This window comes from Cyrtonyx montezumae, unplaced genomic scaffold (assembly GCF_038088225.1).
Source record: "Cyrtonyx montezumae isolate F1298 unplaced genomic scaffold, pur_monq_1.0 scaffold_3, whole genome shotgun sequence".
Lineage (NCBI taxonomy): Eukaryota > Metazoa > Chordata > Aves > Galliformes > Odontophoridae > Cyrtonyx > Cyrtonyx montezumae.
Genome location: NW_027072034.1, coordinates 70303228 through 71456660, shown reverse-complemented (window position 1 = coordinate 71456660; position 1153433 = coordinate 70303228). Strand labels below are relative to the sequence as shown.

Below are 1153433 nucleotides of genomic sequence, written 5' to 3'. Positions count from 1 at the left end.
CCTATGAACCTATGCTGTGTGGGAGCATTAGTGTGTGGGAATCTCAGGCCTCCAGCTGGCTCAGTAGATCACTCTATTTAGAAAACCTTCTCTACCAAACTTGGTGTAATAAAATTCTGACTCTTAGTTCTACCAGAGAGGAAAACAAAACAAGATAGAAATTCATGTAAGTTGCTAATGTTAATTTAGTTTTCCCATAGAACAAGTGACTAACTGTTCTTAATTCTACTCTTGTAGAATTAGACAATTTTCAGTGTTGTGTTACATAGAGCTTAATGTTCAAAAGTAAAAGAAAACCATTGCATTTCAGAAATCAGTATTTCTAGTAAACATTTCAGGAAATATGAAATGAAAATTCAAGTAAAAGTAATTTGCATTACCTGCAACTTACATACCCAGCAAAATGTATATTAAGTGGCTAATAAATGCAAAGGATTCTGGTAATTTAAGGCATTGTGCTAATCCTTCGTGAAGGACTATATAAAATGAGTATCTTCTTAATTTTCAAACCTTTGATTTAGCTAAGTATGAACCATGAAAGCAGGGCAGGAAGCAGTAACATTGGATGACCTTGCTAATCCAGTAAACAGACTGGCTGTGAGATTGTCCCTGTCTGATGATGATGTTATTTACAGTGACATCCAGAGAGACTAAAACTGTGATTTGCTCTTTTTTTTTTTTACTGAGTGTTTTACAAACCTATAATCTAGTTATGTAGTTAAGGAAAATGCTAGAACACAAAAGTGCAGTATGTTCAGTTTGCCACCTCTCTAAAACTGCTATCTAAGTAGAACAGATTTAGAAGACTTCAGCCAACTTCAATTACTCATTTCCATTTCCAAATTGCATTTAGTTTAATTTTTTCTCACCAGTGAAATAACCTGATTATTCTAAGGACAAAATTATCATTTTAGCAGTTCAATGGGAATCTAGGTGATATCCCAATTTGGCCTTTGTCATGACACCTGACATTTACATGGTGAAATATCTGTGCACAAATTAATGTTATGATCTCTTGCTTCATACTTTAATAAGCTTGCACGTTAAGTTTCTGCCAAGCTTCACTACAACTACTGAGTTGGTAGGTGTCCTCATGAATACAGAAAGATTTGAGATAATAGTGTTGATGCTACTTGGCCTATTCATCTATTTGCAACTCTTCTGGAAGGATTTAAATATAACAGTTTCTGGCAGTCTTTGCTGACTATTTTTGGTGTATCCCAAAAGGCTGTGACTAATAGCTGTTTGCCTTAAGTGCTCCAACCTCATTAAAAATGTCTTGAGGGCTAGAAAGGTGGAGGTGGGATTTCTTGCTGTTGATGATGGGGGGTGAGGGAAGCATGTGGTGATTTCAAGGGAGATAACAGGACAGCTTCAGTGCAAGTTTTAAAGCACAAGCAATTAAAAGAAGCTAAAGGGAAAAATTCTGTTTTGACATGCTTCCAGCCTGAATATTTGTTACTAACGTGTTACACAATGAATAGAAGACATCCTCAGCTTGTATTGATAAAAAAGGGCTTGTTGGAAATAGGAAAACAGCAATGAGTTTTATTTCTGGAAGGTAAAATAGTGTAGATGTCTGTTTTAAAAAGAATACCAAACAGAAAGAACAAAAATCTGGACAAAAGACAAACTCTTCTGCCAAAATGCCTGACTGTTAACAGTACAGTTAGCATCAGATACTGACCAGTGCAATTTGTTCACTACATTTGCTGGTGTTTGAATTCCAGATTTTGATAAGTTATGATGGTTCTTTTTTTTTGATCAGTGTTATCTATCCCATTTGAATGGGAAGCAGAAGATTTACAGAGTGCATTTTCAAAGGACAAGGTACATAATTTTTTGGATTTGAAAAGGACTTGGTTATATCTTGATTGAAGGAATCAAAACTTATGAGGGCTATTTTTTCCTACTGTACATCACTGAGATAAGATTATGATAATGCAAGAGAAAAAGTAGACTTTGACAAAGCATGCAGTCATCTCATTGTACTCAGTGGTGCAGAACAAATTTAAATGTGGGTAGTTTTTTTTTTTTTTTTTTTTGCTTACTTGATTGTTTGTTGTTTGCTTGGTTGTTTTCTTACAGAAACACTTATATACCTTATTTTGCTGGCAGCAGGATGTTGTTGTAAGCTAGGGTGCATCACCAGTATACTTGAACTTTATGCTACAAGATATAAAAAATACTTTTCTCAGAAAGTGATTCAACCTTTCTAGATGGATGCACAGTTTTTCAGCATTTACAACAGTGCTTATGCCTGGAATTAGATTCATTGTCTCAGTGCAGGACACCAAGTCGAATAACTAGAATCATAGAATCATAGGGGTTGGAAGGGACCTCAAGAGATCATCGAGTCCAACCCCCCTGCCAAAGCAGATTCCCTACACCAGATAATAACTAGAGCAATAAGAACTAGAGACTTGAATGTACTATGACATTATCATATGCTAAAATTGTCTAGGGTAAAAAAAAAAAAAAAGTTTTGACAAAGAAGTCTCTTAAAAATCTGAGTAACAATGTGGAAGGAAAAATGCTCCAAATTCAAAGGTGTCTTCACCACAATTCAGAATCGTAGGAACAAGAGCATAACAATTCCTATTTATTCTCCTGAAACATTCAGCAGTGTGAAAATGGCTTTAGCAGAGAACTAAAGGAAAAGCCACTCCTTTGAACTACAACCACCACTCATGATACCATGACAACAATGGTATAGTTAACTGTGCTCTCTTCCGAAAAGTTACTTTTAAATTGCTGGAGAACCATCTAAATGGCCTTCAGAGGTCCCTTCAAACCCTATGGGTTCTATGATCTAGGCTGCCAGAGTCACCAGCCTAATGGGAAATCTGGAGTAACCTTCTATTTCCCTGTGAAATGGAGAAAGAGTAGGAAGAACAGAGAGCCAAAGTCTCTGGGGTGTGAGAGGGGGTTTATTAATCTGTAGGGCAGAATCATTCCACCTTTTGGGAGTGAGAAATCAGTGCGAGTAATCTGCTCACAAAGAGAGCTGTATTCCTCCTTTAGCAGGAGGAAAAGCTGTATTTTTATAATCTGTAGTTCTAAAACTCCCAATGGAGAGGCTCGTTGTTCATTGTTTTTCTTTTTTTTTTTTTTTAAACTTCTTTAGTTATATACCACACAGAAGATTACAGATGGAGACCTGTTGCTGGCAGAAGAAGTTGTTCATTATTTCAGTTGCTGGCATTAAATAGAGATTAATTCTGAAGCTGTATAGTTTATTTTTTATTTTTTAAGGAAATAGATAAGTTATTTTGAAGGCTTATTTTCTGACATCAACTGTTCCAAACTTCTCTGCAGGATTATTTCTGCTTACAGAGGATCCCTGCTAGGACATGAGCTGCATAAAGAAAGGCAACTGACACTATATTAACAAATGGCAGTTCAGTATACCCTGATGCTCGGAAGGCTGCAAGTATGCTGGATGCCACAGTTTTTTGATATACCCATTTTTAACAAAATAAAGAAAATAAAGGAAAAATATATATATTTCATAAAGAATTTTGAAAAATAGATAAATGTAGCAAATATTAGGGGCCCTTAAAGAAAAAGCAGATTTTTTTTACCTAACATTTTCTATGCATTTCCCCCCAAATATATATATATATGTTTGTGTGTGTAAAACAAACAAAAAAAAACCAACAACAAAAAAACAAAGACATCCAACCCATATACGTTTATACATATAAATGTTCAAATTTCATTCTCTTGAGAGAAAATCACTGCAGTATTGAAATTGAATATTCAGGAAAATTAATCTGCATAATAGTGAAGGGAGTTTAAAGCTTTGCTTTATTTCTCCATCACTGCCCATGTCCTAAGGTACAGGAAAAAGCATTAATCTGTAGAAAATAGAAAACATAGACTTTTTAGACCTGTAGACTTGTAGGAAGGGAAATTTGCCAAATTGAATTTCATAATACAGCTCCTTTCAAAGGAGCTTAAGAACAAGTGAAGTGCCAGAAATGTGTTTTCATGGAAATATGGAACAAAGAAATCAAGGTAAATAATACTGAAGGTTACGAGCACATCTGTAAAGGGAGAAAGAAATCATTATGTGGTAAGCGAAAATCTTACTGGAGAGACAAAATAATATGGTTGTTTGTTTGTTTTTGTATAGGAATATGCAAAATATAGAAATATAGCAGAGTCTCATTAAGTAGTGCTGATCCTCTGAGCGTAATGTGATTGACAATTCAGAGATGTTCTGCTGTGTCAGAATGTCAGCTGCATCAGCATGTTGCCATTGAGGAAGGGTATTGACAGAGTACAATTGAAAAACCAACATAAAACCGACAACAAACATTTCTGTTGACTTCCAGTGGTGTGATACTGTAGCAGCTTTGGAGCATGATATCAGGTGTGGGTGGCATTCATCTTTTTCACATGCTGCTGTCGTTCTGTGCAGAGGTTGAAATAGGGAAAATAGTAGCTGAGACTGTAAGAGAATGAAGAGGCACTTTGATGTCCTTCTCTTCTAATAGGAATCTAGCTGCTGGTCTTAAAGATTCCTCTTCATATAGACTGGGTGAGTTTGGAACTTGAAGATAAGGCTTATGCTACTCCATGTAAACTCTTCTCTAGTGTTTACAGTAGTTTTTGAAACCACTGTTTCAATCTTGCTGATGTTTTTGAATATATGCCTCAAATATATGAGGCATGCAAATGAGTTCTATAGCTTCAGGATATAATTCACCCTCTGTTTTCACTATTCTTTCTCCCTTCTGCTACTTTGTAAGTAACGGTAAAAAAAAAAAATAAAAATAAATCCTTCTAACACTTACAGTCTCCTTATCTTTTTCTGGAACAGATTTCAGTTTCCAGAGTGTAAAGAACAGATGCCACTGTTGACTTGTGGTTTGAGTTCTTTTTGGAGAGAGAAGGAGGAGTGGTACTCTGGCATTTTCCTAAAACACTTTCTGAGTTCATTCTATAAAGAACTTTTTCCTACTCCTTGTAGGATTCAGTACCACTGTATGTGCAATACATGAGTTTTCGGTATCTTTCCCATGTGTTTACCATATGTTGTTCATCTATTAACAGTAATTCAACAGTGACAGGAATGACCCAGGTAAGGCAACTGTCCTACTAAAAATCCATGAATAAATTGAATTGTTTGTTTGTTCGTAAAAATAATTTTTGTCAAGTTGCTTTGAAATAACTCTTTGTCTAAAGATCTTTAGGCTCATCAAATACAAATGTAATGGAAGGACTGACACAAGGCAAAAATTACTCTCACAGTGTACAAGTAAAATTCTAAAAAAGCATTTCCATAGTCATCAACTCATGTGACCTTCCGCAACATGCCTAATGAATAAAGATGGCTCTTAGAAACCTCAGAGGAGTAGATAGTAAATTCTCTACTTTATTTTCTTCAGTATAATCCTTCACATGTTCTAGAAGGATCTCTAAGTGCCTGTGGGATGGACTGAAATCTTGTTTTACTGTTCTGGTTCTGTACTGGGATTGGCACTGAGGCTGCCAGCACTAATTGTGATGGGTTTTTGTTTGTGATCTGGATACCAGCCCACTAGGAAATGAATTGGAACAACTCAGTCTTTTAGGGATTAAGCTGAGGGAGAAAAACAATCTGTCAGTTTCAATCAATGCTCAATTCACTTTTTTTTTTTTGTCCCTGTTACCTTGAACAAGAATTAATTTTCTGAAGTCCAGATTCTGAATTCATTGAGAATAACATCTGTGGATGTGAATGGGAAGAAAGACTGTATTTCTGAGTATCACCAGCAGAGAAATGTGACTGCATCAATGCAAGGTAACACAAAATAATTTAAAGGGCTGCTTCCAGAAGGTTTTCCTGCAGAGAAAACCATTTGCCAGAGATTTGACAGACCTGAAGTCCATGGGCCTAAAGGGTATCATTTAAGGACAATCCTGTCTTATTCTTGATGGCTTTTTCTTTCACTTCCTTCCCTCTTTCCCTCCCTTCCCTTATTTTCTTTCTTCTTTTTTTAAACCAATAGGCTAGCTTATCTTTTGGAAGACATCTGTTTTTGCAGGTTATCCACAGTGTTTGCATTTAACTAAGCAAATGTTAGATGAAAGTTTGAATACTTCATTGTCTTTATTTGTCCCTGTTTTGCTTTTTTGTTGCTGTTGCTCTCCTTTGCTTCTCAGTGTGAAAATGTTGTTTGGAAAGATTATTACTTTAGCAGTCATTTTGCAGGTCATCTTCTGGTATTTTATGAGCCGTCAGCATACCATGAACTATAAGCTGAAAAATAATGTAATGCACTGGGCTGGAGCTCTCTGCTTGTTTCACCAAGCAGAGCAGTGGGATGAAACTTTTGGCTTGATGTCCATAACTGAAGAGGAACAGAGGGAGAGATTTAGCTGACCTTATCCGTTAATGTTCCATGAGTCCTAATTTTGTGATAGCAGTTAATGACCATTTTATTCCCTGCACAAGCTGAGGTGTCTGGTGTATATGCTGAAGTGTCTATTGGAAGGTACATGCATTGTTCCATGCAACATTATGGTCTTAGGAAACCTTGGATCCAAAAGTAATGAGCACTGTTTTATAATGATGTTATCATTTCACATATCTGGCTGTTTTGTTTTTTTTGCAGTGGTGTGTTTATGTTTTTTCTTCCTTCTCATTTCCCAACCACATAAATGAAGCAAAGCTTTACATTTTTCCTGTGGTATGTTTTTGTTTGTTTGTTTTCACCTCTATTCACAAAACAAGGTCAACCTATGAGGTCAACCTCAATGAGACAATTCAGTTGTTAGTAACTGCCTACTGCTTAGTGTTGGTTATTTTTTTTCTTATTGTTGTTTGCTTGTTTGTTTTTCTTTTCAGAGCCACTTCTGTTTACGGTGTCTTTTTGGAAGGGTAATGTTTCATGTTTCTTCTAAAAATTCCCTCTACTTGCATTTTTTTTTTGCCGCTCTAGTAAACATTACCAAGTTTACTTTATTATCTCCCTAGTAGTGAAGAGAGAAACAAACTTTGTGCATAAAAGGTTTATCTCAAAAAACAAATTATTGTAATTAAGAAATTCATGTTAGAAAAGAGTAGTCCAGCTCTAGCAGCCAATAAGTACTGAAACATCTGTGAAGTATTACCTCAGAGCAGTGCTGTTTGCTATGGCTTGTTATTAGTATCACAGATGAGATGAAAAGCTTGCTGATAAATCTAGATTTTAATTGACACTAGCATTATTTATAAAGGTAAAAAATTTCCTGCCTGGAAAAATCTGCAAATATGATGGACAAGGAAGAAAGTATTAATTTTGATAAAGTATGGACAATTAAAGGACTACCTGCAGGTTAGATGAGAAGCTGAAAGCTGAATTGCAATTTGACAGGCTAAGCTAGTTTGAACAGTTTCAGGTGCATTCGCACCCACTGTTCTGGAATAAATTACATGAAAATGATTTCAGAAGTAAGGAATGTGGGGTTACATAGCTAGTTTTCCCCAAGAAATTAGATTTTTGCTGTCCTCTTGTACTAGTAAATTTTGAGCTTGCTGGACATTTTCAGTCTAGTTTCACTGAAGACTGTCAGTCTTCAGCAAAAAAAAACCAACACAGAATGCAATAAATTTTATGAAAACAAATCATTTGGTTGAGTAAAATGAAGCTGCAAAATGAGCTCATCTGGGAATTGAGAGAGAAAAAAATAAATACTACTTTTGTGGGAAAATATCACACATGAAAATAATCTTCAGGAAACCAGACTTCATTTATCTTACATGTGCAATTACTTCATTTTTTAATCATTATTATTTTTATTTTTAATGGAAATACTGTAGTTTGGTGCTGCTTTAGCTGAATTCATTTTATTTATTCATGTTTGAAATTTTTCAAGGGTGCATCACTTGGTAAATGAGAGGGGAAAATCATGTCAACCACAAGATAAGCCCCATGTACACCTTTGCATTTACTCTGGGAGATTGATATTGTTGGGGCTACTGCAGTGGAGCAGCCCTTTCCCAAGGACACCCAGGAAGGGAGAGGAAGAGAATGTAGAGGAGAAAGTTTTTGCCCAGCTGCATGATTAGGAGACAGTTTAGCTTGCTGCTGTACCATTCAGGTGTCTCATTCTAAAATACATCTACAATAATACATTTTCTAAATACAAAGATTCAGCATGTTTTTGTTCTGGAAAAGGACTTCTGAGTGGTCTTTACAGCTTGGCTTACATTAGTATTTCTAACATTGTATTTTTAAGAAGGGACAAATTAGAGATTTCAGAGAACTTAGAACTATATTTTTAGGCTGTCCAGTGACAGAAAGAGCCAACTACTATAGGTTTCATGGCTCAATGCCAACGCATTAAAATAGCTTTGTGGTTCAGCATGAATGATTAGACTTCATCACTTAATATGAAACGTCCTTTTTTCTGGCAGTGTATTTCTAACAAAAAACAGTAGAGGTTTAGATTTCTGGCTCCAGCCATTATCATAAGAATCAAGCAGTAAAATCTCTGCTCTCTGCTTTGAAACTATTCCTTGCGTATTATACTTTATCAGTGTCAGATCAGTGCTCAAACATTTAGCCATCTTTATCCACTTCTCCACTTCAGACAGTCAAACAAAGAAGACACATCAAGAGTTGGAAAGCATCTGTTAACAGTACAGAGATTTCCATTTATTTATAAAGTCCTTCTTCATTTATTACCCTAAAAGTCATGATTGTCTAAAATGGTTCTTTTTCCACATGAAAGATAACAGAACATTTGCAATTTAACCCGGCAAACACCTGTGTATGTTGTGGGAGCAGTTGCAAGGTCTGTGTGATCGTAGGGTGGATCAGAACTGGTGGGAGAGAGTCACAAAGGAAATTATTGGATTCATTTTCCTCTCAAATCAGTACATGCTAATCTTTGTTCCTTTTCAATGCAGCAGATTTACCGAGGCAGGCAAATGGAATTGTGCAGAATTTAGCCTGGTAGCAGAATCACAAAAAGTACCCAGTAGTCTTGGACGTTAGTACTGAGCCTTACACTAAGACATTAATGCAGAATGAATTTAGGGATGTGGCCTTGCAACTGCTAAAGTTTTAGTTGAATGGGCACACTCTCATTCCCTCTTGTTGACTCCTCGGTGGGGAAGGCTTTCTCTTTTCTTGCTCAGTTTGGATGCATGTTTAGTAGTACAGTGACCTTTTCTGGCCGTAGCTCACCTTTATTCTGCTCTTAAAAATCACTTTCTGCTATGGTTATGCAGAAAAATTAGCCCTGGACAGTGGTTGTTCACGTTCATAATGGCTGTCCTTCCCATTTTAGAAAGGGAAGAATTGTACACCATGCAAAACAGCACCATCTCTTTGCTTTTGACTCTAATATGACACATTTGAAATGACTCACAGACACTTCTAGTGCTTGGATAATTATAATATGTTTGATTCTACTCACAAATAGAGCATTCATGGTGGTAGCACATGAAATGGTAGAAACCTGGTGAGAAGCCAGAATCACTTCTAACAACAAGCATTTGGAAATTCTCATTCTTTATGGATAAAAATCTTGCAAGAGTTCTCTAAAGAGGAAACTAAAAATGTATAACTAGCAGAAGTATCTTCTACTGTCCTCTCTTGCTAACTTTCTAGGCAAAAAAATGTGAAAGGTATTACCATTTAAATGTTTCTGTTCACCAAGTGACCCAAAAATTGAACCCAGGGGTAGCAGAAATTTGGAGTAGTTGGCTGTGCTGTGAGGGGACTCGGTACAGTATCTGGAAGGAAGGCAAAAGGCACCCAGGCAAATTGCTCTCACAATCTCTACCTTGAAGTAACAATGTTAGCAGAAAGGACAAGCTTCTCAGTAAAAACTGTGGATGACTCTGTTTGTTTAAGAGCTGGAATTGACTTGAATTAAGTGTTTGTAGACCGTTTAGCTTATCTTAAAACACTGTTGTTAGTCACTGCTGTGATTAAAATAAATACTGTACCCAAAACTCAGTGGACAACGAGTTGTAATTGAGGTACACTTAATTAAGATAGATTAAGCTCTTCCCACAAGTTTATCGGTTTATGCTCAATGAGGTGGAACTGAATGCAATTAGCTAAATATCATCAATAAAATTACTTTTCTTCTCAGTTAGGAATATATTCTATTGAGAGCAATAATGACTTAGCTCTTCAAGAAACCATATGAATGTAGCTTTGAGGCTACTAATGATGCTTAAGACGTTAGAGGATTGGACTCCTTCTGTTCAGAAGATCCTCAAAGGTTTAGAGATTAGCCCATGAGAAAAATCTATTTTCCTAACTGTTCTTTCATTGCTTTTACCATGGATATGTACATGAGATGCTTTGATCAAAGGATTAAATTAAACACTTAGAGGTTAATTCTATCATCTTTACTGAAGTAGTCAACTTGATTTATTGCTTTTGGCTTATGCAGATAACAATTCTCTCTGGAGCTAACTTACTGTCTCAACAGGTGGTCACATAATTAAACTGGATTCTTTATTGCAATTAGGCACTCCACATAAAGCATTAAGTTTCTCTTGTTTGCCAGGAATCATTCATATTTTAAACCCATGTATGAGATCAGTAAATGTATCGGTGGGAGTGAAATGGCTTAGGAATGGTGAAGTTTAATTCTCTGGGGAGTATGTCCTTTGCGCATGGGCATTACAGATTCTCACACCAAAGTCTTAATGTCATTTCCCAACACTCTGTCCTCCTCCTTTTGCTGAGGCGGTGTTTCTATTGTACAGGCAAAATCTGTTTGCAGTGCATTTCCACTGCATTGTTACACTGTCAGAAGTGAAAGTGATGTATAGCTATTAAAGCTTGCAGTAACTGTGAAGGGGAAAACAATGTAGTACCTACTGTGTTATGGACTGTGTGAGTGTGCATGGGTATGTTCTTAGTGCAATGTGTCAGGTTACATGGATGAGCTCTCAAGTCAAACCAAGTTGCATGGGGAAAGAAGAAGAATAGTCTCCATCCACAAGAGGTGCGTCTCACTGGATAATTGAAATTATGGAAAACAGTCCTGGGCCACCTTAGGTATGTTGTAACTTGCAATTTATCAACAGCACACTGATATACTTTGAATAGCTTCCTGAGATGCTGTGTTTATGTGCCCTAAAAGTAGCTGTTGGTACATGCTGCTTCTTTTTTTTTCTTTTTTTTTTCCTGGCAAAAATACGCGTAGTGTTTTAATACTGCCGTGTCTAGAGAAGTGCAGTGAAGCTGATGAAGGGTCCGAAGGAAAGTCCTATGGGGAGTGGCTGAGGGAGCTGGGATTGATTGATCTGGAGAAGAGGAGGCTCAGAAGAGACCTTATCTCTCTCTCCATCTGCCTGAAAGGAGGATGTGGTGAGGTGGGGGTTGGCCTCTTCTCTCAGGGAACAGTTCTAGGATGAGAGATAACAGCCCTAAGCTATGCCAGGGAAGGATTGGGTTGGATAGTAGAAAAAATTTATTCTCTGAAGGGGTGATGAGGCACTGTAACAGTGGGGAGGGAAGGGATGGAGTCCCTGATCCTGGAGGATTTTCAAGAACTGTGTGGGTGTGGGACTGAGGAATGTGATTCAGTGGGCATGGTGGGGATGGGTTGACAGACTGAGTGATCTTGGTGGTCATCTCTACTTAATGTTTCTATGATAAGCCTCCCTTTCCAATACTGTACCTCTTAAAATCTTAGCTGAAGATAGATTTTTTGTTTGTTTTTCTTGAGAGATGGGGAAATATTTTAAAGGCATGTGCGTGGGTTGCTTCTGAACTGATGGTGATGGTGCAGAGCAGTTAATGTCTCTGAAGATCTGCAGAGGGAGAGAGATATCTCTGAGCAAAATGTATAGAAGCTTTTTATATCTGACCTGCTTGTCCTGGATCTGCTTTATGTCCAGTGAAGAGAAGCACTTTGTGGTGCCACTCATCTCATCTTTAAAATAAATAAATAAATCTGTCTAAACTGGCAATTTTAGACAGGAAAGTGATAACTTTATTCTGATAATTAGGCCCTCTAGTCTTCATTTCTCAGTTGATTATAAAGAAGGTCTAAGGTGACAAGCTCAGCTGTTGACATCTTGACTGTAAATTTCTAAAGTTAAGTGAAACCAATCTACACTTTCAGCCTTTGAAATAAATGGAAGATGAGTCCCCTCTCATCCACAGACATAATTTTGTTGCTGTTTTTGACTCTTTGGACATTAACAACTAGACTCCTTTGTCTTCTTCCTTCCACTCTGAAGTGTGCACTCAAGATTAGAATTAATAGATTTAGAATGGATTAAAAACCAAGCAAGTTCTGATAGATGTCAGCCTTTCCACTGACTTCTCAGGGCACTGAACCTTTCCCATAGTATGTTAAATTTTTTGTATTTATATAGGAGGCTGTGTTTGTTTTTGTTGTTGTTTGTTTTGTTTTGAATGAATGATCTTATGCCCTGGAAACATGGAATGAGAAGGATTTGAGGGTGATGTTTTTGCCATTGTGGTTAGTAGGTGTTAGTGTAATCCTTATCTATCCTGGTGGCTGAGGATCAGGGAGCAGCAAGTGGTTCTGGATGCAGACAAGGCAATGCGTGCTGCTGAAATTCAGCTTCATATCTAACTTTTGAGACTCTGAGACTTGAATGAACCTGCCACGTTCCTGTGGCTTGACAGGTCTCTAGTGGTCTGAGATCATGCTGCACCTTTTACCTTGCTGAGCTCTGTGCTCAGCTGCCTTTATTTTCTAGTAAATCCTCAAAAAATACACATCATTGAGAGGGAACTTCAGATGTGCAAACGGATGTGCATGCACGTGAATGTATAAGATTTTTTTTTTTCACTGAGAAGTAAGGGTAGTTGTTATTGCACTCTTTTTACTCGAGGAGGAAAAACAGCAAAAAATGCAAAAGTGCAGTAAATATAATCACAAGAGTGATGCAATGGCACAGCACTGCGCCTGCTTTTTAAACGTGACCCTGTGGTGTGTGTCCCTGGAGCGTTCTGCTGGCAGGCTGTTTGGGGTTGCCACCTGCTGGTAAAAGCACTGCATGGCTTGTTTCTCCTTCTAGAAGGAGACAGAAACACAGAAATGCGATGTATTTTCTTTTCTGATCTTACTATTTCATTTTCCTTGGATTTTTTTCTAAGTATGGCTATATTAATTGTGATTTTCAAATAAAATATTGCTGCTTTTTACTGGATTTTATGGATCATGTAAATCTCCAAATATTCCAAGCGTTACTCTTAAGTTATTACATGAATTGCCACTGCCAGTTCCCACTTACTACAGGTTTTTTTAGGAACTATAACAAAGAAGACCCAATTTTTGCATTCCCATTAAAAGCAAGAAGTTTCTGATTCCTGCAATGGCTCATCTTGAAATTCATTTCAAAAGCTAATAGGACAAAAAAACATTTTTTGTGCACAGAGCTGAATCCACCATGCAAAGACAGAATATCCTGTGCAACCTTTGTTTCGTCCGAGGAATATGCTACTCTTTTTAACTTATCTACTGGGTGGCAACCCTGCCCATGACAGGAGGATTGGAACTAGGTGAGTTTTGAGGTCCCCTTCAACCTAAGCCCCTTTGATTCTTTTCTTTTTCCATAAACCCCTCTCTGAAGCTTGATGGAGATGACATTAGGAGGTCAAAGCTGTGGGTTTCACCCTGGTTTCACCCAAATGTGACTGCTGACCAGCTGATGTTGTTTTTTTCCCAAGCTCAAACTTAAGAATTCTTGTGCTGTGCAAGCTGTCATACTGTTAGCAGTGCAGCAGTAGGAATCTTTTCCCAGAAGGTTATGAGTGCACCATGGGAGGTGCTGCTCATGCACTGTCCATCTGCTGCCAGACACCACCAACCCGCCAGTGGGTACAGGTTAGCTTTGGAGCCCAGCTGACCCAGGCAGGGGGCAGACATGGTGGTGGAACTTGGTGTCCCCTCACTAGACTTACTAGAGAGGGGGCCTTCAGGGATTGTGTTGGTTTTTATGTGATTACTCATAAGTCGTAGCTTAGCTTTAACAGCCTTTTTCAGGAACTAATCATAGAATCATAGGGGTTGGAAGGGACCTCTAGAGATCATCGAGTCCAACCCCCTGCCAAAGCAGGTTCCCTACACCAGGTCGCACAGGTAGGCGTCCAGGTGGGTCTTGAATATCTCCAGAGAAGGAGGTTCCACAACCCCCTGTGCAGCCTCTGTCTTCCTCATAACATACTTTCATGAAGTGCAATAATTATCAGCTATCTCCTGACAATTAATAATTTAAAACCCCACGCAATGTATGACGTTTGCTGCTTTAGCAGAGATTTGATGGTATGGTAAGTGAGAACTGCGTACTGTGGAGGTTTGCGACCTCCAGTGGCAACCACAGGAACGGGAGCATTGCTCACACCACTCACGGCAGGACCTGCAGGATGGGCTGGGAGGGGACTTGCCGTTGAGGGGTGGTTTTATTGAAGGTCATGAGGTCTGTGCTCCATGGTCCTGCTCTGTACTGTTCCATATACCTCTAACAGGGACAAAGTAAAATTCAGCTGGAGCTGTATGCGCTTAAGGGGACATTTCTATAAGAGGACCCACAGGACATGGGAAATGGTTTAGTCATGGGAATAGTAGATCAGGTTGATGGTTTAACTTTATGATCTGGAAGTCCTTTCCAAACTAGATGGAATCCTGTTCTATGGTTCTCCTCATGGATGAGAGGGTTAGCACAGGAATCCCACTGCTCTACTTTCGGGATATCCTTCCAGTTTGTGGAAGGGCTGTTTTCTGCCTCTCTCCCCACATCCTTTGTGGAGGTATGTGGGGATTGGAGGCAGGCAAGTCTCTCCTTGGTCTTAAGCAGTATTTCTTTCAAAGCATTAAAAATAAGTATAATAATAGTAATAGTAACGATAATAATATTTTTTCCTGAATAAAAACAAATAAAAAATACTGCTTGAGTTTCATCCAGAGCTGCTGTTGTTAAGGCTACCCAGCCTTTTGTGTGGCTGGGTACGGCTCTTGAAGTTATTTATAGCTGTCAGGCTCTGACCATTCAGGATGAGATTTCTCATGCTTAGTAGGAATCTCAGATGAATTATTCTGGAGAGTTTTGCCTCTTTCCCTCCCCCCCCCCCCCCCCCTTTTTTTTTTTTTCTTTTGAGAGAGAGAAGAGCAAAGGAATACAGTTTATTCATGTTTCAAACAAAAAAAAAAAATCCTTTTCTTGTATTGCTTCTATTTAGTTCCTATACTTAAAATTCAGAATTAGGATTTTCTTCTGACAAAGAAAGATGCATTAACATCCTTTTGAAAATATGCTTGTATTTGATGAGCAAAGCAGCCTTGAAAATGGCAATTTGCTGCAGAACAGCAAAAAATTTTCTGGAGGTTAAAAGGATGCACTAATAAATATTTGTGAATCTTCCCTCTTGAGGAGAGAGGAGCAGTGATGATGAGGCAAAAGTTTGGGGATAGATATGAGGACAAATTGGTGAGCACAGGAAAAAAAAAGGGTCAAACATAGAAAGAATTGTCAGGACTGAAGATTGTACATGTCTATGCCAATAAAGCCTTATTCAGGCTACGTGTATTTTGAAAATGTTCCTTTGAAATCTTCCTTAATTTTGAGATATCTGCCTTTTTGGGTGTTCGACTTTGCAGATAGAAGGTGTACTTAAGCTGAAATAGACAGTCACTTTGATTTGCTTGTAATAGGGATGTCTGTAGTAGAATTATAGAATGATTCAGGATGGAAAGATCCTTAAGATCAACCATTCTAACTACCATCCCCACCATGCCCACTAACCACCTCCCTCAATGCCACATCCACACAGTTCTTGAACTTCTCCAGGGATGGTGACTCCAACATTTCCCTGGGCAGATTGTCCCAGTGGCTGACCCCTCTTTCCAAGAAGGATTTTTTTCTCATATCCAACCTGAACCCCTCTCCTCCATGGCATAACTTAAAGCGATTGATAACAGAAGGTAATGGAATAATTTGTCAGAACAGGTTTCTGTTGTTTGCCCTGCTTTTCCTCTCAGGAGGAATTACTCTCCTCAAAACTTCAATATGAACAACAGGAACAAGATTAGCACTCTTTCTATAAAAGCAGGTAAGCGTGCATGAGGAATGTCATGCAGGAGGGGGCATGTTGCCAGCAGAGCTGTAGACGAACCCAGATGCATTGTGCTGTAGTAGCACCCAACACATGGCTGGTGCTGTGACAGGAACCATAGTCCCCTTGTACTTCTCAGTACTTGGCAAGTAAGAAGTGTGTGCAGCTACAAAATGCTTCAGGTCTGACTTAGGGCATTCAGCATCTTAGTTGATCTAAGAGGAGGGGAGTTGAAAGGAAGGGATAAAGATGACCTTGTAGCTGGCCACAGGAGAATGCTATGTGCTCACACCTGTATTTTAAGAGACTGTGAGAAGGCAAATCTCTCTCTCCTTCACTGTATGATGATGAAGTACCTTTAAAAGCAGTTTAAATAGCTACCACTGAAAACCTAAAGATTATACCTTAGTGTCCTCCTAAGAAATGCAGCTCAATAGTGAAATATAGTCATCCTCAAGCTTTGGTCCCAGGTCGCTAAGCTCTGGACAAAAAACAGCCCACTTTTAAAGGCAATGAATGAGACTGTTCAGAGAGGTAAAGCTCCCAGCAGTCCACTCATGGCTCAAGGGTTGCCCTTGTAGCTCATTAAATCTATTAGCAACTCCTCGGTTTTCAAATTAATTGATCCACTGGATACGTGCACTGCATGTGCTCCCATCTAGATTGGTAGGAGTAAACTCATGTGTGTTTTTTATCTTTCTTAAATGACAATTCATTTGAATTTAAAATCAAAGTTTTCACTCCGGGATCAGAAATAGAAACAGGAGATCAAAGTTGTTTGAGATGGTAAAGCCCACTCTGTAAAGTGGGGCTGCAAGAGAGCAGCAGTGGCATGGTTTATTCTTGCTCACTGCTAATGTGACCTAATGCTCGTTCCTACTGTCAGCAGTGAGGCCCAAATTGAGAAATGCCACTGGATAAGCAGGACAGCCTGAGCTCCACTAACAGGCCTCTTTGCTTGTGCCCAAAGTTTGAAACCCTACTTTCTAAGAAGTCCATAGACCTCTATGAGAGAGGAGCATTCACAGCATTATGTGTTATGTTGGGAAAGAAAAGGTGTGAGACTCTGTTAAAGCAAGAAGTCAGGAGTTCCAGTGATCTAAGTTACCATTTCTGACTGCCAGTTTTTTGTAAATCCTTATCTAAATTCTGTCGAGAAGCTCCCAACAACTCAGGGCTGCCATTCCTCCAAGGGCGGAGACAGTAGATGCTGGCGGGGTTAAAGGAACTTATTACTAATGCCTGAAATATAAAATCAAAATGAGATCAGCCTGCAGTGAAATGTTGTGTTGTCTGATCAGGTTTAAGCACAGCAAATTTGCTAATTGGTTTGTCCTGTTTTTCTAAAATGAAGATGATGATGTTGCAAAGATAATACCTAAAATCTCAGTGGCTCCATAGAACACAAACAAAAAAAGCAAACAAAATGAAGCCTAAATAGAAGAGAACATTGAATTTTCTATGAATAGGTTAATTTATACACAGCTTTAGTTTGGCTATGGATATAAAATGCCTCCTGAAACAAAGAAACCTTGCTTTTGAGTTTTGGTGTGCCAAAAACTCAAGCCAATGCTATGAAAAGAGTGCAATGTAGAGATCAGTGTGTACATGCACGTGTACCTGAGAGCACAACTTCTCATTACTGGATTCCTTGTAAAATCCAATTCATTTTTATGCTATTTTTTCTTGGAAAAAAAATCAGTGTGTTGTAAAATTTGAGACATACTGAATGATGCCAGCTACCTCACTGTATGGAAGACAGATCTCAAGCCAGTTTTATTGCTCCTTTATAATCCAATTAGTAAGAAAAAATTGAGGCAATCTTTTATTTTTTATTTTTTTAATGTTTAATTTTACTTCATTTATCCCTGATTAACAAGTGTTTTTGTAGGTATTGGGTGTGAAGGTTTATCTTTTGCACGTGGCTACCTATCCATAGCCTCTATAGAGGTGGCCTCTTACTGTAGTATCTGAGCATCTTCCATTATTTTATTGACTGCTTTGAATAACTGGTGGTGTATGTGGCTATTTTATCCAGAAATATAATCTTGCAACAATTTAAGGTATGCAGTGTTTCTGAGGTGTTAGAAGGGAATCAAAATACATGTGCAATTTACGTTAGAAAACTGAAAGTGGGAGGATGCTAAGTAAATACAGCAAGATCTGTGATTCAGTCAGTAAGGAAATTTTGTATGCTGCACAAATAGCCATTGAATTTCATTCAAAGATTGCACTTGGAGACCAAACCAAACCTTACTTTTCTCTTTTAAATATATTGGTAGATATTGTTTTTAAACTATTCAATAGCTTTCATTGTCAGAGAACACAGAAATAATAATTGAAATCCATATTAACTCACAAATTCTTACATCACTTTATATTTTCCAAATTTCAGGTAAGAGAATGTTGCTGTAGACTTATATAGGCAATATTAATAAAAACAGAGAAATTTTTGATAACAGTCACAGTATTTTGCAAAAAACCATCTAGGCTCTGTAGTACATTTTTCTCTCAGTAGGAATCCAGACTGGCAGCTGAGGAAGGTGGAACTAACTGATATGTCTGAACCAGATCATTGTCCAGCTTTCACACCTTTCACTTTCTTCTAATTGATCCAAGGGGGACTGTTCCTTCCATGTTTAAGTACATGTTCCAGCATTAACTTTCCCTTAGTGACCCATCTGTGAAGTTTGAGGATATGTGAAGTTTGAAACAGACCATAGAAACTCTAAAATCCTACCTACAACTTGCTAAAGTGTGGTGACTCTTCAAAATTGAAGATTTTAATATTTTTTTCTCTAAAAGCAGAAGCTAATGACATTATTTCAAATTGCATCCAAGAAATCCTAATTCTCAAAGAGGCTGTGTGGATATTGAGGAGCACTTTATTTCGGTGGGTAATATAAACTTATAGTCAGCTCTTTTTATCGAAAGCAAAGCTGAGAAGCATGTGTATGTATCTGTATATAATCAAACATAACTGTAAAACTTTTCTATTTTTACCTCAGGATTTTCCGTGCTTACTTAAAGATTCCTGATCATGGAAAAATTCTTGTCTTGTGGAAGTTCCCTTCTGAAAATTCATAGGAGAAAGAAATCAGGTCCACTCTCAGTGCCAAGAATGTCACCATAGTTATTATGAGGTCAGTAGTCTTACTTTTTAACATATGGTTTAATGTAATAACACAGCTAATTGTATCGAGCTGTTTATATTTTTTGAATTCAAACAAACAGTAAAATGATGTCTTGCCTACTTCTAACTTATACAACAAAAAGCTTTCTATCAGCATATGTCTCCTTTCTATTATCTTTCACTACAATTGCTTCTTTAGAAGCAAACATCACCTGATGTTATACCATGCTGTTTTATATTATTTTTAACCATTGAGCAAACAGTGAAAATTGAATAAGCAGTCATTACCTAAGGATGATTATTTAAAGCTAAGCCATTAATAAAATCCTTGGACAGGTGGAGGCAGTTAGTAATATCAATTAGTTCTCTCTTGAGATATGAAGTATTCATTTTATAAATTTATTTATTCTCTATATAAAGTTTATTGCCTCTTGAAAAATGGCTTGGTATTGGGAATGCATCTTGCTATTCATTTAGAAGAACGTTCCGTCAATGACATGGACGTACTTTCAACAGTTTGGGGAAAAAAGAACAAGTGGTCATGTTTTGCAAACATGAAGATGAGTCTGAGTGTTGGATTAAGAAAAAGATTAAGAGATGGCTTTGTGGAGATCTTCTGCTCAGGTATTGTGCTTACTGTGCGGAGATGATAGGTTATCACAGGCATTAATAGCAACGTACGTTTTTTCTGTAATGCCATATTTCTTAGTTAGCTTTCTTTGTTAAAGCTTTTTTTGTGAACATACAGGTAATTTGTCTCCAGCTACTATAAAACAGTTGCCAAGAGTGATAGAATTTCTATCTGACAGTCTCTATTAAAGCTGTATAGCAGAACAAGTACCAGGAGCTGTGACTCGTGAGGATGGGGATGCTAAAGAATTAGATCTGTTTTTTTTCCTATGCTTTTGGAAAGTTGTCTTGTGTTCAGTGCTCTGAGAAAGAGATGAGCAGTCTGCTAATGCCAGCTAGCTGCCTGTGTGTGCTCTGGCAGGAGTAGCTGGGTAAATCACCATCTTTTCTAAGCAACACCAGCTAGGCTGGAAATTGAAAACTGGTATTTACTCAGATGTAATGAAGCCTCTCTCCTGTGAGGAAGGTAGCTATTCAGCTGGACTGAGACAACTCGAAGGAAAGATCTGGAATAAATAAACTTACTGTTAGTAAAACCAACAATAAATAGAAGTTTTGTTACTATATTCTGCTTATGGTAAGCAAAAAAATACCGGGGGTCACAATTATTATTGTTTTGTGATGGGAGATATGCAGGGTTTTTGTTATGTTATTATTTTCTCTGAGGATGTACTAATACACTGCCTGTAATAACTTCCACTTAAATATAAGGAGGTACCTAATTTTTGAGAAACTGTGCTAAAATTGGCTGTCTTTTATACACGTAAACTCCTTATTTTATATGCTATACATTTCTGTTTAGCTTGTAGCTTTAAACATTACTAGAAAAGAAAATGATGGCGTCCTCTAATGAAAGTGATTTTGCACTGTGAGATTGAACAAGGTGGAGGGAGCTTAGAAAAACAAAATGTTACCAATTCCAAGCTGGTGGAGATGCACAGTCTGAAAAGAGAAGGAATTGACAAAGAAAAGTTAAAAAAAAAAAAAAAAACTGAAAAGGAAAGATTTCTTCAGACATTTGCGTAACCAAAAAGTGTTGGAAAGATGAATTCAAACAGATTGCATTTTGCAGGGTAGCATACTTCACGTAGGTGCATGGCCTGTGGTGTTGCTTGTGATATATAATGTATTATGTTTTGAAAATGTCAACAAAAATTGCATTTTCCATTTTTGTTCATTTAATTGTTCGACTGTGGATGTGATTATAATTATGAGTAGGGATGCAGCACGATCCTTAGTGTAGTACTCAAGACCAAATTAGACTAAGAGATGCTGTTTTCATACCTTCTTTCTGTGGTTGCTTCAGTTTTCCTTTTGAAAGTTTCCTTATCATAGAATCATCTATATCTCAGGCAGGTGCTCGTGTTTGAATTACTGCAAGTCCTTAAGTTGTTTTGTACTCCAACCTGTGGATGTCTCCTGACTTACAGTATCTTTAAGAAGAATGTCCTAATGGAGACTTCCTTAAAAGTCCAGCTCCTGCAACCACTGTGTATTACCAAGATACCAGCCCAGAACTTAGGTAGTGTCCTCTGAATTTGGAGGCTGGACAAGCATGATCCTTTGCCTGTGATTTCACCCTAGAAAATGTAAATGGAATTTTTGAATACTTACATTGACTCAGTGAACATTTTCAGCCTTTCTCCCATAGCATGGAACTACATTTAAAAGCTGTATACTTTTATGAGTGAAGCACAGACCAAAATGTAAGGTGGCAGATCTGGCTGCTCTCCCAATTGATTTTACTTAACACTTCAGCTTTCTCACCTATAAATTGCAAGCAACACCTCTGGGGACAATAGATAATATGATAGTCCTTAGATAAGAGGAGATACTGAAGGGTGAGGTGGTTCTATACCATGATAGTTATTTGTTTACTGTGAAGGCAGACTTTTCAGGTTTATCACTGTTTGGTAATGATTAATCAAGTTGTATGGATTATTTTTTATTGGGAGCTATGTATGTATTTTCTAGAAGAATAATAAATTTTAAATGTTATTTGAGATTTCAGAATTAAAACTGTCTCATATTTCAAAGAATTTTAAATGACCTTCAGACAGAGCCAGTCAGTGGTTTGAATATACTAATGAAATCACTTTGCTTGCAGGATGTTTTGTTTGGTAATGAAACTCAAAACTACTGACCATGTTGAGCTGATGATGTTTGTCTATCTAATGCACTAATATTCATCAATGCAATGTGTGCAGGCAAAGTTCAGATATGAATATAGATGACTAGGATTTTCTGGGAGTACATATAATAATCTCTTTCAGGTATTGATTTTTTTTAACCACAAGATGACCTTTATTTTAAACTGATATTGGAAGAAAGCAGCATTATTTTATCACTTGGCTCTGTGATTGCAGAGATAACTGAGTTCTCATCACTAGTTATTTTAGCAAATTAGAAATTCCAATTTAGTGCAGACCTTTGTAGCTGAACTTGCACTGATAGTGTTTCCTGGAGTATTTTGAGAGTGTTTACTTCTTAATGCGGCGCTCAAGTGAGGATATAAAAATCTGACCCTAATATTCTCATGTATTTCAGAGTCTAGTTTTGCTTTTTTTACTTACTTGTATCTGTCATCTTAATGAGACAACGTAGGTATCTGTCATTTTGATTAGGCTGAACTTAGTTGAACATATGTAATTTTTCAGGAGGAAACATGACTATTGTAGTTATCTTAGTACAAAATAATATATGTGTGTGAACTGTGAGCTTAAATATTGGGATTGTTTTAAAAATTATAAGGCCTTGGAAGATTCAAATTAAGTTAAAAAAATCCACAAATTTCACCTTTACTTCAATTTTATGTCTTTATTGTTGTCCTTTTAAATAACACTGGAATCCTATCAAACCTATTCAAATTATCACAAATTTGGATGAATCCTGAAAGAATGTTTTGTGTTACAGTTTGTATAGAAAGCTTTCCTCTTACACATTATTCAATATAAATATATTATTCCCTACACTGCAGATAAAAAAAGAAAAATCTATAAATGTATTTTCTAATGTAACTCCCAGAAGTGTTATAAAAAAATACAATCTGAAATACTTATGAAAGAATGTTGCAGATGCCCAGGGCAATATATGAGGTCTTTGATATAATTGTTTCTGAAACTCTTGGTGTCTCTTCTATAATGCTGAAATTTTCCACATAAACACATCGATTTCATTATGTGTAAAAACTGAAATAAAGGAGTTTGTTATTTTATTATTTAAAAATACTTAATTTTTTAATTAAAGATTAATAAATCTTTATAAAACTTTTGCAATTGAACTTGCTATCATTCTGGTTTTAGTTTTGAAATGACTTTATATGTGAAAAGTGTTCATCAGTTTGTTACTCAGCCATCCAAATGTAATTGGACATAAATTATAGGGAACAAAATGAGGAAGGACTGAGGAGTAAGAGCAGGCAGCACAGGATGGATGAGGGAAGTGGATGAGCACATCAGAGGGTGATTGTTATGTTGGAGGGAAAAAAAGAAAAAATTGAGACTCCTCATTATTCCATACATTTCCCGTTACTTTAAATTTATACTTGTGCCTGGTGTCCAACAGCACTGAACAACAGTCAGAGATACTGATTACACTATCAGAATGTAATTTGAGTTGTTATCTATTACAATCCTTTCACACTAGAGACATGGGCATAGGAGGCACACTATATATATATATATATAGTTTAGAGATCAGTGAGGTGAAAGATTAGTTTGAGAAAATTATTATTAATAATATTTATTATTATTATTTATAAGACTAGTTACTGAAATAAGCTATCTTCTGTGATTTGTGCACTTTGGATAGGGGAAATCTTTGTACTGCCAAGTAGACTGCAGCTTTTCTAATGCAGCCTGTCATCTTAAGGAGTACATGGATTAATTTATAGTGTAACTGCAGAGATTAGATGACGTTGTCTTGAGACATATAATATTTGATGAGTTGTAATACTACATCAGTAGATATTTACATGGTAGTTATGGGGTACATTATGGTTTCAAAGCACTTTCTGGAGAGAGTTTAACTAATTCGGGTATCTGGGCTAGCAGCTTTATTCTGGCCAGATTTCTGTTAGTTCTGACTCATTTACATTACGTATTTTGCTCACATGTGCTTCAGCTAGCCCTTTTATACTTAGTTGCTTTGTTGCTTCTAGAGAGAATAAAGGGACAGGTCTGTAACTTTTCAAACCTAGACCTGACAATTCTACTCATTTTGTTATTTGTGTTTGGTGTTATTTTTTTTTGTGTGTGTGTGTGTTTTAATTTGTTTGTTTTGTTGGTTGGGTTTTTTAACTTTTTGATTTTTAAACTTTTTGATTAACTGTGTATTTAGGGAGAAAATATTCTGTAAGTGATATATAAACTGAGAAGCAAGGAATGTATAAACATTTCATTTGTTCTAAAGCAAGTTCGCACCATTTTGGGATATACGAAGGGACACTGAAGAACAAATGATTAGAATTCATTTCCATGCTGTATGCCTTTTAAATGTTAGGGTTTTCCAATTATCTCGTGTTACTATCCAGCAGGCACAGATTTACGTATCTACTCTATTCAATGCACGTGTGTATTCACAAAAGCTTTTGTGATAACAACGTTTAGTATTTATTTGGATACACATAAAAATTACGTCTTTATGTATAATACATACATAAAATACTTTTAAATCTTAAAAATACTCTCATACTTCATGTATCTTATTTTAAAAGGGTACAATGATACATAATATAAAAATCAGCACTGTGAAAGGACTAATGATCTGGATATTATAGTAAAGGCCTGGTTAACATGGTAAAAGCATTCTGGTATTACAGGTGCCCTTTCCAAAACTATGTAAGAAAAATTGAAAAAAGTCAGTTGGAGAGGAATGAGTGCTCTCTTGGAAGTTTAGTTGTTAGAAATAACATTGCATGGATTATCGATTCATAACCTCAGGTATATTAAATTATTTTTCTGTGAGGAAACGACTCAATTTTTTGAAATGAAAAACTACTTGGAAAGAGACTTCTGCTACTGAAAAGAATGTTGGATGTAGTTCTGAATTAATTGAAAATGAGTCAACTATTATATATTTGAAATTTAATCTTGTCCTTTAACAAATGTAAGATTTTTACTAGTGATAGTATGTTAATTATTAAAGAGTTAACTACGTCTTCTTTTGAATGTACTTGACTAAACTGATGGCTGGTCCACTCATTGTGTCCAGTCCTGGCTGAAGCCTGACCCCACACTGCCTTCTCTAGAATTACACTGCGAGGGACATGGGCCAGCAATCCAATCTAGTACTTGATTTAGAAGCTGGCAACCCTGTCTGTGGCAGGGAGGTTGGAACCTGATGATGCTTAAGATCCCTTCCAACCCAATCCATTCTATGATACATTGCCATGCAGCTTTGGGATCTCTCTCAGCAGCAACTTGTGTGCAATATATGTAATATTTTAGACTGACTGGGAGCGTAGAGCATACCAGTGGAACTTGTTTATCTGTGTTGTTTACATTTGCATGTCTTATCTCCCCATCTAAATGGTTAAGATGCTCCCTACCAGCATTCAGTTGTTCTTTGAGAGCCGTGGGAACACTGCTGCTCCCTGTAGTTAACAGATCATGCCTGTGCTGCATGTTTAGAGACTCTTTTCTGTTAGGATGATCAGATGTAAGGACAGGTGGTTTGGAGAAACAAATAATCTTACTTTCTTTTTGCTCTTTAGAAAGTCATCTCACTTGCTTTAAGTCTGGCTTTAAGGCTATTGTTTGCTGTAATGCAATTACACTTGTTTTTTACTCAAACCCCAGTGAGACAGAATTTGGCAGCAAGATGTAATAAGCCTTCTATGTATCTTTAAAAGTGAATTGCTTTGTGCTAATCCCTGGGAAAGTGTCTTCTATGAAAAATTTTAATCTTTCTTCCCCATCATTTGTGGTTGAAACCATCCATGGAGTATGTACTGACATTTGACATTTTACAAGGGACGAAAGATCTTTTTTTTTTCCTACGAGCAGGGTTTGTACTTAGAGATGTCTTTCTTATTTACTGTGTGGGAAGTAAACCTTAATTATTGTAATTTCAGCAATATATCTTTTCTGGATAGTAAAATTCCTGGGAAGAACAGTGTAAGCATGTAGAGCTGTAGAGCAGTTGTAAAACACTGAAAGTACAAAAATCTTTCAAAAATGTTACAGTATATATGACTATATCACTGAAGTTTGTTCGTATCCAGGCCACAGAATCACAGAATTGTAGGGGTTTGAACGAATCTCTAGAGATCATTGTATCCAACCCCCCTGCCAAAGCAGCTCCCTAGCCCAGGTTGCACAGGTAGGCGTCCAGGTGGGTCTTGAACGTCTCCAGAGAAGGAGACTCCACCACCTCTCTGTGCAGCTGTGCCACTGCTCCGTCACTGCACTGTGAAAAAGTTCCCACGCACATTTGTGCAGAACTTCCTGTGCTTCAGTTTGTGGCCAGTTCTCCTCGTCCTATTGCCATACACTGCTCAGAAGTGTTCAGCCTCATCCCTTTGCCTTCCGCTCCTTAGGTATTTATAAACATGGATCAGATCCCCTCTGAGTCTTCTTTTCTCGTGGCTGAACAGACCCAGGTCTCTCAGCCTTTCCTCATAAGAGAGGTGTTCCACGCCCTTTATCATCTTTGTGGCTCTCTGCTGGACTCTTCCCAGCAGATCCCTGTCTTTTTTATATTAAGGTGACCAGGACACAGTACTCCAGATGAGACCTGACCAGGGCAGAGTAAAGGGGGAGGATCACCTCCCTCAACCTGCTGGCCACACTCTTTTTAATGTATCCCAGGAAATAATTCTGTATCAAATGCTTACTGTCCAAGATTTGCTGAAATCTATCATAGCCTCACCTTTCTGGTGATGCTCAGTACTTCTATTTCCCACTGAAAGCGCCTACTGTTGGGATTGCTCACTGCAAGCAGAAAGCCCAGAGGTCAAGTATGGTATTAAGTGGACATAGGGAAAGGAGAGAATCTGCCTATGCTGTCTCAGTATGGATCTTTCAGAGACTATGTGCGCATGGAATAGCCTCCACTATGTTGTTCTGATGCCACCTTGCTCAGGCAGAGCTTGGATGCAGAACAGTTACACCGGGTTTCTTAGCTTAGCATGACTGCTGAGCAATGCAGAGTGCCAGGAGTAAATGACATAAGAAAATACCCCAGGCAAGGGAAGGATACAACTGAAAGCTCCAGAAGAGTTGGAATTCTTTGAAAATCCAAAACACAACTGGAGAACTTTCAATCCATTGTTTTACCATATATATGCAATAAATTGTTGCTGGCAAAATAGTAATGAGTATTCTCCTTTAAATTTCTTATAATTTTATCCAACTCATTGGAAACTAACCATGACATTATGGAATTTAAAGCCAGTAAGTTACATACTCTGCATAAAAATGAAACGTGACAGCAATTTTTGCATACAATTAAATTGTGCAAAGTCATGCAAGGTGACAAAGATGAAAATTCTTATGGTACCAAAACAGAAAGAGTAAAATTGATCTCCCATGAGATGTGCATTAAAAGCAGAAGAGAAGGTTACTTCTTAAAGAATCAGAGTTCCTCAGGGATTTATTTTTGTTACGTGTACATGTATGCTTCTCCTGAGTGTCAATGTACATATGGGTGATTATTTGAAAGGATCATGTTTCAGCCTCAGAAGTATTGTAGAGATTATGTTTGTAGAGATTTCCAGCTCTACAACTTCTTAGTTTAAACAAGCCTTATATCTGCAGCTTTTCTCTAGTATAGAATTCCTAACAAGCTCCTGAAGACAGATAAAGCTGGCAGGCTGTTCAGTTAGATACTGCATCCCATAGAAACATCAGACGTTAGTATTTTCTTCTTGAAGATGTTTGTATTTATGAATGTTCTACGGGTGACTAAAGAGAAGATTCCAGCATGTGTGTATTATTTAGTAAAAAGTCATAGAGACCCAAGAAAAGGAAAGAATAATTGATGCTACTGAGCCCCACACTGTGTCTGGTTTCCTTTGCAACAATGCAGTGCTTGGCAAAGGTGAGGAGGAAACTCCTTGCTGTTAATCAGCATGTGATTGTCTCTGGGACACAGGGATGTTGTGTTCCTGTGGAGCAAAATGGCTGGGCTTTTCCCTGCTTTCTGATAGCCAGTCCTGAGAAGCTACAGAAGAAAAGCTACCTCTGAGCTGAGAAAAACGTGTGAAAGGACTTTTCTGCTGTGAAAACAAATAACATAATTATGTCTAAACAAAAACTTAAAAGGGTTCTGAAAGCTCTCTTCAGTATTTTGAGAACTAATCAGAGCAGATACAGGTGAAAAAGAGTCAGTCTTCTGGAACCAAGTGAAAACTAGAGATCATTTAAATAAATGAAGGTGATTTCTGTATTATCTCATAATAGACAATGTAAAAGATGCTTGTAATTAAAATCTTTATTTTCCCTAGTGCTCCTTACAGAAATTGTAGCCACTTGAAAGACCAGTTTCAACTGCAGATTCAGAAAAAGGCAGACGAGCTTTACCGGGATATGTACCAACGTCTTATCACAGTCCAGTTGGAGAATGAGGTCTGTGTCTTAGGGCAGAACCCTACCTTGATGTTTCTACAATACTCATAAATCTAACAAAGGGTGGGGAAAAGAAAATCTCCTTTGGTTGGTGGTTGCAGGTCTAAAACTACTGCCAGAAATCTTCAGCTGAATAATTATATGATTTTTAAGACCTTGAAGACAACTCAAAGATGAAGGCCTCTCTAGGTGATAACGACTTCCAGGTATATTATTTGGTCTATTTCAGTGTGTCCAATGAAGCTTTTCTTATTCATTAGGCGCTTCCTCACCAGAAAGGACACATTCATTCAGTTTCCGTAATCTTGCTGAGTGCTGAGATTCAGATTCTGGTTCAGATATATGAAGATAATAGTAATTCATACAGTTCTGTCTTTCATCTTGAGATCTGTCTGAAGAATTCAGTTTGGAGAGCAGACAGGTGTGATATAATGCAGTGAAATGGGGGTATTTCTGCTGTAAGATTGTAGATAAGTTGTCACATCCTGATGATTTCTGAAAAGAAAAGAAAGTTCTTTGGGAAGTCTTTTCAGTCCTATGAGATTAAGGTTGAAAAACAAACAAACTGAAAACCATGACCCTGTGTCTTTCGTTTGTATTCTAGCCTGGATGAGCTTTGATCTTCCCTGAGGCAGAGGGGAGAAACTGCTCTTTGTTGAGTCTTGGGACTTCCTCAGCCCCAAACTCTTCTTTCTTTTTGCCATAGGAGAGGAGCCCTGTATCATCCCTCTTGCTTATTATTACCATGTTCTTCTGGCCAGAATTGAGTGTCATAGAATTACAGAGTGTTTTTGTTGTTTTTTGTTTTGTTTTGGTTTGGTTTTTTGGTTGGAAGAGGCCTTAAAGACTGTCTTTTTCCAAACTCCCTGACATGAGCAGGAATGCTTCCACTGGACCAGGTTACTCAAAGCATGACCAGTTTGGCCTTGGACTCTTCCAGTGATGACGTCATTGGACAAAACCCTGGTAAACTTTCCTGAAATGTCAGCATAGTAGTCAGGAGGCCCTTCTCAGATCCATGTGGCCCCATGACCTCCTTACACTATCAGAAGAGTATCTATTACTGTATATCTGGGTAGGAGATGTGCTAGGAAGAGCAAATATTGGCAAAACACATCTGCTGTCAGAGAGAATTTAAAGCTGACCATGAAATTACAGAGTCATTTTGGGATAAGAGAGTCTGAAATCCAATGAAGCAGCTGAGCATGGCTAACATGTTAGTGCTTCACCACAAAGGGATTATTCTTGGCAGAACAGAAATAGTAACAGACTTCACAGTTACAACCGCAGAGGATTGTAGCAAAGCTTTAAGACAGGTGCTACTTCTGTTGGAAGTGACTTCCATTGCTCTGATGAATGTGAAATTTGTCAAATATGTAGCCTAGCTATTTGGGAATCTCAAAAATGCCACCAAATAACTAAAAAAAAAAAAATTATGACTAAAGGAACACTCTCAATGAAGAAATAAAAATAAATAAAAAAAGGAAGTTGTTGGATGTAGTGAGAAGTAGGCAATGTGACACAAACACATCATAAAAATCCAAGTAATTTCACACTATGAAACACAACACTGTAGTGAAATGGCAAATTTATTTGAGAAGGTGTTTGGGATGGTGTCACAAAACTACTGTACTCTAATAAAAATTTCAGTTTCTTGTGATTGCTAGTTGCATGTACTTTCTCTTTCCAAGTTTCCGTGGGTTGATACCCTTCATGAACTTACTGACATCTCTTCTAACAAACTCTGTGTGTCTCTAAAGAACAAAGACTAAGTATGTCTCCTGATCTCACGAAGAAATGGAAATCTGTCAGTGAGATCCATCTTTCACCTGGGGACAGCCCACAGCTTCTCTGTGAGTTTCCAGTATAAATTTTACAGTTCCTAGGCTTTCTGTTATGTATAGCACTTCAGCTAAGTGTAGCAAGATCTACTATTGGAGATAAGAAATTACTTATGTCATAAGAGGGATATACTATTTCAGAACTATTTGCAAGGTGTTAAAAACAATGTCAGCACTATTGACTTTGCCTTAGTTTCCTTCTGTGCGATGTCCTGATCTGAAAATTAAATGGGTAGCAAATACATGATCAGCTGAATGAAATGCTAGACTTTAAGGCTAAATTATAATTCATTAGTCAGTGTGCTTGTCCATCCACAGACTTGAATATACACAGGACCAAGTCCAAACTATCACAAATGGCATTTCATTAGTTGACATTATATTCCACCATGTCGTAATTGATACTTCAAAATTTTGTAAATTTTGACATGTAGAAGTGCATATATGGATAGTAGTTATGAACTTATATATATGTGATTTGCTATACACTGTATTTCTGGGATATCTCAACCCTCATAGACACTGCCTTTCCAAAAACACATTTAAATGTTATATCAAGAATTCTACAGGAAAATAAAATAATAAAAAAATGGCCTGATATAATATGTGATCTCTTTTATGCAACGTGTATAAATTCTATTCCACCAGAATCCTAGTTCAGGTATTTGAACCAGTTTGAAGTACCAGAAAAGGCTTAAAATATTGCTGTCTTTATGTTCTGACCCAACCATCTTTGGTTACAAAAAAAAAAAAAAAAAAAAAAAAGCAGCAAGAAAATAATTCAAATCATTGCATTTTACCTCCTAAAAAGTAAAATAAATTAAATGGACAATCCACTTCATTTTTTAGCCTGTCATACACATAAAATATATGCCTGTGATGTACTGAAGTGATTTTTCGTCATTTGCAGGTTAATATGAATGCTCTTTACTGTTCTGAAGTCATTCCAATCTCATGACAGCAAATCACTGGAACAGTGAATTATTTTAAAAAAATATTCTGCTTTTATTCAATATCTAGTGCAATAAAGACCAGAGCACTCTGGATGAGACTGTAGATGCCGCGGTAATATCAATTAAGAATAGGAGCTGTGAATGAATTTCATGTATTACAGTGGGCTTTTTCAAGAGTTTATGTTAGAAAAACATGTAGCAGTTCTTGTTTAAGTAACTCCATCTGTTCAGCAACTTCCTCTTGGATATCATTACCCCATATTACGTATCTCTTATTTATGCTTGTATGACAGGACAAGCGATCACTGTGTTACTGTTGTGAATTAAGTTAACTTGGAGTATTTTGCTATAAATTCTTGACTTCCTCAGACTCTGGATTGAGCTCTCAGCCAGGTTGTCTTCCACACAATTGTATGGATGAGATTCTGGGGGCAGGTGTTAACTGTGGAAACCTACTTAGTATTAAACGTACCTGTCTCATGGCTGCGACTTCGGAGACAACGCTTTTATATATATTTTTTTCTGGTCATTGTTCTTCACAAAAGACCTAATTGAAAATATCTGTTAAATCGTGTCTCTGGTTTCCCTCTTCTTCTCCCCCCGCTAATTGGACCTGTATTGTGTTTGTGTGGGAAGGAAGGAGGCTCTGTAGCAAGACAGCAATATTGCTGGGAAAAGAACATTAAAATGGATAAAGGGATTTTCCAGTGGTATAAATACCTGCACACGACCTCCCTGTTCTCTGGAGTCCTTCTGTATATGTATATACAAGTGTGAAGACTGGAATAGAGTTGAAGCTGCTGTTAATCACCCAGGACCTGTTCTGTTAGCAAACGGGGGAAGGTGGCTCTCTGCCTTTCACCTGTTTGAGGGCATGACTTGCCAAGCGTTTGCTTCATCCGACAATTTTGTACCCTTGAATTCTGACTCTTCTCCCTCCCTGCCTCTGATAATGCATCACAGCGCAGCAGAGTGCCTGCCCGTTTCTAACCATGCGACCAATGTTGTCTCCACAGGTACTTTTTAAAAATAATATTGCTCTCTGTAACTCATTTGTAGTGAATATGTAGCTGAACTGTGTGCCTCAAGCTTTACAATATTTAAAGTGTTTGATATCAGTGTTATGTGAGTCTGAGACTACTTTAAAGTAGAAGCATTTTCACAAAGCTGTGTTGTGAGTAAATCAGGAACACTAAATGTTTGCATTTCAGGAAATTTTAACTTTCTCCCAGTTTATTAAAACATTAGGCTAAGGTAAGCTATCACTACAATAGCTTAGAACAGGTTTAAATGCTGACTTTTTTTGTGCCTACGTAGTCTTCAATGGTGTCAGGTAAATAAATTTAAAGTTTTTTTCCTAAATAACCACAAATTTTGATAATATAAATGACTTTAGATAGGAAATCAATTTGAAACAGGTGTAATATTACTTGTGGGAGCTTTTAAGAAGCTGGGAAAAAAAAATTACCTCCTGAATAATAATAACATCTAATGTTCAAAATTGGTGACAGGAATCTTGTCTACATTTTGGAAATGTGTATAATCTAAATAATTACATTTAAACAATAAACTGTCAGGAATAGAGAGTTTTCTCGCAGCCTCAGATCTTCAGAAGTGATATGCTGCAATACGGAAGTTACTGAAAACTTTCAGGAAGATAAATAGCTTTGGTTTGTTTGAATCTGCATAAAGGTAAGAACTTGAAGCTCCAGCAAGAAGCTATCTTTTTGCTGAAATCCATTGGGAATAAAGTGTTTTAATAATATGAAAAAGCATGTTACTAATGAAAACTGAGCATCAGTAATACATAACGCACTCTCATATGCCATGCAGGAAGCTCTAAATATCCTAACACAGTTGTTGGATAGCAGTGGAAGTACAGGATAGCAGAATGTAAATTTTGTTTGAAGCCACATTTATTTATCTGTATCATAGCTTTTCTTTATCTAGGTTGTTTGTTTATCCATCTGGTTCTGATCTATAAAGACACATATGGTGACAGGCAGTGTAACAAAAAGCATTCACAGGTGCATCTTAGGTTTTCCGTATTTTGTAGTTAGATCTCAACAACCACTGTAATCAGTGGAATTTTCTTCACAGCATCACATCTAGCAGGTGACCGTCAAAGAACAGACATGACAGAAGGTGCTGTTTACAATGAGTAAGCCTTCAGAATTTCATATGTAGGTCCAGAAATTGCAATAAATAATGCCATTTTGGTGAAAGCAGATAAGGAAAAGTTGTACAAAACAGTAGAATTCAGAAGAATTTTTAATAACGATGTATCATACATGCAGAAATTCATTAAACAGCATGCAAAAATCCTGTATTATTAGATACTGTATTATTAAATAGAAATATGTATGCTTCTCTTCAAGTAGTATACTGTATCATATGGCTAATATTCTGCAGTACCATATACAGTTCAGTGGACATTATTTAATTCAAATAACATCTTTCTCCCTGCATAATGTTAAATCTCTATTAGTAAGTTGAAAATGGCAATTTTTAAGCATAAAAATTCTATTATGAATTATGAAATAATAATAGGAAAAAAACACCTACTAGTAAGCACCTATATATTATTTCAAATATTCAGAAAATTTGCATTGCTCTTCTTGCACTGATATTATTAATTTAACCTCTCTTTTGGGTGCACTTACAGTTGTACAGGTATGAATGATTCAGTAGAGTTTGTATCCGTAAATGTGTAATTGGCATTTTACTGTTATGGTCACTCTTCTAAAAAAACAGATACTAATCCCTAATTAATCATATTGTTCTGAAGAACTGGAATGTGTGCTCTAAAGTTCAGCCTTTTGTGTTCACAAATATGCATTGACAATTACTCTTTACAGTAGTTGTTAGAGGACAGTGTACATATTTCTGCTGCCTACTCACGCATGAAAAACAATCATGTGTTTTGCATTGAATAAAAAATTGTCTGATTCTTCAGAGGTTAACTGGAGGTTACTGAGCATAGACCTGAAATACCTATCTCTTCATCTGATTGAGCTATATACTGTTGAGTTTTGCTTCTCAGAAACTGCCAGATGGTTATGGCCTAGAGTTAATGTTTGCAGGAGAACTATATACAAGGATACTGTCTACCTCTGAACTGAAAGGATGTATCTTGAATCCTCATGCGTTTTCTTACCAGTCCCGTCTGTTTTGTCTTTGATCCAAACTCCTAAATGTTCCTATCTCCATTTTGCCATGATGACTTCTGGAAATGTGTCAGCAGGACTTCATTATTCTGTGCCGTCCTGTCACTATGGAAATCAACCCTCTACCTATGGGGTGATGGCAGGTAAGAGACAGCCTCAACAGACTGAGTTATTAGCATAATGAGGTTAGCTTTTCTTTAGAGGAATAAGTTCAAAACAGCTGCTTAAAGGCAGGTATGGACCTAAAGCACTGAAAGGGAGGTTTGCAAATTACGGTTCTATGTCCTAAACCTTAAACCTCTGTATTTCTTAGCACATTACTGTGTCTCACTTCTCTCTCTTAAGGCTGGGATAGTGCTGCTCTTTTCGCTTACCTGTGATGACTTTTGAGGGATTAGGTCTGTCTTATCTGATACACTGGGGTATTAGCAATATCCAGGATCCTGGATCCCACTGTTTCTTTTGTCTCCAAATACCAAGATCAAGTGGGAAAAGGCCATGCAATGAGTCTACACAATGTTTACTGAAGCTACTTTCAGCTGCCACATTTCTGTTTTAAGGATGTCAAGGCAAATATACTTAGTGTGTGTAGAATCACAGAATTGCAGTATAAGTAGTACCGGTGAGCGTTAACCTTGAATTTAATTACAACAAGATTTAGGACTGAGATTAGAAATTAAAGAGCTACGATCAAAAATTATTTTCCTATTTTCATACTTTTTACCAGTTTGAAGACATTGGGATAGCCTTTAGGGCCAGAAAGAAATGCATTCAGTAAATTTATAATTTTCTGCTATATTCCATAAGGCAGCATAAATAGCTTTCATATAGACTATTATGTTAAAGGAATGCTAGCATCCTACTCATACCCTAGGCTAAGTTACTCTGTGCAAGTTTAAGTAGCCTTCAATGAGACAGTCCCATGAGCCAGATTAACACTCAACCCAGAGGATAAATGCTACTCAAAGATAATCCAGTTCAAACTCCATGTTTGACTTCACTTAAGACTGATGAAAATAATACAGTAAGTCAGCATGGATGAATATATCTGCCTAGGAACTTCTTAAGAGACAGGGAATAGTGCAAATATTCAAAAGTTGTCATCTCATGGATACATTCACTTCTGTTGCAAATGTTCCTGGCTTTGTTCAGGTCCCCAGCTGAAATCTGTAGATATTAAACAATAGATACTAAAAATAGGTATTGCTCAGAAATTTTTTTTGTTTTGTTCCAAAATAAGTGCATCTTAATCTCTCTCCTTTCTTTCCTTTAATTTCCTTCTTTTTCCCTAGGCATCAAGCCTGCAACTCCAGAGATGCTATCAGCGAGTCTCTCCCAGAGTCGCATCTTACAGACATGCAACATGCCACATCCCAATGTAGTAAATGGTGTCAGCACACTGCAAAGCAAGTCTTTCTCTTTTTCTTGTCTTCTTCCTTATTCCTTGGGAAAATCTTTTCTGTGGTTTCCCTGTGTGGAATGTATAATACATTCCAAGGGGGTAGAACCTCTAGCACTACTGACAGCAAACAGAGTAAAGAAAACAAGTAAAGGAGAAATGTGGAGGGGTTGCTAATGAAGCTCAGAGTTCTGCTGCAAATATTTGTGTCATTTAGAAAACAGAGGTTTCCTAAGGACTTAGAAATTATCATTCACTTCAGATAACACACAGGAGGGATCATACTTCTATTTTTTTCCAAATATGTCTTCGCTCCTTCAAGTTGGAAACTCTTCCTACATAGGTGAAATACTTAGCAAAAAAAGAGCTTTCATTCCTGCTGAATCTCCCTGTTAACTCTGATAAATGTGAAGAAAAAGTAACATAAGGTAGCTTTATTCTTAAGCAATTTCTTTTTAAGCTAGAATGGTCATAGTTTTTCTCTGGGTTTTCCTCAAACAAATCTTTTATTAAACCTTACCCAAGACAAAAGAACTGCTCTGAAAGTACTGTCTCCTATTTTATTATGTTGACCCATAGCATCAGAGGCAGATGTTGATGGTAGGGCAGTAGAGGCTGAACATTCCCACCAAGTGACAGATGACAAGCAGAGGGAAGTCTGACAAAATGATGTCTGACATGGAAGTGCATATGAAGCAAAGGTGTGACACCAAATTTTTCCATGAGATAAAAATGGCACACACTGACATTCATCAACACTTACTGCACAATTAGGGAGACCAATCAGTAGATGTGGGCACAGTGAGGCAGTGGGTGGTGCATTTCAGCACTAGTGACAGCAGCATGAAAGACAAACCTTGTTCTGGATGGCTGTGCACAGCTATCACACCACAAAATGAAGAGAGTCTTGGTCAGTTCATCTTCATGAATTGGCAGATTATGACCAGGGAGCTGAATATCAGCTTCAGTGCATTGGCAATTATGGTGCCAATGTTGGAATAGTGCAAAATTTGCAACAGGTGAGTCCCATGAATGTTCACACAGAAACAGAAGGAACATTGCATGCAAGTTTGTCAGGACCTATTGAACCAAGCCTGGGCTGAAAGTGATAGTTTCCAGGATGGCATCGTTGACTGTTTGCCATCTAATTTGACTATGACACAATTTGCCCATGCAATAGAATGGCTGTAGGATGAGAAAGTAGATCTTGTTCTGCTTTTTTATATAGGGACAAGAGAAAGGCTGGGTCTTCCTGGAGATCCTTACCCTCTCTCTTGAGCAGCCTTTCGCATGTGTAACAAAAAAATATTACAATAATACAAATACTGAGAGATTACAAAGGCACCTTTTTAGTAGTGTAGCAGAATAACTATATTTAGTTTTCTTTTGGGTTTTGCTCAGGTAGCCTGACCCCTTGCCTTTATAAGTTCCCTGAGCATGCCCTGAGTGCCAGCTCCTGTGCCCTGGGCCACAGCTTCACACCCATGCACCAGACCCTCCTCAGCGATGATCCCACAGCTGCAGACTTCAAGCAGGAATTCCGGAGGAAAAGCAAGTCTGTGGAAGAGCCTGTAGACATGGATTCCCCTGAAATCAGGGAACTGGAGAAATTTGCTAACGAATTCAAACTGCGGAGAATTAAGCTGGGTAAGTGTTTTTAGCCAGCCAACAAAAGGCTGAAAATTTCCAAGGAGATCCCTTTTCCTTTTATTTCTAAATATCAAATGGTCCACTCCATGTACTTGTCTCACTGTAACTTTAATTCCTCATAGTATGGCTAAACTTTCTCCATTCCCAGAAAACTTGTGAAGAGTTAATAAATGTCAGTTTTTTGCATTAGTGTGCCAAAGTTTACTTTAAATATTCCTCTTTTATGAATTATTTGTCTTGCTCACAAGAGCAAACAAACATTATTCTTGTTCATTAAGTTTAAGTCATTCCATCCAGTTGTAGGTATGCTATTCTGAATAGCTCCAGATTCTCTGCATCTGAGAGCAGCCCATGTGCTAACCTTTTGTACCCATTCCTTCCCCCATGAAGTGCTCCATTGCACAAGATGGTGCAATGTCACTTCAGTATGCAAGATGGATGACATCCATGGCAAATATTTCACACCAGCAGGGCACTTTTCTTCCTGTTTTATTTTCTGGTGCCACAGCGTATGTACAGCAGCAATAGATTTCTTTGCTGCTGTCTGATTACTAAAGGGTGATGTGAGATAAACTGCATCAGTGGGTCTCTGGTGAGCTGAATATTGGGTACTCTGAGCAAAGTGCTGCAATTTTGACATTATTGCTTATTGCTTATAAAGTTATATTGTATCATTACAATTTTAGAGCATCCTACAAAAACTGAAGTCGCCTTTATAAATGTAAAAAAAGTTTACACTTTTTTTACAGATATCTATGCATTATCTCAACCACAAGAAATCTCTTGTGTTCTACTTTGCAGTATAAAAATAAGGGCTAAAGCAGAAATTTATGTTTTAAAATAAAATTTGTATCCTAGGTAGTTTTATTGTATGTCAACTATTTAATGTCAAACACAGCACAGGAAAGATTATCTGGGCTCCACAGTATTAATCACTGTAATTATTATTGCATCTTGATGTAGTAATTTGTAAGGGAGCAAAACATGCTCTGATGTAAACAAATGGCTCAGAGGTGGTGAGGCTGAGCTTAATGCGTCAGTGGGAAAAATGTAATTTGCAGAGGAAAACTGATCCGAGGTTGAACTTTATGAGAGAAGACAGAGTTAATATGGGCTGTGGATCTGGGACTGAGAGACACGGTGCAGTCAAGAGGGAAGCAAAAAGTAGCCTTGTGAGACATTTGGCATCTAAAGGGACTGTGTGTGTCCTGGCTCAGATGTAGGCAGGCAGGAAGACAAGACAGATTGATCAGTTCACTGAATGGGGTCCTCAGTGCCAATGAATAAAGCTAGAAGAAGAGCTATTATGAGCTCTTCTGTTCAGCCATCCGAACAGATAACAGGAGACCAGCAGTGCTGACAAGGGGTAGCTTAATGCTGCTGCGTCACCTACAGAAATTTATGGGATATGGATATTTCTCAGTTCCCTAATCACAGAGATGAAAAACTTACGAAATCAGTAGAGGGTTGGACACAGCCTAAAGTGAGCTGAAAGTCAGCCCAGGGCCTCTACAAAATGATCATAGAATCATGAAGATTGGAAAGACCATTAAGATCACTCATACCAAGCACCAATCCATCCCCACCATGTCCTCTATGCCCCTCAGTACCACATCTACAGGGTTCTTGAACACCTCCAGGGATGGTGAGTTCACCACCTCCATGGGCAGCTAGCACCTGATAGCTCTATCTGAGAATTAGCTTCCCCTAGTATCTAATCTGAACCTTCCCTGGTGCAACTTCAAACTGTTACCTCTTGTCCTATTGCTAGCTATGTGGAAGAAGATGCTAACTACCACCTCACCACCACCTCCTTTCAGGCATCTGTGGAGAGCAATAAAGTCTCCCCTGAGCTTCCTCTTCTCCAGATTGAACAATCCCAGCTCCCTCAGCTGCTCCCTATGAGACTTGTCCTCCAGAACCTTCGCCAGATTTGTTGCCCTTCTGTGGACACACTCCAGGGCCTCAAAGACTTGTAGTGAAGGCTCAAAACTGAACACAATACTTGGGGTGTGGCCTCACCAGTGCTGAGTGCATGCACCACAGGAACACCAGGTTCCCAAGAGGCCACAGACAAGGGCTCAGTGGCTCAAGAGCAGTCACCCTCTCTAGGAAGCTCCAGAGTGACTTTCTTCTCTTAATTTTGACAGGTTATACACAGACCAACGTTGGTGAAGCACTGGCTGCTGTGCATGGCTCCGAATTCAGTCAAACTACCATTTGCCGCTTTGAGAACTTGCAGCTGAGCTTTAAGAACGCATGCAAACTGAAATCAATACTGTCCAAGTGGCTGGAGGAAGCAGAACAAGTGGGAGGTAGAGTTAAAATCCTTTAAAGTATTGACTGCAAGTAAACTACAATCCTATAAATACTTTGGAGGACTAATACGTGCCTTCCATGAACAGAGTTTTGCTTTACTAGCTTAAAATATTAAGATGTGCTGATTATATGTGTTAATTTTTGGTGCCTTTTTTGCATGAGCAAGAAATATTTGGAGGAACAAACTGTATGGCATGGAGACTACAGAAAAGCAGAAACACATTTCCTTCAGTCTCCTTGCAGTGAACTATTTCCATTCCTGTAGGCATAGTCATTACCACCACTTTAGGATCTGCAGGACAGCTCATGCAGCACTGAGCTGGGATTCTTCACTAGCAGATGACTTCCTGCAAGTGCCTAATGTTTAAGGTGTGGCCATGGGATACAGAATTCATATTCAGCTGAGGCAGTGCTCTTTAAAGCCCTAAAGAAGAGCATGGCATAGAGATTTATTTTTTATGTGATCTTTTTGCTGCTAGAGGACTCCCTGCCTTTTGCCCAGTTAATTTCCACATGTAGAGAGATTCCTGAGGTTACCTGGGCTAAACTGACTGAGAACAGGTTGGCTGATATAAAGGAAACGGGTCGTTTTGAGGGACAGCCCTTTCAGCAGAATGAATTGAGATGAGGGGAAGTGGAATGCCTGGAGGGGACAGTGAAAGCCAGGGCTGCTGCTGTGCAACGCTCACCTAGAGCAGGAAGAAAGAGATTTAATACCTCTTTTTGGATTTGCCTTTATATTCAGCAGTAGGAAACATGGTTAAGCAGCTGCTTCTGCCATCCAGTTCAGTTTCCTTTGTACCAAATGAAACCAGAAACTCTCCTAATGTGGTCAGCCCACTGTAAGGATTACCTGTAAGCAGTTTGCAGTGTGTAGCAGCTGCTGACTTTGTTAGCACTGGTGCGGGCATGAACAGTAAGGCAGTGTCCTCTGGAAAGCAAGGGTGACTTGACAACAGAAAGCAGAGTGAGTGAATGAATGGGATGGAAGCCAGAGCCATATTTCTGAAGAAAGAGTGTGAGATAGCTAAGGGGTGTGGAAACTGATCTAGACTGCATCTAGCTGATGACGAGGAGGAAAGTATGTAAAATGAGTGGAGTGACACATGGCTGTCCAGATACACGGGCAGAGAAGCAGAGCAAGTGCTATTGCAACTTTATCACTGGCATGCTGGCTTTGCTTATAACATTTACAGTTGGAGTTAAAACGACCAAACCTCTTAATGAAAAAAGTGTAGCTCTGTGGGGCACTCTCCTTGTTCAGCAGTAGTATCTGTTTTGCTTTCTTTTGGTCTTCAAACAAAGGTAACCGTTTTTTCCACGGAGTGCTGCACTCAGTTTCCATCCCCTCTGGAAGTTAATTGCTCTTTTGTTTGTTTTGTTTTTAATGCAGCTTTATACAATGAAAAAGTTGGAGTGAATGAGCGGAAGAGGAAACGCAGAACCACCATAAGGTTATACATATTTATGGAGCTACATGTTAGAAATGCCTTCAGCTAAGAAGTTTCATTCTGGGGGGTTGAAATCAAAGTGTTCTGTTTGTGAATAGTTAATGAAGGATAAACTGTTTTGAAACATTCTAGTGAAAAATAACAGCACACCTCCCTCCCTATGAAACCCCAGTGGGCTCCAAGCACATTGTATTTCCCAATTAGAGACTTTTCAGAATATAACAATGTATTTCCATGTGAAAAAAACATCTATTCTAATTCTGACCCAATTTTAAAATGTTGATATAGTAAATAAGTGCAGAGCATCACTGTTTCTTTGTTTTGTTTTGTTTTGTTTTTAAATTATTATTTATGGGAAGTTCTACATTATATCAAATGAAATCAAATTATTTTGCCAGGAAATTGATATCTGGGACATCTGAGGGCATATTTTACAGGTAATAGTGGATCACCATCTCTGTTCTCTGTCACTGGATTCCTTGGAGTTCCCAAGGAAGCATTTTCTTGAGCTGTATTACAAAAAAAAAAATAAATAAAAAATAGAGTTGTTAGGGAACTTCCTTCTCCCATTATTTTTTATCTCAGGTAGCCAACACCTACCATCTGTCTAGCCTCAAAACCATACAGAAATCAAGCAGATGGGTAGTTCGTCATAGAAAAACAATTACCAAATAGGCAAAACCAAAAACATGATGCAAGGAATGGTGAGGTGTACCCTTTTCAATACCCTAGACACTTGTAATTGTTGGTGAAGAAGAATTCACCAAGTGGGGCCTCCAAAGTAGCTGTGTTTTTTTTTTCACAGAAGGAGAATATGGCCACTTTAGGGCATGAACTTGATGCTGTCAGGCCCTACCTCTCACAGAAAAGTTCCTGTTCTTTGATCAGAAATCACGTCCTGTGTGCAATGTCATCCTCCAGAGATGTAGATTGCTCTATGGCCCCACAATCTGAGCCCCACAATGACAGCTCACACTTTCTCCTCTCACAGTCAACTTGAGATTTGCCTTTTTCAATTATATTGCCTTTGATATAAGGAATAAATTGAAGATACAAATTCTTTATGTCTTTTAAAGTAAATATTCCTCTTAAGAGGTTGCTTCTCAGCTAGGATTGAGCAGGGGATGTGAAATGCTTCATTGCTCATTTGCTAATCACAGCACCTCACAAAGGACAAAGCTTTACTGATGGAAGGCCAGATTTTCCTCAGCTTCTCTTCAAGTGAGAAAGGATGTGCCAGGCCCTTGCCCACTATGGCCTACCTGTGATTTTAGACCAACTCTGTTCAGGTGTTTCCCAAGATCTAGAGAAACCTCATGAAGACTGCTTCACTAATGTTATAGGTTTTGCTGTTCTTACTTTTTTAACAACTGCTGAGGAAATAATGCTTACTATTATTTCTGCTTTTATATCTACCCTCATTGCACTGAGGCTATTAAATATGGTGGGCTGACAAAGGCACAAATCGCTGAGGGGAAGCTTGGGACTCTATAAAATATTTTTAAACATACCAGAAGTTTACTGTTTATTTTTAAGGCAAGTAGGACCTCAGTTTGAAAACCTGAAGGGCCTGATAATTTGAAGTTGTGAAAGCTATTTAATTTTCCATTTTTATTAGGAAGCCTAAAAATCTTTTAGTCAAAAAAGTAATCATAGAATCGCAGAATGGTTTGAATTGGAAGGCACCCTTAGAGGGCATCCAGTCCATCTCCCCTGCAGTGAACAGGGACATCTACAGCTCCATCAGGTGCTCAGAGCCCCGTCCAGCCTGATCTTGGGTGTCTCCAGGGATGGGGCATCCACCATCTCCAGGGGCAATCTGTTTCAGTGCCTCATGACCTTTATTGTAAAAAACTTTTTCCTGATGTCCAGTCTAAATCTCCCTTCTTTTAATTTGAAACCATTTCCCCTTGTCCTATCACAACAGATGCCGCTAAAGAGTCTGTTCCCTTCTTTCTTACAGCCCTGCTTTAGACAATGAAAGGCTGCTACCAGGTCTCCCCAGGGTCTTCTCAGTGCTGAACAGCCCCAGCTCTCTCAGTAACGTATCTATACATATCTGTGCGTGTGTAGAACTATTAATTAGGTGGTTTTGGTAATGTTGCTAAACATTGCAAAATACACACATAAATGAAAGACCACCAACATACTACAGTCGAAATAACGGCAGCTCCAGCAGGTATTTCGTATATTTGCATGCGATCTCCAGAATAATGCATACAGTGCCCTCTTGTGTCCGAAGAATTAGCAGCTGCTGCTTAAGCCGGCTTTGGCTGCGTCCTGTTGCGCCTATGTAAAAGTGTTTACAGATACTTTCATTTCTGAGAACACTTTAGCAAAAACAGGAAGCAAATTCTATCTGACGCTGTGCAAAGATAATAGCCTTGGCTTACCTTTCTTTTTTTTCTTTTGGTACCACTCGACTTCAGTCATTGCTGACTGCGAAGAACAGGTTGTGACAGGTCTTAGGCTTTTAGAAAACATGATAACCGCTAGAACACTGCTGTTGTCATCTCTCATTTCCAGAAGTACTACAATGAAAAAGCCTGAATGTGTCAGGAAAGTTTCTAAAAGTGAATTTCTGTCTCTTTATCCAGCATTGCTGCCAAAGAAGCCCTGGAGAGGCACTTTGGAGAACAAAGCAAGCCTTCTTCTCAGGAAATCATGAGGATGGCTGAGGGGCTTAATCTCGAGAAAGAAGTCGTGAGAGTTTGGTTTTGCAACAGAAGACAAAGGGAAAAAAGAGTGAAGACAAGCCTGCATCAGAATGCCTTTAGCTCTATTATCAAGGAGCACCACGAGTGCCGGTAAAGCTTTCTCACGCATAGCCGCGCATTTCTTTTTTGCTTTTTGTAGATATTTTATGTACTTCATTGAGTATTTTGTTTGTTTGTTTGTTTGTTTTTAATGAAGAAAGATTGGTAAATCACTTGATTCCCTTAGAAGCTAGCCAGCTTCAGAAGCAATTTGGTGTGGAAGGCCTGATTTCAACGTAAAATGTTGAGGGAAAAAAATGCCATTGCATGTATTTAATGTGTTAAAGGCCTAACTGCAAGGAATCTCCTAGGCATTACTCAACCAGAAATACTTTACAAATAGTACAAGTAGTTGCTGTTTCCCTGAGCTGTGCCTTCACTGATTCCACGGTGTAGTGAATGATTAACAGAGAACCCCTGAGTAGGTACCTTAAGCACGAGGAAACAAATCCTTTGTGTTACTCATGAAGAAAGGTTACAAAGCTTGGTGTCAGCAGCTGTAGTTCATGAAAGATTTTTGCCTCTGCCTGTCTATGCACATGCCATACCCTCAGCCCACTAGCTATCTGACTGATCTAACCTTTGTCAGATGGTGAGCTGTTAGGTGCATTGCATGGCCCTGCCCCCAGTGTTGAACACTGAGTTCACTACACTGAACATCAAAAAGAAGTTAGAACTTTCAGGAAGAGGAGAACATGAAGAAGTGATCTTAAGTTCGCTGTGTTGGTGTTGCTGAGTATCTGTTTATGGACAAAGATGGGATCCTGGGGCACTGTCGTTGGATGTGAGTGATGAAGGCAGTAGAGGAGAGTGAGATGAGGACTGAAAAGTCCTTCCAAAATCTGGCTGAAATTCAGGCACAAGCTCATAACAGCTGCACACTGTTGACTGAACTACGTCAGGTAACTTTCTTGTGTCTTTTCAAGGTAAAGAAATGAAAGATGTGCCACGGCTGCTGTCTTTATTTACGGTAGGATAAACTTACCAGTACTGAGGTGTCATCATGGCTGCTCTGTTCCAGTGTACCACAGCCTGAAACAGATGCCAAGTTGAAGTGACATTTTTGAATGCTAGTTTATCAAAGTTATTATTTCATGGTAATTCATTGCTTGCCTTAAGGTCTGATTTGGATAGGTTTCGCTATCGCCTTGAGTTGAGTGCTTGATGGGATAAAGTAGATCAGCTAGTTATTACTTCAGGCTTTCTCTGTGTTGTATTTTTTATGATTAAATCCTTTTGTGGACATACTTACATGAGAGAGTGTATTAAGTGAAAAAACAAGGTGGCTTTTTTGCTTTGAAATACATAGCCAGACAAAGCATTTATTGAATTGTACGTTCCCACTCTGTTACACTTCAACAATTGAAAATAACCCCTTGTCATCCTGTAGTCTGGAGAGACAATCAGGCAAAAAGAACAATAAAAGCTATAAAAAACCCGAACCCCTGCAATAGTAAGCTAACAAAAACCCACAGCAGTGCCAGCGCTCTACCTATCAGAAAGCCAGATACCAAGAAACTAAATTAAGGACTTTAGTACTCACCAGGGACAGATTATCGAGCCACCTCATCAACCCTGCTTGTTGTTATTAAATAGCCCATTACCATATATGTATTTTACACTTTTCCCAGGACTGAAATTAAGTGAGTACATGCAAGCAGTAATGGCCTGATAAATTTTATTTTTCCATTAAACGGACCTGATGATTTAGAAAATGTCTAAATAATAGGCCCACGGAAAGCAAAGAGGTTTACTGTTCAAGATCACTTTAGGATCAGCATGTACAAATCGTGTTTTCACACTCGTGCATGTTAAATTGTCTCTGACACCTATTACAGCGACCATAAGCTTATTCAACTATGGAAGCGTGGCCTCTGGATTAAGAAAATGTATTTTTATAGATTAATTGCATTGCTACAACCCCTTAATTTAGAAGCAGCCTCTAATCCTAGTCATTCAAATGGGAGAAATGATGCTATGTACCCTCTCCAGATAGTTCTCTACACTCATAGCTCACCCACAGCAGCTCAGACCACGCCTCTGCCTTTATCAGTTGTGCATGCATTGACGGGTCAGGAGCTTTCCAACAGGATAAAAGATAAACACATTTGAGAAGATTGGCACTCAGTGGCATTCATTTGTGTTCTTTCAATGTTATGTAGTCTAGTGCTATGTATGTATGTTGAAACTACTGACAGAGGTGAATTTTATTTATATTGTAAGTTATTTTATAGATTATAAAAGGCTTCCTAATGATGCTGTAAGCCTCTGTGTTCTCCTCCTCCCCAAATAAAGTCATCTTACACATTTGTTTTTCCACATAATTGTTTGTAGTTCTCTTTTGGTAGTACTTAACTTTTTTAGCAGTGTACTGTGCAGATTTGTTTGCTCGCTTTGGCATACTGTAAGTTAATTTGAGAGAAAATCATGAAATTGTGATTTCTTGTCTTCCACAAAGTCTCACAAGTGCAGGCTAATTGCAGAAGCATAGCAAAATAAAATGAAAGTTGACACATAATGCCATTTTGTTGCAGAAGAATGACAAAAAAAACTAAGTGGAGGATGCAGTCACCACCAAAACACATCTAGCTGTCACCATGGAAATACTAACAACTTAGAGCAGGATTGTTATTTTTTTTTTTTTTTTTAGAAATCAATTTGATGTGCTGCAGCTGCAGCTTTTAGGCTTGGAGAAAGTGGTACTTCAGTGCTTTCTCCAGGAACAACTTATTTATTCACTGGCTAATAGCCATCAATCACAGTTGTTTGAGGGAAAAGGCCCTAGATAAGGCACCTGAGGTTTTAGTCTTATATACCTGCAAGTAAGTTTAGGTCGCTGGTTAACAAATACAGCTATTTTTCTTTGAGGTTCTTTTTTCTTGTTTTTACTTTCCAGATGGTAACTTTAGGTAGCTTGTTAGAAGTAGGACAGAGAACAAAACAAGACCTTATGCTAGTGCCTGACTCTGTGGTTCATCTGTCTCCTGAGTGATGTTTACTCTTATCACCCTCATCTGAAGGAGTCAGTGGACCTAGAAAAGGATCCAATACTGACAAAGCTGATGGTCAAAGGTAAGTGAAACAATTAAGTAAGCTAGACTTTTATCTCCCTTTGAGATGTAAAGTGTATTGGTTGTTATAGTGATCTGCTGAATTACAAGCTGTACAGAAAAGATGGAGACACGTTGTTCACCACCCTGCTCAGTGGAAGAATTAAGTCAACATGTAAAGCTAGAAAACACTAAGAAAAAAGTAGTGGTTCTCAATGTGGTGGGGACTAGATTGTGGAACTTCTCTACTAGAAATTGTGAGTACCAACAACTTACGTATGCGGCCAAGACTGCAGAAGAGAATGCCACTTAAACTGTCATATATGGTAAAATGATGTATGCTCTGGAAATAACCTAACTTAAAATCTAAATATAAATCTAAATATCTCTTTCAGCCTTTATCATATTTTCTGTGTTTATCTTGCTCTTGTGTTTTCTTGGCACTGCTTACAGGCATCAGTGCAGTGGGATTCTGTATGAGATGGACCTTGGTTTGCCTCAGTGTTGCTGTTTTTAGGTGCATTGAGTAATTGTGTTGTCCCTTCTGGACAGAGGGCTTCTAGTTGTTGTTAAGGCGTCAGCAAGGATAAAGGAGCTTGAGGACTGAGTTGATTTCTTTGTTGTTTTAGTCTACTAAAAATGATATTAAAAAAATTTGTTTTAGGAGGGAAATGTAATTTGGTTATAGAGCGTTAGAAAATATGTAACTAACTATAGTTGAAATAAATATAACCAAGCCTGCAAACTTATAATGCTTTACTACTGAAAGATTTTTATATAGATTAGGGCTGCTGACCTTTAGATAACTGTCTCCAGAAACACTGGGTAGATTTTGACAGTGCCTTCAGATAAGCAGTCTTACTGATACCAAATAGTAACGCCTTCATCACTGTACTTCACAGACCCTTCAGACAGAGGAAAAAGCTCATCCTAGAATTATGCTCAGTATTAACTGAAAGGATCAAGTATGTGCTTCGCCTAGAAAGGACACAAGTCTTGGTGTTCAACCAAAATACAATCAGTAACACTTTGCACTTTGCATTACAGTTTCTCTTTCAATGCCTAAGTGCAGGTACTTCTTTTCAGGAGGAAGGAAATGCAAACTCAGTCAAAATCTATGCTTAGTGTTGAGTTGAAGGCCCACAGATAACTTCAGTAAATGCTCAAAGAATATTACACATCTTTATAGCTCGAGTCAATGGCAAACTTAAGAATGGCATCTATTTGAAAAAATGCTGCAGTGTAATTCGGCTAGCAGGTTTGTCAAAGATAAGGTCTTACCTGTTGTCTTTGTGACTTTAAACTTGGATTAAAAGGCAGGAAAAGGAGAAATACTAAGTAAGAGAGCACAGTATTGTGTCAATGGTTTTGCTTTTGTAGCTGTAGAGCCCAAAGAGCTCACTGAACTTCCCAAAACCAAAAGTAGGAATGGTATCAGAAATCTTACAGAAGCTGAAAAGCCAGTGGCAAGACAATGGATCTAACAATGCCAAGAAAGCCCACCAAGAGAAGGATGTTTAGGACTAACTTCTAGAGGACAGAACCACTGTGGAATAAAAAAACCTTTTATTAGATTTTTACAAAATAACTTTTTTTTTTAAAGTCACTTCATATCAGAGAGTTATGCAATATATAAACTTAAGTGTTCATGTCCACTGCCTCACAGATTAATAGCACGTCCCTTACTTTCTCCAGCTGGTATCAACATCCATGTCAAAAAAACACATGATAATTCACCTATGCTTTTTTTCTCAGCTGACTTGAGCCCTGAAGCAGACTGTGTGACAGAAGTAGATTCACAGAAGTTAGTCTCCACCTGTGCTCTCCCTAGCAGCAAAGTGTTTCTAAGAAACTGGCACTGCAAAGTTATTCTGTTTCCATCTTAAGAGGCATTTTACTTTCTTCTTTGTAACAGCTGTGCTCATGTTGTTTCTGTTCCCTGAACAGCCCCACTGTATCTGCACCATCAGGCAAACAATCTACAGCAGAGTAAGCGTAAAGTTCCTCGGCCCTATCTGGGAAGTCGTAACTGGGAACTGCATTCTCAGACTTAGTCATCTGCTAAAAACGTCGACAGTTTTTATTTCATTAGTCAAATGTATTCCACCTAAAGCTGGAATCATGCTGATGCAGCTAAGAGACCATAGGAAAGAAAAGAAAAAACCTTCATGGAAACAGAATGCTTTTATTATAGTGTTTTGACAAGTAATTATCATGTATCATCCAAAATTGCTCTCAAAACTAAGATTTAGATTTAGTTTAGCAGTGTGCTCAATTGCATCTTAGTAAACTCAAGTATGCATGGTTATCTCCCATTAAGAAATACGGTAAAATATATACAAATGTTTCAGGCAATGTCCTTTTTGCACATGCACAAGTAGCATCTCTGTGCAAGCGCGTTTCTAAACGTCACTGAGTGCCATCAGAGCACAGTTGCCATAGTGTTTTGAGGGAACTACCTTTCTTACAGTTTATTCTCCTCCCAAAGACTCATTCTGAAAAAAAATAAATCACAAGAGTACTAGATTTATATACATAAAGGCACAGGAATACTGTTGGGTTACAGTACAATTGAGTTCAATCAGTGCCTTTCATGCAATGAACTTTACTAACACCTAAATCCCTTTCCAGTAGAATCAACTGTGCAATGACTGTATCCTTCATCAGCTATTTAGTCAACTCAAAGTTACTGCAGAAACTTGGAAGAAATGCATAAACTGCTTTTTCTTTCTGCCTAAATTTGCTGCACTTTCAAGGCTGTTTCTCATCAAAACAAAATAATTTTGGCTAAGAGTAAAGGTGAAGTTTCGTCTCTGCCAAAATGACAGACTAATAATTCTTCTATAGCAATAGATTTATAAAAAGGACAGATATTATACAGGTGCTATCCTAGGAGATAACACTGCCAGCCACAGAACTGCCAGTTCCAATGTCAGAAAAGGAACAGAGAAGAAGACTTTGAATTTGACAGAGAATGGATTCAGATTGTGTATCAATTTATCATTAGAGCTACAGCCCTATTCAGTGCACTGCTCAACACGATGCCATGCAATGGACACAACAAGTGTACTTCTCCCTATCAATCGATTCAAAGCGGTCTCTTCTCCTTCCACAGCATCAGCTTGAAGATGTTGTTTCTGCAGCTTCAGAGTTTTCCTAGGCATCAGTTGCATTGAAAAAGTATTTGCACTTTTTACATTTGTCTGCAGCTGAATAATTAGAAGGCAGACTATCACCATCAAGCTAATCAACTCCCAAAGCTTTGAGCTGCCGTTCAATCTCTTCATCTGATATAGTAGCAGCTTTTGATGTTGATGCAGATGGTAAACCTCTGGCAGCAGATGGAGCTTTGGCCATCTAGAAAGAGACAGAAATTTTCTTTAGTCAAATGAATACATTTTATGAGAACTTGATTACTAGAGCAGGACTTTTAAAATTAAAGATGTGAGGAAAAACTGCTTGAGGGAGGGGAATGAACAGAAGAGAAGAAATATGTGAACTAATTCAAAACGTCCATACCTTTCCAGAGATTTCAATTCCTATCTCATCAAGCACTTGGTTAACAATATCCTGGCTTTCTTCCTCTTCATCAGAAGCATCAAAAATATCATCTAAAGTATCATTAACTTCGAAGAAGGAAAAAAAACACATTACATTACGCAAAGAGACTACAAAAATAATCTAGTGCCATTTTTCTCCCCTCCCAGAATACAAATGAATAAGATACCAGGAAAGAGAAACAGTGTATCAGAGAGGTTTTCTTCTTTCTTGTAAAGCCTGCAAATACAACTGGAGGCACGACACAATGCAGCTTTTGTAAAAATGTTTGGTTTAAATAAAATAGCTCAGTTGCTCTATTTCCACTCCGTTAGGTTTTAACATCTTTTTCTTTTTTTTACTTCTTCAAAAGCACCATATGCAGTTCCCTAAAAATCCCTTTCCCCTTCCAAAGAAGTTGCAGAACTGTTACCTAATTTCTGAATTGCAACAGTACAGTTCTGGGCAAGCGAGGTGTTGGTATCCTGCTCAACAATATTGTTTTGAGTTCATGCTACAGTACTCAGGCCAACAGGGTGACAAGGATTAGAATGGGAAGGGAGATGTGTGTGCTAGCAACACTGGGAAGTTCTGTAGTCTAGTTGGTAATGGATAGAAACAATCAAAAACAAGAACCCTCCAAAAAGGAATTGTGGCTTAAAATCAACCAGGAGATAAATATATCCCATATTGGTATGTACATAAAGCTGAGATGATTCATAATTTCTCAAATTCCAATTGTTAACAGTCCAAAACACAAACCACATACAGAATGATCAGTTATGGAGAAATCAGTTTTTCCATGACCTCCTGTTAGTTATGCCAACAAAGCTTTGAAGTGGTCTGAAACCCTTTCCCCTTCCAGGGTATTCTTTCTAGAAGTATGATGAGTGCTTTGTATGAAGAGAGGTACGAACAGACTTATGTATCTAGTGCTACTGAAAAGCCTTAGGCAGCCTCTCTGCTCAGACATCCATCATTTTGTTTTCTCTTCACCTGCTATCAATCTCTTTGGAGAAATAAAACTTCAAACATATGTATTCCTATACTAATTTTAACCCTTCAAGGGAACTATAGCTATTCCCCCTGAAATGCAGAACTTACTCATTTCTTCAGTCATTTCCATCTTCATATTTTCCTTCTGGAAATTCTGCATAGTTTGTAGTGTCTTTTGTGGATCCATTTTCTTATTAACTGCTTGCATTGTCTAATAATATGGGGGAAAAAGGTCACCATTATCATACAGTGAATAAAGGCCAATATACACGTTAAAAAGGAATAAAACTTCTCTAGTAAAACAAAACAAACCACTTAGTCAAAATTTCACACTTCTTGGTCTTTTTACGTGCCAGGAGAACTGCAGATACACAGATCAATAGTGCAGTCTGCATCTAGTAAAAAATACTGCTACCTCTTAGCCTAACATGTAAGCTTTTAAAAGCATATGTCTTTCTTGCACCACACCTCTTCTGCTGACGCTACACTTGGAATAATCTACTTGATCTGAATGAAAAGAAGTGGAAAATATTTCCTTACTTGCAGGCTGTATGTTTTACAGGTAAATGGCTGTAAGTTTTTTATTTGGTTAAAGAACATTTATTTCAACCACCACTAGAGGACAGACACTAAATTGTGATCATTTCCTTATGATATAATTTCATGGAAAAACGATTTTTATCTGAAAAGCACATACGTAAGTGTTCAGGAAGTACACACTAGCTCACAGTGAACTCTTGTATTGAGTACAAATTGACTGTTTTACTAAAAGTACTCAGCTAACTTTGTTTATAAGAAGCATGCTTCTACATCTCTCGTGGGATGTCTAAACCTAAATACAGACATGAGCAATATAAATGAAAGAGCATCTCCAAGAATTAACAGTTGGCTTGATGGCATCCCTTTAATTAGTCAGTACATCCATCACTAACTTCACAGAAGCACTTCTGCCTTCACTTCTGATTTTGCTTGAAGTGATTACAGAATGTCTTGAGCTGGAAGGGATCCATAAAGATCATTAAGTCCAACCTCTGGCTCCACACAGGACCCCTCATAAATCAGCCCATATGACTGACAGTGTTGTCCAGATGCTTCTTAAACTCTGGCAAGCTAGGTGCTGTGACCACTACCTTAGGATGCCTGTTCCAGTGCCTGACCACCATCTCAATAACAACAAAATAGCATGCTTCAAACACCACCTTTATGTCAAAGGTTCTGTTCCTATTCCTATTACTTTAATTGAAAAATTTGTTCTGGACTTGTAGTGTGTTAGTTCTTTGGAATTCTTGCTTTCTGCACTAAGCTGAACCACAGGTTTAACTGGTGCATAACTGGATTTATCTCAGATTGTGATACAAGTATTAATCTGCTATTACATGTGCAACTTCTGTTTCCTGTACCTCAAGCTGAACAAGCTGCCTGCCAAAACTGTGTTCCTTATTTATCAGTTCAAGGAAATGGGAAAAAGTTTGTAATTAAGATAACTGAGATTTTTCAGAGTCTTTTATGACCTAAGATTTGTGAGAAAACTTAATGCAATACTGGTTCCTTAGAGCATGGAGAGTGAGAATGACAGGGAATCTCAGATTAAATTTCCTTAGAAATGTATCACCTCAAGTAATAACCTACCTCACACAAGCTATAAAGCTACTGTGACACACTGTCTTGATTTCCAGATGAAATATCCCCCACTTTTTCCTCACTAAAAAGTGCTTGTGACATTACATACAAGCAAGAAACCGTAATGGCATGGTTGCCTGTTGTTTTTTCATTGTTGGTAGTGGCTTATTTTCATCTACTGGAAGAGCTATTCCACTGGTCTTAAAGCTGAATTTTATCATGCAAACATTTGACAGATGTCTAGACCAAGAAGATACTCCTAGTTGGGCTTTAACTGGCAGGACTAATTGGACAAAAAAATCATAATACAAATCAACTTATTTCCCTACTGTATCCTCGGCACTGTTTATTGTAGTAAGCAATACACTTGATTCCTTTAATTACTGTATGAAAATAACACCACGTTTACATTAAAATGCAGTATATGCCTGTAGCACCTTACTTTTGCTGTAGTTGACATAGCTCCAGCCATCTTCATCTGGGAGTTCATGACCTTCGTTTGAGTTGACATAGAAGTGACTTTAGAGCTAACAGCGTACGTTCGATTTTTCTGTTTCCGCAGTTGTACAAGCTGTTTTGCTAGCACCTTGCAGGCTTCCTTATTACCTGTCTTAGCCATTTTCTTTATCTCCAATTCCTATTAAAAAAAATCATTCAAATAACATCATAAAGTCCCAACTTCAGGAATTTTACCAGTGTCAACTATTCTTATTGTTGTTTTTTTTTTCCCCAGGATATTTTAAGTTATACCAACAGTTAACTGATTTTACACTGAGGTTATTCAAGGTTGTCTTGCAGATAAAATACAAAGCTCTCCTGCTTTGTATATAAAATCCAAACTGAATTTTGTAGTATGTTAGCACAAGTCCCCAAAAGGCTTCACTTCTACACTTGCATAATGTCACAATAACTTCTCTGTGAACATTCAACTCTATATCTGCATATGGAGTAACACTTTTTATTTTTTTGAAGTGAAGAAATAATTATGGCCAGCCAATTAACAAGTGCCATGACTCTAATCATTTTTAATATTGTTTCTAACTCAAAATACAGGTCAGCAAGTAAGGAACTTAAGATGTCCAGTATTAGAGGCCAGAAGAAGGTGCAAAGAAGTTATCTTCCAAAGTAGTTCACAGATAGCAGGCCCACAATTTCATTTTTTTTTATACCTCAAATATTGCAAATGATTGAAGAGATTTGTTTAGACTGATTTCTTTAATAGCAAATAGTTGCAAATAAAAGTTCTCTCACTGAGACTACTAAATAGCATTTCTAACTTGATCTTTTAAAGATAAACAAAAATCAACCACTGCTGTATCACTACAAATAATTCAGATGTAAAAACAAATTATATATATATGTATATAATTTTATTCTTAACTAAGCAGAATTTGGATAGCAAGCTGCCATACAATATTGGCTATTTTCAGTGGTTTAGGGCTATCTTATCCAACTCAGTTCAATTAACATAGACATAATGGATTCCTGAACTGAAATAGAACTGTATGCATAGCATCAAGTATTCAGAGCAGTATCTCATAATAAAGGAGAAATATTCTTTCAGTGGAAACAATGTAATAAAATGTTCTGAGGTTGACTGACAAATCCTTGGTCCTTTCTCAATGGATCTAACTCTTATTAAGCAGTGTTTGATCTCCATTAATTGTCTCAACTGAACAGTGCATTTTAACTTTTTTTGCAGACTTAATTCACTTTTTTTTTCCCCCTCAGATATCCAAAAATTTCTGATGGAATTTAATGTCACAAATAATCATGAAAGTTAAGGTGTTTCCAGAGTCAGAATATTTCCTACTGAAAAAAAAGCCTTATCTATGAGTAAGCTATTACAACCTACCTGTTGTAAAGCTTCAAGAAACAATCTGTGACCTAATTTTAGCTCTCATGACCTGCTGCCATGAAACACCCTCTTGGTAGCTACTGAAATAGTGACTGGATTTACATAGCTTTTCCCACAGTTGGAGCATGTCTTCATGCATCAAACTACACCATCTGTCACGTCCATTTATCCAATTATGCTGTCACACAGCTGCTGCTTCCATTCATTGAATACTTGATGGCTCCCATACATGAAGTTTTAGAGAAATTTTCATTTAGGCAAATATTTTTATTACCATTAGCTATTTTCATGAAATTTCTAGCTGAATGAAAAGAATAATGCTACAGGGGTATTCATAACATCTACAGATTTTTCCCACAGGAAAGTCATAAAAAAATGTCAGCACAAACATCTTTTAGTCCTTCCATTGCTAGGCCACTGATTTCAAAACCTAGAAGAAAAAAAATTATGTTCTAAAGGACCAAGAATGCTAAGAATGGAGGGAAAAATGTGAATGTAGTAATTAAATCCAAATATATTGTTTCTTTCTTTACATACATTAAAGTCTGAGCATCAAAATCATTTCTAAATAGTGAATTGTTTTCCAACCAAATTTTAGTAATTGAAAGGTCAAAATGGAAAGCCAATTTTTTTTCAGTGTTCAACTGTTCATCAAGTACTACCTTTAGCACTTTGCAAGTTGCTACATTAGGCAGCTGTTTGTTTTGAAGATGAAATTCTCTGCTCTACTTACCAGCTGTTTTTCCTGTTTTTCAAGTGCTGCTCTATCTCTGGTTATAGTCCTCTGCGTACCTCTTAACTCTCGGTTTTGCTCCTTTATTATATCTGGAAAGAAAATATTTTCAGCTAAGAAAACTTTTCAGTAGAATACAAACATCTTGTCTGCCAAGCACTCTGCAGACAGTGAGCTATCAGAACAACTGTTGGCATCCCAAACACGTGAAATACAGGCAAAATACCACTTTATGTACACAGCATGACTATACTTCAGTAGTATAGGCCATGTCACTTGGCATAACCTTTGCACCACAGCAAGATCCTTAACCACCCAGTATGGATTAGGTACAGCACTTTTTTGTAAGTTTCAGTGGTAACTCAGGATTAACATGTTTACTATGAGTTCAGACTGTCAGCATGTCTGACCTAACTGCAACAGGGAGGGCAACTGAAGAACCTAATACGGAAGGTACCAGAGAAGCTAGGGGGTCCTCAGGTCCATGAAAGCAGTGCAGGTGCTTCTAGATGCAAGTCTGGGATCCTGCTTTTTCATGTGTTCCTATTCTGGTTTAACAGAGATGATTACTTTTCTCTATAAATATATAGCATCTCTACAATGGAACTTCAAGTCAGACCAAGAAGCAAGAATTCCCACACTTTTTCAGTTAGCAGGTGTCAAAGAGTATTTCAGTACAAAAGTGGGGGACTTCATAGCATAAAGTTTTCTGACAACTGATGTCGTAAGCAGATGCTTGAACACTCTCACTTGAAATGTAACATTCTCCACAGATGTTCTGCCCATTTTGTTTACTTATAGGTAATAGCCACTTACTAAAAACAAGATTTTCTTACAACATGGGCATCAGTCATGCCAGTTGTAATTAACTTTTGTTAGACTTTAAAGCAGGTGCACAGGTATGATTCACATGGGCGAAGGTAAGAGGCCTGCATCTGACTCAGCATCCTCTCACCTTTATAAAGGAAACAAACCAGTGCTTTTACAAAGAGATTCATCTACTCCTAATACATATATCTACTATTACATAAACTTTGCAAGGAAGTTTGACAGGAGCATGCTGTCACGTAAATTTTGTGCCTAAGCTGCAGAAGGAATGCCACAACGGGGTTCTGCTATCATACTTATATATATACAAAATGTTTAGACATGGGAAAAATCAGTAAAAGTGAATAGTTACAAGCAGAAATAAACGTATAAAGGATCAATTGCTGATACACAGCCACTTTTAATTTCTTTTTAAGGCTTACATCAGTTTTTCTAGAAACAAAGAAGCATTCAGATTCTGTTTTCTCACATTAAGAAATATCCACGACTGAAATAACTTCAGCCTTGATAGGCTCTAATTAAAAACAGAGAGAAATCTTCAGCAACTTGTACATGCACATTACCCACTCCCACCAAATGTGTTTGACCATATAAACATATATTGCAAACAAACTCTGTGAAAAGAGACTTCCTTTTACAGTGCTACCACTACTCCCAGAACTATCATATAGATCACCTTCAGGAAACTGAGTTTTTAGTGGACATCAGTAAAGAACTGAAGGATGATAGTGTTATGTTCTCTACGTTCCACACATGAGCAAGGCAGCAGTGAGTACTGTGAATACAATGCTACAGGCAAGTAATTTTGAAGGCAAGCAATGTATGCTACCTGGACAGCTGCATGCAAGAAAATGAAAGAAAAGGTTTAATAGCTACATACAAGACTATCTTCTCTAACTAAAGTAACTTAAATTCCTTTGAAACATAGAATTTGAGAGGTAGGAACTTCAGGACAATGAGAAATAACATCATCACAAGACAACACAGGCTAACACAACACTTGTTTTCTTCCTCTCTCTGATCTCACAGCATAGCTTAAACTAAAGACAGCAACACACTAAAAACAGTGGTTGCCTGCAACTTGAAGCCCTTCCATTTGTTTTTGCAAATGAGGGACAAGAGGAGAACTTGTAACAACAGAGTGAGGAGCGAGTTCCCAGCTTTGTTCCTTTTGCTGATGGCCTTGCTAGGAGGCACCTGCCCTCGCAAATCTCGGTGGGTAAGGAAGGCACACCTCTGTTCCTGCAAACCGGCTGGACCAGAGATGCCTGGCAGGGCCTGACCTGGTGCTGTCATGGGAGTGTAGCGTCATCTCCTCCTTCCTCCCCACAGCTTGTGCACCAGAAATGGGAAGGAACAAGCGGCAGATACGTATTCTTCCTGGGTGAAGTACAATTGGCTGGCACACTGCGTCACTTTTGGCACGCAGCTTTCAAAAGGAGACCCGCATGATCCGACAAGGAACATCACGGAACCGTAGGGGTTGAAGAGGGACCTGTGGGGATGGCCAAGTCCAGCTCCTCGCTAATGCATCCGCCAGGCCACGAAGACAGCCTGGGGGGATCACGCTGGGCAACACCTTCTGCGAGGGCTGACAGCTGCGCACCAGACTTCCTCGTGAGCTAAGCACACGGCACACGGAGCTCAGCGACCGCAGCTCGGGAGCACGGCGACGCTCAGCCGCCTGTCACCACGGCCAGCCCTCCGTTCATTCCGGCTGCACCCACAACTCCCCCACAGCTCGTTTTGTTCGCTCGCTGACAACGAAGGGCGCTTGTTCTCTTTACCCTGGCACCCGCAGTAGGGGATCTCCCACCCGGGTTCCGCTCCGTGAGTCCCCCCGACTTCCCGGGACGCCGGGCCCAGGCCGCCCCGCGGACACCGCCGCCGCCACCACCGCCCTCCCCCGGGAGCCGTCGGCCGCGCTCACCGTCCACAGTCTTCTTCTTAAAAAGCGAAGCCATTCTGGCAGCCGCTCCCGAGCCCGTCGAAGTGTCCTAAAGCCTCAGAGGGCTCCTTCCTCCTCCTCGGGTGACCAGGAAGCGGCCGGGCCGCGCACAGCGCCCGGCTCCTCCTCCCCAAGGCAAGGGGCGGGCCGGGGCACTTCTCCGCCTCCCTCCCCTGCTGATGCTGGGGTGCGCAGCAGCTCGGGGCGGCCGCTGCCCAATGCAGCCCGAGCGCTCGGTGCTCCCCGCTGCCCCTTCGTAGCTCCGTGGGGCACGAGAAAGAAGAGTTATAAAAAGTAATAATGCTTCTGGTTTCCAGCGTTTAATTACAGTGCTCGGTTTTTAATAAGGTAGTCACAGCGTGGCTGTTGTTAACCGATGTCTCCACCGACTGATGAAAAAAAAATAGTTGAAGAACATACATTAATACATACTGGCTTTATGTCTCACTTTTTTAAAAATTATTATTATTTTTTAATGTATTCTGTAACGAAAAGCAAGCAACTGCAGTGTAGACATCTATTTTGACATCAACGCAGACTGCCTTCCCAAGTTGTCTTTGTGTTGACGGTGGCTGCTTCCCCGATCAGACTTGCTTTTATAACCTCACGCAGAAAAGCTGTCTGGCTTTAAAAATGCACAGATGAAGGGGAGGAGAGAGCTTGTGATGGAGATTCAGTTCCCCACTTTTCTGAGAGAAAGGATGAGCAGTTTAACTGTACGCTGTTCTGCAAATGAGCCAGTTAGCTGTGAGACCAGAAAACCTTTTTTTCCACAGTATTTCTTCTTGAATGTTTGTTGTTGTTGTTGTTGTTGTTGTTTGTGACGAGAGAAACAAAGATCATAGAATCATATAATGTCCCAAGCTGGAAGGGATCCACAGAGATCAGAGTCTAACTTCCAGCACTGCCCGTGCCCACCCCAAATCCAAACCCTATGTCTGAGAGCAGTGTCCAAGCGCTCCCTGAACTCCAGTACTGAGGCCGTGCCCTCTGCCCTGGCAGCCTGCTCCGTGCCCACCGCCCTGTGGTGCAGCACTGTCCCTCACCCCCAGCCGCCCCTCCCCTGACACAGCTCCATGCCGTTCCCTCGGGCCCTGTCGCTGTCACACAGAGCAGAGCTCAGCGCTGCCCCTCCGCTCCCTGGGAGAGCTGCAGCCGCCATCAGGCCTCCCCTCAGCTCTGCTCTGCGCTGAGCCAACCAGGAGACCTCAGCTGCTCATACACCCTGCTCTCCAGACCCTGCCCCATGTGCTTGCTTTTGCTGAACTCCATGTGGGTAGCGACTGCCCAGCCCTCTGAATTGTCACCATCTTTCTGCAAGGCCTTTCTGCTCTTGAAGGAATGAAAGTAGTAAAAATCATAACTCCATGTGTGTATGCATATGTAAGCTACTCTGCCACCCATTTAAATATGTAATCATATTTTTAATTTAAACCATGTGACTACGTTCAGTTTACTTAGAGCTGACTGTGTTTAGGTGCTCAGACAAAATGACTGATTTGGAGATACCCTTGCAAGTCATCCCTTTTTTACAATTTTGATATAAAGGCTGATCCAGAAAAATACTTCTCTGACACACCTGGAAGGGAAAAAAAAAAGGTGACTATGAGTCTTGAGGCGACTCTCAAGGTTATGCTTCAAACTTCTGAAGCTTTCTGACTGTATCAGTTGGTCTAATGAAAATTGTTAGACCTCCTTATCTGCATTTCTAGTGTGAGGGAAATTTACAAGTGAACTTTGGCTGACAAGCTGAGGCAGGCTGTCTTGAGATGTTTTGTGAATAATGACCCAAATTCAGCACTCTTTTTGATCTATTCTGGGCCTGTCTAGTTCCTCATCTGCAGATACAAAAAAAAAAAAAAAAAATTAAATGAGGCCATGTGTAGTAAAGAATGAAGTGAGTAAGCTGAAAATTAGAGGAGCCTGACAGATAAGCGATCAAAGAACTGTATGTATGTATTGTTATATAAAATGCTTAAAGCATAAAATAAGGTTGTAAAAAGAAGTGTCTTTGGGGCCTCAATAGCCGAGTATGTGCCAAGTCCCACAGAGACTTGCACGCGCTTTATCATGGAGAAGCTCCAATGAAAACAGGCACATCAGCTACACATCTAAAAGTCTGTGAGATCATGCTGTAAAGGCTAATGCACCTCTTGCCTTGAAATACAAAAGTAGTTTGAGTTGGGAAAAGGACTAAAAGCAAAGGTCAGGAAGAGAACTTCAGAACCTGTAGAAATTTAAGCTGCACCTCAACCAAGCATTTGAACTTTTTATCCTGAGCATAAATCTACTATGGCGTAGGCTGAAAGTTATGATTGCATTCTGACTCTTTTGAAACCAGTCTGTGTGTGCCATGTTATCTCTAATTTCACTCATTAGTAACACATGGAAAACAGCATCCTCTCCAGAGCAGGGAGAACAGGCTGTGAGTTGCTAGGAAGAAGGTGATCTGGGAAGATGCAAGAGAAGATGAGAGGCCATCGTATAAGGTGTGCATGGAACAAAAAGCCTGCGTGGGATTTTGGGGAAAAGAATTAAAAAGGCAGCAACAGTAGGAGAAAATAAAAGAAGGACCTAGAGAAGAGAATGAAGAGGATTGTGAGGAGTAGTGGAAATGGTACAGCTATGCGATGTTCTCTCTGGTATTATTGCTCTGAAATTATTTCCCTCTGCTTTGTTCAAATTTAAGAAACTTTTATGTATGTAAGGATAAGAAAAGAAGTTTTATGCAGTGCATCTTACTCCCATTTTACAGGTCATGCAGCTTTTCAGTAATTTTTCTGAGAAACTCACAAGAACTGAAAAATGCCTCATCCACTGGATGAGAGGAGGCGTTGCATCTAGCAAATATATAAGGTATGAAACTTTTAGAAACACTGAAACTAAGTTTAAAGATATTTTTGTAACAAGGATTATTTATTAGCCTACAAATCAAATTACTTCTGGATTTTGTTAAGGTAAAAATTTTAAAATAAGCCAGGCTGTGATGAGAATGAAGTCAGTGAGCTACAAGATTACTCAGTGGATTATCTATTTAAAATTGTTTATATTTTCAAACATTTTCACTTCACCTCCCAGAAAGATATTTTTCAAAAGTTATAGAATATTCCAACAAAGTCAGTCCAAATATGACCCAAATGTCTTGTTTCCCATCTTTTTGCAATATAAGTTGAGTTGGGCATGCATGTGAAACAGCGTGTTGTTAGTCTCACAAGTAACTTAGTTGGTTCTTGTTTTGTATGTCTAAAATAGATCTCTTTCCGAAGAACTGCTACTCATCTGTGCCTTACAAGATGCGCAGGATAGAGGAGATATGCACTTTTAGGTATGGTACTGTGTTTTGATTTATTTTGTTCTTGTGAAGGCTGTGTCACCTGTGGAGCCTGAATTTGTCAGTTTATATGAGAGGTTCTGTGATGTCAATATTTTGTCTAGTAGTTCACTAGATTTGCTTAACAGACTTCTGGGAAAATTAGAAAAGTGAGAAATCATAGTATGAGATGTTACTGTAGAGGTTGAAGCCTTTTTTTGGTCAGCTGGAACTCTGAGCATTTAAAGGATGTTGTCTTCACCTTAACTTTTTACTCCTGGATATATTTGCAAATTATTTATGGGGGGAGGGGGGGGCTAGGGAGAGAACAAGGAGGTGCGAAAATGACTTCTTAACATAGGAACCAGGCAAGCAAGTGTTGTGTTGTATGGGAACATGGTGTATCAAAGTATATAGAGGTATTTGTGCATGCAAGACTATACCTTAATTTTATTGAATTTCAGCATCATCTTAATACAGTGTAAGCACTTTGTACTATTTAGCATGTGCATAACATTCAGTACTTTTTAAAGCCCATTAAATGTTTAGCCCCTCCTTAGAGAAATCTGGTTTTAATTATTACCTTGATTAGCAATAATAAGATACTTCTGAGTTGTTGAGTGCATCCTTTTTAACCTTCACACTTGATAGCAATGTTCTTCCTTGGTGAAAAGAAACTGCGTTATAAAATGGTGACACTACTTTGTGCAAGCAGATTTAGTTTTGCTTCAATAATCAAGTACAGTAGGACATCCTTTTTCTTTAGGGTATTCTTGAAATGATGGGTTATACTTTTAAAAACATTTACTTGCAAATACTATATCTTTAAATGACTTTGCCCAAGGAGAAGTGGAAACCCAAGCTACCAACAAAATAGGTAAATACTGTTAGTATTTTATCATAAGCTTCAAAAAGTCCTCAAGGCATCAAGTTTAGGGAGGTGGGGGTAGAAAGTGCGAGATTACAGAGAGGATATTTATTATTGCAAAGTGTGAAGTCAACAGGGACTGCTAAGTGTTCTTACAGTCAGAATAGCCTATCTCATGTTAATTCTAGCCTGAAGCTCCATGGCTCTTTATATATGGAGATAATGGGGCTGGAGGGAGGGGGGGTAAAACTGTGTTTTTAGTTTAGCAGCAGATTCCTCCCAACCATGGAAAATGAAAGCAAACTAGAAGTGATTTGGGCTTTGAAGGAATTCCCAGGAATAATATACAAGACTTATTACCCTGGGTAGTTAGAGGGTCCCGTAAGTTTATGACTGAGTGTAGTCATTTTGATTGAATATTGCCTCAGTAACTTGTTTCCAAATAATCTGCCTTTAACACAGATATGTTGATCCTAATCAAAACCCTTTTTGGAGGAGCTCTTCTTATTTGTAGGTGCATCTTAGATAAAATTTAGTGTATGTCATTCAGGAAAGAGTGCTGCATTTCAATGGAGTTGTTATATTTCAATTAGCTGTAACCAACCATACATAAAGATTTAATACATCAAGGCTTATTTAATTAGACTCAGATATTAGGATGTTTATTCATCTGTTTGAGTACATAATGTTTAGAACACCACAACTAGTTCTAAAATCATGTATTACAAACCTAGGAAATTCAGTGTGAGGTTATTGGTGTTCATTATTTGCATTATTTACATTATTATCTAGGAACAGAACTTCTTTGGCTTAGGAATGAAACAGAAACACACACTATCTTTACAATAAGAAATAATGCATGAATATCAGCAGGGTAACTTGTGTGAGGAAACCAGAAGCGTCAAATACTGCCTGTGCTTAGATGTTTAGGCAGGAATCATAAGAAGGTATTTGAAAGACTTTTTAGCAGCGTGTTTAACCAAAAGGGATAGGTAGCTGAGAAATGACAAATGATGCTTGTCAGAAACAAATTAAAGAACTGGCTGTAAAAAGCTAGCATTCATGAGAACTAAAAGAAGGAGTCAGTGAGGGCTGTGTATGAGGTGGCATGGACACTGGCATAGGCCAGTGAAGGCCCTGAATAGACACACCATTTGTGGTGAATAAACAAAGGAACTGTTTTAAAGGAGGTAGTGAGGACTGTGGTGTAAACCAAAGCAGTGAACTGAGAATACTGTCTCCTGCAAAGCATTTAAAAGGAGCCAGGTTAGGTTCATCAGAGACATGAAGATGTTGCACTCACCTGTCATCATAATAGTGAGTATCTGGACTAAAGCTTCAGGTTTGTGGCTAGATAGGGAAGGTTGGCTTAGCAAGGCTGTTCTGGAGGAGTGAACGGTGAGATCTATATGTAGCTGAAACTGAGAATCTGGAGATGATGCTCAGCTGACAACCCTGAACAAGGGAGGTGAAGGTGGAAGTGGCCATACTGATAGGAGAGGAGAAGGTTGGAAACACTGATGTTTCATTGAAAATAAAGAAGTATGAAGTAGAGAAACAGATGCGTAAGTTACCAAGTGTGATAGCAGAGGTTTTATACGTAGGCCTTAAGGAGATGAAAGGGTGCATCCTTAATAGGTGCCGTTCAATTAATTTAACATTTTTATAATTATTTTTTGAAAAGTAGATAAAGCAGAAATACTTTAATATTACTTTTATTCTAAGTTTATGACATTTCTCATGCCTGAAGGCAGTAATTCTTTTTACTTCTGATGATTCTGCTGTACTATAAAATATTTATTCTTCTATCTTTTGATAGCTATGAGAAGAAGCAAATATGCTTGGCAGAGTTATGTTTGTTTTCATATAGATGAAAGAATGCCAAGTAATATTTTAGATACATTAGTGTTTCTTTTAAGTATGTAAGAAATGCTGGAAATATCAAATAAAGGATTTCTCATCCTTGTCTTTTTGTTAATGATTTATATTTTCACTGGGGTTCTGAATGGTTGTTACTTACTCCGTCCTTTGAGAATAGCTATAGCTACCTAATGATCCAATCCAACAAAAAATATGTTCAGGTCCTGTATCACAAAAGCCTATATAAAACTCAAATTCACAAGAATCTACTCCCAAAATGTATACTACGAGAGAGCCAGATATATTTTCTATTGCATTGGACCCTGAAGTGTTATAAAAAATGGCATATTAGTGGGTTTTTTTTCATGTCTTTATGACCAGCAAGACGGCTTTAAGCAGTTTATTGCAGGCTCTGTTTATGCCTTGCAAGAGTGCTGCCTAGTGGGCCCATGTGCGTGCTTTGTTTTCAGCATCAACTCTGGAAGCGATTTTGAATCTCATTTCATTTTATTTGAATCTATGTTCTCTTTGTTGTCAGTCTGTGAATCAGTATTGGAAAAAAATAAATCTAGACTGATGTGGGTTTTTTTTCACTATTTAAAAAGATATAGGGTTTTCTTTGGATTATTTTAAGCATGATGTAAAAATACGGTTAAACAACTTATTTCTTAACCTTTTAATGCTGTTAGGGTAAAATGTGCCATTCCTAGGGAAGGGAGGAAGAAAACTCAGCCTCATGCAAATGAAGATTTGGTTCTGCAAAGCCAGGAAAGGCATTTGGCCATATTAACTTCAGTGAGAATTTACATGAATAATCCCTTTATATGTTAACTGAGGTGTTTGATTGATAAATGAGGTGAACATGCAAGTGTCTCAGTGTGGGAGACTCAGCTGTTATGAACAGGACCAGTGTAGGTTGAGTGGCCTGTCCTTTCTTTTTCTGCCTGTACAACTTCAAGACTCTTGAGCTGAGCCTTTCGATCTAGTTAGAGGACTTGTCTGGCTTAACTTTTATATTGTATGTGAAAAAATGTGGTGTTCTTAACTTTTATCAATTTGGAGGAAGGGACTAGCTTGCCAACTGTTAGCTTGTAAAACACCATCACTAGGTTTACTCCTTGATTCTGATGTGGCTATGTTGGCCAAAAACCTTTGTGTAATGATTCATGTATGATTTTACTTTTTTTTTTTCTGTAACAGTTTCTGATTGTAACTGTTCCTAGGAATTACTGAGGCTTGGTTTTTGGGAATGGTCCTTGAACAACCGGGTGTTTTGTGTGCTGCTGGCAGAATTCTGAAACTGTTTTGTTCAAAGGTCTGCTAACTACATTGTTTAATGAGAGATCTTTTGTTATTAACTGCTGATCAGAGCTACTGAAATCTGATGTTACCCAAATCCACCATTGTGTAATTTTGCTTTCACTGCAATATCAATTGCAGCTGCTTCGTGTATTCATTATTGTTGCAATTCATGTTCGAGGACTGTTTTAATAAGGGAAATAAAAAGAAAAGTTTATCATGTGCTTTCCTGTTTTACAGAAATAGATGATACAAATATACCAATTTTGCCTTACTTATAAATAGCTTCTGGAAATAGTGTCCTGCGAGGGAATAGGACTGATTGACTCATTCATTGTGAATAATTTATCCTGAGAAATTTGCATTTTTATACATGTATTATCCATGGGTAAACGAATTTACATTTATCTATTTGCTATTCATAATCTTTCATTTAATAGTTTATGAATTGCTGTCCACATTTTTTGTGAAGTGCTCAGTTTGGTGTTTTGTTACATGTGACATGTGGTGATCATCAAAGTAATCTTGATAGCTTCTAGGTCCTCAGTGGAAGACTGATGCTTTGAAATAGAGGTCGTTTATTGCTGTCTGTGATTCTTTCTGGCCACGTGAGAATATGGTTCCCTCTCCGTATAGAGAGCTGACATACTAGCATGTGTTAGGAGATGAACATAGTCAAACAGGGGCAGCTGTTCAGACTTACAGTGACTGTGAGTTCACTTCAGTATTTGCAAGTCCAGTGTAAAGCGGCTTTCTTGTCAGCATGCACTTTTCTTTTGTAAGAAGTCTGTGTAGTGTGGGATCAGTATAGGACTAGGAAATGCGATGCCCAGAGCTTCCAAGCATGAAGCAGTGCATGTAGAGATGTTGGAGATCCACTGCAAAGTAGTGCAGATGAAAGAAAGAGTGTGTGTACCTTACCATGGTGTTCCACCCATCAAGATACATATATATTAGGCTTGTAGTTCAGGAGTTTTGTGGATATTTTTGATATCTATTCTGAATTATTTTTGTGTGTGCATTTTTATGTCTGTATGTCCATTGTGTATATATACATATCATATATATACACCTCATCCATTTCTGCTGTGTGCACAAATGGCTTTGCTCAGATCTGTTTCCTTTCTTATCTGCAAATAGGAACAAGAAACACTTCCCATTTTCTTTTCAGGAATTTTTTTTTTTAATCCAGGATTTTGGAGGTGCCATGAGCATGCTGACAATGTGCATGGGAAACCCAATATTTCTGGATTTCCTGAGTCCATTAATGATTGTCAGGAGGAATTAATAACATAATCACACAAGCAGATATACAAAATGTCTGAATGTTAGTTTTATGCATGGTTACAATTGATGTCAAAACCATAGGATGTTGTATAATCAAATAATTTATTAGGCACAGCTGGTTAACTGCTTACAGCAAAACAACCTGTAGCTTAATTGCTCCTTCTGAATTGTTAGTCTTATGTATGTTGTTCCGGCCCCAGTGCCCAAAGTAGAAAACTCTGCCTTGGGCTTCCCGAGGGTTGTGCAAGAAACAGTGGATCATAACTCATCCATGTCAAATTAATGTTGCTGTCATGGGACACCAATGACACAATGAAGGGAGAATAAGGGCATTAAGGAGAGTTAGTCCTTTGGTAGGGCTTCCCATCTGATTCTATTGAAATGTTAAATGGAATCTTTTCTTTTTCTCTTTTTTCCTCCTAAGGAATCATGGGAATATCTTAAAGCAATTTCCTTGAGGAAGAAATATGAATGTTGTTGCTTGTAAATATTAATAAGTTGTTTCTATTAAATGTAAGTTATGTTAGGTTTTTAGGAACACAATAAGAACAGTTGTCGTGTGCTGCCAATGCTAAAATGTCCTTCTCTGAGGTATTTTTTTTCAAGTTAAGCTGTTTTACTCTGTGAAATATGGAGTTAAATGTCCTGCTCCACCCTAAAATGGTAATTCAGTATTTTGATTTTGTTTTCAGGATGCCCTCTTCCATAGCCAGGTAGTGAATATGTTGATTCTCAATTGTTTGTTTGTGTGGAGGTCAATTTGAACAAAACCAGAAAGGTTCTGTGGGTTGTTGATTGCAAACGAGAGAGACTGATAAATACTTCTTCACTTAAGCACTGCAGCCTTATACCCAGTGTGTTGAATTTTCAAAATCTTATTTTTAGGAGAATAAACCTGTTGGAGTATGTGATGGTCCATCATATGAGACTTGTCTGTGTTCAAGTTGTTCATTTATCAACACAGCTGTTCAGTCCTATGAAGGAATGGCAGATAGTTATTTCTGTTTTGAATGGAAATCAGATGTTGTTTTTTTTTTTTTTTGCATTTTAAAAGATTTTAGCAGTTAACTGTAGCTATCACTGTTAAATGCATCAGATTTTGTTAATAGTACTTGTGCAAGATGCTGTTGAAAATGTATTCATATGCCCTCATATTTTGTCTCCTTGTTTAGAACCAACAATTTCTTTGGGTGTAAATAAATACAAGAGGTTAGAAATAAAGCTTAATAAAATGGAGTTACTGACTTGAGTTAGTGTATCAGTTAAAAACACAATATTTTTCATGACTGTTTGGCTTTTTTCTTATTCACTGCTCAATCCAGTGAGTCCATTGATGATTCAGTGGAATTGTGAGGTCTTAATCCTTTACAAAGAAAGAAACACACAAAGTGGAATAGCAATATCTTCTACTACTCAACATTGCAATTGGAAATGATCAGGTCTCCCCTGTTTTGGTATATTTTGTATTGCCTATTCTTCCTTGCCTGTCTTTTGAGGGCATTTTAGTACAGGAACTTATACCCTCCGTGAATCTTTTAGCACACTGTTCCATGTTCCTTAGCTAGCATGCATTGTGGCAGGGGACCCAGTTTCATTTTTGAATCAGGAATCACCATCTGCTTTTCTCCATAAATCTAGAGGCGAGAAGCTGTGAACTCTACTGTATCTCAGCACTTGTGCCAGCAAAACTAGAATTCCATTTCATGCTGATTGCTTTGTAAGAGATGTTTGCCTTGGTTGAGTTTAGCTGTATTCCTGAACGTTTGCTGGATTCCTAGTATTAATGTGTGCATTTGAGTAGAAGAAAGAATGATATGGAACTTGAGTTTTTCATTTGTATTTTTGACCATTTTGTTTAAATTTTGTTTTTTCTTTAATTTTTGGACCTTCTTTTTTCTTTTGAAGCCTTATGTTTCATATGTATTTGTATAAGGTCTAAATTAAATTTTAATAAAATGTAACCCTTTAGGGTTCCCTGGAGTCTTCTGGGATTGTTTGTATCTGATGCTTTCCCTCAGTTCTTGAAATTTATAGATAGGTTTTTATCTTCAATTGGATGTGATCCTCGTTCAAAAATATAAGATGCGATCTCTGGATTATAACCAGATTTAGATTTTTTTTCCTACTTTCATTATATGACTTTTTTTTTCACTTACAGTGATACTGCAGAAGATTTTGCTTTTCTCTGAAGAGATGCAATCAGTTACTAATTGCCACAGATCCTTGGTCAACTTTCTCAGGCGTTAGGTTTTTCTTCTACCATTCCTTATTGAAATGCATTGTGATTTATTTTCTCTTTATTATTTTTATTATTATCTTAAAGGATTTGATGTTCTTGAAGGATTTTTTTATATTTCTCCAATGATGTCACTTGTAATTATTTTGTGTTATTTCCTTGTCTTTGTTTTTACTTTCTTTACTTGTGTGTACTTATTACTCTGACTAGATTTACTTCTCTTGAAGAAAAAAAAAAGGGAAAAGTCAACACAAAAGAAACCCAAACAATTAATGGTTAGAGCATTTCTTGCTACGTGGAAGAAAACTGATATCTATTAGTGCCGATTCTTATTACAAATAGCTTAGAATGCTGAAATCTTCTCAACTTGAAGTTGCTCTTCTGTGTCATATCAGTTTGTCTTTCACAAAATAGTTTGTTCATGCTTTCAGGTGTTTTGCTTTTTTTGACTTAACATAAATGAATAATAACTCTGCAAATAATCATAAGCTTTGAAAAGCCTTTATTCATAGGAGAGGTGCTCCAGCCCTTTAATTGCCTTCATGGCCATATCTGGACCTCCTCCAATAACTCCAGATTCTTCTTGTGCTGTCTCACAAGGGCAGACCAGAGGGGAACAATTTCTTCTCCTTGCTGACCACTCTTCTTTTGGTGCAGCCCAGGGTACAGTTGGCCTTCCAGGCTGTAAGCACATGTTGTTAGCTCATGTCCAACTTTTCGTTTACCAGGACCTCCAATTTCTTCTCAGCAGGTTTGTTTTCATGGAGTTCTTCTAGTCTATACATCTATCTGAGATTGCCTCACCTGAAGTACAATACTTTGTGCCTTAGCTTTTTGTCTCATTTCCTGTTCTCTGCTGTGAATGTTTTGCACAGGCATTGGGGCTTAAATCTTGAAGTATTTTTGAAAAGATGTGTTACATGAGCAGGTGATACTCTGAAATCTTTCAGGCCTCTGAAGTGTGTATGGGAACTGCTGAATCACGGCCTGAACCACTGATTGGTCACCTGAGGTGAGCACCGAGTCAGCCATGGGGCCACAGGTGAAGGTGATATACCTGTGTGAGTGGAAGGGGTGGAGCCTGGCTGCACCTCTCCCAAACCCCATTTAAGGGCTGACCACCACCAGGGAAGGATCTCTTCTTGGAGATCCCTCCCACGTGGAGTCCCCTGTGAGCCTTGTCATCCTGAAGGTGAGCCATCTTCTCTTTTGTATTATCCGTATACTGTTTATATAGAACAACTTAAAATATACCATCACCTATACTATTTCTTTGCGGAGTACCATCCTTGGGAGTTATTTACCCCACAAGTGTCAGATATGAATATTTAGGATCTGAATGTCAATTGACATATGTTCTTGCAAGATGGTCCTTCTTCACTGGAAATCTTCACTACATACATCAACCTGCTATATGTTGGGGAGGAGGGACAAGGCAGAAAAATACTGTGGTCAGTCCTGAACAACAGTCTCTGTGTAGTGACACTATAAAGCTAGATTACAGAAAAGACTATAAAGTAAATGAGCTGAAGGGAGCAGTCTGCTGCTTCTAGGGAGGTGGGGCTACATGATTTTTTTGCTCTCTGCTATGAATGAGTATAGAAACAGTGCCATATATTCAGCGCACTAACATTTGCATTACAATTGCCTGTACTGGGTTTAGGAAACAGCTAACAGATTGTCATTGCCCGGAGCACTGGCATTACAATGCTTGCTCCAATACAACTTGGCCATTAAACTTTCTTAACCCTTGTGCTACCTTAACTCAGCTTGAAATTTACTGGTCTAGAGGTATCTGTTTAAATACCTATGGTCAGCTGGACAAAAGAGTTAGCTATTTTAATAACTACTGACTGAGATATTGTACATGTCAGATATGGATTTTCTAAAGTGTTAAAGTAATGGACAATGAACAGTTTACCCACCAGAGCATTGCTGAAATTAAGCCCTTGACTCAGGGGGAAAATGAAGGATTATGCAACAATTAGGTTTTTTTTTTTTGTATCCTCTACAATCTTAAATCTGTGGGCAACAGAATTGACACCCTTTAGCCATTTATGCAATTGTTATAATGTCATTAAATTCAGTGGTTGTAGTTTAGATCAGTGGAACACAGAAGTCTTGTAGTCTGGTTGCTTTGCAAATCTTCTATGAATAAGTAGATCTAGAAAGTGGTGAGGGCTTGTCCTGTGAACAACTTATTAAAAAAATAAAAATAAAAGTTATTCATCGTCTCAGGAAACATAGCAGATGAATGCCGAAATGTTCCTTCTCCTTATCAAGACAAAAATGTCCAAAACCATGAAGTTTTAAGCATATAGATATAAACATTTCCAGTTTAAGAATTAGTGAATCCCCTTCTCTCTGTTATTTGAGGGAAAGGTGTTGATCTTAATTAAAGCCTGCAAAAGTATTTAAACTTGTTTGCTTAAAAATAGCTCTACAGGGTCTAGTAGTGAAACAAGGAAACAACTGGCATTAATACATTCATGTTCAGATTCAATTCTACTGTTTTTTTGCCTTTTAGCAAGGTTGTTTCACATCTACCTGTCAGGAAAACTGCCTGAGCACTCTGGTCTTTGCTGGGACAACATGTAAGCGTTTTAAGTTTTAACAAAACTTAAAAGAAATTATAATCTTGCCTCACACTTCTCTCTTAATCATGTTATCAAGTAGAAATGTCCTTGTTAACTGAATGTATATTCTTCTGTTTCCAAGGTTTTGCAGGAGATAGAAGACTGTTTCTTTCAAACTTGGTTCTGTTTAAAAACTACTGTCACCATTTCTTTGGCTTAAAGTTATCGTAGGATGGTTTTATTGGTGGCTGCAGCTCAAGGACATGTAAAATGTTTACTACTCTTCAACTTCCCAGTTACTTGTCTTTTGTCAAGAATGATGTAAAAACATCTTTAAACTTCAATAACTTTGAATAACTTTCTCATTAGCATAAAATATATTATTAATGTTGGCATCTTTTATATAAGAGCTGGCAATGTGTATGCTTTCTTAAACTACCATGTGAAAAAAAAGTATATCACTTAGCATTTAATAAGCAACGACAATATGTACCTGGAAGCAGAGATGTTTTAAATAAATAATAAGCTAGTAGTGTCAAGAAAGTATTATCATTATATGAAGGATCTGTATGGCCTTGTTGAATCAGAACTTCAGAAATTATACAAAATAAAACAATTTTCATACATCTATATGAAACTGAAATTACAATTTTTGCTAAAAATGAAGGCAGAATGTCTATGACTAGGTGAAAATTTCAAATTAATGTTTTTTTTAATTATTTATTACTATTATTATTATTCAAATAGCTCAGGCTGGGTGGTTCTTCCAGGCCACTTCCAATCTAGGCTATTCTGTGATTCTGTAAAACATAATCACCTTGATGAAACTTGAAGTATAAAATCATGTATTGATATTCTAAGTGATTTCTTCATTGGCATAAAAATGTTTCCTATGATAGGCTGATTCCTGGTGTAAAGGAGTATCATTCAGTTCTTGGAGAACATAGTATTTTCTGTGGATTGCTTTTTGGCTCTTGGTGTTACAAACTACCACTACTAACTCATTTATGACTTGCAGTTTACATCTTCCATAAATATTCTGTATAAATCACAGAATTTTTAAAAACGTGCACGTGTTTTGAAACTGTTAAGAAGGATAAAATGATTTTAAAAAAACAAACAACAACATTTAGAGATTGTAAAGCTGTATTCCAAAGTTTGTGCAAATGTCATCAGAAATAAGAATTCGTGATTGTGGAATGCTTGATGTATTTTTATTTTATGATATGGGAGAGAAAATAGCTGTTTATGCAATCATCTTTTCTGCAATCATTGTTTTAGGTTGATTAAATAGTTTTGTCTGAATTTTGAGAACAGTTTTTGGCTGAAAGAAAACAGCAGACTTGTTATTACCAAAATTTTAAAGAGACATAATATTTTATTAGCAGTTTTGGCAGCTGCACATGCATACACTAGCACAATCTATGGCATTTGCTACAGTAAAATCTAATTATAATTTAGATTATTGGCACTGGAATGGAGGAAGGACGATCACATCCTATGGGACTCTCTCATTTTTTTATTTTATTTTTTTATTTCCCTCTTATACATGTGCATTGGTTCCCTCATAGCCAAGTATCTCCTTCCTATGCTCAAAATATGTTAGAATCTGTTGTTGTACTGCGTGCCACTGTCAGAAAGCAAACTCATAGCCTGATATTTGCTATAGTTTTGCATGCTCTTTGTTATCTTCTCTGTCCAGATGTTTTCAGCTACCAAGAGTGCTGTTTTGGTATGGAGTTTTACTCAGTGCCGTTATAAAGAAGATGTAGATGAATAAACTGGGTTTTACATGAGTTTATTTAATAACAAGTCAAAATAGTTAGCCACCCACTTTTATGATTTTACTTTGGGTGATGGTAGCAAATCTCGTTTTATATTTTATTTTTTATTTTTGTTACATGAGGAATGACTGTTCAGCACTACTGATTGTTTTAGTCAGACGTGTGTTTTGTTTTTTTTTCTTGATGTGTACCAAAGGCATGAGACAGGATTACAGAAGCTGAATAAAGAATCCAGTGAGTCGTGGCTTGTATTTATTGGTGAATGTGGCTTGGGTTAGCTGTCAGCAGGGCTTGGAGAAAGCTGCCTATTACGTTAGGACTGTACCACTTACCTAGTGAGCTGTTTGCTCTCCCGAAAAGAAAGTTGTTTCAATCAGGAATCTGTACTGCTGTATTGTGGGATCCAACTCCTCCTGTTGGAACTAATTTTCCTTTGTGTGTGTGTATGTTTGTTTGTTTGTTTTCCTATAGTACTTGCGGTGGAGAGAATACCTGTAATGGTGGAATGGTGATATGTTCTTTGTGATACTTGTTCCTCCTCTTTGGTTCTCAACAAGGGGAGAGACTAATCCAAATGTGTCGGTGAATTCCAAGTATTACAAATAAATCAAGGGGGGAAAAAACATCCATAAGAGATTACCAAAAACATTTGAGCAATTAGGTGCATAAGAGAAGAAGTCTGTAAACTTTCAGGTTTCATAGCCAGCACAACATGCTGCAATAAGATCTGTAACATCATTTGAACCCAGTATCTCAGATTTCAGTAAATGCAGAGGTGTGGAAGAAATAGCATGTTTCTATAGTTGGCAGCAAAGTTTTTTCAGTCTCTACTACTTTGTTTAAACTTCTTCAGCTCCCATGTCTCAAGTGGTTACAACCTGCTAGAACAGCATCTGAACTTGTTCCCCTTTGCCCTCCTCAAGACCTAACTTTCTTCAAGATGTAGCCTCACTTTGACTTTGTGAGTGTTGGAAACCTGAATCCCAAAGAGTTGAAGATTTCACATTGTAGATCTGAGATAAAACTTGTAGAGAAAAAAGTAATAGAGGCATCTTTTATTACTGATTTTTTTCTTAATGCTATGCTAGTCTCTACCTCAGAAAGATTTTCACCCTATTAAATACTTAAAATGCTTTCATTCAGAGGGATTTTGTGTTTAATGTATAGTATTTTCTTGTGTAACAGAACTGTTCATTCTGTAATGATTAACTGATACAGTAGAATAATTGAAAGAAGGCATGGGATATTAATGAAATTATGGTGTAATCTGAAATTCATTTCCAATTAAACTTCTTATCAGATACAGTGAAGCTCTCTCTTTCTGTCCCTCAGGAGCATTTTTATCACTCTGTAAGTGCAAGGGCTGCTCTGAAAGTAGCACCTCTGATTTTACTATGTCAGCTCGTGACATCAGAGGTAGGTGTTGGTGCTATGGCAAAAGAGGTTGAACCTTCCCACCAGTATTCCAACATATGTTGTTGCTATGTAGGAGACAGCAGCAGTGGAGCAATCTGACAAAACTGTGTCTGATGTGGAAAGTGCATATGAAGTAAAGGTGTGTCACTGAATTCTTCCATGTGAAAAAAATGGCACCCATTGAACATTCATCAGTGCTTGCTGAACATCTATGGAGGCCAAACAGTGAATGTAAACACAGTGTTTAAGCAGTGATGGCAGCAGTAGTGGGTCACCTTCCCTAGTGCAGATTTTGATGAGCATGGCATGGAGGTTCTTGCTCATGGCTGGTGAGTGTGTGTAGCTAGTTGTGGTAACTGCTGAAAGGTACTGTTTCATAGCTGAGAAGATCTACCAAATAGTAACATTTTGTTCTTTGTATCTATTGTCATTTCCATGGAAATAAGAGACATCACTTTCAGAGATTTTTACATCTGTTGAAGTGGTTGGCAGTATTTTCAATACATTTTCCAATTATATTTGCAAACACTTCAGAAAATCCTATTTCCTGAAACTTTTTTTCTTCCCCTAGTTCTGCCATTCATCATGTAATTTAAATAAAACAGATATTTAGCTACAGAACATATTTTTACTGTGTCAAATGTTGAAAGCTGTGTCCTTTTTGAGAGTGAATGGGATTCAGTGAAACTTTGTGAATAAAAGTACTGTCATCTACATCCTCAGATCTGACCAAAAGCAATTACAGGGTATAATGTGTTGCCATACTCTGGGCTGTTTGAAATTAATACTTTGTCACAATACAGTACACTAAAAATTTTATGCAAGATCTCCTATATATGGAGTATGTGAACTTGAGTTATGATAGTATTTTAAATTCTCTATTCAAAATATTTGCAATGAAGAGAAACATTTACAGTGTTTTTTCTCTGTTCCTGCAAGGAATTCATTATAAATGGACAAGTCTGCTAATACTAACTGAAATGTTACTGTTCTTGAAATCTGAAGACATGGAGTCAGGATTCTTGGGCACTGAGGAGTTTAGGAATAAATCTACTTTTTGTGTGTGTGTGTGTGTGTGTATATGAAATTCGTAATCTGCTAATGTCTGGTTCATTCCCCTCCTGCCACATCTTCCTTAGTTGGTGGCTTAGCTGCAAAATAATAATAATAATAGCAATAATAAAAGCAGTGAATGGAAAGAGAGAGCACATCTATATTTGTAAATGTATTTCAAAATTGATGTCCTTGACGTTAAGTATTTAAAAGACTCTCATTCTGTCTTCATATCATGCTGTTTCCCAGCATCCTGTGTAAGCTTATTACTGCTCCTACTTGCTTCAAGCATATTCATTAGCTACTGATCTTTAATTCCCGTGTGAGGATTCATAGAGAAAACAAGTTTAATTTCTATTCTCTCTTGTGTCCTTTCCTTACTTCTATCCCCTCATATTTACGAATGGCATAGTGATGTCTACTACTTAACCTGCTTCTGATACAGAGTCTTGCCTTTAGGAAAAAAAAAAAGTTGTTTGGTGAAATTATTCTTTCTTCTGAGACTTTGGCAGCTCTTGTGGAAGATTGACAGTCTGGGATACCTTGTATAGTGCCTTCTTTATGTCCTTCTTTGGCATGAAGCTGTTGTCCTTGGTAATATGTTCAGTCATGGGGAACCATGCAATCCTCAGAATGCAAGGAAAATGGTGGCAAAGATATAGAAGCACAGTCAAGGCCAGCTCCTGTGAACTGGCAGCATTGCTGGAATGGAACATCATCAATGTAAGATCTCTCTTCCTGTATTTGAAAGACTGGTCCTATGCTCTATTGTGAGCCACCCCTGCCAGTGGTTTCTTGCTACACTAGTTAGTGATGGGCAAGTGCATTTTGCAGAAGTTCTGATCAAAGGCTCTGAAGTTATCCACAAGTTCTCTTGTGTTTAGATAGCATGAGGGAATAGTTGAAATGATTTTCCTGATCTTTATTCCCATGGAATTCATGGAGTTGTGTAGGACAATTTTAGAATGTCCACTATTCTGTTTGATGGCTAGCCCAGGGTGACAATGATGAGGTAAGTATGGCTACCATACGAGATTATCCAACAGCTAAGGCAAGGTCATGGATATCTTGGGAAGATCTAAAATCTCTTAAAGCTGTGCTTTAGTCTTTGGACTGAAGACAGTCTCCTGCACCTTCTTTCCAAGTAGGGGCAGGGTCACTTGCACCATTTGGGCACTTGGATATTCGTCAGAGGTATTGCATACCTGCTGGCCTACTGGATTAATGGGTCTATGTATAGTGATTTATCCCCTTCTGACCATTAAAACTGGCTTTCTTTTATGTCATTTTGAATTGCAATTGGCTTGTAGTTGCCTGACTATTAGACAAACGTGCTTAATGACATGACTGTATGAATTACTGGATATAACTGTTCCAGTGACAGTGTGGTCCACAATTAAGACCACTACTGAGATAATCAGTGTATACCTTGATGATCTTACAGTGAGTGTGGTAGATATTCATATCACAAGCCTCCAGTGAGTAACATCCATTTAAATTGACCAACAGATGGCACCATCAGTCTCCTTTTCTCCTGTGGCTTTGCAACAAATCTTAAGCGACTGCTGTTTGAATCTCTCTTATACTATAATCAGTAATCTATTCCTAATTAATATTTCATTTAAAATCCTAATGTCTTGTAATAACACTTAAAATCTGTGCATGCATACATGTGCAGTGGAACAAATTATCTAGATACATATTCATAAATTTAACCTATAATGGTCCTTCCAGTATATTAAATTGCTCATTTTGAGGGGTTTACAACTATAGTCTGGATTTGAATAATTTAAGTAGAAAATGCATTAAATGTAATCCTCCTAGTAAAAGCAAACAGTAGCTGAGAGTGAAGAGCAGTTTGAAAATTGATAGAACAAGCTAAACTGCATTTAAGAAAATACTGCACTAAAGTCTGTGAACTCTACCTTTCTCTTTTCTCAGACTTAAATTAAGATTCAATAATATTCTGTAACATTAAGATGCCTTTTCAGGATCCACAGAAAACACCATCAACTGGGACGGATAGTGTTCCATAGTATCTCTTATCTGAACTGTTGGTGAGATTTTTGGAATAAGACATTTGTGAGAAAGTTTCAGGGATAACTCTTTCCTGTGAAGATAAAGTCATAGGAAAAGAGAGTGCAGTATAGAGTTTAATGAAATTGTTGAATGGTTTTGAAGTGATAAATCTAGTGCAGTATAGACATCTATGATTAGCTACCATGGAAGAGAGAGAGAGCTGAGGCTACACTGTCTGCTTCCACCCTTGCAATCAATAAAAAGGTGTTTCATGCAGCATGCGTAACTTCTACTACTATTAAAGGAAATTTTGTGGCATAAGTAATTTAAAAACTACTAATAGGGGTCCAGTGTTCTTTGAACTTTCAACAGGTGCTGCTGAGACGAGTTAGGTTCCATCATACCCCTGAACATCCCACTTAATATGATCCCCCTTAAGCCTTCTCCAGGTTAAATTGTTCCAGCAGTCTCAATCTCTCCTCATAGGAGAAATGCTTCACTCTCCTCATTATCTTTCTGGCCCTTTGCTGGACTTTCTCTGGTATGTCCCTATCTTGTCCCAGGGAGCACAGATGTAGTCTCCCTAGAACTAAGTGGTAGCATCACCTCCCTGAGTTCACAGGTAGCACACCACTTGTAGTCCTAGCTGCAGGGTATACCTCTTTAGCAAGATATAAAAGTTGCTTTTAACGTTTTAGAGGGTTTTTTGTTGTTTATTTTATTTTGGCCGTAAAGTTGTTAGCTGCTTGTAATATATAGCCTACTGTATACTACTACCCTGCCATTCTCTAGTATTGGCAGAAAAACGTTTGAGCCCAAATACTTTGGACATCCCCAGGCCAACTTCTCCACATCCTTGGATGGTCAGAATTATCTTGTGCAAATCATATCTAAAAGGCTAATACTCTGAATCACTTGCTTTTACCCACTGAGTGTTTTTGCACAAGTGTGTGTGTGACTAAAGAAAAAGTTGGTTCCAAATGTTACTAAGTTTTATTTTTCAGTAAGAGAATAGTGCTGTTATTCCAATTTCCTTGTGGTGACTGAAAACAAATATATGCTTACCCAGCACAGCACCAAGATAAGCTCTTCTATGAGGGTGGAAGAAGGCAGAGACACAGCTTAGTAGAGTCATCTTCCCTTATACTTGAGGCTTTTACTTTTCCCCAGAGGTATTTTTATCACCACAGGTATTTCAATTATGTTTTAATTAAACTGTGTGATTATAGAGAGTCACAGAGAACATCTATCTGCATAATTAGAATGATAGTATAAGAGATAATTATGAAATATAAAGGTAGCTAAAAAATTAACTGCAGTGCAGTTAAATCCTGCACAGCAGCTCTACTTTATTTCCCTCTCTTGACTTTGTGCCTAAGTCACTAACTTGTAGTGTGTGCACGCTATGTAACTTTAAACTGAATTAGGGAAGTGTATAATGTGGAAACTTAGTAAAATGGAAAAGGAGAGAAAAAATAATCAACACTCTATACAGAGCCTCTCCTGTATCGTAATACGCTGTGTTCCACGACAGACGGAGGTCCTTTTTCAGCAGATGTTAAATAAGTGTATGTCCCACAATAAATTACATTTAGATATCCCCAAGGCCCATGTTCACACACTATTTAAGCACATGTTCAAAATAATTTCGATTTCATGAAGTACTTAGGCTCTATTTAGATAGTGTTATGTACAAGAAAAGATTGCTAAATCAAAATGCATTAATAAATACCTATTATATTGAGCTAGGATTTGTAACCTTTAGTGCTTTGCTTAGGTAGGCCTTAATTTATAGGTATAGATTTTTTGCCTTTTTGATTGGCTTTAAACTACTGGAAGTCAATAGTAATGTGAGCAAATTATTCTTTGTTTTAGATCTAATTTCAAAGGAACAATGGAAATCAATGGACTTCTTCCATAACGTTTTGAGTGAGTAGGATCAGGCTTTTGCATTCTTAAGATGCTTTGCAGAAAGCTTTACATTTCACTCAGTGCATGTATTTATTTCACAGTCCTTGAGAACAGATCTGAAGAGTCCAAAGTGAAGGAATGAGTATGAACACAAATTTTTATGCAGAATTTTAAAATCCATCACCTCTTACTCGTTGTCTATGGAATAAAACCCTAAGTGTTAAAGTGAAAAATTCATAAAAGAAAGTGACATTTCTGTAATCTAAAAAAACCCCAAAACCAACAACCCTATGTAGCTCCCAATTTAGTTTACAGGTTTTTTAGGTATCCATGTTTTTTCACACCATAGTTGTTCCTTTCAACCTGACTTTCTGAAAAGAGAAGTATCCAATGTATCTCTTATGCATTTTGTTATTCAAGGAAAGATTGGGAGAAAAAGATGCAGCTACCCTTTTTTATCCAAATTTAAAGGAGTAGTTCTTTGTTAACTTGGTCTGTAGCCTTCAGAAGGCAGCAGTAGCTTTCTGTTTAGCTTTGCTAGGCTTTGCAAGAGGTTTGTGTTCTGTTGATTTATGGTGAGCAGGGGTAATTCAATAAGATACAAAGTACTGTGTCTTAATTTGTGTGTTGGAACCTCACTGTAAATTTATTGTCCAAGATGTTTCCCTTTCATAATTAAATTGCAATAGCTAGTTTTATTGCCATTCCCAGGGATAAATCTTTGATGTGGGAGCTTTCATGCACTATATCTCTAGTGCTCACCTTTTTATTACAGGTAAGGGATTATTATTATTTTTTTTTCCAGCATCCTGGGGGTCTTGTCAGAGACTTTACTTCTGTAGGTCTGAGTATTTTAATTTATTTGCTGACTGGAGAAACCTTGTATTAATGAGCTTTTTACGTATTGCCCATACTGATGTTCTCCTTAGTGTACATGCAGGCACACTTCAATTTCCTATGGAATTTTTTAACCTCATTGGTTTATATTCTTTAGGATATCTATCATGTCCTCAGGCAGCATGCATAACTTCTACTACTATTAAAGAAATTTGTGTGACATAAGTAATAAAAACAGAATTTCAGGAAAGCAAACCATCAAGCTCGTATTCAGAGCAATAAAACCAAGAAAACCCTTGTGGAGTTGTTGTTGATTCCATTTGAGGTTTTCCTGGAAGACAGACAATAAATTCATAATTGCTATTTGGTACAGGGCTTTTCTAGATAAGAGTTTGAATGACTGAAACACTTCTGGAAATGCAACTGATGCACTTTTCTGTCAAATAAAATGAAGTTCCAGGCATGAGGGCTAGAATACAAAACTAAACTGATTCACAAGAATAATAAACAGTGGAAAATACAATTTTACACTACTTAACATTTAACACTTGTGTTGTAATGTCATAAACGTTAGCCAGTATTGTATTCAGTGGAGATTAAGCTGCCCTGCTTCCCCAGCAGGATGGATAAATGTAATGGTTGTATGTGTTTCTTAAGCACAGCTGTCCTGAGCTCTCTTGGTAAATGGCATGCTCATTGTAGACTGCTTCTCTTGTTTTGGGAGCTTTTGGGCTTTTACTGGTATGTGTTAATTTGAGAGCCAGACTCAACTGTTTAAATTGTAGCTTTTTGATACTTACATGCTATTCATTTTATCTCTACTTATAAAAATTCTGTGAGATGTGTTAGGAGTGGGTGAACATGGAATGCACTCATCTTTATGATTTTTATAGGAAAGAAAAAAGATAATTCGATCTGACTTCATCTCCTTCCCTTTAGGTTATGTATGCCAAGGTCAGGGTGAAATCTGGGTTGCACTTTGAATCCTTCAGCTCTCTGCACTGAGCTGTGCTAATGCTTAAGTGTTTTTGTCTAGGCATTGTTTGGTTTAAATTTCTGAAGTTGGAGATACTCCCTCTGGTGGCTTATTTGTCATGTAACATGTTTTATATTTAAAAAGCTGACCTCTGTAGTGGATAAAACGCTGGCAAGCACAAAGCATTGGCAGAAATGTTGTTGGAAATATAACAACATTTTTCAATTTACATTCAGTAAGGAGTGATTAGTGTGTACTAATAGGACTGTTATGTCCAGAATGCCCAAACTTTATTACAATCTTGCATGCACGTATCAAAGATGACCTTTAACTCCTGAAAAACTAATTCAGCTCTCTCTTGACAGACGTTGCTAACATTGCAAAAGTTTAGGAAAGCCGTAAGACTTGCTAAATTCGAAGACTATCTTCCCCAGCCTAGCTGCTTTGTAGTAATGTAAATTTAATGGTCACTTAACAAGTTCTGCTTTCTTTTTGCTATGTTGAGAAGGAAAATTACAGCAGATTGAACAACTTTTTAATTAGAGCATTATTTATTATCCCATTTTGTGTTGGGGATTGTTTTATTAAACTATACAAATAATTTAACAAATGCACCTAGATATCAGCAGTAAGTACTCTGAATGTTATCTCTGGACTAGAATGCTTTGGAGCTTGGAGTACCTTTTTATTTTTTATTTATTTTTTGTTTGTTTCTCTAGGTGGCTTCTTAAAACAGTGACTGGGCACTTAGCAATTTACAGGGCAACTTTTAAAATGACAATAGCGTTTTCCTTTCCCTACTCCAAACACTTGGATTCAAGGTACATACAACATTTCTTTATGTGGTGTAACTTAAAAGCGTGACAGCTTATATAAATCATTTAATATCAAGAATATTTTCAAGGATGTTTGAGTTACTTTGAAAGAAGCCTTAACTTTGTATGCAAGTTCAAGTGTTTCTGAACCAGTTTCAACAATCAGTTTTGTCTAATAAGTGATATAACCACAGTATATTAATGTTGTCCAGCTTTAGGCACAGCTTTTGGAATTGGTTTGTTATGCCACATGTGACTTGATTGCCATGCTGTTAAAACTTTGATAGTGTTACTTTTTGCTCAGTCTTTCATTATGGTATCATTTACAAAACTGAGGACTGAAAAATAAATAAATCAACTGTATGAATATTCTTTTCAGTTCTGACGAAAGTTTGCATAAGTTTTGTAATTTGAGTGTTTTCAGAAAAGGCCTAACTACTGGAATCAATAATGAGAACATGGGATTTCGTAAGAGTGAAATACCATAAGAAGGTCTGTGTCCTGCCTCTGCCGAGAAATTCTTTAAAATATTGAGCTGATTGCAAGTTGTTGATACAAAAGTGAAAATGCAAAGCTAAATAATCACAGATTTCGTGATGCTGAAGCTTGTTGCAAGAGTTTTGGAAGCCAGGCAGCTGATTTTCCTTGAATTTCAGAATACTGAGATCTGGAACACTGAAAAAACATCTGTTGGAAATAAAAATGTGTTACAATTATACCGAGCAAGAAAAGAGCTGATCCAAGTTCAGAAACTCTTGTCGACCAAAGAATTCATTTCTTTCCTGTTTTTCATCCCTTTCCATGTCTTTGCTTTCAGTTTTAATATGTTTTTTTTCCTTTATCTGTCACGCAATTGATAGTATTCCAGATTTGGGTTTCTCATGTGCTCAGTACTGCAGACTACAGCCATATACACGCTCAGTGTGCAGCCACTAGGTTCCTACCATTGGCCAAATAGGGATAGCAAGGAAGTGGTAGTAGGTTGTGGGGGAGTGGCAGGGAAGAGAACATAGTTTGAGGTTATGTAGTTCATTAGCAGACTACTGTTAGATTGAGCCATAATTCTTTAGATTCCTGCCTCTTTGGTTCTGATTTACTCACAGATTAAGTTGTTTTTTCAAACCTTTAAGCCCCGGAGTAGGAGTGCAGACTACAAGAAAAATGAGGAAGCATCTATGAGCCCAGGCTTCCCCCTTGCGGACTATCACAAATAGATTCATTGTTATTATTCTTTTTTCCATTATCTTCACGTACCCTCATGGGACAAGCTCACGGAGTCTTCTGTAACAAAAGAATAAATCATTCTGAACTGGTGGCCTGTGGTGTTTCAGGAAGGACAGACAAGAAGGATGAGGAAGGGGGAACTAAAAAGAAACTTAGGCTTCTACCATGTCTGAAGTTTCCTTTAACCTTACCACGGGGAGAATAGGAAGAAAGACATTTCCCTTTCACTCAATATTTAGACAAGGGTGTAAAAGCAGTCTAATTTAATTATACATGTCAGCACATTTATTTGAAGTAGCACTTGGTTGTTTAAGCTTTTAGCTCACTTTTTTTTTTTTTTTTTTGGAAGACACACAAAAAACTCCTGGAAACAGAGCAGTATGGGTAGTCTCCCAAGTTTTAGAGATGCTTGAGATTTTATTATTTATTTTGCCATCAAACAATCATAGGGTAGCAGAAGCGTAACCTTACGAGATCTCTTTTGCTGGTTTAAAAAGAAAAACAAAACAAACAATTTAAATTCTATTGTCTTGTAAAGGATTTTGGATTTGCAGCCTGTGTAGGAATGAATGTGTACCTGCAGAGCGAGTATTTCTGTGAAGAGACTCTAAATAAATGTGTAACAAAGCAATTATTTATTTCTATTCTTTATGTTTAGGCACCTAGTATCCATTTCAGAGCATTACTAGATGTTTACAAGGAAAAAACAAGTTCAAATTAACCAACTTCAAGAAATCCAAGTCAAATAGAAAATACTTCTCCTGGGGAAGGTTGTATTTTTTACCTTTTTTTTTTTTTTAATAATTTATATTTCTTAAATTTGAGGGTGTAGGAGGAGGCTGTTGTTTGGTTTATTTAAAACCTAACAAAAATAATTGAAACATTAGCATTCACGAAAGACACTATTAAAAGAATCCTGATGGGCCATTGATACCTGTGTCCTTCTGAATTTGATATATTTGTATTTACCCCAGGAAATTTGCATTTTCCTGATGGTCTCCAAGGAAATATTCATCAACTTTGCATGAAATACTTTTGTGTTTTTTAACTATCCCTGGTGCTGAGAGTAGCTGCCTTTGCGTCTTCTGCAAAGATCAAGACTCCTTTTGAGTTGTTGTAGTAGAAATAGTTTGATACATCAGATTAGAAAGGAGATGTCAATTCTGTACTTACTATCAGCAATGATTATAAAAATACTCATTTATCTATTTCATTAAAGATAAAACCGTATCCTTTGTGGAATGGACAAGTGCATACACAGTTCCTCCTATCTTCCTTAATCTGTGTCAGAGTCACCTGTACTCTCTTCTTCACACAGTTCTTAGGGCTGTTGAGAACTTTCCTAGGGAACTGGTTGTACTCGTGGATATTTGTGCATAGCTTTTAAAACTGTGGCTATACACTGTTCTTCAAGCATTAATATCTGCTGTTTGTTAAATATTGACCAAGTCTGAAAACGTTTTTTGTTGCACAGCTAAGTGTTGTATGTGTCTGATAAGCAAAGCAATTGAGATAAAGTTTACATTTGAGACAAATGAGAAAAGAGAATTTCAAAAATTCTTTCCTACTGCTGTGGATGAATAACACATGTTCAGTGTTTTCTGAGATGCAAACCTAAGAAATATAAGAAATGTAGAAATATAAGAAATCCTTGCATGATGAAATCAGATGTGCTTTGATTCAATGAATAAGTGCAATATATAGCAGAAGTGAAAACCTGATTGCAGAGAGAACATAACCTGACTACAGAGATAACATAGAAATCGTACAATGACTTGAGTTGGAAGGATGCTCAGGGATCACCAGTTTTCAACCTCAACAGGCAGAGTTGCCAGCTGCTAGGTCAAGTACTAGATTGGATTGCCCAGAGCCCCCCATACAACCTGTCCTTAAACACCTCCAGGGATGGGACATTTAGCAGCCTCTCTGGACAACCTGTTCCAGCACCTCTCCACTCTCTCAGTCCCCTGACATCTAATCTAAATCTCCCCTTTTGTGAAAACATTCCCCCTTGTTCTGTCATTATCTTCCTATGTAAGAAGTTAATTTCCTTCATGTTTATAAACTCCCTTTAAATACTGGAAGATCACATTGAAATCTCCCTGCAGCCTTCTCTTTTTCAGGCTGAACAAGCTCAATTCCTTCAGCCTATCTTCATAGGAGAGGAGCTCCAGCCCTTTGATCATCTCTGTGGCCCTCCTGTACCCTCTACAAAAGCTCCACATCTTTCCTACTTTGGGGAAGGAGGAGATATAATGTCTGTGTAAGACCTGAACATTTAATAACAATCGTGTGCTGCATTAAGTAATTTGAGACTTCTCTTTCATGCCTAATGTTTGAAAAGAACAGACTGAGTTTGGGTCCTTGTAAAACAAGGACTTGTACATGTGATGTTGAAGTGCCTTCTTTGGTAATTTAGATATGTGCTTATGTACTTCACTGAATTTGGATTTTGGTTTGTGCAGGTTCACAAGTGATTTTTGTCTCTAATAAGCTCAATTTAGTCACTCAGACTGAAGCCTGAAAGAAAGTGACTGTGGCAAATGTCTCAATTATAAATAATCATTCTTAATATTTATGAATATATGCATAACCCATGCTTCTACTTTTTCTAAGACTCACCCATTGCTATTAAAAGAGGCATTTCTAGGGAACTGTTGGTTGGAGTAGTTCTTATTTGACTTTGGCCAACATTGTTGTCTGAAATGACAAACAATGCTCAGGTTCTGTGCTGGGATCATTTGCCTTTCCAAGCTGCCCTTAGCTCTCTTAGCAAGGCTAGAAAACAAAGACTGTTTTTATCATGAATTTCTCTGTAGCAAGGGAGGGTGTTTGCAGTTCAGGAAGGATACCTTTAAGTGTGGAAGAAATGGGCCTAGAGGTGTTGGTCCATGCTCAGGTGAACTTGAGTCATCAAGTGGCCAAGAAGGCCAATGGCATCCTGGCTTTTATCAGAAATAATGTTGACAACAGAAGCAGGGAAGTGATCCTTCCCATGTACTCAGCTCTCATGAGAACACACCTCAAGTGCTGTGTTTGGTTTTGGGCCCCTCGCTGCTGGAAAAGCATCGTGACTCAGGAGTGCATCCAGAGAAGGACAATGGAGCTAGTGAAGGGTCTGGAGCACAAGTATAATGAGGAGCAACTGAAGGAACTGGGATTATTTAGCTGGGAGGCTTAGGAGAGACCTTATAGCTCTCAAAACCTATCTGAAAGGAGGTTGTGGTGAGGTGGAGGTCAGCCTCTTCTGTGTAACTGGTGACTGTGCTAGAGGGAATGGCCTCAGGTTGTGACAGGGGAGATTCAGGTTGGATATTAAGAAAAATTTCTTCTCCAAAAGTGTAGTCAGATTCTGGAACAGGCTGCCCAAAGATGTGGTTGAGTCACCATGCCTGGAAATGTTCAAGCAATGTTTAGATGTTGTGCTAAGGGGCCTGGTTTAGTAGGGAAATAGTAGGTAGATGGTTGGACTAGATGATTTTGGAGCTCTTTTCTAATCTTGGTGATTCTATGATGCCTGTAGGATTTGCCACCTCTGAATGACAAGTTGGTATTATTACTGTCCACTGAAAACTGTGAAATATGAACTCAATCAAATAAAATGGAAGCAGATATGGCAGTGAAGGTAATTGTGTTACTCCCTGTATTTCAGTATTTTTTATTCAGAGACTGCTTTGAAGACCTATTTCTCCCTCTAAGCTGTTCATTGAAAAGTAACATTAGAAATAGCTTTTAAAAATATTTCTGGAAAGCAAAATTACTTTGCTTACATTACCTTATTTCATGTTTAGTATTCATGTACTTTTTTCTAGTACTAGAGGGAGAGAAACGGAGCTACTGTAGGGTCCATCAAAGGACTGCAGAGATTATAAAGGGACAGGATCACCTGTTCCTTGAGCACAGACTGTGAGAACAGAGGATGTTCAGCATGGAGGAGGTTCAGCTTCTCACTGAAGTATATAAATACCTGAAAGGGGTGTCCAAGGACAGATCTAGACTCTTTTCAGTGGTATCCAATGCTAGCACAAGAAGCAATGAGCACAACTTGAAGCATAGGAGATTCCGTCTGTACTAAGAACCACTTTATTGTTTTGGAGGCAGAATACTGGTACAGACTGACAGGAGAGTTTATGGAATCTCCTCCTTGGAGCTCTTCAAAAACTGCCCAGACAGGGTGCTGGACACCTGCCCTGGATGAGAGGTTGGACCAGATGGCATGTAGAAGTCTCTTCCAACCCCATCCAGTCTGTGATACTTTTTCCATACTTGTGTTTTTGTTTTCTTTTCGTTCTGAATTAAAGGCTAATCCTGCAAAAACTTTTAATCCTCTTTGAGGCCTCTCCTGAACATATCGTTGAAGATGCTAATTAGCTAGGTAATAACAGGTTTGGCAGCAGATCTCTTAAGCTTTGTCATCTAGATCTACGCATTTGATCGGAAAAATAATAGTACAACTATGGAGTCTAAAATGGCCCTCAAAATTATTGGTAAGTAAGGCACAGCTGTGCTTGTAATGACTTTCGGCTGTAAAACTGTATATCAGAAAGAATGCTGAAATGTTTCAAAGAACAAAAAATATCGTCAACTCAAAGATCATTACACTAGAAATTAGAAGTCCATGGTGCAATGTGTTATTTGGGGAAGAGGAAATAAACTCAGGCTGTGAAATATTCTAATTTGTGGAGTCCTATTTTATTGTAATTTAGGATGAGAGTAATAAATTGGAAAATAATATTCCATGATGCTAGTAAGATACAAGAATAAATGTATCACTTTTACTTCTATAACTTTTCCTCATTTTATTTTCATATAATCCTTTTTGATTGTTAGTGTTGATCATCCCCTAGCTTAGAGTTGATAAAACAATAGATAACTATTTTCATGGGAGCTATTACTTTTTTTTTTTGTATCAGAGACCCCTCTAGAGAATTCCATTTTTATTTATTTGTTTATTTATTCGTAAGTGGTTGTTATAATGCAGGATTCTTGGAGGGGAGGGAGAAAAGAGATAGTGGAGAGGTGAGGTTGACAAGTGGCTTAAACATTATTCATTTAGTACATCTATGAAATACTTCCCTGTTTACAAGTTCTAGAAACAATAGAAGGAACTATGGGTATTTGCAAAGAATGTTAGAATCCTGGCTTCAGTTTTTGGTTGAGAGTTCATTTCCCTGTCACGCTTATTCACCCCTTTTCCCGAATGTCATGTTAACTGAGGGGACGTGAACTCACCAATAAATTTGCTACATCTATTGGGAAAGATAAGCAGTTTGTAAGTGCTCCAACTGAAAAGGAATAAAGAATTCACTTTCTGGAAATGTCTTTATGCTTACATTTGTGTTATTTTGATGTTAGATAGAAAGGAATACAGGCAGTCAAAATCATCCCTCATCTAAAGTACACGAGGATTCCCAGTTCACATTTCATTGGTTTGGGATACTGGCAAATTGTTTATGTGCAAATTCATAATATTATTTTGTTGGGTTTTTTTTTTACGTATGTAACTTCCAAACTGTAACTCTATATGGTATTTCATTGCCTTATGCTTTATGTCCTCTTGGGAGTAGTGTGTTACCTCACGTTCCTTTAAGTATTTTGTATATATCCTGTTTGTCTAGAGATTGTTAAGAGGAAAATAAGTGAAAGTGATAAAGGGAGATAAAAATTCAGATGAAGTGTGTTTATGAGTTGGAAAGCAGGGCAGAGGTGAGCTTAGCATTTTGAGCATCTTTCATGTACGAATAAATTTGATGCATCAGGACTGGAATAAGTTTATTTGAACAAACTGCCTCTGCAAGGAATCCAGTGTATATTAGGTAAACATCTCTTCAAAGAAACTATGTGAAAAATAGGATAATTCTCTCTGTTCTTAGTATCTCCAATCCACTAGTATCATTTATAAGTCCAGTGTAATGATTATTTTGCTGTCTCATCACTGCTTCCAGTTTCTAGACATAGTTCTTAGCATGATGATAGCTGTCTCGGACTATTCAAGTATTGCACATAATAAAAACAATTGACTGTACTAACAGTTACCCTGTCTGGGATGAATGGACAGAATGCTGATAGCTATCTATTCTTGCTAAATTAATAAGTGGAAAGAAATATACTCAAAATACATTTGTTTGTTTTTTTTCATTTTGCCCTCTGCTGCTGCCAAAAGGTGTACATTGTCAAGCTGTCAACTATATGAGTGCAATTTGGCCATTTTTGCTTCTCAGAATACAGTTGAACAGGTTCCACACAACCAAACATCCCTGCCTTCTACAGTTCAGCTTGACTCAAAGATGAGAGAAAGACCACCATTTTCTCAAGTGGCATCAGGCACCCGTACCTTTGTCCTAGTCATCTTCTTGTCAAAAACAAACAACCCCTTTGCACACCAATTCAAGTTAAGTCTACATAGCTATCACCTATTGCTTTGCAGGTATAATTGAATGTAGGATGGAGTAGAGCATTTTCCAACATCTTTGACCAGGTTGCAACTGTAAAGGGAAAAATAAAAAGTGGATGTCCTCTTGTGAGGGTTTTCTACTTGTATGGAGTTTTCTACTTGTGATCTGAACCCTGTTTGGTAACCAGTTGGCCTCTCCAATGTCAGTAAGATTATTTTAAGCCATCCAAAATGATGCCAATTTCATTTAGTTGCCTACGCTTTGCCATGGTTACGTGGAGTAACTTGATGACACATGGTTGACATTTATTGCATTTGTTTGTTCAGGCTCTAGGAGTCCAATCAGTGATACATATCCTAGAGAAGAGGCTTGAACTGACATCCTTCTAGCCCCCAGATTGTTAATTTTAACAATATGAGTAAACTAGACAAAATTTCCACGTTGAGTATGTTTGGGGCATGACAGAGAGGGGATGGTGCAGAGGGGGTATGCAAAAACAGCTGATGGGGGTTGTTTCATTGCTGTGGTAACCAGACTACACTGGAGAGAAGGGAGCAGACCTGGTAAGCCAGGGAGGGAGCATGAAATGAGTGCATCACTGTGTAGCTGTATTTATTTTTAGAATTGATTGTTGCATTGAAATGTCACCAATACAGACTCTAAATTGGAGAGGTCTGAGAACACCCCTGGTTTAAAGCGTGCAGCTTCAATCAAGGACAAAGTTTGAAGCTAAGGAGCTATGACAAAACTGTTTAGTCTTAGTTGGCATATCTTTAACTGTTACGCCCATTGCTTTGCTTCAAGAAGAAATACATAGATTGAAGTGTGAAGTAAATTAAAACAGGAGATATGGTACGTATATCCTACCCTTTTTGATAACTTTGCAAGGAATTATATGTAGAGTCCCATAATTAAAAGGCCTCATGTATGGTCACATACAGGAAAAATTATTTATTAGGAAAATTCTGTAAATTTACGTTTCACTGTATTATGAAGGTTTTTCTTAATTATAGCTTGTTATGGTGAGTAGCTGGTACCATATACAGCCTGTTGCTTATATCCAGCACTAACTCTTTCTTTCTGTAAAGCTTCTTTTTTCTTCTACTCCAGTTCTGTAACACCGTGAAACATTTTGTATAAGGATATATATCTCATGCATATGCCTTTTATAATACAGTCAACCACCTTGCTATAAACAGACCTTAATGATTAAATACTTTTCAGTTAGTATAGCTGCTTTTATTCATGGTTCTGCTTAGCTAGCAATTATTTGAAATACAAGGAAAATACATTTTTATTTACTAATTACTTTGTATTCCATTGCTTTGGTTTTGAAAAATAAATCCATCAATTACACTATGAGAAAAACTGTTTAGAAGTTGAATTTGTTTTTTTAAAAAGTTGGGAGAATGTTGGCCCACCTTCTCACACGACTTCTGAAAACAATGAGGTTTCTGTTACCAACTAGCTATTTGACAGCCACTTCGTAGAAGAAAAAGCAGGAAAGTCCTCTGCTACTTTGCACCTGGTTGCACTCAATGTTAAACAGAATGTAATCCACCAGATGATTAACGACTGACAGACTTTGACAATAATAAACTTCAGTGAAGTTTTCTCCTTTAGCTCAGCAGAAAAGATAGCCTATTTTTCTTTTTTTTTTTTTTTTTAAGTGTCACCACTTCCATTTACAAATGTAATTATAAATATCATTTGGTAGACTGAAATAATATGAAAAATATTTATCATGGTTTTTACTGCCTTGGCTTTTTAAAGGAATCCATCTTCACCAGGATAGCTGTGTGATTGAGTGTCAGATAGTTTATTGGTTTCAGTGGTTTTTGTTTGTTAGTTTGTTTCAAAAAGTTGAACTCACATATCAAATTAGAAAAGATGAAGGAAAATGTATGCTGTTGTTATTACAGCTGCTTAAACATCGTCAGAATTTGTAATCTGCTAATGAGATGCTGAACAATAAGAACAGAGAGGAATACTGCTAGAACAGGTCAAATAAGCATAAGAAGTTTTGTAGTGTGAAAAATAATCTTAATTTATAAGCAGAGCAAAACAGTAAAATTATTTAAAATGCAAGACTGAAGAATATCCATTAAATTATTTTAAAAATAATTTATATTATTGAAGATATGTATGTATGCACATATATGTTTAGCCAAAATAGAAAAATATGCAGTTATATAAAGTAGTGTGTGAATGTTGGAAGAAATAGAAAATGTATTATTTAGCTGAATATGGAATAATAGACTCCACATACATTAGTTGACATTACCCCATCAAGTTTAATACTGTGGCTTGTTCCACTCTCTTGACACTGTTGTTCTCAGTAAGCAAATCATGCTTTTTAAAATTTCAGCTATGTTACCTGTTTTATTGCACATTTATTCACACTATCATCTAAATAATCTTAAAATCCAGTCATTTTGGTTTAAAATTGCTGATAGAGGAAAACATTTTACTTCTGAAGAGCCAGTTATCTAATTAGAACATTGTTTTCATCACGAACGCCCATTTCATTTATATGTTTCCATGAAAAATGCGATCTTTTGTTGTCTAAGGATTGTTCTGCTCCTGTTGCTTGTTTCTTATATGCAGACATAATTCATTGTTTCTAGTGACCAGATTGTCTTTAGAGACATCTGGTAATGTTGCAAACAGTGAATACTGATGAATAAGAAGTAAGAAAGCTTTTTAGCAACACACAACCTGAATAAAATCTTAAGTGCTGTTAACTAATAAGACTACTGACTTGAGCAAGACTTCTGTTTTTCCACTACTTGATGAATTATCTGCCCATGTTCTCATGAAAATGTTTGCGATATCAATCAAGAGAGGTGAAGACTGTAAATACTAAATGCTGAAATTTCAAGCCTGACATACAGCATTCCTTTGGCTTTTGTAGTTAAATTTCTACATTTAATAAAAGTATAATGAGCCTTCACTGAGAACAAAATCTGTATTGCATGAATTAACAGTAGTTATATCAGGGATTTAGGAGGTCTTGATCTAAATAGGGGTGCTGCTCAGCTCCATAGATGTGACCACATTTGAGGGGAAAGTGCATTTTTCAATAGTGCTAGTAAGGCTGGAAGGGAAAATTAAAGGATCCCTTACTTCATTCATCAATAAGCAATATTTTCTACGTAGCTTGTTTATGCTTTATCTTCTGTTTATGACTTTGATTTAACATGGCAATCTTGTAGACCTGAACTTTCCTCCCCAAACTGAAAAACAAAAAAAAAAACAAAGCAGCAAAAGATATTGCCCTCCAGATCTTTCTTTTGAATGTGTTCCTTCTCAGGGAATAGAGTAATTATGTGGCTATCATTTTCCTGTACGAAATATTAGGTAGTAGTAGGCAATGTTAAGCATCTGATTTTCCCAGCTCATTTCTAATTCCATGGTGCAGAGCTTGTCCCTGTTTTCCAAGTTGTGCTAGCACATCTGTTCATGGGTCAATCTTATTAATGAGCTCAGGGGACTATTTACCTTAAATAACTGGAAAAATTATGATCTGAGATCATCACTTCATGAAATACTATCAGTGCCACAGACTGAACAGAGTTTGGCAGGTATGGGAATCTCTATAATCAAAATAGTTCTACAAGGACCCTTCAGGTGAGTCCAACCACCTCATTCCTTTTATTCTTGGTCAACTTCTAATTCATTCACATTAGCCACTACATAGCTGATAGTGCTGGGAAGCCTGTATGCTAATAACCTTACTTTAAAAATAGATGTATCAGAGCCACAGGGGTATTTCTGTTATGTTTTTAGATTATTCATAGAAATTATGAGGTTATCGACTGTGAATGTGAAATTTTCAGGCATATGCTTGGATATCATCTTCCTAAGCTATGCAATTATTCAGATTGTCATCTCAGTCTTCCAGCAACTGGCAACTTCTGTTTCTAAGTAAAACGTCATCAAGGTATTAGAAAGCCTTTGGCAATAGAATATAATTAAAGCACCTCAAGCAGTGAAACCCATTAATATAATAGGGGTTAAGTTCAAGAGAAATAGTTAAAGCATGTCTACATAACACAGACAACAGTATAGAGCCCTTAGTGATTAAATCACCCTGCTGAGAAGCTGAAGCCTGTGTTGTAATTGAGACAAAACAATGCCTGAGTTCCTATGTTTAAAGCTAATTTGGAGATCTCTACACTACACTTCAGTGGCTATATGTAGCAGTGGTCCTTCTTTCATGAGGGTAATTCATATCAGGGCAGGAATACTGCAGATATTTATTTCACCACATTCAAATGCAAGTACATTAGATTCAGTTCCTTGTTCTACAGCTAACCCCTCTGGTGCTTTGGCTGAGTCCTTTCAGCACATCTGTGTGGACACATTCAGCTTGAGTATTTGGATATAAGCCACCTCTGATCAGGAAGTCAATGTATTTGTGGTTATCATGAGCCCAAATCTGCACTAGTATGTTCTGCAGGACTAAATAAAACAAGGAAACTTTCTCCCAGCTCGTAATTAATTGTATCCTTTGAGATCAAGAATTTTCTGTCAACATCTTGAGTTATGGAAGCAAATTGTGGTCTTCTCTTTAGCATCTATACATTGCTTTTACTAGCTATCCTATGGAGGTGATGAAGTTTTCATCTTTCAGCGTGAAAAGGATGAAATACACTGCACTGTAGAGAAAGAACTTTACCTTTAGATGCTTTACTAAAAGCAATTGTCATGGATGACTTTTGAAAACAATAGTTATGTGTTCAAAATGTTATCCAGATACTTAAAACTCGAATACAAAAATTATGCGCTGGAAACTTTAGCTTCAGTGTTACTGAAGATCTAATTTCTAACATTACAGAGGAAACATCTGCATTTCCTAATTACAGAAGCTTTATTAAACATGAGCTTCAAATTATGACTTTTTCTGCCCATGTGAACACAGTGTACACAACTGAAATATGTTTCTATGTGCTTTGATGATGTATATGGGACCCAATCTTCTTCCTCTGTGCAGATGAAGGTAAAGTTTCTTTACTCTTAGTCCTTGGACTTTGGAATTTGCCTACCTGTGATGATTTCTGGAATCCTCTGTTTGGAAAGAGAGTGATCTAGTTCTTGTAAACTAATTTCAGCATTCTCATTTAGAGATGGAAATCATTCTCAGTCAGTACTGGCAAGGCCTGACCTCAAAAGGGTCACCAGTTTTCCTCTCTTTCTATAGCATAACTGAATTACTGAATTACTCATCTCAATTAATGTAATGTGACCTAAGAAAATAGTGGGCCCAGTCTTTCAAAATCATCGTGACTAATGTGACTGCTTTCCATGAGAGCAACATCTCTTTCCATCACTGCAATTATGGAAGAGTCATCAGTGGTGCAACCTAAGTGTAACTTTTACAGTTTTATATGGGCAAATTAGAGTTGTATATCCCTGTTCAATGAAATCATATCTTGTAACTTAGCATTGTTCTTTTTCTTTTTTCTATCTTTGTGAGGTCTTTGTTGTTGTTTTCCCATAAGGCCTACCTGTTGTGGAAAACTGATTTATCAGTGAAAATGGACAATCTGGCAATAATTGCTTTACCTGTAAAGTTTCACTGTATTAGAATTAGATTAAAAAAAAAAGTTGCTCTTTTTTTTCTAATATATAGCATATTATGAATCAGTGTACCAAGTAGTTTAATAAAATCTACATATAACATATGCTATACTTCCATTTCATAAATTGTTTTTATGATTAGATCAACTACCTGGTCTGTCTCTGGCATGATTTATTAGCTGGTTAATATTCAGAAGTATAGTTTCCTGTAAGTGCTTACAGACCTTCTTATTAGTACTCAGACAACTATCACAATTGATATTACCTAGCAGATGACACTTGACAAAATCATCTATCCCCCTGTAATGCAGCCTGGCATCCTGCAGGCCTCTACCCTCTCACAGAGCTCTGAGAGCTTCTTTCCATCATGACTCCTGTTGCCCCGACTGAGTGCTCATATCACCACTCATATAGCAAGTTGCTTTTTAGCGGTCACTGAACCTGTTTTGGCTCTCTTAAATTTCTCAAGCAACTTCTACCCATCCGTTTTTGTTTAAGTGAAATAGAGGCTTTTTATTTGTGAAGCATAAAGGCAGACTCAATGAAGAAGCAGTGTAACAAATAAGTGCTTGAATTACTATGGCAAACAATTACTTAAATGGCTGAAAACTGACTTTATGAGCTGTATGAGATGTGTGAAATGGGATCTGTAGCTTCAGTGAATAACATTTGTCTTTGCTCAGAGGGTCTCACTCTTTCTCCAAAAATAAATTCAGCAGAGAAAATTCAGGGTTCCAGCACATTTCTAAGAAACCTTTGTAAATTATATTCTCTCATCTTCTTTATCTTCCCTGTTTCTACTTCACATAGCCCTTTTCTTGCATGTTTCCCTTTGATAACTGGACGCCAGATGATCTGCAGTGATAGAATTCCTCATTTACCAATCAGCAGGGAAGGAGTAAGGGGGAGGAAAAGAATCTAGCTAGGTCATTTCTATAAATTGTAAATTCATTAGTAAACATATTGTCTTTGAACTGACTGAATTCTGTCACTTTGGTTGGAACTTGATTAACCTATACAAATGGCAACTATGTTATTATGATATTTCTTGGATTTGTTAAAACAAATAGGAAACTGTTAGATATAGTTTGAAGTGCATCATCTTAATTTTTTATTCATGGAATTTCACTTTGGTAACAAGACTGTTGCTCAGCAAGTATAGCAGAAGATAGACAGAATATGAATGCTATGTCGTTACATCCAGAGGCTTGAAACGTGGCTTCAGGATCTTGTTTCTTTTTGAGTTTTGTAATCTGAATGAAATAAAAGTGGAAAATGTGAGGTGTCTTGTCAGTGAAGCACTGCAGAGTTGCCTTCAGAGCACCTTGGTCCATATGTCTAGAAGCACAATTGTTGTCAGCAAATGGAGTAGCTTTTAGAGCATTCCTACAAAACTTTGTGGTGCTGTTCTCTAGGGCTAGAGCAAATCAGCAGGAAAAAACTATGTTTTAATGGAAATCTCCTGTGTGTGGAACCTATAGAGAGAGTAATTGTGAATTACAGCTAGCTGCTTGGATGGTAACTGGAAATGTGCTGCTGGCCAAACAGCAAATGTGTGGAAGGACAGCATTAGACTTTTATTAGGACTTGGGAGCATTAGACACATGAGTGCACACAGGACACATGCTGCAGGAGGGCTCAGGCTGGGGGAATGTTAGGTGAAGTAGACCCTTCCCAGCTGCTTTTCTTGTGCTTATCACATAAGCAGGGAGCAAGCTGGCACCAGAGCTGCTATGCATATGACAGAGATCATTGGTTCTGTCATAAGCCAGACATATTCCACAGATTTATGGAAATATTACACAAACTGAGTATATCCATAGTAAAATAAGATTTGCTAGGTCTTCATGGTAGACCTGGACATATTTCAGAAATGAAGCCACTGAAGTCCCTAAGTGGCCCTGTGTTTGCAAAAGCTAGACCATAGAGGGCTGTATGGGAGAGGCATTGGTTACTTCATACTTCCTCCCATATTAAAAGGCACCTCTGTGGTGTTCCAAAAGGACAGATGAATTCTTGTGGGTAGGAAAACTCAGCTGAAAAATAACTAAGGGAAATATAGTTGGATTTCCCAAAATCAAAAATAAAAGCAGTCTTATTTATTAAAGATAGTCTGAATCCATCTCTTGTTTCTGCTACAGGTAAAGCAAAGCTACGTTTGGATGGATATTCTGTTGTCTGACTGCAGTGTCCTAGTTTGGAGAATTTCCTTCTTCTGAAGGAATATTTTCCTATGATTATGTTTTCTTTGGTTAGGTTATCAGTATCTGTATCAAAATATAGCTGTACAATGTAAGTCAAGCAAGATACAGACTCTTGCATTCCCTTCCTCAAAAATAAGCAACTCATGTCACTGTCATCGAGTTACTTAGTCACACACACTCCAGCAAGGCAAGATTCCTGAGTTAATCTTCAATCTTCTATCGTTGTTCTGGTTGACTTGCTCAGAAGTTTCTTCAGATTTCTTGTTTTCTGTAAAACTGAGAGTGATAACATGATAGACTTTGATTTTGAGGATTTAAATGCCATTTCTTCCCCCAAATCCTTCGATATTTTCTGTGTTTTCATGAAATATATGTATTAGCTAACTTTTTTATAAGCATAACAAGCTGACTGGTTATTTTCCTGCCAGTTTTAGTCACATAATTGACTTTTAACATGACTTACTCCTCTTTCAAATGATCTCCTATAATGTGCCACTTTGCCTGAATTCCTTTTCTGAAATTGCCATTAGTGCTTAGGTAATAAAAGCCCAACAACCTGTACATACTTCACATCACTGAAGAATCTAGCTGTCAGGGTGGCTTTTTCTTAGTAATCTTTATATAGATAAAGAAGCAACATCTTAAAGGCTTTTATCAATGGTTAGCTTATTGTAGAACATACTTTTTATACAGGGGACATAATTTTTATACAGGGAAATGTGCTGTATACCTTTTTGGAATGGTCTTATGGTTTCATAACATCCCATCAACATGTAGGTGCTGCAGTAAGAAACACCTGATTCTGACTTTGCTCTGACTTTGTACTGACAAAATGCTATTGTTTCACACGGATGAAAGAGGAATCAGACAAAAGTTCAGCAGAGTCACATGGGTGAGCTGGATAGCTAAGCAGAGCCTTTTGAACCTTGATGGAAACTGTAGACATCCTTAAATCCGTACATAAGCTCGATACTTTCCAGGGCTTGTTTTTAAATGATTTGCAGGTTTGTTGGTTCTAAGTCCCAAGTCTTCTGTCTGACAGTTTCATTTGGCTCTGTATGTGTTTCTCCAAATGTCCTCTTTCCCAGCACCAGAGAAGTAATGAGTAGAGCAGTGCCAAACATCACTCACAGTGGGACTCCCTTACTTTCACAATGTTACTACTGCTTATGTAGCTTTCCCCAAATTGGCTTTAAACTAGCTGCTTGGGTCCTTTCTAAGAAAATAGCTGCAACTGAATGGAATATAGTACGGTTTCCAGAGAGACTTGGTAAATATCCAGCCCATTAATCTGTGCTGAAATTCATGCTTCTGTACCTACACGACTGTCAGCACCTGACCTACTTAAATTAAAGTCAGTTTGAGTAGAGTTACTCTGAAAGCAATAAAATATTTTTGTTCAGGGAAGAGAAACTCTCAGGTCCAGGGTCTATATCATTGCCATGCAAAGCACAGTTATCCACATCCTCTTACATTTCTGCATAATTAGTTGCATATTTTCCTGTTTCACCACTAGCTTAAGTCTTAGTTAATGAGATGATTATATGTTGGCGAACATTCATGTTTTTGTTGTTGTTGTTTTTTGTTTTTAGAAATATAAAAGCTTTCCTTCACAATAAAAAAAAGCATACTTGTTATTGTGCAAAGACTAGTTAAGAATAATGTCATCAACTTTTACATACTATTCCTTCACTATTTGCATTATGTTATAGGGGTACCCACTTTATTTTGTGATGTCTTACACCCAGCGAAAAATTACAATATACAAAACGTTCTAAGAAGAGCATGTGAACCTGTCCACTTTGTGCTCTACATTCCCTTCCTACTGCCCTAGATTCAGAATTTTTGGATTAAAGATACTTGTGAGTACCTTCCTATCTGTTCCTCTTTGTAACCATTTACAGGCCTGTAGTTCATGTAGGTATGAAACAAGTGTTTGAACCTACCCATTCTGTCTGCCTCCACAATCACCTTGATGAATCAGATCTGAATACCATTGTTAGGCAAGATAAACAAGCTTTTTGGGGGCTTTGTTGAAAGGCTATATTTATCATAAATATAATCTTTCGATACATAGATGTTTTATTACAGCAGGTAGCTGCACAAACTATGTAATAAGCAAAGCAAAGTGATACTGTGTTCTGTGTTGTAGTACACAGAAACACAAGGAAGACAGTGGTAAGTCACATCAAAGGTACAGCCAGTCTTGGGTTTCACTCAGTCCCTGCTGTCCTATGGTGGAAAGAGGGAACACCTATAATAACACTTTCCTGGCACTTTTATCAAACTTACAGTGATTTCCAGCTCAAAGGCATTCTAATTCAGAATTAGTGTCCTTGAGTTTCACAGTGGCATTCTGCATTTTTCTTTCATGAAATTATCCAGTCATTTTCTGAATCTCTGCAGTCTGGGTAAACACAACAGTGTGTTGTGGCAGTGTATTCCCTCCACAGGACTTCTCAAGCCTTGTTATTGGCACTGAGTTGTCAGCTTCTTGTGGGGTGAGGAGCAGATGTATTGATGAACCCATGATTATTTTGTACAGTAAATTTATTGAAAAGACTGTGTTTACAAGCATTGAACTGAAAGAATTATTTGTTTTGGATTATTTATATGGGTTTTCTAGTTATGCTATTGACAAGGCATATATGGTATGACTTCTGACTATCATCAGAACAGAGCATAAACAGTATAAAGCATCATGGATGTCTTCAACCACACATACAAATTATAGCCATCATACAGCTACAGGCCTGCGTAGCTTTATCTTCACATACATGTGAAATCACAAATCTTTTTTATATGCACAGTAGCTGTTTTGGATGGATCCAAAAGTAGAATAGCAGATTAAGCTTCTCAGTCTTGGTTCCTTCAGATGCTTGATAATATGCTGCATTTTAAACACGGGTTCCTTCCCACTGTGGTCGATGGAAGTACTTATCTGAGAAAGACAGGCTTGAACCTGGAGCCCCATGCTGAACTGGCTCCTGTCGACAAAGCTAGGATGCTGGAGTAGTGTGGGGAAGGTTTGTAAACAGCTGAAGTGGAGCCTTCTGGGTTTAATATGTTCCATAACCAGTACAAAAAGGGCAGCGACTAAAAACCACAGTTACACAACAGCTCCTTCAGAAAAGCAGCTTTAAGTTTTCAGTGGGCTTTATAATAAAGAGCACACAACAAAGGACTGAAATGTTCACCCACAGATAGTGAAGTGCTGGCTCTGCTAGCAGCACTTCCCCATCAGCAGCTCTCAGCTCATCCTTTCATGGGTGGAGAGATGGGTCTAATATTCTTCTTTATCTCTAATGCATGTTTTTACATTACTCTTATGTTGTTTTACGTGGGCTGTGTATTAGCAGACTTAATGCAGCAATCTGTAGACCTGCATCAATTTAGTGCTCCTCCCGTGCCCCCCCCCCCCCTTTTTTTTTTTTAATTCTATATTGAGTGCAAAGTTTGAAGCTTTTTTTTCATCTGGGCTGAGGTTGGGGGCATTAAGAGAAAGGAAAAGTTCTTTCAAAACTAACAGAATTTTAGTATTTTCAGTTCATACCTCTAGCTTCACATTGCAAGTACTCAATTGCATCTGATATGTTTCAGTTATTTACCATGGAATGTAATAGGCTGCAACCTGAATGCAACTATTTCTCTCCTCCTCTGAAAGGTGTCAAGCCTGTGATATCAAATATCAGTCCTGTTTAAAAAAATCTCTCTCCAGGTAACCTGTTTTTAATTTTCTAACTTTTCTAAAATTTTCCAGTGAAGCTCTGCACATTTCTTTCTTTTAGAGGATCATCTGATCAATATTCCTCCACATGGCATTTACATTTATCAGCATATTCTTCTTTTCTACCACATCATGGAGCCTTAACAGTGCTGGTACTTGTTACAGTCTTGCAATGATTTAATTTAAAACCTCCCATCTTATCAAATGGGAGAAGGCTATTTCCATAGCTGTACGGTAATGTAAATGTTTATGTGTAAGTTTATTTTGTACAACAAGCACTTTGGTTTGGTTAAGTCATTAACATGGATTCACATATTCTTTGCTAACAGTTCAGTTAATTAGCTTTCCTTTAATACAGCTTTTTCATACAAGAAAAACAGGCTGAAGCTCTGCTGTCCTTTCAAATCCAAGCTGACATCTCCTCCGACTACACAATACTGGTACTTCTTAGAAGTGCAATGCTTCTGGTTCTATATGCTGCAGGACAAAGATTTCCACCTGTTTTTATTGAAAGCTCCACTGCATCATAAATTCTCTCATTATCACACCTAAGACCCTTCAACTTTTATGCTTTCTATCTCCTTAGATCACCTTCTAACTGCCTGGAAGGTTTTGGAACTGTCAGGATTTAGCTGAGCACTGTCTGACCAGTTTGCTTTGTACTCTCATTGGCTTTTCTCTCCCATCTTGGACTCTTTCATTCGTTTATCACCAGCTCACAGATCTGTTCCTTTTTGTGCTAATGAGTTTACCCCCTGTGTTTTCATGTGACTATGGTGAAAAGCCAGTCAGGATATCCCTTGTCTCACCTCTGCCTCATTAAAATAAGTATTAATCCTAACCTCTAGAAAACCTATCCATCATGTAAAATTTCTGCTAAGAACTGTCTGTAATTGCTAACTGGTCTCTGTTGAAACATAATAAGAGGATTTTATCATTGTATTACAATTGTGATGTCTGCATGGTCCTATTCATTTAGTTAAATCTGCTGGTCATCTGGGAATGATGCAGAGTTGGGAACCAAAAATTGCAAAGAACAATGCACTTCCATATGCTTATTGCTTTAGCATAATTACATGCTTAGAACAAAATCAACATTTTTAGCAAGCATGGATGGAAACATATTGATCAGTATTTTTCACGCCTAAAATTTGAACCTAACCAATCCTGGCTACCATTAGGCAAAACGAAAGCTCTATGTATTTTCAACAAACTTTTAAATATTCCATTATCTCTAGTTCCTATTTCAAACTGGAACTACTGTGTCATAGGTAGTGACTTAGAATTTCATCATAATGAGATCAAATCTTTTTCTGTATGGAGATTTTTTCAGTGTCCTTGATTCCAGAGTGTAAAGCATATATATTTTTTAACATCTGGATGTAGCTCAGCTGCTGCTTTAACCAGGTGGCCAGGACTGTCTGAGAAGACAGAGACTGTTGACAGCAGCTGATGCTAGTGAAAGTTTTAAAGGGCTGAGAAACATGATGAGATGCCCCTTCTGCTCTCTCTCACCTTATGCATTTTTCCTCAGACTGTTTTAGTGGGGGAAAAGCTGTAGTATTGGAAAGAATAGAGTAACTCATCACATTTTTCCAACAGCATCTGTTGGCGAGGTCAAAGGGGTCCCTACCTGGAAACAAACTATTCTAGCTGAACTGTTAGAATTTCTTTGCTAGAGTGGAGATGCTTGTGAGCTCTCATTCGTTTTCACTTTTGGACAGTGAGTGCCTTTTCACAGCAGCGCAATGCGAATATTCCTGCCTATTTTGAGGGCAGCAGCCTCATACGAAGCACATTGCATTCCATCTCCCTTTTAAGTGAGAGAACCCTGCACGAAGGAAGATAAAGTGAGTTGTGGTGTTGTTTTTTTTTTCTTGTTGTTGTTTTTTTTTTAATAACTTTCTTCTGACTAATGATATATCATGATTTTTCTGTCATAATTTTTCTTTTATGGAGAGAGCAACTTAACACAACCACAGGAATGACTGTGTTGTCATAAGGAACACCTAGAGCTTGGACTGAAGGGGATTTTGAAAATGTTGAGTCTTCTCTGAGCTCCTGAAGACAGAAAGGGCTTACCTGAAGGTTATAAAAATGGCAGTCCAGTCTAAGGTATTATAGAAATATGATACATGTGCCCATCCACGAGTGACAAGATTGTTGTCAGCCTTACCCGAACATACTTTTGGCAGCTTAAATGATCTGGTAGGGTAGCAGCATGATCTACTCTCTGAAAATTTACACTAGGTGAAGGTGCTGTGAGAGAAATAAGGAAAGGAAAGGAAGGAAAAAAACCCAGAGGTTTTTCAACTTCTGATGAACTCCATGTTGTTGCAATGATGCTGTTGGTGATGGTCAGTGTAACTAATACAAAAGGTGGCTTGAGTAGGTGAACACAAGCTGTCATTAATGCCTTTCTGTTGCAGTTGTGTATCTTCATTGTGGTGGCCAGTGTGTTTTCTTCCAATTTTTTTTTTTCAAATGTGGGAACCTCATAGGATGTCACATATATGAGCATTAATTATTCCTCCATCATGTGGTTTATTCAGTGCTCTTTGAATTCAAAATATAGTCTCCTCTTTTACTCCAAATAGAAAACTTGTCTTTTGTGAACTTTATTTTCTTCAACAGGTTCAACTTTCATCTAAATTGTGAGAAATTCATGAAAATAGAGTGGAATAGTTCAGTTGGAGGGGACCTTCAAAGATGATCTAGTATAACTGCCTAACCTTTTCAGGGCTAACCAAAAGTTACTTGAGAATGTTACTTGAGAACATTGTCCAAACACCACTTAAACATTGACAGGCAAGGGAGATCTACTGTCTCACTAGGAATTCCGTTCTCGAATTTGACTACTCTTGCAGCAAATGTTTCCTTATGATGAGACTTAAACTAAACCTCTCCTGTACAGGCCTTGAGAATAGCGGACAGGTCTACCCGTCTCCAGTGCGACAATCATTCCAATGCAGGTGAGAGATGAGCCCGCTGCCGAAGGGTTCTTCGCTGTCTATGGTTAGGTCAAGGTAAATCTTGGCTGCCTAAGAGAGCCTTGAGGCTGCTTGGTGCCACGGCTCTTCCACCCGTTCGTAGGCGCTGACTTTGCGGTACGTCAGGGGTGCATCATTGAATTGCCCTATCTATGAGCGATGTAGTTTCCTGCTGGCTGGCTCTTTGGAATTTCCTCTGTCCCCACTCCTTTTTGTAGGAATGGCTTTGGTGCTTACAATGCTACCTGCAAGCTCCCACAAACACAATGTAATAATTTTTGCTTTTCGCCTTTTCATGCTCCTAAAATTATCATCTTCCTGCACTCCTGATCTTCTTAGCATGTAGATTTTCTTCCATAATTCTTGTGAAATAAAAATAAAAACAAGGCAAAAGATCTGTCAGAATTAATGTAGTACATAACTCTAGAGGCATCGCTATCTGGCAGTACAAATCTTAATGAAATCATCATTCAAAAGAAACACCGCTTCAAGTTGCAGAAAGACTATGAAGATGAAAGATTAATGTGCTTAAACAAAAAGTAGGTAAATAGACAGAAGGCATGATTGAATAAAATTCAGCTTATGTGGGTAGTTTGCATTTCATTTTCTGCTTATAAATCCACGTTATAGGTACCTAGCAGAGACTTAGTGTTTTCCCCTGGTTTTCCATCCGTAAGTCATCACTATGGTTTTCTCTGCTGTGTCCCTGATTGATACTGTATCACTGACTATCCTGTGGTAAATACTCTCCAGCAATTTGGCATGTCTATATTACTCAGTTTTAATTAGATAAGTCATATTCTTCAGCACCTGCTCTAACCCTCCACTGGCTTTTTTTAAATAATTGATACTAAAAACTGATTTAAGCTCAGTAAGGTAATAAGGATATTAAAAAAAGAAAATCTTCCTGAAATGTAGAATAAAATTTACTCACAATGTTGATACTTTAAGGAACTGTTTTATGATCACATTTGATGAGTTTTATCAGCAAGTTAAACCTATTTCACTTGAAGTGGCTTTGTCTACCAACATTCAAGGAGCTGAAGTCTCATTCTTGTGTGTCCCCTTCTGCAACTTAGACTGTCCTATCAAGACTGAAATCAGGCAGTTTTCAGATGTCTCTCATAGTTGTTCAGAGATGGATGCTTAACTTGCTTCCTTTCCAGCAATACTTGTAGTTTCTGTGCTCCCAGAAAAATGTAGATTTGACTAAGACTTCTGGTGGGGTGCCTGAAAAGTTCATGTCCATTATTCCACAGTTCTGCTGAACTCTACAGGCTAGGGTCACTATTTTAACTTCTTCTTCAAAGATGAACGACTGCGTCTCACTATCCATGGGAAGGCATTACTCAGCAAGACCCCATACTACAGTCAGGAATGATATTTTTATTTCCCCAGAGGAACAGTGGTCATATTATGTAGTTAATACACTCCAGGTTTTGATTTTTCCATTTGAGAAACAAAGTTATTCATGGCTAGCCTGAGTTATGAAAGATTTGCTTTGAAGAACAATGCAAAACTGCTGATGCAATTAAAATGAAAACATTATTCAGAAGTAAAGCTGTAGGAAGAACAAGGATGTATAAAAGCAATTGGATTGGGAATCATTGCCCTTCATCTACTTTAGATCCATTTTTATTAAAATTTTTCATTCAGGAGGTTAATTCATTTTTAATGTATATTTATTTTTCAGAAGCTTATTGGTTTGATTAGATATTTGTGTAGAGGTAGACTAGAAATGCACTGTATCTACGTCTCCTCTGCAGGCTGCACAGACAGCTTTGTATCTGAGCTTCTTTCACTTACTTTTCTGGAAAGCTGTGCTAAATACAGGTTGGTACAGTAATAAATTGTTCCATGCTCCTTAAGATAAAGAAGTTTGCTTATGCAGATCTGTGCCATGTGTCCTTTGCCTTTTCCTCTAGGATCTTTCCTCTTCCCATATGCTCTGATGGCTTGCTCTGCTGTGCAGTTTATTTCCTTCTCTTGTCCCTCAAAACTAGCAGGTCTTGCCATGGGCCTTGCTTTCCTTTGGCTGACTGGCCGAGCCAGAGACAGAAATACCTGCATGCTGACTAGCACAAAGCTGCCTTGCTCAACACAGTGTCTTCAACTAGTTAGTGCTCTGCAGTGTTACTTGTCTGGGCATTCTCTTAACCTATAGAAAGCAATAGCTCATGTGTCAGCCAGATCTTTGATTGACAAGACCTCCTGTAACTAAACTGGGGACTGAAATGTAATCTTTGAAGTGGAAGTACGAATTACAGAAGAATATGACACACTGTGTTATCTCATAACCTGAATTAACCTTATCTCTTATCCCGGTTACTGTACTAGTTCCTGTTCCAAAACAATTCCTTCAGTTCAGTATGTATGAGGGTTTCCTGAAGAAATTCTCTAATGACACTTGTTCTGTTTTTGAAGTCTGGAGGTATTCAAATGGAGAAAAAGTGAAAATGATTTTGCATATTGTTTAAAAGGGGAATATATCTAAATCCTTAGTTTAAATATATATATATGTATGTATAGTTTCAAGCATAGCCATGTAACACCGAAGTGCTTGCATGTATAATGCCAACTATCAGCCTAAAGCAGTAAGAAGCAGAAATTTGTTCCAATTTTGCCAACACTTGTTACTCTCATGAGAGCCACACAGTATTTGCGATTTTACATAACTATTTTTTGAGTCATGTATTTCTATTTCTTACACTTCTTACCTCTCATTTAAAATGCAAAACAAACTTTGTCTCGTTGTTATTGAGAAAACAAAATACCTAGAAAGATGTTCTCCGAATGAACCATGCTGAAAAACCAAAAAACTTGAAATCCTGAAATCTAATAATACAGATGTACTCATTCTTAGTACTAAATCTTTTTTAAGTCAATTTTGAGTTATGATTTTAGGGGAACACTTACTTGTGATTTTTGATTAAAAGAGATAAACATATAGCTCCTTGTCAGGTTATTGAAAGGGAGAGAATAACCATCTGTTCCTACCTTGTGGGCAACCTTCAAGAAGCAGTTGAAGTCAATGCTTTTAATTCCTAAGAAAATGGCAAATATAGGAGTGGATGAATCACATAACTGGTGTAAATGGCTATATTCAGCTATTACTGCTGAGGTGCCTGCTATCAAATAGAAAAGAGAACAGCCTATGTGATGGTTAGGTAAATGTATTGATCAGGAAGTAAAATCTTGTCTGAAAAAGATAAGTTCTGACATGACAGCTACTTATTTTGCAACCCCTCTGGAACGCATTCGTGAAACACTGGAATGAGGCCGTTCCCCTCCCATACTCAGCACCAGCTTCCAGCTAATTGTGTCCTCGCCGCTTTGCCCGTAGCTAAACCTCTCAACTTTTTGAAACAGAGGTCCATCTAGTGGATACAACTCGATGTTACAGCAGCAAAATCCCCAGCCGTTTATAAAGGTATGCTAACACCGTATATATATATATGTGTGTATTTAAAAAATATAAGCTTATTTGCAAATTATTCAAGCCTGATAGAGAGATTCTCTGTTGGGACGATTTCCTAAAGAAGTTTATTGTTCTTTATAAGGCTGTGTTCTTGCTTTTGTTTCAGATTCATACCTACATCCTGCTGATTCTGGTGGCACTTCAAAATCTGGACTCAGTTTGGTTGGCTTCCAGCAAATAAATTCCCACCCTCACCCCTTCCCACTGGAGAAGTGGAAATTTTGGAGAAGAATGATTGATTATTGCCTGAAAGATCTGAACTGTGTAAATGAATTAAAGATGCAGATCTGCAATCTCTTTTCATTTCCTTCAGCAGACATTAAGAGGGAAGATTCCTGGGAGACTTGAATGAATCTTCTTGCTTTCATGCTCTAGCTGTTGCTGCCTAGGAGATGTACAACTGGTATATCTAATAGGCAGAGAGTACCTGAATTGTGTCTAAAAATAGGAACTCTGTGAAATACAAAGGGAGAAACTTGAATTAGCATGATTAACAAACAGATTTTCATATCAATTTTTCTTAAGAAGAAGAGTTAAGAATATCCCAAGTCCCTTGTCATCTTGACTACAGTAAATCATGGAAGTAATTGGGGACCACAGAACAGGAAACATATCACAGAACCCTTTTCAAATATATTACATGATTTTGAGATTGTTTTATCAAAAATATTCAAAGTTAAAGCTTTTACAGCATCAAATCAAGATGTTTTCCTGCTAGAAGTGGGTATGCTACTGCATTTCACATCTTCTGCTCACACCAGCAAGGAGGGGTAGCACTGCTGCAGCCTGCACGCTGTAGTCACCTACTCTCCCTGAAGCTTCTCTTCACTCTTACTGGCTGAGTGAATGAGTAACTGATGGATCTGTGTCTCTGGATCACAGCCAGCACCCTGATCACCCTCGTAACTCATCTTGTCTGTTTCAGTCATTTAACAGAAAGGCCGTAACCACAGTGTGACTGGAATGTGGCTGCAGGTCTTGCTTTGATTGTCTCTGAGCATGGAATGTCCTGCTGTGCATGCTCTTTTTCTCCTTTATGTACCAGTATCAGGCTAATTAATTACACAGTAGGCTGTGATGCCCCTGGTGCTTCACATAATGAGTAGGGCAGCTTTCCTCTAACCAGTAACATCTTTAAAAAAATTATATTTCATGTTTGAAAAGATACTTTCTTTTGGTAACTTTTGTATGCTTGTTTTGGCAGAGAAGTGCCATTGAAATAGATAAGCTAGAGGAAGAATCTTCAGGCTTACCAACTCAGCAATTCTGTTTGAAAAATACATTCTGAACGAGCTTTAGTTCTAACTGCCTTTTAAGGCCTCATTGGACAAAGATAGTCAATGAAACTCTACTTGAGCTGTCATTTGGGAAACTCAAAAGCATAATGAATAGTGAGATGAATGGTAAGAGACATGCTGGTATGTGTTGGTGCAGTGACTTAAGCTTCTGATTTGACTGATTTAGACTCAAAATTTACTGTGTGCCATTATCTTTTGTTTTGTTTTGCTTTGCTTTGTTTTGAGAGTGAAAGCCATGGATGAATATAACTTTTGAACATGGAGGACATTAATTTTTGCTATTTATACTAATATTCATATTACATCAATTCTATGTATTGCATATAAAATACAATGAAAACCTTCCAGCTGTGTACAATAATATTTACCTTCTCTTCAGAGAGGTGCAGGCAAGAAGGGAAGGAGTTGTGTTGGTTATTAAAACTGCTATGTATGTCACTGTGTGTGTTGCAGAGAATGTAATTCCTTACACTTGACAGAAAAAGCACTGAAATCTGAAAGGCCTTTGGGGAAGGCAGTCCCATTTTTATCTGCTGAAAGTTCTGTCTTCTGCAGAGACATGTGGCACCTTCTCTGGGAGCTCTACCTTCACTCTGGAGAGGCAAAAGTGTCATGCCAAGCAAGCTTTGTTTCCAGTTCATTTTCAGTATGGAGCATTAAGCAATCTTCCCGATGTCAGGGAGTGGTCTCCAGGCACTGATCATGACAGCAAGAGAAAAATAAAACAAAACTACTTCTGGCCCTTATGACCTATTTTGTTATTGTTTTGCTACATAGATGATATTCAGAACAATGAAAATCTACCAAGGTTGAACATTCTGAGGAAAGTGCAACTATCTTTATAAATATTGCAATATGCCTATAGGACAGTATTTTTATTACACAGCATAAATTCTAAAAGTAATAAAATCTCCCAGGCGTGCAATGTCCCGTGAAGTATCATAAGACCAATAGAAAACTTAACACATCCATTTTATCTTTACCATTTTCTTTGTTATGCCTGTACGTTACAGAATGCCACAACATATATAAGAGATTTGGCGGTTTTACATCTGTCCATACTGAGGTACAATGCAGGGAATCAAGAGTGGAGCAGCTGCCTGATTTCTAGACCATACAGCTCTTATAGGCTCTTATATAAACCTTTTTTTCTTCTGACTTCGTAATTACCAGCTCAAGAGTCATTGTTCCACTAGTGCACTACCTGAATTCACAGCAAACTAATAAAATATAGCAATAAAGCTTATTAGATATTGTATGTGGAACATAGTTCGGTCCCAAACACTCTCCTGAAAGAACCTCATTCCTCTCAAGCAAGTATCAATGCAAGTAAGGTTGTCTGCAGCAAAACAAAACAACTAACTTCTTCAAGATGGTGGTATGTAAGTGACACAGCACAAATGCCATTCTTTGTGAAATCAAGATTTTTCATACAAAGTGCTTATAGATCTGCCATTGGGATGTGTGAGTAGAGTGGAGAATATGATTCTGTGCTCATTTCTGCCTTTCCCATCCTTTTTCCTAGCAGGACTCCAAATGGGGCAAGACCTCCAAAGGTGGTCACAACCAGGTGGAGGACCAACTTTTTACATGGTCTAACAGTGATAGAGCAAGGCTTTAAATTAAAAGAGGGGAGATTTAGGTCAGATGTTAGGAGGAAATTTTTCACTCAGAAACTGTGGGTGCCCCATGTCTGGAGGTGCTCAAGGCCAGCCAGATTGGATGGGCCCTGGGCAGCCTGAGTTGGTGGGGGGCAGGCCTGCATATGGCAGGGGGTTGGGGCTGGGTGGTTTTTAAGGTCCCTTCCAATCCAAAATCATTCTAAGATCCAGTGAAGACTGGTGGCTGCACCTTACCTTCAGACACTGCAGCTGATGAGCTGGCAGCATAGCTTATTCTCAGTCCAGCTCATTTAAAGGATTCATTTTCATGTCTTGGCCTAAGGAGAAGATACTTTCATTCCTTGTTATGGATGGAGTAACCAGATCATTTGTCCATTGTAATTTGTAGCTCCTAGTGCTTGCAAGAGCATCAGGACTGTCTCTTAGCTTTACTGCTTCTCTTTGTGCAACTGCCATTTGACAGGCCTGCTTGTTTTGCTGTATTATAATTGGTGATTAATAATTTATAATTAGGCTGATATATAACCCATTCCAGAGGTACAGGTAGGATGCTCCTGTCCACCAGATGAACATTCCTTGTGGCTGACACTCCTCAGAGCAGCAAGCTGCTAAAGCTCCCACCTCCTGACTAGACTGAGCTGCCTTTACCCTGTCAGGAGTGAAGTGTTCCTTGGCATTTGTGGAGCCCAGTGCTAGGTACCTGGAGAACTTTAAAACTGAAATAGGTACTATGTAGGTTTAAGAGCCTTCAGAGTTGGGTAGCAGCTGAGGAGAGGTTTTTAATATCACCATTTATAATTGCAGCTAAATTCTGCCTAGTTGCCTGCTTATGTGCCTGAATACCATTTTGGGATCCAGCCCTAAGGATTTTTTTTAACCTTCTTATGCATTAAATAATAAAAAGTAGGCAATTAAGAAGTCTTAGTTAACTGCATTAGCCTCTTGAAAAGAGCTACAAATCAGCCTCATTTCCTCCCCCTGAGAATCGTTAGATCATTTGTTACAAGGGCAAAGGGAGGCTCAGCAGCAAGCCGTCAGCCTATTTCATTGTAGCAGTGTGCAGGGCTGTTATGTGGAGCGCTCTTGTTCGCTTGTTTACAAACCATATGCACTAGTTTGAGCATCCCGGTTGGATGTTTAGTTTGAAAAGTGATATGTCAGTGGCTGTTTAATTAGGGCTCCACAGCCCACCTTTCTAAGCTGCTGCTGCTTATTAAAGTGTTCCCTGATTGGGAATATGCAGATGCTGTTGGCAGAAGAAGTAGTTGCCTTTAGCCCAAGTGAAAGAGCTTTGCCACCTCTAACTTGGAGTTATGTCAGCAGACTCAGACCCTGGAGGCTCGAGGTAAGGATGGAAGAGACAAACGGCCTTCTATTCTCCTCCCAGGGAAGGTGCTGTCAGTGGGGCTGTTGCTGTGCTCTGTGACTAGGAATGGAAGTGTTACACTGTCACTGCCCAAGTGCTCTTCTCAAGGTGCTTCCTGAGGTTTCTCTGAAAGATTTGCAAGAACAGGTGGGTGACCTCTTCGATGCTTCTCTGTTTGAGCAAGGATGTGTGGTCATGTAGCAACCAGAATGGGTGGAGACCAGCACCTCTTTGGAAAAGCTGTATAGAATTATCCACATCCAGTGCGCCTCACTCTCCAGTGGCTCAGCCTTCTCTCATTTGGAAGGCAATTAGTATTTCTTCACAAAATTAAAGACCTCAAGTATGCATTTATTCAAAGAGATGCTCCAGTATGCAGTACTGAAACAGTAAAATCATAGAATGGCCTGGGTTGAAAAGGACCTCAAAGATCATCTAGTTTCAGCTCCCCTCACCATGGGCAAGGTCGCCAACCACTAAACCAGGCTGACCAGAGCCACATGCAGCCTTGCCTTGAATGGCTCCAGGGATGGGGCATCCACAACCTCTCTGGATAACCTGTTCCAGTGCGTCACCACCCTCTGAGTGAAATACTTCTGAAATGAAATGTAGTGTGCTATTCAAGTGTCCTTGTTTAACATTAGATTTGCTAACTGTTTCCTTCCTCTCTATTGCTGCAAGCGTTAGGGAGGAGGAAAAAACATTCTCAGCACACTGATAGTTCTCATGGGAACTGTGGTACTGATAGACTGCAAGAATTAAGTTGTTCATTCATACTGAAGTATAGCAGCCATGCCTGTATTCTTAGCTCATGCAGTTTTTCTGCCTGTAATATACCTTGCGAAGGTGACAGTTCTTTCTTTGAAATAAGAACAGTGCTTTCTTCATAATTCATCTGACATTTTCAGAAAAGCTAATGCTAATTGAACAAGACAGAGTCAACATGACAGTACTTTCTATCTTCTTGAAAACACTGAAATACATTGTGTTCCCCTGTGTGTAATTCTAGCGCCGAACTAGAATTCAGCATTTTTATCAAGGATCTAGATGCGGAGGTTGAACACATCTTTAGCAAGTTCACTGATAACTCTAAACTGAGAGGTGCTGTTAAATCTCTGGAGGCCCTGCAGGGACCTCTAGATGTATATAGACAGATAACAAAGGAAAACACTGGTGCTGCACCTGGGATGGAGTAACACTGGACTTAGGCACAGACTGGAAGATGACTGGCTGGTTGGCAGCTCAGAGGAAAAGGACCTGGGGGTGTTGGTGACAGCAGTCTCAATGGAAGCCATCAGTGTGCCCAGGTACCCAAGAGGGTAAACAGAATTTTGAGGTGTATTAAACATAGCATAACCAGCTGGTCAGAAGTGGTGATTCTCCAGCTATATTTGACACTGATGCAGTCTCACCTGTAGTATTATGTTCAGTTCTGGATGCCACATTATAAAAATGACATTAGGGTACCTGAAAGTGCCCAGAGGAGGCACCAAAACTGGTAACAGGGCTGGAAGGCATGTCCTGAGGGGAGAGGCTGAGAACACCTGGGCTGTCCCACATGGAGAAGTCCAAAAGGTGACCTCTCTGCTCCCTGAAGCTCTCTGAGGAAAGAAAGAAAAGGGAAGTGCTGGGCTCTGCTCCTGGACAGCAGGGTGGAGATGGTACAGAGCTGCCAAGGGAGGGTCGGACTGGGTGTGAGGAAAGGTTTCATTATCTTGAGGGTGATCAAACCCTGGAACAGGCTTCTAAGCAAGGTAGTCAATGCCTTGTGCCAGTCAGTGCTCAAGAGGCACCTAGACAATGGCATTGTTAATGTGCTTTAATTTTTGATAGCCAGAAAAAGAGTAGGACAGTTAGACACACTGATCTTTGAAAGTCATTCCAACTGAACAATTCTATTGTCACATGTGGTACATACTTCTAAGAGAGAAGCACAGAATTTCTTCTAGATGGTAGAGATAGTATGTGTTCAGATACTGCAGGGATAGGATGGGTTATACGATTTAAGCTGCAGTTCTCTTATTCCTGATTTTGGAATTATCCCTATTTTGTAGCTTGCCTTAGCTTGGGACCAAGTGGAAGCCATTCTGCTCTATTTTTAGCTCATCTTCTAGCCCTACATGAAGTGAAGAATCGTCACTGAGAGCAATATACTTCCTTAGGTGGCTTTCTCCAAGAAGTTTCATGGTAATAGCTTTGTTTGCATTAAGACCTCCTTTTTCATTTGGACAGTCATATCCTCTAGGATAGAGATGCCTATGAAAGGGAACAGTCATGCAATGAGTATGGTTCCCTATAGGACACCAAACAAGAGGCATCCGTGTCTGGATGGCGAAACTTCTGGCCATGATCATGAGCTGATTTAAGCTCACAGTCTCTGTATCTCCAACTGTGAAAGAAATAATGAAGATAGATAGCTTACATAGCCATGTAGAAATTAAAGAATTAATATGTTGTGCAGTAAAATGTTTAAAAATATATTTATACAAAAGCAGTAAGATTTGCTTACTTGCTTTCCTACTCATAAAGACTACCCAGTTTTGTGAGGGAAAAATGATGCTATAGACAACTCAGAACAGCTGCTTAAGTGTTAATAATATCTGCATTTTATTCACTGAGAAACTAGTAATAGTCTAGAAGTGTTTTTTAGCCGTTCCCTTCACCATGCACACACATTCTTTTGATGAGTTAAGAAAAACTAATGAAAAGCCTAGGATAATGAGAGCACAAGAGCAATATGAAAAGAAACTGGAAAATGCTGATAGTTTTTGATTATTATGGTAATCTGGCATAGAAGCAAATTACTTTAGTACTCTAATACAGACTTTTGGCAAAAGTAAATACCAAAGCGAAGTAAGAAACCCAAGCAACTGCTAAATTGTTATAGGTGTTTAAGAAATTGCACAGTGGCAAAACTACTTTCCACTTATTAGTGTTGGGAAGTGGTGCTTGATATTAAAAACACTGCAGCATCTCTTGTTGTAAATACTTTCTGTCCTTTAAGCTAAAGAATGGATTTGCATTTCCCTCTTTCTGCAAACAGAAGTATTCATCAAGTGTTCCTGTAGTCACTAATCACATCCAATAAATCATAAGGGCTGCTTCATGCTGAACTGTTGTAGAGACCACTTGTATTGAGCAGAAGAAAAGGAGGAAGAAGTAAAATGCATTGCAATGTAAAATGCTCAACTAGATGCAGTACTACAATTACTCAGTTTCATAAGAAGTTAACTAAAGCAGACTACCTGGGGAAATGGATCTACAACATTTGGTGACAAAACCGTACAGTAGTGATAGCGGCCTGAAGGTGAGACAGGTATGTAAAATCATTCTTATTCTCCTGCAGATTGTGATAGGGGGAAAGGTGGAGAAAAGTGGTAGTAGGGATGGCTGTAGAAAATCCAAGCATTGGTTGGAGGTGAGAAAGTCAGATTTTAAGATTATTTTATTCATACCAATAATTAATCCTAGATAAAACCAATCATTATTTTACTGTGTTAGTCCCAGCTTGAGCCAGCATTCCTGTCCTATTAACCTGATATGCACACTCATTTGTGTTGAGGGGAGGCAAAAGCGAGTGAGGAAGACTAATCTTCTGATAGTAATTATGGCTAAAGTGTCATCTAGAGCGTTGGACCTACCTTTGAGCTTGTTGGACTGGATCAAAACCTTTGAAGTTAGCTGATAACAACATGCTCTGCTGTGAATTCACTTGGCTGGTCCAGATTTGATTCTAAATGTGCCGCTGAGATAATGGTTCGCTGTGGGCTTCCTGCCAAGCTAGGCATTGCCAGCTTGCCCCCAGCTGTGTAAAACTGACAAGCACTCTGTATAGTGCTCACCAGAAAATGTTTTTATCCACACTATTCAGCAGTTACAGGTGTCTCAATGACCGAAGGACCATTGTGTGCTGTATGTAGTTGCACTGAAGACAACAGGATACATCTCAGAGCCAAGAGTCGATGTTCATGAATGGGTCACCTGTCTCCAGCACACAGAACAATAAAAGAATATTCCTCCAGGCTTTGTAGACATTAGGAACCAGTGGGCTTCACCCAAAGTTGCTCCCTATCCATCACTCCTGACACAGCCCCAGAGTTGGGCCAGGGGAGTAGAAAGAGGGTCTGTGCCCCTTCTATGGTCAGGTGGTCCCAAAACAGCCTTCAGGCTGGGAGCAGCACAGAGCTGCCCTGAGCTGGACCAACTGCTGCTTCTGCAGTAGATACAAGGAGAACCCCAATGTGCTCTACAAGAATGTTGGAAGAGAAAGACTTCATCTGACATCAGAAAGTTTCTCTCTCCTTCTCCTTTACAGCTCCCCAGCTGCTTTTCACTTCCCTTGTAGATGCAACAGGGCCCCAAAACTCGATTGCTGAGATGGAAACATGTTTAATAATGCATTATGAAAAAGACATGGTAAAAGAATTCCAATATAGATAGAGGATTTTAGTGCCAGATTGTGCCCTGGGATTCCATTAAAAACGTTCGTGTTTCAAGGAAGAATTTGTGCTTTTGACACAATTCCCTCTTTTTCTTTGTGGACCAAACATTTTCTGTGGTAACAGAAAATTTTATAACAAGAGTAAATATAATGCATTCAGGCATTAAAATGAATAACAGTCCTTGATCTGTTTGCTGAAGATTACAGGCATGAGATGTGAAAGCTGTTAGTGGCTTAAAGAAAGATAGACATTTGGTGTAATTGGCACTGCAGCTTTCTTTTTATTACAGAATAATGAAGGAGATGACTGGAGAGGTGTCCAGATTGTCACATAGCACAGAAATGTTGCTGTACATCTGATGATCATATCTTTGACTAGCTGCTTGCTGCATTTCACTGCTCTTTGAATCAAACAATGCGAAATCTCAGGGCAGCATGCTTGCCACACACGAGCTGCTGCCTCCATTCCAGAGGGGTCAAAACCTTGGTGGTGAGTGTGTAATTGCTATATTTATAAAGGAAACATTAAGCCCATTTCCTGTACTCACAAGGTGCTTTATGAATGAAAATGGCATTGAATGAATGGAACATTTCTTTTTTTTCTTTTTTTTTTCCCCCAAATGCTCAGCCCTTCAATTTCCTTATTGTTTCCAATTGGGGAAATATAAGTATGTATAGGGAGAAACTTTGTCCAGGAAGAAGGAAATAATTCACTTCCTTCTCCTCCCTCTCTCCAAATGTGTAGGACAATCTCAGCATGTTTCCACTCAGTTTGTTTCAGAAATAGAATGGATAGCCTGCCTACCCTGAAATTATGGTTCCTCCCTGAGGTGTAGGGAGAGCCTGAGATCAGCCTGGTGGTTGTGGAGCTCTCTAGTGTCTCCTACACTTCTGGGACTCACACCTCCAGCTGGAGGTGAGGTCACGGTGGTGATAGCACTGCAGCTTTACAGGGATGTGCCTAGGAGCCCTCGAGTCCTTAGGTCAAAGTAAACTCCCCAGCATGCAGATGAGTGTGAAACCTTCAGAAATCTGTGCGGCAAGCTCTACCAGAAACCTAGTTTGCTTTAGAGGATGTTTGTAAATGTTGAGTTTTCTCCACAAAAATTATGTTTTATCAGAATCTATATTATTATTATTATTATTAGTCATCATACCAGAGAATTCCCTGCTTCTTGCAAGGGAACATATTTTTCACCCTTTCCATTCCTTTACATATAAGGCATGGATAACACCCGGTGTTTATTTCCTGGGAATTCAGTGCGTATCTTCAGATTTGGTCTCTTCTTTTAGGAAAATGTAACGCTCTGCATTTTTGGCTCTCAAGCAGACCACAATAGCAAAGCCAAGGGGCTCTGCTCATAGCTGCTAGCCACAGCTAGCTGGGTGTGGTTCGCAATGGTTTAGATACTTATAGGATGCCAGCAGAGGGTGAAGTGAGGCAGGGGAGAAATGAAGAAGATGTGTTTGTTTGCTTTAATCTCTGCACAACTGCTAAATGTACAGAGTTCTCTCCTTAGGGAAATATTTGGAAGTGACAGTGTCGTGACGAGAAGGCAGAGGAGGAACCTTGTTTTTTGTTGCTGTTGTTCAGAAGGTTTGAAATGCTTGCAACCGTTCTCCAGCATTAGCTTGAGCCTCCGTGCAAGCTTCTTGATGTGTGGATGCAGTGAGCTCCTACAGGTGAAATTCAACTTGAAACAGCCAAACGCATGGGTTCTCAACACACCTGTGTAGGGGATCACCATATCCCAGAACAGTTCTTCTCTGCCAGAAACAGAATGTAGCAGGCAAACTGAGTTTCCTCAGTGCTGTCACCCATAGATCTGATGCACCAAGCCTTGCCTGGCTGCGGTGCTCATCTGATTTTCCAACAGGACTTTCTGATTTTTGTTTTCTAGGATTGCCCTTAGCACTGCTGAAGTTCATCTAGTAACACAGCCTGATGGGTTTAAGCAACTCGAATACACAGCAAAGATGAATACACTCACCTGATTGGCTTGTATTTCAACGGATGTTCCCTATTAATGAGACACTGAAGCAAGAACCAGAAATGTTGCTCTGCTGTGAGTATCTCATAGCAGCCATAACCTGGTCTGTTCCCTCCTCTCCCTTTGTCAGTGTGATGCATCTGCACCAGCATGCAGTGCTTTCCACTCCCAGGTAGTGGAAGGGGACACCAGTAAATTACAGTTTCTTTTTAGAAAGCCTCCAAATCTTACCAGGTCTGACATGGCGACATTTCATCCAAGCTGCTTTATTATAACTTTATTTTACTATTACTCCGTCCCTCATTAAATGTTATGGTTTGCTGCAGTTCTTGGGTCTGTAGTGCCTAAAGTTAACACTGAAATAGTATAGAGGTAGAAAGCAGAGACCCTCTTTATTCCATTATTTTATTTATTTATTTATTTAATGCTCTTAGTCCTTGTGAAATCTCCAAATTCGGAACTGCCCATGCCTCTAAAAGAGACACTGTATACTCCGGGGCACTGTTACACTGCTAAAAATGGAAACTTGATGCTGCTGCTTGAGGGGTGGAAGGGAAACTGCTGAGAGAGGTGGTGGCTTTACCCTGACTGCCTCATGATGCTGAGTGCTGGGAGCAGAACGTTGTATAAGAATCTCTGAAAATGCAGCCACTTACCACTCTTCTATGTAAATTCCAGATTACAGGCCAGATTCATTGTTGACATAAGCAGATGCAAATCTAATGAAGTCACCACAGTTACTTCTACTTGTGCCAGAGGTGAATTTGTCCCTATTTTTGGAACACGCTAGTTTTGTGCTACGGCACTGACGCTGTGTCGTGTCAAAATAATTTTTAGTGTGGTGTGGTGCCGCTGGCTGGCACAGTACATCGTGTCAAACATCTGCTGAGTAGTGGTCTTACACTGCCTTCTGATGGGAAGTGTCCTGCTGCCATGCCTGCCATGCCATGCCTGAAGGCATCCACTAGGAACTGCTAATTGAATGAGGAATGTGCACCGATTGAATACCTGAGCATTTCAGCATCCTATGGGAAACAATGCTGGCCATGTCAACCCATCGATGAGCCTCTTGTAATCTTTTCAGGTGCTTGGGGTGTCAAGTGATGTCCAGTGCACTCCCACCCCAACACGTGATATTGGCATAGTAAATGGAATGTAATTCTCTGTTTTGGCCTAGTTCTGATTTAAGTGGGTTTCTCCATAAAAGATCCATTGGTGTAAGAAGAGCTTTCTTCTGCTTACTGTTTTACAGGCTTTTGTTGGTTCTGTACTAACTGCAGGGGTCAGGGAGCCAGAGCTGGTGCCGGAGACCCAGGGCTGGTCTCCTCTCTCTGTTGATCAATGACAGAACCCAAGGGAATGGCATGGAGCTGTGTCAGGGGAGAGGCAGCTGGAGGTGAGGGACAGGGTCTGCACCACAGGGTGGTGGGTATGGAGCAGGCTGCCCAGGGCAGAGGGCATGGCCCAAGGTGCCAGAGTTCAGAACGTATAAGGACAACAATCTCAGTTATATGGTCTAGTTTTTTGGTGGCCCCATGTGGAGACCAGAGTTGGACTCAGTAATCCTGTGGATCTCTTCCAGTTCAGGATATTCAGTGATTCCATGATTCTACATGGCACTGAGGGTCCACAGCTTTCAGTGCTGCCAACCTCACTGTTTTGGCTGTAGGAACTGAGGTAAAGTGATTTTAGTGAGTCATACGGCCCAGGCTGACCTGGGGTGGATAGCAGTTGGCACTGGGATTTCCTCAAATAAACCATTCAGAAGACCACATATGCGGCATAGCAAAGTGTGTGCTGTTTGCATGTCAGCAGTGTATTGGAACTTCTGACTATCTGCATAGGTGAACAAAGGGATTCTGTTAATTTAGGCAAATACATAAAATGCAACAGCCACCAGAGGCACATCACAAAGCTCAATAAAAGGAGCACGCACCTAGCGTAAGACCTGTATACCCCAAACGTTAAAATAAATAAAAATAGGAAGATTTCAATGTGCCTGCAGGAAATTAGCTCTCTTTTCAAAAATATTGCATCTAAGTGCTTTAAAGAAATGCTTTCTATAAACAGGGAATCCTACCGGGGTCAGACAGAGCTATTTTAACCTCGTGCATTCATCTCACTGTTCTGGCAGAGGAGGAGCGTGTCTGTTTGCGTGCATGTATCTACAGAGAGTATACATTTAGAATTTTTGGTGGAAGGCTTGAGATTTTGGACACTATTAAATTAAGATAAATTTCAAAGCAATTAATTATTGTAATTAATGGAAAAGAAATTTGAAATAATTCATTTTAAAGGGAAGAAAACAAGAGCAAACAAGTTCAGTCGTGCCCAGACTTATAACCTGGGGTATAACACTACCAGCGCAGACACTGACTCATTTCCATGTGAGGAATGGGATCGAAAGCCTTCAGCAGCAGCACTGCAGTGGAGCAGCTCACCAGCAAAAATGCACATGCAGAGGTAGGCCATGGTTTGGTTCTATTGACTCTGGTCCTATTCTAATTCTGGATTTCTGTGTGGATTTCAAGTCGAGCAGTGCAGTTAATTGGTTAAAATATGAAACCATAGAATCGTTTGAGTCGGAAGGGATCGTTAAAGGTCATACAGTGCAACTCTCCTGCAGTGAACAGGGAGCACGTACATAAAATAAAACCGAAGAACCTGGTGGACCAAAGGTGGGAAGAGACTATTCGGTGAGCTGACAACGCATCCCATTTGCCAGCTTCGATGGGACAGGTGCCTTTCTCCTTCCTCCTGGTAACTCCCGGCTGCCCCCGCACTCGAAGGGAAAGTTAGCATTCATACGCGAGATACCAACGGCGACGTAGCTGTTAGCCAGTTACCCGCGCACACGTGCCAACCACCACCGCTCGGCTGCGGGACACCCGCAGGTGCCTCCGGCCGCGCTGTGCTACCGCGGGGCGGGAAGGGGGGGCTGGGGGCGCGGCCTCCTCCCCCCCCGCCCCCGTGGCCGCTCCGCCGCCACCTCCGCCGGACGCCCCGCGCCGCCGCCGCCGCCGCGCTATAAGTGCGGGCGCGGGGAGCTGCGGCCGCCGAAGATGCGCTGGCAGTCGGCGCTGCGCGGGGCCCCGCCGCGGCCGCCCCGCGCGGAGGAGGAGGAAGAGGAGGAGGAGGGGGAAGAAGGCGGTGGCGGCGCGGGGCGACCGCGGCCGCGGCCATGAGCTGCTCGGACGTGGCCATGCAGCAGCCCGGCCCGGCGGCGTGCGGGGCGCCCCGCTACGTGGGCTCGCCCGCGGGGGGCTGCCCGCAGGTGAGGCGCGGGGATGCGGCGGGGCGGGCGATGGGGGTGTCGCGGCGGCCCCCCCTTGGAGGGCTGCACGGCGCATCGCTGCCTGCCCGGGGCGGAGACCTCCGCCCGATGCGCCGTGCAGCCCCCGACGCGCTTTGGAGATGCGGGGAGCTGGTGAGGGTGCCCCGGAGCAGCGGAGCCCGGTAAGACTTCGAAAGAAATCTGAAAGCCGTTCCCAGTCGTAGATCTGGGGCGCGGGGCTGGCTTGCTCGGCGAGGGGAGAAAGTTGCTTCTCGCCTCCATCCCCGCTGTGCGCTCCGCAGCCGCGCACTGAGCCGAGCGCGCGGCCGCCGCGGGGATTGGGACCGCCCGGCTCTCCTGCGGGATCGCTGCGGCGGGTTCCAGCTGAATTTGGTGATCGGATGTATTTGGAAGGGAAAAAAAAATACAGAGAAAAAAAAAAAAGCGAATCAGGAAATTCTTATCAGGCTGACAGCATTTTTAGACTATGCAGTGCGTGGGTGAAGTGGGACTAATATTGACTTGGCCCTAATGTAGTCATCTGAGAATACATTTTTTGGTTGTTGCTGCATTCCATAAGGTTTTATCATTATTATCCATGAAGATTGTTTTCTCCGTACATGGGAAGTGACCCCTAATATCGACTTGCCTGGGAGACACAAATATGGGCTAAACCATTAAAATTCCAATTGCTTGTTATTGTTTCTTCTTTATCGTTGGGAGGAAGAGTTTTTGCAGAACGGCACTGAAGCAGACTTTGCCAGGTTGCTCACGTTATTCTCTGTAAACACGGGCTCTGGAAAACTTAAGAGTTTAGTCTGTTGCAGCATGCCTGCGTTATTGTTTCTTCTCTAATCTAGGTCACGGCTTGCAGAACCCCCACCTTGTTCAGTGGTTTTTAGCTGTGAACTCTGAGTATCCGGAGCTCCCGTTAGGAGCATGTTTGGCTTGGAGGGAGAATAAATAACCTCAAATGATTAGACTCCTTGACTAAGACACCCAGAAGTAGAAAAGTGTGATAGGAACTTAGGGCCCAGGTGGACTTGCTGGCACTTTGCAGGCGCTGGGCTGTGTTTTTCTTCCAGCTTTTGCAGCGCCTCGTACATGGAAATCTCTCGAGCACCCATTAGCGGCTGTGTCTCCCTCCCGTGTGGCTGCTCTTTATTTTTAAATGGAATCAAGAAGTTTCTCCATCAGCTGTTAAGCAGCACCACATCTGAAACGTCCCAGAGACACCCTAACGAAAGCCAAAGTTTCTTGAAATTTCATTTTAAATAAACGGAGTTCCTGTGGCTTGTGCTATTTATGAAATGCAGAGGTAGATATACAAAGCTAGAAACACAGCGTCGTTGAGCCAGTGCAGCTTACGAGCCGCAGCCAGTGCAGTATATCCCGTTTCCACCAAAAAGCGTTCTAGAGCTCGCTGTCCCACACGTTATTGGCAGTTTGTTTTAGTTAATCCTGCTTGTGCCAATTTCCCTGGAACATTTGGAGCTGGAGGGTCTTCACAAACCTGTCAAGTGTTAGGCTGGAAAACCAAGATGCTTTTGCTGAACTGGGCACTGTGTCTGCTGCCTCCAGCAGCCGAGGGCTGTAGAGCGAGCGGTTCATGGGTTTGCCCTTAATCCAGTGCTTTTTAAAAACTAAAAAGTAGCAAAGGCAGGATGGACTCCCTATCTCTCTGTAGTCTTGGTGGAATGATTGCTTGGGTAATGCATGACATTCTGCGAGTCTCTATTTCTTCCAAATCGTCCTGTCAAGAACATTTAATCAAGTGGTAAAGAGCCTAAGAAAGAGGGAGGAAGAGTCTGTTGCCAGGTTTTTGTTTCTCCTTCCACATGTGTTCAACATGTAAGACACTCCTGCACTCTTCGTAGGGATGATGACCATTTTAAAGAATGTTCTCCTTTGCTGGAGTCAAAACTGTGGTTTAAAAATAGCAATGAGGGAAGATATATGAGGGGGGCATCTTTAAAAATAAAGCCCTGCACTGGAGCTGATGAAGTGGAGCTCACCCTTAAAATATCCAAGGACTCCATTGAGGCATTTTCCAGTGTTCTCATACTACTCTGTTGTCTTTCCGTAGACAATGAAGGATTTTGTCTCTCTTGGCTCTCCTGTTAATTTCAGTGAGTTGGAGGTGTGTTGCTCTAACTAAAGCTTGTGCATCTTTGCAGGTCCTTGTAATATGTATTTTGCAAACACAAGGGGTGATGCCTTCTTTCTGTATCACTTCTGTATCTCTTGAAGATGAAAACAAGCTCCTCAGCAGTGGAACGGACATTGCAGATGGAAAGACTTGAACTCTGGGCACAGCACCTCTCTGGAGGTCACTTCCTTCTCTTTCTGTAGGTTGCACACTGCACACGTGGGTACAGAGAAATGTCTCTGGCAAGCGGCTGACACTGTGTCACTGCTCTGTGCTGAGCGGGGCTTGAACTGTCACCTCCTCTTCGTATATAGCAGGTCTTGGGTTGCTCTAAATGATAGACCTACATGGGCCCAGATTCTGTTTTACTTTGTTTTTCACTTTAGAGGATGCTCCATCGTACCTGCTTAAAAGATCTATGCAGATCTGATTTTGGCTCGCAGTTTATGGAACCTCCACTTTAACTATTTTGCAGCTGAGAAAGGATGTGCTAGCATCTTAATTTAGAGACTTTTTCTTAGAAAGTGCTCAGTGGACTAAAGCCTGAATCCCTATTGAATGTTAATGGAAGTGGAGGCTTAGCACCTTAAATCTTTGAGACTGCTGATGGTGAGGGTGTTTGCAGGAGAGAAATGAGAGGAGTATGTATATAGGTACTTACATGGTACCACAAGGAACTAATGAAAATGGGCAGTGGCCCTATTCCTACAGATAAAATGGGTTTTTTATGTTCTCTTGCCAAAATACAGAGTGTATGTGTGATGGTGTTACAATAAGAACATGTTGTTGTGCATGGTACGGAGCCATGCTTGCCAGAGTGTAAAGCTCTTTGGTATGGTGAAACTAAACCCCTCTCACGGTTCTGAAACCGCATTAGTAAGCTTTGGATTTCTTATATCTTGGGAGAGGAATGGGTGTAACAGAGCTGCTTGTTCGAAGATACTGGAAACACCTAATTAGCAAAGAATCCCGATTTATTCTTGGCACACAAGGACAGCTTGATGTACCTTGTCATCTAGGGACAGCGAGCTGCAGAGCTCAGGCTAAGGTAGGATTCACCCTGGCTCTCTCACGGTTGAGCTTAAGGCCTTTTAAATGGGAAGTTACAGTAAATGGTAGTTTTGGAACATCTCCATGGTATGTAGATGTGGAGAGCTAAGCCAAACAGCATCCTTGCTACATCAGTCTTGCATAAAGAGCTGTGATATGCTCAAGTCAGACTTTCTTCTGGCAGTGTTGTAGACAGACTTTTTCCAGATAAGGGCTTGTCTCCGTTAGCAAATTAGGTCACTAACTCAATTCTTCCTTCCAGACGAACAGCGCTGCAGACAAGGACAAGTCATGCTCAGCATTGTGTCAGCTGGCTGAAGCTAAACCCTTGTTCGTACAATGTAAATTAGTTTTCCGGAAAAGTTCTTTGCAACACGTGTTTGCAGCTTTGAGGATGGACTCACAACACTGTTGCAGGGTGTGCGTGGTAGTCCACAGCATCTGATGTGTCAGATAGCAGGGCAGAGGGCAGCTTTGTGTTTTGTTTTTGTAGCTCAGCTTCTTCCTCAAGGCTTGTTCTGAAGTCTGATGGGTGCCCTGCTACTGACTTCAGTACAGAGTGATGGTTTTCAAAGGCTGCTTTCAGAATTCAGTGTGTAAAGCCAGGATTAAGTCCTCTGGGAGGGGTAGGAGGAGGTGGTTGTTTTTTCAGGGAAGAAGTTTGTTGTAACTGTTTGACTTGCTTTACTGGTTGTTCTGCTCTGGACCAAACTCCATTGGGTCTTCCTATATCTACATTCAAATAAAATGCTAGGGTTTAATGGTGCAGCTCTGTTCAGAGGTACCCCAAAAGATGTGTAAATTCAGGCTTCTTCCACCACTTCCCCCCCATCAGCTGAACACCACAGGGTCTTCGGGCTCTGCTGCTGCAAATCCCATTTCTCGCCCGGAAGAAAGAGTGTGGCTTTGCTATCCGCTTGATTGTTTGTGAGGGCAGAAGTTAGCATTTCCTATTTTCAAGGCATGCATCAAATGCTGCTTTCAGGCTCAGCATTCCACTCCATGATTACATGAAATTGTCTTCTTGAATACTTTCTGTGTTATCAAAAAGAGCCTGCTTGGCAGGCAGCACCACAAATGGAGGACTGTCCGTGATTTGCCTAGGGTTTGTTACTGAAATTCCTTCTCGGAAGCTCATGTCGAATGACAGCCTTTTTCTCAGGATAGGGTCATATAGTATTTCCTCAGTGTAGTGGTTCTTTATTTTTGGTTCCTGTTCTTTCTCTCATAATGGAAAATCTGTAACAGGTGGCCACAGGCACACCAGACTTTCATGCTTGGGAGCATAAAGGACCATATGCTGCACGATGGCATGTATGGAGATAATAAGTTGTAGGAACAGGCAACCAGCTTATATGTAATATAAGAGCCAGGCTGAATTTTTGATTCAAACTCAACTCAACTAAAACTTTTTCCAGTCTCATCTGTGCTTGGTAGCTTTTAGGGTGCTGCCTACTGGCTGCTTTCAGCTGGAAGTGAATTTTTTTTTTTTCCATAAAAAGGAATGTTCTGACATTCTTAGCAGACACCCCAGCTGAGATCTGGGACCCTTGAAGTCAATTGGACTTTTGCCATTGGCTTTCATGTGGCCGGGGCTTCACTGCGTGAGAGCAGTTTCCCCTGGTTCTGAGTAGGGTATGTCAGAAAATAAGGGGAATCAACAGGACAGAGATTTTGTGGGAGATTTTGATCCACATGCTTTCTTGGTGTAAAAGACCCGAGCAGTCCATTTTTCTGCTAATGGCTGCATGATGATTATCTGGCATAAACCTTCTCTTGTTTAATATTCCCATATTGCTGATTAGCTTTGGACCTTTAGCTTCCTTTGGTTAGACCACTTACAGTAAGAGCTGGAATTCTCTTTGGAATAAGTCTGTTTGTGAATATACAAAACATGAAAAATAATATTAGTTTAAGCTGAATGCAGCCCACGCTGCACGGTATTATTTACCCGAAGATCTGACCATTCATCCCTCAGCCACAAACTCGTGTCTATTGTTGAATGTGGTACCAGATGCTACAGACACTGTATTTCCCATTTCTCTGCCTATTTTCCAGAATACTAAGTTGACATTACATTCTGTTTTCTGTGTCTTAGCCAAGTTGAGATTTTCTGTTTGTTTTGTTTTTCAGAGGCTGCTTAATGTCAGTCTCCAGCCTTTAACTAGGGAGGAGGTATAATTTATGAATATATGTAAGTATTACAGATAGGAACATAGGCAAAGTTTGATCAGCATACACACTTTACAAAGACCTTAAAAGAAATAAAAGGGAAACGGGGCTAGCCTGGGTTAGTTATCAGAAACCTAACCTGTGGTGTTGGGTGGTTTTTTTTCTTCTTTGGTTTTATTTTTCCTTTTCTCATCAGAATGGGACAAATTCATTTAGTCGATGGCCTCCCTTTCCGCTCACACAAATGAAGCTGGAAATGCAAAAAAAAATGTGGTCAGAGAAAGTGACACAGTTTACATATACATAGAGATATTATAAGGGAGTTAGGAAGAGAAAAAAACTTCTATTAAAGGACGTATTCAGTGTAAAGGGTGTGTATATTCATTGCATACAAGGCAAACCTACTTTATCTCTCAGTAGCTTCTTATTTAAAAGGTCCTGTAATTACATGCAAAAAAAAGAAAAAGAATAAGGCTGATAATTTTTACCTGAAATAGAAATTCAGTAGATATGTATCTGATCACAGGGTTGATTCAGTCTTGAATCACTTCTTTTAATTAGGAGTTCTCATTCCTTGCATAAAGCTCTCCACAAAACATAACTTTTCAAGGTAAATGTCTTTAGTCTGTACACAATCCCTTGTACTTGTCCATCAGTACTACTCTTTTTTTTTACATTAAAAAAACCCCAGACTCAGTGTTTTCAAAAACAGCAAGTACTTGGAATGTCTTGTAATGACTACCCATGGACTGGAGGGGAGGGAAGAGAGTTGAAATGGAAAATGAATTAGATTCTTAGGCTGTAGAAGGGGGAACATTCCTGCACAGAGAAGCGGCTCTGGAGATAAGTTTTAATTTCCTGAGCTCCAGTCTCTATATGGGAACATTGAAAGACTTCCTTCCTGATAACCAAGTCAAGCCAGGGGCTATATTAAACGATGTGTTTCTGTATATAATTGTGCGCTTGTGTATGCATTTGTATACTTGCAGTATAGATATAAATAGCGTACCTATAATGATAGAAAGCAACTTTTAAAGTGTGTTGCATGTATTTGGAGTCTAGAAAATATACTGTATCTGAGATGTTGTAATATATCAGTATCTATTTAGATATCTTTAAAGAATCCCTTCCATCCTTTGTCTCTGTTTAAAATAAATAGTTAAAAATTGAAATTAAAAGATCCCTTCCCAACCACTTGCCTTGAATTTTTTTTAAGGGGATCTGGGTTGTGGTGAACCTTTAAACATTTTCAAGTCTCTGAGATGGATGCATGCTTCTACTGTATATGTGATACTGTGATAACTGTTTCTGTCTTGTTGAAATCTCATTCTTCGGTGATTACTTAGGCAAAACTGTGAAACTCACTGTGAGTGGTATCAGAGCAATACAGGAGCAAATGTCAGATATTTTTTTAGTTGGTTAAAAGAGGCACAAAGCACTTACTAAGAAAAATACAGGTGACTTCAAATTCTACATTTAAAAGAGCGAGTCTGATAGCTTCAGTCTATCTTTCATTTTAGCAATTAGTTTCTAGTAAAACGTGCTTATTTTGTTCTATGAAAAAATAGAATTGCCATTTATTTGTTTTGTTTGTTTTTTAACATTTGTCATAAAGCTGTACATCCTTATCTAAGCAGAGCCACAGTGCTACTTATTTGTGAAGCAGTGAATTATTTGAATTTCAGGCCCTTTTCCTAGGTTTCCCAAAAGTTTGCTTATACCCCTCAGCGCAGTTTGTACAACAGCATTAGAATTGAAGTTATTAGTGTATTATTGTTGTATGTGTTCCAGTGCATTTACCACAATGTCAGATTCATCGCTTAACTGCTGCGAGCCTGTAGTAATGTAGGGTTTAGTTCCACTTGCAAGTAGATCTTCCTTACAATTAATTTGTTTTAATAACCACTTGGTTATTAAGCCACTAATAAGGATTATCTCCTGAATTTCTATTTTGTGTTACAAAGGGATAATTTTTATCAGCGTATATGATTTTAGAAAGCACTGAATGTATGTACGTCAATAGTATACAAGATGGGAGAACGAATTATTTCTAGATCTGACAAATGTATTTGTTGTACAACTGGAATGGTATAGACTGTGTAGTTGTTTAACTTTCTCTATAGAACAACCCTGGAAAAAGAGAAAAAAGCAGTAAAGTTAAAGGGATTCTGATGGTGCTAAACTGTTGCCAAGCAAACCATAAAAGATAAGTCAAGCTGTACGCCTATAGAAAAGTGATGAAATACTTCTGCATATGTGCTGTAGTTGTTTTTGGGTTCCTGAAGCTGCTCATGTGTAAAGTCAGCTGTGGAAATGGCTAGCTGGCTAAAAGCTATGATTCCTGCAGCCCAACTGTTGTGGGGAGCTTTTTTTCTGTGAAAACAGTTGTAAAGTGGAACATCTGAAAAATATGTTCCATGCAAAATGGATCTTCGCTCACATTTATTTTGACATTTAGGTTTTATTTGAGAGAAAGAGAGAGGATTCTGAAATAGCTGTTCACAGATGGCTTGTGCTAGCTTTATTTTTTTTAAACGCTTCTCCATGTTTTTAGTTTGGAGGGATTTTTTTTTGCATGTGTTTGCAGACTTGTCAATCCCCCTCTTCCTCCAGATCATATGTTTAAATTTTTTATTGCTTGAATTTTTCTCCTTTTCTCCAGAAACTTGTGCTAAAACAAACAAACAAACAAACAAAAAAGCCACCAACCAAAAATTCTCACCACCTGAAGAGGTACTTTCTCATGGTAAAAACCAACCAGCCAAAAAACCCACACACTTTCCTGGCCTTAACAATTTATGTATATTGTGGACTTTCGAAATGGAGAGGAAGACTTTCAGTGGATTGTGAAGTTCTCCCACTGTTCCTGTCCTCTCACCCAGGAGAGTGTAGCTGACAAAGCTGGGCGGGCGTACAGGTAGAAGGGTGAAATACAGAGGTTATATACATGGCCATCGTTCTGCAGGGCTGGACACAACCTCTGCAGCCCTTCCTGATGAGAATATCCTTTCCAGGTGGGAGTCAGCAGTGAATTGTTAGAGTCTGCCTGTTTTCTTTTGAAGGTATTGGGTGAAAGCCATTGCTGTTAAATTGCTTGTGGCTGTGAAACGTGTCTGAAGAGCAGGTCCATCTGTGTGTGAGGAATTAAGATTCTAAGTAAGTGCCGTCGGTAATCTCTTCTTTGTAAAATGTCGGTGCAAAATATCCCTGTAGCCCAAGTGCAATGAACTGAAATGAATATTCAATGCATTCTGTTATTTTTCTTTAAGTAAACCAGATGTTGAACTTACACTGAGTGCCCTTAGTGATACATATCTTGTTTGTTTTGTTTTTAATCCCAGAAGAAATTAGCTGCATACAACAAGATGCAGGAGTCTCTGGAAGTGACCCTTCCCAGCAAACAAGAAGAGGATGAGAAGGATCAGCCTGCCGAGATGGAGTACCTGAATTCTCGCTGTGTCCTTTTCACCTACTTCCAGGGAGACATTGGTTCAGTAGTGGATGAACACTTCTCAAGAGCCTTGAGCCAAGCCAGTAGCTTCAACCCAGAAACTGCCCTTACCAAGAGCAAAGCAGGGCTAAGTCCTTTGTGGAGAGGTAAGAGGATCAGGATCTTGGGCTATGTCATGGTAATGGATATTACATTGCAGCTGAAATTTTGCATGTTGAAAATTCCCTCAAAAAAGAAAGAAATCAGGAGCTGCTTGCATTTGAGTGATCTGGTGCATTAACGGGAGAAAGAGGCTCCAAAGGCAAGTAAGAAGCAGGAGTCTATCACTCTTCCCATGGCTCTGCCAAGGCAGATGTGGCTTCACAAATGTCTGCTGAAAGATTTGAGGCTTATTTTTAAGCTGTAGGTGTGAAACTTTGCCTGCAAGCCAAGCAGTTTGGGATTCTGGCCCTGGAAGTGAGGAGACCCATGCAGCCTACTTGGGTGACTTTGCCATGTGATTAAGATTCATATGTGGATGCTGTCTGTGTAGGTAGGAGCTGGCATGTGCTGGAAAAGGTTTGGTTGAAACTTTGGCCTATGTGGCTGTAGGCTGCACCCAGCAGAGCTCTTATGAGAGATATGGGCTTTGCTACTGACCTGCAGATGTACTCAGCTTCCTAGAAAGAAGTAGAAACGTGGTCAAGGTTGTGAGGCATTTGAACAGCACTGTAATGTTCATGCTTCATAATGAATATAAAAATTACATATACTATATATATAGTAAAATACTGAACATGTATTGCCAGATGAGTTAGGCAATTCTTAGAGATAAGATTTTTAAGTTGGTGGCTGGGGAAAGTTAGCCAGTAACATGCTACTTCCATTGTGTTAAATGAGATAGTCTGTGCAGTTTTTTCAATACACAACTGCATGAATTCTGATCTCTTTACGTGGACTGGCAAAAGGACTGTGAGAATAGTGAGTAATGGCCTTGCATCCAGCTGAGAGAGAGAGATTCCAGGACAATCCTTGTAGGAGTGGCGGTGTTCATAATCAGTGATGCTGAGGTGAGAGTACTTTAATGAAAGTCACAGATAATAAAGAGAGGATTTTTGGAAACCACTATGAAGAGAAAATAGCACAGAAGGACTTGCTTTCCAGAAGGATAATGACAAATCCAAGGAAGTTTAAGAAAAGGTCAGCACAAGTGGCTAGGGAGCTAGAGGAATTTATGCCTTTAGACAAGACCATTAATGTTAATGGGAAATTTTCCGTTGACTTGACTGAGAATCAAATTGAATCTGTGCTTACTAAAAAGGAGACTGGAACATTTGTAAATGACCCTGACATACTGTAAGTGTTTTAGAGATGGGATCAAGGCAGTAGCTAGAGATCCATGCCTACAGCAGACCCTCTTCACTGGACGTTGAGACATATATCAGGGGGGGTTGTGTTCTTCAGTTTGGCCTCAGCCATAGTCTGCTGTTTGGCTCTGACCTTCCCAGTCATATACCACTCCACAGAATGCTCTGCAGGGGTCAGAATGACCTGGCACAACAGTTCTTCACACATGCTGACTCCTTAGCTAAGGTGCCCCATACCATTGGATCATCAGGTCTGCATGTCTGGAAAGTGTTCCAAGAATAAAGCAAGAAAATAAGGCCTCTGCCATCGTTGCACCTCCTGAAGAAATGTGAAAATACCCAAGGAGCTTGCTGGATAGGGCTGCTTGCTTCTACATTGAAGATTCTAGGGAAGATCACCATGTTTGTTTCTCATAAGAAGAGATTTGGCAAGAGCTTTATTGGACTCAAATGAGTTTCTGAAACATGACTGCTTGAAAAAGCAGAGAAAGAATGATGCTAATGCCTTAATCTTTTTGTTCATACACCATTGCTGAATGTGTTCAGTTACAGCAAATACATATGAATTTGCATTCCGTTAACTGAATAAGTTAAAATATCATTAGATTGAAGATCTTTTATGAATAAACTTCAAGGAAAGTCAGACTTTTTGTCAATTAATAATAAGCCATCAGTAATAAATAATATATTGGCAATATATTGGCAAAATAATATATTGGCAAATTCAAAGAACAATTTAAAAACTATTACAAAGATTTTGCATTCATGGTAGCTGTTTCAGAAAGTACAGATTTAACTGGAAAGTGTGTGGGAATTGGCTGTCTATTCAGCTCAGTGTAATATCATTTCTTTACCTAAAAGTGTTTTCTGCTTTTTTTTTTTTTCATCTAAGTTGTGGCTATTTTAGTGTCCTGATGGATATGCAAATTATAATTTCATCATAATGATATTACTGTGTTTTAGGGAGGAATTTTGCTTGTATGTAGAAAACAGAATGTTGTACCTTGTATATTGAAAATAATGATCAGATTAAGCTAAAATTATCTTCAAGACTGACTTCTTATAAACTATAGATTCCTACAACTGACTCAGGTAACACAGATGCTAAATACCTGATATGCCTGAGACCTTTTTCAGATGCTACACTTAATGTTACTTTTATAGCATTTTTATCAGTGTGTTTTTTCCTAACTGAAGGGGAATTATTTCTTCTCTGGTGGGTTGTTTCCACGCTTACCTTAATGGAAGAGAAATGTTGTGCTTCAGAAAATTCCATACATTGTCTTCTTTACAGTATGTGGGCATTGGCATGTTTTCCTTGTGTGTTGGCCAACCACCATTAACATTTGCGTTAGTCACCACTTTGTGGTATCTGAGGTCTTGCCATCTCCCTGCCTCCCTGCACTTTAGAGTAGGAAATAGTGGTAACCGAGTATCTTTCTTGGCACACAATTTTAGTTATATACCTCTTCCTTCCCTCCCCAAAGCCTCTGGAAACTACACAGTTCATTTTTTTTTTCTTAAGGTCAGGGCTGAAAACGCTGCTTCTCCATTGCCATGTCTCATAGAGGCCAAGTATCTAAGATGACAATATCTGTAAATATAATTGTCTGAGCTCACTACTTTAAATGAAGAACAACCTTCAAGCACAGTGGAAATGTATGGTAGCTGTGGGTTGTGGTTCAACGTGGATGTGGTTCTTATATTAATATCTTAAATATTGTGTGCTGATGATAATGCACACAATATTTAGTGGCATCCACTGTGAGCACTCAGGCTGAATGAAGTTTTCTTGCAAATTCATGTAACATGAATGGGCATTTTACCCCCAGTGTTATGAGTTCGCCTTGATGAAAGAGGTTGCCCTCTGCAGTTATGCTCGCTGGTGTCCCAATGGTATGTGAATGATGACAGTTTCTGACCGTGGTAATGGCTTTGTAAAATGAACGTGGGTTTGACAAATTGAGATGATCAAATGTGTTTTCTGTGGCCTAGATGTGTTGCATGATTGGTGAAGTCAAGCTGATAAGCAATGTGGGATGAATTCATATTGGCAAATCCAGTGGTTTTAAGCGTTCTCTCCTAATATTAAAATTATCCTGCAGATAGTTTGTGGTTTTCTGCCCTTTTTGAAGTGGGGTGGCTTGGATTTAGGGCTTTTCCATTCCAATAACGGCCAAATAGTTTTCAGAAACTCTCCGTGACAATGATTAATTTTCCAGAATACTGACGATACTTTATCAAGCTCTGTTACGCAATGAGGAAAATAGCAGACTGGGTATGAAGAAGCTTGGTTTTTCTTCTTTTTCTTTTTCTTTTTTTTCTTTTTTTTTTCTTTTTCACGGCCCTACTGCCAACATTAAGCGCTGTGCATTCTGTATCTCAGCCTAATCCCTTGTAACAAGGAACAGTTTACAAACGATGAACAATACCAGTTTCAGAGGGGTGCTGAAGCTTCTGTTATATTCTTGAAGCTCTATCCAGTCTTCTAGTATGAATCATAATAGGAATATAATGCTAAAAAAAAGAAGCAAGCTTTTGAAGAAAGCTGTATTGCAGTTTGCTAGATAGGCTTGCAGCCTCTGAAATGGTTTGGCACAAAGATAAATTCTTTACAGTTTCCCATACTGCATTGGTGAAGGTATTTCCAATACCAGAAGTTAATCAGGCTCAATAAACTGTCTAAATCATAGCCAACTGATGTATGGGAAAAAAAAATGTTATTTTAAAAGATTTTAAAATAGATACATAAGCGTTTCAGTGATGCAGTCAGAAAACATTTTTACAGTTTTTGTTTCCAAAATATTTTATGTAAGCAAAGTTTAGAGGCAGGAGTGTTTGAAGAATCTGTTCATTCTCAATGATGTCTTCACCCAAATCTCATTCCAGTTGCTTGTTAAACAAAGCGAAACAAAAATTCTTTTAGAAAAAATTCTATAAACATTTTTGTAAATGGTATATGAGTGACAGAGAACTCCTCACCTTGTCAAATATTAAACTTCCCCAGCTTTATTTCTTCATACACTATTTTTATGACTTTGTTCTTTCATCAGAGGTGAAGTCCTGTATTTTTATGTTTCCATCTTTGACCAAACAAAACAAAACAAAACCCAAAACCCAAAAAACCCAAGCTATTTGAGCTGTGACATACTGCATGAAGCAGTACTTTCAAACATGAGTTGGCAAGAGCAGTGTGAGAGTGGAGATGCCAATACTTTCCTACACATCAAAAACACTAACCGCTCCTTCAAGAGAGGAATTTTTAGAATGTGATTTCATAATGTAGAGTTATTGGAATCCATTTAAATGCAAGTTGAGCCCTAGCTGTAAGAAGCAGCAAGTCTTTTATTTCTGACAAAGACTTCTTTCAGCTACATAGGTGATTTTGTTTGCCTGATCCTATTGGATACAGGCAACGTGGCGCATTCTGTAAGAGAGTAACATGAGGTGCAGTCAACAGATTACTGCCCCATTGAAGCATGCCACGAATTTGAAGAGAACCGGTATTCTCCTGATAGCCAAATATCTCACTCTGCAGTATGGACTTGTTCTCTGTCTTCAGAAGCATTTAGAATTACAGCAGCTGCCTTTCTAAACGATATGTTCTGGTCTGGTCAGGAGTTAGAATCTTCTCATGATTCCTATGTCAAGAACCTGAGAGAACTGTGGTCCTTCAGCCTGGAGAAGTCTCCTCAAGGATGTGTTGTGTAAATACATGGTGTGAGGAAATGATGAGGGAGTCAAGCTTTCCTCAGCAGTTTTTGTTGACAGGACAAAATGCAGTAGGTCACGAATTAGAAAAAAGGAAATTCCATCTGAACACAGGAAAACTCTTTGTTTGTTTGTTTGTTTTGTTGTGAGGGTGATTGGTCACTGGATGATGCTGCCCAGAGAAGGTGTGGAGTTTGGTTCTTGGCCAAAATCTGATGGAATGTCATCCTTGCCAATCTGCACCGGGTAGCCCTGCTTAAACACGATTAGACTGGATGATCTTAAGAGGTTCTCTCCAACCTCAGACATCCTGTGATTCTATAATTACTGAGGAAGCGTGGATTTGGCATTGTAAATTTGAGAGTAGAAAATTTTTGAGGAGTTTTTGTCATAAATTGTTTTTTCAGCTTTTTCAGCTTTCATTTCTCTCCTCTCTTCCAGAAAATTCAACAATATCAAGCCAAAGGAGCAGTTTCCCAACTTCATTTTGGACCGGCTCTTATCAGCCTCCCCCACCACCCTGCTTAAGTGGAGTACACCCTGATTTCCCCATTACTGCACCAGGCACCTTCCCAACACCAGATCCCAGCAGCTGGCCAGGACACAGCCTTCATCAGACTCCCCCACCTCCTCCCCCTGCTGCAACTGAATCCTGGCATTATCCTTTAGCATCTCAGGTGAGCCCTTCATATGCACACATGCATGACGTGTACATGCATCGCCATCACCCTCATCCACACATGCACCATCACCATCCCAGCTCGCACCGCGACCCCCGCTATGGGTCTCTGCTGATGCCTTCAGTACGTGCAGCCAGGATTCCTGCTCCCCAGTGTGACGTGACTAAGACAGATCCTGCTGCCGTCACCAGCGCTACCTCAGCATGGGCTGGAGCCTTTCATGGAACGGTGGACATTGTGCCAAGTTTTGGGTTTGATGCAGGTAAGATTGTTCAGTTGTGTCTGTGGCTTGTTTTAGAAGGAAGAATTTGAAAAAAGCAGTGGAGTCCGTCCAGCTGAAGTAGGGTTTTTTCTCAGAGCATTCTACAAATATGTTTCCAGATGAGAATCCTTCATGAAATTGCTGACAGGGCAGACAAGCTGTGAAACATGCAGCTCTCACTGCCTTTTGCTAAAAGTTCTTTGTCACTCTTAGTCCCACTCAAGCCAAATGAGTTGTAGCATGGTACACTTTTTTGTTACTTATCTGGTTTAAATCTTGTGGGAAATGGTTAATTACACTTCCAAGTGGAAGCTTCCAGCCTGTTCAGCTAGTTAGTATGTCTGTTCACCAAAATATAGCTCCAAAGAGGACTGAACTAATAACTTCTCAGTACACAAGGATTGCATCTTACTGATCTAAATTGTAACAGACCAGCATTTCCTTCCTGTGTGTATCCTGGTGTCACACGGAGAGGAGATGCTAGTTAAGCTGTGCTCACCATCAAACTAAACTTCATTCTGCATGCTCTAGGGAGAGGTCTCCAAATTAGATTTATTCTACCCCATCCATGGGACAACCGCCATAAACTACATCTGCTGCTCCACAGGCAAGTTTTGACTTTAAGTCACTCACCTCAGCAGTATGGGAACCCTTACTGTTCATAATCACTTGGTATCAGGCGATGGGTGACTCATTTCCAGCATTTCCTTCCATGCTCATGTATACTGTCGTGGCTTCCTTTTTCTGACCAGTAGAAATGCTTGCAGATTACAACTTAAACACCTTTTATTATTTTATTAAGGAAATGCTGGGTTTACATATCTCTTTTCTTTTTCTTAAGGTATCTGTTTTTGTCTTCTTGAGGCTGTCTTTTTGATAGCTCTAGCTGACCAGTTCAGTGTATGAGAAGAGCTTCCTTGCTTTGCTTAGTGTGTAGGAGGTAAAAAAATTGGTGATGGGGAAAAAAAGTGCTGTTTCTTAAATATGAAAAAATAGGATCCATGCTCCAATTATTGCTAAGTGAACCTAATAAAAATCCAAGGATAGTAACCTCTTCTAAATACCATACCACTTGCTCCTTCAAGAGTTTAAAAAAAGAGCAATAGGATTCTTAATACTAGACAATTTTTGATTTATTGATAAAATTTCCAGCTATGCAGATAATACAAGAGGTATTGTGCTTTATGTTTATAGGTATGAGATGATAATCTGACAAGATGGTGATAGTAAGTTCTGTCATTCTGACGAATTCCATTATGGAAGTTGTTTTTTTTTCTGAAGCAAAAGCAAAAGCAAATTGCTGTTGCCACTGAGAGAGGGGACCGTCCTTGTGGACTGAGAGTGAGCCCCAGTAGTTCAGCTCCAGAACTCTGGAAGTTGACTTACCTTTTGGAGGATGGAGCAGGGGTTGTGTCGAGGACTGTTAGTCAGGAAGAACTGCTTCCTGAATCTTGCCTAGGCTGTGAGTTAATCAGGTGATATTTCCTGAAGAGTGCAGTACCACAAAATGGACTGTAGGTCCTAGCACTGCCTTACAGGCTAATATAGCCTTTGCCTGGTGCTGCATGCTCCTTGTGAAAATCCCTGTGGAAGGGTACAGCTGCATGCTAATTTCCTCAGGACCCTGTATTGGCACTTTTTACAAGTATCTTGCATATCTTATAGTTGTGTATTCAGAGTGGGAGCAGTGGAGAAGGCATGGACAGTCAGTTTCTGGCCCATGCTTATTGTGTAAGTCCATGAGTTCCTGTGGGAGAAATAAAAGAGGAAAAATGATGTGTGAGTGCTTTGTAGAAACAGAGGATCCCAGCAGAGATCTTTTTCTTGTTCCCCTTCCTCTCCAAGGTAGGGTTTTTAATGCATAAGTCTCCACACCACACACAATTTCATTACTCATATCTCTGCTGAGATCTGGCAATCTCAGCAGAGAGACTGAAAACTGGAGGGTCTGGAAGAACATACCTTCTTCTTAGAAAGTTTCCCTTAAGTAAGGTTATAGTGGCAGGAAAACTTCGGTTCTGGAAGTCTTTGCCCACAGCAACCTGGAGAATAAAAGACGACAGCCCCTGGAACTGTCTGTGTGTTGGATTCCATAAGCTTGTGGTGATTTATATGATGAAAAAAAAACCCTCACATGAAAAAAAGCTAATACATATAGAGGGTGCTTTTCTTGGCCCTTCGGATATAGGCATGAAAAAGATTTTTTTTCTTGCCCTCTTGTAGTGTGTCACATTTTTTTATGTTACTGTCACATGGGATTATAGAAACATTTACAAAACTCTTCATGCTGAATTAAATGGAGTGATATCTTTGGGATCATAGCAGGTTGGCTGTAATCTTACACTCATCCAACTACACTGTTGCATCTTTGCCATGCAAAGGCAAATATACCATCTCCAGAATGGATGATGCTGAATCCCTGCAGAGGTTAAGAGGGGGTTCCCCTTGCATGCTAGGTGTCATTTGGGAATTTGTTTCAGAACAGAATGTATGGGGTTTTAACATCTCACTGTTTGCAGAGCTAATAAAGTACTGACCTGTCATGCACATCTGTTTGAACTTACATGGTCCTGTTTTAGAGCGATGAGTTGGGATTTAAGTACCTGATTTCCATTAAAGTGGAAAATCCTCATGTTGTATGTTGCAAATTAACCCTTTTAGGAGCTTCTGTGTTGGCAGAAGTGGGATTAAAGAAAGCACTAGCAACCTGTTGTGCTTGTGGCTGCTGGTATATGATGCCCTTCCAAAGCTGAAGTGTCCAACATATGGACTGGTTCCGTATCATGCACTGAGCACAACCTGTTCATAGATTAAGCCTTAGTTCTCTGTCTTCCCAATGCCAAGCAAAGCAAGGTCAGCCTCTAGTGTACTGGCAGCAGCTCATGGCACACATCGATAGGGCATTACTGCAAAATCTTTGTGTTCATATTAAGGGTGCACCAGCTGAGTTGGGTGTATAAAACCAGGGAGAACGTCTGGCATGCCCCTACAGCCTTGTGTGCTCCCTCAGGAGCAGAGCAGCAGGCACAGGCACACTTCAGATGTCAGTCAGATCCAGCTGTGCTGCCCTGCGGGGAAGAGAGTAGAATACCCTGCTCTTTGTGGAGCCTGCTAGAAGGAAATTTTGCCCTGCTGTTGGGTAGATGTGCTGGAGAAGGCTTTCTGTAACTTCAGCACACTCAAAGCAGAGCAAGATTTTGGCCTATCTGAGAGCTGCAATTCTATTTTTGAAAAGAGTTGCACATCTATCCCTAAATATAGGTGAAGTGATTGGTATCCTCTAGTCCTGGCTAACCATGCAAAGTCCGCTCTAGGAATGCCCTTCAGTGTGTCACTGCAGAACTCAGAATTGGAGCGATCGGCCTGCTGCCTTCTGCAGAGTTGTCTCTGCTCATACGCACTCTGAGTTTGTCACCATTCATCAGGTTTGTTTAGATGCTCCCACACAGCCTGCATTCTGTGTGTGTGGCAGGCAGTTAGTTGCAGCATTGGGCTCTCAGAGGTGGGATGTTCTACTGGTGTGGAAATACTGGCTCATACAGCACAAGCAAAGATGTCTTTAAGAAGAAAACATTCGTTCTAGCAGGAGGCTGCAAGCTAAAGCTCTTGGGTAGCTAGTAGGGCTGCACTTGAGTGACATATTAGAGGTGCAGTTAGTCTTGCCATAAAGAAGATGGGAATATAATGAGGAAAAGGCATGGAAAGTGTTCCATATTCAGTTCTGTATCTAAGGCAACTTCAATTTTTGGATTGTTTTCTGTGGCTGTTTGAACTTAATAGCTATACCTTAAACCTCTCAGTTGCAGTTGTTTCTGTTTGTTGCAAAGATATTTAACTAGAAAGGTGCCTGGTCAGCTGGTATCCCCCTTCTTCTGGTCATTACCATCAGGTAGATATCCTCTTTAACAGATATGTATGTAATTTGTTTGTGTTTTTATAACTGATATGAACCATATAATCTGTCTCTTCTCCTCAGCTTCCTCTGTCTTTGGGGCCTTTGTTAGGCTGGTGAACCTAAATGACTTCCTTGTACTCCAAAAAGTTTCTGCTGTGTCCCTCTTTTTATTTTTATTTTAATTTTAATTTTATTTTTATTTTTATTTTTACTCTTTTTCCTTGCTTTAAAGAAGAGAAAGTAAATAGAAGGGAAAAAATATAATAAAATTGTCATCACTAACTTTGAGAGAGTTTTGAAGGAGACTAACAGCAGCTTATTATGTCTCTGTCTGTAAATGATACTGCCAGAAAAACTCCTAACTCATAAGCAAAAAGGAATAATCTCCATTGAGTAAAGTCTCTGAATGTGGCTTGCCTTAGTGGAGGGATGTCTCTGTTTTTTCAGTCCAAAGAAATAGGTGCAAGTGCATGTTAAATGGAGCAGAAAGCCACAGTGTGTTTGGCTGTGTGATCAGATATGGAAATGGGTGATCTGTGCTCAGCTCATCTTCAGTTCTCACGAGTCACCAAACAGGCAGCTTCAGTGGCTGCTACATCACTGAAGTCTGAGAGAGTTGCACCTATTTAAATTGGTGGTAGATTTGGCCTTACATTCATAGCACATCAGGTAATTTGTACGTTGGTCTTGGCATAGGAGAACAGTATGTGGCATGACACAGAACAGAGCAACGCCGCTTATACAGTAGTACTGGGAGGTGCACCTTTGTGTCATGAAATTTAATTTGCTTGGCACAAAACATCAAGGGGCAGGTTTTAAATCAGTGAGGTGTAAGTGTGTTACTACCTCTTAAAACAAGCGCCTGCACCTCTTCTTTTCACTTTTCCTGTAAATGAGCAAAACCATATCTTCTTTGGGAAGTTTTATCCCCACCTCCTCCTCTATGGTCTGGATTTTAGGTATCCGCCCTGTTGGGTGTAAATCTAGCAAAGATTGAATCCCTCTGGAGTAGAGGAATCCCAGATTATAACACAGGTTCCAAGTCTGTAATGCTAAAGCCACAGCATAGCACCACATTTATTAGATAGTCCTCACTTTTTATAAAGGAAAATGTTAGAAGGACTCATAACAAATGCAAGCTGAAAGTCATTAATTTTTCCCATGTGGAAGCACTAGCCATTCCTGGCTAAAAATCTGACACTCTGTAGGTGAAATTATTTGGTTTTTTTTTTTGTTTTTTTTTTTTTTTGTTGTTTTTTTTTACTTGCTGCATGAACGTTTTCCCTTCCTCCTCCATAAGGTGAAATGCCATAGAAACGGTGAGATCCTTAAGTGTTACACATCTTTCTGAAAAGAGATGGGGTCAGTGGCTGGCCCCTATCAGGAAAAATGATGATGTTCCATAGCGGATGATCTGCGCAGACTTTGTGGGGGGGTTTTATCACACGCCGCTCCTCTCTGAATGAGGCCAAAACAAGAAAGCACACATGATTTTATCAGCATTCCTGAACTGCTCAAGCCAGTCTAATACTGAAGTGGGGTTTAAGCTTATCCCACATAAATGATAGAATTGGAAGCAATAGCAGTGTTACTAACAAATCCACTAGGATGGTAAGTTACATTTGGTTTGGTTTGTTTTTTTATAAATCAGAAACTGTTTAGCCTTAGTTTGCACGCTTGGGGAAGTGAAGGGAGCGGGAGGAAGATGTATCAGATTTTAAACGTTACTTTTCTTTTCTGAAATTCAGGTCTACAGCATCAGGACAAGAGCAAGGATACTTCTTGGTTCTGAAGTTCAAATCTAACTCAAGACCAGCTAGATCTGGAGTCAGCACAGCTTGGTGGGTGACATAACCATCGCTGACTCCTTCTGCATGGGGCAAAGGACACACATGAAGATGAAGAGCCAAGCATTCTCGTTTTGCTATTGAGCCTTTTATTTGCAAGGCCACTTATGGGTCCCACAGTGTTGGAAAACGAACAGCAGAAAAACAAACTTGCTTTTCTTTCTTTCCTCATCTGAGCCTGCTGCAGCTGGGCAACCTAACTCCTTTCTGCTCCTTTAACAGTGTTTTGTTTTGTTCAGCTTGATATTTTTATGGACAGTCTCAATTGTCAGGAAAAAGACTCCCCTGACTGCAGTGCGCCTCCTTTCAGGAATACGTTATTTTGTAGCTCTTTGTGCATCTATTTTTGTAGAAATACAGAAAGTTTGGTTAAGGATTGATGGGCTATTTTAGGATGGCATATTTTTTTAAAAAAAATTGTAAAAATTGTTAAGTTCTGTTTAAAGAACTTGCTCTCAGAGAAGCACTGGCAAAAATGTATAAAATGCTATTTTTAGATGTCTGTGATGTGTTTGTGCATTTTGTTTTCGTTTTGTTTTGTTACCTCAAATGTCTATCTTTCCCTCCTTTTTAAAGAGGTAAACCTTTCTTGTTTCCACATTGCTAGATCTTGATGTTTTTGTCCTTTTGTTCTGGCTTAAGCAAGTATAATTCGCACCTAAAGTTTCAGCCAAATATTTTTCTTGCTGGCGTTAGATTCTAGTAAGGGTGTTTCTGTTCTTGTTTCTAAAGATGGCTTTGTGATGTGCTGTCAGAAACTTGCAAACGCCTTTAGCATGGATCAAAGCCTGGGGTTACAGAAACTGCATTTCCAACCCATCCAGTCTTTCAAAATGGACCAAATACTTTCATGGATTTAAATCAGACCTGAGTGTGGACCTCATCTGTGATCCATGGAAGCCGATGAATGCAGTCACCTATGAGTTACGCTTCAGGCTCTCATATTAATCGTAATTACCAGCATTTTCTTATTTTAACTCACGAGACAAGACTTTCAGCTAAGCTATTTCAGCAGTTTTAACTTGTAACATGAATGTTTAGGAAAGAAATGTCACTTTCATAAAAATGCATGACTTGCAGAAACAAAATGTTTTCAACTGGCCTGATCTGTCTGCTGAGCACCCCCTGGGAAATGCTGAAACTTTCAGCTGCCGTTGACTTCAAAATCTGGTTGCCTAACCTAAGGTTTGCTGGGGGCATAATGTAAACCCAGCTACTGCTCTTGAATTTTCTAAGAAGTTGCACATGCTCAGCACGCACAAAAGCTGGGCTTTGTTGCTGTCAGGGTAAGAATCTGAAATGCGAAGTGACACTGCCATGTCTAGACACAGCACACTTGCAAGGTGTATGAGGAGCCCCATTTCTGGCCTGGGCCTTGGATCTGACTTGACTTGCTTACTAATGACTTTAGTTGAAGCCAAGAACAGGATCCAGTCCTGAATAAGGGCTGCAAAATTGCCCTCAACATCCCCATTCCTGTGATGGTGCTGTCCAGCCTGAGTGAATCCAGTCAGTGACAGTATGTGCTTAGCTGGGACCGAGTGCAGGATCAGGGTTGCCAAATCCTGGCTATTGCTTGGAAATGTTGCCTTTCTGCTCTGTATACCTTCAGTGAATGAATACACTTGGGATCCCTCTGCAGCATTTCCCATGGCTCTCAGAACCTATTATATTTCTGTTACCGTTGTTTTCAGGCATTTCTGTCAAAAAGACAAACCACCTACATGGAAACTAAGACCTAAGCATAAGACTGATATAAGAAACAGTACGATTTTAAGGCAGCGAGTATTGTGAATGTAGGTTTGTCAGGTGGACACCACATGGATGTGTGTGTGTGAAAGGGGAGGGGGAGTGTTGGGATGTGCCTGCCAGTCTGAAATTCAGGCCTTCCTCCCTTGTACTGCTTTTTCTCTCCAAGCTTTTGAACTTGATCCTATGAGGTGTTGAGTTCTCCCTTGACATAAGAGAGGGCTTGACATTCTGGTATTGTGGGCAGTAGGATTATATCACAATTTGATAAAATCTTTAAGTGTGTACCTTCTGATGTGAGGTTTCAGACAGTCTTAAAGTGCTGAATTGACTACTCTTGTATGTTATTTAAAAATAATAGGGTTGTAGTTTCTATGTTGAGATGCTGAATTAAATGCTATTCCCCTCCTTTCCCACCTCTTATCTTTATAGTCTGTCAGTATTTCTTCCTTTTGTGAGTTTCACTCTCATGAGAGTTCTGTATATTATTGCTCTTCTGGTAGAGCTAGTTCCTCAGTTTGTCAATGAATTGGTAACAGATTGAGAAAACTGCATAGAAAGGAAGATATCAAAATCCTCCATGAGTTGTTTATTTATCAGGATAGCATCGTTCAGGAAATATGAGTTCCTGAAGTAAATTAAAAATTAGGAATTCTTGCAGCATTAGAGATATTGGGGGAAAAAATCCAAGCAGTTTCTTTTATTTCCCCCAGTCTCGGTAAAGCTGGAAGGTGAAGAGGCAACATTTCAAAAGGAAAACAATGAGGATAGTTGTTATTTAGCTCTTTGAACATCAGAGTTGGAGAGTTTAGGGCAGAAGAGAGCAAAGCAGTATTTCTTTTTGTGATGCAATATGTTTGCCTTCCTGAAACAGTTTACTTAATGAAGAGCAGTCACTACATTGCCTTCCTCTTTGCAAGTTCAAATGATGAAGGATCTCCTCCTGTTCCCTGTAGCTGTCAAAGCGAACTGGGACAGGAACAATCAGTCCTGGAGTCTGCACTGGAATTTCTTTCTTGAATGTTTTACTGAGTCAATGGGTAGGGTGCGTGGATATGTGGTGAATCTGTTGCCTCTTTCCTCAGGGACTACTGTTATGTACTCATTTTCCCCAGCTGAACTTGTGAGCATTCTTACAGAAATTGTGTTTCTCTGCAGGCTGTAGGAGATACATGCCAATAAAAAACCTGCTGTCGTCTGTAGCTCTTCACACGCCAGTAGATCAGCTTTGGAAGATAAATAAATTCAGTTATTTTTCCTCAGTAACTGTCCCCTGTACTAACAAGTGAGCGGAAAGTAAGAACCTGAGTACGTAGCAGTAGCCCTACTTCTATTATTTGATTTGAAGGGTGGGAAATAAAAAGGAAATTCTTCTCTGCAATAAGTTTTTAAGTTAAACTGAGTAGATTTGCTTCTCTCTGACACATGCGCCTATACACGCACAGAAACGTGCTTATGAGAAGCAGATGCTATGCTAATACTGCTCTTGAAAGAGGAGGGGGGTGCTTGCTTGCGATGTTGCCCTAACAGCACATTGATGACAGTGAGAGAGAAAAGGGAATACTAAGGCTGCTCCGCGCATAGGATAAGGGCCCTTAAAATCAGGTCACAGGCAAGGTATGTGTCTCAATGTGTTACTAAAGGAATTTCATTCTTTTTGTATGTGGTGAATTCTAATGCTGTCCCAAAAAGTGGATTATTCATTATCTGAGGACTTATAAAAACATGATGTACTCGGTCACTATTTTGGGGAGAATATAGGGAAACTACAGTTTTATTTCAAGAAAGCCTAAACATTAAAATCTTTAAGGTTATCCAGGAATTTATTTTGTTCCAAGTAATGATGAGAAATCTGTTCTCAGTTTTTGTGTCTTGTTTGCTTGAAGGAAGGGGATGTTCAACCTGACCACCAGATTTTGGAAAGCAGATACCCATTTTGTTGCAGCTGGGGTATTTCCATCCTAACAAGATGATGGAATACCACCCAGCAGATTTTATTTCTGGAGAGCTGAATAAGCTATGCTTGATGACTGTAAAATGCACTTTGTTATAATTCTTCTCCTCACAAGACATACAGATTCGCTCATCAGCTTTTCTCATTCCTCATAGTGTGAAGCGTTCAGTGAATGTCAAGATTCTCTTAATATTCTGTTTCTCCTGCCTTGAAATATGCTTTTGAGGATTAATTTCTCATCACAGCTTTCAGAGAGACAAGTTGCACACCGCTTGAGAGCAGAGGTTGTATGAGGGAGAGGAGTGTTACGTTTTCCCCACAGTGCTTGTGTCACTTAACTTGGCATGCACCCACCCTTTCTGTTTCCAGCCTATCATGTATGTCTTGCTTTTCTTCTCCCACATTTCTTTATGTATATGTATATGCTTATATACATATATATATATATATATATATATACACACATGCACACACGTAGTTATAACTAGTTCCCCCTTCCCTCCATTCCACCCTCATGCTTCAAATGCACATTCTGTTTGGAAATAAAGTGAATGACATTACTAAATCTCATCTGACTGAAAAAATAATAAAAAATAAAAAATTAGGCATTTTATTGCATTCGCCATAACCTCAGGAGTGAATGGAAATTTTCCATACTTTAAAAGAAAAATTTTAAAAGGAAAAAAAAAAAAAAAGAGGAAAGAGAGAGAAGGTAACTCCTTCCCCCAAAACCCAACCTTTCAAAAATCCTGATTTTTGAAATGTATGTGTAGTGATGACCATGGAGTCAGCAGAGTTACACATAGAGGCACAATATGTTGCCTTTCAGTAGACAAATTTATCTTGTTGAGTACAATTATTTTAATTAAGTTCAGGTAAAATATTTTTTTCCATGTCAATGGACCAGCAACTTATGTTTCTTTCAAGCAGTTTAGAATTACATATATATATTTTTTAAATTTGCCTTCCTGGCTTTAGTATGTCTGCCTTTGAGTTTTTAAAAGGGTATTGAATGATAAATATTGTTTGTGTGTGGATTTTTTAAAAAGTTGATGCATGTTGTTTGGAAATTAAATCTCATGTAAAGCAGGATGATATTTAAAAATAAATAACTGCTTTTACATATGAGCCCTATGGGCACCATCTGACAGCTATGATGCAGGAAAAGGTCCCTTTAAAGACTAAAGGACTCTTACCTGAGCAAGGTCGGGAGAGGTCTTGCAAAGGTTGAGCTGGCAGTGCTGTGAGCAGAACTAATCTTCTCCAGCATTGTATGTAGATGTTTGGGCAGATGCTGCACAATACATGAAAATTAGACTGTACTTGCCAGTTTACACTTGTAGCCTCTTAAGGGGCGAACTAACTGCCAAAGGGAATTAAAGATATCTCTGGAAACCTTTGTTTTAGCAGCCATTGGTCAGCACAGTGCCTGTAATCCTCTGGCTGTTCTTTTTCTGTGGTCTCCATACACCATGGTGGGACCTGTGACAGCTTACCTGGAGTTCCCTGTGAACTACAACATGTTTTTAGCTCCCAATAAACTTGGTTCAGGGGTGAAGGTGATTAAAACATCAAAGTTCTTATGCACGAACACAAAGGTGCAAGCCTTCAAGATGGATCAGCTGTGCATTATTGACAGTGGTGTTTTGGATGCAGGAGCTCTACTCCTCCTTTCTCTCCTCACAGTCTGTTGAAGTCTTTGATGGCATAAAATTCATTGGGACCAGCTGTGAATGCCTGAACTGCAGTCCAGTGTTTGCTGGAACAGAGAGGAGGCCCAGGGTCTGGTCCAGCATTGGTGGACACGAATTGGAATCCACATAGATTCCATATCCCAAGCTTGGGCTCAGGTAATTGGTACCTATATACAACCAATGTTCATAGTAGTTGAGGTTTACAGTAATCTAGTAAAGTATCTGCAGAACTATGCTGCACTTTCCCTGCTAGCTGTTTGTAGTTATCATTTAAAACCATCAGTCAAGTCAGGGTCCCTCTCCTTCTCCACTTGATTCCCAGTCTTGCTTCCCTCAAAACTCCATTGAACATTTTGTCCTTCTCATCAAAACTGGTGGGAGACTTTGTAAAAAGAAAAAAGTGTCACTGTTTTAATTACTGAATAAATAATTTAATGTGAAGTTTATTGTTATATTTTTAATGTAGTGTTTTCAGTTTGGTTTGTATTTCTCAACAATTAGCTAATGCTTTCTTTTTATTCTTACGCAACTGAAGAACTCATAAATCTCTTTGTAAATTACAGCATCCTGAGTTTCTATTTTTTTCCATGAGATTAATTTCTACAGCCAAGAGTTTGTCTCCTGTTGAAAACATTGTAAAACAAGTGTTCTAAACTGATTCTCCTGAAATTGGACAGAGACAAAGGCGAGCATCTAAGGGATTTCAAAAAGGGCTCTTGCATGAAGGTGCTAGCTTTCTCATTTAGATAGGGTCATTTGCTTTTGCTGAAATGCCTTTTTTTTTTTTTCTTTTTAAATTGCCCTAGAATGAGAGGCTTTTTTAAAAGCAGACCTCGTAAGATGGTATACCTGGTAGACCTGATGCTTCTCAATGTAAGAGCTTTTTCATTTTATAATTTTGTTGCAGTTCTGATGCTCATCAAGTAGAAGTTTTCCACAAATGTTTTTTTTTAACACAAATCGCTTTTTTAAATGCCAAAGTTCAGTAATTCCTATTAAGGAAGTAACTATGCCCTTGCTAACATTATTTTACAGCTGTTTAATTAAGTGATGTCTGCATGTCTATGTTCCGGATTGAGGGCTGAAGGTTTGGTGTTTTGGTCACAGATATATCATTTACTGTTCCAGCAGTAGGGGAGGGGAAACCTCCAAACTTTGGCTGAGCACAGAGCTTTTGAAAAATTGCCACTTGCACGCGATCAGCAGGGAGCTGTTAAGAGTTTAGTTGCAAAATTCTGTTAAGATCCTGACCATATGGGCTATACTGTATCTGAGCACCAGTAGATGAGCAGGAATTTCCCCATGTGTCTTGTTCCAGGACTTATTTCTAGGGCTGGACAGTAAGCAGAGTGATTTGCGAGTAGAGTGCTTTGCCTCTGTTCAGAATCACCCTTTTCTTTCTTGGGCCAAGAGTAAGAGATGTAGAGAGCTGCCAGCCAGAAATGTAAGGAGAAAAAGACCAGGGAGGGGGGAGTTTGCATTGAAACCATCCTGTAGGAGAGAGTGGGGTTGGGCGCTACCAGTTACCAGCCTGCATGGACTATGGAGGTGAGGATGAGTTAAGGACCACTGCAAAAAAGTGTGGCTGGGGTCCGGCTGCCAGGGCTAGCATCAGCTGTCCACAGCAATCCCCAGCACAGTGGGACCAGTTGTCCTGGCAGGACCTCAGGCTCTGAGGGGTTATGCTGCCTGTGTGACGTGGGAGGCCGGGTGGGGACCAAGACATCTGGTGAGAATTCCTTATAGCTGAGCTGTGCAATGGGCTGGGATGCCAATTAATTTAGCTGATTTCTTTTTTGGGGTTGTTGGGAAAAAGAGGGGGGCTGGATCCTGCAGCCTTCCAGTAACCACTTTTGCTTTCTTACAGGATGAGTGAGAAATGATATTTTGAAACAAAACAAACAGCACAATCACCACCAGGAACTACACCAGTGTCTTTGCCTTGACAATCACTGTACATCTGCAGTGGTTTATCACTGAGAGCAAATGAGTGGGTAATAAAGTTTTGATGTTGGCTGTTGCGTGCACAGAGGTATTGCAGGCTTTAAAAATGATTTGTTATGTGAATCCCCATAGTAGCACCACAGTTCAAAGAGACGTGGTTTGTTTTTCATGCCCATTTAGTTATGAATAACACCAGCTCTAATTTCCTCCTCCCACCAGCAAGCAGAGAGTCCTACATTGGAAGCCAAATATAGCAACAAAGATTTCTATATCTGGCCAAAACCAAAAAATCTGTTCCCTTTTAAGAATAGCACTCTATTCTTTACTGATGGAAATAGATAAAGAGAAAACTCAACTTTCAGGAACTTTCTCAGTGGGAAACTCCCTAGTCTCTTTCGAATGTCCTTTTTAAGAGTAAAAACTTATTTTTCAACAGCTATGTAGAATTCAACGGGGAAGACTTCTGTAGAGGTCCATCAGTAAAGCAGTTTTGGATAGGCAGTCTGGATAAATATTCCTTTCTGGCTGGTATGTTTTTTCAACCATGTTTTGTCTGTCTTCTTAGAAATAAATGCCAAATGGAAACTCCACAAGCTGTACAACTACTCCTGCTTTTTCTTCACTCTTTTCTATCTAGTTTGCTTTTGTGGAGAAGTTAATTCCTTCTCTCTGACAGATGGATTCCTGCTCCACATAATAAGTAAGGTGATGTGCATCAGTAGTATCCCCCTTGCGCCCCTTTTCTTCTTGGCTTTCTCATCAAGGGAGTATGTGGGAACCAGCCTTGTGCTCTTTCCCGTGGCTTTTTTCCATTTTCAGGTTGTATAGTGCCTATAGTGGGGTGGTTGGGGAAGATGGTCTGCTCCATTCCCTTTCTGTCTGGATGAGCTGGAAGAGAAAGGAGGTATTACAGACTAAAACCAGAAATGTCCAAGTCCATATGCTTCCTCTGGTGATTAGTTGATCTTCCCCAATTTGATCTTGACAATAAGCATGGAATGGATGTCACTCTACCTTTTTTAAGCTGGAATTTGTCTTTAGAAGGCTACCCACCCTTTCTGAGCTTGAGCAGGTTTTTTTTTTTTTTTTTTTTTACTTTTCTGCACCATCTGAGGAAGGATATTCATCCCTTCCTTTGAAGGATTTATTTCCATTCCAACCTACCACCACCTCCCACCTGCAGGCAACTGGCATAAGAAAAAATTCCCATTCTCTAGTCTACCAGCTGTCCTTGCTTTAGAAACATTGCCTCATTCATCTTCAAACTAGTCTTTCTTGTGGAGTGAACACTTTAGGAGCATAGTTAGGTCTTCCTTCTTTGGAAGTATGGGATTTGCTGTTGTTGACTTCAGTAGAAGCAGGCTTTTACTCCTGATGCATCTTAAAATCATGCAATGAATATATTTTCATTGGATCTGTTCTGCCAGTCTTGTTACTGATGGAATTTTGGATAAACGTAGGGATGTTTGGAAATATTTGGTGTATGTAAATATGTAAAATATGCAAAACAAAGCTAACAGCTGTGGGGTGTATTCATTGCTCACGTGAGGAGGCTTTGTGTAATGTTTTTTCCATCATCCCCTCTTTATTTAAGCATCTGCATCTGTTCCAAGATAATCACTTCTCTGTGATTCCCACTGGGCAAGGAGGGAGGAGGCTGGCTGTGTCTATGCAATACCATAAAGGCTGCCTGAACTTCTGCAAGAACCTTGTACTTCATTGTGAAGACTTTTTTCCACAAAGTGCAGGAGCATATTTCCTGAAGGCAGCACACAGCAGTCACTGCAATAGAGGTGGGACACACTACGGGCCCGAATGAGCTTCCCTGCTCATGAGTGGTAATGCAAAGCACAACACAGACCACAGGACATTTGCAGCCTTCCTTGAGTACTTCGTAATGAGCCTGACAAAAGCATTAGTCACCACTGTATGAGTTTTCATTTCCTGAATTGAATCTGTTGCTTAGGAAAGGGTGACAGTTCTGCAGCCTCAAGTTCTTTATTTAACCAGAGGGAGCTGAGGTCAAGGTATATATGAGATTCTGCTGAAGGCTTCAAGAGCACGGCAGTAGGAAGAGTCACCCAGAGCAAGCTTGGTCCATAGCACTAGTAGACTCTTCACATTTACTTATTTTTATTATACACTATGTTTATTTTTCAGACATCCTTTCAGAGAGGGTAATTCATCCTCTATGCACCGCGAGGATCTGCTTTGTTTCTGAATGCACTGGTTCCACAGGATGCTGTGTGTGTGTGACTTAGCCACCTATTGTTTCTAATGATTTTTTTTCCATCCTCATCCTTGCTCTAGTTTTCCATTTCCATTTCTTCAAGAGCAGGCTTTCAAACTCCTGGCTGCCTGGTGTTGGGGGTATCTGGGCTCTGTATCACACAATTAGTATCTGAGTGCACAGGGTGATTAACCTGTCTGTAAGCTTGAGCTCATGGATTTTGGAGGGTGCAGAACAAATACAAGCTCCATTTGTTTGCTTGGTGGTCTCAATCAGAGCAAATGAAAGTGCTTGGCATGAACAGCAGCCCTTGAGTGATGGGCAATGTGGAAATGGAGCATCATTCAGCAGGACTACAGGAGACATCCTGGCTCCCTCAGAAATAAGCTGCATTTACTCTAGCAAAGGAAACAGTGTAGTACATTCTCCAGAGATTTATTACTTTTCATCCTCCTTGCTCTCAGTTAACCTACTTATCCCAAATACATGATCTATGAGAACCTAAGCATGGTTCTGCTTGCTTCAGGCCTTTTTGCCTTGCTGACAATGACATTTTTGTATGGATAGGCTTGAAGAGATTTTCTTACTGCCAGAACTCTGTCACACCAGGTGCGGCATTCCTCTTCAAACTTCTACATAATGTACAGGCTTTCCAAAGTCTCAGTCATCCTATAAGGGTTTTAAGGGCATTTTATTTCCTAGGAAAAAATGTAGTGATAAATCTAATAATCTGCTTACTTGGAATGGAAGAAACCTTTTTACATATTGTTTTAAGCATTTTGGAAATATATTTTATATTATTATATAGGATTTATTGTGTGGCTGGCACCTCCTTGGACTCCCCAGAACAAATGATCCTTCCACAATCAGTTATCTACATTGTATGGGGACTGCTAAGTCACAGCCTGAACCACTGTTTGAGCACCTGAAGGAAAGAACTGGTCAGCCTTGGGAGCACAGGTGAAGGCAGTTCACCTGCACAACTGGAAGGAGTGGAGCCAGGCTCAACCCTTCTTAGACCTCATTTAAGGGCTGACTGTCACTTGAGGAAGGTGCTCTTGTTAGCAATTCCTCCTTTTAGAGCTCTTTTCCTGTGGGATTAGATTTCCTGAAGTGAGTATGCATTCTTTTTTCTTCCTTTTGTCTCCTTGTTTGTACTGGTCCCTTTGCCTTTACATGCATACATATAAATCAATCTACTTATGAGATTATAGAAGCACAGAATGATTTGGTGGCTTATCTTGTGCTTTAAAGATCATCAAGTTCTGATCCCCTTCTGTGAATAGGGTGTTACCCACCAGTTCAGGCTGCTCATGGTGCCATTTGACCTGGCCTTAAGCCCCTCTAGGGATGGGGTATCTATAGCTTCTCTGGGCAGAAAGATTAGAAACCTCCTCTCAACTTAACTTTTGTTCTAATACAAAACAAACAAACCACCACCATTCTTGTTTCTTCAGCTCTTGTCTCACATGACATCTCCTGGAGATTCAACTGCCCATTTTCCCTTTCAGTAAGTAGAAACTGTTGTCAGCCTGGATGACACAGAAAAGTCTTTGAGGTAACTGTTAAAGCCCATTACTTAGAGTATTTTGTGACTTGTAAGTTGTGTGGCTATGTTTTTTTCTTGGTTTGTGATGGAGAAGATATTGCTTTTTCTTTAAAATTGAAAGCAAAATGGCAAGAACAACTGAGAGCTGAAACAGATCTTGAACTTCTTGTGTTCTCACTGCTGCAATGCCTATTGTCTTAAAAGGATGGCATCTCATTCCTCGCTCCAAATATGATAAGTGGGAAGTAGCTTCTTTCAGTTGCTTTGTGTTCATGATATTCTGCAGTATGTGCAGTAGTCATCAAATCTGAACGACAGTTGCTGAAACCATTTGACTGTATGTTTAGCTGCAATAGCTGCTGTTCTTCATGAGCAAGCTCATCGTTCAAAGTGTGCGCTTACAAAGCAGTGTTTGCAATGTGATGGTTTGGAAATAAACAGGAAATTATGTTGATCTTATTATTTCTATTTGAAGTACAGTGAAACGTAGACAAACACCGAAACTGAGTAACAAGGAGTAAACCTCAAGCTGCAAATTTGGCCCTTCAGCAGTGATTCCCTTCTAGTAGTGAGATACACTGAAATACAATCGAAAAAGTTCTCCTTTGTAAAGGAGAAAAAAACCAAGCTGTTATCCATGACATACACTGTTGATTACTTTTTACGTGGCTTTATGCTGATTTGAAGAGGTCTCAGAGGAAGTATAGAGAACCCAGATCAACCAGTGTCAAAATCTCCTGTTACCCCACGTGCAATTTAATTGCAAGATCTCTTCTGCAAATCTTAATACAAAATAAGCAATCATTATAATTTAATCTCAGCTGGAATACTATTTCTTCCACCACCACCCCCCCCTCTTTTTTTGATGGGTCAGATTTAAGCCATCTGCAAGCAGATGGAAAGGGAAAGTAGAATTATTGTTTTCACCAAAAATTTTTGCAGCTGTCAGGGTGTGTTTGACACAAGCCTGATGGCTGAAAACAAAGACAGGACACTTTGTCCCGGCTGGATATCAGAGAGGATACGAACTCTCCATGGCTAGCTCTTGGAGAACTTGGGGCTAAATGAGGTAAACAAGGACATTACTTAGCCATACACTGGGTCTTTCCAGAAAGAATTATTCACTGAATTATGTACAGCTCTTGCTAAGCCTCAGTGAGACCTTATTGGTTTTGGCATGAGGTGGTAACTCTCTCTAAATTAAAGTCACAATATATCATAAAAACCACTGTTTTGTGAACAGCATACCACATGGCAGAGGCTGAAACCATCAATTCCAGTACCTGTCATTACATGTTGCTTTTATAATTCGAGTAATTTATAGCCCCATCATTAGTAACTGCAGACAACAAAAAAAAGGAATTAGAGCAGCTTTCTAGGAGGGACACCGTGAGGTATGACTCAAACCTTCCCTAGAAGATTACTTCACTTGTGTCCAAACACTGCTGGCTCCTAGGTCATACCAGTATTACTACTTCTGAAATCAGGACTTTCTGAAAGAGCATGAAAGTTTACATGAAAACCAGAACCACTACTGGAGCTCATCTTCAAGAAGCATAGATGAGTTTCCAACTGGGCTACAGATCTGGTTTTCTTGCACATTTGTAGGTGTCTTTGCATGTAAGAGTGAGGCTCTTCTTTGGCAATGTGATGTTTCTTACCACAAGGTCCATCTGATATCAATTATTTGCTGTTTGATAGCAGAATTTGCTGTCATTTTTTTTAATGAGTACTGTATTAAGCTCATTAATATGAGCTAAGATAGTTAACATCAATATTTTTGTGCTTTTCATCATGAGTCTGGAGAGTAATAATCCTATGAAGTTGTTGTGAGATCTGTTTTTCTGCTCTGAAGTGACAACTGTGTATCATCTCAGTCTCTCTGGGCTGACACTGTCTTGTTGGTATTTATTCATATTGTGTTTTTCCTCCAAATACTCTGCCTGTATAAATCTGCAGACAAAATGTGCTGCAACTTACTTCACAGTTTCTGAATGTCTTATTCTCTATTATCTGTCACTAAGTCATCTGAACTCCTGTGGTGCACAAGTTTTGAGTTGCACTTTAGTTATTCTGTGGTTGCTGAATGTGTTGTAGAATAGCTCAAATTGAAGGAATTTTGGATACGGTTCATCATCTAGTTCATAGGATCTTGTTTCATACTGATCTTGGACATAGGTGAGATGGGATCATGCTGCTTCAGTAGTAATTTGGCTATCTTGAAGGGAAGGAAAGCCCTGAAGATATTCCACTTCCCTTTTTTTCACTCATTTTTGGCCATCAGATTTTTAACTTCAACAAGAAAACCAAGAAATCAGGAAGCTATTGGTAACGTCTCAAGGATCCCCAAAAAAGAATCACTTATAGTAGATGCCATGTCCTATTCATGCTACTCATTAATTCAGCAAGTGTATTGCTGTTGGAAAGAGTTGCGAAGTTCTAGCTCATCAAAACTGATTTTCACAAAAGAATATTTTCTATTTCTGCACTTGTTATACAGTGCTTGAAAGTGTACGATGTAAAAGCCTTAGCAGGAGGATATAACGGGCCGTGTTCCCAGCCGGGTATTTTGCGGCCATTTACACTTGCGCGAAGTGGGTGTGAAGTGTTCCCATTCATAACTGATGGCGATCATTCGCACCCACTTAGCAAGGTAGTGAAGGACCGTGGAAGTGGCCAGAAAAGGGAAAACCAGGCCCAGCATCAGGGTGGAGCTTGAAGCCTGACATGAGGACAAGCCAGCAGTGCCATTGCTCTGTGCCTGATTTCTGTGAGCAGTTCTGTGAAGAAAAAAAGCAGCGAATGATGTATGCTTATTCCTCTCCTACTTTCCCATTTTCAAATATAGGTATAAGAGACAATACTAAGTACTGCCAAGGGCCTAAGGCAACTCTGCTATCCCAGAGCCATGTGTTTGCAGCTACCTGCGGGATTGTTGCTGTATGGCAGATCCAGGTGAGGGTGCCTCACTCACTGGGATCTCTGAGGTTGTGGTGCATCTGAAACAATCCCTGTACTTCCTTTGGAGAAGGACCGCAACAGGCTTAAATAACAAGAGAACCTTCCTTGGAACTAAGGAGGGGAGTGGTATTAGAGATGATAAATGCATTACTGAGCTCTGAATTAGTCCATCCAAAAGCAGTTAGTAGAGAAAGCATTGTGGGATACAAATGTAACCCGTAGGTACTACAAACAGCTCTTAGCCTCTGTCTTTCGGGAAATGTACACAGATTTGCATGACTCCTGAAAACAGCCACATGTGGAAGTGTGCAGTTCTGTCACTGGTGCGGCTCTACTCCTTAACCATATATATTTAGCTCCATTCTGCTACCCCAGCTGTGCTCTCTAAAATTCGAATGAGAATGATAGAACAGATTATAACTTTTCCCACTGTCTGCAAGCTGACTTATTAGGGGAAATATTGACACATGTTCAAAAGATATCTTAGCAAAAAAGATCTCCCAATCTATTCTTTGCCATTAAAGAAGTGTTCTGATATCAACACATTATCCAAAAGTAGCACTGCCATTGACTCTGGCTGGTTTTTGTGCAGAGTCCTGCAGCAGTTGTTCTTTCTCAGTACACAGCTGGTACTGCTATGAAAACAGTAACGATATAAGGCCTCAGGGAGGAAATACTGATTAAAAATTGCAATATGATGCGTGTTTTGTTGTTGTCAACAGCAGGTTTTACTTTGTATATTCCAATGCAAACTAAAATAGTTTGGCTAGCTAATTAAAAATCTGGATAATAGTGTGGAAATTTCTGCCTGGAGGAGTGTATTGTTGGCCAAGTAGAAGGAAATGTTAAGGTGCTTTGCTATATTTCATTGTCACCTTGCTGTCAAAGATGAAAACTCAGGTAGGTCATCTTTATTTAACCACTAAAACTTTGCACTATTTGTATGGGCTGCTCTAGAGCACAGAAAAGGCTGTACTGCTCTAGAGCAAGGCTAATGGCTATTGATCTGAGTGGGTGTTGTGTTTTTTCTGCTTCTGCTCCTAGAATTGAGGAAGTTGCTTGCTTCCTCAGTAAATACTTCACAGCTACTTGTTTAACAGAGCTTACAGGAGGCATCTGAGATTTTTAAGTAGGGAGAAGTGTAGAGGCATCACATGTTGTTATTGTCAGTCTATTTTGTATTTAGAGGTATGGTTGTTACTTACATAAGTGGCTTTAGTTTCCTGACTGAGGGAATCATGCGGTTTTCTGTAGTTGCATTTTGGTTTTTTTTTTTCCTCACCTCTTCTGGGAAGTTTCTAGTGAAGTTTGTACTTGAACTGAGCTCTTCATTGGACTCATTCCTTTAACAGGTTAGATGCACAATAGCAGGTGTGCTTCTGAGAGTGGATTTGGGAGCATGAAGTCTCCTTGAGTAAAACTGTTTTGTTATTCATTTCACCGAGGTCCTAGGGTTTTTTTATTATTATTTTCTTCTGTTCGCTATTGTGAACTGTTCAAATCATACTGTAGACAATACGTGTGTTCAGTTCTTTACATTGATGCAAACCGCCTTCAGCATTCAACCGTAGCTGGGAGGACGGGGGGGTCCCCCTGCTGTTGGCAGACAGGTGACTGCAGACTGCATGGTGTTACTGTGCCTCAGTGAAACAAATATCTCCCTGGAAAAGGCTGTCGTGGGAAAGGCAGTGACCAATAATGCTAATTATGAAGATGGGAGTTTTAAACCAAACAAGCAAATTGAAATCCTGAGACAGATCGCTCAGAATTTACCTATGTCAATTTCTGTGCAGATGGCTATAATTGTAACCACTGGGCACAGCCTGGGCAACAGCTTGGCTGTTACATTTAGAGACAATTATTAAACAGTATTGTTAATTACAAGCTAATTTCCCCTAAAGCAGCTTATGCTCGAAGCCTCTGTGATTTAAATGTGAGATGACCTCATTATTTTATTCAATCGATATTGGCTGAAACTAATTAACATACAAAAGTCAAATGAGTTTTAATTAGAGACCCATTACTGGAACAATTCTAATTAGTATTAAGGGTGGAAACATTTTCAGTGATACTGAGCTGTTAAGTGAGAAGTAACTGTTCAAATCACTTTGAAAGCAAGTAATTTAGGATAGAATATACCTACATAGGTTTGGTCTTATTTTTAAGTGGCAGAAACTGAAGTTGTAAACCTACCCTTAAAGACAATTCAAAAGGTCTGACACTGATAGACTACTATGAAGATTCCTGTGCATTTCTCATGATGTAGTATTATAGCAGGCTGCTTTTCTCTCTTAACAGAGAAGCTAAATTTGAGCTAATTTTCCTCAGTTATATAAGCAAGGTCTCATTCACAGCAGGGTTATTTTCTGCAGCTGTTTATGGACAGGCCATGAACAGCTGATTTCATCTGAAGTAGTCAAGCTGGGAAACAAGGGGAAAATGGTGTTGAGCAGGAGGTGAAATGGATAATAGTGTCACTTACTGTGAAACTGGTCATTCAAGAGATCTGGGTGTTTTACCTGTGCTTTCTTTTCCAAAGTTATTTGGCTTTTCACTTTTTGTTTCAACATTATAGTTTTAGCACTGTAGAATAAATTCATCAGTGTTATTGTAACCACCTTATTGTCTCAGATGTGACCCACAGAAAGGGTGGGGTTGGAAGGGAACTTAACACCCAGCCCCAACCCCTTGCCATGGGTAGGGCTGCCCCTCACTGGCTCAGGCTGCTCAGGCCCCATCCAACCCAGCCTTGAGCCCCTCCATGGATGGGGCCCCCACAGCTTCTCTGGGCAGTCTGTGTCAGGGCTTCACTGCCCTCTGAGTGAAGAGCTTCCTCCTAAACTTCCCTTCTTTTAGTTTAAAGCCATTTCCCCTTGTCCTATAACTATCAGGCCATGTAAAAAGTTGGTGCCCCTATAGCTTGTAAGTTCCCTTCAAGTATTGCAATACTCTTTGACAAGCTTTAAGATCTCAGAAGAGATTTCTAAATTCCTATAATAAAGTCAGGGATTTTATTATGAAATTCTTTAATGGAGGAATTTCAAGGATACATCCTCCAGTATTGTTACTAGGCTGTTAAAAATACATTCTGAATTGTAAAGAATTTAATATCATGTGGCTGTTTTGTATTTGTGACTCTAGTCAGTGAGTGGCATCCATCACTACAGTTGCAGAAGTAAACATAAGAATTTTGCTGACCAAGGGAATACAGTGAGGAGAAAAGGAGCAACTGAATGTCTATTCAATACTAGAAACTGGTGGGTAAATTAATCAGTTGTATTACTGTATGGGAACTGTTGAATCATGGCCTGAACCACTGATTGATCACCTGAGGTGAGCAATGAGTCAGCCACAGGAATGCAGGTGAAGGCAATGCACCTGTGTGACCAGAAAGGGTGGAATCTGGCTCTACCTCTCTCAGACACCATTTAATGGCTAATCACCACTGGGGAAGGATCTCCTGTTGGAGATCCCTCCTGTGTGGAGTTCCAGGAGACCCTCAATCTTCAGTGACAGGGGAGCCCTTCCTAATTTATTAGGTGTCTTTATGCCATGTGGATAATTCATCAAAAAATATATTGTCCATCTTCACTATATTGTGTGGGTACTATTCATTCAGGGTATTCACCCTACAATTACCTATTAGACTGTTTCAGCTTCTATGGGCATATTGTAAGTTGTAGCAAGTACGTTGAATGTTGTCCTCAACTTTTTCATATTAAAAGTACTGACAACTGCTTTGCATACCTTGAAAAGGATGTTACTATCAATCTCAATTCAAGGATGTGTTTTTGTGTTTAAACAAAATTGAGAGAGAAATCTGGTGGAACATGAAATCACTAATGAGTTAGCAGGCAGAAAATGTTGACAGAAAGGTTATATCAAATGATCAGTGCAGTTCCTTCTATGAGGGAAAGTACCTGAATGTAAATTACAAGTGCATATATATATTTGTGTGTGTTAAGTTTGTCATCTAAACTTAGGGGAATTGTACAGCTAATACATTGTTTTAAATGCAATAAATGTACAGCTAAATGACTGCATTTATGCGCAGGTTGAATTTCAGACTTTTAACAAAGGTAGAAGTAAGCCACAAAGCAAAGAAGCAGCCATTCAGCCAATAAAAGGAACATCTCCTGTCAGCATGCGTGTTTCTAAATGCTAAATTTAAAGAAGTCACTTGGATACACAGCTAAAACAACTCCTGTGCTGTTCATGAACACGTAAGTGGTCCTTGCTTGAACCATCTCTCTTTGAAATGACAGACTTTCAGTATCAAAAACTACCCTTCCTCTTGTGCATCTGTCACTGAGCATTGGTCCTGGATTTAGAGATATAGTAATAAAAAAAAGAAACCTGTGCAAAGCTGGCATTCTTTGACTTGGACTTAACTATGTAGGTCTTGTCTGTGGAAAAGCGTTGTCTGTGCTGTCTCAAAACAGAGTAATGAATTGCCAAATTTTGTGAATTCAGACCAGCAATGAACCTGAAAGCACTGGAGAGGCTTTACCTATACTCACCTGACTGAGACTTAAATTCATATGCTATGTTTATTGTTTATACCATAGAAATGTGGTTCTATTTTAAAGGTGAACAAAATGATGGTGAAAAAAAACAAGGTAGAGATGCTACAGTAGCAGCAGATATGAAGCAGAGCTGAAAAAAAGTAAAAGCTTATTTTACTACAGGGGAAAAAAAAGTAGGCCAAATCCAATTCCATGGAAGTGAGTGAAAAAATTCCCATTAACCTCTGTGCAGCTGGATGAAACCTTCAATTAGTGTCACTAATTTCTCTGGTGGATCATGTTCTAGATCTCTTCCTGTATGTTGTTAAGCTTTTTCAGCTGCATACTGCTTTATGTAACATTGAAGGTGCTCAGCGTTTTGTCTTATTTTGTTTTTATTTAATTATATTTTAAATGTGGGATACGTCACTGAATTGAAGGGTAAAGAAATGTAACAACAGCAGATGAGCTTGGATCTGTGCCTTGTAAACCTGTCCTCTGAATGCTGTGGAGATTAGTCAGATCCTTTCGTGCAAATGTACATAGCACTACTGATTCTGTATTGATTCTGAACCTCTGGGAATAAGAATATCTTATCAGAAATTCATAGTAGGATTTGTAACAGTTTTTTATGTGTAGAAAAAAGCTGAAGGGTATAACTGAAAGATCAGGAAGGAAGGGCTGGCTGACAAATGTATCTTTAATTTTTGTTTGTGAATGCAGCCTAAAAAATGTTGCTCTGGCTAAAGGGATCTAGATTTCTTGTAGAAAAAGGCAATTAATGACAAAGATAGGTTTATGTCACATTGCTGAGCAATCATTAGTTTAATAAGTTACTTCCTTTTTTTCATGGATCCAGTTGGTGGCTGGTTGGAAGCACTGAACACTGAGCTGTCAAAGCAAACCCTTCTTTATTTTTTATTTTTTAGTTTCTCGTCACATTCCAATATAATTAGACAGATGATTACAGTAACACAGTACCATCTGTTTGAAGCTTAATACTACTTAAGTGTTACCATCCCTTTATTTAAAGGTACTGAGACATATGGGAATCATAAGCCATTTCTCTCTCTCCTTGCTCTGCTAAACTAGACGTTTGTATTCAGATGACAAGCCTGTGTTTGAAGGAAGGGGGAAAAGGAATAATATTTCTAAAATAACCTGTAATAGCTCCAGCTCATCTGTCCCATTCATGCAAGTCCAGTTCTTTGCTGACATTATTTCTCTGGGCATAGAAAAGTGACAACAATGCAGAAAGAGTTTGGTGCAGCTTTCACAGCCGAAACATCAGTTAATGGCAATAAAAAGGATAACAGCAAAGATTTTCTTGGATTGCTGTTTTTCTTGAGAAACTCCTTGAGGCAGCAGATGTATCCCTTCTATCTGGGGCTGCACCACTGCCCAGGCAGCTACTGGAACTAATTTCTCTCCCAGGATTCAGATTTTCTGCAGTGAAAGTTGCTGCCTTTTTTCAGATGCATATTTTCTCACTTCTGTATTGTTTTAAAATGAAAACTTATATAAAAGACCAAAAGCACAAGAAAGGAAAATACAGCAGTAAGTAATTTAAAGATATCAAAACATTATAGCCAAACTGACACTGTGCAATATTACTCAGAAATCTGCAGAGTTATTCCAGGGATTAAACTGAACACAGAACTTGCATTCCTCATTGTTCAGAGCTAGCTTTCTGCCAAAGCACTCTAAGACTTTGGCATCTTTTGCTTTCATGTAACCAGGATTTGGGTCCTATAGCTTTATCCCCTCCACTCAGAGCTCTGTTCAGTGAAATCCCTGGGCTTTGCTTTCAGTGTTTATGACGGGTGGGAGGAATGTGCAGAGGAAAGCGTGAAGGAAGAGGGAAGCCAAGGACAATAGTGGATTTGCTATTGCAGTGTAACAGGGATCCTCCTGGTAGACATTGCTATGCTCCAGTGCCAACAGTTCAAAAAGGGATGTGCTTAGTGTCTGTCAGGCACCCGTAGCCCTACTATTTCACCAGCCAGTGCAATGTCTCTGTGCTCTGAACTGAATATCCTGGGTGCTCAGTGGGAGTTTTGTTGGGTGACCCTGGGGAAGCCACCGTAGCCCAGCAGCATCTCAGCTTAGTGTGAGGGCAGGCAGGAGGTGCAGTGGCTCCATGTCAGCCAGGCTTCAACTGGAGATTAAAAATCTCCTTGAATGCGCCCTGTGTTTTGTTTTCTTTTTAAGGATTGTGAAGCTGTAGCTGGTCTTCTTTTAAATATGGAATGAAAATCAGCATAACAACTGCTGCTACCCTTGCTGTTTGCAGAAAGTAGGATATGCCTGTTCTCAGAGGTACTTGAATCCATGCTATACAATGGAAATTAGTTATTGTGAATTATAATTAAGAATCATTGTTTTGTAATGATTTGTAAAAAATGAACTGTTTTGTAATTGTTAATAACAAAGCTCTGAGGGAAAGGGGAAATTTTACATGGCAGAAAAACCCTAGTCAATTTAGAAAAATCTTGTATTGTGTTTTATCAAGAGCATTTTCAGTGGAATGTTATGAATGGATATTCAACTGCATAAGAGATGAAGTGCTTTTTCCTTTATTTTTCCCCCTTTCCTTTTTTTTTTTTCTTCTCACTCCCTTACTACATTCAGTTTTGGAAATGAATCCATTCCAACAGGCTGATCCTTTTTGATGTTGAGTCAGTGAACAACTGAGCTATTTCACACTTGGAAAGCCAAATTTTGTCTCCTATTGCACATGTTCAAGCCTAAATTTGGGCCTCAGATGTTTCAGCAGAGACGAGTTTACTGCAGGCACAGAGTGTAGAAATTTATATTTCAATGTATGCTCATGTAGGTATGCTAACAAGATAATGATTTTCAGGATGGGAAATCATTTCACCTTTTCATTTAATGAGAAATGCTGGAGAAAGTAACCTGCTTAAAAATGAAACAAATGAAACAAAACCACTAAGAAAAGAAGATACAGTTCTATTCCTTAAGGAGGCTAAAGGAAATGTTTGTTAAGCTCTTCTTTTTGCTGGGCCAACAATGTCTCTGACGAATCAGAGAAGGATATGGAATGTTCTACTTAGTGTTTTTGGTCACCAGTGTCACTCTTGTGCTCTGAACTGATGCTCCCTGGTCCTCTGAAGAGAGTGACACAGAATTGTTGGTGCTGTTTTGGGATGAAATTCTTCTACTCTCACTCTGACAGTCAGGACAACTGTCAGACTCTGACAGACAGGAAACTCACTGTGATCAGAGCTGTGTTGGTACTTACTCTCACAAAACAACGTACACAAGAGCTCCGAGATAACTTTTAAAGTATGTATTATACTTCTATGTGCTATTGAATGTTAGCAATAAACTGAATACTTTACAGCTATTATTTGTACAGGGGCAATCTCTTCAATGCTGACATTACGTTGAGATTGTACAGACAAATGATAATGTTTTTTGCTTAGCAGTTGCTCATCCATGGCTCTAAGCAGAGGAAAATACTCTCATGAGGTGCTAGGAAGGATACTGAGATGAGTCCTATTCTCCATCTGCATGAAGTGACCGCTAGAATTCAGTATTCAATGACAGATGAGTACCTGGACTTCATATTAAAAGTCAAAAACAACCTACCTGAATAATGGTGCCTTTGGCAGCTCTGTTTCTATTTACTTTTTAACCGCAGCTTCCCTGCTAGGAATAAGATGATTATGTGCTGGTATAATTATAACCAGTTGGCTGACTCTGAAGTGAATATATTAACAGTGTAGTGCTAGAGATGATGTTCTGAGGAAGCCTTTCTCATCTAACTGTTGTACTAAATAGAAAGCAACCAACAAAAAAAAAAAGTTATCTCTTCCTCAGTTGTGTTGAGGAAGTCAGAAGCAGTTTTCAGCATTAAAATCTCATTTCTTCAGCATCAGGCTGAGATCTGAGCTGTGGTCATTTAGTTTGGGTTCTTTTAATTTTGCTAGAAAGTACATTTTGTGTATGGAAATTGTTGCTATTAAGGATTAAAAATTGAAAGAACATACTGAAGGTTGCTAAAAGAGTTGCTGTGTTGGTGGTTTTTTTGTGATGGTGCCAGAGAAGTGCAAGATTTGCCATTTAAGAGTTTGTCCACTTCCTTTTTAAAAAATAAAAATCCTTATTTTGAGAGTATGCAAATTCAGTACCACACAAGTTTGTGAAGGACAGTGCCTGAAGTGTTAATATCAGCTTATTAAAAATAAGCAGACTGCATGCTCTCTCTAATGCTGCCTTCTAGAGTTGCATTCTGGCACCTTTTAGTGTGAAGTGGAGTGAAAACTATAGCCAGCTATTCAACACTATGAATGCAAGGAGGTGAGATGCCAAAACAGAAGCTAAAGGCCATATGATTTGTGAAGCTATTTTGATTAAGATACCCAATGACTTCTTGTGAGTAGCTTACAAAACTAAGGACTATATGTATGGCGCTGATAAAGTGGCTTATAGCATGCCCAGTTTTCATAGGGAATAAATTTCTTCCAACTTGGTGTATGATACAGAAGTTATTAATACTTGAGTGCCTGTCTATGTATAGATGGCTCTGATAATCTCATAGAACATAACCATGAGATAATAACACTCTTGCATCCTGGTCATTTTCACAACAGAAGTTGCTATTTACCAATACAAATTGCTTCACGTTTCTCTTGAGGAAAAAAAAAAAGAGGTACTTTGTCTAGATAATAATTGTCTAGATAATAAAGGAGATAAACTGAGTTTAACTCATAAGAAGAACATAAGGTGTGAAAATGACCAAAACAAAGCCAGGATTCTGGAGGATTTCCCACGCGGACTGGGATTGCTGGTGTCAGGTGGAAAATACAAGCAGACTTTGGCCTGCACTGAGCTCTCTACAGTTCATCTATTTCTACTTGAAAATATCTAGCTAAATTTGATAGCAGCATAACCTGTAGGTGCACCTGTTTATTGGTGGGCAGCAGTTGGCTTGTGAGAGAAAGCTGAACTTTCAGTTTTACCCAGATTGTGCTCCAGTCACAATTCAGAGATGTTTTCTTGTATGCCTTACTCTGGATGCTGAAGAAATATTATATTCTTGATGATAAAATCTAGCATGAGGCTATTATCAGACTTCTGAAGAGACAGAAATGCAGCTCTTCCATTTCAAAGGTATTAGGAATTTTCCATGGATTAGCTTTGGTCCCACAACTGTCTATTTAAAAGATCAGTATGTTTTCTTCTCTGTGCTTCTTAGCATGAGACAGGCTCACAGTACAATATATTTTAACCACGAGACGAAAGAAAAAGACCACTTCTGCTAAGCCACAAGCATTCTGTACAGAGATGTTTTGATTCATCTTCCTTCATCCATCCCAGACTATAATTTGCTTTACTGCAAGATCCATAGGACTGTGCACAACATGTGTGTATTTCTGGCTCATTATTTCAAAACAATCTTTATAGCTTATAGAAGGCAATTTTGAATTTTAGCAGAGGAGGGAGAAGAGGCAAGGACTTGGAAATAATCACAGTACACATCCTGTAAACGTTTCTGCTCAAAATATCAGGGATGGCTAGCTTTAGCTGTGAAGGCCCACAGTCTTGGAAGAGGGTATGGAGCATGATTACTTCACTCTTTCGTATCCTTTTCGGCTTGTAAATTATTTTGTGAAGTATCAACTAAAAACAACAAAAATAAAATGAAGAAAGTACCTGGATTAATTTTATTTACATCTTTTTGGTGGATGATAAGAATAAAGTAAACATGTTCCTGCGGCCTCAAGACTGTAGAAAGGAAGTATCTAATGCCTTGAGCTGCTTACTTGGTTCCTTAGACTTCTGTGTTGGTCTACAGCCAGCAGTAACCTAGATGAGTGAGGTTGTATTGGCAGTTCTGGCTACCCACTTGTCATTCTTTCCTTTTTCCAAAAGACAATGGCAACACTTCCCTACATGGGTATGAGTATCCACCTTGCCTAATCATTGTGTATAACAAATGGTTATTATTTGTTTCCAAAATTCCTCACCTAGTTTGAGAACGAAGTTTGAGAACAAACTTTGTAAGCTGTGTGGTGCAAGAGGGACAGCAAACATGTTTGATTGTATCAGCCTATAGAGAGCAGAATGTGATGGATGTCTCTCTTCCTTGGACTCAGCATATCTGTCTCTAAATGTAGAGAAGTGAGGTGGGGTGACGGGAGTGATTTATACTGTAGTTTCATGAGTGTGAAAAGTTAAATGGAGGGCCTAATCCTTCTCAAAATGTGTTCACTTCTGCAAAGTAAGGGGAAAGTTTATAAGGGGGCATAATTTTATTTATAACTGTCCTAAGTATTTTTATGCAATTAAGAAATATTGTGCTCTTAGTGTCAGAATGGGACTGAAAGTGAAAGACATCTGGGAACCAAGTCAACCATTTTTTTGAAGTTTTTTTTGGTTGTCATGTTCGTTTCAGATGTGTCCTTCCTTTAGGTACTCAACATTTCCTTACTGAAGGGTATCAGCCTGAGATTCCAATTGCAAGGGGCACATTGTACATCCAGAAGGCAGAGGCGGCATCAGCAGTTTGAGGCTATGTGAAATATTTTGGATACCTGCCAATTATTTCTCATGTATTTAATAGCTTTCTTAATGTTCTGGCTTTCTAGATTAGCAGAGAGACCTTGCAAATGGAAGCCAAAGAGCTCTGTGTGCATGCTCACGGGTGATAGGCACAAATTAGAAGGGCTGTGGGAAAGGACCCCCCTGATGTACAGCTGTTGTGCCATGTGCGTGGCTGTGTTGGGAGGGGGAAGGCAGGTGGTTTTCTGATCAATACTAAGTCTAAGTAACCTTGTGGATGCAGTTATGGATTGCCCCCCCTTCACATAATAGGAATTTATGCCTCTATCCCCACAGGAGGATTGGACTGCAGTGAATTATACTTGCATAGCTACAGTATGGTTCAAATTATGTGAGCAGACAAGACTTATTTCCAGTTCTTAATGAAACAATAAGGACAGATCCAAAGACTGTCAAAATTAATGGCAGGATTCCTGTGGGCTGCATTTACTTAAGAACCACCTAAGAGGTCACCTCATCCCATAGAAAAAATAAATAAACCCAAGAGTCACAGAAAATTATATATTTTTTTTCTCCCAGATTACTGGAGAGGACCCCTATCATCACTTCAGGAGGTGGCCCACGCTCTTGTACTGGAGATGAGTTCTTTGAGAATGTAATTAGGAAATATATCACTTCAGCATTTTCATTGAAAAAGTATATCACTGTAAAATACTATTGTTATGAAATAAATATCTGCTGTTCTGGAAATATGGAACAATCCCATTTGTTTTCAGAACAGAAGGAAGGCTACATTGCCTCAAGATCACAAAAATACTGCTGCTGAATGCATGCTTTGCATTAAATTCTAGAGTCAGTGAGTCTTTGGCCCATGTATGTGTTGGTATAAGTGTGACTGACTGTTGGATATATGGTGTATAAAGATGGCGACAACTATATGACTGACTAACAGATGCAGCATTTCTGGCTCTCCTTGAGAAGTAAAGCTATCCTTCTCCCTTTCAGTCCTGTATCCTTATGAAAAACAACTGTGGATGTTGCCTATACATAGTGTTTTGTGTTACCTGTGGACACCTTTTGTAACATCCTTTCTTGTTGTGTCCCAGTGAAAAGAAAAATGTACTGCTGCTGCTAGTGTAGCATATTCCATGTAGTTTTCCTCAGTATTTTTATTTTTTTTGCTTCAAACCCTTCCAGTGGGAAAGAGAGCATAGATTCAGTTAGAAGTCAGTGACCTTTCCATACACTTATTGACTTATGTGAATCTCTGCACTTTTTGGATTTAGAAGTTTAAAATATGCATATTGGTTACTTAATCCAAGGCACAGACTGCTTGAACCTGTGTGTTGATAGCAGCTTTACTTGACCTAGTGTTTCCTTCAGCTATGTGACACTTTTGATTTCCTTCTCTCTGTTTTTTTTTGCTAGTCGCTTACGTAGCTATTGTTTTATGTCCCATGGACATGGTTCTGGCTCATCTCTGACCTGCTGACAGCCTTCCCTTGGGAAGTAGTAATTTGTTGAAGTAAAAGCAGGTAGAGGAGATGAGTTTGAGGCTTTTTTTCTTCTTCTTTTCCATAGCAATATAACTGAAATTTCATATATCTACCCCAAATATTCTTTCATGGTTTCTTCAATTCTACATTTATAAATTTGTTTTTATTTGAAAAACTTAAATAAAACTGTATCTTCTGTTGTCTGAATGGGTGTTTAAGTTGAGGCCAGAAGAATTATTTTCAGAATTTTCCTTTATATGAAATCAGTTTCCTTTCAGTTCTAAATCCACAGAAATGTCCAGTGTCAAAATGCAATTAACACACGTCAACATCTAGACACTTTTCTCTCTTTTCTCTGAGAGTCATTTGTCTGGTGCCATGGTGATCTAACTTTAACTGAGGTAACAGTCGAGATGAGATTATGCAGAAGCCAGAATTTGAGGTAAATAGTACCCTACACATTCAGGTGATGCCATGATGATTGTTGGCTCCCACAGCTTTGACAGTGTTCACCCAAATGATGTGCTCCTGTCCAACCTGGAGCCCAGGTGAACATTAAGGATGGATACAGTCTGGGGAAGCTGACAACTGCTAAACTGCTTTCTGATATCCTGCATTTTGCTTGTTGTTGAGTCTGTGCTGCCAAACTTAAGTATCAAAGCAGTGTAAATCCCAGCTGCTAAAGCAACATGGTATCTTTTGGGTAAAGCTGCAACTAGGGCTCTTTACCAAAAGCAGCTTCCTGACGAGAGAAGATTAAAGCGCCAAAAATTGAATCTGCTCTATGTTGGCTTGCACCTCAACTGGCTGCAGTCCTGGATCCTTTTAAAAAGGATCTCTGTGTGATGCCTGAGAACCAGCTTTTCTGACATGTGGGATCTCGCCAGGGTCTTGAGCTCAGGCCTGCTTCCACTACTTACCTAGCACCATTCTGACTGAGGAGTGAGGCCCAAAAATGAGGAAAGATGACAACTTTATCCCTGCTTCAATCTGACTCCAGACACAACATTCTGGGGAAAGGTTGTCTGACATGGTGATGGTGTTGTTTAGTGTGGGAAAGACTTTTAATGCAACCATGTCTTTTCCCATACATCTTACACTTATATTTGAAGAGCCAGTTACCGCTCACAGTATTAACAGCTTTCAGGTCCCCGTGATGCACTGAGAATCAGAATTAAGCAGCCCATCTCCAGTTCTAGCCCTGCTTGAAGTGCAACCATGGTAGGGTTGCAGTGTGAAGAACTGAGAACTGGATTTACAAAATGTTTCTTCCTCTGTTCAGTTAGGTTTCTTAAAATGTAGACTTCAAGCTCATTACTTGTAGTAGCTATCTTTTCCTTAGCAATTGCACTTAATTAAGCATTGGGAATAGGATATTCAAATTTCAAATTTACAAGCACAAACTCACAAGGAAACCCTTATCTGTAATCACTCAGAGTATGTGGATAACCTATATTTTCTTACTGAGGCCTGTACTTAAGGGGCAGGAGGAAAAACTTTGCTAAAGCTAGACATTATTTTCTTATTTTGCATACAATTCTACTGAAATCACCACTTTGGCAAGTTTGGCTTTCCCCATCAGTTCCTTTGTTGTGTTGTCTTCTATTTCAAAGCGAATATGCATGAGGTTAAATCATGGTATCATAGAATGGCTTGTGTTGGAAGGGACCTCAAGGATCAGCAAGTTCCAACCTCCCTGCCACAGGCAGAGTTGTCAGCCTCTAGATCAGATTGCTCAGGACCCCATCTAACCTGGCCTTAAACACCTTCAGGTATGGGTTGTCCACAGCTTCTCTGGGCAGCCTGTTCCAGCACCTCACCTCTCCCTTAATAAAACAAACAAAAAACTTCTGGCTGACATCTAATCTAAATCTGCCTTCCTTTAGTTTGAAACCACTTCCTTCTGTCCTATCGCTATCTATCCATGTAAAAAGTTGATTTCTCTCACATTTATAAACTAACTCTAGCCTTCTTTTTTCCAGGCTGAGAAAATATGAGAGTTCTTGGTAGATGTTCCTTTCTTTCACCTGTTACAATCTTTAGCCTTCTCAGAACACCTATATACAAGAGATGAGTGCCTAATAGAGCTGCTGATAGCAAATGAGAACACAGTGCAAGACTTAAATGTACAGATAAACCTGAGTCTAGTCTTAAAGGTTGATACTGAGGGAGCAGAACTAAGCTTCAGCTTTCCCAGAGAGGGAAATTGCAAAACCTGAGATTCTTGTAGGTTGCTTACTTTTAATTCAGATTAATTCCAGATCTATGATCTTGCAAATAAAGGACAAAAAGTGGTGTAATTGGAGTCAGATCACAAGCAGTGAGGTGAGGCTGGACTTCTGAAATGCAATATCTGTTACAAGCCATACAGCATATGAATCAATATGGAATGCAAGTCTTGAACTTGTGTCCGTTCCTTGAGACTCTCTTGATGCATGCCTTTAACAGTTGGAGACAGTTTTGTAGCAACTGCCTCCCAGAAATGACACTTTCTTTTGTCTGCAAGCATAACTCTCCTTGCGTGGGTTTAATTCTGGCCAACAGTTTGTTGTATGATGAGCTCAACCTGGCAGCCATGGGTAATAGCAACTAAACTCTGACCCAAGTTACTGAAGAATTCCAGTAATATTCTTGATTCACTATTCAAACTCTTCTCCATTTTCCCCAGGGACAACAGTAAAGAAGCTTATGAAACAAAGGGCAAATTGGGGTTTCATTCCATAGCTCTTTGCAAAAACCATGCCAGAGTAAGGTGGGCTTGACTATTTCTTCCTTACATTGTTCTTGTAGCACTCAGCTTCTACACCTCAGTAGTGTAAGTGTAGTTCATCATAAAGACAGCAGAATAACCTAAATCTGTTATTCAGTTTAAATGTTCTGGCAACAGTCACTATCATCACCCTCGGCAGTCTGTTCCAGTGATTAATTACTTTGTTGGCTGCCCAGATTTTAGTCTAAATTTAGATGGCAACCTTGCTGCTGCAGAAATGACACCAACCCTAGGAGCAAGTCTCTACTGTATGGGAACTGCTGAATCACGGCCTGAACCACTGATTGGTCACCTGAGGTGAGCACCGAGTCAGCCATGGGGGCACAGGTGAAGGTGATATACCTGTGTGAATGGAAGGGGTGGAGCCTGGCTGCACCTCTCCCAAACCCCATTTAAGGGCTGACCACCACTAGGGAAGGATCTCTTCTTGGAGATCCCTCCAAGGATCGTGGAGTGCCCTGCGAGCCTTGTCATCCTGAAGGTGAACCATCTTCTATTTTGTATTATTTGTATACTGTTTGTATATAGAACTACTTAAAATATACCATCACCTATACTATTTCTTTGCGGAGTACCATCCTTGGGAGTTATTTACCCCACACTACCTCCTTTGTTCCTGTTGACTCATACTTTTTAATACCTAGAAATTACTCTGAATGAAGAAATTCTTTGAAATAGACTTATCAGAATATTTACAGTAATGCTGTTGGCATTCTCTGCCCCAGAAAAATGATGGAAATAGTAGCTTTCATTAAAACGGGAAGCTCATTTATCAATTACTGCAGTTTAAAGCAAGTTGTTAATTCTCCCTAGCATAATGGAGGACCAGCAGCTTTCCCTTGTTTGGTTTAGTAGGGAATTGTACCCATAGAGAAGTAAAAAAACAAGAGCTGATTCCACCTTCACTAGGTTAGATCTTGATACTGAATTTATATTTGTATTCTTGGATGACATTGCTCCCCTTATTCAGAGAGATAACAGTGACATGCAGTAAAGTAGTCTTATTTAAATGGTAATGAATCCCCCGTACATTATGAGATTTACAGGCTGATTTCCTCTTCCCCATCCCAGTGCAATTCACAAATTTTTCTTCATAAGAACAACTTGCTTTACTAGCAGGCAATTCTTAGTAGGTTCATCAAAGAATAACTTAGGTTGTTTTTTTTTTTTTCTCTGATTCACTGTAACCACACAGACAGAAAGATGGTTTGAGGTTCTGATAGTGCCATCTTGAACAAATTATGGATCTTTCCCTACTTCATAAGAAAATAGCACAGTGATTTTAATGACATACCACATGGACCCAAAACTCCTTTAACTAGTTCTAGAGGTTGATACAAACAAGGCATCTGTCTGAATGAACTTCAGAATTCATCTTTACATTGACTCCATTGGTAAGTGGAAAAGAGTCTTCCAATGCTGTTTCATGTTTCATTTTTGAGTTATTTAAATTAGTAAATAAATACACTTCAGGGAAAAATTAATACTAGAAAGTGTCTGAAAATCTTCAGGGTATGATATACATTTGGACTATCTTTAATAACATTTTTTCTCAGTTGCATGGAAATCATACTGAGTTGTTGTTGTTTTTGGTGACTGAGTTTTGTGGATAGAAAATCTAATTGTACAATTCAACAAAACAAAGGACTCACCTGGAAATTTTGTATTATTCCAGACCTCAATTCTACCAAATTAATATGGGACTTAGAATGCTATGTGAAATCTATGTTTTCTCAGAGGAAGAAAAAAACAACAAAACAAAAGAAAAACTTTTTGGAATGGTAAAGAATTTACTCTCACTTTAATGTTTCGTTAGCATGATATCAAGACTCACATCAGACCAAATATCAAAGGTGACTCCCGTTTATAAAATTATTGCATGTATGTATCAAGATAATGGAGAAACTGATGCTTGGAGTTCAGCCAGTGAATGCAAGTTTAGGTTTAATGTAGAGTGTGTGATGTATATAAACATTTTGACTTATTATGAAGAATGAAAATATTAACATGAATATTCTATGGAAAAGCATTTTTGAATCACACTGATAAGTTAACATGGATTTTCTGACTTCAGAATTAGTTTTGATTACATCATTGGTGAGAGTATTAGAAGCCAGAAGCTATGGATGAAAAACAGATAAGAACATATGTTTGTAGTTCTCTAATGTCACTAAATCACATGTCAAAGGACTTAAAACAACAGTGTAGTATGTGGTATCATTATAATTCAGAACCTTCTTACTAGAATGTGATTCACCATAATTTTATCTGTTGTTTCTTGAAAAAATGGGAATTATGTATTTCTAATTCATCTAAGCTTTTTATAAACTATTCATAAATTCTCTTCCTTTCAACAAAATTAATCTTTAGAATGTTTTAAGGTAAATTTCAAGATTCATTTATCTGTTCAATCTACTCTCTCATCAGATGAACTGTTAAAATAGTACATCTATTTACTTAGCTTCAAGAAATCTGTATTTAGCATCCTCACAGTGTTTGAGGCTTTTTTTCTTCAATCAACTGGTCTACATTGTGCAATGATTTTGCTCTTTGACAATCTTAGGACTTACAAGAGTTTCCTTAAGAATGAGAATTTCTTATTAACAGCCCTTATCTTCTTGCCAGATCTGGACACCAGCAGTGAAACCCCCCAATAATCCAATGCAGCAAATAAGAGCTGCAGATTGGAATGACTTTCTGAGTAAAAATAGTTGTTTTTTTTTTTTCACATATATTAAAGTGATCTTACATATTTTTGCAATTATCTCTCATACAAAATTTCCAATAATTTATTATTCAGTTCTCCTTTATATTTATTACCATTTCAGTCATCTACTTTAAATGCAGTAGGTTCAGTAACACATTTGGTTAAAGTTATTCATTCCAAAAGATAGATTGGAAAACAAGAACTTAGTGCTTACGAGGATTTGGGACTAGAAGATATGGATGCATGTGAAACTTGGAAGAGGCTGTTTCATGTTACCAGATGTGTTAAAATAACAATCTCAAAGATGTTTATTTAAGAATCAAAGTTAGTTCATTATTTTGGTTTGCTTTAGTAAGTAGGTCTTAAAGCAAGCCAGTCTGCTTATTTTGACTGAAATATCCAACTTTTCTCTCTCCTTGTGAAAGAACAGAGGGTAATCATGCTGCAATAATGCCAAGCAAGGTCAACCAAAACGCTTTCAGGGGGACTTGTAGAATATTTTGAAATATGGGTTGAGCCAATATTTACTTTCAACTTTAAAACTGCCTGTCCTCAACCAAATACTTACACCGATAATTATAAATATGGCAAAAATAGAAATAATGACAAAGGCTTTCAGACTAAGCCAGATTCCAAAACCTAAGTAACTAGCAAGAAGACAAAAGTCTTCCACCGGTTGTATGACTTGCTTTGTTTCTATGCAGTTTTTTCCTGCCTGAAAATAACCACAGGCCAAGATATTTTCCAGGATTTCTTGAAAGTTAAGAGGTTTTGGTGTGAGCCTGAGATGGGTGGGGAGAGCATAAGTTCTAGGTTGCCTAGAATGGATCATCACTGCCAAGTACTTCCTGCTCTGCAGTTAGGAAGCTCATAATGTGACTAGTCCTGCTTTATTAATTTGTAACAATAACTCAAAGGTAATTTCACAGGCTGTTAAGGCTTAGACCACGCAAGTCACAGAAAATAGAAATGGCCACTCAAATATTAAAGGTATGCTTTTATTCCCTTGGAATAATTGCCTACATCAACCTAGCCTTCCTGAGAGTTTAGGATAGGAAAGAGTCCTCCAGATGTAACTTGGAAAAGGTTACCTCTCACTTTCTAGTTGTGGAGAGAGTCTATGCTCAAGTAATAAAGTTAGAAGGTCCAGCAACAGCCTTCAGAACAAAGCACCAACCCTGGTGTAAACTATTTAATTCAAGCCATATGAAATGCGTCCTTAAGCACTGATGTGTTCTCCCAGTTTCCATGGAGATGGGTAATCTAGCTTCTGATTTTTAACAATAAGTCTTTTGGAGAGGGAGAAACGTAAATGGAAATGCACAATAACTTCTCTCTTTTATTGAGTAAAATATATATTCAGTATTCCCTGTTCTTGAGATGAAGTCAAGAGACCACATCAGTGATAAACCAATTTTGGCAATGTCTATTTCTGTAATTTTGAAGTTGCAGCAAAGGACTAACTTTCTTTCATGAAAGAAAGATGCAAAAAATTGCGTATTATATTTGTCCTTGAAGTCAGTGATGTTGTCCTCAGTGGACTGAGCAAACTTCACAGCCATCGGCTATGCAACAAATCAGAGAATGAACATATTTGTTGTTTTAGTGTGTGTGTCTTAGCTCAAACAAATGATAACAAAGCCTATTTGAGTTAAGATGAAGGATTTATGTCTGGACTGTGACAGCTCCCTTAAGTTGTAGAAACATTGAAATTTTGAAGTCTCTCTGACATTGTCACTTGTTGACTTTCTACATATTTTTGATATTCAGCAGTAACTCATAACAAAAATGTGCTGCATGATCATAAGTTGAAGTAAATGTGCATTGCAGGTAGACTTTTGAATCTGGATTTGTTGTTCTTACTGTGTAAGTATCCAACTGTCCCTCACTTTTCTCAACCAGACAAGCCATAAATTATCTTTTATCACTGGATTTGGGTAATTATTACTGCTGGGTGCACCATGTAAACGGCTTCATGCCATTTACAGTAATACAATTATTTGTGTCTACTACGACAATCAAACTGGTTCTAGAGCTTGGAGTGGCTCAGTGTATTTTTGTTTATTTGTTAGTTTTTTTTTCCTGCTTTTATTAAATCTTGTATATCAGTTATTACAAGTTTACTGGACTTTCCAGGAATAGCACACATGCTCCTGGGTTTTCTCCAGTACTCTCATGATGTTTAGAGTCTTCATTAAAGATGGTGGTTATCTGATGCACGTACCTGGGCTTGGAATATAGAAATTAATCATGCAGAAAATTCATTATCAGGATGAATTCTGTTGAAAAGGTAAATCTAAAATTAGATTTTATTTATTATATAAACTAAAACACAACTAGAACAGGCTTGGGGTTGCCAGAGTTATTCCATATGACAAAGCGGTGTTTGGCCTGTGGAGCCCAGAGGAAAGCCAGGGCTCTGTAGCCTGTTGTATGCTCAGCTTTTTCACATCAGCATCAACTACAGCAATGTGACTTCTTTGTGCCTACAGAAAGTCATCAAGGACAAATTGTCTATTTTTATATTTAGTCTTAATCATTGTCACATAATGTCTTTTTTTTTCTTGAGTGCGGGGCTGCTTTTTGGCATGAAAGGCAGAAGTCAAAACTGTGGAATGGCAAGGGCATCTTCTACCTGCATCAGAAAGATGAAATGGTGGTTGTTGGGAAACAACCTTCACTCTCCGAAGAAACTGATAGAAAGATTTTCTTTTTCAGCCAGTGAGATCATTCTTCTATTGTGAGCCTATGTCTGCTTGGAGATATTAACCTTCCTCTAGTTCTGTAAAGTGTGGAAAAAAGAAAAACTAACTGCATACTCCAGTTCTCATTATTCCTGAGCAGTGTTCTGTGAAATCAAAATTTTCCAACCAAGGAGAAGCATGAGTTCAGCATTCAGGAGGAAGTACCTGCCAAATTTGAAGATTTAAAAAAATAGGGGGGGAAGGGAAGCTGATTTATTCCAGCTCAAAGAATTTGACTGCATGTAACAGCTGGACAATCTATTATTTTTTACACGTGGACAACCTCAGAAATGTTCAGAAATAATCATCCAACTTGAGCATGTAGAGTGTCTGAAAATTTACCCAAAACAGTAAAGGAGGAAGAGAAGATAGTAGTCTCTTTAATGCAGTCTAACCTGAAAATATCACAAATAGTTACCGCATGGCAGCAGTGGTAAACTAATGCTTGGGGACAGCAATTACAAACATCACAGTAACCTCTGACAGTTGCCAAATGAAATCTCTAAATCAACATCTGCCCTTAGAGCCTGCATATTCCCATAAGGAATACTCTCTCTTCTGCTCTTATCTTTCGTTCCATCCTCTTCTACCTGCCAACAGCTGTGAAGGCTGGCAAGCTGCCTAGAATGCTCAGCAAATTTTAAAATAAAGAGGCCTGTTAATTTGGAAACATTTCTTCAGATCTCTAGTAGGTGAATGGCATGCCATAATTCTGCCCAATTCATCCTCTTCTTGTGAAGAGATCCTCTTTCAAAACATACGTTTACTGGAGCACATCTGATGTGCCAGGGCTGATTTTTCTCTGTCCCACGCTAACTCTCTGGGGTATTCTCTGATCAGATGCTGGCAGTGTGGCACTCTTGACTGTACCCTAAAACTGATTTAGTATTGTTTAGAGCTAACTTTCAGGTATGTGACCCTACTGACTGTATTGGTATGAAGTGATATTACAAAGGCAGGGGTAACTACTCTCATTTTGAAAAATACTTCTGGAGTCAGAGAAGATGCAGCTAGGGTAGGAATGACAGTCTTCAGCAAGCAAGAAATCCTTTGGGCACAATTTAGACAGCCTTGACACTATTCTAACCTATAGCATAGGGAGATAAAATGTCTTCCAGCTGCCTGCTGGATCTGGAAGCAAGAAACATCAGCAATCTTCCCCTGTGAGGCCCTGCAGAAACTATGTGCAGTAGCAGAAAGAACTGCTTAATTTTAAAGGAACAAAGTCTGGGCATTTTTAGAAAAGTTTCAGAAATTAATTGCCTTGGTTTTTTGAGGTTCAGAAGAGAGCAAGTCGTGGAAGCCCTTTGAGAAAAGGAAAAGGGTTCGTGCGGTCCTCAATTTAGGTTTTCAGAATTTCATCATCTGCCAGAGAGGCCTATGCAGGATTGCAGACCCAAGGGAACAACAAACCCAGTTAGCTTAAACTGGCTTTCCTGCCAGCTCACTAAGACAAGTGGGAAGTCAAGGTTTGTAATCTCTCTTTATATTTTTTTTCTACACTTCAGTTGCTTAGAGTTTGTTTGCTAGTTCCAATCCCCCCTTTCATGACCCATGATCATTTAATAGGAAAACTAAGGATAAAATGTTGTCTTTCCTCTCTTCTTAAAATACCCCAAAACAAGTACAGAACAGAGCAGAGTGAAATAACCCCAGTGACCACTAGCCAAAACTCGCAAGTAGTATGTGCATATCTGGAATAGTTGGTGCACTCGCATAGGAAATCGCTGGATATTTTACACCTCTTGCAGTGGTTTAGTAACTGGCTGTGGAAGCTCATTCCCCACTTGAGAAAGTCATGAATTATACAGTTTTTACATCTGTTGAGCATGTTGTGCTTCTCAATCATTCAAATATACTGAGCCCTAAGTTTTCAGCCTTCACAATGAGATCACTGTTTTCGAGCACGTTCTAGTGGCATTTTGTCAAGCCATGTGTGTTTTCAGGATGGGGGCAGGGAGGGAGGAACAAAAGTATGCTGCCGTTTCGCAGGATTACAATCTACTTTTCAGCCTACATAAAACTGTAACTGACCCATCAACAAAAAATATTCTTTGTTTACTACATTTTTCCCCTTTGAAATGGTATTACTGCTGTGGAGGAGAAGAGGGTATAAGAGAGGAATTAGTCCTTCACTTCGGATTTCAATTTCTGTTTATCTAAAAACAAACAAACAAAAAGATAGAACAACACCAAGAACAGCAACAAAAAAAAAAAAAAAACACAAAAAAGTCAGTCATCCTTAATCCTTCTTTCAAAATGTGTATCACTGTGTGAAAACTCATTTTTGCTCCAGCTGTGTAGTGTTCCCAGTAAATCTCAGCTATTAAAAAAGGCTGATGATGAGAACACTATTGTGGACGTGAAGAGAGATTTAATATTTTAATTTTGCTTAGACACAGGAATGTGGACACTACATATAATAATTAGTAAATTTTGAATTAAAATATAATAAGTTCATGATAGCAGGAGATAGATTCCATGTAGCTAAGTATGCACAGCTTGGGAAGGAGTAAAGAGGGAAAACCTCTGTAACGTTTATCCACTGGTAATCTACTGCAGTAAAGGCAAGCAGAGAAATTAATTTATCTTGAGTCACCTATGACTCCTTGAAATCCCTCCAGGCTGTACAATTCACAGACAGATATAAATTCTTTGCACTGAATGAAAGTGATTATTGCCATGTTATGGAGTATTTTTTGTTACTTTTTCCAGGGATGATCACTCATCCTTTAAAGAGTTATCAGCTGTAGTAACATTATTTGCCAAAATTCAAATGTAAAGAATGCACTAGTGATATATGTGACGAACATTGGCTACTGAACTGCAGAGAGACAGCTCAATGTTTGACACATCTCTTGTAATTGCTTTTTGGTTTTGAAAAATCCTTGTATAGCTTACATTGTTGGAAGAGGAGGATCAGGCATTCCCATACAAATTGATAACAAGCATGGCACTGTGGAAAGGCACTGAATGTTACCACTTCCTGTAAAATAAGCCAGGCTAGCAGTTAGATCAAAAATATTTCTTGCTGAGAAACTCAGCACATGAAGAAAACCCCTCTAAAAGCAAAGCTCTTCTAAAACACTTAGACTAGCAAGCGCTTAATTCAGGTAGTCTAAGTGATTGTAATTCACAAGAGTTCCCCGTCTAGTGGGTGCATGGAGCCAGCTGGGCCCAGCTGGTCCATGGGTACGTGAACATGGAAGAGCGACACTGAGCCCTTCTGCCATGGCTCCTAGCCACCCTGTCTGCTTTCCTTGCTGCACAAAGGTGAGGGACAAAAAGGCAAGCCACAGCTGAGGATGCCTCTAACCTGCTGGACTGGGATGCTGTTTTCCCTAAGGCCTCAATAGTATATTTTAGCTGAGCTCAACAAGACCTCAGTGAAATTTTTGAGAAGCTTAATTGCCAGTTGTCTGTACTCTGCCGTGGAGTGTGATCACAGCACAGTGGCAATCAGCACTATGAAGGTATGGCAGATTTTGTCACTTGTCACAGTGGGGCTGCCTGGCTCCAACATGGGCTTGTTCCAGCAGAATGCCATGATGTCCATAGTGTGCTTATAATCATGCTGCTGATCTGTGATACCTCAAACAGTCTTCACCTGCAGAGCAAGAAAGCCAATAGTAGCAGTTTCTTCAGATGTGCTAGGGAGCAGTGACTTTTTGCTTATCGTTTCTTTAATTGTGTAAGGAAAAGGCTGACTAAGGCACAGGCAAAACTCTTCAGGGATAGTATGGTTGTGGTTACAGACAGTAAAAATAGCTACCTACCTCCAGATATGTGCAAGCTGAATGTTGCTTATATTTAAGTTAAATAAGCAAAGAATACCTTACCACACAAGAGACAAGGCTGAGGTCTCTGCTGGTTCCAGCTGCTGCAGCTAAATCCCCCCAGGATTATTTGTGCTTTCCCTCTTCTCTTTCTTTTCACAAAATGCACATCTTGGATTTTGAGTACAGTGACTTATATATATATGTTTTGGCTGTGTAGACTCACTATTTCATTCTGGTCAAACTTTAGTACCTGTGGATGCCTCTGTTTTTCTGTTTAGATCATAAAATTTGGTGTTTCTGCTTTGTCTATAGGCAATACCTTAATTTTGGTATGATTTCTTTGTCCTATTGCAAAACATCTCATGTGATTAGCTTTGCCAGGAAACAGAAATGCTATGAAAAATATTTAAAAAGTACTCTATTATTACTTTTCTACCTAGCATATAAAAACTTAACGTGATCTGATGTGTAAAAATCAAAACTGGCTGAAAAAAATTCTTAAAGAGGATAAAAAGAATCAAATAAGTTGTTCACTGCATATAGCTCAGACACTTTTATTTTTTTGTATTTACATTGAGCTCAGTCATGGCAAGAGTTAAGAAAAGAGATGAATACTCAAGAAGGGGGGCAAGCCTGTGGGCTAATATTAGCTGCACTGTTTAGTTTCAGGACACTGTCACAAAGAGGATGCGAAGCCGAAATATCTTTGGTATTACCACTTGCATGTTAAATGGGATTCCCCCCTTGAAGATATTTTTGCATTGTCAGAGGAAGGAAATGGCAGCTGTGAAGTTGCGCTCCTCTCGTGCAGACCGCAGGGCCCACCCCGCCCCCCTGGAAATTCATGCCAGATGCAGGAAAGAATGAGCGAGGGTTTCAAAGTGGACACTCAGCATATGGCAAGGAATAGTTTAACAGCTAGAAAGTCTTGGATAATTTCAACAGGTCTCAATGCTGAAGCAGTTTTTCAAGAAAATCTGCTCTGAGGCTCTCAGTAGTATAGAATAAAGACCTATATGTCTCCTAATCCTCATGGAAACCAAGTTTAAAACTGGCTTGCTGAAAGCTCTTTTTTAATGTGCTGTCTGCATGCTTGCTGTGAAGCAGTAATAGTAAATGTTAGGTTTTGAGGATCAGTGAACTGTGGTAAAAAAGCACCCATAAGAAAGCAAAGGTTTTGAGCAACCCAAGTGAGACAGCCAAGCCATTTCTAAGCTCTCTGCCTCTGGAAGGTATCTAGACTCCTCGGCCCCAAACCATAGTTGTTGTAACCAGAGTTGATTAGAAAGTGGTAAGCCTTTTCCATAAGACAGACAAAATCAAGTAATGTTTTGTTTAAAAATATTAACAGAAAGGATCAACTAAAACAGCTGAGAACCCAGAATTCCAGTTACATTTTCCAATTTTTTTGAAATGTTTTGATAAAATCTTGGCTTTCAGAAATGTGCATGAAATACTTTGGACTCACTTAACTATAGACAGAAAAAGAATAATTTGAACAAAACACAATGTCTCCAGAAGTATCTGTTTCAGAAAGAGAGGCCTTTTCCTTCTTTTGCTGAAAAATGTTTTGATTGAAAAAATGTGACCTTCTATGTTTATTGGGCTAAGTATAGAAGTGAACACGGGACATCTTGGCTCTTACATGAGCACTTCTAATGAATTGGTTTGTTCTGTCCCCCACTTGGGAACTTAACTACCAAGTGAGTGGTGTGCTGAACAGCAAGAAGTAGTTATATTTTAAGCTGAAGATAAAGAAATGAGTCAGGTGTCTAAGGAGCTGAAGAAAGAACAAGGTTAGATCAGGCGAGGAAGAAGATTTTTCTTCAGTTCAGAAGTAAATTACAGGTAGAAAGGGGAGAAATAAAACAAGGTCGCATGCCTAAAGGAAAACATGTACTTGCTGGTTCCTGAGCTTCAGTAATAGACTTGTGTTCTTCGGTCTTCCATCACAGCCATCTTTTATTGCCCTAATTTCTTGACTTAGTAACTGATAAACAATTTTAATGACATGGTACTAGGGATATTTTTTGAAGAGCTTTTCATATTTTCTGTCTTCCAGTGTTGTAGTAAATTGCAGTTATTTTGGCACAGCTGCTGCCTTCTCCAAGCATGCTTGTGGTGTCAAGGTAGGCTGCATGTTCAAATCTGAAGGTCAGGTCAGAGAGCTCCTGCCATCAGTAATACAGTTGTTTTTCTCTTGTACAATGTGCAGCTTATTCTTCTTCGTGAACAATAGATTGAAGCTATACCCTTATTTCAATTTGCGTCAGAACTGGATGTAAGTAGAAATATTATATCCCATTGTAAATAGGGACATTTATTCTTGTATTTGGTATTGTCTGTGTATCATGGATGTACTTTATATCTGTCCTGCACACAATATAGAAAATTATATTAGGAAAACCACCCTTCTTGGGTTTCCCAGCTGGTAGCAATAAATCTTTTTCTGTAAACTATACCCAGGCATTCCTGGGCACTTAAAATCAGGAGAGTGCTGCATGTCATTGGTCTCACAATGGGCCTTGGTAGAAAATTCACTTTCATTTTTCTTATTTGGTAAAGACAAAGACTACCTTTTTGAAAGCCACACACCTCAACAAACATTCATTTTGGTGCTGTAGCTTGCTGAAGATTACACTTTCATAATATTTAAACACAAGTTTAAAGAAAGATATTCTTTAGTCCAATATCACAGGATGGTTTAGGTTGGAAGAGACCTTAAAGATCAAGGCTCCCAAGCTATTACCTTAATTATAGAAAATGATACACAGCCTGGGAAAATCATTATTGCCTGTCTTGGTTAGAGTACGTATTTAAATACATTAATAGGCACTGAACTTTCATATTAGGCTGCTAAGTCATATTATCGTGTAAGTTGCTAATTTGGGTTATACTTGGTAAAAAACTTTTCAGCACCTCCTGGGAGGTGGGTCGTTCCTCGTTTCCATTTGAGGAAGTTTAATTCTCTGATGTCAGGTTGTGGAAAGAAAGTAGTAGTACTAGTGATATACTGCTTTGCAAGCAGTATACTTCTTAAAGGCAGAACTTTAAGGGCATGAGATACAAGTTTTTTTTTCTAGCAGTCTGTTTTCAGTTGAGATTGTTCCTTTCAAGTCTTGTTTCTTCCACATCTTTTTAAATTCCCACTTCGTTTCCTTAGAGTAATAAATGTGATGGAATACAGAATTAAGGGATACAAAGAAATGTGTTCTTTTTTTCTTTCTTTTAAAGGATTTTTATCCTGCAAGGTCTTGACACTGGAGGTAGGCCTACAGAATCTTTTCCAGATAGTGAAGCAGCATTACTGTACTGTTTTGTCATGTCTTACAATTACATTTCATTAGATCTTTCCTACTTGACCCTCAGATTCAGAGGACAAGGCACTAATGGCATTGAAATTTAAGATAGCCAAGGTCTTGATATCAAGTGTATTTTACCAGTAGCATCTAAATTTGGATTATTCCATTACATTAAAAAAATAAAAATAAAACCCACAACACAACAATAGCAAAAACATTAAAAAAATCACTGAACTTGTTTCTCTTTTATTTTTATTTTCTCAGTTTTCTCTTTTTTTATCAGTTTTAAGTTCAAAAACTTAATATCTTTTTCAGAAAAAAAAAAAAATCCCACATTATTACAATACCAAAAACACCATGTCTTTTATAATGGAACACCTATTCAGGATATCAGTAGGTTTGATGAGCCATTCATAAAAGCATAAACAGAAAAAGGAGAACTGTGCTTATCATTTAAAGGAACACCTCCCAGATAAATTACAAGTAAGGGTAGTGCTGATACTGCATTCCATTTCTGTCATTTCTACCAAGTATATAGGAAAGGATGTTCAACATGTTCATGATCTGGATTAAATCAGGAAGGTCATTTAAAGACAGATTTAGATCTAAGGAGAACTATGACTTAGTAAATTCACTTTAATCTGGCCTGTGATACAGTAACTGCTTTATAAAGAGTGTCATTGGAAGGACTTCTGAATGCTGCTGCTCACAAAATGAAGTTCTTTGGAGTTTCCTGCTGAGAGGAGTGCCCACCTATTTTTATCAGATTGCTTCAAAGAAAAATTGTTGCAAACTGAAGTCTGTAGTAATAGACAATTTCTATTAAAACCATGAATTCTTGAAAAGATTACAATTGCCATACTCTTCCTCTAAAAAAAATCAGCCATACAACAGAACAAATTTTCTAGGAAGGAAAAACCTTCTGCAGAAAATGTGGAATTATTTGCTTTTAATTGCTTGGAATCATGGTGGAGATGTAGGAGAGATGTTTTCAGCAGGCTTTACCCTTGCATTGCCTATGGAAATACTTGCCATTTAGTGGAAGGTCTGTACTGAAAAGTATTCTGTATGGTACTGCAAAACCAAGAAAAACATGTTCCTGTAAAACCAAATGAAAACAAAAGCCTGACCTCCAAAACAAGCCAAAAGGTTTCTTCTAGTTGTTAATGGAAAGAAAGCTGAGTGCCACAATCTGTTTTGGGATTTTACCTAATTTATGTGTAATTTTTCCACTCTGTATCTCTCCCAAGGTTCTGTTTCTAGAATGCTTGAAAAATATGACTAATGAAGCCAGGGAGAAGGCAGACTACTTCTTCATACTCTGCCTACAGTGTTACTCCTTTGTGTAACTGTACTGTATATTACAAAATCAAGCCTCAGGTGGTTAGCTGTGCTACCAACTATGATCCTTCATGGCACAGGTATTGTCCAGATGGATCTGCGTAAGGGCCAAGAACTTAGTATTAAATAGTCCATCTTACTTCAAAATGTTTCTAAGCATTTATGTTCCTACATCTGTATTAATGTCTCATTCTGTGTGAGGTCTAGTACTTGAGTCTTGTACTATGAGAACTAGACATAAGTGCATTAGCTTCAGTGTGACACAAACAGGAACTAGAGAACTACTATGAATAGAGCCCTTTTCCAGAGTAAGGACCTTCCATTAACATTCGGAACAGAGTTTCTAACTGACCTCTGTAATTATTCTCTAAGCACAAGTAGATTGTCATATAAAATTGCCAAATTCATGGATATTTTTGTTACATATTGTGCTGTTAAATGTCATAAAAGTGAAACTAAAATTCTGCATCCAGAACTGTAGGAAGTTTGGGGTAAAAGCTGGATCAAGCTTGCTTAGTTTGATATGAGCTTTCTTTTCTTTCTATTCTTTTGGATACCCACGTGTTCTCACATATGCCATATGAGTATTGAAAGCAGAGCCAAAAATTAAAGTGGTAGTTATTCTACCATTTTTTTCTGCCAAAATTAAAACTGTTCAGTCATGCACATGCTTATACAAGATGTTGCTGTTTTATTTTAGCCCCTCATTGTAGAATTACCTTATCTCTAATATTCAGTCCATAGGTACTGAAGTGCATACTTGCCTATGGAGATAATATCAGTCAACAAAATTATAGGGTTGATCTATGAATTATGTGATGCAAATATGCATCATAGCAAGTGGTAAGTTGTTCACATTTGTAATTTCTGACTTAAGAAGCAAAGAATCTACGAATAGAAATGACATTAAGTATTTAGTCTGGCTCCAATTGTGTTTCTAACTGACTGCAAGAAAACTCATTTAAACTTAGATATGTCTTTCTTTGCCTTTTCCCTGCCTATGAGCTGTAGACATCTGCATAACTAAAAGTTAGCATCATATTGTTAGAAATGAAACATCTTCATCAGTTTACCGGCTTACTCTGATGTCACATTAATTTATAAACCCACTGATCTCCTAACGAAGACCCCTCCAGAGGAAATAAGAGGACCTCAGTCCCTCACAGGGTACACTTACATCTTCTGTGTTTAAATTCTAAGTGATATTCACCCAAGAATATCAGGCTACAACAGAGTTTCTACAAGATTTGTCAGGCTTAGTTCATACCTAAACAGTCTTCAGTCTTAAAAATGCTACTAGCACTAAGAACTATACTGTACCACCTAGCCATTCTTCAAACAGCTATTGCAGTGTTTTTGTCAGATGGTTATTGGTGAGCAACAAGAAGCACATTACAGCTATGAACTACTTGGGTCTATCTAGCAAGCCATAGTGAGACAATTTTCTGAAGTACACTGAAAATATGACTTTCTTATCACATCTGTTGATGGAACTGTAATATAAATGTTTTAATTTAGCATCAGATAGTTTGCTATTTGCCTCTAGTGTATACATCTGTCAACAATATTTCCACAGCAGCTTCTGTGTATATATCCTTTGGAAAAAACAAACAAAAAAAAAACCCATGATGATACTGGAAAAAAAAGCACAAAGAAAAAAAAAAAAAGACAACCACAAAAAGAATACAGTCTTACCTTTGCTGAGACTGAATTTACTGAGGAGTAAAACTCAATTATCAACAGTAACAGAAAACACTGGGTGGGGGAAAATCATTATGTATATCCTGAGAGGAATAATGAAATACGCCCAGTTTATACGGTTAATCTTCTCTGTAGGCTGCTCTGCAAATTTAAGGAAGATTACATTTCAGATACGCTGTTTCTTGTTTTTTCTGGCAACAATGAACTTCACTTCGGGGTCGGGGGAGAGGGCTGAGGGAAGGAAGGCTGAGTGGGGAGAAAGAGCCACAGTGAAGTGTCTGCTGTCCATGTAGTTTTGCCAGACTGCTGTCTCAATTGAGAGCTGTGATCGAGATTTATTGGGCTTAAAATATGAAACAGACCTTTCATGTTGGAATTCTAAATATCTTCTTAAGCAGTAGTGAGTACCACCAAATGCTTAAAGGCAACACACTAAAGTACAAACCCACACAATAGTTTCTTCTCTGTTGTAAACCATCAGACTGTAGAAATCTTGCTCCATCATCTCAGTTTTGGACTTGGGAAAGAGTGTGTTGGATGTTATCGTCATCATCTGAAAATCACTTTGTTTTTTATATTTGATTTTGGCTCAGGTGGTTAAGATTGCTAATATTTGAACATGTGCATTGAATGGGCAGGTTTATCACTTAAGTTAATAAAGAAAATACTTGAATGTGTGCAAGATGTTTGCATCTTAGTAGCACATTTTATTAAGCTTTTGATATTATAGTTGCAGCAGGAAGAGCTTGAAAAAGATCTAGACTACTCGTTTCATGCCATTTTGCCAGTCTCCTATTTCTATATTGTGCCGACAGCTACATTGTGCAGGAAAAATAAAGCTGCGTGCCTGAAAAACAGAATCAGAGGTAACGTTTTCTCTGTGGGTCTTGCAAGCTATAGAGCAAAATGTAAAGCTTGCCTCTTCTTACTGCTTTTTTATCTTTATGTTTTGTAAGAATATGCATGAGTCCAGATTTTTTAAGAGATTCAGAAATGAGGATATATTGGTCTGTCAATGTTCATGGTACTATTGATGCTGAGCTCTGGTCAGAATGCCAATCTGGAAGTAGTTACTTTTTTTTTTTTTTAATATCAAATCAATGAATTTGCTTATGGCAGATTATAATTATTGAGTGGAATTTAAACAGGAAATTCGAGCTTGGGTAGTTTTTTTTTTTTTAGTTGCTTATCTGAAGTGTTTCTTCAGTAGCAATTCTATCAATATGTTACTGTCAATTGCATGTGTATGCAAGGGCTCTGTTCTTATTAGGTACATGGGAAAATATGGGGGAGCAAGTGTTTTCTACATATTCTTTCCTTCACAAAGATTGAAAGGGATTGTAATGAGTAGAAAAGTATTGATCTCTGCTGACTTCTATGTAACATCTGATGCATAAGATTCACCACCTGGGTAAAATTTATTAACAGTGCTAAACTTCAGCTATGCTCGTGTGACTTTTAAACCCCTTTTAATTGCCAGCTACCCACTTTTCAGATCAGTAATCTAGGGAATCAGGCTATGTCCTGTTTGCTTCTGTAGACTACTGTGAACGTAGAATCTCATGGCATGTGGCTCTCACATGGAATTCTGTTATTAGCTTTTGAAGTAAACAATATTGACACATCTTATTGGTTTAAAAAGATACCTGGAAGATCACAGACATATTATTTAAAACATTCTTAGCTTGAGCTTAGGGGACTTTGCATGCAACACGAGGATTTTTTCAGAAGTGCCTTGTTTCTCTTAAGCATTAGAATCTTGCATGAAGAGTGTGAAACACTGGTGTTCAGTAGATTACTTTACCTTTGTGGAAAAGTAATGAGCTGAATTTTGGTTTACTTAAAAGGGCATGAGATGTGCTTAGCTGAAGGATAATGATGCTTCTGTGATCGACTAAAATCCTGTGAATGATCCTTCACTCTGAAGTTCATTTGCCACCAACTGCTCCAGAGCCCAGATTTGTTAACATTCCAGTCATGCTGAAGAGCTCATAATTTACACAGTCTTTTGACTTGGAGTGGGTTGAAGAGTGATGAAGATTGAATGGGGTCATTATAATTGTCATTTATTTTAAGCAGTCATACATTTCTTGTAGTTTAAATTGTCTTCACCAGGCAGGTAATTTCTGGTTGCATGTTGTGAACTTTATTTCTTTTCTTTAGGTCAGTTAGGTTAGGTCAGTTTTAGAGCAAAAGGCACTGTCCTTACCAGTTGGAAAAAAACATTTTCATTGTAGTATGTACTTCTCTGTCTTGTTGGTTGTAATTGGTATTTGAAGTCATATGATTAATTTATCTTTTTTTTTTTTCCAAAACAAGTGTATGGTTTTCTTTGTGATCTATTTTGTAGGCCCTTTCAGGCTACAGAAAAACAGCTATTTAATAGCCAGAAAATTGATGAGAATAGAGATATCATGAAAATCCAAACCCTTACTGATTCTTCTATGGATGTTACAGGAATGGAGAAATGCGAGTTCTCTATTCATAACAAGTGCTGTGAATGTGCTGCATTATTTATGCACCATCAGTGGATGAAGGATAAAAGTTTGCAGCAAAATAAGTACATAAGTAAATTGCAAGGAAAAAAAATAAATGTGGAAAACTCCATGTGTGTTTGATTCACTCTTGAATTTTGTATGTGCACCAGAATAGCCGATGGTCTAATTATTGATCCATCCAAACTCTTAGGTATGGAATAATGAAGGCACTTTGGAAACATTGCATTCCCCTATGCAGTGACCCCAGTCCACTTTTCATTTCTTGTATAATGTATGCCACATTGCTCTATAGCTCTGCAGTGGTCTGACATTTGCATTGGCAGCAGTAGAATTCCTAGATATAGGAAGAATGACAATAGCCAGCATGGAAAGGAATGGCTGACAGTCAAGACACTAAACAGATGTAAAATATCTTGTCATTCTTTTTAACAGCTGTCAATCACAGACTCTTACTAAACAGGACACCCCTGAGGGTGAGAGCTAGCTACTCTCGTCTTGCTATCTTCATAGAGGATTCCCAACAGGATGTGTGGTGAGTTTACCTGGGAAATCCAAGCGTCTGCAACCTACATCTTTTAAGTCTGTCTAAAAACAAATATGCGTGTAAAGCTGGTGTTCCTTTTCTTTAGAAGGCTAGTTGTCACTGACAACCTCACTGGAGAAAAGGACATAAGAGAATTAGCATCCAATCTGTATCAGTTCCCATTGGGGTCAGACCAACCCATGTTATCCCATAAGCTTGCCACAGTTAGAGTAACACAGATGTGTCTGTTCTGAAGGCCAAGACAAAGACTTGTTATGCTTTTTTTTTTTCCCCTTTTCCCTCCAATGGGTTTACAATGGTCTCTGTTGTCTGGCTTTGTCTCAGTACTCCTTGACTGACAGTACCCTGGGAGATGTCACCGTCCTTGCTCCATGCATTGTAATAGCCTAGTGTACCAAGGGTTCTTCAGGAACTTCATTCCCCTCTTTTTTCAGGTGTTATAAATGTCTGTCAGTGCACCACAATGACGACCTCTTGTTGAGCTTATGTGTCTGATGCTCTATTAGTGTCTGAGGGAGATGCAAGAGAGAAAACTTTAGGTAGTGACATGAATAGAGGGCAAAGAAATAGGGCAACTTTATTATGGACTGTCATCAGAAAGTAGCATGTGTGGAATGTCAATTCTACTATTAAATTGACAGCTTTTCTCTTTTTTTCTGTAATGCCACAAGTGTTTCTTTGACAGCTTAAAAAATAGGTCCTTTGTAGCAGACAGTGAGTGGCACAACATACATTTGCGAATGCCCTGAATTACTGAGATTCCCCCAAATGCCACTGCTATAAGACCAGTCCCAAGGATCCTTCTGTATTGACTAACAGTAGTGGTGTATGGAGATCCAATGAACATGAGCTATATGAATTATGATGTACAGTAGCTAGGAGGATGCACTATAGTTAAAAAAAAAAAAATCACCTCTCAGTCAGTAAGGAGTTTCTAAATCAAAGAAAATGTATGTATCATGATAAATATTGCTAAAAACTGGTAATAGGTTTTTGAATTTCTGAGTTGTTCCCTTTTTTGTCAAAAATTATTTAGACAAAAGCTTCTACTTTCTCACCATTGAAAAACACGGGCATTTAAGGAAAAACTGGAAGTCCATACCTATTTCATTTTTCAATGAAAAAGTGAAAGAAAAAGAAAAAAGAAGAAATTTACATGATCTTTCTCTTGGCTTCTCATGTCTGGAAAGAAATTCCAACTAGCATCTCTGTTTTTGTGATCATGAGTACAGCTGTTTTAGAAAGCAAGGCATATAGTCTGGGGAATAATATCACTCTTCTACAAGCTGCAAACACAAGAATAAATTAGAAATGTCTCTTTTTAATGTGCTCTTTTCAGTGTAGAATTTGACATGAATTATTTTAACAGAGAATAAGGCATATTTCATAAATTGTTTGCAATTCTATGATGATAAAGTTCAAGATTTTTTTTATTACATCTTTAAAATGACAAATAAACACCACAGATGTATTTAGTTGTCAACAAAGTAAATTTTTTCCTCATAGAAGGAATGGTTTCATTCAAATAAACAAAAATATCTGAACAGAGTACAAAATGGAACAAAATGAAAATTGTGAAATCTGTATGTTGGAAAAGGAGTAAAAACCCCTTTCTAAGTGAATATACTAGATCATATACTACATTGTTCATCTTTATTTGGACTTTTTTTATCAAGGATAAAAATAACCTAGCCACTGTGGATTTTCAAAAGGAAGCAGAAAACACAACTATTAAAAATATTAGAGACATAGAAAATATGATTCATAATTTTGTGGCAACAAACCAGTAGTTATTCTACTAGAGCAGACTATCTACTCTAAGGAGCATATAAATGTTGATGATGCTGTCTTACAAGTACACATGTACATCGATGGTGACTCTTGGCTTAATTTACCTTTTTAATTCAATTAGTTAGAACAACTTATTTTCTTGGAAATTTGAGGAGAGAGTCACTCACACAGTTTTAACTAATTAGTCTGTAATCATTTTCTAAAATGTGCAGACAAATATATGTAAAAATACAACTAGTCAAGAAAGAAAATTACTTTTTTTTGTAGTTGTCACATTAGTAAAATTGTTTCTATTTCATACATGGAATAGGTTGAAATTAGCAAGAAGCAAAGTTGAGGAGAGTACATTGGGACAGAGGTCCCTTAAACCTCCACACAACAAAGTTAAGGAAGAAATCTTTGTTTATTCCCTGTAATGAGTTCAGACAAATGTAATACGTTATTCTGAAAACATTTATAGTTTGAATGAAAATTCACTTGGCAGGAACAACAAAATATCTGTGAGTTTTCCTTCTGCAGATATTTCTTAAGGAAAACAACAACTCGTCTCTGTTATGAGATAGTCCCATTTCTCAAATGCCAGACACACATACTCTGTATCAGACTGTTTTGTAACTTTTTGATTTTGAATTGAGTAGTATTTGGGCTTAAGACAGAAAGATAAGAAAGGAATCTTTTAAGGCCTCTGTTGCACCTAATAGTAGGTGCAGTCTCTCTTTGCTCTTGTGTTAAGGTTTCATGTATTACAAAAAAGAAGTCATCCATTACCTGGTTCCCAGAGGCTAACGATTACTCTTTTTTTTTCTGATTCTTTCATTTATTATAATATTATAATATTAGTGCACTTGTTAAATGTAAACTTCATCATTTTTTCCCTTTTCAACATTGAATAACTTGGAAGTTAAAGCTTAAGTCAGACAAGCTTATTTCAGAAAAAAAGGCATAGCATTACAGTGCTGTCACTACTAGGATCTGAACCATGGCCAGTTTAGGCAATATTATATCATTGGAATTGAACTGGTTTCCTGTCCCCTTGAGAGAAAGTCTTTAAAAAAGAGCGAGAAAGAAAAAAAAAGGAGAAGAAAACAATATTCTTCTTGTTTGACTTCTAAAATGTACGGCCCCACGCAGCTCGTCACTCTCATTAGGAAAAGTGTGGTTTGGGCTTATAGGGCTTCTAATTAAATGTTGTCTCTAGCACAGTCTTTATGGGTGACATTACATGAGCTCCTTGTGTAGTCCTTAACTAGAAACCCATCTCAACTGTAGCTGTAGTAGAGATTTTGTCACTGGGGGAAATATTCTCAGAAAAAAATTTGTTCTTCAAACACTGTAGCCAGAGTGGATGAGCAAAGTATTGTACATTATACTCTTCAGGGATGTGCCCAAGAAGCTGGAAAAAAAAAAGGCACCAGGAAATTACAGTCTCTAGATAGGCTTTTTCCTAGTTGGTATAGAGCATGTTTATAAACCTAATCTGCATATACTGCAATCTACTCTTGCCAAAGTGTTAAGATCAAAATGCCCTGCACTGTTGCCAAATGCTTAATTAAAAAAAAAAATAAATCTAAAAAGACGGGAAAAGAAAAGAGACATGAATTAAGTTTTGAATCTAATCACACTAGGGGGCCTGTTAGTACAAAGAGACAGATAGTCTGGCCTTTAGACATGTCTACATCTTCACAGACAAAAATGGTTCAGTGAGATACTAAGCACACACTTCTGAGACTTTTAGGCTGCTTCCTGTGTGCAAACAGGGAAAAAATTAGACTTCATTAAAAAAAAAAAATTGTTTCTCACAAAGTAGTTTTGTCCATATCTAGCCTTGTGATGAGATTTCATCCAGCTTGACCTCAGAGTGGAATTGGACTGGTAGTCTCAATGTGACACCTAATTAATATTTCCCCAACTTGCCATTATACTGTCTGCAGTTTGGCATGATCTGCTTCTTCTCCTCAGGAGTCCCCATGCTGTACAACATGGAGGCTAGCGTGACCTGGGAGAGGAAGCTCAGCTGAGCTCCAAGGAAAAGTTTGTAAGAGACTGTTGACACTCAGCTACCATCATCAGTCTCATATTATCACCATTCAACTGAATGATAATCAATGAAATTTAAAACTGTAGTTTAGTTTCAGTGAAACGAAGCACACTGTGCAACATTTGTGGTGCCTTGTGGAGGCTGACCTCCAAACTAACAGTAGAGAGCTTCCAGGGTATAGCTGTTCCCCCAGTGCCTATTTGCTCTGTGACTAGGTGGTTGCTGTGCTTCTAACAACTGCTAATTGGTAATGATATTACAGTGAGTGCAGCAGAGAGACTGCTTGTAAAGCTCTTCACAAATACCAGCAAAGACTCTACACACCGAAGAACAGAACATCCCAATTCTCAGATTGTTTTTGCACATTTTACCTAAGGGGAGAAAGCAAGTGTTTTTTTTTTTTTTGGTTTTTTTTTTTCAGACTAAAAATAGCTCTCATATTACTATTTCTTGAGATTTATTTTATTTTAAAATTATCACTATATTCTAAACTCTCTAGAGTATGATCAGAGCTTTTGCTGAAGAGTAAAAAGTACTTTAAAATATTTAAAGGTCATACATGGCATAAATGTTCACAGTTGTCACTTCAATGACATAAATTCCATATATTGAATTAAAGGAAAAATTTTGAATCCTTATCAAATACAGAGAGGTTTCTGCAAGCTAACACTTAGGACAAATATAATACAGATTTCAGGCACAGGATGAGGATCAGGCACATAGAATATGGTTGGAAAATGGGAGAAAATTTCACCTGAACCAGCACAGTAAGCAAAATAGCCCATGAAAGACTGAAAAATTTAGCCAGCAACTAGTAAAGAAGGCACTATGCCTGATCCACCAAGCCCTTCCTTTCCAGTAACAAAACCTGAGAGCCACTCCTATTGTCTGGAGTCAGACATCAATTTATCTTGAGATGAAAAATACTTTTGGTCTTTTCATTTATTCTTAAGGAGATCTTTACTGTGTTCAACAAAAAAACTTCTGCCTCAAGGAAAGCCATACTAAATTTCCCCTTAATCTTCAAGGCTAACTTAAATTCAGCTCTTCCTAACCTCACAAAATATATCTCTTTTGTGCTGTTTCTGCTATTACACCCTCCGCATCCTCTTTTTCTCCTATATATTTCATTTCCCATATATTTCATTACTTGTTCTCTTAATATTTCCATTCAGGGCTAACGATTTCTACTAGATGTGAGAAACAGCTGATTAAAGGTTAGGAGTGTATGCCAAGTCGCTAAACCCTTTTGACCTGACTTATCATCCCAGGTGTATTAGAAACGAACAGTCTGAGGTCACACATCACTATCTTCACACAAGTAAGAACCTTGGGTAAAAGAGATCAGCCCTTTCAGAACGACTTCTCAAATTCATAAACACTCACTAAGCCCACACTCCCCCTCAAGAAATCTCTACATGCCTTTAAAATCCCTCAGATTAGGGTATTTGAATATATGCAGTCACAGGACCCTGCTGGCAGCTAGTAATCACTACGTGCAGGGCTCCTACTGTCATCAAACTCATCACTCGCAGTCTGGCACTAACACTGGGACTTTCACTGGCCAGTATTGAGTTACTTGTGCCTGGTTTGCCAGGGTCTTTGCAGAACTCTCTTCTATTTTCACCCCTCTTCATTTAATACCCAAAGCACTATAGTACACTGGGGGTAGTTCCAGCAGCACTGGAGTGGGAGAAGAAGGCCAAGCAACCCTTGCCATGGACATGATGGGGAGCCCTGTGCGTCCTCCCTAGTACCCTCCTCCTTCAGGAGCAGCTGGTGAGCAGATCACGGATGAGAGCAATCAGCGTAACATATGAGGTTACGGAGCAGGAGAGTGTCTGCTTTGCTGCACTGCAAGTGCTAAATGCCAGGATGACTTTTGGGAGGAGGAGGGAGGATATACTTAAGGTGGTACTAGCCAAGGAAGTCTCCAGCACAATGCATATGATTTGATACAGATTTTTCTCCCATCAGATTTCTTAGTCAGAAGTGCTCATTGTCTCTGACCAGCACTACTACTACTGCAGACCTCTCCCAGATTATGAATGCTAACAGTTCAGGATATGCCAGCAAAATTGCATGGATATAAAACCAGCTATGTGTCAGTAAAGTATTTTACAAAGGCAATGACTTTTTATTTTAAGACACTGGTGTAAAACTTCTACCTCTGTTGAGTATGATTTTTTATCATTGTAGTAAAAGAATTTTCCCACCATTTTTATGAAGTCTTTGCAATGAGTGCCTTGTAACCCTTAGCATGTTTATGGCCCTGTGAAGTAATGAAAGCAACAGCAACAAGCTAATGTTGACAAGGGGTGACGTGAGGGTTAAAGAGTAGAACTGAGGTTCCAAATTTAGGTATCTGGTACCTTATTGCTGCCAAAAGACTGTCTCCTTGTTTCCTTTGGGCTGGTGCTCATCTCACTCTCTGATGAGTGCTGTAGTTCTTCCCTTTAAACTGATAGAAAGTGATTCTTTCTGAGTGCTGTTTTATTTTCTTCCAATGTCAAGTGCTCAAGAAATAGCTAGGATGAGGCTGAGAGAAGAGATGCCATCCTGAGAAGAAAATTGTGCAGGATGTGGGTAATTTCAATTACAGAAAGAGGTTGCTTATTTAATCATTTTCTGAAGCTGGTATTTTCCTAGTGACACCGTCACTTGTTGAAAAGCAAAAATAAAGTAGCCACGTTGTGAAACTTCACCTTAAGTGGCTTAATTTAGGTTACAGCAGGGCACCAGTTGTTGAATAGAAAGGATTTCTGGCTGAATTTAAGTTCTTAAGAGTGACTGTGACCACGCCTATAGGATCATCTTTCTTCCCTGTCCTAAGATCTCACTCTGTTTTGTTTGCCTGAATGCCATAAAAGGAGACAACAGGAAGAGAGAAATTTCTCAGCTCGATTATAGTGTCATTAAATACACACACTAGCAAACATGCTCAGTTTGTTCTGCAGTAATGACTCACCAAGTGTTACAGTAGAAAATAGTCATGTATCACATGGGCTGCTATGGAAAGCAGGAAAGAATGTGATTGTGCAATTGAAGTCCATGTATCAAAGAACTTTGTATGGAGAGCTAAGTTAAAATTACATATAAAATAATAATGTATCCATTCCTGATTTAATTCCTTGATCATCTAAGCAAACATTTGCATTGATAGAAGCTACTGGGGTTTTTGCTTGTTTGTTGGTTTATTGGTTTATTTCTCATGTAAAATGCCAAGTTGCAGGTTGTTTGGGATAGTTTAATTATTACTGTACTCTTAGCAAGATATGTGGGTGTTCCACCCTCAGAGGCATTCAAAGCCAGGTTAGATGGGGTCCTGGGCAATATGATCTAGTGAATGGCAAGCCTGCCCATGGTAGAGGGTTAGAACCAGATGAGCTTTTAGGTCTCTTCCAGCCTAAGCTATGATATCATTTCATTAATTAACCTCATTCTTGACTTTCATTATGGTACTTTACATAGAAAATGTAGATTTTCTACATAGTAAATGCTATAGATTTGAGCCGATTGTAGAATTTCTTATCCAGAGGAAGTAATCTGCTTTGAGTCCATCTGTTTGGAGATAAACACCCTCTTTAGTGACTAATAATCAGCAGCTTCTACTATAAGAAAGTTATTTCTCACTTAAAACAAAAAACGATGTCTGAAGTACAATTTTTCTTAGCAACATTGCCATTTGTTAACAAGCAAAAAGAAAACATTTAAGTGATTTTAAATGAATCTCATGTTCACCTAACAAAAACTTGAGCTCAGCCATCTGCTGGAAAAGACCATTATAATACAAGTTTCTATAAACATGCTGTGATGACAGGAGTTTTAATACTACACCTGAAGGAAAAAGATAGTGTACAAATGTAATGCACCTGCTGGCTTGGGTGTTTATATGATCAGCTAAGCAGGAGCTCTTAATTCTTCCCAGCAGATCTCTGCCAGTGGGCCTGCTATAAATCCCTCCACAGCCAGACAAGTTGGCCTTTATTTTTTCATATTGCTCTGGGCATCTCACATGACATTCCCAAAAAAGGAATTGTACTACAAGCCTGCTCTGATTGCTAGTAATGACTTAACTGCAGAGGAATTATAACAGTATGAATAACAGTGGTTTGCACTGTGAATGCCTAAGCTACTCCAAAAATGCCAGAGCAACCAATATAATGTGCTTCTCACTCTTAACTTTGAAATAGAAGAGAAAGTCAGGGCACTTTACAACTGCTGCTAATCTGTAAACACTGATTGTTCATTCAACAGCAGGAAGCAAAAACAAACTGAAAGCAAATAATAGCATTAGCTGTAACATAGCATTATGGAAGCAAAATTATGCAAAGCATTAAATTAAATATAGAGGAATGAAGATAAAATTTCCCCCTTGTTTCTAATGGGTAATTTGAGTAATGCTTTGTCAGTAAAATGTTTTTTCTGTGTGTGCATATCTTATTAAACTGTGTTAGATTTCCGACTTTTAGCTAGAAATAAATCAATACAGTTTGTGTAGGAGTTAGTCTGCGAGCTACCTGAGGACAGAATCACCTTCATAGTTTCGCCTTACATCTTGTTCAAACTGGGTTGAAAGTATGGCTGTACTTGTGAAATACTGATAGAGAGTAGATAGAGAACACCTAACTAACAGATTTCTAATAAAACATACAAATAAAATAGTATAGGTCTGAAGTATTTCAAGAAGCAGCAAACAAAATGAATTAATTTAACACACAGGTATCTTCAGCAAAGCTATAGGGTTACATAATGAATAAGAAGGCAATTAAAAATAGGCACCAACTCTGAGTGCTTCTTAATGGAAAAAAGCTGCAAATTGATAATGTGTCTACATGGGACACATGAGGAGGGCAATTCACAGAAAATCAAGAGCGGGGAAGAAAAGCCTCAGCTTAAGCTCAGTAATTCACAACCTATTTAAGCCACATTCTCAGCATGATTTGAGCAAGTTCTCTGGGAGGACTTCCAGCCCCTGCAATTTCGTGATCCTGTGACTTCACTTTGCAATTGCTACTGTGCTGCTAATGAGTAAAGCACGGTTTTCCTAGGTATATCTGATGCTGCCTGACAGCTTTGGGGGAATATGGAGCTGTTGCCTAGAAAGACTGGTTAATATTATGGACTGCAGAAAGTACATTTGTTGAAAGGACTCTGCACAGGGGGTCCAAAGGAGTTCTGAGTTTGTTGTAGTAGTAGTACTTTTTCTTAGACTTGAAGGAGGGTTATGCTGGGGAAAATAGTGGTGGACGTTGCTTGGCATTTTGCTTTAAATGGTGAACTTGAGCTTTTGGCAGAGGACCCTGTGCCAAAACCAGCAGGTGTTTCGGATGTTTCTCTGTAGCATGACAGAGGGGTGCCTCATCCAACTGAACAAGCTGATGTGGGCAGCACTGGTCCTGAGATGCAGCAAGTTTGTCATGGCAGTGCGCCCACAGGAAAGCTTAATTCCTACTTCTTTTGTGGGTAGCTCATGATGACACAGCACCTTGCGTAGCCCTGGTGTCACAGTGCCTGTTGTGCTATCATGGAGCACTCTTCACTGCAGACCTTTGACACAAACAGCTTTGAATTTGGAGCTACAGTGAGAGACCAAAGGAATTTTTTCTTCCGTGCTATAAAAATCTGCATTCCTTCCTTTGGGCAGAGCAGGCTGGATTTCTCATCTGAATTCTCTGACTTAGTTCTGCAGTTTGCCAAAAAGTCTGCCTCCCTGGAAAAGAGCAGTTACCACTAATTGTTTTGCCTGAGAATTTGTCTTTTGAGTTGTCAACCAAAGCTGCCTTCTGGCAGCTGACATGGTTGCCATAGTTCTAGACAAAATGAAAATGTTATTCAGTGAGGCATTTGCATCAAAGGGAGAAGCAATGGAAATATCAGTCAGCAAAACTTGTGATGTTCTGCCTGGGAGGAACAGCTTTTCAGTACTTTGCACCATTGCAAGAATGATGCTTGCAAAGAAGATGAAACTCTGAGAGCTGACCATGGATCCACAATTCCATATAAGGAAGTATTCCATTTTTCAGTTTTCATTTTCCTCAAGATAAAGCATGCCATGGGCTAGAATCACTATTTTCTCATCTGCTTGGCTACCTGAGCAGTAATATAAAGATCAATGATTCCTAATTCAGGCATTAAACTGTGAAAGTTTACTGTTATGAGGGAAAAAGGCCTGCAAATCTAGGGTGACTGTGTGCTGCAGTACATAGTACTCATTTGGACCGTATAAGTAGGAAAACATCCTGAGAACTGTACTCTGGTTTTGAACAAGAGGACTCCTTTACCATGCAGGGAAGTTTGTCTGGGCCAATAAAAATGAACAATTGATCTTTTTGGTACAAGATAAAATGGCCCTTCTCTGATACTCCTGTGTTTTGTGAAGAAATGGTGAGGCACCTTTCACTAGACAGTGGTGAGCTAAGAGGTGAAAGATGAATGACAAGATTATAAAAAAATAAAAAAGTTATGACTAAAATTACAAATTTGTACAGTGATATATCTCTTCTGGCATTGGTTATAAGATCTGAGAAGGGCTCAGGAGATACTGATGATACTGTAAATCTTTGTGTAACCTCCAGATCTGCATAGCAAAAAAAAGTCTAGCTCACTGGTGAATAATTCATATGTGTGAAGGGAGATATTTTATGTGTGTGGCTTTTTAATACATATATTTACATACATATGTATGTTCATGTACAACATATGTAAAAATGAATCTTGATTTTACAATGGGCCACCCTTTAAAGTGACTTTGGCCCTTTTATTGGCCCCTAGCTAATTGAAAATTTGTATGGTAGCTATATTCAAAGCAATTTTGAAATCTCTCTTCTCTGTAGTACAATATGTGCTTTATTCAACAAGTGACTTTTGTGTAAGAACTTAATATGAGTTCTTTAATATACAGATGCTATTGATGTATCAGCAAGAGCCTTGATTTGAGAAACTGTTGATATCTGGGAGTTGTTTTTTTTTTTTTTTTTTAAATCCCAGTCAAATGCTGAGTATTTTTTTTTTAAAGTTGCCATATTACAGGAGGATATTTATTAATTTGATTGTTTTTCCTGTAAACAAAGGACATTACTGAAACACAAAAGATAAAGCAATGGAAATGTTATCAACATGAAAAAGTCATTCAGAAAGGAGAAGCAGAGGTTATATTTGCATTATTATTATTATTATTTTAGACTCAAAGGAGGACCAACTGAAGATCTTACTTGGTTCTATGGTGATTTGGTTCCTAATGGCTCACACAAAAAGCATGTTCCCAAACATTTTACTCCTAGAATAAACACTGAGTGGTGTAGCGTAGATTGATTCTTGATATAACTGGTCACAACGGAATATTACAGTACCATGTTTTTTTGTAATATACAGCTATAATTGGGGATATAATTGATGCAGTGAACATGATGAGTTTAAAATACCACATTCCTTTTATTAATCAGAACACACTAAGGTGTGAGATGAGAAGTCAGTGTTTTTATACCCACTTCCTATGCAAGCTCAGACCTGGGCTCATTGGTTGATCAGTCAAAAAATTTGCATACTTCAACACTGAAGCTGATGCAGAAATTCTACTGGGCAAGTTTAGGGCTGCCCTGCCCTCAGGTGCCTCAGAGGACCACTTGCACATGAGCCAGGTGAAGCAGTGGTGTGAATCATGCTGGCATGGGAGGGAGAAGTGAGGTCTCCTAGCAAAGTCAAGGAAAGCAGTCCTTGCACATATTGAGAGAGATGGTCATGTCTTACAGAGTGGTGTGCATTCCTGACAAGTCCCACAACAAAATCTCTAATGATAGCACTCACTGAGCCTAGTGAAATCTTGATTAGGTTCCAGACATTCTGCTAAGTTGGCTGGATCTTGCTTCAAGGTGAATTCAAGTTGCTTCGGGTCCTGTACAGGTGGGTTGTAAATACCTTTAGTACTGGAAATTCCTCCATATTTCTGGGAAACCTGTTCTACTGTTGAATAACCCTTCTTGACTTCAGTAATTGTCTAGGTTAGTATTTGCAGAAAATAAAGTTAGTTATGCTACTCCCCAAGTATGAAGCATTGAACTAGTGCCTCACAAGTATTTCACTAAGGCTTCAGCCCTGAGCTGCACTCTCTTTTTTGCAGTGGCTTATCTTTTGAAGCACGTGGAGACACCTCAGAATTTTTGACTAAATGACAGACTGTTTAGTAAATATCATGATGTGTATCTGCATGAACAAGCAAGCTTTCTACCATGAAATTTCTTGGGTAGAGGAAATCTCTATTGCAACTTTTCAGCCTATGAAGATAACATGATATAAACGTTTTTTACTATAACCTGTTATATAAAACTGAATTAAAAATATATATAGTTGTGGTATTATGTCCATTTCTTCTTTGTGCATCACTAATGCGATAAGTGTTTCTATCTCAGGAATTTTACTGATTGTTTTCTTTAACAATAGGAATTACGTGGAGTACAGCCACAGATAATTTGCATTTGAGGTTTTCAATTTGCATTCTTTAGAGTCCCTGGGCAATAGTGGGATGCAAAGTCTTGTTATACTATTGGCTTTATTATCTAGTCCATGATTCACAGGAATATGTTGCAATGACCTCTTGCACCAGCAACTAATTCTTCTCAAAGATGAAAGTTATTTCTTCTCCTGGCACAGATATCAGAATCTGCCTTCAAAGAATGATATGGCATTAATAGTACAAGCTGCCCAACACTTCTGAAGGAGTAAAAGCAGCAAGACCTTTTTTTTTCCAAGTGTACACACAAGCCAGCTGTACTTTTTTTTATCCTGTGCTTCAGAGGCAGAACAGTTTCCTCCTGTTACTCAGACACAGCACATGTTAGCAATAAGTGAATCATACTTAAGATGGAGAAGAGAAGAAAAACAACTCTGACCAGAAGATCGACCCAACTCCCAAATCAAAATTAACCTACAAAAAATTTGGATTCATTCAGAAAACCTTTCACAACTATGCTGGCTGCTCTTAACTCAGAAGTGCGCAAGTACTTATTCCACTCTATATTGTGGACCCTAAATGACCACTGAGATAGAGAAGTGTTATTTCTGCTGCCATTAACACTTCTGTCATTTAACTCTTTTATGAACTATACTACTGAGATTACTTCTCCTGGCTACTTTTGCTATTTGCTTACTTCAGAATATCACTTTTTTATTTCTTGGAATTTCTGGCCAAAATTAATTGATTAATCTACTCAAGTCCATTAGGTAATGTTTCTTAGCTTACATTAGTCTTATACTTCTTTGGTGTTTTTACTTCAACAGCAACAATTCCATCTTAGTAGGAACTGTGAATCGCTTTTCATTGTATAGAAGTTGATTGTCCTAACAGTGATCTGAGTGGTCTCTACCTATGCATAGTTTTGGACAAGTTTCCTTAAAATTCAGATTACCTTGTATATGCATTGAAGAGCTTGTCAATATTTTATACTTTCCTACTTCTGATTTATCACAATTGTCCTTCCATAGTAGTAGATCATTGGTGTGTTCACCATACTTTAGGACAACTGACCTGCCTTCTTTATCTATTTTGAATATTGAGCATGGCTTTGTAAGAAATGTTCTTGTCACCTGATAAGTCAGTGATCTTTGATTTCTTATTTCATTTTAGTTCTGAGTCCATTCCCCAGGGTCATCCAGACTTTTCTGTATGATATTTCAATGACTTACTCTTTGCAAATCTTCTATAGCATTTAATGAGCATACTGCAGATTTTTTATTCTAATGTCATCTTTCATTAAATATTTAGCATAAATTTTTATGAAGCTCCACCCATTACTTCCCTCCATGCTGGTAGTTTGCTAGTCAGCAATTGCCGTTGTCATTTTTATTGTAGCAGGTTCTTAGACTCTTTTACAGTTTTTCTGCATGTTATTTTAATGAATGCACAGATATTAATACATTTTGCACGTTTGGTCAAATCAAATGTGCTAAGCAAATTCTGAATTAAAGCAACTCCTTTGTTGGGAAAACTGCTATTTTAAGAAAAAAATTTGCTTACCCAAGACATCTTCATTGAATGCATACTGCATTTTCTCCCTTTTTTCCTGTTCATGTCTGGTTTTAATTATGTCCTCTAAAACTTGCTCATAATTCTTGGATATTACTGAACATGGATTAATGAATCTCTTTTCTTTTTATTTTTAGGTAATTTATTTCCTTGTTACTCTTCAGCTACCTTATTTTGACATCTTTTAGAGCCAACACATCTTCAAATCCTTCTTATAGGGCCTGTAATTTCAAGTGTTTGAAATTTCAGTGTTCTGGGAAAGAAACTACCCACCTCTCAAATTACTTTGAATATATTAGGTACACATTTTTGGAAGTGCATTCCTGTACTACAAGTAATGACTTCATATTTATTAGCTGGTGATCTTCCATTCTCCATTCAAAGCTACTTTCCTGAAGATGTCCTAAAGCACATATTTGTCTAACCTGAGAATTTGACTTCTACATAATAAACAAATTCATCTTCTTTTTACATACCATTTTTTTCCCACCCACAGTCTTTGTAACTAACTCCTTCTTTCTGTCATTTAAACTTTTTTTCCCCTTATTTTTGGAAATATATTTGGTCCTGTATTCTCTTTATACAAAGATGTGGCAAAACCACTGATCTACTCTCTCTCATTTTATTAAGTTATTATACCTCTCCTTGGGACCATTTTTATAATCAATTTTTCTTTGAGGTCTGTGCTGTCTTTCAAAATTGCGTCTGCATTACCTTAACTCAAAACATTGTTGCCTTAGTGGAGTATAACAGAGGTATCTTTGGACATCACGTGTTTTTTGGGTATTCTATTACTAACACTTCCTCTTCACTATACATATGGAAAGCTAACATATTTTAATTTCAGAATTTTAACAATTGTCTCTGATGTGTTTGTCCATACTCCTCTCTAATTTTGTGGGTAGTGTGCAAAGACATTTATTCGTAATATAGTCTCATATGTTTAAAGCATTTCTGACCAAGCATAAGGAATCCATACTTTCACAGTTCCTTATTCTCAGGAGGCCCAAGTGCAGCAAGATCGTAATGCTAAAACCCTTCTGCATCTAAAGATTGAATTATCTGCTCAAAAGGGGGAGAGATAAGGAAAAGTGACAAGTCTTCATAAATAATGTATTGTGTATCAGTAGTAATTTTTAGACCTATTCTATATGATGCTTCCATCACTTCTTGTAATGGGATGCTGAAAACTATGATTTCCAGTACAGGCTTTATCAGTTCAGAATAAAATAGCAGGGTTACAGTATGATTCTATTAGGCTTCCTGTTTATGAATTCCAGTTTGCTTTTTATTTATTTATTTATTTATTTTGCTTTTGTTTGCTTTCATCAAATTATCTGCTCTTCAGCAAAGTTTCTTTCTGATTGTTTTCTCATCCTGTCTTGCGGACTTGCTCATCTTTGTCTTAATACTGTGATTTACCTTTGAAGGAATTCTTGCACTGTATCCTGAAGGATTTTTTTTTTCCTCGGGCTGCTTTCTGCAGTTTGCGTGATCCTTTTGAACATTACTTGTATCTCTTTGCATTTGAAGTCCTTACCAGTGTGGTCCCATTTCCAAACTACTAAAACCTCTGTCTCTCCTCATACAGGATTCTATACCAGACTTGTAGTAGTACCAAATCCAAAACATTTCCTGGCACAACCTCATTTTCCTTCTATTTAGGAAAATAAATAACTGATAACATCTATAACTGAATTTTGAGCAGGGGGGTTGCTCCAAAAGTAACATCTCCTGTTTTATTATTTTGGTCCCTAACATCAAAGGTGGATGTTGGTGATGTGGCAGTAGGAGCTGAACCTTCCTTACAGTCCCTTATACTTGCTGGATATTTATAGAGACTAAACAGTAGATGGTATCACAGTGAAAGCTGGACTGTGTGGGCAACATTTTCCCAGTGATTACACCATAGTAGCAGCTGTGAAACAGTGGGTCATCTCCACTGTTGCAGATTTTTATGAGTGTGGCATGTAAGTTCTTGCTCATCACTGGCAAAGACACGTAGCTAATGGTGACAACTGTGTTGAAAAATAGTGTTTTGTATCTGACAATTTGCTCTATCAATCAGTGTTATTGTACTCTGTATACAATGTAGTTTCCAAGAAAATAAATATGAGGCATTACTTTTGGAGCAACCTACATATACATACTATTTTGAACCGAACATACAGCCCTTCTTCCTGATAAGGAGCATCACCCAGGACACTGTTATGTCTTACTAACACTGAGATACAAAGTTTACTACTCTCTCAGTCTGGAGTCTTGCTATTCTGACAGTGGGAAATGAGATGAGGTTGGTATATTTTGTTCTGTATCCAAGAGGCACCTGCAGTGAGGTAGCTAATGAACGTGGGTGCCAGGAGACCTTCAGATGAGGACATTACTCCTTCAGATAAGGACAGTTCTCCTTGGCTGTACACAGGCCACTTTAAATCTCTCTGCTTCAGTGGAGTACCAAAATTGCATGCTTTTAAAGTTAATGGCAAAGCAAAACAGTTTACCCTTTAGCACTCACTTCTGCTGCAAGTGGAAAAAAAAATCTTTAAAAGACATCGTTTTCATTCTGTTTTTGAAAAATAAGTTAATATTTCATGATCTTCTTTCTCTTTGGAACTGTGTTTAGCCTATCAGTTCCCTTCGGGAGAACAAAGCAAGGGAGTCTGAGCTCTTGCCTTGCAGAGGTTCCCCAGTAAAGTCATTAAGGGGAAAAACTCAAGATCCTTAGAGCTACAGAAGCAAAGGGCTTGTCTTCAGTTAGATTCAAAGGCTCACACTGTAAGCAATCAGTAAATGGCAAACACAACTTTGTGAATTGCTCTGTAACTGCAAATCTGGCGCTTCCTGCTCCTCGTGGCAACACTCATTGAAGTAGTGCTAATGAGAGAATTAGGTCCATGTGATTAGGAGCAAAGTAGGAATGATGTAATGAAAGTACTGGTGAGCATCTGATTATCTGGAGATGGGGGGTGAACTAGGGAAGGAAATTGTCACATCTTGTCAGACTTGCCACTATCTTTGGCTTCCCTTGTCTCTGCTTGTTTTGCTCTCAAATAAGCTGAATTTCTTGCTGTGAAACATTCACTGAGCTGAAGAACAAGAAAGATGTCAGTGCTGTGCTTTGGTAGAACTGAGCCTCCTGCCTTCATGTTCTGGCTGTGCCTAATGTCTCTGCCTGTGTATGCATATATGATGATGGCCCTGACCTAGCAGGTGCTATCTTCAGCTCCCAGTATGAAGTGTCAGCATTAAAGAAGACAAAGTTTGATCTAAGGGCTGCTGTGCACATTACTGCCTTGATGTTAAAGCTGAATTTTGCTCATTGGCTTTCTGTTGCATCATGGTGAAAATTGGATTCCTGCAGTCACTTCTATTGGTATGGTCTCTAACACTGCATGACACCATAAAGCCAAACAACTGCTCACTTAACAGTCTAGTGGAGGATTTGGCAAACTTGAGAAATAATACCAGAGAGAACTCAAATCAGCCCGGAAAGCCTTGAGATCTTCTCCACAAAACCTTATGTTTCTGTGTAAAGTCCCTCCTTCTGCCAGCATTCTTTTTCCTTTCACCAACCTTTAAAAGTGAGATAAATGTATGAAAAATTGTAGCCCAGGCTAATATTGCATTGCACTTAGCACAGTCTTTTAACTTGGGTGAAAATTCTGAATTACACAGTTCCCTGTCTCTAAGCTCTCCCATCAGCAGAAAACAGAGTGTCCCAAAGCAAAGATCTGTCATAGGCTCACGAGCTGGTTTGATTTGCTATGATAGAAGTTTGATTCCTGCAAAGATTTTTGGCTTCGTACACCACTTACTGGATGTTGGGGGCAGATATTTTCTGAGCTATCTGTAACAAAAGAGAGCTTGTTTACATGTATAACTTAAAAATTGTGGTAAATAATATAAAAATTATAATTGATATTATAATCAATTATAATTATAAATAAATATTATAATTGAAAATATAATATAAAAATTATAATTGATATAACTTAAAAATTGTGGTAACCATGCTCCTAGAAACAAAAAGTTATCACTTAGAGACTACTTAAATAAGTAATATCAGGCAGTCTGGCCCCACACTTTCCGTTTAACAATTTTCTGACTTACTAGAGCTTTTTTTTTTTTTCTGGATATTTTCCCTCAAATCCAGCTTGAAAAATATATCTAAATTTATTTTGTTCTGCTGAGGCAAAATAAAGTGAATACGATTAATTAATTAATTTATTTATTTTTGTTAACAGATGAGTTCTATTAATGTTGATTAACGGTTGATGCCTGATCAGTGTGTAATGTCTGAGAGTGATCCTTTTTGCTGTGAACAGCAGTTGTGAAAGAAAGGAAAATGTACCAAGTGACAAAGAGATTGAAATAATTAAAAGAGGATGAACAAATCACCAATTCTAGGAAATATGGGTAGAGGATGATTTTTTTTTTCACCACTTGTTCTTTTTTATTTTTGACTCAAGTTAGGGAACAATTTTTTTTCAGTACAAGATTTAGTACCTTGGCCTGGGCTTTCATACTGTTGAAATATGAATATATATTAAAGCTCTAATGAGACTTCTCAGTAAAAATCTGTGGTAATCCAGTGTTCCAGTTAAAAAATGTGAACACCACTGACACATAGTTTTCAACTGGGTCACTGTTTTAGTTTGTTTTGCTTTTTTTTCTTCGTATATATATATATATATATATATATATATTTATATAAATTATTTAATATACATATACATTTATATATATATATTAAATTGTTGCCTTTTGGACAGTTTAAGTATTGTGAAATTGCTCTGTATAAAGTGAAGCTGAAATCCAGCTGTAAGAAAAAGCAAAATTAGACACTAGATATTAATTACAGTGGTGGAATGCTGTAGCCGATTGAGTTTCCTTGAACGCGTTTGTCACTGCACGCCTTGCACACTCATAAACAACAGATACCAAAAGCAAATATAACAAAAGAGAACTTCCTAGTTTTCAGTAATCAGACTTTGTCACCTTTACTTACAATAACGCTTGTATTCCTCGGCTCGTAACGTCTCTATCAATGAGCAAAAGCCGTTCCCATCCCCGCGTTACAGCTCAATGCGAAGGCTTTAGTTAACGCGTCCTGCCACCTCGTGGACAAAGCTGCGTTAAGTTCCTTTTCCCATTCCAGATAGTCATAATACCAAATGAGGAGGTGCAGCATCCACACCTATCCATCCTTTCGATGTGAAACGATTTTTCCTATTAGCAACTTGTAGGTGTACACTAGTAAGCAGGATTCCATCAGTTCAATTTCTTCACCATAAATCTCTCTCAAACCCCACAGTTTAAACAGCAAACAGTAAGATTAAATGTTTTTTTTTCCACATGTCAAAGTAGAATCTCTCAGCCCAAACTTTCTGAGTCCTAAATCACAATTCTCAAGCCAAGATACTTTTGCTGACATCAAAATAAGAGAGCAGTGATATAGATCTTGAGCAACCTTTGTAGTAAGAATATTGATTGTGTGAATTTGAAATGCATCATTGGCTATCCTTGCCCTAACATTAGGCACTGCTTTATATATATATATATATATATATATATATAGTAGCTAAATGTTATAATAAACTGCTGTAAAGTAAACAGAAAGTTTACTTTTGGAGGGGTAAATGGCTGTGTAGATTTTAACAGACTTAGTTTTACTGTTTGTGATATTCATGTGCACTTAGAACTTCATGATGTTCAACAAAGTGTGAAGGTCTTGCACCTGAGTAGTGGCAACCTCCAAGCTGGAGAATGAAAGAATAGAGCACAGCCCTGCCAAAAAAGACCTGGGGTACTTGTGGATGACAAGCTGGACATGAGTCAGCAGTGTGCCCTCGCAGCCCAGAAAGCCAACCAGATTCTGGGCTCTACCAAGAGAAATGTGGTGAAAGAAGGGTGAAGGAAGAGATCCTGCCCCTTTACTCTGCTGATGAGGCCTCACCTGGAGTACTGCATTAAGATGTGGAGCCCTCATTACAGGAGAGACATAGTCCTGTTGGAGTGTATCCAGAGAAGGGCCACAAAAGAGATCCCGGGGATAGAATACCTCTCCTACAAGGACAGGCTAAGAGAGCTGGGATTGTTCAGCCCCAAGAAGAGAAGGCTCCAGGGAGACCTGAGAGTTTCCTTTCAGTATCTAAAGGGAGAGGGAGATAGTCTCTTTAGCAGGATCTGCTGTGACAGGACAAGGGGAAATGGTTTCAAAGTAGAAGAGGGGATATTTAGACTGGATAGAAGAAGTTTTTTACAATAAGGATAGTGTGGCACCAGAACAAGTTGCCCAGAGAGGTGGTGGATGCTCTGTCCCTGGAGATACCTGAGGTCAAGCTGGATGGGGTTCTGAACAACCTGATCTAGCTGTAAGTGTCTCTGTTCATTGCAGGGGAGTTGAACTAGATGACCTTAAATATCCTTTCCAACTCAACCAATTCTCTGATTCTGTAATTGTAGATGCAGAGATGCTTTCCACCTTAAAACTGACTACCATGTTTGAATGCTGGTTCTTCAAGCAGCATGCAAAATGCAAGTTCATAGTTCCCAGTCAGCTCCAAAAAGCAACTTAGTTTCCCTCCTGAGAAACCTGAGTAGCTATTAACACCTCCTTTGACACAATTTGCAACTAAAGTCATCAGAGATACACTGTGTTCTGAATTAACAACAGTAAATAAATAAACACTATGCCACGTGCCTCTGAATATTCAAATACTTTCATATTGAATCTACTCCAGTGAATTTCTTTCCCTGGATTACCAAATGTATTTTATTCTTAATTTTTGAATTTCTTAGTACAGTGGCTTAAGTTGAATTAAGATTTTCAATCTGTGTATTTAATGCTATTATACTTCAGAAGGAAAGTGTGTTGGTTTGCTTCCTACATGCCAAAAGGCTTTCACATTCACCGGTATGTTTCTATGCAGTTTAAAAATCATACTTACCAGTACTCGCCCAGCAGTAGCTAATGAATTGATAACAGTGGCTTTCTTTATAATTTTCTGTAACATTTCACTGGTACGAATATTCTTCACTTTCATTGGCTATTGCATTGCAGTTTGTTAATGATACAATCAACATAAGCTCAGAAATGGAAATACTCAAAGGAACTAATATAACTATGTTTTTTCCCTTGTGTAACTCAAGTGATAACACTATCTTACAATTCCTTCACCAAGCCTTTAATTTATATTTGAACTACAGTCTATCTCAGAGAAAAATAGCCAGTGCATAGCTTTCCCTAGCCTTGTCCCCTGGTAACCGATGAGTTTTGCTTCAGAGCTACAGATAGAGCAGTTAGCAGTCTTTTGGACCAATGTATCTACTGCTGACATGGGAATGGAGTGTGGAAGGCAGAGTACATAAAAACAGTAGATTTAATTCCTAAAATTGCTTTTCTTGGGGGAATTAAGTACTGTGTCAACTCAGATTACATGTGAGCAACAATTTGCTGCTAAAGAAAAGAAGTTATTCTTATGAGATATTATCAAAGTGAAATGTTATGACTAGTCTTTTCAAATATTTTTAAAGACCAACAGTGTTTAGTTTGGGGTTAACCTGAAATTTGAATTTGTTTCAATAAGTAGAGAAAGAAAATAGCTTATTCTTGTTATATTCCTCATTAGAGAAGTGACTTAATATTTTTTCAGTTTCTATACCATGTAACAGTTGTACATTTGGAACAACAGCCACCTACCTGTATGATCAACCAGCTTGGAGGTGAGCTACAGTTTCAGAGATACTGCTTTAGGGAACTTTCAAAATCTTATGTATCAATAAATTGGTTAACAAGTTTTGGTGTCAAGGACCCTCTTTGAAGAGAGAGATTGACACGAAGATTTGTGGTGCAGGCAATTAAAACATATAAGTGAAATGTGTGAGAAAAGATGCTAAGCAGAAAGTATTGTCTTTATAAAGCATTTCTAAAAGAAAACCAACTTGGAAACACAAAATGGAAGTACTGGATCTGCTTTTTTTCTGATCAGAAGACAGAGAGATGGGTAGTGTGGCAGGAAAAATAAAAGCATAGAAAAACTAGTAGCTGTCACAGAATCAGAAAGGATTCTGACTGAGTTGAAAACTGATCTCAGGTCTTGATTTTTAGACTATTGTTTCAGCATTAGAACTGTCCTACCTGCCATGACAAAACTCAAACACTTTACAGCTCCTACCTTGGCATAAGATTCTTTAAAGAGCTTTTCTTCTTTCTGAGATTATCATTCAAGTGAAGCAATCCTCAATACAGACAAGATAAAAGGGTCCTATTCTAGCTCTGATAGGGATTTTACCTAGGAACCACTGTACTGAGAATGATTTGGTTCTATAATTCAAAATCTGAATTGTAGATTCAAAACCTACAATTCTCTCTACATGAGTATGCTGTTATTAAGAATTATCACATTACTCCAAGTTAATACAAAAAGAATTGGAGGATTTAATAGCATAGTGTAACCAGGGCTGGTCTTAGGAGTTTTTGTGAAGGTGCAGGGAAAAAATGATACCTGAGGGACTAAGGGGTATCTTCAAATATTTGCATTTCCTTCTAAAAATGCATTTTTTTTCCTTCTCTGTAATATAAAATGATTTTGTTGATATTAAAAAAAAAAAGGTGTTAAGCCTTTTATAGTGTCAGTGTAGACATAGATAGACTAGATATTTGAAATATGTTGGGTTACCTGACATTTTTGGGGGGTGTAAAGAAAACTTGAGACAAGGAGGAAATAAAAGAGTACTCAATTTGAAGGGCACTCAATTTTTTTAGCAACTGGAAGTCACTTTTCTCTTTGGAAAAAGAACTTTTTTGTTCGCTTCCTGCCAGTCGTAGAGATGTGATGTGAAAATAGCATGCACCACCACTGTGCCTGTCTCTCTCCCTTTGAGTCTGTGTTCCAAACATCTACAGACATCGTGCTTAAAATTTAAATTGCTGAGCTGTGCTGAAGAGACCAGGACTTGAAAATTGGTTCCAGTTTCCACAGAGGCCAACATGCTTGTGTTCTTACATCTTTCAGAATTTAAGTTTTCTCACCTCAGATGAAATGTATTGCTTTGGTGAACTGCACCCCAAATGCTTGCAGGTGCAGAACTGAAGTGTAATGAGAGAGCATGTGCACTCTTTTAACATGTAGCATAAAGGTTTGTTGTTTGTGGCACTGTCCTATCACTATGTAAAGTTTGTATTAGTCAGTAAAGAGGAAAGTAGGGAAAATATTATGTTCAGTGAGTATCTGAAATATTTTACTGGGCTTATGTCCTGGCAAGTTCTGCTTGAAATCAGTGTTACAATATGTGAGATTTGCCATTCTTTATTAGAATTGAAAGCATAGAAACCAAGACAGATTTCTTAAAAACAAAACAAAACAAAAAAAACCTCTGATTTGCGAGTCAATAAAAACGATCAAATGAGGGAGCAGTTTAGATTAGGATTTACTTTATGAATAGTAGGTTGCTATCTACAGTCGATTTAAACATTCTTTGTAATGTACTGCAAATTCACATTTAAAAATATATTGGCTGGTACTGTCTATATCTGCATCCTTCTTCAGCTTTGCAGATGTATTTGTAGTGTTCATTGTGCCACTAGGAAAAAAAAATAGAAAAATCATTCCATACTTTTGCAAATAGAATATTTGCACATTTCTTGTAGAGATTAATACCAAAGTGTTACATTGCATTGGTTATCAAATTGTATAGGTTTGTTTAGATGAATTTCAAAGGAGTTTGTCTGGACTGGAGATGTTCCATATTAAAATACATACAGATACTGTCAGTTGCTTATAGGATTTTGATGGGTTTTTTTAGTTTATGTATCAATTAAGAGCTTCATTCATATCAGATTATCAACATTATAGGGTCTGTATCACTTCAGTTAAGTGTAGTTAAAATTGTATATATTTAATCTGGAGATAAACTCTAGGATGTCTTGGCTGTCAAAGCCCACTGAATTTTAAGTGGAATACACAAATCTCTTATGCTCCTTTGCATATCTTCAATTAATGAGCATTAAAAAAATAGCTATAGTGAAGCTGGATGTTTTCTTTGCAAAGGCGATCAATGAAAAAGCAAAAAATTCTCAGTGGAATGGAAAGAAGAAAGTGCAAATGACACTACACATATCCTCCCTCTGTAAATGTATAAGCATTCATTGAGGAATTTGCTTTGAAAGAGGTAGATGAGTATAAGAAGCCAGTGCTTTTCTGTGCATGTATAGGTGTGCAGGAATTCTCCATTCAAAAGACTCTATTATGTATAGATGGACAAAGCTCATAACAGCCAGAAATTATAAGCTCATTTATACTGTTGTTAACATATCAGCTGTATTTTATTACTGCTTTTCTAGAAGTCATGCAGGGTGGGTGTTATCAAACATAATTCCTCTGTATGCCTACAAAGTGTTTAGCAACCAGCTCAGCCCAGCTATTGGGCTTGGTACATTTATATTTGGTGGTACAGAGTTGAAATTGACTTTGAAAAGATGATCTCAGACTGTATGTGCTGAAATGCTGCAAACCAGGTAGCTGCTGGTTAGCTATAAAGCGGATGTCTGATTTGGAGAGTACTGTAGCTATGTGAGGGCTGCTGAGCCACCTATGCTGCAGATGTAGCAATCCAGATGGAGAAGGAAAGACCCAGTAGATTATTTAAATACAGCTAGTGTTTGAGGGATCATCAGGCTGAGCTTTGAAGCGTGTGGGAGATGGGTCCAGGTGAGTGCTGAGAGAACTGGCTAAATCAGTAGGCAGAAGAATGTGGCTTACAAGATGTTAGATGTGCAAGATGTAATTCACCACTTACTCAGTAGCTTTTAGGTGGTGGATGCTCTGGGAGTAACTTAAAGAAGGTTGGTATGACTCCTTTTTCTGTGCTTGATCTTCCACAAAAAACAAGGCATGTCAACAGAGTGGTAGGAGATGACAAGCAGAGGTTAAATTATCATTAAAGTGGGCTGCAGGGCTTAGGCAGCCTGCTTGGCCAGCCCCCTCCTGTCTGTTGGTGACTGCCTTCCAGATCAGGCCAGGACCATGCTCTGTGTTTACACCTGGTGAGGGCTAGACTGTGGCTGACCTTGCTCACTGTCTGCTATCCATCCCAGCTCACCTTGCTGGGGCTGTTAGATGGATCTTGTCATGGGAAGAGGCACTGTACCACCCTGCAGACCTTCACTACATCCCCTGGCTGCTCTTTGATGGGCATTTGGTCAATGTGTTCTGTGTCATAACTCATCTTTTAATAAAAACTTTCTTCTTCTAGAGTCAGAAAAAAAAAAAAAAGAACGATTGATTTGTAATAGATGAGAGCAAAACACGTTTTTGTTTATAATTTTCCAACATTTGTTTAACTGTTCATTTTTTCTTACTCTACTTGATTCAAATTGAAAGAGTGATATGCCTCCAACAACTTCTTTTTTTTTCTTTTTCCTTTTTTATTTCTTCCATTAAGGCCAAAAAGAGTTTCTCTTCATTGTTCCTAACAATGAGGTCTATAACAGAAATCATCAAGTTGTTGAGCACACAACCTTCAGCTTCATTCATTCTTTCATCGCCACCTGAGCCTGAGCAATATCAATATCCTGCCTTTTCAGTACAATTTAATGAAAAATAATCTCGATGTACTATGGATAGACTTAAAAACTAAGATCTGCAGGAGCAGAAGAGGGATGAAAAGACAGATAAATAACAAGAAGCAAAAAAGAAAAGGAACCAGAGGCTAAGAGCCAGAGCCACCTGACTCTCATTGCTCCTTGATTTCAAGAGGGAATGGTGCAGCTGGCAGGGGCAGAGAGAGAATGTGGTGCTGCCCCCTTAGGAGCTACAATGTGAATGCCCTTGCATCATCTAGGGCATGGTCATCTAGGGCTGGAGAACTGCAGGGCATGCTTGGGCACACCATTTTCCTTGCGTGCCATCAATGGCATCCACTGAGCTTTGAACTTAAGCCTGTTCATAACTGGCTGGGAGGAGGTGATCATTTCTTCCTTTCATGCTCTTCACATGCAGCAGTTGTAATCATCACTTCCCTCATCCTCTTGCACAGCAGCATCTGGTTGACTTTATGCCTACATTTGCTCATAAAGAGCATGCTTCCCTTCTTTGAGGGTGGTCTTTGTAGAGACCAGCAGAAAAAGAAGACTGTGTCTTTGTCCTTTTAAGCGTGTGCTTGGTTAGGAATCCCCCATTTGAATGAGCTGTAGCACAAACACTTTGATTGCCAGCCTAAGCAATCTTGGAAACATCTTTTCTCTTTAATGAAGTTGTTAGTCAGTACATGCAACATGTATCCTCATTTTATTCATAGTTATGCTCCATACAATCAAACAAAGAGAGACAGATTTTCTAATTAAAAGAAAGACTATATATTTATCTGTTGCCAGACTGTTAGATAAACGTGTTCTGGTTGTGGTTAATCTCATCTATCAGCAGAATTTGATGAATCCCAGTTTTCATTAGCTATCTTGAGTGTGGATGGATTATTGCACATTTCTAGTAACAGCTTAATTTTATTGTTATATGGCATTCCCTACTTAGCATAAAAAGTGAATAACTGAACAACATTAAAAAAAGCTGAGAACTCTCATCAGTAGCTGTGGGGGAGTATTTTCGTTCCTAACATGACAAAGATGCCATGTATATGAAATCACGTGTAAATGTTCAGATTTTTTTTCCATAAAGCAAACTCTTCTAAGCACTAGTTTCAACTGCCACTATACTTCATTAATGAAGAAAAGTCCTAGAGGCAAAGTAATTTCAGAAACAGACAATGTATGCCTTCTCTCATAATATAATGAGCCATTTACTAAAAGCAAATCACCAACAGCTTGCTATTTTGCAGCAAACCGAGGCATAACATAACCTTTGTGGTATTGATTTGCTCTTCTGGATGCAGCCTGGAAGGGAAAATAATTCCTGAGAAGTCTGTTAGAAGTATCTATCCTTGTCTTTAAAAGTTGATCTAAGATTATAGATGGTCCAGAAGTTTTCCAACTTGTAGCTAAACATTAAACAAATAATTTGCTTTGTGTGACATGTAGTAACGAGCTAAAGAACATCTGTAAAAAATTTCATATGTTGAAATAGTTTCTGTTGTGATCAAATAACTTAGGATGAGCAACAACTAATTTGGCTTTTATTTTTCTGCTTGTGAAATGCAAATGGCCATATCACAGCTTAATTTATTTTTTTTGTTAGCGGCACCTGATAAATTTCATAAGTTACTTTAACTGCTGTTAGTTTGTTGATTTTCAAAGTCGGCCCAGGGGAAGAATTACTCTGTACATTACCCCTGGATATCTACTATTTATTGCTGTTAGAGACTGCATGACAAGAGGGCAAGTCTTTGATCTGGCCTGGTATGACTATTCTTCTATTCTTGGATGGCTATGAACACTGCACATTGTGCAGTGGCTAGATGATTGTGCCAGCATTTCTGATTCAAATAGTCATGCATAACATTTTACAGTTTGATCTGCACGGGACACTGAAAGTTGCATTTTGTGAATAATTCTTGTTGTAAAATTAAATAGGGACTTTTTTTCTTGCTTTAAATTTCCTTTATTTTAATAGCTAGCTCCATAGATCCAACACACCTGGCAGAAGAATTACAGTTTTTAGGGAGGCTTTTACTTTAGGGTTCCCCAACCCATTTTCTGCTTTTAAATATTATACCCACCTCCCCAGTACTCTCCTCCCCCAGAAGAAAAAAGAAAAGAGAGAGAAAAAGAGTGAGGTCAGATGTGACAGTTTAAGCATTGCTCAGAATGGTAATCCTCATGCCAACTGAGCTGGATATATGGATTTTCCCACTCATAGTAAATCCATTTTCAGATGAGATAAATTTTCTCACTCTTCTTTACAGGGAGTGTCTGTGTATGTATTAAATGAAGTGTCCAATAGTAACTTGTCACCAGGGAGAAAAGATGAATAAGAAATATGTTTGCCTTTAAAATATTTCAGTTCTTGGAAGAGAGAACATGGAGATTCCACCATTTAATGAGCAGTCCCTTATACCTATGCTGATTTTACTGACGTTAATAAAGCTCTGTTTGGCATAAGAATATCTGTTTGCACAAATCCCATTCCTAGGATTCTGTTTTTAGAGCTGATTATTTCTGTAGAAAAGGGAGAGGGAAGGAAAAGGAGTTATTGGTGGCTTTTGGACCAGACCTATGGTTCAGATAGTATCAAATTCACAGTCTAATGTGAACAGATGTTGTCTGGCTAGGAGTGTGAAAAAATGCTTTCAATTACTCATTTTTCTATGATTCTCCCATTCTCTCACTCTCTTTTTCTTATAATCCCCCCCCCCCCCCACTCACACACAGCTAACTTCTTTTTGTCAGTCAAGTCCTTCAAGGGCCATACATTAACACATTACCCTAATTACTCTCATAGTTCCATTACTGAAACATGTGGAGTAAGTCACTCTGCCATATGCATGCTTATAGATGAATATGTAATGAAATTCCTAGACTGTAATTCACAACTGAGGATGGTTAAAAGAATATTGGCTAAAAGTGTCCTTGGAGGCTATATATTTCAAGCAGTGAGTCAAGAATAACTATAAACACATCTGTATACTCTTCTGCCAGCATAGGAAATTTCTTACTGTCTCAAATTAGTACACAATTGAAGGATGTCTTAGTGGCAACAAGAACAAATAGTTTGAAGGAGCTAACTTAATCTGGGTGCCAAGGAAAAGCTGACAGTATGTGTCCATTACACTAACCATGTTCTGTCACTTGTGTATCTGCAAATGTGATTCAAATGGTAAAAATGTGCAAAAGAAATACCTGAGTTCCACTCGTAGTTTTGGCACTAGCCCCAGATGTCACAATTTGGTCCAGATCCACTGGTGAATGTTATAGTAGTTGTGATGTGCTTCGCAACGGTTAATTTTCAGACAGTTTTTTCCAGGAGAGGAATTCACAAACCTCAGTTGGATGCTGAAGCTGTCTATGCGGCGTACTGGGAGAGATACTTGCCACAAAGACTCCTTATGGTAGCCAGGCCTCTGACTAGAAGACATGCTTCAGACAGATGATGGTAAGTGCAGGAGAGGCTGACTGTGTAGCTTGTGGCTAAAAGAAAGATAGCCTGTGTGCAATATCTGCTTATAGATCTCTTCACACTGAAGATACATTTCTAAAACAACATTTCAGACAGCTGGCCAGTGTCTCCTGTTCAGTGACTCTGTGTGAAAATTCACCTCCAGTCAGTGAGCTGCCTCTCAGCAGGGAAGTGCCAATGCCACTATGCCACTGTGTGATAATCCTGTCTGCTTGCTTGGTAAATATTTCAGCTCCACAAAGAACCAGTGCTTCAGGAGGCCTTGTTAATAAACCCTTCTCAAGGGGGACAGCCAACTGTGAACTTACCCTAGGCTAGGGATGGCAGGGAAAAGAAAGTGAGGCCTCCAGCATTTCCTTTTAACAGTTGCCCATAACTGCTCTGAAGTTTTGTTTCAGTGGCTGTTAGGAAGTAGTTGCCCAAGCTGAGCAGGGTTGAAGAGCAAAGCAGTTGGTGTTGAGGAGCCAGTAGTCACACAGTATGTGTTGGGGGTTTCACTTTTGACTAGCACCAATCTGACCCTGTGTGCAGAGAGCTTGTTGATAGCTGAACACTGGCTTTATACCTGGTCCTCATCTTTTGAGACAATTTCATTTAAAGGTCATCCAGTACATGTGTGTGTTTATGCTGTGACCAACCCATGCTGAAGTACTTTAAGTGTGGATCATTTAGAAGTCATTTCTTCTCTGGACTAAAATGTTAGTTTTTGCACAGCAAAATATGGCCATCAGACAGTGCCCTAGGTGTGTGGTAAGGCTGCTGTGCGACTATGCAGATAGATTCTTACAGTACCATAGGCTCTTCAGCATTTATGTTACACCTGGATTTCACACCAGAATCACTTGAAATAACTGGTATTTTCAGTACATCATTGCTTCTCTTGGATGTGGTTCTTACAAGCTCCATGCTTTCCTTTACTTGTCTATAGAGAGCACATAGAAATAGTTTAGATTGGTGTCAGCATACCTCAAAGCTCACCCACTCCTAACCACCTGCTATGGGCAGGGCTGCCTCAAGTCAGATCAGGATTCCCAGGGCTCCCATCAACTCGGCCTTGAACACCTCCTCATCTTCTCTGAGCAGCTTGAGCCTTACTGACCTCTAAGTGAAGAATTTATTCCTAACATCTAAGTACATACAATACCATTCTTCTGTGCTCCTCTCCATATCCTGGGAGTTCTTTTGGGGGCGGGGGGGAATATCAACACTGTATAGAAAAATAGATCCTCTCCCTACAATCCCCTGGAAAAGTACTGTGGTTCAAAGGTGCAATACTTTTCTTAAGATTCAGTATAGGAGATGAATATCCTTTCAGCAATAAAATCTGAACTTCTGGTATAACCAAACTGCTTTTAGTCATGCAGTCTCTTTTGTGGCAGATTGCCAGTAGGTGATGACACCATGTTGGCATGGTACTGCTGGCCCTGGCTTTTTCATGCATGCTGAGATTCTAAGAATCTTGTTTGTTTGCTGGGAACTAAATAGTTAGGGGAATATATCCTGTTCTGCCCCAACAGTTTAAAAAAGAACGAAGAAACAATGGCAGTATTTCTTCCATAATAGATTCACTCTCCTGCATTGCAAACCAAAAGTTTAAAATCTAATTCCTGCACTGCTAAAAAGATTGAACTGCATTTCAGGAAAGTAGGAGGTCATTAAATCTGTTGTCCTGTTAGTCCAGAAAGCACTAAAGGCAGAGGCTCTTCTATGTCATTTGCACATGCAGGCAGACAAAATCTTCCATCCCCTTCCATCTGCACATCAAACTCTGCAACATCCTTGTGTCAAACTTTATTTCCACAGTCCAATGCTTTCTATGCTCAGATACTTATTAAAGCTCTATCATCCATCTGCCCACCAAGTAGGATTTCTCCCTTACCTTTCTTCTCACTTGCAATACTGCTTTTCACCAGCCCTATGCTTCCTTACTCCAAATCCAGTATCTGGATCAGGAATTGTTAGTCTATGTTTTCTGTGTTCCTCTGGCATGCTGTTAATGGAAAAACCTAGGGAATTAACCAGCTATACACAAAGGTGGGTAATAGTAGTTTTTTGGAGAAAACATGCATGCACCGGTTTGTCCATCACATATCTAACAAACAGAGGTAGGGCAGAGTTGCAGGAAACATCTACAGCAGTGAACTGAAATGATTACTCGTGTTGATGAAAACTCACCAAAAAATTCATAACTTTCTGAAAGTTGACTTTTTTTCTTTATTGTTTCCCCACTAATGTAGACCAAATCCTTCTTTATAATTTAAGTAATTGCTTAATTTAAATATTTTAATTTGGCACTTTTTAATCCCATCAGCTCCCTAACTCAAAATTGCATTTCATGTGAAGAAGATGCTACTGCAGATACTTTATCCCATGAACACAAGTGCAGTTACCTCCTTCCCTCATGTTCATTTTGGCTCTGAGTTGATAGAAATCTTGGCACAAGGGCTAGTTCTTTCTATGGGGTAGATGTCAATGTCTTTCTCAGGAGCTGACATGTGCAGTGTTCTGTGGATTATTGCTCATGAGCTGCTGCAAAACTCAGTCTGCACTTTGAGCAAATAATTCCTTTTATTTGGCAGGCTTTAAAAAATAGAGAAAGAAAAAGAGAGAGAAGGGGAAATAGAGGCCATCAGACTGTTCCCAAACAAGAACATTCAGAATGGTAACAAAAAAATGTTGCAGCTGTGTTACATAACCATTAGAATCGCTTACCATCAAAGGTCAAAAGCATTAACCACATGTTGGCAACATTTATAAATAGACTCTCTATGGAGCTTTACCTAAAGTGGAATGGATGAAACACTTTGACTCAGGAAGACCAATTAGAACCAGTAGGATCTTTTAATGTCATAGCTGCATTAGGCAAGATGCATGAATGTTGGTACTCAGACATAGAAAACTAGGCAGTTTCATTACCCATGGAGTCTGAAATAGAATACAATTTCAGCTTGACTCCTGGAAGTCCACAGGATGTCTGGACCTGTTGTGACTGTGTAAGAGTAGGAAAATGTGAAGAGAAATTTTATTCTCATCAAGGCTGTGCAACAAGTACTGCTCAGTGATAAAGTAGCTGAAGAGTGACTGGTAGCCTCCACACAAATGGTGACCATCAGTGTAATCAAGACTGTATTCTCACAGAAGCTTAGAGTACATGTATTTTGAACCCACATACTGGGTTAAAGACATTTACCAAATATTCAGAAATGAGAAAATTATAGAATTAGGAGTGCTTTGAGCATATTCATTTGTTCCACTTCATTCTCAAATCCCACTTGGCTGGTATTAATTATATGAGTACATATGATTTTTTTTCACAAATGTAGGATGGTCTATTGTCTGGGGGAAAAGACCAAGTGCTGAAGTTCAATATGGATTAGAGCATTTACAGTTTCTATAATGTCTGGGTTCAAAAGCACTTCGTTCTACTGACCAGTTTTTTCTGGTCACTAGGGCAAACAGACAAAAACTGGTCAGAAGGACAAACTGCTTTTGAATCCAGATACTGCAAATCTCTCTTGACTGTCAGTGTTGATTTGCTGATAATGGGAGTAGAGCTGACACCTCCTTGAAGAAAACAGTTGCTGCTATGTTGTTCAGCGTAGTCATTGAGTGAATGGCTCTACTATGTGCTGGAAAGATGACTGTCTTTTTACTTACCTGGTTGTCAGGTGAAAGACAAACTCATCTCTTGTCTCTGCAAAAGCAAGACAATTTGGGTTGCATTTTCCTCATTTTGGAGAGGGAAAGTAATATGTCAATGCTCCTAAACATTCCACTTTCTAGTTATACTGTGTAATATTTTTGTAATATTTTGATAAATCCTTTGAGGAAGGAATACAGCCATTCTTGGATCTGCATTGGCCCTTTCACAATTAAATGCTGAGAAGACAGAAGAAACCTCCTTAGAGAGTAATTCTTGGAAGTACTGAAGGTTTTTGATAGTGAGGAAGACTATAAATATGCCATAAATACAAATGTAAACTTTTAACTCTCTGAATTCATTAAGTCAGATAATTTTTAAGAACAAGAAATCAATATGAGGATCACTGTTCCTCTACTTTTTCAGTTTTGGAGGAGGCTTCCTCTTTCTATTTTCAGCTCTTTTGCTGTTAAAAAGGCAAAATCCTGATCAAGGCATGGCTGAGACCTTGTGAATGCAGATGTGCAAAGTGATCTCATATGTAGAAATTTTCAGTTTATTATTCTGCTTCCTCTAATTTCAGTAATGCAGGTCAATAAACAGGATCAGAAAGTAGGAGATCGTAGGGGAGTGAAGACACTGACTTCATGCCAGCAGTTGATTTGCCTTAATTTGCTTAAACATTTCTCCTGAAGACAAGCAATTGCAAATTGAATTTAAAAATAATCCTAATCATGCTGGGAGCATAGTGATTACCTTTTGATTACCAGAGAGGAAGCACAGTGGGTTTCAGGTGAAACAGTTCCTGAGGTTGTTCATGAAGCAGATGCTTTCTAGATTATTTGTATACATGCCAGCAGCTCCCCTTAGGGACTGTGATTTACTTATAGCCATCAGGTGTCTCCTGGATGTCTATTTTTTGTTGTTGTTGTTGTTTTATATATATATTTTTTTCTCTTTCCTTTCTGTCTTTTCTTGTGTCCCTCTACCCTCATAAATGTAGGGCATTAGGCCCTCTTAGGCAGCACTCTGTAGACCCTTAGTTGTGTTTCCCAGCTTCTAAGCTGGAAGCTGCCTCAAGTCTACTTGGTGACAGAGCACTCTCAGTTTTACCTTTATTTATCATTCTCCCCTACCAGATATTCTTAGCAATGAAACAAAGACAAGAGTAAATGTCTGGAGCTACAGGTAAGTAAAAATGGACTATGTTAAACAACAGTGTGATCTCTTAATCGTGCTAATGAATGGTACAGGTACAGTACAGTCTTTCAGATGTTAAGTGGCCTTGATACCTGATGATTAGTTTGCAGAAATATACCTGAAACTTCAAAATCTTCTTCAGCTCAGGATAGCTTTATAGTACTTCTTGTCGTTGTACTTCAGCATAGTACCTGAATTCATCTCACTTCGGTTGAATGTTATTTTTTTCAGTTTGGATTATTGTCAGGCTTTCACTATTTCAAGTTTCTAATCACATTTACTTTGTATTTTCATTTAATTTCTCTCAAAAATTTCCTGCCCATATGGTCTAATCCATTTTTTTTTTGTGTTATTAAAACTGCTTCAGATTTCTATTTGGTGGGTGAATCCCACTTCTCTTGCTTTTTCTTTCCCTTTTGAAGGTTCTTAATTCACTGGAATGCTGCTGTAATCTTATAGCTAAATCATTTTTAGTACACACTGATTGATCTGTTTTGATGCAATTATAAAATTAAAATAGGAGAGAATTGACTGTCATTTTTTTTTCAGCTATAGGTTATAGACAGACTTTAAGCTTAGAAAGTGGAGTACAGCCTAGAGCAAGTGCTTTTAAGTGTGGAAACCATTATAAGGAGGTTAATCTCTTCTGAGAAATTCTGTTTTCATTACTTTTGAGGCTATGCTTTCAAAAGAGCTAATTATTTTGCTTTCCAAATACGAGAAACTTAAGAGGATTCTGATTTTTCAGAAAGTGCGGAGAGCCTGTATTCTGAAAATGAGACTTGTTGAAAACATCAGCTCTTTCAAAAATGGAATCAGCATTTGGATCACTAGACCCTTGTAAAACTGGAATCCCCACCACAGCCTTCTGCAGTTTTCTTTGTTCAGGTTTCAGAACTGGTTCACTAAGAGTTCCCTGGTTACTTACATCATTAAGGCAGGTGATGAAATACTCAGTGTCTATCAATAAGCTCAAACTTATCCACTGATCAACCAGAAGAATGACTTAGAGAGTGATGGAGTCTTCTAAATTATGAGTCCATTATGATGTTACAATGCAAAGACAGTAGAAGTTTAAAGGCTCATAATTTCAATTTGTTTTAAATTGAAAAAACATGCAAAACCAACGTACTCAATTTAACTCATACAAGCAATGTTAGCATTTAATTAGAAGATTAAAATAAAGTGATGGGGTGTTATTTTCCAGATTTCCATGAAATTTTACTAATCTAGGAGCAAGAACTCATAGCATTCACTGAATAAAATAAGGTACTAAATTTAAAATATGACCCCCATGTGTATTAGTATAATTAAAGCATCAAACTTTAAAATGCAATTATCAAGTAATAGGAATACCATGCATCTCTAACGCTAGAATTTCCTTAAAGCACATTAAGGACATGCAATGCTCAGCAGATTCCTAACTACTACTTAATTACCCTTACATTTATTGCTGCAGAGTATGGAAAAGATACACATTTGCCTAACCACAAGGAACACTGAGACATTTCCTTTTGTAGTTCTATTACTGAGAATTTAAAAATCCTCTGTATAACTTTCTCAGAGATAAACTAATGAAAGCACTTGCAAATATCAACTTTAAAACTGTCATTTGAATACCTTCTTGATACTCTCATACATGCATCTATGTTGCTGTTATAAAATGTTCAGTGGTGTGAAGGTTAAAAGCTCCTCTGTTTTTGTGGTCACCCATCTGTTGTCTTTCTTAAGAAAACTGTAACTTGAATATATTTGTCCTTTTGACAAGATCTCCATTATTATCAGTTCTGCAGTTTTTAAATAGACAGTTTGGATTTTCAGTGTAAAGCTTTTAAAAGGAGTTTTATGTTAGACTTATGATGTTTCTATTTGCATTTTTGTCCTCACTGGTCTCTCTAAGAGTCTCTAACTGCACTGAATACAAATGGAAATTCAGTGCTTCACGTGTATAGCTTAGCAATAGCTACTTTTTGGCAAACACAGTTTAAGAGGTCTCTCTGGTCTGAAATACTTTCCATTGTCAAATATTTGTATCGCACAGACCAGCTGTGCCATACTGTTCTGAAAGTGGAAAAGAAAATAAAAGGCCTGTTCTGAAAGTAATGCCTCCTATTTTACTACTTTGGCCCCTCACATCAGAGGTAGATGTTGATGGTATGTCAGTGCAGGCTGAACCTTCCAGCCAATATTCCATTGCATTTTGTAGCCATGTGTCAGATGGCAGCAGAGGGGCAGCCTGATGCAATGGCATCTGACATGGAAGTGTATATGAAGCAAAGATGTGTCAGGGAATTCTTTCATGCAGAAAAAGTGGAGCCCATTGACATTTGTTGACACTTGCTGAATGGTTTTGGAGACAAACAGAGAATGTGAGCACATTGAGGCAGTGGGTGATGCATTTCAGCAGTGATGACAGTGGATCATCTCCACTGGCACAGATTTTCTTGAGTGTGTCATGTGGGTCCACATTGCTGATGAAAATGCATAGCTCGTGGTGGTGAGTATCAAAGAATACTGTTTTCTAGCAGAGAATTCTCTCTGTCAAATAGTTTTATTGTGCTCTGTGTATCTGTTGTAATTTCCATGAAAATAAATAGGAAGCTTTACTTTTGGAGCGACCTACATAAAATAATGTCTCCAGAACAACCACATCTGCAAGCATCCCATGACACTCCTTCCCTTTTGGTCCCCTAGGGTTCTTTTAAGACAACCTATGGATAGCATGCTTGATTGTGACTGGTCAGGAGAGATGGGACGTGTGTGTCTCACTGCACAAGGAGCATCCTGATTGAACACAGGTGTTAGGTTTTAGGGTCCCCTCATTAAATCTTGCTTGAAGGAAAGCCTTTTGACAATCACAAAAAAGCATAACAATTGGTTTCAGTTTCTCATATCTCAATCTGGAAGACTTCATATCAGTATTGTTTACAATGGAAATGTGGCCAATCTTGATATATTTAGGAAAGAGTTGTAAAAAACCTTATTCCAGGAGGATCAAAGAAAATTAAAAGAAAGGCAGAAAAAGAAGAAACAGAAAAACAAACAAACAAAAATCCAAACAACAAAGCAACAACAATAGAAAGAATTGCAAAAAAATAACACAGTAGATGAAGCAATAGAAGGACATTAATATTGCTAAGGGTATTTTATTTATTTATTATTATAGAAAAGGATAACAGTAACTGGGGAAAGGAGTTTGCTATAAACTGTAACTGCTTCTTAAATCAGCTCTCTCTGCTCTGTACCCTCTCCACTTGGAATAGAGACAGGAGTAAATAGGAGGCTGAGTTATTTCCTTTAGCACAAGACCAGATTCTCTGAGCTGTTCATCTCAGCCTTTGGAGCCCTCTCTGTGTTCTCCGGGAAGGCATGAGGCATTATTTTCAAGAGACAAGAGGCTCATGTCTTGCTGTAGGGTTTTTTTTTTTCCTTCATCTCTGCAGAGAAGGTGTGTTCAAGAGCTTATGCTGGTCTGAAGGTAGTGACAGTGTTAATAGCAAAGAGCCTTCTACGAGCGTGGTGTTTGATTGCAGACTCCGTGAACTGGCACAGTAAATAAGAGTGGAAGAAAAAATTCTCCAAAGAGCAGTCAGTCAGGAGTTCATTTTGTTTTAATCTACATTCAAAAGGCTGATGAGCACAATTAACAGCTGCTTCACTGGAAAGAGTTTTCACTATGTTATTTCCTTCATCTCAGACATGGAATCATTTGATAATTATTTTTATATGCTCACTTTCACACCATCAGCCATTATTCCCATCTTTGCACAGTAATGACTAAGAAATAATAGTAAGCACAAGTCATTGTTTTTAACTCTTTCCTTGTCATACACTTGCTTTTTATATAATTGTAGTATTTTTTTCCTTCCAGTCTTTATCTATGTTCTCTATCTTTCTTAGTACAAATGAGCGTGTATGTATCTGATTTAATACATCAGCCAGAAAAACCAGATGACACATTTTCTGCTGTTCAGAAAATAGATTCTGTGTGGAATTAACTACAGGAAAGCAGATATCCATTATTTCCAAGAGCACTAAGATTGCCCTCAGCCTAGCTTGAGATAACTAAAGCATCGAAATCTATCAGACTGCTGTCTGACCTTGGACAACTTGAACTGTTTCTTCTTCTGCTCCTCAATTATGTGTCTACCACTGCACCACATCATCTCTGCATGAAAACATTTCTGCACTTGTTTGTAAAACTTCTGTTTTGCTTGGAGTCCTCAGATAACATAGATACATCTCATTTAAAAACAAAACTGTGGAACAGTGAGACTTCCACCTGTATCCCCTCCGAATTGTACAGGACTAAATAGCTTTGCTTGATAGAAAGCATAGTCCTGTGGTTTGGATTTAAATTATTTTCAGTTTCAATAGTAATAACATGTGGCTTCAGGAGACATTTCCTTGGGAACTGCTGCTTTGGTCTTTAGTAGAAGGAATTAGTAGAAGTAGAAGAAGTAGAAGTAGAAGTAGAAGGAAAGAATTAGGTCATCTTATAATCTGAAAGCCAATAGAAGTAAATCTGAATTAGACCAATCAAAATGAGCTTCTAAAATGTCGTGATATCAGGGTTCATAAGTAACTTGCTTGTGGACAGAAATTAATGGAGTAATATTTGTGTGCTGGGAATTCACCTAGATTAGTAATCTATATTCTTCATCTCATAGAATGGTTTGGGTTGGAAGGGACCTTTGAGATCATCTAGTTCCAATCCTCCTGCTGTAGGCAGGGGTATCGTATCCAGAAAGCAACTGTACTTCTGGTGAGTGCAAGAGGACAGTGAGCTTTTGGTAGAATCACAAAATGGTTGAGTTTGAAAGGCAATCTAGAGGTCATGTAGTCCAACCTCTACTCAAACAGACATTCTGAGTAGATTGCTCAGGCCCAGGTCCAAGCAACTTTGGAATACGTCCAAGTAGGAAACCTTACAATTTCTCTGGGAAACGTGTGCCAGTGCTCTGTCACACTCACAATAAGCTGCTTCCAGATATTTAGACAAAGCCTTTTGTGTATCAGATTTTGTACTTTGCCTCTTGTCCTGGCACTGTGCACCAGTGAAAAGAGTCTGGCTCCATCTTCCTTGCCCTCTCCCTGTAGGTATTTATACACATCAGTAAGATCCTCTTGAACTTCTTCTTCTTCAGGCTGAGCAGTTCCAACATGCAATGGTCTTATGTCAGAAATATGCCACCACTGGGGATGGCCTTCTTTTCTTGAACCATGCCCTCTTAGCATCAGACAACTGAAAAGGACTTCTGTCATCAGTACTTCCCTCCATTGGCTCCAACAAAATCCTAACGAGTGCCAGACACTGAGACATGAAGTCCTGCTATCAATTTCTCCCGATTTTCTCTCTCTCTTTTTTTTTTTTTTTATTTTCTCCAATTCCTCATGCATTGTATGTTTCTTACCTTCATTTTGCTTTTGTTTGACAATCAGACTTTTGTATCTAGGAGTGTTTTGCAGTGCATTAGAAAGTCTGCCATTACAAAGGCTGCTCATGCAATGCTATAATAATCTAACTTGTTGAAGTTCGTCAGATCTCAGTTTGACAGGTAAAACTTGTGCTGGGAACATGCCACTCTCTGATAGTAAGAGATAGTTTCAGAAACAGAAGCTGCTATATTTCTTTTTTTCTTTTTAATCTCAATGATTCTTTTTGTTTTCCACACTTTTGCAGCTTGCTTTGCCTTTGAGAAAGTAAGATCAAGCTATCACAGAAACAACAGTAGCAACAATAACTCCAGGTCACATCAACATCTGTTTTTCTTTGCCATCAAAAAGCCTGTTATTTCCCTTGTTAGCATTCTCTGATAGATTTGTTGAACAGCATGCTTTGTGTGTTAAAACTCTGATGGCAAAAGAGAAAAGGAACAGAGGCTTAAAGAAATCAAAACTCTATTTAATTCTTTAACCTCTTTTATCTTTTGTTCTTTTTTTTTTCCATGCACTTGTAACTATTAGTTATGAAGATTATTATTCTATAGGTATTTGCCTTACAATTAAGAAAACTAAAGTCTTTACTTTTGGAATCTGAGGCCAATGCAAGAGTTTAATATTGTCCAGCAACAAGATCACATTATCAATTTTTACTCTCTTGGCCCAAATTTATAGCTGAGCATGACAAAGCAGAGATTAGATCCAAGCTTCCTTTAAAAAAAAAATTCTCCAACTCAACACAAGAAAAATGGTAGAAAATAAGCATTGAAATGAAAATCGCATTGTGCGTAAGGGTCATTTTTTGCTACAAAATGTACTGCCACCTCCAGCAGGATTTACATTAAAAATAATGTAAAAATAAATAATGTAGCTCTGTTGGGCTTTTGAAAATGTTTTCGGAAAATGATAGGTGATTTTGGGAAAGGATATATAGTTTTGGGTCCTGTTACAATAACACAGAGCATTACATAATTTTTGAATCTATCTCATAGCATGTGCCTAGATCCATTTAGGCCTTTAAATGAGTTAAAAAAAAATGGTTTTGAAAGAAATCTATTGAGATTAAAATGTCCTCTGTTTCTCTAATCCTGTGCAAAAGACATAAAAGGGAAACTGTAGGTTTTACAGCCACTGCGAGTTTTATAATGAACAATCGAGAGCTGAAATTGACTCAACTCTGATGCTAGTGAGTATAACTATAACAGGTCATTTTTGCTAAAAGAGCATGTGAGTTGGCTCCTAAGTATTCTTCATTGTATGTTTGAAGAGTCCTGGCACACTGAAGCTAATCTGGCTTTGGACTTTAGACATGATCTCTGTCTTCAGATACGGCAACTCTACCTGCCTTTAAGGTGTATCTTCTCAGGGAATGGAATGTTACCCTGAGACTGCCTTTCTGCAACCAGGTTCTTTTTAAAGTTGAGACAAGGCTTTTCTGCAGAACCTGGATGGGGTTATTTCTTATGAACCTTTCACCTCATTCTGGAGTGACAAGTCAGCTCATCATTTCACAAAGGCTCTTTATACAAATCATACATCAGGTTTAATTTCCTTGTAAGGAGTAATTTGCAAAAGGGTTATGTAATTTTTTTTTTAATATTCTTTGTTCTGAGTCAGCTGGGCAGAATTTGATATGTGTCATTTCCTGTTGATTAGGGTAAGAGATGATAAAGTTCTGTGGCTTCCTCAGAGATAGGTGATTCCTTTGGGGCTGAGTGGAATAAGTAAACTATACATGTATGTGGAATACATGAGTTCATGAGGGACTATAGTTATATCAGGGATAATAGAAATCTTGTGGAAGGTGAGACAGCAAGATACCCCTAAATCGTTTAGGAACTAAGTGTAACAAGCCAGAGGGAATATAGAAAAGACAACAAAATCATTTGAAGGTTGGAGAAAAAAATTAGTTTGTTTAGTTTACCAAGAAAAACCAACTGGATGTGATACAATACCTGAAAACCACATGAGAACAAATGCCTGCAAGTGGAAGCTAGAGAACTTTCAGCTAGAAACGCACCACTGCAAACAGTGGAACAGAGACTCCATCCATCCTAGTGAATGGATGACTTTTGAGGGGATGTGAATTCAAAGCAGCTCTGAATGGCAAAATCCCAGAGGGTGTGAACATTTAAGCTAGAAAACTCCACTGAAGACTGATGTCATTAGACATTATGCAGTCAAAATATTCAACATTGTATTCACAGTTCAGAGGCACAATTACCCACTAACATCAAATCCATCAGCATTCAAATGCAATTAAAAAAAAAAAGAAAACAAACAAACAAACAAACAAAACCCTAATAAAAAATAAATAAATATGTAACCTCCAGATGGCAACAAGGCCTTCTAGAGTTAACATACAAGCTTAAAGTTATATTTTTTGAAATGGTGATGATGACCTTTCAGACATTGCATCTGAGCCTTGAACAGTGACTAGCAGAATATCTGAAAGAACGTAATTTTGAATCTCAATTAAAAAACAAATATCAGCATATAGTCAGCTGTCCTTTTGATGGCGCATGTGTCGGTAGCATTATGACTATGCAGTGACATCTAGTGGATATGGTGGTAAATACCAGCAAGTCAAAAGCATTGAAGGGCTCTTGAAATACGTCAGAGTTGCAAAGATGGCAAAGCGACTGCAGAATTAAAATATTTTATGTTGCAGCAATATGTAGGTAAAAAGGAATGGAGGGACAACCCAGCTCTTCAAGAAAACTGAAACTTTAGCAACTCTTCAGTGTGTCAGATTAAGGTTCTAAGACACAATCAAGTGTGGATTTCTTGATCGTTTTTGGAATCCTTACTCTAAACATACTCCTTGTTGCATGTTTTGGATCAACTACTCTACTTTTCTGCAATCATAATTTTAATACATGTGTGCATTCCCTTTGCTAGCCTCCTTACTGGGAATCGGTCTATCACATAGCATCTTGTGTGCTTGTGTTTCTGCTGTGTTTTGGAGGGATATTTTTCTTTTTCAGTGTAACATTTTAATTATACACTCAGGAAAACTCAGTATAAAACTATCCTTAAGGCTTACTGGCTACACTAAATCTGGACTTGACATTCTAGCTCGATTTACATTCAGTTGATAACTGTAGGTTTTTCTTTTTTTTGTAGTTGTTTTTTTCCGCAGTTGGTTGAAGAAGAAAATATTAAATGCTTGCTCAACTTATTTCTCTTTTTGGAAATGTCTGTTACTGACCAGACTACACTTCAAAATTTTTTTGAAACTGAAAGAACAAAAGCATCAACTGAAAGTCCTTCTGTTTTAAGGCTATGATTTATCAGGAACCATTTTCTTGACTTTACTGCTTATTAAGTGTGTAATTGCATAATTCATGGGACTTCCACACTGGCCACAAACTCCTGAAAGGGTTCCACAGTCACCTTTGAAACTTCCAGTTTTTAAATTTTTTTTACCAAAAATTTTAAATATAAACTCAGTGTTCTGCACAACTATTGAACAAAATTTAGACAAATCTCTGGATATGACAAAACAGTGCCATTCCACTGGTAAGCTAAATTCAGAAGATGCAAACATTAGAGAGTAATATGTTTTAATTATTCCTGAGTTCTTAAAGAAAAATGTAGTTAGTATAGTTAGAATCTTGAGATAAAACATTTCATCTATTCTATAGGTAAGAAAAATGTCAAATAGGTACAGTCTATAAATAAAAGACTAAATGTAAAGGATAGAGTGCAGAGCAGTCAGTGGTTTTAAACTGATTTTTGTACTTGACTATTTTCTGTAATAAATTAAGTTATAGAGATGGATGCTGCTTTCATGTATGTGTCATTTTGAGGTTTGGCATAACTATAACTTCATCTGTATCCACTAGCTGATCTTATTTTTTCCCTTTCCCTCACACCTTAGCCCCTTAAAAGTCCAGTAAGATGTTTGAAGCAGAGATTGGAGGTATCCCAAGGTATGTGCCTATTAGAGATGCTGCTCTACATCCTGCACACTTCCACCTTTATCTGCAATCTCATGCTTTGTTGGTACAGTCAGGAGGGGAACTTGAAACTGGAGTAGTCACTTATCCTGCTCAAACTAGAGCCAGAATGGTTCAGTTTTGTGGCAGGTGGCTTGTAAAAATGCAGCCATCTGGTAGCAAAATTTCAAATAAATGTTCAGAAGCCACTGCACATTCCTGCAAATTAGCATGTTAGAGTGCAGCAGTGCTTCATCCATAATATTCTATTAATACTGGGAATTCTATACCAGATATCCATAAGAAGGGGAGGAGTAGGCTGTAGGAAGGGATTTAGTTAGCTTTCATATTAAAACTGTTCACCCTTCCCCAAGCTGGAAAACAGTGATGGCCTATTTCCAAACAGGTTTTTATTTGATTTACTCCTGCCTTTCCATAAATCTGCACTGTATTTGCAGGCAGATATATCTCTTCATAATAACTGCTTGTCTTTCAGTGGCATCTTGTGTGTGTGTGTATAGGCTGGGGCTAAGCTCCTATTTTAAAATAAATTAAGTTTTTAGGACTCAAGACTGCTTTCTCTGTCATTGCACATTATGTTCAGGTTTACTAAAAAATGAACTGGAAAAATGATCCTAATCCATTTTATTTTATTTTATTATTTTATTTTATTTTATTTTATTTTATTTTATTTTATTTTATTTTATTTTATTTTATTTTATTTTATTTTATTTTATTTTATTTTATTTTATTTTATTTTATTTTATTTTATTTTATTTATTTGTTACTAATTACATACTAATTCCATCAGAACTAAATTTACTTTTATCACACAGTCACAAAATTTAAAATAAAAGCACACCTGATTCAGTGATTCTTGATTATAGACAGAAGTTTTCTTTCCATGGACATTTGCTTTGTTGAGTTGTGAGGAGGGCTTATGACCCAAAGTTGAGCTGCTTTCCCACTGTGGGATAAATCAGGGTCATATTCTATTTTATTCAAATTATGTACCAAAATCACATGCTTCTGCTCTCAATTCTTAACATTTTATCATTTTTTTAATGACTTCTGTTGATGTTCAACCCATTTCTTGTAAATTTTTAATTTTTTAGGGTGTAGACTGTTTCATAGGAAAAGCTTGAAGATTGTTTGATCCCCCTGGTATTCCTAGGGGAGGAGGACAATAAGCAGGGCCTGTGCTTCTGATTCAGCCTGGAGAGAGGCAGGCAGACTGCAAATATTGCTAATGGATTTTGAGAGGCTTTACCTGACTGCACTGAAAACTCCCTGAGACCCCAGGTTACAGCAGAAGCCACGTAAATCTTTTGTGCTATTGCACTGCTAGCACTGAGCAGCAGAGGGCTTTATGGGAGAGGATTTTCAAAGAGCTGAGCTCTCACACTGTGCTTGCTGCTGTTGTAGCTGAAATTGTCTTGCAGTTTTAGAGACAAATTAAGCTTGGGTGAAAGAATTTACCCTTCTAATTCAACTATATAATGTCTCTCAACTTAACTTCACATCCTATGCTTTCTTTCTCCTTTTTTCGTTCTAGCCATCAACTCCAGTCTAAAAACTGTCACTAGCAGCAATTTCTGCGATTATTCTTGAAGCTGAGACTTTTGGGGAGGTAGCAAGGGATGCAGTGCCTTGCAGAGCTAGGGAGCGTTTCCAAAGATGGCTCAGCCATGACCCACAACACTGTCAGCTTGCAGGTTTCAAATTGATGCTGCTGCCAACAGCTGCAAGCAGAGCTGTTGTATGCAGACAGGGTGGCCTCTATGTGAACAGTAGGAACTTTCTGAGGACTAATAAAAAACACCAATAAAAATGCTGTTGCTACAAGTCAGGGTGGCTGAGTGCTAACAGCTTCATTTGTACCTCGTAAACTGAGAAAATAGAACTTGATATAAGACTAAAAAGTGCAGCCAAAAGGCAAGGTATGCTTAAGGGCTTGGAGCCATGTTTCTATGGAGCTGGCTTAGATGTGGATGTGTATGACACTGTTTAGAGCTGTCCTTACTCTGAAGAACTCACTTTGTGGCCCTGATCAAGTGTATGCTACCAAACTCACAACTATCAGTTCTAAGAAACAGCCCCAGGAAAAACAATGAGCCTGAATGTGCCTTGTTGGAGGGTAAGGATTTTGTGCTGCTGCTGCTATTTTCATGACCAGTCTGGTAACTGGCCATGATTTTGAACATCTCCATTTGTCAAATTGGACAATAGTGGACACAGGGTTTCTCACTCTTGGAGTTGTGCGCATTTCCTCCTGCCACATGCTAATACAAGCGTGCTGTCACCCCCAGAATGGAAAGGTGAGATAAGTCCTCTGTTTCATGGCAATTTTATAGAAAGGGATTTTTTTTATAACAGTTTTCTGAAATTGAGGTTGTTAACTTTTCAAGTACTCAGACTCTAATGGGTTTGAGCATCCTTATTTATTTGTTTATTTTAAGGATCAATATCTCATCTTCTTTAGATGCTATTAAACTCATATTTGCCCAAAATTTTCCATTCTAAATCTATTTTTATTCTCTTTACAATTATACAGTATTTCTACTTTCAGCTATTCAGATATTGATGATTCGGGATTAAAATAAAATAAAAAATAAAAAATAAAATACTGAGTCTACAACATCTGTGGTTTGTTACAACTTACCTGTGGTAAGTACTTGAAACATTAGGATCTTATTCAGAGAGTGTAAATTTGTGAAGGCAAAACCCTCTCAATAGCAAAAGTTTTTGTTTTTAGAAGTGGAAAAAAACAGGTTTTTTTTTGTTGTTTTGTTTTGTTTTGTTTTGTTTTGGATATTGTTCAGAAAGCAAAAACAGGTGAGCTATGAAATAATTTCCACAATCTACTAAATCCACTTTTTCTGTATGCATGTGAACCCGTGTGAGGAAACTCATCCTGCAAAATCACCCTTGCAGGGGAAATTCTTTGTCTGTGTCATATCCTACTATCTAGAAGTAAAATGGTCATCAAGATGTTTTGTTATTCAATGCTGATTTCAATTTATCTATCTTTTACTCAAAACATCCCAGTAACAGCAAGTTTACTGAATCTCAGATACAGTATTGCACTGCACTGTATTTAAGTGCTTTGCTTTGCAGATATCCTGCCACACACACACACAAAAGTCATTAAGAAAAGTGTTTCACAACAAAAATGTAAGAGGGATAGATAATGCAGTGCTGAGTTTGCATCATGGTGGCACTTTCTTTGTTATTATCTTGGCCTATATCTGTGATTCCATCAAATCATCTGTTACTTGTCTAAGAAGGGGTCGCTCTTGAAAAGTAGAAAACAGGATTAATTCAATATTTGTAGGGGCTACAGAAGGTTAAATTCCTCCTCTTTTTCAACCTCAGTGTATGAAGGGAAATCTCTTTTATATGATGGAAGCTTCTTATAGGTTCATAGGTTCATTAGGTTGGAAGGTCTTGCAGAACTCTGATTCCAAAAGTCAAGTGAAACCCACCCCACCCACCCATTAACCATCAAGGATAAATATTAAAAGGCATAAATATAGTCCTCCCTGAGAAGGTCAGAAATCTTTTTCTTAGTTATTATTATATTAGTGTATTATTATTATTATTATTACTATATTAGTTATTATTATTTTCTAGGGCACATATATATACGTTTTATAGTACATTTTATCTTTCATCTTTAGCCAGAGTAAAATCTTTCCTGTTTAGATATGTTTCACAGTAATATAACGATCATTTTAATTTACTGAAAGTAATAGTGAAACAAGGTAGGCCTATGAAACCTGGAAATGAGACGCATATAAAAGTTAACAATGCTTATTTTATTTTGTGCAAAGAATATGGTAACAAAAGTTCTTTCATTTTGGTATATTTCTTAATAGCAACATTCAAATATTGAAGAATCAACTAACTGATGAGCTGAACAAGCAAACCAAAAAAAAAAAAAAAACAGTTATTTTTTATTTGTTCAATGTAAAGAACCCTTGCTGTGTCTCAGAATTATGCTAGAACTAAAAGCCAAACAGGCTCATACTCTCAGCTTTCACAGTTATTACAATAACCATTTTGGAAGTCTTTAAACATGTATGTCATAAGGACACGAAGACTAAGAGGATTTCCAGCTGAGCTAAATCCAAGTGTCATGGTCCATAGAACAGAGTTGTGCATGTGAGTTATCTCAGTGACTTCACCAGGGTTTATTCACATGCACAAAGCTGCTCGCAGAAAAAGAACATTTGCACGTCTGGAGCCGCAGTTACTTAAATCCTGCTAGGGGAGTTAAGAAAAAGTTCATAACCTTAACTGTGGCTGTACAATGTGCCAAAAGCATAAATGTGTTATTTGCAGACTGATCAATGATAGTAAATCATAATTAGAACACCAATTGTTTCTCTGAATCAGGTTTAAGAATAACAAGAATTGCTTGAAAAAATGCCACAAGGAGGCAAGAAATGCTAACAGCATAAGCAGATGAACACATTAACATCAACCATTATGATGTCCTTCCCAGTTTACAATGGGCAACAAATAAAGGCACAGAAAAAAACACAGGAACCAGTTTTTCTGTCTCAGGTCTCACCAATATTTAAATTAGACTCATAAGTTAAATTAGACATGTTATTCTATACTAGCTGGTGTTAAAATCAAACACTGTTTGCTGGTCATATGAATGTATTACCCAATTCTATTTGTGGCTTCACCAGTGGTCATTGGTTTGCCTTAGACATACACTGTGGGATTTTTATACAAAAGCTATTTAATACATACACCTTTCCCTATAAAGTTCAACAACTGAAATCGTATTTTGAAAGTACAACCTGCTAGAATTACTTTTAAGATTAATATCCAGAAAATTTACAAGCCTTTGTGGTAAAACTATGAAGTTATAATCAATGAAAATGAGACTAGACTAGTCATTATTTTGCGGAGACAGCATACTTGCACAATTAAATTTTATCAGTATATAGTGTTCCAGTATCCACTTTTACTCTGTGTCTCTGCTTTGATCAACTTATCGACAAATGGCTTGTCATTCTGTAAAATGGTAGATGAGAAAAAAACAAACATATATTACTAATGTATACACTGTTTTGAGAACACTTGACACTATGACTTATGACTATTGACTATTCACTGTATAAACTCTTGTTTTGAAAAGACTTCATATATACTTCGCTTTTAAAATCCTGTGAATAAGTATTCACTTGAAAATCACATGAGGGTATGTAGCTATTACAAAAAAGAAAAAAAAATGTCCCACTGAGAGCTCCAGAACATTGTGTAAGAATAGATTGCAACAATACAAGATGTTCACGTGAAGAATTACCAGGCAACCTCTGGTTACCAGCATAGCTTTCTCCCATGTATGTTGCTAATTTTCTGAATGATTGGGAAAGTTTAAGTCTTTGCTTATAATCAACATTTAAAAAAATAAAGCCAAAGAAGCATCTTACATACTAGGTTCTGTTTTCTTTCCCTTGCCTTCCCCTCAGCTTTTTTTTTTTTTGTTGTTTTATTTTTACTTTTACTAGAGAAAAAGCCAAGTCAAGCTGTGGGGCCTTTTATCCTCTTCTGGCAACAGACATCATGGAGATTTCAGGGAATATCTGCAGTGAGATCTTACCCTGTAATTGGTGTTGAGCTATTGGCAAAGGCACTATTTATTTTCATCATTTATTATTCAGTGAAGTTAAACAGGTTTCAGCAATGCCAAGTCAAAAGATTTACCTGGTGTTAGGAAAAGAACACTGAGGGCAAAAAAGTCCATCTTAGAAAACCCATACCTAACCATAGACATTCTCTTAGCCCAGACAAAACAGTTATAAACATAGGGCGTTCTATTTCATTTTATCCTGCTTTGTTCAGGTTCCTGTAATGACTTCATCAGCATTGCTTCTAGAGTGCAGTAAATCACTTCACAGCTATTACTGTGACTTTTTTCTCTCACTTCAGCAGTGGAAAAAAACCACACACCAGTATTCATTCAAGTACTGTATTTTTGAAAGTACTAGAGTTTATTTTTATTTGTTTGAAAATATATATATGATTATGTATTTATGTGAGAGAAGGCAAGGTCAAATGTAATTGTGGCTTGCATAAACAGCACTAGATGGTGCTGCGAAGATAACTATCTGAGCAAGGTCTCAGCAGTCTAACCTGACTGCTGAGATTTGTGTAGCTGCGTTTGTAAGCTGCTCTATAAAGCAGATTGACTTTGTAGTTCAGGATTGCTCTAGTTTCTCTCATTTATGATTGAAAAATTTTGAGAACCATCACCTGGTCAGTACCTAGTAAAACACTGGGAAAGTGTATATATCATGCATAACGTTTACCTCAGTCACAGATAGCCACTGAGGTATGTACTCAGAAGAGAACGAGGATGTAAAACTGTATTCAAAAAACAATGAAAAACTAGCACAGAGAGTGGAACAGAGGTCTGTTGTAGCCAAAGAGATTCATAGTACTGTTCTGAACTAATTAAGGTGTCAAGGTTTCCCTAGCCTGTGGCACCTACAATTGTTGCTGAAAGAGTTTCACATCAGGAGGAAAAGTACTCTTCGTTCCATTATTTTTCAGCATTCTTTATCTGATCATCTTATCAGATGTGACAAAGAACTTACCAGCCTCCAGGCTTTGTCTTTTCTGGTGATTTTTCCTTTGTTCCAGATCTCAGTGTGGAGCATAACCAGAGGAAAAGTTCCAGAAATGCAACTGCAGATTGTATTACCGTATAGGATGATCTGTTTCTGTGGGCTTTGGTGTTGAGTGCATGCTGTTCAGGCTGGAGCAGTGTGGTTGGATCCTGAAAATTGTCCAGTTCGGTGCTTGCTTGAGATATCCATACATCCCATTCAACCACTGTTGTATCTGCAACTACTGAGACCTGGATTGACATCTGTAAAAGTAGTTTTGCCCCAGGACAAGTAGTGCATTATCTTATCACCTGAGAAATGAGGCCAGCCTCACACAGGATCTGTGCAAAACCCTTCTGAACTTTATTAGATATTTTCTTGGCAACATTGGCTCCCTCATCACACCTCTGCCTCAAATCATACGAAGCAAGATTCTTCTCCCTAGCTGCTTGGGCCTACTGTTGGAGCTTAGATCTATGAAAAATGGATTCATGTCATTTTATTTTATGTTAGTGTTACTCTTAAACTTCAAAAGGTGAAATTTATTTGACCGTTTTTATGGTTTTCCCATTTATTTTTAAAACACTTCTAAACATAGAAGATATACAGAAAGGCACTTAAATGTCTGGTGAGTGCTTTTTAAGTTAAAATGATAGTATTTTAATATTTCACATGCAATGATCTCTTTGTAAAGTTTTCATAATGTCAGAGAAGTTTATAGAGTAAATTAGTTTGACTTCACTCTGAGTGCTAACATTTATAAATCTACAGTGCTGCCTTTCTGAATATATTTACTGCTGCAGAGAGGAAGGGGGATCAAAGGGCTCTAACACTTATTTCTGCCATCATTTCTCATCTTCAGCACAGTTTGAGTTTTGTATACATAGCAGTTTCCTGCTCCAGAGATGGCAGAAATTATCTGGATCCTGTTTATATGACATTAGAATAGGATATGACCAAACCTGCTGAAGACTAGGTACTGCATATATTAAGTATTAATGGCCTATGTAAGTAATGAATTGAAATTCACTTGCAAACTTATTGTATGCTGTATTTTGCAGTGTGGGCACAGAAATGAAACTAGAAACTGTCTTTTCTGAGTGCATTTTCCCTCCACATATTATTCTAGCCTTAACAGTAGCACAGAAGAGAAATAAATAGTTCAATGTTAGTGATTAAAAGCATCAAGACACATGGGAAGAATGTCTAAATGTAAAAGATCACCAAAGTAACATCAACAGTAATTTCTGGTTTAATATGAGCTTGATGCCTTGAAATGCTAAATTCCCGTATCTCAGAAGTTTTGGGTTCTTAGTGTATCGCAATCATGAAATGCCAGCCAAAATCCCCAACATCTTGCCCTTTCTCCCCTCAGTAAGAGAATTTACTTTTGAATTTGCTAGCAACATTGTCTGCTCTAGGGTACTGCTATTTGTAAAGTTCCACCAAATTGAATCATATGATCTCAGGAGAGCTTCACAGTTTTGACAAGATTTTGATATGACTACCAGAATTTCAACTCATTCCATTCCCTACCCCCTTTTCCTCCCGCCCCCGAAAAAGAAAATGACAAAAAAAAACCAACCAAACAAAAAAAAAACCCAAAAGCAACAAACAATAATATCCTCTCAAAATGCTCAAAATTTCTGAAGCATAACCCATGTTCCTTGATGTGTAGTTCATAATTTTGAATATTTGGAAGTTGTAATACCATGAAGATCACGTCCCACCCCTGTCTCAACACTTTGCTATGTGCTTGAGTGAACAGCCACCACAGTAAGTTGAAGAATTGTGTATGCTGTATTTCTGTGTGAGATGGAGGTGGAGTGGAGAATTTGCTTCCCCATCATGCCTGCTTTGTGCAATATTAAGTACATATTTACTTACATAATGATGAAAAAATGCAAAAGACTCCGTGAATCAAGACTGCAGGGGATTTTTACTCTCTTTGGGTTTGATATTTTCTGTAGCACAGAGCAAAAATCTACTCAGTGTTTGTTATTGGAGTCCAGCATAGCTTAAGAACAGCTGGGTGTCTGCTCTTGATTTAAATACTTCCAGTATTTGAATGAAAAGGATGAGACTGTTGGTACAATTATTACTGAATGTTAACTGATAACATTATAAATCTATTGATGGAAGTAACCTCCAGACAAATCTCAAGTTTCACCAGTGCAGGTTTAGATTGGATATTAGGAAGAATTTCTTCATGGAGCGGGTGGTCAGGATGGAACAGGCTGCTTAGGAAAGTGGTGGATTGCTCATCCCTGGAGGTATTTAAGAGATGTGTGGATATAGCACTAAGGCACATGGTTTAATGATGGGAGCGTCAGATTGAATACTTGACTTGTTGAACCTGAACGTCTTTTCCAGCCTGAATGATTCTATGGTTCTGTGAGCTATTTAACCTGTTTTTTGACTCCCAGTGTTGGAGGGTCCACAAACTCTTTAAAAAGGTAGCACCTAAAGTGAAATTGTGGCCTGGAGCCATATTAATATCAGTGTGTGAATAAAAGAAAGTGTATTCAGAACAGAAGCTGTGGAACAGGATAAATAGCATGAGAAAGGAAGGCTGAGAACCAAGGACACTTCAGAAGAAAAGGAAAACAAATTCAGATAAACTGTGTGGTGGCAGACCCTAATTGGAGGAGGAGTGTGTGGCTTGGAATGACTCATGACCCTGACTGGATAAGCTCCTTTATGCACGGTTAAGGAGTGTTTGTGGAGTATTTTGTTGACATGTAAAAGTGGGTGTGAAAGTTAAAAGAGAAATCTTGTGAATGTATATAAGGGATGTTAGCAATTTGGATTGTCCACATCTGAGTCTGTGCATCAGAAGCTGCAGATCAGTGCTACAAAACAAGCTTTCTATTTTATTTTTTGAAATCATGAGAAGACAGTTTCATCTGAAGCAACACAGGAAGTTTTAGACTGTTACTTTAAGTATAGACATTGTCCAGTTCCTACTGTTTACAGCTTTGCCTGTGTTGCAGTTCCCAGGCTCCATTAAATTGTCTGATTAGCCACAAATTAAAAAGGACTTCTTAGAAAGTGTCTTCAGAAGCTGGAGTATTTTATGGGAATCAAAACTACTAAACTATCTACTATGCAGACTTCATTCTTTCTTTCAAAATCAGAAAAGTGATGTTCTGAAGTGACTTTAAGGCTCTATCTTCTTTTTCTAGAGTTCGCTGGAATAGAAATAATGTAATCACACACATCACTAAAATTTTACTGCTGCAGGTAGCTGTTAAATACTATATGCTTTCTTCTGATCATCTTCTGCTTTAGTAATTTCTAATGTACTTTTTATGCCTTCAATCAAAATAAAACTTGCAAAAAAATTAGGAAACAGTAGATACTTGTGAAATCAAGTCATGTTTCAGGAAGTCACTGTGCATATGTCTGGGGAAGTGAGAATTTAATTTTCAGACACAGAAACACTGATCACTGGGAAGGTTTCTGTAAATCTGGCATTATCAGAGAGTAAAGAGACACTTCAGGGGCTCTCTCACACAACTACATTTCTTTACTCATAGATGTACAACAAAATCCTATGACATTTGTAGGCATCCTACCACCTTCTGCAGTTCTGTAGATGCCACTGTGGAAGTGGACATTTTAATACAAAATTGGAAACAAATGACTTTGTAAAAGAAATTTGCAACATGTGAGGAAATAAAATGATATGATTTAAAAACTATAGCAAGGTGGGATTTTGTTCCTTCCTCTTACTAATTATCTCTTTTATTATCTGAGTTAAATTTTAACAAATAATTTAGTAAAGCTCTGGTATTTTATTCATTACTGCATTATGATCCTATCACCAGTGTTATATTTATTATTGTTGTTATTACTATTATTATTATTATATTCCTTCATCTTCATGACCACACAATGAAGCTTCTGGAAAATACCAATGCTAGCATTGCACCACCAGCCAAATTTACACATGGAACTATGACTAATGTCTAAACTATTTATCTATGCACCGTATAACTCTTTAATATCAGTTGCTTTTCTACTTTATGTTGCAATTTTATTTCTGCCCACCAATAATTTAAAACTGGTTTCTACTAACACCATTAAATGCATCCTGAATTATGCAGTGCTGTCTGAGATCACCTGCATTCTCACTTTACTGTTTCACTGGCTCTTCTTACAGCAACAACTTATTTCCAAGGAGAAATTGTGAAATATTTACTTGTAAACTCAATTGGAGTCTTCTCTAATGTATTCAATGAAAGAAGGGGAAAAAATGTTCATATTTCATAAGAGCATTTATAAGAATGTAGCTGGACAGTAATACAGAAGAAAGAATGAAACCACTAAAATGCAAGACTTAATAATACCAGAATTGGAATTTAGTTTTGAAAAAGTGTTTTTCAGTCTCCCGGTATCAGAAAATAGTTACCAAGCAACAACATAGATATTGGTAATGCAGGCAGAGCTACTCAAATAAAAAATATTCAAACCATTGTCATTATCAGGGGAGATATGTTATTGCTGCATTCATAACATTTGGTATCCAGACATTTTCATGCTCTACACTGTGAGATAAAATCTGCTTATCCTGAAGAAGGTGCCCTTACATTACTTCTGTTAGTTAGATTAAGCTTGCAGGTACAAGCCACCATCTGCCATAGTTCTTCCTGTATTTTGCCTGTATTAGTAGAGGACACAAACCACTGAAGGGGGAGATAGATGGTGAGTACAAACAGCTTGTGTCAGAAAAGGAAGAGGAGTAGTATTTTCCTGAGAATGCTTTCACAGTGATTGGCACAGGATTTCAGCAAGAGCCTTTGTGTTGAATTGTCTAGTTACTCTTCAGAAAAATAGTAAATAAGTGGACTAGATAAAGAACTACTTAGAGGCAGTCTACATTTTGGAAGAGGCAGAGTAGGTAGAAAAATTTATAAGAGTGTGTGTTGTAACCTTGCTGCAGTGAGGAAGAGAGTCATGATGCAGAGACAGGGATTACTGTTCCCTTGTTGTGTGGCTTTGAGTAGATGCACCCAACATGTTTTGGACTGGGACAAAATATTGGAAGAAATAACAGTTCTTCAAGCTGGCTACAGGAAGTTCCAGAGCTCCTGAAAGCAGAGAGCTGAACTAATTGCCTCTTCCAGACCTCAGAAAATAGCCCTTACCTCTATTTGATACAGATGTTTTCAGTTGGAACCCAGTTGGTCAGAGCAACAGACCTACATATCAATACTGTAGTGAGCAACAGCATGTAGGGTACACAGCGTAGACAGAGAGTGATAATTCCAGCACAACCCAACTACATAGATTAGTGTGGTCCCAGTAAGTCCTGCCTAAGGAAAATCCATGGCAACTCTTTTGAAAGGAAATATGATTCTGAAACAAAATGAGGTATGTGTCTGTTTCCAAATTTCTCATAAGAGGTAAAAAGAGAGACTTTGCATGTGCTATTGAAGGAGCACATTTAAGTAAAATTATCTCATCAAATTCTCTTCCTAGATAAAATGGACAGTGAGGGCCTGCAAATTTTGGTTGCCTTCTTGGTCCAGATAGGAAATGGTTCTGAGATCTGTGATAGAAGGAAGATTGAGTGAGAAAATTGAGGGAAGAGCCATACGAAACTGATAGTTGTTTTGAAGATTTGATTTACAGCAATCATACCCAATCTTCTCAACCTGCACACTGAATATATTGTTCAAAAGTGGGGGTAGATGGGTCTGAACAACTCTCTGCACTTCTCCGGGCAGCAAAAGAAGAGCATTAACTTATGAGTTTTGGAGCTCCCTATTTCCAATTGGTGATGCCTGACCGTGTAAAAGTCAGTATCTGCTGCAAATCAGAAAATCTTGAGCTTGGGCTGAATCAGTAAGTTGGTACTATCTGTTAGGTCTCAGCTTCTGGGACAGGCAGCCATGAAAGTCAGGAGGAAGAGGGAGTATCTTTGGTGCATGCATTATCCTGATTCAAGCACAGCAAACAAAGCCTTCAGGGCTGCTCTATTAATGTAGTACAAAAGAACAGCCAGCAGGAAAGGGATATTTGCTTTCCAACCCCTCTTACCTGTGTGGGTGAAGGAAGCTGGCAAAGCCTGATACCTTTCTGTTCCTCCTTTAAATTTGGGCTGAAAGAGATGCTTTGAGAGCTTTTTTTCGAAGGACCTTTCATTCTTTATGCAAATGTCTGCAAGAGCTACCGTTTAGATCTTCAAGGGCCCCGTGCTGTTAGCAATTAAAAGGTTCTGATAAACATGAAGGTGATCGCTTATCACAGCCATCTCTTCACAGGCTGTGGTAAGTGTATCCCTCTTAGAGGATGATAAACACACTAAGCTGTCGATTACAATTTTTAAAGGCAAACCCAGTGACAGAAAAAGCCACACTGCTGATCTTATCTCATAAAGAAGCTACATGTTGTATGTGCCTATCTTCTTATAGTGTAGATAGAAAATTATTTGTTGCAGTATTTGTATCCAATTTAATTTAAGATGAAAAATCAGTGAGGGGATGGAGGAGGCAGGACCCACTCCATTTACAGCTCTTAAAAATAGCATACAAAGCCAGAAACTCATATAAAACAGAGTTTGCCATCATCCACATGCAATGCATTTCCAAACAGAGGATATTTACAGTACTTCCCAATTATGTTCAGTTCACTGCAGCAGGTGACCCCAATTTCTTTGAAAAATCTTTATAACAGTTCTTTTCAGAAAACCTGCATGGGGTGCTGAGAATAAAAGTCAAGGCCATGGAGTTACACTTACTTGGGCTTCCTTTAAATAAAAGTGTGTGTATGACATGACCAAGGAGGGAGCTGGAGGACAAAGATGTGACACCTATGTGCTAGCATTAAAATCTGATGGCAAGGCAAGTCAAAGATTACCAAAATGAAATTTTGAGATGTCTGTTGCATTATCCACTCAAGAAGCTTACAATCCTCCTTTTATTTCTTCCTCTGTTTGCTCCCATATCCCTATGGCTGCCATGGGTTGGTGCGGCTGCAAGGGGATGATTCTGCCGTGGAGGCCACAGAGGTAGGGAGTTTGAACCAGGTGGCTCAACAGACCTCACACACAGCATGGAGGCCCACAGTTGTCCCAGTGGGAGTGACCAGACCCTACAGCTCTTATCCCAGATGTTTAGGCTCCTGCTTGGCAAATCTGTATCTGATGCATAACCTGATAAATGTGTGCCTCCAGGTGAGTTCTGTGGTATGGTCCTTGACTTGGGTTGAGCTGTAACAATATGGGTTTTGTGATGCCTGTGCTTGACTGGGCATTTTTTAGCTGCACATCTAAGGCTGGGTTCATTGCATCTTCCTGAACTTTTTCAGCACAATGCAATTTACGACATTACTGGTTTTAGTTAATATTTACTTAAGCAGTGTTGGCTTGGCAAGTAACACAAACGATATCAAGTAACACAGAGGAGGCAAATGAAATTTGCTGATGATGCTGTGAGGAGACACCAGTGTGAAGAAGATCAGACTGTCATGGGGAAAGAATTGCATGTCCTCAGGGGAAAGACTAATAGAAGTGGAACTAATATTTTATAGCCCTGAATATAAATAGACTTGGGTTTGGGGACTATTACCACTTTTTTGCTTTTCACTGGGACTTCATTAGCTAGGGATGACTGACACTGAAAAAGATTTGGGTGTATTGGTCATGGGACAACGGAGAGCCACCAGTGCTGTGAAAAGGCGATGGCAATCCAAAAATGACTATGACAGGGTATTTTCAGTAGAGATGAGGGAGAAGTCATCCCATTTTACAAGGTACTGCTGAGATTTCATCTGCAATACAGTCTCCAATTTTAATCAGCCAGATCTAAGAAAAATGAATTAAAATGGGAGCAGTTTGCAGAGAAAGGCTGTGAGGTGTCTGAAAATGGAGAAAAAGAGGTTGAAAATCATCATGCTGGAGGAAAAAATCAAGTTGAATTGGTGTTTGTCTTATTCATTACTGCAGCTCTTTTTATTATTTTTTATTTTGCTGTAGTATTGGACATATAAATGCTAGATAAACAAAATACAATTTGTTTTACAACAGAGAATGTCTCCTCTATCAATTTGCAATAAAAAAAATTGTGAATAGCTTTGAGCTGAAATGACCTATTTAAATTGGAACCTGAAGTTATAGTTTATCATCAGCTTGAAGTTTGTTGCAACGTGGGCCTGAGAACAAAATTTATTTCCAGTGGTCCATAAATGGCTTTATGGAATTTGAAAGAGTGCACAGGAATGGCTCCCAGGCCAGTAGAATTTAACGAAAATGGAAGAAAAAAAAAGGATAAAAAAGGAAAATTTATGTATTTTCATAACATCCTTAATTCATTGCTCACTTCCTCTTTTTTTTATTTTTTTGTGTAGGTCTATTTACAATAAGACAAGCAATGGATGTTAAGTTTAAGAAAATTGTTACATTTTCTTTGAAGTTGTTTCTCCTCAGGTTTATGTCTTCCCTTTCAAGCCACAAGCCTTGAACATTAGTGATCTTGTAAGACACATTAATTACCTGTTCTTTTCACAGATTGCCAATATACTCTGATTTAGGGAATGAAATACTGCTGAATGGAATTCCAGGGAATTCTGATGGAAAGATTAGATGAATTAAAGTTCTGAAGTACTGTTTTATAACATAAATAATATGGAACAAACACATTCCTAAAGGCATCTCAGGACAGGAAGCATGCTACAGACCACAAATTATTCTGTCATTCTCTGTCTTGCCACCCATCCAAATGCTTACCCAGCATTACTGAATGTGTTTGGGGTGTAAGATTACCTGTATTTTTACCAGTTGACAGATGTTTTAGAGGAGGCTTAGGTTGGATATTATGGAAAGATTTCTTCTCAGAAAGAGTGGTGAGGCTCTGGCACAGGCTGCCCAGAAAGGTGGTGGAGTCACTGCCCCTGGAGGCATTTGAGAATTTGAGAATTATGGCACTGAGGGATGTGGTTAGTGTGCATGGTGGGGATGGGCTGGTTGGGCTGAGTGATCTTAGTGGTTTTTCCAGACCATAATGTTTATATGATTCTATTCTATGACATACTCTTCTACAATGGAGGATGGAGGATGATCAGACAATCCACCCATATCTCCATGTGGGGCACAAGTCATGTCTTAGTCAAAGGTTACACCCTATTTGCCAAAGCCAACAACATCACTGTTTGTCTGAGACAGAAAAAAGTTTCCACGCATTAGCTAGGTGACGCAAAGAAATATTTGCACTGAGCAACAGTGTGCATAAGTCTAGGAGCCACCTGCTGCAACCTTTTGTAAAATATGTTTTGAGACTAAAACGCCAAATGGTATACAGATGCTAATCAGCTGAAACCATCAATATCTGTTTTCTGAGCTCAGATACAGCACAGTATCTTGGATACAGCACAAACTGACAGACAATATTATTGTCAAGCCGAGAAACTATCAGGTCATGCTTTAATTCTTCTCAGTTGTCCAGGGAGTTTATTTAATCTCCACTGCAAAGGGAAGATTCACAGATATATCTAGCTGAGGCAGAAGGGATGTTGTAAAGGCGTATTTAATGGCATGTTGTTAAGATTTTATCCTGCCTGCATGCGAGCTTGGAATTATGGAAGGTACAACCATTCTTTTGCCCCAGCAAAGAAGATTTTTTAACATAGTTTGTGAACTGTAATACATAATCTTTACTGCAGATAGCAACCTGAAGATTACATGTTTTACGTATTTCTTGGTCAATGTGAACTCCTATTTTATACTCTGTGAAAATACCTGCATGAACTTTTGTATGTCAGCCGAGGGTATTTGTACATGTAGGAGTACCCACTTTTTGTCCCATCGCTTCAGGAGCATCAGGAGCCTTTATAAAGGATTCAGATCTGAAGCAACCCTGTATGAACAATCCTCAGTTTGTCTTCTAAATCATGGTTTCCGTCTTTGGAAATACCAAAAGCTGACTAGGATTGAGAACAGTTTTGTTGTCTCTACCAGCTTTGTGCAGTTTAGACACTATCCTGGAATTGAGCTGCAAGATTTTGCAAGATTCAGCCTCAAATTGAAAAACTTGGCTATTGATACTAAGAAAAGTGCAAGTTCTTTTGAGGTTAGCACCAACTACTCAAAAAGCAGGCAATTTTTACTAGTTAATTTTGTAGAAGGTCCTTGCAGGAATGCTGCTAGTTCTTTTGCAGAAAAAAAAAATTGCTCTCAGTATTGAAAATGGAACCCTGTTTTGTGAAGATTTGTCATCCTGTGCATGAATAGGATGGTCTGATGCAATTTAAAACTTCTTAGAAGAAGGACTTTTTTGCTGCTTTTGTTCTTTGTTATGCCGGTCCATGACAGAAGCTCATGGATATTTCTGCCCTGAAATGAAACTAATAACAAATCTAAAAACATACTTGAAAAACTCTTTCTGTAGTGTTATATTCTGGCTCAACTATTTCTGCTTCCTCAAATATCCTCCACTTCTGCCACGATGAGTTGTTGGTTCTCAGCTGCAAGTAGTTTCAAATTCTTTTGTTATATCGTGTAGAGTTTTACCATCTCCTTGAAACTGAAAACAGTAATAATTCAGCAGGAATAAAAATAGGTATCAGTCTCTCTCTATTTGGGGAAAAATGATGGATCAATCATGCAAGTTGCCAGTAACTTGATTCCACTATGAGCTGTGAGTGAAACCTGATGTTCAAACACTTGTTATCGATCTGCTGTGGTTTCTCTTCTGATTAAATGCCAATCATATCCTACTAAAGCTGGACAAATCCAGTGTGTCTTTGTTGTACTGTCTATTGCTCTTCATATAATGTTGTCATCACTGCTAAGATTGAGTCACTCGCACATGTCCATACTGCTGACCCACATATGCCTTGCAAAAAAACCTTCTTCTAAAAACTAAGTAAAATAAAACCCATATATGTATTGCATATCATTTTCCTTTTGTACGAGCTAAGCAATGTAATTATACTCTGACCTCTGAATGACTTTGATGTCTTGATCTTTCCAGAACCCATCTTTCTGAGAAACTTCCTGCAAGGAAAAAAACATTTTCAGTCAGAGGGTGCAGCTTATGTTTACAGGACAGTGAACAAAGGAAAAACAGTACAACTCTGAAAAATTAATATTCAGTATATCTCTAATTAAAGTGACAGCTGTTGCAATATGAGACAGTAAAAGAACCAGAACAGTTACTCAGATAGACTTCATTTATCCATGAAGTGATATCATCAATATCTACTGGTGTACACTCTAGCTAACTTTGTGACCATAACACTTTTCACAATGATGAAGGTTTCTATCTGGCTTTAAAGAACAAATTGATATTTTCAGGGCTTTTTAAAGAGAATTTGGTGGAACAAGAAATTCAGGGTTAATATTATTGCCAAATTATTTTTTTCAGTTGTATATTTTCAGTTAATGTTCTATTTTCTTGAGGATTTTTCCTTAGAAACCCCCAAATTTGGATACTCATACTAATGTGGATAGAATTTTTTAAAGTATGGTCTTTCAGATGTCTTTGAGGAGTTGGACTAGATAATTTGTAAAGGTCCCTCCCAACTCAAATGATTCTATGATTGTATGTCAGTGTGGTTTTAGCTTAAATTATGGTGGGGGGTAGCAAAAATCGCTATTTCTTGAAGGTTATGAGTTAGCATTCTTTATTGTCTAAATTTGCATATTTGTTTAAGCCTCTAAGAAAGCATCAAAAGTAGGATGGGCAAGCTGTTGTCCATGCTTCTCAAATACACCAGAACAAAGCCATTGCATCTATTTCCTGACCGTATTAATGTCTCTTTCAAAGTAGCAATACCATCAAGCCAAATTAATTGAGTCAAGTCTCATCACTCATTAACCCAGTAGAACAATTGCCACTGTGACTTAAATTTCCTGGTGATTAGCAAAATATCCAACTACTAAATCTAGATGTACAAAAGAAATGTTAGCACATCTCATCCTCTGTTGTCTCAATAATCAGTTTCTTCTTGTTTAAAGTTAAAGAGTATCAGCATATATTCACAATGTATTTATGTATGGCAAGTCATCATCTCAGGCACAAATTAGTTTGCTTGCATCTCTGAAAATCCTCTTATCTCAAGAATTAGTATGCAAACCAGGTGAAAATTCAGCACTTGCAGTCAGCACTCTCATGGGGTAGTCAAGCCCAAAGAAAACCAAGTGCATTTGAGGAACACTTTCAGACTACCAGAAAAAGCAGCATTAGAGCTGGTTGAGAAAAAGTTGTCTCTGGTTCTGCATTTGCATTTGTTAAACTCTCTGCTGTCTAGAAAAAAAGACTGGGCTATCATGCTGGCTTGTTTCTCAAATCCTTGTGCTCAAGGGAAAAGGGAAGAACGCAGCAAAAAATACTGTTGACAGTTTTGTTACATAATATTGCAAATGCTGTCTTCAGCTTTTCTGTAATCACTTTTGCCTTTAAATGTATGCTTTGGCTATGAAGTATCACCCTAGCCACTAACGATGCCTCCCTAAATGTACTGAAATCTCTCCAGAAAGATTTTTCCTATTAATATAAAAATCAATTCAATCCTGTTTGCTTTGGTCACCCCGGCCTATTTACACTGCCTGAGCTCAACTGCAACTGTCTAGTTACTCACTTAAATGAAATTGATTTTAAGAACTAATTAAAAAATCCCTATCATATACCAAGTGATGATCTAGAAAGCCTTTTATTACTTTATCTGCAGTTTCTAATCACAAAACAGAATATTTAGTTATCACCCTGACTTTCCTTTCCTGACCTTGAGAAAGATCCACAGGTGGAGGACATCAATGCAGTTTATTTGGAACTCAAGCTCTTATGTACCTCCTAACTGGTTGCACACCTAGCTCTTAATGTTCCTGGAGATGTCTTTAAGGTCATTTTTCCAGTTCATGCTTTTATCAGGATCAAACTTCTTGTTTCGGGTCATAAATATTATTTAGCACCTGCTCACAAGTGGCATGCATGAAATCATGCTCTCACAGGCTTTTTATCACTCAGGGAAAAATTCATCCAAAGAAGAAAAGTCCACAAAGATCAAAGGAACAAAGTTAGTGTGCATTTGAAAAATAGAGGTAATAGAATGAGTGTTATAAGTGTATGGACATACAAGGTAATGGGAGAGACAACTTAGGATTTTTCTTTGTTCTCACTTTCCTGCCAGCGTAGCAGATGCAAAGGAATATTTTTCTTCTGTTTGCCAGACCTTGTGTCCCTATACAAAGAATTTCATCACCCTACTTTATGCTATCACATCATCTTTCTCACCAGAAGGCACATAAGGTTAGTGGAAAGCCATTTCTTCTTTCTATAATCTCGTTGTTGTTGTTGTTGTTTTTCTAGACTAAATGATATAGCTTTGGTTCTTCTTCCCACACTGCAATCAATGCAAAATCCTCTTTTGTGAGAAAGAACAAGAGGCAGATACATGTGGTTTCACTAAGGAACAGACCTTACAAAATTAAAATGCACGTGGACAACTGATAGCAGCAAAATAATTAAATCTGCAGTAAAACACTGACTCATGTGGTACCTTAGCAAAATGTCAAATTTCACGGTGGCATAGAATCAGTTCTGTCCCCAGGCTCTAGGGAATGTTGTTTTAGGCTCTTTGAAGGAGACTGAAGTATGATTTTTAGGACAATTTCAGATATATATAAAAGAGGAGAAGAAGAAAGCTGAGAGCCTGTGGCAAAGGCTGAAGGTTCCTGCGGTAAGAAACAGTGAGGAGAGCTCTGCTGCAGAACTCCTGCCTACCTGCAGGTTCAGGGACAGGATCCAAAGCCACATCCAAAACCACAGCCGCAACTCTGGGACACCCCCACTGATTAGTGTCCTAATTTTGGAGTTGCCAGCACACTGTGTGCAACCTTCTCACATCCCCAGAGATATATGAAGGGCTGATCTATTCCTTAATGGATCACAGCAAAGCCCACATCAGCTAGAACACAGAGAAAAAAAGCTTTCTTCAAACAGTGCTCACAAGAGGGCAGATCTGTACGTTTTTTGTAAGGCACATAGAGGACAGAGAGGTAACAGCTATTTTCTTTTAAAGCATGGCCAAAGGAGGAGGAGGACCCAGTTCTTACACAACAGCCTTGTGTGGGCAGTCACCTCATGGAAAGGAAAATGATAGCTACTCCCAGCACTGTTTCAATGCTTTTTATGCTTTACAGCAAGGAGATGTTGGATAAACAACCTTAAGAGTGAGAGAACTTCTCTCTGTTTTTGGCCCAGTATATCTACTTCAGCACACTTACTTTCTTTATGACCCAAAATATATTTCTTTCTTACATAGAGAAACATGAGGTCTCTTCTCACTCCCTCAGAAGAATTCCTACGTTGCAAAGCCTGCAAAATCCGTGCTGCAGAGCTCTCCTCCCAGTTCCCAGGGAGGAATTCTCCACTACAGTGTAAAAATGTGCTCCCATTGGCTGCCAGCACAAAATTCTGCTACCAAGGTCATTTAGAAATTACGAGGAGAATCAAGTACATGTGCATATATGGATATATTAATGAGGACTGCAGAAAGGTAGTGCCTACTATTTTACTAAGTTGACCCAGAGGCAGATGTTGGTAGTATGGCCATAGAGACTGAATCTTCTTATCAGTATTCCATTACACGTTGTTGCCCTGTGATATATGGCAGCAGAGGGGCAACCTGATGAAGTGGTATGTGTCATGGAAGTGCATCTGAAGCAGAGATGTGCCACTGAGCTCATGCATGTGGGGAGAATTGCACCCACTGACATTCACTGAGACTTGCTGAATGTTTTTGGATACCAAACAGTGAAGATGAGCACAGTGAGGAGGTGGGTGGTGCATTTCAGCAGTGGTGACAGTGTCTGTGGGTCATCTCCTCTGGTGCAGTTGTCTGTGAGTGTGGCATGTGTACTCTTGTTCATTGCTGGTGAAAATGCACAGCCAATGGTGGGGAGTATTGAAAAAAGCGTTTTGTAGCAGAGGATTTTATCTATCAAATATTGCTGTTGCGCTTGTATCTGTTGTAGTTTCCATGAAAATGGATAGGATACAATGCTTTTGGAGTGAGCTACATAGCTGTCACCTGGAAAAACAGCCCATCTAATTACTCCTTTAAAAGAAATTATTACGTTGGTTTTTATTTGTTTGTTTGTTTTAACCAATGTGTATATTTATGAAGGGAACACATAAATCTTTCCAGAAATATAATTATAGTATTTTTGAACATATTGCTGGACTCTCATTTTCTTGTTCTACCACTCATGATGTACCCCAGGTCAGTGTCAGTCTAACAATCATATAGAGCAGCACAAGCTTAGCACAAGCTTTGAGGTAATTTTTTGTCTTTTTGATCACTAAATATGTACTCTGTTTTTCTGAGGTTGTTTAACTGATCTCCCTAGATGAAGCAGTTAATATGGGTCAATTTGAGTCTTTCAGGGATGAGCCAAACTTGACTAATTGACTCATCATCCCCACAGCCTACAGGATTAAGGTGTGGTGTTCATCTTCTTGCTGAAATTCTGTAGTGTTATGAGGTTTCTTTTAGCATTTTCAAACATCTATGATAGCCCTGCTAAAATCAGCTCACTATGAACCTCCTTTTAAAAACACACACGGCTTCATTTCTAATTACTTTACTCCAATTCAGTCCTACGTTATTAAGAATGCCCGCACATCACCTTTGCCCTCTTAAATAGAAAGACCTCCTTCAAGCTTTCAAAGTACTTAGCGTCCCCTGTGTAGAGTGGTAAAGAGGGTGAAATTGAATATATTATGAAATGTCACACAAAGTGCAAATTGGATGAACAATTGGTGAACTAATAATAAGGTTGTAGCACTATTTCTTCAGAAACCTTTAATTTTGATATCAATAGGCATCATATGTATCTCAGTGTGAAATAATGTTATAGTTTTGGTTGGTCTTCTGATAGCAGTACTTAGAAAACAAAATAAAGACATCTATGGCACTATTAATGGAACAATTACAGCTGCAGATGAAAATGCACAGAAGTTAGGATAAGAAATGTTACATTAGCTAATACATTTTGTGCTTTTCTATTGTCTTCTATGGGAGACTATTCAAATCTGGATCTAGTCACAAAAGTACTGAATGAGTGCTAGCAGGTGCATTAATCTCCCTTTGCCTTTGTAGTCTATGAAGAGGCAAAAGCCTCTTTTTGCCTTATTTCACAAAGCAAAATTTAGCCTGTGCAGATTAACTCTTCTAGCTACCCATGCATTAATTTGGTGAATAGTTCACAACTAATCCTCACTTTTTCAGCTCCTGATATTTGCACTGAAAAGCCTTATTTTGCACTGACATGAGATCTGAACATATACTCCTGCATTGTTGTTGTTTTATTTTATGTTATTTTATGCCATTTTATTTTGTTATTTTATTTTTTGGATTTGTGTTTTATTTTACTTTGATTTGTTTGAGAGAAAAAGAAAGGGCACACTGTCCAAATTTAATGGCAGTTCAACTTTATAGGCCCTAGCACAGCATCTATCAATAAAATTAAGCATGTACTTAATTGATTTTTTTGAATATGGATGGATTTAAGCACATGCTTAAATGCCTTGCTCACTTGAGACCCTAATGGTCCATGCAAACTTCGAAGTTCACATCTCATTGAGACAGATGGAATGCATAATCATAAATTCATCAGGACAGAAGCTGCTGCTCACAGTTTCTAGGCAGCACCTTTGAGTATTGTCCTCCCTCTCTGTCTGGGTTGACTAGATCTTGCCATAGTAAAACAGCAACTGTAGAATAATAACTGGCATTTCTCACTCTGATCAGTTGAACAGTTTCAATTTTCCTCACTATTATTATTTGCACTTCTATAAATCCTTCTTCCCAAGGTATTTGATAGCATGATGTCTGTGCATTTGCCACAGAATAATATTTTTCAATGAAAACTTGTAATTTACAAAATTAGCAGAAATTAGATGGAAGTGAAAAAAGAAATCAAACAGTAGTACTACCTGGAAGCAATGGATCCACCAACTATGTCATGCCTGTAGATTGTCTTTCCTAGGAATGAATTTAAGACAATTTTTGAAACATTTCAAAAAAAACAAGTACTGTCTCTTGCAAGGCTTGCCTGTATGAAGGGAGGTGGCAAAAATGTCATATTCTTGGTAATGCCAGCAAAGCCCTAAGGATATTCCTACTCTAAACTGTTCTAAAATGTGCTATCATTTTCAGCACTAATCCTTTGTTATCTGACCTGATGGTTAAGTGGTCCCAATCTCTCCACTGTCGCTCCCATTCATGGTTTGCTGTTTTCCATGCTTGCACTATGTATTAATGGTAACAATAAACCTAAAATTAACAGGAAGCTCCCCACGTAAAGTCCAAAGTGGTCATTATATTGGTACAGGTGGTTGAGGAGCACTATTTTGTCTCTTTCTGTCTATCTTCCCTGCTATATTTTCTGTGTGATGTAGTGTCAGGAGATTTGCAGCATGGAGCTGCTAATGCAGAAGGGTCCATTCCAAATGTTCTGCTCTCATCTGGTACACAGTGCAGAAGCTCTTCTGCACCTCCAGGGATGATGCATGAGGACTCAGAAAAATTGTGATCCTTGTGCTGGGAATGCTATGACAATAAGCTTGAAGGTAGGAACTTACAAGTTTCTTAAAACCTCCTTGTTTTATCATTACTTATTCTCATTCATTTGACAACTTTACTTTTCTTGGACAAAACTGTTTCAATGGCTAGTGCTGAATATTATCCAGCAAGCTGCTAACTCACCATTGAAACAAACCTTTCCATAAGCAGCAGCCCATAAAAGACCATTGAGATACAGACTTTAGTCATGATAGTCTGTGTGATTTTCTTGTGTCTGATGACTGAAGTTATGATTCATTAAGAAATCGGTATATTCTATGAGGTCTTATCCCAGTGTTGAACCAGAAAAAAAATGGGGGAAATGATACAAAAATTTTTTTCTGGAAGGAATGGGGGAATGGGCAGAAGTGCAATATTTGAATGAAAACCACAATCCCACACGCCATTCCTTAAGAATAAACTACAACATTTCATTAAATCTGATGATGGTGAATGTGTGTTGGATAATACAGCAATAAGGTTTGGACATGTGATACTTTTTAAAGTAGAGCACATATAACAGTCCCAGCAGTGGTTGCCTTTGATTACAAGGGCTTTGCACTTAACTAACTTTTTCTTCACTCTGTATATCAGAGCTTCTAGGTTTGTTTTGAAGCATTTTAGATGAATTAAAATTGCTAGAGGCTAAATGAGCATGAAGCACTATCTGAAGAGGTGAGAACCAGAAAAAATATAATTCCTTGTCCTTTATGATGAATTTCCTTTATAACTCATGTTATATAACTATTTTGTTATCAGTTTGACATAAAATTTTGTAGTAGATGACAAAAGAAAGCAAGATACTTAAGTACAAAATTACTTACAGTGCTGAAATTCATGTTTACAGTAGAAGCCTAGGAAAGATAAGTCTGGTTAATATCTTTAAAAAAGGTGGAAAGATATTATATAGAAAATCTCTGTGATCATGTTGATCTGCAATGCAGCATTGCCACTGCTGTTAACAAGTCATAAGCTTTGCAGCAAGCTTGAAGGATGTAAGGACTTGCTCCTTCTGAACTTCACTTGACCTCATGAAGCCTTGTGTTAGTTGGATTAGTTGTGCCAGCAATTTCTCAAACTGATTAGGGCTTCATGTCTAGCTTGCTTTGCTTTTGTTTCTCTCCATGTGGTACTGCCCCTGTTTCATCACACTAGAAGAGCAATAATAGCACAGACAAACAGCCTGGCAGGATAACGATGGCCTGGAGAAGGGGAGTGTCAGGGTGCAGGGTGAAGGAGAACAGGCATTGGGTGATAAGATGTGGGATGCAGGCCTGGCATCAGAGCCCCTTTGGTTATAAACAACTCACCTTGATGAGTTAAGGAAATGCAGACCTAGAGACAGATGAAAAGTTTTTACGATTGCAAAGCGAACAGAAACCAGTGTTTAATGTGTTCAAATCAACTTTGTACAGTAAATTTAGACATAAAGTGGAGTCACAGATCAATGATATAAAGCAAGGTGTAAGTTTGTGTTAGGAAATGTGAAACCAGGATGAAATCCCTGTCGTCATGGTTAGGATAAGCACCAGAAGAGTGGGCTTAACATTAGGAGAGGGTGTTGAAACTTCATGTGTAAAAATACAGCTTTATTACTATTATTGTTACTGAAATATATTTTTGCGTAGATGTTTTTATAATAAGTATAACTTGGCTAGTAATGATCCTTGGATTAGACTATTAGGATTTCAATTATAATAATCATAAAATTTTGGCCTTAGATGCAAGCCATGATTCCTCTTTACCTGTAAACAAGGTTTTGAACTACCTCAGGAAGAAATTCTGAAATCATGCAGCTCTTTCACTCGAGCAGAAAATGGAATAGTAAGATCCTGTGGTCATAAATTGTGATTCTGTGATACGAATGAAACAAATGGTGTTTCTTATATGCTACCAGCAATAATACATATAAAAATAAAAAGCAAACTGTGAAAAAGGAAATGGTCTTAATAGGGGAAATATTAATGAGGAATTCAGCATTTCAGTGTAGGAGTTTGTTTTGGCAGTGTCTTTTTGCCAATGGCAAGCTTCAGGCAAGAGGGAAATAATGTACTATAGCTCACGGAAATAGTCTGCCCTCCCTTACTTCTGCATTTGCCAGGGTGTTGTTGCTACATGGCTGGTAGCACTGTCAGGCTCCCTGTTTATGCTCCCACAATCTCTTCAAAAGAAGCAGCACTTGTTTGGGCTCATGGAGGTTTTCCATTAGGAGAGCGGAGGGGGAGATCATCTACATTCTTCTTCACTCTCAGTTCAGCTCAGAAAAAAAACAGCTCTGTGCAATGTTCACTGAAAGACCTTGGCTTTGCAGAGGCTGCAAAAGCTGTACATAAAATGAATTTTTACTATCAAAATGGATCTTGTTATTTGGAGTGTTTTAGGCTACAAAGCAGCAACTAACTGTTCTTTGGAGAGGCTTTATAAGAACATGGGAAGGAAGCAAAAAGGTTGCATTAATTTATGCTTTCATAACATTGAGAATGTAAAGAAAAATATTTTAAATAAGAATTGACATAGAAGACCTCCATGATAACAGCTTATATTGAAGGAAATCATTCTTATACAATATATTTCTCAAGGCTCATAAAGATAGCAATAACAAACAACATTATGCAGTATCTGGGAAATTCTATTTACTTAAAATGCTTTCTGCTTTTATTATTATCTAGGCTCATTCCTTCAGTGAAAGTTCTGATTGCAGCTTGAGCAATGTGTATGATCTCATTACAACACGGCTGTATTAGAAAATCTGATACTGATAGTTCCAACAAAGGTACCTTTCTCTTATTATCTGTCACTTGGCTGCAACAAAAACTGTGCAAATTTCCTGCCATCAAATTCTGGCAGGTGACTGGAAACCAATCTAATACTCTGTACATATCCCACATATACTCTACTGCATGGAAAAAACCCACCATGTCAATATCCTGACACTGGCCAGTTTGGAGCACAGGCTGAAATACAGGCAATGTTTGGTAATGAGCAGGTTTATGGGATGCTGGGGAGCGTGTGTGTCATCATGTAAGCCATAATGAGGATACACATCAACATTAATCTTCTGACAATTACATTCTCAGGTAGGTTGCAGAAAGCTTTCAGCTTTGTTGATTTTTAACAATCACTTCCTGCCCCTTACCACACCATCACATTTCTACTGTACGTTCACATCCAAGGCCATCTAGATTTTGCCTTTGAAAGGTTACACAGTGTCACTTAGCTCCATGGGATCACAAATATCCAAGCTATAAACTCCCAGATTTTTGTGATGTGAAAAGTGAAGAAGGAAAGGCTTTCTCCCCTTTGTTCTTATGAAGCTGTCCTCTGATGTTTCAGCTTAATTCTTTATCTATCCTCTACTTTTGTAGGATTTGACCACACTGACAGCTACAACAGGTAATTCTGGGATAGCTTCTCACAGTGCCTGCACCAGAACAGCCAAGCAATAGAAAGCAAATCCTTCCTGTCAATGACGAACTAATGTTTCTGTGGCCTGTTAAAGTAAGATGCATTACGGAAAATATCCCCAAATCTCACACACAATAAAACAAGATAACAGTCTAAGTAGGGAATCTCAGAACCTACAAGGTGAGCAATATTAAAAGCTGGAAAACCAATATACTTCTTGGGAAGAACAGGTCCTTCATGCTTTCTTTCATATTTAGCAACATTCAGTATTTCTGTGCTTGATATTGTATTCTCTCCTTTCTTCTTGTTTCTGTCCTTTAGGAGGTCACTTTCTTTCTGTGGTTTCTGAAACTTGCCATAGACTGACCCTCTTTTGCAGGCAGCCTCTTGTTCTTTTCAGGAGTCCTCCAAACCCAAACCTTCAGGTTTATCCTTACCTCCCCTCTCTCCCACCATTTGTCCCGCCTTGCAGATAGATCTGCAGTCTGGCTTGCCTGGATGTTCTAAGAGTAGGCATGGTTTTCTTCTTCCTTTCTAGAATGTTCCCTTTCAAACCAGAGTAGTAGTCACCAGAAGTCTTTTTATCTTCTATTCTACTCAATTCCAGTAATGATATAGCATCACATAAACACAATATACCATTGTGGAAATGCCTTCTCAGGATCTACAGTCCCATTAAGCATCCTGGACTACTCTACTAATCTGTGGCAAAGGCAGTCGAAGCCCTGCCTGAACCTGCACTCCATGAGATCCCCATATCCTGTATTTTTCTGATTCCATAATATAATTTTTGCTTGTTTGTCTCTGAGTTGATGATAAATCTTGGTAGAAGCATCAAGTGGGCAATTTTGGATAATATTTTTTTTGCCAACTCGCTATACAGGCCTGATGAAACAGATTATTTCCATTTTGTGAATGTTAATATTTTTCTGAAAGATCAAAAATACTACCACAAAGTTGTTGAAGAGAAATGAATGTTGCATTTTTGTTTATGAATACATAGCTTGATGAAATCCTGTTAGTAGCTAAATACTTGAATTACACTATAAATTAATAAAATCATGACTTTTATATGTTTTCCGTAAGATCTTTCTTGCTGCTGATTGCCAGCCTTCTAAGAGGAATGAAACCTTCTGCCTGAGGTTGTTACAATCTTCATAGCTGACATCTCAAAGTAGCCTATTTATTTGGGAAGTAAAACAGATTTAATGAACCATGGGAAACACATGATTTTTCAGAAGTGACCATAATGATAATGGTTCATAGATAATAACAGGCTATTTACCTGTGCCTGAATTGCTTCAAATTTATTTCCTTCAGACAATTTCCTAACCTAACCTAGAGTAACAATATGATAGAGCCGTAGGCCTACAAGCAATTTGTTAATTAAAGTTAATGTTGCATATGGAGTCACATTACGATCATAGGTCTTTTCAAAGAAAGTCCAGCCAGTTAACCAAACAATTCTCTGGGTCTAACCAACTTAGGAGATGAAGTTGTTGGTTGTTGTTTTGTTGTTGTTGTTGTTGTTTTGGTTTTTGTTTGTTTGGGTTTTTTGCTGCCCCACAATCCCCCTAGTGCATGTATAAACTCATAATTTGCATATATCCAGGATTATCCATTCTCCTCTGTAAGGTGCAAATATTGTCTCTCTTGGCAACTAAGTTATTGGGCTGATGTACTTAATCTGAGGGAGTAAGAAATTCCTTTACTTCTCACATGAACTAATTTAGATTTACATATGACCTGCTCAGGTATGATGGATCAGATAAATGTGTGATTATTCGAGACAGTCTACACTGGAGCTTTTCCTGCAAGTCAAAAAATTCCTGTCCAGAAATTACTGAATTCCAGGAGTGAAGAGAAAATGGACCAGTAGCTTGGTCTCACTTAGGTAAAAACTTAAACTGATACACATTGTGACAGCAATTGCAAAGTTAATGTGATCTAAGAGCTTCATCAAATGTAATGAAGAAAAAGTCCGGAATAAGAGACTAATTCATTCAAGGCAGTCAGATATCCAAGGTAGGTTTTCTGTGAAATCTAGATACTTAAACCCATGAACACTACTCAAAAAACCCTTACTTAACTTTCCTGGCATTGACTTTCTTTGAGCAGGCAGAATCTGAGCTTGGGGGATCATGCAAGTGTTTAATAGCTGGTATTTAAAGTCTTGATTTAATTACGCAGCTGAGCTTGGATTTTATTTATTTTAATATGTTTATCTGCTATAAATATCAAAATTCAAAATCAAAATATAGGTTTTACAAAAAAAAAGTCTGCATTTCAAAATAAACAATAGAAACTACAGGACAGAATATGAATGTAAAATGTTTTTAAGAGAGATTTTTGGCATTTGTGTAGGCAAAAATGGACAGAGAGCTGCTATGATAATTTCCAGTGAACCAAGTAATTCATATAACTTTTTCACACACATCCCACATCTTTGACAGGGTATGTACTGCATCTTTTGCAAGTTGGGAGTTATGAGATGTGCAACATTTCCAGTGTAGCAACATATCAGTTTCAGGTTGTGATGAGAAAAAATTGCTTTCAAATATCATAGGTTCAAAAGTGCAGCTGAAATTTTGAAGTATTAGTTTCACATTCTGACTAAGAAAAACTGGAGAAAGAGAAGCAGAGAGAAGTCTGAGGATAAAATTCCAATAAAAATAAGATATCTGTCTAGCCAGACATGTGGTATTATATATATCTATGTAATACTGTGTGCATGACAAATATGGTAACAGAACACTGAGGTTTCGTGGTTACACCATTAGAAGTTTGGAAACAGTCAAGTTAAGGTTGTTCACTGTGTTGCTGTGTTGTTTAAAACACATTATGCCTTTTTAACTGCATACCCTTTCTAAATATTTCTTTTATGCAACCTCAGGAAACTTGAAATGTTGTTTATTCCTCTAAGTATTTGTGGGTTTTAATTGTTGTAGTGGTGCAGACATGTATGCTCAATCTAGTTTTTAGCCTTCTGTACCATTCAGGTGGTGCAGAAGTGCCATAAACCAGACAACATAACCACCACACTTTAGCCTCCCTCTGTATCTCCTTCAGCTGTGTCTGATATGGACGGGTTTTTTTTGTGCCTCTCTTCCTTCTTCTTTCTAAATATTTAAGTAAGAAGAAACACAGCAGTATAGCTTTTTTAGAAATGGGAAAATAGAGCCAGTAAGGACCTTCCTCCATTGTTGCTCCTATATGCAACAAAGATACAAGATTATGTATGGTTTGCCCTCATCTGTCTCTAAGGTCAGGGTGAAGAACCTCCAAGCCTAGGAAAGTGGATCTAGGTCAAACTTTTGTTTTGTACCATTCGTTCTGTTTTATATCTCCCACTCTCAACCACTTTTTAAATAACTAAATTTTAACTGCCCCTCTGGATTTCTAATTGACAAAGAACAGGCTTTCTGAACATGGTTCCCTGAATTTTCATACTAGTGACTTGTACGGGTCTGAAGTTGTCTTTCTCAAAGAAGTACACACCATCCCAAATTCTGTACCACAGAAAAGAGGACCAGTCTATTGTACTCTTAAATAAGATGAAAATAAAGTAAGGTAAATAATTATAGCTACACCTACTCCATACCCTTTGACACTCATTCAAAGCTACTTATTTAGATGGACTGATAACAGAGTTGTTCTGATACAGACCTTGACACTACAAACAGCAATCTAAATCTGAGGGTCCAAATGATTGTTGAAACAAAAACATACTCGTGTTCCAAATTGTCAATCAGCTTGGGGGATAAAATCACAGCTGCATACATACCTCTTCCCCTTTCCAGTTAGGGAGTGGGCAGTCACCTTGCTTCTGATGCAATTTTACTTTAAAAAAACTTTACTAGCTCCAGAACAATGTCAGCATTTGCCTGGTAGAAAGCATTGCCCTCATACCTGCAATTGCTAAGCAGGATATGGGTGCTTTCTCATTCTTCATAGAGTTAAATCAACAGGGTTCTCTTACACCATCTTCATCCACATTTTAGGCTAGTTTGGAGGTCCTGACACTGCGGCACATGAGAAGCAGCCCTGGTAACGTTCTGCCAGGCCTTTTGTGTGCTCGTGTTCTCAGTAGAGAAGCAGGAACAGACAGAGAGGGGTTCAGTTACTTGCAAATCAAAGGTATTTGTATGCCTTCGTGGTTTCTGCTGGAAGCTTCTTATTCCCATACTAGTTTTTTCAGAACAGAGGCTTCAGCTTTAGCTTGATTCTTCTGTGTTCTCTGTAATGGATGTGCAGAGGATTCAAACCACTTTACAGCATAGCTGACTAAGAGACTAAGGTAGAAGAGGTACAATATAGACTGTTGGCATGAGGTGGAAGCAACAGAGAAAAAAAAAAACAAAAACTTTCTCATATCTTTACAGTTTCTATTTCCTTTTGGAGGATAGCATAAAGTTCTTACCCAGAGTGATGGCTTTAAGGCTGAAGAAATGCGACATAGTTCTGCAATGCAGCTCCCTGACAATTTTCTTTTAAAAACCTGAGCTCAGCTTAATAGATTTCTATTTTAAAGTTGTGTTAGGACAAATAGAAAAACATAGCATGTTAAAACGTCAGAGTGAGATCAGTGAAAAATATGAAACAAAAAAATGTTTAACCGGAAAAGTCAACAACTCCAGCAATTTTATTACAAATAGCTCAATTATATTGTATAATTCCCATGATTGCCACAGAACTCATTGATTATTCACAATGGAACTGCATTAGGATACTGATAAGGAGATGTTTATTTTAATAACTGTTCTCTCTGTAGATGCACTAGTTTGCAAAGGCACTAGGTTAAGAGTGCTTCAGTTAAGTGACTCCTGAATGAATTTAACATAATAAGGAGGACAGATGGGCTTTCAAATCTGTAGCAACAATAAAGAAAACAAGACGCTTCTGGAGCACAGATCTTTTCACGCTGTTCTTTTCGCAAATACAATGTACCACTTTACAGCACATTAGCTATTTCTGGTTAGGATAGTTATATCGTATAAAGAACTAAGAGTTTGAATCAATAAGGGTTAGACACTTCTGACACTTATGTTAAGCAGTAGCTTACCCTGGAAAGTACAATTTTCCATGTTTCTTTAACACCTACTGTAATAAAAGGAATTGCACTGAAAACACGGTAACAGGTACCTTCAGCAACAGTTGCAGAGCCTGGCCTAAAATTAGTGATGAAAATAATGGGTTTTGATTTTTACTACTGCTTCCATGAGAAATTAAATTCCCCCTACCTGTTCCTATTTCTCATATCCACTTTGCAGGCAAATATTCGTTCCATTTATTGCCACCATAATATCACTTAGATGAGCGCATTTCAATATGTGAGCTATTACCCAGTGTAGAAAGCTCTCCTGAGAATCCAGCTGCAAGTCCACTTCTATGCTCAAAGTCATTATCACTCTGTCTGGATCCAAAGGCATTTTTAACATCTACAAACCATTTCAGCAGCTGAAATTTAAAAATCCATTTCAAATACAAAGGTACTGTAATCTGTACAAAATGATTAGATTTCACACAACTACTGAACTATTTTGACAATTTAGTCCTTAAAAATCTGTACCAATAACTATATTGCAAATACAGAAGCACTAGCACAGCACGATGCAAGTCTCTGATCTCAAGTTAATCTCTAAAAATAAAATGACCTAGAAAGAATTTATTTGGCTTCTTATATAGCTGAAGGTTTTGTATTACATTCTGCAGACAGGAAAGGCCTAGAGAGTATTTCATATTTCTCATTGTCATTTCTGTTGAGCCATCCATTACCCTCATTAATCTTACAATAGACTCTGCCCAGCATCCTCTCATGTAAGCAAAACTCCCCTGTTGGGAAGCCTGCATGGGATGTGCAGTATAACCTCCAATATTTTGGCCAATGCATCACACATGATATATATGATTTTTTTTTCCAGGCAGTCTTCCTTTTCTTGTCATCCTTGCTTACTCCCTGCTGGGGGTTGAGGAAAATCACAATTTTCCATGCCCAACTCTTTGAGGTCTGTTGGCATCAATGCTGCTCTACAGACCTGCTCTTTTCTGGATGCAGCACAGTGGTGTGTGGGTGACTGGGAAGGGAGCATCTCAAAGGATGGGCCTGGGATTCTCCATCACCATTCAGCAGGGCTATTCATCGCATCTGCTCTCTAAACAACACAACCCCATCCCTACTATGCACAGATGCTTACAATCCAGATATAGTATTATTTCCTGGCAGAGATATAATCATAGAATCATAGAATGTTTGGGGTTGGCAGGGACCTTTAAGATCATCTAGTTCCAATCCCCTGCTATAGGCAGGGACTCCTCCCTCTAGACTAGGTTGCTCAAAGCTCCATTCAGCCTGGCCTTGGCTTTCAGGGAGAGAGTATCCACAACCTCACTGAGCAACCTATTCCACCAACCTCACAGAAAATAATTTCTTCTTATTATCTGGTCTAAATCTACCCTCTTGCAGTTTAAAGACATTTTCCCTCATCCTGTCTCTACATGCCCTTATAAAAATTCCATCTTATGATACAAATGATTGACATATATGCAAAGAAAAAGTTTGCAGAGCTATAGAAAAGTCTTTTTGAAATAAAATTCATGCATAGGTGCATATATATGTGTGGATATGGATATGGACGTATAATGAAAGGAATTAGAGAAGATACTGCTTTTGTATACTCACATCTGACAAATGAAAGAAATATGTCACATTTATGCCTGTCCTGTTAATAGAAAAAGGGTTACAATGAGATTCTTCTGATTATTGCGGTCTGTCCTGCTTTCATATAAAATAAATTATGCCAAACATGTAATGAGTATATTTGAGTGGTTGCTTAGTCATTTTGAACCAAGTTATCTGTCCTGCTTCACAAATACAAGCTATGATGAAGGAAAATTTTCTTTTCTAATCTTTTCCCCAGGATGGCAAAGAAGAGGCTCCCACTAAATTTTATGGCAGTTCTTCTTCTTACACAAAGATGAAGGAATTAAACTGCAAAAGACCAATTTAGATTCATGATATCTGTTTTAAGAACCATGATCAAAACTTTCTCATTTCTATAGAGATTTTCAGTCACAGTTTTTCTTAAATTTTAAGTCTTAAACTCTAAGACATTCCCTAGAGACTCAAAGTTAACATGCATCGTATAGAACATATGTAAAATGTTTATTTTTATAAATTTTAATTAAAAATCAATTTTCTGTATTTTAATTAAGTTACTTTCCTGTTATAGCAGACAAAAAAAAAAAAACAAAAACAAAAAAACACTCCACCTCTTTTATTTATATATATATAATTCTGTTTAATATAATCTGATCTTTTCTTTCTTAAGATTGGAACTTTTCTCTGCTTTAATCCCACACACAGATTTATAATTTCAAGCCTACCCAAATAGCCCTCTTGTTTACAAGAAGATGTCATGATTATTTCCAGGAAAAGACATAATCTGAAAAATAAGACCAGTTTTCCATCAGGTCTAAAAGATTAACTACCATATTAATATCTGCTGGTATTATTTACAAAAAGAATGTCTCTTTGAAGAAAACATGCGAGACCAAACAAAATTAACAGCAGGAGATTCATATAGAAAATGATTGAGAGGAAGCCTTTAAAGAAAAGAAAAGTATTATTTTGCTTAATTCCACATTTCTGCTCTTGGTGTCTAGCTCTTTTTCATGTTTCTACACAAACTTAAGGTGGTTGGATGCTCTTTCCCTCCTTCACTTCAGTTACTGGAGCATTAAGTTCCTTATCAGGTATATGAAAACAACAATACTCTTGTTTCACCACACAGTCTGTCCAGATTTTAGTTACTAAGATATGTAAATAGAAATTCTATCTTTACAGCCAATGCAGACCTCATTTTTATAATCTTTAATTATTTCCTAAAATTTCTCTTTGCCTGAATATGGCACTTGCTTTCTCAGATATGTTTCTCAGCCCTTCTGACCTCTGCTCTTTGTTTTATGTCTTCTGTAGACATTGCTTAAACACTTTAATAGGAGGATGTTTGCCTTCCATGCTCCAAATATATAAAGTACAAGGGCAAAGGAAATCTAGGTTTGCTTCTCCTCCTGTTTTCTTTGTAGCACAGCCTGATTGCAATGTGGACATATGTGTATAAAATCAGGGAATAAAATAGCTCTTGAAGAGCAGGAAAAAGCACAATTTGTTGTTCATAAAATATCAGAAAGCTAAACACATATTTGTCCTTTAAGAAAGAAAGGGAGAGGAGAAAGACACTGAATGGAATTCGGGAGGTTGAGTTCAAGTTTTCTTTTGATTTTCAAGTTTGCCTGAAACTGAGTTTGACTCTCAGTGCTGCTGACATTGCATAACGTGAACCCATCAGCGAGGTTTAGATGAAACCTGAGTAAACAGCAGAGGATTTCATGCTGTTCTAATACAGACCCATGTGAAAGCACAACTGATCAGAAAAGTATGTAATATACTTCAAGTATGTAGGCCTACAAACCTCGAGAGGCATCACTGCAACAGTTCTAGCTGAATGACTTCTAATTTGACACTGAAGAGGCAACCTACCAAGTAATAGCTATGAAAACTGCACAGGGACAGTAATTCAATGCACTGTAGCTGTGTTTTAAGCACAAGGAGAACTGCTGTGTATTAGTGCTAACCTTAACAAAAAGCTTACCTTGCTATCAGGTGATTACTCAGTATTTTAACATTTGTGATCCAAGCAAAACAGAATTCATAGAACATGTAGAGTAAGTATGAGCATCTTTGGGTCACCACAGTGCATACATTAAAACAGAAAACAGAAATATCTGTTGTGGGAGAAGTACCATGAATAATAAAAAAATATTCACACAGATCATTGCCAAACCACACCAGATCACACCGCAGAGGTAAATTCCTGGCCAAGGATCACTATTAAATCCCAGTTCCAGTATAGACATAGATCTCCCTTCCAGTATAGCACTTACCTATTCAAAGAAACACTTGAATGGTAGTCTATCACCACAAGAGCTCACATATAAAATCAAGTTTTATGTTTGTTTTCCAGAGATAAAATGGATTTCAGCAGTATCAGCCCAAGACGGAGCAGGAAATAAAAATCTTACCTGGCACAAATTCCTCTAGACCCCATGAATCTAAAGACAAACATTAAGGAGAACAGTAATTTACTGGTGCTGTTCTGCACTGCTATGCATAAGACGCACAGTTAATTCCCAGCCCTTTGCTCTGCAGAGACCAAGAGCTCTTAAACTAAGATGTCTCATCACTTCAGTAATGACATCTCTAGAGATCTCCAGTGTAGGGTGGATGGACTACAAAACTGAGGTAGTGACTGATTCTGCCTTTCTTTGTCCAAATGCAATTTCCTGAAAATAAGAGCACTAGAAGCTGCTGCAACATCATGCTACCAAAATTCTTAAACATATGTTTAATAATGAACGTGTGAGATGTATTAATCATCTATGCCCCTCTGATTTGAGAAGTCCTTTGATAAAAGTGTAGCACAGGGGTAATAAATTAAGAGACTGAAAAATCTTGCTTGCTTTGCATAAAGAAAGTGAGAGATATAAAGGACAGAAGAACACCGCAGAGATACAGAGAAAGCCGTAGATACCTTGCAGTATAATCAGTTTACTAATCCAGTCATCAGTCAGGACTAATAAGAGCTGAGTATTTTTATTCTGCAGTGCTTCAAATCTGGGTCAGTCCTAAAAACACCGTCGGCGAGTCTCGTAACTGCCGGCTTTGTCCAGTAGAGGGAGGCATTGTCAATGCAGTCAGAACTCAAAAGCCGCGAAGCAGCAACTGAAGGTAGCAGAGAATAAAACCCACCCAACAGTGATGCCCGCTTTGTTTCTAACAGAATCTCTTTAAATACTATGAAACTTCACAAATGCTCAACACTTCTGTAAGTCAAGCAAGATAATATTTATAATGCCTTGGTAGTAAAATCTCTGACCTGTCCTGAATGAGCCTAAGATATTTTGATGCCCAGAGAAGGTTAAAAAAACTATTTGAAGAAATGGCAAGCTGCTTCCAGGCTGTAATGTTCACGCTCCTTGCAGAAGCTGCACACATCACTATCGAACAAGGGAGCAATGTGAACACAATCCCCCACCATCACTGGCACGGAGAAATTCCCAACAAGCATGTACTCATGCATGCACAGGAAACACACACAGCTGCTGACATTCATCAGACAGCCAGAGCCATTTACGCCCATCAGGCACAGTTCTCTTCCTGAGCAAATGCCCAGGAAGAGGGAGGGAGGGGATGCAGCTATATCATTGCCCTGGGAACATGTGCAACGTATATGCTACTCCCATGTCTGAAGTCCAGGTATTTTGTAGTTTTGAAACAGCCCTTTGTCTGAAGAAGTTTTTCTCAGCCTATGTGAAAGACATCACAGGTTTTCCCAGACCTTACAGATTTTCAGCCATACAGAAGCTCTCCCAAGTGCCCATGCCTCACAGTTATGTCATTTCTTGGTTTTGGCCATGACACAGTTGAGTTGTTCACTAAGACACACAGGTTTTCTATAGGTGTGCTGGACAGCTGTGCTCAGTCAGCTTGAAGTTTCCAGGATATGCTTGCCAGATCTACTGAGAGTAAGCTCCTTGTCCAATACATCCCCGAAGGTTAATCTTCACTGCTTGTGCACTGACCAAGTGCTTGGCACGTATGTACATATTTACATGCCTGGGAAAAATCTTATGGATACAGATGCATGTAAAGGAGAGAGTAAGCAGTGATTGGGTTGCAACAGGGAAAAGAAAGCTTTAAAGGATATTTGCCCCAGAGGAAAGAATCAAGTGCATTGACTTCCCCTTATTTTCCCATACACTGTACTGTGCTAGAAGACTCGGTCATTAGAGTGCAAGCTCTCCCACAGATACCTGCATATCTTTGCCATCACATACTTTCTATTATAAATAACAGTTACACCCAGCTTTTGTAGCAGAATTGAGACTAAAAACTCATAAAATCAGCCAGTGCTGTGCAAACAGCTTCAGCCCCCTGCAATCAATACTTTATGGATAAGCTGATGCGTGCACTCTGAAGAGAATGAAACAAAATGTACCATGTCAGTTTACATAATCCAAGAGCCAATAGCTTTCATTTTCTGAGCCACCAAAACAAAGATATAAAGTAAGAAGATCCAGAAGCTGGAGTTTAGTGTCAGTATATTTTGCATAACTTCTCCCAAAAAAATCTCAATACTTTTTAAAGCAGGAGAAGAAGCAGCAAAGAGTGTCATAGCATTTAATACACGGGCTGAAAAAAGTTGTGTAGGTTGGAGAAAATACTGCATAAACATCCTTCTTTCAGTATTATTGTGACTGCATGACAGATAAGTCACTGAAAAGCAAAAGCTTTCAGTTTCTGTCATCTGAATTTACCTCTGGACTTCAGATTTCAATTCTATTTAGGTTTCTGGAACAAATACACACACACACACACAAAAAAAAAAAACAAAAAACAAACAAACAAACAAAAACCCTTCTCCTTTGAATAAATAAATAAATAAATAAAAGGGATACCAGCACTTCAGATAACAAGTGTAAAGCCCACACATTAAGCCTGTGGTATCACAGTTCCCTCTTCATCTTGCCTTTGTGCCTTGGTTGTTCATGCGCATATGCAACCACAAAAAGCCTCTTCTATAAGATCTCTACAGGATTCCTTGTTTAGGCACCATGACTTTTACCTGCAGGTGATTACTTCCATGAGTCCTGCTACCTTCAGGTATTCCTGATTATTCATTCAAACATGCACACTGTCACTCTTTTGTGTATGGCTGGATGCGCAAAAATTGATGTGAGGCTGGAAATATCAGCTTGTATTATGCAGTGAATCATTTCCTATTCATATTTGCTCCAGCCCTCTGATCATCTTTGTGGCCCTCCTCTGGACCCCCTCCAGCAGCTCCACATTCTTCCTGTACTGGGGGCCCCAGGCTCGAACACAGTACCCTGGATAGGATCTCACAATGGGAACAATCCCCTTCCTCTCCCTACTGGCATCCCCTCTTTTGATGCAGCCAAGGACACAACTGTCCTTCTGGTCTGCAAGTGCACCCTGCTGGCCTGTGTCCAGCTTTTCATTCACCAGGAGAATCAAGTTCTTGACATGGCTGCTCTTGAGGAGTTCTTTCTTCTCGAGGTCTGTAGACTGTTGACTGTTCCATATGTAATCCTTAAGCTTTTCTGCAATATGTTTTTACAAAACACTTCTAGCATGGTGAATGCCCGAGACATTTAAAGAGATAGAACTTACCATATGGGGGATGTTGTAGTGAGGGCACTGACCCTGCCAGGAAAGAGAAGAGTCTGCTTGGAAGGTCCACCCTTCAACCCCATTGAACTGAGGGCTGAGAAGGAAGAAAGTGTTTCACTGTAAATGGAAATGTCAAAACTGACAAGGAGGAGTCAAAACAAACTGTCAATCAGCACTGTACTAAGCATTCAAGAACAGACTGTTGCTGGGGCTGGTCAAAAACAAAACATGTTATATCTCCCTTGTTTTCATCTCCCTGTTGTCTTGCCCTGCAAAGTTATCTTCACACTGCTTTGTTTCCTGACTTCAGCCTTCCTTGCATTTTATTTCATAGTGTCTTCCTGAAGCCTTTCCCTCATCCTGGACTACTAGTCTGTAGGATGATATACCCAGGAGAAAAAGTTTTTTCCTGCTGTGGAAGTCAGCTGCTTGTTCTTGCTCTGTCTGTTCTTCCATACTTACTGAACTCCTCTAAAATACAGGGCAAAGGATAATAAAGAAGCACTGATAGAGGGAGAAGTATAAGTGAAGTCATTTGCCCAGTGTAGAAGTCTGAAGTTACAGCACCTTCAGACGGGAAAACTATCAGAGTTAGGTTTTAGAAGAAGAAATGTTTTCCCTGCTGGCAGCACCATGAGGGATAGCTTCAGGGCAGAATTTTAAAACAGAGATTGTCCTGACCTCTCTCCAGCCTTACATGGTGCTCAGCATGACAGAGCAGGAAAAAAACGCTATACCAAGTGAGACACAAAAGCACATCACATTGCAGCAGAGTTGTGATTACTTCTCTTGTATTTTCTGTGATTCCAGATATCAAGAACTAGGATACTGCATTCAAAATGAATACAAGAAAGATTTGAAAACAGAGAGAATTCAGAAAAGACCAACAAAATAATTAAGGGGCTGAAGGGATTTACCTATGAGGAAGATTAAAAGAACTAAATAAATATGAAGAGTTTGGCTAAGCGATAACTAAGGAGAGGCATACTAACCATCTACAAATATTTGATTGGCATACACACTAGGGAGAGAAAGGAATTACTTAGCAAGAAACAAGCGGGTATTTGAGGGAGTAACAGGATGAAACTAAGAAATGGAAAATTGAGGCAAAATTTAAAGCAAATCCTCTTGACAATGAATTCTAATAGTCTGTGGAAAACATACCAGCACATGTGCAAGAGGGGACAGTGCTGCCTTGATAAGAAAGGGAACGTAAATGACTTGCTGGGCCTTTCCAGTGTCAAACATTTATGATTCTATAATTAAGTATTGTTAAATTTAATGGCATAAGCCATTTTTTTTCCCCAACAAACTCTGACTATTGCCTCAGGTCAGATGTGTGCAATTTTTTTCCTTACTAAATGTGCTATATTTTAACTCATGAGTTCTTCTAAAACTAACTATGTAGGTCTCTCTCTTTTTAAAATCTAAACTGAATTTCTGTTCATACATTTATCTCATTTTCAAATGATGTCTATCTGCCCCTACTAGTGACACTAAATCCTTCTTTATGCGAGGCAAGTATGCATACTTAAATCTCCGTGGCTTAGTACCTGAAGCTGGTCGGCCTCACATTGAATGCCTGCTGTGATCAAGGGTATTGATGTTCCAAACCCAGAGGAGCACAGAGGCACTTCTCACTATAAGGAAGAGCTGCATGCTACACAGAAGAAGTTATGCTGTACTGGCAGCTCAGAGCTGCTCGCAAATCTTTGAACCTAGAACGTATCCATTTGAAGAACTTCATCACTGCTTAACCTTGTGCCACAACACCATTTATGAAACATAAATAAGTGTTTAGATGAGGTAGCTGCCCATGCTTCCAGCTAGCATCACAGCTATTTTATCACAAGCTTCCTCAATATTACATTGGCAACTTCCTCATTTTCATATGCATATGTTTCTGCCAGCGTACACTTCAAAAATATCTCTTAAAATGTATATATGTTTAGGTTGTGATCTCAACAGTCACTCCGGAGATGCAAGTCAGTTGCTTTCATCTGCCCCACATAGCTTGGGCTGCCTGAAGTAGCTATAGAAGACAGTCCTGTCACTTCTGCGTTGTCATTTTTGCTGATATTGTACCATTTGATCTGCTACATGCATAGGCCCCCAAGAGAGTTTATGTAGTCTAATTCTTCATGAATCATTATATACATCCTTCATGCAGGTAACGGTGCAGTTCACTTCCCAAGTTGGAAAGGCATCTGTGACATGTAATGCTTTTGAGATACTTTATTTTTGTACTCCAATTCTAGACTATTTAGACAAGGTGTATCAACAGTTTGTGACATTCATATTCACTTTATTCTCACCTAAGGCAGCAAATAATAGCAGAGTTTCTTCTGGAATTAGGAAATGGTGAAAGTAATGCCTACAAAACATGCTGGTGAAGCTCAGCCAGCAGGGCTTAATTGGGAGGGATGTAATGTATCCCTCTCTGTACTCTCACTTAGTCCTCTTTTCATTACCTGCCACAGAAGTGCCGCTGATCTGTGAGCCTGGTGTACATACTTCTGTGTATCGGAGAGCTGAGCCACTGCTGAGATTGGACAATGTGAGAGGCTGGGTATTTATTTCCAGTGTGAGTAAATCCTTTGAGTAGGATTCTGGGTGCTAGCATTACAACGTTCTGAACACTAATTACCAGAAAGCTATTTGCTGAATCTTTGCACTTTTAAGATAACACTGCAGCAATCAAGCTGAAGTAGGATAATTAAACAAACGACTCTCTCCTCTCCCCTCTCCCCCTAGTAAATCTGCAGCACTGCCTATCATTTCTCAGTACAGAATTGCTAAGTTGTGGGTGGCTGAAACGAAAGCTCAATTTGCTCTGTACATTTGACAGCAGGTATGGCTTCAGTGCAACTTTCTCACAAGGAATAGCCACAGGGAGCCCTGGCTGCTTGAGCAGATAGTTTGGCACTGGGCTGTCGGCAGCCAGAAGTAGGTGAAAATGCTGAAGGGAAAGGAAGGGAAGAAAGAAAAGAAAGATTTGTCCCACTTCCCAAAATGAGAACAGTCATTGCTTCCGTTCTGAAACAAAAGGATTGTGAATCCAGTGTTGGCAACAATGCTAAATATCTTGGAGAATCTACACATCTATGTTGCAAGAACTGAATTGCCCCTTGTCAAAACTTCTGTAGCTTTCTAATGCCCAAAGCAGTAAGTAGTGATGTGATAGGACACTACTGACAACTCTTCATTAAGCTGCATCAGACTTTAGCTACCAGTATCACATACAGTCCTCTCTTTGTCTCTATGACTTTTATTAAATCAACTTCTGAGATTTTGTACAAGTGGAATTGCCCTTTTATTTCTTGATACCAAAAGCAAAAGTTCTTCTCCAGGTCTGGATTTGTCACCAACTGATAGCTTTCCAACTCTGGAGAGCATATTGCAGTGAGTATCAGTTTAATCTGTGTATTACCAAGGAAGAGGGAGAAAAGATCTTTCTTTTTAAGATTAATAAGGATCAAACAAAGCTTGAGATATCTGAATATTATTTGTTCAGGGTTTTGTATGGAAGCCTTCTTAGTTTTGCATACAGTTTCCCCTTCCATAATGAGGTATGTTTTTACTTTCCTAACTGAGTTCATTGTTATCAAATGCCTTCCATTCAGTAGTCTACATTTTTGCCTTCTTAACTTTAAACCATAATTTCTTCTTGCACATGCAAAGCCTCTGGGACAACAAAATGCAGGAAAAAACATAGCCCATATCCCATCCTCCTTGTATTATTCTGTTTCTCACTCACAGAAAATCAAGAGAAAATAAACAACATCTTCCTTCTCATATTTTCTACAGGCTGCTTACTAAACTTTTTCATCAATGAGATTTTTCTAAACTTTTATGTGGTGACTACCACTGCTCATTTTCTTCAGCTTATTGATTGTTTTTATAGCACAGACACTGCTCAGGGAAAAAAATAAAAAATAAAACTGCCATAAAATGAGAAGACTTCTTTCTCAGACTTCTGAACTGTACATCAGGCGCTCTGCATAGTTAACATACAGAGCTACAAGTAATTTTTATATTCCTTTTCACACTGAATTTCTGTTGAGTGGGAAACAAAATACATGCTTCTGAAGATGCACAAAACAAAATAGCAGACTACTCATGCATAGAGAGCAAATTACTTTTGGATAGAATAAGAATGTTACAGTCCAGAATTGATGTGGTTTTCATGTTATCTTAAAGAATAATGTAAAATCTTTCTTCTCTACATTTTTTAAAATGGAAATGAGTAATAACTTTGCACCACTGAGTTACTCCTGGATTCAGGAACATTTCCACACTCCATGCCTCCTAGCAGAGCTGCTGGCTTACCTCTGTGAAGGTAATTTCCCTGTGACAGCTGTGAGATAGCATCTATAGATTGTTCTGAAAAATGTAACTTCCCATTAGGAGCTGAGGTGACGATTCTGTAGCAATCAGAACTCTTTGATAAACGTTTAGTTCTGTTTTCTTCACACAAGCGAGACTCTGCCACAGCACTGGGAACATCTGCTGGGCTGGAGGTAGCTATATTTCTTGTAGCTACTGGAAATCTATATACTGACAGTTGCTAACAGGTGTAACAATGATCAGAACAGTAACACGCTTTCTATTCTAAGTATTTTCTAAGTATTCTATTAAGGAAATCCCATCTCACAGTGAAGATCTCATCTCCTTACCACCTTACTGCTCAGGCATGGCTGGGGAGGTCTGGTGAAGGGCGAAGGGATTTGCTGCAGTTTCAGTACAAATGCTGCAGCAGGCTCTTCTATATATCAGAGCAACTCCTCTGTGACTCTCTGTGATCTAACGGTGGTAGTATGCTGACTTTTTGGTTTACCCTCACATGAGACAAAAGTTTGCCCTAAAAGCAGCTCACCTAAAAGCAGCAGAGGGGGAAATTCTGGACCAGATATGAGCAACAAGTTGAAATCCACATGGCACTACTAATGCAATGCAGATTCTGTGGAAGAAGAAACTACTATTTACTTCTAATGAAGTCCTCACTTGATGTGAATGAATATGTTTTTGTCATAACCAACCTAGCTCTTCTTTCGTAATAAGGGAGGCATCACATTTCACTGAACCAGCTGTCATTTCGGTATTTCCTTTTTAATCTTTAGGTATACCATGACAACAATACTCTCTTTAAAGAGAGGGATTGCAAACGCTGTAATTTCTATTGTTCCTCTGGTGCTGCTTTTTGCAGAGCAGCTGATTTTCATTCCAGGGATGGTGTACGGAACAGCCCATTAGATGACACAAGAGGCAGCTATCTGAAAAGGACTGGGAAAGGATTTGGGCTTTCTGTTCTAATAATTGCAAGTGCCAGTAAAAGGACAAGAGGAGAGGCTCAAACATAAATAAATTAATTAGCAAAGACATTATTTACATACTGGGAATTCCTAGTTTACATGGTGTCTGTGCTAATAACCCATGGACAAATCACCTCCTCTTGATGTAACACCTCAGGGAGAGGGCCAGGAGTGAAAGACAACCACAGACTCCCACCTAAAGACAAAAGCATAAGAAGCAGCTTGAAAATCTGCAGGAAAAGACCTGCATGTTCATAAGGAGCAGAGTAATCCATATGGACACCTGCCCCTCACAACATCCCCTCTTGCTCCTGGCTACAATTGTTCCAGAGTGCGAATATCATCAGGGCTGTGGTACCTTTGTATTTGGGCACTACAAAGTTACTTTTTTTCCCAATGCAAAGAAAATTAGGATTTTCTAGAGAACTAAGATTCTCTCCCTTGCTTCTGTAGCCTTTGTGACCACAATCTGGCTGCATGCACCATGTGAAAATGAATGAAGATAAACCCATGATAAGGACCTTTTCCCCTTAACAATCCAACATATTTGGACTAAATTCTTAACTGTTAACTGGTAGAACACCAGAATTGTCAGGGGAAGCTAAATTCCTATTCCCAATTCTTAAGAACTGATCCATTTTATTCTGAAGCTCAGTTGGATACTTTTTAAATAAAGAAGAATGAGGAAGATATAGGAGCTCTTCAGTGTCTTTGCTTGACATTCAGTTATTAAAGTGTGTACCATAAGGTCCTGACTTTTAGCCTTTTGTAAAGAAAAAATGCAAAAATAGGACACCCATTAAACAGTTGACTTTTATGACACTCTTTCCCTATGAGTACGCTGTTCCTCCTGTACTGCTGAATCATTCCAGAGTTCAGTACTGTTTAGAAGAGCATACAAGCTTCTCTTGGGTGGGTAGATTCATCTGATATTTTGTAAAGAAACGTATTTTCTTCTTTATGCACTTTGTTTTCTTTGATTGACTCATGAACACGTAGAAGCACACTGTAATTTTTTCCTGTGTGGCTGAAATAGTGAAAACAGAGGATGGCATGAAACTACAAAACTGGGATGGAAAGATGCTTATGGTGTCAAAATCCACACTACTTAAAAGGACTTAAAGTTTGAAAAAAAGGAGAAAAAATGCCACAACTTTTCACAACACATTTTAAAGACAAACATAACCATAGAATTTATGGTACATAGTAATTACTTCTCTGCTTGAGATATTCAAGTTTTCTTCTCATTGTAATTTCAAGTACTAGGTAATGAGTATCTTCTTCATTGAAACAGGAGCAATGGCTCTGTGGCAGAATGGTTACTTGATTATTGTACATTAACATCTGAAACAGTTCTTTGTGCATGAGTGGACTACAGGTGTGCAGAGGAGTGAAACTGAAAGGACAGAATATTAAGTTCAAAAAAAAAAAAAGAGAAAAAGGGTAAAAAAGGGAAGTAAGGGAGGGAGGGAGGAAGGGAGGGAGGAAGAAAGGAAGGAATTCGGAAGGAATTTGGAAGGAAGGAATTGGAAGGAAGGAATTGGAAGGAAGGAATTGGAAGGAAGGGAGGAAGGGAGGGAGGAAGGGAGGGAGGGAGGAAAGTGAGGATCCCTAAACAACATTATTGGTATGTTATAAAATAGTACTGCAATCACTTTTCCAAATGTAAATACACAGATCCAGTCACGGTGAAGTCACAGCCTAGAACAATAACGACCAATGATCCCAGCCAAACCTGAGAAATAATTTCCTGCATGTTCAGAAGAGGAAATAAAAATCCCCTAAATCATAACAGCCCATAATATCTGTAACACAGTCTTATATGTTGTAGAATCTGAAGAACATTTAAATACAATGTTATCATCCTATTACTTGGAAAATAGAATTTCTATAATTCATTAGAGTATTATGAACTTCAGTGCACTGAAAATGACTTTGAATTTAAGCTACAAATCAGCTGAGTTATGAACTGATTCACAATGCAAAGATAAAACCTAAAGAGGAAAAGTAAATTGTACAGAATCCTCCAATATGGGATTTCTCTGAGTCCAAATTCCAATGACACCACCATCAACCGAGTGTCCAATTAACCTGTGACATTCCACCTGAACATTTTAAACATTGAGAAGCATGCAAATATGGACTTCAATTAAACACCAATTTCATTCAGTGGACAGTTTGTGAGAATAATGTGAAAAATTTTGTAACCAACTGAGTACACCTGTAAACACCAAGAAATGAGGTGGAGGAGACTGACAAAATCGGAGATCAGCATCCTGATTCCTTTCTCAGATAGAGATTAAGAACTTGTTTACACAGGGGACTGGGAACTTCGTTCACATCCACTTGAAGCTTAGTTTCTACATGTTTAGGCGACCTGCGCTCACACAGCAAAAATCTTATCATGCATTAACTGCTGAGATATAATATATTCTGTGCTCCTTTTGAAACAGTGGTGGATTCAGAGTGCATTAAGTGAAAGCATGCTAAGACTCACCGGGTGCAGCTGGGCTGCACTGCCTGGAGAGCTGCCAAGCACTCCTGCAGGGCACAGCCCTGAGTGCCCATCCTACCCTTGCCTCTCCCAGTTGAATACTGCTGCACGATTGAATGCAGGAGTGCAGCTAGGGTGAGACCTTGGCTGGTAGCAAATGCAAATTGGAGGTCACATTGTAGTTGCCTTAATTAATATAACCGTGCTCTGGCACAAGACCATCATCTGCCTCGAGTGGGTGATCCTCTGGAAGTGGAGGGGTGAAGGTTCATGCTGCTTTGTGATGAATATGGCAACAAGGACAGCTTTTCAGAGGGCTCTTTTGCCAGTGGGTCAAAGCTGGGGTTTCCTGCCATTCTGAACTGCAGCAGGGGGCCAGCATGAACGTTTTTACATCCTTGAAGTAAAACTTTCATCTTGTTAGCATCAGCAATGTGATCTGGGGTTTTGACTTATTTGTTTTTTTCTTGATTTTTCTTATGACTTTCTGCTTTCAAATTTCTCCTTTTACATATGCCCAGTAATGAATGTTTTGATATACCACCAGGACCTGCTTTTTCTGTCTACCTGCTGGAGACTTGGAGCCATTTGAATGTTAACCTTTCCTCTTGTGCTGAATGCAGTGACTGTGGCAGAGAAAAAGCTTTTCAGGCTCACTGCTGGTTGTGTACATTTAAAATTCCTTGCTCTCAATCTGACTATCAAGTAGGCATTTGTATATATTTGCACAAACTCGTATTCTCCTCCATGCTGATAACTCTTTCCCCTAAATGTTCAGAAGGACAGCTATTTTCCCTGTTCTATTCCAAGTATAACACTAAAAAGAAACAACTGTTTGCTGCCTCTCAGCTATCTGTTCCTATATGTTCCCCCTTTCCCTTCTGCTCACTGACACCTTTTTTTTCCTTCCACTCCTCTTCTCAAGCTTCTCCTGTCAGGAAGAATCCACTGTATTCTCAGAATGGTGACTGACAGCTCCTTCTTTTTGATGTAAAGAATACAAAACAAAATGATTAACACTGTCCTCCCACTCCCCAGATGAAAAAAAGCACTATTAATAGAAGTGCACTTACTGCACACAGTGAAAACTAAGAATAGTGTTAATTACTATATCCTAATTAATGGGGTACAGCAATGCTCTCATTTTAATCAATGAGTTTTGAAGTTCCAGCTTTCATGATATGTAATGAAGCACATTTTGAAATACTCCATCATAGGGTGCTATAGTATATTTTATAGGCTTTTCCTTTCTCAATTACAAAGGGCAGAATTTCTGTAGCAGACACATATTTTGAGGCTCTTTTTTTAATTTTCCCAGCATAAAATTTAGCAGAGCAGCTGTAAATCAGCTCTGAATAAGAAATGCACAGCCATGGTGAGCAGCGAGGCAGTAGGCTGAGACACTCTTAACCCTTCCTGTTCTGAGCACTTGCTTCAAAACAGTGTGTACTTTGTGCCTATCCTCAGGAGGTATGAAATGGATTTCACCATGCAACAACTGCAAGGGGGGGAGTAGCAGGAGAATTTATGGCAACATGTAGCTTAAAGGCTGCAAGCTTTTCCCTCCATGTTTCTGTGAATTAATTGCCTCAAACAGTTGCACCTTACTATTTCTTTCTTACAGTAAACTTGGCTGGCTTCCTTCAGAAATGAGGCTTATACAAGAAAGCTGTCTGTGTATCTTTATGTCTCTGTGTCCTCCAATACCTTTTGAACTAATGGGAGAGTTTCAGCCACATTTGACAAAGTACATCGATTTTCAAGTATATGATGCTTCAAGAAGCTTTGGGAAAACGTGTGACTGAGTGGAAAAGAGAAATGTGCTGAAAAAGAGGCAGGGATTGCTCAGCCCACAGCCTCTTCTTTGGCAGCCAAAAGGCCCTGACTGTCTGGGGATGCACTACGTGCATCTTCAAAGCCTTGGTGGAAATATGGTGTTCATTAAGTATGCACAGAGGAGAGGGCTCACTTAAGCTGGTGTGCAGATGAGAATCACAGAATTACAGAGACATAGAATCATTAGAATTGGAGAGTACCCTTAAAGACCATCCAGTCCATCCCTCCTGCAGTGAACAGAGGCAGCTACAGCTCCATCAGGTGCTCAGAGTCCCATCCAACCTGACCTTGGGTGCCTTCAGGGAAGAAGCATTCACCACCTCTCTGGGCAACCTGTTCCAGTGCCTCACTGCCTTTATTGCAACAAACTTCTTCCTTGTACCAAGTCTAAATCTCTCCTCTTAGTTTGAAACCACTTCCCCTTGTCCTATCACAACAGACCCTGCTAAAGGCTCCCTCTATGCCCTTCTTTCTTATAAACCCACTTTAGATACTGACAGACTGCTATATTGTCTTCCCAGAGCCTTCTCTTCCCCAGGCTGAACAGCCCCAAATCTTATACAGCATGTAAGGGATCTAGGGAAGACCCTAAGACATTTCTGTGATGTAGCTGTGTGTGGAAGAAGTGACTGCAGGAGGAGTTATGGGTTTTGTGCCAGTGTGGGGGCTGTAGTGTGAAGGGATGCAAGGCACAGACTTGTAGGAAACCCGATTTTCATTTTTTCCCATTTATGCAGAACAACATGTTGAGTGCAACACATGAAATTTTGCACAGTTTATTGAAGCAATAGTTAAGTAGTTATATCTTCTTACTTGTATTTTGCAAAAAATAAAGATTTGTTTTATTCATCTGAGATACGTTTTTTTATGAGTCTCATAATATGAGCTACATGCTTCAGATTTTTCATGGCTCAATAGACTAAGTTTAAAATAAAATGGGATAACAGTGGGAACATAACCACTCTGTGCACACAATGAAAGTGTTTCCCCACTTTAAAAGGTCTTTGCTCAGTACCCCTGAGATTTCCACATACCCCTGAAGTTTTCACAAAATAGTCTGATGATTCCTTAAGAAATAATATAGCTGCTCATAGAAGAAAAACACAAGAAAATGCCACACAAATAAAGGAGGCATCAGCCCCTATAATTTGATTTAAATGGTAATTTAAATGAATTTGGAACAACAACAATGACCATCACAATTTATTCTCCATACAGGATAAAAAAGATGTCTCTGATCTAGTGTCCAGAGCAAATGTAACTTCGGAGAGAGATTTTCTCTCATTTTGTTTGCTCTCTTTTGAATTCTCTTAGCTGTACTAACTGTGGCATGTAATTAAAAAAGAAGGACAGTTACTGCCCAGCAGCTGGTAGACTACTTACAACACATCCACCCTCGGCTTCCAAATCCTATCATCCTCCAGTATCATAGAAGATAGTTAAATTGTCTTTTCTCATCATTTTTATTATTTAGGAAAAGGCAAGAGAAAGATAGCAGGTTCTCCCAGGATAAAAATTGTGGTATCTCTATTAATATGATTACAGTGGTGAGAACACTGCTATCTGTTTCTCTGAAGCAAATAGGTATGGCTTAGCAGCAAACCAGGCATTTTGTGCTTTTGCTAATAGGGCTGCAGTGATATTGATAAACTTGTCACCGTAATAACGTACAAGGCCTCAAGTGTTACATAAGCTGGTCTGATTCTAAGCTCTGAATTGCAGAGCAGAGGCCAGTGGACAGCAAGATGTCAATCTCCTCCCTCCCCAGTCCCTAATCTAACACATACTGGATAAGACAGCAGTGTAATGCAGGACACTCTTTATTCAAAGGACTTTCAATAGGTATCAGACTATCCAAAGTGGCAAACATAGGAATGACCATAGGTCCCAGAATTGCAGTTGCACAGGGGTAAGGCTCACAGCACACACACACACATAAAGCCTTCACAATGCTTATCACCTACACACACACAAAATAGAACACAATGGGTAAGAAGGTGGAGGCAAATTCAGTGAGACACAGTGCAGTACTGAATATGCAATTGAAGGAGGGCTCAGTGTTTTGCAGATAAACAGCTAACATAGGCAGGCAGGTCTGGGAGAAGCTCTTTCAGCTGATATTCATTGTCAGATGCTCATTTCAGAGCATCATTCACTTTCTCTTCTTTATACCCATCTGTACTGTGATTTTTCTCCCAGTATTCTGTACTTGTTTACGTGTTGTCTGAGATCACCTCCTAATCACTAGAAATAGTAAAAAATGTAAGGATTAAAAAAGCACAACTCTTTAACCTGTTAATCTGAATTAGATTAAAAAGAAGGGTTCAAGATAGGCTAAAAGCCATTAGATGAAAGCCAAGTTCTACCCAAGAGATTTTCCCTACACACTGGAGAAAGGAGAGCTAACCAGCTCTTATCTAGTATATCATAAAATTCCTTCTGTCTGCTCAATAGGAAGATCCCATTACATTCCATGGGGTCCAGATATAATCAAAGTATTTTTAATCTATTCTCATAAGTCAGTCCTCTCAGCAATCACTAGCATTGCATTTGTTTGAATTCCCTTCCAGCTGATCTGCAACAGTCTTGTTAGAGGCTGGCCAGTCCCACACATGGTTTTCAAAGGGCCAGCTCCCTTCCACAGCACAGAGGCCTGAAGGCATTAAGTAAGAAACAAAGCATCTTCCAGGATCAGCCATTTTCCATTTCTCAAAAAAATAACCAAGACAATGATTGTTGCTCCTTCCTGAAGATGAATAAAAGCCTAAAAAACAAAAAGGAAATAAGATTCAAAAACAACTCTTTTGCAGTGATGCTGCATTGCAGTTTCGCATCTAATTTTCTGCCAATATTACCCACTCAGTCTCTTTCAACATTGCTGTTTTCCAAATTTTTCCTCCCACTGAATCTGTGTGTTTGATTAATATTTTCCCAGATGTCTGAACCTGGGGAAAAAAGCACTTTCAGTCTCATTTTTTTAAGTGCTAAGAATCTCTTTGATGATCCATAACTAATTTTACTGTACTTGTCACAAAGCAGATGTGCAGCGATAGTCCCCTAAGCATGCTGCACTCAATCATTACAAATGCCAGAGTTCTCCTTTCTTTCATTTCACCCCCCTTTTTAATGTTTATTTCTCATTAATAATTAACCTTCACAGTTTATCATATTCTCTTTCACTGGTTTAGTGAACTCATGTTACACGTGTTATACACCACATTTTATCCCTATATTTTGTCCTTGTCCCTTTATGGAATACCAGCTCAGGATGCAGTCAAGTTCCAGGAATGGAACAAGTTTCCACTATGGTTACTACATAATGATGTACGTAGCAGTCATAGTGCATTTATGCTCCTATTTCTAATTTACCTGAAAGATTTTTGCATTCAAAGGATGAAGAATCCTTAAACATTAAAAAGAGGAACTATTAAAATGAAAGACTGTGAACAATTCCCTCTTAAAGAAGGTATATTCTGTTATCTCTAACTCAGCATCCATAATTGCAATAGCTTTAAACCTCACTTTTATTTCAGCCTACTCTGGTGGAAAGGTAGAAATCACCTCTGAATTGTGCCTCTTATTTCAGATAAGCTTCAGCTATAACAAAAACAGAGAGATGACTGATGTTATTGAATCTGACAAGTGGAGGAATTCATGGAACTACCTAAAAAGAAGCAATCCCTTTGTGACTGTACAGAAACTGCTACCATTTAGCATCGCAGAGTAGCTGAGTCTGGAAGGCATCTCTGGAGACCCTCTAGTGCAAACTCTCTGCTCAAAGCATGGTTACCTAGAGCAGGTTGCTCAAGGCCTTGTCCATTTGGGCTCCAGTGGTGGAGACTTGACATTGTCTCTGGGCTACTGATGCCAGTATAGTCACTCAGACGGTAAAATAAATGCCTTGCATTTTGTTGCTGTTGTTTTTTCCTATTGTTTCAGTAGGATTTTTCAGTTTTACTGCTTTTAAATATCACACCTCACTACACTGGCAAAACAGGGTGATTTCAGCAGAAGGAATAAATCAGCTACAAATATGCATTTGCTTTTCTGCAGATGTTGTCAAAGTATAGTTGTAATACCAACCTAGATTACTGTGCTACTGGATGCAGCTATGTCTTTTTGGAACAAAAGTAATATCCTATTCATTGTTGTGCATATGACAAATAGACGAGCTATACAGAGAACTAAAAGGATTATTTGCCAGTGGATGTTGCATATAGAAGCCAGAGAATAATTTTCATTATAGCAATGTCAGTAGGTATTAAAACAGAAATTACAGTATTGTTCTCATTTCGTCCTCTAAAATCATAGGAGAACTAGCTTGTTTATTTTTTATCGTATGATTCCATTTTAGTCTATACAAGATATTTGCATCTGTGTAGGGGGGAGGTACACGCACATTATTTCTTTGAAGATGGCACTAGGTGTAAACATAGATAAAATTTGCATTTGCTTCTCAAAAAATGAGCATTGAAGAATTCATCAGAGATTTTCTGTGTAAAATTTGAGCAGAAGTATTGTTCTGACTATGAAAAATATAGTTAATATATTTAAAGATGGCTCTCAGACAATTACAAAACTAAAATTCCAGGAATGTTAATGCACTGACACTGCTTCTAGTCCTTTCTTCAGAAAGTCCTTAGTGCCTAGCCAGCAATCTATGTAACTCTTATTCAAGCTGACCTATGAAAGAGAGGGTTCTCCTTCATTTAAGGCTGATGATATACTGAACAGTGACCTCCTATCTGACAAAACAAACTGAACCTAAGTTTTTGACAAGGGTCATTCTTCTGAATTTCCATAAGTAGACTGCTTTGGGCAGATCTTTTGTAATAAATGCCTGCAGATCACCTGGTCAGAGTAGGCTGAGTTGCTTGTGCAAAGCCTGTATGAGCTAGCAACTTTCTATCTACTGGATAATAACACATAACTTTCATCTTCTACTAAATCTTAGTTGCTTTGACTTGTAAAGCAATGTATAAGGTGGAAACCTGCAGTCTTTCCAGCCCTTGGGTGACTTTTTAATCCCACATTTGTGCCATACAATAATGTTTTCCTAATAATACAGCAATTCTTTGCAGGGAGGGAGCCAGGGAGTACCAGGTGCATTCCCTCATTTGGATGATAGGGCAGGAGCTGGACTCTGAAATGTGCCATAATATGTACCTGTTACTCAGTCTAGACATGGCAAATAGCTGGAAATGAGTAATTGGTGTAATGGGTGATTTAATTTTGGCAGACAAGGCTGGTGCTTTGACAGGAGCACAGGTATCATCTTCAGCCTAAAAGTTCATCTGGTGCTGGATAGTGTTTCTCTTCCAAACAAGGAAGACAAGCCCACAAATAGCCAAGTGGCTAGCTCAAATATTCTACTTTGACTCGGCTTTCATAAAACTGTTTAAGCTATTTCCGGCCTGGTTAAAGCATTTTATCATCTGATATGAAATGGGATGACTGTTGATGTCTCAAAAATTATGCTCCGTGATGTAAAAAAAACCCTCCAAACAAAGAGAAAATACTCTTTTGGTCATGCTATTTTGCTCTAAGCCTTTTGACACACACACAAACAAACACAAAACAAAAGAAACAAACAACAATAATAATAATAAAAGGTAGAACAAGTTAGAAACAGAAAGTATTTCTTTAAAAAAAACAAACAAATGAAACAACATTGGATTTGACAGTGGGTGGGAAGTGCATTGTCACAGTGTTGAAGCTCATCCGGCTGGAAGGTTGCTGTGCCATGTGCTCCCAAAGAAGTTAGTAGCATGAAGGAAGGATGAGGAGAGAACAAGGTGCTGCTTCTTGGATAAGAGCTTTTGTGAGCTTCCAGAAGAGAGTAAATTCAGATGTTCATCTGGCAGCAGTTGGTGCTGAGGGAAGAGCCCTGGCTCAGTTCCCTGTTGGGTGCGGGGAGCAGTTGCCCTCCATCTGTTAGGAGCCTCTGATTAGTTGAGGTAGGTTAAATCTTTTTTTCCCTCTGCTCCCCCTTCCCAACAGTTGTGAAATCACTTATTTGTGTTGCTGGAAGCAAAGAGAAGAGAAATGAAACCACAAAGCCTGTGCAGGGTTCTGTGTGCACTCGGCAGGCTGCAGAGGCTGGGAGGAGATTATTAGAGAGATTGAAGATTGATGGAAGTGATAAGATAGGTGAAGGGGTACTGAAGGAAGCAAAGAATGATGCATTTACTTGATGGAATATCTTAAATTTCTCTGCCAGGCTGTCTTGTTTGCAATCTGCTTAATATTTGCTCTTACCTTATAAAGAATGGTGGCTTATCATACATTTTCTAAAATTGTTTTCAGAAAGGAAAACTTCATATCTACCAGTGTATGAATTGGTACAGGGAAGGAGGGGTTGCTACACGTTTTCTGTATGTCAAACCTGTCTTGAGGCCACACTGAAGTAAAATCAACTGCATCATGTTACAGTGATATTTTCCACCTATAGGCAACGTCCTAGCTGACTGCCACAGCGATTAAATTAGGATTGTTTGGGACTGGAAATACAGGCCTGTACAAGGTCTTCAGGCAGCAACTCACTGACTTTGCTCTTATCAAACTCTGGTATGTTTTAGAGCAACAAAACAGAGACATGATTACAAAAGTAAAAATAAATAAATAAATAAATATAATCATAATGAGAAGAGACCCAGGGAAAAGCTGTTCAGAAAAAGCCAAATATGTACAGGCACACAGACCAAATCTGAAAGGTTAAAAAAAAAAATATTAATTCTGAAGGATGAAACTTTCTCTCTCTTCACTCTTCACCTTCTGTTTCCAATTTCATTGCATTCCTTACCTCTTCTGCTGTGATACTGATCCATCTCCTGTGAGGGTGTTAAGCCACATCACACATCAATGCAACAAGTTTCTGTATTTGTGTATCCACCCCATGTAAATTCTCCAGTACTAGGCTGGCAACAACTGGTAAAAAAGACAGCTCTAAGCATCTCATGTTTCTTTCTTGAGTGCTGTCTCAGCTTTGCCAAAACCTCAGTTTGCATTGCTGAGTCTGTTTGCTTTATCTAGACATTATCACAAGAGAAAATGACAGGAGCCACATTTTTCAAGAGTGATAATGAATATTGTGATGTGGATTCTATCTCAGCCACTACACCAGCAGCTTTTCCTCTGAGAAATGTAGAGAAGATTAGACTGTGATTATACAAGACTCAGATAAAGTGGCTACTTTTTCTAAAGTCAAATTTGTGAGTTTATTACAGTAAGTTGCAAATTTTACATAGCCAGAAATCAAAAGGTGCATTTTTTCCCTATGTCAGTAAGGGGAAAGAGGCACTACTATACAGATAAACACAGTTATGTGTTTGCACAGTTAGACACCCCTCTCCTCCAAGGATTGGAAAAGCAAGATGGCCATGAATGTTTCCATGAAGCCTTTTCAAACATGCTCTTTTATAACCCAAACTAGCTAATCTACATCTCATTATACACATATCTCACAGTACTTTATTCCATTGATTAGACATCAGTATATTTACATTTACATCACTTCCACATTAACAGCAGCAGTAAGTCACAGTGACCTTACAAATATCTTGTCAAAGTCTTTTGTGTCAAAACAGCCCAACCTCGGAAATGCACTATCAAAACATCCTCATCATTCGATGTCAAAACAGCTTAATCACAGGGTCTAAGCACATTCAGATCCAAAAAATTAACATATCAAGGCTTTATTGCCTTAATATTCAAGTTACAAACAAAAACCTAATGCCTTCTCTGTGAAAAGAAAATTGTTCCTACTCTCATTTTCTACTGCCAACTAGTAAAGTTCTAATCCACAGGGCTGTCTTGGGAGCAATTTTTTTCTGACTGTACTGTTACAGTGACCAACATAGTTATTGCCTAAACTTGCAAAAATGTCTGGAAGATACTTCTGAGGATTATGTTTTAGTGATGGTGAAGTTGGAAAAATTCCAGTCTAGGTACAATACTATTCAGCGAAGTGAAGAGCACTATTAAAAATATTTATAATTAAAATACAAACATGTTTGTGGACATTTGCCCATTGCTTTTTAGTTACCTCATTCGGTTTTCAGGACAAACTTTTCTTAGTGCTTGGTTTCACTGTGACTATATGACCAGGAAAGGAGAAGCATACATTATTATTATTATTTTTTTTCATTTTTCAATTTGAAGGTAATTAATGAAATCCTGAAGATTAAATCTATTTGGGGAGAATCACCTCTATCGATCTGCTGGCCACACTCTTTTTAATGTACCCCAGGATAACACTGGCCTTCCTGGGCACAAGGGTACCCTTCTGTTTCGTGGCCTACCTGTTATTCACTAGAACTCCCAGGTCCTTCTCTTCAGAGCTCCTCTCCAGCAGATCAGCCGCTAACCTATACAGATGCATGCAGCTCTTCCTCCCCAATATGGAGGACACTGCACTTGGCCTTGTTGAATCTCCTTAAATTTCTCTTTGCCTTGCCTTTCCAAACTGTTCAGATCTCAATGAATAGCAGCACAATCTTCTAGTGTATCAGCTTTGTATCATCAGCAAACTTGCTGTACTCAACCCCTTTGTCCATGTCACTGGTGATGTTGAACAAGACTGGACCCAGTGTTGACCCCTAGGGATCACCTCTAGTTACAGGCCTCCAACCAGACTGCACCACCTATCATAACTATCTGAGCATTGCCAGTCAGACAGTTCTGAGTCTGCTTCTCTGTTCACTCATCCGTCCCACACTTATGGAATCATAGAATCACTGAGGTTAGAAAAGACCTATAAGATCATCCAGTCCAACCATCCACCTACCACCAATATTTCCCACTAAAACATGTCCCTCAGTACCACTTTTAAACCTTTCTTTAAGACCTCTAGAACTATCACCTCCCTTGGGAGCCCATTCCAGTGCCTGACCACTCCCTTGAAGAAGAGGTATTTCCTAACATCCACCCTGAATCTCCGCTAGCTCAACCTGAGGCCATTCCCTCTAGTCCTTTTGCCAGTCAAATGGGAGAAGAGGCCAACCCCCAGCTCAGTACAACCTCTTTTCAGGTAGTTATAGAGAGCAATAAGGTCTCCTCTCAGCCTCCTCTTTTCCAGACTGAACAATCCCAGCTCCCTCAGCCGCTCCTCATAAGACCTGTGCTTCAGACACCTCACCAGCTTTGTTGCACTTCTCTGGAAATGCTCCAGGGCCTTACTGTTTTCTTTTTTGTACTCTGAGGCCCAAAACTGAACACAGTACTCGAGGTGTGGCCTCACCAGAGCTGAGTACAGAAGTACAGTTACTTCTACTGGCAATACTATTTCTGATGCAAGCCAGGATGTCATTGACCTTCTTGGCCACCTGGGCACATCACTTGCTCATCTTGTACAGCTGAGCATCAGCCAATACCCCCAGGTCTGTTTCCTCTACACAGTCTTCCAGGCATATGCCCCAAGCCTGTAGAGTTGCCTGGGGATGTTATGGCCAAAGTGAAGGACCTAGCACTTGGTCTGGTTGAACTTCATTCCATTGGCCTCGGCTCCATGATTCAGTCTGTCCAGATCTCTCTCGAACCTTCCTACTCACAGGCAGATCAACACTTCCTGCCAACTTGGTGTCATCTGCAAATTTACTGAGGATGCAGTCAGTGCTTGCATCCAGGTCATCTATAAAGATATTGAAAAAGACAGGCCCCATTACCAACCCCTGGAGAACACCACTGGTGACTGGTCACCAATGGGATTTATGTTCATTCACCACCAATTTTCAACACACTTCTAAGTGTACCTACAAGGATGTTATGGGAGACAGTAAAAAAAACCTTGCTAGTCTCAAGGTACACTGCACTCATCATAGAAGGCTACTAAATAGGTCAAGTATGCTTTTCCCTTGGTGAAACAGTGTTGACTACTCCTGATAATATTTTTTTCTTCCACTTGATTTGAGACAGTATCCAGAATAAGTTGCTCCATCATTTTCCCAGGGATGGAGTTGAGGTTGACTGTCCTCTAGTTTCCTTGGTCCTCTTTTTGAAGACTGGAGTAAAATTAGCTTGCCTCCATTCCTCAGACACCTCTCTAATTCTTCATGAGCTTTCAAGGTCGATACAGAGTAGTTTGACAATCACTTCTGTCAGCTCCCTCAGCACTCATGGGTGCACCACATGGATTTGTGTGTGTTCAGCTTGCCTAAACAATCCCTAAACAGATCCTCCTTGATCAAGGTGAAGTCTGCCTTTCTCCAGACTCTTTCTTACCTCCAGGGTCTGGGATTCATGAGGGGCAGTCTTACCAGAAAAGACTGAAGTAAAGAATGCATTCAGAAACTTCACCTTCTCAGTGTTCTTCATCATTAGTACACCCACATCACTCAGAAGTGTGCCCACATTTTCCTTAGTTTTCCATTTATTATTAATATACCTGAATAAACTCTTGTTGTCCTTTCCTTCCTCTGATAGATTTAATTATAGTTGGGCCTTACCCTTCCTTGTGGCATCCCTGTATACTTGGAAAATGTTTTTCTATATCTTCCAAATGTCAATATTTTTTCCATATTCTGTAAACTTCTTCCATTCTAGATTTTCCATGAGTTCCTTGTTCATCCATGCAGGTTTCTTGCCACCTTGGCCTGATTTATTACTCTCAAGGATGCACTGCTCTTCAGCTTGTAGGAGGTCATGCTAGAATGTTGAACAGCTCTCTTAGCCCCCCTTACCTGCCATTGCTTTAACCCACAGGATACCTCCCAAGTAGGTCTATTAAGTGGCCAAAGTCAGCTCTCCTGAAGTCCAGACTTCTGCCATACTTCTTCCATGCAAGATCTCAAACTCCATTTTCTCATGTTCACTACAGACAAGGGTGTTCCCAGTCTTCACATTACCTATCAGTCCTTCTTTGTGCATCCAGCAGTACACCTTTCCTCACTGGCTCTTCAAATTATTGCATAATGACACAATTTCACAGCAGTACTAGTCCCAGTTGTAATGACTCTCCACTTCTGCTTTTTGGGCTGGTTACTAACAAGTAAGGTTTTCAGGAACTGTTCCCATCTCAGGATATCACTTAAATATGAACATACATAACATCAAAATATAAATGCAGACAGGACAACAATCTTTAGTGTATTCTTGAGTAAAGACATGCATAAACCATCACCTGAAAATGCAATAATACAGTAAGCTAGTCTGAAATGTCAGCACTGCAAATATTCATGTACGGGCAATATTCACAATTTCAGTCAAGAACTTTCATAATAGGTAAAACTTTCAAACATAGAATGCATAAATAAAAATCAGCCTGTTCTGTTTTGTTCATTCTTGTTTTTAAGGATATCAACTAACAGACTAAGCAATTAAACTGATAAGCAAAAAGTTCATCAGCAATCTGCTCATGCCTGACCTTGTACTAAAGACATTGTGTCGCACCCATTTGTACTACCACAGGACTTCTTACATTTTACTGTGTTTCTGACATGAGACATTTCTGCAGCAGTACAGATATCATGAATTCAGACTGATTGTATCAGCAGTGGAACAAATCATAAACAGCAGCTGCAAATATATATAAATAGACCTGGTTGGTATATTATTATATTATGGCCACAAGTTGCGCTGGGGAAGATTTGAATTAGACCTGAGGAAAGATTTTTTCTCTGAAAGAATGGTCAGGCACTGGAATGGCCTGCCTAGGGAGGTGGTTGAGGCACCATCCCTAGCGCTGTTCAAGAAGCGTTTAGATGAGGTGCTAAGGGATTTGATTTAGTAGTTGGGTAGGGATAGTGATAGGAGGATGGTTGGACTAGATGATCTTGTAGGTCCTTTCCAACCTAATGTATCTATGAATCTATGAACATATTACGTGGTTGGTTATCCCAAGAAAAAGCAAGGAGGGACATGATACACACTTTGATCCTGTACAAATGCATTCTTTTAAATTTTTTCATATTTGATTCCCACATGAAATCTCTACTATACTTTTCTCAGTATAGGAGATATTTCCTCGATCCAAAGTGAGAAGACTTTTGCAGAATTCATGAAGGTATAGGAAAAAATTGAATTACTTTCATACAATTTGGACCATTTATTTATACTTAATTATGTTTCAATTGCTTGTTACATTTATTCTTACCGTTTCTTTGATTTTCTAAAAAGCAAAAAATTGATTTTCAATCTGTATTCTGAAAACTAATCTCAGTATTTCAGTGATCAGCTTCATAGTAGTGAAGACTCTTAACATTAGTTCTTTTCAATTTCATCTGCTTCTCCATGTTCTTCACTGAAAGCAAGATGTGCAAAACCAATTTAAAATCAAGATTTTTCTGGTAGAAACTTCTGCTTCCTGAGAGCTGGGGAGGAAATAGAATCTGTCTTATGGGTTGATGTGACCTAGGGCAATTAGATGAAGTGACACACGTATGTAAAGCAAGACTATATGGAGAAAGAAGAATGCCAAGGGGGCTCTACTATTGCAAGAGAGAACAGAAAAATAAATGAAATGGCAGGGTGAAGAGTCAGTAGAAGGATGTATATGAATGAATAGAAAGACCTAATGAAATGGAAACTGGAACCCCTTTACTCCTACATAACTTTGCTTCAACTTCATCTCTGTTACCCACAGTAACAGGGACAGAGCAGGGAGAATTGAACAGTCTTGACATGGAGGGTAGGAGTAATGACTGCTGTTGCTGCTGTTGCTGTAGGGCTGCATTTGTACTGAGACCCTCTGTCAAGGCAGACAAAACTGTTGGTGTTGGTGAAACAATACACAGCTAACAATGCTGTGAGATATCCTAGAGAAGTGCTGTGAGAAAGGCTGCCTCAACTGGACCAAAAGAGATCCAAGGGAGTCTGGAAATATTAGGGATAGTAGAGGAGGAAACCTGCTTAATTTTTACCTAATCATCTAAAATTTCAGACAATTTACTGTAGAAGTATCAGTATTCCCACCTCAGGGCTGCTACCCTTACACTGGAGATTTCAGCATGGTAAGAGTCATCCTATATAACTCTGAAATGGCTGAAACAACTGCTTTACAGGGATGTTCCAGAGTGGAGAAAGCCTTTGAGTTAAGAGAGATTCATGGCAGGAAGAAAGCTGGGAAAATGAAGAGGTATTTCCTGCATTTCTATAATCCATAGTACAAATGACTTCACCAAAATGCATTCCAAATAGTTGAGGGACTCTATACACAGGGCACCTGCATGTTGCCCAGTGCATATATCACTGGTGACACAAACCACCTTAAAACTCATTTTCCAGCTAGAGGTCAGCTGCCTCAGAAGAGCTTGATAATCACTGTGGCTCAGGAAGTAGGAAATGACTCTCAAAATAAACGAGCTTTCAAGATCCAGTTTAGATATATCATTGTAAATTACAATTGCTCCTTGATTTGATCATTAAACTGATAACACAGCTAAGAAACTTATCACCATCACTCTGGCAGTTCCACTGGTGCTCCAAGTATGGAAAGCAGCAGCCAAATACTTGCTGGTAATGTAATATTGTAGTAAAGGCTTATCTGTAGTATTAGATGATTCCAGTACAAGAATAGTGAAATCGTAGTGAAATGGGGTAAAATAGTAAAATTCTCTTATTTAAAGTTAAGGGGAATGTCACACTTTACTTAGTGTTGTTATGAAAAGAGATGTTTGCTATCCCCACTAGTGAAACTCAGTATGAGGCAGCAGAACATTATATCTTTGTGATAGTACCAGATAGAACTAGACCTGTGTGTGTCACTCTTTAAGAGCCAGACACACTGACACCTCTTTATAGACCCAGGAACCCATCTGTCCCAAAGTACCAGCAATGGCAGCAGGGTGCAGAAATAAACTGTTTGAACTGAAATAGCATGGGAAAACAAACAAAGCAACTATATAAAATCTGAAATACAGAACACGATTCAGAAACATTTGGCCATCATCTTAGCTTTTGCAGGCAATTTCTCTTCTAGTTCAACATTTTAGCTGAACCTGCTTAAGTCTTCAGAGGCTGCACTGACAAGCAGAAAGTCTAATTACCATGTTTAGTTTGCTCTTTTTAGCATGCTCTGCAGGCCTTGTCATCATTTCACTGTGAAAAGAAGGTGATCCTTTTTTCCTTTTAGCAAGTTTTTCACTACCACTCTTGTTAAAGTAATGCTACACCAGAGATTCCTTTGATTGTTTGGCTATGTTAAAATTGCCATTAATGCCATTCTCCTTTGAAACTTGATCCTGTGGGTTTAATTTTGTACATCTGGTGGAGATCTTTATTTGTTTTTTAGTTTGTTTACTATCACACACAGGAAAAGCATACATAAAACAAATGCTTTATCCCTCAGGCTTCGCTTGTCTTGTCTTTATGCTATATCTAAAATTTCTATAAAACCTATTAAGGAATAATCCTTTGAGGACATGAGAGAGGAATATGGTGCAATGATAAATCGCTGACGACTGGATATAAAAATATTTTTGAAAAAGGGAAGAATTCTCATTGTAGTTAATTTTCCCTTTATTTCTTCTGCTAACTTGAAGATGTTTCAATAGTTTTTATTTACATAATCATATACTTGTGAGATAAAATCTCTTTCACCTCAGTAAGGATGGATAACATTTGCTATAAATATAAAAGAGCTAGATGTATCTATCATTTCCATAATAATATCTTGTCATTACAAAAGAGATATCTTGATAAGCACTGCACTAGCATTAGCAGCACACTAAAAATATGGTCAAAAATTTCCTAATTTAAGATTATTTCAGGTCACACGTGAATGGGCACTGAATTGCAGTATGCAAAATATTTGCATATTCATGGGAAAAGGTATGATGAATAATAGTATGGAAAGAGGGAAGATAAAAATACTGAACTTTTAAGGATACAAAGTAAGGAAGATGGAACATATGAAGCGCTGAAATAGCATTGCATTTTCTTCCATGAAATCAAAAGACCAATGGCCTAATCACATCAACAGTCAGTCATTAGCTAGTCTATGACAATAGGGAAAAACATGAGATGGGAACTGAATTTTTTTACAACAGAATGTCATATATAGATCCTTTCAATCTGACCAGCTTACTCCTGGATTTGTTCTCTCTAGCATCTCTACATTTTTTCTTTTTCATGTTTGTATATGATTTTCCCCCACTCCAAGCATTTTTGCTTGAAATGCAACAGTTTTCCCTTTTCTTTCTCTGCCAATTGCATGTTTCCTGTCTGTACAATCCCAGACCAGATCAGCTTCATCTTTCATGTAGCACTATGATGATGATAGCATATGACCTAAAAATCACAGAGCAGATATGACAATAGTGACATTGTTGTCACTTGGGATAACAGTAATAAACCTTGCAGAATCAGTGCAGATATAATAGTCTGTTTTATGTGACATTAAACAAGCACACAGAGTTGATCACCTCATTCCTCTTTGTCACTGTGGTATAAGATTAAGGACACATGCAAAAGCATTAAAGCCTCTATGGAAATAATGGCTTTTCAACTCAACTGTATCTTTGATCGAGACATTTATGTTTGAGTCACTGAAAAAGCTTAACACAGGACTCCACATCTACAGCTTTGCTCCTAAGTCTGCACACTCTGACGAAAGTACTGGGATACTGAACAAAAAAGTTGTAGTGCCTGATGATATGTTGCAAGGCATACATAAACAAATGAAGTGCAATGAGGAGTGACTGAAGTACTAAGGAATCAATATCCATGGGCATGTATTCTTGCAGATTTTCACTCAAGTATTTGCAAAGAGTTTTCCCTGCTTCATGTATGATCCTTTAGCACTGTTATTTCTGGATTTGCTGAGTTGGTGGAGTGCTTGATTTGTCATCTAGTTGTCACCAACTGTAGAAATAAGAAGTGTCAAATAGGAAGACTCGTGTGCATGTATAGATATCTTAACTGGCTGAAACCCTTTTTGAAAGGTTTCATCTTCAAAGATTCGCTTACCATTCAATAGCTGCATTCATGTGTGTACAGTTTTAAGCAAAAGAGTTAATTCCTTATTTTGACATAGGATCAGTCCTGCTTTTTTATCTAAGCCTTATCCCTTGTCATGTAGTAAAGCTGATAGGATGACAAAGAAGACTTTAGGGCTAATAAACTTCTTCTGTTCCCCATTCTGATTTCCCCAAAACAGCACATGTCATTAGCATTTATTTAAAATAGGAAGAGATCAAACACATATAGGACATTGAAATAATAAACCATAAGGGGAAAAAAAAAAGTACTACTTACAGCATTGCTAAAGAACAGGGATTCAGTTGGGATTGCCCAGTGTTGGTTGCAAGTACATTTCCCTGAGAGATATGAGACTTGGCTTCAGAAAGAACAAGGAAGTATGCATCTGTGAACCATTTCAGATTTTCAGAAATGGAGAAATAAATGTTAAAGAGACTGACATATACAAACAATAGAGTGAATACTTCTCAGATCTCACCATCTTCTCCCTTTCCCCTCTCTCCCAGCTTGAACTCATCAGCAGCAGAAGTTACACAAAATGTTCTTCTTCCATCATGACTGTCATGACTTCAGTCCTGGCTTCAATCCCACAAGTTAAAGCAGAGAGCAGATCTGGAGCTCTCTGAAAAGATCCTTCCTCTGGAAAAGAGACAGAAAATCAGGAAGTGGGGACTGCTGTCAGACAAAGAGTTGCAACGCATGTCTCCTTTGTAAGGCTGTGCCTGACCCATCTTCTCAGAAGACGAGCATTCAGTTTAGGAAAGTCTGATGGTGTTCTAAACTCTCCATATACACAAATGTAGTAAAAATGGAAAAGGAATGTGCATCACACAACTTGTGTATTGTATCTTCTTGATATTTGTAAACACCATGAAATGCAGCGAATTCATCAAAAGCTATGATGGTTGGCTTCTCTCATATTCAACAATGAAAACGGAGGAAAAAGAAGCCTGAAAGTATGACTGCAAGGAGAAATTTCCATCCCTGTACAAAGTGCAGTGATGGTGATGTACATGAAAATAGTTAAATCACTATTTCATCCCATCAATGAAGAACAGTGGTTGTCTTTCTGAAAATTTACTATACTGTGTTCTGGGATGTTTCTATCTGTGCTGGCAGAGTACATAGGAAGGTGGTTTTAATGGAAGGAAAACATAACATCATCTATAATGTCACCCGTGATCTTAAGAGTTGTCTTCAAACAAGAGAGTTGATATAAAGGAGCTAATGGATCCATTCTACTACCCATAAAAGGAGTGGTGGACATTACAGCTGCTAGGTTCTCTGTGTTTGCCTGGCAGACTGATTTTCAAGGCCCATTTCTTCTATACTCTATGTCATTTGAAAGTAGACTATAAATACCAGCTTTTCTGAAGTTAACAGAAGTTTTACTATTGACTTTGATGGCACCAAGATTTCATAAATATGGTTGTTTTTCTTTTTTCAGTTGTCTGAAGTGTTATTTTTGCTTCAAAACAGCAACTTAAAGTTTGTGCCTGCAGCCCATTAGATAATATATAGCATATTGCTTTTAATTGCCAGCTCCATATATTGTCAATGATCAGAGATATGTGTTCTGGTACAGCCAGTTATTTTGTACAGAACATAAATGTATTCAATATGGCAGGATCTTATAGGAAAGGGAATGTGTCTCATTGGACAAACTGCTATAGGGTTGTGTCCTGAACCATGCAAGCCCTTCTTTTGCTCTGATGAAAGCAGATATTTCTCATATTGAAAGACCAACATCACAGCTGTGTATAAGACCATAGCACATGGGAATGCATTCAGGAAAGAGATGTTACCATCAAACAGTAGAATAAATGAATCACTGTAGTTCTGTTGGAAGAATAACCAGTGTAAAATAAGCTTGTTTAATACTTTTACAATTAGAGAAGCCTCAGATTTAAGTCTGCAAGCTGAAAATTGGTGACTATCTTAAACAAAGGTTATATATGGAAATATTAACCATTAAATTATCGTCTGCTGGGAGGTGCACTCTGTAGATAACAGACTTTAAGTTACTGGAACTTTCTTTTACAAACAGGCAGAGAATGAGACAAAGGTGAGTTGGTTGCTACTGGCCCTAGTTAGCTCCAATCCCCCAAGAAAATTGCCCAGAGTCCTAAGGACTGAGAGGCTCTTGGCAGCAGCAATCAATATGATGCAGTGCTTTTTTGATTGCTAGACAAAAGTTCAATGATTAAACTTCAGAATCTCAGAAGCAAATGTTTTAGAAATTTTGATTGTGTGAAAAAGGATTAAATAGAAAAACTGCATTAAACTTAAACAACACAATGATTGGGAAGTAGGCTGGAATATATAGAAGTAAATTTTATTAGAACTGCACTTTCGGGCAACTCATTTATTTGCAAGGGCTTTTGTGTGTAGGACAATGTTTTAAGAGTCACAATTTAATTACGAAGCCACAATTTATGCTAAGCAGTCTTTATGCTGTTCTGCATTACTCACAATGCATGTAAAATTTGAATTCATTTGATATCAGCATCAGCTCCTGAAAGTGCTCATATTCCCAATTGCTTTCACATTGGAAGTGGAGAATTTATTACATTACTTATGTTATGCTTTAATAATGTATTTGTACAACTGTGTCTACCATCTTTTCTTCCTTCTACTTTAGTGGGGTCTCAATTATTTTAAAGTACTTTCCTAACTTTTACTAAATCAAGGAGAATTATCTACAACCTCTAAACCCAGAACAAAGTAATTTAACCTGGTGGTTTCATCACCCATACCACACATTTCAGATCTACCTATTTCACATTTGTTTGCTCTGAAACTCTCTCATAAGGAGAATGGCAATTTTAAGGAAGCAATAAAATAATAATCATATCAAGAATAAAAATTAAATTTTCGGTCTGAGCATGGCATAGAAGCATTATAATGCTCAACAGTGTCATTTGATTATATTGTAAAGTAATTATACATAGATTTTTTTTCCTTTTTCTTACCTTACTAATATGCTGCTTCTATCTCTCTGAGACAAGAACATAAAATTATATATACATATAATGACAGAAATGATAACATTTGTAACTGATATAATGAGAATATGAAATCAAACATGATTTCCTTGCAAGCTCAGGCTGAAAACTCCATTTGGATCTATGTGAATAATTCCATTGGAATCCATGGGCAGATTTTAGCCCCACTACCAGTAACTATTCTGTTTTCACTATAAGATCCTAGTGACAATTGTTGCAAGCACTTTTAGGGTTTTTTAAGGATCTTTTTATTTCGCATTCATTAATTCCAGTGCTTCCTAGATTTTGTCATTTAATGTGAAAATTTCAACTAATTTTTAGGGTGCTTTGCAGGATAAGAATTGAGCATTTTCGGATTAACAGTTTCTAGAGACATGATAAAAGTTTCCTTCTGCTGGACTGAGAATTTCTAACTTTCATTTGTTCTGCAGAAAACGTTTGGCAAAGCAACAGTATTAGCAGATGGCATGGAGTGGGACAAGAGACAGGCACCATCATGTCATGAATCTTTTTATGTTGTTTCCATGAAAAACAATCCATAGCCAGCCAAGCTGAAATAACCAAAAATCTCAGTCTGTATATGTTCAATGAGGATTTGAGAAGAGAAGACAAGAAGGAGAGGTGAGCATGGAAAAAAAGACAGTAAAAGCGACTGGGAACACAGGAAGCCTTTAGAGGTGACAGCAGCTGCTGGATATCAGTAGAAGACACTGAAGGAGGCAAGTAGAAGTATGGTAATCTAGAACAAAAAAATAAAGAACCACATATCGATGGTTTTTCTAGTAATTTTATTTGAAACCTTCTTTATACATATTAAGAATGAGGAAACCAGAGGAGTTATGAAAAGATCCGCTGAGTTAACTACTTCAGTGGAGACATTAATGAGATCTTGTTTTATGGCCAGAATCACTCTTTTTTCTGATTCACAAAGTAATGAAGCTTTCTGCATGGCAAGAATAATGGCCCTAAAAACACAGCATGACACATTATAAAAAGCAAGCCAGCCTGCTTGAGTAGGAAGGTGATCATCTCTTCTTTGCCTGAGTATCTGATGACCATTCTCACTCAGCACATGGGGAATCCCCATGCTTATCAATGTATTTCCTTAAAGCATGAGTCCATCTTTGCTCTAGACACAGAGGGACAGGGAGCATCTGAAAGGGATCTTGAGGTCAGTGCAAATGCCTCTTTTTTTGGGCTCTGTACTTCTGTACAGTGAACTCTTATCAGGAATCCTCACATCTTAACTGCAGTAAACATTGTCAGGAAGGAGGTGTGACAACCTGCATCAAAACCCTTCGAAACAGACACTGAAAGATTTTCTCAGCTGCTACGATAAATATAAGCACTCAGACCTGTGGCAACAAAAATCAAGATGTAGGGACCAGCCTTGTCAGCTTGACAGTAGTGAAGAACTGCCTGGGGGGAATAGGACAGCTTCTCTCAACAGCTTCTCTCCAAGCTATTTGCGGAACTGGAGACCAAGTATCTGAAAGAGGAAGACAGCATTGCAATGCTTTTTCTACTCCATTCCCTACAGTACACCAGATGACAATCCATGATATTTTTACATGCACAAACACCAATCCCTCTAGGAAACCTTGTTGAAGACACAAGTGCAGGCGCGTGAGATTGAATGGTAAAGAGGGTTATTATTAGAGACAAGGTTATTCTGTTACCTGATCCTTAAAGTCAAAACTGATGGCATATTGTAAGGAACACCTAATGTGCATCCATTATTGTACGAGCCTGAGTTGCACAATTACATCTTGGTACTTTCTGTCAGTTTTACTGTGAGGTTTCATAATTATATAATCTGCTAAGATCATGCTAAAACTAGATATCCAACTAGATCAATTAAAATATTCTCTTTTGAACTAGAGGTTTTCCATTGCTAATTTCTGCTGCTCCTTTTCTCTATTATGCTAATTTTCCCAAAAGCTGTCTTTGTGAAATCCATTAAAACGGTGTTCAGTGTGGTTGTTGAAAGTGTTTCACCATTAGCAATATTACAGTTATAGGCTTTACAATTACTCCAATATTATGGCTGTGACACAGACTCAGGCAGACCAAAATCACTGTGAAAGAGCCTAAATGGTTACCAACAGTAGTTTCAAAAATTTTTAATGGAATTATCTGTGATTTTGTTTGTAGAAGATAACATTAAAACCATACAAGAAAAAGATAAACATTAAAATGATTTAATTTCATGGTATTTTTAAATGTACATCTTTGCAATTGTTTGTCAATACCCAGGAGGTCTGAGTTCCCATAGACTGAAATGGTCTATGATGATTTATGGCTGCTGTTAACATCTTAGCACTAAATTCCTATCTGAATTTCAGTTCAAAACTTGAGTCAGTGTCATAATTTCAATAACTCATATCCATGGCTTCATTCATTTTCTGATATAATGTTAGTGTCTTATTGTCATTACTTCTTTGTAGCAAAGCAAGCACATGTTCAAAAATAAACTGAAATGGTGTTATCAAGAGCTACTATCCTAGAAAATTTTCAAAATTTGTATAGAAAGTATTTTTGTTACCCTGCTTTGACAGAAGCAATAATGTTTTATTGTATGATTTCATCTACAGATGTTGTCAACAAACAATATTCTATCACTTGAACTCCAAACATTTCTCTGGAAAGAATATCACCTCATTTCAATGGGACTTGATGTTGCACAAAATTTAATTCAACATAAATTAAGGTGTCATAATATGGCCTGGACTCATTATTCACATCTCTTAAACCACAGTAAAGCAATGAGATACTCAGATTAATGTCTAACACCTGGAATGACATTCCCATCTTCATCCATGCTGTCTGTCTGAAAGTTAGTAATAATATGTGCATGGCATGTCACCAAGCTCTGAAATACAGTCACAATAGTTTGAATTTTCAGAACAAATATCTGCCTTTGCTCTGTTTTATTCCCCTTGTGGTTTGAAGCCAGTTTCTTAAAATATTGTTTAATACGTTTTTAGAGATATAATAAAAATATACTAAGAGAGGACAAATGCCAGTTCTTTCCCTAGCATGTTCTCCCTGTTAAAAGTTTGTATAAGAATGTGGTTTTTTTTCAATCTCACATTTAAAAACATAATCTCAATTTTTCTGGGAGCCATCAAACAGCTTTCTCTGCTTAATGGGAGTTCCTTCTTTAATTATGCCTATCAACAGATTCTATGAAGTATTTTAGGATGCCTTGAATATAAAAACTTTACATCAAGCTAGAATCTATGTTTATGCTGTCATGCATCATCTTTCACTTCAGCTGAATTAATAATAACAGCAAAGTCTAAATTAAAAATCTAAAACATGAAATATGAATAATGAGGGATAATTATGTTATTATATAAATCTGAATCCTATAGACATAGGGCATGAGATCATGTATTTTACTGATTGCATAAAGTACTCCTACACTATGCAATTCCACTCATAAAGTATTTCTGAATATTTTAATAGAAAAGACATGAAATTAGTCATGATTCCTTCAGTACTTCAAAGACTGTCATAATAGTCTCTGCAGCAAATTTACCATGTTTACACTATTATTTAATATAGCACAAGTAAGTATGGGACACAGCATGATCACGATAATTCAACAGCTTGGGCTTCCCATTGCATAGCTGTACTGATTATGGAAAAACAAGAGGCCAAATTTTGTCTAAGTTAATTCAGATTATGTTCAAAGTTATTTCTGAAGAGAACAGAGACAATGATTTACACTTAAAAATAAGATTTTTATTAGCTCAGAAAGTATAGAAATCCACAAAAGAAAAAGTTCATTTGAAATTACATCTTTGATTCAATATAACTTATTTACAAGGGCTTATTATTTAAAAAGATTGCATTTAGAAGGGCTACACTGAAAGTAATGCCTCTTATTTTATTATGTCAGCCCATGGTATCAGAGGTAGATGTTGGTAGTATGGCGATATAGGTTGAACCTTCATACCAATATTACATTACATTTTGTTGCTGTGTGACAGATGACAGCAGACAGTCTGACACAGTATCATGTGACATGGAAGATGTCATCTGACATGAAAGTGCCTGTGAAGCAAAGGTGTGTCACTGAGTTACTCCATGAAGGAAAAATGGCACTCATTGATGGCATTCATTGATACTTGCTGAGTATTTGTGGAGATCAAACAGTGGATGTGAGCACAGTGTGACGATGGGTTTGTGTTTCAGCAGTAGTGACAGTGATGTGAAGGACAAATCACCTTCCAGACGGCCATGCACAGCTGGCACACCAAAAAATGATGAGCGTCTTGACCAGCTCATTCTTGTAAGCATGTGGTTTGTGACCACAGAGCTGTATACAGAGCTGAATATTGGTTTCAGTGTGTAGTAAACAATGGTAGCAATGTTGGAATATAATGAAATTTGCAGTAGGTTGATCCCATGAATGCATACAAAGGAACTGAGAGTACACTGAATAAAGGTTTGTCAGAACTGACTGAATCAATATAAGGTTGAAGTGACGGTATCCCAGGTCACGTAATTACCAGTAACAAGACACAGTATCACCACTATGAGCCAGAGTCAAAATGGCAGACTATAGAGTGGCAACATGTGAATTTCTTACTGAAGAAAATTTCAAGACACAGCTTTCAGTGGATAAAATGATATTCACTGCCTTTTGGGATAGGAAAGGGGTAATCCCTCTGGAATTCCTGGAACCTGGACAGGCAAACAACTCTGATCACTACAACATGACAGTAAATAAGCTGGAAATTCAAACTTCCTGAGTCAGGCCAGAGAAGACAATCTTTCTCTTGCAACATGATAATGCTAGGCCTCATACCAGTTTGAAGACTGTGGAGCACATTACCAAGCTTGGCTGCATTGTTCTACCATACCCACCTAGTATGTTGGTATGGTAGAACACCATAGTCCAGAATCAATGCCTTCTATCTTCCATCTGTTTGAGCTGATGAAAGATGGACTGTGGGGACAATATTTTCCTAGCAACAATATCATCTCAGCAGTAGTGGAATAGTGGGTCACCTCCTCTAGTGCAGATGTTTGTAAGTGCAGCACGCAGGCTCTTTTTCATTGCTAGTGAAAATACGTAGCTAATGGTTGGAAATATTTTGAAGAATAGTGAATTTTCTCTACTTTTCTCTACTTTCTCTACTTTTCTCTTATTGTGCTTTTTTAATCTGTCGTAGTTTTCATTCTGGCATTACTTTCAGAACAATCTATTTAGAATGAGGCTATATATCCAGGAAATTTATTTCAGTATTTAGGTATGTACTGAGGTTTTTTTAGAGGAATAAACAGTTTTTAGGATAGAAGAATAAGGAAAAGGCGTATTATCATTAACCTAGAGTTTAGTAGCTGTTTGGAATAGTTTACTTGAAGATTAAATGTACCATTATTGACATTACTTACCCTGAAAGAGTTCAAGTTCATAGCTTTGAGTTCATAGTTTGTATGATGTCCTAAGCAGAAAGCTATTGGGCAGATTGGGGCAGAGGAAAACATTAATGGCACTATAGTGCAAAAATAAATCCAGAGGAACAAGCAAACAATAAAGGAAAACAAATAAAACTGTGAAATAGCCAGCAGTGAGGATGCTCATTTGGTAGGAAAGTACTATGTTTGAACTTGCTGGTGTTGAAGAAGACAAGTCTTTCATTTTAGATGGGAGCCTGGGTTATTAAGTTGTTCAAGAGTTAGAAAATGACATCAGCTCTTCTAGTTGTAGTTTTGATAGAAGTGCTCATCACTGCTGCGATTACAAAGGCAGTGCACTGAATTTGCCCAGCAGAGCACAGTTTTCAGAGCATAGAAGATGGTCTTAAGGCGTGAAATTGTTGCCATTAGCTCAGGAATGATGGCTGTGCTACTGGGTGTATACATTAGCAGAATTTGAACAACTTTGATGGTAAAAGTTTAGGTACCAGGAGTATCTTATGGATTGCAATGGGCTTTAGGGGACTTTCGGATCAGGTTGAAGGTTGCAAGTGTTCTTACATTGCACTTGATAGTGTTTATCAGGGTCACTGTCACAAAGCCAAATATATCTTTGAAATAATTATGAGCAATCTCAGATTGAAAGAAAAAAAATGAGCTTATCTTTGAGGAAATCCACATTTTGAAACATTTTGTCATGGTATAATTTCATTTAAAGGAGTACAGTTCATCTAAACACTTAGATGCTTCCATCTTTATTTTGTTTTAAAATGTGAGAGAACTGTAGTAATGTTCTATAAAGTTATCTCTTTTTACATGTGCCAAGATACACACAATAAGAAGCAAAACTGTATATTAATGAGCATTTTTTTAATGTATGTGTACAATAAAATGCCTGTACAATGCTTATACATATGTGTGTATGTGTGCTGACACTCAGTTAAAACAGTAAGCTAATATGTATATCTAGTAAACAGTTGTGTTGGCAGCAAAATTGCAAATCTGGTAGACAAATGAATGTCCTGCATAATTACAAAATATATATATATAATATATATATAATATATATATATATATAATTACAAAATATAAACTACTCCATAAAAAGAAAAGAAAGAAAGAAAAAACAACAACAAAAAAAACAGCTTAATTCCTTCTAAGCTACTTTTGAAATGTATGAAATTAGATGTAAGTCTAATTTGCTGAATGGTTTTGATGTTGACAACAAACAATTTAAATCACTTTTCAAATGGACCTCATAGCAAAAAAGAACCAAAAACCAACCAACAAATAAACAAACAAACAAAAAAAAACCCCACAATCTTAAGATACAGATTTCAGCAGCATCTAGTAAAAAGTTTGCGATATACTGGCAACTTAATACCTTTAGTTTGGTGGGAAAATAATTCAAGGCAGTCCTTACTTCTTCTGTAATACATTAGTCACAGCAACCACAGAAGGGAATATTTTGAATATCTGTGATCAAGCCTGATCACTAATCCAACTAGCTTGAATCACTGATCAGTTAGGTCATTTTTCAAAGATATGGATTCTTTTTGTTTTTGGATTCTTTTTTTTTTTTTAATTGACTGAAGAATTAACACGATTGAGTAATTAATACACTTGAGATTCAGAATGAGCTTTTGATATAAAGGAAATGGTCGCGAAGATCTGCAGTCTTGTTTTAGAATCACAGAATCATAGAATGGCTTGGGTTTTAAAAGTCATTCTTTCACTGCTCCTCAAATGGCATTCTGTGAGTGATTGCAGAAGAAAATCATTAAAAGGTTGCACATCAGCCAGGACACTTTCTGCCCCTTCTCTTTGATTCAGACATACACTGGCAAACAATTCAAAGATAACACTTGGGAGGTGCATGTTACAGTGATGGATCTCTGGAGAGGAAAAGAGAAAAATGAAGGTTGAAAAAAAGGGGATGAGAAACACAAAGAACCAAAAAAACTTCAGGTTGGCTCTGCTGTCAGTCAAATGAAAGAGAAGGGGCAATTTGATCTATGGCAAGCTCAAAGCCAAAGATGAACAAATAGAAGTTATCTCTGTGACAGAAATAAACACACATTAATTTTGATTCACCCAGTTGTTTGGGTTTTATTGATTTTTCTGTAGACAACAGCTTTCTCCCGGTTCTGGTGATATTCTGATGTTACCAGCATAATTTCTTTGTCACACAAAGTGCGTACAATTCATGCATTATATCCAAATCATGTCCAGAAATTTTTAAATCTGAGAAATGAGAAGCAAATAAGAAAGTTTTCCATTCGTTTAGGAGCTATTAAAGGATATAATCTCTTAATGCCTCAAAAGGCCTATTTAGCTTCAGCTACAGCTAACACTAATTAGTGTTCTGCAATACTTTATATGACTTCAGAGAAAAAAAGATTCCACAAACCAGCTTATTAAAATTGTGATGCTAGCTCACTTTAAACTGCTGCCTACATGTGTGTGTTGGGAGCACCTGTGGGATGGGAGTGGTAAAGTTGCAATGCATCAAAGAAGACACACTGGTTTTCGAATGGGTGAGTTCATGGCAGTTTCCACAACTTCCATGACTGGAAATGACCCAAGTAGGAAAGACCTCTTTCTTCACCACTGATAATTAGATGACCTTTCCTATGTAAATTTCCTGTAGTGACAGGGCAAACATTATTTCAAGGTGTATTGGGATTACCTGACTTAAATGCATAAAAGTATTTTTACCTGTGACTGCACATAGCATACCTTTCACAATCATCACCACAAAATGTTTTATGCTGGAGTTAAGAGGCTGAAAGTAACATATGAAATTCATAAATACACACTGTTACAATGAAATGCAGGATGAAACCTATGTTTTCTTCAAAGTGCATAAATAACTTTTATAAGATACCCAAATTATATTTCCAAGACAAAAAAAAAGTCACTACCTGGCCTCCAAAACCAGTTCAGAACAAAGGCTGATGCTAAAAAAAGATACCTCAAGATATAATTTGCTCTAGAGAATATAGTTGATACTGTAGCATACTCAGGTTGTTGGTGGAAGCATCTCAAATTCATTTTATACCAGCTGCATTGAGAAAATCTATATTCAAGTAAGACATTTCATTGAAAGTGTAGCATTAAAAGTGTTCAGTTAATCTGGGAACTTTTATTCATGATTATCTGGCTTTGGAAGATTATTTGACATTGCATATGGATGTCAAATACTTGCAAACTGAACTTTATTGCAAATAACTATCAACCCCAGCTTGTAGCTATGACAAACTTATGCTTGAATAATTTCCAAACTATATGTACGGCTTAACTATGCTTTTGTGTTTGTAGATCCTGAATGCAGAAATAACACTATGACATTTTTAAGACGGTGAATATAAACTTTCATTAGGAATTCTTTTTCTTTTTTTTTCCCTGCATTTGACCACATCTCCACAAAAGCACAACACACATATTTTGCAGTTGAAAGTGATGTTCTCCATATGACCAGTGACAGACTATGTAAAATGCTAGTATTTTCTGTATATATGTAAGAAAAGAACCTGTGGCATTTTTAGATAGGATAGTTATGGCTAATCTTACAAAATGCCAGGCTTTTTTTTTCAGTAAGCAGTCCCTGGTAACTGCTTAGTGCAAGGTCCACCTGGTTTTTAGTGTATGAACCAGACATGAATTTGGATACAGCTCTTTTGACTGAAGCAAGACTAAAACTGATTCCATTGTACCTCTTGCACTGTGGCACTACTTTCAGGATTTGTTTATTACACTTAATGTCCCTGAAAATTAATATGCATCCAAAGCAATGTGATTCCAAATGAAACCTTATTGGTGATTTTGCATATTGATGACCAGAGGACTGGAGAATCTCCCCTGCGAAGATGGGCTGAGGGAGCTGGGCTTGTTCAGCCTGGAGAAGAGAAGGCTGCAAGAAGTCTTCACTTCAGTCTTTCAGTATTTAAATGGAGATTAAAACAGGAGGGGAATCAACTTTTTATAAGGGTAGACGGTGACAGTGAAAACAGGGAACGGTTTTAAGTTCAAAGAGGGAAAATTTAGATTGGATATCAGGGGAAAGTTCTTTACAGAGGGAGTGGTGAGGTAAGTCATGGAACAGGAACAGGCTGCACAGAGAGGTTGTGGATGCTTCGTCCCTGGAGGTGTTCAAGACTAGGTTGGATGAGGCCCTGGGCAATGTGGTCTATTACCGAATCTGGAGGTTGTTGGCCCTGCCTGTGGCAGGGAGTTGGAACTTGATAATCCTTGAGGTCCTTTCCAACTGAAGCCATTCTATGATTTTATAATCTCCTTAACCTGGAAATTCTCCTTTTAATGTGAACCCTGGGATGTGTAGTATCCCTGCACGTTAGTCTGTCCCTGCAAAACCAAGAAAGTAAGAAAGGATAAGCCCAAAGGGTGCTTAGGAGACCTGCTACACGTTCTACTTGCTCTCTGAGGAAGTATCCCATCAGCTGTACTGTCTGGTCAGTGGTGGGATCTCCTGCTAGTGTACATTTTTTTCATGCCAGAACAGTGAAAATGTAGCCTTTGCTCCTTATTTCCTCAGAAACACAAGTATGGATACGCTTCCTTTTGATTTCATAATGATTACCAAATTAAAGTAAGTCTGGAAAGAGACTGCTGGTAACCTGATGTGGATTTTTAAAGCAGATAACTTAAATTATTGGTGGTTGAGTTACATTCTTATGAAGTAGACGGCAAATTCCAATCTAAGGCTTTCTCTTGCTTCTAAAGCCATCAAGCCTTTAAGTGTATATGGAATTAAATCAGAAATAGTGCAGCCAACAGGAGCAGGGAAGTGATTGTCTCCCCTGTACTCAGCTCAGGTGAGGTCACGTCTTGAGCACCGTGTACAGTTTTGGGTCCCTCACTACAGAGAAGACACTGAGGCTCAGAGTGCATTCAAAAAAGAGCAACAGAGCTGGGAAAGGTACTGAAGCATGATCCAACTGAGGGAGCTGGGATTGTTCAGTCTGGAGATGAGGTGGCTAAGAGTAGACCATATTACTCTCTATAACTGCCAGAAATAAGATTGTGATGAGGTGGAGGTCAGTCTCTTCTACCAGTTAACAGTGGTAGGGTGAGACGGAACAGCCTCAAATTGTGCCAAGGGAGGCTCAGGTTGGATATTTGGAAAAACTTATCCAAAGGGGTGATCAGGTACTGGAACAAGCTGCCCAGGGAGGTGGTTGAGTCAGTATCCATGGAAGTGTTCAAGAAATGTGCAGATGTGGTTTTAACATGGTTTAGTGGGAAAGTACTGGTGGTAAGTGGATGGTTGGACTGGATGATCCCAGAGGTCTTTTCCAGACAGTGATTTTACGACTCTACTATAAACACAATATTTGTTCCAACTGTATGTTAGTAATATATCATCTTAGATTAAAGACATGCAATCTTATCTCTTAGAATTAATTTTTATGAGTGTTTTTTTTTAAAAAACCAAGTTTGCATAAAAGAAAAAGAAAATAAGCTAAAAGTAGAGATCCAACAAACGTAAAGGATTCCTACAAAGCAGACAGCTGTAAGTGATTTATTTACCCAATGGCCCTTTATGTCTGCACCAATAAAGGAAAGCATATTTTTCTAAAGTTTTTTGCTTTGATTTTAATTATTTCAGATCACCATAAAACTGTTCATTTTCAGTAGATACTGACATTCTACTATTCTACATCCTCTTGATTCTAAAATGTTATTTAAGTAGATACAAAGAGGAAGGAAAATGCAACAGAGACATGCAATACAATCTCTACAGAATCAGGTAAATTATCGTTTGCAAAATCATTTCCCCATCTAACAGAGTCAAAAATGGCTATTATACTTTAAGGTTGCTGCATTTTATCTAATTTATTCTTCCATTCCCTAAACCTAAGCAGTTTTCTCAAATGTTCCCCAGTCCATCATGCGTTGCATCTATTTTCTGTATGAGAGAAATTGTCTTGATTTCCATAACAAAACAGTATCACTTTGTGCTATTGTGATAACAAGACTGCAACAGACTGAGATATCCACTAGCATTTCCATCTCTGCCTCCAAGCCTAGTAAAGCTAGATTTCATCGGCACTACCCTAATCCAGTAAGATAGGACTGAAGTGCTTAACAAACAGTATATTATGTATTAACAATGTCATTCATTGGCTAATACATTCTGCACAGTCGTCCTCTTCTTGCATCACTAACATTTTAGATCAGAAAGCTATGACAACTGATCATGAAGAATATGACTACTGTTTACCTAGACATGAATCGTCTAAGCAATTTGTTAATGTTATGGTTTTATGATTTTGGTACTGGTACTCCACATCATAACATCATGCAGTGCATTTGTAGTTAAGGAGTTAATATTCCAGCTCCGTGGACCATCGATAGTTCCAGATTCCTTCTCAGTTGGAGTGTAGCGCTCCTCAGACCCCCTGTACGCCCGACTCCAGAATCCAAGGGGTTGGCCTCGGGTCTCTCCACTGAGAAGGGAAGAGAGAGTCCAGTGACTGCAGACAGTTTTTATCTTTCCCTCTGAGCGTAAACACGTAAGAACGCAAAGCATCGCAAAGTCCTCTGGGGAATGGAGTTCTTCTCTTCTGAGACAGGCATACCTGGAACTATCGATGGTCCACGGAGCTGGAATATTAACTCCTTAACTCCAAATGCACTGCATGATGTTATGATGTGGAATACCAGTACCAAATCATAAAACCATAACAGTTCAGATATAAAATCCAGTAGTCTTCCTTGGTATTACAGACAGAAAAGGGGTTAGTGGGCTAGCAAAGTGTTTTTTTTTTTCCTTTGGTATTGCATTGAAATGCAGGCTTTTTGTTGTGAATTGCACTTCTTCCCAAAATGGCCATCTCAATCATACTCCTCAGATCTCTCCTTCTCATAGTGTCTGCCACATTAAAATTCTCACTCTTTCACTTGTTCTTTCTACTAAAGTTTCCATCCTCCAGAACATCAGTACCTTCCTAGGAACATCAAGTCACTTGGCAGGCTAATTGCTTTTCTATGGGAAGAAGTTATCTAGTGAATACACTATTTTCTATAGTAATTATGGAACGACCCGATAGGGCAGAATGTGGACAACAATAAAATTCAGTAAGAAGGCAAATCTCTGTTATTGTAAGAGGATAAATCTGCTCTAATGTCAATGGGGTCATATCTGTTTTGATAGACAGATAATTTGGTTTGCATTAGTAGGCTGCTGTTGTATGCTTTACTGTCTTTTTAGGAAGCATTTCTGTATGAACTCTCACTGTAACGAAGACAGTTATACTTTTCCAACTGCCAACGTTATAATGACTAATACACTCTCAGAACCAACTGTAGCAAATTTACTTTAAAGCCATTCAAATCATACTCTCTGTCAACATATGGATCAGTCTTATCACTTTCAATTCGATTATATTTCCTGTCTCCAGAGGGTGAAGCATTTAACTTTCTTTCCTCAGTCAATAACAAATGTATGCTCACTTTATTGTCTATTAAAATCTTCAGGTGCAATTACATTGAAAAAGAAATTGCTCTCATTTTCACAAATGCGTTTAAAGGTGGAATTTCTCTGTGTCCACTGCTACTGGGACAAGGACTTTAAAGCTTCAAGGGATATAACAATTCTGTGGCTTGTCCCACCTTAACTGCTTGTAGTAGTATAAAGTGGTAGCCATTACTGATCATATGAGGTCATTAAAATGAAAAGATTAAACAATGCTATATATCACACAAAGAGTGAGACCTTGTTTCATAAAAGTTTTTTTTTAATGATGTTTGTTTAATCAAATAATTCACAATTTCATTTTTTTTTCTTGTAGATACTTTGTTCACAAGAAAAACAATGCGTGTTTTATGAAGGCTTCCACTAACTCCAACAGTGCCCTGAGAGACGACAGCAACTGCAAATAGGGAGCTAAAGTCAGAATTGTTAAGGTTATTATAGCAAGAAGGCTTAATCCATAAACCTACCTTCACAGCAAGGGATGAAGGCCACAGGGATGAAAGTGGTCAGATGCCTCAGTGAGATGCACTGGAAGAAACCCTGCAAGTTGTAAAGAACATCTTTAACTCTGAAATTACAACAAGTTTTTCTTCTCTGAACTGGACTAATTAAAAAAAATCTCAGGAAAAAAACATCACCTTTCAAGGTAAGCTTTGACAATGATGGATCTCAAAGTCCATGTCAAAGAAAATAACAAACTTCTATCTTCAGTAAACAGTAACATATGTGAAAATCCCATAAGCAGAAACAAAGATGTGTTTTGAGAGTTCCTACTTATAAACAATCAAATCAGATCTTTGATTTGATTTGATTTTAGTAACCAAAGCCCTTAAAGGGGCTCTGTTGATTGAGGTACGTGTGCTGATGATGCTATCACATCTCATTTTTAAAAAGACTGAAGCACTGTCAAGGCAGACCCCGCCATTCACCTTTACATATTTTTTAAGTAGTAAAAGCACAAATTGTAAAGAAGACCCATGGTAGTACATTACAGTTAAGCCAAAAAGCAATTGAATCTTAGATACATGTATTAAAAAGAAAATTTAAACTGAATCTGTACACATATACAAATCTGCTTCCATCAAAATTCTGGATTCGATAATATAACTTGAACCTATTAAAAGGGAGCTCAGATTTTCCCTAATGTAACAGAAAACGAAATAGTAGCACTCCTGGGTGCTCCTCACTCTAAGTGAATCTTGAAAAAATGTAGTAGTTTCTAATTATCAAGATTAATGTAGATCATTGTTGATTCTGAGGTCAGCTTCCTCACTTGCTGCTTCTCTAATAAGTCTAAAAATAAGTCTAATTCCTTTACAACAGCTTCTTTCTGCTCCTCAAGCCAGGTGATACTCAATTAGTTTTAATTGCATCATATGTGATTTGATTTGAAAGATGTCTTCAGTGTATTCTTTATTTTGATTTTGAATCTGGACTCTTTTTTATGTGACAAAATTACAGTGTACTTCACTGTGCTTTTTCTAGTATTTTAAAAAAGTTTCATGTATGAATACTTTCAGAATTAAGTTGCTGTCAGCTACCTGGAATACAAGTATCAATCTGCCATAGATCTGACAAGATCTTTTTGTTTAGTTGCTCTTACAAACGTTTTTTTTACAAGAAAAATACTACTAGAATCACCGGAAACAAAAGGGTGTTCATAGCAAAGCTAACATTACTAAACATCAAAAGTAAAGCTTTGCTATGACTTGAGGAAAAATATAAGTGAGAAGAGAGACTTGACAGGTTATCCAGAGAGTCAATTCTGTACAGGAAGAAAAAATCAGAGAAGACAGACTTCAGCACTCCCTGAGAATGATTGTTTTCTCCTGTTGAAAAGGTAAGTACACTTACCTCAAGAGTGTGGCTGCCCTTAGCTGTGAAAGTAAACTCATTGAAAGATTTGGTTACAAACATTAAGGTCAATGACAGTATCAAGAAGCCTGGAAAAGTGCTCACCAGAAATTCTGATGAGCTGTTGAAGGAAGTATGTTTCCATTGTTTTATATCACCACAACATAGATGTAGCATCTCTATGAAATTCAGCCAGTACACACATAGATTTGTTGTTCATCCCCCTAAGATAACCTTTTAACCTCCAAGAGCTTCACAATTCCTACTATTTTGCAATGACAATGTTTTGATATGTAGACAGCAGAGAATTTCATATTTTCATTTGGATAATTAAGAGAATTCAATAACAAATAACTATTTTCTCTATTAAATAAATTGATTAAAATATTTCTCATTTTGAATTAAGGAAAAATTTTGTTAATCAATTTTGTTAATAATTATTCAAGTTCTGAAATATGATAGGTAGCGTTTTATTTTTTCAGATATCTCACCCCATAGATCAGGACCTGAATTTATAAGCAGACTTCTTTTTTGTACACAGGGCACTGAAGTTTCACCTTGGAAGAGTAACTTGTCCTTCAATCTTCACAAACAAAATACAAAAATAAAGTGGCTGATGGGCACTTTTGTTTAACATTCAGTTAAATCTGTCGTTCTTGAGTTTAGAAGTAAAACACTTTCGAAAATCTTATCCATAATTTTTTTCCCCTGTACTTCTGTATCTGTTAGATACTTATTTTGTAATCTTCATTCTCTGATTTTTTTTTAATATATTTGTTCTTCTTGTTTTGGGTGGTTATTTCTAATTTTCAATTGCAAAACAAGCAAGAGCTCCACTGAATACCGGAGGAAAATAAGGTGGCCTTTGACAGCTCTTAGGTCTATGTCAGACAACACCCCAGTACCAGGACATAAAGTAATTAACATTATCTTGTAACCAATTAGCCTAAGAACTTCTCAGAGAGTGGATTTCTGATTTATCAAAAAGCAAGTATTCAAGCTGCATTCTAGATATTTCTCTAGATGTCCAGAAGTAATTCCTACCTTTTTATTTTTATCTCAAAGAATTTCTTGCCAGTAAGCAATGAGTATTGAGTGACTGAGAGTCACTGCAGTCAATAACATTAAAGATGTTATTTAAGCAGTGAAAATATATTTTAAATACAGAATGCATGCTTTGAGTAATTGTGGCTGAGAGATTTTTTGCAGATAGCACACGGTTTGTGATGTCTCATTAAATTGACAACTTAGATGAGAGAGTAATTTGAATTAATATATTACGAGTTATAATCTGAAGTAATTGGTTACGTCGCCATTTAGTTATAGCAATTCTGAATGAATTAAAATTAGAAACTTAGGTTATTTGTAGGGATAGCCAAAAGTGAATTTCAAGGAAAATGATTATGCAACAAAACATTTGAATTTACTGAGAAACTGTGCGCATGCACATAGAAGAAAGAAAATTTCACTTACCAGTAATTGGAAATCTTTCAGTACACTAACAATTAATACTTTTATAATCTTTCAAGTCTTCATTATATGGTGTCTTTTTGAAATTACATTGATTAACGTTTGCTTGTAGTAAAGACCAATTGATTGGTAAGGATGTGGACTGAAGAAATCTGTCCCCATGATGACAGCATATACTCTAAAAATCTCAGAATTACAGTGATTTAATTTATTCCTTCTGAATAGTCACATGAGAGCTGTATCTATTTTGCACAATGCATTTCTATGCATAGTATTCTTGCTACTGATGAATGTGGGGTATACCACCAACAGCTGAGTACAACAGAAAAGGGCTTTCTTATCTGTCTGAAGAGCTACGTTTCTATCTACATCTATATGTAGACACCTTTTTAAGAACAAGCCCTGTATCTGTGGTCAACACAAATTAGAGATATTCATACACGTCTGCTAAAACCTAGTGACTTCACTTATGCTTTCTGGGTTTCACTGTTATCTAAAACCACAAACTTCAGAAATAGTGTCATAGATATTGTAATTTCTTATGCCATGTATGTTTTTGCTGTCATTTATTCTAAACATTTCCAATCTGTATTAAGTTTATATGTATTGTAATAAATTCCTGAGGAATAGCAAGACTGTTATTCTAACTGAATTGTTAAATAATTTCCTAGGACAAATGTCTCTCAGAATCAAGGGCACACATTTATTTAGAAAAAGGACTCTAAAAGTTTGTAACATAAGCAACAGAAGAAAGCTCACACCCATTTAGGATGGAATCACTAAATCTGTTGGAGTTCTAGGGAGACATATACTTTATTTCTCTTAAGTATTTTATTTAAAGGAACATCAGCTAATGAGAAAACAAAATTTGAGTAAATTTGATTGAAAAATGATGATGCTTCCAAAAACCTGTGTATAAGTTGTTTTTCAGTCACAGAAGGTTGAAGCTGAAAGAGACAAGATGAGTCTAAGTATAAATTCATATACAGCCTCAGCTGTGCCCACAAACCATTACCTAGTTCATAGGTATATGTATCCATATACCTATCTCTATATTCATCTAATATGGAAATATTTCTAAATGTCTCTGCACAAATCTAGTGTCTGTTTTAGGGAGAAAAGTCTGAAGGCATTTTTTTCCATTTACCAATAGAGCTGATTTGAACAATGCTTCTGTTTAGTTTAGTTTAGTTTAGTTTTTTTTTTCAAGATTCCTCAGTAAAATGCTGCAAGTCTCTGCTTCCTGCACTCTCAACACCAAGAAATCCCAGGAATTATATGGGAGGTCAAAGATTTTTTTTTTTTAATCTTTCCCCCTTTTACAATATTATCTTCTCCATCTGGCCACATCTAAGTTAAATATTTTCTCTCAGGTCTTCCACTATCTCCACATTTATTTCCTTTTCCATTCTTCCATTTGAATTTTCAGTGATATAGCTTCACTTTCTTCATTTCCCTCCATGCTCTCTTTCTCTGCTATTCCCTCTTCCCATTTATTCAAAATCAAGGCAGGTGTAATGTAACCCCACAGGAATTCATTTCTCACCCATCCTGGATCTCAAATAGCTATTTCCACCAATGACTTATTTCCGTGCTGAACTTTTCCTGTGTTAATAGCTCCACTGAATGTGGTGCATCCACACACTCAGGTGAAGTTAATGAAAGACATTTTGAAGCATTCACTGGATGAGAACCTGCAACTGGACCTGGTGTTTTTGTAGAAATACTCAGCATGTATTCAATCCACCACTTAAATAGAAGGGATGCCTCTCACAATAGGGTTTGTTGGTCTGAAGTGATGTACAAATCTGTCTCTGGCCCTCTCTGCTGACCGAGAAAAATCACAGGAAGAATAGATCTCCAAATTTTGTCTAACCACGTTGGAGTGGCAAGTGATAATGATTAAAATATCCTCGGACAAAATCTGTAAAGACTAATTTAGAAAACCGAATGTTTATTTATTGAAATTATGAGAAGTTCAGAAAATTATAGAAGTATCTGGTATTTCCTGGCTCTGTGCACTTGTGACACAGTTTTATAGTAGAAATGTAAAAAAGGAGGGATATCTTTTGCCCTTGAGAGTAATCGCATGATTATAACAAGACCATTTCAGATCCATTGAATATTTTAAACTATACACTTTCATGTGTTTCATTAACTTTAGGATGGAAATGAAAAGAAGGCTCCTTCATGTTGTTTTTCATACAGTTCCACTTCATTATTAAGCGGTGATGCCAAGCTGTTCACCAGTATTGCTGCTAGCAGGCTTGAACAGCTCCTGCCAAGTGTGATTAATGCAGATCAAACAGAGTTTATTCAGCAGAAGAGACTGGCAGATAACATTTATCATCTCTTGAGAAAGTTGGGATTTCCAGACTGACGTCAGACTTGTGAACTTAAAGGCTGAAGGATGATCGGCCATATATAGTCCGTATATCATTTAGAAGAAAAGTGCATCCATTTTGATTAGCTTGGAAACCTGAAGAGAACTGCATTTACATGTGAAACCTCTTCCAGTGGTTAATTTTGTTTTTAAAAGAACAAAGCCTATAGAAGTTCTTATCAGGAATTATAATTCCTTTTTTCATAAGCATTGGAACTGTTAAACTTTGTGTTGTTCTCCAGTATATGGTAGCCCATTACTGACTAAAACATCATCTTCAGCTTTTATGTCTAGGTGGGAGAGTAAGGCAGCCTGGATTTAATTCCTGGATTTGCCTTGTTACCTGCAGCAATCAGGTCCTACTACTTTTTGCCCCACTTGATAGAATAAACTTTTCAGTAGCCCTGGTCACAGAGGAAGGCTGAAATACAAAACAGCAGCTTGCTGTCTTAGAAGAACACCTTTTAAAATAACTAGAAGATTTTAATGAGGAAAGTGAGAGATGTGTAGTCTTTACCTTCAAAGTCATTATCTTCAGGTCCGTTTCATGGATGCTGGACAACACAAAAGCTGTGCTGAGAAACTCATTCAGTTTCTAAGATCTATTTCATGACCTTGAAACTCTAACACAAACCTGTGCACAAAGATCTTAGAATAGTGGTTTTTCACTTCCTCCTCCTTCCTCAGTTAAATGCAACCCTAATAGCAGAGAGCATTATAAAGAATTTCCAACACATAAAAACAACTTACTAACTGTAGTCAAATAATCTTTGTGAGACCTTGTGCTGAATCACCTTTTCTGAAGCAGCCAAAAGCTCATTAGTGCCAGATGAATCATGGCCCAGGGTTAAGCCATCTCATCGGGGTAGTTAACTGACCTTCTAAGCTGTTTTGGGTAGAAAGATCTTTGCTTCCCTCCCATTTCAGCAGTACACTGACTACACCTATTCTGCCAAAATATGTGTTTCACTGCACTGACAAAGTTCTTTTTGATATAATCTTGACCTGCAGCCTCTGTTTCTCATCACAGATTTCCATAGACATTCACTTGAAAGTGTTCCCAAGGCTCTAACCTATAACAGTTTTTTCCTTACAGAAGGGGTACTTCAGGAAAATAACACTATCTTAGAACAAGCACAGTTTCTCTTCTATACAGGAAAAATAGACAGAGGTCTATTTCCTTATCTCACTGTATAGGCACTTTTAGCTGTTGTAGGTAATAGTACTCCACCTACCAGTTTCCTCGCTGTGATTGAGGCTATGCGGAAGATTTTCAAAAAGCTTTAAAAAGTAAATATTTTTTTTAATATTTTTTTCCTGAAACATATCTAGAATTTCAATAAATTTAAGAAACACTTCCTGGTGTTTGATAATTCACATTCATATAGATAACACAAGTTTAGAAATACTCCCCCTCAGATATTAGTCCTGATTACAATCTTCAGAGTCTCATCCTCAGCCGTAGCTTTGGCAAAGAGACTTTGTTTTATCCAAAAGCAAAGAGCAATTTGAAATGAACATAACAACGAAACCCAACAGTCTAACGTGTATAATCAGACACTGGAATTTGTGCCTCTGCTCATCTGGCAGATGTTCTGTAGTGTGCGTCTGTGACTATCAGAGCTTAGGCTTTTCTTCCATTTCAAATGATCATTTCTGCGTTTGGTGTTGCTTGTATGCCAGATCCCTCTGGGCAATGTCAATATGTTCCACTTAGTTTCAGCCTTCACTAGCCCAGTATATTTTTAAAGAAATAGTAATCGTGTTTTGACCAGAGAGGTAATGCAGCTGTGCCAAATCTCTTTGGGATTGTTTGCAGACAGCTTAGTCTTGAATTACTGCTAGACAACCCCATCTCTAAGACCTTTTTATAACCTTTCACAATGTCATGCCTGGGAATTTGCAGTCCTTGTCCTTTTCTTACCCCTGCATGGCAGCAACTGCAGGTTGTTGATTTGGGCAATGCCACCGTTACACAAGTTGTGGAGTTTATAATTTTGTTTTACTTCTTCAGCACCAGGAGCTGTGATGTTGTTCTCCTTCAGGAGCCCAGAAGAGAATAATGTCAGCCCCGTGTAATGCAGCAGCTGTTTCTACCTTCTTCTTGCAAGGTTCTTTTAAGGATTCCAGATAATATCTCTCTTTTTTGGCTCCCTGCATTGTCACTCTGAGAGAAGAAATTCTGTAGTTTATTTCTCCTGTGGCAAATATCCACTGCTCTGCTGTTCCCCTGTAACACAGACGTCTGCCATGCTGTAGCTGTAGGCTCTTCTGATTTACATTTCAATATATGACTGGAATCATGATACTTTAAGGCTTTCCAGAAGCACAGGCAAAATCACTATTGCCATTTGAAGACAGGGTCCTGTTATTGGTAGAAATAGCTCAGAAAAAGAAATGAAGCCATCTCTCATCATCTCCAGTGGTAAGAATATGCCTTTCTACCAGCCACCATCCACACCTTGCCCCAGCCAAACCTCACTACATCACTTCAGCAGGTATGCAAGAGTCAGGGGTCTGCTGGAGACCCACCGATAACAGAGGAGGCAGTGAGTACCTGGATGGCCATTCAGGTCTTTCTCACTCTCTCCTGCCCTGGAAACCTGCCTGATTTGTCTGTGACTACCACAGAATCAAGAAACAAGCCCTCCCCCTCCCTTTCATCACTAAACCTACTTTAGCAAAGACTGGCTGCAGCCCCTTCTGATGATAAATTCGCACTGAAACACAATTCAAACCTTCATAATCTCCTATATCAGATTCTCATACCATTAATGCCACTAGTGCTGTGACCTTTTAGCAAGATATCAGGCACTAGCAGAAGGCTCAGAATTGCAAACTTTAATTAAAACGGTATTTTAAAATAAAACTCAGTTTAGATGCAGTGATAAGTGATTTTCACCATGTGAAATTTCAGAGTGCTTTGTGGAGAAAAAAATCATTGTAAGCTTCCCAGTAATTTCTAGTTTAGCTGGGTTTCAAGGACAATTTTATTAAAATTGAGCAGAGCTTTATGGAATAAACCCTTTGCAGTTGTTATGGCCACCTGTGCTACTTTCCACCCCAATCCACCATGGAACAGAGTACAGCTAATTTTTCTGCTTCTCAGAAAGGAAATTGAGTTGCTACAATTTTAGAATATAGGACTTACATACACATTACTTTTCTGTGCAGAAAAGCTGGAACTGGAAGAGGTTGTACCTGAACATATTAAAGAGTTCTTATATTGCTCTGCATGGTGAAAAAGTTCAGATAAAATCATTAAAGTTTGAGTGGACATAAAAGCAAGGAACACCAAGAGAAAAATAAAACTGGGTTCCTAGTTGAAGTGCAGAGCACTGACTATACAGAAAAGGTCTCATAGGAGACAGTCTTAATGGATTACTGTTAATAAACATTACAGTTTATTAAACAGTTTATAAAACAAACAACAGGATGGCACTCATCTGAACTGAAACACAAACAAGGAAATTATGACTCTTGAGGCTTACTCACCACAGATAAATTACTTCCTGCTCTCTCCTCAGCCTTAGGTCTAAGTTTTATGAAAACACTAATTACTCCCAGCTCATGTCTTTAACCACAAATGACTCAGTGAAAAAGAAAAAGAACCATAAAAGCATACACCAGCTTGATTGGGTCTTTGTGGATCAGCTATTTTGGGCTGTGCCCATGTCTTCAATTTCTATGGGATAGACCCTTATTCTTCGTCACAAACAAAACTTAGATGACTGCTTCTTTTTCACACAAGAAGCTACAAGACTAGTTAGAGGAGAAATGTGGCAAGCTGCAAAAGCTGAAGGTACGGGAGAAGATTATAATTAATGCATAGTGGTAATTTTCATGCTGTGTCCTCTCTACGGTGGGAATGTCACAAGCTGTCTAATTGGAGCCTATTTTTTATCTCCTCTTTACATTCCTCAGAAAACAGAACACTTCACAGTCTGCGTAGGTAGAGTTTGTAGAATCTGGCTACAGGAGAAGCCTAATAATAATACTAAGATGAAGAAAGCAACCTATTTCAGGCATAACATTCTGGAGCAACAACTGGAGGCCACAACTGGCGTGAATCTGCATGAAATTGCATTAGGAACAAATGAAGTGCCTGTTTGCCCAAACCCCCCAGGCTCATAAATACATTAACATACATGACTGTCACAGTCACATCCTATTGTTAAACCCTGCAATGGTCATCTTCACTGGTTGCTGAGAGTTCAGATCAAATGTTACTGTCCTCTCCACTTCAAAATAGAGGTTTTAATTTTGATTTCAGATGCTACCTTGACTGTTACAAGTAGATTTGTGTATAAAATGGTGTACTGGCATTGACAGGAGAGAGGACAGAGGTCTCTCGTGTATGTGCTCAGAGCCTGTGCAAGACAAAATAAGAAACACTTGATTACCTAAAAGATTTGCAGTTCAATTTGTTCCATAAATTTTTACTAAATTCTTTAATTTTTAATTCCTAATATGCAAAATCTAATTTATAATGGCAACAGTATCTATTCATTTAGTCAAGTAAAATACATACTTTCTAGCAACGATCTGTGAGCTTTGTGAGTTAGATTTTAAAGATGAATGCCTAGAAGATTTTGAACTGTTGTATTTTACACCTGGGGGACTAAGCTGATTCAACAAGGACCTGGACAACACAGTCATCTGTTACAAAGGTGAAAGGTTAGTCACGAGCAGTTCATAGGAGTTATACCCCAGCAAGCACCAGCTTCAGTTTCAGGCGAGTCCCTGCACCTGTGCCTAGGTGTTCCTGCAGCCTATAGCCAGTGATTAAGAAGAGTTTAAGTAAGATATACACCACAGGAAAATGCAGTTATTTATACAATATTTCAATTTTAACCTGATGTTTTAGGAAAGTCTTATGAATGACTGCTTTTCACTGAAGTTAAATAGTGTACCTATTAATCAGGTCTAGGGAAAGACAACTCAAAGAAAATGGTGTGCACAGCAGGGTAAAGCTACATCTTCAAACACTTATTTGGAAGTATCCCCACTCTCAAACTGTTTACTGAAGACAGCCTTTATTAACTGCATGGTTTTTCCTCCTAAAAACAGAATTTAACTATAAATTATTTGGAAAGTCCAGAACTTATACATAAATTTACCGAGGATTTAATCCTTCTGCACAGCAGTGCATTTTTTAATACTACTCTAAAGGTACCACACACCTTCTTTCCAACCTATTCACTATCTGTAAATGAGATTTGACGTTACCAGGTCATCTTTGCTTTACCTCATAGATGACTAACAAATTTGCAGAGACATAGGTTCACTGTTCTCACATGGATCACTGCACAACGGACCACTAGTGTTTGAAGACAAACATTTAATCCATTATATAGAAAAGGAAATTCAAAGTGTTACAAATTACCTGGCATCTAAACAATGTTAAAGAGGCCCATTAGGAGTGGCTTTAAACAGTGAAACAGCACGTTATTTTTAGAAGGCAAAGTTAAGTCAATGCTGCGATAGAGTTCAGATCTGAACCATTTTACTAAGTTATAGGAAAGCCTAGATAGTGAAATGTGTTTATAGTGAACAAGAATAGAATGGAAATTCACTGACTTGAAGAACCCCTATGTCCTCCTCTAATGCTATAATAGGATGGAAAGTACCACAGTAATAGCAGGGTGGGATATATACTGGAAATATAATACAGCGCAGAAGAAGCAGTCTAGGAGGTTTGTGTGGAAGATAACTTCCTGACACAGCAGGTAAGAGAGTCTACCAGGGGAGAAGCCCCACTAGACCTGCTATTCACAGGGAAGGACTGGTGGGAGATGTGGAGGTTGGGATCTGTCTTGGGCAGAGCAACCACAAAACAGTTGAGTTTTCTATTCTTGGTGAAGTCCTGAGGGGTGTCTGCAAAACTGCAGCCTTGGACTTCTGGAGGGTGGACTTTGAACTATTTAGGACACTGGTAGGGAAGGTCATTTGGGATTTTGTCTGGAAGGGGAGTACAGGAAAGCTGGACACTCCTTAAGAAGATGCAGCAGCAGGCTGTCCCTCTGTACTGTAAGATGAGCCAGTGGAAAAGAAGGCTGGAGAAGATAAGCAGGGAAGTTTTTCTGAAGCTCCAAGAGGCTCTTCCTGTGGAAGAAGGGACAAGCTACTCAGGGAAACTACAAATAAGTTGTTAGGATACGCAGGGAGAAAATTAGAAAGGCAAAAGCCAAGCATGTATTCAACCTGGCCACTGTAGAAAAAGAGAAATATTAACAGTAAGAGTAGGGCTAAGGAGAAACTCTGTCCTTTACTTCATGCAGTGAAGGATGAGACCACTGAGGACATGGAGAAGGCTGAAGTTCTTAATATCTTCTTTACATTTGTCTTTAAAAGTCAGATCAATTACCTTGAGGTACTTCACTTCCTGATCTGGAAATCTAGGATGGGGAACAGAATAAACCCCCCACAATTCAAGTGGAAACAGTTACAGACTTTCTTACCTCTGTTCCAGGAAAGATCATGGAGTGGATACTCCTGGAATTTATGCAGAGGCATATGGAAAAGTCTTTGGCTAAGGCAAATGAGAAAGTACACAAATACAGCAGACACAGGCACAAAAATGAAGAAGCTATTTACTTTCAGAAGGCTCCAGATGGACAGGGATGATTAGCAAAAGATATCCTTGCCTCCATTCCCAGCCCTTAAATGAGATCTGGGAAGGGGTGAATCCTGGCTCTATTCCTTCTAGTCACTCAGGTATATTTACTTGCACTTGAGCTCCGCTGGGTTGGCTCTGCCTTCTCACCAGGTACTCTATTACTGGTTCAGGCCATGACTTAGCATTTCCATGACATCTCTCCTCCCTCTCACTGAAAGCAATCAAAAGTACTGCAGCATATCGTAAAGTTTAATTGTAGATGTAATTGATTTGTTTATAAAGTTGACCTAACTAACCGATTTCACTGTGCTTTAAACTATGTGGGCATCCCGAACAAAAAACATCTCATCAGGATGATATTACAAGACTTTATGTACCTATTATGAGTTATTCTTTTTAGACTCCTGGGCTATAGGTGTTTTCCAAATAAATCTAGGAACCCATTTTAGGGAGGGAGATTTCAATGAAGAGGGAATGGATCTGCATAGTGATATTATTTGGGGTGGGAGCTATGTAAAGGAAATCACTTTGCACTTGAAAAGCAGGCAAAAAACTAAAACAAAACTCAAGTGTACCTTTTGGAGGATTTGGCAAACTTTATGTGTCAGTTGCTTTTAACCAGCAGTAAGTAAGGGAGCATTTCATGACAGGTTGGTTGCAGTGTCTCAGGCACAGACTCAGATGTGAACAATCCAAATAGTTTATTACAGGTTTTAACATCCCTTATATACTTTCACAATTTCTCTCTTGTAACTTTCCTACCCGCCTTTACATATCAACAATATAACTTCCCAAAACAGTCCTTAACCGTGCATACAGGCGATTATCTAATCAGGGCTGTGAATCTTCTCAAGCCATGCACTCTTCCTCCAATTAGGGTCTGCCATCATGCAGCTTACCTGAACTTGTTTTCCTCTTCTTCTGGAAGTGTCCTTGGTTCTCACCCTTCCTTTCTCATGCTGTGGAAACAAGCTTTCAGAACAGATGGGAAATGAGGATCAGTGGACTGACTACCTGGAAATTCAGCCACAGGCATGATGCAGGAAGCTCTCAAATATTTAGTAGTATGTGCTAGGGGAGGTTCAGGTTGGATATTTGGAAAAGGCTGCTCAGGGAGGTGGTTGAGTCATCATCCCTGGAGGTGTTCAAGAAACATTTAGATGTTGTACTAAAGGACATGATTTAGTGGAAAAATATTGGATGGTTAGACTTAGATGATCTTGGAGGTCTTTTCCAAACCTGATGTTTCTACGATTCATTGTGGCTCATCCTTGCTGCTGACCTCCTCACTTAGAATTTCTCTACTTCACACTTCCACATCACTCAACAGAAATCTCCTATATTCTTCAGCACTTTTAACCTATATTGCAGTTTCTTGGGTAATCACACTATTTTCCTGTACCAACGATCCTAAAAGATCCTAAAAGAAGAGGCTGAATATAGAAGAATCTGAGTTTTTTTGTGAAAGATAAATAACAAGTTATACCTTTCTGTTTCCTATTGCATGAAGGAGGATGTCTATCAGGAGGCTGTTTGTAGAAAACCTGGGAGACACCAAGGAGACAAGAGACAAGTGGAGAAGGAAACAAATAAATTTAAGGATAAAAAACATCAGGAACGATACAGAAAGAATCTCAAGGAACAAGAGGGAAGGGAAAAAGTATTAAGGAAATCCATACATTTTATTTTTTCATACAGTTTATTGTTGTCACCGTTCTGGAAGGTTGGACCACCAGGGCTAGCGATCTCCCCATGCTAGGGCCACTGCCATCACAGACATCAATATGGTTATGTAGAAAATGGCAAAATGGCATTTAATAAAGCACGGCAGCTCCTTATATACATACATCTATCATCGTCTACACCCCTAAGCACACTTTGTTAATCAATTACAGAGCAGGGGAGGTCCTATTGCGTCACATTCCGGTGTCCCAGCCATGCCTACTACAACAATTTATTTGGTCCACCCATCTGAGCTCTCTTTAAATAATTCCACTATGATCAGTGACAGCTGGAAATTCACCAGTTTAGCTAGGTAGTATTTGGAAAAATAGGGCTCATTACAGAGCTTGTTATAAATGTATCAGAGACCTCTGCATTTTTACTACTCAAGAAAATTGCGTCATTGAAAATACATTGCATTCACTGGTGTTCTGAGAGAATGAACATATGACAGGCAGAAAAGTGCCAACTTGGAAGTGCTGGTGAACTCCTCCTATTTGGCTTTTGTTAAGACAGCTGCTTCCCAAGGATACAGAAAGTTATTGCCACATTAAAATGACAGCGAAGAAGCTTAACTCAGCTTCAAGCTTCATGAGTCTTAAACCCAAAGAAAATGAATATCGTCTTTCATTCTCTTTCTTTTATTGTAGTTGGATAATTTATTGACCTCATAATCATCCACAAAAAAAAAGTCATTGAAATCTTCTAAAATTCTGTGAGCAATCATTTCATTAACAGAGAAAAGCACTGTTCAATTTAGATACTCAATACAAGCATTTATTTACCCAGAACTAAAACTACAACAACAAAAACTTAAACAAACAAGTAAAAAGCCACACCTGTGACTATGACTGAGTCATGAATAATAACTTCTGACATATGCCAAAATGTCCCCAGAAACATCAAGAGAGTGCAATACAACTCATCCTGGGTACTTGACCTATCATCTTGAGTTATGAAACATTTCACAACTGAAGGCCATAAAAATGTAATCAAAAGGATATAATTATAAAAAGTATTCTGGATGGATCCTCCCTCCTTAGAATTATTCTGCTTTCAATGTGTAAGTAAGGTACTGTAGTAGCCAGTGATGCTGAATTAGTGCTCTTCCTTTTATATAAGGAACAGATTATTTCAACATTTCTTTATGACTAAAGATACAGTTTCAAATCTGTGAGGAAGAAAACTGATAGTATAATTCTGGTCTGCAACTAACACTGAATTAGATAAAGGAGAGAATGTAAACCTGAAAGATCAGAGAGTGTCATTGCTATACAAGCAGTCATCACTATTTTACATTTTTGAAATTGAAAGAAGATTATAACATCAATTTACTAAGATTATTGTGTGCAATACAAACAAAAAACATCTACCCTGAGTGAGTCATTATAAAGGACTTAGAATCCCAATAATTATCATAATAGGAGAATAATGTCTACATACACCAAAACAATACAATTGACTGAATCAATGATCTCTAGTTTTCTTTTCAATATGCCAGGTATTTTGAAGGAAGGAGTAAACATTTTATTCTCTTGAAGCATCAAACCAAAAAGTCTTCATACGTGTTTATGTTCCTAAATGTAGAAACCAGTACACCACATAATTGTTTGGTTTTTTGCTTGCCTCTGGATCAGTCTCTCTCCTTATTCATCTAATGGCACTGAGTGCCAAGGTCAGTTTAGTTCCATAATAAAACAACTGCATAAATTTAGGATATCTTATTCTTCTATTTCATTAGGAAGGACACTTGTTTACTCTCTAATTCATTTTTTTTCCACACCCTTTTTAAAACAAGTCAGGAAAACTAAGATGTTATTGAGATGAATGGTCAATATTTTTTTTCAGAGCATTAACTATATTTTTTTCTGTGTTACCAGTACTGTTTTCTTTCCTGCCTTCACAGTCACATCATACTAAGTAAATAAACAGTTCTCTCAAAAAAGTCTTCAGCAAGGAAAGGCAAAGTACCTAGTCTCAATACTTTCAGATATTTCTCCATTCCTCCCTGCTCTGCAACCACAATTTCTAGTAGTACCCTGTGGGAGCAATGAGATACTGTATTGATATTTTCCCAAATAATATCAGAGATGTAGGAGAACGATGGTAACAGATATGTTGTAGTGATACACTTCCTGTGCTCTTTTCCAGTGAACCTTAGAATGGATGCATATATAAGGGCTGTTTGACAATGTGTTATGTTGGGACTGGGTTACTGTGAACTTGGGTACCAGACCAACTGTCTACTAGTACTGTAATATCTAAAACCAGTCTACTGGAAAATACTGCTCAGTTGGTAGAGAAATTGCAGCTGAGATGTGCATAGAAAGTAGCAATTCCAGCACACATGCAAAAATGAGGTGGGATTAATGCATCAGTAGTCAACTAAAATTCAGGATAGAGAAATAGGATATTTTTTGTATTACCTTATGGGAATCCCATTTTTGGCTAAGGCAAGGATGTCTCATTCCTGTATGTTTACACATCCATTTTAAAGAGTGTTGCAAGCCAGGCTTGGAAAACACAAGCACTAAACTTACCTCTGGTGAGCATGATATTTGCATTTTAGACAGAAATCTTGAACGAAATAAGAAATTTTTCTTCATTTTGCTACTTTATTTCTTCAGTGAAAGCATTTTTCAAAAGACTATATTTTGATAGAAACTGCAAATATTTCAGAAAAAAAAAAAACCTTCAGTGAAAGCAGCAAAATACATCAGTGAAATATGGAAAGCCATTGGTTTCCACAACTCACAGTGCAAAAAACTTATTTAATAACATATAATCTCCTGAGGTCCCTTCCAACCTTTTATTTTGTGACTCTGCAACTCTATGGACTGGTCAAAAACATCCAAATCTTTCCATGAGCCTGGAAAAAATGCCCCTAATCCAATTTATTCATGAGAATTCTCATTTAAGAACATTCTTAATATATTTAATGCAAGATGTTTTTGGTTTTTACAGTGTTCTTCTATACATAATGAGCATGTATAGAAGCTCGTAAGGTAGCCCAGAGAGAAATGCAGCTTACAAGAAATCTTCCCTATAACACATACATTTAACAAGGATTTAGGGTCAACTGATTAAAGGCATTGAAGAATATAACTTACTGCATAAGTCTTCAGAGGTCAAAACTGACAACATTATTAATTGTACTATCAAAGAACTTGACTATATAAGCAATATAAACATCACCAAGCGCTAAGTAAGGAAGAAGAAGGTTTCATCCGATATCTATTCATGTGTCATCTTGACAGGGCAGGTAACGCTTCCAGGATAGCCTGCCAGGCCATCATCTGTGTTTATAACACTTTTGGTTTCTTCACAGGCAATTTTAGCGTGGTGCATTAAAGTTTTGCTCTTCAGCTTTAGAGAAACTCATCTACTACACAGTGGTGTTGTCTCAGTGGAGTTAAAACCATATGGTCTTTCCTTACAGATAATAAGTTGTACTGTCAAGAACAAGACAATCATACACAGAGTGAAGTTATGCAATCTTTATGTGAAGTCTCTTAAAACTAACTTGGATATCAATTTAAGCCCACCAGGTTAAAACATCTGTAAGAAATTACAATTGTAATCAATTGTTTTGGATAACACTGTTGTCAGTCCTAATGCTATTATTCAAAAGGCTAATCCTTCCCAAAGAGAAGCAGAATGCTAAAATGAATTATGTGACAAAACTACCAATGTATAAAAATGGAATCCAGAAAACAATTATTTTTAAATACAATTCAGTAAGTAAAACCAAGGTAGTACCAATATATAGAAGGAAAATATCTACAAAATGAGCACTTGACACACATACCTCGTATTTAAACAGCATGCATTTTTGTCCATTTGAAAAATGCCCATATTCAGGAATACAGAATAGCTTTATTTGCGTCTTACATTAATCCAATCAAAAATGTCAGGAGAATGTATATTCTGCCTCTCATGCTTTAAACCAAGGACCTCTACTTCACTGTCAGTTGCAGTTTAAAATTCAACCCAAAGAATAATGCATCTCCAAGGTAGATTTCATTCCAGCCTTTGAATAAGTGTGTGAATAAATAACTCCTTCAACTGATTAAATTCCTTGTCTAAGAAATATAAACGTAGATACTTTAATGTCAATTGCAATTCAAGTTCATATACTGACACATTTGCCAACCTCGAAACTTAATACTGTAAAAACAACTGTTAGGAAACATTTAGATGAAATGTCTTGTTTCAATCTGTAATAAAATAAATATTTTACCATAATGTCTCACTGGTTTGTAAGAAAATTAATCTAGGTATCACATCATTCCTTGTCTGCTGAAGGAGATGCATAAGGAATGTAAAACTATACTGTCAAATGGTCACAGTAACCTCCCTGACTGTTAAATTGTTCACTGCTCAAGACTACTAGCTCTATTATAAAGCATTTCTCTTAGCAATACTGCATACCCAAAAGCTCAGAACATCAACTTTTTAAATAAAAAGTGATAAAGTTTCATTAACATAATCTGTATTTTGATCCAGGTGCAAGACACAGGACTCATTAGCACATGGACTATAGAGATAATGCATGAGGAATCCTGTGGCTTGGTTATATGGAAACAAGGCATTACAGGGTTTGTGGAAATTTGCAGTCATTGCCTACAGATTTGCTCCAAATGCTGTTTCTCTGCTGAGAACACAACGGGATATACAAAGAGCCACAGAATTTGTTAGCTCTCTAAGTTTAAGGCAGGAGTACACACCGCACGGCTCATATGCCAGAAGAGGTGCAACATACTCTCAGCTGTTTCGAAACTTGAATCTTAAATGGAGGAAGAATTATAAACTACTGTGACACTGTCAGCAAACAAACCTGTAAAGCAAAAAAAAATCAACCAAATAACCAAAATGAACAATTTCCAGCTAGGAAGACACTCCATGATTAAAATTCTACACAGAAGCACAAACTCTTAACAGCCGCCTGCAGGCCTGGCATTGCTCAGTACAAGGCTTGCCTCATCTGTGATTGATGCATCTTCAGAAAAATAAAATCATAAGGGCAAAAAGCCCACAGAGAGAGCAGCCAGAGCCTCACCTGCATCATTTTATGCAGTAACTTCAAAAGTTACTTGAAATTTTGTTACAAACTGGTTAAATTATCATGAACAAAAAGCTGAGAATGTCAACATAAAATAAAATCTAGTGTATTATGATGACATGAAATTCCAGTTTACAGGAAGCAGAAAAGAAGAATAAATCAGCACTGATGTGCACAGCAGTGACCCAGAAAAAGCAAATAGAAATTGATGGGACTCTACCTTCATATAATATAATGATGAAAAGGATTTGAGGAGGTACTCAGTGATATACCAACTCTGAATACATTTTCAATAGTTGCGTGTAAATTATTTTTGCTTGCAAGTGATGAGACTTTTCTGTAACTGAATACCTGTCCAAAGTAGAATTTTGCTCACTATAATCTACAAATACTGCCAACAATTTTCCGAAAGAGTAGAAAAATACCCTGAAAGCATGATAGCTAGTAAAAATGGTGTTTAGACAGTGCATGCTCAAATGGAGCACACACTTTGACTGGAAGGAAAAATGGTTGTTCTGTCTCGCCTGAACATGCAAGAAGTAAGGTTTGTGCTGTCAGTGTCTTTTTCAGATTTTATGATAGTAACATATTACCTAAAAGAACAATCAGGCTGAAAACTTTGTATTATTTGTTCACATGTCAAAAATCGTGCTCTTCAGTCATCTAAACATATGCTCATTAAATCACCAGAGCACTCATAGCCTCTCCATTGAAGAAGGAGACAATACTCCACCACAGTGCTCATTGGCTTCCCAAATGTCTTTTAGACATTTGAAAAGTATCAACTTGAAGTATTTGTAAGAGATGTGTGAAGAATTCTCATGAAGACTGCATCTCATTCAAAGGGAAGACAAGGACTTGTTAAGTGATCTAGCTTTTCTTATAAACTCATATTTCACCTCAATACCTTTATGCAGGTATTGCAGTTCAGAGGCTATCACCAACACTTAAGAAAATCCTATACTTTATCACTTTGCCTGTACGGTAAAGTAATTAATTGAAGAACTCCTGATAGTTCTTTAATTTCTCTTCCATCTAATCTAGTAACTGATCTTCCGTGGTGTTACTACATCTTTTGAGAAGTCATTGATTATTTTTATCTTCACTGTATTGGATTTTTGGAGCAAATTACTTTAACAGATTGGTCATTTTTTGACAGCATTAAGGAAAAGAAAAACCTCCAAATTAGTGCAGCTTTCATTCACTAAGGTGAAGGACACTTGAGCATTGTAAAACAAAACAAAACAAAAAAAAAAAAACAAAAAAAAAAAACAAAAAAAAAGGAAGATACTTTCCTTTGCAACCTACTGTATGGAACTGCTTTATCATGGGGCTGGGACTCAATGTCCACAGGTTGCTTCCAATCACTACAGTTCTGTGATACTTTTTTTGAAGGAATTCCAGACCTGTGTCATGGGATATTTCTCACTAATACATAGAATTTAGGCAGTGTAATTCCAACTTGAAAGAAGAAAAATGCTAAAAAATGAGATTACTCAGATATCCAGCTTCTGAATGATTTTGAATGTCTCTTACAGAATACTTCAATACTTACTTTTAAGTACAGATCAGCAATATACTTTTTCCTGTTTGTTCCTGTTCACCACGTGTTTGGTTGCATCACAAAACAGACTCTGAGTGCATAAACTGGATTAATTTCAGATTAAGCTAACCCACAAAATGCACTTCATGATCTCACCTGACAAGCTTCAGCCTCTACTGGGTTTTCAGTCCATGGGGTCAGTATAGAGCTAGACCAAAACAAAACCTAGGAATGCCTACTTTTTATTTGCTAGATCCTCAGCATCATCTGCTTTTCTGCGTATATATTCTCTGTTGTGTAGCACATCACTTGACAGACAGCTTTGGAAAAGCCTGTGATTTTCCATAGTGTGTAAACATAGCTTCAGAGAAATAGGAGTTGCTCACTGTTGAATTTTGAATACAATCCAGCCTATAAATACATATAAGTAAGACATCATTGGCCAGAATCACTCAGGATTACCAAGGAAAATATGAAATTATAGATTTAATTCTGAAATAATTGGTGGATTATATAAGGACGGCATAATAGAAATCAGTGGAGTTAAAACTGACTATGCCATCTGTGAACTTGGCTTACAGACTCATTTTCCTAGTGGATATTGGAAATAAAATTGCAATTGCAATGCACTGATTACCTGTTTTTTATTTTCCCTATGAATACACTGACTTCAGCAATAATGCTATATGCTTAAGCAATTAGTTAGTCCATAGATACTAGTAAAATCAAACATTATAATTGTAAAATAGTGGTCTACCCTGAGAAAAACACTGTTAAAAACACTTGCCAAGTTACATGTATTTTAACAACTCACATAATTTTTTTATTGATCTATTTTGGATCACTATCTCTTTCAACAACCTTTTCAGAAATCCTAAACAAACCTTTTCATCATTAAACTTCAAGATCATCAGAATATTTATTAAGTCTTTATTCTGTGTATATTTAAATTTGTAATCTCTTGTAATATTAACTTGTATGTTAATCATTTAAGTTGTAGAAAAGATGCAATATTTCTTTGGCAAAAATTCTGAGTCTGGTGACTCGATCAGTGACAGAGTTGAACAGCAAATACTGAACCTTGAACATATTTTGGCGAATTTGTTGTGCCTTGTCACAAGTACTCTGAGACTCTTAACATCATTCTTATCAGCATAAGAGTACTGTATAGAAGACTAAGATGAGATCAAATCTATATCATGTAGGCAGGTATTTTATAAGCATTCTCATACCCTCACATTAATGAAATACAAATAACAAGAAAAGGAAAAAGACAAAGATTTGGTAAACTCAAAAGTCACAAAGGGTGAACATTTCCAGCCTTGCAATTGGTTTAAGAGTGGATTCCTGCATGTTGTACTACCTAAACCCCAGGTTTTGGGTGTTCACACAGTCAGGAAGATCATACTGATAAGTAAAGTCATCCACTACAACATGATTGAACCCTGGTAGGAGGAGCTTCGTAAAGTCACTCACTTAGTGGCAAAGTCACTCAAATGCTGCAGATTTCACACTTAAAGCAATTCAGTGAGATAACTCCAGTCTCGTTAACACGCTGGATGGCATCTTCCTGCTCACTCTGTTGTGAGAAGAATCCAGCTTGTGTGCTCTGAGGCTGCTTCATAGTGCAAACCAAAGCCCATAATGTATATAACCAAGTAAGGATGACTGAAGGATTTGTCCGAAAAGTACACTTTTGATTCAGACTGCAAAGCTAACATATACAAACATTTTGTGTCACTCCAGGAAAAGTTTTGTGTATTCTACCAGCCAACCCCATGGCTTTACTTGATGACCCTGCATGGCACAAAGCAGTGCACACTCTGGATGTCTGGTCAATGCTTCCCATTTACCAAGCTTTAATACTCCAGAAAGGCCTGCAGCTTAAAACGGGCTTTTATCCAAGGGACTTGGATTTCAGTGTTTTCTACATTAACCATCTATTTCTGGGAGAACAGCCAGAATGAATAAATCCAGACCCCCTACTAGCCCAATTACTTACTATCCAGAGTACATTTTTTTCCTTGGTCAATATATACTCCACATAAGTGGTTACCAAAGCTCAACAACTTTACCATTACAAAGGAGTGAATTCACTTCCTTTACAACATTTTTCAGTTATTTTTAGATCCTGAAAGCAGCTATATTTTAAAGCTAGTAATATGAAATCTTCAGTGGGATCACTAGTCTTATAAAACTTATTATGTAATAGAAGGTAATTTCACTCTTCAGGTAATTCATGTGTGACTTACAATTTTTATTTTCTCTTGGTAATTTTTTCTCTCATCAGGAAAGTAAGTTTTCTGGGTATATCATATATCATTTTTAAATAACAAATTTTAGTGTTTGTTATCTGATATCATATTCATTATTTTAAGTAAGACTTGGGAATCTAAAACTATAGAAAAATAAAAGTGTCATGTATTCCTTACCAATAAAAAGAAAACTTATTAGGCACATAAAAATTTAGAAGTAAGTACTAAATTAGAACTTTGAGAAATGCTGTTTTTCCATGTGTCTTGTGTAGATTGAAAAGTCCCTTTTCTTATGTGTTAATCAAGAGAAGAAAAAACACTCACATCTGCTTACCCAGGATACTTTTCCCTTTGTGCAGGTCCACACAGGTTTTCTTCAGACAAATCACTTTTTCCATTCAGCTGAACCTGAACATTTTGACCATCTGAGTGGGAATTTTGGTTGACTAAGAATGCCAAATGCCACTGTAGATTTGGGATCAAATTAGAGCAAATATGCTATGAATCCAGCATGTATTGGACGCAGTGGATATCACACATTAAATCCAACAGGTTCAGTAGATGCACAGCCTGGTAGGCCTGAAGACATTTTGAAGTTTATAGGTAGAAAAAGAGAATATCACCAAAAAGTATTTCAACCTGTGTTTTTTGTCTTCTGGGAAAGGTGTTCTAGTAATGAGTGACAGGCATTGTGACAGGCATCAGATACCCTTTCTTTCAATGCCAGAAACAGTTCAATTTGTCTTGAATAATTTACTAGTAACTGAATCAAGAAAAGGAAGAAGGAAATCAGAGGTGATATTATTCTTTACCCTAGTGGTAAGGAAAAAGAGAATGAAGAAAGTATATCCAACAAGGCCTGACATCTTTACTGTAAGAAAACATAGGTAGATTTGCTCAGACACAATGGACTTGGCCACACAGGCGAAACAGGGGAGGAAATCTTTCTTTGTGTTCACAACGCAGTTAATGACAGCTGAGTTCTTATCAGGATTAGACATTAAGGCACATTCACAGATGTGTCTGAGCAGTTTTGCTCATGACAGTACAGGACTCCAGTGAGCTAAGCAAATTTTTTCCTGGATGGAAGTGTAAATTGCCCAAGCATCTTGAACTTACAGGAAGAAAAGTGAACAAGGGGTGTAAATATGTTGGAGACTCCAGCCCCAATTCACCCAAAAGCATAGAAAGTTTCAACGTTCGGTGCAGAGCAATGAGCTCAAATGTCCTAAATTTCAAACTGGAGCTTAAGCAGAGTGATGGATAAACCTTAGCTAGGTAGACAAAGAAATATAATCCCAGCAATAAACAAAAACAATTCAGATAGTATAAGAAAAATACACTGAAAGTAAGGAATTCATGTCAGGCGCCTGATAGCTTATTAGATTGCATATTAAATAAATTGCATAATTTCCTGCTGTGTGTGGATTTCCTGCTGGCGTTCTTGGAGCACTTAAAGACAAAAGGTATGAAATTTAAATTAGGTGCGTATTATGAAAGCATGGAAGCACCTTACTCCAATCTGTATTTATTTAAGCATAAACATAAGCATTTTTCTAACTGTTATATTCAATGAATATATTTTCCTGAAAATGAGTTGTCGGCTTCCCAGGGACACTTTGAGGTTGACCAAAAGGTCTAACTGTATCTGGTTGTGTTTCTCTATTAGATCTGTTCAGTTAATCCTACATCTGAAACAAATTAATATTTAAGGAACATTAAGAATATCAGTGGAAAAAAACAACAGGCAAAGAAACAAACGAGAAATGTGTTAGACTAGTTGTCCTTCCAGTTTTTCACAGTTATGTGAAAAAAGATGCATGTAACCACCCAACACACTCCACACATTTACCAAAACCAGCAACTCCCAGGTCCTAAAAACAAGGAGGAAACGATAGCAAGATAAAGGACATTTTTAGTTTTTCATCTGCTGCACTGCATTGCTATGAGATGAGAGAGCCAAAGTTTGGCCACCATAAAAACTGTCTGAGGACTAGGTTCTAGATTGTATTTCAGCTCCTGTTGAAACATGGCTGTAGTAGTTGAGCAATTAAAGGGGGTTTAATGTGTCATGCTTTACTCTTTGAGCTCTTAGCAGAGGTCTTCAAATTTTATGCCACAGCCCATTTAAGACATTAATGTAAACTCATTCTGAATTTGACTCTTCTCACTACTTCCTTACGTAGATCAGAAGGCTCCAGGCTCCTCTGCTACAAGTTCAGATTTGGTTTTCTTCTTCTAAATGTCCTTCAAGCAAATTCAATTTAGCAGCATAAGCAACCAACTCTGAAGGAGTCATCTACTAGCAAGTGAGCATGGCATGGAAATAGGAATTAGTGAAGGGTCACAAAATTCTGGAAAGCAATGTTTGTGTGCTAACAGCAGTGTACTAACACTGTGAGGCTGTGTGGCAGAAAGGACTTCATAAGAATTAGATGGAGCCATTGTTACTGAGTAAATGAGATGGATATTTGTTCTATAACAGGTGTGGAGGAAACATAATAGAGTGGGAGAGTTTGAAGAAAGTCCTAGCTTGGAAATTTCACCTTTAACTTCTGTTACTCTGCCTTCCTGTATGTACAATCACAACAATCCCAGTCTCTTGTTTACTGCTTCTGTTCTGCCTCGTGGAGGGGGCAGTGCAGAGCAGGGTAGAGACTGGGCAATAAATACCATTCTATCTTGTGCATGTTGCTGCCACTGGAGAGTAGGACTGTAGGAGTACATCCATGCTGATCTACATGTCCTCCAGCATAAGCAGAGCAGCCTTGCTCCTCCTCCCTAAACAGATGCCTATGTTCCCTATACCTTTTGCTGGCTTTGCTCCCAGGCGTAAGCTTCAAATTCCACAAATAGATTTGCAGCAATCAGTGTGACTACTCATGTGAGTAATGGCTCACAGCTGGATGCAAACAGTCATGAGCTCCCTACATTTTCGGTTTTTGAATTTTAGTATCTTTTTTTTTTCTTTTAATAACAGATGAAATGGATAAGTAAATTGCTTTTCCTAAGCTCCTCTATGTTTAGGATCAAACTGATCAGCACAGTAAGACAAATAAGGAATTTTATTAAAGTTATCCCAATGCAACTCATGGCTTTTCTGTGGTTGTGTTATCAAGCTCTTTTGCTGGTATTGTCTTTAAAAGCACTAAACACCTCTCCTGTGATTTCAAAGCATCCCCAATTCTACTAAATCCAATTGAGGTGTTCAGAGTTCATCGAAGAGTGCTGGGAGTTTTTGAGAGATCACTCTGAATTCATTTTTCACCCAGATATCCCATTGCTGGGAGCTTGTGGGTTGAGGTAAGCAGTAATAATCCCTAATGACAGTGCCTTCATCAGAAGCAACTAGAATAAATTGATGTTATTTTCTTAGATTCTTTTATCTCAATAAATCCAAACAGAAACCAAAATTAAAGACAGGAATCTTGGGAGGGAAAAAGAGAGAATTTCTTTTCTAAGGAGATGATTTTTACATGCCTGTGCCTACAGTGTGAGACAGGCTTTCAAAAGTGTTCAGTGTCCAGACATTATTTCTACAAAAATGCTGTCTGGATCTTCAGAGAATTTAAACCACATGACACTGGCTACTGTATTCACATCTTAAATCCTTCAGGTTCTCTTGAAAGCTCAACTCAGTAAAGAGGCAATACAATCTTTTGAATTACGTTGTGCTTCCTAGGAAATAGCATAAAACTCACTTCTCAGAAGGCTGTTGCAAAGGACTTCTTCTCTGATCCTTAAAACAGTGAGTGTTCAAGCAAAAAGTCTCTCTACTGAAATCTAGATGAAAATTTATAACAAATATTTGACATTTTTTAGCACATTTCTTCTGTAGTACTTTATACTTACTGCTTTATAATTTATGTCTATGTAATCATCTCTCCAACCTCCTTTTCCTGTAGCTACTTCTGTACTATCTGTGGATTGTATAGCTCATTATCCCTACTGCTGTTCCTTCCTTGCAATTACTAAAATACTTTGTCCCAATCTCCCTGTTCATCTCCTCTCCCTGCCTTCAGGCCAAGTTCAGCTTCCTTTCTTGCTGCATCTTTAGCAAGGTGATACTCGTTTTTTCATGCTCTCCCTCTCACCCTATTCATCTGTATAAAAGCTTTCCTCTGACCATGACTGTCCTCTTCTTTCTTGATTGTCTCTTACTGTACCTGATATTCAGAGAAGGACGAATATCACCCAAAGAGAGAAGAGTGAAGAAAGCCATGAAGCTACACAGTACAAAGGCTATGCACCTTAATTTTTTTCAATATGGAAGAGTATTTTTCCTAGTGCCTCCTATGTCTGTGGTTATTTAATTCCAGGTAAAATCTGCTTTTTTATTTGTATATTTTGTAGCACCAAAGCTCTAATTAATAATTATATATGAAAATTTGTTTAAGCCAATAAAAATACAAAACTTGAAAGGCATAGATACGATATGTCAACTGTATTCTCTTGCCACAAATGTTTAAGAAACTGGACTTTGTCAAAAAACAGTGTTAGGATGGTGACTGTTTGGTCAATACAGCAGAGAGATGACTATCTGAAATTCTTATAACTATCAGAAGAGAAAACAGCTTTGAAGAGAACTGTATCTCTCCAGCTAGAGGCACAGGCAACATCACATATCGTAAATTTGCATTTGCTGCACATAGTAATCTCACAACATAATGAATAGGCAGGAGCAGGCACATTGGCAATATAACATCTCCCTTCCTACAAAAGTCTGTAAATATTAAGATTTTGGATGGAGAGATAAGGAAGTACAAACTGCTAATATCTGCCCACTGCCTCAAAGGCAAATGGCTTCACTTACCACTGCTGCGAGTACCTAAAAGAGCGCACAGAGAATACAAACATACACATGCAAATATCAATTGTATCTGTAAACCTAAGTCATTTTCTCCGGGCTGTTGGTTTTCACCTCATTTTGTTCAGACACAGCAAATAGATGTGTCAGCTTTTTGTTGGTTCAGTAACAGAGAAAAGTCTCTAGAATCCGATTATCCCAATTCTTATATAGTCTGCAGTTATTTAAAAGCAAGTAGTTGGGAGATTTAGCTTTGCTTCAGAAACCAAGTAATCTTATTGTTCCCCAATAAGTATGACATGAGTCACAACACTACAACAATCCCTCCACATCCCAGACTTAATTATCACCAAATTAAGGAAATAGTTAAATACATCTTACTGTGAGAAAATGAATATTTGTGGTCCCTGCTGCTACATAATATGGCAGAGAATTCCTCTAAATGTAAACCAGATTGGTTTACTAATACAAAAACTGCCCCTTGAAAATGTTAGTCAGTCATTTTTCATTTCACCATTTACTTATGATCTGTCAAACCCACAGACTGATTTCACAAAAAAAAAAAGAAAAAAAAAATAATCATGTCTGTTACTTCTTTATCAAAAACGATCCCTGTGGGCTTACAGCCTTTCCTCACATGTAACAGGAACTTAATTGCAATAATGAACACTATAGCTACAGCTCTGTTAAAAAACATGGCTTTTGTTTTTTAAGTTGTGACAGCTGCCTCCCATTTTGAACCAATTTTACTCAAATCTCACAACAATTTTTCACCAGTGATTATTTATTACATGAGTGCAATTCCAGAAGTGTAATTACATTACATGACTATGTACCACCTGAATAATGAGAGGCTCCCACTGCTGTGCAGGGCACATTCTAATGAGAGTGTAAAATAGATGAGCAAGTAGCTGTCACTCCAGAGCATTTGCATTCAAGGGTTCAAAACATACATATCCACCACTTTACCACACGTCACCCAGAGGGCACATTCAGGCATGAAGGTGCTGGTACAGCCATGTCAGTTCTGGGAGCTCTGGTCCTGGTCCAGCTGAGTGGAAAAGAGTGAACCAGGGGGAACCAGTTTACCAACTTTCAGAGGGAAGAGTTGGTAGTAGTTAGAATCACAGAATCACAGAATTGTAGGTGTTGGAAGGGACCTGTAGAGATCATTAAGTACACCCCCCCCTGCCAAAGCAGCTCCCTAGCCCAGGTTGCACAGGTAGGTGTCCAGCCAGGTCTTGAATGGCTCCAGAGAAGGAGACTCCACCACCTCTCTGTACAGCCTGTGCCAGTGCTCCATCGTCCTTACTGTACAGAAGTTCCCACTCATATTTGTGTGGAACTTCCTATTCCTCATTTCCCCTTGTCCTTTCACCACACACTGCAGAGTTCAGCCTTGTCCCTTAGCCTCCTGCTCCTTAGATATTTATATATCAGATCCTCTCTGAGTCTTCTTTTCTCAAGGCTGAAAAGACCCAGGTCTCTCAGCCTTTCCTCATAAAGGAGGTGTTCCATGCCTTTTATCATCCTTGTAACTCTCCACTGAACTCTTTCAATGAGATCCCTGTCTTCTTGCACTGGGAGCCCAGAACTGGACACAATACTCCAGGTGAGGCCACAAAAGGGCAGAGTAGAGGGGGACGGTCACCTCCCTTGACCTGCTGGACTAACTTTTTTAATGCGCCCCAGGATCCCGTTGGCCTTCCTGGCCACCAGGGCACACTGCTGGCTCATGGCCAGCCTGTCATCCACCAGGACACCCAGGTCCCTTTCTTCGGAGCTCCTCTCCAGCAGGCCATCCCCCAACCTGTACTGGTGCATGTGGTTATTCCTCCCTAGGTGTAAGACTCTACACTTGTTCTTGTTAAACCTCACCTGTTTTCTTTCTGTCCAACTCTCCAGCCTGTCCAGGTCTCACTGAATGGCAGCACAGCCTTCCGGCGTGTCAGCCATTCCCCCCAGCTTTGTATCATCAGCAATCTTGCTGAGGGTGGACTCAATCCCTTCATCAAGGTCGCTGATGAAGATGTTGAACAGGACCAGACCTAGTACTGATCCCTGAGAAATACTACTAAGCACAGGCCTCTAATTGGACTTCGTACCACCAATCACAACCCTCTGAGGTCTGCCAGTCAGCCAGTTCTCAACCCCCACTCACCATCCACTCATCTATTCCACACTTCCTCAACTTCATTATAAGGATGCAAATGTTGTAAGTTAGGCAACTGGCAGGTCCAGCAAGGACAGCTGATCCATCAACTAGAGCTCCATCTCCTCACAGCCATAAGAACAGACTTGGATTCATAATGCTGTTCACTTCTTTAAGAGGTTGGATGAGGGGAGATCTAAGTCTGTACGTAAATACTCAATTTCTATTCAGAAGACCCTATTTTTGACAGGTTTTATGGAAAAGAAATGTTTGTCTTATTTTAATGAAGTTTCCACCTCAGTAAATCAGTGTAGTTTAGGAAACATCTTATTAAAATCAGGTTCTGTTTTTGAATATCTCTGAAGCTCTGCCTAACAACCTTGAGCTGCATGCACTTCTTTGTTTTCATAGCTCATTCTGCACTATCTTACCTACAAAACACTTCAGAAAAAAAGTATTTTTGTGTAAAACATGCCAGAAAAAAATCAATGCATAAGAGATAGGGAAAGAATTCTGCCTACTGCCTGCATTACCTACAACACATGAAATTTAACCAGCAGAGCTTGAATTCAATAAAAAGATACATATTAAAAATTAAAAATAGCAAGTGCAGAAAACTGAATTGAATCAAGGTTCTCCTACCACCTGGGAAAGCATGTGGAAAAAGTTTTATTGCACAGAAGAGTCCAGACGATATTGACCAAGACCCCCTTGACTTCCTCTAAGACATCTGTTGCATTAAAAACAATCCCTAGAAGCAGCGATTTATTTCAGAATTCCTTGGGTGAGCAGAAAGACACAAAGGTTCTAAATCTGCTGACTAAGATAAATTGCAGCTTGATATATATTTAACAAATGATAATGCAAAATGCAGGAAAATATACAGAGAAACAGCAGATAGCAATGGAACTGAGTACATGACCTGCCTGAGAAGTTACTGCACATAGCCAAAGAGCAGATAGAACTGCAGATGAATTCCCTCAGCTTCCAATCCCCACAGAAATAATCTACTATTAAGAGAACACATATTTCTCCCTGCAAGTGAATACTTCAATTGCGTAACAAAGTTGACTGGGAAATTGCTACTACAGTATGAGACACATTTTTTTTTTTAAGAAGAGGAGAGGTTAGAAGAAATAAATGTGCTGAATTTCACTTTTAAAGCATTCAATAGGAAAATAATATATACATACAATAATAGGAATTAAAAACAAACAAACAAAAACCAGCAGAAAATATCAGAAGAATAAGCGAACAGTTATTAATAGACACTACTTCTCCTTTACCATGGCTGCCTGTACAGTGTCTTGTTTCACGCTTTGAAGTCAGTATTGGCCAGAATTTAAAACAGGACACAATGGACAAGTGGTCAAATAGGACATAGCAATTCCTGTGGTCTTTTTTTAGTAGACAGGTGCAGTTAACCGTGGTTTGGTTTAGTTTAGCTTAGTTTTTTTTTAATATCTCCTCACCTATTTCCCTCTGCACATAATGACTGAAGAACTATCCCACCAAGATGTCACTGCAAGCCTCTGGCAGACCAGGTCCTACCTTGGGCAAGAGCTCAGCGGCCAAGCACTAAGTGCAGAACTGCAAGAGCATCTCATAGTGTAACACAGATGAGAAAAAACAGAACCTGCTATTGCCTTGCAATCACTTGCCAGGCACTCCAAAGAGGAATGCTATGTACCAATGCTTCCCTCTATATATTTAAGGAAGCAGATAAGAAAAGAAATTGGAATTAAAATCTGAGAGCTCCAACCTGGAAACTGACATAATGAATTAGGGGGCATATTAAAAGGAGAACTTGCTGATGGCAGCTAGGAAATAAGAGAGTTTAATAGAAAAATCATGCTTACATATGAATTTTCTTTTCCTACTTGTACTCCTACACACACTTACTATTGCTGTTTCTACTGCACTACCATGGTGTGGTGCACAAACACTAGGGATGAAAATCATTCTATAGAGGATTCAAGGAGTTGTTTTGGAATACAGTGCTCCACAGAATACATTGCAAGGTAAGGATGTCATCATTAAAAAAACTATAAAGATCACAAATACACACCAAAAAAACCAACCAAACAAACAAAAAAAAAAGCAAAACAAAGCAAAGCAAAGCAAAACAAAACAAAACAAACAAACAAACAAACAAACAAAAAAAGCAAAACCAACCAAAGACATAGTCATGAATATCACTGTATCTCAAAATGGCAACTGGGTTCACCACCTGGGCTGAAAGGAGAAAAAAAAAAAGATTATAACTAATTTCATGAAGAGAAGATCTTTTCCAGGTTTCACTCTATCAAAAAATACCTCTAATTCTGCATATGACTGAAACTTCTGCCTGTGCCAACAAGGCATTTTCCTTCTTCAGAGAGCCTGCCTCAACACTTCCCTGGAGTTGTAGACTTGTTTAAAGAAAAAGGCCAGCAAAGCAGTCAACTATTAAGCTAATGCTGTGCCTTTTCCCTTTTAGAAGTAAGGATACCTGTTTTTCTCCTGAACAAATTTTCACACACTAGGTAGGACTTGCATAATTTCTGAGGTTTTCTACTGCGTCTAAGTCTCAGTTAATTGAGGAACAATTTCAGGAGTGAGTGTAATTAGGGCAGAGACACAATAGGATCACGTATTCTTTCTAAGGCCTAAATAATGAGGCTTCAAGAAAATAAACATTCTGAAATATAGAATTATTAACCAAATAGAAATGTATTGATTTCTTCATTCATTTTCCAACTAAATTCTGCTGGGAAAGTGCAGATGGAGAGGGGATTCAGACAGTTCAGTTAGGAGAAACAAAGCAAAACAAAGCAAAACAAAACAAAAACCAACAAATGAACAAGAAAGCCCACAATTTACTCCTTATACCATATAGATATTGTCACCAACTTGGAGGAATGTGTGCTATTAATGTTTTTTTTTATTTTATTTTTTATCTTTTACTAGCTATTGTACTGTTCTATTGTGCTAAAATAAATACTACTTTTGTCTAGTTTAAGTTCTGTGATGTCTCCATTTATTCTCCTACTAAGATTTGTATTCATGAGGACAGTGACCCACCCATCAGACAGCTAATGGTGCAGCCAGACATGAAACACATATCTCAATTTCTTACAAGCTCTGTGCTGTAATGACCTGCTGCTATTCTTCTGAAAGATCTGCAGAAACTCTTCTGGAACTCATCCCAGGACAGATCTACTTGACTTGTAGGTACAGAAAAACATTAAAGGGCAAGATACCTTCATATAATGCCTTAATTTTGGCACACAGCTGTGTTTTGCAGAGCACTGAGGCATGAGAAAGCTCAGTACCACAAGCATTGCTTTTCAGTGACATGACTAACAGCAATGTCTACCAGCCCTTGGCTGTGTAACGCACAGTACTGATTCTGTAGCCCACCTACAGCCTCCAAACAGATTTGTTAGCATGGCTGGTAAATACAGCAGAGTTGAGGTACATATGGGAAAGAGAGGAAAGTCTGCAAGGAGGTTAAGTCTCCTCTCAGTCCACAATTTATTGGATTTATCCTCCTGGAGATGCCACTTGATGCATCCTTTCCGGGTGCTTAAAAATTCTGTATTTCATACCACCCCTCAGTGTTGGGAAAGAGAAAAGGTCATTCACCCAGGACAACTATTACAGTACTGCATGTTTGGAGATAATCTACAGAAAAGCAGCTGACCTGCTAATAGTGTAATACTTGAAAGCAACAGAAAGAAAGGCAACCACAACACTCCAGAAAATTCTGAGGACAAGAAAAAAAAAGAGAGGTCTGAAGTAAGATTGATCCTGATTATTATTTTTTTTAATAGTGCTGTACAGCCAAACAGATTTCACTGATACCCATATCTTGTTTCTACATGAGTCACTGTGCTGACAAGTACTTTTTTTTCCTCTCCTGTCTGCAGCATTTTCTTCATCTTTGTCAATATCTTTGATAGAGTCTGATCAGTCCCAACAATTGATCGAAAAACAGATTGTGAAAAATAATCCACAGCTAACAAGAGATGATAAAATCTTTAGTTTGTTTGTTTTAATATTTTCCTTCTCTTTCCCTTAAGCATTTAAATCCAGGACCTACAACAAGGATTCTTGTGCTTCATCCAAAATGACAAATCCTGGCTACCTTTAGCAATGTGCTAAGGAAAAATTCATTATTTATAGGACACGACATAGCATTTCTTACATTTCTGGTTCAGTCTTTGATCTCTTCTGACAATTTATTTTAAAGAATTGTGCTATCTTAAAAGGGTATAATTGAAACAAGTTTTCCTTTCAAAAAAGATTTCTAAAAAAGAAGAAGAGGAAGAGAAGAAATGCTGAAACATCATTTATGTACTTTTCAGGTTTTAGAAAGATGAACCGAGTTCATGTTTACTAGACAGGATATATTTATATTTGTTTTCTTCCCCTTTAGCAGCAAACTACTAATGAATGCTTTATGACACCTTTATTGCAGTATGTTCCTGCGAACTGCTCCTTTCAGTCTTTTGATCATGATCCAACGAAGAAGCTCAGTATATCACTTTGGTGTTACTGCAAGTCACGATTGCAGGGCATTTTCTATTTGCCTGTAAACGCTGGGTGCTCACACTGAGTGTCCTGTGTACTTACTGCCTGCTGATAAGCACAGTCAGTATCCTTGTGTGCTTACCTCTTGGGTGACTCAACACCCCAGAATGCAACGGGGTGAAATTTCACTGTGTGATAAGATGGCAGCTGAATGTCAGATGCTTAATTATCTTTTTTTTTTCTTTTTTTTTTTTTTTTTCTGAACTACAGGATTTTCTCAATATTCCTAAAATATTCACCTTTTTGAAAACTTCCATTTGATAAATATACAAAACAGCATTTGAGGATACCAGAAAGGAGATATGGAGCTAACTGAAGTGAATGAGAAAATAATGTCAGTGCAGGCATCTGCATGAGGAAGAAAGATACTTCAGGATCTAAGAAACAAACACCAAGTAATGGCACTACTCTGGCATTACGGGCAATGCCTACCCAATTTTTGTCCAGGAAAGGTGCAATCTAGACTAAAGTTCTACAACTCTGAAGCAGAAAGCAAGTTAACTTTGGCAGTGGAAAAATAGAATGGTGTATATCACTAGACTTGTAGCCCAGCTCTTGCCAGGCAGATGTCAGCCACTGGGGAATCAGTTACAGGTCAGAAAATACACAGAGAAAAGGGCTGTCACTCAAGTATGTGCAGGCAATACTAGTATTTTGCTATAGAAAGTCAGAAGAAAATAGCTTCCTGAAGAACAGTGCAGTCAGAGATAGGAATCATATCCTAATGAGATTTTGTCCCATGGCCACATAAACAGGAGAGTGGTTAATTTTCTTCCACTATGCAAGCATTTGTTTCAAGTGGGAGCACTTCACTCAAAATCAGTTTTAAGACAGCATGTTACTATGTCTACATCAGGAGAAACACACCATTTCCAGACTATACAGGCATGGATCTTTCTTCTGGATCACGTTCACTGCATTTCTGGGATTGCAATAGCTTCCGTCATTTGGGGGGTCCAACAAAGAGATATCTAACTGCTTGAAAAAGAGATCTAATATTCGAGAGCATGCACAAATAAAATGTAATATGCTTCTAGTATCTTTAATGGATGCAAGAATGTATCATGAATCAGATTGATACTAGCAAAGATAATGTTTCTATTATTATTGCTACATTCAGAATATTGAATCATCTCTCTAAGCTAAGGCGAACCTTACCAGCAGAGGTTAAAAGAATATTAGCATTAGAAAATGTGACTGCTAATTTTCAATAAACATGTGCAAGTGCAGGTATGAAAGGCTGCTTAGACATGAGGCCCTACAAAATTTTAGCTGCATGCCTGACTACAGAATTGCCTGCTTTTTGACCATGTGATAGCTAGATAATTGGAATTGAATGACATATAAACTAGTAATATAAACTGTTCTGGAGGGAAGAATGCAGTTTGAACATCTGCTGTCTTCTAATATATTTCCCAACAAATGTGCACTTTTTATCGAAGTGCCAGAAAAGGAGTTAGTGTAAACTCTTCAAAGCAAAGAGGGAAAGGGCAATACATTTTGTAGCTTCTCTTTCATAACATTCCTGGGAAGAGCTCTGTGCTTGTATAGTCTGATTTAGGGATAAAAAGAAGGCCACAGGTCTTCCTGATTTATCACCAGCATACATTTGAAATAGAGAAGGTTTCTGGCCGTGTGTGTATGTCAGGGTAGTATATGGCCTCTAAAAAGTGTTGAGATAATGGCTTTTGTTGTTTCTAGTCTGAGATAATCTATAATACTGTGATACGAAGCCTTAGAGTGACAGAATGTTCTGGTACCTTGCCATCCTTCACATCTCAGGCCTACAAAACATTTTTTCACAAGCAGCCTGTGGGCATTACAGATCCTCTAACTCTTCTTCAGACATTCAGAAATTACAGAGGTCACCCTCTAGCCAGTCAAATCTGCTAGAGAAAACAAAAATTATTAGTTAACTGGTGGGGTCAATCTCTACCTTACTAAATTATATTCCAAGAAATTATATGAAGAGTAGTGGAGGCTTTTAGGTATTTCAGGGTTTTCAGGTGTTTCCATCAAAAGGAGCCCACAAGAAGGCCACATTTAAAGAGGAAAATAATGACTTCTCAAGGGGTCTCAGGTTGACAGTGTAGGAAAAGAGAAGCAAACACCACTGAATTAATTACTCCAGACAACACCGGTTACATTTAAAGAAAAGGGCTTCAGTAAGGTAGAAGCTACAAGCAGCTCAAGGGCACATGGGTCTCTCTGTTGCTCAGGTATCTGAATGAAGGCCAATAAGAATAAAGATATTGGATACGTGAACATCGTTGATCAGGATGGAAGGAGTAGAACCATAATTCCTAGAAACCTCAGGAAAATATTTTTTATCAGTTCTTGGAAGAAGGCTGCTTTTTTATCAAGGAGCACAAAAGGACATCTCTGTGCAGATCAACACAACCGACTCACAAGGAAAGATGAGCTGTCCCTTTGCAAGACAAAAGAAATCAGAAGTCATGAATCAAATACACAGCTTTTTGCTCCTTAACCCTTGTGAAAGTGAAGTGTAATTGTAGAACATTTTAAAATGGCAAAATTGGATTTCTAAATGAAACTACAGCCTTATGCATTTTCTACTTATGAAGTAAAGATTTATGAGAACTTATTTTTAAGATCTGGGATGTCAGACTGAATCATCACTGCTGTTTGCAGAGTGTATTTTTATGCAGTCTGTTTTATTTTGGTTGCATACCTAGATTCATAGATTTTAATTTGATGCCATGATCTGCATTTTCTGATAATGCTGCTATATGACAGGGGAATATTAAGTTGTGGATGGATTTTAGAAGTGGTAGATATTGAATAGCTCTTCTATTTCTAGGTTTTTAAATGAAGAGCTGGTTTTAAAAATCCATTCTTTTGTCTTATGAATGTGAATTAAACACCTCTTTTGAAAGAAAAAGAGGTTAAAAATGAAAAGAAATGGAAAAAAAACATACATGTAATATCTCAACTCTAACTTCCTACTATATTGGTCATGTTCAGTATTCCCCATGTTCAATCCTGCTAAGTTTCAGAGCACTATGAATGTCTAACAAAGCCTCAGTTACATCCCATATACCTCATCATCCTGGCCTCTGTTGTATTTCTTTGTGTGGTACATTCTGTGTATTTTCAGCTACAACCAAGAGAAGTATACTCTTCCTTTTGCATGTGCAAACAAAAGTACAGTTATACATAACTTATGGAGTGCACACAAACATGCTCCAGCACTTCTTCCTTTGTCCAAATATTTACTTATGAGAAGATCAGGGAAGGAAAGGGAACAGATGCTATCCTAATCTCTACCTTCTGACTAGTCTGCTAAAGATCTTTCACCTTAACTTCCTGCTATATATCATACATTTTTTGTCCTTTGACAACTATGCTCTTGATCTGAATATCCATGTTTTACCTTGTAGAGACACCTGTTTAGTGCCTGAAACTGATGTAGGAAGTAGGGTTTCATTCAGATGTCAGGAAGGCAGTAGGATTAACCCCCTTTACATTTGCACATGGGTGTATACAAGCCTAAAAATACAAACTGATATTGTTTTTTGAAATTGGGTACGAGGTAAGAATTAGTGCTTGGATGTGTTTGATATTAGGAACAAACTGTGCATTCAGAATAGGAACGATAGAAGCCCTTTTCTTTATGAGTTTAAGCATTCAGTGGCACATTGTTTCCTCTTTTGTGCTCATCCTTATTAGTATTTTACTCCCTTTATATTCCTACCGTAAGTGGGAGGGCAAAATGTGAGCTGTGCAGTAGCACCTCAGGTGGCAAAACAGTCTGCAATAAGCCACAAAAAAATATAATACCCAAAAAGGAAAAAACATTACTAGTACGACAGTGAAGTGACACTTCATAATCAAATGGCAGGATACAAGTATTTTACTAATTAATTGAAAACAAAAGGAAAAAGAGAGAGAGAGATACTGAGGTTATTTAACTTATTTCTGCTCATTTTTTTGCTGCACCTCCCCAGTATATGAATTATTTATTACTTATTAGAAGTTTTGATAAAAAAGACTGGGTAACTAACCTGAATTTTATAACTCTAAGAATTCTACTTCATATGGCAGAAAAAAACCTGACTACCTCTTTCCCAACTCCAGGATTATAAACAGTTTACAAACCTTCTCCATTTTTTTCAGTGTATTTCCAGTGCTGAATGCCTGTTTTAAGCACACGGTGCAACCTTGCCCTGCTCCTGCACCATAGGGATTTAATGTACTTTAGCTTTTATGAAGAAAGAATTCTGCAGAATTACTTAAGCTGAAAAGTCACTTGCCTGAGTCCCTCCAGATCCATCATGATGTCACCGGATTTAAAGGCAATGTTGTGAATATTCAGGTAGTGAGGTGAATTCAAGTAATTTTTAAAGCTCAATCCAAGCAATCCTATTTAAATGTGAGTGTAAAATTAGGTTACTCTAACACTAAAGAAAGCTGTGGAATACTTCTGTCTTTTTAAGTGCCATAAGGATAGGGTGCTGGCATGAGATCTCAAGGAATGGTAAATTCTTAATGTGCTGAATTGGTAACATCATTTCTAAAGGTTGGGGGGAAGTGATGTGAAAGATTGAAAAGCTTTAAAAGGACACAGCTGCAAAGCCAGCTACTGCATATCCTTGAGATGTTCCTACAAGGACTCTATGATCTACAATGCCAAAGAAAGAGAGATCTATGGAGTCTGTTGAGACAAGGTACCTCTGTCAACGTTAATAAGAAGCGAGGTTATCTCACTGCTATGTTTGGGTCAGAAAAACACTGAAGTCTCTCAGAAGACACATGACTAAAGAGATAATGAAGTAACTGAAGAGCTACCACTTTTCCCATAATCTTCCCCTAGAATAAGAAGATTAATGATAAAATGATAAATGGCCTCACAATCTAAAGAGTGAAAGATTCTTTTTTACTTTTTCCCTTCTCTGTTTTTCTATCTTAGAATTCAGACACTATTTTAAGAGACTGTAGAGCTTCCTTGATCTCACTGAGAATGCCATTTTTATGGATACTGCAGTGTCCAAACACTTTAAACATAGTTTTTAAAAGTATCAGTGAAGAAAGAGTAAACAAGTCATTTCAAAACCTATATGTCTGTAGGGAAGTACTAAAAATTTGCTCAGCATTGAGGACTCCCTCATAGAAATATTCAGCTAAACTCTGAAAAAAGCATCTCCAAATGGCTCCATATGCTTTACCTTGATATCTCTACTCAACCTCGTCTGGCCTGACAGTGATTTTTTTTTTCTGTGCCACAGAGATGACAGCATGGGGCACAGAAGTAGGTAGTCGAACTGGTGGTTGGATTATCAGTAACTGAACAATAAAACAAAATTATTTTCCTCCCCTTCACAAAACAAACTTATCAACAAAGGAACTGCAGTCATGACAAACTCAAGCAAGCATCTCTGTCACATTAAAACATCCCCTTTCTGCTGCTACAACCCAAGTTACCTTCCTTAATGTCACAGACAGAAGCCCCTTGATGGATATACTATATCCGTTGTTCCTCTTCTGTCTTCCTTCCTGAACTTTCCTTTTCATCTGTTTTCTATACAATTAGGTGAAGAGTCAGAAATGCATTTTTGCATCAGCCACATACGTATTTTTTTTTTTCCTTTAGACCAGGAGGACAGAAATTTTCTATTTTGTTTTGATCATGTAATCTGAAGTTTTGAATTGACCTCCTGACTAAAGTATCTGCTTTAACACAATCCAAAATACAGACTCTTTTTGAAGTAGGATCTAAATCAAATGTAATATTTGATGGGTACTCCATTTCTACCCACTGGAACTTGCCTCATCCTTCAAAACCGTCGAGTACTCTATAAGACTACTATACAATGGAACATGCATACAAAGAAAAGCAAAGATGCAGTTACAGTAAGAGCCAACATAAACCTTACTAGTCATATTTGGCTAGTGCAGTGACAGCTGCTCAGCACCGACTATGTGCATTTCATTATGCATCTGTGCCAAAGTAGGGATAGATATATGTTTGAAAGCACATGCCACTTTACACTTTAGGAAAAGCCTGTCAGTGTGTTGAAGACTGATCTAGTGCCTACTGTGTGCCTTCAGTCTTCTAAAATTTCAGAAGAAGAAATTTAATTCCTTCTCTTTTAAAGCAGGGAGAAATAAAAATTTTGCACAAAAACAATTTGATGTATATAAAACAGCAATACTTCTTTTTTCTCCATAAATGATCTGTCCATTATAACGCTTGTTTTCCAGGTGAGTTTGACCTGGCATATTGTCTCTTATCATTTCCTTCCTATCTCACTCTAAATTGTCAGTACCCATTTTCTACGTGAGCAGAAATTTGTCTGGAAATTTTATGCACCTGGGCAAGCCAAGATTAAACATTCCACTTTCTTAATTTCCTAATAGTGCTATTATATCACCTTTTACATTACATTCAGAACAATTCCACTTAGCCAAAATCCTTCTGAACTCTTTCTCATCCCAAAGCCTTCATTCTGTTCCAGCATCTTCCAATACATTAAATTCACTCTGCCTGAGTTTTAGGACACTACAGTCTGCATGTTCTCCTCATAAAGGTAGAGATGAGATCCATTTTTTTCTTCCTTCCATAATTTTTAATTTTATCTTTTTTTTGTTTAATAAACAACATTGTGTGTTTCTCTGAAGATTCTCTTTTCATTTTTAGGCTAGGCAATTTCAATTTAGTTTCTGCTTCCAAATGATGGTTTCTAGAAAAGTAGACATCCCTGTAAGTATCCTGTAATCTCTGGCTAATCCAGATCTTTCTTTAAGAGATAGCCCAAAATTTGATGTAGCCCTTTAGCCCTGAGGCCCTTGAATCTTTATCAAAGTGTATAAGAATTGAAAGATTACCTTCAGTGCTTTGCTGCCTCTCAGTATGGTATTTGGATTCACTACAGCAGTATGACATTTTTAACTCATGACTCATATGTATTAGCTAGTGGTTCAGTACAACCCCTGACCCTTTTCTGTACAACAGCTTCCTAGCCAGCTGCTCCTCATTCCTTATTTATGGAGCTGATTCAGCTTGCCTACATGAAGTACCACCTTCTTGCCCCTATTCCATTTCAGCTCATCTTTCCCAGGTTGTCAAGATAATTTTGAATTCTGCTCAGGTCTGTCAGTAAATTCAGCCTCCACTCTCTCAGCTTGGTAATACCTTAAGGATGATGGTCACTAATGAACAGAGAGCAGTTCAGGGCAGTTCTATACATCTCTATTTTGATAGGGAAACAGTGATAATTACCATTTGTGTAGAAGTTTCAAATAGTTTTGCATGCACAATGTCACAGATCTTTGCAGACTAAGCTTCTTTTACTTTCAAGGATATTAGGAGGGACAGGGTCAAAAGACTTCCCAAAGTCAAGACACAAGGGATCCAGTACTTCTCTGACATACAGTAGAAGTAAATTATTTCCATACAATATTTCCTCCACACAATCTGTTCTGTCACTGTTTGTCTCCACATTAATTCCCAAGTGTTTAAAATAATAGTTGGGATTTTTTTTGTCTAATATCTTTCTGAAATTATTTTTATCATCTGATACATCAGTTCCTTCAGTTTTTTATGTTAAGCATCTTGGTTGGATGGGATCCTGGGCAGCCTAATCTGGTGGGTGGCACCCCTGCCTACAGCACGGGTTGGAAGTGGATGGACTTTAAGATCTCTTCCAATGCAATCTGTTTTGCGATTCTATGATTCTATCTTGGTATCCCCTCTGATAATTGCCATCACTGAAAACTCCACTCTGACCTAAAGCTGGATTCAGATCTTGGGTACTCATTGTGTATTTGATGAGAGGGAGATTATTGTCAAGTTCTATTTGGGTAAAGTAGGGGAAGTAAATAAACAAATCACCATATTTTGAGTCTAGATTTTCAGTAGTATTAGGAAATGAAAAAAAATCTGTATTCATTAACAATTTTTTTTATTAAAAACAACAACAACAACAACAAATTTAAAGAGTACAGCATCACATCCCATTTTTCTAAATTTGGCCCAAATTAATTTTTTGTTTCCCCTGGAAAAAAAAGCTTTTCAGAAAGTCTACTTTTTAGAAAAGAGAAAGCAGCAGCAACTTTTATTCTGAACTGCTCAGTGTCAACACACACAGCTTAATACATCATGGTTCCACAGTACATTCCAGGCCAATCAAAGCAACTCTGCTCTTAATGTGATTTTCAGTGTTTGTGAGAGTAGGTTATTGGTTACACAGGTAGGGGAAGAGGGGAACAAAGTGAGCTTTTGAAGTTATGAGATCACAGAAAATTTATTCGGATGGTCAAATCAAGGGACTTGAAAGCTGGTGATAAAAAAGGGATTTTGCAATTTCTTGTGTCTAGTTAAATTTGTACCTATTCAGGACATTGCCCTTATATATTGCAGCTGGAAAACCTGTAAGACATCCAAGGTTACTCTGTAGCAAGGCAACTTCCTCATCTTGTAATAAATTTAAACCAAAAGGCCCCCTAAGATATTGAGTCTGAAACTGAAATTGCCTTCTGTCTCACAGGTTAAGGAAAAGTAAATGATCCTACTAAAACAGAGGGAGATTGCAAACCAGGTGCTCAGGAGTCACTCTATGATGATATATAAAAAGTGATGTCAAAAGGAATATTCTTATTTGTGTCTCCATTTATAATTTATATTCACTATAAAACATCACATGGAAGAAAAAATATCTTAGAAGTTTTGTGATAGAGAAACTATAGCATCAAAGAGTAACTAAAAGATTGAAGTCACTAAGCAGAGGGCCACAAAGATATAAATCAGCTATTTGGGTAGGACTCTGCCATGTAGCATAATGGCTTAATGCACTCTATCACAGGTCTTTGTATCTAAAAGCCTTCCTGGTGGTCAGCTGTGAGCTCTGTGCCAGGACAGGTGGACTGCCTGGAGAAAGGGTCAGGCATGTTGCCGTTTGCCCCATAGCTGCTTTGATTTCAGATCTTCCCGCTCAAAACTGTATCTCATTTCCCTAAAGATTGCCTTTCTCTTTCAAAATCTGCAATGTCAGATGCACTGCCTGCTCTCTCACTTTGAGGATTTCCCTTCCTCATCCTGGCATAAGGGACACAATTAATATGACTCTGAAACAGCAGTCATAATCATTAAAATTAGCAGAATTCTGTCCCTTCATTTATCCCACTTTTGTAATATTAGGTGCATCCTTCAAGGAAAACAAAGGCTTTTCATGGCTTTCCCAGAAAGATAAATACATGCATAAACAGATTATATTCCCTCAATTTTCTTAAGATTTATCCAGAGTAAAGGGTTATCATCCTAATGTCTTGACCCAGTTAAAAGCAAAAAAAAATCTATTCTTTGTCAATAGTTTAACATACTAATGACTGTTGTTATCTAAACTATCATAGAAAAATAGACATTAAAAAAAAATTCAAATTTTGAAAGTGCTGATATGAAACAATAAGCATGAATGTCAGAAGTGACAAGTATGGGTATTTAAGGGGCTCCTTAAAAGCTACTGAACTTTGGCACTGAAATATCACTACAGTTATTTAAATAAGCCTGTGGAGATATGTATCTCTATTTTATCACTTTGACAGTTTTTCTGCCAAGTATTCCAGCCACTTAAGAAGTAAAATTTACGAAGTTATTTAGTCTCACACATCCCCATCAACAGCATCACAAACATGCATACAGTCTGGGTATTTATCCTTTCCAAAAACCAGAAGAATTTCCTAATTTGTCAGAAAAAGTTACATTTGTGGATAGGGAAGGAGGTATTTTTAGCCAAGGAATTCTTGCTGCTGACCACAACTTCACCAGACTACACTAAAGGTAGAACAATAATAATGACAGAATTCAGCAACACATAAAAACTTGTAGAACAGCAATAGTGGTGCTTTTGCCATTTTTATGAGGCACTAATCTAGTTGCCTCATAAGGAAGCAGATTATGGTCTCATAAAACAGTACAATGGAACTACACTATAATGACTCTAGTAGGTACAGCAGTGGTAGCACTGGAGCCACTTTCTTCACAAATCGTATGATATAGGATGACACACAAATATAAAATCAATCTAAACTTCATTTGATGGCTGTTTCAACCTTATCAGAACAGAAAGAGATTACAAGACAATATGAAGTAGTGAAGATAATCTATATATAAAAAAAAAGACCATATGATGCTTTCAGCTGCCCAACTGTAAAAATATTTCGACAGATGACCAGAACACTGAAGGTATTAACAATATTCATATAAAGCAACAGTTTTAAAAGCAAATTGTCAGCTATACAATAGCAAAGCTAAATAGTGGAATGAAATAGCTTTAAAGTAAAAGAGGGAGGATTTAGATTAGATGTTGGGAAGAATTTCTTCACTCAGAGGGCAGTGAGGCACTGGCTCAGGCTGACCAGAAGAGCTGTGGATGCCCCATCCCTGGAGGTGCTCAAGGCTGTGTTGGATGGTGCCCTGGGCAGCCTGATCTAGTGGAATTAGGTGGTCTTTGAGGTCCCTTCCAACCTGAACCATTATAGTATCTAAACAAACACAAATGCCCCTTCAGAAATTGTAGTTTATATAACAACAGCTCTATTTCTCCGTACGAAAAAATATTAAAAACATGACTTCTATATGACTGTATTACACATTTTATGCCAGCCTAAAAAAGCCAATATGAGAATTTTGTTTGATGGTATGTTTTTGCTGCTTTGTGAGATTAATTATAAAGTAGTAATTATACATATATTGCCTTATGTATGCAAACAACAGGAATAGTAACAGAATAAGACTCAGTATCCCAGATATTGGCAGTACGATGGTTATTAATCAACCTATAATAGCCGTATGTACATAGCTTGCTCTTTGCATAGAAAGTAATGCCTCCAATTTATTTCCATGGAAACTACAACAGATACAAAGAACACGATAACACTATTTGATAGAGAAAATTCTCAGCTGCAAAAGACTATGTTTCAAGCACCTCCAATAGCTATATGTTTTTTTGCCTGTGATGAATAAGAGCCTTCATGCCACACTTATACAGATCTACACCAGCAGAGATGACCCACTGCCACTCTTGCCACTGCTGAAACACACCACCCATCACCTACTGTGCTCAGATCCACTGTTCAGTCTCCAGAGACATTCAGGAAATGTCACAGTATGTCAATGGGTGTAATTTTTTTTCCACATGGAGAAATTCAGTTCCACATCTTTGCTTCCTACGCATTTCCATGTCAGATGTCATTCTGTTAGATTATCCCTCTGCTGCCATCTGTCACATGGCAAGAAAATTCAATGGAGTATCTGTGGGAAGCTTCAACCTCTACTGCCATTCCACTAATATCTGTATCTGACCTTGTTGGCCAAAATAATAAAATAGGAGGCATTACTTTCAGAGCTGCCCTCATATTTACTGAAGGCCTTACTAGTGCTCAAACCTCCACTGGATGCCTTTCTTTATTAGATACAAATATGATACCATAGCAGTGCTTCTATTTTGCTGTGATTTTGAGTTTAAAAAACAGAGGCAAAGATCTGCTTTTATTTCACTGATGCTCTGCTATGCAGCAAATAATCCACATCTGCAACTGCAGTGCCTCTGTTTTACACATCATTGCAGTTCTAATAATAACCTCTAAACATTTCCTTTGAACATCTCCTATGATAACCACTATAGTACACAATAACAAGCCATGATTGAGTACATACCCTCTCCATCCCTCCAAAAAACTATCATTTGTGTTCTGGAATTAAGATAATCTTTTGTGCTAGGAGAACAAATAACAGTTCCTGTCCTGAAGAAACTATAAACAGACACCTATGTTCTGCAGATTTCTATTGTACCTTATCGTGGTGCAAACCCACTCTGAAAATGGCTTCTCAAGCTTACTGTGATACATATTTTCTGTCAACACACCTGCCACAGGGTATAGCAGTGCTGGGTGTTTCACGTGGTCTTCAGGATCTCACAGGCATTCTTGAGCCTGTGTCTGCTAGTAGGAAAAGCAGGCAAGGCCATCACTAACCCAAAATTTTTATGCATTTGTCTGTGCTTATGTACATATACATGCACGTATAACTACTTATACACATCTGTATAGATGAATAGATACACAAAGTCAACAGTTCATTTTGTTTCCCTCTACCATAACCAGCACGCTCCATGAGCCTACTGCTACTATGCTTGCTTTCAGCTAAACCAGTAACATCTGTTCACCATTGCCACCCCTCCTTATACTATCTGCCCCTGTCGTCTGTCACAGATTTTTTAATAGCAGCATGAAATTGTTTTAATGAATGACTTGAAACAGAAATCAAGATAGATTAGATTACAGATGTTTGCAGGCCTTGCAAACCAGATCAGAACTGTGGCTTGCAGAGAAAATCAAGACCCTGTTCTATGGATGGACTATGAATATTAAGTAGATTTTATCAAGGTTTCAATTAATTGATGTTAAGTGTAATGTTAAATAGCGATGCCCTGATAAGGCTGGAAAAAGCAAGGCAGCTTTGTTTAAATCATGTCTTGGTAACATGCAGAAGACCTAATGGAACAGGGCAAAACCTGTAAGGAATGCAATGGCCAAACATGTTCAGACATGTAGATGCATAAATCCACTAGAATTAGAGATGCACATAAAGAAATTTCTCTGTTAGTGAGTCAAAAGTATATGTGTCATAAATCTAAAGCAGTACCTAAAGATCTTCAGGCTGAAGACTGTGCAAGACTGTTTCTTTGTCTCATCTCTTTTTAATATTTCTTCTGCTAGTATAATATAAATAATAGAAGTAAGTATCCCTGGACAGGGTAGCATGATGGTACTGCACAAACTTGGAACAACAAGACAGTTGTCTAGCAGCAGGTTAAACTGACACAGAAGCAAAGTTATCCTGCTTTTATGTAAATTCTTTGAACTGCATGCAGTTGGCAGAGCATATTTTATTGTGTTCACTGGGTTTTCATTACACCCCTTGTCATTTGCTGAAAGGTATTTTAACTTCATTTAAATCTCCTTCTGCCTCAGAAATGTCAATAAATGTCATTGTTATCATCAGTTTTGTCCTGGGTCAGCTTTTCTCAGTTTTCTGTCTTTAGATTTGATTAAAATGGGGAAATAAATAGTGAATAACATATTGATTGCAGGCTGGGAAAGGCTGCAGATAATTTATTATCTGGTGAGCACGATGTCAAGTTTTTTTCTACTAGAATCTTTAGACTAACAAAATTCTATTTGATGGGAAAGTAGTTTTTGTAACTATTCTTTAACGTTAAGTAGTTTTACAAATCTTTGCTTGGTCACCTATAGACCATAAATCAAGTTAAGATCAATGCTAGGTAGCCCATACTTTTAGTTTAGCAGAGACCTTAAAAAAGAAGTACTAGAGATTATTGAAGTTGAAGTAAAAATTCCTCACTTACAGGAAAGAAATAAAAGCAGGAAAAAAAAGTAAAATAGCAAACACTCTGTGACACTAATCTAAAATATAATTCACTGAATTAGCAGAAATTCCATTACAGTGCTTTATCCAGTCATAGAGAAGAGTAAGTATTTGGATCTATATGCCCTAAACTGACATTTTGTCATCCAATACTGCTTCACTCACCAAGAGAATGAAAATTTAAAATGCCAACATAAGCTTTGGTACTCTTAATCGTACCAAAGAACCTTCATGAATCTTCCTGCTTTCAAACATTTTCATGAGCTGGAATATTTGAGCATAACAATGTTGATTTAGAAGCAGCAAAATGAGACAAAGGCAGGTATGACATCAGCCAAGTTCTTCAGTCTTTCCTGTTTATCTCAAAGAGGATTTGATCTAACAGCCATTTAATCTACAGAAGCTTATGTACAACTCCAACAGTGTTTGCCTCTAACTGCTGCTACAAGGCTCTCTCTCCTCATGGCAATCATATGCCCCTTATCATTAATGGTGGTGGGAACCATCCCTGGTGAAAATCCTGCTCCAATGCCTGCAGGGCCAAGATTTTCTGAGTACTCTATTTGACAATGTGCTGTCCACTTGAGGAAGCTCAAGTTGTAGCTTGATTTGTAAGTGATGGCACTAGGTATTACTGAGAAACAAACAGTAATCAGAAAATAATATGTCTGGTGAGCTGAAGACTCACTGTTATCTTTTATTCCCCTAAAATGTCACAGAATCATAAGGATTTGAAGGGACCTCTGGAGATAATCTTGTCCAACCCTCAGTGTAGGAGTTGCAACACAACTCAGGTTAGCAATTGCTGTGCCACACAGTCAGTAAGAAATAGTTGAAAGCCAGTAGAGATAAGAGGAGCATTACTAGTAGCAGCTGTCAGCAGAAACTAGGCCCTAGTCTCAAATTTTACTCACCTCCCTCTTCCCCAGAATCACAGTAACTGCTTCGCGTCTTACAGAATGGGTACCAATGCATGCCTCCCTAAGATCAGGGGAGAAGTGTATGGCACTCTTCCAGAAGTACTTTAGGCACTTAGTGCCTTCCATCATCTCTGAGTATCTGGCAATCTTTAATCTGCTCATGGTAATTTCATGGAAGGTAAAGAAGAGTCACATTACACGTTTTCAGAAATAGCACTTTTCATCATATAAGACCATTAGATGAGGTTAAACAAGGCTTTGTAATTACTACAGCATCAAAATAGATCTTCTGAAGGATTCAGTTAGCTAGAGTGGATAGACATGGTTCCCTGTACAGCAAATGCAGAGGAGTAGCAGTACGTAAGCATCCAACTTTTTAAGAGGTATCAGCTGCAGCAAATTACTCCAGATAGAGAGTGCATAGTGTGTTACTATTTCTTTGCTAGTCGTAGAAGTACTGCACATTAATAATTTCATATAAGTATAGATTAACAGTACTAAACAACATTGATTTATCCAAAGTATATCTCTGTAATAATAGCTGATACCCATCCCTAGCTGCTGGTCAGATTTTGCCTGCACTTCTAAAGTCATAAAGATTGCCACTCTAAAGTGACACCATCTGTCAAACTACATGTTAATGGATGATTAGTAGTAATGCAATGTACACCATTCCAGCTGTACTGGGAGGCCTGGATTCAGTACTTCCGGAGAAGTTAGGATAAAAACTGTGTGGTAAAATATATGTGGTAAAGAGATTTAATTTATCTCAGTGCTGTCTTCTGAGCATGTATAAAGAAAAAACACATTTTCAACCACCGTTTTTTTTCTGCAGTTGGAGAACAAAGTTACAATTTATTACAAAAAAGATGTCTTATGGAAAAAGGAGACTGGCTAGTCCTCGCTGATAAGAAATAGAAATAGACTGCCTACAGAAAAGATGACTTCATGTAAAGTGTTGAGCAACATTGCATTCATTCTCTGTTCTACTTATTTGTAATATAAAGGAGTCATGGTGCATTTGCTAAGAGCCCAGATGGCTGCATCGCTTTTCAACTACTGTGTTTTTTTGTTTTTTGTTTTACTAATGTATATAGAGAAACATAAAACATGTAAGAAAAATAGCCCAGATTTGAAGGTGAGCAGAATGACAAACAGAATACAGAGTCACCCCCACGCTTTCATTTTAAGCTGAACCATTGCTTCATCTTGTAAACCTCACTTTTCAACCTCTTTCCCTCTGTATCCTGATTCCTTCTTCCACCAGTAAGCTGCAAATGACACTGCTTTTATAGAAGAAATGATCTCTTACTTCAGCTGCAGTTCTTTTGGAAAAAAATCTGTACAAATTAAATAAAAGATAAACATTACGAAAATTTTTCTGTTTCTTGCCCTGTATTATTCTGACAGTGCCAATGACGATGAAAAAAAGAATAGTCAATGTCAGTTACAATCAACGGGGAAAGATAAACTTATGAAGGCTATTTAACATATATACCTGTGTTTCTTCTTCCTACATTTCTAGACAAGATAGAAAGGAATTTTAAAGAGTATCTAAGACATTCCAGCAACACAAATGTCACTAAAACTAATGGGGTTTCTGTTCCAAGTCACTTTTCACTGTTCTTTTTAAGACTAAGGCATTCTTTTCACCAGATTTGTACCCAGACTACAAATCTCTGCAACATTTTCTAAGGTACAATTAGATTTAGTACCTTCCTTCACTGCCCAAATATTAATAGTTTCCAGCTATTAAGCTCAGATACACCAATTTCATGCCTGACCACTAAGATGTCCTCAAGACTTCACATGTCATCCTCTATAAGAATAAAACCTTATCAGAAGTGTTAATATATTTGGCTAACAAATACAGAGCATGATTATCAGGTCTTATTTTTCACTGAGTTCACATGTATCTTTAACTGCTACAAATTAGTGAAAGGTATAACTGAAAAAATAAGGAAATAAACATCTAGGAATATAATGTATTTTTGCTGCAGTTTCTGATTCACTCTATTGTTGTGCTTCAGGCAACGACAAACCTTTTCACCTTAACAACAGTGAATGGGATGTCTGAAATAGTGTGTGGAAGAGAGGTGGGTGTGTATATGTAATTTTTTTTGTGATTTCCCACTGCACCTACTTAGTGATGATACCATGACATCCTATAGAAAGAGCAGCATCCTTATCTTAAACTGTAACTATGTACCACTTCAGTGATAGAATAGATTTGTTTCTCACGTTCCCAGTTCTCTACTAATGTCTGCTGCTGACACAGAGGCAATGTCCAATCAACTGACTGAGCAAAGTGTTGACAGACCCCAGAGATGCTTCTCTGCCCCTGCTGCGATGAGAGGGCAAAAGAAGAAGAAACAGAATCCATTAACAACTTGAGCAGGATGTCAAGGGATTAAATATTGTTCTGAGTTGCAGTATGAAAAGTAGAATGAGTCAGAGCTCCAGCTGATCCACTGGGAGGAGAGGAGCTGTAAAGACAGATGGAAGAGGCTGCAGAGTGAAGGTGAGGGAATGATGTTGCAGAGGAGGAGAGGAGGCCTGGGTCAACCTAAGCCTTCATGCACAGCCTGTCAAGAAGAAAATGTAGCTGAGCCATCTCACGCATACCCTCTCCTGTGGCCATCGAAGAGCGCAGTTTACACACTTGTACTACCCACCATGCCTAGAATCAGAGAAGGATTGATCAGGGAACTACAGCCTCCTTTTCTCTCAGAGCCCATTGCCAGTGGCACAGCACCTTTCTTGTAAGCAAAATCAAAGTCAACAGGTGAGGAGTGCTGTATGGTTAACTTAGCCACTTGGCTAAGTAGCACAAAGTCACAACCTAGTTCCTTGTGAGTATCTGAAGCTTTAAATTTGTGTCAGTAGAGGGATCTCAACAGCCCTTTGTCAGTTTTTGTGGCAGTAACCAAAAGAGCTTTCCTTATACACTGCATTATAACTGAACATCTGCTTCCCTAACACATCACCACCTTCCAGCACTCTCTGTGTTTCCAATTCATTTTCATTCCAGTCCCCTCATGCTATCACTGACTAAACCACCATCTTTTTCAGAGAAGTTGCAATCCAGAAAACCATTATGTATCTCTGAACGTTGCAAAGACTGCTCAAAGTAATCCAACACATTAATCAAGCAGAGAAAAATGCACCACATCTGCACTGCCTTAGTGAATGTCACAGAGAATAAAACAAAAGAAATGTTTAATTACTCTGTCACTAAGACTTAACGCAGCCCTCCCCCCATTCTCCCTATCCCAGTATGATGGCAATAATTGAGATAATCAGGAAGTCGGTGTTTATAAATCAATTAATACATCAATTAATGCAATGCTTAATGTTCTGCCTGAAGCAGCTATTATCGGCAGTACATGCTGGCTCAGTGGGAATGTATAGGCAGAAGGTATCTTTTGTGCTTGTTTTGCTGATATTGAGAATGATGCTGGACTCTTGCACTTTTGGGAACCACTGTGTCTCCCTCTTTCACTGCCTGAAGGAAAAAAATGTTGCTCCCAGACTTTCTATCTTGAGTAGGTGAAGCAGATTCCTTTGCAACTCAAGATATCTAATCGAGGACATTGCATTTTAAACTGACCCCTTCTCCCTCAGCAGCAGCAGTCTTAAGGTCTGCTGAGGGACTACATAGGGTATGATATCAGCACACAGATTGATGCTATAGGCTGCAGGCTCATCATATATTATATATATATATAAATAAATAATAATAAAAAAAAATATATATATATATATCAGGCTTATCAGTACGGACTATATACCTTTCAAATAGTTCTGGATGTATATTTTGTGAAATAGCTGTAAATTATTTCCTCCTCTTTTCTTCCTAACATAGAAACACAAGACAAATCAGAAATTAACCTTAGAGGGGTGACCAAAAGTAACAAAAGAAATTAACATCACAGCAATATAGGGGACCTGATGAACTCTTGTCTACCAGTATCCTACATATCCATACTGCTTTATCAGACTTTCTCCATCAGAACACAAAACATGGACTTCCCAGATCAAGTTTATTTGCTTCTGAAACTCGACAATATACTTTATAAAAATCTACTGCTGCTATAAGAACCTTTATTGCGTTTTCTCACCCGATTCAAAGTCTGGCAATGATCTGTAAGACTATTGTAAGGAAAATTTTTCACACAACCACATGCTTGATTCTTTAGTACCTGTTAAGTACAACCCTTACATTAAAATGGCACGTGACAACTTACCCGTTCAGTTCACAGCAAAGAACTTTGGAGGTACAATATGAGTACTGAAGTTCCATCTTGGGATTGAACTATGATGCTATGAAAAAAATACACTGTTAAAATAAAGATAAATAATACATTATTTTGCTATGAGAACATATTATGGACTAAAAATCAGGTTCTAATTCTACTTAGCAACATAACTTTTCCAGTTAAATTATATTACCTTGAGCATATGTCATGGGCATTCTATACAATTATAGTGCAATATTCAAAGTAATTTTTTACTGTATTATATGTAGATATTTATGTGAGTGCACATTATCTTCAGCATGCCATAACAAGTTTTATACTTCTGTACATGCAAACACTGTATAACTGTACATAGAAATAATTTGCCTGTTTTTAATTCTGAAGTATTTGAGTTTTCACACACAACTTGCATGGGCTTAAGTCTTTATAGATACCTCTCTTTAATAAAAATAAAAAAGCTCCCAGTATCTAAAGTTGCTGAGCCAGTTTGGTGCTCATTACTTTTGAAAAGCTCTCTCTGCAGCATACAAAACTGAGCAGTTTTCAAACTTGCAAAATCCTGACTGATTCCACACACTTCCACTATCCACAGTCATGGATATTCTGTACTGATTCAGTGTGGCACACACAGCCATAAATAGTGTAAACTTATCATTAATGGATCATAGAAATTCCCCCAGGCTGGATATTTAGCTGGTATTCAAATACATCAAAGTATTGAAGGAGATACTGGATGTGATTTGTTCAGTGATTGCCACCTAACCCATACACAGAGGGCATATTTCTGGACCGGAACATGAGATAGCTCTAGAAAGACAGTGTTGAAAAAGGAGAAATGAAATTTGCCAAATAGCTGAGAAGTTAGAAAAAGACACTGATCAAGAACTATTTCCAGCAAACGGAAAAAGTGACAACAGTAACCAAGACTAAGGGGAAAAAGAATGGAAATATTCATCTAATCATAGAATCATGGAACGGTTTAGGTTGAAAGGGGCCTTTAAGATCATCTGTTTCCAGACCCCCCTGCTATAGGTAAGGATATCTCCTAGACAGGGTTACTCAAAGCCCTATCCAGCCTAGCTTTGAATGCCTTCAGAGAGGGGGCATCCACAGCCTCTCTGGGCAACCTGTTTCTGTGTCTCACCACTCTCACAGTAAATAATTTCTTCCTAATATCTAATCTAAATCTGTCCTCTTCCAGTTTAAAGTCATTTCCCTTTATCCTGATGTTATATGCTCTTATAAAAAGTCCCTCCCCAACTTTCCTGTTGGCCCCCTTCAGAAGCTGGAAGAATTGTATGCTAAGATGAAATATAATGACAGCACATATCACTAAGTCAGTCATCAGCAGAAATAAAGGGAATGACAAAGGAACTGGGGCTGTTTAGCCTGGGGAAGAGAAGGCTGAGAGGAAATGTAACTGCTCTCTTCAAATACCTGAAAGGTGACTGCAGTGAGAGTAGGACTGGTCTATTCTCACTGGTGACAAGTGACAGGACAAGAGGAAATGGCCTCAAGTTGCACCAGGGGAGGTTTAGTTTGGATATAAGTAAAACTTCTTTACGGAAAGGGTTGTTAAGTGCTGGAATAGGCTCCCCAGGGTGGTGGTTGAGTCACTATCTCTGAATATGTTTTAAATCCATTTGGATGTGGTGCTCAGGGACATGATTTAGCAATGGGTTGTTAGAGGGTAGTATGGATACTTTGCAGTTGGACTTGATGGTCTCGAAGGTCTTTTCCAACCTGATCAGTTCTATGATTCTGTGACAACACTCATTTTGCCACTCTGGAATTGAAATCAACACATAAACACAAACATGGTGAATTAAACATTCAGATAATGATCTTAAAATATTAATAAATAGATTTTTGTAACTAGACAAATGGTAAGGAATGAGGTAGACATTAAAAAATAAGGTGATATATATGCTCATCTAAGAAAGCCTCTTAATTCTGAGGACAAAAAAGAAAGACTGAAAATGTATGTGCCAGTTATACACACGAGAGATTGTCAGTCATGGAACATTACAGTGCCTCAGCCTACAAGAAGATATGCTTAACCTCCTTATAAAGGAAAAAAAAATTAAAGATCAGTTTCCTGGCTGAATTAATAAATTACTACTGAATAGGTCTAAATCCACTCCATCACTATTAACAGGAAGCTTCAAATCCATCATGAGGTTCCACAGAAATGTGAAAGAGTGAAATAATTCTGTTGGTAAGCCTAGAAGAGAGGAAGGCAGAAAGACAGAAAGATAGAATATCAGAGTGTACTTTCCATGAATGAGTGCTAGTCAACATGTCTTCACAGTTGACTGCTCAGAGATGAGATCTCCAAAAATTACTTCTATTAAAATGGATTGAGATAATTGTATATGGTTAAATGTTCAGGAGACTGTAATTTTCAGCATAAAAAAAAAAATCACACCCAAGCAAAGTCAAACATATAAACATAAAAAAAATAGCATGTATAACACCATTTGGAAAGCCTGTGAGTTGTTACAACAACTTTAATAAATATGAATTGTTTAGTTCTTTAAGCTCTAAGCCTGTAGAAGAGTATAAAAATGCTAAGAATTGATGACTGGTTGCTCTCCCTCTGACACTGTTTCCTTCCTCTACATAGTTACGCCGACTCATTGTCTATAAAATATGTTTCTTTCCTCCCATTTTCTTCTCTTGCACAGGTCATATCTAGATATATTTTTCAAAGGGATCATTGTCATCTCTTACAAAATGCTTATTTAGTGTGTTTAAATCTGAAGACTGCTTCAAATGCAATACCCCCTATGTTATTATGTTTGCTCATGATGTCCGAAGTGGGTGTTGGTGGTCTGAGCATCGAGGTTGAAGCTTCCCACCAGTATTCCATGACATGTTGTTGCCATGTGACAGATGGCAGCAGAGGGGCAGTCTGATAAAATGCAGTCTGATATGGAAGAGCATATGGAGCAAAGGTGTGTTATTGACCTCCTCCATACAGAAACATTTGCTCTATTTGAAGAGCAAATTCTCTGAAGAGACCAAACAGTGGATGTGTGCACAGTGAGGTGATGGGTGGTGTGTTTCAGCAGTGACAACAGCAGAAGTGGATCACCTCCACCGGTGCACAGCTTGCTGGCTCTTGTTAATAGCTGGTAAAAATCTACAGCTCATAGTTGTGCCTATGTTGAAAAATAGTGTTCTCTAGCTGAGAATTTGGTTTATCAAATAGTGTTATTATGTTCCTTGTATTTGTTGCAGTTTCCATGGAAATAAATGGGAGGCATTACTTACGGAGGTACCTATGTACAATCATTGCCACTGAGAGAAATAACTCTTGTTTTTTTGTTTGTTTTATTTTTATTCTCATTAGTTGTATTTCTCTGAGTGTTTCTTCATAAGGAAAAATGATAGAAATATGAACTTTTTTTATTTTTTATTATCTGCTGTTGTAACAAGTGCTCTGGTCATGTTAATTAAAAGCTGTTGTAATATCTACCTTCCCTCACAAAGAGTGTTAACCTAGCAGACACACATCATCATCTTTGCTTGAGAATCGGATAAGCTGTGCTCATACAACTTTTATTCCTTCTCATTCGTTTAACACTACTTTCGCTACCTAAGTGATTAAGGCCAATGATCATCACATACCAATTCAGTAAAGTTGAAAAAAAGAAAAAAATGGAAAGGATCCTTGAACAATCTCACTTGAACAGTTTAACACCATCTTTACTGTTAAGCATCCTGGCTGATTTTCTATGCAATAGATGTAAGATTTTTATGCTATTCATAGCTTGCTTCCTACAATACTTGAATGACAGCATATCTTAAGTGCGATGTCTGCAAAATGTAAGCCACAAAGTGTTTTTCAAGTAATCATGAAATCTAAAGTGAGTTGCTTACCATGACTGAATAATGAGTTCTAGAGTGCTTTTGTATATTTAACATTTTGATTTTCTATTTGATCTCAAATACTACATTTAAAAGTATCCTAATATTGGAATTTGATAGCTTGTCTTGAAAGTTTTATCATGTGGATCTTTCATGAAACATACACATACACATGGATATACCATATAATTTCCTTTCTTCCTTTTTGTTAATCATTAGTTCCCTTCATGAATCTTTCTACCAGTTACCACACCTATTACCTGAGCTTTGGATAGTTCATTTTTTAAAATATTCATAACCTAGATAAAGTTGATAAATTTTCAGTTTATTTAATGTAACTAGTAAGCAAGAATGAGAAAAGTCTCCTCTGCAATTTTACACATCTGTCTGCTCAGCATAAGGTACGTGCCACTATAAAAACAAGATATTTGTCTGTGTTTCAAAATTATATCAGCTCCAACAAAGGCAGATTATTTTTTTTTCGATTAATAAGAAGCATATAAAAAACACTGCAAAATCAGGGTAGCAGAATGCACATTTTGAACTATTCACTCTGCTTCTTTTTTTTAATGATAATGAGTTGATTGACATACTCCCTAGAGGGGCAGACTTCTGATAATATCACCTGCAGCTGAGCAGATTCCTTCGCTAACTATCTGAAATTGCTGAAACATGTCAGGTATTCCTTTGCTAGTACTGACAGTAATGAATACCTGGTTTTACACAGTTTCATCCACATGGGGGAATCATATTTTACTGTCTTCAGTTTTCAGCTGGTAATCTCATACATGAGCATATTTAATATCCTCTTGACTTGTACCAGAACACCTACTAATATCTTATCAAGTGCACATTTTGGAATCTTTCACTTGAGCACTTCACAGGTAGGGGGTAAATTGCAAGGATTTACCTTCTTAAAGGTTTGTCTGAAGTGCAATTACCCCCTGCCTGTGCCTCTCTCTGCCCGTGCAATACCATAGACCTAGAATTACAGAATCTACAATAAATCTTAATTTTTCTTGTCTTTCTCATGGGAATAGTAAACATCTCCCAGTTGAAAAAGAACATCTTTTCCTCCTCTCCACCGCCCTGACACTCCTGCTTCCCCTTTCCACTGTACATCCCTTTCCCCAGTAAATAAAACAATAAAACCTCACAATATCTTGTTTTGTGGCTAAACCTGGATGGTTAGCTGCTGAAGTTTTCAGTTACTACCCAAGAGCTGCCAAACCAGGTTTGGCAACTTCCAATGACATATGTATCATTTCATAACATGGATGGATCAGTGAAACTGTAGGACTTTCTTTGTCACAAAGAACTGTAAGAAGAGTTTTCATGGGATATAGGATTCTGATGACATTTTCAACTCTTTTCAAATCACCTTTAAAGAGATGATGAGGTCTTATCCATTTGTTCAGATCTGTTTTGACAATACTGTGGCACTAATAGCTGATAGTTGCTCCAGCTACCTTGATAACATGTCACAACATTGTTGGAACATCTGTTATCAATTTACATTGAGAAAGAGCCAACAGGCTCTGCTTATTTTTCTTTTTTTTTTTTCTTTTCTTCCCAGCTCAGTACTTACAGTGTAGATGTCTCAGAAAAAATAATGCAAACATTGTTCAGCTGGTGCACACTTCAGCTCATTTCAGTGACTGAAGTGAGGATGTATGTAAAGCGTCTAATATGAGAGGACAGCTCTGCTTCTTTAATTGCAGTCAACATGTTAACTGCATTATCTATGGTAACAGATGGGTTCTGACAATACTGTTTCCAATCTTACTGACACACAACACTAGTCAGCACATGAGTAAGGTTCTGATCATTCTGTTATCAGAGCGACCTGACTTGTTAAACTACCTTTTTTGCAACACAAAGTCTTGATCTGATGTTAGATAGTTTTGAAATATTTTGTTATTGTCAGTCAAGATACCATGTCCCTAGAGGTTGTAAAAGATACATCAGACACTTCTGATGTGCTTTGGCCTTTGATTTCTCCACAGGCTCATAAAAACGTTTGCAATTGGTTCCTCCTGGGAATGTAACATTTGGACTGAATTTTATGTATAAGCATCCAAATGCTTTCTTTCAACCACTGAACATAGAAGCAAACACAATAAAGGATTTGTCCTCTTTGTTATCAACTTCATTCCACAATTCACCCCTAAGCCCTGGTACCCTGCTTTTCCAGATGGCATACAAGTCAATTCAATTCTAGGCTCATTTTTGAAGTCATCAGTTTTTACCAAACCAAAACTGAGTTGTTTCAAATAATTCCCTCCATGGACAGTTGCCCATATGTACTGTGGATAAGACTATGCTGTTTTGGTTTCTTTAACTTTATGTAGTCTTCTAATACTACCATAGCATCTTCTGTATACTAAAATATACTTTCTAAACTTTTTCATTTTGAATTCCAAACCACGCACTACAGATCTTCAGCTCTCTCTCTCTCTCTCTCTCACACACACACACACACACACAAAAAAAAAAAAAAAACCTTCCTCGACTAACTTAACATTTAAATTAGGCAAAAAGCCACTCCCAAAAAATAACTTTGCTAAAGCTATAAAGGTTGGGCCCAGGGGATGTCTGGACCTAGTGCCAAGTGGTGCTGAGACCTTTAAATTGTGTGGATGCTAGTCATTCTGTACCATTTTGTCTGGAGCCAAATTTATGTCCTAGAATGGAAAAACATAGCAGTGTAAATATAAAGATTCTGCAGTGAGGCTACACAATGATTTCAGTTTCTCTTACACCAACATTAGAATAGCTATCTATGTGGATTTGCAGTTTCTTTCTACTTTGAGATACACCAGCTGTCTCCAATCTGCCTTCCAAAGCGATTTCACATTTTTCCCTTTGGAGACATCATTAATGTATTGCTGGCTTTAGAACTCATGTTGCAATAGCAAGTGTTGTGTATTGTCTCATAAACTGTGCTTTGAATGTTTCTGTACACAAAACTAAAATATTTGCATTCTTAAAATTGAAAAGATGCCATAAAATTTTGAATCGTTACCTCAGTGTGTTTCTCTTAACCCACTTTTTTCATATGCCCATTGCAGAAGCATATACATATTGAAGGGCTGCTCCTGATGATGACACATTTAAGGGACATTTCTAGAAGAGAGAGGTGGTGGGAACTGGGGTCTCCCAGACTACCTTTGGCAGAGAACATGGAATGAGTTTTTATCACCTATGAGACCGCAGGACATTTTTGGGATGATGAACTACTCAGCTGGTAGAGAAAGGAAATAAAAAATAATGATATCCAGTTTAGCATGCACACAAGTCAGCCCTCCTTCTCTTAGCAAGAGTCAGTGCATTTAACAGAAAGTTAAGCACCTAATCAAGTACTTCATTGTGTAATGTAAAGAGTGAATGGGATCTCTGAATCTAGTAAGGCTATACATATTTTAGTAGTGATAAACAAAAGGAAAAAAGACTTTGTGCTTTAGAATTTCCTAACTTTTTGCTCCAAGAAACTGTTCTTCCTTTCTAATTACTAGAAAAGCACCACACTCTTCCATACAGAGCTTCAAGATCTGCCCATTCCTCATGACAAAATATAGAAATATGTGAACATAAGACATTCTCATAGGAAACTAGAATCATTTATGTTGGAAAAGACCTTCAAGATCACCAAGTTCGACTATTAACTGACTTACTAAATCTCATCACATGACGTGTCCTTTAGGTACCATATCCACGTATCTGATAAGTACTTCATTATTAGTGTGTTCCTCTCCGTCCTCAGGTAGCTTTAATGTTAATCATTTCTTCAGATCCATACCATGTAGTATATTATATACTACATAACAAGTATAGTGGTCTCCTTACATGAAGAAGAACAAAAACTACACCTGTGATTGATTCCTGTTAACTGCAGTATATTGAGCAGGAACAAAACTTGTATACAGATTATGTATTCCAGAAAATACCTTAGAGATGAACACAAAGTAGAAGAAACAACTTTTTTTCCTGGTGAAGTGTTTTTAAGAGCTTTGTCTCACTTACTTTTGAATTAATAAGAATCAGTAAATTCACAAAGTAAAAACAAGAACATATACATCTCAGCTAATGACTTGAATCATAGTATAATCCATTAGATGATCTTCATATTCTTTTGTTTCATTTTTACCTTATACCATTGTGGAATTTTTTGCATACATTTAAGTGCAAAATCTATATTTTCATCACTGTATGTGATTTAGAAAATATTGTGATTGTAAAGAACACCTTATACTTGTATCTAAAATTGTTCAGCTGACAATCTTGTTTCTTTCTGGAAGGAAATTTGATTTATGCAGCTTTTCAAGTGACTCCAATGAAATTGTGCCTCTATTAGAAGTGACATGATCAAATAGAATTTCAATAATGGCTACATACAAATACTTTCCTTTGCCTAGGAATGGATATAGAAACATGTGGAAAAAAATCTTTTGTTTCACATTTGCTAAAACAATCTAACTTCCTGTAGAACTCTTACATACAAAAAAATCTGCCACTCAGACGGACTTGATTGCTATGCCGACCTCTAGATGGCACTGTGATTCAGTTATTGCACCTTTTTCTATTTCATGTCCTCCCATTCTCATAGACGTTAAAAGCATTGAGTACTCCTTGTCTGGAATTAGAATTTACTTTTTAAAAGTCAGTATTATGCTGAGTTCTTTATTTTCTTATTGTACGCAGTGTCATGTTAATATTTCCATATTGCACATCATTTCTTGCTAATATTACAATTTATAATAATCTTGCAGTGGAAAAATTATTTACATTTTTTGTTTGTTTGTTTGTTGTTGTTTTAAATGACTGGTAAGGTTTTCTAGCACAGTGGTTATTTGACTATCCACAGGAAAATGGCCAAACTGGAAGCTGGTAGTTAACAGGAATAATCAAAGACAGACAAAATAAACCATTCCTTGGCACTGATAGATTATTTGTTTGCAAAAGAGGAAACAACGGTATGAGGAGAAAATACAGTTTTAATAGAAGGTTACTTGAGTGCACTGCAGCAAGGAATTTGAGTGTAAGGCAAAATTGCATATTGTTTCACTTGGCTTCCACATACTTTCCTGCCATGCTAATGAGGAAAATGTCTTTAAAACATCAACAGAGAAATATGAGTTTGTACCACAGAATTAGATTTTGGAAGCGAGGTCATAAAATTTAGGTCATACAGTCCACTGCACAGAGCAGTGCTGATAAATTCTGATGGAGGTGGTAATCGGGATGAAAGGAAAATAAGGAATTAAAGAAAACAATAATATTCACATGGCTGTAATGCACTAAACAGCTTCCATACTCAGACAAACAAACAAACAAACAAATAATTTAAAAGAAAATGCAACCTGCAGTGTAATAGCCATTTATCATGCCCTGAAATAAAAGGCAATGTTCAGACACTTTCTATTTCAATAAATAGCACAGATATGAAACCTAGGAATCATCTATGGAACCAGGAAATACAGGATAACATCCACTTAAAACGAAGATCTCTGAGATAAACTAAGTCACCATATTACAGACTGTAGGATGCTCAGAATTTACAGCTATTCACTCAGCAATATCGTACCAAAGCCATAATACAAACACTGATTTCCAAAACATACATCTGAATTAAGTTCCTGTGTAGAATGTAGTCCAATCTGTGCCCTGCAGAAGTTTTATTTCCTTGTAAAAAGTCTCCCTTTGTCTCACAGTCTTATAGTCTGGGCCTTACAAACTTAAACGCGTGTTGTAACAGGAGGTGCAATGCAGCTCTAGCTAAATCTGCTGAAAATCTTTTCTGCAAATAAGGATTTATATTTAAAAAAATAGCAAAAGCATGTCATTCTGAGTTGTTAAAGGCAATTACTGTTTAAAATTTCTTAAAATTATTTGCTTCATCTTAAGTCAAAAGGAGATACAAAATGCAAGAAATTGCAGTATTCTCACCATTGACATGCTGACAGTGGACACAAGCGGAGATGCTGTGTTGAATGTGGAGAGCAACTAGTCTGTTAAATCCTGATGTGGTAATTTAATACTACTACATTACATCACATATTATACATTACATTATATATTATTACACACTTACTTTTAAACACATATCTAAAATCTCAGCATTATGATGAGGTTTAGCATAATAAAAAATGAGTGCTCTCAACCTTGCCAGATGAGATTACCCAGCTCAGGACTGTGCAATGTATTGTCTCAGTTTCCTTCCTTGTCCAAAAAACACCAAATTATCTGAATTGTCTTTTTAAACTTCTTTATTTTCCCTACAAAGAAATCAAGCTGCCAAAACACTACAGTACTAAACACTGTACCACTTCTCCAAGCAAAGACAACATAAAATATTATTTAGTGCCAGAGCATTTTAAGAGGAAAGCAAAGGCCAAAAACTCAAAGTTGGGTTGTAATAAACCAAAGTCAGAGGCAGACTCCATCGACTCTCTCTGCCTTTCTCAGAAAGCAGTTTTGACAGAAAGTTCTGACTCACTGCAGAAGGTGTTATTAATCATAACTTTAAGAAGGAGAGTGAGGACCCAGTTAGAATAAAGTGTCTGATCTGCATGCTTAATGTATGATAGTTTATATTTTAAGTTATTAATGAGTATGCTGATCTGAAGAAAGAAATTTGCTAAATATTTAATGTTAAACAAGATTTGGTTAAACAAACTGGAAGATAAGAAATCCTTGAAATTGCAACCACAGCAGTTCTATGTCATAGTTTTATGTCAATATTCATATACATGCTGGAGATGTTTGGGAAACTAAAACCATGTGGTGATCTTACATTTCTACAGTACCTTTAATTCAAAAGAGTGCCAAAGTATTTAACAAACTGCAGTCAAGGATCATTTTTCCCATCATTAAAATGCAGATATGGGTGCAACGAATTTCCAAAGCTCCTTAGAAATACAGAGGATCACTGCACAAGAGTACAGAAAAAGAATAAAGAATAATGCAAGTTCAGAGACTTGATATCAATGGGAATTTAATCCTTGAGGTTTGTGAACTCATACTAGCACATCTGCAACTCTGATCCCCACACAATTAAAGAAAATGCTATCTATAATAAAATGAGAAGACTGAAAGCAACTAATCAAAGAGGTAGGATATTATGGTTAGCCTAAAATTGTTTTGAAAAGCAGGATGTTACTGAACTTATATTCTTTTATTGAAATACAGCCTTTTTCTCATCTTGGTAGCAGACAGTCTGTGGTTCTGGGCACAAGTGAGTTATTGACTCATAAACAGTCCTCCAAAACAATGATAGTTAGCAGCTCATCTATGAAACTTTGGTCTGGTTGGTCTCATATCTACATAAATTAATCCAAAAGTAACACCTCCTATTTATTTCCGTGGAAACTACAACAGATACGTAGAACACCGTAACACTATTTAATAGAGTAAATTCTCAGCTACAAAACATTGTTTTTCAACACAGTAATTACCAAGAGCCAGATGAGTATTTTTGCCAGCTATGGACAAGAGCCTGCATACCACACAGAGAAATCTGCACCGGCAGAGATGACCCACTGTTCCTGTCACCACTACTGAAACACGTCACCCACTGCCTCACTGTGCTCACATCCTCTACCTGGTCCCATAAATGTTTAGCAAGTGCCAGTGAATGTCAGTGGGTGCAATTTTTTTTATATGGAGGAATTCAGTTCCACACCTTTGCTCCATACATACTCCCATATCAGATGTGCCATCTGTCACACAGCAACAACATGCAACAGAATATGGGCAGGAACGTTCATTCTCCACTGTCAAACCACCAATGCCCACCTCTGACATCATGGGCCAACATAATAACATGGAGGGCATTACTTTCAGAGCAGCCAGCATATTTATTCATCCCTAAAGCTCAATACTTTAGATTGTGAGACGTGGTGGGATTATGTCCCTAAGATGTTGGTGCATGAACACTGTCACCACGTAGTGGCAACCACTGTCCTGGAATGCTTGAGCACCTTCTACACAGTTGGAAAACCAAAAAGCAAAAGGACATAGCAGGGATCAATATTCACAAGCTACTACCAAGGAGCAGTTTTCCTGATTTTCTCTTGATTTTGTTAAGTATTTAATTTTGTTTTACCTTTTATCGTTTGAGGCATTTCTTATCTTCACTGAATGATGTTGCAGTCTGTATTTGATTCCTTTTTTAAAGCTACACAAACAAACCAATAACTGTAAGAGACTAATATTTTATACCATTGCCTCAAAGTTTGCTGATGAACATGTCTGAATATGTCCAAGCCAGTCCTGGGCAAGGGTTGTGAAATCCTTTGTCTAAGGGACAAGCAGATGGGCATGTCCTGGGGCAACGAAAGAGAGATAAGCTGCAGCTCAATGGCCGCTGAACACTCTTTTGTGTGGTACTCATCTCCGTGGGGAGATAGCCATCTCAGGAGAAGCTTGCCTGGCACGCTAGCATGGGATTTGCTGCATAGGCAGGAGAAATGAAGGATAAAAGAGGGATCGACCACCATGAGATTGGTTGGTGATCTTCCATCGGAAACCTCATGAGCTGATCCCTGCTGCTGAACTCCCTCCTGGGCCTGCTGCCTGAGACATGCTGCTTTCTCCTGGACCTTGCCGCTCCTTCGAGGTGTTCTACCATCTGAACCCTCACGAGCTGATCACTGTTTGCTGCTTCTACGGTGCTGACCCGGTGCCGCTTCTCCAGGACAGCTGCTTGCTGCTCAGGGCTGCCCGTCGCTGCTGCTGTTCTCCCCGCTTCTGCCGCCCCTGCTCTTCTGCCTCGGACCGTCGGAGCTGCTCGCAACCGGACCGCCCCTAGGATCCTGGCTGGTGACTTTCCCTGTGTTGTACAAATCCTTGCTTCTTTTCTATCTTTCCTATCACTCACCTTCCCTTCCCCATCACCCTTAACAGTGTCCTCCTTCCCCGTCTCCATGGTCAATATTGGTAATAAACTGGTTGGACCAACATTTGAACCGTTGCTTCTTAATCTCACGCCGGATATACACAAACCTAAGAACCTCGTCTCCCTCCTTTGTATTGGAGCGTGACAATAACAAAGATAAAGTAACAGCACCCACTCCCTTGAGAAAGGCTGACAGGAAACCAGTGGAAGGCAGTACTTCACAATGCACTTCTGATCCCAATTTGATTCACTCTATTTTTAGTCAAACAGAGACATCCTATTTTCTTAGCACTGCACCCACATCAGCTTACACATTTCACTACATGATGCTTAAACTGAAAAAATCCTGTGCAGCTCCTGGAGCATTGAACACATCCTTGAACATTTCTGAGGAATACTAGTCTTCATTAGTTCATAACATCAAGTTACATTCTTGTCATCTTTTCTTAGCATCTTATATCTTTCTCTCTGTGTTGCACCCTGTATAACCTCCCCCCAGTGGGGAAAAATTCCACCCTCCTGTCTCAGCCCAGGTACCCAATAGCATTGTCTTTGCAACTCTCCTAGAAAAGGTGGCAATTCAGTCTCATCAGGATAAATCTCCTTTTCAAGTGCTTTAACCACAACACTTTTCCATAAAGGGGTGGGCCTAGCAGGCACCTGTGGATATGTGTGCAGATGTAGCCCATTCAGATAACAGGAATGTTCCATTCTACTTAAGTTTTGTGAAGATAATCACAGTAGAGAAGATGAACTGCACAGGTACCTTGGTAAAGGAGGTTGGGGGGGAGGGGAGGTCACACAGTACGATAAAAAAGAAGTACAGTGTTCTTTCTTCCTAACTGCCCATCTTATTCCAACTGGAAATGCACAGGATAGCATCCATGGAAAGGAGGAGAAAGTGGCTAGCCAATATGAAATGAGTTCCTCAAACAGGCAGTTTAATCTTGCTCTTGGCTTTACAATTTTGAAATAAATTGGCAATATGGCCAGCCAACTGAAGAACAAATGAGTCGCTACTTTCTTAAACATGCCTCCATTCAACTCTAAATTAAGTATCCTTGTATAGTTTATATTTCAGAAATGTTAGATAAGAATGAATTGACTCTATACTTAATCTTCTTAGAAAAAATAGAAACAGCCAAACTCTCATCTACCAAAATGCGAAAACAAAAATTCTTTTCCCATCTACAAATATGACTATTTTTTCCTTTATGCAAGAAAAGAAAGCCATACACGAATATGTAATCACATGTGTTGTTTCCAGGGAGCAAAAGCCAAACACAATGTATACTTTTATGTAAAGCTATTTCAAGAGTGTCGTAGCAGACACAGGTACACATACACACATTCTAGTGGTACACTGCAGTGTTCATTACTGAAATCAAAGCTCCCCTGAAGGAGACAAACAGTTCACTCAGCCTCTACTGGAATTTCACTGGAGGGCTTCTTTTTCATAAATAAAGGCCTGTGATACTATCTGAGCTTTTTGAATGGAGATTTTTCATCATTCTTAATTAGCTGAAATATATTAAATCAGTCACCTTTAGTAATTCTGTATACCGTATATTAAAATTGAAAACAATTAAGCAGAACAATCAGAATAGAAAGTGGCACCATACTTCCAATTGCTACCTTTGATAGATTTCTTTTGGTTTCACTTTTTAGATCCACCAGCTAACAAAACTGCCTGATCACAAACAAGTCCTCTTCTCAAGGTTGAAAGTGCACAATTTCAACTTCAAAAAGTGCTTACTGATGTTGGAGCTTGATCTTTAAGCAACATTTCTTCAGCATGTCAGTGATATGGTACAATTAGTTCCTCATCAGAAAGAAATACAGCATCTCAGAATTTAAATTTTATTATTGCAAGGGTTTGATTTAACACTCTGCATACCTAAACACCATCTGGGAGCTGGGATGAAATACATTGCATTGAGATCTATCCTTTTTATTAAAAACATATTATACCTTAAGGGAAGTATGTTTTTCTGTAGGGATTGCTTCACAATTTAATTACAGCAGGCTATCCTCTCATTTTATGAGATTCATCGTAGCTCAGGAACCACAGTGTGATTTATATCAGCATATCCTTCTCTATCAGAGTGGAATGGGTAGCCATACTCTATTCAGAAAAAAATAGTACCGTTGGCAAAAATTCTCTGGACAAACTGCAGAAATGACAGTACACTCTTGTCTCCACAAGGTAACATACATCATACCCCTAACAAACTGTTACCCGCTAGAAACATTTCAGAAACATGTGCTAGCTAGGGGAATATAGCATCTCACTGTATCTTTTTTTTCCCTATATAAGCCAGGCAACAGTACTAAATTTCCAGGCTGCCTTTCTTATTTTTTCCCTTTTTCCCAGGACCATATTTATAAAAGGAGAAATGCTGTAGAAGCCTCCAGAACAAACCACCTTTTTTAAGGATCCTTGTTTTTAAATTCCCTTAAGCATTTGTAAAAAGTTGTATAGTATAACATTCTCACACAGATGAACTCAAACAGGATTTAAATATTGTTGAATAAACTAGTTCAGTCAAAGAAGTTCCATCCCATTGCAGTACTCCACTAAAACAGTATACACTGTTTATTAAGTATTTAATCTTAGGGCAGGGGGGTCCATTTAAATATAGGAAGGTTTATCACTTCAGAAAAATATTCCTACTCAGAATGGCAAGTAGAGCTGAAAATCTTTTATTTCTTTGGAACCTATGAAAGGGAACTGACATGTAAACTTGAAAGTCATAAGACCAATCATACACAGAAGAAAAAAGGGACTGGCTGTGGGTTGTAATAAAGGATTGATTAGTGACATAGTGCATGGCAAAGGTAGGTGATGACAGAGCCTTCAAATGGGATACAGGAACTACCAAGCCATAGCAGGTAACAACAAAGAAAAATTGTCTCACTCCTTCCAACAAACAATGACAGCAGAAAAAGAGTGCAATCTCTACCCATAAAGATGCTACTCACCATGAGGGTTGAGGACAGATAGATCCTGGCTCCAGTCCTTTCAGTCACTCAGTTACACTGCTTGCACCTGTGTTCCCTGGGTTATTCACACCTTCTCACATGGTGCTCAGTCATTGGTTCAGGCTGTGACCTGGTAATTCCACTATATGTAGTATTTCAAACACTTGCTAGCTAAAGAATGTTATTCTTTTATTATTAAGCAACATTTTCACTAAGTCAGGAAAAGCTCCCAGAAATTTAACTTGAGGGAGCTCAGTTAAGACTGTAAATCTTAACAACTTGGATATCTCACATGTAGTACAGGGCTGTTTTTCTTTGAATGATTGGTTAATAGACTGTTTGTGCCAGGATCATAAAAATGTATGAATATATCAGTTCATTCTATTTTACTTTAAAACAAATTTCCAGACTACGTGCTTTTGAGAACAGGAATAAAAAATGACGGTCATGCAAATACATGACACACAAATGTAAAAAACAACATCCAAAATTCATTCTTTTGAGGTATTCTCCAGATTTTTGAATACTTGAGTTTTGTAAAACTACTCATACTTCCCTAGTTTTCAGTTATTTTTACTACCAGGCCTTCATATGATAGTCTTATGTCCAGAAAGAACTCTACTTCATTCTTTGATATTCTATAAAAGAATTGGGAGAAATGTGTACCTTTCCAGTACACAAGGAGATGCTCTCCAACACTCATTTTCCTCAAATAGGACTGTAGACTTGCAGAAAGTGCTGCCTTGGAACATATTTCTTCTCATTACTGAACATCTCTGGCAGTATTTAAGTATGAACTAAGATAGAAGAGAAAGCTGGCTCCTCTGAATCTGGCTTTACAGAACAACAAGAGCTATAGTAAGAAGCTGCATCACTAGTATTGATAAAACCAGTGAACAAGTATAGAAAAGCAGAAAAAGACAAGAATGCTGAGGGGAAACCTCTTTCATCCAGTTTTCAGTCACTGCGCAGGGTGCAGAAAAGGAACAGAGAGTCCCAGTGTCTTTTGTCAATGGGATGTATTTAGATGGAAGAATCTATGTTCTTTATCAAGTACAGAAGTTGTGACTTACTTGAACAATATATCAGGTTAATACTCCGTTGACCTGTATATACATCCCCTAAAAAACATAAAAAAAGACCAAAGACAATCTGGCAAACTTTTAAAGTTATATTCAAAGACAAGAATAATTCCTGTGAGAAGTTTCTATACTTCCATTCTTGCACCAATAGCATCACTTCCCTATATTTGCCCTTTGGGGGGGTATTTGATCTGGAATCTGGTCTCCAAGCAATTAAACAGACAGGGAAAAAGTGATGGGGAAATTGCATACACAGAGAGGGAAGGATTGTATCAGAGCAGCTGTTTTGGCATCATAGGTGCTGAGTTACAGGCTACTGATAAGTGAGGCCTGTGACATGGGATTGCTGTGGGCAAAGACCATGAAATGATTTATAATTTAGTTAAACTTGCATTATTAAAAAGGGACTCTGTCTCTTTTGAAAGATATTTGTGCCTGTCAGTCATTCTCTTGATTTTACAAGGCAATGGCCTAGTTGGAGACCAAGTTATTAAAAAATAATCTTCTTTGTTGTTGTAGTTATTGAACTGATGCTATCAAAAAGACTCTATGATTTACAGCACCTGTCTCTAGGGAGACTTTAATCCATATTTTTTTCATCTCTCCTCTTGATGTGCATTTAAATTTACCACTCAGTGAGATTCCTTATTTCTCCTTCCTTGCTTGTTCTTCTCTATTTATCCTATACCAATAAAATATGGAGTGTAGGTTTTGGTATGTATCTTCATTTCATCTCTGTGTTTTTTGTGTTGTTTTTTTTTTTAATAAAATCATCCTCACAATCATCACTTTGGCAATTATATGTCAACCTGGAAATACCTACACATACACAAAGACTGGTTACACAGTTTCCTGTGTTTTCTGGAGCTTCGAAAGCAATAATCAAATGCTCAGATAAGTGATTCTCTCTAGTTTCCTTTTGCCTTGAAATGAAAATTAACTGTGAGAAGGTCACATGCACCATGCAGTGGAGCACGGTTCCCACATAGCTATACTTGCAATAACCAGAGTAAGATCTGCCACTGAAAGAAGTGCAGTACTAGCTGCATAGCTGAGTTAACACAAGAATGAATCCTATGAAGAAGAAAGTTTTATTAGTCAGCATGCCTATGACAGTTGATTGCTGTCTGGGAGCCCAGCTGATATGTGCACAGTATCATGTCAAATGTTGGTTTCTTAAAGCTAGCTCAGGACATGCAGTATTGATCTGTTGATCTGCCCAGAGAACCTCAACATGTCTTGAATGTACACAACCTCTGCCTAAGAGCTAGACATGGAATAGAACAAACCACCCTCAATCAGGTTGCCCCAAGAGCATAGCAGGACACTAAAAGTCAGATCAGGGCCTAGAATTCCCACAGATTCAAATCTTGGAGACCTCCACAAACACATTTTAAGGAGGAGAAAAAAACATGAGAAGCTCAGAGAGAATTGTTGTCTTGCACAATGACAGTCAGATAAGAGTTAGAGATCTCTTGAGCACAGTGAAGCAGGCTGCACAGAGAAATGCTGATTAACAGCATTTTATTCTATAAGAGGCAGCCATTCTCGGCTCCCAGTTTCTGATAAGTCTCTATACCTGGGGAGCTATTGCTTTTCCTAACAAAATTTGGCATGTTCTTTTGCTCAAGACTGTGGTTCTCGGTAAGTTGGTAACTATATCCTCTCCTCTTCCCCCTGACTGGCAGCCTTGCTGGCCAGACACATACTTGCCAGTCACATGGGAAAACAGAATAAAAGCTCCTAGCAAGACATGAGTCACCAAGCTTTCTAGATTAAAACTGACTCCTTTCAAACAGTACTCAAAACTCCAATCTCCTCCCAGTGTCTTTTAAAGGAAGATGTTTGGGTCCACCAAATATCAAAAGGAGACATGCTATATATTTTTATCAACTAAATAAATAGAGGAATGAGATAATCAGTTACTGTTTTATGCAGTCAAAGAGAGTCAACTTGCAGCTTGGTTTTGTGATACCATTCTACCAGTGCCTTTACGTTACCTTAGACTTTAAAATTAATAATCAGTGTGCATGGTAGGTAACAGCATGTGCTGTTGTATTTAGGCATAGAGTGGCACCTCACTAATTAGTTCCCAAGCCATTTGAGTGTTTTCACAGTGCTATATGTTATAGAAGATTCCTGAAACTAGTCAGTGCAATAGCAGGCATGCAGTTAAGCCTCATATACTTGTGTATAGACACAGCCACTTGGCAATACCTCAGTTCAGCTCTAGATGAAGTTGAGATATTCACATTCAGCATAAAGAAGCATTTATTTCAAGGCAGTAGCTCCTCTGATCCAGTTTCTGTCACTTAGAATGAATCAAGTAATTTCTTATAGTGACATTTCTCTCCTTGGATGATAAGTGGGATCTAGAAAACTAGCATAGATCTACATATTGTAGATATCTGAAAATAGATGATGTGAAACTATAACCTTTCCCAGCTTCCTACATACTCAGTGAAAAAAAGCATGGATCTTATAAAAAGCCCTCAAGTTAGGCTCACACACTGCCAAGCACAGGTAAATATTTCTGAGAGGAAATATTCTCAGCCAGATAAACAAAATGAAAGGAGTCTTTTTGGAAGAAAAAAATAAAAAAAATATTATGGGAAGAAATACTGTAAAACTAACAGAGCACTGTGCCAAATCTTAGGAAGTTCCTTAGGAAACATTTTTCACAACTGTATCATGTTTTTGCTGTAGTGTCATATCTCTTTAAATGCTGCTGACTTAAAGGCAAGCCTAAAATATTAACATGAAAAAAAACCTCAGCAGTTCTTGCTACATCAAAAATTAACCCTGTACATCCTTAGATTTAGATTTTCAAAGTCAACTATATTGACTAGGAAAAAAAAAAAAGAATTCATCTCTAAGATTTGTTTTTTAATGCATTTTATGTTATTGCAAAATGTAACAATATTCTGAGAGGCAAAGAAAAAAACCTACATCTCACTTCTTTCATGGGATTGCTTAAGCAATAGGCTATATAGCCATATTCCTGACATTCTCTTTTTTTTCTGTGGCCCAACAAATCTTAATTATTTTTCTGAAAATTCTGAAAATTGAAAGAGGTTCACCATAAAGAATGTAGCACAGTTTACTTCCAAAGCAGCCCATAGCAATCTCCTCAATATGGCAAATATAGAACTGGTTTTGTTCAGGCTGAGAAGGGATTGAAATTCTTCTATATCTAATGCAAGTGCTAGGAAAGAGATTTCCCAGTTTTCTTCGCTTAGGTATCACTGCAGCAAAAATCATAACCATTGGCAGATCTGCAAAAAGGTTCAAAGATGTCACTTGTACCCTGTGATCTCCTTCCCACTTCTCTCCTTTACACTTTCTGCCAAGACAACATCCCACGATAACTGAAACCCCAGGCTTATGCAAACTCTAGCAGGTCAACCCAGTTCCACCTTCTGAACTGGGAGATCCCCATACCTGCTGGAGAAACCACAGAGTGACATACTATTGCAGCACACAGCAGCAGTCCAACAGCAACACACCAGCACTTCAGGTTGAATTGCCACTCATTATATAATGTGAAGGTGCTCTGAGTCACAAGTGAAGTTTATGCACACAGGAGTATGCTTCCACACTCCCTAACCCAGCACATACAAAAAAGTTTCTCAATAATGTCTACAGTCTAGAAAAAAGTTAAAAATAACATGAGAGGTAGAAAATGAAGTCTACAAAAATTGGGGTTTGGCTTCATTGATAAAAAGGGAGTCCTCTTACCCTCCAAGTAGAACGCAGATGTCTTCTGTCTGTTGGGGTGGGTAAGCACACAGAGTGTGAGGGGTTGAAAGAGGATGGGAAGGTCAACACTGATGTTTTCCCTGCTGCTCTTTACTCCATCCTATTCATACTTGAGGGAATGCTTCCATTAATACATGTCTATAGAAGCTACCCAAGGAAGCAAGCCAGACTGTTCCTCAGCAGGAACTGTCTTTAACAAAGGGCCATCATTTCCTTGCTTTAGGGTTATTTTAATGTGAAGTAGAACAGAATAGAGTAGCTGTTTTGGTTAAAAAAGCCTAAGTGGACTAAAAGCATCAGAAAATATCAGAGAAAGATTTGTCTCCTCAATTGGCCTAAAAATGTCTAAGTCTGCTTTTCAACTTCAATGTCCATTTTAGATACCAATGTCTGTGCCTGAGTTATTAATAGAGATTGGGTCTGGGACAGGAGCAGAATCTATATTTCTTCTCCTTGCATAACGTAACCAAAAATTCCTCTTCAACTCCAGTCACTCCACAGCAACAGCTTCAATATGCTCATGTCATCCTATAATTAATTTAAATGAAGAAAATGTTAACTTAGCACAGCCCAGTAGAGTTTATTAACTATTTTTACTTGGAAAATTCAGTAAGCTGTGCAAAGACAATGTGGAATAATAACTACTTAGATCATAAACATTATTTTCCATGCCTGAAAGTCATGGTTGATGTTATGTGCTACTGTATGACTTGTAAAATGAATCCAAGCCTTATTTGAAATATCCTTTATGTTAGCACTGCCCCAGCGACTTTCCATAAACTGTATGGGTATGAAAGAAGCATCAACTCTTCTCCCAGGTCATTCTTAAGTTTCACTTTACCTGAATTATGACTTCTACTCAGTACTGTGTAAATATATTTACCTTGACATTTGTGACAGCAGACAGAAATCACTTCACTGCCCACTCCAGACCATTATAATTCATTGTTTTGATTGAACAGTGTGATTTCCCTACCTTCACTCACTGTATGAGCATGGCTGAGTGCCAGCTGAACCACAATGATGCCCAAGACCCAGAGAGATTATGTGGGTAAAGCACACACTGCAGCTGTGATGATATACAGGAAGGGGCTGGCTCATGCTGGGAGTCACTTCTGCCACACATTAATTCAGCAGAATAAACAAATCTCTCTTTATCTCAAGCTCTCTATGCCTGGTGCTTTTACATAGATTTAGAGTTGTTTTTTCTTTGTCTATTTTTTTGTTTTGTTTTGTTTTGTTTTGATTTTATGGTGATGTGAGGGAGTGCCTTTCCAAAAAATAAATAAAATAAAATGTTGATTGTAAAGGCCTTTCTAAATCACCTTGAGAAATGTCGTGTGCAACAAAAAAGAAAACTATCAATTGTCAGACCAAATATGTAAAGCTGATCCATGCAAACACTGCATCTTTTAAAACTTCAGAAATTTCAGATTTTCATTTCCTGTTCTCTACTACACAACAGTGTACACACACTCTGTTCTGAGAATGCTATTGCTTCCACATACAAATCATGGTCAGAGTAAACCCTATGGAACACATAAATTACATCATAGTTATTAATTAAATGAAAGCAAAGGGATTCTGAGTACAACAGCTACAGTGTACAACGGGGACTGACGCTGCTTATCAGAATCTGTGGGAATCTTTCTACTGACTAAAAGAGGCTGTTGGTGTTTCTGAGCCAGAAGGCAGAAAGGAAACTATATACAGAGCAACTACGGCATTAGAAATCTGTACGAATACTAGCATTTATTTTGAAGAAAAGACCAAAAAAAGGAAAATAATTTCACTGTGAGCAGTCATATAAATGTTGGACTGCTTTGAGAAATCAATGTTCACTGCTTTTGACTGAAATAAGATATTCTTTTGAATAGAGATGTATTGTTACAGGAATTCTATTTTGATTAAATGTCTCAGAAATGGAAAATGAATGCATGCAAAATAATTGAAAATATAGCAAGACAAAGATTTTGGAATGTAAAATAATAGTTGAAAAGTCATCAAGAAGGAATCTCCATATTAGATAAACTATGAAGATCTCAAGTAAAAGCACATAAATCTTTATTTTCACTAAGATATGAAGAATGACTTGTGATCTCTATCAGTGCACTGCGCTGAAGGGGCATCTCAATTGCTATGTACTTGTAAAGCACAAATGTGGGGGAATATCTTAACTAATAACAGGCACAGAGACTCCTTCAAAGAGAACTCATTTCTCATACCTATGTCTTAAAGTTATCTGTTACACCCAATTCTGAACACTTTGAAGAATCTAAGTGCTGTAGTGGGAAACAAGGTTCCTACATTATAAAAAATACCTCTGTGGACACACTTTTACAACATATATCCATGACTTGTACAAGGGCATAAAGGTATTCATATCTGCAGGCAGAAAATTTAGTGGACAGCAAGGGAAATTAGGAGATAGAAATCAAACTCTCAGATAATATTTGTCCATAGGTATATATTTTAAGACAACAAAAATTCAGAGCAATACCTGAAGATTCAGATTGCTGTATATATGTTCAACACTGGAATGCTAGGCCTTGAAAACAATGAATCATGTGAAGATGAAGTCGTGAAGTATGAACACATCATTACTATTAAAAGGGCTAATGAAGTCCTTGCAGATAGAAAGAAATGAGTGATCTCAATGTGGGTAAGAGAGTTGTTGAAATTGATGCACCTAGTTTTAAGTGGATACCTTGTAGCAGATTTAAAAGTTCTAGACCTATCTAAAGGAAGATGTGTAGGATCATGGAATCATAGAATCATAGAATCATAGGGGTTGGAAGGGACCTCTAGAGATCATCGAGTCCAACCCCCCTGCCAAAGCAGGCTCCCTACACCAGGTCGCACAGGTAGGTGTCCAGGTGGGTCTTGAATATCTCCAGAGAAGGAGATGCCACACCTCTCCCCCTGGGCAGCCTGTACCAGTGCTCTGTCACCCTCACCATAAAGAAGTGCTTGTGCACATTCGCGCAGAACCTCCTGTGCTGCAGTTTCTGTCCATTCCCCCTTGTCGTATTTCCACACACTTCTGAAGAGAGTCTGGCCTCACCACTTTGTCCCCCACACCTCAGATATTTATAAACCTGGATCAGGTCCCCTCTCAGTCTTCTTTTCTCAAGGCTAAAGAGACCCAGTTCACTGAGCTTTTCTTCACAGGGGAGATCCTCCAGGCCCTTCACCATCTTTGTGGCCTTGTGCTGGACTCTTTCCAAGAGATCCCTGTCTTTTTTATACTGGGGAGCCCAGAACTGGACACAGTACTCCAGATGAGGCCTCATCAGGGCAGAGTAGAGGGGGAGGATCACCTCCCTTGACCTGCTGGCCACGCTCTTTTTAATGCATCCCAGAATGCCATTGAACTTCTTGGCCATAAGAGCACACTGCTGGCTCATGGTCAACCTGTTGTCTACCAGGACACCCAGGTCCCTTTCTACAGAGCTCCTCTCCAGCAGCTCATCCCCCAGCCTGTACTGGTGCATGCAATTATTCCTCCCTAGGTGCAAGACTCTACACTTGCTTTTGTTAAATTTCATCTGGTTTCTGACTGCCCAGCTCTCCATCCTGTCCAGGTCTTGCTGAATGGCAGCACAGCCTTCAGGCATGTCAGCCAATCCTCCCTATTTCATCATCAGCAAACTTGCTGAGGGTGACCACTATCCCCTCATGAAAGTCATCAAGGATGTCTGACTGTCTTTCATATTCATTGACTTTCTCGCAGCTTCTATGAAAATAATAAAGAAAAGGGATAACGGTGAAGACCCTGCCAAAAGAGTGCAGGACAGGTAAGGTTCAAGCTACTGTAGGCTTCCAAAACTCATGCCACAAGAACACTTGTTTCACAAATTAGTGAAATGGTAAAGTCAAGGGCTATGCAGGTAGTCAGAGTAGATGCTTGAAAGCTGTTTTGATTTTTAGCTTAGACTGGGAAGAACTGAGTTCTCGTGAAGCAGTGTGAATAATTTGGTGTCACAACCTGTCCACTACAGCCCACTGAAATTTAGGTGATGCACATTTCCAAAGTACTTTTCTTAAAAAAGAAATATTAATTATTTACAGTTTGTCTCCTAAAACTCAAAAAATTCTAAAGGATTTGGAACATTTTTACATACATTTTTTTTGGGGGGTTGGTTGTATCCAAACTAACAAACATGACACCAATTTCTTGGTCAAGTTAAATAACTTTTTGAAAAATCAGAAATTTCTACACATTCCTCAAACTTTTTCTACAGGGTTCACAAATGACTGAGGAATCTAAGAGAGGCAAAAATGTGTGGGATTAAAGGTTACTCTGAAGAACATTTTAGGGAAAAAAATAAAAGCTTCCCTTGTTTTTTGTTTTTTTTTTTTTGTTTGTTTGTTTTTGTTTTTGTTTTTTGTTTCAGTCAGAAAAACATTCAGACTTTAAATAATTGCAAAGATCATTTTTTACTCCTCATTATCAGTAACAACAGAACATGGTTTGAAGCCTTTTCTTTACCAATAGCTTTCCTTTATTAAATGCACACGGTGGTTTGTTACAAGAGAACTGCTCATTAGTGCTGAACTGTTCACAATGATCACTGGAGCATTTGTGCTTTTACTAAAATAAATAATTACCAACTGTGTTAAAGATATTGGATATAGGGAAAATGATACAAATAGGGATCAATATGCTAAATCTTTGAGAAGCTCACAGGCTGATGCATATCTCAGTGTTAGAACAATATTGTAGCTGTTTCAGCCTGTGTAGACTTGGGCTTATTTGTAACAGTTTCAACCTATATAACCTAGGACTCACTTAAGTTGAGAAAAGGGAATTTTTAGGAGAGAGGAGTCTCCACAAAGTTATGGGTGATTCTCATTCAGTATTAGGCACGTAATTTGTCTGACAGCGTTTCTTTTTGCCTTAAATATGTATTTACTATTTTCTGAAATGATTACTAGTGTACTTGAATTACTATTGTAAATATTATCAAAGCTTGTTTCTTCACTTCATTTTCCAGTCATTTTTCAATTACATGAGAAGCAAGTTGAAATCAGTGCTGAGAACAACTACTAAGCCTGAAATTATTTGTTAAGAGCTTCTAGTCTAAATTCTATGTAGGTCACTCTGAAAGTAATGCCTCCTGTTTATTTCCATGGAAACTACAACAGATACAGAAAGCACAACACCACTATTTGATACAGAAAATTCTCATCTGTGAAACACTGTTATTCAACACAGTCACCATCACTAGCTGTGTTCTGTTGACAGCAGTGAACAAAAGTCTGCATGCCACGCTCATAATAATCTGCACAAGAGGACGTGACCCACAGTCACTGTCACCTCTGCTGAAAGGCATCACCCACTGCCTCACTGTGCTCACATCCAGTTTGGTCACTATGTTTTTTTCCATATGGAGGAATTCAATTCCACGCCTTGGCTTTATACACACTTTCATGTCAGACAGCAATTTGTCAGACTGCCCCTCTGCAAGAATCTGTTGCGTGATCACAAAATATAACTAAAGATTGGTGGGAATGTTCATTGTCTGCTGCCATACCACCAATATTAATTGGTGTCATGGGCCAACAAAATAAAACAGAAGGCATTACTTTCAGAGCAGCCTTCACATCTTCAAGATTTAGAGAAATGTATTACCTTTTCTTCAGTCTAGACACTCCAGTCCTCTACCTCTCTGTTTAAATCTTGTAAGGAACACAGTGTTCTCTAATCATATTCTAATCACAAGAGCAATTTTTATCCACACCCCAGTTAGAGGAAACTTAGATTATAATTCACTGACATCATGTATAAGCTCCAGCTGAGAAAGAAATGGCAACATTTTGGGGACAACATAAATTTGCCCAATGTTTCATAGAAAAATAGTATTTGGAAGGAAGAGAATCTTGCTTCGTTGGCCTTAGGTTTCTTAAAACTAGATTCTAATATTTTATGGGCAGCCATAATCATAGAGTCAACATACAAAATACATTAAAATTTTTAAGATTATATGCAGGTGAGATTAGACAAGAGAAGCAGATGTTTCATTTCCTTTGAAATGGAATATTTTCTAACTCAAATTTAACACTGATGGTTAATATAGAAAATATAAATAAATATAAAATTTATATATATGCTTCAGGAAAGATTACTGGTAATGAGCAGCCTATCCCAATCAACAGTGTGTGTGAAGGTGACTTGAGAACTTTCTCTTCTCCCACCCTTCCTCCTCTGACATGCCTCCAGAAATTTAGGTCAGTATGAACATTTAATTTGTTGCTTTCTTTTTTTCCTTTTCCTGGAAAAGTTGGTGAGCAGCTTTCTCTAAAGCCTGTCAAGAGTCTGAGTAGGAGATCATATTTGAGCACTGAGTCAACATCATTAGCGAAGCCTCAGAACTTGATTTTCATATTTGCAGATCATCACAAAAACACCTGAATTCTGCTAGACAGAGGAATAAGAGACCTGAGATCACGCTTCAGCTGAGCATACCTTCTACACAAAATAAATGCTGTTTGTCAAGTAACAGAGCCAATACAGTTCTTTATAGATGAACTGTAGTGTTATCTCTGCTGCCAATTCTCTGAATTCCGCATTATCTACACATGATATCCAATGGGTACCTTATGCCAGCTTAAACTACAAATCAACACATTACCAACACAGGATATGTAGGTGTCCTAAACATACACAAACACAACACTATAGGCAGGCAACTGTGTATGCTGCTGTGTGTTGTTCTACTTTTCTATTTACCTCGGTTAGTTGTAAAGAAAGTTAGAAAAGCAAAGAAAATTATTTTTCCAAGTAGAAATTGACAGCCTGTCTGCTGCTGCCCCAGTAAAAGCATCACCAGTTGCACTATTCATCTTCCAGACAGAAGCACTTTTTCCAAGTATTTTAATTAATTCTTATACTTCATATTCTTTGGAAGCTTTTGGAGTGCTCTGCTAACTGGAATAAATGTGAAATGACCTTATTCTTTAACATAACCTTGCAAGAGGACTTTTCACTGAATAGGGATTCATTCTTGTGCCTGTATATGAAGTTCCAATGCACGTTACTCCCCTGGGTCTCTCTCCAAGCTGCATTTCAGCTCTTATCTCTTGAATAGCAGAGGGCTGGGGTAGAATTACTCGGTGAAATATCGGTATTTCTTCTGATTTAAAATCACTCACAGATGCTCCCATTAATTATGTCTTAAAATATATTCCTAAGGTTAACCTGCAGAAATGCAGCTTACGCACATACATGAGGCTTCCCTTTACTTATAAAATAAAATACAATCAATAAAATGCTGTATCTTGTACCATGTTAGCAGTTAAATAATGGACACTTCACTGACTAACTGCCTCGAGAGTGATTCTTCTTCTATCTCTGCTTCTTTTCCTTCCCTCTGTGTTTCACTTCATTTAAATTTTGCCACTTTCTAAGCAGATTAACTTTAATCCTCTTCTATTATTTGTGCCAGTGTGTGCATGAAAGAGGCCGGTAAACTGTTTTGCTCTGGTACCCCAGTTTTCTCCCTCCTTTTTCTTTCTGACAACTCTGGGGTTCTTTGCAGTACCATTGCAAAAGGAGAAACCCAGGAATCTGCCATGGATACTTTCGAAAGCAGAACATTTGTGATCTTTGTGATCTTAATCAACAAACCTCTATATTTTCTAGACATATTTCGATGCTCATTTCCGAGTTAGATTCTAATGCTACTTATCCTTCCTTGTCAGAACAGAGATGCCTTGATAGGAATTAACTAACACAATTAAGGTTAGCTAAAGCCTATGTAGATCCATTTAGAAAACTCATAATGCTGGTGGTAACCACCACACACACAAAACATAACACAAAACAAAATCAAAAATCATATCACTTACTTACCTATTTCATGGCTGAGAACTGTGTACATAATCATTAGTCTGTGCAGTGAGAATGATGTTCATTGTCAGTCTTCAGCGTGGAACATTGAACTTAATAAACACCAAAAAATAAGATAAATATGTGGGTTATTCAAGGTGAAATTTCCTTCTGTGTTTGGCAGTGCAGACCTCTGCGTTCTCATCTACATCACAAAGCCAGGATTTTGATGTATTTGGAACACATTAATCAGTGTATCAAAAATGAGTAATTGATGCCACTCCTTACTCAATAAAAGTTTATAAAATCGTATCTCATTGAGTAAATTCTCCATTCACAGGCTTGTAATGTATCTTTCCTCAATTCTGTTTAAGGGAACAAGACAAGTAAATGAAGGCCAGGTAAGACTCACTAATTCTGTGTTGAGTGCTGTTGTCACATCTACTCTCTTCCTCTTCCTCATTAACAGTGCTGCTTTCAAGATCTTTAGGACAGCTCTTGTTTCTCAGAAGGGATAGGCCAATCTTCTTCCACATTTCTCTCATTTCAGTTTTTCTTCTCTCTGTCCACTACTCTGGGAGCCTTTCCTGAAATTGTGCTCTCACAACCACACCTCATCTCTCAATCTCATGCATTCTTCCCATCTTTTCCATTCCCTATCTGGAATCCAAATCACAAAACAGAATTTCATTTGTGCTCCTGAGAGATCTTGAACAAGTTCTACAAATGACAACACAGGGCAATATTCCATTTTTAAATATTCCTCAAAATATGAAACAGTGGGAAAGCCTGAGCACTACAATAACCTACATTGTTTATCTTAAAAAAAAAAAAAGTATTGGTTGGAACTGTAAGACATACTTAATAATTTTTCAGATATGACATGAGAGGAATTTAACTTGGACAATATTTATGTTGTTTTTATCTTCTTTTTTGTTTGTTTGTTTGCTTTGCAGACAAATCATTTCTACAACATATGAGGTACAAGAGGGCAACAAAAAACTCTATGAGCAATTAATTATAAGGATATTAAAAATACAGCAGAGAAGATTATTTATTTATTTATTTATTTTAATACTACTATTCGCTATGGAAAGAATTGGAGAGATTTCTGTGCTGGAATTCTTCTGCCTGGGAGTCTTGTCAGAGAATCCATCTGAAATTGAAATAATTATAGAAAATATAATGACACAGAAATGGACAAAATGAAGAGTAGGTGTACACTAGGACCAGATGGTGTCCACCCAGGAGTTCCAAGATAGAGCTTGTGGATGAAGAAGAGAAATGGTGAATAAGTTCCTGACCAACCTGGTATTTGGAGATAAAATATACAGTAAAAAAAAAAAGTGAATAAATAAATAAAAACATATCATAAAGATAAAATAGAATAAACCAAACCAACTAAACAAACAAAACATTGAAGACAGAAAACAGATTCTAAAGAGATAATAAAAACTACAGTAAACATCATCTATTGGAAAGAAACAGTATGGCTGTTTGAAAGTGAAGCATAGCCTTGAAAGCACATTAGAATTCTCAGAGTCAAATTTCAACACTGATCTAGATACAGTATAGCAGTTCGGTATAAAATATTTGGACTTCCAAAAAGTTTTCAATAAATTCTTTCCCAAATAGTTTTTGAAGAACTAGATGGCCATCTGCAAAGGAAAAAAATCCTGGCTAGATAATTGGATAAATGACGGGAAAGAAGAACATAGGTATAATATGACCAGTCTCAAGCAGTGAAAGAAAATCATCAGTGGAGTTTCACTGGGACCCCTGATGTTTCATATAGACATAAATACAACTTCACAAAGGGGGGTGAGTGGTGAGCTGACAAAGTTTGCTGGCAATATTGACTTATTAAAGTAGAAAGGACAAGAGTCATGAAAAATTCCAGAAGTATCTTATGAGACTAAGAAGCAAAGAAACAAAATCTCAGATGCTGCTCAATATAGGTACAAGTGCAGTTAGTCAAATGGAAGAAACATAATCTCAACTCTATGTTCAAAGTGATGGCATTAGAGCTTCAGAGTATGGTTTTTGGATTATGAATGAAAATTCTACAAAAATTGCTGCTCAGTACCCAGTAGCAGCTGAAAAAGACAAATCATGTATTAAAAAACTTGTAAAATTAATAGAAAATAAAATAAAAAAGAGGAACTTCTTTAGGCTGTCATATAAATCCATGACAAACCCACATCTTAGAAGCTGTGTATTCCTTACTCTACACAAGGATAAAATAGCATAAAGTACACATGAAAAATGACAAGGAAATCAAAAGTCTGTCCAGATTTTGTTCAAGGAATAACTAAGATGATAAACTCTGGCATGGAAATTAAGTTACCGAGGAGGACATGAGAAAAATTTACAAAATCATAACTAATATAAAAAGAGTGAATAGGAATCATAGAATAGTTTGAGTTGGAATGAATCTTAAGGATCATCATGCTCTAACCCTCTGCAGTGGCAGGGCTGTCCCTCACCAGCTCAGGCTGCCCAGGGTCTCATCTAACTTGGCCTTGAGCACCTCCAGTGATGGGGCATCCACAGCTTATTTGGGCAGCCTGTGCCCATGCCTCATCACCCTCTGAGCAAAGTTTCTTCCTATTATCTAACCTAAATGTTTTAGTTTGAAACCACTCCCACATGTTCTATCACTGGACAATAAGTACATTTTTATTGTGTAATTATTTGTTCCCCTCCTTATTGTAAGCTCCCTTAAAGTATTGGAAAGACACAGTGAGGTACTCCTGAAGCCCTCTCTTCTCCAAGGTAAACAAGCCCATCTCCATCAACCTTTCTCCATAGAAGAGGTGCCCCAGGCCTCTGATCTTTGTGGCCATCATCTGGACCCCCACCAACATCTTCACATCTTTCCTGTGCTGGAGGTCCCAGGTCTGTTTTGTTTTGTTTTGTTTTGTTTTGTTTTCCCTCATTTAAAGGATGTGTGCAGTTCTGGGCTCTGTGGCACAAAAAAGATAGGGAAAGAATCCAGAGGAGGGCCACAAAGATGATAAAGTGCATGGAACACCTCCCTTACGAGGAAAAGCTGAGAAACCTGGGTCTGTTCAGACTTGAAAAAAGAAAACTCAGAGGGTATCTAATCCACATCCATAAATATCTAAGGAGTTAGAGGGAAAGGGATGCATCTGGACTTTTCTCTGCAGTGTGTGGTGATAGGACAAGGGGAAATGGCTGCAAACTGAGGCATAGGAAGTTCTGCACAAATGTGTGTGGGAACTTCTTCCCAGTGCAGTGACGGAGCAGTGGCACAGCTGCACAGAGAGGTGGTGGAGTCTCCTTCTCTGGAGATGTTCGAGTCCCGCCTGGACGCCTACCTGTGCAACCTGGGCTAGGGAGCTGCTTGGGCAGGGGGTTGGACAAGGTGATCTCCAAAGGTCCTTTCCAACCCCTACAATTCTGTGATTGTGTGATTCTGTGAAACACATTCTTAATTTGTTTGTTTGTTTGTTTTGTTCTATACTGCAATGGCCATTTAGTATGCTACAAAGAAAGAAAATGATCAAATAAAATATTTATACTGAATAGATTTCACACTGCAGAGCCTTGGATTTGGCAATAGACATTACAAATCATGAGCAATATAGAGGATACAAAATTTAATTAACATAGCTAAAGATGGAAAAGGAAGCACACTGATATATGTAATATGACTCTCAGCTTCAATATTCAGCAATAAAATAACAAGCAAATGCCTCTAAACCAATCTGAAATGAGTAAAAAACAGAAGCAACATAGTTGGAAGGTTATATTTCAAAATATAATTAGTGTCAGAATATTTCAGAACTACTAAAAGCAAATAAGTCACCAAGTTCAATACAAAGGGAAGTACACATGACAAAGCTGTAATTTACTGAAGGAAACATGCCTCATTATTTTTATTATTTAAATCTAATCATCATCAGATTAATTTAGATGAAATGAAATGAAGGTAAAATACTACGTCTTCATATTGCATAATAATTGGTGTCAAAGAAATTTTAATTTACTGGAAAAAAACCCTTCTATGCAATTATAGAGGAAAAAGATATTATGTATATTAAATAGCTCTCATAAAATACAGCTCTCAAAAGATTAGCCATGATTTAAATGAGTGGACACAACGTAATTTTCTATGTTCTCTCTTTGTGAAATTAAAGAAGACTCTTAAAAAGGCCTATGTGAGTAAGTACAGTAAGAATATATTAATTTATTTATAATTGCTCATTAAGAGACCTCCTCCTTGACAACACTACATTTTGATGTGTTAAAGACAGACGAATTAAAAACAAAAACAAATAATGAAAAAAAGCATATTCCAGCTTCACTGCCAGGGGGGATGTTCACATTAAATCAGAATCCAAATATTTCCACAATGTTCCCATAAAGCCACAATGCTAAGCATTACCAATATGACATTTATATGACTGAGCAAGAAATAAGTACTTCCTCCCTTTGGCTGTGATATATACCAAGCTCATGCAAGCAACTGAACAAGAAGAAATACCAACACTGGCACACATGGCAATTTTCAGTGCTCCCATGATAACTTCCTCTGCAAAAACTTCGCAGGCTCTTCAAAAAGCCTTTCAGGGATAGTGACATTACTGACAGTTTTCTCCCACCTGCTACAGGTTGAATAGTCTGAAGTAGAGATTGGCAAATGTGTAAATGTTCTGTGGCTCGTTCAATAGAAAATGTCTCTTGTCTAGAAACATGTTTGGGGATAGGAAGAGAGATCAAGAGACTAGGAATGCTAGCCAGGAAATGTGCCATTCTATCACAGCCTTTCAGCTGTTTTGCTGCCACCGGGCCGTACAGAAAAATGTTAACATGTTAAGTGCGAAAATAACAAACATAAGCTTCATATTGTTTTGCCCCTTCCAAATTCAGGCTCAGCTGGAGCTCTGTGCGCAGTCAGACCAGTTGTTGTTTTATCCAAACCAGTTCATCCATCCCTAATCAAGATGCTAGCAACCAGCTGTGTTGATCCTCTTGCATTCAGTGCACAGCCTTTCTGTGCTCTGCAGAAAAAAACACCTCACTTTAGACTATGCTCAGTCAAGAGTGTTTTTTTCCATCAGGAATCCACAGGTGCAAGCTCTCTGGCTTTGGCTTTGCTCCACATGAAAGCTAATTGCATAGCCCTTGGATGACCATTTAGACCTGTGCCTCTTAACCTCTGCACTGCTGAGAATAAGCACTGTATTCTGCACTACAATACAGAGCAGGGGCAAACTCACCTAATTGCCCCTCTACACTTTCTCCTGTAATGACATCTCACAATGCACTGCTCCCTCCTTTGCTCTCAGCCTCCAGTTTTCCTACTGACTACTCTGTCCTACTTCACCAAGAAGATACCCAAATGAGTTATTGCAAACTCCTGTTTTTCTCTTCCTACATCCCTGGATTGCTTTCTGTATTGCTTCCTGTCTTGTGGTTTCAGTCATGTTATCTAAAAGGAGAGGTATTAGCAATTGGGAAGAGGGTGAGGATACAGCCTCACTGGCACTGTATTGTCAGCTATGTGATTATTAGAAGGGGTTCAACCAAATGGGGATTAGTACCTACAGCAGAATCATAGAACATGCCAGAGTTGGCTGACAACTGTCAACCACAGTATGTTCCAGAATCAGGGTGATTTGTTATTCGGGCAAAGTGTGCCTACAATTCAGTTCATATAACTGTATTTCTCTACTGCTAATCAGGATGAAAAGACATGGGCTTATAATGAAAACATCTCTTTATCCCACTCCTCATTTAGACCTATCTGAGGAGTCTAGGTTAGACCCCTAGACTCTAGACTACCTGGAGCCACCTAACAGTAGAAGTCTATCATGGATTGTAAATCTCTTCAGTGAGGGTATTAGGTTTTGCAGTGCTCTTGAGGCTATGCAATCCTCTGCAGAAAAGGAAAATGAATACTCCTTTAAGCAACTGCTAAAAGGATCCGTTTCTACTTGGTGTCAGCAGGTATGACAGTAAAAGGTAACTGTGCCCTCATCACTCTTTCAATTACAGAAGCAGGGGAAAAATGTTCACAACAAGGTCTTTGCAAGGACCAATGCCACAGTAGTAAAAAAATTTCTGCTTTTCATAGTTACACTGTTGTAAAATTTGCTAAAATAAGCATATTCTTTTTTTAACACTTATTAAGAAAGAACAAGGTCATAACCAAGAAGAAGTAAATGAGCAATCTGGATGACAGTGTAAGTATAACACACATGTATAATGCAGTCAAGATTGTTAAACAATGGACTCGCTCTCTTTTTCTTTTTAATATTTGCAAAATAAGCCAGCAGATAACCTTGTCCAGGGAAATCTCCAATGAAGAGCCTTCTCACAGAACTCACAGTGTGATGGGCTCTGTAAGAAATCCTGTGGTATAACCCCAGTAAAATGATGTAATGCGTGAATGTAGTGAAGGTTGAAGCAATGAGAAACCAGGCAATCACTAAGTTATCTTAGGGGCTACAGACCCTCCAAAAACAACAAGCCCTTTATTTATATATTTATTTTCCCTGCAACAGAGCCTAGGTTGACTGTAGAGTTTGGCTTGATTTATCTGAACGTTATTTAGATATCTCAAGTATCCAAGTTGCGTCCTCTGCCTTTGAATGAAGTCTGTGTCACGTGAAGAACTGACAACATCCATGGGAGTATCTGAAGCCCTTCTTGGAGCCTAGGCTCCAGCCATTACACTGTGATAAGGAATCATATCTTGTAAATGTCAGCCCCAAGTAACTGAACATAGCCCAGTTGTGACAATGTCTGTTTTCTCCACCATAATTTTTCAGACAGTGTCACACTCTATTTACACACATCACAATAGCTCTGTGACGACTTAATATTAATGGTTATTTTACTGTTCTAGGACAATACAATGCTCATACAACTAATATATGTGCACTTGATTTTGTAATAAAATATACAAATTCATCCATTAACGTATTGACTCCTCCCAAATTTATTTTTAGGTGTATTTAAGAATAGGTATACCACTAATTTGTACTTATGGACAAAAAGGTGTGATCCAATCTCCACCCATCTAAAATGGCCATTACTTATTCCTTAGAGCCTTCATTCTCCACAATTACTATTTAATTAATCACTAGATGTTTGCACTTTGGGAATAATTTTATTACCTTTTTCTTTAGGCTAAACTTCGATATCGCGACCACTTCAGCACATTACCAGCAGGTGGAGTAATGGTAAAGCAAATACATGCTCCAGATATTTATTTTCTAAATGGCCATTTTTAGTATCTTTTGCCAAGATTTGCATAAACTAGTTTGAGATGCCAAAAAATCCTATGCATGTACACAGATTATGTACATTCATGGACTTAAAAGCAAACACCAAAGGCCCATGTTTAACACCTGAGACTAGAAGCCCTTTTCTATCTTAAACCTTTCATTCTATGAGGTTTTCTTCAATTTCTACATACCGGGCTATACATAATTTTCAGATTATGCTAGAAGCCTGAAATCATTCACTCCCATCCCTTGAAAATGAACTGATCAATGCCCAAAGGGAGTAAAGACTCTCTGGCGAGCTCTGCTTTGGTATTAAGGTCAGTTGAGATTTGAGAGACAGCTTTGGTTAATAGTGTTGTGACCTTGCCAACCCGCAGTTGTGTAGTATGCTCAAAGCCTTCACTGTACTGGATAGGAGCAGTGTTAGCAAGACCTTCATCCTATGTCAGCATGGAGTGGTGGCTGTTGTGGATGGATTCACTCATGTAAAGAAAAAGTTTGTACGAATGCTGCACTTGTTCTTCCTCCTCTGTACTTCACAACACTCAGCTACTCGTCTGAACTTCAGATAGCACTAGCACCTTCCAAGTCATTCATGTAAGCAACAAAATGGATTCTTAACAACCACAGAACAGCTCAACGTCTCCCCAGCATCTTTTTCTCCAATGGCAGCAATTTGAAGCTCAAATTTATGACACTCTCATATGTGCTATCAAAATGTAGAAACTTTATAAAATGAAACAGATATGCTCTGAAAGGAATATCATTCGGACTGCAGGCTGTAGTCTTTGTTCAGGAAAAATTCCTACTGAAATCAACTGCTTTTTTTGTTTTCCCTGATACAACATGCAGGCACTCAGTACAAGCAAGCTGCTCAGCCACTATAAGAAGAAAAAATGATCAGTTAGTATTAATAGACTTATTGACTCACTGCATTTAGATAAGGAGGGCTGCAGCACATTTCTGCATAGTTATCTCGAACTGATGTCTGAAGCATGATGAAGTTGATGCTTTTCTGAAAATCAGTGTTAATTTTGGAAGTGCAATGCTGAAACTGAGCTTCGCTTGTGTGCAAAGATTAAAAAAAATGGTCAGGTTATCACTATCTTTCTTTAGCGATGAGATTTGCAAGAAAAAAAAAGATAAATGCAGGAGCTTCAGTTTGCTCCTAGTGATCATATTAAATTGCAAATACCAACACAAAGGAAAAAAAAAAGGCAAGGTTTCTCCCATAAAATTAATATAAGCCTAAAGAACTGCAAATATCAGTCTTAGTATATGCACTACTGAGTATAGGTAAGGTTATTTCCCCTATCACCATTTGTTCTAAGGAGCTATGTAGAGATTATTAATATTAAAGAAAACCCTTCTTCCCACTAAATCCACAAGTCTAAAAAAACATTTTCTCATATCCATCTGAAAATACCAAATCTATCTGTACTCCTTTCTCAATGTTCTTCAAGATCATAATGATGTTACTGTGGTTTTGTTTGTAAATTACTTCTGATTCATTTGGGATTTTGTCGTTTCTGTGTGTAGTATGTTCAGTAAAAAATATCTACACTCTTTCCCCTGCCAATACGAATACTGCAGATGATCATCTTCTCTACCTCCCTATTTTTCTCTAGCAGAAAGGGGGAAGCACAGAATAACAGATATTTCAAACTAACCACATATTTACTGTCAGACAAAATATAGTCATATCCTTGAAAACAAACATAACCTCAACTTAGAGCAGGGAAAATGAGTGAGAAAAAACATATATATATAAAATATACCACAATCATTCAATAAAGAGAGCTGTAAGATTAACCAAGTCATGAATTAGTATGATCTCAAGAGATCAAGCTCATAATACTTGATGTGTTTTGACATGTATGAAAAGGTTAAATGAGTTATAAAGCTGAGAAAGAAAGGAACATTTTACAGGGCTGCTGCCTAATTAGGGCTGTATGCTTCAAGTTGCTATGCACCCTCTGCAACCTTTGCAGCCTGATCACCCATCCTTCATTTCAGGAAGAGTCACAACCAGGGTGCACCTTGCACAAGCCACAAGGCAGCCTGTAGCAGCAGCCCTGTTTGTTAATCGACTGTGCTGAACATGAGGGTCCCCTCAAAAGCCAAGTCAGCACAGGCATGTGTGAACCTGTGAGAGTGGGCTACAAAGGAAGCGGCTCTGCTGCAACACCCTGTATGTTTTTTTAGCAGCCAATCGTTTGAAAAGAAGGAAGGGGTAGGGGGCAAGCTGGTAACTCTCACACACATTCTTCTTTTGCCTTGCATCTTGCACATCTGGCAGAAAAATACCTACTATCTAAATTTAAGACTCGTCTTTTCCAAAGAGATAAAAATCGCTTTCTTCTTGAGTTCCAATTTTTGTCTTAGTCAGGACCAAAACTGATTTCTGCAGAGGTTTTATCCTTTTCTCAGGAGGATTTTACGCTGAATAGGAATTCCACCAATTTTCAGAATGATTGCTTGCCATTATACAAACATTACAGAACAAAAGACCAAAACACAGAGATAACATTCTGTCAAAAATATTTTCTATTCTCCAATTTTCTAATTAGTCAATATTATCATATTTCTCCTCACATTTTTTTTTAATTTCCTCATTTTTAAGCTAGCCCAGTTTGGATTTTCACAGATGGTTTTGAAAAAGGCATTGAGCCTTCAGTGCAATTTTCATTCCAGTCCCAAGGAATCTTGCCCATAGAAAAAAAAAGCCTGTAACTTCCAAAGAATCTTCTCCACTGATGACAAAAAAAGACAAAGCAGATCCATTTTGCAGTCATCCTTAATGTGACTGTACAGTTTTCAGTTTAGTTGTTAGCTTGTCATTCACAGTTATCCACAGTTTAGGGTTGGGAGGTCTGACATGAGGGGTTAGTGGATGATTTAGTGTATGGAATTGCCCTTTTGATATATTTCCCAAGGTTTCAGAGTGTAGCATAAATCGTAGCTGATGCTGCCTAGTAAGTCCCTACCACTGGTGTTAGCTCGGTAAAACTGCATCCTACTTCTCTACATTTTGTTTTCTATTGTTTGACAAGCTACTCTCCAGGTTCAGAGCCATGGAGGAGAGTTTGGAAAGCAAAAGCAAACGGGAAGTGGATATCAGCGTCAGATTTGCTATGAGGCAGAAAACAAGGACAAGACCGGGAGATCTTGACAGAAAATGAGACAACAGAAAGTAAAGTGGTGGCAGAGAGAAATGAACAGAAACAAGAGCACTTCTGAAAACATGAATATACTGCATATGAAATCCAGTATTTAGCTGAAATGTTTTGTTTTCTTAATAGAGCTGCAAAAACAGAGATCTGCATGCAAATCTTAGCTTTATGGATTAATTCAGATTGGAAATGACCTTGGAAGGTCATCTATTCTAACCTCTTGTTCAAAGCAGGATCAGCACTGAATCTAGACTAGAAGTATTTGTTCCCTCTATTCATTTGTGAACAGTCATGTAATGAATATTGTCTCTTCAATCAAGTGTCCCAGACTGAGAAAAAAGTATATATATCACCTACTAAAATAGCCTGACATCCAAAAGGTAAAGAACATACCTATCAATAACTAACAAAGGTATTCATTACACTACCACTTCAAAGCACAGCTTTCGCATGTTAGCAGCCAGCTTGTTACAGTCGTGCCTTATCTACATTAGCACTAAATCTCAAGTAACCTGCAGAAAAATGAACTGCAGTAATGCTTTGCTGGTAGGAAGATCAGAGGAAACCTAAAGAAAAATGAGAAGAACATATCTTCAGAGTCTTCTTAAAACTTCCATACCAAAGTGCAAAACATGCTATAGTAAGAAATAAGATCCCCACAGAATTCATGTAGATAAGAGTTCTAAAAATGTGTGCTAGGAACCAGAGGATTTGTACATTATTAAATCTGTACTGTGTTTACCTGTGTAGTGTGAGATTGAGGAATATTTAATTGCATGCTATGTCCTTGCCCTCTGACCTTCCCTGTTAATTACATTTAAGAATTAGATGCACCGTTTTCTCTTATTTCCTTAGGACTGAGAAAGTTATTAATTCCTAGCAAGCTTGCTTTTTCCATCTGCAGAAGGCTATATTTTCTTTCCATTGCATGCACAGTACTCCCAGAAGCTTTTAATTTGCATATACTGAAGATTACTTCACACATTTAACACTTCCAAAGTAAACTTGTTTAGAGCCACCATGTGGTTGCACCCTGAGGATTAATCTCACAGTCTGTAATCATAACACCCATAGAAATTACCAAGATAAGGAACATGATAGATAGATAGATAGATAGATAGATAGATAGATAGATAGATAGATAGATAGATAGATAGATAGATAGACAGATAAAATAGATAGATAAATGGTTTGGCTGCCTGGTAGCTTCATTGATGCTCCATTCTTTAAGTGATAAAGTTTGGTCTTGAACATATTTCCCACTCTCTCTTCTCTGGAGCTGCTCTCATTGTGCCTTATGGCTTAGTTTCCAACAAAGATGAGGTTCTTTACTGAATCAGTGGAGATTTTTTTTTTTTATCTTTGAGAATGGCTCTTTTTATTTCAGATGGGATATTAATTGAAATTACATTCTACTCCCATCCTCACCTAGTAGCTTAACAATCATCACATTGCACAAATTATTTTTAATACCTTGAAAAATTCATTAAGTGAACAAAAGATCCTGACATAAGTCATAAGATTTTTTTTCCCTCTAAAGTGAAGTTAATAAAAAGGAACTCTAGAATATTAAGGTCTACATTTTAAGCCACCTTTCTTCCCATCTTAAAGAAGGGTCTTTCTGCTTATTTTCGCCAAATTTAGACACTAAGCTCTGACCAAAGATAATCATTAAACCAGAGGGTTTTATCATGCATGAAAAGGAGATTTTCAGAACCAGACTATTTCTTTTTTAAGTAACTGAGAACAGAAAGAAGCATTAGCCGTCTTCTCAAATTTCAAGTAGGGTAAGTGCCACAATTTAAGAGAACTTCTACGCTCAAAGAAAAAAAAAAAAAAAGAGACTCTGACATGTAGGCAAATAAGACTGGAAGGAGGGGGAGAAAAGAAAATATTTCCTGAGTGGTGGCAGTGGAGCATCATGCCCTGCTGGAGCACACAGAAGTTCCGGAAAGCCTAAAAACACATTCATGTTACAAGCACAGTTCATTTTCTCTAGACTGTCAAGCATGAAGAACATATCCTGTCTTCCACAAGTTCATGGCAGATCTCCAGTGCTGGGATATAGAGTTGGCACTATGTCTGTATGTGCTACATCTTCTCACACTAATTAGTCAGAATTATCGGGCTCCTCCATCAATAAGAAAATGCTTTATCACTTTTATTTCAATTTCTCCAACCATCCCATTCCAAAGAGACATGCAAATGAAATAAATGACATGATAGCTTATTGTTTTTCTATAAAATGGAAGACTACAGAAACAGAGATTTAGGATGAAGGATAATTTCTGTTTTGTGATTACCTTTATAAACAGGATAACATACAGATCTATTTATTCTCCTACAGATGTATTTTTCAAGTCTTTCAAGCACACTTTTTCAAGCACTGAAAAACACCTTGACACAGTTTCCAGCTGCCTGTGCTACTGAAAGCTTGTGTTCAGAAATGGATCATTACACTATGTGTGTTAACTGGGATGGAATCAGTAAATACTCAAAAGATTATTTTGTTCGACAGGAAACAAAGAATTGGAGGATAATGCAACATAGAACACTGAGATTATCTTGGAGAATGCTTTCTGAATAAACTGAGAGAAAGATCAGTGACATGCCTCATCTGAGTCCCCCCATACATCTGTGGTGGGATTTCTTTAGGGTTATTTCATTAGGGCCTTTGCTCTGAGCTTGGCCCAACCAGATACTAGCCAGGCCTGGGGCCCCGTCCAGGAGATGGCAGGGCTGTGACCGACTCTGGTCACCATCCCTATTCTGGTCCATCTCAATGAGACCTTCAATACAAAGCCAGTCATGGGGGAGGATCCACACTGTCCTGCAGTCCCTGTTACACACTCAGGCCTCCACCACAGTGCAGCTGTCACAGACACATTTTGTGCACTGTTCAAACCCACTGTAGTTCAATGCTGTTTGCGAAATTACCAACATCTGGAATTTAATCCAGGTCTAGGTTTAGCAGACTTGTAAGGAAAAGAAAAAACTATTGTTTTCAGAAAAAGTTGTTTCCCTTTACAGTTAAATCTGGTTTTTACAAACAGTGCAAGTTTCTAATCCTGCACAAGCTCATCAAGGAGTTTATTTTCCTTTCGAAGAATTCAAGGGCAGATACAACAGAAAACAGCCCATTCTTCTCAAAAAACACATGATCAAAATACATGCTTGACTTAAACACAACTGGGACTGCACATGTGTTTGTGGTATTCTATGCACATTGGCACCCCTGGTAGCTCTCTAAGTTTCATGGATGTGTACTTGTTTGTCTGTATAGAGCTGAAGTGGCTGGAAGACTAAACAAATCAAAAAATATCTGAAACTTCTCTTCCTTTCTTGCATTTAATCTCAACAAAAAGCTCAACTTAAAGTTAAGCAAAACTTTAATGAACAATCATAATTGTTGGCTGATTTTGACACTGCTGTGAAGATTCTTCTACAGTACATTATATTAAAGGTTCATCTGTATTCAGGCTTTTATCCAACATTGTTAAATGAGCCTATCTTGCCATAAAATGTTAATTAACAAAAACCCAGTTTTTGACATGGTAACATCTCATATATGGACCAGAGGTAATGCAATACATAATGCATTGCAGGATCTTGCTAATGGCTGCTTCCAACTGGCAGCAAAAATAGCAAGCCTTGGCAGTGAATGAATAGTTGATAGATGCACAGAAGAAATAATGCAAAATGTAGTAATTCCCCAGGGTTTATAAGGAAGTTACTGAGTGAAATAACGCAGTCCAGTACAGAACAACTTTTCTTCATTGATAAATTCTTTCCAGAACTTTTCAAAGTACATATACTTTTCTGTTTAAATCTATGTTTTTAGAATAAATAGAAAAGACATTCTACACAGCTTTTTAAACATATGACAAATGTAAAAAGACTTTAAACACTATTTGACTGTTTTGTGTATATTCCACATTGCAGGAAATATCTAATAACCTGATCTGATACTGTAATGGAAATTAATTGAATTCTTGGCCCTTGTTCATAGGTTGCTCTCAAAGTAATGCCTCCTATTTATTTCCACAGAAAATACAATGAAAACAAAGCACAATAACACTGTCTGATAGAGCAAATTATCATCTACAAAACACTTTTTTGCAACATCATCATCATTAGCTATTCACTTCTCCCAGTGATGAATGGGAGCCTGCATGTCACAATAGCACAAATCTGCACCAGTGGAGATGACCCACCTCCACTGTCACCACTGCTGCAACATACCACTTGAGTCTGGCTCATAGTGGTAATACCACATCTCATCACCAGTAATGATGCGATCTGGAGAACTGTTCCCACAAGCCTTTTATTGGTTCAACTGGTCTTGAAATAATTGCATATGGTGTTCTTTCTGTTCCTGTGTGAGCATTTGTGGTATCCACTGAGCACAAACTTTGTTTCCAAATAACTGAAGCCGATATTCAGCTCTGGACATAGTTCCCTGGTCATAATCCATGAATTCATGCAGATTAACTGATTGAGACACTCTTTGTGTTATACTGAACAAGTGTGCATGGTCAACCAGAACATGGCTTGTTTTCCATGTCACTGTCGACACTGCTGAAATGCACTATCTGCTGTGCTCATATTCACTGTTAGGTCTCCAGAAGCATTCAGTAAATGTCAATGAATGTCACTGAGTGCCTTTTTTTCTGTATGATGGAGCTAAATTCCACGCCATTGCTTTATACACACTTCCATGTCAAATGCCATCTGTCACATGGCCACAAAATGTAATAGAATGTTTTCAGGAAGGTTCAACCTCTACTGCTAGGCTGTCAACATCCATATCTGACTCTGTGGGCCAATATAATAAAATTGGACGTATTACTTTCGGAGCAGCCCTCTTACTATGCCTATCAATTACTGTATAATGTTGTGATCATATTCTATCTGAGGGAATTTACTACTGTTTTCACCTAAAAGAAATTTCAGCATAATTAATGAAATCAGGTACACACAAAGCCATTTGTTTAATTTGGTGCACAGACAGCAATGATTCCTAAAAGATCAGACTGAAGAAATTCTCAGTAATCTGAGAAATTTCATAACAGAAAATCAAGCTGGAGCTAGTGGCTCAAGTACGGAACATAACAAAACCTGGTTGGGTATTTGGTACAACAACATATTAATTAATGAATGAATAAACATACCATGCCATTATCATTCAAGACCTCTAGGCGTTTTATTTTGGTTCAGGTCTGTTTTTGGAATTCGTTTATAGGTGACATCATCAATTTTTCAGTTGGAAGCCTCAACACTGCGTTAAGAATTACATAGCGTAACCAGAATTGTCCTCACCTTTGGCATTTACTGCGATCAGTCTTTAATCCAAACAGGGCAGTTAAAGATTAAAAGGAAAACAAATGGTCTTTTAAAGCCAGATAAGCTAAATTATTACAAATTATACATGTCTCAGTTCAAAATCATTAATAGCTCTCAGAGTAAAAGATTAAAAGACAAAAATAACCTAATTAGGAAGGATTTACAGTGGGGAGTTGAATTGTTTGTGCTCAGAGCAAGGCAGCATTGGATCTGAAGCACAAGACATTGGCATGATGATGATCAGGAATGTTAAGCAGTATAGTTCCTCCATAAACCAGTCACTTTTGTACGAAAAATATTGGAAAACAACCTGGACACAGTTTATCTTGTTATCTGAAAATGTATTCCACTTTTCATTCTCTGAACAAAAGTTATGGTTAATTATGAGTATGCAGATTTTGCTTTCAAAATACCTGTACTGTATAAAACAGCAAATTTCAACAGCAATTGTAAGCTAAAACATGTATATTTACAACCAAACTTTATGTTACATTTGTGAACGGAATACTGAATAAAACGTAGCTATACTACTGGGGCTGGATGATTTCTTATCCATCAGCAGGGAAGCTGCAAAATAATTTAAACTGAACTGAGCACTCAAGGGTAAATTCAGCTTTCAGTTATCCATGTGTAATGCCAATGATTTGCATTCAAGAAACTGTGGGTAGAATTTGGCCTCGAGGAAGCAGCTTGTGTTAGTGCCATAACCTTTGTTTTACAGGGAGTACAATATTTGGCCCAGGGGAGAAATGTACCTCTTGTAAACCAGGTAAGCAAATGGTCACAAACCTGCTCAAGACATTACCTGCATAAATCAGAAATAATTTCATTTCCATTTAAAAGGAAAATAACACTGTACAAAATAAATCTGTGCTCATTTGTTCTGATGCTGATTTTAAAGAAAGATTTGGTTTGCACTCCTTGGATGAGTGATCCATGTCCATCTTCTCCATTCAAATTAATTTACAATTTACATATTAGATGCTGGTAGTTGGAATCTAAATAAATTATTGCTAGAGACAACTGTAGAGATAAAATTCCATAGTAATCTTCACACAAACACAGCTACAAATATATTTTGTACTTAAAAAGAGCCTGTCTTGTACATTAAACCATGACGGTGAACAACAACTTTTGCCCGATAACAGAAGGATTCTCCATAAGATCATCATCAGTCTAGCAGTAATATCTTCAACTAAAAATTATTTAAAAGCAACACTGTGAAATAGGAAAACCATGGGTAATCATACCTTTAATGTCAATGCATTACATTATCAATGCTGTAAAGGTATTTAGGGACATTTTTAAAATTTAGCACAAGATTGTTTATGTTTGTGTTGTTGCATATGCTTTAACCATTATTATTCAGTTTTGCATTTTTGTAGGTTTAGAAGTCATCTGCAGCCCAGTTTACTCTAACTGCATAATGTAAAGGAAATTAAAGTCTTGAGAGGAAGGCTGAAGAATCTCAATGCACTATTTCTCCCTGCCTATTGCTAACTGGCAGAATAACCTACTGGTCAGAGGACAGCCAAACCACATTAATTCTATTGTGTTTTTTATTTATAGTTCTCGCCCAAAGGCGCTTTATGAAGATGACATCAGTTGCCTTATCTAAGTGAAGGTCCATTAGGAATGAGTAACAGAAATATCCCCGTGGGCATCCTTCCACTTGCCAGCATATTGCCTAAATTTCCAGCTTGAAATTTAACTGGTCTCACTGTATTTATCACGTTAAATGCAGGTGAAATGGTTATCTATTTATGCTACCACTTCCTCTTTATTTCCTCTGGTTAAATCAACTGTAAAATAAGTTAAAAATCATTCCCTAGTTATTTTTTCTAACACTGCTAGTCTGTGCAAGCATATGACTTAACTGTCACAAGGGTTTCATGCAACCAATAATGACGCTGTGCCATCTCCAAAGGTTCCTCATTTGTCATCTAGGCTTTAGTTGTTGACACAACACATGAGTCAGGAATCCATTGTAAACACAAGTAGGACTGCTAAGAGGTTCTAAAGAAGTGTTAAGATATAAGACAGTGTAAAAACAAAAATTAATCTAAAAATACAACAGCAATTTTTAGAAAAAATTTTGGGTGGCAAACAAGTAGATGTTCTATCTAAATAAAGATAAAAACCCATAATATTAAAATAAAATAAAATAAATTTGACTTCAATGGTAGCTCTGGGTTCACTGCTATATTGCAAAAAATGATAATACATCAGTCCTACTATCATGTTAGAGAAATAACAATAGGAGATTTTCACGTTAAACTGAAAAGGTCCCCAAAATGGGTCTGTTGAAGTAGTTTTAATACTTGTATCAGTATGCTCATGAATTACTAAATTTAGGGTAAACAGGCATGAAGACTACATTTCAAATTCAAAAGCAATGTTCAAAAAGAAACAAATTCTGCAAAAGATTTTCAGCCTTAGAGGCTGAGTAGATGTATATTCTCCTGCTAAGATTGTTTCTCAAGCCAACTGTATTATCTTGGATTCAAAATTAAAGTACAAATAAAATACATTTTAATTAATTCATAACTATCCAGTCTGTGAGAACTGAAGAAGCATCTATTTTTCTTGTCTATTCTAAAGTTATAATATTCTCATTCAAAGGAGAAGAATAATTTGTGGAGACTATCTATTCCCCATCTAGTTCATCATTCAAGAGCATATATATTTTTCCTATTTCACTCATGAAAATGCACAGATTATCATGCATGCTATGTAATGAAGAATTCTCATCCATCAAGAACTCTCTGCTACTAAAATACTTTAATAAGAAGTTATCTTTGTAGTTACAAACACTTTTTAATAGTTTTTTATCATTTGTAACAGATGCAATCCTACATGCTTCACCATATAGACAGTGGAAAACAGTTTGAGCTAACAAGACACCACCTTGCCACACTTACTGGCTCTTTCAGTGCGAGTGAAAATAAATTCTGTCATTGAAGTTTCTTTAAGGAGGCGAGAGGATTAATCTGCTTCTTGCAAAGGGCAGTAATAAAACCATATGCTGTTCTGCATCTGTTTTGAGGGCCTGGTCCAGAGGGAAGTTTCTGTTTGGGAGGGAACCAGGGCAGCTTCTGCCTTCGGTGACACTTCACCTCACCAGCTTCCTCATTCAGCAAGCTAGATTAGACTGAGTTGAGCTATGTGAGCTTACAGGGAGCAGAGATATCCAGCTTAAAGCTAGTGGGAGTAACTTTGTCTTGCCATCTGGCTCACATGGGTGCCTGCAGAGTAGAAGGTTGCTGAAGATTACTACGATTTTCAGGTGGGCTGCTATTTTTCTATTCCAGTCATTGGTACGTAAATTATAATTACATATGAGACAAATCATTTCAAGATAAAAAAAGAAAGCTGTATATCATTTTTATTTAATACAATAAATACGATTAAAAGGAACTATTGCTGTCTCCCTTAGTATTCCCTCATATATATCAGCTGTCATTCCTTGAGCTTTAAAGTGCTTGAATAATAAACCTGAACAGAATTGAATTACTTCAGTAGCAAGTTGATTAGTTCCCATATCCAATAAAATGTCTGTGGTATCTCATATATTTGGCATTTAATGTTGTAATTAATAAGTCTTGATCATGTGCCTCTTACAGCCACAGGTCAGTGACAACAGTGACATTCCCTTTCTCAGCAGGAAATTGAGCCTCCAAGACATTTTCCTAAGACACTTTCAATTATGATAAATTGTCAGATTTGCTTCAGTCATTTTGAAAACTACTTCATGTATATCTTCCCAGGTAAGAGCAGCACTGAGATCTAAAGAAGCTTTTTTTTTTTCTTTTCTTAATGCAAATCACATTTGGGGAAGTATTTCAAATTTTTTAGGGTCATTATACACTCTGAAATGAAAGCCATGTTTTGAAATGAACTGATCTCAATAATGTACCTTTCCAACTTAATCTAACACTTCCAGTAGTGGGCCAGGTACTAAATGACTTTAAATCTGTGTAGCTCCATTGATTTCAATGGGTATGTGTTCAATTTATTCCACACAAGGGATTGTCTCTTTAAATTAAGATATTTTAAGTGGCAGTGTTGCAAAAGCACTTGTACTCCTTTTCTTTTTAATGATTTATAGAAGAGATGCTTAGTTTCTTCCTTTTACACTCCGGTGTAGCGAATGTCAGGATCTCTCATTTTCTCTCTTTTGTGAGTTCCAGATACAGTTTTGGTATGGAATTTTTTAAATTTCATATTGATAATATGGAGAACATACAAGGGTGGAACAGATAGAGGTAGTTTTGAAAGTTATCACTTAAAAACATGAAATCCAGTCTAGACAAAAGGTTGGGAAAAAAGGAAAACTAAAAATTCACTATGTCATGAAAGCAATATTGCTATAGTTTCTTCTTTGACTCCCACAGTGAAGGCACAGTGGTTTTTGCATTTGCAAGGTTGCCAACGCTACTTCGAACATAAATACAGCTTTTAAATAAATGTTCCTTCATATTGAAAAATTGAAAATATAGAAGTAAAATTAGTGCTGCTGATTTCTCACTTGGAAGTAGGAGTGGAAGACTGCCATAGCAAGGGGGAGAAAACGTTGCATTTAACCCTCCTGACACCATATGCTAAGTGACGAGGCAGGGGTAGAAGGAGTGTGACTGGGAAAGGGAGAGGAGTGAAGAAAGCATTCTTAATGCTTGCTTCCCTTACTAGGATATTTGTCCAGTTACACTCTCTGATCTTGAAATGTTGCCTCTGAGCCAAAGACAAACACTTGACAATTCTCTAATTACCAGCCTGGCTGTACATATTCAGTATTTACAGTCCCATCTCTGCTGTTCATCTATGTAATATGGGCAGAGCTGGCTTTCAGATATCATAGCTTAGAATCCAAGATATTATTCATTTTAAGAAGTAACATAGTTTGGGCCCTTTTCCATTTCTGTCCTAGTTTTATTTTAGTCTTCAGGGAGTGCCTTTATCAAAGTTTTCTTTCTCTACAATCACAAGGACTAGAATCTTATTTCAGCTAAAGCTGAATTTTTCATACAGTCATGTGTCTGCAAGAGCTGGGATGTAAAGAGAAAAAGAAATATGAAATATCATGAGACCTGCTGTTACTGCAGTAAACAGTCAGAATTTATAAGAAGGTATGATACAACATAAAATAGTCATACTACCCTGAAATAGGAGAATCCTCCAAGCTTCAGAAAGCACATTATTAGCCTTATAAGTTTTGCAGACTAAAATCTTATGATAAAAAGTTTAGAGCTTTGCCCAAAATCATATTCAATAAAAAACCAAATGACTTGAAACTATAGGTCTTCAGGCTTATCACCTGCTGGCCAGGGGCGAAAATGCTGTCTCTACCTCTCAGCTTTTTACTTCAGACATAGAGACAATATTCCCTGAAGAAATAGTATCTGTTACTTGTTTTAGGAGGCTGCAGCTGGTGCTGGAGACAGCACACACTGAGAATGGCAAGTGAGGAAATTCAGAGCCTTATAGCAGAAACTGTGTTACTAATCCCCAGCACAGTTTTGAGGCACCTTCACACGCCTCTTCCTTTTTATGTCAACACCGTGCAGCAGAGCATGATGTGAAGACTACTCAGTTAGCACTCAGTGACACCAGTAACCCTAGACGGCACAAGCCTAGGCTGGATATACCACCTCAGGTTCAAATGCAATCAATCAATGCCCAAAACACTGTACCTAAGTGGAAAAAAAAACAAAAAAAAACCCAAAAAACCCAGCTATACTGCTTCTGGGCACCAGGTGAGAGAAAGAGTAACCCCCACCTCTTCTGGTTTTGGAGTTAGCTCATGCAGAGAATAGATATGTCTTCACATATGTACCTCAGAAGATGGTTCTTGTGCAGCAACATACATTACAACTAAGGTTTTTGCATTTTTGATCAGGAAGAAAAACTAATTTCGGACCAGAAGATGTCACCACAAATTTCTCATGTTTTTAGTACACACAAAACAGAGGCAATCCTTGCATCCTCAACTATATTAAGAACAGTAGATAGAAAAGTTTGTTCTGCCGATGATCTCCAATGGAAGAATTTACCCATTTTGAGAATGGTAAAGATGTACTCCCACTGCCTCCGGATTTTATAGGGCACTTGTCATTGCTGCAGAGATGTAATCATTGCCCTTTATAAATGTGAACAGTCATTCGTTTAGCAAATTAATTAAATAAATAAAAAGTAAATCGGTTTCATCTGCTGAAAGACTTTTGAAAGAATATTTTTATTACTCATTACTAAAATTCAGATAATTTGTAGCAGAGTGAAGCAAGATATCACCTGAGACAATTACTTATTAAATTAACAACAAGTTAAGAACATGGACACCAACATTAAGCAATTCTGAAGAAATTAAAACAATAACAATATCATTTAAAAGGACAATTACTAAAAATGATTTAAAAGGGAATGAGATAAACATTGCAGACCGGATATAATATGTACAGAATATAAAGAGATGCAAAAGATGACAATAGCATAGAAAACATTTACTATAATAGTAAAAAAGCTGCAAGCTGCAGCAGTTAAATCTCCTTTTCCATCAGGATTTTTTTAAGGTAAATGACCTGACTGTGATGCTGACATTCCCCAGTTTCGATCTGAGACAATTGCACCCAAAGGTTTTTATGGCTTTAAGAAATTTGTATCCTTTGGCTTTATAACACAGAATCATACACTTATTCAGGTTGGAAACAAACATCAGATCATCAAGTCCAACCATCACCTAACACCACCATGTCCACATGCTGCTTTCTGATCTTTATGATTCTTAATAATGTCATATCATAATCTGTGTCAGTATCTCTTCCTATATCTTGTATCTAATACACAGGAAATCATTTTTCATGCTACAAAGTACAGTAACTAAGAGTCTCTCCATCTTCTAATGCTCTAAATGTATTGGATACTTGTTCAAGAGAGAAAAAGGAGAGAAAGTGAGAGAGAGAGAGGGAAAAAGAACCACAAGTGAGATGATTTATTGAAACAAGGAAAGCAGAGACTACACACGAGCTTCTGTTCTACCTAAGTCAGAGACCAAGCTGTTGCATCCAGACAAGACCTCTAACTTAAAAGTCATAGGGTTTAAAAGAAATGTGGAAATCAGTTGTTTAAGTAGGTGACCAATCATAATCCATCCTGATTGTGTGCAAGTATTATTTATTATATAAAAAGCCATTTGTTATATCATTCAGGTACACATGCTTTTCACAACAAACTTTGCCTACACAAAGTAATTTTACACCCTTTCTGTCCCTCAGAGATATCTAGATCACATCAATCTTCACTTACTGTTTTGCCATAAAAACCCTGACTCACCCCCCTATTCATCTCACTTGTCTGACTCACTGTCTAGCACAGACTGAGAATTTTACTGTGACAAGCATATTCGGTGGAAATCAAAGTGCCTTGTTTAACTATACAGGAAAATCTCTATTATGTCAGTGTTTTAAGTTTTCTTTTTCAGGATGTAAGGAGGATTTGTTTGGAGGCCATTAATCTCAATCAAAACAGCACTGCCTTTTCAAACCAAATCATGACTGTTCATTTGGAGGCAATATCCACCACTACTTTGTATCCCTCCTTCCAGAACTCAACTTTTCCTTGTAGGCAGCTTTGTTGAACTACCATCAACATTTATACATCACATTCTCCCTTCTAATTAAACTACTAAACACAAGAGAGCTGGGATTGTTTAGTCTGGAGAAGAGGAGGCTCAGAGGAGACCTTATTGCACTCTACCACTTCCTGAAAGGAGGTTGTGATGAGGAGGGGGGTGGGCCTCTTCTCCCTGATAAATAATGACAGGACGAGAGGGAATGGCCACAAGTTGTACCGGGGAAGATTTAGATTAGACCTGAGGAAACATTTTTTCTCTGAAAGAGTGGTCAGGCACTGGAATGGCCTGCCTAGGGAGGTGGTTGAGGCACCATCCCTAGCGCTGTTCAAGAAGCGTTTAGATGAGGTGCTTAGGGATTTGATTTAGTAGTTGGGTAGGGATAGCGATAGGAGGATGGTTGGACTAGATGATCTTGTAGGTCCTTTCCAACCTTATGAACCTATGAACCTATGAACAACCTTTGAGTCACAAATCTACAGTGCCCGATTGAGGATGTAGTTTGAGCCCCAAATCAAACCAGTGGAGACCAAGAGCTGAACTTCAGTTTTCACAAGGTGCCATGGTCCCATTCAAGTCAGACATTACACTGTGCCCGTCTAAAAGCTTTTGAAAGTTCAAGCTTTGGGTTTTGTTTTTTTATTCTAAGAAAAAAAAAATCTCCTCCTCTCCCAGTCCAGAGTGAAAGAAAAATATCAAAATAAAAGATTTTCAAGCTTTTTCACAGTACTTTGGTTATCATCCAATTCTCTTGCCTCTCATATTCACAAAGCTCCACAACATGCCCATCCTTTTCTGTCCCTTCTACCTCCCAGTCCCTCCATTCTCTTCAGTCACCCACCTACTTTCACGTCCCAGCATGGTTCTGTAGGGGGTTGAAGAAATTGTGCAACAGTTGCCCCTTGGCTCAGTTAGGGCTACAGCTCTAGGAGAGTTAGAGACCTCAGCCCTAGCTTGCTGGGAGAGAAGGGAAAGCTGTTCTCCCCCAGAGATCTAAGGAGATGATTACAGCCAAGAAGATGGAGCAAAAGGCAGTACATTAGAAGTACTTGCTTGGCAGGGAAGCAAATGTCCTATGGGCCTACCCTCAGCTGGTTGCAGCACCAAGAGAAACTAGCACAAAGAAGAGGCAGGAAGGATGAAGTAATTGCTGATCTTTACAAGCTCTATGTAAAATACCATTCATAATGGTGATGACAGTCACTTTCTGCACACAGGAACAAAGGGCTTTTTCTTCCAAGGCACTCTGACAGTTTAAGCAGGAAGAGAGGTGGCTACTGGAAGTAAATTGTCAGTGATCTGTCACCAAAGAGCTGATTGCTTTTCCCCTCCTGAATTTTCAATCCTGAGTTAAGATTAGTCTCTATTGAAACCTATCGTTCTCTTCATTACCAGCCAGCATCTACAAAGATGAAATTTCTTTATCAAATCTCTGTAAATGACTACTTGAAGCTCAAATCATTCTGGCCTCAGGAAGAGGTGGGACAGTTGTTGCCAAATAGTGAAGAACAAAGCATGCTGTGGTATAAAGCTCCATAACAAAAAATCATTAAACCTATTTTTCTGCATGCAGGCTGCTCTAGTACAAATTAAACCCAATGTAATCACAAGGGAATTATAGCCAATAAAATTATTGTAAATAAATTACTAGTCTTAAGACTGTTTCGATTCATCTGTATTTAGCTGCACGTACAATAGCAGAAATTAATCTGAAAAGATTCTGTTACACACAAAATACTGCAGAGTACCAGGAATTTCTGAAAGCAGGGGGAAGTCTCCTCTGTTTTATTTGAATTTGTTTTGATAATCACTCTGCTGTTTACCTAGGTATAATGTCAGCTTCTTTGCAGAATACTAAGATCAACGCGGAAAACAGAAATGTCTGCTAATTATTTCCTCCTAAAAGCAAACAAGAGAATGAAATGTCTTGTATAATTGAATTTGAAAAATGCCAGGAAAGTTTGTTCTCTTTACAGTCAAAGTTAAAGCAAATTATTTTGGAGAAGGCTGAAAGGAGGAGGGAGAACTTAAGTTTCCATTTAATTTCCAGGTGCACACACATTTTGTCTTAGTTGTCACTAAATGCAGACTTTCTATAACAGGTTATAATAAATAAATGAAAAAAGCAACGCTTCTGTCACAGGAGCTCTGCCTTTTTTTCTGTATTTGTGCAATGCCCAGAACACTGAAGCTCTGGCTTCTAAGCAGATATAAATAAACATGGAAGAAAGAGAAAGAATAACATGAGAGAAATCAAATAGATGAGTAACTTGAAAGAAGAAATAAAAACTGAATTTATGCTGTTTAACCCTTACTTGTCTAGCACTTTATGTCACCTTACAAAGAAAGCTGTTTTTCAAAGTCAGCAATATTTGCAACAGTTTTCTTTACAGCACTTCAAAGACAGAAGTAATGAAACAGTAAATACATATACACTTACATACAAGTCTCACTCAAATGTAATATCTCAGTTTTTCTTCCACGTAATATGGCTCACTTTTACACAGTGGAGTCCTGAGCAAATGATAAATGTTAAAGTTCGATGTTTTGGACTTCTCTAAGCATTTAGAAGGTGTCTTGTCATTTGTTCTCACTAGGTAGCACCTCAGTTACATATATCAATTTATAAGCTTGAGAAATCCAAAATACCTACTTAACATTTAAGGTAGGAATGACAGCAACACGCGGCAGGAGAGGTCTCTGCTGGTGGCCACTGAGCGGCTGCCTACTAGCCCCAGTCTGCTGGCCTCCACAAATACTCTGCCTTAAATGAACAGACTCTGTAAAGATGAATGAGACTCTTGTAGCATGGCACGAATGGGTTACACCTTTCAGCAGAAAGTTGCTGCACTTATGCCTTTTAACAACAGCAAAATGCTGGCAGTTTTTCTGAATTGGAAGACTACAACCATGGCAATTAGCTTTATCTTGAAAATGATCCACTATCTATGGAAACAGGTCTTAAAAACATGCCTAACCCACTGTTTTGCAGAGCCATTTGCATGACATATGTGGCAAATAAATGCAATTCCTAGGCATGGATCTGTGTAACCAATGAACCAAAAAGTGAAGGAGGGAAAAGGAAATGGTATAAATACACCAACTTCATTAGCATTCAATAGGGAATATTATGAATTGATACAATACAGAAGAGCAAATACCATCTGGCCAGAGTAGCATTTGTTCCACTTGATATGATCAAAGGATAGACATGTAAAAATACTGTGTTTATTGGATTAGTGCTATCCAGTTGGAGACAGCAGAGAAAATTAATGGGAAAGATGTGCTCATACTTTATATTGCAATATGTTAATTGGCCTTTTAGATTTTGACATATTTTATCTATTTTTTCAAAAAATATAACATGAAAACAAGGACAGGAGAATGTAAGATACTTGCATTAAGAGTGATCACAAAATTTTTGTGAAGGTACGGCAAGAGGACTTTAATTGTATCAATACTCCTAAGAAAGGGATATCCTTTCTTAAAAGGGCATTGTAGTTTTACAGTATTGTGTCATCTCACTGGAAAATCCGTATGTGCAGGAAGAATGAAAAAAGGAGACACTAATATATCTGCACAAGTTGACTGGAAACCTACAGAAAAAAAAAAGTTTTAAGCGTCACAGTGGCATTTTGTGGGGTTTAGGTTCTTTTTTTGTTTTTCTGCACATTAGTCTGGAGAGGTTGGTACAATTGTTGATGTGATACGGAAGAACTGACATGAGGTTCCAATGGAGCTATTCCCAAATCATCCATGTGCAAAGAAAGCATCTGTGTTCTGTTTTCACCAGACCATGCTAGTAAGCTAGGTGCCAAAGAAAGGAAAAGCAGTAGCATCATGTTGCACTGAAGACAACAAGGCTATTCTAGAAGAAAGCAAGCTTGATATTAGTTCATGTTATAATCAAAACAAATCAAGAATAGATAATTTGGATCACCTAACCAGGCTTTATACACACAAGAGGAAAATCTGGTGACAGCCAATGGATATATTCCGGAATGATCTGAAATGATGTGCTGAACAGCTACATTTATCATTTATCTTTCAGAGTTCCCAGGCTCAAATTCTGCAGTGTCCTATGATTGCTGATTGTTTCTGTAGAAATAGTCACCAACTTAGCTAAATAAAGAGATGACAGTCCAAAAGCTTTACAAGCTGCAGCTTGTGTTGAATTTCAAACATTTTAAGCATAGGATGGAAATGCCAACCTGCTTGCAGCTGTTGCACTTGTTGAACAGCACAGATCAACAAAGATTTGACAGTCACTTGTATCCAGACAGCAGTGACAGCATAGTGAAGATGTCTACCAAGGTGTCATATAAGATGCTGTCCTGAACATAAATAAATAAAATTGTTTATGAAATATGTTGTAGAAATACAAAACCAGTTCAACATACACAGTTGCAAAATCTGTTATAAAAAAGTAAGAGAGAAAGAAAATTTCTGCACTGATCCAAGATGAGAACAAGCCCGTTACTTTGGCCATAAAAATGGCAACAAAATAACCTACACAGTGGAAGAAATGGAGCTGGGAAAACAAATGAAGATAGACAAAGAAAAGATGAGAGAAGAAGTTGATAAATGGAAGAAAAGGGAAGCCGCACAACTTTAAACCTAGGAATCTTAACAAATGTCTTTGGATTTTCTATGTTTACCAAGCAAACACCACTGACCATTTGAGATGAGAAAACTGCTAATTTGAGCATAGGAAGTGTATTATAGGGCTAAATAGACTGAAAGAGACAGTAGAAGCAGATAGGAAAAAAAATTCACTAAAATGTACAAGGAGTGCTGCTAGGAGCTTCTAAATGGAGTTGGAAGCTTAATCTGATGGCCACAGGCACAAAGGCCTTAATTCACATTTATTGATGCAAGTCTTAAATACAGAGTGGTGAAGGTTCTGATCATGCCTTTCTTTTGAAATTAGCAGTGCTAGCCTGGGACTTTTGATCAGTCAGTGAATGGTGCTTTTCCCACTGAATCACTAAGCCAATGACCTGTAGTTGTGTCAGGGGCAGGGAGGGGCTGTTGCTGATGGAAGGTGTGTGTTTGGATTAAGAAACCCAGTAATTATCCCTCAAAACAGATATATTGGAGCAAGCACTCTGGCTAAGTGCAAGTACCACTGCGTTCTGCCTACCTCAATTTTCCCTGTGGTTTTAATTGAAAGCTATGATGTTTACTGCCCAGCCTAAAATGTTGAGTAATTCTGCCCTGCATTGCTAGACAGCTGCTGTGTTATGGCCCAGAGGTAAGTGATGAAGTGATCCTTCTCTTCCCAGCACTGGTTATTTCACTTGGGTACAGCATGTCTTACTTAATGCTTGTGAAGCACTTGGAGATCCTTAAATGAAAGGCATAAGAGCACAAAATAGCATCATCATTAGCTGTAAGGGCCACTGCAGAGCAATGGAAAATATTCCTTTTCCCTGTCCATCTGGGGTTTTGCACACTGCCTAAGCAACACTCCCATTCCCTGCCAGCTCAGAGAGTAAGAGATCAAATCTATGCCTCTGGCATAATAGTGCAGAGTGCTAATTACAGAACTACCATAAAACATCTGCTGTAATGCATAACTATAACTCTTTGGCATACACAAATACAGCACCTAGATGCTTGGAGCATATCTCTGTAAGCAAACCCTATGAACCAGAGTGTAAGCAGCTCTCAAATGAGTCTTGTCATAGATGATGGGAGACAGAAGAGAATAGAAAGGCACCAGCCCATCTTGCACGCCATTCGTGCAAAGGAAATGCAGCCATGAGCTGCACATTTAGAGAAAGGCAGGAGCAAAGCCATTAAGGCTGCCAACTATCTGCTCCCAAAGCAAGGTGAACTACCTAAAATGGAAGAAGTGCTGTATTTAAAAGCATACTGATAGGCACTTTCCTCTCATGGTTCAGGGAACTGATAATTAACTATCTGCAAGACATCACAAAGCTTTCCTTCACTATTGCTGGCTTGGGAGAAGTTAGGCTTGAAAACTAGTTTTCTCCAGAATACAACCTCTCCAAGACTTCTCATCAACATGAATGGCTTTCCAGTGCTTCCTCACTGCCAATGCAGAACTATGCATAAATGGGATATCTTTGCTTCAAGAAAGCACTGACAGAGTCAAAGAGATACTAAGAATGAAAATAAAGGTTCAGTTCATCCACATTTGGAAAGGAATAGTTCTTATTTGTGCCTTGAATAAGCAGCTACTGACTGTAGGGAACAAGAATACTCATACAGTTAATATTATGCTTTATTGTTTTCAGGTTTGGAAGGGTATAGAACATTACCTTTCAAACATGGTACTTCATCTTATGCAATGTGGGATAGCCTGTCTGAAAACTGATTCCATGTCACAAAATCACAGAATGATAGGGGTTGGAAGGAACCTCTGGAGATCATCTTGTCCAACCTCGTGTAAAGCAGATCTCAAAGAGCAGGTTGCACTAGAAAGTATGAGCAAACAACCCGCTGTGAAAGGAGCGCTTGTTATAAAAAGCAAGCTTGATGTAAAGATTGCCATCAATTGGTATTTCATCCAAACATTAACTGGCAATAAATGTTTATTTAAGTTTCAGACAGTGTAAACAGTTAATAAGAGATTGATTATTGTGGATACAGTAAGCGCATGCAGTTACTAATGTACCAGATATACCGCTAATACAAAGGAAAACCACCAAATAATGGAGAGTGACTGAGGTTCAGGCTGGTGCATGAATACATGGAACCATGGAATATGAAGTCAGTGACCAAGGGGTTGTGACTTCAGTGAGAAATGACTGTGATCTTGATGACTCTCATATGTAAATTCAGGTATCAGCAGAGACAAGCATAGACTCATGCCTGAACTCTAGTTGAGCACATCTGCAAGATTTGGACCACTGAACAAGGCCTTGATTGGGTTGTGCTGCGGGTCTGCCAGCAACCTTTGTTGTTGGTATGGTTGCTGTTCTAAGAAAACAGTGAATCTAGATCCACTACTCCTTCAGCCCTCTAATCATCTTTGTGGCCCCCCCTGGACTCAATCCCAAAGCTCCACATCTTTCCTCTGTTGGGGGCACCAGACCTGGATGCCGGATTCCAGATGGGTCCTCACAATGGCAGAGTAGAATTGAATAGTCCCCTTCCTCTCCCTGCTGGCCACCCTCCTTTTGATGCAGCTCAATATACTGTCAGCCTTCCAGGCTACAAGTATACACTTCTGGCTCATGTCCAGCTTCCTATCCACCAGGACTCCCTAAGTCCTTCTCAGGAGGGCATCTTTTAAGGAGTTTTCACAGTCTGTACACCTGGAATTGCCATGATACAAGTACAACACCTTGTACTTGGCCTTGTAGAATCTCATTAGCTTTGAACATGTTCAGCATCCTTTGGATGGCATCCCTTCCTTTTGTCATATCAACTGCACTACTCAGCTTGGTGCTGTCCACAGATCTGCAGAGAGTGCACTCGATTCCATCATCTTTGTCACTGACAAGGATGTTAAAGAGTACCAGTTCTATGAGACACCCCTGGGGGACACCTCTCATCACTGGTCTCCACCTGGACATAGAGCCATTCACCACAACTCTCTGGTTACAACCTTCTAACCAGTCTTTTTCTACTGAACAGTCTACTCTTCAAATCCATCTCTCTCCAATTTAGAGATAATGATGTAGCGTGGGACCACATCAAAGGTCTCACAGAAGCCCAAGAAAGGGACATCATTTGCCTTTCCATTGTTCACTGGTACTGTCATCCATCATAGAAGGCCACCAGATTGTTCTGGTGTGACCTGCCCTTGTTGAAGCCATGCTGGCTGTCTTGGACCACCACCTCCTCATCTCATACATGCCTAAACACGTCTTCCAGGAGAATTTGGATCCAATCTTCCCAGGCATAGAGTAACCCTCACTGGGTCTTTCTTTCTTCCATTGGAAGTACTGTTTCCCTTTTTCCAGTCACTGAGGACTTGGCCTGACACCCAATGTGACAGACAGCATGCTCAGGTTGTTCCCTACAGGTGGTTCAGAGACCACATATTAGGTTTATAAACAAGATAGCGTTTCAAGGAAAGTTGTCAGATACTTCCTCATTCCCAGCTGATGTATATGAATTTGAAAGAGCAAAAGAAAAGGGATCACAGGGAAAAATTATTTCCTGAAAACTTTTGGTTAGTGCAAAACTTCCATGCAATGCCTCCTTGATGAGTCAGAAAACATGTGCTTTGGTTCTATGGGAAGTACATGTCTCAGCTTACTACATCTCTCTCCATCAGAGGAAGCACTTGTCTTAATCACTGCTATCATTTTAAAATGTTATCATGTTTTAAACATTAACATAAAATAAAAATGTAGTAGAGACCAAACCTAGACCTCGATGCATGAGAAAGTAAGGGCCAAATGAAGCCATTAATTCCAGGATAGCAATTTCTCTGCCAAAATTTTCAAGCCAATATGGGGAGTGAGGAGAATTAAAACAAGCAAAAAGACAACCACAAAAACAACACAGAAAGGCTCTGCAGCAGTCTTCTGAGCAACCCCTGTGGAAATGCAGAAGTGCACTGAACCGTCCTGCTTATGTCTTTATCACAAAACAGGAAATGTAGAGACTTCACTTAGTTGTGCACGGTGGTCCTAGGGATAATGGTTGAGAAAAGCACTCTGAAATGAATAAACAGAAATAAAATACTGTTTTTGATGCAAGGCTAATGAGAGAAATTGAAAGCTTCTCTGCTTTGACTTGTTTTCTCTGTATAGAAGCTCTTTTAGAAATGTCAATATTAAAGCAATCTTCTACAATGCTAAAATTCAGTGTGAAATAAGATTGACACCTGTGTTCTAATCTCTGTGCTGGCTTTACAGTAACCACCTGAAAAATCCAAATGCAAAAACTTTACCACCAAATTAAAGGAGCATACCAAACCGGGACAGACTGCCCCTCATACTCATGAGTATGTTTAGAAGAAAGGCACTGCAAGAAAAACACGAAAATGTCAGTAATAAGTTAAAACTTATTGAATCTTAGAACTTAATGAATAAACTAGATATGAGCTTTCTGATGCTGACTACAGAATGTTTATTCATTTCATTTGTGCTTCTGATAAATTTATTTTCATTTAAGAAATGTTATGCTTTATTTGTCTTATTATAGACAAAATAGTAATCTTTATAGCAGAATATCTGCATTTATAAATAAATGTAGCTTTATAGCATGTTTCTACAGCCTGAATCTAAAGCATCTCAAACAAATTAGGCACTATCTTTGCAACCAAAGAAACCCAAAACTGTAACATTAACAAAGGGAAACTTTGGCAATTCCTGAACACTTATCAATTGATTCTGCTGTCCCCAAAGGTCCTTTCCTTTTTCCTTTTGAGACTAGAATTTGTGGGATTCAATTGACCACAGTCTAAATCAGTCAGCAACCTAGCATGAAAGAAGTCAAGAGAAAAAAATATTTTAAAAGGTGTCACTTCCATAAAAGCCAGATATAAAGAGATCTATTGTTTCTGTCCCCACCACTGACCCAATTCTATTGAAGACTGCATATGATGTGTGTACATGAGCAAAACAAGAAAAGAAAGTGATCTTCCCTTGGTAAGTATATGTAGAAAATACCTTTGGAAATTGTCAGTTCAGACTGTATAGATTTGCAGATGTCACTATATGACTTATTATTTTTTAAATTATAAGGCTTGAAAGCTTTTCCAAATGAATACATAGACAATAAAAATAATACCATATATGATGTCTGAGTTAGAATTAAAAAAGAAAAAAAAAGGAAACCTTTGTTTAAAGTGTCGTGTAGAATCTTTTCATGGTAATGTGATGTTAAACCGTGAAGACCCTGCACCATGCTTTGTCTTTTCTATTCTCTCAGATACAAGGAATTTATGAAAGCCTGCAGAAGCTACATATGCAGCTTGACACTTAACCCTGCAAGCTGCTGAATATTAAGAGACATCGGTATGTTTTTCAAATTACATTTCAGATTTTTTTTTCCCATTAGAGAGTATAGAGACAACAATTAAAATGGTGATTCTTTTAAATACAAATCTTTCCAGGAAATTCTGGTAAATAGAAAGTAATTTGAGATAGCCCATAAAAATGTCAGGATTATCTATTCTTAGAAAAGGAAAGATCAAAAAGTACAGGGAAATTAAAATAATGAAATTTATGAAGGAGGCTAATATATTCAGAGAACTTCATTGGGAGGAGATAAACATAAAGAAATTCTGACAGCTACCAATTCCTTAAAGAAATTACAATAAAGGCACAAAAGCAAACTACCCCAGTGTAAAGGAGGAAAAGAAAATTTAATTAGATTTCTGTTGACTAAATCATAAGCTCTCCTTTTAGAGGAAGACACACTTGATGACTAAGGGAATAAAAGGATTGCATTTAGTATACATGGACAACATGAATCATAGCTCACTTAGATGTTAGGTTAGATGCTAGGTGGAAATTTTTCATTCAGGGGATGGTGAGGCACTGGCACAGGTTGCCCAGAGGAGTTGTGGATGTCCTATCTCTGGGGCCCTGGGCAGCCTGATCTAGCCTGATCTAGGCAGCTCTGCCTATGGCAGAAGGTTCAGACTGGGTGGGCTTTAAAGTCCCATCCAACTCAAACTATTCTGTGACTCTATGATATTCACTTGCGAAGAATGTAGACAATTACAAGAAAACATCCCAGAAGGACAATAACGTGAATAAGACTTACAAAATATTGAAAACAAACAAATAAATAGCAACAAAACTTGTTATTCAGAGAGGAAAACCTTATGATTGAGGATGCCTGGAGAGCTGAAGAACTATATTCTTCAGTCCTTATTAGAAAAAGAATGAACAGTTGAGGTCAGTATCAAAAGACTAGAGTAGGGAAGATACAGATCAGAAAGGCTTACAGTTTGTTTATAGACTACATGAGCCTGATAAACTTAATTTGGGGAAATATAACATATTTGACATTAATGGCTGATTCTCAGAATGTCTGGGAAATTGGTCTAACTCCAGAAAACTGGAAATGATAAAATATAGCATGTCTTTTTAAGATAAGAAAGGGAAGCATTAGAAATTCTACATCAGTCATCTTAACCTTGTCCCTAAATACTGTCACCACAATGAAGCATCTTTCCAGAACTATCAAGACAACAAGGACACTAGCAAGTCTGAAGCACTAGCTGTATCAAATCTATAGATTTTTTTTCATAGTAAGATTAACAGTTCTTCCAAGTTTTTCAGGGATGAAGATCACTAAACATCACAAACTGCTCCTGTGGTGCTTTTGAGGAAATAAAAAGCACCAGTTACTAATATCTCCATTAGTTGCTTGAGCGATGGAACAGAGAGAGTCTCTGTTAAATATGAATGTGATAGCAACTTGGAAAAGGCAGAAAACACAATGCAAGAGAGCACGATGTAAAATTTTCTTGCATACTGGAGGACTATTTTCTCTCCTTCTCTCTCTCTCTTTTTTTTTTTTTTTTTAGAATGTAATTCCATTCCATGTGGTCAGGTACAGTTTGGAAAAATGATGGTTGCACAAATACAATCTGCAGAACAAACAGCTAGAAAGCTTCTCTGCAGAAAAATATTTGGTATTACAGGGGATCACAGAAAGAACATGAATCAACGGTGTCATTCTCTGGCAAAAAGTGACCATCAAAACAGGATTATAGATAGCAACATAAACTGCATTGGTTCTGTGTTTCATAGCACTCATCTATTTTGTTGCAGTAATGGGTTCAGCTTTGGGTACTGCCCACCAGAAACCTGTGGGTTGCTCACAGAGGCTCAGAAGGATCACAGGTCTAAGATACACAACGTACAAGGAACAGCTGAACAACTTGAGATTGCTAACTGTGAAAGTTCTCAAGAATATTAAAAGCTTTTCCAAGGAAATTCTCTTTCCATTACTGAAAGATTTAAGAAAAGATAAGCATTTTTCAGGAAGTGCAGATAAAGTTTGTGTTCTCATTTTCTGTCTTCCTTTATGGCATCCTGAAATTCATTTTAACCCTATGAAAACAGTATCCTGCCCATTCAGAACTTTTACTCTGTTTCCTTTCCTTTTGCTATCCTTAAAGAGTGTGGTGAAAATACTTTCAAGAAGGTTATACATTTTTGTTGCTACTCTAATTAATATGATTGGCAGATATGACTAAGATACTATTTACAGGAACCAAAGTAAGGTCTATGGCCTGGTTGTGGTAAGAGTTTCCATTTCTAGAGTGATGTAGCTTAGTTTAAAAAATAAAAATAAAAAGTAAAAGGGGAAAAAAGATAGCAGTATCTTTTATGCACTGACATCATCAACCTTCGAATACATCCTGTTTCTTACAAAGGTAAAGATTAATCCTTTCACCTCATGTAATAAACTGTTTTCTGTGGCAAGGAGTAATACATAACCAACAGCATTGTTTTTCTTGTTATTTATATAAATTCTCCTGGGTTCTATCCCATGGTAATTTCATTATAATTCTGTATACTTCATGTAGTTGCAGAAGCATTGTCTAAGTGGGAGCATATTTGCTCTTTCCTATCATGTATGTTGAAATAATAATATAAAATCAATCATGGAGAAATCTGAGACCAGTCCACTCTGTGTATCTAGTGATCTGGAAGAAAAGAAAACAAAATCAAAGCAAAGGGTTGGAAAAAAAAAAAAAAGAAGAAAAAAAAAAAAGAAAAAAGGAACACAAATCAAGACAAAAAGTCCACTGTAATGCTTACCATAATCTCCACCCCTCAGTTTACTCCAGAACCCTTAACAAATGGAAAAAAATTCACCTCAAAATTCTGCTCAAGTCTAGAAAGGAATTCCAAACAAACCACACACACAAATGGAGAGTAGAAAGGTTAGATGACAGAATATCAAAATCTCAAACACACAAATTTTCTGAATCAGTAAATGTTTATCCTTGACTCAAAAGAATACAGGAGGCATCTTGAAAACAGCAATGTTATTCCATTGCACCCAGTTTCACAGCCTTCTTACAGAAAAGAAAGAGGAAGGGCAGGCAGTGCCAAAAGAGCCACCACTGCTGCTGGCTTCCAGGCACCACCTTCCCATGCCTCAGCAACAGTCCCCTCTGTCAGCACATTGCAATCTCTCTTCCCATGGGTTGCTGCAATTGCTGGCAGTCTGGGCACTGCACACAGGCTGGGTAGCAGCTGAAAGAGCCCAATAGCTTTGGAACAGACAATTTGACAAGTAAACAAAACCAAAATCTCTCTTGCTTCTTACAACATGAGCTGTTTACAAGGCCAGAAGCCTTCCTTTGAATTTTGCTTCTAAGTCTTACTCTGAACTTTTTGAAAGAAGCAAGCATTGCTTTCCCTTACTGTCACAATTACATTCCTTCAGAATGCAGACAGATTATTTATAAATATTCTCACATTTTAATTCACATGTAGTGCTTTTTTTTATTATTTGGTTTTAAATTTTGCACTCATGGCACTTTTTGCACTCTGAATATTAACATAGCTTTATATTACTAGTATACCAGTCTGTATCATTTTTCTCTCTTTCTCTCCCCCCTCCCCCATTCCTCCCCTCCAGGTTAGCTCAATACATATTGGTAAACATCTCAAGAGATTTTATCTGATCCAGAATATTTCATAAGTGAAAAGAAAATGTGAACTCTTCTAAGAAGAACAGGGTTAGCTCTCTGCACAAGAATGAATATCTTTCACATAAAAGAAGATACTGTATACATGTGTTTTCAAAGAATTCCTGAATTAAGTGTTTTGGACAAATTTTTCACATGCAGGGCTCTCATACAAATTGAAGAGAATATACAATCCAGTAACATCAGCATGAAACATCTTCTAATTCCCATTTGCCCCAAACATTCTGTTTTGACAAAATAAGTAACTTCTTTTACAATGGATGAATCCATGCCATTCTAAAACAACAAAAAAGAAACCTAAGCAAAGCAGATTTATAAGTGCAAGGTTTCCTTTCAACCACATCATTGCAAAAACCTTCCAAAGCACCCGAACTTCAACAATAACAACAAAAGATCCAACTCACTGAATAAAAATTATTTTTTCAGTGGCGAAGTGTGATACGATGAAACTGTCAGCTATTTAAAAGCTACAGCTTAAAGCTGGAGCATGTGCAAAAGGGCTGAAACAATCGCATGTCCAGTTTGTCTTCACAGTTACAAATGTAGCAAATGAAGTTGAAAATTTGCCAAACAAACAGCATCAAGCAGCTTTCAGGCAAGTGCAGTAGCCATTTTCAGCCATATAAAATGACCCCAGGATGGCGCTGACTATTGGAAAACTCCTTGCTCTTCCTGCCATTGAAAGACAGATATTTAGGAAACAGTCCTGAAAATGGTGCAGTCTCACATTATGAAGAGTTCCTGCTCCAAGTCATTTAGTAACAAAAAACTGATCATCTCTTCAGCTGATCGCTGCAGCCAGGGCAAAGGAATTATCAGCATCCAGAGACTGTGCCTCCTGCTGCTCAAATCTCGCAGGGGCACTGCACTGAGGATGTCTCTGCTGGAAGGAAAACTCTGCTTTTTTGTTGTTACTACACCTCGTGGCATCTTACAGCATAAAAAAGCCACTGGAACACATAGACATTAAAAAACAAAAAACAAACAAACAAAAAAAACCCAGCAGGATAGCAAAGGTACCAATGACAGGACTGAGATAATGTGAAAATCTGCAAAACCAGTGAGATATGGTAGAACAACTCTGGCAATTGCTGACAGAAGAATATATTTGCTGAAGGGATATGCTTGCTGAAACAGTGAGTGACAAGATTGCCAAGGAGAATTAGATGGCTAGGTCACTGGCCAAACATCAGGAAAGTTTAATGGCTATAAGATTACGCATGACTAATGCTGAGATGGGAATGGAAATTGCTCAAGAGGAACAGTGTTAAACTAGCAGGAAATTAGGGAAGACAGCAATGGCATACACCTGTTCAAGTTGCAGGCTCAAAAAAATCAGGTAACCATTTATTATTTTCTATAAAAGATGTATGTGAATGATAACCCAAAGGTACTCAGATTAAAATCAATTTGAGATTAGTTTCTCCTTTCATAAAACTCTGTAGACAAGAAAAAAAAAGATGAAGATTAACCTGACTACTTTGAGAGTGTAGAAGTATTAAACAGAAAAGGAAGATCAAGAAAAATCAGACTGCAACTGAAACAGCCTATATCCATCTTTAGTATAAACCACTATTAGTTCTGCCAGTGTCAGTGTACACTGGCTGCAGTGCTCCATTGACTCTCACCACCCTATAAAGAGTCCATCAGTCAGGCTCTTCCAGTAGACACTTGGTGTGAGAAAAAAGCAGAGGTTCTGGTCTAGCTGCAAAAATTAGGCATATCAGAGACAGCAAATATATAAAAGACCTGTACCTGCTCCGAGAAAAATGAAAGAAAAAAGGCTTAGAGCTTTTGCTAGAGGTGGTTTGCTTAGTTAGCCTCCAAGTAATGGAAATAGTGGGTGATAGTAAGAAAAAAATATATAAGTTGAATCAGCTCAAGGAAAGATGACAAGAAATCAGAATTAAGATGAAATGTGACAGGGAAGTTTTCAGAGCAAGGGAAAAACTAGGAAATGAGAAGATGCAAATGGGAACTGACAGCAAGAAACTGCTCGGGATCGTAAATGAGCTCAGTGGAAAGTAGCATGGCACTTGCTAGGCTGGAACCACTAAATTATGGGATTACACACCCAGAACTCAGCACAGCAGCATTCTCTCCCAGCTGCCCAAGCAGCAGATTTATTATATAGTACAGCTATCTGCCTTTCCCAGTCTGTCCTTGTAAAAGCATTGAAGTCAATACTGAATGGGAAATTAACCAACCCCTCTCTTGTCTCTTCATTTCTCATTAAATTAGTGAGAAAATGTAAATGTTATTTTCTCCCTCTCTGTCTCTCTTCACCAGTTGTTGACATGCCAAGAGCTAAAAGAAAGAAGATTTAATTCAGAGCTTTGTGCTCTCCCTTCAGAAGCCAGTGGCCTTCACAGGTGCTCACAGGAACTATTGAAACTGCAGCACTTCTGCTTTCAACTAATGCTGTGACCCACGTCCATAAGACACAAAGGAAGAAATTAAAATGAAAGGCAACAGGGTGCTTATGAAAACATTTATTACCAGGGTTCAACAGTACTGTACGATAAATTCACATAAGGTCAAACCTTCCTAGGACAATTTCATAAAACTCCAAAATGAAAACTCTTGAAACAAAGAAACTCACTGAGCTGCAGACAGAGTTTGTCCCATAGGAGTCACACAAAACTTTGTCAGGTTCTTCTGTTTTTACAATGGTAGGAAGAGGCAAGGGGTTAGCTTATTCAGCCTTCCATAGGTATTTTTTCTTCCAGACTTTTTCATGAGTGTGATTCTCAAAATACTGAAGTTGTCTAAAGAGGGAAAGCAGGGTGGCTTTTTTTGTGTAAAGGCCCACATTATGAAAAGATACAAAGGAGATAGATCAAATATACTCCTTTCACGAAAGACAAAGGCTGCAGTCACCTATTTTTTCTTCTTTCTCTCCATATTTTCTCACAGAAATACAAAACATGGACAAAATCTGCATGCTTCTGTTTTAATATATGATTCAGCCAAGAGGAAATTGTGACAAGTTTCACTCAGCTGGCTACTTCCATTTCCTTTGAGGTGAGACCACATACATAGGCACATAATTTGGGACAAAGCATTCTTATCTGTTTATCTCTAAGAAATTTATGATACTTTCATCATCATCACTCTTGGCCTCTAAACTGTGTTTTGTGTGATGTCCTGACCTGCCCTTCTCTTTTCTTCAGAGGATCACATACCATTTTTTAGGTTAAAAACCTGATCCTTTCCCAAACAAATTTCAATTCCTACAAAAAAAACAAAAACAGATCTGATTTATTGGAATGGTGTCTAGGACAACTACAGGGAAGATTTCTACAGCAACCTGGCTTTTAGTAGACACAGCACTTGGCTCTGTTCTCTCTTTCCCTGTGCAGAGCGCTTGAAGCAGGGCCATATATGCTATGGCAAATTATACTTCTTGTTTCACAGCTTTCCAGAGTGAAGTAAACCCACTCCAAATTCAGCAGGAGCTTTGGTGCTGACCAGGTACCTGCAGGCACAGTGAAACAAGCAGTACTGCCTCTATGGAGATAGAGGATCCCAGCTCCATCAGGGCAAGGCACATTATATCAGTTCTAGGGCTTGTGGACCCAGGTGACACCTGACCTTTACATCTCTAGTCATCATTCTGATCACAAACCACTGCCAAGGATATAGTTAAAGAAAAAAAAAGTACCTCGAAGTCCAGCTTGCCAGCTCTATAGGAATATTATAGGCCTGGCAGAAACTAAATCCTACCAATCCAGCCCAGCAGAGAAGTTCCTAGGGTGTTGGACATGGGAATTTCTTTATTTTGAGGGTAACAGAACAGTGAAACAAGCTGTCTAGATAGAGTTTGTGAAGCCTCCTTTTCTGGAGGTATTCACAACCTGCTTGGACACTCTTCTGTTCAGTCCACTCTATGGAACTGTTTTAGCAGAGGGATTCAACCAGATGATCTCTACAGACCCCTTCCAAGCCCTATGATTCTGTACAATTCTGTGTAAGGGGAAGCATAGAACACAAAATCCTGTGATACAGATATCTATATTACCTATGTACTATATACAGCCTGGTAAAAAAAAAAAAAAAAGATAATTCCATGATAAAACATCAGTATTTGGGGTATTGAATAGGAACAAACAAAAGACCATCATATAAACACATAAGTAGGGTTAAAACACATATTTTTTAAAGAGGAGAGCAAAAAATAGCATCTATGAGCTGTCCAGGACTCTTTTGCCTGCTTGATTGTATATAACACAACTTTTTATAAGCATTTCAGCTGACATAGTTTTTGACAGCAAATGCTATCTGCACTAAGGTCAGACTACAGTAACAATAGCTAGCCAGTTGCAATCATGCAATGGATATGACTTCATGTGTTTGAAAAAGTGACTTGAAAGTGTTGAATGTAGCTTGACGGACAGTTTTATACAGCTCTTCCTATAGGTTAAGCAGTTACATATAGTTGTAGAAGAGAGTTTATTTTATAACTGGGGAAATTAAATCAATAGAAAGAAAAGCACCACATCAATGGACAAGGGAAGAGCCACAGTTGCCATATATCTGGACTTCAGTAACATCTTTGACACGATACCCCACAACATCCCTCTCCAAATTGGAAAGATATGGATTTGATGGGTGGACTGTTCAATGGATGAAGAATTGGCTACAGAATCAAGTCCAGAGAGTGGTGGTCAATGGCTCAATACCTGGATGGAGATTAGTAATAGGTTCATAGGTTCATAAGGTTGGAAAGGACCTACAAGATCATCTAGTCCAACCATCCTCCTATCACTATCCCTACCCAACTACTAAATCAAATCCCTTAGCACCTCATCTAAACGCTTCTTGAACAGCGCTAGGGATGGTGCCTCAACCACCTCCCTAGGCAGGCCATTCCAGTGCCTGACCACTCTTTCAGAGAAAAAATGTTTCCTCAGGTCTAATCTAAATCTTCCCCGGTGCAACTTGTGGCCATTCCCTCTCGTCCTGTCGTTATTTATCAGGGAGAAGAGGCCCACCCCCTCCTCACCACAACCCCCCTTCAGGAAGTGGTAGAGTGCAATAAGGTCTCCTCTGAGCCTCCTCTTCTCCAGACTAAACAATCCCAGCTCCCTCAGCCGCTCCTCATAAGACTTGTGCTCCAGACCCCTCACCAGTTTTGTTGCCCTTCTCTGAACACGCTCCAGGGCCTCAATGTCCTTCTTGTAGTGAGGGGCCCAAAACTGAACACAGTACTCGAGGTGCAGCCGTACCAGAGCTGAGTACAGGGGGATGATCACCTCCCTGCTCCTGCTGGCTACACTATTTCTAATACAGGCCAGGATGCTGTTGGCCTTCTTGGCCACCTGGGCACACTGCCGGCTCATGTCATGTTAGTGACAAGTCTTGCCTCCCTGGAGGTCATAGCTAGAACCAATACTCATTAACATCTTTCTCAATGACATTGACAATGGGGTTGAGAGCACCCTCAGCAAGTTTGCTGATGACACCAAGCTGTGGGGTGCAATCAGTACACCAGAAGAACAGAATGCCATCCAGAAGGACCTAGACAGTCTCAAGCAGTGGGACCACGTTAACCTCATGAGGTTCAAGGAATCCAAATGCAAGGTCTTGCATCTGCGTTGAGGCAACCCTCACTACCAATATGATCTGGAGGATTAAAGAATTGAGCGCAGCCAGCCCAAAAGAGAGCAGGAGGTACAGGCAGGTGGGAAGCTGGACATGAAACAGCAGTGGGCCTTTGCAGCCCAGAAAGCCAACTGGATCCTCGACGGCATCAAAAGAAGCATGGCCAATAGGTCGAAGGAGGTGATCCTATTCTTTGCTAGTTAGGCCTCATGTGTAGTACTGTATCCAGGGGAATCCTCAGTACAGGAGAGACATGGATGTGTCAGAGAGTTTCCAGAAGAGGACCACAAAAATGATCCAAGGGATGGAACACCTCTCCTACCAGGACAGACTGAGAGAGCTGAGGCTGTTCAGCCTGAAGAAGAGAAGTCTCCTAGGTGACCTGATAGCAATCTTTCAGTATCTAAAGGGGAGCTTAAGGAAAGAAGAAGACAATCTTTAGCAGGTTTGTGGTGATAGGACAAGAGGAAATGGTTTCAAGTTTAAAGAGGGTAAATTTAGATTGGATATAAAGAAAAAGTCTCTTACAAAGGAGGTGGTAAGACATTGGAACAGGCTGCCCAGTTATGTGGTTGATGCCCCATCCCTGGAGACTTCCAAGGTGAGGCTAGATCAGGCCCTGAGCAACTTGATTTAACTGCAATGTCATTGTTCATTGCAGGGTAGTTGGACTAGATGACCTTTAAAGGTCCCTTCAAACTCTAATTATTCTATGATGCAAAATCTACTGTCAATTTCCCAAACCCGTTTTTTTTTTTTTTTTTTTAATAAAGACCTAGTAAGACAATAAATATTTTCTCCTTTCAGCCAGACTTGATTTGGTCTTGGCTGTGCAGTCACACACTAGAAATAATTCTCAAGCTACCTGTCTAATAAGTATAGGTTCATAGGTTCATTAGGTTGGAAAGGACCTACAAGATCATCTAGTCCAACCATCCTATCACCATCCCTACCCACAATGTATGTTCAGGAAGAGCCAACTTGCTTGCTGCCCCTTTTGCTTCCCCTCTTCAACTCACTGATGAAAGAAGCTGAGCCAACAGAAGTTAGAAAAAAAGTCTGCAATTTACTACCATGCAATAGCAATAAATTCATTCCCTCTTCAAGAAAGATGGATGAGCAATGATTCACAGAACTGTCTAGTTCACAGCAATTCCTGAACCTTCTTGTTCATACAGTATTTCAAGCTATCCCTAAAGTGCAGTTCCTGTTCTCTGAACATTCAGACAGATGACAACAATACTTTCCAGAACTGCAATAGGAATGTTGATTTCTTGCATCAGGCTATTTAAAACAACATCTGTAATGGCAGCAGGACCAGTGCAATGAGAAGATGTTACAAAAAGAATACTCACCTGTACTAATTCTATCTGATCACAGAAAGACTCCACAATGGAGGCATTTCCAGCAAGAGATCTATCCTCAGTTGCAATGCAAATGCAATTAGAAATGTTAAGAAGAATCGAAGTAACGAGTCCTCACAACTAGTTAATATGTGCAGTAATAGCTTTCTACATAATATTTTTAGTATGCAGTACAATATTTTTCTAATGCTGTATGATAATTTTAAAATATGAAACTGTATACTGAGGTGACAAATAAGTCTTCCATGACTTTCATCCGTGGATTAAAGATTCCTTATTTGTTCGCAATGACATGAGAAATGATAATGGCTCCTGAAAAACTGATACTGTTTGTCATATCTCAAGTCCATCAAGATTTTTCCCCTTTTATGCTACTTTTAATACAAAAGGTAAACAGAAAATTGCATTAAAACATGTATTAAAGGCTTAGCTTAAACCTTAACATCAGAATAGTTGACATAACTCTTGATAAGTCTTTAGATGTGGGCAGAGCAATGCATATTAGCCAACAGGCTTGGATCTTGTATTCAGATTATAAATGACTTCAAGGTACAGTCAGATATAAAGTACATTAACATTTAACCCACAAGTAATAAAGGCATAAAGGCTTACTATTCAAAATGCAAACATGGCAGTTGTCATCTTGCAAGGCAAAAGTAGAAAAATTGGTATATTTAGCGTGAAAGACCTCCTATTCTGAATCAGTGAAAAATATGCTTTTCATTCACCTTTCCATGCTGGGAAAGAGCATTCACAGCTGACAGAAAAGATGAGCCTAGTAGAGCCATATATGGAAACCTACATGCTACAGAAATTTCAGGGTCTGGCATTCCCTTTTGGCTAAGAACATGGCAAATAAAAACAAAATGTTAGGCTATTTAATTTGCAGCAAGGAGGACTGAATTCACCTAAATAAAAAAGTTTACTGATATACTTAAGACCCTCAGAACATCATATCCAGTAACACAAAAGTGAGAGCAGAAGTTATCTTATATTTGGAAACTCGATCTAAATGACAGTTTATTCTGGCTTCGTGTGTTTTGCACCTTTAAAAAAAAAAAAACAAAAAATCTACTCTTCACTTTTCTAAACACCTGCAAGACACAGAGCAGATGTGTGGAAATGAAGGCCTGTACACTTATGCTTGATATGGGAAATTCTCTCCTCTGGTTACAAGCTTTGAGGATCATCCAAGCATCCAGACAGTAGTACCCAGCACCAAGTATTATGACAGTCCCCACATATTAAATTTTGGCCAATTTATCTTTCCTCTAAACTAGAATCTCTGCAGTATTTAAATGATTGTACTAGCCTAACTGTGACAAAAATTCGTACTCTTTCATCCTGCATCTGCTCCTGAATGCTTCTACAGTATATATATCTATAGCAAGAAAGATAGATTTTGCTATAACACCTTGAAAGAGGATTTGGAAAAGGAGAGGTAGGAATGAGCCTTGCTTACAGATTTTTTTATTATTATCTATTTTTCTCAGAAATATAAGAATGCAAACCTAGCAGAAAAGCCATCTTTCAACTTCCCCAGTGCAAGGTCTTCACTACTACAACCATACACATACAGTATAAGAAATTCATCCACCAATTTAAATATTTGAGTTTTGCCCCATAATGACAAAGTTACTAGAACATGTTATTCTTTTGCAGGTCATTCCACACATTTATAGATGCATGGAAATAACAGTAATTAAAAAAAAAATGTCAACTTTGTTTAGGCAGAATTTTCTCAGTGATCTGCACGTACCCAAAATAAGCACCAGGTAGAATCAGTTTGCCATATTATCAGCATTAAGGTCTGAACTTCAAAATATAAAAATGCTGTGAACATCTATTGGTGCACTATGAGGAAAGATACCACTTCCCTATTTCCACAGAAGTGGCTATTTTGGTAACTTCCTCAGTAATTCTGCATTCAGAATAACAAGGAAAACTGAAAAAGTAGCCAAGCTAGTGACAACAAAGACTTTTCCATTGAGGTTTAGGAACAGATGCATAGAGATATTTTTGTTTTTCCTAACAGTCATGGAATACAATCTTCAAAAGCAATCCATATGTCACAGTTGGCTGGAGCCAACATGACACCCTCATCACTGACACTATGCTTGATGTCAGCAAGACAACAGACATGTTGAAAGACCAATCATGAGTCTAACTGCTTAGAAAGAGAAATATATATATATATATTTTAAAAAGACGACCTAATGACTTTTTCCATGAAGCTCAACATCAAAATTAAATTATTTGGCTCTTAACAATGTACATATCAATAATCAAGACGTCCTGTCTGAAGTAGGAAAAAAGGAAAACATGCCACAGTAGTAGCAGCGTTATTTGTATTGTTCTCTACAGGGATTGCAATGCAGGTGAGCACAGAATTCCACAAGCAATATCACCCACAGGTAATATATATACATAGCTGCAGTGCAATTAGTTGCCACCCACCAACTGATGCCCTGCAACCCTCAGGCATTGCCACTCCCCAGCCAACCTCCTGCAGCATTATGGCCTTCTTTGGGGTGCCACATTGCACAGAATGACCCCCAGCCTCACTCTGGCTCTGTTCTTGCCCAGTCCCACCCACCAGCTCTCCCACTCCACAGCAGTGGCTCCACCCCACCAAGAAGTCCAGCTGGGCCCCAAGCATGTTTTCATCAGTCAGTAACAACCAAACATTGGTTCACTCCATATTCTACACCATCTACATCATGATCAGGACCTACTCTTTCCCATACATGCCAATTAATTACACAGATATAATTCCTATAATTAATAGATCAATCATCTGTATTGTCCATGAAATTCATTTAGTCTGTCATTTGGGCCTCATCTGTCATAACAACCCCTCAGGGCAGGAGAGATGATGCACAGTGCTGGATTGGTGCAGGCCAGTTCTGGTTCTATCAGAATTTATCCTTTTTTTCTGGGTGGTTCTTATTGAAATACCATTGGTTTTTGGCTGCTCTCACTCACTACAAAACACCCCTGAGGTAAACACCAGAAAACCCCATTTTTCCTCATTACCCACTGAGTGAACTCAGGTCTTTGAGCAAAAGCAGTCTCAAAGATAGGATTACTTCTGACTGAGGCAGGAATAACTCATACTGCCTTGCCCAGTATGTCTCTCACATGCACAACAGGGACTTCATCTCCTCCTACAGTGTTTGACAGTTTTGACTGGGCAGGACCAGCTTGTTTGTTAAGTTCCCTGAGTGTCAACTAATTGGGATGCTTTTGCTAAATTTGTGGTCTCTATGTTTGAACATTCCAAAACCCACTGCTCTCAGTACAGGTTTAACAGTCCATTGTATTGATCAATTTTCCCAGAGGTTGGTGCATTATAGAGGATGTGATATACCCACTCAATGGTATGCTCTTTGGCCTAGTTGCCTATGAGGTCATTTCAGAAATAAGACCTATTATCTGACTCAGTTCTTTCTGAAGTGTCAAGTCACCACAAGACAAGATGAAGTCAAGTATGGCTAACAAAATACGTGCTGGAAGAGAAATGGAAATGCAGTACCTAGTAATGTACTTGTATGGTAACTCCAGATACAGAAGTTCCTGAATCCATAATTCAACCAAGATAAACTTGCCAAAATGTTTTTCTGTATTATGTACTGTGCTATGCACTACCTCATTGTGCTTTCTTTTTTAAATATAAATATATTGTCCTTCATAGTTTAGAATATATTCTTGACTAAAGAGACATATTGAAGTTCACTAAACTTGTAATTACAGTTGAGGGTGGTAGTCACAGTTTTTAGAAAAACATCTGTGCAATTAGATTTATTCTTGTGATTCCAAAGTTACATTGCAGGGCTTAATAATATGGAATTAAATAATACAGCTTGAAAAATTATAAAAAAAAAATTACTCTGGGTGTTTATTTTTGTCCCCTCTCCTGGCTCCACCAAGAATCAAGAACTCTAACATTTCATTGTCATTCTGTCCAAGACAGCTCCTGACCTCCACATTTCCCACCAGAACTTCTCTGTTTGTAAACAGCAGGTCTAGTGGGGCACCTCCCCAGTAGGCTCTATCATCAGCTGCAGAAGGAAGCTATCTTCCATACACTCTAGAAACCTCCTAGACTGCTCCCTTCTGTGCTGTGTTATATTCCCAGCATCTCTCAGGGAAGTTGAAGTCCCACACAAAGACAAGGGCTGGCAAATTCACGGCTTCTTCCAACTGCTCACAAAACACCTCATCTGTCTTCATCCTGGTTAGGAAGTCTATGACAGACTCCCACCAGGATGTTTGTCTTATCAGCCCTTTCCCTGATCCTTACCCATAGAGATTCAACCTTATCATCCCCAGACACAAGCTCAATAACATCAAAACACTCTCTAATGTAGAGAGCCATGCCACCAACACTCCTTCCTTACGTATGCTTTCTAAAGAGCTTGTAACCATCCATTCCAGCACTCCAGTCATGAGCAATCCCACCATGGCGCTGTAGTAGCAACTAAGTCATAGTTTGCCTGCCACACAATGACTTCCAGCTCCTCCTATTTGTTGCCCATGCTGAATGCATTGGTGTAGAAGCACTTCAGCTGAGCCCCTTGCCTCACCCCTAATCCCATCATCATTTCTCTGGGCTCATCTCTAGCAGGTCTGGTTTTATTCCCTTCCCAATTCATACCTAGTTTAAAGCCCTCTCCACAAGACCTGCCAGCTCCTGGGCAAGGATCCATTTCCCCCCTTTGAGACAGGTGAGATCCATCAGCAGACCTCAGTTCAGGTGGTGAGTAAACTGCTCCATGATCAAAGAACCCAAAATTATTGGGTTTGCACCAGCCTCGCAGCCAAAGAAAGGCTAAGAGTATTAAGTCAACTTAGATATTTAAAGAAGAGAGACTGGAATGACCAGCTTGCAATGCCTAAGCTCAAATATAATATTTGAGCAGAAATGTACAAGTTCTTACCTACATTGCACTGAATTTTCCATGCTAGACAGATTGAGTTCATGTTCTTTATCATAAAGCAGAACCAGCATCAAAGTAAAAAGTGTCCAGCCTCCTTTTCACTTTGTAGTGGGTTTCATTTTCAAACACAGTGCATAATCAAATTTAAAAATGGATGGTGTCAGACAGATTTTTTTGGTAAAATAGCAAGTCACACACAGAATTTCCACTGTAAGGAGGAAAAAATAACAACAATTACACATTTTTCTCGCTTTGGAAAAGACTACGTTGTAAGACTTCAGAATTCAGTTCCATAAAATTTTAATGTTTTTTTGCTTTTCTCTATGGAACACCTTAACATGAACAAGGAAATCTGAATTGGAAGTGCCAGGAGGCAAAAAGAAAAAAAAAAAGGCCCAAACAAAACAGATACTGCTATTAAAAATATTTTTAAGAATCCTCCACAAGTACCTACTGCTTTCTGATTTTTTACAAACCTAGTGTTCAATGTTCAGATCACTACCTACATTTGAATCTGTTCATCTGATCAGATAAACCAACAGAGTTCCAAGTCAATAACGCCAAGTGAGTTTACAAATGTTGCGGGCTTTTTCTTATGCTGTATCAATCAGAAAGAATATATATTTCTTCCTAAATACCTCTATGTGGTCAGCATGTGCAGTCACATACACACTGCCTCCTGCACCTCCAGCTGCCAGGATCTAGAAGACCACCAAATGACCACAAATTCGTATTTTCTGGAGTATCAACTGTATTATTTGAATATTTTCCCTGAGTATATTTGTATGGTTTTTCTCCTTTATTATGGAGAATTTGCAGCTTCTCAGTCAAGTCCCTGAATTTAACTTAGCAGAGGAAAATCTTGCTTTTGCTTTTATTTAATCAGTCTAAAGCATACACGCAGGCCTCAGAAACCTTGAGTATGACTCTTGAAGTCAAAAGTTATGTGCTGGTGGAGACAGGCTTTTCTAGCACAAAACCATACATCCAATTGATGGGCAGCACAACCAGCTCTCCTCAGAAGTCCAATTCCTTTCAGTCTGTTAATATTTAATTTCATATGTGTTGCGCCAAGTCACATTATTTTAAGCTTCAATTACTCACATCAATTCTCATTCACTTAGTCAGATGGTACTTTAACAAGAAGGCAGCTTACAGTCCAGGACACGCACTGAATATGTAACAAGCAGAATCAGCCTGAGAAAAAAACATGAAAACAATTGAGAAAACACTGCAACCTTGTTGTGCATTCAGAGCAGGAGTTAACTGTAAAGCAACTAAAAATTCTTCCATAGCACTGCAGTTATAAGCAAGCACAGAAGTTAAGAGAGCTCCGATGCTTCCAGGCCGCTAGCACAGAAACAGCAGTGTGAAACATGCTTTTAAGATCACAGGAGGTCAAATTTTTGCACAGTGACCACATTGCTGCCTGTTGTGCCCCAGAGACAACTTCTAAGACCAGAGTCTATGCAGCCAAAGCCATGTTTATAGTATGATATCTCAGCAACTCTTGCCTCAGGTCTTCACCTCTGCTTTCATTTCTCGACCTAAGGGATCAGATATTGTCAGTAATAGGACTTCTGAGAGCTTGCTTTCAGATGACTAAAAATCCAAAACCAGCCTTCCTGATTTGTTTCTTTGGTATAGTATTCCCATTTCAACTCCTGACATAGCTCTACTCCCATGATACACAAGGTTTTTACACACATGTTTTTCCAAACCACCTTACTTCTATACGTTAATTAAGCATTACTCCCAAATGCGTAGTTGCTGCAGGTTTTGTCTTTTGCTGTTCACAAGCTAACTGTATACAGATTTCCAGCCAAGTACTACTGTTAGCTTATTTTTCTCCACTTAGGTGGCTCAAAACTGATAGAGGTGGTACAATGACTACCACACTGCAATGCACACAGTGCATTATAATTAATCTGCTAAAACTTCAGTATTAGCATATATAACTAGCAATCCCTCATAACGTGTTGTAGAATTAACAAACAACGTGTAATCTGGGAATGCTTTCTTTTTTTTTCCCCTGGTTCTTTTCACCCTCAAGGTGTTACAATTAATTACATCAGTGCTTTTTGTTTTGCAAAATATTATTACAGTTAATGATGACTTGTGTAGATAATTTTGTTAGGCTCCCATTTTCTTGCTTAGGGGTATCACTTTCACTTGAAAGTGTTGACTGTTTCTTATCTAACTTTGAAAATGAGATTAGATACATTTAAAATGATGTTTCTTGTATTGTCTAACTATGTAGATTTATATGGTAATTTAAGATCTGATAAGCTATGAGTGGCATAAGACTGTAATAAAGTAATCACAGCAGCTGACACATTGGAGGGAATTAAATTGAGTTTTGCTTCAAAAGAAAGAGACAAAAATATGTACCACTACCCACTGGGGAGCAGAGTGCTGGGGGAAACGTTTAGGGCTAGAGAGTCATTACTTAACTTACACGCAGCGCTCTCATTTTCTCTGCATGACTGGACAGGTGCATCCATTATGTGTTATTTCAGGAAGAAGAATAAAGGAAATAAATGGTCAAATACCAGGAGCTGCCTAGAATGAGACTGACTCTGAGGATTTTTGAGATGAGACTTGGATTACAGGCTTCTTCCAGTGTACTTCTCTTTACATGCTTTTGTACTGGTATGGGTGGAAGAATAATGAGGTAAGAGTGACCCCAATCCAGTGGGCACAGTTTCTTCTAGAAGAAACCCTAATTCCCTTCACAGGTGGGCAAAGCAACAGAAAACAAACAAAAACAAATATCACTGTTACCTTTTCATATTAAGGCAGCTTCTTAACCAAAAAAAATGGAAACTTAGTTACGCATAACAACTCTGGGTGGAAATGCTTGTCAGTATACATAAAAGGGAACCAAGAAGTGAGTTTCAGCAGAAAGGTGATAGGAAAAGGTACAGCCTACAGCATGCTAGGAAATACATCAGTTAGAACTGTAGCCCTTGCACTCTGGAAATACAGCCAAGGAGCCTGCAAAGGCTGTAGCAGGGACTGCTCCAAAGAGGCCTAGACAATGCAGAATCATCAGGACATCACCATCCAAGATATTCATAATGCCTAAGCATTATTTTCCCCCTCAGTAAAAGACACAGACTCCTCTTCTGCCTATCTCAGGGCTTCAGAGAAAACCAGCTCTGATTACAGCCCTCCTTCATGCACTAGCCTGTGCCATAGACAAAATATATAATTAGGAGGACTGATTGGAGAAAGCTTTAGTCAAAACGCATGACCTTCCTGGATTACCTATTATAGGAGGCTTAGAAAATATACATTAGGATGGCACAGGTGGGATGGACAGTACCTTATACAAATACAGTTTTTAGCAAAGGGGAGAAAAAGGATATGCAGATGCGTGACAAGCCATTGCACATATAAGAGCAGCTGAGTCTCAGCCTGAAAGGCAGAGGTATTTGTGATCTACTTGTCCTATTTATACAATCCATATTTTAACACTGAGCTGTGATCAAACACTGTTATAACCACTGTTCTTGTAGATTTAACATTAAATGTTAGGCACTGCTCTACCATCAGACAGCTGAACCACAATACAAAACACGTCCTTTACCTAGATGCACAGCCTGATGAGCTTCCTGCAATAAAGAGTACAAGTCCTGTGTGAAGGTAAATAGAGACAGTCCTTTACTCTGGAATAGGGTCACGCCCTGCTGGCAAGCAAAACTCTCTTGGGAAAGAAGAGGTGAAATATTCCTTTGCTTTTAGAAGACATTTTTATGGTGCTTTCCCCTCTCCTTTTTCCTCCTGAAGTCCTATGCATGCCTGGAATAATTAAGAAAAGGGTCTGGAAGGAGTTACTGAACTGTGGAGGAGTATGTGCTCTCCATCTGCTGTAACTGAAACAAAAATTTAACAAGTATCTCAAATGCATCAGGAGATTAAAAAAAAAAAAAGGAAAGAAAAAGAAAAAATATACAAAAAACGTATCTCTTTTCAGTTTGTTTCCTCAGCCAGAGTTTTGAGGTACGAATGACTTCTCTTAAAAAGAAGCACTAGCACTTTTTCCAGAACAAATGCTGGCTCAAACAGCTCAGATCTGTTGCTGAGAGATTTGTTTGCAAGTCATTTTATTCTTGGCTTTCCTGCACACTACATCCTCTTAGGCTGAGTTGTTAGCTCAGCTGTGCCTTCTGCCCCTCTAAGCAATCCCCCTGCCTTATTCTGCTTTCTTCCCCTGACCACCTTCTGCTTTGCCCTCTGCACACCCTATCCTTCCAGACAGCCCTACTGTTAACCTGGGGCAGCCTTCATCTCTTCCCCCACCCCTCCAAAAAATATCCCTGCAATATAGGGCACTGCAGCCAGGCCAGAGACAGCACCAGGTGCCTGCCCCCCACCCCTGTCTCTTCCCAAAATATAAACCAAAGAGTGAGCAAATAAAAGTAATATCCTCCCTCATACAGCCAAATAGATTGTGAGCAGGCAAAAGATAAAATATTTTGAGCAGAAACCCCTGAATTAAAAAGTAAATGTTACCCAGAAAGGGATAAGCTTCACTTCTTAAATCACTTAATGCCTCCCCTGAAGTCACAGACCTACTACGGGCCAGGGAAACCAAATCCAGTCTGTTCCCAGAGATGAAGGCAAGGAGGAGCACTGCAGGCAGAACTCAGCTTTCTATTGTGCCCTTTCATCTCTAGCAATCCTTGTTTCTTGTCTGACACATCTTGGCTACAGTGCTTTTAATACCAGAGAATTCATACGGAAGTTTTCAGCATAAAACCCTAGTAACAGTTAAAATAGTTTTTATAAAATTCACTTTTTCCCTGCCCAGTCAAACTCTTTAGCAGTAACATTTAAATAAAACTGCACAAACCAAATGCATAAATCAACTGTTTTGCTGTAATTCATCTAGGAACACTTGTCACTATGATCTCATACTGCTCTAACTCAGCCAAGAAGCAAGAAGAACCTGCTAATAAAATAGCCTTTTACTGAGATGCTCACAGACCATTTCTATGTAACCAGGAGCAAAAATGTTGCATCCCTTCTTTTGGCAAACTATCAGCTAAGCAATATACTTAAACTAACCAAGCAATGTATACTAACACCACATGCTTGAGAGTATTCATAATCATGCAAATATCTTTGGCCCACTGACTGAGCTTCCGCAAGTGAACAATTAGTTTCTCCTCTATAAATTTTAATAAGCGTAGGGCAAGCCATCTATGCTGTAGCTGCTAGCTTTCTCCTCATTATTACAGAGAAATCCATTTGGCATTTGTCAGCATTCCCTGTACATCTTCAGAAGAAAATTGTTCCTCGTATTCAGCAACTTCCTTTTTCATACATTGTCATAAACAAAAACATGTATTCACTGCTCCTCATATTTCTCTGTGTGACTTGAGAAGTTTTGCTTGGCAGTTATCGTACTTCAGGATATCTTTCATAAGCAAATCACCTCCCATTCATCAGCTTTATGTGGATCTACTATAAAAAGGAAGTGCTCGCTCCACTTTTCACTTTTCACAGACAGACGAAACCTCATTATAGGTCCAAGGATGAGCAACTCGAAATGCATAAACTCATAACCTATTAGCATTATGGGGAGATCATCTCTACTTTGAAAAAACAATTTGTGCAAGTAGCAAAGGGAAATTTCCCTGCAATTGTTAATTATAGTGGGTAATTAAGACTATTAATCTTACTTTTACTACTAATTCACTGCAATTCTTCAGGAACAAATATCTACAGTCTTTCAGAAACAAAAAAATTGTGTTCTGGTCTTGAATAAAAAATCCTTTTCAGAAAACAGGTGAAGTATAGAAAGTGCATTCTCTACAATCTCTCCAAGCCACAAGTAACAGAGGGAAACAGAGCCCAGTTCAAGCATCTGGATCAAAGACCGAAGTAATTTAAATTGCACCCATAGCAGGGCAGTAGGAACCTCTTTGCTGCTTTCACATCTGAATTTGTCTGCTTAGCTGATGCCAAGACATACAAAAGTGACAGTTAATGAAGCATAAGGGACAATTCATTCTTTTTATCAGGGTGGGTTGGAAACTGTTGCATAAATGCCTTTAGATTTGTTAATGTTGCATGAGGTTTTGCCACTGGCATGAGGTTCTCGATAATAAAATAATGACTATCACAGAGTCCCACTGCTAGTTTTCAAGAGGCCCACCAACTACTTGTTCTATATATTCAAAGGAGTACTGGAATAGACAAAAGCAGAATGCTTTTTGCTATCTGCATGTAGCAAGTATTTTACATCTGATCTTTCTCCATACAAGCCTTGTACCACTGTAATGCTCAGCACCTTGCAGAAGCACACAAAGCTTTTTCTGTCACAAGCAGCTGTTTCCTTCCTCCACCTTCCCTAGAAAGCCTTCTATTAGTTGACTCAAAATGCAATAGGCCAGGTGCATAAAGAATATGACAGCAGAAACTCACTGATGTACTGAAACAACAACAACAACAAAAAACAAACTCTATTGTAAAGAAGGAAAGTTTGCTACTGTCAACATACAGGTAGTATGGATGGCACAGAAACACACAGCTGTGGCTCCATAGTTCAACCAGATGAACGTGAAGCAAGTTTAGGCATAGGACCTCTGACCACTCAAGACTAGCAGTTTCCTAGCACTCTTCCCTGACCCTGTTTTGTCTACTTCTTCTGTCTCCCTCCATCACAGTGCATGAGCCCATCTGGAGATACATCTCAATCCAGAGAGATCTCATCTATAGATTAGATTTCACATGTTCTGGAATTTACCTACACATTTTTTTATTACTAATCCAGAAGGTTCATGACAATGAACAGTCTTTGCTGGATGTTAACAAAGCCTTTGACAACATACAAGACATTTCAAACTGAGAATAGCACAAAATATACCAGTTTGGGAGACTCGAGGTTCAAGGACCACTTAAGAGAAGATTAGCCCCATCTGTCTGTGCAGTTTGGGTTGTTGCATACCGCAGCCATAGGGTGAAGGACTAGTCTCTTATCAGAGCTGTAGATGCACACTCATATACCATCAGGGAGATGGTGATTATTCACCTCTAGATGTGCCTGCTATTTTACAGATGCATAATAAGCCTGGGCCCAATCTCTAAGGGTTTATACTCTGAAAAGCATTAAAGTTTTCAAACAGAATCCAAATAGTCCTGAGGCTATTTAATTTTCCTTTCAAGGTGTTGTGGATTTATACTTAGGCCCCTTCTTAAAAGACCATTTTTGACCCAATGGCCCGTGATGGTTTCTTCAAAATAAGCTTCAGTCTATCAGTCAACTTCTGTTTAGTTCACAGATCATTGATACAACAGGATTTAACAGCTGCTCAGGAGCAATCATAGTCTCTCATGTCAATCTGGCTGCCAGTGGTGTACAACAAATGTCAAAAGTCTTCAAGAATAATTTTAATTGTTATTTACTGACCACACACAAGGTATAAGCCTTTACACCTTAACTTTTTCTCCAAAGGGTAAAGTCAAAATACCCTTCAACCTGAGAATTAGAGCTGCCAGAACAAATTGGTCAACACAGTATACATCAGATATATTCTTAAGCTGTAGGAGCTTAACAGCACATTTACTCAATAAATCCCTGTTCTTTTCACTCCTATAAAATAAAACTAGCCAAACTTCAACAAGTTAAAAGGGGAATACTTTTTATTAAGACTTCACATATCCTCTTTTACTTTAGGTCCATTTTTACAATGATATCATGAATGTATGAAATTTCAAGGGTAAAAAAAATAATGGGTTATGTTGAATATTTATAGACAGACAGCATCATTTGTGAGGTCAGACGTATCATTCAAAGCATGAAGTAAAAATAACGACACAATTACCAGAAAGGAGATAACAAATACAAGTAAAAGAAAATAAAAAGAAATCCTTGAGGATCTCAAATTGTAGCACCGAAATTTGGCCCTTAGAAGGCACTCAAACTTGCAGGTTATTATACTATTGTAATTAAGATCATGCTTTTAAACTGCCTAAATTTTAATTTTGCATATGACTTAGAATATCAACAAAGCAACAGCTCTGTTTGAGCTGTTAGCTGAGCTTGTCACTTGCCAAGCAGTCAAACAGGATCCTGTGCTGCAAAGGAAGCAGCTCTGTCCTGTCTCTGTTAGGATAGGCAACATTCATTTTTGAATGTTGGTAAGAAGCCTTGAAATATTAAAAGCAGATGTAGCCTCCAACTTATTTATTAAAAAAAGAGAGAAGAGGCCGAGAGGGAGGGATGCATTAGACTAATGGATAAAACAAGAGGAATGCTTGTTTCCTACTTTCAAAATATAAAGAAATCTGCTGTTAGCCTGAGAAGTATCCTAAACACTAGGCTTATAGCTAGGTGTAGGCTGGACTTGTGATATCACTCGGAATATGAAGCTTGGAATAAGGGCAGCAGGGGAAGGAGGCAATTACAAACAAGCAGTACTCTGTCCTGTAATGCCAAGTGACAATTCTTGTATATTTTGGTTAAGCCCACGTGTATTTGGCAGCGTATGGAGAAGAAAGACTATATTTAGGAAATACGAAAACCAATTGTCTATAATTCATATTCCACACTGATGAAACACTTTCCCACAGTCTGCCATGGCTTTTTTTCCCTGTATTATTGACTGTACTATATGTTGAAGTTGCGTGGAAAAGAACTCAAAAGGAAGGACCACGATTAGAGCTACATTCATGTAGATGATAAGCACTAGCAGTGTTCATTTCCTCAGACAGAGCAGACAATTTATACTACATTATAAGATGGTAAGGGAATGATATCATCCTCTCCCTCTACATCATCATCTGGTAGATGTCTTTCAGATCAAGAGCTCTAAGCTGAGCTCTTAGCTCTAAGCGATGAGATGTGGTTTGTGTAGGAATTCTCACCCTTGCTCCCTTAGGTCTGTGTAGAGCATACCTAAGCTCTTTAAACAAAGGAGTTAACTAACAAATTTGAACAAAAAAATCTTAAAGCCGGTGTTTCTCTTGTCGAAAGGACTGAGAAGTCTAGCCTTCACTCTCAGAGGAAAGAAAACCAAGACAGTGTCTGAGCAGCCACTAGGACTAGGAAAGAACATCAACCTACTTCAAAACATGTAACCTCAAAAGAAGAAATTAGATATTAAACAAATTCTGTGAGTTTCCAGCAAGTTTCTCAAGCATTTGTTCATGCAGTTTGATTGCCACAGAGGTATTACAAAGAGAATGAGCTATATTAACTGATCTGTTCTCTTCTCCAAAGTCAGAAAATCTCGGAACTTATATATGTAGCAGCACAAAGAAAAATATTTCTATAAATTTACATCTTTCTTGATCCAGGAAGTGAGAGAACATACTTCCTTTAAACCTTCCACTGCTCCTCAAGCTTAGTCCTGCACAGAGGTGTCTCACCCATACTTGATATATTTAGGCAGAGTATTTTCTGAAACATGGAAGTAAATGCAAACAATTGCTGTTTTCAATATGAAATAAAAAGGAGAAATTAATCAGAAATCACAATTTTAGACTAAAATCTTGTTTTTTAGATGTCTACACACAGAAAGATTGAAGCACCAAATCTCAGGTAGTTTTTATCTCGAGTAATCAGTAAGAGGCGCTAGCAAAAATTACTAGAAGAGAGCTGCCAAATGTCCACTGAATTTACCTCTATGAAATCTAGGTCTTCAAAATAAGCTGGGCTCCCATCCATTTTTCAGCTAGATGATTTATCAGAAATTAACTTATGTATCCCTGCAAAATTGACAGGATGCTCTCATCATCCTATGTTTACATCCTTATTTTCTCTGGAGAAATTCCTAAGAGGCTGCCCGGCTTTCACACTAGACCCCTATTCTGTACTACCCACTGAACTCAGCAGGTAGAAAGCAGCTCTGATTAAGTTATTTGTATTCCTTAGAGCCTTGCTACTGCCTGGGTTCACTCTGCAGTCCTCTAACACCCAACATGACTGGCTAAACAACTGAAAATAGTCCTGACTGTTATATGTCATTAAGATATAATGACTGTCTTATGAGCACAGAACAGCAGCGTGCATTTAACTTGAGCTGCAAAGCCTTGGCCTTGCTCTTTGTTATGCTAGTCTACCAGAAACAGATGAGTAGGTTTCAAGAACTGACACACAGACAGAAATCCTCAGCAGGACATCAAGTCCTCAGCTCTCCCAGCTTACATGGATCTGCTGCCTCCTTTAAACTCGCTCTCAGCTTTCAGAGATTCCAAGCAATTGAAGACATTTCATTACACTTTACAGCATGTAAATTTCCTAAACATATAACACTTGGGCTGGAGGAGGCAAGGAAGCAGAAAGAATAAATTTGTCTCTAAACAGAGATGGGTCTAGGCACTGCATACAAAGGTCTAAAGACACAAAGCATCTAAACAGCCAAATGTCACTTTTAGAACTTACTTTCCAGAATGCCACAGTTCCCTCATAAGAATTTTCCATCAAACTTAGAAGTATTTCTAACTCACTCATATATATAGTAATCCTCAGCCCTGTTACTCATGACAGTCCACAAAACAGAAATAACGTAAGTAAAGGCAGTCAAGAGACTTTTAAGTAAAGCAGCAAGTAAAGAACTGCCTCGTGTTCTGGTATAAGGATATGATAAAAATGCAGTTCTCTATCTTCTTACTTAATTTGTAGGCCCATCCTGAGATAATTTTATCAGTAAAACAAGCAAATATGGTAATTCTTTTAAGTGGATGAGTAAGAGCATGTCACTTCATAAAGTGCTATGTTTAACTAGTTTGAAAATACAAATTTGAATTTCTAAAATGTATTTTCTTTATTCCTCTTCTTTTTAAACAGAAAATAATGAACAAATATTACTTAAACTCCAAATACATTCAGGGCAATTGCTAGTTCTGCAATCAAATAAAGTAAACTCTTGGTCAGAGAACAGGACACAGAGACATATAACCATGGAAAACACATTGTTAAGTTTTACTGCAGTACTTTTCAAAGGAGTTTTCACATTTGTCTTTAGAATCATTATTTCTTAAACACTACAGATGCTATCATCGGCTCTAAACCCACTGTTCATACATCTTCCTTTTTTTCTCTGTTCCTTCTCTAAACGTGCTATCTTCTTCAAAGGAAAGTTCTCACACTTCAGAATACTCTCAATTGTCAGCAAAGAATTTTCATGCTCCTCCTTCAAATCTTACCATGTAACCTGCATTTCACTAAGACTAACGGTGCTCTAAATGCTGGCAGTATCACACCCTGTCTTATAGTCTTGCTCTTATTTTTTTTCATATTCATCTGAAAATCAGCTTAATTGCTTTAGGCTTCAAGTTGCCTCACTGTCCTCCTCCTTCTTTAATCGTTCACAAGTCCAATTGCTTCCCACCCTTATTGTTTAATCTGTAGAAGTTATGGGAGCACCTTATGATGGCTAGAAGAACAGCTGAAGTTACTTTACCAGTGAAGTGGGAATCAACTAAGCATGTAATATTCCAACTCCATGTTTTCCACTCCAGTGGACTGCATCACTGCCATAGGACTGGTTATGTGGCATATGGAAGTAGACCAAGCTTAGCTTCTGTTGTTTCATTTTCAGAATGCTATCTTTACAGAGTTGCGAACCTGCTTTAATTTTGTTAGATATTTTCAAAATCTAACAACTTCTACTAAGGGACCGTACATTGTGAATCTCACATGTACTATATTGCCCTTAAAATTAGACAGTCTGAACAGTAAAAAAAACATAAAGTCCCAATAAGAAAAGATCCAAGTGTGGCTCATGAATGGAGGCTGCAGAAAATATGATGGTCTGTGACATACATGGGGAACATATTTAAATTTATAACATGAGAATAGAGCCAAGAATAGACATTAAAAGCTAAATATAAAATAGATGACTTCAGATCCAAAAAAAAAGGATAAAAGTCATTTTTGATGCAGTAGAACGTTAAGCTTTTTAATAAATAAAAAACTCTTTGGTGCTAATTATATGAAGTTAATGGAACTTCCCTGTCAAAATATTAAAATTAACTCACAGCAGGAGTCTTGACTATCTGAAATATACACCTCTCTACTGCTTTTGAAGTATCAGTATACACCAGTAAGCTTTCTAATTGACAATTTTTTAAAATATAGAAAATCTTCATAAACATAAAATGAACCAATTTAAAGCCTTGAAGGTCTCTGCACTAAAGTGCTGTTGAGATAAAAAGTATATCTGAAATACCGAGAGTGCAGGTTTTTAGAGAGGGCACCTCTAAGAAACTATTTAAATCATTTTTACTTAGTGATTTTCCACCTAAGGAAGGAAAGAAAAGCCATATTACACTGGGCCACGCATGCAGATGAGGCACTGGAACAAGCAACAGCTGCCTTTAATCACACTGCAATTTTCTCATGGTTACAACATGGAGAGGTTCAGACATGAAGTATCAGCAGCCACATGACTCCCAGCATATCCTGCTGGAAGAACTGCAGACCCGTGGTGCTGGAATGAAGACTCCCTGCCTTAGCCATGTTCCTAACCAGGTGCTTCCTACACGGACCTGCAGAGGAAGTGGTGACTGAAGCCCTTGCATCAGCACTGCTGGAGCATTTCATCCTGAGGGGGACCTCCAGGCCACAGAGCTGTGAGCTCTCATGACACTGAGGTGATATGGGCAAATGTGAGCAAAAAAAACTGTGTTTTCATCATTCATATATTGGGATTCATAAGAAGCTGCTGCATATATTTCTAAACATTAGAAACTAAAGAACACCATTTCTTTCGATTAAAAGGCACAACAGAGGCAATAAAAAAAAAAAAGGAGAAAGATAAATGGGACATGCTGTTTGGAGAGCAACTGGAACATTTTTGCATAGCAGTGAGGATTACCTCTTCAAAGAAACCAGACAGTGAAAAGCATCAGCAGCCCCCTGCCAGAACACAGACACCCTGGTTTCCTGCTTGATGTTCAGCTCACACACTGTCTCACGAGATAAAATTTAAAGCCTCAGCCCTCAAGAACTGCAAGCTCTGATTCCTGAATCTATCCACAGCTGTGCTTTAACAAAGATCATCTGCCCTGCTGTGGTTGAGCATTCTCCAGTAAGCCTCAAGCACAAAGCGTTGGGATATCTTGGAAGCTGATCCAAAAATACAAGCTTGTCATCGTTTTCCTAGAGAACACAACACTAGCAAGGGATGCTTTAAGAAGCATCTAAAAGTTGCATCTGTATTTGAAGCTTTATGTGCCCTTATTTATCTCACTTTCCTGTACCTGTTTGCCCTCTTTAATCACCTGCCCTAAGCAAAGGTACATTTCTACAGCTTGGAGGCTTCAGCTACTCACTGTTTTGGAGAGTTATGAATCTGCAAATCGATTTTAATATAAATACCGTAGCACAGCACAGAGGTAAGAACAGCTAATAAAGGCACTACATTTGAAATGAGAACTTACTGATCCTAAAAGAGAAAGTCAAGAAAGTTATGGTTTAACATTCTCTTTGATCTGTGTATGACTTTTCTTTTTAATTTGCCTAAGCTTGTAAAAGTTGGACGAGGAAGAGAAGGTTTTATGAAATTATTTCACATTGATCCAACTTAATTTGTGACTTCTGAAAAGCATTACCTTCTATAGTATAGATCTGTCTCTTTTAGAATTCCACTCCGAGGGTTTAACACAAAGTAAGAAAATTTTTTTTATATTCATGTTGCCCTTGGATCATCATGTTATACATTAGATGAGTCTCACTAAAGGTGACAATGCTTTGATCAAGATTAGTAATTAAAACCTCACAGCTCCACAATTTACACCTAAAATTAACTCCGTAGTTAAGACTTCTGAAATGAGAGGTGGATGGCTATGGAACAGCAGTAACGTGACTCTGTGAGACACATTACAGACACTACATGAGAGATCTAGATAGTACATAACACTCTCCTGAGTATTTTCAATGCCATATCAAGCAAAAAACCAGACAGTAGTAGCTTTGCAAATAGCCCGCAGGTCAGAAGGATTCTGACATCTATCTGTGTAGGCAACGGTGCAATTCCATTAAATTTCTTGTACCCAAGCCCGTGTCAAAGAGCCTCAGGACCAACAGAGGGATTTGATGTTGAGACAAAGGGCCCTACAGCAGAACGCCTTCTTGCTCACAGACCTTGGCAACAGCATGATTTTTTCATTGCTTCACCACTAGCCCTGAGCACTGGTCAGCTCAATAAACTGGGTTGGCTTCCTGTCTGAGGGACACTGAGAATTCCCGTCATGAGAACTACCTCACAGACGAAGAGGATTTCTGCTTTCTTTTGACCAGTTTCCTTCAGCTGGCCTGGTTCATTCCTTGAGAGAACTGGGATAAAATTGCTGAAATAAGGGGATAAAGTAACAGGAACTGGCAACTGAGTCATTATGGGGTGCTGACTCTCATATCAACTGCCCCAGGGTACCACAGAAGCTGTAACTCCACAGCTGGGTGCTTCATGTTTGTTTATTATGCATCTTTACAGAGGACATGACTAACCTGGTCTTTTCAATTATTCTCTCAAATATTCTTTCTACAGACTTAGGCTGGAAATAGCATCAGGGTGAACATAAAGGAGGTACAACCTGATAGCAGCGTCCCTTGATCCCTTTTTCTCCTTCAGCCTTCCAAATAAAGAGCACATCATAACGCATTCTGTGCAGAGTTGTGTTGTTTTTGTTTCTTATTTTTAGTTTTTTAAAGAGACAGTAAAAGCCAGTCCCACAGCCGCATTAAAGGTCCCAAGGTGCCTCTTGTTAAAAGAGAACACAGGCTTTTTGTGCTTCCTTCAGCCAGGAGCTCCTCTCCCAGGATAAGGCACTAAGTACCTGCCAGCTGTCTTCCATCTAGCAGAGGAAGCTCAATGTTTTTTTCCTAATGAAGGCCATCGCATACATTTGAGATATGAATTCAAACAGGCACTTCTTTGATGAAATGATGCAACTCCGTGAGTTAGGAATGGGCTAATAAATGTGAAAATGAAGATTCCAAGGATAATATGCCAGTGTCAAGTGGCAAAACAGCTGAAGCACAGTTCTGGCCTCTCCTCAGTACACATGATATTCTCATAAAACCTGGGCAGGGGAAAAAATATTTGATGTCTGGCCCTACCATTTATATTTTTAGAAGGCTACACAACAATACTCTGACACCCCCTGAGGTACTTAATGGTTCAACAGCCCTGGACAGGGAGGTTTTGCCTCCTTTCTAAAGCGTACAAATCCATAAACCTTCACTGACCTGTAGTGTTAGTACATTCCTGCCTGCAGCCCTTTTTTTTCTGCTGCGTTAGAAAGCCTGATGAGACTGCTTATTGAATTTCTTCCTTTCAACATCAAAGATACTGGCCATGCTCTCCAATTATTTAATAGATTCTGCTACAGTGGAGAACACTGATTCATTTTCACTAGAGATAGCCAGTCATTGTAAAGAGCAATTATATATAATAACAGCATAGTGGTTCTCAAATGTTCTTTTATCAAACACACAGTCCAGTGATTACTGAGACGGGCAATGATCTGATATTGATAATAAAACTTTATGTCCTTGGTGTTAGCTTTACCAAAATAGCACTGGTTTTGCTCTGCAGACCTCAGTGCTCAGAGAGCAGTAGGACTGTTTGGGCTGCATTTTGTTTTGACTGTTACATTTATTCCATGGTCATCCCTTAAAAGCCTCACTAAAAGGCCTCCAATTCACGTTCTGCTCAGCAGTGCTGTCTAGAGGAATCACACAGAGGAAGGGGAGATGCTGAGTTCTGAAGCCAGTTCTGTCACTGGGCAGCCTCAAGCAAGGCGCTTTGTCTCAGTGTTTCCATCCGTAAAATGCAGAGTGTAAAACTTTCCTACTTAACCGTGCACAAAGGCTGAAGATCAGTTAGTTAATGGGTGAGCATTTGTGCTGTGCACAGTCCTTTATACATATATGTCCTAAAAATACTAAACCTTTTTGCCCTAATCCACAGATGACTTTCCAGATCTACAGATTAAAGCATTCATTTGCTCAAACTTTCCCTGAAATAAAAACTCAGAAAGAGCCATTTACTAAGCCATGTCTCTCAATGACTCTGGGCTGTCAAGTCCTCTACTTGACTATTGTATTGTGCTATAACTCAAAGCCAAAACAGAATTGTGAGTTTTATAGGGCTTGCTTGACCTTGAATGACCAGTAATGAAGAGAAAGATGAGAGCACCCACCTTTCCCAGATTCTTTTTGAATCGGTTCAAACTGACAAAGGCTTCAGTGATGATCATGCAGTTTTGGGCAGGTTTTATACCCCGGCTAACAGTAGGTAGTGCATATATGTTCCCTGCTCAAGATAGCTATTATGTCCCACTGGCAGTTTTCATTCATTTCACATAACCACTTACTTGGACAACACAGCTAACATATAATTTTTTATGCCCTGCCCTTTCTCATCTGTTGGGCTACAGCAGATAGAAGTTTTTCCTGACATGGTTTCTTCCTGCCCAGTGATAACATTCCAACAGGATGTGGCTGCTTTTTGTTGTGTAGGACACTAGCACAGTTCCTGGTGGACTGTCTGCAATCTCAGCACAAAATTCAGCCCCTCACACCAAGGAGACTCTAGATGTAACCAAAAGATACCAGTACCCATGGTGGAATACTGTCTCAGGGAGTTCAGGGATGCTGCAGTGCTTTCAGTTGCAGTATCCTTCAACTTCTATTTCAGATCTACAACACCCTCAGTTTGGGCAAAGTAACCAGCATGGCTTACCTACTGCCACTGACTGCTCCAGCTCTACCTTTTAATCTGAGCTCATACTCTGCAAAAGATAGACCCTGCAGCTAACAGATATAGAAAATCATACATCATTAAACAGAATAGTCTGTGCAGATTTTCATGGTACCTGTTTGCCACTGCTCTTCAGTCATGCGCTGTCCCTCTTCATGGGCATCAAGGAGCACATATGAAGCAGCCCCAGCAGCTGCAAGGGCAGCTGGGAAGTGTGTTGGGAAGGAAGGAGCTGTGCTTAGCCACATGGTCTCCTTACTTCATATTTAATTCCACACAGCCTTTTTCTTCCACACCAGGCAGCTGTGAGGCTCTGTTAATACACTGCCTGAAATCTATTTTCATCTAGCATTCAAAACATGACTGTAAGTGGTTTATTGTTGTCATGCTTTTAGATTACTTTAACTTTAGGAGCACTGCCTTTCTCCTCTTCATTTTTCCTGGCAATACACACTGCTTCTCTTCCGTGTAGGGTGAAAGATGTATAGACTGCTAGTTGTCAGTGCTTGCAAGTAGCCATTTAAAAGCAGATATTTTTTGTCAGCATTTTTATTTGTGAAGCCTCTATGACAGATTTGGAAATTGAAGCCCTTGATTTATCTCCAGGCTGAAAACTAGACAGAGGCAAGGACACTGGGAGCCTTAGGAACAAAATTACAAACATGTCATTACCTCCTTTAATCTGCTCTTGTTTCTGTGAAATTGCTCCAGACAACCCCAAAAATCCATGCGCTTTTACAACAGGAAGAAAAAAAAAAATATTTTCAAGCTATTTTCCACTCACATTATTTGAGGCTACTTGCTGTTAACTTGCGTAACAGCAAAGGTTAGTAAATATACTTCTTCGTAATGCTTATAGGAAGCTAAGCCAACAAAACTGATCAATGTACAAAGCAGTCATGCCTATGCACGCTTTATTTTTATTATTTTTTAAATCTCATTTGACCCAAGGGATAAAACCAGTAGCAAGTCACACTTGCATTCAGTTCAGGCCATACTTGGCATAACACAATGCAACATCTGGCACACTGAAGCCATGACTGACAGACTCCAATCAAGATCTGCATGATGGAAGTAGCAGGGGTTATTGGAAAGCAGAAGCAAGAGGCATCAGAGGAGCTATACTGCAGAACATGGCAGAAAGCCTAATTCCCCTTTGCCTGCTCAACCCATTTCTATTATCTCTTCCTTTCCTACTGCACTGTAAACCTACACAGAAATCAGAACAATGAATAAATACTTGCGTTTGTATTGTTACCCACGGGACATGATCCGTGGATGTCTGGAAACACAGAGCAGAAGAGCTGAGGGGAGGCCTAATGGTGGCTGCAGCCTCTCATTAGAGGAGTGGAGGGGTGGTGCTGAGTCCTACTCTCGCAACAGGGCCAGAGGGAACGGCATGGAGCTTTGTCAGGGGACAGGGTCTGCACAAGAGGGTGGTTAGGCCCTTGAACAGCCTACCCTGGGGAAGCGGGCATGGCCCTGAGCTGCTGGAGTTCATAAAAATATCAGGACAACAGTCTCAGACACGTGGTCTGGTTTTTGAGCAGTCCTGCATGGAGCCAAGGGTTGGACTCGATGATCTTTGCAGGTCCCTTCCAACTTGGGATATTTTATGAATCAGTAAGATTGCATGTCACAGCAGATCTGGAAAAAGGCCATTCTGCTCAGGCCTACTCAGACCCCGTAACATCCAGCACCTGTGTAGCTAGCACATAGCTAAAACAAAAGCAATGCTTGGAAGAGAAGAAGTGTTTTTCCCCCTCCTTTTTCAGGTGATTTGACTTTGCAGAAGAAATGACAGGTCCCTAGCTGTTAACCTGAAATATTCTCATCATCATTGACCCAGTAAAGCTATAATCTTATTCCTCCTAGAGCTGGTAGTGGTGACAAACATGCCCTGAAGCAAACGTAAGTGCCTGCAGAGCCATACCACTTTACAGGAGAGTACTTGTGCCAGAACTGAGAACACTGACACTGGGGACTCTGCAACCCCATTACCCTTCCTGGTAAATCTGCCGCTTGACCTGCTTTCTGGAGGAGGTTCAGGTAGAAGGCTCCAGTACTGGGCCCAAATGAATTGTTGATTTATTATAGGCTCAGTTGATTTGGCAACGCTCCAGAGACAAGTGGAAGTTCAGACAAATCTTGTTTGTAAGCATTTCCTACTATCTAACTTTCCTTGTTGATTCTTTTTCTAAAACACGCCTGTTGTCAGTGGGCTGAAAACTATGTTCCAGGCAACTAGATCCACCCACACGGAGTCAAGATAGAGTTCCAGTTTTTGCTCTAGGAAGTAGGCACCAAAGGTCACATCAAAGCACATAACTTTAATCCTTACACACCTTTACCAGTCCATCCCTTTATGTTCAGACTCATTTCCTGCTACATGAAACCACTACCTATTATCACAAGCCTCTTTTGAAAATAAAAGCAGCCATCCATCAGAAAATTTAGATGTAATATCAAACACAGTTTGGTTGTACTCACTGCCATGTTAGCATTGTCTGTTTTCAGAGATGTGATCACAGAAGTGCTGGAAGCTGGAATGGAGCCCATTAGACAAGAAGGCAGAGACTGAAACTGAAGACAAACAAACAACTACCAAAGAGCCTCTAAATACACACTATTGATGTAAAAGCAAAAAAGAAACAAAACCACAGGGCTAAGTAAGTTTAAAAGGAAAAAGAAAACTATAAAAGCTATCATGAGCAGAACTTTAAAGAGAAAGCTACTTACAGAAGTGCAAAATAAAGTACTACATACTTCCTCCCCTCCACTCCCTCATGCCTCCTGATTAGTCAGGTGAGAAGAGCAGCAGATGAAGTCAACGACAGATCACTCCATAGTAGAGGCAAGGCTATGAAAAAGTCTATCTACCTGAAAAGCCTATCAACTCAAATAAGTGTGATAGGCAAAGCCTGTTGGGAGGCAAGGTGGAAAAGGGAGACTAGGGGCTACTAGGCTACTAGAGAAGAGTTGCCCAAATTGTGTTTTTCTCTTTTTTTTCTTTTAATTAATTATTGCTGAAATCAGAAGGCTAAACTTCTCTTGGAAATTCAAATGAGTAACAGAGTCAACACAAGAAATAAAAAAAAGAATAAGTTAATCATTGAAGATTAACAGAAGTCTAGTTGTCATTAGCCAATTGGGCTATCTTAATAACATTTGCCATTACTAGGTACTTAGGTTGGAAGCTGCCTTCCCACATAAAACTGGTCTTTGTGATGAATGAATCAATTTCCTTCATAACTTGACCGTAACAATGTAGAATTATAGCTGTAAATTACTGTTTTAATGTTTTCATTTGTGGCATAAATACTCTTTATTGCACAATATTCATAGTCCTGCATAATAACTATGTGTGGAATTTCACTATGGGTGCATAATTTCATCATTTATATGCCATTCTATATTATTTGGGAACAGGTAAATTTAAAACATATTATTACATAGCTTCCTCTTTGGTGGAGATCATTTTAGATAAATACCACAGACTGTAATTGCAGTGCCTGGGGTTAAAATTAAATCTTTATCCACTGAAATATATGGATTATGGGTGCAGTGGAAATGTTCTCATGTAAGTGAGATGAGAGTCATTGTACAGTATAGAAAGATCACTGAATCTGACTTTTTTTTTATTCTAGAACTTGTGATTGACAGACTACCTTATTACACTACTATTTTTTTTTCTTCTTAACTTTAGGAATATCTAATGAAATTAATCATAGCCTGGAGGAGACAGTTCGAAATCTGAGAAGAATTAGATTTGTCAGTGCAAGCTTTACAACTCACTTGGACTAATTTGCTACTGGCAAACATATCACTGTCATAAACTTCTGTAAACTTCACGTTTGCAGTCTTTTGAACTAATCATACAAGCTGAAGCATTGAAGTTTAAGAGACTGATAGAAGTGTTGATGCAAGGTTTCTAACTCTGCAGTAGTTCCAGTAGAGATGTATTGTTATACTCCCCTGTCTTCTAATAATACTTGTTTCACCCATATCAGAAACACAGAAAGAATGGGAAAAAAATAGCTCAACTATTTCTAAACAAAGTAAAGAGCAGTTGAAGTGAAAAACTAGAGAAAAGAAAATCTGTACAGGAAAATATATACTATATAACCAGGTTGCACATTAGCATCATGCAAAATCTTTCTATCTTTACTATTATTATTAATTGGTTTACAAATTATTTTGTGTCTCTGGAACAGGCAAAGAGGACTGTTTTACAGTATACCCAGACTATATAAGCATTTTATAAGAGAAAAACAAAAGTTAGAGGAAACTCTCCAGCAGTTTTTGCCATTTCAGTACTTGCCACTACTGTCAGTTCTCTGCAAGTTATTGATTTCTATTTGAAACAAATAGCAGGAACAATATCTATGCTATTAAAACTCCTGCACTAAAGCAAAATCTTAATTATGACCTCATATTCTCTTGAGTCAAGATATCGACACATGTGACTGTCACACAGTCCATCTGCTACCAGAGTTGTTTTGCCTTTGCTGAAGATGTGATGTAAAGGTCCCTGTGAGGGACTTGATTTATCCGTTTCAGAATTCAGAGATACCTGCTCATTTCCAGACTGGGTACTGTAGTTCCAACTATCAGATATGTGAACTGAGATTATTAGTGAATGTAGTTGATCCTGCTGAATTCAGTTAATTTCTACATCTGAGGTTGTTGCAGATGTTTGCCTTCCTAATACTATATTCCCACAAAGGCAATTCTAATAGGATTTATAAGATGTAATAAACTGACATAGCAGTAATAGATAAAGGCTAATTTTTAAACATAAGTTCTCAAAATGCTTTGAAAAGTTGCCTTAAATATGACCTTTGTTTTCTAGATGGCAAACTGAGATGTGAATGGATACAAGACTAGCTCAAAATCACAAAACCCAGTAAAACCTGGGAGTCCTGAGACTGCTTTTGCTCCTGTCAGTTAAAGAGCTTTGTGGAAGAACCCTCCTAAAACGTTACTTCTCCCTTCAAAGAACATATGGACCCCAAAAGAGACATCAGTACATATATCTCGATCAAATTTTGAGGTCAGATTGGATGTAGGTCTGTGTTCTCTAGCCAAGCTGCTAGAGGATTTCTGATTTACAAGAGGCACAGCCGCGTGAGTAAGTTGGGCAACCCTCAGCATTACTCATCAAAGCACATACCCCTCTGAGATGCCACTTTGCATTAAGCATTTCATCTGGATTCATTACAGTAGGAAATTATAAGAAACCCAAGTACTTCCAGATTGTGTTAAAAAAAAATAAAAAACACAACTTTGTAGTCCATTATAATCCTTTGTTTCTTATAATTTCTCTTGATTTTTGAATATCAAGTATTTCCTGAAGTGTCACATGGTATGTAACAATTTACACTAGAATAGTGCATATCACAAAGCTAATAGATATCCTCAAGTTTGTTATGTTTTTATTTTCAGTGTATGGCAAATTGAGAGATTATGAGCAAAGGGACCTGTTCAGTGTCTGACAAGGACACTTTTGCATTCAGTTTAAAGTCTTCCTCAAAAGAACTGCTGCTGTAATCCAGATCAGCCATCCAGATGAAGCAGTTAGAGCAGTCCCATAACACAAGACTTGGCTGGATCTTGGTGGCAGTTCTTTGTCAGCCAAAGAGTTGGTTTTTCACAGCAAACTGTGCATTTGAGTGGTTGTTTGGCCAGCAAAAAAACAAGGAAATGTGGAGGACGTGGTTATTCACACTGTGCTGGGCACTGTGTTCTTTAGAAATCAGTCATATGCATTTCTTGGAGCTTAGCAGAGTTACTAAGAGCAGCTTTGCTCGTTGTATTTTATAAGGACATTTAATTCCCAGACCTCTTTATGTGTTCCTACAACTCTCTCATGTAACTTCTTCTCAGCAGTATCTTCTCATGATTTTCCTCTGTTGTATTAGCCAAATCCTCTGATAGTCTATCCTGGAACATCCCATAAATTCCAGTAAAGATATAGGACTTTAGAGAAAAAAAAACCAACAACCAAACAAACAAAAAACCACCCAGTCCCGCCACTACTTTTTCCTTCCCAGTTGTAATTGAACATTTTCTAACTCAAAACAAGGACACTTCACTAGCAATATGGCTGTGCCAGACACTCATCCTTCCCAGTATTATCCCTCTGCCATTTTCTAAGCAGCAGCTTAGACACAAACTGTATGGCCATCTCTGAGTCTTGGAAGAAGAAGTCAGTGCATTTAGATGCCACTATTTTTTTTCTAGGGTAGAAAAGACATTGGACAGTCAGCAGGACTGGAACGTTTCTTGCAGTTCCTTTCAGATGGTTCTGATGCTGCCTAACAAGAACCTTGACATAAGAAGTTATTCAAATGTGCGTGGGGGGGAGAAAAGTAGAAAGAGAAGCAAAAAAAAAACAACCCTGAATGAAAGCTTTCCTTGCCCGGAATGACACACTGCATCCATCCCTTTGCAAAAGCAATAATTGGGTTCTATATTTATGCTCATCTGAACCACGAGTAATTTTGCAGAAGTCCAAGGAGTAAGGCTGCTTTTAAAATGAACTAGCTTTAATAGAAGTCATTTTTATTTCTGTGACTCTCTTCACTTTGTTTCATATATATGTGATGTTTATCAAACCATTGTTGGTTCTTTATTAGAAAAACTAAATCAGACCATAAATAAGCTCACTTGCTAGTGACAAGGGGCAGCAAGGTCCGTCCTTTATCTTCATATACAATGATCTCAGTTTCCACAGAATACTTCATTTCCATTTGCAAGAGATTTTCATGACTTGCACAATGAACTCTGTGGCTCATGAAATTCTGACATCGATCCTCTCTCCTCTCTTTCAGTTAATTGTAACAAATTTCATTGCCATGTTGTAAAGTAGATTATTTCTGGGGAGGCAGTTCCTACCCTATATATATAAAAAGGTAAAAGATTTCCAAGTTTTGTCTCCTGAGCATATTAATAATTCACCAAGGTTTAGCTTCTTTCAGCATGAATTTAATGGAGGGGTGTTAGAGTTTTCTTAGCTAGTAAAGAAGTGAGGATGTCTGAGAGTCACTTTCTCATTCTTTTTGGCAAGCACCTGATTAAGTGGGTGGCAGCTGGTGACAAAGGCTGTGAATGCACTTGCCATTTTCTTGTGAGAGCTGAAGCAGAGCCCTGACCTGAAGCAATTGCTGCTGAGTTCCAGCGTGGTTAGGGAGGAGAATTATGCAGGTGTAAATATTTATATCAAATATGCTAGTTTTAATTGGAGCTGCTAGTGTAGCTACACCTCAGAAGAATAGGGAGGGCTTAGTGTCATTATTTCCCACTACTTAAGGGAGGTGGTGGCGTCTCTTGTGGCTATAGGAACCTCAAGCAATTTACTTTTGTTTTATGATCTACTGCATATTTTATGCTGAAAGTGTTGCCTGTAGGCAGCTCACTCTCTCCTGGACTTCTTAGGTCAGTGCGTGTTTTTTTAGTAGTACTCTTTGATCAGTTCGAAGGCCACGTGTGAATGACAGTGCAAATCCTTCCTGCCAGGATCCTGATGCGATGCCTCCTCAGTCCCAGCTCTGGGGACTTTAGGGCACATCAGCAGCACTGAATGTCAGTCTGCCCTCATCTTCTCTTTCAGAGGTCTTTCTCTGTCTTCACCTTTGTTTTTAAATTTCTGTTTCATTTATTTCCTAAATCTTTTTGTCATCTTAACCAAATCTTTGCCCACGAAGATTCTTTAATTGTGAACCTTGTGATGCTCACATTTCCAGGTGAGGCAGCATTGCAGCATGTCCTACTGACACCACTTTTCCTCATTCTTCTTGTATTTCTTGTTCTTCCCCATCACACACAGCAGATGTAGTTCTCCTCCCCTTGTTCCCACCTCCTCACAGGAACAGTTACTTGTTAGCTTTGTGTGCTAAAGGCAGGTTCTGTACTGTCTGCTTTTACACTACAAAAAGGCAGGATGGTCATGATTTATTTCCCGAATGAAAACTCAGACTCAAGGCCCCAGTGGAATTGAAATTAGCCACACTGTATTTCTCTCCTATTGGAAAGAAATAAAAAATAATACTGGCAGAGTGAGTGATTTGGTGGTCAAATCATACAGTGATCTGGTGCTCCTGCTGAGGCTGGCACTCTGTCAAGCTGCAGTGCAGCCAAGGAGCAGTGGCACAACCAACAGCTGCCTTCCCACCCTGGAGGCAGCAAATCAGGGTCTGATGGTAAAGCTCTTCCCCACTCGAGTGACTATGGCTTAGTTGTACTGAGAATAGCAGCCACACTCAAAATCTTTTCCTGTAAATCCCCCTGCATGTATTTGTGCCTCCTTTAGAAAGGCTGAATATGCCTTTTGGTGAAAAAATGTTCAACAAAAATTGCTTATCAATGAGTAAACCTAGAGTTGGTTTACTTGTGCTACACAAAACATCAGCACCAGCTGTACAGGTGTAAAATAAACATTAAAACAGAAAGCTGTATCCTGAGAGAACAGATATAAAATCATGAGCTTGGGACAGCAGAACAAGCTGGAGCTACCTGTTTTGTAAGAACAAGGCATAGAATACATAAGATAAGTATTGTGTTTGTGTGTGTCTGTTACATGTGTGCCCCTCTGCCTGTGTGTTTGTGAGCTTGTGTGAGCTAAAAAAAATGAAACCTTCAAATTACAACACTACTGATTTCATACAGAACCACAACGCAGCATTCACGTTTCAGTAACCTGTGTTATGAAATGTGAACAGACTTCTTCCGCTCCCTTAACCACTTGTCAGAGGAAAAGCTTATGATGTGTAAATGAATCTCTGTAATGACCTACTGACCTTCTTCCCTTCTACTCAGTGAAATGATGTGGTGCTCAAAAAGGATTTCAGCTGCTGCAGGAGGGTTGTTGTAAAGAGGGGAGGTTCATGAGGCACACAAAGAATGGTTATGGAAAACCATACCTCAGCCTTGCAACTGTCCAGTGCCACAGGATTACCTCTCACCTCTCACCTACAGCAGCTTCAGCAGATAGTCAGATGTGCAGCGTTCATCTGCTAGCTGAAAGAAGAGGACACCAGTCTTAATTGCATCCTGGAAAATAATATTAATGAATTGCGAAGACTGTGTGGAGGGCCCATAGCACATCTCAAACTGAGGCAGTCATATTTCTAACCTCTCAGTAGGAGCACTGCTGCCTTTCTCTTCAGCAGCAGTCACGACCTTTGCTTACCAGCTTAAGCCCACAGAGACATCCGAAGATGGTAGCAGCAATTCTTTGCTCCACTTCTCAGATGGCCTACAGCAGCACAATGAAGAAAACTACAGCTTGCCATGGAGAATATCCTCAAGCACCCTCAAAGGGGTGCCAAATTTGGCTACGTTTTCTTAGCAAGCTCAGCCCGCTCCCCATAGTTGGCTTCCTACAGATTTTAGAATTTATTCCAAAGCCCTGATCTTCCTTTTGAAGGCCCCCACGGGCCAGATTTGAGAGCAGGCGAGAGACTACCTAGAGTTCTTAAGTGTAGATTACCATCAATAATGTTATTCTTCCTGCACAATGAGGGCTTTACAATGAGAATATCCTAAAATTGGAACAGAATCTCACAAGAAGAAAGGACCATCACAAAGGCTACTATTTCTTCTCCAAGTGCTTTTTATAATCTTCACTTCTTACATACACATAGGGGAAAATGAAAATAAATGAATAAATAAGACACAATGCTTCATTGCACACACAGTCTCCATGGGGAGCAGATGAGAAAATAAATATGACAGCTCTTAGTCATGTTGCTTACTGCTGTTCTGTAGGGTAATCTCACACTACGTTAGTGAGTGCAATATAATGATGTGCTTTAACTGAATGATATCATGGCAAGTGCACTTTTGTCTCTAAGGTGAACATTAGATGGTCCAGAAAGAATAAAAATGCACTGGAGCAATTACAGAATGACAATAAATATTTTCTTTTTTCCTGAGCCAGAGCTGGCCAATGTTCTGACACAAAACTAAATCTCTTTGCAAAAGGTGTACTTTCTAATTCTCTGTACTTTCTGTTCAATTTCATTTGTCCAGGTCCAAATCCTGATTTTCTTGTTTCTTCTTCTCTTTGTATCTTACGTATTTCTACATGTCTAGAAGCCCAATCAACCTAAAGCCCCTTGCAATGGCAAGCACTACCTGTTTGCCACATGTTGGCATTAGGGTTTTTGAAAACATTTCTCACTATACAGCAGCTCTGTGGTTCTGCTGGTTGGACCAGATTCTTTTAGCACCTTGTATAGCTGAAGCTCTAGAACTGAATACATACTGAAAAGAGCAGCAGCAACACAGGTTCCCCTTTGGTCCTAAATCTGGAGAGGGCCAAACCTGTTTCCCAAGCTACTGGCACATGCACAGCTTTGCCTCCTCTCCCTGCATGTTCCCTTTCCCCAGCCAGCTGGCATGACTTGGAGGACGTGCCCCCTCACAATGCACTGAGCAGGGACACTTGCTATCCTCACCAGCTGACATTAGTGCTAATTTCCTGTAAGATGCTACAGAATAAAGAAGAGGGCTCTTTCTGAAAATCTTTCCGGCTTGCTTAAAAACACTCTCTGTCTTCTTTTTTTCTTCTTCTTCTTTTTTTTTTTTTTTCTCCTCCATGCAGCTTGCAGAATCAATAAAGCCCTTGCCTCTTAGTCTTGAGCAGCAGAGGAGCTATTGCAACCAACTCAGCAGGAGCAAGAGCTCTGGTAAGTAAGTAGCCCAGAGCTAATCAAAAGTGCCCTCCTGTGGCTCAGGATGCTGCCAAGTGCTTGAAGGAGAACCAGAAGGCACTGTAGCATGACTCTTTTGTCAAGCAAGGAACCATCTTCATTATCCCCCCTTGATTATCTCTGAATTTCGCTAATTGTACTTACCTTTCCCTTACACTTACCAGCAGAGCTTGGCAGACTGTTGCTCTGTAACATTACTTCTGAAGGTTGTACATCTTTATATTGATAACTATGAAAAGAGGGAAGTAAACTGTTTTTTTTCATCTGTGTATAATGTGACAGCCTAGCACAGAGAGACTGTATACAATGAAATTATTCTCAGCATTCAATGAAATTTCAAGCAGTCTTTATAGCTTTTGTTAAAACATCATGTTTGTTTCCATTCCATTCTCACTGAAAAACAAAGCAAAACAAAACAAACAAAACAACAGACAAAAAGTAAAGCTTGTATTTTAATACTGTGGAGAATAGAGAAGGCAGGTACTTTGTTGCCTGTTTATAAAAGCATTTTTATGTATATGAAATGTCTGGCTGGACCTGAGCAACCTGATCATGCTGTAGGTGTCCACGTTCATTGTAGGGCAGCTGGACCAGATGGCCTTTAAAAGGTCCCTTCCAACTCAGATGATTCTATGGCTATTCTGTGATTCCATGAAACAAATTAAGGATCTTTTTTTTTTTTTTTTTTTTTTTACAGAGAATCATGCAAGGGACATAGTAGATGAGAAATAGTAGATGAGAATCATCACTGTAAGTATCTACTCAGACAGGAAAAGGCACACAGTAAAATGCAGTTACTTTTGATAAAACTTTTGGTTGATGAATGAGAAAAGGACAGCTCTAAAAGACAGCTGGAACACATAAAAGGATAAGCATGGTGGTGGACTGTGTCATTTAGTAGATGGTGTGTTTTTCCTTGGGTACAGTGCAGATTTTCAGCATGTTTTGCCTCAGTTAATTGTCAAATATCCTTATCTTGCATTCTCCACAGTTGCTGCATTTAAAAAACACACCATAGGACATTTATAAGTTCCTTAAGGAAATATATCTGGATTAAGAAAAAAAGGAAATAAAGAACAAATCTGCTGAATGCAACAAGTCTGTACGTTTGTTAAATGCACGCCTCGTTTAGGCCATAGGAAAGCTCTGCCATTAGAGATGATATCCACTGTACAGAGAAACCAACTTCTACTAGTGTCCCACTCTGTATCTGGAACTTGTTTCTTTTAACACGGACTCCCCAGAATTTCCTCTTCCCTGTTATGTTTGCCTATCTTCCTTTTTACCCCAGTGGCCTTTTGCCCTTTATAGCATCAATTAAAGATGGAAAGTGGTATAGAAAACCTTGCATGAACTCTCTAGCTCCTTCAAGAGTGCTGAACCACCATTTAAGTTCCACAGCCTTAAATGCTTTTTCAGCACTTCACCTCTTCAGAAGCATGAGTTTCTCCTACAGCATTCAAAAGTTACTTCATCAGTCAAAAGGAACTGTATAGCAACATATAGTAGTTTCTAAATATTAAATAAAACAATTAAATTAGTGATTATCTGTAAAATACCAATGTCTCGTAGATTATTTTCTTAGACAATTTGTTTATCATCTCAGAGTTAATATTTAAAGACAATTTAAAACAGTTCTATTAGAAACAGCAAAATTGACTCAGTGAACAGTCTGTGTGTACAGCCACTGGTCTAAATCAACTCCACTGCCAAACTGGCAAGCACAAAGAAATATACTAAATGAATATTAAATGAATAGACAATTCAGAAATGTCCAACAGATAACTAAAATTGAAATTTTATTTTTTTTTTCAATAATATTCATCAGACATTTTTTCTGACAAGACTTTTCTGAAAGATGAAGTGCAAATGGGAACCCTGTAAGAATGTTTAGAGGAATTGTACATGACATTTTTTAAGCGCCACTAAGTACACATTGAATACTTTGTAAGTATATAGGCATAGCAACATGCAAGTGTCATGTACCTAACATTACAATATGCATTTTGTCTGCTTGAAGTTATTAATGAAGAAATAAAACGAAGTAAATGTGTCTCCATCATCAGTGCAATATGTTTAATTCCCAGGGTTTTTGTTTTCAACGTATTGGTTTTATTTTTGAATGTATCCTTCCAAAGGCAGTGAACTGTCAGCGTAAGAGCAGTGGACACTGGACATCCCTGGAGAATACACTTAGGCTGACTGAATACATAAAGTTGTTCTAGTCCTTTCACAAATTGTGCCTTACTCTTTATTCTAGGAAGCTTCCTGCCGAACTGAACGTTTTTTGTAGCTATAAAATATCTATACTCAGAGTGAAGGATGCACAAGGAATGCTTTGTCATTCTGTTGTAAAGGAACTAAAAAGCAACTCAAATGTGCATTAACAACTCGAGCCTTATTCTTTTGAGATCAATAGGCATATTGTATCCAACTTTTATGGAAGCAGAACATATATGAACCCAGTAATCCATGAGTTCACTCTCTTGGCTCACTGCTGAGGCAGAAGCAGATGACTGTAGGTTATATTTGCATATTTCTAAGAATGCTGTACAGGGGTACAAGGAAATCTGCTTTCACTGAAAAAAGACAGCATGTGCAACTGTGCATTTACTAGCTTTAAGCAATATGCATAGAAAGGAGGGAAAGAGGAAGTGCTAAATAATTCAGCTCAGCTATTTTCTCTTCTTAATAAACAATGTTAACAGTTAATGATTATCATTATAATTTTCTTTATAAAAACCCTCCTTTTGAATGTATTATGAAGACCCTTCAATAGTTTTGTTGCAGAAGAAGACTAAGAAAAGGAGTATGTTTAGAAGCAAATAGTATTCCTCAGTATTATGCATAAGGGCAGGGTAAGGCTAAGTGTAGTTTGTGCTGAAATGTGAGATCAGAGCTCACGCGGGAAACACTGCTGGCTTAACCCTGAACACAGGGACAATGCTGACGTGGTGACCCCAACAGGCTTGGCTTTGTATCTGAACTCTTAAAAAGAGATGAAAATAAAAATCCTTGAACATTTTTCCAATAGCAACACAGACTGCTCCTAAAAAAAGCCTCTAAAAGAAGGGAGACTTTGTTTTCTACCTCCTTTCCAATCAGACTGCTGCTTCTAGCCCAGCAGAGAATAAATGACTCAAGACACAGAACATGGAGAGCAGATCTATCGTAAACACAGACATCATAAATAATTTTTTGCCATCTACTGAGAGGCACCTGCTACAGGAATCCCCTAGAAATGCAGAGTCAGCGTATTGGCTCTACACCATCTTCTGTCTGGTTGTAAATACATTAAACAGTGCTGAAGAAAACGAACACAGCTTGGAAACAAAGCGATTCCTAGACACAGGAATAATTCCCTAAAGGGCTGCTGGAAGCACACAAAGCTTAGAGCATCCCAAGAACATGGAGTGATACAGAAGTGTGCTGTTAAACCATGTTTATACCTTTATTTCCTCCTGAGTTAAAGCAAGTGCAGAGTGCTGGGTTAGATTTGCCGACAGAAGGAACTGTGCTAGCCTCTGTCAGCACAATAGACAATGCTCATTTGTGTTGGAGGTACTAGTTCAGACCCATTCTGAAAAACCATGTAGGACACCTTTAGGAATTTCCACTTCTGATGAGTTTCTATTCTGCTCTGTTGACATCAAAAGCAGCTCCGCCTATTTCATTTTCTCTTCCAAAACTTCTCTGTCCAACATGCATTGAGTGTTTTTAATGTAAACATGCTCTTAAAATAGGTTTAAATAAGTAAGAGACATGTCAGAATATCTCAGTAATAGTGGTATTGCATATTTAATTAAAAAGCTTGCATGTGCTTTAAAAAGTTTCTCTTCAAAACTGCATGCCTTTTACTGCAAAGGAATTGTATATCAGTTGGATTGCATGCCATTGTCTAGTACTGGCTAAATATTGATATGGTATAGCAGTTCATTTTTAAGCTGTTTGGGATGAATCCCCAGCCAGTGTAAATTGGCCCACATTTAAGGCAACAGAGTGAAGCTGATTTATACCAGCTGAGGCTGCGTCCTTATGCCCTATGATAATCCCAAAGAATCCTAAAGACAGCAAAGAATAGGGCAAGTATTATCAACCTAGGCAATATTTTCTGTCTATTTTTAGCAGAAAAACGAAATTACAATCATCTTATTTAATACTACATCAAAGACTCAGTAGTAATTTAAAACGTATACAAATATCTCATAGCTAGTATTCAGACTAAGAGGTAGATGTCATATTCAAGGAACAGTACAACGTGGAAAAATGCTAATGGTGGTTCCTAAATACATCTATTTGTCTATTACATATGACACAAATGAGGGTTATAGCAAATGGCAGCTAAAATAATAATTAGACAAAAAAAAAAAAGCTTATTACAATATGGTTTTCTTCTTTTGCTATACTATGTTATCTGTCTTGCAGTGCATTCCCTCTGGTGGGGTCTGATGGAAGAGTGGCAAGAATTAGAAGGATCAGTAATACAAAACTGCATGTTTACAAAACATCAGCTTTATCACTAAAGGCATCCTCTGTGCTTCCATGGAAGCATTTAGTACTTACAATTTAAGACTGCCTGGCATTACTGAGCAAGTGGTGGAAATTCCAGGTGAGGTGATTCAGCAAAATAGGGGTCAGGAGAATGCAGCTCTCTCTTTCTCTGTTGTTCCTGCTAAAAATACCAGGGCACATGGCAGCATATTTCAGCATCTTTAACATACTAGGCTCCTTTGAGGACAGAAAAAGAGGAAACTTGTGCTGTTGAGCCTGAAATAGATAACTGAACAGTGCTGCCAGACACAAAGCGTGCTGGCAGCAAAGCCATCAGCAGAGTCAGCGTCTGCCTTTGCCTAAAGGTGTTTCCGTGATACTTAATGGGCCTTAAAGAGATAGAAATTATATCTAGTGAGAATAATGAGGACTATGAGCATTTTTTATAAATTAATTGTCACTGAAAGTAGAGGAATTACACATATTGCATTAGAATATCTTCTGCTTGTTATGTACCTTCCTGGTTTTCCTTGCGACTGTCAGGGGTTGTCCCCCTGCTTGAAATAATCAAAATGCATATTATAATTACACGGTTTTCCAAAATCCATACACAGCAAGTACAAGATACTTACATGTAAGTACACTATATTTACCTATATTTTTGCATAGTTTTTAGTGTGTACTTTGTGCCACTTAATAAAAGCATTACTCACATATTTTTGTTTTGTTTTTCTCTATTCTACAGCTTATTCAATTAAAGTAGAAGTAGCTGGATTTTGACATGTTCATCACAGATTACCAGTTCCTTGGAGTGTAGAGATCAGACACTAGGAGGAGTCTGGATAAGCATCGGGGCAAGCTGCAGCGTGAACATTACATTTTAAATCACCTCCTTAATTAAGAAATATAGTATCAGATTTACAGTGCTAATTTAATAAACTTACCTTTAATTTGAATGGAATTATAAAGGTAAGAACTCTTTTCCTTTTGGTAACACTTTACAATAAGTGGCACTAAATTACACTATAACGGCTATGTTACAGGGAAGTACATGTAACTACGCTGTAACTGTTGAAAGAGCTACTGTACATGTGCGTACATGGTAACTTCAGTGCTGTTACAATCATGAATTACATAATTACAGATGATTCTGTCCTTTCTTTTCATTGAAATAGTTATATATATATATATTATACTGTCATGAAAATACACAAGATGTTAACTTTCATGTCTTATTTAGAAAAATCGGTTTTCTCCACAAATTCCTTTATAGAGGGAGTCTCAGTGCAAGATGAACCCCTAAGAAATGTGAAAGCTTTTTAACGTGTTCTAGCTTAAATTCTGAAATTCTTAAATTCTGCCTCAAAATTCAACATCAGGTTCCCTAAACTGTTTCTTGGTTTGTCTGATGATGCTAAGAGTGCGAGGATGCACCCCTTGTCTTCTGATGCACAGCTTTCTTGTCCAAATCATGAGAATGTTCTTGAAACATTAGAAAAGAAAATAAATTAAAAAAAAATCTACATTTAAAAGTGTAGAAATAATCAGCAATCAACACTGTAAACAGTACACTGGCAGAAACTAGCTACCTGGTTTTGATAAAACTACTCTGCATGGGTGTGAGGGAGAGATGCCATGTGTATTTTGGCTAATGTCTTCCTGTTCAGAGCCTCCATTTTATGCATTTGCTGGATACCTTGCATCAAAGCAATCTTTCAGAATGGGATCTTGACTAAAGGAAATAAAAAACTGGTTTAAAAACCAGTCCACTGAATATCATTTGCTTTGAGCCATGGTTCTGCTTACAAAAGAGAATGATGCCTCTTCACACTTGGTGTAGTAATTCTAACCTGTGAGGACTAGATAGGCTTGTAAAACGCTACCCAATTAGAATTTGCCGTTATGGCTGCTTGCTGTGGTGTGGTTTTTTTTTTACATCTGCTTTGCACAGATGTAAATGACATCACAAGGTACAAGATAATGGAAGATCAACTACATTAAAAACCAGCACATAAGAGAAGTTTTAATTGGAAACCATGAATGTAATACATTTCAACAATCCAATTCATCTCTCTCTTTATTTTTTAATTATTATTATTTTATGATTTTATTTTTTGCAAAGTTTAAGTGTTGTTTTTCTGCTGCTGGAGAAAATGATTCAAAACAGTTACCCCAAGAGCAATCCTGCTTTTGAAGGTCCTGCTTGACCTTGGTTGGACAGTGGTTCAAGTAACAACTCTACTATTCAAACAAGCTGGAGTTAGGAAGAATAAACAAAGGCATAAACATCATGCTTGTGGGGAATTCCACTTGAGCAAATAAGGCCCTTGTCCAGGGAAGCACTTCTTTTTATGCGTAAGAATAGTGCCTTACAGTTCAATGGAACTTCTCCCATGCCTGTCACTGCGTGTTTAGATGCTTAATTCAGTTGGGCCCCAAGTACTGAAATGAAACCCTGTAGTGTGTGACACTGTATTGTGGCTAATGGGAATTACAGTTGTGGCAAGAGTCCGTATTTTTGGTACTAAACTGAATGACTTCCTTTGCCAGCCTTTTTAAATGTGTATGTTTTGAAAGACATGAATATCTTGTAAACCTATACTAGTTTTCAATGTGTCTAGTAGCACCTACCTGGTTCTCTCAAACTACCATATTATATTAACATATTATTGCATTTTTCCACAGATGGGTATGGAGTGAACTGTAAAAACAAGCATGCAATCACATCAATGCAGACTAATTTCTTTAAAATGTCATACTGTATATGATTTATTATGTTAACACTCAACCACATCATATTATTTATGTCTGTATATTTTGAAAAAAAGTGCTGCTTGATTGACGTCACCCTTTTATCTTAGAAATTAACAAGATAAATGCTTCAACAAAAACAATTAAAATACTCTAATATTGTCCTTAAAAGGTTTATACTCTTTTGATAAATAATCTGACACAGCACCTTTATCTTCCATTTTTCCATACTACATGATGTCATATTCCAAACTTTCCCTTTCCCACACAAAAATAAAATCCCAGGAGAAAGTCCTTTACAGTAGACCATCATGCTTTTAGGCTTCACAAACAAGTACAGCAACCAGAGAGAAATATTCTTTTGTCAAAGGTGCAAAACTCAGGAGTACAACAAACTCCATCTAGACTAACTTGCATTCTCCAGTGTAGAATCATTACTAAGAGCTGTTATGGCAACCTTGTTACTTCATTGGAAGAGGAAATAAGCCAATGGGCTTACAGTGTTTTGTTGTCGCAGTTAAGAGCATGTGTTTTTCAGCTGTCAATTACACAAAAAAATTCAGAAATAATCCAAACAGAGACTTTCACTGTGGAGCTAAAAGCATGGCAGGAATTTTCTATCATTCACGGTGACATAAGTTTGTACCTCACAAAATGCATAGACAGGAATTTAATATAAAGAATTAGTCCATTTACTGTATACACAAAACATATATCTTTTGTTTTAACATTTCTATTTTTTTTCCTTTTTTTTTTTCCTTTTTTCTCTTTTTTTTCCCTTTTTTTTTTTTTTTTTTTTTCTTTTTTCTTTTTTTTTGGCAAACCAACATAGAGAAGCAGCTCTGGAACTGCCAAATTAAAAACTGAGAATTTTTGCAACTCAATAGTATTTTTTAAGGATTGTAATCAAATGTGGTTGTAATTTAAAACCTGAGGCTGTGCACTGGTTGTTAGCATAAAACTACCTTTCCATATAACATTGTGCTTCCATTGTATAACAAAGAAAAAACTAACAAGAACTAGAAAAGTTTGCTGCTGAACAGTGCTAGGACATACAGACAAAAAAAATACTTCTACATGTTACCTACTCAGAATATTGATTTGAGTCATATCTAAAGGGATATAATGGACATTAGAAAATGCCTACTGTGACTGACTTAGCTACTGCCAAAAAAGTTAAATATGTATCAAACAATGTTTAATTGAATTTATTATATGCACTATATACATATACTAAAATGTCTTGCAGTCATGCCCCATGAATGCTTCAAATTTGAGTAGGCAGGTGAGTCCAAGTGAAGCGAATAAATTACAAAAACAGAATTGCTCACGAAAAAATCTCTAATCTTTGTGATCCCGAAAAGCAGTAGAAGGGCAGGACAGATTTGTTTCAAATGAAGCACTATTATCTAAATTTGCAGAATCAGTTTAGCTATTCAGCATGATTTTACCACTGAAACATGGCACTGCTGTCAAGGTACCATTTAAAATATAACAAAGCAAAGCAAAACAAAACAAAAAATTCAGTGGATTGACGTTTTTTTTTCCACCAAATCCAAGCACACAAGAAACTGTTCTACAAAGAGTTCTGTTTGTATTTCCTAGGGCATATGTCTCAAAAACAAGTTGCTTTTTTTTAATTATAGACATGTAAAAAACATTCTTTGTAAACCTCTAGTCTTAGACTTAACATTTTATGTAAGTAAATTAGGTCCTTACCTAATAGTATTTGTTATGAATGTTATTCTATGACATACTAGTAGGGACCATGGTAAAAGAAACTGAAAAAGAAGAAAGCTGTATAACATTTAAAAATGTAAAAACCTTGAATTAAGATGATGATTAACATTGTTAAGGCTGTATATTCAAGCACTGTATGTTAAGAGAGCAGTGGATATGAATTTTAGGCAATAAGAAATGTCCCGTTTTATACATGATACTGTAATTATAGAATGGGAATGTCAGCAGCTGATTGTTGGCATAAACTGGCTACACAGAGCAGGTATGCGAGTTAATAAAGATAGCAGAAGATGGCAGAAATGAAGTCTGAAAAATGATAGCCAGTTTTCTCCAGCATTCAGCCTGATAAGTAAAACTCCAAGATTCTAGCTCTGCATCTAAATGAAATACTCTTTTTTCTCCTCTGCATTGACTTGGCTGCCTTCTGCATTGATAATGGCTGTGTCGGCATCAGGTGCATCTTCAGCTCCTTTTGCTTCGTTTGTTAAATATGTTCCTACAGGAATCAGTACAACAGAAGAAAAAAAAAAGAAAAATAAACATTAGTTTTTTTTACCTTTATATTATGGGAAGTACATTTCTAACAATGCTCCAATTGCTTCATGAATTGATACTTTCACACAGTTTTTGTATGAATGACACTGGTTGGCTCAACTTTCGACTTTGTCTATGAAATATCTGTAGTATTAACACTGGTAATCCACATGAACAAATTCACGTATACTCATAGTAAATTAAGGAAACATCTTAAGATCACTTTCTATTTAAATGCAGTAGTATGCAATATATTTTGTAATTATAGAATAAGTGACAAAATCTTAGTTATTTCATGGAACAGCTATTCACAAAAATCCAATCAACTTTGAAGATTTAGATATTCATAAATGATTAAAAAAAAGAGAGAAAATTTTTTTTTACTTTTGTTTCAAGTGATCTTACCTCTGCTTTAATGTTACTGAATTGTATTATAGTCATTTCCAAAAATTACAAAACTGAGGTAGTTTCACTAACTAAACCCATTCATATTACACTATCACACATTTTTATGATCAGGAAATGAATAAAAATAATTGATTTCAACAACCACCTTTCCACTTCTGAAAAGTGGAATTTATCTTGGCATAAGATTCATATGCTTTTGTTCAGAAATGAAAAACAAAACAGACACATTTCTACTGGCATATTTTTCCCCTATATGGTCCAATCAAATTAAAATGTTATTGTATCAACTGATGTGTGCTAGCCAGATGATTATCCTACCTAAATGATGTAATAAGTTAACAGCAATACTAATCCTTTCTTGTAGGCTTTTTTTGGTGGATATAAGCAAATCAACTGGTTTTTAACAACTGGTCTGCAAGCTATTCAGAGGTTAAATCTCACAAAATGATTTTGGAATTAACTAGGTCAAAATGGGATCATAGAGAGGCTTAGTCAGAAGTCAATGTCACTCCATCCCTCTTATCTCTGTTGGTGGTGGGGATTCAAAATGAAAGGAATAGAATTTTTAAGGTGAAACCTCCGCATAAAGTAAAGCTTGACCCAAGAATGAAACGCTTATTCTGGTGGGACCATTAGCGAAAGAGCTACTGATCTGAAATTTCACAGTCAGTATTTACAATTATCTTTTCAGTGCTTATTAAAAGTATCAGCACAAGAAAAATCTTGTGTATGTATATAAACATACATATGTTGAGTTGGTATACTAGTGAATATTACAAGACTACATAATCAAAATGATTAAGTCTAGAGCTAAGGGCTAAAACCTAGGGGCACTCTAAATTACTGATTCATGACATGGACATGTAACTAGACATCCTTTTCCTTAGTCTGCTGAAAAACTGGACAGAAATTCAGAGACTTCACTCATGATTAGCGTGTGAATGGAGCTTGCTTGTCCAAATCATTCAGCAGATGGGGGAAGGTGAAAGGGAAAAGTGTTCCCAGGTGAAATCATGCCTTGCTTCCAAAAGGGGCAGAAGTGCCACTAAATCTATCCTACCTTTATGTCTTGCCAGGTATCGACCAAGGAGAATTATAGAACATAGCGTTACAAAGACAACTACAGCCACTATTCCTCCTATAAGAGCGTGGTCAGGTCCGGTCTGTCCAGCCAAAGCATTTGGATCTACAGGGAGAAACAAAAACCAAAAGTGGACCTACACAGACAAAAACTGACAGAAAAAAAATCACAATACCAAGTTTTACACTGATCATCCTGAAAATAGGGCACTTCCCTCCTTAATATTTAGCATGGTTATTCCCACTTTTACTACACGTATCTTATCAACAACATAGTGCCGCTTGTATTCCCAGATTGTCAAAGCCCTGAGGACATCACAGTTATGAAAAATATTACCTTCTTCTTCTTTGGCAGGGGTTATTAAATGGGAAAGGTTTCTGTTTTTGTCCTCGTCGTTTTACAACTGAAAACCTGGCCATAGCTATTTATAGAAGGAAAAACAAGGAGCTGAGAATTGGGGATCAGATAGCATCAGCAGAATAGTGTCTGCATAATACATAATTTATAGACCTGATTCTCAGTGGGGAACCCTTATATATTCTCTTCCTCTCATTCCCATCCTATTGCAGCAGAAATAAAAAGGCAGATAAAGTGCAGCCTTGCCAAGTTCCTCTGCACATGGCTGAGTCTGCATGAATATGGTCAGATAAAGGTATTGGGCAACCTGAAAGATCACCATTCATTTTCAAGCCTCAGTTTGAGAATTTACTGTGAATACTCAATTAGTGCCCAAATTGAATGAGGTATAATGTATTCAACATTGTATTAGCAGGTCCACTCTACTAACTTTGGACCAGGCGCTACTATGAACACTGTCAGATTTGATCCTTCTGTGCTGGTCATCTGTTTGTTCTGTTGGCTGGTGCTTTATGAATGATGCAAAGAACACTGGGAAATGACACTATTTAGAGGTGAGTAATTCTCTGGAACTTCTGAACAATGAATGAGCAATTTCTGTCAGCTGAAATATGCAAAAGGAAGAAAATATTCAATCAAAGAGTCATGTTAAGATTTCTATTTTGATGAAAGTGCCTCTACTACATGGTAATAGTAATTCTCTCAAAATGCTATTAGCATGTTCTCTATGTTGCTGTCTGTCTACACACACTGTTTTCAAGGGCATTTCCCTTGTAGCAGCCAGTTATATTCTACAAATAGTTTGCAAACAACTTATTTTTGGGAAACAGAAAAGCAGGAAAAATATTTACAGAGAAAAGAAGACTATCCTGTAAAGACGATTAAAGTGCCTCTGATAATGATATTTACATTCTGCTGATCAAGATCACTGTTTAATGGTGGTGTATTTATATACCCACATACACACAAGCATATATAAATATAGCATTATTTAGATGAAATGAAAGAAGCACGGTTTCCCCTCTCTGCAATATGTCAGTCACATGGAAATTCCAAGTTTGCTGGAGCACAGAGCAGTATAGGCTATGGCTATGGATACCATTTTGTTCTTCACAGTCACCAAACCCCTGAAGTATAGCTTTCCCTGGCTTCAGAACTCCCAGCTGTTTGTCTTCTGGCTTCTAAGAGGACTTAGGGGAAAAGAAGCACAGCGCTTCTGCAGACATGACAGCAAACCAGTTAGGGGCCTCAAGAAAGCTAGAAACATTACAGTCAGCTGTCCCTGCCCCTCCTCCATCCCCCCCAAAATTCTGGTTTGCTATGTTGAGGAGGGGGCAATCAGTTCAAAAGGCCATTGGCTCTATTTCGGTGATCAAAAAGGACCCTCATCTCTTTGTGCCAGCAACCTTGTGAGGAAAAGCAGGAGGGCTGAAATCTCATCCTGCAGGAGTCACAGCTTGGAGCCCACAGCCATCCTTCCCCAGGCCTTGCAGAGGCTCTGCTTTCCACAGCACTTAGAAGGCAGTGATTACTCACTTGAGAAAATGGAAGGTGACATCTTGCTGCAGGACTTCCAGCCTGCTTGAGCCATCTAGTGAATTCCCCCTTCTGTGGTGCCTGTGGCAAAGTTGCTGTAAACCTGATCCCAGCAGCAAAAAGCAGCACCAATTCTGGCACTCAGGAGAACCAACATCCCTAAGTGGTGCATGTAATCTGCAGGAGATGCTCAACCCAGAAACTGGGAAGGAGCAGGATGAACTTGTTTTCCCTCTGATATACTTATATACTTGCTAATATAGTAGCAATAAAATTAATGAATGAAAGCCTGTATTTGAAGGGATAATATCCTTTCTGATGCAGAGTATAATCTGGAGAAGGACTAGCATGGCACTTTATCCAGAGGTATTTTTTGAAAAGCTGATTGCAGTGTACAAGCTAAATACTCAGATTTACACATCACTTTTATATTAGCTTTAATAAGCACTACAGACACGAATGTTCACGTAATGGTAACCACAATACACCGAGGTGAATATGCCTGTGTTTTCATCCACAGGCAATTTCCAGTATATAGGTCCTTCCTCTTCCTTCAGCATACCTGATGCAATGGACTACTTGTGACAAAGATTAATGAGGCTCTGCTATTTCAAAAGGTTGACATTTTTAACCTTAAATTTAATTTTAGTTCTTCACTGGAATTCAAAAATAGTATTGTATTGCTGGTAAAGTTTCATAATCTTAGTAAAATTATATTGATAAATATTGTCACAGAAGAAACTGCATGAACCATTTGCATTATCAAGAAGCCAAAAAAAGATCCAGGGAACTAAAGGCCAGTCTGTCTCACCTATGTGCCTAGGAAGATTGTGGAGCAGATTCTCCTGAAGGCCCTACTAAGGCACATGGAAAATAAAGATGAGGTGATTGGTTGTAAACAACATGGATTCAACAAAGGCAAGTCATGCCTGACAAACATGGTGGTCTTTTATGAGGAGTTATGGTGTCATTAGATAAAGACAGAGAAACTAACATCATCTACCTGGACTTGGATAAAGTATTTGACACTTTCCCACACAACTTCCTGGTTGCCAAATTGGAGAAAAATGGATTGGATGGATGGACCACTTGCTAGATAAGGAACTGACTGGATGGCTGCACTCAGAGAGTTGCAGTGAATGGCTCAGCATTCAAGTAGAATCCAACAATGAGTGGCATTCCTCAGTAATCAGCACTGGGATCAGTCCTATTTAACAGCATTGTAGATGGCATGGACAATGGGATTGAGTGGACCTCCAGCAAATTTGCAGATGACACCAAGTTGAGTGGGGCAGCTGATGCGCCCGAGAGAAGGGATGCTATCTAAAGGGACCTGGGCCTATGCCAGCCTCATGAAGTTCAACAAGGACAAGTACAAGGTTCTGCTCCTCGGTCAGGGCAATCCCAAGCACAGATAGAGGCTGGGGGGAGAATGGCTTGAGAGCAGCCCTGAGGAGAAGAATTTAAGGGTGTTGGTTAATGAAAGACTCAACATGAGCTGGCATGTGCACCTGCAGTCCAGAAAGCCAATTGTATCCTGGGTTGCATCAAGAGAAGTGTGACCAGGAGGTTGAAGGAAAAGACTGCTTCTATACTCTGTGCTCATGAAACTCCATCTGGAGTACCGTATCCAGTTCTGGGATTCCCAACAGAAGAAGGACATGACAGTGTTGGAGCAGGTCTAGAGGAGGGCCATGAAGATGATCAGAGGGCTGTAGCATCCCTCCTATGAAGACAGTCTGAGAGAGTTGGGCCTCTTCAGCCTGAAGAAAAGATGGCTCCAGAAGGATCTTATAGCAGCCTTCCAGTATGTGCAGGGGGCCTACAGGAAAACTGAGGAGAGACTTTTTATAAGGGCAGGTAGTGACAGGATTAGGGAAAAAAATAGTATTTTTTTTTTTTTTTTTTACTGCAAGTGGGTAGATTTGGACTAGATACTAGGAAGAAAATTTTTACTGTGAGGGTGCTTAGACACTGGAACAGGACACCAAATGAAGCTGTGGATGCCCCCTCCCTGGAGGTGTTCAAGGCCAAGCTGGATGAGGCTTTGTGCAACCTGGTCTAGTGGGAGGTGTTCCTGACCATAGCAGGGGGGTGGAATTAGATGATATTAAAGGTCCCTTCCAACACAAATCATTCTTTGATTGTATGATTATTACCACTGAAAAATTTACTTCTTTAGAAGAAAAAAAAAATGAAAAGAAGGAATGGATGGAATAGAAGGGAATGGAGAAAGTTCCTTACAAGAAGCAAACATTTTTTTGTGAAACAAGCACTCTTTCATAGCAAAGTGAAAACCTGCACAATATAAACAATGCAGTGAACAGGAAGTGATTCTCATGGAAATTTTTCTCCTCATCGAAAAATAATGTTAACATTAAATATAAATATGCTCTACATTATGCATGCTGTGTAATGCACTATACATTTGCCATTCATTAAATGACCTAAGCCCCATGACTGAATTATAGATCTGGGACTATCTACCATCTCATAAATAATTACTATGTCAAAATGTTCCTGAACAGTAGCTGAAAGACAGAAATACAGGGGTTTGGAAAATATGCCATTTTGTATTTTAGATATTTATAGAGTGACCATATACAATCTTCCAAGTGCTCTAGGCAGTTTTATTTACCAACTCCCTTTGGAGTTGCTGCAATTGTTAAGTGAGTATTTGGGTGCTTGACCACACCACAGTTTGCTTTTCAAAAACATGTTTAGATGCCTTTTGTTATCTTCATGAGTTTTACTTGCTCTTAGCCTTCCATACATTTAAGTCCAGTAAATAAGATCTTAATTATGCAGTCATGAAATAAATACTCATGATCCAGGGGAAAAAAAAGGGAGGGGGATTAGTCTGTTAGACTGTTTTTTACTGCATGAGCAAAATAAACTAAAGTAGTCATGGCTTGAGACACAAAAATTCAAATATCTTAATCAATCTAGATCTTCAAAGATTAGATCTTTCATCATTTATTTTACTCCAAAAAATCTTAAAGCAAGATAGTGACAGTAAAGCCAAAAAGTCTTTTTTGTTTGTTTCTGTTCTAAATTTAGGAAATACCTTCAAAATACTGATTGCTGATACAGTGAAATTTTCAGCTTCTGGGATTTACCCATTACTGTTTGTTGACAGAGTTACAGAGATAACACACTTAAAATGAGTAAGAGGAAAGTAATAGATCATTCATTAAGAAGTGAAACACATTGGATAAGCCTTTACACCTATTAAATAAGGAGATAAGTGCATTTTCTGACTGAATGACTAAGTTTCAGTGTGGAATATTTTTATGTGATTTCACACATTAGTTAAGCAGAGAAATGCTGAAACAGTTTTTCATGCTCTTGCATAAAGTATATGGTAATTATTCATCTAATTTCATTTTCTTCCTGCATAAGTTTCCTTCTTATTTATGCACAGTTGACTTGACTGAGCAGGCTGCAGGAAGGGGTCACATAACCCTTTTCGAAGCAATGGGAAAAAAAGAGCTGTGTGTGCTGAAATAGTAGCATATTTTGGGGAATATACTCAAGTAGTCCTCTTTATCGCAAAACTTAATTTTTGGCTCTGGTGTCAAAAATCTAACTTAAGAAGTATTCTAACTAAAGAAGCTACACAAAAATCACTTTGAGTAAGATATACCCAGCTTTGAGGGATCTAAAGTAATCATTTGTTTTGATCATTTTTACTAAAAGAAAAATTGGGAATAAAGGCCCTAATTTGCTCTGGAGCTTAAAAAGCATTCATAAAATGAATTAAGCACACATTACTTGAAAATATACATGTTCCTTTAGGCTGGGAAAAGAACAGGGATGTCCCATTTCTGACAAGTGCTGAAGCCATCAGCCTACAGTCACTTTTACTGATTTCATGAATAATCCATTACTTAGGCAAAGTAGAACTGTTCCAGCAAGAGATCCTGGGGTGTAGCACCAAGTCACAATTTATATGGCAGCAAAATCTCTTCAGTGATTCCTCCTCCTTTCCTCAATTTTGAGGGCTAGTTATCACTCCCAGTACAATTTGCAAAGCATTCATACTTTGGACAGAGACATTGTTTAAAGGATCTGGCCCAAAATCAGACAAGTAAAGCAATGTGCATTTGGGGATGAGGAGATCCCCCCAAAAAACACAATATAACCCACTTTGTCCGATTTGAAGAGCTGTTGAGTTATTGCAAATGAAGGAGGGTAGGGTGAGAATATGTAGTGGAAACCAGTGAAAGTTTCCGGAGAAAATCTAGCAAGGAACCACACCTAAATGTACAAGTACTTTTAAGCATCTCTGTGAAATAAAATGCAAAAACTACATTAAGCAAGTAATGGACAGGACTCTACTTTTTCCTTCTGAGTTTTAAGAAGTTCACCAGTGAATACAAGCTAAATTAGAAATATTCCCCTTCACTAAGCTGTATTTTAGCTTAACTTCTTAAAGAAAGAGAGTTTTTGTGATCATACTCTTTCATTCTCTTCACGTTGCTTACTTAGGAACCATGGATCAATTACAACCAATTTTAAGAGACAGTATAGATCTCAAGATCATTGTTTTCCTGTAACTATCCCCAAAGAACAGGCTGCCACAGGAGCTCAGACCTCATTAGGTATCGGAGAACCTACAGGAAGGATGCCTTTAGAAAAATCCTAATAGAGACAAAAAGCTTCATACAAAATCTGTGCTCCAAGATCAATTTTTCAATAAAGGTTTCTCCCCATTGTGATTTCTTTGGCATATAATAAAGCACAGGTCTCTTTTGAAGCTTTTCACACCGTTAGGAGACATTTGTAACACCTCAATTCTTCCCCCAGTGCCTTGTCTCATAATCGGTCAGCTCACACTGCAGCATTTAGATAATTCAGTTTAAAAGTCAGTCAACCAACCAACCAACCAATAAATAAATAAATAAAGCACTAAGGTAGGAATTTACTCACAAATATGGATAGTAGATAGGACTGGATTGACAGCTGACAAGGTGTTTGAATAGCGGCTGTGGTGCTCTCTGTGATAAGTGCTGGTGAGGAAATTTTACCCATTTTAGCATCTTCATCTGGGCACCCCACAGCTCAATTTTCCCTGCCTGGCTTGGAGTGCCGAAACAGGTACTTTTAATCTCATTTTGTAATATGCCACTAACCACTAAAATACATGTACTTGAAACTTGTGGAAGTATTGTTAAGGAGGAAAAGAAAGTTTCTAAACCCTCATTTAAATTGCAAAGAGTAGCTGCCCAAAGGGGTTGGTTGTGAAATTTGTTCAAAATGTGTTTTGTTATTAACCAGTTCTGAACTTAAAATATGTGACAGGCTTCCTTTTACTTCAGTGCCTGAAGCAAAGAAGAACAAAACAGAGTGCTAATATGAAGCATATATAAACTGCTATTTTAATAGAAGAACATCATCAACCATAGAGAAGACAGACAGAAAAAAAGCTTATTTGTAAACCTTCAAAAGAACTGATAGCCTTTTCTTCTGGTATTACTGCAGGAGCACATTTGGCACATTTTGCCTCTAAGTGTTGTTTTTTTTGTTGTTGTTGTTGTTGTTGTTGTTGTTTTTCACAGCATTGAATTGATATATACACTCCTATTAAGGAGAGCCCACATCCCAGAAGGATAAAAGCCCCACACTAACGTGTCAACAGCTGAATCTACAGCTCCTTTTGAGAGCTCATGTTGTTCTCATGAATCTGTTTCAGTGGAGGTAAAAAAATCACACCTTCTGATGTTTATTTGTAAGTAAGTGGCCCTTGCCCAAGGTAAATAAAATTATTACCCAAATCTATTTCTTTTTTTTTTTTTTCCTTTTTCCAGTGCTAATAAGAGAGCTGCAAATCTACACCAGTTAAGAAATGAGAAGTTTAATATTTTCTAGGGTCCTTAGAGCCTCGTTCCAGATTTTGTCTTTTTTTTTTCCTACTTTAATGGTTCTTTAAAAGCTCCAGTTTTCTGAAGGGAACAGTTCCTCTAATTAGAGCACACAACAGACCTCCCTTATTGACATTATATTTTTGTCCTTCAATAAACTCATTAATTGCTTCAGACCTTGTCTTAGAAAAACAAACAAAAAAACTAATATCTGCAAATTTTTGCTTTTTGTGGATAATGAAGAGAATAAATACTTGTAGGCAGTCTAGCTATAACTTCTGGCTACTGAAGAAGAAGGGTATAGAGAAACAGAAAACTGGCAGAAATGACTATATTTCTCTGTTAAGCCTCTCTTCCCAAATCAGTTATATGTAGGCTGCAGCACAACAGTCAGGTGATGGATTAACTCTACTTCCAGCATTTTAATTTTCATCTTCTTCTGAAGTTCCAGAATGCTCACTGTTCCCTCCATTGCACAAACAGAGGAAAGCAGATTGAAGTTTGGAAACTACAGCCTATTAGACATGAAAAAAAAAAAAAAGCCAAACCTACTTAGGAAGTCAAGATGCGTTACTTCCTATTTTCTGAGAAAAACTACATTTTGTGCCATCTTTCCTCTAATGACTTTCCATTAATAAACATAGGAGGATCCCTGCTCTTTTTCTGTTTTCTTCATCAACAATAAAGGACAGACACCAGCTGGAGTAGGTGTGCATATGTATGCACAGCTCCTTTTCTTGACACTAGAAGTTAATTATCTATATAAATAATGAATAATGCTCTAATTAGCACAGAGACTGGAGATGCCAATGAACTCTCCTGCTCTCTTTCTTGTAGTACCTTAGAGTTGTGGCTTCTGGTCACTTCCTACAGATTTCAGTTTGTCAAGCAGAACATACAGATAAATGTCTGTGTGGGAAGGGGAGCGTGTGTACAAGCTCAGCAGGTTCTGAGCTCAGGTACCTCTCGCTGCCACATGGTGTCTTTCAGTCTTATCCTTTGCTGACAGTGAGAAAGCAATGCCTTGTCACCACAACTACACATCACTAACTACAATGAGAGTGTTTAAAGATAATTCTTCAAAGCATTTAAGAAAGTAATTCTACTAACTGTAAGGATGTCCTAGTAGCTCAGGCTGATTGGAAGGCAGTATAACCGTTTCCACAATGACTTTTTTGCCATTTTGTTTTTATGCTTATATACAGACTTCCTCACAAATTGCTTTTCAGGGTTAACCAGTACCACTGTACAGCTCAAATAAGACCCTCTACCTCAGGTTATCTTCCTTGTACTCTTAACTTTCAGCAAAAAAATGATATTTAATAAACGGAGAACTTCAGTAGAGTGTAGATAGAGAGGAAGCTGTTCCCAATGACAGAAGCAAGAGAGGAGAAGGTTTTCTCACCAGTGAGGCAGAGAAGCAGACTTAAAGCTAGCAGAGAACATCCATGGTTGTATAAGAAAGAGAGGGGCATGACTGGATTCACAGTGGCACAAGGTATGGTATATTGAATCCATTCAGAAAAGTTTTCAAAACAAGAAAGGCAGTTTTAATTTAATTGAAGAACAGTTCTAATTAAAATTTACTCTATGATGAAAGAAAACCCATTGTTCAAATGAATTCTTCATGCTGGTCATACTGAGTTTTCCTTACCAAATCAGATTAGAATAATTATAAACCTATAATGACATCAAAACACGTCAGTAAACCAGCCACTTACAGCCAGAATCTGACACCTTAGTCATGCTGAAGAGCAATTTAATCTGCCATGAGACTACTCAGTATGAATAATTGCAACAGAATTTCCTCTTTGGCAGTTAATAGCATATTTTATCTGTCAATATATCTCTAGAAGATTAGCCAGGCATACTTGTGGGTAGGGTAACTGATCCAAGGGAGGCTGTTGACTGGCCCAGCTCATCTCAGAAATAGAGAGGTGAGAAACATTAGCAGAGAGTCTGTTGTAATTCTGAGTAACAGAAAGGAAGAGTAAATAATTGAGAGGAAGGTGAGTACTCCTGCTAATATTTACGGCATCTTTTACAGACATTTTAATTAGGGCATACAATCCTAAGTAAATTCTTTGGGACAATGACAACCTATATTAGTGAAATTTCTGCCCAAACAATAAAACTTATCTTCAATTTATTTGCATTTTTGCTTTTGGTTTAATTGAATGCCATCCATTCTTTATGCCAGCTCCCTACTAATGGAAACAACATTTTCTTCATTTAATAATGACATGCTTGATGGAATTCAATATCTTAACCAAATTTTCCCCTGGGAACATTAAGACTTTGTTGTTTTCAGAAGCCTTAAAGTTAAATACCATCCAGCTATTAGTAAGAGATTGTTTGCTCTTACTGCCATTGATTGGTAATGGATTTGCTATGAATAAGGTCAGTCTTTGCTTTCCTAAAGGACTTTTGTATTCATAAAAAAATTATGCTACACTAGTTTTGGCTTATGGGGCTATTTTTTTAACTCAGCAGTATGTGCTCATTTCTAGCAGCACTCACAATCTCTGTTGTCAGCACCACTAGCTGCAGTACATCCAGATTCTACCAGGGAGGTCACATCCACAGTAGCATGCAACTGACAGATTCATTTCCTACCATCTCTGGAGACAGACACAAAGACTGAAAAATTCAGAGGTCCAGTGTAATTACTATGTATATTTCAGATTAAATAAATGCGATAAAAGCCTCCATCTGGCTGTTGATCAAATGTGCAAAGGCAGGCTGATTTTCGGTGACATATTACAATATGTCTCTTGTAACAGTCCCAAATGCCATCCTGTAAATTACTTACATTTGGGATTACTTGACTATGGCAGACAGAAATATTACTCACTGGTTAAGTGCTGCCTATTGGGAGTATGGGAGACATGGGCTAATCTTAAAGCTGTCAAGCAAGGCATTAAGAAATAATGGGGCCATGTTTATTTTACTAAATGGCAATTGTGTTCACACTATCTGAAGAGGGCAAACCCAGTTTAATAGTAGCCTGAGCTATACTCTTGATGTTGAACAGCGATAAAAAGTGAAACTGGAGAAATAAGTGTAAGAGATGTGCTGGAACAGTTCCTGAGGAGAACTTTAAAAAGAAGAACAAAACAAGTCGACAACTTCAAATTATGTGCCATCTGTTGACAAAATGGAGGCCTCTTTCTAGACAGAAACTCTGAGATTCAAGGGCTCTTGATAAGGAAAATCTCAAGCAGCTACCCAACAAAGAAATAGAACTTTCAAGGGAAAAACTGAAAGTGATACTTCAATTTCTCCATTTAGCATACAGCTCTACTTGGGGTTGGAGTGTGGAGAACCATCACCACATTACTGAAAACCTTTTAAAGAGATTATGGTAAGAAAGACCGAAAAAAAGCAGAGGAGATATTCATAGTGCAAGTAATCATGGTACGAAGGTCTGTTCATTCTTATGACTTACAGCTTCTTGCATTTACAACTCTCAGAAGAACAAAAACTTAATTCAGAATTGAAAATGTCATCACTTAACTTAAAAGAAAAATCCTCTCCCCTAGTCCTGTTGGTAGGATTATGCTTATCCTCATTGAGATATCCATTCTGCCCACTAAGCGTACCAAAACTTGGTAAAACAAGGGCTGTATACCAAGGACAGCTTTGACCCTTCAAATTCTTGTTGTAAAACCTAGAACAACAACTTATTTCTCTTTATCAGACAGCACCTTCACACCACAGTGGTAAAAATTTGATTTTTCTTCCAGACAAATATTCGGAAAAAAATAGTTGGAAGCATTCATGAGCCTAGTAAGCACCTCCTAGTATTTTTGGCCCTAGAAACACTTTCCTTATCTCCTATCTGACTCCAAGAAGTAACTTTGCTTTCATATTCCTGCTCAGTTCTCATTCTATTTTAACTGCATGGGAATTTCCTTTCACTCTGAATTTTCTCATTAGACCACACCACTCATCATCCAGTTCTGCTTAACTGAAGTTGTTTACTAAAGGCCATTTATTCTCAAAAGGTGTCTAAGAACTTAGTCCTTACTCTACGAAAGCACAAACACAAAAAGTGAATGAAAACAAGAAGGTTCCAAACAAAGCTGGGTCTAGCATGACTCCCAAATGTCACTGGTTGGCAGCTGTTCATCATCTCTTTCCTTCTCACCTTTCTTCCTTTTTTCCTTTACATTACATCCATGCTAGGGACATGATGTTCTTCTGTGAAGCATTCTTTGAGCATGAACTGATGAAAAATAAAAATGCACTCCAGCAAGTGTGACTCTGATCACCATGACCTACTTGATGCAGTCAGCAAAATGTTCGTTATGACCATCTCACTGACACTTGTAACAGCCGCATTCTTGATACGAAACTAGCAGACACTACATGCAGCTGAGAATCAGAGTTTCATTCTGAAAGGTCAGGCAGGTATAAACTCTTTACACTTAAGTATAAAACTTTAAGTATAAGAACTTTAAAACTTTAGCAAGCTGCTCCTCCTCCTGAAGAGGTGAGATTCATGAATTCGCAACAGCCTCTCTGCCACCAGGACAACTAGGCCTGGCTCAGCTGTGTCCTCCAGCCTGCGGTGCTGGGCAGCCCGTAATCAGAGAGCACCTTGCTGGCAGCAACCACTCATCAAAGCCTTGTTCATGCCACCTGGGCCAAGCAGGCAGCATGTGGCCTGCTCCTGCAAAATCTCTGTCAGTACTTAAGGTGGAAAGTTGGTATTTGTTTTCTTTTTTAATGGTATGCAGTTCAGCAACTCATGACATGTTAGGCTTCATCAGCCTGATGATAGTGCAGCCTGCTCAGGCTGGTGAGCTGTCCCTCCAGAACACCTACTCGTGGTGCACTTCAAGAGGAAGATTTATTTTTCCGCTGATAAGCATGAGAAATGCAGATTTAAATCCTTGCTGTACAACAAATAATTTTCACAAACTTTGGCAAAATGTTATTTTTGGCTGTGCCTCTGTTTCCCTAAAATAACCCGAGACTCAAAGAACAAAGAATGATTTTGACTCATAGAATGACTCACAGAACAAAGAACGATTTTGAGGCTCTGCAATAGTAGCGATAAGGCAGGTACTTGACCTATCCTTAGATGTACTATCCTATATTTTGAATCACTTGAAATGTATTTTTGTGGCTTTAGTTTTTACTAAGCTTGTGTTGGATATATTTTGATCTTGAGATAAGAGGAAATTGAGCATCTAGTATTACGTGTTGAAATAATGAAGTAGGTAATGGCTGGATCTCTTTATTTCTGAGAGGTGAGACTGAAGAAAATAACCTTACATGGATACATTTCCAGATGTGATTCACACCAGGTAATTGATGAAGAAAAATATAAACATAAATATGGGAATAAGCCAGAAACAGTATGAATCAAAATCCAGATTATGGGAACAAAGAAATATTAGAGATGTTGTTAAATGCTGTTAAACAGGTATGAATGAACCCTTGGTTTCATAAATAATATTGAATTTAATAGGAAAAGTTGTTCCATTTTAGCACTAGAATCACTGAAGTTGCAAGTCAGCTAATACAAGAGTGTAGTGGAAAAATTAATGTTTAGAAAAATGAGCAGCTACAGTCTTCTGGCTTCAGTTTGCTTTTTCATCTTAATAATATCCAATATTTCATCAGTACCAATAATTTATGCAATATAGTCAAACTTGGAAAATCATGATTAGAACTTCTTTATATTTATTTACACCAAATTCTTAAACTCTTAGGGAACATTTAAAGGTTAGTTCCTTTACCATTATGTCAATCAAATTCAGTATTACATTTTGTAAATTTAAATTTAAATGAAGTGAGCATCTAGCATCTAGCTGTCAAGGTTTCAGTGCATGGAATTACAAGCTAATTCTACCATTTCTGTGATAACTGAGTAACAAAAACCTATCAAAACAATCACAATGAAATTTCATACAATGTCATTGTACAATTTTAAATTGTGCATTTACAGCTACAGTAATTTATCTTAATAACTGCAGTTAATTTTTAATTGTAGTTAAATCTTCATGCTTCTATAAACTAGTATTATTTCAAATATAACCAGGGCTCTTCAAATACACAAGTTGCTATAATATAGTTCACATATGTTAAGCATAAAAAACCTGATACACAAAAATAAAAGAGAGCACCAAACTCAGCCTCTGCAGAGGGAAGCTAGTTAGGGGCTGTCTGCAGTGAAGTTAGGGTCACCATGGTTGCTAGGGTCTGGAGCCCACAACGTATGAGTGATTTTTGTTCAGCTTTACAAAGGGAAAGCTAAAGGAGGAAACATTGTCAGCTGCTATCCAGGAGAAAAGAAGACTGAGCCAAATTCCAACTAGACATTAATAAACTTTTTCACCACAAAGAGGTTCACAAACTGGGGCTGTGTAGTCTTCAACCCTGGACATATGTAAAACTCAAACAAAGGAGCCCTTGAACAACATAACGTATATCTAAGCATAGCTTGGACCAAATGATCTTGAGAACTCCCCTCTACCATATATTTGTCTAACTCTAAGAAATGGATGACAAGCTACTAAAACTTAAATATATCAAAACAAACAAACAAACAAAAAAAAAAAACCAAAAATTGATAAAGAGCTTTTTCTATATTTCTGCATCTTAATACGAACATAGAGTTAATATTAAACTAGCAACCTGCAGATGGATGCTAAAGTTTTATTATTGCTTTAAGATGCTCTGATCTTTCTGTGTTATTTCACATTGTTGCCATCACCTTTATATCCATACTGTCAAAAATTCAAGAGGCTCTCCAACTACTTTTCTCCTGCCTTCTAGTAATTGACACACTTGAATAAAGGAGCAAATATTCATGTAAACTCTTAGAAATGATAACACAGAAAGGAGCTCTGTGTTGTCAGAGAAAATCCCTATATGACATAAAGGGTCTTGTCTTCCCCTAATGGTTTCTTTTTCTTGGAACTAAATTTATTATTTTTCACAAAAACAGTCACAAAAATCTTTCTGAAAAAAGATATTCCATACTAGATTATTTCAGATAATGTTTTACAAAGAATTATATATAATAAGAATGTCAAAAATCACCATTATCAATATTCCAATTGACTATCCATTAATTTATGTTTACAATTATGGAGAGATTAGATTAGCAAAGAAATGAACAGACATTTCAGCTTTCTCTGTCAACTGTTGTGAGGATTTCAGTTTTATGGCCAGCCTGACAAAATTAGTGTGATTCTGCTTTTCCAGGTATAGCTAGGTTTATTTATAGCAAGATCAATTCATTTTGAAATCTCTGGTACCTCTTTACTCACTAGAGAAATTGTAATGCAAGTAAAGCTCTGAGTGGTGTTGTTTCTCTGTAATAGCAGGGGGTAAGAACCAGCAACCACAGAAATTGCTTTTCAGCCTGTCAGACTTGATATTCAGAGCACAAAACATTTCATAGATAAAAATATACTGCAGCTTATCTCCATGTAATAACACTGAGCATGCATCTTTCAAAGAATACTGTAGGCCTCAAACACGGCAGGGATTCAGAGATGGGGCTACCACACCGAAGCCCTCATCAAACAATATGACAACTAAATACACGATCCCAAGCTCCTTTGGAAACCTGGGAGATTGAATCCTGCTTTAAAAATTCTCTCGCTCCCCAAATGCCCTCAAACTTGGTGGGAAAACATTCTGGAGAGCATCCAGCATCTTTTTTCCTCCTGCTTACCACAGTCCCTTACTCTCTGGTAATTTGACTCCAGGAGAGGAAAATTTCTGAGAAAATTTGTCAGTGTCAGAATTTCTAGCTGCATTTCCAAGAATTTTCTTGGTCTTCTGTCCTACACAGATACACAGCTCTACCACCATCTTCTAGCAGCATTACATTTTCGTGAAAGAAGCTCATACACACCCTCACCAAAAGTGTGATTTAATAGTGCAAGTAGCAAGCTGCAAAAATCCTGCTACTGCCTTGCTACTATGATATTGCTATTTCCTGCTACTGTTTTGGAAGTTAAGCAGTCGTTCTCCGTGATCCCAGCAGTAATTTCCATGAGACTGCTTATGGTTTGGTTTTTTTTCTATTCAATATTATTGTGTACTCAGGATGAGATCCAGAGGCATATTTAAATACCTTTAATGCATCTTAGGGCAACTTTGAGCAACAACGTCTTGAAATAATGATCACAAAGGCATAACTTAAACCATTTAAAGGACAGTGAGAAAAATATGTCCCTGACAAACACATCCTTGGATAACTAACATGCTGAACTGTCGTTGCCTAGAGGCATCACTGTTTTGGCTGAACTGATCATCTGGGTACCTGCTTCCATCATAAAGTTGTTTTAAATTCACAAAGTAGGTGTTTCTAGCCCAAGTTGCCTCAGGGCTCAAATGATTTGTTTTACTTCAAGAATGTTAAATACACACTTGAAAACACTGAATTCAAATCAAATTGCACTAAGCACAGACAATTTTATTCAAGATACAACATGAAGAGGAGCAGAATCATCACGTTTCACTGGGGCTACTGAGTTTAACAGGGAATATTAGGGAAGATTTAGGTTAGATGTTAGGTAAAAATTATTTACTGAGAGGCAGTGAAGCACTGGCATAGGCTGCCCAGGGAAGCTGTGGATGCCCTGTCCCTAGAAGTGCTCAAGACTGTGTTGAATGGGGCCCTGGGCAGCCTGAGCTGGTGGGGGGCAGCCCTGCCCATGACTGGGGGTTGGTGGCTGGGTTGGCTTTAACCTTCCAACCCAAACCATTCTGTGATCATGAAAGAGGGTGAAACCACTCTCATACTGTGAGACACCACCTTTACACTATGTGACACAAATGAAATCAAATCCACAGAAGCTGGCAGACATGCTATTTGAGAGGTACAGTTTGTGACCTTGATGTACAAACATAGTGGCCATGCTCAAGCAACAGAACTTCAGGAATGATAATATTTAGCATTTCAAATTGCATATTTTTGCACAAGGTCTGTTTTATTTTTTAGAGGTGGTATTTTTTAGAGATCAGACAAACTTTATAATCAGCTGTTACAGAAATCCTATTTTAACATGTTTACATGTGAAAGAGAGTATTAAAAACCTTGATCTAATTAGCCCATAGATTCATACATAGGAAAGAATACAGAAAAGAATCTGACTTCAAATTATTCCACCTCTTCTTACACCAGCAGTAATATGGATAGGGTGCATTGAGTAAAACAGCACACAGTATAGCAGCTTCAGAGTACCGTCCCTCAAAGAAGCAACAATGTGTAAAGGATCCATGCCACATCAAAAAATCAAACTTAGAGGCTGTCAAAAGCGAACAAAACGAATGTGTGAAATGCTCCAGTACAACACTTTGAAATGTCTCATATGCAACTTCTGAGGCAGCATAAAAAATGGTGGCTTTGCGTAGCTGACAACAGCATTTCGATATCAGATCTCCCTTCTTGTGGTAGAACCTGTGTGAAAGAAGCAGCTGTGGATCAAAACCAAAACAGTCTTCCAAAGAGCTACAAGAAAGACCTAAGACATAAAAGGACTGATAATTATAACGGAACATAATGAGCTGAGTGTAAATGATGGTGAGTTGAACTGTTCCTTTAAATCAAAAAATCAGATGTCATTTTGAACACTTTTAGGGAGAGATATTTCAGTACTAACATTTTAATAGTGTTTTTACACCTAAATTATACAGGAACCCTTTATTCCCAGAATACCCTGAAAACTAGATGACTCATTTCAATAGGTTACGCCTCATGAAACATTTTAAACAAACTTGAAAATTGATTATAAGGAAAGAAATGTTATGCAGAATGTGGAGATTTTAGAAAAAGCAAAGATAGGTTATTCTTACAGCTTTATGTGCATATATATAAAAACATGGATTATATATTTAAAGTCATTTTAAAGAAACAGAACAGATTGGAAAGTGTGGAAAAAGGAACAAAGAATCTGCTCTATCGACATAAAACCCTTTCAAATTTTCCCATTCATTCACTTTGTTATTAAACAATCTTCATCAACAGAAAGATAACCACACACTTTGATTTGTGGAACTTCCTATGTAACAGAATGCTTTAAAATTCAGTGGAAAAGGTTATTCTGTTGTTGGATGAAATTACAAGTACAGTGAATAAATACTGGATATATTTGTTCTGAATATATAGCAGGAATGGGGAAAGGAAAGGCAGATTTTCAGAGATTCCATAAGAAAATAATGAATTAAAATGAATCTACTCTTTTCTTAGTGATTGCTGTTACTACTAGTAGCAGAAGTTGGGAGTGAAAACGGCTAAGGCACAACTGGGCTCATAGGTTCTGCTTCATATTTGGTATGTTTTCTTAATTATTCAAGCCAGAATACTAGGCAATGCTCTAGTAGTATAACTAACAAAAACCAGATCACAAACAATAAACAATTTAGGATTTTTTTCCCTTTTCTTTCCCCCAGTTAGTTCTTTGCTTTATTGTTGCTGAATTCCTTTTGTTTTCAAAGAACCTCATTTTCTGTCCATTGAAGCAAAACTGAAGAAAAGAAGTGAGAAAATGCTGGAGCAGCTAGGCAGGTAAAATCCTTGTAAATCCTACTCTGAACAGTTTAATATTCTGAATCCCTGCTTCAGGGAGATGAAAACCCTGTCGGCATACTCTGAGTTGCAGTGATGGCTGAGTAGGAAGACTTTACTGTAGATTTGTAAGCTTGACTTTAAAAAGGGAAAGAAAGAGAATGAAATTAAGATTCCTCTGCTATACTGAGGTCTTCTACAACACAGGCCCCACTGATAAACAAAAATATAAACACACAGAAATTAGAAGCATTAGAAGTGGTCACAAGCTGCTGAAGGTCTCCATTTAATTAGTATTCAAACTACTAGTGAACCATCTAGCTCATTTTGATTCATTATGAAGCATTACTGGAGAAACAGAAAAATAACATAATTCCTAATGATTAAGACTGCCATTATGCATATTTGTATAGGCATCAAATTCTTTTCAAGTTGCTGGTAACGAGCCAGGATTCCAATCTCTGCCTGAAGCAGGCAAGAGACTGCTGAAATTGAACTTTAACATTCACACTGCAAACAAAAATATGCCTTCAGAGTGCATACTTGGTTCAATCTGTTGAATATCTATATGGAGTAGAGACTTCTCTGCACTTAAGTAGTGGAACAAAAGTGTGGTAATATGCCACTGTATGCTTCTTAACATACATAATGTATCTTATGTATTATTCCAGTAGTAGCACTGTATTAATTTGTGGTATCACTTTTTCTTTTTTTCCTTTGGCAAAAAAGTCATAATTAGGACTTACATCATGAAAAGGACAGGAAGGAGCTCAGTGCCTTCCTTGATCACCCATCTCTGCTCTCTAGAACAAACAAACCCTGAATATTTCCCCACCTATTTGATGTACCATGCACAATATTTCACACATGGAGTTACTAGGTTATAGTCACAGGGCTCGAGCACTGTAAGCTACTGTCATTTGACAGCCTTCAGTGAAGTGTAGAAGCAAGGAGACCGCTTAGGGTTTGTAGAAACAGGTCATTCTGTTGAAAATGTCTACACAAATTATTCACTTCTACCTGATGATGACGCTCTAGTTCTTCCCAGTGATTCTTCACTCGCTCATAAACAGGAGAGTATTGACTAAGGAGAATAAAATGCAGCTTCTCTACAATTTTCAGGGCTAAAAGCTGCTGCTTGTGATTCATGACTGCATGTGAATTAACTGTACATTCTCCTGGGAGTAGAGTGGACTGAACAGGATATGTGTCTTCTTAGCAGACAGAGTTTAATATCAAGCACTTCAGTAAAAGCAGAAACAGGAAAATAGCATACTAATAAGTCACAAGAACTGCAACAAATATGTTGCTGCTCTATAGTGGGGGTACAGCTTGAGACCTAGAGAGGAACATTCCTCTCCTTGTTCTTTGTGGAAAGTACCAGAATACAGTTTGACCAGGGTACCAATTTCAAGTATTCAGTCATTAGAGGCAATAAGCTATAAGAGCTTTGTGGATTCATCTCAGGTCTGAAAAGCATCACCTTTTCTATGTGATTTCTGTAACTTTCAATGAGCAGCAGAGCTGTCATAAAATAGTTTTATTATATGGTCTTCCCAGAAGCACTCCTGAACATGAAATCAGCCTGAATTTCACAGACATCACCAGAAGGAAAATGGCCAAAGAGTCTCTAAATACATAACTCCTTTTCTAAACCAAACCAAACCAAAAATACAAATCAGAAAAAAAAGGGGGAAAAAATGAATTTTTAACTTTGGTTCACTATATAAAATCACATTTTTTATGGCTTGATTTGTGGACTTTATAACTTCTGGTATAGAAAGATATATAAAAATCCCTGTATAGAAACACAGGGATTTTTGGTGGGAAAAACACTGTATAAGTATGAATAACTATAATGTACTCTGTGTTCATATAAATATATAAATATGTACTACACTTCAAATTTGTAGCCCTCTCCACATATTTGATTTCCATATTTCTACCATGTTACAACATAGGGCTTTCTGGCTTTCCTAACTGTTTGGTTAACTGTGGGACAACTACTCCTATTACAACCTTGAACCCCCCATAACACACCTCTTTACCAATACATGATACTGAAGGCATACAGACTTTAAATAGAAAACTATTATTTCCTTTAGAGCAGTAAGAGTCAAAACTGATGAGCACACTCTGTGTAAAAGTGTTTTTTTTTTTTTCTTACCAAAGAAAATTATGTAGTAGGGTAAGTAAATGCCCTCTTCATCTGTAATGTGTACTTATGTTATTAGGAAGGAGGAAAAATTTTAACTTGCTTTTTATGATCTTATAATTCCATTGAAACTGTAGGACTTGGCAATAAAGAGTCTAAATTTGTAATTCATTTTGTTAAGACATGCTACATCACAATAATTCACAGCAATAATGGTGGAATTGAGCTACAGTCTTGAGCATCTCTGTCTCTCTCATGATGATTAGACTTCCACTGGGCTTGCGAATAAAATCTCAGATTTGGGGGTAAAACACGTAAATTCTGTAACAGTAAAAAAAACATACTTTATTCAAAGGCATCCTCCAGGAAAGCATGAAGTATTTTACTGTTACACAAGTACACAAATACATGCATAATAAGTTGTTCATTTACATTTTCAGCATTGAAGCCTAATTAAAATACACTGTGGAACCTTAAAAAAAATATTTTCAATGCCAAAATGTTCCAGGACTTTCTGTTTTCCAGAAGCCTTCAGTCAACCCTGTCCTAGCCTATAAACTCTACCAGGTGGTTAAATGTAACCATGTAACAACAATCCTTTGAAACATTGTAGAGTACTTTAAGCAATTTGCTTTTACTGATTAATTGCAAGACAAACTCTGACTGAAATTATAACTGCGTTTTCTTTCCTCAGACCGTAAGAAAGCAACGGTTTTGGTGAGTTACTTACAAACAACACCCTAAAATCACACACATTTTCCAGGTACAGATAAATCCTCAGTAGGCAGGATAACCAAAGTGTTCTCATATTGCATGAAGATGTTTTAAAAAGAGTATATTTCAACTTACTTTTCTTCACAATGCATCAAAAAATAGTCTTGTCATCACAGGATATCTTAATGAATAGTCTAATTGTTACAAAGGCACAGTGTGATTTAACAGCTACTTTTAAAAATAATTAAAACTGTGGTTTGTAATTGGTATGCTTTTATTTATCTAAATGATTATCAATGTGGAGTTTGTATTTTTTTTTCTTGAGCAGAAAGATCTGACAACATAGGAATGGCTGCAGTAGATCAGAAAACAACACTGTCTAGCCAAATTTCCTTTATATTCAGATGAAAAATACAATACATAAAGTTCTCTTGTTCATCCAACCATTTTCTGAGTCCATGGTCTAGAAACTTTCTGCATTGGTGACTGTATTCACATCATTCACTTTTTTCATGTCATTTCTAATTTATGAACCTCTACCATCTCCCCTTCCAGCTATCTCATTTCCAAGCTGAAAACTGCTAGTCTGTTTAATCTTTCCTAACACAGAAACCATTTTCAAACAGCAGTCATCCTTCTCACTTTCTCTTTTTCATTCCTATCAGATCTTTTTGATGGCAGATAACCAGAACTTCATGTCAGGTGCAGAGGAGTAGCATTAACCATGTAAGGCACGCTATAAGATGCGGCACTGAAGATGTGATGCAACATCAGCAATGACTGCTGTTTGTCTTTTTACTCTTTCTGTGTCCGCATTCTACTTGCCTGGTGGTGTGGTCACTGAATCCTGATGTGTTTTCAAAGAACTGGCTACAGTGCCTCCAATATCTCCTTATGGAGCACCATCACCAGATAAGTTGGACCTTACATTCACTGCACATGTGTGTACACTGGAGTTGATTTTCTAGAACAAGCAGTGCTTGCACTAATTTATTGCATTATTTTCATTAGATATTTCTGCAACTCCACATTATGACTTCACAAAATCTCTAACTTACTTGGAAGCACCGTGCTGACAACAGCCAGACTGCTGGTGTAGAAGTCTCTCCTTGCACAGCCCTATCCCATCCTTCCTCCACCTCCCTCTGCTTAGCAATCATCCTTTCTCTCCCAGAAAAAGTGGAAGACAGTGCACAGCAAAGAGCACAATACATCAAATGACAACACTAAGAGCGCAGGAGGGAACCATGACTTTTGGTACTTGAATAATTAGAATCATTGAAGAATCAGAGAATCAAAGAATATCCCAAGACAGAAGGTTCCCACATCACCAACTCCCGGCACCACACGTGACCACCCAAAATCCAAATGACTGAGCGGTGTCCAACCGCTCCTTGAACTGTGGCACGTGTGGCCGTGCGCATTGCCATGGGTAGCCTGCTCCATGCCCACCACCCTCTGGCGCAGACCCTGTCCCTAACTCAGCTGCCCCTTCTCTATTGCAGGTCCATGCCATTCCCTGGCAGTGACAGAGCAGAGCTCAGTGCTGCCCCTCTGCTCCCCTCGTGAGAGCTGCAGCCACCATCAGGCCTCCCCTCAGCTCCTCTGCTCTGCACTGAGACAACAAGGGAACCTCAGCTGCTCCTCATACACCTTGCCCTCCAGACCCTGCCCCATTTTCACAGCCCCCCTTTGGATGCTCCCTAATAGTTTTATCTCATTTTCGTACTGTGGTACTAAAAACTGCACATGGTTCTCAAGGTGAGGCCACACAAGTGCAGTGTAGAGTGAGACAATCAGAACCACTTAATGTAACAAATGGACATCTTCTGTGCTATTCACACTCCTTAAATTTCTCAAAGTGTTTTACAAGTCACTTGCAAAAAAAAACCCAAAAAACAAAAAACAACCACTACTGTGCTGGAGAGGTAGGGGTGATATTCCCCTTTATATGTGAAGGAAAAATATGGGTAATGTCTAGTAGATTCCTATAAATACTCTTTCACTGAAAATGATGAGATTATCAGTATGGAATAGTGATTTCAAAGGCTATGTGATTTGACAGGTAATCACATATTTTTGTGATGTACTCTTGCTACATAAATGATCTACTAAAAAGGAATGGCGACTACTCAGCATATGAGTACATATTTTTAAATTATTTTAAATTTCTAACATAAAAATGAAGTTATACCACTTCCCAGTATCAGTAATATTTAGCATTCTTTACAATGTTACTGCAGACGTTCAGATATACATTCTGAAAACAAGCACAAATCTGAAGTCCTGTTACTTTTACTTACTTTCAAGTGGGTTTTGTGGACACTTCAGACAGAAATTGGGTCTTATCTTAAAATTCACACCTTATCAAAGTTGTGAAGTGTTACATAAAATAAGCAAACAGAGTAACTGCTTGATAAGTGCATAACAATATAAATGCTGTAAACTTATCATGAAAATTATTTATCTATAATAGCACAGACTGAGTGTTAAGAAAAACAAGGAAACATACCAAAAAGCCTAATTTTTGTTCTACTTGTCTCAGTATGGAATGAGCTAGAAAAATAAATAAATATCGAAAAGAATGTCTGGGGATGAATTTGCAGTGCTTGCTCCAGAATTGTCCAAATAAACTTTCTTAAATGTAGCTAAGAGAAAGGAGCTAATCCGTAATATTAAACATGGCCCCACCTCCCAAAGACTTCAGACACTGATGTAGCGTCACTCTTTTCAGTGGGATAGCTCACAAAGTGCATTAACTGTGTGAGCAAGACTTTGCAGGATTGGGCTGGCATCTGCAGCTGGAGTAATGACATTTGTTCAGAAGACACAAATGGCAGCTCACAGGAAGACACTGATGCTTATGACACAGTCTGATGATTTAGTCACAAACTAATTTCATTAACATGAAATTGCAATATGTGTTTAATACCACGTAAAATTTATGAAAACTTTCAAGATTTCAGAATAGGCCTGAAAAAATGTATCATCTACAAAGGTTAGACCAAATAACACACTGCTATTTCTTCAGGCCCCATTCTTTCCAGTACTTTTGAGCTACTAAGTATGTAAGTAATGCTTCCAATGCAGCACTGCTCTGCTGCTGATATATTCTTTTGTTTCTGATTGCTGAAAGACTAGCTGCAGAATATAGACAGGATGTGTTCACTTTCCTAAAATAGCTAGTGGTCAATATGCACTTTATGGCATTTATTGCTACAGCCTAAAAAAAGTTATTTTTTCTAGTGCTACCTACTCTTATTTCTGTATTTCACCTGTATTTTTACATTTATCCAAACCTAAATGTACATATTTCAGTAAGATGTAGACTATCTAAAGACAGCAGTTAATGCTAGCGAAACATCAGAGGATGAAACTGAGGACTTAAAAAAATGAGATATTTATGAAAGAATAATTTTATCGACAATGGTCAAATAATTAAAAGCTGAATAAAGAACTGGAACTTTTGACAGAAAAAAGGAAAAAAACATTTTCCTGATAGTTATCTCTGATTCCAATTGATTTATCACAGAATCATAGAATGGCCTGGGTTGAAAAGTACCTCAAAGATCATCTAGTTTCAAACCTTCTGCCATCAGAAGGGTCACCAACCACTAGACCAGGCTGCCCAGGCCCACATCCAGCCTTGCCTTGAATGCCTACAGGGATGAGGCATCCACAACCTCAATGGGCAACCTGTTCCAGTGCATTACCTCCCTCTGAGTGATAAACTTCCTCCTAATATGTAACCTAAATCTTCCCTGTCTTAGTTTAAAACTAATCACTATGTACCCATGAAAACAGCCATTTCCCCTACTGTTTATATCCTCCTTCAAGTACTGTAAGGCCACAGTGAGGTCTCCCCAGAGCCTTCTCTTCTCTAAGCTGAACAAGTCCAGTTCCCTCAACCTTTCCTCATAAGAGAGGTGCTCCAGCTCTCTGACCATCTCAGTGGTCCTCCTCTGGACCAGTTCCAAGAGCTCTGTGTCTTGTGCTGAGGGCCCCAGGCTGGATGCAGTACTTCAGATGGGACCTCACAAGAGCCGAGTAGAGGGGGACAGTCACCTCCCTCTCCCTGCCGGACATCCCTTTTTTAATGCAGCCCAGAATATAGTTGGCCTTCCATGCTGCAAGAACACAGTGTTGGCTCAAGTCCAGCTTTGCGCCCACCAGGACCCCTAATTCCTTCCCTGCAGCGCTGTTCTTCCTCCAGTCTGTATAAATACCTGAGATTGCCCTGGCCCAACACGGCTCCACTTTTCCAGCTTCTCCGGGTCGCTCTGGATGGCTTCTCTTTCCTCCAGTGTATTAACTGGACTGCTCAGCTTGGTGTTGTCTGCAAACTTGTTGAGGGCACGCTCCATTCCACTGTCTATGTCTTTGAAGAGCACCAGTCCCAAGACTGACCCTTGCGGGACACCACTTGTGACTGGCCTCCAATCAGACATAGAACCATTGATCACAACCCTTTAGCTGTGACCAGCCAACCAGTTCTTACTAGGTTCACTAACAAAATAAATCATCGACATTACTTCACCAAGATCTGAAGTTTTGATTATCTTCAGGCTTAATAAGGCTGATTTTTGCAATGCTTTGAATTGACAGTGATTAACTATGAGGATATCTGACTGCTGTTTTCATTTCTCCATTCACTAGAAAGTTTCCCGTTAGCATTCTGTTAATTCCACAATTTGACTGAAACAGCTGCACCTTTATTAACAGTTGGCATTTGTATGCAGTAAAAATAATCAACTTCCAGCCCTTACAAAGAGAATTAATAGCTTCTTTGGAAGAATTAAATACCCATATATACATACACGTAAGGCTTATATATACATATGCGTGTGTATATATATATATATAAGAAATCCAGCAACACATGAGGAACTTATGATTTTAACATTCTAATATTTGTAGGATGCTTTGTTGTTTTTGTTGCTCTTTTTTTTTGTTGTTGTATGCTTCTTTTTGTTTTTTAATATTATATTCTTTCCTGACTTAAGTTACAACCCCGTGATCATAACTTATTTGGAGGTAAAAATAACCTAGATCTTCATATTTTATAATAAGCATTAAACATTTTCTGCAAGCTCTAGTTGAACAGCACGTATTTAAATATCAACAACAATCTGTTGTGGCTACTATGATATAAATCTTATGGATGAGTTAATGCCAATTCTAAGACTTTCAACAAAAAGAGTAATTCAGTTCTAAGGCATATCTAAAATACTTTCCCAAGTAAATTGCTTCCGTTCTAAAATCAGACATTTAATAATAAAAGCAACATTAATAAATTTATGATATATACTCGAAGTCTGATAGATAAAAGTGTGGCTGAACCGACACCTGTAAATAATTAATAAACAATTTGGAAAGGTTATCATGCACAGAAAGTTTTCACAAATATGAAGCCACTTATTTCTTCTCAGTTCTCCAGCTTTGTTTGTCCTATTGCCTTTCTCAACCATCTGTTTGACCCAGACAGACATGTTTAGTTTTAGACATCAGTGATTTTAAACACTCATTAAAGGTTTACTTCATTTCTCCACTGAAGTCTGTGAAAGCACGAAGGATTAGCAGCACCATTCTGCAGCCATTAAGTCAAAAGAGAGATGAAGGGTTTAAATAAGGTATGTACAATGCTGCACAGCCCTAATCAGATGATCCCCAAGGAAATAAATGCAATACTATGTCATAGAATCAAAGAATCCTAGAATCCCAGAATGGCTTGAGTTGGAAAGGACTTCAAAGATCATCTAGTTCCAACCCCCTGCTGTGGGCTACCAACAACTGAATCAGGCATCAGATCAGGTAGCCCAGAGTCCCATCTAACCTGGCCTTGTACACCTTCAGGGATGGGGATAATTATGTTTAAAGCATATACTAGCTCATGCATTGTGCTGAAAAAAGGAATTTAGGCTTGTGCTTGAATATAGCATTAGGCTCAAATGCTGCCGTATATCCACCACAAATTCAGGTAATTCTTATAAAAATGGTTTAATATTCTTTTAATTTTGAAAGTTGTTCAGACAGACTAGAAACTGGGACACAAAGAGGTTTACTATCCTGTACCAAACTCAGATATATTTTAAACAGTAAAAATAAATACCATGAAAGTATTTGAGCAGTGTTAACATCCAAAGCTTTAGAGTCTGCTCAACATGTTCTTCCCTTAGAACAGATGGTTTAACAGTTCCTCTTTTTTTTGATCACAAGACGAACTTTAAAATGCCTTTTACATTGACCCATGTGTTGCCTAAAATACAAACATTATTTTTTCTGATAGCATGCAGAAGTGATGAGCATTTCCTATAAAAGGCTTCATACCTTAGAACTTTCATGATGTTCTTAATTTGTCCATAACACTGAAATTTTACCAAGAGCAAGATGCATTGCACTGCGTACAACCAATGTATTTTAATGTAGTGCTGAAAGCAACCACATTCTTCATTGAATTTCTGTTGTGTATAAATCATTTTCCTGATTGTTTATTTAGTAGAGAAGGTTTCAGAATTATGTGAAAGCCCTACAGTTAATTTATATTTTATAATAAATATAAAGAAGAATTTTCTGAATGGAAAATCCAGACTAAAATCCCTGAGTGCCATAACAACAATTTGAAACATATTTTCCCACACAAATAATTTGGTAAGGACTAGCAGACACTACTCAAAGGCACTACAAAGCAAAAAAAAACCAACCAAAAACAAAAAGAAAAGTATACATTTTAATCGCACAGAAAACAATTAGCTCGTTTCCCCACAGTCACACCATAATATGATAAGAATAACAGAAAAGTCCCACAGGGATCGGCAATCCCCTCACAAATTACTTGGCACAAGGTCATGCAGTGCAGAGAGCCAAGCTGACTGAAATTAAAGACTAATTTCTTTCTAGCATTACTAAGTCTGAAAATACTGGAGACTGATGCTTCAGAGATGAACTGGAAGGACAAGGCTCTGGAATTAAGTAACATTTAGAAGCTGAAATAGCCCAGAGCTCCTATTGCTTTGTCAAGTATGCAACTGTTCTAAAAAAAAATAAAAATCTGACACATTGGTGTCCATGTGCAAAAGCATCTCAGCATGGACATTACCAAAATTGCACTGTAGTGGATAAATAAGATCAGTAATTATGGCAAGAATTGTGTCCCAGAATGCACTTCAGCCGAAGAACACAGTTAGTTCCCAGACTGGGTACAGTAATTGAATAAAATTCAAATGTAAACATTAGAAAAATATTTCTCTTCAGTCTCTACTGAAAACTACACCCAAATACAATAATAATAATAATAAAAATAAAGTCTTTCCATTATAATCCTCTATGATCATTTTCTGTAACAAATTAACGTAGACATAAAAACTGGCTACTGTCAAGTTACGTTCAGGGACATAGTTGAAAGTCAGTGATTGATAGGGCACTCTGCACTTGCAATCCATTAAAATTAACACAGTCTCTTCTCTGTAGGGTGCTGAATGCAGTTTATGACCTTTTGTGTATACTGTAGAGACTTAGCCATAAGAAAAGAAATATACACAATAAATAGAATGGCTTCCTTAAATTGCCAATCTTGGGGATGTTTCCTTTTTTTTCTTCTGACCTATCATAACATATTCCCACAAAGATTTATATTCTGGCCTTTGTTGCCCTGGTTCTTTGCCTCTTACCCTTTATACTGGAAAAGGAAATTGTACATTAACGTAAATTGCTACTCCTGATAGTTTTTTTTTCTTTTTTTTTTTTTTTTTTTTTCCTTGACTGATTGTTTTCTATTACAGGCTTGCAAGAATTCAGCCTGGAAAGAAATCCAAGCATCTTGATTGAAAGGATTTGATACATTCTTTTCAAATTCATACTATCTAAATCACAGCAGGATGACTTGTAATCAAAGTTTTTCAAAAAGAACATAAATTTAGGGAAAAGGAAAAGGCCATTCAACCCATTGCAAGTCATCTTGGTTAACACAGTTCCTCCAGAATAGTATCTCCCTTCTTCTTTAATGACCCCAGTGCTTCCAATTCCAAACTTGGCTCAGTAGGCTATTGAAAAATTGTATTTTTCTTTGAGTGAAAAGTACTTCCTCATGTTGGTTCTGAATTTCATTTTTTCACTCACTTCCATTTGTGCCTTTCCATTCAGTCTTTTATACTCAGCTAAACAGTGAGTCAAGTGTTATTGAATAAGGTTTTCTAACTTGTATTTCTCAGAGTAGATGAATTTGTAATTCTCTCTCAATTTTTATGAGAAAAAAAAATGAACTGTGAAATGAAATAAGCTGTGATTAGGCCGTTTATGATACTCTATACTTCGAACCAGACTTTCCTTCTGCTACTTCCCTAAATAAGTATTTCAAGCTAATCTTTTAAAACATTGGTCTTTAATTAAAAAATAAAAAATGCCTTTTTTTCATTTCAACTTTGTTGACTCTGCTTTTCTGCACCCAGTGTGGCAAATGCATTGCAGGAAAATAGCAGCCTTCCGAAGATTTTTGTCTTAAAGTAGTAGAACTATAGCAATATTCTCTATGTATTTTTAATCTCTCTTTCTCTCTCAATTGTAACAAGGAAATATATTCTATCACTATTGTCTGAAGCACAGTGCAGCTAAAAGATATATACCACTTCCAGCTCCAGCAGCCTCGCAACAAGCCTTGCCCTTCAGTTTTTTCATTGTGTGCATGGAAATATGCAACACACCTATCATTGTGCCCTGCAAACACATCTCCGCTTTGCTGCTACTCAGCCATATTGGTACTGTATGTGCTTGGAGACATCATACACACAACTCAGCCTCACCAATGTCCACTGTACTCAGTTTTGACCATGGTGAAGTTTCCAAATTTGACAGAGAACTAACATTCAGAATCTCTAGTGCTACAAAAGAGTGGGTGGTAGGGCATTTGATTTTGATGCTCTGAAAAATGTTGAAGTAGTATCTTTAAGATTCCCCTTTTTATCTTCATTGTCTGAATAATCTCACTTTGTATATGCTTTTATGATGATAGTTTAGAAGTCAGGTAAAACATAAAATTTATTATGGGCACATACATCCAGTTTTAGATTTAAGAAAACCAAACACACTCTGACATAACTTTATAGGCAAAAATTAATAGGTCAGATTAAACCATCTCCAAAGTCACTCTGTGTGGATTTCACTTTTCTTTTATTGTTCTGGGGAAAGCTGTTGCTTCCAGTTTTACCAAGGTCATTTTTCATCCAACAAACTTAATATAATTAGTATCAATTCTGCATTTTGCGGAGCTCACATTGGAAGTTATTAACTGTGTTTCAAGTGGTGTGTCAGAGAAAGCAAGGGCAGAGAGTAATCTTTTCAGCTTCAAAGGCACAGTTGATGACTTTAGTTCACTGGTTAGTGAAAAAGACATGCATTTTTTATTAAAGGTGTTAGCAATAAATTTGAAACTAGAAGCATTTTTCTCTCTTTTTCTTTCCTTTCCTCATTTTTACTCCTTGACAGAATTGTTTCAGTCTTTTTTAACATCTCACATGACCCTGGAACAGTTGCTTTAGTTACCCTTCCTGTTAACTGCAATGATGCCCAGTTGTATATTTCTGCTTTTACCCATTAAGCAATTCATCAGTATCCTCACAACACAGAACTTATCAAAATCTGCCTTGCACAGTAACTTCAGGAAAAAAGACCTCCATGTTTGCTGCCATTATCTTTAATCACCATGGAAATCTCTCCTTAAGAACAAATAAATCTGAAATTATGTTAGACTTGTGCTTTGATATAAATACAGCATCAACAAAACATATTCAGTGGAAACTATCTGCCTAATCTTTCTTCTTCCTAAAATGAATGTACTATATTTCCCTTAAAAATCATCACTGAAGGTATACTAGACAATTTAGATGCCTACACAGCAAACCAAATCAATCAGAAGTCTTAATAGTCTTGTAAAGACCATAGAGTCGATTCTTTGAAATAAAATTTGAAGTACACTTGCAGAGTTCTCTTTACAATAAACATTCACTTCTGAGAAGAACCAATACACAGTTGTTAACATCAGAGAAATTTAAGTGAGAAACAACAATCAATTTTGTAACAATGAGAACAGCTAACTACTGAAAAGAAACATCAAGGGAAGATATGGACTCCTTTTTTTTTTTTTTAGGTCTTAAGTCTAGATATGTTCTGGTAAACATTCTTTAACAAAATAAAGGTTTCTGATCCTCATTATAAACCTATATGAGTGGAATCTATATAAGGTTTTAGCTTGACTGACCTAGTGACTCCCTCTGGACTTGGTAGATCACAGATCTTAATCTATGAATAACTTCCTAAAGTGCATACAGTCTACTGAATATTAATGAGACTAAGTATGTAAGGTACTGTTGTGGTGTAACCCATCAGGTAGCTAAGCATCACAGAGTCATTTGCTTGCTCATCCCCCTCCCAGTGGGGAGGAAAATTAGGAAAAATCAAAGCAGAACTTGTGGGATGAGAAAAAAAAATAAAGAGGAAAAAAAGATAATAGCTATAATACATATGTACAAAAAATAAGTGATGCACAAAGCAATTGCACACCACCCACAAACCGATGACCAGACAGTTTAACCAGAATTAATCACAGAATCACATAATTGTATGGGCTGGAAGAGATCTCTAGAGATCATCTAGTCCAACCCTCTGCCCAAGCAGCTCCCTAGCCCAGGTTGCACAGGTAGGTGTCCAGGAGGGTCTCGAACATCTCCAGAGAAGGAGACTCCACCACCTCTCTGTGCAGCTGTGCCACTGCTCCGTCACTGCACTGGGAAGAAGTTCCCATGCACATTTGTGCAGAACTTCCTGTGCTTCAGTTTGTGGCCATTTCCTTCCTTGTGCCCACCCCCAGACCCCTCGCTGTCAGGACAGAGAAGTGAAGAAACTAAAATGTTCTTGGCTCTGTACAGCAGTGATTAGCAACAACTAAAACATCAGTATGTTATCAACACAGTTTTTCTTCTAAAGCCAAAACATAGCATCATAGCAGCCACTGTGAAGAAAATCAGCTCGGTCCCAGCTGAAACCAGGATAGGTGCTACAAACAAGAAACGCTTCCATTGAAGAAATTATTCACAGATTTGCTCCAAACCTCACAACCACCTGTCAACTATGCAGGATAAACTCAATTAATCAATTTGCAAGCCAGACTGTCTGTAGAGCTGTAAAAACTTGATGCCAAGATTCTCTTGTAATCAATTGCATTCTGGCCCTTAAAGCAGCAGGTATGAGGCAAAAATATCTACAAATAATTAAACTGCTTTGGAAGTAACAAGATTACTGGAGTATGGAAACTTACAAGCATTGCTGGAGTATGATGTTAGTACGAATAATGTAGTTTTTGTGCCTCATTTACATCTGACTGCTGAAAATGACTACATATTCATAAAATGTAGGAAATGTTATGACTGAGATCAATTCTCATTTAGAGCTCAAAAGACAATGGCCAGTATGACTGCAGTCCTGAGTACGTATGGTCTTTGATGTTACACTTTATGCTGAGGTCTGGTACTGATGCTTTCGGTATTTTACAGGCAGCTTTATGAGAGGCTTTTGCCTCCGTGTTACACACGGAGGCTGGGCAGGAATGCCAACACCCTGCAGTTGGCAGCACCTAAGGCTAAAGCTCATGATGAATTCTGAACCAAGGATTTTCTTTGCAGAAAGCAAGCATCCTTCCAACAGAAGAGACTCTTAATTTGGAAAACCTGTAGCACTGTTAGCTTACAATGGAGGCTGTCAGACTGCATAATTCATATGCAGTAGGAAAAAAATACCAGCGTGATCAGAAGCTCAGGTTGGGAATGTTTGAATTTCTGACGCGTTACTGAAGCCTCTTAGGAGCTCAGCTATATAATGGAATCTTTATCAGAACATCAAGCAATTGTGATACTTATCTGTACACTGTTGCATTTTGGGTTAAGTAATAATCCATCAAGGCTGGAAATCACGATGTACTTTTTAAGTTGCATACTTCATTACTGCAAGCTGACAGCTGGACGGATTTGTTAGCGCTAGAAATATTTGTTCCAGACACAAAGAACAGGTTCCTAATACATAATATTATGATATTTCCTTTCTCACAAATCTTCACTGTGCCTATTTTGTAATTTATGTCTCATGTTTATAATGTTCACTTACATGGCAAACTGTCAACAGTATGAAATCTCTTTATTTGTGCTAGAATGCAACAGCTTCACTTCAGGAATAATATGACCAAATAACAACGATATCCATCTTCACCTTTTATCATGATATCTACTAAGCAGAGAAGATTGCAATTTTCTAAATTTCAAATGTTTTTGTTTTCGTTTGTTTGTGATAAAAATTGAAAAACCCATATATTTCATGGCAAATGAGGAAACTAGCTTCATGTAGGTTCATGTTGGCAGAATTTTAATTTGTGGCCAGACTGGTTTAGTGCAATTTGCATTGACCAGAGGATTGCTCTTAGATTGATATTACAACTATAAAGGCTATTTTAACATTATCTGAGAACTGGGACTTTCACACAGAAATATTTGGTTTTGATTTTGGTCTGTTCACCATATAATCATGAGAATATTTCCATTTTTTAGCATGGTGGGGGTTCATATTTAGTTTCACAGTGTACAAAAGGGTACTTACATTCACAACTTCAATATATGGCTACTTACTGCCCCATCTACTCTATGCCAAAAAGCAAAAGCGTCCAAAATTCCTAATATCTTTCTAAAGAAAAAGATGATATTCATATTATTTTTTCAGCTCTGGTTTGAAGCTAACATGTGTTTGGTCTAAGATCACCACACATGTGAGCATGTACCCATGAAGGGCGTGTACATCATGACCACAGTGGTGTAGGGGGACTGGGGAACCAACTGCCTGTGGGGACTCATGCTGGAGCAGCCCACTCCTGAAGGATGGGCCCTGTGGTACAGAGCCGTGGTGGAGCAGAGCTTGAAGAACTGCATCCTAAAGGAAACTCAAATGGGATCTGTACAGAAAAGAGGGAATCCACACTGGAGCAGGTACAGTGAATGACCATGGAGGAGCAACAGAAATGAAGCATTACAGACTGATCACAGCCCTTGCTCCCTGTTCCCCTGTGCCAGCTGGGGAGAAGAAGCAGAAAAGGGTGAATGGGGGAAGGTGGTTTTTTTTTGCTTTTTAGTTCTCACTGCTCAAGTCTGTTACTAGCAACAGACAATAAATTATGTTAATCTCCCTATGCTAAGTCTTACTTCATATAGAGTCACATAGAAACATAGAATGGCCTGGACCACAACGATCATCTAGTTTCAAACCTTCTGCCATCAGAAGGGTCACCAACCACTAGACCAGGCTGTCCAGGCCCACATCCAGCCTTGTCTTGAATGCCTACAGGGATGAGGCATCCACAACCTCAATGGGCAACCTGTTCCAGTGCATTACCACCTTCTGAGTGATAAAATTCCTCCTAATATGTAACCTAAATCTTCCCTGTCTTAGTTTAAAACTAAACACTGTATCCATGAAAACACAGTCATTTCCCCTACTGTTTATATCCTCCTTCAAGTACTGTAAGGCCACAGTGAGGTCTCCCCAGAGCCTTCTCTTCTCTAAGCTGAACAAGTCCAGTTCCCTCAACCTTTCCTCATAAGAGAGGTGCTCCAGCCCTCTGACCATCTCAGTGGTCCTCCTCTGGACCAGTTCCAAGAGCTCTGCGTCTTGTGCTGGGGGTCCCAGACATGGAGGCCACTTTGCCCATGGCAGCAAGTGATTATCCTTAAGGAATAAGTGATTATTATCCTTATCTCAACCCATGAGCCTTTTTCAGCATATTTCCTCCCTTTGCTCTTATGAAAGTGAAAAAGCAGTGTGGTATTTAGCCAGTCATCAGTGTGAAACTACCAAAATCATAAACAAGCTTCTCTCAAATGTTGTCCTCTTGCTCTCAAGTTACATCGGATATCTGCTTTGGGTTTCTCCAGGGTTTCTCCTCCCTGTTGCACAGAAGCCTAGGATTTGGCCAAAGAGCAAAATGTTTGCTGATGAGTAGAGGCTATACACAAACATAGCTGTGGGGTTCTCCTTCCAGTATCAGAGCACTTAGTAGCAGAGGACAAGAAAAAGAAAGCAGACAGTGTTATGCTCCTGGATCTTCCATCAACACTTTCTGGATCTAGTGGACCTTGGGAGACTAGGCACAATTTCTCCCTAGTCTACTCTATCTTGTCCATAGAAACAACAAGGTATGGAGTGGCACGTTTTAATTCTGGTCCTACTATAATTTGGTTGGAGATACTTGTTAGGGGAAGTTTCCCAGCTGCAGATTTGTAGCCTGTTGATTTTTCTTCTAGGTAACAGGTACTAATTCTGACTAGATACTGCTCTGAATGTTTCAAGACATAGGTAAAGAGGCTTATAAAATAAGTTTGGATGTGATCTAAATGAAGTTTGCTACGCTTTATTAATTCACCTTCTAAACAATGGGGCAACAAGCAGAATGAAAAATTAATCCAATTGAAGAAATCATCATAGTAACAACAGATAGCAGTAGTTGCAAAAGGAGAGGTAAAAACTGGAATATCTGATGGGGAGAATTATAGTCTAAAGAACTATCCAGACTTGCATTGAACATCAATTTATTTGATCTATTGGGAAATCCAGAAGTTGCATAAATCAGAAAAAGATTATTATAAGAGAAAGGAAAACGAGAAAGAAATAAAAAACTGGAAAGTAGTAATTTTGTTATCTGGTTTGAGTAAAAACAGGCACAAATTAGTTTTTATGATGCTCTTACAGCTATAAAGTAGTATATAAAACAACAAGCTTTTAGCATGCTGTCATGCAAAATGCTTTTAACATTAGACAATGATTTTATTTACTATCAGAGTTGAATGCAAGTAAACATAAGCACCTATGCCTAAGATATAACTCTGTCATCTCCCTTGTCCCTCACATACCTTTTGTCCCATCTATATCTTTTCCTTGCTTTGCTGTTTCTTTCTCGGTCTGTTTCTCAAAGCACTAAGCTACGAAGGCTGCTCTGAAAGCAATACCTCCTATTTTATGATGTTGGCCCAGGATATCAAAGGCAGATATTGGTGGTATGACAGTAGAGGTTGAACCTTTCCACCAATATTCAGCTACATTTTGTTGCTGTGAAACAGATGGCAACAGAGGGGCACTCTGACAAAGGGGCTTCTGACAAAGGTGTGTCACTGAATTCCTCCATATGGAAAGAATGGCACCCACTGACATTCATCAAGGCTAGCTGAATGTTTATGGAGACCAATGAGAAGTGAACACAATGAGGGGTGGGTGTTGCATTTCAGCAGTGACAACAGAGACTTGAAATATAAGCCACATTCCAGTGGGCCATGCACAGCTGTCACACCATGAAATGAAGAACATCTCAACCAGCTCATATGCATGAGTCTGCTAACAGTAGTGACTATGCTGAAAAATATTGTTTTGTGGCTGAGAATTTGCTCTATCCAATAGTGTTATTGTGCTCTTAGTATCTGCTGCTGCTTCCATGGTAATAAACAGAGGTCACGGGTCACTTTCAGAGTGACCTACATATCTTCATCAGATTATGTGAAAGAAAAATGAAGTCACAGGCAAAAACTGCTAACATTTAACATTCTTTTGATAAGAAAAGAACTGAAGAATATAAGTATTGTCCAAATAATTTATGCATTTTAACCACCTATAAATGAAACAACTAATTGGGTATTTTTTCTTCTTTTCTCTCATGAAGACAACAGAAATTGGACAAAAAGAAGGTAATTTTCTAGCTAGGATTGTTGTAATTTACACTATTAAATAGGAATATTCACATGTTCAATCTACAGTATTTATCAAAATAATCACACTCTCAAATCTTTTATTAACACATAATTAACTTTCCTTCTAAATTTAGTTCTCCACATATCCTTTAAGAAAGCTTTCTTACCAAAGTGTTAAAAGCAAAGATTAGAATAAAACAGTGATTTAACAATGATCTTTTTTTTTTTTTTAATTTTAAGTTTATATATGAATGTGTGTGTTTATTGACTTTGTGAACAAACTGACTATTAAATAAACTGACTTTGTAAAGCAACTGCCTGGGAGCAACTTCATATCTCTGTTTTGTGCAATGCTTTTATAGATGTTTTTAGAGATTGCTATATAAAGCTGTGAGCATTCTGGCACAGTCATTACAGAAATGAGTCAGTTGAGACTGACTCACTCTGATACATGGAACAGAACTGAGTGGATCTATCTTTTGAGTTTGGAATGTTCTTGAAATGTGACTTTTATACCTATTAGTGTGTGTAGGAGGGGACAGTGGAGAGCTGTAAGCTTTCAATCTTCAATAAGTCAAAATTATTAAATTTTATAACCTCTGATATATATTTTTTTCTTGCCAGGAAAGAGATTTAAATGAAAAAAACCTTGGGGAAGAGGGAAATGATTAACATAATGCTAAGCCTATGAGAAGGTTTTATGTATGTTTGTATGTCTAAAGAAAGAGAGCACAGGCTTTTATTTCCTGTGAACCCAGAAGAATGAAGAGTTATGAGTGGAGGTGACTTCCATACTGCTAACCTTGCTGTCTCTTTACCTATAGGACTTTGAAGGATTGACACAGAATCATCTAGATTAACTTTATATTAAGAAAGGATTTCTATGGGAGAGGGATCCCTTTTTCCACTCTTAGGAGAAAATCACCAATCTTCTTTGCCTCTTTCCATTAATAAAAACAGAACAGATTCACACAGAGCTTTAATAAATAATGTTACATAAACCTGATAAAAAGGAGATTTTCTATACCATGCATAATTATTTCTTCTTTAGGCTCCTTGAATTGTTTCTATTAATACATTTTATTTTGATTTTGTTGTACATTCCTCAGCATGGTTATTACACTTTAAGATACCCTTGACAAATATATAAAAGACAATACTCTTCTCTGAAATCAAATTGTGTTTATACTTTTAAGTTAGTAGGTAATGTACCGGTAAAATAATAATTAATTCCTGAAGGACTGAACATAAAAGCAAGCATATGTTTGTCTGAGAAAGTGAAAAGTTTGACTGAAGATGATGTTTATGAATTATCATGCTGTTATCTAACTGGATCAGTAACTTTTTCTCATGCTGTTTACTAAACTCCATGCAAATTAAGAAAGAGATGGGTCACACAGTTCCAGGAATAACTGGTGATGATTTGGATGTTTTCCCCATTAATTCAGGCTTCTAGTAATGAGAAGGTAAAACCATCATTATGTAAAATGCCTTAGATTTAAAGGCTTGCTAGGATTCTTATATCCTATAGTATATTTCTGTAATGGCATTTCTTTTGACTAGATGTAACATATCCTCAAGGTGGACCGTGTAAGAGTCTTGCAGAACACAGGAATATCCTGTGAAATTTACCTGAGGTGATTCATAAGTATCTAGTAATAATTATTGAATAGTGGTAATGAAATCCACTCAGCAAGAATATTATATCAGCTACTGGAAGTCCATTTGAAAGATATCTTGTATGTTAGAAATCCATTTCAAAGATTAGTATGTTATAACCCTATGATGTGGTGTAAACTTCTGTTTCTTTAAAGTATGATCAAATAAAAAATAAGAAATGAAGATATAGAGAAATGCTATATAGAAAAAGCGTCAAAGGAAAATACATTCAGTCAGAAGACAGTACTGAATACCTGACCTCCAAGTTGGTTCTTAAGCAACTTTTATCTCTGGTGTGTAGGTGCTCCAGCAATGTAAACAAGGTTCAGTTTATCATTTCAAAATTGACAGAACACTGCCCTCATGTCATTTGCTACAGGTTTGTGAACATTATTTATGAGTCCAATAGAGATGGGTGGTGGCAAGACCTAAGGAGAGCATCTTGTCCTTTTCCCTCTGTAATTAGCATAAAACATTTTTGAAGAAAGTAAGTCTGATAAAGGAAAATCTAGAATGTAAGTATCTACACTGTGCCACTGCCTCCTCTACATTTACAAAGTTTCCCCAATAAATGTCTTTGCCACTAATGCAGAGGATTAATTGCCTGATTGAATCTAGAAGTTAGCTCTTTCAAAACTATTTCAAACTTCCTATCAAATACAAGCTGTTCAAGAAACAGCTTTCCTAAAACCCTTTGTGCCTCAGATTATCTGACCAAGTTATTGAAAGATTTAAGATTAAGTTTATTATTAGGATTAATTAAGATTATTAAGATTATTATTGTTAAGATTATTATTGTTAAGAACTTATCTACCAGTTCCTTGAGTTTGAAACAATCTAATCTTCTCAGACTAAACAATCTAATCTTCTCATTTTGCTGTATTCCATTTCTAGGAGAATTTCTGATCTTTTAGTGATTGATCACTTTCTCCTGATTTCCTGATTTCCTTTTTCCTTCCACTTTCTCTTCAGTAGTATCTATTTGTTACTCTAGCACAACATTGCATGATTTATAATATATATTAGAGCAGAAGCCAGAAAACTGTCTTCTTTTCCAGCTCTTTTTATCGGGGGGCATGCATATGGTGAAAATGAACACTTCAGAGATGTGGAAATTCATGTCCTAACTGAAAACTGGGAGGGAACACAATACCTGAATCACATTGGTACACTAAATATACAACATATCACAGATACAGCTGAGTTATGATCTCATGACATGATCACAGAACAAAACAATCAAGGACAGCAAACACAAACACAGAACACCAAGCACTTTGTCCTTCCAGAATACAAGCTCCTAAAATGCTGGGAAATTTCTGCTGCTTGACTCAAAACACTCTCATTAAAGATATGATTATCTCTATAATTCAGTTCCTTTTCCAAAAATGTTCCTCTTACTCAGGGCTAAGAGCCCTTGGAGCACTTGGCTGTTTTCCATGATCTCCTCTTTTTTTTTTTTTTTTTTTTTTCTGGAGACAAAGGACATCCTTTTTATTTTCACTAAGATATTTTTTCAGACTCTAAGTAATACTGAAGCTTAAAAAGAAAATTTCAAGTCTGACATCAGTTTATTACATGCAGGCCACAATATTAACATATAAATGCTCAATGGAGGGAGGAACTGGATGATCTGATACCATAACAGACTTTATAAAACAGACTTGTATTTATTTAGCTCAGCTTATTCTTACAAGTTAGGTTGGTCACTGCAATTGCCTCATAATGATGCTTCCAGAAACAAAAGATTTCATAGCATTGTATTAACTTCCTTGGAATAGCTGTACCTCATCATGTGAATATGGCACTGTAATAACTGAATATTATTTCCTCTCTCCTTGCTCAATGAAAACCATCTACAGATCACACAGGAACTGTCTCCCATTTCACATAGTGTGAGAGACATATTAACTATTCCTTAACCCCAATATGATGACCTGTGAAACCCTGCAGACACATCTTCACTGTTGAACAGTTTTTGATGAGTCACTGAATATAACTGTAAAATTAAGCTTTCACTCATAAAAAAGCAAAACAATACTAGAAGCATTAAAAAAGTAGAAAAAAGAAAAAACAACCAAAGTTAGGAACACCTTTAATTTTAAAAGAGTAACAGAGGTTATAAAATATGATGCCTCTTTGTTACCAAGCAGGATTGCATCAACAGTAATTCCAATGCAAAGACACTTATCTTGTTTTAAACATTAGCACCCAAAATAACCAGTCTTAAAAGGTCATGTTTATTTAAAAATAGCTTGCTTTCATTTTGCATTCAAGTTAATTTACTAACCTTAAAAAAATTAAATGCAAATGTATACAAATAATTTAAGCATCCTGTCAAAGTTCACACACATACTGCTAACGCAATTAAGTATTCAAGGTCATAAGTAATTTTCCTTACCCATGAACCATCACATGGATAATTCTATTAAATTTATTTTGAACTCAAATGTTTCAACTCTCTCTTTAGCAATTTCTATTCTTTTTAAAAACCAAACCTATAATGTCCTATTTATAATGTGCTTTTAAGGCCATAACAAGGAAGCATACTGTACCTCTGGTGCTGATGGCTGTTGCCGATGTGGTTGTGCTGGTTGTTAAGGCTACAGTGGTTGTGACTGTTGCAGTGGTAAGGGAGGGGATGACAGTAGTGGGAAGCAAAGTGTTGAAAACATCTGGTGAGTGGAAAAAAAATATAAAATAAAATCATATCATGCAAACAAAGGAGAACCATAATAGTGGTTTAATTTGTAAATACAAGAATGTCAAAAATGACTAAATTAAAACATGATTAACACAAATTATTACAGGTACAACAGCGGTACCTTTAAATTCTTGACATTATATCACTCTCAGTTTTTATAGTCAGTGTGCTACATACAGAATTTAAAATACTGTTAAAATGACCAAGTTTCCACAGATCTGGAGAGTGAATGTTTAAGTGACAAGAATCCATTTCTTCACTGAGCCATTTTAAATGTCTCATATAGTAGAAACCATATGCAGATGAAACATGCTGTGTCAGAGTGGGAGATGAAAGAACAACACCATCATGCTAAAATAAACACACATGTGTTAACGAGAAATGGCTGTATGTTAAAACACCCACTTTCAGACAGACTCAATGGAAGGAAAAAGGGGAGAAAATGCTACTAACTATAAGAGCTGCTTTTTCCGGATTGCTTTTCTTCTTCCCACACACTTGTTTAAGACACAGTTGTCTGCTAAGATCTAGAGCAGAGTATATTTCAAAATCTTTACCCTAATTAGTAGACAGTCATCTTGCAAGCATTCTTAATACATACATGTTATCATTAATATATAGCTTAGAACTGAAAAATCTGAAAGGCCAATTACATTACTGTTAGAAAGTAAGTATACAAGTCAGAAAAGATACAAGGCCCTGATGACAGCATCCTGCAAAACCCTTCAGCTTCTGATCAAATACAGGTATGCCAAGCACAGGCAGATGTCACTTCATTGCAGAGGAACCAACAAACTTTGCAGAATGTTCCTGTACAGAGCAGAACATAACCAGGTGTACAGATAGAAAATACTTTGATTACACTGCCAAAAGCAATAAAGACTGATATCACTTTGCTTATAAGGTGATTGCAGGTTTTAAAGAACAAACAAACAAAAGCCCTGAAGAGAACTACAGAAAAGCACTTCTGTGAAGAAGTAAAAAGCATCTGACAATTTTCAGATTATTTATACCACAGCTTTAAAAGGAAAAGACTAGTTTCTCATCAATTGATGGTAAGTAAGCCATTTCACACTGATTTCAGGTAAAAACATTTCTGAAGGGTGCTATTCAATGCAATGCAATAAAGGAGCACAAACCTGACCCATGATCTATCTTCCCTTGCTGTGGAAGGAAATGCAATTGGTGTCTGAGTCCCATCAATTCCGACTAAAATCAATTGAAGCTAAAGCAGCTCAGCCCTTTACAGTATTGGGCCCAACAGAAGACATTTCAGAGACAGGGTTCATGAGTTCAGCATAGCATAACTATTCCCTTAAGAGTTCAAATTATAATGTTTGCCTTATTTTCATGATGGATGACAAATTACTTTGCCACTTAAAAAGTTTCCTTGTCAGTTAATAGCTATGAGTCACCTGTATTATCACTCTGTATTATTCTGGTTTGGATGAACATCAGCATTATTCCCTCCAGAACCTATACCAGTGGGATTACCCACTTGGAAATCTTCAGAAAATGGCATGAGATCTCTCTTTGTCTACTGTACACTGATATTTATATCTGTTTTGTAGTGTGAAATATTAGAAACTAGGAAAATTAAAACAGGTTTTTCAAAAAAGCCAGCGTAGCCACATTAATCATCAGGAAAAACTGCCACAATACCTGGAATATGAGTACCACAATAATTAAACAGAATGGAGCTGAAAAATCATTAGAAATAAATTAACATTTAAAAAAACCATATAAGTCATATGTGCTGAACTATGCAATTTCTTTTCATAAAGGGAAACTTCTTAGATAAGTATCTTAAAAATAAAATCAAACAGGGAAATAAAAATACCTCCTTCATAAGAATAGTAAATCCTTGTTTATTAGAAAAGCTTTACAAATCAGTTTTGTACACAAAGGCTAATTAATGTGACTTATACTTCCCATAATTATCTTTCTTAAATACGTTATTTACTTAATACTATGCAATGGCGAGTCAACTGCAACTGGCAAGTTACAGTTTTATGAACCAGTTTTTTGTTCTACAAACACACTGTCTACCCAGTTTACCACACAGTAGATTACGTGAATTTAGAAACTCACTGTTTTCTGGTTTCTCTTTTAAATGAAACATTTCCAGCAAGATTTATTATACTAAAATAAAACCTATGTAAGAAACTGAGTTTGGTTAACAAGAACTAGAAGATACAAGTATTTTAATACAGATACAATAGGTTCCCCTTTTCTGATCACATCAAGAGTAACAAAAACTTGCACAGAAGTTAGTTTCCTGATTGAAGTCACTAACTCTGAGGCAAAAAGCCAGTGTGGCAGCTTGTCAGAAGACTCAAAGAAAAACATATTTCCTCAAAGGAAATGTAAATGCAAGGAACAGGACTGGCTTTGCTTCGTTTTTTTTTTTTTTTTTTTTTTTACCAGAGAAAGGAGAAATTCACCATGCAAATAACTGCAGCTGGTCTGCTTTGCACATAGCATTACAGCTATTTGCTCTCAATAACCAAAAAAACAAGACAGGAACCAGAATCAGTCAGGCAAGCACGAAAAAAACTAAGTTTAATGTAATCAATTGTTAACTGATGAGTATGTCATGGGAGAGAAAGTATGCATAAAGTGATAAAACAGCTAACTGCCCTGCCATCAACAGATTTTGGAACTCTTGCATCACATTCTATCCTTAAAATCTATTTGGGGCAACCTAAACCAAGATGGAGATTACCATTCTAAATAGCACTTGGGTACCACAGTCATGAAACTTACTTATTTAGGGCTGCCAGTCCTACTGAGTCACTGTGACAGAAAGGCTCTTTATGAGTTTTTTCCAGGAAAATTTATGGGTTCATGAGAAAACCTTAATGTCTTTGCCTTGAAAATGTGTTTTTTGTTGTTGTCGCTGTTGTTTGCTTTTTGTTTGTTTGTTTCTTGCATGAAAGAATGCAGAATGTGGCCCTCAAAAGAAAGAATAATAATGTGCAGCACCCTTCATTTTCTCCTCATTTATTGAAGATGTGGGAGGTAAGTGAGTTTGGTAGCTCCAAAAATCAGACAGATTGCAAATATAAACTGTAATAGAGTTATATATAAACTAAAGTTATATATAAACTATAAACAGAGCACAGGCTTCTGTTTAAGGCATATGAATCTCCATCAGTATTTTAAAGAGGGTATACTATTCCGTTTAAATGTCAGAAAAAGGTATTATGATTTGACTACTTCTAGTTCTACACAACTTTTTTTGGCACTGTTTTCACTTGGGGGCACACTTACCATGCTTCTAGTGCGGTGGATCCTTGTGTTACCCACACTTTTCAGCAGTTGCTGAGAAACACAAAAGGGCTACACAGCTTTGATCTCTCCTTGAGCTCTCTCTCAAGAAGTATCCCAATAGCATGGATTTGCAAACTTCAGTCCAGCAAATGTGTGTTGCAGAGATATTTAAATCTATTTTCTGGCCTTGCAGTTTCTGAATCTGGTTGTACAGAATGTTCAGCCAAAACCAAATTTTTGTTTATGACTTTCACGCTCCTAAATACTGAGGATCACTATGACCAAGGGACCATGTAGAATGGAACTTTTTAATTCAGCTGGCCATACCCAAACCAATGCACTAGATTGCTATTTCCACAATACTGAAGTATTAATCCTCATCTTCCTGTGAAGCAGAAAATAGCCATATTTTGCAGATGGGGAACTAAAAAGGATAGAAAAACCATGTTGAGAGATATAGAAATCAAACAATAATTGCCACTGTTAGTTTAGAAATCTCACTACTACAAGAAAAGTTTAGTGTAACATATTCAATCAAAAATTCAGTTATGTAATAAACGAGGTATTCATCACCTCTCTATCTCTGAAATACAAACAATTCCCTGAGAACTAGTTATTTCCATAAAAGTTTTTGGAAACAGAAAAGGGATTAAATATCATGCAGAAGAGAACTCCGGACTCTACATTCAACTCTTTTTCATGAATGTTCCCACAGGTTACACAAGACCGGAACTGAAAATTATTGAAGATGGTTCAGTAGAAGCAGAGAGAAGCATGGAGAAGGTTTTAAGGGTGTTCTTTATGGAACACTACAGTACATTAGCATGACTTTAAGCCACACTAGCAATGGCAAGGTGAACGCAGACAGCAAGTAATTTGACAGCTTATTGTGAATGGATTGTGGAGAAAGGAGGAGGACGTAATGCTTGACTTGTTCAGGAAGCTGCTCTTGAGGAGAGGCACATATCAAGCCTACTTATGAGTGGTATACTGCTGTACAGTATTAGCTCAAAACACTGCTCAGACCTGCCCAATCATAATTTTATGCTCATCTCTCCTTCCTTCTTGAACTGATGCTGCATTCTTGTTAATCTAACAGAAAACATTCATTCATTTAAGTGCAAGGAGCCCGGACAATTTACTCTGACTGAAGATTTGGCCCTAAGCGCTTTTACTCTCCATTTCCAAATAAATGAGAAATGGTTCTGTTTGGTTCAGTAAGCTTACATGAAACACAGATCTGACCTATCAAGAATATCTTACTTGTTCGGTTAAAAAAAAAAAAAAAGCTGAAATGACTGAGCACAATTCAGACAACAATGGCTGCAGTTGATAAAATGTAAAGGTTTTTGTTTCAAGCTTGACAAAGTCTGACAGAAAAATTAAAGGACAAAGTGATAATGATGGATGGGTTGTGCTGTATTTTTACTAAGAGCGAAAGAAATTTTAAGTGGTAAACTGAACTGAGTGATGACCTACCTGGGAAACAACCTCACTACTCTGCACAAAATTTAATCAGTCTGTGGTATGTAGTACTAAATAATTTAGCAAGGTTTTATATTCAAAGGGAGCTGCATTTAGAGTTGCTCAGAGAAAATAGGATTGAACAAAGGGATCATTCAGTTTGAGTATCATGTGCCAATATCTCCTTAGCACTTTAGACTAAATGATCATGAAGCCTTGCAGACATGAGGTCAAGGGGTTCTCTTTACTAATTGATTCAGATTTATGAAACTCTGAAATGGCAATTACGTGCTTGACATTTTTGCTAGCAAATCAGATGTCATTAAAAAATATCCAAAACCTTTTAATAAAAGCCTCATGTAGATCTAGATCCCTATCTAAAACAATTAGAGACTAGTGGTGGATGAGTCCATAATGCAAGATACACAGCTGGCCTAAAATGATCAGGCAGGTTTGGAAGGATAGAAAATAAATTCACACAGCACCATTATTCTGAGATGTTTAATAGGCCTGTAGGAGGTTTTAAATGTTGGAAAATGTGGGAGCTCGTTAAGGTTTGATTTAACACACTTGGGTTGCCCAGTTAAGACAGGGGAAAAAAACCAAATGCGAAAAGATATGAGAGTTTCAATTTCATTGAGAGCTCTCTGTCTTCTTATTGAAACTTTAACAGTTTTTTCTATAGGTTTCAGCAGCAAATGAGGGACAACAGTATATTTAAAAAAAGACAATGACTTTTTTCTTTTTTTAGAGTCAAGTAAAGAAATGCTATTTGACCAATTTTTATCCTTAGAAAATTAGGAATATAACAGCAAAGAATGTAATCTACTTCGGTGTTATTACTCAGTATTGGCAGCATGGTATCACCCAGAATTGCTTAAAAGTTCATCTTTTAATATGATGACCTTGTATCACATCATGGAATGTTTTATGACGCATGCATGTCCCAGGAGAGCTTATGACATAACTAAAAGCATGATAAATATGAGAAAATGAGGATTAGTAGGAAACTGACATTGTACTACAAAGTGAAAGTTAACTGTCCTTATTTGCCCTGTCAGAAAACAAGGAGTCAGGACTCTCAAGCAGGTGACAAGAAAGAATCAAGGGGAAGGAAGTGCCTCAGTATGGTAGCAAGCACATGGGAGTAGACAAGAAGTCCTTGTGCCCAAGGGAGTGGTCAGCTCTATGACTCCCCTCCACCCCCAGGTGCAGATGTTCAGCTTGGATCTGCTCTCACCAGATGCTGTGTCCTCACAAGCTGCTGGCCTGAATCTTGTCCCTGCCAACACTGCCCCTGACAGAAGTAAGAATGCAAGAGTTGAAGCTTGAGGGGCATATTCCAAAGTTCTACCAACATTCCAAACTGAAAACAAAAGCTAATGCTCCACAGACACACAGTGTCTGAAGTCCCCATGACAATCCAGGTAGGACTGTGAATACTCCCTAATGCCAGCCAGTGCCACCTTTGGCAGGGAACAACTCAAACAGCCTGGCCAGGACAACAGCTTTCTTCCATTGCTCCTCCTGAGGGGCACAGGACAGCTCCAAGTAGCATTTCATATTAAAAAAAAAATTGCTTCCCATATCACTCCAATGAGTTTTCCATCAGCAGAAACTCTCCAGCTGCATCTCTCTCATGAAAAAGAAGTTTACAAAGGAAGCTCTGCAATGATGGACTCTCAGTTAATTGTCCATTAGACTCACTGTTTGCCACCATTCTATCCATCTGAAGAACTCATCGTTCTTGCTTTTTCTGATGTAGAAGAATGAAAGGTGACATAATGTAGTATCTCACAATATATCTAGCTATTGTTGGGCAGCTAACACAATTTACATCTTTTGTACCAGAGTAAGCAAATAGGTTGTCATGCCATATTTCTTTATGCCTATTTGTGCTAAAACCAGGTGATATAAAGAGAACATAAAAAGATACATTTGACAAAACAACCTGCTCTGATGAGTAGATATTGAAGATTACCTTAACACAACGAAAATCTAAATTCTCAAGTGGGTGAACTCTTTGCTACTGGAGAATTTGTTTTGAAGTGCTCTACCTTATTAGTTTTACTTTGTTGACGATTATTAGCACAAAATGTACCTCTGAGGGCATATCAAGACAAGTATTCCTCAGAAAAATTAATCTCTCATGTTCTGAAGTCACACGAATACAATACTTCAGACTACTCCAAATGTATACTCCGAGAGAACTACTCTTTGCCAAATTGCATTTTACCAGTTGTGAAAAAAATCCTTTCACATTTTATAGTAGTAATATTAGTAAAAGCCTATTTTATTTAAGGGAGCTATTCTATCTTATATAAAAGCTCATCTTTCTAATTTAAATAGTTACAAATAATGCACTGAGCACAGCAATGAAGTATATGCAATTTACCCAAAAGAACTTCAGTAAAATCAGCAGAACACGGAGTAGCCTAAGAAAAAGAGTCGTGCAATTTGATATTCTAAACAAAAAGAGATTTAAAAAACTGTTTGAGTCTGCAAACTCAAAAGAAGTAGCATCCTGATTCTGTTCACAACTCTTAAGTAACAAATATATACATACATTAAAGACTGGATCTCTGCCTTGAATTTCTGTAGGATCATTACTTAGATATAAGAGAAAAATTTAGGGAAAAGGAGGTAGCATCATTCTCATTCCACAGCTAGGGAAATGAACACAGAATTATTAAATAGAATATCTTAACTCTTACAGTCCTCCGGTCATGATTAGAGAGTTCAGAATGGATCTCCTCAGTCCCACTGCAATTTGCTACTGAAAACTCACTCAAAAGGAGAAAAGAAAATAAAAACCCCTTAAAGTTGTATTTTAAAAAGTAACTGTCCTTATACTTGAAGAGCCAGTTTCACTGCATTCAAGATGAAATGTTACCACAAAAGTCACCAAACACCAGTATGATTTGTCCTAGTAGCACAGCATTCTATCCTTATTAGTATGATATTCTAGGCCCATTTTTATACTATTAAGATAAATAGAAAAGTCATACTTCCTTGCTTCTCCAAGCTGTGAAATAGAAGTATTCAAAAATTAAATGAAATAAAGAACCAGCATCTGTCCCTTGAAAATCTATAAAGAAAAGCTAATATACAACACAAATTCAGACACCAGTAGCCTTGAACAAAGATGACAGCTTTCTCAGAATGACACTTTACTCATTCTGTGCAAAAAAATAAAAAATAAAAAAATAAAATCACTCAGGCAGAATGGCACTAGGAAGAAAAAATGAGGTCAAGGAGAATTCTCTAAAATTTCCCTCATAGGGAGTGAAGTGTTGAAACTAAATGGAGGTAAATAGATTGCTGATCTCTGTTTTATTGTGGTTGCTGCTTTCACTTCTCTGAGAAATTCCAGACAAATCATTGAAATTGCTTAAGCAACACAAAACTCACTGCAATAATTTCTAGGTTAGTAAAAAGACATCAGATAGAATGCTATTTATTTTAAATTACTTTATTTTGAAAATCAGAGGGGTCCAACACTAATCTGAAATGCTTTGTCACAGTGGGATAGCTATATCCCATTGAAAATCAGCTTGGGCAAGTTAATGACATCTTTGGAACAAAAATATAGTTTACTGCACTTCTTTGCACTGTTTTTGATTAATAAACTTATTTCTCTCATAACCATAATGCACTACCTGAAATAACAAAGTCCTATCTTTTCAATTGTCAATCATTCCTCTCTCTCTCTTTTTTTTTTTTTTTCCTGAAAGTGTTCTATTCATTTGTTTGAATTTCCCCATGATGTTGGCTTTGTATAACACTGCAATGAAAGCTGGGACACATGCAATACAGTCAAGACTTGCTCTTATTGTAATTACACAGCTTTCATTGATGCAGGCAGGTTATTTGGTACCTTTACTACCAAGCAATCAAATAAGACAGTTCCATTCCAGTGGAATGCTGCAGCATTTGTTATAAAGGAAAACTGGTCATATCAATGTAGAGATTTCAGTTTCTGCTTAAGAACGATGAAAGCCATCCAGAGCGCTCCTCATCCAAGCAGCAAACAAACATTGCAGTGTGTTAGCCTTGTTTCTCGTTGCTTCCTACCCATTAAGGATTAAGAAATGTGCAGAAAGAATAAAATAAAATAAAACAGAAACCACGGAGGAAGAAACTAATCCACTACTGCTATGACCCACAGAAATATCTAAAGAAAAGAAAGAGTTTACCCTGCCAAGTTCTTTTCCTGTCCTTCCTCCTCTCCTTTGGTTTGGTTTCCTCTTCACTTGGAGTGAGAATGTGGGTAGTTTCAACTGAAAGACATACCCTCTTCAGGCATGAAGTTACCAAGCAAAAGTAAGGTTTTTCTTCAAGGGTGTACTGGGGACTAATTAAGTTTTGTGGATACAGGTGAAGGAAAAGTAAAGGAAATGCAGGCTAGAATATAAAGTAGATAAAGAAGAAAGAAATGAAATCGTTAATTCTTCTACCTCCAAGCCTTTTAAAAAAAGAAAAATAACCTTGACCAAAAACTTTTGGACCATTCCTTCTACAAAAGATAGATTATCTTACATCATAATATGAATTCCATCAGAAGTAGCAGATATCTAAACATCGGTTCACATAAATTTGCCTGTATGTTTCACCAAAAGAGGTTAAAGCTTTCTTTATTTTTGTAAGGTAACAAAAGCCTCTTGCAAGAAGTCAGGTTATTGTGAGAGACCTTCAGACAGTATTAGGTGTTCCAACCAACATTATCAGATTTGGTAAATATGCATTCATACTTGCAAGCAATAATCTTCTTTCTATTGCCTGAGAATGGTTTAGAGATATATCCTTATTGCTTTCCTGGCTACTGTTCGTGTCTCTTCCACTTTCTTTGTGAGTCATATAGAAAGATAAATGCAACACACTTTCCCAAAAGCTGTGAAAAATGTGGTGAATACTTAGGAGAAAGGTCAAAGCAATTCACAGTAACCCATAACAAGGCAGATGAAGATTCAATGTAGAAAGTCTATGTTATGATTTAGCAATAAATTAATATAAATTTAATTAAAAAGCAAAGAAAAAAAATGCTGTGTTAGGTCAAGAATTCAAGAGTGAGGAGCTAGAAAAAAACAGTTCACGATTTCAGGTTAGAAGTTTCCTTTCTGGGGGATGGGGTAAAGATAATTCTGTTCCACCACATATTATGAAGTTAGGCTGTGAAGAAAGATATTATAAGGAGTTCGAAATTTTATCCAGGAAAATTTCATTTCCTTGTCAATTTGATCAGTCTTTTAGCTGGAGAAATACTGAAAACAAAGGGAAAAAATAACCACCTTAATTATTCAGAGTAAAATAGTAATAGAATACTGAAAGAAATATGAATTGAATGTTTTCCTCTTCATACATATTTTTTTTTACATTTTTTATTTCTTTATCTAGAAATGTAAACTACAGAAAAATTATTAATTTACTAATTATTAAAATTATGAATAGCATAAGTATAATAATCAGAACAAATGACTAATAGCAGAAAACTAAATTCCAGACTGTATACTTCTTTCTCAGCTTCTGTCCTTCATATTTGATCAAAGACCTGAGATACTGAATTTCTGGTAGCAAAAAATGCAACATTTTAACAGAAGTTTTCCTCAACTCCCTTCAGCATTAAGACACAGGATGCTAAGAACAATTTCCCTAAAACAATTATATCTGTCTCCCTTTGCTTAGTGCCAGTGACTTGTACTACTTCCCCAAACTTTGTAATCTCAGTTAGAACACAAGGTACTGATGTATCACCAGGCTACCATTACCAATTGATATTTAAATTATTATCACTATATAGCATATCATTTCTCTTTTTGAATTAAGTGAAATGATGAGCAACCTATTCTCAAAAGAAAGGTAAATTATAGAAGCATCATATTAGAATGACAGAGACAAAAGACCATTATCAAAATTCCACTTGACACAGTGATACAAGAAAGATTATGGTTTGAAAATTGTGAAGTTACTTTAATAATTTCATTAAGTAGGGTTTTTTTTTGTTTTGTTTTGTTTTGTTTTGCTGTTATCATAGGAGGGTTTTTTTTTTTTTTTTTTTTTTTGTGAATAACAAATATCTTGCTGGAAACAGAAAATCATTAACAACTGTTTGGCTTCAACTCTGCCATCAGACTCAAGTGAAATTACTTTGTTAACCGTCATATTTTCTTCATGAAGCCTGCATACAACATTCACAGATCCGGTAATTTTGCAGACTAACTTCTCAACCCAAAAAGCCTGACTGAAGTAAAGTTCAAGAATGTTAGAGGCAGGCAATAGCAAAGCTTGAAAGGCAGAAAAATTTGAGAGCAACGCATGATACCAAAGCAAATCGAGGTGATAATTAACTTGACAATATTACTTGAGAAGTACACCCCAATTAAAAGATTATTTAAGATTATTTAAGAGTTCTGTTTGAAAGAGCAACAGTACTATATTTAGCACGTGCAGTTAAACAAGTACTTCAGTGTAGATTCTCTACCTATATACAAGCAACCAAATAATTAATTCTATGCATATTGTGTGTGCAGAGGAATTCTCATTGCCCATTCAAAACTTGTGTGAAATATTTTCCTTTTCATAAATCACTGTGAGAGTCTGAATCAAGAACTATCACATTAGCCAATTACACATGTACATAGAAAATTAAATTTCTTCAGGTACTGTGTATTATTAAAGACATCATCCAAACCTACAGTGTTTTAGAATAAGCACATTGACAACTTCTGTTCAAATACGAATGATCTATGTGTTTTAATAGGTAGTTAGTGCTGAAGAAAGCTCCTGCTACATTCACAAGAAAAAAAAAAAGAGCAGAACAAGTTTGGATTTATGTCAACTGAAATACTTTGGATTCAGTAATTTCCTTAAGTATTCTGTTTAAAAAGAAATCACATTATCCAACCAAATTATTATTTTAAAACTTTTCTTTAATCAAAACCGGTATTTTAATGTAAAACTGTAGAAGTGTTAAACAGGCTTTCCAAAAGCATTACTATGGTTCGGAATGTTATTTTATTGACCTTTACAAAATAATTTTGAGCTTATCCGAAAAAAAAGAAAAATTGTATCTTATTTTTCTAAAGTCACCATAAATGAAGAAATATCAGTTCACACAGCTGAACTATAGACCCTACTGTGCAAGTATTTATCAACAAAAAGCAATTTCAAAGTAGCTGCCTTGTGAGTGTTCAGGGATAATAGCTGGCCAATTCATCCATAAAATTAAGCCAACAATTCCATCGTAAGTTTCTTGACAGACTTCTCATACCTAAAAACATCAAATAAATGTTATACTTCTTAAGTCCAATAATAAAACCTATATTACCCAATGATTTCTTAATTCATCTGATTGCTCAGCATTCAAACATGCCATTGTTTTGGAGAAGTTAATTTTAACATTGAATTGATGATTCAATATGAGGATGTCACTTTAGGACCTTGATGTACATGCAAAAAATCAAAATAGTTCAACATAATTTGACGGGCTACACTTTGCAGAATATAACATGCATAAATTATTTCAGCGTTTATAATGCTACCTGCTACCTTTAGCATAGGATTCTTATTGAATTACTTTCTCAGGATTGCCACAGCACAATCTAATTCCTCTATGCCTCAGCTTTTCCACAGAAATTGAGGAAAAAGAAGGACAGTCTGGGGAAAGGAAGGTTAATGTGGGACTATCAACTCATATTTACATTTTTGAGATGGAAGAAGTCTTTAAGAGGATCCTTCCGATTATTTTTCCTCTGAAAGCTCAAATTCCTCAGCCAGTGAGTTGTCTTCTCTATTTATTTATACTTTTTAAAAGATGGAAATAGGAAAGACTATTCTTTTCATCTCTGTTTTAAGGACTCAGAACTGAGACACACACTTCCTTTTAATTCAAACAGATAAAAAATCAAAAAACTAAAAAGTATAGATATTCACATGCACAGAATTTCAAATGAAGTCTTAAGTGGTCTTTTGAGACCCATTTTCTTGATATGCCTTGATTGCTGTGGGAGTGAAGTTAGTTTTTAGTGAGAACACTCTCTATTGTAGCTTTACAGGCTATTATTGCTCCATTACATCACAAGTCTGCACAATTCTCTCTTCAGAAGCCCAAGCTTTGTTCACTCAAAGAGTAGGATTTTCCCACAGGCAAGGAAAGTCTCTTCTCTGCAATGTTTCTGTAAGTGAGATGTTTCATCTTGGGAACTATAAAGAAAGCAACATTAGAAATTGTCCAGCCACCTCAGCATCTAGAATCTGGACAACAAAGTGGAGGGCAACTAGTTTACTGTTTATCCTTCTGCCCTATACAGATATCCTCCATTGTTTTCTGTGCTTCTCATCTCTCTCTACCATGCACTGAATTTTTTAAATGTTTTTTTTTTAACATGTTTATGAGGAAAAGGTGTCCAAAAACAGTCTACAAAATTTATCAGAGGATTGTAGTGAAAATATTTGCAAACCAGGACATCTGTTGCCTATCTGACATCTTCAGTTTTCACAGTAAAGGAAAAAAGTCATACCTTCTCAGACATACTCCCAATTGCTTCAGACTGTTTACTTCCACAAACTGAGAGATATGCACAACTGAGTTTCACAAATAAAGGGAGGGGCTTCTATGAGAACTTCATAGTAGAAGTAAAAATGTAATAAAATATGATAGTGGGCAAAAGATATTTAGAGCAGATAGATGTAATGAAGTTTGATTTCAGAAGTGTTTTGGATTCTACATAATTTTTAATAATCTGAAAAGAAACTTGCATAGAAGAAAAAGTTCAAGTTGCAGTCATTATTGGCGGCCTCATAACATGAATTTTTGTAATAAACAAAAGGAGGAAGGAGTTAGATGTGGAAGTAGAGCTAAAGAAAATAATTCTCTAACATGACTGGTGCAAGTTTGGCATATACAGAGAACAGTCAGTCAAAAGGGTTTACTACTAGAATAAAAATGAATAAAAAGTCAAGAAAGACACCACAAAAGAGGGAGAGTCTGGGTAAAAGAGAAAGGAATCTGAACGTAAGTAGTCTAAGATCAGAATTAGTGAGATATTGACAGTGAGGGGGAAATAATTGAGAATCTACTGAAGGGAAGTCACACGAAAATGAAAGTGATTTTAGCCAAAATACAGTGATTCAACTGGAAAATGGCAAAATATAGGTGGAAATAAGAATATTACAGTAATAAGAATAGCTGTGGGACTTAGAAAGGGATATGAGCCAGTTGCCCAAGTGGGATACTTCCTAACAGGAAGTGTACTGGGATTTGAAGGAAATTATGGAGGTGATGGTAAGAGAGACGAGAAAATGCCATAAGAACGCAAACAAGATCTACCATCACAGTGAGATTTTCAATACTTACAGCACAAACAGCAAAAGAGGACAAGTAGATTGGAAAGTTCAGAAATGAAGAGCTCAGCTAACAGGTTTAAACAATCAAAAGAGAACACTTTTTCCTCAAAGGCCATAATTCAACTCAGAAACTTGTTTCCACAGGTAACTGTAAAAGCCAAGATGATAAATGTTTTGAAATAGGACTGGACATGTACATGGAAGATAAATACAGTCCAGAAGAGAGATGGAGGGGAACCTTTGGTTCAGCATATTGTAAGATATTTTATGTTTGAAATTATGTTTCAAAATATTAACAAGGATATAACTCAGTCACTCAGTTGCCTTCATTTGCAGGAAAACATTTTGTCCATAAAAAAATAAAATAAAATTTAGAGGCTAAAGTCGCAGGAATATGCTAAGACACTTCTTATTCTGCAAAAATACTGAGTTCCTGGCTCAGACTCTTTCTACTGTATATATAATTGACCATCCACAGCAGCTTATTCATGTCAATTACTATATTTCTTTGGTAGACCACTGATGTATGTCACACTGAGTACTTCTGTTAATTGAACACATGGCTTTAAGTTAGTAAATCAGGCCATTTCACCCAGGTGGCTTATGTCAAACAATTCTGTCAGTTACCAAATGCTGCCCTTTACATTAAGACGTGTACTTCTGTCACCTACTCACTACAGCATTGAACTAGGCTTTCAGTAGTGACATCCAGAGGTCATGAGTTACATACACAGCAGCTGTTTCTTCATTTTGATGTGATGGACCACGACCTCTCAACTCCTGTATCACTACAGATTTTACCTAAGCTTTGTCAGTAGAATCTATGTTTCTAAGCTTAGCATCATGAGACTGAGAGTTAGCTCTGTTTTACTGATGATTAATGACCAGTATTTGGACAAAGGTAAACAAAAATTCTTAACAAATTAAAAGAGATTGAAAATTGCCAGCAGCTTATTGCCAAAGGTAACAAGCGCACTTCTAAAGCACTAAGCTTACCAATTAGACAAAGGCTACAGGCATTAAAGCATTTGCCTTTGTTACTGCAAGAAACAAATTTTTGAGCAAACTACATCTTACCTTTGCACTGCTGCCTGTAAACTCTGACTTTGTGCCCACCTTCCTCCTTCATAAAATGTCTGCTTGACATTTATTATTAATAACAGAAGTTAAGAAAAATAGAAGTAGCAGCTGTATTGATTCAGCAAAACAGCACAAGCATGTTTAACAGCCAGTGCCTTTTATCTGATTTAAATACATTCATCTTCTTTGATTTCTTTAATTACAATACAAATCTAAAAAAAGACTTCCTTATGTTATCAAATGGTATTTAAGTTGTACATTGCTTATAGGAATATTAGGAATATGTATTTCCACTGCTATCACTTAATATCAAAATAATATTACTTCATTGTCATTTACAGTGGAAAAAAAAGTATTACTTTTCTCTATAATATTTTGTCTAGGTTGGCAAAGACATGAGACACTCTTTTCTTGGTTTGTATAATTACTATATATATATAAGTGTATATATATATATATACACACTTTCCTTACTCTTCATCTCTAATAAAGATAAATGACATCTTTCATTTTTAGGTAAGATTCTATCCACACTAGAGCTGTCTAAATCTGTTTTAAGTTAGGAAGATATACTTTAGGAATTGAAGGAATTAGTAGACAGAGACTCAATGAAAGAAATTCAATAGGGGAAAAAAGAAATAGAAGCTGTATGGAACTTTTGAACCCCTTACGAACAGAAGAAAGAAAAGCTGTAGAAGTGGAAAAAAATGTAGATGGAATCACAGTATGGATGAAAAAAAAAAAAAAACAACAAAAAAAGAAGTTATGAATCACTTCTCTGACCCCGTAGAGTCACTGATGTCCCCTGCCTTCTCACATCAGCTTGCCTTGAAAAACTGAATCCACAGTATCTCCCTAAACTTGAGGAAGTGATTATCATTCTTTCTTTCCATCACTGTACCTCCTATGGGCTGAAGATTATACTAGAAAATCTGCTAGCTGTTTAACACTGTGGTGTTGGACTTTCAGAGGCTCCATTAAGGGCAGTGGACTACTAGCACTCAAGGCACTTATGCCTTACTCCACATAGATTTGGTAGGTCTCTTTTCCTAGACCTTCTTTCCTTGACTTCCAGCATCAAAGAATTGCTTGTAAAGAGAGATTCTCTCCACATGCAGATTTCTTCCCCTTCCTCTCACACATCTTTAAATAAATACATAAATATACCTCCCCTCATATCTGGCACGTACATCAAAGACTCAAGGTAAGAAGACATATTTGTATGATACACCAGCTATATCAGAAGAAGCAGGTCCAAAAAGTTACAAGTCATGGCACAGGGAAAGAGATGGAAAATCAAAGGATACTCTCAGATATATTTTGGAAGATACAGAGAAAATACGTCCTCTATTAAATAGAAGAATGCATCTCAGAAAATGCTAAAAAGTAGTTTTGCAAACAGAAGGAGAAGGAGAGAGAGCAAGAATGATAATAATGAATTGTTTAGAGAGGATTATGTTCCACTAGGGACATTCAGGAATCTAGTGAACTAAAAGAAAGGATAATAGATAAATAGATGATACAATCAATTGTGGTACAATTCATAAGATAATTACTTCAGTCTCTTCCATGTTTAAAAAGAACTTAAAAACTCAGAAATGAAGCAAGCTGTTAAGCACTAAACACCAACACATACTCTGTCACACTATTCTCAGAAGACATTTATCTTCTGCAGTTCTAACACCAGAACTGCAGAAATGCAATTAGGAAAACGACAGTACTCATAAGAGAAAAGGTCAGCAATGTTCAAGCTAAACCTGATAACATGCCTAATGTGTTGCCACACAACAGAATGCCTTCCTGATAATGAATAACTTTACAGATTGCCATGAAATTGTTGCAAGATAATCAGATCAACAGGGGGTACACTGCTACATGAAAGAAACACAGGAGACTGTGAAATTGTCTTTAATAGTGGTATATTGCAAAGTCAGCACTGACGGAAAAATTGACTATTATCAAAGGCCAGGTTTTCAAGAAAATAAATTGGGCACAAAACACAAATGATAGAAATTTCTGTTATTTGGTAAGCAAAGAAGACATTACTTCATCCAAGGTAGTGCTCTTTGTGAATGCAGCCAACAACCAATACATCACCACCTCTAGGATGCAAAATTATTTTTTTTTGTTTTTTTGCAGTAATTGATGTAAGTAGAGGTTAGGGGGTTTAGTTTTTTTACTTGTGTTCAACAGAGAAATACTCACACAGCAGTACATGCTCCATGCTTCTCATGTAAAGACCTCCTCTTTACTTCTGTCATTAATGCTACATAAACTAATATTGAACTTCAAGAGAAATGAAAAGTAATCTAAGGAGTTTTTTTGATAAATCACATTTCAACAACAGCCCTAAGAATGTAGCTCATTACTAAAAGCTGAAAGTTGCATTTATTATAACGTTTATGCCAAATACCAATAGTTAGATGGAGCCTTTAGTGAAAAATATTTTTGTGAGCTTGCAAACATTAAACATACATTTCTTATGCCTGAAGTCATTATGAGCTGAATAAAGCCTACATGGTTCTCATTCATATTTGCAGACTATAATTTGTATTAGATTGTTTCATTTTATTTTTTTTTCATATTTATGAAAAGTTGCTTTCATGTAAAAATAGGAGAAAACAGTTGTGGTAAAGTACAGGGGAGCTTTCACCTCTATATTCATTCAGGTTAAAATCTAATAATTTTCTAGGAATTATTACATATACATCTATGATAAGACAAACTTTATACTCCTAGACTGCTAGATTCACATCGTAAAGTTGTATTCAAGTTAAATGCTAACATTTTATTATAGTTTCTCCTATATCTGACTTACATCAAACTATTTCATGATGAATATAAAAGCCTGCCATTTTTTAACATGACACATACTGTTGCCTAATTAAACAATTAAAATAAGTTGTAATTTAATGGGAGCCTTCTTATTTATCAGTGCCATTGGAAGATGTATCATGAACTTAGTACAGAACATATTATTTATTGATTATAAGAATGTCAGATGCTGATGATCAGCTAATATGAATAAACAGAATTTCCTCAGTAGCAAACTGTAACTAGTGCGTTTTGTCTTGTATTTCTAAATTTCCCTTCATATATACTTCTGCAACCACCTTTAGCTATCAAGTATGTTCCATATAATTCTTCAACCACCTTTAGCTATACAGTATGTGCCTGAGGCAAGTTTTTTTAAAACAGTACCCAATGCACTGCAAAATATTTTTACAGATGCTTACACGGATGAATATATTTTGTTTAACCTTTATGAATTGAGGTATCCAGTAGAAGAAAGTAAACACACACACTACAACTAGAGGATAGCATCAATAAAAATGCAATTATACTTCTATCTTTTTCATGCTACACTTTCATTAACGATCATAAGCAACCAATTTTCCTGAAATGCTACAGATGTGTAACATTCACCAAAGAACTAAAGAGAATGCACTTACCATGTACTATCAGAACATATTCTGTGCTGTTTCGACCAATTGGGTTTTTTGCTTCACATCGATATGTGCCATTGTCTGTTTTGTTTAGGAAACTGATGCTTAGGACTCGGCCGTTGACAACCATTCGCTCTGGATCTGGTAGTTCTCCACCATCCTTTGTCCACAATACTGGTTCTGGCCTGTTGGATACAGAGTGAGACTTTTATTCAGATACATGAAGTGTGTATATACAACGTATATTAGAAACAGTGACTAATGGATAATAGCCGACCACTAAAGAAAATCCAATGATAATTTGAGTTACTGGATATAATGATAACTTATTACAACCTACCCACCAGATGGAAACTACTAAAGTGAAGGAACAGGAAGGAAAAGAAGAAGAACAAAAAGGGGACACAGAACAGTATTGAAACAATACCTCAATAAATAAAATGTAACAAGAATTTTTTTAAAAGCACTAGTGAGGTTTCAGGGTACAGAGTTCAGCAAGACATTTGGCAAGCAATGTGAAAACAGCTCTCTGTGTGATGAGCAGTGTGGTCCTGTGCAGCTGACAGGCATCAGAAATCATGCGAGCAAGCTGAGGTAGATATAAGTGGTTTGCAAATGGATTCTTAAATTATTTAGGCTATTCACATTCACGAGTGTACTTGAATGTACTGAGTGTTTTTCCTGAACCAGGCATATCAGTCACAAAGTAGCATATCTTACATACAATCTAAATTTGTTTCTGCTGCTGTACTGTGTCAAAGCCCACCCCTTTCTTCACCCATCCTGTATCCTTGCATAATTGCTTGTTACAAACATTATCACAAGCAATGTAAGATTTCAATTATAATCCTGATTTTCTTTTAGTGAAACCTTTCCTCTTGTACCTGGTCACCCTAAATCAGACCAAAGGCAAAGCACTGATAACCCCCAGCCAAGTTAAGGACACAGTAGAGATGGGAACCGATCACGTTATAGATCCCCATAGATCTTCCACTGACAATAGATACTTAACTCTTTCCCCAAAACTCTCAAGAAGTTCTGCTGCCTAAGGGATTTGCCTAACAGACAGCAGTAAGTAATGATTACTTGTAAGCAGTTCTTACCTGTATGTAACAAAATCCACTCCCAAATTTACATGAAGAAAAACCAAAAATATAGGTCTGTGATTAGGAATGGGAAGCTGACTTACTGAATCCTACTTCACAAACAGATAAAGCATCTCAACTCCTTAGACACTAGTATTAAAAGCAATATATTCACAGCCTGAAAATTTAAATTTATTTACCTCTACCTGGTAGGTTTGTATATTTTAACCCAAGTATCAATTCCTTTATTTAGGGTACACTATCAGTAATTTCAGTCAACAGCAGTTGCCATTCATATGGTAGCAGAATGTAACACTATATTTTCCTAAAATTGTATGTAATTTTAGGGCTAAATAATAAAACAAAATGTAAAATTCTTCTATAAAATGAACAAATGTCTAGTTAGCTGCTGGTATTACCGAAGAAATAATTTGCTTAATTTAATGTGTTTAGAACTTATTAAATATGAGTGTTAAGAATTAAACCTATATGCATAAGCAGAGATATTTCATTAAAATGTGGCCTTACACACAGAAGAATAGTCCTAACAACTGCAGTGACATAAGTATTTTTTAAATAATACAACATATAAACAAAGTGAACTTTTCTGAAAGGACCTTGCTGCTATGTATCCTATATTATTTCCTATTTGGTAAGAACACTCAACCTTTTATTTCTCTTGAAAAGGTATGCTCTCGACAATGCTAAGTACAAAGGGACAAACACATCCCTAGTTAGGGAATATAACAACATTCATATAATTTGAAACCAAAGATTAAGAACTGTTGATATAAAGAGTCTTATTTATCGCTAACTGTAAATTTGTCATAGTACTTTTCCTAATGTGCTTCCAAGCATTGTGTCTAAATACACATTCACACAAAATACACTCCTCCCTTCTGCTTAACATTAGCAAAGAATCTAGATGTCCACCATGTCGCAGAAGAATTGTCCCACACCATTACAGTGTGATATGCTTTGATTTGTTAAGGTGGATGTGTTCAATTTTCAAGCAAACTCTTCATTGTTCCCCATGCACCGCTCTACTGTGAATCTGTAATCCCAAGAGTGGAAACTCTGAAATTTTTCTGCTATAATATAAGCCATCACCTTCATAAGTGGCATGTTAAAGCAACTTCTGTGCAGTGGAAATATAAGAAACTTAGATTTTAAATTGAACTTAGATGGTATGCCTTGGGTAAAACCCATAGGATAACAAATAGCTAGGAAAAGGAGCCTTAGATCTAAATTATTCACAGAGCTTTGTCACATCTTAATATACCAACTGCAGTCCTACACAGAGTGGTTAGAGCAGCAGATGTAAATACTCTAGCAGTGGTGGGGAGGCTGTTAATTAACAGACCCAGCCCCTCTGGCTCAGCAGCAGCAGCGGAGCCATCCCTGGGCAGCCAGCCCATGGTCAGCACGTCACGGTGACTGGGCACAGCCCTCACTCCATCTTACCACTCTCTGGGAGGACAGTGCCTAAAGCAGCAACACTGTCACAGCCACAGTATTAAATCTTGCCTTTGCTGCTGGGAAGCTTTGAGACACTCTGGTCTAAACAATTCATTAGTCAGGCAGAAGTGAGTTAAGAAGATGAGACGTGCTCAAGCACCCAGGCCAGTGTGCTGTTGCTGACAGGAACAACTGGAGTGTCTGCCTAGGGAAAGCAGGGGAATGTGGCCACTGCCTGTGGCCCATTCTCTCTTTGCTTCTCTAGCATCTACAATCACCCCATTAGGGTTGCTGGAGGGTGTCTCTCTTATTCTCTATATCTATGCAGTAGTTAGAGCATTGCCCATGACTTTCTCTAACTTCATTCTGAATCTACTTGCACTCTCTGTCAACCCAGCCTTCTGTGGCAATGAATTAAAAAAAAACCTCCCTACCTGCTGTGCAAAAATATATCTACTTTTATCTGCCTTATACTGATCTCCGAGCAGCTGCAACAACTACTGTAGAATATGGTAACAGTTCTACATATTATAACCTTGTTATGAGTTATGCTAGACTGTATTTAGTAGGCCTTACTTATTGTCTCCCTATCCTTCTATTTTTGTTTGAATTTTATATTATTGACAGAAGAAGTCACAATAACACAAGACAGACAGTAAACTAGGAGTATACCAGCCACTCCCTGATAGGTGCTTTAGTACCTTAATTGCTAAACAGCCCAAATGCAGCTGAAACATTGATGGAGAAGTTCCTCTTCACTGTCACAAGGCATGCTGAAATGTACGTTTTCCACAGGTAATCCTACTGAAATGTGTTCATGGCTGTATGTCCAGAGGTTCATTCTACATTCTGGCTCAGTTAGGGGCTATTTAGGTTGGAAGTTTAAAAACATCAGGCAAACGTACACTCCTAATACTGTGAAGTCCTCTCTACTGAATACATCTTTACTACTAACAAATTTCAGCTTTTCTTCACTCACTTAAACACTGTCATGATGAGAACTTGAATAAACAGGGTAGTTCTATGCCTTAGACTTGTGATTATTTCAAGTTGAATCAAATGTACCAATTTAACCCCCATTTTCCCTGACTGCATAGAAAAAAGTATTTCAAAACAGCTCAAATGTGAAAGGCCACACTAGTTCTTTGTCTAGCACGTGTGGCTTTTACCAATTTGGCTTTGCAAAAGTGGCACACTTTGGCTTTCCCACAGTGGCATAATCAGGACTACAAAAAAGGAGCCAGCAGATGCTAATTATGAGCACACTAAAAATATCTTAATTATGAACAATGACTACTTTGCCAGGCACCTAAAATAAACTTTAAATCTACAGTTTTCAGATAAAGTTCTATACAGGCTTAGATTCTGATGTAATTTATCTTTAAGATGATAATCATGAAGTTGATCAAAGGACTGGAGTACTTCTAAGAAGACAGACTGAGGGAGTTGGTTTGTTTTGCTTGGAGAAGGGAAGGCTTTGGAGAGACCTCACTGCAGCTTTTCAGTACTTGAAGGAAGCTTACAGGTGGGAAGGAGAGTGATGTTTTTCATGATCTGATAGTGACAGAACAAAAGGGGATGGCTTTAAACTAAGAGATTTAGGTTAGAATCATAGAAACATAGGGGTTGGAAGGGACCTCTAGAGATCATCGAGTCCAACCCCCTGCCAAAGCAGGTTCCCTACACCAGGTCACACAGGTAGGCGTCCAGGTGGGTCTTGAATATCTCCAGAGAAGAAGACTCCACAACCCCCCTGTGCAGCCTGTGCTAGTGCTCCGTCACCCTCACCGTAAAGAAGTGCTTGTGCACATTCGTGTGGAACCTCCTGTGCTGCAGTTTCTGTCAGTTCCCCCTTGTCTTGTCTCCACACACTGCTGAAAAGAGTCTGGCCTTGCCACTTTGTCCTCCACACCTCAGATATTTATAAACCTGGATCAGGTCCCCTCTCAGTCTTCTTTTCTCAAGGCTAAAGAAACCCAGTTCACTGAGCTTTTCTTCACAGGGGAGATCCTCCAGGCCCTTCATCATCTCTGTGGCCCTGTGCTGGACTCTTTCCAAGAGATCCCTGTCTTTTTTATACTGGAGAGCCCAGAACTGGACACAGTACTCCAGGTGAGGCCTCACCAGGGCAAATTAAGAGGAGGAGGATCACCTCCCTTGACCTGCTTGCCACGCTCTTTTTAATGCATCCCAGAATGCCATTGGCCCTCCTGGCCACGAGGGCACACTGCTGGCTCATGGTCAACCTGTCGTCCACCAGGACACCCAGGTCCCTCTCTGCAGAGCTCCTCTCCAGCAGGTCACTCCCCAGCCTGTACTGGTGCATGCAATTATTCCTCCCTAGGTGCAAGACTCTACACTTGCTTTTGTTAAATTTCATCCGGTTTCTGACTGCCCAGCTCTCCAACCTCTCCAGGTCTTGTTGAATGGCAGCGCAGCCTTCAGGTGTGTCAGCCAATCCTCCAAACCTTGTATCATCAGCTGAGGGTGGCCACTATCCCCTCATCAAGGTCATTGATGAAGATATTGAACAATACTGGACCCAGCACAGACCCCTGGGGGATACCACTGGTTACAGGCCTCCAACCAGACTGTACTGCTAACGACAACCCTCTGCACTCTGCCAGTCAGCCAGTTCTCAACCCACTTCACTGTCTACTTGTCTATCCCACATATCCTTCGCTTTGTTATAAGGATGTCATGGGGGACAGTATCAAATGCCTTGCTGAAATCAGGGTATACTACATCCACTGCCCTCCCCTATCCACCCAGCCAGTGACATCATAGAAGGCCACCAGGTTGGTCAAGCATGACCTTCCCTTGGTGAACCCATGCTGGCTACTCCTGATAACCTCCTTTTCTTCCAATTGTCTGTAGATGGCATCCAGAACAAGCTGTTCCATCACCTTTCCAGGGACAGAGGTGAGGCTGACTGGCCTATAATTACCAGGATCCTCCTTCTTGTCCTTTTTGAAGACTGGAATGACACTGGCTATCCTCCAATCATCAGGCACATCCCCCATTCTCCATGACCTCTCAAAGATGATAGAGAGCAGTTCAGCAATCACCTCTGCCAGCTCCCTCAGCACCTGTGGATGCACCCCATCGGGTCCCATGGATTTATGAACATTAGCATTGCCTAGGTGCTCATGGACCACATCTTCCCTGACTGAAGGAAAGTCTCCCATTCCCCAGACTCATTCACTAACCTCCAGGGTCTGGGATTCCTGAGGGAGAGCTTTTTCACTGAAGACAGAAGCAAAGAAGGCGTTCAGTATCTCTGCCTTCTTAGCATCCCCCGTTACCAGAACACTCCCCTCACCTAGTAGGGGGCCCACATTCTCCCTAATCTTCCTTTTACTGTTAACATATTTAAAAAAGCCTTTTTTATTATCCTTTATCACTTTTGTTAGATTTAATTCCAGTTGTGTTTTAGCCTTCCTCATTGCATCCCTGCAGGCTCAGACAACCTTCCTATATTCTTCCCAAGTGGTCAGACCCTTTTTCCACATTTCATGGACCTTCTTCTCTTTTGAGTTTGCGCATGAGCTCCTTGCTCATCCATGCAGGTTTCCTGCCACCCCTTCCTGATTTCTTGCTCAAAGGGACACACTGATCCTGAGCTTGGAAGAAGAGCTGTTTAAATGCTGACCAGCTCTCACAGGCCCTCTTACCTTCTAACATCTTAGCCCATGGGATAGCTCCAAGTAGGTCCTGGAAGAGATCAAAGTTGGCTCTCCTAAAGTCCAGGGTAGCAATCCTACTTTTTGCTTTGCTCCTTCCACTCAGGATCTTGAACTCCACCATCTAATGATCACTACAACCCAAGCTGCCCCCAACCTTTATACTTCCTTAACAAGTCCTTCCTTGTTAGTGAGAATAAGGTCCAATAACACCCCTCCCCATGTCGGCTCCTCCACCGCCTGCATCAGAAAGTTGTCTTCAACACATTGCAAGAACCATCTGGACTGTGTGAGCTTGGCCAAGTTGTTCATCCAGCAAATACCTGGATAACTGAAGTCCCCCATAAGCACCAGCGCCTGGGAATGTGATGCTACTTCTAATTGCTTACGGAAGGCCTCATCAACCTCCTTTTCCTGATCAGGGGGCCTGTAGTACACATCCACAACATGCCCCTTGATTCTCACCCACAAGATCTCCACTGCTACGTCACTGTCCTCCAAGTGGAGTTCAATACATTCTAACTGCTCTCTCTCACATATAGAGCATCTCCACCACCTTGCCTTGCCAGCTGATCTTTCCTAAAAAGTGCATAGCCCTCCATGGCAACATTCCAGTCATGAGAGCCATCCCACCACATCTCTGTGATCACAGTGAGATCATGGCCTTGCGACCACACACAGATCTCCAACTCTTCCTGTTTATTTCCCACGCTGCACGCATTAGTGTACAGACACTTAAGGGAAGCAGCATCCCCCTGCCTCTCACCATGCCTAGGAACTCCACTCTCTTCACCCAGCAAGCTCTGTTTTGAGCCTTGAACTACCCCGTCGGCCCCAGCGGCCCTCATTTTGTCCCCTTCCCCTTTCATACTCCTTAGATAAGAAGAAAAAGTTATTTACTCAGAGGGTGGTGTGACACTGACACAGACCCCCCAGAGAAGCTGTGGATGTCCCATCCTTAGTTCAAGGCTGGGTTGGATGTGACCTGGGCAGCCTGAGCAGGTAGGGGGCAGGGGGTTGGGTCTGATGGGGTCTCAAGTCCCTTCCAACCCATGCATTTCTGTGATTCCATGATTCTTTTTATAATGTAGGCCTTTAGAGATAACACAGAATTATTTTAATATAAGTTCTTAACATTCCCACCTCTCTCCCCATACTTAACCAAAGTACTATGATGTTTCAGTGTTGCCTATAAACCTCCCTTCTAGTGATACCTTTGTATATAAAAATTATATTTAACTTAGTCTTCTTTTAAGAAGGATGCATGGATCTTTTGCATCAGCTCATCTTTCTGAATACAGGGAACATAATCAACACAATCCATTTTTCTGATTTCCTTATACAGAAAGGCCAAAATGTTCCTCACTGAAACCTTGATCTCAAACTTAGATAATTTGCTGGCCTGTAATAACACCACAGATAACCTTTTGATATCTTTAAGATATGAAAAGCATCAAACAACAACAACAACAACAAAAAGCAAACACAAACAAAATAAAAAACATTGCCAGCTGTTCACATCCTTGGTCTCACCGAGCATATTAACATCCATCTGGGTATCTAAGCATTCTGTCAAGACTTCATAGCCAACATGGATAAAAATAGGAAAAACAGAAAGATTCATGGAACACTAATGAGACAAGTAAGTTCATTATTTTTAGTATGGCATTCTTGAAGAGCCACCTTTAATTCTCCAAGCAGGAACATACTTTGTTCCTCTACAATCTCCAAAAAACAAACACTAGTGAAAATGTTTAAATGAGTAATGGAAAAGGGATCACTACTTACACCAGCACATTTTTGTCAAAATGCTAGTGTAACATTCCAAGTCACCTAAGGAAATGGTTGCTTCACTATTTTGACCTTATGGAGTCAACCTCGATTGAGAATCTGGATTTTTAGATTTATCAGTTATTCATCCAGTTGAAAGTTTAAATCCTGAGGGAACTTTTTGTTTGTATGAAGCCTCACTCTTGATGAGTCATATTAGGATGTGCTGCTTTGGGAGCATTTCATCTATCAGAAACATCAATATCCAGTCTCTAGCCTTTCATAAAAGGCTTGGATAAATGGTTTTTATTTTATCAGATAAGAACTCTTTATGATTTTGTAGATTTGCAGAGCTTGACTAACCTTCAGAGAGTGTTTTTCTCCTCAAAAGAATTAGTCAAAAATGTCCTAAGTATCTTTTAAAAAGTTCTCTTTTTATTAGGGAGGCAACCTTGAACATTTGAATTAGCTATTATATTGGTCCTACTTTCTCTTTCAAGCATCTCAGAAGACATAACAGCCTAAAAACATTTATGATGCCCTATACAAGTGTTTTTAAAATGGCTAAGAATTAAATGACCAATGTATGTTAAAAATGAAGTGGCAACAAAACAGAGATTTCCACTTTTTATCATAAAGATCTGTGAGGAATTTACAGCCACAAAGACAACAGGAACAACGAGAAATGCTGAGGATACTTGCAGTATGTTATGCTTTTGAAAAAGCTGCTTAAGAAAGAGGATAGGAGTCTCAAATGGTGTTAGTGTTCATAGTTTTGTTGTTTGTTTTTTTTTTAAAGGAAAGAAGAGAAAAAAATACCTAGTAAAAAAAGAGAAGAAAAACAAACCAAAACAAACAAAACCACCCCTTATCTCTTCTGTTCTGGTTATAGATAAAGCCTTTCTTTTATCCATCACAAATGTAGTGAAGTGACAGGACTCACTGCTTATAGCTTTCCTTGTATAAAGCAGGCAGTCCTCTCACCTTCAGACTGGGTCTTTGGGTTACAGTTGCTAACCATGTCGATAGGATAGGCTAAATTTACAGCTAAAAATGTTTATCTTAAACAAGCCCGTGACAGCAACTGATTACAGTGACTCAGGAAGAGTGTTTTCAAACCATAGGTATTTTTTCCTGTTACTTTACTGAGACAGGAAGCATAGATTGCTCCAGGGGAAATGGTAATTTTTTGTATTTTTCCCTATCTATTTTCTAACCTCTCCTTATAACTATTTTGTAAGGTTCAATTCAGGCCAGTAAATATGTACCTTTAGCTGTAAGAATCTGAATGTTCTCCTTCTGCCACAATTATCTTTCCAGATATATCTCCCAGTCATCAGGCTAATAATACATTCTCCTTTATCCTTTAGTATCCTCACAGTAAAGGACTCCCTTTGACTTAAGGTCCTCTGCCCTCAATACAGCTGTGTAATGTTGCTGCTTTGTGCCTAAATAGCTCTTTCCCAATTGATGACCAAGCTATTATTATAATAAACTTCTTTGAAAATATTTACCAGTAGTTTCTCTTTTTCCCTATTGTGAATTCCTTGTGCCTCCTACCCCACCATTCCTTTATTTTAGTCTTTCTCAAAAAAAGCAAGACAATTTCAAACAAATATCCTTGTAAGTGTATAAAACATATAGCTCCAGTATTATTTATAATCTTGTCATGTAAGTATAAAAACCTGCTATGAATAACATTTGGGAGATTGGCTTTTTCATAGTCATGAGACGGATCAACAAGAGAAATTATGTGAAACCAGAAGATATCTTATCAGTGAATTGCAACAGAAATCACCCTTGTATTCTCTTACTGTAAGCTGCAGGGAGGCAAGAGATGCACAAAAAGATTGTATCAAAAACAGCCTTTGTAAGGAAGATGCCATAGGGATGTAGTCCAGAATTTCGTTTTAAAGAACTCAAAAGCCATTGCTACACGAAGTAAAATGTGGAGTCCCTTAAGCTTGTTCCTGAAATATCATCCTCCATAAGGTAAACTAAATTTTAAATGCATGGGCAAGGAGAGGGCACCAAATTGGTGTGCTCAATACTATGAGTGACCCACTGTAGTTCCATGATTCATACTGAAGTGAGAAAACAGTTCAGAGAAGTATAATTCATAATCAGTATCCACAGGAATGTGTTGGAGAAGCAACATTTTGTCAGGATTAGTTTGGTAGTGTTAGCTTGTTTGGCTTTGAAGAAAACACAAAAGAGTTCATAAATGTATAAAACGGATGAAGGGGCAATGTTAGAAAAAGTATCATGATGCCGTGCTGTATATCAAAACTGAGGTCAAATAAGCAAATTATTTTCTCAATAGTGGAATACATAGGAACTCACTACCAATGTATGTGATAACACAACTATTTATTTAATTGATTTCTTACGCCCCAGTACTACAGCATGCAAACAGTCAACTCGAAATAAATGCATTGAGACATGAAATCAAACTGTGCACAGTTAGTTGCTAACTCCATTCATTGCTCCAAGTACTTCTAACTGTACTCGTAGTCAGGCAAATACTTAACTAAAAATGAACCTTCTTAAAAACTGTTCTTGTTACAAAGATTTCTAAGAAAACACTGTAATCATTCAGGAAATTTGTTTTGTTTTGCCCTTATCAACAGTGCTGGCCCTAATGCCTGTAATTTCTTCTAAGGCTTTTATCTGCTCTCCTTTCTATATTCAACAGAATGAATCTACTTTTTGTCTTAGAGATATTAAACTCACCTTGCAGTGAAATTATCACTGCGTGACATAAAAATAACATGCTAACCTCCTACAAATTTCACCAATCTTTAAAGAATGCAGACAAAATGTGTTGCCTCTTTTTTTAGAGTCCTGATGGAGATCTCTGTGAAAAGCTTTGCGTGTTCATAATTAACTGGGGAGAAAACAACAACAACAACAAAGCATTTTAAGCAAGGCCGTCCTCTTGTTTTGGGAAGAGAAAGACAATTGATTTTGTCTTTTTCAACCTGTCTTATTATTTCATTCTGCACCACTTTCCTTCCTCTTCTATTAGAAGCTACACAATATGAGGTCAGGCTTGACTGTCAAATAAACAAGAGAAGCCAGTTCTGGCTGCAGATCTCCTATTTCCCTCACAGCCCACTATTACTTAGGCCAACACTTAGCACAAGTACCTGGAGATCCTGATTTATCTTCTCATTGTGACAGACAGCTAAATCTCATTTTAATGACATGATTGCAAAGACTCTCAGAAAGTCATCTTGGCTAATTGAAATTAATAACTTCAAATCCATATATCAGTTTATTTGCTAAAATGTACCCTCTAAAGGGAAAAGCTTATCTTTCTTTTTTGTTTCTCCCTGTTAACGTAAGAAACCCCATTATCTTTAATTTACATAAGAAATAGAAACCTCTTTGCAAAGTTCATAGTCTTCATAAATCACATGGATCTCCTGTAGAGAGAACAAACTCAAAATGTATATCTTATGGAGCCTAATTACATTAAATGGAAATTAACTATAAACTCCTGAACTATTGACAAAAGGTCTTAGCTGTGTGCCAGGGTATAAAGATAGATCCGGATTGACAAGTACCTGCTATTGCTTAAGTCTTAGAGTTCATGCTGATTAGATTATTCATCCTGTGTTTCCTCATAATCAGGTGATTATTTAATTTTCTATTACTTGAGATTCTTCAACGATGATCTGTCTTCAAAAAGTTTTCTTTTGAAAACGCCATACTGAAAAACTTTTCCATAACAAATTATACCACAGTATTCTTTATTTCCTGATTCTAGAATTTCCATGACATATCAACACCAGTTTGGATGACACCAGTAAACTATGTAAAAGCATTAAATTCCTAGACATCAAAATGTAATGTGAAAGCTGAAGTGGAGCTCTTTCTGCTTGATTTGAACAGCATTATTTTGTTAATTGATCAGCAAACAACTCTCTCCATGTTTGAACTAAAAACTAACCCAGTACTACCATAATGACTCAACAAAATGAATGAAGACTGATTGTGATGAGAAATAATCTGAAAAAAAGGGAATGTTAAATTTCCACTCAGTTCACCTTATGTTAGCACTTAACAACAAACCACACACAGAAAACTATTTGCTCTTAAATTCTCAAACACACAGAATTATATTTAAACTTTCCTCGAGGATCAACATCATTAAGGAACCAAAGTTCTCCAGTTTCTGTGACACTTGCCTACTTCAGCTAACATTTTTTGTAGTAATGCAAAATCTTAATATTTTGTATCACATATTTTTCTAGCAGCAAGTTCTAGAGTAGGCAAATCTTCAAAGTATTCCAAATATCTGATCTTCTGAAGCTAGTGTAGGTTCAGAGGTTCAGACATCTGTGTTTCAGGATAAGCTGTAGAAAAATATTTTTAACTCTCATGGAAATGTTAAGCGTATTTTAGCTTTTTGTAGCTGTTTTAAGTACATTTAATTGCTTACTGATTGCCAGTCTTATTTTGGTACAAAGAAATCTCTGAATCATTTCAGACTTCATTTTGAAGTTTGTGCATTAAAGTAAGATATAAATCCAAATAATATTCTTATAACATACTCTAAACCACTTGTATATTTAAATATATATAAAAGAAAAATATTGCTGTATTTATTCTTTTGATTAAGTAAACTCTCCAGTTTGAGCCTCATCATTAAGCCTCAGAAATCTTTCATATCTTCATTGTTTTAAAATGTTTTTTTTGTGATACTGAATATTCCCTCAAGTATACCTGCAGCAGTTTTCCAGGCCCGATGCTTTCTCTACAGCTGTACTTTTTTTATCCAAAATGCTTTTCAAGTTTTGCTTTGCTTTTAAGATCTGAAATCTTAAGGCACTTCAGATACTTCACAAAGCTTCTTACAGACTTGAATTGTTTACTGGTGTTATTGTCAGTGGTATCTTGCTAATGCCTTTAATAGAACAACAACTTCATCAGATTAAGTACTACATCTTGTGACTAATTTTCTTCAAGGAATTCAAACCTGTGGTGGGTTAACCCAGGCAGGCAGCTCAGAACCTCACAGCCAACTGCTCATCTGCTACCCCTTGCATCACTCCCTCAGTGAGGTGCGGAAAAGGAAAGGAAAAGCAAAAAGACATATGGATCGAGGTAATTTTTTTTAGTAACTGAAGAAATAGGAGAGGGTAAAAAAAGAATAAAAAATAAGCAGTGCAAAGGCAATCACTACCTCCCATGGGCAGACTGATTCCCAGCTGCCTTCCCCAAACTCTCTATTTTCCTTATTTGTTGCTGAGCATGGTATTATACGGTATGGAGTTATCTCTTTGGTTGGCTTGAGTCATCTGCTTAGCTGTGTCCTATCCCAAGCTCTCACACATCCCCTAATTACTCACTGGGGGACAGAGTGACAAAGAGAGAAGACCTCAGCACTGCACAGCCTATGTTCAGCCACAGCTAGCACGCTAACACATCCCTTTGTTACAGCATTTTTTGGTCCCAAACCTAAAATCTACAGGCTGCTATGGGGAGAATTAACTCCACTGCAGCCAGATCCAGTAACTCTCACTATTCTTACTCCCTTTCTTTCTTCTTGCTATTTACAAACTGCCACAATCTCCTATGCTTATCAGGCCCTGCAAATGTTTTGGTGTGACTGTACTTATGGCTGGAGCTCATAAACTCAAAACTGCATTCTTTCTGAACATTCAGTCTTGTTCTGTAAGGATAGTTGCACTCTACATCAATGCGTGTATGAGGCATGTACCTCACATGTACATCGCTTTTAGTAGGAGGCTAGAGTTTGCAGCCTGCAGTATTCATACACTGCTCAGAAGTTGTCAGTAGACTCTTAGAGAAAAAAGGTTTTGCAGATCTGTTACTTGTGCTGGAGCTGTATGCTCAATTTTGTGCACACATGAACGTTCAAAGTGAGAAAAGAAGAGAAAATCCTTGTACTTATATTCACTGCCTTCTCAACACATTTGAAGATTAAAAACAATACATGCTTTCTAAGGGGCTGTTAATCTTCTCCAGCTTTTTACTTGGGCATCTACCTTTGCTAATTTTCCAGTCAAAATGTGGGAGCCACTGTAGATATGTTAATGTTTTTTTCATAAAAGAGAACAGTAAGTCCATCCAGCAACCTGGGCCATACACCTTCTGCTTCTCCACTTCATTCAGATCTCTCACATATTTGTCAGACACTCCATCTACTTCTAAACTTTTGGTGTCTCATTCTACCTCCACTCCAATTTTTTGCTTCCTCTAAATCTGACCTACTTCCCAAGAACCAGGCTGTACATTTCTACTCATTTATACCTATTAAGTCTTGAAATATTTTTATACATTGTTGATAACCACTCCCATTGAAGGCTTTTTCAATTTTTTTTTTTCTTAATGACTTTGTTTCTACCTCTAAGCAGATAAGGAAACACAAAAGAGAGAAAGGAGAAGGAGGCTACCAAATTTCCAAACTTTTAGTGCTAGAATATCACTTGTGAGCAAACATGGGCCTGAAAAATAGAGGCACACTGATGTAAGCCATAAACAAAAAGGTAAATCTTCTTAAAATGCACCATGAGAAGGTCAGAGAATAAATGCTGATTTCATTTTTATTTTTTCAGTTCTAGTTTGAAAGAGTTGTGGATATTTTAATGCATTTTTAGTACTTGAAATAAAAATAAGCAGTATTTTAGAACATTTTTAGTAATTCTAAACCACACTGTTTTATATAGACATTAAAGTCTTATGCTTAAAACATCTCAAGTTCAGAGAAAGCACTATATTCTTTACAGCATACAAACAGCTTTCATTAAAAGTGCATTTTAAAGCCTTCTGCCTATAGAAAACAATGTCTCTGGTACATATGGTTATACCGTTCATTTTGTGTTGTCAGTTTATAAATAATTTATATTTCCTTTAAATTTTAACCAGTCCTCTCCAGAATTCTAACATCTCTTTCAGAAAGTTACCTGAGGCTAAAATGGCAAAAAGAAGTGCAAGTCAGTACAACACTGGGAGAGAAAATACATTAAAAATCTCATGCAATAAATCCTTCCTTACTTTCAGGGGAATGGAGACCTTGCAAAAGTGGGTTGGGACTACTGCCACTGTCAGATCGCTGCTGCTAGCTCAAGGACAAATACCAGGAAATACTTTGCAGGGAATATCTGTGGGTTGGCTTGGACTTGAACATAGATCAGATAATGTGTTTTCCAATTTCTATAAGGTAGCAAAGATGCTGCTTTTGTATCAAAAGTGAAGGCCTGCTATGGACAGATTGCACAAGAACAAGCTGTTCAGGTGCAAGCACAATATATTATAGCAGCTCTCAAAAGCAACAGATAAGATATCCCTAACAACATATCAATAATTAAGGGCTGGTGACAGCCTTGCTTCCAAGAGATTGTGCAAGTGAAGGGGAAGAAACTGCTTCCATCAGGTGTATCTCCCTTACTGCAGCAGGCGGCAGCAGGGGGAAAGCAGCCTCATGAAGCTGCAGTCTCCTCTAACGGATAGAAAGTCAGTGAAGCCTGATGACTAACAGTCTGGTAGCTTCACACAGTGAAAAAGCAAGGCTCACAGAATGGTAACTTTACTCCAATCGGGGAATGGGTAAATGATGAAGTAGAGAAAAAGCTTATTTCAAATTCCAGAGCTAGAGCTACTCTGGCTCAGTGCTGAGCATGTCTGCAACGTGCATCCTTTACCAGTTGTGCCTGGGATTGGTGCCATTTATTGATGTGTGAATTAGAAAGTCAAATCCCTTTCCTTTCAGATTTATTATCTATGATCTGCACTGAGATAGGAGGGGAAAAAAGAGGAGAAACTATACAGATAAGTGAATATAAAGAATAATTGTCAAACCTTGTTTAAATGTTTTATTGCTGTTCTGAGAGGCTTTTTCTTTTCTGTCAGAGTATGGTTGAGATGATAAATAGCATGTAAGAATTTCATTCACATGAAAAAGCATTGATTAAACACAGAAATCTTAATGACCTGATTTCACTGTAATTTTAGTTCTATAGGTTTCTAATTATGTATTCAAATGGCTAAACCTTTGGGCTTCTTAGACTGCTGTTTACACCTTGTTGATTCCTTCTTAACCTTTAAGAGCTATTGAGAAATTAGTAGATTATTCTTTTTCATCAGCTATAAGTAAAGCATAACTCTGAGAACAAAGAACGATAGAAACTGCAGTGGATTAAATGGACAATAACAAAAAAAAATATTTCAAAGACATGTAAATGTCAGTAGTATTAAGATAATATGGTGCTCAAGTGGATGCATCAGAATGTCAGCTGAAAATTACTAGGATTAACCAAGAACTATGCTCTTAATGCTAATGAAGTACTGCTGAGGATAGGAAAGCAGCAGCACAGCATAATGACAGGATGTGCACACCTTAGTTACTATTCATTTCACAGAACAGAGGAAAATAACACTCTCTTATCTGCTATGTCTTCAGATCATTTACTAACATTGTGTTCTTCATAAAAGTTTATAAGTATACTGCATACATGCAACAAGAGCTGCAGAAAATGCCAATTATACAGAAATAACAAAAAGATTCACTGTGACTAATTTTAAATGTTTTACATTTTCATACTGTAAAACTAAGAAAAAGTACATTTTGTAAAGTCAGCTTGGCTTACAGACAAAGAATAGGATAGCTCAACCTGAAGTGCCACATTTCATGCTATTCGATAGGTAATGCTGGAGACTGCAAGCAAGAAATGGGAGGTAGCTTCTTTTACACCACATTTTCAAGTTCCTTTTTTCTTTCTCTTTAATCAGTGTTACATCTGTTGATGCCAGAAGAATATATCAAGATATTGATGAGCAAAGACTATTATGAGCTTTTTTTTTCCTTTGATGATTCAGGATTTTAGACTGCTTTGATATTTCAGGCTGAGATACTTAGAGCCATTCAGAAGTCTAACTTGCACTGTTTTCAGTAAGAGCTGTGTACCAACACTTGCAAAAAACGATGTCTCTGCAAGACGAGTAAGCAGAGAAATTTCATTTAAGAAACACCACCTGCATTTTTGGGCTAGGGTCAAATGCTTGCTGGCACAAGAATCAAAGGGGAAAATGAAGAGTGGCTGATTCACTTCCACCTTTTTCATTATGTAAACAGATGAAAATCTGATTCAGTTACTTGCTCAACCAAATACTACTTGTTTAAAATCTTGTGACTATTGATGTGAGACAGAGTCAAGGAGAAGCCTCATTAAACTAAAATTCCTTCATGCATTTGAAATGCAGCAACAATGCATAGAGAGCTGATAAAAGTACTAGTGCTGCAACTTGAATGACAAGCAAGAACTGTGAAAAGTCTTCAGTACCAACTCTCGTTAACCAAGCTATGCACTTTTTGACTTTCAGTGCATGGCAGAATGTTGCTCATCATGACATTTGGGAGACATAGCAGAAAATTCTCTTTTCATCAGATAAGAGTTCTTTAATAATGTCTTAGTTTCAGTTGGGATGGAATTGTGTCCTTCAGCGTGCTTGCTATGATGCTATGTTTTGGTTCTAGGAGAAAAAAAATGTTAACACACCAATGTTTACAGCTGCTGCTAAGCAGTGATGTTCAGAACCAGGGCCATTTGCAGTGAAGGGCCCAGGGCACTGGAAAGGAACGGAGTAAGGACAGCTAACCTGAACTGGCCAAAGGGATTTTTCATACTATATGACATCATGTGGAAGGAGAGTTTTGAAAGGAGTGGGAGTTCATCTCTCTCTCTTCCACTGCTCAGGGGGCTAGCTGGGCATCATTCCATGGAGTGATGAGCAATTTTTTGTGCATCACTTGTAATATATATTCATACATATGTATACATACAGTCATAACTATAATCTGTTTCCTTTTCTCTATCTTAGTAAACAGTTTTATCTCAACTCATGAGATTTTTTTCTTATTTTCTCCCCTATCCCACTGAAAAAGGGGGCAGTGAGCGAACCACTGTGCAGTGCTCAGCAACCTGCTGGGTTAAACCACAACAAAAAACTAGCAATGCCTATGATGTTTCTACAATCTGTAGTTGAAACATGGATTCTTCTCAACAAACAGCCAAACGTTGATCTTTCTAACAGTTACAGTAAAAAAAAACAAAGGAAGGGATGCAAACTATCAGATTTTCTACCTGAGTTACATTTCTTAACCAGTGTCAAAAAGTTCTAGAAAAAAGCTTATATTGAAGTACACTGCATTAGATCATAATAAATAACAAAATACTTCATGCCTTCAAGAGAATATAATGAAATCCTAATAATAATAAAATAACACATCAGGAACTTACAATTATTTATAGTTTGGAGCTGAGTCCTATACTGTGGTCTGTGTCAATTTCTTTCATGTCTAAAAATGACTTATGAAGCAGCAATACAATAAAGAAAAAGAATGCTATTTGCTTACAGTAGTTTGTTTTTCTTTTCCCAGATGTATCATTATCTCCAAACAGAAGGAAGTACTTTAGTTCACACAAACTTCTCTCACACTGAAAATTATCCATTAGCACCTCCATGGTAATAATTTTAGCACTGTAAAGGAGATATCCTCAAGCTCTCAGTGGGATCCAGCTCTTTCAGCGTCTAGTCCTAGCAACCCACAACAAACACTCAAAGCTTAACAGCATAGAAACAGATGTACTGGATCAGACTAAAAGTTCATCTAGCCCAGTGCCTTATCTCCAGCACCAGGGACAAGCTGACGTCTAGGGAGCAGGCCAAGCAGAGATGTTGCCTCTGCCAGAAAACTTCCAACATACAACTATCTCAGGCACTTCTGACACCAACCATAAAGTAAACCATGATGATTTTCCCTTCCATGAATTTATCCATTTTTTCTTTTGAATTACCATATTTTACCACCTGTTGTATCCACTGACTGCAAATTCCAGAATTCTACCTGTCACTGTGTGAAGAATGACCTCAGTGCTTTGCTATAAAACTGGTTGTTATGAGCTTAATTCAGCCCTCAATGTTTCTATTTGAAGAGAGAATGAATCAACAATCCCTTTCAACTATCTCTATATTACTTACAATTGTGTAAGCCTCTGTAATATTTTATCTCCAAAGTGGACCACCACCTGGCACATTTTTTGTGCCCCTCATAGAAATCCAATATGTTTTTAAGAATGGATTTCCCTGAATAAAATTTGGATTTTTTTTCTTAATTTTTTTTTTCAGGTTATCTGCTAATTCTAGCTCATCTTAAAGATTTTATTATCAAGCCCAGATGCCAGTTCTACAGATTTGCACATCCTAAGTTCTCTCCTGAATCCATTTTGTCACAAGTTAACACAGAGGTTTTAAGCATGAAGCTACCTGTCACTGTTGGTAATTCATCTACATCATCCTCAAGCCCTTTGAATGCCAAAGTGAAACCATCTGGTCCTGCTGGTTTCTTGTTTCTGTTCATTTTGTCCATTTCTTCCACATTTTCCTATTCAGTGCATTTAAGAGCACCTCAATGAGCACCTCAGAATAAAAGGAAGACAGTCTGTAATATTTTCTTTCACAGTAAATATTGATACAGTGAATTCATCTGAATTCCTCTTGCATCTTGATCCTTCTCTGACTGTACAAATGTAATGCAACACTTTCTCTCCTTGATATACTTCAAGGAAGACTAGCCATTAATTTAAATTACCTTTGCTTTATGCTCCTCAAAATTTTTCTTTTTCTTTCTTTTTTATTTATTTTCTCTGTTGAGGTCTCCACCAGCTAAAACCCTGTAGACTCACCACTGTTTCTTAGCTAGATCATTCCCTGACTGAGTTGCTCACATTTAGAGCTCTGAAGTCACTGCTCAGCCTCTCAGCTACCTACAGCAGGTTCTTACGTGAGGGACAACCATGCAAGCACCTACAGTACTTTATTGGGAGTTACCTCCTACCTGGATTCTGCATCTTTCCTTCCTGCATGCCACTTTTGCTCTCCTGAATGACTACAGATCCCAAACTTGATCTTCCTTCAGGTCTTTTAATATACATTTTGGAAACAGTTTACAGTGGCACTTTACATACCAAGCCTTGTACCTGGAGATTTTGGCTTTCTCTAGCCAAACTTAAGTCTGAAAAAATATCAGACATCTTCCTTGCCAGGGAAAGACAGAGTAAGAGTAAAAAAGAAAAAAAAAGATTTTTTTAAAATTTACACTATTAATGAATGGTGTTAACGTATTTTCTTACCTGTTTCTTTCCTGCCATGTCTGTTAGGACCATAGTATCATTCATCTTGTCACCTCAATTTGTTCTGGGACTATGTTCACACAACAAAGATTTGTACATTTTTCACAACTAAAAAAATTATTTGGATACATTGCTACCTTTTGTTTTCCAGGCTTCAGCAGCTGCACTAATTGACTGGGCTAATGTCAAAAAATTTCTGTGTGGAAAGATACACGCACTTCATCCAATCATATAAATACCATTCAAAACAGGAGATGAATTTCTGAGTGAAAGGATATCAAATAAAAAGAAGAAATGAAAAAAAAATATAGATTGAAAAAAAAATTCTAATTTGATATTGAATTGTTCTTTTTATGATCTTTACATGAACACCTCCTTTCCTGATTAAAGATGGTATTTTACTTGACTAGCTTACAGAATACACATTTTCTCATGGAGCTGTAATGCGCTAAATATGGAGGAGGAATACAGATACATTGTGATCTGGTGTTCTCCATGACACGGCATGTTCCAGATAACATCTGCTACAAGGAGAACAAGCTCCGTTTCAGAAGTCATATAAGACAGCAATATACTCTGAGTATGATTTGCACTGATGGAGATGAACTAGCATGTTTTCTAGTGCTCTGTTGCTGACAGTTGTTCACTCGTAACTGTAGCTAATCTCTTATTTACTGAAATTATCATAGCATCTCCCAAAATATTTTCTCACTTTTTAACTTACAGTCTGGCACTGAATTAGAATTACACATGCTGTATTTCAATTTTACTATATTCGATGGAACCCTTTTATTTGAGGATGTGTTCATATTGTACACAACTCCATCAGCTGCTCTTTGTTAGGCATTCAACTAAAAGAAAGGAAAAATTATTTCAAAAGGCATTTGCATGCAAAATGGATTTAATGAGTGCTAAAATGCTGCTTTTTTTTTTCCACAATGTACTATCTGCAACATTTTATGTTGAAACACTGAAGAAACGGGACATTTAAAAAAAGAAAAAGCAATGATTGAGTTGAGCCTATTATGTAATGTGATTATTTTACAGAACAGTAAGGGGGAAGTTATTTTGCACTGCAGGAGGTTTTATTGTAAAGTGTAATTTTTAGATAGGCACTAATGCTCCCACCTGTTTCTTTTTGTGTCACACTTTTTATTACACCAATAGAAAGTCCCAGCTGTGAAATGAAGATATAGCCTCTCAGAATATCAGGATGTTTTAACACAAAGTGAAATTTAATCTATTATGCATACACGCTGTAACTCAGCAAAAATGTTACATGCTTCTTACTACATTATCTACTACATCACAGCACAATTCCACAGTGGAATGTTGGTGTATAAGGTTTCAAAGCTGAATGTTTATGTAATCCTTTAAAATAATTGGCCTCTTTTTGCAAAGACAAACTACCTAACTGGAAAGCTTCAGTATGCATAATTTTCTTTTCAGTTTATAACATAATCTCAACAAGATTGTGGAATATTTTATGGAAAAAATGAACACTCAGTCAACACTGCATATAAAAGATGCTTACTAAATTAAGGCAAGAGATACCATTATGATGAACTCATTTATAAAGACAATTATTTAAAAATTGGCGAACTATCCAAAGAAAGTAATTATAGCAGTGATAGCAAAACCCTCGCCAACCTTGTCAAGTTTGGCTTTAACAGATATCTGGACTGGCATCAGTAACTATTAACTGGGTTTATTCAAAGAACAGACTGGGCATTGAACTTGGATTCTGAAGAAGTTCACCATTAATGACAGTTTCATATATTATCATTTACCAAATTTCTTATCTGATCTGTGTCACATGTTACGTGATCAGTCTATTTGTTGCAAATGAAATGTGTTTTTTCCGTACATTTCCCATTGTAAAAGCTCTGAAACATATTGCTTGATTTTGATAAAGTTTTCTTATATATATCCACTGCTGCCTGTGTGGGTGGAGAAACTATATGCTTAACTCATCTGTAATGTTTCAGCGCAGTTTTTGAAAGAATCTTACAAGACTGGCTCAAAAGAAATTCCTGTGTGGTTGACAATGACCATGGAGTACAGAATGATTAACATTAGCTGACATGGGTTATATGGCATCAGAACAAATTAGTGGTAGGTAGGCTGTTCATGAAATACAAGTTCACACTTCTCCAAACAAAAAAAAGAATACGTAAAGAGCATAAATAAAAAGATGGAAAAGTGCTGTTTAAAACAAGGTAAAGAAAATTTTCAGGAAACAAGAACAAGGCAGGAAAGACAGAGATAGGATAAAGATATTTGTATTTGTAGGAGACTTCACCTAATTGCTGAACAAGCTAAGTTTGAAGAAGATAACTTGAACAGAAAGGACAGGTGAATTACAGCAGAAAATTCTCAAGTTGAAAGACAAAAAGAATAGAAGAGCCTGTGCCATCCTGAGAGTTGTTCCACAATGGTAAGCAACATAAGGCTGAGAACTGTGAGAAGGGATTCTTATCTTTATACAAGCCTACAACAGCAGATGTTATTTTATCCCTAATATAAGTGTATTTTTAAGAATATATTCACAGAATTTCACTTTGAGACGTGTATGACATGTCACTGGAAAGTAAACTATAAACTTTCAGTGTTGGGAAGGCATAATCCCCCCCCAGAAATATATATATACCTCAGTTGCTGAGAGGTATGCTGGTTATGAAGGAGACTAGGCAGAGTTCCTTTTTGTTAAAAGGAGAAACATGGAAACAGAACTGTAGAATTTGAGATTTCCTATGAACAGATGTCTTAAATTTAAGTGAGAAATACTTTGGTACTACATTTATATTTTATTAGAATAATATTTCATTTTGGATATGGACAAATTCATCCAATTTTCCAAATCATTAATATTTATTCATACAGACTGAGCATGCAGCTTGCGCTGTAGATTTATTTTGCAAGGTGATTTATAAATGCAGAAACATGCACGCTTTTCCAGATTCATTATAGTTAGTTCAAACAGGCACAGTTGATACCAGTATTCCTTTCTAGACTGCTAGGTATTCATGGCACAACCCAGATAGTACCTGCAATAAATAAAATGTATGCAGAAAAAGAGATAATTTCATTCACTACCTCCATCTCATCTTCTCAAGCAGCTGGAAAGCCTATCATGTCAATGTAGGAAAGAAATAATTGTGCACAGGTGAAAATCTGGCCATTATATTACTGAATCACAATCTAACTCTGTAAGGAAAATGTACTTCCAAATCAATATTGGTGAACCATTTACACCAAAATGTTAACAGCTGAATGACAACGGGTTTCTGCTATTTTCTGCGTGTCTGCTTTCAGATTCTTGATCACAGATCTATACATGTGCTCAGAATACAGTGTTACAATTCTAACCAAAGATGAACTTCATCTTCTATGTCACATCAAATACTCTTGGGAAAATGTAGACTGTGTTTAACATTAGACATTAAAAATATGTAATCTTCATCATTGGTTTTGATAATAGGATTTTTTCTGCTTCAGTTGCCAGCTGTTAGTTGGAGGCAATAGAATACCCTAACTGTACATATGTGTGATAAAAATAAACATTTAATTATTTGCTAAGTTCTCAGGCACTATGGAGAAGAAACAAATCAACACTTATGAAGATGTTCTAATTCTGCAATCCAAGGGCATGCAACAAATAAAACCTAAGTCGTACAGATCATTCATAACTACTACTCCATTGCAGAAGTCAGGAATTCCATTCAAAGGTTGTATCCTGCTTGTAAAGCCAAAGATTTCAGGAAACAAAAAATTACAACATTTCTTATTCTGTAACGAAAGTCAGGAAATTCAAATGTTTCACTTCAAACATTTTAAAAAATAGCTTATTTAGATTTAGATGTGTTTCTATTTTGAATTAATTTGAACTAAGGGAACTATTCTGAAGAAGGAAGACATTTTCTACTCTTCCTACTCTTCTTGAGCCCACAACGAATGATCCATGAAGTGTATGTTTTGGTAATTTTCTAACTAGCAAACACAGAACACTCAAAAAAAATGACTTCATCTGTAAGCAAAGGGAGACCAGGAGATGTTATCTATCTTGATGTTAGTAAGCTTTTGGTCATGATCTCCAATGGTACTCTTGTAGCTTGGCAGGGATGATACAGGTCAACTGTATGCATGTACTATTTGATGGGAAAAACAACTGCTGGAGCATTGGGCTGCAGGGTGGCTGGTTACAAGTAGATTTCTTCAGAAGTTTTTCCCAGGTGTTATGTTTAATTGTTTAATCTTGAAGATCTGGCTAAAGAGTTGGAAAGTGCTCACATTAAGATTGTCATTTACAACAAACTGGGGCTGTATTCAGTACAATAGAGGGGAAGGTCTAATCCACATTTATAAATATCAAAGGAACAGGAAGCAAAGGGACAAAACTGGACTCTTCTCAGCAGTATGTGGTTATTGGATTAAGGTTAATGGTCACAAATTGAAGCATAGGAGGTTCTGTACAAATGTGCATGGGAACTTCTTCACAGTGAGGGTGATGGAGCACTGGCACAGGCTGCCAAGGGAGGTTGTGCAGTCTCCTTACCTGGAGACATTCAAGACCCGCCTGGATGCCTACCTGTGCAACCTGGGCTAGGGAGCTGCTTGGGCAGGGGGTTGGATTCGATGATCACTAGAGGTCCCTCCCAACCTGTACAATTCTGTGATTCTGTGAGGGTCAGCATTGAGAAGGACCTCTGCAGGCTAGAGGAATAGGCCAACAACTTTCTCAAGACAGGAAGGGAAATTCAGCAAGGACAGATGCAGAATCTAGAACCTGAGATGAAAAAGCCATGAGGAGTCCAAGGCTATGAAACAACATGAGTCCAGGCTCTGCTACTTTTGAGTGACCAATTCTTTATTAACTATCTTCATCTAGATCTCTACCAGGTCATTCTCAAACAACACAGACATTCTCTGGGGGTCACTGACAGAATGATGTTGTGTATTTCTGTTATTCTAAGTAAGTCTTTTCATCAGACTTTGAAATGTTAGCCTCATTCAGTGGAATCTTTTTCAAATGAATATTATAAAAGACAATACTTTCATTTCCTTTTCTGTGCTGATATCATGCACATCATTTACACAAGCTTTAGAGTGTTTCAAATTTGATTATTTGGTGGACCCTCGTTATCAAAAGTGGTGAATTTTTCTGATATTACAATGTTTATTTGACTGCATTTATATTACTGGATATATGAAATATTGGTGTTTAGCACTGACTGTGATTGTAACTTTTTCAAGACCTTACATATAATGCTATTCTAATGATGGATACATATCTGAGTCTTCCCCTGAAATAAAAATCTTATTTTTTTCAGCAAGGCCAAATATTCTCTTTACATTAGTCAGCCAATATATTATGATTCCCTTGAGGTGCATGAAATGGAAAGACCTATATCTTCTGCACACAGGAGACAGCCAACTCCCTCTTTGTTTCTCATGACCTAATTATTCCCTTATATTTTGAGGTCCTTTCTAAAATGACACTAGGAAAAAAAAAACCACAAAATGTATTTCATGCATGCTCTGGAGAAAGCAAGGACTAAGAATATTACTATTGAACCTTTCTACCACTGTGGGGCAGTTTTGAATTCACTTCTGTAGCAGCATGAAGTCAGTAGACCATACTGTTCAGATGTAATGTTTTGTAGAAGTTATAACTTGTGAGAAGAAAAAAACCACTGGCTTTTAAAACCTTTTTCAAGCAAAGACAAGTGTGAATGATCATTGCATTCTTCAGTTTTTATTTTTTATAGCTATTTTTATTTCAATATATTCAAAATGTTGTCAGACAATAGGACTACAAAAAAATTCTAGACCTTGCATATGAGTTCATCAGAAGGATATTTGTGATTTCTGGGGCTCAATTAAATTTTCTTCTTTGAAAAATAAATATAACCTAGATAAATTATATTATGCTAATGAAGAAACAAATTAAAAAGGGATGCAGACATCTTACAGATGTATCAAGGAAGATTATTTACCAAAATATTATAGCCTGTCAACTTTTTGGGGAGTCATTTAAAGATTTTGAACTAGATAAAACAACTGTAATGACTGAGAAGATAGATAAGAGAGAAACTTTCATTTGCTTTAAAGCTACACAGTAGTTCCTCTCTTACAAAGATAAATGCTGTTGAGTAGTAGTGTCAGCTACAAGGTGACACCTGTAGTTTTGACCTAAGTTACACAGAGAAATACCTAAATACTTTCATCTACAATTGCTAATAATGTCATTATTATTAATATTGTCAGTCAGGTGAACAAACCAATAACTAAGTCTTGCATTTCAATAGTGAGTTTTGTTTACAAAGTCTGCTTAAAAACAATTTGCGGTAAACAGATGAGTCCTCTTTTTTTCTTTCCATCATCAGAAAATTTTGAGAATGGCATCTCTTTATATGTGCAATATTCCAAAGACTTCCATGGCTGCCCATAACTGATGCCACAAGTACTGTATAAGGTAGACCAGAACATCATCAAATCTTGAGGACTGCAACTTGAATTTTTTGAGAGAACACTCACGTTTTGATACTGGATCCTGGAGGCAATAAACTTAGCCAGAGTAGTATGTAGAAGTAAGAGATATCTTTTCAGAGGTACTATGTGAAGAAGTATCTATCTAACCATTCCCATTCTGACACCATGAACAGTAATTTCATCCACACCATGTGGGACTGATGTAATGAAACATGTCACATCAGAGTACCCAGGGGCAAACTCAAGGACTGATGGATCTTGCAGGAACACCCCCCAGCACCTCTGAGGCACCTGACCTCTGTTTGAAACCACATCATCCACAGTACATATTCCAGAGGGAACTGTGGCAGAACATATAACAATCTGTGTGACACTTAAGTAATCCCTCTCAGAGTCTGCCTCTGCAAAACCACGTCAGAACAGGCAAGAAACCTAGCCTACTCTTTTTAGTAGTTGGTATCCCAACTCTAATATAATATCATTATTATGTAATAATTATATAGTACATACAGTAGTAATGCAGTGTTCACCCAGAATAATAGCTTCTGTATTCAAAGTAATTCCTCTAATTAATAAGCACTGGACCTTGATCAGAAGCACGGCTTGACTTCACCCTCACACTGATGAACAGGGAAGTCAGCAGTTATAAAAATTGCACCTCTCCTCTTAGGTGCTCTCATATGGCTTCACTGGATCATTCAAATGTCTTCCCTGTCTTTCATCTTCCAATACACCCTCTTTCACAGTCTCCTACTCCTCTCCCCATTAACTCACTCTCAGGAGTCCTGTTCCAACATTACTGTATCTACTTAAAGATCAGAAATACAAGATGACACTATTCTTAACAACAAGCAAACTCAGAGTGAAAAGGTGAAAGGCTGACCTAATGAAGCAATACAGAATAGCGGATGTTGGCAGTTCTTGTGGCATGAACAATTTGAACTGGATTTATAAGAACAAAATACATGTGTGTCAAAGGCTACCACACAGAGGTGCCCTACCTTGATAGTTCCGTGGTGTAATTTCTATTTGGTTCACCTTTCAAAACCACATATATTTTCATTTGAATCAACTATGGTTGCAACTAAGTTTTCTTTTAAATAATAATTAAAAAAAAATCTGTAAGCATCTCGACAGAAGATCCATTTTAGTTATCGTCTATTTTTACAAGTATCTTCTAATGGTAACATATAAGAAATATCTATAATATTGGTGTATTGATACAAAACGCTGTATCACAGAATTGTAGGGGTTGGAAAAGACATCTAGAGATCATCTAGTCCAACCCCCAAGGTTATAACATAAAAGTTTCATAGGTTTTTTACTGCCTACACAAATTACTAAGAAGAACTGGTGTCTTAAGGAAAATCAAATAACCAATTTGTCTTTTTTTAACAATCTAGTATTTTTAGCATGTGAAAGAAATTTCAATAAAGACTAGGAAAATGTGTTTGTTAGTCATAGACAAAGAGTGGTATGCAACTAAAAAAAATATCAGAGAGATATAATTTGATATATAGAGATATCTACATTTAGACACCTATTACTGGCATCTCAAAATACGGAGATACATAGGTTGCTCTGAAATTAATGCCTTCTATTTATTTCCATGCAAACCAGAACAGATACAAAGAACACAATAACACTATTTGATAACATTTTGTAGCTGAAAATGTGCTCTATTTTTCAGCATATTCACCACCATTTACTATGCATTTTTGCCAAAGATGAACAGGAGCCTGCATAATGTGCTCTTAAAAATCTGCACTGGTGAAGGTGACCCACTATCGCTGTTGCTACTACTGAAATGCACCACCCACCACTTCACTGTGCTCACACTCACTGTTTGGTCTCCAGAAACGTTCAGCAAGTGTCAACGAACATAAATAGTTGTCATATTTTCCTCATGGAGGAATCCAATGACACACCTTTGTTTCATATACATTTCCATGCCAGACGCCATTTTGTCAGACTGCCCTGCTGTCATCTGTTCCATAGCAACAACATGTAACAGAATATTGGTGAGAAAGTTCAGCTGCTACTGTCATTACACCAACATCTGCCTTTACTGTTGTGAGACGATATAATAAAATAGGGGGTGTTACGTTCAGAGCAGCCCTTGTAGACATCAGTTAGGTGCCTAAATTCCACGTAGTTACTGGAGAGATGAGAGCAGTTCAGATGCAAACATCTATGAGAGAAATGTTTAATGACAGTTGAGATGGTTCCTATACCTTAAAAAACTGAGAAGTATCATGCCTCTCCTTTCTAATATGGCCACAAGTTGCACCGGGAAAGATTTAGATTAGACTTGAGGAAAAAATTTTTCTCTGAAAGATGGTCAGGCACTGGAATGGCCTGCCTAGGGAGGTGGTTGAGGCACCATCCCTAGCGCTGTTCAAGAAGAGTTTAGATGAGGTGCTAAGGGATTGGATTTAGTAGTTCAGTGGGTAGGGATGGTGATAGGAGGATGGTTGGAATAGATGATCTTGTAGGTCCTTTCCAACCTAATGTATCTATGAATCTATGAATCTATGAATAATACTCAGAAGTATGCAAAACTGCAGGAGTTGGAACACTTAGTTATTACTATTTCCAACAGCTCTCACCAACTCCATCCACCTGTCCAACCATTCAGCTATCTCAAAAAACTATAAAGTTCAAAAAGAAGAAATACAGTCTCCAAACTTTCTTAGGATGTTAAGACTCCAGAAGTGAAGGGTCAAACTGGCCCTCCCCTGAAACAAACAATAGGTAATTAAAATTTTGTAATGACTGCCGTTTTTATCCTTATGGTAAATGTTAAATGAATAGTAAAAATCAAGTACCATGGGCTAGAAGTCCTGAAGACAATGTGCCAAATAGAGATCTCTGCATGTAGCTGTCACCTGTTATGTTATGTGGTAAATATGGAGATAAGGAAAATCCTAAAAACTATTTAGTCAGTTGTGTACTCAGAGCAATCGAGGCATCGATGCTTACCTTTTTCCTAAAATTAAACACTTGCACATCCTCTGCTGAATTTGAAAGTAATACCAACAGGGACTCTGTACCCCTTGACATATAAGGGAATGCTCAAGGGTAAATTTCTTCTCCTTAAAATATATTCTAAACACAAGATGTGGTTGTCCCTGAATTTTGTGAGGTACCTTCATAGGTATCTCAAAAGCATATAGTATTCAGAAGTACACAAGTACACTGATGACCAGTTACACAGAATGCATAGAGAACCACGTAAAATTAATATTAAGAAACCCTTGGTCTCAAGTAGGGTAGAAGCATGATCTAGCTGCTGTGCTGATCAGCTCAATCAAGGTTTGGGTGAAGGAGTTACTTAAAAACAATACAGACATGTAATGCATAAAAGAAAAGTACTTAGATAATTTAGATGTGACTTCACTAAACAAAGAGGTTTTCAAAAGAGAAACTTCGAGCTTAAATCCTTGACATCATCTTAAGATGACTTTGGGTTTCTACATCAAGCAATTCCATTAAATCATGAAAATTAGAAAAAGAAGAAATTCTGCCTTATTCTACATGGTTTTTGATATCTAATTTTCACCTTTTTCCAGAAATAAAGTATGACTGCTCTATTATTTTAAAAACCATTCTAAAGTTGCATGTTACCATTCCATGTAACAGTATATACTGATCATTTAAGTAACTGCTTCATGTTGAGATACCTAATTCATACTGATTTAGTTCTAACCAACTTGATTATTAATGTTTCTTCCTAGATAAGTATATAACAGCTTAATGGATATGTTTTTTTCTTTTTAAGAGTAAGGTCAATTTAAACAGTAGGTCGTGCAAGACTTGATCTCTGCAGATCTGTCCATAAAAATACTGGTAGCAAAGATGCTAACTTCCAAGTAAAATAATTCATATTTTCAGAGCAGGCTACATCTTTTAAAATTCTAACAGAAACCAGTAGCCAACTTGCACATATTATTAAACTTCAAATTTCTTTGTTGAAGACAGTGAAAGTATCCAGAAAGTTAAATATATTTTCTCTGAGGCTAGTTGGCGCAGGAAGATTTTCATGAGACATTTTCTGTCTTATCATCAGTTCAGTGATGTAAACAGTGGCTGATTAAAGCCTGTACTCCTTTCAGGTTGATATACCTGACTGAAAAAAAAAAATATCTCACAGCTGGAATTCTTCATGAAAACTAAAATAGATGACAAAGTAGAAGACTGATGTTCTATAGACACTTAAAGAAGACAGGCTTCGAGGGGTTTTCTATAGCAGAGATTATATAACACCCCGGGACAAGACAAAAAGAGCATATTTCTGAAGTTGAAGATTGCAATCACAGCAGAATAAAGAAAATAACAAAACATATTACTTGTTAAATCACTTACACTGGTTTTCCTTTGGATTCACAAGTCAAAATTATAGATTGTCCTTCTTCAGGCCATGAATTGGAAGAAATGATTTTAACTAAAGGTGTATCTAGGAAGAAAAGAAAATAGACATCTTGTTGATATATAGGAGAAAAAGGTTTATTATCTAAGAGAACATTATTCTCTGCTTACAAAAGATTACACACTAGATTTAATTTAGACTTGTATATGCTTTTATTTGAAACCTTGTGCAATTTTCATTGTCCTCGAGAAGGCAACAAAATTGACCAATGCAACTAAAACTGTACATTTTTATATTCCAAGGAAACACAGATAGAAAACCTGTGTTTTCTTCAAGGAAATAACCTTTTTTTTTTTTTTCTTTCTGTATTCTGTACAAATGCTCCCTATGAGTATTCCAAAGTCTAATATCTAATAGTGAAATAAAAAATATTGACAATGAATAGCAAATACTCTGTGCAATTGTTTCTTTGTCTATTTATAGGTAGATATGATGGAATGCTGCTATTAAGGGTATGATACAATAATATATATTTTAATAAGAACAGTTTTACTTTTGCAGAAGCTTGAAACCGTAATAAGAAAGCTACAATGGGCTTCTAGATAAAATACCTTGTTATGGGCATTTTACAGGATATTATTTCTGAAATGCAATAATGTTGTCCCTAAAACAGAACTTCTTTTTTTCCATTTAACTTTTTTCAAAGACAGTGCTTCAAATATCAATGAAAAGCCTTATAGAACAGTTTCCAATCTGTCCAAAAATCTTATAAGTATTATTTCATTGTAATGGAATTAATTTATAGTTGTGACTTCAAAACAATATACAATAATAATAATAATAATAATAAATAACTGTGAATTAAAGCTGAATAAAATATTTGTAGTAGATCTTTAACTTGTAAAATAGCTTGACATCTGGTTTGCAAGGATATAACCTTACAAGGAAAATATTTTATATGAATTAAAGTGGACCTATTTGAAGGAGAAACAAGGCCATATAGAAGGAAACATTTACATACACAGTATTTTTTTCTTAGGAAAAGTTAAAAAGAGTTCAAAGTCATAGTGAGAAAACTTTCATACTCAACAGAAAAATATAACCCCTTTTCACCATTTTTCAGGTGACTAATCCTGTGCAGGTCACACAGGCATTTGCTTCAATTTTAGTACATGCTTAAGGCACTGACCTCAAGTGCCTAAATGTATCAGGGCATCAAGTACTTCTGAAATTTCAGTGCTGTTGTAGGAGATGAATATATTGGCCTTTTGACTATGCATTGCACAAAAGGAACAAAGGTTTATCAGATAGCACTAGGTGAAGAATTTAACTGAGGGCCTGAGACAACTAATGCAACGAGATCAAGAGGTTTCCAGAGAAACCTGAAGGGGAACTAAACTTTTATGGAAGTAATCATGTTAGCTGCAAGTGGAGAGAGAAATGAAATGCTCAGCTAGGTTGTACTACTGGTTTATCTTGAAAAGATTATCAGCATTTCACACACTACTGTAAATGACCCAAATAAAGAGGGGATTTCAAACAATTAAGCTTGTATTTGCGTGGATCAATGTAGTGCTGTTTTTCCTGGCTCAAAGTTCCTATTTCTGATTTATTCAGTGCTCCGGACAGTGCTATGTTTTTCATGCACCTGTAAAGAGGTGAAAAACTTAAACTTACTAACAGGACCAGAAAGGTTTTATGTTTCTAAGACACTGCGGTAATATAGGAAATATATTCTTTTGTGCTTTCCCTGGTTATTTACTTGCGCATTAACTACTTGTTTCTTCAAAACAACAATTAATCCAAAACACAGATTTTAGAAAAGCTTATGAATCATAATTCTGTATTTTATTATCAGTCCATAAAAAAAAAAAGTAGATATTCTATTTTGAGTACTTCACTCTGAGTGTTACCATTCCCACTTGTATTTTTATGCTTTCCTTGATTTCTCTCCAGAATTAAAGCATGTTCTTACAAGGATAAAACTTTTAACACCAAGTTCTCTCCTTTATGTCATTATTTAAAATGAAGAGTAAACCTTTAGAATAATTGCAGCAAAACTAACCTAAAAATGCTATTTTAACAAATATAACAATTGCCTGTTGACTTGAGGTATTTCCAGAACGTCAAATGCTTTTTTATAAAATATTTCCTCCTGTTATGACCACTTGTTTTAGCAACATTTGATGTCTGAATGTATTTTATCAATACACCAGCTTTAACCTGTCAAACCCATAATTATTAATCACATCAATATGAATATCAGCTGACCTCCAGAAAACACTTCTACCACTAGGAAACAATGTCCAGAGAAAGAAAACAATAAAAAAGAAAAAAACATAACATAATACAAGATGAAAGGTTATTTTCAGATGTGGCTCACCAGTTTTTTATTTGTAGGTATGTCTAAAAGAAAAAAATAATCACCTTTTGCACTTCAAACAAGCAAATGAAAGAGGTCCTAGGGTATTACCGTGGGTCAGATCTTTAGCTGCTTCTTCACTAAGTCAGTAGAAGCATCCCAATTTACATCCTTCAAATTTTAGAGAAATTTAAGAATTTACATAATTCCAGTAATTCATTAAACTACTCTAGATCGGTATTTAAAGCAGAATTCTGGGAATTATGCCTAAAACTTCACAATACCTATAAATATGGATTTATTCTGAGCTCTTAGGACATTATGGAGTAAATGAATATTTCAAAAAGACTAGTTATTGGGAAAACCCCTGCTCTAAATTAAACTCTAAATAAATAAGTTTTATGTGAGTGCAGATCATAAAGCAAACCTTCAGAGTAAAACACACTTGTTTCAATCCTCAGTGGTTCATTTCACATGTAATTCCAACAGTGTGAAAGCTGTTTGGCCCTCTAGTCTTGATTTTGAATAATGAGGTACTTATGAGGTGCAATTGATTGTTAGAAATGAGACTCAAACATATCTTTAGACATATGGCAAGTTATCTTCTACCTCCTGTGTGCCAAGAGTCTGCCCTTTTGCTAGAAATAATCGTATAACACTTATTATAGATAAAACTAAGAGTTGCAATTTTTAGATATATCCTTTCTTTCAGACTAAAGGCAAATGTTTCACTGAGTAATTCTACTTATTTTCTTTCTAGGACCCAGGCACATCTCATTGCACAAAATCAGAGAAGCTATTTCAAAGCTTTGAGAAGACTTATCTATTTTTTAATCAGGCAATATCATTTTTATTCACCCACATACAAAATCAGTGGATGCATGTGGAAAAATGATTTTCAGTTATTCAGGTAATTAATGTTATCTGATTTATAAGAAATTAAAAGCTTTAGCTCACAATTTTTGTTTTCCTCCTAGCAGCAATTAATGGCAAGTTTAATATCTTATGGAACTGCTGTAGTGATTGATTTAATCTCATTGAAAATTCTTCACAATAAAGGTGGTTCTTATCACTCACCAGACCTTTGTAGTTAATCAGATCTCCAATGCTTAAATGATTTTTTTTTTGTTCAAAATGTTCTTGATATTTTTGCATTGCTTGAGGAAAAGACAAAATTAATTTGCTAAAGCAGGTATAAAATTGCCAGCAGGTTTAAATATCTTCATATAAATTACTCCATATGAAGTTTTTCATACATGATTACATAGAAGCAACTAGAATATTCCTGTCAGATAAGTTAAAGCATATGTGTAAATCCTTGACAATTACAGAGTAAATACAGAAACTGAACTCATAAAACAAAGTACATTTGTTTAAAATCCCAAAGCAGGTCAACAAGTGAATGGGAAAATGAATCCTTATTAGCTTCTTTATACTCCCAAGATTATTTTAAGTAATTTGGCCCAGTTCTGCTATTAACTTCAGAAGTCCTTGGTTCCTTCTGTTTTTAACAAGCTGGACTATCAAAGCTTCCGTGGATACTCTTCATGAAACTTCCAGTTACTGGATGAGTAACTAAAATGATGCACAATCTCTATTCATCCTTAGGCATTCATCAGGAAAAGGTATGTGGAAATAACCAGTTTTCAGAAGAAAAATCATTTTGTAAAAGGGCAACATGATAATAATTTTGTAACTATGCTATGACATCAAATAGCCTCTCCCTACCTCAACCATCTTCAGTTAATAAAACTACAATCTTAGAAAAGAGTGCCTTATTTCTTGCATAATGTTACAATGTGAGGAATACATAAGACTTTTAACAAATGACTACTGGAAGATAAATTCAGGAGTAGAAAATAGTTATCTCCTCCTAGCCATCAGAATTAAAATGTTAGAATTGCATCGATTCAAGATGCATGCATCACTGCCTTTACTAGAGAGCACTGAGATACATATGTACATTGTAATATAAACAATATTTGCCACTACAGTTCACTACACATTTTGCTAAGAGGCAGTTGCCACAGCTTAACCCTTAGCCTTCCCAGTGTGTCCAGTGAGAGGAGGGTTAACAGAAAGTCTTAGTGGTTCTCCTCTGCAGAAACAAAGAAATATTGTGGAGATCCAAGTCAAGGATCCCAATTCTTTGCTAAATTACAACTTTTATGTTTTTATTTTTAAATAAGTGCAATAATTTAAGAAGAAATTTAAGCCCAGTCTCCCCCAGAATCTTTCTATGTGGCTAAAGCTTCAGGAAGCAGAACAGAAAAATAGTATTTCATTTTTACTTAGAGAAACAGTATTATTATTCCCTGAAGTAGAGTTCTGTACTTCATCTTGTACATTCATCCTATACTTCGTCTGTACATTCTTCATCTTGGAGGACTGTTAGACCCCTAAGTCTTAGAAATCCACTTCTATAAAGCTCACTTGCAGGTAATTTGATTTTTTTAGGGAACATTTACTAGTCCACTAAGACTAGTTCTTTAGATGAGTTATTAGAGCCCATGCAGTGATTTAAGAAAAACAATGAGATTCTCTACCCCACAGAGTATTATGTTGTCATGGTTTTATGATTTTTGTTATTGGTATTCCACATCATAATATCATATAGTGCACTGGGAGTTAAAGAGTTAATGCTCCAGTTCCACAGATTGTTGAAGAGAAGAACAACTACATATTTCAGAGCACTTTTCACTGCTTTCGTTTTCCATTCAGAGAGAAAGGAAAAACTGTTCACAAGTCACAAGATGTTCCATTTTTCTTACTGCTTGTCTCTGCAGTTGTGTGCTCCCTAGCCATCTTACCTTCAGCATTAGAGTAAGGCCATCAGTTTTTGGTCACTCTCTCATTTTATTTGATTTATTAGGCTCAATTCCAATTATTGTATTATCTTCTATTCCGATACTGTATTTAATAAATTAGCTTTTCTCCTCAGATCACTGCCACTTTTGTTTTTAGGCCCATCTCCCTACCCTTTTTCTCCTTTTCCCCATTCCCCTTTCCTGGGGTGTCAGACTGTGAGTCTCCCTGACCCATGAGTCACAGAACCAGGCTGAATTGTTTCATAAACTGTTGACAGAAGTGTTTGCACTAAGTAAAGCAAACCCAGCAGAATACTCATTTGATACTAATTCAGTGATTAGAGCATTCATCCCTTCAGATTTGGATAGAGTCTGCTCTGAGTCAGAGCACACTGAATTCTGCATTGACTTCCAATGCAATAGCAGTAGTCCAGCAGGTATTGAAAGGCTTTGGTTTTAAACTAAGATTTCTCTTTCAATATGAAAATGCTTTTTTTTCTTACCTATTTCCTAGTTTGGAAAAATGATGAATTTCTGACACATTATAAAAGAAAATTCTTAACTCATTCCTCTTCACAAGTTAACAATTCCACAAGTAACTCAGTGCACTGCAATTGCCCATTTTTATAATCAGTGCCAATATAACAAAGAATATGCCATTTAACTTCTGTTTAAAAAGTTTCTTGAGTTAGACTAGGATGCTGCTGAAAAGAAAAATCCATACAGTTTTAACATTCCCTACATATTTTCTAGGATGCTTAATAACCGAAAGTTCTCTCAGCACTTAGCATCAAGGGTCTCTAGTAAATCCATCCTCAGACTTGAAGTAACAAAATTTTACTGAAATGTTTTCAAAGGCCTTTCAGCTAGTGTTCTGGAATACCCTCTTTAGTTACAAAAGATGGCAAACTCTTCAACATTTAAATAATTCTGAAAATTTTACAAAACAAAACAAAGAAACAAAAAAAAAAAAATCATTAAACACAACAAGAACCAGAATGCCAGAAGCCCAAAATTAACAATACATTTTACAAACTGAAGGTGGAGATATATTCAGCTGGGGCATTTATATTTTCATGTTATTATTTCATGAGGAGTAGAATATCCTTTCAAGTAGTTGAGTTTTTGAATGTGCCTATTGCAAGAAAATCTTACTTCCAAAAACGGTGTAACAGAAAATTCTGGGTGAACAAAACTTCAATGACAATCTCCTGTAATATTGTCCACTAATGGTTCAGCATGTTATATAGCAATTTTGTAAAATGTCTCTATCTTTTTCTAACTGCCTTCCATGTTTATGCTGTGATGATAGCAATCCAATAATACATAAAGGCTACTTGTTGCTCAAGTAACAATCAGTACCTGAAAGTTGGTTCATATCGTTTTATCGAAAAGGGTGAGAGTGTCAAGAAGAAATCACATTTCTACTGTTTTCCACTGTTGTCCCTTAATAAGAGAATGTATTTTTTCTGGCCTTTAGGAAATTGAAAGACCTGGCACACAGAAAAATTGCCACATTTGGTGACAGTAACATATAAGGTTCAATACATATAAGGTGCAGAGAGAAGATTAATAATCTGAATTATTTTAGTTTATGATTCTTTGGGGGTTCTAAAAGAAAAATCCATCTGTGAGATTCCTTCCTCTATGTATGCCACACATCAGTGTGATATATGCTGTCTAAATCTTTCTTTAAAAATATGGGGGATGTCGTATTTATTTGTCACAAAAACTTGGAAGAGTGGCCAACACCAAAGGAGCCAGACATAATTAAAACGGTAGAAAGAAAGGGGAAAGGGAGGCACAGTAGCTCAAATATTATTTGCCAATAAAAATGCACATCTCCACATAATATAATACTACAACAAACATTAATAAGCCTCCAAAGTGATTTCCTCCTATCTGATTACTTTCCATGCAAGCAAATTATCAGGTGCCTATTTCAAAAACAGGGCAAATGCAATCCTTTTCCTCTTCATGTTCTAAATAATTGAAAACAGCCCATTAACATCATTTGACCCAAGGCTTCCACTGGCATACTTTGATTCTGATACGTGTTTTCTTTGAAGGTGATTCTCTCTGTAGTTTATGCTGTTATGAACGTCTCTTCATCTGCACTAAGAATCTGAATTTACTGTAATGAAATCTGTGATCCTTGTTGGACTTAGTGTTTGCGTGCAAATTCTGTTAGCAGTAATAGGAAAGACATCAATACAGAGAGGGAAGAATAAATGAGTTGGGTTTGTAAGGGAAAGTGAGGTGTCCATAATACATCAGGATGTACTACAAGTACTATTCAAATCCATCCTTCCAAAACATTAATACTGCCTTCTTATTTAAGCTTTTACAATGCCTAGCTGTTTTTAATTGCCTTTTTTTAATGAGAAGCTATTTTATTCAACACACGGAGATTTAAACAGTCTTAAAACTGCTACTACAAAAAAAAAAAAAAAAGCTTTGTTTAACAATGTAATTCTGTAGTTGATCCATTAGTATGAAATATTCGGTTGTATCCATTTGAGAAGAGAGCTATGCTTGTGTAACAGTGCTGTGCTTCCCACTGTGATCAGTGAGCTTACCATGAATGCCGGATTTTACTTTCACGGACCCTAACAACACAAGGAATCTGTCTTATTAACTACTCTCCAGTTCAGAAAATATTCACTTAAGCTCCAGGCAGTCTGCAGCAAAAAACGCAGTGTGACAGGGCCCTACCTATGGCATAACATCCATGTCATGGATGGCAGATCATTTGATAGAGGCACTGGAAGGAGGTTTTTCATCTCCTCTTGAAAAATTTTGTTGGGATTTCTAAGAATAACAGAAGGATTCTCACCTACTGAACAAATGGGTGGTGCTTTGTTGTCATATATGAAATTCTGCTTCGGTTGGTGAGGCTTACTGCAGTCTGGCCCTGCAGTCTCACCCTAACCTGGTGCAATATTTTTAACAAGAGTCTCTAGAGCAACGCATCCTGCCCAGTGGCATAGGCTGGTTTCTCACTGAGGGCTATTGTATAAAGTTGTCTGCATAGCCAGCAATTGCCGATTTACAGGAAAACTTACACATTTTCCCTTGTCATCAAAAGGAATTAAAATATATTAGCCCTTCCACCTTGCCCACAGGCTGTTCCTAGATCATTCAAACAATCATGTAACCATGTGAATTGGTATATTCTGCATGGGTCTGTAATACTAAGCTTTACTCACCATTTTTTATTTGCTTATTTAAACTGCTGTTCAATTTTTTTTTTTTTTTGCACACTAACCGCCTCTTCCTTTGTGTCACAGTCCAAAGCAGTATGATGGATTCATTACAATATACATTTCTTCCTATAGGTTTAACTAAATTACAAGCTACCAACAGCATGCCTTTACTTCACAGTATTATTTGATGACCACAAGCCATTCAAATATTGAAAAACTTCAATTTCTCTGGTATTTTATTCTGTCAGTGAAAAACAACAGTTCTGTGGTACTATCATTTTTATAAGTGTTTTAAATATAGTACAGTAATAAAAGATTATTGCTATGTAGTAATAAATGAGTACCAGACGATAAGGTTTTCAAAGTATTTCCATGAGAGGTTAATTCATTTCTTTTATACCTGATTTATCTTTTTCTTTTTTCCAAAGAGCATGCCTCTGAAATAACACAGCCTTCTTCACTTTTCCATAGCGCTTCTTCTCTATTATTTCCTTAGATCCTTTCTGTCATTCCCAGATGCAAAGATAAAATAAGCACATACCTCTGAGGATGACGATGAATCTATGCTTTACTAATTAATTAGCACTGAAGTAACTTTAAGGTATCCTTTTCTAAGAAAATGTGAGATAATCATTTTCATATAAGGATGGCAATTACAAAACTTTTTTAAAATTCTGCATTTCTACACAATTTTTATTCCCATTTCTAAAAACCCTAAGCAATTAGGCTTAGAAAGAGAGAAGTTTAAAGTAGTTTTCAAGGACAAACCACTCTAATATGTACAAAAATAAACATCAAATTGGCTATCCCAAATGAGATCCGAAGGAAGGGAGAGGAGTATTCTAATCAGCTCTGTGAAAGCATTCACCATTTTTAATAGCTTTCACACTTACCAGCTGCTTACATCCTACAGCTGTGAATCAGCAGTCCTTCAAATTGGCCTTCTCTTGTAAATGACAAGTTGCATGGCTTCTGCTTGTGCCCTGTTGCTTTGTAATAGATACTTGCAAGGCAAGACTGAACTGATAAAATTTGGTAAATTATACTGGGAGATACAGCAACTTCAATGCTTTGCTTCATAATATGACAAACGAATGACTCATTGCTTAAGGAGATGAGAGAAAAAGTATTTTATGCCTGACATTATTTTATTAGCATTATTTGTGGGGGAGACAATCTAGATCAAATAACTATGTCATGATATTTCAATAGATGTGTTCAACAACACTATAAAATTAAGCTTTATGATATTTTTTGAAATACTCCTTTAAAAGAGAACCACCATATGGTCTCTTTGTTAACTGAGATTGTTTGATGACTACTATATCATCCTTTCTCTTTTTCAATTTAGCTTGAACAGTGCTTGTTGAAGAAAAAAAGAGTAACAGTTTGCACCAGGAGATTGCAAAAGCACTTTCTTGGATGCGGAACAATAGGCCAAATGCCAGTGTGGGGGAAAAAAAAGGCTTGATCAGTGAAATATTATTTCCTGACACTTGTAATTCATGAGTGCCTAAACTCAAGCACCAATCTGTCAGGAAACCCTTTAAGCTACTAATTTTGTGAACCTGATTATCTGGTACTTCGTTAAAAATATTCATAGTACCTGTTTCAGCATCTCAACTGTCAATCAATCAGGTACACTACCAAAATTCCACAGTTCCTATCTGTTTCGTTTAAAACCTTTTACTTTTTCTTGTCATTCAGCATGTTCACTGATCGTTCTTATGTATTTTGTGATTGGTCTTGAAGAGAGAGATAAAAGTGACTATAACACTGGTTATACCGGGAGACCCTGCTGAATTAAGTGGTAGAAAGAGTTGCACTGTCGTCAAGTTCAAGGTGCGTGCCAGTTCATGAAGATAATTAGCACTGGTATCACTACCTGTGTTATCTCCCCATAATAGAAAAACAGTGTCACTGTTTTTACCATTATCCATTAAATCCCAAAAACATGTGAACGATATGGTAGAAATAAGTCTTAGGCAAATCCATTCCATTTTGTTCAGTGAACTCTGTTAATGAAGCTTAGTTTTACAACATCGATCTTGTTTAATTATTTCTGTCATGCCACTAAGACCAAAAAATCCCCATTTTGCTTATCTCTTCAGATGCGTACCTCTGTTCCACTTAACATCCTCCCCACCTTTCTTCATGTTCCTTCCAATTTAATCATATCTTTTTTTTTTTTTTACTCATTTTTACCATGTCACTTAAAAATAGAAAAGGAAAAAGCCAGAGGAAAAAAGAACACCCTTCTGCCTATATCACACGTGCCTGAATCAGTGCATGACCTTTCAATGTAATTTTGCTTTCTGCATCCTCAGTTTCTTTTGCTTAAGGCTTTCACCTTTCTATTGCATCTGTCTTAAGGTATCTTGAATACTGCTGTAGAATTGCAGCACATGCAAAGCTGCTGAAGAAGTAAGAAATCTGGATGCTCAGCATATTTCAAGCCTTTCTCTGTTATCCATACCAGATAGTAGGCACCATAGAAGTTTAATCTATAGAAAAATCACCAAGGCATGACAATCTGACTTGTTTCTTATAAACACATATTTTGCTTTTCAGAAAGGTAGGCTTCTCTCCCTTGAGAGGTCCTACTAATGTCCTCTATACATATATTCCTTCAAACTATTTCACCTTCCTAGTCAATAATTTTGAAAACAAACCAGCACCCAAAACTGTTCTATAGGGAAGGACTTTTTTGTCATTCAGTAACTAGGTTCATGGTTTACAGTGACCAGAGCTGTAATGTGGGGTTTGAGTTATAGAGATTCTGTAATTTTTAGTCTATTTCCAAGCCGAACCCATTTGAAAGACTACCAAGATTAGGCCAGTGAAAAAAAATGAAGATATTTTAGACCTACTTTTGAGGCAGCATGGGGCTTAATGGATCGTAGTCAAGTAATTGAAAAACTCTTTCTGAAATAGGAACCTGATTTGGAGCTTCTCAGACGCTGAACTGTAGTCAGTCACTCAACTGTTATTATCCTGTTAAAGCTACACAATATAAAGTAGTTGTAACAAATATATTTAAGAGCTCACTTTCTAGCAGACAAATAATTTAGTTTTTAACTGCTTCACAGTGACTTGGATTAGGAACTTCAAAAAGCTGTCAGTTGATTTTGGGAGTACTGCTGCTGGGCTGTCTGTAATAGGTAATTATGTCAGTAAACTACCTCCTTACAAAGAGAGAAAAGTTAATAATTACAGGAAATCAGCAGCACTGGTCTTCTTTTACACCATGACACTATTTTTTCTGATATTTTCAGCTAAATGAACCAATTTGTTCTGGTTTTTTTGTTTTTTTTTTAATTTTAAGGCCATCTAAGAATATTCTCCAGTGGCTTGTATGACTCAACGTGGGCATTACTTCTGACAACAGCTTGTGACCAGACATGACCAAATTAATTACACAACCCCAAAAGCCTACAGAGCACTCTATTTTCTGTCCCTTCCAGAGAGACAGCAGTTGTTAGCCCATCAGTGGTCATTAATGTCACCACAGTACAATCTCCACATGCAAAGCACTGTGCTATTCAGCTATTTATTTGTAACTGGTTCAGAGGTGACCCTATTGTGCTCCACTTTTCAGAGCAGCCATGATTTTCGTCTGCTGAGTTCTTTCCCACAGGTTGTCTCTCTCAAATGCCTAAAGGACTGCTCTTCTGAAAAGTTATTATATTTAATGTTTATTAAACATTCCCTTACAAAATTTCTTTGAAGCCTTCTTCACCCCTCCTTTAAACACAACCAAAGAGTAACCTGCCCACAACATATTAAGCTTCTATGCAGAACATACAAGCAACTTATTGGATTTTCCCATTACAGATTTTATAGAGAAATAAATTCTATTAGATGATATTCCACTTGTAAACCATATTTGAACACAAGCCTCCAGATGGGAAAGGTCAGCACTGTACATTAACCCTCTGAACTAGATATCCCCTTTGAAAGATTAAAGTTTGGCAGTAAATGGACCCACAAGTTTTTGAATTACTTTGCATTTAAATAATGGATTTCTTATTTTCATCCATCATTAACCTAATTGATCTCATTTAAAAATGCAAATTGTGGCACTGAACTTTCATGTTCACTGATATTATTCTTTACTGTTTACTGTAACTATCCTTTATGTTTCATTTGTTTCAAGCACTTATTAATACAGAAAGCTCAAACAAGATAATTTTGCTTATTAACACAGTGTTTACATAATTATTGAGCTAAATAATTAAATAGAATAATTTCTTATTTACTTTTTATTCAATATGAAGAGGTGTATATCTTCTAATTTGCATTATTATGATTACTATTTTTAAAACTGACTCTTACATTGGGAAATATGGAAATTTCACTCCCTTAAGGGAGAAAGAATGGAAAGCTGGTTACTGCAATACTGAAATAACATTGAGATATATTGTCCATACTAACATCAAAATTGTTGTTTACGGAAAAAAAGCAACACAGTTTGGGGAAAACATCAGAAGAGCATCTCAGGACAGATGAGTCTTGTACAAAGAGTAAATTTGTCCCAGAACAATAGGGAGCTAACTGTAAGATCTCAAAATTCCCAAGGTAACAGGAATCTACAAGAATATCTTGATTCAAAGAAAAAGCAAGAACATCACTTGAATAGTTGACCTCTAAAGTACTGGAGTACCTTTTGTGAGGCACAGTCCTTTTCTGTCAGAAAGGTGGATCACACTCAGATAGCCATGGAAGAAAAGATCTAGCATTTTTTTTAATTTATGTACTTCTAAAGGATTAAAAAAAAAAAGCCAACAAAAAACAAAAACCAACAGCCAACACACAACCTTGTTTTGTTCCTAGAGCTGAGTCTAAGAACTCTGAAGAAGGAATCGTTAAAGCCAAGAAAAAAAGCAATTCTGTTTCTTCAATGGGAAATTTTCTCAGCCTTGTGTTCTGTCTCTTTGCCATTTGTTATGAAGACTGCAATAGAACGGGCCATGCTTGAGAATGTCCTGCTGCATCTATGTCATGATGTAGTTCTTGACAGACTTAAGCTTGACATATTGGCTACCTTTTACAAGTTTCACAGGTCTCTGAAGTATCACATCTATAAAAATCTGAAGTGTGGAAGGCAAAGGGACGAGGCAGGACTCTTCTCCGCAGTGTGTGGTAATAGGATGAGGGGAAATGGTCACAAACTGATGCATAGAAAGTTCTGCACAAATGTGCGTGGGAACTTCTTCACAGTGAGGGTGACGGAGCATTGGCACAGGCTGCACAGAGAGGTGGTGGAGTCTCCTTCTCTGGAGATGTTCAAGACCCACCTGGACACCTACCTGTGCAACCTGGGCTAGGGAGCTGCTTGGGCAGGGGGTTGGACTCGGTGATCTCTTGAGGTCCTTCCAACCCCTACAGTTCTGTGATCCTGTGATCACAGTTTCCAAACATTCTTACTACTCCAAGACAAAATGGTTATAGCAAGAAAGCAAATCATGCTAACTTGTAACAGCAAACTGCAAAGCCCTGAAGGTGTAAATCTCAAGGCATTTCTTTCATGGTCCTGAAGAATCATGCCCTTAGAAAATCCAGATCTTTTTGCTGCCTCAGTACTTACAGAAGAACTGTGCTTTACTTCATTAAGTGAAGATATAGTCAGATAAACATTTGCAGTGATGGCAAAAACAAAACAAATTCCAATACTACAGCTATCTTCACTCCTGCCTCAACATCTACCTGTACTTACTTGCACTGGCTTAATAGTTTGGCAGCCTGTTACTACAAAAAGGCAACAAGCTCATGACTGAGAAAGTTACCCTGAAAGGCCACCAATGTAACTTATTAGAATTAAATACTAACTTCTAAGGAAGACATATATATTTTTTTACTATATACGAGACTATTCTCATATGGAATGGCATTTTAGGCATTCTCTATAGGCATATGGTCTGACAGTCTATGTATAACCATTTTCTGACATTTTAAAAAATAACACCACATTCCAAATGGTACTACATAGGTTGCTCTGAAATTAATGCCTCCTATTTATTTCCATGCAAACTACAATGGTTACAAAGGACCAAATCCTAAGGTACAAAATGCTATTTTTCAACATAGCCACCACCATGAGCAATGCATTTTTTCCAGAGGTGAGCAAGAGCCTGCAGGATGCACTCAGAAAAATCTGCACCAGCAGAGGTGACCCACTGTCACCGTCACCACTGCTGAAATGCATCACTTAGAGCCTCACTGTGCTCATATATGCTGTTTGGACTCCATAAACATTCAGCAAGCATCGATGAATGTCAGTGGGTGTCACTTTTTCCGTATGGAGGAATTCAGTGACACAACTTTAATCCATATGCACTCCCATGTCAGATGCCATTGCGTCAGAGTGTCCCTGTGCTGCCATCTGTTGCACGGCAACAACATGTAACAGAAAATTGGTGGGAAGGTTCAACCTCTACTGCCACACCACCACTGTCTGCCTCTAATGTCATGAGCCAATATAATAACATAGGCTGCTTTCAGAGCAGCCCTTGTATACTATTGTCTGCAATAAAAATATAATCCATATCTTATATTTGCACATAACACTTTTCTTTTTGAAATAGTGTTCAAACAAAAGCTTGAAACCAGTGAAGTAAAAATAATGGGCTGAACACTCTTAGTGGCATCAGGTAATATAGGTCTGATAAAAGTATTCTGTGTTACACCTGCAGAAATTCTAACACCATTCTGTCGTCAGAGAAACCTCCATTTGTTAATACACCACAAATCACAGTAATACATTGTTGTTGAACACACACACACCATTTTCTACATGGCTGCACAAGTGAAATTCTAATTTGCTTATCTGTAGTCTCCTGCATTTGAAGCGCTTTGTTTATTTAATAAAAGATCGATAAGTGTATTTCCCAGACAATAGTCAACAATCTCTTGGAATTGTTGCCAAATTTTCAAGTCAAGTTCAGATGCTCATTGCAAAAGAATCTAATAAAAACCCATCAAATAAACAGCCTATCACAAAAACATTGTTGGAATAGCCAGTAGAACCAAGCTAGCTGATGGCTATATGCTTGTCAGATTGACAATTCACTGCACATCTGTGTCTGCCAATATAGAATTTACTCAAAATTGCCTCTCTAGACACTTCTTTACATAACACATATTTAGCTTATTAGTGCTGTCATTTGGGAGTGTGGTCAGCTTTTGAACAGAATTTCCCTGTGTCCGTTAGCACAGATCACATCACAGCTGCCATTTTAGAATCACGATGATTAGGTTTGAAGTTCAAATGATTTGATTTCACTTTAAAGCTTCAGAAGCAGCCTCTGGGGCAGGCTTACACAATTAATTTTTTCTGAGGTCTGCTGGGTAATTTACTGTAGTCAGAGAATTTTTATGAAGGTAAGGTAATTACCACCGGGTAATTTTATGGCACTCTGTTCAGTGGGAAGCAACATGTTGGCTGCCTTCTGCTTGGATAAAACGTGGAGGAAAATGAAGATGCTGCCTCTGAGAATCATCGCTTGTCTGACACATAGAAGAAGGTTGAACAGAGTTCACTCACTTCCCAGATCTGGACCAGAAGTTGTATTTGCCCTCAAAGTATCTTTTCAGGGTATGCACGAGGACTTTGAGTATACAATCCTGTAAATATTGCCATGTGAAGCTTTCAAAGCTGAAGTACTGCACTTGTGATTCCTTAATACAGGAGTGAAGAGCACATTCTTATTTTAGTTTAAATGCAGAAGTAAACACTGAAACAAAACATTCCTCTGAGATTTGTATTTATCATTTACAAGAAGCACTTCCTAATAATCAGTGGCAGCTAGGCTGACAAGCAAACTTCAGAGCAAAGCCGCGGGGGATACAAGTCTATTTTAGGTTTACTATTGACAGTAAGGGTCAGAGGAAAAATAAACTCAGCAAGCAGTGTCATGCTGCCACAAACCTCTGCTGGCCAAGCAGAAACTAAATTATGGCTGAACCTTTCAGCACAAGAGAAACAATTGGGCTATTGAGCTGCCCTACAGTACACAGAGCATGACATAGAGATGAACAGGATTAAGCACAAGTGAGACATAAATTACTGATAAATAAAGCTTAAATGGCTGGAGGACGTCATTATTTCAGTCTGGAGGGGGGTACAACATGATTACCTAAATAGCATCAATATTATTTTAATATCTGAAGTCTGCCAAATTAATTTGGAAAGCCCTGTGAAAACAATAACTGATCACAGTCTCTGTCAAGATATCTTCATTTTGCTCAGTATAGAAGTAATACACTTATTTCCAGTTCTGAACTTCACCATTATAAAAAAAAAGTATGTAGTAAATATGTTGTGCAAAATGTAATATGTATGTATGCGTGCATTAAAAAAACAACACTTTTTTCTTAAAAACTTAGTTCCCAGTCTTATTTAATGTACTGTAATACTACTGGTGAAAGTTGATTCTGTACTGATATCACTGTTGATGGTATTACTGACTTTAGTATTAACTTTATTTCCCATTACAGCTCATGATAAAAGCGGCTGTGTCACTTCATAAGCATCTCTATCTACATCTCTGCAGACTCATTACAAATATCTGTTTCATATAGTCCCATTGCCCAGGACAGATTTGATAGTACTCTATCATTCACTAGATATAAATAAAAAGCTGTCATTCCAAACATTATGTCGCTTTCCTGTTTCTTACCTATTGTCCATTGGAAGCAAACACAATCCTGCAATTACTATTGTTCTTTTGTTTTTCTTAGCTTTCTTTTTGTATTTTGATGAAGCCAGTGTTTTGTCCATTGTCAGGGGCTAGTTTAATGAAAGAGGATTTTATCTATCTGTTTTTTTACTTTCAGGTATAATTACAGAGGGCAGAAAACAACAAAATTAGCCAGATAATGTATTGCTCTTTTTTTTCTAACATGAGATGATGCCCTGGTTATGGGTATCAATATACCACAGACATAATTCTTCAGATATTAGGAAAATTTTTAAGAAACAAGTGCAATTCTATTGGATGTATTCTTCCTCTGCCAAACTGATGTTCAGCTGAGCCACTCTGTTTCAGTTGTACTTGCTTATCATTCTATTTCCAAGCTCTCTGCTCATTTGAAATACCCCCAGGACATTTGGAACAAGTGCCCTATGGAGCAATGCCACACTACTTTGCGATTTTAGGTGAGATAATTTTTGGAACTACAGAATGTCAAATTAACAGATTCTCATGACTTTTCTCTTGGGGTCCTGTAATTCATCTGTTTTGTCAGCATTACTTTTGAACTGTTGTCAGCTGGCATTGAGGATATATTGAACCAGCTCATAATGAGTTCTGTGAGCATCACTATCATTAATACAAATACAACGTTTCTTCTATGTTTGTAGTCCTAGGAATTGATGGGTAAAAGTCAGCAGCTTCCAGTGACTGTAGTAATAGCAGATATGATTGTGAGCAATATCAGGCAGATAAGCAGGAGAATAAAATTAAGGAACCCGATTTCAGTGCTGTGTATTCCTTTCAGAGTCTTTGTGATTGCTGCAGTAAATCATTCCTCTGCACTTTTTCCTTCAAGGTTCTCCACTGAGCAACATCATTAATTCCCTGGATCTCATTCTCTTTTCCTAAAATTTTCTTAAAACTTTATCTCAAATAAGACTACTGGGTATGTTGACTGTGGAGTTGTATGTGGTAAGGAAAAGGACAGCAGACTGTTCCTCGTCTCCTTATTTGCAATAAGAAAATGTTGCTTTTAAGATTGCACATGGTCTTTGTTGACCATGAGAAGGGATTGTGAATAATTATTCATGTCTTGTGGCTTTTGGTAAATTGGCAGTCTGAGGGGGTAGCACAGCACATAAAGCACATCCAGTTTGCCCTTGTTGGAGAATTTCAGTGAATGTGCAGAAAGGTGAGAAGGGTCTTGTTCAGAAAGTGAAGCAATAGGCAAAGTAAAAGATGCACCCTGCTGCTGTTTAGCAAGGTAGTGTCTTGTTGCCTGGGGAGCAAAAGGTTAAGTGACATATCCAGAAGTTTTACATCTGAAAGGCCACAGAAAGTCTTATTGTAGCCTTTACTATTATAAGCCTTGACTTATTGTAGCCTTTACTATCAATCACATTACACTGTGACAGAATTTAAAACTCCTATAGCAGTCCTGTTTCTTTATATCATAGAATGGCTTGTGTTGGAAAGGACATTAAAAACCCCACAGTCCCAACCTCAGCTCAGGCTGCCCAGGGCCCATCCAACCCAGCCTTGAGTGCCTCCAGGGATGGGGCTTCCACAGATTCTCTGGGCAGCTGTGCCAGCGCCTCACCACCCTCTATTTAAAGAATTTCTTCACAACATCTAACCTAAATCTTCCTCCCTTTAGTCTAAAAACAGTCCCCTTTGCCTTATCACTATCAGACTGTTTAAAAGGTCTCCCTCTGATTTATAGGCCACTTTTAAATACCCCACAGCCTTCTCTCTCCATGCTGAAAAAGCCCCGTTCCCTCAGCCTTTCTTCATAGAAGAGGTGCTTCAGACCTCTGGTCATCTTTGTGATCCTGTAGTACCAACATCTTGAACAGGACATTGGAGAAAGTGCAAGCAATTTGGAAGTGAAGGCACGGGTCATACTAGTGGATGATGAGGATGGGATTTAGAATTCAGGGAAATAGATATTAAGGACTCATCGCCTAGCAGAAATGCCATCTCAACATTTTAGGGGAGGCAGGTGTTTAACAGTCATTGGTAAAGAAAGGCTTTGATCTCCATCAGGAAAATGATGCATAGGACGCATCAGAAAACAGTTATTTTCAGTACACATTACTTATGTATACCAATCCACATCTGCCTCATTTCAAATGTTATGCAGATGGCATTTTTAGCAATGCTGTCAGCTTCTATGCATGGAGTGCTTTTGCCATCACATTTTATGTGTTTTATATACTTACAGAACTATCTCCGTGTTCAGGAATGAGTTATACATGCCAGGAGTCCTTGACGTTGTGTCTTGGGAACTAGCTGCAGTTACTGGCAACTTGTCTGCTTCATGGACAAACTGGTTTCTAATAAGTTCTATTGCTTACACGTACCCTAGAAACATCTGTGAAAGCTCTCTCCCCTTCACTTGATCTGGCAGTATTTTGCAGATGTCTCCTTTCTCTAGATGGCAAATACTGGTGTTCTGCAGAACAGTATGCATAACGGTATACTGAAGAATGGTGATTATAGTTCAAGTGAATATGAAAATGTCAGCTGGTGGTGAAAAGGTGTTCTCCTGAATCTCTCATAGTTTAAAAGTGAAGAAAGTTGACTCAAAGGACATGACTTCAGACTACAGCAGTCAGATACATAGGCAGCTTATTCAACTTTGAATGCGTCTAAACTTCGAGCTTATCAACTGATATAGGCTGGTTTAGCAATAGAGATCATTATATGAGATTAGGGACCAATATATTACTTTGGCAAAAGGAATCAGTGAACGCTAGTTCTAAAACTTTTTAGTTTAGCTTTGTTTGGTATGTAAACAGCCTTGTTTTTCTCAATGATCCTACTTCATAGAAGCACTGAATTCACAATATCTTTGCATCCAACTGCAAACTTTTTTTCTTTGATTTCACACACATTATCTTGGGTTGTACTGCAACAAGACAGGAAGTTGCTCATTAGGATACAACAAACAATGGAAATTTGCTAAACTGAGGAAAAACTGTGTTAAGCCAAGCCACCATGATGAAGCTGATGATGGAAAACTGAGGTGGAATTAGGTGGTCTAAGACCACCAGGGACCCTCCCATGCATGCCCAGTGGGACGCGTATATTAATTAGTTATTGGAAAACAATGAATATATATGCCAATGTATTGCATATGTATGTCTTAATTATTTGAATGTAGAACTTCAACTCTGAGAATTTGCATTTGATCTGTCAAGTTGCCCAGTACGTATCATGAGGAATAAAGGAATGCTGTTTTCTAAAACCACACTGGGGTTAGAGAGTTTTCTTCCTGGATTTCAGTTGACACTACTTTAATATCTTCTATAGATAAGGCCCAAAAATAAATTTATAAAGGGCTCTTTTTCCTACACTTTTCTTTTTAACAGCATTAAACAGTTTCATTAGCAGTTTCCAAAGTTAGTGAATAAAAGTTGCCTCTTCATACCTTTGTTTCAAATTCTGAAATTCTTTCAAGAAAAGTCATGAACTGCTATGGTCTTTATATTAAAGTTTTCCTTGACATTACTACAATGATAAATGAAAAAGACAAATGCATTTCCTCTTTTCTATGTTTAAAGCAAACCAGGAACTTAACTTACTAATCTTTTCAAAGTTGTTTCTGAAATAAAATAAAATAAAATAAAATAAAATAAAATAAAATAAAATAAAATAAAATAAAATAAAATAAAATAAAATAAAAGAGAGGTTGTCTAAAAGAAAAATGCTATCAATACTTACTGTTTTCAGAAAAATTTTAAATTTCCTACAATAGAAACTCTGAAAAAAAAACCCCAAAATTATAAAAGCAAGCAAATATAATGTATATTACTTACAGTGTATTTCTAGAACCTGCATTGCTATTTGAGGTGTAGAGTTTAGGGATTCATGATCTACTCTGCAGCTTACAACTGCACCATCATCATTGCGATCTGCGAGGAAATCCAGTGTGCTGCTGACTGTGAATGTTTTACGATTTGCATCTTCTTCTTTTAAATACTTAACATCTGAAAGAAAAAATAAACAAACATTTTTGTCCTCAATGCTTTCAGAAAGAAATAGTCCAACCAAAATTCTTTTTTAAAAAAGTTATCCTTCACGTATTTATTGACCTCTTTAAAGCATAAGTACGTAGACTGTAGCTAGTCTACTCTTTTCTCCTGTTGTCAGAGCAGCAGATAAATACTGATGATGAAAACTCAAAATCAGTTACTTGATAGTGGACTCAGAGGGCGACTGCTTTCATCATTCTCTCATGTTTATGTCCAAATCTGATAAAAACTATCTCTGCAGATCATTAGAAAAGTGTAGTCTCCTCCCATCCTCACTTGTTTAATATATTCACAGTATGACTAAATGTTAAATTTTCTACATTCATCTTTCATAGTAATGCAATACAAGAATATTACTGAATCAATGTGAACAAATGGTTGTATACATCAATCTCATGCTTATGTTATTCATTGCTTACTGTGTTGTTTGACTAGAATCATGCTAATTTATTAACTAAACCAAAGTGTATATACCAAAGTTGATGACAAACAGAAACAGAGCACCTCGTAGTATTTAATGGGATTTACAGATGCATCCCACGAACACTGTCAATAAAGTTACTTCAAGGATAGCTTGCCCTTAATGTTTTTTATCATGATTCATTTGCCTACTCTTTCAGAGCAGAGCCCATTAAAAAACTCCACCAGTTTTCAACTCCGATACTGTGGTGTTGGGAGCCTACAGCCATGATTAAGAAGAATTCAATTCAGCTCAAGGTTAAGTTTTAGACTCAGTAAGTTTCACAGTAGGACGTACAAGTTACATCAGAACTGGAGAACCAAAAGACTAAGCATTTATTTCTAAAAGTTATTATGTATTAACTGCAATATAATATAATCTTACATACATATCAGAACTGGTTTACTTGGTTTCCAACTATTTATAGTAGTTACTGATTTCTTTATTTCAGCAAGATCATAAGCTGGTTATATTGATTTGTTACAAAAATTTAAAAGATATATACATAAATGCATAAAAATATATATTAAATTACACTGAGATTGCATATGTCCTCTGTGTCCTACGAAAATGAAAACGTGAAAAGTTTCAGCTTTATAAATTATATTAAATCCCATTAGAGAAGAAGATGACCTAAATAAAATTTGTATGAAATATTCATTTTAGAAAGCAAATGTTAAATGGCTTAAGCTACTTATTTTTAGAAAAAAATACCTCTGAAATCAGAAAGATTTTTTTTTTCATTGTCTCTGGATAAGTGAAGACACCACATAGTTACACATTTTCTACCTTTTTCCTAAGGAATAATCATTTTTTGCATACAAACATTTTTCAGCCTGTTGGTAGCAAAATTTGAAGAGATTTCAAATTTATATGATGACCATCAACATTTAGGAATCTGAAGATAAGGAAAATATTGATTAGAGCTAAATCAAAGTTATTATAATCAAACCATGAATTTATTCACTAATTTTTGAGGCACATAATTGGGATTTTGTTCCAAGAAATAAATATCAGAATTCAATAATAAGCACCTATACAGATTGCTTTTTGTTTGTAACTAATGTATGCATTCAACTTCTTACTGACTTTAGGAGGACAGAAAGCTCCTGAGAACTGCAACAAATTTAATTTCAGTGAGAAGCTGCGGACACTGGATCCTTCAGAAAAAAAAAAAATCAGATGATTTCCTTGGCAGATGTTTAGAAGTCTTTCTCTAGACACCTCTTGTTTAGAGGGTTAAAACCTTAATTCCCTCTAGTGGGAATGATGGCACTAATATTGTTGCTGCTGACATCCTTATGAACAGAAATACTTAGCTTGTCCACTTCATCAGCTGTATCTTCTTGGATGTTTATTCATAGCAAAAGAAAGATATGATCATAATATATGTTATCAACATTAACTTTTCTGAATAGAAACAGCAGTGGAGATCAGGCAGTGGGCATGCTTGCCTTCTGAATATTTACTCAGAGTTTTACAGAATGTGTAAATATGTCTTATGCTTTTTAACTTATTTTCTTCCTACTTCTCTCAGCTTAAAAAAGGCTTTAAAAAGTCCAATATGGAGGAACTTTGCCTGGAAATCACTATAATCAAAGGATTTGGGGAATAACTAAACCAAAAACAGTCCTACAGAAGAGGAACTGAGGGTACGGAGCACAGGTTCAACATTAGTCAACAGTGTGCCTTCACAGAGTTGAGAGTTAAAAAAGGATTGCCTTGCACTAGCAATAGTATAGCAAGCAAGAAAAGGAGATTATTCTCCTTTATTTAGTATGTTTGAGCTGCATCTAGAATCCAACCAGTATAGAAAAGATGTCAACTAATTGGAATACAAAGAAAAGTTGGAAACATTTGGGTTTGTTCAACCTGATGAATAGAAGACAAATTATTGTCTTGAATTTCTTAAGAAAAATCCAGAGCCTTCTTGAAGCTGTACAATGAAAATTGAGGGGCGATGAATACAAGTTATCAAGACAAATTCTGATAATGTTTCATGAAATAATGAAAACTCCCCAGTAAGGTCTTTCAGTTATTTGAAACTTCTACCCCAGACAGACCGTGGAAACTGTCCTTGGAGATTTTTCAAAACGAAATCTGACAAAACATTTAGCAATCTGATGTAACCTTCAAAAAAAGGTTGGGCCATACCAACTATGTGGACCTTTTATGACTATAAGATAGGTGTACATACAGATATCCCCATATTAACTAATACTGGTTCATAGCTCACAAGTAGATGTTTGACAGTGAAAATAATAAATAGAAATGATATTTACCATTCATTGTTCATTGGCATTTAAGAGAGTCCATATATAAAACATTTGTGTGGAAGCACTGAACTTATAAAAAGTTCATTTTGCTGTTCTTAAAAGGCAAATATAGTTCTTATTTACATTTAACATCAAGTTCTACCATGAAATGGCTTTTCTACCTAAAAAAAATTCATCCTCCACTTAGTGGTTTATTAAGACAAAATACTGGATGCCTTTCAGGGTACTTAGCATATTAAAGTTTTTAAACTTATTCAAAATACTTAATTATTTGCAACAAAATCAACAGATATTATCTTTCAATTTTTTAAGCCTAATTTTCCTAGGAAAAAAAATATCCTTTAAAATATTCCTGGAACATAAAGAAAATATTTTATATAATATTGTTAAAATAGCTGTAACTTGTTTTGTTGTAATAAAATAATTAAAAAAGAAACATATTTAGGGTAGTATGGCAGGGTCGTGGTTGGACTCAATGATATTTGGGGTCTTTTCCAACCAGAGTGATTCTATATTTAGCTTCTCCCATATTTTTGCTTTTAATAATCTCCTTCTAAAATGTCACCAAAATGCTAAAGTGCAGACTGCTTTGTTAATTTGGTTCACATATGACAAAGAACACTAAAATAAAAGACACAGTACTCACTGCTTCACACTCAGTCTTACTACTAGCACTTACTGCATCAAACAGTATTCTTTTACCACATGCTAATTCCTTTTTTGAGTAATAGCAATGGAGCTACAATTTTAGAATGGCTTTTTCCCCTTTGGTGCAACTCTGAACTCAATGCATCATTTATATTCTTTTGCACCATGTATAATACACTGTAACACAATTGGATTTACTGGTGCTAGACAGACGAACTCCTAACCTTTAATGTCAGCTGCATTAGCATATAATTTCATATCTATTTTCTCAGATTTATCATTTCACCTTTTACAGTGCACAAAGCTAATGTAACTTCTGCTGATGCCACTGCAAACTGGTTAGGTTATTTTATTTCTAACCTTTGCAAAATGGCAATGTGATCTTCAGAAGATCTAAAAAACTAAACTGAAATGAATGCGCTCAGTGCATTCCTCTCATTTCTGTTTTTTTCACTTTTACCATTCTTCTTCACATAACCTTTGTCCCTCCTCTACACTCTCTTTAGAAAAAAAAAGTCCCTTTAGGAACTGTTGAGAAGAGCAAATTAGCTAAAGAGACAAATGGCCAAACTGCTTGTTTGGCTTCAATTACTTGTCAGCTGAAAGAAAGGCAAAGATCTTACACCAGATTTTAAAATATAGCAATTTCTTCAAATTCACCAGTGACTGATAAGAAAGGTATTCCACGTTTCCCCCTTTTCATTCTTTTTTAAAAGTATTCAAACATATTTCAAATAATTTCAGGCTAAGCTTCCTGTCTCCAGTAAAAATATTCTGATTTTTGTCAGAAACCTAAAGACACTTCTCAAATGGACTGCATTCCTCAGACAACTAATTGACACCTCCTTTTAAATCAGCTTTGGCTGTGGTAAACAATAGTAAAAGTAGATTAATTAGTTCTTTAATTAATGCTGCAACTTTGTTTGAGGCAATTACTTAAGCTAACAAAATTCACAATGTCAGACAAATATGAGAGAAAGTAGATCACTGAATCAGAGAATTGCAGGGGTTGGAAGGGACTTTAAGAAATCATCGAGTCCTGTCCCTCTGCTACAGCAGATTCCCTACAGTATGTCACACAGGTAGATTCCAGATGGGTCTTGAATATCTCCATAGTAGGAGACTAGACAACCTCTCTGGGAAACCTGTTCCAGTGCTCCATTACCTTTACAGTAAAATAAGTTCTTCTGCATGTTAGTATGGAACTTCCTATGTTCGAGTTTTAGGCCATTACCCCTTCCCTTATTGTTACACACCACTGAGAAGATCCTGGCCTCATCTGTTTGTCTCTCATCTCTTTTTAGATATTCATAAACTTTTATCAGATTCCCCCCTCAGTCCTCTTTTCCCCAGGCTTACCAGACACAGGTTACCCAGTCTTTCCTCACATGGGAGATACTCCAGGCCTTTTATCATCTTTGCGGCCCTCTGCTGTACCTATTCTAGGAGATAGCTGTGTTTTTTGAACTGAGGACCCAGAACTGCAAACAGCACTCTAAATGTTGCTTCATCCAGGGCAGAGTAGAGAAGGATCACCTCCCTTGACTTGCTGGCAATGCTCTTTTTAATGCACACCAGGATCCCATTGGCCTTCTTGGCCACCAGGGCACACTGCTGGCTCATGGCCAGCCTGTTATCCACCAGGACACTCAGGTCCTTCTCCACAGAGCTCCTCTCCAGCAGATCATTCCCAACCTGTACTGATGCACGCAGTTATTCCTCCCCAGGTGCACAACTCTATACTAAAAGGCGTTTCTTTTGTTTTGTTTTTGTAATAAATAGCTACGCAGAAATGCTGGATTTCATATCATCATATACTGATTTGGTTTTACTGTAGAATGAATAGACATGAGTTGAATAAAAGCCAAGACCTTATAATTTTTATTCAAATACTCTACAACAGGCAGCTTAGTTGGTTGTGTTAGGTGTGACTAAGCCTTTTGTGAAGGTGAACTCTCTCCACCCCTTCACCAGAAAGGATTTTAAAACTGCCTTGAGTTTAACAAGAATATGAACTGAAAAGTAGCATTTGAATAATGAACACAAAAATGGAAAGACAGAAAAGAAATACATAGCATTCATATGCAACTCTTTCCTATTTTATTGCATGCTCAAAGATCAATACTTGCTTTGGTTTTAGTCACCCAAAGACTTTTCAGTTACTGTTCACATTGTCCAACCCTCCTCAGTCCCTGTGAAGTTTTCCTCATAGCCTTCAAAGTATTCCTCCCACTCTTTATTTCTGCAGACTCTCAGCATCCTTGTCTCAGCTGCAGATTCCCAGTTTTGTAACTGGGACTTTTTCAATGGCTAAAACTTGACCCTTCCTCACCTGAGCAGGCTCTGTATCTCCCTAAAGGAAGTCCAATATCCTGTCTGCCCCAGACAGCTCTTCCTCAGCCAGTCATTTTACTTAGAGCAGCACAAAATGAAACTAATTATTGATCAAATATGACATATGTCATATCACAAAGAAATAAAAATAAAAGATAAAATATCTGGGGTGAGTATCGTGGCTGTGACGATAATAATTTCATAAAACTTTTATCTATAAAACATCTACACTGAGTTTAATACACTATATAGAGTTCAGAGGTATTCAAAACATGAGTTTTTACTATTGGAAAATTAGAATAGTGGTTATGTGGCCATTACAGTCACTTAGAATCAATTCTTTAACTACATACTATCGCTAATTCATTTGACAGTTGAATATTAAACACTTTGACAAATATGAATTAAAAATAAAACTGTAAAGTAGCACAGTTTTCACAAGTGGATCAAGTCCTTTAAATACCTTTAACTTCTTTATCATTCTTGAACCATCTGATATCAGCTGCTGGCTTACTACCAGACGTCTTGCAAGTTAGCTGCATTCTCTCGCCTTCCATAACCGGTGAAGTAAACCCAGTGATTTGTGGCTTCTCAGGAACACCTAACAAGAAAACAAACAAAATATTTCTGATATGTTCAAATGCTTTCATAGATATACAATCACCTTAGAGTCCACTTCTTCACGTACTCGAAATTCTGTAAATGGAATTACTACTTCATTGTTTTATCAAAATTGAATGACAGTGTTTCCTACTGTAAATAAACTATCAATGAAAAACACAGAGCTTATCCAGTTTTCTACAGAAAATGGATAATTTTTACCTTAGAGCCTATTCTATCTACAAATAGTCTTCAAACAGATTATAAGATTTAAACTGGCCTACACAGTAAAAAAATGCTGAAGAACAGTGGAAGCACATCAGAAGTAGGACTGTGAAAATGAAAGATAACTGGCAAAAAACAGCTAACTGATCTAAGCTGAGAACAGATGTTTAAGCACACATTATGAAGCTTGAGTAAAAAATCCAGGGAAAAAGGAGTACGAATACAAACACAGGAGTTACTTTATATTCAGAGAACATGTAATGAAAAGAAAAAGAATAATCACAAGTCCATTGGCTACTGAGAGTTCATTAGTTGAATCCAAGGTCTCTGGAAGAGCTCTTAGGACCATGAAATAGCATATACATCATAATAAATTTTGAAATTATTATTTTTTAACAACCCATGTAAGATTATAAATAAATTTATGAATAGCATTTACAAAAATGTCATCACTATATGTATAAATCCATTTGACTTTGGGAAATGAAAGAATAACTTACTTTAAAATGATATTGATGATTGTAATTTTAAGATGTCTGAAAATGTCATTGTTATAACTTGCATCCTAAGCACTTTGGTGCATTCATATTAATGGCTAGGTAAAAGAATCAGTCACAGCACCTGATCTTGTAACCTACATTTCACAATCTGGCTCGTTTACATCACTTTTCCAAAATGACAGATTATGTACATAAAAACCAAGCAGCAGTACATATCACAAAATACATTTCTGTAATAAATCTGCTCCTCTCTTAGAGAACACAAAATGGTGTCTACCGTAATACCCTGACACTTAAATCTTTTAATCCATATCAGAGCAGTCAACAAAGAGATTATTAGTCGATAAAAAGATGGTTTATCTGATTAAAAAGATGAAATATTTTTCAATGGAAAAAAATCCCACTCTCAGGTGGAAAGAGTTTCAAGAGCTTAAAATGTTGCTTTGAAACAGAAAATTGTAATTCTAAAATGAAAAAAAAAACCTCCTCAAAAACCAACAAATCAACCAAACAAACAAACAAAAAAAAGAACCCAACAACAACACACAGGCACCTCAGACATTGTATCTTTCCTTCTTGAAAGTAAAGTAGCTGATGGCAGGAAAATTTCATTAACCCTCCCTCACCCTCCTCAAATTGAAGATACAGCTAAATGAACTGTGGGAAATCAAGTTAACTGGACAATAAAAAAATTTGCTAGATGCTTTTTTCTGCCTTTGTTACACCTTTCTATGTCTTTCTGTCATTTACAAGTTTGAACTGGTCTACTCATCTGTTCTTCAGATCGTGAGATGCCTCTCTACAGAACAGCAGATTAATCTTAGGCAGTTTTTATTCTAGAATATTCTGTTTAGAATGGGTATTTTTCATCCTTAATGGCAAACTTCTAAGGATTTTTGTAAAATGGTCTCACATGCACTAAAATGGAAACATATTTCAGATTCTATAAACAGAAGTAATTCCCTGTCTGGATTAATGTTAACATTACTGGTGCAGAAAGCATCTTACATTAGTCCTATTACATTCAACTGTTTGTCTGTCTGCAAATAAAAATAAAACAAAAAGAAAGAAAGAGCATAGTTGAGGGTCAGAAAAATGAGAAAAGTATAAAAATCAATCTCTAAAATCATATATCTTAGGTATGAATTTTGGTTTCAATAAACTCCAGCAATTTCAGCTGATTAGGCTACTGACATTTGTCAAATTATATAAAGCTTCAAGTAGAAACTTCATTTCCTGGGCACATCTAGAAATCTATTGCTTTTCTATGTGTATCTATAACCTATGGGGAAAACAGTAGAGCATTTAGAAGATAACACATAGAAGAAGCAGCAAACTGAGTGAAAATACGGAGTTTAGAGACAAAAAACAGGAAACAAAATGAGCCAAGCAAATGCACTGTGATGGAAAAACTATAAAGCTCTAAAGCCTGTTCTGATTTCAGGTTTTCTGATTTCTTCCCTTTTGCCTTCTAAAGTACACTGTTAGCAGATGGGCATACACACTTTCTTTACATTTCTGGTGCTTGGGATGTAGAAATTATGGAGCACTCATACTGGAGCATCTGTATATTCCCTAGTTCATTATCCTGTCCCCACCAGCAAGAGGAATATCATTTTTCAGCATAGACATATTAAACAACAAACTATGGGGACTCCAGATGAGATATTTATGTGGCTCTTCTGCAACACTTTAGACAACTTCATTCTTATCATTATTTGCCAATTTTGCTTCTTTAACATGAGTATGCTCAGCTATTTATACTTACCAAGAACAGTAAGAAAAGCCTTGGAGGTTTTGACAGGCATAGTAAATAAAGAGCAGGTGTACTGCCCTTCATCTGACAGAGACACATCACTGACACTGATACTCAGTTCATGCCATGAAGCTCGAACCAGCTCAATTCTGTTGTCCCTTAGAGCTGAAAAACAAAAACAAAAATTATAAGGTAAAAAAAAACCAACAGCCCATTAACAAAGCTTGGCTTGTTTTACAGGAGACTCTATATATTATAATAGCAAGAATTCAGGGGTACAAACAGTGTCTTGACACACTGTTGTTTTCTCTGTGAAAAGAAGTGCAAGAGTTTAGCAGGTTTCTGAAAACTGAACTTAATTACTTCTAACGAATGTAAACCTAAGAACCTATGGGACTCAACTGTTTAATTTGGTCTAGCTCTGAAAAAAAATAATGTTGAGACTGATTTCTGCCATCTACTATCTTCACACAGTGCTTAAAATAACTCCTTTCCAAAAGCATTTTTTTTCCAAAGGATTACAAGCTTGGGTGCATATTGAAAATTCTGTGTCATCTGCTAACAAACCACATTTTCAACTAAGAGGTCTAGTGCTGCATAGGCTGCCTATAGATTTTTTTTTCTTGTCTGATTACTACTGAGATTGAATCTATATGCCAGTTTTCCTGAAGACTACAAGAATATTTCTGATTATGAATATATTCCAAGTTCTACATGCATTTGTAACGCTTTTTATGATTTGGGGTAGTTAGGTATAGGGGTTTTACTTTCCTTTTTTAAGTCAGCCAAAAATCTGACCTGTCAGAAAATCATTCATAACAAAATTGTGTTTTCATGAAACCAACAAAGGAGGAATAAAAGGTAGAGTACTTCAATTCGAAACAACACTTTAGGTAATGTTTTAAAATTTTACATATTGTATTAGCTTGTATGAATCAGCTTGCATTTAGATTAATCCACATTTTTTATTTATGGGCAATAGAAACACCCAACTATTTCAACTATTTAATTTCTTCAGAGTAAAGCTGTTTATGAATTCACACACACATACACACACACATATGTATATATTTTTTTTTCAGCAGTATAGGAACACCACTATTAGAAGTAAGCAAGCATAAACTCCTATGTGAACAAAGTCTCTGCAACTTTGAAGGTGCTGCTAGGTTCAAATCTTTGAACTGACGTTTCAGTCTTCAGTGTATCTATTCTTATAGTAAGCCTCTGAAAGTTCAAGTAAAATTTCACTATTGTAATTACAAGGAGAGCTATGCTTTGATTTGTGAGAACCACCAAGATGCTCAGTTCTTAATGCTGTTCTCACTTTGCTCTTTCAGAAGTTCCCAGAAGCTCTGAAATTTGTTTCAGCTGCCTTTTATATCTTTCCAATGAGAAAAATGAAGCTTTACTGTGGTTGACTGGCTACTAAATCTGGATGTTTCTGACCCATTGCAAGACTACGTAAGTACTGTCAACACAGGAACATTTACAACAAAATAAGCAGCTACAGATAAGAATCAGCAAAAATGTCACTTAAATTGGTTGTCTTCTAAGGCTACTCTTCAGGTTTCTTGAATGGCTTCAAGAAAAATTTATTGGTTATTTCAGGGTAGGTCAGCTATAGCTTGACTTTCTGAGGGGTCTGATGACTGAAAGGCAACAGCTTAAGCAGATCTGACATACAAGCATGCCATTTGTTCCTTCAAGGCACATCAATGTGACTGAGACTGTGAGCAATGGACACATTCTAAACATATCTGAGATATACTCTGTCCAGCCCTAGAAAAAACAAATAATTATTTAACATGTAATAGAAAATGCATACAATAATGAAAAATAGGTGTAACATCAAACAAACAAGCAAGCAAATAAAAACATAACAATATGAAAAGCTACATCAGCTTTTATAATAGCATGTTAGCAATAATTAAAGGGAAACATGCTCAAGAAATCATGTAGAAGCAAGCTCCTACCAATGCAGAACAGGAGGCAAAGCTGATGACTGTGGCTTTACTAGCTAAACATCCCCACAACAGTGAAGCTGTTGCTGTCTTTGAAGAAATAGGTAGATACTCAGAATTCATCTATTGGTGTTTCAATTCTAATCAGATGGAAACCGTCATAAGGATGTTGGTTTACTTTGTATTTCTGATCTTTCAGAAAAAAAATATTTTCAAAATGTCTCAGTGATTCCAAATATTTTGATTCCCACACACATCATTTGGAAAACAAAATAGGAAATGAAAGAAAACAACAAAATCTCAAATCAAAACAAGTACCTCAGTGTGCCATAACATCAAAGTTGTAATGTCTGCCTCCCAAGACAAAAACTGTACAAAAAATAATGCATTATACCATCTTACAAAGTACTGTATTTTGATAACTGTCACTGTCTCTGATAAAGATTCACAGTCAAAAGATTTTGCTACAGATGGGGCAATGTTCAGAATCTCATGTGCTAAGGAGAATTATAATTAACTCCAGCGTAAGATGATGCCATTAAAAAACTACTTTATCCTACTGGTAGAGAAAAAGCAACAACTGAAATACAAACCAACTGCATGAAATACACTCCTACAGCTACCCTCACCTACCCCCCTCCACAGATTTTTAACCTTTGTGCAACATGAAATCATCAGCTCAACCAATTTTTCTGGAAAACTGGTGAAAACAACCACTGATGGAGAGCTGAGATTAGACATATCCTGCTTCAGCCCAGAATGAAATTTATTGAATGCACTGGGGAGGCGGAAGAGTTTTTTAATGTATTGTAGATTGTAGAGCAAACCAATGGAAAAACTCTTCCAATATCACTTAGACAAGGCTAGCACTTAAATGAAGATTTTTTTTTAGATTCTTATTTTCAAACTTTATTATTTATATCTTTATCTACAACTATATATTTCTCTATGTCTGCTCAGAAAGCTACAAATTTCTCCTGTGAAATTGAAAGCTGAGGTAGATGCCAGAATTGGTTTGTTTCCATTTTTTCTTAGGTATTTATTGCTGAGAGAGTAAAGACTGACCAGACAACAGAAGGCAGCAAAACTGCAGTCCTGACTCAGGCACTCTGAGTCAGGAGGAACCTCCTGGGAGAGGGTGACTGCTTTCTTGGAGTGAGCACTGAAGCAATGGAGAAGCCTGCAGCACTGCTAGCCAGCCAGCATAGAGCAAGAGGAGCAAGGGTCTGTTGCGTGGCACAGTAAATCTTTGCCAAGCCTGGCTGATGGAGCAAAGAAGCCTGTGGAGTTTGAACAGAAGCCAGCTACTGGGGGGTATGAACTGGAAAGAAGAAGCTTGAAGGAAGAGACACACTCTTCAAGAAGCTAGTGGAAATGAAGATTTATTTACTACTCTGTATTCAATCATTATCTGCAGATCTGATCCCTATTTGTTTAAATAGTGATCCCATCTCACTTATTATTTTCTGTTTAAAGGACATGAAAAAGCTTCAAAAGCTTTTTATAGGCATTTTGATTGCTCTTTCTTTGAAGTCAGAATTGCCCCAAACCAATTTTACCAGTTTCAAGCTAACTCAAGGTTATTCCAGAGGAAATTAAGTATCAAAAAGTAAAATACAAAATGTTCTCATATTTGAAAACAAAAAGTAGAACCTCATGAATCTGTATTTTGATACACACTAACACAGAATCATGCTCCCTATCCACATACAAATTCCTAGCTTCTTCAAATAATCTACCAGGAAACAACAGACATATGTTTAAGCATCTCAAACAGCTACTGTGCTGCACAGAAGCAACAGCATTTATACCTCCACTTTTTATGAACATTATACTAATAGCCACAATTTTATTTCACAGGTAGTTTCACAATCCTATTGCTTAGACATATTGCAGTAGTGACAAGGGATCCTAGGTTTGTGTAGGAAAGATAGTTTTGTCCCTAACGACCCTACATAGCCTCTCCTCACTTGACTTGTACCCTCCTTTCCTAACCTCACTCCTACCTCTGCCTGCTCTTTCAAAACCTTTCCTGGAAGCTCTTCCTTTTTTTCTATTTCACTTTGTAATAAGCCTAGCCAACCTTTCAGGCCTTTTCTTGAGGATCTCCATCCATATTCTAGAAATGCCACCTTCTTGACCATCCACAAATCCACATTTTTGCATGATTCAGGGATGCCAGAATAGTAAATAACCAGAATATGTACTTGACTTGACACATCTGTGTCAAAACTAACAAAGAATACCACTGCTGGCATCTCCTTCCTGCTCTCTTCTGTTGCAAACACTCACAAAAATGCAGCAAGGAACGTAATTGATAATAAGTTCCAATAAGACCTAAGTATATTATTTCATTTTTCTGTAATTTCCAGGCAAATATGACATAATTAATTTGCAAGGTATGAAATAATTATGCATAAAATACTCGTTCATAAGCAGACACACTTCATTGACTTTACCTGTCATTCTCTCTTTCTTCATAAAAGATTTCCTTTCAGAATATTTTCTGACTCAGAAACAAGCAACCCTGATAATTTGCATAGTTAAGCTTATGTTGAGTAAAATATAAAGTTGTGTATTTCAACTGCATTAATTACCAATTGTTGAGGCTAGCAACCATTGAAGAAAACTGATCTCCTGTTTCAGTCACAGAAAGCTGTATTTTATTTTTTGGCACAAAATAATAAAGTGATCATATGTAATACTGTAGTGAAAACTTGCAGTAGGAATTAAACCAAAAGAGAAAAGAATTATAGAAATTTATAATATCACAGAAGAAATATCCACATTTTCCATTTTGAGAAAAAAGACAGTTGGACCTGTTACAATTGCTGGAGTGCAGCATCTCTAATCTTATTTCTCTAACGCAACTACATCTTATTAGTGCTTGGAGTCAAAGATTTGAAGAATGGAGAAAAAACAAACAATAAAACCCTGAATCCTCCAGAGTAATTTGCAGATGTTTTGACAATACTAACTTGACATCTGCTGCCAACATGTGATTCACTCAACTACATTTTATTCCTTATGTTAGAGCTGATCTCTCTGTCATGGGAATAATGTAGATGCTAGCTGGGACCAGAAAGATTCTTCATACTCTACAGGTCATATCAGAAATGTAATACTTATGAAACTGAAGTAATTCCTCTGATTTTCAAATTCGAACTTGCTGAATGAAGGAACATCAGCAGCAAGGAAAGAGATATCAAGGGATATATAATCCATTTAATTTGCTTCTGGATATAATTGAAAAGGCCTTTTGCTTTGTTCCTAATGAAAGCAATATACCAAAATGCAATAGAGATGATCTACAACACTTGCCAATAGCTGTACACTAAAATCTGTCATGTCACAGACAACCACCAACACTACCATGAAATCTAACAAGTAAATAAATAAAAGAGGAGAAGGGGAGTAATTGAAAACAAAACCACAGCTATTATTGTTAAATGAGGCGCTAATCTGCATCTAGTTTTCTCACTTCTTGAACTCCTTTTCAAACCACTTCCCTTACATTTCTTTAGAAAGATGAATGTACTCCTTAGTTGGTTGTAGTATTAACAGATTGTCCATTTCTTAACTGATATGCAGTTATTCTATTGATGCCTAACCTATCTAGTCATTACTTGCATGATATCTGATTTGATATTTAAAATATTCTCAATTATTTGCATGTGGAAAGAAAACATTGTTGCTCTCTCTTTCATTTCCAGTCATGCAGTCTGATTACTTTCATACAAGGAGGAACAGAAGTAGCACTGTGGATTGTTAGAAATAGCACACTTTCTACTTCTGTCTCTTCTCGTAGCAAGGTCATTTTTACTTACTACTGGAAATGAGCACCAAAGTTTTGCTTTTATGAACTACCACTTTTGCTCTTATTACTAGTTTGTCAAAATTTCAACAGAATCCACAGGTCAGAAAAAAAAAGTAATGACCTCTTAATTATTCTTTAGCCCTGATAGATTTCAGAACCAGGATAGAAACACTGAAATTTCATCTACTTTCACAGATAATGTTAATGTGCAAAGAAAAGAATATAGTAAAACATTGGAAGTTTCCATATAACCTATTAAATTTGTTCATATTTGTACTAGTTGGAAACCATTAAAGGTAACATCATTTCTAAATAAAAAAATAACAAAATCTGAAAGTCACAATACTATAGGTGGATCTTTGGCTGTGGATCAGTATTCTAGTCAATCTGCATATACATGTTCATTTTTTTTTTCCACATCAGTAAAGTGATTAGTAACATGGATCAGTTCAGAAAGGCATTCCAAGCAGTACCTTTCACATGCATGTTACACATATGCTGCAGATGTGCTGTTCAACTTCACCAAATTTTCCAACCCATTTGTGTACTCACTGAACAAAGAGTTTCACTGAGTTTTGCAGAAGGTGCTTAGAAGGTTTTTAAAATGGAAGAATAACGTAAAAATCCTTGGGGATTGGTTTTACTTTCATTCCATGTATTCACATTTGTCTTCAAACCCAGCTAGAGCCCTTGGGAGTAAAAAGGAAGAAACACGGGGACAGCAGAAACATTCTCCTTCTACCTTGAACTCATCTGGTCATCTTACAGAATTCATCTGCCATGACTGCTTCATGCTCTGTTTTTGTAATCTAACAAGAAATGCCTGGATTATTTTCAGCTGAAAAGTGCTCCTTAATTAGTTGACTAGCTTATTTAGAGAACACTGCTTAACAGCACAGTGCTTTTGACATTTTATATTTTTTAGATTTCTTGCACGTTGTGTAATGTGTATCTCAATAAGCAGAGAAAACCTCCTTAATTATTAGAGCTGTTGTCAGTCTCACTAACAAAGGCATCTTCTCCGTGCTTACTTACTGCCCTGAAAAAGCCAAAGAAATGGGGGTCCAGAACTCGTTAGTATATTACCCATTGTTTATTTCAGTCAGCTGCATTTAAAGACAAAGCTTAGATGCTTATAAGGAAAATCCAGACAGCAAGGTAATTTCTTCAGTTTAACAATAACAATTCTCAGTTTCCTTCATAAAACTGAGTTTGCTGAGGATGAAAACAGTTTAAGGTGACTTACAAGGACTTACAATCTTGAGAACATCTGCTACACTTGGTTTCGCCAACTGTAACCAACTGAAAATAGAAGGCCTGGACAATTATATGCCCTTCATGTATGGAATAAAACCTTGTTTGCCAGATTTTCTGAACTGAGTTACATTTTCTTTCACAGCCATTTTCTATATTGTCTTCAGTTTCTCTTTTTTTCAGAGCATTAGAGAAACATGGCAATATACTGAAAGAACTTTCCTTTTGTTGTCTTTACAATGCCTATTTCTGGTACTGAAGAAACACAGTACTTACGTTCTTCTTTTACTTCCAAAATCAAAATGATAACACTATCTTATGTTCTCTGAGGATTGTTTCACTTTCCAACATAAAATTTAAGTATGAAATTCTGCCAAAATGTGCAGGCTTTGAACTGTGAAGGTGTTTTATCATACTGGAAAAATGTTCAAGTGTACCTCCAAAAAATAAAACTAAAATTACATTAGTCAGGATGAAATGTTTTCTTACAAGGTCTCCTTATCTGATTTCTTCTGAAATGGAGAATAACAAAATTTTCTATTATAATAATGGAACTGGACGTGTGCCACAGAATGATAACCGAGAAAATCTTTAAAAATTATACTTCCCAAATATGCAGCTGCAAAAATTAAAATTGCAAAATCATCAGGCAAGGTTAGAAGTGGTCACAGTTAAAATAAACGATATTCAACAGATATAAGTAATTGATGGAAATGATAATCTGATATACCAAGTTGAAGACTGATATTTTGAAAGCAGTAATTCAGGATAGAAGTTCTGGGGATTACAAAAGAAATTATTTAACTATATGTTCAAATGCAGAACCACTCTAAAAAGATGAATTCTATTCTGGGTTGTACTGATAATGTCAATTACAATAAAAGGAAAAGAAAATGCTACGTTAGTCCAAAACTACAAATATCATATCATGTCATATATTTTAAATTACAGATAGGAACAGACTCTCAGTTGGGGAGGTAATTTCTGAAGGTCTACCAATGGAACACTGAATAAGTAATACTACTAAAACAAAAATAATATAATGAAAGGCTGTAATAATAGTCTACAGGTATCCAATAAAACATTAATAGGAGCAGGAAAAAGGAAAAATAATCTATTTTTCTATAATTTTGAGAGTAATACTGAAAACACATTTCAGACAAACGATGCTATTAAAGTACAAAGAGTAAAGACTAATATTCTTGTAAACAACAACAAAGATACACAGATATCCAAGCTTGATCTTTTGTGAAGAACAGACCAAGTGATTTTTTCTCATGCTACTAAAGTTGATATTAATCATTTCTTCAACAGTAATTAAATGATCGCTGATCAAGATAGTGATAAGCTTGCCCAGTTATTGAAAACTCTCTAGCCAAATAGCACAGAACTTTATCAAGATTGTCTACTTATTTTAAAGAACATCAGTTACAACACACTCACTTTTTTTTTCAAGAGACTGACCTTTTGTAGTCACCTCTGGTGACCTCTGTGCACTGTCTTTTGTCAGAAATCTTACAAGGTAGGGAACTCAGAAAAACTTGGTTAAATTTTACACACTTAGCACAGATTGAAATCCAATCTCTGAAAATTTGTCCATGTGCAACACGTGATCCATGTGTGTCAGCAGTTGACCATGTCTTAATGAAGCTGTAGAGCTGAATAACAACTGTATTTCTCTACCCTTGTAGTCAATATAACAAAGGCTTTGCTGAATCACCATCTAAGTTAATGATTACATAATATATATATATTTTTTTTAGCAGCATGAATGAGCAATACCTGTGGCAAAGTGAAATTTACGGTATGGCTTCATATTTCTTGGAAAGTCAGTCTTTTAATTTCTAAAGATTGTGGTTGTGTGCAAACATATTCAACAGAATTCCGAAAGACTTTCTCACTAACTAATGAACTAAATATGAGAACAGCTATAAGATAACCTTGTTATCTTTCTGTACTTCCTGGTCATTCATATAGATAGATAAATTAACATCATCGTTCTGGAAGCAGATGGCTACATCGGCTAGCCATGCACTAGAAATAGTTATTCTTCCTAACTATTTTAAGAACTACCTAAACTCCTGCTGCAACCAGTGGAGCAAGATAGTTTCTCCAGAGGTCAATTAAGAACAGGTCACTGCCTTGAAAATATTACAGAGTCTGAACAAAACAACAAAGAAATCATCAATCACTGATGATTGTATCTGCAATCAATCTAGCAATTGATTCCAGTACCACTGCAGAGTCAAATCCTAATGTCTATGTCAACACTGAAGATTAGTGGTGACTCACAAACCTCACTATTGAGGAAACCGAAATACAGAACAAAGTATCAGGTGATATCTGAGATGAGACTAGTGCAATTCAAAAAGGACTGTCAGAAAACTCTTCCGTGGTTTTAATAGCTTTTAGATAGAGCACTTTGAAGTTTGAGGATGTCTTTCACAAAGTGTGGCAGCAAAGGACCTCCTCTGAACTTGATTACGCAGGTGCTTCCTCTTTTGTGGGATTTGCCTACAGAAGCAGTTGTGCTAAAAGAAAATTCATGAGAAACAGTGATGGAAACAGATAATTAAGGGATTGGAACATCTCCATTACATGGATAAGCTGAAAGAGTTGGAACTGCTTAGCACGAAGAAGAGGCAAATCGTGAACTTAATCCAAATTAATAAATAAGAATAAAAATCTGTCAGAACAACTTTCTAGATCTCTAATTTTCTGAACAATGTTTTGCAATTGGACATAGAGAACAAGGTTAGACTAAGAGAACTTCACAGTTCCCTCTGAACATGAAAAATTCTGTTACTTTGTGATTCTACATCTTTTTTTTTTTTTGGTAATGAACTTGCATATAAAAAAATGTAACAGTATAACAAATCCAGAAACACCAGTAATAAATCCTTGGTAGATATTTGCAAACTTCAATCTTCTTTAGCCTTTCCTAAGTGTGAAAGACAGAAACTGTTTTCTTTTGTCTCAAAGTTTGCTTCGTAAGGCCTTTTCTGGTGACAAGACTCTGACTGATAACTGCCGGTTATATGGATGGGTGTTATGGTGCCATTGTCTCTGCTTACGGTTGTAAAGATAAGCAGGAATAGGTGCAAATAGTCTTTCCCGTGGGAGTACGGCTTGGAGAAGCTTACCACCACAAAGACAATGCTCCTGCATGGCAATGAAGGCCACATCCGCTGCTGGCTTATCTGTTGGGCCAGACATGTCACACACAAATAAACTCCTGAGAAATGGGGGATAAAAGGCCTTCACTGAACTAAGGATTTTGGAGAAGAACTCCCAAAGAAGAAATCTTTGAGGAGAACTCCCGAAGAGACTTAGGACGGACCCTGAGGCCTGCTTGCCGCCTTCTCCCATCCCCCGCAGTGACCAGACAGGTTTCCTGAGATCAACGGACCTACTACGAACCTCGCTGGATCCACGGTGGTGATTATATCTCTCTTGCTTTCTGCCAAATCTCCTTGCTTTTCATCTCTTTGCTATCGCACACCTTCCCTTCCCCATATCCCTAAGCAACCAGTATTTGTAATAAACTGGTTGGGCTACCATTTGACCCGTTGTGTCTTAATCTCGCCATCGGGTATACATATACATATAAAGAACCTCGTCTCCCTCCTTTATATTGGAGCGTGACACTAAGTAATTTTGTTTTTCACATGGCTTCTGACTGGCATCCCTCAGAATAAATAGTAAATAACAATTTAAAGCTATGTAGCTAGAAAATGCCAGTTAGTCTTCACACTTGCCAGAGGTAAATATTAATACTTGTTCCCATGTTGCACTTTTCTTAACTGGTATACTTAGAAGACTCATTAAGAAATGTCCATAACTAACCTGTCTCCAATTCATGACTGTCATATAAGAAAAAACCACTGAATACACACAACAAAATTGCAAGAATGAATTGTATTTAAAGGACCTAGAATGACTTCCAAATCTGCTTCTCAAGTTGCCTTTAGACATAGCAGAGGAGGTATTCGGCCTTCAGAGAAGTGAATGTAACTATACTATTTCTTAGGCTTATCAACAAAGTAATTGCACATTTGGATGATAATATGTTCACAGCATTAGATGTAATACATAGTGCTGCAGTAACAATTCACAACAGGGGATATATGAATATTTTCAGTATCTAGGCTATAATATCACATTTTTAATTAGACTGTGTCACTGATTCTTTTTTTTATCTTGGGATGCAACTGACCAGAAGGGGCAAGAAAATACCGGGTGGCAAGCTGGCTGGGCTTATCACCAGAGCTTTAAACTAGATTTAATGGGGGAAGGGGATGTACTGCTGAACAACAGAGAAAAGGCAGGGAACACTACCCCTTCAAGAAACACAGGGGAAAAACCTCAGATTTCTTCCAGAGGAATTTGGGAAGACTCCTCCAAGAAAGTAACATTGCCAACAGACCAGTTGAAAAGCACCAATGCACACAGCTTGGGAAATAAGCAGGAAGAGATCAAAATAATGGTGCAATTAGAAAACAATGACCAAATATTTATTATGGAAACATGGGGGACAAATTGCACAGCTGAATACTACGATTGAGAGCTGCAATCTTTTCAGAAGGGATGGGCAGGGCAAGAGGTGTGGGGCAGTTGCTATTTATGTTAAGAAGTGGGTAGATTGTGAAGAGCTGCCTCTGAGAAATAGCCATCACAAGGTTGAGAGCTTGTGGGTAAACATTAAGGAACGGACTAATTAGGGACATCTGGTGGTGTCACAGAGTTAAAATCCCTTCCACTGTAAGAGCAGACCAAGTCAGAAACTGCCTCATGAAGCTGAATGTGTACAAGTCCACGGGGCCAGATAACACACAATCCAGAGTCCTGAAGGAACTGTCTGATGTGATTGCCAAGCTACACTCTATCATATTTGAATAGTCACAGCTGTCAGACAAAGTCCCTGGTGACTGGGAAAAGGGAAACATCACTCCCATTTTCAAGACAGAAGGAATGTCCTGGGGAACTACAGATGGAGAGCAGTAGTGAGGCAATGGCAAAGTCTGCCCAGAAAAGTTATAGGTGCCGCATCATTGGAGGTACTTAGGGCCAGAATGGATGGAGTCCTGGGCAGCCTGAACTGCTTAGGGGCAGCTCTATCCATGATAGGGAGTTAGAACAAGATTTTATTTAAGGTCTCTTCCAACATCACCTATTCTTTGATTCTGTGATTCTTTCTCATCTCTCTTAACTTCAGAGCTGATTTGCTTACCTCCTTTTTATCTAGCATTTAAGCACTTTATCGTCTTATCCAGGCACAACATTTGACAACTCTGTTTTAAGGAGAATTTGTCCCTACACCCAAATTTCCTTTCCCATCTTATTAAGCTCCTGGAATACTCAATAGTTCTGAAAGCTTTCTAGCAATCAAATCCACTTCCTCTGGTATGAAAAAATAGCATAATCGTTTTCAATAAAAATAAGTTTTTTTTTTCTACTGCTTTTCATTTTTGCATGCAAATTCTGTTGGCCAAGTTTGATGCATTTGTAAGATCCTACCCTTCTGTAATCAGGCTGCTGTCTCATTCTTCAACAAAAAACTAGCAAAATAAATTCTATATTTCTTTTCCCAATGTCAGGATTTAGTATACTCTGAATATTGTTATTTTCCAATTGACAATATTTTTTCTGACTCATTAATCTTATCCTTCCCTTATTCTTTATTGCTTCTGCTCTTCATCTTCTTTCTTTTCCTTTGAAATCTTTTCTGACTACATACTGAAGTGGATGTTTCCTATCCTTGGAATAAGCCTTCATTCCATTTGTTTCTCCATCTACTTCCTCCTTTCACCTCTGATTTTTCATTCATAAAAAACACTTACTGGCATCCCTCTTAAAAACACTTTTCCCAAAGGAATTCCCCTACTACCTCCACTATTCAATTAGTTAATTAATTGTAAGAATCATCAACACAGTACTAGCACAGAAAACTACAACCCTATCAGTTGAAGAATTCTGACAGATTTCACTTTACAATCGGGCAGAGGAGGGTAATCTGAGCTATATGGATGAATAACTCAAAGGTACTGTAAAGTTTTGTAAAAGACCACAGGGAAACTCCTCCTGTAAAATCTAGATCATGAGCTTTACAGCAGTAATTAGCAGAGTCTGCAACCAGGTTGATCTCCAGGGAAAGAAGACAAAATGAAATCCTCATAAGCAAATCTGTCTTTCTAAATCTACTAGCAGACAGGAAACATTAAGTGGATTAAAGCCAAGAAGAGGCGAAAAAAAACCCAGTCTTTGTCTCCTCACTTGCACTTTGGAGGATGAAGTTCCTTGGAGACTGCTTATATTCAGAGAAAGGAGAAGGCGGTGTGAAGACTGTGTACCTTACTGTGTCTGTCTAGATCCTAGAGAGACAGCTACAAATGAGCCTAGATGAAACATTACTGACTGAGACAGACAAAAGAGGACAGGAATGATGATTACACTGCTCTGCAATGTGAATTGCTACAGCCAAAGTGATGTCCTAAATTATTCTATGAATGTAGTCGCTGATCATCCATTTTAAAATTAAAGATATATTGTTCCCTGTGAAAATGAAATCAAGGACTGTACTCTGAGCTCTCCCATTATGGAACAAATCAGATAACGTAAATCAAGTGTCATCTTGTACGGTGATCTCTGCAGGAATAAATTTGGCAGCTGAATCAGACATGTCAAAAAGTACCAAATCCATACCAGGAAGCTCGCTGGCACTCTGTACTGTTATTACATCTTTGATATTTCTGTCAATTTATTAAGGAACAATACCTAGCTGTTTTTGTGGGCGAAGTTACCACATAAATCTATAGCAAACATCAGAAACATGAATCTTTATGCCTAAGGAAAACCTCTGGGCTCTGCTGAAATCCTTCAATTACGCAATGACAGATACCTAGCAGAGTTGTTCAGCTTAAGTCTTTCAGGACCTACAGATACCTAAGGGCAACTGCCTGAATTCTACTATGTCACTTACCTGTCTGGATGCCAAAATTGTGAGTCTACATCAGGGCAATTCACAAACAAGGTGAACACCCACTAGGAATTGTTACTTGCAAGATCTCTTTTACAAAAGGTGCAGGCAAATGGTGGTACCCCAAAGCCTGCATACACGATGTCACCTCAAAATTCTGGTTAGAGAGCCCTGATAAGAAGCAGGAAACTCCATAATTTCCAATTCACTTGACTACCTATATAACCTAGGCACCGGCTGTTGGGGTACATGCCAGTAAAAATTCTACTTTGAAAGCCTCCTACTTTGTATGAATAGACCATAAATACATATAAATATAAACATATATTAATCAAAGTAAATACTTGAACAATGCTATTTCCTACCTAGTAAATTATTAAGTAAATATCTTTTTTTTCTGCTATATATTGTAAATATTTGAAGTGGAATAGCTTCAATAAGTAAACATATCAGCAAAGCCCATTAAGAAAGCACTGAGGCCAGATGGTTAGGGAGTTCTCCGAGAAGGCTGACCAGACCAAACTTGATCAAAGCTTTGTACTAGAGATTGTGGTAGTTAAAAAACTTGCCTCTACCCAACCAATTCCAATAAATACTGACTGCTCAAACTACCCAGTTATTGGATATACAAAGTAGCCATCTTCTCTGTTCTTCCATTTCTGTCTGTTTTGCTGTGAGGAAGATCTGACTTTGTTCAAATGACATCTCTTAGAGAGAAGTCGAGAATCGCAAGAAATAATAAATGCTACTTGAAGCTTTTCTTCCAAGCTCCACTATTTCTCATCACAATTTCTTAATGATTAGCTTAGATATCTTTCTCTTCAGCTTGCTGTCTTTTGGAGGATCTAACTCTAATTAGTCTTGTTCTTTCCAGACATTTATAAGGCAGTTTGAAAGGGTAATTTGAGACAGATATTTCCAACAGATACAGATGTCTTTGTGTGGAGCCAGTTTGCTTCCCTAGTAGGGAAAACCTGCAGTTTCCATTAAACAATAATATGCCACTAAAAAACCACAAGTTTTTGATACTTCAACTTCCCATCACACCCACTGGACTCTTTGCAAAAACCAAATACTATGAAAAATATATCATCTAATAAATAATATAATCAAAGCTAGGTACTGGGCACTAGCTATCAGTACACAGTGTCAAAATCTATACAGCTTTAGAAGAGCGAAGTACATAATAAATCTACTTAAATGAAGCGTTTTTAAAATCTTTGAAAGTTCTCATTACTTACAACATTGACGCATAGGATGTTGGAATGTATGAAAAGTTCTACACAGGCCAGAACTGGCCAAGTGAGGAAGATAATAAAGTATCTTCTATTTTGCTGTATAGGCAAAAAGGATCCCATTTCCATGGTTGAATCCATTTTCATCTCTCAGTCTGAAAAATGGAATCTCGTAACACCAACAATATACAACCAATACTGGATATGTGTATCAACTCAGAAGAAAAAATGAGGAAAACAATCGTTAAGACAAACAGCAGACTAAACTAAACCTGACAGGCTTGAGTGATGACATAATACCCTCTTACTCTTGATGGTGACACAAAAATGCCAAAGGACACAAAGCTGTCAGTCTTGTTGTTTATCTTCTATCTTAGACTAATAAAAGGAGGTTGGTGATTGACAGAGCAGACATGAGCACAGTCCTAGGCATACAGTTTGCACTCTGTTTGAAAAATGTATTGATGGTTTTAAAGGTGGCTTATTTGTTATTGACTTTTTTTCTGTATTACCTTTGTGGTCTTTCTCAAACTTTTGAAACAACTTTTTTTAAAGCCACCATTTCTGTTTTCAATTAACAATTGATAGTTTTAATTGCTGATACTGCAATAACCTAGTAATTTATTAACAGAATCAGCTTCTGGACAAGTGTCAAACTTAGTTAAAAACAGAACTACATTTTGCATAACCCCTTAGGTACTATCACAGTGAATAATGGCATATTATCAAACGTTTTTATTTTTAGCTCTCTCAGAAAACAAAGTCTGAATGCATCTTGCTATATCAGCTCCTATCTACTAAAAATGGAAAATGACACAGGTCTCCATAGAGCATAATACTGAAGCAGCATCCTTTAATTCTACCATATTAATCTTACAGGCAGGTAAAATTCCAAAGAAAGAGAACAAGGAACATTTTATACGGTGGGGCATTGTTGAAAACAAGCATATTATTTAGTTGTTTTCCCAGTTACTCTGTACGAAGCAGCTGGTAGAAAAGGCTGTGAAATGAACCAAATATCTTTGAGAGTTCTGCAGAGTAATTCAATGGATAAGTCTGTGTTATTAAAAACGTGGGAGACAACATTTTCAAAAACTTCTCCTAAAGAAATGTATGTGTGCAAGGTGAACGAGTAAAATCTCACATAATTCTGCATTATTACTGAAGAATCTCATACAATAGAAAAGAGTTACCTATATAGCCACACTGTCTTGCAATTCATTCCTTTTTCTGGAGGGGCTGCACAGGCTTGTGCTAGCAAAGTACATCTTTGAGACTTCCAAGATATACCTTCTCCTCTAATATACATGATAATAAGGGGATTCAGTCCCTGATTCACTCTTCCTCTCACACAAAAACTAGTTGATGAGCACAATACTGAGGAACAGTACGTTCATTTCCTACTGAGAGTGGTCAGCTCCCCTGCAAAGCACTGAGTGTACTGCTGAGAAATCTTCTGCTTTGGAATCTGATTTGTTGCTTGACCTTGTCTGTAGGCACTTCAGTTCTCTGAGCCCAAGACTTCTAACCCTACATGGTGGCAATGACTGTTTTTTCAGCCTACTACTTGCTGTAAACTGTAATTATGTGAAAAGCAAAGTATCCAAGAAAAATGGAGGTTCGGTCTCATCCCAGAGTGGACTGGAAAACATTCTCTCATGGATACAAACACAGAAATACAAATGAGCTCAGTTTTCACAGCTCAATTAATCTCTCAGTTGCAGAGACTTGGGGCAGCAGGAACAGGGACAGGAAGAAAGTGTTTGGCTAGAACAGCTTGTGAGCAGTCTTTCATTATGCTGTTACTCCCATCATTTCATGTCTGTGCATTCACTACCATGGAGCTTCAGATGGAAGTCTCTGTTCTAAACTCCTCACTGACTGCAGAGCAGGGCAATGCCCCTTCCCTCTTGCAGTGACTTGGACAGATGACAAATACATTCCTCAAGTTTCAGCAAAACAATTTTGATGGTAACACTGGCCATTGCAAAACAATTCATGACATGAGAGATAATCAGAAAACTCTCCCTCTTTCCTGTCATTCAAATGCATTACAATGAAATTATGTACATTGTAGTAACACGTGCTGGTATGCACCACTGTGTTACTGGCACAAAACTCCAGCTGTTGAAGTTATTTCTCTTTGACATCATGTCCTAGTACCTGAATCCCCCCCAGCGCTCAGAAATGCACACTTTATCATGTCTTATCATTCAACCAACGTAAAAAAAAGCTGTCAATCAGTGAACTCAGCAGCAAGTATCTCTTCCTTTCCTGTGCCCTCCATTCATTTCACTCCGAGATAGCAGAGTATAATATTTTCATTCAGGTGCAGGAGTCTGCCAGTGTTTCAGCCATCTTGTTTTCCTCAGAGCAAGTAAGAGCAAAATATGTGAATGAAATACATGACTGGAATAAAAACAGGTGGCTTTTTTTATTATTTTATTTACTGAATTGTGCATTAGCTGAACAGCTTCTCCGTGCTGCAGCATTGCTGTTAGCCTTCTTAAAGACATCAGTACCTTTTACCATCACAAGCTAAGAAATTTTATATAGAATTCATTGCATATTCATATGAAATATATCCTTTTTTTGTTTTAATATTTTGTTCAGAAAATAGGGACTTCCTGCTTGTGTTAATGGTATTATGAACCCCTGACAGCTTTGCAATATTACTATCTGATATATTTAAAGCAGAAGTATGCCATATTTACTGTCACTTAAGTATACAGCCAAAATATCAAGTCATTACTCCTGTCCCCATGACACATTCCATACTGAAAATCAGCAACAATAAAATGAAGGTATGTAAACAAATCTATGGTTTCAAGGGCAGCCTAAAAATACTATATGAGGTCCTGAAGTGCTGTTTTCTTAATACCCCAGTGTCAGCCTCCTGTCAAAGCAGCTATACTCTGTCTATGAAAGAACATGATCTTGACTGAATTCAGTCAGAACTTCTCAGATGTAATTCCAGCTCTAAAATGTTCCAAGCTGTAAACAGATTCTCAGATGATATGGAAGAAGTTAAATCCCTACATTAAAATTTTAAGTGCTTTGCCAAAGTAATACCCTTTCAACTTTACAATAGTAAGCATAAATTATACTCAGTCAGAAGCAACACCAGGAAAATCACACTGGTTCTGAGAAGGGAATAGCTCTTAAGTGGGATAAAAGTCTTAGAGAAAAAGAAGATAGAAGTAAGAGACCTAGTAGGCTGGAAAAAAATGCATACCTCAGAATGGGTACTTATTTTTTTTTCCTGGAAGTTTTTTCCTAGAAGTTTTCACCTTCTACCCCTTTTTCAGAAATGCAGATGGTTACCAGTAGCACAGAGATACTGAGTTCATTAACAGGTAACAGAATCATTAACAATATCCTACAATTTAAATAAAATAAAATTAAATAATACCAAATTCTATTTTAAGAGAATAAAAACACTGCAACCATTTTCTTTTTTTTTTCTTTTTTCATCTACATCTTATTTTTAGCAGGTCAAAATAAAAATACAGAAGACAAAATACAATTAAGCATATCGTATGGACTAGCAAAGCTATGCTTTTTTTCTAATAATAGCTTGAAGCAGTTTCCACAGACTCCAGACTATGGCATGCTGGTGCATATCTAGACACCCGTTCTATTTTTCAGTGGTTTGTGACACAGATTAGCATAGTGCTGTCAAAACTGACCAACCTGCAATACTTGGTGAAACAGCCATCCTCTGCTTCTCACCCATAGCAGTAATACTTCATATACTCACAGCCCCAGAGAACAGTTTGTTTCAGCAGTTTGGACAGTCTAAGCATGTGAAATCCCCAAAATAATGAGAAGGCATTACTGACATTGAAACAACATCACCTGAGAAGCAGTTTATCACCACAGAGACTTTGTTAACTGTCCAAAGCAGGAACCAACTCCTGAACCATCTCTCTGCATGTCCTGTCCTTGGAGACACCAAAGGTCAGACTGGAAGGGGCTCTGAGCACCTGATGGAGCTGCATGTGTCCCCATTCATTGCTGGGGTGTTGAACTGGATGCCCTTTAAGGGTACCTTCAAACTCAAATGATTCTGTGATTCTATGATTCCCTATGGAAACACATGGCAGACACCCTCTGCAAGTGTGGAATCTCACTGAACATTAGCTGAGTGCCACTATGGGAGGCTGAACTTAAAAAGAAAGCTAGGACTTCTTCCGTATTCAGAAGTTTAGCAGAAACAGAATATAAAGCACAAAGAAAATGCAAATACAATTCTTGGTAGTCAGCACTTGAACTGATGACCCTCAAAATGAAGCACCACAAAATGCGCATTATAATAAAGACTTGCATAATAGTAATCCTACAGGTGATTTTGCAACAGAGAAGTTGGTACCATAAGGAGCATCAGACCTAGCATGCATCTAATGACAGTGCAGGGGTATCTGAAACAGGTACAGCTGCATTAGCTGGACTCAGCAGCAGAAAGAGAAGAAAAGCGATGCAACTATACCACTCTGGGGACCCATGCTGGTATTTCTGCACAGTACTTTGCTTTCTGCATCTCTTGTCAGTATCTCTGCATATTGATTGAAGTACAGATATTCTGCAAGACATCTTGCTAGGTTTTTGTTTGTGTTCAGTGATCTAAAAGTATCATGTTTTCATAACACAGCCATGCTGAAATGCAGTGTGAGAAACTTCCAAGCTTTCTCTATCTACTAAGCTGAATTTGATTTTGCCGATGCATTGATTGTGCCTCCTCCCTCCCCTCCCTCAATCCCCCCCAAAAAAAAAGATGAAATGGATAATGCTAGTAATTAATAAGGTATAACTTTCATGTTAATGAAAAGGCCATTGATAGGCCATTTGATCTGTACAGTTCATCTACTGCAATATTTACTCTATGTTTATGCATTATTATGTGCTCATTATTGCTGTGTGTCATACTGGGAGCTGCAGTTCCTAGAATAAGTTCTCTTTACTGCAGAGAATTAAAAGTAGGTTTTCAATCCTATTTTATCTTTCCACTTACAAAGTTCTTTTCTATTTTTCATTGGAAGAAGATGTTTTTGTTAATCAGACTACCAGAGTCAATCCACCATAAAATACTGTTTGGCACAGAGATCGTATATAACATACAAAGTTAATTACTTTTCAAAAGAGAAATAAAATATTTAAGTGAAATAACAGACAGATCTCATAGTGACCTGACATGAGCCGATTAACTGCTATGCTGGAGCTCAGATGTGGTCGTGCTTTACAAAACTTCTGACAGACATACTCAGGTTACCTACTGTAACAATTCTAGAATTAGTGCTGTTACAACAGGTGTCTTTTAACCTTCAAGTACTAGATCTGAGGAAGAGTAGGACTAGTGAGAGCCCTTTAAAACTGACATTAGCAATTTACAGTGAAACACTTTCCCAGTTAAGACAGCATCTGTCACTATTATTCACACTAAGAAGTGTCTTAATCGGCAGGAAGCCCCACTGCAATCAATTACCAGGCAATTCCAGACTGTGATAGCCTTCAGTCCAAGAGAGCCACAATTTGACTCAGAGGGACGCCTTCATTCACCTCCTGCTCTAAATAGAAGAACATAGTACTTCAGAAAACTATTTTAAAGGACTCACAGACAATCCCTTTTTCCATCAGGACCATGGCAGGTAGCTTTGTGTATGATTTTGCCCCTCTTATCCTAAATTAGCCTAGCTTATATAGAAGCTGAGATGGGTCACGTAGCCATTTACCTATAAAATAATGGTTATGGAAGCCTATGTAGCTCTTCATGCAGCTGCCAAGATTATGTTCTCCTTTCTCAATCCGAAAGAAAATGAAAAATATACTGAGAGGACTGCATTATTTTTACCAATGGCATAATAATTATGAGTTTTAGCTAGATTATCTGATGAACAATAAGAATTTGCAAGATCTACATAGTTTGTATCTAAAATAGAGACATGTGCAATGGAAATCTACAGGACTGCTGTAGCAGACAATACAGATTTAGAAAATCAGTGGTAAACATGTCACATCAAGTCATGTCCAACTGTAAGGCACAATAGACATGGAATCTCTCAGATGGGTTTGAAAATACGTTTTAAAAATCTTCAAGTATTTACAGGTGTACCAAAAAAACTTGTTTTCTTGAGGTTACTTTCATGACTTTCACAGTTCACGTTAATTATTGGTAGCACTGATTTTGCAAAAAGAAGGGCAGAGGTACACTCAACTATAATATTTTCACTGAATTGGAAATTAGAGACATAAATCCTTCATCAACAATCTTAGTGTAGTCCTGTTCTGTTCTAATCAAATTAATGCTGCTCAAAACTTTTGAGCTACTTTCTCCATGAATAATGCTACCGTTTCTCCTTTTTTCTTTCTGTGGCTTGTATACCATTTCAGTTTGATAAATAAAGTCCTAAAATTGTTATGATTATTTTTGGTGTTCCAAGATTCCTTTTCACATACTGTTTTCCTGCCTTATGTTTTAATTTTCTTTTCCTTTCTTACATTACTGTACTTCATAAATGCACTGTGTTTACAGAGTTTTACTAGTCTGGTTTTTAAGCTGTCTCTTTTGGTATTCAAGATTCATGGTATTTTGGTATTCTTTTATTCCTTTTGTCTTCCCCTTTGTCTTTCTTCACATCTCTGTATTGTTATAGTGTGTATGAAGTATGTTGTAGGAGTGAAGCTACCATGAATTCTAAAGAGGATGTCTGAATGTAGGAGGGAAGGAGCAGCCACTAATCATGGTTCAGATTTGTTTCCCTTTTCTAACAGGAATTCACTCAACTGTGATTCCAATATCTAACTAAAACTAGAGGTTACTATTGTTCCATTAGCCTTTTATTTTTTTTCCCTACTAATAACTGCAAGATTTGTAAACTCTGTAAATTATGGCCATGACTTACACACTTTTAAATAAACTGCAGACTGCTATTTGAGCACCACAGTGACAGGCACATTATGAGATAAGATAGCATAACGGAAACTAAACAGTAAACTACTTCACATGATTTTTGAGAAACTAGCATTAAATATTAAATATATTTGAAGAACACATAATCTGTCATCTCTCAGCTCCTGTCTCTTTCTCCTCATAGTTTCACATGCTTTTTATTTCAATACTTATTTTAAAAATATGAATTAATTAAAATATGTTTTTAAACATTCAACCAGACAGAAATTAAGCAGCACACTTTCAGCTATTAATCAGCTTTTTCTTTCATGTCATAAGAAGGTTATGGAGCAATGGATTCTTGCCATGTTGGCTACATGAGATGGAGACCCGAAAAAAAACAAAAGCCAATAATTACCTATTTAGCAACTAGAATAGGAGTGAATCACTGTGAGGTGGGTATTTTACTGAACATTTTCTCCCTCCTGTTTTTTCTCCTGCTCCTCCCTTTTGACTCCATTAAATAATTTGTATACATGGAACAGACAAACAAGAAATGAAGTCTGAGTGACAAGTAATTCAGTTATGTTAGGCTGTGATTTCATAATTATGGATAAAGTGGATGGTTTTTGCTCTATTTTTTAATACTAGTATGTCAGGGGTATCATTCCACAACCCATATTTAAGCAAGTAAATGATTTTTAAAAACTGTGTCTTGCGCCGGGGAAGATTTAGATTAGACCTGAGGAAACATTTTTTCTCTGAAAGAGTGGTCAGGCACTGGAATGGCCTGCCTAGGGAGGTGGTTGAGGCACCATCCCTAGTACTGTTCAAGAAGTGTTTAGATGGGGTGCTAAGGGATTTGATTTAGTAGTTCAGTGGGTAGGGATGGTGATAGGAGGATGGTTGGACTAGATGATCTTGTAGGTCCTTTCCAACGTAATGAATCTATGAATCAGTTTCAATTTATTTTTTGATGATCTGTTTTTATTTTTCAAAAAGTTCTCAACTATTGTTTTTCGGATGATAATTATTTTGTTACTTTTATGAATCTATCATTCCATCAGCATGCAAAATGACTGCAGGAGACAAATCCCAGTTCTCTTGCACTTGTTGGTTTGTCTTTTCTTTTTTAAATTACTCTCATAACATTATGAGAATTGGAAAGTTTCTTATTTCTGATTAAACTTATTTTAGTAATATAATTAATTCTTCCTTTTCTGCAGTTGTTATGTAATCATGTCTTGAATACAGCACATTATATCAAATTTTCATTTTGTTTCTTTGCAAAGTTTTAGTACATTAAAAACGAGACTAAAGGCATTACCTGTAACAGTCATAAATAACCCCCTGCATCTTTTCTTTACATCTATAAAACTCTTATTAACAAATGAGACCTTTAATATAGTGAGACATATCAAGCATATGAAAGTAAAATCTTGCATCATAACATACTATCTTTGAAATCTTTGCCAATCATATCAGATTGTTCTCATTGACTCAATCAGGCATAAATTAATCAGAAATAAATTAAGACTTCCTCTATTAGAGTAAAAATAAACATTTGATTCATTTTTGTCCCCTTAAAATATTTCCTTGTCTCCACAATCATGTAAAAACTGATGGGCTCAGCAGGCCTTCTGATAAGGTGATATGTTTTCAGCTGATCCTTTAGTCCGTTTTCCTAAGTTCACAAGATACAATACATTATGTATGATAATGGATGTCTTTTTGGTTGATGGCACCGAGATTCTAAAAAATGACCAATTAATAATGTCTCTTTCACTGTAACTATGCATATGTATACATATGTATATGTACATATATATATATATATATATCTGTATGCCAGTTCTTTGTTCCAGCTAACGTAACTAAAATGAGAACTATTTTCTTGGAAGAACTTTATCTTTAGCCTAAGCAGAGATAAAAGCTTTCCTAAAAAGAAGTGAATTTGACAGCACTGCAAAACAACCTTTTGTTGACAATTTTCAAAATTAAACTGAATAAAATACTGTATCCAAAAAGAACAATTGTGAAACAGAAAGAATTAAGTGATCCATTATGTTTTACCTAAATACTAAAATGTTGAATTTGTGTGAGCAAAGTCTTTAGTACAATCAAACCTCACAAGGCTGACTTGCGATGGCATAAAAAAAACCCAACAACTTGGTTATGCCTTTGTCTAGCTTCATCTTAGGGTGCAGTTGGCCTAACTTCATGAAAGAAAATAATTCAAAATAATATACTTTTTCTTGGGACTAAGGTTCTTTAAAATAAGACACTACAAGACAAATAGTATAATTTAAACAAAAAAAAGGTGCAGCTAAGAATCAGTAGTCATTCTCACAGATGAAACATGTAGCTGCCTAAGGTCATACAAAATACAGTTACAGCAATCTGCATCAGACTCCTGGATGGTCTATTACAAGCATCCATTACACAAATGCAAGAATGAGGGGCAGCATCAGATGTGATTAAAGAAAACACTGGAACCACAGAACACTGAATGATCTGCTGTCCTTTAAAATCCTTTTGTGAAGAAACAGCCTTGATTCACTTTGTCAGCAAAAACTGTCAAATGAATGACACACTTGGGCATCAAGCATTCATGCTTCACATTGCCAAATGAAAAAAGAAGATGAAAAAGTCCATCTCAATACATTCAACTCTTTCCCTAATGGTTTCTATAATGATAAGTATTATGCATCAAGCAGATGGGAGAAGTGAAATAGAGGTGACATTTGATGCATATGTTAGCATCTCCTCATTCTCTTGTACGAAGCGCTCTACAATGTAGGAGGAGAAACAATGAATTCTTTTCATATTCCCTAAATCTATACCTATGTGAGAAATTGCTTTTTGTACAATTACTTGAAGTGAGCAGCTTAATTGCTAGCAAAGACTATGGCAGCTGGGATGAAGAAGCTCCAAGTCCTTTCCTAGCTTCAGTATAATCCTTTTAGCAAGCAAGTTTGCGGTTTGGGCCATGTCTGAAAACCTTTCCCAAGGAATAAGAAATTTAAGGTCCAGAGATGCATAACACTTCACTAAAAAAAAGCTTCAGAGAACTTGTTAGTCTTCACTCACATGAGCTTTACAACCTCGCCATTTTACACCATTTAGAAGTACAAAGTCTGGACATGTGACTGCTTTATCTATTTATGAATGCCTTCGATTTTGTTTTTTTCTAATAACAACAGTGACAAAAAAATCTAAGTATATTCACTCAGGACAGCGGCATTTTACATGCACAGCATTCAGTAAAACCTTAGCATTCTGCTTAGTTTAACTTCTGATGCCAAATGCCTTGCCTCTTCCTCAGATTAGAGGAGAGTAGGGAGCTCCTATCTTTGTAACTCTGGGAATGTAACACTGATAGGTGTATTAGCACAATGTCACCAGTATTGCACCATCGAACAGAGGAAATTAACAGACTTTTATACTTGAAGACTGCAGTCTGAGATTGTGAAGAAACAGTAGAAAGAGGTGGGCTTTTCTTATTCCTTTGCAATATAGACCTCACATTTCTCATTGATACCAGCCACTCCAAAATTATGCTTCAAAGACTTGATAGATGCATTTTAAATGGAGGTTAAAGAGGCATCTGCACTTGGGTTACTTGGAAAATGCTAATCCAGATTACTACAACAAATACTAAAATTATATGCCAAATGAATATATTGCTAAAACTGTACTTAATTGTTGAAGGATCTCCTTGTATATTTGCTAATCTCCAAATTAGGCTAATCTGCAGATGAGAGACAGGTTGTTCTTTCGAGTAACACCACACTCACACTGATAGGATGTTGACATTGGAGAGTATCCTTCCACACGAGATTGGGTTATGCAAAGATGCTTCATCTGGAAATAGCTCAGTGTAGAACAAACAAAAATGAAAGAGGCATTGTTTCCCATGACGAGCTTTTAATTCTGCAGCATCCTTGCCTTCGACCAAAGCAGGAAAGTGCTACAAGGAAGATGCAGAAGAAGATATGCCAGATGATCTGGTGCCATCATTTTGGCAATGTTAGTTGACTTACTTTTCACACTCCTGTTAAGTTTCACTGCGGGGACTTCTTAAAATTAGTCAAGTGGATTAAGATATTTTCTGAGCTACCTTCAGAAAGGTGAAAAGGAAACACATTTGCAACTCAAATTACTATTGAACTGCTTGTGTACTTATTAAGAAGGCAGAATACTTGAATATACATAGTCCTATCAGAGCACTTTTTTTTGGTAAAAGTGTAATTCTATCTAAGCTTTACAAACTCAGATGTTAGGAACTTAAATTCAGTACAGAGGATAAACAAGGATGCCAAGTGCTAGATTAAGAGAGATATATAAAATATTCCTATTTTATCTGTATTTAGAAGTAGATATTTCTGTTGACGTAATAGCTGTTTTGTCATAATGCCACGACAAAGCACACAGGTGTTATTGATCTATAACATAAAAGTTTTTAAAAACACACAAAAAATTAAAGTCATTTTCTGAGTGCGTCCATTTTCAACTGATGTACATTAGTACCATTCATACAATGAAAATAATAAAGCTTTGGAAGAACTCGTTAAATAGCTTTTGTTCTTAATCTGAGTCAACTGGGAACTAGGCATTTTGACAGCCACTAACAGCAGAGGTTAAGCCCAAGCCAACTATGTCATTTTCTAGGTGCATTATGCAGATATTCACTCATGTGAATGATACCTCATTATCACTGTAAGAAAATAAAAATATGTGTGTAAACTTGAAATACTAGAATTCTAAAAAAATTCCATTCCATTCCCTATCCGAAGATGATAACAAAGCCACAAAATCCCTTACAATCTCAGTGAAATAGTCTTTTGCCATTGCTACCATAGATTTGTCTCCTTTCAGCACTCCTAATCCTGAAAGTGACAACAGCCATAACAGTTATGATGAAAGAATGTAATAAAAGATGAACAAATTATAAGCAACATTCAGTAAAGCTGAACGATAGTAGAATTAATACAACCAATTCAAATTTGAGTAATAAACTTCCCAAATATTTTTTGCCAGTTATGCTACATTCTTGTTTAGACTTTAATAAGTTTTAGTGACAAATCACTAGGAAATGTGTATTGTAACAAAATAAAGCGGTCAATTTAATTATGAAGCTCTTATTCACTTAAAATAACAATGAACATTAAAACATTTTTCTGTTTATATAGAATCATAAACTCTCTTGGGTTGAAGGGGACCTTAAAGCCCACACCATCTCAACCCCCCGCCATGGGCAGGGCTGCCCCCCACCAGCTCAGGCTGACCAGGGCCCATCCAACCCAGCCTTGAGCACCTCCATGGATGGGGCACCCACAGCTTCTCTGGGCAGCCTGTGCCAGCGCCTCACCATCCTCTCAGTGCAAAACTTCCCCAACAGCTAATCTAAATCTCACCTCCTTTAGTTTAAAACCATCCTCCCTTGTTATATCACCATCTACCCATGTAAAGATAAAATGAAAACCAGTAATAAGAGTATCAGTAGAGAAAACCAATCCTTAACAATGCTACTATGCATCAGAGTGGATTACAAATGTGACAATAATCTAGGTATTTAAAATGTAGTCCAAGGCATAAATTGACATGAAGTTGTCTTTATCACGTATTGAAAAGTAATCAAGTGTCACTGTCCATCAGTTTAAGAATATTTTAAAGTTGAAAAGGCAGACAAGCATCTCTAAACCATTTAGGAAAAAAAACTCTCGCAGTGATTAAGACTTGCTGAGATAGAAACGCTTGTTACTTGCAGCTTTTATTCATAGAATTTAACAAGGTCACAATCTATGTGTGGCAGCAGCTGGTGGGACATTTATCTTTTTAACTATTTCTGTTTTAATTATCAGTATTATCAGAGATGGTGTTTTAATCACGATAGCAAAGAACATGTAATGAAAAAAAAAGAGCAAATTTTAATAATGATTCACAGAATAAAGTGGGGAGGTTTAGCAGAAGTTTAATCAACTTTATTCTGGGAGTAGAAAATGTTGGGCATGGTGCATTCCAGCTCTGCCAATACGCACGTGTTATTCTGACATGGCTCTCATGACTGGAATGTAGAAATGGATGGGTATAAACTCTTCAGGGAAGACAGGCTGGGGAAAAGGGAAGGGGGTATTGCCCTGTACCTCAGTGATGACCTGGAGTCCATGGAGCTCCACCTGGGGATAGATGAGGAGCTGACAGAGAACTTACAGATTAGAGTTAAAGGGAAGCAGGGGAATGAGAATCATAGTGGGGGTTTGCTTCGGGCTGCCTTATCAGGAAGATTGAGTGGATGAAGCCCACTATAAACAGACAGGAGCAGCTTCACATTCAAAAAACATGGTCCTCATTGGAGACAACTACTCCAATATTTGTTGGAGAGACAGTACAGCAGGGCACCAGAAATTGATGAGGTGTCTGGAATGCACACAAAAAGAAAGTCCATAGTGGGTGAAAGCAGGAACTGGTTAACTGGGAAAACTACAAAAAAGTTGTCCAAGCAGCCAGGGCTCAGGTCAGGAAAGCTAAAACCCTGACAGAATTAAATCTAGCCAGGGACATGCAGAGGAACGAGAAGAAAGTCTATAGGTATATCAGTGATAAAAGAAAGGGTGAGAAAGATGCAGGTCCTCTCCAGAAGAAAATGGGAGACTTGGTCATTAGGGATACAGAAAAATCTGAGCTGCTCAATGACTTCTTTGCCTCAGTCTTCACCAACAAGGGACCTAGCCACTCTGCTCAAGCTGCAGAAAGCAACGGTAAGAACTGGGAGAAGGAAGAGCTGCCTGCTGTAAGTGAAGATCAGGTTTGAGACCATCTAAAGAACCTGAAGGTGCACAAATCCATGGGTCCCAATGAGATCCACCCCCAGGTTCTAAGGGAACTAGTGATTGAAGTTGACAAGCCACTATCCATCATATTTAAAAGGTCATGGCAGTCTGATGAAGTTGTCACTGACTGGAAAAGGGGAAACATAACCCCCATTTTCAAGAAGGGAAAAAAAGAAGATCCAGGGAACTACCAGCCACATTGCTGCCTGGGAAGATCATGTCGCAGATCCTCCTGAAGGCCCTTCTAAGAAACATGGAAATAAAGATTAAGTGATTGGTGTTAACCAACATGTCTTCACCAAAAGCAAATCATGTCTGACAAACTTGGTGGCCTTTTATGAAGGAGTTACAGGATCAGTGTACAAAGAAATAGCAAGCGACATCATCTATCTGGAGTTGTGCAATGTGTTTGGCACTGCCTGCACAACATCCTGGAGGAAAATCAATTTGATGGACGGACCACTCACTGGACACTCACTGGATGGGGAATTGGCTGGATGGTTGCACTCAGAGTTGTAGTCAACAGTTCAATGTGCAAGTGGAGACCAGTGACCTGTGGCATTCCTCAGTGACTGATACTGGGACCATTGTTATTTAACATCTTTGTAGGCAACAAAGTGGGATTGAGTTTGCAAACAACATCAAGCTGAGAGTCACAGCTCACACGCTAGATGGAAGGGATGCTATCCGGAAGGACCTGAACAGGCTTGAGAGGTAGGCTTATACCAACCTCATGAAGTTCAACAAAGCTGACTGCAAGCTCCTGCACCTGGGTCAGAGCAACCCCAAGCACAGATAGAAGCTGGGCGGAGAATGGCTTGAGAGCAGCCCTGAGAAAAAGGATTTGGTAGTGACAGTTGATGAAAGATTCAACATGAGTCAGCCATGTGCACTTGCAGCCCAGAAGGCCAACTATATTCTGGGCTGCATCAAGAGAAGTGCGACCAGCAGGTCAAGGGAGGTGATTCTGCCCTTCTACTTAGCTCTCGTGAGACTTCACCTGGAGTACTGTGTCCAGTTCTGGGGCCCTCAACACAAGAATAGCACTGAGCATTTGGAGTGGATCCAGAGGAGGACCACGAAGATGATCAGAAGGCTGAAGCACCTTTCCTACAAGGATAGGCTGAAAGAACTGGGGCTCTTCAGCCTGGAGAAGGAGAAGGCTCCAGAAGACTCCCTTCCAGTACCAGAAGGGAGCCTACAGGAAAGCTGGGAAGGGACTTTTTATAATTGCATGTAGTGACAAGACAAGTGGAAATGGTTTTAAACTGGAAAATAATAGATTTAGACAAGGTATTAGGAAGAAATTATCTACTCTGAGAGTGGTGAGACACTGGAACAGGTTGTGGATGTCCCCTCCTTGGAAGCAGTCAAGCCCAGGCTGGACCTCTTTGAGCAACCTGGTATAGAGGAAGGAAGGTATCCCTACCTATAGGAGAGAGGTTGGAATTAGATCATTTTAAAAGTCCCTTCCAACCCAAATTGTTCTTTATTCTATGATTTCATGCCAAAACCATGAACACAATCTCCTTTAAGACTTGATTTGTTTGAAATCACAGAATTGCAAGGGTTGAATAGATTGGACAGGTAGGTGTCCAGTCAGACCCTGAATATCTCCATAGGAGATTACACAGTCTCTCTGGGTAATCATCTCCAATGCTCCATTATCCCTACCATAAAGAAGCTCCTCCACATGTTAATATGGAACTTCCTATATTCAGGTTTTAGGCCATTACTTCTTGTCTTATCACTATATGCTAACAAGAAAAGGCAGGCCTCATCCATTTACCTCCCATCTCCTTTTAGATATTTATCAGATTCCCTCTCATCTTCTTTTCCTCAGGATGAACAGACTCAGCTTTTCCTCAAAAGTGAGATTCTCCAGACCCTTTATCATCTTTCTGGCCCTCCTTCTAGGAGATCCCTGTCTTTTTTGAACTGGGAGCCCAAAAATGAGCAAGTATTCTAAATGTCATCTCATCAGGGCAAAGTATAGGAGGAGAATCACCTCCTTTGACCTGTTGGCCACATTCTTGTTAATGCACTCCAGGATCCCATTGGCTTTCTTGGCCACAAGGGCACACTGCTAGTTCATGGGCAACATGTTATCCACCAAGACATCCAGGTCCTTTTCTGCAGAGCTCCTCTGCAGCAAGTCAGCCCCTAACCTGATGCATGTGTTTATTCCTTCCCAGGTGCAAGACTCTACAATTACTTTTGTTAAACCTCATCAGGTACCTCTCTAACTTGCATATCTTGCTAAATGGAAGCACAAGCTTCTGGTGTATCAGCCATTCCTCTCACCTTTGAATCATCAACAGACTTACTGAGGGTGGACTACCTCTTCATTCAGGTTGTTGATGAAGATATTGTACAAGACTGTACCCAGCATCTCCCCTGGGGAACACTACTTACAGGCCTCCAAACAAACTGAATCAATGATGGAAACCTTCTGAGCTCTAATATTCAGCCAGTTGTCAATCCACCTCACCATCAACTCATTTATTTCACACTTTCAAAGTTTCAGAATAAGGATGATGATGGAGATTGTATGAAATGCCTTGCTGAAGTCAAGATACACAATATCCACTACTCTCCCTGCATCTACCCAGGTAGAAAGCTTCCAGGTGGGTCAAGCATGATTTCCCCTTGGTAAATCTATGTTGACTACTCCTGATAATCTCCTCTTCTAGTTGGCTGGAGATGGACTCAAGAACAAGTTCTTCCATGACCATTCCAGGGATGGAGCTGAGGCTGATTGGCCTAGTTTCCCAGATCCTCCTTGCCCTTTTTGAAGGCAGAAATGACAGTGGCTGTCCTCCAGTCTTGAGTAACATCTACCACTTATGAAGACCTTTCAAAGACGATGGAGAGTGGTAGTGACAGTAGTAAAAGCAATTCTTTTAAGTCCTGCTGACACTTTCTAGGAGGAACAAATATCAAAACTGTTCAAGATAAGAACTTTCAAAAGAAGCCTGATCTATGTCATTACTTTTCAAATGACAACATATTTTTCAATGAAAAATATTGCTGTTGCCACTTATGCTGATAATACAAACTTAACTAAGCATGAATATTGCTGTTTCCTGCTTCTGGCTGCCTTATGTAACCAAATCTTTTTATTTTTATTTTTATTTTTTTTATGTTTATTTTTTATTTATTGATAGTCCTCCTAAAATCCAAATCTGCAAAATTTCCTAGGACACAAAAAAGAGAAATTCTAAAGATAAGAAAACAAACCACACATGACATGTTTGAGTTTAATGAACTATCATCTTCTACGTTTCAACTTGCTAGAGGTCCCATGAAATATTGTGGTAAAAAACAAAATAAATTATTGGCTGTTTATATCAGTAGAGCATCCCGACCGCTTAGAAGGCACTGAGATTTAATCAATTTCTGACCATGACATTGCTACAGTATGCTACATCAAGCTCATCCATGAACCATCATTGAATACGAACACCATTTTTCTGTTTCCTCTATACTCTGTATCTCTGAGTACAAAGTTATCATGTGCTGATATAGAGAAGAGATACCACCCCAATTTTTTCAAATCAAGTGTTCCTTTAACAAGAAGCACTGCAGCATTAATGTTTGGTGAACATCTAAAACTACTCATACAAGTAATCACAGATTGCAGCACTTAGAGTATAAACTGTGAGAATTGGCCTGAGGCTGGGAATTGCTGCTATTACAGTTTTGGCTGAATAAGCTATAATTTGACCCTAAGGCACCTGTTCAGCCAAAACATATCAAGGAATGGATGACAACAGCTATTTCAGCAGTATTTGCAGGGACAAGAACACATCAAGAGTCAACAATGAAAGTAATAGAAAAGGTTAAACTTTCCATTACAAATACAAACCAAGAAAACCTCTCTGATCCTTTTTGTAGAAGAAATGTGTGTGATGTCAATGCTTAGTGGTAGAGGGAGAAATATAAGCACCACACATTATGATCAATTGAGGCAAAAAAGATGCTATTATAATCTCCAGAAACAGTCTTGAAGAAAATAAGCGATCTCAAAAGCATGCAGGAGAAATTTCTATGGCAATCCAGATTTATTTAACCTTCATCATAACTGGCTCTGCACTCAAACTTTTGAATGAAAAAAATATATACATATATATATATATATATATATATATATATATTTATAGTCAAATGCTCAGTACACTTGAAAATGGCAACTCTGATAAGTAGCTAAGACATTTAACATGTAGTGCAAGCTCATATGGAGAGATGCAATTAATAACTTTATCAGACTGCCACATCAATATTGCTACAGATTTTGTACTCAATTTTATTATCAAAAGAGAATTTGCGTAATGTGTAGGCAAACCATCCTCTGTGAAAAAGACAGCATGCTGTGTTTGGTCATGTGACTACTGAGGCCATTTAACAAGAAACTGAAAAAAAAAGTTAAAAATAAGTGAAAAATGCAGTGACCAAGCCTGGAAATCTTCATGATGAAAAGTGACCAGATTTCAAAAAGGCTGCAGTTCAGCAACAACCCTTAAGACCAGCATACAGAAAGAGCTAGGAATCTGGATTTAGAATGCTTAAAAATGAACTTCAAACACATTCTTCGATGCCTTTTGGCTTGCGTTCATATTTTTGTTTGTGTTTTAGTTTCACTCTGTCATCTGCAGATTTGCTGTCTAATTTTTCTTTTTTTCTTTTTTTTTTTCTACAGCAAGTTGTTAGCTAACTTTAGAAGAACTACTGTCAAGAACCATGGAGGTCACTCCCGCACACCTGATTAGCTCCACACTTGATTCATAGGATTGTTGCTAGACATGCACTGTAAGCTACTGTGGAAAATCCATCCATTTCTAAGACAGGTGTTTACTACAAACTGCTCTTGAAATATGGAAGCTACAAGAAGCTTACTAAATTTTATGGTAACAGTATAACTTTCAGAATAGCACTTTAAATATTGGGAATTAGGAAAAAGGGGATATTCTTCAGAAGAATTCAGCTACTTAAAATATTGGCAATAACTTTACATGTGGTGTTGCTAAGGAAAAGACTACGACCCAAATCATAAACAACAACAACAAAAAAAAACCACTTTTCAATTCTCATAAATAAAATAAAGAATTTATCTTTTCCAACTTATCTACTGAAATTCTGAAAACACCTTGTTAGGGAAGCAAAATGGTATTATTAAATTTGCTACAGGTTACCCAATTATATACATTTTCCAGATGAATAAAGCAAAGTAGTTTCAAACCAGTTTCTAGGAAAATAACAATTACTATTTGCTCTGCTTGTCACACAAATACTCATAACTATATCTTTAACTTCAGATCATTGTATACTTACAAAGAGCAGAAGATCGCGTCCTTAAATATGCAATAGGTACGTAAGGCAAAGCAGAGGTAAGAGAGGAATTCTTAGGGCCTCTAAACCAGAAGCAGCATACAAAAACTGAGAAAGATTGCTTTTATTTCCAGAAATGCTTGTCAAAATGATATTCACAAGTGAATAGTGTATCCCTAAATATCTAGAGAGGTAAGTGTTTCTAAAAGTCTGTCTAATCCTCACCCTCATGCTGAAAAAAAACATAGATGATGAGCATTCACCTCTCTCTGGATCACAATTTTATGGGGGACAAGTGCAAGAGCACTTGTTGCTGAAATAGACAACAAATTTTCTTAAAGAAATGTTCACTAGCTTGTACCTGATGGATAATTATAAACATGGATTTTGATTATTTTAGGAAGATAACACTGAATACTAAGTCACTGAAGTATGATTTTTTTTCCCACCAAATTACTGTTTGAACAAGGAAAAGGTTACAGAAGTATGGATAAGCACTACCATCACTTGTATTAAAACAAAAAATGGGCAAGACAAAATATGAATACCTCTTGTAAAATCCTGTTCTGTATTTGAGAGAGAGTTTGGTTACTCAGAAAATTTTAAGTTGGCTTTGGATACTGTATAGGCTTAGCTGTTCTAGCCAACATCAGACAGGACATGAAATGAAGACAGGAGTTAGATATGATGATCCTTGTGGGTTCCTTCCAACTCAGGATATTATGTGAATTTATCAAGTAGAAACGTATTCATCATGTAAGCTTTCCAGCAGAAATTCTAGGTATCTAAAATTCACTTAAATGCTCTTCTATGGGCTTGTTTGAATCTTAAACAATTAGGCTGCTTGGGTATCTCTCTTCTCTCAGTACCCAGGTATTCTTGGAAATGATACTCCACCTTGTTTATCAAACATTACAAAAGGAGCCCATGAGAGAGAGAGGATTTTATAAATCCTAGCCCAGTGCTTTAAGCATATTATTTTACTTTTTCAAGTGAGTTTCCCCCTCTGAGCTAGTTTCTACCCCCACAGTATCTTACTGACAAATCATTCCTTGAAGGCATTCTTTCCTCATTCCTCAGTTCTTTTCCCAGATATGGCTTCTCCCTCCTCTGTCTTTTTGAACTCTCCATCTTCTTTTTTACAGATAGAAGCAGCACACTGAAATCTCACCCCCTGATGTTCTCAGAGGAGCTTTCTGAATCTTATTACTCAAAACCTTGAGTCCTATTAAAATCTTCAGTGAAAGCAAGTAACATTGAAGAGAATGAGCAGCAAAGAGACGTCCTTGTGATGCTAATTGTGAGATAAAGACAACATCTTTCCACCAGACAATGAGTTAAATGGAGTTTGGAAAATACAACACCTTATTTAAAAATAATAAATAAGGAAAACCAAAGGTCTACTTGCAAGTCTGTGCAAATGAACTTAAATTACTTGAGTCCAGATATTCTCATGGAAAGTGGTAATTCTCACGAGAAGTCTTATCACTCTCCATATAAAAGCAGGCCCTCCTTAAAGCATCTGCTCATACTTAACAACTAATGGTGAGGGTCTATGACTTTCACAGGCTAGCTAAGCAGTTCATTTCCACACTCAAGAAAACAGACTTTTGCCTTAGTAACACACAGCCTTTGTTCAAAGTAGCTCAGAAACAATATTGAATTTAAGATTCATAATGTTATTGTTTACAACAAAACTAAAGAATTCAGACCCTACTGTACTGTGCTGAATAAGTGCTGAAAAGCATGCCATTATGCCAAGCCCATTGCTGACCTGTCTATCACACACAACATTAGCTAGTGTACCATGATGAGACAGGAATATTCTTGCAGTTCTCAAGAGAGATAGGTTCAATGATCAGAGGTTCTAACATCTCTTTGAATCATCAACATCAGAATCTCTGATTCAGAAGTATATTCAGAGAAAGGAGCTGTGGGGGAGCCTTTAAAAAGAACAAGGAAAATAGAGTGAGCAAAGCACAAAACTAATTAAACTTGATACAACAAAAAAACTAAAGCATTTTTGATGCAATTTATTAAGGAGAAAAAGCTGTGAAATTAACAGCAATCAAAAACTAATTAAAGTTGATGCAATAGGAGCAGCCAAAGAATGCCTGATAACATTTATTGAAGCAAAGAAACATGGCTGTCAAGTTAAAAGAAATCAACCAAATTCTGTTTTCGAATAGTAACGCAAAGATAATTATTCTCTGGGTGACACTTACAGAATAAGTTTCAAGTCATTACCTCAAAAGACAAAAGGACTGACATGCTGTGTTAAACTGCCTGTGAAAAAAAAAAGGGTCTTAATACGGAAACTTTGTAAATAATTCTTCAGTCTTGCATAAAAATAAATATGACTCATCAGTTACACAATGCTCTGTTCTTGTTATATCAGTTACTTCTATAAACTAGTATTTGACATTTAGGATAATACCTTGTCTAACAGGGCACTTATAAGCCAGAGACTCCTGGTGTTTTCATCCTAACTATGAAACTCGTTGCCTCAGTACCTCAAGGCAAGTAATTAACATTTGAGAGTGCATTTGTTTTAGGATTATGATGCAAAACTTAATTCTTGATGTCAAGCATCATTTCAGTTATGGCCAGTTGCCAGAAATTCTTTTTTTTTGAAGGTTTTGGTGGTAAATAGTGAAGTGAGCTGTCTGTAGATGAGCATTAATTCATACCAGGGTCTCAGCTTGACAAAAATAATTTAAATAAAAATAGTTGTTTGCAAAGTGTATAATGACAACAAACATTTAATTCTTTTTTCCTCAAAAAAAAAAAAAAAAACACACACACACACACAAAAAAACCTTTAGAAGTTTAAAGTTTAATAAAAAAATCTATGTCTTTCGTGAGTATATAAAAGTAACTACTTCTTACATAAAACTTTTGACAACCCTCAGCTCTAATTTCCAATAGGTCGGGCTAAGTAGCAAAGACTCCCATCATTACATTCCAAAGAGCTGCTAGTTCTAGATGGTATAACTGACAAGCCTAGGTGGAAGATTTCCATTTCATATTACTTCTTCATAAACCTAGGATTTTTTCTAAACACTAAATTGTTGAATTTCTTTCTTACTACATTTTTACTTCAAATTACTTTTACCAGTGAGAGAGGTCTTCATTACATGCATGATCTTTCAGATCTACCTTTTTTTTTTTTTTTTTTTACAAAAATGCCCATGCTCTTACACAATCAAAACACCCATTCTATTTGAAGCTATATTTAATAGATCATTTTTTGTTAGTCTCATCAGAATTTGCTTTTGCTGCTGAATGATATTTTTCTTCATTTTGCCTTCTTTATATCACATGAAGATTTAAACTCCTTTGTTGGGTGGAATGGGTGGGGTAAATGATAGCATGAAGTGGGCACATTTACTTCAGAAAATGGTCAATAAAGTTTCAGTTGAGTTCCAGTAAAGACAGATTTCTCATCCATACAAGGAATATACAAATTATGGAATTCTGTAGCCTGGTGTAGAACTTCATTGCCCCTAAGCATACCTTACTGAAGTGAAAAGTGTTTTATCTTAAACCAAGTCACATATTGTCCTGTATTGGACAAAACTGTCCACAAATGTTTTTTAAGTTCTAGCCATTCATTACTTTTGATGTTAGTCTTGCAGCAAGAAGTTAATTAGACCTGAATTCTCACAAAGTTATACTGTTTATGCCACAGTTATTAATTTGTTCCTTTTCTAAATACTCTCAGCTTCCTCCTCTGTCCTTTTCTACTGAGTAAAGGAAAAATATTAACTTCCTCCTTATTTTAAGCTGCGTGTGAGCTAATGAGCTGCCTCATTCTCCCATCTCAACTGCTCACTTGGTCTCTGCCTCTCTGAATGGACAGCTGAATTCTACCTGACTTATTTATTTATTTATTTTTCAGTAGCTGTGTAAATTTCAATCACTTTCTTTCCCTACTCCAAATAGCCCTGACTTTGTTTATATTTGAGACTCACACTTCCTGTCAAATAGGTTGAAACAGGAAAACAGATTCAAATATCAGTGAGGTAACATTTGGAATGAAGAGAGCTAACCAATGTTGCAATTGAATAGGCTACTGTTCATTAGGAATATTGGCTAGAACTGATTCAACTTTCAGATTAAATGCACACACACTCACAGAATTCTGGAAAAACCCTGAAAACAACACACTGACAGTTTGCAGCTTGAACGAACATAATTTGAAATTCTGGAGTTTCCTAGATCATACTGTTGTGAGTACCACATAAATTATAGCAATTCAATTTCTAATAGCCTCTATTCTGGGCCTATTAAATCTTTATAAATAGGTCTCCTTCATGTCATGCACATACGGTGAGATGCAAGGCCCCTTTTATCACACAGTTAAGTAGCAGTAATGGGGGGATGGCTGGGTGACATACTTCTCTCAGGCATGGAGAGTAATTTCCACATTTTAGAATAAGAAATTAATCCTTATCGCCTCTATTACGTTTTGAAGGACGATTCTGATCTGCTGTGCCTTAATCAGTTTGACATTAAAAATATCTGTTTATTGTCGGTAGTTAAAAGATAGAAGAAGAAATAGGAACTCACTACAGACCATGAGCGCCTGAATATCTTTCTTGAATATTGTTATAAAGTAGATAAAATGAGTAAGTACATTTTCATTTCACTGCCATCTGCTCTTTTCTTTTGCTACTCTGTCTCATGGCTGAGAATATAAGCATAGATGTAGGCTATTTGACTGTTCTAGAGGAAAGGAGATTCTGTTACAACCTGAAAGAGATAATCTATACTAATAGGGGTGTGATTTGCTTTCCCACAAAATGAGTTTATTACTGACCAGTTAAAAAGCATTCCTTCAGGAAGCTGCAATACACTGATAAATTGCATAGGGATCCCTTAACTTACTTCATTACAAATTGACAACATCATTGCCAGAGTATTTTGTTAAACACAGATGAACTGCCTCTTAAATTCTTCAGTAGTAAGGCTGACATTTTTTGGACAGTAAATCTTCTCATTTTTGAAAAAGAAATGATATACGCTTTAGAACACATCGATCTGGTCGATGAGTCCAAGCTCATCCAGGCTTAAAAAACTGGGAAATAGCACAAGATGACCTGACTTGCATTAGCTTGTCTGAATTCTTATATAGGCTCTCAGAAGAAGTAGCTCAAACAGAATATGATAGGAAAGAGTTTATGGCTGCCATCGGGAGCCTCAGTACTGTGTGTTGATGAAGCATTGCATCATTTTGTGGTGAAGAACTCCAGCTTCATTAGCAGAGACAGAACAGAAAGAATTATGCTCAGAATGAACACTTCTTACATGCCCTTAAATAGAATACAGTTAGATGTAGAATAATCTGAGTAGTTTGCAAGTTTAAGTAAAATATATTTTTCTGTCTACCACACTTGTACCTAGGTCAAAGTATGCACCTCCTCGTTATGCTCAGAACTCAAACTAATCTCAATTTTGAAAAAATATAATTACTAACATGAACTATTTTGCAGAAATCTGCAACATGCTGATTACCTAGTTGTGATTTCCTCAAAGGTTAGGAGTAGAAGAGTTCAAAGACTTCAAAGAGTTCAAAGAATTCAAAACAAAGATATACCTTGTTTCCTTCCCTCCTATTTTGGAGCAGAGATGTGATAAAGGTCCTAGCTTTTTATGAGCTAAGAGAGAAATAGTTAAAGGATTTTTAAGTCGTATAATTCCTTGCTCCTCTGTTGGTGTTGCTTTCATTCTAGAAATAAGCAGAAAAAAAGTTTCATATGTCCCAGTGAAGCAGCAGCAGCTATCTTTTCTTCTGTTTCTGGGAAATTAATAACACCAGAAAATGACACAAAAGGAGTCTGAAATGATGTGGCTATAGTACTTTCAGACCTTTTCACAGCACTAAGTAATGCTATATAGCATCACGCTGCCTTATATCCCTTCACTATCTACAGACACACATTCATAGATGTGTCGCAACCCTCAATGAACGTGATGGAGTAGGAAACAGCTCATAGCTCTCAAGCCCATGAGTTTGAGCTTCCTTCTGCAAGAAGTGGCTGTTGCTCTGATAGTGTATGCTTGCTAGGGGGTTAGGATTTTTGTGTGGCATCATTCTGGGAAGAGCTGTGCTACAAAATGAATTGCTCTGTTGGTCTTTTTCTCTGTGGTGCCACAGTTCGCGCTGAACTCCTACTTCCCATAGGACTGAAATTCACATTTGTAACCAACTACAGATAAACTTAGACACAAGAAAACAATTCTTGAAGCAGACCCTTTCACTACTACAACATACCATACCTATCATGGGGGTGTGCTCTCCATGACGGGACAAAAACAAAATTAATGCTAATTTTTGTTTGCAACCTAAAGCCAGGCAATACAGACAAAAATACAACTGATGTTTTGTAAGTATGGTAAGTATAAGTATATATATGTAAGAATATATAAGTGATGTGCAGGTGATCTGATGTCTTCTATGTTTATACAAACATATTCATTGAAAAATAAACTACATGGTTTTCAATTTTTTTGTATAAAAGCAAAATTGACTGTGCTGAGAAGATGGTTATGAATGGTTGAATTTAAAAAAAAAATGTTTCCACCTCACATACAAAAATGCTGAACTGAAATAAATGCTTTAAAGAAAATCTAGGGCAATTTATTCCTAAAAAATTCTTTAAAAAAGAATCAGGTTTGACAGTTGATGCTGAAATTGCAAATGGTAAATTTCAAAACAGTGATATTTCCTTCTCAGGAAGTCCAGATCTCCCTCCATTTGGATTTGGAAGTAGGTTAGTTTTAAAAATAAATGAAGAATTCATTATTAGTGCCCAGCAACTTCAAGAGATGTTTGCAGATCACGAATGCACATCTATATTTGAAAGACAAGCAATGGAAATATGTCGTGATGACTGAGGATAACAGATACAGGAGAGGCTACAGAAATCTGGTGTTTTTTTCAAATTCTTTTGATCCTCATTGTCTAAGATGCTGCCTTTTCACAAACATTTACAGGTGTACATTCAGATGTACTTCCTCCATTGGCTGACAGATCAGGCACACATCATTAACCTGAAGCTTGAAGCCTTGCTATTTGTTTAATTTGATTTGTACAGTGACCAGCAAAGAACAAATTCACCTGCAAAAATGCACAGGGAGGATCCTTGACAGAATGAAGAAGTTTCTCAAATGTTTTACAAAGGAACTACTACACAGAGACTGACAAAGGTAGCCCATTAGGAGCATCATAGACTGTGCATAACAGTATGCTGAGAGATTTCAAAGCTCCCATTTGCCTCAGTACTAAGGTGGTTTTTCCAGTTGAAGGCAAGAACAATTTCAGTATGAAACTGTACACTGACAAATAGAAAGAAGAAATACATCCTCCCTCTCAGCCCTAACCTAACAGAGGCTGAAAGCAGCTTCCTCAAAAAGATGGCAGTATGAAATGCAAAAAACTGACCAGGCAGCATAAAAGCACAGTGCACTGCAAGAAAGAAAATGCTAAGCAATTTTTGAAGTGTTAATAAGGAGAAGCTAAAGCCTTCAACGGGCCTGAAAAAAATATTCATTCGCAATCCTGGATTATCTTCACAGGGAAAAATTCCATATGTGAGTCAGTTGCTAAGAAAGTTCTGAGTAATGCACATACAAGTCTGACTTTTTAAGTTGACATTTCTACTTTTCCAGGGGATAAGAGCTGTCAGAAGGGTTCCCTAGGTAGACCAGAGGATTGCAGAGAAGTATTATTCTGTAGGAGTCAAAGCATTGTGGCATAAGTACTTTGATGGAATTAGCAGTGGTGAATTAAGAAATAGCCTCATACACTTCCTAGCTCTAAAAATTACTGCTCCCATGGCAGAACCAGAACAAAGGAACAGATTCAGAAGGAAAGCAGCTGCAGATTCTCTGATATAGCAGAAGAGTACATTTCCCTCTGCAGATGATTTCACATTGCTGTTAACAAACATCTGGCAGTGGGGCAGAACAGATAACTACAGGCAATACCATTGTAAACATTGCTGTTAGATTCGTCAAGAGGTACACTGTCAGAGTCCTTAAGCTATCCACTTTCCTTGTCTGATTCAATCACAAGATGTGCCTATAATAAACATTTATTCTGCAAAATTTAAAAATGATCAATAATTTATCTTATCAAGTACATCAGAAGAATATGCTTGCACCTCTACAAAACCAAAATAGAGACTACATAAAATTTTTCTACATACTCGGACAGAAAAGATCTTTAAAGATATTGTTTGGCATGGGTTAATCACCTCTTTAATTAGAGAAAGGAATACATACTGAGAACATCTTTCTGGCATCTGATTAAGCAATGAGCCAATACAATTGTAAATCTTCCATAAATTCCCCATGGTTCATCTCTACAGAGGCAATTCTTTACTTCTCAGAACCTATCCTTCATTTTCAGATGATCACTGCACTAACTGTATTCAAAAACTTTTATTTCATGCTGTTAAAAGAAATGGAATGTGACTGTTCTGCAATTCTCCATAGAAACACTTACCAATTAAGAGACTGAATTATTCTTATATATTTTTAATTTTTAATATAATTACAATAAAAACCAAAACTGTTTTATTCTAATACATACAGTGCAATAGTTAATAATCTAATGTTCTAGTCACTGATATAATGTATTCTATCTGTAACAGAGGTAAACAGGATTTTAGGGTACTACTCTCTCCTCACAATCTCATATTATGAACATAAATTCAAACTCATTTGGATAAAACAGATTTTAAGTCTTGCCTGCGCTTCTTCATACTATTTCCAAGTATTAGAAGTACTAGTTCTATGTAATAATTACCCATACTACAAACAGCTTCATGCAATTTCGATTGAGTTTGACATATTCATTTAACATGGTTCAATTCAGGCAATTTTTTTTCCCTCTACATTAGTAGTAAGCAGAACAACCATGATATTAAAATAGAAATGATGGGATTTGCACTGAGACAACATAATAATTTCATTCGAGATAGGAAAAATAGAGATGACAGCTACTTTATTTTTAGGCTGCAAAATAGACCAAAAAGTCAGAAAGATATCAGAAGGGAGAATATGCCTTCTATGAAATCAAATAAAAAAATACAGAAGTGCTAGGACTGTAGCTTATGATGCATATTTTACAAACCAAGGGTTTTTTTTGTTTTGTTTTGTTTTTTTTTCACCAACGTAAACTGAATCACCACCAGATAATCTGTATGCAAAGAACGATCTAGTAAGGTGGCATTATATTTTTTTCCTATAAATGTTATTTCAGATAACAAGAAATTCTATTTTAGTTGGTTTTCCTTCCATTTAATATACATTTCAACTGTCAATGTAGTTACATAGTATTATTCTCTTAGGCTGCCACTGGGTAATAATGCTACAGATAGAAATAAAATAATAACAGTTTGTGACAGGTTATGTTTAAAATGGTTGATCAGACTGATCAATGAGACATGGCTTTTAAAGCTAAATTCAGGTGCAAAGAAGGAAAAGATAACTGTTGATCTTCACAGTTTGCTCCTATCTCACTGAACTGGAAGGCATTTGGGATGCAGCCTCAGTCTTAATACAGCTGCCACATGCAGAAAAATCTTCCTTTTCTTCTCATACTTTATAACTTAAATGCACATCTATTTTTCTTCTTAACATCTATACCCTTTCAGAATCTATTCTACTCATAGCTGGTTTTCTTTTTAAATTTCAAAAGCTTTTTTATTTTTTTCATGTGATTATTCCCTATTTTTAAACAGCATTCTAAACATTTTGTAATATTTTACAGTTAATATATAGACAAGCATTATCAGTTGCCACAGATTAGTTACTGTAAGTAATTTTTATAACACCTGTTTACATGCCTTGAACTCTCTTTGCACCACTGGTTTGCTGTTGTTTGTTTTGTTTTCTTCTCCATTTACACAATTGCCTATTGGTTTTGTGTTTCCTCAAGCTCCTTTTATCCAGAGTACAAACCTCTGAAAGTAATCTCATTCAAGTTGATTCAGTTCTCATTTCTGTTCAATTTAAAGTTATTTTCTCTGGCTCACAGAAGAACATCACACAGTCTCTCTCACTGAGTTATTGAGGATTTTCACCCCGTATCAGCAGCTCATCAGCAATTACTTTTCTGCACACACATCCTTAAAGATCTGGGACATGATGATTTGTTACACTTTCTGTGCTGAAACAATCATGAAGGAAGTTCCTTAAACAAGTTTCTTCCAGGAAGGGAACAGAGAGATGAGTATTTCTTATATTAAGCAGTACTTGATAGACTTTCATTTTCATCCCAGAAACTGAAAAAAATGCTTTTATGTTTAAACACTATGATAGTGTACATTTATTGCTCTTTTTTCAATATAGTTGGATATATTCAAATCATTAGCTTGCCTGACCTTAACAACAAGCGCACTATAAAACAATGGAGCGGTTTGGCTTAGAAGGGATCATAAAGACCATCATGGCCTCGAAACAGCTGCCTTTTTGTTTTCAAATCATCTAATGTTTTGACATGGTAAACTTTAATTTGTTTCCCACAGACAATGGAAATTTAAATAAGGCATACTATTTTTGGTGAAATAATGGGTTTTGTATGAACTTAATCTTCTGTACTGGTTTCCTGTATTTATACAAATCACACTTTATCTTAAACAAAATTGGGGTTTCCTTCCTTCTTATCACCTGGTACCTGTTGATAAGAGCATATATTTGTTAATTTAAAATAATAGCTTTCTAATTTACTTTAAACATTTTATTTTATTTTACTTTAAACACTAAATACTCCAGACTTTTAACATTATATTTTCCTAGAGTAGCTCAAAATGAATCTGTAGTAATACCATTCTCAGACTTAGGTTAAAGAAAAGCAAACCTATGCAAGCAGTAGAAAAAAAGACCCAAGCTGTCTTATCCTTTACTAAGCCTGAAAATAGAAAATAAGGAAAACACACTGCAAAGATATCAACACTCACTGTATGATGATTAGGCCTAACTCAGACAGAATTTATCTACCTTAGCTTATAAGCAGTTAAATCCTTCCAATATTGAATGGACTTGCCAGCACGAATCACAGGTAGCTTGGGGACTCGTGCCATCACATTTGACTGAGTAATTTGGACTGTCCACTCAATCTGGCAAGCCAAGAGTCTTCAGCTGTTCAGAGAACCTGTTATTTCAGAATGCAGCAAATTCAGGCCCACGGGTACAATCATGTTATCAAATCAGCTTCTGGGATGGGTTTGGAATCCAAATGACTCACGTATGGATAATCCAGACTGATAGACAATGTTTTCTCCATTCCTTTACTTTTTACTTACGCAGCAGTCATTGTCTTTCAGTCATATACTTTGGCAGTTTCCCCTCCCTCCCTGCCTAGTCACTTGGGTAATTCACTAAAAATATGTTGTTGAATCACTCTTCTGGATTACATTTCTCTTGAACTGCTGTTTTTATTCCCCCAGCAGTTGCTGACTGATAGTTAACCTCTACCTTAACCCTTCAAAATGCAGTTGAAATGACACTCACAGTACCATCTGTTAATAGTCTGTGGTTGCTGTTGTAACTTTACATTCAACTTTGGTTTCTGTTTCAAAGCCTTTGAATTTATTGTGTTGAGTATCAGCAGTCGGTGTGTTGTGAAAATACAGATTTTGTATGTGTTAAGGTACATGCATGTTTTTAAAACAGTTCAGTGGCTAATTTTTTTTTTTTTTCAGCTGGCCTAATTTGCTTTGAGGAACTTTGTAGAATCTGAGCAGACCTGCCAACAACAGATATCTTAGCTAGCTCAAGTGCTACCCAGATGTCAGTTCATGGCTGTGTACTTCATGTACTGTGCCTTGAAGACACCATCATATTTTCAGAGGGTTCTGTATTATCTGTATTATCCTCTGTATTATTATCTGTATTATCCAAGAGTGTTGTTATCCAGATGCAAAGCCAAGAATGTACTTGTGTTTTGGATGTTTTCATATTTTTATATGGAATGTATCACTTCTTCCTGTGCTGCACGTATAATTAAAATATTTTTATACTTTTATCCTAAAGCATTGCCTGCTTCTTAATAATCTAATATGGCATTTATAAATACTCAAACTTCAACTTTTTCCACTGCTTCTAATGTTTTCATTTGAGGAACATCACTTTCAGCAGCTCTGCAAATATCAGCTATTCTTTGCGAAGTCAAGGCTTTTTTTTGTTTGTTTTTGTTTTTGTTTCCCAACAAAGTTAAGTTTTCTTGGATCTAGCAATCATTTACCCCAAAAAACATTCAGGTTCTGGTCCGTTTGGTAGTTCTCTCGTTCCTATAACTCTATTGTACTGAAGATGTTGTGATATAACAATCAGTACTCTGGCTTGTCACATACTTTCTTTAAAAAAGACCACCTTAGCTTTCCCTAAGGGACACTGTTCACTGTGATTAAAAACAAGATGCCTCTTACAGCCTACCATCATTTTCTTTATGATGTACAATGTTGAGCTCTACTTCTTCTGGATCTACTGCCTACTGAAAACCTATTCTCCCAGTTGTCCTCTGCACTCCAATAGTTACTCACTACCATTTCCTTTAAGAGTTACCATTTTCTTCATGAGTTTTTGATCATTCACACAAATAACTAGTGCAGAGAGGCCAGCTATAAGAAATTTGTCTTTACATTCCTCTTTGCCTCCCTTCAACATACTCCCTGAAAAAAATAAAACTTATTATGCCTTAAAAGATTCTTTGCCATTTAAAACAAAAATAGCCACCAGCCTGAGTATTACAAAGCTTCCTGACAGAGTAAGCTTAGCAGTGTCATCACAACTATTGCCTCACTTCAGCATATTCAAGTGCATCGCATCAGCTTCATTCGCCATTTAGCTTGAGTGCTAGCAAACTTAATTTCTGCACATACCCGCATTTCAGCACAGTATAATGCAAACTCCTACACTTTCTATCTATCTCTACAATATGCTCATTTACTCTTTCAATAGTGTTAAGAAAATGAAAAAATAAATGCTGTAAGTGGGAGTAGTTCCACTAATTTATTACAATGAAATAATATTCTAATGCATTGTAATACATTTTTAAGCTTAATTTTCATATTCATAAAGAAAATAACTGTCAAGATATTTTAACAGACTTCTGCTCCCTTTTATCATGCTATTTTTTTTAAGATGCGTGAACAAAAGCATTTGGGTTTTCAGAAGTGGCTGGTTTTGATACCTTGGTTTTTGAGGATCAAGTGAGATATCTCTTGTTCTCAAAAGCTCTATAGATTTATTTATTTTTTTCTCCATGTACTAAGCAAATACTATTCATGATCATTTAAACTTGGTTCCTAACCATGGTTCAGAGGTAAAGCATATTAGTTCTTACTGGGATGAGGTCATTTTTCTCCGTAGCAGTCTCTGTGATGCTCTGGTTTAGATCTTTGACCACAGTAATGTTGATAACACACTGGTGTTTTGGCTGTTTCTGAGCAGTGCCTGTGCACTGCCTTCTCCATTTCTCATTCTGGCCTCTCCCAGGCAGGAAGCTGGAGGTGGTCAGAAGGCTGAGAGGGGACACAGCCAGGACAGCTGAGCAATACTGACCCGAGATATTCCATGCCCTGCATAATATAACTGTAAGTGGACACAACCAGGACAGCTGAGCAGAACTGACTCAAGAGACATTCAGTGCCCTATATAATATAACTGTGAAACTGATGGATCTAACCAAGATACAAAATTAAACTCAGTCACAAATCTTGGAAGAACTATTCTAAAAGATCATCATGAGAAGCTCCCTATGCAAAGATCTTCCTTCTCTAAACCAGATTTCTATCTCCTACAATTGTGGTTTTGAATGTTAGAAAAGTTTCAAAAATTATAAAATATTTATAAGCTGTTGCTACTCAGCGCAGAAAAAAAAAAGAGAGGGAGAATCCGTTCCCTCTGCATCTCTTACATCTAGCTATTAAGTCACTGTTTGACAACAACTGCCTAAATAGTTTTCTTGTTTTTTCTTGTATTTTCTTTTTGCACTGCTTTTCATTCTTTATCATGAGTTCACTAGAACATATTACCTCACTGAGTGAATCTATTAAACTTTAAGTAATTGTGAATCTCTAATTTCTATGTGTATCTTAGAATGGAGTTCAGCTGGGTCATCATCTACTCTCCGATCCCATTTCCACTCTATTATGCAACAGGCAACAGAACATGTAAAGGTAGAAACAGAAGTCCATTCAACATTGCTGCCTGATTTCATGTTACTCAACTGCTAACACTCTCAGTTCTCCCAGCAATACAGCCTGCCCACCTCCATGTTTGTGTAACTAATCTAAAGCATAGATTTTCTACTTTCCTCTCTATTTCTAAAAGAAACACTATTTTCTTTGCTTTGTTTTGTCTGAGTTGAATCCTTTTCTCTGAGGATTGTTCGTTTACATGTATACCTACATGCAAAGTTCAACTGCTTACTAAAATTGTTAAATGTCATTCAGGAGGTTCAGCATTTCCCTCCCCCCCATCAGGATTCTCAAGTGATTCTTATAATTTGAAGTTTTTGCCTCTTCTTTTTTGTATAGATGAGTATCCAAGGCTGACTCATCCCACAGTGACATAAATTAGAGTTATACTTAAATTCAGTATCTGGAGTCTGGCTTCCACAAAACATGCCAGTGTAAGCTAGAAGGTGTAGCACACCTACAGCACGAGGGAGACAGGATTTTAACCCCAAGAAATGCCACAGCACTTCTAGCATTTCTGTCACCATTCAGTTATGATAGTGCTACAGCAAGAATTAAAGATCTTTTCAGAGATGACTCCTCCTCCTAAGCTGACATATGGGGTCTGTAGTTAAAATCCCATACCTTGTGCACTGTGAGTTTCTGAGTCTCTCTATAAATGTCTTTATATTGGAATTAAAAAAAAAAAAAAAAAAAAAAAGGCAAGGAGTTGCTTTCTGGAGCCAAAAGGCATGATGCTTTTATCAGATACGTCCTGCCTCTAAACTTACCTAGCAGTTCTAACATGACAGTGCCAGCCCTGAGAGGGCACAACTGCAGAACCTTTCAAGCAGGTGCTATACCCAAATGCATCTCCACAAGTTCATCTGCAGCATTGTGCCTATCAGAGAAGCTCTGGGGAGCTCTGCAAGTACAGTGCCCTCTTGTAACCCTTCCCTAGCACACCAGTGTCTTTGAAAGCTTTCAAGACGATGGGGAGTTATACAAATGCCAAATACTCTTACATGTAACATAATCAAAGGTCATCTGAAGAAACATATTCTGCTGCTAAGGGATGCATAATCCGGAAGTTGGAATATGCTTTCTAATGTTTTAGTAAGTCATGAAAGTACTACTAGTTGATGAAACCACAAGGGAAATGTGCCGATCTTTGATTAGGACCAGTCTCACCAAAATATGGTTTGTCAGACTGAGGCAAACTTAACCATGAACACAGGTGGTTTTCCTATGAACAGAGTTCCAAATTCCCTGCTAAGGTAAAGATCAGGTATTTTACACTTCCGTTTGTCTGACAAAACAAAATTTTTAGGTATATACTAGATTCCATTTCTCTTCCCTTGTATAGTCTGATTGCTCATTTTTACACTGATCAGTTTGAACAACTTTGGCACCAGCAGCCATTGTTTAGCTGTACGTGTCTGCTTTGCAATTCAGTAACCCACTCCATATGTATCTATAATCCCTACTGAAAGGAAATATGAAGACTATTCCAGCAAGCTAAGCGAAAATTCTTTGAAGTCTTCTCTTTACCAGCCATTTATGTCTCCGTGCTACCACCTTATTGTTACACATCTCCATTTATATTTATGTCTCTTTGTATTTATTGTTCACTCTAAATCCTTAAGAAATACCACTACTAGTGAAGCTAAAATAAAATTACCTATATTCATTTAAAATCAAATCCACCATTTCTACATTGTTGCTCACTGTTCTTCTTCCAAAGGCAGGTATATAATTATAGCTATTTTAGTGTATAAAGTGGTAAAGAGATTTCTATGGTAATTATTCATTTTAATTGAAAACTGTGTAGGAAAAAACACATTTCATGTGAAGCATAAAATTTGCATTTGTTTCTAAAGAATCTGAACTTGCTCAGAGTGAGCTGTGAACTCAGATTTTCCAGGAAGACAAATCTTTAAAATTCTGTCCAAGGAGCTGGTTGGGAAACTGAAAACAGTTGTAGGAAGTTGCTGAGCTCATTAAAAATAAGACCATATAACCACTTACAATGGATACACAACATCCTTGAAGCTACAAGTTAGAGGAAGCAGAAAAGAATAAGTACAAGAAAGAACAACAAAGAGATAGCATGCTGAATGAGTGGGGCCATCACTGACACTGAATCCACAAGATCAAACATTTGTATTTCCAAGTATTTTAGCTAGCATGAGTTAACATAATACATATAATACATTTTAGGGAGCAAAAATCAGACTTGAGAGAAGCTACTGTTTTACCTTGCTTTGCTAATAAAATAAAGCTATATTCTCTTTTCCTATAGCAAGCATGATATGCATGCTCTTTTTTAGGATATCCACACCATTTTTTGTCAGGATGAATACACTTAAATTATAATGAAAAATAATATATTGACATAATATATCGACAATATATTGACAATAATATAATGACAAAACCTGTAAACTGAAGGAGTTTTTTGTATTTTTTTTTTTTTTTTTTTGTATTCTGGTATCATGTTCATCCAAACAAAAGAGGCCACATTATTATTATTATTTTTCCTAAGACAATATGCAATGTAACATAATTAATAGCAAACTGGGACTTTGAATAAAAGGCTTTGTAATTGTTGCCCTGGCCTAAAATCACTTTTTCTAAGACATGTCCTAGAAATGCAACAAAGGTAGAAGAAAGAAAACACTGCATTTTTCCTCCCTACTGGCTACTCCATTCCCATTACCACAATGAGTCTAGCACATTTTAAGCCTGAACTTAGAAAAAATCACATACTTCAGGTGGTGAGGACCAGAAAACAACCACTGAATCACTTTCAGGTGCACTATCTCTGTAACATTATCTTTTCTGAAAGAAAACTCTACTCATCATTTACTATTCTTATTATTTCAAGACTGCATAGGCTAAGAGAGAAAATGTCTCAAGTTATATATAGTCTCTCACTCCTTCATAAATATTAAATAAGTATTAAATTGCTGAAAGGGTAGGGGAGGAGGTTTTTTTTTCCAAGAAAACATCCTCCTAACGGAGCAAAATCTGCATGCATGGCAGTACAAGAAGCAAAAGAATAAGTTATGATGCAGCTTTTGGCATTAGTGTAGTTAGCTCATTAAATTTCCATGCATAGAGCATGTAAAGCAGGAAAAGGAAGAATATGACTTCTAACTCTGAAGTCAATGATTGCATCACAATTCAGGAGAACACAAAATTACATGAAGATGCTTTTTAAAGTATGTGTAATCCATTTTGAATAAAGTGTAGACTTAACAGTAAGTCCCTTGTCAAAAGGCGAGGGACTTGGAAGCAGATTCTTCAACTCTCCCTAACCAGAGGACTCTACTGGCATAGAGTTAGTTTAATTATAGTCAGAAAATGTTTCGCAAGACAGGGAAAACAATTTTTATGAGAAAGAAGTAAACATGAAGGTCCCATCCCATCAAGAACGATCTAGCAGTGAAAAGCTTTTCACTGTATGGACAATTTTCCCTATTTTAAGAAACTGTTCAGCCATATGCTGATGAGCTGTTACCTCCTTATTCTGCTGCTATAGTCAGGACCCTCTTTTGATGTTTACCTGACTTCCTTCATTGTACTACAAGATTCATAACTGTTAAAGTACAGAGCAATCAAAATAATTTTGTTCTCATTTTTTATGCTTCCTTATAAGAAAATAATTTATACTTTCTCACAAGAAAATAACATATTAGAAGATTGTAAAACTAAAGGCACATGATTCTGATTTTGTTCGGACTATAGTGATATCTTAAATGGATTTAAAGTCTACTAGTGGACTCTAAGATTCTTCTTAGGTTTTCTATACAGAACTTAACCCAACATCCTCAGGCTCCTACTCAACATTTTTCATGAATTTTCAGCTTGAGAAGCACAGCCATTAAATAGCAGTTTTCATGGCGCTGAAGGGAGAAGTAAGACTTTAAGGTTAGTTTTGGTTAACCTCGGGAGACAGGTTTGAAAAGACTCTAGCTGAGGCACTGCTTTCAATAAATTAAATATAATGACTAGATCTAGCAGAAAGCTGCTTTTTATAGCCAAATTGTATGCCTGACTAAGACAAGTAGGTAAAGCAAAAAAGAATGAGGAACTTTTTACAGCTGCAGTTGCCATCATTTACTGACAAAATCAAGGCATCAGAGTTGTGAATATTTATCACCATTTTGTATCAATAAAGCAAGTATCACTGTGTAAAGGACATATCTTCCTTGTACACAAAGAACAGAAACAAATGCACACACAATAGAAACACCTATGAAAAGTTTTAATCCCATTTTCAGAAAGGATAATGTTTTCTGCATGAGACTTAGAGGTACTTCTCAGTGCCCTGTGTATATTCAAGTCTTGAAAAGTCACACAAAGATTTCAAAGATTTTCCTATGCCCGAAGGACTCTGATTGAAGGACCAAGACCTGATCATGTTAGACCTTCTCCAGTCACACAGATGTACAGAAGCCCCTCTGCAAACTAATGATTTGAACCCTAACATTCACACTTAAGCTCCTCACATTTCCTGCGAGGAATATAGATTTCTTTTATGTGCTTACTATTGTTGCTTGCCATTCAAATTCTTCTGCTTAAATTCATTATATTAATAAATAATACAAGCCTCATTTATACTTTGTAAAATTAGAGATCTAACCAAAATATGCAGAAAATAAAATTTGCATCAAAATGCCTACACATTTAAAATTAAACTACTTGCAGTTCTCCATCTTTCTCAACAGCCTTTAAAATGTCACTTACTTATAAAAGACATAAATTCTACAAGTATTGGTGTGCTCTGCCAACAAACAAGTTCTCTCAGTTTTTAGTTTTGCAAACGTTATCTACCAATTCCAAATCGCTAACAATTGCAGAAAAAAACCCAACAAACTTCTCAATTTAAGTAGAGGTTATAGGACTAGACTTATGGCACTTAAGATTGCACCTTATAAGCCTCTCACCTTCAAGTCTACATTCAAAAGGCACTTATGATTTCAAATAAATTGCAAATCAAATGATTACACGCTACAGGAAATTAGATAAAGAGAAAGGAACCACTTCAACACTATAAAGAGATTCTATTCAGCTATTATATTAATAGCAAAAAATCCATATTTTGATTGCAGCTTCTGCAGGTATAAAATGACAGTTTTTAGACTCTACTTTCATTCAAGCGCATAGATCCACACAGCATTTTAAGTCCTGCAATGTGTTGTAAAGTCTTGCAATCATTTAGCAAGGCATTCTGGCAGCATTACTTTGATTTTTAAACAGAAGACTACTGGCACTTCTCAAGATACGTTCACGAACATGTAGCACTTTTCAGAACAAACTCAAAGAGTAGAATTAAGTACAAAATACTGTTGAACTTCTACATCACAAAGATCAAGACCAATATTTTTGCATTTCTGATGCCAAGCAATTGTTCTCTTACTTGTAACTTCTGTTTAAATATCTTCACAGTATCTAATATTATCTTTAGGTTGACATTTTTTATGTAAAATATAATGCTTTATATTTTCAGATAAGGAAAAAAGTCTTGGAAATATACTACAGTGATAATGTCTTTATTTTTCAAAGGTATGAACACTTTCCTGTAATTTTTCCTAAGTTAACTAAGATTAAGATATTGTGCATGGCATATTTGGAAAATGGTAGAGCACACAGAATAAAAAGTAATGTTGATTATCTTTTACAGTAAGAATGTGTATCATAGCAACTGCATACTGCGCTAATGACAAAATGAAGCTCCAGTACACCTGAAGCAAGTGATTTTATGTGTACGTATACATGCAGACAAAATAACAAAATCGAGTTTAAGGGTTTATGAACTAATCCTTTCCTTGACAGAGTCTTATCATTCATAAATACTCTTTAGAGATATTTTACAGCAACGCTTTCCAAATCATCTTGCACTATGAATTCCATATATTATTTTTCCTTAATAAAAACAGACAATCTTATGCAAAAGAAAGCAATACAATGAAACATGTTTACTCATGAAAAAACAGATTATATAACATATAATTTCATTATTATAGCTTAAAGCACATATTTCTAGTAAATATTTTCAATACTACAATATTAAATTGAAATTGTTTAAAACAATTCTGTATCAGAAAAAAAATGCTGCAGAATCGTGAGTTCTGGAAATTAGTTACCTTTTTTGTCGTCGAAGTACAATGTCTGTTGAGCTGGATTTGACCACTGGAGGGAGGTGTTATCATTTTGATCGACCCTGCAGGTCAAATTTGCCGTTCCCCCTTCAACAACTGTGACATTCTGTGTGAGTGGAAACTGTCCTTGGCTACCTAAGGAGGGATGGGATGGGATGGGAGGGAAGGAGAAGGGAAGGAGAAGAGGAAAAAACAAATGAAGTATTTCAGTTGTAGAAATAAATTTATTGCAGCAACTTCACATAGGTGACAGTGTGAACTATGTTCATCAAGAGGTATAATAGGAAAAAAAATGGAAAAATAGATAAGCAGCATATTCTCAACAGCAATAGAACAGAAAAAAATAATTTATGAAATAATGATATTAATTTTATTTTTTTCCTGTATGTGATATGATTTAGCTTCAAAGAAGTACACTACGATCTTCATTTTCTCAGACACACATACAAATCCAGATGTCTAGGATATGAATCCACATAGGATTCACACAGTGCAGACATATACAGATGTCTCAGTACAGAAAATATAGTTAAAATTATCTTGAAAACACCACTGAAAACATAATGTAAAAATCTACACTGGTTTCTTAAACAGAGGGACAGGGTAGCCTAGATTCCCTGTTCCATTTTATGCTTTTTGAAGAGCTCTTGGGATGATGCTTTTGCTGTCATGTTTGGAACGTTGTTGGAGAGCAAAAACATAGTTTGAATCTAATACCAGATGCACCCTCTGTTGAGAGAATGTAACCTGATCATATATGAAAACGGAAGCGATGATGTAGTAGCTCTCTTTCACATCTGTGAGTCTATCCCAAAGCATTATGAATCACAATAAGTGCTTGCTGAGAAGTCACCAGGAATATTTCCAAATACCTCTACACAATACAGGAACGGTATCAGCCAGGTTCTTGAATCACAAGCATTTTTAATGGCATAGTTAGACTCAAGTGTTGCTTTGTGTATTGTGAAAATAGCATACCTTGCCAAACAGTAGAACACATTCTGACAAGAATATCACAAGAGTAAAAATGTGGGATGTCTTCTTTTCTCTTTTTCATATGGGTGGGAAAAGAAAAAATTCCTCAATAATAATTGAGAAAAATCATTATCGGAGAAGTACACTTAATCTACTCAAGAATACAATACAAAAAATAGACAGTCCAACAGACTAAATCAAATACATGCTTCTTTCTTCTTTTATACAGGACCTATTAACATAAGATGTGCTCAAAGTTAGTTACGGATGATAGCATAAAAGTATTATGATTGACAGTCAAGTGGAATGCGTCAGAAATGAAAAATCTCTCTACAGTCCTAGAGGAGAGAATATAGACATAAGTACCCTAATTATATCAATGTGGAAGTTATAATAACACGTAAATCTGTTATCTAGTATACGGATTTTCAGATGACCAGAGTAAGGAATTACTAAATAAGGGATTAACTAAACTTCCAAACTTCTATTTGATCTGTTGATATTGGGGGAAAAAATAAAAATAAAAAATAAAAAATAAGCAGTTCTAGCTAAGTTTTGATAGTTGTTTTTTTTTTTTACTATTTTATTATTTTTCTAATTTACTATTAACAGGGCAACAAATATAGTAAACAAAAATACAGAGTATTGCAAATACCATGGCTAATTTAAATGCTGCAAACAACAAATGCCAAAATTCTCATGACATCTACTATGTCTGACACTTCATTAATCAAATGCTGCTTCTTGAAAACCACACATTGAGAAATGCTTGATGAGTGAAAAAAATCATAAGCAAGAGTGGGAAAAAAAAAAGGAAAACAGAAGAGATTTGTCATTTTCTTTCATTTCTTCTCTTTCAACTCCAATCTCAATATCTCAAGATATTGCATAAATTGCTTATTGCTTAAATTAGAATTTTAAAAATCCAGAAAAAATGTACACAGCCTGTTATTACTTCCACTAAATTATAAGCATTTTAACAAAGAAATAACCTTCTAAAGTATGAGCTGCATGTAAGAGGTTATGGAGGCAAAAATAGTTTTTGCATATAAGAAGCATTAAACGAAGCCTAGTGCCAATGAAATCTGAATCAGAGACTATGATTTACATTTAACTATCTTCCATTCATATTCTTTAATAAAGAACTGATGTAATGGTTCAGAACCCTATTAATATGAATTGGGAAATCTTCCCAGGATTACCCTACATTCTCTTTTTTATATTATAGTTCTCATGATGAAAGTCTCAACATATACGCACTCTCTTCTTTACTAATTACGGTCATGTCACAGCATCATTTATCAGAACTGTGCTTAGTATGTAGACTATGCTGCTCAACCACTTAAATGGAAATTGTGGGTCTCTGGATCTGAACAAAGTCAGGAAAATATTCTTTCCTCTTACCACTGTATTGAGTGCTGATGTTTTAGAAATTAAAATTAATAGAGCATACAAAAGTCAAAGCAAAGAATTCTCCTATCCCTTATCAATAGAGAAAGTATATGGATCTGGAGAAGATGCATACAGATTCATAGGAAGCCTGCAGTGGAAAAGGAGATATAAAGAAAATGAGTAAATAACTCTGGAAATTAGCTCAAGAGGAAGAAAGGAAGACAGTGTGCAAGACAGAAGAACAGTAAAAGCAAGAACAAAAGAATGAGTACTGCACATATCTTAAACAAGACCAAAACTATTAGTAAGTTATGGGAAAACTAAGACAAAGTACATGTAAGAGAATTACTTTGTTGCTTGTATAAGCATCTCACTTGAAAAAAAAACCCTTTACCATCAGTGAAGCAGACAAGTTATTCCTGGCACCACCATCCAGCAATGGCGGCAGCAGCTTCTGCAGCAGCACATTAACCTATGGCTGGAGGCCACCAACTGGAATCAGAATATCATTCCCAATGGAACTTGTTCTGGAAAACATCATCATATCTAAGATATCCTGGTACCATTGTGAAAAAAAAGCACTCATAACCCCTAGCACTGAGTAAGACCATTCTGACCCATGTGAATAGTCTCATTAAATCAAGAATGCTTAATAGTGAGCACTCAGGAAGAAGGCAAGCAAGGCCAGATCAAGGGCAAACTATTCAGATTCAACAAAGCTGATATGTTGAAAGAAACACGCTTTTCCTTAACTTCTTCCTTAAAATTGGAACTTTGAATGAGGCAATATCCTTTAACAAAAATATTCAAAGTTTAAGAAATTCAGCAATAGAAATCCCAGTGGCACCTATTACAGTGAGCAACAGTCATCACTGTTTAAATGAAAAAACAAACAAAACAAACAAACAAAAAAAATGTTTTTTTTCGCCAGTCTGAATTAGCCTTACTGCAGTGCTGAGCATCCATGGGCTCTTGTTACATCTTCCTCCCTGCTCTGAAGAACACTCTATTCTCAAATTTCTCTTTCTTTAGCTGGTACTTACAGATTATGATCATATCACCCATTAACCTTATCTTTGATAAGCTAAATAAATTGAGCTCCTATGTCTTGCTGTAGAAATCACATTTTTCTAATCCTTTAATTAGTCTGTGGCTCTCCTCTGTGTCCTCCTCAGTTTTTCATCTTTTTTCTGAAGTGTGGTTCCCAGACCTGGAGACCCTAGCACAGTGGTCACAGAAGCAACAGATTCAAGGTCTCACCACTTCTTTACAAGCACTTCACAGTCTTGTTTGTATTCCTACATGAGGCCTCTTGGACGCGGGTGACTGCCTGTCTTACCACAGTGCTGGCCTCAGACACTGCTCCCCATTCTGTCCTGTTACCTCCTCTTGTAGTTCCTACATGCATGTTCTTATATTTCACCACTCATGCACCTCTGAGCCAAGTGACCCGTGCTCTTCAGTGTTTCATACATCAACAGTTGGTGTGGCACTGGCAGTTTTACTGGCAACAGTTTTGTTTCCTGGGCTGTTTCTAAAATCCAACCACGAAAAACACAAGAGTAGTACAGTACTGCCTGCTTTACCTTGTGAACAAAATGCACTGAGATGCTTTTTTTCCATGAAGATTTCATATTTATTGTTACATTTTCATCCTATTTTTTTTCCCCCAAACAGTTCTAATCTCCCTAATGCTCTTCATGCTTTTAAGGTAGGTTTTGAATAAGTTTTGCCTATTAATCAATACGTCATGTTATTTCAAGTCAAACACCTTACAGACATCAAAACATTTTAAAGATTATAGTTACATTTTTCCAGGCATATCTGTAATTTGCAAAATCATCTAATTATTGAATTAGTCCAATATTAATTGATAAATATATTCAAAAGCATCTTGAAAATAAAATCATTCTTAACTAAGCTTTGTTTTATAGCAGAGAATGATGAAAGTTTCTGTTAAGGCAGAAAATCTAGCTGGAAATGAATGGTCACATTTCCTTTAATTCTGATGATGACACTGAGACATAATCCCATAAATCTAACTGAAATCTGAGATTTCAAAACCTGATTCAAAACCTAAATCGACTACTGACCTGATGTATGACCTCAGGTAATTCATTTAATCTATGTCTTGCTACTCACTCTACACAAAAGAAGCATTGATGCCTGTTCAACTAAAAAAAAAAGAAGGATCATTTTTATGTTTCCACTTTCTCTTATCTGACTACCTACACAGCTACTAATATGGCATAGAGAAATCTACTTGAAGGGATCAGGAGCTTTTTACAGAAATAAACTTTATTATTTTATTTCAACTTATGAATGAAAACTCATAGTACTTTGCTGCATATATTGTTTAAATCACATGCAATCTCTCATTTGTGCTTACATAATGTAAATGAGCAATTCTATATTCACCTTTGTTTTACAAATGATTTGAGGTTCTCCCCATCAAATCACAACTCCTCTACAGGGAGAAGTCCCTAAAATATGAAAGGAAACCTCAAAAAACTAATGCCTTTATTTGTAGATTCATTTTTTTATTTTAAATTCAATGTCCCAGTTTGGAACACAGTAAAATAAAAAAGACTATATGGATTCCCAAGAATTTTAATATGAATTCGAAACCTGAGATATGAATCTGAGTCTGTCTAAATTTCTTTAACTGCTAAGTTGGACTCACCAATGACACAAACATAAATTCTTGCATTGTATTTCCTTTATCTTACTGAAAAAAACAAAACTGATAATGACAGTAAAAATCCCCACCAAAAATAGAAACGATATTGAACTGGAATGTTCTTTACTCCAGCACAAATCCTACATCCTCGGCATTCATTAAAAGAAAAGAATAAAAAACTTGGCATATGACTTAATAATAGTTAATTATATGGTAAATTTCAATCTCTAGTAGAAGATCTCTGCGCACTTCCCACACTACTCATCAGTGCAGTCAGCACTTCCCAGATATATCATCTTTTAGATTACACTGTGCTATCTTAACAAACCAAGAGTTTTTAGTTGACTCTTGCCAGATGGTCCTCGCATTCCTAGAACAACTCAGCATCCCTCCCTTCTCTTCCTTGAGCACAAGCATTCAGGACACTACGCTCACTATAGGAATCTCAGTACTATATTACACAACAGAAATTCCTTATTTCAGATTAAAGGTATGGAAATAAAATTTGAATTTGGTACTTGTTCTAAGGACAGGTACTGAGACATGCTTTACAAGACACATCACGAGAAAATCATATGGGATTACACTATGATGTAGGACATCAGGCTGGCAAAGGCCAGGGCTCTCTTGAAAGCAGTCTTCCACGGTACTCTGGAGTTTTGCTGCCTGTCAGGTTTTGAAAAAGGTAGAAAAAAGCATGGAACCTAGCACTGACAGTAATATAGGGATTATCCCTGGTTAGCTGCAGAAATTTAAGGTGAAAGTGGCTTGCAAACTCAGATTGAAAAAAAGGTAAGATGGTCAGGGGAGACATTGTGAATGTTTTTTGCATAAAATTTATTCTGGACTGATCAGAAATCCCTCCTCAAAAGCTCCATACTAAGTATTTAAGGAACATTTTACCTCTATAAACATCTAGAAAATACAGAACATGTAAAATTATATGTATTCTTCTGAACAAAGCTTTTTAGACAATTTCAGTGCATTTAGTCTTTATCATTAACTAAGTAATGGAATCACTGCAAAAAGAGTGATTCACTATCACTATCATTATGCTGTATTTCTCTTCTCTTTTTAGGAAGCTTTGTTAGTAAAACAGTTGTGCCTAGATGGAGCTAGAGTTAAGTATATTCCACTACAGGTTACTGCAAGGAAGACCAATGCTGCTTTCTTGTTGAATAGACAGGTTCATATCTCATTAGCCACAAGCTGTTTCTAGTCAAGAAAAGGCTTTTTTTCACCCCCAAAACATGGCTCAATTGCTTTTACAGATTTTTAAAACTGATTTTATCTCAGTATGCGACAAGACCATGGGTGGCAAAATAATAATCATTATTTGGACAAGTTTGAAAATATTTGTCTTGGGAGTTCATCTCATGCTTATCTGTTTACATTTTGGGGTGGGTTTTTTGTACTTTTTGCAATTAAATGAAAGCTCTTTAATGAGTTTAACACTTCAGTTTGATGGTTAGGATATATCTCTAATCCATTTACCAGACTAATTATAAATGTGATTTGTTGGCTATAAACACCAAGAAAACAGATTTTTTCTCTTTATTTCTGCGTATGTAGAGGTCTGTTTTTGTAGGAAACAATTATAAATTAAGAGCTTCAAAGTATCAGTACAGCATGCTTTGCCTACTCATTTCGCTAAGTTTTTCAGACAGCCATAAAAAGAAACGTGCAGAATGAGAGGAGGGAGCAGACAAGAGGTGACAACAGTGAGTTAGCAACCTTCTGGCACACGGACTCTTAACTTCTACAAACCTGGCTGCCCAATGTCCCAACAAGGCAAACAGAGTTTATCGCTGTATGTGAGGGGAAGAATAAAGCTTACAGTTTATTCATTCTCGCACAGAAAACAGAGATGAAATAAGAACATGAATCTCTTTTCTAATATTATTTTCCCAAGCATTATTTGCTACACAGACTTGGACTAGGTCAAATAGACTTTAATAATTTTCTGTCTTAATAGCAATAACTTAGTCCTATATCTGGATTGCATGTATATTTTAGAGGAGTTGATCCCCAGAAAGAATGCCCTGAAAGCTGTTTCCTCACTGAAGAAACATTGTTTAAGAAAGAAACAAAATGTAGAGGGAGGGAAAATAAATAAATAAATAAAAATGTGTGCTTTGTTAACTATTACATGCTCCAGTAACAAAACCACTTGCAGAGAAAATTAGAGCTAATGGGAGCATTGCAGAAGCTTACTACAGAAAGAGAGGTTTAGGAGAAAGAGAGAAGAATCCAACTCTGAAAATAACTGTTACTTCACAATTGTGTGTTTCGAGGCCATTATGTTTTTTCAAATGTTTAAGCAATTACTAAACATTCCAAAGGACAAGAGCACAGTGGGATAGCCACTGACTTCAGGCTACAGAATTTACATTACATAGCAGAAATACACAAGGAGTAACCCTTTGTTACTTTCCACACTCCTTATGTTTCAGCCATGTGTTTCTCCAACAGCAGCTAACTCAAGGTATAATCAATTCAGTTTATATCAAAATGAAACAGTTTGCAGATTAAAAAAAAAAAAAGAAAAAGAGAAAATTACATATTTAAGTATACTATTCCATGAACAGGAAAATGTAAGAGGGAGAGAAGGAAATAGAAAACCTGCACAAACAGTGCTACTTCCTAGGAATCATGCAGAAGCATCTGTATTTTTAAATCTCCTCATGACTACTGCCATGGTATTATTTGCTTATTTAGTGATCTTTATTTTTTTTTGAAAAGGGAAAAAGGCATTTCCCTTCACCACTCTAAATTACTGATGGGAGTTGCAAACCTAAAAATAATTAAAGTGATCTTCATCTTCCCATGACTGTGTTAATACACTGCTGAACTTTCTGCTTCTCATAAGTGCAAATACAGCTTAGAGCTTAGTGCTGCTTTTTGCTTTGAAGCACTATGCATAACTCTTTGTATGGAAATGGAAGAAAAACAGGCAGATATGATGTTGACTGATATACCCATGCATTCAACCCTATCAAATCTATCACTTGCTACAAATTCAGAACATTACTATGTGCCACCTTCTCCTCCCCCAAGGCTAAGCATTTCATCACAATGATCAGCACTTTTTACAGTTAAGACAAAATAAAGTACAGAAGATCACTTCTCATTAAAGACTGCCTAGAATATCTGTTGGTCTAAGTCAGTGTCAAATATTTTCAACTTCATACCACTTACATACTTGGTCATTTACGGTAACCAAAGTACCTCTGTTACCATTTTTACTCACCTGCTCACTATTCTCTGATTAACAAATGAAATGAAGTTCTGGACATATCATTTTAAAAGAAAATTAAATAGCTGTAAATTCATGATCTGCCCATTCTTGCAATGTTTGTCCAACAACCACTCTGTACAGAATTCTTGGGATGTCTTCCTCTTGCACAAGCAGCCAGATGGACAATAGATGGCTTAAATATGGCTTTTTCATAAATGTGTTTTACTACTTAAAAACACGCTGAGAACAAATGTACAACTTACACTGATAGAACTGAAGTCGTAACAGAACTGAAGTCTAAGTTGATAATTTAAGGGAAAAGGTCTCATTCAGGTATGTGGACTTTTTTATTACATGAGGTGGTAAGCATTTTTATGCTAGTTTCTTATTTTAAAATGCTTCTGTCACAATACATTTCAAGGACAAGCTCTGAGGGGCACGGGAATGAGATAGAGGCAATATATCGCATTTTAGAGTGAGTGGTTACATTTTATCTGGCCAGCAATGACGCATAAGTAGTAACATCATGAATAGATTTGCATAAACTGAAAATGTTCATTTACATGTTTTTATGAAAAACAATATTCAGGTAACATCAGTCTTTCGGATATTTCCTTACCAGAATGATGGAGTGCTTCATTTCACACTATGTCAGTGACCTGATTAATAGCCGAGTGACAGAACTGTTGTGATCAGCCTCCATTTCAGGCACACCATAGCCTCGTGCCACCACACAGAGCCTCATACAGCCTCCCTGTTCTGGAGACACTGACAGTGGTCAGCTGTCAGCAGAGTTGGGATGGGTTCTGAGCAAAAGGTCTCCAAGTGGGTTATCCCTCAGAAAAGTTGCATGCAGGGGGGAAATTAATCTGAATAGTTTAAACAAGGGTTACTAAAGAAAGAGAATAACTTATTGCTGCTGACTTTCCTAAGGTTATTTTAACAGCACTGGGTCTGTGCACATCCAGAATCTCATCAGCAAGACAGAAATTCTGAAGTGTGTGTGCCAAAGGATTTCTGACACCAACTTTATTCTGATATGCAATGGAATAATAGGAAAACTGAGTCTAAGCATCATGAGAACACATTGTGTTGTGTTATGCCCACATTGTCAGACAAGAAGTAGAACACACAGCTAAACCTACTATCTACTTTACACTGGGAGTACATCACACTGAACAACAATCATGCAGATGTTTAGCAATGATAAAATTCTGTAATTTAAAATATCCTGCATGTGTGATTTGAATACAATGTATTAGTAGAAGATCCATTAGCAAATACAGCAGTTCTAAAAGTAACTGTAATGAAATGCAATCTAAAGTGCACCATGTTCACACATCTTCCATCCTCTCCCCATGTGATAACTCATTGTAAGCCACAGGTGTCTGGCACTGTGATGGAATGACACAGCAGCTGACCCTCTTGAAGTCCACTGTACTTCCACAAGTGCAAAACAAACAGATAACAAATCAAAATGAATACAACTGTGTTAATGCACTCCAGCCTGGAACAGCATGGCTCCATTTTTGGGGGATGGACACATGGCTTGAATGAGCATTTTGTGTGATAGCTTCTCTTTCCAGTTCCCCTCGTTCAAAACATCCAGAAAATGCAGATAAGCACAGAAAGACTTTTACGGTTATCTGAACATAATGCAAGTCTTGTCTGTTCTTTAAAATGTGCAATTAACACAAGTTCTTTTTATTTAAAATGAAAAAAATAAATAAATAAAAGGAAATCAAGGGTTACTTATAATGACACAGGTGCGTTGGAAAATATATTTTCATATTCTAACAACGAACCTTTCCATAACTACAAATGAAAAAAGAACCATAAGGCAATGCTCAAACTTTACAGCAATATACCAACCATTCCTCTTTTAGGAGGGTGCCATCCAAAAGCAGCTTCACAGATGATGAAGAATATGAAGCTATCAACAACATTTCTCCAAAATCATAAATGAGGGTATCTGATCTTTCTCAGAGAATAAATTTCCAGAAAGATTAAAAAGGCATGCAACTTCAAGAATGCCCAGAAAATTAATTATAGTTTCAAAAAAAGCCCTTTATCTTTCTGGAAATTCTCTGAAAGGTTGATCATCAGACCAACAGATTTCTGTCTCACTCCTTGCTACAAAAATAGTTAAAAGGCCAGCAATCTAAGAAGTGACAAAATGACAGTCATATTCAGAGATGCTCATAAGAAGAGAAAATCACTCACTTAATCCTAGATTGATATCTATGCATAAATAAAGTGTTTGCTCTTTAAACCAGTGTTTCACTTTTTCCATGAATTAAGAATTTGATGCGAACTATAAAGTGTTAATAGTTGCAACGCCAGGTCAAACTGTCCACTGGACATTAACAGACGTTGTTGGATTTTACATACTGAGCTCATGTTATTTAAGCTTCCTTACACCTGAGCAGTGCATAGTTCTGTCTCAGGTGAGTGTCTGCATGTATTACCCTTTCACTCAAGTCAGAAATTCAGCTGATCTGCTTGCAGAACCTGTGCTGACAGATACTTCAGTGGAGTAATCACAGCTTCTTGCACTTCCTGTTAAAATCTCAGCTGAAAAACCCTGGGCATATATTAAAGTTTCTAGCCTTAATACTAGCAAAGATATTTTTGTTGGAAAAAATAATGCTTAGCAAAGAAGAAAGACTGAAACTACTAGGAATTCAGAAGTAATTTAGAACATTGTTCTGGCTAAAGGCATAAGTAGAGATAGAATAAAAATAGTAAAAGTATTATTTTTTTGCAAAGCATTAAAAGCGAAGCTTTTTGCTGATAAAAGATAAATATAGAAAAAAAATAGAGTAAATTGTATCCCTGAAAGAGAATTACACAGCAAAGAAAGCATGCCATGAAATCTGATTATTTTCACAGAATCACAGAATTTTAGGGGTTGGAAAGGACCTCCAGAGACCATCGAGTCCAACCCCCTGCCAAAGCAGCTCCCTAGACCAGGTTGCACAGGTAGGTGAAGTGTCCAGGAGGGTCTCTAGAGAAGGAGACTCCACCATCTCTCTGGGCAGTCTGAGCCAGTGCACATTTTCTCAATTTTGCCACAACCATTTCCTCACTTCCATCTCTGAGACATTTCAAATTGATTGATAAAAACAAACAAACAAATAAAAAAAAACCCTCACTAATTCCTGACTCAGCAAAACATAAAAAAAACCCCAAAAAACCAAAAACAAAAAACAAAATACATCTCTCCAGTAGTTGTTCTTTTCTCTCTATCCTTAAAATAGATAATGGAGTTTGAAGTCCCATGTTTAGGTGCACCATCTGGCAAGGACATGATTTTTGTTCAGCTGTCTATCTGTCTTCTCTTTGCAACCCAACTTTCTATCTGAGCAAAACATAATCAAGGTTTAGAATCGTGCCACACTTAGCTTTGTCTCACTGAAATTTCATCTAAGGGAGCTAAAAGACAAATAAAGACACAGCAACAAAAGTCAGCTCCAAGCAGCTCTGTACTTCACACAAATTTTAACCTCAAAGAGTATTCAGGAATCTGATGTGGATTCCCCAAAACCACAACACTGAATTGCTTTGCCTTATTTACACATACCCCTTCAAGAACTCACTTAGCACTTTAAACATCCTGTGTTCAAACAGCAGCTGAAATTTTACATTCTACAATGCAGTCAGGGGAATGTGAAAATGAAGAGTTCTAGGTTTGTCTTATTACATGCACACATAAAAGCTTTTATTCTTGTTAAAGTATCATATGCCTGTTTGCAGATAAGTTCACAAAGAAACAGGAGGTGGGAAGAACATCAATAAAATACTTTTTTCATGTGAATTTACCTTCTTTCTACTTCAGACTGTATATGTGAATTATAGTACAACAGCATACTTTAACATTGTTCTTACTGCTGCTTCTTCTGGCAATCAATCTGAACAAAAGTTACCCATTGTTGCATTAGTACATTAAATAAATCTTTGCTATATGCACTCAACTTCACAAATCTGCTCAGCTTCCTTCAGATTATATGTAATCCTCAAATATGAAGAAAAAAAAAGCGAAGGTAGAAAAATCTGATTTCGGTCAGTGATGCTAAATGCAGTGTTATGGTTAGCTGTTCTGAAAACCAGATAACCAGAGGTTTTTATTGTTTGCATGTTTGTTTCTTTTTTTCCTTTAAACACTCCGTATTTGTAAAAATTAAAGTATTCTAGAGGTAAACGGTGATTAATACCATTAATTTAGATACTTAAGTTCTACCAATGCAACATAGACAAACTTTCAAATAAAATTCCCTTAATAACAAGCCTATTTACTGTACAATTTATCATGAAAAAGAGGGAGGAAATAAGGCAGTACTGTCTTAAAGGTGAAAATCCAGAACCTTCATGTGGTTTTGATATTAATAACTTTCTCTTAATCACTACATAGAAACATCCTAGCTAAGTTGCAACATTCCCTGGAAAAACAGTTCTGTTTCTCACAGAAGAAAAGAATGAATAATCATTACAAAGTTTTCCTGTTGTAATCATCTGTATATTCATGAAGTTTCACTCAGTGGTGTTTTTACCCATCATGCCAATATTTACATTCTCTGCTGTTTTACTCTTTTTATAGCAAGGACTAGACCTCTGAAAGGCAGCTCAGCCAATGAATCAAGTTTTAAAACTTAGTAAATCTAGTACTTTTTTTTTTTTCTTTTTTCAGCTTATATCTTTTTTCAGCTTATACATTAAAATGACACCAAAAATTCCATCCTGAAAGGTTCCGTTGTATGCAGTTCTAGGAAGCCTTTTCAGTTTTTTTTCAGCACCAAGAAATAAACTACAAAATTAATTATGACATACTACATTTGAAGGTACCAGAACCGAGGCTAGATGACTAGAATCACAGAGATGAAAGGCAAACTGCACCAACCAAGGATGTACATACTCCTTTGTCCTCCACCATTGTTTCAATATTTACTCCTTCTCTCTCTTGTGTATCCTGATGGTGAATGGCTGATTCCCTTCCAACACCATGATTTGTATTTCATAAAGATGGAAAAGGCTTCTTGCAGTGCATGCTTTTGAGTGAAGAGAAACTTTTCTCAAGTGACTGATTTTCGTTAAATTTCATCTGGGAACCATGTGATTTACTTCTATTAGAAGATGTTAGAAGATTAGGATTACATCCTGTTACTCTTTCATGTACCTGGTCCATAATGAGTCTCATATGCTGATTAGTTGTACATACAACTCCAATTTTGTGCAATTTAGATATCATTTTATATAGAACTACACAAGACTTTGGTGTACTTTGAAATAAATCACTTACTCTACTGACTTTTTCTTTTCTTCCCTATGGTCTATGAAATATCTATTGATATTGCAGCACTGATCTGCGGCAAATCTCCCTGCTGGCTTGGGCCAGCAAGCTGCTCATGAATCTAGCAGATGTTTCAGTTGTCTAGGCCAATAGAAACCTTATGGACCCTTTTTTCTTCATCTCCTCCCAGGAGCAAATGTTAGTACAGCAGATAGCTGGACGTGTGCCATGTAGCAACAGAGACAGGAAAAAGCTGCAGTAGCTTTGCTACAAATGGTGCTGGATACTGATTGTAATATTTTTCTGGTTCTCTATGTGAGGTTTATTTACAAATTCCACAGTCCTCATATACAGCCAAACACTATATTGTTTTCTTGTTTATTTGGTGTTGTTTATTTTTAAAGATACTCCCTGACTTCCAGAAAAATACATTCACATATTATGCATTGTCTTTGCCAATACTAATTTAGAAGTGGCTGATGGCAGAATAATCTGTATTCAACACTGTACGTGTTATAGATTGTAAAGACCATCTCAAGAAAACTATTAAGGCGATTTAGACACAGAAAGAATGCCAATCTGTCATTAAGATTCATTAAGCAGAAATGACATGTTTGAACTCTCTAGCTGCCTTCAAAAATAGCTACACTGAGCACCTTACTTATTTATTTATTTATTTTATCATCTGACCTCCCTCTCACTGTAGACGCAAGGAACAGACTTTTTGTCTCTAAAGTTTGTATTCTAGAATCTATTTCTTATCCTGCTGTGACCTTTGGATCCTTTTCATTTCTGAGAACTCAACTGTGATTTCTTCTTTGAATAAAAAGCTTCAAACTGAGCACCATGTTTGTCTGAAATTCTTGTCCTCACTGTTCGTAAAGGTAATGAATTGGTATAACAAAAAGAATCAACAGAAAAATCTGTTTTTATATACAGGGATTTGTTAATCCCTCTGCACAACCGATTAAATTCTGGCATCTCAAAAAGCACAAAGAGGATTATTTTACCTGTATGAAGTCAAAGACAGAACCATGAACTCAGAATTGATTTCTGAATTTTGGGAGGGGACTGTAAAATGTTACCATTAGCTTCAGTGCAATCTGGACAGAAATACTGTCTTTTTCTTTTATAAAAGAGGCCTATGATATGTCAAAAGGCCAACTGGTTAACTTTATTCCTCAACTGCTTTCAATAAGAAATTTTAATAACCATAACTAGCCTAAACAAACACATACTCTTATTACAGGAATACAAAATGACAAAGACAATATTTGCATATTTGCAGAGCAGGAAAGGGGAGGAGGAAACAACAAAAAACACCTATTGCACAGATTGAAACAACTTTCTGGATAGTAGAGCATATCTCAGAGTTAAAGAGATGAAAAAGCAATACATAATATATGTACATGTGTTTGTTTCAAGGTGCAGTAATAAATAGAGTAATACATGGAAAGCATGATATTTAAAATAAGTTTTTAAAACACATACAACTGACTCTTGGGGTTAGGTCTCCATATGAGATACATGAAGAGAATCATTGACTTCTACATATGAGAAAAGTAAGTCAATTCTTTCTAGTTGGACATTTTGTTTTGTTTTGTTTGATTTTTAACCTAAAACAGCTGAAAACAAAACAGTCATATTTCTGTATCTTGTTGCCTGTTTATATCCAACTCTTCATCCTTTTTGCTCAAAGCACTTCTTTCTTAGTTTTCAATCATGTGGCACCTAGAATGCCTGCCTGAAAGACTCTGTATGAAAGAAATCTCAGAGGGGAACTCATTTGCTTTGCAGAGTTCCTTTGTACTGGATATCAAGACTACTGTATTTTCAGGACCATGCATGTGTTTGTTCATGCTGCCAAAGCAAATAAACAAGCACACAGAAAACTGCATTTTTATTAACGCTATTACTGCACATTTTATACCCACATATCTGTGTCTGCCGCACAGACAGGCCCCTTGACTGCAGCCATTATGGAGTAGCTAGTTTTGATCCTAAGCAGTTAGGCTAGGCACGTAAAGACTTGGAAGTTGTTTCATCTGGGAAGGGAAGCTGATGACAGAGTAGGGATTTTCTGTGATGAAGTCCTACCAATATGAAAAGAGTGCACAAAGTCCTATTTCCCAGGGCACAGAACACATGAAACAACAGTAAAGGTGACTTTGCCCAAGATTCAAAACTTTTCTCAGTCAATACTCTGCCTCAAAGCCTCTGTCACACAGATTTCTTTTCAGCCTATGCTAAATTGCTTGCTCAGTGCTTTCCTTTCAGAACAGACTTCTGGCAGTAGCTAACTGCTACTCTACCAAGTCCTACAAAAACTCATTTATGCTGTTTCTCCATTTCTGACTAAGAGCACGCATAACCACCTCTATACTATACTGTCTTTTGCAGTATATATTTTTCAGTTTTCCTGATCTTTCATACAACAGCAAACATTAAATCATATCAACTAAATGTCATGATTAAACTGAATTCCATCACCACTGTATACCACATCTTTCCTCTGGGCTAGGTAGCTGTGGGGCTGTTCTTTTAGACACTGATCTATTGCTTTTTCTAAACTATGTTAAGTTCAACAGTTACATACCACCACTTCAAGAAGATAAACCCTTAAAAAAACTAGCTTCTCTAAAGGGTTGTATCTTCTGATGTTAAAAGTGCAGTTTTACTCACTCTGGGATGTTGTTCCTTCTGTGCAACTCTAATGATCAGAAGAGAAAGGAGGAAAGAGGGAACAAAAGAAAAATCTTTCACATTATGTACTCTATAATAAGGCTCAGTGAGTCCTCCTGGGAATCACAGGATTAGTCCATTACACGCACATATAAATCTTTCCTATTGCATTCATTGGTCTTTCCATTCTTCAGTTCTCCCAGAACATATACTGCTGAAAATGGATTTATCAGCAGATTAGTGTCAATATAAGTCAGACAAAGAGCAGGAGAAATCTAGTTCACTAAATAATCAAACCCTAAAAATAAAAGTAAAAATTAGGAGAATAAAGAAACTCTGTTAAATTAATTTCATCCGTAATTAAATCAAGTAATGTAAGTTAGATATTTTCCATTTACATTTTATAATTTCTGCCATTAGAAAAGCAGTTGCCTTGAAGGTACTTATCAAACATGTTTGTTTGACAGATCATTGGAATATAAGTTTACCTTACTATGTTATGGATAGCAGTTTCAGACTGCTTCTTTTCTCTAGATGCTCATATCCCTTTCCAAGCTCTGGTTACCAAATCACATTCCCTATTTATATGTAGATAACATAGAGCAAATATCCACTGAAGAACAATGTGATAAGACTGTCAAAAATTACTGAAAATTCAGCCTGAGAGTTCTCTTACTTAACACTACACTAAACTCAGAGAAGCAACTTACAATAACAGTTCACAAAGGAAGTTTACATCTTTAATAGAGCAAGAATAATCAGCTGTCTTTCACTAAAATAAAACTGTCTTGTGTTTTGAACAAAACTAGAACTGTTACAATGGCCAAACAAGCCACTGATACAGCATTTGTTCCACTGAAATACTGACTCCTTTACACTGCTTCTTGTCAATTATTTTGAAAGATTAAATTTGCTTTATCTGAGCATTTCATTCCCCATGCATAAGTACTTTCCTTTCTGGGACTATAAACAGATCCTTAGATGTCCTCTGTAACACGAGCCGTTAATGGTTTTTATCTGTAGAAATGCGAAAGAATTGTAAAAACAAAAACAGAGCAAGAACTTATGTATAGCTATTATAGACCTCCACAGACAAGGCAAATAAGAACATTTTTTAATATTATTTGTCTACATTTTACAAAAGGCAGAACAGCTCCACTCAAATATCACATCACTAAAATGTTTAAAATAAATGAATATGCTCTTTCCACTAAAAGAGCAGAAAGAAATAAAAAATCAATTGTCTGATGTTGGATTGGAGAAATCACCCAGTGATTCCAAGAGTTGTAGCTTCAATAGAAAAGAAAAACACAGCCAGAGAACAATAGAGTTGTGACAGGGTAACACGAGGTAGTAACTCTGCTTACTTCTTCACATAGAGGTGAAAATGTGAAAGAAAATTGTGTTTCACCACTGCTGCATTCTGACTTATTTGTTTGAAAAGCCACACCAAATCCTTTAAGCTGCTGCTATGATAGAGGAAGAAGCATGAAAGCTCTGTTCTCATCTATATTTGAGAATTGATACAGTGATAGACAAAACTCATTCACTGTTGACTGCAACAACTACTGCTGCTACAGACACAGTTGCTTCAGGCCTCATATACAGATAGACATCCCAGTGAAGGATGAAAAAAATCAACAAAACCAGCAACGCCCCAAAGCAGTACCACATTTGTTTGTAGGTGGGAAGTTCTTGTTCCAGAAGACTGGAATGAACTGTACAGCAAAGCTAGCATTTGCAGAAAGCCCCAACATGCCTGTGCCACCAGCTGCTCTGTTTGTGTACAGCAGACACAAGGCTTCTGGAAAAAAACTTGGTACGCTGCCTGTGAACAGGTCACGCACACAGTTACTGCATGGGGAGGGAAGGTCTGTTTGGAGCTATTGCAGGTGGAAACAGGGCTCCCAGCCACCTCATAGCTCTGAGATGAGCTGTGTGGCCTGGCCTGCAATGAAGGCCAAATTGCTGAGCTGCCCTGAGCTGAGCAAAGCTTAATGGGGGCATGTGAGAACATCAGTGTCTAGAACACCATAGGGAATTTGTAATTTACAAGTAAATGCTATTACACTGACTACTGCAAAACGATAAGTTCAATAAAACTTCTGCTACTGAAATTATAGATGTCTAATGAATGACGTGACAACAACTTGAGAACTATGCTGAAGCAGTTCTGAGCAATACCTTCGACAGTTGAGGAAGTTAGCCATGACAGTAACATTTGTTCTGTTGTAGTTCCTCTTTGTAAGCTTGCAGGTGACAAAACAGTACTAGAAGTATTAAAGTATAAAATGGAGGTAAAAAATTAGAAGGTGATTTTTCTAGCACTCATACAGCTGCCCAGTGTGGTCGTGCTCATAATAATGAGATAGGAAAGCTACATGTATCCTCTAAGCAGTCTCTATCACAAGAAGCCATAAAAGGCTTTGCTGGTATATGGTCATCTACAAAGTAATGACCACAGGTCAAACAGATGGCAAAAGAGCCACTTTTATCCCATTTTGTATATATGGTATATATGCAGACTTTGACAGTTATTAAAAAAAAAAAAACAAACATCCAAGACTACAGATTTGTCATAAGCATGAATACACTATCTCTAACTCAAAAATAAAATAATAAATAAAATAAAATAATATAAAATAAAGGACATTACATAGATAAAAATTAAAGATAATATTCAAATACTGAAATAGGCTAATATTTAGAACATTCTAACAAAACAGCAGAATTGTAGGAAAGAGCAACATTATACAATACTGAATAAATTGATGCATTGAGAGTCAGAAAGCTGGTATATTGGGAAAAAATGTGGAGGAGCTGAGTTGGACCAAGACAAAATATTTAAATCTCTGTTTTGTGCAGAACTACTTGCAGATAACTGAAACTCAGGGAAGACAGAGACAAGATTATGACAAAATGCCTGTGTAACAGAACAATTTTTAATGGGTTTTTAATATGCCTAACTTGACACATACATTAGATCTATTTCCAAAGGACAGATCTAACTATTCACTGAAACACTGAAAATTACTAGTCAATTCTAAAATTTCTCACTCAAACAGCTTAGGTATGAACAAGGCTTTAAAAAAAACCCCAACAAATGGCAATGGTTTGAGGTATAGTGACAACTGGAAACAAAATAACAAAACAAAACATTTAAGAGAAAATGAATGAACAGGAGGGCAAAAGAACAAACTCTATCAGAAACTGCTAATATGTCAGCAATGAAACATTTCACAGAAGTGCCTCAAGTCTGATAGCAACATTCAGTTTAGTGAAAAAAAAAATACAGTATTCGAAACACTAGAAAGGAAGGTTTTGAATTTTAATTTAGAGATGTATTTTAGATTTTAAAATACTGATTTTTATATTTGATGTTTAAAGTTACATGTTGCACAAGGTATGTCAAATAAACCAAAGATGAGGCATTAAAGAAAGCATTCAAGATTCAGCAAACTGAAACATTTTAGACTGATTTTCTTACTTTGATATATTACTGAATTTAAAAGACATAATTGACTTTGTCTAATTTGAATTATTTTTAAGTGAAACTTTCCCACAAAACAAAGCCTACACTTTTCCATGAGCTCTAACACAACCATCTATGATATACAGATACGTCTAGTTGCATCTCAGCATCAAAAGAGGGAATCACACAATACAAAGCCTATCTACATTTTCCTCCTGCAGGTCAGGAAAAAAAACAACCAATCAAAAAAAAAAATTAAGTTGAAATATAGAATAAAGTACACGAAGGTTTCTAAGGTTTCTAAACCAATTTTCACACTACTTCAAGTTGGGTGTGGAGGGAATTGGCTGATAAAAAGTCTTACACACAAAATCCATTATAAGAAGGCTCATTTCCCCAAAAGTGGGTCAGAATCAATTTCAACCTTGTTAACGGGATGTGAAAATGAAGACTGTAGAAATAAGCAATGCAAGAAAGATTTTAAAGTCTTTGTTTTGTATCCAACTTCCAAGTTTTACAAACAAATTTTAAGGGATCAAAGCTAGCCTATTATGAAGCATAAAACAACCTCTGTTGAAAACCATAAATTATGTATGGAGCAGGCATATTTACTAGTGCTGCTAGTAATGCAGAACATCTTTGAATGAGAACTGACTGCTGAATGCCTTGTGTTCTTTTATGATGAATTATGCAGAAAGCTCCAATACCACAGCTATGCTAAGGTGCTAGGGTTCTTCTACGTGAGAGTTAGGAGCCATTCAATTAGGAGAAAAAATATTATCTTTTCCCTTTTGTTCATAGGTTCAATGTTTTGTGAAGAACTGATATCAACACAAAAATGGTTATACTGAAAAATGTCAGACAAAATTATTATCTTCCTCACCTCCCTTTTTTTCCTCCTTTAAAAAAAAAAAAACAAAAAAACAAAACCGAAAACATCTTCCTTCCTTTTTCAGTCATGTACCTGGCTAAAATTATTGAGAGTGATGCACTAAATCCCACAAACAGAAATGGCATTTGGACATATAACCAGCATATCAATTTTGAGTATTTCCTCACTCATGAGCAGTTAATTTTCAGAAAATCTTTTCCTTCTCCTAAAACAAGGAGGCTTCAGAACAGCTTCATTTTTATTCAAGAATCAGGAGAATTAAAAGTACTTGTAAAGTGCGGGGAATGCCTATATAGTCCAGTGAGGTTCAACTGATCACCATGTCCAGTTCCATACTGAGGTACTGATATACAGAAGCCACCTGTTACATTTCTATCAAAATACCCAGACGATTTTGAAACATGGCTACGCTGCTTCTGATTCCAGACCTAAGTCAGTATTTCTTTCCAGTAGCCTCACTGAACTCCACAAGTTGAGTGTATGCAGAGATTTTTAGTAGGCAGAACTGAAACCAAACCGGAAGAAACACTGCAGGCTTTCCTTCTCAAACCCGGAGCACACACGGTGACAGCCGTCTGCTGTGGAGATAGCATAACAAGAGGACAACAGCAGACTGTGGAGAAACAGGCAATGGAAAAAGCAGCAGCCATTGAGCTTGATTCAAAAGACCGAGATTAAATGATTATCTTTACTTCTCTACCTATTCAGTCATTCTGAGCCTGCTTATTTACTTGATATGTAAGTGGACAGGACACACATGACTATGAGTAGTTTACCATTTTCCCGAATAGAATGATAAAAATCTGTAGGCAAGCTAAGAGATTTAGATAAAAATATATTGAAACATGCTTCATAGGCAGCAAGTTGTCTTAAAATAGTATGACAAGGACACATGAAGTGCTACTAAAGGGTGCAATCTTCCCCCAAAATACCTAACCCGGTATTTCTCCTCCAACTAAAATATGAAAATATTTTTTAGCACATGTGCTATTTGCAGAATCCAAAGTCTTTTTTTATTTATTTAGATCAACACTGAGGTAAAAATACATAATTTTCTTATCTCTCTTTTTGCATCACACTGCATTTTTTCAAACTTCTCATTTAAAGTAGGTGGTTTAATTTTCAAATCTTCAGGGAAAAATATCCATCTCGAGCTGTAACTTTATCTGTCTCATTTCAGCAGAGAGGATTCTTTTTTCCCCTTTAAGAAACTTATAAACCTCATCTTGAAGTCTTTGAAGATGAAATGCATTTTCCCTATGCTCCTAACTTAAGCAATGACCGAGAGATTTACCAGGAAACTAGGTCATTAAAGTCCCTGTTACATTTTTTGACATAACTAAATGACACATCTTCTTGAATCTATATGTCATTTTTGCCCTTTATTCTTCAAAAATAGATGTTAAACCCCACTAGAAAACACTGTGATCATCACCATTAGATAGAAAATTTGTATCAATGGGAAATAAAATACGTTTGTGGTGCTACTTTTCTAGTTTCTGTTTCAGCTCAATTTTCTAGACTTCCTGAGTTGTCCACACCTCTCTCAAGAGGGCAGCTTCTTTCAACCAAGAATGAACGTAGAGGTGTACAAGGCAATATATTTGTATTTCCAAGGCCAGCCTACTGAATCAGAATAAAATAAAATAAAATCAGCTAATCAGCTTCCTTTCACGCTAGTTTAGAGAAAAAGCAAACCTAGCATTTTAGCAAACTCGAACACTACAGTCTGACTTCACATTGCAATGCATTCAACAATAATTCAAAGAATAATGAATACATTACCATACTGCAGATAAGTGAATAGCAATGGGTGAAACACAAAGCTCAGTGGGTTTCAAGACTTAATGGCTTATTCCAATCATAAGTTACACTGATCATGAAAGCCTTGTCTTTCTACTCATTGGCATCCTTCTGATACCAACTAAGATCTCTCACTTCTACTTCACAGTATTCCTCTTCTAGGAACACCTCCTCCCTGAGTCCCCATCTGCCATTTTAAGCATGTCTTTTTATTTTACAGATTGACTGGCATTCTGTGTTTTTCTATTATGCTCCCCCAGGATACAGTTTGTGTCTAATAGAAGCTAACATTACACACTAAAGGGAACAAAGCAGAGAAATGGGGAAGCAATGTGTAGTAAGATAATTTGACTTGAACAGCCCAGCAAGTACTATTACAGAGACCTTTATATCCACAAGGCCTTAGTACTTGAATGACAGAAGTGACAGAACAACACTGAAAAGGAAGAAGTTAGGGTCTGCTAGGAAGATGGGGAAAGGCCTACAAGGTGAAAGTCTGAAATTCTAATCAGTACAGAAGATGGAAACACTTCCAGGAAAATCTGAGTAATAGAAATATGGTTCAGATTAATAGGTATGTAAAATCTATGTAAGCACATTTAATTCAAAATCCTCTGCTTCTTATTTTGGGTCTCTTTTTTTAATTCCCTCTCCCTCCCCATTACACTCTCCATCTCACTTAACACACAAAGAAAGTGTATCAGACTTCTTTGTTTTCTGTAACAGCTTTCAACCTTCAATCCCAATGCAGAGAAGTAAAACAGTGCCACCAGGCTTTGACCAGATTACAGAGTAGGGACTGAAAAACATCCTATTTTTTTTATTTAACAGTAGTCATGAACTGATTACCTAGAATAAGCTTGTCTTCTGTATTACTCAGATCCTACAAATGAAAATGCAGGAAAATACCTTCCAAATTCTCTCTTAATTTGATTTATTTTATGCTGCAGTGCTGATCTACTAGTCTTCCTAGACATCCATACCTTCACACCACCCCTGGTAGCTAAAGGAATGAAGCCAGCAGCATCTCAAACATGCTTTGACATTAGCCCAGCAGATGCAAAGACCACACTGGAATTTCAATTACTCCTGTCAAGCATGGTACTGAGGAAGTGTTCAAGTGCTCTGCTTTGATAAAACAAAACCTCTTGCCAGCTTTGACTGCAGCAAGCTCAGCTCTTTTCTCACCTTCCAAAGACCTGTGAAATAAGATTCAAGAGAAAAGCACTCCAAAGCAGCATGAAGTTTTTTAGTCAATGAGATGTGGGGCTTCAGTACTCCCTTGGCCAAGCAGTTACAGGGCTTCAGCTCGTTCAGCTGGTAAGCAACCTCCGATTGTCAGACTTTTGGGGCTTTGAACACTGGAACTTTAGTGGGGTAGAAAAGCTTGTGAAGTCTCTGGGTTTAGGGCTTTTATTTTTCAGTCTAGAGTTGACACACTGAGCTGACTCTCCAGAATAATGGGGTTCATGATATCACTGAGTAGGATAACTTTCAGTACTTTCTTACCTGACATAACTTCATTAATACAGGGAAAGTTTCTGCATTTTACTTTCAACTCTGATTGCAATACCATAGCAATTTGATAGAAAGGAGAGAGGTATTTGGAGTTTTGACTCTAGCATCCATTAGACCTAGCCACCAGTGCACTTTTTTTTTTACATGGTACATTCCACTTTATTTTATCCCAGGACCTTAGTAAGAATCTTTAAATGAAAAAAGTAAATAGTTAAAAAAAAGTCTTTCCTTAGATCTAGTTACTGACTGGAATCTTATGGTAACATACTAACTTTCAAGGAAACTAAAACAACGTGTTGGGCATTTATTATTTTTGCAAAGGGCTCCAATAAATCTGCTTGTCATTCACCCTTAACCTCAATACCTTCCACATTACATTAATGCCCACATATATTAAAACAAAGTCAGTAGTTACATACACGTTAAACAAATAGTAATCTTGTTGCTGCTATAATAGTTATAATGACTATTCAGTTACTTGTATTTTCCTTTTTTTTTTCCCCTTGGCATCTATTCTTTAGGACAGCAAGAACAAAAGCTAACCATGAGACTTCAGCACATAAGAATATCTCAACAAACATTTAAAGACGTTTAAGGATTTACAAAATTTTACATGTGGGAGAAATTTTAGTCTTCTCAAGATAGAAAGTAAATTAAGAATCAAGGCAGTGAGAGAGAGACACAGGAGCAAGTGAAGAGGTAGAGAGAAGAGTTACGTAACAATTCTACATACTCAATTGAAAGCAGGAAAATGAAGCTTTTTTTTCTTGGAGACTGAATGTGAGAAATTAAAAAAAGGAACATCAAACTAGAGAAATTATAAGACATAAAAAGAACATCAGTTAAATGGCTAGCTATTAAATTGGACAAGAAGCCTCCAACTGTGACAAAAAGTACTGGGATAAAACCACGAAAAAAACCCACGAGAGACATTTTAATAAATTCATTTAGCACAAGAGAGACCAACTAAGAACAGAAAGTGACAAAAAAGAGCACAATTTAAAAGAATGTTTTGAGTACTTAATTCAAGTGCCAATTTCTCAGGAAGGGCATAATGTGCTTATCTTACACCCAGGATATAACACTGCTACATGACAGGGATTAGAATCATCACTAAACAACACCAATTCTGACAAGAAGCTGCAATAAAAAAAATTTATGAGGCACAAGTGTTTGTTGCAATAAATAGATGCAACCCTGGGCTAACGAGGCAAAATGTTTGAGGTCATTAGAGGGAGGAAAAAACTAACGATTTCTGCTACTGCTGTCTGACCAGGTACTGAAATATACACAAATGTATGGTCTTGTTTTCTTTAGTGAGCTAAGGAGGTGGTAAGGGGTGTGTGGGGAAGAGAAAAAAAGAAAAATCAAACACCTTCACAATTAACTCTTTCACTGTACGGCTATTTGGAAAGCAGATTTCTTGATACCAAGTAACTAGGTACAAATAACTTCAGGTGATATCATGTGAATTCTGATGTTTTTGCTGGCTAACTTTGAAGCACAGTTCATACTCTAATGCTAAGTCACTAAACTAATTACAGGGCATTTCAAGGTCATTCTGCATCATCTAATGATTGGCCTGGTTTTATTAAAAAAAATAAACAATCTTGTCTTGTGTCCGATTCTCCCTATTCTTTTCTTTTTTCTTTTTCTTTTTTTTTTTGTGTGTGTATGCATGTAAAAACACATTCAAAAACATCTGCAACATGCAATGAATCCCACAAAGGCACTAGCAGATGTACCAGCACAAAAGTTAGCCCAGAATCAAGGGAGCCATTCATTTCTTATTAACATGGTACACTAATTAAGACCTTTCGGGCACTTATATTGAATTTACTCTCAAGTTGAAATACACTGGTTGACTCACTGACTTCAGGAGAATTATAGGCTTAATTTTAAGCATGTGAATGTTAATTTTAAGCATAGGCAGATGTTTACGGGATCTGGTTCTAAACCTGATGCTTTACTTCCCTACGTGAGACAGCTGTGCACCTTCTTCAAATTAAGTTCTCTGCATAGTTTGGACAACAACTGAATTGCATTACAGAATGAATTAATGGTTTCCTCTTGCAGAAAAAAAATTAAAGCTGAGAATGGGAAAGTACTCATTCTGTTGACATAAGTATTGACAAAACATTAAATGCAGTCTGTCATAGCTAAAACCTCTTTTTCACATGGAACTTGTTTTAAGTTGCTGTAGTGCTAATATTTTTACCAGAGATAAACAACTTTTCCAATTTATAGTACCTTCTATTGAGTAATAACAAAGCATTTGAAAATTTGTTAAAGTTCCCCCCTATATTAGAAAATGAAGAAAAAGATACAGCTCTCTTAAATTTACCAAACAGATTCTAACATGTAACAGTCAACATTCTCCACTACAAAAATAAATAAATAACTAAATAAAATAAATTGCTTTTTAAATACTTATTGTGGCTAACAGCCATTTCTCTCTGTACTCCTTTCTGTGAAACTTCAGTTTTCCTAAAAAATCTAATCTCAAATCTCTGCCACCTTTGTCAGTGTTACAACAAATCTCTCACAGGTCCTGCTGCCTTCATCTTCTCTATCCTACCCCGACCCACTCAAGACATGATTTATCCAATCTTTTGTCCTATAATGATCAGTACCTATTTTTAACTCTGCCATATTCCTGCATTACTGTTATGCAAACAGCACATGACTCAGCAACACAGATTTGCTTTGAAATCTACAGCCTTTGCACCAGGGGCATGTTATATATACATCTTAATGCATGGTTCATGGAACTTGCTGTAATAACAAAGATCTTTAGATGGATGTTGCCCATGTGGCATAAAGATGTGATCTGGTGGTTCAACTGTCTGGGTTTAGGACTTTGGGACAGAAGAAAGGTGTACATGCAGTGCTTGAGGTTTGACACAAGAAGATCTGTCCAAAAGATGTTTGTCCATTATGGTTCACTTCCTCTCCACTGAGTACTCTGTTCAGTTACCTGGCATTACCTCTTACTGCCATTGGATAAAATGAGAGAAGACACAAGGCTGCACCAATCACTGAATGACTTCCAGGATGTTAAAACTGCTGTGTGGACACCCATTCAACCACAAAGCTTTTTCCCCTTCAAGAATCTAAAGAAAACATGGAACAACTCTATACAACAATATTAATAAATAAATGAATGAAAGAAATCACACTGGTAATCTTAACACATTAACGTGACCAATATAAAAACAAATGGCAACAGGATGATCCCTATTGGACAGATTAATCTTTGGTTTAATTCCTATATCATCTGAGAGATGAAATACTATTTGCAAGGAAAGGTAATTCATAAACATATATGCTTACAGAGAAGTAAGTCAGAATGCTGACCTATACATTTCTGCCAATAGAGTAGCTTACAAAATGTGGAAATGTTTTACCAGAAACATTGAACTCTATGCTTTTGTTTCTAATACAACAGCATTTCTTTGCATTTCTTAATGAGGAACTAGCAAGGTGTATCTATTTAATCCACAGACTGTTTTCTTATTCTTTTAGTCTTCACGTACTTTGATATTTACACATACTTAGTAGAAATTATCACATTGTTAAATACAACAGAAATCTGGGTCATAATTCCTCCTTTTCTTTATAAAGGAAATGAAGAAAGGAAAGGTATATAACAAAGACAACCAACTACAGTGAATTGCTTGAGGAATAGAACTTAAAAAAAAATTGGAATGCTTTCACTAGAAACACAACTCCTTCTCAAAGGAAAGACTGTGTCAAAACAGTTTTCTATTATTTAGGCTGAACTGCTCAACAGGATGCTTTTCAAACTAAGAAATGAAGAAAGATGATTGTGAGTATTTGTGTAATCTCCAAATGTTTAGCACTTAGAAGGAGGGTAGTAAGTACACAAGGGCACCATGGTAAATTCAGATTTATCACAGTAGCGGTCTATGCAGGTGAGAAAAACAATCCTAAATCTAGATATGAAGGACACTTGTATATATAAAACATGCTAGTGAAAAGATACACCCAAGCCAAGTAGGGAACAAATAAGAATTAAGCAAAATATTTGCATATTAATGTGAGGGATGTGGACAGCAAAATATAAGAACTTTAGAAAACTGCCTTGTTACAGGAGGAAGAGAAGCAAGATGGAATAGAAATAATGATTGGGATACATCAAAAGTACAGGTTTTTAATGAAAACTAATCCAGCTAGCTGGGTTCTATTAGCAACTATATGGAATAAAAAGGATGGCAGAAAAGATTTCTCTTTGGGTTAAAATGATTTTGAAGAAGCTGGTAGCTAGAATTATTCCAGTTCCTTAGAACTAGATTTGGCTGTTCAGTAGACAGACTTTTTTTACAATGCTAAAATAGTCAGAGTGATTACAAATTTTGCTGCAGTGAGATACTTCTCAGAAAGGACATGGTGCTAACAATGGCAAGATCACTTATTAACAGGATGCTCAAGAGATGCCCTAAAACTAACAGTGATGTTGATCAGGAGTTCTCAAAGCTCTTTATTTCCAGCTTCAACCTGCAGGTGCTCTATTCAACACAAAAGGAAAGAAGCAAAGAAAGAAAGCAAAGGCATTGATGAATCTAGTAAGAAAATTCATTTAACATGTTTTATGATGTAAGATAAAAGTTCCATCATTTTTTTAAATGAAGGCTGAAATGTGAAGATCAGTAGACTTCCAGAGATGGGAGGAAGAATATTCCCAGTCACCTCAGCATTGCTAATTACCATTCCACTGGCAAATCACAGGAAATAACTTTTTATCAGAAGGAAAACACAAAAACAGAAAAGAACTCAAGAACTTCTAGTAAAACTCTATACACCATTCTGCCCACCTCATTCAAGATCTGTCAGTTCACACTGCAATACACTGGAAAAAAACTACACATCGTAGGTCATCCCATTAAAAAATGGAGACCAAGTATCTGGTTGTCTACCAAACTGAAGTTAGAGAAAATATTATAGCTAACTTTGTATCACTAAAGAAGGTAAAAAAAAGAGAAGGAAGAGGATAATCAATTTAAAATACGGAATAATCTTGCCATGTGAGAAAGTTAGGTGAAGAAGATGCTTCTAGAAATTAGAAAAATGTGTCTGACATGGAGAGGATTAAGTTTCCCTAATCATAGAGGTAGCTACAGAAAGAAAAATACTTTCAAAAACTTGTGTATAATAGAGGTGGTAATATGCAATGGCTAATATATCATAATAATGGCAATATACAAGGAATTAGACTTGATAATCACAAATATCTCATATAGCTATCTACACTCCTGAATACCTTGCACAGTTTACTTTCAAAAAGCAGATGAAGGGCTAGATTATTGTTTCTCAAAAAAGTCAATAATATATTCATGTATTTTGGAAAATACGTAACGTGCTTCATTTAAGATTGACAGATTTACAGCAGAAATCTCTGATATGACACCTGATTTTAAGAAACTGTCATGGGAAATAATATACTGCTCTTCACAGAAGCACTAGAATTTATTTTTAAAGAGGTAAAGTTATTAAAATAGTTGTCAACTAACACAAGTGACTGACACAAATCAAGATGGTAGCTAAATATTGCAGAAGTAACAACAGCAGAAGATTACAAATGTGCACTCTATGGTATTGGGAAAAAAACAATGATTATCATACAATAAGGTAGGGGAAGAAAAAAAAATAGAAAGCAAGAATGATGGACCAGAGAAACATGTTGTATTAGCTGGCAGGGTAGGTGGACCTCAGAATAACATTATCATGTGGGTTGGAAGGGACCTCAAGAGGTCATCGAGTCCAACCCCCTTGCTAAAGCAGGTACCCTACAGAAAGTCACACAGGTAGGTGTCCAGCCAGGTCTTGAGCATCTCCATAGAAGGAGACTCCACAACCTCTCTTGGCCTGTTCCAGTGCTCGGTCACATTTACTGTAAAGAAGGTCTTCCACATGTTACTATGGAAATTCCTATATTCAGGTTTTAGGCCATTGCTTTTTGCTCTATCGAACACACCATCAAGAAGAGCCTGGCCTCATCCATCTGCCTCCCATCTCTCTTTAGGCATTTATAAACATTTATCAAAACCCCTCTCAGTCTTCTTTTCCCTAGGATGAACAGGCCCATGTTACTCAGCCTTTCCTCATATGGGAGATACTCCAGGCCCTTTATCTTTGTGGCCCTTTGCTGGACTCCTTCTAGGAGATCCCTGTATTTTTGAATTGAGGAGGTCAGAACTGGACCTGGTAGTCTATATGTTGTCTCATCAGGGCAGAGTAGAGGGGGAAGATCACCTCTCTTGACCTGCTGGACATGTTCTTCAATGCACCCCAGGATACCAGTGCAATTCTTGGCCACAAGGACAAAGTGATGGTTTATGTCCAACCTGTTATCTGCTAGGTCCCACTCCACAGAGCTCCTCTCCAGCAGGTCAGCCCCTTACTGTACTGATGGATGCGGTTATTTCTCCCTGGGCGCAAGACTCTATACTTGCTCTTGTTCAAGTTCATAAGATTACTCCCTACCTATCTTTCCAGTCTGTCCAGGTCATGTTAATGGAAGCAGAACTTTCAGGCGTGTCAGCCAGACCTCTCAACTTTGTATCATCAGCAAACTTTCTTAGGGTGGACTCTATCCCTTCATCCAGGTTGTCTATTAAGATATTGTATAAGTCCGGACCTAGAACCTACAGCTGGGGAACACTGCTAGTTAATACCTCTACGGAGCACATTACCTTGCAAATACTGACATTAGCAAAAATGGAAGCTGCCTGAAGGTAAATGGAAGGGAAATGTTAGCAGCGTGCATTTCCCTGACTTCAGAACTTGCTTCTTAAACTGGTGTACCAGAAGCCAGAACTTATTAACCTCTCAGCAGTGTTACAATGTTCACTTTTTCTCCTGGGCTTCTGGATAGAGAATAATCCAAAGATCAGTGGAATTTTATTATGTCTGCTCTGGAGAAGCATTTATTTTATTAGTCTGCCTCACAGGGAACATTTACTGTTGGAATGGGATGGATGGTCCATTATGGTAATCGTTACAAAAATTAAATTCTGTAAGAGAAGTCTAAGCATGGTAGAAAAGCCTATTCAATTCTTTACATAACATCATCTGAAAAGAATGATGAATTATTAGCTCATTAGTTTTATACACTTGTAGATTCCTAAAATGTAAATGGACATCAACACAGAGATTGATATTCTAACTTCATTTGAGCTGCTATTTGGGAAGCATTAGCTGGCATACTTTACATTTCAGAAATAAGAGACAAATAAATAACAGTAATTACTATTCTTCAAAACAAATAAAAACAATTTTGAATTAAAATTAAGCAAGGATACAAACTGACTGCAGATGTTAGACATCTGGAAGCTGGAGATAGGTCAGCAAAGCACCAGCGGAGGAAAACAACAAGACTTCAGTTCTTTTATTCAGTTGTTATTTATGGTAGCTACTAAATATGATATAAAAAGTAAAAAATTACAAGCTTGAAAAATTGATGATTATGGAAAATCGTTTCTAAATCCAACTACAATAAAAATTTGAAATAATTATCCTGAAGCACCACACATAACACATTATGTATCCAATATGTAAATAATTACTAGAAAAAGCACATGGGGAAAAGAACCACCTCCTCTCATGAAAAGCAGCTGCACTGTCAGCAAAAGTTAAACAAAAAAAAAAGGCCTGGGAGATGAACTGGATATATTATATCACACACAGGCACTGACATCCATCAGGAGCTTACAGTCTAATCTTTGTTTATACTATCTAACAAAGCAGATACAGAAAACAGAATTCTCCAAACTGACAGTTACTTCTCTTTGTAGCTGTAAGACACATTGAGGCCTGCAAAGGCTGCTGCCACGTCCACTGGATATGCAGCTATCATGCAATATTCCCTTTTGTTGTTCTCATTCCAATTTTCTCAGCCTTCTAAAAGCTTTGCATAGTTTCAAATTTATTTTGTAAACCTAAATTCTCACAATCAATTTCTTTTGAAAAACTTATGCCATGTTACAGGATTGTAATGATTTTTATCATAATTTATAAACCACATAATAAACCTAGGAGGTTGTTAGGGTTGGAATGATGATTTCTAATTTGTTATTAGCTCTTCAGGGAGTCCATGAACAGCATATCAATACAACAGATGAGAGATCCAACATTTAAAGTGTTTCTTCCCTATTACTAAATCTTCTATTCAGTTATTGCCATTATAAGTGTTTGTTGTGATTTTTTTTTCTTCATTTATTTACTGTTTTTACAATATTCACCTTCCAGACCTGAATTCATACAATCATGGACCTAAAATGGAAATTCCAATTTTACACTACTTTCACTTTATATCCATGCTATATGGGAAAGATTTTGATGTTTTCAGCCCTTGAAAGAATGCCAAAGCAATGCACAGTATAATGCTTCCTGAAAAAAAAAAAAAAGAAAAAAAAAAAAAAAAGCTTAGAGAGATTTTCTATAAAATAATGATGGTGCACAACAGAAATTCTAACATCCTTTCTTCTGTTCCTATTCCTGAGCCACTTTACAAAGCTAGTATTAATATACAATACCAAATCTCAGCAACAGAAGTGAAGCTCAGCCATTTAAACATCCATGTTTCAATGACCATTAAAGTAAAACAAATTCACTGAAAATTTGATTTCATTCTGAGGTTTAAGACCCTAATTGTCTTTCAGAAGAGCATTTGAGGAAAAAACAAAAACCACACACAAAATCAATTGTTAAAAGCACTCTCACAACTTTGTCTGGTTAAAGAATACTGAAACAAAGACAAGCCTGAACAAAAAGTCTGTGTTTTAGAAACCATCTGTAACTGTCTGTATGGGAACTGCTGAATCACGGCCTGAACCACTGATTGGTCACCTGAGGTGAGCACCAAGTCAGCCATGGGGGCACAGGTGAAGGTGATATACCTGTGTGGGTGGAAGGGGTGGAGCCTAGTTCCTCCTCTCTCAAACCCCATTTAAGGGCTGACCACCACCAGGGAAGGATCTCTTCTTGGAGATCCCTCCCATGTGGAGTTCTCTGCGAGCCTTGTCATCTTAAAGGTGAGCCATCTTCTCTTTTGTATTACCTGTATAACTGTTTATATAGAACTACTTAAAATATACCATCTTCTATACTATTCCCTGGTGGAGTATCGTCATTAGGAGTTATTTACCCTATATTTGGCGAGCCAGGCAGCTCTAACTAAATCCATAATGTCCTTTATTTGGAGTATGTTTAAATGGGCCAAGGGGGAGAACGTTACCCCCCTAGAACAGACAATCCCTGGTCTAATTCCAGGATTCATGGGGTCACCCTACTATGGATTGGCATCCGTTATTGAGAAATGGGGACCCATGCGGGTTCCAGGGACTGCCGCTCCTTCTCCATCTTATTTGACTGACTACTTCATAGGATTAGATAAAGACATACTTGTTACCAAGGAGCGGCGGTTAGCTGCCTCTGCAGTAGCCTGGCCATTAGTAATGGCCATACTCAAGTTAGATGTTGCAAATGTTAATATAGAGACTGAAAATCAGTTATTACGAGACCGTATTGAGAAACTGGAACAACAGCTGGGTACATTAACAACCAAAAAGCCTGGCCTAAATGTCCCCACAAGACAAATACGGAATATATTGGTAGAAGACACCCCAAAATCAGAGGAAGAAGACTCTGATATGACAGGGGAAAAGATCTCTAAGGCAGATCTCGAAACTCCATCTATGATGGACCCATTCGAGATTCGGCCTATTATAACTCAAAAAACAAAAAAGGTACAGGATAGACCAGCAGGGGTGCCTCCTGACCAATGGCCCCCTGCAGAAACCTGCCTCCATGTGACCGCTCGTCCGTATACAGCTAATGAGTTGATGGACCTAGTACAACGGTTCCATCAGAAACCAAGGGAAAGCATACCATCATGGCTCCTAAGGTTATGGGATGCAGGAGCTGAAAGTGTTTTAGTAAATGGAACAGAAATGTCAAAATTAGCATCTATAACGATAAACCCGGCCTTAAGACAAAGATTATATGCAGCTGTCCATTATAATGAGGAAAACCATTCTATTATAGATTGGTTGATGGCTGCATGCCGCTTAACATGGCCCAACAAAACCGATATCCCTCTTAATACTGGTTTGTGGTCCTCTATGGAGGACCTCCAGACCTATATCAGAGAACTGGGTATGAGGGAGGCTCTGTATGCGGACACTTTTGAAAGCCCCGATACGGAAAAATTTACAGCGGGCATGAGAGATCTAATACTACAGCAGGCCCCCTCCCACCTATATGGGATGTTGGTTTCCATATTAAATCCGTTGGTGGCATCAGAAGCCATCGTACAGCAGGCAGCCCAGTTAGTAGCAGACTTAGGGGAGACGGAGCGCGTAAGAACCAGGCGTAATGTTCGTATAGTGGAAGATGCTGAGGCCTTCCCTATTAGAACTAAAAAGCCTGCTCCACGGATGCCCCAATCAGGCCCCGTACGGGTATCCCGGAGGACTATGTTTAATGATCTCATACGGGCTGGGGTTGCATTTACCAAAATTGATGGGCAACCCAACCATGTTTTGTTACAGCTGTGGAAACAGCTTAGAAATGATCAGAAATTTCAGAGTGCTCCCAGAAAATTGGGAGTACGAATTATAGAAAAAACACCAACAACAACCTGGAATTTGGCTGACTTTATAATACCGAACAGAAGGAAAAAATATCCGCAGGTGTCACAGGCTACAGTGCCTGAGCCACCTGTGGCAAAAGATTTAGATCTGGCAAAATTCATGGATTAACGGAAAATTCTGGTCCCCATAGGGCCTCTAGCTGTGACCGGAGGCCCTATGTAGAACTAACAATATTCTGGTCCAGGACAAATGTGCAGAAGGTGATGGCTCTAGTGGATACTGGCGCAGAAACATCGATTATATATGGAGACCCAACGAAATTTAAGGGTAATAGAGTGATGATTGGTGGGTTTGGGGGACAGACTATTCCAGTCACCCAGACGTGGTTGAAATTGGGGGTTGGGCGTCTCCCGCCCCGGGAGTATAAGGTGTCGATTGCCCCAATTCCAGAATATATCTTGGGCATAGACATTCTATGGGGTCTGGCTCTCCAGACAACTGTGGGAGAGTTCAGACTACGGCAGAGGTACATTAGTATCCGGGCAATACGGACAATATTGAGGGGCCGTGCGAAACATGAGCCCATTTGTTTGCCAAAACCACGCCGGATTACTAATGTAAGACAGTACAGACTCCCGGGTGGGCAAGAAGAAATATCAAAAACAGTGCAGGAATTAGAGAAAGTAGGTATTATAAGGCCTGCACACAGCCCATATAATTCCCCCATATGGCCAGTACGGAAGTCGGATGGAACATGGAGAATGACGGTGGATTATAGGGAACTGAATAAGGTCACGCCGCCCATCCATGCGGCCGTACCCAATATTGCCTCCTTAATGGACACTCTTAGTAGGGAAATTAAAACCTACCATTGCGTCCTGGATTTAGCGAATGCGTTTTTTAGCATACCTATTGCTAAAGAATCACAAGATCAATTTGCATTTACGTGGGGAGGCAGGCAGTGGACCTTTCAGGTCTTGCCACAGGGGTACGTGCACTCACCAACATACTGTCATAATTTGGTGGCACGTGACCTGGCTGATTGGAGGAAACCAAACAGTGTGAACCTATACCACTATATTGATGACCTCCTGTTAACATCCGACTCACTGGAAGCAGTAGGGGAGGCAGCAGATTCATTAACTGCCTACCTAAGTGAAAGAGGATGGGCTATCAATCCTCAAAAAGTGCAAGGTCCAGGACTGTCCATAAAATTTCTAGGGGTAGTCTGGTCAGGAAAGACCAAAGTATTACCTGATGCCGTCATAGATAAGGTTCAGGCATTTCCAGTCCCTACAACACCAAAGCAGCTGCAGGAATTCCTGGGTATATTGGGATATTGGCGTTCCTTTATACCTCATTTGGCGCAGCTGCTGAGACCTTTATATAGACTTACCAAAAAGGGCCAATTATGGGACTGGGGGAGAACAGAACAGGATGCTTTTCAACAGGCGAAACAGGCGGTTAAACAAGCCCAGGCACTGGGTATATTTGATCCTACCCTTCCAGCTGAGCTAGATGTTCACGTAACTCAAGATGGCTTTGGCTGGGGCCTGTGGCAACGTCAGAGTTCTGTTCGGACCCCCATTGGATTTTGGTCTCAGGTGTGGCATGGAGCAGAGGAAAGATATAGTATGATTGAAAAACAGTTATTGGCTGCCTATTCTGCATTACAAGCGGTAGAGCCAATAACCCAAACGGCCGAAGTTATAGTCAAGACTACATTGCCAATCCAGGGGTGGGTAAGAGATCTGACCCACCTTCCTAAGACGGGGGTGGCCCAGGCGCAGACGGTGGCACGATGGGTTGCCTATCTCAGTCAGAGGAGTAGTCTATCTTCCTCACCGTTGAAAGAAGAGCTTCAGAAGATTCTTGGCCCAGTAACATATCATAGTGATGCACCAAAACAAACTTCGGTTGCTCCACCACAGAAGAGTCCCGTCCAGGAAGGAAAATATCCTATTCCTGAAGATGCCTGGTACACGGATGGGTCCAGCAAGGGCAACCCAAGTAAGTGGAGAGCAGTAGCGTACCATCCTGCCACAGACACAATCTGGTTCGAAGAGGGGGATGGTCAAAGCAGCCAGTGGGCGGAGCTGCGGGCGGTGTGGATGGTTATAACCAAAGAACCTGGTGATGGTATCCTGAATATTTGCACAGATAGTTGGGCTGTGTATCGGGGGCTCACTCTTTGGATCGCACAGTGGGCCACCCAGGATTGGACTATCCACTCCCGACCGATCTGGGGCAAAGATATGTGGTTAGACATATGGAATACAGTCAAACACAGAACTGTGTGTGTCTACCATGTTTCTGGTCATCAACCCCTACAGTCACCAGGAAATGATGAAGCCGACACACTGGCCCGAGTTAGATGGGTTGAGAACTCTCCATCTGAGAATATCGCTTACTGGCTACATCAAAAGCTGCGGCATGCTGGGCAGAAGACCATGTGAGCAGCCGCTAAAGCGTGGGGACTGCCCGTACAACTATCGGACATCGCTCAAGCATGCCGAGACTGTGACGCCTGCTCTAAGATAAGACCGAGGTCGTTGCCTGAAACTACAGCCCATCTTGCTAGAGGACACAATCCTCTACAGAGGTGGCAGGTTGATTATATTGGGCCTCTCCCTCGGTCTGAGGGGGCGAGATATGCCCTAACCTGTGTCGACACCGCGAGTGGGCTAATGCAGGCCTATCCAGTACCAAAAGCCAACCAGGCATACACTATAAAGGCACTCACAAGGTTGATGGCTGCCTACGGGACACCGCAAGTCATCGAGAGTGACCAAGGAAGTCATTTCACGGGTGCAGTGATACAACGCTGGGCAGAAGAAAATAATATTGAGTGGCGATTCCACCTGCCATATAATCCAACGGGGGCAGGCCTTATCGAACGTTACAATGGTATTCTCAAGGCTGCCCTGAAGACAGACTCTCAGTCCCTGCAGGGGTGGACAAAGAGACTCCATGAGACCCTGCGGGACCTGAATGAAAGACCTAGAGATGGCAGACCCAGTGCCTTGAAAATGTTACAAACAATATGGGCCTCCCCACTTAGGATCCAAATTACGGGCACCGATAATGAAGTGAAACCTCAGATTGGCAATGAGAACAACCTTCTGCTCCCTGCCCCTGAGGACCTAGAACCAGGTACCAATAGAATAAAATGGCCCTGGAAGGTGCAGGTAGGACCACGATGGTGCGGCCTACTTGCACCTTGGGGGAGATTATTGGAGGTGGGGGGTTCGGTAGCTCCTCCGGTTATAGGTACATGGCCTACTGAAATAATGGTTAACACTCCAGTCTTCATTGCTAAGGGGACCCCTATCATGTCTCTGTGGCAGATCAGGACACCCCCTTTGGTGCCTGATATAGTCGTACAGCCACAGACATCGGGTCAAAGGGTTTGGTACAGGCGACCAGGGCGTGCCCCTGTACAAGCTGAAGTGTTAACCCGAGACAGGAATACGGCCTGTATCTTGCCCTGGAAAGCGGATCTTCCCCTCTTGGTACCTCTAAAACACTTGTATTACTCCCCATAAGTCTATGAATCACCAGAAGGAATCAAAACAATACTGCAGTGTTCCAGAGTTGTTATAAGACCATGTGAAGCATCTGGTGATGGTCTAACCGGGACTGATGACACGTAAGATGGACCTGCACTGTATGATTACATGCTTCCAGTAGATACCACCGAGCACTGGCCCAAAGAAGAGTTCGACGGATGCGCCGATCATCACTCATATCAGATTACATCAGCATGCGTTGCAACGGGCAATTATGTAAGCGTTGCGATGTATTGGTCTCTGTATCAAGGGGAACTCACCTTATGGTTACTTGATCAGTGGTTCATGTCGTGAAGGGGTGGAGTGTATGGGAACTGCTGAATCACGGCCTGAACCACTGATTGGTCACCTGAGGTGAGCACCAAGTCAGCCATGGGGGCACAGGTGAAGGTGATATACCTGTGTGGGTGGAAGGGGTGGAGCCTAGTTCCTCCTCTCTCAAACCCCATTTAAGGGCTGACCACCACCAGGGAAGGATCTCTTCTTGGAGATCCCTCCCATGTGGAGTCCTCTGCGAGCCTTGTCATCTTAAAGGTGAGCCATCTTCTCTTTTGTATTACCTGTATAACTGTTTATATAGAACTACTTAAAATATACCATCTTCTATACTATTCCCTGGTGGAGTATCGTCATTAGGAGTTATTTACCCTACACTGTCAATAGCAAAGTAAAAATTAAGGTTCATAGGTTTGCTGTAACCCACATATATAAATTTTTCCAGGTGTTTTATGAGGCTGGAATATGAAAACTGACTTCATTGGACCAGTATACAACAATAACTGTCTGTGTCTCATATGTTCACGATACTTGCAATTTCAAAATGTAATGCACTGCCCGTGAAAATTCTTTGCAGACAGCCATAAAGACTTAATGCTCAATATCATCTACAACAGTAAATCCATTTAAATAACAAATAAAGCATATGAATTTTCAGCAGAGTTCTATTCAAATATGGTAATCTCTCCTAATAATCTTCTCACTGCTCGGTCCCAAATACTTAACAACAAAACAGGAGCATTCAAATAAAAAGAAAAAAAAAGAAGCCATTGAAATTTGTATTAACCACTGTGGAGAGAAGAATTGACTACTTGAAGGCTGGGGAAGGGTGACAAAATGCTTTAGTCCATGACAAACAAGTCCACCACAAGAGGTAACATCCTCCCTACAGTCAGTCTCCAGTAACTGTGATGCCTGTCACAGGAGTAGAAACAGATTCTATCTTACTCCATTCCAAACTCTTCCAAACTGGTTATTAAACTATTTAGCCAAGAAATGACTGACGTTGGCTTAGGGTAGGTATCTCTCAAGTGAGTAGGGCATGTCAGCAGCATTAACTTGCCCTTACCGATCTCTTTTCAGAGACACTTTGTACTTTCCTTTGCTATTTCTGTTTTGCCAGAACTGCTTTATTCCACGGTGACCCATAATTTTAATGAGCAGGTTACATTACCAAAACAGCTGCTTTGTTTATATCTATTCTGCAAAAATACTGAAATAAAATATTTTAAAAGTGGTAAAGAGGACACACAGGACTGTATAACTGCTCTTCCCAGTGCTGCTAACATTTCTCAGTCTGAGAAAGGAAAAGTTGATTCATATTTTGGCTGTTTTCTTAGTATGTAGGGATCCTGAATGACAGAAGGATTCTGGCTGGAAGTACAATGGTGAGCATTTGGACTATGTGCATACAGTATTATGTGAAAATCTCAGCTGTCTCAATACTGGCAAGGACTTACAGATGGTAGGGCCAAGTATTTCCCAAATATAATTGTAAAGGGTAAAGAGCAGTCAGCAACTTTGTTAAGAACTATTATTGTCATTACAATTTCAGCTTTCTTCCTCCAGGACTCAGAATTGGTAAGAAAAAAAAACAAAAACAAAAACAAAAACCAACCAAAACAACAGAACATAATTTGTGAATCTTTAAAAACAAAGAAGAAAAAACAACTCAGAACACAGATACCTATATTCTCTTCCTAATGTCTTTCAATAAATACCATAAATAATGTACTGAATTACATATTTTTCATTTTTTAGGTTCTAATGTTGTGTTTGATATCTGCTGGACTATTGAAACTGAAATAACAACCAATTATCTTGATCCAAAATTAAATTAAGCATTGAAGTGAATAAAAAAAATATATATTCAGAACCTAATAATAAAATTGAAAAAAAAACATACACTTTTCACCAAAACAGAACAAGAACAGGAAAAATGCAGTAACATTAAGGAAACAAAACCATCTGCCTCCTTAACTTCATTTCAGGTATTTGCTGTTCTATAACTACTGACAGCAAAATATGAACTTTTTTTGTGCAGGCCTACAAAACACTTCCACTCTCTTACTAAGGGTGTTTTCAAATTATTTTTTTTTCCAATGCACTTTTTTCACCAACAAGATTCAAATTATGTTCATCATCACCTCTTCCCTCCCCTTCAGAACTTCTGAATATGAGAAAAAAGTGGCCTTAAGTGCCATGAGAAAAGTATAGAATACTGTATGACTTAAAAATGAAATTCAGACCTTTGAAACTCACAGACTTAACCATTGGACATGACTTAATCAGTAAAGAAAAGCACTGGATCTCAGAAGTTATATACTGGAATCAGTAATTTAACTACATGGGAGAAAAAATGAAAGGATCAATAAAGGAATAGTTATTAAGGCTTCATTAGTTTCCTCGTTCTCCCTCTAAAATTATAGTCACTTATAAATACTAAAGAAGCTTTCAATAAAGATATTGAAAGTAACATAAGAAAATTAAAAAAAAACATTAGAAATTAAAATTCCTTTAAATGAAACCACTAGGGGATTATTTCTACATGTCTCAATAGAGGAAGCTTGTAACTATAAATAAATGCTCTTTCAAACTACTATGAGTTATGGAGTTTCCCTAGGCTCCATATTTGATTCACACATTCAACATCCACATGCTTACACTAGTTTCACACATTCAACATCCACATGCTTACACTAGTTTGTATATTCATTTTTTTGCCATAATGTTGTGATGTGTCATTTTTATGCAGATGACACCCAGATTTATCTATCCCTCAATAAAAAATTCTGCAGCAACAGAACTACTGATGACTGATGTCAGTAACTGAAAAGAATTTTGTGAAGATGGTGCAAATAAGAAAACAGCAGGATTTCATCTCCTTTATGTACATTTATTTCATCCTATTTCTAATATAGACAGATGTTACATTACTTGCTTAATTAAAGGATAGTTTTACCCCTATTAAGAAATATGTCTGACTAATCATTTGTACTTAAGAAAAGATCTAAACTGTATGCGTTCCATGAAGGGAATAACATTCAATACAATTTATCTGTTTTGCCTGTTTTTAAGTAAAAATCTATTATTTACCAAGAAACAAATATTCATGTAGAGCAGTGCAATAAATATTATCATACGCTAGAAGAAAATCAAAGAGATGGTTGGGTAGAACATGACCATTGAAAAAGGTCTGGTAAAGCCTTGAAAAATAAATTGATTCCCAAATAAAGGATAATATAAGTCATTACACAACTTTCTAGGCAATACCAGAGTATATTTGCACAACATTCTTCATACAATCCCTCCTGATTTAAACTTCAAAAAAGCCGATACCAATTTCATTGATTTAATGAGAACAAACAATATAAATCAAGTGAATAAAGTCTAGAGTGATCTTTGCCTCTTGGATAAGATGCATTTAGACAGAGAAACAACTGCTGTGATGATTTATGTTAGAAACTGAGACGTATGCTTTAAGTAGCACAGTTAAAGCTAAATTTAATCTTACGTTTCTGATTTGTCTCCTCTTTTAAAAGCAAAACTGAAACAACATTCCTCTACATTTGTAGTAGAGGTAACAAAGTGAATAAGTGCTCTCCTATGGAACTAAAAAATAAGGACAATTTCTTTAGGACTCAGATGCAATACAAGTGAAAAACACAACTCAAAAATCTCCTGGATATCCAACAGGCCACAAAGAATAGTAGTGTTAATATCACGCTGTTGGTGAAAGCGAAATGGAGTGACAGGTATTTAAAGTGCTTGCAAGTGTAGTATGTAGTTGGAAAAAACTTTGAGGTACCAACAGGACATCTCCCAGAATATACATATGTATATACTTGCATAGATAGTATAGTTGTACATACCACTGTAACAGTGGGACTATAGTATCAATATAATTTCTGCCTGAGAAAACTATAACTTCATACATAATTAACATGGGAGGAAAATGACAGAAACAGCTTCTAATCCACCATAGTTTGATACAGAATGGATAGTAAACATCTTGCAATATGAAGGGAGTTACATCTTCCCCTCTGCAAGACAGTCTCCAGTTTGGATATGGGACCTATTTCGGGAATTTACTATTTCTAATTTGAGGGTCATGATTCTTAGAAGTAAGAAGGAATGCACTTTTCAACAGGCAGACAACAGAGGGATGACTTGCTTCTCCTTCTGCAACAGTAGCTGCCTTCAAAAATCTACACTTTTAATATAATATTGCCACACACATTCATGCCATTCTCAATGCCAAAGCAACTATCATAGGTACCCATCTAAATTGTGAAGGGTTAAAGCGTCAAATATTTAGCTATGTGAGGTTAGTGGGGCAGCTGTGGAAATAACTTTGTAATAGCAAATGACACTGAGTGTATCAGAGAAGTGAAAAAGTGGAGCATAGAACTCCACTCCTCAACTAATTACATTTGAATGAAGTTACTTGGCCTCTCTCTTTCACCTGCTGACTGAAAATTGACATGTCATTAGCAGCTATGATAAGACCAGAGAGCCTGGAAAGACACTGGCAGCAATACCAATGGCCAAGATGTCACAACAGCACTTCTTAAGAGGTCAAGAAGTCTTCAAACTAGTGCTCTGATAGAAGAAACGCTCATTTACAGAGTTATGTTCAACAAATCTGGTCTGCTGCACTAAGGAACAGTCTACAAAATGAATCAACCTTAGTCACATAGCCTGAGATATTCAGGAGGCATCTTTGTTCTCTGTTTCATCAAATTCAGTGCCCATGCACAATCCTCTTCAAGCTTAATTGCCTGCTTTTATTTCAAACTCCTCAGAACTAACCTTCAAAATATCACACGAGAAATTCATGAATGTGAGTGCCTTGTGGCAACACCTGTCCACTGGTAACCCAAATCAGGAACCTTCCTTCTATGCACAAATTCAAGTATTTCCTCCTTCTGAAGCCCATCAAAAACTTTTCATGCTGTTTCTTCAAGAGCACAGAAAGCATAAAATAGAAATACCAAAACCATGGGAAAAAATAAAAAATAAACCAAACTTCCTAATCTGGAACTGTGGAGTTTCTGGCCTTTGAGACTCTGTGGCCCTTATATACATGCTGGCTTGGATCAGATGACCTTACAACCTAAGCCGATCCTGAAGCACAAAGTAAGGATGATTTGAGTATAACATCTGCTTCACATTCCTTAACAGAAACAGCCTTGAACAAAGACTAAGAAAATACTTAAAAAGAGAACCAAATGAAATGTTTTAGAACAAAGGCTCTAATGGTAATGGTGTGTTTATAGACAATCCTACAGAGAGAAAAAATAAATAGGATAGAAGGCCAACAGGAGGATGGGTTTTTTGTTTCTGTTTGTTTTGTACTAACCAAGTCCGAACAAAATTTTTATGGGATAAGTGGTTTTCAGAAAGGAAAATGACTTCAGAAAGAAAAGATGAAGATCCATAAAGAGGATCATAGACATAAAAGTTCTAGACTTCAGGAAGACATATGCCAAAATAAGCTCTTTCCACAAGAAAACATTCCCTCAGTTCTGAATTGCTGTTTTCAATGCCATGTAAGGTAATTGCCTACCAGTAAGTATTCCACTTCAAAGGGAGTAGGAACAGATCCCTCTTTTAGCTTAGACAGAGCAGTATGAAAAGCATTAATAGGCCAGATACTTTGTCTTCCACCACAGGAAATTAAAAGTTGGGTCCTCAATGTTTTCAAGCTAAAAGATATGACAATGCAGGACTGACTTCTTGGTGGATATTGGAAACCTTCACCACAGGGTTATTGAGGACCAAAGGAAAAGCTGACTTCCTAAAGGCACAGTGCATCTGCTTAAGAAGACTCCTAAGACATGCATAGCTACAGGTTATAATATTTTGCCTTATTACAGCATCAAACTCAGTTTACTAAATATAGATTCTTCTATTTATTCAATACGCAAGTGCATTTCTAAAATAAGGTTGTGTTAATGTTCACTGATGAGTGGGGCCCATGAGTACTTCTGAATCATTTTGTAATTCCTGTGCCTGCAGGGCAGTTTTTGTTTCAATGGTACTATATGGGTACATGAAACAATTGCTGAATACTTAGAAGATTATGCTTATTTGCACTGAAAGTTTACTACCACGGATACGTTTTGTTTTTCAGTTTGTTTTTAGCATTGATTATGAATGTCTTAAGCTCTTGACCATTGTTAAACAATGTCACATTAGAATATAAGACAATATGGAAAAGAATAAAGCTAACTTCATAGCATGCACAAATACGTGAATTATATTTTATGCTTTCTCCTTGCTCATGACATCCAAAGCATGCAAAGAAAATAAAACACCATGCTCTTACGGAAAGCCATGCAAGGGTATAAAAAAACCCTGAGCTATATTTTAGTTATTGATTTCATCACTATAATATATAAACACTACCAGTCAGATATGTTTTCTTTCATTATTATTGCTCTACATCTTCAAGCCTGACAATTTACAAAGGCTGCTCTGAAAGTAATCCTTCCTATTTTATTACATTTATCCATGATGTCAGAGGCAGATGTTGATGGTATGGCAGCAGAGGTTGAAACTTCCCACCAGTATTCTGTTATATAATGTCATGGTGCAAATGATGGCAGAAGAGGGGCAGTCTGACATAATGGCATCTGACATGGAAGTGAATATGAAGCAAAGGTGTGTCATTGAGTTCTGCCATGCAGAAAAATGGCATCTACTGACATTCACTTGCTGAATGTTTATTACCAGTCAGTGGATGGGAGCACAGTGGGGCAGTGGGTGGAGCATTTCAGCAGTGGTGATAGTGGGTCACCTCCACTGATGCAGATCTTTACAAGTGTGGCATGCAGACTCTTGTTCATTCTTGTCAAAAATGCATATCTAACAGTAGTGTCTGCGCTGAAAAAATAGTGTCTTATAGCTGAGAATTTGCTCTATCAAATAGTTATTGAGCTTTTTCTATCTTGTTGTTTCCATGGAAAGAAGGCATTACTTTCAGAGGAACCTATGTATATAATTAACAAATAGCATAGATGTGGGAGTTCTTAACTTCAGAGCTGCTTCGATCAAAGCATAAGTGCTTCTTTTAAAATATGTTGATTATCAAGCAACTTTATCTACCAGAAACTTCAGGCAGATTTTAATAAACATGCCTTTTCAGGATTTTCTATGAAAATATATGTTCATAGATGCATACATATGCATGTACATATGTATATACAGATATAATGTATATACATTACATTCTGAAAATACACTTACATTCACTACATTCAGAAAATGGTTTTGGCACAACTGACCTTAGATGTTTAATTCTGAAAGATATCTTTCATTGTCACACTGATTTGTGACAATTACCTTGCTAGCCTGAAGTCATAAATCTTTGCAGAAATTTTAGTATGATTTTATATATTGGCATACCATCAGAAATAGTGAGATGATCCTTTTATAGTAGTGTGAAAAGATGAGGGCTGCTTAGGAGACACATGTTCATTTATGTTGTCTGTTCAGACATTTACGACTATTTTTAGAGATAAAAATTATAAATTACTTTTACATATTTATGAACAATTTTATGTAATATTCAAATTCCTACTAAAATGTCATTAACATCCCTTTCTTATTATAATGCAAGTTAGAAACCTAACTAAAATGAGCTTAGTTTTGCTTTTCTCCTAAAAATTCCCTATATTTAAGCACCCAGCAAAATACAGTGGTAACTGATAAACAATGAAAACAGTCTGAACTTAGGGGCAATTAGAAAATAGAAAAGAAAAAAAACACGCACAAAAAAAACAACACTTACCTATTATACCATGAGATCTAAAAACATCTGTGTCAGTTTCAACAGCAGGAAAAAAAAGATATAATATATGGGCTACAAAACCATGCTTTGTATACTGAAGAGCACAAGCAAGAACTCACCTCTACCTTTGTTCTTTGTAGCAGCCACTGGAAGCAAGGAAAAGATTGCACAAGAAGAAGAGAACAAAGATAGATTAGATAGAAGTTTGAGTAAGAAAGAATACAGAGAAACTTTATCGCTATTGATTCAAAGCTAACAAACACTGTCTCTAGGATTATTTGACCCATTTGAGACAGTACAGTTCTACGAGATAGTTCAGATCTATAATTCTGTCAGAAGACCTGTGCTGCTACACTTAGAAAATATATCACAAGACGCACTCAAGAAGCATGGCAATGACTGTTGAAAAATCGTGTACCATTAATCACAAATAGTTGAGAGCATACGCACACATTTCTGAATTCTAAAATTACAGCACAATTTGCCTTCCTTAAAGCTCATTCTGAAGAATCTACAAATCATATGTCATCCTTTTGTTCTGGCTTCTTGAAATGTAAATCTCTTGTAAAGCTATTTAAAGCAAACATCAGTTAAACTGCAGCAACTTGGATTATTCATAGTCTATGTTATATGATCATTGGGTTTTCTTCATTGAAGCATGTATCTTCAGACTGTTCTTGCACCCTGAGCGTGCATCCACTCATGGTAATGAATACGCAAAGCAAGTGGAGCAGACAATACCTTAGCAGTGATCAACATTCCTAATCACAGAAAAAGAGTAAGGCAAAACAGCCTTTCTTATATCCCTCCAAGCAACACTGCTTCATACTACTATTATTTGCAAAGGCACAAAATGGTCATAATAACGAAGACAGGAACTTAAAGTGTTGACTTTCCATCTTCCCTGCCTCCAAAACCAACAGAATAATTATTTTCTCTTTTCTGAGGCTCACGGCTAATGTTACACAACGTTAATCAGCAACCAAAGTGAAAATATAATCACTCTGTTAGCTGTAAATTACATAAAAGATACTATCCAGAAGTCTTTAAACTCTCACATGCATTGTGAAAATGCATTCACGAAACAGGTACCTTCCTCTTCTCAAAATCCTCTTTATAATTCTTTCTTGGAAAATACAACTATGCTACAGTTCGAAAGTAGCTATACTTGTGATCAGAATGCAAAGGAGAAAGACTAAATCATCTCTCTGTACACTTTGCTTATCTCATTCACACCTTTAGGTTTTCAGTCTTTTTTTACTCCTTCTTTTTCCTTTTTACATTAGTGTGGTGTCTCAACAATTGGTGCTTGCTAAGGCAATCAAGGAGAGTATGGCACTGATGCCCAAGTTGCACATATGTAGACATCTTAAGAAAAAAATAAAAATAAATAGATTTCTAATTTTATGAATGTCAATTCTCTAGATTTTTGTTCACCTCCACAGACTCCACACCTCTACTTCCAAAAGTACTATTCTACATTGTCACTGCTATCCTGGCCAGGAAAACAAAACTGATACAGCAGACCTATGATGTATGAAATCAACATTACTCCATGGAATGACTCTGCTATGGGGACATACAACAAATGCAGATACTTCCACAGTGCTATGGTCTTACAATTATTTTTCCATAGGGCTATTTAACAAGATGTAGCTTCAAAAAATCCAGTAAATCTTACACACACTAAATATCACTTCAGTAGTAAACAAAATTAATGGTGCCATTCTAATTTTATAGTTTCTCCTTCATGCAAATATAAGTTGATAATGAATGCACTGAGTTTGAAACGTTCATTTTCTTATAATTCCAATTCTTTTTCAGTCCTGAGAATAATATACATGTGAAGACATTATCAATTCAAGCCAGAATCGTGATTTAAACTTAACAAAGACCGGGAGTAAATCCCCCCAGGTAATTTAAAAGCAAAAGGAAAATCTGTATTTATTCATTCAGAATATAAAGGTACATAAAATATGTACATGAAAATTAAATAGGTACCTTAATCATTCAGAAAAAAATATGTATATACATACATAATAGCAATACAAAAATTAAAAATATGTATGTACATATATATTACAAAAATCTAACAATTATATGGTTATATGGCTTAATTTTGAAGCATGAACACTAGGTAGAGAATTATTATCTACCATCTATTAGTAAATAAAGATAAGTCAGAAATGAGGTTGTGCATAAGTGGAAGTAGGACAGGTTACTAAGCTTGTTAGACCAATTATAACGCTCTGCATATTCACTGATAGAGAACTAGATGACAGTAACCTTCTTAAAAATGTCATGTTCAATACTTGTAAGTTTTTCCATTGACAGCAAGGTCCAATTACAAGTCAATTCGTAAAGTTCAAACTGCACAACAGCCAAATTAGCTACAAAATGTCTTTCAAAATATAATTCTGCCTACTGCAGGGAAATAGCAGGGGCTGTTTCCATCAGTGACCCATTTTTTGATACCTAGCATGAGGAAAATTTCCTTTTTCTTATTGTCAATGATGTTGGTATTTCTTTTTCCAAAGGCGAAATATTTTTTCTCTCTTCCTTATCTTTCTTGTTGATGTACGCAAAGAGGATGTTATTTTTAAGCTATATGTTTGGAAATTTTTTTCCATCTCTTCATCCTATCATTACATGAAAGGTCATAGGAGGAAACAAGCCAAGATGTTTCATTTGAGCATCACTAACACTGAAAATTAGCAGAGAGAAGCTGATCTCTTGGTCAGAGCACCTGACATAGGATAGCTCCGCTTTTCAAGCCATTGGAGTCAGTTAGTAATGATCTGTGGGTTTCATGAAATAACATTACTTTTGCAATATCTACACACACTTCACACTGTCTTCAGTAAGTCAATTATTTCTCTGTACTTCACAAAACCACTTTCAAAATGGAAATAAAATATTCCACTTGTCTCCATCGTGACATCCTTGCTGTACAACTGAAGATAAAAACACTCCAAGGTATTGAGTCTCCTTCTCAAAGTAGTAAACTGTCAGAGTACTAATTAAATTTGAAACTTATTTAATACAACTAGAGTGGATTAGAATGGCCAGTAATTATTTATCGATATGATGTAAGCTGAAAACTGGAATTTAGGTTATTAAGTTGGTATTTACTTTATTTAACTAACCTAACAAGTAAAACAGGAAATGAACGATCAGGAAAGCCTTAGAAATATTTCACCAAGTTCAGGTATTTCTTTAAAAATCTGAGTACATTTCTGAACACATTATTCTTTGATCTGTTCGGCCCAAACTTTCTTAATAAATTGATTCTGGATAGAGAGGCATATTACAGAAAAATCTGAACAATTACCTTTGTTGGAATATAAGGATTTTTTTTTAAATACAGAAGAAGACAAAAAGAAGAAAGGCCACATTCTCTAAAGTGAGTCTGAAAGACATGACAGACTAATAGATTTCTAGGTATTACTGAGAAAAAAAAATCTCTTGTATTAAGCCCCAGTTCTGTCAAGAATAAACAATATCTTAACTTCTGAAGTCTCTCCCAATTTATGCAAAACAAAAGGGTTGGCTGTTAGGGGAATATCTAAGAGTGAGAGAATTACGGAGCAGCAGGATTTCAAGGTTAGAGATCTCAGGAAATTCTCCTCTGGAAGATCAGGAAAGGGGATGAAAGTTGTACCAAGTTCTGAATCACAGTAGTTAATTTTCACAGAAATAAAGTTTTTTTTATAGCGTCTTAAAATCAGAAAAACATTTTTGCTGTAGCTCTTACTACTGAGACAATGTGTTTAAAAATCATTGTATGTAAAACCCTGGGTTCAATTCTCAAAAATCGTAATACATCCCTACTCTCAAATTTCAATAATATATTGCCTTATTTTTCTGTGATATATCTTTCCAACTCTTTGGTTTTTTGGGGTTTTTTTTTTTTTTTGTATGCCTACAATGGATAAATTACATTCTTTGATAAATGGTGGCTACAAATTGTTCAATACCTTTTCCACTCTCAGCTGTTCAATTCTGTGAACATTTTCAGACAGATTTGATATAGCATTTATTTTATTTTTCTCTTATATGTGATTCATTATTTGATTTGAGATTCTGTCTTTAGGAAAAAAAAAGAATCACATCCTTCTAATTATTTCAATCGTTCAGTAAAAATAAAAACAGGGAGAAAATATTTCTCCCAGATGTCTAGACTTCCTAACTTCTTATTTCAGAAAATAAAAAGAAATAAAAAAATGAAAGATTTGACATCAGCATCCTGTTCTTATTTCATCCATTATATGTATTAAGAACACAATTAGAGGAAAAAGTAGTGGAATACCTAAATGTTGGAATGATCAAATAGCTCTTCACAAGAAAAGAAAAAGATGGAAGTTATAAATCACACTGCCTTGATTTCCTCCTGAATACAGTTCTTGCAAATCTGATCATCATCTCATCTTTAAATAAAAAAAAAATAAGACATCAGCAGGCTAGGGGGTAGGCATATTTACTCATCTGTATTTTTACTCCAGTTTTAAAAACATTTGCAATGAAGGAATACCTAGAATAGCCAAAAGCATCAAAGCATGTTCTAAAATTTCTAAAGAGAAGATCTAATTTTTACTCTACTTAGTTTAGGATTTTCCTTTTAATTTTACAATGATAATGTCAACGATGTTACCTTTTCCCTTTCGATAAGCTGATGGATTACCACTGGTCATTTAGGTCACCTAAATGTCATCTCTGCTTGACTAACTGGAAAATCTCCTCTGTGTGACAGAAGGCTTTGCGGGATCATTTTCTCAAGAGAATAACGCAAATTATTATGCTCTCAGAAACTGGGTAAGAGACCCATTGAAAACAAAGATAAGAGTACATACTGTAATGCATCATTCTTTGTAGTCTACATTTTAGAATAGCATTTTTCAAAAGCCACTGAAGGAGAAAGAAACACCATGATAACAAAAAACAAAACAAAACAAAAACTACTGAGTGAGATTTTGGGTATCCTGCATTCAGGAAGATATCGCTGCCTATTCTCCATGATGAGCTGATGACAGAATCATAGGTCCTTGAGAGTTTTTTGAGAAAAGAATTTGATGTTGAAAAAAAATAATGTATCTACCCTAGCTAATGTCCCTCCTACACAGTCAATTTTAACCTATAGGCAAGACAGGATTCAAAAACTTTGTAAGCCAATGTGCAGATCTTAACAATAAAGCAGTACCACAAATCCCGGCATCAAGCTAACCTACAAACTGAGTACACATTCCTGGCAATAATACTCAACTCTTCTGTAATTAAATGACTAACAGAAAATCAAAACAGCAGCTGTCAAGTGTGTATTCACTGTGCTCTGTGATAAACAGACACATTTGAGAAGTTGTTTTTAAAGAACACTTTTCTGTATATAATGCAGCAGCCCTAGAAACTCTATAAAATTAAATATTACTTTATGGAACCTTGAAAAACAATGTGAAAAATGAGCACAGGTTCCAGCACTTTGGTTTTCCACCCACCAAACCACTCCAGAATTCAGTGCTAGGAAATGAAAAAATATTTTCTGGTGTTCAGAATATTTTATTTTCAGGCCAACAGAAAACAGACTTGTAAAACAGCAATTACTGAACACAGATAATGAGAAGAAATTTGAATACTGAAATTAAAGAACTAAAAGGGCTATGAGCATCTTTAAAATGACCTAATATAATGCTAAATTCTTTAAATATTTAAATCTGTGACTAGATTGTCACATGCAATGACTTTTATTTTCTTGTAATGACAAAATATGTATGAACATGCAGCTACATTGTCTTTCTTAAAAGTAGACTATAAATATAATAATTTTACTCTTGATAGTTATCATAATTGGCACAACGGAGATCAGCAGAAGCATCCTATAATACAGACATCACTAGAGTTCAGGATTTCAGCTGTAGCTGATTCACATTAGCAGTCAAAGACACATAACACAGTACATTACTGTATAGTGAATCTTGAAGATGATAATCATGCCCTGAAGGCTCCTCTTAAAGGCATCAAGATAACATGATTTGCCTGTCCTCAGTGCTAACTTTATGCATATTATAATACAACTGGACATATAATTTCTATTAGCAATGCAAGTTGCAATGAACTGATTTCAGCGTAAGTTTCCATAAAATATCACATAAACTTCACTTGCAAAGAAATTATATAGATTGTAAACAAGAGTAAATACATTTTTTAAATTCCATTTAATCAAAGTAACAGAATATTTTAAGATGGAAATATAAAAACAAAAATAACTCCAAAGAAGTAAAATGAAGCACTGCATAAGGTTAAGTGTGGTTCTGTCAGGCAGACACAGACACACTCCGTTCTGCCCTCAGATCTTTTTACAGGCATCTCAAAACTTAAACCATAAACTTGAAAAGCTCTGATTCTTTTTTATTTGAAAGTTTTGATTCAGCAGGTGAACTATCACCATTTTTCATCATGCAAAATGCTCAGTTTCTGTGCTTATGTCACATCTCCAGAAAGAGCAGAAAGGAAACTGTCTTGCTTTGGTAATCTATGCAAACTTATTTGCAAACTTACATCAAGCATCTGGAGCTGGTTTGGCTTAGGTTTCTTATCACATCTGCAGATCAATGCATGCAAACACTTCAGACTGCATTCGCCATTTTGTTCAAACCAAGAGTAACTCTGACGTTCACAGTTGGTTTTATTTTTTCTTTTTAAATGTGTAACCTATCCTATATCATTACAGGAAGATACTTTGTGAGTCTACTATGCTCCTATGTAATGTTTGCCACACATGGCCCATAGCTTTGGCGACTCACAAAGCTTTAAGAGTCACTGTCATTGGAAACAATCCCTTCCATAACTAGTATGAAAAAAGAAACTTGTAGACAAGGGCAAGAAGCTAGACAGGCAGACTAGCATTTTCCCTATGTTACCTGGATGCAGAATTAATTCACCTACTCTATACCCTAAGAAGGTCTTGGAATGGAAAATGTCTTTCATTGTAGTTCCTTTCCTTTTTTGCTTTGTGCTTATTTTAGTATCACAGCCCATGGTATCCCTGCATTAAAAGCATTACACTGCATCCATAATACATCACCTGTATGAAGTGCTTTCTTAATAAGGTTAAAGTATGTACTAAAGGACACCAGGACAGCAAGTGAAACTTGTAGAAACAAGTGCATATCTTAAAGGATATAGAATTAAGCCCTTACATGGAAAATACAGATTATTCATTTCCCAATTATTATTAACTTGGCCTTTTACAGATATTAGAGGACAAACCTAAGATAGGATAATTAACAAGAAACAAAAAAATAAATAAAGTGTAGAGCTCTGCTGAAAGAATTTTCATAAATATAGATGGATGTTTGAAGCTAAGTTCTTCTTCAGCTGGAGAATGGGAATTCTAAAAGTGACCCTGGGTGATGATCTTATTCAACTTTTAAAAATTCTACACAGAATTTTTGTCATAATGTCCTTACAAATACTGCAGTTGTTAAGTCAGGAAAGTTCTACTCCTTGTCATGACCTGATATCTAGTAGGCATTCTCCTGAGGACTTTTTAAAGAGCAGCTTTCAATATTATGGAAGATAGTAACTATTTTGGATCTAGTGAGTCATATAAGATAATTTAGAAATATTAAGTGCACAATAGAGGAAAGATCTATTTTCAGAAATGTTATATGTATCTCTAATGTTAGGTTAAGATATAAGTTCTGTTTCAATTCCTATTATATATATTAACTTTAAATTAAAATGGATCATACTGTTATACACATTAAAATTATACATTAATTCCTGAGGAGTAATAAAACAATTTTTTACAGGAAGTTTTCATTTATCAAACTATCTTAAAAGCCTTTACGTTAACCTACAAAGTAATAAAAACATTAAAATATAATTGCATTTTTAATGTGGAATTCTGTACTTTCATGGAAAGAATGCTGAAAATGTAATAGCAAATCATTTATTGAGGGGAATTGTAAAAAAACATAAATAAGTTACACCAAAGTGGTATCAACTACATTCTGAAACACATCTATTTTCAAAGACCCAGTCATTTACTCTCAAAACACAGGGTACCAAGTCAAATTTCTTTCCAAACAAATTAATTTGAATTCCAAGCTACAGACACCAATGCATAGAATCTTTAAAGCCAAGTCAAGAAGATGTTGGAAGTTTACATAAAAAGATGAATTATAATTGACAGACAGCAAAAAGTTCTTCAAAGTCAACAAGAAAAAATAATAGCTAGGGAATTATAAAAGATGAAATAAGAGAGAAAGATTATAAAAAGAAAAAGCAAGATTTAAGGAAAAGAATGGAAAAGACTAAAATAAAGATCTAGATCGGCTAGTTCAGAGAACCAAATGCATGAAAATTTCAAAATGTTGGACTTGCATTCACCTGTATTTTCAGCATTCATTACTGAAGAAGTATTTCTACAGATGATAAGAGATAAGAGTATATAAAGAGATATTCTAAGATTCTACATCTACATTCTAAATACAAAAGAAATAGTTGGCATAACAGCATGATAAGAAAGTTCCTTATCTTATCAGTTACCTTCTTACTGTCAGTAAGATTAATCTCTCCTGTGCTCCTTGCTTCTAACACAGTTACAAGGTTGTTATGTTACTTATACTGGGGAAAAGAAAATACTTTCTTATACAGGAAATGAGCGTATGTATAATGCACTTCTTACTCCTCACTCTTGCTTCTCATATTTCTTTCTACCTTCATTTTAGTGAAGATGTAGAATTTAAAAACATATGAACGTATTGAGTATACCTAGGTATTTTAAACTATATGTGTGTGTATCATCTTTTATATATCAAATATTGTATATGCGTAATTTTAATATATTGCTATGGAAGATAACCATATTTTATTAAATAAATATGCATTATATTCCGTAAAATAGTATATAGAGCAATATGTGATATACTATATATGTGTGTTTATACATATACTTTACTAAATGTAAAGTTCAATGCATACTGGTATATTTTAACGACAATGAATAAAATCAGTGTTAAGTAATGCAATTGATCAACTGAAAACTGATAAACGAGAATACTTTCATGGCATAATTTCCAGAATCTCCTGAAAATATTTATTTTAAGAAATTAAAAAACAAACAAAAGCTCCAAACACTTAGATGTAGTCAAAGTAAATGTTCACTGGAAATGATGCAATTCATATACTCACTCTTTTAATTATGACTTCTGAAGTATTCTCACTACTCTTATTTTGTGATGAAAAATAGTTACATAAAAGCAAGTCATCTATGAACCCTTTGAACTGTAAACAAACAAACAAAAAAAACAAATAACATCTTTTTGAGTCTTTAAAGTATTTTGATTTATAACATGAGTTTTAAAATGTCCTGGAGAAACATAGTGGATAAATAATTAGCAAAGGTATTCCTCAGTATTGTGAACTGAATCCTTCTTGGAAAACAAAGCAAATGAACTTTAAACTAGCTGACAAGGCAGACAAACAAACTACTACATAGTTCTCACTTATCCCTTGATATCTCTGCCAACACATGTCTTCTAGCCAAAATTATTACACAAATACAATGAGCTGAACACTTTGTAACAGAGTAATACTTATATGTATAGTTCAGATTCAATCATTACTGGAAATAGACAAAACATTTTGAAATACCATCTACTTATAGCAAAAATGATGGTTTTTGAAAGAAAGAATGCAAAAGGAAGCTTGTGTTGCTATGTTGGTTTTGCTCTTGGAGCACAGCTAAGAGAGATTTGTAGCTCAGTGAATGAGAAGCAGGAAAGTCTCCAGCTGTGAACATGTGCTCTGAGATACTCACCCAGGTCCCTAGCAGCTAGTTGGGTAATTTTCCAAATTACTGTAACATGCCCAGGCCTTGCCCACCTCTCGGAGCAGGCCAGCATAGACAGTAATGACACACGTATCTCCATTCATTTCCTAGGAAACCCATGAAACCTTTCAAGGATAAGTCAATTTCTGAGACATTCATACAGGCACGCCATTTCATAACCAGTACAGCTCTTCCTGTTTAGAAGACGCTCTCACATGCAGTCAGTCACAGCATAAATGGAAACTGGCAATATAATAACTATGACTACTCCTTCTTAAAAACCTCATAAACCTTCTCTTCAAAGAGATTTATGAATAATTTGAACTAAATAATTCATGGCACTGCAGATGCCAGTCCAAATCGCCTCTTGCTTTTTAAGGTTTCAGTTTGTAGATGTGTGATCAAAAACCTTCATCAGTCATGATAGTGGCATTTGTACTCACTCCAAACAAACCACATTTGCATCTGAATGTTTTTTATTGAAATGAGAGATATAGTATGCAAGCCAAGTTTCAACAAAAAGGCATTTTAAGCTATTTAAATTCAGTCAAATTAAAGGTTGAATGCAACCTAAAACGTCTACTCTCAGAACAGTGATTTGACACATCATAAGTAAGAATGACTTTGTTAGAGTACCTCAACACTTGCTGAAAAATGTTATATAGCTCCTCAGTAGTGCTGCCTCTTGAGGAATATTAAAGTCCTGCATATAAAGTCATGAAGAGAAGCTTAACAGTTCAAAAACTTCACTAGTACACCTGTACACGTGACCAAGAAGGTAAAAATGTTTCCGTATGAAGTCAACACTAACCTTTAAGAATGTAACAGTCAAGAACTTCCTACAACAGTTTTGAGAAAATTTATACCTGCCTAATATATTACATTCTCACCCTGTTGTATGAATCACATCTTCTAGGTAAAGGTGAGGATCAGTCTTTGCAACATCCACTGAATAACTTTACACCTAACATTTAAAAATATACAGAAATGTCAAACTGAAGAAATCAGCATCAATAGCTCAATCATTCAATGTGTAAGAACTCACAGGAAATTCACCTTGTATTTCAGGACATGTTAGCAAGAGAAAAAGCCATACAACTACGTTAAATAATTTGTTGTTACCAAAATAAATAAACAAACAAGCAAATAAATAAATAAACAGATAGATAATATTCAGTTTCAAAAAGCTAGTTAAGAGCAAAAAAATGGCATTTGGTTACGAGCTTTAGTAGGTATAAATGAGATAATTCTTTTAAATTGTCAAGTTGTACTGTAAAGCCTCTACAAAAACCAACAAAATACACCACCAACAACAAAAACAAAACAACACAAAGTCTTCTAACTGCACTTTGCAATTACACAGCCAGTGAAAGAAGGCAATTATCAAGTACGATCCTATATCAAATCATGTCACAGTTTAAACTTATAATTTGAAGTACATCTCTGGCTGGTTTTTGTTATGTTCTGTTTTAAATAAGAACATACCAGTTTACTTTGCAGAAAACTCCAGAAGATAGTTTTCCAAAGTACATTGTATAACTTGAGGTCTTTGTCTTATACCCTTATATTTAAATAAATAATTAGTATTTGCACCATATGTAAGATACAATACCATAATCCCAATCATCCAATTTTATTATTTTTCATATTCAATCTATACAAACATTTAGAGAATGCTTGATTTTAAGAGATCACTAATTTTTATATGGAAACATATTTACATAATTAATTAAAAAAATAAGAAGTACATACTCTAGAAATCAAGGCTATTCCAAAGCACAAAGGTACAGACTTCACAAGAAAACAACAGGGAATGACTTGTGGCAGACTATCACAACATAGCACCAACAATATGAATACTAATGAATGAAGCTAAGGAATTATGCTGGAGCATCATATATTGGAAGATGACACTGATGAGGGCAGATGTAGAAAAATGATTATCAACTTCAGACCCCTAGAGCAGCGTGAATGAAATCACATCCCTGTGTTCTGGGAAATAAAACAAGCAACTTAGATAGAAATAAAGACAGCCCTTAATTATCTAAAAGTAAATTGGGAGCAGCCCATGATAATTCAGAAGTGCCATTATTATAGAACACAATGCAGAGTTAATTCAGAAATCAGTTTGTTCAAAAACATCAACAGCTGGGTTTAATAATAGATACGATGAATCAGAAATGAAGAAAAGCTTGAGACAGAAGATGATTAAGTAATTCCAATCATACTATTAGATTTACAACTAAACAATGGCAAAGAAGCTATATGCTAAAATTATTTAAATAAAGGAAAACAATAATTTAGTTATGCTAAAATTATTTAAATAAAGGGAAACTAATTTGGATTGATGAAATGTGAGCGTCAAAAAAAAAAAAAAATGTCTACACTGTTATTTTGTCTGGTTGTGGCTTAGATGTATTTGGTTATGCTTTAGAAGGGCAAGAGATATTCCTTCATTATTTTTAAAATAGAAAATGGCTTGACAGAAGAACAAAATATCCACTGAAATGAATAAAATACTTTAGCTTTGTGTTTTTGTTTCTTTGTTAAAAAAAAAGAAAAGAAAATGGTTTTTATTATACCACATTACATTCTGCTACTTCTGTTCACATTCATTAAGATCATCTGAAAATTCTTTCAGTGGTTTTATAATTCCCTTAACACAAGAGGCTTAAATTTCATGTCCTATGGGATAACTAGGGAAAAGCATAATCAGACTATGGGATAATTAAAGGTAGTACCACTGGCAAAGGAAAAACAGTGGCTGCACTTTTAGTTACAATTACTGGATATTTTATTAGTAGTTAAACTTGTACGATGTATGGCCTAATAATAAGCTGTTCATTATGAAGGCTGATCTGAGCTGTGCCAGCTGCAGAACTATAGCAGCAAATGTGAGTTTCAGAGCACTCATATTTGGTACTGCATTCAGCACAGTACACGGAGATTTCAGTTTCCCTTTAAGTACTATGTAAATATTTGTTTAAACTGTCAACCAGTAGCTTAACAGCAAAATGTTCTCTCATATATGTTGTTCTTCTTATACTGATTTCTAGCAAGATGAAAAAAAAAAAAAGGTAGCTCTAGGATGAAAGGAATAGCTTTGAAAAGATGGTGTTTCTCAGAACAGTTTGAAACTGCTGCATATTTTTTTCACCTTTCTTCTTCTTTCTTTCACTCATAAGGGAACCGCACATGCAGAAAGAGGATTAGCATGGCATTTGGTGTTGTTAACTGTTATTTTCTAAGTTACAATTTCTAATTTCCTTCTTGAAAATATGATTGGAATAGCCTCTGAGATCAACACTTTGTCTACCACAAAAGAGTGAATACCAACTACTGTATGTCACAGATTGTTTAAAAGTAACTTTTCAAGTTAGATTCTCTTCAGAAAAAGGAAAATAACAAGAATGCTAGCAAAAAAAAATTGTCACTCAAGGTAAAATTCAGCTGTCAGATACATATGAAGCTGTTGACAAGAAAGTAACCAGAGTGTAAATGTTTGGGCTCTGAAACAACTTACTGCAAACATACATGTTTTCTCAAAGTGTTAACAGCATATTTGATTCTTGCTACTTTTCTATTCTGCATTTCTTAAGACAGGAACTGGGAATGGAAGTAAAATTTGCAAAGTTGTCAATACTGCATATTTCGTCATGTAAATGACATTCCAGAAGCTATTTGCACTACCACACACAACTCTACGAAACATAGAGCACATAATGCATATATGTTTCAAAGATAGTCCAACAGACGATGCTTTGGAAAAGATGAATGAATCCCTCTACAATGACATATGACGTTTATTCATTGAAAACTAATGTTTCTGTTGAACATTCTGTTCAACATTCATATTTCAACATTCTGTTGAATATTTCTGTGATTCTGACATTGTTCCCTTTAATGACAGAATGTATTTATTATTTTATGTTTTGCTTTCAAAATCAAACAAAATCCTTCTGTTAACTTTCAGGGCTTTGAATCAGAACTGTAACCTAACAGACAAAAAGAGAGAGGAGGATGAGAGGGACAAAATGTGCAGCATAAACATCATTTAATTAATATTTGAAAAAATATTTTAAGCTAAAGGCATATATTCAAGAAATAATTCAGGCTGGTAAAGGGAAGAAATCTATGATCCTCTGAGTATGACAGATATTTCTACTGAATTAAGAAGGTTGAGTCCAGAAACAATTATATCCTATTACACGATTGAAAGAAAATATTAGTGATCTGGGAAAAAATAAATGGAAACAGAAAACAACCCTGGAATGATCTGTATAATCTGTTAGCAATCTAAGCTATAAGAAATTTCATTTTTTCAGCATCCTATATTGTAGCAATTACCAGTAGGCTTATTAGCTAAGATGGATGATCATTAGACAACACAATAAGCTCGTCAATCATTTCATCAGAGATGGTGTACCCATAAAATAAGAAAAAGTTCTTTAAAGACTTGCAATTCATCAGTGATAATGTATAATAATATTCAGGTATCGGCACACAAACACTCCTGCCACAGCATAAAGCTACCTCAAGAAGCTAATCCAATAGAAAAATACATAATGTATCTTGGGAATCAGTACAAGCAGCAACAAGATGCTCTGACTCTTGGCAGATATTATAGGTTACCATGTCATTAAGTTCAGAGGCGGATCAACTCAAATGGAACTTCTCATCCTCCTGGAATCTGGAGGTGTTTACAGACATCGTCCTGCCTACAAACATGATTTTATTCCCTGAAATGTCAAATGCCATCTCAGACTTCCATCCTAAAATTCACATGTATGGAGAAGCAGCATACAGTTCTTACCAAGGAATGATGCTTCTAAAAGTTACACAGTTCATTCAAGTAAAGGAAACTATTATTCTAGATTTCTACAACTGAGGCAGATGTATGAGGTCATTATCTGTATGATAAACATATATCACTGCATATAATATAAATAGATGTAGTCGTTCTTTAAGCTTAAAACCTGAGTGCACAGAAATCATACGTCCATGGAAAAACTTGTATTAGCAGTAATGCCAAGTAATTTTAAAAATATGAAATTCAAAACACTAGAGAATACAATTAAAGACATAGCATAATAGTAATGAATGCAATTAAATACCATAAGAGAAACATCTTGATATAATGAATTTTCCCCCACAAAGCTTTTTTTATACTTGAAATATAAAATATTAGAAAGGCATATAGATTTATTCAGCCCATAATGACAACTGGAATTAAGTACACCTATATCTATATGGATTGTTACTGGACTCTGTCCATCCCCCAGACACTCATTCTCCTGCCAGGATTAGTGCAAGTGCAGAGCCATGTGAAGAAACTGAGGCAGCTGAAACAATTTTGGATTCAATTAGTTCTCTGGATCTACTTCTACCCAACGTTTCTTCACTGTATACACTGGTTTTATACTTCACTCTCATAAAAAGCCACACTACCTTCTCCTTTCATTTTAATCTGAAACTATTACACGTCACAAATTACAAACTCTTATCAAAAACATTATGTAACTATCAGATATAATCTGCTGTATATCATAAATAGAAAAATGTGCTAACATAACTGAAATAAAACAAAACTGCACACAACTAAAATCTTTCAGCAAACAGGAGATATTTCAGATAAAATTAAAAATCCCAGTGAAATTTCTGAATTACAATGAAGTTTAACTTCAAGTTTTAACTTCAGATGAATTATACATAAACTATAAATCATAGGGCTACTTTAGATAGTCATAGAATCACCAAGGTTGAAAAAGACCTACAAGATCATCCAATCCAACCACAATCCACGATACAAACATTTATAGGCTTATTATTATTATTATTTAGTTTAATGGAAGTAATCCAAAGTGTAGCAAGGAGCTTAGAGAGGAGAAGGCACATATATACAATCAACCAATTAATTTATTAACTGAGAAAAAAGACAGCAAATAATGAAGGACATAGTGAAAACTATCAAATTTATTTTGAACTTTATTCCCTAATAGTGAACAATCTGGCTCTATGAAATGCTACTAAACTCTCATCTGCAAAAAGAAGCTATTTTTCGAAGGCAGTGTTTAATTAATTTGCAGAATAACTGCTGTGAAAGTTAATTGAGACAAATACTGAAGCTGCCTTTTTAAAGGGTTGGATAATTTTGTGATGATAAACAACACTGGCAGTTTTGTAAGCCAAGACAATGATGTAGGAGTAATTAAATCTCATGCATCAGAATATAAGTAGAATCCTTCTGCCCCAAGTACAGCACGGACTACTATTAATAACATTTCATTCATATTATATATCTAAACTCCTAAGTGAACTGTGATGCCTGACTCTCCTCTTAACTTATTTGCCATTACCAAGGGCAACATATTTACTGGAGAAATCCTGTCTGACTCCATCTGACAGCACCTCTGTTTCCAGGTAAAGTCCTATAATGCCATAAAAGTAAATGCAGAGCAAAGTATCCCACAAATTACCGTCACCTTGTCTAACTTCTCAGAGCCATACCATCATCACTGTTATTCATATAATAACAGTAGATCATATAAAATTAAAAAAAAATGGGAATGACAAATTAACCAATACAAGCAAATGCCTTGTGCTGTCCCAAAGACTTCAGTGAGATAAATCTTTAGAAAATGTAAGCAAACACCGCTGATCCAGGAAAATATATAAATGCAAAAGGGAAGAAAAGTGAAGGGAAGTACACACATATATGGAAAAACATTAAAAATTTTACTTGAAACTGTTTGAAACCAGTGGGGCCTATAAATATGCCTTCCCACCAACAGCAAGCACCATAGCTAATGGAAGTGACAAAAAAAAAAAAATTAATTGACATTAAAGCAATAAAGCAGTTACAGTGTAAATGTGCTTGAAGTTGCATGGGACATTCTCACATGCCTCCAGGCTTCCAGGAATTGCCATTTGCAGATGTATAACGACAACACACCCTTCTGATTTACTTGGTCCATACTTTATATTCTCACTGAATTTAAACTATATTTGTATTCTGAGTTAACACAGTAAAAATAAGCAGCTATTTTCAAGTAGACCATTTTCTTCTTGACAACATTAAAAAGACAAAAAGTAGAAACATAAGCCAGTAAGTAGAGAGATCTTCTGACGTTCTCTGTATTTTTTTATTCTGTGAAATAAAAGTGATTATCTGTGAAAACAAACAAACAAAAAAGAACAGACTAACAAAGCCCCAAAAGTGAACAAAACAACAAAAAGAACACTTTTGTTAATAGCTTTGCTAGCCTTGGTTAAAATAGATTCATGTGATTAATTATAGCCTTGGTTAAAATATATCAACAGCATACTATCATCCATTTTGGTTTGAGAGCTCTTCAGAATTACTAAAAGGGGCATGATAAAGAATGTCAGTTTCCAAAATACGCTGGATACAAAGCTTCCATCCCCTTCATTTACCTGACTCTTCTTTTCATAAGCTCAATCAAAACATTTATGTTCAAATAGTACGAATTATATCTTTAAAAAGCTCCTAAGTAACCAAATGTAATCAAACATGTTTTGATCAGAGGTTCATGCCAGATGAACTCTCAAACTGTTCTATGGCATTGACAAAGCTTCTGTTATGATCCATGACAAGTAATAGGTAGACGTGAAATCTTTCAATAAATCAGTTGGCATTCATGGAAAAAGTGAATTTACTGTAAAACAAAGACTAGAGAATAATAGCAGATTAGAAAAGTGAACAACTCAGAGTTTTCACTCTTGCTGTTCCAAAGTCTCAGAGGGCTATGAAATAAATTACAACTGTGCAGTCAGTACAGCAGGGTGGCATTTCCAGACTGCTGTAGCTCATCAGAAAACACTGGCATCCATCCATCTTCACCTGAGCTTTATAACTCCTGTGAAAATCTGAGCATTATTTCTCTCTTGTGCTGAGCGTGATGGCAGATGTGCTAGCCTCAATCCTGCCACCATAACACACGGGGCTCGGAATCTGCTCACCAGCAACAGAGCTTTAGTGCCATCATTGCTGGCAGCTGTAGCCTACTTTCCTAACTTTTACATAAATGCTAACATGGAATCCTTTGAAGAGTCAGTCACCTCAAGCAATCATCATTTCAGAAGTGTCATGAGGATGGTCTGACCTTGCAGCAGACAGCTGGAAAACTTCTGTTTTTGTGAGAGTAGTCAAAGACTAGAACAGGCAACCAGAAAGGTTGAGGAAATCTCTGCTTTTGGAGATGTTCATAACTTGTTCAGGACACAGAATCCTGACCTAAATTCAGAACAACAATTGCTCTGTTCAGGGGGTTGATCACATGACTTTCATAAGTCCTTCCCAGCCTAAGTAATCCTAGCATTAGGTCCAGGAAGAATCATTCAGATTCCTTGCAGTAATCTCATATTCAAATGTATAACCCTGAGCTTCAGCTCTATCTTGGGTTTTATCTCACATAAAATTACAGTTTTTCTAATACATACTGATTACCTTGCATAATGTAAAGAAAGAAGTTACAACGAGCACTGAATAAAGTTAGGATTAACAATATTCTTGAGGGTATTAAAGGTTGAATTGGCTTGGCAGGTTTTAAATATCTTCCAGAGATGGAGACTGCATGACCTCTCTGGGCAGCCTGTTACAGGGCTCTGTCATTCTCACAGTAAAGAAGACCTTTCTCATGTTCACATGGAACTTCCTACGTACCTGTTTGTGCCCGTTACCCTTTGCTCTATTGCTGGGCACCAGCAAAATGAGCCTGAATTCACCCACTTGATGCCCATCCTTTACATATTTATAAGCACTCATGAGATAACCCCTGAATCTTCTCTTCTGCAGATTGAACAGTCCCATTTCTCTCAGCCTATCCTCATAAGGGAGATGCTCCAGATCCCTCACTATCTTTATGGCTTTGAAATAAATAACCAAATCAGTTTACCTACTTCTTTCTGCTTTAACAGTAAAAATATCATACTGTTGCAACACCTGTCCACTCTTTCAAATACTCACAAAATCCAGTGATATTATCTCAAATACACACTGAGGCCACCTTCTCTTTTCAAACAAGGAATAGCAGTAAAGTCTGTAACACAGCTTTGCTTAAAATTCATAGAATTGTAGAATGTTTTGAGTTAGAGGCAACTTGAAAGATTACCTGCCATGAGCAGAGACATCTTCTACTAGACCAGATTTCCCAAAGCCCCATCCAACCCAACTTTAAAACTTCCAATGATGGGGTTTTCAAAAGCATTCTGGTAAACTGCTCCAGTGTCTCAATGCCTTCAGCTAGCTTTTTATTAGCTATTTTGCAGGATTTTACTCCACTTGTAGTTGAATGTTTCTACAATAAATATTATACAGATCACTCAATTATTTCAGTGTTGCTGTCAATACATTTACCTTCATTCAGTAATTTATTTGACTTCCAGAGGTAAAATATCTGATTTCCTTACACTTACAAGGTGCGTGGTACCCAAAATCCCATGAATTTTATCACCTTTGCTTCACTTCTGTCAAAAAATACACCCTTCCTTCCTGGTGTTAATTTGTGTTCTCTGTAATATTTAACACTCGTAGTTCCTGAGCTTCAGGGCTAGAACTGTATATTACTTCATGTTGTATGTAAGATTACAGATGTTGAAACTGTGCTTTTCTTTTTGTGTGACTGCAACAGGAAAAAGAAAAAAAGTTAGTTTTTAAGGAATTGATGAGAACAAGTACAACAGGATCAATATTTGAGGTTATTAAATTTCTACAAAAAATCCTATTCATCAAAAGAATCTACACATGTATTCTTCCAACTTTTAATCTCTTAAGACATGCACGGCATTATATGAATAAGTCAGAAAATCAAAGAAAAAAACATCCCTGAAAATGGTTACGGGTATGAGTTTAACACTCGTATTGACCGAATACCTCGAATATATTGGAAACTGACAGAAAAGTCCCCCGCCCCTAGAAATCAATGCAAGATGAATCTGCTTGGACTTTTCTTCGCAGATTGGGGAACTGCACTTCTGGGTGTAAGGACAGCAGGTTAGACTCACAGCTCTGCTGTGGCAAGTGAGCACTGCAGCGTGGGTTACAGACAGGATGACAGGCAATGAAAGCAATCTGATGCATCTTCACAGTTCTGCTTCATACTTCTTGAGCCTCTTATGCAACCCCATGTAGCACAGTTCTTGCTGGTGTAGAGCAAGTTATAGGTTTCTGCCCTTTAAGAACAGCAGAGGGGAAAAAAAGGTGGAGAAGAACATCACGCAATTATAAAATGCAACCTTAGTCACCTTGCTGTCTGATTTAAAAAAAAAAAAAATAGTGCCTTACCTAAGCATTGGAAAAATAAATTGAGCCCACAGCCTTTAAGCTGGGCATTGTGTTTCTGACTTGATCTTTGGAGAAGGCTGATTCTCTATTCAATTGTTATGGAATCTCTTAATATTGGTGCTTCTATGGTAAGTGATATGGATGTTTTCTGGCACATGGCTTTCTTGTTGATTTTTGTTGGTGTTTTTTGTTTTTGTTTTTTTTTAAGACTCTAAATAACACTTGAAAATTTATAGGAAAGAAGAACAAGAAAACTAAAAAACTAAAAAAAAAAACTTAAAAAATAAAAATGGGTTGCTAATCAATACTATTCCTGAAAAATTAATCATTCAAAATGCACATATATGCAGCCTAGAGTGGTTAGTTAAAATAGTCTGCAAGTTCTTAATTATTTTTTAGAGCAAAGGGCTAAAATAAACATTTGAATTTGGGTCATCATTTACTTATGAGGAAAAACAACTGGTAAGTCTCATTGCTAAGACTTCTCTGCAAGGAGCACTACACAGACATGGGAACTCACTTCTTGTCTTGAGAAGTGTTGACCTTAGAATGTGCAATATGACTTTGCAAAAAAATAAAAAAAGGGAGCAGGATTCATGACTTTCATGACTGGGATAATGAGAAAGATATTTCTGAGAAAGATATTTCTGAGAAAAGGAGGAGTGAATAACAGCAAAGGAAAGTTAATAAGCAAAACATAAGAAAAAAAAAAAAAGCAGAGGCAGGGGGATGAGGAAAGAAAGGGAGTAAAACAAACAGAATAAATTAGACTCAGGCTAGCCAGCTTGTTATAGAGGTGATGTGCTAGCACAGTCACCTGACTACTGTGTTACATGTAACACATAGCTCACACATCATCTGCTCACAAGAGGAAAAAGAGGTGAAAAAGTACTGTGGCAACATCTTTGATGTGTGTCCATCTGCAGATAAAGTAAGGAAGAATGCTCTTTATTTTTCCTGCTAATTTTAAAATATTCTGTTTAGGAAAAGCAGAAGTGATTTGTTTCAACTAGTTGCATGTAGATTTCAATATTTTTATTTAATATGAAATGTTCATGTAATAGAAATTGTTTAAAAAGGTCCATCATTTTTCCGAAAAATAAAACCTTTCAGTAGCTAAAAAACAATATTTTTTTGCAAGGTAGGAATGGTTTGCATCCTCTGAAAAGTTTTTTTTGTTGTTGTTTAATGTTATTTTTAGTTTTAATATAGAACAAACATTCAAAAGCAAGGGGAAGCAGGAAGGCCATTGATCCAGTTCAACTAGAGCTAATTATATTCTTCTGAGATAAAGTATCACAGTTATTTTGCTGTACTACAATCATTCACATCACTTGGAAGTTTTAAGGAATAACCACACAGTGACTAGAAACCATGGAATATACTCAATGTATTATAAAGCCAAAATTAGTACTGTTGGTAAGGCTCACATACAGATAGCATTGTCTACTTGTAATTGCAGCAGCACTGACACAGCCTCCTGCCAGTCAGGAGCTGGCCTTACTTTCCTTTGCTGCAAAGCTACCTCAGAGGTTAAAATAAATAAAATAAATCGATAAATGCATGCATTAATGTCAGCACCTTTTTCAAGTATAACATAAGGCAAAAGGAAAATAATGAACACAGTCTACAAATGCACAGCGTTCTACATGGACATTCCACTACGCACACTCCTCTTTAGATCCCTGCTAGTGTTATTTAATATTTATGGTGCCCCGAATATAACAAATTTGCTGTCACCATGACAATGTCTATCAGGTATGTACTGGGAATTAAGCATCGAGAAATGAGACAAAAAACTATCAATCTCTTTACTTTTGTCAGAGAAAAATCAGATTCACTGGAATCAGTAGTCAGCTGTATCACGATAGTAGGCTGGAGAATGTTTTCTACTTGTAAAAAATCTGCACCAGTCAAGGGGACCTGCTATCACTGTAACCACTGCTGAAACACACCATCCACTGCCTCACTGTGCTCACAGCCACTGTTTAGTCTCCAGAAGCCTTCAACAAGCGTTGAAATATCCGTGGGTTTCATTTTTTCATATTTTTCATACTGAGGAATTCAGAGACACACCTTTGCTTCATATGCACCTCTATATCAAACACCATTCTGTCAGACAGTCCCTCTGCTGCCATACTTCACACAGCAACAAAATGGAATAGAATATTGGTGGGAAGGTTCAACCTCTGCTGACATACCACCACTGTCTGCCTCTAACACCACAGGACAATATAAATAAATAGGAGGCATTATTTTCAGAATAGCCTTCATATGAATAAATGTACATAGAGGAAAAAAAGCCTATGAATTATAACAGGAATAAAAATAATCTTGAATACTCCAAATTTAGTTGAAGAACGTGCCCTGGTCCTTGCCGATGGCATGGCAGGACATTAGACTAGATAATATTTAAGGTCCCTTCCAATCTCAAGTATTTTATGTATGACTGCTTTGTCATACAAGTAGGATAGAAACACCTGAAAACTCTTCTTTATAAGCTCAGATTACCACACTTAGTGAAATCCACTGAACCTCCTGTGAATAGAATTCTAATGTATTCATTAAATAGCGCTATAAAACTACAGATGGAAGCTTCTCTCACTTCATCTGTAGAGCTTAGTTGGCAAGATTAAAATCAAAAGCTCACCTAAGTATGCTTCAGAGTTATTCAGCTTTGTGTTCTAATAGTGTCTTTCCAGCTTAAGCAGCAATTATAGTGCAGATTCTAACACTTGCAGGAACACAACATATCAAAATAACACTGACCTTGATTAGTATTTATTCCTGTGTACTTCCTACTAATGCAAATTATTTATTAATGATATACTTTCACAAAAAAAACATGACTTCATATATGAACAGCTCCAAGTTATTCCCACACTCAGCACTAATTATTTATGATATTATGAAGAAGTATTTAATATCTGCACTTATCTCATTTTTGTAGGATAATTAATGCAAGACAAAAAAAGAATATGCTGAATCTATTAATTATTTTGTTAACTAACTTATTAACTAAAAAACCCCAAAAGACAAAAAAAAAAAGAAAAACCAAACACAGTACATATTCACACACACTTATTGACAATACTCAGAAAACTACAGAAAGGTACAAGTAAATTGTATGAATTAAGAGGCACTCACAAAGGTGCTAACAGTTAGCTAGCCAGAGAAAGGAATTTGTAATAAGACTACAAATTCCAAACTTTCAGAGTATGAAAGTGAAAAGTGAGAAATACTTCTTAGAAGCTTTATGATCTAGAATACATCTTCACCACTCTTAAGGGAGTAAACAAAGATATATTTCTATTTCGATAAATAGAGGAAAAAATATCATCCTCAGAATAACTATAGTCAGCATTCTTTATGAAACCATATTTTGGGCTAAGACAGTACCAAGGGCTTTAAATAATAGGGAAAAAAGTGAATTAGTGGAGCAGCTGTCACCACACTAAGTACCAAATGCCACCATTTCATTATATTTCTCAAAGAGCACAGAATTCCAATTTCAGTGTAAGTATTTAGACATATGTTACAGAAGAGAGAGAGTAAGAAGAAGCAATGTGAGCTAAGAAAAACTTCGTAAGTTTTTCTTATATAAGAACCATTAGCCTTACAAAGAGGAACATCAGCAGAGCACAATGCAGTAAGTTGGTAAAAAAAAAAAAAAAAAAAAGAGGCTGTAGTGCGCAGCCAGGTAGACACCAACATGGAGCTTTCCAAAAATAAAACCAAACCTAACAAAAAAGATAGCACAGAAATGCTCCAGAGGGAGAATGAATGGGTGCTCATCTCCTGTTTGAGGGATGGGAATCCATTCTGACATGGCAGAAGTGTTGGTGCCACTTCATTCCATGACCTGAGCCTGTGTGAAGAAATGGCTGGCAGAAGGTCAGAAAGGAGAAGCTGTTGAAAGCACCCTTTGCATGAGGAATCACACTCAACAGCTTCACTAAGAAACAGCCAGCAGCAATTTCTTGAAGGAGGAGAACTATTTGCTGCTGTCAACTTCAAGGCATGGGACACAGTTGTCTGACTGTGCAACAGAAACAAGCCATAAGACTGGCTGGAAACAAGGAATCACAGACAGCTCAAGGCCAGTGGGGATGTTAGATACCATCTGAAGTTCTCTTCACTTATGTATTTGGACATTATGCAGAAGGGCATGAGGTACAAAGTACTTGGGGCTCGGTTCTTAGCACAGGAAGTCCTTGAGAGAAAATGTTAAAGGCTTATTTCTCCACAGAACACAATGAATCAATCAAGGAAAATTTTCTTTGCTTGAAACTGTCATAACATATCATGTCATACAGATGATCTGACAGTTCACATTTATATAAAAAGATGTAAACTGTTTAGCTCCTTTGCTAGAGCATTTCAAATACAAGCCAAGAGTTGATTTTTTTCCTCTTTCTTGATAATGGTATTACCAGTCTTCAGTGAAGGAAATACTGTTAGTCAGAAATGCCAGAGATGTTTCTTGGGGGGAATGGTCTAAGAGTTTGATCAGAAACACACACTAGATATTACAGATCTCACATTAGCATTTGTGAGCATGCTGGGAAGATTTAAAATGTGGTACTCATTATTATGTACCATGATCACATTAACACACCTTCTGCCTAAATCTTAAGTCTAGTTCAGGTCTGCTGAGATGGGTACTCCAATACACTCAGCTCCTCCACCACTAGGGAGCCTGTGGACATGTGACTATGATTCCACTATGTGATACAGGGGGAACTTATGTTGCTCTGATTCAAGCAGTTGTCTGGATTCTCACATGAAAACTTGTCTCTATTTTAATATCTCCTAAAACAGTATAAACCAATTCTTTAAACATTTCTTTCCTTTATTTCCTTGACCCAAAATGATTTTCAGTGTATTAAGTATGACTAATAGTTACTCTGCACCACTGAAAATAGGACACAATAGGAATTTAGACAGGAAATTTTATGGGTCTTACAAAAGGCAGGATATTAATCAATATAATGATGACATTTATTCAAACAAATGATCATAACACAAGGCAAATGTATCAGCTACCCTAACAAGACAAAAGAAAACACTGAATAACCAAGGAAATGCTTTGTTCTTAAATATGATAGCAGGAGCAAGCATTAACAAAGAAAAGGACTTTCTGGATTCTGACATGAAAAGCTTTTGCACCCAGTGTCTAAAGAACGGGCATTGTGGGGTGATTCCAGATTGCACTGAAGACCCCATTTCTGTCATTCACTTACTCTTTCCCAGTAGAATGGAGGAGAAAAAGAAAAGAAAAAAGCACAACAAAAGTGATACAAAGACAATCACTCACTCTCCCCCCATCAACCAATTGATGAGCCCACACTGAGGAATGACTACCTAGCAAAAACTAGTTTCATTGGCAAGGATGACACTGTAAAGCATGGAGTATCTTTTGGGTCAGTACTGCTCAGCTGTCCTATGTTTATTCACAGCCTTCTGACCACCTCCAGCTTCCTCCCTGGGAGAGGCCAGAGTGAGAAACAGAGAAGGCACTGTATAGGCACTGCTCGGAATCAGACAAAACACCGGTGTGTTATCAACATTACTGTGGTCACAGATCTGAACCAGAGCATCATAGAGACTGTTATGGAGAAAAATGACTCCATCTCAAGCAGACCCAGTACAATGGGCTAAAGGCTCTGTCTGTATTCAAACCACAATCTTTTTCTCAGGAAACGTGAAATGGTCTATGAATATATCAAAAGGGTAAAATATTAGAGTCTTATTAGCTAGACACCATAGAAACTTCTGTAATAACAAGATGACAGGAAGTAAATTAACAGCTTGGAAAGGGATTTAATTGGGTAAAACTTACCAAAGGAACAGAATACAGTAAGGAGGATCTCTTTCACAGAAGAGAAAATAAATAATCTTTCATAGTTCTATCCAAAAGTTTCCAAAAGAGTAAACCACACTACATGGTTACTGGAAAGATAAAGGTACACAAATTGAAAGTAAGAAATCAAATGACTTGTTGACTTTTCTTTTATAATGTAAAGAGAAGGAAAGGACAACATGATATAATTTTACATTATCAGTAGCTTGTGTGTTCCTAAGTTGGTTGCTATTGTAGAAATCTTATACTAGTAAGAAATGTGAGACAGTGATGGCATAAGTGTACACTATTTCTCTTCACACCTCAAGTTCTGATATTAATTCAATGAAGTCAGAGAATGAAGATATGGGAATACACTGTACTAAGAAGACTTCTGATCAATGGAAAGAAAGACAGTAACATTTTGCTCCCTGAAAACCATTTGGCACAGAATATGAATTCTGTTGTTTGATTTGTATTCAGTAACACAAAGAAACCAGAAATAATCCTTTCCAGCAGGAATATCTGCAACACCTGCTACAGAAACTTCTATCTCTTAAGGATGGTGCTTCCACCTTTGTATATAAAATTAGTTCTATTAACAAATTCTAATCTTAATCTCAGTTACACCACTATTCCTAATATCTTTTGCATAACTGATTTCACCATGGTCCCCTACAAAAATATCTGTTCGTGTCAACAGAAGTACTTCTACCACCAAGTACCACATAGCTAAAAATCCCCTTAAATTTTCATTAAAATGAGGTATGTGAGACTTACTGAAGACTTACAAAATGTTTCCATTCAGCATCTGATACCCTTTCATCTTCATGATTATAAAAAAAATTTGTTGTTTTTTTTTCTTCTTCTAGTACCATATCAGACAAAGAGGATTGACTTTTTCCACTCTTATTTCTGGTACACCAATGGCAACAGTAAGCTAGCATTTGTAATCACCTGCACAGACTTTCACTGTGCATAAAATATACTACTGGTTTACAGTTAATCAAAGAATGATATTAAACAGCTTCTGGCATAGTCCTCCTTACACAGTGTAATTGATTTTTTTTTTTTTCCTGAAGGAGGCCCTAGATTCAATGAAGAATTTAATAATAATAAAAGTTATTTGGCAACTATTTGTGCAAGATAACAGCAGGATTTAACGAAGATTGTAATTTTATAGTATGCTTTGAATTGTCTGATTCTTTCCTCAGTAAACTGACTAAGAACATAATAGCTCAAAACACTCAACAGTCCCAGCTGTAACACATGCCTCAGAATACGATCATAATGACCTAAATCAGTTTGCAATTAACAAGTAATTTCTTAGAATTTCTACTAGGGTGAATGTTATAAAAAGATTTTGATAAGAAAGTATAGCTAACCACTGACATTCTCAGAATCACAGTCAAGGAAATTCAAGCTTTAATTTGCACTGGCACTGTCATCTATGTTAGACACGAGGAAACCCAATTACATTACAAGAGATAAAAATCCCACTCCACCAAAGACACAATTTGATGGATCTTTTCCATAGTGCATTAGTTCATGCTATAAGAGACTTTCGCTAACAGCTTGGAGAACTCTAGATCCCAAAGCATCAGATGGACTTGTTAAAGCAACTATAGAAAAGTTAAAAACAAAATTAACAGTCAACAGATTTTTCTTAGCCTGACATTCCTACTCAGGTTCTGAAAACAAACTTTTCAATAACTAATAAATAAATACACTGACTAAGGATCTCCTTAGAAAAAAAAAATAATAATTTTGAGTGTCTGGAGGTTAACTGCATAACGTGCATGCTGCTTTCACTCATCTATATATAAACACTTCAGAGGATAGCAACAACCTAAAAAAAAATGAGACAGTGTATTCATTTCCTGTTGTCTCTTGAAAGCCATCTCCTCGTTGTGAGCATAAAATAGCAAGCAGTATGTATGTTTTTCTGCTTGCTCTATGCTATATACTGTCCTGGCAGGCATAAGCTGAAGGACACATGCTATCATTACCTGCTATGTACCCGTTAACAAAGTCTGTATTTTGCATTCTTCAGTGGCCTTTTTTGTTGGCAAATCCAGCAAATGCATCTCAGAAGGAAAGGTTCCATTATGCTTCCTTTGAAATCCATACTCAGAATTAAAGACTTTTAGAATAAACATTTGAATCCTCTGAAAGTTTTTGTAGCTGCTATGAATTTTCACTAACTGGAATAGAAACACTTAGCTGTGACACTTTTAGAGTAAAATACATTTTACAGAATCCCTGGAGGCATGCATCATAGTTCTCTTTGCTTCTTTCTTTAAGATGGAAAAAAAATATATATCTTTTTCTTGGTGCAGGTTGATTTTGCCCAATGACAAAAGAAAATGCAATTACATGCAAAGGAATCAGGCAAATATTCAGTCTGCACCAGTGAATTTTAAATATCTATTTATCATAGTGAAAGAGCAAAGCACTTCAGTTACAGCAGTTGTCTGGTCTCTATCTCCTTCCAGCAGAACAGCACTACTGTGTTCATTGCTGCCACATTTGGAACCACTGCCGTTCAGGAATGGTCAGTATATGACTGCTGTCCCTGTGTTAAGTCAATGAAGCTGGAAAGTTGTTGCAATTTTATGAGATACATTAATCATGCAGTGCATATTAAAAAAACAAAAACAAAACAAAACAAAAAAAAAAACAAAACCTAGGATTTTCATTGATGAAATAAGAAACCTGCTATTCTCAGCTCCAGTAAGAGGCAATTGGACATCACCATAAAATTATGACCTGCCCTGAGACAGCAACAGGTTATGCAATAATTTCCATGCTGACAAATTAAGCTTAATTTGCAAAATGGATAAACAAATTGAAAAACCACTACAAAATGAGATATCTTGGTGGCTGACAAAATGATAATGATGACCCTAAATTGCTGAAGAGTTGGAAAGCAAAACATCTGAGAACAGGCGAAGTTCTTAGCAGGGATAATATCTGAGAAACAGGTCTTGATTGTCTCATAGAAACAACTCAAACCTTCTCCATCTGTGTGTTAAACTACACAACTATTATCACAAAGCTGCCCCAGAAATTGGGGTGCAAAAGTTGTCCACTGTCAAAATCCCTGGTAAACAAACCTAGATACAGTTATGTTGCATTGAAAAAGAGTTTAAGAGGAACTGAGCTTACATAATGGCGGTGGAGGAGAACATAGGATACCTGTTTTTGACATATTAACACACTACTGAATTGAATGAATATGAAAAATTCCATCACTTTCACACTACATTTTATATTTATATCTTATTTCAGCCTTGTCTTAAATTCTCACTGTTTAATAACAGATATTCTTGGTGAAAAATTTAACTTGTGAGAAAATTACAAGTTTGGCATTTTTCTATATAATCTCCGTCACTTTAATGTGATAGTTGTTTCATACATCCAGTATACAACATACATATGGTGACCTAATGCAAAGATTAGCTGCTGCTAGATTATAAAAACTTTCATGATAGTGAATGGCAAATTCATTTGTTTGAGAACATAGCTTTACCCTCGGTGAATAGTCTGTAAAAACTAGTTTTGTTGAAAACATTACACAGAGATGAGTAAACAGGCAAAGGTTTCTGAAAATCAATTATAAAACATAATATTTAAAGCACTGTAACAGGAAAAGGAGTGATTTTTCTATTAATCATAGCCCAGTTACTTAGAAATATCTTTTTATTATATAAGCAAGATTCTTTACAGAAATTAGAAGTGTTGTGTATAAAATATGTAGCTAATAAAAATAATTACGGAAATATAAATGTTAAATTCTGAGTAATGTTTTTGCTCCTTGAAGTAAAAATAAAGGAATAAGAAGAGAAAAGGGAGCTTCAGGGCTAAAATCTGCTACATATTTTAAAAGCATGTTTTACTTCAAACGCATGAAAATTCTTCCTCATTCCACAGAAGATTTAATTACTTTCCTGACAGGGCTTTACACATTTGTCTTGTACCTACTTTGACAAATGTAGGAGGCCATTGAAGTGCTCTACTATATCCTTCTGGAAGAGGGCATTTGTACCTGTAATCTTTACAGCAAAAACACTTCGGTAACCACTCTCATTCTCCCTCCCCTACAGCTCACTACTCTTAGCAAGCTTTCTTCTGTTCTTTCAGTCTTTTTAAAGAACATTCAAAACATTCCTAATTGCACTTACTTACCAACTACTACCCTCTCTCATTTTGTTTTAATTCCAGCTGTGCCTATCTGTTTTTTAAAGTTCAGCTAATCCAACTTCCAGTTATTTCCCCCCACCACCCTCAACAGCCTTGTCATGCCACTCCCCTGCTTTGTTTCATTACTTCCCATGTTCTAGTATCCCTTTCAGTGACCTTTGGCAAAGGCTCCTCATTTCATTTCAGCTCTATGCCAGATCACATGACACTATCTTTATTGGTGTTGGTCTAATAATGGAATAATTCCATTCACAAACTCAGGTGACATATATTCACATGAGATTTCTAAGCCCCTATCATACTAATTCTGATTCTATTTTACTGTGTCCAAATTCACTTGTCATTAGGCTCTTCCTTTAGCTTTTTCTTACAGATGCCTAATGCACAACTCAAATGTACAGCAGATCAACTCTTCATTTTGCATCTTCCTTTTTTTCATTCCCACCTCAACTTTTATTCATTAATTTTTATAGTAATAACTATCTTTAGCTCAGCTTTCTCAATTTTACTTAGAGCAGTGCACTAACCCCTCTGTTACATCCTTCACTTTGCAGGACTGAGATGCCCTATGCGCAGCACCTCTAAGATACAGCTCTTCTCATCTTTCATAAAGAAAAAAGCTCTCCCTTGTACCTGTGTCGAAGTATTTCTTGCTTTCGCCTATGGAAGCGTAGTTTTGAGAATGGATTTGAGTAGGGCAAAGTGGCAACTAAAGAAAGGGTTTGTCAAAACAGATAAATATGGCGGTGCCCTGTTATCAATGGCTGTTGTAGCACACATCTTCCAGACCATCTCAGGGAAGAAGCATGTTGGCTTAGAAACGCATCTTTTTCATTCTGAATCACAGAACAACTACATATAGTCCCAAGAAAGACCCAAGAAAGATGCACTCCATCTGTGCATTTTTAAATCCATCTGAATCACTTCCTTTATAAACGTAAGCTTTCTTGATATCCATCGTCTTCTTATCCTATCCCTTTCTCTACCTGAATGGTGATACTGGTGATACTCGTCAACTGATACTGGAAGTCTCAAAGACCTATTTAATGAAGGAAGCAATTATATAAGCTGGCAAACAATTTATTATTCCTCTTGAATTATCACCTTAAAATTCACATTTTTCATAGTGTCAGAATCACAAAAAAGGGCTCTTGCAATATTGCATTACTTCTCCTCCTTCTAACTTGTAGTGTAATACCATCGTATTGCTCTCCCTGTCTCTGTCTGATGCTATTTTCTTGTTTTAAGGGTAGCTTTTATATTTTTAGAAAACATGGATCTTCTACTTCTTTGTTCATAGATCAAGAAATAAACTTCTGGTAAGAATTAATGATATACACTATCGAACAGGAATTTTCATTAAAATCTACATTGAAACAATATCTTTAAAAATAATAATAATAATAATAAACATAATTGAAAAAAATCTTAGTATAAGACATGACTAATCTGGGAAACAGCCAGAGCATGACTTTTATTGTAAGACCACATTTTAAGATAGAAAATTTTTTATCATGTTCTCAGATCTGTACCAGGAAGAGCTAGGTAAGGGGAGAGAAGCAGGAAGGGGATTTAGTTGTAGATTTTTAAATTCAAACTTATTCCGTTGAAAATATATTCTTAAATAATTTCATTTAAAAGCTTTGTCTAGCTGTAAATGGAATATCTGTGCACATGAGAACTTTCTACTCCTGGAAAAATAAATTCTTCACAACATATTTTTATATTCTGGTCTCCTGATTAGACGCTTATCTACAAATAAGTAACTTAACCATAGGATCAGCTACTTGATTCCAAAAGTAATGGCCCCCTGAGAAATACTCCTCACAAAAATAGTAATAATAATAATAAAGGCAGGCAACTTGTGCTAGAATACAAACATCTACTAAAGCATCCAATTTTTAAATCACATGGATAATAGTAACATCATGTATTTTTGCTACCTCTGCTGCTTCACTGTGTATTGCATATTACAATACCTGTATCTAGTAACAGTGACGAAGTCACTTTGAAAAAGTTAATAACTAAAATAAAACAATGTAGAAGTTTAAAACAGTTGGCAAATGACAAATAGTTTCACAGCATTGTCGAACCACTTTTTCAAAGTAAAATAAGCCATGTCTTTCAGTCAGCAATGCTAGCTTTTTATATGGTTAACCATATATAGGTATTTACAAAAACACCTCTGTCTTTAGTCAAACTACTCTTCAGAGCGCAGTCATTTAAAATGGCAAACATGCAAAGACCTTGCAGGAAGCTCTTTCAGCTTGTCCTAACTCCGCAGATTGGTGTAGGACATGGCTTTGCTTCCAAAAGGTACTTTTTACTCATTCTTTTCACTTCTCAGTGGATTTGCTACTAGAATTTATAACTAGCACATCAAGTCTTTTTCCCCTCTCGTATGCACTGCTTTAACTTCTTTATGATGTCAGATAATTGTTTTGGCCTTAGGCAAGGAATGTGCTTTCTGCTCGGAAAGATGGCTGCATAGCATCTTTACAAAGGAACCAAATCAGGAGAAATGAGATAGTTGCAGAATATTACATTGCTTTATCTTATCAATTATTGAAGAAAGACTTTTTCATTTCATATGAAAAGAATATTAATAAGAGGTCAAAATATAACACTAAGTTCTTGGTAGTAACATTAATATGAATCATCATTATAAAAAGCAAAATAAACACATTATTTAATGAATATGACAGCAGGACTGATTGAACTGGAGAAAACAAGCTGGAGAAAACAAGTATTGTCATTAGAAATGAATGCAAGTTGTTGAAAACTCTGTGAAGGAAGTCCAGCTTCTGTTGAATTTGTATCTTTTTCCTTATTGAACCTTAAATAGATCTTGTTTCTACCGTAACAACTAAAATTTGAGATGTTTATAACACAAAGTGTCTACTACTACTTAAATTGTATTATTCCTCAAAAGGGACAATACTGTAATTGACTGTTCAAACAAAATAGCAGAGTCAAAGTTTTTCAACAGAGGCAAAGACATATCAGCTCATTTCACACTTAAATGTAATTAAGAGAAGAAACAGCGCGTAAAACCTGAGGGGAGATTTTTGGAAAGCTGAACAGTAGACTTGGGGGGGGGGGGCTTCTCAAAGCTGTACTACCTATAGAGTTATTAAGACATAAGAATTCTTGCAGAATATCTATAAAGTAACGAAAATAAGAAAGAAAAAATCCAATCTCTCTTAACACTAAATTTAACTATTTCTTCTTAATGAACACAGACAAATGTGTGTGTTTTCCAGGCACGTGTTGTCTTTATAGAAAAACAGCTGGAATTACATACTTTTCTGCATTACTTCTTGCTTCTTTTTAACACGGCATCAGTAATTATCAAGTAATTTGTAATTGCTTTCTCCTTGTTTTGTTAATGAGGAAAAAAACCTAAAAGCCTGTATTCTTTCCACTTACCAGGTCTGTGCCTTAAAATAAGTTTTAAGGGTAAAAAAATAATAATAATAATTAAAAAAAAATCAAGTGAAGCGAATATATAACTACTCTAGAGATTTTTATTTTCACATTTGATTGTGGCTTTTAGTTACATACAAAAAATAAATACGTAAAAAAAAATTCTTAAGTCCACTTAAAAAGTGGAAGCTGTACATCCTAGTCAGTGATACTTGAGGACAAATTTATTCCACCAAATCCAACAATAATTTTATTTAAAATCACAAAGATGGAGGAGGTTGACTGATGTTACGCAGGACATAAAACACTTCACTTTCCTCCTAATTTGTCCTTTATAAATCACAGGGATCTACCTATCCCATGCTGAGATATGAAATCCAGATACTCTGCTGAGATACTCATCCAGAGTATGAAAACACTAATCAAGGCAGAAAGTAGAAGATCAGAGTATTATGGTCTGATTTCTACACTGACTGCTTAATACACGTGAACTGAAGAAAAATCAGATTTCAAATAAAGACTGAAAACATTACCTTAAAACACTCCTCTTAGCTGAGTAGAATCTGTTCATATTGAGCATTAAAAGCCCAAGTACAAAAAAACTCTAATCTCATCTGGACTACTGACTTTATTTCTGTTTCATACTGTCTTTTAACTAATAAAGTTGAATGACATTAAAGTCTTTAGACATAAAATCAAACATAAATTGTTTGACATAGTTCTGGACTTCCATTTAGACTGCAAAATGGGTGAAATAACAAAGTAGCACTTCTAAACATTTTATTTCCTCAAACCTAAGTAAGTTTTCCTAAATACTAGTAGCATTACAAACACTTAACTAATCTTCGATTTAAGAGCAAACTGAGATTTTTGATAATGTTGCTATAATATTTTCTCTGACAGAAGTTTGAGAGACTACACCAAGAAGCCACAGAGAGTATGGTAAACCTTCTCTTAAAAGAAGCAAGAATTAACTTAGTAAAGATGTGAAATAGCTTGGAAAAAAAAGTATGAGCCAGCATACAAGCATGACCAGCAGGTCAAGGGAGGTGATTCTGCTTCTCCACTTTGCTCTCATGTGACCTCACCTGGAGTACTGCGTCCAGTTCTGGGGCCCTCAACACAAGAAGAACATGGAGTTGTAGCAGCATGTCCAGAGGAGTGTGACAAAAATGATCAATGGGCTCGAGCACCTCCTCTACAAGGACTGGCTGAGAGAGTTGGAGCTCTCTAGCCTAGATAAGAGAAGGCTCCAGGGAGACCTTATAGCAGCCTTCCAGTAACTAAATGTGGCCTATAGGAAAGCTTGGGAGGGACTTTTTATAAGGGCATATGGTGACAGGAAAAGGACAAATGGCTTTTTACTTGAAGAAGGTAGATTTAGACTAGATATCAGGAAGGAATTTGTTACTGTGAGGGCGGTGAGACACCGGAACAGGCTGCCCAGAGAGGCTGTGGATGCCTCATCCCTTGAAGCATTCAAGGTCAGACTGGATGGGGCTTTGAGCAACCTGGTCTAGTGGAAGTGGTCCCTGCCTATAACATCTGGGTTGGAACTAGATGATCTTAAAGATCTCTTACAACCCAAACCATTCTACAATTCTATGAAAACATAAATGTGGCTTAGCTCTCTATGACAAAAACCATGACAAATATATACGCGTTTTTCACACGTTGACATCAGAATAAGAAGGAGGAAATAACTACCACAAAATTAGCACACAAAAAATAGAAATTCCCTACAAAAAAAAAAAAAATATATATGTATATTTATATATATATATATATATATTTTCCCCTGAGGAAAGAAACAGTAGCAAAGAAACACCTTTTCTACTGCTCTATCGTCATATCCACAATTGCAATTTCCAGTAAAACTTCACATCTCTCGTAGACAGCAAATATTACAGGAATACTTGAGAGTGTACCTGATGCTAATGCTTTCATTCTGTAGATGGAAACACTTTACCCTAAATTTCACAGTGATATGTTAGAACACATACAGACTTAAAGTGTACTCTATTTTTATTGTTTTGCAGTTCCTTTTGTTTCCCTATTCATTAAATATTTAGAGAGTTATGCTACTAAACTGAGGGAAAAAAGCTCAGTTTGAACTCACTCGTAATCAAAGCATTACCACATTTTCAAACGTATTTCTCAATTTGTTAAGTACTTACAAATAACGATGCTCATGGAAATGTCAGTTAAAAATTCATAGTATTGTGAAAGGTTTTAACTTGATGACACTACTCTTAAATCTCTCTCAAGTACTTAAAGTTTATTCCTCTTTGCAGGCATGTTTTCTTTGTTCTTAAAGAAGATGGTTTTAAGGCTAGAAGATGGAGGGTTGATTTTAGTCTGTACAAAAAACAATTTAAATTGGTTATTGTTAGCATCAACTCTCCCTTCCAGCATCCGTGATGATCTGCTCAGAAACTCAGAAATGTAGCAGCTGAGGAAGAAAACATGGCCTATCCTTTGGAGATTTCTGCTGGCAGCTGACTGCTTGATCTATTTCTCACTAGCATTAAGAGCATAATATGGCAGCAACTAAACAAAACAAAACAAAATCTGAAATGCAGCTTCATTTTGTTCTCTATACTCACTTTGGAAATCAGATATTTTTTCCATGGAAAATTGGTTAACAAGTTTCAGACTGATATTTTAATAAGTATATGTTTCAGCTCTTGAGAAAGATGCACAGAAGTCATACAGTTCAAAATTCATGATTTTCTCAATTGCAAACATTAGAACTACAGTACATCTAGAGTACTGCAATTAATAAGAATTTAAATGGTTCTCATTAATTCCTGAACAACTATATAATTTCTAGTATTTAATAAATGTACGCAATGAAATCCAAGTGGCTGACATAAATCTCCAGAGGCAATGCTCACCTGAGGCTGGCTAGCATCTTCTCTACTGCTTTGGTTGAATGACCTTTTCATTGACCTACAAGCATGAGTATCACTAAAGAATATCAATGAGAAGGGTGAGTAGCTAACTCTCTACTACACAGGTTTTCTGGACAATGGCTGATATAGAAGGTAATGTTAAAAAATAAATTCAGTCTTTTTGAATATCTACACTTGTTCTCTGCAAAAATTGACAGATTTATCCCCTTCTGTTCAATTTCTCCCCACCCAGGCCTTCTCCTTTGAAGTTAGGCTCTTCTAAAACTACCATAACAGAGAAACAAAACATTGACATGGTTGTCTGCTGCAAAATTATTCAATGAAAGTGGATTTTGAATTAACATGCAACAACGTTTTCTGCTTTAACATTTTGTGGTTCAGTCGCTAGACCTTTCAGTTTATTGCATCTGTGAACTGCACTTGCTTCTGCCAGAAAATAACCTGCTATTTAAGGCACTTGAAGTTGGGAAAAAAAATTATCCTCAAACAGATTTCATTAATTCAGGCAAGAGAAAGTTAATATCCCATGACACAACTGATTTGTTTGTAAGGGTGTTAAATGCATCATTTCCCTAATAAACTAAACTCACTAGAGGAATGTGTAGAAGTTGGTGTTCCTTTCCTCAACTCATGAAAAAGCAGCAGTGTTTGCCAGGTGAACTCTGAGGAAAAGTAATGAGCAGATCACACTCTGATACGTATTTCTAAGATAAGTAAATGAATGTACATATTTATCACAATAATAGAAATATTCTACTTGAACTTCTATATCATTTGTATGGTTTCAGGATCCAAAAGCATCCCAAATATTCATTAATTTTCTACAGTGTAAAACATCATGCTCTCAAAATAAGGTCTATTATTTTACCACTGTGCTACACTTTGAGCATCCTGACTTCTAACTTTGAGTCCCTGCATTCACATGATTATTTCTTGAGAAATAATGGTCTACATTTTTTAATCTTTAAGTTCAACCTTCCCATTTAATAAAAATAAAATTAAAACAACATTCAACATGACTAATTCACTTTCTTATAAAAAGTCTTCTGTCTGATAAGTTTGCAGAAGAGAAGACACATATGCTCCCTTTAATGCAACAAGAGACATGCTCTTCAACCTTCAAATAACCCACAATGATTAGGTACTTATTCCACAGTACTTTATATTTAAGAAATACAAACCCAACCTACATGGCACATATCACTTCATTTCTGAGCCATTCTAAGATGGCTTTTGATACCTTGCAAATGTTTGAAAGTAGCATAAAAATTTTCTATTTATATCTTAAAATGTGGGACTTGACTCTGTCATCTTTCTGAAATGGAAAGCCAAACATGTTCGTTGGAAACAAACAAAAATACTCAAGAAGATCCCAGACTATATACTTATGTGATGCTTTCCAAAATGACTTTCAACATGAATAGCATAGTCTGATGGTGGGAAGATCATGGTCCTTCAGAAAGCTAAATAAACACAAGAGAAAAGCTAAATATTTTTGACACATCAAGATACATTTGAAACATATCATTAAGCAAGACAATTGCCTAATAGATCATCATAAATTGTAACACTGTCACTCAGAAGAAGCTCTTCGTAGATAAGAACACAGAAAATATCAAGCTTTCTGTTTTCACCTCCCCTTTTAGGGGACATACACATGAAGTTTGGATGTAAAAGCTGCAAGAAAATATGAATGTTAAAGCTCTTCTCCTACACTTCTCTGCAGTGTATCTTGCTCCCTAGTGAGCAAAGAACCAAACAAGACCACTAGATGCTACCAAATATCTGAAATACAAATCAAGTTGTTTAGGCTAGTAACAAATTCCTAAAAAACAAAACAAAACAAACAAACAAAAAAAATTAAACTACAAATGCTAATTAAGACCAAATCTTATGCCCATAATATGGCCTTAGAACACCTTGCAGAGGAATACAGGATTAGTCTCAAAGAAAACAGGCATAATTTGAACAACAACAAAAAAAAATTGTACGAGATTGAACTTGAAAAGAAGTTTAGGCTGCAAACACTGAAATGGACATACTAAATATATCAAATATTCAGATGGATAAAACTCCCTTAAGTTTCATGTGTTGGTTCAGACTTGGGCCTGGATCACATGCAAGATATTAATCTGTCAGTCATTAGGTTGCTGGACTAGAAATGGTTACAAGTGCAACATCCAAAAGCTAGATGCATAGAAGACCAATAATAAAGATCAGAAACACTCAATTTATTTCAACTGGTGCTTCATAGATGCTTCATTGGACTATATATATATATATATATTTTGCATTACTAATTATATAGTAATGGTTAGCAACCTATTTACAACAATATCATCATGATATAGCAGCAACAAATCAGACCAACCTTAGCTTAGAAAAGAGGATGTTTTCCCCAAGTGCATTTTGACCGATCCAATCCCAGTTTCCAGAAGCACAGGAATTCTGTGATTACCCAAGTGCGGGTTAGCAGCCCTAACTGTGTATTCTAATGCTTTATCATTTCACTGGAATGTTGAGAAGATCTTCCTATTAGACTGGTATTTCAAGCAAAACACATAACACATTGAGCTTCAACTGTGGTACATAGTCTGGCCAGTGAAATAACAGCAACTTGGCTACTCTGCAAGTTTCTTTGGGTCATTTAAAGCACTCCTATTACAACGCCCAAATCTTTTTCTCTCAGATAGCTCACACCTTGCGGCAAGCTTGTGGAAGTACAACCACTTGTGCACAAGGTTCACAGAACAGTACTAACCTAAGAAACAAAAAGCTGTGTTTTTTGTTAACGTCTTAAGCCCTACAAACGATATACCTGGAGTACAACTCACACCACTTGTGATAACTCTGTGAGCACAAAGCCACCTCACATCCTGTGGGACACTAAGGATCAGTGTGAGCAGCAGCTAGTGAAATAAAGAAAGATGATGTTTGGAACAACAGTGTAGTAGCTAGTTCACTTGGCCTGCAGTATGGCCAGGATAACCATAGCCACAGCTCTACTACCGAATGATCCTATCTGACAAGGAGATATATGCCAAGCTCAGTTATGGAAGGGAAATATCATAGTAGAGAGGAGAAACAGTGCAAATGAAAGAAGCAAAATGTATAGGGAAGCTAAATCCAGGCTCATGAGGTGTAATATATAGGAGGTAATGGAAGAAATAGCTATATGTTACTGATTCAGTCTTCAAAGTTGGCAGACCATGGATTTTCATGACAATGTACAAGTGTCATCATATGCAGAAGAAACAGTAATTTTTACTTGTCATCCTGAATGGTACTTAACTGAATCAAGTGATTTTGGCTTCTCATGTTTGCAGGGACGGGACAGATGCTTGTATCTACAAGCTGAACAAGCATTTTGATTTTAAAATACATGTTTATATATATATTATAAACACTGGCTGTGACCTTGCATCTAATCTTATTTTAGCTATTTTCTTTTCACCTATAGGACAAACAAAAGAAAAAAAATGCATCATAAGTACTGTGACCCAATACACATTTTGAATGGAGTAAATTATTTAGCTTAAGTCATAACACAGTTGTCTGTGAATAGCATTTGATAGAACCATATGATCCCCAGGGCAACAATCCAACTTTTAGTACTGCTTTGTTACCAAAGCCATAAATATTCTTCTGACAGTGCCACATTTTACATTCATCATTACTGTAATTTCAGCCCTAATCCATGAACAGTTTAAAGGATTTGCAGTCTCTAAACAGTATTTAGTCTCCTGAAATTACAGTTGTTTTAATGTGTTATATCTGTTTCTGCACTACAGTGCTTGTTCTCTAGAAAAAAAATAAAAATAAAATAAATCTGCACTGCTACCAAAAATCATTGTTCTATAAAATGCAAATTAAAACTGTCATGTGTATATATGAAGCAAAGAAGTGATTAATTACTCAAGTGCTCAAACACAAGAAGACAACCAAAAACTCCAAAAAGCTGTCCTGCTTCATGATTATTTCAATAGCCCCTATTTATCCTACTACTACAACTTTCATACTGTGTAAAAGTAATGGTGAGACATTATTAAACAGGAAGAAACGTGTTACACCAACAAGCTTAATTGAAAGTGAGGAGATAGAAAATTCTAATTAACTTTGTAAACTAGTTTTTCCTTTGTCAATTACTTTAATTGTACTAGTGGAGTGCAGGTTATGATCTTCACTAAAATCTGAATCACAAGAATATGTCTGAAATTACTGAAAGAAAAAACTGAACACTTCTCCATTATAACGTGTAGGATAAAGCAAAATTACATCTGAGACACAATGTTTCTAAGGTTAAAACCTTATGAAGTTTACCTAGATATTATTCTGGAGCAAATATTGAAAAACTGAGATGTCATTAATGTTCACTATTTATCATAGCATTTGTAAGTAAGAATTTGGTATTCACCAAATCTTAGGTTGTTTACCCTGACTAACCTTATTTCACTAAGAAATCTCACAGAAGCAATGAAGCAGTCAGGAAAAAGGTGCAAGGGGTCTGCCTGGGCACTACTGTAGCAGCAGCTGCCTAACTAGGGGTCAGCAGGAACAGTTCAGAATGCACAGCCAGGCCCAGTAAAAATTTCCAGGAAAATCATGTTAAGTGTAGTCATGACCATAAAAAATAAGCAATTTGTACCAGAGTAACTCCCCAAAATCAGATCTAATGACTTTTGGTGATACTAAGTGCTCACATTAAGTAGATAAGATACCTATAAGACAAAAAATGTTTTTTAGATCTCATAATATGTTTATACCTCTATCACAGCCCAGCAAAACAACTTGAGATTAATTCAGCAACTTTTCTGAAATTAATTGCAAGAAGTTTTGAAAAACTATTAAAAAGATTGAGTGCAAGTACATAAAGAATATAAATTCAGAGTACAATCCATAAGCAATAGTTTATTTTTAAAATATTTTTAAATGCATAGTTTTCTGAAATGTTGCCTGCTTCATTGCAGTACTTCACAACTGAAAACCAAACTCAACATCCCATAAGAGAAAATATCTTTCTCTCTGCATCTAAACACAGTCTTGACACTTAAACAGTTACAACAGATCTTTATCGATTGCCTTTACATAGAAAGCACAATTTCATCCTTCTTTTTCCTGTAAGTCTCAGCTGAAAATTATGAGGTTTAATGTCTCTCCTAAGTATATGAATTTTAGTAGCTTAAAGTTGTAGTTATGAGGTACCTGAATTAAGTACTGGATTAGATGTCAGGGAGATCAAATAAATCCCACTCATATCTCAAAACACTACCTCATATAATCCCATTCTTAGCATTATCTGCCATCACATTTGCTTGATAAGGGTTCCTGTCAAGATCTATTGCCTTCAACACACTGTAGTCAAAGGTAAACAGAACTTCTTTCAGAGAAATCGTTCTTCATTGTGAAGCACAAATGCAGTGAAGAAGGTACCCTTAGATATGAAAGCTTTAGCAGTCTGGTGGTGGAACCACACTACCGGTCCATGATAGGATGGCTTCCTAATCAGTACATGTAACAAAAGGAGATAAGTATATAAGAGTAGCCTGAATTTTCAGGAGGAAAGGAGTCAGGGAATATAAGTACAGCACAATTCCTGAGAACTTAAAACAAAGAGATAAATAAATAAATAAATAAATAAATAAATATATATACACACAACAGTTCGTTTAATAGTTTATACAAGCTTGAAAGCCCAAGAGTACTGTTTAAGGCTACTGACACTCCCTGGAGAAAGGAAAAAAAATATGGATTAAATACTTTATCCAAAGAGAAATAGATCAGCTGCCATACCACAACCTTGCAGCCTGAGGCAGAAGAACTCAATATATTGGATTGCTATATAAACAACCCATGGCTGAGAATAAAGTGCTCTTTTAGTAAAAATTGGAAAAAAAAATCAGTTGAAAACAGCATTCAGCTTTCTCTGAAGCTTGCTGGAACATACTTAGAAATGTAGGCTATGTGAGGGACCCATTTGGCTTTCAGATACATAAGCACAATGACAATTCAATTTTCTTTAATTAGTGCTTCATACTTAGCACTTAAGAACAAAACTAGGCTCCCTTAATATCAGCATTTCTGCACCACTTTATACAGTAACATTACTAGACTTATCTCTCATCTTCTGTATAATTAAACTGAGCTTTTTATTTTTAAGATATTAACACAGTATTAATTAAAAAAATCCACTCACACACAGCAAAATTTAAGCATCTTGCACTCTGTTCTGAATTTGTCTCAAACCTCTTGTTTTTCTAATAAAGCTGCCTCCAAAAAGTGAAGCCTTTAAGATACTTCAGTAGGATTATAGCTGGCCTGCTAATTCTGCCATTAAATTAATTCAGAGAAGCTCTCCACTGCAGTTTACTTCTGCAACAAATAAGACTCAAGTATAAAAGATGCATTAAAACGTGTCTGAATCACAATGTAAATACAGAGAGCATTACAAACATGTAATCTCATGGAGGAAGTTGAAAATGAAGTCTGTAGCGAACTGCATACTGGAGAAACATTCATTTTCAGCCTCACACAGACAAAAATCTAACTTGTTATTTTGATATGTGTAGCTAGAGAGGCATCTATTAGAGCTTTTAGACTCAAAGCTACCTTTATTCTTTGCTCAGGAACTCAAAAGTTCAAGGCAATGAAAAGGAAAAATAAATGATGCTTGTTCTAAAGAAAAGAAAAATAGTATTTCAGAAGTTAAGCAAAGGCAAATGTCCCAGTAGATGGCAGAGATGGAAACAGAATTCCAGCACTTTCAAGGATCACACTCTTTCTTCAGTTGTCTATACTGTTAAAACACCTGCATCAATTAAATAACTTCCTTTATTGCAGAACCATAAGCATAACTGTCACATATAAATAATTCTGAAACATGACTGAAATACTTTATGAATGAAGAGTTCTGATAATGAAAAGTCAGTCTGGATCATGCAGGTTCTAAACAAGTCTCAAAACTGCTACTCTCAACACATCTCCTTCAAAGATAAAAAGGAACGAAGTCTCCGTTTATCCAGCATCACTTTCCATGAAGTAACAGTGCAATGATATTGAAGTAGATAAGTACTATAAGCAGCAATTCTCTTCCCTTTGCCCTGTAACTCAGAACATCAGAATACCTAGAGAAGAGACATTTCCCCTCCCCCATCATTTAAACTGCATAAACTATAATTTTAGTAAATCAAGCAAAGAGCTAATCAAGTTTTGATTTGCTAATTACTTCTCAATTTGATTAGAGCTGGCAGCTAATCATCTCTGAAAATGTAAAGTCAATCTTTCACTCACATTTGCAAATCAGAACGTTAGTGTAAAGGAACTGGGATATTGTTTGTTATATTATCTTTTTTTTTTTCTTTTTTTTCCTCCTGAATATATAGCAAATCTAACAGCAATTGTAACTTTTCTTATTGAGGTAGTGATCTATAATAAAAACTTGGTAGAATTCTATGCGGCTCTAAAAGTGAACATTTATAGGGTGCAATAGTATTACTAGTATTAAAACACAAAGGGTGAATCTGCACTGTTAAATGCAATACAGTTTATGAGTATAGAAAACAGACCAGCACAGTTTCAAAATGCAACATTTTTAGAATAAACTTGAGATGGTACATTACATCACAAGCAGAACAAATTTAATTTACCTTACATAATGTGAACAAGTTCAGCTGAAATTGTGAAATTAGAGTAGGATCTGAAGCAACACTGGAGTGGGGGAAAAAAAATAATGGAGTTCTGCCTTATTTCATTTTTTTTAAAGTTTCTTGTATATACCTTTGTTTTTTCTAATTTGAGTAGAGGACAAATATCCTTCTGAAATCACTAATTCTGCAGTTCTTCACTGTCGGGCTGATAGAATCTTCTTACATTAATTGTGCTAAGGGTCAGATGGAAATCTAACGCCCTGAAAAATGTGTTGTTATAGATATTACAACAGCAGTTACTGGCCACACTATAGATGAGTTTACTTTGAGCAGTAGACAAGGCTCAGATTGCGCACTTCTCCCTTCACATCCTTCTGGCTATTCTTTTCTTACAGAAAAAAAGCAAGGACAAGGTCAAGACAGGGTGATCCTGTGTCTTGACCATCTTACACACCATCTGCAGCCCCACTGTCACTATATGTAGAGTCCTTTTCTTCATCAATCCAAGCCTGCTTAGACTGTACTACTGCTACCTTTCTCATTATGAAAGTTAAGATTGGGATTTACACACAGGTCCTCCCCAGTCACAATGCAAACCTGACACTTCTCCAATCCAGTTAGTGTCCAGCCTTCTTTCCTGGAAACTATATACTCTAGTCATTTGTCCTTAGCACTTTCCTAGCTGCACATCACATCTTCCCCACAAATAAGTTCTTATCCTTAATATAGTCCTCGCTTCCTCTCTAGGTTTACATTTGATGCTAATTTGAGTACTGCAGCCACCAGACTGTCATTATTCAAGTCATCTATTGTCTGCAAGGAGTAGCTTTCCAAATCCTTCCTCGTGTCTTCCATATTCCTTTTAATTCCAGCATTATTCTGAAATCTTGGAAGAGCATGAGAAGGGAAGAAGTTGCAGTAGAATAAATAGCAGGCAGCAACAATTGAGAAGCATTGTAGAGAACAGTACAGACGTGTACAGCAAAGTGAAATTTTGAGCACGGCTTGTCCCATTCTTTCTGATTTTACATTTCACAACCTGGAGATCTGCACTACTTATAGACACACTGAAGTATAACCTATTTATACCTAATTAACTAATGCTATTGTAAAACCTACCTAAACTAGTGAAAATACAGGGACAGAAAAAGAGACAAACAGTCTTCAACTAACAGTCAGTATGCTTAAAAAAATAAAAAAAATACAGCATAAGTTCAAATAATTAAAAAAAAACATTTTGAATTGGGACAATTTTACAGAAAACACATTTCAAAGAAAAAAGAGAACTAGTAAAAAGCATTCTACTTAGAGTTTGTCCTACAAAATACTAGGATTGTTTTCTTTTGAAATTATTCCTTTAACATTTTAAATATCTTCTTCCATTTATATAATAGACTCCCTACAGATAATATTAAAATATTTACTGTCATTCAAAATAAATTTTAAGTCTTCCATTTAATAAGGAAGTTCAAGCAGTGAGGCTCTGTTACAAACTTGAATGAATTTATTTCATACAGGATCTAGAAAATATCTATACAGCTCTATCTAGCAATCAAAATAGTCAGTATTAAAAAAGGACTTAAATTGACTGAACTGTCCATAATCTCTGTCTGTAATTTTCTCAGAGTTGTTTATTTCATCAAATTACTCTCTTTTCCCTAGAAAAGGCCACCATCTATCTTTTCTGCTCTCTAGTCTATAAATGCTAGATTCAGGGTTTTCAGAAAGGAGAGCGAATATAAAAAAACACTGTTAGACCGTGTCATCAATTCTTTGCTTTGTCACACTTCAAAATTCGGACTCTGAGTTCCATCATTGATTTGGAGTCCCTCATTACAAAAACAACAGATTACTCATAATTGGTATTGCTGTAAAACACTAAAATGAATCATCAATACATTCATTTTTGGATGAATTAAAGTGCAACTTCACAACTTTGGCTTATGTAATGTAGCATTTATTACATTTTAATAATGATAAAATGTTAACGGCAAGAAACTCTTCATTCTCTTCACTAATTGTTTTGAAATCATAGCAAGCATGTTCTCCTAATTCCCCCTGTAAAATAATTATGCATAAGTTATATCCTTAATTAACCTGAAATTGAATTTGGGACAACAAACTAATAATGGTAACTATAAAACCTTCTAAAAAATAGAAGTGAAAGCTTTTTGATATTTTATATATTCTAGTATACTACATAGTGATACACTAAATATTCCGTTGCTGTATAGCGTAACCACCCCTAAACCTAGTTTCAAATGTAGGTGAAACAGAAAACATATTTCCTCCGACATAATATTTTAGCTGTTGCCCATTTGAAGTGTCATATTTAATTTTAGTAGACCGTTATCCTAGCACTTCCTCAATCTTCATCAGAATACAAAAAAAAACAGATACTTTCCAAAACATCCTCAAATAGACAATACAAAAGGACTTCTGAAAAAAATACTGTAACTCAACAGAAATTTTTAGTTTTGCAATAGATATAAGCAAAATGTAAACTTCATCTTTTTGATTTTAATAGTCATTTCAAAATAAGGAAAGCACAGTAAGAACATCACTTATTTGCTTTAATGGAAACCACATGAAAGTATGTTTTTGATAGCAAAGCTCTTCAAAAACTGTTGTGCATCCAACCCCTACAATTCTGTGACATGAATTCATTTGTTGTGATTCATTTGATGAATCATCCTGCATTCAACCTAACTGCTACGTGTGAAGCAACTACCAATAATATTTGCCATTTCACATTTAATTCATACTAAGACTTGAGGATATGGATGAAGTCCACAGAAAGGTACTCTTACAGTTTACAAAATTTCTGACACATACAGCTGAAATGATATCTATTCAATTAGCTATTTTTCAGGCATCAATAAAACTGAATACTGTTTTTGTAAGAAATAATAACACTAACTTTCCTTTCCATCAAAGATGAAAACAGATTTGCAATTCATCTTGGATAATAAGTGCTTAAGTGTCAGACACTTGTTGCAAGTCATTTACACAAACCATATCAGTCCATCTAATTGATCTCTGTAAACACCTTCCTCCATTAGAAAAATGAAGGTGCTATAAAAAGCAAAAAGTTGCATACAAATACACAAACAGAAAGGAAATACTGGTGGTAAACCACAATCAGATGCTCTCATTCTGGAAAGAAATAGGCAGCTTTGCTTGGGAAAAAGTTTTCCTAGCAAATTCCATTTATCTATTGAGGAAAATGGTTGTCACAGCTCTTGTTTCAGGCACTGCATCTGTTTTTGCTTCAACCAATCACTACAATTCATATATATAATTCAATAAAAAGATAATAACTTAATTCAACTAAGGAACCAGGCTGTTGACAACTTGACTTTGTTAAAAAACAAAGAACAAAGGCAAGACAGGAACCTCAGACCCTTTACCATGAATCTCACATCAGATTTCCTAGGAAAGACAGAAATTATGAAACTTCCTATCATTCCATTACCTTCAAATGAGTATTCCATTCATTATCAATTTAACTTTAAATCCACAGAGATACATTTTTATGCAATTACAGCCATAAAAATCACAGTGGAGTAGCTGTTAATTCTCTTACACACTTCTCTGATTTGAGTGTTACAAATGAAAACACTGTCTTTACTAATATACTAAAGCTAGATGCGTGTTTCTACTTGTTCTGAAAGTTCATCTATAATTAAAAAAAAGATTCAGTTCTATTTTGCATCCTATACATTTTCACATCACTCTCGGATGAGTCATCCTTTGATACAACTTATTGAGAGAAGAACCAAAAGCATCATTTTTCAAATTGAAGATACTCCTTACCAATGAAACCTCTCCAAATCCACAGCTAGTTGAGAAGCAATTCACACCCCTAGCCAGAAAGACCTCTAGCTAAAATGGCATATTGACAATATGAGCAACAGTCAGAGGATGTACAAAATACACAAGAAGCTGAAACAAAAAATGTTATATTTAACCTGGAATATTTCCTTTGGAGAATTTAGCAGAACAGCCATGGCAGAGTTACAAAACCTTAGACAGACTGGCTATCAGATTTGAATGAAATTTAGATAGATGTTAATTAAGACTCTTGCTTTTGCTAGGGTATTTCTTTTACACGCGACAAAACTGTAACAAGAAATCACAATGTCACTGCAAAAAGAAATTAGGAAATGAAGTTTAAATTATTTTACTTCAACTGAAGCAACTTCCAACATGACTTCAGCCTGTTTTTGTTTACCTGTTCTATACTGTAGTAGAACATGGTGCTTTAATATTGAAAGAAAGCCAAGGATATTTTCCTTAAACAGATCTTGACCCCTTTACAAATCCAGTTTTCACTACACTTGTGAAATGTTATTAGTGATGTAATTCTTACTGGCTGTCAAATTGTTTGCTCACATTCATGTTAATCCTTCAAGCATCTAATAAGATTCTACTGTGAAAATTACTAATATAAAAATAACACATTTTACTATTTAAAAAAAATGTAATTTTCCATTTAATCAACAGAAGGCATGCATAACCTTAGTATGCTAACAAAAATGACCTAATTAACTGGTAATGTGATACTGAAACCTGTTGCAACTCTTCCGCTGTATGCAAAACATATAGAATGTCAATGAAGACATCAATCGAGAATAAAAATTATTTACTCTGTAGTTAGTTGACAATGAACAAGAAGTTGTGCCAATTTCTGCTTCATTGATTTATAGCATAAGAATGTAAAGTCCTAAAGAAAATATAGATAGGTCACTGAAATTTAGTATACTCCAGTAGACAATAGCTAGGGCACTCTCCTAAGAGAGCAGAGATTCACAATACTGAATAGTTAAAAAAAAAAAAATGAAGCTTGAAAGCTTTTGAAGTTATGCTGCCTATTTGAGAAAACATATCTTTTAATTCTCTTCAAAGTCCTCCCAGCTTCATCTCTTCCAAAACGTGCCATCTTTAAGACACATCTACTAAACATTTATTTTAGAATTTAAAAAGCTACACTACCTATCATTCATTTTGAACATGCTTAAGCCTTCCCTCCCATTTGCTCTTCCCTATTTCAGTCACTGTGCTGAAATGAAACACAAATCTAGCTCCCTATTCTACCTTGAAAACAAGTATGAAAAATTCAGTTTTAAAAATACAAAAAATCCCCTTTTTTTTTTTGTTATTAAAACCAAATGCAACACTGCAAGACAATAAGATGGTTATCTTCTCTATAGCATCATCTAAGGTCCCAAACAAAACATGAATATTGTATTAATCAATCACTTCTGATCAAAATCTTCTTGTAATCCTGCAGCTGTTCAAAGAAATAGACATAGTAATGATCTCAGAAACATCTTTTGTAAAACTGTTCCTGCTAAACTAATATAATCTACTTAAAATACTGACTTCAGTGGTTGCCTCCATTGAAACATGCTGGCTATCAGTTTGGATAATTGAACAGAATGTTCCCTACATCCCCTCTCTCCCCAAAGTCTATCAATTCACAGATGTAAAACACAGTTGAACAAGATACATAGGGTAGAAACAAAACATATTTGTTTTTCCAAGCATCAGAATTGTCTCAAGCCAGCTCATAGCCAAGAAGGAGCAAGCATGAAAAGATTAAGAGGCTGCTGAATTACTGAGAGCTCTTCATGACCATATCCTTCACAACCCTCTTGCTTCAACTCTTTGGTCTCTCACCTCTTGTCACACTTTTCCTTCCACTTTGGTGTCATAAGGTACTGAATTAACAGATAATGCAGAGCAAAAAATATCTGAGTTGAAACAAAAATCTGTGATTACTAGGATGTATACATTTAGTGGGTCAAGGAGCTGTAGTGACAAAGGAAATGTGTAGATGGACGTTTCATGGAAGCAATGAGTTGCCTAGAAATTAGGCTGGTGCTTTTTGTGGTCAGCATCACTGATGGCCTTTCCTCCTGGCTTGCACTGAGAGAACAACTACACAGAGTTGAAAGACTAACTATCAAAAACTCATATTTACGTGCATATAATGCAAGCAAACTATAAAGCACAGCATTTCTGTCAATGTTCTATCGTAAGATAAATCTGTGGGGATGACTAAATGGAGGTTTTTCAAGACTGCCTAGATTCAGCCAAGTACGCAACAAGTAACATGGCAGAATAGTGGAGATTTCTGCATATTTCTGCAGAAAATAGAGATTAAGAAGTCAATACGTATTATTTTTACATTGACTGATACACAGATGGTGTCTCAACAGTAACTACATAATTTTGGAATAATCAATATGTACATGTTCCACAGAGATAGACTATTTAATTGTAAATATTTTTGCAGTTTGCACATCATTCTCAGTTAGGCATTATTTTCCTTTCATTACAACTCAATATAATTCGAGCAATCAAGACAAAGAGCATCCTGGCAGAAGACTGAAAATGCATCTCGCTGACTCCAAGTCGAACTTCTCCCCAGACTCAGAACTGAGGTGCTTGCAAAAACGGCTTGCAAATAGGTTATAAATGGTCATAAAGCAAAAATAACTGCATGAATAAAGAAGTAAACTGGTAGGTTTCTTTAACACTCAGCACTGGAAAAAAAATTACCACAGTGGATAAAATGTACTGGAAACCCCATAGCACTATACACTAATCTACACTTCACATATGAAGGAATTTAAGTACCTTCATAAGATGTACCATTAAGAGGGACACAACTCAATGGAGCGCTGTAGCATCTAAAAAAAAATCATTAAGTTTGAGATTATCAACTCAAAGCAAACAGTTACATTCATTTAAGAATTCAAAATGAAAATCATTTTCTCTAGATAATGACACAATGTTTAAAAATCCAACTATGTACAATGACATAGAAGTTATTTTATAGACTTTAAATGCAAAATGTGAACACTGATAAATCAGTCATCCTATATTTCCCCTTCTCTAAATATAAGCTACCACACCATAGCCTTACTCTCACTTTTTTTTTTTTTTTTTGTAAACCTCCCCCCACCCCCCAAATTAAGTGCACATACCTCTTAGAACATTATATGGAGCATCAGACACTCAAATGCTAACAACTGTCATTCCAGGAACACTGTATATCATTTCTGTAGAATTAATCTTTTTTATTAGCAATGTTTGGAAGAACAGGCAGAAAGTTATTTATTCATTTTTAATTGAACTAAGCAACCACTACATTACTATGTTTTTTTGTCGTTGTTGTTGTTGTTTATTTTTAGCTACTAAAAATTACCTAACTACCCTACTGTCTTGATAGTGCAGGACACTATATATACAGCAGCATGAAGATGCTTTTCTTCTCCAAAGAAACTCAGAAAACAATACGTGTTTAGGGAGAAAGAAAGATTACCATGGTTCATCTGCTTCAGCACAGTTTCATGTTTGGCGGTGCTGTTCATGTATTTTGGGTAAATTACCAAAAAGAGCTGTTTCTAGCTTTAAGACTATGAGAAAACTACTGTTTCAAATTGTTATGCTCATCTCGTAGTAGCCAGGACATAATGAAAGTGCTATGAAATGGCTATGTAAAAAGCATCAGAAAAGCAATTAAAGCTGGTTGCACAGCACTTACTAAAAACAAGAAGAAAACTGCAAAGAATATTGATCAAAATTAAATTTCTCCCCTATTTATCTACAAATTCCAGAAAGCCATAAACCTAAAAGATTTTTTGCATGACAGAAGAAAAGCTTCTTGCATCAAAGAGGCCACCACAGATTGCTTGAAGTTGTTAACAAGTAAAGATTTGATGCTATATGTTTGAATCACTTGCTTAGCAACAAAAGGATAAATAGAGTTACAAGAAAAATCTGCAATACTTTTTATTTACATCTCTATTGCTCTTCAGGCAGCAAAAAGTCATGAAAGGTCATAACAAGCAGATACTGAACCAGAATATCAGGGGAGAGGGAGAGGGAGGAAGGATGTGCTATTAAAGTACGTATAAATTGCTCCTTACGTTAAAATAGATGTACTAAGGAAAAAAATTCCATATATTATCTAAGAATCTAGGTTACTGGAGCTTAATATTTATCCAGATTAATAACAAACAAATAAAAGAAATTATTAAAAAGAACAGTAGCTTGTTTATTATAGCAACAGAAGTATACCTTATATATTTTAAAGTGTTCTTACCAGTTCTCTTTACCTAACATTATTTAAACACGTTTAAAAAGTTGAAATATTTTTTCTATCATATGTAGAAGTAGCATCTGTTATTTCACAAATATCACAAGCTACTGTTCCATCCTGGATTTCTTGCTTGAGAAAATGAAAGGTAATTACCCTTCATGGGTGACATATTTGATTTATTCCACAGATTCATTTCATTTCATTGTAAATTATACTGTTTAATTCAATACTTGGAGTACTCACTATTGGAAGGGACATCTGGGAAGAACTAACAAGACATTTGCCAAAGCAGGTAGTTAGAGCTTGCAGTGAATTATACTCATTAAATACGGTTTACAATTATTTTTAGAGGGTGAGTTATCACTTCGATATCACCTGATCGCTTCTACTGTTTCCGACCTGTGCTTCCTAACAGCAGGGAAGTTATGGGCTTACCATTTCTGAGGCAATATTTTTGCAATCATACTCCTTTGCTGAGACTCTGAATATTTGTTTTTGTTATACAAGTCCAAGGTCAAAATTATCAAAGTAAATATATGGAAATTGAGTCTTAAAAAAAACCTGCTACCAGTTCCTTCACCTCCATTCATGTAGAAAGAAAAACAAATACATTCTGTTTTAAAATGTACTGCCTCATGCAACAAAACTGTATTATAAGCTACACATGATGGCAAAACACCCTGAAGAATCTCTCTGGCTGCATGACAACTGAGTTACACATTAGCCAAATATGATAGAACTGTCACTTTACATTACTTTCAATAAAACTGACAAATAGATTAAATTAAGAAAAATGCAAGATCTCTGTGAAGTTTTCATTTAAATTGAACAAAGGAAGAAAATGCAATCCTGAGGACTGTAGTCCACTCACTATTCAAATAGCCGCTTCTAAATGTTTCAGACTATTTAAAAACATATAGCAGAGTTAAAACAATAAGGTATTTTGTAAGAATATATGCATTTTGATTCCAAGGAAATTAACAGTTAGTGTTCCCTAAAGCAGAAATTCCAATATGAAAGATAAAAGCCTAGCCTGATGACTATTGTAGATTTTGAGTACTCTTATCAGCACTTCTTGGTCAAGAAAACTTTCAGTGAACAGGTAGGTGTTTGAAGGGTTATTTGAAGTTTAGAAAAAGCATGCACTGTAATGATAGAAAAGCAGGTACCAGAATAAGGAAGATTTAAGGAATTTGTGAACATTTTTAGGGAAATGAAGGAACTGCAGACAATATTTCTAGTTATGAGGGTTAAAAAATCAAAACAAAACAAAACAAAAACTATGACTGTGGTCACCTCGTCTTTATCCACCAATAGATAAAGTTAGCTTACATTTTCAGGAGGATTTTCAACCAAGGTTTGGGCAGAGGTGATGAAAAATTTTAAAACATTTCATAGATACCTATAAATTCGTGTTTCTTCAAATGACAAAGGTTTCAGTAGCAAATCACAGCTGAATACACTTTATAGACACAAACACTTTACCAAGTTAAAATCTGTATTTAACATGTTATCTGCAATAATATAAACAGAAACGTAAACATTACTGAGTCTGTAATATGTGACACAAGAAAAACAGCAACAACATGTAAAGATCTAACAAAGACTTAGGAAATGAGCTTGTATTTGCTACCTTCCTATCTGGCCTCACTAAATGATACTCCTTACGTAAACAGATGTATTTCTGAAGTTGAGAATAATAGCTCAAAGTCAGGCTTCTACAGACATGGTCACTAAGAACTGTTTCCCCTCAAAAAGTAATATACACATGCCTCATTTCCTTCAAATAACATGTAGATAATCACTGTCTTCTCCTACCTTACACTCACTGAATACTTTGCCCCAGAGTACCTTAAAAATTTAGCCAAATAGGGATGCTATACTCTAGAAGAAACATGGAGAAGGTGATGACAAGTGTGCCATTCTCAAAGGTCTTTTCTCACACATGTAAAAAAGAAATATTTCTGGAGTATCTACCATTCTCAAGACAGCCCTTGCTGCAGATTATAGCTTACAAGATCTATAGAATCTCATACAGAAGGATTGTACATCTTTCCCTTTCTAAATGGGAACAAAGTGCACTAATTGTAATTTGTATTTTATTTATTTCTTAACATGTTTGCAATTGCATTACAGTTACTATAAAATTCTTTTGAAAGTGCAATGAGCCAGCATTCTGCTAGTGATTTTTTAAGACAGTGAAAAAATAAAATATTTTTATTTATTAGTAGGAAAGACTATATGAAGAGGTGCAAAGACCTGGAAGCATCAAGAAAATACATCCTCTCCTTTGAGGTCATAAACTGCATGAAAAATTAAGTCTAACTATAATTGTACACATGCCTCTTTACAGCTTTGAATTTGAGAACATAAAAATTGAAATTAAAATTTAGATTTTTTTTTCTAAATGTAAGATAGACATTCTCAATAAATTCAATTATTCTAACAAGCTTGAATAATTCCAAACAAGACTTAAAAAAATAAAATTGATGCATCCAGTCTGATTAACCTCGATGGAAGAATTCGTAGCGATTACATCAGTTCTAAACAGTAAAGAAAGTTGGTAAATATCATGCACAACACTAAAGCAATAGCTTTTAGGGATAAAATGTAAGCACCAATCATCCATTGCAAACAACAAGTACACATAAGGTGAACACATAGATATGAGGAACAAGTAAGAAATAAAGAAGATATGAAAAACGAAGAATGTGGAATCAAGAATTTTACTGTAAGTAACTTTCAAATATCTTATCACCCAGATGTAGAACCAGTAGAATTCAGACATACAACCTTATGGACATATGGACAGAAAAGAGCTAAAAACACAAGAACCGTGGCGGAATTTTTGAATTTCAGTTCTGATTCATGCTGCTGTAATTGCATGAAACTGCTCTGTCTGTAATACGAAAATATTTTGTGATAAAATGTTATTAGAATAAAAATGTTTCTATTTTACAAGAGAAAGGCCCCTCCAAAAATAAAGAAGTTACCACATGCATTACATAAGCCTTTATAAGAAATTTGAAAGCATCTAAAGATATTAAGATTCAAATATGAAAAGCATATTTAGATAGCATAATTCAGATATAGCTAACATATTGTATAGGATTCTGTAAAAACAGTCGTTTTTAGATAAATTGCCTGAAGGCAGTGGTGCCATGGAGGCAATAAATTGGACTTCCTTAAATACAATCATCATTCACAGCAAGGAATAACAGAAACTACGATCTTTATGTAGAGATTGCTCTCTTCATGTCAACATTTGTAAAGTTTCTTGCAACCGACAACAGCAGACCATGTATTATTGTCACAAAAAGAGTGCAGAAATAGGACTTCAATTGTTTGATAAAGCATTTAATTCCACTGAAGAATGAAAGTCCATTTTGAGTTCACTACCACCACGGCCAAAAGAACAAAACAATGAAAATGCTTAAAGTTGGTGAAACCTGATTTATAACTTGGAGGCTAGAAAAATTGGCAAGATACTTGTGGATGCATGCTACAGACACAGTGTGCTTTTTAATCAGTTAGTTGAAGTCTGAATTGAGCATATTGAGGTGACATTTTTTTTTCAAATGAGAAGTTTCAAATTCCATAATCTGACATTTGCACCACTCAAGATCCGAGGTAGAATTACTTAAGTGATCTAGATTCCTAAAGTAGGGAAACAGGGATTAAGTCAGTTTTAACTGCTCCTTGCACAGGGCTTGCCTATGGTCTACTCTTGTATGCAGCAAAGAAAACACAAAACCTTTCAATACTGACAGTTTTGACAATGCAGAGCAGGCATTTGTTTTTCCTCTGTGAGCTATATAGTATTCCTTGAAGAAGAGAGGAACTATTTAAACATAACCACAAACCTACAAAGGAAGAAGCTTTCAGAAGTTCACATAGCACAAAACACTGCATGATTTAAAAATAAAAAATATAAATTAAAATAAACAAATGAAATATTTTATTTAAAATAACATAAATGTAAAGGAAAAAAAAAACCAACAAACCAAGCAAAAAAAAAAAATCCCCATCAACTACCTGTTTTCTAGACTGATAAGAGGATCCCAGTATACAAGGGCTGTGAGAACCACTGCCACTTCTCCCTGTTCCATGTGACACAGTGCCAAAACATGAACTCAGTTTTCAGGGAAAGATTTGCACCAACAATCGGAAATGCAGGAAAAAGAGAAATCCATCTATAAAAATTAACACCATAGAAAATATGATCTTGACTGACTCTGCAATCTCTCTGAATATGTGGGAGAAATCAGCAAACAGCTTCTGCCCCTGTTCAGGGGGTATACATGCATAAATACTTAAGTACATCCAACCATTTATTTTTGCGATTTAGGAAGAGGTTCATTTTTTGGAAAAAATTCAAGTAGTATCAACAGATTTGTATCTAAATACCAACAACCTTCATTGTAAGGAAAATGAACTCAAATTAGGCTTCTACCTCTATACATTAGGATTAACTTGGGCAGCAGACTAACTTTGTTGTTACTGTGAAAAATGATCCTAGAGAATACAAAAAACATTTCTTTTGTTGGTTATACTTACCTATTTTGTAGGTTCATGTTTTTGTTTTTCCCCAACCTGATGCAGTTATCCTCACTGGAAATATTTTAGGATTTCTTTTGTGTTTCAACTGTTCCTTAGTGTCCTTATTCCTCACTTGGTAGTTTACAGTGTACAAAAAAGGTGAGGCAGGTGTTGCACATAAGGCCGACATTCTGTCAGCCATAAGCTGCCCTCCGGTCAGCATCTGTTTTTATATATGCATGAAGTAATAGTATTAATGTTAGAAGAGGTTTCCAAAGAGATTCAGAAGTAAATTAAAGAAGCTACCCAGCTGGTGATTTTAATGAAAAGGTAAAAAAATAATAAGAATAATCAGACACAGTACATGATTTCACTAGAAGTATCTTCTGATTTTCTTAAGTAAGTAAAGTACATAATTTTAAGGTTAAAGAACAAACTCATGTCCAGTACGGCCTTAAAATTAATTTACTGCTTCTGTGACCTAAAATAGAACACATAAAAACACTCCTAAAATCCATACTGAGCTCAGGATGTGGGAAACTAAAGAAACACCAGTTTTTCTACTATGATAAATCTGGGTGATGCACTTAGAATACCAAGGATGTTCTAGCAACAAATTGATGGGATTAAATTTATCAGAAATCTAATTAAAACAAGTCAAATGTGCAAAATTAAAAAGCAAGAGGAAATCTGTCCAAGCTCTTCTTCCCAAAATTAAATGGGGAGAGGGGAACAGAACAACAAAAAAAACCTGAGTAGCATTTGTTATTACTTCCTGCGTGTCCTGTGTAAGAACAAGTCATTTCTTCATCTTGAGAACATTTGTTGCAGTTAAGCTGGATCCTAACATATGGCACTGCATTTATAAAGGAGATTAGGGACCATACTGGACAAGTGCAATGCAAGCCAGCAGTGTGGTCCTGCAACACAGAAGGCAGCCGAAGTGTGGGTTGTAATAGTAACAGAGCGGGCCTTCACTGCTGCAGAAATGTATTTCTTTACCACTGTAAGGCTGCACCTGGATCACTGTTTGGAGTTTCCCGGTGTAAGGAAGATAGGGACGATGTAGTGAACACAGTGGCAGGGCCCCTGGTTAGTCAGGGAGGCTGGAGAACATGGCACACAAGGAGAAGCTGTGAGGCCATGGCCTGTCCATGCCAGGAAAAGTGAGCTTATACTGATGGAACTTTTCACAGAGATGCATGGTGATAGACAAGATAGCAAAAGACAAGCTGAAATGTGAGAAATTCCAAATATATTAGGAAAAAAGAAGGAAACAGTTATGTGCCATTTTTTCCCCTTGTTTTGTTTTTAAACCATGAAGGTGGTTTAAATACTGGAACAGGCTGCCCAGAGAGGGTGTAGGATTTCTGTCCTTGGAGGTGTCCAAGATTTGACTGGACATGAGCCTGAGCTACCTGATCTAATTAGAGATATCTGAAGCAGGGAGCAGGATCAGATGACCTCTAAAGGTCCCCACTGACTTAAATCACGGCCCTACTATTCCATTAGGGAAACATCCAAATACAATTTGCCAGAATGTTCTAATTCACTAAGGATTTAAACAAGTTTTCTTTGGACAGCAAAACTAATGAAGTTTGTCTGCCTATAGATTTGTCTTTCTTGCTCAGTAAATCTCTTCCCTCCAGCATAAAAATTCCCATAATCCTCCCATGAAAAACCCGTAGGACAAGAGATACAACACATACTGCTGTCAGTAGGGAGCTGATTTTCTAGCTGGTGTATCTGTGCTGATCAGTGAGCTAGCTGATTCCAAACAGAATACAAATCAACTTTCCCTTCACAATAGACAGCACGACTCTCTTGCCCATGATGCTTTCATGGAATTTTGGACACTGAGTATCTTGAAGCCCTCTACTTTTTTGACAAATATTTTTGAAGCTACTGGTTCTGAAATTCCCAGAGATGGTTAGAAAACAGGCAGAGCACGCAGTTTCTGCATCTTTAGAAACTAGGTTCAAAATCAGTTCAGGTTAATACACAACATAAACAGCCTGAACTCACTTAATCTGCTTTCTAACATCTGGGAAGGCCCTTGACTTAGGCATGTCAGAATTAGCCTTTGTATTTCCCTAAAATAAATAATAAAATGTGCAAGAGTAAGATATTTCCTTATTATTTATTCTGTTGTTTCCCTACACCGAAGGTCAGAAGCAAGTTCACAGACACCAACATTCACCTTTCAAAATAAAGTTAAATCAGGAATCATGAAGAGTGCTACCAAGATTGCTTCAAAAGCAGTCATTCAAATAAAATATTTTTAAAGTATGTTTTAAAACAACAATTTTCTTCCCAAATATTTTTGCTAGGTTTTTTTTGGTAAGCAGTATCAGTCTCCAGGATAACCACAGAACTGAAGAAGTGAACATGAATTTTAGCATAATTCAGATAAAAAGGCACTAAGGAAATTGAGCATATTCATGCTATTTTGTATTAACTTATATAAACATTTATATATAATATATAAATCAGGTATATGTGTTACTGTCACATGAACTAAGTTGGTTAAGTCCCTTATTTCTTTGGCATTTTGAAAACACCTACAAGCATTTACTCATTTTTCACCAAAATCAATGTCTATCAAGTAAAATAGATACACTCGACATAGTTAAAACATTCTTTTTGAGCTTTCTCTTGCATTCCTACTGGTTTGTGTACTGTTGGAAGATTTATCTTACTAGGTATGGTGTCTGTTTTACATACATTTTATGTGTTGCAAGATTCTCACTTTAAATTGAGACAGCCATTTCAAGTACAAAAACTATTCACTGAATTGCAGTAGAGAAATTAAATCTGTTCAGCTTTCTCCACTGGCCAAACAGCTTTGCTTTGCTTTACTTTCCCCAGAAGAAGTAAAGAAACACAGATAATTGGTCTGGCACCTGGTCACCCTCTTGGCAGTATGCTGCACTGATATTCTGTCATCAAGCTAAATAAATACATTTAACTTTCACATTACAAATAAAAATGTCACTTAAGGAGTAATAACTGACTAATATTATTTAACAAAAATGTTCATATAACCAAAACTAATCACAGAAGAAAAGTATAGTACAAAAACATCAAAACGACATCTCAGTTTTGAAGAAAACAGACATATACCTTTAGAAAGCCTTGATTTTCCTGAGACAATATTTTAAGTGTACAGGTTATGATCCTAAAATTAATCTTTTCAGTGCCCACATTTATTATCTAATTCTATATTTTCCTCTGCCCACAAGCTTGTCTACACCAGTTTCTTTGTTGCATCACAATTCTTTGCAATTTGCAGGTGAACACTACCAAGCTTTCTGAATATCCATCAAGGAATTCTCTTAAATCTGAACAATCATCCAAAAAGAAAGATGAAATAAACCTAAGACAATGGAATAGAGCATTCATTTTCTTAGTGTCACCACAATGTTCCATTAATAGAGAACTGACATCAATAAGAATAAAAAAAAAATCACAGTTTGCACAGAACAGTAACTCCATCCCTATGTAGATATCAGCCTCTTTATATCCTTTAATTCCATTGCCTTTCTCAAACATTGTCAGCTAGCGGAATAAATAAGTAAATAAGTAAAGTAGAGTTGCCTTGGGAAGGTGATTCAAGGTAGAATCAGAGACGAGTCAAAGTGAAACAATTCTCTTGAGCGCCTACATCATGCATCACAAAGTACAAATCCATCTACTGGCACAATTGCCTAAATTATTGTTATTTTGTAGTTAATGGAATGTTAAAATCCACCATTCAGTATTAAGCACTTTCAAATGCAGTGAGACTTTACTAAATGTTTGGTTTTAGTTCTAATTGCTAGCAATTTGTTGATTTTTTTAACCTTCTGAAGCGCTCTTTACATGTTCCCTTTTATTGTCATTATATTTGTAAGCAGAACAATCTATATTATATATTATTATATATACATAGTAATGCATAAATGCATGTAACATGCAAAAATATACTTTTTTATTCAAGACTACAGTTTTCTGTTCAGCATATTCTAGCCAGTTTTTCTTATCCTTAGCTGTATGACAATTAAAAAAACAAGTTAAGATTTTTCCTACGACCTTTGTATGGAAGCCAGGTCATTCTTCAACAAATTATCTTAAATAGCATTTAGAAAACAGCATGCATCATCTCGCTTGCTTCTTTTGTACTGTTAGAGGATGTCTAGGCTGTGATCTGTTTATCAGTGATAATCTGCACATAACATGTTACACCTACACTCACCTTTTCATTAATGCATTCCATGTTATGGAATCCACATACAGATTTCAGAAACTAAACTGAAAATGTTATTGAAGATTAAGAATCAAAGAAAATCTGAACTGAGAATTTTAAGTTTTATATATCTCCTGTTATCCTGAGCAAAATCCTCAATTTAATGCAAGTCAAAAAAATAAGTGGAGTAACAGGAAATTAACGCCTCCTTAAAACAAACAGAAACTCTAATATGAAATTATTGAAAACAAGAAATAGCCAAAGTTTTATGGTTTAATAATAACACTTCAATAAAACTTATCAGATCTACCAGTAAGGCAGTGCATCATCTGCAATCCATAACTCTCCCAAGACACATTTTTTTTTTCTGTTTTTATGACTAAATGAGTTTCATTCCCTATACATCTTTTAAGCTTCCATGACTGTACCTGATTATCTATTTACATTTTCCTTAGAAGGTGAAAAAGTAGAGGTAAGAGAAATCTGAGATGGAAAGGGAACCTTATGGGGCTGCAATATTATTGGCTGTGGCACTCAGAACAAGTGTTTTACTGCAGATATATGGTTACTTCACATAATTTTCTCTTCTTTTTGCCATTCTGCTATTAGGATCATCTTTCTCACTTCTTATTTCATAACAGATTGCGTTCTCACATGGATGAACAGTGTCCCTCATACCCCTTTAGCAGTTGACTCTCAAGACAGAAAGCAATCTACTGTCCCTGACAGATTAATACAGTAAAATTAAACTCTCAGTAGAGATTAGTAAGGAAGAACATATTCTTTTGCTTCTTTTTTTTCCCTCAGTTGTTTTCCATATTGTTACTGTTTTTTACTTTCCAAGTAGATTATAATTCAAAATTTCTAAAATACATTTGTATATAGCTGCACATACACACAAAACACGTATACATTCCTCATATATCAAAAGAGAAAAAATTACTACTGAAGAAAATGAAAGTTATGTCTCTTGTGATCTTCAAAGCAATTAAAGTTATCCATATGGATGCTGAGCAGTAGAATGACAACACATTATTACATGTATTCAAAGGAAGGGGTAGGCAGAAAGTCATATGACATTTTATAAGAGGTTATTCTTTCAAATATAAACATTCATCAAGTACATTTTCCACATCCACTACTACCAATGGCACCAGCCAGTAAGAAGTAATTGAGCATCAAGCTACTGAGAGATCTGTACTGTATCTAATAGATACTGATTGCTAGAATTTGCCTGATGTATGAAGTTTCTCCCACATGTTGCTGAATTGTCTAACAATATGAATTCCCACTTAACTGAAATTTGAAGTACGGAATGAAAAAATGACTTATTCTTCCAGATACACTGAAGATTATACAAAATTATCTCTCTTCTGCTTCAGTTCTCCTATGTTCTCCCTTATGACCTGTCCAATCCCTGGCAGCTCATTCCATCTGCTAGTTCTTGCAAAAACCCCAAACCATCAAGGGCTGTGTGTCACACAAAATGGTGTTTTGAATAACATTTTCCCCATAACTTCCATCATTTGGTAAAGAAAATCTCACCACTAATACATAACCAAAATAACAGATTTCCTGTGTGACCAGAGGAAAGGGACAGAAAGGTAATCCAACACTTAAATACCAGCATAAATTGTTTTTCACTTCCTCCTTCATTTCACAGAATACTCTGTTAAGTGTCTGTTAAGTGAAGCAAAAATACTAAATGTAACTTTTGCCATTTCAATTATCATCTAAAATTTTTCTCCTCCTCTGTAAACTCGTTACTTTTTGTACAGCTCCAGCTAAACTGTGAAAATTAGTACTTCCTCCATAATCATACTGTTGCAGTGGCAGTAAACACCAAAATGTCAGAGGGCTTGAAATGATGGTCAAGACCTGTCAAAGGGCATTAGAAACAGCAGTGGAAATTGTGCAGAAATATTACTACCTATTTGAAATCATACCTAGGTAGTCTCCAATATACTTCTAGCAACTTGGTTTAAAAATCTGGTGTTAATATTTTAAATACCTTTCTAATTATATAATACAGTCAGGGTTATGACAGTCAGTTAGTGACTCATCTAATTATACTGATATAATCTCTTTCAGCAGCACTAGTATATTTTTTAAGCATCAGCAAAATAAATCAGCCTACTGTTTTCTCAGAACAGCTTACTATATTTAGCTTTTACAACAAGAAAAACATGAATCAGCATTAGAAAAGCTCTTTCAATGAGACCAAACTTATATATACACAACATAAATCCATTTTCCAGAACACCTAAATTTCACCTCCTCTAATTACTGAGGTCACTTTTTATGCCTTTAGAACTAACACACATGAAAGATGATGGATGACTTTGGCTAATAAGTGAACTCTTCAGAATATTAGTTACAATGAAACATGAAGTGAATGTTCATTGTAACAAGTCATCTCTTCTCATACATTTCATCTGTTATCCCAGCTTTACTTCAGAGAAGAGCAAAAAGTGTGTACTTAATATATGTTTAAATATAAATTTATTTACCATTCCAGCTTTCCACTAATATTTTCATCAAAATTTAAACTACCTTCAGTATAAGTAAAAATGACTCATACGTTTTTCTAAAACTACTCTGTCTAGTTTTATTGTAGGAGAGTTTTCAGAAAAGAAAAAAAAAAAAAACTAACAACAACAACAAAAAATAGCTGAGCCAAGCAGTTATAAAATAACAGTGTGAGAACAAAATTAATATTAAAGGTTTCCCAGTGAAGAAAAAGAAATTGACTTCACTGAATCTACATCGAAGGCTATAAACTCCAATAAACACATTCTTTCTCTTACATTACAGAGATGTATACTTACACAGTGATATATGGGGAAAAAAAAATCAAACAAACAGAAAACCATCAAATAATACTCATATTATTGCTCCTAGATAACTAATCGAGAACGTCTGCAGCTCTTGAAAGTTACTCATGTAACGGCAACACTGAATAGGCGGCAGTCTACCCTGCAAGACTATGAGAGCAACTCTGAGAACACCTGAGATCATCTTATCTTGATAGAGATACTTCCCGACTGAGGGTGAGCCAGATCTCTCTGGCAGTTTCTATACAGTACATTATCTAGAATAAAAGCCTCTTCCTTGCCAGCAGGCACTGTGCTACACTTTTAGCAGCTGCTTTATCTATTTAAGATTATAAGAAGCCTTTTCATGAGTTAGTGTACAAATTTGGATGCTTTCTCAAAAGCTTGAACACACTAAATAAGATTTAATGTTTATAAATGACACATCTAAGCAACTCAAAGCCTGAGGAAGAAGCTTTCCTGTCTTTTTGTTAGGCAGTGGCTTTTAGGTGACTGGCTGCAAAAAAGTAATCATTTGATTTCATAGTCTGGAACAGCTGTGAAAATGATTTAGGGTATGTGACAAACATGCCTCAAACATATACCAACTACACAAACACCAAATTCTTACTGTCACTGTAGAAGAATTAATACCTCAATTACACATGCTTAAAAAGTAGAAAAAGCAAAAGTTCATCCTAAAATTTGAATTCAAAAGCAAACTCTGAAGACCACCTTTGGCTGCCTACCTTTGGAAAAAAAAATGGTTTGTACTAGCATACTGTCTACAACAAAAATAGTAAAGCAGGGGCAGGTCAAGCCTGCATCTTCTTGAGCAAGTTATCACAGGCTGCTGGCACGAGCAGTTTGACAAAAAAGCTACGCCAACCTTTTCTGAGTTTGAATCAACCTTATTATAGAACAAATACCTGGAACTGTAGACTGGTATGGATAAATCACTGATCATCTTAATACCCTTAAGGTATGGTGGCAAAGATTCTTTACTTGCAAATCACACGAAATACTGTCAATAGCTGTGTAATCAACAAATCTATATAACTACTTCCACATAACATTTCTGAGATCATTTCTAGATATCACATTCTTCATTCTTGCCTCAAATTGAGCCTATGCTGAAGAAAGCTACCCTATCCTAAACCACTGTAACTCTAATGCCCAAAGCAGTCTTCCCTAAGCAACACAGAATTTAGCAATGAATGAATTTACCCTAATTCTTAACTGTGCAAGTCAGCCTGGACTGAATGTCTTCTGCTATAGGCAGGTGAATACCTGTTCTCAAATATTTAAACAAATCTACTCATCTTATAGTCATTGCTATGGAGACCTCTCCATTAGGAACAATGTAATAAGCAATGGTATTTTAATTTGCAGTAATAAATATGCTGTTGTTAGTTAAAGATGCAGAAGCTACACTAGGTAAAGTATCAGATGATTCCTGAGTCACTCACTGAATTCAGATGGTATTCTTTCATGGAGTAACAAGTTTAATGGTTATATTAAAGAAAAAATTAAAGCTGCTGATATCTGAAAGTTAGACTAAGGCCTCAATCCTTATTAACAAATTTTTTTATATCTTGCACAGGAAAACTAAGGTAAATAATACAGACTGCAAGATCAAGCAACTACCATATTTTAGATGTCTTACGAGCACCATTTTCAGTGTTGCCATTTATGTTTATAAGTTCAACTTTCAATGAATGTAATTTCCAGGATAAGATTCAAGTTTAAAAACTTAAAACTAAAAATAACAGGAAAAAGACAGAAAAAAAGAAAAAAAAAAGAAAAAAAGGCCACAAAACATTAAGGCACTTGTACACTTGTTACATGCTATACCACTGAGATTGTTGTTTGCAAGTGTAACCGGTAAGGCTTACAAAATATTTTTAGTACTCTATCTGAACAGACAATCAACCTTCCACTACTGTAACGTTTCTTTGTGCTGAAAGTTTGCAAGAACTTAGAAAGCATTTCCACTTTCATAAGAACACCTACTTGGACACATTTAAGAACATGTGAAGTTCTTCAATAGCTTGAAAGACAAATGCACTAGAGAAATCAGCTACTTGTATAGTACAGACTAAGAGTTAACTATCAGCTTCAGGGTCTCCAAATATACAGTAATTTAGACTGACACATCATTGTCAATACTGAGTCTACATTAAACGGCTAACTCAATTCAGTTTATGAGTTCTGAAGCTTTAAGCCAGACACAGTTTTGTGTTGTTGGTGGTTTGTGTTTAATTTATTAAAGTTTCTTAATGCTTTAGAATGCATTAACAGCTTTTTGAACCAAGTCAAGTAACATAACTGAAAGCAAAAGCAAAAAAAAAAAAAAAAAAAAAAAAGAAGCAACAACGCTCCCACAACCAACCAGCAGTGAAACTCAGAGTGGGAGTGCATTGTTTTTAAAACAAAAAATAAATTCTCTGGTCCCATCATGGCTCCAATCTTAGCTTTCTAGCATGCTTCACTCACCATATATGCAGAATGCACTTCAATTTCATCCTTGGGCTGTATACGCATATCCCTGGTATTTTTAGTAGCACTTTAGATGTATAAAATCTATTCCCTATGCCCTCATCAATTTGAAATTACCATTTTAAGGCTGATTAAATAAGGATTAGTGCCAATGTTCCACTTATTAGTCTGTGTCTTCAACTGGAACTGATGATGTAGTATTTGTCTATAACCAGTTCACAGCTTTAAAAACCACAAAATGAAACCTCTGAAAAACAGTCCATCTGTCAGAAAATTTCGCAGCAGACTCCATGTAGAAGAAAACTATTTATTACAGGATGATACAAGCTTAAAGTGGCATGTATCACAGCTGTTTGATTACTACCAGGAAGATGACTTGTATCCCCCTTACAGCCCTGCATCAGAATCCAGCAGTGATGGATTGAATTTCCCTTGCTTTAGCATGATGATAGATTACCTCCACAGTATGAGTAAGAATGGTAAAGTCTGGTGTAAAATTAATTAGCATCATGACTAAAAGATGCTGGAGTAAGTAGTGATTTCCAGCAGATAAGAACAGCTAGCAAAACATTTCAAACACCTTTCACAAGTCTAAACGATGTGACTACAATCGGAATTCCTCACAGATATCTGTGGTTACAATATAACCACCTGGAAGACACTAATAAGGTAGGAGGTTCACAAATTCATTGAGTTTCTTCGGGAGATTTGAATTCAACCATGTCCTCATTTCCACAAACACTATCCCATTTAAATCACGTAATTTTGGACTTCTTTATGAATTGTATCTACAGATCTTGTTGCAATCCATAGAAGTTTGACTGAATTCTATTATTCACACAGTACTTTTACATCATTCCATGCAACTAGTTAATTTAAAACTTCCTCTGAATTGTACTGCAATGTATTTTGCACTACTTTTTACAGCAGTTATCAAGTTAATTACATTTTGAGAAAAGGTTCAAAGAGCTAAGAACGTAGCAACCTAAATTAAATGAGTTTTAAATAACCAGATTTTATTTAAATCTCCACCTGCACTCAGTTAAGCAAATTTATTTTTCAATCTACAGTAGAAGTATGTCTACGTTCTAATGAAAGAATAAGAATATTTTAATTGTAATTGCTTTTAATTTTTTAATTTTGAGTTTATACAAAGCAGCTGAAAAGTTAGAAGTAGAAATTAGGTCCTACCAGCAGTAGCTCCTGCAGCCAGCAGCCAGCTCTATGACTTAAAGACAACACACTGCTGATGAACTGCAGGACGAGCCAGTATATTCTACAAACCAGAAACTCAAAAATAAATAGGTTCATAGGTTCATAAGGTTGGAAAGGACCTACAAGATCATCTAGTCCAACCATCCTCCTATCATTATCCCTACCCACTGAACTACTAAACCAAATACTTTAGCACCTCATCTAAATGCTTCTTGAACAGCGCTAGGGATGGTGCCTCAACCACCTCCCTAGGCAGGCCATTCCAGTGCCTGACCACTCTTTCAGAGAAAAAAATGTTTCCTCAGGTCTAATCTAAATCTTCCCCAGCGCAACTTGTGGCCATTCCCTCTTGTCCTGTCATTACTTATCAGGGAGAAAAGGCCCACCCCCTCCTCACCACAACCTCCCTTCAGGAAGTGGTAGAGTGCAATAAGGTCTCCTCTGAGCCTCCTCTTCTCCAGACTAAACAATCCCAGCTCCCTCAGCCGCTCCTCATAAGACTTGTGCTCCAGGCCCCTCACCAGTTTTGTTGCCCTTCTCTGAACACGCTCCAGGGCCTCAATGTCCTTCTTGTAGTGAGGGGCCCAAAACTGAACACAGCACTCGAGGTGCGGCCGTACCAGAGCTGAGTACAGGGGGATGATCACCTCCCTGCTCCTGCTGGCTACACTACTTCTAATACAGGCCAGGATGCCGTTGGCCTTCTTGGCCACTTGGGCACACTGCTGGCTCATGTTGAGCCGAGCATCAACCAACACCCCCAGGTCCTTTTCCTCTCTACATTCTTCAAGCCATTCTGCCCCAAGCCTATAGCATTGCATGGGGTTATTGTGGCCAAAGTGCAGGACCCGGCACTTGGCCTTATTGAACCTCATCCCATTGAGCTCAGCCCAGCTGTTCAGCCTATCCAGATCCCTCTGAAGGGCCTCCCTACCCTCAGGCAGATTGACACATCCTCCCAACTTGGTGTCATCTGCAAACTTGTTGAGGTTAATGAAATGAATGAGGGTTATGAAATAAACTTTAAAAAGCATCATAATCCTCCCACTTTGTAATTGTACAGCAAAGGAAAGAGAGTACAATCCACCACACCTATATCTCTCAGGAATCCATTTAAGGTAATCATTTAAAGCCCAAGAAAAATATTATTAAAAAAAAAAAAAGCATACCCACTACATTTTGGTTTCATATACCCAAGTTACTTAAAGCACCTATTCAGTGCTGAGGCACCTCGTAAAGAAACAGTTATTTCTAATGTTCATTAATAAATGATCTAGAGTCTATGCAACAGTCTTGAATGGCACATGTATGACAACCTGCAGGAAAAAAAAAAAAAAGGAATAGCACTAAAAAGCAATTTGTTTTTCCATTGTTTTCTAAGCTTATTGATGACAGCATCTAATTAAGTATTACCTAATGACCTTTTTTTGTTTGTTTGTTGTGGTTCAACACCAAACTTTATTTGAAGGACAAAACATAAAACATGGATAAGATGGACATATTTGTGTGGAAAGAAAAAAAAATTACAGGAGTTCATAAAAAGTTTATAAGAAGGCACAATGAAATAAGCATTGATTCTGTATCTTCTGCAGCATCACTCTGTCATATCACTCAGGCTGCAACCTGTTGCTGCCCTTACATCATTCCAAAAAAGGAATAATTCAGCAGCTAGAACAGAGAAATGTAATGAATTAACTACACTATAAAATTTATTCTGATTCAGATGCCTCTATAAAAAAATAAATAAATGAATGTTACCAGCTTCCCTCAATTCTGGTGGGGGTAAAAATGCATTTATTAACTGACTTTATTTACATCATCCATTATATTTCATCTCAAATTCAGAAGAGCTACCAAGTAAAAACAGCAGACAGCAATAACGGGTATGCTGTTCAACCTACTTTCTGCATTTTACAAAAGTCTGAATGGGAGAGTTAGTACTTATTATTTTGTTTAATCCTAAATAGATCATGATAGTCCTGAGGTACTTAAGTCTTATGAAATGGACACAGGTATGGAAAACCTGTTCTTGAAAAGTTTTATGAAGTAGAACCATAGAATCACAAGTCTTCTGAGTTGGAAGATACTCTTAAAGGCCATCCAGTCCAACTCCACTACAGTGAACAGGGACACCTACTGCTCAGTCAGGTGCTCAGAGCCCCATCCAGCCTGACCTTGGGTGTCTCCAGTGATGAGGTATCCACCAATCTTTATAGTAACCTGTCCCTTGCCAGCTGAGCGAGGGACACCAGATCTGCCAGTCAACAAAGAATTATCTATGGTAGAATATTAGGTAGCTAATTCCCCGTTACCCCTCTGCAGTCAGGGACAAGCTTTTTTAAGTTACAGCAGATGTGAAGTGGTTAAAGAGCATGTCTGTGCAAATACTATCAAGCATCTAATATACCATAATTTTTTTTCAGTGTTTCCTCAATTATAATACTGACACGAGACAAGAAAGCTACCCCTGACAAACCAGCACACATTTTATATTTTCTGTCACCAACAGCAAAGATAATTAGTAAAATATGTAAGATATTTTCCATAGAGAAAATCTGGAATTGGAAGAAGTCATCTTCCAGTGATGTCTGTCTTGTATATGCAGAAATGACTGATTACACAGGTTGTGTACTTACTGTTGAAATCAAGGGGCATGCTTTTATGAGGCAACCTGCACACCCTCCCCAGTGTCAGTACACTTAAGTGCATTGTGGTTACATTCACATAATAGATAATTCCAACAACAGAAAAGACGACAAAAGCTCCCCTTGAAATAGGAAGAAGCTACAAGTGTTAAGCACTACAATTCAATTTTTTCTACATGCATAGCCAGCAAAAGCTACAGTCATTGAAGCATAGTGAATGTGTCAGTTTGGAGTATGCCTGAGTAAGCACATGATGCACAAGGTACAAAACTTGCTTTTATCACTTAAGGCTGTTTTTCAGAAAGAAAAATAGAAGGTTTCTTTTTTTTTTATTTTTTTCCCTCCTTAAAACACATTTCCCTTACATTTACTAAGAACTTTAACTTCCAGAAAGGAAAAAAGCTTAGCACTCTACTTTATCTATTTCTTTCTTCACTTCCATTTGATTGGTTACTTCTATAACTTCCTATTGACAGGAACAGATGCCTTCATAATCCATCAATGCTTCAAACATCAATAACCTTTCCACTGATTTTTCCATATATTTATTACTCTACATGTAAAAATGTTTCACTTAAGATATTTTTTTTCTCAGCCTTCCTTGATCCCTTTTCATTTTCTCTCTTTTTCCCCCTGCAAGAATAAAGAGCTCATGTAACACCAGCTTGCATCTCACTAAACAGAAGTTTTGCTGAAAATCACCATGAAATATATTTTGTTTTGCCATCAAAATAAGTGCAAATCTTTCTTCGTAAATGAAATCTTTGAAACGTGGTATTATTTTTGTTACTTTTCCTTGACTGAGGAAAACAAATTATCTAAAAATCAGTACTAAAAACCAGCCTGGTCTTTAGTATAAACAATGCTCCCAATAAATCAATTATTCTTTTGAATGTGGATAAGATTCAACAGATTTCGTTTTTTCCTAGTCACTACAATGCTATGGGTTTGTTGTTGTTGTTGTTGTTTTTTAATGTATACATATATTTTTCACTTTACCAGGAAGAGGAGGAAAAATAAAATAATAAAAAATAAATCAGTAAAGACACAACTACTTTCTTCATAACTGGTGCAGTCTTTTATCAGTAGCTATCTCCTATAAATTTACATTTTAAAACAAGACATTCTACTTAATTTTTTCCACAATGCCCTGCCAAAAAGTTAATTTTATTCTTATATGGAACCTTCACTTTTAACACTCCTTAGAGCTTCATCTCCAATGAAGTCTCTGTCATTAAAAGAATAAAAAGATCACTATCTGAAGTCATAATGTAACTTTGTTATTACAGAGGCAGCTAAAACATTGCAGATTTCATTTGGAGCTTTAATTTGATGATACTGTATCAGAAGTTTCAGTTGTGAAACAGTTAACAGCAAATAGATTGCATTTACTTGTATATAGATACAACAGGAATTTGTAATCATGACTATGGTTGGAAATATAGTATATAAATATTAAAATGCATTAGCAAAAATCATATAAAGAGATGAGTACAGTTACTAAGCATAGACATGACAGACTTAAGGAATCCAACTCTTGTATTTTAGTGTTTATTTAGAAATAGTACTGTGATACACTGTTATTCCTAATCAAGAATCTTTCCTAATGCAATGAATGCAGAGATCACTGCAAACTTATTTTTGTCCTTACTTATATCTCCATACTTTAAATCAAAAACAGCTACCCTATTTTCTTCGTCATAATTTCTAATGCATTCTCACTGATGTATTTAAGGACTTAACAAATACCAAGAATTTATCTTCACATTACTTTCAAGGAATTACTTATTGTTCTTGATTCTCTGTTACAGCTGTCTTCATTGAGTGTACCCTCAGTAAGTTTGCAGATGACACCAAGTTGGGAGGATGTGTCAATCTGCCTGAGGGCAGGGAGGCCCTTCAGAGGGATTTGGATAGGCTGAACAGCTGGGCTGAGCTCAATGGGATGAGGTTTAATAAGACCAAGTGCCGGGTCCTGCACTTTGGCCACAATAACCCCATGCAATGCTATAGGCTTGGGGCAGAATGACTTGAAGAATGTAGAGAGGAAAAGGACCTGGGGGTGTTGGTTGATGCTCGGCTCAACATGAGCCAGCAGTGTGCCCAGGTGGCCAAGAAGGCCAACAGCATCCTGGCCTGTATTAGAAGTAGTGTAGCCAGCAGGAGCAGGGAGGTGATCATCCCCCTGTACTCAGCTCTGGTGCGGCCGCACCTCGAGTACTGTGTTCAGTTTTGGGCCCCTCACTACAAGAAGGACACTGAGGCCCTGGAGCGTGTTCAGAGAAGGGCAACAAAACTGGTGAGGGGTCTGGAGCACAAGTCTTATGAGGAGTGGCTGAGGGAGCTGGGATTGTTTAGTCTGGAGGAGGCTCAGAGGAGACCTTATTGCACTCTACCACTTCCTGAAGGGGGGTTGTGGTGAGGAGGGGGTGGGCCTCTTCTCCCTGATAAATAATGACAGGACGAGAGGGAATGGCCACAAGTTGCGCCGGGGAAGATTTAGATTAGACCTGAGGAAGCATTTTTTTTCTGAAAGAGTGGTCAGGCACTGGAATGGCCTGCCTAGGGAGGTGGTTGAGGCACCATCCCTAGCGCTGTTCAAGAAGCGTTTAGATGAGGTGCTAAAGGATTTGATTTAGTAGTTGGGTAGGGATAGTGATAGGAGGATGGTTGGACTAGATGATCTTGTAGGTCCTTTCCAACCTTATGAACCTATGAACCTATGGGTCTCAACACCCAGCAGCCAGCTATACCAAGCTATAGGGGAAAATCATCTTAAGACAACACTCTCAAGTTTTTAGCTGTTTAGTCTGAAAGTCTTCTTCCCAAGCCAGGGCCATCAAAACTGGGAATCCACCATCCTAGTTTCTAGTAAGACACTTGCATGATTATTAACAGCTTTTATACATTGATTATCTCATTTTGCCATCATTCATTCTCTATCTCATTATTTAATTGTAATACCATGCATGATTAAGCTTTGTTTTAAACTGAATACTAGAAAACAATTGTCTTAAAGTACTCAAAAAGAAATCTTACTGCACAGTGTAGCATAGTGACAATAAAAAACACTATAACAGTTATGATAGAAACGAAACATTCCGATAAATTCAATGCACTCCTTCTCCAATGATTTTGACGTTTTTAATGCCTTACTGATAATGACTCTTCAAGACAGTATAGATACGGTATACCACTCCTCTAACCAAAGAACTGAAGAAATAAACAAATGCAAACCGATGTTTCCATTACACCACACCACTGTAATTGATAATACTTGCAGCACTTTAGTTTGCTTCAATCATACTTTTCACTGGCTAACTATAAGACATGAGTATCAAGCAAAAAGGCAGTACCAACAACTACCCATATTTCAGATTCTGCTTGCTGATTTCTCCACCTTTTATTACAGAATTTTAAAGATATGCCTAGCATGTGAAACCATTGTTAAATGAATAATGTCCCAGACTGGATTTTTGGGGTGTTGCAGTTTGGGAAAGGCTCTTAAGAAGAAGCATGGCACTGGTAATCAGAGATGTTCATGGAGACACTGAGTGAAAGACGCTGTGTGAGAAGACATTTAGAGATAGAGTTTCTTAGAGCACATGGGAGAGGAAAAAAAAGGGACACAGGAAGACAGAAAGCAATGGGAGATGACCAAGTTCTCTGTATCCCTGCTTTTATTATGACAGCAGAACTACTTTTTCTGAGTCGCCCAACTTCACTTCCAAGACTACCTCTTCTGAAAGAAATAGAAATCATTTAACTTACAAAACTGAGCATGTTTGTGATTGAAGTATTCCAGCATCTGAGACCATTCAGTCTTAGAAAGTAGCTACTTCAAAATAAATTTAAGTTCATATTTGGTTATGGTGCATATTTCTATTGGCCACAGTTTATACTGTCATCCTCATCAGAAAGTGGGAAGATGTAACCTTACTCCATTTTAAATAGTTACTTTTCCCTGGAAAACATGTCTACTTGTATGGTAAACACACGTTTTACATACCGAAGAAGCTCCTGCTGATCATTCTGCTGTCTATGGACCTGGGCTGTATTTCAGACACTAACACCTGGCAAGTTTCAGTTTTCTCATAACAGAAATCCTGCTGACACTGTCATGCAGTTAACACGGGTGCATTCTCTCTAGATTTCAAGTTATTTCTGGAGACCATTATGCTTGTATGCCTCAGTGTTTAATATGCCTGCCCAGTGAGATGGATTTCTTGCAGATGCCTTCAAGCTGTGGAACCAATATCTAAATGTAGTGCCTACAAGAAATATACTCAAGATGAATACTGTCTGCATACTGCCAGAATAAATACAGACAGAAAAATGCTTGAATCTGAAGGTTAAGTTGAAGAAAACTCCATTCTTTCTCACTGCTTAGGTGCTGCAAACTACTGAGATTGACTGTAAATCTTTCACAGGACCATCTCTTCTCAGAGAGGAGACTCGTCCAAATCTGCTGCTACATCACACGTCAATGAAAATGTTCTAGATTCCAAATAGGCAGTTTTCCATCATACTGAGGGCAGAAGAACGTATTCAAGAGGCCCTGAGGAACGTCCCCTACATAAGTTGATCCGTGGGTCAGTACGTAACTTGGAGCAATCCTGCCCCAGCCTAGTTTCTGCACCTGGGATAGGCAAATCAGGAACATACACTTCTGTTATTCTCTACTTATTGCCCAGATGTCTTGCTGTAGCCCAAATCAGATGCAGAACATTGAAAGCAGCAAAACAGCCAAAAGCCACTCCTTTCCAACCTCTACTCCTGCAGTATGGAGTCCAGCAAAGAAAGCAAGGAAATTGCATTGTCCTTATCCAGCTACCCTGGCTTTGAGACTTGTTACTTGTACTGTAAAAGGAAACAAAAAGACACACTTTTCATACAGCAAAATACTAGAAAGTTGACTAAGAGAAAGTGAAAGGAGTGGGGAAAAGGATAGCCAGAAATGAAAACAGAAAACGGTAGGAAAAAAAAAAAAAAAGACTATGTGATGCTATTAAACTAAAAACTAAGAAATGCAAGGGGAAGGATAAATCTTAGCTTTCAAATGACAGGAGGAATGTTTCTTCAATTCCATCAGGGATGCAAAAGAAAAACCCTCAGAACTTCTCAAATAAGACCAATCAAAGAGCAAGACTGCTTTCTGGCAGGTCAGTTAGCAGCAGATGGGAAAAGGGCAACTTCTTTCAAAACTCAGGATGAGTCTCTCAAATCAACAAGAGTTCAAAGCTGACTCAGGCAAAGTCAGGCTTACAACTTTCTTTGAGTATTCTCAACTAACTGCTCACTAAAAGCACAAAACAGTAAGAATATAATTCTAAGAAAAAGTGGTATATTTATCTAGATCAACTGAGAATATCCTAGCCAGCAAGTTTCTATCTTCAACCCAGCCTAATTGCTATGTAGGACAAAGGAAAAGCTGTGAGAAGGCTGTACAACTAATTTGCATAAGAACATATGAATACAAAACAAATTATTTAAATCCCCCTGGGATAATGGTTTAGGAATATTCTGGCAGCACCTCCAATTTCATCTGACTGTTTTTAACTACTTGTGAACAAACAACTGTTTGTTATGCTTTCAAAGCAAAAAGAATATTATGCATATATCTGATTACAACAGTGTTAGTTGCAGCTTCCCATAGATTTAGTAGCACTGAGAAAGCCCTTACAGCAACCTACCTTATTCTCTCTCAGTATGAGTTGGAACTGTGAGGACATTAAGCTGCTCGTAACAGAAGGGAATTGTGCTACGCTTACTGTATTAACAAAACATTGACTGGAATAAAATATCAGTAAGCAAAAAAAAAAAAAATCAGATGATCAGATGATTTAGAACAACAACTGAAAGAGGGAAAACAGGCAAACAATTATTTAAAGAAAATCATTTAATTCAACAATGAAATGGATATTATTCAGAGTATCTGTAGAAGCAACATGGTGCTTTTTTTCTCCATTGGAAGAAAGGCCTTAGGTCAACCCAGAACAAAGATTCAGAATTTTCTGCCAATTAAAATCGATTAAAAATGCTTGGACTGAATTTAAAATAATGATTTATCAGAAGTTTAGGCACATTTTGTTATTCTAATGTGCTTTTGGTTTGTTCAATAAAGACTATAGTATGACTCTGTCCCATCCCAGGTAGTACCTAAGAAAAAATTCCTATTCCTCCAAGATGTATTACAAACAACTGCTGCTGGGTGTCAGCATTTCTTTCTGCTCCTGAGCTAATTAATATGAAAAAAAAAAAAAAAAAGTTTCAGCTTTTACTGCCTGGAGTCCACAGCTGCTCTTCTGTACTTCAGAAAGACATGAAAGAAATCATGCCCATTGCTATGCTAAAACCTTTATGCCCAAATTGAGAACTTTTTGAACCACATAAACATCCAACACATACTTTATTAGTAAGTTAACACAAGAGTCAACCTACTTAATGTGTGCAGCGTAAACCCTCAAGCAATTACTTTTTTTTTTTTTAGCTCACTAATAAAAGAAAGGGAATGATCATTAGGGAAGAAAACATGACAAAAACATCACAGTAGTAATTATTATCTATGAACATGATAAAACAATCTCTTCATGTTATCTCTCCCATCCCTGTTACATTTCAGTGTGTATTTTCTTCAGAAAAGCTAGCTTTTACATTGAAGATTTCTGATACTTTCACTTAAATCATTTTAAAAATATTGTTTTGGTATTATTTCATAATTTCTTCTACATGAAGATAAACCATTAGTTAAATAAAATATCCTAATAGAGCTCTAGCAAGAAAGTTCAACAGAGACTCACTCTCATAACCTTTTCTCCTATCCCACCCAGCAAAAACCTCAGATTAAAGGTGAATTTTATCAGCCTGAAGTCAAAACAAATTTGCAATTACAAGAAAAAATACAAAAGAGATGTGGCAGAGCTGACATCATGCCTTCATTAAAAGCAAACTCACATTTTACTCTTCCATACTCAACATGATGAGACAGTTCTCAGCTCATCTGAACTTTGTAGCTATGGTGGCAGGCAAAGAAATAAAACTACCTCAGACAGCAAGAAAACATTATAAGTTTTACAGGTATCAGGCAATACCTTGAAAACACAGCCAGAAATTACAAGCACTGCCTTTCAGTCATGGAGCTCATCTAATGTCTTTGGAAAGCACTAAGTAAAGAAGCATTTGTTTTCTGACTTCTCGTATTTACCACAGAAAGACAAAAAGATTCTGAGCAGGCTTGGATCTTTCTTTCTAAGACTCTTTCATATACAAAAAAATAATAAGAAAGTCATAGTAGTCATGACTACACTCGTTCAGTTCAGCATCACCTGAGCTAGGTCATAATCACAATACCACATCATTCTACTTCACTTCTCTTAGATTTGCTTTACTGATCTCAACATCTAATCCCTCTCCCATAGAAACACTTTTTACTAACTCCTTCAGTTTACAAACTGTCCCTTCAGAATATCAACAGCTATTTCAACATGACCAGCTCTAGGTAGCTCTGCTTCAGCAGGGAGGTCAAACCAGATGGATTCCAGAGGTCCCCACCAAACTCAAGCAGGCCGTGTTTCTAGGAATTCTTCAGATCAGTACAGCCCTGCTTAGAAATGCACAGAGATCTCTATCTATACCTGTGTTAGCTCTTCATTTTGTTAGCTGAAACAGGAAAGCTGGAGATGAATCACATTTCATATTTCTTTCCACGCTGCCTCCCAAGAGCACTCTTCTTTCATCTCTTAAGCAAAGGGGAACTAGTATGAGCCTAAGATCAGTGCCTGTTTATGGTTCTCAGGGGAATTTTTGTTGGGATAAACTAATTGTTGCTCCAAGGACATAGTAAAAGGAATCAGCAGCTGGTCCTAACCTCACTTTGTACTAGGATATGTCAGTTACAGATCCCATAACTGTTGCACACCAAGACTGCCTGCGGAATAACAAGACAGGAAAGGCATCATTAGCCTTTACTGCAACACACAGAAAACTCACTTATACCACCTAACGCTACACTAGCATCACAGCAACATTTTGGCACCTGTAGGTAGGAAAATCAGTTGCTATAATCCATCTCAAACATGCATATAGAAAGGCATTCTGTACTTGTATGTTCCGTAGGCACAGTTGACACTGTAACTGAAACTGATTTAATATCTATAAAGTCTATAAAAGCAACCAGATCCTTTCTCAGTGGTAGTCAGCCCTTAAATGAGGTTTAAGAGGGCTGGAGCTTGTCTACACTCCTTCTGGTCATTCAGGTGAATCACCTTCACCTGTGCTCACAGCACTGACCAGATCTTTCCTTCAAGTGCTCATTCAGTGCTTCAGGCTGTGACTCAGGAGTTCCCATACAACATTTCTTTCTATTAAGTGCTCATTCCAGTAACATATGATGATTCTTCAAAAACAAATCTGTAGTACAAGCTAAAAAACATGACTAATGAAAAACCACCCAAGTAGTAGATACATTGTACACAATGAATAACAATGTGTATTGCAAGAAATCCTTTGGGTATGAACTGTCCTGATTACAGAAAAAAGAAAAAGAAAAAAAAAAGCAAACCACCAACAGTTATATCATAAATTTTAATATTACAGTTAAAAGAAGAAAAAAAAAAAACATAATAGGACCTTAACATGCAAAACTAAGAACACTACCAACAATGGTACTATACCAAAGTGCAGGGTCAGTTCAGAAGAAGCTTTAAGCAAATAAATAAATGGAGACATAAGAGTGCCCTTACAGCTCATCCCTAGGTTGTCTGTGTTTTGTGGCATGGGCAATTTTTTTTAGTATTAATTCTTGTTCATCTAGGAAGAGAAAGAGACCAAGTAAACAAAGTTTCTCACTTATACTATCCACAGTGAACATATTAGTTAGTACTACTTAATAGTTCCTAACCAGATTATTGCTTGTCTATAAGTTTCCAAGAAATTTAAAATTCAATGTCATCAAGAATTGAAAGTAAAACAGCCCTATAACAAGGAAAGACAAATAGATTTGTTAGTTTTGCTCACATGGCTTGGGTGAAGGGTTTTATGCTTTTTGTTCTAAATCTTAGTATCTATGTTCCTACAGCATGCATAAAATCACAATGGGAGAAATGTATCCTCCAGTAAAGTAGTTCTCCAATAGTTCTGTAGTGCATTGATTATGCAAAAACAAACGTTCACTCAGAGTTGAAATACTCACTTATTCTCTTGATACTATAATTTCTTTTAGCATGAAGGAGCTAATTTTCTTCAAATAGGACTTCATTGTCATTCATACAACAATCTAAGTTGATTTAGCAAACTCTGATTAATCAAAAATTAAATTATTCAGAAGGGCAAAAGAACATACAGTGTGCAGGGTTCATTTCTACAGAAGCAGCAAGTGTGCCTCTAAGAAAACTGCTCCAGAAACAGAAGCTAGGTACTAAATCATTCACTGAGTGTATTCTGATTATTATAGATGTATTCAGTATTAATGAAGTGTTTACTTTCTTTCCTTAACCAGTGAGACTGTCAGAAAAAAATAAAATGTAATAAATAAAACACTGGCAGAGTTTGCGGCACAAATTTATAAGTTTCTTAAAAAAGAAAAAAATACTACTTCATATTTGTTTGGCCCTGCTGCCTTATATTGCTGGCTTGGATAATTCAGACCTTACAGTTTTTGTTTGTTTTTTTTTTTTTTTTTTTTTTTCCTGGAGAGAGCATGCAGGTGATGCATTTGGCAGGTCTAAGAATTGGATTCTGATGACAAATTTTCAATCCCTCTTCCCATGTCTCCCAGCTGCTGATCTTTCCTTGGCAAATATTATCTCTGATTAAAAAAAAAAAAACAAGCAAACAAACAAACAAACAAAAATTACAGAAAGAAAAAACAAAAATAAAGGCCTGGGAAGTCCTCAATAATACTCCTGGATTTCTAGCTACTGTGGCTTTACACACCTGGTGCAGATGTGAAATCAAAATATAACGGATAAGACTCAATCTCTTTTAGAATATCTGGTCTTTGTCACTTCGAACAGTGGTAGTTCAGAATAAAACTCAGAACTTTTCTCCTACTGGTCACAGAACTTTAGCTACTAAATATTTATTATTAGACAGGTTGCCTGTTCCTCCTATTGCATCCTACATTTCCTCACTTAATTGAGGAGAAATCAAATGTGTAAGGCCTTGTTTTACCCCAAGGGAGCTGAGGATAGCCTTAGGATATTGGATGCTCAAGCTACAAGTATTTATTACCATATCATCACTGAATAATAGAAGAGAAAGGAAAATGTAGCCTGCTAAATCACACATGCACAAAAACGTCAATAAAGTAATAAGCTTTCAGTAACTATGCCTCACTTCCCCTGTGGCTCATTTTCTACTGAGGGGAAATAGCTGTCCATCTATTTAGAATTATTTAAAAGCTTTGGGCCAAAGTATTCCACAGCCAAACCCCATCCAACTTTTATATAACACACACACAAGTAGCAATTGTCTTCTTGGCCTTTACAAACAGCTCTGGCTAGAAAATGAAGAAAAATGATTTGAATGAAAAATGAAGAAAATTAGTTTCTGGCAAAGATTTTTATCCACAAGATCAAGTTTATTTTGATAAAATTAAATTTTAAAGAACACCTCTTTCCAAAAATGACTTGGTTCCTACAGAGGTAACAGGCCTACAGGTACATGGGTTGTCCTTGAAAGGACAAGACATATGGATAGGGGTAGAGATGCCATCTGTACACTACATGAGACATAGTAAACATCTTCTAGTTCCATTATATATTTTAGTGCAGGCACTAAAAATAAAGATACTATGCAGAATGTTAAGCCTATCTTATTAGTCTGCATAATAATAACATCAAATATTAAGCCGAATTACTGAAACAGAAATAACTATATGTTTTCAGTCATATTTTCCATATTTTGTTCAACTTCCTCCAGAAGTGCTCCTTCTAACCACGATTCTCCAAAAGCCAATCAACAATAAAGAAGCTTTATCAGAGATTATGTGAGCTGTTTAAAATTCTGAATAAATAAACTTCACAGGTCTGAAAACATTAAATATAACGAAGCTCGGTGAAGCCAGACTTCGAGTTTTGTCTTCCACAGCACTTGGGCAGCAGTTGCATGAACACAGGAGTAAAGAATAGTGAACTACGAGACAATACCACACTGTTAGTAGAATTACCTAGAAGCATTCTGTTCCACTCTACCCTCTTCTCTATCTACTCCACAGAAGTTTGTTGTTCCTAAGTCCTGAAATACTGTGTTACTTCCTAAGGCTTTTTCTAAGGGTATGAAAAATTCAGTGTCTAAAGATCCACGAAGTCGGTGCATCCTATCCATCCCTTCTGAACAGATCAGTTTGTGAAGTAAAGATGTATTTAAAAGAAAAAAAACCTCATCAGGCTCAGCTGTCTCAACCAGAGGAACAACTGCCTATTCCTATTCAAATACTGATATAAACTGTTAGTCCAGCTGTTACCTCAGTGTGAAAGATATCTAGACCTTGGAAAAACAACAGAAATCCAGGTTTTCACCACTCTGATTTCACAGTTTAAGAACTGACCATGAAAATATTGTCTTTCCACCCTTCTGACCCAATAACCCTTGAATTTAGACAAATTGTTTAAGTGTCCTCCAGCAGTACTACCAGGGGCGAACTCCGTATTGACAAACCAGTGCAGAAAAGAGGATATCCAATGACTCAAAATCACATCCCTAGAGAATGGCTGTATACAGATGTTTCCTTTTACCACTTCAAGGATTACATGTTGTGGAACATTCACTATACTAATTTTTCTTTATCTGAACTACACTGCATCTGTCCTCTTTAAAAAAAAAAAAAAAAAAAAAAAACAACCAAGAACAACAAAAACAAAAACTTTAGAATACTGTGTTAGTAATACTGAGTGCTGTGAAGCATAAAGAGCAATTGTGAGACAGAGAACTTGTTGCATCACATTATTGTTGCTTTACAGCTAAAACACTGAAAAAGGTACTATAAATTTGACAAGCAATCCACGGTGCATAGCATGGACATAAAGTAAAAGTCTGAAACTCAAAAATTAGGCCTATCTACTGTAATTTGTTCCCTCCAACAATGATTCTTAAGACTCAAGCAGTCAGCACCAGATTATGAAAGTATATGAGGATAAGAATGTTAACAGTATCATCCAAATAGCCAACGAGTATTTCTTGTACAGTGACAAAGTACATTTATGAATAAAAATTTGTTTCATTGGACTAAGCATAATCTTAGAAACCAGGTCAAAAATCTATTCACACTGATACAAAAGCAATTTTCAAAAGCTGGAAATGTCATTGCCTATCTTGATTTGTTTATGTCCAAGCACAGCTGTATGTACATAAACCGGTATCAAGAGCTCTCAGCAATCAGGTAGCAACAGTGATATATTCCAGCAGAAGGATGGAAAAACTTAAACTAATACATTTCAGTTGCACCTATTTGATATTTTGACTTGTGTTTAAGTGACAGCATGATACATAAGGTTTTCATCAATTTTGGTTTTCAACATTTGAGGGAAAGAACATTATAATCTGTTTATACTTATAAACATATGAGCAAACACATGCAAGTAAACAAGACGTAAAAATGGTGTTCTTTCACTGTACTACTGCATATAGGCTATGAGTTTAACCTGGATTCTTCCCTATTATTTTTAGTACCCCTTTCTCCTCTTCTCTGAATTTTATTTTGCATTTTTTCACCTCTATTGTGGCTTCACAGTTTTACCACCTGTTCTTCTTTTCCTTACAACATATTTGGGTTTCAAGAATAGCAACCATCACTGTACGTTACAGAAAATATTTATATAAATTATGTCAAACAGGAGCAAGGAAGGAAACATTTAGACACTTTTCAAAACCAACAGAGATGCAAGCAGGAATAGTCAGTATATGCTTCCATATAACATGAACAGCACAATGAGGGAATGCCTAGTTCCACCTTGCTCACAATTCACCTGCAAAAGCAGACACAGGACAGGACAAGGAGAAACAACTGCAAAACAATTAAGTCACTTATTAACTGATATTTTGATTAGCACATGTACCAACTGGAGTATTTCAGGAAAAGTTCAGGGAAATTGAGAAGAGTGCAACTTAATTTTTTCAAAATCAGTTACCTCACGCTGCCTATAAAAATTCAAGATATTACAATCAAGCAATTAGAATGGAATCTACCAATTTTTGTTTTCCTTTTTCTTTTAGGAAAAAGAAAATGCATGCATTCTTCTGTAGATCTCCAGTTCTAGGTTAGGATGATTATGCATTTATAAGCTAAGAATTTCCATACAGAACGAAAACTTTAAAAACAGGAAATCCTATAGCACTTAAGTACATTCCAGTATATTCAAGCAGTAATTGCACACAAATTATATCCATTAGCTGACTTTATTGGGCATACTTGAAAGATAATATGATTGTTGTAATTGATCTTTTTTTTTTTCTGCTTCAATGAAAGCCAATTTAGCATTGACTAAGAGAACAACTTGATTTTAGTAGTTGCATACTTTGATAATTTGAAAACAACAACTCTTAAGGACCATTTATCTAAGGTTTTAATAAAATATGAAGGGCTGTATCAAGATGATTTATGTACAATGTAAATTACATTCTGGTTATATCTACAGCACAAGGTAGATCTTTTTATTCAATATCAAGCACATTCTGTAGAGCTGCACTACCCACTTAACACAGCCTTAGCTCAGAGCAAGTCATTTAAAATGGAAGCAAAAAGCAAATCAGTTTGCTTCTTTCTATAACATTACAGGTAGAAGTAGTAAATGAAATAATAATAGACAAATAACAATAAGATAGACAAAGGCACTGTAGATAGCATCTGTAAAATAAAAATGACATTTATATGTACTTTATACCGATTTTATCAGAAAATTCTGCCAGCAGGATTTGCCACACCTCCTTACTAGTCATACGAGAAATGTGCAAAAAGGAGGGGAAATACCACATGTACACTGCAATGTTCAGATCTCAAACTCACCAAGTTCTTAAAAGACAATGAGAAATAATGCAATAATGACAAGATGCAATGCATAATGTCACAGTTAAATTCTTTGTCTTGATCTAGCCACACACCTGAAGCCTTAAACTTTTTCTTTGGCTACAGCCTTTACGTGTCTCACAGGTGGCAAACTGTTCCTCACTTTCAGATTTGGAAGGGAACCTAGTGGAAGCCACAATGGACAACATAATGCAAAATTCAATCTCAGAACTAGCAGCTGCAGCTAAAAATAGGCAAGCACACAACAAAATATGCATGTGAAGGAAACCCATGAGAAGTCTCATAAGCATTTAAGCCACGGGTGTTGAAACTTCTGGCTCATCTGTGCTGCACTGAGTGAAGATGAACTGTCACAGACTCCATATGAAATATTATGGTTAATGTATATAATTAACAATACAAAACTTATATATATATATATATGCTGTTTAAATACTAGGCAATGAAAAATATAAAATTAGTGGGATATCTGACCATTTATCATGAAACTAATGCCTTGTCTGGATTGAAAGAAGCAGTTTCAATTCTGAGTGAGTTCTTAAAACACTAGTTGTATTTTTTTTTTTTAATCTAATTTTACTTTTCCTGTGCTTCAGCCTTTAAAACAGCTCTTTTCAAATGTATGCACTGCCAAAAAGTGATGGCATGAAGAAGAAGTGATTATGAAGTGAGGGATACTTTCCTCTGTTAGAGAGGCCACAAAAAAGTCTACTAAAGGGACATGATCAAATTTTTATTTCAGTTGAACATCTGATTGCAACTCTACACGTTCCACTTGAAAACTGACAGGCTTTATTTATGGTGACTGAAAATGGAGTTGCAAATATATAAAACAAATGATTTTTAAATCTTGAAATTTATTCTCAAATTCCTTTATCAAAACGGAAAGCAAAGCTGCATATTTTTCACCCGTCACTGGGCTGTGTTTAGCCAACACATCAAAATGCATAAAATGATTTGTCATATCTGGAGCTTGCCATAATGAACAATTATTTTTGAACTGTTATGGCTTCAAACACAGCACAAATAAGGTGATTTTCACCTTGAAGACACACATGAAACTCATTTAAGTGTGTGGTCAAATCCACCACAAACATATATTGCACATTTAATACTTCGTGTGAGCTTCTCAAAATATTGAAAGTTACTGAATTTGTCAGCACTGCACAAGTAGTCTGGGTATTTTTTTTTTCTACAGTGAACACATTAACTTACTAAATTATTTTAGGGAATAATACATGCCCAAGTTCAATAACTAAGTAAGAAAGCTTACATGTCTGCTTAAAACACATAGCTTCACAGGCACACATGCGCCTTTATAATATCAAAAGCTCATCTAGGGTCTCATTATCAGATGTCCAGAGCTGCATGCAACCCAAAGGTTGGACACACCTCATTTAAGAGCTCATGAAGCTTGCCGCTTAGAATTCCACAGGTCTACTGTCTTAAGCATAACACTTTTACTTAGTAACTTTATTTGTCAATCAGAGACTTAATTTAGGCCATGATTCCACATGAGTTAGAAAAAATGTCTTCCACACTCATATTACTTAAAATTGTAAACCAAACCAGTTGAAAGAAAAATTAATTTGTTCATGAGTTAGTTCTTCAGCAGCTAACAGCCTGTAGATGAAATGATAGCTGTCAATTTACTTTTCTACATTGTTGGACATAATATCAGTTTCTTTAAATTGATGAAACTCATTGCAACCAATTTCCAGCTCCCGTCAGTCATATCTGGAAACACACTTGTATGCTGCTGGGCACTGGAGTGTAGCAAACATCTTGACATAGTTCAGTAAATATTTTCACTCTCTGGCATGTGAAAAACTGGTCAAGCCATCAGTACAAGTTCAATGATACTAGGCCTTTGAATTTGATTAAAAATATTTTTTTAAACAAATTGATCCTATTAGCATATATAACATGCTTTTAAATGCTGCTTCCAAATGCCTGGCAATTCTTCTGCAGAATAATAAAGATAAAAGTTTTAGGGTTTTTGACTTATTTTTTTTCCTTCTCTCCTTTCCCCAAGCCAATGGATGTCTGGCTTATTCAAATACTCTCTTCTGGCTACTGTAAATATAAAAATTTTAATGTGCAATTCCACAGCAAATGCTATTTATGTCAGCTTCACCTCCACCTTCATTTTAAACAGTTAAAAACTACGGAAACTGAAAAAAAAAAGCCCCACAGAAAATAAATGGAAGAAAAAAAAAATTATTGACATACCTACTCAATATTTTGCTGAGAAAAATGATCTAAAATAATCACCTATCAGATAGCAACATGTAAGTGATCAAGTCCATATCTTTATTGTGCCACTCTTACATCCCAAATAGACTAGAACCTACTGCAACAGTAATTTATAGTAAGCCATAAGGAACCAGATGAAAAGTAGGACAGCTAAGTGTGCAAGTACAAAGAAGAACAAATAGTAACGTTAGTCATAGTTCAGTAATTTTTCTGATGATCTGATTTGATTAAAGATACCAGCCACTAATATGAATCAGTTGCCTCTCCTGGATAACTAAGTAGCAATTTTCAACTTAAGTTTCCCAGAAACAAGTAGAGAATAGAGAAAAAAGGAAGGGATTTGCAAAGATTCTGCTGTAGTGTTCACAGGTGAATCTGTTCCATAGCAAAAAGAAAGCATAGCATAGATATGCAGAGAGGGGAGTGACACATTCAGAAGAAAATGCTATGAAAAATTGTGTCAGCAGTATTGTACTTCTGATTAGATTTGTAACTAGGCAATCGGGCCCCAGAACACTGGAGGCAGAAGCTGCAGAAATGAGGCAAAAGAAATTGATTAGAAACTTAGACACTAAGTGAAGAAGAAATGAGAAAGCTCTTGGGAACCAGGAAGAGTAAATGAGAAGGCTCAAGCATCAGACCATCTATCCCATTTTATTATTTTACTAAATTTCAGAAAAACCTATTTTGCTTACCAAGACCCTTCTAGCCTTTGTACTGGATCTCCCTGAAGTTTTCTGGAGGCAGCACAAGCCAGTGGGTGGTAGACACCCCAGTTCCGCCAGCCCAGCACCGAGTCATGTATATGCACCTCTGTTAAAGAATATCATGGCTCTTACGTATAAGATTACTCAAAGCTATCTCTGAAACAACGTATGTTCTAAAAATATATATGTACCTATATAAACTCAAAAATAAAATTGACTTACAAGAAAAAGACAAGGATGAATGATATTTTAGATGCATCATTAGAAATTACACTCAACTATGAAGAGACTGAGCAGCTCCAAGATTCCATCCAGCTAATGACTATGCTAACCAGCCCATCTCACAGTAGCAGTATATCATGAGAAGCACTTAGAGCTCTTTGAAAAAAATGGAGCACAGAAACAGATATCCCACTACTCCAAGCAATTGCTTTTAATACTCTACCCCATTTCTAAACAATGAGAAGCCCACAGCTGTCTGCAATGAGGCACAAAAACAATGCAGATAAACATAAGTAATTTCTGGTTAGCCTCAACTCCACACTGAAACTTATTGAATTGGTAATTACATATTTTCCATTAATATATTGTCTCAATTTTTTAAATAGGTGCCTTTCTGTGTATTCAGATACCTTAAATTAGCTTTAATTAATATTATATGATTTAACAGATATCAAATGGTACATTCATAAGGTTGACATTAACTTATAGACATTGAAAAATTTTAACCACTGAAAATCCTCAGATTCCTTCATGGTTTGCACAAACGTGAAATACTTAAGGATCATTTGCAAAAACCACACAGCTCCCCCAGCTCTATTATCACTGGCATCCATGCCCATATATGTATGCTGTGAATGACAGCTAACATGGGAGGATAAAAAGTTTGACTAGAAATTAGGCCTTTTATTTGATGGATTAGTATTTTCATTTATAGCTATAGATTCGGTAGCTCATATACATTAACTATAGAAGTACGTTAATTAGAAAAGCTTTGTGACCAAGGAAAACACATAAAATCTCAAAATATACACTAATTTAAATCTTCAACAAAGTTCTTAGCTTAGTAGCTATTGCTCCATCTTGCTTTATTTTTGGTAGAGCTAATAAGCTTAAGTAATATGCTGCAAATGCAACTGACAAGTTAAATCCAAAAGCATGTAATTTTTTTCTCTAATAACAACTGTAAATCATAACTGCCAGTACTAAAATATACAGTAATGATTCTTTCAGTTACCTAATCCCTGTACTGTAGGATTTTATTTTTTTTCCCCCTGTTCTCCTGGTGACAGTAAAATCCTCGTCCAGTACATTTGAAACACTGTCTATTAATAAAAACCAATTTATGCTTTTTACAGTTGTTTAATACAGTACAAATATCAATATTGCACAGCTACAAGAAACACACAAGTAGCTCAAAGTACATTAGAAACACAGATGTGTATAATTATTCCTTAACAAGCTTACTGATTGCAGCAGATAGATGCAGCTAACTGCCAAAAGGAAGCCCACAGCAGAGCAGAAAATAAAATACATACCTCAAAATTCCTCTGTTTTTAATGCTAGCACATAGAAGTTTAACAGTACAAGCTGTTTCACATTGATGTTTCTTCATTTACTTAAGAAATACACATTTCTATCTGAGCTTTACCTTCAGCAGTCACACAAAAAGTGAAATGAAAACCCACTTCACTGTTCTCATCACAGGTGCAAAGGGCTGAACTCCAGCTGCTGCAGATTTCAGCCTCGGTGAAAATAGTAAGAGCCTACAAGATTCCCTGTAGGTCTGTGGGGAATTCTGGCCTGCTTCACAAAAGTTCTGTAGAGATTTCCCCTAAACTAAGGGCCCCAAACTGTTTATTTCATAACAGATAATGGGTAAGTTTAAATAGGTTATCTGCAATAACACAGTTCTCATTTACACAGCCAGGTACAACGTGTTTTGATATCAGCAGAATAGAAAAGGAGGGAGTTCAAGGTTTGAAGCAACACTCTACAGTGAGCATGGCTTACATGGAGAGGGAATACAGACTGAAAAATAACAAATACATCATGGAAAACATTGTGAAGTGAGTTACAAAATAAAAAGGAGAGTGTCTTAAAATTTACAATTCCGTCTTCTTTTTGTGGGCAGATATCTGGGACCCTCAGAATAGCTGTCAATCCCACTTATTCCTTTCCCTTAACAAAGAACTCTTAGACACCCCTATGAATAGGTAGCAAGCAGATAAGAAGTATTTTAACAGCACAGCTTCCAATAGCTTTCACGTAGTCTAAGGACTGTTCAAAACAGTGGGCTTTTGTGTGTGTGTTCAGAAATCCTTTACAGATCTCATTTCTGCTATCCGTTTCACACCTTGTTCGATGCATCCACATTTTGACCGTCCGTAATACTCTATTAACAACAACATGTAACAAAAAATTTTAAAGAGGCTGAAGTACTCCCTTTTGTTCACCCTAAGCTACCAAATTACCAGCATCACCATGTTAAATTTAAACTTATATTTCTTTATAACTCATTTCAATCCTCCTCTTAATTTAAAAAAAAAGACACTTTATTTTAAATTCCTTCTTCAATCAACTTTCTTTTCCAACCAACTCCACAGAAAAATATATTTTTCAAGTACTTTTCCCATTCAACAGTTCTCTTACCCATAAGCACATAATCCATCTAAATCTATAATTTCACTTAGCAAGCATTAAGCCTTCAGAACACACAGATTAATTGTAAGAAATCCCTTAAGATGACAACTGGCTCAGCCCTTGGCCCAACACTCACAAAGCAGCTGTGAAATAAGACTAATGAACCTCTCTTAAGGGGTCATTCAGCTTTTTATATTGATCATCAGGAGCTTAGCCTGAGGGTGCAGTCCTCCCAGGTGTTTTATATCACATTGTGCCCTATCATGCTGCAAGGAATACCTTGCACAGAAGTGTTTGAATTGCTACAGGTACTTTCAATTAACTTCAAGAGGCAGAGAATTACACTTGTAAGGACTTACTGCCTTGCATTTTTATCCCCTCCCCATTCTTTTCCACCTCCATTTTGAGTTCGATTGAACTACACAACCTGAAAAGGTGTATGCTATCATTGGACAACTTAAGCTCTGCGCTAGTGAAAGAGGGTTTTAGGGTATTTTTGCCAAGCTTATCAGAGAATTTCCCCAGGGGAGTTTTTTGGTTCCTGAAGAGAAAGTAAGGCCTGTAGCCCAACTGAGAATAATCTCGGATAAAACTGAAACCACTGTAAAGTCTACCTTGAACATTCCATTATTTGACTCAGGCTCTACAGAGTGACTGCCTTTCCAAGGTTTCACTGCTGTCATTTAGCTAGAAAATGATTAATCTGAGGTTTAACAAAATAAAATCTCTGCTAAAACATCTAAAATATACCTGACAGCGTGATGTTTCTATTCTAGCATGTTCAGAGTAAGATGCAATTGTAATACAAACTGGAATTCAAAGCACAGAAGGAAAAAAAAATTGCAAACGAAGAAGAAAAATCTAATAATATTTAAATCATGATTAAATCATAAAAACAGTAATACTGAATGGCAACGCTGGCTTCAAGTCACTAAATTATGGTGTAGCTCTGTAACCCAATAAAGTTCTTGTCACCACTAATAACAGACCACAGGCTTTTTAACAACTCTGCAAGGCCTCAAGACAGGCCATGTCAGCTTTTGTACCCTCCTCTTTCAGGCTTGCCTGGAGCTCTATTTTTAGTGCAATAAACCATAACAACAATAGTTTAACTAGCAAGGGAATTCCAGAGTGAAGGGGAAATGCATCATTTACAACAAGCCCACCAGAGTAAAGGACTGGGGATGTCAGTGACTCCTTGCTACCTACCCTTACCTCCATTCTTCCTTGAGCATCACTGAAGCTGTTAAAGCCCAGATACATTGGAAGAAGTACTAGATCAAAGGACCAGATACAAGGAAGTGTGTGTAGTCATTTTAACTCTAATATTAGTGAGACTTTCTCTTTAATATTGTTGTTCTATTTTTCTTTTGTATGTAATAACTAGAGCTTAAATAATAATGATTCTTTGACTAGGCTGTGAAGATCTTGGTTTGACAATAAACTCCTTGCTTTGCATATGAGATATTTCGCTGGATTGCAAAATGGACAACAAATGCAATGCAAAGCTCGTAAGCAACAAACTGATGGAGATAACCTTGATTTAGATGCAACAACTACTGAACTCCAACAAATCTCCATATTTCCAAAAGCAAGGTAAGTTTCTTCCTCCTCTACCTTTCTAACAATTCTATTATTACACAGATGAAACTGCTGGAGTTCTACTACCCACCCACACACTAAATGATCTATTAATCTCTATAAATCCCTCTGCTGTATTTTTTTTACAGCATTAGCCTCTTTGGGTTAGCATTTGCCCTGAATGGAGCCATGGACTAAAACAACTTCATGTTTGCTAGATGCTTCTGACCAAATCAAGGATCTGTGAGGTGAGAACAATGAATGCTTCAATCCCACTTAAATGCTATGACTAAACAAACAAACAAACAAACAAATAAATATCAATTACATACAAGGAATATATTCACGTGTCAGGATAACTGTCAGGAAAGATGAATCCATGCCATCTATGATCAGTATTAGCACTACACAGGTGCTCTGAGAAACACTGCCCTTATCTAAGAGTAGTTGAACAAATGTGAAATTAAACAGAACATTTTCATATTTGTGTTAGCTTTGTTTTTTCAGATTTTGGTACCATTACTCCAAATCTAGTCACATCTTGAATAAGTGTAGTGAATCAGATTTATGAGTACAGTGCACAGTGTAACTCACTTCTGCTCATTGGGTACTCACTGTAGGGATAAACTGAAGCCATCTGTTTATTACAATTCTTGCCATCAAGAGACCACATACATACTTTATCGTTTTCTGTGTGCAAAAGCACAAAACTACCTAACTGCATCACCGGGTTCTTCTCAGTAGAAGATCAGGCAAGCAGGCACTGAAATTCGGTTACAAAAGGGCACATCTGAGATCAGCATCGGAACATGAGCAGTCTGTGCCCTACCTGGCATGTGCAAGAAAAGCCCCTCATTTTTCACCATTGTCTTAATCTTCACAAGTATAATTACAGCATGCCTCAGTAATGGTAAATACAAATTGCATACTGTTCTGCAAGACAAAGATAAGGTATTTTTTATGTTTTAACAAAACAAAACAACAACAACAAAATAATGTAAGATTGGAATAATAAGGTATTTATCCCAGCCTAAATATTAGCATAAATAACATTGTTTAAAGTACCAGTACATAAACTGTAAGTTCTGCAGCTCAGCATCCTAAAAATCATCTTATGAAACTACACTGGAGACAAAGAAAAAGAAATAATTCTTTTCTTTGTTACAGTACTCACTTAGAACTGTGGAAGATCAGCCTTAAATCTTTTATACTGGATGTAGAAATTTATTTAAATGACACCTATCTGATAGAATTTCTCCTTACACAAATAATAGCTTAATTATTTCAGTAGCATATTTTACATTTTCTTGGTTAATTACTTACTTCAATTATACAGCATAGAAACTACATTAAAGAAAAAAAAGTGTCAAGCTGGCTGAAAGTGCCATGTTAAAAACAGGACACCTTTTGTACTCAAGTTTTGTGGAATCAGCCTGTGGCTTAACAGTTTTTTGAAGTAGCACAAGTCTGCTATTGTAGACCAGATAGCAAGTAAGAAACTTCTGATTTTGAAACTTAAGAGTGTCATGCTTCCTACCAGAATTATTTAAATGGAGTTTTGCCACAGTTTACAGTCTATAAACTAAATCCCAAGTAGTCCTACCTAATCCTTTTTTTTTCTTCTTCTTCTTCTTCTTCTTTTTTTTTTCTTTTTTTTCATTTTTTTTTCTCCCTATTACAAGCAAAACAAGTCTCAGCCTTGGTAATTTGGTTACAATCTATTTGTATATACTGTTTATCACAACAAATAGAATTTATAACAGTGCACAGAGAAAGAAAAATACATTTTACACTAGTTTTATACATTTATTCTCATTGAGACAGGAAGTCATTTACTCTGCCTTGTAGAAAATTTAATCCTTTTTACTATTCTGATCCAACAGGATTTAAGGATCCTTTCCTCTCCTAGGTAAGGATCTGAAGGCATTCCAAGAAAAAAACCATCTTAACCAGCTTCACAATCTCAGCAGGGCTCCACTTCTGGAATGATTTTATCTGTTATTTTTAGAACTGGTAATTACTCATTTTCACATACTCATTTCCAAAAATTGGCAAAGAAAATTGACAGGTGTATGAAATACTCTGTTAAAAATTCCTTCCCATTATTTTCTACTCATGAAAAAGTGGGACTATTTAGTATGGAAGACATGATTTCTTTTTAATCATCCTTTAGAACTTTCAAAACGATGAGAGCTGCTCTGAAAGTAATGCCTCCTATTTTATTACATTAGCCCAACACATCAGAGGCAGATATCAGTGCTATAGCATTCCTACTGATATTCTCTCTCTCTCTTTTTTTTTTTTTTTTTTTGCCATGCAATATACAGCAGACTGACAGAATGGTGCCTGCCATGGAAGAATCTATGAAGCAAAGGTGCGTCACTGAATTCCTCCATGTGAAAAAATGGCACCTACTGACATTCACTGACAGTTGCTGAATGTTTCTGGAAATGAAATACTGGATGTGAGCATAGCGAGGCAGTGGGTGATGCATTTCAGCAGCAGTGACAGCAGTGTGAAAGAGAAGCCATATTCCAGACAGCCATGCACAGCTGTGACACTATAAAATGAAAAGCCTCTAAATCAGCTTATCTCTGCAGTGTTGGTGACTGCGTTAAAATAAAGAAATAAATAAATAAAAATAAAAGTGTTTTGTAACTGAGAACTTTCTCTATCAACCAGTGTTACTGTGGTCTTCATATCTGTCATGGTTGTGGCAAAAAATAGGAGGCATTACTTTTGGAGCAACCTACGTACATACACTTTCTTTGGCCATGGTACACTAACTTCTCCTTTCTTTGCACATTAAGTGCTTTTCAAGTTTTGTAGAAAGTAGATAAATTGGCAAGGGAAATCATGCTTTCCAACACATGCACTACCCTTCACTACCATCTGCAATCTGCAGTGCTGGCTGTATTTCAAGTTAACCATCCCCTGCGTACCTCCTGTTTCCATCCTTTAGTAGAGGCATTAGTTAATTTAAACTATTGTATAAAGCTACATGCTACAGAGTATTTGAATTTGGTATTTAGCTTTGTATTCAGTTCTCTTCATCCTCACACTTAATTTGTATTCATGTTCATTTCACTGAGGAACAGGTGTTTATTAGGCATAGGCCACCTCACAGAGAGGGGGATGAAGAACAGTCAAACTGGTTTTAGATGCCTTGTAGAAATGAAAAGAGGACTAAGATAAAATATGAGAAAAATCACAGTAAAATTCCTAGTGTAACTTCAAGAAATCAGCAGGCGCTTAATTGCTCAAAAAGAATTAGAAAGTGATAGACAGCAGGTTTATACTAGATGTTCCCAGTATGGCATGGAATTGTGAACAACACCTTGATCAAATCTCTTGTGTCAAGAAGGCCAGCATTAAAAGGGAAAGCGTTAATGCCTGAGCACATGCAACAGGAATACACAATCCCTACTCTTTCAAAATGGATTTTGTTGAGGCAGATGGATACTGTTGTACCTGCATTCTGTAAATGTGTTCACAGCACAGCCTGAGGCCTGGACCTTGCCTCCTGTTAGCTACTGGGGAGGGAGCTATGAAAAGAAAGAATGAGGAAGGAGGCTGGAAGAAGAAATCTGTCTGTCAACATGCAACAGGCTTGTGTTCAGTTGCTTTACTTGGAAAACCATGCTGTTTTTGCTCTAATCTATAAAAGGTTAGGAACTGGAATACAGAAGTGACACATTTCCAGCCATTAATTCATCAGTTGCTAAACTGATAATATGAAAGGGACTCAATACATACTGTTCACATTGCACCATATTTAAATTCCTTCAGAATCTGAGATACGAATTTGCTTCTTTTGACAAAAATCTGCTAGGCTAAGTAGACTTTTCATTCCTACCTTGCTGCTTTATTTGCTTATCAAATGAAAAGTACTACTTTTTACACTGAAAGCCAAAAAACAAAGCATAAAAGATATTTACATAATATTTTACATAACAAGTTCCTTTTGAGGAATGAGAATATTAAAATTTCAAAAGTACAGTCACAGCAAGTGGTAGGCAAGCAACGAAGATAAATCAAATCCTATTTCTTGCCATGCTGTGAAAAGACGGCTGGCTTTTAATCATCCTGATGTGCCATATGTAAATTCCATCAAAGAAGAAGTTTGGTAAATGTTATATTTCATAACCACAGGAAAGGAAGCTATTTATAAACATCAATTAAATGTATTATATAGTCTAAAGCCATTAATAACAAAGCTATTAATCTAGGTAGACATTACTCTCATATTGGATAGGTTTTCTTTTATTGCGTTTTTTTTCAATGCGTATTTAACAAAGAAAACATAACCTGTTTATATTCAAGGTCATGCTAACGCATGTAGCATGTAGTTTCTGCCATATCAGAAATTCAATTACTCCAGGAAACAAAAAAAAAAACAAAAACCCACAAATCACTCATAAATCTAGAATTTCTCTGCACTTAAGATTTCCATGTGGTCAGAAACCTTTAAAAGAGTAAAAAGGAAAGAATGTATTTAGATACCTAATAGATAGCTATTTGTGTACATATATAGCTTAAATGCTAAATTCAAGGTGTGATTTCCCCTTCTTGAGAAACATTTAGAGATGCAATTGTCACCAAAAGAACAGAATAGTAAAGCGTAATACCATAAGAAATTTGCAAACCTATAAAGTAATAAAAGAACAAATCATAATAAAAATATTGTTATACTGCAAATTTACATCACTTGCATTAGAAGTAAACACATTTGAAAGCACTATAAATTGTCATGCTTCACAATATTTCTAGGAAGTTTGTAGTCATCTGTATTATAAGTAAAGTAAGTACAGTTTATTATCTCAAATGATTACGGCAAACTGAGAATAGATCTTTAAGCCCTAAATGCTAGGCAAGCACTTAAGCTTCATTCTTAAACAAAAAAGAAGGTAAAAACAATAGGTTTCCAGCAGAGGCTTTATGGCCAAGCAAGATGGATGGCTAATGATGGAAGGGAACTCATTCTTTCAGTAACAGAACTGATAGGTTACCCACCTGGCTAATGGGAACAGAGAACTATGGTATATTTCTATGCAATGAAGGCATGAAGGAATTTATTTTTTCCTCAACAGACATAAGGTTTTAGAAATACAGTTTTTAAAACCCCACAGGAAAGCAATCCTATCAAAACAAGAAATAAACACACCAAAAAAGACACAAAGAAAAAAAGCTTTTGAGGTATTGTGTACTACACTTCTAGTTTGTTTGTATTCTTATTTTACTATGAAGTCAAATCTAGATCACATTCTGACAAAAAATTGTAGATTTCCAACAGTTTGTTTTCTGTGGCACAGTGACATATTTAAATCCAAAGACTTTATTCTAATGAGCTTTGTGAAGGGAAAAAATATCTCCATATTTTCAGCACATTCAGCAATGTTTGTGCGCATAAACTGAGACCTGTCATATCTACCTTGTGATTAGCAGAAATTTAATGCCTCGCCTCTTTGTAATTTGTTGTTCTGTTATAACTGGCATGTAGATTGAATGGCAGGTGACATTTCATAAGATTTAAATAAGGTAAGAAATTAGAAAAGGAATATGTTAGTTTGATTAAAGTATAATGAGTCATTTGCATATAGAATACAATAATCTGTAAACACAAAATGAACTCCGAATAACAAAGGACATCGTGAACTGCATTTCTTACATTTTCTAACACACACACATAACTTTTAGAATACTGAAATCCTGGGTAATTTATGTAGCAGCTTGCACTCAGGAAGTGATATGCTTACCCTACTATGTCTCACAGTATGTAAGATACCACACTGCAAGATTGTGTAAGGAACCTACAGAGCTACTTCTACTCAGCTGCAAAGGCAGCTTCTGAGCTGTCCTTCTAGAAGAGGGAAATGTACTTAAAATGCCTAAATTAATTCAAAGGGTAAGCTACAGGTCTGATTGCATAAACGGAGTTGTTGGAATGCCATGGAGATCAATGAAAATGTGGAGGAGGGAACAAGATCTTTTGGCCTCTGCAGAATTATAACCTCACTGAAAGCATAACACTGTCATGATACAGAGCTTCATACAGAAGACAAAGGGACAACAAATGAACAAATCTACCAGGACTGATAGTGATAAAGAAAAATACACTGCTCAAGCAGTATTAAAAAATACAGAAAGTAGCACTTCAACAGAAGGTGATCCAAGGCAAGAAACTAATTCCTATGTAACCCACTTGTCAGCATATGCAACAGTACAGTGAAACAAAATAAGCTGATTTGGTTAGTTAACATTTGCAAAACTATTTGCCTAAAATTTATTTGCAGTGTAATGGGATTCAGTTATTGTTACTTGTAACTGATTCTCCCGTTCACAAAGGAAAGGACACTCTTATTTTTGAAGAGAGCTGTAAGTTATAAATGATGCAAAATAAAGGTAGAAAACAGGAATGCTAACATATAATATAAACCTGTACAAATGAAGCAGTTTCAGCCAGTTAGACCTGAACTGTAACATTAGCTACAGAAGTTTGATTTTGCACAGGGAATTTAAGAATCACATGTATTCTTGACCACAAAGGTGTAAAAAAAATTTTAAAGAGTCAAAATGTTATCTTTAGAAAGAAATATAAAAGTTGGTTAAAGATCTGTCAAATGGTAGAGAAAGATATACAAATAACAATTAAAAAATAAATAAAAAGGTAAGTTTTTGGCAGAAGAATACAAGGCCTACAACTTCAGGCTACCTGCAGAAATCCTGGGCTGCCAGTATCACTTGTATATCTGTAAATAAATTGCCTATTTTCTTCATTTCCTCTGCTAGCAATCACACACACTACTCATTATGCATACATACACTATGCTCACAGGCTGCTTAAAACACAGAGATGAGGCGATATTACATGTTACCTCGCTAATCTTCTACTCAGAAAAGAAGCAGCCCTTGCTTCCCTGCTGGTGGCAGAAGAGGACTTTTGCCTCCAGCTCCTATTTCTCAATATAACAGAGAAGCCTCTGGGCTAGCAGTATGAGACATATCAAGCTTAGAGCATGAAGATAATCTCCTTAAGGATACGTATTTGAGATTCTCTGTTAAACAGCAAGGCAGAAGACTCTACTACACCAGGTAACTCCTTAATCCATTTTATAATCTATCTGGTTGCATTCCACCACTTCTCACACACACATTGTCCAGAGGAAGAGCAAATGACTTAGAACCCCCTATGCCACCCTCCCACTTGTAATTGCACAGAACACAGCTAACTACACTAGGAGAGACATCTGAATTCATGCTTGTTTCTCAGTGTAACCATTATGGCAAAAAGCAACAAATCCTCTCTCATTAGTGCTTACAAGAATGAGACAAAAATTAGTGTCTAATACAGAACTGCTTTTTTTATACTTTCTGGCTGCATAAATGTACACACATGTGGGGTTATTCAACAATTAAAATAAACCTTCAAAATAGTTAAGTACTAAGATGAGGCTCCTATATTGAGAAATGTGTATATCCACTTGAGTGAGACAATTACTACTTGGGATCCTATGAGAAGTTTCTGTTTGAAGTAGAAACAAAGGACAGACTCAGCATTTCTTTGACTCAGCAATTATTATCACATATGCCTTGTAAGAAACAATCTGTTTCCTGACTACAGTAGGAAACTTAGATTCCATCTTGAGAAAGCATGAACCTAACAGAAAATACTAATTTGAATAGTTCTTTTAACTTGCTTACAGCAAAGCTACAAATGATTCTGTGATGCTGTTAAGCTTCCTTACTAGATCTTTGCAACTTCTTTTGTAGAAATTACAGGCTCCTGACAACATCTGCCTCTTCAGTTTTCATACAATCTCACTGTTACCTCAAAGTTGGATTTTGCAGTGTCTATTAGTTCAGCTTGCTCTTCTGTAGTGAAGCTTATTTTTTTTTTCAGTTTTCTTTCCCATGAGGGTTAGGGTTGCAGCTTCAAGGAGTTAGGGGAAACATTCATTCTTTGTGTCTACCTCCATCTTAACCCTACAAGAAATCAACTTTGCATAGTGCTTGCTCTTGCAGAGATGTTCCTGAAGACTTCAAATTATTCTTTCTTTTTTAAGCATCTCAATTTCACACACCCCTTTATGAAGCAAAAAATATTTATTATGTCTTTAATTCCTACAAGTGATATGCAACAACTCATGTGCAGCACTATTAATCCTAAAGAGAAATATATTTGGTAAAATGAGGTGAACAAACAGTAAGGACGGGGAGAAAAAAGGTTACGTATCAGCAGAGCAGGGATAGAAGGTACAACTAGATTAAACACTTAACAGAGATAATTAAATTAAAATACAGCTCTGAGTTAAATTCTGCACTGATGTACGTTACCTTGGACCTCCTTGGCCTCCATTCTCTCATCCAACCAATGAACACTGGGATACATTTTAACCACCTGCAGCATAGTCAACAATACATCCTATAACTGATTGATCCATATCAGAAGTGAAGCAGGCTCTGTAGGTCAGCAGAATGCAGCAAGGGGAACGATGAAGCACTGAATCTGCTCTTGATAGGCAGACAAGAGAAACAACTACAGATGATACTGTGGACAACAGCCTCTGCCACTGCCACCTGTTCTTCTTCATAAGGGTTCTCAAACTAAAATATTGTTACAGTTCTTTTCCACTAATTAAATAGAAACTGAGAGGATATATAACCTGTCAAGGTCTGAACAGCTCAACCTCCAACACTTTCCTCAATGGGAAAGACTAACTGAGAAAACAAAGTAAACACCCTTATTAAGCAAACACATGCTTACTTTTTTCCTTCCTTTCTCAACATAATTGTAGTTGTTAACCCCACAGGTGGCTGAACACTACACAGACATTTGCTCTGTCCCCCAGTGGGATGGGGGAGAGAATTGGAAAAACAAAGTAGAACTCATGGGTTGATAAAACTGTTTACTGAGACAGAGAAAAGGAAAGGGATAATAGTTACAACTATATCTATCTATCTATATGAACGCATATAACAAATGATGCACAAGTAATTTCTATCCAAGCAGCAGAAGAAGAGATGAATCCCCACCCCCTTCAAAACTCCTTACACACAATGACATATGGTATGGAATATGCTTTTGGTCAGCTTAAGTCAGCTGTCCTGATTCTGTCCTTCCCCAGTTCTCCCAGAAAACAATTCTGTCCCAGCTGAAGCCAAGACAGGAACCGACTGGCACTCTGCACAGAGTGCTTCTAAGTACCATCTATTCTGTACACTTCAGTAAGTAGCTTTGAGTGACAATGAAAAACAAAGAACCCTCAAGAACAAACAACATTCATTTCCATTAGAGGACTTTTCACTACAGGAGTCACTTAGTTTCACTCAGACAAGCTAAAATTACTATTACAAAGTCACATCATTTTTCCAGAGAACAAAGTTGCTGCTTTAGCTATATGCATTTATGTTGCTTTGACTGCTCACTTTCAGTTTGCTTGTTTCATTAGCACCTGATGCCAGCCTTAACAAAGAAATAAATGATTTAATGGATGAAGCTGAATGTTATATAAAAACCAAAGCATTCCAAAGCACCACAAAAGGAGTTCTTGAATTTGCATGCACACATCAAAGCATGACTGAGGGTTCAGCTTCCTGTACAATGTCAATTTTTCAGGTTTAGGTCAGTATTTGTAAAAAATAACAAACATGGCCTGACATAAAATACAGATGAGCAACTGCCTGTGCACTTCTGCACATGGATATGTATGCATACACTGCATAACTGAGAAAAAAAAAAAAAAAAAAAAAAAAAACTGGCAATAAAAGGCATAACGTATACAACTTTCTGTATTTGTAAACCACAAGAAGCTCTACTGCCAAAGCTGACATGCAATGCATGTCAAATGCTGATATGCACTGCATTTGAAAACTTAGTGTACTTCAGTATTTCCAAAATGGGAGTGTGTTTCTTAGCTCACACGTGCAAAAACAATACCAGCAAGGAACAGGACAGGGAAGAAACATGACAGGATAGCTAGCCTTTGTTAAAGACAAGCCAAGCTACGTAGTCAAAACTGCCAACACCACCAAAAATTATTGCTCATCTCCTTCAATCTTCACAGACTCTAACCCCTTTTGAATAATGAAAAAATAACTCCAGTGAAACCTATGCCTGAAGCAAAGAAATGTTTATATATAAGATATTGCTACTATTGTATTAAGGATGCATCATATTTTCCATTATTTTATTGAGAAAAAAAAATGAACATTTTCTTTTTTTATATCAAGCTTTACCTTTGGTGAGAAAAAGTGCTTGGTAGCAGATTCTTTGCCACCAGGTACTTAATGGCAAGTAAGTTAGGATCTGTACCCTAATTTCTTCTGAATTACTTATCTGCAACACGGAACAACTTATTCCCTTTAGAATTTATCAGAATTATTGCTCAGTTTTTATCTTAATATATGCTTATCTTGTAATTGTCCACTATTTTGATAAATCACAGTTTATAGGTAATAATCTCAGTTAAGAAATAGTACAAGATTTGTAGTTTCACAGTAAAACACTGCAGCTTTATAGATTCATAGCATGCAATCATCATTTATTTTTTCTTTTAGTTGAATAAAATGCAATAAGGAGTATCAGAAAAATCCCTTGTATACTTCATTTGCAGAGGAATAAGTAGCTTTATTTGTGTACTGAATCTGAAGTTCACACTATCCAACTAAATTTTAAATTAAACATTTCAAACAACAATGCTGTGCTGCATGCACAGTAAAACAAGTACTACATCCATTCATTATGAAGATCCCTGAAAACAAGCTGCTTTTTGGCCATACCTGGAGGTGCCACTCATTCCTTAGCTTCACTTAAACTGCACCAAACAGCATTAAATAGAGTAGTGTCCTTTCCCACAGTTTATGGCATGCACTTTAGGCAGGAACAATAACATTCCAAAACCTGCCAGGAATTTTTGAAAAATTGACAAGTGTAGTAATTGTATAATGAATGGAGTTTAAGATTTCATATTGAATTAAGAGTCCTTGCAATGGCAACAAATTGTCACTTAATTCAATATACTAATTAAACTAGGATTTTTTTTTCCTCACTGAAGCTTTTAAATGAAAAGACTTATTAACATTTTATGCAGCACCCTAAGGGACAACAGCTAGGCGGACTAATGTAAGTGTGTATGACAGAGCAAATTATCATACTGTCATGTGTATAACTGCATCCTGAAAAAACTATAGCTCTTAAAAAAATAACATTTTTCTTTGGATACACTGGTAAGCTGTGGTTCCTCACTGTTCCCAGAAGCTTTCTCCCCCTTGTAAGACAGCTGCAGTTTGACAAATCCTCCAGGTCTTGGCTGAGGTTCATTTTCCATATCAAGGAAGAGAAGCACGAAGGGGTTGGGAAGAGAAGAAATGGGCTCTTGGGAGTCTGAGAAAAAACAATCTATGCCACAGGGACTGGGACAGATGTAGGAAACTGGATCTCAGAGAAACTACTTCTTGGAGTAGTCAGGCACAGGGGCAAACACTGCTGCAGAGCTCTTTTCCTAGGTGACTAGGGACCTGGCAACAGCCTGAACTTCTTAAGGGAAGTAACACAATTGCTGAGGATGTAGGTCACGCATTACACTGTACCTTGCACAAAAAGTGGACTTCCCTGAGCACTACTGAATTAAGCAGGGAGGGCAGAAGATGACACATAAATAGACTGTATTAGTAATACTGACAATTAACAAAATAGTGACACTGTTTTTCAGCATTCTACATTTCAAATAAAATCAGATGTTATACTGAAATGTCCTTACAGACTCAGCATGCACAAAAGACAACTTGTATTTCTTTACTTTCCTCACACTTTGGTTATTTTTCATTACTTATACTTTTTACAGTTGAGTCTTAAAGTCAAGGCACCTTGTGAAAGCACCTATTACACCTAAATCTATTTAGATGCATATTGTGTCTAAACATAACACCTAAGATATTTTGGTGTACTTACTTTACACAAATTATTGTCATTAGGATTCTGCATACATTTGTGCAAGTGTGATTAGAAGTAAACCAATGCAAAGACATGGGGCAAAACAAAGGCTTTACAAATGTGGACAAACAAGGATCTAATAGACTATTCAAGAGAAGACATATATATATACATATATATATATTTTTAAAAAAAAAACTCATCTATAAAACAGTTTTTCCATTAAAAAAAAATCCAGAATTCTGTTAAATATTTTTATTACAGGATATACTTGTCCTCTTCCAACATCTTCTGAATGTCACAAGAAATTCAATTGCGTTTATTGTGAGCAACTTTCACCACCTGACAGCACCATTGTCAAAGCTTTACTCAGCTGAAATGAACAAAAAGGAAAAAGGACATAGGAAGATGGACTAAAGAATGCAATAGAGGACAAATACCCGATGGATGTATGCAAGAACAGTGAGGACCACAGAAGCAAAAAGAAAGAAAAATCATACAAGCTGTGTCTAAAACTGTATGGGAACTGCTGAATCACGGCCTGAACCACTGATTGGTCACCTGGGGTGAGCACCGAGTCGGCCATGGGCCCACAGGTGAAGGTGATATACCTGTGTGAGTGGAAGGGGTGGAGCCTGGCTGCACCTCTCCCAAACCCCATTTAAGGGCTGACCACCACCAGGGAAGGATCTCTTCTTAGAGATCCCTCCCATATGGAGTCCCCTGTGAGCCTTGTCATCCTGAAGGTGAGCCATCCTCTCTTTTGTATTATTTGTACCCCATCTATATAGAACTACCCAAAATATACTATCATCTATACTATTTTGTTGTGAAGTACCATTGTTGGGAGTTACTTACCTCACAAAAACAGAATTTACTAAGGTTGAGGACATTAAAAAATTGAATGTCAATAAATTATCTATATACATATTATCCACTGACTGTTACATGAAGGTTTAATATGTGGACATAAAAAAATAAAATGTAGACATTAGAAGAAAAAATACAGCCCCTCTAGAAATGCTACCTCATTGTCTGTAGTGATTCCAGAGGTCAGCTGCAAAAATCTAATTTTAAATTATTGAAATTCAGCTCCCAAATAAAGCAGCTCAATGCCAGACTGCCTAATTTACAAGAGATAACCTATGTGAAGATAAGGGGAGATGAAGGCATCTTATGCTGACCCACTGAAGTTCCTAAGGCAAAGGTTTCAAATACATATCCTCTAAATAGACCCCAATTCAGGAAAGCTTTTATAGAACATACCTCAGTTCATACTGTGAGCATCAAACATGAACCAAAACACTGACTCAAGTATTCCATGATTTCAAAGGTTTACTCCAATAGGATTATACATAGAATTATATGTTAAAATTAATTGCTGCATCAGATTTCACATGAAGAATGCAAAACACAGGAAGAGAAACCTGGATGTTTCTAGAAGAGTTATTCCTCACAAGCTTGATATTATCAGTGTGATGGAATGAAAGACTGATTACTTGAAAATCGCTGAAGAACTCTGATTCACTCCACTGTCAGTGCTGTCTGCTGCACTATAATAGTATAATCCAGATTTGCCAATACCAATGAAAAACATAAAATGAAGAAAGGCAAAGAAGGGATGAAACTGTTTTACCTTTTTTTCCCCACCATCAAATGGAATATTTGTTATTATCGATGTTTTTTTTCTTTTAAGAAATAGTTTCTGCCTGGTATTTCATTCTGTGCCAGGGCTGAATGTTGTTTTGAATAAGACTTGAGGAGGAAAAAAGAAATAATAAAAAGAGCAGCCTTATGCTAAGCAGTGTTCATTGATGAACATTCCTCTGAGTCTTACATGATGCAAGAGGAAAAAATACAAGAATTCCCTTTTACTACTGCATACATTAATATAACAATTGACACACAACATTTTTTTTCTAATAGTACAAAAAATGCTAGTAGGGTTTTCAGAGCCTGACATTCTTTCTAAAGCCTGATATAGTTGGTCAGTAAGTAAAATATATCTGTCCAATTATTCAAAAAAAATAAAATAAAAAGGCAAAAAAATCCTAGAAAAAAACTCAAGTATGTGTCCTTACATACTGAATTATAAAATAAAGCCATGGGCTAGATCTCCTACAATATTTACTTCATTTGCTTGCAATTCATTCTATTCTCCAGCTCATCTTCAACATGAACAGCAATAGTTGTCTTTAAGAATGCTGTTAGAAAATATCACTAAACTATTTACATCTGCTAAATTCGTCATAGACCTAGCAGCAAAAATCTCAAACAACAATAGAAACTGTAAAACCTGGCAATCCCTATGTATCTATGATAAATGCTTTCTGCTTCCATGACTAAGAATTTAAGGAGTCGCAAAGAAATAAATCAGAATCTTCTGAAGGATCTAGTCTTAGTCACATATTTATATTTAGGCAAAAATCTTAAGACCCGTTCATTATGAGGAGACATTAAACTAAATCCATCCATTAAGTCCTTCTGTGCAGCAAGTTGCATCTGAAGGCAATCAAAAGGTTTGGTGGCAATATAAAGTAGTCTAACATGATGATGAATTTACTAGTTAGAGAACAACTAGAAGAGTGAAAATTATACAACATTCTTTAAACTGTAGTGTTCTTCTAGCCTGCAGACACAAAGAACACTTTTACTGGATTCCTAACAAAATTCCAAGTTCTGTACTTCAACTCAGTGCAAAGTATTTGTCGGTGACTTAGTAATAGGTCAAAAGGATAAAAAAAAATATCTCAGTGCCTACATCAGCCTTTTTAGTTTTTAGTATATGTGAATGTGAACAGGAAAAGCTTTTTGCATCCGCTACTTCAAAAGTAACTTTATAGAAGAAAACAGAGCATTCCATAGAAATAATTTATCATTTCCAAGGTACAGATAGTTAAAGTAATTCAATTTTTAGAAATGAATAAATATCAATGGAAATAAGTGCATTAATTTAGATGGAGTCAAAATAGTTGACTTTAAAGCAACATGTCCTTAGCTTAATGAATCAGGTATTAATGTGATGATACCTACTCAAATTGGCTTTACCCAGTAACAAAATGTGCTGGTAGACTTTAATGTGTGCTAGCAACCACCATCACACTTAGCCACACTACCTATTTGGCTTGCACAGATGAATCTGAAATTCAAGTTCTCATTAGCAGTACCACAGATACAGAACTCTATTAACAACAGGAAGCAAAGGCAAGCCTGCTCTTTAACACAGCAAGAGCATTAGATCATGCTATATCACTGTTGTTTTCTATACTGAACTTTCTCAAACCAAACATGAGGAAAAAAGCATATTTTTTTAATGACTGGGTAACAGCAATGGAATTTCTGAATAATCAAATCAAGGGGAACAAAAAGAGCACTGATGAAAAGCTAAATGACTCAGATGATCAAAAATTAGTTGACTGTGTTCCACTAGAACTTCCTCTTTAGACTGAAACCCTATGATCCAGAAAGTAACATATTTGCATTTACTTTTTAATGAATTAGTAGCAGCTTAATTTTGAAGGTTTCTTATCAATAATTTATTTAAAAATAACTGTTACTTGATAGATATGAAAATGGTTTGGATTTAATTCTCTAGGTTTGTTTCTACTAAAATCGTATACTTTGCAAATTAATATATTTTTCTTTAGTTATCACAACAGTAGTAGATTTTGCTGACTTTTCCACTTAATAATTTGATTACTATATAAAAGAGCTTTGCTTTGGCTTGCTATTGATTCATGAGTAAATGCATTGAGATTTCATGGTCTGTCCTTATAAGCTAAAATATGATAGTGATATGTCCTATGTCAAGGTCAATGCAATGCGGCATTGAATTGGATGAATTCTGAGGGAAGATTTTGAATTACTTTTCCAGTACTGTAAGGGAGTATGTAAATCACTTCAGATTGCCAGTTGTCACAGCATACAAAATCTACACCATATGTAACATTACAAAATCTAAGAACTGTGAAAAAAATTTATTTTCATATAATAGTAATTTTAATTAAGTCATAATTGCAGAAGACTACATAAGAGGAGTAATCATTCATTAAATTCACTATATTAGTAAGTATTTTTGAAGGATTCTCTTTTTTCTTTGCATTTTGTATGAAACCATGGAAGATAAAAGTTCCAAGTTTTCTCTTTTTAATTGATCATCTATTGCAGGCAAGTCTTAAGTTTGCAGATCTTTTTAAGAAATATGCACATAGAGTACAGAAGAAGAATGTTGAATTCTGAAAAATACAGAACAAATAAGAAAGTTTGCAAAAAAAAATATTTTCATATAATATTTCATTTGATTCCATGTGCATATTTAATATAAATTCATGCTTTAATATCTTGATTTTATATTAGTGTGTATGCACAACTCCCCCCTGGTTCATAATAATAGAAGGTTCACGGTTAAAATAAAATCAGAATGCTTTTAACATGATAAATCTACTTATAGTCCTAAATTTGATTTAATCTCTGTGCTGGTAAGAAAGTTCACAGACAGAAAGCATTTTATTCTACAGGCTAAGTCAAGTCTTCTGCTCGCTTTTTCCAATACTTGGGATGCCTGAGTAAAAGGAGGGATTATCCTTCATCCCTACACATTTTTTAATCACAAACAGACCATGCCTCCATTCCAAATAAATACAGAGACAAAAATCCAGTTTGCTTTTATGTAAGCTCACAAATAAAAAGGCTATATATAATGTATGCCACTGTGGGAAAAACAAAACAACAACAAACAAAAAAACAAAAACCAGAAAGACCATCAAAAATCTGCAATTCATTTAATACTTTAGAGCATACACCACTATCACAGCTTAAAAACAAATTAAAATTGACTAGAAAATTATGGTCAATGGATTATAACGTCCTTTGTCACAAAATATGATTAACCAAAGCATCTCTTCTAGGTATAATTTAACTTCATATAATGTTGTATTGAATTAATACCTTTATGATTTGCAATATTTCATTAAACTGTTTGGAAATATCTGAACCTCTACTGTTTTTAATGTACTCAAGAAATATGCTTCTTTCATAGTCATCAATACACATATCAATATGCCTCTTTGACAGCTTCTCTCTGAATACAGATACGGTAGACCTTTATTTAAACTTAAGAAGCTAGACCTTGTTACTTAAAATGAACAGATACTTGACAGAGAAGCAGAGTGGATCACAGAAACCGTTACATGAAGTCTGGACGGAGCTCTCACAGAGAAAAAGTTAACCAAATTCTCAACAACCAAATAAAGGAGGAAAAAAAACCATCTCAAAACAAGTATTGAAAACATCACAATTTGAAGTCTCAGAGCAAAGGTAGAAGTTGGAAAAGAAAAAAGAAATTGCCTTATATAGTTTCCTGTGTTCTCTTTTTATGCAACAAATATGTTGAGTCATTAATGCTAAACCAATAAGAGTTCATTTGGCTCTCTTGAGCAACTTTGTTTAATTTGCTGTTAATTTTTTTTTACTAACTTCAGATTGTATCCTAGCTAAACATTCAGCAATAAACACACAAACATCATCAGCCATCCAATTATTTTTCCTCTGCGATTGCATGAGGAATTTTAACCACATTCAGCAGATGTGGTCATTATGGGAAATTCTCTTGATTGCTTTAGTTTTGTAACAGGAGCCAGGATTTGCAAGCTAAGTAACTGGACATCATTCCCTGAAAGAAGTAGTGGCATTCACAGGTCATCTTAATAAAAACCAAGCATTACGGAATGCCTGGTGTGAAAACATACTGAAGATTACTATATCATACAATATTTCAGTTTTCATATTTTAATATGTTAAAGAAAGCACCTTTTTTTCTAAAACAGAATTCTGTTTTTCTACAGAAAGACTTAATGCTATCATCATTGAATTCACCTCAAAGACAATCGTGCATTTATACAAAGGATGAAGTAACTCTGATCTTTACCTTGATGCTGTATCAACATGCTATATATACAATATTGCAAATCTTCATGTGAAGTGACAGGTACAAACCACAGTGACCTTCCTGAGGACCTGTCTTCTTGTTCTGATAACAACCGTCCATTCAGTTTCATTAATTACCAGGAGAAAAACAAACAACACTACAGATTACCTTACAGCCAGTAGATGCTTGTAGGCCAGTTCCTGGAATAATTCATGAAGTGTTCCAGAACTCATCCTTATTATGGTTAATGTTCTGTGTTCTGCAAAATTTGCAGATATTGTTCTGACTAGATATACAAAATACACAGTTTCGCAGTGCTTACTGTCGCTGTACTACCATTCATCTGCTACAGATAACATGGTTCAAAGTTGAAACAAATACCATACTCCATTTAAAGCAAGAGCATCTGCTGGAAGTACATCACAGAACAACAGATGTTGCTGTATTTAACAACTATCAATCTTATGCTGATCTAATGACACTGACAAGGAAATCAAAATGCAGCTGGTCAAGGAAAGAAAACAATCCAAATTCTATTCATGAAAAAACTCTGGTCAATTTCTGCTTTACTTATGTAACCTTGAGATAGCTGGACATCTCACCAAAACATACCTTCAGAAAATTATTTATATTCTTTACAACATTCTGCCTAGCAGTAATGGATTTATGCTGCTTATTTGACTTTTTTTCCCCAGTATCCAACAGTTTACATACTAGGAACAAATATGGAATTTCAATTCCTGAAATATGAGTGCAATGTTATCAAGGGCCCACCACCACTACCGTTCTTGTTGTATTTTAAAGATCTGATGCAATCAAAGAAGGACTTGGAATAAATATTCTGTTTACAAGATACAAGATTACTGTTACCAGAAAAGACTGCAATACTATGAAAAATAAGTATTGATTTTAATTAATTTTCCAGGAAAACCTTAGAACATTGTATCATTCTGCAACTGAATCTGGACTGAAACCACTGTTGAGTGCTTACCTGTAAAGAACTCACTGTAGTGTTAAAACTATATAAGTGTTATATTTTGAACAGACAAGAATAATATCCATATATCTTGAATAACAGCAATGATGTAAAAGGAAAATACATGTTATTAAAATTTAACCATATTCAATATCAATTTATAATGAAAGGAAAAAAAAAACGAAATAAGCTGTTTCATCACAGAAATATTACACTGCCTGATTACCAGTTATGGCAGACAGAAAATTTTACTTACCTAAGAAAGCATGACTCACATGCTTTAAGTAATTGGGTATTTTTTGGGTTGTTGTTTTTTTTTTTTTTTAGACTTAGTAGATCAGACAACTACTGGTGATGCAGGTATTCTGGATGCTTCAGTGCACTAGCTTAGACAGAAGTGTTCTTTCTTTACATATTCTTGTTTGAAACTGCTATATAACTCAGCATGAGATTTTTTACATAACTGTACTGAAGAATGAAAAACGTTTGAGGTAAGGCAAAGCGCATTTGCTTGGTCATATTTCTGTAAAATACAGAAATGTTTTACACTGAAGCTAAGATACTAATATTCAAATTTCTCCTAAAACCAGTATTCATGTACTTGCTAAAAAAAGTAGTATATATTGCTTTTATTCTAATAGAGCAACAGTATTTTTAGATTTTGGATTCACTATAAAAAGCAGTAAATTTTTATTATGGTTAGTTAATCTTCAGAGAAGATTTCTAAGTCACCAATTGTTATTTTTATCAGAAACACACAGACAGGACATATCCAGTATCATAACTGGAACTGAGCAGTTTTAACATATGGAAGTAGAACATGCTGAAGAGACTGCAGCACAGAACATAATTCTAGTCAGGTTTTAACATCTGATATAGGTACAGGCAGCTACTTCTCCTTTTAGAAGTCAAAACTATTACTGATTCAGACATTTTTTCATATACAAGAGACTATTATGTCCACTTACATTCACACACAATTACAATGCCAAAGGCTTCATATACCTGAAATCTGTTACCTTGATGAAGTCTGACTGTAATGAGAAACCTGGGTATTTTCTTACCTAGAACACAAAAAGACATTTTTACATTAATTCATTGCATGATTTAAATCATACATTTTGCAAAATGAAAACAAAACAAAACAATAGCAATCAACAAGTCAGGGAGAATATTCAGTTATACAATGCTTCTTAATATTAATACAATCAGACAGCCTCTTTTTGACAAGATTTTATTGTCATTATCTTGTCATTTCCTGTTCATGAATGACTGTGAGCAGAATCTTTTCAGTCAACCACACTCAAAAGCCAGAGTCTGCAACAAAAATCTACAATCCATGTTTCTTTATGTCTTGGTATGAATCAGATTGTTCTATTTCAGGGTTTTTACAGTGTCTATAACTCCATTTGTACAAATGGACACAAACAGACTATTTTTCCTAGAAAGTGAAAACTCAAGGTCAATTTTTATACTCCTTAATCTAAGCTTTTTGGTTTAATGACTCTACACAAATGTTTTGATGCCATTCTGACTCCCAGTTTTTCTTCTAGCAGATAGACAACAATGACAAATATACTATGTGATTTTGTCAGCAGTATAACATACCTTGAAGCTTAAATAATGTCTGTAGAACTAGTGGCACCTTCTGTCTATTTGAATATAAAGTAGGAATTACATCTGTTTGCAAAAAATCATTTTAAAGTTATATATTCTTATAAGCCAGAGCAACCACAGGTTCTAAGAACTGCTCAAAATCTACAATACATAAATCCCTGGGACAACTGGAACTTTGATTCTATCAGATGTTCAGTGCTTCTAGACCCTCAAGCAAGTCTACACAATTGATGAATTTTCACAAGAGAAAAATAAATGGATACAAAACACTTTAATCCCAGATACATGTGCAGTTCTATAAATTACATAAAATCACCCAGGTTGGAAAAGACCTAGAAGATAATTCAGTCCAACATGAATTACACATGCCTCAGGAGAGACACCCCAGTATGGGAGGAGAGGCAATTGGCCCAGCATAGACTCCAGCTATGCTCTGTGCAGACCAGGCTTAGGGCCGCTGCCCCTGGCTGCTTCTCTTCAGTTTCTCTATTCTTAGGACTTTTGGTTTCTCCCTTGTATACCTACAGGAGTATCTTGTATAACCTTGAAATCTCTTCCTTCATGAGTCTTCAAGAGCATCTGCTAGAGTCTAATACACATGACCTACTTGGAATCTCTCTGCAAAGGTGTCCTGTCACCCATCCTCCTTCAGGCAAACTGCCTGAAGTTTGGGTAAGCAATGAGCTGTTCACACCAGCTTCTAAATCAGCAGGGACTGGCACAGAGCAGCTCCCTGCCTCCTTGTGCACAGATTGCTTCTGCAGCTCCCTGCCACCCACTGTCTTCAGTACCCTACACATTGCACCTCCCACCACTCTGAAATATACGTGCAAGAACTTTTGGAACATATGCCTGTCCCAGCACCTGTGTAGCTTTTCAGTTCATACTTCTCTTCCTCCAGTTCTTACATTTTTTTCCATCAAAGCCTGACCCCACAAAAAATTTCCTATTTGATGACTAGGACATTCTGCCCATTCCCATAATTTCTGTTCCCAAACATTTTATTAAGTCTCATCCCCATAGTGATATTACAAGCTTTGTGGCTTAACTGAGAAATGGCTCAGCAGCCCCCCTAGCATGCTAACCCACTCCAGCTCATTGTACTGACCACTCATGGCCACATCAACAGACCAAGGCAATGGCTGCTGCAAATAAAGCCTTACTGCACACCAGTTCCTTCCTCATAGTGCAACCCTGCAGCAGTCCTGACACCACGGTCTAATGGTTGCCTGTCCACACACTGCCACAGAGCACCAGCCTACTCCTTCCACCCCAGCAAATGCAGGGAAAAGTCCTGTCTGCCAGTAATAGCTTCTTCATCAATAACAGCAGCAGCTTCAGATAGGTCAAGTCATTGTTCCGGGCTGCTGTGAAGCAATGAAAAATTTCATTTAGAAAACCACTCATTCAACAAAGAGCTGAGGGAAGGGTTGCGATTCTCATCATTGCTGGATTTAAACACCAGCTTTAGGTTTTGAAATGAAGGGCTCGGTTAGAGCAGTAATACTGGCTTTAGTTCAGAAGGGAAGCAAGGCAGAGGGCACCCAGGGCCTGGTACTGTTGCAGAAATACAAAGAAATAGAGGATATGGAATGATGGCAGTTGAGGTCATGCTTTCACCCTACAGTTCCTCTGGGGGCAAATCCATCAAGAGTCCTTCCAATGCCAGTAATAGTGTAAACACTTCTTTCTACCTACAATACCCACAGCTTCTTCATGCTCTGTTTATGCAACCACACAGTGACCAAAAGCTGATAAGTGGCATTCCACATTTACAGCTTCAATCAATTAGAAACTGTTTTCTACTAACTTTCTAAACTAGATCATTTAGACAGAGCTGGGTTAGTACTTGGTAATAGCAATGCTTGAAACAGCCCAACAGAGTAAGGTAACTCTCAGCAGGAAAAAGAAACTAGCATTACTGGCAGAGGAATCATCACTAGAACCCAACACTTACTTTAACCTAATTTTGTTTATCCATTAAGTAATGTAAATGATTTTCTCAATTAACAGCTGTGGGACAAGAAGGCTAAACTTTTCTCTCCTGCTGTTGAAACCTGTGGAAAAGAAGTTTTACAAAACCAATTATTTTCCTGCTGCTTCTGTCGAGTTCTTAATTTTTAGTAACCACTGAAGGAATAAGTATTCCTGATGATCACAGTCAGGGCAAGGTGAGGAAGAAAAAGGAAAATAAGCTTTCCCAATGATTATTGATTTCTAGTGTTGGTCTCTGTTATTTAGTTTTAGAAGAAAGCTATTTTGTTTCACACACAAAACTTCCTATCACAGCTTTATTGCTCTGGAAGAACTCTAGACTATTCTAGCAAGAATAGCAACTGTTAGTTATATCACATTCATTAGGAAGTTGAATGAGAATGTCCTTTATGTTTTATAACAAAAAAAAAAAAAGTTACATTTCAAAATGTCAATGTGTTTTATTAAAAGTTGCTAAATATCTAGAAGAGGAAAACAAAATTACTTTTTCATTCATGATTGAATTAAGCAAAATTAGAAGGACTATACTAATGGTCATTGCTAGACTACGCAAGAATAGTCTTCTGTCACCATACTCAGCCACCCTGCACTACGATACGTTCTCTAAATTATTTGCGTTCTTAAATTATTATGTTCTTAAATTATTATTTATTTAAATTATTACCTTGCAAGTCCACTTCTGCTACTATCAAGAAAATATTTCTGTGCTAATTTCCAACAAACGTTCCTGAATTTGTAAAAACTCCTGACACTGTAAAGTCAAGTAGTCAGAGAAGATTTATTACATTAATCATCAAGAGAAATAAAATTGCCATAAGTATCTTATGCAGCCCTTCTAAAATTTACAAAAACATCTCATCATACTCCAAGTTTTCCAACACACCAGCATACTTCTGAAAAGAAGAAAACCTTCATGGCAATAATCTGGCACTAGATTATCTTCCTGAGCAGTAGCTGCCCATGCTCATGAATGGATAATGCTGCAAGTCACCCTCCCTTGCTAAGAATCTTGATGTTGGAATTACACTGGGAGCCACATTTTAAGAAAGGAAAAACGTCACCTTAACATTCCACTACTGTGAGTGTCATCACAATTCTACATATTTTCACTATTCAAATAACGGTAATTACATTGGTCTCAGACGTAGAGTATAGCAGCTCCAGGAAAACATTCCATTGAATCCTTCCATCCTTTTATACTTTTCCTATCACTGCAAAATAACTTATTTGTCTTCAGATGAATGCATATTACTTTGGTTTTATTAACAACTACCACAATCACAGAAAAAACAATCACAGATTTCAAGGAATGGTCATCTTCATTTCCATTTACTTGAGGTTTCTTTCTGGGTACTTTTTTCTTTTTTACCCAATCACAGTTTTGAGAGTTTACAAAATTTAGAAAGAGAGATTCTTTTCTTTTTTCTTTTTTTTTTTTCTTTTAAATTTTTAAAGCGAGACAGTGAGCTACAGGCAAGAAAGGCTGAAAACCAACTAAGTTCCAGGACAAAGTACAAACAGTAACTTTCAGAACTATCCCTTCCCTGATCTGAAAGATCTTGTAATGTAGCATTTACCCATGCAAGAATAAATAAATATATATGTCGCGGAACCTGGGTCCAAGTCGATTGCTCTTGGGCAGGGAAGCACGATAGGACTCAATATGAGTGATCAAGCTTCTGTTTATTACCCGGACAGCCTTATTCTTATAGTGTTTAAGACAGGGATGTATAGAAAGTAGCACACAACCATTGGTAGAGAGCCTCGAGAAAAACAACTCTAAAAACACTCCCGGCAGTTAACAGTTCTGCAAAAAACATCCCGGAGGAGGTAACTTTTGATTGTGATATCGTAGTAGTTCTGCACTCTTCCTCCAATTAGGGTCTGCCATCCCACAGCTTACTTGAACGTGTTTTCCTTTTCATCTGGAAATATCCTTGGTTCTCAGGCTTCCTTTCTCATGCTGTTAATCCTGTTCCATGGCTTCTGCTCTAAATGTACTTTCTTGTTTTCCCAAAATATATATATACATTAGCTTTCATTATTTTACAATAGAAATGATAATTAAAATAGATAGGTAGATAGGTAGGTAGGTAGGTAGGTAGATAGGTAGGTAGGTAGATAGGTAGGTAGGTAGATAGGTAGATAAAACAGGTTAGAAGTTTTGTGATCTGCTATCCAGGATTTAGTTGAGTTCAATAAATATAATTCAACAGCACATTATAAATTAGTCATCTTGAATAAACTGATAACTTCTTCTTTAAAAACAAACAAACAAACAAGTGGATAAAATCCATTACAAAATTATTCATGACCATGAAACGAAGAAGCACTTTACTTGCGATTACTATTGATTACTATAAATTACAAGCTTCGGCAAATTACCTTCCCTTCAGACAGATGCCTTATTTAAGATCTTAAAATCAGTTATTTTATATATTCAATGTTAGTAATTGTCTTCTTAACTTCCTAATATAGATCAATCTTCTGAGCTCAAACCCAGAAGACAAAAAGTAAATATTTACTCCATCACCTCAGTTGTGCAAGCTGCATAGATCAGACGTGCTAACAATTCCTGGGTTAGTCAGTTCTCTTTTTATCTCATGAGCTCGACTTTGGGTTGACTTTGAAGTTTATGAGCTGAAAAGCAGCTAAATTAAGCAGAACAAAACAAGCAAATGACAGCTAAGGAAGCATTAGACCCAAGTCTATCCATTCAATTAATTTGCAGTTTAAGCCACTCTTCTGTTTAACTGCTCTGTCAAAATTTCAACGGAAATACATGACTGAATCTACACTATGCACAGTAAGATAAATATCTGAAATAAAGACAAAACAGAAACTTAAGCACAAGACAAAAAAAAAATCCCACTCAAATTCTTACTATTTTAATCCTTTTCAATGTATGCATTTGTTATTCACTAGATATTTTTAGTTTTATTTTACAAAGAAAAATGAAATTAAGAGCCACAAAATAAATAAACAGATAGACAGACAGATAGACAGACAGATAGACAGAAGCAGTGAAATATTCAAGAACTGAACTAAGGAGTGAATGTATAAATTAAAAGAGCCTTTAAGAGAGGGGTGGTATAACACACTGGCAGGATACAAACTTTTTTTTTTATTGTAGTATCTAATAGAATTCATCAATTCAAATAGCTTACAATCCAATTAAAATATAAAATAAGTCCCAAACAGTGTTGTTTCAGACAGGTCCAACAGCTTCACCTCCAATTATGTCTAACAGCCCATTAGCCTTCTCAACATTTGAACCAGGTTTCACACTTTAAAAATTGTTTGAAATGTAAATTGATCAAATAAAAGCACCAGTCAAAGAATGGAGGAAAGACTACAGAACCCTTTTATTTTCAGACAGACTTTTAAAAGTTAATATGAGCATGCAAGTCATTAGTAAAATGACACCTGCTGTAACAAAAGCACATGATAAAACACTTTCCAGTTAACTACAGTAAGAACAAAAGCAGCCAGATTAAACATATAGGACAAGTTTACAGAAAGTTATCAATAAGCACTTAGAAGCAAGTTTATATGGATGAGTATAAATCAGTCTTGGTCCCATACCAATAAATAATTTTTATGGTTTTGGTTGTTTTTTTTTTATCCCCAGACAGATAGCACACACAGCCATTATGTTCTATGTCAAATTTATGTAGGTAAGCTCTACTTCTGCAGCCATATTACTATCAGATGGTTAATTTTACTCTGAGCATCTTCCTTGTATCTCCCCATAGTGAAGACAAAACAAACAAGTGGTTTGTGTTCTCCATATAATATTTTATATATATAGCCCATAAACTTTGCAAAAAAAAAGAAAAAAAAATAAAGAAAAACTTAAATATTGGCTGAATTGTTGTCTATAGTACAGTTAAGGTACCTGCTAAGTTGATACAACTGTGTACACTGCACTTTGGATGTGGGACAATAAAATAACAAATATTTTGACCCAAGAACAGTTCTGTGAATCCTAGAAACACTAGAATGATTGAAGAAAGCGATGAAGAAAATTGTGCTATACTGACAATATCAATCACAGAACAGGTGACTATACATTCTTCAATAGCATTTATTTTAATAGGATCAAGATAATTCAAGTATGCTGAGCATTACATGAAGGTAGCGTTAAAAAGTTCATGCAATGACAAAATCTTATTTTCCACGATCTAAATCTAAGCATTGACTAAAGTAATTCTTCTTTTAGAAAATTATTTTATGACAGGCTTTGAAAGTTCTGATACAGATGTACTTATCTGCCCTCTAAAGTCAAGATAAACAACAGCAAAAGCTTTTTTGCATACGTGGCTGATTTTCAAATCATACCTTGAAACAAAATAATAATTATATACAATACAGAAAAACATCCTTTATTCACACCACTGACTGGAAAACCATTGCCAATGACTAAATTAAAAAAAATTGTCTACATTTTTAAAAAAATCTTCAATATACACATCACAGAAAAAAAGAAAGGTTGTACCTACAGCTTGACGTCAGTTTAATTTCCATTGCTTAGAACAATACATAATTAGTGTACTAGAAAACTTCACATACTACTATTGTCCAAATATTAATAAAAGTCAGGAATATATATTTTGGTTAAGCATTAGTCTAAAAAAAGAGACCTTATTAAAAATATGTCATATTTAAGAAACAGTGCAGGTCAAACCAAAGCATCTAATTATCCATAACTATTGAGTCTTTCCTCCATTCAGATGTTATTTTTGTTTTGTTATAAAGATTTATGTACTGGTGGGTGTGCCTTACATCTCAATGCCTTAAGCCTGAATCTCTGAATCTCAATTCCAGTTTGGGGTAACAACGTATTATACCTGATTAGAGATCTCAGTAATCAAAATCTTGCTCATTATTTCTAAACTCAGAAGCAGAACCTCCATTATATTTATTTCTAAATTGTAAGGTGAACAAATTACAGGGTATGGTGGCACCAACATACATGCTAAATAAACAGATTATATCCTATACCCACAGTTTCTTTTATAATATTGTACAAATTATGATAGTAATTATCGTGTCTATTTTTTTACTATTTTAGAAGACTGAAAAGAAGTTACTTTGGACAAATGAACAAAGATGGACAGAAAATCGGCTGCAGGATCAAATCCAGAGAGTGGTGGTCAATAGCTCAATGTCTGAACAGAAATCACTATTGAGTATTGTTACCAAGGCATCAGTACTAGAACTGGTACGCTTCAATATCTTCATCGACAACATTGATGGTGGGTAGACTGCACCCTCAGCAAGACTGATAATGACACCAAGCTGTAGGGTGTAGTCAACACATTAGAGGGATAAGATGCCATCCAGGGGAACCTAACAGGCTTGAACAGTGGGCTCAGAAGAAACTCAAGAGCTTAAAAAAAAAGGTGTTCAAGGTCCTCCACATGGGCAATCCTCATTACCAGTACAAACTAAGGGATGAAAAGACTGAGTGTAGCCCTGATGAAAAAGATCTGCAGGTACTGGTGGATGGGAAGCTGGACACAAGCCAACACACCCTCACAGCCCAGAAAGCCCATTTTAACCTGGGCTGCATCAAAAGAAGTATGGCCAGCAGGTTGAAGGAGGTGATCCTGCCCCTTTGCTCTCTGCTAGTGAGGCCTTGCCTGAAGTACTGAGTTCAGATGTGGAGTCTGCAGTACAGAATGGACATAGACCTGTTAGACTGTGTCCAGAGAAGGCCCACAAAAATCATCCAAAGGATGGAACTCCTCTCCTATGACAGCAGGCTAAGAGAGCTGGGACTGTTCCACCCAAGACGAGAAGGCTGTGCAGTGACCTGAAAGTAGCCTTTCATTGTATAAAGGGGAGATACAGGAAAGAAGGAGTCTGACTCTTTAGATGGGTCTGTCATGATAGGACAAGGGGAAATGACTTCAAGCGTAGAGATGGGTAGATTGGATATAAGGAAAAAAAAAATTCTATAAGTGGTAGCTGAAAAAACAAACAAACAAACAAAAAAACCCTGAATATTATCTTGTATTATATATTATGCCTTAAGTTTACCATAATTGCAAACATTTGAAAAAAGATTATAAGTGCATGCATTAACTACAGGCATGAGTTGAGATGTTACATCAAGACGAAAAAAAAAACCACACAGAAACCATGGTGGGTTGATCTTAGCTGCTTTTGTTCCCCCTTTCACAGTACGACAACAACAACAACAAAATAATAAAAAAAAAAAAAAAGAGAAAGCTTATGAATTGAGATAAAGAGAGGGAGATCAACTACCAATTACTTACAGTAACAAAATAGATTGGGGAAAATTAATTTCATTCATTACAAGTTACAGAGCTGGATAGTAAGAAATGAAGATGAAAAACTCAAGCACCTTCTCTCTCACTCCTAGCTCTTCTACCTCCCCACTGAACAGGGCAGGGCATTCATAAACCTTTTTCCCACTCTTTTTTTTTTTCCCCCTCACCATCAGAGTGATGCTTTGCCCTGTCTTACATTTTCCCAAAGGCTCCACCTGCTCGGCAGATGGGCTCAGCTGTGACCTGAGGTGGGTTCATTGGAGACAGCTGTGTGCAGTACAAAGTAGCTCCTGCTCTCTTCTTTCAGAGACCGCCTACTTCCAAAACCATGCCTTCCATGCCAAATACAAAGACGAACCTGATGTGATAACAAGGACTGTTTAGGTCATGCTGGGTAACAAAGTCAGTTGTTATTTAATAATGGGTAGATGTGGTGAGCAAAGAGATTGACAGAGAAATTGCATTGCAAGTGCAGTAAGTGCCCAAACTAGTTCTGTAGTATGAAAAATGCTAAATCTTTCCATTTACAAAACACTGCTTTAAGTTGATCTTTTTATTTTAACCATTTCAATTATAAGAGTATGTGCATGTGAAATTCATATCAATGATATTAAACAGATAAAGGAAGAAGTTATATTACGAGGGATACAAGAATTGTTTAGTATTGACATAAGTAATAATCGATGAGGTTTCTCAGCCTCTGCTTCCAGAAATTCTGATGCATTCCACTCAGGATTACTAGTTAGCTTTCATTTCCTTTCAAATTTTGCCTCTGGATAAGCTCAACTATTCCCAAGAAGAAACACTGATCAAGTACATTTGTCATGCGAACAACCATAATAAGGTAATTCATCATAGTCTGTCAGAGTTTTATTCCAGGAAGACTGCTGCATTTTTATCCTTACTTAAAAATCTGCTGTCACTCCTGCTGAAAATTTTGGTAGACACTTTGGACATGTTTAAAAGCCCTACCAAACTGATAGTGGCAGGTAATTAAGTTATCAGCTATCAAAGTCCTTTTTCACTCTTTGCAATGTTTATGACACCATGAACCTTTCTGGCTGGTTTAATCTGACCTGCTCAGAATGTGCAATCCCTTCTTCTCTCCCTTTTCCTTTCTTAATAGTAGCCAATGACCAAAGTAATTCACTACGACAAATGAAGCTCTTCTGGAGAGTCTAATTGACCAATTTTATTCCCTTTTCAAGGCTTGAAATCAACCACATCCTGAACTCCATTCTTCAGTACTACAATAACAGGTGTTACTACTTGAAAGCAAGGCAAGTTAGACTGTAGGTTTCTGAAGGGAAGAATAAACAAACAGACTCAAAGTTGTGCACGGGTGAAGATGGGAGTTGTGATTTAGGCTGTTAGTAATACTTAACTTTTTGTACATTCTCCATACAAAGTTAAACTTTGTTTTTCTATGCAAATTTGGTACTTTACTACCATGCTGGGTTCAAAATTACATATATACTTCCTGTATTTTCCTATATTTGGATATAAATATTCACTTTCTAACAATTTCTGCTTTTTTGGCTGCAAAATAGGCAAAAAATAGGGCATGCAATTTTAGCACTAGTGAAAACTCCTACAAATGGAAATGCACTGAAGGAAAAAATATTGGGTAAGAAACAGGTTCGATTTTTATTTCCAGAACAATACAAAAGAAAGAAAGGAGAAAATGAACTCTATCTTGCAAATTTCTTGCCTTGCATGCAAACGAACAGCAGTCTTAATCCTTGAACCTTATCCATCAAAGCCTTTTATCTGGATACTCAATAAGGCAATGAAAGCCTAAAGACAAGGTGATCTTAGAAAACCTGAATCAATTTCCACTTCAGTCACAACTGTCAAAAAGTTAGGGAAAAAAAGTTATACCTGATAAGTAAAATTAAAAGTAATACCAAGTAAACTGACTGACACAAAGTAGATTACTAGTAATGCTGTGCAGTCTCTGTATAAAATGTTTTATTAACAGAATTTCACTTATGAAGTCATGATGCTGAATATCAGAAGATGTATCCTGAAGCAAGGCTTCATTACACCACGAAATATGAGAATTCAGCATTAGATGATCAATGAGCACTCATCTTAATACTATGAACATGGGAAGGAGCCCTGAGTGTGGTAGTTGGATAAAAAAACATTTTTAATATTTACTTGATTTCTATTAATAGGTCTTTTGTAGGTCCTAAATGAGAATGGTGTATCTTAAAGCTAAGAATCCTGAGTGGGAAAGAAGCCAAGTCAGTACTATTACAGTCTACAAAGACTTTCTCTTACATGGAAGAGTACAAATAAAGATAGAAATAGAGTCACGTATTCAAAGATTTTCTAATGTTAGGAATTAAGAGCATTTGAAGACATTATAGTGGATTTATATATCTTCTGAAAGTTTAGATACTTAGGAGGAAAAGGAGAACAGAGGCTATAGTAAACACTATCTTCAAAACCAGTCTTTAAGTATTATCATGCTTAGTCCTTGTTCCTAGTGTTTTTATACTAATTGCACATATAATCATGAGCCACCCCCTCTGTGGTTCCAGGTTCAAAGTGAACAGATCTGCCAAACAATAGATGTTCTAAAAACATGTACAATAAATTGCAGACACTGAATTCACATCTTCCACCTTGTGACTAAAGGTACTTGCATACTTCCTATGCCAGGGAACCTGCTTAGGCAAAGAAGTTTAGAGGTGTAAAGGGAAGCAGCCCCTGTCTAAGTGTGAAGGGCCATAAACAAGCACATTTTTTAAAAAATGACATAGTGTCTGATTTTTATTCAGAAGTGTTTGTTTATTTGTTTGGTATTTAATAATCTAGTTGCCCTTAAGAGTCACAACTAACCTCTGTTACAGGCATCGTTAAGAAAGAGAATCAGTAATTTTCAAAAGGTTCAAACAAGAGCTGAGCGTTCATGTTCCACTTGATATCAATATCTTATTCTAATTTATTCATATTCTGAGTAGAAAGTCTAGTGCGTGCTCTGCTGTAGCTACTTAGCATTAGGAAAAGCTGTATTACTCATATGGCTGTTATGAAAATTTGCCAAGACTGTAATGAAGGCAAAACTGTTAGAATACATACAGTGAGTCAGAATTGCAAAGAATCCTAATTTATGTTTTCTAATAATATTAATTTTTGGTGTTAAAGCCTTATTAATGATACCGCAGAGCCAAGCATAGCTCTTACTGACAAAGGAAGTTGGAGACTACAACAACAAATTTCAGGACACTGGATTTTAAACTGCAGACTATTATCCCCCAAAAAGTCATTCTACCCAGGGAGTTATAAAGACATACTAAATAATGTGAGGCCACAAAACGTTTGATTTCTTTCCCACAGACCACTAAATTAGGTTGCCAAAACACACTACTATCTAAGGCTGATGAAACTACAAGGCTGATGAGAAGGAATCCAAATACAAGTAGGAAAATGTTTCATATCAGATTTCCAATGGGAATTCTTGATACCAGGTAGACTGAATTCCTACTCAACATTTCTCTGTATGTGGCCATCATTAGTTTTAATTATTTCTGACACTCTGTCTATCATACTGGATCCTCAGAGAAAAGTAATGAGCCTCTTCATGCGAAAGGTGAAAAGAACAAAGATCATATTAAGATGGCAGAAATAATTACACCACATGATCTTATTCACTATAAACCCCATGAAGGATCCTGTTAAATACTTGCAACTACCAGCGTGACTACAGAAATCTCCTCATTAGCTATGAAAGACAACTAGCAGCATCTTAATTCTGGCATTTCAATTTCATTAGTTAATTGTGTATGTTCATTCCATATTTAATATCAGCAACTGTCAACTGTCTGTTAATAATGAGTATGCCAGAAATAGCTAATTAACGAGGGCTACTAACCTGAGTAGCTGAGTCCAGTCATTTACTAACCGCTTCTCTTTGAGTGGTTGGGAAAGTAGTTTGTTAAAGGTATCTTTAACCTTTTTCTGAAGGTCATATTTGTACTGTAATAAAACCTACTCAGCTTTTTCTTCTGAAAGCATATACCAATCAGTTCAAATCAAAAGCTTTGGAAAGTACAAATTACATTCTCCCTCTTTCCAGCTTAGTGGGAGAAACACTAGTCTCAAGAAAAATTAAGCAGGGAAGTCTAACAGTCTGTATTTTCTTATCTTAATAGAATTTTACAACAGCAATGAATGCTTCAGAAATACTACTGAGGAGAAAAGCTAATTGGCAGAAGATTATAAATTGTTTTCTATATTCAGCAAAATAAGTACAAGATAATATATTTTTATATTCCAAACTACAACTCAGTGGGAAGAGGCAAAGACTGCAAAACTAATTTAAAATACTTTTCCTACAAGAAATATTGTTTTATGAAATATTAACTTATCAATACACTTCATAACAAACATTGATACATTAACATAGTGCTTTTTCTCTCTATTTCTACACAGAATGCATTTACCAAGTAATTTTTTGGCTATGCATGATTGTCTATTCAAAGTAGAAAAATGCAAGCTAGTATGTTCTCAACTTTACTAACTAAATGCTCTATCTTCCCCATGTGATCCCATTGGAAATGTTCCTAGAATATCTCTGTCCTGAAGTACTAATAAATTTACATGAAGACATTATAAAATGCAAACATTTTAGCATATTTCTACCAACTTTGGTAAATCAAGCCTGATGTATTTGCTTTAACTAACAAGTCTGATTGCTTCAAAATGTGCCAGAGTAAATATTAATGTATTTCTAGACTAAAACAACCTCAGAACTCAAAGAGGGCTGAGTTCATTTTCTCTGTTCTTTTACCATTCAACAGTTTCTAAAGCAGTACTCCAGTGGATCTTAGTGTCAGAAGAATATGAGTAAATTAATGTGTTACATTTCTACTGGGACCAGCAGATATGCCATACAATATACAGGGGTGATTATGTTGTGATTTTGTAATTGCCAGACTATATTGAAATTACACTGCTTGATACATTTTTAAAAGAAGGACAGTGGCAGAGTGGTGGCTTCACGTGCTAATTGTGACTGCAGTTCTCTGTTTGGTGCCTAGCTTCCTCTTATGTAAAGATAGATGATAGATAGATGGATGGATGGATGGATGGATGGATGGATGGATGGATGGATGGATGGATAGATAGATAGATAGATAGATAGATAGATAGATAGATAGATAGACAGACAGACAGACAGACAGGTGTAATACCTAAATGTGGCATAATCCATAAATGTGGCATAATTTGGCTATACTAGAAGCAGCTTATAGAAATATAAAGGGGGTTCATAATTCTGGGGGAGTCGGGGAAGAAAAATGAATTCAGAGAAATTATTCTGCAAATTTTCAGGTAGAAGGCCAGCAAAGTACAGCACAGTCATTTAACTACCAAACTAGTCATGCACAAAAGGCAGTGTTCAGTACTTGTGCAACAGCAGAAGGACTGAAATCAGTAATAAGGTATTGGCATAGGTACAAAAATTTTAAGTTTAAACTAAAATGCACCTGTTTCCCTCCAGTAGCCTTGAGAAACAGCTTAAATGCTGTTCAAAACAAGATCTGCAAACAAGAAGCTCTTGAGAAAACCTTAGATTTTAATATCATATCTAGTAATTTTTACAGCATCCATGAGATTGTTACAGCATTCAGAACTGTTAAAATGCATCATCTAAAACATGTGATTTGAAATAAGAGAAGAAATAAAATAGCCATCTTAACCACTCATATTCATTGTCAGTAGATATGTATGAAGGCAAGGAAAGCACTGTATCTTTCTGTCTTTGACAGTTACCATTAAAAGGTAAAATCTTCGAACTGAAGTGAGAGAAAAAATTGCATGCCCAACTTATTACACAGTATATCACTTTAAAATGTTTAATGATAGCTACAGAGAAAAGAAAGACAATCTGCAGTAGTTTGTTTAGTATGAGTGAACATACTAAGAGGTTCAATTAGAAAAAAATCAAGTATTTCCATTCTCAAGACTTTCCTCTTATAGAATAGTCTTTCAGAAATAGTATTCTCAACTACATTTCAAGATCAGAAGGATCTTTATTCTCCTAATTGCAATTTGAGATAAAGAAATGACCCACTTTGCCAAAAATTATCCACTTATCTTTAAAGATGCTTACTCCAGAAGTTCTTTCATCCAATGGCAATCCCTATTATAATTTATTGTCGCAATACAGAAAATAGTGGTTTTCTTTACATAAATGGAAAAGAAACAGTGGGTCATGAAAACAAATATTATCCTTTATTTTACCGAGATTGTAGAAGAGACCAGTTGAGACGTAAATCAACCATTTCGTAGAACAACGTATAGCTGTTGCTGTGGTGATTAATGGGAACGGGCTGTTACTGTTTTCTAATGCTTGATTTATCCTTCTGAATGCATTGAATTCCACAAGGGTCTCACTTTGCTTACTAAACTGAGAAGTGATGTCCTACCATAGCAGAGAAAATAAGATCACCATCTGTTTCTTTGCAAAGACTTTATCTGAAGAGATTGCTGTTAAAGCAAAATAAGTTCTTAGGAAAAAAAAAAAATAATAATTTGAAGTTGTCACAATAAAAGGAAAATAAATAGATGGAGGTGCATAATGTTGGGTGGTCTGGCAGTCTGTCTGAAAACATATGGCTTGGTCCAAGACCCACTGAAGTTAGGAGAGGTTTTTGTTTCCCTAAAGATATTTCAGTTACAGACAAGGACCTATATAATTCTGCAGAATAAGGCTGCAGAAGCAGTCGTCTTGTTAGCACTTCTTAAGTGATTTTTTGTTTTATTTTGTTATCTGTAGGCATGGAAGTTTGTTATTTAAATATTGTGACGTTTCCAAATACACTGTATGCTACCATAAACTCCAATTTATAGCAAAAACAAACTGCTTCAAGCTTTGCTGGATGTGGCAAATAGAAACTGAAGGTGTCTAAGGAGTAAATGGATGCCAGCTTGTTAGCTGTGGGAAGAGGCTGAGGCAATGAATGTTGTGAACCTGTCTAATGAGGAGCTGGGTTTCAGGGAGGGCTGAGAGATTCAGAAGGCAGATGAGAAAAAAGAGCCGAAGCAAAGACAATTTGTGTTTTGAGGGAGTTTGGACACATTATGGCGCAACTGGAACTTATGGTAAGAAGCAGGGCTTATGTAGGCATTGCAGGAAGATAACTAGAAATGCTGAGTAATTAGGCAGCAGTCAGACACCTTGGAAAGATGTGGAGGATGCCTGGCCACCAGAAAATAAGGACTCAAGAATAACTACACCAGTACCAGATTGTCAGAACCTAGAAAAAGGAAAGTTTCAGTCCTTTTAAGAGGAGACAAATAATAATAATGCTAACTACAGACACCTTGCTATACTAGCAACTACTTTTAGTGAGATTGCTGCAATTCTGGAGCAACATTTCCTCAATTAACTCTGTAAAAGAGCTACGGCTTCTGTTTCTTCTTGTCCCGGTAACACCACTTACTTTGTATCAGTATGAGCACTTGTGTGACTGCACAGGGAATACTAGGGAATTAATTCAGCTGAAAAATAACATTTGTTACTGAATTCACAGCCTTGTCGTGTAAATACTCATTCTCACTCAAGGCAAGCCATTATGTAGGAATACATGTGCCCGAGGCAGCAACTTCTTTCCGCAGGCCATGCACACATGGAAGTGAACAAGCATGTGTGTGAGGACTTGAAAAAGAGCCAAAAGAATCTGAAGGGGCTATGTCTCTTGGGCTATTCAATAAATTAGCATAGACTGTGCCTGCCTTCTTCAGGATTAAAATGCAAGTGACCATGGTGATTAAGGGACTGCCATTTTCATTCAGCATTATTTGCAACATGTGCTTGTGGAAAATAGATTAACTAGAAAATTGCCATCATGAGATTCTTTCTCTCTTTGTCCGAGCTGAGCAACTTGATTATTCAAAACAAGACTCAATGAACAAACCAAAATTTCAGTTTAAGAACTTACTTGCAATAATTTCTAGAGCATGCTCTTCAGTTCTTGTTCTGTAACCATCTGCAGGTAATTTGCAGATTAAAAGCAAATGAGAATTTAGGTTCTTATTTAATCTACGGGTTTAGTAAGGTAAATTATATTTCCCCCTTAAAACAACTATCCTAAATACACTACACTGACGATTCCTTGGTTTACATTTTTTATGATCATACAGGTCAAACATTCTCCAGTACAGAAGGTATGAGCAATTTACAGATACACAATCCACACAGTTCACCGCTTTATCATTAACATTTTACAATGTATACAATTTTACTGAGAAGGCTTTTAAACCTGGGATTTCAAACAGCAGGAGAGAGAAATGTAAAACAAGTCAACAAAAACTTTTTTCCTTGGCTGTTCCCCCAGCTGTCAAAGAAACACAGAAGTTTACAAGCCAAGTTTATTACATCTTCACCATTGGTATAAATATGCTATCATTCCCCTTGTTTTACTTTTCAGTTGTGGACACTACCATAAGCAAAGTGCCCAAGCCATATTGATAATAGGAGATAAAATCATCCAAAACTCAACTCTTAATTAATGTGGAAATATTTCATTAGCATTAAAATATTACAAGGAATATAAGGCAGCTTTAAGAAAAATGAAGAAAATGCTAATTAGCTTAAATAAATTAGGCCTAAGTTCACATGCATGTGTTTTCTTCCCACTATAACTAAAAATGTACTTGAGGTCTAAGCTGTTGATTTCTTTACACGAAATGAGTGTTATCTTTACCTCGCGTCCATTAACTACTCAGACAGCTATGACTGGAACTCTTTTGAACTCCAGCTGCACATGGTGTCAACTGTAACAGAAGTTCACATAATAAAATGCCCTCTTGTTCTACAAGAGCAGATATTGCTCAGAAGGTATATATATATTTAGACACTTTGCTGTCCTTGCCACTTGTCACTGTCACTGAAAAGCATTACTGCATTTGGCATCAATACTCTGTTGAATTACATCATCATGCTCATGTTCATAATTGGAAAAAAAAAAAAAAAAAAAAAGAAAGAAACAGAGAAATATAAACTGCAGGGCTTATAGCTAGATTCCTCAACACTCACTTCATTTTATCAAGTACCCATCAGCAGACTGAATCACTGAATCACTGAATCATCAGCACTGAATCAGCAGACAGCTCTACTTTGTTAAAATGCAACCTGATTAACACCTCAGACTCCCCACCCCAGCCCAAACCAACCCCAAGCCACTTAAAATTACCAGGTCTGCAGCTACAGTGACTAATTTCAGCTACTTAAATTTTGAAGCACCAACTAAAGAATTTTTAACATCATGAAGAGATAGTGTGCATTATTAAATTAGTAACATGACACTGGCCTCCTCAGAATGAAGGATGCAGAAGAATTAGTGACTACATAATTAGAGCAGAGAAGGAAGATCAAGAGAGAGGTCTCAGCATAGCAAGTCTACACAGTGCTGAGAGAAATTATTTGTTTCGTTCTAGAAGCAGTCTGTCTTCATCAGCATGCTGCAGTGCTAATGCAATAAACCTCTTTAGGCTAGGCTGCCCTGAGTATAACTGGGTAATAAGTGGCTCAACTTAGGTCAGGAATCAACAAGCCCCAGATCTTGCTTTTCTGAACATTCTGTTCCAGAACTTCTTGACATTAGGTCTTCTGAAGCTTTTCTTTTATCAAATCTCATTGCACTGCTATGCTTATCTCTCAGACAGGATCTATTTACTGCTAAGCTTCCTCATTGTGAAAAGAGATCAGATGCAGCCTCTGACTTCAGGTCTTCTAGAAGAGTGTTTAAGAAGAAATTCTTTTGGAAAAGTATTCCATAAAAATTTAAGAGTTTACTTTCTCACTGCAACTCGAGATAAAATAATAATAATAATAAATCAATAATTTTTCTGGACTGTGTATTTGCTTACGTGAACCAGTTACTGATGCCATAAATTAGTTTTCAGTTTACCTTTTCTAAGCCACAGATGACTCAAAAGACATTTTTCAGAATATCTCAATTGTACTCAGCATTGCCCTATATGCAGATCATCATTCTTCCTTCCCTCCCCATATTGTGAAGTAACCTGTCAAATAACCTGGACATCAATATTGTCAAAATGCCTTTTGTCAAAACGCTAGATGATGCCTCAGCTGGTCACCAGCCCACTTGGCAAAGCAGCTGTTCTTCCTTGGCCAACTTCTTTAACATAGTCACTCCACCACCCAAGTGGACCTATTCAAATGCCAATGAGCTTTTTTGTAATCTTTTCACTGGTCCTAGCCATTGATTGCCTGTCATAAACAACGTCCATAGAAATGGAGAATGCCAGTGGTAAGACTCTAACCCTTGGAGACTAGGTAAGAATCAAGACACACTTCAACAAAATGATCAGGTAAACTAGGCCATGATATTTCATAAAACTAATGTGGAAACATCTCCAGATTTTGAAGTTTTGATAATTCACAGAGATGGCAAAAATCCCAAACTGTTTTTCTGTTAAAAGAAACCCAGAAGGCTTAGTGCCTTGGAATAAAGGAAGACATAAAATTTCTACATAAACTCCTGGGATGCTATAAAAAAAGCAAGTTTTCAATTTCTGACCCTGCACACACTCAGAAAGTATGCCCTGTTGGTACAGACTATAAATTTTCAAAGTTATCTGGAAAGTAAAGAATAAAATAAGTGTTTCTCCTAAGGAATAAATAAATAAATAAATAAACCTTCATAACAACAAGGAAGGATTTTTTTTTTTTAACTCTTCCAGGTATTATTATTCATGTAACTTAAAAAGTTAAACAGGTTCAGACAATATATTCTATTGTATTTTTAAAAATAAGTTTAAAATTCAGTTTGATTAAAGTCCAGCGTGCAGTATTTTGGGATATAACCATAACATCTTTTGCAGTTTTGAAAGATGTTGCTAGATATGAGCTATGGAACCAATTAGAGCATCAGGTCAGTCTGAAGAAAAATGAGCCTCCATAAATAGAGCACTTGTATCATATAAAAGAAAAAGCAGTCATACCCATAATGCCGAACTACAACATCAACACAGAAATGAAACAGGATTTTCAAGGAAATATGACAGTGTCAAATGAAATACCTGCAAACATACTGTGTGGAAGATTTTACACTGAACTCTATATTTCAGCTATCCAACACAGGCATCCCAGTAACTAAGCTCACTGATGAGACACTGCACAAAATACAACTGAACTGTCTAATACCAGTAAAAATCATAATTAAAAAAAAATCTCTCATTTTCTTTTTATTTCTTTCTCCTCCCTTACGGCCTCAAAACCATTCAAATAATCTAGCTATGCCATCTTTCCCCTTTCTTATATGCAACCCATTTCAATCAAAAATAGGACAACAGAGAAGAGAGGCAACAAGACTGAATACACGTATGTTGTAGTTGTTTCTGAAATTCAGCAACATGGTGACACTACACTGAACATAAGAAAAAAAGAATAAAAAGGTGATACAAGGCTACTCAGACTGTTTTTTGTCCAAATGTCTGTTCCAGTTCAATTACCAGTTAAATCACTTCTTTTAGAGTTATGAAATATTATGCTGCACCTTTTACTTCATCAGTTTTAGCAGTTTAACATACTACAAAGACGGAATAAGTGATGTTCTAATCCCACTTGTTTTTTATTTTTTTAGCATTTTTAATCCTTTCCAGTTTCTTTTGAGGGATAACTTCCTTCCAGCTCACAAAGAACATGAACGACATTAAGAGACTATTCATGAGGGCTCCTGTAATGAGGTCTTCACAGAGCACTTTTGAAATAATTCAATATTTTTCAGGAGGCAAAACTAAACAAGATTAATCCCTCCTCCTAATACAACTGATCTTCCTCCTCCCCCCCTCACCATGTACTTTTTAATTGTGATTTTCAGAAACACCACACAGCAAAATCTCTTGCTTGTGTTTATCAGTGAGAATGAAAAAGGCTTGTATCAAGTTGTAAACAAGTCAAAATGCCCTTTCTGACTTGTTAATGAAATCCTTCTCATGTACAAAAGGCATTTATTCATCACCTTAATAGTCACATTGCAAGTAGATTTTATCTGGATAGAGACTCATCTATTTCAATGAGAAACTAATCTCTTTTGTGGGATTCACAGAACGGTTTTGAATTTAAAAATAAATAAAATGAATTGTTTACCTGCTCATAGATAATAATACCTTTGGAAATACCATCTATGGATATGACTACTGAGTCATGAAGCATTAGTCTAGCACATTTAAGAGTCCATGATATAAAAATATAATGAGTTTCTGCTCTAGACTAGCACATAAAAAACTGAAGATAAAGTTAAATTCCATACACACCCAGAAAAAAATAATAGAAAAATGTAAAAAATATTCTTAGAGAAGGGTTTTGAAAATGTACAGAAATGTAAAAAATATTCTTAGAGAAGGGTTTTGAAAATGTACAGAAAAATCTCCTGCTTGAAGCTTTACAAATTTCACTTGACGGGACTGACCTGACATAAGGTTGGCATTGGATGCAACTGTAGCCTTAATTGAATGAGCTTGGACATCTGTCTCAGCTGTCAATCCTTCTAACACTAAGATTGATAGATGCAAGCTAATCGCCAATTAGAGGCAGCTCTTTCAGACACAGGCTGTGATTTGGGAAGCTGCATGGACTCACACAGAGGTGGCTAGAGCAAGTGTGCAGAAGGGAGAGCAAGGTTTCTCTTTGTTTCCATACAGAGACCAAATTTTTCCTCAGATCCAATTCTTTCAGCAAAGTGTCACGGAATCACAGAAGCATAGGCGTTAGAAGGGACCTCTGGAGATCATAAAGTTCAACTCCAACTGCTAAAGCAGTTCCCTACAGTATGTTGCAAAGGAAAGCTTCCAGATGGATCTTGAATATCTCCAGAGAACAACGCTCTGTTACCTCTCTGGGCAAGAGACTACCTGCTCCAGTGTTCCATCAATCTGACAGTAAAGAAGTTTTTTTTCGCATTTTCAGATGGAGCTTCCTGTGCTTTAATTTGTGCCTGTTGCCTCTTCTCCTGTTGCTGGGTATCTGTGAAAAGAGCCTGGCCCCACCTACTTGACACCTTTTAGATATTAATAAGAATTGATAAGATCTACCTTCAGTCTTCTCCAGGCTGAATAGTCCCAGGTCTCTCAGCCTTTCCTCATGAGGGGGATGCTCCAGGCCCCTCATCATCTTTGTAACCCCCTGCTGGACTCTCTTGAGAAGTTCCCTGTCTTTCTTGAACCCAGGAGCCCTGTACTGGACACAGGACACCAGATGGAGCCTCACCAGGGCAGAAGAGAGGGAAAAGATCACCTCTCTCACCCTGCTGCCCACACTCTAATGCACCCCAATACTAGTGGACTTCTTGGGCATAAGGGCACACTGCTGGTTCATGGCCAACCTGTTGCCCACCAGAACACCCAGATCCTTCTTGGCAGAACTCCTCTCCTCTCCACCAGGTCAACCTCAAATCTATACTGATGCATGGGCTTATTTCTCCTCAGATATAGGACTACATATGCTCTTGATGAACCTCATATGGCTCCTCTCCAGCCTGTCCAGGCCTTATTGAATAGAAGCACAGCCTTCTGGTGTGTCAGCCACTCCTCCCACTCTGCACCTTCAGTAAATTAAGGAGCATTCTACACCTTCACCCAGGTCACTGATGAAGTTGTTGAACAAGAGCAGACCCAGGATCAACTGATTGGGAACAGGTATCCAACAAGACTCTGTGCCACTGATCGCAACCCTCCAAGCTCTGCCAATCAGTCAGCTCTCAAACCGCTTCACTGTCCTCTCATCTAGCCCACACATCCTAAGCCTACCTGTGAGAATTGTGACAGTGTCAAAAACCTTGCTAAAGTCAATGAACATAACATCCATTGCTTTCCCCCCATCTACCCAGCCAGTCAGGACACTAAAGAAGGCTACCAGTTTGGTCAAGAATGATTTCCACTTGGTGAATCCATGCTAACTGCTCCTGATAATCTTCCTCCTCTCTTCCACTTTCTTGGAAATGGTGTGTAGAATAACTGGCTCCAACACCTCAGAGACGGAGGTGAGGCTGACCAGCCTGTAGTTTCCTGGTTCCTCCTCCTTCTTCCTTTCTGAGGACTGGAGTGACACTGTCTTTCTTCCAGTCCTCAGGCACCTCCCCCATTCTCTATGATTTTTCAAAGATGATAGAGTGGTTCAGCAGTCACTTCTGCCAGCTCTCTCAGCACTTCTGGGTGCATTTCATTGGGTCCCATGAATTTGTGTATGCTAAGTTTGTCCTGCTCTCTGACAAGATCCTCCTTGATCAAGGAGAAGGCTTACTTTTCCCAGACACTCTTATTTCTAGGGTCTGGAATTCTTGAATGACTCCATTCACTGTCTGCATTTCCTTCTCCCTGCACATACAAATCCATTACCTAAGGATGTCTTCTTCTCATTCCATTCAACAGACTACTATTTATAATAAAAATAACTAGGATCCTTTTTGTTTCTAATACATTTAAGCTCTTTCTGCACTGCCTTTGCTGTCTGATAGTTAAACATAAAGACTTCAAAGCAGCTTGTTTCTCCTCTGCCCTTCCCCATCTACAGACTGTGGAATTATGTCTCTTTGAAGACAGAATATGGCTTTTACAGTTTAGAGATATTAATACTTATTTTCTAGTTAAACAATATATTATTAACCTTTTGGTTCTCACACATAATGCCATCATGGTAGAGTCCTTTAGAAATGCATGCTTATTTCTGAGCTGCAACAGCAGCAGAATTAATTTATTCCCTCCAGTATTAAAAATTTGTTCATGTCAAGGTACCCACTAGCTTCTTTGAATTCTGTTTTAATATCTGTATCTGCAAATCACAACTAAGTGTTTTCATGTGTATTTATGTGCTTATAGAGTGACACTGATAACAAATGTGGTAGACAATAGTAGTAGTAAATATTTGTTTCAATTTCTGTGGTTGGTTTTGTTTCCATCCTATCTACACTAGACCTCATGTTGATGGGAAACTACTGATGGAGGCAATAGCTGAGTTGTAACAACAATCGCCAGGTTTCAGGAACAGTAACTAGCAACACAGAAACTTCAGTAAGCCACAGCCAGGATGACTTCCTAATATCTCAGTAATTTAACCCAGGAAACCACGCACAGATTCTGTATGACTTAATAGCCTGCACTAGACATTGTAAGGTATACCATACTAAACTTCCTGTCATAAGCTTTCAAAATAAACTACTTCCAAGATTCCCATGACTATGAAATGCATACCACCACTTTCTGTACACTGCTCTTTGCCCTACCTCGCGCTTCTAAATATATTTTAACTACTACTTTTTGTTGTGTAAAGCTGGTGCATTCTTCCACAGAAGGACACCAGCCTATATAATAGCCATAGATTTACTTTTTTTTTACTTTTTGTTTGTTTGTTTGTTTGTTTGTTTATCTTGGAAAATGAAATGTAATGTGGTTCTATTCAGACAGTATAGTCTCATTAACCACGCTCAAAATAAAAAGACAGGATTCCCTGCTGGGTAATTAGGATGAAATTCACTTTGACTACCAGAGCTATAGCTTTTACAGTATCAGCTTTTGCTTGAGTACTTCTATACAGCCCTATAAGCATACTCAAGGGGACTGAACTGCTCTCAAAGTTTATTTTTTTTTACCCATATCTTAATTCATTATAAAATGTTTAATGGGAAAACAGTACCAGTATAAAAGAACTTTGGCTTGTATTTTTATATTTCCATGGACATAGAGATCTTCACCTACCTAAAATGCCCCAGAGGTGACCTTCTGCTACTGATGTCTGTATCAGATAAATCCTCTCTCTATCACGCAGATATTTTGCCACAGAAGTCAACAGTGCTGCTGTCCACTGGGAATGGAACTATCAGAGGTACATGAGGTATCAAAGGTTAAATAATTGCTGTAACAGTAATGACCAAGGCATTAAATTTACATGAATATTTGACTTCAGCTGTACTTAGTTTCAGCCTTAATTGTCACAACCACTTTGCCAATATGCCAAAACTAAACCTATATAGTCTCATTATGTAACATCGTCAGCTCAAGGTTTCAGATAATGACTCAAATCCATGAGGAAGCTATTTTAGAGGCTTGTTCTGTCAGTTCACTTTGCCATTCCATAAAAGATAGAACTAAGCACAACTGCAGAATCAGCCATTCTTCTTCTCCACCTTTTTATTTACCCTAATTTTCACAGCTCTGTAGTGATCTACTGAAAATAGTCCCTCCACTATCTTTCCAGTTGATCCAGAATAATCTATGCTGCCCAAGATCAAGCTTTCAAAATATGCTTATAGTCAAAGATCAGGAATAATCAGAGTACAAATCTGAAATGTGGAGTATAATCTGCTTTTTTACATAAAAAATCTGTTAATGGCACTACTGAAAGTGCCTTTCAGAGTTCTCCAAATCTGCTAAGTTATCCAATGCATCCTGAAGCATTACAAGCTCTGTGTGCTCTAGCCCAGTGAATGACTACTACATGTGGATCTTTTTATCTAGAAGAGTAATATAAACATAGAAAACAGCATTGAGAGGCACATCACATTTAGAATACAAAGTACACATTTTATTTTTACTTAGTTCTTTCTCCTAATATAGGCTGAGAAAATTGGAGTTGGGGCTGTTCAGCCTGGAGAGGAGAAGGCTCTGGGGGGACCTTACAGCGGCCTTCCAGTACATGAAGGGGTCTAGCAGGAAAGCTGGGGAGGGACTTGTAAGAGCACGTAGTGACAGAACAGGAGAAAGTGTCTTTAAACTGGTAGAGGGTAGATTTAGACTACACATTAGGAATAAAGTCTTCATTATGAGTGTGGTGATACATTGGAACAGGTTGCCTAGAGAAGTTGTGGATGCTTCCTCCCTGGAAGAACTCAAGGCCAGGCAGGATGGAGCTTTGAGTAACCTGGCCTTGAGGGAGGGGTCCCTGCCTACAGCAAGGGGTTGGACCTAGATGTTTTCTATGTTCTATTCCAACCAAAACCATTCTATGATTCTATTTCTTAAGAAAAATGATAGCTTTTTTGTGTGTTTGTTTGTTTTAATAGGTTTACTTTGCCAGGACACACAGGGACAAAAGACTTGATATTACTTAAATAATTATATTACTTAAATAACTGCTTGAAACCAAGTGAAGATAAGCTGGATAATTAATAACATTTGGAAACAAAACTTTAAAAAAGTGAATTCAAAGCTGAGTTCTACAACAATTAGAAAAGAAAGGGACAGAGAATTGCGTGACAGGTGTGGTGTTCATACCCCCATAGGTAGAAGAAATGCACACCTAATGGACGTTCCTTTAGGCAAAATGTCTTAATGAGTTACAAATCCATTTTCCAATGCTACATGCTAGAGGCCACACAGCCCAAGAGCATTAATCCATAGATAGTTCAGACAAATGGCTGTTTTCACACACCCTTTTATAATTTGGCGGTGCAGCTGACAATGTTATAATTAAATGCATTTTAATAGCATAAATGAAGTTATTTATCTGTCACAGGGAGAACTTCAACTGTGCCAAGGTCTAATTATTTATGATATATTATTTTTTTACTGTTTCATACAGTGTATTTAAAAAGATGCTTAAATTTAAAAACAAAATACTGCTGCAAGTGAAAACAACATTGCTGAAATCTTTAACTTGAAAGATTTAGTAGTGCACACAATGTGATCTTAATGTAAATGAAGCATTGAATTTTACCACATTTAATGAGTTGCAAAAAATGGTTTTATTAAGCTGACTTAGGATTGTTATCAGATTTGGAGTAGTGTCATTGAGCTGCATTGCAGGTCTTAAAAGCAGTGCAAGGAAGACAAGTTCAACCTCCCTGATCCTCACCCTCAGCACACATACATAGTCAATGAAGTAAAAAGCATGTGTGAGAGACTTCATTTGGAACAATGCTGAAGGAAAAAGTGGAAAAAAACACAGCCCTACAATACTTCTGCCATTATGTGAGCATGAATGCTGTGTATAAGAAAATCTGCTCTTACATTAATTCAATGACAGGCAGTACAGGGAACTTTCCAGCAATACTGAATATTACACTCTTTCTTTTATACTAATTTATGTCCAAATGGTACAATATTACACCTGCTTTTTCTTTTCCATCTAGGATACAAGGTGAAATTAGTGCAACAAATAATTATTTCAATTGTCTTCTAACGTTCCTCTAACGCAGGCGCAGACACAGATATTCCCAGGTCATGCAGATAATGCATAATTACAGTGGAAATACTTCTGAGCATTGTCATAAAGTGTATGCAGATTTAAACATGCCCCATTTGTCTATAACTACCTACAGCAGATTACATACATTCAATCAAGCTTTGGGAAAGTATGGCACTGGTTGTCTTCTTCTCAAAAAGAAATTTACCATCTCAGAACGTAAGCATAAGGAATCAATTCATAGCTAAGCCATAACATCCCAACTTTTTTAAGTTTTCACAGTGTAAAAGAATGCACAGAAAATTATTTATGCCTCTATGCACATACATTGATTTTTCAGGTGTTCAACATTCCTGATTAAGAGGTCATGACTTTTTAAGAAGATTCAGAGCAGAAGTCAAAAAAACTGCTATGAGCTCTGCCTGACCTCTCAGATTATAATTATTTTTCTTTTGTTAAAGATCTGCAAAACACACTACATTAAGTTAAAGCCATTCATATCAAAAATCAAAATTTAAGAGAGAATACAACTGAGCTGTAGCTCTGAAGCCTAAACAAAAATGCTTAGTTCACAACTATCAGGATCTATGTGTTTTTATATCTTCAATAAGCAGTGTTTCATAAAACAAACCAACAAACAAAAACAAGCACAAAACAACAAACACGTTCTTTGGAAAACTAAAGTAATGACTACTTCCTATAAAATGCAACTTGCCCACTGTAACTCTATTACTTTGGGGATGAATAATCAGAAGAATATAAAGCAGCAGGAAATACAGGAATGCTAACCTTTCCAATTTCCTTCACTGTAATTACAGACAATTGCATTTAGTCAAAACAAGAAAAATAAAAAAATAAAAAAGGGAAAGAGAGGAAGGGGTGTGGAATGGAATTGGAAACAAAATTGAAGGTACTACTTTCATTCCCAGCTTTCTTTAATCTAGAAAGTAGTATATGAGCATTAACAAGCCATGTAAAGAACAACTCCACCACCTTGCCTTGCTTGCCTATCTTTCCTGAGAAGGACATGCCATCCATGACCACATTCCAGTCGTGTGATCTGTCCCACTGTATCTTTGTAACTGCTACCAGATCACAATTTCCTGCTCGAACACAGATTTCTAACTACTCCTGCTTATACCCCATGCTGTGTGCATTGGTGTACAGGTATTTACAGGGACCAAGCTGACCATTCCAATTTCACCCCGGGGATGAGGAGAGGTATCCTGGTCTTCATCAGTACTAGGGCACTACCCTTACCAATGCAAGTCCATCAAAAACTCTGCCTTTCTTTGAATCTCATTTAAAGTTCTTGAAATGAGCCCTGCTAATTCTTGCCCCAGAACTGTTTTGTCACTATGAGATAAACCTTTTCTATGCACTACTGCCAGGTTTGATATCTTTTAAAACCAGCTATTATCAAAGAATCCAAACCCCTACCTGTAGCACCAGTCTTATAGTCAGGCTTTTATAGACTAGATCCTTCTATTCCATCTCACATCATCACCCAAAAATGGAGGCAGAGAAGAGAAAAATAACTTATGCCCCAGACTCTTTCACCAAGCATCCCAAGGCCTTGAAGTCTTTCTTTATTCCCCTCAGACTATGGGCTGCAGCTTCCTCCCCACCCGACTGGAAGACAGGCAGTGGGTCATAGTTTGTTGGGTGCACAAGGCTGGGGAGTGTCCTGATGATATCACTAATCAAGGCTCCAGGTAAACTACTGACTTCCCTGTGATGAGGTTCGACTCTGAATACTGGGCACTCTGTTCCCTTCAGGAATGAGTCATCAAAAACTAGAACCCTTCTCTTCTTCCCTGTGGAAGAAGTTGTCATATTCCTGGAATGCCTATCTGATTGCACTAATGTGCTCTGAAGCACGTTGCCTCTACTCTTCTACAGCCCATTGCTCTTGCAGGACCACATACCTGTTCTGTAATGGTACCTGGGGAGGCGCTGGGGGTCAGGTGTGGATTTGCCTGCTTCCTCAAGCAGGGACTTGTCCCCATTCTCCCCAGTCTCTGAGGCTCCCCATTATTGCCCAGTGACAAGAGGAGAGAGGATCCTTCAGTTTACATGGAGTCTCAACCTGTTTCATCTCTCTCAGGGAGTGGATCCACCAGTCCACCTCTCTCATGCTCTCTGATACTCCTCAACCTCTCCACTACATCCTTCAGCTCAGTCACTAGGCTGAGCAGATCATTGACCTGCTCATGTCTGACACAGGTGTTATCTCCACTCCTTTTCATTACAAGTGCCAGGCTCTGGCACTCTCTGCAGACAGAGGCCTGGACACCCACATTTGTGTGGGGCCTCTGTCTGAGTACCCACAGTTTTTCTAACAGCCTTAAGCAACCATAGCTGGATCTCTACAAGCAACTGACTCCTTGCAACTCAAGGGTCAGTTAGGATGAACTCTCTTTAACCATCCACTCTAACTCACCCTGTGCTCTGGCAGAGGCTTAATTCCCTGTTATACAAGATGCAACCAGCAAGGCACACACACAAGCACCAGTTGCTCACAGTGTGTGCTCTCCCAGAGTCTACTTAAGGCCTAAGTAGTCTGGTTGAGGGTAGGCAGTGGCAGCTCTAACACACTAACTCAGCAGCCTGCTCACAAGCTGCCAGCCCCCTGACTCAGGCATAGCACTTCTGCTGGTTTCAAAAAGCCCCCCAGAAGAGCTTTTCATTGCCCCTTTCTGCTTTGGAACTCTTTCCCAGTGCAGTCTTACCTGGGAGACTACCTTGCAGACTTAAGGTTACAAACACTTCTCCTGCCTTGTAAGAAAGGTTCAGTTCTTTTACCTAAGCACAGTACCAAGGTAGCTGAGCCAACAGCAGCATTTGATTATGAACTACTTCAAGGTGACACTTAGGACAGGAAGGAAGCAAATCATCAGAACCCTTTTCGTCTTCATTTTTCCTCTTCCCCTCATCTCTTTTCTCATGGTCTTCTCTTCCACACACAGGAATTTCAGTGCCTTCCACTGATGGTAAGCAGTACTTTGCTGCTCAGCATTTTGTTTGCTTCCTTAAATTCAACTCCATTGTCCAACTCCCCTGTTTAATGCATAGGGAACTTGTATCATATCTGTTTGGCAAAGCCCAGATATATTTAATTCCAGAATTTTCTAATTATAAGCATGAACTTTAGACTAGAAATCTGCTATTTTCTGACTTAAAATATGTCAGTGCAGAATAAGATTAAGGAAAAAGCGAGATCAGACATAAAAAATAATCTAATGCTAGCCTGAAACCCTTCTTAAAGAAAAGTACAGCATAAGTAAAGCAAAAAGTAAAGTCTGTGGCTACTGTGAAAAAGATCTTCCTAAATTATTATGATTTTTCACACTTTAGATCTGTCCTAATAATATACACTAAGCTCTTGAAAACATTGAAAGTAGTTTCAAGCAGAGAGTACTTTCTGCACATAGAATATTTACAAGTACTGGTATACTTATCAGTTCCTATTACTTGAGAGAAATGGGATTGTTTAGTCTGGAGAGGAGAAGGCTCAGGTGAGACCTTATCTCCACAACTGCCTGAAAGGAGGCTGTGGTGAGGTGTGGGTCAGCCTCTCCTAAGAGCAATAGGATGAGAAGTATTGCCCTTAAGTTGTGCCATGGTCAGTTCAAGTTGGATCTTAGGAGTATCATCTTCTCAGAAAGAGAAGTGAGGTATTGGAACAGGCTGCCCAGGGAGGTGGTGGAGTCACTGTCCCTAGAGGTGTTCAAGAACAATGTAGAGGTGAAGGGACATGGGTAGTGAGCAGTATTGCTTATAAGTGGACTGTTGGACTAGATTATCTTTTCCAGTTTTAATGATTCTATGATTCTACTTTTAAACTATATCACACTACAGTTCACAGCACTGTATCAGTAAAGAGCAGAAAGGCAAAAAAAAAAAAAAAAAAAAAAAAAAAAACAATACAACAACACAGGCATAGATTCTTAGATCACTTATGCAGCCAGACTGATGGAAAAATACACCCTCTAAATATGAGTACTGATCTTGTGTGTGATATGAGAATGGATTCTAGGGCATACTTCTCAGAATCACTGAACTAAACCTACACTTAAATGTTCACAGTTCTGAACACTTCACAGAAGTGACTCTGAACATCTCATTCATTAAAGAAAAAGCTAGAATTATTGGGGAAAAACACTACTGTCACAAAAAGCAAGCAGGCACAACAGAACGTCTTTGTTCAGAATGTTTTTTACATTTCCGTTTTCGATTCTACTCAAAAATTCTCGTCCATGTTTTTTGTTTTTTTATTTTTTTTATTATTAAAAAAAAAAAAAAGCTTACTTTGAAAAGCAGACATTGCTGACAGTTCCTGCAGCAAGGAACATCAGAGCAGGTATACAAAGTAAATAAAGATAGGAGATTCTTTGAAAAACGGTTGCTTCCTGCTTTTCTCTACTCATACAAGAACATCAAACTCTCCCCTCAGCAGATGATCTCCCCCAACTTCTGTCTCCACACAGCATGGTTACAAAGAGTTTCTTCCTCACATGATTATTAAGCACACTCCAGCCATTAGAAGCATGAAGCTAATGAGCCCTTTACTTACAACCAAGCCAGCCTCTCTAGCCCCAGACATCCATCCCTCTGTTTACAGTTTGATCCATGTGTAGGTACCGACATGTAATAACAGAGCATGTTACAAAGCAGTCTTGATTTTGCTTCTCTCTTCCACTCAGCAGGAAGAATAATTTACAGACTGCATTAACAGTATTCAAGTACTACTGTTTAATGCAATTTTTCTCAAGAAAAAACGAGCATAAAGCTCAAGAAAAAAGATTATTCCAATTTTTGACTATTTTTTTCCTTTGAAAACACTACTTTTATGTTCTACTGTGTTTCTTTGTATTGTATACATGCACCTTCAAATGCAACAGTGATTAAGATTGGGGAATTAAAAAGTTTATACAAAGAGCAGTGACACTGAAAACAAACCTGGATTTTGCTTAAGTGTAAATAGCTGAAGTTAAGACTACATTTGGATTGAATGTCAAATAATTTATCTGGAAATCAAAAATATTCATCAGCCTGAGGCTGTTGATCGTTTCTGTAGGCAATTTCAGCACGATTTCTGCTTAGCAGGTGACAACAGGGGACAACTGCTAGCTACTTAGTTACAGACTAATTTTTATTTAGCACAGTTTTACTAAAGTGTAAAAATGTTCTACATCAGCTGAGCAAAAGCTAGTTTTCATGCCCTTCTGAGTCCTACACACATTTCCTTCCCACAGTAGATGGAGGAATTTCCAAAGCTGAAAGCTATTTTGAGCAGCTTCCAGAGCCTCTCTTTGTAACACCTTCTTAACTGTGATTTCCTAATCACTATGCAGAAGATTTCACTGCCTAATTAAAGGACTGGTGCAGTGATGAAGATAAAGAATACAGAGCAGGGCTGCAAGCTAATCTACAAGCAAAACACAGGAGCTACTTGTCAAGAGTAAGGGCATATTTTATCGACAGCTGTGTCCAATAAGGATGAGTTATGAAGTGAAGGTTTAATGTTAATACATTTCAGTTTTTCCTATTTCTTACTCATTATACATACCGAGGGCATTTCCAATTCTCCTACTCTTCCATCTCATTGTAATGTAATTAACATTTTAACCCCTCTCAAAATGCTTGTTTTTTACATCATCACAGACTTTTACAGACAGTTTTCTACAGTGCTGTACATCTCAGCAGTGAAGTTTTTGTACTGAAAAATGCAAGTGAAGTGTGTAAGTCTTGGTCCCGAGTGAATCTGTATTACACATCCATTATTTGTTATACCTACATATGTCTCTATATATGAATGTAACACTAAGCATATGTATCTACTTACACCTAGGTTACCCAAAAATATAGAAATATTGAAATAGGTACAGATTAATAATATTACACACCAAATATTTTACTTAGTGCTATGCAATTATATTATTATTTTTAATAAGATAAGGTTGCCATTTTAAACACGAGCTTTAAATTCATTTGTACAAACAACATTAAGCTCACTTGTGAGCTGGACAGTCTCCATTCATATCATCCATTCCCTCTGTGAGATGCCAGTCCATTCACAGAACTGACACCTGAGAAGGTCTAACCCTGAAAAATCCATGTCACAGCTGATAGAAAGTTCAGAGCTGTCTAGTCATGAAAAAAAAAAAAAAAGAGGCAATAAAAATAGAAAAACATCCTTTGGACTGAAACTGGCAAAGTATATTCCAACCTTGCACTGTAATCTGAAAATGTAAAATCACACTCCTTCAGAGGATTTTGCATATTTCTTGTTTTCTAGCACCTAATCTGAGACATCTGGAACACAATCTGAAAACACTGAACATTCAAGATTGCTACTCAAAAAGGGGGAATGCTGCCAGGAGCACATAACTGGCCACAAAACCATCCCATAGGTGTATCAAGTGAAGACTCAGCTGATGCTTTAAGTTGTTTGACCTCAGTGACTATATCGTATATAACATGAACAAATGTTATTTATAATGAAGCTTAATTCATTGGTAGCTTATAAATCATCAGGGCTTAGATAGATAAACAGACTTTTCTCAACAGCATTTTGCATTTACAGGAAAAACAGGAAAGCTCAGGTCTTCTTTTATAGGAGATTAGAGGTGCTTATTCTCTCTTCTCTTCCTCTCTTTTGACAGTTTAAAGTCATTTGATATGAACAAAGCAGCCTGGCAGCTCCCGGAGCACATCCTGCCTCCTGTAGCTTTGGCTATCCAGGCTTAGAGCCAGCTCAGAGCACAGCTGGTGACCCTGGAGGAAGCCACTATGAAGAAAGTGAGAAGAAACCACAGCCAGGGTTGTCACTTCTACCCTTGGGTGCTGGTTTTCAGCTCTGCCTGCATCCGGCTGTGGGTCCTGCTGAGATGAATCACAGCTCGACTTGGCTGCCTTCCCAATTCAGCCTTGGTCTTGCTCTCTCTCAACACCCATCATGGTCAATTGGGGCTCTTGCTTCAATTGCCACATCAGGATGGACCCCCACTTATGGAGAGCCTTGACGCTGCACAGGCAAAGAACGTGGCAGCCACTTCAATCTGAGCACCATGGGGCATGCACCAAGTCTCACCCAGAGCTTATTCCCAGGCCTGGGGCCTCTCACTGCCCTATTGCTTACCCCACACTATGACAAACCCTGAAGCAAGGGTGATCTCTCAGGTTACTCCAGTTGTAAAACATCACCAAAAAAAGTGAGAACTTAATCTACATGTCCTGTAGCTTGAGTAACTAACTACCAGGCTATTAGGTAACATGCAGCAAGAAGATAGTGGTTCTAACATCCCAACAGGAAAGAAGACACAATCACCATTCTTTATAAGAGGAAACAACAACAGCAACAACAACAAATCAAAATACAACACTTGAGGTAATTGAATTAATGACTTCCAAATGAGAATTGTGCCAGTGAACAAGGAATGGCAGAAGGTGCCTGCATTCAGTTCCAATATGCACAAGTGTCTCCAATGTCAACCTGTGCAGTTGTGGATTGATCTATCAGTCAACAACAGTGACAGTACAAGGATGGCAGAGTATATTGGACTTGTGCTGACACACTTGAACTACTGCAAGTATTCATGTAATCTAAAACATGCGCAGGATTCCCTGCTCTGTACAAAAGCCTTCAGCAGCAATACCTCAAACTGTCTGTGCATTGATAAGGGAACTGAATCTAGGGTTGTGCAGTCAAAGCCCAGAGCCAGACAGGGACAGATTAGGCATTAGGATGCTTAACAGCAAAATACTTAACTCCTTTTGTGGATCTAGTCCTAAGATACAACAACTGAAATGACTGTAAATAGTACCTGAGAAAATACATAATTCTGTCTGTATTCAGTGTGAGGATTGGACTGCATGCAGTAGATATTACATGAGTCACAAACTGATGTTACCGAATTAAAAAAATATATATATTGAATTAGCAGCTCATTCAGTACTCTGCAGGAATGAAATATTCATTGTGAGGAAATACTAGGATGTGAACAGGTAATTAAAGGTTGTATTAGTGCACCTGCCTGAAGGGGACAAGTCGGTGTTCCACAAGCCATCTTCAACACAGCTTGTCCTAAATTGTCAGTGCTTGCCTTGCAGCCTTAAAGTAGCTTTGTGATTTGTTAATTTCCATTCTTTTGAATGTCATATTTATACATAAGCAGTTCCTATATAAAGGTTGACTTAAGATATTTATATACAAAAAAGGGAATTATTCTCTTTGCTTTACTTAAGGATACATTATTTTACCTCCCCCCACTCAAAGGACATGTTTTAATTAAAGACTAAATTTTTTCAGGAATTAAAAATAAATCTGTCACATAGATTAAAATTAAAAATAATTAAAGATAAGGTCTCAGAAGAATTGTATTTCTGTGCCTCCTCAATTTCATCTGATTCCTTTCACAAACCAATTGCTAGTTTTCCATTGTTTTTACCCTCTGCATAATTTGGACTTTGACTAGGTTGTAGTTAGTGGGATTACAATAGGCTAGTGGCCAGTCACTAGTGGGGCTCCATGTTAGAGTCAGCTCTCTTCACAGCTTTCATCAATTACTTAGATACAGGACTCAAAGACATACTAAGTATGTAGTCAACATTAAATTTGGAAGAGCTGTTGATTCTATCATGGGTACAGAGGTCTTACAGAGAACTCTTGATAAACTGAAGTGCAGCACAATCACCAGCCACATGAAGTCCAAGAAGAGACAGTGTCAGATTCTGCATCTGGGAAGGGGCAACCCTGGATCTACACACAGGGTTTACACACAGACTAGGGGATGAGAGGTTGGAGTGTAGCCTCACAGAAATGAATCTGAGGACTCAGTGATACTACTGGGTCTCTTGCAACTCTGGATATTCTATAACTCTATGAAATAATTAATGCACACAAGAAAATTGTGTTGTAAGTAAAAATTAGTTTGTCTTTCTCATAAATAACAGCTATTCCAGCCATGGTAGATAAGTCAGGGTCTAGCTAGTAGCTAGTCCTTACCAGAAGATGATCTTCTCTTCTCCTAATAGTTCAGATGACACAGATAGCTGCCATTTCATTGGAAAATAGTGTGGTGTGCATGTTGTCCGTGAGTAGGAATGGCTGATGTTCCTACCTCTTGGAAGGAGACTGCTCTGTAAGATGTTTGCCATTTCTATTAGAGAGCTCAGTTGTGAAATGTTCATTTCATTTCACAAAATAAATGAAATACATAACTTCTGAGTTTTACTATGTACTGTGAATAATATAAAATAGATATCTCCTGTAGGTGCTATCTTACAATGTGAATTAAATACATAGTTTCTTCTTGCACCGTGGAGAAACACAACCACAATGAATCCAGATAATATGCCATCTCAGACACCTGCTATCATCAGGTAGCAAAAGCCCTTACTTCATCAAGGTAGGTGTTCTGATTCACATCACAAACCTCAGCTCCTCTTAACTGCTACTGTTTTCTAATCAAACCTCAAATATTACAAATATCTTACAATCTTTTCACCAACTAATAAAAAAAGAAAAAAAAAAAAAAGAGACAATAGAAGAAAAGCAAGAAATAAAATAAAGTTTGAATAAATACTATACCAAAATCTAGGAAATAATAATTTGCTAACAATATAGAACATTTGCAGTAAGATATAATTCATATCCTCACAGAGAATATCATCTTTGCTTAAAGTACAGATGGAAATAATAAGGAGAGAACACTAATCACCATTTATTAATTGGAACACTTAACCTAACTATACAGTGCCAATGCTAATGTTTTATCAGTGTCTCTAAGGCTGAAATTCAGCTGAGTTTTCTGAAGAAGAGAAAATTATCTTCTGAAGAAGAGGAAATTATGTAGCAGAACAATAGAAATACAGTCTTCCCTGTAAAAAAACAGTAAAGTTTACAAAAACAGTATCTGTTTCAGAGATACTACTTATAAAATAGTTCATTTATTAGAAAAATGTTAAAAGATACATAAACACTTGTTACTCCTTGTTTCCCCAGCTGACAGTAGAAATAAAATATAAAACATAATACCTGCTTCATTTTAAAGATCAACCCATATGCCTGCTGCCATACAAAGTACCCAATTAGAAAAATCTGGAACTCTGAGTGACTGGAGAAAAATAAACCTCATATTCAGAAGTGGAAATTATTATTCTGTCAAGTACTGCTGTAGTCTAGAAATGCAATTGATCAAAAGTCACACTATCTTTATCTCAGCTCTTACCTCTCTCATAAGATGTACTAATAATGTTTTTTTTACAGCAGCTCCACTAACTCTCCCCTTCCTTCTGCAATGGAATGAAGAAAAAAAAATTGCTTTCCTTAAAGATTAGGTCTATTGCTTGATTTTTTTTAAACTTGACTGTATGAAAAATTTCCATAATTTTTGCATATGCTTATGCATTTTCCCTCCTTTTTCCAGCATAATTACATCCCGTTTCCATATAATTACTATTCAAAAACGAGAAAAAATGTTCCTGAGGCAAATCGATGAAAGTTTAATTCTTTCTTTTTCCCTTTCTTTATGAAACTGATAGAAATTTAATTACCTTGGAGACTCTACCTCCTGTCAAGTTTGATTGAAATGAACCAATGGCTTCAGACGTTATAAGAGAAAGAGAGTCACACAAAGTCATAAACACCACTTAAAATCACAACTTTTACAAAAAAGAATCAAAAAACATCATTAAAAAAAAAAAAAGCTAAAGAAACCCCAACAAGTCGAACAGTGTTCCTTAAAAAATGGAAAGTGTCTCATCTATGTTTCAGGAGTATGAATTTCAAAAATCTCTGAATTCTCCTTATTCCAGGAGAGAAGATTATTCAAATTCAGTCGCTTTTAATGAGCAGTACAAAAGGCTATGAACAAGACTCATTTTTTCATAAACCAGTCTGAACTTCCAATATTTAGTCATGAATTTCTGTTACTTTGTACATCTATAATGCTATTTTAATACATGTTCTTAAATAGTAATTATAAAAAAAGTAAATCACCCTCAAGCTTCATTTTAAATCCAATCTTCACGTAAGTAATATTTATTTTTTGTTCTCCATTTAAAATTTCTATTTTCAATGTTGAAATAATTTGGATGACACTCCTCCTGAGATTAACCTTTGTTCAAATCACAGCCCCCATAAACCACAGAAACATCCAAAAACCTACGAAGATAAATCTCGTCTTTGAAATTACTGAAAGCCTTCATTAAGCCTTAATATATGCTGTCAGTTTTAAACTAAATAATAGATGAGATTTTAACATAATCAGAAGAAAACTGCTGGTACCTGCCTCGATTACTGTCACAGTTAAATTGACAAGGTAATTTTAAAAATAACGCCTTCCCTAAGTCAGTGAATGACTGACAAGCACTCACTATTTAGAAGTTTTTTCCTCATACAAAAGGAACCACCTTATTATGAATTCACTGGTGCAAAAGGTAAAGTATATTTTAATGCTGGTCCACTGAGTGGGTAAAACCTGTGTGTCCACATTAAATAAACAAATTTGAAAAGATCACACAGAACATCTTCCTCTTGGAAAAATATACATACAATAAATATACATTTATTCTTGGCTGAGGTGAAAAAATCTATCAAAATTTTTATTAAACATGCATTCTAGGATTGGATTATATACTAAGCTTAAAAACCTACATTTAGTATTCCACATACTATGATGATAAGGGCCGCATAGTTCAGACAGCTGAACAGCTAAGATCTCAGCTCATGCTCATCTGGTATCCTAAAGGCCATATGTAACTTATAAAGGAAAGCAAAAACCCCTCTACTCTTTAGCTATTTCAGGAGCCCTAGCACACCAGCTGATAACAGAGGGTATGCTTTTCCACACCCACATACAACCAAGAACAAAAAGCAAGGACAAAAGACAAACACACTTTACTGTCCATCATCACAGCAACCCAGCCTCTTTTGACTCCCCTGCTTTGGGCTGGCTGAGCACTGTCACCCACAGCACAGCACCATATCCAAATCCTTGTGAGCTAATCCTTCATGGAGATTTCACCTCTATAAGCTGAGAAGCTGATATCCCACTTATCCCATGTGCATCTGGTCTTTCCTTCCTTCCCCTCTTCTGACACCTATTTCAGATGCTGCTGGCACTGCCTAAAGTAGGAAATAAATGGCTTTTGGTTTCTTATTAGGGCTATGCTGGACCTCTGTTGGCCCAAAATCCTCCTAACCTTGACTTATGCAACAACTAGACTTTCTATCCAAAGTAGCATTGAAATAAAATGGCAAAGGAGATATTTCACCAACAAAGGTTCGATTTAGAAAGTATTGTATTTTTCATTCAGAAGGTCACCAGAGACGTTGTGAACAAAGTAATATCTTCACAATCTATGTTAAGATAGCCATGTTTTGAGCCCATTAGCTGTCACTTCTACAGACACATCTCACTATTTGAGCCAGGGAAAAAAAAAAAAAAATTAAAATGGGATTTTATCGTTTCTAGTACTTCAGAGGTAGCTCAAAGTTTTAGTTGCTGAATCATCTGCTAAGATTAGAGAAAATATCTGAATGTTTAGTGAGAGCCACAGCACAACAGATATAATATAATGCTACGACATGTAGCCCTTTATCGTGGTTTGGATTTCCTTTCTCTTTTGTTGTATATAACAAAATTACATCTGAAACTACCTGCAAACATTTAATCCCCTCTAGGTTACGCCAGACACTCTGGGCAAGATGTGGGGAACTCAACCAGAGCTTAAAGCCTGGAAATTAATTCATGTCATGCAAAAGCAGGAAACATCTAGGTAAGAAGCAATATAAAAATAAAAACAAACTCCACCATCTACCTATGAAATTAATTTATGACTCCATCCTCCTTTGGATTTATGGGTGTTGACAAAACATAGCACAGCCTTATATCTCTTTCCAGCTTCCAAGGAAAATAAACAGACCTGAGTAGCTGAAGAAAAACAGGGAGTGTAGTAATTCAAGCAGAGAGAATAAAGAGTGGATATTCTCCTACGTGCAACATGAGCTTTAAAAGCTAAGTTCACTTTTACAAAACATCCCTCCATGATTATAGGGCCATGTTATCTCCTTACATCAGAAAAGTAATAATATACACCCAATTCTTCCTTGAATGGATTGATAGAAGAGATAGTTCCAGTGTGAATGTGCATCTCTGCGTGTCTGTAATTGTGTGCACATGTGTGCAAGCAGAGAAGCCTTACATATTTTATTTGTAATAAATTTCTTTCCTGATACCAAATGTAAAGTGAAATGGAGGCAATTTTTCCACTGTTCTGGCCTCGGTGTACAGAAATCGTGACTGTTATTGTTGCTTCAAGTCACATCTATCCATATGGCATATAGTGCATATATCCAGGATGAATGTTTCATGAATATTTTGGGGAAGCAATTGCAATGTAAGACACAGTGTGTATTTCAGATGACACATGATTGATGTGTTTGGAGATCTGGATTTATTATGTACTAGCAGCATTCATCTACTACCTGAAAACTAGTCCTTCCCCATACCACACTGACTAAAGTCAAAGAAGGAAAACAAATGTGCACTTTGAATGTATCTGATCTTTCACTGAAACAATGAATTAATGTACTGTCGTGTTTGTTTTCAACTGTCTCTCCCCAAAGATAGAACACAGAGACAAAAACAACATCCAAATGCTTTTGTATTTGCCACCAAAGTTTTTTTGTGCACCACATCATTACTAGTTTTGGAATAAACTTAAATACCATGTGTTTTTGTAAGTAGAACTTTTATTACAGAAATCGTTCTACTTTTTAATTTGATATCTCCTGTTCTCTAAATTGAACATCATTATTATCTATAATTTTGTTCACTTTCTCCCAATAGTTAGAAAAGTCTGAATTCACAGAATGACCCACAAGCTAGAAAACAAGTAGTTGTTAAGATATGAACCTGGATGAGCACACTCTGCCATTTCATCTCTGCTTTAAGAACACCACACTCACAAAAGGTGATTTTTTTCTATTTCTTTTCCTTTTTTTCATAATAAAACAAAACAAAAACAGTAATGATATTCGCCGGAAATACACTCATACACATTATTTTGAAAAGTCTTCAAATGAAGAACAAATCACTTTCTGGAATCTAGAAAATTAATGGTAAAGAACTTCCCTCTGTTTTATTCAATTGCCTTCAAAAAACACCTAATGCAGCACCTCTGTTATTCACAAAAGATACTTGCTTATTTCCTGCAAATGCTGCATAAAACTAAACATTTATTAGGTTGTCTAGTATTCACACCAAGGCAGTCCTAACAGTTACTCTTACGTAGCTCTGAAAAACAAAGAAATTTTCAAGAGAAAGGAGAAAACAGAAATGACTGAGACAGAAGTTGTCTTCAGAAGGTTCAGAAAACAACGTGTCTACAGTCTCATCAAGCTTCTGTCTTAATGACTTTAAAAGTCAGAGCCTGCTTAGGTATTTTCATTGCATGAGAACATGTCCTTCTCATGGAAATCCTGTGTGAACTCAGAAAGGAGCAGGAAGCTTGAGAAAAGGCAATCATTCTCATTCACACACTGACCCACTAAGGTTTCAAATACTTCTTTTTTTTTTTTTTTCCTTTTACAGCCTTTCTTTTATACCCATTGAAGTCTACTACTCATTTGAGGCACGTCCCACTGCTTGAGCCTCCAGAAAAGAAGGTAGGGGATTTCCACCATGCATTACATGAGTAGCTCCTCACCCACTAGTAGCACTAGAAGCCCAAACATCCCACCAAACTCAGCTCAGGTATGGACCCTGCACTCCTCTCAGGGAAATGTACAAGAAATTCCTTAGGAATTTCAAAATATCTCAGAATTAAATTAAGAAGCTAATGAAAAGCATGAAGTCAGACTCCATCTCAAACTACCTGTTGCTCACAACTAATAATTTAAGTAGGAAAGTAAGCTGTTTTAAAGCCTCTCCGGTTGTCCTACTACCATGAGAAAAATCTGCCATTTGAAGAGATTCTTACTCCATATAAAAATTTCTGGGTCTTCACAAATGACTTCAACTGCAAACCAAATAAACATGTTGCTCGGTCATTTGGTATAATTGTGAAACTTCCTCATTACAGTTTCTCAAGCTCACCTGCTTCCCACTGAGTATCATTATTATGGTCATTTCAGACCCTGTACTTGCATTTTCTACCCTTATTTAAATTGTAGACTTTGCAGGGTCAAAAACACTATCTTCCCCCTTTTCTTCCTTTCATAAATGTTGCAGTGATAAAAATACAAAGCATATAGCTTGCATATGTTTCATTAAATTTATAGCATTTTAAGAGTTGTAACCCTCTGAGATGAAACAGTTTCCTCACAAGGGGTAATGCTTATGGTCAGCATCGAACAAGCTAACAATATAAGTACATCTCGATTCACTTTATGCACAGATGCTGCTGAAAAAAACATGTGCTGCCTTCAGAAAAAAAAAAGTTTCTTAGTTGTCCTCCAAAAGCAGACTCAGTAAGTGAACAGCACGAACTGATAATATATATATATATATATACATTTCAGAAAAAATAAGTTGATACAACTCTCTGTCACCAATTGCAGACAAAAAAGTAAATAGATATCTCTCGGAATAGCAGCTAATTGTAATTTTAAGTGAGGCCACAGGTGTTAGTTACCTAAATGCCTTCCTATGTGGCAGCTGCTTGTTGATTGGTTTTGGTGGAGGAGTTCTCCGTATCAAGGAGTTCATCACAATTATTGCCTTTGTTGGCAGTTTCAGCATAAGCCAAGAATTGAATGGGCATCTATGCTCTCTCTGATGTGCAGTGTGTTAATGAGGTTTGCTCATGTTGTACTTAGTTGTTCAGTGGTTAAACAGTTGATTCTAATTTTGCCAATTTACTATTCAGCATATTGAATAAAGTAAACCCTCATACCCTTGAAAACATATCTATGACTTTAGATAGAATTCCAGACCTTGAAACTGAAAACAGGAGATCAACATCCACAAATCTAAATTCTTACCTTGGATTTCAGAAAGATTTTAGAAAATATAACATGGAAAGAACAAAACAGCTAAATAAAACATGTGAAGTTATTCTTTAAGAAAGGGTGACAATAGATCACCCACCAACAAATGTATCATGACCACATCTGATCATACAGTATTTTCCTAAAAACTGATCCTATAACATACAATTCTAGCAGAAATAAGGAAGGAAGAAAAAATTAAATAAAATTAAACCTTTCTATTCTCTTAGCAGAGAAGCAGAAAACTTAAGAATATTGTGGACTACATAGACACAAAGCTCTATAAAGGCTGGCTGCTCTCTTTTCCACATTAGTCTTTGTATGACTTTAACTACATTTGCTTTCCTAAGGGATAGCATTTAATCCATTTAATATACACAGTAATAAAATATTGCATACAGACGTACATATACATATATATACTACATAGTTGTATATGAAGAATCAGATTATTCCAGTGCTAACCAATAGTTACTAATTTTGTTACCTTAAACTGAAAATCTTCCTTATCTTTTGTATTATTCTACTGAGAGCATAAACTTCAACTGAAATTCAATTTATGTGTAAATAAAAGAATTCCAGGTCACTAAGTTCTGATTCATAAGTGATTGCCATCATGTTAAGGCATTTCTAACATTCCCAAAATCCAAATACCTCACACAGTCTACAGTTATTAAAATAAAATATATAAAAAACATACATTCTGCTGTGATAGTTCTCAAACTTCTCTTCCAGAAGCAAAGAAAAATCCCTCAAAATACAAAATAAAGAACAACAAAGAGAAGGAATCACAAGTACCTGCATGCATGTATTAAAGACAAAGAGTGAGTTCAAGCCTTCATACCTGGTTAAAGTTGTAAAAATGTAGATTCTCTGCTCTCATACTTCTCAAGTAAGTACAGCACTATCCATACACTCAGAAACAATGTGGTGAGAACAGCTCAGCTGTCACATTTGAATGCTTGAAATATGTGAAGTGTAATACAAGTGGTTAGTAGTACTCTGGTGAGAGTCTTGATTTTCCACACAGACAGCTCTGGGGTATACTTTCTAGTTAATGATACATTTTAATTCACTAGAATGGTTTTGGTTGTTGCTTTGTGAGTTATTTTATGATGTTTAAAGATTTCCCATGATAAGAATACTTCAACATATTTATAGTATTTTGATTTTCTACATGTTAATTTGGTCAGTTACCACTTCTGGTTATTGATCATCTCTGATGGTCAGAATTCTAAGCAAGTGCTCTTAAAAAGACTGAAAAAAAAGAAAGACATTAACTAGGAAAAAATGAGGCTATTATTGCTGGATGTCAATAGCAGTCCAACCACCACCAACAAAGGGCATTAAAAGGGAAAGATTTAGCCATGTTCAAGTAGAAATAAATTGAGTTTAAAATATCATCTTGGGAAAGGAACAAAGAGGTCTATGAATCACCATTTAAAAAGAGGGAAAAAGGACTCATGGATTGGAAAATTACTGAAAAGATGAATTTCTGTATTCACTGTGTGGGATCCCAATTTGTTGGCAGTGGTACTCTGGAAACCACTTTTAAATGGCAAATAATTATTTCTTAAGAGAATATAAGCAGACCAGGGAGAGGCGCGACGCAGATTTCCTGCTTGTCTACAGCTAGTTTTTCAGTCTTTCATTTATGTTCATCGAATGCTTGCTCTTAACTTCCTTATTTATTTATTTATTTACCACAACTAGTTCTTTTCCCATTCTCTGTTTTCAGGGCTTTCAAATGGAATCAACAGTTAGTTTTGATCTTCAAATCACACAAAAAAAGGTTACCTGAGAGACTATTTCTACGCTGTATGATCGTAACACTGAGAAATCTGTGCTAGAGCTCTGTCAGTTTAGTTAAGTGGAACCTCCTAGAAGGGCATTCACAGTCTAAGACCCTCGCCTCTGAATGTGGATGCCTTTTTAGCATCACAGAGCCTGGACTTATTGACTCTGCTACCTTCACTAAAAAACTGAAAGAGGCCTTTGACTATTAGAACCAGGGTTGATATTTTGATGTCTTGATGGCTATCATTTTGTGATTCTTACAGACATTTGAGTCAATTTTAAGTAATTTCTGCAATATAGTGACACTTAATGTTATCATTTTAGAAACTAAAAGCAGAAAATATTTACATATAATTACAATATAATTTAGGTAAAGAAATGAGTTTCTCTGATTGGGAACAGGAGATGACAAAAACAAGTGCAAAGGTATATATATTAACTGAATCAAAATAAGATACGTGACAAGTTTGGATTTGGAGACTAAGAAGAGTCATTAGGGAAAGAGCAGCAAAAGGTCCTGTTGATGAGGCAGTCTATCAACTGATGTGTGAATTAGCAAACTACTTTCTAGATGCTGAAAATTGTATTAGAAACTATCCTCCAGGCTCCTGAAAAGTAAATGCCAGAACAAAATTGCTTAAGAAGCCAATTGTATGTCACTCATTACTTGTGAGGAAATTCTGTATCTTCTCAGCACTGAGACTCGGGCAGCAGCTCAGGGTGTATGCAGAAAGCTTACAGATTTACTCAGCTCAGATGTACAAAGACGTGCCTATCCTTCCAGCCAGAGCACTGGGGAGCTACACTGAACTTGTCTCCCAGAAAGCCAGTGTTATTTTCTCTCTTCTTGCTTCTTAAAACAAGCAGACCTAATTTGTCAGCCTGTCTGACAAACTCTCATTTTGGGATGAGACATTACGTGATTCCTACAGGTTAGATTCAAATTAGCTGCCTGAAAATATAAAACATAATTTGGTTAGAAGGAGGCTTCTCAAATATTTACCACTTTAAGCCTTAAGTCTTCTTTTATGACAGTCTGTCCTTGTATAACTACATTGATGTTTCTAGAGTTATTTGAGATGTAGGCTTCAATTTCTCAGTTGAAATGTTTTCCATTTACCAGCTTACAATCTTTCTTGGAAGGGGAATAACGACATTTTCTTGAAGGCCATGATTGAGTGAATGTAATGATGTTAGTTTTCGCTATTACATGACAGTACCCAAATTTTATTTTGTCACCTTATAAAAGATTAAATCAAGATGATACTCTAAATATTGTTAATAAGCAAAACAATGATATATCTCCAAGCAAGTTCTATTCATTAAACCCCTTCGTTATATGACTGATATGTTCATTTTTCCCAGGTTCTCCTCTAAGATTAAAAAAACCATTAAATCATTTTATATAACTCTGCCTATAGCTGCTAACACATGAAACGTTACTGTTACTTATTAGTTAAATTTCATATCTGCTGTAAGAACACAACAAAAACAAAAACAGAGAAGAAATTATAATCACTTTAATTAATGTTGTAGTCCCCGAACTGATCCAATAAAATGTATGCAGTAATGTCTATGTCTTAAATTACTGGAAGCATTTCAAAGCTCTTTCAGCACTTCAATATTCAATACAAGTTTGCTGTCAGAAATGTCTACTATGAAATGTAATAACCCTTAATGGATTACTCTTAATAAATAAATAAATAAATAAATAAAGGATTTTGGAAATTGTGACCAATTCCTTAAAAGAATAAGAAAATTAAGAAATCTTTCTTTCTCTTGTAGTGTTTTCATTATATGTGCACTTTTAGAAGGAGACATAGTCTTTCCATTCCTTTTGCTTAACTTTGACAGGACCACAGAGTGCGGCTAAAAAAATGCATTGCCCTTTTTATCCACTGTCACTGAAATTTACTCTAGAACTGCAGTGATAATGCTTACATTGTTTACAGCTGGATACTCTTTTGAAATACAGCTAGTGCTTGGCTGAAATTCAGTTGTTTCCTGTTTTACTTACATATTACTATTACAAAAACAAGCCTGCAAGTTGTTCAGTTGTTAGTAACATTTTACAATACCATAATATATTGTTTCCCTGGTGACTCCAATTCTGCCTCAGGGAAAGCAATGATGAATTTTACAGGGAGCATTTAAATCTTGAACTAAAAGAAACTCTGACAACACTTTGAAACTATAGCTTCAAGAAATTCTCTACTTAACATTGTTTTATCTGCATTTCAATTAAAACTTTTGACCACATGAAATGAAGTTTTAAAAGTTTCATTTCTTTTTTTATCACCCTAACTCTCCTTTCAAAATTACAGGTTCGGCCCATCCTAATATATTTCAGTTGATATGAAATTAAATGTGAAAATTTAAAGCATAGGAAATGAGGGCCTAAATTCACAAAACTGGAGAAAAATGATTTAGTCTATCTCCAGGGCTGTACTAGAGAAACTGAAATCAGACACTGTTCGAGCTTGTAACTTAAAATGTCTGCAAACGCCACCATCTTTTCTTTTTCTTCCTTCTTTCTTTAGAAGAAGAAATATTACTTTTGCTCATCTTAATGTGCATCTTGCAGTTCTCATTCCTTCTCAAAATGAGTAATCTCTGGTTTTACTCCCTGCTCTGTATCACATTCCTCACTCCAAAATTGGACACTATGAGCGTAACTATCTGAGAAAAGGTTTGTGGTTGCCCATTAATAAAGGTTGAAGTTGGTTTAGTGACAAACCACCTCTAGTTCCCCCTAAAATAAGAAGAAATAAAAGATAACCACAGCTTTCAGACTTTCAAGTCAGTTTTACCTTGTTTTATGAATAGTTTTCAGCTATCTATGGGTTCCTCTGTTTTGCTGCTTGTAAATGTCCCTGAAGGTACATCTCCATTGCACATAAAAGATGTCCAGAAGTGGCACTGAGCACTGAATCATCCCTGATCATCCATACTGCTTGCACAATCTTAGAGGGAACTAGTCTGAAATACTTTTAACATAACCCTGTTCTTACATAGTCCAAGGGGCAGGGACTGCTCGCTGCCATTTTATGTAGGTGTACAGACCTTCTTTGGAGAGCTATCCAAGAGAAGAAACCTGTTGAAGTACTCTACCTACACAATCCAAAATTACAGGCTTACTCCAGGATTCACACACAAACTGCACTGACCATTCATCAGGCGAGGGTTCATTTTCCATGGTGAATCATTAGCTGGGGAGAATAAGCAATTACATTATCCACCTCAGTTTCTCAGATGCACACTGCCAGTGGAATTCAAGGAACGTAAAGAGCTCTTCTAGATTTCACAGATTAAACAAATAGAATGTTGTCTATTAATTTGGTCACCACAGAGAATGTATGGATACATGAGAACACTGCATTTCTATGAAGCCAGTCCTAGATTCTTTGCAGATCAAATGCGTGAAAAATGCAGTCACTTTTGCACCAAGTAATCAGCCTTCCAGCACTGACTACAGCAATATTCAAAGTTCTCTGGTTTTCAGTTTTAGAAGATCATCTTGTCTTCTATGGAGAGATATGTAATATTTCTGGAAATATGTAGAGGTATCTATTCTTCACTTCAAAATTAAATTTATTCTCAGCTATCAATATATGAACTGCTCTAATGATTTTTAGGTAACTAAAGCTATAATATTTTTATTAAGTTTTTCATCTACTATGATTATGTGCTATTTTGTAATACAGCTAAAAATCTTTTTCTGGATCTGTTCATTATATCATCAATTTTATATGATACCAGCCATTTGTGACTCATTATTAGTCCTCACACTGGGTAACTAAATCTAATATTGGAAATCCATTGACAACCAAGTGCCCATGAATTCATCAATGACGTATTACCATAGCATTAACTTTTTGTGCAGACGTAAGGAAGGATAAACTTTAATAGATTTAATGTTAAACAGTTCTTCTCAAGACTGCAGAAATGGTTTAATGATAGAGATTTTTGAAGGAAGAGTGTGGAAAATGAAATAAAGCTGTCCTTAAAGACCAAAAGATCACAGAATTTTGAAGAAGAGTTCAGCAGTTGTCAATGCCAATAGAATTTAATGGAGTAGATACAAAGCAAAAGACAAAATCAATATCTAGGTGTTTGTGCTTCATTCCTTTGTAGTTGTCAAACCTTTGAAGTCATTAAATAAGGACTTATAGAGTAAGAATAGGTGTCTACTTTGACATTTCCTTAATGCCATGTCAAGAACCTAGAAACTCACATGCAAAAATAAAAAAAAGTTTGTATGATTTGGAAAAGAAACTCAGAACTATGAGTTGAAAACTGTCTATATAAATCCTCAGAGTGTTTTCATACAACACACTGACGAGTAAAAAAAACCTTTCTCTCAGTGGAAGTATCTTTGCCCAAAAGATAGCATGTATGCATGTTAGGATAGTGTGTATAGTATAGTAATAACGTTGCTAGCAGAAGCAGGAAGTAATTGTCCCTCTGTACTCAGTACTGGTGAGGACACACCTTGAATACTGTGCTCAGTTTTGGGCTGCCCACTGGAAGAAAGACACTGAGGCCCTGGAGCATGTCCAGAGAAGGGCAATGAAGCTGGTGAGGGGTCTGGAGCACAAGTCTTACTAGAAGTGGCTGAGGGAGCTGGGATTGTTCAGTCTGGAGAAGAGGAGGCTCAGGGGAGACATTGTTGCTCTCTATAACTGCCTGAAGGGAGGTTGCAGTGTGCTGGGAGTCAGACTCTTCTCTCGTGTAACTGGTGATAGGACTAAAGGGAATGGCCTCAATTTGTGCCAGGAAAGATTCAGGTTGGACAATAGGAACTACTACTTCTCCAGCAGAGCGGTCAGGTGCTGGAATGGGCTGCCCAGGGATGTGGTGGAGTCATCAATCTGGGGGTGTTCAAGGAATGTTTAGACACTGCGGTGAGGGAAATGAGGTTTAGTGAGAACAATTGGTGATAGGTGGATGGTTGGACTGGATGATTTTGTAGGTCTTTTCCAACCTCAGTGATACAGTCATTCTGTGGTTAGAAAAGAGAATCTCTGTATAGGCTTAAATGGATTTATGACAGATCATTCTTTAAGCATACTTTGTCAAAGCACCTTTCAGACGTGCCTGCTTCTCCATCCTATGACCATAAACCAGTTATTCTATCAGTTAACAATGTAACCATCTTTTCCAAAACTCATACAAATCCACAGTCCCTCCATGAGAACTCAAATCATTAATAACTATTAGATAGAGGCACCATCCCCTCCAACTGAAGTTGCTATGAGCTGCATCCCCATCTGTAACAGGACTGGGATATGGCACAGGGAAAGGCTAATAAGGTTTGCTCCCTTAGGAAGCTACCTCCTCCTTAGCTAGTCGCTCTGCTGTGGAGCTGAGAAAAGTCAATCTGGCTGAATAACAACCACTGGGAGACTTTTGTAGAAGGGGAAGTTAGGGCAGATAAACTGGAACGTAAATTCAAGCCCCTCTGCTGACTCCCAGTTGAGCACTTCTAGGGCTCTGATTGATGATCACTGCCTGATTAAGCTGCAGCAGCACACAAGGTAATCATTATCAACCCCCCCTCCCATCACCCCTCCACCCCCTCTCCCCCCCAAATTTGGTAGTTAAAATAAACGAACAGTTTGAGTGACTTAATTTCTTCAGTTGCTACAGCTAAATCCTGCTGGGATTGTGAATCAGATCTCCCAGGTACTGCAGCTCACTGTCTGGCCTATTAAAATAAATTGAAATGTCCTTTGGTTTGCATTAACACTACAGTGGTCCTGGAATAGAAATGCCACTGTTTCATCATCCCCACTTCTGAGGCAGAAGCTTGCAGCAGAAGGAAGGAGAAGGGAAGGACAGAGATCCTCCTCGTCTGCCCAGAAATAACTGGCATGAACTCATGAATCTGAGCTCTTACTCTGAACCAGACACACACTGTCTAGTTTGGGATAATTTACTTTGTAATTGTAATATAGTTGTTACACTTAAAATTTGCATCCTAACTTTGTTCTATATTCATCCCATTTTTCAGAAAAACATCAGAAAATAATTAATAGTTTCAAATTTGCATGATAATAAAAACTAATATTTACATCACTCAAATACAACTGCTTCTATTATCAATTCATGAAAAAAAAAAATTCATAAAGACACTGCATGACACCATTAGTACAGAGAAGCTGAATGATCAATAAGATTCAAATATGAACCACTCTGCAGAACCAAACAAGTTTAAAACTTTCACTCTTTCAAAAAGAGAAACTGGTAACAGCAAATCAGCAGTGTCTTAGGTTCATAGGTTCATAGGTAGGTCTTATTCCTTTTAATTCGCTTGACACCAACTTATAACTCTGACAGCTATTTAAATCCTTCACATATTTCTGGAAGACTGAGGACAGGTTAGGCACATTCATTTTCTTTCAAGGTCACACCTTGACTGCTCTGCCAATAAAGGAGTTCACATTCACACAGCATCCTTCTCCACTGTTGATTTGGATATAAACGGTATTTAATCAGTTGCAATTCAGAAAAAGTAAATAATTCTGGAAGTTGCAAATCTTGTTGGGAAACCAATCTCCTGATACTGAAACTGGTAAACATAGTCTGTGGTCTGTGCACTTGACACCAGACCTCAGTGACCAGCTGGGCCAGGCTGGACTTCTCTCCAGGCAGTCATTGCTGAGGGTTTGTCAGAAAGCCACAGTGTTTTTGTCACAGTTGTGACTGTGCGCTCTGCAGCCTGCATCAAACTCCAATGCAGGCTTCTAACAGTGGTATTGAAAATAGAATTGGCATAACTGAAATTCAATGTGGGGCTGATTTTGTATTTTGGATGCCTGAATTTCATTAGGACTATTCATTTTTCCATGACAACACATAATTAAAACAAACATTACTAGACTGCACTGAGTGTTTTTTTTTTGTTTTTTGTTTTTTTTTTCCTGCTACTGAGGTCTCATTTTTCAATTTAGGAAAATTTCTAGAAATGCAAACTGATGGGAAGGAGACCCCAGAGAATCTTTTGTCCTCCAGGAACGTGTATGGATGAGACGACTTGCTGAGCAACACATTGTTAACAACTTTCAGGTTTTGAACAAAAGTAGGAGGGGGGTTAGTTTGCATGCTGTTTGCTTTACGAAGGAAGTACATAATCTAAATGAGATCTCCCACAGGACAGATTCTTTAGCAGCAAAGGAAGGAAGGAAGGTATTACCCCGGACATTTAATATGAAGGGTTTGACAAGAGGAAGAACAAAGGAACAATTTGATACTACTTATTCTTGCTGTAACTGTAGAAAGCACTACAAGGAATAGCAGGCATATCAGAAACCACTGCTGCTGCCACATCTACTTAGGGACAGAGGTAGCTAGCTCAGGAGATGACAATCAGTCACAAGGCACTTCCTCATCAAATGCCTTCCACTGTTCGATGAAGGTCAGAGTAATCCCAATTTCTCCAATGGTAAGCGAAAGTCCTTATTCTGTCTCAGAGTAAACAAACCTCATTTTTGCTGATATTAAAGCTCTGATCATTGAAGCACTTTGGATGCACACAATACAAACAATAGTGTATATACAGTATGTAGTTCACCCAATTTGAGGTTGTGAATAGATAATTACATTTCAGTACATCCTTACTTCTTGCTTTAACATCAGGACCTTGTTTGCCACTACAACATTTTGGTGCTAGTCAACAGGGACAGAGTTATGTGTTGATTCACTTCACCATTCAACTATTACTGATAGCCAGAACTCTGAACATTGTTAGCTCCTAAGGGATTACATTTTCAGTGATTTCAGTGATTAAAGGAATGCAATTACGTCAAAATTCTTCGGTACAAGGGTTGAAAAGATCTATGTTTGTGTAGAGGATGGAAAGAAGTTCCAGAGGAACTGCTACCATCTAGTTTTGTAGGAAGGAAACTATCTTATGAAGTCCTTGTTCAGGAACCAAAAGTGAGGAAAGAGTTTCAAGCCCTGACCTGATCCACATAATGCTTTTTCATTTCTTATTAAAATGGAACAAACATAGTAAACTACCTGAACACTTGGTTTCACCATTGGCTACTTAACGGTTAATAAACTGAATTTACTACATTTTAATTATTTTTTTTTTCTGAATTTATGAACTATTTGCATTTGGTGCCAATACTCAAGTTTTGTAGAAGCAGAATCAACTACACTTTATCTTATACCATCTGCACAGTAAGTAACCACATAACACAACGTGACCATATAACATGGAAAACAGCAACAAAAGCAACTATGGCATAAAGCCAGCAACCAGACTTAATCTGTGAAAAACTATGTTTTACTGTGTACATTAGAAGTTATTCTTTTCTAATTTCAGAAATGATTTTTTTTCCCATGACAATGTAAAAAGACAGCTATCTATGATGACAGGTAATTTGCCATTGGGAACAAAATCAGTAGATCACATAAAAGCATGAGCATTACCTCAGTAATTCTGCCTGGGTGTAACCGCAAACATTGATTTAAAAACATACTCAAAATAACTCCCCTCAAAAGTTTTTCAACATACCCCCAAGGGGAGAACATTTAGAAATACCAGCTACTCAAAATCCCAGTGGACTCTGAAGGAGGAAATGAGTTAGGTTTCAAGAGAGTCATCTAAATAATATTGACGGAGGGTGTCATCTGCTCTGCTGGGCAAGACAAACAGTCTTTCTGTGGATGTTTTTTGGTAAACATATACGAACACTGAATGTGACATAATTCAGTTCCACAAATAAGTGCTGTCATTTGATTCCAGAATGCTAAAACATTTCATTCCTTATTACAAATGTTTAAAGAAATCATGCAATTGAAGAATCTGAGAACCTGCAGTGACGCTGAACCCTTTTCCAACTGTTCTTGTTCACAGCAGCTTTTGCTGGGGCATGGATTTCACCATTGCTAGTCCATGCTTCATTTTCCTTTCAAGTTCTCTACCAGGACTCTCTGCTCACACCAGTCCTGCAGGCTATACCGGAGGGCTTGCTCAGCAGCCCCTCCATCTCCCTCACCTGCCCACTTGCCTTCTCTTCCCTTCCTTCTTTTCCCTAATCTCCATTAGTCTGTGATGGATTTGACTGCTACCTTCAGACAAATCATTCCCAAATGCACTTCACTAACACTACACCATCTGATAACTTCAGCTGTCAAGCAGAAAATGTGGATTTGATGATGGCTTAAAGTGTAACATTATTCTGTCTCTAAAGTGAGATAGGGAATGCTAACAGTCTTTCTATTTTATTTTAATGTTGTGCCTGTGTTCAAAAGTCTCATTAAGCAGTGCTGCATTTTTCCCTTCAAGAAGGATGTCTGTCTAATCCTTCTTCCTAAGGGTGCAACAAAAATATACATGAATCACCTTTATTTGTGAGATTATCTGCTGGAAGTTCTCTGTTCACTCTAAGTTTAGAAAATAATTTATTTCATTTTGGCAGATCTGTATTTCACTTCACAAAAAGAGTCACAAAAAATGCATTGTTTGTCTACATTATTTACTTCTTTGTCACTTCCATACATTATAGACCCATGCTCCATTTAGGGCGAAAGTTCTGGTGATGCATGGAGTGAAGACATTGCTAAATATTAAAACAGTGCTTGCCATGATGACAAGTTTGAAGAGTAGAACAGAAGCTCGGTGGTAAGGTAAGATGAATAGCTGACAGCTCTCAGGAGACAGAGCTTATATTGCTCTGTGAAAGTATACAGACATTACTGCATCAAAAAAAAAAAAGTTACTAGGAATAAAAAAGAGATATTAGTTATAAAAATGTCCTGGTTAAAAGAGAAAAGAAAAAAACAAATAGTTTACCTTATTTATCTAATTATTCTCACACTACTAGTAGTATAAATATTACTACTTTTATTAACAAGAGGAATTCCATGCTCAAGAATATTTGAGAACATTTTGAAGATAACTTAATTCATTTGCACTCGAGGTTTCAACTGACAGAAATCCACTTGTTTGTCAGTCCTATGTAAACTAGCCCCTCAAACAGGGTCACAAAATCTCTTTTCACACTCCTGCTACACATCACTTATCCACTGAACTCCATTTTGGGGAACAGCAGGCGATAAAGTGCAAACACATTCACTCAGAAACATGAAGTTTTTGTTTTGTTTTGTTTTGTTTTGTTTTCCCTCAGTACACAAAATAAAATAACATTCCTAGAATGGATGTGTACTTTAATTTTAGGTGAAACTTATCTTTTATGTTTCTTTGTTATCTTTATGCCCCACATCTGTTCTCAAAGGAAACCTCCGGCCTTAGACTACTTCTCTGTATTTGAGAAGTTTCCTGACAGAACTATTTCTGCACAAAAGTAATACAGTGCAGTTATTTCTAAGCCATTGAACCAATTTCAAAAAGACAAGAAAATAGATCAGCAAAAACACTTTGTCAAACTGATTTTTTTTTGTCATAAAATTGAAACAATTTTTCCCAAATTGTATAAAATAATGTCACATATTATTTCGTCTGCTACAGGAATCATGGAGAAGCTATTTTCAAACCCCATCAGTATTTCTTCTGAAATACTTTTTTTTTTCTAATTAGTGAATGGCTTATTTGCAAATCTATAAATGTTGGAAATAGTGTGTGGCTCTGTCTCAGTGAGCTCTTAATTAAAAAATGTCAGAGAATAACTTATGTTTCTGACAAGAAACTACGCAATTGTTAAAACAACAACAAAAGTTATTTTATGGGCTAAAAAGTTCTTTCAAACCCCTATTTAAATCTCAGACCTATTTAGAAAATGGAAAAGTCATGCAGACCATATTAGAAAAAAAGACAGATCAGGAACTAAATGATGACCTCAGTACTGTATACTCAAAAGATTTTCTAATAATTACTTTGAGTTCAAAATTCAGATTTCTTTACAAATCCTACGGAATCATTACAAATTCAACACTGATACTGTGCTGGTGACAAAACCAATACACATTCAAAATGTTACTCCATTAAGGATTTTTACTACTAGCAAATACTGGTGAAGAACACAGGTAATAGGAATGAAACTAAACTCACCAGTGTTTAGACTTTCAGAAAACAAGAATGCCTGAACACATGACAAAAAGTATTCTTTGTAGTGAATACATAGCAATATGCTGAGAAAGTTCTCAGTCTTCATTTTGCAAATTTTATCTCCTTTCATGCTGCACAAATTACAAGTAGCATTACATATTTAGATGGTCAAAATGAATGTAAAATCTAAATGTAAAAGTACCTTCACCTCAGGATGTAATTTATTACCAAAATGGCAAGATGTGTTTATGGAAACTGGGAAAATTTTAAGATCTTTTTAACTGTCAGTTTGAATGGTCACTAGAAAAAAATATTGCTTTAACATCATAATAGCAATAATTGACATTTGCATTACTGAAAAGTACACTAAAATATAGATGACCAAATCTGCAGTTGGAATTTGCTACTTTTTTCTCAGTTCTTTCTATCACAAAAATAAACAATATTGGAGGAAAAAAAAATCAACTTTTTTTTCTGTTTTCTCAAGTGTAAAAGGCAAAACCCCCATTGGCCTTTTTAACTGAATTTCCCTGTCAGTCCAGAGGTTACTCTGCCTCCCAAGTATGGTAAAGGCACTACAGCCAATTCCAAACAACTATACGCTTTACGTGGACTCATCCTTTAAGTGAAAAGCCACAGTGCATAATTAATACCCATCCTACTATAAGTGAAAAGCAAAGTGTGAAGGAAAGAATGAGAGAAAGGCTGAAAAACAGAGAAAAATGCAGGGACACAGAGAGATGAGGTCAGAGTGAAAGATGGGGACAGAGTGTGAAAATTAACTGGACAAAAGGAAAGAATGATTGTGAGAGACTACAAAGAGAACTGGAGTATGGCTCACGTGTCCAAAAGAATCCCATGACTGCACTTTGAATGCATGGAAGCTTGCCAAGACTGGCGCAAAATTAGTAATGTTATCTTCTTCCCAGTGGTGGTAGCCACCACATGTAAAAGGTGAAGAGAGCTGGAAGGTTTCCCAGAGTTTAATTTTCTCAGGAAAGCATTCAGCAGATAATTCTATTAAATTCTGAAACGTTGGATAAGAAAAACATAATCCCAAGTTTAAACTGCATGCCTATATAAAGTGAGCAAGGTGATATATTTTTTTTCTTTTTTCTTTTTTATTCTTTTTTTTTTTTTAATAGGGCTGCACAGGAGAAAGAAAAATGGCTTGCACACCTGAGAACAGTCATTAATGGTTGCTGTCTCTAGAGGAAAAGCTAGCAAGTTTGAATCCAGCATTTGCTTTTCAACCTTACATTGCTTTTCCTATTTAGAGTTGAACTTTGTTTAAGTATGCACATAAACCTAGGCAAAAGGATACATTTCTTAACAGAAATACATTACAGCTTATTAATAAATGCAATATAACAGGAAATTGCTTAATATGTAATATTTAAAGGAAATCAATTCAATTTGCAAGTCCGAACAAATCATGTAGTTTTATTGCAAGATTTAATGGTCTGGAAGGATCCTGCTGAATTTATTTTACCACTTGGTTTTAATTTTAACAGATAAAAACCATTTGAAGAGAATTCAATGTCAACTAACTGTAATTCCTTATTTACATTTACATATTTGTACCAGTAAGGTGCATGGGTAGTACTTCAGTAATGATAAATCTGAATACAACTTGTAATATCAAGTAAAGCAAGCGTCCTTTAGTTGGTAGCAAAAAGGTATTCTACGAGGTCAAACAGTAAACTTCATCCACAAAGTGATACTACTTGAATTCTTGCAGTTATAATCTACATTTCATACCATATACTATGTGAAACACAATTGAAAAGATGAACTTTGTTACTTGTTGCTAAGTTTCAAGACTGTTTGTCAAAGGACAGTCAAATGCTTGTGCTTATGTTGAGGAAGAAGTGGAAAGCAGAATTAATGTTTCAACCTTACGTTGCAGAAAAATCTGTACTAACCACCACAACAAACTCAAACAACACAAAGAATGAGAATTATATAATACAGATTTAAAATCAAAACCAAAAACAAAGAAAAAAATACCCTTCTGCCTTGATGATACTTTAGAAATAAAAAGTATATGAAAATAAAATATGCAGACAAAATAGAAGATAGTGGTTTCTTTCAGTACAAAAGATCTATTACCTTTAAAGCAAAAGTGCAAATTGACTCATTTGCAATTGAATGTTCTATCATTCACTCACAATACATTTTTGTTTAATTCATTGTTTTTTTATGAGTAAAAAAATAAATTCTTATAATCATAGAGAAGCTTAGTGTTTTACACAAAGAAATTATGAAGAAAAATGTTAATATCCTAAGTCATTTGTTTTAAAATTGTCAGGTCCTCATATCAACGCATATCAAAATATTTCATAAACAATAATGAATTAAAATAATTTCATGTAATTATTTGTTTAAGCATTTTCATTTTAATTTAGAGTTTCGGAAATAGAGTTTCATCTGTATTCCTGAACTATAACTAAGACAGGGAGAATGTTAAGTAGAGGAGTAGACAATGAAAGAAAATAATAATAATAATAATAATAATAATAATAATAATAATAATAATAATAATAATAATAATAATAATAATAATAATAATAATACAATAATAAAGTTTTTGTTTGTTTGCTTGTTTCAAAACAACAGGAGAGAAAAAAGAAAAATTCAGAAGTGGATGTTATTATATATTTGTTATCATACACACATACATACATGATTATTTATTATGAGAAATTTACTTTGTTTCTGTAATCAGACAAACCTGAACTGAATTGAAGCCACAAAAAAATATTCATGAGGAATATTTTCCTAAAGGCAAAACTTGATTTAACTTAAAACCATCAGATTAAAAAGCAGGATGTTTAAATATCTATGGTATGTTTAAATGAAATCTAAAGAAGACTAAATAAACTGTCCTAAGAAGTAAAATGTATTATGATCTGGACCTTTTGCATTTTATACTTCCACAATATGTATCCAGGTGAGTTTTTGTATATACTAAATCTTTAGCATAAACACAAAGAATACTGAATTGCTTTTAAAATTTGAAATTTCAATAGTGAAATTTTTCATACAAAAATTATTTGTTCTGCCCAGAATATGCTAGAAGTAGATTATAATAACAGGTTAAAAAAAAAAATGTTCCCTGCATGACCCAAAGAATGGAAAGACGGGAAATAAATGAAGAATAGTAATATCTTCCTAGAAAATAGAGGAATCAGAATATTGGCATTTCAAAGGATGAAATTAGCAAAGAAATGCTGCCTACAGAATTAGAAAGGTTCCACCAAAATTAATTCAATAGTTCTTAATAATCTTGCCTTTCATATGCCAGAATAGAAGACTTTGGCAAAAGTTAGTGTAAAGCCCTTCATTTTAAACAAATACTGGATGAATGAAAAAGTGGTATTTACTGAACAAGTAAAGGATGAAAATTAGTGAAGTATTTCTTAAAATATCATTAGGTGGATCTAGGTTATTGGAAACTTAGGAAACTGATATTAAGTGTTGTCATGTATATTTTCCGAGGGCAGAAAAGAAGCTGCATACTAATGAGAATGCCAATGGTTCTGTTTTGTTGTATCTGCTGCCAATATTGATTTCCCAAAACACTCTACAGAGCAGTGAAAAATATTTTAGCATTCCTTGCATCTCTAAATCTATTGCTTAAAAACTGCAAGAGCTAGAACAAGGTTTATTGCATATGTAAAATAAATACCTGGAACATCACCATTTATATTTTAAGAATCATCTCCCTACCTTAACAAAAAGCAAGCATTTTGAGGATCAAATAAAACATGCTGTGTATACGGAACTTTTAGATTATTATCTAGAGGAAGGGAATCAGATAAATCACCCTTAAGCAATATAAGCTGGTTTTAAAGCTGACTTCTGCTTTGCAGGGGAAAGTTTTCAATTTAATTCTTTCTAATCACTTGCCTTAGTTAATACTGTTGCCTGACCCTTCACCATCAAAAATTGGAAAAAACAAGTCATCTTGCTGCCAGTGAGTAAAACACACTGTGCACAGCAGAATACCAATTCAGTCTGCAAAGCTGGTTTCATTCCCATTTGTTGTCTTTTTCTGGTGAAGTACATCATTAATGAAAGACTACAAAAAAGCACAGTAATTTGTTTTTCATGTTAACCTCTTCAGTTCACAACTAAACACAGCACGACAGATTGCGGCACTACTGGAAACTGTTCTGTTTCCTTCAGGTCTGCTCAATTTAAGGAAAAAAGCTATGCATAGAAGTGATAAAGGTCATCATTTTGTCCAAAAAAATTGATAATTTAATCTACTCTCATTACATTTTATTGGTAGCACATATGGGATTTGAGTTTTAAGAAAATGTATTTACTGAAAGCTTCTCACAGCTGAGAATCTCTGCTTAGAGTTGCAGCAATCTGAAGCTTAGAGTCAGGCTACAAAGACTGATTCATTTGCTTCATCACAGACAGTTTTAAAGTCAGTATGTTCAGTTTCTCATTTAGATTCACTTTCCCTTAATGCTTAAAAACAACGTGTATTTATAAACTTACTGTACACACTGCCTCAATTTTGAAGGAACTTATAATGCTGTCCCCATTTAAAAATTATGTTTATTCATAAATTTGTCTAACAAATCCATTCTCAAAATTCCTTTAGAAACAGCCTAATTCTGAATTGCCTTCCAAAGCAGAAGCTTGAGAAGTGTTATCATTCCTGATTTTTTAACCCCCTGGGAGTGCTCTCTGCATTTCTTTTTTTTTTTTCTTTTTTTTTTTCCCTTGGGTTAAAAAGTCATTCTGTCTGATTTATACTCAAGCTGAATCCCTTTATGTTCTTCCCTCCAGTGGTCACTGTTTCTGGAGAACTGCAGAGCCTGACCTTCACCAAAAGCACTGGCAAGTCCAAGAACCATCAAACCACCAAGGCGTCCTGCCTTGTCACAGCTGAAAGAGTTGTAGAGCCAGGTTTAATTCCTGGCATTATCAGTCTTTCTGCAGGCCAGAGAAGCAGAAGAGCTCTAACAGCCTCACAGTTTGAGATGGTCCTCTTCAAAAAAGTGAATGCCTTCAAGTGATAGAATTTTCAGGGTTTGAGAGGGTCAGGAGGATGTCGGGAAAGACAGAAAGACTGGTGGGGTGAAGGGAAAACATCATCTCTAGCTGAGATTCTAGCATTAACTATTTACAAGCTAACAGCAACCTAAGTCCAGCTTTACAAGGCACATAATTCCACCCTTTGCTAGAAAGGAAGAGCAGATGGGAGAGAAGCCTCTGCCCCTCATGCCCAGGTGACTTTTCTCCCTGTGTTGCTTCCATCAGCTAGGAACACAGTCTATCTTGTAAACAACAGTAAGGCTTGGAAAAATATTCTGTGAGAATAAATCCTATGAAATTATCTCTGAATGCAGCTTTATGGGGTTTTCCAAGCCAATGTCCAGACCACAGTTTGAACTCCACACTACAAAGACTTGAACTGCTGATTAAAACTAAGATGGAAGTAATCCGCTAAGATTGCTGCTTCTGAGGTCAAAGTAAAAGAAAGAACATTAATATGTATGTTGGTGATGATACGGATATCTTTAAATAACATAAGAATCAAGAGTAAAGTAGAAGTTAATAAAAATATGTTATAAGGTTAAGAAATGACCCTGTCAATCAATCAAAAAACTCATAAGATCAGAGCAGAGACATTGTTAAGTTTCTCTAACATTTCTCTAAAAAGGTAAGTCAATTTATGTTCGTTAGGGCTATGATATTAAAATGGAAATACAAAGAACTGTACTACATGGAATACATAATACAAATACTTTGTAAAAAGCTGAGGAGTGGGGGCAGTGGGGGCAGTGGGGCATATTCTTAAATCTCCATGAATCCACACTAATACACTCCATGGGCTATCCATGCTAAGTTGAAAAAAGATGCAACTGGAGAAATAATATCCATTTTTGAAATACAAATGGATTATTTCTGTCATCTCTTTAGAACTGTGTCTGTAATCCGTTGTCTGTCTCAGGTGCTTCCTGGAACAGATAATCAGACAACTCACAGTTCTTCTATTCTTCTCTGTGAACTTTAGAAAACAATTTTGAAGGTGTTGTGGGTAACAATTTATTCTCTCATTTTCCCTTCTGTATATAGCATATATAAGGAAATCTGAAAAAACTCTCCAGAATCATTAAATTTAAAGTTAAAAGAGAAAAAAAAATGGCTTATTTGATGAATGTTAAATGATGCAAAGCAGCAATTAAAGCAGGAAAAAAATATTGCTTTGTTTTTTACCCTGCTGATTGTTATAATTACTCTCTAGAGTTAGCTGGTTAATTAACTTCACTTGTTATTTGACCGGACATGATTAACGAAGGATCAACAAAACTGTCAGAGGATATCAGGACAAAGATAACACCCAGAATGGTGCACATACACTCAGTCTGACACATACAGATCTACATTCGCATCTAGACATGCATATAGACAACTACGCCTTCCTTCAGTAGTAGCTAAGCAAGCAGAAGAAACCTTTTAGTACTAACTTATTTTTAAGCAAATTAAAAACTTCATAGTGCATGTTCTGAGTAGTGTTGCTTCAAACTAGACTCAAGCCCTACTTCCTTCTTCTGAAAATAATAAAATACAAGGAAAAAAAAATGCTAAGTTCCTATTGAATAAGAAAAACTAGAATTATTTAAAGAAGAAATATCAACCCTGCTACAAGTGTAATTTCATCAATATTTTAAGAAAATATGAAGGTAAAAATTGAAGAATATTTTAACCTTATATGAGAATCAAATGAAGGAATAGAAAAAGGACTCAGAAGAAAATGTTTTAGGGGCAAAAAAATCCCAAACCTTTACAGGAATTATCCTTTGTGGGACAGAAAAAAAAAATGATAAGGGCAATAAGTAATATAATATAACCTGTAAAGCCAGATATTAAAAAGCTTTGAAAAAAGAACAGCTAGATTGAAAAGCAGATTGTCTCTTATAGGAGATGGACTATATCAAAAATATGACCACTTTCAATATATTTCTCAAAATCCATTACACATCATCAAAACTACATCTCAGGTACTTCCTTTTGCAATAGTCCTATTTTCAAAAACTGCTGTGACAGTGAGCTATCAACATTTTGTTTATGGTTCTTGCTGCACTCCAACTATTTCAGACAATGTGTCACTTCTCATGTGAATATATACATTTCATGTGTCTTATCTGCCAGGTATGTTTATAATGCTTTCCAAGACATCTAAAGTATTAGATAATATGAAAATATTATTCACCATCATTTTCTTTTGTAGAAAGAAAGAAAGAAGATTAAAAAAAAATAAAATGAGAACAGTTTGGTTTCCACGCTATTTCAGTTAATAAACGAACACCATAATTAGGGAAATGTAAAAACTGGCAGCAAAACTCAAACTTGTGAACTGGTTCCTGCCTGTTTGAAAAGCAACATCTTCACTGAGCTACACCTGAGCTGTTGTCTGACAGCAGAACACATCTTCAGACTAATCCTACTTTCGTGAATGAAGATTTCCATCATACCGTTTTAAGACTGTGGATACCACTGCTGATTCAAAATTTAAAACTGATAAATACTGTGATTATCATCTGCTTGTTCAGTTTCAGTTTACAGTTTGGTATGTCATTCTGTCCTGACAGTACTGGTTTCTCCAGGGTGTTTCCTTTCCTATCAAAGTAGCTCAGTCTGTAAGCTTTTCTCAGAACTCGGATGGCATTAAAAACTTTTAAAATTAACTCTGGGAAGACATAGAAGTGAATGGTAGAATGACACCTTAAAAGCAGTACTCATGAAAAATAACCAAAACATTACTTAATATTCTGAGCATTAAACTGCAGAGAATTCAGTAGAGGCTCTTTCCTCATTTGATGCCTTCCAACTTTAAGAAGTTGATTACAAAAAAAACCCAACCATGGTGAATGAGAACCAAGCTGTTGAGTTATTCTGCGTGTGATTCAGGTGTCCCATGCTGTGCAAGAGACTCTTGCCTGCTCCCCAGACCTCCTGCCTCAAGCTGCCCTTACATTCCACATCCTACCTCAGCCCTGGGCAGATCTCTTGGTTTCACTGTTGTATCCTCAGTACCATTGCATACTACTAGACAACTGAATGAAGTTTAAATAAATGCTGAAGAACAAAGCCCTGTAATCATATGTATTTTCTTTTTTGTTTTCTAGAAATTTATTGTGAACTCTCATCAAAAAGCCGATTATATTATATTTAAACATACTAGCTATAATTTTATCTCCTGAACAAGGAAGATTGCTTTGTTGTTTAGTTTTGAACAATATTCTTAACTGCCGATATATTAATATATTATGCAGTGTGGAAAATCTCCTAAAATTCTCTTTCAATTAGGAATAGTGTATCACTAACCGAACCTTTCTACTTGATCTCATTCTTTGTGCTCTATTTTCTGTTTCCTAAATTGGAAAGCAGTCTAACAACAGACAACACTGGCTGGAAAATATTCATTTTAGGCTAAATTTAATCTAGAATCTAATAATACATATACTAACTCTATATAAAGAAACAAACAAACAAAATGAGTAGAGGTGAAATGAACCCTTGTTAGACAAAGAGAAAAAGAGAGGCATTAAATCTTGTAAAATTTTCAAACAACCAGATATTATCCAACTCAGGAGAGGATTGTAGGGGAACTATCTGTCTCTTCAGTGAGGACTTATTTCTCACTTGGTCAAAACACACATGGGGAAAAGAATAAGATCCTGAATTGATGAACATCATTACAGCTCTACCAAAGTCAAAAGAACAGATTTCACAGCATTTGAGGATTAGCTATTTAGAGATCAAACATAACAGATTCGTATCCCTGCATTTTTGTAACTTCTCTACATTTTTTTGTTTATTTTATTTTAAGAGGCTGACATATAGTACAGAAAAGAGGACTACAAGGATATATTGACTTTGAGGGCAAAGGAGTACTTTAATTCCAAGTACCATATGTGAAAATACATCATTAAGAATATATGCTTTCTAAAGGCTACAGATGTTATCCACACAACGAAAAAATTAAGATGAATTCTAACATTAGAGTTGGAAAAATGAGTAAACCACATGCTTGTAGAATCACAGAATTAGGTAGCAGCAAAAATTATAAAGATGGTAAACAATATTATGTTAGCATTAGAAAATGGAGAGGTCTGAGCGCATTACAACTTCTCTAACAGCACAGAAGTCAGATGGTATCAAAACAAGATAATCTAAAAGGCTCAAAGAAATCAAGTCTCAGGAAGTTAATACAAGTCAGAAATGTCCTTGTACTAACAAATTTAAAAGACACAGCTTATTTAAAATGAGATTTTTTTCAGCTATTAATTGTCCACTACAATTTTTATGATATCTGGACAATAAAGTTGTATTTCCTTCCTCAGCATCATTCCTACTTTATTTTTACAGTAAGCATCTGTAGCATTCTGAATTATTCTCAGATGAAATGAACTATATATAACAAGTTGAAGAAGAAAGAAGTTGAAAAATATTTGACAGCTATGTATTAAGTACAGCAAAATAATAATCACTTCAGTGGAACTGTGATTTTGCCAGTGCTCCCCTCTTAAAAGCAGTAATCCATTAAAGCAACACTATGAAGCAGGACAAGGAGGTAGACTAAAAAGGGTATGAATAAAATTACTAAATCAATATGAAGTACCAGGTAAGTCTAGTAAGAAAAAGGGCAATCTACTAAATGTGCAGAACCACTATACCAGCAAGCTTTATCATAAAAACATACAGACTGTATCTGAAGCACTCCCAATGCAGAAATTTGTGCCTTCTAAAGGTGTTTCTATTACCCAGTGCATTTTTCAGCATGGATACGTTATACTTGCTCAACTCTTATCTTTGCACTAGCCAGAATATCCATTTGAAGCTGATTTACTGCTCCCTTACCTGCAGTTGAAAAAGTTTTTTTTTTTTTTTCCATGAAGTTCCCATTTCAAAGAATTTAGATTGATTGTTTCACACCATGTATGGTGACAAAAAGATTTACAGTTTTTGATCAGAACTACTAGCATAGGCATAGGTAATGTGCAGTACTATTTCCAAGACCAGGTGCATTTTGAGATGAGCTGGGTCCTTATGAGGACCTCTGGTGAGCTACCAGGCTTGAAGTGTAAAGTCCCAATTTATTCTGATTATTTCATTGCTGTAGTCTGTTTCTTTATTTCAGATATTTAATAATGAACGGATTAAAAAATTTAACCAGGTAGTGCAAAATTTAGGAGAAAAATATTCTCCTGGAGCCAAAAAAACTAAAAAAAATGGAGTATACTTACACAGCTTATAATCACAAACACAAAGACAAAAAACAAAACTATGGGCTTTTTTGTTTTTCCTATTTTCTCCTAAAAATGAAGAAGAAAAGAAATGACTTTTTATACCTTAAAATATACTTAAAAATCTGCCAGTTCATTTTAAAAACATGAAATATACAGAAATAAGTAATCAAATAAGTCTGATTACTACAGGATTCCGATTAGCACAGAATCTGGAAACTTCCAGAGTCCAAATAAAAACCTCTACCTTTCCTTTGACATTTGGTATGCTGGTATGCTTCTTTTTGGAGAGTTCAGATGGAATTCTAGCAACTCGATCAAATTCATGTTCCCTCCCTACCCATTTATTAAACATCAAACATAGAAATTCCATTCTTTTTTTCTCCTCTGCATGCACATTGGCTAAAGAAGTAAAATGTTCTCTTCCCCATCAGTCCTAGGCCAACATTTATTCTTTCAGTTATCCTTCACGTTTGAAGAATGTCAAAACATGTCATAGACATGTTGAGACTACTAATTAGTTAAGAGTTATGCATAATGATTTCATGTGTGTCTATGCCATGCAAATGTGAACAGAGCTGTAATATCTATATCCTTAAAACTGTCACATGCTCCAGCAGCTTCTGCTTACATATAATTAACTAAATATAGAATAAATAAAGCTTTCAATTTTTCACAAGTTTTCAAATTAAATTCCTTGAAATTCCTTAGAAAGCCACTTAAGGCTAATGGACACATTTAGAATTGTTTAAAGATTTTCAGAGTGGGATTTGTTCCCAATATACTAATTATATCACCTTTCTAGTTCATATGAAGGACTAAAACATACTAATGTCGAAGATTTTCAAAACAATTCATATAAAATTCTTTGTTTAAATAAATACTTGATGGAACTTCAAAAAGTTATTTCAAATAATAGTTTGGAAAAATTAAACTTTTTCTTTGGACTGATGTAGTTTCTGCATACTGAAATTATTTTACTCCCAAGTGAGTATCATCACCGTATGCTGAATAGCTGCATTGCTTTCAGAGTACATTTTTCAAATATTCGTAGCCTGCTTCTTTCCATAACTGAATTCTTTCGGGACTAAGTACTTCTTATGCATTTTGTTCTCTTGTATGCCTGTTTATGAAGAACCACCTTTGTCTCACTTTTAATTTATTTTATATTCCCATATCCTTGCAATTCACGTGTTAACATTAAGCTTTTTTCTCCTGTCAAATTCCCACACGCTGTTTCAAGAAGCATGCATTTTCATGTATAGCAGCTGTCTTAGCAACTTCCACAAGAATGAATAAGAACCAGCGTGATTTTCGTGCCTTTTTTAATATTTTAGCTTTCCAATAGTTATTTCTGTGATGATCATATTGCATTTTTGAACAAGGCTTTTGAAATAACCTTTTCCGTAACTTTAATTTGTTTTCTGTGTTGATTGTCATAATCAATAATTCACCAATTTGTGAATTCCTAAGTGTGTCTCTTATAATGCATTCTTTTCAAAGTTTTATTTTTCTAACATGATGAAATGAATTTGTGTCACAGAAGTAACTAGCATATATGAATGTTTTCCTGCTTCCAGTTTCAAAACATCACCTGCTTCATATAAGGGCCTCTTCCGATGAGTAGAATTCCAGGAAAAAACAGAAGATAGTACCAGTGATAGGCAGAATATTAAACCTACTTCCTTAAAACTGATATTTAAGTTAACAGAAGCATGACATACTTTGTAGAAATAATCAAATTCCAAAAATGAAGCATTAGTTTCCTTTGAATTCTTCCTGGTTCAGTACATCATGAAGAACAATTGTTGCACATAATTTCTAGCCTTGAAGCAGAGAAAACTAACTCTGAAATGAATTGTTTCCAAGAGGCCTAGACATGATGTGTGTGAGTAAGCCAGTGCCAGCAGCAGGGCAGAACTGCCACAAGCACAGCGTGCAGAGAGCCTATGCATAGCAGCTCAGGCTCTCAGCTGCCTTCCAGCACTGCAGTGATTGAGAGGAGAGAAGCTTACAGGATTAAAAATTTGCCACGCCAGAGCTTTCAGGCTGTACTCAAGGCCACACAGACTGTGGAAGAAGCCTTGTGCTGCAGTGGACAAGGCAGAATGTGATGCAACCCTCACAGAAAACAGAGCTGAAGCCGTGGCGTCAGGGGACGGTATGCTTCATACACCAAGTGACACTAAGAAAGCTAACAAATCTGTCCCAAGCTCAAAATTCCCTCTTGTAACAGAACAAATCTTCATCCCCATTAACTGGGGATTAAAGTACATTATGGCAACAATTGTGCAAACCATCATGTTTTCTTCTGATACAAAGGAGGACATTTTCTTTCATGTCCTGAATGGAACATAGGCTGTTTTTACAGTGAAAGCAATGGGACTCCAGATAAGAAGAACCGTATGTATCAATATAAACTTCTGTGAGATCTAGCTCTACACTCTTATAAAAACTTTGATTTTAAATTTCATTTAAGCATCCCTGTGTCATGAGATGTCACACTGATGGGGAGTTTAAAGAAGAGAAAATTCAAATAACATCTAACTGAACATTCACATTTATCTTCATTTACCTTGTTTTAATTCACATTACTGCAAAGAGCTTAGGATATTGAGGTATGTAGTTATCCTTTATTAATATTATAAATTCACTCTAAACTTTTTTCCACTTGGAAATACCTTGAGGCTGTTTTTGTTTCATTCCTTCTATTTAGCTCCATGGCATCTTCCTCAACAAATTAAGTTCAGAGTCTCAGTCTCAAATGTTCTGAAAATGTTAAAGGAATATAATAGAATAGCTCTGTAGAGAAGGACTTGGGAGCCCTGTTAGACAACAAGTTGGCCACGAGCCACCAGTGTGCCTTGTGGCCAAGAAAGCCAGTGATATCCTGGGGTAACTTAGAAATGAGTGTGGCCAGCACAGAACACACTCTGCTTTCTAGGTTCAGAATTATGATCCACTTCAGAAAGTGTAGCAGCTAGCATATTTGTATTTATTTTTAGAGGGCCTGTGCAATAAGACATGCTTTGAAACATCTTATGCTCAGTGCTAAGCAGGTGTGGTGAAACTAAGCCTCCCATTACTTTGTTCAACATTCTTCTCTACAGCAAATCTTGAAACTATCAGTTCTCTTCTTTGCATCAGCACTAGATGATTGCCATTTGTTCTACCTGTTTAATTCCAGTTCTTAACAGAGTCTTTTAAAAGCACCTAGTCAGCCAGAGATGGTCTCTATCTGAAAAGATTTACAGAACTAAGCTAAGAATTTGGACAGTACCAAAGTCTACACATTTATTCAGACAAAGCTTACCAAAGCCTTTCCTTCTTTTTCTCTTTTTTGCTTGGTACTAATGGTTGGTACTTTGTTAATACAGAAATCAGTAAATGAATGTAGAGATTATTAACATAAAGTTATCTTATTGTTCTATAATGAATTTGGTGTTTAAAATTGATACACACTTCTAAAATTGAATCCCTGTACTTACAAGTAATTTACAAGACACTATGATTGTATAAACATGACAACATCTATCTGCTGTAAAAAAAAAAAAAAAAATTACAACATAAGAAATTGTATTAAATAGTTGCTACATCTGAATGACTTACTGATATATCATGTGCTTACCTACACTAAACTAGGATTTTTTTGTGTCGTAACCATCAACGTGAGAAAACTTAAAATATTTACAGAAAATATTCTTGAGATAACATGAAGTGGTACAAATGGGATGGGATTTACTTGCCTAAAATACAGGCAGCTGCTATCTTTCAAAATACCAATAAAGGCCTTTGATGGGCTACTATTTCCTAAGAAGAGGGCACAGGATGCTCTCACTTACAGAGAAGCAGCTGAAGACCATGTACTATTGCATTTAAGACAGCTGCAGACATAACACTGAGGTAACTAAACACCACCTCAAGAAATACAACTATAAGGTATATTAAGCATTACAATATATGCATGTATTAAGTATAGTTTCACATTGCTACTGTCTCCTCCATTTGTAAATGCTGCTCTATTCCCCTTATTCTTTTTTTTTTTACTTTGACCACATGATGCAGTTTCATGAAGTTAGGCATCTAAACATTTTATCTTTACACTTCTATCAGAAATATTAGCAACATCTCATCTAATGACAAGAATGGAATTGTTGTCAGCTATATATATGTTGTCATAGAGCAACAGTGGATATTCAATTGCATGTAATAACACTATGAATACTGAAATTTTATGAAGTTATCTATGAGACAATCATATGACTATGATGAGACACCAACGTTTTTTAAGTAAATATATTCTGCTGTTAAAGCTCATGGAATGATCATCATATGCTTACAATTCTTACAATGAGTGAAGTCTTCTTCAGAAGACACCACCGTCTCTTCTCTGAAAACAAGCAATAAGCACAGATGTGAAAGACAAAAACATTTTTCTGGGCTATAAGATAAACTATTGCCTGATTTGTTACACTGATAACAGAAGGATCAAAAAAAGTTTCAAGTACACAAAAACTTGTGAAGGAAGGCAAGTCATTTCAACGAAGTTATGTTTGTGACCCTAGAGAAAGGAAACAAAAGCTGATGGAGCAGAGCACTAATGCCTGTTAAGACTTCATGTGATGTATTAAATCTATATATTATAGGTATCTAACTACGCTGATAGTATTTTCAATCTTTAAGAATCTTTAAGAAGACGATGGTGGACAACTAAGTTGTTGGTGTCTACAAAGATTGACTTGAATTTTCTTCTTTTTTAGAGGTTACTTTTTTAAGATATGGTTATAAAATGTTTATTCTTCCTTATACATAATAATATTTTCCAATTATTTTGCAGTTAATAAATTCCTTCAGAGAAGTCTTGAACCAAAATCAGATCTGCTGAACATTTTTCATTTAGTACATGAGGAAATACACTCCGGGCATAGCTGGACAGGGCTAAGCAAACTACATGAGTTCATTGTGGAAGATGTCTGGTCAGAACATATCTGAAACCAGTAAGACTGTAGATGTGAATACAAAGTTTATGAAATAAAGGCAACTGAGTTACTATTGCTTCAAAAATTACCATGTTACCTTAAGTTCTGTAACTGATAGGATAGGAGCTTTCACCTTGTTCCAAATATATTTAAAGCACAATCACTACCAGTGGGCATATATTAATGTGTGGAAAATAAATTTGTGGAAATTTTCATTTGCCTAGTCCTGCTGAAGCAGCACTTCTCCTAAGAACAGTGAGCGATTATACCTCTCATAAGATTTTTATGTAAATAATATTTATTAGTCAGACTTAATCACAGCTTTTCGCTGAGATCGTGCCTGTACAAAAACAATGCATAATGATATCAAACTATATAATATATTTCTTCAAAAGTAATCAAACATACTTTCTTTATATTTACATTCGTGTGATAATAGCCTTTTCATTTCATGACTCAATATGCTTAATGCAGGTTTAAAAAAATTAATATAAATATGATCACAGGTGGAGTATATCATCTTTATTACTGAATAACAAGTAAACAAGCAGTTCAGTACTCTTCACAGTACAGAGCCAGAATCTATTACGTGAAATCACTAAGGAATAGAAGTGGGAGTTTTGTTCTTTTTCTACACAGTGCATAGCCAAGTTTTGCAGGTCATTGCCATATGCAGCTATGGAAAACAAATGAACAAACAAAGATTAAAGCTATAACAGATAAGTTTATATTCATGGCAGGAAAAATAAAATCCTCGAGACCAGGAATGAGATAAACACAACTTTTAGCTCAGGAAAACCCTAAATCTCAGTATTCCAGGAAACTCAGCATCTACAGAGATGGGAATCTCATACTGCTTTCGATTTGCTCCTTTCCTAAGTAATGTCTAGCTAGATAATTTTCCCTCTGAAAAGTTTTAATGTAGCTGTAGTATATTTAGGATCCTGCACACTTATAAAAATAAAAACAAATTAAAAAAAAAGTTTAGAAAACTTTTTCTAATATATAATATAATAAATACTATAGATACTTAGTATTCAAGATGAAATAATCTAAACCAAATTGAGAAAAAAAATCACTGAAATGAAATACAATAGGGACAATAATGATCACAGGAAAACTAGGAGTGTTTAATGCTTTAAAGAAATGAAATGATGTAAAATGTTTATAGTTGTTGATTACAACAAATGTAAATCATGGCCCTTTGTTAGAGATGTAAGAAATTGCAGTAGTTTCCTTTCTTCAACCAATATTCCCCCCCACAGTAATGGAAAGAACTGGAAAGAAGTGTCTTCTGCTTCATATATTCTATCACAACGAAAGAAATACTGACAAGCAATAAAATATGATAAAAATTGTCACAAAGAAATAGAAGAAAAACTCTCCAGTATCTAAGGTGATCGCAATGAACTAATCTCCTATCACTCAGAAACTAAAAAACAGTTTCATTAATGTTTTCCTAAGACACTTTTTGATAGCTTTGTGAGATATATTGAAAAATCTGGTGCGGCCGCACCTCGAGTACTGTGTTCAGTTTTGGGCCCCTCACTACAAGAAGGACATTGAGGCCCTGGAGCGTGTTCAGAGAAGGGCAACAAAACTGGTGAGGGGTCTGGAGCACAAGTCTTATGAGGAGCGGCTGAGGGAGCTGGGATTGTTTAGTCTGGAGAAGAGGAGGCTCAGAGGAGACCTTATTGCACTCTACCACTTCCTGAAGGGGGGTTGTGGTGAGGAGGGGGTGGGCCTCTTCTCCCTGATAAATAATGACAGGACGAGGGGGAATGGCCACAAGTTGCGCCGGGGAAGATTTAGATTAGACCTGAGGAAGCATTTCTTTTCTGAAAGAGTGGTCAGGCACTGGAATGGCCTGCCTAGGGAGGTGGTTGAGGCACCGTCCCTAGCGCTGTTCAAGAAGCGTTTAGATGAGGTGCTAAAGGATTTGATTTAGTAGTTGGGTAGGGATAGTGATAGGAGGATGGTTGGACTAGATGATCTTGTAGGTCCTTTCCAACTTAATGTACCTATGAATCTATGAATCTATAAATTCTTTTTTTGTGCAACGGAGTATCTTCTAGAACTCATTTCAAAGTGACATTACAACAAGCAGATGGAAATATCTGTTAATACATTTTAAGTTTTCTTGCCAGTTTATAGAAGAAACATCACACAGTGCCATCTCCACATACAAACACTGAATTGGTTTCAAATAAATAAATAACTTCATATGTCCTCCAAAATTGTTTCTGCATTCCCCACTTCTATGTTAAGCAGAACCATGTTTAGTCAGAGACCTTAAAAAGCTAGTTAAATAAATAAACTTCTCATTAAAGTGAAATAGGAAGATTTCCAATTGGATATAAGGAAAAGGTTATTCCTCATGAAGACAGTCAGTGCAGCAGGTTGCCCAGAGAGGCTGTACAATCCCCCAGGTTGTACCTGAGACATTTTCCAGTCCCACTCTGGGAAAACCTGAGACCTCTTGTCCTTCTGAGGTCCATTACAAGCTGAATTCTCCTATGACCCTGTACTAAGTTGTTTCCTGGTATAAAAAAAAAAAAACATACACGATCTTATTTTTTTTTTAAATAAAGAAGGCAAACAGAATTATCAGCAGAGCCTCACTTACCTTAATCATTGCTACTACAAGGTTTTCTTTAAATTGTGGCGCATTAAATTAAAAAGTAAGTATTTTATTCTTAAGGGTTTTTTTTTTCAGAATCAAAAATCAGCACCTTCAAGTGATTAGTTATCAAAATCCGCCACTGTAAAAGAAGGCATGAATAAAATCCAAGTAAGAGCTGTATATTTAATCAAAATAAGAACATTGTTGACCAGCAGTTTTTTATCACTTTTTAACCAAAGGTATTTACAGGAAAAAGGATTTTGGGCATTGTTAAGTTGAAACAGAGAAAAAAAAGATGAAAATTCACACTGATGAGCTCTTTATAATTGGCATTCTGCTCATTCAGTGTATAAAGGAGAACGTTTAAAATATTTAACAGGAAAGTAAAGTTCAACTCTGTTCTGAGAGTATCCAGGAGAAAGCAACCCCCAAAAATGTAAGACACCATTTCTCCAGTGAAGAGAATGCATCCCATCATAAACATCAACAAATTGATAATTCTTCCATTCTTGAAAACATACTAAGTATGTCTGCATTAAGATGTTATTTTTCATCTTAGCTCATGTATTAGCATCACTGAATTATTTATTCTGCTTTTTATTTCTCACCAGTTTGGTTAAAAAGTGTTTTGTAAGCTCCCACAACAACATGAGTAAAGAAAAACATGGAAAATTGATTAAAAGAATGTTTCTTAGACTCCAGTTCAAAATATGCTTTGTACAAACTTCTCTTTGCCTATTTGCTAGCATCATTTTGGTTTTTATATAGGAAATGATTTATATAAATACAAGCTTACTAAAATGGACAAGCTTCCCTTCCTATTCCACAGAGAGTAACAGTGATTTGGCCAAACAGAGAAGAAAAGCGAGCACAAGTTGCTCTAGTTTAGATGGTGATAGGCTTCCATAGAAGCTTCCTTGATCAAGCTAAGGAAGAGCAGGTTGCAGTTTAGGACATCTCAATCAGCAGAAAATGTACTAAAAACACCATAAATATTTATTCTAAGGACCAAAAGGTCTCAAGCACAGCCTAAGACCCAGTTGAAAAAATTGAAAAAGGCAAGTACACTCACAAAACAGATAGAAATCAGTAAAGAAAGAAATGATACATGCTGTACAATTTACTACCATTTACTGCCAGTCTTCAGTGGATGAAGATGTCAGACCCTATTCAAACAAAGCCAAAACCCTTAGATATTGTTTTGTTTTTGGTGTTAATCTTCATTTATTAATGGAGAATGAAAACATAAGAAAAAAAAAACAATTTTAGATCTATCTTCAACACAGATTATATGAATGCTTAAGTAATTACCCATAATAAAACAGTTCATTGATACTGACAGAATTAAGTGTTTCCAAATTAAAAAATGGAAGATTATGCAGTCTTGGGAATAGTGCCCATTTTGATTTGTCTGTGCTCTGGATGGCAGAATACCTCAAATCTCTGGTGAATGTGTATTGTGACAAGTGGGTTCAAGCCTTTTACATTCTGCTTTACAGAAAAGATTTGGGAGAACTTGTAATACGATAACACTAATTCTTCTTGAAGATGTCCATTTTGTCAGTTCTCAGTATTCTCCTGAAAACCAGCTCTTTTCCCACTGCAGCGCCTCAGATTGCTTGTTCTTGCAAAAGACAGCCTAGAACTTCTGAAGAGTTTTTCATTAAATCCCAGTGGACTGAAAGATCTGTTTAAACTCCAAAAGCTTTACTTCTGGAACATATACTTAATGGCTATTATATTCTCGATGAATACGATAGCTTCACCTTGTTTGCAATATTATTAGGTAAAACTGATACATTACTTGGTCATGAGGGAATTGTCATTCCTGGAGTTAGCATACAGATACATTAGTTATGCAGTAGATTTATCACACTTGTTTATCCTCAGACATGTCAACCATTTTCTAAACTTGCAAAATCCATATCATTCATATTATAATCATCACAGAATAATAAATGCACAGAACAGCCTTTTAATCTTAGTCATCAGAAATTCTCATTCCTTTTCATGACAACAAAAAAGCAAAATATTGTAAGTTATACTTTTTATGCAAATTGAACTTAGTAGCATGGATCAACAAAGAAGGTACTCTATCACGTAGAAAGCTGTGATATGATGACACCAAGACGAGTGATGCAGCTGACGCAACAGAAGGAAGGGACACCATCCAGAGGGAATGGGACACGCTTGAAAAGCGGGCACACAACAATTTAATGAGGTTCAACAAGGCCAAGTCCAATGTGCTGCAACTGGTTTGGGGCAACAAGTAAAGAATGGGAATAAGTCACTGAGAGCAGCCCTGACAAGAAGGATTTTGGGGGGTCCTTGTGGACAAAAGCTGGACATGAGCTAGCATTATGCGTTTGCAGCCCAGAATACCAAATGTGTCCTGGGCTTCATCAAAAGAGTGGTGGCTAGCAAGGGAAGGGAGGTAACTGTACCCCCCCTACCCTGCACTTGTGAGGCTCCATCTGGAATACTGTTTCTAAGGCTGGGGCCCCCAGCACAAGAAAGATATAGAGCTGTTGAAGAAGATCCAGAGAGCCATGATCAGAGGACTGGAGAAGCTTTCTTATGAAGAAAGTTTGAGGGAGTTGGGCTTGTTCAGCTTGGAGAAAAGAAGGTGCCAGGGAGACCCCATTGCTTAACAGATTATGGGATGCTTAACAGAGAATTGCTTCAGCTTCCTGAAACTTCTGTCTAGAATGTAAACCACTATGAAGAACTTAATTGTATAGGGGCATCTATTCATATGCAGTTTATTAGTAAAAGGTAGCACTCACAAGAACAATATAGAACAAAACCTAGAAGACAGCTTTGCCAAAAAAAAAAAAAAATCTTAGGAATGAAAAGAATCAAAATGAAGATTGAGTTCCAGCTTTCTATAGCAAAGCTAACCAAACTAAATTGATCATAAAATAAAAAAAAAGTTCCAATTAGTAATATTTGGTTGCTTTGTATCTAAAATAAATACAATTTTATATTTGTGATAATAAGATTAAGCTTTCCTTTAACGTTCTGTTCCTCTTGTACCAAAGGTAGATTAAAGTAGAGGTTCCCATTTGCAAATACTTCAAAACAATCATTGCAACCTAGCCCATCATCTCAGATGTGCGTAGTATTCTCTTTGAATAGGGATGATAACCTAATGGCTAGCTTCCAGGTAACATTAAAAGTTTAAAGTTTGTCTTCCTTCTAATTGCCTTTGTAGTGATAGGTTGCATAGCGCTACTGTGAATGCACTAGATATTCTGAATAAATCAATGGAGAATCTTCCATCCAACTAACTACAATAGAGTGAAGGAAGTGGTGTTCTTGGAGGAAAAGAGGCACTGCAAATATATTATTGCTTGTAATAAGATTTAGTTTTACAAATAATCTAAGTCTTGAAAGAATTGGTACATTGAAAGGGTTTTGATGACAAAAGAAGGAAAGCAGAGAATATTTTTCTGTTCCAAGATTAAGAATTATGAATAAATTATAAATAAAGATCATACTATGCTTTACAGGTGGCAAGCAAAAAAGCTTTTTTTCATCTTCAGCTTATATTTTATTTAAGCAAATACCTAAGCAATAGAAAAAACAAACAAACAAAAAAACAACTCAGCTTTATTTTTACAATACGAAAATCATCCTAAAATAGGCTATTAAAATGTTAACTTTTTAAACTGATGCAGCATTCTTGCATTCATAAGAACAAATTACAATAAAAACATCTGTACTAATATAAGAACGTAAGCAAGCATATTTGTGTGCATACTTTATCCATTACCTCTCTTGTGATACTGCTTTGTGTTGTTTTTAAAGTTTGTCCTTCAACCAAATTCAGATTAAAAAAAATCAGAGAATATTTAATAGAACAAATCCAAACAGAAGAGCATTCAAAATTAAAGAAAGTTAAGATACAAACACTAAACTTTTCAATTTTAAGAAATGAATTCAAGTTTTTCTTTTTTCCACCACTGTAGGAGATACTGTAATAAACTGAAAAGAGGCATTGCCATTTACCTTCATTGTTATGAAACTGACATTTCAATACATGAGAAATTCTTTAACAGTCATTAATTTGTTCTATTTGTTTTCCCCTTGATTACTGAAGTAGCCAGTGCTAATTGGACATCAAAATTTTAGTCAACTGTGCATTAATTATAAGGTGAAATAACACATCTGTAACTAGTTTAAAATAATTGGGATAAAGAATATTAAATTATAATAATCACTAAACCATAAATGTTTGTAAATCACCAAAACTTAAAAACTGGACAATTTATCTCATACCTGGGTACTGACAGAACTTGCTCACATAGTCAGTACCCACATCAGTGTTCAAATTCTGATGTCACAGGCCTATTCCCACTGCTTAAAATTCAGTTCAGAAAGGTTCTGTGGCACTAGCTCTTAGCTTTTGATAAGGAGTTCAGTTTGGAACATTTTCTGCAGTTTCAGATATATCATTTTTCCTCTTTTGATGTTACTACAGTGGTAGAATCCAATAAAATCTCCTTTTCTCCCAGTCTAACAACCATAGGCAAGTTAGCAGTTGGACTTCTTTTGTACAGTAGTCCTGAGTGACTGTTGCATTTGGATTTCACTCTGATGTGTTTTTTAACACTTAAGTGTTCATGCATATGTGCTATTATTTTTATTCTCAGTGACATTTTTTTTAATCATAATTTTTCCTTTTTATGAAATGCAGATAGACATCTTGCTTTATGTGGAAATGGAGTCTCGGGTAAAATGCAAGGCTCCAAAGATTCCAGATTTTTCTCTCAGTAATATTGCACAATGTGCTTTTGATATGGCCAAGCAAGTAGCTAAATATTGGACAACGTGAACATCTAATCTTTTTTTATGGAACTAAAATAGATGCAAGATACACAAATGTGTAGATGCAAAGGAAGCCCGGAATATGAAGCTGCATAATTCTATAAGATATTTGGAGTGTTTTCCAAGGTATAGCCTATCACAACAAGTAGATAAAATTCCTTTTTTTTTTTTAATGTACTTGTGAGATGTAGAGTTCAAGATCCAAAACTCAGTATTTCCTACACAAAATTTAGAATTAAGTACAAGTACAGTAAAAAAGTGAAACAACAGTGATTGAATACTAACGTATTCTTGTTGAAAACATTCTGAAAATGTTAGTTTAATCACAGAGAAAAATAAATGAAATGTTGGTAGCTGTTTTTTTCCAAGTATATTCATTCATATCCAGTCCAGTTCTACAGTAATATGGTTTTAATTAACCTCAATCAACAAGATTCGTTTACCTGTGCACTTGTCTATGTGAAATGAATACAAATATTACAATAGCACCTAAGCATTTAAATCACAAAGCTCATCAAGTTCTGTTGGCAAGGTGAAAGATAAAAGCCACAGAAGGTCCTTCCCAGTCTCTGTCACTAATGATAAACAGCATTAACTGCTTCTGCAGACACTAATGCTGCTATCTGGGGAACACAGGCAGCCACCATGAGAACTTTACAGCTTCACTAATCATACTCTTGTTTGTCACAGAACACCAAATAAAATCTCAACAAGAAAAGGCAATAAATATTAACAGCAATGAACAAAGGAAGGTCACATTAATATGTAGATCTTTAAATACAGGATGCTTTCTTCATTAACTAAATAACTTGTTCGTTATTATAGTGTGTCAAGGGGGCGTAAGGGAGAAAGTACATTAAAAATTTCCCTGACTGAGAGCTTTAATATATTATCTACTTAACATTTAATATTTACAGAATAGGGATTTTTGCTCATTCTATTTCTAGTTCATGGTAGCAAGATGTTTATTTCATCTATTTTATAACCTATTTATGTTGCAACACTTATTTCGCAAAAAAAAAATAATAATAATAATAATAAAACCTGATGGGTGGAGTTTGTGTTGAATCTGAATTTTACAGTTTTTTCCATTTTCCAAATTTCTGATTTATTTTTTTTTTAATTGGAAAGATTAGTATGGGCATATATTTTATCACATAACCATAATGATAGTTCCCAATTTTTCCTTCGAGAATGATATGAAACTTTCCCTATCGTACATTGCCCATTCTTCCTTCTGAAAAACAGCATCAGGAAGATGTGTCTCAGTGTGTACAGTGACATATGTTTAGCTCTTACAACTCATCTACAGCAACAACACTTTTATAATGCAAAAGCTTGTTGAGGGATTAAGGGGAACAAAAGGAAGTGAGAGTGTCCCTACTTTCCCTTGTAAAATGCTATACATAGGCCAAACATTGATTACACACAACTAGCCCACAGGCTTTATAGCTGCATTTTTTCCCTTCCCTGAACCTCCTGCCTGTAACTTGGCAAGTTGTTGCAGCCTTCCTTTCTCTCAACAGCAATCAATAGGCATTCTGTGTTCCAAATAGCAGGCCACAACTTACTGCAATGTCGCACATTTTCTTGTGAAATCACTAAAACAGTGTTAAGACTAATGTGAGCTGACACTGCCATTACTACCATAGAAAAACTGCACAGGTTGGTTCCAAAGTGTACTAGTGAGGCCATGTGTGCGGTCGTTTGGAAGGGCTGGAATCTGAGGGGCTCACATCATGCTGTCCCTTGCACAGGGGTCATCCCCTCTCTTCTGCTGCACTAACAGCCTGGGCCCAAACACTCAGACACAATAACTACAGGATCACCACATTTATCTGATCTTTCTTGTACACAAGCACTGAAGATAAAATGAAATTATCAGGAGGTAGTGGCCTGTGAAGGGCAAAACAGCCTTTCTGTCATGGCTCAACAGTACTCTTAGAAATATAAGCTGAGACTCAAGTGTGTGGAGAAATTTGAACATTTACAGTATTCAAGACGTGGCAAAAATGAAAAACGGTATTTTAATAATTACTTTAATACCATACTAAAAATTCTTAAGATGCAAATATATTTAGTGATATATTTAAACTGATCTTTGGTTGGATGACTCTTTAATATGCATTACTTCACTCAGAATAAATTAAATCCATTCTATTTTTACATACTATACTGTAAGCAAGTGATCTTTTCATACTTAAAGGCTTAACATATTTTAAAAGAATACTTACTCTTTCAAATTATTTGTTAATAATTTGTTTTTGTTTCTGTCAAACAGGGAGTAAAAGTCAACTTCGATACTGCTAAAAAACAGTCATGTCTAATACTAATCAGTGAAAATATAGCATGCCTAGTCCCACAAACATTACAGATTGCTACTGAAATGCAAAATTTGAGGCATATGCACCAGAAAACATACACAATATTGTATGTGTGAATCAGAAATTAAAATTGCAACAGAAAGTCTACAGAAGGGTAAGAGAACAAATAGCTGGAATTTATTATTATGAGACCAGGCTCAAGTACAAAAAATACTGAAAATATTTTAAATGTATCAATTTCACATTTATTTCACTTGATCTTATTATAATTTCTTTCAGACCACAAGTCCTACGAAGAGCTTTTCTTTTCTAGAAATGCTTTCTTTTCCAGAAACTTTTTTTTTACTTTTTAAGAAGTAGCCACAGAATAATACAGTAGCTACAGTACAATGGAGTGGGATGCAGGAATTATTAACATTCACTCAGTAGGCTAATCTCAGTCTATTCCCAAGATTTTCATACTTCCATAAAAAAAATTATGAGAACAGTTTAAGTCAACACCAAAAAGTGACCAAGACCCTTTTGAAATATATTTTTATATATATGTATATCTATATTCTGCAGTAGCCAGAAGACACATATTACCTACAAAAGTCAGCAACTTCATTTCACATAAGAACATAGAAACACCTAATTCAAGTTATAAAGCCAGCTATCATCAGTAAATAGAACATGTTTGAGGAAGAGGGAGCATAAGACAAGAAAAGCAAGTATTAAGAGTTCTCATAGTTTTGCAGTTTCCTGCAGAAACACATCATTCAAGGACTCCCAGTGCTATAGATGGCATTTTTCCATCTAATTGCCCAAAACGATTTTCTTCAATGTCTAACCCAGATGCTACTTCTTTTGTATATGTAAACTTTTTGTCACGTACAACTCTTCCTTTCTATTTACCGCCCTAAAGCCTAAGGAGGTTATTCTTCCTAGCACACGAATAGTTTCTAACATGCCCTTCCTAGGCTATATGTACACTTCACAAACATGGTACACACAGTTGTCTTCCATTTTTCCCAAAGTGACAGATATTAATACAGAAAGGTTCAGAAAAAGATGTGTAAGCCAGCCAGCTGTTCACACAGATATCTAGTTCTTTTGTGGGATCATTTAAAATCAAATTGCAATAGAACAGCGGGATCACAATCACCAAAGAATATTTCAGGGAAGACACTTTCAAACAAGACTGTTGTTTGACTTTCAAGCAGACTTTTAAAAATCATTCATCAGAAAATAAACATAAAGGGAACTTATCATAGGGATACAGCAGGTACAACAGAAGAAAAACAAGCCAAACACAAAATGGGAGACACATACAGATACAAGGAGATGAACAGGGAACCAGACTGAAGCCACTGTTTCCAGAACTTGTTTCAATATAGCAACATTCATCAGAGATAGAATGTTTTTGGTTTTTTTTTTTGTGTGTGTGTGTGTTAAGAAGAAATTGCACAAAGAAGCAGCCATACCAAATCATGTGCTTCTGTAATAACTGATTGACCTACGCTATTGCTTGTTAGGTCACAGCTTCCCTGGAAGTACTTACATTCACTGGTCTAATTATGAAGGAAGGAAGAATAGGTCTCACTGTTGTAGGAAAAATGACTAGAGAAAAAGATTTAGCATGTGAAGATTTAATAAATAATCAAATATTTGCTTGTTCTGAGCAAATTCAGGTACATTTGGTAGTGTATTATAGGTTTAGAAAGTACCTGTCTCTCAAGGAAAGAAGATATTAAAAGCCATAATAATGGATGAGGTTGAAGAGGGCCACTGATTGAGAGTTAAATGTGGTCATGTTTCTGTCCGAGACAAGAGGCTAATCATTAGCAATGGCCTACATAAGCTGGACTCTTCTAGACCTTAGTGAAGGGGGACTGGTTCCTCAAGGATTTGCGTTAGCTAAAAGCACTTTCTACAAATATTTTTCTAGGAAAATCAGTTTCACTCAATCACTATCTTGAGGAATGATAGAAGTTGAAAAAATCAAAAGTCAAGAAAATAAAACAGGAAAAATGAAGTCCAAGAACTTAAGTTTTTCATGAGGATAGAACTTATAATTTTCTTGTCATTTTTTAATTAAACAAAATATAGTGTTATTAGACAATAATCCTGATATAAGGAAATATTTGAAAAAGTTGTATAAACACAATACACTAAGAGAATCAACATATCTGCCCTTCAAGTTCAACCTACATTGCTTTTTGATCTAAATTTATGAGTTTGGACATCACAGGAATGCTCACAGTAAAAAGTCTTAGATGTGAAGCGTAAGTTACTTGCAGTGAAATGCAGGAAAAACAGATCTGTTAAATGTCATAAGTAATACTATAGCTCCACGTGAATGATTTGTCTGAGCTTTTGAATAGTGATGTATTCTACTTCATTACTCTTACAGATCCACTGGGCATTATGATAGATATGGGGACTTATTTTACCACCTTTCCAAGGGACCATATCCTTCTCAGTCATCTCAAGATGCAAGAATTCATTTATATCCGTTTCATTTATATCCTTTCAAAGCAGCGTTCAGGACATGGCGTGGAAATAACCAGCGTGACAAATAGCAGTGAATTTTAATAATTATAAAAACCCTTTTTATCAGCCTTGCAGTTCACATCATCCTTAAATAAGCCAGTAACAAGTGCAAAGCGGGAGCTACAATAACCTTTGAAACTGTGTCATGGTCCTTTGTTTCTATTGCCAATGGCCTGGTTCAGTGAATTCCCCATCCAGATAGCACGATGATGTCAAAAGTCATCAGAGGAATTCAAACCAAACATAATAGAACTAGGTGACTGAAGAAACTGTCACAGCAGGAGAGAACAGCAAATAGAGACATAAGGGCAATTTTTCTGTGGTCAACAGTTCCACTACCACTATGTTGGAAGCAGTGCTTACCGAGGGAACCAAAAATGAATCTTTGAAATCTGTAGTCAACAGGAAGACAGTGGAATCAGTACATTAGAAATATTTAATCTTGCAAATATTCTCTTAAGTGTTGAATTTATATACTTAATATATATTTATTAATTATAGTTCCATTGGGGTAATCTAGCTTACACTTGCATTTTACATTAATCTTCTGTGTAAACATGTACAAGTTAAATTCTGTTTAGAATGGCCCATAATTTATCTGTTATCAATTAAGCCTGTTCCAAAGGAACCTATCATCCTCAGGGAAGTGATATAATAATGTAGGAATTCAAAAGATAAGAACTGTGCATGTATATACAGCAACAGAGCAGAACTGACTATACCATTAAATAGCAGTCACTCCCTTGTTGAAAGTAACTGAAATGGAACAATTTATTTTCCAGAAAACAAACAAACAAAAAAACAAACAAAAAACCCTCTACTGACTATGTTTTTACTTACATTTTAATTTGCTTAAAAACTACATTCAGAAGTGACATGACACAATAATTCACTCACACACAGCAATATGAATACTGAAACAATAAAATTTAGGGAGATTAAACAGCACAGCAGATTTTGTTAAGATAGCTGAGAGCTGCTTCTCTTTTCAGCTTTTAGTAGTGTCATACCTGTAATACTCAAGTCCAACATCGTCATATGCTGAAACTGACTATATTAGAAGGAGAAGAGAATATATGCCCCTCTCTTTAAAAAGATGTGACTGTTGCCATAATTCCATGTATACTTCATATCAGATAAAAGATACATACCAAGTAGATACCTGCAGAAAAATTTAGTGCATTTTAATTTTATTAATTTAAACTACTTATTTCTAGATGCACTTCATATTTTTCATGTTTTATTTTTAAAACAGCAAACAAACGCAGGACCATTACCTCTCAGGGAAAGGATCACTTGGAGGTCCCAGATTTTTTTCCCCTCCAGTACTATCTTAAGTGATAAATTACAACAAATTGCAAGCCTAACAAAACAACACTTCAAACTGTATTGTCAAATTTATTATAAAATTCTTGGTTCATTGCATTTTGGCATTTTATACAACTGGTTCTGACAGTGATTAACATGGTTTGGGCTTCTGCTGTTTCACCCAAGAGAAATAAAACACCAAAATCTCTGCAGGTGTGTAATGGGCCAGGGATTCACAATCTGTTCTGCAAAGTCAGACTTCAAAGACTTCAAAAACAAAAATCCTAAAGCTGGCATTGCCTCTGTAATCATTTAAAGCTTTTTGCATATTTCAAGGGATTCTAGTTTCAATGTTTTAATCAGCTCTGTTATTCAACTTTCTCTCTTTTTTTTCCTCTGAGAATTTAACCAATTGTGTGACAAATTCACCATTAGCTTTGAGTGTCACAAACCAAACAGCATAACAAGTATTTTTAAGACTAATGTAAATTACTAAGTTTTTATTTCAACTTGAAAGGATGTTTCACTTACTTGAAGCACACTGTGTAACCTATCAGAAGCATACAGGTGGTTAGAAATATACAGTAATTACAAAACAGCAATCAGACAGTTGCACCTGCAGTAAAGGAGCCTCAGGACAACATCGCTAATTGCTTCTGTGATTACCTGTCTAAAACTAACATGAAACTTCCTGAAGATGTGTTAAAGTTCAAACTATAATTTCTTTACAATTAAAAAAAGAATTAAAGATAGCCCACAAAATAATACATATTTCCAAAACTGGTAACAGAAAAAAAAAGTCATATTAAAATATATATATATATTTAATTACATATTTTGTAATTAAACCTCTATATCAACAAACACAGAAGAGAGTCACTTGATCTGTTTCCTTTTTCTTTCAAGTGTATTTCCTTGTATTCAATACACTTGCCTTACAAGCACTCTAAGAAACTTTTCCTCTCTTCTCAAGCAGTAGTTTCTTTCTCATTTGGAATTAAGTTTGAAATTTCAGTCCCTTTTCTTCTTCAAAAGCATAGGCTCTAACCATGAAACTAAATATTTCAGTCTCAAAAGACATCTCTGGACAGCAAATATAATACCTTTCCTTCCATTACCTCTTAATTAGAAATTAGAATCCGAAGTGAACAAAGTACCTCAAAAGGCAGCTATTCAAATCTGAATAGGAGAAATGAACCACAAGAATTCATTTGAATATTCAAGTGTTACAGAATCAAATATCAGAGAATGCAAATCATAACAAAATGATGGTAATTTCCCCCCTGCTAAATAACAAAAATGTATTATTAGCATCATTATCAGCTAAGCATGTGTTTAGTAAAATACTAATTTCCTACTCTAGTACATAGAAATATATGACAGATGTAGAAGCTTATAAGGTATAAACATCAGCCATTCACAGAAGCTGGGTTTTTTTTCATCATAAGGCATTCCACAAGAGATGATAATGTTACGTTTCCTTCTACTACTCATATTCCACAATTAGAAAAGGAAAGGCTGTCTTTGCAGGTTTACTGAGTGTGTAATATTTTCTTTTTAAAGAGTTGTACTCTTCTTCTTCTAGGTTTCTAATGGCATCAGCTTCCCTCTGACTTGTCTTAAGTATTGCACGGGATAAGGGTATTAAATGTGCACATTAATTCAAGAGTTGTATTACTGCATCTCCTTGATATGAAAGTTTAGTGGTATTATTTCCATGATTATTAATTCCTTGTCATACACCTAGAAGTATTTTTACTGTGAATAAATTAATAAATTATGCAGCTATCAGTTAGTTTAAATCACTTTCTAATTTCTGTTAATTAATAATGTGCTTGTACAGAACCCCTCAAATCCTTACAGCAAAAAATCATGCTAAAGCATCAGCTATCAACCTTTGACAACACTAATCAATATCGCTAGCCTGAAGATAATTTTGGCCATACCTGATATAACTTTTCTGAAATTATGATTTTATTTTATCTTAGACTTCCTTTGCAATGTTTTATTTTTACTGAAAATCTAAAGGAGAAAAAAAATGATTTCACTTCAAGAGACGCTTGTTTCATATTAAATGATATTTGCACAACATTGGGTAGAGCAGAATTGATATTGAAAATCCAAGGATGTAAAAACCTCTCGGTTGATAATGAACTACGTTTTGATAAGTATCTATGGGATTTTCCATTCATGCAAGTTCACTAATTATTAAAAAAAAAAAGTTATTAAGTAATGAAATCATTTTGTAGTATAAGGAAATTTTAATCACTAGTCTGCATGTCGTTTAATTGTATGGATTTAATTTTATCAAAATTTGAGGGGCTACTATTTACACCTTTCCCATAAGGATTTAAATTCTCTTCCTATGCACTGATTCAGGACTTCTAAGACGTGTTTTCAAGTGAAACAAACAAACGAACAATTAAAAAAAAATTTGAAAACAGAATGGTTCAAGTACTGAGTTTGATTTAATGAAGGCAGTAACAAAGAACTTTATCTTCTTTTGAAGCAATTGCACAGTCTGGATAATTCTACAAAATGGTTCTTCCTGAATAAAACTGTGACTTCACTTTAAAAATAACCCCTGTAAAACTTGAATGTCTTCATAACACACAGTCAGAAAACAGCATTTCAGGTACGTTCTCATACATAGTCCTACTGATATAAATAGATACATTATTGTCTATCCCTTCCATTAATGAGTCATCTCTTGCAGTTCCTATAGCATTGACCTTAGTATCCCTATACAAAAATGCTTCCACAACATCTGGAATCCTGCCTTTCCAGATAATTATAACTACTGATGTGGTAATTGCAGGGAAAAAAAAATACATGGTATTTTGTTTCCTCTGATGATTTTGAATGTTTAAAGTATCTTAAACACAAGACAGATAACTTGTAATTGACACAATTAGTTAGTTAACTCTGATTACATGACGACAGAAAATTTTCTCAGATAAAAGAGCAAAATGTATGAGTTGAAGTCATTCCATAGGGGAGCTAGAGCAAACCTCTGCTTGCCTAGTAAGCCTTATATCTAACACATCCTGTATCTAACACCTTTGCAACACTGTAAAAGCAGCCCAGAGACTTCAAGAGTAGAGGCTGGAAACGCAGGGGTGAGATGAAATGTAAATGTTCAGACAAAAAACAAGAGTGCTGTCACACAACCATATTGAGATTCTGTCCATGACACTTTGACAACACAGCAGGTTTAATGAGAGTATCTCATGAACTCAGAATATCCATTCTATACATCTCACTGGGAGGCACTGACCCGGTGCTGCTGTAGCCATTCTAAAACAGTCTGTAATCTGACTCAGCAAGCATTCAGCATTTTCTCAAGGATATTTTTATACTAAGTCAACAGCAGACACTCTAAAGTAGGTTGACCTGTAAGGTATGAAAAAAACAATAAAGGAAAAAAAAAAGCCATACTAGAAAACACCAATGAAAAAAATCATAAAAGATGTGTTTAGTTTGGCCTTAAAAAATTCTGTATCATTTTTCAATAAGTAGACTCAAGAGGAAGAGTGGAGTTTGCACATGCTATTTCTAAACCATCAGAAGCTGAAAGAAAATTGCAAAACTACTGTAGTGTTGAACAAACTAGAACCAATGTTTTAGTTTTAGCAAAAGCCTCAGTTGTTCCTTATTCATCTTTGAGAGATTAGAATGCACCCATAAGACAAAAATCATTATTTTGAATTTCTTCTCAGTACTTCCACAAAGATCTCACAGACAGAAAACGTTTCAATGGAACCTGTCTATGATTTAAATTTCTCCATTGTAGAATCATTTAAGTAGGAGAGGACCTCTGAAGGCCACCCCTAGCATAACTCCCCTGCAATGAAAAGGGACACATACAGCTAGATCAGGCTACTCAGAACCAGAACCCTGTCCAGCTCTCTACAACCCCTACCTTATTTATTTTTCCTAACACCTTTTTTATTTTTTACCTTAAAAAAAACAATTGTTAACAGTATGCACTGGTCACAATGAGAATAAAAAAATTATACAAGGCATGGTGGTGTTATGAAGAATAAAGATTTCAGCTGCTGAATGATTCTGTCAAATTCTGTCTTCTGGTGTTCATAGATGTGTTAGAGAACTGAATACATGTAATGATGTTGGAAAAATATTAAAAAGGACGTTAAAGTATTTCTGTGCTCCAGGCCAGATATCTGTCATTTCTACCTGTTTAAGTCTACAGGTTTTCTCAAGCAGCTTCAAAATATTTACATATTACATGTTATTACATAATATAGCATATACATATTATTAATGTGTATATATATAGATAGATATAGATAGATATATATATAACTACCTAAGATGTAATAACATACCAAAATTGAGAAGCTGGATAGATATCATTAAGAATGCAGGAAAAGAATTATCTTCATCTGAGATATTATTTTCCTCTCAAATCAATTAGGTTCCTAACATTTATCTAATATTCTACTTTCTTTCATCTATTTAATTAATTTTCATGTTGTAAATGTTTATTGTAGACATTTGTGTAAGATCACCTGATCTATCACAGAAATGAAAGTCCAGAAGCTGGATTCCTCTAGGGAAGAACGAATGAATACTTCTGCCTTGAATAAATTCCAATTCTTTTTAAAGAATATAATTTTCCCCACTACAAAAATGTTTCAGAATAGATGCAAAAAACATTCAGTTCTAATAAATACAACCACTGCCACAGGCTGCATCAAATTCATATTGTTAGAAATTATACTAGCACAAATAATCTTAGGCCCACCTAAGAAAAGATAAAAGAGCTCATGATTTTAATTTTGTCCAAAACTGACTAAAGCTTGGAATTTGCCAATTAAACCTAATCTAATGTTGTATGGTCTTTTTTATTTCCCGACAGCAAAAATGTAGTGGCTTTATGTATTTGCTAACAGGGATAAAAATAGCGTGCACATCTGTTATAAAAATCTTAACTGCAGATCATTCATAGCCATTTCTTGTTAAAAAGGTAAAATATTTCTCATTCACTGTGCATTTGGAAGTGTTACATGTATTTCTGAAAGCACACTGGAGAAGAAATATTAAAAAAGAAAACTTCTAAAAATAGCTTGAAACATGCTTGCATACAATACAGAAGCACTTAAAAATGCAAAATCTTAAGAATGTAAGTTCTTATTAAAAATTAGATTGCAGTTTTAAACGTAGTTTAAGTAAATAAAGTGGTTGTAATGGAAGATTTTACTGCTTTATTTCACGTCTTCTACTTCCTAAAAATCTCTCAGCCACCCTATCTTCCAAAACATCTCTTCATCTCCCAGAGGCCTACCCATCTGCAGGAAGAAAATTCATGAGGCAGGAACTGCTGGCATGCAAGAACACCTTGACTACCTTCCTACACCACAGAACACACAAAGGCATTTCAGCAATTTATACTTGGCTCAAAAAATCTCCCATTCAGTGATCACCATTGAAACAAAATAAAAATTCAAATATATCGCTGCTAGTCTCCTGAAAAGATCTATAGTATAATATTAATATTCCAGAAGAGCATATTTAATACTTAGAACATATTAATTATAATTTTATAATTCAACATTTTATGCAATGTGCACAATGAAAAGAACATACCATGGCACTTACAAGCCACTGTGCTTGAAATTATGCATTCTTCTGCACTCAGTATTCTTAAAGTGACTTCTAGCCAGTTACAATTGGCATATTTCAGACATGACTATATATAAAGTTGAATCATTTCATACTAGCTGATATAAAAATATCCCTTCTGATTCTATATATATATTTGAAACTATAGAAAGTAAAATAACTTCCCTCCCCATCACTCAAAAACTTAATTCAAATCTAAGACGAAAACTCTTCTTTTTCTACAGGAAATTAACTCATATTTTTCAATAATATTCACAATACAAAGTTTCTGTTCCTTTCAAAGAAGGATTTCAGAAATACTATTGAAATAATTCTCAAACCTCATTGATTCCATATTTAAAAAGATGTGATTAATCTAAGAAGTTCCAATGACCTCATTTTCTTTATTTTCTAGGTAAAAAAAATTACTTAGTTACTTAGCTCAGGTTTTTGAAAAGTTGCATACCTTTCAGCCTAATTTTACATTTTCTTCTCTTAACTACATAATGGTTATTGCATAAAAATGCCATCCTAACATAATGATACGAATACTGTAAGTTTCATTTTTCAGTTGAATCATTGACAATACATCATGTCCTGATGATCTTTTTCTGAAAGTTTAGCCCTTTTCATGGATATGCTATTGATGTCACAGTCTAATTACCCTGATATCACAGATCACAGAGATGACAGATTTAAGGAATGAATTACCTCTTTCTCACAATCTTTTCCCTAGAGGTCAACACTTTTGAGTATGAGCGAAAAAAAATAGTCTCTCAGTCCTGCCTTCAATTCTATTATGGCTGCATTAGTTGTTTGATATATTCCTTTTTAGCTCTGTGCATTACACAGATTCCTAAAGTTAAAGAAAACTCCTTATTTTCGTGAGCTCTCACACATAACAGACCTGGGGAGCAAAGCCTGTGATAGCTGCTCAGGAGTGCAAATAAAGCACGCCAAGCCTAAAGCTATTACAGAGAAACAACTGTCTGGGGTTGCATCATCAGCATTACTGCTGTAGCATGAAGGAGAAAAACAAAACAAATATTAATGGAAGAGATGGAAGGACAGAAGTGAACAAATAAAGACTTGTCAAATCATTGTTGCAGATTTTCCATTGCCTCCTGCTTAAAGAGAGTTATGCAAATGGACCAAAGCATTGACATGCAGGTGTTTCATCTCATACGTACTATCAAATTACCTATGAGATTTTAGGGGTTTGTCATACATGAATGAGCCAGGTAATTAAACTATTTGTTGCAATTAAATATTGTGAATACAGTAGAATTTATTCCTTCTTTTAACTTTGCAAAAGGAATTTAAAACTGTATAAGAGGTGAAGAATTTGATCATTTTGTCTTACCAACTACAAAAAAAACCAACAGTTTTTTATTTTTAAAATCCCAAGTGTAAGTCTCAACTAGGTACAGTAAAATATGTCTGACATGAAGAGAATAAAACTCTCTTACTCTTGTACATTATAAGTAAATGAGTTTTTAACAATATATTTCCTGGATTTATAGCTTTAGTACATACATTAGATGAAGTTACATGGCAGTACTAGCTTTCTCTTTTCCTTTGTTTCAGATTCAATTAATAACTTTGCCACAAATTTCACCAAAGAAAATGAACACATTCCGAGGAAAAAAGTGTTCAAAGAAGTGGTTTCAGTGAACTCTTAAGATTCCTCCCTTCTTTTTTCATTAAGTTTGACATTTTTGACACTATACTATATTACAGACTATTAGCCTAAAGCAATGATCGGGCAGATTAAATTTTCTCTGAAATGCATGGTGAAAATTGGGTGGGAAAAAAAAGAAATTACAAGTCTCTATTAGCAGGTTCTTTTCAAAGCGTAGCTCCATCTTTGTTGCACAAAGATGTATAATAATTTAGACCCTGAAGCTTACTTTGGTATAAATCAAACTCTTTTTTTCCAATGAGTCTTCATAATTAAGAACTCCAGAAAAGAAATGAGCTCTATTTAAGTAAATGCCCACAGAACACAGATTTTTCTATTATTGGTTCTCCCTATGACTTTTGATACTGCTTTCATCTCATAGTCTTTTTTCTTACTTCTCCTGACTCTGAAGCACTCTTGGTGCTGGCAATCTAACATAAGGGAAAACTGGTTAATGTGATGGCAGACTTGCATGTACAAATCTCACAGTAACTAGCATCTATCTTCAGAAAGGAAAAATGACAAAGGAGAGTAGTGTTGTCCATGGAGCAGGCTGTACAAGGTCTTCTTCCCTAACCCCCGCCTCAATTAACTCCTAGTTTACAGTGAATTTTTATTATTTTTAGTTGTACTAAATTCAGTTGACATTGCTCATAGGCCTAAAGAGATAAAATGAAGTATTCAGCATATTTTATCTTTTTACACTAACTTCGTTTGTTTGTTTTCCATGTTTCCTATTTCATATGATTTGCATTTATGGTTATGTTAAGTGCTTCCCTGAGAAACTTCAAACTTCCATACAGTTATTCCATCATTTCATGTGATTGCAGTTGGCTGTATTGTTCATGCTACTGGTTAACCCCTCATGTTCTGCAGGCAGTGAATTTATCCCTGAAAAATAAACTGCACTATTCACTAATCTAGCTCTAAGTTTCCTGGTTGGGTGCAGAGAAACGCCTCAAGAGTGGTTGTGAGAGCCCATTCAAACACAGCTAGATTAATTGGGCAGTGTGCTATTTGCAAATCTGTAATCATGACACTCTGTGTATTGAACATGACTGGAATTACAGTGCTGAATTGGGCATCACTCAGAATCTAAGCCCAGCCACCTCCACCCCCCGCTAGGGGCTGGAACATAAGAGGCTATATTTTCTACAAACTTCTCTGCCCTTTTCACACGACACATACTTATTCCTTTAAATTTGAAACATTAAATAATCAACAAATGAACACTCTTAACTTATAATTGAAAGTAAAATAGTGTATGAATTCAAGCAATCAGAAAATTACAGCTATTATGTTTCATCAGTTCTAGTCAAATACCAAACTTGAAACCAATCTCATCTTCACCGAGCACTAGCATTGCTTTCAAAATCATTTTTAATGCATTATTTGAGTGCATCCCAAGATTAACTAACTTTGGGCAGTGAAATTTCCTATGCAATGCAGAACAATTTCTGCTATTTCCAGAAATTCCATTTCACTCCTCACTTGGAATTGCAAAGGAGAAACATCTGCGTCAGACTTGGGCTAATACTGGGGTCAGCCCAGCCAGAGTGAAGACTCCATCATGTTGGGTAAGAGGGCCAGCAGCTTTTAGTTATAAAGTGCAAGGTAGCACATCTCATACTTGCAAGTGGAGTAATTTTGACAATCTTCAATTTACAATACTTTCTATGGGATACAGTCAATAAAAACAAATACAAAGGTCACTTTGAAAGTAATGCCTCCAATTTATTTCCATGGAAGCTACAACAGAAACAAAAAACACAATTGCTCTATTGGATAGAGAAAATTCTCAACTACAAAACACTCTTTTGCAGCATAGGTACCACTATTAGCTATGCATTTGCGTCGGTCAAGAACAAGAGCCTGCATGTTGTGCTCATAAAGATCTGCATGGCCATTCGTAATGTGGCCTGTCTTTCACATAGTTGCGTCCACTACTAAAAGGCATCACCCACCCCTCACTGTCTCACATCCACAGTTTGGTCTCCATAAATATTAAGTGTCAATGAATGTCAGTGGGAGCCATATTTTTCACATTGAGGAATTCAATTCCACCCCCTTTGATTCTTCCTCACGCCTGTGACAGACATCATTCTGTCAGATTGCCCCACTGCTGCCCGCTGTCACAAAGCAACAAAAAGTACCTGAATATCGGCAGGAAGGTTCAACCTCTACTGCCATACCACCAACATCTGCCTTTGATGTCATGGGCCAGCATAATTAAACAGGAAGCATCGCTTTCAGAGCAGTCTTTGTATATTTAATGAAATAAGAAAGATATAAATTCATGAAAGCAAGGAAACTTCTACTAAAATAATAGATTTAATGGAATATATAATGGAAATAAGAGGTGTTCTAGTGGCCAAGCTTAAAACATTTTTCAATTTAAAAAATATAACACAGTAATATGCATGCATACATCCAAGCATGATATAGCTGAATTGTATTTTAATGATATTTTTTTTCTTTTAATTTTTTTAAAGATTGTTTCAATTAACATCCCCAAATGCCTACCACTGGGTTGCTGGTCTCCACATTAATTTGAGCACATAATCTGTAGTTTCTTTTCTGGTTAGTACCGGATGGGTTAAGAAAATTCTGCCTTGGTGCTGTGACATGACACTGCAGACTCTCTATAGGATACAGAAATAAACCTCTGAAAAAGAATAGCTAAACCAAAATATTCAAATATCAAACAGCTAAAATTTAAAAGATAAAATTTGAAAGAAAGGAGAGTGAAGATTTTGAACAAAAGATGCACTGCACATGGCACTATAATTAGTCATTTTAGCAATAAAACTTCCCTTCTATAATCAATGGTAGCAGCTGCTATTTGCTTTTGAGTAAAAAAGTCTATTCTCTTGACATGATTTTTAATTCTAACCTTCACCTGAGTTATTTAGTAGATTGTCACAAAATTGGTATTACCACTTTAAACAGTGACAAAATGGAATTGAAAAGATTGCAAATTCAGTAGGTTACTATGCTATTTTTAACATGAAGTAGTATTTTTATACATATATTTTAATCAAATAATTGTACGTGCAGCTAATCAAAGGCCAACATTCCACTTCACAAAGTGCTTTCCATGCAAAAGAAAATTATCCTCCAACACAAGGAACAGCACTATGCCAGATTAGATCACTGGTCCAACAAATTATCCTGAAAGTAGCTAAAACCGTTGTAGTCTGTTCTGTTTCTAATTCATAAATAAGACCCTTCCGTATTTCCACCATCACCTCAAGACTTTTTCTCATTATACATTCATCACCTTCTCCCTTCTCTCCTGTATATATATTCCCTCTTCACTTTCATCAGTAACTGCTCTGCTGACTCATTCTTTGCTTTCCTCTATCGCTTGGCTGAAGCACTTACATTCCCTGTATCTTTCCTTGGGATCAGATTATAGCATGTAGAGAGCACTGCTCCTCCTTTCCTTACAACAACAGATTGAGTCCTGAACTATTCTCACTCGGATTCTCTTCACTGGTCTCATACTCACTATTTATTTCTCTTTTCATATATTTCCACTGTTGTCAATACGCAAATGTCTCCCTCTGGATACGTGCCATCTGGAACAGCCTTTTTGCATTGCTTTGCCTCATCAGCCCCAGCTCCTATTAAAATCTCCTTAAAATTGGAATTTTAAAGTATAAATATATTTAATATGAACATTACACTGTAATTAAAGCAATAAACTCTCTTTGCTTCCTTGACCAAAAATTATGCGCTATTAATTTCAAAACCATTGCCAGCTTTAAACTGTTATGCCTAATGTTTCTGAGTTAGTAAAATCTACCAACAATAAAAGCTAAAAGCAGAACACAACTTGTAAATATTAAGTCCTAAGCCACCTGTGTGCACATACGTTAATGCATATATAGATATGAGACAAAGAGAAAACCTTTCTCTTTTATCTTATAAGGAAAACAAGCAAACAACTAAAACAGCTTCATTCCTTTTAAATGTTTCATTTGTTTTTAACCTGTGAGCAGTGATGTCCTAACAAATGCCCACAGCCTGTTTTTCTGGCAGGCAACCTCTTGGTTCTAAGTAAGCAACTGGAGCAATGCTTTATCACCCAAGGGGTGACAGAAAATGGCATTTGGAACAGGAAAGTCAGCAAATGCTTTAAGAATATCTTGACAAAGATTTACAGAATGAAGTCTGGTCAAAACAACACTGAAAAAAAAAAAACCTTGAAGCAATAAAAGAATGTATATAAAAAGGACAGGATATTAAATATTGCACATGTTAAAAGTGAACTGTTGCCTTTAAGACAGTGGGTTTAATATCTTTTAGTTTCAAATTTAAACAAATTTATGTTGTGCAGAGAGATCTATGTAGATAACATCACAATATTGCTGCCCTGATACACATACTTGTCAATCTGAATACTTTGTACTGAATTGCAGCCAAAGTTTCATCAGTTGCTCCTAAATACTAAATGCATTCCTATTCAGCCATGAGCAACACACTCTGCTCCTATACATATATATATATATATATATATATATATATATATATATACATACACACAAATATATATATAAGTGCATTCAAAGCAGAGTATGGGTATTTGTTTGCTTTGTTAAAGCATAAACAAAGACTGAAGCTGGCGTTCCCCCCCAGCAAATCTTTGTTCTTGTATACCATCCTTGAGAACATCTGATAGACATTGTATCTTTACTCAGTGTTCTGACATTTCAGCTGCTGCAGATTTCAAATGAGGAGGTTCAGAGAGTAATGACTAACAGAAAATGAATTAATAATTTTTCTCATGTTATACATCAACCAAAATTGCATTTTAATGCACCCAGTATTTTCTTTATAAATTAATGACATGGAAGATGCCTAACGAGATTTGTTTGACTAAGGTTTTAATTAAAAAAAACAACAAAAAAAAAACAGTATTGATGATGGATTCAAATTACACTCAGATTTATTTTACAATATAGCATGCTGGAAATAAATACATAAATAAATCATTAAAAAGTCTAATATACAAAAAAAAAAAAAAAAAAGTAAGTCATAAATACATACACTTGGTAGAAAACCGTTATCACTATGTCACCTATGGGAGATTATCTTCGCCAATGCTCAGCAGACAGGACAAGGACAAGAGTGGCTCAGCATCATAGCACAGTGTCAGTTCACTTTACCTCTGATAACCAACACAAAAGATCACTCTTTAACAAGGCTCCTATTCCAGATTCTCTGTCTTTGTGAGCAGGCCAGACTTCCAAATCACACAAAAAGGGCTTGCAAAGAAAACTTAAATCTCACAGATCAGGAATCTTACTTGTGGGCATGAAGAACTTTTTTTTTCTTTTTGTATTATTCTATTTGTGGTATGTTTTAATTTCAAGCCAATCTAATTATATTAGTTCATCTATGCACTAGCAGAACAAGAACTTGGGAAAAATTACTACAGGAAAACAGATGTCAAAGTTTCATGAGTATGAGATGCTGCAGGATCCACTGCTCATTTAACTTCTGCAAACAAATTTTAGAGTTCAGATGGAAATGATATGTGCGCTTATGTATTGGCCTAAACATAAAGCACATTTCACCCTCAGTGGAAATCAAATGTATTGCTACTGTACTGAACTGCTGGAACGAAAAATGTGCCTACAAAGCAAGATCATTCTACGAGTTCTCTTTTTTAAAATCAGACATTTAAATCAAAGGCAATATAGTAAGATAGCCTGAAGAATTTGTTTTGTTTTTCTCTGAAATTACAGATGTTTGTATCCCAAGCAAATTCTGCAATACTGCGAAGTTCATACGGTTCAGTTACATTTCTGAAAGAGTTCTATGATGAAAATTACATCTATTTAACATGATAAACAGAATTTTGTGTTTATACTCATTCACATGTTCCTAATAAGGCATTTACAACAAAATCTACATCTATCGCAAGGCACAACAGCTCAAGCACCATCAAGGTTCAACTTCTACCACCATACCACCAATATCCACCCTGACTTTGTGGGTAACAGAATAGGAGGCATTACTTTCATTTGGACTTAATTGACAATATGTATTTCTCAAGTAGCTAACCCTTCATCAGCTCTGCTGATGATCCCTCTGTTAACATCTTGCAGTAAATCCATAAGTTAAATGTTTGTGGCATATGAAGACAAAGAGTACTGCACCACAAAATAAAATTTTTAACTGTCCGAGGCACACAGAAGCAAGTTACAGCAAATGTTTATTTAGATGCTATGGATTTTGTTATCAATTACTTCTTTCTTCACCTTTAATTCACAGTTTCTATTAAATTAGATAACTTTCCCTAGGTATGCTTATATCAAATACATGGCTATAAAAATGAAAGCAGATTATAAAAGGAGGTGATAGAGGCAATGAATGCTTGTAATGAGGTCTATATAAAAAAGAAAAATACTCTGCATTCTATCCAACATATAAACATAAAAAAATGCTCAACTCACCTTAATCTGACCTGGCCATACATAAGGGTACAGGAATTGTAAAGAACCCCACAACTAAAAATTATTAAGAGAACATAGGGATTTTCAAAAGGGTCTCATTTAGGAAACTCTTCTTTTACTGCCTGTGGAACACTCCTCTAATCCCACTGCCTTTTCAGGATTAAGTGCTCTCAAGTGCCTCTCTCCTCATCAGGAGGGAACTCAAGAAACAAACTGCTGATTCACCACAGGAAAAGCTATTTAGAAATACAAATTCAGAAATAAAGAGATAAGCCCTCAGTGTTGATACAAGTTTATAAAGTACTGAGATTACAAACCACTCTAATCAGTGATCTTTGCATATTAAAACACAAATATTTTAAACCTTAGACACTGACTGTATTTCTTTTATAATATGCCACTCAGTGGGTAAAAGTACACTTATTTAAAAAGTCTATAGCATATGAGATATTAAGCACAGTAACTTACATCTGTGTTTCTGTCTGAACTGTTTTTCTATAACAACAAGGTATTAAGAGCTAACTTCTTCGCTTATATATTGTGGCACTGTTTTTACTATAAGATTTTTTGCCTATTTGTGTCAAGTCTGTGGAAAAAAATAATCTTAGCAATGATTTATGATAAAAAAAACCTTGAGTCTGTTCTCTCATCTGTGTATTATATTTGATGTTTAACACTAGAAGAGGGTAGCTTTCTTGACCTTAATTGTTATACATATTTAGCAATTAAATCTTTCTGATATTTTCATTACCAACTGCCTAATATTATCCAACCTAGTTAGCTTTGCAATGCAGTATCATCTAAAGCCTTTGTGCCCTGGGGGAAGATTTTTCATTTCATATTGTTTGTTCAGATTTTAATGAGATTTTTAGAAGAGGAATCCCTTGGATTATAGCAGAATCCCACTACAGATATGTTACTGGTAGCAAGCATTCTGAGAACTAATTTTGAAGAGAAATTTCACAAAAACTAAGTAGACTGCATGACAAAACATGGAAAAAAAAAAAAAGAAAAAAGAAAAAGAGGAAAAAAAACGGAAATAATGCACACACACACACAAAAAACTACTAAGGTAGCTGTCATTTTATAATATCTTTTTCCTTCTTTCAAAAACTTGGATATTGACAGCTAGAAGTTTCAAGATTTACAGGAAAGAGATGGACAAAATGGTTTGAAAGTCTGCTAATAAGAATCACACTGGAATAAATGGTAAACAATTTTAATAATAATAATTAAAAGAATCAAACAACAACTAACCAAGCAAATTTCATTCTTCTTTTGCCATCTTTTTTGAAATAGCTTATTTCCCTAGTAAGAACCATGTGACTATGTCTGGAAAGAGCAAATATTTCAATATTCTACACAGGATCAAATCTGTATTACATTGCCAATGTAAATCAATGGCTTGGTTCCCCTCAATATTTTCCCTCTGATTCTATGCAATAGGCTGCCCAGCAAGGCTGTGGATGCTCCTTTTCTGAAAGTGTTCAAGGCCACATCTGTAAAAGTACATGAAGGGTGAATACAAACACTTATTAACTAATAAATTCCAGATGATTTTCAATGATAGCTTAAGTAGGAAGCCTTTTTTCATTATTTTCCAAGATATTTTACCAATTTTCAGTAATTATTGTTGCTATTTTAACCTGAGGCAGCAAAAGATTTTTTGTTTGTTTTCTTTGCTTGTTTTACATTTTCCAAGGTAGTTCAGGAAAAACAAAGGCACCCAGGGCACAGTGGTTAACTAGCCTGATAAGCTGTGTACTCTCAGCTTAGCCTTCACTGCGCATTCAGCTAACCAAGCAAGCTGCAAACAGGGAAAGGCACAAAACTCAGAGATCATTCAGTTGCACAGCCAATCTTTCAACACATATTCAGGACTCAAACAGTAGTATTTGTGTAGGTTGTAGATGAACCGTATCACAGGTGATGACACACTAGACCAGGCAGTTTGCAGAAGTATCTCTGGTCTAACAGGATGCTTTAGTGAAACTGTTGTGCTCTCAGCCAGGTCAGTGGTACAGATGCCTGTGGCAATGCTTCCACGGGCTCTTGGGAGCTCTGGGTTCTCATTAGCCTCCACTTAATCCCAGGCAAAACCTGGACCTACAGAGTGATGCTCATGAGCTAATAAGCCCCTTCTGGAACCTCAACTCCAAGCAAGATGAGGCCAAGTCAAGAGGAGCTGCCTGGGTCATGCTGATGTGGAACTGAGCCAGTGCTAATAAGCTAGGTCCACAAGAGCACTTTTCTGCTGGGCTGTACTGCATGTCCCAATGGTATGGACATTTTTAAGGTTTTTCCCATTAGCCTCTGTTTTCTTGCCTGCTGTCTGGAGAGCTACCACATTAGCCTGGCCCTAAAAGAGCAGTAGGGATAGAAAAAAAAAATGGAAAACTCTTCTGTACATAGAATTCAGCTGCTCTCAGCACTAAGAAATACTGTTTTCTATGTTTGGACATTAAAAAAAAAAATTTTTTTCTTCTTCAATTATGCCTTTCAGAAGTTTACAACAATGTCTCAGCTCATAGCACATGTTTAATACCCTTTTACAAATTGAATGTATACTTGCCTGTTTGAAAACTATGAATGACATTCCCATTGTACGTTACGCTTGAAGTAATCCCTAAAATAAATTAATTTATATGAAGTATGCTCAGGTGAATTAAAACATTTGCTGCATGTATAGATCTGCAAAGAAAGATATACTTTGTACAAAATGTATCATAGTACTTTTATTTCTCCATTATACATTACTGCTAAAAAGCTGACGTGAATTCAGTGCTATTTTTCTCGAGGAAAGAAAAGTGTGTTTTTTCTTCACTGGAGTATAAATGTTGAGTAAGATACGCCAACTCATCCTTTAAATTTCATGAAATTCTATATCCGAGCTATAAATTTATTTTTGTTGTGAAGCCAGTTTGACTGAACTAATATCTGAAAATTCCATTTTTTTAATTTGTCACAGAACCAATGTACTATTTTCTAAGAATGTACCACAGAGCCCAATTTTACACTTTTTCCCAATCTGGAATTAATGTACTGCATGCTCTACCGATCAGCACTCATATTTTCATCATGGGGTGGTGCTTTGGTAATGAATAATAGTTATATTTGACAGGGGAGTGCAGCAATCTAATAGCTAATTCCCTGTTGGGAAGAGGAGTGTACAGACTTAAATGGAGTATTATAGGGTATATGCAATATTCATATTGATGGAAGACCTTCTGAAAGGTACAAACATGAATCATCTAAACATATGACACAGAACTTATAAGGGTTAAAAAAAAAAAAAAAAAAGTAGTACTTCCTTCCTTTTCAGTGTTGCACTGAAATTAATAAATACAAAAAGACAATAAATTAATAGTATCAATCTACCCATTGGTAGAAAATATGACTGTTGCATGCAAAAGATGAAATATTTTGCTATTATGGATAAACAAGACAGATCTACAGAAGACAAGTAGATAAGCACTGACACAGTAAACACTGCAGACTTCAGGCCTCTGCTACCCTTCTAGTTCCCATGAAATTATTATTCTGGAGATTTTAAATGTTGTCATAAATACATCAGCTATACTGTTTCCTTCTGAACTCTATTACACGATTGCACCATATTTTATGGGTTCTTTGACAATCACTTTTTTTTCAAATATTCAAACTGTTATAAACTTGATAGCCTCAACCAATCTACTAATTATCAGAGAAATATAAAATAGCCTTATTTGCCCTTGAAAAAGAAAGTCTGCCTTTAATGATTGTTGCATTATATATACCAACATCTTTTCTGTCAATAAAAGTAGTTTATTTTTCACACAATTTATATTGAACAGTTGGAATACTGCCTTATTCATTGTCTGCAAAGCAGAAATCATAATTCTGTATTTTACTCCAAAGTTGTCTTACTGACAGGACATAATAACAAAAATCTATGTTCAGTTTTCAATAGGAAATTTCCATTCAAGGAGAAAGCTCACACAAAAAGTCAAGAAATTTTTCTAGGGGTTTAAATACCTGCTCTCCCTTATGAAATATGATATTTTATGTAAAGAAAAACCTCAGAAAATCTCAGAGCCAGAGGAGACGACCGCAATCCACACGGGCAGCAGCACAGAACGTACAGCAAAACTGACAAACAAAGATTGTTACATCCACTGACTAGATAAATCTTTGTGCATTGACTTCTTTAGCCTGAACAGTTGGGTTAATTTCCATTCCTGAAAAGTTGGGTAATTCCTTCTGTCATCTTTCCACTTAGCACTTTTTATTATTATTATTATTATTACTAATTTTTTCTTTTTTTTTTAAACCAGTGATTGTTTTACTGAAGTTAACTACAAAGTTAGTATCAACTTAATTCCCATATGCTACCCTTCAACCTATACATGAAATAATTGCACTTGTTGCCTTCCAGCTGTGTTAGAAAGTTGCATTGAGTTATCCAACAGAAAGTTAACAATCTGCCTTACAAATGAAACTTTAGATTGAATCCTCAGGTGATGAGAAGCCCATAAAGTAAGGAAAAACCCTATCTAGATATGTGAGAAGCTTCTTTACGTTATTTATACCTTTTACTGACCAGCCATGGGGAGATGCTAGATCTCTAGTATCCTATTTTCTGAAATTGTTGCATCAAAATGACAAGCTCAAAATACTAAATTTCTGCTTGGGTCTTCTTTTTTGTCTTAATTCTTTCAGCTGTTTAATCATTAGATTTGCACCCAAATGACAGTAACTTCTGTATCCCCTCTCCTAGCTCAGCTGTCTTGAAAAAGGATTTCAAATAGAATATTCAAAACTGAAAGGGACCATCAAAAGTCATCTAATCCAACTGCCTGGCCTCATCAGGGCTAAACAAAATTTAAAGCATATTACTATTGAGGCATTATCCTAATGCCTCTTGAACACTGAGAAGTACAGGCTACCAACCACCTCTCTAGGAAACCTGTTTGACAACCCTTATGGAAAAGAAATGTTTCCTAGTGCCCAGCCTCACCCTTCCCTCTGTGGAAGCACTGTGCCATTCCCATCCTGTAATCAGTTCATAGGAGCAGAACCCAGTACCTCCCTCTCTCCCCCCTCCTCGGGAAGCTGCAGAGATCCGTGAGATCACCTCTCAGCCTCCTACAGATTGTACAGCCCAGAGTTTACCTATATTTCTGTAGCATTTCCTACTCAATGTTCTTGTAGACAGTTACAATGTGTACCAAACACATCAGAAACCTCCAAAAACAAGTCCTTGCAGATTGCTGTAGTTTGTAAGAGATTGATTCCCAGTACTTTAGCCCCAGGTTTTCATCCTGTGTACATAGATCACTTCATCTGGATTCACTTCCTCCTTTGAAGCTGATAACGTGACCCTGACCAATCTTTTCTTACTATACCAAGAAATCACAATTATGAAAAATAAAAATAAGAAACAAAAAAAAAATTATATATTCAGCAAGAAATACAAGAAGTTCAAAACAAACAGAAGTGAAACTTGATTAAAAAGTTAGCAACACATTCTTTTTTTAGTTACTTAAGACTTTCCCTAGTCTAGGAACATGTCCCTGTTCAGTAGGGGTCAGCTCTTTGCATTCAGAACATCAATCAGTGCTCTGGACACTTTTCTCAGTCCTGAGCTAATTTTATTCTTCCATATTTATCCCTCTCTGCCTTCAACTGCACAGTCTGGGACCAAAGAGAGTCTCAGTCAACCCATCTAGAATTTCAACGAGGACCTCAACTAATATCTTTCACACAGTCACAGAAAATTCTCCTTACCTTTCACATAATATCAGGAAGACATTTGAGCTAAAACAGCAAGTAACACAGCTTTTACTAATTAAAATAATGCTTTGTTCATTACAGTTTTCAGCTAAAAGGCGCTAATAGCTTAACCAGTTAAGAACAGCTTGGACTCTCACTGCTCCTCAGCTGAAAAAAAGAGAGACCAAATCTTTTATTAGACTTTAATTCCTCTTTGATGTTTTGTCTTCTCTTTGTGTATGTGAAAGCCAGAGGATTCAAATACTTAATGGACTTCAGAACTTACTTTGAGTTTTGTGTTGAATAGTGAGAATACTGGAAAAATCATACTGTAAAAAATCACATTTGCATACATAACATGCTAACCGAACATTACCACTAATATAGCAGTTAATTCCCATGTGTGTGTCTACTAATCTGTGTGTTCTGACAAATTTTACAGCTTATTATAACATCCTTTTTCACATGTGTGTGCTGCTTAGCAAACGGCAGAACTTCGGGTGAGTTTAAGCAACAGGAAAACATAACAGTTATGGAAATTGCTGATTACTGATCTGGGCCACATGACCTTTCAGTGATTTGACTTTCAATAATGCTAGCAAACTTGCAATAGAACTGTGCTTAGACAGAAGAATACAAGACATGAATCCCTGTGATGACCACAAATAGCTTCAGTGTGCCCACACTTCCAACTGCAACAGTCTTTTCTTACAGTTTTGTTTGAATTTTCATCAGGTTTATTCAGGTTTGTAATAACTCCTATAATCCATGAATAGATTCAATATTAATAGTAATTCAAGCTAATAAATTAATACAGTTTATAGATCAGGTACACTTAAATAAAAAGTTGTGCCACAATTATGCAAACAGTAAACATCTTTGAATCATTGTCCACCAAAACTTACCTACATGAACACTCCACTTTTTTTGTCTCAGGAATAAGCTTTTGTTCTTGATGTTATTTCTCTGATTATTTTGATGTTATGTCTCTGATTATGCTAAAATTTCAATAAAATGCTGAAAACAACCTCCTGGTATGGAAGTCACTGATTAAAAAGTAAATAAAATATGTTTGGCCTTCAAGAAGAGTATAAGATTTTTTCAAAAAATCACAATTTCTGGTTTTCAAAAAATACACATATACACAAGGCACGAACAGACTTTACATGACAATGAAACAATGTTATGGTATAATTAGGAGAAAAATTGACTGAAGTTGCCTTTCAATTATGGCATATTTTAAGTGGAAGAGCACTAACAATGTGAATCCCTGCAGGGATGGATTTTTAAGAAATTCACATTACAATCCATAGTGCATTGCTGTTCATGCAGAGAGGGATTGACATAAAACGCCGTTTAGCTTTGGCTGCTACTGTGGAAAGTGCTAATTCGACGTCAGTGATTGTTTAGTTTGTCAGAAAGGTACTGGCATATAACTTACACTGTGAAATATAGGAATTATGCTTTACTGGTAAACACAACTAAAGGTCATAGTTATACTAAATAAAAGCAAACAGAAAACACGAGCATAGGGGAAAGAATGTGCAATTGAGATATTCACGCATGTTGTTAACTATATCGCTCCATTTGCAACACTACAATCACTGATTACAAATTGTCCAAACAGTCTCAGGGTTGAAGAGTAACTGGCAAATGGTTCTACCAGCTCAGTGAATTTACATAAAATCAAACTTTCACACAAAGGAAGCATGGGTAAATGAAACTGAATAATTGGCTGCTGAAGTTAAAATAGTAGGGTCTGAAGGAAAAGATTTGTTGTGTATGAACAACACTAAGAAGGCATTTAGATACACACCATACTTGAAAGTAGACTGTGCTCATATTGCAGGGCCTCTCTGTAAACAAGGCTGCAACTGACCATTTTGCAATGAAGCCAAGATTCTTCCCCAGATTATAATTTCATTTACTCCGTTCCTTTTTTTTATTCATAGTCTTGCACCGTAGGGCAAAATGCTAATATCAAAGGCAGTAAGAGTTTAAGACAAAAGAAAAAGCAGGACTGAGTGCTTAAGCTTTAGAATCCTGGGTTTTTTTTTTGCTTATTGTTCCTGCACTTCCAAAGTTCTTAGAGCATAAAGTTTCTGTAATGTGGAAAAATGGGAAGTCTTACTAATCTCTCATTATCTAGACCATTTAATCTTCACCATCCAATCAAGCAAATGATAAGCTAACAACGAAAAACTGTTTCAGTAACAAATCTGCTTTTTTACAGTCCTGATGATTACAATTCAATGTAAAATAAATACATCTAGAATGTGACACTTTCTTTTAGCTCATTAAATAGTTTATCTTTCCTCAAAGTTCTGAAGGACTTCAGCCTGAAAAACTTCAGTTTCTTATTGGAAAGCTGTCTTTTTCAAATTCCTCTTCCATTATTAAAAGAATAATAAAATTAAAAAAAAAAACTGATATACTCTTGAATCTAAAAGCCTAAAGCAACCTCTTCATAAAGTATAAAGCAATGAATTGTAATAACTCAAAAATCCAGCATTTGAACATTTATTCCCATGTAAAAGAGCTACAAGAGAATCCACTATAGACTATTATTACAATCAGTTTAACATGAAAGGCATCCAGATGCAATGATAGATAAGCAACAGTATACCACCTCCAAATATAATCTTGCAGTTACAATATCCTGTTGCATTTCAAAAAATAATTGAAAATGCCCACTTCCAATCCCAATACTGTCTAATTATCTTTATCTATAAATATATGCTTATCTAATTATTACTGACTGATTTCATGACTCCATAATCCAGATAATGAGAGCACTTAGGTCAATATAGGTAGAAAATACAAGGCTGTAACTTTGCAGTGCTTTTTTGGAATATTACTAAGGTCAAAGTTTCTGATCATCTAAATTGCCTTTCCCTGAAGAACACTCCAGGATGCCATGATGACTACAGCTAGTAGATCAGGGGAAGACTACAAAGCAGCTGTTTTTCACAATGGATTTCAGAGAGCCTTGGCACAATGCCTGTGTGTGCCACTGCTTTATTTTATGTTGGGTGGTCGGTACTGCCATGGTCCCTGCTCATTACATATCCATCAACAGCAAGATCCAAGAAAAATAGTGAAGGTAAAATCTCAAAGGAGGAAAATATAGTTTGTAATGGGGAGGTATAAGATGACATCTTAATTCTGGCATGAATATAGAGTCATAAACGCTACATGCAGGTATCACAGACATGCAAACAGATACTGCAGAGTATGTTCTCTGAACAACAGAGCAAGATGGTAAGAAAATCAAGGAAGTGACAGCTAATTTTCTAAATTGAGCAAAAATTGTGGTTACCTGGTTAAAGTGCAGAAAATCTCATTTTTTGTTTGCTTACTTGCTTTTTCATTTCAGTAAAATAATTTATGAAGAAACTTAGGATGTCCTTGCCAATGGAATCAAACTTCTGCTCAGTATTAAACAACAGAAGGAGTATTCTGGAGAAGGGATGGGATGGAGAAGAAAAAACACAAGACGTCCTTTTTAGGAGTAGAGTCTTCAAGGATACAGCAGGGATTTTGAAGACTCAAGGTGAAGCACAGACAATCTTGTTACCTATGGAGATGTGCTGTTCTTCCCTATACAAAGCCATGTATGTTCATGCAGTGACCAAGGCTGTGATTGGCTGAGGATCCTCAGCATCATACATCCTCTCACAAGCAGTAAGGTTCCCTATTCCTAACACATTTCAGAAGTGCAGAACAATGCAGTATGGGTCTGACAGCATTCTCCACTGTGATATCAAACACATCTCAAACAATAATCAGATACCTTCAACACTTACAGATACAGTAGATATTCTATCATTAGTATCATCCCACTTGGAGATAGTAGATGAAAACATATCACAGCAATAGCCCTGTCCCAGCTGGGCACTTGCTACTCTTGAATCTGGCAACAACATCTAAGACATCAAGGACAACAGCAAGTCAGTGGTAGAACAAATGGTGCATGGCCTCCTGACAGGAGCTGCCTGCAGAAACCCTAAGAGCTTGCAATAAGGACGTAAATTACAGTTTTAGTACACACTGTGAAGAGGAAGCTTCAGAGCCAGCTCAGAGAACAGTGCAAACCTGGCCACTGATTTCCGTTCTGAGCGTTCATATTAATATGATAATGAAGCAACAAAAAAGAACTTTTTATACATCAAATAAGGATGAGAGCATAATGCTGAAATCAAATGTTGAATTCACCATTGCCTGGTCATGTATTCTCTTTTTGCTAGTCAAAGAACACTTGAATATGACCTAAATACAAAAAAGCAAGAAAATGCTTTCATATTGTGCATTTACATTAGTTCAGCGCCTGGAAAACAGGCTACTTTGATGGTTTGAATATTGATATTCAGGTGACAGAGGTAAGGGTAACAGCAGAAGCTTTGCAGAATATAACAACAGAACTGGAACAACACAGAACAGCAGAATATTAAAATTGACACAACAGGTTACTAGAGATTTTTCTGCAAGCCAGTCTGACAACGAAATAGTTGAGAAAGCTCAGAGTAAGTTTATGGTCTGTCTGTATAGGAAGTTAGCACACTGACCTTCCTTCTCATAATCTTGACACAAAACTGCTATGCCAACAAGGTCAGTGATTACATACACACACAGCAGCTGAACTATCACACTTAGTATTTGTTTCCTGGCACAGGAAAAAATAAAGTTTAACAACATAAAAGAGCTGTAGAACTGAAAGAGGTTAATTTACCAAAATGAACAGGGCTGTTAAAGTCTAAAGTGATCAAAGAATTACTGCATCTTGAGTGTGCAATAATAAACTGATGATTTACATTATTCCACTTATATTTTAAATAAATTTCATATTAAAAATAATGAATATGAATACAACAGCAATTACTTTTCTGCTTTCCACATTTACCAAAATAGTTTATGATGAAACTGAACAGTGAAAAGTAATAAATATAATCACATTTCATTCTGCTGATCAACAGCAATCAGGTAATGTGCTATCATATGAGATACAATCAATGTAACAGGAAATTCATTTAGTTATGTTTATTACTACTTACTGGATACTCAATATCGATATTTTAAGTGCATAATTACAATAATGACTCATTTGTCTTTCATCATAAAAACATAAAGCTTCAGTCACTGAGTTTAGATTTCCTGATGTAGAAGCTAAGCTGTGTTAGGACAGAACTTCTAGGAAGAACAATTTTCCCACTCTCTTTTAATAAAAAAGGTCTAGAAATGACTCAAAAATGCTACCTTTCAACGGAATTCAGCCTTGCACAAAATGAAACATGTTATCATAGTATTGGTGCTGGAAGGATTTGATAAATATTTTTATACTGTTCTTCATACCATGGACTCCCATACCATTAGTACGGAGGGATATTTATGCATGTTTCTAATCTCATTAAGGACTTACTCACTGATGAGCTCATTGTATTTCAAGATCTGCTTTGTTTCTTACTACATTTTGTTTCTCCTGTCATGATTTCTTTAGAATTGTACTTTACAGATAAAATAGAAAAAATCCAGCATAAGTAGTCTAATTGGATGTCCCATCTGTGACACTGACAGAACAAGGTCTTTCAGAAGAAATAAGAAAGCCTCAAGGGGAAACAACTTCTTCGCTCCAGGCAGTTAGCAGATGTCACTCTTTAACTTCAAAACAATTAATGGGCAATTTTTTTGTGTGTAACGTGTTCTTGGTTGTGTTTTTCTCTTCAAAAACATCTTTTTTACTACTTCTATAAACTTCACCAAGATTAAGTTTCATTATTTATAACCTAAGGATTTAAAATAGAAATAATAATAAAAATTGAAACAAACTGAACACTGTAGAAGAGAAAAACATATGCATTTGTATGTTTCTCTTGGGACAGAGAGTTTCTGGCCTTCCTAGAGAGTACATGAAGTTATAAATAAAAAGGGAAAAAGCTGTAGAAATCAAGTAATCAATTGGATGGGCAGTGACTATGTATCAAACAGCAAATAGCATCCATTTTCGCACTTCTGAAACTTAAAGCTACATACACTCAAATTTGAATATATTTATGAAAAGAACTGCAGAAGAGTTGATACTGGAACGAAACTTAGAGGTGAGCTCTAAACTTTTCATCATTGGTTGTGATTAGAAAAATGGCAATTTTTGCACCCCATAATTCTTTCTCCCCATAAAAATAGGGGTCTGAAATTCAAACTTTGTACCAACAGATCATAGGTAACCATCCAAAATCTTTTCAATATCATATATTCTTAATCCACTTTTGCATTACACACTCTAAAATTTAGAGTTGAATCATCATTCACTGGCGGTACTGAGGAGCCTTCAATGAAAATATCCATCCACCCATCACATATGACGAAAACACATTCCCTTTTTGTTATCATATATAAGGTTATATATAAGAACAATATATAAAAAGTTTATAATTTTATATAAACTTTTATGCTGCTTCTGAATATGACTTTCTGCACCAGTTACAGTACTGCTAGATTTTTATGAGGCACGTCAGAACACCTGGAACTTGTGAATTATTGGTTCTATATTAAAAGGAGGTGATAGTTAAGGGAGCTCATGAATAGTTATCAATCATACAAAAACTAGATGAGGTCTGGTGACAAGAAGCACACAGTATAGGAAAGCCAAAGCAAAGTGAGCCAGGGCACATTAAACATCTGCCTGTGGAAGGTGCAGGCTTTCTCCAGTCTTGTCTGAGAGCCCACACTAAGAATTTGAGCAAAGGCAAGCAAGAGAAGTTATTTGCTCTCATTTGACCTAGTTCATATTCTAATTAGCATTTTATAATTGGCTGGAAAAAGTCCAATTTATTGCCCAGAAGATGCTCTTCAGGTATGCTGAATGCTTTGGGTTAACACCTGGGAAATATGGCATTCTGTACTAAGTAATTTAGGAATATAAATCTCACTGTAATTAAATGGAATCCAACTACCTAACAACCAGGGATTTTTGATAATCCCAAATGTTACAACATATTGCACAGGATGACAAGAAAAAGCTGCCAGTGCAACTCCCAATTTACTAATAAGTAAACAAAGACAAGAAATCTCACTGCTCCTTTCATCTTCAAGAACTGGAGATGATCAGATTTGAAAGATACAGTAAAAACTTCGAGAAGGGGAGAAAGAAGAGCAATTGAGGTAAATTAAGCATGTTTAAAATCAATTGTAACCTAATCATTTTTAAGAATCAATTTTAGTTTTGGGTACCACAGTCAATAATAAATATTGTGAAAAATACACAAAAAAAGTTTAAGGGAAGGTGAAAACCTAGGCAATGCTGTAATACACTGGCAACTCAGAGAAAAGCAGATGTATGTCTTGATTAAGGAAGAATAGTGAAGTAACAACAATTTGTCCAAGTGTTAAATGAACTACAAGTGTCTGCTCTGCAAATCTCAATCTGAATCAGTATCCTGAGGCGTGCTATTGTATCTGAAAAAGCTGTAGTTGAATGAAGTCTCACCTGACCTCTGAAAATCAGTTTGTCTGAGAAATAACAATACAAAATACATGAATAGAGCTATTTTGACACATTTTTATGAAGTCAGTTGATTTATTGTGCTGGTCTTTTTTCACTAAAAATGTCCCAGTGCTTACTCAGTATAAACACCTTAAGAAACCACAAGAAACTTTATAGAAATACATCTTTCTCAACAAGAAACTAATGACTAACAGCAGTGTGGATGCTACCTTCAGTTAACAGAATAGGTAAACTGGTGTTAAATTGTGAACAAGTAGTTGTTATACTGAGAAAAAGAGAGAACTCTGAAAGCTCAAATCGCAAAGGAACTTGAATTTTGATAGCACGAGTCATGAAGGCTAAGTTTCAGTGAAGACACTCCATTTGATACAGAAAGACAACCACATGATTCCAGATTCACTAAGGTATGCAAAGAAAGCTTTTTCTGGAAATAGAGAAATGTTTTCTACTGAATCTTATCCACTACAAAGTTCTGATTAAGGCTGAGGATTTGAGGTCAATCCTCTAGTTTCAGAAAGTTAATCGAGTGATTAAACTTTGACTGGAAATTTCAGGGATAAAGTTCTTCCAATTGAGCTTAGCCTCTGCATGTGCAATGGAATTAAAATTTACTAAATCCTCACTTCCCTTAAGTCTTGTGTTTGAAACAAAAATTGATGAAGTGTTACTACCATTCTAACCTTACACCACACATGATTAACACAATGATAGGTTAATCATACTCAATTGCTTTTCCTCTTCTCAGTTGCTGTTGTATGATATTTCAGAAAATAGAAGTTAATTTATACTCTGTTCCTGCAATTGCAAATGTAAATACTCAGCTCAGTCCTGCTCTGTGGAGATTAATACATCTGTATTGATCTACTCAATACAACCACTTGAAACCAAGACCACTAATTAGATCCTAATTGTGCCAACAAGTTTGAGATTCAATTACGCATGCTGCCACAAATATGTGGTGCACTTCGAAACCCTTTCCTGAGAGATATTAACGGAGCACACAAGATATTATTTGGCTACATTTCATATCAGCTAAACAAAAATTCTAAAAAAGAAATGAAAAATTAAGATTTTTCTTCTTAATCTTCAGTTAAATCTTCCACAAAATCTTTATTGTAAGTTATTCCAACATTTTTTTCTGTTTTGCTTCACAAAAAAATTCTATTACACTCACAGCATTATTATTTCAGCTCCTATCACACTACATGTAAAGAAATTCCCAACGTTAAGGTTTCAGATGTTGACCCATAATTGGTACTGTTACTACAGTTCAAAGCAGAGAGAGGGAAGAAACAGTATTGCCTCACAGCTCAGGACACAAGTCTTCTTAAAAATAAGCCATTCCTTACACCGGACCATATGCACAGTAAAGAATTTGATGCTGAAGAAGATTAAAAACCCACTTTTAGATTTTTAAGATATCAAAGCACATCAAAATCTTCTGAAAAATGAAATCTAATAGTGAACATGAAAAGTCTGCAGAGTTTAAGAACACAGTTCACATTGCACCCATGTTTACCTGAGTCTGCACAAACTAGAAGGAAGTTACTGAGCAGAATCAGAAAAAGTGTCTTATTTTCACATAAATCACCATCCTAAAACAAAGATGGGCATGATTACTTTGGAAACACTGTTTTTTAATGTTTTTTTTGTTTGTTTGTTTTTTTCCCTCCTCAGGAAATAATTCACGAATAAAAACCGATGCAATGGGACAGCAAACATTCTTGCTGTTCTGTATGATACTCTCAAATAACTCGCATAGCTGAACTTGAAACTGTAAGAATGAAAGGTTGGTTATGCACTACATGAATGAACTTAATAGAGTCGATCTATCCAGGTTCTTATAACATTGTATTGCAATATTCAAGTCCTCTCACTTTTGAAAATGTTTGCTGGACAACACTCTCAATGCTTCCTTTAACATCATAGACAAAAATCTGTAGTACATAAAACTGCATATGTGTATCTATCGCTTCCAACCAGGTTTGCTCTGTATTGTAAAAGTTTAGCCATAAGTATACATGTATCCCCATTCAAAGTCATATTCCGGTCTGAAAAAATAAACAGTTGTTGAGAGATTATATCTTTGAGTATTTGTATAAATTACCTGTTTGATGCCTTATCAATATTACCCTTCCTTATTTCCTGTTTTAGATCTCTTCTTTGTATAATACATATCTCACTGTTCATTCCCATTGAGATGATTCTGATAATCATTCTCTGACAGAAACCTCCTGAAAGTGCTGCTCAGTTTCTGAGTAATATAAGTCTTTCACAACTAAGAAAGTGACAGATCTTAGTAGTTCATTCAGAATCATGAATAAAGCCAATAATAGAGGTTTTTATTAAAATCTGTACAGGTTCCAGTCACCATGTTATTCTGACAGGATTTTCTATGGATTCCAGAAGGAAAGAAGTAGTCACTGTGGGGAAAAAAAAGTGGGGTAGGCACAAGAAGAATGGTAAGCCAACCCCAGTATTGTTACCACCTTGACAACCACACAATTTTTACCAGTAACACTTGGAAAAGCTGATGAAGCTTAATGAATGTAATACAAATTAATATAACACGATATTAAAAAACTCCATTATAATTACCAAATAATGTAATAAAACATGGCTATACTTAACAACAGTAAGCTCATTTGTATTCATTTTGGGGTAATATTGACAGCTACATAGAAAAATGAAACAATACCTATGCTATTTTCTTTTCCTCTAAGTGACACAGCCCTGTGTAATGCATTTTTCTTTTCTAGAAAGAAGAAATTATTAGATTGAAAAGGGAATGGTTCCGTGCAGATTTGATCTCTTAAAATCTTTGTCATTTTAAACTAAAGCTTATACTCATTACAATAATATAAGCAATGTTTTCAAAGGAGACTGAAAGTTAAGTCAATCAAAAGCTTCAACCTAGAATGAGAAATGGCTTCAGTGAAATGCCAGTGATAATGCAACAGAGCAAAGCATTATGTACTTCTACCAAAAATATTCAATATCTACATAAAATGCACAATGTTTTATCTAAACACTGCTCAGAATAAAATTAGGTTGTAAAAAGTTGTAAACACTTATCCCTTGTTTTGAAATAGAATTCCAGTAGTGTTTTCTATTTACTTGCTTGAAAGGTTTGTACTAAAATGAAATATTTCTAATAAAGCAGAACATAATGAATGAACACAGAATGCTAGTAAAGAAAATTACATACAAAAATATGTTATAAGAAAGTCAAAATTAATGAAAGAAGGTGCAGTAGGGTAACACTGAACAAAGCCATGATGAGATCAGAATGCAATCCACAAAACTTCCTGTAGCTAACTGTGTGCCATTCAAACAGGGAAGCACCTCTGCTGTGGGATCTCAGTGGCATCTCATTTTATCTAAGTAATATGCCTAGAGAGACAGTGAAGGCCCAGGTTCAGTCAACCGTGATGAAAGAAATAAAAAGATGACTAAAACAAAAACAAAACAAAAGAGAATTGCTCTGGAGCACCCGGAGAAAAATGCAAGGACTCATTCAGATTTTGCTGTTGTGTGGTTCGAGCTCGTGAGGATTATACAAAACATAAAATGCCAGTGACCTGCAAACAATATCTTACAGAACTCAGAACATCAGGAAAATGATAGTGCGAGTTTCTAAGCCATAAGATATGCGCCACTGCTGATAAACACGTTTAAAATGGTTCACTGCCTGGCACAAATGTTGTCAATGCCTGTGGTCATTCTTGGAGGGGGACAATGCGTGGCAGCAGGAGTTGCAAGGCTTTTGCTCCATCCCTATTAACTGCTGAGGAACAATTTACATCACAGTATACAAATCTTAGTATTAATGACCAAAATTTAGAAGAATAGAATATAGATGATATAACTAAAGTCCAATATAATGACCATCAAATGAGAGAAAGAAAAATGTTAACATCTGCGTTTACAGGCCAGTTCAGCCTGGTTCCATGATTAACGGGGTGGGGAAACCTATGGCAGTCCGAGAAAGTGGAGTAACAAATTTTTAACTCCCAGTGCTCTACGTGATGCTACGATGTGGAATACTGATAACAAAAATCATAAAACCATGACAAACTGGACATAGAAGAAACAAAGAAAAGCATTTTGAAAAATAGAGTATATATGGTTCCTCATCAACCGCTGTATGTTAAAAAGTGTAATAATGTGCGAACTACCCCAAGAAGGGGAGCAACTATTCTTAAATCATTCACTCATTTTTTGTTCACTGTATCTTCAAGACTCATCTCTGTTCCACTGTGGCAATTTGCTAGAGTAGTGAGCCACAGGAATGAAAAAGAATGTAAAAGATAAATAATACCAAATATAGAATGAATGCCTTTTTATTGTGTTCCGATGTTATTTAAAACAAGTACAACTCCAGGTATTTTTCAAAAAGGTCAACAAAATAAAAGGGTAATATATATTACTGCCATAAGAAAATGGTGTATGTTTGTAGCAGTGAAGGAGGGAGATTTTTTCCTCTGTATTCTAAGACTTAAATATTTTTACTTACAACTGTAAAAATGAATATATGGTGTGATACCAGACAAATCATTAATTCAGGACATGAAATTTCATTTAATTTATAAAATTATTACTGTCTTTGGAGTTTACAAAGTTTAAGTTTTTAAATTTTATTCAGAACTTCTGATCCTGACAGCAGGCTGCCTTAGGCCTCATTTCCACTTAATTCAGAAAAACAACATCTCTTTTTCATGTACTCTCTGATCAAAGGCACACATTTAATAAAAAGCATGTTTTTAAAAGTACATTTTGAGTAGATTTCTTACAGCTACATGAAAATGCATCACTATTTTCACAATCTGTGCACAAAGCTGCTTTGCCACATTTACAGAACAATCAAATGGGAAAACCAAAGGTATGGGTATGGTATTGATACATCATGGCATAAAAGCAGGTCTAACAAACACTGAACAGACAAGTAAAATGAGGTGATGCTTCTTACCTCTGTATTATTTACATGATTTGTGTGTTGATTAAAAGCTTTTTTGGCATAAAAGATTCCAGACATCCACTGCCTGCTTTAACTTTGATATATCTTTGGGCCCAGCAATCAAAGGAACACGCAAGTGAAATGCCAATTACTTTCCCTTAAGCATTATGGGCGGATCACTTGTATTCAGACAAGTCTGCATGTACCATCAGTCACTACTTGCCAATACCCATAACTAAGCTCTATTTTAATCGCCTGAAGAAAACAAGGTCAAGCTAATCACAATCTATTTCTAGTGTGCTTTAAATGGCTGAAAAACCTCATACAGCCACTGACAAAACAAGTAGACTGTACAACTACATAAATTACTATATTTTTAATAAAAATATTCTGTTGGAAGTTTTGTGTGACAGTCTACCTGAGCTTTCGTATCCTCTCAAAAGAGTTCTGCAATCAAGATGACTCAGCTCCCAGCAGTGCTCATGATGTACATTCCATCAGAATGCAATTTCAGTGTTTCACAGGTAAACATCAAAAACAAATTCTACCTGGGATTTTTATTAGTTTTACTCAACTAAAACTAATAAACAGTCAAAGACATGACCTTTTGAAAGTGAATAGGTTATTTTAGGGACCTGTGAACTGATGTTTCTGAACTGTAATTAATGTCATGGAGCTCAAGTGAAGCACCAAGCAAGCTTATGGTGTGCTGCTGCCAGCTTCCTTCACTTGTGCTTCAAGTTTGTCATGCTTGACAAACTGATTGTGACCGGAAACATTTCCCTTGTTTTACTTCAGCTGTTGCAGTGGAAAAGCAAAATAGTGTTAAATGCAGTATTAAACAACTTTTCTTTGCCTAATTTCTCATTTCTGTATAATTTCTGTTTGGCTTAAAAGACAGGAAAAATGAGAACTTTGTGAAGTTTCAAGTTCTCACGAGTAACATGAATATAATCATAAGTAAAGTTAGACTTTATTGATGGTAAGTAACTTTCTCAATTTTAAATTTATTCCAAGTTTCTGCTTAATAAATATCTGTGCTGATACAGTCTGCTGTCCACTCAGGAGCACCATTTCCAGATGTAAATGTAAACTGTCACTTAAAGCTATCATTTTCAAGTGAAGGATTTTACTTTGCTATTTTAATTTCTTAATCAAAGACAAAAAGATCCTACCACAACAAAATTTCCTACATCCTACAACTGAGAAATCAGAAGGAGATGGGGGAAGAATTATCACTTGGTTCTCAGGGCCAGCCTTCTGAGCTTTCCAAAACAGATTTGTCTCTAGATTCCTAATAGTAGGAGTGGGAACTTTATGTCCTGTACATTGGTCTCTGGAAATAATCCTTAAACCCAGATCCATTTCATCCCTCAAATAGTTTGCATGCTCATTGATTCCTTGACAGCCTTTCACCGGTTCTGACTGAGATCCCTTTTCCAAAATTGAATATATGTCACACTATAAATTCTGCAAGTTCAGAAAGTGCATTTTGGTCTCTCACATTATTAAGCATCCTTTTCACTTTGTCCTCAAAGCTATTAAAAAAAAGTCAAAAATCCTAATATCAACAAAGCTGATTTTTTTCCTCTGAAAAAGAAGATTCTGTAAATCCCATTATATGGTGCTACTATGAAAGGAAAAAAGAGGCTTTCTGGACAACCAAGATGAAGTTATCTCCAGTGCTTGAAATAAATGTATCTACAGAACTAGTCTCCAGATCAGCACCTGTGACATTGCTTCTGGACAAGCCACGTTTTTCTCGGGCTTCATTTCTGGCTTGTAATTCTCATGACCCTGGGGCTGCTTCAACCCCTCTTGCTGCTCCACAGCCAATCTGAGCCAAGGCAGCAGCAGGGCTGTGTACACACAGCATAAAGCACCACAACCACCCCACAGCCAGAAGCAAACCACTAGGGCAAGATGCACTCACTTCTTAAGGCATGCTTCACAACACCAATCATTTCCCTTCTATATACTGTGCATCTTACCAGGTAGATGTTTGCTTTAGTTGCAATAATCTGTTCTTGTGCTCTTTCAGATATTTTCTCGAGTCTTAATTTAAGTTTTTAAATGTACTTCTCTTCCCTATGCTTTAATATTCTGTTGTTTTCACATGCTAATTGTAAAAAGAATTAACTTTCTGGCTTGCTTCCTCAGTGAGGCAAACAGAATTCATCACCTCCACTAAAAATTAATACAATACCACCAGAAAAAATAAAATAAAATTATATATATTCTTAGAACACTTATAACACACTTCAAGGTACTAGGTGGCATATGAATAACTCACAGATTCAAATAGCCAGTGACAGAGTCACCATACAGAATGAATTAAAAAAAAAAAAAGTCTTTTTAATGCGAGGGAGGATACTCTCCCATACCAAATACCCAAAATAGCATAGCCATTAGAATAAGGAATTGAAGATTTTAAGGACAACAGAAGAGGTGAGGGGATTGTTGTCCTTCAAGGTTCTGAGTTCCTGCTATTAAAGATGAATAAAGATTAAGCATTAGATGAATAAGTCAATTTTACTTGCATAGCAGCAATTTGCTGGCAACCAGTCCCAAGTGGTGTTCCCCACCTGCTGGTACTGGCGCCGTCTTGTTCAGTATCTTTACTGATGACCTGGATGAGGGCATTGAGTGCACGCAGATGACACCAAGTTGGCTGGAAGGGTCTATCAGCCTTGGGGTAGGACAGGCTGGATAGCTGGGCAGAAGCCAATGGTATGAAGTTCAACAAAGCCAAGTGCCAGTCCTGAACTTTGTCCACAACAGCCCCAAGCAACAGTACAGGATTGGGAAGAAATGGACATGGGGGTATTGGTTAACACTTGAGTGAACATGAGCCAGCAGTGTACCCAGGTGGACAAGAAGGGCAATGGTATCCTGTACTAGAAGGAGCAGGGAAGTGATCATCCCTCGACCCTGGTGAGGCCACACCTTTGCACCTCTTAACTACAAGAAAGACATCGAGGTCCTGGAGCATGTTCAGAGAAGGGCAATGAAGCTGGTGAGGGATCTGGAGCACACATTTTGAGTGGCCAAGAAAGCTAGGATTGTTAAGGTTCAAGAAAGTTAGATGTTTTGAAAGACATGGTTTATTGGAAAATATTGGTGATAAGTGGACAGTTGTACTGGATGATCTTAGAGGTCTTTTCTGACTTTGGTGATTCTATGAAGTGATTGTTACCTGCAGAGCAGATAATGCTTTAAAGATGAGAAATTTCACAAAATAACTGTGACCTAGTAGAGGTATATACACAAAGGTCCTGCTGCTCTTGGCAGAAGGTCAAGAAAGCACACCAGATCTCAAGCAGATGCTACTCATTAAAATTCTGCTGGGAAAAAAACAACAGCCAAAAATACTAGGATCTAAGCAACTACTTAGTCTTAGAAAACAGGAAAAGCAAATTGTCCATTTCCCCTTTGAAGGGGAAAAAAGTTGAGACATCAGTCACTGGAAAATATGCAGTCAATTTGGAGCAGGGTGGCCAAATCCATTAAGTGCTTTAAGAGTTCTCTAAGTCTTACAGATTTGGAAGTTGATTTTCAGGTGCCTAAGAGCTAATATGTACACATTAGATACTAAGGAGTTGAGAAGAAAGGTCAACCTCTTCAGGGCCCAAAAAGTAACTTAGGTAATGTCCCATTTAAGTGTAAGATATGACTTAAAACAGGTACAAGAAAAAGATAAGATATTGACACATTTACATCTAAGTAATGATCAGCGTATGTGCTGTCAAACTGCAGATATGGTAATTATTTGTTATCACACAGCACTGAGCAATTATGCAAGCAAACTTGATTATCCCAAGGTAATCTTTCATCTATTGTGAAAGAGTTGCATTTTTATTTCATTTTTTAAATCAAACAGATATACATAGCCTTTGCTTAATGCTGGTAAAGGGTTGCTTCTTTCTAACCACTCTGTCATGGGAAAAGGGAAAGGTCATTGTAACTGCAGCAACAAAGTATTTTAGTTAACTAGCTGAAATTCCTAACAGGACAGAAAATAGTGCTGACTTGTACCTGTAAAAGCACCCAGTTTCTGCCCCTCACAGCAGAAACAGTTTCTGCATGCTGACATCCCTGTTAGTTCTCCTCATATGGTTTGCCAGGGGAAATACACTGCTCGCATTTGCTTTGATGATTATATTCCACAAGATGAAACTATCGGCAGATTTGAGTTTAAATTGCTGATGATAATTTAGCATATTTTACTTTTTCAGTGGAGAGTTCTTCAGAGAAAATTCAATATTGGTGTATTAGAAAAATTTCCTTTCACATTTAAATTCAAATCTTTCTAAAAGTTATTAGCTTTAAGACCAGCACAAAAGCTTTAAATCAAATATTCGGTTATTAGAAATGAAAAAATGTTTGTTAAATAGTTAAATATCTGCTGAAACAAAAGTAGAAAATTCACATTCTGGAAAGGAATACATGATGCAACTGTTCAATATGAATCTCCTAAAATGTGCATAAAAGTCAGTATGGATTTTTTTAAAGGTAGAAGCATGAAGCCATAGATACTCACAGAATCTTAAAGGAGTTTTGCTTTTAAAGTGTTGCTTTTTTGAACTGCTTTAGAATGTAGTAAAAGTATATTTAGCTGTTCTCAGAAAACAGGGTTGTGAATTTGTAAGTGATTCTCTAAGCAGATGAAAAAAATAAAACATTTGCAAATGAAAATAAAAATATTTCTAGAATATATACAAAAAAAAAAAAAGGGAATGTTGCAACAATATCAAATGCAAATAAAAGCAAAACTTGCCCCACTGCCAAGAGTACTCAAAGTTGTCCTGACTTTGTTTTCTAAAAGGTGATGATAAACTCTACTGAAATATGGCATATGCAAATGAGACTTAAATGAACTGGACACCTGCAAATTGGAATACATCTTATTTTTTATTACCTTGCATGCAAAAATGTAATGCCCATATATGGACATTACAATTTATTACTGCAGAACAATCATGACCCACTGTATAAAGCAATTACGAAGCTGCAAAAAATGCCTGCATAATTTCCTTTCTAGTTTAGGATGCTCTTCCTAATGATACTTCAGAACCTGAGCTCCAGAGACCCCTAGCTCTCTAGTCCATATGCCAGAAGCAATAACCTTCAAAGGAAGTGGTTAGGTTTACAGTGATACTTACAGAGGGCTTCAGACAGGCTTTCACAGCTGTGCAGAAGTGTGAACAGATCCTATTTGTCAAAACAGGTGTTAATGAAAAAAAATTCTAATAATTTAAAAGTTAGTGTTAATTGTTTCACTGATTAACAATGTAGGGGAAAAAAAAAAGCACTAGTGAATCTATTGTTATGAAATACAGCAGAAAGGAGTGACAGGACAGAGAGGGGAATAGGATACTTATCTCAGGGGCTGCTGGAGGTGGGAATAAACTATGAAAAGATTCTCACGTGGAGCTTAGAGTCCTGTCTCTCTTCATCCAAGACAAATGTGAGAGGAACAATTATAATATTATGGAGCTGCCGTTTTACTGTGTCATGGTAAGACAAAAGGAAACAATGAAACAAAGTCCTGGGAGAAAAATAATCTTCTCTTAGTTCTTATTTACCATATGCTGCTTAAAAAAAAAATATATATATATATATATATATATATATATCTGTGTTAATACCAGAGAGTTAGAACCCAGTCATCATTCATCACCATTCATCACTGGCAGCCTATGTCAATGTCTCACTGCTCTTTTGGAGAATTAATTCTTCCCAATATCCAACCTGAACCTCCTCTAGTGTAACTTGAGGCCATTCCCTCCTCTCATCCTACCTCTCTGTTGGAGCTCATGACAGAAAATTCCCAGTTCTCTCCCAGTCTGCCTGTGCAGTCTATGGAAATAGTAGGCTAAACTTTTTAAACTTAGTTTCTTTCTAAATGATATCCATCCCTGTTGGTCAGCATGTTAATTGTTATTTTGAAATACATACATTAAGTTCTCAACTAGCGTATAACTGAATCCATTACTGTGCATTTACTCAAAGGTTCCATTCCTTTAAATAAGGCTTTGTTCTCTTCCTTATAATACAATAAAAACATTGCATAATTTTATAAACTTTGTCTTAGATATTACTGGTTGTTTTTTTTTTCCATTTGAGAAAGCAATTTGTGCAGTAATTTCATCCTAACAGCAATAATATTCTAATTGCTAATTACAGTCAATTAAACCATACAATATGAACTGGTTTTATGCTACTCAGTTTTATCAACCATAATAAATGACTAGTAAATGCTATAAAGCAGAAAAATGTATATAGACTTTTAAGAATAACACACCTTCTTCACAATTATAAGGACTCCATAAAAACAGAACCATTCTCACACCTGTTAACTGTAGTACAAGTCTTTACAGCAATGATGACAACAGTACAAATTTTAGCAGTTAATATTTTTTTCCATTCCCTTTTGGAGAGTTAATTTTATGTTACGTTAAAAAGAAATAAGACATAAGATTTCTACATCTATAAAACACAACCTGCAACTCCATTGTCCCCGCCTCTTTGTAGAGCAGAGAAAACAGATGGTGCCTATTCCAGCCATAAGCTAGGTAATCCGTATTCCCTTCAAGAAATGCTAGCCTTGTACTTTCAGAATTTCCTTGTATCCAGCAAGCTAGCTGCAATATCATCCGTTTTAACACCAATTCTCCAGACAATTAACCACTTAATATTTGGCTTCTTTGTGAACGAGATGCAAAATTAGATGGTTTAGCATGTCTTGTGTGACTCTGCACTACATTGCTGCTGGGAGTTTTCTGAAGAGCATCTGAGCAGTGTTGTCTGATTCGTCTTAGCCTTGCACACTGAGAGGAAAGCTTTAAAGAAAGCCTTCAAAAGATTTTATGATTTTTTTTTACAAGAAAACAACAGAGAATGGACCAATCAACTAAGATCAGCATAACTGATGGAACAACAGTAATTAATCACTCACATATCTATGCTATCTGATTTTACTGAGAGCCTTTTCATTAATAGCATTCCTCACATCTACAGCATGTCAATAAATGAATGCAATATATAGGTCTTAATGAAGTCCTTCTAACAGGGAACTCTCTAATGGTCATTTGCTTTATAAAATGACCAATTTGTGAAATGGGAGCAGTATCAATTAATTTAGTAGGCCAGAACTTGGATTCTCAAGAAGAGAAGCCAGAAAGTTGGGAATAATTGAGAAAGTCTTGTACCTGATGCTATATGGAAATCACTGGGAAAGAAGAATCTTTGGCTGCCACCCACAAGGTTTACTCAGTAAAACCAAGGCATGCAAAAGAGGGAAGAGGGCAAATGGTCCCATCCTGACTTTGAGTCAGTACAACTCTCAAGCACACAATGGAAACCCACAGTCAAGCAAGCGTTTCTGGATGCCCACACAGCCTTGTCCAGGGACTGAGTGGTGCAACTGCACTCACTGCTTCTTGCACAGAGCTTCGGAAAAGATTAGATCATCAGTATGTTAAAACCTTTAAAAGAGCAAAAAGTTTCAATAGACTTGCAAAGTGACCTAGCATGTTTTAATTGTTCACAAACCTTATTTAACTGACTCAATTTGTTTATATTTATAAATGTGACAAAGATATACTTCAGTCTGTACAAATTGTGATGCATATTTGTCCCATCAAATATTGTAAATCTATAACACTATTATGCACATAAAGAATATTTAAACAGAACTTCATTTTCTGATCAAAATCTAACTTCAAGCCCTGCTTTTTATTTGGTTATGTGAGTGCAATAATGGAATAAATATTTCCATAGAACAAGTAGCCCCGCAGTTTGGAGGGAAATGGGAAAAAATACAGGTAGATTTGCATTTATTTAGCCATAAATAAAACTCAGGTTGTTTTTTGCTTTATTTGGGTTTTTTTTTTTTTTTTTGCTTTCTTTTTTTTGTACGTCTGGAACCATATTGCATTACCTTAATCATCAACAGAAAGAAAAAAAATCTATTAAACGCTTCAAAAAAGCACTCAAAATGTAGATTTCAAAGTGCTGACTAAAGCTAATGCAAACTGCTATGCAAATAAAACAATTGAACCTTTGTTATTGATAGAGAGCACTCAGACAGACCCATGTTTCAGTAGCATACTAAACAGATAACTGCAACAGCAACCAAGAAACTCACAACTGGCACTGATTTAATTTTCAATTTTATATAAAAGATGGTAAATTTCTATTATATTTCAAAGAGGTATAGCTTATCAGTTCCCACAAAGGCATTTTCCCCAGCATTGTTTTCTGTAGGTTGATGGCTATTTCACAGAAATGTATATTTAACAAGGTCCTTCTGATTACATTCCTATACTCTAAAACTGCCATAATGGATGTTTCCTGTATAGATCCTGTATAGGTGATGGAAAAACTTTCAGTGTTTCCTCATTTAAGCAGCAGAGCCACATTAAGGGATGATTATTTTTGAGGTTGTGTTCCATACATAGCAGAGCTACATAATCTCATTTAAGATAAAATAATGGTTACTGTTCAGCCAGATCAATTTTCCAGTATAATTCAACTTTGGTTTCACAAACAATTAATGCATAAAATGTTGCTCAAGCTATCACCTCTTCAAAAATGAATGCTGAATACACAGCTTCAAAAACAATATGAACGCTTTTCCAAGAATGTGAGCTGTCTGCACCCAGAACAAGTAGTGTGAGACAACAGAAGCAGATATGTAAGAGTGAAAATCTGGTCTAGGAAGACCTGTCTCTCCTTATTTTGCACATTAAAAAAAAAAACATCTCAACCCCTCTTCAGCTGATACAGCTGAAAAACCACATTAGAGCACTACTACAGAACTGATGACCTTTTACAGATTTTCGTTGTAACAATGGGTTGAACTGAACTACAATATACTTTTGAAAAGACAGAAAAAAAAATCCTTAATGAGTTGATTTACACTAGTTGATAAGAAAGTTTACAAAGAAGGAGGACAAGGTAGTCAAGTATGGGAACAGGATGCCCAGAGAAGTGGGAGAATTCTCATTCCTGAAGATATTTAAAAAACATGTGGACGTAACATAAAGGGACATGGTTAGTGAAGAACATGATGGGACAGATTCATGGTTACACTTCATGATCTTGAAAATCTTTTCCCAATCTATATGATTCTATGATAATAAGATTCAGTTTTCTCAGATTAAATGATGCTCTTGTGAAGTTTTGTGAAAAAAAATAGGCAAGCTGGAAAACAGCATCAGAAAATACTGAAAGAACAGTGAGGAGCCTCCACTTTTATCAAATAAATCACAATGTCGTCATGTATGTGTAAACAAGGTTGGAAAAATACACTCAAAGGACAGAAAATTAATGTTGTGATCCTGTCATCAGGATAGCAGGCAATATTTTTGTCTCTCTCACTATATATAAACCCTTGTACATTCACAAGGAGAATGAAATACTGCAACTTCACTCAGTTAGGTTAGTCATATGATTGAACTGCCTGCTAGGGAAAAAAACAAAAACAAACAAAACTTTTTTTTTAATGCAAGGATGGAGAAAACCATGCACCTAGATGAAAACTTCATGACTTGCGTGCATTTTTATGCTCTAACTATCACCCAACCTTCCTAAAAAAGGAGGATGCGAAATTTTTTTGAAGTTAGCATACCCTTTTAGCTTTGCTTTTCAGGTAAACAGCTGGCATTAACATCTGGCTATGCCATATGGGGAAGAAAAAAAGTTATTTAAATAAAAAGTAGCCTCAAATGAAAGTATTAGTTGAACTGTAAATTGAGCCATCACAGTTTATGCTCTTATATGACACTTAAACTTGTGATATATTACATTATTTTTCTCCAAAGTTTGACAATAAATTTCTTATGCACTGAGCAGACAGAAAGAAAGTCGCCTCTTCAAACTTATGCAGTTCATGTGAAGGGAGACATTGGTTTAAAGACAATTCAAAATATTTGCAGGTTTTTTACAGTGCAAACTGATGTTTGAAAAAAAGTATTTTTCTGTTCATTTCAAAAACTAAAGTCTTAAGAAATTCCATCTTTTTATTCAAGAATTAAGCAATAAAGATATTAAGTAACTATGACTCACTCAGCATTTGTTATTCTGAAACAGAAAGTGTTCAGATTTCATTCACAGAAGTATTGAATTTTTGAATCTGAAGATGTTTATTTGCTGCTGTATGTGCATTAAATTAGTTTATTTCCCAGAGGTACTCAATACTTACTGTATTTTCCATTATTTATTACTGTTTGTTTCATTATTTAAGATTCTGGAAGATATTCGAAGTCGGTATTCTAGGAATAACAATTCAGTAGCATGTCTCAATTCCCTATTAGCTTAAAAAAATCATTTTTAACAGCTGCAACATTTGAGCACTGTGATATTTAGAATATCACATTAGAGACAGAAAAAAGACAAAGATGGAAGAAATCCTATAATCAACCCTGTCTGTTTAGGACTGTTTACTACTGCAGTGTTGCCCAGATGTCTGCCCTACCATCTATAAGAGCCATCCTGGCTGCTGAGAGCCTCATCCACAGCCCCTCAAGCTCATAGGTTGCTCCACTTAAACTCCTTTGCCATCCTCTTACAAGACTTACACGTGTCATTGGCTCTTGATTACCATCCGTACACCATGCTTTTTCTAAATAACTGCTTCCAAGTTTCTTCAATCACATCATCCATTTTCCAAATTCTCCTCAAAAGATCTAATTGGGCTGCATTTCCTTGAAGCTGAATCTCACTATGGTACTTTTGCTCATCTTTCTAATCTCCTCGCATACCTTGTGTTAGCTCTCTCAACTTTCAAACATTTCTGTGCCTACAGTATCTCATGCCAGTTTTATTAGCATGTTGTTAAAACCCTCTCCCAGACCATTAATAATGACATAAAAATGTCTGGTTCTAACTTAATCCTTGTGGTACTCAACACTCTTTGTTTGAGGAACTTAAGTCAGTTTTTACACCACGTTACAGTGCTCTTAGTCAAGCCAACCTGAATTAATTTTACAAGTAAGGTTTTGCAAGGCAGCGGCAAATTTGATACAACATAAATAAAAATTACCACAGTAACCCCATCTCTTAAGTTTTTAAGTTCTATTTTTGAATCTATTAAAACAGTGTCCTTTGTGGGCTATATTCACAGATAACTATCCTTTAGATAGGTATCCTTTAGATACAATGTAAAAATTTTATAAGGAAAAAAAAAACAACCACATATAAGGAAAATATAGAAAAATGGGAGCTAATGCTAAACCTGTTCAAACTAAAACTCAATCCTTTGTCAGTGAAAAGAAGGAAAAAAACTCTAAACTGCTATATACAAGTGCTGGAGAGAGTGATTCTCTGGCCAGAAGTCCTATAGTATGAGGTAGCTGAGTCCATGTTGATAAGTATACACTGTATCTCCTGCAAAGATTAGCAGCATTTGGGTTCTCATGATGCTGGGATTTGAGAATTTCACACATTTATAATCTTTTTCTCCCTCTATTTCCTCTCCCTCTGGACCATACTGTGTTTAAGGTGATATAAAGGCTTCAACAGAACAGCATGGTACCCATGGGATACACACCTCTGAAGACAGTTCATCATGAGTATCACCAGTTGAAACCAACTCCAACAACGCCAACAAACCAACTCCAAAAGAAAGTTTGGAAATGAGCTATCACTCATGCAAAATGGAAAATCGGGGGCCCATAACCTGATAGTGAACTGAAAAACTAGTTTGAGTTCTGACAATACTAAAGTAAATCACACCTTTGAAACAACGTAGTAGACCACACAATAGAGAAAAGTATAGAGGTCAGTGAAAAATAGAGATAGTAGCAGATCATCAAATTCTCCCTCCCTCATACTTAAAACCTATTTGATATTTCTGGATACCTCCACCCCGGTATTGTTTTTCACTGATCTGTTGGGCCTGATCTTTGATCCACACCTGAAATAAGATCCTCTTGTGGGTTAAGAGATTAGAAGAATAGGATATTCCGAATCTTGGGAGATTGTTACTCTCCATGACTACAGCACTACATGCCTTTCCCACTCTTTGAAATGGAGGAAATAAGTAGCCACTCTTCTTCTTCCTTTTTTTTTTTTAATGTTGCTGATCTTCAGCAGTATGTTCCAAGAATCAAATTCACATGCAACGCTATGTTTTCCTCTAATTAAATTGAGTTATTCAGAAAACTCATTTTTACAATTTCCTTTCATTCTTCATTTCTCAGGTTATTCTGCAGCAAAAGTGTATTGTTGTATGTTCTTTAAGAACATATACAACATGACAGAATGAACAATCCGTAGCTCACACTCAATGAACATTTTTTTTAACATAGGTCTCACATTCAAATTTCAGGGATTTTTGTCAAGTAACTTCTGTAGGTACAAGCTCCTTAAAGTGTCCTTTGGGGACATCTGTCTTCTCAATTTCATCATTTCAAGTGAATATGATACTACCATCCCCAGGTAAAAGTCATGATGCAATTCTATCAGACAGTTGCTGTACTTCGTGCAGCGTGGGTGTGAGAGCTAATTTTGTCCTTAGATTCAGAGGCTTTATTAACAGTCTTAACACATTCACTGCAGCTTCCTAAATCCTTTCAGGCTTTAACACTTAAGCTACAGCAGAGAAAAAAAAACACCACTTCATATGCAGAAAAGGCTATTTCTCAGGCACAAGTGAAACAGATATTTTAGATAATGCTAAGCGCCGCATTACAGCAATGTCGTACTAGTGAAATGAAATTCATGATAAATTAATTATAGCTATCAAAGGTTGTAAAATACTGTTTTAGATGTTATAAGTGAAACCTGAACTGAAATTCAGAGTGGAAATTAGGTTTCAATTTTATGCAGGAATATGGAAATCACCATAATGCACATTGTAACACTTAGCATGCTGTTATGTTATGGATTATATTCAAAGAGCCTCCTCACGTGACATCATACTGATCATGACAATTGATAAATAAAATATATGAAAAGAAAACCTTCTGCCTTCCCTCAAAGATGAGCATTTTGTTCCAGTTTTAAGTTGCTTCATATAGTAAGGTAAATTTTAGTCACTTTAAAAAAAAAAAAAAAAAGAATCTGAAACTTTTACTAATTTTCCTGTTCTACATGCCAGTTATAGGACAGAAAAAGCCAGGCTACTCTGTCACATGGATCTTCCAAAGCTTTTGTGCATGAGAATGTTTCATCAATTGACTGTGTCAGAAAACTTGCATATTCATTTTCTTTTTTCTTAAAAGATGTCTGTGGCAAAATTTATAATATAGATGACCAAATTCCTACCTGCTATTGTAAGCCATGTAAACTAAAATTCTGCATTTCAATTATACAGAATCCAGCTCCACTTCAAATTAATATGAGTAGTTACGGCTATGTGCCTTCCTTTGCAACTTCTGTCTTAAAGGGAAGAATTACTCTTACATAGATATTATATGGATATTGTTTGTTCATTTCTGTTCTTTTTCCATGCCTAAGCATGTTTTTTATTTTGATGACTGAAAAAAATTTAAGAAATTTTTAATTGTGGATGAACCTAATTCCAAGTACAGCTGCTCTACAGCATTACCTCCAACATCTGCAAAATATTTTGACCATTAATATTCTTCTCAGGGGTAGGGAGGTATGGTTGGAAGAATCATTAATTTTGTATTCCTCAATCAAGTATTATTCAGGCCTTTCTGGCTGCTTTCATACTGCTACTAAAGGCCTTTTATAGAACAAAGGGACTCAAAGTGACTGAAGAACTGAGGTCATTAACTAGATTACTTTGCACATGAAAAACTATAATAATTTCCATTATATATTTAAAATTATCTAGAAGCTCTCATATTACTTGTTGGATGTTGCAGCATCTAAAAGCAGTTCAAAATGAAATCTAACTTGTTTCAGAAACTAAAGATTCTTATAGTAAAATCATAATCACGCCAATGCCAAATTTACCGTTACACTTAGTAAGGACAACTTTGTCCTCCAGTTGAAACTGTGCTGAAAATATATTTAGAATATAACCCGAAGAAGCAAAATAAAGGACAACAACTGACACATTCACATTCTCTTTTTCATTAAATAAATAGAAATATGCTGACACAAAGGAGAGAAGCGAGACGAGAGAAACTGCGATTCATTTCTCATGACCTTTAAAAGCAAATCTTGGAGAGAAACCTGCACTGGAGAAAAGAAGATGTTTAATTTTCCTGCTAACCATAAGGATTTCTGAATCATTACACTTTCATTATCTGCTGTCCTCTATGCTGAAGGAAGATCTATGCTGACCGCTTGTCTTTCAAAGTTGGAAAAATATTTCCCTCTTCCCTGTGAACCAGATACCTAGAAGGATTATCTGTTGTATTTGACCTGACAGTTCTTGGTATGTAACTGCAGCTCATGGGTAGGGTTTCTATTTCACTGACAGCAGATTTCAAAACAGGAAACAGGTTCTCACATAGTCTCCATCACCTGAAGAGTTCTAAATGTTGGATTTATTTCCTCCTTCACACGCTTGCTTTCATGTTATTTTCTAATTTTACTCACTAGGCAACTGATACAGAAGGAGGTAGCTCAAGAACTGAGTTTGCTGTCAACTGTACATAACATGAACTCACTTTGCGAAGATAGTCTTTGCCTATATAGATTAACATTCTGAATATATGCAACATGGAAATACTGGTTGAATGGATTATATAAATCTTTCACCACGTTCACTGATCTTCCCTTCTTGGGATATTTTTCTCTCTAGCCTGGGAAAACATGAATATGGTTGTAATAAAGTGTTTTGAGATTATATTCTCACTTTTATTCGCATAGAAGAAACATTTAAGAAATGTACATCCATCAGATAAACTACCTCTACTGGAAAAGCAGCCTGTAAGAAATCCAGCTCTCTGCTTTTTATTACAGATTGACAAGACCTTGCTTAAGGTCCCTTTTTTCCAATTTTGAAAGGAGTTTCTAATGCTTCTTCCTGATGAACAAGCATTTTAAAACATTCCCTATCTCATATGTTCTCTGAAAAAGAGAAGGTTAACATAACAGAGGAGGGAAAGCTAGGAATAACTACTCAGAGACTTCTCTTACTCTAAAATACTGTGGGCAAAAGAGTCACATAGCTGTAAGCTATACTGCTTTTAGGTAACTTCTCCTTTTATGAGGAGCTTAGCAAAGCATGACAAGTGAGTAGCAAAGTAACCAGTTTGTAGTGAGAACTTCTGATTCACTACAGGTCAGTGAAGGATGGTGGTCTATCAGAAGATGCAATGCAGCAGTAGGTAAACTAATCTGGATTACTCCAGCTTTCAGTGAAAGACTAGAAAAATTTCATTAGCAATTCGGGGTTAACTCTTGCTACACAACACAAACAGACTTCAGTTACTGAAAAGACATTAATTTGAAGCCACAATGACTTTGCAAGCACAAACACTAAGTGGATTCGGGGCTTTCTTTCTCCATAAAGGAGAGCTTTAGACAGATATGGTGGATCAAGGAGTCAGAGTTCAGTAATGCAGAAATCCACAGATGCTGGCATGAACTTCATTTATAGACTCTGTGACCTGTGTCACTGGGAAAGTGCAACTTTAACTTGGCAGTCATGTTGCTATCTTAATTTTTAGATACACAAACAATTACCTAGGCTCACATTGATTTATCAAAATCCAGCATGATAAGGAAGAAATATATTGGTATAGTCACACTTCTAACTGAAGTAAAAAAAGATGAAATAAGACAAAAGATGAGGCAGATGAAAATTGGAAAAATGCAGGTTTGGGGGAATACCAACTTTTAGGAAGTATTAATTTTCAGATAAAGGATGCAGCAATTTGTATTTAGATATCACTTAGAGAGATAAAAACAAAAATAAATTTTAGAAACTGATTAACATTAGCTGATATACTAAGGATGGTAATGAAGATTTTAAGAGAGGAAGAAATGAAAAAAATAATCATAATATTCTGAAGAAAAATAATGATTTAGTGGAACAGTCTCAGTGTGAGACTCAGATTTTAGCAATATCAATTTTAGTAATATTGCCTCTGCTTACCAGTAGGTTTGTCAGGAAAAACCTGCTGTCCCTTAAGAATTGCAGGGAAATGCATGTTTGATTCCACAAAATACAAACTGATTAGGCATTAGAAAAGGTGGTTTCATTTTGTTCTCTTTGCATGGACTTGCCTCACCCACGAGCTGGTATGAGAAATCACAGTCTTTTTGAAGTGTACATCCATTATAAGCAGCATCAGTCAAGTTGAACAACTTTCTACCATTTCTCTTAAAGGGTGTGGAACACCTCCATTATGAGAGGCTGAGAGACCTGGGTCTTTTCAGCTTTGAAAAAAGAAGACTCAGAGGGGATCTGATCCACATCTATAAATATCTAAGGAGCGGCAGGCAAAGGGATGAGGCTGAACTCTTCTCTGCAGTGTGTGGCGATAGGACAAGGGGAAATGGCCACAAACTGAAGCATAGGAAGTTCCGCACGAATGTGTGTGGGAACTTCTCCACAGTGCAGTGACAGAGCACTGGCATAGCTGCACAGAGAGGTGGTGGAGTCTCCTCTAGAGATGTTCAAGACCTGCCTGGACATCTATCCATGCAACCTGGTCTGGGAAGCTGCTCTGGCAGGGGGGTTGGACTAGATGATCCCTAGAGGTCCTCTCCAACCCCTACAATTCTGTGATTCTTCCTTTTCTGGTAGAAGATAAAGAATGTTTGTCAGCTCTTCTCAGAAGTTCAGCAATATTGCGGCAAAAGCAACATTCCTCTTAGTTGCTGAGAAAAGCCTTCTTCAGTTTAAAGGTTTGTAGCACAGGGACAAAGAGACTAGTTCCACTCTCACTGAACTCTCCAGATAAAAAGTGCAAAACATTCTGAAATGAATAGTGCTAAGGAATCATAAAATATTATGGAATCAAATTCCCCTTCAGTGGGGCATTATATATGAAAGCAGATGTGTTACTGGCTCATCTTTCAGAAAATTTACTTAGCTTGCTCGGTGTTTGCAATAACGACCGTCAAGCACTTCCATGACTAAAAATGAGTCAACATATGCTGGAACAAAATTCAACAATCAATAGAAATTTATCTTCTAGGGATGCTGGCACAACAGAAGAAGAAAAGAACAGCAAATATCTTAGGAAGGAATCATAATATCCAGAATAAAATTTAATACAAGATTAAAGAATGTTAAAATAATGAAGGTCCAACCAACATAGTAGAGATTTTTAAAAAGGTAATAAAACTATACTGACTGAAAGGAAAAATGACAGGCAAACTAAGGAATATTTTTCAAGAGGAAATAAAGATTTTAGATAAAATTGAAAGCAAGCAAACAGTAAGGTTGAAATGCTTGCATGAAATGGTATGTGTGGCCTGACCACCAGAACACAGCTATCTTTTATACAAGAGAAGATGCAGGACTGGACATAGGGTCAATAGACTGAAAAACACAGTTCTCTTGAACAGGTCCAGAGATTATGAAAGCACACCCTACTTTATCAGTGTACATTGCAAATAGTGGCACCCCACAACAGTAAGTTAAAGCATCATCCCTATGCTAGTCCTGATGCAATACAGCAGACTGTTCCTACCCTTGACATTGAGTTTGTGTACCCCAAAAGCAATAAACATCACAACTAAACTATTTTAAAGCAGAGATGAATGTATATTCAAGGTTGGGAAAATTAATCATTTTGTTGCGACTGCGTTAATAATTATTTAGGGGAGGATGAACATCTGAAAGAACAAAATTGAACCTGACAAGAGAATGAAAATAAATAAACCTCAAGAAATATGAAGAGGGATTACTATAATTAGCTAACTAAAAATCCTCAGTTTTCTATTAAAATTTGAGAAATAAGAAGAGGCAATTCAATTTGATCAGTACAACTCTATTCAGAATGGGAGAACTCCTTGAGAACAGCCCTGCAGTGAAGGACTTGGGGGTTCTGGTGGATGAAAAGCTGGACATGAGCCAGCAGCATTTTCTTGCAGCCTGGAAGCCCAATCGTATCCTGGGCTGCATCAAAAAAGGGCTGGCCAGAACAGAGGTGACCATACCTCCCTACTCTGCCCTTGTGAGGGTCCATTTGCTGTTATGTATGTCCAGGCCTGGGGTCTCCAGTACAGGAAGAGTGCACAGCTGTTGGAGTTGGTCCAGAGGAATCTGGAACACCTCATCTCTATCTGATTAAGAGAAGCTGAGGGCAACAGAAGGCAAAAGAGCACTTAGAATGCAAATTAAAGACAATAAGAAATGTTAACAGTCAAATTATACATCAAACACTAAACAGCTCCTCTCAGTGAAACTGTTCCTAAAATTTAGTTACATTAATTGTAAACTCAGTATTTGTTACCTGACATCTGATCCTCATTACACTTATTTTTAACCACTGTGAATTTATTATTCAAGCCATGAAAGTAATCCTTTACATTCCCAAACTGACTTAAGTCAGCCTTTGACTTGATAGACAGTCTATATACTTACAAAAGAAAAATATAGTGATAATAGTACCTACACTGGTTTCTCTGAGAAAAATGACATACTCCATGTTAAAATGCTCTTGTAAAACCTCTAGATACTTTTTAATGTTAGTAGATATGCTACAAATGTTAGTAGATATGCTACAGTATTTCAGTGAGAAATACAGTGAGCTAGTCACATGCCAGAACAAAGTATTCACAATACGTAATGCTATTATTAGTCCAGTTCCCTATGTTTCACTAATCAAAACACTGCACTCATAAAATTAATCATTTCAAACAACACCTAACAAGCCTGAAAACAGAGAAAGATGAAGGCTGATGCAAGAAACTTGGTTCCAGGTATATATCTCAGAAAAGAAGCACTAGAAAGAAATGGACAGCAACATAAACAGAAAAATATACAGCCTATGATCTTGGGAATTCTGTTGCAATTTCGAGGTCGTGACCATTCATTCACTATTGCTGACTGACTGTGGATTATGAACACCACTACTGTCACAAACTATTTCACAGCAGAAAGGTCTCTACTGTGAGATCACTTTTTACCACTTGCAAAGCTGTGTTTTAGTCAATTCTTTGATTGCACGGTAGCAGAGGTTTTCTTTAGATATCTCTAGAAGAGCAGGAAAAAAAAACTCCAAGTTTTTATAAACAAAGCCAAGTAATTTAAGCTGAAAGACTGAGCAGGTGTGGCTTATGTCTTAGCTTCAGCATGAATTTTCTTGGTATCTTGGCTTGACCTGATTATTCATAATTTTTTGAGCAGTGAGAAAAGAATTTTCAAAATGTTGTATGTGATAAAAATATCTGTAACTATGCAACTGTTCCAAAAGAGACCTGCTTGTGACAGTTTTTAGACAAGCCTCAAATAAAACTTCTATTACATACATTATGTTAAAAAAGGTTCACGCAACTCTTCATCTCTCCCCAGTCCTCACTACAAATACAAGTAAACCAGAAATATCTCCACAGGATGGGCCCAGTCATCACCATATCAACAATATTTTATGCTGAACACACAATGGAACAGCATCAGGCCTACACAACAATCTTACATTTCAACTGCAAGAGTTTACTATGTTTGCTATTCATTAATTATATAGATCATTCTACGGATTTCATACTCATAACAAGCCTTTTTGCAGGTCATCAAAGGTGAAAACAAAAAAAACCAGCACATTGATCTATGAAAATCAATAATTGCTAGACATGTAGGATCAATGTAGGAGCACTAAGTACACAAAGGCACTAAAAATAATACATACAGTCTACTTCAAAACTGCTGAAGCAGCTATTTCAAAAAGAATATAATAGAAGTACTGTAACTTTACTGCAGTAATTTTCTGATCCTAATGCCGTTTTTAGATTAATCCTTACTGTAAGTCTACTAAACACATTAATTAGAGTAACAGTGTTGATTATATGTAAGGATATTCTTATCACTGTAATCTCATTTGCAAATGAAAGTGAATGGAGTACTGACAAATGGTCCTTCAAGGGAGAAGCAAATAATCTGGAGCACCTCCCTTTGGTTTTCTGTGACATGCACATTTTTAGACAAGGTTTGCCTCAGTTATAACTTTGTATCTCAGGCTCTCTGTTGCCATAAACATGGAGAGATTAATCCTGCTTAGCTTGATATGTTATTACAATAAACTTAGAGTACATTATCTACTCAGGGACAACACAAATCTTGCCAATCATAAAATATATATGTATTGTATATATATATTAAGCATGTGTTCTCCATCTAGAACACTTTGCTATATAACTGCAGCTCTTAATAAATCCAACTTGTTTGAAAAAAATTCATTATCATCCATAGCATGTCATTAACTTCTTACCAGTCAGGATGGTCTTCGTTTCTATGTAGCAACTTTCTCTCAAAACATGGCCTTTCCATTCAAATGCTGAACATCTTCACTGTGTTCCTACTGAGCCATTTTGCAATAGCCCTGTTTCTGAACAAAACACTCTTATCACAGGGTGGCTGACATTGGTGAGAGTTAGATGACCTTGGTGGTGCTGCAACATTTGTAATTCTCCAGTACAATCAATTACCTCATGATAATGCTTTTTGTCACAGAATACTGTAATACAATGAGAACTAGATTTTTATTTTTTTTTCTCCTGTGAAAGAGAAGATATGCTTTGACTGGTATGCAGAAACATTCATACACGGGTCACTGAATAACAAGGGAACTGAAAATTGCTCAGTAATAAAATAAAAAAAAACTACAATAGATATTTATATAGCAATGTACTTGACGCATACTGACCTCTAGTAATATTTGTCAAAAGGATATTCCAGTGACTGTCAAATCTTCCAATGTTTTATATTAAAATAGCACACAAAAATAATTATTTTCCAATTATACACTAGTTAAAAAGGAGCCTACTGTAATACAGCAGCAATTCCAATTGCTTCATATAAACAAAAAGGAAAAATAGCAAAAAAAAATTTGAAAGATTGACACGTAAAATTTACATTGCAGGTTTTGCAATTATTGGTAGAGAGGAAAAAGTTGCATATTATGTAGACACATATATATATAATACAGTATTGTATGCGGTATATAAATTTTGTACTACATAACTATGATGTGTTATACATAATGTCGTAAGTTTAGGCATTTCTGCACAGTAGTAAGCACGGCCATTACAATGAAACAATAAACAAGCAGCAGAACAAATATCACAGCAATGAAACAGTCCCTCTCAGAATTTGGAGTCTCCTAACAAATAGACCAGAGAATGTAATTCTAAATGCTAGACATCTAAAGAGATCCACAGCTAGTAGCATTAATATACTGATTTTATTTTTATGGTTTAAAATATCTTACCCCATAGAATTTGGAAACAATCTAAATGTAGGTGATGGGCTAGATGAAGCATTCCTGTGAGTGTCAGCAATTTGCCTTGCTTTTACTGATAGAATTGCCTACAGGCTTGAATTTCCTAAGAATTCTGGTAATCGTCTGATCACTGAAAAGTTTAGGATCAACAAATAATTTAAGTTAAAAGTTCAGATGTCAACTGGTCCAAGTCTAAGCTAACAAGTAGGGGTCACTGGAGTTACATTGAGATTTTAGAGCACTGTATTTTGAGAGTAGTGCTCACTCTTATGAACTGACAATTGTAGGCATCGAAGTAGCCACTACAGACCTTAAAAACAGAAACAAAAGAAATACTTCACTGTAAGATAATATTTGTAAATAACATTTAACATAAAAAACTTCAAAGTAATAAAACTTATCATCTCACAAGGATGGCATGATACCAATCAACACCAAGATATCCTAGTAAACTTTACCTCAGTATATGAGAAATGGCTAATGACTGTAACTACAAACTAGAACTGGAGGCGAAACTATTTTCTGTATGATCTCAGACTTCTTTGCAATAATGTTCAAGGTTTTTAAAAATCTATTTTCAATTTGTATTTTCACAAAAGTGCTCAAAACAAAAATAAAATCTGAGCAGTAATCAATATACATATTAAGTGCATTAGTTACCGTTGACTTTTTTTTATCTCTGCATCAAAACACAGTAAAATTGTGAATAAAAATTAATCAATATCATGATTTCTGATCCTATTTCAAGGAATAACTGCTCTTATCAAGAGACAACTTATTCTTACAGAAAAGCAAACTGATGAATTTAACGCCTGGAAATTGTAAATCACAGATATTTGGATTTGTGCTCTGAAGTTTAGGATCTTATTAACAGCATCTGAAACAATAGAGGATTTTGTCTTCCCAAAAATGAGCTTGAAAGAAATAAAAAATAAAAAAGCAAATATGTGTACATATATATATATGTGTGTGTGTGTGTGTATGTGTGTGTGTGTGTGTGTGTGTATATGCAAAACCCTAAAGCATGCTTTGAAATCTTATCCAGAAACACTGCATGACTTTGAGTAATATGAACTATTACCTTCAACTTAAGAAGAAAGACAATACATTTTTCAGACTATGGAGTGTTGCTAATTGTTATAAAGACAGTAACATCTAGTGATAATAACCACTGGCGAACTATGTGTCCTCAGGATATTTCATATTTAAGTAGCACTGCTTTTAGTTTCTGAACCTTTAACATCTCTTGTATCACTGAAGATGATCAGATAAAATGTCACCATCTTCAGTCAGCAGCATATGTACACAAATTACATAAGAGATAGGGCTAGGATCATCTGTTCTGAAGACATACTTAGGTCTGAGTATGTATGTATGACATACTCAAGTTTGAGTCCTTGTATGGTCTGTCAACTATACTGCAGTAGGAAAAAGTATGTCTATCCATGTATGTAAACTCAGACATGTACATCCTCATGAAAAAGCTTGATAAACAGCACAAGATTCAAAATAATTTTAATAAGGAAAAAATGCATGAAAAATCTTTTGTCAAACAAATTTCAAAAACTTTATTAATAAACCCAACAAAAACCTGCAGCTTAGATCTATTCTCTTGAATACATTCCAATTCTTTCATACTGTAATAATAATAATATATTTTTAAAAAAACTATTTTCATAAAGTTCTCATGTGAGATTTCATTATAAGTAGAAGTCAAACATTAAGTTTATTTAATTAAAAGAAAAAACCTTGGACAAAAAGTCAATTAATACCATAATCCTGACATTTCTCCAAAGAATGCTGCCTAACAGCACAGACACCATGTACCTCCTGAAATTAGATACAATTGCAGAAACTCCATAAGAAATATAAGAAAGAAAATTGACAAGTAAGAAACTTGGTATTCTCTTACTATCTCTCCATCTCTGCCATTCGAACTTGGTAATCAAGCTATTTGTATAAAACAAGAGTAGTGGCCAATTTCTACAGCACAGCTTCAATAAAAGCAAAAGGCAACCAAAACTCAGACATACCTTAAATACTACTGGGCTGTTCAGTGGGATGGTTCTTCTATACTTCCATAGCCTACCCTCATTCCTTCTAGAACAAGAAGCAGTGGGTGACTGGAATCTACTGTACTTCAATCAAATCAGCAAAACGTTAACTTACACCTGTAACTGCTTAATTTCTACCATAGTATAGCAGACAGATTTAAGAAGAAATTATTCTAGCTGTTTGACTAAATGTAATGTTGGGAATTACACCTTTCAAATCATAAACTTCTTAGTCTTGGTGTCCATAATAATCAGTTTCTCCAGAATCCTGAATACAAATGTGAATAAAGGCCTCCAATAAGCACAACTGAGAGTTCATTACATAAAAAACTTACGTGATTACACCTATTTTTTCTCATTATACGATGAAACAAAAAAACATTTAACTAAACTACTGACTGTCATACATTGAGAAAAATCAGAATCCGCTCTGTTTGAACACTTGCAATTGAGGAAAGTAACAACAAGTTCTTCAAACTCTGAAAACATACTAAAGTTTACCAGTAGCTAAGGTTCGCTTCTTGGCTACAAGTAAAGCAAAAGCCTTTCACTTCATCTGCCATAAGCATTTGCTCTCACCACGCAGACTACTGCTCCTCTTTATTCCCAGTTCTCTGTACTTATGAACATCTGGATGCTTTTTTTTTATTCTTTGGTATTATTCAGTTCATTTTAAAGCACTTAGTTTCTAGTTTCCCAAATCCTGACAAGCTATTTCTTTCTCTATAACTTATAACAAAATAAATTTTCTGCAAAGAAAGGACACCACAAAGATTTGCACTAGATACCATCAGTGTCTTAATAGTCTATTTTAGGGGCTTTCACACATATACAGGTCTCCTATGGCTAGAGGAGCTCACAACTCCTATGCTTACAGTTTTAAATTATTTTACTTTCCTATCAAAAAGGGAAAGATAAAAAATAAGCAAGTCTTAAAAATAAAAACAAGCATTTCTAAATCATGGCCCTCAGCTATCCAAGATCACAAATTCACAAGCAGAAGAAAAATTTCACCTGTTTCCTGAATTATCCAGTAATACATTGGTCACATACAAATATTTCCTGCTTCTGAAATTCACATTTAATCATGATATTTAGAGATTCAACACAGACTGTTGTTCTAGAGAAGATGAAAATCTGTATTATTTTACAGACCACGCCAACTCTTATTCAAGATTTTTAACAAGTTTTAATGAGTAAGATTCATCCTCTTACTCCATATGAGCATGCTATGCTGCACAATGATAAGCAGGTTTGCAGAATAGATCAATAAGCAATAAGCATACACATTAATGCTATCAACTTTGTTGGTTCCATCTGCAAGGGATGAAAACTGACACTGATAAAACATTTCTCAGGTTACTTGTAGGTTACCTAGTAAGAAATAGCATCATACTAAATTAAAGAAATGCATACTATTTACTCAGGGAATATAGCAGGAATCAAAATGCACCTGTCATGTAAGCAACAGAACGTTACTAAGTTTGCTCCAACCCAAGTGAAATTTACAGAAATATGAAATACGTAGCAAATAATTGTTCAGAAACTGAAAGATGACTGGGGAAACATCCTCAACACTCAAAAGCGAATTCCTAGCACAGAAACACTCAATGTATAAAAAGAAAATCATACACTAAGTATCTAAGTGAAAAGGTTACACAATAGAAAAACTAATACATTTCATAACTTTCAAAACAAAAAAAAAGGGGTGAAAAATGGCAAAGGCAGATATCCTTGTTTAATTCTCTTAAAAGCAGCACTGACTCATTCAAGATGCACTATTACACAAATTATATTATGTACTACATTTTATTAATACAAAATATATTTGTAATATTGTTTATAATAATGCCTATAAGAGTCCTTCTTTAGAGACTAACACTTCTGTAAATAGTAATAAATTAGAAAGGAGTTGCAATAAACAGTTTCTCTTCTCTAGGACGATATTCTAGAAGTTAAGAGTTGACACAAGTTTTCATACAAAGAGTACTTTAAGCTAATGAAGTTTTTTAGGTACACAGATTATTAAAAGGAAAATAAATGTGCATAATGAATTGACGTATTTGTTTTGTCGATACTGTTAAAGTGTTTACATTTCCTTTGTTTGACAAAGTACTGGGAGCAAGGAATGGCCCCACAACTGCATTTTTAGTACTTAAACAGCTTGTAGGAACATGGAGGAACATCATAATCAAGATCAAATCTAATCAAAAAATACAGAGGAGGAAGACTGTTCTTAGCACAAATGAAGCCAGCCTTTATCCTCTTACAAGCTATCCAGTATATACCACCCAGTGTATAATTGTAGACATTCACTCTTTGCTTATGTAGGAGGAGGAGACATTCATTAGTCTTCTTTCCAACATCTTTCTCTCCAAAGAAATAAAAAAGGGGAATTTGATAGCAGAATGATAAATTAGACTCCTGATGTGCACCTTTCAGTTGTCCCTGTAAAAACTCTAAGGTACCTAAAATTAAATATCAATTTGAAAGTGGAAAACTTCTGCTACTGCCTCTCTAATAACAGGATAAGACAATGGGGATAAGGGAAAAAGAATGAACTGTTCTGCAATCAAAACAGAGCCAATAATTCTGTTTTCAAAACTAAAATCCAATGAATGTGTCATCATACTAAAAACATATCACTTTATATCCACAAAGTAAAAAAAAAAAAAAGGTACACAGTGGATTCTAGAAACTGTTTTGATAGCTGACTTGGGTAAATACAAATGAAAACGACTGCATAAGTAATTAGAACATAAGGACCTGTTAAGGACTTATCACCACATAATTGATATTAACCATGCCATGTTATGCCAAAACAAATCACAGGCTATACACAATATGTCGTGTTTAATAGGTTCCCCTAAAACCCCATTTCTGTGTATGCACATTCCCCTTTTTCTCAAAACTGAAAACAAAAATACCACTATCACAAGGAAATCCCTAATTTTAGTTAAAAATATGGAAGATATTTTGATTAAAAAATGAATACGTTCATAACTAAAAGAAACTAGATCTTGCCTCCCTCTCACTACTTATTGTCTTAGAATAGTCCTCTTGTAGGCCATGAAATAGACATTCCTGGAAAGCAACATCTTTCTTGATTAATCAGGACAGTTAAAGTTTGGAAAATGGCAAGAGTTTCCTCAAATGACTCCAAAATGCCTCAGCAACATCCAGGAATGCTGGATTGTCCTTGACCTCCTGGAGAGGCTGTTGAAAGCAGTGCCAATTACTGTCAATTGCATTAGCTTATTCTGCAGTGTAGACACCTGCAGACCATGAAATGGAACAAGATCACAATTGCTTTCACACAGGTCACCGTGCAGCCATCAGCTGGTAACAACTGTCACTCATTACCTACTGAAAACATAATCAGATTGACAGTACAGAGATGAAAGTCACTGCTTTCCCGTCATCATTAATCCGCTGGATCCATTGCTTCCACTGGTAAAAGTCAGCCCTTCTTCTCTCTTAGATATTCATATTTTACACAAATTAAAAAGAAACAGATGTAAGATACATACCCATAATATATTAGACAATTAGAAAGGCAAAGCAGTTTGTCCCTGACAATAAATTTTCTCAATTTATTTGTTCACCCATAGTCAATGGGAAGAGTACGCACATAACACCGGTAGGAAAAAAGGAGGGAATTAGAAGGGAGAGATGAATTTCATACTGCACTGGGAGCTTAAATGATATGAATGCGGGTAGAATAATGACAGGAAAAAGCTAGAAGTCAGATGTCACCCATAGCTGCATCATGCCATCAGCCTTTTACTAGAGGTATTAAGAGAGTTCTATGTCACCCATCTCTGCTGATACTAGATCCACAAACACATAAACAGCGCAGCAATTAATTTTTTTTAGATGACCAGTCCTTATGCAAACTGAGGAGAAAAAAATGCAAAAGTCCTACGTGAATTCAGACAGAACTCATCTCCAAATTAAAAATGCAGCAAATACAACAACAACATGATGTTCTCCCAGAAAGAGAAGCTCTAAACACCCCATGTTGCATGAGATCTGCCAACACACTAAAGAACTTTAGAGAATTGAACTTCAGCAATTTCCTCTTACAACCTCCTTATGACAGGACATCATAATATATATTCATTCAGAGTCTGTGATTATATATATAACTATACATACCTATGTATCTCTGTATATGTATAGATATATAGATACAGTTATATTTATAACTATCTACATAGACATATCTATATATTACAATATATCCACCTACATATAACTATCTATATAGATATACCTATACATATATATATAGTTACAGACTCTGCAGGAATCTCATAGTCTTCAAACAGCAAAACAATCCAGATGATCAGAAAGTAGAAGAGATATATTGGTTGATGGAAGTAATCTGCTAAGGCAACAAATGTATTTTTCATCCATTTCCCACCTCATACACAAATTTTAAAAGTTCACGAATCAAGAAGACTGAGATGATTGTCAGAGGAACCTTCTCTTGAACAAAAGAGAGATGAGATATTCTATCAGCAAGAAACTGTCAGTATCAAGGTGCTAACCTTCTAACAATAGATTTTAATAACACACTCTGAAACTGCTAATTGCACTTTACCTCCCTCAAATAAAAATTAAAAAAGCACCTCAATCAAAACTGGCCTTTTGCCCCTCCTTCAGGCAAAATGAAGCATAACACATCTTTCTTACTTCTTCCATATTTCAAAACTTTTTTCCTCCTTTTTATCTATGCAAATAGTGTTTCATTTCATTTCCAAATATAAGCTTTCATTAAGATTATCACACTTTGTCTCTGTAAATAGCAGATGGACTATATTCAAATTTTTAGTCCTTATATCACAATATGTTATATCTGCCAATGAAATCCATTAAAATGGTGAAAAAGACAATACTGATAAAAGAACAATGTGTTGTCTTTTTTTTTTTTAAACAATGAGGTAACTAAGTAATTCAAAGTAATTTCATTAAAAGAAATCAAGAAGGGAAAAATCATAATACTTTGTGAAACGAGATTCAATATTTGTTCACATTTGAATATTCGGAAGTCATGAATTTTTATGATGGTGCATAACCTTTGTCATTTTACTTCATCACAAAACAAAACAGATTTCATTACCTGGATATCTTATCTAAACAGTACTATGGAGTTGCAGTTTTGTGACAGTCCTTGCAAATAAGAAAGTTTTATTTAACGAATCTAACAGCACAATACTGCACAATGGATTAATGTACTGTTCTTGTTATATAAATGAACACTTTTAATTCCAATAATATCCAGATTAATCTAGAGTTTAAAATTAACAAGAAAATATGGAGTAACAGCTGAGAAATAAATATCCTTTTCTTTTTACAGTTATCAAGTTTTTAATATTAGCATAAAGTATTTATGAAAATATCTTAAAAATGGCATTTTTCTTTAGTAGTTGCCTGCACTTTGAAATTCATAATCCTTTGCAGCTAAGTTAATCAAAATAGGGCAAGTATCTCATTCAACTTTATTTTTCGACCATGTTTTACTCTTCAATTTATCATTATTTTCTGAATAAAAGTTATTTGTTTTAATGATCAATATGTACTTTTACACTGATCAGGCTCATATACAGATGAGCTATATGAATTTATTGCACAATAGCCTGTACTGTAGAAGGGATTTCTTATTTTGCAACAGTGAAAATGAAAAATGTAAGAAAATTATTTAAAAAAATAAATTGTGAATACTCTTACATATTATAGTAGTTCTCTTGAGTATAATACCAACTGCTTAGCATTAGTAGCATATATTCAAAAATATTTTTGTCTCACAGCTATTATTCATTACAATTCTAAAAGGTTTTGGCTCCCTAGTGCTTTTCCTACAATTTCAGTAATTTCTTTTCAGGTAGGAATTAGGTATGGTCATTAGTTATATCTAACCTAGTAATTTCTTTAACACCACACATCCACAAACATGTATGTATAGATACACTAGCATAGAACAAAATAATAATTGAACTACATAGAAAACACACATTTTTATACACAGTGCTTAAATCGGTGACATTTTAAAGGTTATGAAAACTTTAAACAGATGTGTATGCACATGCACAAAGTCTGCTCGCATAAAATAAGCACAGAAGTTAGTTGTTAAGGCTTATCAATGTGAGTCATAATTGGCCATGTTAGTCACTATGACATTAAGCATATAAATACCTTCAACTAAATTCCCACATCTTCTGAGAACGCATCACCTTAACTATCACTATAACAAGTTTTTTTTTTTTTTTTTTGAGATCCAAAAGATACAGAAAGAAATAACTGTTTTTAAAAATTCTAGCTCTATTAGTGTATGAGAATATCTCCAGATCTGAAATAATAATGTTACTAGATCACTTTTTTTTAATCATTATATAGTAAAAACAGTTTTGTAAAAATGAAAGCTTTTTAACAGATAACTCTTCCTTTCTGACATTAGCATTTAACAAGCTATTTCGTAAATACTACTTCTTTGCTTTAGTCTAAATCTTAACAGAAACTTCCATGATTTTCAAGTAAAATTAAGAGAAAGAAGTTCAGAATATAAAACATGAAAACAAATGTTGTAAAGCTGACCATCACACAGAAAAGGCCACTGAATGAAATAAAGTCCAAATCATTCTGATTTAAAGGCAGAATTAAGAGTAAAAAGAAAAAAGAAAAGAAACAATCCACAAAATTAGGCAAATGTACTCCAACAATTTCAACTTTATCAAGGCAATAACAGTTTGAAACATCGTCAAAATTAGATTGACCCACATAATGCATAGTTTCCCATTAAGTAGCTGGCTAAATCTAGGGGAAAAAAAGCAATTAAACTCTGCTGAACAGCTACTTCTCTAGTTCACACCATGATTTTCAAAACTCTTCAAATATTTTTTAAAGCCTTTTCATCTCTATGAGGAGGCCACTGAGAAAGAGGAGAATAAAGACAACAGAAAACAGCTGAAGTGTTTCTAATAAAGAAATTCTCAGGAAATATTAATCTCAATGAAGACTTCATCACTGCAGTAACAACACTAATGAAAAGTTTTTATATGTGGAATTTTCCATTTACGGTTTAAAGCCTTAGTTTGTTTATTTATTTGTGCAAAAATTTATCTTTCCACAGAATACATTCTTCTATTTTAATTTAGCATCTGCCCTCCATTCCATAGTCTTTTTTAAAAAGTGTTTGTTTTTTCTTTTTTGTAATATGTAGTTTCTGTTCTATTTTATACACCTACATGTTAATTCCTCTACAACAGATGTTCAAATGTGATGAGTACCATTATTGAAACCTGTGACTCAACACAAAAATTCTACTTCATACTCAAATACAGTAGCCACCAATGCTTTTACTATGATGAACATTCCTGACCCCAAGCTAATAAGATTACTATCAATTAATATCTATTCCATATTTCAGAGATACTGGAAGCAGATGGAAAAATGCTGAACATTTATATTATTTTTATTGCAGTTTTTGATGCAAGAACAGCAAATTCTTGATTGTGCTACAATGACATCTGTTCAAATCGCCCTTTTCTACGTAATTTGGTTTCAGTTTTTGCAACGCTAATGTCTTGTTTCAATGCTCTTGCATGAAGTCTTGCAAAATCTATTCTGTACAAGTCCAACTACAAATGATGAACACCCAAGCATTATAAAAATTGAATGTAAAATTCCCAGCAGGCAACTGTAATGATTGCACTGTAAAACTGAAGTATAAAACTTCAGAAGGTTGCATAATAAAACCCCTAAATGACCAATTTAATATACTAATTGTTGCAACTATTATTGCAGAGGCAATGTAATAACAGTTATGGAATACGTAAGAGCCTTCTGACTAGTACATAGTCAGATGTGAAGAAAATTTAAGAGAATCCTGATGTTCCCAAAGAATAAACCATAAGAACTATAGCATCTGAAATGCAGGTCTATTTTATTGCCATTGTTTCCTTGCATTAAAGGTCAAATGAGAAATGTGAAATTGTTTGTATTGTAAGGGACCATTTATCCCAATACACAATAAACGTTTTACTTTTCATTAGAAGTATTGCCGGCAGTTTTTCCTTCTGTATGCCACCACTGTAGTTATCACCTACAGTTAACTTTCATGTTAAATATTTTAGTGATTTCTCTGCTTCATTTAACTGCATTTTCCAAAGTGCATCTCCATATTTGTTCAACTTTCTTAATAACATTGAAGTTCTGATCTAAGCCTAAAGCACTAAGGCAATCAATGCTGATGAATGACTAGAAACAGTTTCTTTATTCCACTCCTCACTGAATAGAAAGTTTCTATTATCTTCCTCAACATCTTCACTCTATCAATTTGACAGGGGCATGCAGTTCTACACTCCACTGCCTTCACTCTAGAACTGTATACAGCCTTTCTATCTTTTTCTAATATAAAAGAAAAATGATAAATTATATAGTCTAGTGAAAACTTCTTGTCTTCCAAGTGTCATATTTTTCCTTTTTAATTGTTCTATAGTTTATTAAAATGCATATTGGAATAAATACCCAGTGTCACTCAAAATACATGTGCACAGAATACAAAAGCTTATTTGGGCAAGTAGGAAATGATTACAGACAAAAAAATGTTAATCTAATTAAGACAGGAGTTAAGGTACCTATGAGAGAATTTATACTATAATATCCTAGATTTTATGGACTTGCCTTTGTACAAGGAAAATGTCTTTCATACAGAGAAACATGTTTTAACATGTATTGCTCAAAGATAACTGGAAGAAAACTATGATACTACTGACAACAATAGTAAAGGTAGCTTTCTTCTCTTACTCAGGTTATTTTTTGTAAAACTAGTCCTCCTTTGCAGTTCAGTGTTTGCTTCTTCCTACAATAATCCCTGATTTCCAGCTGTTGCAGCAGGGACTCAAGATACCAGAGGGGGTCTTTTACATCTGTTTTCTCCTTGCTGGTCCATAATGTTTGAGACTTTCAGTTTTTAACAGAAATACAAAGTTCACAGCAGAGTGACTATGACCCTTTCTGATTGGCTGTCAGCCCTTCTGAACACATTGCCTTTTATGTATTTGCTCATTATCACGAATGCTCTGAGGAGTTAGGTTTCCAAAATGAAGTCTTGTGTAAACTATACTTATCCAGCATATTGTATTTGTTATAAGCCACATATTTAAACAACATTCTTCGATACTAAGAATTCTTCTGGAGAAGGGACTATCAAGTTCTAGGGGAGCACAGAATACGGATCCCCTTCAGGGCTCGCTGGGCAGCAGAAAAGAAAAAATGAAGGTTAGGGCTTCAGCAAACACTATCTTGAAAAGCAGAGTTGGGAATCTTTCTCACCAACACTTCTCCTTCACTGCTACCTCCTCTACATTACTCATTCCCACCTTGGGAATGACCAGTCTCAGAAACACAGGACAGCTTTTGTGGGATGTGGCACAAAGGAAAAGAGACTGTGACATCAGGCACGGCAATGAGCATAATGCCCATCCTCTCCTCTTGGACCTCTTCTATCCCTTATTTTTGCAAAAGAGAGGCTATTGCAAGTAATAATTCCAGAATGGGCAGTGAAAAAAGGAGGAAGACATGCTGCCTGACTGCTGTCAGAAAGTGGAGAAACAAGCACTGCCATTCTCAAAAGTGCAGTGACGAACAAAATTAAAAGGTAGCAACTAAACATCTCAAAATTATGATTCTACAGTGTTACTGCTGTGTTATCCACTGCTTTCTTACATGGTCAATAAAAGAGATTTCTTTATATTGATATTATCCCCCTACATGTGGACTAAACTGGCATCAATATCCATAAAAGTTTTTTGTTTTTTTTTCTTTTAATGGAAAGCAGTACAAGCCTCTTCCTCTTGTTTTAGGCTCTATCAAGTCATTCTACAAGAAGAATACCATTTTTCAGATAGGAAATAGCTTCTCTGATATTCTGCAGATATTTTCCACAGAAATCCAAATGAAAGCTTACCTGGGTGTGGTTCAGGAACTCGAATCATAAACGTTTTTGAGTAAAAAATTATTTTGAAACTTCAATTATAAATATTGAAATACATAATCAGCAAAACAATTGTTTTGTCTCGTAACATCAAAACTGGTACTTCATTCATCTTTAATATGGCCTCAGACACACGGTATCACCACAAACACTGCCAGCTTCATCTATGAGGCATGCTCATTTTATCTACATTAGATATTCACTTTAAAGTTGTGTCTGCTTTTTTAAAGCCAGCACTGTTCAAGACCTTGACTATTTCACTCAAATTGGTTTCTTAAAGCATTCACTCACACAAGAATAACTAGACTGAAAATCTGAGAAAATACAAAAAAGTAGGACATGTATTCATGCCTCTGCTATCACATAAGGTATTCCTAATAATTTTACAAATAAATAAATTATTTTTTTTAAACTTGTTAAGTATATCTGAGTTGTTCATATCTGTCACCAAGAAACAGGACTCTCACTTGGGGGAGTTACTTCCTAGATACTAACAGTTACAGAATTGGTTTTAGTTAAGAAATGTAAGAGCTTCTAAATACAGGTTGGAATCAGAAAATAAACAAAAGCAAATTTCTTCTCTGTGTAACAAAACATAAACAAGATTTACGCTTTAATCTCCGTAGGAAATTATTTAATGGTGATCCAAGGGTAGCTAGTGTTTGTTTAATTATTCCTTTCTTATATTGAGCTTTATATCTGAACAACATCATACAATACCACATTATGATGAAAAGCTGTTTCAGTGCCCCCAGTGTGCAGATCACATCTCCTTCTGAGCTCCCTGCCCTTTTCCCCTCCATCCTTCCTCACTCCCATCTTGAAATAAGAAGTAAAGCTTGATCTTTTCCTTGATCTTTCTGTAAAAAGTAATCTATAATATTGACCTGTAAAGGGCTGCTAGCAATTAGATTTCCCAAGAGGCTACAAGAGTGAAACCAATGTTAGGTGATTCACAAACTGTAATGATTCCAAGGGCTTTTCTGAATGAACTTTCTTCCAAGGTTGCAGGAATGCATTGACTAAGCAGGAGAGTCAGCAGTGCTGGTCTCCAACTTAGCTTCCACTACAGCCCAGGCAACTGCTCTGCCTTGGAAGCTGCCAAGTTATTACAGAGGAGCCCTTAATTCCTTCAGACACTGTCTCTCAGCCAAAATGTCTACTGCTCATAAAAGCTTTAAGTATCAAATGCCAGCCATCTCCTACAGACAGATGGTGATCAGAAGTTGTCCTTTGTCATATTGAGGAAAACATCCAACAGGTTTCTTAGCTGTGAACTGCTTAAAAGGACCATCCATACATGGGTTTGAAAGAGGCAGCTAGTAGAAAAAGGTACTGCTTAACTTCTGTGCAAAGAGATCTTCATTATTCAATAGAAACATTAATTATGCTTTAGAAAGAATGCTCTCAGCCAGTTTAAGTTTTACTGAAAATACTTACATTCACATAACTTCTTTGTGAAGAATTATTTATAATGTAGAGCATCTTAAGAGCTTTAAAATATAATTTAGCTGCCAGCACAGTTAAACACTTATTGAGAAGATTCTTGCTTGAATATTAGCTTCCCTAAATACCTAAGCTTTGCAATTCTTTAATAAGTTACTCCACAAAAATATTATTCAACTGATTTCTTTCCAAATTCTGACAGAGTGAACATCAGTTTTGGTGGCAGTTTATCAACTTCCAGATGAATCCTTTCATTTTCTGCCTGACATTTGATGAAGCATTTTACCAGCAACTTTAGCTCCCAAATATTCTTACAGAAATCTATTCAGGAAACAGAGTCAGCACACCTCAAGCTGTCCCAGTTGTTCCAGTACTCCTTTTCTTTGATAGACTGAATGACGGACCATTCACAAATTATGACACTGAAGGAATCTCCAGGCACCTAGAATCTATAAGTCCATGTCTTTAAAATAACTCTCTTACAGGTAAGTATTTTCAACCAGTGGCATTGAAGTCTTTTTTGTGGACACTAAGTATTGTAACATCTCTTAGATTAAAATGCTATAAATTCTTTTTTAAAACTAATATGTTCTGAAGTGACTAAGAAATCTCTGCCATACACTCATATATAAAATTTTAATTGTAGACAGGTGTGTTGGACTGTATTTGTAGATGCCTGCATGCTGAAAGAAAAGACCTGCAAGAAAATGAGGAAGTCACTGGTAGCAACAGAACCTCCCTGTGTATATCATGTGGATGTGACATATAGCAAGAAACCAGCCGGGAATTGTATTCTCAGCTTTTTAAGAAACTGAAAAGTTCATTCATGCAGTGGACAGCAATTCCTTAGTGTGATGGACTGTAAATACATCAGCTGAATTCTGCAATTTTCCAGTTAGAATGTTGAAGCTTCTCTTCTTTGTTAAATCTTTTTAACTGAGCATTTGTAAAACCATCCTACTTCCCTTTCCTTCTCTTTTATTTAAAAGGAAAAGGCAACAGAAAAGCTGCTTTGGTAACTGCTAGTGAGAATTCAGAACAACAAATTAGAAGTGAAAGAGGGAATAAAAAGCACCTTTCATAAAAACTACTTCATGGATGTATCCATGTATCATATACATGCTCAAAAGTTAAAAAAAAAAAAAAAAAAAAAAAAAAACCACCAACCTAAACAGCACAAAAGGAAACCTCACACCAGAAGGTCTTTGTGTCAATGAAAGACAAGTTAAATTTGACAGTTATGTAAAATCAAGAGCATAGCTTTTGCTTACATTTCCAAATCTGGTGAAGGGCACAAGACACTTGTTTGAGATCTTCCAGTGAAAGTTACCATGACATATTCAGGAAAGAATATAGGAACACGGAAACATAAAAGAAACATTCTTATGAAGTTCTAGAGTGAATCACATCTAGATTATAGAAAGCATATTCAAAGTCTTACTGCCAGTTCACTATCATTGTAAGAATAAAAAGAAACCAACCATTTATGTAGCTTTAAGGAAAACACTTGGTGCTTGCATTATGCTACTTACAGCATATCTAGTAAAAAGCAGATTATATCAGCATTAGAGAACAACCTGCTGAAATAGTTCACTATAGCACAGAAAGCATCAGCCTCCTTTGACATTTTTATTCAGAGAATAAATCTTCATTTAAAAGAAAATGAAGTCAAGAGAAAGGTAACATTTCTTTCTGAGATGTCAAGAAAATGAATGCACAGCATGATCTTGTGTTGTCAGTGTTGTTAGAACCCATCACTTTATAGAGCCAAAAATTTGGCACTGCTACTGCTAGCCTACACTATTAAGTGTAGTATTACTCAAAATTCTCCTTAAGAATCAGTAAAGAAAAGACACACTGAAATACTCTATTGAAATCATAGATTCCAAGATGTTAAAATTTAGATGGTAACAAAAGCCACATGCTAGCAAGAACCTGAGGACGCAAAACATGTGGTCTTTGTAGTCAATCAAATGATAAATGACTATTCTGTACAACATTTCATATTTTAACGTAGATGTTAACAAAATTACCCATTGGCATAAATAAAAATGAGACTTAGATTAGGAAGAAATACCATCCTTTTTGCCATTCTGTTAGCATTAGGAATCTGAGGAACAAGAAAGAAAAAGAGAGAGCGAAATACAGAAATTTTCAAAGCACTTAAAGATTCTATCGATTTTTGCTTTTCTTCGAAAAATGATCTGAAGTATAACACCAGCATTTTTGCTCTTTCTTATATTCTCCTTGATTTATTTCTTTTCTTCTCTCTTTTTCTTGAATACGTTTCCGAAAAGGATTTTGATTTAGGTAGTCAAGACTTTCTTTCGCAACACTGTTGTGACTCATTGAGCAAAAAGCCAGCTAAAATCAATGACTAAGGGCATAGAAAGATGAATTCCAGCACAGCTAGTTGGAATGATTGAAAACTTTCTGCACCAGATGCTCATTACTGACTCTGTTCGGTAATTTCAACATAAGTTATTTGGATTTGCTGGAAGCCTTACTGTGATTTGATGAACAGCATTTAGACAACCCATTAATTCAGCTGCAAAGGCAGCAATCACTGGTAAGGTGGTAACTATTTTAAACAGCTACATCTACTGCTAGAAAAAACATTAGTCCGTAGGCTAGAATTGTTTAATATTGGAACATGTGTGCCTTGGCTTTTAGTGGGTAGTAAAATCCACGTGGTAAACTTTTGCCACTATAGTACAATGGATGCAAATAAGCCAGTGCATAAATACAAGGTGCATTTTCTATTTTTATTTCTCTTTCCCTACTTGTTAGGAATGTGTCTTATTTTACCTTCAAAGAGACAAAATTTTTCTGGAAGCACCAGTAATAAAAGTTTTTAACTCCCTCTGAACAACTTTTTTCTATGTGAAAAAACCAAGACTTCTGTTCAAGCAAGACTTCTGTTATACTGACAATCAAAAATATAGATTGATCAATTCTAAATCCAAAAGTAATGGATTGTTCATCAACATTGTTCAGATCAAACTCTTACTTTAAAAGCATCCTTTTTCTTGTTTTACGGCTTAAATATTTTGTTTCAAAAACTAAAAGAAACTAAAAAATATAGTGGCTCTTGACATTGGAATAAACAAATCCTCATAATTCCATCCTCAAAGAATAAGAGGATTGCATAACATGGGGAAAAAAAAGTTCAAATTATTTCTTTCCTACTGTCCAGTTAAGACACAAATGTCAAAAAAAAATAAAGCAAACATATAGGAAAAGAAAAATGAAAATTAATGTGTAGTGAGAGCTACATGGAATAAATATTAGAAAGAGAATTGTTACAAAGCCTGAAGGTGATGAAGTGGAAAGAAGCAAACCAGAAAGCTAGAAAACAATGTGTCAGAATTTCTACAGAAAAAAGACAGCAAAAGCAAAAAATATCTTCAGACAAATACACTTGGAGATTATGGGTCCTGGATTAAGAGCCTACAGCATACAGAAAACAAAGTATAATTGCATTATGGAAGTTCATATTGCTGCATCAAGTGCAGTCATTTCATTTTCAAGGCAAAAAAGAAAATGTCTAAGGAAAAGCAATGAAGCAGTTCAAAATAAACACAATCTACACTTGGAAGGGTAATACTCGCTGATGTGGAAGAGCATACATACAAACACCTCAAGCACTAAGATTTATATGCATGTAAAGTACAGATATACAACACAACAACAACTAGATCTCCACAGGGTCCCTTATTTATCTTTATGCGTCTCCCATAAAAGCTCAGAACTTCCTTATGCTGACTCCCGTTCATTCAACGTGCCCAACTTTATACGAGTGATTTTATTCAGACTGCAACATTTTACTAATAAACGATACACAATGATGACAGAAAGAATAATGGCTCTCCTTCTGTTTAGTGGGCTATTACAGAGACCACATTGATGTCTGAAACCTGTTACTACTTTTCTAAAATAGCTAGTAAAAAAAAAATAATAATGATCCCATTCATCCAAGTTGTTTAGTAGTCAGACCACCTGGCACAGTAAAATTAAAAAAAAGTAAGCAAGGCTATATCAGAGGAAGAGTCTGAACATTAACTGGGCTTGTGACAAATAAACAGTGTGAGTTTCTCATTTTTCCTGATACTAGACAGTCACTTCCATTTTCCTCTTTTCCTGGAATCTATACCGTCCTAAATAGTATTCAAATATCAACACAAATATGGCATTAATTGGATGATGAATTAAAGCTTGTTTCATTGATTACACTTTTATAGACATGCTTACTACACAGGTTTTAACTAGGTACCTCAGATGACTATCTAACTGCCTGATAGTTAGATAACTGATAAAGGAAATTATGAATAAGGAACAAGGAACCTGAAAATAACTGACTCAACAAAATTGAACTGCTTATAGTTCTCTAATTACAGCTCATGCTTGCAAGACCCTATAAAATTGAAAATACTAAGCAAAGTCTGGATTTTTATTTTTTTAAGTATTTAAAAATATTCTAATGTTAAAAAGCTAAGAGATAAACATTACTGGATAGTGTATCACTGGTATAGTAGGGTATGAAGGAAGATAAGCTTTATGAAGAATTTAACAGTGTTTGTTGAAACACGAGAGTGCAATCAGTGATGAACTTTCCAGGAACATACCTGAAAAAAAAAATAGTACCATTCATCAACTACATTAATAATTTTTGCTGTTGTTAATATTATTTCAGAAAGCAAAAATAACTTTGAAAATATTCCTCTAATCCACAACACAGTATCTGCTCAAAAGTACTAAGAACAGACATTACAACTGCATTAGCAAATCCTAATGATTCTTATTCTCCATTTGGAAGATCCATGTTTTAGCCCCTTGCTGACATGGTACTTGAACCTCACTTTCCCATATACACACGCACGCTGCCAGCTAACACTGATGACTGTCCAGCGAGCCTCTGTTTTCTGTTGAAGCAGTTGGCATTTACTAAAACCACTATTTGCCTCCATATTTCCAAATGCAATAAAAACAAGAGAGACTAATACTTAATTTTTCTGATCCATCTTTCTTAGTGGCCTCATATTTTTAACTATTTAAACACAGAAGGAGACTAACACTGAAATTCCTAGACAGAAATAATCAGTCTTATTTCTCACTGAAGTGATGAATTTGTGTTTTCTTCCTATTCAGAAAACAAACAACAAAAACAAATACTAAATTATCCATATCAAGTAAGAAATGGGACACAGTTAAGAAGAATGCACTTTTCTAGACAGAAGTTTTAACAAAGGAGAAAACAGCAAACCTGGAGTCAACAATGTGGAGAGAAACAACAGCTCACTCTCACAGAAGCCACTATCATAGAAATGAACACCTAACTAGTTCTGTAAACCATTCAATTTCGTTTTGTTTGTCACCATAGAAAAACAAATGTATGAGCATCATGGAAAAGAGCAAGCAGGTTGCCAGAGATGCTGCCCCAGGTGGCAGCTTCACAAAGTAGCTTATAACCCATTTCAATTACCACATAGTAGGACAAGTTGGGCTAGAGTTTAGCTGCCAGAAATGTGGTAGCTACTCTGTGATAGCTGTGATGCAGGAAGGTTACCCTGTCTCCTTCTGAATATGCACGTTTTATGAATTAAAAATAATAATAATAAATTTTATTTAATCAGCATTAAACCAGAAGTTTTCATTTCAACACTGATTTGCAATCAGTGAGTATCACCACAGTGAGCTTATGTTCCCTCCCTGTTTCTTCTCCCTATTGTCATCTTACTCCTACACAGCACTGAATCTTGCAAGCAGAATGAAGGAGAATATATTTTATTTAGATTGTAAGTCACATAGCATATTTTCTGTGCTTTAGGTAATAAAACAAAAAACATAACAAGATGTTCAATTAAATTGCAGATCACAAAGTACACCATGCCCCTGCAACAGCTTCCATTCGCTGCACAGAAATATGCTGTAGACATGACAAATTTTTCAAAGATTCTATTCATAATTACTTTGCTTCATGCAGGCTGTCATTACATGCTGGCTTTGATATGGAAAAATATTTAGCATCATATGCCCTGCACAAAGCTGCTAGCAGTAAACACAAGTGCCTTAAGCAGAGCTCTCTTAACCCCACCTTCTACATCTTCTTTTTGAACTGGAGCCCTGCGTGCTGCCTGCCCCACCTGACCCACTGAGCTGATGCTCACCACATGCTTCCAACCAGAACCACTATCTCAGGATGGCAGAGACCAAAGATCACTCATCAGCAGGCCAGGATATTTTTCCTGACTGCCAGGTACATGAAACTGCCTCACTCCTGCTTAATGAAGGACAGTTCTCCACCCAGCTGTCTCCTCTCACTCATAGCCACTGTCCTGCTCCAATGGCTGCTTCTGACTCACCTGCTCAGTCTCTTCCAACTCATTTCCATTTCTAATGCTACCAGAAAGGACCTCCCTGCTTTCCACAACCACTGTCAAAACTGTTCTCTATGAAAAAGTATGAGCAGACTATTTTCAAATTAGTCTTAACTTCCTGAGACTTGCACGTATTATAAAATAAGAGATTCAGAGTGGGTCTAGAAGAAGACACAAAGATAATCAGAGGGCAGGAGCATCTCTCCTATAAAAAAATGTTGACAGATTAAGGCTTGTTTAGCCTGAAGAACAGCAGGCTCCAGGAAGACCTTGCTGTGTCCCTATAGCTTATAAGCAGGAAGTAGACCAACGTTTTACACAGTCTGATGTGACAGGACAAAGGAAAAGAGTTTTAAACTAAAGGAATGAAAAATTAGGTTTGATATTAGGAAACAATTATTTACTCAGAGTGCAGTGAGGCCCTAGCACAGCTGCACAGAGAAACTGTGGATGCCCCATCCCTGGAGGTGCTCAAGGCTGGGTTGGATGGGCTCTGGGCAGCCTGAGATGGTGGGGGCAGCCCTGCCCACGGCTGGGCATTGGGGCTGGGAGGGCTCTGAGGTCCCTTCCAACTCAAATCATTCTAGGATTCAATCATTAAAATTTTAATTTCTAATAAAAAGCCACCTTGAGCAGTCTATTTCTATGTACAAGAAACTTAATTCTACTGGATCTAAAGCACTAAACTTTTTATTTCATTTTTACTATTCTATGTCTATTATATTATCACTTTACAATACAGATGTTATAAAGGATTTATTTACCCTTGGAATAAGAAGTATGTTAAGGCTAAGAGTCTCTGCTTTAAGTGAGGTTTGCATGTTCATCTGAACAAAACAAACAAAACAAAAAATAACACCAAAGAGATAGAAAAAAATAAAATAAAAGCAGATACAAACAGAAAAAAATAAACAATAGGTCTCTATTCCTTCAGTTTATTCCATTTTCATCTGGAATAAACCAAGGCACAGGCATATTGCCCCAAAACCTACTAAATTAAAATTTCATCTTCAGCTGGAGCAATCAGTTTAAGTTACACACAGATGAGGGAAAGCCCTTTACACAGCTGTAGTCTAAATACACCTTTTTCATCAGACATTATCCTGACTGCTCAAACTGTTGTGGTACTTCTGAGTATGTGTGGTCTGGCTTTACCTTCATTGCTCAGTTGCAAGGGAGACAGCCTGAACACCATGCCCCAGGTTGCTGATAGGAATTGCAACACCTGCTTTTGTATCAGCTGAACCTTAAACATGTTTACGAAAAGATTGGGAAAAACATACCTCATTGGAAAAGCTATTTTTAGACTCAGGCAGTTTGTGGTTTAATTAACAATGCAAGACAATTGCATACAGCTGTGGGAGAAGGAAGGGGAAAAGAAGAGGGATGGAGGGATGGCTGCTCTCTAATTGCTCTGACAAAACTGAAGCCACCATCAATTTTAACTATAAACTAATGAAAACTTCATATTAAGTTTTATGTTAACAAAGAACTAACATCAAATTGGCTGCAAAAGTAGAAGTCTACATTTTTTCTTAAACAGTACAATAGAAGTTCTCTGGTATACACAAGATCAAGTGGTTTGGTTACTGCTTTAGCTAGAAACAAACGTACACACACAAAAAACAGGGAATAATTCCAGTTTGTAAACAAAACAGCAGTGATTATTCAAAATGGCAGAGGATTATATTCCCGTAGAAATTTTAAGGCATTTATAATTTTTAAATATCCAAAAGTAATTCCTTCTATTTATTTCCATTAAAACTACAACAGATATAAAAAGCACAGTATCACTACTTGACAGAGTAGATTCTCAGCTACAAAATACCATTTTGCAACACAGTCACCACCATTATCTATTCATTTTCAGCTGTGATGAACAAGAGCCTGCTTGCCACGCTCATAAAAATCCTAACCAGTAGAGGTGACTCACTGCTGCTTTCATCACTGCTGAAAACCATCACACACCATGTCAGTGGGTTCAATTTTTTCCACATGGAGGAATTCAGTGACACACCTTTGCTTTATCCACTCTTCCATGTCAGATGCCATTTTCTCAAAATGCCCTACCTGCTGCCATCTGTCATACAGCAACAAAATGTAACTGAATATTGGTGTGAAGGTTCAACCCTCTATTGCCATACTACCAACATCCATCTCTGGCACTGCAGGCCAACAACAAAATAGCAGGTATTACTTTCAGAGTGGCCCTCATAGTTTGTTTCATATATGTTTAGTAGAGTTACTTAACCACATATCAATGCAAGTAGCACTGGTGTTTAGAACCAATTTGTGACACTGCTAGAGTTCTAAATAAAATTTTCACTTCCTTTTGCTTTGCCATTGAGTTTTATTAAACAACTCCCAGTATTTCTACACAACACAATATTAGAATTCTAAGAACACAATCCCTTCTAGGTTCAAGAGATGTATGTCACCAGTATCTGTCCCAAAACTGTATTGTTAGAAAATCTCCAGAGTTTGGTAATTGTCTGTATTGTCAGGGATTGTCTTTGTATTGCATTTTAATTTTCATTTCATCACACTAACTTTTTCAAGTCTAAGCTTACAAGCAGAATCCAACCTAATACTTAAATGCATGACCTTGGGATTTTCTCTTTCAAATCAGCTTCAAGATAATCTATAAATACAGACAGAATGCAACAGTGAAAAGCATCCAATAACAGAACCAATGCAAGAGAATGGAAAATGAGCTAAGTTTCAGTTACCACATTTGGCAGATATACGTATCTATGTAGTCGGTACTCTCCTTCAGTGAGGCTTATCACATAATCCTCTGTATTTCAATTTAAATATACAGTATGAAATAAGAGAAGAATACTACCTCTTGTAGCAAGGCATCTGAACTTCAAGGGCTCTTTTTCCCTTCTTGTAAAGTTTATTTGCTACATAAGAAGATAAAGACCAGGGAAATCTGAATACATAGAATCTCTATCTGGCCTTCTCTTCATCCTCTGCAGAGGTTACTTGTTAACATTTAAAGTAATATAACATACTAAACTGCAGAAGAACAATCAGAGTTTTGACAAAATCCTAATAGCCAAAATAAGGAACCCATAATAAAATGGTTGCCCAGTATCCTAAATCAATTGTCTTCACTGTGTTTCAATCTATATATCTTCTGCTACAAGTCTCTGAATACATGATAACTAAGTAATGCTGTATGCATGTATTCTTCTTTGCATGTGCTGTACATCAAATGGTATTACTTAGTATCCTTTACATGAACTTTACCTTAATGTTTTCAAGGTTAAAAAAAACCCACAAAATTCTCATTTTACGTCCATGTCATATGAATATTATGGTACAAGTAATATGGATATGTTAACACTGAATAAAAACAAGTTTTTAGTTTTAATGTGTACAATAGAAAAGAGTTAATAGTACTGCATGCATCAGGGTTCCAAGAGAACCTAAGAGAACAATTTATAATGTGTATTTTAAACACTTGCTACATTCTAAGACTTAAACCAGTCAAGCAGGTGAGAAGGCAAGCATCTCTGTTCACACCCCACTGTTATTTACAGGAAAAAAAAGAGTCACTAAGTTATCACCACCAGCTTTTAACATTAATCTCACCAACTATTTTAATTACCATTTAAAAAATTACTATTTAGGTGAAGTTGTAACTGAGATTTTTACAGTTTTAAAGTGTTTGAAAATATTTATGTACAGCTGCATTTCTATTAATTTTAATTTCTGATTGATATGAAAGAAATTTCTAATGGATGCAACTCTGGATACCTGAGTTTCTGGAAATAGTGAACAAATAATTGTGGCCAAGACTAAAAAAAAAAAATCCCTGACATCAAATTCTTCTGATTATATACACAGTAGCGGATTAAGAGAAAGTTCAGAGTGACTCAATGGTTTTGCTCAAAGTCTTTCAGAAAAATAGATATGTATTCCCAGTTACAATGATCATGAGGAAATAACTTAAGAAAATGCTACTGTTATACTAGAAATAAAAATATTCTTAAAAGCCTCCACAGAACTAATTCCAAAATTTGACCATTAACGGAAGTAAAAATCCTATAACTTATAAATATATAGAGAGCAACATCTCTCCCAACACAGGATTATAGTCTACTATCAAATTCTCTTTTTCACCATAAATGACAACACATCTATGAAGATCTCAAAGTTGAAAACTGCACCTTAAATAGATACTCTAAAAGTCAAATGGACAGAACAGCAAGAAAATTCTATGAAAACTCAGTAATGCATATCATCCAAGCACCTCCATATCAGCCTTTCCTAACGTGGTGGGTTTTTCACATTAATACAGCAACCAATTACAACACTGAATGCAACTGCAAAAGTTATTACCAATTATTTGTTAATGCTTATCTGCTCATTAAGAAAAAAATAGTAGTAATTCCTACTTACCCATAGTGTGCTACAGAAAATCATTAATCATACTTGACACTCAGGAATTCTGTTAAACGTCAGTTACTCACCTAGGAAAGAGAAAAACACACATTAGAACTCTCTTTGTATGGCAAAGATGAATACAATACTAATTTTTAAACATATGTTAAGGATCTCACTCAAAGTATTTTACTTTTTAACCCAAGTTACACAAAAGCAAAGATAAGTATTTTTATTTTGTGGTCCATTTCACTATTTAAAAGTTAAGTTGAAATTGTATTTGTATGACATCCAACTACTTTATTCATCTGAAGCACTCATGCAATACTGCTAACAAGAGGAGCCTAAGAAATCTAAAAACAAATTGGATAAAGATCCTACATTCAGAATGCACAGCCTAAAGCAACATTTTAACAAAACATGGTTAAAAAACTAATTAACTTTTTTGACTACTGCATAATAGCTTTCAAGGTTTCCCACGAAGCCTGGTAGGAGACCCAACACTTTGCCCAACACAACTAGATAATTCATTTGAACTTTAATATATATATATATATATTTAGACTTTCATTCTCTGTTCAGTAGAACAGCCACTATACTATGTTTTAAGTGACACTGAAAATATCAATGAATTGTTCTTCTACAGGTTTAATGAAATCAGCATTAGTTATCGAGTAGAGTGCATGGGAACCAATCATGAATGCCAAAATAAAGTATTTTGTCAACAACGTACAAAAGTTCCAAACAATTCCAAAGAAAAGGTTTAGCTATTTTTAATTTGTGAGGTTTTATCAATGAAATGAACTACAAGTAATATAACGAAATGGAAGTTACTATAAAATGAATCTTAAATTAAAAAAAAATTGTGCCTTCTACTTGAGTGAAGAAACTTTACACAATACACTACTTTAGTTACTTAAAAATGGTTAAGATATTCACATAATTTCTCTGACATAAGATCTTTTTCTTTTTAATGCTTGTACAGGAGTACTTTGAATTGCCCATAGTTGTGAATGCTGCTTATATTCTACCTCTAGTACGCTTTTCGTGTATTTTTCAGTGGCCATATGCATTCATAAACATAAGCAACGTTCTTCAATTCTCAAAAAACAAAAGCATCACCACTACAGTCTTAAGTGTGACACTAGTGACAGTTCTAAATCTCAGTGCAAGGATGGCCTTGCACTTTAGTACCCTGCCAGCTGCACTTGAGCTGATTAACTGCAGCATCTGAAGGCACACACTCATATGCACGAACCATCCAAACCCTTTATTGCAGGTTCTAACATTTCGAGGTTCCTTCTTGTAACTTTCACCTCCAACATGTCAAGAGAATTCTTAGCAAGTTTCCCTCACACCTAGACACTAACTGCCTGAACAAGCGCTCACCCAACCACAGCCACAAGTTGCTTCTATTTATGCGTTTCTTCTCCAGTCAGGGTCATCATCTCACAGAGATTGCACACCTCACTTGACTTCTGCTCTTGCTCCTATAGACAGTCTTATTCTAAGCATTCTCTTCCATACCCTGTCAAACTTGTTTTTCAGCCTCTGTTCTGAATGTTGTCCTGAACCTCCATATCTCTTTTTTTTTTTATTAACAAACTGTTAGTACATTACAAAAAAATAATAGCACTACTTGTATTAACAATATATTAACAACAAACTCATGCCTTGTACAGGGCAACTCTTGGACTCCCTGTTCTGGAGTCATCATCTTCATTTTGCTTAACACTTTGTAAAAGCCTAGCAGTATTGAAACCAAGAACTTGATTCAGTATGCATTTGGGTAATCATAGTTCAATCAAGGTTTCAAACGACAACACATTGAACACAAGGAAAGAAGCAAGGCAAACATATCATAATGGCAAGAAATGGTATTAAATTCATAGGAAAAGAGCGAACATACGTTTGTCCCATGGCCCAAGTTCCCACAGCCAGAAGAAAAAACTAAGAGGGTTCCATTCCATGTGAGCCTGTACTTGACTAGCGTGAATCTTAACTTTTGTATACTTTGCTCTATCAACTCTGAATGACCAGTGAGAATCACAGAACACATACCTTCAAAATCCCCACAACCATGTCCGTAGGCTGTAGTACAAAGTCAATGACCACGTGATTTTGTGGAGTTACATGTTGAACAGAATCCACATCAGTGAGCAAGCCTGTTAGAGCATCACTAGTAGCACTGCTTTCCTTCATAAGTATGCTCACAAAGGCCACAACATACAACCTCAAATGTGGGAGCAACAGAAGGCATGGACATCCCATCAGTAATTAGGAGCTTTAAGTTAGCTAGTGTGGGGCCTCCCTTAGGGAATGTGGCTAAAGCTTGAGTGATACTCCTTCAGGGTATGTCTGGACTTGCTGACCACTGAGAGACCGCAAAAGGAGAGAGAAGGAACGCGCCAGCAGGCCGTCCATTTCTTCAAGGTGCACTTTTCCTCTCAACTACCACAGTCTGCTTTTATTCTCCCCATGGACTGCCGGGTTTTCTCCATTTGCACACCACATCCGAGTGGCCAGTGCATGATACAGAGCTCAGTGCAGGCCCAAGTGTAACACCTGCTTGCAAAACAAGTCTGTGTAAAGAATAAGACAGTTTTCAGTAATGGCACCCATTAACTATTTACAATGCAATCAATTTGCAAAACAATACCGGCAAGTGAGAAACACATAATCCCAGTCATTACGGGGGCTGAACGCCTTTTCCTACTTTGAGATGAGGTCTTATCTGTATGATCGTGATTCCAAAAATTTAACACAAATCCTTCCATAATCTTTCTTGCTGTGTGCGCCTCATACTTCCTCTTTTCTTGTTGTTGACTGATTTGGGGTCACAGCCATAAAGGCAGTATATCACGTAGGGGACAGAATCATTAGCAACGAAATTTCCCAATCATGAGGAGTCAGAACATGGCTGCCACTGACGGCAAACAGAAGTAATCCAGAAGTCCCTTTCAAAGCATCGTGAGGAGGGGAAAGGTCTGGTGTTTCTTCCAGATCTACTGGACGTGGATCGAAAGGATCCGGTCTTAACTGCAGTGTTCCAAAGTTTAGTGCTGAGTTTGTCAGCAAGAACTGTGGACGGTTCTAATAGCAGGCAGAGAACTGCTAAAACCACTGTTACTCCTGTGTCATTCTTAATTGTATAAACATAAAACCCAAGTCCTGTTTTCCACAGAGGTCAGCAAAAACTTCAGGATATTATAACACTTAAAAGATCAGCTTACTGTGGATAAACTTATTTTATATCACAGAAACTTTTAGGTGTCATCAGGCTCTTCTGTGTATCAAAGATCCAGACAAAGCAGATTTTTTTCCCCAGCTCCTATGCTAATTATATTCATTTTTCTAAATGAGTACTTAACAGCTTCAGAACAATTGGAAGAGTAAGTAACATTTACCATACTAAAGTTTTTAATGCTCCTGAAGGTTAAAAGTTAATATCCAATCTCAACACTACCAAGGTTGTATCTGATGCATCTTGTGTCCTAGGACCTAAATAGGATCATAGAACAATATAGGTTCCATCATCAAGTACAACAACAATGCATGACTGGAAGTCTAGACCAAGATCTATCCCCTTCCTTGTCTTACCACTTAAGATAGTCTTCAGAAGAAATACATGGCTACAGGTTCAAAAAACTATAGACATTCAGCAAAAAGAGAAAGACCTCAACATCTCGTTTCAGAAGAAAACACAGGTGTGCACAAACTTGGCCGATTATACAACAAAGGAGGATTAATTGCTTCCAGTTGCTGCTGGCTGCAGAATTTCCCCCAACCATCAGGTTACCAAGTCTGTACATATAAATCATCTCATTTTTGAAACTTGTTCAATACTTCATGCAAAAGGTGCTTTAAATGTGTTCAGTACCACTGCAATTGTCATCTCCCCAATTTACATTTCCAAGCAGAGAACCTTGAAACCAAGCTGCGTAAACCTTTCTGACTTGAGAAATGATCACACTCAAGGTAGCAGTAATACGTGAAGAAAAGTTCTTTGAAAGCAAGCCAATGAAAATCCACACTGCTAACATTTATATGTTCATTTCCCATTATTGTGTAGTTTAAATGAAATAGGTTGACTTCTACTACCTCAAACCAGGAAGTTCATCCTTCTATAGTCAGTTTCCACAAACATGAAAAAAAAAAGATGCACCAGGAAAATGCAAGCATCCCAGTTTCACCTGGAACAGCATTAACAGCACAATGGTATTGTTTCTGAGTGACAAGAGCACAGCAGGGAAGAGCCACTCACTTTATAGAACAGAGCAGAGCCCAGACAGGCCTAGTAAGAAATACACTTTTAAGAGCAGCTACTCTACAGCAAGAGCTTCAGGTTACATTAGCATCACGGTGAAAAAATTTCTAAGTGATTGTCTAAGTCATTTTCCAACATTAGGGTTTTGTGGTTCCCCAGTGTGAGGCTATTAACGTATAAGTAAATCGTAGTCATTAGTCAAAAATAGTGAATAAAAGGTTTATATGCTTAAAGTGACCTTGAGACTGGCTTATAAAATATTGATATCCTAAATAAATGTTGCTTCATGACTGCTCTTGACCAAATGAAGTCATATATGAGTTAAAAAACAGAACTACGTTAAAAAAATAAAAATAACTATATCCCTTGACTAATTTCTGATTCTACATTGTGTTTTTACTTTAAAATGTACATGAGGCTGTATAGGAAATTTGAATGTAAGTGTAGTCAATTAGGAAATATTACTAAAATGTAAAGGTTTTCGAGCATATTTACTACACATGGCATTAGCACAGTTTTAAGTAATTATACAGTAAAACACTGGAGAAATAAAGAACACATCACAGGTATTAACATGTAAAAGCTGTGTAGTTCCAAAGGCCCTGATCAGAATCTGACATCCCATAGTCTCACAATTTTAATCTTATTAACCTAAATTTCACATTGGTTGTGGGTTTTTTGTTTGTTTGTTCGTTTTGCATGAGCTACTGATTGAAGAATTTTCTTTCATTATAAAAAAATTGATGATTTGCCAATAATAAAATCATTTTTTATATCATAAAAATGTATCAGTATTATTTTTTAGAGAATTATGTTTCATGACTAACTGCTGGGAAAATTATCCAAAAGTGACCTGAGAAGACTACTTATTCTAAATCTTCTGCTTTTCCTGTCCATGTTCTTTTCACAACTTTTTTTTTTTCCAGACTTTCCCATTTATCCTCATATATTCATCTCGCTATACACACACCCTTCCTTCCTTATTTTTAGATAACACTCTACTTTTGAGTTATCTTCAGACGTGGCACACTCCTGATACTTTCAACTCTTTCTCTTGATGAACAGGAATTTTTTAATTGCCTTTGTTTTTGCCTACCTACTACTTCTATGTGGTACAAGTAAATTATTAAATATGTAGCACTAGTAGCTTGTCTATTATCTTAATGAAGTCTTATACGTACATACTGTGTAGCACGCTCTTCCAGAGAATAGAGCTACAAAGTAAATAGCTCATTCCCAGTTATAGTGGTTTTCATCTGTACTTCTACAGTTTATCTTAACGCCACTATGATAAATCCCATTTCCAAAGGTACATAATTTATTTTTAAAGCCACACAAGAATTAGCTTCTGTGAAATATGCATATTTTCTTAAAACTGAAAATCAATTTTACAAAACTGTTTATGATAATTGAGCATTCAGAAGGAACAGTGAAGATATTCAAGTTTAATTCTAATGACACATGGCTCCTCTGAGTTTCACATGACTATTTTCATCTAGAAGTTCAATGTATGTACAATGTCCTAGACTAACACTTCAGAATTTTATTTACTGCTACTGAAAAAGAATATCAGTCTTGAAGGTTATGGTTTTTAGACAGAATATGAAATTCCACTCAGTAAAATTACAACAGAAAGATATAAGAAGTAAAACAATATACAAATACATAAATATAACATAGGCTCACACTAGACAGATTTCTTACAGATAGCAATCTGCAAACTTTGCACAAAGCCAAGTGGCAGATAAAGCGATTATGAGTGCTGCGGTACTTTTGTAAACATCTGCTCAGTATAAGACAGAAAAGTTACTTGCTCAAATAAGGCGATTTGTGTCAAAGTTTAAAGAGAAAATATTCAGCGTGTTATGTGGGCACCAAGTGTAGAAAATCTAGAATTATGGTTGATTTGTATACATAAGGCCAGAATTCATCTTTCTGAAAATGAAAAATCCCATGACATTTTAAAAGCAAATGTTACTTTCCAAAACCTTTCTAGTATGTTAAGTACTTAAGAGATCATTTAACTAACTGAGGTCAGTTCTTTATAAAACTGTGAGAAAATTGTTTGGAGATTTACTTCTCTTATAATTGCCTTTGTATACACTCTTCAAACTTCCATTGCAGTTAACCTTAATGAAAACCTAAGTAATGGTTCAAAAGTAAGTGAATGGCTCTGTGGTTATCCTAGATAACACACAACCTTCGCAAAAGAACAAGCAGTCATATTCTTCACAGATCTTTCTACAGTTACACTCTTCCAAACTGGATGACATCCGTTACCTCATTCTGTGTTCAACTATTCATTTTATGCCTACATAACACAAACTTTTATAATAATATAAAGCAAGTATGCTATCTTTTCTCTAAGTGTCAAAATATTTGCTTTCAAAGATTAAACTTCTCTTTAAGTAACAGTCACTTGCTATTACAGACTTATTAAACTTTCATTCATGCAAGAAGCCTAGTACAACAGCAGTAAGATATAGTATGTAAGAATTACATGTCATATTTCATACGATGCTCAAAACGCATTAAATATACTACCAATAACAGTAATGAAACGGGAAACTGGCACCCACTCTTGGGTAGCCAGAGCTGAGATATGTATGCATGATTGAGTTCCAAAAATCAGAGACTGCTGCAGGCCATGACAAACTGGCTACTTCTTGGCACGACATTCTCAGGAATTAAAGCTACCAACTGAGTAATAACAGGCTGATAAATCTTATCTCATCATTCAGTTAACACATTCTCTGGACAGTGCTACTTGCTATTACAAAGTCATAGGACAAGTCAACACAGATATAAAGTACACTTTCTAATTTATCTCCAGTTGAAAGCAACCCTCTTAAACAGTAATAGCAGCTCAAATATGAAACTTTCAAACAAGTAATTTACTTTCTAAACAGAAAAATTTCCTTCTAGCAATTACTTGAAAGCTATCTGATATTATTTAGAAATACGATTTTGTGAATAATTAGCTGCTTATATTTTGCATAATCGTCTTCAGAGATACAAAACCTTTTTTGTGCTGTTATTCTTTTCCAAACACAATGTGCCTCTTTCATCTATGCAAAATATGGATATGAGTATACTAGAAAGTAACTGCAATTATCAAAAGATCAAATGCATAATAAAAAAAAGCATTGCATCAAAGCTTTCATGTTTTGTTAAATACATTTGGAAATCTGTATGATTTAAGGGTATAAAACAGCTCATGTATATTCAGATATAGGCAGATTAACATGCACACAGTAATACAACAGAGGTGCTCATCAAAATATACCAAATGCAATACTTGGAAGTTTAAATTGGTATTTTACAATCTTTATATCATTGAACCAACTTTATCAGTACAGTGGCAATCAAAGAAACATGATGATCACACCAAAAGGTGAGCACATTTATGTTCGTTTTTTTGAAAGTTGAAAGCATTTGAATTCACGAAGCTTAAAAGGAAGCTCAGATTTTGTTCCCAATTTTAGCAATTACCTTAGAAAAATTCAAATCGAGGGATGAAAATAAAACATGCTCAAGCTAACAAGTGCTTGGTATGGTGTTTATATTTTATAGGCCTGCAACTAAAACAATATATTCTTATAGCAAACCATCAGATAACTGTAGGCCTGATGTGTGACAACTAACTGAGCTTAACTGAGCTGAACTTTGCCTAGCTATTATTAAAAATCACAACCAATAAATAGCTTAGGAGTGGTATACTGCACCTTTATCTTTACTGCCAATCTGAACTGAGGCTGAAATTCTGAGATCTTGAGATCCTTCTGAGATCCTATTACCATCATATTGTGGTATTGATCCACGTTTACTTAAATAACACTTTTGGAAGCTTAGAGGCATTTTTAAGACAGTCTTCACTTATTTTTATATAAACGTAACAGCCTCTTTTCAACTCCAAGTGCCTAAGAAAATATCATTTTCATAATACACATACAGGAGGACATTCCCAAGAATAAGAAACAAACAAACAAACAGACAACTCTAGCAATTGTGGAATAAGAATTTTTCAGTTACTATCATCTTCTGAAAAAAGACAGAATTAGATGATATGGCAGTCTTCCAAACATCAATAATGTCCTCCTTGTTTGCTGGCCTCACTCTGGCACCGAAAATGTCTGGCAAGCCTTGTGGACCACTCTGTGGTGGGCCTGCATTACACTACATGGAATGAGGAACAGATTCACTTAAAACCACTACCACCTCTCCAAAGCCAGTTTTTCCTGGCTCAGGATAGCACAGACACTGCACGTGTAATACAGCTTAACTTCTTAACTTGGCTGTCAAATGATGACCCATTTATCCCACTGGTATATAGGTCACAAGGGGAAAACAAACGGCTTCAGAGAAAAGTGCTCTATGCATGTTTAGTGCAGACGAATTTCTGTTAAAAAAGAAAAATAAAAAAGTCAAAAGGGCAATTTCTTCATTTAGCTTTAGATGTAACCTACAAGAAAAAACACCCTCAGCATATAGAGCAGCTGCCTAATTCTTCCACATATTAATTTCAAAATAGCAATCTTTCAAATATTTGCCATTGATTATAAGTTATAGTTTTAGAATCCTTCTTAAAAGATATAGGGAAAAGGGAAATTAGCTTTTAACCAGCTAAACAGCTTTCCTTCAGCAGAATGCCACCTAGGAATGTTACTTTTAAATAACAGGATACACTCGTTAGAACTGCTCCAAGCACCTGGTTTAACTTGCAGCTGAGAGGGCCTAACAATTTAAAAATAACTGAATCACAGCTTATTTTTAATTCCAAATAATGTAATAACCTGCTTAGTATTACACATATTTAGACAAGCTGCCTATTTCTGTTCCCAATAATTTCTTCCCTCTATCACCTCAAATGTGACATTTTTCATTTCCAAATACACAGATTTCTTTTTCCTTGGAAGACTAATCATTAAAACTGTCATAAACTCTAACTATTTACGTATACCTATTTAGTATTTAGTATTAATCTAGCAACATTTCCACAGGCAGCACACTGTTCACTTGTGTCATTCTGCTGCCAGCCCTGGTTTTCACTTCTGTTGGTCTGATGCTTTTTTTGTGTGCATAGCAGGCTTGTTTCTTTTATTGACTGTTTCCATAGCATTGCAGGCCCAGACATGTCAGCTGCTTCTATAAGTTGTGTTCGCTTTTCAGACAATTTAGAAGGGTCACACCTAGTAAAACACTTTACAGCAAAGCAACAATAATAGAAAATAAACGGAAGATAGTTTACATATACGGTTGGTATAAATAAGTAATATTGACAGATTTAAGTTTTGATTTTTTCCCCATTAATGGGGAAAGCGTCTGTAACTCCAATTTCTAATTCCCATCTTTTGAATCGTTTCACATATGCATACATGAGCTACTTAGAAATTTTTGCAAACACATGCTTAAATAGGTCCAATCAGGGCTTATCTATTAAAAAAAAATCACTTCCTTTAACTTATTTTTATATTTTGACAAGCAAACTGGTATACATTCCAGTCACACGACCTATCCCGCTGTTTCCTTATGATCATAATAGGATCATGACCCTGTGACTGCACATGTATCTCTAATTCTTCCTGTTTATGATGGTATAAAAGCACTTCAAGAAGAAAGAGGGGCAGAGGATGCAGGATACACCCCCATACAACGGTATTTATCCCTCAGCCTGTTATTAAATTTTTGTAAAATTATTTATTTTGTTAACCTAATGGGTAAAATATAAATCAAACTGAGACTTCATTAAGATCAAGAGATTGTACATGACAGTCCTCAGCAGTAACTTGATTCTTGTCTGAATGTTTAAAATAATTTTCTAACAATTTATAAACTGTTCACATAGAGACAGATGCAAACATATCAGGAACAGCAGAAAAACCCGCAATTTAATTATTTTTTAATCAAAAGGAATGAATGTTCCACTAAAGAGTAACATAAGATGAAAGGAAATCTTCAAACAAAAATGAAAAAGAAACAAAAAAAACCTCCCTCTGAAAACAAACCAAAAATAATGCAAAGATAAGATTGTATAGAAAAACTAAAGTTTCTAGAGGAAAAGAACTGGGAAGCTGAGGAATGAGCTTCTGTCACTCCGCTGCCTGCCATAGCTGTAACTGCATCATGTAAAATGTTTTTAGTTCCTTCCTTTCCTCCCCAACAAATTTAAGAGACATCTAAAACTTCATGTTTCCTTATGCAAATTTCAGTTTCAACCTTGAAACTGCCATGAAAATTATTTGCACTTTTATCCCTTACCGTAGATCATAGAATAGAATCATAGAATTCTCAGAGTTGGAAGGGACCTTTAAAGGTAACCTAGTCCAACTCTCTTGCAGTGAACATCCACAGCTAGATCAGCTTGCCCAGGGTGTGATCCTGCCTCACCTTGAAAGACTCCAAGGAGAGGGTATCAACCACATCACTGGTCAACTTGCTTCAGTGCCTCTCCACTCTCACAGCAAGACTTTTTCCTTATATCTAACCTAAACCTACCTTCTTTAAGCTTGAAGCCATTTCCCCTTGTTCTACTCTGCTTGGTCTATGGGATATTCAGTACACTGTAGAGTGGCATCAGCTACAACTAATACCTGCCTCTTCTTCAGTGATGCAGCCTCAATGCTGGGGGGAAGACTTTTTCTGGTTTGGTTTTGTTAGTTTGTCTAGACTGAGTGGGCACTTATCATCCACAGACTTGCCTCCTCCATCCACTCTCTTCCTTTGTGTTCTTGCTTCCAGCCTTGCAATTTATTTCCTCAGCCTGAAGTGATACAGGCTGCCTTGGGTTTTGTGTTTTTTCCTTCAAAATAACCTGTTCACCCATGAATGAATTGTGGCTTCCCCGCTCCTTCTGTTTGTCCCCAATGACACATTTTAATCTATGTATTTTATCCTGTAGCCTGGCCACAAGGCAGAACACATCAGCAACCCGCTCACACCTCACACAACTGTTCTTTCTGACTGCTGCCCCAAGAAGCCCATAAGAGGAGCTACAGTGCGTATGTGCATCCTACACAGCTAGATGTCTGAACAGCTACACAGTCGCCCTCAAATTCAGTCAGGGTTGCAACATCCTTGACAAGGGCAGACACCTTTTGTCTCCTTAGAGTGGATACCGTAACCACTTCTCTGTCCTTGGAGGGTTATAATCCTGCACTTGGATTGCTACAACCCTGTACTTTGTGGGTGATAATCACCTAATGAACTTATCTCTCTAGCAAGCAAGATACTCACCCTCCCTGCTCAAACTCCCAGTCCAAATTGCCACTTCTGAGGCATCACGTCCTATTTGTCCATCTGCACGGTCTTTACATTTGACTTTGCATCTTTTTTTTTTTTTTTTTTTGCCTGTGATAAGCACTGTAACTATTTGGACCAAACTTCTCACTACATTCTTCCCTATTTCTTCTCAGATCACCCAGGTCCTCATAAATAGTATCTCATCTGATACATGCATGAGAAAGTTCTGAAACCTCATTGCAGCCCTCCAGTACTGATAAAAGACCTAGAAGAAAGATGGGGAGGGACTCTTCCATGAGGAAGGGTAGTAACAAGAGCCAATATCTAACAGCTTTAAACTAAAAATAAATGATAGGTTTTGATTAGACATTAGGAGGAAATTCATTACTCAGAGGATGGTGAGGCACTGGACCAGGTTGTCCAGAGAAACTGTGGATGCCCCATCCCTGAAGATATTGAAAGCCAGTTTGGATATGGCTTTGGGCAACCTGATACAGTGGGAGGCATCCACAGCAGGGGAGTTGGAACTGGATGGTTTTTGAAGACCCTTCCTACTCAAACCATTCTATTGTTCTATAAGCCCTTTCTCTTTCTGAACATGAACATTAGGGATTTGATTTAGTAGTTCAGTGGGTAGGGATAGTGATAGGAGGATGGTTGGACTAGATGATCTTGTAGGTCCTTTCCAACCTAATGAACCTATGAACAATTTTCTTGAACTTGGTTCATACAACAGTGCCTTTTCCAGACTTTTTAATGATTTAATGAAGTCTTGAAAGTCAAAATTGTAGAAAAAATAACATAAACAGCTAACAGCAATAAACAAATAAATAAATAAATAACAGCAAAGTTTAAAGAGTTGCATGAGATCTCTGCACACTGCTTTAGTGAAGACTTAGATGGCAGTCATGAAGAGCATGAACCTGCTACCCTCTGGCTTATGCTCCTTTCTCAAGTCCCCATGGTTTATTCTGTCAATAACTTTCTTCAGGTGAGAGAAAATGTGCTGGAGGACAGTTATAATTTACACTACTTTTAAATGAACGTGTTTCTTTCTCTTCTATTTAGTAGAGCACACACCATATGGAAAAAAAATGGAGGAAAAAAAAAGACAAAGCCTTATCCTCATGAGAAGTCAGTGATGAAGGCTTTTCAAAAACCATACTGTAAGATCCATCTGTCCAGCTAGAAAGTCTTGTACTAAATCTAATAGATAAGCTTTTACAAGCTTTCCCTGATAACAGATTAAAACATGACTTAACATTCAAGTTGCTGTTATGACAAAACTGGAAAGACAGTTCTGCAGACTTACTTTTAGAACTGAAAAAAAATAATTGTATAACATATACATATATAAAAAGAAGAAAACAGTAAGCAGATTTTCCAAGCCTAAGCATAAGATCCTGAGACATTTTCACATAAAACTGATTAAGGGGATTACTAGATACCCATATGGAAAGTCTACTTGACAGAACAGCTGACTAACTCAACATTCAACAACACATAAGAGGAACAACTGCTGTGGTCAATATCCTGGCTTGAAATCTATTAAATCAAAGTCATACACATTTAAACTACATTCAAGTTAATGACTTACCAAAGATGTTTCTAGAGTTCTAGATATTTAGATAGAGACTAATCAAATGTTGGTAATTTATTGTTTGTTTGCTTGCTTGTTTTATAGAATCTACAGTGGGGCTAAAAGATATCCAGACCCTTGAGGGGAAAGTGCCTTTACCAACAATCTCCATTCACAACTGAACTGATACATTTATTTGCAGTATTTACTTAAAAGTAGATATAGTTAAATAAATAAATAAAAGTCTTAAAGTCCCCTCTAGTTTCACAACTGGAAGTACTTTTCAATATCCATAGAGACAAGCAGAGCTTTTGTTTTCTTCAAAATATTTCAGGTACAGACCACATCTATGGTTCAATAGACTACTGCAATGACTTCCATTCTTAACTGTGTTAAAGACAATGTGTAGAATCTAAGACAGACCTCAGCTAATGTTGATCACATCCTCTATGCACTGTGGTTTTCATATAAAGTACTTACTGTTCCTAAAAGTTAAACTCTATGAATATCATTATCACAAAGTATTTATGCCTTTTTATATGCAGCCATTAAATATACTTCTAGTTTGATAGCTACTATACATGAAAACAAGCCTCAGTAAACACACTTACTTGCTGTTAAATTAGAAGCTTATGTACATTAATATATAACTAACAAATACAAACCGTATTTCTCCGAACAGTTAAAAAGGTTTTAACTGCAGTTGATGGAATTCTGAATTCTTTAATTTTTTTTATCTAAAAGAATTCTGAAAAACTAGCTTAATTTTTTATTATATACTCATTAACATTTCAAAACAGAACATAGAAACCAAGTAAAATAAATTCAATCCCTAAAAAGATTTAGTAGGGTTTTCTTGCCTTTATATCATTTACCCAAAGTATCTGCACTTTTGCATGACAGCATTATGAGAAAACAAACCTGTGTCAGGGCAAGAACCTGTGTCACACAAGAATAGAAATATCCATGAAAGAAGAAAGTGAAAAAAGTGAAAGAGAGGTCGACAGAGTAGGTAATAAAGGCTGAGCTTGGTAGTTCAGAAATCACCACTGCAAAATACATATTTAAGTCAGATGAGTTATAAAGAAATGTTTCCAAAACAGCCTTTGTTTCACTATCGGTGAAACCAATGCCAACAGAAGGCAAAGAACTAATTGCTTAACCAGTATTTCATTTTTATTCCTTTCCTTATATCTAACTCCCACAATGTAGTAGCTGAGCAGTTTTACAGACTAACTTACTCAGGTCCACTAAATCATTATTAACAACCTGAGACACTGCGGAACAAAATATTAATGGAGGACTTCTTTACCTTGTTTGGTTTTAGTTAGTATTATCCTTGTCAAATTTGGGGATGTGATCTTTAATTATTAGTTTATTTACTGTCAAATGAAATAACACTGCTCTATTGACATTTGTATACATCCACTAATCTTAAGAAACAGAAAAAAAGCAATTATAAATTTCAATCTCTTAGCAGATATTTAATATTAATTTACTTTAGCATTTTGTATTTTATTTTATTGAAAACTGTACATAACTATGCCTTCTAATGAAAGTCACTTAAATTTACAGCCCTTTTCTGATGAATTGGGTATAACACATTTGGTGTATAGCTGCTCCTGGAATGATATCATCATGCAGTATTTGGTTGAATTATGAGAAAAACCTGACATATTGAACATTTGAATGTACTACATATGAGTGACATGGCTATTTACATTCAGTGTTCATTTTAGTGAGCAATTCTGTCAAGGAAAATAGAAATATGTTCATGGTTCAACAAAAGAGCCTGATGATTAACCACATTTTACAGATTTTAACCTCTAATTTTTTTTAATTCTCTTCTGTTATCAGTGCAAATTCAGCTAAGCTAAATATTTAAATTTGAAATATTTTTATTAACATCACCTAGAAAAAAAGATTTATGAATTACCTTTGGCAAACTGCATCACATTAAAATCGTATGTAACAAATCTGAAGGCCAGGTATTCAAACTAGTATCTTATAAAATTCAAGCTGAATTAATTTTTGCATTTTTAAACTTGAATGCACAATGCACTCTAATTAGTAGCTCAAAAAAAAAAAAAACAAAACCCACCAGAAAAAATGAACCTGTCTTTAGGAACACAAACACTAAAAAATATCTACATTGTCTTATCAGTGATATATAGGAATCTGCATACACACCAAAAATGCACGGATATGAAGTATTCCCTTTATGCTAGTAAATCTTTGAATTTTTCTCCTAAACTCCAGATTTCCATTTTACAGGAAAGAATATCAAAATATCAGTGCTATAGTCTATTGCATCACATCTGGTTTTTGTTAATAAGTATGCAGACAATATGAAAACTGTTATATTGAATATTAAAAAATATATACTGATTGATTTGTCCTATTAGGATACAAGTACTATCATAAAGACTGAGAATGAAGTCTTAAGCCCACTGAAGCTGGGGAAAAACTTGCAAAATCAATTAAAAATTAACATAATTTCATTTAGTTTTTCCTTTGTTCTAAAAAAATAAAACAAAAAAAACAAAAACCATAGCCATAAAGTGTATTTTGCCTTCGTGAGTTCTACTAAATTGAATAGGCTTCCTCCTATAATAAGGTAAGCTCATTTTAAATATTTGTAGTGAAAAAGGTCAGACATTTTCTTCTCAGCAACAAAAAAAACTTTGGATGCTTTATAACTGTAAGAATGCAGAAAGTCATCTTTCACTTCTATTTTCTTCCCATTACAAGAACACAAAGTAAAATTATAGATGTTACCAAAAGGAAGAAATACATCTGGTTCTTTCTGACACAAGCTAAGGAGTCTCCAAACGTTTTCATATTTTATTAAGCTCCTACTATTTGATAAAGCATGTGCTACTCACACGCTCATATTCCTACATCAGGCTTCATAAACACATTGAGATTAAGAATATAAACAATAAATTGTAGACATGTACATCTTTAAACTAAAAAAAACTCTTTTTAAGAATGTAATAAACAGTTAAAAGAAATGATTAAAGATTTAAATTCTCTAAACACTCACAGTCTTCCTTCAAGAATGGAGCTTCTTTCTGCTGTGAGCTGTGTACCAGCACAGAAAAAGCAATGCTAGGTCTCCACTGAAGAAATCTCAATTTTTTTTTCTAGCTCTTGAGGCAGCTAACTCAGTGCTGAGATGACTCGCTTACTTTCCAGTTGAGAAAATATTTTGGAAGAGTCAATTTAATGAACAGGAAGATGCTCAGGCTTTTTGGTATTTCTCATGGCCCCAGGTAATTTATGGAATTTATACCAAACTTGAATTAGGAAAAAAATATTTTCTGTTGGACAACTATTTACTCTGCATACAAATGTTCAGCTTGCAAAAATAAATGAGGCATTTACCAGAGATGGTATTTTCTAAAAGAATTGCATATCTTTTCCTTATTTTTACTTAATCTCGTAGTACTTTAAAATGAGAAATACCACTAAAATAGGGATTTCATACAAATGATTTCACGGAGTATAAGAAAAAGTTATACAGTTATATGCATTTATAGATATTTAGTTAATTAAATAAATATTCTATCTATTCAGTAGAAGCTTCATTTAATGACTTCTCAATTAAGATAACACCCAAACACAGTAAGTGTCATTATGTGGGAAAACAACCTTATGAACTGAGGGATTTTATTCATGAACGCTCTAAATAAAAATGTACTGAACAAAGAAAGAAAAAGAATATTGTTATGAAAAACTGTGCGTTTAAAGCAAACAACAAAAAAACCTCTTCAAGAAGGAAAAGAATGGAGAAAGTTTCAATACAAAATGAACAGCTATGCTACTAAAGCCTTTGGAGAAGTCTGAAGACTGAGCTTTTGACTTGAAAACTTTACAAGTTCTCTCTTTCTTGAGTTTCTCATACAGAAAATTTTAAGTACTACTGCTTTACAAATAGAGCAAAAACATAATAATGGGCGGATTTGCTCTTGAATAGCTTCCAAACTATACAAAGTGGCTGAATATGGGTGAAGTGGGAATTTAGAGAAGCAGTTATTCTTCTTAAGTAGCTCATTCTCATCTAGAAGCAAGATATGACTAACAAATCCTTTCTCCACATACTCCATAGGGTCTCCATGTTGGTCAAAGAATACACAATTAAAATACAGCTCTGTTACAATAATGGGTTTTGTATGGTCCCCACTTCAGTCAACACACAGTTTAAGTACTTTGAGTAATGCACATATGATTGGTATTAATGGTCCTTTGTAAGTTGTGTTGTGTTAATTTGTGTAATAGCTTTCTACTTGTATATTCAGCAACTACAGCAACTTGCAACCAGGCATTTCTCAGAATATAAAACCAATGGGATATTGCTTTTTTTCTTTTAATTCTAAGACAGCTTAATAAGTTTTTCCATTTTCAATACCCAGGCGACTGTTTTATGAGCAATATTTCTCTGTTCCTCTTTTGCATGTTCTTCCTATTTAGATACTACTGTGCTGTACTGTTGCCTTTCTTCCTGGTCACAGTGTGGTACAGTAGATACACAGTGTGCTACGATCTCACCCCAAATGGCAACTTTCATCATCTTGATGTATAACTTCTGCATTTTTGAACTCTTCAGCATACTGTGACTCATAATTATTCTCATTTTTTATTCCATTTCACTTCTGAAACTCAGCATAATAGCTAAACATTAACGTGATATTTTTTCAGAGGACAACCCATAGCATCTCTGAGATATCTTTCTTCAAATGGTAAAAACCAACTTAAAGGAAGTAATTGCAGTAGTGAATCAAGTATGTTTTTATATCCATAATACTTTTTTGAACTTGGAACAGATGGAAGGTACAACTGTCAGCATCTCTCAGCCTAAAAACCATTCCTTTCTGAGACCTATTTAGTAACTACTCTAAGTTTCTACTCTAAGTTTCCGTAAGACAAACAAATTTCTAGCTACCCACATCATGGGGAAAGAAGTACAATGCACTGCCACTGGCAGACATTGTTAGTCCTTTCTGTAGCAACACCTAGAGCAAAAACAGCATGAAGATTGAACCACATTCTCATATGTGGCTCGAATATGGCTCTGTACACAACCTGTACAGAATTTCCTTGACTAAGTGCAACTTAGCAAAGTTCTGCTTCCATTCACTTGTGCTTGTAGACAGCTGGAGGATTAGCAACTGAGAGAAAACATTTGGTTCAAGGGCTGTGTGACTCAGAAAAACAAGTGTCCATGGAGTTTATAAACGTTTCTGTATTAATAATAAAAATTTCAAGATCGTACTAGTATGATAATTTTGTAGCTTTCATAGGACTTCAGGTTCATTTCAAATTCAAAAGAGATAAAATATCAAACAATGTTTTCATTTTTGTAAATTCCCCATGCCACGTCCCTTTTTTCCCCCCACACTGCAGCCTCCAGTTTTATTGTATATCCAAGGTCTCAGCACTAGCAGTATTTACTTTATCTTGAAATGAAACAGCTTTCCCTTAGGCTTCAAAACTGTACCATTCAGAGAACAACTACCTCTCCACTTAAGGATCTGAGCATTTCTGCCTGTAATTGACCACTTTCCTTGATGATTACAATTCACACACACTTAAAGAGTCGCCCCTGGATTTGATACGGTAAGAAAAAATTCCTTTTACACTCTTTCTGTACCTCAGAACTGAAGAAATAATACTACTAAGGAATCTTTGACGTGTGAAGATTGCTGCCATTCAGGCTGCCTAAATTCTACCACTATATTAGATACAGTCAAACATGAATCTTAATCTTTTAATTAACAATCTGGGGATCTGCAATAGAAAAACAGATATGAGAAGCCTTACTTCTCTAAATATTTCCCATGTAACTAGGCCTGAAAACCAAAGAAACTGCTTTGTATTTACAAGTTGCCTTCCCACTTGAGTGTCCTTACTGTAAATCTCTAGAATGAAAATTAGAAGCACTTTTAAATGCCTCTTTTACAGAACCAGTTCCTAGGAAATTAAGTTCTCCTTATTTTTGGTTTCCTTAATCTGAAACACAAAGAAAACATTAATTATGAAGTGGGAAGGAAAAGTAATTCAAAATCAATTCAAGATGGATTAAGTGAAAAACATAGAAAGTCAATGTTCACATTAGTGCTATAATGATACCCTTCTAAAATGCTTTGATTTAATTTGGGAAAAAAAAAATCTGTTCCCCAAAATGAACTGATTTTAAGTGAGCAGTGTTAGGCCAATCTACAAGTGACTTTGACTCAGTCTGACACAGAATAGCCAAATAATTGCATCATGCTTTTAAAATAAACAAATACACCTCCAGGACAACAACAACAAAAGAAGCTCAATATTGAATGATTTTATGACACAATTCTACTGATTTCAATTCTTCTCTCACTGGTTCGTGGCTCTGACAGAACAAATGATACTAAATTTAACATTATCAACCCCTATCACTCCTGTTACCTGAGCACAGAAGAATACCAATCTATAAAATTTTTAACTAGGAACAGCCAGAACAATTTCTAGCACAACAGAGCTATAACTAGTGACATGTCATCGACAGCAGTAAGAGATGAATTAGCCTCCTTGTGTCTGATGTTCAAACTTGAACGCTCTTCAAATCTAACTTGGAAGTGATCTGATTTAACCACTCAACACAATTTCAGTATTGTGACTGCTTTTTTGGAAATACAGGAAAAAAAATCACTTTCTTGGAATTTTCCTGGAAAACCAAGTATTACACTTTATGGTACTATTCTTTAAGAGTATATGAACTAGTTATGAAAACAAGAACAATAAAAATTTCTATTGAAGAGACTGACAAAAAAGACTATGTAAAATAGTGTAATGGGAATATAACAATATGTTTGAAACACTACAGGTAGCAACAAGTATATGTACATATAACTACTGTGTCTGCCTGGTAGTATTTGGCTGTTTTCCTATTGCAAATGTGAAAAGGATTTAAAAAGATAACAAAAGGATATAAGGTCAAATAAAATGTACTTTATTCTATGAATAGCCACACAGTTCTTCAAACAACGTCTATTTGTTTCCAGAATCCTTTTATATTTATTAGGATGCTGTTAATAAACGCAAATCACATATCTGCAAAATGGTTCAAATCAGTCTTGAACACCACACCCAGATGGACAGGATAGTACGTATGCAATTTAAATAAAAGACAACATGGAAACAGCAATTAATAGATCACCTACTGCTAATACTTTCCAGTGAGAACTCCATCCATTTCTGTATCACTGCTGTTGCTCTAAGGAAATGCACTACCAACATGTCAACATTAATCCATCCCAAATTAGTACCAATTCCAAAGTCTTACAAAATCTAAACAGTCACAGGAATGTAAAAAAGGGGTTGCTGTCCTCATATAGTCTGTAAGAGGTGTAAGATGCAGTAAAAACAGATTAGTCAAGTTAAAAGAGAATGCAAATTATCATTTTATTGTTAGCAGATTCCAATTCTGGGTTAAGGGCAGTCCTCTTTATGTGTTTACAGCACTGATACTTCATTTCTAACTTCAGTTCACAAAACTCCAAGGTTTCTCAAAAAGATACTCACACATCATATCCTAATAGTCTAAGGAGGGGATAGAAGGAGATAAATTCATCACTGAACTCATGAGCTTCATGGCACCTACTGTCAAATCCAAAAGTTCTGGTGTTACACAATCTTACTATGCAAGATTGTTTATGAAAGGGTAGGCAGTCTTCAACTGAATAAATAGAAGAGGTGAGTAGGTTTGTTTATTTCTGCTTACATGGTTTTTGTTTGATTTTTTCAGTTAAAGTTCCTTTCCCAAATGCTATTCAATTCTCCTTAAAACCCTTAATATCCTTTCATATTCCAAATGAAGGAGCTTTTATCTTAATTCAAAAAAATCATCGTACATGTCTTAATAGACACAAGAACCGGCTATTCCGAACATTTTACTGTAAATTCACAATCACATGGGGAACCTTCTGCAGAAGAAGGTGGTTCATCTAATCCATTTCTGTAATCAGTGTGCCACTGTTCAGTGAAAACATAGCAGCTTAAACAGATTTACTAGATTTACTCCCACAAGCAACACCCTGTGGCAAGAACTTCCAGAAGTTCACTACCCACTATGTAAAGAAGTACTTTTCTTTCATCTATTTTATACAGTTCTCCTGTTCATTTTATCAGAAGCCCCTAGTGCTTACACTGAGACATTTGTCAATCAGTTCCACATCCACATGCCCATTAACATGAGTTCATATCTTCCAGTCACAGCCCTCACTTTCTCCTCCTCAGATTGAAGCTCTGAGGCTCCTCTGATCTCTCTCCATTGGCAGCTTCTCCACACCCTTGATGGTATTAACAGCTTCCTTCTCTATCCTCTCTATTTCCACACAGCTTCCTTCTCTATCCTCTCTATTTCCACCAAATCTTCCTTGAAGTGAAGAAATCAGGCTGCACTGTACTTGAGAGGGTGCTTCAGAAAGTTTTTAATACAACTACAACAAAATGTTCTGTATTTTCTTCTTCGTGGCCTTCCTGTTAAGACCTAACTGTGTCTTTGGTCAATCTGAATCCTGAGGTGATGACTTCAGAGAATCTTCAAAGAAAATTCAAGATTCTCCTCCTACATTCCAAATGCCAAGTCTAAATTGAAGCACGCATAACTTTTTTTTTTCCCCTGGCGATATATCACCTACCACATTTCTACCCACTCAGTTTTGTGAAGTATTCCTGGAGATCCTTTTCATCAGAATAGCATTTGACCACAGAAAGCATCACCAGCTAACTAGGATCTCCCCCACATACTTCCTCCCAAAAAAGGAGGACTTCATCACATCATGGCAAATTTTGTACATCTAGCTTATCTATTCCATCTAATTTTCCCCTCCAAGTTCACTCCTACTTAAATCCTCAGGTCCATCTGACACAAAAACTGTATCTAGACTGGAAATCTTCCCAAAGATTTCAGCAGTAAAGACCGATACTTGGCCTTATTAACTGAGTATTCCTTTCAAATTGGACAGAAGGTGGAAATTCAAGGATAAAGGATTGTGGTTTAGAGTACAAGCAGTGCTGCCCACTACAGTTCATTAAAACATACTTTTGAATGATGGATCTATCTAGTACAAATACAACTTAAGGTACATATTTCAACAATGCAAATCATATGATTAGGAAGCAGATGAACTGAATTAACTGCCTTTTTCTTGCACAAAAGTTCCACAAATACTCCTAGGAACATAAGTGCTAAGAAGTATGTGTGGATGAAGAAAAGAGGAGGCTTATGTCACCGATGGGAGAAGATAAAGCATAGAGATGTGAAACTAAGAGCTTAGGTGAACAACTTGCCACTATTAACATGAATGACGTCCATCATGGTGTAATAACTTAGTAGTGATAATTTATGTTAGTTCCAGGAACCAATACTTTGAAAGAATCAATGTTACTGTTTAGTTAGTTTATTCCAACTTCTGGTTTTTAATGTGCATTGTCAACACAAATGCTCACAGTTTATTCTTGTTCTACTAATTTAAATTTCTTTCTTAGGTCTGAAAATGAAAACACACTACTGAAGTATCACCAACTATTCTTCATTTTCATAACTACTTCCTTGACTACATGGAAAACAGTGAATATTTTTCAGAGAACAACGAACAAGCAAAAATCTTTTGCCATATCTAAGTTGATAGTTGATGATTCACAAATTTAAAAGCTTGTCTACTGTTGCCACTAATTGTCATTGATAAGTGGGAACAAAAGAATTAAAACCTATATATCATATAAACCATGTGATAAAAAAGGTTACTTGAGCTAGGCTTTCTTGCTTCCATGTTCTGAGAAAAGAAAGTATTATTCTTACTAAAACAAAAGCAGTAAGATTTTTTCCCCTGAAAACAGAAAAAAAAAAAAGAGGTTAAACGTCACTCCTCTAGAGAATTTCAACTTGAGAAGAAAATCTTTGATTTTTCCAAGTTATTTCAATTCTACCAATAAGGCTCAAGCCAAGATGTCATAAACATTTTGTTAAACTTACAGAAGATCTCATGTTTAGGCATAAAAGCCTAACATTTAGCCCTTTCAGAATCTGCCACTTTCTGACAGATGATGAAGATGCAGTTTTGTAATCACTGACATCTGCTTTCCATTTACTCTAACAATTGATAAGACAAATACATTTTATGAAATACTGGTGTTTGAAGTGGTGTAATATATAATGGTACCTTATAGATGAAGATACGAGAAAGTTCTACAGCAACTGGCATTCTAAGCTTACTACGTGTCCTAGAGAGAGAATGAAGTAGACTGTATAGGGACACAATCAACATTACAGATTCATAACATATAATAAAGCAGATAGCAATTAATCCAGTTGTATGCCAAGACAATCTCTGCTTGCTAAATAGGCACATACAGCAACTTATCAGTTTGTTGACTGGTCTGTATTTTATTCTCATTATGTTTTGGTTCCCTGCACCCCAGTCACAATGTGGTACATAAGAACTACTAAGGCTTATAGAACATACTTCACAGCTATGCTGATGATTACTGAAATAAGTGTGAAACAGCAAACGAAACATTCTGATTAACCAACAAAAAGACAAACTATTTCATCAAGGCTTTCTCTTGCCTTAAAAAGATATATGGTTACAATTTACTAATAAATTAATTTATTCAAATAAAATAAGTAATGAAGAAACAAGCTATTACATTTGACGAACCTTCACAGAATTTTCTCTGCAACTCTTTGCTTGCAGTAGTAGGGCCGTTATACATTGAATCTGTGCAAGTGAATATTGTAATCCTATTTAAACAATTGCAATTACTGCTACAAAATTACATCTATGTTGTTCCTATTCATATAGCTAATACGTAATGTTTTATTTCTAAGGTCTTTACAACTACAAATGATACTGGGCTCCTGTTTCATTCTTTTTCAAATTCTCCATGGAGAATTTGAATTTAGTCCTTCACTAGATTTGAATTTCTTCCTTAATTTGAATCACCACCATTCAACATTATTGACAACAGGAAATATGTTAAAAATTCGCTTAAATTCCCATTTGAACTCCTTGAACTGTTTCTTGAAATGCAGATTTTGCCCTTTTATACACAAAGTTGTGTTGTTTAAAGGACAAGTTTAGTCCCAAAAGTTTGGAATACACAGGGAATATTAGCAGACCACAGACTACTTCTCATGTATACCATATACATTTCAGGTGTAACTGGTATGAGGTAACACTCACCCTTAGACAAATTAGAAATCAATACAGATCAGGTAGCTTTTCCAAGTCAAGCTGAGAAAGTCATTTTTTTAAAACTAGAAGTCAGAATTCCTTTACTAGATTAAAGCAAGTCTAGTTAATGTGCCTTTATTAGCAAGAATTTAAAGCATTCTTGTTAAAGACCTACAGAATTGAATTGACTTTAAAAGAGACTCGATGAAAACATGCATACACAAGATATTATTAAGAACATAAAACGCAGATGAGTACTTTGCCTTTCACTATAAGAATTTCAGGATTATTTTCAGTATAAGCTCCTTTAGAAAGGCTTTCTACTACAGACATTGAGAAATACAGAAATATCAGTATTTAGAGAAAACTTAATTTACATCTACTACTTAAAGAAAAAAAAAATCTTAGGAAAACTTCCATTTCAGAAAGGTAGAACTCAATTCCCAGCAAAAACCTGCAAATAATTCAACACTAAAGCTGATTCTCAAATGTAGTTTATAAGATTATGACTAAGAGGTAGCTGAATTGATTTTCAATTCAAGCAAGAAATCAAGTTAACCTCAACCTCCCAAGCAGACAAGTGCACTCTAGCAGAGTACGAGAAAATACCTAAAGGTTTTTCTGGTTAACACAATGCCCTGTTGCCAATAAAACAAACAAACAAACAAAAAAAAATACTGTAAAAGTTCAATCTTCCTCCCAAGGAGTATCCAAATATCACAGAGTCCAGGATGAGAGACCGTTTCCTTTCCCACCTGATAAGGATCGGGATACAACATATTTGTCACTTTAAAACTACAGTTACATAATTTAGAGACTGCAGCAACAATGTAGATGTCTACTATTTCTTGTTGTTCAGTTTCTGCTGTCCTTGTGATTTATCTCAAAAGAATTCCAACACAGTACTCAGACTCAGCATAAAGTCTTCACTATCATTATAAAACCATAAACATGGCAAACCTGAACTACAAATGAATTCCCCCTCCGTAGGAATTAAAAAAAGTAAAAAGACAAAAGGTAATTAAAAGATTAAAAATACTGAGCAAGAAGCAGGAAATACATTAGTGCATTAAGGATTAAAAAAAACAACAATTATTGTGAATCAAACAATGCACTCCAAAACTAAAAAGGAGAATAAATTTCTTCATAAAAATACATTAATGAAATGTTGTCCTTTTGATTAACAGTAAAATGCTGTCTTCTCTTACATCTACTTATCTCTTAGGAAGAGCAGCACAGACAGAACAGGAACTTAAATTACTGAGAAATAGTATGTATTTCTGTGCAGAATGATAGCAGCAGCATAAATACTCTTCAGTGTCACAGTGGTCAGTAGGGAAACACCTTATTCAGAGTAAAAAAGGCTCAGCATATCCAGAGAGCTAGCCAACTTTCCATTGAATGTACTATCACTGTTCCTGCTATTTGCCTAAAGGTTTTACCACTTTAGAGAAAATAAAGTCAGACTGGCTGATCCATTTAGGATTTCTCATGATGGAAGGTTAAACACATGCTCAGTAACAAGGTTTCTACATGGATTAAAAAATAATAATAAAATCAACCAAAAGTAGGACTTGGACTAACAGTCAAATATCTTAGCAGGGCTATCTGAATGTTCCAGAAAATTAATATTGCAAAATAGTAGCTTTTTTTTTTTTTGTTTTTGTTTTGTTTTTTAAAGTGAGATCAATGAGCTCTCTTATTCAGTAAAGCTAAAGCCACAGACACTAACTAAAATACTTGTTATGTATTAAAAAGCTTGATAATTCACTTCATGTCATCTAAGTAAATGAAGGACCAAATATTGTCTTTTTTGCCTCATAAATTAAGCAACTGATCAAAAATGTTTCTGGCTATTTTGATAACAGGTAAGTTCAAAGAGTCTGACCACAAAGCAAAAATAGCTATATACTCAAGGTAGAATTCATTTATAAATATTTCAAAGTAGTATTCTGGGAAGGATTTGCTAACTACTCACTGCACGCCACATTCTGGTTCTCAGTCACAAAATTGGTTAATTGCTGAGAAAACAAAATGAAGCACATTAACATGTATTCAAATGTGTGTTCTCTTCTAAAAAAACACACAAAAACATGATTTCTATTGAAATGAAAGAGTTTCTAGGGTGAGAACACCCTTACTGAACTGTCTCTAGAATTTTTTCTTAATGTACAAAAATACTTCTAATTTTCAGAAAGTTTTTTTTTTTAAACCTGAATTAGACATCTTTGAAATCTCTATAAATACAACATTACTATATTCTTAGTAAGTTAGATTGTTTTCAGTAGGCCGATGTATTAAACTCATTAATTTAAAATAGATCTAAATGAGTGAATAACCAAAGGGAGGATAAATTTGAGAGACTGAAAATTGTACTGTTTTCTCCTATAAAACTTGAAGCTTTGGAAATGCAGACAGAATCTAGTAACCTATACAAACCTATACCCTAATGAGCAAGACAAACATTATGGAGAAGTCTTAAACAGAACTGATGAATTAATAAATATTATTTTCTGACATATTTGAATGTCTGAGATAATTCATCTCCTCAGTAGAATCTAGATTTACCTCATAAGGTCAAGAATGTTTCTCAGAATAACTGATGTGCACCCAGAAACTGGAGGGGAAAAAAAACAACATAAGCCAAATTTTCCTCTTGGGGTAAGAGTACATGACCCAATGCTAAACCAGCATTTATTTGATACTTTCTGAACACACCTCATTAGTACCCAGAGTAAGATTTACCTAGAATAAGATGAAAGGGAAGCAGCACTTGTGGGCTATTTTCATGCATTTCTTTCAATTCCGTTACACAGGCTGAAATATTGTACATATACCATACCTTTTATCCTTAAATTACAATTTATAATTAGTGAACTTACAAACTCAAATTTAAGCATGGAAAAAACAATGAAACTTCATGACACCGAGCACCTGAAAGCAGTATTCACTGTGTCATCTGATAGTTTATTTCAACTCAACTATCAGAAATATTGGCAAACATAGTAACAAAAATGTGTCCAAGAAAACAAAATCCATTCTAAAGTTCTACTTGTAAACTGAAATTTCACTTTTTGTAAAAATTCCACAACATTTTTCTTCACGGAAACCTCTTCAACAAGTCTATTTTTGGCTTTGCTAGGATTTTGTAAGCATCTACAGTGAGTCTTACAAAACTGCTTGTCCTGTTTGCACATACACATATTTCATTAAGCATATAACCAGCACTGTATGATTTTTGTTCATTACTCCAGAAACATACAAATTTGAAAAATCTGTTTTCACTGACAGTAAAACTCAATGAAAAGGCATGTATGCAAACGTATGACTGAACATTTCCATTCAGTGTAATTTCTCAGGTAGGCTTTGCAGACCTCCTTACATCAATTCCTTAGAAAATTCTCAGGGGAAATAAAAAAAATGCACACTTTCAGTGATTTTAGAAAATATAAATACAAACTATAACTTAATATATATCTATGTGAGCAGTCTGGTTTCTGTCCATTGATTGTCTTGTTACAATAAGAATAATCCAGTGAAATATTGTTACTCAGCTCCTTAAAAATGTGTAGCCAATTTTTATTGTGAGCTGTACAAGAACTCCAGCACCTTTTGAAGTATTATGCTGCTCAGCAGCAACACAGGAACGTAACAGAAACAGAACACTGTCTGGAGGACCACTTTTACTTTCTTGCTACCTTGTATGACCATACTAGTTTAAACAAACTCATTTTCATCATCTGTGTGATACAGTCCACCAAATTTTTAAAAGATTAAAAACAAGCACTAAATCATCAAAAATGTAGGATTTTTTTTCCAGAATACTTTGAAAATGTTTTCCAAGTTCTAAAAGCATAACCATAATTTTTCCATTTTACTTGAGCTCATTTTTTGTTTTTCCTTTTTTTTTTTTTTTTTTAGCTCAAAATATAAGGTTTTGATGTTTCAGGATAAGAGAGGAATGATCCAATATGAATTAGGGAAAGAACATTCAAACACAATGAAATTATTAGAATTATGTTCCTTCAGTAAACTGAGTTTTCATCCTGAATTGGCATGGAAGTCAAGTAGCTGAACTTGCTAAAAAGCAAATTACTTCTGAACTCATTCTGCTAGAAAAAATATCTGGAGAACTAGTGATGCTTCTCTTCTGCCTTCCTGAAGAGTGCTTCCCAGTCATTTAACCTGCACACTGCCTTGGACTGCATTCTAGAATAACAGACATTAGAAGTATCCCAGGATAACTCACACTCTATAATTTCTTTTTTAATCTGTCGCAACCTTTATTTATTTGTTTATATTTCTGAAGCTAAATGATCCTGTTTTCCCATTCTTTTTTTCTGTCTTACAAGCCAGATGAATTGACTTTGGCTATAGATGAAAAATTTCATGCTAAAGGAGTCAAGAGAGTTAAAGATCAACTGCTCTTTAACTAAAAATGCACACACCAGGTTACAGAGAACAGTATAAAAGCTATCAAACGTTATCTAAGTAACAGTTACAGAAAAACAAGAAGCTGTCCCATACAGAGAGCACAAGAAAGTACTAATTTATGTTAAAGGGTTCTAAGTGAGAGTACACAAGCAGAATAACAACAAAATCTAGAGAGAAATTTCAGGGAATTTGTCTTGGTTCTTGAAAGAATATTTGATTGATTTGTTACAGACAGATACAGCAGCAGCTCTACTCAAGGTATGCCAAAGAATGAATGTGGGCTCAGGAGTACTTCTAAACAAATTCTGTAGCGTAGATACATTAGCAGTTCTACACAATGATGCACTTCATAGCGGCTGAAGGGTAACACAGAGCCATACACTGTTAGTGTGCAGTACACACACTACAAAAAAAGCTGCACAGCAAAGTTGAAACTGCTTCTCTCCCACCTCTACCTGAAATGACCTTGTGCAGGCTGTCAGTCAGCCTGTGTGAGTGATACATCCCAAAGCAGGAGACCCTGGTTTAGAGTAAGGGCTGTTAACAGCAGCCTATAGAAGATCTGCGACTACTGTGGATAACCTCTAGATGTAAGGTTCACTGAATTTTCCAGAAGGCTACAGTGCACGCTAGGGAATACGTTGAGCATCCAAGAAAGCATATGAATACTTCAGCATTTTTATATCTTAGTGATTATAATTTTGAGAACTCTTGGATTATATTATGTGCTGAAGACATCAACACTGAATTCACAATAGAGGTTTCTCACACTACCCAGCCAAAGCTTTTACATTAAGAACTCTCATAGAATTAGCAGCGTGCTCACCTTCAATCAAGCTTACAATTCTATATCTCTTAATTCACTTTCTCAACTTTTGAGAACATACAGTTTTATTAATTTAACATCTGACACTTAGGTTTTGAGCTCCACTGGGGCTAAAGAAATTTCACTACCAATTTCACATGCAACCTACAAGCTGCATCTCATGTTTCCTGCCAGAGAGTATTGAGTACTATGAGTACTGGCAGCAAGCTGGCAACACACTGGGAAAATACACTACTGCACCTTAAACATTAGAGGCCTGAAAAGCAAGCCTACTACTAACACTTAACTACACAGAAAATATAGGAGAGAAAGCTGAGTCACCTCCTTTCCATCTTTCTATATAAGCAGTTTTTAATTCACCTAAACAAGAGCTTAACCTATACTACTTGCTATGTGATCTGCCTATTTCAGTATATACTGTCATTTCATCCTTTCTTTCCTTCCCACTCCCCACCACCACTGACAGAGAGCAGAAAAACATATGCATTTCTCCTATTTTCTTTCCAGACTCTTTAGCTTACCTTTAATGATATTAAGAATATACATCAGTTTGTTAGCCTTAAACCAGAAAAGGGCATACAGTCACAAAAACAGGAGCTTACTTATTAGCTTGACACAATGGTCAAGTTGTTCAATCTCCCCCTTGTTCCAAGTTAGTCAACTGGAAAATATTACTAATAGCAGGAAACTTTCTGACTAGTGTTTATAAACAATTTGAGACTCTCAGCCCACTCAATGAAAAATTAAACATAGCATTATTAAAGAAAAATATTGAAAGAGGAATATCACATTGAATTATAACAGATCTGATGTGAAAGCACAGCATTGCTAAACAATGCATAAGAGAAATAGCTGTAATACAACATTCCTTGTACATGCACTTGTGGTATTTCCTTGGTACAATATTGGAATATGAGGGGGAAGTATTTGACAGCATTGTTTTCAAGACAGAAAGAAAGAAATGAAGTTAATCAGAAACTAAGGGAATTTACTTAGCAGAGTTTGTTGTTCAAAATCCACAAATTCTGATCACTACAATCTCATCCAAAGCAAGAAGGCACAAGAACTCATTTTAAGCATGTTTGTTCTGGTATCAAAGTTGGGAGCTGCACACTGCCTAGAGCTCAAGGCAGGCTTCTTAACATTGGTTCTAATGAACTGAACACTTCAAACTGATTCAATAAAAGTTTGCCTAGGTATTCAGATAAATTGCAATGCTAACAATGCTATTGCTACATTTAAAGATATTTCATCTTTCTTGAAAATCCATTAAAGCAAACTTCAAACAATGGAAGATATAACCTGTTTTATCACAGAACTCAGACTTGAAAAAGATTATGGGACAGGACAATAAACAACAAAATAGATCTTTCCAACTGTCAATCTATGAACATTGTGCAACTCTAAGCTAAGCAACAAACTTCTATCTTGTTATAAAACTATACCAAGATCTTATAAATCTAGTTTGATGAATTTGTTACACATCTTATTTGGAAGTTTGTTTTCAGTGAGGGAGTTATGCTGCTTATGTTCCCCTTAAAAGGGTACACTCAAACTAGCCTTCCTTTTCAACTTCACATTCTGCAAAAGGAAAATCTTTCAAGCATGAGATCCAGTTTACCCTCCTACTATGTCTTGTAGTCAATTTCCAGTTACATTACAGAAAAAAAAGCACAGAAAAGTGATTTATAAATATACAATTGAATGGCAAATTCACAAAGCCCAGACTTGGCACTAACTTTGTTAAAGAACTGATGCAGTGCAAGGTTTGTATTAAAATAAACATGATTGATATAAAACATTTTATTGTCAAACAAATAAATTAATATTCACAGACGCAGGAAAAAATAACAGAACTGAATTAAATTTGAGATTTATGACTATGTTTGCATACATTAACGCTTTTTCACGTTTATTCACACATTTGCTATAATGTTCCTTTGGTCTTCTGCAAGTTTTCAAGATACAGACACTAGAAGACTAAATCCTTTCCAAGTAGGAAGCTCTTTAACACAGACTGATAAACCTGATATACTTAAAAGCATAAATACTAGTATATGATCATTGTAACATCATTTTTTAAATATTTCTTATTCTAGTCAATATCTATAATTCTTCAATTAATGAATTCTCTTGAATTACTTCACTATTGAAATAGAAAACTCTATGGTAAAAAGCATAATAAATCCTTAATAATAAAAAATAATAATCATTATCATAATAAAAAAAATCAATGGTATTTGTTCACTTTTAAATATCAGAGAGAGAGAAGGAAAGACAGTATTTCAACAATTAAACAACTTAAAAACTGCACGTGTCCCTTTCTTACCAGGATAAAATGAGTTGTTGTGTTATTTCTCTGTTCATCATCACTTCTAGTTTCTGCCATAGGTTATAAGACAATCTGGAGCTAACTGCATGCACAAAACCAGAAAACGTAACTGTCACATTTTAACAGTTTGGTGTTTTGTAGTTTAAAATGTCAGTGTGCTGGTACAGCAACTTACAGGGTATAACCCTCCAGAAACCACATTTCAATAGCATATTTTATAATATAAATGACCATTTGGTATTAAACACTGAGTATTAAGCATCGGTCGCTGAACTGAGATAGAAATATACATATATACTGTGAGGTTGGTCAGCACTTTGCAATACTAAGTACTCTCTAACTGAAGTAATTTACAATTTACTAATGGAGATACTATGGGCAAATACTAATAACAGAAGCTCATGTCAGTTATTTGCAGTAATGGAAAGTACAAAATACAGCAGCTTTATTTCTATAAGAAGTTTTGTAGGTCTGCAAAGAACACCAGCCCTCATTCCAAAACTGCCACTTTTATGCAATTTAAAATGCCTAAGGGAAAACAACCGAAGAAACAAGCCACACACCAAAAATACATACTAAAGGGGAGAAAAATGGAAAACTTTGCCTCATTTCTACAGTGAGTCAAGAATAGGAAGCCATAGAGATACTGAAACAAACAGGACTGAGAAACAAAGGCAGGACTTCACCGTCTGCCTCTTGAGAGTTCTAAAGCAGGTGAATCTATCAATTCTTCCATCAAATAAATCACCCAAAAGAATGATTTAAGGTTATCTGAAGATAATCCTTTCCAGAGGTGACTTATGCTGCACTGCTGGATTTGAAAATACTTCTAAAGTCAGAAATTTTAACTAGAGCAGTTACTTTCTCCTTCTGCTCTCATGAGTTGTATTTTTCAGCTTGCACAAGTCAACACATTTACTCTTAAAACTTTCCTTTGACAACTGCATGCTTTCACAAGCAACATGGCAATACATCAACCTTTCATTTTATATTGAAGGAGTTAATAACAGAACATCAAGCTTCTCAGATAAATGAGGTTTATATAAGTTATGCTGAACATTTTCTAATTTCATTAATGAAAACTATCATAATAAAAATATAGAATTATTTGAGTTCAAAGGGATCTGTGAATGTTATCTGTTCCAACTGCCCTGCACTGAACAGGGATATCTAAAACTAGATCACACTGCTAAAAGCCCGGTCCAGCCTGGGTCCAACACCTAACTCTCTGGGCAACTTGCTCCAGTGCCTCAGTGAAAAGCTTCCTCCTGATGTTCAAGCTAACTCCCCACTCCATTTCCTCTAAGTTCAATCACAACAGATCCTGCTACAGGGTCTATCCCCTTCTTTCTTACATGCCCTCTGCTTTAGATACTGAAGGGCTGCTATCAGATCTCCACAAAGCCTTCACAGATGCCGCTACCCTGATGGCCAGCTGCAGCCAGAGCTTGAAGCTGTGGCAGGAGCAACTTCAGCAGGTGCAAGGTAGGTCATCCACCAGCTCCTCCACCAGCTGCGAATTGTCAACCACATATGGGGCTGGCTACTGGATTCTGTCAGCCAAAACTCTGCTCAGGTCACATGTTTCAGCCAAGTAACTTTCTTATCACTGCCATATTCTGCCTCCTCCTACCTTTGGTGATGAAGATCATCGAAGCCATGGACACTAGTAGGTGCACGCTATAAAAAAACTGGCCACAATGCCAGGGCACCACCTCTTTCATAGTCCCCTGATGCCTTCATTGTGACCTGTTCCACTGCTATTACAGACATGGCCACATCACTGCAATCCTTCACTCTTCTATCTTCTCAAAATTAGAGGCACAGGACTACAGAAGAATTCACATTCTTTACAAAAACTATTGTCATAGTTTCAAGAAAAAAATTAATGATTTAAAACTGCCTGGACTGAGATGTTTCAAGCCTTTCCACTTACGGTACAAATTATCTAAGTTCTCTAAGTTCTCCTTTTTAGAATTTTTAGAATTATGAATTTATAACAAAATAATAACAACCTGAGATCTATACAGCACTACCTAGAACAACATCTTCTGTTACTCCACAGAATTCACTTCGTGTAGAAGACAGCAAACACCTGTAGGAGGCTAATAGCTAGGGACGTGGCATACATGTGATACATTTGACAATTTACTCAAGATATGCTGTAATATAACAGAGCCTCGGGAAATAAGCCTTACCATAAGAAAGCAAGAAGACTGCAGAACATTTTCCTGGACACTTCTGGCACACTAGCTTTAGAGATCTTTTTCTAAGACAAAAAGCTGATAGCAATTTAATTTTACTATTGGGCTTGCTCCTGCTCTTCTAGGAGAATCTTGTCAAGAAATTCACTCCGTTTAAGGAGAAAAAAATCTGAAACACTAACTACACTTAATTTTACTTTCACTTTTAATGACATTTGTTTCAGAAGAGCTGCATCATGATCCTCTGGAAGGTGCACAAAAGCAGTTAGTAAATCTACCAAAGCATATCTTACATAGTTGGGATTTACTTTGCCTTCTGTTAGAAGAAATGCAGCCTTTAAAGTGTTCCTACAGACATGATACAGTGTTGCTTCCAACAGTAATGTCATACAGGCCTGAAGACTAAGTGGGTGAAATGGCAAGAAAAACCATAGGGTTCACTTCAAAAGTGCTACAAAGAGGAAAATATATTCATTTACAGTTCTCCACATAAAGCGATATTAGCAATTAGTTATTGCTTTTGAAAAGGGGTCAAAGAGCAGAAACTAATAAGAACTAAGAGTCTTTGAATAAGATAAGAGTATCTGAAAGAGGACAAGAAGATAGCTATCTCACGGCTTAAAACAATAATTGCATTGAATTGATCCTTATTTTTGAGCAGTTTTCTCTATAATATTTTATCTCTGTTGTAAAACTAATCTAAAATTCAGAATAGCTCAGCACAGAAGCTACAGTACACATTTAAAGTGAAGGAAACAAGGTACCTCAGCTCAGTCTCCTTTATGAATAACTCATAACACATATACCATATAAAGATATTTAACCAGCATTGCCAAAAGTACTAAAATGACTAAGTCGGTTCTGACCCTAAGAATTTTCTCTCTTAAGGACACATTTACAAGTGCATTCTGTAATTGATTATCATGCACGCCCTTCCAGACATACAAGACAACTCAAGTCTGGAAATCATATTATGCTCCAGGTAATCACCTGTCCTTCGCCAGTAATAAACATAATCCAATGACTTAGGTTGTATGGAAATGGTTTGTAGTCTACAGTCTTCATCCATCTATGTTAATTTAAATAACCTAGTCTGTATGAAACTCAGCTAAACAGTTTGAAAAACTATAATTCCCAATGTTACAAAGACAGCAATTCCCAGAGTTCATACGCTCTAACTTCTTCTAAAGCATAATCAAGAGATAGTTAAGGAGAAAAAAAATAAAATAAAAAATGCAGTACTTAGGTACTTTGTCAAAGTACCACAACTTTGCAGATGAATGTGTTTTGCTAGACACTAACACAAACTTCACCTAAAACTTCAAGAAAAATGGCTACCTACTAAAAAATCTGAGTTTCAAGATAACATCAGAGAAATCCAAATTGTGTCTGCAGAAGCACATGCAGGATACTAACGAAGGTCATACCACGCATTGTTAACCAATAAAAACATTATATATTTGGAAAGGGAATCTGGAAGAATAATATAGCAGTTGGTTTATTTATATAAGAGAATGTTCATGGAAATCAAACAGAAGAAGCCAAATACGTATGTCAGTAACTCCAAAAGTAATGTCTCCTATTTATTTCCATGGAAACTACAACATATACAGTGAGAACAATAACACTATTTGATACAGAAAATTTAATCAAAAAAAGAAAACCACAGTCCCCACCATTAGTTGTGCATTTTCAACAGCAACAAACAAGAGCCTGCATGCCACGCTTATACAGATCTACATCACCAGAGGTAAACAACTGTTTCTCAGTGGTTATTACAGCATCATTGCACACCACCCACCATATCACTGTACTCAAAGCCACTGTTTGGTCTCCATAAACATTCTGCAAACATTGATGAAGGTCAGTACTCTTTTCTCTGCATAAAGAAATTAAATGACACAATTTTGCTTCATATGCACTTCCATTCCAGATACCACTTTGCCAGTATGTGTCTCTGCTGCCGTCCGTCACACAACAACGATGCACAGCAGAACACTGGTGGGAAGGTTCAATCTCCACTGCCATACCACCAACATGCCACCTACATCTAACATCAGGGGTCAGTATAATAAAATAGGAGGCATAACTTCCTTTGTAGGAAAAAAAAAAAAAATTCAGGTACAGCATGCAAATCACCATGTTCCAAAAACCCTGCCAAAAAGAAAACAAAACATTAATATCTCGCTGAAAACTCCAAATTCTAACTAATCATATTAACACAGTCATTAGATACTATCAATGGATAATTAAATACATTTGCAGGTTTTGCAGCCCTTAGCACAAAGAATTGGTACTCATCCAGATAACCAAGTGTTCACAGAGGGAGACACCAGCTTTTTTGTAGAAATATCTTTTGACAAAATTATTTAAATAAAGTTAGCTACAGATGTTATTCTTTTTCACCCCTTTTTTTTTTTTTTTTTGAATATTTGAATCTTTTGTTATCTCCTACATAATTAAAAAACAGTTTCAGTACAGGTTTTTTTTTTTTTTTTTTAATCATTATTTATCCTTAGACAAGTTACTTAAAAGAAAGAAAACGAATGCTATTATTTCCTACATTCACAGAATGACAATGCAGTTCTTAGAATTAAATGACTGTGGTTTTTTTGTACACAGAATACTTAACACTACTTTTCCACAACTCTTCATATATGACTATAGTACTTTAAGAACGAAAGTAAAGCATTAATACTCATTTCCATACCATGCATAGTTCTATTCTCAAAGAACAAGACAAAACATTTTTTCAACATGTACTTTGAAACATGGTCTTTGTAGAGAAAAACAATATCAGGTATAAATTACTCAAAAAGGGTGATAGGCATGATCCAATTAAAGAATAAAAGATTTTCTTTCCTGTCCCAATAATCAAGTCCAACTAAATACTCCAAAAGGAGGAATATTGAGATGAAAATCCTTCCCTTGCGGCAGCCAACCCTTAAATGAGGCTTGGAGAGGGATGGAATCTGGTTCCACCCCTTCTGATTTCACAGATGAATTGCTTCCACTTGTGCTCCCAGAGCTGGCTGCCTCCCTTCACCAAGTGTTTAATCATTGGTTCAGACCATGACTTAGCAATTTCCATACAAACTTATGAAACTAGCATTATGAGGTCAACGAAAAGTTAATAAAAGAATAAACTTGCTGTATATCCAACACAATTATCAAGTGTTTGGTGTGAATTAATAACAACATTAAAAAAAATGCAAAAAATATGTAGTTGGTTTTATAGATTTTGGTCACTCGTGAAAGAGATTATAAAAAAGAGCAAGGCTGTCCTTACAGTTAAATCCAATGAAATAATGAAACTAAAGAGATGAAATCACTAAGGTGTATGTGGGCACCACTGCTAACCATCAGATTGATCAAAGTTTTCTTGAGAAGTATTTAAATGGTACAGGTAGAAAAATAATCTATCACATTATTGCAAACTAGCCATAGAAATTAAAAACCAACCCAGAAGAATATACAGGCTGTGTAACTAACAACATTGGTGTAAGTATTAAAACCAGATCCTCAATTCAGATGTGTCAGGAAGAAAACTGAGATGTCACACCCACACATACACAGTACAAATTTTTAATTATTTCACATACACTCTTATTTCACATACACTCTTATTTCTCCTATTCATCCATAAACTTTGCTAGGATTTCTGCTAGATGATCATATCATATAAAAATATGATGTGGTTGACTAACACTAGCTGTTTTTATCATAACAATCAAAGACAATAACACAAGAACAGTCAGCATCTTGGCATAAAGTCCAATTAATTGCAATGAAATAGGCAATTAGGGTGCATTAGTATTTGACTAATAATACACCTGTCTTACCGAAACCAGCTTAAAGATCTACTTAGAATCATTTAATGAACTTAAAACATTTTATAGAGAGAGAAAGATACATCACCATCAATGGTACCTACAAGGGAAAGATGGGGAACTTGCAGTACTGTTTTAACAAACTCTAGAGAAGTGTTACCAGACTCACTGCCTCTTCTTTCTTATTTTGCTTTGATTACACAGTGCCCCAAATCCAACTTCTGTTGTCTCTCACAAAATCTTATAATTTCAAGACATGAAATATGAACTACTGATAGGCCACATATTGTTTTCAGTAACTTCAGAATAATAAAGGCCTTTTAAAAAAAGGGACTATCACACTATTTTCTTTCTCAAAAATAGTATCTTATATGTAATACTTCTTTACTTCTCATGCATAGAGGAAAATGAAAAATTTGAAAACAAAAGGCTGATGAGAATGTAATTAGGTCCATAACATTAAAAGTGATTTGTTGAACAGAAACCACCACCAAAAAGTAGAACAGCAACATATTGTGGAACAGAATATATTACCAAAATAAGAAATATTTCATTAGCAGTTGTAGTGTGACAATGCTCACACAAGGTAATAGTAACCTTAATTATAGGCACTTAATTTCTATACTTCAACTCTAAAACTTGTTTTACCTATAATACCCTTGGACTTGCTCACTATTTTAAATTAAAAACAGAAAACATCAACTATTCTCTGGTATCAGTGATTGGTAAAGTTTTTTAGATGTCTTTTGTTATCCAGAAAGCCTGCAAATTTTCCCTAGAATCTTAAAATAAGACAGCTTGAAGAATAAGTGACCGTAACTTATATTAATACTCTGAAAGCAGTTTTGAGTGAAAAATAATTCATTAGCAACATTATGTTTGTCATTTTCAATCAATTACAGCGACATATAACAATCTGATATATCTGATAAATATATTGTGGATGAGGTAACAGGAAAATAACCAAGCCTGAGGCTTTTTGAGGTATTACAGCATGTTCCATGCAGCCCCTTCTGTTTTTAACAGTAAGCCATAACTGATGGCTCGTGACATTGCCATTCTCAAGCTATTAGTTAGACAATAACAGTGTTAATTAACTTCTAATTAAAACTGCCACATTCATACTTCAAGCTTGGAATACCCTAGCTTATTTCTACATAGAGAAGATGGTTACCGTAGTGTTATATAATTATGTCCACAAGTGAATAGAAGAAGAATATAAACTGCAGATGATGATTAAAATAATAAAGTGGAAAAATAATCAATTGTATATGATTTTGTATCCAATGCCCACTCCTCATCCTTAGTGATGGTTCAGATGATGATTCAGGATGAATTTAGCTAGAAAATGATCTAAAAGACAAAAGTAGACATATGTATAACATTCATTTTATGTGTACATTTATATTCTTGTGCTTCCATTAACTTTGAAATATTTTCTATTTCACTTCACCTCCTATTTCTATTTCACTTCACCTATCACACAAGGTTGTATTTAAAACCAGTCCATTGCTATAAGAAAGCACTGCACTTCAGCCCCATTCCTACAAACAATGCTTTGCCAAGTCAAATATCACAATTCACACACAACAAACAAGTCCTCTGAACTTAATTTGCGGTCAAAATGATCAGCTCTAGGTCTGGATTATTGTAAACTAGTTTCTGACAGGAAGCGTGGAAAGGTGACATGCAGAGCTCTAAATAGCAAATGTAACAATCATGGGGAGCTGAGAAATTAAGTTAAATTGCCTGTTGTCTGTTTCAGACCAGATGAAACCAAAGAAAAGCCTGAAGTGTGGAGATAACTGGGAACTGTAAGATTTTTTCATTTACACATTACTCTTCTCAGTACTGACTGGATTTCCACAGCAAGGGATAAGCTGCTCTCTGCTTTGACACCGAAAGAGGTCCCTGGACTTGCAAAGGATCTATCCTCCCTTCTGCCCTCCTAGGCCAGGACTGGGGCAAAGCAATGCCATCTGGTTGTGACAGCACAGGGGTTTAGGACATAGCCTAAGGCAGCACTTGGGAATGGAGACTGGCTGAGGCTCCAGAGAAAACCCTCACTGCCAGTTCAGACATCAATACCAAGAATATGCAGGTGTCATCTATTTAGCACTACTTTGGACCAACTAAATTTTACCTTGGGAAATGGTACTACCTTTGGGAATGTCACTTTAACAATTCCTTCACATACAAAAGTCCCCATGTGCTTATCTTTCAGGGGATCCTAATTGTAGAAGAAGTAAATATATACATATACATTTAGAAAGCATGAGGTAATCCTACATCTGTGAAACCATACACGCGGTCAGAAACAGGCTTGTTTAAAGAGAAATTTTCTGGAAAATAATGACCACACTTAAAAAACATTGTCACTCGTTCTACAACATAAGGTAGTTACTTCCACTACTTTTTTTCCTCACCCAATAGTACAGTGTTCTATTAATCCTTTTTCCTTCTACAATTACCTTCTGTTAGTAGAAGTCTCTAGTAACAAAGACTGAAATTCAACTGAAAATTTTTCCCCTACCAGTTAGGATGTTCATATAATTGCTTATCTTTTTACATATATTATCTGGCATCGCACATGAGATGCACTATTTGGGTTTTGCTCCATCTTGATTGCCATGATCTGCAGCAATGTATGAAAACATGCTGAAGTCAGTCTTAAAGTAAGGGTGAGCATCATCTCCCTACTCATATCTTTGAGGCTTCTATCCCTTTATCTAGTTTACTGGTAATATGAGCAATGCACAAAGAACCAAGATAAGTAATCTTACAAAAACAAACAAAAAACCCCACAACATTATAAAAACAAATGGTGATGGCCTGTTATATACTGTATGATAGCCTTAGAGAGAAAAGTTTAGTATTGGAAGTATTAATTTTTCAGGAATTTCTGTACACACAGTCTACTGCATAATGGTGCTAGTTGTTAGGAACAGAAATAAAGCCTTTCAACATCTCATCAAATTCATGAAAATAATTTTTCCTACTACTTTCAGCTTTGTTCACTAGCATACTTTGATGGTGTAAGGATACTGGCACTTAACATATGAGACAGCTACTGCTAAATGCCACCATGTGGTTGTCTTCTCTGGAACAGTCACTGCCACATGGCTACTGTTGCTTACTTTCGTATATCCCTACAGATAAGTTACAGAGTTGCAAGCTTTATCTAAGGCAAAAAGACAAGGCTGAGAATTATTGATTTCTGCTTAAAAAAAAAAAGTCAATCTTTCTTTAACTGTATTGACTCACTTTACTCACAGCAAAGGAGAAACTCAAACATTTCAACTCTTCTACAACAAAATCCTTCATGAAGACCAGCTCATTTACACAGACACCACTTCTTATTCTTCTCTCACCTCCATCCTTCTTCAGACAAGAAAACAAACAAACAAACATATTCACAGACAGGTTTTAAAATAATATTTATTCTATGCTATCCTATTTTTCTATTCACTCTCAATACATGTAACTCTGACATCCACATAAATTTCTGACTCTACTTCAAAAGCCTTCGAAGAATGGCTTCCCAAACTTCTACTCATTTTTTTCCTCTCAGAGCAACCCTAGATATTTATTAATTTCTCTAATTCTCTGATTTTTTAATGAACATTTATTTTTCTATACTCTTATACTCAATGTTGTCATCAACCTATCCATTTGAGAAGAAATGCTGTCAATCCTAAAAAGCAAAATCTAAGAATACAAATCAGATCAAAAATAAATATCACAAATACATATCAGAAGCCCTTTCTTTCCTTTAAAAACCTATTCTTTTATTCACACTTGACAGCTCTTTAATATGCTGTTAAATTTTCCTTGTTCCTGTGCAGCAGAATTCTTCTGATTTTGTTTATCACTTTAAAACTATCTCCAAATATTATATTCTTTTTGTCTTCCCTTCTAAAAGGAAGGAAAAATATATATATACAAACACACACCAAAAGCTTCCTCTCTCTTACAGCTTACATTAACATTTAAAGATTTCATATTTTTTTTAATCCTTTGCCAATGATACTCAAGAAACTCACTGGGCATTTGACATTTGTACAGAAAAACTAAAATTAATTTCCAAATATAATAAGCAAATATCGGTAACTACAAATTTGGCATTAAATTATTTTATTCAGTAGATTAAGTGAACAATTCAATAATGGACATAATAAAAAAAGCAAACAAAACAAACAAAAAACCCCCACCACCTAGTCTCTTCATTGTAACATGAACTGAATCACCTTTAGTTTTGGGAAAATTAAACAGCAATTAAGTTTTTTAAATAACGATAATGATACACCCATAAGTCATACAGGTCCCGGTAAGATACATTCCAGAGTCCTCAGGAAACTAGCTAATGTAGTCACCAAGCCACTCCTGATGATATCTGTAAAGTCACGATGGTCAGGAAAGGCCCATGGTGACTGAAAAATGGGTGCTATTTTGCCTTTTTTTTCAAGAAGCATAGAAAGGATGAGCCAGGGAACTACTATCTATCAGATTCACTTCAGTGCCTGAGAAGATCATGAGGAAGATTCTTCTGGAAGATATGCTAGAGCATATGGAAGAGCAGGAGGTGGGATAATCAGCACAACCTCACCAAGGCAGGCCCTGCCTGACCAACCTTCTGGTTTTCAGATAGTGTAACTGCATCAGTGGAAAAGGGAAGTGCCACTGATGTTATCTATCTTAACTTTAGTAAGGCCTTCAACAAGGTCCCCCATAACATCCATCTCTCTAAATAGAGAAGATATATAAATTAGATGGATGGACAGCTTGATGGATGAGGAACAGGTGGTGAGACAGAGTGGTGGTCAATGTCTCAGTGTTCAGATGGAGATGACTGATGAGTGGCATTCACTAGGAGTCAGCACTAGTGCTCTTTAACATCTTAATCATTTACATCAACAGTGGGATCAAGCGTGCCTTCAGGAAGTTCGCAGGTGATGCCATGTTGTGAGGAGAGGTCCACACACTGGAGGGATGGGATGTTATCCAAAGGAACGTAGACAAGCTCAAGCAGTAGGCCCAGGTCAACCTAATGAGGTTCAACAGCTAAAAGCAAAGTCTTGCATCATGGTCTTGGCAAATCCCACTTTTCTTCCAGTTATTAAATGCCAGAGCATTTTTCACAGAATTGCTAGAAGTTCCTAGTAAGCTTCAAAGCAGTATGTTTCACCATTAAATTTTTGTTAATATAAATATATCAATATACCAATGATACAGTATTGACATAAGGAAAGGTTACTGTTGACATAAATATAAACTTTTTGAGGGGAAAAAGGGCATAAAGACTCATAAGCAACTCACCTTGAGATGAAATACAAGGAAAGAAAGGGTTATTACAAATTTCACAAGTCACACAAGGATTGGGCCATTCTGTAGAAGACTCAACCTTTACAGTCTGCATTCTATAAAATTGATCTCCAACAACAGAATTCAGGAATAGGATAATGTGAGTTTCATACAGAAAAATCTTAAGAGGTTGTCAAGATCACAGTCAAAGATAATATGCTTTCTCTAAGCTGAAATGCAAAAGCATAACACCATGCATTTAAAAAAAAAGAAAAAACATTTAATTTCCCTTCACATTACTACCTATATACTCCCAGTGCTTGGACAAATAACTCGCTGCTCAACAACAGCATTAATCTACATCAACACAGCTAAAGCGTTGCACAATATTTTCATTCATCCTTAGTTACTTAAAATGAATATCCTATTAAACAGCTGAGGATTATCTGCTGTTGCATGCACTCTTATTCTCTGCATTCACGACTGAGTCATTGCTCTTTGCATTTAGATTCTTCCAGGACTATGAAGAGCTAGAGAAGTATTCATTCAACATCTAGCTAAATCACCTTAATCATCACATTAACGCCTTTCTAGCACTTACATGGTTGAATCCTTTAGATCCTTCCTTTAGAAGGATCCAATCATGTAAACGCTAGAAAGGCACTAATGGCAGAACCATGCTTCATAATGCCCAAAAGATCTTGTCTTCATTCTACAAAGCCATATATGGGTTTGGAGGTTACCACGGAACTAGTGAAGATCTGTCTTATTGTTTTTGATTTTTTGTTTTTTTGCAAAATTCCTTTGCATTTAGGATACTAGCATATTGAATCAGTTTTTAATCATATTTAATCAGTAAATAGAAAAGATACAGAATAAGCATAGAAGCCAAAAATGAGAAAAAAACCTACTGTCTCTACCACCAGTATGCTAATGAATTACATCCTTCAAAAATGAGTTTATAAGGAATTATTATGGCTGGAAAGCGATATTTCAGTTGGACAGAATAAAATAGTAGGGTTAAGGACAAAATATAGAAGGCAAAATATCTACAAATACTTGGCAGTTTTAAATCAATTTAAATCACAATTTTTTAAACAAAAACAAAAGATGCACCTAGGAGACACAGCTGCATCAGGAGACCTACATGAGGAAATGATGTATTGAGAACAAACATCCTTCCCACAAATAAAGAACCCCCCAAAAAAGGGAAAACAGTGCAACTGAAATTCACTAGTAAACAAAGATAAATATTTTTAATTGTAACTGAAGTAGAAACTGAAGAAGATGAAAAAAACAACAGCATTTTGCCTCAAGTTCCTGCTCTTGAAGTGACTAGATGATGACTAAAGTAGTGCTTAACTGTTGTAACAAAAACAGTTGCAGAAAGGGTTACCTAAATGCCACTGTCAAATAATTTCAAGTGTAAAATTAAATCAGCAAGCTATTGCAAGTATCCATTAATCAGCATGAAATAATTTAACCATAGATAATTCTTATCTTTCATATTTATTCAGAGAATGAGTTTTCTAAACTTGTATGTATCAACCCATTTGATTTTTTTCCTTAGAAATATTTTTCCTATAAAATGTGATAAAGTGTTTTTGATGTCTTAATGAAAGATAAATTCTTAGTAAATAGTAGTGGCTATCCTTACTTCTAATTTTCCCTCATCTGTTTTCTCAAAGAATAGCATTAATCACTAATGCTACTAATAAAAAATACTCTTCTGATAACAAATGCGGACTGATTGACAGGCTTTATATACTACAAAACTACTATAGGCTGCTTTGTTTGTCACATAAAAATAAGGAGAGGGAAAGAAAATGACATAACAGGTCAAGACTGCTTCAAAATGCATGTTCATATTTATATGTATTACAGTTGCATGACTGCCCTACTGCTTGAGACCAGATAATTTATCTTCCACCAAACTCATATCTTTCCATTTCATTTTAATTAGCACTCACAGATTTATGGTAGAATTTCCTTGCATAGTAGAAAGTAGACTCAGAACTGCAGTGAAAAAGTAAGTTATTTTGATAGCTTATGTCTTCACATATCTTCTCAGCCTGGAAGTGTCTCCCTGCTGTTTTGTTTCCTGGTATCTCATAAGTTAAAATAAAAAAAAATCAGTAATGCTCCAAATTCCCTCATCCTACCCTAATTCCATTTGGATTAAGTACATCAGAGCTAACAGACTTTAACAACCTAATTCCTTGGTGGTTTGAGGTTTAGATACTGCTTTACTGTTATTGATATTAATCACAGTGATTACCATGGCTGACCCTATTCTTTACTAAAAAAGCCTTTCCCTATGATTTCATATATTAAGAGGGTTAATCACATATGAAAAAATGCAGTATAGGACACAGAAAACACTACAAGCAGAAAACGAAAGCATCACTCAGTTACTCCACTAAAAAATTCTCAGATGTTCCTCCCTGCAGTCTCATGACAAAATGCAAAGCAAATAACCAATACAGACTTGTTATTAACGCATATCTGATCTATATTTTGCTGATTGGTGGGAACTGTCATAAAAACATCCGATTTCTGACATGTAGCTGAAGGCTCTTTAAGTAACACACCAATATGCATGTGAGTAAAAGAATACAAACCACAAACAACATGGTTAAATATGTTTGCACATTAAGAACCTACTGTCTTCTACAGTAAATGTATAAACACCTGATAGTTCATATTTACATTTGTATGTGAATACCACAGTTTCTGTATAACAAGAAATGAGTCATTAACATGTGTTTTGAATATGCATTTCCTAAGTAACTTATCTGCATAAGCAATAATTGCTTTATTTGTCAAATTTTAGGAGAAAAAACACATTTAATATCTCCATGATGCTTGTTTTACTGTTGACATTTTGTAAAAAAAAATATATATATATATATATATATACACACACACACACACATATATATATACTTCTGGTAAGGAAGACACACAACTTAAAATGGTAGACCTGTGAAACAGATGATCTCTTTAGGAACAGCAATACCACATTATTTTTTTCCTCAGTTAATATCCAGGGTACATTCATCTCATGGAAACCTACCAAGGAAGAGCTCCATTGACATAAAAATTAAGTCGGTCAGCTCTGAAACCAGTAAAAGACAATTCTAATGTAATAGATATTTGTTAATATGGTATGAGGTAGAACTGCAGTACAGTAATAGGCTATCTTTTGAGTTCTTTATTTCAACACCTACTCCTAAGCTAGAAAGGAAAAATAGCAGAGTATGTATTCATTTTCAATGAACGCAAAGTTATCTGATAATAAATGACCCATTCGTTTGCTCATAATTCTGTCAAAGTTATTACAGTCTTTAGGTTCTGAATGACTGTAATTTACTATAATTGGTTTGCAGGACAAGAGACAAATTTGATTTGCTCAATTGCAGATTCACAAAAATAATTTTGAACATTAAAATAATTTTAGAACATAAAGGTCATGACAAAATCTAACGAAACAAAGAATTTTAATAGAAGAAATGTTAGTTTGATTACTTAAAAAAACTTGATCGATTACAGAAAATTACCGCCCTGCCTCAAAGTTTAGTCTTAATGTTATGTAAATTTTGTGATGTGCATAAATCTTCCCCGAATCCATCTTTACATTGACATCTATATGGAAAGGGTAGATAAAGAAACATGCCTCAGATAGTTCTACGCATACTGAATATGAAACTTCGTTGAACATTTAATCTTCCTTTCAGATAGGAATACATCAGAACTTAAGATGACACATGAAAACGTTAGAAAAAGAAATTCAGAATGTTGAAGTTTGTGTGTGAGCTACAAAAAATTATTTCTGTCTGGTAAGACTGCAACATTTACCCAAGTTTCTAACAGCTCAGAATTCTCCCAAAACTTGAAATTGGAATTGATTTGGGTTTTTTTGTTTGTTTTTTTTTATTGATCATAATGCAAACTATGAAACTGAAAGCAATATGATGACTGTGGTCATAGAGAGACTAAATGCTTTAGAAATCTATCCCTTAAATTCAATCTTACAACTTGAAAAAAAACAACAAATAGCTATAATGATCTTTTTAAAGTACAAGATGCAATACAATCTTTACTGCCTCGACCCTCAATTTACTTCCTATTCACAAAGGAAAAAATAGTATATTCTCAAAATATTTATATTTTTTCAGAATCACAAAGCATTTTATTTCAATTTTTGTGCTCTAACTGTCTTTAGGACAAGGTAAATCAAACTGATATCATGTATTTAAGTGAAGTAGCTTTTTTCTGCAATAGAATACCAATAATTTTGGACTTGATAGTCTATTAGATGCTTTCTCCTTTTTGGTGCACTCTCAACAGTGTATCCTAGTATTCTAAATGTTTGGCAAAGGAAGGTAAACATATTGGCTGGCAAGTTCGGTCTTTTATAGCTAGTACAGAAAGAATGTTGAAATTATATTTCAGGTAAAAAAAAAAGTCCTCTTGGACTCCATGTATAGCTGCAATCAGAAAATAGAATGATCAAAAAAATGACAATTCTGAGGCAGTCTATTTGCTCTTTGTCAAAAAAAAAAAACTGCTACCAATTTTATGTAACACAAATAATTGAAATGAAAATTTGCAACAAAACCCCACATTTATTGCTCCCATAAAGAGGAAAAAAAAGATCTGAGATGCTTTTGCTTACATTCACATTCATGTTTTGATGTCACATGTAATAACAGTACTATAATGCAAAATATTTCAGGTTCATTCCATCAAAGAGAAAAGCAACAATAATCCCGAATAAGTCTCAGAACTGAGTTCTTGTATTTTATTACCTTCATCAATGTAGTATTACAGCAATCTAAAGCCATTAATTAATGTTTATTAACAAATCCCTGAGGTAAGTGTGTATGTTAGTTTTTACTACTCTAATTATTAACGAAATAAAAATAAAAGTAAATTAAAAAAGGAAGGTGGGAGAAGGATAAAACACCACAGCTAAAACTGAAGGAAATTTTTTCAGTGGCCAGTTAAGACTTCTACAAACTCACTGCCTCCCACCTCCACAGATACCGGAGAACTTCCTACTTCCTTTATTTGTATAAAAGTTTCATGGTTTGGGTTTGTTTCTTTATTAATTGTATTTTCTCAAACATTGTTTGGGAGCAAGTGTACTTGTATTTTTAACCATGCTTGGTATAAAAAAAATCACACTAATTTAAACACAATCAAAAGGTGAGAATTATTGTCCATTCTTATTTTTCATCCTCATTAGGCTATCAGTGAAGTCACACCTACATGCAGTTCAGATAAAATTACATATGCACTGTGAGAATGGACATTATGTTTTACCTCAGCATGCTACGATAACCAGTGTCCCATAACTGGAAAGCCCTGGTGCCAATGGATCCGCATAATGGAACCTGAGTTCCAAGTCTTCTGTATTTTCACTTAAAGTTAGAACCAAGAGATGATGCTGGCTAGCCTTTTATGTTTTCTAAACACAACATTTTACCAGAAAAGCACAATTATTACAAAATGCTGAAAGGATTTTTAGGCATCTACTTTCATTATAAAAATACAATTACTTATATCATGCAAACACTGATCAGTTTTTAACTAAGCCTGCTAAAGCTGACAAAATTCTATCATCCACCTTACTTTCAAGGCCCATCTGTTAGACATGCTTATTTCACACATTCATGAGAAAGGACAATACTGAATAGTAAATAGAGCAACAGTGAATAAATAATGAATAGTGCGTTCACTAGGTGACAATAAAAGTCTTAAGATTTGTTTTACATTTTCTTCCAAGGAATTTATACAGGATATGAGCTCAAAGAGTAAGACAGACCAGACAAGAACAACATACAACACAGCACCATTCCATGAAATGAAGAAAAACTGAATTTCCTGCAAATTAATGGTGGAAAAGGTATAAAAAGAAAGGTATAATAATTCTGTTGCTGAAAGCTCTTAAACCTTCCACCATTTTGAAAAAAAATACCACCCTTTAAGTGATGGATGGTGCAACACAGCACAGTACGTAGCTATGAGTTCTATATTCTTATTTCCAACAAGCTATTTAAGTCATTTTTCTTCTATTGTGTTGGCATCTGACAATCTATTCTGAGATGACTACCATGGAAGTAAAAGTCACTTTTACAAGCGAAGCATGGGGAGACATATGAAAAGCTGGATTAAAACACTTCTGAATTAGAAACAGTGATCTTCATTTCTGTAGAACAGCCTACGTTGAAAGATCATCATTTTTCTTCCTCTCCATTTATCTGTTTCATTCACTGCATGACTTTCAATTTCTGCTGAAAGTTAAAACAGAAACCCTAGAGACAACAGTTTCATTAACCGTACAACTTATTCATTCTTTAAATACCATCCATTCTATGCATTAAATTGAATAAGAATTCAGTGAAAATGCATGAACATGTAATTAAAGACAATTATAATGCATACTCATAGGGAGAATGGGAGACAAAAAATTTTGAGTAGCAGCACAGATTCCGGTACTCCCAACTAATACGAGATCATAACATAACACAGCTGTTCTCTGTGAACCAGCAATAGAGAAATTGAGCAGTTTCTCTGTTAGATGATTTAATGACTATTTCCTAGCATCAAACGAATTCTACAACTCCGGAATTTTGGATTCTGTTCCAGACTCTTCAAGCAGACTTTAAGACCTTTTTTTTTTTTTTGCATCTGTCTCTGCCAATAAAGCTCATCACTTCCAATATTTTTGGTTTAATTCCTGACTGCTTACTCTCTTCTGTACTGTACTCATTATTTCTCACTCCAGCTGGGAATCACAACTTACTCCTTCACCCACATCTGGCCAATACAATGTGCTAAGTTAACCAACTAACATCTAACTTGATTTCAAATACAAGCATATGTTATACAATTTCAGTCAAACTGCTGTTTAACACAGAGCTCAAAAAATGGTTGCTTTTCATTACAAAAACCCAACATCATATCTTTCAGGAATCCTAATTCTGCTTAAACATTCAGATCAAGTAAAAAGCCCGAACCCATAAACAAGAAGATGAGGGAAAATGGAAAAAACCCTCCCTACCCCATACGATGTTCACCTTTCAGAATTCATAGTGTCTTAAACAATTAAAAAGAAATAGAAAACAGAAGATAAATTTTTCCATTTCTTTTTTGGAACTGTATCTGTAAACCTAATGATGCAATAGGGAGAAAACAATAATCTTACTCCCTGGAATACACTAAGTAACCTTATCAAAAAAGCATGATTATGGAAGAATTATGGAAGAAGACTTGTACTACATTTAATGGCAGCTGCTCCTTTCTGAATAAGAGAAATGAATAGAGAAAGGAATAGTGTGTGTCGTGCAGAGATCTGAGCACAATTTCACAGCAATTGAATGAAGATGTAATGACCTGAAACAACTCAAGGATGATGTTCCAGGAGTCACAAGCTAGTAGTAATCATCTGCAGTACTGCAAAAACAGTTTGCTTATGTTAATGGATAAATGCTTAAGCATCTGAAGAACAGTACAGGAGAAAGTTCAGAAGTGCTAACAAGCAAGCAAGCAAAATTTTGGTTGTGAGTAGTACAGCAATGAAAAGAAATTGGAGGGATTTTCAAAAGTGAAAGCAGAAATATTTTATATCAAAGCCAGAAAAGTTTGAAAATCATCAAACTACCTCAAACATTCTAGTTACAAATTTTTCAGTTCAAGCAAAAGCTAAACAAATTTATAGACACAGTATACCTGACTACCAAAAAGTGACCTAGAAAAAGGAGATGAACAATAAATTAATATGCTTTTACAGATGATATTCAGTTATTTTGAAAAGGAGATGCAGTGGGCAAACCTGAAGAACTTCAGATATTCTAAGAATTACTGATCTGCAATGAAATGATGTATGAAATTTTGTACAAGTAATGTGATGTACATAAAAAAAACCCTATGTTTTTTACCTTTTTGGATCTTAAATGAAGATCAAATTTTAAAAGTAAGGCCCTGTTTCAATGCTAGATAATGCTACTGAAAAACTTTGTTTTTATTCTCAAAGCTAACAATGCTAGCATTTTAAAAAAATAAAACATAAAAGTAAACAGAACTCTGTGGTAATCATAAGACCACACTACAGTTTCACTGTTTCTCTGCATCTTGAATACTTGGTTAGGTTCCAAACACTTCATTTGGATAGGGCTGCTCTGAATGTAATGCCTCCTGTTTCACTAGATTTGTTTAATTACATAAGAGGTGGTTGCTGATGGTATAGCAGTAGAGACTGAACCTTCCCATCGATATTTCACTACATTTTGTTGCTTTGTGACTGACGGCAGCAGAGGAGAAGTCTGACTAAATGTCATCTGATGTGAAAGAGTGTATGAAGAAAAAGTGTATATGGATTCCTTCATGCAGAAACAATTGCAACCATCAGTGTTCTTCAGCATTTGCTGAATACGTATGGAGACAAAATAGTGGACACAAGCACAGCGAGGTGGTAGTAGTGCAATGCAGCAGTGGCAACAGCAATGAATGATAGGCCACATTCTGCATGGCCATGCGGATTTTTATGAGCACAGCATGCAGGCCATAAGTCATCATTGGTGAAAATGCAAAGCTAATGGTGGTAACTGTGTTACAAAATAGAGCAAATTCTCATCTACAAAACAATATCAAATAGTGCTATTGTGCTCTTTGAATCTGCTGCAGTTTCCATGGAAACAAACAGGAGGCATTACTTCTAGAACAATGTACTTTACTCCAACCCCCTGTGTGGGCAGGGCAGAGTTCCCACCTGCTAGATCAGGCTGCCCAGGGACCCATACAGCCTGGCCTTGAAAACCTCCATGAATGGGACACCTAAAACATCTCTGGACAGCCTATGACACTACCTCATAATTCTCTGAGTAAAAGAATTTCTTCCTAACATCAAACTTAAATCTCCCTTGTCCTACTCCTATCAGACCTTGCAAAAAAGAAGTTCTCCAGACAGTTTATAAACTCCCTTCAAGTATTGGAAGGACTTAATGAGGTCTGCCAGGAACCTTCTCTTCAGCAAGCAAAACAAACCCACCTCAAAACCAGTCTTCCAACTTGCTCCAAAAACTTGATGTCTTTCTTGTGCAAGGGGCCTCAGGCCTGGACACAGTACTCCAGATAGGGTCTCAATAGGGCAGAGTAGAGGGGAACAATCCCCCACACTTCTGGCTCACATCAAGTTTAGTCATTCATCAGAACCTCCAAGTTCATCTCCACAAGGCAGCTCTCGAGGAGCACTTTTCCCAGTGTGCTGACATATCCAAGACTGCCCCAATCCAAGTTCAATGGGCTTTGCAATGGGCTTTGTTGAATCCAAGTTCAATGGGCTTTGCAATGGGCTTTGTTGAACCTCATTCAGTTCACATGGACCCACTTCTCAAGCTCATCCAGATCCGTCTTAATGGTATCACTTCCAGCTATTGTGGCAACTGCACCACTTAGATCTAAGTGTCACCAGCAAACATGCTGAAGGTACACTCATTCCCACTATCTAGTCCATTGATGAAGACGTTGAAAAGCACTGGTCCCAAGATGGACCCCTGTCAGACACCACTTGTCACTGGCTTCCACCTGGGCATCAAGCTTCTGGCCACAACCCTCTGGCTATAATCATGCAACCAATTCTTCATCCACCAAGCCCAGCCTTCAAATTCATTTCTCTCACATTTAGAGATAAGGATGGGATCATGTCAAAGGCCATTCACAAGTCCTGGTAGACAACATCAGTTTCCCTTCCTTGGTCCACCGATGCTGTCACTCCATTGTAGAAGGCTATCAGATTGGTCAGGCATTATTTGCCCTTGGTGAAACAATGCTGGCTCTCTTTATTCGCTTTCATGTCTTATGTGTCTTAACACAGCTTTCGGGAGGATCTTTCCCGCAATTTCCTCAGGCACAGAGATGAAAATCACTGGACTGCAGTTCTCCAGGTCTTCCTTTCTCTGTTTCTTAAAAATGGGAGTGATGTTTCCATTTTTCCAGTCAGTGGAGACTTTACATGACAGCTGTGATTTTTCAAATACAATGGAGAGTGGCTTGGCAACCACAACAGTTCCTTCAAGACCCTGTGAAGGATGTCATCCAAGCCCTATAAGACTTGTACATATTCAGTCTCATCTGATGGTCTTAAACTCAACTTTTGTTTACAGTGGAGAAATTTCACTCACCTAGAGTCTGCCAATAGGTTCAGGTATGCAAGAGATAATAAAAGTTTGACTGCCAGTGAAGATCCAGCAGGTCCTTGTTCAAACATGCTTATTTCCTGTCTCCTCTGCTTCATTTATTGTGCTGGGGGAGGGAGAGCTTTTGTGCTCTCAGAAAGGTGTTCTTAAAGAGCTATCAACTCTGTTCTGTTCCTTCGTCCCTAAGAACACTCCAGGGGATCTCATTCAATCAATTTTTATTTTTTTTTTAAACAGCCAGAAGCACTTTACTCTCCTGAACTTCAGCATCCTGACTCCAGTCTTTGTCAGGTGCAAGTTCCTTGAGATCACAAACTTAACTAGGGCATGGTTAGTACAGAGTAGAATGCTTCCATTTTTCCACCTCTTCAGTGATCTCCCATGAACTAGTGAGCACCAGGTCCAATAATGCTTCACCTCTGATTGATCTGTCTGATACCTGAACCAGGAAATTATCCTCAATGCACTCCAGGAGTCTCCTGGATTGCTTGCAGCCCACTGTGGTGCTTTCCTAGCAGATATTCAGGATTGAAATCCGCCATCAGGATGAGAGTCCTCATCAACAGGTTCTCCTTGACCAGGTGGCTTGTAACCCCAACCACCAGATGTCATTTATTAGTATTTTACAGATCAGTGTGTCCTAACCTGAAAAAAATTGAGCTTTCAGGTAAAAAGGTTTTGCCTGAAATATCCAAATGAGGAAATATAATTGGATTTAAATGATAAGATAACTGACTTGGTCAGTTTGCTTTTTCTTCTTGAAGCACTCTTTTGGAATAAATAACTTCTCCAATATATGTTGTCTTTTTAAAAGGAAAGCCCCACAAAACAAAGTCATAACTATTTGTTCTTCCATTTAGTTATATTTACTTGTATCTCTCATGCTAAATTATCAGAGGGTGAAAAAAGGATGTTAATATAGCAAATAATAACGAAGTGGTAGTGATTATCTAGAAAATGGACAAAGTACAAAAGTTTAAACATTTTCCTTCTGCATTAGTATAAATATAACTTATGTACAGTATAGACAGGATAACTTAAATCATGTGTATTTCAGAATTTTTGTATAGGCTCTCTGAAGAAACAGAAGGTATAAAACAGTTACAAATAAAGTCTGTTAAATAAAGATTTTACTGAACCATTTCTACTTCCTGATCAAAAGATCTTCATAAAGTAAAAATTACTTTCTGGCAAAGATAGTCTATCCAGCAATCACAAGTATAAACAAAATCAAATTTATTGCTTAGATGAAGGTTGTATTGTACAATCTACCTCAGACACAAATTTCGTCATTACTATACTTTATATACAGAAGGCATTTAATGTACTTCGCTGTCAAGCAGTGATTCCTTGATGGGAATTTTTTTAAACTGTTGAAGTTATCATGATGGACAGAATTCACTGGAAGGTCCATATTCATAGGTAGAGAATATGGTCAATTAAAAAAAGAGAGAGATCAAAGTTTTCTACAGCCACTGTGTTGATTTTTCACTTTTCCTATATGAACATCTCTGTTCTAACTGACAGAAACTGGCTGCAAACATAGACATATGCAAGATCACTGGATCCTTTGTTAGCTATATAAAGAAAGACTGTACAGGTTTGCTACAGTTCTGGAGTAACACTAGTTGCTGAAGGCAGAGCACAGGATTAACTACATCTCTGCTCTTTAGCTCCAGTTGTGTTGTCAGATTACATAAAAATATAGCATAAAAGAATAAAACATCCTCTGATAATGGTTATTGCTAGTAGATCAGTATAACACAGGAAGCAACTAATGGACACTTGAAAAACAAGTGGGAAAGGCCTGTCATAGTTACTTAGACAATTGTCTTACAGAATACAACCACAATTTAGCATCCATACTTTGGCTGGTATTGGGATCACAAAGATTCAGGAAAAACAAAAGGATACATAAGAACTCTGCTTCTTTTAAAATATAAAAAGTGGTGTCATGAAGTTAATACTTCACTGTACACAAACTAGTAATACATCTAGCAAAGGATGAGCAAATACAAAAAAAAAATCACTTGAAACTCGAATATTTGAAAAATGAGAAACAAGAAAATACATCTGGAAAAGGACTGCAATGGTATTTACTGTTCCAGTGGTTCACATAAGTCATTTCACATTCAGCATAATACTACCTTTAACAATATTCTTTTCACAGGAAAGTTCAAGCTAGTCATATTTTGAAAATTCTTTACAGTTCAAAACTCCTGGTATTTCCTCTACTGATTGTTGTTATTTTAGTTTGCATATGTCCTTTTGCACATAACTTACTTCCCACAACTAAAATAAGGGAAGAACTAAAACAAGGGAACAAACTAAAACAAGGGAACACAGAAAGGACATATCCATGCCTAAGAAGAGGAACAATTAGAATTTTACAAAATATTAAGTAAAACAACTACAGCAACTGGGTCACGCAAAACAAAAAAAAAGGTTCATACGAAACCCTTCCTTCTGGACCACAGACCCTTTGAAAGTAGACTCCAGCTGCATGAACCAAAACTGAATCAAGAAACAAGCAAAACGCACTCACTGTTTAAGTTTTAAACAATACATTTAGGAGACTTGAAAAGAAGACAGAACATTTCTTACACCTACATGTTTGCACAACTTCCAAAACAAGCTTCACTTCACAGTTTATCAGGATAAATTCTTCTTCACAAGTGTATACAAATCCATTTCAAAGTATAAATTTCTCCATGGTTAAAATTGCTCATGTGCTTCCTCAGCTAGTTAAAATGAAAAACTCAGGCTAATATTGATGTAAGAACACCCAACATAAAAATGTGCTCCCATGAATTAACATATCATTGAAAAAATACACAATGAAATTAAACTGAGTTTTTGTGAGTGAAGACTGACTGAACCCAGATCTTGTCTATTTCTTCCATCATTCTCTTCATCCACATCAAATATGGATGGTTTCTGCACTGAACTTCAGTTCTGAAGCTGCTGTTATATGCAATGCACAAGCTATACCTCATAATGTTCATAAATTTCCAATAGATCCCAAATTGTAGAATCACAGAATTGTAAGGGTTGGAAGAGATCTCTAGAGATCACCTAGTCCAACCCCCTGCCAAAGCAGCTCCCTAGCCCAGGTTGCACAGGTGGGTGTCCAGGCGGGTCTCGAACATCTCCTGTTACGAGCAGTGTCCCCCAAGGGTCAGTTTTGGGGCCCATCTTGTTTAATATCTTTATTGATGACCTAGACGAGGGAATTGAGTGTACCCTCAGTAAGTTTGCAGATGACACCAAGTTGGGAGGATGTGTCAAACTGCCTGAGGGTAGGGAGGCCCTTCAGAGGGATTTGGATAGGCTGAACAGCTGGGCTGAGCTCAATGGGATGAGGTTCAATAAGACCAAGTGCCGGGTCCTGCACTTTGGCCACAATAACCCCATGCAATGCTATAGGCTTGGGGCAGAATGGCTTGAAGAATGTAGAGAGGAAAAGGACCTGGGGGTGTTGGTTGATGCTCGGCTCAACATGAGCCGGCAGTGTGCCCAGGTGGCCAAGAAGGCCAACAGCATCCTGGCCTGTGTTAGAAATAGTGTAGCCAGCAGGAGCAGGGAGGTGATCATCCCCCTGTACTCAGCTCTGGTGCGGCTGCACCTCGAGTACTGTGTTCAGTTTTGGGCCCCTCACTACAAGAAGGACATTGAGGCCCTGGAGCGTGTTCAGAGAAGGGCAACAAAACTGGTGAGGGGTCTGGAGCACAAGTCTTATGAGGAGCGGCTGAGGGAGCTGGGATTGTTTAGTCTGGAGAAGAGGAGGCTCAGAGGAGACCTTATTGCACTCTACCACTTCCTGAGGGGGGTTGTGGTGAGGAGGGGGTGGGCCTCTTCTCCCTGATAAATAACGACAGGACGAGAGGGAATGGCCACAAGTTGCGCCGGGGAAGATTTAGATTAGACCTGAGGAAACATTTTTTTTCTGAAAGAGTGGTCAGGCACTGGAATGGCCTGCCTAGGGAGGTGGTTGAGGCACCATCCCTAGCGCTGTTCAAGAAGCGTTTAGATGAGGTGCTAAGGGATTTGATTTAGTAGTTGGGTAGGGATAGTGATAAGAGGATGGTTGGACTAGATGATCTTGTAGGTCCTTTCCAACCTTATGAACTTATGAACTTATCTCCAGAGAAGGAGACTCCACCACCTCTCTGTGCAGCTGTGCCACTGCTCCGTCACTTCACTGTGAAGAAGTTCCCACACACACTCGTGCAGAACTTCCTATGCTTCAGTTTGTGGCCATTTCCCGTTGTCCTATCACCACACACTGCAGAGAAGAGTCCGGCCTCATCCCTTTGCCTCCTGCTCCTTAGATATTTATAGATGTGGATCAGATCCCCTCTGAGTCTTCTTTTTACAAGGCTGAACAGATCCAGGTCTCTCAGCCTTTCCTCATAAGGGAGGTGTTCCACCCACATCCTTTATCATCTTTGTAGCTCTACGCTAAACTCTTTCGAGGAGATCCCTGTCTTTTTTGCAGAAGGGAGCCCAGAACTGGACACAATACTCCAGGTGAGGCCTCAACAGGGCAGAGTAAAGGGGGAGGATCACTTCCCTTGACCTGCTGGCCTCACTCTATTTAATACACCCCAGGATACCACTGACCTTGGCCACCAGGGCACACTGCTGGCTCATGGTCAGCCTTTCATCCACCAGGACACCCAGGTCCCTCTCCTCAGAGCTCCTCTCCAGCAGGTCATTTCCCAGTCTGTACTGGTACATGCAGTTATTTCTCCCTAGGTGCAAGACACTACATACATTTGTTCTTGTTAAACCTCATCTGGTTCCTTTATGCCCAGCTCTCCAGTCTGTCCAGGTCTTGCTGAATGGCAGCACATCCTCCCATGTGTCATCCATTCCTTCCAGCTCCATATCATCAGCAAACTTGTTAAGGGTGGACACCATCCTCTTATCAAGGTCATCGATGAAGATGTTGAAAAGGACCAGACCCAGCACCAACCCCTGAGGAATACTGCTAAATACAGGCATCCAACTGAACTCTGAGACTCCAACAAAAACCCTCTGAGCACTGCCAGTCAGACAGTTCACAACACACCTCACCATCCACTCATCTACTCCACACTTCATCAGCTTCGTTATAAGGATGCTGTGGGAGACAGTGTCAAATGTCTTGCTGAAATCAAGGTAGAATACATCCACCACTCTCCCCCCATCCACTCAGCCAGTAACAATATCATAGAAGGCTACCAGGTTGGTCAAGCACAACCTCCCCCGGTGAACTCATGCCGACTACTCCTGATAATCTTCTCATCCAATTTCCTAGAGATGGCATCCAGAACAAGCTGTTCCATCACCTTTCCAGGGACAGAGGTGAGGCTGACTGGCCTATAGATTCCCAGATCCTCCTTCTTGCCCTTTTTGAAGACAGGAGTGACATTGGCTACCTCCAGTCTTCAATTGAATCATTCAATTCCTTCTGCCCCAGCCCACAAATGCAGGGATTTCAAGATAGAACTCATTGAAAGAGCTGAAAGTTGAAGATGGTCATTTATTTACTACGTTTAAAAAAAAAGAAAAATCAATATTCCTTTTCTAATGCATATAGGCTATCAGTAAAATAAATACTGACAAAATCTTCAAAGTTATTTTTGTTGATGTTCTTCTGTATTAATTACGTCTGGATTATTTTACTGTAAAATGTTAACTGGAATAACAGTAAATACTTGACCTAGCATACACATGGTGGTTTCCTATAACCTACTAGAAGACTGAATGCAACAGAAGTAGGGAAACAATTCCCTTGCAATTTTATTATGACATCAGTAGGGATGCCAATTTGGGATTCGAGTTTCAGGAGAAAACAGTACGTGTACATGTACATACATTTGTATACATGGAGATCAGATGTTAAAACATGGTAGTTAAGGATATCTGATGTTCACTCCAAGGCTCTGAACGGGATAACCATGCAAAGGCTCACTCTTCAGTCTCACTTTGAAGATGGGTTCAAAATGCAGTTAAGTACTTAAAGCAACTTCTACCCTATGGAAATAGGCATACCTTCCCACTGTCAGTCTTCCACATTAAGTTTAGACAGAAGGTAACATTTTATAGATTTATAAAATGCATCAGATTATCAATCATACATTCAAAACTAGAAAGCTTCAATCACAGTTGCTAGTTGTGGGGTCTGTGAGTGCATTTTGGTGGAGTTGTTCATTTGTTATTTTTAAGAACTCCTAAAGTCCATTTGAGGATTCAAATAACTGTTTAAATAATATCCTCATGTCTAAGTGTTAGGGCAGAAACTGAAGAGATCAAAACCCAAACAGATTCTCAGATACATCCCAGAACTTAGACCTGCATTCTAACAACAGAACTACTTCTGAATTAATTCAGGCAAAGGTAGGATCAATGAATACAAAGTAAAAAAAAAAAAAACACCACTTCAGGCTAGTGAAAAATAAATAAATAAAAGCCACCTCTTTATTCTTTTAATGTTCTCTTTTAGAGCTCCTTTAAAACTTTCTAAAAACTACAGTTCCTTTCTGCTGAAAAACAGCATAACCACCAAGAGGCAGAAAAAAATTAAAATCTTCACATTTCAAACTACAAAATATATTTGCTATTAAAAATTTGACTTTTTATGAAGTCAACAGATGATTCAAAATCTATTGGAGGATAAATGGGGCCAACATCTTCAAGACAAGCCAAATATTTAAACCTGCAATTGGAAGGAAACAATTTAGTTTTCTACACCATCCCCATGCTTCTCTCATTGGTAATTCCAAGAGCATCTCAGCAATACACTACCTTTGATGAGAAAAGAAAGTTCTAGAGTATGCTAAATACATCTACTGCACATTTGTACTTCAGGAATGTTATAAATACTGTCAGCAAGACTGCACATTAATAACACGTCAGTATTAACAGAGTGTTACATTTCACAGCTGTGATAAGAATCACCAAAGTTATCAATAAAATTATTTATTTTTTCTTTAAAATAAAGTTCCTTAAGGAGCTACCTGGGGACTATGAACAGCATCACAAGTCAAAGTCTGTAACCTGAATGCATTTTTACAGCAGTTGATGCTCCAGAATAACATAAAACATTAGATGCATTTCCCAAACACCATATCTCCTTCTCAAATAGCAGCCTACCTGCTTTCACAAAGTTCAGAATTAACAAAGTCCCTGTTAATTCAATAAGGGCTGTAGACAACTCAGCAGAGCCTTATCCCAAAGTGTATTTATTTGCTTGATAAAAAATTTAGAAAAATGTGGGAAATTCCAACTGTGTGTACTGCAGAGCAGATACAGTTAGTACAAGCACACACACTCCATACTTTAGTACAAAGATCTGTAAAAGCTTTTTTTTTTTTTAATCAAAACAGATACTTCAGCCATTACCCAGGACAGACCTAGAGAGTATTAAGTGCATGTTTCTAACTATCTGAGAGCTAAACAAGCATTGGTTCATATTAACTGTGTCAACAAAGTTGTATAAATTTCCTGACAAAAATAGTAACATATCAAGTATCTTGAAATTTATTAGCTCTAGAATTCTAGTCAAGTTCATTTTTCAACACCCTGAAAATTAAAAAAAAAAAAAGGTAATTTAATACTTAACATTCCCTAATGACTTCGTAAGCCTCAGTAAGTCAGTGTGCATGTCAGCTCTCCAGAACTATTCACAAACAAGAGAGACCTTTCACACTAAGGAGCTTGTTTCAAATCCCAGCACTGACAAACTGCCAGAATTGAAAACAGCAGGACAAGTAATAATTGGGTATCTGTTTGCATATTAATGACCAATATTCTATCTGCAAAAATGAAGCCATGTTATTTCAATCCCAACGGTAGATGAAGATGTACTATGTTTAAAGACTGAATTTTAGCAGCTGAAAAACAATATAAATTTTACTGACACTTTGGAGCATGTCAAAACAATATTCTAACTGGCTTGGAAGCTGATAAAATATTCATAGATAGCATATTTTCTTCCTGCAAGTTCTAACTGCTGATTCTCACCAATACATAACATTGGCAATGCCTAAAGTGACCACAGACAAGCTATTCTTTTACTAGTTAGGAGTGAACAACTAAGAGCAAAAGAACACACACTAATATTCACTTCCCAAAAACTTAGCCTTCAGGATTTCCATTTCTTCAAAGAAAGTTTGTCCATCATCTATGCCAGAATTTCAGTAACAACAATAATCTATGGAATATACACTGCAACTTTCTCATACTTGTGCCAGAAATTGTGTCAGTAAGAAATGTAAGCAAACAATAATTTGAAAAACATCTAAACAATCTACAAATCCATACTCCGGCATTAAAACTAGATCTACCAACAGCAACAGACCTAGTTAGATGGCATGGTTTATTTTGTTATGGATTGATACTAATGGAGGAAAAAAAACTTATATCCCATTTATGGCAAACTTCACTGCTTTTACCGGAATTTAGAGAGAGATGTCTATTAGTGAATTAACCTTCCATTCCAGAGTAAATCCTAAAATATATTAATCATCAAAAAAGTTGTGACTGCCATCTCTCTGACCATGAGTAACCTGGCAGGTGAAAAATACAGTTACCACACTTTCACATATTATCCAAAGCAACTATACTCCAATATTTCCCTTCTATGATACTAACGATATAATGGTCACTAATTAAAACTAACAAATGGCATTTTGCCTTTCAATTATTTCGGATGTTATGACTGCACTCAGATATAACTAGGAGTATTTCAGCAGGGTTTCTTAGAAACTTAAGCAAATTACTGCTGTATGAATTTTAATTCGACCAGAACTCACAACCAAGAGCAAAAATAGAGCAAAGGGCACCCTTTCACACTTTAGAAAGTATCATTTTCATATGTTGTTGTGTTTTTTTTCCCCACTTACTTTGAGGAAAGTTTAAACAGGCATTTCACTTTTTCAGTGGGAAACGATTATGTCTTGGCTTCTATCATAGATATATCTTGTCATGTGATTTTAGTTTAGAAAAAGCCTGTGTATCATGGGACATAGTACAAATTAATCTGCCAACAAGAAAAGAGGTGAAGAGTACAGCAACTGAAGTCTTATTCCTTTGATCACACTAAAAACAAAACTACTTATACATTGCCAATGCATACACAATTATTTATCCACACAATTTAAAGAATATTAATGACAGTGAAAATCAAAGCTCAAATTATGTAGGTTGAAGCCACACAAGAACAGGATAAGATCTAAAAGTAAATATTTTCAGTACAATAAAAGCATAAGGATATGATAAACTGGAATCCAATTATCCCCCTTTCCTTTGCAAGATCTTCCATCACTACACTGTATAGTACTAAGAAACTATGGTCACTTATAAGAATATCAAAAACATAAAAGGACTGATAGAAAAGAGTAATGAGGACTACTGAAGCATTTATCAATGTTTATTAGCATTCCAACCAAGAATGCATAGGAATCCTCAGTGTGATTTGTTTTGTTTCCAGAATCCTGTAAAAGGTAGTAGACACCAGTTCAAATCCTCCCAAATGCTTGATTTATAAATAAATATGTCAGATATCTCAACAAAACCTTCAGCCCTGCTTTGAAAATTCTTCTCAAGTGCATATACCATAGATCAGCCAGGAAAGAATTAGTTAACAGTACAAAGGGGATTCCTCTCTCCTCCCCTTGTACAAGGCAGTAATAAATGTAATTCCTTTTTTTTCCTCTTCCAATTTAAGCTTATGATATAAAAAGCTAAAGAATCAAAAGACTAAAAAGATTGTTAAATCAGAACTTCTTTTGAACATATGCTTAGAAGTAAAGGTCCTATTTGCCTGCCATTATTCACGTTTTCAGGAGAAAATATTGACATTTTGTTTGTCAAGTAAATGGTGTAAAGGGTTTATTAACATAATTTAGAGGGTTTTGGAGAACCAGAGCGGAAAACTTAAAACTAAGAAAAAAAACTATCCTGAAAGCATTTGGAAGGTTTAATTACACTGGAGGCAGAGAGCAGGAAAAGTAACCACAACAATCTAACTTTGTAAGCAGAATCAGTAACTGTAACAGTTACTTTAGTTACAAGTAAAATTCCTTCTTCAGTGTAAGCCAGGATAACAGTGTAGTTCCTCACAATTAGGCTACTTTAAATTAATGAATATTTCCAGTAATGTGAATTTGATTTGAAACATAAAATATGCATCTATAATCTATAGCAGCTCTAGTGAAAGGACTACTAGTGAAAATCTATTTCCTTTCCAAAAGGCAACCTGATGAGACACACAAAATTGGGTATTAACTGTGGTATGATGGAGGTGATGCTCTTTACTAACTGGATTTCAACCACTAACTCATGTCATGCAGGCCACTGGACAGATGGTCAAAACTTTCAATCATGTCCAGCCTCACGGCAGTTCAAACTCGTGACAAAGAAATAAAAAGCTTTGTATTCCATTAATAATCCTCATGCCATCTGTTATCTGTAAATGGAGACACTTTAGGACAATTCCAAGCATATTTTTAATGATATTTATTTCAAATCTTTCCAGAAGCTTACTATTTATCCCACAAAGATCTCATTTGGCAAGCATTCATTTTCCTCATTTGAATTAGCTAAGAAACCACAATAGTCACCTGTGCCTCATGCACTAATTACCATTCAGATGTCTGATGACACCTTCTCAATTCAGACTTTTTTTTTTATATGATTTTAAACTAATCCCAGCAAACATGAAATAACTTACAAGTACAGTCAGTTATTTCTCTATTCTCTTGTTTTTATGTCTCTTTCCAAGCCTCTGTACTAGTTAACTAGAAGCTTGTTTCATTATGAGGAATAAAATGTCATGGCAATGCTATCTCTGAATCTGAAACATGATGGACAGAGCATGAGATGCAAAACATTGTTCTATTCATAGGAAAGCAGTGCTACCCACCTCTATCCCTTTCGAGGCAGGACTCCCTCACGCAGCAGCAAGCACACTGCCTGTCAACTTCAACTCTCTAAATGACTCAAGAACGTAAGCAGGCAAAGGGACTGGAGCATGGCTCTAATGTGCCCTGGTTCTTGTTTGAACTAAATATTTGAATAACTGAGGTTTTAACTCCATGTAGCCTTTTCCCTTCTCCTGCTGGCAATGATATGAAATACTGATATAGCAGGCAGACAGATCCAAGTGCCACACTTCATAGACGCTGCCAGCAAATGCAGAAAAATAGGCTTTAAAGAACACACAGCAAAGCATCACTCTTAAGTCCAGAAAAACATTCAGCTGAGGGCAGGATTCTCATTCCATGGCTGCCTTTTGCACTTCTCATTCCCTGTCATTCCTTGGAAAGATTTTTTTTTACCAGTCAAAAATCACTGAGAAATAACAAGCCACTTTAAGAACTGTCAGAAGTGAAAAAAATCCTAAACTATTCATCAAGTTGCATGTTGCACAGTGCAGTACAAAAACAGCAAGAAATTCACTGCTAGGAAGCAGTAGAGGGAAGGAAGAAAGTTTCTATTGCACTTACAACAAGAGAAGAAAATTATCTATTATAAACAACTGTCAAATAGTAACAGACAATTTAGAGTACTGAAATATGCTTTGTCCCCATGTTCTCCCATATTACTCAACTAAAAGGCAAGAAAATATTAAGCCTTAAATTTCAATTCATGCATTCGTTCTCCAACTAACCTTGCCAATTCTAAGTTAGAGTAAAGTCCCTGACATCTTTTGCTATACCAGCTTCTCAGAGATTGCTTTCACAGCATGCACGGAGTACTGTCAGCCAATGCAATCTTATTTATATGGATGAGAGGGCAGAATGGGGAAACCAGTACTGCCAGAAATGCAGAAGAGGTAGAATAGAACAAACTTATTTTGTTCCCCATGAGGAGAAGCAGATATAGGTTTTCACTGAGTTTCTGAATACTAAATTAGCATTCAATAATAGTGAAAGCAATGATGAAACAATATGAAATACAATGATATCATTCATCATATTGCAGTTGAGGCTAGAGTTCTACTTCTCAGAAAACCTAAGATATATGACATATAAACATCAGCAATTCATACGTAAAATCCTGACATACTGATCTGTAATGATTTCCACTGCTTGTTTTAGAATAGGCACTACAGCTTACAAAAAGTTATATTAAATCACTTCTCACAAAGTTTTAGGAACTGCAGATGTTTTCAAAAATGGAGACAAATGCAGTACTTTGTCTTTTTTTTTCAAGTAGTTCACTTCTGATTCAGATTTGGAATATTAAACCAGAATACTAAACCACATTTTATAAAAACACAAAATAATCATAACTTTCTCCCCATTGCCAGATTTTCCTCTAGAATCATTTACTACTCTCTCACTCTCTAATCACAAACTGTGGGAACAGAGAAAAGATCGTTCATCTCAGAGGCAGGATGGATCCTGACTAGATGAGGAGAGCAACATAGACATTGTCCTTATGTTTGTCAAACTAGGTAATTGCAACTACCAAATTACCATGTTTTTTTGTTACTCAGAGACAAGATCACAGAAAAACTGTATAGTCACGTGACAAGGCTGCAGGAAATTAAATAGATGGTCATAATGTCATTTTAATATATTTTGCACTAATATTAGCAGAAAAACTACGTATAAAATCAAACTTTCCATCAGAATTACCAGAGAAATTTAGGTCCAGTAATCTTTCCTTGAATTTTACATTAGCATGTCATCTCAGGTTCTAGATCCGATATTAATGAGCCTAGTGATTGGAATGACGCCTTTATTTCCACTGAAATTCATCCACACAATTCTGACCTGTTTGACAAGAATTCCCAAGAACCAGAGAGCAAGGATGAAATATCGTCAGCAAGTCAAAACAGAAGGCAAATCAACTGAATTGAAAAGAATATTTTGGTTTACCTTAATTGATGAACCTTCACACTTTAAAACGTGGCAATAAGTAACTTATTGTAGAATATCAACCTTAAAAAGACTATCTAACCTTAAAAAGGGTACTTAGAGGAACCACACACAAAATCCACTCCATTATCAAGAGAAAAACTTTCACAACTGATGTGGTGCCACTTTTCTGGAGAAAATTCTTCTCAGAAGGAACGGTCAAGCATTGGAACAGGCTGGCATAGTCACTGTCTCTAAAGGCGTTCAAGAATCATATAGACGTGGCATTGAGGGACACAGTTTGCCAGTACTGTAGTAAGGGAACAATGTCTGGACTATATGATCTTAGCGGTCCTTTCCAACAGTAATGACTGTGTGATCATAAACTACTCCTCTGAGTTCTCTTCGTACCATATAAAACTTGTTTTTATACTCAGTGGAAACCAGATATATTCTGTTGAACTTCCTTACCAATGACCTGGAAGACAGTAAGGAGTGCATTCTCACCTGTTTTCATGATGTCATCAAATAAAAACAGTACTAATGCACTTGAGGACACGAGCACCCATCAGGGATACAGAGGCTGAAGGAATGGAGTCAACAGAAACCTCAAGTTCACACTTTTGGCAGTTATTGAATCCTGGCCTTGGGTCAGATTAACTCCTGTAATTACTACAGACTTGAAAGTAGCCCTGCTTGAAAGGCCCTGGGGTTGTGGACCAGTAGTAAACATCCAAGGAAGCAGCCTGCTATGGCAGCACAGATGGACAGCAGCATTTTCAGCTGGATCAAGGCTCAAGGGAAGGGATTATTCCCCTTTACGGTCATTAAATGGGGGAGCAAAAACTGCAAGATTTTGAGCAAACAGAGGAAGTTGAACAGGCAATCAATGAAGGGGGGCTGAGGAACCAGGGTGTGCTCAGTCTTGAGCAACTTCTTCAGTGGTGCATACTGGGAACATAAGAGACAATGGGTACAAACTGAAAGATGAAAGGTTCAGGGTAGATTTGTTCAGGGTAGATTTGAGAAACTTCACCCCCATAATAACATGCAGGCAATAGTACAGACTGCCCAGAGATGCTGCATTTTCACGACCCAGCTACATCAACACCCAAACAACCTGATCTTCCCTTTTAGCTTGCTTTGAGCAGGAATTTAGATAAAAAGTATTCTAAGGTCCCTTCTGAATAGATTCAGCCTAAACTTATCTTAACCTGAAATTTTAGAAATGCATTAAAAATAATCTCAATTAAGTATCATACTTACATTACTTAACAGTTGTGATACCTACAAAGTAGGGCATTTCAAGTACAAGAGTTCTTTATCCTGAATTACCAAATAAACTGAAATCACCAACTGAAGATGGCATTCTCTCCAAGACAGCCTCACTGAAGCACAGGTGTAAAGGATGTAAAAGCAAAGAGACCAGAGCGAACAAGAAGCTGTTACAAAAAAAAAGAAAGGAAAATGACTGCTCATCCATCTCTAGAGATCTAAGTTCACAGGGAAAAAAACTCCTCAAAAGAAAAATCACCAACAAGAGATCCTTCCTCAGTGGCAGTCAGCCCTTAAATGAAGTCTTTTTCAGTCACACAGGTGTATCACCTTCACCTGTGCTCCCACGGCTAACCAGATCTTTCCTTCAAGTGCTAATTCAGTGGTTCAGGCTGTGAGACATCAGTTCCCACACACTGTGAAAAAAAATTCTTCAAAATAGATCATGAACATGAAATTTATCATCTCCTCCTTTATGTATTTTCCAAATTCAGAACTTCTATAAAAATAATGGCAAATACATATAACCAAGCTAGCCTAAACTTCAGATTTTCCAAATCTTAAAATCAAAGCATTTTTTTGTAATTAAACAGATTACAGTAGAAACATCTGCATTTGGACATTTTCCAGAACATTTAAAATTCAAATTTGTCTGCATTATTTAAGAAAAGTAGAATTAAAACAAAAACAAACAAACCAGTAATCAAAGGAGAACATGACCATGTCTCTACTTCTCCATGAGAAGGTGAAAAAAATAATTAACAGCAAAATATATTAACTATTGAAATAACATATTTGGCTGATGAGCTGATGTTTGAAACTGACAGTTGCCCTTTCCAGAGAAAAATTAAGTATTTCATCAAAATCTCTAGGAGCAGAAAGAATTAGATTAAAAGCTGGAATGTAAGCCATTATCTCATTTCAAAAGCAACAAGATGGCAGAGATCCCCTTTCAGATGGACCTCACTCTCCACATTACTTTGCAATTTCACACGGTCTTAAAAACTGGAAGAAGCTGAAGGACATAGACCTCATGTCTCCCTGTATTACCATACTTATTTCTGATGTTATCTACACTCTTACTACTGATTTCTGGATTGTGAATGAGATACAAACAAAAACTAACCTAGAATAAAGCCAGACTCTCTTCTATAACTTCCTAAACCCTGTACCACCACATAAACACTTTCTCTGCCCTCAGAGTCAGAAATTTTTCAGAAACAAACAGAAGTATTCTGATTAAATAAAGTGATTATGATTTTAGAACATACTAAAATAAGAGTAGCTTTATCAAGCATATTTTCTGACATTTCATTTTTAACTCAGTATATATTTGAGTAGCATTTTGTCTTCCAAGAAATGTAATAAAACAAGAAACTTATTGCAAATTAAGACACATACAAAATAGACAGTTTTCCCATCCAACATTTGATGCTCAAACATTTCAGTCAACATGTTTATATAGTATAACTAAAGAAACTACTTAAACAGAAATTATAGGTTTAAGGGTATCTAGAGAAATATTCAAGCCAAAGGGAAGAACAATACAGGTAACTATGCAGTTAAACTCAGTACGGATGTATACACAATCTTCAAAGAGTAAGTCATGCTGTAACACTAGACTGACAACCAAGAAATAAAGGCTAATACTTATGAAACAAGTTCACAACATAAAAGGTTTTTTCTTCAAAGCAAAGGGTGACAGAATCTGAACTGTATAACAAATAACCCTTAGACTGGTACCAAAAATAAACACATTCAAATGAGGATTGTGAGCAACAAGTAGTAATTACATAGTTATAGCTATAGTACATTTGAAGGTTTGACATAAATATGATCATTATTATTACAGAAATGAATACAATCTGTATTACAACATGCCCCAAGCTTTATTCGGTATTATATGAGGTTTTGCTATACATGTACTGAAATATCTACCATTAAGGAGGGCAGTCTAATAAACTTGGAAAAACACAAGAAAATTATGTGAAATAATACTTATATCATAGTTGTATTAAAAAAAATACAGCTTCACTTAACACTGACTGCATAAAGATTTTACTTATTACGTGGAATAATGAATACCATTCCTTTAAATCTAAATATGTTGTAGAGGGATCCCTCTTTCATTACTTAGGGGGAAAAAGAAATGCAAAAAAAATGATCTTTGAAATAAGGAGCTGTAAGGAAGGAGAAAGAGGAGTAGGTGATAATAACAGATCCTGTAAAAAATATAATAAAGAAGAAAATTCTTCTCATCTCCATGCATGAAAAAAAAACTTCATTCCTCTTTCATTTTCTACTGAAGATTTCTGAAACTTCTATTGGCCTTTTCTCAGAATGTCAAAATTGAGTTTAGTGACTGATTGACAGCAGCATTAGTTTAATTTCACTTCCTGCTGGCACCAGAATACTTAATAATTGGTACAGATTAACTTCAAGCAGCATGGACAGTAAGACAAAGAGGTCTGATGATTTCACATGGAAGACAAATGAAGAGAAATATGTCTGCTATTCTAAGTAGTCCTTTCTTTCAACTATATAGACATTCTTTTCACATGGAGAGAACAGCACCAGTAAACTGAAGTTGGACAAAGACCTAGTGAGAAGGAGATTTAAACTGCACTAAGAAGCATCCCAAAGAAAAACTGTTTAACAAGTAGAAACAGTCTCTCCTTAAAGCTATAATGAGCTTTAATGCTATTTTATACTTTAAATCCCTGCTTTTCAGAGAATTTGTACTTTAACAGTTTATGATTTATCCAGTTTGCCTTATTTATGGCAGAAAAAGGTTCTTAAAAAGTATTTTCCTGCTGGTGATTGCTCATTCTACAGCAAGCTTCTCCAAATGTAATTGAGTCGGCACACCAGAGATGCTCATTCAGTTGGTAACATACATAGAAAGCTGTTCACAGAGATGTAGCTCTCAGTAAGTAGTACCAAGACTCCTTCTGAAACAAAGCATCCTTAGCTAAGCCATACCAAGCTAAACACTAGAAATAACAGGAAGAGATTAAAAAAAAAGGGTGTCCTCTTTCAAATTATCTATCTGTTTACCAGTTGTCTTTATGCCTTCTGGATAAGCCATACAAAAATATACCATCTACCTTCATTATTTTGTGTGGGTACTATTCTTTCAGGGAATTCACCTTATAATATAAAAAAAGTTGGGGTTCTAAGTTACTGAAATTACATAAAAATATTCTCTTCTGCTAATGATAAATTTTCTACTTTTAAAATTAATTTACTTTTTAGTAGGCAGATAAGAGCAAACAATTTACTGTGACAGTGTGAGTTCTTCCCACTGAACACATGGACAGTGTTGAATACAGGGCTATAATTCTTGCTAAAGATTGGATGCATTAGCTTAAACACATTGTTCACAGCTGACTGCAAGAGTAGAGAGCATGTCTCATTTCTGCCCATGAAATATTATGTAACTATATTATATAATACAGTAGCATGCACAAAATAAATGATTCATGTACTGTTGGTTACAAAAAAAGTGTCTGTTATGTAAATATAATATCCATCTAAACAGTGCTTGGTTATAAGTTACTGAAACCTTTGTTAATGTCCTTATGAAGATGAAAACAATTTTAGTAGAACTACTTATTTTCTATTTCTCAAAGAGATGAATCTTTTTGTACATTAATGTTTTCAACTGCACTGTCAGAGTGAACCAAGGTAAGGCTGGAGGTTTTTCCACAGGCCATCAGTGGATATGCTCATCTGTTCACAGTAAGGATGCCACTGTTGTTCTCCCTACTTAGTGGAATTCCAAGAATCACTCATTCTCAGATCTGCTTTTCCATGTAAGGTGGGCATGCTTCACTGATACTTAGAATATCTGCTGTAGCTACAAATCTACTCAGTTGTCATGGCAAAGTTCAGATGAATCAGAAGGAAAAAAGTAAAACATTAATGTAATGAAAAAAAACTGTCCCCTTTCACCAAGTGATCCTAAGTGCCTTTTTGACTTGTGTATCTAGAAATCAGAAGGGAAAGTATCTAAACCACTAGTTCAGCAGACCCTCTGAAGCTCCACAGCTGTTTTCCCAAGAATTCAGACAAATTAATGGACAAACTAGTGTACTGCCTGATAGTAGATTTTCATGTCATTCTTCCCAAAGTAGTCTGATTTTGTTTCCATGTAAATTAATTATTTTTACACAATACTGGCCTTTTCTGGTATTTAGCACAGTTCCTACTTTCAAAGCTAAATACAGTTATTCTAGGTTGTGCCAAGAAGCCACAGTATGCTATTCAGCAAAATTAGAACAAACAAAAATTTGTCATCACTTAAAATGCAGCACTAATCCATTTTTCATGACTGAAAAAATGCAATTACAAAGCATTTCTAATATAAAAGACACTGTTGCATACATTTAAAATATGTTTTGCAAGTTCAAACTAATTAAAAATATTTAAAAAGTGAATGGTTTTACAATATTACATGTATTAAGGATGTGAGAAAAGGGACAAAACATTTACACTTATTTTCAATAAACCAACTGGGATACAAAGTTGATGTTTATGAGGTATTCTGATTTTATCAGCATCAAATGGAATTACATAAAATTAATAACAAAATAAACATCTAAAATCAAATGTATAAAATACCAAAAGTCACCAATATGATCATCTGACAATTCAGATTCAATTAAATTACCTGAATTGAAACAAATTTTCACTGCCAATTAAAATACCGTTCTCAAACAGCAGGCCAAGATAAACCACAAGAGGTTCAACAAAGACAAGTGCAAGGTCTTGAGCCTGGATCATGGCAACTTCTTTTCTTAGTACAGGCTGAAGGATGAAAGGACTGAGTACAGCCTTGCCAAAAAGGACCTGGGGGTGTTGGTGGTTGAGAAGTTGGACATGGCCCAGAAAACCAACAATATTCTGGGCTCCATCAAAAGAAGCATGGGCAGCAGGTTGAGGGAGGTGATCCTGCTTTACTCTCTGCTGGTGAGATCTCACCTGGAGTACTGCATCCAGACATGGAGTCCTCAGTACAGGAGTGACATGGACCTGTTTGGGTGTATCCAGAGTAGGGCCACAAAAATGATCCATGGAATGAAATATCTCCCATATGAGGACAGGCTGAGAGAGCTCTCAGCCTGCAGAAGAAAAGGCTCCAAGGTGATCTGATAGCAGCCTTTCAGTATCTAAAGGGGAGCTTAAGGAAAGAAAGGGACATTTTAGCACAGTCTGTGGTGACAGGACAAGAGAAACTGGCTTCATACTAAAAGAGGGGAGATTTTGATTGGATATAAGGAAGAATTTTATTAAACTAAGGGTGTTGAGGCACTAGAACACACTGCCCAGAGATGTGGTGGTGGATGCTCCGATCCCTGGAGACATCTGATGTCAAGCTGGACAAGGCTCTGAGCAACCTGATCTAGTTAAAAGCAACCTGTTCATTACTGAGGAGTTGGATTAGATGGCCTTTAAAGGTTCTCTCCAAATCAAATGGGTCTTTGACTCTATGAAAACCATGTAATACAGAACAATCATTAAAACACCCTTCAATCAGCCATCTGGGCTTAGGTCTGATTCTTTTATATAAATGAATAGGCTAGAGAAGAGAAGGTGTTGTTGAGTCTTCTTTGTAATCACTCTAGTAGACTCAGTATAGGAATAGGAAGAATAGAAATTCCCCAAAATGGGAGTTTCTTCCTCAAATAAGATAATGAGCTCTTCTTTTTCCCTCATTTAAGCAATTCCAGCTCAGCAGCTTATCAGTGTGCCCAAACTAGAGAAGGTAACAGTTAACCTGTATAAATTCAGGCATGAAATCATGAAGAGTTTCATAGTATAGAAATCTCACTTTAAACTGCTTTGCTTTTCTTAAGTAGCTATTATCTATTGAAAAGTACCTGTACAAGCAAATTTTTCAAAACTAATGTATTCAAATGAGTTAATTGTACAGCAGTATCAGCCTGGAACATTCATTTCAGTGATCAGAAGAAAAATACTGTACTCATTGGGCAAGTTATATAAGAATTAATTCGTTTCTCGCAACATTTCTCAACTGTGTACTAAATTTTGAAATACCATTTGAATTGTCAATATTATCATTACCATTTTTTCTTATTTCTTTCATTGTACTAATATTACATGAGGTTTGCACTGAACTAGAACAATTCTTTACTCATCACTGTTAGAAAAATCATACCACTTGGCAGGTATTAGTTTTCACAGAAACTGGCAAAGTAAAACAAATCTGGAAGCTATATAACTGAGAAAACTGTTTAGATGGGGGAAAAAAAATAAGAAATTATGAAAAATTTTTCAATGTTACGAAAAAAAGTTAAAATATTGTGAAAGCTATCCTTAAACAACAGAATCAGTTAATGATATTTCAGTATTCTGAGTGAAATCCATGTCAACACTGAGTCCAGTTTGCATACAGCATTAATAGAAAGAGCAATTTAAAAGTAGAGAATGCAATTTAAGCACAATGAATAGAGAAATTCACGAACTGGACAACAATGAACACTTCATCTCATTCAACCAATTTTCATTCCACACCTCAAAAGTTTCAACATCTGTCTTAAGAGGCAACACTAGCAGATTAACCAGTCTGAAACTTGTATGCCCAGAACTGAACTGTAAAATGAGGATATTTCTTATTGTCCATGAGAACACCAGGGAAACTTCATGGAAAAAAAAAGGGAACAGGGTATTGATGATCCACAGTAGTATGTAAGTAGAATGTATAGCCTTTCAAAAGCATAATAATTAAAAAAAGGGAAAATGCAGACTTGTTATTCAGCTCCAACAGGTTTAATACATCCCATCCCACAAAATGGGATATTTAATTTCCTAGAAAAATCTTAGTAAGTTAACTTAACTCATATTCTTCCTATCAGAATTGCTATGTTGCATATAAAACAGTTTTTAACCAGATAGGCTAGAGAGAGGGAACTCATGAAGCTGTATTCTCCAAGGCCTCTGGTGAGAAAACTTATCTGAGGCAGGTGACATCTATCAATCAGTCCCTGAAGAATTAGCTGGGAGCCTGTTCTCTGACAAGGTATGAAAGAGATGCCAGATTATTCAGGCTGTGGTCATTTTTCATGTATTTGAGGGGAACTCATTAAAGCTTACTTAAAAGCCTCTTCATTTCATAAACTGTTGAGCCCAACTATAAGAAAGCTGTTCAGATAGGTTTCTTTCTTGTTTTCTTTTAAAGATCTTTCCTCTTACTCTTTTCTTTTAAGAACTTCCTTAGTTCATTTAGCTTCTAAAATACAAATGCTTAAGAAAGCTTAACAGTCAATGACAAGAACTTTTGGTTTTGTTTTAAATAATGGAGTTCAGGAATGAAGACTATATGGATGTGAACACCTCAAAGTTCTGCTCTTATTGCTTGGTAAGAACAAGAAATAACTTTGATCCACTGAAAAACATTGCCTTTTGTAGCTACAGCATGGGATAATTTCTGACAATAATATAGAAAATATTACATAAATGGTGATTTCAGTATTGACTGAGTTATTTTCTTATGGAATTCTAGAAAACATTAAATATTGCCAAAATGTCTCAGAGCAGATTAACCTTTGAAGAGAACAAAAATTTCAGGGCACGCTACCTGGAGAGGCTATTTTCTCTTGTCTGCAGTTCCAGGGTCCAATGGCAATGGCAGGGAACAGACTTCCCATGTCTCCTTTCTACAGAAGAGGAAGCCTGAATGCTCTCAGGAGCACAGACTGAAGAGAAATCTGATAGTGTCTCTGCCCCCTGATCTGTGAAGACATACTTCCAGCTCCTAGCTGAAAAAAAGGGAGCTTCCTTTTAAGGCAAGTAAACTGCCTTAAAATCTACAGACTTTTCAGCATATTGCTTTAATATCATATACTGCAGAATTGCTGTTCATTAAAACATTGGCTGCTATTAGCAATGTGAAATAGGCAACAGTGTGAAGTTCAGACAGTAATTTCTGACCCACAAATATAATAATTGAGATATTTGAGATGTTAAGTATGTTTCCTAATTATCACTGATTTTTTTTAATCCTAAAAGGAAAACAACTAAAGTTGTTTTATATTAAATTGGAAATTAAGAAAACAAACAAAAAATTAAAATCAGCTATTCCTGGTGTACTAGAACCAAATATGTAAATCTGAAATCAGCACCCAGAGCCTCTAATGAAACAATTAGGTAGTACGATAGCAGTAAGCTTTGCATAGAAGGAAAACCCAGAAATCTTTGACTTCTCCCCCACTCCCAAGATGGAAGACAGGAAACTTTGTTCACTCGTTCTCTAACCATGCATTCTGTTGTAAACGCTTGGCACCTTCATGAACCCAAGCTGTTCTGGTAGCAGCTTATTCTGTTCCTTCTCCGTAGAAATACAGACAGCATGATATCCATAAAAGCTATATGCATCCTAACTGACTCTTTTCCATGCTCCATGCAAATAAGATGAATGAGATACATTTCCTTTCTGTCTGCTGCTCTGCATGTTTGCGTTACATGCTGAAATTATGAAGAGCTTCAAGGCATAATTAATAAAAATTGATTAAAATAAACTAGATCTCTATTATCTTCAGTTGTTCCTGGAAAACACATTGAAAAATTACATTAAATTTCATTAGTAAAAGGAACAACTTAGTACATACTAAATATCTAAATATCCCAATTAATATAATTTTTCCTTTGAGTTTCTTATATTCTTAATCTAAGACAAAGATAACTTTTTTCTTCTAGGAACTCTCATAGTAACATTTTATAAACACATACTGTCATAATACCCTTTGGACAAGCCTTGTACATATTTTAATCACTTTTCTGACTTCTATTCCAACAAGGCTTGTCTCTAGATCTAGATGACCACTTTTTTTTTCATTCATAAGAAGTCTTTATTGGGGAGATAAGCGAGAAAAGGCTGCAAAGAGGTATCTGCATAAGCATTCTGCTCTCTGAGCTCACTGGTATTTTCTATCCCTCCCTTAGAATTTATCCTTTAGATTTAAATCTGCTTTACTATTATCACGAAGGACTCCAAATACACTGTAGTAGCCAGAAGGAGTAGCTGGGATTCTTTGCACAATTCACATTGACTACAGTTACTCTAAACTCCAGATTACTTCAGTACTGTGACTTCTTAGCACCTCAGAGATGTACAAAACGAGAGCGTGTATTTAAGATTTAAGGGAATTCATTCTAGAAATACTTTCCCCCAAAGACTTTTGATCTATTTAAGATTATCAGTTACCAGAGGAATTTTTTCTATCCCAAGATAGCTTGTCAACTTCATTTCCAAAAACATTCCCTACAGTTTAAGGTCAAAGTCAAATAAATACAGTTATGATCCTGAGGCTGAACTCGCCACGCTAGCAAGTACCTGAAAAGCCAGGTAATGTGTGAGTTTGACTAACTATATTCATGCTAATATTGAAGGTTTTAGTAACAAGAGATTTTAACACACATACACTGTACTTCTTGTTTTTTATAAGCACCTCACATTTAACATATCTATATTAGTTTACAGGGAAAGATACCTTTAATTCCTCACTCTAGCATACCTTCAAATAAATCCAGCTGCACAGCACTCCAAATCTATTTTCTTCAAGCTCTATGATAATCTGAAAAGCAAACATCATCCCTAGACTTACTTCATAGTCCCAAACAGTAAACAAATTTCTTTCAAAGATTTAGGCTGACCAAGGAATTGGCCAGAAGAAAATTACAATTTCTACTACCTCACTTTAACAGTAGGCGTTTTCATTGATTAAAACCATTCAATACCAACACAAAAACCAACCAAACAAAAAAAGAGCCCAACAGGCTTCCATAAAAATCAAATAAACAAAATCTCTTTGCTATACTATCAGGCATACAGAAATAGCATCACAATGTCCATTTAATTTCCAAATGGAAGAGTTTCTCCTCCCAAGGAAAAGATGCCTCAAGATAAAAACACTTTTTCAGGCTCATTTCCCCAGTCTGAGCATCAATTTTGTATAACATAACTCGGCATTCAGTAATGATTATAAAATAGTTTTTCAGGGTCAAGAAAGTTTTCAAAGCAAAAGCTACATTTACTGTATCTGAACAATAAGGAATATAAATCCATTAACACAGCAAGCACATCTGTTTTCAGTAGACTTGACTAACCTAGACTCAGTAACTGGAAAGCCTCCATGTTACTGAAGAAATAAATGGCAGATCAGAGAGAAACGTTGAGATTTTCATTGCAAGAGACAAGGAAGAGGAAAAGACTAGTTAAACTGCAGAAACGTTGATTAAGTAAAAAAACTACTGAAGAGTTGAGCTGCTAGGCTACTGACCATTAATGAGAAATCTGACATTCTGAAAGTAGAGCAAAGTATATAAGCACAAAACCATTCATTAGTCTGCCCTAAGTAAATAAACACAATTCAAAATATTATATAGTCAATTTGATATCAGAAGCTTGAAAGGTCAATTGATAAACACTACAAAGATATTAATTTGACAGAAACAAGTACAAAGCAGAACCTACATTTTCATTTATTGCATCAACATGACCTTCTTTTTCAGAATGTTACAGTTTCAAACTTTAAGTCTACATTACTGAGGTGATAGCCTGCAAAGGCTAACAAAGTTATTCATACAAGTCAAAGCTTGGTGGTACTTCAGTCAAAGTTATTTTATACAATCTGTTGTAAGATTTTTCAGATATGTACTGTTTGTCTTTTTACCTTGCTAAGAATTCTGCAACATATACACCTCACTTCCATAAAACAGACAATCAGAAGACCCACTTGAATCCTTCTGAAAAAAGGAAAAGAGGTACTTTTTTTTTTCTTTTTCCTTTATAAATCTCATTTTAAAAACTTGATGGGAGAAGGAGAGAGAAAAATGGAAGCAGATGACAGCAGCAGCCTGCTTGCTTCACCCAGCTTCTCTGTTGGAACCTCCCTCTGAACACTTGGTGAAATCCAGGGCTCTTGAGCAGCAGAGGGCAAGCATGGTACAGGCACCTCAGATCCTTCTGGAGCTGACCATAAGCAAAGCAGACAAGGCTGACTCACACACATGATTTCCTTATTCCCCAGTATCCATTACAAAAGCACCTGCAATGCTGTAGAAGTCCAGCCCTCCCAGGCAGCATCCTCTCAATTTTATTACAGGCTCTGCTTTGATCTACCATTTAATCAGATAATAGACAGTTCCTATAACCTAAATAGAATATGCTAGCCTGTTTATACCCAAGAGATGAGCCATAAAAGTTGGAGGCAGCTAAAAAGAAGATACAAAGCAGCTAAAACATTTTGGATAAGCTGGAAGGGAGCTGCATCAGAAAAGGATCCAGTGAGCTACTTCTCCCATTTCCTTGTAATGTATACTCATTAAGTATAAATGACAAACTGCTTGTAAATTATGGAAAAGCCAACTACCGCTTCATTAAGTATGTCCATTTTAAAAGAAGAAATTTTAACACTGAAAAAGCAAGGAGCCTCTGGGGAAGGAGCACAGGAAATTTTGTTACCAAGATCAATGCATTCTTGCTTACCTGCGTTGAAAAAAAAAAGCAGTTTCAGTTTTATTGTACTAATGTAATGGCTTCTCCCTTATCTACTAAGATAACAAAAAATAAAATTAATTAAGAAAATAAAATTCACCTAACCCATTTTTGTTCCTAATAAACAGTTAAAACGTCTCAGTACCCACAGTTTGAGCTAAGTTGCACCAATTTACACAGGTAAGTCTCAAAAACTATTAAATAGACTGCTATGACATTCTATATTGAAGCCACTGTAATATTTAGAACAATTTTCAGTATTATCTATTATCAAAGAACAAGCATGAGATCAGATGAACTCTCAGTGGTGAAGCTGAAAGGTTCAAGACTGGCTTACACTAGAGCAAAAGCATACAGAAAAACTATACAGAAGATATACAGTGCAGAAAGTTAACTTGTAGGTTTACTTAATTTGAGAAGATTTTTTACATATCAGCTTTTGACACAGAAAATAACCCAGTAATATTAAATTGTAATTCTTGAATTAGTTCAGAATTATGACTTTGAGAATAAATATTACAATCAGACAATAAAGATACAATGTATGAATCATCATTACATAGGCATAAATTACTCCCTTTTCTCAACTTGAAAACAGTTCTAAATGACAGAACAATATGAAGAACAATTATTTTTGATAATCATTTTGATTTCCAGATGAAGGGGAAGTAGTCAACGTCTCCTAAACAAGTTAGGCAGCCGTAACCACTCATACGTGGTTACCTTCTTATCAGGCTGACCACATGTGACCACTTTTCATTTCTCTGAGCTCACCAACTTCACACTCTTCAGTTTGAATATATTCTCCCTCTTTAGTTACTCCTCCCTCCCCCATATTCAGAAAATGAAAATTCATCTTCTGGCAAGTTTTGGAGAATAACCTTTTCAGTATTTTTGAAATATGCAAAATTATCCCTCTGGACACAAAGTTTTCAAGAATCAAGCTTAACTTGTGGACAAGTTAAAAAAGAAATAATGACACAGCTACTTGATTGTACAGGCACTTCTATGTATAAAGATGTATATGAACAGCTTTTCACTCATGCACTATAAGTCCTGAAAAGTCTATATACTTTCTGGGTACAAAGCCCAGGCAGCTAAGCTAAGCTGATGTGCAGAGCAGCTCAGTATACATATTTAACATTAACTAACATTAATTTTAATTATTATGGTCAGCACAGAACAAATTTGAGAAAAAAACATTTATATTCAATTATTTTTTTAAGTGAGGTTCTGATTTAGTTGGCAGCATACAATTAACAGTACTAAAATACTATTCAAGTAAAAAAACACTTATTACGGTCAAATATTACCAACAGAATCAAATGTCATAATTTAACTATGCAAATATAAACAAAAGTTATAAAAGGAAACACGAACCCTGCTTATCTTATAACCATGTCAGAATTTAAGTAGAATAATAGAAAAGTCAACATGCATACATTGCCAAATAGAGTGTCTGCCTTTTGAGAAAATCAAAATGGCATTGGAGTGAAGGTTGTGGTTTTCATTTTATTCACTAAATTTGACAAAGTCTTCTGGATTACAGAGTTTTAAATTGAGCTGAGAGTCTTTCATGTAGTTACTGGAATATACCTCTTAGGTTATCAACGCAAAAGATTGCTGTGACAGGAGTTTTTTGAATGCTTGTAGGTAAATAAATTGTGAAAAAACATGGAGTCAAGACTGGGAAAACCTGAGCTTGCTTCCCCTCCTTTCTCTATGGCATACAATTAGACTAACAAAACAAGAAAAACACTATTTTCCATTAGAAATAAATTAGTTAAATAATAATAGTATAATTAAACAAAGAACAAAAGATTTTTTGTTAAAAAAAATTTCAATTCAAAAATTAAAAAAAGAACAAAAAATTCTTATTGTGTTTTTACAAAAGACAGAAGGACAGTAACCACCAATAGCGATGTAAAATGTATGACTGACTCTACACTAGGAAGAAGGCTATGATTTAAATCCATTATTCCCGATCTTTGTTGGATGACTTACAAATAAGGGTTTATGGCAGACTTCAGGACAACAAAGGTTTCAAAATCATCTTTCATATATATAACAACATTTTAAAAGAAAACAGTAGTATACTAAGTTTTTCAAAATAATGTGACATTTTAACCAAAACAAGATTGGGTTTCTTTTTTACTCAAATAATCAATACGATGTGCCGTATATATATAAGACATTTGTTTTGGTTACCAAACTTTTATTATCAAAGCTAACATATCAGAAAAATTAAATTCAGCTGTACATCCAGTTTGCTTTTTACTTTTATTATGTTACATAAAAGCAAAAAAAATAGAAATAATGGAAAACTAACATATTTTAATGTAATCATTGCTTAAATAATTATTCAGTCATATATCTATCTACATGCATACTAATGTATTTTAGCATGTTTTTAATTGTTATGAGATACTTTTAAAAGTTCCTGCAAACGAAACAAATTATATATCATCAAGCTTTCAATTGTTGGCTGTTGTAAAGTGTTTCAGGTAATAGAAGAGACAAGGTGGCTTAACAGGGATGTTTTTCATAGGAATATTGAGATTATTTTTCTCCAAAGGTCATTATATAGGTCAATATAATTTCAATTGTGTACTGACCTCCAAGCTCATGGATTGAACTTTCAGCAGTTTTGGGGTTATCTACTTAATGTTGCTACACTAATAAAGAAGACAAACTCTACAGTTTTTTATTTGACTCTTGCATATAAATTCTTGATCGAAGTATTTTTATGTTGATAATTGTAATGGTATAAAAATACCTAATCAAAACAGGTCAAGTAGTTTGAAGAACACCATTTAATTGATATCTTTCACCTTCTTTAAAGAGGCTCACGGGTACTGTTTTGTCCTTCCACTTACCCATATTTCACAGACCCCTGTACCCTCATCACTGCCGCAGCACCTTTTCTGGCTTACTTGTGTCCATTGTTGCTGCCATATTCTCTCCTGCTCGGCTTCTGTTTTCCTGTCCTGCAAGCATCATAGCAATTCCTCATTCCTCCCTGCAGCTTCCCTTATAACTCTCACTTCTTCCCTAAGGTGGCTGTTCCACCTCCTTCCTACATCCTGCTGCGGCTCCATCTGTATGGGTACGGGCAGAACCAAAGGTACTTCCCGACTGAGCTACCCAGATGTCTCCAAAGTCATGTCATGTTTCTCCAGGGCTTCCAGGAGCAACAAAAAGGCAACAGTGAAAACCCCTGTTGAGGCATGTGGCCAAATTCAAAAGCTGAGCAACACTGCACGCTCTATCGCTCCTGAAAAGCCTACTGGAAGAAAGCCTTTGAAGATTCTGACTAAAACTGCCATCCAACTGATCTATTGTTTTCAGACCATTTAGAGCATATCTAACAGCTTTAAATTGCAGAAAAATAACCACCCTGGCAAAATCAAATGATGAAATATTTGGTCACTTTGCCAAGCAAAAATGTTTAGAAACACAGTAGGAGTACGGTAATTTTTCTGCCAAAAGACAGTGATAAACAATGATTCAAAAATTTTAATTTTTCAGCCTCATAATAATTAAAATATATTTTAAAAGTTATTTAATGTATGATTTTAATAGATAATTCTTCTGGCAAGTACAGCAAGTAACCACTATTTTTATTTTAATATCATAGAATAGAATCATTTAGGCTGGAAAAGACCACTAAGATCATCTAGTCCAACCACCAGCCCATCCCCACTGTGCTTACTAACCATGTCCTTCAGTGCCACATGGACATTTTTCTTAACACCTCCAGGGATGGTGACTCCACCACTGCCCTGGGCAGCCTGTCTAATGCATTATCACTCTGAGAAGGAATTCTTCTTAATATCCAATCTGATCCTTGCCTGGCACAACTTAAGGCCATTATGAATTATTATTACTGTCTAGCAGGCTTCAACATTAAAGGGATTCTTTGAAAATAATAAGGTAGAAATGGATCAGCTACCAGCTCCTATTCTTCCCAGTGTAAGAAAAGAAAAGATGGAAAGAAATCTTCTCTAGCCATTGTCTTGGTGCTTACTGAATGAATATAATTTTAAGCTGAATTGTAAGATACGAATCTGTCTGAACACCATATAATGCCTAGATTTCATATGACAGTCATTTTGTTATGTAACTTGAATTAAACAAGAAGTGGTTTCTGATGAAGCTCTTGAAAAATATGCTCCCCTATACTCTGCAATGGGAGCAATTTAGAAGTCCAACTAAACAAGATAGAACAAAAATGTTCAGGAACAACTATACACAGAGTTAGAAAAGAAGCATAAGATTAAGTGTTCAATAATATTCTTATAAAATACTCTCAGGGAGTGTACATAAACATGTACACAGTACTAGCACACAATGCTCAAATCCCTATATCTATTTGTTAGAGAAGAAATGTACTTTGAAGATATTTAAGCCCACTACCTGCTTTTGAAATAATACTCTTAAAGAGCATTACACTTCCCCATTGTAAGATTTTTAGGGGAAAAAGTATAAATTTTAAAAACTTCCACTTCGGTCATGTTACATGAAACTTTATCAAGTAAAAAGGGAATTAAGCTGAGATAAATTTTACTTCTTGATATAAAAAAATAAAGAACAAGCATAATTTAATACAGACCAGACATTTCTAAGCCATTTTTTCTACAATTCATTATAATATACACATAATCACGCATATTAATTTAATTTCAGTTATGAAAGATGTTTACAACTATGGCCAAAAAATCATTTCAAAACTATGTGCATCGACTATCAATTTTTTTTCAAATGGATTTGACACCATTATGAAAACAGTTCCCAGATGAAAATTGGCTTTAGTTTGAATATTAACATCAGTAATTTCTTTATGCCACTGTCAAGTAACTTCACATGCTATTCCAAAGACATAATGTCCGTTGCAAGCCTACAAAAGCCATATTTGACAGTGTTAGTCAAAGATAGAAAAAAAATTGCTCACAAGCAGTTAAACACTAAAAATAAAATGTAATCTATTTTACGTGCTTTATAATTTTATTCCACTGAAAACTTTTGGAAAACTTTTGGAGGGTGCTTCCTTTTTAAATTCAGTTTCTATTGACAGAAAGTTTTGGTCTGAAGATGAACCCTGCTAGAAGTTAATTCAAGAAAACACAGTATCAATATTAGGAATAAACAAGCCTGAAATAGTTTAGAGACTTTTCGCCACAAAGAATCAATTATACGTAATTATGTTAGACGTTATTTTATTAAATAGCTAAGATAGAACATAGAATATAAACTTGAGTTGAAGAACCATAAAACATTTCATATTAAACTAGAGTGTAAACAAAAACAAGCCTAAAATAAACCATTTTCATTTCAAAAGGACATGAGAAATTAAAGCAACTGCAGCAAGACCATTGAAATGTGAAAGTGATCGATCTGAGTCACTTTTACCTAAGAGAAAGACTTTTAAAAGAGAGAACCTTAATCCAAGTGAAGAAACCCAAAAACCTGTTCAAGAAGCTACTTACTTTACTTAATAGATAGCTACTTCAAGAGAGTGTTCTGATTAACTTCCCCTAATTCTGTTGAGAACAGGGACACATAGAAAAAAATAATGTGAAAAATAAGGCAAGAATAAAGTCATGCTTATTAAAAAAATAAGAAGAACTAACAAAGTCTTGCAAGCATATAAAGACTGATGAATAAAAAACATCTCCATACGTATGGACTTTTATGCAATACAAACAGACTTGATTAAAAAATAGAAGAAAATTCATATTTTGCTTCTGAAACTATAGGGTATTTTAAACATGACACTGAATAAAATTAAAAATATATATCTTAGACTTTGTACCATAAATACAAGACAGGAGTCAAATACTCTCATATTGTTCTAAAACAGCAATTATTAAATATTTCATAGAGAAAACATATTTTATTAGCTTCTACTTATTCCCAAGGAGGCACAGACTGTTTTTTTAGATAAACTTCATTTAGCAGTCTGTGGAGTAAATAACTCCCAAGGATGGTACTTCACAAAGAAATAGTATAGATGATTGTATACTTTGAGTAGTCCTATATAGATGGGATACAAGTAATACAAAAGAGAGGATGGCTCACAGGGGACTCCACGTGGGAGGGATCTCCAAGAAGAGATCCTTCCCTGGTGGTGGTCAGCCCTTAAATGGGGTTTGGGAGAGGTGCAGCCAGGCTCCACCCCTTCCACTCACACAGGTATATCACCTTCACCTGTGGCCCCATGGCTGACTCGGTGCTCACCTCAGGTGACCAATCAGTGGTTCAGGCCGTGATTCAGCAGTTCCCATACACAGTCTCATACAAGATTCCACTTAGTTAAGAAAGTACTGATGGCTAAGAGAAAGCACCCTATGAAAAGGAAAATCACAATTTAATGTAGAGAAAAAAAAATCATGACAAAGTACAAGAATAATAAATTAGAAGCTTTAACTAGTCATCCTTTTTACATGCTTTAGAGACTTCATTGTTTTAAGCTGTCTAAGATTTGGAAACAAAAAACACACGCACACACACAAAAAAAAAAAAAAAAAAAAAAAAACCTGCAACCAAGAAAACATTCAAAATCACAAGCGTGAGCTTCAAACATAACCCTGCCTGTAAATGAGAAATGCAGTAATTCAGCAGCAGCAGCAGACCTTAAAATGGGAAATGATTAGCAACAAAGATTTCTAATCTTATTTAGAAATGCATTCTTAGTTCACAGAAGGGCTTATATTACATGGCAGGTTAAAATAGCAGATTAGCATTGATGTATTAATATATTATACATACGCTATATGTATTGGTTCTGGCTGGAATGCAGTTAAGTTTCCCCACAGCAGCCCATACAATGTGTGCTTTGCACTTGAAGCTAGAACAGCACTCATATCACACCAGTGTTTTGGCAGTTGCTGAGCAGAGCTGGCACAGCACCAAAGCCATTTCTCGAACCCTCCCTCACCCTCAGAAGCCAGTAAGGCAGGGGGTGAGTAAGGGGTGGGGAGGGGACATAGCCAGGTCAGCTGACTCAAATTAACCAAAGGTTGTACTCAGCAAGAAATAAATGCTAGAGTTGGGAGGAGGCTGAACACTGCTTGCTGGTGGGAAGCACAAAATGATTTTCTCATTTTGTCTCCATGCAACCTTTGTTTCTCACCTCCTGCTCCCTCCCTCTGATTCATAGATACATTAGGTTGAAAAGGACCTACAAGATCATCTAGTCCAACCATCCTCCTATCACCATCCCTACCCACTAAGCTACTAAATCAAATCCCTTAAAATTGCATGCTTGATTAAATTGCTCTTATCTCAAAAACACAAGGTTTTCAATCCCACCTCATTTTCCCCAAGCTTCCCCACCCCATCCTACTGAGAAGGCAGTAAGAGAGCAGCAGTGTGGTACTGAAGGAGCTGCCCATCAGTGCTAAACCACAGCAGCATGTCCTGTTCATCGCCCTCTGAATTGAGGCCAATAAAGCAAACAGTGATCAACGTAGAAATTATAAAATGCATACGGTATATAAAACCTCCTCAATTTATTCTGGTGTCAGAAGAAGGAAGAACCATGTATAGAAGCATACAAATCTTATTATTATGGAGGATGACGGGCAGAGGGAAGAGCAGGATGGCTGCAGCTAAGAAATCTGCACAATATTTAGAAAAATGATCAACTCAACATATTTCTCCATACAGAAGTTAGGAGAGTTTGAGAACAATTACTAAGACGATCCAAATAACTTGTTAGCATCTAAGTAAATTTGGTTCTGAGTTTAAGCTTCTGAAAAATTGACTTATTCTTCTTCTAATGAACTTACAGCAGAGGTTTCAGAGAGCAAATTACAGTATCACTCTCATGAAGAACTACTACATAAAAGTAGAGCTTCACTGATTGCTGCTATTTCTACTGAAAAGCCATCTGTTTCTACTGATCAAGAGTGACCTTAAAAACAACCTGAGAATTCAATATTTTTACAACAAAAATCAAGATGAATTAATGTATATTGAAGACTATGACACTCCTTTAAAAATAAAAAAATAAAAAATATTGAAAATGAAGATTCTTATTTCCTATGACATTACTATACAATTCAGAACTTCGAATTTATTAGAAACTGTGTGTTTACAAGACTAAATAGAGGCCAAGCAATGAAAAAATTGAACACTGACCGAAGATGTTCTCTGCCTCTATGAATGTTGATATTCTGTATTAAACTGCTCTTTTAAATCTTTTTCACATTACTACAGTTTGCTTATTTCTAGACTTTTCCAGTTAATTATCAGTAATGAAATAGGTTCATGGACAGATGTGTTCAGAAGGACTACTTGTCGTTTCTTTGACAGTTCCAGTGTTCCCCTAATTCTTTGAATTGTGTTTGTAAAAGATCTGATGGATTAGTTTCCAGGGATAAATCATGGCGAGTCAACACTTGATGAGGGTATTATTAGCTTCATTTTAAGGAGGAAAAAACGCCTTTATCTCACAATGATAAGAGAAGCAGTGTTATAAAGGGATAGTCATGTCAAGTTTGACTAATCATATTCTGTTGCTAGATACTGAATCTCTAGGACAGTCTGCAAAAAAGAATTGGATCAGAGTTGGGATTTAATTTGAAGGCTCTTCCACATGAGTATTGGTGTTATCAAGCCTTGCAAATCTTACCCTTCTCCCCAGATACCTACTCTATACATACATGCACAGTCTGATGTATAGATTAGAAAAATTATTGTTTTATCTTCAATATTAGTAAGGTGCATTCAGAACACCTGGTTTGGCTACTGTCCTTACGTATTTTTAAGGAAGTTGATAATAAAAATGATTTGCCCCTGATAATTTAGATTGTGTATTCAAATATGTAATCATTCCTACTATCAAATTTTATTAGACATGTTATATTTTAACCCTGATACTATATGCTAGTAAAGAGCCTAGTTTTTTTTTGTTGTTGTTTTTATTTGTTTGTTTTACAGAAGAATTAGGTCTTAACAACAAATCTCAATGAAAGAAACAAAAATTACTGAAGCTTGTAATTCTCAAATTTGATACAAAACTAGAGACATCTCAAGTAACCTGGTATTGTAAATTTTAGGCTTATTTGTCTGAAAAGGGGAGGTCATATTAACAGATACGTTTGTTATGAATTTGAACTTTTCTTTTGGGGCTAATTATCACAAATTCTTATCAAACCAATAAAAAGACTGAAAGTATGTTAGACGCTTGTTTCCAGTTGCTCAGCTAGACCTGGAGTTCAAGAAATTCACTGTTTTAACATAACTTACATTAATTCCTACAGCTAGAAATAATTTAAAAAAAAAAAAAGATCACGAGTCTCCTTGCAAAGTGGCATATAAAAAAGAATGGCAAGTGGGCATCCACTCATTTTGTATAAATTAATTATGACTCCCTAGCGAAGAGCATCTGTTTCACAACAGTAGGACTGCAACTTAATACAGCCTTTCACTTCCAACATTAACCAGATGACCCACAACGACCTGTAACAGCATCACTCCAACACTATCTAGTAACAAGTCTTCCATAAATTGTATTGACTTAAAAGATTAGTACATGTTCTGAAGACACACCTAATTTACAGAGGGAAGATGTAAGTGTTTTCTTGGAGAGTTTTTGCTTTTCGCTTCCTGACCACACTGCACTTCAGTTCTCTTTAGTTTTGCCTGTTCCTTCTCAGAAAATAAGTCACACACAGACACTTCATTTGTTAGCTTTGAGGGCACTGAAAATCAAATGATGAAAAATACAGTTTCTGTTAACGTGCATATTCATTAAATGCAGGCTATAGATTTAGTATAAATATATGATATACATAGAATGGAAAAACAACCCAATTCTCTTCAACCTTGTGCATGTGAACTTCTATCAATCACAATGGTTATTGCATTTGTAAGCTGACCTATATCTCGCTCTAAATTCTAAATATCAACTTCAGCATTTTGTTACATCATATTATGATATGATGAGTGTTATAAATCAAAATTAAGACTGATAACTAAATCTGGTTTAGTATAGTAATAGCATGATTTCTAACACTAAAATTTCTCACTGAGAATAAAAGGACATGCACTAACAAAGTTAAATGTTTGTGCTTATAACAAGATTTAAGAGTGCAGAGAAAAAGGATAATTAGCTAAGACATGCTTCATGCTGTTTCCACTTCCTGCATTTGTTTGGAGATCTCTCAGCCTCATAAACTATATATAATATAACCTAATTAACTATTGTTAAGATATACTTAATACAGTACAAGATAAGCTCAACACAAGAGTAAGTGCAGAATCAAGAATTTTACTTGAGAATTTGTTTAATGCTAGCTTGGATACACAAACCTCTAAAAAAAATTGCTAAAGATGTTTGCCAGCAACAATATAAAACACGTAAAGGGTCCAAGCTAGTTAACAACTTGACAAATTGTATTGCTTTACTGAATACATTTAGTACTTCACTGTCTTAACACACTGCTTTTTTTTTAATTTGTTTCAATTTTCTTGAGGTCAGCAGAAAAAAAATAAATGAAGAAGCACGCACAGGTGCAAACTAGAAAACAATAGTATTACTAAATAAATATTCCATTCATTTTTGAATGAAGCTGATGACAACCATGTATAGAGAAAACAGTCCTGATATATGTATGAGGTTTCCATACAGGAATTACTTATGACAGTTTATGTGCTTGACAAATAAATGTCAACATTGATCTCTTTTGTGACTGACTTTTCAGATATTGCAACTGCAACTTGAAATTTTCAGATGCAGATTTCCAGCACACATATACTAAATTTTCAACCCAAACTGTAATTGTAAATTATATATGTGGACAACACTGCGGTAACAAAATCTTGATTCTGAGTATTGCTATCAATGCTTCCACATTTCTCAGTAAAAATTAGCAGAAAAATTACAAATAATAGAAACCCCCCAGACTTTATACACATGTGAGAAGGTGAGAAGACATACATACAAAACTTAAATTTGTTTCCTGAATGTTTACAGTATTCATACAGCCAACTAAACAACTGAATTATGTTCATCAAATAACACACAATAATTGCTAGATCTTCTTGATCATTTATTTTCAGTTTTGATGTAGACCAATGTACACAAATATGATTTTATGTCTACAATTTCCATTTAATTCCCCTATGTTTGTGATGTTATGCACTGATAGACTCTTTCAAAAGGAATTAATCATGACAAACACTATAAAAAAATTCTCAAAAAACATTTGTGCTCATTATCATAAGCCTGCATAGCCTTAGAGCTCAATTTAATTAGAATTGATGAACCATGGTTAAAAAAGCTAAATCTAAAAGTTCAGAGATCCCATTATCAGAGAAAGGAAGGGGAAAATATTCTCTTTGCCCTAAATATTGAATATTTCTTTTAAATTATAAATTGTGAAGAAAAAAACTGTGGCTTTCCCCTCAAGTTTAACAGCGTATTTAACTTTCCCATAAATGTGTTAGAGTTAAATAGAGTGAATTCTGAAGAACGATTTGTCTAAATTTGTACTGAAGAATTAAACCAGTTTTATTCTACTGTAGTTATACTGAAGAGCTTTGTTTTAGCAGTAATTGAGCATAAGCAGTTAACTATGGCTACTTCAAAAACTATACAAAATGGAAACAAAGTGAAATTCTCTCCAAATTTCAAAAGAAACTACCTAAGAACTTAAAGTGGTGAAGCAACAGCAATGATGGCGATACTGAAAAAAGAGTCTGTAAGACTATCGATGTACCTTTCTCATGACCTTCCATAGCTAGAATTAAATTTCAGTGTTTGTGGCCAACTAATTTTGTAAAAATCAGACATTAATGTTCATTGTTATATTCTATTATCCTCATTGAAATCCATACAAGCAGAGGAAAAAAAAATTAATTCATTAATTACAAATAAAAGTTACCTAAACTTCACTAAATATTTCAGTTCTCTCTCCATGCTAATAATACTAAGAATGGAAGAGGAAGTTTAAAAAAATAGAAAATAAATAAAAAAATAAAAAATAAACGCAAAAAAAAACCTTAATTTATTCTAATGTCTCAGAAAGCAATTTTGAGCATTACAGATGTTGTGTAACCATGAGATTCCAAAAACATAGATAGAGATGATTATAAAAATTCAGTTTTATTTCTTATTTCCTTTAATTTGAAATAATACTCATCTTCCTCTCTTCCTCAGATCTGGGGCTCAACTAGCATCCATTTTCTATAGATTATTTTGGAATGTTTCAGAAATCACAAGATACTTTTAGTGCAACAAAATTAAGTCAGGTTCTTAAATATTGTCTGTAACTTGGAAAAATCTCTTAGTAACACACAAGCAGTTCTGACCTTAACATTTCACTTCTTCACATGACCATAATTAACCAACTAGGAAGGAGTGGGCTGGCACAGAAAGACTCAGAAGTGGTCCTTCTTTGCTTATTCACAGCACAGACCTAGAAGGCAGTATTTAGAATGATTTTTCTATTTGTTTTGACTTATAAGGACTGAAAAGTGGTAACTTAGAAATACATTCTCTTTTTCTAGCCAAATGTTTCCTTCAGAAGACAGTTCCACATAAGTGGACTTGATTCAGGGATCCAAGATTTTCCTGAAAAAGAAGAAAATACTGACAAAAATGCAGTACTTTAGTTGTTCATGAGCATTTGCTAATCCACAAGCTGAATGGCAGGCTTCAACATGGGTGTTCAGAAACCTTCTGTGCCCTTGTACCCAACTGCAGTTAGCAAGACAACCTATTAAAGTGTGTCTTTTAAACATAGTCTGCTAACTTATGCAAATTGAATCACTGTCTGATACAGGACTCTTCAAGTGGCAAACACAACACAACAATTTTATAATAGCAGTGAGTTTTCATGAATAGCTTTTAAATGGTGCACACTAAAATGTTTGTACAAAGTCTACTAATACATACAGTATAGTACTCAAATGTGATTTGTGCTTGAATGCCAAGAATACATATTCATCATGAATCATCAGTAAGATTTTAATTATTTACTTTTGCCAATGAGTTATTTTCAATTCCTCTCCTCTTTCCAAAAATAAATAAAAAGTACCTTTTGTCACTTTCCAAACCGCAGAACAATGAGTACATTATAACAGTGAAATAAAAAAACAAAAAACAAAAACATAAAAAGGATTATTGGTTTTAACTTTACTATGCATCTATCTTTAATAACATGGTTATTACTTATAAATTACTGTACCTCTCATCTGAGAGAATGCATTTTATGGTAATTCCTGAATAATCATAAACTACAAACCAAACGTTCTGCTTCTAATTCTTTTTTTTTTTTTTTTCACAAGGAATAGGGGAGACAAACTGCTAGGAAGTGTTTTCACACTCCCCCATTTGTGTCTATTAACAGCTACAGCTTATTTTTTGTATAAGCAATTACCTACTTAGAGCAAACACTTCTGTAAGTTTGACCTAACTAGAAAACCTTTTCATCACTTTCAGTACAGAGGCACATTTTCCTCTTATTTCTTTCTTCCATCTGATCTTCCAAGATTCTTGTCTATACAGTGGTCAGTATGAGCACTCCACTGAAGTGCTACATGCTGAAATCTGAATCCTATTACAGATTTATAATTCTGCTGCAACCATGAAAGTTGATATACCAAATCTGTCCTAGACCACAAGCAGTTCACTACAGTCTTAGCCTCACTATCTGCTAATACAGCAATAAAGGGAATAAAATAATACAGATTAAAATTTTATACAGATTTGTAAATGCAAGAAAGTTTAATAAATTGTTTTTCCTGCTTAATTTACTGTTTAACATACTGCTGCTACAAAGTTACATCACACTTATTCCAGCTATCATTGATAATCTCATTGCACTGTTAGCAGATTAGTCCCATAAACATTTAGAATCCAACAACAAAAGGTGCAAAAGCTCAGTGCTAGGAATAAAAAGAAGTTATTTCAGTAATCGTGAAACTAATCATGCTAAATTGGTCTTATCAAAGAAGCCCAAATATATGGCCACGTCACGAGTAAAAAAATTTATTAGAATTCACTGTATCATTCAAAGTGATTAACAAAATAAAAGGAAATATATCATCATCATGCAGAATTAGAAGTTATTCTACATAGACTAGACAGTGCTCTGTTATGCAGTTATTAACTCGCAAGGTAGCATTCTTAATGAGATCAGAAATACTGACTTATTCAGCTACTTAAGAGCTAAATTTATTCTTGAAAAGTAGTAGCCTGATGTTCTGAGTCCATACTTAAGAATGCAGCAAAGTCACAAAGATGAAAGAACAGCACCACCTAGTTCTCCATTCAAAAGTTTACAAATACTATCATCCATTGATTTCGTTTGTAATCCATACTCACATGTGTGTATCGTGTAATGAAATCTGTAACATTTCCATACAGAACAGTACTAACAAGTTTGCGAGGAGTTATTAAAGCATCTGATGAAGATACTTTACGAGTATGTACTTTATAAAAAAAAAAACACTTTTTGTGCAAGAATACCAGAGACCTGTAATAAAACAAAAATTTTGCAGAAGCTCCATAAATTCCAAATGGATTGTTCATCCTTTCCCAGCATCTTTTGTGAGATAATTTCTCCAACTTGACTAAAATATTGTACTGATTCTTCCATATACTAGCTTGATATTTTAGAGTATGTACATGTGTGTTACAGATGCAAACGTCTGCTCATGATACAGACAACACAAGCGCCTCAGCAGCATTTAAGAAAATAATTATAGTTAATGCAAATTGTTTCATATTTAGTTTTCTAATGTGCAACTTAAGCCCCTGGTATGAAAGTTTCACGTGTCAAATTTCTCTGATAGAGAATTAGAGATGTGTATTTGAACAATCTGAAAGTTTAACATCATGCACTCTAACAGGGCATAAAAGCATTTAGCATTTCTGAAAACTTTCTCTTTTGACACTAACAAGTGTGATTTCTTATACATTGCACCAGATATTTTCTCTATTGCTCTAAGTTGAAAAAAAGCACAAGAGACATTGATATTCTGACTACCTTGGATAGTAACGAATTATACTGTGATGGCATGTCTTGTAACATTATAAAGAAAATGGATTTAAGTGAACCTACAAAAAAAAAAAAAAAAGATTCAGCTTCACTTTGAAACAAAATATTCAAACCAAATAATTGATTTATCTATGAAAATGAAAAGAAGTTTTGTTGAAATGACCTCACACAATACATCAGCATAATGGTATAAATGCACATCTAAATTCCTGTTTTTTCATAGGATGGCATTTAAAATACCTTCACTTCTCAAATTTAACATTTCCTAATGAATGCCTGTAGGAAGTCTTACATTTTATAGCTTTGTTGAAAGTTTGACACGTTAATTTAAACAGGATAGAGGATCCAAATTTGAAGCCTTTGTTCTCAAAAATACTGAAGGGGAATACCTTCACACATACAGACTCAGGTTATTGTTGTTTCTGCATTTCAAGTCCCACAGTGGCAAACAGAAGAAGCAAAGTTTGGTTTTGCTGACAACCATCTTAGGCAGACAAGGCCTTGGAGAAATTCCTCTGTATTTACCTGTGACCACTGATCTGTGACCAGCTAGCCACCTATTCTGAAATTTCTTACTAAAATAAACTATTGTACAAGTTGTTCAAGAGTTTTTAATGATCAACTAAAATAAAAAAGCCTGCAATATTAACTATCCATTAAATAGCAAATTTGAATTAACTCACTTTGAGTGACATGGTCTAGTGGATTCTGTATCTGTTGGAATTTGCAGAGTATTTCAGTTTGCAGAAGGCATAACCTAACTGCCATTAAATGCACCTGCTCTTCCCAGCAGTGCAATACAGACGTATTAAAAAATGAAGAATACCCTGTACAAGATGAGTTGAATCGTTTACCCAGATTTCTTGTTACTCCATTTTGCTTCAGCTTAACAAAAAGTTAATTTTGTAGACCACAAAGTATCGCTTGCTCTTCCAGCAGACAAATGTATACATACAGCAAATGTATGTAAAAAATCATGTGTTATTCTTTTTCTTAAAATCCAAAGAAAGTTTGGGAAATTCTGCAAATGTATCATTTTAAGTAAATAGGCTTTCATATATTTTGTCTAAGCAATGCTTGTGGGTGGTCATGTAAAAATAATCTTATATCCCAAGATATTTTGAAATTATGTTATTCTTCTATGTAAATCATAAGAGAACTTCCCATAAATACTCTGTGAAACACTGAGAATTTTATCTAGTATAGATAAAAATGGAAAAATACAAAGGTTCCATATATTTCTATTGATTATGTACCTTCACTTTCACATCCAAAATTCACCATTTGGAATTCAGCAAAACAGTAGTGACCTAAAAATTGCAAAGATGACTTAGGAAGCAGAAAACATTGTATTTTCCCAGCTGATTCAATTTTAAAAACTGAATTATTTGATTGGAAAAATACTGAAATGATGCAAGATCAGGACAACTTTTTAAGGGACTGAATGAGGCTTATTCACGTTAACTATGTCATACATTTTGTGTTTCATTTGCTACAAAGAAGCATTAACTGGTAGTTTATAAACAACACTCTTCACACTTCAAGGAGAAACATGCCAAAAACCTGACTTATATGTATATATATATCCTAAAAAGCTAAGGAAGATGTTCTGAAGAAGCTGAAGAAACAGTTGAGGTATTGGCCTCATGCTTAACTTAATAGTTAAGCATGCTTAACTTAATAGTAGCAAGTACACTACTTGTACTCAAATACAAATCACCACGATTACATTTTAAAAATCAGTGCTTGTAATAAAGTAACACATTTGATTCCAGGCTGGGGCTTTGTCTATGAAGAAAGTACAGCCTTTGAAGCTAACTCACTAGTAATCTGTTTTTATAGCAGAAGGTGAGACACACTCTCCTTCAATATCCAACAACCAAGTAGTTTTCAAAGTGGATATTCAAGTTCTGAAACACTTCTCCATTAGGTGAGTTCCTGAATTCCACCAAATGGCTAACACTGATTTTATTATGAAATTCCAAGGGTTTCCTTTAGAAACAGAAAATACAGATACCACTTGTCATCATACAAAATGATCAGTGAAACTTGCAGCTTCCTACACAAGTCCAAATCTCCCCTATTTTTCATAATATTACAAGGCCATGCTATAAAAGCTCACAGACATCATCAGAAAACAGCAAGTGCAATAGAAAAGTTTAAATATGACAAAATTATGAGAAAACAGCAATGTCACACATTGTCTAGTGAACTAGACACGTACGAAAACATTTAGATGTTGGTTTAAGAACTCTCCCAAGCATACTGAAAAGAAATCAACTCATTTCCACTAATTATTTAAGACAGTAAAAAAAGACTCCATGTAAAAAATAATATCACTGTATATTATGCTATTTTTATGATCTGTCATGGATTTGAGATACTCAGTGAGTTCTTGAGATTAGTAAGCAGTTTAGTAAGTAATCTCTAGCCACTACATTTATTTTTCAATTTGCAACCAGCTGCTGTTTTGCTTTTCTCTATATTTAAAAATGTAAATAAATATTTCTGCTGATGACCTGGAGTGAGACTAAGTGTTTTCACATACCAAACAAAATTTTACTTTTCATGTATAAAACATGCAATCCAATGGAGACTTCTTTGCTGTTCTTGAATTTATATCCATTAATACATTTCAATGAAGCACCAACCAGCATGTCAGAATTTAAACTTCATATATAACTAGAGTACTAACTGGAAAAAAATAACCTTTATATGCAATAAATATAAAATGGGTTTGGCAGAGAAATGCATTTTGTATAGTCCTCCAATTAAAACAAGCTTATAATATTAAATTCTGATTTGATTTTATCAGTATATCATCTCATTGCTTTTGCTTAATATTTTATTGCAAGAAAATAAATAAATAAATACATGCAATTTTTGTATTGGAAAGCAACAAATTATTTCAGTAGCAAATTCAATGATATTAAACCTTATACAATGCTTAAAAAAAAAATACTGCTTTTGCGTTAACTAGTGTGGCTTTCCCCCTTGCTTGAGAGTAACTAGAACAGCTTTCCTCCCATATAGCATAGTGGGAATAAAAGCAGGTCAAGTTACACTGATAATCCAGCAGATGTAGGTCAGTTTGGGATAAATATCTGAGTAAACGGAAAATACCAAAATGTCTACTACAACTGCTGCTGTGAAGTAGTTTGGTCTTATTCTCTTCAGAGCTGTCAGTCACAGTTGTGGAATTTCCAGTATTGAACTTTGAAAAGCCAGAGTTTGTAAGACTTAGACAGATGGATCGGTATAGCTGTGTTGGCCTATTCAGCTTCTGCCAGGAGAAGTGGAAATAATCTGATGTCTTATATATTGATGATATGCAGTAAGGCATAAATGTGCTCCTATATGTGGTCATAAATCCTTTTTGCATGTAATAGCATACCCAGGTTACCTTAGTTAAGACTTGGCAATGAAATTACTATGACAATTAAAATCATTGCTTGATTAATATTGCAACACATTAGAAGTTTAAAATATAACCAGAATATTTTCACCTCCAGCATAAGAAAAATAGTCTCTCTTGCATCACCCTTCCCATTCAAAGACAAGCAGTCAACAAATTGTTTACAGAAGGATGACAATAGACAGAACATGAAAGCCAGGCAGACAACCACTATATGGCACACAATGATATGTGCTGCTTTAGAAACAATCTGAACAAGCCTAACTCCGTTCAAATCACAAATAAAGAATAAGATGGTGAGGAATTCAGTAGCATATACCTTAATTTAAAGCTTTGTTCTCATGGATACTTCTAGGTATGTACACATGCAAACCTTTAGCTCTGAAATTCAGACTGAGAAACACAGACGATACATATGAATTATTTTTCTAAAATTGAAGAGCAGCTGTCTGTGGACAGTTAATGTTCCATAATAGCTATGTAAGAAGAATAGAGATTGCTAAAGTGAGCACTATGGAGTAGAAAAAAAAAAAGTAATTTATGAATTCATAGTAAAACAGAACTGTATTAACAGTGACATGCTGCTACTTAAAATGTGAAAGTTAAAAGCATTCACAGTCTCTAAGATTCATTTGATTGGACTAAAAAGCAGTATATACATTTTGACTCCTATTTTGGAAGAAATGGTCCTTCCTCAAAAATCTTCCATTTGTCAGACACCAAAAATATTCCCAAACAAAGCTTATGGAGAACCTAAGATCCACGTTTTACATATAATAGGATGGCAAAGGATGAAAGTGTGGTTTTATTTTACACAGCTACGAATGTCAGAGAAAGGAGGACATGGTTAAATGAACAAACAGGGACTCTTCCACTTCATCTACAATAAAAATAACTACCTACATTCTCTACTAAATCTTTTTTACCTATTTCAAATTCTCCATTTTAGAAAGTCCTACACTCAAGCAGGGCACTGGAAGATGTAATATGCAACCTCCAGCATTAGCATTCTGTTCTGTTATTAAAATAAATGTTCTCTGCCTCTTCCTCTACCACCTTAAAATGCTGTGAGGGCAGTCTGCTCACTATGGTTATATAAACCATCCATTCTGAATCTATTGTGCATTAAAATGAAATAAACTGTACGCATTTGGACCTCTCTATTTTGATTTATAAAAAAAATGAAAGGAAAAAAAATCCTGAAAGTTTCAGAGGAAAAACAAAAGCTTTAGAACTCTTGTAAAGGCACCCACATGCATTTTTCATAAAATTTATTTTCAAAATATTTTTAATGTTTTCATTATGTAAAATGATAAGTTGTTCAAGGGCAGATTGGGCAGATTGCTGAGAAAAATCATCATTTTAGAAGCTATTTCTTGCCACTTTTTCTTTCTTCCTTTCAAACATACCTCAAGAATTCCTTGGAAAGAAGGGATATGCTCATTAAGCTCATACTTAATATTGACGCAATCCCAGAGGAGGCACATACTAAACTTCTAAACTATGTCTAATAGTTTTACTTTTCCACATTTGTTTTGGAACATGTCTTTTATAAAGCATGTCAGCAGCATTCTCTCTGGAGAGAACTCTCCATTATTTTGAAAGTCTCTAACGGAATTAGCCTGTTGTCAGGTTTCTCTTTTAAAACAAAATGGAAGCACTTCTTCTATTGCTTTGAGAAGGAATTAAGAGGACAATTAGAGCACCTTCTCTTTCCACTTTTTGAACATTAGTTGAAGAGGGAATCTAACAGTCAACCACATGCTGGTTACACTTGTATTCTCTAGACAACTACCTCATGTCCATCAGTGTTTACCATATAGAGAGTGGTTATAGTTTCTTCATCGTTTGTGGTGCATAAGCAGAAAAAAACTCAAAATCCAATTTTGGCTTTCCATAGCAATATTGAAAGACTAATTATTTATTAGAAAGATTAAATTCAAACGCATTCAAGACCTGTTTTGTAACATAAAGGTGAAATATGAGAACTAAGGCTTCTATGAACTGTGGCTTAAAGATATTTACACTACATAGTCATGAAATTAAAACTGACAAGTAAATTTAAGAGGGACATTCAATGTCTTACTTTTTTTTAATTATTATTATTTAAATTAAAAAAAAAGACAACTAACAATAAAGTTGACATGAAGAGAAAGTATTTGTTACAAAGGAAATGTTTCTCCTTACCAGCATTTTTGTGGAACTATTGCTAACTGGTAAATAGAAACTTGATAAATACCATAAGTGTGAGGGATCTCTATTCGTGTATTCATCAGGGAAGTTTTATGAGGACATTAACATGAGTTTTGAGTGATTAGTTACTTGATGTTCTAAAACTGTTCAGCAAGGCTATATGATGACTAGTAATAAAAAATATGAAGAAGTAGAAATATCTAATAAAAGGAACTAATGTGGGAACTAGACAACTAGTAAGCCTGTTGAGCTTTGTTTAGACTGACCTAAAACATATATAGAAGGCCACAATCAAGTCAAGTAATGCATTTTCTGCTTCAACTTGTGGTTAAAACATTCCAACTTCAGACTGTATTAACCTCCTCCAAAGCCACCATCTTCTATTCTCCATTTGTCTACTTCTTCACAGAATTTACTAACTACAGCATGTTTTTCACTTGCTATTACCACATTAGCATTACAACATTAATTTGTCAACACTACACCTTTGCTTACAAGATTGGGTATTACTGCCAAGATTTTGCTAACAGAAATCCTAGTGAAAATTCAAAACAGATACTAACTATGCAAGCTATGGAGTGATGTATCACAGCATTGCCTTCAATCAGCTCAAATGATCAGAGAAGTAGCCATTTGCATATTCACTTTTTTTTTCCCCCTACTTGTAATGGATCTAGGCTTATGAGAAAAGTCTCATCCATGAGCAATTATGTCCTTACCGATTTCTTGCATCAGTGATCACAGTTTCAGACAAATTAAAGTGTCCTTACATTATTTTCATTAGTAAACAAGTTGAAAGTGTCTGAAGAAACCATATTGAAAACACTTGTCTGGTGCTGGCTGAGAACTGAAAGTATATCATTTGCTACCACATATGACACTATCCAGCATCTTTCGAGAAGCAGAGCACATGAAGGCATTAGATGCCATTTGCATTATCTCACAGCAGGGGGCTATAGCAGCTACAAATCCAGGATAATTTTAACCCATATCTTTACACCAAGAATGCTATAAAACTATGTTTAATATTACATTTTCTCATATGGTAACTCTTTGAAACAAATAATTTAGATTTCAAGTTGCATAAATTGTTTCAGATGATGTACAGAAGTTATTCAAAATACATGTTGTCTTTCTAGTGTTAAATTTTGTATAAAGCAGGCTAAATTCATAAAGTGGAAAAAAAAAAAAGAAACAAAAAATGCAAGTACAAGCTGCTAGCACACATAACAGTTAAACCTCTTGGGACTCCGTTTAGATGCTTCGTAATTATTAACAGTGCACAAGGTAAGGACAACACCAGTCAGAGATCCTACTATTTTCACAGTAAATGCTGGATAAGGCAGAGCAGACTAATATCATATCCGAACTCAGCTGACAAGCCACTTCTCAGCTCAACATGTTATTACTCCCCCTTCCACTTCCATTGCTCCCCTCTCACAGCAAGCAGTTGACACTGGGCTCTTTTACTTCTTGTTTGCCTCCGTTCTGAAGGGACTTCTTGCTGTTAATGCTATTCCACGCACAAGCTGAGAGGCATTATTCTATGTCCTCTTCTCTCAGCTGACGCTTCATCAACACTCGGGGCAGATTCCTTAAGCCAGGCTCTTAACAGACAGAGCCAAAAAAATGCACACTTCCATATAGAACCCGTTAGCTCAACTCTATCACCTTGTCTTTAAACTAAATTAGTGAAACTGAAGCTAACAGGAGCCATCCTCAGTCACAATCCCGAAGTGCTCCGAATCCTCAGAACAACAATCTCATTCATGTACAGAGATGACGGAAAACATGTGTATCCCACAGACCACAGACTGAAACGGAGGGATCTAACAAATCCACTGAGCTGCTTCACAGCACAGTCTGGGGAAGCACAGCAAGCCAGCAGGAAAAACTACATTTACATGCAGGTATAAAAAAGCCAACAAGAAATGCGTCCAGTACAGGAACGGTGGCTGGCTGCGCCAAAACAAACGGTACTGCTTATGAAGTAGCGCTACAAGGTGGACCAAAGGAATTTGATATGCAGTGAGGCATAGCAGTTATTCAGAGCAGATTTCCCTGAGAAAATATTTCCGTGCTTTCTTCTCCTTAGAAGCACGATGGAGCTGAGGCTGGCAGAAATTCTCTGCTCTCACTCCAGCCTGAGGGTGACGGGTTTCTTATATCCCTGTTCTACTCAGTGCCCTGAAAAGTGCTCTGCTTAAGTGTGGAATAGGGACTGCTCGAGTACTCCGGAGGGCAGTTTTAATCAGGAGCTGAAAGAATACTTATGTGACAAACTGAGAAGGAGTAGGCATTCCGTACAGGCAGAGAACAAGCCGAGCAGCACGTGAGGCACGGTCTGTCCCTATCTGCAAGGACAGGCCCAGCCTGGTGATTTCCACAGGGCCAGAACAGCGTTGTACCCTTTTTCTTGCAACATTTTTTTTTTTACCTGATGCGGCTCACAGAGTTACATCCCGCCTGGCACGCGCCCTAAACCACCGTGAAAGGCAGCACTGTTTTTTAATCGCTGCTTCACTCTTAAAAAACGCGATGCGCCGAACGCGGCTCACTGCATCTTCACAAAGATCAAACCCTCCTCTTCCAACGGCGGTTCCATTGGTGACACGAACCCCCCCCCCCCCCACATTCCCGGCGGGGCCATGAATCGACAATTCACGGGGAGATGCGAGAGGCAGAGAGCAGAGCAGCCAGCCTCCAGGTGCAGCCCCCAGCACATGCCCCAATAAATCACCCGGCTCAGCAGCAGCAGCAGCACGGCGGCTCCTTGTGCGGTGATGCGCACCGAAGAGCCCAGCCCCGCGAAGCCGCGCTGCCAGCCGCCCGGCGCGCTGCCCCGTCCCCACCGCTTCCTCCCGGTCCGCTGCGGGAAGCCGCGCTCCGCATGCCGCCCGACACATGACGCAGCCGAGGGAAACGTGAAATTTATTGAACTTGACACGGCGCGGCGTGACGGAGACGAGGGGAGAGAAAATCCCCGCAAGGTCACTTCGCTCACCCCCGAGGAGCCCCCCGCGGGGCGGCAGGTGGCTCCCGTCCCCCCTCCCGTCCGCCCGTCTCCTCGCTGACCCCGCGCACACCCGACGGAGGCCGCCGGGCTGCGGCGCCGCGGCCGCTGCCGCCTCCCCCCGACCCCCGCGCGCCCGACCGCTACCGCCCCCCGCCCGCGCGCCGCCCCGCCCCGCAGAGTCGGGGGGAGGGGGGGGGAGAGAGGGGGAGGGCTGTAAGCGGCGATGCTCGGCGGGTCCCCCTCCGCCGCGCTTGTTCCGCGGTGTCACTTGGAAGGAGCGCATAAAGCGGCGCAGGCGGGAAGCGGAATAGAGCGAGTGTGGGAACTCGCCGCCGGCAGCGGGGCGTCGGGGAGATGCAGCCTCGCTCGGGCAGCGCCTCACCTATGGGATCCATACGTCCATCTCGACGCGCGGCGCAGCGTCCCCTTCCCCCGCGCGAGCCGTGCCCGCGGCCCGCACATCCCCGGGATGCACTTTAGGGGCACGCGGGGAAGCGGGGACGGAAGCGGCCGGGCGGCAAAGGGTTAAGAGCGGGGGCTGGGGGGCGAGCGGCGGGGCGGGGGGAGAGGAAAGCGAGAGGAGCGGGGTCAGGCGCGGGGCGGGTGGGCGGCGGGGCCGCGGCGATTCCCCCTCCCCCCCCACCGCCCCTGGGTCCCTCCAGCGGAGGAGGGGGGGAGACCGTACCTTGTATGAGGATCCCGCAGAGGCTGTAGAAGCGCAGGAGCGCGCCGGGCTTCAGCCGCATGCTGGGGGCTCCCCTCGGGCTGGGTGGGCGCCAGGCACGCAGATCCGCAGCCTCCCGCCGCTCCGCTCTCCGGGCGCTTCCTTCCCCCCGCAGGAGCCGCCGCCGCCGCCGCCTCCGCCGCAGTGTCTCCCTCGCTGTATCCAGTGGGGTGAGGAGGAGGAGGAGGAGAAGGAGGAGGACCAGGGTCGCGGGGGTGGATTGGGGAGGGAGGAGGGGGGGGAGCGGCGCTGTCCGCCGCTGCCGAGCAGGTTCCCCCCCGCGGAGCGGTGCCGGTGTCTCCGCTAGCCCCCAGCGCCGCGCCTGCACGCCGCTCCGCTCGCCTGTCCCGTCCCGTCTCGTCCCGCTGCCGGCGGGCGCTGCGGCGGGGATGCTCCGCTCGCGGCCGCTTTCCCGGCTCGAGACACAAGGGCAATCTCCGCTTGCGAGGCTCCCCTGGCCTCGCCCCGCCCCCGCCCCCTGACCCCGCCCCCTTTCGGCGGGATGCCCCGCCCCCTCGCGCCACACCCCGGCCCACTCCGAGCCGCGGCTCCGCCTCCGCGCCCGCCTTGCCCGCGCCCCCCTCAGGCTTGGCACGCCCCTCTGCCCGCCCCCTCGGGCGGGCACGTGAGTGGCAGCGGCGGCCTTCCAATGAGAAGTCGCCCTCTTCGCCCGGACCTCCGACGAGGCGGAGGCGGCGTCTCTGCAGCCAATGAGCAGCGGCGGGAGGGCGGGGTCGGGCGGAGGGCGCTGTCCAGACCCGGTCCTGAAGCGGCGACGCCGCCTCGGAGCGGGAAGAAAAGCGGGACCTGGAGCCCTGAGGGGTTGGATGGCAACGCGAGCCGGGCTGCGGGGCCCGGGAAGCTGCGAGCCCCTGTCCGATCCAGGCTGGGACGGGAGAGCTGCTCCTTGACGCCGGCGGGGCAAAAATAAACGGGGCAGCACCCCGCGATTCGCTGCCTGAAGCGGGCTCCGTGGAAGGGACCCAGCCATGCTGCTTGCTCTCCCTCCAAGAGAAGCACACGGCACTTTCTCCTCCCTCTGCTTTTCCTCCTGTCTCCTGACAAGCAGCTGGCCGAGCCCCGTGTAGCTCCAGAGTTAAATACGATCCTCTATAGAGAAAGTCTGTATGTCTACCATCCACGCTGTTAGTATAAGTCCTCTGACAAGGCTCCCAGATAGCAGAACTAAGCATCATTCTGGACTCTCATCTGTGTTCCCTCGACTCTGACTGGCTGGAAGGAAGGAATTTATATCAAGGCTTTCTTTGGAATCGTTTTCAGCATTCAGTCGGGAGTCCTAAACTGCTCACAGTCTGAATGATGAGATACTGAATGTAGGAAACCCAAGATGGCAGGCTGCTTCTTCATATTCATTTAGTTAGCATTTAGCACGGTATCGTTCACCCTTTGCCAAAACCTCTAATGAAATCAGAGTACTTTATTGGATTGAAGTTGCTGGACTCGCTTGTGGACATTTATTTATTCAGGGAAACCTACTGCCTCTTCTCAGAGAAAGCAGGATTCCCTGCAACTAAATGCTTGCAGTAATCAAATGTTTCTCTACTTCTGCTTCTATCCCTTTTCTATCACTCAGCATCACAATGCTGCATGTTTTGCACTGTACCTTTCAGAATTTCAGCCTTCATTTCCCATTATTAGTCACCAAAGAACTCTACTGAGATAAGTAAGTGATGAAATAGTCCTAAGTACCTATGGGAGAGGAAGGTCTTCAAAAACTCATTTCTCTGAAGGGTGCATGGTCTCAGGTCATTAAGGAATTGCTAGCAGTAGATAAGTTTCCCCTACAGAGCTTGTTTTAGCCTGGAATCTGGTCAGTTAAGTGCTCTATAGTGCTATCTTCCACTTGGTTCTTTATCAAATAATGATTACAACTTGCAACAGTTGAGACTGCATCAGGATTTACACTGAGTTCCCCTGTCTGCAAAAGATGTCCAAGCACAGTACATAATCAAGCTAAAGAACTACATTCTGAAGACAGAATTTCTATAGTTGATGTTATTTTGTCTGAAATCCACATCACATATATCCGTGTATCTCCATGCTCTTAGCATGTTACTTGAACACCGCCAAAGATGTTGCACTGAAATGTTCCCTCAGCAGAGAAGTATTTGCAGTAACTATCTCTGAGGGTGATTAGGTACTTCATTGTTTTGTTACTAGTGGAATAAAAAATAAAAAATAAAAAATAAAATAAAATAAAATAATAAAATTCTAAAAAGCACAATAGGTGAAAGTTGCTATTTTATCACTGTTAGGATTCAGTGCACGTAAAGTAATGAATGGACAATGATTCACAAAAAGTGACAATTCCTTTGTAGAACAGTATTAAAAGAGTTGACAAAGGCTCAAAATTTGTTTGTTGTTTTTGGAGAGAGAAATAAAAATAATTGATAAAACATGTAATTTAAATTCTTCACTAAAGCTGGATTGTAACGCAATCTAAAGTGCCATTGCATTAGTGAATGTAATTGACACCTCTGGACTTTTGCAAACTTATGTTTGATTGCAGTCTTGTTCCAGGAATCAGTACAGAAAAGATACAAGTGTCTTCTGAGCTTGGAGATTAGAAACTACGAAAAGAGGTTCCCCAGCAGACTCAGGAATTAAAGACCTGTCTGTCTATCACAAGGGTTCCAAGCCTTTGCCACATGAGCATATCTGGAAAAGCTGATCTATGTGTTTAGAAACACCAGCTGACATTTTCCTCCCAGAACCCACTAACACTGACAGAAGCATGCCCAGAAGTGCTGATTTTCACCTTTCTCTTCTGAACTGGTTCTGAAATGGGCTAGCAACAAGAGGTTGTCATTACTCCCCTACATCATGCAGCATAATTTGAAAATCAAACCCACAGTTCAAGCACCATCAATAAACTACTGCAGTGAAGAAGAGTGAAAAGTCTTTATACTGTGTGTTTTCTTACCATTTTCCTGAAAGAGAAGAAATTCCAACCAATATCCCTTGGTTTACTTGACCAGCTGTATATCTGAAGCACTTATTTATTAAAATTGTTTGAACTGCCAGATAAGATGTCATAATTTTCTTTGTATATGTAGCATCATATCTTAAGACATTCTCTGGCAGCTCCTATATAAACCTAACACCTACTGAACAGAACCTTGTAATTGGTCTGTGAAGCTGAAACTTATGCACAAAATGGCTAGAGGCCTCATTACTTTCAGACCAAAAGGGCAACAGGGACTATTAAGGAAATACACTGCAGAACAGAGTAAAAAAAATACCTTAAAATAACAACAGGAGGTCAGAACTGAGAACCAGTTGCAGAAGGAAAACATTTTATAAGAACCAGAAAAAAATCTGCTTTCTCTTGATACCCATCAAGGTGGTACGATATAGATGCTTTCAACACCAAACCGAGAAAATAATTCAATCTCCATGCAAGGCTCAGAAAGACATAACAATTCTTCTCAGTGAAATGCTAAACATCAAATTGTCCAGCTTCCTCCACACTTTCGACATAGATCTAGTGTTCTAGTAACCCGAAATCTGTGTTCTCTCAAAAGGTAGCAGACAAACACTTGCTTTAGCAGAACTGCCAGCATTCTAACTTGCTTCCTGTTAATTATGTCCTATCTTCCCTCTTTAGACTCACAGATGTTGGTGAACAGTTGATGAAAATACAAAGAGCCCAGTAGACAAGGCAGATCACTAACTGCTTCCTATCTTGGTCCATCGCATGCTCTCTTATGCTTGCACAGTTTTCTCTCACTAAGACTTCCAGCTTCTCTCTAAAAAGCTATCCTCCACCTCCTCTAGAAGGAGCCCTCTGTGTTGTAGTGGATCAGCCTGCTTCTAAGCTTGCCTTAAAAGAAGCAAAGTAAACAAATTCTGAAGGGATAACCACAATTTTAATTATGTGAATCCTCCTTGGAAGATGAAGGGAGGATTTAAAGGGAGAAATTCTTTGTTATTAAAAGCTGTGAAACATACCTATAGGAATACATGCTCTGTGTTCTTCTACTATGTATGTTTTTAAGTAAAATTTGAATAATCTAGAGGGTACTGAAGCAGTAGTCAAAATATGATTTCTGGCAAAAACTAAAAAGGCCCGCATGAAATATTCCATGGAAAAGACAAGCTAGTTGTTTCATAAGATAGAGACATATACTGTTCTGACTCACAGTACTGCTAAACATTCACAATTACATTTAAAATAGTAATTTGGGAACTGAAACGTATTTACATGGCTCAGTATAAAAATGCTGTGACAGAAACACCACGCAGCTGCCACCTAGCATCTGGTTGGATAACAGCCATTTCTTGCAGTGGCAAGTCCACTATTCTTGTATTTGCCCCCTCCTACCTGAAAGTGGCAGAATGGTCCTTCTCCAAAGTCAACATGTATAGTCATTGAAAGCACATTTCCCTTCCCAGAGCACCATTATAAGCTTATGTGGAAATCAGAGAATTTTGACTGAAGATCTTGTATTTGTGGTTTATATTATCATTTTGACATATTTCGGCATCTGAAACAGAAGAGTTGAAGTTTTGTTTGTTTGAGGTGATAAATTTTGTATAGTAGAAGGGTGTTGCTGTTGTTTTAAATGATGTGGGTTTGGTTGAAGCTGATCCCTAAAAAAAAAATAAAAATTGGATAACGTTTACTTACCGGATGCCAGCAAAACTGCATCGGTTTGAACAAATACTGTAACTACTAATTTAGTTAAATCTATCCAACTGTGAAAATATATTGGCGTGAATAAAAATACATAGACGTGAAATGCATTGCATTTTTTGTTTGAAAAAAATTGGCTTTAGTAAAGAGCAATTGAAGTTTGAAAATATGCTCCTGAGAAGAAATGTGTTCATTTCCATAAAACATATTGGTGTGTAAATATACAGTATGTATCAGTTCCAAAGCAATATTACAAATTCAGTGAAATTTTGTTCTGTTAGTTAGTAAGATGAACCAAGTAGAAGGAACTGCATTCTGTAATTACTCCATATAAAATATGTGTGGGTTGAAGTCACATTTATAAAGCAATTACAAATGTAAGATATTTCACTGGCTTTTGGAGGAGGAAAAATTCGATAAAACAACATTGTCAATGCAGTGCCAACGCAAAGTGAACCAAGGTCAGTGCAAGCTGGTATCGTTCATATTGAAAAGTACTTAATGTACACCTTGAGTTGGTAAAATAATTGCAGAAGAGAAGCAGAAAGTAGAAGTGAAATATCTGTTTCATAGATTGACCTCTTGCCCATATAATTTGTGAAATGAAAATACAGGCAAAAAATGGTTCTGATAATATGGTTCTCCATGCATTCTGGTTAACTCCTCCTCCTAAGTGTTTGATAATTAGGAAAAATGTGTGCTTTGTTTTGTCTTCTGACCCTGAGTTCTGAAGCAACTAATCCAAGAAATTTTAAAGTTATTTACCACAAGCCATTAAATTATGGAGCTTGAATGCCTCTTATACTTTTTAATTATTTATGGTTTAAGTACATATAACGCACACAACATCTCTACATTAGTTTGCGATAAAAGTGTATTCCTGCATGAAATTAACTAGAGACTCTTTTAGATCTACTTCAACAAATATTTAGGATACCTCCTAGCTAGCATCTTTGAATATATATTTCCACTGAATTATTGCTATTTCTAATGCATTGTAATTTATACTTGCTTTGTGTTTTATTAATTATGCAGAGATCATGTGAAGTGTTGGGAGCAAACTCTCTTGTACCCAGCTAAGGTAACAAAAAAAAATATCCAAAAATAGAATGAGCAGAAGGGTGTTCATTCTGTAGAACATAATGTCAGTCATTTTACTTTCTTAAGAGCAACTTCAATTACTGACAGAAGCAGTTTTACAATGATTTTATGGCACGTTCTGGTAATTTAAGAGGCTCTAAACATTAAGGCTCAACATTCGGTTTTGCAGACTAAGTTCTTCATGTCAACGAGTGTGGGAATACAAGAAAGACTATTCAGAGCAGAAGCTGTGGAGCAAGATAAATGGCATGAGAAAGCAAGGCTGAGAACAAATGATGCCTCAAGAAGAAAAGAAAAACAAAGTTAAGTAAAGCTGTGTGATGGCTGTATGATACAGACTCTGGTTGGGGGAAGAGTGTGTGGCTTGGAACGACTCATGACTCTGATTGGATAAGCACCTGCATGCATGGTTAATGAGTGTTTGTGGAATGTTTTATTGACATGTAAAGGCAGGTGGGAAAGTTACAAGAGAAAGCTTGTGAATATATATTTATAAGATGTTAGAACCTGTAATAAACAATTTGGATCGTTCACATCTGAGTCCATGCCTCAGACAATACAAACGAGTCCTTAGCTGAATATGTTTGTAAATATGAGTCAAAATATTTCAGCTGATTCAGATTAAGATTCAAATAATTGAATAATTGCATTGGTTTGCCCATACTAAAGACTCTTTCAAGTTTTTCTTGCATAACCTTGCTCTAATGAACTGTAATAAGGAGCAGAAATAGTCCATCCTGTCTTCTTAGCTTGTGTCTAAAACTGTAGGGCAGCTCTGGTCTCACAACTGTCTGTACTGAGGCCCACTTTATTGTTCTATGACATGCATAGCAAACTTGTTTTCTGCAATAAATCAGGGAGTATGAGAAACTTTCTTTCATCCAGATTTCAACTCATTGATTGACTTTCTGGCTAGATCATATACTTCCTTTATATTCATGGACCTGTACCACAGGAACTGATGCTAACAAAGACCTGAAGATTAATTTCACAGCATCATCTCTGACCTGCTGTATTGCTGTGATATTGTCTTATGATCTAAGTTTATAGTTGGACCTTGCCATTTTCTGTCTCCTGCAATGCTTAATTATTTGTAAGATTGGGCTGTGGCTGAAGAGGCCCTCCTAATGAGCCTGGGATCACTGTGTTTCTGGCTCACTTGTTCTTAGTAAGCAGCCATGCTCTTGTTACTGCTTGAGAAAAGTGGACTGAAAGAACATTGTTCCCCAAAAGTTGGAAATACTTCCTTCGTATCAGAGACTTGAAATTGACTTTACGTCGTGCACTGACTTTTCATCTATTGACACTAGGCAGAATCAAAATGATGTCACCCGGCCAAAAATAAATGGAGAAATAAATAAGGGAGAACAGAAAAAAAAAATCTGTTCAGACAAATGCTTTCAGGAAACCACTTATGATATATATATATATAAGATTGAATGTCAAAATAAAAATGGGTCTAGATGTTGAACCGATGAAAGTTAACAGTTAAGGAGAAACAGGATTAGAAGAGAAAAAAACTTTAAGACAGAAAGAAGAAACATGTACTCTTATTGCTTCATACAATCTTAAAGTCAGTGCACCTCACCCTCGAAATGCATCTGCTTTAGGTAAACATCTGAGATTCATGATTGCAAAGACACTGTTTTCTCTAGTAAATAGGAACTTAAAATACTACTCACTAATCTGTGAGCTCGGATGTAATGCTATTACATGGATTTAAAGACTAAGCCTTCTGATGGTCTATATAGGTATCAATGTGATAACAGACCTTTTACCTCTGAAATTTTAAGAAAACATACACGTGCGTTGTTTATGAGGAACCTCAAGTTATGAAATGTTCACAATGTTTTTTGTTTATACAATTTTAATGAAACTCTCTATTTTTCTTGGGGAATGGTAACTGTGGGATTACTCCACCTTCTGTCCTCTTCTGCTCACAACCCCCCTCCTCTGACATAGAGTTCTGCTCTCATTCAGCCAAAGGAATTGCTGGAGGAGCGATTCAAAGTTTTTTGGGGAAGGAAAACACTAATAGATAGAAACTGAAAATAATGAGCTGGTAAAAAAAAGAAAAAGAAAAAGGAAAATGTGCAAGCAATATGGCAGATGACTAAAAAAAAAGAGAAAAAAACAGTCTTGGAAAAAATGAATAATTCCTTTAAGAATTGGATTATGTGCCTTTAAGCCCCGAAGTTCCTCCATGATGTTAAGTAACTCGCTTAAGCCAAATGTTTTTGGAGAGGTAGTAAATTGATATTAATGCTCATTTTCTCAGATTCCAACATTGTAGCAAGGAGTCATATCTGTAGAAATGTGAAGTACTGAAGGCATCCTAATGCCAGTGTGAACTGGACTATGAATATACAGAGCTGTGTAATGAAAATTGGCCACTTGGAATTAGTGCTTACCTTTGACATTAATCTTAATTAAATACTTCATTACAAAGTATCTGCAGAATGAGGACAAATTAAGGTTGCATAGGCAATTCTGAATTCCGGCATTTCTTAAGTCTTTGATTTTTTCAGTTTCAATGATGTTAATATAGCTTTGTATATGTATTTGGTCTTATATTTGAATTCAATTATTTGCTTTTCTTTTTTGTGTTCGCTTCTCAGCTTTTATGTAGTTAGTCTTGTGAAATATTTGCCTATATTTTTTTTTATATTTGTTATGTTTTAGGAGTATAATCATCACAAATGAAAAGAATCAGTGAAAATTTCAGTATTATTTTTCCATGATGAATGTGAATCTCTTTTGCTTAGCCAACAAATCAAACACACATAGATGTTATGACTACTAAAGATAAACAGTGACATACACTGTTAAATTGTTTTTTTTTACATAAGAATTCAGTGAAGTATTTCATTATACCACTTTCTTTTGTGAAATAGGACAGCAACCGACAAGTCAGATAGTTCAGACAGTTCACTGCTTGATACAAAACAGAATTAAGAAGAAAAAATGTATATGTTGAAAGATCTGCAGCTCTTAGATCTGTGTTATTAGTTTTGCCATACCAAAATTATACTGTGGGAGATTTGGTGAGTTAGCATCCATAATTCAAATTTCTAGTGTGGTGAGATACAAAAGCTATGAAGGAAAATGTCTCTTGTAGAGGAGTAACAGAAACTATAAACACATTTTTTTAAGTGCTTGTACTTGTTAAAGCAAATCTAAATTATATCATGATCACAAAAGTGGCTTGTGGCAAGTGCATTTGGCTGCAATTCCTATTTTAAATGTTAGCTGATAGTGCTAACAACACTTAAATAGTGATATAAAAAGCAAGATGCTTTTTGTGGATCTAAGTTGTTTTCCTGTATTTTCTGTTAGTATCAGGACTACACTGCAGACTATTGTTGGTAAATTTTTAAGTGTTTGAGTATAAGAGAGAAATGAGTGAGAGTGAAAATCAACACCTGCTACTGTATATGGAAATAGTATTAAATAAGGGACACATAGAAAAGTGTCATTTTAAAAACTATTTTTCCATGTTGCAGTTGTCCAGAATGTTTCACTTACAACGGAGCATTTTTATTCTTCTTTCTGAAATAACCCGATTATGTTATGTCTCACTTTTTAATATCAGAATAATTTTAGTATCAAACTATAGAAAATAAATAAATGTAACTATACAATGTGTGTGCCCTTGTTTTTTTCCTGTTAATGTACAAATACGGAAATTAGCAAATGATATCTGAACAGCAGGCTTTAGCAGGCTTTCCACTGGAGGAGGATTTCTTGCCTATAGCAGAACCCAATTTGATTTGCTTCTGAATTTAATGCTTTTGCATTTTAAAGGGTAAAACAGTTTAATTAAATAGTTACAATATTTCATTTTAGAAGTACATAATACCTATTTATTATATAAAAGGTGATTAAAAAAAAAAGGTAAGAAAAATTAGTTATGTTCAGTTCATGCATTCTGTTATTCCTCAGCTACCCGAGGAATATGGAGGATCATATTCCTATTTTATATAGAGAAATGTTTCAGCATATCAGAACTAATTATCATTATAACATTCTCAAATACAACCTACCTATATTTCTCAAAAATACATTTATTCAAGATTTATTTATTTTAGGTATTTAATGAAAAATAAACCTATGAAACAGGGTTTCTTTGTTGTTCATAATTCTTACAGATATGATCTTTCCCAAAGCAATGGGGGATCGTAAATGGGCCACACAAGTTTACTAAACAATTCAACAGAATCAAAGATGATATTTGTTCCTTTTGTGCCTCCTATACATAACTACACTCAGAGGTTATTAACTGTGTGTGTTCATGAGGCAGTTTGAAGCCTCATGAGTTAGAGTATGCGATGTTCCTGTGTTTTCATCTATATCAAAAACTATGTAATTATGTCTGGTGTAGCTGAGTCTATTCCAGCATTACTAAAGGAGTTGTATAGCTTTTTCACAGAATCACAGAATCACAGTATTGCAGGAGATAGAAGGGACATCTAGAGATCATATAGTCCAACCCCTTGCCAAAGCAGGTTCTCTAATGCAGGCTGCACAGGTAGGCATCCAGGCAGTTCTTGAATGCCTCCAGAGAAGGAGACTGCAACATCCCTAGGCAGCCTGTGCCAGTGCTCCATCATTCTCACCATGAAGAAGTTTTTTCATGTATTGGAGTGGAACTTTCTGTACTCCAGTTTATGGCCATTTCCCCTTGTCCTGTCCCCACAGACTGCTGAAAAGAGGTAGCCCATGTCCCTTTGTCTCCCAAAGTGCCAAGTATTGTAGTTCTCAGATTTTTGGTTTGAATCCCTACACTGAAGTATATTTCTAATGCGATCTTCTCTTAAGAATGAGCCTAATCTGATTGTATTGCAATCTGCAGGCATAGGAGGTTATACAAGTGGAAATTATTCACACAAGCAGAAAATTTTGAAGGATTTCATTACCGAAAATTCTCATGCAGCTAGTTTGGATAAAAAGTGAACTGTACAGCTGACCGTCGTCAAAAGTTCCATGCTTTTCCATATGTGACAGTTACAGTACATAGCAGTGTAAGAGAGTCTTTCTCCCATTTCCAACAAGGATAAGTGTAGCTGTTGTCTTTACTATCCTTTATAGCAGGGTGCTATCTTTACTATATTGTGCTATCTGCACAATGTAATGGAATAAGAGATCAAGTCCTAAATCTCAGTTGTTTCTACATGACTTTGAAGTCACTGCAAGTGAAAGCACTAGAGCAGGCATGCCAAACCCGCATCCTATAGGCCGCAAGTGGCCCAGCAAAGCTGGCACTGTGTCCCATGCCCCCTGCTGTTGCTTCCACTATTAACCCCATCTTGGCTGAAATCAAGGCCCAGTGCAGTGCTAGCTCAAGTTGTGGCAAAGAAGCATATGGACTTTAATACACTGGCTAAATACAGTCTCTCAAACAATGAAAATCATTCGGCTGTGCTTTCCACTGTAATAAAAGAATTTGAAAACAGGTTTCAAGACTGCAAAAAAGAATAATCAATTATTTGTTTTGTTTGAGATGTCATTTTCAGTTGACATAAATACATTACTGGTGAATTTTCAAATGTAGTGAATAGAATTACAGTCAAAAATTTTATCATGTCTCTTTACCAGACTTTTATGAGCCATCTCTTACGAGAGGGAAATATCCTTGACTTCACAATCATACTTTATTCACAGACCACTTTTTGTCAGTATGTACATTAGTGAACAATTATTTTCAAAGATGAAGTACAGGAGGAGTAAACATTCATCAAAAATCTCTGACAAACAGCTTGAGAACTCAGTAAGAGTTGGAGCCACTGCCATCAAACCAGTCTGTTGTGTTTTATGTTTTTTTTTAACAAAAAACAAAACAAGGTTGTGTATCCCAATAGTTTTATGTTTTTGTTGCTCTCTTTTTAATATATTTTAATAAAAAACGTTACAAAATAATTTTTTTGTTAATTACATACATTCACAATACTTATGTAGTACACACCTCATGAAACCTGCTCCAAAACTAATACATCATAATTTATTATGTTTCTCCGTGCCATCAGAAGCAGATATTGGTGATATGGCAGCAGAGGTTGAACCTTCCCACCAATATTCCATTACCTGTTGCTATCATGTGACAACAGCAGAGGGGCAGCCTGACAAAATGGTGTCTGACATGGAAGTGTGAACACAGCAAAGGTGTGCCATTGAACTTTTCACATTAAAAATGGCATGCAGAGGCGTTCAGTAATGCTTGCTGAACATTTAAGGAGATCTTACAGTCGATGTGAGCAAATTGAGGTGGTGGGTAGTATATTTTAGCAGTGGTGACAGTGACAGCGGATCACCTCCACTGGTGCAGATTGTTACAAGTGCTGACAATGCATAACTAATGGTGGTGGTTGTGTTGAAAAAGAGTGTTTCGTGAATGGGAATTTACTATATTAAATAGTGTTATTTTGTTCCTTGTATCTGTTGTATTTTCCATGGAAATAACAAGGAGGCATTACTTTTGGAGAAACCTTTGTAGGTTTCAGGAGATTCTCACAGGAGAAACCTGTGTAGCTTTGTAAGATTTCTCTTCAGTCATTGCAGCCCAGGCAAGCCAAAAGATTTGGCTCCCATGCACTAGAACAATCTGGAGCAACAGCTAAATAGTGAAATTAGCGTGTACCTCAAGATTTCTTTCCAAGCTGAAGCATTCTCATGATCTTCCTGGCCATAACTGTAGTATTTTTGCCCAAATCTTACCTTTGGTCTCAAGCTATTTAAGGAGCTTTGGGGGAAGTTTGAAGGCCATCACATACAGCAGTTTTAAATAGTTGAAAAGTACACTGTTGATTAGTTTATTACACTAAGAACAGTATCGAAAATTAGAAAGGCAAATGAGTTTCCAGGATTTCTAATATGATTTTATGACAGCTTTCCTAGTATGTTTTAGCATTGTTTTGATCTGGTTTTACCCAGACATCTTATGGAAATATTTTCTATGTGTGGTTTTACAGTTTGTACTTGTTCTAAGAAATTACTTTAACCTCTCTAACCCATGGCTTCTGGGTTCCATCACTCATTGAGAGGATAGTAGATAGTCCAATTTGACACAAGTATGTAAGATCTTCATTTTGACAGTATTTTGTTATTGTCCCAACTCTACACACTGCCAGAATATTTATCTGTACTATGTAAACTAATATATAAAGTCAGCTCAGTGGAAATTCTGATTTATTAGCATCAGTCATTTGCTGTTGGCTATAGTGCTAAGTAAGGCTGAATTTAAAAATGTTGTTGTATAATACAGAAATCAAGTATCTAACACTTTGAGTTGTATCAGTGTGTTCTGTTTGTTGTTATAGATCATAAGTTACACTTCCAAAGATTATGAAAATATCTCTTTCTCATTCTTCCTTTTCATCTTAGAGTGTATGCATAATCTCATGATAGCTATATGGATCAGTGGTATTGCACAGTAAAGTTGGAAAAGTAACTTCATTGCTTATCAGCACCACAGTAATGGTACTATTTTTGAGCTAATTCTATGGAGTTAAATTCCCTGATTACACTATCTGAGGTCCATACTAACTCATATTATAAGAATGATGACAAAAATAAGAGGTGAAAAAAACACATTAACAGGTTGCTTGAAAGACAGATTTATTGATAACTATGCTTTTAATAGTTCTTTGTATGTTATACATCAGTAACATAAATCTTGTAGCAACAGAAAATGTAAGTGACCTACAAAATATCATTTTGATTGTTTCCCACTTCTTAATCCTTCTAACATTTGATCACTAAGCTAGTGACATTTATAGCAAACAAATATTAGAAGTAATAAATATAACTTTAAGTTATCCTCCCATTTAACTGTTAACAGATAAGCAACACATTTATAAAAGACAACCACAGATTCTTTCTATGTCTTTCTCTTTATCATCTGTCTGAAGAGAGTGGTACAATCCTGGCTGAACACTGTGAAATGGTAGTTTTGATACTGTGACACCAAAGAGTTTAAACAAATCTATTTTTCTTTGGATTAACTTCGGATGTAAAAAGTCTTTCTTTCAGTTAATGGGAATTTTGACTTCCATCACATTGTTTATTTCCTGAAAACAATGTCAGATTGGATCTGTAGCTCTAGTGGTAATTCACTCTTCCACTCGTATTTTTGTGCATCTCTTTCACTGCTGCAGTCCTCACATTCCACTTACCCAGGAATTCGGCAAAAGCCCATTAGTATACCTATTCTCTTCCCACTTCCAAATTCAGTCTTCTTTCTCATATCTGCAGACTGCCCCCACCTATTTATCTTGTAGTAGACTGGATACCAAGACTGTAAGTTATTCATTTTGTGAAGAAACCTCTATGATAATCAGAAGAAAAAGAGATGCATTTAAATTTATAATAAGCCAACTTATTAGAAGATAACATAGACAGTTTCAGTTAAGAGTTCTATTTGCAGTACAGTTCCTACTTGCCTGAAACTTCACTCACAAAACTAGACAGACTCAGTGGTAGTCAAGATTGTATAAGAATATATATGACATAACCCTTTTCCCCTAGTGTGATTGCTCTGACAAATTCAAACAAGCTTCACTGAATTAACAGTACAATTTATGATTGCAATTTTTAGAATATATATTGTAAATCAATACTGTTTCTTTTTACTGCAAAAACTACAGATTTTCTTAAAAAATTTCTACCTTCTAATTGTACATATGGCTATCTTTGTATCTTTATACTTCAGAGATTTCAAGTGGTGCCATAAAAATGCTCATACAGTAGTGTGAGGTAAATTCTTCTCATTTAGATACATAGGCCTGAGACTACTATGAAATTCCTAGTGATATCAGTTAAAAATGACAACCTTTCCTTAAATTAATGGAACAGCATTACCCTTGACATATTTTGATTTTTAAATTCAGTATCGGGCACTACTATGAATATTTGGTGAATAGGAAACAATAATAGTCCATGAAGTAATCAGCAATTGAGCTATTCTGTATTTCACTGGAGCTACTCCTAGTTTGTATCAGCTTGTGCATAAGAAGAATCTAAGTACAAAATGATGGCTTTTGTGTAAGAAAATGATGTTTCTTTAAAAAAAAAACAAAAACTTATTACACATTTGCTTTTCTAGATGCATGTGGTATCTATTGCTATTCATTATTTCAGGACTGGTCAGTTCCTTCTTTTAACTATAATATTGACAGAGTAGATACTTCACTATACTGTTTTTAGAAGGAATTGTCTTTCTACATGCTGTCTTTGTGACCTTTAGTTATGTAAAGTTGTTACTAAAGCGTGTCCTGAATATGTCAGTTGTAAAATACAGCTGTAAAATAGAAATGGGACTGATACTTTATGTTGGTAAGGACATACAGTCATTCTACTGACAGAGAGTATCTATCCCACTTGAAAAAGTCTTTGTGATATGTAGTCAGTGATGTGCAGGTTCATAATCCACCATTCACTTGAATTCATTGAAGTTCATGCTTAAACAATCAGAAATTTCTCTGAAAATGCTGAGCTCTTCTTTTGGTATGAACTTGTCCATGACTGAGCTGTCAGTTAGACTGACTAACTTTTCTCCCATCTGGTGATACTTCTGAGTTGTTTTTTTTTTTTCAGTGATATTGCTCTTTTATATTTGTTCTTTGCTTTCTGTTTGAGGAACTCAGCATATGGAGGAAATGTGTTATGTTCGAATTCTGGTACAGCACATGATACATAGGCAGACCTCTAGTAGTCAAAATATTCTATGTCAAGAAGTAGATCTCTATAGCACTTAATGATGAGCTGATCTTGATTTTGGTATAGATTTTATTTTCCTGGCCTTAGATGTTGTTGAATGGGAAATGTGACCAGTGGTTTATGTTTACAGTGACTCATGGATGATGGCAAATGCTTTATGGGGGTGGTTACAGCAGTGGGAACAAAACAAATGGCAATGAATGGGTAAGCCTATTTGGGCTGCTGAACTGTGGGAAGACATTGCTGCCTGAATAAAAACATGGTTGTAAAGGTATGTCATGTAGATGCTCATGTGTCCAAGAGTTGGGTTAATAAGAACAACAAAACAACCATCAGGTAGACCGAGCTGCCAAAATTAAGGTGGCTCAAATAGATTTGGACTGGCAAAATAATGGTGAGTTATTTCTAGCTTGGCAGGCCCATGAGACCTCAGACCATCAAGGAAGAGATGCAACGTATAAGTGGGCTAGAGACCAAAGGATGGACTTAACTATGGATACTATTGCACAGGTTATCCATGACTGACACATGAGCCACAATTAAACAAGCCAAGAGGATGAAACCTCTGGGGGGAAGGGTGATAGCAAAAGTATAAATATGGGGAGGCGTGGCAGGTTGATTATATCACCTTGCCACGATCTCGCAATGGTAAGCATTATGTGCTCACCATGGTGGAGGCAACCACTGGGTGGCTTGAAACATATGCAGTACCCCATGCTACCACCCGAAACACCATCTTAGGGCTCAAGAAACAAGTCCTATGACGACATGGCACTCCAGAAAGAATTGAGTCAGATAATGGGACTCATTTCAAAAATTCTCTTGTAAATACTTGGACCAAAGACCATAGCATTGAGTGGATTTATCATATCCCCTATCATGCACCAGCTTCTGGTAAAACTGAAAGATACAATAGATGGTGAAACATTTAAGCATTGGGAGAAGCATTTGACAGAATCCACCTGGTTGGTCAACACTCAAGAATCCATCAATCATGACGTTCCTGCCCAATCCAGCTCCCTACTTACTGTAGAGGGAGATAAGGTCCCTGTAGTACATGTAAAGAACATGTTGGGAAAAGCAGTTTGGGTCCTTCCAGCTTCTGGAAAGGGCAAACCACTCTATGGAACTGTTTTTGCTCAGGGACCTGGGCACAATCAGTGGGTGATGCAGAAGAATGGGGATGTTCAATGTGTACCACAAGGGAATTTGATGTTGGGAGGGTGCAGTCTTTAATTCCATGTATATATATGTATGTGTGTGTTTAATGCTTGTTAATCATTGTTTATATATGTATATATATTAAACATGATCTAGTGATGTGGAATAAGGGGTGAAATGTCATGGTCTAATTATTTTTTTGTAATTGGTATTCCACATCGTAACATCATGTAGTACACTGGGAGTTAAAGAGTTAATGCTCCAGTTCCATGGGTCATTGATAGTTCCAGGTATACCTGTTTCAGAACAGAAGAACTATGTACCCCAGAGCATTACCTTGTGTTTTTCAGTTTTCTGTTCAAAGGGAAAGACAAAACTGTTGGTAAATCATGAGATCCCATTCTCTTTTCCCTTTCGGATCATCCCAGCAGTGTGTGAGCTCCCCAGCCATCTTGCCTTCAGCATTAGAGTGAGGCCTTCAGTTTTTGGACACTCTCTCTCATTTGATTTTGATGTGTTAGCTTCAATTCCATTTATATTGTATTATACTGTGTTATTTTGCTTTCCAATATCTTATTTTGTAAATAAGTTTTTCTCCTCAGATCATTGCTCCTGTTTTGTTATAGGCCCATCTCCCTGCCCTTTCCCTTTTCCCCTTCCCCTTTCCCGGGGATTGGGTCCATGGCTCCCCTTGCCCCATTCACCATGGAACCAAGCTGAGCTGGCCTGTAAACTGTTGACACCCTTTATAATGAGTTGTGTCTAAAAATCAGAGCCAGTGCCATCCTTTGACATCTGTCAGAAAGAAGGAATATTAAATAACAAAACGTATTTTCTACTATGCTAAGTAGTATTTGCGATTCAGAAATTTTTCAGGAATGCACCTAAAATATATGCAACCTGAAATATAAGCAAACAGAAAAGAAAGCAAATTATTTCTTTCCAAAACAGGCTGACTCAAAGATGTGAAATGACAGTCTGGAGACCACGTGTCTTATGCTTTGGCAAAGGCAGTTTTTTTTGCTAATCTGAAATTAGTGGGAATAATTCTAGTCTGGTAGCAGTGGTGGATACGGCACTTTTATTTATTTATTTATTTATTTTCTGTTTATTGACCCTTCATCATTCTCTGTTTTGTTATCAGTACTTTTTAGCAACTTACCTCTCACTCTTGCAACAACTGAAAACTGGTTGTAGTGCTCTTGTGTCAGTCCTCTAGTCACTTCTTTTCAACTCAAGCTGTTTTCCCAATATATATTCACTTGGCTGCTATATATATCTATTTTTTTGAAGCAAAATGAATACATAAATACATTAAAAGCATATTGGGAAAAAATGTACTCAGATTGGAACTTTGCTGAAATTTTTTCCTTTCTGTCCGTAATTGCACGTACTGCAGCTATAAAGCTATCATCACAGCTCTTTTATTCCTAATAATTCAAAGACTTCGAGACATCCCAATAACGTCTTACTCATGTCTTTGTGATAGTCTACTGCGCTGTTGTCCTTTTTTTACATTTCCTCAGCACCATGGTACAACTCCTGACTGGTACAGCTTTAAAAGATAGTAAATGAGCAAGCGATACAGCGTATATTCAAATGTAAATGTTTTAATAGTCCCATTAACTCCTTTGGCCTTTATGCAAATTGTTCTACTGAGGTGGAGTGATGCCACTTCGCTGTTAATTGTCAGTGGATGTTATGGTCCACGTGGGATATGGTGGACTAGGAGCTATATAAGTATATTATTTTGCTGGGGCTTGTTGAATTATCCTCGGAATAACAGAAAACATAATACGGGAGAGTAGTATTTGTGGTTCAGAATACTGAAACAATATTTATGTTTCTCACCTATTTGTATTGAATCTTGCTATCTATTCACAGTCAAGGAATGTGCTACAGGTACGTACTGACTGCAGACTGTTTCCTATATTTATGTGCTAAATTCTTTATAGCAAGTAACCAAATATGCAGACTGTCTCAGTTTGAAAAGAGGCTCCAGATAGATGCAGGGTGTGCCATCAGTTGTTGCAGAGATGCTGTTACATTAAGATTTACAATGCCTCTCAGTCAACCACCACTTCTCATTTAGAAAAAATAAGTCAGTGCAACAGTAAGGTTGATACTCTTCTTCAAACAGTGAAAGTTCTGTCAAGTGGTAGTAGAGACAATTAAAGATAACAACAGCAACAACAATAAAATAATAATAATAAAAAAAAACCCATCCTTCTCAAAAATAATAAATTCTGTATTAGTTCTTTTGTTGCTTAGCCAAGCAGTAATATTGAATAGTCAAATGAAATGGAAATAAAGTTACTTTTAAAACCACTTTAAACTCTGCAAAAATAAGATGACCTCATCACTCAATCACCTTTGAGGATATAAATTCAAATAGAAAGATTAGATGCATCTAGTTTTTCCAAATTAAATTTTGCACAAGTTGTGCAGCTGCTGCTTAATTTCATACTAGTTACTACTTTCATACGGTTACTCTCAAAAAGTATTTTTCATTCTATAGAAAGAAGAAGCAGAAAAACCTCATGAAAAGTGAATTTACCCAATGTGAGAGATTAGAATTTATTTTCTTTTCCACAGAAGTAAAGATGATTTGTAGCTCTGAGTTCCAAATTATGAACAATTATGCAATTTATGACCAATCCTTCTCATTTTCATTACAGGACAGAAGATCACTTGAAGTGGAAAAGCAAATAATTCCAGTGTCCAGAGAGCAGCAAAACAAACCTAGCCTAGGCTTAGGTTTTTTTTGTTGTTGTTTTAAAGGCTGCACAGACTATACGCTATTGCTTCTGAACTTCACTGATTACAGAATATAGGTACTAATTCGTTACATTTTAGAATAGATCAGTGTGTTCTCTACTGTTTTCAACTTGACTTTATTATACAAAACCTAAGTTATAGTCATGTTGCTTTCATATTCATTTGCTTTGCTGTTTTTCAGCTAACATTCATTTCAAAACACAGACTAATAACACATTAACAATTTTAGCCTGTTGACATGCAAGCATTGAAAACTGCATAGGAAGATTCTAAGAGGGCACTGAAGTTCCTGAGTAGCATCTAACACAATTTGTGAGATATACAAGTGGCCCTCAGGGTAATAATGCTAAAAAAGATCCTGAGATAGCTTGGGAATCAGGTAGGCAATAGGTTTGCAATATGTAGCAGATTTTGATAGTCACTTATATAGATATAGAGCATTATTTACAGCGCAATATGCTTGGTAGTGAAATCTGTGCAGAAATGTTTTAGGTATTTACAGCTAGGAACTGTCAATGGGATTTTTTTCAATGGAATTTATCATAAGTTTAGTTTAATTGTTGACAATTATGCATGTACTTAATTTATGACAAAATGTAGACAACATCTGTTAGTTTCAGCAACTTCATAACTGTACAGTGTTGGAAGACATAAATTGCTCATAAACACGAAGTAAGGAAATTAGAAATCCAGGCTTGAATAAAAAAGATGATGTAAGAACACTGTCTGACTTTTCTAACAGGAAACAGAGGAGTTATCAAATTATGCCATCCCAGTGTTGCATCCATATCGGTTTCCCAGCCTCAATATGAGGTGAATGCCTGCTCAGTGGGCATTGTATAAGGTGACAATGTGATGATCTTTCTCTAGATATGTTCCTTCAGCTCCTCAAAATTAGCAATGTAGGAATTTCTTGAGATGGATGTTATTATATAAAAGCCATATTGTTAACGCGGTCTCAATGAACATATTTTTCTGTATCTGTCTGTTCTGTGTTTCAACAGAAAACAGGAAATGACTATAGGATGCTTTTCCTGAATGGAAATTGCTCACATCAGTATATTTGTGTACATACGCAGGGGGCAGAGGAAGAAAAGGGGCAGATTGTTTCATTTTGTTTTGCTTTCCACACTTATTTCCTCTGCATTTACTGATACTGAATTCCATTTATCGTCTTACTACTATTTATTTTGTCTGAGATTGTTCTCTAAGTCTTAGGAATCAGTTTTACCTTTGACTATTCTGTCAGATTTCACATCACCGAAGTCTTTGTTATGTCTTTGTTTACATATCAATTTCCTTGTGAGAATATTATTATTACTAGTAGTAGTACTATTATTATTATTATTTTTCCCATTTCGTCCTAGAGAAGCCCACCTTTGAAGACTGCTTTTCTTTCTAATACTTGCTATTTTTTTTCTTGGAATTATTTCTGCCTTCCTCTGCCCAATTCTTTTACTATTTTATTTTATTTTATATTATATTTTATTTTATATTTTACTATTTTTAAGATGCATTTTTCCAGGCCATATACTTGATGCTATTCTTAACACTGTGATAGGACTTCCACAAAATTGCATTTTGTATGTGATAGATGTCATTCTTTTATCTCATGATTCTTAACTTGAAATTATTTGACTGAATTATGTTAGGCAACAAGAAGGTTTAGTTTGTATCTCAAATTTCAGCTATGCTATTCAGAAAACAAATGATTAAAATAATTATCACTGTGTTAAAGAGAGATCAGTGTAATAACTAGCCAACAATTTTACATAAACAAGGCACTCCCTCATACCAAGATTTGTTAAAACACTGTAGTTCTATAACGTGCTTTCTCTATACCTGCTTTCTCATTGTGTTCCAGAAAGGTAGAAAAATCATGATTTGGGATTTTTTGTTTCTCTAATACTTTTAATCACATTATTTTTCATGTAAGCTTTATATTATTCTACTGGAGAAGCAAAGAAAACATACTCTGTGTTTCAAGAGCATTCTTTTAGGTTACATCTTCTTATAACTGCATTTACATTAAGATTTTGCAAATCACCTTATTGTGCCAAGAATAAATTTGTTGCTAGAACCTCTTTCCACTTTTACTTATTTTGCTTTTCAGCTATTTTGCATATTTATTAGCTTCTTATCAGAGATACTTTGAATATAATTTCAAAAAGGAAAATATTTATTTTCCTACTTTTTTATCGTGATAGATGTAAAGAACCACATTTTCTGCATCGTGTACAGGGAGTTAAGCATGCAATTTCCATTAATAATGAATCATGCAGAAAATTTACCCTTGAGAGGTACATGTATAGGCATCACAAACATTAATCATTAGTTGTCCAGTATTCCTGAACTACTTTCTCATCCAAAAATTATAAGATACAAGAATTTCATTTCACATTTAAATGGCTGGAACTTATACAATTCACTGTATGTAAAGGAATGATGTACAAAATCAGGAATGCTATCTCCTCTATGATATTTGCAATAGAGTTTAGTGGACAGACAGGTTCTACCCCTCCTGTTACATATTCAGGATTAAGGCAATTATTAGCTGAAGAAAAGTCTTGTTGTTAATCAGGGAGCCTATAAAACTGAGATCTCTCATTTTTACATAAACTGGTTCTCTCAGAATGTTGCTAGAATGAAGCCACTTAGTATGCCTGAGCACAGAGAAGCATGTTTTCTTTCTACCAATCCATCCTTCTATGTAATTAGTCAACATCTGTAAATATCTGCATATGTATTTTCCAGCACAAGAAGAATTTATTACTTCAGTAGGATGCACAACAATGATATTGAGACTACATGATAAAATTAGAAAGATTAGGGCCTTTGGTTTTCAGTGGGCTGCCAAAGTCCATGTGAAAAACCTGTGACCTTTGCAAGTTATAAGTTTGCAGGAAAATGCTCTTTTCTTTTGATAACTCATATTTGTAGATGTCTCCTCCTGGGCTCAAATTAAAAGAAAATATAAGAATTTTTTTTTTTAAGTGAAACATTCTCAAAACAGTTTGAAGACCAAATTCCATCAAGTGGTAAGTATTATTATTTTTTTAATGTCTGCAGACTGCTTGAAGCTAAGCTACCGTCTGCAGTGCCTGATGAAAAAGTAGCTAGAACAATCTGCAATTTGTTTATAATACCATGCTGTATGGGAACTGCTGAATCACGGCCTGAACCACTGATTGGTCACCTGAGGTGAGCACCAAGTCAGCCATGGGGGCACAGGTGAAGGTGATATACCTGTGTGGGTGGAAGGGGTGGAGCCTAGTTCCTCCTCTCTCAAACCCCATTTAAGGGCTGACCACCACCAGGGAAGGATCTCTTCTTGGAGATCCCTCCCATGTGGAGTCCTCTGCGAGCCTTGTCATCTTAAAGGTGAGCCATCTTCTCTTTTGTATTACCTGTATAACTGTTTGTATAGAACTACTTGAAATATACCATCTTCTATACTATTCCCTGGTGGAGTATCGTCATTAGGAGTTATTTACTCTACATTTGGCGAGCCAGGCAGCTCTAACTAAATCCATAATGTCGTTTATTTGGAGTATATTTAAATGGGCCAAGGGGGAGAACGTTACCCCCCTAGAACAGACAATCCCTGGTCTAATTCCAGGATTCATGGGGTCACCCTACTATGGATTGGCATCCGTTATTGAGAAATGGGGACCCATGCGGGTTCCAGGGACTGCCGCTCCTTCTCCATCTTATTTGACTGACTACTTTGTAGGATTAGATAAAGACATACTTATTACCAAGGAGCGGCGGTTAGCTGCCTCTGCAGTAGCCTGGCCATTAGTAATGGCCATACTCAAGTTAGATGTCGCAAATGTTAATATGGAGACTGAAAATCAGTTATTACGAGACCGTATTGAGAAACTGGAACAACAGCTGGGTACGTTAACAACCAAAAAGCCTGGCCTAAATGTCCCCACAAGACAAATAAGGAATATATTGGTAGAAGACACCCCAAAATCAGAGGAAGAAGACTCTGATATGACAGGGGAAAAGATCTCTAAGGCAGATCTCGAAACTCCATCTATGATGGACCCATTCGAGATTCGGCCTATTATAACTCAAAAAACAAAGAAGGTACAGGATAGACCAGCAGGGGTGCCTCCTGATCAATGGCCCCCTGCAGAAACCTGCCTCCATGTGACCGCTCGTCCATATACAGCCAATGAGTTGATGGACCTAGTACAACGGTTCCATCAGAAACCAAGAGAAAGCATACCATCATGGCTCCTAAGGTTATGGGATGCAGGAGCTGAAAGTGTTTTAGTAAATGGAACAGAAATGTCAAAATTAGCATCTATAACGATAAACCCGGCATTAAGACAAAGATTATATGCAGCTGTCCATTATAATGAGGAAAACCATTCTATTATAGATTGGTTGATGGCTGCATGCCGCTTAACATGGCCCAATAAAACCGATATCCCTCTTAATACTGGTTTGTGGTCCTCTATGGAGGACCTCCAGACCTATATCAGAGAACTGGGTATGAGGGAGGCTCTGTATGCGGACACTTTTGAAAGCCCCGATACGGAAAAATTTACAGCGGGCATGAGAGATCTAATACTACAGCAGGCCCCCTCCCACCTATATGGGATGTTGGTTTCCATATTAAATCCGTTGGTGGCATCAGAAGCCATCGTACAGCAGGCAGCCCAGTTAGTAGCAGACTTAGGGGAGACGGAGCGCGTAAGAACCAGGCGTAATGTTCGTATAGTGGAAGATGCTGAGGCCTTCCCTATTAGAACTAAAAAGCCTGCTCCACGGATGCCCCGATCAGGCCCCGTACGGGTATCCCGGAGGACTATGTTTAATGATCTCATACGGGCTGGGGTTGCATTTACCAAAATTGATGGGCAACCCAACCATGTTTTGTTACAGCTGTGGAAACAGCTTAGAAATGATCAGAAATTTCAGAGTGCTCCCAGAAAATCGGGAGTACGAATTATAGAAAAAACACCAACAACAACCTGGAATTTGGCTGACTTTATAATACCGAACAGAAGGAAAAAATATCCGCAGGTGTCACAGGCTACAGTGCCTGAGCCACCTGTGGCAAAAGATTTAGATCTGGCAAAATTCATGGATTAACGGAAAATTCTGGTCCCCATAGGGCCTCTAGCTGTGACCGGAGGCCCTATGTAGAACTAACAATATTCTGGTCCAGGACAAATGTGCAGAAGGTGATGGCTCTAGTGGATACTGGCGCAGAAACATCGATTATATATGGAGACCCAACGAAATTTAAGGGTAATAGAGTGATGATTGGTGGGTTTGGGGGACAGACTATTCCAGTCACCCAGACGTGGTTGAAATTGGGGGTTGGGCGTCTCCCGCCCCGGGAGTATAAGGTGTCGATTGCCCCAATTCCAGAATATATCTTGGGCATAGACATTCTATGGGGTCTGGCTCTCCAGACAACTGTGGGAGAGTTCAGACTACGGCAGAGGTACATTAGTATCCGGGCAATACGGACAATATTGAGGGGCCATGCGAAACATGAGCCCATTTGTTTGCCAAAACCACGCCGGATTACTAATGTAAGACAGTACAGACTCCCGGGTGGACAAGAAGAAATATCAAAAACAGTGCAGGAATTAGAGAAAGTAGGTATTATAAGGCCTGCACACAGCCCATATAATTCCCCCATATGGCCAGTACGGAAGTCGGATGGAACATGGAGAATGACGGTGGATTATAGGGAACTGAATAAGGTCACGCCGCCCATCCATGCGGCCGTACCCAATATTGCCTCCTTAATGGACACTCTTAGTAGGGAAATTAAAACCTACCATTGTGTCCTGGATTTAGCGAATGCGTTTTTTAGCATACCTATTGCTAAAGAATCACAAGATCAATTTGCATTTACGTGGGGAGGCAGGCAGTGGACCTTTCAGGTCTTGCCACAGGGGTACGTGCACTCACCAACATACTGTCATAATTTGGTGGCACGTGACCTGGCTGATTGGAGGAAACCAAACAGTGTGAACCTATACCACTATATTGATGACCTCCTGTTAACATCCGACTCACTGGAAGCAGTAGGGGAGGCAGCAGATTCATTAACTGCCTACCTAAGTGAAAGAGGATGGGCTATCAATCCTCAAAAAGTGCAAGGTCCAGGACTGTCCGTAAAATTTCTAGGGGTAGTCTGGTCAGGAAAGACCAAAGTATTACCTGATGCCGTCATAGATAAGGTTCAGGCATTTCCAGTCCCTACAACACCAAAGCAGCTGCAGGAATTCCTGGGTATATTGGGATATTGGCGTTCCTTTATACCTCATTTGGCGCAGCTGCTGAGACCTTTATATAGACTTACCAAAAAGGGCCAATTATGGGACTGGGGGAGAACAGAACAGGATGCTTTTCAACAGGCGAAACAGGCAGTTAAACAAGCCCAGGCACTGGGTATATTTGATCCTACCCTTCCAGCTGAGCTAGATGTTCACGTAACTCAAGATGGCTTTGGCTGGGGCCTGTGGCAACGTCAGAGTTCTGTTCGGACCCCCATTGGATTTTGGTCTCAGGTGTGGCATGGAGCAGAGGAAAGATATAGTATGATTGAAAAACAGTTATTGGCTGCCTATTCTGCATTACAAGCGGTAGAGCCAATAACCCAAACGGCCGAAGTTATAGTCAAGACTACATTGCCAATCCAGGGGTGGGTAAGAGATCTGACCCACCTTCCTAAGACGGGGGTGGCCCAGGCACAGACGGTGGCACGATGGGTTGCCTATCTCAGTCAGAGGAGTAGTCTATCTTCCTCACCGTTGAAAGAAGAGCTTCAGAAGATTCTTGGCCCAGTAACGTATCATAGTGATGCACCAAAACAAACTTCGGTTGCTCCACCACAGAAGAGTCCCGTCCAGGAAGGAAAATATCCTATTCCTGAAGATGCCTGGTACACGGATGGGTCCAGCAAGGGCAACCCAAGTAAGTGGAGAGCAGTAGCGTACCATCCTGCCACAGACACAATCTGGTTCGAAGAGGGGGATGGTCAAAGCAGCCAGTGGGCAGAGCTGCGGGCGGTGTGGATGGTTATAACCAAAGAACCTGGTGATGGTATCCTGAATATTTGCACAGATAGTTGGGCTGTGTATCGGGGGCTCACTCTTTGGATCGCACAGTGGGCCACCCAGGATTGGACTATCCACTCCCGACCGATCTGGGGCAAAGATATGTGGTTAGACATATGGAATACAGTCAAACACAGAACTGTGTGTGTCTACCATGTTTCTGGTCATCAACCCCTACAGTCACCAGGAAATGATGAAGCCGACACACTGGCCCGAGTTAGATGGGTTGAGAACTCTCCATCTGAGAATATCGCTTACTGGCTACATCAAAAGCTGCGGCATGCTGGGCAGAAGACCATGTGGGCAGCCGCTAAAGCGTGGGGACTGCCCGTACAACTATCGGACATCGCTCAAGCATGCCGAGACTGTGACGCCTGCTCTAAGATAAGACCGAGGTCGTTGCCTGAAACTACAGCCCATCTTGCTAGAGGACACAATCCTCTACAGAGGTGGCAGGTTGATTATATTGGGCCTCTCCCTCGGTCTGAGGGGGCAAGATATGCCCTAACCTGTGTCGACACCGCGAGTGGGCTAATGCAGGCCTATCCAGTACCAAAAGCCAACCAGGCATACACTATCAAGGCACTCACAAGGCTGATGGCTGCCTACGGGACACCGCAAGTCATCGAGAGTGACCAAGGAAGTCATTTCACGGGTGCAGTGATACAACGCTGGGCAGAAGAAAATAATATTGAGTGGCGATTCCACCTGCCATATAATCCAACGGGGGCAGGCCTTATCGAACGTTACAATGGTATTCTCAAGGCTGCCCTGAAGACAGACTCTCAGTCCCTGCAGGGGTGGACAAAGAGACTCCATGAGACCCTGCGGGACCTGAATGAAAGACCTAGAGATGGCAGACCCAGTGCCTTGAAAATGTTACAAACAATATGGGCCTCCCCACTTAGGATCCAAATTACGGGCACCGATAATGAAGTGAAACCTCAGATTGGCAATGAGAACAACCTTCTGCTCCCTGCCCCTGAGGACCTAGAACCAGGTACCAATAGAATAAAATGGCCCTGGAAGGTGCAGGTAGGACCACGATGGTGCGGCCTACTTGCACCTTGGGGGAGATTATTGGAGGTGGGGGGTTCGGTAGCTCCTCCGGTTATAGGTACATGGCCTACTGAAATAATGGTTAACACTCCAGTCTTCATTGCTAAGGGGACCCCTATCATGTCTCTGTGGCAGATCAGGACACCCCCTTTGGTGCCTGATATAGTCGTACAGCCACAGACATCGGGTCAAAGGGTTTGGTACAGGCGACCAGGGCGTGCCCCTGTACAAGCTGAAGTGTTAACCCAAGACAGGAATACGGCCTGTATCTTGCCCTGGAAAGCGGATCTTCCCCTCTTGGTACCTCTAAAACACTTGTATTACTCCCCATAAGTCTATGAATCACCAGAAGGAATCAAAACAATACTGCAGTGTTCCAAAGTTGTTATAAGACCATGTGAAGCATCTGGTGATGGTCTAACCGGGACTGATGACACGTAAGATGGACCTGCACTGTATGATTACATGCTTCCAGTAGATACCACCGAGCACTGGCCCAAAGAAGAGTTCGACGGATGCGCCGATCATCACTCATATCAGATTACATCAGCATGCGTTGCGACGGGCAATTATGTAAGCGTCGCGATGTATTGGGTCTCTGTATCAAGGGGAACTCACCTTATGGTTACTTGATCAGTGGTTCATGTCGTGAAGGGGTGGAGTGTATGGGAACTGCTGAATCACGGCCTGAACCACTGATTGGTCACCTGAGGTGAGCACCAAGTCAGCCATGGGGGCACAGGTGAAGGTGATATACCTGTGTGGGTGGAAGGGGTGGAGCCTAGTTCCTCCTCTCTCAAACCCCATTTAAGGGCTGACCACCACCAGGGAAGGATCTCTTCTTGGAGATCCCTCCCATGTGGAGTCCTCTGCGAGCCTTGTCATCTTAAAGGTGAGCCATCTTCTCTTTTGTATTACCTGTATAACTGTTTGTATAGAACTACTTGAAATATACCATCTTCTATACTATTCCCTGGTGGAGTATCGTCATTAGGAGTTATTTACTCTACACATGCTTACACTCTTTTTAGTCTTGTCCTCTTTCCATATGTTAAAGATGAATGTGAATAACCTTTTCTTTCAACTGTATTATGAAGTGAGCTTTCATTACATTTTGAGTAGACTTGCATTACACTTCTCTTCTGGCAGTCATGAAACCTGGGGGTTTTTGAAAAAGCTCACAACCATTATTGATATAGTTTGCTTTAATTATAAAATAAGTGTGACATTTCAGTTTTATAACTTTCCATGATGGCACAACATGTGATATCCTACTCATGAACTCTGGATGAAACAGATTTTTGTAACTCTGATTTATTTGGTGAAAAATAATAGCCTTTAAACTTTCCTAGGTGGGAAGGGCCCAAAAATTTCCATGTGTCCTTGATTATTAGGGTTATCACTTCTTTAAAGCTACCACCATTCTCTCAGGAACTTAGATTTAAGGATAAAAATCCAAAAGTTATAGAGAATACTCAGTGTTTTTGAGTGCATCTCATTCTTAAAATGTTTTTGCTTTCTGCTCAACTTAGACTGATCGTTGAGACTGCTTGAATGAGTTAGCATTGTGGTACACAGCTGCTTACAGAAAACTTACTTTCTGGCTAAATACTTTCCTCAAACCACAAGGGTAAGTATATATTTGAGATTACTAATGCTACATATGCTACTAAATTCTGAGTTAGCTGTCAAGTATCACCAGGCAGCATCATTCTCAATTGCTCTGAAATTTATTTAAGTAAAATAGCACAATAACATTCTTTCTATGATAGCAGACTAGTTTCAATACTGTACTTCTTATTTCAGTGAGTTACAGAATCCAAGTACATATGTTCCAGTAATGAATAGAAGGAAAAACTGAAAAAGACAGGCAAATAACATTTTGCAGTTTAACTGCATGAAGTCTTATCACATTTTTAACAGATGGTTTTCATTGTGTTACTGAGAATTGGTAAAATGCTGGTATATACCCTCAGCACGGTTAAATTCCAGTACTGCATGAAATACAATGGTGTATTCACTATGTGGGTGTTGATACATAAACACATTACCTGCTTGGATGATGAGTCATATGACAAAGCAGCGTCGACAACTCTTCTTATAACATCATAACTCGTGGTATTAAATACTAATGCACCTTGTTGAGATGCTAGCAAGACTCCCAGCATCCATTCATAGTCTTAACAGCAGATAATGAATAACAGGGGCAGCTGTGCTTGTGTTAGTGCTCTCACAGAGCTTACAGGTGTTTAAATCTTCCCATCGTCAGGAGCTTTAATTTCTGTTATGATTTCAAGAAAGGAAATAGGCAAAAGTGGACCAAAAGGCCTTCCTGTAAAAACAACGTACCCTGTTCTGTAATCCTGCATTCAGGACTGAGCAAACAAGACTAAGTAACGTTATGGGAAACATGGAAAACATAAGAAAACAAATGTCATGGGTATGGGACTTTAGTAAGTTGCATTTAATTCTTCCTACATATTTATTAGTTTGTAATATGTGTGTTTTTGTAGCTTATTTTTAAACATGTGTTTGAATCAGGCAATGTAATTAGCTTTTTATGCTTATCAGTATGTATGGGGAACCTTAGCAAGCACATAGGGGACTTGCAGTGTCTATTGGATTTAAGAGAAGGATTCAAACTTCTAAAATCACAGCAGCCTGAAGCCCTCTCTAAGAAATTGCAGTGGAAGTATTCCAAAATCTTTTCCCATTCAAAATGTGAAAGTCTGCTTCTACATATTTCCTGAGCATGTAGTTTCAGCCTCCACTGTTCATTGCTGCCTACCCCTATGGATAATAGGAAGAAGGTGGTAATTCATTTTTTCTAACAAATGTGACCATGAGTAAAATAGAGAAAACTATTCTTAGAACAGCCTTTCCAACAGAATGAAAGGTTTTTCATGATTTCTGGTTGAATGTTACTATATTCTTTTATTCACTTTCTCTGTTTACTACAAAGCTGACAGTCTAAAACTTACTCTGAGCTCAGACTTGTGACTTCTAGGTGCTTCTTCCCACAAGCTTTACAGCAGGTTAGTCCTGGCAACGTTTTCTACAAAGCTGATAACTCTGTTGAGAAGCAGTGTAAGGGGAAGTTACGTTGCCTGTAAACAGCTATACATATTTTTCAGTGGAACCAAAAATGTTGTTGTTTTCGTGCAGAGAAATCATATCTCTGCCTTCTTTTAAAGGTACAACTGGGGTTAAGTCTTGGGAAGACAGTAATAATTTTCCACTGTTTCCTTTAAAAATGAAACTAGATTTCCTGTATTATATTCTGTTTCAAAAATTGAATAGTGAACTAAGGAGATAAAAAAATAATAATGTCATGGTCAGGGACAGTTGGCAGAAAAATAAAGTCAAAGAGGGATTATGTGGGAGTTCAAATACACTGTAGAAACATCAGGAATAAAACTGAAGAAGGGGATCATGAGAACTGATCTTGCTATTCACATTGCCTTCATCTCTTTCTTCTTTTTGTATTTTCTTCACAAAGTTTCCTGCTTAGTTTCTAAAACAGAGAAAATCATGACCACTTCATTAAACGTTCTCTTAATTTCAATCCACTGAATTCAATCGAAAGAAGTGCTCTGCAATGCTACGGAAAAGTCCAGTCCCAAACTTGCTGCTAATGTTACTGGAATGTTATATGTGTGGAGAATCGAGAATAAAATCATTAGTAAGGCTGACTTGAACTTGGAAATTGAGTCTGAAGTGACCTAATTTGTATGAACAATGCCTTGTAAAATTATGCTCAGACAGAATAAATGTTGCAGGACTAGATTACTGGGCCTTTTAAATAAAAAATATAATATTTGTGAGAAAATATGAAGTCCAGTGAAGTCAGCAACAGAAGAAAGACTAGAAGACCCAACTTTTCACAGATGGATTTTGATATACTTTAAAAATATCTTATAATATTAAACCCACATTAGGCAGAAAACTCAATTTAGAACAGTTAGTAATTTTCTTATGTTGTTATTTTCTGTAAGACATAAATATTTTCTGCACAGATAACTAAGAAGGACTAGCATATTATACTGTATTACAGCACCTTGAGCACACAAAGAAGGTGTTTTCATTGTGTTAGAAGGGCTGGAAAGGATTCATATGAGGGGATAAGGCAGTAACAATGAGAAATAATATATTTATCTATACTTGAAAACCATGTTTGATTTTTTTTTGATAATTCAATTGTCCCAAATGTGAATTCTCACCTTTTGCCAACTTAGTATTCCTTAGAGAATAAACAAGAAGCATAACTCCAAATAGAGAATAATGAGAAAAAAGAATTCATCATTTGAAGCTGTCTAGGAAACAGCAAAAATAAATCAGGCAAACCAAACGTTGTGGTAACTGTTTTACAGTGTTATGTTTCTTAACAGCTATTATTAATTGAATGACAAGTCCTATTTTCAGTAGGATACCTAGGCAATTTGGATTCAAAATGAGAGATATTTGTGATAAAAGACTTTAAGATACACTGCTGAGAAGTAGCTTTTAATTTAAGGAATAACATTGCAGAAATGTAGGGTTTTTGTGCTTTTATTTCTTCTTAATTTATTTTCCTGGAATACTTTTCTCCCTCAGTTTAGAGTTATTAAAACTAGTGAATAGATCCTATCGTTGGCTTGGGATTTTAGCTGCCAGGGAAGCTGAAATCCCAAGACATGCTGACATCCTGATCAGAGCTGAAGTGCCTCCATAGGGGCCTTTGTTCAAAGGTTTGCAATTACTAATGCATATTCTGGTGAACAAATATACCTGTGGTGACATTTATAAGCAGAATCTGTATGATACAAAAAATGTCCAACTAAGTTAACAGTACAACTGACAGAACTTGAGTAGTAGTTTTAATCGTATGTATCTTTGATTTCATTAGGCTTAAATCTTGAAGGATTTACCATTCTGTAACATTGTTTGAAGTATAATTCTAGGTATCACCTGAAATGTTTCTTTTTCACATTGCATATATACTGACTGCACATGCTTTAGTCATGCTGTACAGTCTACTGGTAGGGTTCATGTGCGTTCTTAGACAATTACCTTCAACTTTCAGTGTAATATACAAATAACATAATTCTTCTCTTGCTGTACGATCATCATATTCCAGAACACCATCTATAGAAGGAAATAATAAAACAAAAAGTGTGTTTTGTATTAAGCCTACTATTAATACACTTAATTTCTTTCATAGTCTTAAAAAATAGCCATGACTCTACAATCACTTTTAGTTCTTAGAGAGTTTTGTTTCTTTTGGATTTAGACTGTCATTTATTCTGCTGTTCAATAACAATAAGCTGCAATAACAGCGGTTCTTGCTGAATTGGTTGCTTTGGTGTTATCCGAACTAAAACCATCCTTCTTTGCTCTCTGGTTTCCTCTAGACTCCAGGTCCTACTCATCATACTCCAAGAAGTCTTCATTTTCTGGGTAGGTTCTCCAGTCTAGATTTTTCAAACAAGTGAGATTGCTCTGTGTCTCCTAGTATTATACATGAAAAATTTAAAGCAGAAGAGAGATTTTCTTTAATAAGGTTATTTTTAACCATAATTCACTGTTAAGCATGAGCATATCAATGGAAAAGACCAGCAACAGCAAGACTTTTTGTCCAATTACAGATTTCTATCCATAAAATAAATTCAAATTTTGAGCTAGTCATTGGAATACTGAAACACAATCAGTGGATGATGAGTGGATATACTCTGAATACAGAGCACCATGCAGTTTAACAACGGTGGAGCGGTAGACTAGGATTTAACTGATGATGAAATTGGCTTTAATCTCTGTTGCAGCAAACAAGTGATAACTTACAACTGTCAGAAGCTAAAATTATATCTGGAGATATCTGTTAATGATTTAAGACGAGCATGCTTAAAAAGTCATAAACACTTGTTAGAAGCTGAAAGGTCATAAGAAATATATCAATTTACAAATTTCATTAAGAAAATTCAAGAAGGAACATCACAAATCTGAAAGCAGATTTACTTGCTTCGATTTGATTTGATGACTAAAAAAATCTGAAAGGACCATCTTCTGTATTTTTAATCCAAATATTATTTCCACTTTATTATATAGCTAAATGTGTGAAAAATTCAACAGAAGGAGAGACAACTGTCTAAATATACTAAAAGAAAATGTTAGTTTTAAATAGAAAGAAAATATAATAATCCCTGAATTGTTTCTGGGTGTTATCACAGGAATATAGGACTCGAAATGACATTAAGAAATTATATTTGTCTATTAGATGAAAAAAAAATATATATATATGTGCATATTGAACCTTTACCTATGTTTTTCTTTTCCGAGTTATGAATTAGTTCTGGTATTTCAACACATACAGTTAGAAAAGATTCTTCCCAAGTCCAGTGTGCATCGTTCCAGTAGCTGAAAATGATTTCTTTTTTATGTTCCCCAGTTTTCTGGAATATGATTGACTACAATCCTGGAAATAGTGGCATTACTTTATTTGAAATCAAATCCTCCTTTAAACAAACATCACTTTTTTCAGTCTTTATTCACAGGCATGTGTGTGTAAACCTACATCCGGTTGTGGATATGCTCAGCAGAGAAAGCATATGCTATTTTCCCACAATCATATATGTTAGAAGGGACCTCTGGAGATCATCTAATCCAACTGCTCAACTGATCAAGCAATAATCCCTATTGCCTGTAAATTGATTTTAATTTATTGCAAAAAAACTCTAAAAAAAGATTTTTGTAGTTATTGTGATAAACATTGGAAATGTTTAATTGAAGAGATTTTGCAAATCAAAATATCTTTAAGAATCACATTACTATTATTATTGTTTAGGAAGTGCTAGAGTTAAATTTGAAATACTCTTGAGATGAAAACTCAAGAGGAGTTGATTATGTAACTTATATTATTATTGGTTAATCGCTTTATAATAACATGACATCTGAATTCCAAAGGCTGCTAATTTTCTGTCCTTTGCAATATTTTGACTTCCAGGAATTTGGAAAATGAGATTGTAACAGTTTTTTGTACAGGAGAATCCTGCCAAAACTAACTGTTCTGAAGCCATTGGTACAAATATGAATAATTTAAATTAGTAATTTTGCATTCAGTGCTTGTATTTTATGCTACATAGAAGGTAATGGTAACAAAAAGTAGGGTGGACATGGCTGGAAATTGAATGAGGTTTACTAAACCACAGGACACATGAACTACTTAAGTTCTAGGTATTTTTCATCAATTGAATATTGATGCTGTGGCAAGTGTCAAGTCTTCTGGTACAAATTCATGTCACTGGGCATTCTTACACTCTCTTGGACTATTTGATATATTGTGGGTTTGTTGCCCTCTTTGGGGCAATAATTTGTGTTCTCATTGCTGCCCATACTTCTGGCAGTGCCTTTATCACGGTGTTTCAACTTCACAGATGCCTAGAGGGATGTCAGTCTTCATAGCTGTCTGTCTACTGGGGTCAGATTATATTTCTTGCCAAATACTGTTTCCCAGTATTTATTTATTTTTTATGCGATATTTGTTTATTCATTATTTTTTGCACTAACATTTTATTTCCAAGTAGGAACATATTTTTGTTCAATTCTATAGATACTCATTTTTATTTTATTTTCTTTTTTGACCTTCCTTCCTTATGCTGCTTAACAGGTTACATCTGTGCTGATTACCCACAGCTCAGTCCTTGTTGTCCAGTTTACAAGGCACCCCTCTTTTCAATATCTGCGGAAGATGAGCTAAGAAGTAGATGCTTGACTTTTGACACAATGCATTGCTGGCAGTTAGGCTGTGAACTTCTTTCAAAACAAATACACTTTCATTCTATTTGTTACCTTAGAAAGTACTTCTGTCATCCAGAATTTGTCAGTTTTAACTTTCTGTTCCTTCAGAAATTCACATTTATATTTAATGGCACTATGTTATTATTAATTTTATTTTCTCTTTTCTCTCCTATTGTTTTCTTTTAAGACATCTCTTACCTATAGCAGTGTATGTTATGACTTCTTTTAAATTGTCTGACCTTCATGTTCTAACATCAGGCCTCAGTGATTCAAAATCACTTCTTAGATTTAAAACAATAGACTCGATACTGCTGTACACCTTCTTGGAACTGTTGACGCTCTTGGCACACAGCTGGGTCTAGTGAGGATACACTGACATGTCTGCTTTAGGGAAAACATTCATTCTTCCAACACTTTGTCAAATTCTCTAGCTATCATGCTATAGATAGAACAATTTAATTTCTTCCTGTGGCTTTTTTTGTCTCTTGCTGCTCCTTGAAGCTTGTACCCATGTTGACAGAACTTCTGCAGCACCTTGTTTCCCTTCCTGTAACTTTCTACTCTTTCTTTCTTCCTTACTGGCTGACACTCTAGTAGAAGTTGATGCATAGGTTTTGCACTGAATCCCCCTATATATTTTTTTCTGTCTGTTCAGCTTGAGTGATTTAAGGCTGATACTGTTCTTTCTACTGCTGTCATCGTCTGCCTTAATAGCATGGTTTTGACGATGCATGCTATTATTAATCTCATATGCTTGCATAGTATGGAACCATTATCATCTCTGTGGAAGAAAAGAAACTGAGTGAGTCAAACATATGGGTTTCAGAGGAAGAGGCCTATGAGTCACAGTTCTTTATTCTTCTGTCTTTAACTTCTCAGCCCCCCCACACGATGTAAACTATATTATGAAATTTCTTTGCTGCTTTTCCAATTGATTTCTGCAATATGAAACTATTCCTTGAATAGTTCAAGCAGTTGCTTTCAAGATCCTTTTTGTTAAAAATCAAACTCTAAATCTTAATCCATGTTATTTACTATTATGTAGAGATAATAGCACTAAATAACTTATCAGCTGTCCTGTGGGCAGCTTCTCATGAGGCTTCTCATTTTGACAGCTAAATTCCTTTAGAATGAGTTTCCTTGGTTGGATTACATATATTATTTTTGAAACTATGTCAATATAATATATATTTTATATTAAATCTGTGGGAAGAATGAGTATTGTTCCTGTCCCCCCTTCCCCCTCCTAAATTCCGAGCTGTTTGGAAGTTAGGAGAAAAACAGAGTATAATTAACTAATTAAATTAGTTAATTTGAAAATATGAATATTTTGGTGCAAATTCTTGAGAAAACAGTCATAGGTGTGAGAATAGTTCACTGAGAAATTACACCTCATCTCTGGCATACAAGTGTAACTGTGTGAGAAGATGGTGAAAGAGCTGGGGTGCTAGAGCAGGCCGAGCAGTTGGGAGAGCACACTTGTTCACAGCAGCAATGCAGAAAGAGTAGAGTAGCTTAGATGTGAGGTGCAGGGGTGGTGGAGAAAAACAAAGAACAAACAAAAGATTGAATGTTACTGTTGGAAAATAAAAGCTCTGCATTTTTAGGTAAAGTGGTAGAACTAGTACTTCAAACTATGGAGTAATAGGCTACAAAGCTGACACTTCTCATTTCTCAGTCCTACATTTGGCAAAGAATATCTGCATGCATCTGTACAGGTTAGAGGCTGACCTGCTGGTCAGGAGCTCTGCAGAGAAGGACATGGGTACTCTGGTGGACAACAGGTTGGCCATGAGTCAGCAGTGTGCCCTTGTGACCAAGAAGACCAATGATACCCTGGGATGCATTAAAAAGAGCGTGGCCAGCAGGTTGAAGGAGCTGATCCTTCCCCACTGTTCTCCCTGATGAAGCAATGTCTGGAGTACGGTGTCCATTTCTGGGCTCCTCAGTTCAAGGAAGACAGGGGGTTTTGAGGGAGAGATCAGTGGAGGGCCACAGAGACGATGAGGGGCCTGAAGCATCTCTCTTATGAGGAAAGACTGAGAGACATGGGACAGTTCAATGTGGAGAAGGCTGAAGGGGAATCTTATCAGTGTTTACAAGCATCTAAAGTGCAAGAGTCAAATGGGTAGGGCCAAGTTCTTTTCAACAGTGCCCAGTAACAGAATGAGGGGCACAAACATGAATGTAAGAAGTTCCATGTGAACATGAGGAAAAACCTCTTTACTGTGAGGTTGACAGAAACCTGGAATGGGCTGCCCAGAGAGGTTGCAGTGACATTTAAAACCTGCCTGGACACTTTCCTGTGTAACCTACTGCAAGAATCTGCTTTAGCAGAGGGGGCTGCTCTAGATCATTTCCAGAAATCCCTTCCAATTCCCATGATTCTGTGATTCTGTAATCTTTAACGTCCTTCCGATCCCAAGCCATGTTATGATTATAAGATCCTAGATCCATCTAGGCACGGTAGACAGGGAAAGGTAGGAGTTGCAGGGGTGAGGAGGAGGTTATCCAACAGACAAACACCTTCAAGTTGGTAGTTAGTCTGAAGAAAGGCCTAGAGAGAAGGATACTTATGATGCAGTTCATCTCAGGTCCAGGCCTTTAGCTCTAGCATGAAATGCATCTCCTGGAGGAGTCAGATGGATAACAGTGCATAGTTAAGCTGGTCAGGACCACTGAGAATTATTAGCGAAGGCTCAGAAATGGTCCTCCATTTTCACTATTAATCATTTTACTGCAAACGTAGCAGTAAAAGTTCTTGTTGCTCTGAATGTCTCTTAGCAATTTGCAGCTATGAATTTTGGATTTCCCAACATCACCATTTGGATTTTGTCCCTATTTCTGGTTCCTGTGCAGTGCCTTTTTTCTGTTGAAGTTCTATCTTGAGCTCCATGGTCAGTCATGTTGTACTTTATATGTCTGCTTATTTCCTGAGTATTGGGATTGATTGCTTTTCTACTTGGAAGATGTTGTCTTTAAAATTTTTTTGAGCACCTCTATCCTCCAAGGTTATCTTCCATAGGATCCCAGTCTAGCAATTTTATTGATAATGTAGTAGCTACAGCTAACTGTCTCGTTTCCTTGTTTTACAATTTAGCTTGTGTGTAATTTCTTATTTGTTTGCTGTTTATCAGTTTTTTTGGCTTATGATTCTGAGTCAAAAATACTTGAATATTTTTCTGTAAAACAACACAACTCTTACTTGCTGAGTGGGAAGCAACAGCAGGTAAGTATTCTTACCAGCATCCAGAATTAACTTAGGCATTTTATTAGCTTATTTTTAATCCCTTTTAAGAGGGATTTGTTAATATGTGGTTCCATTGTGTTACATTTTTATATTATTTCCCTCTAAATGGTTTCATTTCGCAGTGGAAGCAAGACCCTACTTTTCTCAAGGGATAGCACACATGCCTCCATCCAACTTGTCTGTATGTAAGTTCTAGCATCAGAAACCTGAAGCTTCGTACTTCTGTAATAATAAAGCTATAGAACAGAAGCTAGAGCAGAAAAAACAAACATTCTCAGTCTATAACCATTGTTTCTTTCCTGAAATCAGATTGCCAGTATAACTAATGACTTGGCAAAAGAAGGGAATTCCATGAGACTGCACTTCATTATTATGTATTGAATAGTTGTAAAAAGTTCATAGTGACTCAGTTTGCTATAGTTTATTCATAAATATGGTTTATTTCTAGATAGGTTGACTAAATAGGTGTGGGTTTTTTTGTTTGTTTGTTTGTTTGTTTTGTTCTTTTTAAACTGTGTAGCTGAACTCAAGAAACACCAGATTGTTTCTGGACCTGATGAATACTCAGGGGAATAGAACAGGTGAAAGGGATCTGTTACCACCTGTGTGGATGACACCACTTCAGGTTCTTCTTTTCTCTTGTTACTCTTTGATGTTACAGTCAGTTTGATATGTAGGGAAGACTTTCTAAAATACCAGGGTATGACAGAGAGAGAATATCACCACAAGAACACTGGGACTCTTATAGAAATTGGAAAGATTCAGTGTGTTGTCCCACACAAAAGCATCATTCCATACCACATTCATTGCAGGCCAGTGTCATAATCTGACTCTTCTAATTCTTAAGAAGTTACATTTTATTCCTTCTGAGACTAACACCTTGCATACATGTATTCTGTGCGCTGCTGGGCTCAGATTTAGACTCTGTGGGTGATCTTCTGCCATCACAGGTCATTATATATTTTGTAAAACACAGTAGAACTGATAAAAGGAAAAGGGCACCTGGGTGAATTGCCAGAAGCAACCCTGAGGTTTCACGAGCCTTTTGAAAAACAAGATAGGGATGTGAAAATATCTTTTCCCTTTGATAGTAGTGTCATAATGCAAGTACATGAAACTCCTAAAATTTGGTATTTTCAATATTCCTACCTTTTGTTTAAAGATACCTTTCAATTAGGTGAATATTATGGAGTGTCTCATTAAGTAAAGGATATCATCCTTGCTAAAATCTTTAGTTACATTCCTCAACTAAACAACAAACTTTATACACATAAAACTTTCATGCAAAGACACTGTGTTAAGTGAACATGTAATTATTTAGATAAACTTAAAAATGTTTACAAATGTTTGTTCCAACTGTGTTCCTAAATAGATTTTTTCAGAGCAAGAAAACCTATTTAAATTGTAGGTATCAGATGCACAGAGGAGAAAATTTTGTTTTGAACTTAACTCTATAATTAAATTGGAAAAACAAACAAACTGCGGTTAAAAAATCAGACATTACAATATATACAGCAGGAAAGGAGAGCTCTCTAACCCAAAGAATATTTCACGTTTATTCTTCAAGAGGAATCTTGTGTGATATTTTTGTGTGATACTATTCTGACAGATATCAAATTTTGTTTTAATTTTGCTTATCTCATCAAAAGATTATTTGTCACTTCTCCATTTTACTCTTAAGTAGTACTTTAGTGGGATGACTCCAATTCTATTTTGCAAGTTGTTATGTAAATGGGAAATATTTGCTCAGGTAAGCAATGCTTTTTGATTTAAATGGAAATAGCTTCCTTGGATAAATGACTGCATGGTTAGACCAATTGTTCCTCCATTTTCTTAGTCTTCTATTCTGTCAGCAAATTGTCAAATGTGTGTCAGTTCACTTGAAGATAACTACAAAAGGAAAAAAACAACATTCCTCAAGCCTGCTGATACAGCTTTTATCTGGTAAGCTACTCACTGATTCAGTGGGATTTCTAGACATAGAATCTGTATCAAATGAAATGCTTTGGGTTGAGACCTTTACTGAAAGGAAATGAACAATCTTCTAACTCCGTAGGAAAGTCTTAATCAGTGTGTGTATGACTTTCTTTATTGAATCTGTGTATCTTGAATTTAAAATATTTTCAGGCCTCTCTCTGCTCTATTTTCTCAGAATTTCTAGATAATTTTAAGTCTGAAGATGAGCACAAAGATAACACTGTCTAGTCTAGAGATGTTACGTGGTAAGCTAAATCTTTCTTTGACAAGCAGGTTTTCTGAAAATGTAATGTAAGACTTCTTTGAGGTCCAAAAGACAGCTTGGTGTCTGAATCATCAGTTCTCTTTTGTACCTTGGAAAATTATGCAATTTGTTCAGATTTTTATGGGTTAAATGATTAGAATTTCAACCAGACAATGTCTCAAGAGGTAGATTTTTAGAAGCACCTTAAAAAAATTCCTGCTGGGTTGTAGAAAAGTAGTTGATGTTCTAAGAGCTTTTATCCTGCTGTCGTTTAATGTCTTCAGAGTGTCTTTATACTTCCGCATGTTACTTGTCCCAGTATCTTCCCTAATTTGGATTTACAAAGATGAAATGGAAGCATGATTTCATGTCAGCTAAAAGTCTAAAGAGAAGATTTTGTCATATCACACTGAGATAGTCATTCTTCCAATTTGCTAGACTATGTAAAAAGTATTTTCCATATCAGTCATTCTTTTATTTTGAAATATTCCTTTTCTGTTAATGTTAATAGATTAGATGAAAAGCAAAACTTTAAATGCCACCTCATACCTAAAAAAAAACCAAACAAAACAGTTATTAATTGAAAGGGAGAAAAAATATTATATTTATTTGATTCTTAGTGTTTTTGAAAAATTACAGACAAAGTAAATCTTCGTAGATCATCTTGAAATTTATGTTCAGTGAAGGGCTATGTAAATAATAATAATACAAATGGACAGTTACATCAATACATTTCTTTATAATTTAGTTTTTATTTTTTCTTGAAGGAAGATTTTTTGTGAAAGTAGATGTTTCTCTTTACAAGAACTAATCTGATTGTTCTATCGAAAGACATAAGACTAGCAACTTGGAAAACATAATTTTCTAATTAGTAGATTGAACTTAGGTAATTTCTTTTTGTTGGTTTTTTTTTGTTTGGTTGGTTGTTTTTTTTTGCACACTACTCTATCACTGAGTGTCAGCTCTGGTCTGTGATACTTATCTATATCTCAAGAACTGTGGTCTATCTACGTAAAACTGTAAAGTTTTCATCAACTTGCACTCTCAGTAGTAAAGCTAAAGTAATGAATGTCTCTGAAGATAAACTGCCTTGCAGCCTTTGGCTTCAATGAAGAGACAATTTGGTCATATGTTTTGCCAGTATGGAAATTCATTTACAAAAACTAACATTTAACATGGGTTAAACAACAAGTATTAGAAGACTAATACGATTACAGCTGTTCTCATTTAAGTTTGAGTTAGCTTATTTGAAATGTCATCATAGTATAGGATCAACAGCATCTGCTTATTTTTATTTTTATTTTTTTTAAATACTTTCTCACATGGAAAGATGAGTTAACCTTCAAAGGCTATTTTGTATGTTTCAGGTGTTTTGAATGCATGTGTGGTTATTAATGCATGCTTATTACAGGCACAAGTTTCAATGTTTATCCTTACCATTTCATTAACCAAATTCTTCCTCATTTTGAATGTAATGTGCAAAGTCATCTTTCTATTTCCATGACTATGGATTCTATCTCCATTTAATTCACATATCTTTTACAAATAAATCTTAACTTCCAAATTAAGAAAGGGGTAGTTTAATATTGCTTGTTTATATGCAGGCAGAAATACCTTATCTGTGATTTTTTCATAATGTTGTTTGTAAGCTCTGAAGATACTAATGCTAATTTCATCTTTGTTTTACTCCTGGATAAGCTGATCTGTGGCTTTGTGCATTACAGACGTGCAATGTTCAGAGGGTTTTTTCCTTAGTAAAGGCTGTTGTTTAGTCTTACTATCACTAAGCTTGTTATCATTTATCCTGTTCATTCAGCTGCAAGGTTCAATCCCCATCCATCATGTTTTCTAATGCTCCAAGTCTTCACTTGCCTGAAACTATTATAACATAACCTCTTGTTTTTATTTAGTAGCATAAGCTGATTTTAGCTTAGGAAGATGATAGCTGATCATGTGTTCATGAGCATTTGTAGCTTACCTTGTATTATGTCGTAGTGTAGATGACTGAAAAAATAAAAGTAGTACAAGAGAAAGCAGAAAGAAAAACAAAATGAATATAACTGAAGAAAAATAAAGATATTTCTAAGAGGTTTCCCTATAAAGTGAAGTAAAATGGAGCTTGTTTATGATTTGGCTTGATCAACTGTACAATGGGATAGGAAAGAATAGGAAACTTCCTTCCATGACTGTGCATTGGCTACCCCAACTCAAGGCCCTATCATGCAGGAAAGAAGTACATATCATTTAGTCATTCCTTCTCCCATCTATAAGAAAATAGACAAATCAACTTGCTGTATCCCCTGAAACTTATTGATCAGAATATTTGAGTTGATACAGATGAGAGAGGTTAATAAGTATTAATATTTAAAGTAGAGTGGACTGGAAATGATCTTATGCCACTGTAAAGTCCTTTGTGAAGTCTTTCGAGAGCCCCTGGAAATTGTTGAATCGTCTGTGTTATGGGTTGCTGACAGATGATTCAAAAAGTAATATATAAATATATATAAATAAGTCCATTCTACAGTCAGAATAAGGAGTTAGTGCGGGGTACTAACTACACAAATCAGCAACATATTTAATTGTGCCTGTGAAGTAGTCTCTTTTGCTAAGACATCAAGTGGACAAAAAAAGGAGTTGCATCATCACTGCACCTGTTCAGTATACACTGGTTGATGAAAACTACTTCTAGAATAATGTACTGCATAGCAGAAATGGGAAATGTGCAAAGCTTACATTGCTGAATTTTCAAAAACTGCAGGCTGATTTGAGCTTGCAGGCAATACAGACATGCACGCAACTACACCTTTGTATGCAAATCTGATATTTGTCTATGAAATTATTCCATATGTACACACAATTATGTGAGACACAAGTCAATTTTGAATTCTTGAGATCCTTTCTAATATTTTTTCAAGCTAAGTGTTTAGTTACTGTCCTTTAAAAAAAGAAAAAATGTTTCACTGTTATTTGATTACGACTTCCAAAACAAGGCTAGAAAGCCACAGGTTGAGAAGATGTGTGTAAACTCACAACATAAATAAGAAAAAGAATTTACACTTACATTTCTGAAATCGAAATTATACGTGATTTGTTCTGCCACATTTCATATCTAATTTCAGTGATAGTGACAGATGACTCTACTTTACTTTTCATAGGAATAATGAATGGGAACTGCTGAGTTATGGCCTGACCCACTGATTGAGCACCTGGAGCTGGTCAGCCCTGGAAGCACAGGTGAAGACAATTCACCTGTGCAACGGGAAGGAGTGGAGTCTGACTGCACCCCTCTTAGACCTCATTTAAGGACTAACTGCCACTAACAAAGGGCCTCTTGTTGGTGATCCCTCTTGAAGTTGTTTTCTGTGAACCTCGCTCCTCAGTGACATGTGAGTGTTTGTTTGTGCTGGCCCCTCTGCCATTACAAATATATTTCTAAAATATTGTATGTGTTCTACTTAACAATATGGGCAGGAGTTCTGTTGTGAATCATCATGATGAGCTGAATGGCAAGAACTGATTACCACTAGAAACTGAAAAGCTCTTCTCATCTAGTTCTTAGAGTTCTTAGGTTGAATTTAACAGAAGATTTAAAATAGGTTTTAGATAAGAACTTTTCACTGTTAGCATCTTAATATTTGTTTAAGGGACCAAAGGCTGTGACTTTAGAGCTCACTGTTGACTTATGTAGAGACTTCTATGCCCTTTTGCCTTTGTCATTTTTCCCTATCTGAAAAGTTCATTGATGAAAACCAGAACAAGGTAGTATTACTATTTGAATCTTTTGTCTTATGGAAAAGACTTTCTATTGCCAGCTTATGGCATTTTTATATAATTATATTGATGACAAATAAGTAGATGATAGAATTTTTGAAAAAATAACCATAAGAGTTCCAATTATCATATTTTCTACTAATTCAGAACTTTTGCTCTAGTTATAACCAAGCTCATGTAGTTAATTAAAAAAAAAATATATAGACATAATGCTTGGAACACTTTTTGTTGCTACTGTGTGCTATCAGGAGAAACAGTATTTTTTATCATGATGGCTCTTGTGCATGGTCAGTTTGTTACAGGATATGTATCAGAACTGTGTAAATGTGACTTCTCATTTAACCAAGGAATCCAAACATGATCAACTAAGATAGAAAACACACCATGTAGAAGAAGTAGGAAACATTTCCTCCACTTGATACGTAGGAAACTGTCCTTCATATGACAAGCCCAATTTAGTTTCAGTAAACTTTTTGAGAAAACATACTGCTGTTAAAAGTCACAGTTTCATCCTATTGGCAGTGTTTCTCTTTTTCTGAATGTATTATAAGTTTTTTTTCATGTGCACTGTTCTGCCTGTGCCTCTTGGTTAATGTAGCCTATGGTGCTGTAGGCCTGTTAGCTGTCAAAGTATGTTATCAGCAATTATTATGTTGACCTTGTTGCTCTCCAAGATGCTAAAGTTTTTTTTAATCCTTTGTTATCTTTAGGGGTGCCATGATTTCGGGTAAATTCTGTCCAGAAGAGTTAAAAACAAAACCAACTGACCAATCAAACAGGAGGAGGAAAAAAAACCAAAACAACAACCATAAAGCTGTGCTATGAGGAGGAACTCATACTAACAAAATGGAGATTGGTATTTGTTCCTGTACATCCAATGAGATTTACTTCTGAACCTGATTTTTTCTGGAGACATTTCATTATTTGATGGAGAAGACACAAGATAGCTATTATTATCCTCATAGAATGATGATTTTTCCATTTCTTTGAAGGAATAGTTAGGCCACATTCATGTAATCTCTGCAAATTTTGTATTTGTTTGGAAATCTTATTTTGTGCTACGTTCTTGGATAAGAAAGGAACAGGTCATTTAAAGAGCAAAATCTTAAGTTAAAATAATCTGTATTTGTGGAAAGAAAGGGATATACAAACAGAATAGAAAATCTGGCCAAATATGGCTGTTTCTGTAGCCAAGATTAAAAAAAAATCAACAATAAATGAATAATAATGAAATATTTCACAGTACATTTTTCATTTATCTGCCTGTACTTCTTTTAAATAAAAAGTTACCTGCCCATTATAAATAAAACAAGCAACCAATCCTTAATATTAACTTAGGCTTTTTTCTGGGAAACAGACTGTTCTTTATTGAATGAGTTCTCGATTTTCATCATTTTTGAAGAGCATTATTCAAATTTTAGGATATCTTGTATTTTTTTTCCATATGACTTCCATGTTAATACGTAATAAATGCTCAGGTTCAGAAATCAGTTTCTTGCTTTCCTTGAATCTCTCAGAAACATGACAGCACATATCTATTCTACATCACAGTGCTGAAAAAAATGACAACATCCTTCCCACAAGAGACAAATAGTAAATAGTACTGGAGCTTACTCTGAAACTGCTTGGAAGAGCAAAACTGGCAGAGAAGTGAGTATGAATTTGTAGGACTTTGACCTTGAGCCAGCACTCTAGAGAGGCATAAACAGTGAAATGTAAGTGGACAGGAAAAAAAGTCATTATAAGAACGGGCGTGGCCTTGAAGAAAGTACGACATCTGATTATTTTTCTAAGAACTGTTTGAAACACTTTCTTTAATAACACGTGAAAAAGCAAAGTCTAAATAATATCCATGTAGGTTTTCTATTGACAAATGCCAGGTTTTTCTATAATCTTTCATTTTATATTTCAGTCCTTGTTTGTTTTCCTGTGTGGGTTTATTTATTTATTTTTTTTGTATTACTATTCTTAATATTATGATAAACATTGTATATTGCTTTCATTAACTATTTAACAGTAGTCTTGAAAAACACTTTATAGTTTTCATATAATGAACCAAAATCTGTAAAAACTGGCTTGTCATCATCATGGTAGAGTAATTCAGTGAGGAAAAAAAGTAATGCCACATATGCCTTTTTTCACAGTTTCAAAACATTAAGATACACAGAATAATTCAAGACAATACTCATGCAAAAATATCATGCAAAAAATACTTATTTTGAAATGACCACTGTTCCTCACAAATCAAAATTTGTATTTTAGCTCTATAGTTGCTCATTTATTTACTTTCTCTAAAATAGAGGCTGTCTGCTGTTGGATTGCATACTGGATAAAAAGACCAGAGATTAATATGATTTTTTACTGGAAGTGTTTACTTGACATGGAAGCATAAATATAAAGGACAAAAAAAAAAAAAGCCATCTGTATTTCTGTCCATCCATCCACACTCTTCTCCCTCTGCCCCTCTCCCAAAATGCTCAATATTTTAAGTTCTGTACTCTGTCTGAAGGGCATCACGATATTTTAACACCTGCAAATCAGATGGTAGTTTCTCAGTTGTAGTCCATGAAAAATATTGTTGCAGATTGATCGTTAACTTTTTTTCCTAGGGGATAGTTATATAACACAGTAGGATCTTCTCCCCCCTTTCACAAACTTGAAGTTAAAAATAAAGTATGTTGTGCAGTTACTGTATTTTTTTCTCACTGTGTTCAATAGTTGGACTAAAGGTCCATTTCACATCACCATGATTTTTTTCCAAAATTTATTTTTTGCTACTGAGTGTATCTGAATAATATATAATAATAGCATTTCTTCTACGCTACTCTTGTTTCTCAATGTGTTTTTATCAACTCTTTTGGAGATAACAAGAAAACAATGTTTCATACATGTCCATTGATCTTTATTTTGCTATCCTCATTTATGAGAAGATGAAAGTTGGTTTAAATGCCAGTATTTTTTTTCTGATTATTTGTTTAACATATCCTTTGGCTTTTCAAGCATTTACTTTCCTAGCTGAAGGCAGATTGTCTATTTTTTTATCTGCCAGGCAATAATCACTATTAGCTCATTCTGTGCTATGTGCTACCTATAGCTGATATGTTGAATTTATTTCTTCATGGCAAATCTCAAATGTTACTGGCCCTTTAGACTATAAGAAGGGCAAATATGAACAAATCAGTAGCAGCAGGGGCAATGTTTTCTGAGAATTCTACTTATTGCAATATTCCTTGTAGATATGATTTGGTCAAATTTTGAAATACAGCATATGAATGACACAACAACTGGAACTGTCACTTTGGTAGCTGGCTCTGAGTTTTAAAAGAAATAAGAAAACAATATTGCTACTATTAATAGGCTGGTCAATAATTTTTTTTAAATATTTCATTATGAAGTAATACTGATTTTTTTTTTAAAGGGTAGGTTTTTCACTTTGTCACATTATTTTCACATTTAACCCAAATACCATGGTCAAATTTTTTGTGAAATATTTTGAAATAGCACTCACATTTCAGGCATTGTTGAGGTGTAGTGACATTTTTTTCCTCTGAAACACCACACTTCTCTTAATGCATTGCTATAGTTGTGCCTGTTATTACAAGCATTCACTTCAGTGGTATTAAGACAGTGTAAATAACTGAAATTGGACTTTGTATGGAAAACATAGAAGCAATACAGGCTGGAAGACTGATCTGTACCCATGTTAGGGTCTTGTTGGGTGTGTAAGATGTATATATTTAAGACAGTAAACAAAGATTTCATCTTATGATGAGACCATAAAGCTAAAGCATTTTTTTTCCTAACATCTTGCAACTCTGCATTGGGCTTAAATTCTGATACATAATATCAGTATAGCAAGAAACCTTAATTTAATAGAAGCTTGAAAAACAAAGGATGCTATGCTTTTTCTCTGTATGCTGATGTCATTTTTAGCGACAGCTACAACAACATCTTCTTGAGTTTCTTTGCAATCTCTTACTTACATTCCCCTTAGGAAAAGTTTCATCCTGAAATTGGTACCATTCTTGTCAGTGTTGTGTAAAACAGTGAAAGTCATCCTGGTGAGGAGATGTGTGTATTGGAGATGTTCAGATGGTAGCGAACTGTGAAAACAGGAAAGAGAGCCTAATTGCAAGTATGGCAGATTTACCAACAGTGTTTCTAAGTGATATTCACACAATTGTGAAAGTTGGAAGGGATCTTCAAAGATCACCCAGTACAAACTCTCTGCTAAAGCAGTTCCTTATAGTAGGATGCATATGAAAGCATCCAAATAAGTCTTGAATATCTCCACCACTCTTCGGGCATCTTGCATCAGGGCCCTATCACTCTTGAAGTAAAGAAGTTCTTCTTTGTGTTACTGTGGAACATTCTGTGTTCCAGTTCCCACCTGCTGCCCCTTCTGTTGCTGCTTGCCATTGAAAAAGTCCTGCATCAACCTGACTCCCATGCTTTAGATGTTCATAAATAGTGGTGAGATCCTCCCTCTTCCCTTCTTCAGGCTGAACAGTCCCAAGCCTCTCAGCCTTTCTTCATCTGGGATATGCTCAAGGCTCCTAATCATCTCTGTGGTCGTCCACTGGTGTCTTACTGGGAGATCTGTCTTTTTTGAGCTGGGGAGCCCAGAGATGAACGTTACATGTCTAAATATATCAGAAAGTAGTCTTGGCACATTAGTTTGAAGCATTTGCTCCTCTTCAGAGATGCTCCTGTTTTTAATTCAATAGAATTTAAGAAAGGAAATTTATGTTTCTTGATTCTCTTTTGGACCCAGGTTCTTTGGAAGATACTAGCCTCAAAGCTTCCAAATTCTATCATCATTTGGAGCTCCTTGCATAGTTCTTTTAAATTCTTCAAAATCTTAAACTTTCTGATTACAATCTATGCAGTTGCTTTGAACTTGACCCTTTAGGATCCAAATTCAAAGTCTCAAATTGTTTCTGTTTCCAGAAGCAGCACAATAATATGCTTTACAAAGTAGACTAAAATTCCAATTTTGATATATCAAGTAAAAATAACTTTGAAAGATCTCTTTATAAGATAGAAAAAATAACACATCTTCTTTTTCTCCCAAGGAAAATTTGAGTTTAGACAAAAAAAACTTTTTAATGATAATTTTATTTTGTAAAATGACAATAGTATCCTTACTGTCATAATTTTTGACAGTGACCCATCTACTACTGTAAATTAATACATTCACCATTGTCTTTTCTTCAAAATAATTACTTTATGTTTTTTCTAAGTGTGTCATGCAGGGAAGATATACAAGCATATGTCATGAAAATATTCAAGTTTGACAAAGTTTAATCATCAACTAGGCAAGGAAAGAAACCATGTTTTTTATTTTTTTGTTTTTTTTATTTTAAACATAGGAAGAATGTTCTTACCTGAGGTTTGGAAGTTGCAGCAGTGTCAGGGTAATGAGAGCCATACCTTGCATATATAATTAATTTAATGATGCTGCCTGTTCTGCAGGCATAACATTGAAACTACATCATAATACCTTTTATATGTGATCTTATTTTTTATTATAATCAAGATCAATCTACAGTTATTACTAGTTCAAAGAGTCTACAATCTAGAAGGTTTTCTTAAATCTCTTTTTTCCCTCAGAGATTTGTTTTATTGTGCATGCATCCAGAGACTTTGGATTTCTTCAACAAGGAAGACATTCAGAATGTCAAGAAATAGCACAAGACTTGTGGTTGCCATCTAAGTGTCTTCACTGAGCATGCTTGTTCCTTTTGACAGACATGGATAGCTAGAGCAAAACCTGTAACAATATACAGTGGCTTGCCATATAGCTCAATTTTTTTCTAATTGCGTGTGCTGCCTGCAGATTCTTATCTGTGTCCTTAGGCTCAGTTACTATGAAAAAGCTTTGATATTAAACATTTTTTTTTCCTGCCAGAAACATCCCCTGTGGAATTTTCAAAGTCTGTTTCTTCTTGAAGAATTATGTTTTGAGATGTAATGGGAGATCTGCAGGAATTGTCTCCTTCCCAGTAGGAAAACAACACAGTGCTATTACTTTTTTTTTTTTTTTTTTTAGTTCTTTCTTATATTCTATAGCACTGTTTTCTATTAGCTTTATTTTTAGGTAGATTTCTCTTTGTGATCTTCTGTGACTTAGATGTGGGACATAAGACATCAGTTCTTAATTACTGTAGTCATTTTACTTTACATTAGGAAGAGTCTGTCTTCACGTTTTATTTTCTAATTAAAAGTAATGTAGAAAATTTAATCCTGCTGTGAGTAAGTATTGTATGTTGATTGCACTGGACACATTAGGCCTGATGGTATGCCAGAGTTCTTTGAACTCAACAGAAGCAAAAATTTCAAACTGTTTGTACTGTTGCTGCTGGTAAAACTGCTCACTATCAAATATAGAAATGCTCTTATCTGTTTCCAGAGATTACAAGAATTAAAGAAGCCTGAATTATTATTATATGTATTGTTTTCATTTGAGAACTTTAGATACCTTTTGTAAAAGTGATTGAACGTAATTGAGTGCAACAGATAAATCTGTTTCTGATCAGGCTTCGTAATCACTGCACTCTTCCTCTCTAGTGGCCCAACTCCATCTGCAAGTAGTAATCCTTTCTTTACACAAACAGGTATCAAATCCCCTCTAGCTTTTCTCTGTTGAGAAAGACCTACAGTCAGCCTTCTGCATCCCATAGATGATCCAAGCTTTCAAGTTCTAATTTCTGAAGGCTTCTGGAATCAATGAGTTACTTGGGTAATTTTATACCTCTTTTGGATTGTTCTCTCCTCTGGCCGTATTCCTTTTTCTGGACAAATTATTTTCTGGTGATTTGTGCTTATTTTCGATCTTCTATCATTTCATTATAACTGATCTCCTCAAACATTTTTTGTATTCCTTCAATAAAATGCTATTTCTGGCTATAGAAAATGATTTTTAACATGGGAGTTTTAGATTCTCAAATTTTCATCTATTTCAAAGCTTATGTAACACACACATACTATACTCTGAAAATACTTAGAAGTAATTAAGTACAGAACCCTTTATGTCCTTATGATCACACTGATCTTAAACAGAAGTATTGAAAAACTTGTTTGCCTTATATCAAATAGCAGTTAAACAGCATTGACACAATGAAACTTGAGAAGAATAAATATTATTTTTCAAGAAAACTATTTTGACTACTAGCTCTAGTACTCAGAATAAACTTCAGGCTTTTGGCACAAATAACTAATAGTAAAGTTAAGTTTATGGCCAGGTCCTTCATTCACCTGTGTCAAAGAGGTGAAAAATGGCGTCACGAAGATGTGTAGATGTGATGCAAACAAAGCAGATTTCAGACAAAAAACACTCGTTATGATGCTGTAAAATAAAACAAACAAACAAAAAAACCTAACAAACATTCCCAGGAAGTAAGGTGCAATTATATATACACTTTTTGAATCACTGCATCAGTTCCAGAGATTATGTGGAAGATTTTCTAGCCTCAACAGAAGGTACATATTTAGATAAAAGTAAAAATCAATAAACCTGCAAATCAGAATAAAGGAAAACCTTTTTTCTTCCCTTCTCTTACCTATTTTAAAAGTCCAATAATTAAAAAAAAAAAAGGTGAGTTACTGTTTTCTAAATAGTTACAAAATACAAACATTTTGTCTCTTTTTATACCAAAGAATCATTACAACTGCAGCAAGCACAATTGTACCAAGAATATAAGTTGTTCTTGTGTCATGCATAGAATAGAATAGCTCACTGAGTTCCCTTCACACATTTCATGATTCTTCACTTTTCAGGGACAAACAAAAATGTGTTTGATAACTCTGTCTTGTGGTGCTTACCTGCTAGGTGCTGAATGCTTCCTAGAAAATTAAAGGAATGAATAAGGATGTTGCAGTAGAAGTAGATGAGAACTGACATGTATGGGGGAGTCAGTGATAATTTTTGAAGAGAAAAGTAACATTTTCTACTATTAACTGTAATACTAGGGCACTTACAGAATCAAAATATTCCTAATAAACTGAGTTGTTCTGGTCATCATTTACCACTGGTAGGGGCCTCGATCTTCAGCTCCTTTTCTATGGATGGTGGTGAACAGCACACTTTTGTAGCTGATTTTTATCTATTTGTTCCATCTTCTCCTTTGGAGTCAGAATTATCTAATTTCTCTGTTAGTTCAAATGTCAACTCCTGTATTTGGAAAAAAACAAACAAAGAAACAAGAGTTGTCTAAGACATACTGAACATTCAGTGCTTCAACTGAATGTTTATCTTTTTGACTCACTGATTTTTTAGACAGTTTTCCCTTCAATGTCCCTTTTATTCTTTTGGATGCCTGCTGTGTATTTTTCCCCACAATGCCAAAATAGTATCTCAGAAAGCTTTAAGATACGCGCATTATTATAACAGGGAAATGTCTCCCTGACATTCATGTTATTTTGAATTGCCTTGTCTTAGTATGATAATGCTGCGTGAGGAATGGGGGTCAGATCAGATATATCACATCAAACTTGCAAGTTCCATAGAGAATGCTGTAGTTTTGTCTGGCTTTCAGTTGAAGTAGTTCATTAACTGAATGCAAAACTAGAATGCCAAATGAAAGACACTTCTTCAAGGAGCTGAAGATTACGAACCTGAATTTCTGCATTAAAGATGAGGTACTGAGAGAAATTTCACTGTGTAAAACCCCAGACTGCACTTTCTAATTCTTCAAAACTGTCATTCTTTAGACACTTGTCTAGGGTATTCTTTGATTCAGAAATCACTGGATCAATCATTAATTTCAAAAAGGTCTTTTTTCAAGTGTTCCAAAACATAAGAGTACTTAATCCTTAATAAATTATATGATCCCTGTTTTCACAGTTTTCAGGAATTACTACTGAACCTACTCCAGTGAATCGGGGTACTGATAAGAAAATTGAACAGAAGAATCAGTGGTACTGAATCAGGTTGAAAATGTTCTATCTGTCACTCAAAGAAAACCATACCTCTCCCTCATTTCAAGTACTGGTACTCTATGCCGAGCATAACTTGCTGAGTCTTGTGTCAGTGTAGGGTGGGCTCAGACGTCTGATGGGGACCTACTAGAGTTCAGGACTACCCCATCAAATCCTTTCAGGTTTAAAGGAGAAACTTCAAATGAGAAAATTTAAAGATGTTTCTGAATTTCAAATGATTTGACATAAAATGAGAAAATGAAAACAGGACAACTAATTCAAAGTAAATCACAGAATTGTAGGGATTGGAAGGGACCTCTAGAAATCCTCAAATCCAACTCTCTTGCCAAAACAGCTCCCCAGACCAGGCTGCACAGGTAGATGTCCAGGTGGATCTGGAATGCCTTCAGAGAAGGAGACTCCACCACCTCTCCGTGCAGCCTGTGCCAGTGCTCTGTTACCTTCACTGTGAAGAAGTTCCCATGCACACATGTGCGGAACTTCCTGTGCTTCAGTTTGTGGCCATTTCCCCTTGTCCTATCAAGAGTCCAGCTTCATCCCTTTGCCTCCTGTTTGTTAGATATTTATAGACCATGGAATTTAATGTTGAAAGTAATCAGAAAAAAATCCACTTCAATGCTGAAGTATTTTAAATCATAAGAAACAATAGCAGATCAGCTATTTGGTACTGGATAATAACAGTGAGAGACTGTAATTACATTTTGGCTCAGTCCAACTATAAATGAATGTTGTACAAATGTTACAAAGAATTTCTCTCTTGATGTTTGTCTTACACATTCATTTAAATTAGTGACTTACTAAAGACTTTTGCATTAAAAACTAACAAGTTAGTGATACTCAGCTAATGATCTGAGAGTGGGTCTATGGTTTGACATTAGTGTGCTATCAAGGTGGATTGAAAAACTCAGTTGTCTTAGAGCTTTTAAGAAAACCTGACAACCCAGAAGCAGGTGATTTAAGCAGGCACCAGGTTAGCAATGTACTGCTACTTAGGAACTGATATAGCTACAAATCAGTTTAGAAAATGTTCTAAAAATCTTATGACTACATTTATTTCAAATCTTCTGCATGAAGTAGAGAATAGATTTAGACAGTGGTTATCATGTAGTGTTGATTATATTTCAGAATATCAACCAGTAAACTGCCTAGTTTTACTATAAATCATCATAAATTTTAAATCCTTTCATTATTATTATTTGTATCTACACCTAAGATAATCTGTCAGACCCAGGAGACAGCAAGACTTTCTCTGTGAGGAATTTGTATGCTATGGCATTGAGGAGCATCGGTGTAAATTTTAAACTAAACGCTAACAGGATTAGGAAAAAAAATAAGTAAATGCTGCCTGCCTGATCTCCTGCACTCAACATCATGGTGAGAGATGACTGGTACATGGAGATGATTTCTCTTTCTTAACGTTCAAAAATATGCTTTTTGAAAGATGAAATGGATGAAAGTGATGTTATATCTTTTTAACAGATATAACCAGCCCCCAGTTCATAGCTTCAGCCAAGAGTCCTTCAGAAAAGAGGCCTTGATCTAAAACAATTTTAAAATTAATAATGAAATATACTGAAGTGTCTTTTTTTATGTGAAGCAAAGAGGTGCTTTGCCATAAAAAACCTACAACATATTCACGACATTTCTAGGACAATGACTCCTGCTGCTGAGTTTTCCATATTTGGAGAACATTTGTATATTTTCAGATCAAGAGAATGTAAGAAGACAGCCTTGCAAAAAAGAATATAATGCTTCTCAGTAGGGTGGTGCCACTTTGGGTGCAAACTATGGGAACTGTGACCTGTAGCATAATCTGCAAATTTCAGTGTCATTGTCACTTTAACAGGGGATAAACATATAGAGGTCTTTTTAGATGGAAAGTCTCTTTGTGTTTAATCGGCTTGGAGGAAGACAATTTTCCCAGAAAAGCTTATCTAACACCTGTTGAGCTCCACTGAAAAATTACTATTGATCTGAATGAGAATGAGATTAGCCCCATACTGGGAAAAATGACATGTACATTTACATAGTAGTTAATGCAGCAAAGACAATTAGTTCCTTATTTGGTAAACTGATATGCATTTAGCAATGAATTGCTAATAATTAACTAGATAACTTTTTTTTGTTTCTGAAGAATTCTGTTGTATCTAACATTTAAAAGATATTTTATCTATATGTATCACAAATTGTCAGTTTTTCCTTAGTGAAATGAAATAATTCTACAAAGTCTAATTTTTTCTTTATGTACCTTAAAGATTTAAATAATCATATTAAGAACTTAAAAAAAAGGAATTACAAGTCTTATCTAGAAAAAAAAGATAAACTGGAGTATGAAGTGGAAAGGCTTTATATACATAAGGAGGTCATCTTAAACAAATAGACATTGCAAAAGTGAGTAGAGAAAGTTATTCTAATCACTTGGAGTATCTGAGTAGTAATGAATAGTTCAAAATCAACTGTATCTCCATATCTCCCTGGCAGACCGTGAGCTTTGAATGCAATAAATATTACTGTATTAATTGAAAATTATCTTGCTAAAGAGCATGCACTTGTTGCATAGGTAATCATTTTTTAAAGAACCTGTGTTTAACTTTGCAATAAGGAATAAAATTAATTAGTAGATTTAATTAGTAGATGTAAACTAAACTCGAAAAACTGTAGGAGGAAATAAATCAACATTGAATGTAGACAATCTTTTATTTTACTTTTTAAATTTTGGCATAATTTCTACACTACATTAGGGCTTGTAGAGAAAGGGAGAAAAGCCTGTCTAACAGGAGCTGGATGTCTTCAAATATGCTAAGTTTCTTATTATGGTAGACTTCAGCGGACATATGGGAACAGGGCCTACAGTCTTCTCTATGTGTTGAACAGAAAGAGAGCAGATTGTGCTGATAGTAGTGATATCTGCTTCATAATCTCACATATGAGCTGTGACCTGTCAATCACCATCCTGATGTTCCAACAACCAAACATGAAAATATGGATTGGAAAAGCCCATATTAACTGTATTTTTATCACCCATATGTTAAATCACTGCTTCATTTCCAACTGATTGCTACAAAAAATCACTTGATTTCCTCAAAACTCTTGACAACAGTTATATAACAGCTGGAATTTGAATGGCAGTAAGCAATTCAAAATATAAATCAAGGAAAATTATCAGGAACTGTGTGCTCAAACTGTTCCATGTTTTATCTAAAGCTGAAACTACCATTCATGACAACAGTAATGAGGAGAATGGGTTTTATTTACTGTCATTTGCTTCTTCCTTGAGCAAATCATTGACTTCTGCTGGAAGGACAACAAAACCGAGTTGATAGTAATGATAAAGCCTTCCAACTTTAACTGAGAGAAGAGAAGAATTATTTGCAGGATTGGACTCTTCATTGGCTAGACTCAGCAAGCTGTTTTACATAAGCTTTGACATATAGTCTAATCAGATTACCTGAGAGGAAAGATTAGTCATGAAATACTAATGCTGACAAATTGCAGATGTGTGCTGAGGAAAGCCATGTGTGCTGCTCTTTGCTGAGCTTGTTGCTCAATATGGCACATGACACTGGCCATCAAGAACATAGAAAAAACTTGCAAATCACAGATTGTGGAAATATAAAAAGGTATTGTACCTTTCACCATCTCCTGATTGTCAACACATCCATTTCCAGAGGTGTGTGAGATCTTGAGATATCTGTCTTCACCTTAGGTAAGCTGCAAAGTGTATGTGAAATGAGCAATGCAGCAATGGCCATCAGGATGGGAAAGTGCAGTTTAGAAGGCATCTCGTCTTAAATAGAACAAGGGACAAGAATGAGTGGTTACCCCATCTTTTTTCCTCACCCCCCAAATTTTTTCCCAGTTATATGTAGAATTAAATCAAACAAATGGGTTATGTAGGATTTCTGTATACTGATGAAAATTAACTTTGCAAATAGTTGGAAAAATAATTTTCTTAATTGATAGGGTGCACTGCTTGTGAAATCTACTATGTATAATGCCTCAACTCGGCTGTACATCTTTCAGCAAACCATTACTGGATGCCACGTCTATACCAGTAAGTAACATGACAATTTGCTGTCTTTTAGTGCATGTGGCATGATGCAGATTGCCACTCCATAGCTCAATTATCTTCTAAAATAGGGTTGTCTCTCTATATTGTTTATTGAGAACCATGAACACAGACATTCATCAAGGGCTTAGCTGCCTATGCTCAAATTTAGTGCTGGTATGAAGCTGTACAACCTTGTTTCACTGTTGCAGGAATGAACAGTGCCACTGATCCACACTTCCCTCTTCTCCTATGGCTGTACTGAAGTTCAGGTCCCCAAACTTGGGCTCTTCCAGAGCTGCAATGCTTCTTGACATCTCACCTTCACCTGAAGCCTGACTCATTAGTATAGCCTTGCTTGTCAAGAATAGAGCAGTTGTCTGACTCTGGTTACTGGTACCACATTTACATCATAAGATATTTAACAGTGTCTTAAAACTGTGGGTGAACCAATTCATACTCCAGACATTGTAAAGATACAGACAATTTAAAATTCCAGGATATGTTTGATTTATATTTTACCAAACATGGGAAGAGATTAAAAAAGTTTTAGGAGTAGCTCTTATGACAGTAATGCAGAGAATCAACAATTAACAGAATACAGATGTGACCTGTCTTTCCAGATCTTTGAAAAATTCAACATACGAAAACCAGTCGTATTTAAAGAGTTGTTCAGATCTTTAATACAATGTGGGATACACATTCTGAATTCTTGGTACAATAATATGAGACTGTCTTGAGTCTGACATCACTGTTGTCTGTACTGCACTGCAATGGAATCACCAGGTCACAGCCTGAACCAGTGGGTGAGCACATGGGTGGCCAGAGTGGAAAGCCTGGATCCACTATTCCTGTCTCTCCCTCTCGTTGGCACTCCCAGGTGTGTATATGCACTCCGGGCCTGTGTGGTTTGCCCCACCCTTCCCCCCACCCTGTACTGTAATCTAAAAGTACTATATTGTTTTTGTATAATATATATTTTTATTTATCAAAACAATGAAAACAACAGCGTTAAGATAGAAATTCTTCGCATACTTAATGAAATTATCTGGGGTATTTGCCCCTTGATTTGTGACTGCTTTAGACAGGAGTTTACAAGGTAACAATCATTTAACTGTGCTACAATAAATTCTTCATCTACAAAATGTAAGTAGGTGATGCTTAAATTGCAGTGTTGGAGTTGTTGTGTAAAAGCTGTGGAATCCAGTGAAACCACAGAACTGCATGTACGTTAACCCCTCCTGAGTGGTTCTCTGTGCACTAAGCAGACCAGGCTGACTCCATGCTTGGTTACTAGGAAATGATAAGAGTCTTAAAGAACAATTGTAACAGGCTTTTCAGTGGTAGCAATGTTTCTGTAGAATTAGATTGACTAGATACCATTATGTATTCTATTTGAACAGAAAAAGTGATGGTTTCTGTTCATTACTTTGCCATACTTGTTCATACTTGATTTATCTGGGCTTTCATCTCCAGTGGGATTATTGCGATGACTAATATTAATATATAATAAATTATGTATGCTTACACCACACAAGTGAATTTGATAACCAAAATACGTGTTGATATTTCAACAACACTTGTAAGTATCACACTTCTGAAATTTGTGAGATTTGAAATAAACTATTCCAGCAATACTTGAAATGTCAAAATTTGCTGCTTTCCCAAAAGATCCTGTTTGGTTTTAATAAACATTTAATAGCAGCTTGTATTCCTAGAAGAAAGCTTTACATTTAAATAAATAAATAAATATTTTAAATACTTGTATTAGCTTTTTCAGTTATAGTTTGGTAGTCATTCATTCAGACATTCTTTGATGTTATTGTACACATTTGAGTGAAGATACTGTATCTGAGCTGAAAGAGTAAAGTGTGTGTCGTAACGTTTTTATTTTATCGTTGTTTGTAATGCAAACAATGTATTTTTCTCTCTATGAATGTAGTAGTGTGGGTTAAAAAAAAAAAGATAAAAGTGGCTTTTCATTAGGGGTAAATCATGGCTGTGATGATATAGACCCTACTTATTCTGCTACAAGAAGCAACCCTTGTTTCTTTACACATTTTGGGAGCAAACAGATTTTGTATTATGCTGCTGCCTGATGAAATGGGCTATGTATTAGGAGGATCTGCCCAGCCATTATCATCCAGAGATGTTAAACACTGCTATCCTGAAGCTCTCTCTGTGAGGTGGCCTAGTTACAACTGACCAAGAGAAGCTGCTGCTATCGAGGCAACATCATGCCTTTCCAGATGACCAGTCTGTACTTATCCCCTTGTGAGGCAAGCTGGGCCCTTTCCATTGTTCCCCGAAGGAGGGCCACGAAAACGGGGCAGAGCCTGGAGGACAAGGTGTGCGAGGAGCGGCTGAGATTCCATGATTGGTTCAGCGCAGAGAAGAAGAGCTGAGGGGAGGTGTCATGGCGGCTGCAGCCCATCACGAGGGAGTGGAGGGCAGTGCTGAGCTCAGCTCTGTGTGACAGCGACAGGGCCCAAGGGAACGGCATGGAGCTGTGTCAGGGGAGGGGCAAGGACACACCAGAGGGTGTTTGTGCCCTGGAACAGGCTTGCCAGGGCAATGATCATGGTTCCAAGCTGGCAAAGTTCAAGGAGTGCTTCAGCACTGGTCTCAGACACAGAGTCTGAATTTTGGGTGGTCCTTTGTGTAAGCAGGAGATGAACTTGATGGGATTGAGAAGTACAGGACCTGACACTTGGCCCTGTTGAACCACATCCCATTGGCCTCAGCCCACCTAACCAGACTTTTCAGATCTCTCTGTAGAGCCTTCCTACTCCCAGGCAGATCAACACTTTCTCCCAGCTTGGTGTCATCTGCAAGCTTACTTACTGAGGATACTCTCAACCAACTCATCCAAATTCTGCATAAATATATTAAACAGGATGGACTCCAGTACAAAACCATGGGGAATACAACTTGTGACCGGTTGCCAGCTGGATTTAACTCCATTCACCATCCCTCTCTGGGCCCAATCTTCCAGAAGGCTCTTTACCCAGCAAGGAGTGTACCTGTCCAAGGTTCAGGCTGCCAGCTTCCTCAGGAGAATACTGTGGAAGACAGTGTCAAAGGCTTTACTGAAGTCTAGGTAGACTATAACAACAGCCTTTCCCTCGTTCTCCAGACTGGTCAACTGGTCATAGAAAGAGATCAGATTGGTCAAGAAGGACCAATGGGTTTTTTGAACCCATGCTGGCTGTGCTGGAGCTGTCGTGGTTGTCCTGAGCATACCATGTGATCTCCCTCAAGATGATTTGATCCATATCCTTTTCTGGAACCAAAATCAGGCTGACAGGCCTGTAGCTCTCCAGATCCTCCTTACAGCACTTCTTGTTGATGGTAGTCCCACTGGCAAGCCTCAAGTCCTCTGGAATCTCTCCAGTTGACCAGGAATGCTTATAGATGATGGAAAGAAGCCTGAAAATCACATCTGTCATCTCCCTCAGCACCCCTGAGTGGTTCTCATCTGGCCCCATGGACTTGTGACATTCTAGATGGAGCCTCTAACAGCCTCTAATTGTTTCAACCTGAAACAACACGTGAGGGATTTTATTCTGCTCACCATTCCTTGGCACTGGTAGGGTGTATCCCTTGAGATTCTGTCCTGAATGGGTCCAGGAAGGCTGGACACTCCTTGTAAAGTAAACAAAGACGGTGAAAGGCAAAAGTCCAGCTTGAACTCAAGCTGAACACTGTAGTAAAAGATAAGGACAATTTTTTTTACAAATATATTATCACTAAGAGCAAGGCTAAGGAGAATCTCCATCCTTTAGTGGATGAGCAGGGAATGTGACCACTGAGGATAAGAAAAAGGCTGAAGTCATAAATGCCTTCTTTACATCTTTGTTTAAATGCCAGACCAGTTATCCTTGGAATGATCTACCCCTGCACCTGAAAGTCTGGAATGGGGAGCCGAATGAACACTGAGCCATGATGCACACTCTAAGAGCAGAGGTAAGTCTTTCTTATTTTCTACCTTTGCTACTAGAGCAGTGGACTCTTGCTACAGAGAAGGTACAGTGTCTGAAATTTTAAAGCCATGACCCTGAGTGAAGGCATCAGGTACACATAACCTCATTCCTCATCCTCTTTAGAAACTCATCTGTGCTTAGGAGGAAGTCTTAGACTCTGCAAACAGCTTACCAGGGAAGCTGGTACAAGACTGTACACATTAAACAAGCTCTGAAGTAAACACATAGATTTGTATTTTTCTTGCTTTGTTCACATCATTTGGACCATCAGCCTGTGAATTGCATCAATTTAAACTCATGAGGCCTCACTCTCATTTATAGGAAGGGCACTTCACATCACTCTGGTAATAGAAAGAGGCATTAAAATGGCAGTAATTTATATTTACATTATTTTTATGGTCCTGTTGCTATTAAAATGGTGTAAAGTGGCATTAAGAGAAGCCAAGATCAGGCTCCTGAGGGTTTTTACTCCCAGACTGCCAGGGATTACAATTAAGAGCCTAAATGACTAAGGGAGTGTAAGTAAAAACATTTAAGAAAAGCATCTGTGGCAGAAACTGTATATTAGAAAGGCCAGGAAATGGTGTTGATTTAAATTTGCTAAACTCACTTATAAACACCTGGGACAAAATATCTGCTGGAATAATGCCATTAATTTGTCTGGAAGCTGTTAATCTCTTTCACAAGTCCAATACTGCAAAAAATATTGCTGGCATCTTAAGACAGTTTACCAGCCTTCACGAGGTAAGTTAATTTGGAATATAGATATTTCCTTAGTGGAAACATATTCATTTTATCAGAAATCTCAGAAGAGTTGTCAAATATTTAATAGATAGAAAATTAATGAACTTGAGGATGAAACAGTATTGGAAAATACTCTCCTATAGGATGGTCACATAGACCCATAGGCCTGGATCACTTAAATTTACTGTGCCTTCATGTGTGTCTTCTGTCCTTTAGCATAATCAGGGTGTACAAAAGAGCTCAGTATTCAGAGTCTGGCTGAATAAAAAATTACAAAGCCAACACAAGGAAAACCCTTTTGGAATCCTAAAAATAACTGGACTGTGATATAGCTACATGAAAAGTCGGTGTGCTAATAAATCTCACTGTTCATCAAAAGACATCCTTGTCTTATGACAATACTGGTCCATGAAGCATACCTATGAATCATGAGCATTAATTAAATCACTAAAAACAAACTGACAAGAAACAACAAAACCCAGAAAATTCTGTATGCAATAATTAGAACTCAATGAAGTCCCAAGATGGAAGGGAGGGTGTTTTTTTGTTTGTTTGGCTTTTTTGGTAATGGGGGAAGATGCTGAAATCTTTTAATTGTCAGTTGTATAGACACTTTTCATAGGTATCAGAGACACACCTATGCATTTACATAACAAAGACAAGATATTTTAATATTTTTTTCTGAATAATTCTAATGACATATGTACACTTTTCAGTAATATGGAGGTTCTGTAGAAATTTATGCAAGCAAATCCCCATTCTTACAATACATATTTTTGGAGAATATAGAAGGGAAAAGACATCATTAACTGGTGCCTGAACTGAGACAACCTCCAATCTTCCTATCTTACCTTCAAAGAAGTAAGTAAGGAAGTAAGTCTGAGTGGTTTTCCTGTTAAGATATCTCACAGCATAGATAATGTTTTGCAGCCTGATGAGTACTGAGTAGTGTTTGTGAGAATATTATTAGTGGTCCACCTGTTCAAGCAAAAAACTATGCTTTCCTCAGAAAGAAGGTAAGGATACTGCAGTCCAAAATGCAATTAGGATTTGAACTTTCTTTACTTCCAAAAGGAACAGATTACCTTGAGACTTGGGCAGTGGGCTAACCCTCCAGTTCTTTACCCTTAAGCTGCTAGGACTGTGAGCAATGAGTAGGCATAAAATATGTTCCTATGCTTCAAGAGGGAACAAAATTATAATTATTTGTTTCCTTTTAAACTATTTCAGGAAGTGTTGTCCAACTCCTGCAAACATTTTTCATTTTTCTACCAACTGAAAACTCTTGTAAGAAATCAGGTACAGCAAAAAATGCTTCAGCTCTGCTGAGCAATTAATAAACTTGCTGTATTTTTTATTATTATTGTTGTTTTCAATCACTGTACACCAAGGGATTCTTGAACTATTGCACTATTCTCAGATTAAAAATTTAGGACAATAACGAACTACAGATAAAGCTTATGTGTCTCTTGAGAGCGAGTAGCCAGAGATTGTTGTGTCCATCAAATCTCTGCCCACATCAATAGAGAGCTGAATGATATTAAAGTAGCAGAAATCACATTAGCTTTGCTCATATGAGTGATTCTTGCGTCTTTGTGGTCCAAAACCAACAGATCACTTAAACATCCATCATTCACAGTGGCTCTTACAGTATCTAATCTCACTTCAGCACAAAGAGAAATCTTTCAGGAGATACTGCAGAGACTGGTAAATTCAGAACACAATGATGCTATCAGTGATGCTATTATTGATTCAAGCTAATAAACACTTGATTGTGTGGGTCCAGTCTCAGGCCTGATATTTTTTGTCAAATTAAAATTCTTTATGTTCACCTCTTCCAAAAAAAAAATAAAATATATATATATATATCTTTTGGAATTGAATCCTACTGAAGGAAATGGGCCTTCCACACATCTATCAGTCCATGACAGTTCAGTAGTAGGAACTTGAGAAATATAGAACTTTTTAAATAATCACAATCGTAGAATGGCTTAGGTTGGAGGACACCTCAAATATCATTTAGTTCCATCTGCTTACTAGGAGTTCCCAACAACTAGAAGCTGTAATTAACAGAATTGTGTAACCAATATGCTTTAGGTAAATACAAAACTACTTTCTAGCAAAATGTGGAAATAGCTACTCATTTCATGCTTTCCTAAATTCTTTTAGAAAAACTAGTTTTACATGGAATTTCAAGTATTTGATATATGTGTCTATACAATGAATACATACAATTGAATTAGATCAGAAAATCTGGTAAGAAAGTTAACTGCAGACTCAGCAGCTTCCTGTTGTGGGGTAAATTATACACATATTATTCAGCTGCTTGTCATTGCAGTTATCTGTATCAAGCAACTGAGAGATCAAATGCTGTGGTGAGTATCTTTCAATGTAGCATTTTACCACAATATTTTTATTGTAAGATTGCAATTTAGCACACATTTGTACCAGGAGGGCTGCTCTAAAAGTAATGCCTCCTATTTTGTTATATTAGTCCACAACATCAGAGGTCAATGTTGGGAATATGGCAATAGAAGGTGAGCCCTCCCTCCAGTATTTCATTATATTCTGTTGCTGTGTGAAGGATGGCAGCATAGGAGCTGCCTGACAAAATAGTGTCTGACATGGAAATTACGTATGAAGCGAAAGTGTGTCATTTCTGTCCTCATGTAGAAAAAGTGGAACCCATTGAGAGCCACTGACACTTTCTGAATGTTTATGGAGGTCAAATAGTGATGTGAGCACAGTGAGGTGGTGGGTGGTGCATTTTGGCAGTGGCGATGGTGAAAGTGGGTTACCTCTTGCTGGTGCAGATTTTTACAAGTACGGCGTGCAGGCTCTTGTTCCTTGCTGGTTAAAATGTAAAGCTAATGGTGGTGACTGTTTCAAAAGACTGTTTTGTAACAGAGAATTTGCGCTATTGAACAGTGTTATTGTTCTCTTTGTTTTATTTGTCAAAGAAATAAATAGGAGGCATTACTGTCCAGTCTACTTAATTCACTGCTGCCCAAAGTAGAAGCTTACTTTCTCCTTTTTCCTTCCTGGTGCTGATTCCAGCACTGCTTCGCTCTTTCCTGTCACTGATTTGACTTATTAAATGATTAGAAAAATGTTTATTTTCCCCTTTTTCATGGTTTATGCTGTTTTAGTGACTTGTGTAGCAGTCTGACAAACTCTAGAGCCAGCATAAGGCAAACAATGAAAATGTATATGTTTGGAAACAGGGAATGGATGTCAACATTTCATCTATTTTGAGACACTGTATTTTTCTGTATCTGATGAAATTGTGTAGCAAGGCTCTGACTCTTGGTACATGCAAAGACAGCAGATTATGAGATTGATAATTTGAATAGCTGAGAAAACTCATAGTTGAGGCTGAAACATAATATTTAAAAAATGATTTTGATTGAAATGATTATTAATTTATCTGTGAATTAAAAACTTTTTAAAATATATATTTAATATTCTATGTAGCATTCTAGCATCTGTAAGACTATTCTTTATCTCAATTTTTGGAGAGGTGATGAGGTGACAATAATATATCCATGACTGTGCAAATTTCATCTTAGCAGTGCTAAACAAGCAGAAGGAGTTCAATGCAGAGAGGAATATAAATTTTCTATGCTTTTCTATGAATGGTAACTGAGTTGAAAAGCTCTGTATTTCATTTGTTTTTCCATAAAAATAGAACAATTTCATTAAAAATAAGAAATAAATATAGGGATAAAAAAAAAAATAGAGCTAAGCTTTCTAGCACTTTCTTTCTTTTCCTATAAGGAGCATTTTAAAAAATGAAATAGGTTTGTTTAAAATTAGATCTAGTTCTCTAAATAAATTTCATCTTGTCATGGTTTTTCAGTCAGAGACTTTCTGAGCTTGTGACCACTAGCAATTATTATGAGTTTTGTGTTTTGGATAATATGCCTTCTTTACAGTCATTCAAAGAGTTGGTTTACTTTTCTCTCCAGACTATGATTTGCCCTTCTGTCCAGTGCAAATTTATTCTTGTCTTGTAGCATTTAAATTAGCTTCAATATCTTACTCCTTGGGATGGATCTCACATGGTAAGAAGCTTGTGCATTGCTGGGAGATCATTCAATTTTCACCGAAATGAATCTAGTTGAAAGTGTTTTGTTTCCATTCTCTCTTAACTCACACTACGAGAGAAATGGAGGTTGTGTTTTGTACACTGCTCATTCATTTGAAGCCAAATCAATATGTTTTGAAATTTTGACTAATTTTTTTAATTCTGACAGTGAGATACTCATTTAATGTCTACTAATGTGTCAGATCACTTAGGATAACAGTATTGTTGCAGATAGATACTATGGATCTAAGCAAGTTATATTGTCTGGGACTGGATTTAGAAGTGGTTAGCAAATATCTGTAAGGACAAAAAACTCTGAAGGTGAAAAGAAAGGGGAGAGTTGAAAGACAGGAGTAGATTCTACTGGCTGTGTTGAAGATGAATACTGTAATGTGCTCTGAAGGATGGAGAGTCAAAAAGCAAAGTTACCATTGATTCACATTCAGTTTCAAATTTTCCGGAATATTAAGTAACTACTTTAACCTAAGATATTACAAAAATTGTATGTTTTTTTTCTCTGAGAGTGATTACAAAACACAGATCTCAAGAAGAAGACCAAGAATAGGTGAATGCTCATTCCTCTTTGTAGATTACTCTAACAGACAGTGGACAGTGTCTAACAGACAGGGATATGTTGATCAGGTACTGTAAGTAGAATGAAGCAGTATTCCCTGCATTCCTGTTCAGGTAACTTCATGGCACATCAGTGATTTCAATATCATTTTCAGGAGGTACCTTTTCAATATTAATTTATTATGAAATTATTTTTGCCAGAAAATGCTCCTGAACTGCTCTTGAGAATTATGAATTTTAAAACATTATTTGTTGTGATTTGAAAGTTTTAGTTGGAGAAGAGGGCTTATTTTCACTCTTACTTTTTCTAATTCCCATACAAAAAAAAAAAAAGCCAAGATGTCAATAGATTTTTTTTAATGTTTACTTAAATAATTGTACTAAAGCATTCCCAGTGTTATATTGATTCATAAATCTCATAGGACAATGAGCAGGTTACAAATAAGAATGAAAAAAGCTCTATGTCAGTGAAAATCATCAAATTCTGTTATTTCTTTCTTGGATCTTACGTATTCTTCTTAAAGATGTTTATAATTCCTTGTAAGAAAAGAGGGAAATTTGTTGAAAAATGAAAGTTTATGCTGTCTTTACAGAAATTCTTCTACTTACTATGAAAAAATATCTACAAGGTTGACGGTGAGAACCAGGCATTTACCATATGCTTTTCCTCTTTTTTTCATGCAAATTTGTCTGAAGCAACGTCCACTTGAGGCAGAAAATACCATTATCACACTGTGCGACAATACACTGTAGTATATAATTGAGATTAGCTTTCAATCACTACAATTTGTGAATCTGTAATTTTAAGAGGCTTTACCAATTTTTCTATGTAGAAGAAATCTACCCCCTGCTTTTCTCTGGAAATATGGAAGACAATGTAGCGATTCTTTGAAGAGTTTTAACTATTAGAGCTGAATATATTTATTGTATATGCATTTATGCTTGAGATGAGTTTGATCCTCATTCTTTAGGCTTCCTATGTAATGTCTTTCTTTGGAATTCAGAACATAAATTAAAATATATATTTAAATAACTTTTTAACCAAGATAAAAAAATGCTGTTAATAATGTGAATCTTCTTGATAATATAAAAACAGCAAATCAGATGTATATTCCTCTGTCTTCTGTTGATCTATTTCAATTCAAACAAGTTAATATACTTTAGGTCTGAGTTCAAAACAAGTTAAGCCAGAGCTTAATTTGCAGACACAAATTAAAAATGGAGAGTTAAAAGAGACAGATGTGTTACATGTTTACTCACCAAATTGAATTTAGGCAGTGTTTAGTTTCAGTTCCAGAACTACTTAAGTCACAGAAGCACAGTATCAGAGAATTGTAGTTGTTGGATCAGACCACTATAGTTCACTGAGTCTAACCACTCCTCTGCCACTAAATATGGTTCTGTACAGCAGGGTTGCTCAGGAAAGTGTCTCCAGACAAGAGTACTCTAAAATTTCTGAGCAGCTTGTTTCAGTGCTCTGTCATTCTCACAGTAAATAGGTTTTTCCTCAAGTTCAGATAGTATTTCCTGTGTTCCAGTTTGTGTCTGTTTCCCTCTTGTTCTGTTAATGGGTGCTGAAAAGAGTCTGGTCCCATCCACTAGACTGCCACTATTCAGATGTTTAAAAAACTGATAAGATTCCTTCTCAGTCTTCTCTAGGATGAACAGTCACAGGTCACTCAGCCTTTTCTTGTAAAGAAGTTGCTCTAGGCCCCTCATCATGTTTATGGCCATTCACTGGTCTCTCTCTAGAAGTCTCCTTTCTTTCTTGAACTGAGGAGCTCAGAACTGGCTACAGTGTTCCAGATGTGGCCTCACCAGGACAGAGCAGAGGAGAAGGATCACTTACTTCAACCTGCTGGACACGCTTTTTGCAGTGTTCCCTAGGATGCCATTGGCCTTCATGGACACAAGGACACACTGTTGGTTCATGCCCAACCTGTTGTCCACCAGGGTATCCAGGCCCTTCTCTGCAGATTCTTTCAAGCAGGTCAGCCCCTAACCTGTGTAGATGCATGGGGTTATTCCTTCCTGGTGAAGTACTCTACACTTTCCCTTGTTGAACCTCATAATGTTCCTCTCTACCCAACTCTCCTGTCTGTCCAGATCACACTATCCAGATCATTGACGAAGATTGACAAGACCATTGACAGGACCAGATACAGGACCAGCTCTTGTGGAGCACTGCTAGCTGCAGGTTTCCAACTAGTTTCTGTGCCACTGAAGACAACCCTATGAGCTCTGTCTATCTGTCTGATAACCTTTTCTTCCACTTCCTTGGAAATGATGTCCAGAATAAGTTTCTCCATCACCTTCCCAGGGCTAGAGATGAGGCTGATTGGCCTGTAGTTTCCTACTTCTTACTTCTTGGACGTTTGAAGACTGTAGTGAACAAAAATGTACTCAGGCTCAAAAATTTCCCTTTCAGAGCAATGTTGTAATTATTAATTTAGTTTGTGCATGCATGGGGAGGGGAATCAGGACACTTTCAACTCTCACCTGTTCTGTTGGTTTGATTAACAGAATAATAGTAAAGATTTACTAGATCAAAGACATGGAATAAAAAGTTATTATGACCCTATATTTTTGTTGGTAAAGAGTGAGGACATAGGCTCAGTTTTATTCTTTTACACTGTCTTCTATAATATGGATGTATTCCAAATATTTGTCAGTATAAAATTAGCAGGGAATGCTAACAATTCCTCCTCTGTTATACTCTCACAAGAAGGAAGATGTAAATCATTTTTTTTTTTAAATAACTTCATGGTTTTATAAATATTTCATATCAAGACATAATGTGGTAAGTTGTTAGTCCTGGAAGACGACTCCAGGAAACTGCACTTCCCTTGTCCTTGCTCCCAGCACTGTGGGCTGTTCTTATCTTGGTTCTGGCACTCCAAGATAAAGATATGTTGAGAAGAGACAGACTACAATTCCCAGAAGCCTCAGTACTCACCACATGATTTTCTTTTCTGAGTTAAAGATGTAGAATAACATAGTGATGGGAGAGAATGCTCTTCTGGTTTCCAGACAGCACAGCAAGCAGCACGATCTGAAATCCTTCCTCTACCATTTTTTTGACCATAACTCCCTTTCATATTGTATTATCTTACATTTTTTTCCCAATATTTGTAATGAATTATTTCTTCTTGTATCAATCAGGTCATCTCCACTTCTTTTTCCTAAAATGAGGAAGAGGAGGAAAATAGAGGCTCCTGTTGCTCGTGATAACATCAACTAAATCACAACATTGTTATAAACTTACATTGAAGTAATTGAATTTTAGACCTAAAGTGAAGGCATACTTCTCTCTTCAAGCTGGAATTAAATTCTTGAATGTCAGATAGGGTTGATGTGGAGAGGAAGTTGTAATATCAAATCTCATTTTTATTTTTCCTTTTTTTTTTTTTTTTATTCAGGGGTATACTCCGTTAGCATTCAGGTTACTGATAATCTCATTCTGAATCATCCAACCCTCTCCACTTATTCTTTAAAAGCTTTTATGCTTGACAGTGAGCAATGTGTTCACTTTCTTTTCAGTCCCATGCAAAAGGAAGCAACATTGAAGTGGTTGGGTTCTAACCTTTGGGCAAATGTGTGGATGAGCATAGTGCAAGGCTGTTCAAACATGCTGGCAGGGATCCTGAAAGCCATATGGCCAA

General features: G+C 36.8%; 4 protein-coding genes across 6 annotated transcripts; 2 read left to right on the top strand and 2 right to left on the bottom strand.

Annotated features, from left to right (window-relative positions):
- The first annotated feature begins 32032 nt into the window (after positions 1-32032).
- POU1F1 (POU class 1 homeobox 1) lies at positions 32033-43955 on the top strand. Of its 2 annotated transcripts, none has more exons than XM_065744095.1 (6): positions 32033-32174; positions 34400-34468; positions 37126-37371; positions 39525-39689; positions 41087-41147; positions 43742-43955. In XM_065744095.1, exons 1-6 carry the CDS (start codon positions 32033-32035, stop codon positions 43953-43955), a joined length of 897 nt encoding a protein of 298 aa, XP_065600167.1. The 2 variants fall into 2 exon arrangements, with proteins under 2 accessions (XP_065600167.1, XP_065600165.1); XM_065744093.1 differs by having other exon boundaries at positions 34319-34468.
- A 5160-nt stretch (positions 43956-49115) lies between these two features.
- CHMP2B (charged multivesicular body protein 2B) lies at positions 49116-58589 on the bottom strand. Its single transcript, XM_065741928.1, has 6 exons — positions 58453-58589; positions 55695-55786; positions 53546-53740; positions 51592-51694; positions 50470-50576; positions 49116-50307 (listed from the first exon to the last, which is right to left on the bottom strand). The coding sequence occupies exons 1-6, from the start codon at positions 58484-58486 to the stop codon at positions 50194-50196; spliced, it is 645 nt and encodes a 214-aa protein (XP_065598000.1). The 5' UTR covers positions 58487-58589; the 3' UTR covers positions 49116-50193.
- A 63477-nt stretch (positions 58590-122066) lies between these two features.
- VGLL3 (vestigial like family member 3) lies at positions 122067-143636 on the top strand. Its single transcript, XM_065741927.1, has 4 exons — positions 122067-122310; positions 131023-131278; positions 136631-137131; positions 142775-143636. Exons 1-4 carry the CDS (start codon positions 122218-122220, stop codon positions 142816-142818), a joined length of 894 nt encoding a protein of 297 aa, XP_065597999.1. The 5' UTR covers positions 122067-122217; the 3' UTR covers positions 142819-143636.
- Positions 143637-479278: 335642 nt separating this feature from the next.
- Positions 479279-1082862, bottom strand: CADM2 (cell adhesion molecule 2). 2 transcript variants are annotated; one of them, XM_065741859.1, is made up of 11 exons: positions 1082785-1082862; positions 705936-705962; positions 659610-659759; positions 604988-605140; positions 602358-602495; positions 595961-596131; positions 575068-575158; positions 544060-544238; positions 525300-525419; positions 484141-484266; positions 479279-482634 (listed from the first exon to the last, which is right to left on the bottom strand). In XM_065741859.1, exons 1-11 carry the CDS (start codon positions 1082843-1082845, stop codon positions 482516-482518), a joined length of 1335 nt encoding a protein of 444 aa, XP_065597931.1. In that variant the 5' UTR covers positions 1082846-1082862; the 3' UTR covers positions 479279-482515. The 2 variants fall into 2 exon arrangements, with proteins under 2 accessions (XP_065597931.1, XP_065597932.1); XM_065741860.1 differs by lacking the exon at positions 525300-525419.
- Between the last annotated feature and the right edge of the window lie 70571 nt (positions 1082863-1153433).

What these genes read in the sequence shown, in the direction of transcription:
- POU1F1 (XM_065744093.1), top strand. Translation starts at nt 32,033, where the DNA reads ATGACTTGCCAAGCGTTTGCTTCATCCGACAATTTTGTACCCTTGAAT. An exon ending in ACTGCGGAGAATTAAGCTGG is followed by an intron (nt 37,372 to 39,524) that starts GTAAGTGTTTTT and finishes TAATTTTGACAG; the next exon opens with GTTATACACAGACCAACGTT. An exon ending in AAACGCAGAACCACCATAAG is followed by an intron (nt 41,148 to 43,741) that starts GTTATACATATT and finishes CTCTTTATCCAG; the next exon opens with CATTGCTGCCAAAGAAGCCC.
- CHMP2B (XM_065741928.1), bottom strand. Translation starts at nt 58,486, where the DNA reads ATGGCTTCGCTTTTTAAGAAGAAGACTGTGGACG. An exon ending in TAAGAAGAAGACTGTGGACG is followed by an intron (nt 55,787 to 58,452) that starts GTGAGCGCGGCC and finishes TTTTCTTTCCAG; the next exon opens with ATATAATAAAGGAGCAAAAC. An exon ending in AAAAACAGGAAAAACAGCTG is followed by an intron (nt 53,741 to 55,694) that starts GTAAGTAGAGCA and finishes TTTTTTTAATAG; the next exon opens with GAATTGGAGATAAAGAAAAT.
- VGLL3 (XM_065741927.1), top strand. Translation starts at nt 122,218, where the DNA reads ATGAGCTGCTCGGACGTGGCCATGCAGCAGCCCGGCCCGGCGGCGTGC. An exon ending in GCTAAGTCCTTTGTGGAGAG is followed by an intron (nt 131,279 to 136,630) that starts GTAAGAGGATCA and finishes CCTCTCTTCCAG; the next exon opens with AAAATTCAACAATATCAAGC. An exon ending in AAGTTTTGGGTTTGATGCAG is followed by an intron (nt 137,132 to 142,774) that starts GTAAGATTGTTC and finishes TCTGAAATTCAG; the next exon opens with GTCTACAGCATCAGGACAAG.
- CADM2 (XM_065741859.1), bottom strand. Translation starts at nt 1,082,845, where the DNA reads ATGCGGCTGAAGCCCGGCGCGCTCCTGCGCTTCTACAGCCTCTGCGGG. An exon ending in GAATGATAAAGAAGTTAAAG is followed by an intron (nt 596,132 to 602,357) that starts GTATTTAAAGGA and finishes TTTTTCTTTCAG; the next exon opens with ATGTTAAGTATTTAAAAGAA. An exon ending in AACAGCCATCAGCACCAGAG is followed by an intron (nt 484,267 to 525,299) that starts GTACAGTATGCT and finishes TTCTCCCTGTAG; the next exon opens with ATCCAAATGCTTTGGCTGGA.